The sequence below is a fragment of the Zalophus californianus genome, chromosome 12, assembly GCF_009762305.2.
Source record: "Zalophus californianus isolate mZalCal1 chromosome 12, mZalCal1.pri.v2, whole genome shotgun sequence".
Taxonomy (NCBI): Eukaryota; Metazoa; Chordata; class Mammalia; order Carnivora; family Otariidae; genus Zalophus; species Zalophus californianus.
Genome location: NC_045606.1, coordinates 85,706,882 through 86,663,844, shown reverse-complemented (window position 1 = coordinate 86,663,844; position 956,963 = coordinate 85,706,882). Strand labels below are relative to the sequence as shown.

At 45.8% G+C, this 956,963-nt stretch overlaps 2 protein-coding genes and 2 pseudogenes across 11 annotated transcripts; 3 read left to right on the top strand and 1 right to left on the bottom strand.

Annotated features, from left to right (window-relative positions):
- Positions 1-11,462: 11,462 nt before the first annotated feature.
- CHCHD3 (coiled-coil-helix-coiled-coil-helix domain containing 3) lies at positions 11,463-277,610 on the top strand. Of its 4 annotated transcripts, XM_027574538.1 has the most exons (10): positions 11,463-11,719; positions 23,102-23,171; positions 68,752-68,833; positions 110,070-110,187; positions 184,206-184,220; positions 185,249-185,332; positions 225,735-225,805; positions 265,796-265,931; positions 274,624-274,690; positions 276,890-277,610. In XM_027574538.1, exons 1-9 carry the CDS (start codon positions 11,639-11,641, stop codon positions 274,645-274,647), a joined length of 681 nt encoding a protein of 226 aa, XP_027430339.1. In that variant the 5' UTR covers positions 11,463-11,638; the 3' UTR covers positions 274,648-274,690; positions 276,890-277,610. The 4 variants fall into 4 exon arrangements, with proteins under 4 accessions (XP_027430339.1, XP_027430342.1, XP_027430338.1 ...); XM_027574541.1 differs by lacking the exon at positions 184,206-184,220; XM_027574537.1 differs by lacking the exon at positions 274,624-274,690.
- On the top strand, positions 90,552-91,134 carry LOC113911701 (annotated as a pseudogene). Its single transcript, XR_003516571.2, has one exon. The product of XR_003516571.2 is annotated as a ribosomal protein L18-like (transcript).
- LOC113911702 lies at positions 91,480-92,047 on the bottom strand (annotated as a pseudogene).
- A 28,950-nt stretch (positions 277,611-306,560) lies between the features above and the next one.
- On the top strand, positions 306,561-877,765 carry PLXNA4 (plexin A4). Of its 6 annotated transcripts, none has more exons than XM_027573477.2 (33): positions 401,162-401,232; positions 434,563-434,623; positions 515,304-516,569; positions 532,972-533,154; positions 721,210-721,341; positions 768,209-768,309; positions 781,164-781,287; positions 782,008-782,161; positions 783,421-783,520; positions 785,949-786,063; positions 796,800-797,000; positions 803,804-803,900; positions 804,292-804,482; positions 808,249-808,400; positions 812,572-812,689; positions 818,017-818,153; positions 819,336-819,500; positions 822,529-822,622; positions 823,136-823,375; positions 824,002-824,148; positions 824,687-824,921; positions 827,728-827,870; positions 834,802-835,070; positions 837,431-837,497; positions 838,278-838,424; positions 842,790-842,949; positions 854,478-854,581; positions 855,121-855,220; positions 856,365-856,555; positions 857,470-857,639; positions 861,360-861,572; positions 868,455-868,605; positions 870,555-877,765. In XM_027573477.2, the coding sequence occupies exons 3-33, from the start codon at positions 515,385-515,387 to the stop codon at positions 870,648-870,650; spliced, it is 5,682 nt and encodes a 1,893-aa protein (XP_027429278.1). In that variant the 5' UTR covers positions 401,162-401,232; positions 434,563-434,623; positions 515,304-515,384; the 3' UTR covers positions 870,651-877,765. The 6 variants fall into 6 exon arrangements, with proteins under 6 accessions (XP_027429280.1, XP_027429278.1, XP_027429281.1 ...); XM_027573478.2 differs by lacking the exons at positions 401,162-401,232; positions 434,563-434,623 and adding exons at positions 454,880-455,345; positions 464,026-464,114; XM_027573479.2 differs by lacking the exons at positions 401,162-401,232; positions 434,563-434,623 and adding an exon at positions 306,561-306,768.
- Positions 877,766-956,963: the final 79,198 nt, after the last annotated feature.

Sequence of the window (956,963 nt, the reverse complement as noted above, 5' to 3'; positions counted from 1 at the left end):
AAATCACCATTTATTGAGCTCTCAGTGGATGCTGTTTGTGCTAGGTGCTTTAAATATATTTAAATACATTAAAATGGGGGTAATAATAGGGTAAAAACTTCCTTTATTTAAATGAATCAGTGGATGATAGAGGGAAAAGGTAGAAACATCTGAGCAGGGCAAACTTCAGTCCTTAGAGCAGTCTCTAGCTGGGACATCCATTTCTCCTTGAGAAAGTCCTTCCTCACAACCTAGTCTTGGGAGCAAATGACTCTTCCTTTCTGCTAGTCAGCAGGTGTCAAGAAACAATACATTAAAATAGTTCCTCAGGCTCCAATCTACTCTATATAGTTTCTGTCCCTGGTCAGGGCCCCAAGAGATTACCCCTAGTCCCTGATCCAGTCCCTACCTCCTACCCTAGTGATCAAAAAGATCAAGCAACTCTGTGCCACCCTAAAAGTTGGGGGAATTAATGCAACTTGATACACAGAAGAGGAAGAAATTTATTAGTTGGTGTGTTTTTGTGGCCACTTACAGAAGACAAGACTCCAAATCTGAGTCTTGCTCACTTAATTAAAAAGTCTAGGAAGACCTCTGTCTTCAGGTAAGACTTGATTTAGAGCCAAAAGATGTGACCAGGGCTCAGTTGCTCTTTCTCTCCAGTTCTTGGCTCTGTTCTTTCTGGGTTAACTCCATTTCCGGGCAGCTGTCTTTTGGCATCAACAAGGCTATAGCCTCCTTTCCATATTGTGGGAGTCTATTCCGGTAGCTTCCTCAGAAGGACTTTTTTTTTTTCCTCCTAGAATCACCAGGAATCTGCTGACGGGCTTAAGCCACTGAGGAACCTTATCCCACCCCTCACTGGAGCTGAGGGTGGGGACAATCTCATTCAAAGCTGATGGCTGAGAAAGGAGAAGAGGGAGTTCGTGAATAGAAAATCAGATTATTATTATTATTTTTTAAAGATTTTATTTATTTATTTGAGAGAGAGAATGAGAGATAGAGAGCACGAGAGGGAAGAGGGTCAGAGGGAGAAGCAGACTCCCTGCTGAGCAGGGAGCCCGATGCGGGACTTGATCCTGGGACTCCAGGATCATGACCTGAGCCGAAGGCAGTCGCTTAACCAACTGAGCCACCCAGGCGCCCCAGAAAATCAGATTATTAATGGCAGGAGAGAAGAGAAGCAAATGTCAGGGAAGAACCAATAAATGTCCATTCCAGCAATTCTTAGATTTTAGATCCCCCTTGATCTGGGATGATTTTATTGGGCAGGTGATGTTTGAACTGGCGTTTTAGGAAAGTTCATGATTGAAGAGTCTTTCCAGATTTGAAGTAACAGCATGCGGAATGTCCCAGAGTTATGAAAAGTACTGGACTCCTTAGACATGGGGGAAAGTTTAGTGAGATGATAACCACGGGTAGACAGAGAGAAAGATTGGCCAGGATCCGATCCTGCCTGATTAGTAACCAAGAGACAGAGTGCAGACACATTTTATTTAAATGTACTTACTCTCAGATATCTGGTTCTACAATCCCAGATGCAATACACCAACCCATATGGATTGCACCTTAAGTGCATTTCAATAACCTGATGTTTAACAACCAGCTTGAGGAAAAAATAAAAGAGCTCTGATTTGTAGTGTTTGCCTTCCATTGAGGTGAAACTATTCCCACACCAGTCAAATCCAAGCTACTGAGGTGATATCACGAAATATAGAGTTAGGATACCACTGAATGTGGAATAGCTCTCATGTGTCAGTGGGATCTCACTCTAGCACATCACTGCTTTAAATTCCTCAGTTTGGGACTACCCGGGACATATCTGTTTCACTGCTTCCTTTTTTTCCCATCTTTTGATTTTCTCAGTTTCACTGATAAAGACTATAATAGATTCAGAATGTTCTTGCTAATTATGAATTATTTTGGATCCCAGCTTTCCTGTAAAGGATTCGCTCATTCCCTAAGACAGATTCTATCAAACACATCTTTCTCTCTTTTGAATTGACTTTCTAAAATTTCCTTACGTCTTACATAGAGTCGAGTGCAAAAATTGTAAGCATCCATCTCGGGGAATTTTTAAAAATTTAGACACCCACTCTGCACACTATAAAACATTTCGAGCATACCAGAAGGCTCCATCATGCCCCCTCCCAGTCAACCCCACTCAAAAAGCTAACCCCTACTCTTATATCTACCACCATAGATCAGTTTTGCCTATTCTCAAACCCCATCCAAATGGCCTCATGCAGTATGTATTCTTCTGCGTCTGGCTTCTTTTGCTTGATATCATGTCTATTATATTCAGCCATGTTGTTGAATGTAGCAGTAGTTTACTCTTTTTCACAGTAGTATAGCATTCTACTGTGTAAATATACCATGATTTCGTTCTCCATTCTAAAGTTGATGGACATTTGGGGCTCTTGTGACTAAAGCTGCAGGGAATATTCCTGTAGGTGTCTTTTGGTAAGCATTCATTTCTATTGCATATATTCACAGGAGTGGAATTGCTGGGTCATTAGCTAGTGAATGATTAGCAACTGAATTGATGAAGGCTCCAATATTCCCATCGGGAAGGTGTACTGTTTCCTGCCAGGCCTGAGCCACCTCTGTGCTGGATGCGCTGTTGCCACCTTACAGCTGTGCACTGTCCTTGTTAATAGTGCTTGCCACAGGTCCAGTGGCCACTGCAGTATCTCGGATCGGGCTTCAGAGCCCTGGCATATATGGCTCAGGAGGGCAGTTTCTCATGATAGAGCAGCATGATGCAGTGGTAAAGTACTAGATTAAATTGCTGGAGATCAAGGGCGCCTGGTTGGCTCAGTTAGTTAAATGTCTGCCTTCTGCTCAGGTCATGATCCCAGGGTCCTGGGATTGAGCCCTGTGTCAGGCTCCCTGCTCAGCTGCACCTCCCCATGCTCTTTCTCTCTCTCTCAAATAAAGGAATAAAATCTTTTTAAAAAACAAAAACAAAAACAAAAATAAAAAAATAAATTGCTGGGGATCTGGGATTTCCCCAGGCTCTGATGAAATGAGGCTGTGTGGTCTTGGGCAACTCACAGCCTTTCTGGTTGTCAACTCCTTCATCTATGGAATAAAGTGAAGATTTAATAGCTGTCAAGGCCACCCCCACTTGGCAGTCCTGTGATTCCTAATAAAAGAGTTGTATTGCCCAGATTCTTGTTCCAGGGTGAGGGTTGGGGTTCACCGGGGTTTGGAATATATGAGTAAAACAGAATTTCAGGGGAGTTGAGATGCTCACAAAGTGCCCTCCTTGGGGCCTTTCTGAGCTGGGGCAAAAGTGGAACCGAACAGGGCAACCCACTTAGGTGAGGACCAGTTGTGTGGAATGTATACTTCGGGGCATTTCTACACGATTAGCATCAATAAACAGGCATTTCTCTGCCTGTCCAACACTGAAGAAGTGCTCATGTAACCTTGATGCATTTCAAGCATTTGTTATTTGGAAGTAAAGAGGCTAACAGCCTGTATTTCAGAAATCTCTCAAGATCCATGACAGGTAGATATTGTAAAAGGGTTAGGAGAATGTCCCTGTGCTTTCAAATAAAAATGGTTTGAAAATTCATCAAGGCCAGAGGAGCTATTGAGGAGAGATGACAGATGGAATGTTTGTGGCTGTTTGAGGATCAGAGGAGAAATGAGCCTCTTCTGACCTGAGCTCTGTTTGTCAGAGATACCACCCTGAACGCGCCTGATCTCGTCTGATCTCGGAAGCTAAGCAGGGTCGGGCCTGGTTAGTACTTGGTTGGGAGAGATGATCACTCCAAATCAGACACACAGGAAAGCCGAGGTCCCTGAGACTCTTGCAGGGCTTGAGGGTGGAGGAGACAGGAGCTGGGCTGGGTGGGCCTCTCACTCTCTGGACAGACTTTCCCCTAAACTCTGGAATTCCTCCTTCCATGCCCTGATACCAACACTCTGTTGTATTTCAGCCACTGATGAATATAGGATGAGGAGAAAAGAAACGAGGTGTCAGAGAAAAAAACATAAAAATGAAAAAAATATATCAGAAGAATGTCTAGGAAATGGCAGAGAAAGCCCTTTTTAGAAACCTGGTATACATTTGTTGAGGCTTTACTCTATGATAATCTTTATGCCAGAGGTAGGTATGCCAGAGGTATGCCAGAAGGAAATCTTCTTGGTGCATTGCCAAGTTATAACCCATGTGTAAAATTTATTTTAGCTATGTGGTGTTAAGTGATGTCTGTTAAGTAGAATGGTCACCAGAACCCATCGTGTGACGACAATGGATCACAGCTTAGGCAATTTATTGTGAATGAAAAATTAGTAGCAAAGGCTACTATTAAGTGGAAGTCAAAGATAGATGGAGGGGTCCCTGAGACATGGGAGCCTGCTGCCTCATGATTTTACTAGATGCATGGGAAGTGCAGGGATCAGTCTCACTTGAACAGTGATGGGACACTAGAAGGACACCATGGGATTTGTGCCGTTACTGTGGATACTTTCCAAGACACAGAGAGAGATTGTCATACAGGACTTGTGAATGCCTTGTAATTATTGCTGACTCGTCTCATGCTATTTTGGGTTTCTAATCTCTTCAAGTATGTTGCCCAAAATTCTTATATTCAAAATTTGTCACATAAGCACACTCTTGCATGCACACACACACACACACACACACACACATTACTGTTTTACGGCTTCATTGTTTTTATATGATTCTACATACAATAATTGGTTGGGAAAGCCTTAAGGCTGATGTCTTGCTCCCACTTGCTGAATCAGTCTTAGGCCATATTTTCAGAATGTTTTTGTATTGATTGTCTGCACCACATAAGAAGCACTTTTCGATGATTTTAATTGGTTTGCTATAACTATGGCAACTATATGTCCTAGATTTTCTAGGATGATCCAGATTTCAAGGACTGATTTGTCTCTATAAGTACACAAATAATAGTCAGAGCATGTGCTCCAATTTTTAGCTCAGAAAATATGATCATTCTGTCTATCTTCTCTTCCAGCACAAGCCCTAGAATCTGAGTACTCTCCTCTGCAGCTGAAATGCTACTCAGAAATGCTGGGGGAAAGGCTATGATGAACAACAGAGTCGTTCACGTTTCTGGTTGGGGACCAAGAACAGGTCTCTCTCTTTCCTGATACCTCATCATGCCAGACCATGTTTTTTCTCTTTTTATCCTTCTTCTCACATACTTCTTCTTATATTCCCAAGAGGTGTATCAAGACAGTCAAGTGATGTGTGAAGGAAGGTGGTAGAAGAGGGATCACCACTATTTTGCTTCTGTGACTTTTTGTTTAGAGTTGGAATTGAAAAATCAGATTATGTAGTGCAAACCTTCTTTCTAACTTGAGACTTCTGGAATTTTTGTTTGAGTGATTTAGAAGTCTAGATGTACCCCCGCCCTGGGAGGGGGATAGGGGGAATTAGGGATGATTGAAATTTTGGCAGCAGAAGTATTTATTTATTTGTTTGTTTTCTTTATTTGCAGCGTTCATTCCGAAGGTCTGACCTGGTGGGAAAGTAAAAGGCTGCTCAGGATGAGGAAGGTAATATTGCTTGATGGCCAAGCTAACAGTTATGAAGAACCAAAGTACTGTTCAGTTCTCTGCTCTACATCAATGTAACTGTTGCTGGTCTCCTGTGTGAAGACTAAAGGAAATATGTTGTATTATGGTTGTGGATATTTAGGTAGGCGTCATATGATTATAAAAATTCTTGGGTAAGGCTGTTTGTACCCCAGAACTTAAGAAACATAGAACACTTGGGCTTTAGGAAGACTGGGAGCCTTGAAAGATTCAGCCCTTGTAAAAACTGCAGTTTGAAAGCCTTCCTGAATCCTAGGGAATGCTGGAAGCTTCTGGAGTTGTGGGTCTTCCCCCCTCATGCTATTTGTAGGACTAAAGTAATTCTGGAAGGTCTGATTTATTCTAGTCTCTCTCTCTCTCTTTTTTAAAAATTTTTTACTGTTATGTTAATCACCAGACATTACATCATTAGTTTTTGATGTCTAGTCTCTCTTTTGATTGGCTTATTTTTCGGTACCTCAAAGCTTCTCAGAGTTTCTTTTTTTCCTTCTTTTTTCTTTAAAAAACCCATTTTAGATTTTATTGAATGATAAATACATTTCTATCAGGTTTGATAGCTATAAATTCTTTTTTTACAGTGTAACTCAAATTTTATTAAAATTTATATCTGCATACAGAAATAAATAAAACATTTTTTACAGTAGTTATCTCTAACCTGTGGAATTGTAAGTTATTTTAATTTTACCGTTAATGTCTTCCTTCTTTTTACATTTTTATAAGATAATCTTTTTATAATCTTTTTTCTTTTTAGAAATTTTTAATAGGTAAAAAGAAAAGTGAAAATATAACCTTTAAGAAATTAGATACATTTATTTTTTAAAAATTTTAAAAAATATTTTATTTATTTATTTATTTGACAGAGAGAGAGAGAGCACAAGCAGGAGGAGTGGCAGGAAGAGGGAGAGGGAAAGGGAAAAGCAGGCGCCCTGCTGAGCAGGGAGCCCATGCAAGACTCCATCCCAGGACCCTGAGATCATGACCTGAGCCGAAGGCAGATGCTTAACCAACTGAGCCAGCCAGGTGCCAAAATTAAGATACATGTAAACACTCTAGAACCCTAAATGCCTAAAGTTGAAAACACATATTTTACGTACTCCTGAAGTTTGTGTTCTGCTATTATTCAAGTTAAAAATTGATAAACAATTTAAATTTCTAGTAAATGGCAAACAAAATTGCATGGGAGACAGTTTCTTATATTTGGATTTCATTGGATCTTAAAGAGGTTGTATTTATTCTTTTTTTATTTATTTAAATTTTAGTTAACATATGGTGCAATTTTGGTTTTAGGAGTAGAATTCAGTGATTCATTATTTACATAAAACACCCAGTGCTCATCACAACAAGCGGCCTCTTTAATACCCATCACCCATCTAGCCCATCCCCCATCCATCTCCCTCCATCACCCCTCGGTTTGTTCTCTGTCTTTAAGAATCTCCTATGGTTTGTTTCCCTCTCTCCAGTTTTCTTTTCCCCCTTCCCATATATTCATCTGTTTTGTTTCTTAAATTCCACATATGAGTGAGATCATATGATAATTGTCTTTCTCTGACTGACTTATTTCACTTAGCATAATACACCCTAGCTCCATCCATGTGGTTTCAAAAGGCAAGATTTCATTCTTTTTCATGGCTGAGTAATATTCCATTGTATACACCACATCTTCTTTATCCATTCATCAGTTGATGGACATTTGGGCTCTTTCCATAGTTTGGCTATTTTTGATATTGCTGCTATAAACATCGGGTTCAAGTGCCCCTTCAAATCTCTTTTTGTATCCTTTAGGTAAATATCTTGTGGTGCAATTGCTGGATCGTAGGGTAGTTCTATTTTTAACTTTGTGATGAACCTCCATACTGTTCTCCAGAGTGGCTGCACCAGTTTGCATTCCCACCAGCAGTGCAAGAGAGTTGCCCTTTCTCTGCATCCTTGCCAACACCTGTTGTTTCTTGTCTTGTTAATTTTGATAGCTATAAATTCTTTATTGGTATGCAACTTACATATTATAAGTTCATCCATTTGGAGTATACAATTTAATGAGAGTCTATGTAAAGAGTTCTGCAAACATCACCATAATTTAATTTTAGAACATTTTTCTCACCCCCCCCCCGACCCGGCCAAAAAGAAGAAACCTTGTTCCAACTAGAAGTCATTCTCCTTCTTACCTCCTCCTAGCCCCTGGCAAGCCTAATCTGCTTTTTTTCCCTATGAATTTGCCTATTCTGGACATTTCATTCAAATGGAATCATAAAGAAGTGGTCTTCTATGTCTGGGTTTTTTCCCTTTGATAGAATGTTCTTGGGGTTCATCCATATTGTGGCATATGTCAGAACTTCATTCCTTTTTATTGCTGAATAATATTCCATTGCCTGGATATACTACATTTTGTTTATCCACCAGTTAATGGGCATTTGAGTTGTTTTTGTTGCTATTATAAATGAAATTGTTTTCTTAATTTCATTCTTGGCTTGTTAATTGCCATTGTATAGAAATACAATTGATTTTTTTTAAGTTGATCTTGTATCCTGCAAACTTGCTGAATTTTTAAAATTAATTTTAATATTTTTTAGTGGATTTCTTGGGATTTTTGTATTTATAAGATCATGCCACCTGTGAATAGAGATAGTTTTACTTCTTTTCCAATCTGGATGCCTTTTATTCTTACAGTTTCTGCTCCCACCTCTCTTTAGTTTACTACAATCCTCCATGGTTCTGACTCAGTATCAGAGCTTCTCTCTTTGTTATCTTTTTGTATGTTTAAAATTTAAGAATGCAATAGAGAGATAGAGAAAAGGTAAAAAGCCGCATAGAATCTGAGTGGCTCAAGTGTTTGCTATTATTTTTGGTTGGGTAAAGCTTTGCATTCTAGTTCATAGGTCTCTGGCTAATTAAATGCTGCCTTGAGTTAGATGATCACCAGTAAGCTGTGGCCAGAGAGAAAGGGAGACCACAGGTTCTGGGTAGCTCAAGAAATTTTCTTTGGGGCGCCTGGGTGGCTCAGATGGTTAAGCGTCTGCCTTCGGCTCAGGTCATGATCCCGGGGTCCTGGGATCAAGTCCCGCATCGGGCTCCCTGCTCCTTGGGAGCCTGCTTCTCCCTCTGCTTCTCTCTCTCTCTCCCTCTCTGTCTCTCCCTCTGTCTCTCATGAATAAATAAATAAAATCTTTTAAAAAAAAAAGAAATTTTCTTTGGAAGGGACTCTTGGCCTTGAAATTGATACAGATAGGCCAATATTTTTAGAATAGGCATTTTTGGGCGCCTGGGTGGCTCAGTTGGTTAAGCAACTGCCTTCGGCTCAGGCCATGATCCTGGAGTCCCGGGATCGAGTCCCGCATTGGGCTCCCTGCTCAGCAGGGAGTCTGCTTCTCCCTCTGACCCTCTTCCCTCTCATGCTATCTCTCATTCTCTCTCTCAAATAAATAAATAAAATCTTTAAAAAAAGTAGAATAGGCATTTTTTCCAAGAATAAGATGTTTCTTTTTTTTTTTTCCTTCAGTTTAGGATTTTTTTTTTTTTTTTTTTGGTAATGTTGTTTGGAAAGGATTATGCATTCTAAAGCATTTTTATATTGCCTAATAAGCGCACTTACATGTTTCTATATCATTAAAAGTGATGGCAATACACTACCTCTCATATTTAGACTTTGTCACCTTTATTTTGTTGAAAGAACTCATTAAATAGTTTAAGGACATAAATACATTCAAGCTAACTAGAGGTTCCTTCATATCTCTACTCTCTCCTTAAGCTCTTGTAATTAGTTATTTTGATAAGAATTTATTGAACAGGGTGCCTGGGTGGCTCAGTCATTAGGTGTCTGCCTTCAGCTCAGGTCATGATCCCAGAGTCCTGGGATCGAGTCCCACATTGGGCTCCCTGATCAACAGGAAGCCTGCTTCTCCCTCCCCCACTCCCCCTGCTTGTGTTCCCTCTCTCACTGTCTCTCTCTCTCTGTTGAAAAATAAATAAAATCGGGGCGCCTGGGTGGCTCAGTTGGTTAAGCGACTGCCTTCGGCTCAGGTCATGATCCTGGAGTCCTGGGATCGAGTCCCGCATCGGGCTCCCTGCTCAGCAGGGAGTCTGCTTCTCCCTCTGACCCTCTTCCCTCTCATGCTCTGTCTCATTCTTTCTCAAATAAATAAAATATTTAAAAAAAAAGAAAAATAAATAAAATCTTTAAAAAAAAAAAGAATTTATTGAACATCTGTTTTATGTAGAACCTCCAGTATGTACTATATACTGGAGTAATAAGTGAAGAGGATGTGTATATGGAGGGAACGTGCCAAAGAAAGGAAAGACATAATCCCTGCGATTTTTAGTTTCTTGTAAAAGGAAGGTTTAAACATTTATACAATTTGAGAATAAGTATAAAGTAATGTGCAGTCTCAAAACTGCAAAGTAGTATAATACACTTTGGAAGCATACATATATTGAAAGTAACAAAATGATGACATGGACTAAATTCACTACTCTGCTACTGACCCCCAGGGACACAGAGATGAAAGAAATAGTCTGGGCCCTAAAGATTCCTACAGTAATAAATCACATAATTGAAACTCAAAAATGTTATCACAATTGAAGGGGTGCCTGGCTGGCTCAGTGGGAGGAGCATGCAACCCTTGATGTAGGGGTTGTGAATTTAAACCCCATGTTGGATGTAGACAATAAATAAAACTTTAAAAAAGTGTTATTGCAGTTTGTGAATGCCTGTGTATTAAGATGATGCTATGTTGTGTTGTGGTTGGTTGTTTTTAATGTTGAAAGGGATTCAAGGAAAGTACTATCATTAGCCTAATTTCCAAATCTGCCTCTGTAATACTAAACTTACATGACTAAACTTACATGTCATAGGTATTTAGCAAATAATAATTTTATTTTTTATTTTTTATTTATTTCTTATTTTTATTTTCTGAAGTAGGCTCCACGCTGGGTGTAGAGCCCAAGGCCAGGCTCAAACTCAGGACCCTGAGATCAAGACCTGGTCTGAGATCAAGAATCAGATGCTTAAATGACTAAGGCATCCAGGTGCCCCAGTAATAACTTTAAATGTGTGTGTAGATTACTTAAATATTATTTACTGGTCTTGGAGAGGTGAAATTCTGAACTAGAAACTTTCTAAAAGAGATTATCTCAACTTTGTCTGATGCAGTTTTAATTCCTCCACTAATTTATTCCATTTTTATCCATCACTGAACTTTTCTTCGCCTCCTCCTCCTATTATGGCCTAACCAGTTTGTGTAACTTAAGTGCAAGGAGACACAAGAAAATGAATGATCTGCTTGCTTGGTACAAAAAATTTATTGTTTGTTTTCATACACGCAGATTTGAGAACCATAATATTTAAAATTTGTACTTCACAAATTTTGCTTTACAAAACTCATGAGGTAAGGCCATAGATCAAGTATCTTATTTTTGTTTTTCTTTTTTTAAGGCTATGACTAAAATAAATGTTAAATTTTGCTTCAGGTTTTTATTGTTAGACATTTAGGTATGGTTCATTAAGAGAGCGCATCTCCCTCATTAAACTAAGAGTTCTTTTAGGAGAGGCATTGTATATTTTAAGTCACCAACCTAAGTTTCTAGAACAATATTTTCAAAGTATGTTTTGTTAGAGAAATGAACTACTTTGAGAGTCGCCCGGTTAGAAACCTTCCGGACAGGCAAGACCACATCTCCCAGAATGCCATGCTCCCCTTGTCCTCTGGATCTGAGGCGAAGGTGTCCCAGCCACCATCGCGCCTGAAGGAGACTACAATTCCCAGTACACCCAGGGGCTGCGGAAACTTTCTCAAACAGCCCCTGTTGCCATAGCATCCGGGTCCGGTCCAACCAATCCGGGCGCCCCTACCGAGTAGAGGCGGGTCGTTCGTATCTCCGACCAACCGGAGGCATTTTTGTTGTGGCACGTGACCGGAGGAGGCGGGAGCTGAGGACCGGCGCCTTCTCCTTGCTTCTTGGGGTCGTGGCCTTGCTCCCGCCTTGCAAGGCAAGGGTCCGGGCGCTTCCGCGCGCGTGTGTGCGCGTGGGGCCTGAAGTGCTCGTGCGTCCGGGCTAGGTCTCTGCGGGGGCAGAAGCAGGAGCCATGGGTGGGACCTCCAGCACCCGCCGGGTCACCTTCGAGGCGGACGAGAATGAGAACATCACCGTGGTGAAGGGCATCCGGGTGAGTGACAGTGGGCGGGCCGAGGGCCAGGACCCGGACTCGGACCCCAAACCTCCGACCTTCCCGGGACCCGCTCAGCCTGGTTTCCCCCGTCCCGGCCCCCAGTGTTGTCCGGCCAGAAGCCGAGTTCTCTGCAAAGAAGCTTGAAGTTTCAAGACTTGGGACATTCATTCAGAGATATTTCCTGGTTGTGTGCCAAGTGCTGAGCACTGTACTGGGGCGGTTGGGGGAATGCCACGTTGAATTAGATTCTCCAGGGGCTCACAGTCTAGGGTTTGACAGTATTGCTCACTAGTTGTGGGACTTTATGTGAAACCCCAGGCTTACCTTCTGTGAAATGGGGCTTGTCTTACTCCTGGGTTCAGGAGCTCCCACCCTCCTTTTGCACTGGCCCCGTTACCTCTCTCAAGGTGAATTGGCGTTTTGAGAACACCCTTATCTGCTCTCGGTCATTTTGTGCTCTCCCTCTGATACCACCCATTGCCGCACGCTCACACACCCCATAGACTTCTGCCTGGGGTGACGTCTAGCTTCTCCGCTTTCGCTTGATACCTCCTCTTTTCCTCCTCTGTGGCCTGCCGCCTAAGTTTTGGACCAGGCCCAGTTGCTTCAGGACAAGTGTCTGCCAGCCTGACAGGGCCTGAGAGAGGTTTGCATTTTTCAGACCCCTGGCGAGTTAATATAGTCAGTTCTCAAGTAGACGTTGCAGAGAAATTTTTCACGTTCCCCACATGTGCTTGACACATAAACTGAAAACTTGATTTTTCTCTAGGGTTTTTAGTACACCAGCACTAACTTCATTAACACGTTCTTCGCTGCACCTGAATCTGGAGCTGCTCGTTTTTGAAAGTATGCTTGAACCTAGTAAATAAAGCAATTTCACTTCTGAAAGTTTTATGATATTTTTTAATTTTTCCTCCTCTGTTGTTAGACAACCAACATAAGTAAATGAAATGTGTAAATAATTTTTAGCATCTGTTATCAGGAAATAAAACGTCTTAAATATTTAAAATGTTTAAAAACTTTTACTCTGAAACTGTTACCTTGAGAAGAATTTATTAAAGTTTCCTTTATAGAAACTCAGACTGTTGAACTCAATTTTTGGTCTGTGACCACCATTTCTTTATATCATATTAATTAATGATAGCACCACCTTTTGTAATAGAATGTCTGAGGTTGCATTGCATTGTTGTGGTTTAGTTCGTACTCTTTGGAGTAAAATAAAAACTATAAACTCTGAGTTTTATGCAGAGATTTGTTTAATCTTGCCTTAGGCTTTGACTGTTCCATACCTGAAGGTAAAAAAGAAAAGTAAGGGAGAGCAAAATAAATTTTGGGTGAGAAGACACTGGCCAGAACAATGTATAAATCCATATTCTCTTGCCCTAATACAGACACAGTGATGAGAGCAAACAAAATTAGAAGAAAATTTGGCAACAGCACAGACATTTATATCAAGTATTAGGTAAGATTAAATAGGATAAGTATGACGATTGGGTAGATCTTGCACTAAAATGGAGAGATTGTTTAAAAAACTTTTTCTAAACTTTTTAAATAAAAAAAGCTGTGTCTTTTGGCCACTCAGCCTAACAGAAGTATTCTTTATTTTTGTCTTTTCTCACAGAGTATATTTTATTTATATTACTATAATTCAGGCACACACCATGTTTCTTTTGACCTCTATGCTTTACTTTTCTTCAGGATACACCCTTCACCTGGAATGCCCTTGCCATGTTTTCCCACTTGCTTCAAATCCTTCTTTCTGAAGGTTGATTTGCATCACTGTGCTTTAGTTTTGTCATCTGCAAAATGACAGATGATGGGCTTGAGTACATCTCTAAGATCTCTGATCTTTTCCAGTTCTGAAATTCTGTGTGTGTCTAGCAGCAGTCTACATTTCTTGTAGCCATACTCAGCCCATTGCAATTTCCTCTAAAAATGACACCCTCTTGAATTGTTGAGTACTGGGGGAGTCATCCTGGGTTCTTCGAGGTCCTGTTCAAAAGAGCATTAGTTTGGAGTTAAATAGACCTCAGTTTAAGTCTTCAGATTAGACGTTTACTATCTGCAGCTTTGGACAAATCACTTCTTTATATTTGGTAAGAAGATGAGGTAAGGTATCTAAAGCATGTAGCACATTGTAGATTTTTAATAAAAAGCAGCTGTTATGATAAGGTTCCTTCACATCCAATATATGAAGATTCTCTGGAGGTGCTATGTAGTTAGTATAGTGGCCAGAGCACTTCCTTTGGAACCTGGCAACCTAGCTCTGCCTTTCCCTAGGCTCTGTGGCCCTGGACAAGTCACTCTTCATTGTGTTTTCTTGTTCAGTAAGTCTAGATACTGTAGCCTGCTTGTATTACTTATATGTCAAGCACTACTTGCGAGAAATTTGACATAATGTATACAAGTGTTTAGTGTTTTGACAGTGTTTAGTACTTATATGAGTAGTAGCTATTATTAGAGTTGTTCAAGGGAATGGATATATAAACTTACATTGAACTTAATTAAAAATAAGAGCATATTGTGCTCTGACAGGTATACCTAAAAGATGTGGACTGAGAAGTAGGAGTCCTGCGTTCTGTAGCTGATCATCTGTGTGATTTTTCTTTAGGCATTTTGTATATTTTTCAGCTGATTTCTGTATTTTTCTTAGCTCAAAACAGTCCTCTTGTTTCCTTCTGAGGTTAAGGATAAGCAAGAATCTTGGTATCCTAAGTGAGCCACTGTTTTTGGCTCAGTTGATTAAAACATGGTGCCGATGAGGCACAAACTTCAATGTTGAACTGTGGCTAGGTTCATTCAGCTTAGCAGAAGAAAGCGTTCCACACTTCCCCAGTTGTCTAATATTTATGTCATCACTCCTAAGAAATGAGTGTGGAGCAACGATTCATGGACTCAGTCACTGTTGGAAAACCAAATCTGCGTTCCACCGATAAGGATAGTAATTTCATCTTCATTTATCTTAATATAGGAAGAGTTAACATTTAGTAAGCAACATAAGGCTTTGAGTAACTAGGCTGTGTTTATTAATAGATAATGTTTTCCCAGATTTTTCTTGCTGAAAATGTCCTTAACGGCTAGCAATTAAAGGACCTACTTACAATTTTAAGTTTAAAGTTTATTCTCACATACCAGGTGTTATTTTCATGGTATTTATAGTATTTTGTTTATTTCCTTTATCCGTAGCAATTGATAGCTTTCCCTCCACTTGCATAAGATCACCCATATTCTTACACCTGATTCCAACTTCAAATCTGAAACAACTCATGGGTTGGATGAAAGGCCACCCTCTTGCCTTGTCTTCCTCTCCAAGTCTAAAATAATTTCTAGGGATAGAAAGACCAGGCATTTTCATTACTCATATTACATGTGCTTAATAGGATTTTTCTGAGCACCTGCTGTGTCTGTTTGGAAGGTATGCTTACCAGTCAGTCTTTCACTGGTTTATCTGAAACATCAAAGCTGTGAATGAATTCTTCCAGAGCAGATGTCAACTTCAATGAGTATCATTTTCAAAGTAATAGTTATCGTGCTTTCCAGGCATAAATGAATCTCTGCAACTGGCCTTGAAGCTGCAAGCTGAAATATATAGGAGCCATACATGTGGTAGTGTGGATACTCACATGGAACACATCTAAGGCTTTGGGGAAGTATTGGCAGTTGGGAGCCCCTAAATGAAAAGATTATTTAATGTGAGATGTTGAGGATTCTGGGGAGTGTATATTAACAGAGGCAACAAATCCGATCAGTCACTGGGAGTGTTGAGGGATGTTGTTGAGGTAATTCAGCTAGCTGGTGGACAGTTGGTTCCTTTCCAGTTTAGATATCTATGACTCTCTTGGGCAGAGTATCGTGTTAAGCTTTCTAGGACTTTTCTTTTTAAAGCTTCCTAAGATTTTATAAAGACAGTAGAAGTTCATTTCCATTAATGGCAAATGCAAAGAAATATAAATGGCAAATTACAAACATAAGCTAAAAGTTATTATATAAATCTGTATATCTTTTCCTTCCCCTGCTATGCCCTTAAGTAAGTATTTAGGAGTAATATCTTCCAAATAATAATGGCAGTTTTTGGAGCCTATGTCTTAAAATGATAGTTAAAAAAAACCAACCAGTACTCTCACAGAAGATGACCTATGCTACATGGAAGGAAGACCAAGTGAGAAAAATGGGTCTTAGTCTTTTAGTCAGTTTGATTAAGACATGTCTGGAAGAGATGAGAAAAATATTATGAAGATGAAGATATGTGATTTATTTCTGTCTCATGTGGTTCCAAACTTTACCTCTTAGAGAGGGGCAACTTAGAAGGAGTTCCTCTCCTTTAACTTTGTTCTTTGGAAGTGGAAGTACTTTATCTCTTTGTCCATCTTACGCAGCCTCCTGTTTCTGAGAATATTGGATTCTAGATTGGTGGGTGGTGTATTTGTGCTCATTTTGGATACGACCAGCCAAGGGGGGGTGGGGAGACTTGAGTGGGAAGACTATAGAACATGACACACATCTTTTCCTCCTCTCTGGAGCACATGTTGGTGTGGTGAGTGGTACAGACTAGAACTTAGTAAGCCCCATTTACTTAAATTTCTCTTTAGCAGCAGTAGAGAATAGGGCAGATAATCAAAGTCAATGGACTGAATTCTGTGATGTTGGCAGGCCCTGGCCCCCTTCTCTTGGTTAACCCTTAGAGTAGAACAGTGTTTCTTTTAGTTTATAGATTATTGTAAATCTGTAAGCTATGGACTCTGCCCAGAATAGCAGACCATTTTGCATACAGCTGAGGAATTAATCCATAGATCCCCAAGTCCATGGACCTCAGGGCATAATTCTAGCGTGTGTGTGTGTGCGTGTGTGTGTGTGTGTGTGAGAGAGAGAGAGAGAGCGTGCCATTCTTTGCTGCAAATACTTTTTGCACATGGTATTTGCCTTGATGGGGAGTGCAAGAGAGGTCTAGAAACAAGGTATAGTTGCTACCGATCTTTATAGGACAAAAGCTTTTCTAACAGAAGTACCCTGTTTAAGGAATGATGTTTCCTGAAGATGCTTCTCTTAGTGAGGGCTTATCCAGCCCTTGCAGAAGCTTATGTTCTACCTCTGACCCTTTTTTGGGTCAGTTCACATCACAAAGAAGAGTTGTTCTAAAGCTACAGATTATGTATATAACCCTGATCAGCATCTCTAAATCTTGTCAGCTGCTTCATGAGTACCCCAGTTCACAGAGATCAGGTGAGTGTGCCAGTCTGAACTTATTTCTGCAACTGGCAGGTCAGCTCAGCTATTAACTGGAGATACAGAGGATAACACAGCATGGCAATTGCCTTGTATCAACGTGGCTGAGAATGTACTGGTGATAAGGTGAATCATGCTTGGAGTAAGCAGACTTGCTACTGTAGGCTGCCATGAATGTGCCTTTGGAAGGGCCTGAGGATCCAGTTATGAAGATTGTAAGGACAAAAGAGGGAGGTTGACTCAACCCTGCAATATGTTTATCACCTCAAAAGATGAATTGTGCTCCTTTGGATGACATGCTTATAAATTTACTGAAATATAATCAAAGACCACATTGGAAAATGTTTTGAATTGATATTAGAATTTAAGTAGCAAGTTTTGAGGCATCAGGTAAGTCACAAAAATAAAAAGAAACAATTAGTGATTAGGCTGAAGGAGACACTGCACTTTACCCAAAGAGCATGCATAGATAGGGATAAATGAGCACTTTATATAGTCATACTGGGACTTAGGTAGCTGCTTCTGGCAATAGCTGTAGCCCTGGTCTTCATGCACTGTGTAGTGAAAGAGCTGAGCACAAACTCTGGTCAGTTGGTGAATGGACTAAGATGAACTGATCAGTCCAAATCCCCATGACTGGAGTTGTATTGGTAATAGCTTTACCAAATATGTGTGTAGCACGTTGTAGTTTATGATGCACCTGTAATCGTCCCTATAACTTGGGCTTAGGTATTCTTCAATTTCAGACAAGGAAAATGAGGCTGATGGAGATGACTTCCCTAGGATTATATAGCTAGGGGGTGGCCAGTGCGTTTTCCTCTGTTCAGGTCGGCCTTTAGTTTTACTCTCAAGAAATGATACTTTCGAGGCTGCTTTAGTCACTGGAAGGACTTTTGTAGTATTCATTTTGAAAGTAGCAATAGGTAATGGTAATATATGAATTTTGATGAGAAGTAGATGAAGTGGTATTCAGAAGAAAGGGTAGCCTGTCTCCAATAAGGTGAAGGCTTATGGCTAACACTTGATTTTTAGCAAACACGTTCACTTTCTGATTGGGTAGAATATACATTTAGTGCAGTTGTAATTCTTTGACTTTGGCTTGAACTATAGAAATATAAATTAAAATATAAAATTATATACATGTATATTATGTGAAATTAACTTTATATACTTTAGCCCTAAACAAATTATATTAAATATGTAACATATACAATATGTTGTATATAATAGTATATAATACATGGTATATATGGTAGTATATGATATGTAGTATATAATATATGTAGTGTATTATAGAATACTATTATTATTTTTTTTAAGTTTTCACAGTTCATCACTGCTAACTAGCTATCACAGGCATGTCACTTCTTTGTACCGTAGTTTCATCTTTAAAACAAAGAAATTAGAATAGATAATTGCTAAGATTCCTTCCAATTTTCATATGGTAGGATTCTGTGGTTCTGGGGGAATATCTCAGTGATATATTGAATTGTCTATATATCAAGAAAACTGACATGAACTAAAATAGCACAACTAAACTAATCCTTTCCTGTAAGAAAAAACAAAAAGACCATGTTAAAGCTCAACTTCCCAAACTTTACTAGACCCATTCTCTCTTTAGCCAGACTAATGAATAGCCCATCACATAACACCAAATACCTTAATTGCGTAAGTTATTTTAAATTACATTGCAAACCTATTAAAATATATTAAGTCTATGCCACAGTTTTCCTGAATAGAATACTATATTAAAATAGCCTATAAATACATATAATATGTAGTATATTACATTATATATCAAATGAGCTTTATATACATTATGTATCAATTAAAATAGCTTTAAGATTCTAAAAGAAGGCTCATTTTTACCTCCTTACGAGGAAGTGAATTTATTTTTACATAGGATTGTAGGGCTGTATTGTTTAGCAGAGAAAGCACCGGACTAGAGATTGGGGGTTGCTGCTTATCCTGATGCTACCGGAAAGTGGATGTTACTCAGGACTTTTTTCCTCACCTATAAATTGAGAGGATTGTGGTCAATCTTAAAGGGTTTTTTCCTAAGATATATCTCAGCTTTGCAGATGAGTTTCAGCAGCAATGTCAGTGGCTGTCAGTTGTTAGAAAAGAAGCAACTGGCCCTGACATCTTCAAATATAAAGTCCCTTGACGTTGTCCTTTCTAACTTCCATTTCTTTTCCAAGAGGAGTCTTGGGATTTTCCTCCAAAGACCCCAGCTTTTGAGCTGTAGTCTTTCCATTAACTGTCTCCCCTGCATTCTGGTTTGGGTCCTGAGATGTAAGTAACTGCTCAGGTACAAACTTTTGTTCACTCATGTATCACAAGGGCCTTAATTAGTGCTTGGCCTAGTAAACATTTAATGAATGATTCAGTAATACACAGGAGCTCACAGTTTTGTGGAAAGGCAAATACTTGTTCTGTCATGGAGTGCCATGTTGGGAGATTTGTGCAGGGTATGGTGGAGCACAAATAAGGGTAGCCTTGGGTAGGCGGAGTTGGAATGGAGTGGGGAACTGATTTGGTCAGAGAAGGCTTTAGGATGTTTGAACTGGATTTGAAAGGTCATTCCCTCCCACAGGGCCAAGGGAGAAGGCAGTGTAGTCATGTGTAAAGGCAAAGAGACGGCATCCAATAAGTAGCCCGTATGGGTAGAGAACAAGGTATGAAGTATTAAAGCAAAGTCTATGGAAATTGAGGTTGGAGAGTTAGTCTGTGACCAAATGACGAGAAAGTCTTGAGTGCTGTGCAGAAGAATTTGGACTTCTTTGTCAACGGAAGGTATGAGGGATTTTGAAGCAGGGAGTTACCATAATCAGATTTGCATTTTAGGAGGATTATTGAGGGTACCATGAATTAGGGCAGGGGAAATGGGATGGGAGAAGAAATGTGTTCATTAAATATTTAGGGGTTGAGGAATTCATAGCAAAGAGAATGAGGGAGAATGAAGAGTCAGGGCCAAGTCCTATGTTCTGATTCAGAAAGCTGGGTGGAGGTGGTGTCATTAATGAGATAAGGAAAGCAAGAAGAAGAGATTTTGGCAAACATGAATTCAATTTAGGACATGTTGGGTTTGAGGTGCTTGTGGTCTCCAATAGAAGGTATCTTTTAGGCAATTCAGTGTATAGGTCTAGCTTTTGGGACACAGGTCTTGGGCTGGAGATAAAGGATTTAGGATGCATTAATTTATCAACCGCAGTTAAAAGTCAAGGGAGTGGGGGGGTGGGAGGGATGGGGCGGCTGGGTGATAGGCATTGGGGAGGGTATGTGCTATGGTGAGCGCTGTGAATTGTGCAAGACTGTTGAATCACGGATCTGTACCTCTGAAACAAATAATGCAATATATGTTAAAAAATATAAAAAAGAAGAAGATAGCAGGAGGGGAAGAATGAAGGGGGGGAAATCGGAGGGGGAGATGAACCATGAGAGACTATGGACTCTGAAAAACAAACTGAGGGTTTTAGAGGAGAGGGGGGTGGGAGGATGGGTTAGCCTGGTGATGGGTATTAAAGAAGGCACGTTCTGCATGGAGCACTGGGTGTTATACACAAATAATCATGGAACACTACATCAAAAACTAATGATGTAATGTATGGTGATTAACATAACATAATAAAAAAAAGTCAAGGGAGTGGATGAGATGACCAACGAGAGCACTTAGAGTGAGAAGAGAATAAAGGCAAAGAAGCGAATGTGGGGCCCTCTAGCATTTAAGGGTAGGCAGGGAAGGGGAAGATGTGGCTAGAGCCCTAGGTCAGTCAGGGTAGTGGGAGGTCAGAAGAGCCAATGGAGGAGTTTCCAGAAGAGGACAGTGACCAAAGGTGTTAGAAGCTAAAGGGAAGCCATGTAACTTAGGTGTTTTATAAATATAAATATAAAAGGTTATTTGGTCATTGGTGACTTTTACAAGGATACCGCTGTATTGGGTTATAAGCTAGATGGTGGTGAGTTAAGGAAGTGTAAGTGGTAAGGTCTTTGTAGATAGAGGAGAGGGATCATCCAGTTACATGGCCCAGAAACCTGGATGTCCTGATGACTTCTGTTTCACTTCCACATCTAGTCAGACACTGAGTCTGGCAGTAAAGCAAGGTACCCGAATGGGACCTTGAGACTCAGACTTCCTGGGTTTGAATCCTGGCTCTGTTACTGATGAAATGTAAAATCCAGAGAAGGTTATTTAATCTGGCTGTGCTTCAACTTCTCACCTATACAGTGGAAATAATAAAAGTATCTATTTCCTATGATTGTTAAGAATTAAATGAATAAAGTGTTTTGTTTAGTGTAATGCCTGCCACATAATAAGCAATCAGTGAATGTTAGCTATTTTGAATCCTAAATATCTTTTGAATGTATTCCCTTTGGATTACCATAATGGTTTTTTTTAATATGTATAATTTACATATTATAAAATTCACCTGTTTGTATAACACTTTTTAATAAATTTACTGAATTGTGCAACCATCAGCACAATCCAGTTTTAAAACATTTCCATCAAACCAATAAGATCTGTCATGCCCATTTATCGTTAATCCCCATTCCTACTCTAGCCTTAGGCATCTACCCCTCTACTTTCTATCTGCGCAGAGTTGCCTTTTCTGGGCATTTCATATAAATGGAATTATACAATATGTAGCCTTTTGTGTCTGGCTTTCTTCCCTTAATTGTTTAGGTCTATCCATATTGTAGCATGTATCAGAACTTCACTTCTTTTTATTGCTGAATTTTATTCCATTGTCTGGATACATAATGTTTTGTTTATCCATTCACCAGTAGATGGACATTTGCTTGGTTTCACTCCTGCTATATTATGAATAATGCCCCGTAAACATTCCTGCACCAATCTTGGTGTGGACATATGTTTAATAGCTTCTTAATTGATCCTTTAGCTTCCTTCAGGGGTCCTCCTGATTCTGTTCTTGGCCCCCTCCAATCTGTTCTCTACATTGTAGCTAGAGTGATCTTTCTAAAATGTTTAAGTCTGATCTTGTCACTACCCTGCTTAAAATCCTTCAGAAGTGCCCGGTTGCCCTCAGAATCAGTTCAAATCTTCAGAATCCAAAATCTTATTTCACTGTTTCCCTCTCCCCCTCCCCAGCTTCCCACTTCAGCCATTCTTCCATTCATTCATATTGTTTCAATCATTTATTTAGCCATTCATCCAATTAACCAGGCTTATTGAGGCTCTGGGGACATAATAGGACAGCCAAATGCTAGCTTTCATGGAGCTTCCTTTTGAGTGTAAAAGACAGACACACAAGAATGCCTCACATAGTGGTAAGTACAATAAAGAAAATAAAAAGAATGGTATGATAGTAACTCAGGGGCTGAGGAGTCTCAGAGCCTCCGTCTTATTGCCAACTGCCTTCTTGTTATCTGTGTTTAGTGTCTGATGGTGGCAAGCCTTGTTTCTCATCTATACCGCCGTGTGTTTCCCTCTTCTTGGAGTACTGTTATGCTATGTCTTCTCTTCCTAACACCTGTTTATCTTTCCCAGCCCCAGCCCCAAACCCTGGCTAGATGTCCTGTCCGTTATGCTTCCTGTATACTTCCATTCCAGGCCAGCTGACTTAGGTGGTGCCCTTCCCATTACACATTTCACTGCCTGATGATTGTTTCTTCTGCTCCACTTTAAGCAACTTGATGATTATTGAATACCCTAAGTCTAGCCTAGTTCCTGGCACAGATTTGGTGCATAATAAAATCTGTTGAAAGAGCAATTATTTGTGATTAGCTTGAACAGGAGGGAGGGAAGGATACCATTTCCTTTGGGACTGGAGGGAAGGAAGGAGCTAAGTAAGACCTGTTGCTTGCAAAATTAATTTGTAGGTTTAGGGGAGGAAAGTCGGAGTTTTCTTGGCTTATATTTTCTCATAGATTACAATTTAGCGCATTGTACACAATGAGGAGAGGAGTTATTTACAATGAGCAGTTAGCAGTGCATTAGAAGAAATAAAGAAGTAGTGCTGTGGGGTGCATCTTGAAATCTTAAAACTGTTCTTCCTTCTAGTTTTATAGCTATTAGGTTTCTTTAGGCCATTTATTATACATGTTGATGTGGATGACTACATTACTTGGATGCTATCGTACTATTTTCTTTCTTGTTTTTTTGTAATTGATTTTATTTTGATGTTGCCGTTTCAGCTTTCGGAAAATGTGATTGATCGTATGAAGGAAACCTCTCCATCTGGTTCGAAATCTCAGCGGCATTCTGGTGCGTATGGTGCCTCAGGTTTTCAAAATTTTAATTTCAGAATTTTTAGTAGGAAAACTGTAAGTGATAAAAGTTTACTTGATAGTCAAGTTCTTTTGCACTTCTTTCTGTCTGTTGTGATTTGGGTGTTTGGCTTTTTATATGGAATATTAGAAATCAGTACCACAGTTTCTTTTAAAATATTTTGCACAAAAAAGAGAATGAATTGACTATCAAGCAGTCTTGGGAGAATTTTTTTTCTGATCCAGCTTCTGAACCCTCTATTAAGCTTTGGCAGGTTACTTCATATCTTTTGTGTAAAATGGATTATAGGAATATTAGAGATTAAGGAGCAAATATTTATAATAAAATATTGAACTTAGAAAATAATTGATTTACTATTTGCAAATTGTGAACATCACCAATGCTTTTATTTTCTAATAGATTTCTTCTAAGTTTATAAACAGTTTATTTCTTCTGTCTTAATTATTGATGAAAATGTTAAATGACATTTACAGAGAATTATTAAGCCTCATTTTATTTGTGGATCCCATGGGATAAGAGGGTATCTCTCTTTTCTTTGCTCCCTCCTACCCCATCCATTTATTCATCCAACAGATATTTATTGAGAACCTGCTATGTGTCTGGTACTGTTCTTGTTGCTGCCCAGTTTGATGGATGGACATGCTGTTTATTGGAGAAATGGTAATGAGAAAATAATCGAGATGATTTATCTTGGACTAAGTAGTTTCTGTACTTATTAGAAAGGGTATTGTGTGGTAAATCTGCCTCCAGACTGAAATACATTGAGAAAGATGGGATGCCGCCCAAATGCCATTCACTTGGGGACGGTTGGGACCTTACTAATCATTACTTGTAACCATGAATTGAGCGTCTGATATGTTTAAAGCAGAGGGTAAGAGATGAGTAAGAATACTCAACTGAGTAAGAAGTAATGAATAACAAGTAGTTGTTGCTCTTACGAAACTCCTGTTTCAGTGGGAGCATTAGGAGGGCTCCGCCGTTCATTAACGTAGACCGCTCCCTCCTTGCTGGAAACCCTTTCTTTGGCTTCTGGACCACACTCTTGGTTCTCCTCCCGCCTTACTGGCATCTTCAGCCTAGTTGTCTTTGCTCAATTCCGCTGAGTAATCTCATCCTGTTGTTTGGCTTTTGAATGGTAACGTAGATGCCTGTGACTCCCACAGTTTTATTGCTAGCCCTGACCTCTCCCTGAAACAAAACTTAGGCAGCTGCCTACTTGAAATCTCCACTTTCAGATCTTCAACTTAACATCTCCAAACACAGGCCTTTCTGTTCTTCCCAGACTTGCTTTTCTCTGTCTTCCCCAGTCATTGGCACAGGTGGTCAAGCCCCAAACCTGGGCCCCGTCCTTTCCTTCCCCTTGCATTAGGCCATAAGCCCGTTCTGTCCTGTCTCCACAACACGTCTGAGTATGACCCTTTCACATCTGTCTTTGTGGCTGCAGCCCTGATCCAGACAGCCAGTGGCTCTCACCTTGCCTTCTTAGGAGCCTTGTAACTGCCTCCCTACTTCCTCTCCCATCCCCTTACGCTTTGCCACGCACACAGAGACCTTCGCAATCTTGGAGAAAAAAATTAATCAGTCCATGTCACATCCCAGTGGTGGTTCTCCATGATACATGGAATATAATTTGAACAGCTTTCCTTGGCCTCTGGGGAGGCACACCATGACTGGACCCTTTTTGTTTTTTATCTCATCATTTATCATCTCCTACGACCCTTCTATTACTTATGCACAGTGGCTGCCATGTCCATCAGAAGATAAGCTCCAGGGACCTTGTCCCTTGTCTGTTTGTTCACAGCAGAATTCCCAGCTCCTAGGATAGTTCTTGGTGCTTAGTGTTGAGTTACTTTAGGGCAGATGCCGTTTATATATTTACACACACACACACACACACACACACACACATATTTTAAGAGAGAGAGCACGTGTGTGTGAGACTGGGGGAATGGAGGGGCAGAGGGAGAGAATCTCAAGCAGGCTCCACGTCCGGCATGGAGCCTGACGTGGGGCTTGATCTCACGACCTTGAGATCGTGACTGAGCCAAAATCAAGAGTCGGACACTTAACCAACTGAGCCACCCAGGCACCCCCATTATCCATTTTGAAAGTAGCTACTCATGATCATTCTGGAATATAATTCTAGAAATTTAATTCAGGTGACATTTATTGAATGTCCACTATTGTGCAAATAATTAAGGTCTGTACAGAAACAAAAAAAAAATCTTTCCTTTCAAAAAGTTTGGGGTTTTTGGGCAGAAACAACTAAGTATATAAAAGACTATAAGAAAGATAGAAGCATAAGAGAAACCTAGATGACATTAAAATTAAGTATATCAGGTATTCTGGCTTATGAATAACTTTTGGTGTGTGGATATTTTTTAAATTGGAGTTTGATCTAAAATATGATTTGTTTTAGGTAGATTTCTTTTCTGCCTATTGTGTTGGAGAGCGGATGATAATGGTGATGATGACAATGAAGAAATAAGGAAGGAGTGATAAATAATACTTAAATAATGTCATTTGTACTTAAATAATGTCATTTGTGTGTCTGGCACTCTGCTAAATCCTTTATATGTCTTATCTCATTTGATCCTTATAACCCTGTGAGGAAGGGACTGTTATCAGCCCATTTTACACAGAAGGAAACTGAAACTTGACCTGATTAATTTTCTTGCCCAAAGTCACAAAGCTGGTAAGCAAAGGAGGCGGCAGTTGAATTCTATCCTTTTGACTGTGAGCCCCTCTGTTTTATTATAATCTGCAGGACACCTTGCTAATTTTTGTGGAAGGAAAGTGATAGAATCTAGTTGGAGGGAAAGAGATCCCTTCTAGTGATGTGCTGCTTGAGTTTAGGAAAGAACCGTCTATGTATTAGCAATTGTTGCTTCTTCTAGCTTTTCCCCATGTTGGTTCTCATTCAGTAATGTGTTGAAGGAGAGAAGGTGTTTTCCTTCTTGGGTTGGTTTCTTGAACTGATACTTTGAGAGAGTGGGTGTGAGTGGGAATGCTTTCTATGAATGCTCATGGTCTGGCCTGCAGTGCATGACCTGACATTGTGGTGTGCCCTGGCTGTGCTGAGGGATCCGTCCCTTCCCATTTCTAGGTTTGACGTGACTGATGAACACTGGTCCGTGACCAGCCTGGGCACTGAAAACTCTTGGAACGCCACCTTGTGTTTTGGTGGTCAGGTTAGAACTGAACTCTGAATGGTAGCCCCTAGTCACATGTGGCTGTGAAGAGTTAAATTAAAATTAATTAAAGTGAAGTAAAATTGACATTTTAGCTCCTCAGTTGCACTTATCGTATTTCAGTGCACAGTAACCCCATGCAGCTAGTGGCTACCTTGTCAGACAGTGCAGATAGGACACTTTCATCATTGCACAAAGTTCTCTTGCACAGTCTAGTCTAGAAAATGTCAGGGTGTGGCTTTGGGAGGTCCATCCGATGATTTTAATGACGTGACAGAGGTCATGGAGCTCGATGGTGCTGTGTGTTGGTGAATCTTGTTGCCCGCCTTTCCCACCTCCCAACTCCTCCCCCAGGATTGTGAGTGAATGGACACTTCAGGGAATATGTCCCTGGGGTGTGCTGTGTTCACCGCAGTCTTGCTGTGTTCACCGCAGTCTATAGAAGAGCTTCCTGACCTGTGTGTTACGGGTGTATTGGAGGTATGGATTCTCTGGACTCCCGAGTAACTGGGGGACACCTGTGCCCTCATGTTCCATACAAATACTTGCTTGTTTTTTCTGTACCATGATGTGGTACATGATACAGCCCCCTGAGTAGAACATTTCCCTAACCTATTCCAACCTAACTCAGGAAAAGAACCAAGATCTGACAAGCTGTTTTGAAATGATCTTGCCCTTAGGTTAAGAATGCAATTAGACTATGATTGTGCAAATGAACAGAGATTTATTCTTCTTAAAATTAAAAAAAAAATGTTTATAAAAGTAGAAAGCCTCAAAGTTTATGTTCTTTTCTGCATTTGTCTCATTTGGGGGTCAGTTAATACTCAGTAATAGATTTCTTAAGATTTATAATTTAGATGTGTTATGAAATAATTTTTCAAGTCTACAAAAATATATTGATAAAAATGTCACCAGCCTTTTCTACACTTTTCAGTGTCAAGTAAATTATATTAAATGTGAGTTGAATTTTTAATATTCATTAAAATGCCTTCATCCTCATAGGAGTCTAATTCATACCAGCCCTAGGCTCTTCATATGTGTGACTATAGGGCAGCATATTTGATGGAGTGAGAGCCCTCGGATTTCTGTATACAGGAACTAAGTTGTGTTATGTATATAGTTTCGAGAATATAATTTATGTTCTAAGAAAGTAAGTTCCCCTAAAGACTTTACTGAAACTTTTTTTTTGCCAAACCTTGAACCAGATCAATGAGTCGTGGCAATAAGTATTTGCATGTAAAGCTGTTCAGGCAAAATACTATAATATGTGACACACAGCAGATTGTAATGCCACTTTAATAAATGAATGTGCTCTAAAAAACTTAACTGTGTCCTCGCTGCCTCAAATTCTTCGCTGTGTTAATGTGTTATCCCAGCTACGTTGATTTGATTTTACACCAGGGAATTTTTTAGGCTGTCTTAAGGGGACACTATTGCACATAGTTATACACTGACCTTTTCATTAACATCTTGCATCTTTTGATTTTAAAAACCAGTGTTGGATATTGATTTTCTTCATTTCCACCCCAATCCTTGAGTTTTTCTGGCTTATAGTGAGGTCATACCTCTCGTGTTTCACCCTGCCTGATGTTGAGGAAACTCTGTCCCCAAATCAATAGGAAAAAAAACAGGCAGGAAATGATATTAGGGGGCTATTTGTCGGTTTCCTAAGCCACTAGCAACCAGATGAAAATGATGCATCTGGAAAAGAAGACAAGTGAACTTACTTTTATTATTATCCTCACTGTGCAAGTTTCTCTGTACATTTCTTGTCACTGTGAAAAATAAGAAGGATTTGCCGATTTGTGTTAAGTACATCACTGAGATAACTAAGTATTTGGCAGCCTTAACAAATTGCAGGAAACCAATTTAAGCTGGAAATAGCACAGCCCAAACTAAACAGCCAATTTAGGGAAACAGATTCATCTATATGTTCTATGTGTTTTTCTCCCCAAATCTGGCCCTCTTAGTTATTTTTAAACAGCTCTTTAAGGCCTATTTAGACATGACACAGTAGGGAGAGATCACAGTAAACAAGTTGTGCTTGTTTCTTTGACTTGAGTTACAAGAACGGAATATCTAGGTTTCCAACCTTTAAAATACGAAACTTTGTTGATGTCAGTTTCTCAACTCTGCACTTTTTGTGCCGTAATAGATAATTTATCTTGACAGTTCCTAAAAGGAAGTTATGTGTACGCTATTGACTTAAAGGTTTTAAATCAAATTCTCTAGTTGGTATATTCTGCTTTTAAAAATAAATCCACAGTCTACGTTTAATGGATGGTTGAACTCATATTGTTAATTCCATCCATCAACAAATACTAGCATGGCAGCGATCTTTGGCTTCAAGGAATTGTTAGTTTGGTCAAAACCTATTTAACATTATAGTGTAGTAGATAAGTACTAGTTTAGTACCCTTCACCTGCTCAGTTAATATTTTTGAGTTGGTGAATATGTAAGGGAGATAGAATATGTAAGAAGTGTAGAAAGTATTTTAGGAACTCAGAGAAGAAGGTCAAGAGCTTGGGCAGACAGGTGGCCAGGGGAGGTGGGGATGTTGGTGTTGAAGGTGTTCAGTAGTGTCGGTACACAGACCCGAGTAATGTAGATGAAGGAGGGGTCTTCATGTGGAAGGAAGGTTGGGGAAGTTAAGGAGTTTCCTTTTATCCTGTAGGGCCCAGTGGCTACTGAGCACTTCCATTTATCTTAGGATGCAAGTACAGAAAGTTGCATTCATTGCTATTTTTCAAATATACTCAGATATTAATAACACTTATGGCTAAAAATGCAGTCCTGATTTTCTCATTGATATTTTTATATTTAACAAATCTAAATTGTAAGAATACATGTTTTCTACTAGAGTACTAAGTAAAATTTTCATTTTCAAGGAAAGATAAGCAGCCCGTAAGCATTTTTATTTGCCCTTAATTGGCCCTATGGCAAAAACAAAAAACAAAAAACAAAACAAAGTTGCCCTCAGCTGCTTGAGGCAGTGTAGGGCACAACAGACGATTTCTTAGCAGGGCATTATTTCACCTGAAATAATGCAAATGGGTTCTTGGATAAAGTACAGGATGCATTGGAAATCAGAGACAGGGACGGCCGCCATGCATGGTGGGGATGGAAGAAGGACGTGGGTGGATCTGGTGCCTGAGGCCATGGGGCTGGTTAGTGGCAGTCCTGGACTTGAACTTCAGTCCTTGCACCCTCTGGTCTAGGGCACCTTCCTCTGTGTCCCTTGATTTGTCACTCTTGTGTTGTATTTATTTTTGAGAAACCAGCACAAATTTAAACCCACTTTATTTTAAAATTGAGAGCAATGGTTCCATCTTAAAAATGGAACAAAAAAATCATCGACAGTATAGCTTACATTCCATGGTATTTTGGGAGGGTGAAAGGGGAGTCATGCAGAAAAGAAAAAGCTCCAGCAGTAGAGGAAGGGAATTAGAGAGAGATGCTTAGTAGGTTCTGAAATGTCAGTGAGTTGTGCCTTCCAGTAGTTTTTTGTGACTTAGGACTTCTGCCCTTTACTTTCTGAGTTAACTGATTGACCACCGGCTAAGCTGCTTTTTGTGAAATCTTTGGAGGCCCCTACCCTGTGACTGGTGTAGCATATTTGCATTAGGGCTTCCAAGGGGTATGAAATCAAGTGGGCCAGAAATTTCTTACTTGTTCCTCAGTTACTAGAAAGAAGAAGCTATTTTGTAGGGTGCATTGCACACTGCAGATTAGAACTATAGTAATGCCATAGGGTCACTGTACTCAGGAGCTGGAAGGAAGGAACGTCAGTGACCACAGGGAAAGAAAGAGCAAAGCTGTATTAAAGAAGTGCTCCACTTTTTGCTGCCGTAGATTTTGACACTGAAGTGAATCATGGGACAGTGGATTGTGTTTTCTCATAGATCAAGTGTTATTGGGCATAACAGTCAAGTAAATCATAGCTATCACCAACGATATATCATAAACCACAAAGAGAAAACAACTCTAAAGTATAAATTTTATAATCATGCTTTAAGAGTTATAAAATAAAATATCAGGCATTGTTTATATAAGCAGCTCTAATGGATGATAAAGTGAAGGACATACAATACCTAAATATACTACCTTTGATTTAAAAATTTAATATGCCAGTTGTAAAATAAACACTTGATTAACAGTATTTTTGCCTTTCTTAGAATTTGATAGACTTCGAGGGCATCATCTGGATGGCCCAGATCTTGTAAAATAAATTGCCCAAGAGAGTTTCAGATGTATATTTTTCTACTGAAAGCTGAGGTATTCAGAATCAATCCATTGACCCTTCTAGCTGTCGACCAAATAGTAGGTTATTGTTGTTGATGATGTTTTCCTTTGTAAAAAACATTTTAAAAGTTTAAAAGTGTGACCCAGCATTTCATTTCTTCCCTCTACCCTTTCCTGTCTCCCTGGTTTATTCAGAATTACATGTACAGTACTCTGTATTAGGCCCAATCAGGGCTACCAGGGAACAATAAGTGCTTTTAAGTTCCCTTTTCAACCTGTTCTGCCCCCAGGCCTGCTTGACAATTTGTTGACAGCTGTGACCTTGCTTGAGTGTTTCTTGAAAAGCATTGGGAACCCATGTGGGTCATTATAGTGAGGCTCTTCAAACTTCTTTCACGGACTTGCTGTGGCACACTTAAGACAATATTCTTGTTCTGCATGCCCTGGTTACCCTGACTGAGTGCTTAATTGGAATATGGGTTTTAATTAGCCAGCACCAGATGATTGCAGCTTGAAATTACAGGGCAATAAAGGTAATACCTCCTTACTTAAAGGCAGAAGGTAGTCAGAACATCTCGCGGAATGTGTGATGGGGAGGTAGATGGTGCAGAAAGCCTGTGTGTGGTGACTTTGTTGGCAGGATTCAGTTCCTTTGTCAAATAGGCCAGTGCTACCGCTCTGCTCCTCACTTCATGCTCCCTTGCTCTTTTCTTATTTTTTTCTGCTGGTCTCCGCCCCTTGTGGCTGTAGTCCTACAGGGGACACCCACCAGCCTCGCTGTGTACTTGCTGAGTAGCCCCAGAGCTTTGCTCTGCATTTCCCTTCTTATGGTTTCAAGTTATACAGTTTCTCCCATCCCTGGTGTCACTGACCCAGTGGCTACCAACCTCTCTCCTGCCATGTTCTAACGCTATCTTGCTTGGGGTCCTGGCTTTCAGCCTTGCGGTTCCCAGTCTCTTCTCACTGGAAAAATGTAGAACCAATCATGCCGTTCTCCTGCGTACTGCTTGAGAGGCTCCACTTCCCCTAGGCTGGCCTAAATTTCTTTTACGTAGCCAGCAGGTCCTGCGCAATCTCTCTGCTGCTTTATCTCCTCCCTCATCTCCCAGACCCACCTGTCTCATGTCAAGCTCTTCTCTAGTCCTACTGAAGTTCTGGAGTGTCCTTGAACATGTCCCTTTTGGGTTTTTGACAATGTGTGAATTTCTGTGTGAGCACTGTTCCTCCAGCTGTCTTCCCCAGCCCCAGCCCCTCCTCACCTACCTGTCTTCTCTCTGGCTATCTCTCCTTGTTCACATGGCTGCCTGGAAATCATGTACTCCAGGAAGTATTTCTTGACTCCAGGTCTGGGTTAGATGCCCCTCCTGCACGGCCCCACAGCACCCTGCATGTGCTTCCTCTGTACCAGCACATAGTGCTACACTTGCCCATTTACTCAGCCCTGTCCCTCAGATACCACAGCTTGTCTTCACTCGTGGGTCCTCTTGGGACCTCCTTCTGTGGTTCTTCTTTCTGTATTCCCTTGCCTTGGTGGCGACCTGTCTGCTGAGGTGAAAGCAGTGAGAGGTGTATCTTTGCTATGGGTAAACATCGACCTGTTGAGGTGAGACGATTAGGAAAACTTGGATAAAAACAAGTCTCAGAGGGCTGAGGAGATTTCTCTTTCTTTAGGTGCCATTTTCCCATCATCTCGGGGCCGACTTCCCAAGTTGATACCTTTTTGAAGAATCTCCTGTTCTTGTATCACTAAGTCTACGATACTGATCCTTGTTATAGTATATGCTTCATTCTATTGTAACTACTGGTTTAGTTGTCTGTCTTTTCTACCAGACTGTGAGCCTTTGAGGTCAGAGGACGTTTGTTCCTCATCTTGTGGACTCTCAACCATGGTGACTAATTATAATACATGTTTAGGGAATGTATTCGCTAAAGCCGGTCAGGTCATGAAGCCTGGTATGTACATGTGCACGTGTCAGCTAAACGCAAGGCGGAAAAGCGATCTTTCTCTTAAGCTTGTTCACTGGGTGTGGGTGTGAGGGTCTTTACCAGGCCCGGGGGGTAGCCATACAATGCTTTGCCAGTTTTAGGTCTTAACCATAGAAAACCCAGTGGAACCCAGTTGTAAGAGAGAACTTTCTTGAGCACCATCTTGTGAAAAGCACAGTTTGTGGAGGTAGTGGCTACCGAGTAGGGCCCTGATTTGGAAACATTGATGTGGAGTTTCATGTCCCACTCCTAGTTATTAATTTAGTTTAGAAAAGAAATAATCTGCATAGATTTTTGCCAAGTTTTGGGGTGGACTGAAGAAGGTTGGGATTTTTTCCCCTCTAAGACCCTCCACTCTTAGTTCCTGGTACCCTCCTCACTTTCCTTGTCTGTTGGGTCAAAGCTAATCTGACATTTGTCCCTTTGCCCTGAAATTTTAGGATAAGAGTTTTAGGTTGCTCACATCAGGCCTCTGACTTTGCAGAGCAGCTACTCAGCCCTGGTAGCCTCCTCCAGGAGGGCCCTTTACTGTCTTCCTGTTGTCAGAACTCTGGGACCCTTGAAAGTAGAGCTTCACTTCACCGTCTCTTCTTTCTGGGCAGCTGTTCCCATGCTGGATTTCCATTTCTGGCTCAACCTTTATCACTCTTGTCTTCCAGAAAGGCTGGTCTCTCTGCTCTCAACTGACTTCCTCAAGTCCCTGGGGCCAGCTCTTTGAAGCCTGGGGGTTTTGGGTCTGGAAGCTCAGGAACTTTGAGGTTTTAGGGATTGGAAGGAGGACGTACTGCTTGTGTCCTCTCAGGCCAGTGTGGAAAAGACGACCCTGAGACCGAGGAGCTGGCTCGCCTATGTGTTCACACACACACAAATAGCTAAGCATTAACTAACAGTGATAAAAGAGAGACTTCTAAGAATTTGGCTGAGTTCATATGGGCGTCTACCCAAGGTATCCTATTTTCACCTTATTGCCATGCACTATGGTAATGATAATGCATATAATTATATCAGATTGGCTTTGCCCTACATTTTATTTGGTAGTTATGCTAAATTCTTCAGATGCAGTTAGTCTTTGTTATTGACGTAACGGTCATCTCATTACTTTGAAAAATAAGATAAATATTGATTGCCGTGTGTCATTTTTGAGGATGGACCTGAGGAATTATAACAAAATCAATTACCATAATCAGGATAGATTTGATTTAAATAAAAAAATATAAAGCAGTGTTTAAGATTGACAACTCCCCCAAAACATTTTTATTGTTTTATTAATGCAGCCAGCAAAGTTATGGATTCTGAATGTTGTCTTTATAATTATTTAAACAAATTATTTTATCAAAAACACCTCCAAAGCGCTCAGTTCATTTCCCTTCTTAAAACTTGTGCTTTTAGCAAGAAGAGATGGCTTTAACTCACTGTGTGCATGCACACTTGCAGACATCATAGCGCTGATCAACTCTGTTTTCTTTTGCTCAGTTAGGAAGAATGAGGTTACCCAAGCAGCTTTAGTTTAATTTTGTGGGATAACCTGGACACCCATTGGGCGCAAGGTGTTTCTTTAATTTTTTAAAGTAACATGGTGACTTCTCTGGGAATCTCATGCGATTGAGCCCATAAACTGCCTTCGTGACATCTTTATAAAATTTTTCTGAAAAGGTTGCTTTAATATTCTTTCTTAGAAACTTTTTAGAGTGATTATTATAAGATTATGGGAAGTTATAATCCTCTTTTCATGATTATTCTTTGACCTTTGACATATTTTATTAGTTTTTTAATAAAAAAATCTTTGAGAAAACATAGACTGTATAACTAAAAAATAATTTTTTATCAAGCCTGATAAACACGCAGATGATAAATTGGTCCCTCTAATTTTTTTCTGTCCTATTAAACCTTATATGTCTATTGAAATAGACATTGTTTCATGGTTCATGTTCATCTTTTTGCAAAATGATGTTTGCAAAAATGACAGTAAATTTTAAAAAGCGATTTTTAAAAAATTGCTCATTTTTACTGCTCATTATTGCTTACAGGACTTTGAACTGAAACTTTTTAAGGCTGTGTTATCTTTTTTTTTAAGATTTTTATTTATTTATTCATGAGAGACAGAGAGAGTGAGAGAGGCAGAGGGAGAAGCAGGCTCCCAAGGAGCAGGGAGCCCGATGTGAGACTCGATCCCAGGACTCTGGGATCATGACCTGAGCCAAAGGCAGACGCTTAACCATCTGAGCCACCCAGGCGCCCAAGGCTATGTTATCTTTTGATTGAGAACTACCCTCTTCTCCATCCAAGTAAAATTCTTTTAGTTGAACTGTCACAGAGGCCTCTGTAGTACTCAAGTCTGCAGTATTATTTCTGCTGTGCTGCAGGAGGTATGGTCTGTCCCAGGCTAACCAGAGGCTGCAGAAGCTGACTGAGATCACCACCTGTTGCCCTGCAGTGATGCAGTGCGATGGGGATTCCAGAGGAAATGAACCTGTTTCTTCAAATAGGAAATGGAAAGGTTGTAGCTGAACTACCTCTGAATAGAAGTGTCTGTGTGTGTGCGTGTGCGCACACATGCACACTGTATGTTTAGTGTTCAAAGAGCTTTTGCCACTTAATAGTTGTGTGATCTTGTCTTATCTCTGTGTCCTCCAGGATAAAATGGATAGACTAGTTTCACATGGTTGCCATGGAGACTAAATGAGATAATGTACAGGTGCTGAAATATAGCAGGTGATCAAGAAATGTCCCTCTGTTAACATAGCATTTAGGGCTCTGACTTCACTGCCACCTTTCACACACTCCAGGGTGACTCTGCCGGTCTGTCTAACCCTTGTCCCAACAATCATTTATTGAGTCCTGGCTGTGTGCCAGACACTATACTGAGTGCTGGGCTTTCATAGATGGATCAAGCAGAACAATAGTATGAGCTATAAATGGAGGACACATGTAGCATAAAGAATTAAGGACTAACTGCCTGGGGAGGTCAGGATAGACATCATGGAAGAGGTGGTGATATTTGAGCTGAATATTGAAGGATGAATAGGAGTTTACTGCCTATCAGACATAATGGAATTGATGGTGGGGGATGATGGGAAGGAGGAGGGGCACAGTTCTCTCTTCTTGGGAGAAGAAATGGTGGTTGCAGCAGTTAGAATCATAAAGGGCTTTTTGATTTCTGGGTAGTATAATTAGTTATATTTATTTGGAATGTAGGCACTGAGTGGGGAGATTAGAGTACAAGGAGTAAATATGGATGGAATAATAAAGCTAAGGAGTGTGGATTTACTTCTGTAGGAAGCAACTCCATTTCTGTGTTTCTAAACTTGATTTTAACTGTTCGTGTGTGTGTATGTATGATCAACTCTTATTTAGAGGTCACCTTATCAGAACTTCTCTTGATCCTATTTACCTTGCCTTTCTCTGAACACATGTGATAATTTTGTATTTCTCCCTTGGCAGTCACTATTTCTACAAAAAAAGTAAGTTACTTATCAATAGCTGTGTTAGCATCTTTACTCTTCGGTAAGCTCCTTGAAGGCAGAATTCATACCGGAAAGCCCCTCTGGTCCCACTGTGACCCATCTGGCATCTGCCTTACCTGTAGAGAGGGTGCTTAAGAATGGAAGGGCCCATGAGCCAGTTTCTTCAAAATACTTGTTACCTCAGAAACATTGTGTTCAATGAGAGAAGCCAGTCACAAAAATCCACATATGATTCCATTTTTATGAAAAATGTCCAGTGTAAGCACATCTCCAGAGAAAGAAAGTAAATTAGTGGTTGCCTAGGGCCAGGGTGGTGGGGGTGCAGGTGGCGAGGATAGAGATGCCTGCTGATGGTTGGAGAACTCTCTAAGTCTACTAAAAACCCCTGACCCTGTATACTTTAGATGGGTGAATTTTATGGTATAGAAATTTTATCTCTTTGCTTTTGAATCTTACCAGATTTTTAAAAAGTATCTTCAATGCATGTTTTTTCCTATTCCCATGTTTACAATATACACTTAGGGACTAGCATTATAGTATTTATTACTCTGTTTTAAAATTTTGACTTGGAACTTAGTAGAAAGTAGGTGTAGTAGAGCTTTGGGAATTTAGTACCCCTTCAGAGATGCAAGGGAGTGTGAGAGAAACCATCTGATGAGCCTATGCAGTGACCTCATTCTCTTGTGAGTTATTTTAGTATCAGTGAAGTGACATTGTTGGATATATTTGAACAGTATATTTTTATTTTTCAAGTTTTTGAAGAAGTTTGTCTTAGAGAGTAATGCATTGCTTTGTCTTTTTTTTTTTTTTAAAGATTTCATTTATTTATTTGACAGAGAGAGATAGTGAGAGCAGGAACACAAACGGGGGGAGCGGGAGAGGGAGAAGCAGGCCTCCCGTGGAGCAGGGAGCCCGACGCGGGGCTCGATTCCAGGACCCTGGGATCATGACCTGAGCCGAAGGCAGACACTTAGCGACTGAGCCACCCAGGCACCCCTATTGCTTTGTCTTAATAAAAAGAAATACAGTATTTGCAGAGGTAGAAGGAATGGTGTTATTTTTCTGTCCCCTTCAGAATATGAGAGGTAGATATAGTTTGTTTCTTAGCCTGTCAGTCTTGTATTTCTCATTAATAGGTACTTTATTTTTACAGCCTGTTTTATACTAAAGCATTTATGAAGCCACACATATTAATAAAACATGTGCCCTAGATGAGTTGTTTAAAATGGTTTTCTTTTTCCTCCCTCATTGTAGGAACCAGTAGTTTCTGTATTGATGAAACAGCAGGGAGCACCTATTCTGGTGTGCTCATTCATGCAAAATCTAGCCCTCTTGGAAAATGAACAAGATCATTGCCAAAGGGGTATTCATCATGCAGTCTACCCACAAGAAATTTTGAATGGAATCATTATCAAATAACTTAAATAAAACAGTTATTTCCTGATGCTATATCACCAAATGTAATCATTTAGGACATTTACCATTATGTGATGTTTGCAGTTTTCTTTTTCATATGATTGCCAACTATCTGAAAAAATTGGATGTTTCAGATTTATGTTTTGGGGAAGGCTGATATGATCTACTTGACCCTGATTTAACATGAATAGTGGCAGTGGGTGGTTCTTCACCATGGATCTGATTGTTATTAGGGTTTCTTCAGAGACTCTGGAATAGCAAAAGCATTGCATTTGATTTCTCCTCACTTATCCTGCAACTAGCTGAGTGCTACCCTGTGTTTCAGCCCAGAGCTGGATCAGTAGGTCTTTCCAAGTATGAGTGGGAGGACTTACTAGGCCAGAGAAAGCCAGAGTCCTCAGGATTTGGTAGGAGATTTTTCCCACTAGTTCCAAATAGGCCCCCTAGCCTTTCTGTGTGTGACCCAAGAGGTTGCTCAGAAACCTATTAAATAAATGAATGCCCAGCACCTGTGGTTTGGTGGAAGGAACATGGATATTGATAGATGTTGAAGTCCTGACGTGACTGAAGCCTGGACTTCAGCTCTGCCCCTTATTGTGTGTCTGACCTGGGGGCAGTGTGTTCAGCCTCTCTGAACCTCAGCTTTCTCTAATTTGTGAGGCCCGAGAGGGGCAGGAGAGGCATGCTAGTCACTGTTTGTTGGGCAATCCCCCATTATTGGGCAAAGGCACTCAGAATGCGTTTTCCTAAAGAAATAATGGATGCAGCTGAAAATAGTGTTCTTAGAGTAATTCGTCAGGCTTATAATGGATATTTGGGTTAACCCAGAAGCCCAGATGCCATTTCACTTTTTCATGATGAATTTACATTAAGCTTTGGCACCACTAAGGTGTTGGCACCTTCCCGTAGCTCTCAGTCAAGATCGGCTCCTTTGTACAAGGTTTCTTTCTGGCTTGTGAGAGGGCTTAAAATGCTTCACTTTGGATTCCACCATTTGGGGTCAGGTCTTGTCTCTATGGAGGTCCGGTTCAAATAAACAAATGTGTGTGTGTGTGTGTGTGTATGCACATACAAACGTGTGTGTGTATTCATCACCTATGAAAATAACATGTCAACCACAGATACATTTGCATGGACATTTATACATTTTATTTTATTTTTCTTATGTATGTATGTATGTAGGCTCCATGCCGAGGGTGGAGCGCAGTATGGGGCTTGAACTCATGACCCTGAGATCAAGGCGTGAGCTGAGGATGCTTAACTGAGTGAGCCACCCAGGCACCCCTAAAAACATTTTTTTTTTTTAAGATTTTTATTTATTTATTTATTTGACAGAAATACAGCGAGAAGAGGGAACACAAGCAGGGGGAGTGGGAGAGGGAGAAGCAGGCTTCTCGCTGAGCAGGGAGCCCGATGCGGGGCTAGATCCCAGGACCCTGAGGTCATGACCTGAGCCAAAGGCAGATGCTTAATGACTGAGTCACCCAGGCACCCCTCCTCAAACATTTTAATTAGTAGTTACTGAAGGCTCCTTGCAGAATAAGCTCTTGTCAGAGGCAGATGTTTTTTGTGCCATTTGCTCTTGTTCCCAGGGCTGGTGTGCTTATACAGTGAAGTGAAGGGGATTTACTTTTATAATAGTTTTACTATATATTTATTTTTATAAGTACATTTACTTTTATAATAGTTTAAATAATTTTGGTTGGCTTCTGTTTATTCACTTTTCCAAGTGTGATAGTGGTGGCCTTTTGTTTTTGTTTTCCTCTATTTCAGGAGTATTAACTATGGCATTTCTCCCCATTCCACTAGGAGGGAGGATTTAGGACATGTACATGGAACTAATTTCATGCCATGTCAGGCCATTTCTCAGGGACGGTCAGAGCCCATCAAGGCTGTGTTGCAACATTACTGTTGCAACATGACTGGGGCTTTGGGATCAGTCAGTCCTGAATCTCCATGGGCAAGTCACAGTGGTCTCCTCACCTATAAAATTGGGTACTGGGATGCCTGGGTGGCTCAGTCGGTTAAGCATCTGCCTTTGGCTCAGGTCATGATCCTGGGGTCCTGGGATTGAGCCCCGCATCGGGCTCCCTGCTCAGTGGGGAGTCTGCTTCGCCCTCTCCCTCTGCTGCTCCCCCCGCTTGTGCGTTCTCTCTCTCTCTCTCAGACAAATAAATAAATAAAATCTTAAAAAAAAATTGGGTACTAATTACCTCAGGAGAACCTAATGCCCCGAATATTACCTAATAAATAGAGACTATTTAAATTATTGGCTTGCTGATTGAAAATGAGAAGAGCTTTTATCTCAACTTTATTACCATCTAGCCTTTTTTTACATTGGATAAGTTTCTTTATTTCTCTGGGCGCTAGTGTTCTTACCTGTCAAATGGTGGAATGGACTCTTTATCTTTGAGATTCCTTGGATAGATAAGAACCATTTTCATTTGTGTTTGTGTGTCGACACTGTTACCTGGGGGAAACATTTTTGAACAAATGATTGAGTTTGCAGCTTTGTATATCTCCACTGGAGTCATAGTTACATAATTAGATATAGTTACATTGTGATTATGAGCTTATATGTATATGTCTGTGAACATTTATAAATGAAAATTGTCTTTTTTTGAAGTTTCTTCCCAAGTAGTCTGAAATATGTCTAAAAATTCATTTATATTAACGAAAGCACTTGTGATGAGCACTGGGTGTTATATGTAAGTGATGAATCACTAAATTCTCCCCCTGAAACTAATATTACACTATATGTTAACTAACTGGAATTTAAGTAAAAACTTGAAACAAATGAACAAAAAAACCCTGAAAACAAAAAAGAAAATTCATTCATACATGTACGTGTGTGTATGCCTAGATCTGATATATAAAATTTAAAAGTTAGATAAAAATACATAATAATGATCAAGGTACAAGAATATGTATTTTTTTTAAAGATACTATTTATTTATTTGACAGAAAGAGAGAAGAGCAGGGAGAGATGGAGAAATGGTCTCTCCGCAGAGAGTGGAGAGCCCGATGCGGGACTGAGATCATGACCTGAGCCGAAGGCAGATGCTTAACTGACTGAGCCACCCAGGCGCCCCAAGAATATGTATTTTAAAAGATCTCCTACTTTAAAAATTATTTATATTTCGTTATTTGGATGTGATGCTCAGAGTAACTTGGCCAACAATGACAAAAATGCTATCGGCATCTTCTAGGTTTAAAAAAGTCACTCTAGAGAATCAGGGAAAAATAGTAATTAAAAGGGTACTGGTCAAGGTTGGTGGGTCTTAATTTAACATAGCAGCTGTGTTTTTGTTTGTGGGGTGGTATGTGTGTCATATGTCCCCCCCGCCCTGGGGTTTACCAGTCTTGTTGTGAGCCGGGAGCATGTTATAATGGAGATAGATATTACTGCCTTCTGAAATGCAGCCTCAAGAAGTAGTCACTTGAATGTTGCAGTGGCCCTGCTGGCCTGCAAGAACCTCGTTAGTTTCTGGAGAAGTGAAAGCTGGTGGGTGTACTGTCCTTTGGGTCTCCAGCTTGGCCGTGGTCTGTTTCTGAAGGAGATCTTCAAGAACATAGCCCAGCCTTCTCCTCTGCTTGAAGTACTGTGATTCCTTGAATTGAAGGATACCATGAATTGTACGATACACCATTATATCATGTTCCACCAAGAAATAACCTTGACAATTAAGCTAAAAAAATGCTTTCTTCTCCGTTAGCATGTTTGGTTTATGTTTATTGCAAGAACATAGATTAAAAAGGAAAACTGAAGTGAAATGAATTGGTCATGATATTTTTGAAACGTATTCAGAGTCCGGGTGTGACTCACTTTCTGACTCTGAATTGTCCCTGTCAGTGTATTTCCACACGCTCTCACCCTCGGTGCCATTAAGATGTTGCATTTCTTACGAGAGTGCTTTTCTTTAGACTCCGTAGTTTCTCCTGAGCTGCTGACACTTGTTCTGCATGTTTCGATGCTATTGCTTTCTCCATCTTACATAGACAGTGTCATGAACTCTGTTGTGACTGCCACCCGGCTCACAGCAAGAGTCAGAAGCTGTCGCTCATATCAGAGTGGCTGAAATGTGAACGGCGAGTATGTGTCTCAGAATCAATGGAATATGGCAGCAGCGTACGAGCTTGTGAAAGGGACTTGGACCAAGGACTCACAGTCCAGAGGTTAATAGCGGAGGTGTGAAGTGTGGGATTATTTTTCTTTGTCCTAAATAGTTAACACTGCAGTTAAGGATATTGTTTCATGTTCAGGCACTGTCATTCTCTAATCATTTTAATGTGCAGTGTGCTTTTCTTTCATGGGCAATCTTAATGGAGAGTTTAACCTGAAAAGATAGCCTGTTCTCTCTGTCTTGTCCTGTTGAAATGTCTTCCAGACATTAAAGTTTTGTATACATTATGGGGAATACAAAATGAGTGAGGCTTTTGCTCTCAAGGTGCTGATGGTTAAATGAGAAATGGGAATAAACACAGCCAACAGGAGTACAGCTTAGTCTTGTGAGCCTCATTATTGGTGAGAAAGCATTTACTATGCTTCATATGCTGAAATAGTATAAGTAAGACTCTTGTCTTTTTTTTAACATGTAAGACCACCATAATAGTGCATGTAAATAAACTGAAAAATTTTGTAGGATAAAATTACTGGGCACTATTCCCTCTGGATTTATTAAGTTTAAATTAGTCTTTAAAAAGTTAACAAAATCATGTGTCTAAAGTGTGTAGCTAAGTGATCCAGGATTGGATCTGAATCAGAGTTTTTTTGGACATGTGTAGACAACTGGCAAATTAAATAAGATTGTCGTATTGTATGACTACTGATTTCTTAATTTTGACCATTGAATTGTAGTTATGAAACAGATTGTCCTTGTGTTTCAAAAATCACTGGAATATTTAGGGTTGAAGGGCATCATATTTGCAACTTACCGTCACATGTTTCAAAAGAGAGAGAGAGAGAGAGAGAGAGAGAGAGAGTGTGTGTGTGTGTGTGTGTAGAGAGAAGAGAGTAAATGTTAATTGGGGAATCTGGGTGAAGGGTACATGTAGATTTTTTGTAGTCTTGCAATTTTTCTGCAAGTTTGAAATGATATCAAAACAAAAAGTTACAAAATTAAAAAATTTTGTTAAAATACCAGGTGTCCAATACTTTAACATTGTATGAGGCCTTAGAAAAGATATATACATATTTCAAAAAAAATTCCACTCCCTTGGCAGAAACGACAAAATGTCCCTACCTTGCCTTAAGAAATCTGAAACCCCCTTCTTGTTTTGTGAATTTATGTATATTTTGAGGCTTGCTTGGGGAGTACTTGCACATATGTTTTTATATTGTTGCTGTTCTCTGTGTACTCCATCATTATCATGTCTGAGAGGTTTTAAATTATTTTTAGGGGGACAGTTTTTACACTTACCCTTTGGTAGTGAATTCCCAATGATTTATGAGTAGGTATTTTGTTGATTTAATTCAGAAAGGAGGTCTCCTCTTGTTACTTTCTCTTTTTTTAAAGATTTATTTATTTGAGAGAGAGAAAGAGTGGTGGGCGCATGCACATTAGCAGGGGGAAGGGCAGAGGGAGAAGGAGGGAGAGAACCTCAAGCTGACTCTCTGCTGAGCACAGAGCCTGTTTTGAGGCTCAATCTCAGGACCCCGAGATCATGACCTGAGATCATGACCCGAGCTGAAACCAAGAGTTGGATGCTCAACTCACTGAGACACCCAGGCGCCCCACTCTTGTTACTTTCTGAACTGGCCCTTATGATCCCTATTCTCCTCCTGCCCCTTTGCCCTTTACCTTCCTTGTCATCCTCTCCCCATTAGGCCATACTCGTCTTTAAAATCAGTAAAATACTGCCTCTTCCAAGAAGCCTTCCCTGATCATCCCTGTGGAACTCTGATCACTTCTTAACTCTTACCACACTCAGTTTTGCATAGTTATCTTACTGTTTTATGTTGTTCTCAGTGATGGATTAAAAATATTGTTGCTTTCTGGTCATTTAAAGGTATGTGTATATAGCCCATTGTTAGAATACTGGCAGGTACAAATTGCATTCTTTTTTTCCTCCTGAATTTATACCCACAGCTTATGGCTGCTGTTCACTAATCGATTGTTCACTAATCGATTCTGAGTGTGTAACTCTTACTGGATCCAAAACTAAAGCAACTGTGTTTGAGTTTTTGGATTATCTACATCTCTCTTCTTTTCCTTTTAACTTCCAACCTCTATAAAGATTAAAGATTTCTTCTTTGGGCTTCCATTAGTTGAGATGATATTTTCATAATTTGGCCAATTCGCTTGCTGTTTTATATTCAGACGTCATAGGTGGTTTTTTTCTACCTGTCATTAGATCTATGATTGTTCAAATGTGTGAATCATATTTGAACAAACAAGTATTCCAACATAATTTATAAATGTGGTGTACTCTGTGGTAAGGATAAAATGATGAGACTCATTTTTGCTTGAGGATAAACCACACTTGCATCTTGAATATAACTTAATATTTCTCTTGTTGATTCAACTCAGGTGAGGTATCTTTTCTTGAGTGCCAAAAATTTAGATGATTATATAAAATAATGAGCTGTGGCTCTAAGTTTGGTTCATATCTTGTCATTTGGATTTTCCTGGATTATCTTTTTAAAAGAACCTGAGGACAAGATATTTTATAGGGTTAGGGTTATAAAATTGTAAAATGTCCTCTTTTACCTTTGTCTTTACTCTGAAACTTTTTTTGGTTACATCTTTTAGAGAAGTCATATTGACTGATATATGCTATTAACTTTGGTATCTTTACCATAATTTGGCATCATCTAAATTTGATTCGTGGTCTTTCATACATTATCACAGTCCAACAACTCTGAGCAATGTTTGCAAAAGAGGGAACTGAGGCCCTGAGAGGTTAGATGACTTGCTTAGGCCATAGGCAACAACACCTGGCTTTAGCTTGGGTCTTGACTGCAAACTTTGTGCATTCTCCTGCATGACAAGGTCTTCACCGTTCTGTGCTGTGGTCTCCTTTGGGATTCTGGTGAAGTGTATGGAGCCATTCTCAGAATAATATTTTTACAAATACATAGAATATATAGCACTATAAAGGAAACCAGTTATAACAACATTTTCAAGGTACTAAAGGACCCAAATTTATAATACAGAAATATGGTTACTGATTATAAGCACACTAAATAAAAGGGTCTGGTGTTCTACTGTTACTTCACAATAGTGATGAGCATGAATGATAGTTTGAGATGTCTGGAACTATTACAATATGTTATGAAAATACGATTTCTTCTGGTGACAAAATCACAGGTACTGGTTCTAATACTAATTGATTTTAGGCTATCATTCATAATCAAAGGAAATGCTCACGTTGATTTAGAGGTTAGTGAAAGTAAAGATGCATTTTTTTCTATCCAAGTTTATGAAAACCTCAGAATCCCCAGGATGAGAACTGTATTAGACCATACTGTCCTTCATGTCAGTATACATTATGTTACCTGCTCGTCTTGGCACATATTAGGTACTTAATAAAGGTTGAATAAACAAATTGCAAGACCAGAAATATATGCTAACGATATAAGGCCTCATTAAAAAAGGAAGAATAATTAATGCATCCATATGTTGTGAAATTCTTGAGGGTAAACATTGAAGTTCACTTTAATTTAAAAGGTTAGAACCTATACTTGTAAATTATTTGTTTCTTTGGGTTCTAGTCCATTCTCTACCTTCTTGTCCCCTAAAGGTACAACGATTATATTGGGGTTTGGTATTTTCTTCATTAAAAAGCGTTAGTCTCCTGTATTTCAGCTTCTTTTGGGCAATTTGTTTTAATGAGGGTGACTGACGCTCAGAAGCATTTCAGGGCTCCATCATTAATGACACAGACAGGAAGGGCCAGAAGTGGAAAGGTAAAGAGCATTGAAATGGCATTGCTCTGCTGTGCATTAGGAAAGCCTGAAAAGGGTTGTTTTATCGCTTGCCACCTGGAAAGTCTGAACCTCTTGATCAGTTGTCAGACCGGACAGCTTGAGTGTATTGTAGTCGCTCCTGCACTTACCTAAAGCCTAATTCTCCCAGTTCTTTTGTTAGTTAAATAGGAGATAACCACGCAAAAACATTTTATTTCTTCTCTGAGGTGGAGAATAAGTAGGCTGTTTCTTCTTAAAGGTTAAGGCCCCTCCCACTCAGTTGTAGCTTCAGAGATACAAAGTAACTTGGGTGGTGTTCCTGGAAGACCTGTAGGTAGAGGGGAAAAGCCCCCTGAGCACATTTACCACTCACCAGGATTGCAGCCCTCCAAGACGCAAGAAGTGGGTGGCTCTGCTTGACCTAGGCCAGCTTCACGGGTCCCAGCTATGGAACGTGTGGGGCTCACTGACAGAGCCCTCCTTGTCAGTCTCCTCTCCCTCCCATGGAGGGGGCTTGCACACCTGCACGTGCTTCCTTCCCCAAGTCGGCCCTGCAGAAACATCTGCGACTTCTCTTCTGCCACACACATTCGCTCCCCGTACTCTTTCCAACCTTTAATTTGTTATTTGTCTATAGCAGTTTGCAAGAGTTTTTGGCCTGAGGTTTTATAACTGACTTTTGATTACAGTAGGACTGGAGAATGCCATTAACTCCTGATTATCTAAGGACAAATCTTTAAATTTCGCATATAAGAAAGTACAATTTTTCTTTTAGTTTTTATAATGACTTTTTTTGTCTAACTGCCCCGTGCCCCCATTAATTTTTATTTAGCTATTTGTTTCCCATTAGGAAGTTTCTAGAGCCCTAAAACAAGCATTTATCTAATTATAGGGAAAGTTTGAAGGAATCCATGTCTGCCTAGGTTGGTATTTTGTACCATTCTAAAACACTGTTTCCCAACTGGGGACTTGAATGACTGTTCCGGAGAACACATTGCTGTTAAAAGCTCTAATGGAGGATATTTTAATTTCTGTGAACAAATCAACCAGTAAAACAGTTATTTAAATATTTTCTTTGCCTGTCTAATGAGTTTTGTGATTGTTAGTGGAGATCAGGCAAGTAGGCTTCAGTTCCTTGTTTGCTTTATCACACAGTTGGTTTATTGCATGTACTCCCACCTGCCTTGGTGAGTAGACATTTAAGTAGTTTAAAATTTTTATTCATAGTCATGTAGTATTTGATTTATGCCCATAGTGGATTATTGGTTAAAGTCTGGAAACATATGGGACACTGAAGATGAAAAGCAGGTTAATGAACATCATAAAAATGATGATAGTTTTGAAAATTAGCTTCAGGATGCTTTTTGCTAGATTCATAAGCTGTATTCATTTGATAGAAATTCTCATATAGCCCATTGAGGTATGTCTAATATTTTAATACTAAATGTAAAAAGGGAAGAATATGGTGATTATTATATTTAGTTTTGCTTTTAATTATTTGGAATAAAAGCTATCCTCCCTCAAATTTATTTCCATTTACAAATACCACCCTGAAATCTCTCTTATCTTGTCATTTAGAAATAAAACACAAAAGGTCTAAAATTAAACAATTTAACCACTTTAAACAATTTAAATGCAAATGTAAGAATTTTGATCATTATGTCATAGAAGCATTTTTTTATCTGTTTTTGATACCATATTTAAAAATACTGTTGGTCCCCAGGGGTGCCTGGGTGGCACAGTCCTTAAGTGTCTGCCTTTGGCTCAGGTCATGATCCCAGGGTCCTGGGATCGAGCCCCGCATCGGGCTCCCTACTCGGCAGGAAGCCTGCTTCTCCCTCTCCCACTCCCCCTGCTTGTGTTCCCTCTCTCGCTGTCTCTCTCTGTCAAATACATAAAAATAAAATCTTTAAAAAAATTAAATAAAAATACTGTTGGTCCCCAAATATATGGTTTTACTTCTGAATTTTTTATTTCTTTTCATAAAGACTGGAACAAGTTGAATTCCATGATATACCGTAAACACTATAGAAAGATTATTATAATAAGCTTTGTCATGATCTCAATAATTAGTAATTTAAAATCAGATGTTTTAGGGGTGCCGGGGTGGCTCAGTCGGTTAAGCGTCCAACTCAGGATCTCAGCTCAGGTCTTTGATCTCAGGGTCATGCGTTCAGGCCCTGTGTTGGGCTCCATGCTAGGAGTGGAACCTACTTAAAATAAATAAATAAAATGTTTTAAACTTAAAATTACTTTATCATATAACATATAAATTACAGATTCTTTAAAAAATTACAAAAGAGTTTCTTAAGATTGTATTATTGAGAGGATTTGAACTTCTGGAAGCATTGAGCAAAAGCATTTGTATAGCAGGAAGAAGAGCTTTGGGAAGGGAAATGAAACGTTTCCCTAGTTTCTGCACCAGGGAGTGACTTTGTGGAAACGTGTACACGTTGGCACGGATCAGAGCCAGCTTGGAATGACTTCAGTAGCATATTGGCCCTGCTTGGTCCCTACGTTATTGCAAAGTTGACTGTAATGATGAGTACCACCTAGCGAGGAAACCAAGATCCCTACTTTTTTCTGGGGATGAGGATGGCTGTCAGGAGGTAGCAAGTCATTTAAGGCTCCCTCAGAGGGTGTTCTCTCGGCGTTCAGGCTGTCCTGAACACCAGGCTGCCCTGTGTGGCAGAGGTTTGAAAACAGTAATTGTAGGTGCTCAGTAGTTTGAAAGAATCTTAGGGAAATGCAGAAATATGACTGCATTGTGTAAGAGAAGCATTTTTATGATTGTAAAAGTATTAAGCATTGCTCATTAAAAAAGGGAAAAAATAGATGTGTTTCAACAAATCTTTCTGTTAAGTGAATATGTTTAAGTGGATTATGGTTCTCCATTTACATCTTTTATGAAATTGGACATGTACTGGAAAAAAAGGGCCTCTGGATATAATTTGCATTTCTTAAGAATGTAGTAAATCAGTCACTGCATGTTTAAAATAATTATTTTCTTAGAGAATTTTAACATTAATGCTAAAAACATTACCAGCAGCTTTAATGTATTAATATTTTACCTAACTTATGCCCAAGCAAACTGTTTTGGACCTAAACTAATGTTTACTTTGTAGGTGATCATTGAAGTCCTCTTTAGGAATGTTAGTGTATCAAAGGGAGCATTGAAGTGGTGCAGTTGTTTGTTTTGGGCTTTAGGAATTCCTGAAAGTTAGCAGCGGAACACAGAATAGTGGAAGTGGGGTTCCTAGATGGTACACCCAGAATAGAATGATCACATTTGAGTTTTTTGTGTATGATTGGAGAGGGTGGGGAGATGGGGAAAATCAACTTGTGACATAATCTGTCCTTTTATTTCAAATGCTGCTTGGTGTATTTGCAAAAAAAAAAAAAATCTATAAAAAAGGAGGACTTAGGATTTGTTTTGGACCCTTGCTGCTATGTAGAGTGCTGCTTGAGAAGAGAAAAGGAAAAAATTTGAGAGCATTGCTTCAAATAGTCAGATACTCCAACAAACTTCGGGATAGCCTAAGTTTTTTTAGAAAGGTTTAAGGTTTAACTTTCCAGAAAGGTGGTGGAAAGTTAGTGAATTATTAGTTTGCAGGCAGTATGATGATGTTAGAGTCCTCTTGAACAGGAGGCAGATGGCAGGACAGAGCCTTGAAGAATTGCCAGGGTAGAAAAGGTAATTGGTAATTTCAATGAGTAATCTGTAAATTGCTGGTTACTTGAAATTTGTGGACTACATGTACAGGTGTTTAGGTAAAGTAGGCTTATGAGAGCTAAAATGTAATCTGATGATGTACTGATATATATGAGGAGGAGATATAATTCCCACAAAAATCCTGTGACATGGTTACTTTTATGATACTTATTTTGCAGGTGAGGAAACTGAGTCACAGGGAAGCTAAAGACATACAACAAATGGTAGAGCCAGGTTTTAGATCTAGGCAATCTGATTCCAGAGCTGACTTTCTCAGCCTCATGGGTAGAGAAACATAGATTCAGAATTAGGTTAAGTGAAAGGAACGTTAGAGATGATCTAATCCATGCACCTCATTTTAGAAGTACGAAACTGAGGCTCTTCTAAAGAGATTGAATAACTTGCTTAAAGGACTGACCCTGGAATGGACAAAACACCTGGGTTATTTTCCAGTTTCCTCCTCTTATGCGTATCTGGATGGGGAGACTTTCCTAGGACAAAACCTAGGCTTCTGCCCTCAAGACTTCCAGCTCTTTTCTAGGATGCTCAGCAGAGCTGGTTCTGAGCGTCTCTTCTCTTCCCCTCCTCCCTGCTTCCCTCCCTCCCCTCCCTGCCCATTCCCTTCTCAAGTGTGCATGTTTTTGAGACTATCTTTGATTCTTTGAGGTCTGAGAAAGGGTAGATTAGAACTTTGAATTTTTGCCGTGTTTGATCAGAATACGTAGGGTAGAAGATAGGTTCCACTGTCTGATGGAGACCCTAAGTAACAATGGCTTAAAAAGTTAGAATTTTGGGACGCCTGGGTGGCTCAGTCGTTAAGTGTCTGCCTTCGGCTCAGGTCATGATCCCAGGGTCCTGGGATCGAGCCCCGCGTCAGGCTCTCTTCTTGGGAAGCCTGCTTCTCCCTCTCCCACTCCCCCTGCTTTGTGTTCCCTCTCTCACTGTCTCTCTGTCAAATAAATAAATAAAATCTTAAAAAAAAATTAGACTTTTATTTCTCTCTCCCATAATACTTTGGGTAATTTTGATGATTCCTTCGTATTGGGACTCGGGTTCCTTGTCTTATTGCTCTGCATCTCTAGGGGGTTTGCTTTATCTGTATGGTCCAAAACGGCCCCCAGCTGTCCTCCAGCCTCTAGAAGCTTCACACGCCATGTCCCCGTACATATTATTAGCCATGGTCATGAGGCTTCACAACTGTGACCAAAGCTGGAAAATGTGGTCTTTATTCTGATCAGCCACATGCCCAACCAGAAATTGCCCCTGTGGCATCCTGGGCAGTGTTAGTTGAAGTTCATAATTTTCTTTGGATTCCCAGGTCAGACTGGAAAAGGATATAGCCAGGATTGTAAGTGCTGAGAATGTGGCCATTCCTGAGGCACGAGTTCTCTTCAGAATAGAGCTGAGTAATGTTGGAATATTTTGGTTAGAAAGACTTCACTCTGTCACATGTCTGAATTCCTGTTTGGATTTTAGTTATTCCTGATTTAGTAGTATGGATGAAAAATTGAAAAGACTTGATATTTTCAGTTTATATTCAAACTGCATGAACAGTATCTGAGGATTCCTTTGCAACTGTAAGGAATGAATAATTTAGTTTGATTTTCCTTTAAACCCAAATAAAATGAAGATTAAACTCACAATAAAGCTGTGGTATCTGGTACAGTGTCCTGTCATTTGTCATTGCTACTCTGTCTTGAAAGCTTTGTGAAAAGCGTTGGTTTTGATATTTGTTATTGAGATACAGTTCCTACAAATAGATATTTAAAACCTTTTTGTCTTAGCCAGTGATTGTAATGTGTATATGTACTAAGCAACTTAAAAAAAATGAGTTTGCTACATTGAATAATAGCTTTCACTAGAGATGCTTCAGGCCATGAAACCCCAGTGAAAAGTTGTCAGATTCCATTTTAAGGAAGCAAGGCTAAATTTTGATATATATTTCCTGCTAAGTATAAATCTAATCAGCAAGCAAAGAACATTAAATGTTTTATTTTGCTAGTGGCAGCAAAGAATATAATGACAGATATAATAGTTTAAATTTATAGTTGAAGTTATATTTTCTTTTAACTTATGCCTCTGGAATAAAATAAATTGGACTCTGTCTCACAGCCAAAATGGACAATTTATAGAGTGATTTTCTAGAACATCCCCAAATGTAGTGACTCCGTAGTGGTGACTGCTTCATGTAGGAAATGGATCTCCATAGAGCTTTCATTATGTTGTGTTATTTGTTGCATGATGTAGAAAATCCTATCAGTGGTTATCTTTCATTCCTTTTATCTGACTTAGCTTAACCTCAGTTGATTGCTGAAGTCAGTGACTAAGGATTTTTCATCAGCTGTCCTTGATAACATTATCATTCATCATAATAGGGCCATTGGTATTATCAATTGAAAAATCTAAATGGAAGACAAAAAATTAAATGCTACTTGAAACAATGAAGTGCAAAGAGAATATTTTGACTCTCCAAGGCACCCTCTCCCCCATTTTCTACTTGTATTTAATATGGTCATCAACTATTCTTTTTCTGACACTTTGAATCTTACCGTTTTCAATACAAAAGAACTCTTCAGCAAATAGCCCTCATGTGGTATGCTTCTAGGTAGCACAATAAGAAACCGTGCTATAAATTCGGCTCCCCCAAACATTATTACAATAATGGTGTATGATTGTACTTTCTTTGAGTGATTTGCCTTTTAAGACTACATAGTCTGTTAAAATGAGGTGTAGGCAGGATGGCTGTGGGGTAAAAGAAAGAAAAAAAAACCAATTTTGTTTTCTCAAATCTTTTGGTGCTCACTTTTAGACTCTCTCATCCCAGCTGACTCTTTTTTGGTATAAGTGAGTTTTGAATGTCCGTTCTGCTAAACTGATATATTTTGTACATTTGAAAACTGGAATTTATTGTCTATTTAAGTTTTTAAAAGATAACTTCTTATATGACCAGGGAAGTAAAAATGTGTATTTGGTAAAAAGTACAATTAAGTATAAAGAAAGAGAAAAATGATCCATTCCTTCCAAATTCAAAGATATCATTATTATCACTTTGTATCTATCATTCGAGACTATATTTATACGTATTTCTTTGTGATGGTTTCCTTATGCTTTTTTCAGTACTGGACATACAAAGTACAAAACAAAATGATCAAATAATATGACCAAACAATGTGATCAGTTTAGTATCTTCTCCTTTTTACTTAATTGTGAGAATCTTTTCATGGATTAATATTCTTTAAAAGCATGTTAATATTAGCACCATATTTCATAATATGGCTCTTCTGTTTACTGTTGGACCATTTCCCTGTTTTTGGATATTGAGCTTGCTTCCCGTTTCTCATTGCTTTATATATAAAATATATGTTGCTCTTCCATGTCTAAATCTTTCTTTGCTGGCCTTCCTGTTTCTAATAGTATTTAAATGGGCCATGAAAATGAATTTTTAGACAAGACTTGGTCAACATTAATTTTACTTTACCCTTCAGTCTCTTCATCATCCATCATAATCCATGACTTTAGCAGTATTCAAAGACAATGAAAGAGATTAAAATTCATTCTAGTTACTGTCAGATTAAATTCATTTACAATACGTGAACCTTGGAGATCAAAAGCTGAAATACTTACGTAATTGGGCCTCGGCATCAGGCTTGATCCTGAATTCTCAGGAGAGGTCACCACGATTTTTTCCTTTTTCAGGTTTTTATTTAAATTCCAGTTAATGCAGTGTAATATTAGTTTCAGGTGTAGAATTTAGTGGTACGTCACTTAATACAACACCTGGCACCTATCACAAGTTCCCTCTTAAACCCCATCATCCATTTTAGTCATCCCCCTCCAGTGCCCCTCCAGCAACTCTCAGTTTGTTCCATTTTTAAAAAAAATTACATAATCTTTTCTGTATGATGAAAAAGTTGTGATCTTTTGGGAAATACAGTGTTGGCTCAATGAAATGTTATACAGTAGTCAGGATTTTAAAAAATTAAATGCTGGTGGTTCTTCAGTTGAATAGAGTTTCATTCTGTTTTTGTAATGATGTTCATCATTGTCCTTAAAATACCTCCTTAGTTTATTTCATTTTGTCTTCAAGAGAAACCTCATTGGTAATTTATAGATAGGAATTTAAGTCACAGAGGATAGTCAGGAAGAGAACACAGATGCCTTTAAACCTGATTCTTTAGAATAGTTTTGCTTTGCTTCTCATTGAGCTCTGTTTTACTCTCCATTTCAGAGAAATCAAACGTGATGTGCTTCTCTATTTCACAGTCCTATGATGTACACACGCACACACACACACACACACACACACAATGGTTGTGACTGTGAAATGGAGGTCTTTCATGTGTGACATGTTATACTGTTCCCATTATTTCAATTGTTGTGTTTAAGATGCATATAAATTTAAATCTGCATTTTATACTATTAAAGATATTTTTATATTATATATATTATGTCTTATTTTTTTACTGTTAAATCCTCTATAAACTATATTACAGATAAAATGTTAAAGGCCCTTTAAAAATGTTAAGACATGCAGTAAAATTAATTTGGATTCATTTAATTGACAATTTGTCATGAAATTAGAGAAGATTTATGTTTACTTACACTAACAGGGTGGGGGATGGGGTGGAAGAGAGGGAGGGTTTGGTAAGAAAATTACTTGTGAGGAATTCTCAAATTACTTAGCAAATTATTTTATGAAATTTTCATGTACATTAGAAATTGCTATTTACAGAGAGTAAGTTGGTATTCTAATTATTGGTTTTGTTAGAACAGTTCTAGGGACCTTTACCTGATAACATGTTTTAAAAGACTGGATCCAACTGCTGAAGGTACTTAAAAATGACATAAATACATTTCTCTATAAAGTATCATACGTATTTGGATTGTACTCATTCTTGCTGCCTTCCTGTAATTTATGCTAGATAGTTTTCTGTTATATGCTGTAGTGGAAGCTAATTTATTTTTGGTGTTTACAGAGAAATTATTCTTTACTAAACCTTCACTTCCTTAATTTCAAGAAAGACTCTCTGTGAATTATTATTAGTCAATTTAGAGTGAGTAACTTTAAATCCTTTTCTCGTTTTCCTGGAATGTAAAAATGATATGGCCTATTGAACTATTTGTTCAGTGTTAATTCTGATATTGTCACTTATGAAACATTGAGCTTTAATTGGCCAAGAATCATCAGATGTAGATAGTGTTGATGGTAAGTGTGTTATGTTTGGGAAATTATTCTCTTAAAGACATTAACCTGAAAATGTCTGTGAGGGCTTAATAATGAAAACATTAGAACAGTTTGTGGGTGGATGCATATCACGTGTATCTGTGTGTATTCTGGAGGTATGACAAGCAAGCTGCAGTCTTTAGGCTGCCATTTGTACCCACCTTCGATTTCCATTGAATTCCAGATGGAGCCCTCATCCTTTGAGGACTCATCTTGAGGCATCAGGGGAGAAAAAAGACAAGTCAATGATTAGCAGAAATTGGTTTTGGATACCTGAAGGAAAACCAAGGGGATCTAAAAGAATGGGACTGGGCAAATGTGATTTTAGTGAGTGGAGAGAGAGAGGAAGCTAGTAATATTGGGCACCTTGGAGCAGAGCTCACATTGGGGGAAGGCATTTTGCAGCCCCCTCCAAATTTTTATCGGTGTTTGAAAATGCCGTATTACTATCAGTGCATTATTTGCGACTATCAGTGGTCATACAAACCATAAAGTGGTTAGGTTTCCCATGTTTTTCTTGTACCAGGGTGAATATTTTAGCTTAGTCTAAAACAGTGGTGCTCAGTGGTGGGGCAGCACTGCTTCCAGGTGGGCATTTTAGAAATTTGTAGTGGAGCTCCTGGTGTTTAGTGGTGTGGGCAGGGATCTAGAGGTCTTGCAATGCCCGGGAGAGTTCTGTCCCTTGAAGAATTAATTGTCCTGTGCCCTCAATTTTCTGAATGTCCCATCAGAAATTTATGCAGTTGAAAACCTGCTTACTCAGCCCAGAACTTAATATATAAGGAGACAGTCTGTTCTGCATGGTTTTAAGATATAGCAAATTTTCCAAGAATGCAGCTCCTGGGTCGCAAGAGTTGTAGCTGTTGCATTTGTGGTGACTTAATATATAAGCTCAAGATTGAGGCTGTTACATCTTCTAGTGTGTTTAGGTTTGAGCATTTACATAGTAAAAAGCCACTATTTTATTAAAAATTAGTGTCTTTTTTAAAAATAGAACACTTAGGGTATTATACTGATTAAAAATTTTTGTGTCAGATTATTGTCTATTTTCAAGATAGCGAAGGGCATGTTACAAAATGTTTGCTGAAAGAAAGCAGTGTTGTGTCTGATAAGGGTGAAAACCGCTTGTCTCAAGAAAGCATCTGTTTTCATTACTGTCTTGGATAGCCGCAGGTATTCTAAAAGGTTTACATCCTGAAACCTTACATAGCACCTGGTGTAGGTTACAAAATGAAATGTTACTGAAAGAGAAGTGTTCTACTGCCTTTCTCTATATAACACTGGTATTCAGGAAATTTGTGGATCGTTAGGAATATATAATCATAATAAATATATAATCACAATAAATGGTTTTACTATTTTCTGCTCAGTCTAACTTTACTGTGGGTAATTTATTATACTCCTAGAGGAAAAAGGTTAAGTACATTCTTGGACTTAAAAACAGGACAAGGCCTTTGGTATGGACATCCCTTTGTACAGTCTTATGTCTTTTTTTTTTTTTTTTTGGAGGGGGAGAGAGAGAGAGACAGAGGGATAGAGAAGGAGGGGAGGGGCAGAGGGAGAGAATCTTAAGTACACTCCATAGCCAGTGTGGAGCCCGACATGGGGCTCCGTCCCACCGCCGTGAGATCATGACCTGAGCCGAAATCAAGAGCTGGAGGCTTAACTGACTGAGCCACCCAGGCGCCCCCACAGTCTTGTGTCTTAAAGATGGTGAAATCAGCTGTGATCAGCTGATTCACAGCTTCCATAATGCTTCACGGAGTAGTATTTTTGCTTTACTAGAGATGATGACTACATTGAAATTCTGTTTTCTGAACAATAAGTGGAGATTTGTTACTTTAGATGAAGGAAAAAGTAACAGGGCTATAGATACAATTTTACTTCAAAAAAGAGGCTGATCTAATTATCACAATGTGAACTAAATAAAAAAAAAAGCTCAGGATATTGCACTACAGCTTAATGAAAAATATAATACCGATGTCTCAGTTTTAATATATTTGAAGTACCATAAATAAAATATGAATTAAGCGTGGGTGTTAAATCTGAATTGCTTTTTTAAAAACTTCCCAGGAGAGGCCATTGTTCTGTAGTGGTTAGCTCCTCTGTTAAATAGGCCCTTTTTGGCATCTTACACTTGATGGGCTATCAATGAAGGCACTGGAGCCCAGAGGTCTGTCTGTGGTCCCTTACTGTTTCTACTGTCTAGTAGTGGGCCTGTATCTAAAACAGGACTCTGTAGTTTTGTTTTCTTCCTTCTCAAAGGGGCCATAATTGGGTCAGAAATTTTATTTTAATTCAAGGGAACAAAAGTCTTGAGATTGGGATCAGTTGACATTTCCCAGAGCTGTAGGCAGTTAGGTAGATTAGAAGGTAGATTTTATTTTCAGACTTTGAGTCTTCTTGTTTTCTTGGGCTTTGATTACATGCAAAGACAAATTTAAAGACTCCCTTAGAAAAAATGTTGGTCAGAGTTTAAAGAACTAAATATCCTATTTATTATTTTGTTTGTTATTTAATAACTTATTAGTGATTAATGGATTTTTGAATAAAATACAGTTTTTCTTGCTAAAAAGCACACACTAGTTCATAACAATAGGAAGAGGGAAGATTGATTTATGATTCTAAGTGTTGGAGTGGTATTTGACTTTATATTTACCAAAGCAAATTATTTAGAGAAGGACATTAGTCTTGGTTAAAGCTTTTTAGCACATGAAGTGGGCTTGTCCATTCTGTTTCACTGTTATAAAATGTACTTTAAAAATTGCACTGTGAACTTTGCAACAGGGTGGTAATGAGGAAAGTGGACTGGGATATAATAGATAAATTTTAGTTGGGCTTCATTACTGTACATTAAACAACCAGATCCTTATGAGTAACGTATACACTGTATTTGCTAATCTACTCTGGAGAAACAACAACTAGCATTCATCAGTCTCTTACAGTTTAGTTACAGATTATTCATTATGGCTGCCTTTCAAACACGCACAGATTGCCAATTTCTGTGAAAGTCATCTTTTATTTATAAATCTTCCACCTCGTTCTTGTTTTATTTCTAAACTTGTTGAAGAGAGGCCTGTAATTGCTGCCTTCGGTTGCTCTCTTCCCACTGGTTTCCGGATGCCCACATTATCCAATTTCCGTGCACTCCATGGGATAATAGGTAATTGTTAGCCATGCTGCCAGATCTTCCTCCAGTGCCCAGGGTAGATATAACTCACTGAACCTGGAATTGGCTATGGAGTCCTCCCGCACACAGCACCCCAAACAGTTACTGCCAGTTGATTGGAATTGGCCAAGAGATGAAATCTCTATCATTTGTGCACATGGTATCTTGGTTCATTTCTTCCTTTCTGTTCCATTTCTTCTTTGCCCCTAATGGTGTTTGTTCTTCTTTTGCCCCCCCCCTTCCTTCTTCTGATGTATTTTTAAGGCCTATTCCTTAGCCTTCTACTTTTTCTCTTTACACAATTTTTTTCCAGAATTCACTGAGCTCAGATCTGTAATAGTCATTCCCAAATCAGCATTTCCAGCCAAGTCGCAAATCAAATCTGAATTTCAGGTTCAAATATCTAATTGCTTACAATTCCATGTGGTGATTCTACCGTTACTTTCAATTGACTATCTCTGAAATGGAACTCATTATCCTTCTTGCCCAGACAGCCTCTACTTCTTAATTGACCATCATGGGTATTAATTTTCTGGCATCTGGGTGCACCTTTGACTTCTTTCTCCCTCTTCTCTCAGTCACAGAGGATCAGTTTTTCCCATGAAAGTTCTGTATCTTCCACGGTGTCTTTATGGCCAGTAACCTAAGCTGAGGTGTTCATCACCCCATCTCAAGTTTGAACGACCATCAGGATCACCTGGAGGGCTTGTTAACACACAGAATGTTTCCCCGCGCACCCCCCCCCACCCCGTTGATTTATAGGTCTGGGGTGGGGCTGAAATATTTGCATTTCTAACAAGTTCCTGGTGCTGCAGCTCCGTGGGAGGGGAGAGAAATGGGGCCATGGAAGGTGAATCTACCCTTTGAGAGCCACTCATTCCTTGCCTTATGCTTTCCGCATCCTGTTTGTCTGCAAACCTGTGCCAGAGTAAGTTTCCTGTAACACTGTTTGATTGCGTTACTTCTGTATTTTTTTTTTTTTTTTAAGATTTTATTTGAGAGAGAGAAAGTGAGGGAGAGAGAGCAGGAGTAGAGGGGGAGGGGGTGGGGAGGGGCAGAGGGCGAAGCCGACTCCCTGCTGTGCAGGAAGCCCTCTCTGGGCTCATCCCAGGACTCTGAGATCACGACCTGACCCGAAGGCAGATGCTTAACTGACTGAGCCACCCAGGCACCCTGCATTATTTCCGTATTTTAACAGCTGTTCTTGGTGCCCTATTTCTTAATGTTTTTATCCAAACTTCTGCTTGGTTTCCAAGCCTTCTCACAATTGAGCGGAATTTACCCTTCTATTTTTTTCTTCCTACAAACAGGCTTTGTTGGGGTTCCTTTCCATTTCTAATGTAGGTCCTTGCTTATGTCCCACCTCCTTCATGAAGCACTCCATGACTGCAGCCAGCCTTGGTAGGCTTTCTTAATAATAAACCACAAGAGCACAATTTTACTAACTCAGACTACAGTCTCTAATGGTAGGGACCATATGCCTTAAGGCAATGAGAATTTACTACCTAGTGAATTGATGGATTCCCCAGTTTGTGTTATTCCTAGGGGTCACTTGATTTGGAAGAAAATAATTAAACAAAAATAAGTTCATATGGTTGGCCATAGAAGAGCTTAAACATTGAAACCTATGGCTAGTACAGTAAGTTTATAATGAATACCCATCCTTCTCACCTTTATAAATACTATACTGTCAGTAGTGGTGGCTCCAGAGTTGTTTTGGGGGAGGGGCAGAGGGAGAGGGAGAGAAGCAGACTCCCTGCTGAGTGTGGAGCCAGACATGGGGCTCAGTCCCCCAACCTTGAGATCATGACCTGAGCTGAAATCAAGAGTCGAGGCTCAACCAACTGGAGCCACCCTGGCTCCAGATTTTCTGAAAGGAGGGTCCAGGAGCAGAAGCCTGGTGATGGTGGCTGTGGTGTGGTGGGGGATGGGGGCTGGAGGGAGGGAAGCTTGTCTTGAATTTAGTTTTTGGGTAGCTGTTGCACTTTTTACTTTCATTGTATGTGATTTTACAGTGTGTATGTTTCTTCTAAATCTTCCCAAACTACCTCAGAAGTTGATGACTTATTTTATATAATGACTGATGTTTGGTTATATGAATCAAACAGTTAATATGTCCCTATTGAACGTCTGTCATAGCCTACACAATATTGCTCCTTCCCCTGTTGCCTCTCCCCCTTTTATTTTTGCATTGTCTGTGAAGCCTAGAGGCTGTTTTTGGTAGTTTGCTGGGTGGGTATCTGATAGACCATGTCTGCAAATGAGTGGTGTCACTTCAAGCAACTGAACATATATGTTGCCAGTGATGTACTGTTTTATTCCTTTACCTTCATTTTAGTGGGCTTTTAGGGGATGTGGAGGCTCAAGCATGAATTCAGTTCCATGAGGTTCCCATTTAACCTGTGTTTCAGGGGAAGGGCTTTTAGCTTTTAGAGATTTTCTAGTTTGGGCCCTCAAGTTTACAGATGAACTATCCATGGCCTAGAGCAATGGTGTGTTTTTGAGCAAAATCACAAAAACAAATTGTGGCAAAGCCTAGACTAAAAGGGAACCCCCCCTTGGTTTCCAGCTTGGTCCTCTTTGCATTTCTTCGGTCTTGCCCAAGAAGTGTTTGAGTAGAGCCACACTCAGGACTACCAGAACGAAATGTAAACAGGTTTGGGCTTGGAGATGTAATGCTGTTATAATTTATAGTTTTATCCCCAGTGAACAAAACACATCCATTTATGAAACAAAAAAAATTAAGCTATGCATCAAAAAGCAATATCCAGAGGTAATTATTATTTTTTAATTTAAATTATAGATCTTATTTTCCTTGAGGCTTTGTGAGGTCTTACAACTATTATTCAGGATATTGAGACATGAAATACTAGATGTATCTGATTCTCAATACTGGTTTTATGAATTACCTACTTAAAAATGTGGAAACCGTAGCATGTGACTGATGAGCTTGTCTGTCGTTCTACGGCGTCTGCGGCCTGGTATTGATGTGTGTTTTCCCATAGAATGGAACGTGGAGCCGGTTTCCATGAGTGCTGGTTGTGAAGCAAACAATAAAATGAACATTATTTACATATTATGCCATTCAAATTAGAAATTTACAAAGGTATATAAATCCTGATGGAGCAGTAATACAACGAAATAAACCATTAACTTGATGCTGCTAATGTTTAGGTTGCCACACTCTGTTACCACTGTGCCTTCTGATTCAATATTTATGGTTATGAATGTGCATTTAAGGATTTTCCTTCTAACACTGTCATTAACTGTAACGTATAGGTAGCCTCAATTGCTCTGTCAGGTATCTGGGCAGACAGCGGTTTTTTTGAAGGCAGTCTTAAGATACATTATACTTGGGTGATAGTGAATGTAACTGTCAGCTGAACATCATACTTAATATACTCCTCTGTGTGTGTGTGTATGTTTAAATCAGGTTTATTTGTCTGCCAGGTAAATGGTGCCACAAATGGATAATGGCAAACCATTACATGTTTCTTTCTAACCTCAGAGATTTGTCCGTGTCATCTTTTGACTCTTCTCCCAGTCAAACCCCGTACCTTTTGTAAGATAAAGAGCTGGACAGGATTTATCCTGCATCCCATGCTGTGAGTCATTGAGTTCCAATATACTGTGTGCTGTATTTCATTGATTGCGTGGATGCTTCCACTCTTCTATTTAAAACAATCAGTGCTCTTTTTCTTTAATGAATTTATTGAAATTATAAGATTAATGGATATTTTTACAGAGCTGAAAATTTAATTTGGCTTTGTCTTCTGGTATAAGCTGGGGCTCAAACTGTCTCAATCCTGGCAGAGCCTCGGTCTTTTTCTAAAATCTGCTGCTTGTGTTATGCAGTTACATACACGAATGTTCCTCTTAGAGTAGATCTTCATAGTTTCTCTTCAGTGCTTTTAAACTAGCATATGAAAATAATAGGCTTTATAAAATTGGACATGGCATGTATCAGCAAATGGTAAAACCGGAAAGAGAAGTGGAGTAAAGAAAAAAATCCCAGAGGACCTGACATTTTGCTGAGGCAAGCCATCATTTTTATTAAGTAACTTTTGGAGATTGTTTAAGAAATACTGTAATTGGGGAGGGAATTATAGTGTAAGGATGTTGCAAGGAAAATGAAGGGAAGGGAAAGTCATAGTCATGTCCTTGTTACAAAGCACATTGATACGTGCCCTGAGGTTCAGGGAGTCTATATAAATTTTGAAGCATAGTTGCAGTTTCAGTTTTTTGTTTTTTCATAGATGATGAGGCATTCATAAAGTTCTTCCATCATTTGGAGTCCTTCCTGTTCTCCATTCAAGGAACTATCTTGAATATAGTGACTCTCTCTTCTCACCTCTTCCTTCCTTGTCTCCCTCTAGTTTACCAAGTTCCTGAAAATGGAATTTGGACGTAAGTCATATAACGTAGAAGGCAGGTGAGGCATAATGAATTTATGCTGCACTTTCTCTGAGAATTAAGACCATGGTATTCTATTCCTAAGAAAACTAGGATCTATAATAAGTAGGAGTTTCTTATTTGATCATGAACCCAAATGAGAAATTCACATTCTTAGAATTTCTGAAGAATTTAAATTCTTAGAAATTTAGAATGTGGCCAAGAGGAGTAAAAGATTGCTAGGCAGTCAGTAAAGAATTAGTGGACTAACCAAAACATTTGTTTAGAAGGTTGTTCACTCAAAACAAAACAGATTTGTTAGGAATCATGAGCTGCTTTCAACCATACAAGTATTTATTATTATTATTATTATTATTTTTAAAGACTTTATTTATTTGATAGAGAGACAGCGAGAGAGGGAACACAAGCAGGGGGAGTGGGAGAGGGAGAAGCAGGCTTCCCGCAGAGCAGGGAGCTCGATGCGGGGCTCGATCCCAGGACCCTGGGATCATGACCTGAGCCGAAGGCAGATGCTTAACGACTGAGCCACCCAGGTACCCCCAAGTATTTATTATTTTCAATAATAGTTTTACAGGGGCACCTGGGTGGCTCAGTCAGTGAAGCGTCTGCCTTTGACTCGGGTCATGATCTCAGGGTCCTGGGGTCGAGCCTCACGTTGGGCTCTCTGCTCCACGGGGAGTCTGCTGTTCCCTCTCCCTCTTTGTGCTCTCTCTCTTTTTCTCAAATAAGTAAATAAAATCTTAAAAAATAATAGTTTTAAAGATAGGGCCAGACTTGCTATAACCAAGCAATTGAAATACTTGGTGTTTTTTTCACATCTTTTATGGTCAGTGTTGTATCATCTACAACGAATTGAGAAAATGCCAGTGTTTGTGTATGTTAAGATACATTTGCCATTGAGAAAGACAATAAAATGGTTTTTGAGAAGACTTTTTAGAAGTATAGGATTCAAGTATGTGAAGAAAATACCCTTTTGTCTTAACACATTTTAAAAGGAAAGGGTTGTATGTATGTAAAAGCTGTGGAAGCGTACTTACTGAGCTTGAAATAGGTTTGCAGATTTCCATGGCAAATCTGATTTATACGGCTTGAACATTTCTCTTTTTTACTTTTTGTCATTTCACAAACTTTGCCAGTCCCTAAAGATCTACTTGGAAACTCAGTGTGCTAATAGGCAAGGTTGGCCTTTCCTGAGCTTCTCTTAAAGTAGCCCATCCTGAAACACTGACCTTTTAATTTAATAACAGTTTTATTTGAGAAAATGTTCAGATCCTGAGAGCTGAAAAGAATGTTTTCGGAAAGGCCATTTTAAATAGTGGTCTCCACATGTTATATCTTTTTCCCTTCTGTGCTTTGGACCAAACCCATCAGAAGAAATAATATATTGTTGCTTTCTGTATTCTATTGATTTAAAAACAAATAACATGAAACTTAGATTTGCTCAAAACCCATTACTACACTGGTTTATTTCCCTGCCTTGGCTTTGATTTGCTATTTTAGATTTTAAACTCTTTATGCTAGGTCATGTTTTATCTTTTGTTATTTTAAATTCTCACTTGTAGCTAAGGTAATTACTTTTTCAGCTGTGACCTTGGACGTGAGACCCAAAATTGTATTTTTTTTCTTTTTTCTTTTCCAGAAATAGCTGGGGCGTTAGAAAGACAGCTGTGCTTTAGTCTCTTTACTGACAAAACATGATGTCAACCAGTTGGTCCCTTGGGCACGTCTTCTTCAGTGGCTTCAGGAGTTTCTGGCTCTTTGCATCGCTCTGTGGTGCTTTCTCACTCCCACCTCTCTGTTGTAGCCTACCTAGATGACATCACCAGTGACCTCCATCCGTTTCTCACCTCATCCCTGGCAGGTGCTGGGGCTGACAGGGTAGGCAGGTTGGTATAGAGAAAGGGGACAGGCCTTGAAGCCACACCTCCTTCTCTGCGGTCTCTCCTGCATGGCTTCCTTCCCAACTTCCCAGCTGGTCGCCATTTGGTAATGGAGTCCTTACTGTTCCATTTTAGGTTTATCACATCATCATAAAAAGCTCTCTGCTGACTTTGGCTTTTCCCGGAGTTGGAAGCCCCTAATAGGCGGCATAAAATGCACCATGAAGACCTGGAGACTTATTAGCTCACTTAGAAAACTGATCCCATTTCTGCATACTAAGAGCTAGTATGCTGAGGTTTCTTTCACTGAAGCCTAGTTCTAATTGTTGGAATGAAATTCATTTGAATTGTGATTGAGACTTTGAATGAATTTTGCCTGAGAAAAATGTTGCTGTGGTCATTTGAAAAAATCCAGGGGGAAGCGGTGTGATTGTACATATCAGTGTCACTCTGTAGATTCTGCCTGGTATGGGAAATTTAAGAGTATAGTTTGTGTAGTATTAGTTGGGTTAAATATTTGTTTCAGTTTTTGCTACTAATTAGAGCTACCAGCTGTGAACAACTTGAAAAAATGTAGTGTGATGTTGTTTTGCTTGTTTATGAGAAGTAGCTGAAAATGTGAAAATTATCACCCTGTGGAGTGCATAGTCTAGAACTTCGTGGCCAGCTGACCCCCATGTAACCCAGCAGGTCCTGGTTTTGGATGAGAAAATCAAAACTCAGGTAGGTTACCTGATTGATCCAAAGTCTAGCTGATGGAAAAACAAAGACTGTTTGGACTCTTTGCTGGGCTATTACGTCTGTAACATCTCTGCTGGTGTTTGTATTATTTTAAACCTTTACTACTGAAAAAATCTTTAAGATTTGCCTGAATGCAGACAGAATTCTCTGTGCTAGTTTTTTTCTTGATTTTATGTGACCTTTTCAAAGCCGAGACTTGTATCTTTCTCATATTATAGACTATGAAGTAGGAGACAAACAGCAGCATGGTATATAGGTCAAAGGGACCCTGGAGAACGTCCAGTTGAGAACAGCCTTTTGAGGAAAACTGTACAGAGAGGCTAGTAACTTTTGTCCCAGGTCCTCCAGATTGTTGGTGGCCAAGCTTGGATTAGACATCAATTAGTATTTATTCTTTTCTCTGATTCCTTGTCCATTATTCTGTTTTTATATTATTTTCTTTTTTCTTTTTTACAGCTGTATTGAGATGGATATATATTTTGTTTATTCATCAGTGGTTGGGCATTTAGGTTGTTTTCATGTTTGGGGTATTGCGAATAATGCTGCCGTAAATATTTTCAATTCTCTTGAGTATATACAGTACCTAAATGTGGAATTGCTAGATCACATGGCAGCTGTGTTTAGCATTTTGAGGAACTGCCAAAGTGTGTTCTGTGGTAGCCCCATTATTTTACATTCCCACCAGCAATGTATCAAGGTTCCAATTTCTTCACATTCTCACCAACACTTGCTAATGCTTGTCTTTTTGATTTTACTAGGTTTGAATTGGTGTATCATCATGGTTTTGATTTGTGTTTGCCTGATGATGAATGCCGTTGAGCCATGTTTCATGTATGTGCTTATTGGCCACTTGTATTATCTTTTTTAGAGAAATACCTGTTTCTGTCCTTTGCCCATTTTTAATTTTGTTGTCTTTTTGTTTATTTTGGATACAAGTCTCCTGTCAGCTATATGATTTGCCAGAATTTTCTCCCATTCTGTGGCTTGTCTTTTCACCTTGATGGTGTCCTTTGGTGCTGTTCTTGTTTTCTGATAATCCACACCTAAGAGAACATGTCCTTATGACATTTCCTATATCTTCATTGTTATTACCCAGTGTCAGCTAAATTTTATTTTTTATTTTTTTAAATTTTATTTTATTATGTTATCATACATTACATCATTAGTTTTTCATGTAGTGTTCCATGATTCATTGTTTGCGTGTAACACCCAGTGCTCCATTCAATACATGCCCTCCTTAATACCCATCACCAGGCTAACCCACCCCCCCACCCCCCTCCCCTCTAAAACCCTCAGTTTGTTTCTCAGAGTCCATAGTCTCTCATGGTTCGTCTCCCCCTCCGATTCCCCCCCTTCATTTTTCCCTTCCTACGATCTTCTTTTTTTTTTTTAAACATATAATGTATTATTTGTTTCAGAGGTACAGGTCTGTGATTCATCAATCTTACACAGTTCACAGCGCTTACCATAGCATATACCCTCCCCAATGTCCATCACCCAGCCACCCATCCCTCTCACTCCCACCACTCCAGCAACCCTCAGTTTATTTCCTGAGATTAAGAAGTCCTCATATCAGTGAGATCATAATGGTACTTGTCTTTCTCTGATGGACTTATTTAGCTTAGCATAATACCCTCTAGTTCATCCACGTTGTTGCAAATGGCAAGATTTCGTGTGGTTTTTTTTTGATGGCTGCATAATATTCCATTGTGTGTGTACGTGTATGTATATATACGTACACACACACACACACACCACATCTTCTTTATCCATTCATCTGTTGATGAACATCTTGGCTGTTTCCATAGTTTGGCTATTGTGGACATTGCTGCTATAAACATTGGGGTGCACATACCCCTTTGGATCACTACATTTGTATCTTTGCAGTAAATACCCAGTAGTGCAATTGCTGGGTTGTAGGGTAGCTCTATTTTTGACTTTTTGAGGAACCTCCATACCGTTTTCCAGAGGAGTGGCTGCACCAGCTTGCATTTCCACCAACAGTGTAGGAGGGTTCCCCTTTCTCCACATCCCTGTCAACATCTGTTGTTTCCTGACTTGTTAATTTTGGCCATTCTGACTGGTGTGAGGTGATATCTCATTGAGGTTTTGATATGGATTTCCCTGATGCCGAATGATGTTGAGCACTTTTTCGTGCGTCTGTTGACCATTTGGATGTCTTCTTTGGAAAAATGTCTGTTCGTGTCTTTGCCCATTTCTTGATTGGATTATTCTTTGGGTATTGATTTTTGATAAGTTCTTTATAGCTTTTGGATACTAGCCCTTTATCTGATAAGTCATTTGCAAATATCTTCTCCCATTCTGTCGGCTGTCTTGGTTTTGTTGACTGTTTCCTTTGCTGTGCAAAAGCTTATTGTCTTGATGAAGTTCCAACAGTTCATTTTTGCCCTTGCTTCCCTTGCCTTTGGTGATGTTTCTAGGAAGAAGTTGCTGCGGCTGAGGTCAAAGAGGTTGCTGCCTGTGTTCTCCTCTGGGATTTTGATGGACTCCTGTCTCACATTTAGGTCTTTCATCCATTTTGAGTCTATTTTTGTGTGTGTGGTGTAAGGAAATGGTCCAGTTTCATTCTTCTGCATGTGGCTGTCCAATTTTCCCAACACCATTTGTTGAAGAGACTGTCTTTTCTCCAGTGGACATTCTTTTCTGCTTTGTCGAAGATTAGTTGACCATAGAGTTGAGGGTCCATTTCTGGACTCTATTCTGTTCCATTGATCTATGTATCTGTTTTTGTGCCAGTACCATACTGTCTTGATGATTAATGTCAGCTAAATTTTATTTATTTATTTATATTTATTTATTTTTTACATGTCAGCTAAATTTTAAAAAGGTTTTTCATATCCCATTGTAATTCAGTTTTTGCATATGCCCTGAGGTAAGGCCCTTATAACATGGAGATCATCAAGTAAAGTGTCCACCTAGTTTTCCACCTGATAGGCTCCACCATTTGAAGTACTTCTTAAGTACTGTGTGTATTCCTAGATCTTCCCAAGTTTTTCTGGTGCTTTCTTGGTCATGATTTTAGGTAGTGGGTTCCTAGTAAAGCAGAAATAGTCTCTGCTTATTTCTTATGAAAGGCTCTTAAGGAATATATAAAATTTGTCTATTTTATTTGCTATCATAGCTGTAAGAATCTTTACAAAACATGTACATTTTCCAATTGGAAAGACCAGATGTTTCAGATCAGGTCACCAGGTATTTAGAAAGCTCCAGCTGTCTTCTCAGCACTTTTCCATGTTTCTCTCCAATTGTTGGCATTTGATGTTGAATGACATATTTTCCAAAAAATATGGTTTTAAAATGTTTATGAATCATAAATGTCCTTTTTTTATAAATCATGGAAAAATGAATGTAAATACAAATGATTTACTGTCAGAAATGTTTTTTAAAGTGTTTGATTATATAGGGCACCTGGGTGGCTCAGTTGGTTAAGTGTCTTGACTCTTGATCTTGACTCGGGTCTTGATCTCAGGGTTGTGAGCTCAAGCCCCATATTGGGCTTCACACTGGGCGTGGAGCCTACTAAAAAAAAAAATTAAAGTGTTTAATTATCAAAATGAGAATGTTTTGGTGTCATTTTCCATTCTGAAATCTCTCTCTTACAGCCTCTCCTCCCCTTATACATGATTGTCTGACTTTAATGATAGGACATCATTTTAAAGAATTTGTACTTAATGGCTCAGTCCCCACTGGGTGGTAAGCAGCTCCTTGAGTTTATTATACATTTTGGCAGGTGTGGAAATTTCTAGGTCACCAGGGAACTTTTGATTAAATTACTCCTGAAGTGCACTAATTGGTCTTTTCTACAGTGCTTAGGTAGTTCCAAGGAGGCGCTGACCAGCTGGCAGAACTTTGCCCATTAAGATCTAGTCTCAGCTTTGTTTTCTGGAGTGTTTTCTTGCTTTTGTTTTTTAAGAAATCACTGATTGGGGACACCTGGGTGGCTCAGTCGTTAAGCGTCTACTTTCGGCTCAGGTCATGATCCCAGGGTCCTGGGTTCAAGTCCTTCATCGGGCTCCCTGCTCAGCGGGGAGTCTTCTTCTCCCTCTGCCTGCCGCTCCCCCTGCTTATGCTTTCACTCACTCTTTCTTGCCCACGCGCGCTCTCTCTCTCTCTCTCTCTAGCAAATAAATAAAACCTTAAAAAAAAAAATCACTGATTTTATCTCCTTCCACTCTTTATTGATCCTAGTTTCTGATGAAGAACTGAAGAGAAGAGTGGCTGAGGAGCTGGCATTGGAGCAAGCCAGGAAAGAGTCTGAAAATCAGAAACGGTGAGTTTTGTGGTATCTGAGAGAGATTTTGGTGGCCTCTTATCCTAATTACAAAACATTTTTGGAGAGGGATGATTGTAATGAGACTCATTATTTGCATTTGGCTGCACTTCAGAATGTGTTGAGTATAAGAATGTGGCCATTTTTAGTTTTGGACTGTGCTTATGAAAGCCCGATGTCATGCTCTTCCCACACTTGATTGTGACCAGTGTATCTCTTGTGAGGTTCTTAGCTGCATGATTACTGAGAAGTTTCTTACTATGTGAGAAGTAGTTCTTGAGGATTCTCCAGGCATTTCTTAGGCAAGTTTCTTCCAACATATGTGTTTATGATTGAAAATTGTATAGTCTACAATGGGTGTTAAGGCTTACAATATTGTAGCTAATGATGAATGTCAGGTTTGACTTAAAGTCCATATTGACACTAACTAGCACTAATTAGTAATGTACTCACTTAAGCTGAAGACATTGCAGAAATATGTAAGGTTGGAAAATCAAAATCCTCCATACTTTTGTTCCATTTTTGAACATTTTAGTCTTTTGTACATCTATGCAATTATTGTCATTACTAATACTACTGACAGCTGAGAGAATGTTCACTGAAGTGTTTTTGTAATAGTAGAAAACAGAAGCAATCCAAATGCCCATTATGGGGACTGGATGAATGAATTAGGATACATACCTACAATGGAATACTAGACAGGTAGATCTTTATGTGCTGATTCAGAAAGATGTGGAAAGACCATAAATTGAAGAAAAGCAGCGTTCAAAACAGCATGATAATATTTATTTGGTAAAAAATACTACTTTTAAAGATTTAAAGTATATACTTATTCATGAAAATATGTGAATACATTTTAATCCAAGATAGAGTCAAGTGCTTCCCATCTGTGCTATTTCTGAAATTTGCATATAGCACAGAGTTTTATTATATAATCATGTGAATGTCTTCCTGCTGTGAATACTAGGCACATGCCTACCACATGTAGATGCCTAGTATGTATTTGTTTTTATTTTGGACTGCTTAACTATTTTGTTTGAGAGAGCTTAATGTAAAGAGTCTTTGGATTGGATTCTAGTCTTCACTGACCACAGGACCTTCAACATGTAATTTAACCTCTTTGGGCCTTCAAGATTTTATTTCTCAACTGAGGGGTTTGAAAATGTTCTCTAATATTTCTTTCCCTTTGACGAAGTGCTGAGCTATCTCTGATTTGCTTGGAATGTGTGGAACAGGATATGAGTTTTAGATTAAGACCACCGTTTTTTCGGGAAATAGGGAAGGCTCATGGCTTAGGGTTTTAAAAAAAAATCAAGATGTAATTAGTACTGCTAAAAGGGTCTGTGTGTATTTCAATACTTTCTTACACAGCACTTTATAATTACTTAATTGGGTTAGGTTGATGGAGTGTATAATTAGAGAGTGAAGTTTAAATATTCAAAAAATTTCAGACCATTTTCATTAAGAAGCAAAGAAAATCGATACATTATGGTAGAATTTCTTGTCTTTGAAATTTTATTATTTTTAATTGGATTTTATTTTAATAAGGCTTTTTTTGGTTAGATGCTCATATTTACTTTGCTTATTATACTTCACATAGGATTTTTGTCTTCCTTTCTCCCCATATGGTACAGGCTTTTGGTTACAATAACTCCTTACTGTGGTGTTTGGTTTTGTTTTTGTAGGTTTTTTTTCCCCTTCATTATTAAACTCTCATTTGCTCTGACTTGGTCTATGGAAGGTTGAAGGGCACATGAGATGAATAAAAGATGCCAGTGAGATCCAATTTCATACCTCATGTGGACTGAGGTTGGCAGCCTCACTGTAAACTGGACAAATGACTATTGATAAGGAATTTATTTTCTGTCACCTTTAAGGAGAGCGGAGGGTAGTAAAACCTTTTTATTATTTTTTCTTAAAAAAAAATTATGTTTGACGCTTTCTTCATGAAAACTTCCAGCTGCCAAATCTTGGCAAAAAGTGTGTGTTCATCTATATGATAGTTCTTAGTAGAATCAATTAGCCGTTTTTTTTTTTTTTTCCTTTCTACTGGAGAAGAAATTTTAGGAAAAGCATTAAGAAAAAAATTCTTTTTTGAGAGAGAGAGAGAGAGCACATGGGTTGGGGTAGGCAGAGGGAGAGGGAGCGAGAGAATCTTAAGCAGGCTGCCCGAGGTGGGGCTTGATCTCACGACCCTGAGATCAAGACACGAGCCAAAATCAAGAGTCAGATGCTTAACCGACTGAGCCACCCAGGAGCCCCACATTAAGAGAGTTCTATGTGTAGTCTTTTTTATTTTATTTATTTATTAAAAAGATTTTATTTGAGAGAGAGAGAGAGAAAGCACAAGCAGGGGGAAGGGGCAGAGGGAGAAGCAGGCTACCCACTAAGCAGGGAGCCCGATGTGGGGCTCGATCCCAGGACTCTGGGATCATGACCTGAGTCAAAGGCAGACGCTTACCCGACTGAGCCACCCAGGCACCTCTTTTGGTAGTCTTTTAAAAGCAAGTGTTTGGAGTCATGAAGCATTTAATACATTATTGTATCTGTTGCCTTGATTGAATAAAGCTTTGTACGCAGTGTTAGAGAATGGTCCTTTGTGCCATTGTCCTGTCACTTGTGTACATGCTGCTCACTAGTCTTACCTTGCTCTCCGGGTGCCCACATGATGGTAGACGAGTTCTCAAGCACTTAAGAGTGGCACATAGGCACATATACATGTAAGGAGCCAAATTTGTGCAAAAAGGACTTTGGAAATCATATTTTTTTTCCCTACAGAATATTTATTATTTATTATGGACATTTTAAAGCACGCTGAAAAAGAGAGAAGAGTACAATGAATCCCCAGGAGCCATCATACTATTTCAGCAATTCTGGTTTCATCTATACCCCAGTCACTCTGCCTATATGTGGCAAGTGGTGAGGGAACAATAACATTTTTACTAAGTTGGTGAATTCTCTGGCAGGGGAATAATCTAAAATGTCTTCTGTCAGGCTTACTTAAAGAAGGTCCTTTGTTTCAGTTGGGTTTTTGGTTGAAAGACTGAAACTTAACTCTGGCTAACTTAGGAAGCAAGAACATTTTGAGAAGCATATAGGATAGCTCAAAAGAATCAAAAGGAAGATGAGAGAACTAGCAGCTAGTGAAGAACTGGGTACTACTAAAACTGTACACAGTGGGGAAGAAGTAAGTCCCTAAAAGGACGTCAGGATGAAGGCTTCACAACAAGGGAAAGGATGGTGGGTGGCTAAATTCCATTGAACTGAAGACGTCAGCGATTTTAAGAAGCATTTGGTATACCACTAAGAAAAAAATTGCTGCAAATTATAGCAATAATGGTTTATCTCTTAGAAATTTTATTGAAAGAGCTCATTAAGATTTTATTTGAATTTTTAAAAACCTATCACTTGTGTATTCATTAAAAAGGAAAATGTAAGCAAAATAAATAGGTTAAGGCAGTGTTCTGGTCCTCAGGGAGGGGGGATACTTTCGTCCCCAGGGCACGTAAGACAATGTCTGGAGACATTTTTGGCTGTCACAGCTTGCTTGGTGTTAGTGGCATCTAGCAGGTCCAGGCTATGGGTGCTGCTGAACGTCCTGTAATGCATAGGATAACCACCTCCCCAACCCAGACAAAGAACTATCTGGCTCAGTATGTCACTAGTGCTGCCAATGGGACACCCAGGGTGAAGGGCTTCTTAAACCTTGCTCACATTGCATCTGATTCTTCTGAATCACTCTTGGACTTGATGTTCTTGTTCTTGTTCCGTGCCATCAAAACCTTGGCGCCTCAGCATTCCTTAAAAGATTGCTCCACTGTTGTTCCTGGGATTTTTGCAGGCTGCTGACACCAGTTGTGCAAATTTTGATGTCACACACAGGCTGTGGCAACTGTGCAGGACTGCCGCGGGGCAGGCGGCAGTTGTGAGATGCTTTCAGGTGGGAGAAGACATGGAAGACTGTGGTCCTAGAACCATATTCTGCCAGCACACTCAAGACACACTCGAGGCTGTAACATCTGCCAGGCTGAAGGGACTTCCTGAGTGTCTCGTGTCCCACCTGGTGCAGAAGGCCTCTGACAGCATCTCTGCCTGGCAGTGGCCACACCCATGTACAGCCTGTTCAGAAATCAGAATTTAAACTGAGGATATTTCATTAGGCCATTGAAAATGTACCCGAACTCCTTTCCTTTGAGTCTCCACTCCCTTAAATCTAACATGCAGATGTAGCCTCATTAAAAGTTGCTTTATTAGAAGAAGGGCTCTACTAAGACCAGTGACCATGTAGCTAGTTGTAAAGCAGTCTGACTGGAATGCTGTATTCTCATTTCTTTTTTTTCTTTTTTTCATATCTAAGAAAACATTTACACATGGACTCTCAATTCAGGTTATTTTAGATCTGATTCTGTTTTATGAAAAGCTTCAGTGATTTGCTTAGTTGACAAGCTGATACCCCCCAAATCATTGACGTAATATTAGTACACACACTAAAATTGATGGGTCTAATTTGGAATCCTGTTTTTGCTTACCACAGCATCTCATGGATGGAATAGTTGTTTGGTGCATTGGGAGTCAAGAGTAAATTAAATGCCCACGTCAGCAGTCTGTTTTTGCTGTTATTCTCTATTGCCTATTTTGGATTATAGCTGACCCTACTGTGTTGGAACTGTAGCAAGCCAATATGGCAGGGACGCGGTATGCTACAGTTTGAGTATAGACTTTTAAAATGTGGTCTTCTGCACCCTACCTCCAAGAGTCAATCTCTGACAGCAAGAAAAATGTGACTACTTCTGACCTCTGACCTTTGGCATTTGAATTTCACCTCTTTACCTATAAAGGCAAGTGAAAGTGTTTCAGTTTTAATAACCTTTCTTCAAGAAACCAGGAAGAAAGGGAATAGCTACATGATGTTGTAACCAACTGTACATCAACCAAGATGACTTCCTTGCTGTTTTTAGATGAACAGCAAGCAGTTGAAATTTTACCCCATTTTTAATGACTTGAACAATTACCTTACATTTGTGAGACATAAAATAATTAATTTGGTTTAATAAATTAGTCATAAATTTTGTCAGTATCTGGGTAAGTTAAACACAGTCCATTCATTTTTTTCAATTTAAGCATCAGGTAAGGGCTTATGTTATCAAATAAGGGCTTAAAGCTTATTTGTGCATTTAGTTTCTTACAGTAAAAGTGAAATTCACAGCGATGGTATCTTCTGTTTAAACTCATAATAACTCATTTCAGTTTTATGATTAGTTGTTTTCTGCCTGTGGAAGAAAAAGCTTGGAAAGAAAGGAGTAAAGAAGCCACTGGAGAAAAACAGGGTATTGTAGGTTAGTGTCACATTGAAAATACATAAGTCTGAAGTCATTTACCTGGTGTGGTGCCTTTCACATAGCGAATTCTCAAAAACATTTGTTCAGCTGAATCACTGGAGCTGGAAAATCCTGACAATCTTCTAGCAAGGATGGTCTGTTTTATATACTTGTATGTTTTATAACATATACATATATATGCTATGTTTTGTTAGAAATAAAAGCAAATTATGCCTTTAAAAAGACATTAACTAGAGACTATAGATACTTCTAAACCTTTTTCTTAAATTAATGTAGTGTTAAACATCACTTTCCAGTTGTAAACACAAATCACACATGTATGAAATTGCATACCTTCAACCTGCTTGTAATCTCTAGGTATATAGGAATTTAAAAAAAAATCAGCAGTTTTCAAGGAACAAGTGCTGTTAATAACTGGTATTTATCAATGGCGTATTATAAAAGTGGAGTTTTCAAGTGACTTTAAAAGATCAATTAGTCAATATTTTCTCAAGGCACTCAACTGTCACAGGCAAATGACTCTCACTTCTGATTTAGAAATATTTGCAAATAAGGTGATTAAAGAAATTCGAGTTAATCACTCTCCATTTGATGTCCGATGTAACGTGTACCACTCTGCTGTGATGTGAGCACATTTCCCTGTGTAGCGGATGGCTTGTTGGCATTGTCTGCAAAATACTCCTTGATATGTGCTAACATTTAAGAGCTCCCTCTGTAGTATGAAAATCCCTATATAAGAGAATTGTTTTCTTATTGAAGCCTTTTTTAAAAATGCATACTGCATTGCTGTTGTTTTATACCTGTCCCTTTTCTATTACATTTGCTTAAAAGTAGATAAAGAATGAACCTGTTCTCAGTGCAAGAGGAAGGTCGCGTCTTAGCCACCTGGTACTTTTTCCCTGGAAGATGATTAGAGGTGCTGTGTATGTACTAGGTATTGGAATCTTTCGCCATCTGCCACTTTCATCTTTTTCTCTTCAAATGGCACTTTTCTGTTTTTAATAGAGACGACTGCTTTCTATAACCAACCATTATAGAAGGTTGGATTATCCAGTCTGTGTTTTGTTTACCTCTCTTCTTTTTCCAAAGCCAATTTTCTTTCTTATCGATGCTATGTTGTTGTAGGATCCTACCCTGAATTCTGTTTAAGAAGCTATTTCTACATGGTGGGAATATTAAACCTGGAAAACCGGAATCAGTCAAGCATGCCATAGAGATGTGTAACTGTTTTATTGATTGTAATAGCAGCAGTGATGTTCAACCACTTCTTGCTCACGTTTCTTTTGACAGTAATTACAGAGTTTTCTCTCATGAAGCCAGTGTTTGAAGTAATTTGTGCTAAAGTTGGTTTCTACATTTGGAAGTTTCTAGGAATTGGTTTCTGAGTGTTCTGTGGTTGTAGTAGTTCTTGTTGAAGTTTCTGCATTACCAGTACAATCTGGGGAAGAGCGGAGCTTGTAATGTGCTCTATAAATCATTTATCATTCCTTCCATAACACTGACAATAGCATTCATAGTTTATCCCTGCTTTATAGAAACAGATGACTGAAGTAGACATATGCAAAGTTTCTCAGCAGCAGAACGGGACTTGAATTGGACTGCCCCTCAGCCCCACACCACCTATTGCTGAGGTGATAGAATCATACTGCCTCATATCATCTTGTAAAACATTTATTCAAAGGAAGCCTGACGTGGGACTCCAATAGAAAGCTGATTCAAGTGCCATCTGGTTAGGGCTAGGACTAGGAATGTAGAGCTCTGACAGCCCCCCCGCCCCACGCCTTTTCCCTTCCTAGATACCTGGGAATCACCTTCACAGGCCCTGATGCTATTAGGGCTGAGTTTGAGAAACCTGTGGTCAGGATAATTTCCTCTCAAATTTGGACATTTGTGTGTGAGGAGTATACTTGTCCAAACAGCATTTGTTGAGTGGCTGCAGTTTTGTTTCTGTTTTAGAAGGTGAGTGGGCAGTGGCCTCATATCCATTTCCTTGAGTCCAGAAGTCCGTATTTATGGATGGTGGTCCACGTAGGCTGGGCCTCATCACCCTGGCTGAGCCCTCAGTCCTCGCCCTTCTGGAAGCCATCTGCTGCTGCTGCTGCTAGTGAATGCTGTGTTAGGAAGAGTGTAGAAGAATGTGAGATCCTTCTATGGCAGTTCACTTTGGAAACAGTGGAAAAATATATGGAGAGGGTCCCCTCTTTCCTTTCCCGACCTTAACAGCTTTGCCGGTAGAGCCTTGAGTTGACGAGGAGTGTGGGCAACATAGTTGTAAATCAGATGTAAATTTTTTGTCAGCATTATAATATTTCCAAACATTGGCACATTTTGATGTTTAAGTAATAACCCCTCCCCCCTCCTTTCCTGGCTGGAGAAAACTGTTAAGAAGCAAGTGGCTCATGTTAAGTTTCTGTTAAATACTTTGCTGAGGAAATCCATATTCTTTTGCATCCCACTCATCCAGAAGCAGATAGGGTTTGTCTTTGGAAACTTTCTTCACAGTTTATAGATGACAAGCACATAGAATATGCACACTTGGATCACGTATTATCTGTTGTGAAAACCATTTCTGAGTACAGGACCTATTTGCTCAACTAAAATTAGAAAACTAAAAAAAGTTGCGGGTCATGTGTTGCCTTGTATTTGTTATGTGTTCTGTACTATTCTGAGCACTTGATGTGTTTTAAGTCATTCATCCACCCAGTGCCTCTGTTTACCCCACTTGATAAACAAGGAAACTGAGAGGTAAAGGAACTTGCCCAAGCTTGTATCTAGTAAGTGATGAGTCTGGGATTTGAACCCACATCTATGGAGTCCCTGCACTTTACTATCCTGCAGTACTACCTTTCCATGTGTACAGGGAGTACTTTCTTCAAAGTTTTTCATTTATCACTGTGGGAAGGAGTGTAGCAAGCATTTACTTGGATTTTCACGTCTAAATTGTAGTAAATAAAAGATCACTCAAAAATGACCTCTGTTGTGTGCTACTGGTTATTAGATCTGGGCAGCTGCTCAGGATGATCTTTTTACCACTTCCTTTGTTTTAGGACCAAAATTTTTAGAATTTGTGCTTAAAGTTAATATTCTTTATGTAGGCTATAACTCACTATGAAATGCTCGTTTGTGTACATAGTTTAAGTGATGGTGGCAATTTGAATTTCCTGTTAGCTTAAGATTGGGACATTTCTCTTAATTGCTCAGTGTGGTGGCAGCGCGTGTGGAAGCAGGTGGTAAGCCCTCTGCCTCCTGAACTTTAGAGATGCGTGTCAGCTGCTGGTCACTGAGGCCCGCGTGTGCTCAGCAGTGTTCTGCTGAGTTCATTGGAGCCACTTGGGCCCTGCCATTGTTCCAGAAGCAATAAAGAGGCACAGGATTTACTTTAATAGGTGACCGTGGAATGGAAATCATTTTGCATTTCTCCTTTTATGTTCATCCTTAGGTTTTTTTTTTTTTTTTTTAAAGACTTGTGGTTATTCTTTTATTTTGTATTTGTTGTATTGCTTCATGTATTAGGTTTTTGGTTTGTAGTGTTTGTTATTATTCATTTGTCTTTTTTGTAATGATAGAAGTATTTTGGTAAATCACCACATTTAGCTTACAAACGTCTGTGTTTTTAAATCAGTTAGAAAATGAACTGTTAGGACAATGTGCCTTTGGAACTAGAATATAGAATTCCTCCATTGAATAATGTGCAGGTAGTGCAATGTGTGGAGCAATTTATTATATACTATTTGCGGCCACTTCCTTACCCAGACACTGTGTAGCTCCTGCACGCTTAAACCATTTCATTTGGAATTTTTTTTTTCAAGTTATCCCATTAAGATGATTGTAGTGTGATTTTTGACATCAAGTACAAAGTATAAAAATAGTTTATTAACCACTAATGTTTCAATTAATGATTTAAATTTGAGTTCCTTCACAACTTCTTAGAGCGGATTGCTTAAATTCCTTATTTCCTGGTGCCATTTTGTGAGATTAAAACAGAAATCCCTTAAAAACTCATAAATTATAGTTTTGCTTCAATTACAGTAGGATGATGGATTAAAACCAAATGAAATCAAAACAAAACCAAAAAAAAGGGCAACCGAAACCACTAATTTAATATGGGAAATGTCAATTAATTTCAAAACCATTACCCATTCTCTGGTTTCTCTTCAAATCATATAAATCTTTTGCCTTTTAAAAACCATTACCCAACAGAGTTTCTGCAATTTTTATTATTGCTACAGAACCTGGTAGGTTTGACTTAGAAAGTCATTCTTCATACTACCGAAAGCATGGATGTTTATTTGTTTTAAAAAAATTACAAAAGAAATATATTATATATTGAAGAAATTCCGATAATATAGAAGCATAAAAACTTAGTCATCTTTCCCTATCTTCTGCCCCTGCTCTTTCCCCCTAGAATACTGTTCATACCCAATGGGAAATGTATTCTTAACCATGTTTTATGTGGTTTGCGTTTTAAACAAAATGAGATTGAAGTAATGATGTTGTATAACTTGCTTCCCCCCACCCCCCAGTCTTATACTGTGGTCCTCTTCCCATGTACAGTGTATATAGATCTTACAGATAGACTTTAGATCTGATCATAGACACCATTTCAGAAGACCTCATCTAGGAAAAGTAATACTAACAGTAATAATAGATAATAAGTAATAATACGCAATGGTAATAGCGAACAGTTTATGATGCTTCCTTTGTCCCAAGCACTGGTGCAAGCACTTGGTACATATTGATCATTTAATCCTCCCAGCAGCGGAGTGGAGGAGGTTCTGTTCTGCTGGTACACGCACATTGCAGGTGCAGTGTCCGAAACATAGAGAGGTGCACTTGCTAGTCTCATGCCCAGAAAATAGGTTGCGATTTGAACACGAGCAATCTGGAATCTGAAGTCATACTCATCACCACTCTACTTGACTGCGTCTCAGAGGCTAACTTATTTTCTGGTCCAACAGTGATGTTACCTATTTTCTATTAGTCTGAATGTTCTCTCTGAGGCTATTTTGATCTGGTTTACTGAAGTTTTACATTTTTCAGATTTCAGTACACTCGGTTTTGCCTTGATTATGGAGCTCAGTAAATAAGGAATTTAGTTTTGAAAAGAATTCACAAGTGAAGGGATTTTTCTTTGGTGTTTTTGTTTTTTTCAATTCACATGACTATATTTTGAAATGAAACTGTCAAAATACTGTCAGTGGATGAAAATTAATATTTCCGTAAATTTTGCTGTAAAATGTTGGGAATTGTGTATTTCTTTATGAATCTACCTATCTACCTGTCAACTATACAATTCAGTTTTTATAGACTTAAAGAAAAAGAGCCCAAACTATTGTCCAAGTGAGTTTCTGTAACTTGTTATTTGTACAGCCCCAAGTAGGTTTGACATAGAAAGCACTTTCCTGAAACTACTGAAAACTTAGGTGTTAGCCTAACAAAAATTGAGGGTAATATCAGAATTTTGATTACTGATATTCGTGCTCCATTCTTTTTGCCTTATGTCTTTCCTTTCCCCCTTATAATTAATTAGCCTTGTTTCTGCTTTTTAGTATATGTGCTGCCAAAGCCAGTACATCCCTGCCTCTGCTTTTAAAATGTATTGCAAATCCATTTATCTCTCACCATTTCTATCCCTACTTAGTCCAAGCTAGTGGTTCTCAATTGGGGGATATCCCCCCCACCACTTGACCTTTACAGTTGTCACAACTTAGAGGCTGCTCCTGGCATCAAGTGAGTGGGTGGTGGCCAGGGATGCTGCTAAATACCCTATGATGCACAGAAACCCTGGTCTCAGCCATTATCATTTCTCAGGTGTGTTATTACAAAGTCTACTCCAGGGAGCCACCCTTGTCTCCAGGTTCTACTCTTCACAAAGCAGGATTAGTGTGCTTTAAACATTTATTTATTTTTTAAAAGTAATCTTTACACCCAGCGTGGGGCTCGAACTCATGACCCTGAGATCAAGAATCAGGTGTTCTTATCAACTGAGCCAACCAGGTGCCCCTAAAAATGTATTTTGAATCATGGGAGTTTATTTGCTGAAAATTCTGTAATGGCTTTTCACTAGATTTAGCATAAAGCCCAGACCTTTCCATGACATTCCAGTCCTCTGCTTCCCTGCATGTATTCACATGCTCATGCATCATCTCTTCCCACCCTCTCACTGAATGTTACAACGATGTCAGCTGCAAACCTCCTTGTGCCTACAGCTCCATGCTGCTTTTGCGTGGCTGGCCCCTCTTACTATTCGGTGTTCTTTTCAGCCCCACAGAGAGGCTTTCTTGATTATTTTATCAAAATCATCTTTCTTGTCGTCTCACTGTGGTTATCCTTTTCTCTACTTTGTTTCTTCATAGCACTTTGGCTATTGATTGACTGTCGCTTCCACTGGAATATAAAGGTCTGTGTGGCCAGAACTCATTGTCTTGTAGTAAGTGTCAACAAGAATGCATTACCAAATTAAAGTAACATTTTATGGGTATGGTTAAGTAGATTAGAACAAGATAGAATTTGTCCATAAGGGAAAAGCGTCAGGAGAATTATCAAATGACAAGAGCAACTCCCACTTCATGATTGCCTCCCGTTCAGCAGGTGCTGTGCTGGTGCGTTTATGGACATGAGTCCTGCGCTCCCCGGGAGCCTTCTGGCCAGGCCTGCCGTAGCCTGTGTGACAACCTGTGGGATGAGGCCCCCCACATTTCCCTGGGATCTGAGGCTGGGCGGCCCCCCACACCAAATGCTATCCTGGGAGCAGATGGGGATGGTGGCTCTGCCCTCCACGGATTTGTTCGAGAGCTGGAACGCGGCTCCGAGAGGCTGGGTTCCTTGCCCTAGGAGCTGACAGAAGGCAGCGTAAGGATTCGAATCCTGCTCTGCCCTTCTGTGCCTCTTTCCCAGATCTTCCTCTTCAGCCGTTAGTTTTTGGATCTTAGGAAACAGCTGTGGTTCCTGTCTTCCCCTCTGGGAGGCTTAATCGGCTCTCTGGTTTTGGAATGGGGACTACATTTTTAACTCCAGAGGCAGCAGTTCTTTGGTTTCAGGTGACTTAGGCAAAAAATGATCTACCTCTCTATCCTGTCCTGAGATAGTTGCTTTGCCAGCATTGTCTCAAAGTGAGAGACTGGCATCATGAGAATATGGTGTGGGCTCTGGACTGTTTTGACTGGCAATGAGAAACCTACTCAAAATGTGAACTACGTGTGAAATATATCCTGTGTCACACATTCATACTTATATGACTGACCCAGAATGGGTTTGATCTAAGTCTGTGAGCCTTGAATGTTGGGATGGAAGTCAGGAAGTCTGCGGCTCCTGCCATGCACCTCTCATTAGTCCCCGTGAGTCCTGTCGAAGGTGGTCCCATTTTCCTTCAAAAGGAGCCTGGGGTCCCATGGATTTGTATTTTGAAAATCTGTGTCCCTTTACCTGGTTTGGTGAGAGTTTTTTGGTTGAATCCTGAGAGATCATCTCTTCTCTGCTTTCCCCAGCCTTGCTGGCTCCTAGGAATCAGTGTCCACATGAGGCACCTGGGGAGACAAAAGCCCACGGTGGCCCACGATGGCAAATTGTTCTGAGTCTCAGCGTTCCTGTACGCTTTGCTATTTGAGTGTTGTCTTGTGCCTCATGCTCTCTTGTATCCATCCTCACACTCCTTCAATTTTCTTTTTCTTGGTTGACTTTTTTGTTTTTTTGTTTTTTCATTTCCAGCAGCTTGTCATAGGAATGACACACACTCAGCACAGTCAGCTTTAGACAGCTTTTTGCAGACAAGAACAACAAATTCACCAGTCAGGGAGCAAAGTGAGAGAAAAATGAAGAACAATATTAGAAAAGAACCCTTTGGGAAGCTGTACAAAAAATGTTATATTAAAATCGATACCAGGGCTTGACCTTTTGTGGTACTGTATATTTTAAAGCCTTCTATTGATTCTCTTTTAATAACATGTTTATTCTAGTTTACTGACATAAGCCTAGGGAGAATACAAAAAAGAAAAGATCAAATTCTTTATTATGGTGGTCATTTAAATTTGTCTCAGGCATTTTTCATGGCCGACTAGTGTTATCTTTATGTATTTAATATATATCATTCTTACACAGTATAAGACTGCGAAACGGTTATAAAAGTGGCAAAGTGATTTTTTAATTTGCTTTTGTTGAAAATACGCCTGGCCTTGCTGTGTCATAGAAGTGTCATCCCGCCACCCCCCCCTTTAAGAATTTCTTTCTTTTCTGCATGTGTGCAGAAGACAGAAAAGTCTCATTTTGAATTCCACCTACCCCCCAACCCCAAAAAACACTGGTAGTATAGTCTGCCAATTCTGGGACCATTTGGGAACAATTCTCTGCATAAAGACCACTATCCTTGACTGTATAACTAATGGCAGAATGCCAGAGAATAGGAAATTGCCTTACCTGACCTCTTTGATCACTCAATCTTGTTGCTTCAGAGACAGAAATATTCATCGCTTTTCCCTGTGAGCAGCCGTTCATTGTTCGGTCAGGAAGGCAGCCCTCTTCAGGGTGTTGTCCAGTCCTGAACTGATTGCACTGCGTGCTTATCTCCTCCAGTTTTTCCCATTAGGAGAAAAACAGGATTAATTTTCTTACCTCATTCCGATGATTTTTCCCCAACATATAGATATTAAGAGGTATCCAGAACAGCAGGAAGGACTTGAAAGATACACCTGGAAAGGTTAGCCTGTAAATGGCAAATTAAATGAGATTCAACCTGTAGAACGTCAAGTTAATGGGCTTGGGGAGAAATAGGTTGCTCGGATCTAATTCACGGTTTTAATATAATAGTCCTGTTGTTTATGGGACATCTGATATCACTTGTTGAGAAGCCAGACAGCAATTCCAGGAAGGCTGTAATGAATTAGAGGACACTTTGAAAGGGCAAATAAATTAATCAAGAAGCTAAGAGAATTAGAAGGGAGACCTGTATTGGAGCATGGTGGGGAGGCAGCTCAGCAGGGGTATAGCTCAGGGTCCCCGAGGAGGTCCAGAGCGTGGCGAGTTTGCCCCACCTGCGAGTCTTTAAGCGCTGAGGGCATCTGGAGGCAGCTGCCGCAGCCATGACGGGGCCACCTTCTCTGCCCACTTCTGGTGGCCCCTCGGGCCCTCGATAAGGGGAACTGGCTCCTGAGCGCCGGCCTGTCACCAAACCCCTCTAGAGTCTGTCTCTGCTTGTTTATCTTCCTTGTCCCAGAAGCAATTCTTACTTTAGCCTGGTCCGCTTTCCTGTGTTCGTTCATCCCCTCATGCATACGGTCTTCCTAACACCTGAGAAGATCTATGGAGAAAAAGCAAAGTCAAAGGCACGCAGTAGTGATACGAAGTGTTTTATTCTAATTCCCAAAGTAATGTGCACTGTATCCAAAATTAGAGAAAAGTGGCTCAACAAAATGAAGAAAAAATGAAAATTGCTGTAATCCCACTGCTCATATAAAACCATTGTAAATATTTTGGAACACAGACACTGCTAAGCGGGGGAAAAGAACAGAAGTGATGTCATATTGTCACTGTTGTTTTATATTTGTTCTTAAGATGTATCGTGGATGTTTTGTCATTAGATAATTTCATGGTAGTTCACCATTAGACACTTAGCTTTCCAAATAGTTCAAAATGTTTCACTACTGTGGACACTGCTTTGAATATCCTTGTTATTAAATTTACACATATCCAGTGTTATTTCTTTTCCTATTACAGTATTATCCAGTAGTACTTTCTTGGGTTACGTTTTTACAAGTGGAATTACTCGGTCAAAAATTATACAAAATAGGGGCGCCTGGGTGACTCAGTCGGTTAAATGTCTGCTTTCGGCTCAGGTCATGATCCCAGAGTCCTGGGATCGACCCTGCGCGGGGCTCCCTGTTCAGTGGTGAGCCTGTTTCTCCCTCTCCTCCCCACTTGTGCTCTCTCTCTCACTATCTCTGTCTCAAATAAATAAATAAAATCTTTAAGAAAAAAGTTATACCAAATATTATTGCCAACATACCTTCAAGAAATTGTGCTGTTTAACTCACTACCAGTGAGTCTGTGCTTTGTCTCACTGTTGCAAATTTTGGGAATATAGTAGTAAAACCAGTGTTACATTATGCACATATGATCATACCTTATCATATCTGTTTATTTGGCTGGTATTTTCATTAATTTTACATGGGTGGTTCCTAGTGGGATGGAGTGGTCTTTTTGTTGGTCTTGCTGTTACTGAAGGGCTGCTGTGAGAGTTTAAGCACCTACTAAATACTTGCCAGATAATTTGGGGTTATTGTTAAGTCAGTATAGACTAAAAAACTCAGTTTAAACTGTTACTCAGTTTCTTTTTTTTAAAGATTTTATTTATTTATTTGCGAGAGAGAGAGCAAGCACGAGCCGGGGAGACGAGAAGGGCAGAGGGAGAGGAAGAAGCAGGCTCCCCGCTGAACAGGGAGCCTGATGCAGGGCTCGATCCCAGGACCCTGGGATCATGACCTGGGCCAAAGGCAGACACTTAACCGACTGAGCCACCTAGGCGCCCTATTACTCAGTTTTAATCTCTTGGTTAGCTGCCTCTAGATATAAAAACCTGTCACTGAGACCTGTGTACAGCCGATGAGAGACGGTAGACTCACAGTAGTGAGAGACATTATGTGGCCACCGGGCTCTAGTAGCCCTGAAGTGACTTGGTTTTTCTCAAATTGCCACAGTGGATCTGGCCTAAATGTGATTTTGGCTAACTGATCAACACCATGTTGTACCTATGAATGTATGATTGTGTCCTAAGATCAGGTGTCAATAGAAGAAATAAACCAGCTTTGAGATGTGTCCAGCTTTGTGAACCATGCCCTGTGCACAGTTTGTACTAAATAAATATTTGTTGAATGTTGAATTTGGGCATACTTTCATCTTTTAAAGGATAACATAGTGTTTGCTTTTTGCTTGCTACAAAAAATGAAAGGAAAATCAAATAAAATTGAAGAAATGACAAACGTGTGGTAAGTGAAGTGGATGACTGAAGTCGAGGCTTAAAGAAATTGCATTGCTTACACTTTTGTTTATTTTTTTGTGTCTTGATTTTCTATAATTACCTAATTTTAAATTTGTAATTAGCACAGCTCTTGTTTTTTTTTTTTTTTTAAAGATTTTATTTGTTTATTAGGAGTGAGGGAGAGAGCATGAGAGGGGGGAGGGTCAGAGGGAGAAGCAGAGTCCCTGCCGAGCAGGGAGCCCGATGCGGGACTCGATCCTGGGACTGTGGGATCATGACCTGAGCCGATGGGAGTCGCTCAACCAACTGAGCCACCCAGGCGGCCTCCACAGTTATTTTCTTAAGTGTTTATCTTATTCTAAAACGTGTATGTAAACATTTCTGCTGGAACTTCTCTTGATTCTGGACTTCCGCAGATGCGGAAGACAAGCTAGACATTCAGCTTCACCCCGGAATAAGGGTGAGCCTGGGGATATGCACACACTTCACCCTTACATCACGTATGCAGGTGAATAAACACGGAAGTGGCGTAGAGATGGAAGAGATTTCAGGGTGTGTGCATGCGCGCTTGTGTTTTTACACAAGAATTGGGAATCAGAAGATGGGTTCTGGTCTCTCCATGTCCACGTATTAACTGTTTAAATATGGGTGAATCACAGAATTAACTTATATCTAAAAACATGGAAACAGTTATAAAAGAGTATAATCCTACTTGTCTCCTAGTGTTGTGAAGATCAAACAATATGTCGCAATTGCATTGGCCCTATAAAGTTTTATAATAATGCTATTTTTAATAATAAAAGTAATGGCAATCATTACCACAGCTACTTCTACTACATCTCTTGAATAAACTCCCTTCTTATTGCAAATATGACAGTGGAGATGTGATGCAGACATTTAACCAGCAGGATCCAAACATACTTTCTTCAGCCTGCTGTATCGTGGTGATTAGACTCCATAGACCACTGAGCCAAAATAAAAAGTATCTGTATTTGAAAATTTTCTTCATTGCAAAGTATTGTGCTATTTTAAAGAAATTTCTTTTCTCTTTTCCCTTTCCTACCCCGGGTCTAGAGACTGTTCCCACTTCACACTGCTTTTTTGTTCATTTTATTTTCATTTGCTACTTAATTATCCCGGTGTTTAAATTGCTGCTCTCCTTCCCTTTGGGGCATATATCATAATTCATGTTCTACCAAGAGGTAAGTTAACCTGACCTCTATGCTGGATATTGTTTTAAATCTTGGCTCCATTTGAGTTTTATCTTATAAGCTAGCTTTACTTAGAAGCTAGCTTTTCTGAAACTTTCCTTTTGCTTTCAGGGCCTGCTTTTGCAATGCAATCAGTCTTATTTTCTAGGACTCTGAAGCTGCTCTGGTGTTCTTCCTCAGGAGATGGTGTATTAGTTTGATAACGGCTGCCGTAGGAAAATACCACAGACTCGGTAGCTGAAACAGTAGAAATTTATTTTTTCATAGTTCTGGAGGCTGGAAGTCCAAATTAAAGTGTTGTCAGATCTGGTATCTCCTGAGTCCTGTCTTCTTGGCTTGCTGATGGCTGAATTCTCTCTGTGTCTTCCATCTAGCTTTTTGTTTTCCCCCAGTTCAAGAGCATCCTTGGTGTGTCTTTCTCTTCTTATAAGGACACTAGTCGGGGCACCTGGGTGGCTCAGTCGTTAAGCCTCTGCCTTCGGCTCAGGTCATGATCCCAGGGTCCTGGGATCGAGCCCCTCATTGGGTTCCCTGCTCAGAGGGAAGCTTGCTTCTCCCTTTCCCACTCGCCCTGCTTGTGTTCCCTCTCTTGCTATGTCTCTCTGTCAAATAAATAAAATCTTTTTGAAAAAAAAAATAAGGACACCAGTCATTTTGGATTGGGGCCCCACATTTATGACTGCATTTAATCTCAATTACCTCTTTAAAGGACCTGTCTCCAAATACTGTCATTTCCTAAGATTCTAGAAGTTCAGGCTCCAAAATATGAATTTTGGAGGAGACAAAACTCAGTCCATAACAGAGGGATAGACTGATATATACATGTAAAAGTTGATGAGTATAGTTTCATAGTTTTCCCTCAGCAGGAAATTCTCATTAAATCTTTAAGATATCTTTCAGGTTTAAAATTTTAAGTGTTGATTTTCTTTTCTTTTTTAAGATTTTACTTATTTGAGAGAGAGAGCACGAGCAGGGGGAGGGGCAAAGGGAGAGGGAGAAGCAGACTCCCCTGATGGGCTCTATCCTAGGACCCTGGGATCATGACCTGAGCTGAAGGCAGTCGCTTAACCAACCGAGCCACCCAGGCACCCCTTAAGTGTTGATTTTCTAATGGAAGTTATTTTTATCAGGACTTTCCAATGATTATGGCTTGAAAACCTTAAGGGTTAGGGTCAAGATTTATTGATTTGTAAAGATGATGTCATATGTCCGTATTTGTTTTTAATCTAAGCAGGTATGTTGGTAGTAGTAAAACAAATGAGCCAAAGGGTAGCCACTCAAAGGTGGCAAATTAATATGGGCAAGATCTTGAGTTGAAGCTCTGAGCCTCCGCAAGTATAAAACAGAAGACTCTCTAAATTTGAACTTGACAACTAACTATAAATGGTAGTGCATTGTCACAGTAAGGAAGGAAGTAAAATCGGTCTTTACAGTCACATAGTACTTTTTCACTGTCACATATGATGGACAGTGATGGAACTATCATTTCTTTGATTATCACATTTTTGAGTCATGTGAGATATTTAGCCAGTTTTATGTGCTTTACACAGTTTAAAATAAAAGCTCAGTTGTTTTATTTGTTATTTTAAACTTTGCTTTAAAAAAGTAGTGATTTATCTTGTCTTCCCATAGAACTGACCTGAACCCAGAGAGGTTAATTTACCATTTGAAGCCCATTTTTAAAGCATACAGGTCTCCAGGTATTTTTAAGAGCATGTTTGCCAATTCTGTACTTCTTTAGCCCTATGAACATGGGTCTTAAGGAAATTTTTAAGAATTGGCAATAGTGGGAGTTTCAAGTTCTAGCAGTCTTCTGGAAACAAATCATGCTGCACGTTGTCTTTGAAACATTTATATTACCTGACAAACAGTTTTCTGAGGTTCATCTTGATTAATTTTAATACATAGATCTTTAATACTTTTGGTATTTATTTTTTCAAATATCCTAATCAACTTCATTGGTTACTTACATCTTTCCACCCCATTTCCATGCATATATATATATATATATATATATATATATAAAATGCTATATATATGCTCATTTATAAGATATATTAATGTACATATATTTATATACATAAAATACATAATGTAAATATATAAATATATATATTTAGCATCTCCTAGACATTCAAATACAAGTTTTATTTTTCAATGACTAAGCCATTTTATTTTACCCTGGAATCTGTAATGAAACTGTATAATAATGTCAGTTATTTTCATTTTTATTCTTGTTTAATTTCTACTTAAATGAATGGTAAGTTAATATCATTGTAACATTTACGGCCCATATGAGTATATTGTATATGAAGATTTCAGGAGGCGTTATTGTTGTGTGACATTAAATGGAAGAGTAGTTTTAATAAGGGTTCTATAGATATTTGAAAAGGAAAAATTTGAAAATGTGTCCCTATTTAAATAGTACTCCCATTCTGAGTTAATTGTATTAAAGCAAGCTAAAAGTGAATTAGAAATCGAAGCAGTGATATAGCCTCTAATAGTTTTGTAATGAGTGGTCTTTTTTGGTAGTACTTACCTCCATGCAGGTTATCTCTGCTCTTTTTGAACTGTTAAGTACCACAAATAAAATTATTTTAGTTGTAGGAAAGCCTAATTACATGGATTTCTTTCATTATAGTAATTATAAATTCACCTACAATATGGGAGGGGCAGGGATGGGCTGAAGGTTACCAGACGGAGATCTGATTTGACTTTTAGCTTTGCCTTTTAGTGATCTGTGATCTTGAGTAGCTGACTTACCTTCTCAGTTCCCTTAGTTGTGCAATGAGGTTAGTAAGACTACCTATCTGATAAGCTTGTTTTTTTTTTTTTTAAAGATCTTATTTATTTATTTGACAGAGAATGAAAGTGAGAGAGATCACAGAGGGAGAGGGAGAGAAGCACACTCACCTTTGAGTGGAGAACCCGATTCGGGACTTGGTCCCAGGACATTGGGACATTAAACTTTCCATACAAAATGCTTATTTTTTACAGAGAAGTTTTGTCTCTTTGAAGAGTGTGATGGTTAAGAGTGTGGCCTCAGAGGTCAGACTGCTTGGGTTTGAATTCCAACTTTATGGGTTACTAGTTCAGAGACCACATAGCAAATTGCTTAACTTCTTTAGGGGTCAGTTTCCTCCTATGTAAGATGGAGGACAGTAGTAACACCCACATTAGGATATTTTCAGGGCTACTTTGAGGACATGTCCCTAAGTGGGACATTCCATGTAAAGTTCTTAGAATAGCACAGTGACACACACGGAATCATAGTACATGTTCCATGTATGTGATTGTCTGTCTTGTCCATCCACCCATCCATCCGTGCATTTCAGAGAATTAGTCCCTAGTTGTATAGAGGGAAAAACCTACCTGCTCTCTTCTGCATGTGCCCTTTCTCATTTCCTCTTGCCTTCATCATTTCTAAGCAGTGTAGAAAATCTCTCTGTTGGTGAAAGTGCAAGAAAAACAAGCTCAGTGAAGCTAGATGAACTTATTCTCTTGTGCATGAGCCATTGATTATGTTTCTTCAAGGGTTATGCCATGCTTAGTTCCAAAAGTGCTAAGTGGGAGAAATGAGATAGGGCATTTTTTTTTTCTTATCGGATTAACAAGTGGTTGAAAAATAATCAACTTTTAGCTTGAAAAAATAATCCTTTTAGTTAATTTAAGTGTTAAAATTGATAATGATGCTAAACGGTTGATTCTTATGCATTAGTGCCTTCACTTTTTTTTTTTTAAGATTTTATTTAGAGAGAGTAGTGAAACAGTAGTATGCCATGAGCTGAGAACTGATGAGAGAGAGGTTTTAATAGACACCTCCTTATTGCTTTGAAATACTAGGAAGAAAAATACCTAACTTATACATAGATACACCTTTGAGAGACTTAATGTAGCCCAGTGTTGTCTTACGGCCACAAGTAATTATTAAGTACTTGAAGGGTGGTTAGTCTGAATTGAGATCTGCTTTAAGTATAAAATACAGATTTCAAAGACTCGGTGTGAAAAAAAGAATATAAACCAGCTCTTTAATTTATAAAAATATCTCTTTAATTGTATTGATTATTTGTGGAAATAATTATTTTGAATGTATTCAGCTAAATAAAATACATCGTTCAAATTAATTTGACTTGGCTCTTTTTACCTTTTTAGTGTGGCTTTTAGAAAAATTTAAATTACAGCTTTCCAGACCTGGCTTAGCAGGAGGCGCCGTCATGGGAGTCGACATCCGCCGCAACAAGGACCGAAAGGTTCGGCGCAAGGAGCCCAAGAGCCAGGACATCTACCTGAGACTGTTGGTCAAGCTGTACAGGTTTCTGGCCAGACGAACCAACTCTACCTTTAACCAAGTCGTGTTGAAGAGGTTGTTCATGAGTCGCACCAACCGGCCACCTCTGTCCCTTTCCCAGATGATTCGGAAGATGAAGCTGCCTGGCCGGGAAAACAAAACAGCTGTGGTTGTAGGAACAATAACCGACGACGTGCGTGTCCAGGAGGTGCCCAAACTGAAGGTGTGCGCGCTGCGTGTGAGCAGCCGTGCCCGGAGCCGCATCCTCAGAGCTGGAGGCGAGATCCTCACCTTCGACCAGTTGGCCCTAGACTCCCCCAAGGGCTGTGGCACCGTCTTGTTCTCTGGCCCCCGCAAGGGCCGAGAGGTGTACAGGCATTTCTGCAAGGGCTCCGGGAACCCCGCACAGCCACACCAATCCCTACGTGAGATCCAAGGGCCGGAAGTTCGAGCGTGCCAGAGGCCACAGGGCCAGCCGAGGCTACAAAAACTAACCCCAGATCCTGCCTTGTTATTAAAGATTTTGAATGCTGAAAAAAAAAAGAAGAAAAATTTAAATTACATTTGTAACTTTAATTCTATTTCTTTCAGTCAGTGCTCTAAGGTTATTTAAATAATTCATTTGCATAAAAATGGCAACATCACAAAATTGAAAAAAAAGCCCAGTCAGTACCCCTTCTCTTTCCCCAGTGGTAACCATCATTAACAATTTCTTGTGTGTTCTTCCTGCCATTTTTCTAAGCATACTGTGCTGCTCTTAAGTACTTTTTTTTGTTTTGTTTTTTTGTTTTGTTTTGTTTTAGCATTCAAAATCTTTAATAACAAGGGAGGATCTGGGGTTAGTTTTTGTAGCCGCGGCTGGCCCTTGCGGCCTCTGGTGTGCTCGAACTTCCGGCCCTTGGATCTCACGTAGGGTTTGGTGTGGCTGGGTGGGGTTCCCGGCGCTTTGCCGAAATGCCTGTGCACCTCTCGGCCCTTGCGTGGACCAGAGAGCAAGACGGTGCCACAGCCCTTGGGGGAGTCTAGGGCCAACTGGTCAAAGGTGAGGATCTTGCCTCCAGCCTTGAGGATGCGGCTCCGGGCACGGCTGCTCACACGCAGCGCGCACACCTTCAGTTTGGGCACCTCCTGGACACGCACGTTGTCGGTTATGGTCCCTACAACCACAGCTGTTTTGTTTTCCCGGCCAGGTAGCTTCATCTTCCGGATCATCCGGGAAAGGGACAGAGGTGGCCGGTTGGTGCGACTCATGAACAACCTCTTCAACACGACTTGGTTAAAGGTAGAGTTGGTTCGTCTGGCCAGAAACCTGTACAGCTTGACCAACAGTCTCAGGTAGATGTCCTGGCTCTTGGGCTCCTTGCGCCCAACCTTTCAGTTCTTGTTGTGGCGGATGTTGACTCCCATGATGGCGCCTCTTGTTCAGCCCTCTTAAGTACTTTTTAAAAGAGAATATTCATAAAAGCTACTGTATATTAATATAGATTTTTGGATTAAGGTGGGTAAAAAGTGCCAAGTGAATATCTATTGGCCTTTTTGTCTCAGTTATTCACACTTGAGGGAAGTCTAATTACTGAATCTATGTTCCCTTAAAGAGACACCATCATTACCTGCAGGAGCATCAGGACCAGTGCTTAGGAGGAATTAATTAATTTTCATTGAATTTGTAGCATCAGTTCTTTTAAATGGTTTAACAGAAAAAAAATTGACTCTCACTGATTATGGTGGTAATTAAGATTTTATAGTGAATGAAGACTATTACCTGTCATTGGCAAACTACAGGTTTTCTGCAGTAGACATTTTAAGGCAGTTTTGTTTCTGTTTATCTCATTTTGAAATAATTGTTGATATAATTGCTGATCTGGTAAAAATGGAATAGAATTAATAGCATTATATAAATGTTATGATATAAATGAAGGAATGATACTGTAGTTGATAGTAGAGTCACTGATTTTTTTTAACATAATGTTTTGTATACCGTTCTCTTTTTGTTTTTTTTTTTTTGGTACACTATTTGAAGCACATAATAAATGTTCAATAAATACTTTAATGATTAAAACATGTTATATCAAGTTGACTAGTAGAGCATTATCACTTGATAATTTTTCTTTTTTCCAAATTGAAAAGGTACTTTGTGAACTATCAAAAAATGACATTAATGGAAATACAGATGTTAGAAAATATTTCACCCATATATTTATTTGTGTTTATTCTGCTGCTTTTTTATGGTCAATATATGTAACTTTTCATTGTATGGTTGAAAAGAATATGCATTCTCCTAACTGTTGGGTGTAGGGTTCTATACATGTACATTAGATAAAAATTGTGTTCAAATCTATAATCTTACTATGTTTTTCTCTTTTATACTGTTTCATCCACTAGTTTTTTTTAAGAGCTGTGTTAAATCTGTGATAGTGGATTTGTCAGTTTTGTCTGTATTTCTGACAGTTTTTGCTTTATGTAGTTTGAGGCTATGTTACTAAATGCATACGGGTTGAACATTATATCTATTCCTATTTAATTGAATCTTTTGTTGTCATCATGTAGTCATCTTTATCCCTAATGACACTCTTTAACTTAAAGTCTATTTTGTCAATATTAGTATAGCTGCACCAGCTTTCTTTTGGCAAGTGTTCACTAATTACATTTTTTCCATCTTTTTATTTTCAGTCTTTCTGTATTTTAATGATTTTGCTGTATCTCCTATAAACAGTATGTAGGTGGATTTTTATAATCCAGTCTATCAATCTGTGACTTAACTAGCAAGTTCAGTCCAAATTATACATACTATGATGACTAATATATTTAGAATTATCTGCCATTTTGTGCTTCTTGTCTCTTTTTCCCTCCATTCTCCTGTTATTTTTTGTTTATTTTCTCCCTTTTTTTCTAGAAGTTAAATGAAGCAGCATAGAAATTGCCATTGTCTGCTCTTTTTATTCTAACAACCACAGTGATAATCCAAGTGAGGGGTTTTGTACAGACCCTTTCTGGTTCATTGTAGTTGCTCAGTAAATGTTACATAGATTTTTCTGTGTTTACTCACATTGGTGTAATGCTTTGAGTATGACCTAGTGCTTAACAGTGTTATTTAATTTGATTCTACAACAATCATTTGACATAAGGTGTTACTATTTCCAACTTCTTATGAGAAAAACCACCAGCTCAGAGAGGTTATATTGATAAATTCAGTATGGCAGAGTAGAGTTTTAAAGTCAGATGTTCTAATTCTGATGTTTTAGTGATTATTGACATGGCTGTTAGGAACTGTGAATGCAGATGAATATTGGAAACTGGGCCTTATTTTCATCCTTTGAATAGTGTTTTATTTTAAAAGCACAATAATATTAACATTCCAGTTAGTACTTTACAGTCCTTTCTTCACAGTTCCGTGGTTTTGGGTATTACTTCACTGATTTAGATAAATCTTGTTCTTGTTGCTCTTCATATATTAGTTTTAAGACATAGGATTGTTTGCAAATAAGTCCAATAATGTGTGCATTCGATTGACACATTGAACCAACTTCACTGTGTGAACCTTAGATTAGGCACTTAACCTTTATAGAAGATAAGGAGATAGGTTATTTGATCTAAAGTTAATACTTTATAGTTTCACACATTTTTAAAAAGAGGAATAATCAAATTGACATGTTGATGCAATTGGCAGATTTGATTCTTAAATGTATTTGAATGTGGACTCCCCAATGTTACCTTTACGATAACCCTCCTTTTTCCACCTCTTGCCACAGATGTGAGCTCCTAGTAATTTAAAAATTCTGATGAATGACACTTAATAAACGGTGTGATGTTGTGAATACTGATAAGCGCTAGAAATTCAGTTGGTGAAGCATCAATTTCACACCTGAGACCCCAGCTCAAAGTTTAGGTTAAAGGTTTGCCTGGAGTCTGTAGTCTTTTTCTCAGGTCCCCTGATAAATGCAGTGATTCCAAACCACATTTTTCTCCTGCATCAAATCCAGGCAGCACTCTGAATCATTAAATATTAAACCTTATATTCAAGAACATTATTCACTCATTAATATTGCATTGCGGCCTAAACTGCGTTGTTCAAAACATTTTAGGATGTTATACAAGTCTGTCAAAATATATTAACAAACTTAGTCATGTTGAACTAAGCAAAAAAGTGACAAACTGTTTGCACCACAAACGTGTTGCAGTTGAATTTTTGTACAATGTAAGCATTTTGAGTTGGGATATTTGGAAATCACTGTAAAGATAAAATGGATGGCAGTGGGAGCCAGATGGAATGAATATTCATCTTCCACGTAACATCTGCTATATATCTTAATGAAATTTATAGTTCTCCCTGAAATTTTTCTTCCTTGACAGTATTTATTTATCTTTAAAATTATTCTAACTAGGACTTGAATATGAGTTAGTACAATTCTAGCTGCTCTATAAAACTGGAGCATCTAATTCAGGGACCGTTTTTCAAATCTCCAAGAAGGCTATCGTCACTGCAGAATCGAAGCTAGATAGGCCTCCTGTGAACTGTGGAGTAACTGGGACACTTTTGATATTCGGCAGAGTGTAAGAGAGTGATCAAGTTCAAGCCTTGGTTTCTGTGACCAAATTTGTTCTGGATTGCTGTGAACGCATCTGGTTTCTTGCTGCTTTTCACAACCCTGTTAGTTACAGTGAGAAGCCATAAAATTCTTCCCATGAAGGAAAATGATAGAGGCATTTTTGTGTTTAAAGTGGTTCCTTCTTAAAAGAAAAGAAAAGAAAAGAAAAGAAATCCTTTTTCTGGTGCAATAAGGAAAAGCCAAGTAGTAAAAGGTGTGAAAATACACAATTGATGAGATACATTGTTTTTTTGTGCAGTGGCAACACCTCATTTTATAAGCTTTATCTGAAGTACGATTACATTGATTATATTGTACGTTAGGGTTATTGACATTTAATGGGTTAGAATTTAATGAGGGAGCTCAGTAAGAGAGTGTAGGTTGATTTTAAAACATTCTTGATTACTTAAATATTTTTAAACGGGGGGATGAATTAATTTTCCTGTGATATGTGGATCAGAAACCTTGTAAGTAGCCCATGGGCTCATCTTGAACACCTACAGCTGTTATTTCAAAAAGGATAGAAATGGGTATTGTGAAGTAAATAATGAAGGTGACATAGTGAATTCCTGCTGGCTGAGAGTTAAATTATTCATTTTGTTAGTTTAGCTAACATGGTTCGTGCTGCGTGGGATTGGAGCACTATGTCAGTGACTAATATTGCATAATTAAAAAGCCTTAGTTCCTCAGGCCAATAATATAAGCCGAAATTTAGAAATGGTTGTTAACATCGTGGAAATACAGTTTTATTTGTATAAGTAGATGTGGTTTACCTAATCATTTTGAAATTTTTACGTTATTAAACATTTGTGTATAACACGTAGGCAGTATGCCCAGGATGTTTTTAACTGTAGTTAGTCTTGCAATTCCTTCCCCTTGCTTTGATTACCACCCACAGTGTTTTTCTTCTGGATAGGCTGCCCGGGAGTAAATGGTTAGGCTCAAAAGCCTGATGAGCACACTCGTTCTCACTGCAACGATGCAGTTCCTTTTCTCCCTTATGTTGCAGATCAGTGAAGGGGTTTGGGAGGATCACCACCACTATAACTACTAAATTTGAGGGACCGCGTAGCTATTTATGTTAACTGAAATGTTAATGTATTACCTTTGCAGTCTTGGTAGCTCTGAAGAGAGAAAGACCTAACAGAGGCCTCTGAATTTCTGTGTTCTGTTATACATAGTATTTTGTAGTCATAATCAACATATACACAGTATTTTGTAGTCCTAATCAGCGTGGCTGTAATCTTTAGTTTATGCTTCCTCACTTAATATCACTTTATATACAGATTCTACCTTTGGAATAGTGCTATAGCAGGATTTCTCAATCTCGGGTGTCTGTGAGTGGGGGGAGAAAGTGGAAGCAATTCTGAATCATCTGTTAGCCACTTGTTGCCATGTAATATAACTGCCTGTGTTTGCTTTTGCAGTTGCATTATGGCCAAATGACAGAAGATGGAGGGCTTTGTCAGGGGAGGGAAGAAAGACTAGATGTGTATGTTAATGTAATTGAATTGGAACACTGGACATTTTACTTTGGGGGGCTTTAAGCATTTTGGTTCCCACAACCAAGATCATGTGGTATAGTGACGAGCACATGGTTTTTAGAGTCAGAAATCTAGAATAGAAATCTTACCACGTCCTTTCTTATGTGATTTTGAGCAATGCATTTAATTTCTCTCTGCTTCGGTTTCTTTAGATCTGAAAGGTGAATAACTACTACTCTGTGGGATTTTTGTGAGAATTAAATGAAATAATGTATGTAAAACACCTGTTAAAATACCTGGCACAAGGAGGTGCTCCCTAAATGGTAGCTATTATAATATTATTAGTTGAATATTATGCATATTTTTTCATTTAAATGGCATAAATTGTATGTGAAAATCTTCAGTATTCAAAATAACAAATGAAATGGACTAGAGAGTGAAAGGACCACATGGGTCTGAATGCCTTTTGTTAGACTGAATTGGAATTGTGTTCTGGTAGACTCCTTACCAGCAAGGCCTGGATGTCCTGTTCTGTCTCCTGGAGGTTGATTCCTTGTTCCTACACTAGGGTCCACAGATTGAATTTGCAAAAAGAAAAAAAAAAAAAAGTAATTTTTAATGCATTTTCATTTCAGGCGGCTCCATTTGTTTCTTCCATTGTTATCTTTGATGTGAATTCTGAATGGTTAATAATTCTTACTTCTTAAAGTATGTCTGTGATTTTACTTTTGAGGGTCAGAGATGGAAAATATCAAGCAAGGGAATGAACATGAACCCTAGAATGAGAGTAGGTAAAGTCATACAGAATTTCACATTTTTGGCTCTTGGTGATACACCTTTCTGCTCTCTCATGTTCTGTTTAAAGGTGAAAATTAGATGAAATCCAGTATACTGTTTAGTGTGGCTTTCAGATCAATGCGTTTTTATTAGAATTTGTTTTTTCTTTAGCATGATTTCATAGGGAATGCTAGAAATAAAACATCTGCCCAAGAATGAGTTTGTAACTGATGAATAGTGTCAGAGAGGCATGCAAATTGGTTGCTGTTATCTAGGGAGAACACAGTGTGGAGCCAGCAGTGTGGGTGCTGACGTCTGTTGTACTCGCTGTGCAGGCCCAGGTGACTTGTAACAGAAAGATGAGCTTGGTCTAAGGGACACGGCGCCTTCAGCTCTTGATATTTCTTTTGAGGTTACAGAGCAGTTGAGGTGAAAAATATAGGGCCATCTTTATTCACATGTGAGACTGATGAATATTCTTTTCTAAGGCCTGTGTTTAACCAGCTAATAATAACAGTTGTGGCTGTGCTCAATGATGTAAAATTTGATTCTTAAGAGGCTGTTTATCCTTTTGTTGTGGTGGATTTCCATTAGTTTTTTTGAGAACAGAACTGGTCTTGCAGCATATGCTCCTTTGGTGGAGGGTGGGGGAGTTGTCTTTCTGTTTCATATACAACTTCATTAGACTCTTCAGCTTTCCAAAGAGGATGTCACTCTTCTCTCAGGCTGACCTTTGCGGCAATTGGTTGCGCATTTCACCAGGATTATAGCATAGGTGCTTGCCATGGAATTTAATCTTGAACTTAGTACTGTGCAATATTTAATTAAAGCAGTGCTCTGCGATATAGGCATTCTATCTATTCCTTGATTCCCTAAGACTTGTCCTTCAATTATGCTTGATCAGTATTAGCTGCAAAACTGGGCCATGCTGTTCTGTCCTTATGTGAAATTGCCCTTATTTGATTGTGTAGGTGTTAATAGTTTTCACCATGCATATATTACATATATATATATGTATATATATACACATTATATGTATGAAGACTTCATAGTGTTTATAGTACAGGGAAGCTGTGTTATACCCCAAGGTTTCTTTTTAGGAAAATGCAGCTTATAGTGAAAAGGCGATATAGGGAGATTATTTCCATAAGAATTAATTTACAGTGTCCTGGATTGTTTCATCCAGCACTTTTAATCAGTTAACTCTGCCCTAAAATGCTTTAACAAACCCTTTAGTGTTAAAAAAGAATAAAAATACAAGAGAAATGTTAAAAGTGGAGAGGATTTTAGGGAGTTGGAGCCTTGAAAGCATCTAAAGCATCTTCACTGTCCTATTTCAATTTCAGTCTCATTCCCAGCTGCCGCTCTTTAGAAGAGCATGTGATGGATGGGTGTGAGCCAGTGGGCTAGGTTTGGCAGAACGCAAGGATCACCAGAATTGGCCCCCATCAGTCTGAGAATGCTTCTCAGAGAACTTTTTGGTTTCTATGTCCCTGTCAACTGGACTGGGAGAGAGATGGAAACAGAGAGACTTTTTCCTGGTTCCCTTGACAGGGTGCTGAAAACTTCTCAGCTGGTGATCTACCACTGGGCCCCAGGGCGGAGACTGCCTAGTCTCCCACCTTGGAACAGGTACGTCTGCTGAACACAGCCCAGCAGCTGGGCCTATGCCCTGGTGAGTGGGCAGATGAAAAGAAGGCACTTGCTGGACACTGCAGCCAAACAGAAAGACAGATGAGAGGAGCACTCAGAGAAGGTCCTTCCAGCAAGAACTGTCGGAATATTTCAATGGTGCTTTTGCTGTTTGTGGCATTGACAACTATTGCCACTTGATTGTAAGATAACGTTGATTTTAAGGTGCATCTTGATTTTATAGGTATTTGAAGGATGGGGAAGATAACTCCATGCATGTTTAATTGATGAAAGGGACTAAACTGTAGATGGAGATAAATGGAAGAGATAGAAGAGCAATGGAATTAAATGGTATGAAACATTTCTCTGAGCTGGACAGGCTCGAGTCTGCACATTGAAGGGCCTCCCTGTTTGGGAGGGTTGATGAGAGCAGATGCACACCGACTCATAGACGCTAAAATTTTTCAACTCTAGGGATAAAGAGAAAATCCTGTAAGCTTCCTGACAGAAGGAACCACTAATTTATAAAGGAAATGGGATCAGTCTGGTTTAGGTTTTTCTTCCGCCAGCCTGTAAGCTAGAAGGTGGAATGACTCTTGGCATTCCTGAGAAAAAAAAGGCTGAAACTCCTGAATTCTGTATTGAGCTCTCATTTACCTGTCAGGTGAAAAAAGGACCTGTGGGCATGCGAGGATTTTGAGAATTTATTATTCTGGAAATATTATTCTGGCTAGCAGCCAGAATCCATTGAGGAGACAAAACTCATCAGTTGCTTTTACAGAGAGAATTTAACATAAGAATTGTTAATGAAGTATTTAAGAGCTGAAAAGGCAGGAAAAAAACCCACAACACAGAAGAGCCCTAAGGCCGTGCTGTTTACATAGATGGCTCATGTTATATTTCTGTTAATTAAAATTGGTCTAGTAATCAGGTCAAAAAAAGTACAAAGAAGTAGGTGAAAATAATTCTAAGATATATTATTTCCCCCAATATATCCAAAATATCATCATTTTTTTAAAGATTTTATTTATTTGTTTGACAGAGAGAGACACAGCGAGAGAGGGAACACAAGCAGGGGGAGCGGGAGAGGGAGAAGCAGGCTTCCCGTGGAGTAGGGAGCCCTATGCGGGGCTCGATCCCAGGACTCTGGGATCATGACCTGAGCCGAAGGCAGATGCTTAACGACTGAGCCACCCAGGTGCCCGCAAAATATCATCATTTTAACATTGAATTTATTAACAATATATACCACCTTCTTGTTTTCATATTAAGTATTAAAAAACCAAGTGTGTCCTTTATACTGACAGCACATCTCAGTTTGCAATAGCAACATTTCTGTGGCTCTTACTGACTGTATCGGATAGTGCAACTAGCAGGTACCCCAGAGGTAGCTCTGGTGGGAAGCAGTGGCAGTTGATAAAACATTGAACCTGCAGGAGGGGTTTTGTGGACTGCTGTTCAGACTCAGAGGAGGCGGTGCCTCCTGGCTGGTGTCCCTGCTGTCTATCTCTGAGCTTGGAGGAGAGGCCAGTGTGTCTGGGACTCAAATTTTGAGGAGCATCCTGGTAGGTAGGGCTGGTGTCTCCAGAGTGGGGTGCAGTGAGGTTGATTTTACAAGTTTGGGCAAACTGGATTAAATAGTGAGGCCTGAGTGATGCTGAAGAGTATAGACACCAAACAGGTGAGTGCCTTTTTTACTATCACCAGCCTTGCAGTCTCCCTCCGGCACCCTTTATTGACAGAGCCCAAGGGGGACCCAACTGTGGAGCAGAAGTGTGGTTTCAAGACTCCCAGCTCTCACGTCACAAAAGCAGAGGATAGAAGAGGGGTGTGAAGCTGAGAGTCATTGAGAAATATCTGATGTAATAGACCATCTTAGGAGCATATTTAAAAAGAGAATTCTAACCAAATTACAAATTCATTACAACAGATCTCAATATAGGGAAAGGTGGAGAGGAGAGGAAGCACCCATGAGCAGCGGTCTTTGCTGTGTGCCTGAATGGTAGACAGGAATGTCTAATAAAGGTACGATTCATATGGATTCTTGAAATTGGGGAGAAATCCTTGAAGAGAAAACCCAAGAATTGTGTTAATTTGATAGCACCGAACTCTTAGCTAAGAGTTGGGCTGTGGGGAGAAGTCAGTGTATTCAAATGATTTCATCTTACTGAGTTTGCATAAGGTAATGGTTGAGAAAATAGTAGGAATTGTGTTTTTAAACAATAGCAGGGGGAATATGTGTCTGTGAGGGGAAGTGAATGACCACTAGTGGCATAGAAAAATACATTGTAGATTTTTTGAGAGGGGAGGAGAATATATATTAACTTGATATAACTTGGAAAATAAGGAAGGGGGAAAAAGATAACAACAAAGTAAAATTAATAGTAAACATAATATAAAATGGAAGAAATAAAGGTCAGTGTATTGTTATTATACTCTTAATAATTGTGGCTTGCCACATTGTCCATTTAAAGATCAAGGCTGCCAGATTATGTTCACACACAGACACACCCACCCACCCAGGAGCTATGTAGTATATGACGTAAACTTAATCTGTTTTAACCTTAATAAATGAAGGTTGTTAAAAATTAATGGGTTGGCAAAACTATACCAAACAAACAAAGTATGAGAAAAGGTACAATTCAGGGTTATGAGGACTAACCAGAATAAAGAAACGCGATTATATAAGGATAAGAAGCACAGCTTACAAAAACACTCATTAACCTTTATGTGTCAGTCAAATTAGCAGCTTGGTATATGAATCAAAACCAGTTCGAAATTTGAAGACTACTTGATTTGAAAGAGAAAAATAAAGGACTTTGTGTAATCATTCTTTCCTTAAAAATATTTACTCTGGGCTTGATGAAGGAATCCGCTAAGCTCTAACATTAAAGCATCTCCCATAAAAGAGATGGATTGAGTTAGGTGGTGTGTATATCTGTACATTCCAGAAGCATAATGCCGGTGGAGGGTGAGAGGTTGCAGTTTGGTTCAAGCTTGAAAGTTATTTACAATAGAAAATAAGTATTGATTCTTTTTCCTCTGCAAGTCTTAGAATGGAGAATGGTAATGTCTCTCTCTGTGGCCAAAAGTTTCCCCAGACTCACCAACTTGACAAGGACATAATTTCAAAAAAGTGTGTCCTACTAAGGTGTGCTTTTATGAAGAAGAAGCATAAATGCAAATCACTGTAAAAGACTTGATGCCTGTTTCGTATACTTAAGGATAGGGAGATGCTGTCAGTTTTTCATAGCTGAGCCCTCTTTACAAGAGCCTCCCCCTGTATCTTAGGTCACTGAAGCAGGGAGGTCTTCAGGAGGAAGCCAGCTCACATTGTCACATGTCCCCGGCTCAAGCTCTGTCCCGTATGGGCTGATGAGGGGGATTTGCTCCAGCGATGCCTGCATTTGTCTCCTCAGCCGACTCTGTGGTTATCCTCCTCCAGCACCTTAGTACATAAACATCTGCAGTACCCTCAAAAGGAATGTTGGGGGGGCGGGGTGTAGATACTTTCTAGACAAGTAACAACTTTCTAAACAAGTAACAGAGCTATAGATACTTTCTCCACTCGTAACAGGTCATGCAAGGTCATTTCCTCCTCCTCCTCCTATGAAACAGTTGATTTTCAAGCCTTACTGATACCCACAATTTAATGGTGTCTCTACCTCCCTACTCTGACCATTGTCCAGTTGTATTTTGAATATTGTGATTATTGATGTATTCTTTAAAATAAAAATTTGATTATTATGGTTTAAGATGCCTCTACATATTCAGCTTAAACTAGATAAAGAAGCGGCTGTAGGTCCTTCCAGGAGAGGGAAGGCAGAGGTGCTTCAGGGTGTCCTGTAAGTTCCTCCTAGGGAGTTTAATTGTGAATTTCCAAGGGACAGGGAGGTGCATGAGCCATGGATATGGTGACATTAACTTGAGAATAAAATCAGAATTCTTTAAAAAAAAATCAGAATTCTTTTCAAATATAAATGTATTTTCCACTGCAGTAGGAGACTGTATTTGGTAAGAAAATGGTATCAGAAAATTAGGACAGGTAGAACTTCTTCCCTAAGTGAGAACTGAAATAGGGATTCTAGGTACAAAGTAGCAGGTGATATGCGGTGAGAGGCCGTCATCTGGGGGTGGGGGTGGGCAGATGAAGCCCGGTTAGGGTTATGGCTGTGGGTAATCCCCGGTAAAAGTTGTGGGCTTCCAGTTACGGGCTGAATTTTCCCTCCAGCATCATTTTGAAGCTATGCAGGAAAATGTCCAGACTATGACTAAATTTGAATGTAAGCTAAAATCACTTTTTAAAAAATGTTTTTGTGCAAAGGAAGGAAACCTTGATTGTTAAATTAAATGTCACTTTAAATGATATTTATGTAGAAATATAGATGACAAAAATATATGTCCTCTCAGTTATATTCAGAGCCAGGTCATAATGCTGGTTAAATAATACTGATTGACTATATGGTTTTCTAGATTGCAGTCCTTCAGTTTTCCAAGACAGTGCCATTTATTGCTAAATTACCATTATATAAAGAATTCCTATGTTCTGTAATATTAAACTACACTCATACTCTGTATTCATTCTTCCAAAAATATTTATTGAATGCCTGCCAAGAGCCAGGCGCTATTTAACTTACATATGCTTTGGTTTTACATAACTTCTCTCTGTCTCCACTTCCTAATACAAAATATAATAGTCGATTCCATAGCGTTATTGTGAGTTACACCTGACAAGCGCCTAGACCTGTGCCTGGCCCAAAGGTCAGCATTATTAAATACTGACTCTTTGTCTCTTGTACATAGAGATATTACATATAGATACATATAAATGTTACATATAGCACATAGCTATTATACATGACTGTAATGTGGCTATATTAATGTACCTTCATCTTTATGTGTGAATTTTGGAACTTCAATGCACAAACATTCCTTCCAGTATTTGAAATAATTTGAGAAGTATTAAGCTTGCTGTGTACTTTTATTTTTATAAAGTCTTACTAATAAAAAGTTGTATACTTGTTCTATCATTATTTTTAATAGTCTAATAGTTTGTTGAATTACCCAGCTCAGCTTTTCTGTTTAAAAAGTGAATAGTAAACAGTATTTTGAATGCTGGTTCAGCATGTTCTGACAAAGTATGATGCATTAAAATAAAATTCATCATTAGCATTAGAATTGACCTTTGAGGTTGTAGTCACTAATTTTTCTCTTCCAGTGTTTGAAACAGTCTTTCTAAGTGCATTGCAATACTTTGCAGATATTGTCTGTGTAAAACGGTCACAATTCAGTTGTAAATAAATCATTTCATCAAATCACTTTATCTCTAACAATCTTCATTTCCCATTTATTCTCACCCATTATCTGAGGTTCTTGTCATCTTTCCTCAGTAATATTATAATGGCCTTGTACATTAAATTATAAAGTAATTTTCTAAGCTAGAATTGTATAGAATTACTTCTGTGTCAACCTACATGAAGATAAATCTGAGTGTTTGTGAATGGCTACATGAGCAGTGTCCAGGTTCAGAGAAACAGGGCACCTGAAAGCCAAACCACTTTTGGGAAAGGGCTGGTAATAATTTTGACTTTGGCAAACTCTGACTTGATATAGTGGAAACAAATAAAAAATGAGCTTTAAAAAAAATAATTATGAATAATATCGGATTTACAGACTGTCCTTACATGACCACAAAGGTGAGCAATGTAATGGAATCTAATTCCTGTTAGCGGGGTTCACTCTTTAGGAGGTTTAAGAAGCAGAGCTTTGGAAATCAGATCATGTCATTTTATGTCTCCCATGTGCTTTTGCACGTCTCAGTCTTTCTCCAGTGAAAGAGCGGGGATAGTAGTGCCTCCTTCATGGAGGATAATGAGGTTGACTACATAAAAAATGCATAGCTAAAGCTCTCTTTAAATGCCCTTCCCACTTTCTTGAAATCTTTAGGTTCTTTGGAATAAAATAATACTGGCTGGTTTTTATACAGAAACGGAAACATGTAGGACTGGATTTTAGATATCTATGAAAGCTGAATGTATATGAGGGTTTTTTTTTTTCCCATTTAAAAGGACATGTTGTAATAATATTCATTATAGGAGATTTGGCTGGTTTTTAGAAATTCATTTTGCTGGTGTATGTTAAATCTCTCACCTGATTGAGAATATACGGAGAAAAACAGCTAAGTTGCTAGGGCTTGAGGTATAAGGGCAGAGCTGCCTGGTATTTGTTTCATTAAGCTTAGGCAAGCTATCCAATTACTTAATGCAAATAAGAAAAGTTTACACTAAACTCCTACTTCTTTGCTTAAAACTCTAGAGAATTTAAATGAGGAGAGATATGTATTTAAAAGAAGGAGATTTAAATGAAACTTAAATCAGGGGCTTAATGTAGAATAATATTAGACCAGGAGATCTGAAATAATAAGTGGGGAATGCCAATAAATAAAAAAGGGAATGTATTCTCCAAGATACTGGGTTTGTTTAGTTTTATTTCGAGATAATTCTTAAAGCTTTGGAAACCCGAGTTAATAATCAAAGACTATCTCATGCCTCCTTTTCACCTAACAGGGACCTTCAAAGAAGTAAAGGCTGCCTTCTATTGTCAATGAGCACTTCACTTGCTTGCCTTGCGGAGTGTTTACAAAACAACCCAGCTCTAATACGTGGCTCCACCATTGGGCCAGTAGCGCTCAGGCCCAGAAAGCTGGGTCATCTCATTTGGCTCAAAGTAAGAGAAAAATGAGATGATCTTACAGCCATCTTACCTTTCATAGATGGCCATTGAGTAGAATAGCTCAATGGAATAATCAAAGCATGGGCCCTGGAGAGGAAGCTCTGAAAAGAATTGGGAGCTTCTGAGAATTCTGAGAATCGGGAGCAGTTTTTCTTTGCAAAGCATTTGGAAAGTAATCTAAATGGATCAGTGAAAGAGGAAACTTAATTAGAAGAAATGAATTGCTGTAAATGAATTTTGTGGAGGAGAGATTTGGGGAAATTAGGAATCCAACAGTTTAGAAATTTTTCATCTGTTGTTTCTACTTCTGAAGTAAAAAGGAAACTTCATTTAGTGCTACCATCTATCTGAAACTCTGCCCTCCAGAATAATATGAAAGGAAGCACAACTTCTAAAAATTTTTTTCCCTAAAATTGCAAAGGCAGTGTTAAGCTTCAGGAACCCTTCCAAGCCTTGTCCTAATTTTTATTGATAATTGTGTGTGTGTGTTTGTGTGTGTATATGTGTGTTAACAATGTTCCCTCAGTGGCTCTAGGTCTCTCAGCCACAGAGCTCTAAAGAAAAGCCTTTCTCAGTACCTCTGGACCCGACTGATGTCTGCCCTAAAATACATTCGCCTTCCCTAGGTTGCTCAGTTAATATCCTTTAGATTTCAATTCAGATACTGGCTCCCATCCATATAGTTTCAGAGCAACCTCACTTAAAAAAAAAAAAAGTACATCAGAGTTTAAGCTTCATGAGGATAGGGACTGTCTCTTGGGCTCACCATTTTGTTTTCAGTAATCAGAATAATGTCTGGCACCCCGTAATTATATCTTGAATGAATTTGTGGTCCCTTTTGTTCTTACCTAGTTCATAGTTTTTGTCAAGTAGTGGGAAAGTCCAAGGATGAGACTGGAAATGTAAGTGCCCACTGAGTGAAAATGATAAAATTTGGAGATAGACTTGTTTCATTTATCTTCTGCCACCAACTTTCTCAAGAGTTTTTATGGGATGGAGAATAATGTATTTAATGTATGTTGTTTGTAAAACTTTTACCTGCAAGGGATTTTAAAATTACATAGTTCAACCATCATATTTTAAAGCTGAGAAAACAGGTTTGTTAGGTTGCACAGCTAAGTTGCTAATAGGTAATAAAAATTTATTACCCACCACATACATACACACACACACACACGCACATATATATGTAAGGGTATATATGTGTGTATATATGTGCGTGTGTGTGTATATATATATTTAGGCAAGTGGGAAAGAAACGAAGGAGCATACGAAGGGATAGGGCTGCAGGTCATTGTCAATATTTGATTTTGGAAGTCCATGAAGGTAATAAAAATAAAGTAGAGCTTCTTATTGGTGAAAACTTGGAAAAAAAGATGGAGAAGACAAAGCATATATAGTCATGGTGTATTTAGTGAACTTGGAGATTTTCTTCTTCTTTTCAGAAAACTACCGCTTTTTCTGTATTCCTGACCCCACAGTGGGTACTGTTGTTATTACTACTACTTCACCTAACAGTGTTGAGTGCTTTATGCTAAATGCTTTGTGTATATAGAACCCTGTAAGGTAGGTATTATACTGGTTCATTTTAGTCAGAATAACAAGACCCAGGGAGATTAACTCAAGTATTGACTCAGCTAGTATGTGCTAGAACCTTGATTTGGACCCAGGACTCCCAGCTCCAAAGTTTATGCATCTGTACCAGCTATTACAAACTGATAATTTTTATTTTTATTACAACACTGAAGGCTTTTGTGCTCAAGTTTTTGCTTCTTTTTCATTGACTTGCCAAAACTTCTAAAGTTGAGCCCCTTTAACTCCATTTGTAATTAAAATTGATATCATATGCAAGTAAACTAAATTAGAAAACATAGGTAGTTATTATTAGATAAACAATACTTTAAAATATGATATACCACATGTGGTAGATATGAGAAAATCTAGTTGTATAGCATTCATTTTATGTTGATGAACTAATAATGTGATTTTTATAATAGTGTTGTATATCTGTATATAAAGTCCCCAGCACAGTGCTTGGCATATAGTAGGTGATCTATGCATGATAGTAATTTTTATTATTTTATTTTAGTTTCCACCTGACTTGTAACCTAGGTAATACCTTTTACTTGCAGGTGATATGCTAGTAAAATGCTTTAACTGCACCGTTTTGTGATCTGATATAGTAACCTCAGCAGTTACCTGCACACTATCCTTATGTGGACCACTTCATTTTTGTTGTTACTCTCCTTTTATAGATCTCCAGGATTTACGTGGGTAGAAGTATATTTTGCTAACTGAGGGCTGTGGCTCTCATTTTAGTATGCATTAGCATCACCTGGAGGGCTTATTAAAAGGCAGTTTATGGGGCACTACCCCCACAGTTTCTAATTCAGTAGATGTGGGTGGTGTCCGAGTGTTTGCATTTCTAAAAGTTTCCCACGGATGCTGCTGCTGATTTATGTATACTTTTAGAACTGCTGCTCTACAGAAATGACGAGAATTCTAATTATCAGTGTTCTTTTATGATAATGCACGTCCACTGAGTTACTGTATTGATAGCATTGATGCTGCTGAACTTACTGTGAAATAATATGGAGAAATTTGGTTTGTGTAAGTGTAATTATACTTACTGCTTAAGGAAAAGCTTCTAGAGGTTACTTTTGCATTAGAGAATTTCAAAGTGTAGGTTTTAGTATTTTTCTGTTACTCATCTTTATTCAAGACATAAAACACAGATTCAGTTTTTTAGGAATATATTTTACAAGGTAATTTCTGATTATATATATAAAGATTTATTTTTTTGAGAGAGAATGCAGGGAGGAGCAGAGGGGGAGAATCTTGAAGCAGACCCCCTCTGACCGGGGAGCCCAACTCAGGACTCGATCCTAGGACCCATGAGATTATGACGTGAGAGTCAGATGCTCAACGGACTGAGCCACCCAGGCACTCCTCTGATTATATTTTTAATTATAATTGATTATAATGAAATTTGGTTGTAATTGATTTCTGAGAATTTCAGAGTATCCGGATGATGTGGCAATTTAAAATTAGTAACAAGGTTTTATTTTCTTTAGTTCTTTTCAAGAATCTTTTTAAAACTAAAATTTGATAGACTAGTATTGAATTCAATTTGGTGCTCATCATTCCCACTTACAAAGTAGATTTCACTCAGAATTTCACTTATACCAACATAACAATTTTACCTTTTCTTTTTAAAGCATCTCTTATACCTTTGGGGATATGATGGTATAGAGGGGTTATTCTCTCAAGAGATGAAAAGGCAATCAGAAAATCTTTGTCCATAAGATTAGACTAAAATGTACTCTCATTCAGTGATTACTGAATGCCTTTATGTGCCAGGCATTATGGTGAAAATCGGTGCCAAAGTAATTTATCTTTTTCATGCATAGTGAAGGGTTTTAGTGGATTGTAACTTAATATGATGTAATTGTGTGATGAGGTTACTGATAAACCCAATGCTGTCGGATGCTTCATTAAAAGAATTAGTATTGTGTACAGATCTTGGAGGTGAAGTTCTACTGTCTTGTTTTGCCTAGACTATGTCCACAGTGTTACATTTGGTCTGGGGCTAAGGGACAAATTGGAGTCATTCCAGAAGTGAGGATCTCTGCTGTTCAAAGGTCTGGCCATTTTTGCATATGAGGATTGTTGGAAAATGGGAGTAATTCATCTGGAGGGAAGACATCTTAATTATGTTTTTAGTTCCTTGCTGTAATATAAGATCCATGAGGACAGGGACCCGTCCTTCTTGTTCAGCACTGTGTCATCGGTGCCTCACCCAGCAGCTGGTGTGTATTCAACAAACAGTTGAATGAGTCAGTTTTGAGGGGAAGTTGATGGTTACTTTCAAATATTCGTCTTGTAGATGGCTTGTTAATTAGACTTACTGTTTGTATAGCCAGAGGACAAACGGAGGCACCAGGGATGGAATTTTTAGGTGGGCACATTTCAATTTTACATAAGAAGAACTTTGCAAAACTAGTTTAGCAGTCCTAACAATAACTTTTCAGGGATTTGAATTCTGTTATTTTAAATGCTTGGGTAGAGGTTGCATGGGGACTTACTAGAAAACATACCCGCTTTTAATAAATTGTAGGTCAAGGTGATTTCGGCCATTTCTCTTCTTATTTATGTTTTTCATTAAATAATAATCAATAAAATAATTTTTTCTAAGTTAGTCCTTTCTTGTCTTTTTAGACTAAAGCAAGGCAAAGAACTGGACCGAGAGAGGGCCTTTGCTAATGAGCAGTTAACCAGAGCTATTCTTCGAGAGAGGATATCAAGTGAAGAAGAACGAGCCAAGGCAAAGCACCTGGTGAGCATTAAAGATTTAGTAGAAATGTCATCTACAAGGAGATCTCTGATGTTTGGGAAAAGCTAAGCACTCCTTGCCAGCTTTTAGTATTGACAAAATGCATGTTCTTTCTCTTTGCTTAGATTTTCTTGGTTTTTGCCTTTTACAAGTTGTTGACAGTTTGCTGATATTAACCGTGAAGGACTTTTTAAGGCAGGTAACTTGAGAATTATTAGTAAAGATCAACGGGGAGACAGTGGCATATGCACCTTGCCTGAAGGGATATTGCTTGTTTGCTCTCCCCGCCCCCCTTGATTTTGATTTCATTGTATTTGAAACCTCTGGGACAGGCAGCCTATCCGGTTTCTCTCTCTGCCTGCAAGCACCAGGTGTTAGTCTGGGAAGTCTCTGGCAAAGGTGAGTAAGGTTTGATCAATCACTTTCTGTGCTTTAGAAAGGGAAAAATGCAGAGCAAAGGCTTTCAGGAACAATCTTTTTAAAGAAAGGGAATCCTATTTTTTTAAAGAGCTATTTAAAAAAAGTTAAAAGCAAAGATTACATAAACATGTTTAAAAATGATTATTAATAGAAGGGAGAAAATTTAAAGGCACCCACAAATCTGTCATTCTTACATAACCATGATTTACATTGGGACGTTTTTCCTCTCGAAAATGTTTATTCCTAGGTCTATTACATACTTAGAATATATAAGAATTTGTATATGTGAGAATATATAAGAATTTGGACAATACTGCAGATAGCATTTAACATCATGAACATTTTTTTTTTTTTAAGGATTTTATTTATTCATATGACAGAGAGAGACACAGTGAGAGCAGGAACACAAGCAGGGGGAGTGGGAGAGGGAGAAGCAGGCTTCCCGCGGAGCAGGGAGCCCGATGTGGGGCTTGATCCCAGGACCCTGGGATCATGACCTGAGCCGAAGGCAGACGGTTAACGACTGAGCCACCCAGGTGCCCCATGAACATTTTCTTATATCAGCGAATGTTCTTCTGAAATGTAGTTTTTAATGGCTGAATTAGGTTCTGTTTTGTTTGTGCATCATAACTTCTCAAACGATTTTCCATTGTTAGGTAAAATTGGGGCTGCTCTGGTTGAAGCCTGGGGTCCTGACTGCTTACCTCCTACTTCAGCCTTCTAGAAACCCACGTGTAACTTCGTAACTTCTCAGAACCTTCAGTGTTCATTGGAGTGTAGTTGGGAACTCAGTGGAGAGCTAAAATGAGACTATATAGTGGAGAACTTTGAATGGAGGACTGAGGGTGATGTCCCTAGCTCAGCAGGCAATTGAGAATTGTTTAAAAATTGATAAGAAAAGGGTCAATTTGTATTCTCTCGTATTTTTTTTCCCTTGGTCCTTTCTTGGAGAGGTCATGTGCCATTAGAGAAAGTAAAAGGAAGCCTGTGTGTAGTGAATCCATTTCTCCAAAGACTAATCCAGGGTCCAGGCTGAATGGGTAGACAGTGAAGCCAGAACAGAAGTGATGGATCAAGAAAGAAACATCCAGAGACTGTTTTGAAGGTCTCTTCTGTCTTGATTCTGGGGCTATAGGATATAGATGGCAAATTACAGTATCTTCCAGATTTTAGCCCCTATCATATTAGCCAAATAGAGCCCTTGTAGCACTTAGGGAATAAAAGAATTTATACAATGGGATTATAGTTGATCTGTCTTGGCTTGAGTGTTCTTAGACATTTGAGTGGTAGTTCATGGCCAAATCACCATGGCTGCCCACAGTAATTTAGGTACCTGATGATTCCCAACTTATTTACAAGGTTAACCCCCTATATTGTTATTATTTGTTATAGAAGGCATGCATATTCATTGGGTAAAAATCAGAAAGTAAATAGAAAAAATATTAAGATCACTTAAGTTACCACTATCCAGAGATAATTACTGTTAACATTCTGGTTTATTATTTTTATATTCCTTTCCACATCCCACTAAGTCTGTATAAAACATTTATATTAATATGTTTATATGTATTTCCCCAAACATAGGTGATATATACATAGTCTCATATAACTCTTACAATAACTTGCATATTAAAAGAAAATTAGACTATAGGGTAAAGATCTTTTTCTATTAATAAATATGTTTGCATGATCACTTTGAATGATTGAATGTATTTCACTGAATTTTCTCCTAATAAGATAATGCAGGGATAGTATAGAAAATATAAAAATTACTAAGGAACCACCTCATAATCATTAGTATGGCTACTATCAGAAAAACAGACAATAACAAGTATTGGCAAGGATGTAGTTAGTGGGAATATAAAATGGCACAGCCACTATGGAAGCCATTATGGTGGTTTCTCAAAAAAACTAAAAATAGAATTACCATATGATTCAGCTATCCCACTTCTGGGTGTTTATCCAAAAGATTTGAAAGCAGAGTCTCAAAGAGTTATTTGTATGCCCATGTTCATAGCAGCATAATTCACAATAGCCAAAAGGTGGAAGCAACCCAAGTGTTTATCAGCAGATGAATGCATAAGCAAAATGTGCTATATACTTACAATGGAACATTATTCAGCCTTAAAAAGGAAGGAAATTCTGACACATGCTACCACATCGATGAACCTTGAAGACATGGTAAGTGAAATAATCTAGTCACAAAAAGACATACTGTAGGATTCCACTTAGGCGAAGTATCTAGAGTAGTCAGATCTGTAGAGACAGAATGCGGAAGGGTGGTTGCCCTGGGCTGTGGGGAGGGAGAAATGGAGCACTTTTTAACGGGTTTGGAGTTTCAGTTTTGCAAGATGAAAACAGTTCTGGAGATTGGTTGTATAACAGTGTTAATGTACTTTTCCTGAACTTTTCACTTCTAAATGGTTAAGATGGCAAATTTTATGGTTTGTGTATTTTGCCATAATTAAAGATTAGGAAAAACTAAGGAAATAAGCATCCCTGCACGTGTAATATTTAGAGGGTATAAATGTTCATTCTTTCTCTTCCCCCTTTCATGTACAGTCCAGGTTTCCAGATTCTACATCCTCCCACCTTATAAAACATGTGGTGTGGACTGTGATTTAAGTCTAATGTTGTCCCTCAGCCCCTTGATCCTAAGCTGGGGAAGCGGGCATCCCCAGAACCCATGATTCATGTAAGAGTCACCCTGAGAACATCAGCATGTTTCTGCTGTGAGGCTGGGCCCTCACTGCTGCCGTTCTTATCCCTAATATGTGGGACTATTTTGAGTGATGGTCAGACATTGATTTGTTCCTCTTTATTTAGAACCCAAATGTCGCAGCCTGTAAGAGAGTAGAGGTTGGGGTTCACACGTTGGAAGGAATTGGAAAGCTCTCTTTCAGGAGAACTAGGAAAAAAGAAACAAAACTGATGTGATATTGGTATTGTGAAATAAAACTAACTCCTCCCCAGTCCCCATTTTCCTCCGCCCACTAACAGTTGACATTTAGATTGCTTTCTCCGCGCATGGGAGTCCAGGCTTCTCTTCTCACAGTTGTAGCAGCTAGCTTTACAGAGGCTCTTTGAAGGGCAAAGTCATGGGAGTCCTGTTGCTGAAGTTTTAAAATAGAATCAGATCGGACTTTCCCCTTAGGAAGAATTGCTTTAGCTAGAGAAGCTGTAAGTGCTGCTCTATATTTGAGAAGACCAAAGCAGCCCCTCACCCCACTTCTCACTCACTGGAATGATAATTTTAGCCCGCTGATTTTGCCCAGAAGTCCCAGAGAGGCAGTTCACTGATAATCTTACCTACATGGAAATGCTAAATGGAATTCACTTTAACGGAATGCTTCCTAGGAACAGGAAAGCACTCCCATGAGGAATGAGGATTACCTAAAAGGACAGCACCAGGCAACCTGTAAAGTTCGTGCAACTTGACATTCTGTGAATCTTTAAGATCTCGTACATATAAATCTAACATTTGCTGTGTCATTAGATTTAAAAAAAATTAAAGAGTTGGGAGTTGTGTCTTTTTTAACTTTGCAATTGCATTTGATTTCTTTTTAAAATGCTGATTAAAATTTTGATTTACTCTTCTTTTGTCTTAATTAAATTTTGCTGATTTGACATTAGTCATTTTTTGTTATCACCACAGAACTGTTGTATTTTCTTTTTCCTTTTTTAAAATTTTTAAAAATATTTTATTTATTTGTCAGAGAGAGCACGCGCACGCGAGAGCACAAGCAGGGGGAGGGGCAGGCAGAAAGAGAAGCAGGCTCCTTGCTGAGCAAGGAGCCCAATGCGGGACTTGATCCCAGGACCCTGGGATCATGACCTGAGCCGAAGGCAGATGCTTAACTGACTGAGCCACCCAGGCGTCCCTCTTTTTTCTTTTTTAACCTCAACTTTAAAAGAACCTGCATTTACTTAAGGAAATATTTAAATATTTATACATTTTATTGTGAAATAGTTTCCTTCACCCATTGGACAATGTTTTAGTGAGTGCTTACTGTATGAGAAGCACTGGGCTGGATAGCAAGGATATATAAATGAAAAAGACAAACTTTTGTCCTTAAGAAATTCAGTCAGTTAAGCGCCCAACTCTTGGTTTCAGCTTGCGTCGTGATCTCAGGGTCCTGAGATCAAGCCCTGCTTTGGGCTCTGCGCTCACTGTGGAGTCTGCTTGAGATTCTCTCCCTTCCTCTTCCTCCGCCTCTCCCCCTGCTCTCTCTCTCTTTCTCAAAGAAAGAAAGAAAGAAAGAAGGAAAGAAATTCACAGTATAATGTGGGAGACTGATATATTTAATATGTTGAGAAGGGCTAACTCTCTTATAGAGCCATGGCGCTTATATTCTTGTGAGAATTCTCACTTTTGGGAAAACAGGGACTTTCTTTTAACTCATTGTTATATGTGCATTTATTTGTTCAACACGTGTTTGAGTCCCCAGTATGTATCAGTTCCTAGCAAAGGGGAATTAGTCAGTTAATACTTGTTGATTGAATAAATGAAGAATTGAATCTATTCAGGCCCTGAAAATGGAAGAAGAAGTGGGAAAGAATAAAAAAGATTACTCAGGGCTGTGGTGCCCAAGCCGAGTCTTGAGGTATGAGCGGGAATTGCACATATGGTTGAGGAGTAGGGATGGTCCAGCCTTCAATATTGCAGGTTAAAACTTAGAGGCATGGGGACATTGGGACACTACAAGGAATTGCTGAGTGGGAAGTCCAGGGCAAGGAATATTGAGGGGTGAGGCAGAAGAAGTTGGCGGGGCTAAGATCATGAGTTCTATGTGTGCAATCCAAAGAACCCTGGACTGGATACATGGAAGGGTTTTGAAGGGGAGAAATGGAATGGTTAGATGGGCATTTTGATCTCCCACTCTAGTGAAGTGTGAAGAATAGAATAGAAGAGGAAGTGAATGGAAATGGACAAGTTAGCAGTCTTCACATTAATCCAAGAAAGAATAAGTGGTACTTGAATTAGGACAGTGCTAATGGGGATGAAGAGAAAAGAGATGTAAGAGATATTTAGGTGATAGTATTACTAGGATTTTAGATTTGAATGGTTGAAAGGAGTGTGAAGGGTAGCCACAAGGTTTCTCTTATTAGAAACCCTCTTATTTTAAATAGAAAAAGTAGCAATCAATTAAAAACATTCTGGGTTAAGTGTATATTGTGAAGTGTGACTTCAGAATCTTCCCAATTCTGGCCTCAGATACTGCACAAATTATTTTGTTTGACTTTAGATGAGATCATTAGATCTTTATGTATTTTGGTCCCTTTCCACATTCCCCTCCTTCGCAAATTTATTAAACACCTAGTATGTGCTAGGTGCTGTTAGTTGCTGGAGATGCAAAGATGTACTACCTCTGGTTGCTTTTCCTCGAAGAGTCTCCTATCAAGTGTCTCCTATCAAGTGTAGGGTTGGTGGGAAGGTCATTCTTACCTTGAACTCTTTTTCTACTTATATCCTATTTCTTTGAATCTGTAAAACCTCATAGTGTTTAGAAAAAAATAACACTAAAAAAAATAGGGTAGGTGATGAAAATGCATAAATTTAGTTTTTCTAAATTTAAGTGATTGTTTCACCGAAATGTCACTTTTTATCCCCGGTTTCCTTTTTGTCTGAAATGTACCAGTGAAGCAATCAAGAAGAAGAATTGATTAATTTTGTGCTGTGTGCTTTTCAGTTCTTTGTTTTGTTTGTGCTCAAACTGTGACAATTGAAATTTCATGGTAAAAGAGAGAAAGGTTTTGAAATTTGGTGTATGGAGGAAAAATGACTAAATTAAAAGAAGTAGATAAGAATACCACTGCTGCCCAAATATAAGTGAGGTTCTGGCCAAGGGCAAAGGATGCAGTTGGGGTTGTCATTTTGAAATGGTCAACATGGTTCTTGCTCAGAAATTCTCCGTAAAAGAACAGTAAGACCCATCACTTGGGGCTTTCAGTGTCACTAAAATTAACCAGGTGAGTCAAGTTGCAATGTAGCAGCAGTCCTTCTGGGGTCTTTTAGTGGGCACTTAAGCATACTTTAAAAAAACTGTTGCAGGTTTTTGGGTGCAATTTAGCACTTTGATTATAATCTCTACTAATGTGCTGCCTCTGGTTATATAAACCGTGTGCTGGTTTTCTTGAAAAAGACACCAAGCCGCAAATGTTTTGACATGCATGGTGTATTAATTTGCTTTTAATGCCAAAAATGAAGTTAATGATTTTGAGCTTTTGCTTTTGAAGACTATTTAAATGTAGAATTTCTACTTTATGTTTGGGGGATCTAAGCTATGTAGGTATAAGATATTTTCCTCAATGTTATTGGTAAGAGTGGGACCTGGGATCCATCTACAGGTCTCATTCTTTCCCTCAAGACTGGTGGGAACAGAGTGCATGGCATCACTCCTGTGTGTTTGGATTCAGCAGGCTATTATAGTTTCCAGGACAAAGCATTCAGATGCCGTCTTGTCTCTGTGTTCTTTGTTATCATGTATGGTCCTTACTTTCTGTGTGTGTTAAAGCAGTATTAGTATTGTCAACAGGAGGGCACATAGCCCTATGAAGAGATTGTTAATGAAATGCCCCTTGGAAAGGAGGACGGCTTCAGATGTGTTTGTTTGCTCCTGCAGTGGAAAAGGAAAAGCATGTTTTCTCTCAACGTAGCCATTATGTTAAGAGCCCAGAGCAAGAATAGGATCAGTATGACAGATTTCAGTATTGCTTATATACTGAAAGCTTAACCAGATGAATATATTTCTCAAATGTACATAGTCATACTCCCTTCTCATCCAGCTTTACAGAAATACCCGGGGTCTCAACATTATCAAGTAGCCTTAGAGAAGCATGATACCATGCTGGACAGATACCGAGGGGCCTGGAGCAGAGGATGGCTGAGTGCTCTCCCGGTAGTGGAGATTAAATCTCACCATCGGGGATGACGAATCTGTCCAGTGAACACAATGTACAGGTGACGGCAATTTGCTTGTGTTCCTTTTTTTCCAAGAAAGTATTCTCAGGCTGTGTGACCTTGCTGACAAAGTGACTAGAGAAGAAATAGCACAGTTGAGTATAATGCTATTGATGTTCTTACCAACGACTAGTTATATTAAAAGACCACTGTGAGGAGCGACTCTGCTTAGAATGTGCTGTCATATTTCCATTCAAAATGTACTTTAAAAAAATGCATCAAGTTGCTTGCAAACTGGGCGACCCTTGTTGAGTGGTGTCCTATGTGGTAGCCCTGCCATAAATAGCTTATTGATGTCCCATCAGTTGGGTCATTATGGGTGTCAAGGTGAGGTATGGAGAACACTGGGTAAAAATCCATAGGTAACTAAAGTGCAAAGGGTTGGTTATAATTCCATCTCTTTATAATGACCTGGCATTTATTGTTAACTTATTTGCTTCACTACGTGGTCTGAAATGAACTGTCATTAGGGCCTTGGAATTTTATTGAACTGACATCATAATCTCATCTCCTACTGAAGAGGCTAAGAAATATGGCCCTCAGTGTTTGTTTTAACCTTTAACAAATTAGAAGTTTAATGTAAGTATCATGACGTCTGCTAGTCCTTACAAATCCCAAATAAGAATTTTGCACATTATGTTGTGAATGATCCTGTAAGGCACACGTGCTCCTTTTTGTTCACCAGTCATCTTTTCAGTTTGTCTTCGTGATAGGTCTCACCCACCACTGGCAGTTTTGATATAGCCTTTTGTGGGCGGACCTATGACTTTGTGAATTCAGCAGTACATTGAACAGCAGTAATGTTTACTATGTGACATGCCATGTACAATGAGATCTGCTTCATTTTTGTTTTTTGGACATTAAATTTTTCACAATGTTGGACATTCTTGAACAGCTCTGTATCTATACTTATTTCTTTTATGTATCCCCGGTTTTATTGCTTAGTTATGATTCCTAAATGGGACCGAGTTATGCTCTTTTTGAATTTCTTAATGTTTTACACTGTGCCCTGCTTCTGGGGGTGGGAGGGTTTATTTTCATGTAGCATAGGGTTATTCCCATAACCAGAAAGACATTCAACATTTTGTTCCAATGTGACTCTCTCCACTCTTTTCTTTACTAACTATATTTTAAGGATGACTTCTCCTGAAAATACCGAGGGGCAGAATTACCAAATGAAGTAGGGCCTCCATTCTCTAGAGAGCAGGAATCTGTTTACAAACCTGCAGTATTTATTACATACCTCATTTAGCCCATTCATCATTTTAATAGAAAAATGAGTCATTTTAGATGATTCTGAAATAATTCGAGGTAAGCTACATAGCCCCAGGCAGAATATGATTTACTCAGACAGCACCAAGCTATTTTCAAAAAAATGTAATGGAATGATCAGCACCAATAATTTATGATTACTTGTGGTAAACTCATCAGATGTCTTCATTGTCATAAGAATTTGTTGATGAGACTAAAGGTTTAGAGGAGTTTTCTAGCTAACTTCTCTCCATTCTTCCATCTTTTATGACAAATGGCTACAAAGTCCTATACTTTGTGTTTAAATATCCTCTGCCTGTTTAAAACACTGACTGTAAATTTAATTCGAGATTGTGTTTAATATTCTCTTGATAAGAAAGAACACCAGTCAGTGTCACAGGGTAAGTTTTATTGGAGATTATAGGCCTACTTATATACATTTTCTGCTTAGGCAGTAAACATTAATCCTTTTATAGTTTCTTTAGTCTGAGTCTCAGAAACACAGCTAGCTGATCGCCTGGAACCATAGCTCCAAACCCAAAAGGAATCACATAACATTTTCATGTAGTGCCATATTCCTCATGAGCTTTGTTAATAACCAGCATCACAACAAAAATAGTTGATACTTGTTTTTAGCACTTTTCATTTAACCAAGAGTTTTTAAGTCCAGTGTCTTATTTGGTGTTAATAATTGCTTGAAATGTGTAGGACTTCTATCAGTCCTGTTACAGCTGATGAAACAATGTTCAGAGACTCTGAACTTAAAGGTTGCACAGGGAGTGAGCTACAAATTAGGTCCCCATTGCCTGTGTGATCTTATTTGGGGCACAATTTAGCAAATTTGGTTACTAAGTTTTTAAGCTGTAGTATAGTAGTTTGTACCAACTGTATTAGAAAGAGTAAGGGGACTTTTAGGGCAGGCAAGTGGACAAAGGAGAAATTACTGGAGACATAAATAAAAAAAGGCATCAAAAAGTAATGCATGATGAGCACATGCAGGAAGTAAAAACACCACAGCAGGATGGGCATACTATAATCATGGAGAAGGAACATGGAGGCAGGCAGCCCTAGCCAGTCTAGCAGGCCTTGTGTGGCATTGCTTAATGAAATAATATGTTCATAATTATAACACTAGCAGGGATTAAGAAGACTCTGTTTAAGGACAAGGAATGGAATAATACATATTAGAACTAAAGTTTCCTTCTAAATTATTTTGAGTTGGAAAAGTTTTAGGCATGTCGAGTTGTAAATTTCAGTATTCCAGAAAATTTCTCACCTGTGAATTTCCACATTGCACAGAATACTGGTTAAATGAAATGTTACTGTATACTTTTATAAAGCCATTTTTGAGTGTGCTTATTAAAAAAAATGTTTGTCATGATCTTTTGTATTTTGAGAGAGTTGATATACATTCAAAAGGACCTGGTTTGTAGCAATTATCCACTTTCTTGCCCTCAGAAGAACACCAGTAGATAACAGCAGAAACTTTCCTTTTTTTATGTGCAAGGTGAACTCTTTATTTGCAGGGGGAGGTAAGAGAAGATATGATTCTTTATCTACTTTGGATAATAAAGATGTGTTACTCTAGCAGGATTCTTGTTAAGAATAGAGATAAGCTTGCTGCAGTAGATTATTAAGAGTAAATGTAATAGATTCACAATGTCCACTTTACTCTTGCAGTGATTCAGTTAATTTTGTTTAGTGTTTTCATTGAATTTTATGAGAAATTTAAAGTGAAGATACTCCACAGGTTTTTCTCATAAAGTCAAACTCTGAATAGTTTAAAAAATATGTCACTGACCATTTTGGAAATTTGTTAAATTAAAAAAAAACAAAACAAATTGGGGAGGTAGTTATGTAGCCATTAATGTATTTTTCAATTTCATTTCATCCAAGAATATTTCTTACTGACAGCAGGTTAATTAATGTAATAGAAAAATTAGTCTACTTCATAAAAATAAGCTCTTTCCTCACAGCTATGGTAGAAGGATAGGAAGGAGCTAGTAACTAATTTTTACTGTAGGTCTGTTGTAAATTTAAAACCTGTGTATAAACAGGGCTAGATGATATACTTGTGTGTATGCATGTGTACTTTATTTTTGTTGCACATGGTAAGGGTATTTTTCAGATACTATAAGAAATATTAATTTCAAATTTAATTTCTAAAATTTTTTATTTTGAATTTTTAGCTTTCAGAAATGTTATAAGGACAAAGAACTTACTCAGATTCATCTAGCACACATGCTTTATCATTCTGTCCGTGTGTGTACACACACACACGTGCACACACACACACACATCTCTGAACCATTTAGCATGGGTTACAGACATCATGCCAATTTCCCCCTTAATACTTGAAAATTAATATGTGTTTCTTACATAACCAAATATAGTTGTCAAAATCAGGAAATTTAGCATTGATGCAATAGTTTAATCTTTAATCCAGATTCCAATAATGTTCATGATAATTTTTCCTCCTGGAATAGGATAGATTCCAGGATCATATATTGCACTTAGTTGTCATGTCTTAAGACATTTTAAGCATGATTTGCAAACAAAAGAATCAAGATGAATACTGTGTTAATTTCAATTCATGAGTTCTTGCTATTATTGTTAGAGTTTTACAAAGACAGAAGTGGAATGGACAAAAAATGATAGGTGAGGAGTTTTACTCGGACATATAGATTAATATTCTGTATTATGGGTGAAGATTCATTTATTTTGGGTATTTTCATGAATACAACTTAGATGCTTTCACCAGCATCTGTATTGATTCTATGTCTTTGAAATGTGGCAGGCATCCAAGTTGTATCATTAACAACTATTAGTAAACTCTTATTTTGCTACAGAATTTTTTGAACAATTTTATCTGAAATAGACTCCCCCACCACCCCGCCCAGTCTTCTCCCCCATGTACTCCTTCATGTAATTTTAGGCAAACTGTTTGTTTTCTTTGTGCTCTTTGTTTCTATCTGTTTAAAACGAGGACAAGGTCATTAATGCACTTTGCTTTCAAGTCTGTTACCTTGATGAATAAATATATAAATACACAGGAGTAAGAGAATACAAAATTCTATATACTTACAGATTGACTTTTCATAAAGTAATTTTGCTTTATGAATAGGTTACCAATTCCAAGAGTCACATCTAGTTTAATTTTCTTTAGTTATTAAAAGAACCCCATTTTAAAAGAGGAAAATAGTTAAAGTTGAAAGCCTTTATTTTCTTGGTTAAATTGGATTTTTGTTATTGAAAACTTACTTTGATTAGTAGAAGGGGTTTAGTCACAGGCACAGGTATAAATGGCTGTTAGCAGTCACTGTACTGAAAGGGTCAAAATGAGAGGGGTCCTTTTCTTGGATGTAAGAGGATGGGATCTTTCTGCTAATATGTGCTTGTCGACTTAGAATGAAAACCCAGGCCTTTGTTAGCAAAATAACTTAAATTATATCAATTAAAATATAAATACAATCAAATTAAAAGACCGAATTGGTCTACTTTATATCTTTACAGAATGACTATTAAATGCCATATATTTCTGTATTACAGTGGACTAAACCCTTTTGCTACTCCTAAGTCCAAAAAAAGATTCATCTTTTTAAATGTTTGCTTTATTTTCCATTCATTTCCCACTTACTTCTTCCACTCATTAAAAATTGTGTGCTAATTTTTAAAAAAGATTTTATTTATTTGAGAGAGAGGGGGAGAGAGGAGCAAGAACAGCACGGAGGGGCAGAGGCAGAGGCAGAGGGAGAGGGAGAGGGAGAAGCAGACTCCCTGTTGAGCAGGGAGCTGGAGGTGGGGCTCCATCCCAGGACCCTGGGATCATGACCTGAGCCCAAGGTAGACATTTAACCAGCTGAGCCACCCAGGTGCCCCTCTTGTGAGCTAATTTTTTAATATGAGCATTGTATCACTATCTTGTCCGTTTGTGGCATAATTTTTCTTTCTTAACCCCACCTCCCCTTGCCATGTTAAATTTTTTTTTAAATTTTTTATTGTTATGTTAATCACCATATATTACATAATTTGTTTTGGTGTAGTGTTCCATGATTCATTGTTTGTTCATAACACCCAGTGCTCCATGCAGAATGTGCCCTCTTTAATACCCATCACCAGGCTAACCCATCCCCCCACCCTGCCATGTTAAATTTGCAGCACCTGGACTGTGGCATCTCTAGAATGCTCCCATTGTTCCCTGTTATGCACAGGTGACAGGAGAAGGTATTAATGGCTTCAGATTTTTTTTTGACTCTTCGAAGAACTCAGTATATTATAAAAAATTTCTGAGTTCCACCCCTGAAGCCATCAAAAAGAACAAGATCTAAATAACACCCTCCTTCAGCATGCAGCGTATTTTAACCATGTTTCTCCATCTTGTACATCACCATTTCCAAGATGTATGTGTAGCTGTCCATATGCTCCGCATATATATTATCACATTGCCTCCCCCTGCCCTCTCCTCCCCTCTCTTCTCTGTGTGTGTGTGTGTGTGTTGTGTGTGTGTGTACACACACACACATAAATAATTTTTTTTTCTTCTGTGAGCCTTGGGAACATATACGCTGGGCCTGTGGAGTGACACAACAAAAGCAGGCTCTTGAAGTAGTCAGGTTTTGTCCTTGTAAATGACACGGTACAAATGCATGTGGTGGATTAAAATATGTTCACCCTGACAGAAATCTTTTACTTGAAGTGAAAAAGCCTCTCGTCAGTTCCAATTGCAACAAAGGTTGCTGCTGTAAGAGTGACTTGCCAAGACTGCAAGTTTCTCAAGCTCTATTCTGGAGCTACATTTGTTACTTGATTCTCAGCTTTGAGTTGGATATAATCTTGAGTTGGCATGTTCTGTTTCCAGAATACATCAGTTTTCATGTTTCTTCAGCTTTTTCTCAAGATTGATAAAGGGGGTGGGGTTAGCTTTTTGTCTGGCAAGTAGCAAAAGTCTGTTTGAGGTCCCCAGTCAGTAATTGTAAAATAACTTGAAATTGATCCATGCCAGCATAAATAAGTCCATCCATGCATTTCTGTTAATGTCTGTCATCCTAGAGAAGCTGTACAAAAGACATTTCTGTCCCCATGCCACTGAAAATGGGACACAAGCAGGTAATAGGCAACTGTGCATTAGGGGCTGTTCTTACGGCGTCCACAGTTTGATACGAGGTGTTGGGAGCTTCTGCTTTGTAGTATATAATTGCAGGAGGTCGAAGAAGTTTTTGTCATGTGAGCATAACTTAATTGGGGGCTTAGAGCTTGTCCTGCACGTAGGCAGAGTAATGAAGTGATTTGATGCTACTGCCAGGTTATAGCTGTCCGAAGTATACTCTTCACTGATTTATCATGGCCTCACCCTCTTCTCTGTTTGGCCTGAAATTCTTATTTCCCTCTCTTTCAAGATAGAAGTCAGAGGGGATGGGGCGCCTGGGTGGCTCAGTCGGTTAAACGCGCCTGCCTTTGGCTCAGGTCATGATCCCAGGGTCCTGGGATCGAGCCCCACATTGAGTTCCCTGCTCAGTGGGGAGCCTGCTTCTCCCTCTCCCTCTGCCTCCCCCACCCCCGCTTCACCAAGACAGCATGGTACTGGCACAAAAACAGACATATAGACTAATGGGACAGAATAGAGAGCCCAGATATGGACCCTCAACTCTATGGTCAAATAATCTTCAACAAAGCAGGAAAAAATATGCAATGGAAAAAAGACAATGGTGCTGGGGAAATTGGACAGCTATATACAGAAGAATGAAACTCGACCATTCTCTAACAGCATACACAAAGATAAACTCAAAATGGATGAAAGACCTCAATGTGAGACAGGAATCCATCAAAATCCTAGAGGAGAACATAGGCCGTAACCTCTTCGACATTGGCCACAGCAACTTCTTTCAAGATACTTCTCCAAAGGCTAGGGAAACAAAAGCAAAAATGAACGTTAGGGACTTTATCAAAATAAAAAGCTTCTGCACAGCAAAGGAAACAGTCAACAAAACAAAGAGGCAACCCTCAGAATGGGAGAAGATATTTGCAAATGACACTACAGACAAGGGGCTATCCAAGATCTATAAGGAGCTTCTCAAACTCAACACCCAAAAAACAAATAATCAGGTCAAATAATGGGCAGAAGACATGAACAGACACTTTTCAAAAGAAGACATACAAATGGCTAACAGACACATGAAAAAATGTTCATCATCATTAGCCATCAGGGAAATTCAAATCAAAACCACGTTGAGATATATCACCTTATACCAGTTAGAATGGCAAAAATTGACAAGGCAAGAAACAACAAATGTTGGAGAGGATGTGGAGAAAGGGGAACCCTCTTACGCTGTTGGTGGGAATGCAAGTTGGTACAGCCATTTTGGAAAACAGTGTGGAGGTGCCTCAAAAAATTAAAAATAGAGCTACCCTATGACCCAGCAGTTGCACTCCTGGGTATTTACCCCAAAGACCAGATGTACTGAAAAGAAGGGCCATATGCACCCCAATGTTCATAGCAGCAATGTCCGCAATAGCCAAACTGTGGAAAGAGCCGAGATGCCCTTCAACAGATGAATAGATAAAGAAGATGTGGCCCATATATACAATGGAATATTACTCAGCCATCAGAAAGGCTGAATACCCAACTTCTACATCAACATGGATGGGACTGGAGGAGATTATGCTGAGTGAGATAAGTCAAGCAGAGAAAGTCAATTATCATATGGTTTCACTTATTTGTGGAACATAAGGAACAGCGTGGAGGACATTAGGAGAAGGAAGGGAAAAATGAAGAGGGGAATTGGAGGGAGAGATGAACCATGAGAGACGATGGACTCTGAGAAACAGACTGAGGGTTCTAGAGGAGAGGGGAGGGGTGATGGGTTAGCCCGGTGATGGGTATTAAGGTGGGCACGTGTTGTAATGAGCACTGGGTGTTATACGAAAACAATGAATCATAGAACACTACATCAAAAACTAATGATGTAATGTATGGTGACTAATGTCACATAATAAAATTAAATTAATAAAAGAAGAAGTAAGGGGGGGGGGCGGAATGTGCCGGGGTGTTTAATTTGGCAATACCACCATGGATAGGCACATGTGTTGCCGGGAAGAAGATGCTAGTTGATATTTGGGGTAGGGGCACTCCTCCTCCTCCCTGCCCAGCTATCATGATGAGGTATTAGTTTGTCACATTGCCATCTTGTCACTGTGGAGATTTTATAAAGCCTAAAGTTTCTAACTGGACAGGGCACTTTTGATTTGGGAGATCTTTTCTGTACTTGTAGACTGCAGTACAGTAACTTAGAAATAAGGGAGAAATCGTTAGTTGTCTTATAATAGAGTTTAAAACATACTCTCAGTGACTCCAGAGTAAGACTTGCTTGTCACAGGTGGAATATATTAACATGTCTAAAGAAAGAATGTCAATTTTTATTTTTTAGTCTTTAAAATGAAGTTTTAAAAGCTTGTTTAATATCATGGGGCATGTTTACAACATGATGTTTAATACAGTAAAAAGTCAGCATGCTCTTTGGAATCTGTGTATCTGCACGGGTGGCTCGCTGTAGGGTTGTATGATCCGTGTACCTGCATGGGCGGCTTGCTGTAGGGTTGTATGATCCATGTACCTGCATGGGCGGCTTGCTGTAGGGTTGTATGATCCGTGTACCTGCACGGGCGGCTCGCTATAGGATTGTAGATATGTTCTAAACTTTTTCTGTTTTTAAAATACTTGTGTGGTGGGACACCTGGGTGGGTTAAGTGTCTGACTCTTGATTTCAGCTCAGGTTATGATCTCAAGGTTGTGAGATCGAGCCCTGTGTCCGGCTCCCCACTGGGCTTGGAGCCTGCTTTAGATGTTCTCTCTCCTTCTGCCCTTCCCCTGCTCTCCCTCCTCAAAAACAAAACAAAACAAAAAACTTTAAAACACTTCTATGTTTATCTGATTCTCTGAATTGAATAAGTATTTATTACATGTAATAAAAAATAGATCCCTTCAGCCATTAATTATTGCTTTCAAAACAGTTATATAAATAGAAGGAAAAAGAAGACTCAAAAAGAGAAGTAACACTCTGTCATTCCTGCGCGGGCCTGGATCTGCAGTTAGTTTCCTGCTGCTGGTGGATGCCTGCCTTTTGTGGAGATGCTTATAGCAAGCTCTCCTAGCCTCATGCCAGCACACTTCTGGGTCATAAAACTGATCGAGTCACTTTCCAGTTTCCACATAGATGGTCTGCAGAAGGAGCATGTCTTGGCTGCAGGTCCCACATGCCTGTTCTTTTTGGCAGATGTAATTCTTTTTTTTTTTTTAAAGATTTTATTTATTTATTCTTGAGAAACAGAGAGAGAGGCAGAGGCAGAGGGAGAAGCAGGCTCCCCGCGGAGCAGGGAGCCCGATGTGGGACTCGATCCCAGGACCCCGGGATCATGACCCGAGCCGAAGGCAGACGCTTAACCGACTGAGCCACCCAGGTGTCCCTTGGCAGATGTAATTCTTATTTTAAATCAATAATTTGGCCTTTTAGTTGATTCATAAGTCTCTGTAAACTTCTGAGGCTGTCAACAAACTAGGCTACTAAATGTGTAATACTAAGTTCATCCAAGCAATTAATTCATCGCCTGGGGCCCTTTGACAGGTAGCCTGATGCTGTTCCTAGTAATAGCCCTTGTGTCATGTGCCAGGCCGGCCTCTCGTCTTCAGCACTGCACTGGGGAAAGGGAGTTGAGAGAGGTGTGCCCTATGATGTGAGAGCCTCATTCGTTCTGAGCCGCAGCCCACTGCACAGTTTTGCCCAGAACCTGCTGTATGGGGCTCTAGCTCCTTCCTTTGCCTTGTCCTAGTGGCCAGTCGGCCTTGATGCAGATAGAGGCCAAATTATTAACTTAAAGAGACTGTAGAAATCACCCTACCTAACCTTCTATTTTTGAAGAAAGAGGCCTAAGGCTCTTAGGGATAAAGTGGCAGTGAGATCAGCACCTGTATCTCTGGTTTCCCTTTCTGGGATGTTTTTTTATCTTTTTCAGTGGTGATTTTTGGGCCAGAGAACAAGAAGGAAGAAGGCCAGGGGTCTTTCTACAAATTTGGGCTGGCTTGGGATGAGAAGTCCTACTGAGGTGGGGGCAGCTCCCCTTTTGCACAAACCAGACACACAGAGGGCATTTGGGGTAAATCACTCTTCAACAGAGCTATGGGGATGTATGTTTATCTTTGTATGTATAACCTCCTCTGTCTTTCCTTTGTATGTGGCAGTTTTCTCAGCGACCTTTTCTGCATTTACCTACCTCCTCATTTAAGAGACGTAAGTCGCTGGGCAAAGATTAATATTATAACTTCCTAGACCATGAAACTGGACCTTATGCCTGACTGTCTCTTAAATAATGGGGGAAAGGCCCATATTATTTGTCAGCTATCTGCAAGGCTGCTGTTAGGACAACTTTGGTAGTGAGTAAATGTCACTGGCTTCTCTCTGTTCCTACCTTGAAACAAAGAGGCAGAAATATGGTCATTGAATAATGATCATTGATAGTCTTCATTGCATGATCATAATGACATTTTGTTGTACTCATGTAGAATTATAATAAAGCTCCATAACTTGCCTATCATAGTCAATGCTGATTGGTTGAGCAAGAGTGAGCATTTTCTTTTCCTCGTACGTAGATCTGTCTGTGCGTGTGTGTATTTTATTTGCATTTCTCTTCAAGAATTTATTGAGAGCCTATTACATGCTAGGCACTGTAGTTTATATGCTCGGGAGGTATCAAAACGTACAAAAAGAGAAATCCCATTCCTAGTGGACTTTACATTTTAGTAGGGGTAATTGGCACACATCATGCTTAATGCTGATGCCAGAAATAGGTGCAAATTAGGGAGAGAGAGGAGTTAACCCTAAAGGAATAAAAATAGCTCACTCGGTATTTCATGCTGTAATTCAGTCTCTTGATCATTTGTGCACGTGTGTGTGTGCGCGCGCACTACCTTATACCTAGAGTGCTTTGTAATTATTCAGGACATTTTTACTTTTATGTTTGAGTTTGAACAATTTTGATAATTGGGTCAGATGACAAAATTTTGAAAACACCTTTAAAAACTGCATCATACTTGGGGCTCCTGGGTGGCTCAGTCGGTTAAGCAGCTGCCTTCAGCTCAGGTCATGATCCCAGGGTCCTGGGATGGAGCCCCGCATCAGGCTCCTTGCTCAGCAGAGAGTCTGCTTCTCCCTCTCCCTTTGCCTGCTGCTCCCCATGCTTGTGCTCTCTCTCTCACTATCTCTCTCTCTGTGTCAAATAAATAAAAATAAAATCTTAAAAAAAAACCAAAACAGCATCACACTTAAAATATTTGGAATAAACTTAACTAAAGAGGTGAAAGACCTGTACTCTGGAAACTATAAAATATGGATGAAGTAACACAAATGGAAAGCTATGCCATGCTCATGGATTAGAAGAACAAATGTTAAAATGTTCATACTACCCAAAGGAATCTACAGATTTAATGCAATCCCTATCAAAATACCAACATCAGGGGCGCCTGAGTGGCTCAGTCGGTTAAGCGTCTGCCTTCGGCTCAGGTCATAATCTCATGATTCAGGTCTTGGGGTCCTGGGATTGAGCCCCGCGTCAGGCTCCCTGCTCAACAGGGAGTCTGCTTTTTCCTCTCACTCGCTCGCTCTCTGCCTCTCCCCCTTGCTTGTGCTCTGTCTTTCCCTCAAATAAATAAAATCTTAAAAACAAAACACCAGCAGCATTTTCCACAGAACTAGAACAAACAATCCTAAAATTTGTATGGTACCACAAAAGACCCCGAATAGCCAACGCTGTCTTGAAAAAGAAAAACAAAACTGGAGGTATCACAATTCCAGACTTTAAGTTATATTGTAATGCTATAGTAATCAAAAATTATGGTACTGGCACAAAAATAGACACACAGATCAATGGAATGGAATAGAAACTCCAGAAATAAACCCACAGTTACATGGTCAATTAATCTTTGACAAAGGAGGCAGGAACATGCAATGCGAGAAAGAGTCTCTTCAACAAATGATGTTGGGAGAACTGGGCAGCAACATGCAAAAGAATGAAACTGGACTTTTTTTTTTAAGATTTTATTTATTTATTTGACAGAGAGAGACACAGCAAGAGAGGGAACACAAGCAGGGGGAGTGGGAGAGGGAGAAGCAGGCTTCCTGCTGAGCAGGGAGCCCGATGCAGGGCTCGATCCCAGGACCCTGGGAACATGACCTGAGCCAAAGGCAGACACTTATCGACTGAGCCACCCAGGCGCCCCTGGACCACTTTCTTATACACAAAAATAAAATGGGTCAAGGGCCTAAATGTGAGACTAGAAACCTTAAAAATCCTAGAAAAGAACAATAGGCAGTAATTTCTCTGACATCAGCTGTAGCAACTTCTTTCTAGATATGTCTCCTGAGGCAAGGGAAAGAAAAGCAAAAATAAATTATTGGGACTACATCAAAATAAAAAGCTTCTGCACAGCAAAGGAGACAACCTGTCGAAGGGGAGAAGATATTTGCAAAGGACATATCTGATAAAGGGTTAGTATCCAAAATATATATTAACAACTTATACAACTCAACACTAAAAAATATCCAGTTAAAAAATGAGCAGAAGAGATAAACAGACATTTCTCCAAAGAAGACATCAGATGGCCAAGAAACACATTAAAGATGCTCAGCATCACTCATCATCAGGGAAATGCGAATCAAAACCACCATGAGATACCCCTCATACCTGTCAGAATGGCTAAAATCAAAAACTCAAGAAACAGCAATTTTGGTGGGGATGTAGAGAAAAATGAACCCTCATGCACTATTGGTGGGAATGCAAACTGGTGCAGCCACTGTAGAAACCTCCACTGTAGTGTGGAGGTTCCTCAAAAAATTAGAACTACTCTACAACCCAGTAATTGCAGTACTGGGTATTTACTTTATATTCACAATGGAATATTATTCAACCATAAAAAAGAATGAAATCTTGCCATTTGCAACAACATGGATGAATCTAGAGTATAATGCTGAGCGAAATAAGTCAGTCAGAGAGGGACAAATATATGATTTCAGTTATATGTGGAATTTAAGAAACAAAACAAATGAAAAAGGAAAGAAAAAGAGACAAACCAAAAAACAAACTCTTAGGTGTAGAGAACAAACAGATGGTTACCAGAGGGGACGTGGGTGGGGGGCGAGTGAAGTGGGTGAAGGGGATTGAGAGTACACTTATTGGGATAAGCACTGAGTAATCTATACAATTGTTGAATCACTGTATTGTATACCTGAAATGAATGTAATACTGTATGTTAACTACACTGGAATTAAAAAAAATTTTTTTTCAAAACCAAAAAATGGTACCACATTATATAAATATCTGGGCTTAATGATAAATCTGTATTAGGGGTGTGTGGATATGTCCAGTTGATTTGATTTTTAAGCAGTTGGTGCATGCATTTGTAGGGCTGGCAAGTCAAAAATCTTCAGGGCAGGGGGGCAGACTGGAGATCCAGAGAAGAGTTGATGTGGTAGTCTGGAGGCAGAAATCTTTCTTCCTCGGGGGACCTCAGTCTTTTCTCTGAAGGACTGCTGCTAGTCTTGTGACTTTTCTGGACTGGACTTCATGGACTATTGGGAGGTGTCTCCTATATGCTGTTGGGCCTGTGGGTGTGGGCTCCTCTTGTCCATCCACATCATTGCAAATGGCAAGATTTTATTCCTTTTGATGGCTGCATAATATTCCGTGTGTGTGTGTGTGTGTGTGTGTGTGTGTGTGTGTGTGTGTGTGTGTGTGTACACACACACACACACACCACATCTTCTTTATCCATTCATCTGTCGATGGACATCTTGGCTCTTTCCACAGTTTGGCTATTGTGGACATTGCTGCTATAAACATTGGGGTGCACGTACCCCTTCAGATCCCTACCTTTGTATCTTTGGGGTAAATACCCAGTAGTGCAATTGCTGGATCGTATGGCAGCTCTATTTTTCAACTGTTTGAGGAACCTCCATACTGTTTTTCGAGAGGGGTTGCACCAGCTTGCATTCCCACCAACAGTGTAGGAGGGTTCCCCTTTCTCCACATCCCCGCCAACATCTGTCGTTTCCTGACTTGTTAATTTTAGCCATGAGCTTTTACATAGAAATGAGGCACTTACCATTTAAACAGTCCTTTTCACTGGCCAGAGTAGATAGCTATTGGTATAATGAAATCAGGTATTGAATATAATATTGAATTTATTACCACATGGTTCTAGAATACGTAAATAATGGACACATTGACTTCTACTTTATAGACGGCTATAGGATAATCCCTCTTGAGAACACTTCAAAGGTCTCTAAAGGTGCAGTGTTTTACTGCCAACTCCCTTGTTATCACCATTCTTGAGTGCCTGGGGCCAACTCCCATGAAAAGGTAGACACTTAGGATCTTTTTGTGGGTAATGAGCATTTGGTTTTACTACGATGTGTATTTTGGACTTCAATGGCAAATTGTTAGTACAAAGTTTTGAGCTTAGGGTATTATAACACCTTTAGTCAAACACTCATGCTCAGCAAACACTATATGGCACGAGCTTATTGTATTTTCTCTGATAAAGTGAACTTCTCATCCATCTGTTTAGGGCTCTCTTGAGTACTTTCTCTTCTGTAGTTAAAAATCCCTTAGGCTTAGTACTACCTTCCTGGGCAGGATTGTTTATCGTTTAATTCTTTGTTACACTCCCTTTCCTTTATTTACTCTTGTAAAATCTGTAGTTGACTTTTAAAGCTGTTAATTTTGTGCCAGCCTCTTTTTCCTCTATCAGGTGTGTGTGGATGTGCAAAAGGAAGTGCCTGTGATTCTAGGATAAAGTTTTCCAAGCCTGGCTGGTCACCAGAGTCCCCTGTCCGGCTAGTAAAAAACATAAATGCCCCAGTGGGCATTATTGAGTCCATCCCCTCACTTTTATTTTATTTTATTTTTAAAGGTTTTATTTATTTACTTGACAGAGAGAGACAGTGAGAGAGGGAACACAAGCAGGGGGAGTGGGAGAGGGAGAAGCAGGCTTCCCACTGAGCAGAGAGCCTGATGTGGGGCTTGATCCCAGGACCCTGGGATTATGACCTGAGCCGAAGGCAGACGCTTAAGGACTGAGCCACCCAGGCTCCCGTCCCCTCACTTTTAGTTTCCTGTCTTCCAAAAGCAGCATGATATTTCTTCAGAGCTTCCTTGGTAGGATCCAGTGAGCTAGCGTACGCTCAGTCACTTTGTAAAAACCCAGTGATCTGCTTGTTGATTCCCACAGTGGCTGGATCAGAGTTTCTTCTCAAAATGGGTGATCAACAAATATTCTTAACAGGTTGTAGACAGAAGATTCTCGGAGTAATGATGTGTTTCCATTCCTCTTTTTAAATTCTTCTCTTCTTTCCCCCTGCCTCCCTGTGAGGCTTGGAATTCCAATCCTTGATTCATTCCTAGGAAATAGGACATGTTTTGCCTGCTGTGGGTGTCTTGTGTTGGACACTTGCCAGTCAGTAAGCACATGGAACTTTCTCCCTGGCCTTTTTAATAGTTTAATTCCAATTACATTGTTAAAGCGATATTTCACTACTTCTGATTTTCCTAATTATGCAGACAAACAGTGGGGATCGTGACATTAGAATAAGTGAGTGGCTTATGATTTTTGCCTCAGAAAGAGAAACTCTTGCTGTTTTTCTCCCCCCTTGAGCAACACAGCAGTTATAAATGAGCAAGTCCAGAGTACTTTATGATAGATAGTTAATGGTGCTTTGCCTCAGCCAACAGGCCTGTTTCCACAGCATCTGTCACAATTCAGAGTCATTAGCATACCTTTAATGGTTTCTTTTCAAAATAATTTCTACTAGGGTATTTAGAATGCATCAAGGAAAAATATTGAGTTGTAGAGATGAGGAATTTTAAATGTAGACAAATGGTTTTCATTCTCTCAGATGTAATTTTGATAAAATTGAGAAACCACATAGAAACATATTATACAGTGTAACACAATTGACAGCATTTAATGTACTCTCTGGGAATTATTTTTCCAGGCATTCTAAAATAGTTAATTAAGAAAACAAATTTTTAAATAAAAATCTTAATTTAAAAAAATTGTAGGGTTTCTTAGCACCCTGAATCCCACCATAGGCCTTCTGATCTGTGTTTGGACTGTCCCTTGGTTGTCGTTCACACTCCATTTTATGATCAATCATGGAATCAGTGTTTTTCTCATCTTAGAAATATTTTGTCGGTTGTGTGTCATGTTTACATAATACTGGTAAATATTAGCCTTGTTATTTATTTAGTTGTGAGGGGCTAATCTTCAGAGAAGCAAATAAAGCCATCTTTTTCCTGAAATGTCAAGTGCAGGTAAGAGGAGATCTTTATTAGATTTTTAAATATGAATGCATTTACAATGATGTATTTTTTAAAAAAACAAATGCCTTTCTTTACTTTTTACAAATGAAAGCCAGTGTGTGCTTTAGCATGTATACATAGCTATTTGAATAACAGTTCCTTATATCTGCAAAGGATCGTCTTTTTTTGGATATATTTATGTGTAGTTTTTTCATACTTAATGTCTACAGCAGCACTGCAACGTAGACTGGGCACATATTACCCCATTTCTCAAGGCAAAATTGAGATTCTCCAGGAGGAACGCATATATGGCCAAGCGTATACAGCTGACAATTGGAAGGGCCAGGGCTTCTAACTTGTCTCTGTTTTTTAACTCCTTTATTGAATGTTGTTGTGACTCTTCTCTGCTCCTCTGGGGTGATTTTTGTAGCCTCACCAATATTAAAATTTTACACCTTTTTAGAGAGACTGTGTTGTTTCAGTATCATTTTCTTGGTGCTTTAGAATCAAATAATTTGATTTTCAGAGGTGTTAAGACTTATAAAAATTTATTTGAAATATTGACACACTTTGAGGTCATTTATTCATTGTTCTAGATTTTTTTCTTAAATGAGACTACTTACAATTTAAAATAATTTGACTGCATTGGGAAAAGGTATCCATTTCTAGAGGATATCACATGTATTTTTGCATTCTGTAACAATTACTGTTATACTACTTAGGCAAATAAATACAGGCTTATTAAAAGATGGAACTTGCAATTTTAAACGTTATAGCAGTATATGTTTATGGTTAGTTTTCATTCATAGGGTCTAAGAAAGCTTACTTTCATGTTTTGGATCCATACAATGGGACGGTGTCAGGGGAAAAGGGGAAGTAGGGATGTATCCCTTCTCTGGGATATACTGGGATGAGTCCTGAAAGGTACACATACTACTTTCCTTCACACTCTCCTGGGCAGAACCTGTTTACTGGTCCCCCACCCAACATCAAAGGAAGCTAGGAAATGTCCCTGTCCCCTACCCCTCAACCTCCTTGATCATGAGCCCTGCTAAACATCAGAGGCCTTATCATGGGGAAAGGTGAGATGGATGTAATGAGGAGTTCAATCTGCCAGAATTACACGGTCTTCAAAACTGATACTTGAGCTTTCTGATGTGAAGCCAATTTAAAAAGTATTTAGGTATTTAACATTTTTTGACAACTCCTTTGCGATTATAAATCATTTGATTATATATATTCATTTGAAAACATCAAATACTATTATTTTCCTAGATATTATGGTGATAAAAAGTTGTCAATAAAATCTACAATCTTTGAAAAGGGGTGATGGACCAAATGGAATTCTAATTACTTGATTTCAACACATTTCTCCTGCATTTGAATCTTTGAATAGAAAAGTGAAAAACAAGATTTTCCTTGAAAAATTCTCTCTCAACATCTAAGCAGCCGTTTTTTATTACAGAAAATGTCTTCAGAATTTGTTTTGCCATTTGAAAGTTTTAGCTCTGAGAAAGTCAATTGTCAGTTGTGCAGTGCAGGAAGAAAATCTTAAACTAAAAATGACGCCATTTATATATTATGTTGAGTAGACGTATGTTATTTGAACATTAGTGGCTGATTTCCCATAGAACATTTTTCTTCCTGAATTTGGTATCATTGTTGGTCATGTAAGCACAGAAGAGTCTCCACTGTCACCAGTTCATGGATGGTCTGAATCGAAAATTAAAAATAAAATCTAAAAATCTAAAAATAAAAAAATCTTAAACTAAAATCACACAGTAAGTGTTCTTCCTTCTCCAGGAGCCTCCCTGAGGCTGTCCCTGCTCACTGTCTCTTCCTTCCCTTTCTCTTCCTCCCCCTCCCTCTTTCCTTCCTTTTCTTCCCCCCCCCCTTTCTTCCAAGAGTTTCCCTTAAAAGCACATCCCTTTCACTGTCCTCCAAGGTGATAAATCTTCATCAGTTGAGAATAGATTTGATATTTTGGGATCAGGCTGAAGTCATTAAAATCAAGGCTATTGGGTGATGGAACTGTTTTTCAGTTAGAGACAGGGAGTGACTATAAAGTAATGAGACCAGTTTTCTTGAGTTTTTGGAAGGCTGACTAAAAAAGGAAGTTCCAAAACAGAAACTCTCAGTCTGGTGTTTATGTTTGTTTAAAAAAACTAGGTTCATTATTTGATAATGACATCACAAAAGTCATGTATTTATTTATTCACTTATTTTTGTATTTTCCTCTACGTCTTTTTCCTAATGGCTGTGTTTTGTGGCTGCCTGTGGGATCATTGTCATATTTTTATTTTATGATGATAGTCCTTTTGGGGTTTTTAGTGATGATCTGTATATCATATTTGAAATATAGTAATTAAACTGACATACACAGGAGGAAATCAAACTTTACTCAATGTTTAATTATATAAATTGGGTACTTGATAGATTTTTTTCTTTTAGAGTTTAGTACTTGAAAATTGGCAGCCAGGTTTTTGTGCTTATCTTAAACATAATCATCATTTGTTCCATATTATCAAATGCAGTGATATTATTATAACACCATCAGATAAATGATACATTTAGTGAACTATCAATTTACTTTGCTTGGAAAGTATAACTTTAAGAAATAAATTGAGTTAGGGGCACCTGGGTGGCTCAGTCAGTTAAGCATCCAACTCTTGATTTTGTCTCAGGTCATGATCTCAGGGTCGTGAGACTGAGCCCTGCATCAGGCTCCGCCTTGAGTGTCCCCCTCTCACTCTGCGCCCCCACCCCTCACACATGTGGGTGCATGCGCTCTCTCTCTAAGATGAATGAATGAATGAATGAATGAATGAATAAATCGAGGTGTTTGGCAATTACACTAAACATTTGAGTCTATATCTTATTAAACATAACACTTAATGGTCTTTATTTAAACTTAAAAATCTGTGGTTCTCATTTTCATATTTCTTTTGAATTTAAATGTTATCTCAATTTATTAAGGTTGTAATTTTAGAAACTCTTCATTTTCCATTCTTAATGCCATCAGAGGTTTTTTTTTTGTTGTTGTTGTTGTTGATTTTTCTTTTCTTTCCCTCAACTTCTTGTGTAAAATTTTAAAATAAAGTGAAGATGTTATTGAATTTGCTTTGGAAAGCAGGCAGGAAGGAAAATAAATTAGTACAAAAGCCAAATAGGTGTGCTTAGATATATTGAGATAAAATACCTTTTGTTTCTGGTTATTTGTGCTACATGGTTTGTTTCATTTAATTTTTGATTAATAAAATTATGCCTTCAACTATGATACTACATAATAAATTTAAGCACTGATTGTAGTGATTAGCCATACATATAAGAAAGTTATTTTTTGTCAGCTTGCTTTAAAACATTAATTTACATAAAAAGCAACAATCTTCATTAGATTTTCTAGTATTTTGACAGAGTGGTCTGTCATGTAAATAAATACTCATTAACTCATATCTTGAGAATGAGTGAAAGTTATACTTGTTTAGCAAAAAGAATGTTGATTCATGTACATTTTTTTGTAGAAGAGAAACCTGATAAAACTTAGTGTCTTGGCAAATGTTTTAAGTTGGTATAAAGGTTATTTTGGATTTGAACATTAAAAAACAACTATACAACTTAGACATTTCTTCTCATTAAAGACATTATCTGAACAGATTAAAATATTAATTTGTTCATTAATTCACTCATCCATTCATTTGATAAAATATATGTATCAGGTTATATGCTCGGTAATAGAGATGCAAGTTTGTGCTAAAATAGAATCCTATCACTTTAGACCTTAGCTTGATAATATATGAATTTTTACTCTGCCTGAATATTTATAAAATTGAAATATGGGATCAATCATTTTTGGATAGGAATTCCTGGAGTTAACTTTGAATGACCTGTAGCAATAAATTTAGCATTTGCCATTCCTGATTGAGTGACGCCTCAAATGACATGGGAGTCCAGTTTCAGCTCAGCTTAGCCTCTCAGCCAAACTGAGGAGGGTCATAAGAAGAGTTCTAAGTGATGTTCCAATCATAAGGGTCTAAATGGACTGATTTTTATTAAAAAAAAATTTATTGAGTGCCTACCCTGTTCCAGGCCCTGTTTAGTACTTGTTTTTACCAAATTGGGTACATCCCAAGGGTATTGAGATACTCTTGAATTTATCATTGTTTTCTTTCCCAAAAAAGGCCAACTAAGGTTTTTAGTTAAATTATTCTCCTATGGTTAACTGAACATATCTTTATCAAGACCAAATATAGTAATCATCAGTGTAACTTTTTAGTGTTAGATGTAATACCTACTTTTATCCATTTTATAATTCCTAATGGCTGTTTGGACAGTGGGTGCCTACAGAGGGTTCTGTTTATCATTTTCCCTAAAGTGTTTATGTGACTTTTGTAAGTCTGCCCTCTGAAGATTATGCATCATAGAATCTCCAGTGTTCATTAGTACAGTTGTTAACTAGTGTTGCTTGATGTAGGTTGTGGTTTCAATCAATTTGATTCAGAAAATTTTATGAGCACTTTTTGTGTGCCTACTGTCAGTGGTCTGCATTCTAGTGGATCTTCAATATTTATCTAACTAGTTTAATTTTCTTTTTAGAAGTTCTTTTAAAACAAATTTTATTAAAGCAAGTTGAATTTGTCTCAAATAGGTCAATAAAATTTTTTTAAAAAAGGAAAAGCTTTTAAAAAATAAAATCTTTAATGCAGAAATACATTGCATATATATATATTTTTTTGCATTATTACTTTTCTGTGGTTATCTTTTCACGGATGTATAGTTTGGATATTTGACCAGTTCCTTATTTTTGGATGTCTATGTTGTTTCCATTTTTAAAAATTTTATCAACAAAGCTAGGGAGAAGAATACACCTTTGGGCTAAATCTTTGCAGATATCCATGATGTGTTTTCTGTTTTTTGATAAATTTCTAGAAGCAAATTTGTTGGGTGAAAGGGTATATTGGAATGTTTTTGTTTTCTCTCTTTCTCTCTCTCTCACACACACAGCTAATTTGAATTGCCCATTCATAACCTTTTTTCATTTTCCAGTATTGTTTTGAAATATTTTTTTCAATTTTTAGATAGTCAAATCTGTCTTTTTATAGTAAGTTTATGATTAGAACGGTGTGTCCATCTATAAGATTTAATTAGTTTTATTTCTATTTTTATGTTTTCAATTTTTTACAATGAAATTTTAATTCACTCATATTTATTTTGGAATATGGTATCACATGAGGTTTTTCTAGACAGTTTTGCAAGTATAATTTTTAAAATAAATAATGTACCCATTCTCCTTAGAAATATCTTAGTTATTTTATACCAATTTCTAATGTAGAATGAAGACTATTTCTGGTCTTGAATTCTGTTCATTTGCTATATTTGCCAATTCTTGAACCAATACCACATTATTTATATTACCATAGATTTACACCTTAAAAAATTTTTATCAAGGCAGTTCCCCAGTCATGACTGTTAATTTTTAAAATTTCTGTACTGATATGATTCATCTGTTCTTCACGATGAACAATAGTCTTTTTATTAAGTATTTTCATAATAATCAAGACCCTTGATTATTCTTTGTGCATTGAAATACCTTTATGCAGTATTGAATGTATATGTAAATAGAAATTTTTGTGCTCCTAATGTGACTTTAAATACCTGGTAGTTTATTCTTTAAAGGATGTATTCATGCTTATTCCTTATCCTTTCTCTTTCCTTCTCTCATTGTTTGCCAGAGTCTCTTCTCTCTTTTTGCCACTAAACCGTTTATTATTCTTGCATGGCTGGATGTTTTGTGACTCTTACAGCCAATCAGATGCCTTCATTGTGGATTGTGCTATAACATCAGTTTGTTATTTATTGAAGTTCACCTGTGAACTTCATTTAGCTCATTCTTCCTGTTTTCATTATGAACAAAGAGAAGTACTTGTTTGCTTTTTCAGAGGACATTTGTGTGAGATATTTTTCTTTCTTCATGTTTTATGGATGTTGTCATACAGCACTTTCAAGTCTGTAATACCAGTCTAGATCCCATCATGTCATTTTTAGCTCTTCAGTGTACTTCATATAGGTATCTTCTTTTAATATTAAAAATACACAGGAGAAACTGTCTGAAAATTCTTCTGATGTATAAAGCCACAGGATTCAATGATGTGAAATTACAGTGGGTTCTTTAGTATCTGCAGAGAATCGCAATTATTAGCACTGAGAGTGATTTTCTTTCTTAACTTGTAGTCGTTAGAGAAGAATTTAGAAAATTGATGCTCCTGTCAAAAGTCTGGGTGAGTAAGATACAGACTTAGTCTGGATATGGCAACATTAAGAACCCCACAACTTTTACTAACTGTGAAAAAGAGAGTCTATTTTATACTCCATTAAACTGTTATACATCATAAATAATTTATTTCAACCCTTGTTCTCACTATATCAAGGATGATAAACTAGTCACTGTAAGGATTTTTTTTTTTGAATGAATGTAATAGTGTTCCCCTCTTCTCCTGCCTTGTGGGACTTTGTGCATTCCCCTCATTAGAAAGAAGTTTGTGCCTCCTGGATGGTCCCTGTCAACAAATACAGACCTAGAATTGTTATGAGGACCCTGAGAGGACACTTAATGGAAGTCAGGACTCAGGGTAATTTCCTCCCTAGCTCTCCTGCTCATTAAATAGATGATTTGGGCCATGATCCAGTCTTTCTGAATCTGTTTCCTCATCTTTCAAATGACCATGGGTTCTTCAGAGTTTTGTTCTGGAAATTCAGAGAGATGAGATGTGTGAGGGTGCTTTGTGAAGCATCATCACTGTACTGCTATTACATTCCTGTAGGTGACTGCTCCTGTTAACAAGGTTAACAAGGATTGGGAGGTCTGCATACAGATCCCACCGTTGTCCATGGGCAGCCAGGCGCTAGTGTTCTCCCACCCTGTCCTGTGCTTTTCGTAAACATCTCCTGCCTCCCTGACTACATTCCTGCCCTGTCTGACCACCCATCTATCCCAGCAATTTGCTGGAAAAGCAGGGGAGATGATGATGTTAAGCAGAACAGGATTTAGTTGCTGATTTTTGTGGTCTCCAGCCAGGTAGAGAACCCAGCAGCCCCAGGAAGTGGGCGACTGGCTGGTGAAGGTGGAAGTTTGAGAGTTATAGTTTGTTAAGGAGGATAAAAAGATAGAAAATAAGGAGGCTGTGGTTTAAGAGATAGAATCTCAAGTCACAAATCTGTGTAGGGGAGCAGAGCCTGCAGAAGGAACTGTAGTCTGGGAGTGGCTGACAGATGGTCTCAGAGGGGATGTTTTGAAGAGGACAAGGAAGAGCAGTGCTGAGAGCTGAAGTGTGGTTATGCTGAGCAGCAGGGAGAGCTTTAGTGCAGCATAGCTGAGGATGGCCTCGGGAATGATGCATAGATGTGGCTGCCTGGGCAGTAACTGCAGCTAGAGCCCCGCCATGGCGTTGTAAGAAATCTAGTGCCTTCTTTTAACTACGGTCTTCAAGGATGACTATGAATCTAAGGACTGTTGTTGTTAAGTAGTGACATCGGCTACCCCTTCTTATGTTGGATATAGTCACAAATTTGTGGACAGAATTCAATGAATTGCTACCCTACCATAATCAGTTTCATTCATTTGAACACACAGATCATAATGCCTTTAGCAGGAGGAATTATGTAAGAATGGATGAAAGAAAATAGGCGTGCCTCAAAATAAGGCACCTGTGTGATTGGGAAACATCAGCTTTAAATTATTCTGAGAGGATGTTGGCCATTGAGAAATCGGCTTCTTTGGTTGTGTTGGGACTTGGATCTTGGATGTGGAATCTGGGGTCTAAGAGTTCCCCTGCTATCTTCTCCTAAAAATGGAAACCGACAGGGTAAATGGAACAATACCTTTCTCTCTCCATTTCTGAGTGCTAATAAGAATAATAAAACCATGTGCCATTTTTCTTATGCCCCTGGTCCTAGCCTTATTGATACTTATTCAATATGTTTCTTTTTTTTTACCTAAATTGTTTATTAGGTAAGAATTTACTCTTATTAGCAGTGACGGTGGAGCTGGAGAGTATTGCATCTTCTCCATGTCACGTGGTGAGAACCACCAGTAATGTGATGGAACTTGTGAACGTTTCCAAGGCCACGGCTCTTGTGGCCTGCACGTGTCAGCTCTCACATCTCCCTGGGCTGGTGGACTGGTTTGGTGATCCACTGGGTGTCAGGATTTCTTCTGATAGCTTTATGGGATTGGGTCAATGAGGATAACCTCAAAGAATTTGTATGTGGAATCTTTGCCAACCCAGGAAGAATTCAAGACTCTCAGAGGCCCATGATGGCATCCAGCTCGCTGCTCTGCAACCAACTGAAGGCTTCGGGGCAGACTTCAGCTGGTTAACCCCATGACTGACAGGCTTGCCATAGGTCACATCCTTAGGAACCGGGCATTTGTGGCCACCACGCCGCACATGAATCTGATATATGACATAACCCTGCGTGGTCTTGTCCTCCAGTCTCTGTGCTTTGTTGGGCCGGGTTGGGAGGGGCTGGGCTTTGGAGTGCAAACAGCTATCAGTACCGCCCACAGTGCCCCCTGAGAAGAAACGCATTACATCGGACTGCTTCTTCCTCCACAGCTCCTGCATGTACTTCCAAGTGCCCATCTTGGCTTCCCTGTGAGCGGATGGCTGCTGCCCGACAGAGAGGCTTAACTATATTTCTTAACACGTTTAGTTATTTCCCCCACCGGTCCATGGAAGATGCCACAGACTCCAAGACTGGAGTGAATCATGGAGTCCGTAAATTAGAAGCCATCACGGTGATCCTGGGAGAAATGACTGCTAAAAACCTGACGTCAGAGGAAGAGACAAAATGTAAAAAGTAGGAACTGTATTACTTTGGTGGTGAATATTCCTAATGATGGCCTTGATTCATCCATAAAACAAAACAAAAAACTCAGAAGCACTTCACTACTTTCTGTCCCATTGTCTGTAAAGAGACAGGGAGATGTAAGACTCTGAGGAAAGATTTTCTTTACAGATGGCCACAGATTTAATCAGGGATTGAGGATGCATGAAGATAGAAGCCTCAGTTATATAGAAAATGCACTTACATGGAACACTTTATTTCCCAGAGATGCCAGATAATTTGAGTTATACCTGCAATCCCAAACTGTCTGAATAACACACAGGCACACACACATCCAGCTTCTGTGTGCCAAGAGGTGTTAAATGCCTTGAAAACTGTAATTAAATACTTGACGTTGTGCTGCAAAACCACCATAAGCATTGCCTTGTGCGGTTTTTCAGCATTACGCGCTAACTTTTAATCCCAGTAGCTGTGACTAACCTAGTCACTTTTTGTAACACATTCAAATTAAGAGGTATGTGTTCTTGTTCGTGTACTTTCTCATTAGCACTAATAATGCTAATGGGAGTGACAAATGTAGTATGTTTTTGCCTCCTATCACTCACACCTTTTAGATAGCTAGCTCCTTAGAGGAGGTGATTTCCCATGTGATACATTTATGGAGCCATGTGTTTAATAGTTTTCCTCAAAAGAGAATATGTCCATAGGGACTATTTATTAGTGGATGGGCTCTGGGGAAAAGAAATTTGAATTAATCAATTTGAACCACAGAAGAAATTATGATGAATTAATATAAATGGGAATACCACATACTCATTTGTTCCTATACGTCTTTCAGGCTTTTTTTTTTTTTTAATTTATACGAGATTTCAAGAGTTTTTTCCACAGACTCTTGACTTTGATGCTTGAGTATACCCTCTTCATTCCTTCTCTGCAAACCTTCCTATTTGTTCAAAGGACTCTTCAATGTTTTAAGTGAGTGACTGACAGTTTTCAGTATTTGAAACCCATGTAGAGCCATCTTCTTATGAGTACTCATCTCATTAAGGGCTGGTATGTTTGGTTATTATATTCCCTCTACCATCGAAGCAAATACTTAGTTTCTTTTATGAGAGATCCTGAATGGATCTGTCCAGGGATAGCCTGCTGTTACCCGACTCCTCGCAGTTCCCCACAAACCCCAACTCTCACGTACTCAAAGTCCACCACACCCCATGCCTTGTGGGACCAGTGGCTGTATGGTCCTCATAGCTCCAGCTCCTCTTTGGGACACTCCTGCCTTCTTCTTCCCCAGGCTCTGCCTGGAGAGCCTTCTCCTTTCCTAGTCCTTTGCTGATGGTGGGGGACTCATGGGAGGTACACGTGTGAGAAGCCGGTGGAGGAGCCCTGCTGCTCTGGACTGTGGCCTGTGGGGACAGCTCTCTGGCATTCCTGTGTCCATTCGACATGCATGTTTCCTTAGAGGCGATGGTATAAAGAGTGGTTAGGTTACCCAGGATCACAAAATGTTTATGTTAACATAGTGCAGAAATATTACAGACTAAATAAGGACTTGTCCATGCTGGTTTGGGACTGAGTGCATTGATCTCTGCAAACCAGATTCCAAATGACCTTTGGAATAGCCCATTTCCAAATTGTGTACAGTCTGTAGTCTATATTTCTGTCTCTTCTTGATGGGTTACTCGGATTGTTTATTCAGGCTCTGGAAATAGATGTGCCAAGTCTGCAATGTGGCACGGAGGAAAGAGTGTGAATCCTTGCTGTTACTAGCTTAATGTCCTTGGGCAAGTCATGTAATGTTTGTGAGCCTCAGTGTTTCCATCTGTTAGTTGTAGATGATTAATAGCCACAAATAGCTACTTCACAGAATGATCGGGAACATCATCAGAGATAATGCACATGAAAGTGCCTTGTAAGTTGTAAGGTAGGGTTGTAAACCAAAGACACAATTACTTAATATTTAACAGTTGGATAGAGAAGAGCTGTGTTGGCAGGTCCCTAAAGTACTATACGTTTTCTTAAGTTGTTGAAGGTATTTGCTAGGATTTTTTTTCCTACCATCTTATAACACCACTGATGTATTGTTTTTAAGTCATATAGATTTTTAATGAATTAATTTTCTTAATGGCAGTGTGCTTTGTAAGTAAAACACTTTACAATAATAAGGTCCTTTGAAAAGGCAATGTCCTTTAACTGATTAAAGATCAGCCAGTCTCTTTATGTAGCACAGTGCAGAAATACTAGCCACCGGATTAAATCTTAATCAGTAACAATGTTTCACTAATTACAAGAGCTGCTTTATACATTGGGTAAATTGCTGTTTGTAAACCTTGGATTATATTAACTAACAGAGCTGATTGCCAGCCACAGAATAAGCATAAGGTTTGCTAAAAGCTTTCATCAGTGGCTTGAAGTAGGTAGGCCCTGCTGCCTAATATTTCAGTTAGTGTGGAAAGGCAGGTAATGACATTATGAATACGTTTATAATGCAGGCCAATTTCTTCTAAAATGCATGTAAGTATTATTACTTTACTAGAAGTCTGTGAAATACGATTTATTTAATGGATTTCAGCCCCCATAATATTAAGATATAATTGAGATGCAGAGTAAAAAAAAATTGCATGTAGTCGGTATGGTACATGAATCATAGACTAAATTGCTTGTAGTTTTAAAGGCACTTAGAAAAATTGTGAAATTTATATAATGCATCCTTATGTTTGGAAAAGAACAATAGTCTGGTTATTTTAGTATTTCAGTCCTAAAAATAGGACTTTTGAAATATTATTAAACCTAAGATAGCCATATGCGTGAGCAGATCCAAAACTTTTTATGTCCAGTTCTCATTAAATAATTTCTGTGAACTTTTCCTTTAAACCTCTCATGTTTAGCAAAGTAGTTGAGCAGCATATAATTTCTATAAAGGCCATAATCTAGTTTTTATAAACTGTACAACTGGATGAATGACAACATAAACGTTGCCAGCGTGTTTAGAAGGGAATCAGTTAAATGGTACTTGGAATTTTGATGATTATTGCTTTGAAAAGACTGAAAATCACAGGTCTTGGCTTTATAGTTTAATTACTTGCTTAACAATTGCTAGTGATTCACTAAATCACAAGGCTTCCAAACAAATAACATCAGTAACTGCTGCCATGCCTGAGCAACTCCAATTTTCTTGACAATGGCTACCAAACGGTGTTTAGCCTAATATAAACTGTTAGTTTAACAGCAATAGAAGTTTTGAGTGTACCATTGATGAGATGCCAGCAAATTGAGAGCTTTACCAGTGGTGACACTTGTGTCAAGAGTAACTTCAGCATGTTTCATCAAGATCAGTTGGAGAAGCAAATATAGTAATTATCCACATCCTTTTTTGATATTAGATTTAATAATAACAAGCACCATCCAGCTTTCCAGGGCTTCTAATTAATAATTGGTTCTTAAGAGCACAGGATGTGGTTCCTCACAGTTTGAATAAGACTGGGAAACAGGGCAAGCTTAAGGTCCTTCATACTCTTGTGGGCCAGGGTCAGAACTACTGGTGGCAGTTTAAAAGAAGAGGAAGATTCGGGTGTCCTGGTGGGAGAATTTCATCTGTGCCTTTATTGACCTGTGCTTTCTTTTTTCACTGTGTCTTAACTTCATGGCATTTCTGTGAGTTCATGACTCTTCCATCTTGCCCTTTTGCAATGGCAAGCTCTTTATTCCAAATAGATTCTTCCAGAATTAGATGAGTTCCTCAGTTTTTTACTTAGGTAGCCGTCACAGTCTTGCTCACATGAGTTACCTTAACCCCTGTTCTTTAGTATTTTACCTCTGAAATAATGTAAAAGAAACGTAGCAGACTTGCATTTAAGCAGTGATAGTAATGCATAATATTTTATCAAGCACTTGCTTATGCCAGGCTCTGTGCCAAGAACTCTACATATATCTTATTTGATTGTTATAGCATGAGGTAGTAGTATTACTATTCCTGTGATTGGAATAACTGAGACTTAGAGAAGTTAAGTGATTTACCCTTCACCCCTAGGCAGTCACTTTGGCTCTCGACACATGCTTTGAGCTACTATGCCATACGGTCTCTAGTATAAATGTGCCCTCTTAGTCTGTAAACATTACTTAGCTGTGACACTATATGAAATATGGTCCTCCTTGGTGTAGATGGGTATTTAAAAATTTTTTAAATCATGACCTACAATAATACACAATTTTAAATTATGCAGTGCACACATATATATTAATAAACATAAGAAATAATACTACATTCTACTTTCTGCCCTCATATTTTCTATTTTATTCTGTTTCCATTTTAAATAACAGTGGGTTGTAACCCCCTGAAATGGTTTCACAGTCCACTAATAGGTAGCAACCTACAATTTGAAAATCATTGAGAATCAGTGCTGGCCTTGTGAGGTCCATGCTAGTCAGTGAAATCTGTGTTTTACACTTGCTTTATTCTGCCTCAGGTACTTGCACTTCTAATTTTGTTAGTTTTCTAATTTTGTGAGATAGTTTTGCTAGTAGGCATTTGTGAATGATTGACTTCTGAGGATGGATTAATACCTTTCCTGAGGCTCAGAGTTTCTCCTTTGCCATTTCATCATGGTCCTTTGGGGGTCTCGTGGAGTTAAGATTCAGGGTTATACTCAGGTTATACTTTACAGAGGCTGCTTCCCTTTCTTTCATTATGGCAATTGAAGGAAACCGAAGTAAAAAAAAATGGTCTCTCTACAGTTATACCTCTTCCATTTTGTCTTCTCTTGTGCTGGACACAGTATACCCAGTGTGTTTTAAATAGAATTGAGAAGAGTGGCACCTGGGTGACTCAGTTGGTTGAGTGGGTGGCTCTTGATTTTGGCTCGGGTCATGATCTCAGGGTACTGGGATTGAGCCCTGCATTGGGCTCTGTGCTCAGCAGGGAGTCTGCTTGAGATTCTCTCTCCCTCTCTCTCTACCCCGCCCCCGCTTATACTCTCTCTCTCAAGTAAATAAATCTTTAAAAAAAATTAGAATTGAAAAGATGCAGGATAGTCTCTTGTCTTTATCATCTTGCACCCTTTGCCAGGCATACCTACCTAAGTATTGGCCAGAAGGCAAGACTGAGGTTGTTGCCCCACTTAACTTGTCTTTGCCTAGAATGAACTAGTAGCACAGACTGGGGTAACCAAACACCAGCATGACATGCGGTGCCCACATCCTCTCATCCAGTCCCTCCTTGAGCCAGCAAATTTGGGTCCCCACACCGTGCTGGAAAGCTCTAGGTCTTCAGTGGGAAGCTGTACACATATGTTTCCGCTTTGAGTATCCATTCTAGTGGGAAGACAGTTAACAAATGCCGTAAATATTTGAGGAGCAATAATATGGATTTAGATGGCTGTAGTATTTCTCCACTTATCTGGGCCCCATTCTCAGGGTTGTTAGTTTTTCCAGTACCTACAGATCCTCCAAAGCAACCCAGAATGTGTAAGCCAGAGGCCACCATGGGATTTTCATTTGTGAGAGGCCTGTAAGTCAAGGGTAGACAGTTCTGAAGAATAGGGCCAGTGCAGTCCATGAAACAGCAGCATTGATACCACTTGGAAGCTTGTTAAAAGTGCAGACTCTATGACCCAGCTTGGACCTACTGAGGCAGAATCTGCATTTTAACAAGATTCCCAGGTGAATATGCACATTGAAGTTTGAGAAGTACTGCTAGAGTGCAGTGGTTGTCTGCTTGGCTACTCTAGAGAAATAGAGTTGGACATGATAAGTAACTCCCAGCAAAATGACATTTTGTTAAACCTTGAAGCATCTACTAGGGTGGAAATTGTCAGATGCTGCCACTTTCTCACTTCTGCTACTCCCGGCAATACTGAGCAATGTACCCTATCCTGCCCTTCTGATACCTCCCTCTCCACAACCTGAATGGAGCACCTGAAGTTAGTCCTCACCCAGCATTAGTTAGAAATCCCCCTGGTGTGTGGCGGTTCTATATGTATATCACCAGCACCTGGCCTCATTTGTCTCTTTGCACCTACTTTTTGGGTGAGAGCCCTTTTGCCTGTGGCCCCCTTGCCCACAGACTCCCCTAGCCATGTCCAAGCCTGTGTGTGTAATAAACCTTTGAAATATTTGGGATCATTGGCTTAGCTTTGCTGTATTTTGGTGTTTTGAGCTCTGGTATCTTTTGAGGGAAGGACCAGCAGACCCAGATATGGACCAAGTCAGACTGGGGCTTAAAAAAAAAAAAAAGTAATTTTGATTCTCAGATATCACTCCAAATCAATGAGATCAACATTTCTGCAGGGTAGAACCTAGGATGCAGCATTTTTCAAAGCTTCCAGGTGATTCCAGCTGGCAGCCAAGGTTGACAACCTCCTCTCTAGAGGAAAAATATCTTTTATGTTTTTAGGGCCCTAGAACAATTTAGAAGCTACTTATGATAAATTCTGACTGATGCTTTCCATGTCCATCATTGAAATACACCCTCCTCTATGGATATATATGTGGAAAGCGGGCTGAGTGTACACCATTAGAATTGCTTGGTCTCATTCTTACAAAACTGATAGTAGCAGAACAGAGAGCCACCAGCGTTGAATTTGAGTCACCACAATGAGCCTGACATTAGATCCTGTGGAAAATAGGTTGTAACCACCTGTGACTCAGTTGAAAAATGAATAATAGCACTTTTGCTTTTGAAAAATAACAGTTCCTTTTAATGTGTAGGAAATTTTTGTCTATCATTTTCATCTGACTCAGGCCAGAATCTGCTTCACATTTGTGAAAGTGATCCAGACCTAGGTTTTTATCTGATTCTGAAAATGACAGCTATAGTCCCAAACTTCCATACTCTGGAAGGTGTTCCTGTCAGCCTTGCTTTTGCCTTTTGCTTTTTCAGAGACACAGAGCAGAAAGGATCTTTGTGGGAGTCCCTCAAAGCCAGGAGATTAAGAGAAGGTATTAAGAGAAGGAATTAAGAGAAGGTATTCTGAGGCAGGAAACAGTGACTAGATGAAAGGACCCAAGGGGGAAGATTTTGAGGTCCTTAGATTTTATGACGGTTTGGTAAGCCAGGGCTATAAGCTGTGGCTTAGAAGAGAACTTAGGTGGAAAAATTGAAAGGAGGTCCTTAAAATTTTGTAGGATGTAAAAAAGAGAAATTTTAGCAGAAAAGCGTTGTGTGCCAATAATGAGCCTGATCTGAAATATTGTCCTTACAGACACTTTGATATGTGTCTATCAGTGGTCTGTCTTTGACGTCCAGACCCTGCATGAGCTGGCTTAACTTGTGAATCCTGACTAAAAGGGAACAGTTGGAGATGGCAGGTTCAGTGCTCATGTACCACAGCGATGGGCTCCCAAGTTGTGCTGGCCAATAAGCAGCTCCTTCCAGGATAGAGACCAAGGGAAGCGCCTTGCTTTTGCTTTGTCTTAGTGCCCGCATGTCTTTGACAAGTGAACAATAAAATGTACTGTTTGATTTCAGACTGTCTTGCTTCTTTTCTCTGTCCCTCCCGCAATCTTTCTTTTTCATGTCACATTGCACGAGGTGCTTTTCACCTCTCTTTCCTGACCCTGGGTTCCAGCGTTCATTGGTCGCTCTCACCCAGGATGTGCTCTAATTGGCAAAACTGTAACCTGGTAGCAGCAGCTCGCTATTTCAGTTTCCTAATTGGTGTCAGGGTCTGCTGGTGGAGCCCAGCCATGTTGGATTGATTGATAGATCGGCCGCTGTGACCACCACGCTTCCGTCTGACCAACAGGTTTATTCGTTTTTTGAAACCAAAAATTAAAATGTTAAATATATCCTACAGTGTTCATACTGGGTCTGAAATGAAATCAGCTATTCATCATTAAGGAATACTTTCAATGTTACCTGAAAGTCCCTTGGGTGTGCAACTCGAAATTTTGTTCTATTTCTGACTCACAGCTGGCTGTTTTCTTGCTTTCATAACGCAGTGTAAAGCTGCATTATATTTCACACCGCCTGCTGCACAGTGGGTTTCTTCTTTCTTTTCAGAAGTAACGTAGACATGGTGTTAAATGTGTGTGTGTTGGGGGTTGGGGTGGATGGCATTTAAGATACCCTTCTTACAGAACTTGAAATTTATAACCTCATTTACATTGGTCAGTGAGAATGTAGGTTGTTAACTGAATCCTAAGAAAAAAATGATACAAATTCTTTTTCAAAAGCTATTTCACATAATTGACATTTATGTCGAAAGTATAACTGAGCAGTTAGGCATATGAGTGTAATATAATGACTGTTTACCCAAATTAATGTCTGAAGTTACAGAAGGCTACAAAATACTGTATTTTAAAATCGAGTTTTAATACTTTGATTAGCATATTACGTGCCAGTATAATAAAACAATTTAATAATCTTAAAGAGATCAAGTATTACTAGTGAGCAAACCTCTTTGATGTTTTTGTCTCATCCAGTTTCTGTAGCCAGTATTAATCATTTATAGCAGCGTTGCTTTTGTAGAAAGAGTCCATCTTTATCAACACACATTGTGTTTTAAAACATTCTAGTATTGTCTTATATTTGTTTGCATTATACTGGTTTTCCAAAGAACTTTCCTGTATATTCTTTCTCTTGTGCCTTTGAATATCCTCAAAATAAGGAGTTATTATTTTACATTTTATTGAGGAGGGGACTGAGAAGCAAAAGTTAAGTGACTTGATGGAAATCCCTACTACCGCATAAGTGATTGAGTTGTAGCTTGAACCAGCTCTTGTGACTGCATGTCTAGTGTTTTCCCACATTAATATACCACTCCCTATGTGCTGTACCATTAGTGCTCTGGGTATACAAAGATGACTCGCACTCTCTTAACCTAAAATTCTAGTTCAGAGGATTGACATTTGCACAGGTAGAAACAGAGTGCCAAAGGGCTGAGGGAGTATTCAGGCTCTAGAGATAGGGTTGGGCCGTAGGGATGGAAGAGGAGAGAGCCTGCCACAGTTTCTTAGAAGACTGAGTATCTGAGCTGGAACTTTAAGAAGTAGGGGCTTAGGGCTTTGAAAGGTTCTTGGCATCCGAACTGAGAGGACAGCTGGAACAAGAAGATCCAGAGATGGGAGAACCCATAAGTTCTGTTTCTGGTTGTTGAATATATGAATGTTGTTAGAATGTAGGGGCTGGGTAAGAAAGACTGTTAATGGTTGACAGGTTGGAAGGCACAGAGCAGCCAAATGGCCAGACTTGTGGCCATGTTGAGGATAGATTAAAGGAGAGAAAAAAGGGTGAAAATCTTTTAGGATAGGAATGTGGGGCAGCCTTCCCAGCAAGGCAAAGCAATTTCAATTCCAACTGTACATTGGAATTCAAAGGGGGAGGTTATATATGGTAGACATTGCTGAGTTTAGAAGTGGGAGATTAGAAAGAAGTGAGTTTGTATGCCATACCAAAAAGATTACTCTGACTTCAAAGACTGGCAGGAATCACAAGTCAGTTTAAGATTTCTGTCACTTTGATTTATTACTGAACCAGCAAATGAGCAATTCTAAGGCCATCTGATGAGGTAAGGACCCAAGTAACTGGGTGGTGAAGCTTTCTCTTACCTTCTTAGTTCCTCAGAGCAGACCTAAAGTACTTTGGTCCTTAGAGCAGTTGTGGAGGAAATACTCTGTCATGTTAGTGGTGTTCAGAACCATAGATTCTCTGACTTTATATACAAAGCTGAGGAAGGCACTCTTCCAACCCTTAAGCATCTACCTGTCACCATAAGAGGAAAGCCTTCCTGTGCCTATTCCTGTGTTCTGTTTCTTACTGTCTAATTGGATGGTGACAGCTTTAAAATAAGGTTAATGACCAGTTAAGGTTCAGGTTGCTGTGTTTGAAGTACCTCCAAGACATCCTTGTGGATATGTTCATTAAATAAATTGGAGACAGTTCTGGAACTGGGGAGGGTGGCCAGGGTTGGAGAGAGGTAGAGATTGGGGAATGGTGAGATCTCCAAAGAAGAGAATGTGGACAGAAGACAAAAGAGGGCAAAGGCAGCATTGGCAAATACCCACCTTTAATCAGCAGGTGGAGGAAGACTTGTGGAAGAGATTACATAGAAGTCATCTGCAAGGAGAGAATGGAGGAGTGTTGGCAGTGAGGAGAAGAGAGAGCTTCAGGAAGTGGCTCCCAGAGAGGGCCAGCAGGATGAGCACTGATCAGAGGCCATTGACTTAGGCAATTATTGATCAGTGGTTACCTTGCCTCATAATGTGTGTAATTAAGCAGTGGAATCAGAACCAGCTTTCAGATGGTTAAAGAAGGGAAAAAGGGAAAAAGTTGAGGCAGTCATTATTCTGTCAGGACTTTAACCTGTGAAAGAATTGTGGCAAAGAATATATACCTTGAAGCAGCAGCAGTGTTTTGGGAGGTTTTCCTTATTTTTTCTTTCTTCATTTTTACCCCTTCTTTTAAAAAATTTTTTTCATTGTTTTTAGCTCATTTTTTAATTCAGGTATAATTAACATACAGTGTTGTAGTAGTTTCAGGTGTACGATATAGTGATTCAACAATTCTATATATTGCTCAGCGCTCATCAGGGTAAGTACTCTATATCCCCTTTCTCTATCTCACTCATCTCCCCTCCCACCTCCCCTCTTGACAACCACCAGTTTGTTCTATAGTTAAGAGTCTGTTTTTTGGTTTGTCTCTTTTTTCCTTTGTTCATTTGTTTTGTTTTTAAATTCCACATGTGCGTGAAATCATATGGTATTTGTCTTTCTCTGATTGACTCATTTCACTTGGTATTATACCCTCTAAATCCATCCATGTTGTTGCAAATGGCAAAATTTCATTCTTTTTGATGGCTGAGTAATATTGTGTGTGTGTGTGTGTGTGTGTGTGTGTGTGTACATACCACATCTTCTCTATCCATTCGTCTGTGGAAGGACACTTGCGCTGCTTGCATATCATGGCTATTGCACTTAATGCTGCAATAAAATAGAGGTGCATATACGTCTTTGAATTAGTATTTTCGTTTTCTTTGGGTAAATAGCAGAATTACTGGATCATATGGTAGTTTTCTTTTTAATTTTTTCAGGAATCTCCATATTATTTTCCACAGTGGCTGTACCAGTTTTCTTTAAAGAGATTAATATGTTTGAGAGTTAAGGGAAGGAATCCAATGGCAAGGGAAAGATCAAAAATGCAAGAAAGGTGATAATAAATTGATAGAGCACAATCTCAGAGAGTTTTGGGAGGGAATATTATCCAAGTTTAGAGATGAGGATCTTTGAAAAGGGAAGAGAAATCCTCTTCAGAAGATCATATGAGGAAATTTAAGTTGGAGGGAGAGAAGTTTGCAACCGAATGGCCTCCATTATCTCAGTTACAGGATGTACCGAGATTCTGCATTCTACTGTGTGAATGCCAAGTCAATTTATTCTTTAGGGCAGGAGTCTGATGTGAACACGGTCAGGTGAGACTCAATGGAATTCTCAGTCCAGTGTCCTGAGCAGGTGCATCTTCATTGCTAATCAGATGTTGATACCTCTTACCTGACTTACTTGCCCCTTCCTGACATATCATCCTAACTTCAGCTTTCGGTCAGGTCTCCTGGACTTCTTTTAGTTTTTACCTTTTATCCTTGATTACATTCTCTTCATGTTACAGGTCTTCCTTCTTGCCTGGGTCTGCCCTCCTCCCTTAACAGGATACCTTCCTAGTCAGGTCTCCCCCTAAAGACCCTAGCCTAGTCTTTCTGTGGGACTCTTCTGGAAGTTCTGGGCTTCCAAGAGAGAAAGAGGCTGAAATTGCTTAACCTGTATCAGTCAATAGATTTATTATATGAATACTTAAATATGTTAGAAGATACGGATATCCTTGACTTCAGGGTAGTGTAAGATACTTCTTGGGATAGATGGGACCTTTTAAAAAAGTTAGAATGAAGTCTTCAAGGTGTCTGACAGGTTTGTGTTCTCTCAGACTAGTTTTTTCTTGCTGAAACATACCTTTGAGTCTTACTTAGGGTTGAGTTCTTCCAATGCTTCTGAAATCTGTTCTGACTTTCCGGCATTGGAAATCGACATCCAATTCCAAGAAGAGCCTTATATTAAAGATTGTCAATTTTGAACAACTTAATAGATACATAAGTAATAGAGCTATTTTAAGTGTCTTTCATTTTTTGAAAAATAGCACTTGTTTTAGAAATTCAAGCTGTTTTAAACCGGTTGCTTCCATGCAACTTGGCAGCAGCTGTTAGACACTATTATAAATGCTCGGGCAAGGTTCAGTGTTATAATCTTGGGGGTGCTGAAGTTTATTACATATTTGATCAGATTACCAGCTTTTCCTACATTTACAGATACGTGTAGATTTTTTTATATCTTACCTATATGATTAGGAACAGAGTTAGTTGATGGCTGTGAGAAGTTACAAATGAATAGAGGGGTGCCTGGGTGGCTCAGTTGGTTAAACATCTGACTCTTGATTTTGGCTCAGGTCATGCATGATATTCGGTTTGTGAGATCGCGTCCCATGTTGGGCTCTGCACTGGGTGTGGAGCCTGCTTGGGATTCTCTCTCCCTCCGCTGCCTCTGTCCCCCTCTCCAGAAAAAAAAGAAAAGAATAGAGAGTTTCCAGAGACTTGGTGTGCATATTCAGAGTAAAGGAGATTTCCCATTTCACTTCATTGTGGTTAATAAAGGCATCTGGGAAAGGGGTCAGAAGCATCAGCAATTTGCAGAAAATTTGTGATTTTGCATGAAACTACTGTTTATACTACATTTTGGGGGAATAGGCTGACATCTGCTTCATTGTCTTGGTTATAGTGAGCTCTTCACTGTATATGGTTCTAATCTAATCTAATCTAATATGGGTTTATATGTAATCTGTGTGAAGCTAGGTTTTAATAAACTGTACTCCCTAAAGTTCTGTCATACTTTAGATTCTAATCATTAAGTCCATATCCCATAATATAGAGACCTGCTAGTAAGAAGACATCAGAAATTATTTGATAAGGAGGATGGGCACTGATATTTTATTAAAAGAGAAGCACCCATGTGTGGAAGGTACAGTTTACAGAATGCATTCACATCCATCATCTCATTTGCTTATTCCTCTGAGTACGTTCTTTTCAGCCTCTGTACTCCGTTTACAGTCTCATCCGCACTGATGGCTCTAGCCATCAGCTATAAACCAAGAACTTCAGAATCTATATTCTTAGGCTCTAGTTTTCAACATGTAATATTTAGCCAAGTCTTTTCACTTGCAGACTTCATCAGAAACCGCTGTTCTCTTTCTTAGTGAGTGAGACCACCATCTGTATCCGAAATCCAATTGTCCTCCTTGCCATTCCTCTCTCCTTTTCCATATTCTGCTGATTCCACTTCCTTGAAACTCTGGAATCCAAACCTGGTGCCACAGACCCTGTCTGGGCCTTCATGACATTTAGGCTGTATCCCTTCAAGCATATCCCAACTACTTGCCTCAGTGTTGCACATCGCCTCTGGAGTGGTTTGGTTTATCTCAGGTGAAACTCTGATGTGTTACTCCCAGGCAGGACGTCCTTTAGTGGCCCACCATGGTCTCCAGGTAAAGTTGGAGCTTCAGTAGGTTACCAAGGCCCATCTTCATAGTCTGCCCATGCTTGGTTTTGCTGCCTCGTCTTCGGCCATATTTCCAAGTGCAGCTTAGATGCCACTGCCCTGAACCAGGTTGCTGAATCTGCCGTGCATTTTCATGCTACCACCCCTCCATGCTTTAATGCCTTTGCTTGTGAATATCCATCTTTCCCACCTTAACCCTTTCTGGAGCCCCATCTTTTGGAACCATTTTTGTTAACATTTCTCCATCCACCGTGAAATTTGTTATTCTGCTTCTGTGTTTCTGCTCCACTTCCCCAGTGGATGTGAGCTCTTAGTGGATGGGGGTTGTGATCATCTGTTTCTTCAGCTCCTTTTATCATATCTGGGACACTTAGGAACGTCATGGAGGTTTGCAGAACATTGCACAGGTCTGAGTCGACACACATATTAAATAACTAAATGACTTCTTCAGGGTTATAAGAGCTATAACTAACTCCAAAAGTTCTTCTACTCTAGAACTTCTACTCCACTTCTGTATACACCAATTCTTAAAACAATAAATTGTGATTCAGCTGACTGAACCATTGATCTTGGTTGAGATAGACTTTTGCTTAAAAAAAATATTGACAATAAAACTGTTAGTATGGCATTAGTATGGCTGGGTGCTGACAGGTTGTGCCATAGGTGAAAAATAACAGCCACAGATCTTTTCAAAAATCTGTATAAATAATATAAACTCAGTTAAAACTTCTCATCACCATACTGAGGGGCTAGCTAGAGGAACCGTGTCCCCTGTGAATAATGCATTTAATTAAGTTCAATTTTAATGTTTACAGGTAGCAATAGACAAATTTATTACTCCCAATATTTATATCTTGTAAAGTAGTAAATTGTTGCTGGAAAGCCATAATAAAATCCAGTCATTTTGAAATGAATTCCAGAGTCACCGTAGTGCAGGGTTAATCCATGATGTACCGTGGTTTCTACTTGCAACCTTGCAGCATAATCAGGTTCTTTTAAAATTAATCTTACTTAAATGAGAAATTGTCTTTCACCCATTTGTTAGATTAGGATCTCTCCCCTTTCTAATGGAGACTGAAGTGATTTCCTCACATCCTTTCTTTCTCCTCTGCTCCCCGCTCCACTCCATTATTGATATTATTATCTCATAAGGATTGTTCTGTTTTTTCAGAATTTATTTTTCTCCCCCAAACTCCCCCACCCTTTTCCCTTTGGAACAGATAAATTCAAAGAAAGAATAGCCCTTCTTTCATCCATTATAAATGATTTTTCATTTAAGCATGTCATCTTGCTTTTTTGTTACAATGAAGATCAAAGGGATACAGGTTCACCACTAGTGTTCAGTTCTTTTCAGTTCTGGGCCTTAAAGAAACAGGATCTAGTTTAATTTGTTGCAGCTTTAGATCTCTCCCAAGGCATGTGGCACTCAGGTGGCTGGGTATGACTGCATGCTGTGTGTGTGTCTGTGTTAGAGTGAACGAGCTGGACATTTGGTATTTCATATGCTTTGCCTTGCTTATCCCAGAGATAACACATCTCAAAGGAATGTGTTTGTGTTGGAATATTACTTGCTTCTATTTAAACCAAGCTGGGAGTCCTTCAGAGATCCTCACTTAAAAATAACCACTCCACAGTTTGAACTCTGGTGTCATTTGAATTTTGGATATTGCACACTTGCTTGGCTTTTTCTTTTTTTTTAAGAGATTAGAAAAAAGAAAAACAAAAAAAAAAGAATTTTAGTTCCTCACTAAAGGAGTTAGTAGGTTACCAAGGCCAACTAAAGTTCCTTTAGTTCCGACCACAGTCAGTATGTCCCTTTTCAGTTCAGTTGTTGGTTGTCTCAATTTGGAGTATTAGCAGCTCAGTTGAGGAGAGGTTAGTTGTTCCCTATATTTAAAACCAGGAATAATGAATTGCACTTCAATTACTAGGGGACAATGACAGATTTATAAATTAAAAACAGTTGAGCTATTTTTAAACACCCTGCTTTTTACTTCATTCTGTGATTCATGTCTTTATGCCATGTTATTGGGAGACCATTGTTGGGTAATACTAGACCAGATCCTTCCCACTCAGTAGGCTGATTGATGATTCTTAGTCTTCAGAATTTCTATATGATATGTTCCATATTTCAGTAAAACCAGGCCTCTTTTTCCTAGTCTCATTATTGTCACATAATCTCACCCTGGTCAGTCATCTTAATGCCAACAGTTCTTTTGTTCTCATCCCTCATTTCTCCAATTGTGGTCAAAGTTCCATTCTTCTAGTTCCTTGAATATTTACTCCAAGATTTGTAAGCCAAATGTTATTCTTATGGTTCTGATGAGTTGCATAGTTAATCAGTGTTGTCTCCAAAGGGTTGAGGTATTCTTCAGAAGTCTAGTACCCATTCATTTATTGCATAGAACTAATAAATCCTTAAACGCTTCATCTATGTATTTTTGGGCTTAATTATTCCTGCTCATTCCCTAAGTCAAATTGAACTTCCCATATGTCTGTTTCTTTTTTATCTTTGTGTGGCAAAAGTGTTTAAACAAATCTTTCAAAGTGTAAAGGCCAAAAATATTTCTGGTTATCGAGTGGGGTCTATCTCCCACTGACAAGTTATATTCGAATAAGTGTGTTTATTTGGATGTAGAACTTCGGTTCTGATTTTTATCTGATTTTACACGCAATTTTATGCATGAAGATCTGAAGGCACATAAAACTCATGTATAGTCAGGTTTACAGACCCTGACACCCCTGTTGCTAAGAATTAAAAAATAAATCTTATTCGAAGTCAATACTATGTTCTAACTGGTTGCACTTGCCAGAAATCTGGCCACTGCATAAATGGAGTAATTTAAAAAATCTTTTTTCTCTCTGAATATTTTACATATTTATTTCTATCTATGTCTAATCTTATCTATTCTACCCATATGGAAGAACCAGGTTTGGAGTGTCCAGTCACATACAAATCTGTCTATAAATGGATCATCACATTCCAACTATGTTGAAACACACAGACATTTAAAACTAACCAGAATATCAAAGTTTTGAAAAGGATTATTAATGCAGATTTTTTTGATAACAACAAATTTATTAGAAGATTCTGTTGATGCATTTGAACTTTGAATGTCTGTTATGACATTGTTGTGACATTGTCTATTGTGACATGTGTTTGAAAAGTACATGTTTTTTTTTTTTTTAAGATTTTATTTATTTATTTGAGAGAGAGAGAATGAGAGATAGAGAGCACGAGAGGGAAGAGGGTCAGAGGGAGAAGCAGACTCCCCGCTGAGCAGGGAGCCCGATGTGGGACTCGATCCCGGGACTCCAGGATCATGACCTGAGCTGAAGGCAGTCGCTTAACAAACTGAGCCACCCAGGCGCCCCGAAAGGTACATGTTTTGATCTCATTTAAGCAAGACATTATTCCGATTATTTTGAATTCATATTCTAAATGGCTCTTTGAGTTTGGTTTTTCTTCTTGACCATTGTAGATTCTGCCTTGTGTGGGAATAAGTAAATTTTCACATGAAGGTTTACATGTAAATTCTGTTTAAGATATACCTTAATATGTTTATCCAACAACATTCAGCACATGATGGATGGTGTAGGTTTGATAAAGCGTGACTGTTTGAAATGATGTTTCCTCGTTATTGGTCAAGGGATTTAAAAGGTAAATAGTTGCTTTGCTGGTAGTTTGCCCTGTACGTAAAGTACAAAATAGCAGTTTTTAAGTAGACCTACGGTAATGTTGAGGGTCTCAGTTGTGGCTAAAAACCTGAAAGTGAATAAAACTCCCTAAAAATTGTTCAGGCGACTTAGATACCAGACTGAAATAATCAAAATAATTTTATGCTCAAGTGAAAAATAGGGCTTATGCCTTTCAAAGCAAAGTGGACATTTGATCAAAGTTGAAATGTATCAGTAGTACCTCCTGGTACATTTGCCATTTCTGCCCCTTTTTAGTATTGAGAGGAATAAAAGCCAGGCTACAGTACTGAGACTTCTTTTAGTGAGTAAGCAGGATATGGGGTACAGACCTGGTATAGACGCCTATCAGTGAGTGGCACTTCAGTGGGGTGTTGGGCAGTTCTCTAAACTTTGTGGCATTTTCTTTGGTGTTTAGGCTTTGGGGGATATGAACCAAAGACTGTTGATTACTTAGCAGAGGTGCTTAGTGGTAATATTAGTAGTTTTGCTTGGGAGAGGTCACATTAAATGCCTGCAGACAGATTTTGAGTGAGGAGAGATTTGGTCGACTCCTTTCTTCCTTCTTAGGGTACATTGGGTGTGCTCTACGAGCCCGTTCATTACCATCTCCCCGCACTCCCCTTAAGCTGTTTCTTCTTTTCCCTCCATCCGGCTTCTTGCCTACCACGTTGACAATAGGTTTTTCCCTTTCCTTTGTACATTCTCTTTGTGAGCTCAGTTGTGTGCACCCAGAAAAAGATGGCAGGAATGGAGGCAGCTCTTCTTTGCTCTTCCCTTGACTCTTTCTAGCTATGGGTACTTGGGCGGTCATTTACTTTTGCTGAACCTTTGTTTCTTCCTCTCAACAGAGATGTGGCTTGAAAGGATGAATTTTTCAAATCCTTTGAAACTCTAAAATTCTGTCTCTGCAAGTTCCCTATGATCTGTAGGGAAATTAGACTTCTCACTAATCCAGTGCCATCAGCCTCTGAGACTTGGTGATAAGAAGTCCCCTTTAGGCTTTGCAGCTGCCTTTGGACCATTTTCTAATGGAAAAATACACTCAGAATTTCAAGCCATTGCCTTTGGAGTCATCTTTGGAAGATGACTAATATAAACTTTTTTGTGCTTTTTGTTGGTGTGTGTCATGTTTTTCTGTTTTTTTATTTAAAGATCTCAAGCTTTTCTTAATTTCAGTTTATTTATCTGTAAATTGAGATTTTTGACACCTCCTTCAAGCAAGTATTAGGCTTATTTGCTATTTACTTTTATGATGGGCCTAATATGCAGAGACTTGTAGATTATTAATCTTACTGTTTTGCGAAAGAACTGTTTCAAGGGGTGAGTAGTGAAACTTGTCCTCGTACTTTGAATTTACTTGCTTTTATTACATTTCTTAAATGAAATTTCAGAGCCTGGAGGAAAGTAGTGGTGTAAGTATATTTCAGGAATATATAATTGGTTTGAATTCTTTGGTGGAGAAGAATTTTATAAAATTAGAGTATCATTATGAGTACAGTTTAGCTTTTTTGCTTGTATGTATATATAGACCCTCAAATCTTTTCAAAATTGGAGTCATAATTTATTCAAATATAATAATATTAAAACTAAAATATTGTTCATATGACTTTTTCCTTCCCCTTGCTCTACATTTAATGACATTCAATGAGTTTTGCTTCTCTGTGGTGGTGATTTGTCAAGAGGAAACCGTCAGTGATAGGTGGGGAACAGCCTCTTTCCCGGGAGCCCAGAGGAGGATATGACATGTGGTTCCCATTGTAACCCAAGCAGTGCCTGTTACTGTGGTTCTTACTCAACCAGTAAGTGTTGTTAGGTGGGCAAAAAAGGAATGAGGTCTAGAATTATTTTTCTTACTCTCATTTAACAAAGAAGCTGAGCTGTATTGGGATGTATTGTTTAAAAAGCCATTTTCATGATAAACTACAGTGCCAGATTTTTAAAAAAGTAATCTGTAAGTAGCTTTTTAAAATTTAAAACCTGAGAACATTAAGAAAATATTGATGCATAAAACGAAACAATTAAGTGAACAACGATTATATTCTTATTTTGGGAGATAGCAAGCCTGTAATTCTAAGTGAATTTGAACTTGGGTAGGATGAGCTGTTTGTTGGGTAGGCATATTGAGCATAGAACAGCTTGCTTCTAAAACATACAAGAGCATGTTGTCACCATCCTGGAATTCCATAACAGTTTTTGCTTCTCTTTTTCATGGCAGCAAACAATAAACAAATAAACAATAAATAAAACACAAGTTCAGAAACTATCCTCTCTGTGACTCATAGTCTTGTACTTAAGAATAATAAGTTGAAAGAACTTGTTGATCTTCAGTGTATGTGTTTGGTCATTCAGAAAACTAGTTCTGTATCTGAATTATCTGTTTGTCTGCTTGTGGGGAGGACTTGCATGTTAGATAAGCATCTTCTTTATACAGCTATTCATTTTCTTCCCCAAAGTGTTGGAGGACTAGGTTTTCTAGATCTTTTGGTTAAAGTACCATATTTCTGTTAGAGCCAGGGTCAGCAAACTTTATCTGTAAAGGGCCAGATAGTAAGTATTTTAAGCTTTGCAGGCCAAACAGTTTCTCTTGCAACTATGTAACTCTGTCATTGCAGCATGAAAGCACCTGTGAACAAATACATAAATGAATGGATGGGGCTATGTTTCAATAAAACTTTATTTCCACAACAAGCGGTGGGCAAGATTTGGCCCTTGGGCTACAGTTTACTGACCTCAGTGGTAGAACAACAATTCTTGCTCTTTGTATATTTGTATGTGCAATGGTGCTCCATGGATTACCCATATTATAAATAGGGATAGATAAAGGGGTCATGATGATATGCATTTCCAGTGTGCTACCTGTAGCTCTACCCCTTTCTCTCTCACTTAAAAAAATAACCCAGAAACCCAAGGAATGAGAGCAACTTATCACAGGGATAATCTTGAATCTTCTGTGGTTTTTGTAAGAAATAAGTCAGTCACAATTTTCAGTACTTTATTAGTAGGATTAGGTTACTTGTCACACTCTCTATACTTGTGTGACACACCAGACTGTAGCTTTAAGTCTTTGAGAAGTACCACTTTTAAAAGGCTAATTCTTTGGAGCTAACAGTTTGGGTTGCATTTAGAACACAAATTGTGGAAGCTGGAGCAAGATGTCTCTGCTCGTCCAGTGGTGTACACAGGGGCCACACACATCTTACTGTGCAAAAAATTCTCTCATTATAAAGTTAGCCAAATAACAGTATGCTTTATGTTTAATATTCCCGGATCTTTCCCTGTCTCTGCCTCCTGCAAGCTAGAATCACTTCAGACTAACCTTGAAATTTTGTGACTGGATTTGGTCAACTTGAAAGTTGGTTTTATACATTTCTGGAGAGGGTTAGATCAATTTCTTAGGGATCATATGGTCAAAGGAGGGTAAACAATTTATGTGGGATCTCCCAGGAGCAAACCCAGATATATTGTGGTTCTTACTCAACCAGTAAGTGTTGTGAAAGCAAAGGTGGTGGTGGTGATTCAGCTATAGTATTACTCTTATCTGACCTCCCCAGAATCCACCTGGTAGGTTAAACAACTTCCATTCCCTCATGAAATAGACTCTGTGATGCCCGTGGTTCATTGTTGCGCATCGCTAGTAGACTTTCTGACATTCCTGTGCATTACCTGATCGGTTAAGTCAGATGCTTACCAAAAGTCAGTCATGTTTGTTTGCACGCCTATTTATGTTAGGTGTTATATTAATATATAACATATTAATATATGTTATTGCATATATTAATTAAATGTCATGTCATCTGTTGCTATTATATGAAAAATAAGGTGAATGCTTTGGAAAGACTCATAAATGTGATTTACTAAAAACTTGCTGTTGAATTAGATATGGGTATGGGTGAGAGAACTGTGGGCAAGATTGGGGGATGGAAATCAAGAGGGATCCTGCCTGCTGATTGCTCTATGAGGGTCTTTTAGTCCTCATTTACCTTTAAGGGAACCAGTTCAAATTATTGATAACCCATTATAAAGATTATAGGAAACTCAGCAGAGCCGTACTCAAAGAAAAGGACTCATTCTTATTTCAGACAACTGGCAAAGAATTTGTATTTAGATGCTTTATTACAACTTAATGTATAAAGTACATAGGTAACTTTTGTATTTCACTTTGTGTTTTAAGTGTATCATTTACTGGTCCTGATTGTATGGTTTCCCAAATGTATGCCACACTGTGCCAGAACTTTATTTAAAGTTTCTTATTTAATCTTTACAGAGCCCGTTTAAGGAGCATCTGATTATTGTCCTCATTTTGGTGATGGAGAATCTAAGACTTAGATAGCCACGATCTAATTTCCCAAGATCCTAAAGCTAGTAAATGCTAGCTTCGAGATTCAGTGCCTTTGTCTCCCTAACTATACCATCGCCCATCCAGCAGCCAACTCAAGATTTTTGCAATAGATCTTTCTGAATGCAGCAAGAGCTAAGATCTTAACTTGTTATAATTTGCTAAACTAGTCCTTATTAGGATCAAAACTGGAAATTGTTACAGAGTAAATAAGCTCTGGTGAGTGCAGGAAATATAGACAAAGCTTGACTTAAATTTTAACGATGTTATCCTTATGTCTTTTCTTCATTCTGGTCCTCTTTTCTCATTTGTTTGTTCACATACCTACTTGGAATGAGTATGTTGTTTTTAACTTCTTACAAATGCCTTTACATATATGATTTAATTTGATTCTGAGAAGAGAGGAAATAGGGCAGGTGTCACTAGCTTCATTTCTTAGATGAAGAAATCAAGGTTCTCAAAATTTAAATAACCTGAGGGGGTGTAGAGTTTGAATAAAATACAGAAAAGATCCACATTGCAGTTGAAGAGCTGGATGAAAAAATACTTGGCTGTATAACAGAGATATTTAGTTAAAAGAGGAGAAGGTTGAGGGGATTACCTTCTGCTAGTATGTGTAGAAGTATGATATGGAGGATTATGACTGGCTCTTTTCTAGCTACATCTGAGTATGGGATTAATTTTTTTAAGGATTTAATTTCAGCAGGAGGGATTTGGTTTAAAGACAGGAACTAGTTCTGGTAGAAGGAAAGTCTATTAGTTAATCTTCTCTGTGGGATTGTATAGAATACTTTTAGATTCTGTCCAGATTCAGAATAATAAACTGGCCAACCAAGTACAATTATATATATTGATTTTACTCTTTTCTTTTTAAACAACAGCAGAATCATAAACTTGGATGCAGCCCGTACTATTTGAATGCACCCAAAATAAATTATATACTTAGACTTTATTGTAAATAATTTCCTACAATGTTCTTTTCATTCTGGTGAAAATAAAGAATGGTGATATGAAGCAGTGTATTTAGGGAAAAAGAGGCTGCTCAATGAAGTTTCACTTTTATCAGTTTATATCTTTTCCCACTGAGTGATTTAGTTATTATTTCTAATTCTCTGAAAGAGTACTTGAATGGTAGACCCAGACAGTTATAAACTGGTTAGGATGAAGAGTAGAAGAAGAAAGTAGATTTAAAAATGAGACATATATGAAATTAAGGGATGAGAAGTATTGTTTAACTAGATAATTGGGAAATAATTAGAAAAATAATCAGTAGACAAGAGACATTTGGAAATCTAGTTTCAGGAGGGGCTTAGGAATTCCCTGGCCTGTCCCCCATATGTGTTAATTCCGTAGTGTGAGAGCCCAGAATGGCAATGCTGACTTGGACTTACCAGAGAAAAACATTTTGCTTTCTATGAAAAATTAGTTTTTTTATAACTCACACAAAGCATCACAATTTTCCATGTGCCAACGATACTGTGTCTTAATACCCTTTGTTCCCCATGCTCACAAAGTTAAAAATTAGAGAAGTAGTGAAAAGATCAGTGAGGCATTCATATAAGCAAAGATGAAGAGAACTTAGAAAGTATTTGCTAAATCAGGAATAGGGAATTTTTTTTTTCTACTAATTATCTGGAGGAAAAAAAAAGAAAAGTAATCCAGCCATAAGAGGTAGGGTGCCGGAGGTGAGGCTAATGCTTCTGGATTTTTAGAGTCAGAAGTATGACATACTCAACTTGGCCTCTTTTGAACTTGAAAACAACAACAAACTAAGGCATCACATACATTTTCTCCCATGTAAGGGCAAGAACAAAAGTGAGGAAGAAGAAATAAGCAAAGAAGAGAGACATGAGAAGAAAGAAATTCTTGGTAAGTGGAAAGATGGATAAATAAGGGAGGGAAAGATTATGGCAAAGAGTCCAAAAGAAAACACCAGAGGAAAGAGAAAGAGGGAGCAATAGAAGTTGTCCCCATCTGCCCTGAACATGGCAGTTCCAGCACTTCCTCAGGCTTCCCGGCCCATGCTTTTGCCCGCTAAGTGTGGCTTGATCAGAGTAAAGCTTTGTCAGAATTGTCTCTATGCTCGATCACCTCTGTCTTACCTGAGGTCACGCCTGCTTACCGCTGCTTTGGTTCCTGCTGCTTCTCCCAGTGGATGCCCTCCAAGCTGGTGGTATCTGTAGGACTTTGGAATGTCCTTGTTGAATTTCTCTTTCTCTTCTCTATTTTAGCTTCATTAGTAAACTTTTCCTCCATTGTTTCTAAATTGATATATTTAAGTAATCTGACTGTATAGCATTTTAGGGTCCCTGTTCCTCTCACCCAGCACACACTCACTCACACACATCTCTGTCAGATAGAGTGTGCTGGTTTGCCATAGCTGCACCGATTTCTTCCACTTTGAGGCTCAGTGGTTGAGAATTTTGAAGGCTGTTGTCTGGAAAAGGAAAGTATGTTTGCACTTCGTTGAAATCAAGGCTGTAGCTATCACAAAAATAGATCATACTTTTTAAGTTTAAACATTTTTTTTTTACCTGTTCTGTGGAGAAATCTGTTTCCTATTGATTATACACATAATCATACTAATTTCAGGAACACCCTGGATGAACACAGCTATATGCCCAGGTCTAGATGGTTGAGGTTATAATATCATTTTTGCATGTTCAAGAAAACAGAATTGCAGTACTCCTTTCTTTGGTTGGCTTCTATATCCTAAATTAATCAGAAGTTAGAGAGCTTTTGGGTATTTATAGCCCTGATTTTGATCCAGATATCATTCTAAATCCATTGCTCACCAACACCCATTTGGCTTGGTTTGCTGCTCATCAGTGTGCTCTTGTTTTGTAGTTTCCAAGCAGGTCACAGTGATGTTACATCGTTCTCAATTATCTTTCAGCCTGTCTTTAAAGACTCTCTCCTCTTCCCTGAGCTACTGGCCTCAGCCCACTGGGGTATCCCTCTGCCGTTGATTCTTCACATTTGTTCAGCCTCGGCACACTGTGGCAAGAAAGCATTGTGTCATAGACCTCCCTTGTTCAAAGTCTTGTGTATTTGTTTTTTTTGGGCATAGACAACATAGAGGAAGCAGTTCAGGTACTCACATGTGGTGCCAGTCCTTGAATGCAGGCTGCTTGTCCACCTTTAGGCTTCCTGCATTCTGAGCCTGGACTGCCCTTTCTCTTGTCTGGTGGATGAGTAGCTAGCTATTCAGCCTCTAGGACCCATCTCAGTGTTGACCTCATTGGTGAAGCCTTTTCTGACTCCATTGGCATAATTTTCCCCTTCTCTGATTTCCATGCCACTACTTTTATCATCATATTATGTTGTGATTTTTAAAAATCATCTGTCTGTCCCTCTTTAGATTTCTAGATCCTTGAAGCAGGGCTTTGTCATCCTTGACATGCCTACTACATTTACCAGAGGTTGTTGAACTTGGGGAGTGGCCAGATCTCTGGTCTAGTCCAAGCAGAGGAAAGGCAGGGCTCATTTCCTTCACTCTAGTTGAAATCTCTACATACTCATTCTCAAGCCTCTTTCAGCATGTGTCCTTGACATACCTGGTATCTTGATTTATCAGTGTTTTGGAATTTTCATCACAGGATATAGTGTTTGTCGTGACTTGCGAGTTATTGCCATGCTTGTGTGCTCTTCAGCAGAACCTGGTAGTTACATTATGTGTTTAACAAACACATAGTAATGATTTAAGTGTTTTGCAAATACTAATCCATTTTACCTCATAACTACCTTATAAGGGAGGTACTATTAATATTCCCATTTTATAGATGATGAAACTAATGCACCGAGAGGTTAAATTAACTTGCCTTAAATCACATAGCTAGTAGGTGGAAGAATTAAAATTCCAACCCAGGAGTTCTGGCTGTGGATTATATATAATTAACCCCTGCGTAATTTACTGCCAACATCATTGGTGATACTTTGTCTTTAACCACTAGCATAGTTAATCTACCTTTTTCAAAAGGAGAAGGGAGCATGTCTCAGCTCAGAATCTTGGGTTGGGCAATATTTTCTGACCAGAAATTGTTTTCAGTGTATTTTCCCTATTATCTTCTATTTATGACAGCTGAATCTGGTTTTCTAATTATGGTAGTTATGTAAAGTTTTCTCTTAAAATTATTGAACCTTTAAATTGTACTACTAGGTACAAAACTTATCCTGGCTCAGCCAGAGAGGATAACCTCTCTCTCAGGTTAGAGAAAAATATCAAGTCAATAGCAGTAGGTCTTAAATGGTGGTAAACTGATACCACAAAAATCCTAAGGGTGGGGGCACCTGGGTGCCTCAGTCGGTTAAGTGTTTGTCTTCGGCTTAGGTCATGATTCCAGGGTTCTGGGGTCGAGCTCCACATAGGGCTCCCTGCGCAGTAGGGAAGTCTGCTTCTCCCTCTACTCTTCCCCTGCTCTTGTGCTCTTTCTCTCACTCTCTCTCTCTCTCTCTCAAATAAATAAAATCTTAAAAAAAAAAAATCCCAAGGGTGGTACATGAAATACTAATAGATAGGATATTGTGATTAGTTGCATATAGGGGATGAAGAAGAGTTATGGATACAGCAGGTTTCTGGTTAGGCTGATGTATTTGACTTTTATTCTGTTACCAAAGAAGCAGCTGAAGGTGAAAATGTGGGTAGTAACTGAGGGGAAAAATGGGAATAGAAAGGATATTGTAGGACACATTAATGTTTGATTATTAGTTTACTCAAATCGCATGTATCTTAAATTCTTTAGTCAGATTGGGTGTATAGGTAAAAACTCACTCATGCCAAAAATGTTCTGCTGCATACAGTTTTAAACATTTAACATGCCTGAGGAGGTGGTTTAGAGAAGAGGGATACGGGGAGCGAAGAATCAGTCCTGTGAGGTCAGCCCAGAGGCACTAAGTCAGTCGGTAGGAGAACAAGGGGTTTGTCTGGAAGTTGCAAGTAGGCTGAGCCAGGATAAGTTTTGTACCCAGTAGTACATGTGATTTTAATTTACCCATGTAACTTTTTATGTATCTCAACAACAAACTAATACACCCCTAAGCAACAGCACCCTGTAGGATGCCTCATACATAGAAGTTCTTTTCATAACTATTACTGAATGAATTGGTGTCTCAGGCTGCAAGTGCCATGGGAGTTCATAAAAGGAGTAGAGTCTGGGCGTGGTTTTGTAGAGAAGGTGATAAAGGTAACTTGTGTAATAATAAGAGTTGTGGATAAAAAAACATCTTGACCACTTATTGACTTGGCCATTTCTTCCCACTTCTGTGACCCTCAGTGTGCTCTCCTGTAAAATTGGGGCGATAATAAAAATTAATTAAAAAATTGGGGTGATAATTTTCTCAGGGTTTATTTTACTATTTTTGTGCTATGCAGCACTCTAGGCATAGCTTGGAGAATTTAATTTAGTCCTAGCATTGTTTTGAGAATTAAATGATGTAGTAAATATGAAAGAACTTTGGAAACTCCTAAGTGCTATACAACTATTAGTTTTTATTAATCCTGGTTATTAAAAGTGGCTTTCTCCAGACTCTCTGAGTTCAGGGATCTATCTCTTTGGTTTATGTTCTATTTTGTTGAATTGTCCATGGAAGCGTAAAGGAGCCAGCATGTCCTGGACCCAGCACTCAGGGCAAAGGCTTATGCTTCTGACCCACTTATCAGGGCATCTTAACCATCTATTGAAATTCCTTGGCGGAGTGTCTACAGTTTTAACTTTTCGACCATAGCTTAGAAACCAAGGTCTTGAGATATTAAAGGATGTTTTTAAGGTCAGAAAGCTAGTTAAATCACAAGTTAAGAATGGAATACAGGTTTCCTTGACTCACATTTTAAAAGTGGCATACTAAACAACATGTCAGTGAAAAATCTGAGGAAATATTAAAATTAGGGTATTTTAAAATTTATCTAGAACCATCATGATTTTTCTAAGGTGATAGGTTTTATATAGTAGTCTTTTGTTTAGGTTAAAGGACTTAAAATTTAGTGTTAGACTGTAGCAAATTTGAACTTCTCGATGGGAAGGCATTGGTACTTGTGTTGAGCTGGACATGGAGAAAGCTCCCAGTTGTATTTTTCCTTGTGATGGCAGCATAATTCTCTTCAACACCAGATTTTCATCCTCCAACTGCCACCAGTGTTTTAAGAAAATAATGCCTAATAACTCATGATGACATGTCCCACTTTTCACCCTCTTTCATAATTATATCTTCCTCTCTACTTAGTTTTATTTTAGAATGGTGTGTTTGACATCAGATGTATCAGGGGCCTAACTCCAAACTACACAGTTTCAGTGACCGTTTCTACGTGGAGATTTTCCATGGCGTGGCTAACGGTACGCACTGTGTTAATCCTTGCATGTCCCCCCCTGTGTTTTGGAGAATGGTTTGTTCTTTCAGTTGTGCACTGTCCTCTCACTGAAATTTATATATTTACTTTAGAGGGTAGTTAGAAAGCGCTGGTGGAAACGTAACTGCCATTCAGCACATGTAGGCCTCTATTATCTCACACCTGGATCCTTTCAACAGCCCCCTTAATTGTTTCCCCACTGGCATTCTCCCCTCTTTCTAATCCATCCTATACATCAAGATTAATCTTCCTAAAATACTGTTTTCATCACACTTAAAAACGTTTAGAGGCCCCCCATGGCCTACAGGATGAAGTCCGGACCTCTTAGCATGACAGTTCTGTCTTCCTGCAGGCTAGTCCCCACTTACTTTCTGACCCTCCTACTGTAATTCCCTCTTCAGCTGCTGTACGTGCCCAGGCCTCCTGTCTTCTTTCCTCTGTACCTTTGATTACTGTCCCCTTTCTTGCAGTGGCCTTTGACTCCATCTCTGCCCATCTAAATCCTACTCATTGAGCTTTCAAGTTCAGACCAGCTGATGGAATCCTTTATTTTCTTTGTAGTACTCACTGCCCTTATCATATATTATCTTTTATTATGGTTGTTTGTACAACCCATGCACTGCCCTCCACCCCAGTTTGTAAATTCTTGAAGAACACAGCGCTCGAAGAAAATAATGGATTGTTGCTGGTTTTATAGCTCTATGCAAATCAGAGTTTTAGGATTGTGGTTTGTGGTCATTGAGATGCATTTGGCTATTGTATTCTACCAAGTCCAGTGCAGTGTTGGAGGATCTTCATAAAAATAGGTTTCACTGAGTGCTTGTTGAATAAATGAATAGATATGTTAAGTTGATTTTGTTGTTCAGATAGGAAAATTATCTTAGCTTTTAGCCCAGGAAGAGACATGTTCACAGGGCCCCAGAGTCATTTATGGACTGTCATGAATTGTGTAGTCTGCTTAGATCATGCTTATATGCTTAGTTTGAGCTGAGTAAGTTGGTGGCCAGGTTTTTCTACCAACCAAATTGGAGAAGTTCTCCACAGTGTTCCAGGAACTATTTGGAGAATACATAAATTAACAGCTTTATGGTACATTTCAGCTCTTGAGGATACAAGGCTACCTCAGGAGACAGAAAGCTCCAGTAGGACAAAATATAGCTTGTTGCAAAGATCAGTTAAACAGTCTTTTTACAAATATTCAGCCAGTTGTCAACTCTTCCTTGATCATGTCATCATTGCTGCTTGTATTCATCTGACACCAGACAAAAAGAATAAAGGAAAAAGATAGGGGGACTTGAGAGGGAATTCCTTCAGCGCTTAAACCAGGCTTGTCACTCTGCAGGGGCACAGTATCTGGTTTTAATAATCTCATATGTCATTTGCAGTTTATTATTAGTAACATATAAATCTATATCTCAGAACTTTTGTAAAATTTTTGAGAAGATTATGAAATGTCACTTTTGCTCTTCTTTGAGGAAAGTGGAGGGGGGTGTTAACTTGCTAAATGTCATTACACTGCTTGTTTTCAGCTTCAGATTAATAGCAGGTGGTAGCCATTTTTCAGAGCAAACAGGCTGCCTTTTTAGTTCATTAAAAAAAAAAAAGCACTAATTCTTTACTGAAGCCTGGAATATTCTGTGCTCGGTGACAAATGGCAAGGATCACAAAACATTCAACATTAAAAAAAAAAAAAGAATCGCTGGCTGATATTGTAAAATTTTAAAGAACCAAGCCAGAGCTTTCAGCACAAGATTTCTTTTACCATACTAAATGACTTACACGTGGTGTATTTATGTTTAACATATATATCCGTTACCTTCAGTGACTTTATTTTCACGTAGCTCTTTTGATTTGTGGTCTGTAATGTCTTTGTCCACTCCTGCAGTGCTCATCCCAGATTGTAAACACCATTTAGAAGCTCTGTAGATGATCCCCCATGCAAATGCATGCTTTTTAATGTGCATGTGCATTCTAGGGGGTAGGGGAGGGAGCAGTGATGTTATGTTTGGAACAGTAAGAATTTTTATTTTTGGATTCTTTTTTCTTATTCACAGGCATGTTTTTTTTTTTTTGAGATATTGTTTAATCTGTCAACTTTAAAATGTGAGTCAAGATAACCTGTATTCTATTCTGAACTCATGACTAAGTAGGTTTATGATCTTATGTGAGTAGAGCTGTCCCAGAATTAGATCTTTAACATCCGAAGACCTTGGTTCCTAAGGCACGTTCCTGCTTCAGATGTATATGATCCTTCTTCTTTTTGTCTGAGTATTTTTGATAGCCGTTAAATATGGCATCCAATGTCATTCACAGTTTGTCATTAAGATCATCTTTTTTACTTGCATTTGGTTTAAGAGGCTTGAGGGTGGGGATCACTTTCCTTGGGGCTGGAATCGGATCACTTAGCTTTCAGTCTGAACAGTTGCTAGGAGCTTTCTGGTATCTGATCAGATGATGGATGAATGAAAATCACATTCACAGGAGGATGGTTTTTAAGTTGGAAAGATAACATATAATAAGATAGCCATAACTATAAGGCAGGCAAGATACCATGTCAAATAGTTAATAATATTCTGACTTCCCAGCAGGTAAAACCAAGTCACAATCATGAGGTTGATTTTCATTCTTGGGTCTAAACCTAGAGAAGTGTCTGCTTGGTGAGCTGTAGTGGGAAGAGTCAGAAATTCTGTTTTCATGAGACAGCTATTCCAGCTGTGAATTTCAGGCAAGTCTCTTGTCTGTAACTGTTTTCTTAAATGTAAAAAAAAAAAAAAAAAGTTGGGGGACACTTTGGTGGTTTAATTGATTAAGCGTCTGACTTATTCAAGCTTCAGTTTCATCATTCGTTGTTCCCATGATCTCATGTTTCATTTAGTCCGTCAGTTAAGCTGGGGGCTTTATACAGAGGCTAAAGATTTAAAAAACCCCCTCCCTATCAGGTTTGGGGAAAAATGGGATGTCATGAAGCACCAGGTACTCCTTCATTCTTTCATTACCAGTGGCCATTGCTGAGGAATGTTTTAAAAATATTTTTATCCTTCTAATACTTTCCCAATTCCAGTTTTCTTGGAATACAGTGGAGTCACATCTTACTTAAGGATTTAGTTTTAAAATCAGCCTCTGAATATTATTTGTCAATTACAGGTCAGTAAAACTAAAACAAAACAAAACAAAACAAAACAAACAGACAAAACCCAAAAAACAAAACTCATGTATGAGGCCAAGATTTCTTTTGTTCTAATTTATTCTTAAGAGTCCAGCCATGCTATTTTTCTTCTGTTATTAGGTCACTAGGCTTCTTCAGTTGAGCACTAGATGAAATGTTGGCTTTTATTTAAGGATTTGTGAGTGAAAACTATATTATCTTGAACCACTAGAATTCCATTCACTGGGCAGGAAATGAGAGAGGCTGGGAGTACAGCGGTCCCAGGCTTCCCGATGGAGTGGGTAGTATCCTGTGCTCTCCTTAAATTCCTCTCTCCCGCCTTCAGTGGGTAGGTGGATTTGCATAAACTGAATGTGCATGTGATGTAATTACACTGTACCATCCTCTTTAAAGCCTGTAAATGAGATAGAGATGCCCTGTTATTTTCTGAACTTACTCATTTTTCTGTAGAAAACGAGAGCTAGCGTGATTTGGCTGGCACCAGTGGGTTGAACTTGTTTTAGAAAGCGGCCCATTTTACCGTCTGTCTTAACCGTTTGAGTCTGACAGGTAGCGTCAGGTTCAAGAAGCAGCCCTGCAAGTATTGCTGAGACAGAGCCTTAGCTATCACTCCTCCAGTAGCTGAAAACCCACCACCGATGCCGAGTCAGGCAGGGAGGAAGTGTCACTGCTGCCGTGCAGCGTCTGCCCCTGGCAACCAGGTGTCACATATACACCGTCGTCTCCAAATGTTGTTCAGTAGGTGTTGGTAGCATCCTAGCAATTTGGCAGCAGAACATACGCATTCATTGAATTTCCTCTGGCCTAGTTGTCGAGTAAATTCAAATTGAATAATAGGAGAAATGTAAATGTACTGCATAAAATGTGAATGTTACAGGGATCTTGGATATTATCTAGCCTATCCCCTTAATTTTACAAAACAGGAAACAAGCCCCAAAAGGTTAAGGAACTTGCCCAAGATCATGAGTTAGCAGCCAACCTGGAATGAAAGCTTTAACTGTCTGATTATTTTGTTGTTACTCCCTCTACACAGGATTTCTGGATCAAATTGTATTCCAGAGGTCCAGTTGGATTTACTCAGCCTGGCCTGCATGAGTGGAGAAATTCCAAAGAGATCTGATGTATTCTAACAGATAGAACCTCGTTCTTGTTTGCTGGTTTACTTCTGTTTGAACTGGAAGCTGAGGTTTAAGACCTGCTCAGAGTTTGTTGTCATTGTCAAAGTTTTGTGACAGCCATGGGAATGTGTCATTGGGCTGTCTTTCTAGGAGAGAACCTGCTGCAAAGGGTGCAGTTGGCCACAAGCCTCAAGCAGCCCACAAGCCGGGAACCTTCTGCAGGGTGCATCCCCAGGCCATGCCCCTACCAGGCTTGTAGCATGTGGCAGGGCCTCTAGAGCTGGGCCATCTCGCCTGACGCCTAGGATTCCTCTACTGGACAGTCTCTGCTCTGAGGTTCCTTGTCATCATGGCCCAGTTTTCTTAGAGGTAGACTGTTGTCTCCTTCCGTCCTGGTCTCACATCCCAGGTGTCAGACCTAGAGCATCGTCGGAAGTTGTCTCTGCCAGTGCTCTTCCCTCTCTCCTTTATCCTTCCTCCAGTACATCTCTTCTACTTCTGATTCTGTCTCAGCATCTGCATCCGAGCGGACCTGAACTGACATGGCCGATAGGTGGTTTTGAAGACATTTTTAGAATAGTCTACATTAACCATTACAGCAAATCTCAAAAATGTCTTTATGTAGAGTACTGTTGAAAATAACTACGAATTTTTGATTAGTCACTTTTACATTGTCTTCCCTTAATGTCAAGCCAAAATGAAAAGAAATACAGTCAGGGAGTTGATGGGGAGTGCACTGCCTTCAAGAGACGGGTCCCAGAGCCAACTCTGTCCCTGACCTTAAGGATTCCCTTAGTTAACAAGGAACTTGGAGCCTTGCTTGCTTCCTGATACATGAGCTGGATGATCTTTGGGTTTTTTGTTTGTTTGTTTGTTTTCCAAGCTGTGCATGTGAAATAGATTCTAAGAGGAGAGGTCGACTCCAGCCAGTTGGTCCTGATTGTGTACACATTAAGCCTAAGTTTAAATTGAACAGACACAAGTTAATACAAAGAAAAGGAACCAGAAGTTGTGCAGTAATTGTCTCTGTGTTGCTGTCCAACTTAACATGTCAGATCAGTGACACCAAATGTCTTGGCACAAATAATGGGGTTGAGCTAGCATCTCTGTGTTAGAGTGCTTCTGAGATTTTTAATCTCCATGGTAAAACAAGATTATACATAAGTGCCTGGAAATGGAAGTATTATTCCCCACAATATGGAATAAGAAGAGAGACATTTTAGTATAATTGCACCTTCAGCTCTATAATTCCCAGTGCTTGTTGCTTCTTTCCACTCCGTGCCATATCAGCTGTGGTCTAGAGTTAAGATCACTCTGCTGTTACATGTAATGGTAACATTCAGTGGTTTATAAGCCCATCTATTCTGCAGCTGAATTTGATAATAAAAGCCCCTTCCTGCTCTGAGTCCATGTAATCACACAGTTTTATTGAATGTGGCCCTTTTTATAAACCACTTTTCCTTCTTTCAGAGATCCTTCTTATCCTTAAAGTTTCTAAGCTTACTAATGATTCTGTGACATAGCGTTCTCATTTCTTCATAGAACTTGGTCTTCTGGAACTTTGATTTTGATTCAGATGGTCTTTTCTTTTAGACTTGATGCATGTTTACATTCTCTTGTGTATTTCATAAACATGTAGTAGCTGAAGTGAGTGTTCATTAGAGAAACTAAAGCTGCTTATTTGAGAACTCTGAACTAACAGTTCATTTCACCTTTGATTCAGTGTTTATTTAATGTTTCTTATGTGCTGGATATCGTTATGGCTGTTCTTTCTTTAAATGGGTCTTGGGGTGGGGGAGCATGGAATATACAACACTGACCTGATGAAGTGGTATATTTTAGTGCCTTTCATGTTGAAATTTCATGTTGCTTTGTAACATTGAAAGTTATAAATTATAATGGAATCATTATATGCCTGTTCTCAGGAATGATACATAAAATATTTAATATTAGGTCTAGGGTTGTCATTACCCAAGCAGAACAAATATTAAACAACTCATATCTGTTCATGTTAACTGAATATCCATTCTTCCTGAACTGAGCATCAGTTACATGGATTCAAAATCCGAGGTTATATAGGCATTGATTCCGTTTTGTGCAGGGAGCCAGAGAAAAGAGAGAACTTATATACCTGTTTTATGCTTTTTATACTTAGTTCAAAAATAAAGAACTAACATTTCCAGTTTCCTCTTTCACTGGGATATGATGCATTACATGTATGTGAGCCACTCTTGTTGCTTTTATTCATTATACCTTTGCAGTGCAACCCTACCAGTTTATAATGTGAGCAAGACTCCAGCTCAATTCTGTAATACAAACAGACGTTTATTGAAGAAAACTTTCTTAACAAGCAGTACAAAATGATTCATACAACCCATTCAGTAAAACTCAGTGAAGTCCCAGTTGTCTGTTAAGTGTTTGTTTGTTTTTCAGGAAGAGGGTTACTTGGGGCAGACGAGGTTGCTTGTACTTGGCCTCAGACAGCCAACAATCCTCTTAAACCAGTGGTCCTTACCTGGGGCAGTTTTGGCAATGCCTGGAAGCAATTTTGGTTGTCACAGCTCAGAGTTGGGGTGGTACTGTTGGCTACTAGAGGCCAGGTGTCCCCCTCCGCATTCTGCAGTACATAGGACAGCTCTCCGCAGCAACGAGTGGTCTGGCCCAAAATGTCAGCAGTGCCGAAGGTGAGAATCTCTGTCCTCAACCAATGGCTGGATACAGGACTGTCAAGTGATCAGGCCTAAGGTACCATCCTAAGGTACCACAACAGCTTTGTTGTCGTGACCTCGCGTAGTCTCGTGACCAGTCACACAGCAGAGGTAGGAATATCCTTATGGGAGCTAACCCTGATATCTTTTTGAGTTTTCATTTTACCAACTAGAAAGAACCTATATGTAACATTTATCATGCTACTTAATGAACCATTTTCACTAATAAAATTCATTTCCAACAGTCATTGTGCTAAGTAGCAAAACATCATTATTGATCAAGGCATGCATGAGTGACGCCCTTATAGTAGCCACCTCTACTTTTTCAGCTTCCAATTTTGAGCTTCCAGTAAGAGTACTTGCTGATGGCTCCTGCATTCTGTGTGCTTGAGTAGCATGCTGGCAGCACCTGGTTCAGAGCTTAGGTTAAGCTAAGGAACATGGACACATAATGTCACACTGTGTATTTTGAAGTAAATCACAGATGCTGTGACAGATTGGCTCCCCAGAAGTTGTGTCTACCTACTTCCTACAGACTCTTTACCTCAGTGTACTTGTTTTCATTTGGGCTGGCATGTCCTGAGTCTTTGTGGGAAGCTACAGACCTAGGTTGAGCCAGAGATCCAGATAGAGAGGAGTAAATCTCTTTTCCTGTCTCAGAGTTTACAGTTGAGAGAAGGACCATGGGTAGATAAACACGTACGATACAAGGCAAAGTCAAAATCAGGTGCCATAAGGGGGACCTGGCAGACTCACTCAGTCAGTGGAGCGTGCAACTCTTGATCTCAGGGTTGTGAGTTCGAGCCCCATGTTGAGTGTAGAAATTACTTAAAAGTAAAATCTTTAAAAAAACAAGTTACTGTATGAGACCTGTTGAAAAGTTTTATTAGGTGCAAAAGTGGGAGAGGCAGCAGGTTATGATTTGGCAATAGCTTCATGAAGGAAGTAACATTAAAGATGGGTTTTAGAACATGGATGGAGCTGGGGTGAGTCAGTGTGTTGTCACATGGTGATTTAGCAGAGTTGGAATGGGTATCTGGGTCTCCTGACGCCCCACCAAGTAGATTTTCTACTATCTGTCATAGTAAGTTCTGAATTAAACTAGAAAACTGGAAAAGTGAATGTATGATTAAAAAATTATTTTTCCTCTCTAAAGCTGTAGAAGAAGGCTTGTAAAACAATTTCTGATTTCATCTAGCACTTAATTTTACTTATTTTGTCAAGTACCATGTTCTGCACAAATGTTAGGAGAGAACTTCTGGAAAAAGTTAAAGCAAAGCACACTAGGTTGCTTTCTGTTCTAAATTTATGTACCTAACATTCTCTCTTCACTCGTTGTTGGCTTTACTTTTTAATTTCAAAAACTACTTACCTGCCTCTGCTTGCTTTTTTTCAAGAAAATAAGCAGATATGCCTCAAAGTGGCAGAGGACATATTCAGTAGGCTGCTTCCAGTATGTCATCAGCGTGAAAAAAGGTGAAATGAAGAGGAGAGTTCCTGAAGTTCTTCTTGGGAAGACAAAACAGAACCGAATGGGGACTGATCAAGCCCTGGAGGCTTGGATACGAGTTCCAGATTTAGGAAGTCTGTTGTTAAGTCTCGGTCTATATTCAACTTAAGCCAGCCCTCACTGTGTTTGTGCACATAAGTGTAGTTTAACATTTCAAGCTGGGGTTTGCTCATAGCTTATGCCTCTAAGTAGTCATTGAACAGTGTGCTAAAGTTGATAATAGGTTGGGCATCATTTAAGTTCACCTAGATGAGTTACCCTTTTGAAGGTCACCTTATAATGTGGCTCGGAAAACAGTGCTTTTGAGTATGATTATTTGTTTACCAATGCCACTTGATAAAGGCTCAGTGAACCGTATGTAATTTCTCATTTATAACGGAAGTGTAGTATTCAGCTAATTGAATGCATGGCTACTTTAATTATTTTGTTACGGCTAATTGGTATCCACAGTGAACAGTGATCATGTTCTACAGCTTCTAAATGTATGATTACCTTACAAGTTTATGGTTCAGTCCCATTGGATCATTCAGTTCTTTGTTTTATGTTAGCATATACTTTTATTAGGTTCCTATATATTTTGTGTTCTATGTAGTTCTGACAAGGAATAAAGCTCTTTTCCCTGCTCTTATTTGCTTATGTGAGTTATAAGATAGAGATTGATCTTTGCCACAGATTATCCATATCATTGTGAAAGATTAAATCTTTCTCCATCCATTATGTGTGTGTTTCAGATTTGTTATAAGATTTAGAATGATAGGAAATATCATTATAGGGATTTCCTATTTAGGTTGATTTACAGTTGTTGCCTTTTCTCAACCCTAGTAATCTCTGGCTTCATAGTGTCCTCCAATGGAAAATTGAACAGGTACCTGCTTTGTTTTCTCCCTTGAGCTATTAAAATTGAGCACTGGCATTTCAAGGAACTTTGTCATTTAAAATGTACAAGCTTAGGGCGCCTGGGTGGCTCAGTTGGTTAAGCGACTGCCTTCGGCTCAGGTCATGATCCTGGAGTCCCAGGATGAGTCCTGCATCAGGCTCCCTGCTGAGCAGGGAGTCTGCTTCTCCCTCTGACCCTCCCCCCTCCCATGTGCTCTCTCTCTCTCTCTCTCTCTCTCTCATTCTCTCTCTCAAATAAGTAGATAAAAACCTTTTAAAAATAAAAAATAAAAATCAAGTGTACAAGCTTTCCCATAGCCCGGAATCTTTCTTTAACATGCCTTGTACTTGATGTCCAAGGTAACAATACAACCTCTGAGGTAGGTGATTGTGATGTCACCAGGTTCCCCAGGCCATGTACCCTGTGCCACACTGCAGTCCTCAGGAGCAACCAGGCCTAAGAAGGCTGAGCTACTATGCCAAAAACCTTTCGCTATGAAGAGTTACCTAGGAATATACGTGGGAAGGTAAAGTTCCCACCAGCACAGTATGTCATATCCATAATCCCAGTTTTTACTTCTGTTGACCTTATTCTATTCTTTGTCATAAGCACCTTCAGATCCTTTCTGAAAAGAAGCAAGTCTTAAAGAAGTTAACATATGGATACTTCATTTTGAATCTAGCTACCAACACGGAGTAAAAACATTGAAATATGTATGTGTTGGGTTTCTTAAAGAAAACTTGATTTCCTTATTTTCTTTGTGTCTCTTGCATATGGGTGCTCTAGTTTTCCATAATGATCCACTTAAGTTCTGTCATGTTTTCAAGCCCAATCATGTTACCCCAAATCTAACAGGATCTGAAAACTAATCAGTGCACATTTCTTGCAGTGAGAGTAATAGTAAACAAGAAATGAGGGGAAATTTTTTATATTCTTTTTTTTCCCTAAGAAATGGTTCTATAACAATAAGTAATGTAATCCTCTTTGTTTTTGTTCATTTAAAATGATTCTCTCTGTGTTAGAGAGTTATACGTAGAAGTTTTATTTCCTTGCACTTGGTTTACTGCTTTTTCATAAGTTGAGTGTGACTCTCCATCCTTGGCAGCTATTAGCTTAGTCAATGTATTCCAGGCTTATTTAAGTTTCAGGATTCATATTGTGTGACTTTCCCTCCCAGCATCACATTAACTGTTTCAAAGCAATGTGCCGTTCAAGTGCTGTGGCTGTGTTTCTTGCTTTGTTATTCTCCCCAGTGGATCTCAAACTATTGATTCTGTTGGCTGTCTAGGGAAAGATTTGTGATGTTAGACTGTAGCTTGGTGGTTTCGGGTCTTTGGAGGTAGTTCCTTTTTAGTGTGTATATCTGACCTTTTCACATGTTGCTTTAAATTTTTTCAAAGATTACATCTTAGAAAAGTGAATGAGAATATTACTATATATCCTTTATTTACGTTGCTTCTCAAAATCAAATTTTTGGGTGCATGTAGTCCTCAGTAGGCTTAAGCAGTATATTTGTTGTATTGAATTCAAGAGTGTTTTCTAAATGACCATAATAGAATACCTATCACTTTTTCTTTGCATTTAAAAAAAATGTCTCACTGTGCACTATATGTGAACAAAAGAAACATTTAGTGCAAGTGTTTTAAGAACCATGGTGGGTAATGTCATACATTGAATGGGAGAGAGAATCAAGTGCTGGTACATTAAGGATTTTGTAGGTTAAGATAATTTCCAGGCTATAAATAATTGTTCAAGTTGTTAAAACAATTTGGTTGTTAATATAATTACTAAATACCTCACTCTGAGCTTCCATCTCATATTTTGTTTCCATCTCATAGTCAGGGATACATGTATATGATATTAATGTTTAAGAAATATTTTTTCTGATTACAGAAGTAGTAATTGCTCATTCTAGAAAATTTAGAAAGTATAGAACAGTCCAAATAAGAAAAAATATCCCACTATGCATATCCTGTCCACTGTTAATATCTTGGCATAATAGATACTTTTTTCCAAGCCATTATTTTTTTAAGGGCTCTGAATATTTGGTCATTGTATCTGGACTAAAATCTTTATAATCAATATCCTGTTGGACCAAATCTTATTTATACAACCTTCTATTGTTCCCACTTGCTTTAAGTAACATTGGTTTTATTTTCTTAGATCTAAATCCTTGTGTGCTTTTCTTAATATTTCCTAGGATTAAATGCCTAGAATAAAATTGGCCAAGTGATAAGCAGATTAACAATAGCAAAGATATATGCACACGTCCATCCATATATTTATATGTAGTTATTTTAGTGTATTTAATTTGTATACACTTTAAGATATTTATGTGGTTAAATCCATTCTTTGTGATATGTAGTTTTATGAGTTTTGACAAATGCATACAATTGTGTAACCACCACCATTATCAACAAGCAGACTAGTTCTCTCACCTCAGAAAATTCCCTCCTGTGTCCTTTGACTACAAAGTATGTGATTTTTTTTTTAATTTGGAAAATATAAAGAAGCAAGAATAACTAGAAATCACCCATAAACCTACCATTCTGCTATAACTTTTGTTGACATTTTGTTGAGTATCCTTCTGGTCTTTTTCTTTCCCTACAAAGAAAAGAGATTATACTGTCCTTTTTGTGTATAATCTGTTCCGTTTTTACTTAGTATATTTTGAAGGTATTTTTATTGAGCCATTAAATTGGTTTTTATTTTTGCATCTTTGCAATTCTAAACAACCTTATCTTGAACATCTTTGTATATTGTCATAATTACTTAAGAAAAGTCAGGTCATGATCCCAGGGTTCTGGGATCGATTCCAGCATTGGGCTCCCTGCTGGGCGGGGAGCCTGCTTCTTCCTCTGCCTCTGCGTGTCTCTCTCTCTCTCTGTCTCTCTGACTCTCATGAATAAATAAATAAAACATTAAAAAAAAAAAGATCTACAGTTTAAAAAAAAAGTCCTAAAAACAGAGTTTAGATCTCAGTGAATATGTACATTTTAAAAACATTACATTGTGGCAAATTGATTTAAAAAGTGGCTATATCAAATTACATTCTGACCAGTCGTGTATAGAAGAGCCTATTTTCCTGTATCTGTGACATTATTATTACTATTTTATGTTGTTGTCAGTTCAGTAGATGAATAATGGTATTTCATTATTTTAATTATCATTCTTTGATTTCTCTTAAGGTTGGGTTTTTTTCCTCATGTGTTTATTATTTGTATTTTTGTGTGTGAATTACCAGTGTATGTCATTTGTGTATTTTTCTTTTGGCTTTTTTTTTTTTTTTTTTTAGTGTTCTGTATTTTAGTAACTTTAACTCTTCATAGTTACATGTTGTGTTTTCTTTTCCTCTTTTTGTCATTTGCTTATTTGTTTGGTTTAATGATTTTTTTTTTTTAACAGAGGGTCTCATAAAACCGTTGTTTTACATTTCCTTTATTTCTATTTTGGGTGTGTATGTCTTGAATTTAGAAATATCTTTTCTCTGTAGATCATATTGTCATGCATACTTTCTTCACACTTAGCTTTGTTAAAAATTCTTTCTCTGTTTACTTTTTCTTTTATATTCCTGACAGGCTAGTCAAGTTTTTACTATGTTGTACCAAGGAGCCATCAATTATTATGTACTTGCATATGAATATATTTTAATGTAATCTTATTGTATCTTTTTAAATTTATTCATATGCTTTCAAGCAGCATGAACTTTTCACTGAAATCTTCTATTCAAACTGTAGCAGCACACTGACATTTAACTGTGTCCTAGGTTAAGCAAGTTCTCTGATTTTTTTCCCCCATTGCCTTCTTTGGTTTGCATCTTAGATATTATCTATCAGATTTCTTTGTGACATTAGGAAAAAATACTACTTCTATTGTTAAATAATTGTTGTTTGTTTTTAACATGCTGCAGGACATTGAAGACAAAGTAAGTAGCAAAGCAATGACCTATATATGTGTAAAATGGGTACACTTAACCTAAGCAGATCACCCTCACACAAGGTTGAGCCAAGTGACCCTTGATCACCCTGCAAAAAAATGTGGTATGCAGCATAAGGGTGGGAATGCCAAAATGCATACTTGCTGAATATCTTAAAATTCCTCATCAAGTGTGTATTCAGCATTTACTGAACAAAAATATATTAAAAACTTTTCTAACTTAGGGTGTGAGACAGGGAGATCTGTTCTCAGAGATAAAGATCACTTAAATGTAATGATCAAGATACAAACAACAGTTTGAAAAAATGCATTTTTTTTATTAACCTTGAAAAACATCCATAAGTAACTATCTTTATCATTATTTTTCAAGTATCAAGAAATTTTTATTACCTTTTTTTAATTTTGAAAAAATCTTATAAATTAGAAATGCGATGACTGAGTTTTATAATTACTTTAACTATTTTTATTTCTTACTATTAATTTTTAATTATTCAAATAAACATTTACAGTGGTTTTTGCCCTGTGCTCCAAAGACAACTGCTTCATAAAAAAGAAAATAGACCAATACATGTACTTAGGTGCAGGTTTCATTGGTAATTTAAGGATTCTCAAACATAAGATTTATGTAGAAAATGTCATATAGGTATTTTTGTTGTTCAGAAAAAAGGTTAATAACCATGTGGTTTTATTGTACATAAATAAAATCTAAGTTTTATTGTACAAAATATTAATCGTTGAAATTACTCTTCCATAGGAGTTAAATAAAACTGTGCTGTAAAACTTTTTGACAAAGTAGGACACAGCTGTCACAGTAAAAAAAAAAACACAACAGTGTAGACTCCTTTACATTTAAATACAGCAATCATCATCTTATTAATATTGTTCTATGGCAGAGACCTAATAGATTGCAAAAATCTTCAGCTCTATGTACTTATTTCTAATGTAATTTATACTTGACTTTTGCTTCAGTGTTGCTGCTTTTTCTTGATATAGTGTATTCTTCATTTCTTTTTTTAGGCTAAGCAGCTGGAAGAGAAAGATCGAGTGATAAAGAAGCAGGATGCGTTCTACAAAGAGCAGCTGGCTAGACTGGAGGAGAGGGTATGACTATTTCTTGTCGTTGATTCTCTTCTAGAACCACATCTGCAACTTTCCCATGTATTTATTTAAGCACTAATAATTAGAACTGTAGCTGCTTTTCCTAGTTAAAAGGAAGTGAGGAAGCCAAGCAGGTAGATCATTCTCACAGGGAATGTTATTTCTTCTTTGGTTGTTTAGGGGTTTGGTTGCGTTATTGGTTCAATGAGGCATTTATCACTCTGCAGCTCCCTGCCCCCCGCCGGGTATTTTTTCCCTAAATGTTTAGAAACTGCACTGACTCCAGGTCAAACAGTAGAGTGCTACTCTTGACTCTCCCTAACATTGACGAAACTTGAGTGGGTTCATAGAAATGGAAGTGTTTTAAGGGATATATTGTCTTTGGGTAACCTCAATTTCACTGCATTTGTGGCTAAGAAATGGGCAGGAGTTGAACAGTAGGATTTAGGAAGGAGAGTTCAGAGGAGTTGAGGCAGTACCTCTGGGCAGGCCTTAGAGTTTGACAGAGATGCAAAGGCAGAAATTAAAGCTAAAACAGAAAGAGACTGTGGGTTTCAGAATGGGAATTTGAGCCACCTCATCAGTGCCCCTGTTCAGTGAAGTAGATTTGTCTAGAATAATTTCGCACATGGGCCATACAAAGCTAGATCTTTCTTCCCTTTGATGGAAACCTCTAAAGTTTGGTTTGTTTAGAGTAAGATGTTTAATAAGAAAGTAGATACAATAAGAAATACAGTATTAAGTCCCATTCAGTACAGTTATTTACACATTAAATATGCTCACCCGTGTCTGTACGTCACTAGTGTGCATGCTTCTTGCATGCAGGGATCATTTCTTCATTCATCAAACAGATGTCTGCTTAATCACCTAATACATGTCAGGCCCAAGGCTAGTGCCAGAGATATGCTAATGAAGAAAATGAACTGAACTTTTGTCCTCAGGGAGCTGAAGTGTATATAGTGGGCGGCAGTTTGCAATTCTATGGATGAACAATGAAGCAGAGAAAAAGGAGTCCCAGGGCCTTGGAGTCATAGGGTGTGGGGTCTGGTAGAGCGGGCCTAATAGGTGGCTTTTGGTAAGAGGTCTGCAGTAATGGGAAGTCAACCAGCACCAGGGCCCTGAAACAGGGCTGTGTGTGGCATGTTGGAAAGGCTGGAGGGTTTGTGAGTGGAAGAGCATGTTGGCTTTTGTCTTGGGCAAGAACTGAAGCAAGACAGACCTAAGAAGAGGTAATGGCGGTAATTCAGAAAAGGGATAGTGATGGCTTGGGTCTGGCTGCTAGCCATGGAGGGAATGAAGCACAGGGTTGAATGTTTCAAAGGCAGAGCTGATCAGGCTTGTTGATGGTTTTGAACATGAGTGAAAGAAAGAACTCAAGGATACTCTAGATCTATGGCTTTTATACCTAGAAGGATGGCTTTTCCATAGAGGAAGACTATGCAGATATGGATCTTTTTGTGGGTAGTGCAGAAAAATCAGGAATTTGTAAGTTTGGGTATTTGTTAAGACATCCAAGTAGAGATGATAAAAAAAGCATCGAGTGGAATGGCTTATGGCAAGAGTGAGCAAATTTTTCTGTAAAGGGCCAGATAGGAAATACTTTAGACTTCACTGGCTGTGTATGGTTTCTGTCCCGACTACTCAGCTCTCAGCTCAGCTGCTCGGCTCTGCCATTGTAACGTGACACCAGCCATAGCCAGTATGTCAGTCAGCAAGTGTGACTGCGTTCCAATTACGGACACTGAAGCTTGGGTTTCACGTAATTTCTGTATGTCATGAAATACTCTTCTTTGGACCCCCCCCCACCCCAAACCACTCAAAAACCCAAAACCACTCTTAAGGCTATATAAAAACAGAGAGCAGGCTGGATTTGACTCATGAGTTCTAGTCTGTAGAACCCTGGTTTAGAACACAGCCTCTGACTTGGATTGAATGCACTGAACGGACATTTATCTGCTGAGTTTTTGTAGCATGTTACTTCAAATTTCGGTTTCTTCAGCTGTAACATGAGGATATAATAGTACTTACCTCACGGATTTGTTAAGTGAGCTCATTCTCATAAAGCACCTATGGTAGTGTCCGGCACAGAGTAACCACTCAGTCAGCTGTTAGTTTACCTCAGCCCTTCCAGAGCACCGTACCTGATAGTAAATGTTAGCTGAATAAAATGAATGACTGATAGTTTTTGAGGTGATTTACCCAGTACCCGCTTTTTTCCCCACCCAGTGACAGTTTTCTTTGCCATCAAGTATTACTGTGCTAGGTACCTTTTGGATTTGTCATTGATTGCTGTCAGGTACAAGAAAAGGCAATGAAAAATATTCACCCATTTCTCATAAATCCACCAATTTGATGGAGGTCATTCAGTGATTAGTGTGATATACTGAGAAGATTCGATCTTGGCTGATGAAACCAGTCTGCTCAGCAGCTAACTGTTGTTTTTGGCCTGAAGTTAGAACACATGGTGGTAGATGAGATGGAGATGGTGTGATGATGTCAAGTCATTGCCGTCAGCATCTTTTTATATAGGTGAAATATTTTTTCCTTTTTGAAGATAAGGCTGGAAAGTAGTGTTTTAGGAATTTTAACTGAAAACTGAGGAGTACCTGTGAGCTTAGAAAAATTCTAAGGTGGAATAATCACACTATTATTAGTTAATACCTAATAACTCCAGGCTGGACTAGGAGTCAGAAGGCATGGTGCTGTCATGTAGTTATCTGACAAGTCATCTAATCTCTTCTGGTCTCTGCTTCTTTATCTATGAAGTGGGGATAATACTCTGTTCCTTGCTCACGTTTGTGAGTTATTGGGGGGACCAGATAAGATGATGTATATAAAAGCTCTTTGAAAACTGGAAAATGCTTAACAAAAGCCATTGCCATTAAAGAGTATCTGCTTACTTTTCATTGTGTACAAAACACTAAAAATCATGAAATTACTTGAATATTGTTCAACTTCCTGCTGTCTTCTCTCCATTTCTGTAAAACCATCTTTGTTTATTACTGCCATTCCTGAAGTAGCTACATTAATTTCGTTCAATTGGATTTCTTCCAGGAATATTTGAGAGATGTAGGTCTTCAGTGATGAAGCATTTTGTAGGCTTTAATGCAGAAGATTTTAAAAAGAGTTCCTCTTGTATTGTGCTGACAGTGAAAAGTGCAATGTCTCACCATTTCTATTAGAAATTCTACATACAGTTCGTGTTAGAAGATCTAAAAGTGCTAAATCCAATAGTGCATAATGTAAGAAAAATAATTATAATATTATGATAACTTGTAGAATCACCTAACTTACTCTGCGAAATCCAGGTTGCCTGTGGTTTAAAAGTGGTTTAAGTACATGTCTTTATTTAAACCAAATGAAATGATTAAACCATAAACTAGAAACTAGATGGTGTATCATTATTGGAGAGGGAACACTGACCAGTCTTTAACAGAATCATTCCAGAAGTGATCCCCATCAACTAGATTAACACCATCATTATGTACACAGTCACTTTTAAGATGACTCGTAGTCTTATTACTTGAATTGTTCATTGTCATTGACTTGATACAAATTTCTTTTGAGACATTTTTAACCCAAATCCCCTGAGCACGTGGAGCACATTCAGTTCTATTACAGTGTGGCTTGCCTCTTTGATCTGTTTATAAATTCTATCAATTAGATAATTCCTATGTGTGAATGGATCTTTTTCCTCCTATGTATTCATATTGGTTAGTTCACCACGAGTCTGAGATAACTTTCTCCTATCACTGCCTCATGAGGAGGAATAAATACAATTTAACTGGACACCAGTTCACCCTTCTTAGAACCAGTATTCCAAAAGCAGTAACTCTTTACTGAGAAAGAAAGTCAAAGCCATTTGAAAAGTTTTTCAAGTCCCTATTTCATTGTAAAGGTTGCCGGCTTTATCAAATGACATTGACCTAGATGTGAAGTGAACTTCTGTATTTTAATAACATTGGTGAGGTCACAGTTAGGTGTGTGGCCTAACTGAAAGAGACTTGAGTTTTAACTCTTGGTTGTTGATTTAAGAGACTTGGAGGATGTTAATTCCTGATTGGTGATTTGATAAGAGGAAGCCCAGGGCAGCTTTCAAAGAGAAGGTTCTTAAGTGTTTTTAGGAAGCTTTCCACAAATCTCTAAGGGAATGTTCCATAGTGTTTTTATACCTCTCTTTATGGTGCCACACTTAATGGTAATTGTGATTTGTTATCTGTGTTTATCACATAAATTCCCTGAGGTTAAATGTCATTTTCTCGTCTCTGTATTTTCCACAACTCACATAGGAGTTCAGTGAATAAATCCTAGATTTACTAAGCTTATACCGTAAAATTACATCTTAAGCAATTAATGTATAGTTTTTAACTATCAACAAAGTACCTGGTATCTTCTTCACTCTTCATTTAAATTAATAATATATATCTATCCTATGAGAATCAAGTTTTGACTATCTTGATATTATTTGTAGCATCATCATCATTGTGATAGTAACTCACAGTAACATTTATTGCGCATTTACATGTGCTAGACACTTGCCATGGGTTATATCATTTTATTCACACAGACAACCCTATGAGGTTGTCAGTCCTGTTGTTTAGATGAAGGCCCTAAGGCTTCAAGTAACTTGCCCGAGAATATCCAACGAAAACATCTGGATCTGAGGCAGATCCAACACCTGAGCTAGCTTTAGTATTTGTTAGATCCTGCTGGTTGTGTGTTAGCTCTTTGGGTGGTAAGTTATCTCTTTTTGGCTTCTAATACAACTTTTTAGGTCCCAATGTTAAAATGGGATTAATGCTACCTCATAATCTACAAGATTGTTAAGCATTCAGAATGAGAATCTTTTCCCCAGGATGGTACTTCCTGGGGACATTTGGCCAAAAAGGGAATAAATAAAGTCTTATTATCTAGCAGCTACAGCATGAGACCTCTAAGAGTTATTTTAACATCTAGTTGTGCTTCTTCTACTTTGAAGTAAGAAAGCCATAGTTACTGAAGCAGTTTACAAATGTTTTTGAGCCATTCATTCATATGTTCATAGTGTTGCTATCAGATAGTCCTATCATTCCACGTCTAGATAGAAACAAACTTTCTGTTACTTTTGATAAGCTGCTTTGATGGTCATTTCATTAGAGTCTGGATTGCCTTCATGTTTTTCAGGGCATGTGTATTTTCCAGTAGTCTATTAGCCCTATGGGAGGGAAGTGAGAAGCAAGACCAGGCCATAGTTTGAGAGGGCAGAGTCCAGATTCTCCCAGGGATCTTCCAGGATGAAGGACCCCCTTCTCCCCAAGACATCTTGGAGATGTGAGTTCTTTGATGATTAGTGTGTCTTCGTGTCTAACTTCCCAATTATGAACTTGAATTGATTTGCTCTACTGAATCCACTTTGCTCCTGGCATTCATAAGAATGGTGGGGTTTGGCACAGTGTGAAGACAGCTATAAAAGCCTTAGTGACTTGAGGAGCTGAGGGAGATCAGAGGGCTTAGGTAGAGTCACAACGTTCAGATCAACAGGGTAGTGGGATCTGTATTGCTTTCAGTTTATAGGCTCCCTCTGGATTTCAGTAGCTATTTGCATACACACTGCAGTCAATCCCATACAATTAAGGAGAGGGAATTGTACACGCTGAGCAAAAGAAAGCAGTGCAAAGAGAATGGTGAAAAATAAATTGTCATTAAGAAGAAAAGTACTTTACTAGTTCGTCACCTGTGGAGAGAGTTACTAATTAAATTCTAAGGTCGTGCTTACTTACACCAAATAAGCAATTTTTAAAAGCCTTTTACTTATAGTGGGTGGCATATCTTCCATTGCATTATAAAGTGTTGGGCTCATCTGTACGATTAATGGGCTTTTTTGATTGCTTGACTTCTTTGTCAATTAGTACCTTGGTTTCTCTATTCCTCTGTGCAAAGCTTGGGGGAAAATAATGCCAACAATGATAGTAAAAAGAAACGACAACAGAACGGATTATTGTCAGCCCAGTGTGCTGCTTATGGGAAGAAATTATGTATTTTTACTACCAGATGAAGTCTGTCATTATAAAAATACTTCATTGAGTGAAGCTTGGTCAGCCTTTTGATGGGATTAATACAGGATAGAATCACAGATCACTGACATCTAAGATACTAAAACATAAGCAGTCTTTTCTGGGGTAGGAAGATAATTTAATAAAGTCTATTTATGGAATTAAAAAAAACCCTTTGATACTTTCCCCCCTCAAGTGCTTTCTAAACAAGTCGTCAGTGATTCTAGGTCATATGGCTAGCTCATATACACCAAATGATTGTGTGTGCTTTGGCTGTACAGTGTGACATAGCAAATTTAACATAATAGTTAAAAGCATAACTTTGTGGTAGATGGCTAGTTTGTACTTGTCAACCTAGAGATATATATTAATCCTTTGACACTCTGAATTTTTGTACTCGTTTCCTCATTCATCTTGAAATATGGTCTGAAGTTACCCAGAGTTGCAGAAACAAAGGTCTCTGATCCAGGAGTTGGACATTGAAGGTGATGGAAGCCAGAGACATATTTAATTGTAATGCCATTACACACGACAGGGGTTGTAGGAGTGGTTTTTCAGCATGTACCTTGAGTTGCTCTTTTTTTCCTCATTAACAGGTAATGATAGTTCACATAAATGTGCTTAGATCTTCATTGTTAGGTAGAAAAATTAATAAGGGCCAGTGTCATATCTTTCCCTAATATAATGGACATATTTATTTATAATGTAGATTCAAAGACCTGAACCCTTTTACACTCTTCACTACCTCCCTAAAGGAAGCTTATTGTTGCAGATATTCCACAAGCAGCAAGCAGGAATGGACTTCACCCCCTCCCCCTTCTGTTTTGTTCTCCTGAGGGGGAAGAGAGTGATCCACACAGTGTAGTGGATATGGGGTTCTTATCCTTAATTCATTATTCAACAAGTCCTTCAAACGCATTGGCTTTTCTGTTAACCTCTCTGAATTTCCTAATGGGAAATGTGGTTTGGGTAACCTTGAAATGCTTTTTAAATCTGGCTTTACGGATATGCGACTTAAACATTCTTTTCTGGGGTGAGCCTGTTAAAAGTGCATCCCGTGAAAATTATCCCTTTAACTGGAGCCAGTTTTTCTGTGCCTAACTTTAGAGGAAAGATTTGCAAGTCATGGGATCAGCACTTAATTTGGGGCTCTATTTACCATGTAGGCTGTCAAGAAGTATTAACCTGAAGGTAAGATGAGAACATGGAGTACAAAGCTATGAGCTGATGGCACACAGTACACCAGGTATTAAATAGCATTATCCATCCTGCTTGCTACAGTAAATAGGATTTCACCATTATGATGTGTCAGGGCTTTCAGTGAAATCAAATTTACAAGACACTAAACTGTCATCCTCTCTGCTGAGCAGCTTTATTCTGGGATCTTGCTTTCATATTAATCCTGTTGGTAGGAAATACTTGTACCAATTGTGCATGGAAATTATAATTTAATGATCTCTTCCTTTTCTCTATTCAGAGCTTAGAATGGACCACTGTGCTTTGCAGTGATAGCCCCAGGGCTCTGAGAAAGAGATAATACAGAGTTCAGCTTTAAAGCCCAGTATTGCCTTTTTGTGAGTGCTTGTAATGATCATAAGTGCTAAGACGCCAACAATATGGGTTGCATACTTTCTCAACTCTTCACATTTCCTTTACCTCGTGAAAGACCGTACCATAAAATAATTAAATTCTGTTTACCATGACAGTTTCTTAAAACGGTATGCCACTTGAATGTGTAAAAGACAAGGTGAGAAATAAAGCATTATGAAATCCAGGGAAAATTGATTTCACTTTTAAAGATTCTGTTTATTTTGTGTGGGGAGGCTCAGCAAGGCTGTTTTATTTGTAAAACAGTTAATACTCCCTTTCCTTTCTTTGGGATCTTTTCTTGCTATTGGTAGGAATATTGCAGCGAGGAAGTCAATTCTGTATTTCCGGGCGAATATGATTGAAAATGGGCTTGATCTCTGAATCTTCTTTGCATCCAATTTCATAATTAGTGATTGTTTTGCTTCTTGATATCTTGTTTATTTATAAATTTCAAATGTACTCCATTTAGGCAGACCAGCCAATGTTTATTTCCCTGTTTTACTGACTGAGAAATTAAAATACACGAATATTAATTTTTTTAAAGAAAATTGCAGGGCTGGTGTTAGAAAACGCTCTTGAATCCCAGTTTTATGTTCAGACCATCAGCCAGCTGTGCCTCTATAAGGGATTACATTTCAGCACATTAGCTTCAGTTAGAAAGATATATTTGGTCATTAAAACATTTGCAAATAATTGTAGCTCATAACATCGTCAAAGAAGAAGTGCCCACATCTGAACTTGGCATGTGAAGCAAGTTGGCACAGTGAGGGCAGCATTCAATAAAGGGAACCCAAATCCAATTTGGCCACACACACTAAGATAGGATTTTGATCTTGGTCATTCTTATTGGAATTTTCAGGGGCTAGAGGGAGTCCTTGTCATTTACTATTTATTCTAGAACATATTTGTTAAACCCCTCCAGTGAGCCAGGCAAGTATGTTTAGGTATAGTGACAAATACAAATAGCACAAACACCCTTTGGCATCTGGTACAGAGCTTTTAATTGCCAGAGTGGATCCATGGAGGCTATGCCAGACGATTATTTTCCAGAGCAGAAATGTTTTGTGAGGAGTAGCTGCTACTTTTGTCTCAGAGAGCTGGAGATCGTGGGATTTAAAAGGGAATTCACTGGGTTAGAGTAATTCATCAGGTTAAATGCTCAGATAAAGACCCAACAAACTGATTGCCTTAAATAGCGGTCTTTGAAAATAAATATTAAATATATAAGCTCCATGAAGCCCAGAAATATTTCCCCTTTGATCACTACGATAGTGCTTGGCACATAGTAGGCACTAGGTAACTTGTAAAAATTAATGTATTTGTCAGGAAGTGAGATGGGTTCCATGGCCAAATAATTTTGAGGAATGTTAAGTTTAACTAAGCTGAACAGATTTCTTTACTGTAGGGCCTTCTCAGAGTTTATATACATTCAGAGCTTCCAAGATGATGATACTGCATGCCATGTTTCAGCATTACACTCAAGCCACGGAATCTTTTTTTCAAGAAACACCAACTTATCCCAGCACGCATCTGAGGTTTGCTGTGCCCTGCACAATGCCAGTTCCTATAGCTTCGAGTCCTTCCTAGGACGTTGAGGTCAAGAAGCCATAGTATTTCATTAGTAGAGTTCCTAATTTGAAGGCTTCTGAGGACCTGCAACCATCCTAGAATGGCCTGCCTTTGGACTGTGTTGCAAAAGAGGAGACAGATGAGAAAGAGGCCTGAGGATTCTTGAGGTCCTCTGGAGTGGGAGTTGTTCACACTTTTAATCCTCTTTATAATCTTTAGTCTGTCTAAGAATCTCTAGAAAACTATGCCTGTAATTTTCTGTGTTATATTTATATTCACAGTCCTTATTCAGGCTTGCATTATTCCAAGCTCTGCAGAGTTGGGAGCCATGGGTAGTGAGGTTTCACTGGGGCCCTTCCATCTAAGGACCCAGACTCATGCCCTTCAACCTAGGACTTAATGTCCTTGGGTGAAGAATCAGGCATGGAGGCTAATGCCACCAAAGATTGAGGGTCCAAATAGGAAATTTCTTCTCTTTCATAAAATGAAGTAGGATGGTAAGCAAATTAGATAAATATTTAATTATCATTGCAGACCTTTAAAAATCTTCCCCCAAGTGTTTACCAAGATCTAGAGCTAGAGGAATAAGGAAAAGATGTATTAACACCTTCCTTTCCTTCAGAGCCTGGAGTTTTGACCCTTCAGGAAGAGTTTATAGGACTGGCTATTATTTGATGAGGAAGCTGTAGGGTTTGCTTGCCTAGGTCAGAAAATGCAGTCTTTGTATCCAGTGAGTTAAGCTGAATGAAGGTCAGTAATCTGTGCTCTGTAATTTCATTCTCTTTCAGAGACCGTTAAAAACAAGAGCTCCAGGGAGAATAATGTGGCCACGGTACTGAGCCCTCACTATTAGTAGTTCTCATTTAGATCCATAAGGGCAGGAACCTTGTCTGTTCAGTGTTGTATCCCCAGCCCCTGGAACAGGGCCTAACACATAGTGGGTGCTTTGTAAATCTTTATCGAATAAATGAATGGACACATTTTCAGGAGGTAAAAGGCTTTAATCTCAACAATGGTCCACGTGATTTAGATATTCATCTTCCAGGTCACATAGTGTACACCTTACCTCAGGTTACACCTTATTCCGCAGGTTTTCTCTGAGATTTGGGTGCGGGTCCTCGCTAGCTACTGGTATTAATGCAACTGCACATCTTACATAAAATTGAACATCAGTATAGATACCACTTTTTCAGCAAACTTTTAAAGTAAATTAAATTAAATCATATTGAGGGCACCTGGGTGGCTCAGTCGTTAAGGGTCTGCCTTCAGCTCAGGTCATGATCCCAGGGTCCTGGGATCAAGCCCCACATTGGGCTCTCTGCTCAGCGGGAAGCCTTCTTCTCCCTCTCACACTCCCCCTGCTTATGTTCCCTCTCTCGCTGTGTCTCTCTCTGTCAAATAAATAAATCTTTAAAGAAAAAAAATAAATCATATTTCCTAAACAGTGCTCTTAGCCATTACTTTTGCATGACTTTGGGGAGGTAAAAATTTTATTGACAAGCCCTATCCTAAATAGGATGCTCAACTTCATGTATTGTCCCCAAACTTGGCTTTGGGTGAAAATGCTCTTTGGGACTTTGCATTGTGGACACCCTTGCTATTCAAGGCTGTTGGCCAAGAAATAAAGTATCTGTGTCGCTGTCCTCAGCAGCATCATTTAAATGGCCACCATCTACTGAGGGATGATTATTGGGCAGGCAGTGTATGAAATGACTTAACATCATCCTTTTAACCCCAGGACAGACCTTTGGGGGAGGTCTCTTCACCACCCAACCTGTTGTTGTTGATTTTGTTATTGAGGCTCAGAGACCTCAAGTAACTTGCCCTGAGTTTCCCAGCTGGTGCAGCCAGGCCTCTGTCTTCCTCCTCACTAATAGCCTTTCCTTCTGTGTGACCATTGCTTTCTGGCCTTACATTCAGCATGCAGTTCCACTTACTGCCCCCCACTTTAAGAAGATTTTTGGTGGAAGTGAGCATGACACTTTTAGAGCCTCTAGAGTTTAGGAGCAGATTCTCAGCTGAGTTTTCCCTTGGCATGTTCTGTACTTGGCTTCTTTCATAAACTCAGCACCAGTAGGCTTACTTAATCGTGGATTGTGTTCCACAGTAAAGAGAAATTACACCAGTTTCATTACAGGGCATGGGTCAGATGATGGATACAGTTATGTGGTGAAGTACACAGGCTACGTTATAGGAGACATAAGGGTCTATGGATCGGGCCTTACTCCTCCAGGGGGAACGGAGAGAAAGAAAGTGGTCTGAGAAATACTATGGGGAGAAATGTCCAGAAATCAAAGTTCCATGCCAGGCTAGATCAGCCAAGGTAACGTTGGGACTTCATGTGATGGCAGCAAGGGGAGAATGGCATGTGGTGTCCCCTAGTGACGATCCCCTTCCAGCTCATACTTTTGCCCCCACCGTCTTCCTTTGCCATGGCTCACTTTGCAGAATCATTTCTTTCTAGTACACCTCTGGTGAGGTGGCCCTTGAACCACTGTATCTGCAGTAGCCCAGCTTTCTTATTCACCTGCTGGTTAGATTGTATACATATGGAATCTTGGGGCATAAACTTCCTGTAAATTTAGATTATGGTCACACAAATAGGAGTTTACTGTCAATTTCCTTCCTCTAATTTAAGGCAACAGATCGTACTCCTACCCTAGAGCTATTTGAACTTTGAACTCAGTGGCTTCCCTTGACCCTGCCTCAGAATTAACCTGAGTAATTTGTAAATCTCAGAAGCCTACCACTCCGTCAACTACCTGGAAGCCATTTCTTCATTTAACCTCTTGTGATGGTCTCCATCTGCTGCCTCAGCGTCACACACCAGGAAACCTGCAGACTTGCTGTCTCTCTGTACATTCCTCTGCCCTGTGTTAGACATCCCCCTTTTAGGGGATGTTGAGCACCTACTGTATGCCCAGGTATCGTGTGTGGTAGGCACCTAAGATACAGAGAGTGACTGAATCAAGCACAGTTCACCTCTCGTCTCTCCTCGCTCCTCCTCGCCTGTTACCTCTTGTTAATATCAGTATTTCTAGAACTTAATTCCAGTGTCATTCTGCCTTCCCCAGATGGACTGTTATGTGATGTGACTTAGCACAAATATAGGCAGGAGTAGGGTAGTTTAAGGTGGAGAGTTGAGATCCTCAGGTTATCTCCTGGGGTAGGCAGTCCACATGTTGAGATCTGTTTTTCTGCTGATCTCACTACCATTCAAATAAAAATGTAACTAGAACTACAATGAGTATTTCTGTAGTTCAAGAAAAATAATATGTAGTAAATTGTGGACTGTCTATTCTTTCATGATATAGTTGCTCTAAATTATAGAAATTTGGCAGACATTCCTAGAACTGTTTGTTAAAATTCAATAGCATGCAGTTAAAGCAGAGATTGCCATTTCTCTGTTGGGTACATTAAAAAATTATATTATGTATCATTTGGATTTGACCCTGAACTCGGTGCCCAAAAGAATAATGCCAGAAAGACAAAAGAGTGTTTTAACTAAATAGAGGCACTAGTAAACATTTACGGAAATATCAGTTACACTCTAGCTAGTTAAGAGTAATTACGCAAAAGAGTGTTTTTGAATGAATATTACTTTAGGAGTAACCAAATGGAAACAGTGATTTATGATGAAATTCTGAATTTCAAGCCTTGCCAGGCAACAAAACAAGATTGCCAGTATTTGAAGCCTATGCTGACTGACAATTAAAGCCATTATTAATACAACCACCTGGATTCTGAATTAATGAAGTGGAATATTTTATAGACATAGAAGTTTACTGCTCCATGGAACTTTAGCATTCATCTAGTACAGAAGTATACTTTTTCAGACAAGAAAACAGAAACCTGGGGGTTTCAGGGTTGGTTTTATGTAGTTGGGGAAGGGAGTGATGGCAGTGTTTACTTAGTCGTTATTATTATCTGCTTGAATAGGTTCTAAGTAAGTAAGTAAATATTTATGTAGGTTCCTAGAACTGATTGGTGTTGGGGTGACCATCCCAAATATTGCAAAGGTGACTGAAATATATTGAATTACGTGGGTATTGTTCCTCACGTTTTATGAAACTCAAACAAAATTTCACTAGCTTTATTGATAACATGGCACAAAGCAAGCATGCAGTAGTGTTTTAATTAATTGCTGTGCTAAACAAAAGAAATTTTGAGTAGAACTCACCCGATTTGTTCTAACAGAGGAAAGGACAGCTAACTTGCTGATTTGTTCCAGTTGCTAATTTTCACATACCCACATTATTGTAAAGCAATAATTCCCAAATGCTTGTCTCTCAGTTATTTCATAATTACCTGAGGTATTCAATAACCCCTGACCTCAGCAAGTTAGGGAGATGGGCTTGGATGATTCTGGTATGCCTCAAAGGCTCGGGACCTCTTCCTCAAAGGACCCCAAGGTAAGCATAATGACATCAAAGACGAGCAGTGTCAGAACTACTTATTGACTATTTGTCCCTGGAAACACCATGTACCCTGTTTCACCCCTAGAGCCTCATCTGTAACATGGCTTTCATAACATACTTCTTGAGGGTATAGAGGTGAAACAAAGTATTATATGTGAATTTATATGAATATTAAATTAGGTTAGCTGCTATTGCCATCATCATCAGTCTCCAGCATCTAGGAGGATAATTCCATACAGTTTGAGGTAACTTGTTGGGGGGCGAGTGATTTAGGAAACAGTATTTTTCCATTATTTTGTTATGTTGAAATGTTATATTGAATTTTGCCAGAAGAAACAGAATGATTAGCTCAATTGTGTAACTGTTTTGTGATACAGAAATAATTAAAAAACTACAGTTAGTTCTGCCTAATCTTTCAGGTTTTCAGAGCTCTGTAAATACTTAATTTTATTTGATGAAATAGAGATTTCTCCTGTATGTGTATCCCTTCAAATTTGACAGACTCTTTTTGTGAGAGAGAGGGAGGGAGCGGGGGGGAGATAGATAGGTATCAAATCTGGACACTTCAGTGTATTTAAACTCAGGTCTTTGTTTTATCCTTCATCTTTTGAGCAAAGGCTTGTTAGAATCTTTGTTCATTTATGACTGTAAGGCCAGCCAATGGGTGGGAAATTTAAAACAACAACAACAAGAGTAGAGCTGGTTAAACTTTAACTACTCTGGGTCAAAAACTGTTTGTTTATTAAACACCGAGATACTGTGATATTGGAGTGCAGCTCCTTGAGACTAGGGACTGACATATAAAGATGAAGAGACTAGGTTCCAGAGATGAGCGATTGCAGACTTTAGGGAAAGCAGCTTTAAGGAGGTAGCTGGGGTGTGGGGAGTACAGGGATGGAGGAGACTGTAGAATTTGGGGGAAATACTGCACAGGTACCCCCTTAACAACATGCAGTGAGCACATGTATTTTACTTGAATGTTTGTTTTTTATTTTAACCTTTCATTGGAAGTCTGATTTGGGATATCAATGAAGAATAAGGATTCACTATTCATTGTGATTTTGGGGTCAGTCTTCTAGAGTTTTTATTTAACAAGTAAGTGGGACAGAATGAGTTATTTTTTTACCTTCTGTATTATCCATTAAAATGGAATGGATGACCAGGAGGAGAAAGCATGAAAGCATGGATGAAGACAGGTCATACGGTTAGGTTGGGTTGGGGCAAGAGCTGAGCAAGGAGATATGTGGTAAAATAAAAACATGGAAGGGTGATTCCTTGACATAGACTGCTCTTTAATGATGGATTTCATGGATCAGGATATTCCTGGCTACAGGGGTCTTTTCTTTCCTTTTTTTTTTTTTTTTTTTTAAATGAGGCTTTTTATTTTGGATTGTATTCTTCAGAGGCAGAGAACATTTCTGTTTCTGTTGGGGTCATAACATCAGGGAGATGGCAGTGGAATGTTGATATCAATATTGTAAATTTCATTTCTAAGAAAAGTCTATTAGGTCAAACTTAATTCTGGCATGTCTCATTATTTTGTGCAGTTTATGCAAGAGTCTGTTAAAAAAGTACCCACCAGAGAGCAAAATCACCGAAGTCCTTTTAATTATAAAACTAACAGTCTCAGCATATTGTTAGCCTGCTCAGGAAAAACAAAACAAAAAAACAAAACAAAAAAACTCACAGTAGGTTGTGTTAACGTTCTTAAAAATGTACCTTTTTTGACTAGGTTTCTCCAAAGTCTTTCTGAGATTAGAGAATTTGCATAAATTAAATGACTAATACTTATCTAAAAAAGAAATCACCAAACAATAACCCTTCCAAAAGCTCTGTCTGTTGAACCTCTGTCGTTCTCATGTAATTTAAACTCATTTTTGTATCTCTCCCACACCTTCCTGTTGTCTTTACTGCTTCTGCCTCAAAAAATAAAGCAAAAAACAACTAATATTGGTTAGGCCCCTTAAATTATCTTTTATATATGCAGATCTTGTATTTTCAATCCCTTGAATCCAAGTATATTTTAATGACTAAAGTATGCAGTTGTTAGAATATAAATTATGGGCATTACAAGGATTAAACCTGGTTTCTCAATTGTGGGTGAATGTCTTTTTTCATTTAAGCAACTGTTATAAGTTGTTTCTTCTTTCTCATTTTCTCTTTGGTACAAAATATGGTAAAATACCTGCTAAGTCGCCACCTCAAACACCCACACTGCAGTTTAAAAAATTTCCCATAGCTTATTTTATATAATGTACTTTCTGGATCTTCCCATTATCTGAAGAAAAGCATTTTTTTTTTGAGAAAATTACTACTCTTAAAGTTTATCCACATAGAAAAATGAGTATAGGTAGATACTCTTTATGCCTTGTAGTTTTCATTATTCATTTATCCTAAAATCAGTAATGGCAATAGAATACTATATGTTCACAGTAAGTATTTTCAGGAACAGAAATATCGACTTTTACTTAACATACTTCTAGTCACTTTCTTTATCCGTGGACATTTTATGGGAGAGAGAAATTAGGGCTGATTTCAGTTAACAAGTGAAATAAACTTTCTAAAATATATATTCTCTTAAACCTACCTCCTATATTCCTCATTCATTTTTGTTGATTTCAGGAGTGACTGACTGTCCTCCATTTTCATGGTCCCATCTGTGATTTAGAATGCTTTTAGATAGCTTGCTGGATTTTCATAAATTTGAAAGTCATTATTGCTTTAACTGGCAATATTAATTTTTTTCAAGCAAGTCATTTAGTACTCTTACTGACTGTTTAGAATTTTTGCTCAGTTTCTTTTTATTTTCTTTGCTTTGTCACCATGAGCTCTTCACCAGGCTGGATCATTCATTTAGTGTTTATTTAGAACAGACTGTGGGGCAGACTCCATTTTAGGCTCCAGGGATATACCAGAGAGCAAAATTGACAGAAACTACTGATAGAGTTAATACTCTGTTAATATTGACAGTATATAACAAGTATATTTTATGTCAAGTGGTAATGAGTTCTGTGAAGAAAAAGAAATAATAACGGAAGAGAAAATGACTGTGTGTGTGTGTGTGTGTGTGTGTGTGTGTGTGTCAGAGGAAGTGGGTACAGATGCTACTTTATACCAGGAGGCTTCTGATTGGGTGCCACTTGGGCAGGGGCCTGAACACCAGGCGTGAGCCATGCATATGGGGGAAGAGCCTTCTGGCAGGTCCTGTTGAACACCCGTTGCCCACATCTCTTGCCTTGATTCCATGCCATTTATTGCTCTAGTGTATTCTTCACTGTCTTTTCAGAAACTGCCAGGTTTGCTTTTCATGTACGGTGTCTGTTTTGCCAAGCCTGGCAGATATTGCTTATTTTGGTCTGTACTTTGTTAGCAGATCAGTTCTGTGTTGAGTTCAAATGGTACTCTGATTTCAAGAGTGATTCTAATCCTTCTTCTCCTAGAGGAATAGTAAGTAGGTACTGTGGATCTGGTAAGTGAATACTTAAGTTAAAAAAAAAAAATTTAATTCCTCATCAAGTGGAAATGTGCCCACAAGACTCCCTGTGACCTCGCATTCCTTTCTTCAAGCTCCCATCACCCTCCCCCAAATCAAAGTCAACACCAATAATCCTGCCTACCCTCTTTGAAAAGAAGAACTGTAGCATTTATCGTGAGCTTACCATTTGCCAGCACTGGGCTACACACTTCACAAGCGTCCACGTCCAGGACTGTGTCCTTATTTTACCTAGGAGGAGAGAGAGGCAGACTAACGGTGTGTACTTTATTCAAGTGAAGAGATAGTAAGCAGTAGAGTCAGGATTCGCACCCAGGGGTGTAAGCCCACGTTCTCAGTCTCTATACTGCACAGACTCCTGGGAGGTCAGAGTTGGGATGGGATTGAATTAGGCGTAAAGAAGCCTAAGCAGGCCTCTTTGACTCAGTGTCCCTAACCAAAGCTAAACAGTATGTGGATTACCCACATATGTTGTAATTTTGTTTGGGCAAAAATTCCTCCTCTGACCGTGTTCATAGATTGGAAATGGTTAGCTTGTTTTCGTCATCTCTGTTTTTCCTTTCTGGCTTTCATTGATCGTATCAAAACAGAAAAGACTTGATAGCTACTCTTTGCACCTGCCTTTTTCATACCAAGTCTCCATTTTGTCACTCCCTCCTTAAGGGAATTCCACTCCCCACTTTTAGGTGCCTAATGCCCTCCTGTCCTCTAACCTCTTTTCCATCCTTAAAACAACAACAAAAAAAGATGGGACTCCCTGTTCGTTTCTCTACCGGGGACAGTGTGCTGAGGCTGCCACAGTTGGGCACAGCTGTCAACATTAGAGTGACTCTTGTGGAGCTTGGGGACACATGTTCCTGCCCCACCCTAGCACGGCTGGACCATCACTCTCTTCACTCCTCCCTATCATTTTTTTTCAAGGCACTCAGTTATATAATGTTGCTTTACATTTGGCATAATTTTATTAGGTATTTAAAGGCATCTTTGTACCATAAATTTCTTTATATGATAAATTAGAATTCATTTTAATGACTGTAGAAAATACAATTTTAATGACAGAGGTATACGGTTGGAGCACAGTTTTGTAATTAATAGAGATATAGCCTGGCATTGTATTGGAAAATAGTGTTTGTTCTGAGCAAGATGACCTACAGGATAATAATGAGTGTTCTTAGAGCTTTGTACACTTTTTGAAGGGTCTTTAAATCAGTATTCTAGTTTGAAATTGAGGTTGATTGTATGGCCACTCATCTTTCGAGATTGATATATTTCTCAACATGGCCAGGTGGTACCAGAATCGAGAGAAAATAAGCTTTGTCTTTGTTTCAGAGTTGGGATGCATTTTTGCTCTTCTCTTCTTCTTACCTCTCTTTCAATCAAGAAACATTAAATATTAGGTGACAAGATTCATGGACCTGGTTTCTTTTTCTTGAGGAGCCAGTAGGCTAGTGGGAGGGTAGCAGGTACGTGAATACAGGGATTATTTTACAGTGGAAATTCTTCAGTGGAAGTTACACCAATCACCTTGTCCAACATTTCCTCACTCTCTCCTTCCTTGACACTAGATGTGTGAATTTTGGATAGACCAGGGTTCCGCAAACTATGGCCCACATGTTAAGAATGCTTATTAGATTTTTAAATGGTTGAAAAGAAATCAAAAGAATAATTTCATGACACACAAATTTTATGAAATTCACAATATGATCTTTATAAATATAGTTTCATTGGACACAGCCACACTCTTTTGTTTATATTCTCTATGGCTAGTCTAATGCTCCAACAGAGTTGAGTAGTTGCTAGAGACTGTGTATGTAGCCCTCAAACTTAAAATATTTACTCTTTGGCCCTGTGTGGGAACAGTTTGTCAACCTGTCTTTTAGGAATTTTTTTTTTCTCTCCCCAGAAATTCTTGAGGATAATTGATTGAGCAGATGTTTATTGAGTTGCACTTATGTGCCAGGATCTGCGCTGGGTACACAGGAAGCAGGAATAACTATGAAAGACTTATTACTTGCCCCCATGGAGCTCATAGTCTAGTGAGTGGGTGACCAGTAAGAGGGCACAAAAGCCAGAAAATTAGACAATAGATAAAGTACAGTTAATAATGAGGATACTGTGAGAGAAAATAGATTGGACAGGTTCTGTTTCAGATGATGTGGTCTGAGAATGAAGCAATTAAGAGGAAGAGCAAGAACAGTCTGTAGAGGAAGAGTATAGGGGCACCTGGGTGGCTCACTCAGTTAGGCATCTGCCTTCTGCTCAGGTCATGATCCCAGGTTCCTGGGATCAAGCCCTGTGTCAGGCTCCCTGCTCAGCGAAGAGTCTGCTTCTCCCCTTCCCTCTCCCTCTGCCCCTACCTCCCGCTCATGCTGTCTCTCTCATGCTCTCTCTCTGTCTCAAATAAGTGAAGTCTTAAAAATTAAAAAAAAAGGTCAAGTGCTGGGCACGTAGAATCACACACATGCACGCCCTCCCCCTCCCTTTCTCCCTCTCAGAATAGCAGACATAGAGAGGTTCTGAGGTGTTCTGGATACCAGACTTCCTCTAGGTTCCTTCCTTTTCAGGAAGTGGCACCATTATCTATTCAAGGGTTGAAACTAAAGACCTATGACACAGTATTGATTCTTAGTTTTCCTCACATGCTCTCCTTTTGAATATGAAAATGTTCTGTTTATCTTCTTCCAGAATACACCTCAGTTTTGTCTGCTTTCTAATTCTATTACCAACAAAGACCAAGCCTCCATCATTTCTCACCTAAACTCTGGTCATCCCTTGTCATCTTAACTCCATTATCTGCCCCACCCACCATGAGCTACAGTGATCTTTTAAGAACTTGAGTTAGATTATATCATTTCTTTGCTTAAAAAACCTTGTTTGCTTCCCCACTGCTCTTAGAATAAAATCCAAACCCATTACCTGCCTGTTAAATAAGAAGAAAGGAGGCAAGTCTGGCCTGGAAGTAGGGAGTGAGAACACATGGTATGATATACTGGATATAAGATGAGGAAAGAAGGGGGATTCCTGTGTTTGCAGCTTCATCATCTGGGCTAAGGAAGAACCATTTACTGAGCCTTGGAAGACCAGGAGGGATAAGTTGGTTCATTGAAACAAGAAAATGACTGTAGGGCACAAATCACAAATTGTGTTTTTATCCATTTAATTTTGGGGTGCTTTTGTGATAGCCAATTGAGCTGTCAGCAAAATATTTGGACCAGTGAGTATGTCATCGGGGGTAAGGTCTGGGCTAGACATACAAATTTGTCAACTGGGTGAAATTTTAGATCCATGAGGCAGGAGGAGCTCCCCTAGAGACCCAGAAGGAAGGAGGACTGTGAACCAAACCTTGGGGCCTGAACTGATGGGTAACTCTTTGGAGAGGACAGCGTCTGGCGGAGGGAGTCTTCCATAGGAATTGGGTGGTGCAGGGTATTCTGGATGGTGTGGGATAGTATAGGACTTGTGCTGATTTATACAGGGGGGTGGTTCCCTATCCTCATGGAGGGAATGAGAAGTTGGACAAGAAAAAAGCAAAAGTATTTTTTTTTTAAGGTTTTTATTTATTTTTTGACAGAGAGACAGCAAGAGAGGAACACAAGCAGGGGGAGTGGGAGAGGGAGAAGCAGACTTCCCGCGGAACAGGGAGCCCGATGCAGGGCTTGATCCCAAGACCCTAGGATCATGACATGAGCTGAAGGCAGATGCTTAATGACTGAGCCACCCAGGCGCCCCCAAAGCAAAAGATTATTAAGAGATTTTCTATTAGAAAAGTCTGACTAGTCAAAATTTAGTTCAAGGCCATATAGTATATAGCTTAGGAGTTTAGTTTGTATAGAGTGAAAACAAGTTTTGACCGTTATAATTTCTATGTCAGAAAAGTTGCATGTTCATTGGCTTGTTAACCAGTTTTCCTGTGATTATTTTTCTGGGTTTTTTTTTGTTTGTTTGTTTTTTGTTTTTTGTTTTTGTTTTTAACTTTCAGTTTGTGATGTAGAGATTTAAAAACAAGTGTCTGGATATCCACAGAAGCATCACAATCACTTAGCAGCACCTGTATCTGCTTTTGTTTGTAATTACAATTGACATATCACTCCTCCCATTTTAAAGCTAAGTGAAATATATAATTAGGAATTTTTTAGTCTAATAGCTTAAATACCTAGTAGTAGATTGAGGCAAGAAATAGGATTTAATTAGAGGCTAAATGCTACCTCCCACGTGAAGCTTTCTGATCCTTCTGTCCAGATGTGATCTCTTTACATAAGGCACTTCAGTTTTTATATAGCTATTTGGAAATCACTACAGTAGAGCTGTTAAGAATATCATCCCTGGAGCCAGCCTGCTTGGATTCTTTTCTGGTTGTGCCACTGACAAGCTCACACAATCTGTTAATTATTCAACTTCTTTGGGCCTCAGTTTCCTCCTCTGGAAAATAGAGATTATAATACCAAACTAATGGAGTAGTGTCGTATGGTTTAAATTAGACAACAATATAAAGCACGTATCACAGTGCCTGGCACATAGGTTTGTATCAGTGGATGTTAAATATTACTATTAATTTAGGTAAACTCTCTGGCAGATTCTTTAGTTGAGGACGGAGTTTGTGTGGTGGTGATCTTTGTGTCCCTCCTGTAGTTCCTTACATGTAGTGAAGCATTTGAAAGAATTTATCTTTATTTTATTTTGATTCCAGTATAGTTAACATACAGTCTTGTATTAGTTCCAGGTGTAGTGATTCAACAGTTCCATACATTACTCTGCTCGTTGTGATAAGTGTACTATTTAATCCGTATCACCTGATTCTCCCATGCCCCTGCTCAACTCCCCTCTGGTAACCATCAGTTTGTTCTCTATTGTTAAGAGTCTGTTTCTTGGTTTGTCTCTTTTTTTTTCTTTGTTTTGTTTCTTAAATTCCACATATGAGTGAAATCATGGTATTTGTCTTTCTCTGACTGACATTTCACTTAGCATTGTACTCTCTGGATCCATCCATGTTGTTGCAAATGGCAAGATTTCATCCTTTTTTATAGCTGAGTAATATTTCCATTGTGTATATGTACACCACATCTTCTTTATCCATTCATCAGTGAGTGGACACTTGGGGTGCTTCAGTATCTTGGCTATTATAAATAATGCTGCAGTAAACATAGGGGGTGCATCTATCCCTTTGAATTAGTGTTTTCGTAAGGGATTTACAAGTTAAGGACATGTTCAGGAAGAATTTTACTTGGATAAAAATAAATGCTGAAACTGAATTGAATAATCTTATTTATTTTCTTGTGTCATGTAATGGAATATGTAGGAACTCAAACTGTGAACTCCTCTAAAGAGCCTCTACTGCTTTTTATCCAAGCTGTTTATATCAAAGTTACCACAAATAAGGGAGACTCTAGCATCTAGGTCATTATAGTGCAGGTATGATTTTTTATTTTTAATGAAGTATCCTATAGCTTTATGTTGACATTAACTCTTTTGGGAGGGAGGACATGAGTTGATCTTTGGAAAGTTATATTGCTGTGTTCCCCAGGCTTCTAAGCCATGGTTGAACATGTAAGGGGGCTTTTAATGAAGGTATCAGGTACGTTGCTGCATTACTTCCTGCCCGTGAGTTCAACTAAGGCTTTTGTAGTAATGAGTGAGAATCTCTTCCAGTCGGTAAACTGAGGCTCCACGGTACCAGTGCAACTGCTCATCAGCGTCACAGTGTAAATATCAGCGCACAGAGCAGGGTCGTTATCCAGGTTGCTTTCCTCATCTGACCTAAGAGCTATTTAGGAAAAATGGCTGTATGAACACTTGCCTAAAAGATGTTACTGATTTGTAAAGAGAATATTCTTACGAGCATTTATATTCTTTCTTATCCCCAAAATGATTTGGTGGGACTTGAGCAATATATATTTTTAAAAGATTTATTTATTTATTTATTTGACAGAGAGACAGAGACAGAGACGGAGGGAACACAAGCAGGAGGAGTGAGAGAGGGAGAAGCAGGCTTCCCGCTGAGCAGGGAGCCCGATGCGGGGCTCGATCCCAGGACCCTGGGATCATGACCTGAGCCGAAGGCAGACGCTTAACGACTGAGCCACCCAGGCGCCCCGATTTGAGCAATATTGTATCAGGAAGGCTGGTGTTCTCTAACATACAAACTCTTAAGTGGGCAGAACACTAAAAATCCATTGTCTGTGTGTAATCAGTGCTGGCACAATACTAGGCTATTCATGCTTTCTTCAGCAGAGAGCTAAACCCCAGAAAGTTGGTATCAGAATCAGGGAGATCAGGGCACGGCTGGCATAGGCCAGCTGCTTGAGGGGTTGTGTTAGTGGCTGCCAGCCTCAAATGGAATTTTCCTTTGTGTTATGGTTTTTCCTTTTTGTCAAGAATGAAAGGTGTATAACAAAAGTTGGTTCAAGGGAAGTGAAGCCAAAAAGAAAAGAGGAAAAAAGAATGAAGAAGAAATGGATAAAGAGTTGAAGACCGCCATACTCCAAAAGAGCTCCCATGTCCTGATTAGAATGGCTGTGTCTCAGCATAGAGAGTTCAAGACCAGCGTGGTAGCCCTGCTTATGGTGTGACACCGCCCCACACAACAGTGTGGGATCCCACACCCTGCTGAATCAGATAGTCTTTTGGCTGGAATGAGGCAGTTGTGCCCCTAAGTGACTTCACCTCCTTCAGCTCTGGTTCTTTCAACATAAGGGTAACTTAATTTTTAAAACAAGGACCCCGAGGCCCAGAGAGATTGAATGGCTTGCCCAAGGTCACATGCATTCATTCAGGCCACCTTTAGGAGGTGACCCCCTGTCAACCAGAGGTCTACAGCTCTCAAATAAGCTGCTTTGTGGGCATGACAGTCTTCCTGTTGCCACCAGTGTTTTAGGCAGAATGAGAACGATCACAGGTCAGGGATGCCATAAAGAAGATTCTTGGAAAAGGATTCCATAACTGGAAGGTCCCTTACAGCTTTAAATCCTGTGATTCTTGCTGTATTTCCATTGCTTCAGTAAGGCAGTGATCTCTCCCTGGTTTCTTATGGAAATGGATCTTTGAAAGCATTTTGTTACATTTTCTGTTTAAAATAGCAATTAGCTTTGCATCTCAGATACTTTACTGGGTACCATGTGTATCACTCATTTGGAATATTAGTTCACTAGCTAATAGCCCACAGTTTTAGTTATATATGAAGCACTAGTTTGGTGAAATAACATTGCAGCTCCTCACTAAACCAAAAGCTCAGGAAGGCTTCTTGTTGTAGAGAGACCCTCATTTTCCTCGCTGTCAACCTGACTGATATTTTAATTTTTCTACCCTGTAGAAAACTTCAGTCTCTTATCCAATAGATAAATGAGTGAACCCCCCAGGAAATGCAGCAGAATGTTTCTGTTTGCCAATGCAATAAATGCAGAAGCTAATAAATGTCTACTTACATCAGGAGGAGGCGTGTAATGAGTAAATGATGAGAAAAAGAATTCGGGGAAACAAATGATCTATCCAATCTAAGATGACAACCAGGTTCTTAATAACTTGTCCTCTAGTTGGAGAGAGGGCTTTCACCAGGCAGAGAATCAGCCTAGCACAAGGCCATTTACATCTGGCTGCTGATGGATTTGGTTACATTTGGGTCACACTGAGCAATTCAAACTCAGCCTGGTTATTGCAGACTTTCTTTGCTTCTATAATTTCTGTGAGTGTGTGCTAGGAAAAGCAATGATTTCAGGGCCTCATTCACATGGCTTACTCCAGATTACATTTATATTTCGCATTTGTCTTTTTAATCAAGACCTTTTTCAAAAGTAAAGAACCAGTCTCTTTCCCTTGAGATGTGTTCAGATCACAGGGATTTCACCAGAACTTACTTTACTGTGGGTGAATATGCTGTTCTTTAAGGTGCTTTTGTAGACCTCAACTCTCTAAATCCCTAGGGTCTGCCTTTGTGGAAACTAACAGAATGCAGGATGCTTTGTCCCTGGTGGATAGCTGCTTTCTTGCTTGTGGTGTTTGGAAGGACTTGTAGGAGGCAGAAGGCACAGTGTGATTAAGACAGAGCGACTGAGATAGGCCTTGAAAGGAGTTGCAGTCCGCACTGAAGATGGGAGGAATGACTCCATGCCAGACCAAAAGATCATTTGATGACATGCATTTTGTTATCACCCCTTTGTGTGAACTTTCTAAGAACATTTCTCAGTAAAGTCATGTGGAAAAGATTGGCTACTAAATACCAGCAGTTTTCAAGAACAGATTTTCATGAATATTTCTAGAAGAAGACTATCAAATCTGCTTGCTGGCTCTTCCATAATTATCGTTTCTTCCCCATCTTACCCTCCCTCCACTTTCCTCCCTCACTTCCCCACCCCCGCTGGCTTTTTTTTTTTTTTTTTTAAACAAATAAGACACATTCTGGCCTGTTTTAGTCCCACATGAATGAATGCATCTCTGCAGCTGAAGAGTGAAAGTTTTAAGTATAGTAGTAGGATTTAGGCCCCGTAATGAAGGAAAATGTTAATGAGTCATCAGATAAAAGCTGGACAGAAGCGATACTACAGGGACCTTGTGTACTTGGCAGCGAATGAAATGTGCCTTCGAGATGGAGGAATCCTGCACAGCCCTTTCTAAGGCAGAGCCATTATACCTGAAAGCTAAGACTTTTCAATGTGCTTCTATTCACATGCATATTTCTCTGCCAGATCTTTCAAAAGGCCTTTCCTTTGAAATACAAAAAGATAAACATGTCTTTGAAATGGATAGGTGATCCCTTTGCCACTTGTGAAATCTTTCTCCTTTTCATATCAGAGATTTTAACCCTTAAATTAAGACTGAGTTTTCTGTTCACCTGCGAAGCTTTATAAGTGTTGCCAGCACTTGAGAGAACCATGTCACTGTTATTATTAACAACTGAGTTTGGGCTCAAAGTGGATGAAAGGAAATTAAAACTTGAGATAGGTGTTCCATCTGCATGGGATCTTATTTTACTTGGGTACCGCAGTTCAGTCTTACACGACTTAAAGAAATATAATACCTCTGTGGTCAAAGAAAATCATGAGTTTGTCAAGTACTTACAGAATACCATCTATTCCTTTCTATGAAAGAGGCTACGATATTTTTAAATCTGAAGACTTAAGTTACAGCCCTGTACTTAGAGCATCAGACCTGGGCTGATTTGGTTATAATACTTACTGCCTTTGGGATGTCAAGCAAGTATGTAACTTTAGTTAAGCATACCATTACTGGTAGGTAAAATGAAGGCCTAGCCTCTCACTTTGCTTCTTCTTTAGCTGGTTTTCATTATAAAATCCACTGATACAAATAATCATTTATATCACCATATTTGCTGTTGTGGGGGTGGGTGGGGGTCCAGATCCCCACCAGCCTCCCTGCAGTTTTAGCTGTTGCTGTGATGGGATTGTATTTTGTAAAAGTGGGATCCCCAGAGCCTCTTCTCTTTCCAGGGACTTTTCATAATGAATATCACATCCCTGTAGATTTATAAACATTAGAATCAGATAACTACCCTTTTAAAAAAAAAAAAGAAGAAGAAGAAATATTTCCCTCATCTACTAGCATTTTGCTCTTAGGAGATGGTTGCCAGTAAATATTTCTTATTAAAAAAATAAACATTCACCCACCTAACAAATGGTAGAAGAATTTCAGGGACACCAGGAATAAATAGGGTTTTGACCTTTGTAATTTAAAATAGGTTTTGCCTCTCTTTTAAAATTAACTCATACCATTCCATCTGTATTGGCCTCATGGATGGATGCATACTGTGTGTAGCTTTTGAAAATGCTAGCTTTTTGTTTTCATTTTCTCGCTCCGGAAGAGAGCTGGTACAGTTTGGAACATTGTAAGAAATTGTTGTAAAACTGTCTATACTCTTCAGTCTATTCACCAAGGACCAAAACTTAAAGGAATTTAAATATTTCTTCTCTCCTTTTTCCATCTTCAGGATTGAAGCAAGCTGAAGCAACTCCTACCCTTCCATTGTATGGGTGATCTGTTACTTATTTTAGCTGTTCTCTGTGGTTGAATGTTTAAGTTGCTTTTCATTTTCCAGTATTATAAGCTCTGTGATGAAAAAAATTTTAGCTAAATTTTTATACACACCCATATTTTTTCAGATATTTCTGGAAATGAAGCCGAGTCAAAATCATTTGAGACATGTTGCTGTAAATTGTACCAATTTATACTCACACTAGCAAATTACGAGGGGAGCCCATTTCTTCATATGCTCATCAGCATCATACATCTGTATAAACAAAACGAAAAGCAAACAAAAAACCCAGCTCACTTGATAAGCATAAAGTGAAATGATTTTACCAATCTTTGTCTCACAAATTCTCCTATAACCTATCAGATGCTACTTTCAGAGAATTGTATGTGGCAAAAACCTGTACTCTAGACTTTTTTTTCAATGAGGAGATTTTGAAAAATGACATTTTCTCTTAGGTGAAAAGTCTTACTTAGAATATAATAAAATTATTTCTGCAATGTTGGCTTTGGTTGGGTTTTGCATAGTTTTTCTTCTAGGCCTCTGATAGCGTACAATGCCAGGGACAAAAATTGATCCACAAGTGAGAAACTGCTGTGGATAGCCATTCCCTGCCCCTTACCTGCACCATGCCCCGACTATTGAGTACGGGTGTGAGATGTGTGCATCAGAGGGTGAGCACCCCAGCTCCTTAATGAGTAAATCTCAGAGGTGACGAGTAGCTTTCTAAGCATAATGATGAAATTATCTTTTAAGCTTTGGAATGCTTTGCCCCATCTGCTCTTGGGGGCACCCTCAATTAAGGCTTTTAGTCATAACTCTGCCAAGGTCAGTCAGAATCTTCTCTTACTCACTCGAAGACATGCTCAGTCTGGGATTCTGAGCCTGTCTGTGGCACTCTCCATTTTATGTGAGCTGCTTATTTTTATGTGCTGTCGGAAGGATATTACCTCTAGCAAAGATTTGATTCACTTGGGGGCTGCTGTTCAGCTGGTGCCAGAGGAGCAAAGAGACCAACGCTATCGTGTCTGTGAAAGCAAGCTCGAAGGTTTGCTCAGTTTTCAGGAAAGGCTTTCTTGACTAGGTTTTCTGGATCATAATGAGTTACTGGTGTTGGCCTCTATCATATTTTTAAACAATTGAGGTTCTAGGCGAAAGTGGGAAGAAGGCAGACTCTGTCTTGGCCTCTCCAGCCTGTTGAGTCAGGACCCCTTGGTCTCCTGACACTCCTCCTCCCTCCCAGGGATTCAGTTTTCAGTCTACGTGCTTTTCTTTTTGTCTTGGGAAGCACTAGTCTTGCCCCCACCTGTTTGGTTAGGAGTCCCTCTGAGGAAGTCACCTTAGAGTAAGCTAAAGGGTAGTAAATGGGTTAGCTCAGAGTTTCTCAACCTGGATTCCAAGGAAGTAATCTCAGAAGGTCTTCTCATCTCTTTGAGGATCTTTAGAATTTGTATTTTCTGTTCTATGTTTGTATGATTAATATAATCCTATTTGCAATCAGAAGGATGGACTGTACACATTTGAGGAACATGGGGTTGGATGCCAGCTTACCTCCTCCCATGGCATTCGCATTGTGATGAGGGGCTCTTGGAGGCTGCAATGGCTTATGGAACCAAAGGCAATTATATTCTTTGTTTAGTGTAATGGGTCCATTTCTGTTTCTCTCTCCACTAGCCTTTAAAGAGGTCTTCACCCTCCCATCGGTAGGCCCACCGTTGTGGGCTTGGCCCACATTAGCTTATTGTTGAAAAATAAGCTCTTTTTTATGATTTGTAGGTTGGCCTGTCAGAGGGCTAGAAGAGAAGGTGAAATGGATGAGCCAGTTCATCAAGGGGAGCATATGTTGTCCATTTTTCAGATTATTGATATAAAATTGGGCATGAATAAAGAACGCAGCGGAACTGATGGTGAAGAAGCTCATGTTTGCCTGCTTCTCTACCATAAGGATTATTGTTTCCAGCTTTCTTCTTAGCCCATGGTTTTCAAGAGAACACTGAGCATGTGTGTTGCCAGTGCGTGTGCTGAGCAAGTACAAGAGAGTTTGATTTCTAGAGTTCCTTTCTACAAGGAGATGATATGAGACCAGTTAGGGTAAAATGGAATGCATGCCTGTGATGTGTTGCAGTCGAACAGCAACGCCTTCTCTAGAGAGCTGTCTGGTGGGTGTGCTGTTCAGTGTGCCCTGTAGCATCACCTCAGGGAGCCCTTCACAAGACTTAGGACCTGGCAAATTGACAGTGTCCTGTTACACGGTTGGCAAGAGAACCAGAGGTCCCTGTGCTGGAAACATGCAGTGATTTAAAAGTTTCTGTGTGGGGCTTGCAAGACATCGTGGTAAATTCTCGTGATAACCCTTCTGATAACTGTGAAATTGCTTCGTCTCACCATTGTCAAAGAAACAGTGAAACGCACAGCTCTGTCAGAAATAGAAAGGTGTCAGGTATGTAATTCGGAAGTCTGAAAGGTGAGTGTGGAAGGGGGGGTATGGTTTTCTCTTAGAAGAGCGACACACAGTAGGAAGATTTTAAGACCTTTTATCGACATTATTGTAGAAAAGGATAATAGAAAAATGCATAACCTTCTATGTAGGGTAAATGGGGAGTCTCATAACCATGGTTAAAGGCAGGAAGGGATCAGGGAGTCACTTTCCCAAAAATATCTAGATTAGTTACTTTTCTAGCATGATACAAATTTATGCGTAATGCCTGTTGGAAATTGTGGCGTGGTTAATTTTCTTATAAAATGATACAATCCCATGGTAAAAATTTAAGTTGTTACAGAAGTCTATTAAATAAGAAGGAAAAGTATCTCCTCCTCATGTCCCCTTTCCATGGGTGACAAATATTTCTTGCAGACTCTTTCAAGGTTTGTGTGTATGCATGTATGTAGACTCACCAGTTTAGAAAATTTACTATTCAAATTACTTCACAACTTTTTCCTACTACAGAGACCTCTTTCCATCCATATCAGTACCAGTAGATTTCCCTTATTTCTAAAGAGGTTAGAAGAAAGTTTTACAGGTGGAGAGAATTCTGCTCTGAACCTTGAATCATCTGACAGAAACAGCGAGAGAAATTAAAAGGAAATAAAAACACAACTAACTTAAGAACTGCGTATGAGGGGTAGTTAGCTCCTTTAGGAAAAAAATAGGGCTTTAGAGACTCATTAGAAAAACTACTTCCTAGAAATAAAAAAAACAACTATATAGTGATCCTGTGGCACTGTAATTCCCTGTTAATTATACATATACATATATTGGTGTGATTTTTGAATTTATGTCTGTCTCCTTCTGTATGTCATGAGCTCCCTAGAAGCAGGGCCAACCCCCTGTTTGCTCTGCATTATATTCCAAATTCCTGGCCTTGTGTCTGACCCAAATCTCCAGTATTTGTAGAATTGAAGAGATGAACAGATGAAGGAAATGTAGAATACCAAGTGAATGTTTGCTACAGCTGTTTATTTAAATTGCCCAGATGAAGAAACTGAGGCATGAGATAATATAACTCATATATACGTAATATAACTCATGTAGTGGCATGGCTGTCAATGAATCTACAATTTCTATTCTAATTAGACAACTAAATCAGGAAAGAAAAACCTGAGACTCTAATTAGTGAAGTTTCTAAAGTGCCTGGGATAAAACTAGAAATGCCAGAAGCAGCCCTGAATAGCTCTTTGCTTACATGAGAAACAGTATAGATGGAAGGAGAATGAAGGTACAAAAGTGATTCATTAACTTTGCCAGGGTGCCTGGGAGACAATGGTGTTTTCATGAAATGTGGCTTCTTCGAGACAGTAAGATTTGATGCTACCGTTAAACATGGTGTTAAAATTTTTCAATTCTTCCTGTCCTTTGTCAGAAAAGGAGAGAGGCAGATGGAAACAGATTTCTGACAAGTGGAAGCAAACCATTTCTGCAGAGGACAGAGGTGCTCCTGTTGTGTCTTTGCACTTTATGAAAGTCATTTGTGAGGTGCACGAAAAGCAAACCTATCAGGGCTTAAGGAAGGTCTATTCTGGGTTATTGTGACTCTGTGTATCATGAAGGTGGAATGGCTTCAATTAGAAGTTTATTTTCTTATTTAATAAAAGTCTAGAGGTGGGCAGTCGAGGGCTGACATGTTGTCCTTAGGGCCGCAGGCACCTACTGCTTCGCTCCAGCTTCCTGGCCCAGGGTTTTCCCTCTCCAGGGTCAGTTTGTGTTCCAGGATGTCTGCTGGAGCGCTGGCCGTCCCATCTACCTCGCAGACTGGAAAAAGGAGAAAAGGCAAAAGGACTGAAAAGATTCTTTGCTAACTGAGGTCGGCTCTCTTTAAGCAGCCTACCTGGAATTCCCATACAGTTCTGCTTACAGCCCAGCCTAACTAGAAGCAACCTGTAACTTGTAGTTTGGTTGACCGTATGTCTAGTTTATCTAAGTAGGAGGGAGAAGTGGTGGGATAAGTTACTGATGGGCTTTCCTGCGGGGAATCCTCATTTGCCTTTATCATAGAACTTAATAGTCAGAACTTCTGATTTGTTTGAAACTGCTAAATTAGTAATTTATTATAATCACTAGTGATATGAATTTGAAAAAAAAAATAGGGTGGAGAATAATTAAGATACACTTACACAGGTACCCAGAAGGTTATTAGCAGAAACATAGGGCTGCTTAGGATAGCTCTTCAGGAGTTTATCGCTTGCACAAACCAGCATTAAACCCAACCACCTGATGCTCATTCTTCAGGTTGTGGCGTCATGCAGGTAAGTTAATGGAGCCGAGGCTCTGATGGGATTAGCTAGGGGGCTAAGGGTTGTTGGCGGGAGCGGTATTCTGATGGGAGAATGAGGAGAAGCCAGGCTCTATGCCAAGTGCTGAACCTACAATGTCCCATTGATACAGTCACCCCAAAGATAAGGTCCTTGTTCTTAGATGTTAAAAAGTGAGGTCCAGTTTAAATAACCAAATCCATTCCTTGGTGTACCTCTTAGAAACAGAATACTGAATCTGATATACCATGCATTTGAACCAGTGTTGGCAATTTGCAAGCTATTTAAATAGGCAGTGTATTTATTTAAAAGGCCTTCTCTAGAGCAGAAGGTTAGGGGGAGGGAAAGGGATGAAAGGAGAGAGTAGATAGACAGTGGACTCAAGGCCATGGGTTTAAGAAGTGCCAATAATGAAAGAGTCTTTAAGATGCCAAGTTCTTTATTCAAGGGTCACTTTTTTCACTGATTATGATCAAATTCCTTCCACTGCTCTTCTTCCCATCTGTAACAGACGTCAGCATATACAGGAACACACAGAAGGCAGAATTCAAATGAACCATTAGGTTTTCTGATAGAAGGTTTGTCAGGATAAATACTAAAACCACTAGATAAATTTAGACCGTTAGTGGTTTTTTTATTTCTAAAAATTCTATAGTTCTTGAAATTGTTGTGCTAAAAATTTAGGTATATTGCAGTCAGTCTCTTGATTCTGTGTGAGTCTGTAAAAAAGACAAGATGGGTTGAGGAAGTATGAACTCTTTTTTTGGCCACCTGAAGCCATTCAGTAGATGACTGTTTCAGGGCTTCTGTGCCTGGAATTGTAACCATGCTGCATTTGCAGCATTAAATCACATCCCCAAATGCTTAGTTTCATCTTGGGGGAAACACACTTACCTGCATCTAGCTGATTACATATTATAACATAGTTCCTGGACAACTGTTCTAACAAGAAGTGGAAGTCTGTTTTGAGTCTAGCTGCTTAACATAGGAATGCTCATATTGACATTGTCGGTCAATAGGAAGGCTTTCACTGGTGCATGTACACACTAGACCTTTGTTTAAGAAAGCTAGCCAGGTAGAGTAACACTTGTGTTTGGGTGGGTTGTGGGAGTGATAGAGACCTACAATTGTGAGCAGTAATTATAGATCATGTTTGAAAGAGTAGAGCCACACCTTCAGCCAGTCTGCTCACATCTAAGGTCAGACTTGGTCCTTCTCCCATTCACTGTTGCTAAATGTCTGCAGAGTTGCCATCATCTTTGAATGGACAGTGAGTAGGAGTGTAACTCTCCTCTGAGAAATAGTATAAGGTTACCAGAATTTAAATTATACCTCAGTGTGAGGTGTTATATAGTTGTGCCCAAATCATCATATGAAGCATTTTGTAAAAGAACTGACAAGAGCTAGTTAACAAATTTTTCTTGTGACCTTTTTGATTTGTTCGTTTCTTGTATACCGCAGGTATGAACATGTTATGATAGAACAGAAATAAGATTCGGAACCTGAGAAAATACTGCCAGAATACTGTGTGTGCATGTTTTCTTTTGATCTAATTTAGAACTTGCAAACAGACACTTTTCGAATGTAGCAGTAATGTGTGTCTGTGCATGTGCATTTTAAAATACACTTTTAAAGGGAGACTTTCTGAAAATGGAAAATGGCAGTATCACACATTGAAAAACATGGGCCATGGCCAACGCCCCCAAAATTGGGAATGATGCCCACTCTTGTGGATTCCCATTTCCCTCCTATACTGTCTAAAATCTTGGTTCTTGGGTATTAGAATACCAGATGGGTAAGTCCCACCCCCCAAGCCCCAATTTTGGATTTTAAGAGTGGCTGAAAAGAAATACTGGAATACTTGTATCCAAAGTCAACCACACTGTTTTGTGCATGATTTTGTGCTGTCACTTCAGCTGTCTGTGGCAGGTATGATAAATTGGCTCAATAAACACTAATTCCAAGCTCCTGCTTTCTCTTACTGTAGAAGTGAGAAAACAAAACACTTGCATCCAGGGTTGTGTGTGGTCTGTAATTCTGGCCACTGAGATGGGAGCGCAGATCTCTGGAGAGAGCTCCTCTTCCCTTCTCTGCCTCCTTCCTCTTCCTTCCTGAGAACGTGGGCATGAGAAGTGGAGGTGCAGTAGCTAGCCCGAGACTCAGGGGACACAAGCCGATGCTGAGGGTGGCTGCGAAGGAATAGAAAGAAAAGGGCCTAGGCATTGGATAGTACCCTCGGCACCGACATCAGCTGTGGGTTTCCAGCATCCAGACTCCTTCTTACCTGAGGAAAATAAGCCCCTTACCTGTGTGTCGCTTGAACTGCTACCAGTGTACTGTCATTGTACTTGAACACGATCCTAGGTGATACCCACATCCCTTTTTTTGTGGCATAGCAGACTGCAATGTTGGTCAGTTTGTGAAAGAGACATGTAATAAATGTAGTATTCCATTTTGCCCATGTTATATTATTTCATTTACCTTAGACTTTCTCTCCCAGCCTGTTTTAAATAAAAGTCAACTTTGGAATGAAGTTTAGAATGAATGGTGTCACTCTAACATTATTTCAGTAAGTTTCGTGTATCATACGCTGTGCCGAGTGCTCTGAGTATAATGATGAGTGGGATGAGATACTTGCCTCGAGGGATCGTATGGACTCGTTGGAGAGACCACATGTAAACACATGGTACTAAACACATGGTCAGTACCATGTGTTAAGTGCTTTGGTAAAAGTCCATGGTGCTTATGAGAACACAGATGAAGGGCATAAATCAGTTAGCTTTTCCTGTATAACCAACTACCCCAAACTCTGGCTTAGAACAACCCCCACTTATTTACCTCATGGTTCTGCAGGTCACCCACCTGGGCACTACTTCTGGATTTGGCTGGCCTCACTTATCCTGAGTTGGCTGAGGTTTGGCTGGGCCTAGGATGGCCTCAGCTGGAGTGACTTACAGTCTCTCCTACTTTAGCCTGGGCTTATTTATGTAGCACTAGGCAGGGTTCCAAGAGAGAGGCTTCTGTTTGTTAAGTGGCACGTTGTTGCTCCTGTCACATCCTGTTGGTCGGAGCAAGTCAGAAGCATAGCCCAGATTGAAGGGGTGGAGAAATAGACTCCACCCTTTCATGATAGAGAAACTTGCAAGGTCGCCTCACTCAGGGGAAAAGAGGAAAAAATGGTGCCTAGTTTTGAGGTCTGCCACAGGGCTCTGAGGGAACAGGAGAGAGGTACAGCAATAGATTTCTTTAAGGAATTCATCTCAACTTTTTTCTTTTCCTTTTTTTTTTTTTTGTAATTGAGAGAGTGAGAGAGAACACAGGCAGGGGCGCGGGAAGGGGTAGAGGGAGAGGGACAAGGCGACTCTCCACTGATCAAGGAGCAGGACCCTGGGATCATGGCCTGAGCTGAAGGCAGATGTTTAACCAACTGAGGCACCCAGGTGCCCTCATCTCAACTTTTTAAAATTCAAGATAATAGCCTGCTCTTTTTTTATTAGCACTTCAGGAAAGGGATGCCATCAGTTCTGGAATCATTTTCCAATATTGCCAACTGCTACTCTTTTGAACACTAGTTTTAAAAGTAACCCATAAGAAAATGTTGCTCTGAGAAGAGAAAAATTGCATGCAAAGAAGTACAGGATTGAAATAGTGGTTGTCCACTTGTCTTTAATCCAGCGTTTCTCATGAAACATTTGAGGGGTTCTGTTCTCTCAAGATGCTCCAGAATGAAAAGATTCCATGGGAAGTCAGTTTGGGATTCATCATGAATGGTATTTCTCATCTTGGAGATTTACAATGCATAGTAAGAATTAAGACCCTGGGAGGTCCTGGCATTAAAAAGTACTTTTACTATTTAATTTGGTTCATTGGATTTCATTGGTGAGAAGGTCAAAAATTATTGGTTTGATTTTTTTTTTTTAATATGGGCTGGTTAGTGTCACCATCTCTCTCTCTCTCTCTCTCTCTCTCTCTCTCTATATATATATATATATATATATATATATATATATATATATATATATATAGTTTTTTCATAGTCATTAACATTCTTAGTACTGCCCAGCCACAGTCTTCACATTTCCGATTTATCTTAAGGAACAGAAAAATAGAACAGATGAGCTGTGTAAGCAAAGTTCAGCGATGATTGGTTTAAAGGAAGAAAAGATTTTTGTTTTTTAAAGATTAAATTTTTATTAAAATGGCTTTTGAAAAAAATTACCCAACACTGTATACTTTTTTTTACTCTTCAGATAATTTATAAAGATAATAGGTAACATTCCTGTAATGCTTACCATATATAGCCCTAGGTACTTTTCAAAGAACTTTACATGAATGATCATAGTTAATCTCCCAGAGATTTTTATTAGGCCGCTTCTGTGACCCTCCCCATCTTACAGATGTGAGAGAACTGTTGGGGTAAAGTAACATGTGCTGTTTTACCAGGATGGAGCTGTCATTGGTATGTGGCTCTGCTGTGACTCGCTCATCGAAGTACAGAGAGCTGTGGACAACATTGCAGCATTGGTAGGCAGCTGTGAAGCCAGAGTCTGGGGAGTAGTTTGGGGTCCAGCTTGAAGAAGGGCCCATTGCTTCTATGGTATTTGTCTCAGTAATGCATAATAACATCAATCTAATAATGAGAAAACGTTAGATAAGCCCAAATTACCATTCTACAAAATATCCAACTGGTGTTCCTCAGGAGTGTCAAGGTGTCATAAAAGACAAGGGGAGGCTGAGGAACTGTCACAGAGAAGAGGAGACTGAGGAGCTATAACAGCTAAATGCAATATGACATTCTGGATTGGGTCCTGAAATAGGAAAAGAACGTTTGTAGAAGAACCGGAGAAATCCAAATAAAGTCTGCAATTTAGCTACTACTTGTTACTAGTAATGTAATGTAGCATTGTTAACTTACTCATTTTGATGATTGTACTGTGATTATCTGAGATGTTGACATGAAAGGAACGAGGATGAAGATAGACCAAAGGTTTCCACTATTTTTTTTAAAAGATTTTATTCATTTATATGAGCAGGGAGAGGGGCTGAGGGAGAGAGGGAGAATCTCAAGCCGACTCTGTGCTGAGCATGGAGCCCAACATGGGGCTCCATCTCCCGACCCTGATATCACTACCTGAGCTGAAATCAAGAGTTGGACACTTAACCAACTCAGCCACCCAGGCGCCTCAGAAACTTTCCACTATTTTTGTCCCTTTTCTGTAAATCCAAAATTATTTCACAATAGAAATTGAAAAAATACTTTTATTTGGTAATGTGTGGACATTCTGCAGTAGCTTAGCATTACAAAATCTTGACTAAGCCAACCTCTTCAGCACATATCCCCCTGCACATACTTCTGTTTTCTGGCTATATTAAATCATTTGTTGCTGTTAATTAGCTCCTTTGGGGCAATAGAGGAGAATAATACAATTTTTGTATATATTACAGAATATTATAACCAGTGTAATAAATAGCTGTATACACTTCATTTTAAGAAATATAGCAAGGCAGTGAAGACCCACTGTGTTTCCTTTCTTTGTGTTATTCTGCCCCTTCATCTCCTATTGCCACCACCAAACTGCTACCACTTGGAGATAATCAGTGGAATTTGCTATTTAAGAATCCTATTTTGTTATTTTGCCTTTTTCCAAACGACATAAATTACACTCTGTGATATCGTATCTAGAACTTGCTGTTTTTTTTGCTCCACATGTATGTCTAATTCATTCTTTTTCATCACTGTGTAGATTTCCACTGTACGAATACCCAGTATTTATTCAATCTCCTGCTGGCAAGCGTATTGAGAATGTTTTTTTATTTATGGTTGTTGATTTTTAAAAGTATTTTCTGAGACCAGAATTGAGACCAAAATTACTGTTTCTGAGCTCCAGTAACACTCTCCACAACTTTTAACTCAGTATTTGTGACCTTTCCTTATGAGTATTTTTCTTTACTCTTACATCAGATGGAAAGCTTCTTGACTATCTGTTTCCCCAAGGTGAACATTATTGGGATAAGTATCTAATTTTGTTGAATAAATAAGTAAATAATTAACGTGAATTAAACAGTGTCTACGTACAAATCTTGGGCATATTTGTGTTTATTCCCTTAGTTGTTATATGTTGTTGCCTCCTGGAGCTTTTTCTTTGTTAGAAAGACTTATACAATGTGGGAATCTGGCTACTGAGGTGGAAATACAGGGCGTAAATAAAGCCTAAAACTTTAACTTGAGAAGTTAAAAGCTAAGATTGCGGACAACACAGGTACATGGTTTTTTTGTGTGTATATGTGTTTAACATCCTAGGGAGACTTCAACAAAATTAGTAATAATTTTACCTGCATTTGGCATTACAAAGCAGAGGGGAGCTCACTAACTTATAGTATGACAGAACTCTTTTGTGCATCATTTTTGTTAGAAAGCTTACTATTGGGGCACCTGGGTGGCTCGGTCGTTAAGCGTTTGCCTTCGGCTCAGGCCATGATCCCAGAGTCCTGGGATTGAGCCCCGCATCAGACTCCCTGCTCAGCGGGGAGCCAGCTTCTCCCTCTCCTGCTCCCCCTGCTTGTGTTCCCTCTCTAGCTGTCTCTCTCTCTGTGTCAAGTAGATAAATAAAATCTTAAAAAAAAAAAAAGCTTACCATTTGCCTTTGATTATTTTGAATTTGTACCCAGAATTAGTTTTGCCGAAATTAGTTTTTTCCTCCAAGACTATTTTATTTTCAGTATGCTTGCCAGCAGGAGAATAAATAAATACTGGGTATTCGTACATTGTTGCTCTTACTCTGCAAAAGCACTTAACGGGTTTCACAGCTCTGGTGTCCATCTTGTTGGATTTCTGTAGCCGCTTTGGCAGAGATAGGCAGGGCTAGTATCATCCATATTTTACAGGTTAGGAACAGTGGAAAGGAAGCTGAGGGAGTTTGGAGGACTTGCTCAGGGTCACAGAACAGAACCAGAAAGCAGATCTTTCAACCTAGTCCTGGCTCTGTCTGGACATTAGTTTCAATGCTTAAAATAATTGAAAGTATTAATCAAGATGTTATTGCTTCACGAGAATTTTAATAGGTAATTCAGTAACATAGTGTCCACTTGACAGTTTATCATAGTAATATGGGGAGTTTCTCATCAGTGTTACTGGTAGATTAGTAACTGCCTTTTTACTGCCTCTTTGTTAGAAGGGTTCACAAAAAAGCTTAAATCAAACATTGCAAAAGATCATGTTGTGACTGGTGTGTATTTTCATGGAAAGACAAATCTTACAAGTAAAACTGAAAGGAAGTTGTGACACAATCTCAAGTTAAAATATCTGAGAAGACAAATGGCCTTTTGGTAAGAGACCTACAGATTAATTAAAAAAACCTCTCGGCATATAGACTGATGAAGTTGGTCACTCAAATTGTAATTTTAAGAAATGCAGGAGGAGTGTACTTAGAATATTGTCTTCCTGTCAAAAATGCACCTTCGTGCTTGAAAATGATAAAAAATTACAATCGATCCTTACAACTGTTCTGTTCATCTTTATTGATCAGGTGCAAGAAAGATAAATCGCAGCCCAAATAAGATTATAGTAAATGTTAGCATCGTAGGGGACTCTAGGTTGATAGAGAGCCATTCATCATCTCAAATGGTGACCTGTCCACTGCTCCAGCCACCCTGAGTCTGCTGTCTAATCACATACCTATTGATTTTATCTACATCCAGCAAACCGGGATGTGACTGTCATTGGGCAACCCAGATTGTTAAATGCAAAGGGGTCACTGATGTGAAGAGGATTTCATTTTCATTTTCTCCTCAACCAACAATGATTTATTAAAAAATAAACTACCCCAAGTCATGCATGTGAAACCTGAGTGATTAGGGATTGAAGGTGCACAGTAGACCACTGTATTGTGTAGCGTTCTTTTGTACTGGGACACATTTTGCAGGATACTTCATTGAGTCTAAAGGTTCCTGGGGTCATTTAGGCTACCCCCTGCAGTAAGAGAGGTTTCAAAGTAGCCAGCCAGAATAGACAGTTCTAAATTTTTCTGCCTCAGGAAAGGCATTAACTTCCTATTGCAACTTGATTTATGTTCATTTATGTAATAGTGGAAACATTTTTTTTTTTTTTTTTGGTGTAAAAATTACCTAAATCCGTCCTCTGTTCTTACTGATTAATATGTTATAAATGTTGATGCTCTTGCTGTCATAGGGAGGTGATAGAACACATTCTAATCCATAAAGAATCCATCTCAAGGACAAAAATACCGTGTTAAAAAGAAAAAGAACCTTGAATATCCTAGGTAGAACACTGGAATAGTAGGCAAAATATGTTAAGAATGTTCTCATGGATCAAATAATGATGCATTTTAACCATGAAAGTTTATTTTAATTATAACTTGTATGCCAGCAGACATACTATTATTTAAATGGACACCTTTACATGCATTTTTCGAAGTTGCTATGCCACTTATGCAAGAAATCTTTGTCCTCTTGCTTGAATGGCTGAACAAAGATTTTATGTATTTTTTGTAATTGTAAGCCCTGCACACATTTTGTCCTCTTGGACAGTGAAAACTCTACTATCAATCTTTGTCCACAGAGCTCAGAATTCTACAAAGTCACCACTGAACAATATCAGAAAGCTGCTGAAGAAGTGGAAGCAAAGTTCAAGTAAGTTTTTAACACTATTATAATTATTTACTGTTCTTGACAAGATGCAAGTACAACTTTATTGCTTTTTGCACAGAAGGTAGTTTGTTGTATAGCCCTCTGGAATACTTGGAAGTGTGTTTGGGCAGTTGAGGTGTATCCACGTTATCTGCCGTTAGTGGAATTCAAACACAAGGAAAGAACCTTTGATGAAAGCTTGTTTGCAACTCAATTTTATGAAGTTAAGGGAAAATTGAAAGCAGTGGTAATAGAATTTTAATTTGTAATCATACTACATAAGATAGGCTGCCCTTGATTATGAAGGTGATAGGAAATTGCTATTAATAACGGAAACATAGAGACCATTCACTTTTATGTAATAAAATGATGGGCATGTCCAAATTTGAGTATCCACTCTTCTCCTGTTTAAGCTGTTTTCATTTCTTCACATGTACCTTGAAAGCATTTAAATCACAGACTTTACCTTGCCCTTGATTATGAAGGTGATGTTAAATTGCTGCCTCTGTTAATCCTTGGAATGTTTAAATGAATGTTCTGTAATTGATGGATCAACGTGTCCATGACCCATAGCCCTGTACTTTCCCTTTGCTGCCAGTTCTCAGGATAGGTGAGAAGACATCATTCAGAATTTTCCTGAGAGTATAAATAGTTCTATTGTGTAACCCCTGTTAGTAGCACATGTGCAAATTAGTGAAGCAAAAAAAGGTATTGTGACAGGCTTTGTTGAAAGATCGCACTGGGCTCTGACCTCCTTCTTGGTGCATGTTTATAAGCATTTGATAAAATGATTAAACCTAAGGTGTAATGTTACTACTTTTTGCTGTGGTGCAATTTGTGTTCTTTTAATGTTGATGTTTTTAAAAAAAAAGATTTTTTTTTTTTTTAATTTAAAGATGGTTTGAGGTATATTTAAACAGACCTCCAGTCTTTGTTAGTGAATTCTCTTTTTAGGGGCAGCAGGGAAAGACCTTCTGAGAAAGGGCCACAGATCTCACTCTTAAAGATTAACATGCTATCTTAAGTATTTAGATATAAAATTAGATATGGACTTGATTTTAAGAGGTGTTCTGTATACATAATTTTTAAGTTATATGTTTATCTTTCTCCCTAATGATAAAGTAGTATTTGTTAACTTTTTTGTCTTTGTACCATGAGAATTTTTGACTAGGCACCTTGGGTATTTCTTCATTGTAAGAGGACAGCTATTCAAATACCTAAATTTTAAGGTAAATCAGGGCGCCTGGGTGGCTCAGTTGGTTAAGCGACTGCCTTCGGCTCAGGTCATGATCCTGGAGTCCCGGGATCGAGTCCCACATCGGGCTCCCTGCTCAGCAGGGAGTCTGCTTCTCCCTCTGACCCTCTTCCCTCTCGTGCTCTCTATCTCTCATTCTCTCTCTCTCAAATAAATAAATAAAATCTTTAAAAAAAAATTGGTTAAGGTAAATCAAAGGAGGTCAGTTCTGACTAGAATGATCTGTGACGTTCTCCTAAAGAAGATACTAATTTAGTTGAGGCTAGAAGAGGAGTACTGAGTAGATGGAAAGGAAAAGTATTCAGAAGGAAAATCATGCTCTTTAGTTGGTGGGTGAGAAATTAGTTCAGATCAGTGGCTTGACTCAGAGGGACTCTCGTGCAAGACGAAGTTGGAAAGGTCAGTAGGGGTCATCATTAACTATTGGGCTAAAAAGTTGGTCTTCATTTAGCAAGAAGTTTTTGGAAGGTCTTTGACCAGGTAAATGCCCTGATTTCTGTGCTCCTTGAGTAACAGTAGTCTGACAGTGGAGGTGAGGCATTTGATTTGGAGGCATGAGGAACAGTTAGCAGTAGTACTACATAGATGAGAGGACTCTGTAAGCCACAGAGAAAAGAAAGAGATGGGTGCAAACAAATCATTGAGAGATTAGGTAGGAATTAGCGAATGACTGGTGTATTCGCTGGCTAGGGCTGCCTAACAAAGTCCTGCAGACTGAGTGGTCTAACAGAGATTGATTTTCTCGCAATTCTGGAGGCTGGCAGTCTGCGATCAGGGTGCCAGCAGGGTTGGCTTCCCCCGAGGCCACTCTGCTTGGCTTGCGGGGGGCCGTCTTCTCCCTGTCTTCACAATGTCTGCCTCTCTGCATCTGCGTCTTAATCCCTTTTTCCTAGGAATCCCATTGGATTAGGGCTCACCCTGATGACTTCATTTTAATTTAATGATCTCTTTGAGAGCCCTCTGTCCAAATATACTTTCTGATACCAGTCATTAGGTCTTCAACATATGAATTTGGGAGAGGGGGAGCCCAATGCAGCCCATAACACCTGGATAGAGGGGCCAGGGAGAAACAGAAATAGAAGTTTAGCAGATTGGAAAATTGGTGGAAGCTGGATTTTTATAGAGTTAAGTCTGGTTTGAGATGAAAAGAATCACTCTTCTGAAAGCCCGTGCACCTGCCATGTCATTCAGCCTGGGCTAACCTGCTGGCAAATGAGAGGGTACATGGAACTCAAAACTAAAGGTCCTGCTGACTTACTTTCTCCAAGACAACATGGCTCTATAGGTTAGACTTCGTTTTAATCAGAGCCTCAGCAGCTTCATTCTCTCTTACCTTTAGAAGATAGTATTCTTTCTTAATTCTGCTCTAACCTGGTGTGGTAGAGAATTTGGCCTTTCCCAAAGAGAGGTCTAGTCTTTATACTCATCTTCTGGGAGAGGTAACCTCTCACCCCTTGGAATTTCCTGAGTGATGGAAGTGTCTCATTAGTCTTGATTAGGCCCTTTGGGCCATGTGGTATCAGCCCAGCCTCCAGGGAAGTGGTACCAGAGACTGAATTCAGCCACATGGGCAGCTTGTCAAACAAGCCCATATACCACTGAAACCCTGGACACTGGAATTTGGGTAGGCTTCCCCAGTTGATAATACTCTGTGCATATTATCACAGGTTGCTGCCAGGAGAGTAGAACATCTTGAGGACAGTGGAAACTTTGCATCTGGAACTCTCCCAGACTTTGTCCTATATATCTCTTCATTTGGCTGGTTTTCCATATCATTTCCCATAATAAACCATAACTGTGAGTTTAATAGCTTTCTGTGAGTTCTGTGAGTCCTTTTAGCAAATTATTAAAGGTTAAGAGTGGTTTGGGGAACCCTTTGAACCTGGCAGATGATGTCAGGGTGAGGACAGTCTTGGGGACTCTGCCCTCAGAATTTGCAGTTTGATTAAATGTAGTACAAACAAAACTCCAGGTTTTTACATACTATGAGGGAGTTTTAAGAGCTAGCTTTTCAAGAGAGTGGTTTTCATTATATTATTATTATATTTTTTTTTTTCAGTACTATCTGCTAGACCGAGCTTCCTAGAATATTGTATTTTTGATTTGTAGTGAGGTTCTTAGCTTCACACCTAGGAAGTAATAGTGCCTTGGCTCTAAGAGATACTTACCATCTTTTAGGCCCTGAAATTACTCAGTGGAACTTGGTTTCTCCTTACAGATTTGGGCATCCCAGGTAATCATGGCAGCTTTAATCTTTTGCAAGGCAGTGTACTATATCCTTTTCATTTCATGACAGAGCTGATCTCAGCAGTCCCCCTTAGACAACAGGCTCAGAAGGACTTTGAGGAGGATTTAATTTTATCTGATGGAAGATTTCATTTGGGTGCATCTTGGTTACAGGAGTTGGAAGCTTTTTAAATTGCAGTTTCAAGGGCGATATACACCTTATGGGGGTCACATTTACAAAATCACTGTAAAGAGAAAGAAAGCTAAGAGCATTTGAAGCCACACATGATAAACACCAGTCACGTCGATGCATCCTGCCAGGATAGCTAATGGAATTATTTTAGGGATGCTTAAATATTAACTCACACTTTAGTCCTTCAGTTTATAGTTTTGGCAGGAAACCATTAAAACACTTTAGATTTAATGGCATTTTCCCCCCTATTTAATCAACACGTCATTCATTCAGAGAGCTCCTCTGTGACATGCCCTCTGAGTTCTGAATATACAGCTATGAGGAAACAGGTAGGATCTTACCAGTATGGAACTTGGGAGACCATCAGAGAGCAGGAGGAAGACAGAATTTTAAAATAAAGAGCTTTTGAAAAAAAAAAAAAAAAGGTAGTTCTATTATCATGGGATAATTGTGTCCCTAATAAGTTATTAAAAATATTATTTACATTTTTTTCAGTAGGAATTAAACAGTTTGGAAATTAAGAATGTATGCTCTTTGTTTTCCTGCAAGAACTTTTACCCCACAATAGCTTTAGCATTTTAGCTATAAAACCCAAATCCCTTAGCAGATCCAGCAATTTTTTACATCTAGCTTTTATTCAGAAGATAAGCTTTACTTTTCCCAGTCCAACTAGAAACAATCACTGTTAGCAGTTCCAATTGCTTTTATCACTCTTTGTTATTATCTGTTAAATAGATCAATTTATGGTGCTAGTTCTTAGTTTCGTGATGCTGGTACCATGTCACATAGCTCAGTGTACTGAGAATTGTTCCCCGTGTTAATCCTTATTCTTCACCTGGTAGGTAATTAATTAAACAAAATACTATATTAAATGTTACATTGATGGTACTTAGCACAGGTCTAGCACAAGATAAATGCTCAGTGAATATTTGATTTTATTGTTATATATATTGTGATAATTTTATTATTCTGTCCAACTCTAGTTATATGACTGTGCGCCATAGGACAAATTTCTGTATTTGTTTCCAGACAAAATCTATGTGATGTTAAACCCCCCTCTGAAAACAAACAAACAATAGAAAGAGTTCTTATCCTCCAGGAGCTCTCAGCCCAACCAAAGACAAGGGATGAAGCCGTGGGGACAGGGAGGGTGTGGTGAGGGATGTGTCAGAGAACAGGGAGAGGGCTGCAGGGGCTCTATCTCTTGATCCCTATCAGAATCAGACCTCCTTGGGTGGATTAGATCCTGTGTACCACATCTGTAAAAAGGAAGCATTATTACAAGTGTATTTTGTACATATGAGTTTTTTTAAATAAAAAAAATGTTAAGCACATATCAAAGAAATATAGAATATTCTGAAGGCAATGGAAACCTTGTGAAGACAATACAATATCAAATAAATGAAAAGCATTTTAAAGACAATTGATATTTCTTTCCCATGCTGTCATAGATAACAAAGTGGACCGTTTCCACCTTCCCTAAAGGAGAAAGTATGAATGTGGGAAGTGACATAGGTCTGTTGAAAATATTTTTGGACTCCTTTCGTTCAAGGTGTAACATTTCAGCTTGGCTTCAGTTTTGTTGAAAGATGAAGCACTTGTAAAGGAGTATGATTCTATGAGATCGTACCTGAATACTAGTAATACTCCTTTGTGTGCCCAACTTTAGAAGGGTTTTCACTTTTATCCTTGAACGAAGTTGTTGAAACCTGACTTATAAATTTAGGCTCATGGAAGAAGCCTGGGTTATCCTTATAAGGTATTAAGAGATTAATTACCCTGTGGAAGAAGTTTAGGTGATTTTAGAGTATCTGAGGAATGCTATGCAAAACTCTTAGAGATAAAATGGATTTTGTAAGTATTACCATATTTTCAAAGTTTTCTTCAATGTGAAATGCTTTAACTTCAAAATGTTTTTGGTTTTATTAGGTTTTTCACTTTGATGTAGGGGTGGAAAAGTTTTCCCTTCGTCTAGGATCTTTGGCTGGTCGAATAATTAAGTTGGTTTAAAAACAATTAACAGGAGAAAACAACTCAAAGTGTAGTAACGTGTATACATGAGAGAGACCTGGAGGAGGTGAGTAACTCTCCAAAATGGCCTTAACCATCACCTTAAATAGCACCTTCAGCAAAAGACAAAAGATTTCGGAGATACAAAATCAGTTATGCGAGCACGGTAAACATGGGTAAGGTTGTTATGCAGACTTAAGTCATCCTCTTCTCCACTGATGAGTTTCTAGAGGTTGAGTCATCCTCTCTTCCTGATACCACAAGAGAGAGGCCCCTGCAAATGGAGGATTCCTTTAGACGAGTCAGTGTCTCCTGCAAAAGGGTCACTTCTCTTTGGTTTGCAGAACTTCTCACGTGTTGGCAGTTTCTTAAAACCCATCAACCAAAAATAATCCTTATGCCAGAGAGACATGTCTTGGGGTGGCAAATTCTGCTCCTCTGCACCGGCAGTCCCGTTTTGTTTCTTTTGGGTGGATGATTTTAATAGCTATACTGGAAATGAATTAGTGAAGCTGAGGATTACATGCCGGTGGTATCAGCAGGTGTTTCTTGTGTTCTCTGTAATTACACATGGGATCATGGACAGTTTTAAGCAACAGTGTTTAAAGATCCTGCTTAATTGGCTGTAAAATAATTAAATAAGGTTTGACTGGCAAATTTATAATTCTGTTAGATGAGAAGCCAGTGTGCCTGAATGTCAGTGTGACTTCAATTTGGAAATACTAGATTAATAGAACTAATTGTACTGCAGGTACCAAATTTACCCTGATTAATAGTCTTAAAACTTTTCTAGAAGTGTAGCCAAGTAAATTTATGTTACTTACCTCTTACTTTTAATTAAAACTTATTTCAAAAGTTTGAGCTGTTCAGTTTTGCTGTGCTTCTCCTTCTCTTTGGTTTCTCCAAAGTGGAGCTCCAGCAAGTTTTCGGTGGCTCCAGCTGCCCTATTGAATAGCTTGCCTTATCAAAAGGCTTAAAATTATATACTGTTGTATATGTATTTGTATCTGCAGCTGACAGGTACCCTGCACATCATCTCTAACACTTATTGATGTCTGTTTATAACCTACTTTAGTGCTGCGTGAATGGCTCTGATAGACCAAATGTACATGATAAATGTTTTATCTCTGATTCTCATTGATCAATTTCTAAATGATCAAATGGTTTATCTCAGTAAGACACTAATTCACATTGATCAAATTCTAAATGACCAAGTTGACTTGGCTTCTGCTGAACACAAATTGTATTAAAACAACATTACTTGAACATGCTGTCTTTTCTAATGCAGGAGTTATGTTACCAGCAGTTACATTATAACTAGAGTTATTGTATTATAAAGATGTCTCCTTCATAATGAAAAGTTTACACAAGAAGAAAAGAATGCGATATTGCAGGAAGAACAGGGCTTTGAGCAAGGATTTGGGCTTTTACTAACTAATTAAATTCTGCATTTGTATTGGGCCCTCCTTCCCCTTTTTTTAATTTGAAAGGCTGTGAGCAGCGAGTATAGCAGCTGCACTGGTGACATTTTATTCCCTAGGGTCCTCGGAGCCAAGTAACATCTTGATTATTCAGTAAGAGATTTAGTAACTGAAGAGGCAAAATTCTAGATAAAGTAAATATACCTGTACCCTTTGTGTATAAACTTGGTTTCAATAGCCTATTTAGAAGTTTAAGGTTATTTATTGTTTTTTAAAAAACATCAGCTCACCTATGTCAACTGGCAGGGTATCTCAAACCCTCTAGAGTTTGTCAGTGTGGATTTCGATTCTGAAATTGAGAAACAATGTTTATGAGCTGAAGAATATACTTTGTATATGAAGCTAATGGCAAAAACACATTTGGCTGAAACATAGTCTTGGTTACTTAGAACAACTAATTCCTCAGGCAGGTTATTTATTACATCTTTGGCTTGTCTTTTCCCTCTGTGAAATGGGTAAATTATAACCGCCACTCTCTTTAGGGCATCCAAGCTGAGAAGGTTTAAAAGGTAAAAAAGAAAGAAAAGAAAGTTGTCATTGAGCCTCATCTAAAAATGGTTATAAATGGTGGTTTTACTCAGTTCTAAAGGCGCTGGCTGCCATTTTAAGTATGTTCTGGATGGTGTGGCAGCCCTTCAGTACTTCCGTACTTCCTCAGGGGATATGTACAGGTAGTCTGCCTGTCAAGCTATGAGTCTGTCTCCCTTTCCATCCCCCACATCCCACCCACCTCCAACCACAAATTAGTTCCAAGTAAAGTGAGATCTGCTTTGGAATACACCAGTATTTGACAACATTTCATATGATAGGCGTTTAAAATTGGTTAGATTTGTAAAGAAACCTTAGGTGAGTAATGCTTTTTTAAATTCCTTTAAGATTGGAGCCCTTCTAATCAGATCTGAGTTACTTAGTTTCTTTTTGTTCCTTGGTTTGGATCTCTATACTGAATCCATACACCGTTTTCTGAGGGAACAGAAGTAAATGGCAAGAAACATTAACACCACATGGGAGTAAGCTTTTTGTCTGCACTTTTTCTCTGCTTCCTAAACTGTCCCTCACAGCATTCCACTCAATCCAGAAGCATCTGCAGAAAGGGGCGGGGCAGGGTGGCAAAGTTGATTGGAATACAGGGCAGGTGCGGGAGTGTAAACCACAGACGGTATGGTCTGTTTCACAAAAGACACAAACTGCAGCCATCACATGAACATCTGCAGTTGGTCACAAGGTCGAGAGACGGTTGCTGCAGCCACTTCCTCCTCACGTCAGTGTCATCAGAAGTATGTAAAGGAACTGCGAGTGGTGACAGAAGCTGCCAAAGGTCCAGTCCGATTAGCTCCATCCTGTCTGGGACCCAGAACTCTCGTCTCTGTCCCAGCTGTGGCAGTCAGGGTTGGTTTGGTTTGCTCTGGGCATCTTCTTTACTTTAACCTATTTATGTGTTACATGTAAATGATCCTAACCAGTCTTGTTGGAGCCCTTAGGTTTGTGGCCATAAGATCCTGAATTCATGATTTGTTCCACGTGAGATAACAAATTGTTCTGTTTTCCCCTTCAAGAACATTAGCATTGAACTTTCTTTCTTAATCAATACAATCCATTAAGAATCTAGCATACCCTACATGGTTATATGAAATATTAATTACACACTGTTAGATAAATGGAGGTTCTGCCAGAATGATAGCTTGTTTCTTTCCTTGTATCATAGTATTTAAAATGAGAACATTTGGAGTTCTAGAGTACATGGTATTTTGGAATTTGTCTACTGATCCTTGCTTATTTGAATCATTAACGGTACAGCTCATAGTTCCCAAAAGCTATTTCTAACTGGAAGTAGGAAATCTTTTCCTCTGGCTCATTCTGACTCGAGTTCCTTTACATTTTAAAGATCCATAGAAAATAATTTTTGATTTTCCTTTGATGTTTTCAAAGATAAGAAAAAGTTATTTTGCTTTTCGAGTGCCACTCAGCTGCAGGTAGAGAGAAGCTTGTAAGGAGGGTCAGTTAGAGTTAATTATTGTCTGACTAACCTGCCATATTTTAAAATGTCCGGGAAGAGTTCTAGGATGTAGATTTTTAATTCTTTCCTTTTGTCAAGGTTACAGAATTAACCATCTTAAAGTCTTGAGCATGGTTAAAAATTTCATCATAGCCATTATCTGCACATAAAAATGATAGCTGTCAGGATGGTTTCTGGGAAGTTGTATAGGTTTGGCCATATTGTAAGATCCAATTATGTTTTATCGCTCCACAGTTTGGTAAGCCTATTCCAAATACTGTCAGGCCTTCCTGCCTCCAATCAGATAATTATAGATGTCTGTGGTTGCCCTTTCACCATGTGTGGGATAAAACCATGGTAGTAAGATTGAAAGCAGAATTTCTAGGATAATTGCACATACATTTCCATAGCACATTTGAAATTATAATTTATCATGAGATGTCTCATGGTTTCATTCTATTAAGGATTCCCATTGCTGGCTCTTTTGAATTTTCTTAAGACATAAGCAAACAAAATATGGAAGTTGATAACTTGGTCCTTACTATAATTTAAAACTTCTGTTCATCTAAAGACACCATTAAGAAAATTTATAAAATGGGTGAAAGATTTGAACAGACACTTCAAAGGAAGATATAAGGATGGCCATTAGCACATTAAAAGTGCTAATAACATCATTAGTTATTAGGAAAATGTGAATTTAAAATGTTGGAATGCTGAAAACCCTAAGGACTGACAATACTAATTGTTTGAAAGGATGTGGAGAAGCCAGAATTTATATCCTTTGCTGGTGGAGTTCTAAAATGGCAGCCACCTTGGAAAAAGTTTGGCAATTTCTTACAAATTTAAACATAACATTTGCTCTATGACTCAGCAATTCTAGTCCTAGGTATTTATCCCAAAGGAAAGAAAATATACATCCACAAAAAGATTTGTATGCATATGTTCGCATCAGGTTTATTCATAGTAGTCAAAAACTAGCAACAACCCAAATGGTCCAGAGAATGGATAAACCAATTGTGGTATATTCATACAATAGAATAGAATACACTTCAGGAGTTTAAAAAAAAAAAAAAAAAGGCAAACTATTGATACATGTAATAACATGGATGAATCTGAGAAACATGTTAAGCAAAAAGAAGCCCAACACAAAACAATACTGTGTGCTTCCATTTGTTTGGTTCTATATATGAAGTGCAAAAATAGGAAAAATTCATCTGTACTGACAGAAATCAGAACAGTTGATGGGGAGGGAGGGCAATTTGATTGGAAAGGGACACAGACTTTCTGAGGCACTGTGAGTATTTATTTTCTAGATCATAGTTATACAGACAAACAATTTTTACTATATGAACAATTAAGATAGGTGCTTTTTAAAAAAATGCTAATTATACTTTAAACACCCTACATTCATTGTTAATTAATTTTACCTAGGGAAAAAAAAATGCCCAAAATATTAGGAGTGCCCAACTTCTAACTATAATTTGTCAGAGGTAAAATAAGTTTCTTCAATTTAATCAGTCTTAAGAAACTTACGATTATTAATTTTATCCATAATCGTATTTTTTCATCATCCAGTATATTTCAATGCTATAGAAATATATAAGTAAACCTTGCTTTATTGTATTTATTTTCTTAAGAATCAGTCTTTTTTCCTCCTTACTAAGTTACATTTGCCTCATATACTCTCTTCCTCATTAGCCGAGAGTCTTGTAGATAGACCTGGTTACATTTTGGAAAGTTATTTTTGATAAAGGGGTTTTGAAGGCAGTATTTATAAATGAAACATTTATACAGTAACACTGGTACTTTTTAATATAATTATCTTAGGCAGCAGTTTGTTCCTACTATGTATTACGTCCTGGCAAAATGCTTCAGAACTTGCAAAAGCTTGCATCTTGGCCCTTCCCTACATGTTGAAACGAAAGCACACATGTTCCCATGTTCAAGTGTCGCCAAGCATCCCCAACTTGCTCACATGGCTGCCTTAAGCTGTTTTATGTGCTTTCTCATTCAGTGGCCAACAGTTAAATTGCCGTGTTCCTTTTGTGAGTGTGTATGTCTAAATGCTGGTAATCAGCTGCGTCCCTTGCAAATTGATAGATGCGCTCATTAAGAGGAGTTCTTGCTCTTGGCTCCACTTAAAAGTCACCTCAGCTACTGTTTCTGGATGAAGCTGGCAAAAAATACTGTGCAGTGATACATCTGGCTTTGTACTCCTTTGCAAGGACTTACACCTCCTTTTTCAGTAGGTTAAACATGCTTCTTTGTAGGGATCTTAAGTACAAAGAAGTCAGCTACTTGCCAATTACAGTATTAACACAAGAAAGACTAAGGGCTGCTGTTGTGTGGTGGGATTTTTTTTTTTTTTTTAATGTGCTGCCATTTGTTCTTCGTCTTGTTCTCTTGTGCTCCTGAGATTACACACATGCCTATTTGTGAGCCACACCCACCTATTGAAGACTCTGAAGTCCACCAGCCTGCCACTGGTAGAGACCTCAACAAAGCTGCCGTCTGAGAGGCACATTCTACGTGGTTTATGATTCGGATTTTGAAGGTAGCATATACCTGTTTTTGCTTTCAGTATGAAAAATGAATTGCCAGTTACTGTAGACATGTTCAGACATGACACTTCATATGGCAGAAGCTTGCTCAGCCTGCTTTATGCTGGGCCCCCAACTATGAACCATCAGTTCTGAAAAAGGGGTGTGTTGGCGAGCAGCAGAAGAGAGAAGGGCCTCCATCCTTGATCCATTAACTATTTTTTGTGCTTGTACAAGCTGTGGGAAGGAGGTCAGTGCCTCTCACCTTTGTTTCCCCAGCAGAGCTCTTGAACAAGATGAAGCGATCAAAGCCCAGTGCCAGCACATCCTCACTGTCTCATTACTTTGCAAGCTGCACGCCCAGATGCTTCTGTTTTCCGCATCAGGCTTCACTGATACACATTCATAACACCTCCCTCACAGCTCATTGGGCACTGCTCGTAATTAACCGGTTCTTTTCTTTTCATGATCGTGTTTTCTCCAATACAAAAGACGCTACTATAAAGAAGAAAATAACATTGCTGGATGTACACTCCTTCTTTCAGATATCCTGGGTAGTTGACAGGCAGCAGGAATCAAATGTGTTGTCGTCACTCCGTAAATAATGCATGGTTTTGGTTTGGTTAGGTGAGCGTTGGTTTGGGCGTATTTTTGAAATCTTTGAGTTTGAGATACTGGATTTTGCCAGCAGAAATTTCACTGATGCCCCTGTCCTGGAGTTCCTTTCAGTGCGTGGATTCTGACACACTGTCCTCATTTATTTGGATTCTCCCCCCAGCGCAGAATGCAGTGACATCTATTTATTTTGAAAGATTATTAATATGATAATTTTTGCTTTAGGGAATTTAAATCATCATTAAAATCAACAAAACTACCCATCAAGGGTCTTCGATGCTCCATGCTCTGTGAGCACTGGAAATACAGAAATAGAAGTTTGAGTTCCTGCCCTCGGAGGTCTTATACTTGTTGAGATCATTAGCTCTGCTCTCGAGATGTCAGAACCTCATACAGAAACTATAACTGTAACATTTGTTCAAAAAAAATTGTTGAGTATCTCCTATTGCATACATTCCAGGTGGTTTTTATAAATGGGAAATAGATGAAATGGGCACGATCCCTGACTTCAGAACACTTGGGGGAGACAGATTAATACAAAAGTGACTAAAGTATGGTAAATACTAATATAACGGTATAAACAAAATGCTGTAAGAATAAGGGAAGCTGGATTACAGGCAGAGGTGACTGGCGTAGGCTGGGTCTTTTCACTTTGAGATTTTCATAAGGTAAGAAGAGGGAAAGTAGCTTTCCATCAAGAGGGAATCTGATGCTGGAAGTGGTTGGGATGAATGTGGAGGGAGCTGTGATGGAATGGGAGGCCATAAAAGAAGATTAGAGTCAGACTTTACATTCCATGCTGTGAGAGGAAGAGTTATTAACTCTGGGGGGTGAGGGTGTGAGGATTCAGCAAAAAAGTTCTACCTACTTGAAAATATTTTTCTGCCCCCCATCTCTGGTGTCCATGATTCTCACCATGGAATTTTGCCTTTAAGTTGGTCATTGTTTCTAGACATCTATCAAATATACAAGTGTAATGTTCGGTGCATATATATGTGTTTATTATAATCACAGCTTATTATACCCTTTTAGTTACTATTATTTTAACATTATTAATATCGATTCAGAAATAAGCATATGTTAACATATTAATTATCTCTTAGCGGAGTTCAGGGCTTTGAGAGTTTGGGATGTAGGAAAGAGCAGTTGTGATTAAAAAGATAGGGAATAGAGAATTCAAGAAAGGTTTGGTTCATGGGATGCTGTTTGGGGAAATCCTAGAGCATTTTAGCAGAGAAAGAACATTTCAGATAAAGGAACACCAAAAGCCAGTAGGCTGGTTCCTCATTTTAGCACTGTCCCTGCAGACCATGTTGTGGGATCATCTTTTAACGGAAACGGTATAATGGTGAACTTATAAAAGTATTCCTAGCCATGATCTCTTTGAATGGCATCCTAAGAATTAATATGATACCAAATTCTGCATGTTGTTACAAAGAATGTGTTAAAAACAAATTTTATATGGTTTATTCAGATACGATCTGTCTGGGTGCATGATTTTTGGTTTATGTCTGTGATTGCATGCACCCAAGATATATAAAATTAGCACCTATATTGCTATTCCACCTAGTAAGATCCTAGTATTATCATTAAATGAATATTTTAAGAACTTTTTCCTTCCTGTTGTATTTTGTGATCAGCCTTTGCCTTTTGATACCCTTCCTAGAGACTTAGTGTAGTGAAAAGAATATGAAATTAATAAATGCTATTGGATTTTTAAAATCATCAAGGTTGTACTTTTTTTTTTTTGTAACAAGGCAAATGTAATTTTTCCCTCTCTTTTGTTCCAGGTTAACCCTTAAAAGCAAATCATGTGAAATTGCAGTTTGATAGACATCCTTCCACATTTATCTCTATCCATAGAAACATTAATAAAAAATAGATTTTGTTTTAGTTGAAAAAAACATATTGTGCCATATATATTTTCCTTAACTTCCATTTATTATGGATATATCCTCCTTAATCAACGCCTGTAATTCCAACTCATTCTTTTAAAGCTGCGTATTATTCCATGGCATTGATCCATCAGAATTCATGGAGCCCATCCCCTATTGACAGGCACTCAGGTTGTGTTCCAAATTATTTGGTTTTTTTGACAAGTAAAAACAAAAAACAACTGCAGTGAAACAAATTTGTACATAAATCTTTAGAAAGTGGTACTTTTGTTCCCATAACATGGGTGGAGTTAGAATCATGACCAGTCCTTCTCACTAATTTGCATTGTGCTGTTCTTTGCTGATGTAGGAAATGTATATGCTATAATAACTCATTGAATTGTTTAAGAGGTGATGAACAATATAGGTAAAATTCTGGGCATATAGTAGGCACTCAGCGCTATACAGGATCAATTTCTATATGGATCTAGTAGGGTTAGAATTGGCAGAGCTTGGTTACTTAACTTTAGAGGTTTTATTACAGTGTGAATCTAAATCTGACCTCCCAAGTGTCCCTCTCTCTTCTTTAAGAAAAGGAAAACCCGTTTTGTGAAAATTTTCGGCTTTTTTGACTTTTGTAATTTAAAAATACTACATTTTGGCACAACCTTTAGAGTTTTTGCTGCTGGTTTGTAATTCCCTAGAGGTGAGTTGAAAAGATTAGTGGTAGAACTTTTTCCATTAACTCTGGGAAAAACTACAGAGCAAAAAATTGTCCTTTGGCAGAAATGTCAATCCATACCTCTTCTGGAGCATTTGGAAACTGAAGCACTGAGAAGCTGATTTAATAGGAGAATTGAAAACCGAAATGTATACACATCTTCACCTTTCCTGATGACAAGACATATGAAAAATATAGTCTCAGAACTTGATGATGGAAAGAAAATAGGATCATTGCTCCAGAGAGTGCGTTAAGGCTAGATCTGTAAAAGATCTAAGTGCTAGGCTTTTGGCCATGTTCTTCAAAAAGCTGATCTGTTCTTATTAATGATACATCTATTTGTACCTTGCACCATAAAATTCCCCTTTTGTATGATACAGTCTCTAGGAAGTAGTTTTAAGAAAAAGAATGTTTAATAATGCTACAGGTTTTGCTATAGCAGCTACCAAGAACATATGCTCATTTTCTCTTGTTTGTGGTTCTAGGTCTCTCTGGGTGCCCCCCCCATCCCTCCGCTAGGTCTTCTCTTAATTGTTCCTTCCATTCCATAACGTCAGTATAGCTGTAATGAAATAGTAAATTTCCCTGTCAGCAGAAGTTTTACTGGGTATAATCTTTATAAATATCCTTCACATAATGCAGTAGAGTTCTGTCAAGTTCTCTCCTCCTTCCCCACTTTCGTTGTATTTCTACATCTGTGAAAGGTGATAATCATGGAGATGCTGTATAGGAATTAAATGAAGACCATTCTTGTTTTTGGCACACCCAAGCTGTTAGTATTTAGCTAATTAGTATAGTCATCAATAGTTCAAGCTTCTGTTGAGTGAATTTTGTGTGTTTTTAAATTGATATCCGTCATATAATTCAATATATGCTTCCCTTGGTGATAATCCCTAGACATACAAATTTGCAATTGAGAATATACCATGCCTCTAAAAACATGTGTTTAAGGACATATGTTTTCTGTCAAATCATTAACCAACAGTTAACAAAACTACTCAAAATAATAATTATATTTTAACATGCCAGGATGTACATAATTTAGTTAGAAATGCATATGGGAGGCTCTGCTTGGATAAATGTTGCTATTGCTTATAGTATAGTTTTCATCTAATAACTTGTCTTACCTTTAGGATATTTATATTAATTTGAGATTGTGAGCAATTACAGGGTGGTAGTCTATAATGAATGAACAAAATTCTTCCTAAAGTTTCTTCTGAAGTCACTTGCTTGGCATTTGGACCATAATTTTTTCCAGAAATGAGAAGGACTTAATTTGTGGTGAAGTGTCCAGGTTAGTCCTCAAAAGCCTATTTAACCCCTGTATATTTGCAGTTAAGAATGAAAAGACTGGAGGTTGGGGGATGTGGGAAGGAAAAGAAGGAAAAAAGGAAATAGTGCATTTGCTTATGCTCATGTGTTTAAACTACATTCTGGATTTTAAAAGCTAATCTAATCATGGGTATAACTTTGTTTCTGTGAAAAAAATGTAGATCCTTGTAGAGAGTGATCCGGGAATACAGAAACCTTGGAAAGAATCGCTCTCTCTCCCCCCTTGTCCCTTTGGTAGCTTTCAGACTTTTTTCCAGGGTTGGGGGATGTTGAGCAGTGAGTGGGATTCAATTTTAAAATGACATCTCGGGTGCAGTCATGCACAAATGATAATATGCTGTTTTTTAAAAATGTAGTTTTAAGCTTATTTACAATCTTTTCTAATTATCAAGAAAACAAAGACATTTATTTTCATGAACACAGCGTTTGAAAGTAATTGCTAAGGGTGGTGGCTGCAGGCTTATATCAGCCTCAGCACCCAAATTTTTATTTGGTTGCATAGCATTGAGATAATCCTGATTTGCAGTGATAAGTAGTGGCAACTGATAACTGTTTTTTTAGCGGCTTTTCCTTGCAATCTCAACATATTCATTCATCAGTCTGATCCTTATGATCGAAGGGGAGATAAGTTTCTGCTTTAAAGCCAAATAATTGACAGTATCTAATAAATCATTATATAGAAGTGGGGACAAACACCCAAAACTTACAACATTAAAGCACAGTATAAACATAACCGTTGACATGACCTCAACCTCATCTTTTCATCTTTCATGGACCTTGGAGTTACTCATTAAAGAGAGAACGTGCCTTTGTGCTTCTGCAGGTTTGTTCACACTTGCCCCTAACACAGCACACCTTCACCGTCTCCTGCTGGTAAACTCCACTGTCAAGACCTGTCGTGTATGTTCGTGTCTCTGAAGTCTTCCTTGACACTGCCTTTCCCCCTCTACCTCCCAGAAAAGAGCACAATTAATTGCTCCCCCTGTGTTTGGGTAACTCAACCCCTTGTTACAGTCCAGTTTGTATCGTAGTTGCCTGGGCCCCTGTCTCCCTTCCAAAACAAGAACCCCTTAGCGCATGAGCTGTGTCTTAACCACCTTTATAGCAGTAGTGCTCTTGACAGGTGTTCAATTAATATCAATATTGTTATTTACTAAATTGATTTAAGCGCTTACAAAACTTTTTCCTGCTTTTCAGCTTCTACCCTTCTACTCGAGAAGGGACCTTGGATTTACATTAAAGGAAACCCTTGTGTAAAAAGCTGAGTAAGAATTACAGACTCTTGGGAGTTTGAAGGGTCCATTATCAAGGTTGTATAATCTAGTTACAGTGTGCAAATCTCATTCCCAGTTGAAATGAAACCTTCTTGAGTGCAGGAATCGTATTTTATTCTGATTATAGATCTCCCCCAGCACCTAGCACAGGTACTGCACTTAGTAAATACATGCTGAAATAAGTTCCTTCAGTAAATTAGGGGACTGTGGCTATGTGACATCTCTCTGTCTAGCTTAATGGTTTGCTTTATCTAGTTGTTGGTGTTCTTTAGTACAGGTTGTTAATTCAGGGCTGATTTTTGTTGTTCACTAGCTAATTGCTGGAGGACATCTCCAATACGTGCCGGAGAGAAGGCAAGCATTCCTCTTGACAGTATCAATAGGGTAGTTAAGATTATAGCAAGATTCAACATACAGTGGAGTATTATTTATTAGTTTAAATTTTGTCATTAATTGGAAACTCCTTCAGTTCAGATTTCTGTACAGTGTGAATTTTTGTTAAAGAAGATATTTGAAAAACTTCCTGACATTTGCTATTTTTGAGGACTATTTTTCACCTCTGTGAATGAAGATAGATTTATATATTTTCCATAACTAAAGTGTGTCTCATTAACATTTTCTAGTTGAACTTGGAAACATGACATCTTTAAGTCAGGTAGCTCTCTACCAAGAAAGCCAATTAAATACTTCATAAGAAGTTATCTTATGAAAGCCAACTTGCTTTCCCCATGAGGTCTCTTACTGTCTGCTATACAAATCTTTATTAAACTTGATTATAGGCATTTTCTGATCAAGGCACTGGTGGAACCAAGACAGAGGAGAAAACTATATGCTTTAAGAGAAGGCTAAGAGGGCCGTTTCTTTTTCTGGCTCAATTAGAACTGTACCAGTGGTCAAGTCCCATTGATCCTAGTGGGTTGCTCCTTTGAAGGCATTACTGGCAGCCCCGCTGTAACGTGGAGCAGTTGCCACATCATGGACACATTTACTAAGATAGATAACAGCTGAGGTTCAGTGTTAACTTTTATTGTCAGGCAGGCTGTATAAGAAACTGCCTGGCATCAAAACAGTATGATACTGGCATAAAGACAGACAAATAGACGAGTGGAACCGAATCAGTAGCCCAGAAATAAACCACATTGTATACGGTCAACTAATATTTGGTAAGAGAGCCCAGGATACCCAGTGAAGAAAAGACAGTCTCTTTAATAAATGGTACTGGGATAATGGAATATTCACATGTAAAAGAATGAAACTAGACCCATATCTTATGCCACTCAGAAAAATTAACTCAAATTGATTAAAGACTTAAATGTATGAAAATCCTAGAAAACATGGGACCTAATCTCTTTGACAGAGATTTTGATAATGACTTTTTTTTTAGATATACCTAAAGAACAAGCAACAAAATAAAAAACAAGTGGACCTCCATCAAACTAAAAAGCTTCTGCACAGCAAAAGAAACCACCAACAAAGTGAAAAGACAATCCATGGAATGGGAAGAAAATATTTGCAAACCATATATCTTCTAATAAGGGATTAATATCCAAAATACGTAAAGAACTCATACACTCAATAGCAAAAGAACAAATAACCCAGTTAAAAATTGGCAAAGGACCTGATTATACATTTCTTCAAAGAAGCTAGACAAGGCTCAACATCATCAGGGACATGCCAGTTGAAACCACATTGAAATATCACCTCAGGCCTGTTAGAATGGCCATCACCAAAAAGATAGGAGATTACAAATGCTGGTGAGGATGTGGAGGAAAGGGAACCCTTGTGCACTCTGGGGGGATTGTAAAATGGTGCAGTCACTACAGTATTGATGTTCCTTGAAAAATTAAAAATAGAACAACCATATGATCCAGCAATTCCACTTCTGGGAATGTTTCAAAGGAAACAACATGGAAACAGCCTAAGTGTCCATTGATGAATGTATAAAGAAGTTGTGATATGTGTGTATGTGTATATAAATATATATAATTCAGCCATAAAAAGAGGAAGTCCTACCATTTGTGGCAACATGGATGGACCCTGACAGCATCATGCTAAGGGAGATAAGTCAGAGAAAGACAAACATTGAATGATCTCATGTATATGTGGAATCCAAGAAAACCCCACAAATTTGTAGAGAAAAGAGATGAGACCTGCGGTTAGCAGGGGTAGGGGAAACTAGAGGAAGGTGGACAAAGGTACAAACTTCCAAGTTACCAGATAAATAAATACAATATGATGACTAGAGCTGACACTGCTGTATGATACACAGTTGAAGTTGTTAAGAGGTCAGATCCTAAGGGTCCTCCTCACAAGGAGAAAATATTTGCCCCTTCTTTCCTCTTGTTGTATCTGTATGAGAAGGTGGGTGTTAGCCCAAGCTCTCGTGGTCATCACTTCACAACGTATGGAAATCAAACCGTCATGCCATACGCCTTAAACTTAAACGGTGATGTGTGTCAATTATTTCTCCGTAAAACTGGGGGGATAAAAGAAATTGGTGTGGCTTGTGCTTTGATTTATGAAAAGGTGGCTACATGAAGAAGATATCACATAAAACAGCACTGTGGTAGCAGTGTTATTAGATGCAGTTGTAAGTATAGCAAGTAATGACTAACGAATTAGGCTCATTATCTTCTTCCTACATTCTGTTCTTCAGATGGGGTGGGCCCTCTTAGCAATACAGTATCTTCCTTGCTTTCTCTTGGATTAGCATGTTTCTCCAAATGTTTCCTCTTAACAGGAGCATACAGTGTGATGCTGGTCCTCTAAGAGGGCATCATTAAGTAGTCGACTTGATGGTTCAGTTATCCCAGTGACAGCATCAAGTAATTACCTATTGGTTTTGCCTCAGGGCACACGTGAGTGCATACTCTCCCACACAAACACCATAGAGGGAAGGACTCTGAAATTCTGGCTCCTGAATATCAGCAATAGCTCCAAGTAGTAGCAGGTGGCTCTTCTGGAAAATGGCACCTATAGCTTCTTGCTCAATAGGACTTTGTCCCCAAGGAGAATAGTCATTACTCTGCCTTGGTTTTTTAGTTTCAATGCACTTTGGTATGGTGGAGTGTCTTTTATGCTGTAAAAACTTTCCTTCCCTTTGAAATCTTTGTTTGGTCTTTCTAGTTCCAGTTGCGTCTTAATATGCAAGAAAGGCAGCTGTGTTTTCCTTTAAGCAAATATAATTGTGGGGGAAGGCGTCTCTGTTTATCCCATGGACAAATACATTATGGGTAATGCCAAAAAAAAAAAAAAAAAAAGCTTGGGACCCCAGAAAAAATATGTAAATCTTTTCAATTCTCTCTAAAGCAGATAAGTGCTGCCCTTTATATGGCCGTCTCCTGCACTTGCATTTTCTTTAGAGCCAGCAGCTGTGAGGGACAAGGGACAAACACATGCACAGGAGAAAAGACACGTTTCCTTCAGTTCCCACGTATAGACAGAGATGCACTGTGTCTATTCTGGCCTCTGTCCATATTTCAGGCAGCCACGTTCCTAGTCATTGGAACCTACTGCCTCCATTTTGATAAATTATTTTTGAGGCCTTTATGTGCCATTTATCGAATGAACTTCTGGCAAGGTTTTGCCATTCACTGATCTTCTTTTGACTTGTTTATCCAGAGAGATCCTTTGTGCAAGTGTGGGAGACGATCCTGTCTTAAGCTATGGAATGAAAGAATAGAGGCAGAAGCATATATGAGTTATCCTTGGGAGCAGAACATGGGCCTGGCCCAGGCAGTTTGCATCTAATAGTTTCTTGTTGCCTGGAAGGCTTCCGTTCCTGGAATGGCCCAGAGCGATCAGGCAGGCCCCTGTCATAAAGCAGGAAGCACAGCAGTGGCTGGGGAGAATCACATTTGGCCCGCAGCTACGGGCAGGAAGACCATACCCAGGAAGTCCTGCTCTCTGAGGTGGAGGGAGCCAAATTGGGAAGGTTGGATACGAGATGGTGTCATTAACAGCTTCCTGGAGAGAGGGAGCAATAATATTGGAAGTCAAATGGACAAGTATGTTAATGCATGGTGAAGGTACTCCTAAAATGCTCATGCAGGTGATCTAGTGACTGTCATGAAACTTTCTTTTAAACACATACTTTAAAAAGTGTAAATGCTGAATCTGAACCTCCTATCAGCTTTAAAAACAAGCATAGTTAAGATCCAGCTTGAACATTAATAGACCCCTACTCTTTTTCTCCAGGAAGGAAAGAAATAGACTAAGCTCAGATGATTTTTCTTGGTTTTGCTCACATTTTAGAGGGATGTAGAATGAGTCAGAAAGGGGTATTATCTGGTCTCTTGCTTACTTTCAGAAGCCTGGGCTTTTGTATGGCAAAGTGTTCATTGGAAGAAAGCTAGGCCTCTTGTGAATTTTGACATCACAGGCTACTCAGCCTTCACTGCAGGACCTAGGAGAGTGCGGAACCAAGAGGGTCAGACCCTGTGCTAAAGCTAGAACACTGGGGCAAACTTTAGAGCAAGGGAACACAAATAAATTTGGTTTCAGGCACAAACTCCAGCTGATTATAGTGACTTCCCCGCAGCGTGTTGTTGAGAAGGGTTCTGAGGCTGTGACGAGGCTCCGCCTGGACTGTCCTGATTGCTGAGTGACGTCCAGCATTAGCATGAGCATTGAGAGAGTGGGCATGTTTCCTTGATATTTGCTGCCCCTGCTTTAGAAGCATATATAAGAATCTGTTTACTCCCTGACAGTGCCTAAACTAGAAATAGGAAGGAGGAGAATGGGGAGGGAGCAAGAAAGGCTGCAATTTTAATATCTTTTCTCAAAAAAAACCTTCTTTCCCCACTGTTCTCTTTTCACCTTCCCTCCTACCAGCAGGTTTAGTGAAATGAAATGCCACAAACCAAGACTATTTTGTTACCTCTTGTCCTGATGTGGCTCGTCGTAGGAGAGCCCATTTCTTTTGCCTCATGTCAGCTACCTGAGCACCACTGAAACTGTTCCTGGCATTTGCAGGGACCTAAGAAATAAGCAGGAAAGAAACAACTGTTGGTAAAATGTCCTTCATGTGCAGTCATATCTGCCATTTTCTTTGTAATGAAGAGGAGAATATATTAACATTCCACTTTGATTAGCATTTGTAATACATGCAAATATAGTAACCTTCAGTGCATTTCTGAAATAGTGTCTCCTGGGCCGAAGCCTTAGTTTTCAAGTAGGGAAATAAGACTTGAATCAAATGACCTCTTTCCTAAATACTGAGAGTAGTAAGGCTCTACTTAAGTGATTTTTCCTTCAGTCTAAATATTGGCACTTATAGCTAATATCAGAGATCTCAAAGTGGTAAAAATTTACGGTATTTGGTAGAAGTTAATATTATACTTGATTTATCATTGTGTTGAAAAGTTTTCAGGGGCGCCTGGGTGGCCAGTCGGTTAAGCATCTCTTGATCTCAGCTCAGGTGTTGGATCTTAGGGTCATGAGTTCAAGCCCTGTGTTCGGCATGGAGCCTACTTAGAAAACAAAACAAAAAGTTTTCACAAAGCCTCAGCGCTTAATTTCACTGTGTGATTCTGGTAAATTATCTAATTAATTTATTCCCTTTGGATAACCACACCAGCTATTCAGACCTGAAACTGAAGTTACAATCCTGAGCAGTACTTAAGACCTTCCTCTTTCAAGATTCTTCAGTCCTAACTCCAGCTGAAGTTGCTGGCCACAATCAGCAGTTTCTGACAGCTTACATTGATCAAATTAGGCAGATAAGTCTAAAATTTCTCCTTCATGACATGCTGTATAGCCACAGCCATTATATACTTATTACCATGATGTGAAACTGTGTGTGTGTGTGTGTGTGTGTGTGTGTGTATGTGTATGTGTAGAGAGAGAGACAGCAAAACTCTAAATTTTATAAGCTTTTTACATCATAAGTTAGTCATGTGCAACTAATTTCTGAGCAGGAATCAATCCACGGATATCTGTTGTGCTGTTCTGGGTGGGGTGTGTGTGTGTGTGTGTGTGTGTGTGTGTGTGTGTGTGTGTGTGTGTGTGTGTGTGTGTGTGTGTGTGTGTGTGTGTGTGTGTGTGTGTGTGTGTGTGTGTGTGTGTTCGTTCTGGTGTGTGTGTGTGTGCGTGCGTTCGTTCTGGTGTGTGTGTGTGTGTGTGCGTGCGTTCGTTCTGGTGTGTGTGTGTGTGTGTGTGTGTTCGTTCGTTCTGGTGTGTGTGTGTGTGTGTGCGTTCGTTCGTTCTGGTGTGTGTGTGTGTGCGTTCGTTCGTTCTGGTGTGTGGGTGTGTGTGTGTGTGTGTGTGTGTGTGTGTATGTGTGTGTGTGTAGGGATCCCTGGGTATCTCGTCTGTCCTTCACAAGGGCTACTCATTCAGGCGCAGGGAAAACCATTTCTAATTTCTGATCTGAGTTTTCTTTGCATCCAGTATCAGAGAGAAGAGAACCATCCCGGCCATCCTTTCCCCCATACCCAGCTTGTGGACTGTGCACCAACACCGTTAGGGTCATTGCTGTCACTGCCTGTCGATTTCAAACCATTTGGAAATGAAATCATAGTACTCTCCTTTTTTTTTTTTTTTAAAGATTTTATTTATTTATTTGACAGAGAGAGACACAGCAAGAGAGGGAACACAAGCAGGGGGAGTGGGAGAGGGAGAAGCAGGCTCCCAGCCGAGCAGGGAGCCCAATGCGGGGCTCGATTCCAGGACCCTGGGATCATGACCTGAGCCGAAGGCAGACGCTTAACGACTGAGCCACCCAGGCACCCCCATAGTACTCTCCTATTTCTCCCTGCTCCTGAGTGTCCTTTGGTGGTCCAAGTTTTTGAGGATGGAGTGGGGGACCAGATCTCATAGCATGAATGAACTGAAAAAAGTTACCCAACATTTTTAATTAACACTGGCACTTCTAGGCTTCCTGCTGAGGACTGCCGGCTTGACTTTACAAAATGACATTTATGACACTAAAGTTAAGGAAACTCACTGAAAGAGGCTGCAAACCAGTTCCTGGCCAGTTTGAATACTGGTTTAATGGTAATAGAACGTTAGCTGTGTGTTGTTGATTATTCTTGAAATGCCCAACTTGTTTTAGACAGGCTTTTGCTACTATGAAAGCTAATTAAAGCAGTTTGCCACCAATTCCACTGAGTTCCCCTCACTGCCTAGTCACAGGTAGCAGCCCTGCCACCAGCAGTGGGCAAATCTGTGCCAAGAGTAATTACTTCAAACACAATTCCGTTTATTCAAAGGAAGGACTGTTGCTCCCCGTGAGAACTTCGTTGAGAAAAGAAAAGATACATAGGTTTATGTTAATTATATACCCCATGCTGGAAGTTTGATTTTAACATGAGTGCAGCTTTTTAATCCCTTTATCAAAATACATGCAGGAGCCTTATTTTGCCACCACCTGAACACTTTGTGGGCACCTTCACGTTGTATGAACAGTTAGCAGCTCTCACATGGATTAGATTCTAGAACTTGATTTTTAAGTTGGTTGTTCTAAAAGTGGAGCTTCGTTTAGCTTTGGACGTAAGGTGATAACTAATAAGTTTCCAGAATAACGTACTGAAGTTTATTAGACAATACAATATTAATAATAATATTCGTATTCATTAAAAGCTTACTCTGTGCCAGGCATTGCATTGAGAGCTTAAACGTTACCTTACTAATCTTTACAACAATCTTAAATAGTGGGAACAACGTGCTGATTGTTCCTAGATGATGTGTACTAAAAATCAGTGGATTTGGCCACTTGGGTGTGAATAAAAGCACATGGATGGAAAGTAGGGCAGGCAAGGTTGTTGTTGTAAGCATAGTATTTCCCAGAGCTGTGCTTTCACCAATATGATAGTCAGTTTAGATTTAAATTTATTAAAATTAAGTAAAATTTAAAATGCATTCCCTTCGCAATAGTCACCTATCAGGTGCTCAGTAGCACCATGTGGCTGTCACCACAGTGTTGGACTACATAGGTATAGGACATTTCCCATAATCACAGAAAGTCCTGTTGGAGAGACTATTGGAGAGACTATTGGAATGCTAGTGACAATGATGTAGTCAAGAAAGAGATTGAAGATAGAAGGAGGAAGAAATCCCACTAGAAAGTATGGTAGGGGAAGGTAAGAATTAGATCCGTGTGTAGGAATTGCCTTTCTTTTTACAAAAGAAGGGACTCTGGGATGGGTTAGCCTGGTGACAGGTATTCAAGAGGGCACGTACTGAATGGGGCACTAGGTGTTATACGCAAACAATGAATCGTGGAACACTACATCAAAAACTAATGATGTAATGTATGATGATTAACATAACATAATAAAAAAAAAAGGGACTCTTCCTCCAAAGTAACACTAGAAAAAGTGCAGATCCAATGTTTATAGTGGGAAGATAAAGGAGTTCTCTCTTGGTTTCTGTTTTTCTCAGCATAACATAGACAAATGGCCAAGCGTGAAAGAGGAAGGAGAGGGGTGAAATTTTTTTTTGGTGGGGGGAGAGGGTTGGAGATGGGATAAAATGATCATTGTAAATGGGGTGAGAGTAAATTTATCACAGAAATGTAAAAGTATGGCCGGCAGAATTTAGTGTCTGCTTATGAATTTATAATGATTCAAGTTTCCCTGGCTTATGTGATTTTTCCCCAGAAACACTCAACTGGAGAGCTGTATTAAGGGACATTTATAAGGCAGACGTTCATAGATTGGGGCTGTGTGTAATGGCTTAGATTAATGCTGCTGAATTGGAACCCTTAGGGAGATGTAAAACTAATGGAGCTCAGCATGGTGAATCCAATCCAGGACATGAATTGAGAAATGCATTGTTTAGTCCTGCAGTAATACATCATTATCCCTTTATATAGGAATCATTGAGATTCCACCTCTGAAATACTCATGTATGAGGCTCATCATAATCATTTGGAGAATTTGTATAGCAGGCTGTTGTTTTCTGTACTTCATGGTTGGTCTTGTTAATTTCGGTCTCAGCAGCAGCCTAGAATGTTAAGCCAATTTGCTAAATATTGCCTGCCCTCTGAAAAATGCTTAAATCCATTTATGTAACACAAGGGGTTGAGGTTATATGATATGTTAGAATTTAATGCCTTCTTATGGCATCAGTACTGAATACTTTAGTTAATCAGAACCAAAAAAAGAAACATGTTAGAATTTTTAAATTAAGGAGTAATTGTGTTGTTGATGTTTCATAGGCGTGCATGTAGTTCAGTGTGATTATACATCCCATATAAACTTTCCACTTTCATTAGCTATAAAATGCTTGAAGGTGTAGCCCTCATTTACAGGGTATTAAATAGGGAAATATTAGTTACTTGAATTCATAATGTACTTTTCTTCTAAAACTTGGTCAGTCATGTGATTAGTTGTGCTTAATGCTAGAGATGAAATGGATTATCAGCAACTTACCTTCCAAGTTCTTTCTTTTCCCTACCAGTTACATTAAACATCCATTTCCCAAATACACAGAGACCTTTTTTCCCTCATTTCTGGGACTTCCAGGGAATTAAGAGGTTAATATTTATAATACTGAGTTTCAGAGATGCAAGGCACTGTGTACAAAGTCATGTTTGAGCATTTTTTTTAAGCCTCTATGTTCCAACCCTTTGAAATGGATTTAGTTCCTATGGAAACTTATCACTGTGGTAGGTAGTGCCCTTACCCACAGTGAAAAATAAAATAAATTCAGAGTATGATTGTATAATTTTATAACATGGCTTGGGAAGTGGACATTAGGAATATGTGTAGTTGTACTCTTGAGCTGTTTAGATTGTGTTTGAAAACAATCTTGCATGTCACCATCTGTCCTTCACGTTGAAGCCAGAATAGGTAAATAGTGGTTTAGTAGAAGTTTCAGTGGGTTCTTTTTCTCCCAGCACCACAAATAGTAGCTTGTTGAGGAGGCAAAGGATATGAGAAATATTTCAAAAGTAAAATTAGTTACCGGAGGTGAAGAGGGAGAAGTAAGAACACTGATTGCCTCCTACGAAAGGTTGGCATTTTGCAGGGTGTGCAGTTGGTAGAATTGACGTTGATGAGCTTGAAGAGGAGGCAGCGGAGGGCAGAGAGACTATTCAGAGGGTAATAGTAATAGTAGTCTGTGCATAAACTGTTAGCTTAGCCTAGGGCGCTGTTAAGGCGAACCGAGCAATGGTTGAAAGTGAAAGACTTTTCAAAGGAAGAACTAACAATCTCAGTGACTTCTGGAATATAAAGTATTAAGGGCACAAAAGAACAAAAATGTAATGCTTACTGATAAGCTAACGGTATTGCTATTGGTGAAAAATGGAAGGAAAATCTTGTTTGGATAAGGAACTGGAAATCAAATAAATTGGACGTATCCAGTTATTGCTTAGTCTAAAGGTCTTTGAGTTAGAAGGAATATAAGAGGGCCACCAGATCTAGTCCCTAGCTTCAGGTAGGGAAGATTACCATCTGTGTATTTTATAAAGAACTGATGCCCAAAGAAGCCAAAGGTCACACAGCTACCAACTGTTGGAGAGCAACTAGAAAACGCATTCTGTCACACAGAAAGCAATGGGAAACCCCCCAAAGAGGGAAGGATAACTGCACCTGGAACCCCAGAAGAACAACAGGGGCAAAGACCTGAGCTCTGGGGATCACGCACAACCAAGAGAGGGAGGGAGAGGGGAAAGTGCAGTGAAAACCATGGGGAAGGGACCAACCTCCCTGACAGACAAGGATTTCGTGGATGGAGACAGCTTCCAGGCTTTCCACTTGTGTTACATTTTACTTCCAATGGCTTACCCTGTAACTTAAAATAATCGGGTGGTTTCTCTGTCCTTCTTTCTCACAAGGTTGCTGAGATATTAAACCAGAAGGGCTGTGCTGAAGGCTGACGTGTGTGAAGGCATTGTGAATTATTTCCCAGTTCACATTTTTGTTTCTGTGTGGAGTTGGTATGTGGGATTTCTTACCTGGTGTCTGGGTGCTGTTTGTTAAGTGCTGTGGATTCACAGAAACAGGTTTTGGTGCTTAGGCAGCCCGAGGGAAAGCAACCTTTCTTTTAGCAGTTTTTCAGGGCATACACTGTATCTGTAGATAATATGGCATTGTAATCTTTAAAATGAATTATTTTTTGATAAACAACATATACCTGTGCTAGAAGATTTAAATGTCACATGCAAAAGTAGACCTCCTCCTTAAGTCCGTGACCTCCTATCCAAGTCCTCTCCTTTGAAGCAACTCCCGTTACCAGTTGTGTGTCTTTTTCAGATACATCCTATGCATATATCAGCATATGCATGTTACATGATTTTAAATTGAACTTGAGTACATGATGAGCTTACAGGGAATAAGTAACTGTTGTTGCCTAACACCCATAAACTCCTCTTTTTCGAATGTACTTTATGCCAGGCTTTCTCCATCTTCTGTTAACCATTAATCAACCATTACTTACACTGCATGTCTATTTTGGAGAGTGAGAAGGGGCTCAAAATGAACGTACGAGACACAGTATGAGCGTGAGGACAAGACCTACCGGTAAATGCACACATCAATCCCTGCCTCCAATGCATTTACTTTATATATAAAAGAAGAGCTGTAGTGAGAAATCCAGCGTTGGGGGGGAGGGGGGACAGGAGGGTCTCTGGCCGGGTCCCTTGTTGGCATCAAGTGTCGTTTGGACACCACTGCGTGCCTGGCCAGTCGGCGCGCTCCGGGTTTGCAGGGCTGTCTCTGCTCTTCTGCCACCAGCACCTAGGGACACCTTTAGGAGGAGGATCCCTGCTCTGTACTCACAAAATTTCCGTTTCTGTCACATGCTTCCACTAGCCGTTGCGGTTTCTCAGCAGACTATTGCCTTCTCCTCCTGCACCTCACCAGCCTCATTTTTTGTATTCTTGACAGTGGACTTCTTGCTTTAACCAGGAAATCTGTGTTTCTCTGTGATCGTACCACGTCTGCAAGGACCGGGCCCTCCATTCTGCCCTTCTTGCCTTCCTTTAAAGGACTGTTGAAAACTCCTTTTTTCCACACAGCCTTCCCTATTTCCTGACTTCTGAGCACACCTTCAATCATGACTGCCCTTGATGGGAATTCCTTTTCTCCTAGAACGTGTCTGTTGGAAGTATTTGGCTTTCTGATCTTACATAAATTTCCACAGGAATCTTTGGAAGAAAAAGTTTATTAGTGACATCACTGCCTTTACTTCCTTTACTTTTCCGTCCCCTCCCTTAACTGCCTAAGCCTTTCCCGTTCTTTAAGACCCTACTGAAATTCTTTCATCTACGACCTCCACATCTTCAGCCAGATATAATCTTCCCCTTTCATATTTTTCCCATCCAGTTGTACCCCATTAAAGTAGCTCCCTCCATTTCTCTTACTGCTCATTCCTGAAATTGTTTCTCCAAATGGCGAGGGATCAAATGCCATGGCTTTTATCAGCCGCTTTCTTGTTGACAGTCTCTTTGGTCATGAGGCTTAGCCCTCCCACCTCCCCTGCCTGGGACAGTGCGTTGCATGGGTTCTTACCTGTACTCTGAGCTCTGGGACTGCCCCACTCCCTTCCCTGCTTCTGTCCCCCTCACCGGAGGCTGCAGTTCTATCCCAGTGCCCTCTGTGTCTTGCTCGGGGATTTCTCTGTGCTTGCAGCCCTGCCCTGCGCTCAGCTGCAGCTCCATGCCTGTCCACCTGGGGTTCCTGGCATCCTTAGGCACTTTCATTCTGTAAATCCTTGGGCCTGAGCCATGTGTGTGTCATTCAGTCTTTCCTCTTCTTACCTCCGTGTCCGTCTGCTAACACATCCTTCCATTCCTGCTTTCCAAGGCTGCCCTCTGGCCTGTTTCTGTACCTGGGGAGTGCCCTGCTGGCCTCCCAGGCTAGGCAGGTCCCTCTGCCATCTATCTGATCTATTCAGAACAGATCGACCTTTTCACGGTGGCACCTTTATAACTTCACCTCCTCATTTGGAAAGGCGGGTGGCTTGCCATCAGCTGCAGAGTAGACTCTAAGCTGCTGTCTGTTATAAGCAGTCTCTCCCAGTTCCAGCCCCTTCCTTTCCAGCATCGCCTCTCACCTCTGCAAGCGCTGCCTCCAGCCTGACTGCCCTGAAGGAGCCTGGCTCCACTGAGCCTGGACTGGGGCTCACACCCCACACACCCCCAGCAAATGACCTCTTGCAGTCCCACCCTTCATTCAAGGGTCTTCTAGGATCCCATCTCCTTTTCCATGGACTTCCACACTAGCCCCATCCGGGAAAGACCACTCCTTCCTCAGAACAGTATAGCACCTTTCCTTGGCACCCTCATTGCCTTGGTCTACCCACGACTTCTGCGAGGGTGTGTCTTTAACGAGCGTGTGTTTTTCTCCTTCCTTTTGTCTCTACACACCCTTTAGCACCCCCTTCACAGTGTGTACAGGGTGGCCAGCACAGTGATGCCCATGTGGCTTTCCCTGCCTGGCTGTCCTGTATCCCTGGAGCTCCGCCGGTGTGGCCTGGTGCCCCCATTCAGGGATTTCCTGCATCCAGTGGCAATGCTCACGCCCTCTGCCCTTCAAGTCCTCCCCACGGCAGGGAGAACCAACAACGGACTTAGCTCCGGCTCCTACCCACCTGCGACTCCCCCCGCACTCCTCGTTCCTGGCACTCTGACACTTAGAGGGCAAATCAGTAGGGGTGATTTTTTCTTTCCTTCACTTGTCACTAAAATAAATACATTCGCAATTCTTACAGTTAAGAGAGCCAGCCACATGCCTTCCTGGGTGTATCTGGGAGTCGGCTCTTGCTTTCCCAGTGTAGTGGAGGAAGGAGTCTCACCTCAAGTGATGCAGCGCACTGTGTCACTACAGTCTTAACATTTGTTCTTTACCTAGTGGTGTTAGGATGTGCCACAGTCCGCACTGAGCTCTGTGACAGTTTTGAAATTTTAAAAATGAAGCTATCCCTGACTTCTCTTAGTATGAAAAGCATTCTCTCACATGTGATCACAGCAGGGAAGAGGTGGGGATAGAGGGGTGTATTTTTATGCTTGGGTGACTCAAATGGGATTTCACCAAACGTGTCACCTCCCCAAGCATCCCCTCAGTTGAAGAGCATAAGAAATCCATCCCAAAGGGTAATTCTTTTTGAAAAATTGTAAGTGCCTAAAAATAAGAGCTTAACATGAATGTGTATGCTCAGCCATATTTCTGTGCAGACTGCTGGTACCATACTACTCAACTAGAAGATTCTGTGACTCTATGCTATTATAGTAGTTAGATCTAGTTGATGAAAATGATATAATAAGGCCTAAGAAATATATATTTCTCCAAAATATGGAAGGATTATCTCTGGGAGGTTGTATTCAGTGTTTCATTACATTTGCTTGGAGAGTGTTGGATTCATTGCGCGTATACTCCGTCAGAAAAAACCTGCTAAATTGCCAGGACTGGTGCCTGCCTTTTGGTTGTACTGGGGAGAACCACACTGGCTATAGCCAGTTCTTCCTCTTATGAACTTGAGAACTTTCTGCAGAAGAATGGGCGATGAAGAGAAGTGTAATATCCCCCTTCCAGAAATTGCAATGAAAGTTGTCTTGGAAAACAAATGCCACAGTTTGCTTCCATGGTCTAGAATGTACAGCCTCCCCTTTGCATTGTCCTTCCCCATGGGCTGGTTGGGATGCTCAGCCAGATCCTGTGTTTTTTTCTCCACTGAAACTCATCTGGCCCCAAATATCTTCCTTCCTCCTCCATGATTTCCCTATAATTCTGGTATGTTCTTTTGCTTCCCAGTATCTTTCTACCTTCCCCATCTTATCCCAGTTCCTCCTGTCTCCCTCTTACCTCCAAATTTGGGCATTGGTCCAGGACCAAATTATCCAGTTTAATCTCCTTGGCCATATCAAGTGGTAAAGCAATAGAGTGATTACAAAAGTCATTCCCAAATAGGAAAAATAATGAAGGCTGAAGAGTCATTTTAGCACCAATGGAGAGTTACCACCAGAGCTCTCCTACTAAGACAGCAAATGGGAACTTTTCTCAACATTTGTTTATTGTTGGTAGGTCTAAAATTGTGCTCTGGCTTCTGATTATTTCCTTGTGGATTCCTACTCGACTCAGAATGTATAAGCTCTAACTCTATACAGCTACTTCCACCTCTCCAAACCAAGCCTGAGTCAGCAAGTGTCATGAACACAAATACCAAGCTTTTCTCTAGGGGGAAGTAGAGGAGTTCAGAAGGCTTGGAGTCACCAGATTATGGGTGTATTTGTATCCCCAAGGCCAAAGGAGGTCTCTCCTCTCCATCTCTGAATCTGTCTCAGTAGTCTAGATACACTGGACAGATCTTCAGCAGGCTCGAAAGTTGCTTCGAGAAAATCATAAGGCCAGTTCTTGCTTCCTGTTCACTAATGATGGATGTCCTCTTGTCTAAAACACTATATTCCGTCTCTGTCCTATCCAAAACCAGATCTCCGGATTTGTTTAGCACTATGTTTACAATTATATTACCTCTCAATCTCATTATAAGACGTCATGTGCAGTTTGTCTCTCCCCACCCCCATTAGACTGTGAGCTATCTGAAGGCAAAGATTGTATCTTATTCAGAGCCTATCATAGTGAATGGCATTTAATGAATGCTTAATGATGTCTGTTATTGGAATAACAGAACAGATGAAAGAATGAATGAACCAGCCAACCCTCATATTTTCCATTCTTAGACCAATTTTAGTGAACATTCCAAAGTAACAGGATAGGGGAAATAGAAATAAATTACTCATAAAGTCCGGGGGGCATAATAAATTGTGTTGGTGTAAGTTCAATGTGTTATATATAGGTATACACATATTTAAAGTAAGAGAATGCAAGGGTGATGTGTTGTATGCGCAGGATTAACATTTTGTAAGTAGTTTAATTAAACAGTTACTTTGCCAAATCAGGTGAGAGTAAATGCCATGCTTTTCTTTAGTCGTACTTATACTATTAATAAATAATGCATTTCTTCACCTTGAAGCCTTATTGAGATATTTCAAATAAAAATAATTTGGTGTATTAAGATGGCTTGGTCTCGCTCACACAGTGATGTATCCCTTGGAGATTCACATTTAACATTTGGCCCTGGACATCTCTGCATTCCATGGCTTGTAGGTCTTTTGAAGGGACAGAGAATGCTTCTGCAGACAGTACAGTTCTTATAAACAAGGGCTGCTTCTGTGAACTGCGATTCTGTTTTGTTGCTACCGTGTGGATGCAGGAGGCGATGTTTCTAGTCAGGATTCTTGTGTAAACTGCTGCTGTCTCAGGCACTGCTAAAGCAAAGAGCTGCATTGTTAATCCACTAGTCCCTGTTTTTATTACAGTATTATTACTTGGCATTTATTAAGCAATAACAATATTCCAAGCATCGTTAAGAAAGAAAGGGAGAAAGGGAAGGTTGGCTTATACTTCTCTAAATTAGGGCCTACTCAGTGCAATATGTTAGCTCAGGCATTTCGCCTAATGAGAAGATTGTGTGAGTTTGAGAAAGCAACATCTCATGAGTCCTGGGTTATTCCAAAGAAAGTGTGATCGGAAATTGATTTGGGGTCCTCCCAGGTTGAGTTAATGTTGGCCTCATTTATGTTCTGTGTCCCTAAACTCTGTATAATTATTGCCTCTTATTCCAGATATCTTTTATGTAAGTAAGAAGTATTTTATCTCTCTTTTTGAGATGTATGCCTCGCTCGCTGCACATAGCCCAAATATGTCAAGGGTACCATGATGTGGTAGAAAATTGAAATTAGCCAACTGATTGTTCTTCTCTGCCTCATACCTGATGCCTCACTTCACAAATCTTTTCAACCAGATAAATAACTATTTCTTGTCCAAGACATTATTATTTGGAGAAATTTTCTGGAAAAGTTTTTTTTTTTTTTTTTTTTTTTTACTAATATTAAGTGGCCATTAGTCTTTCTAGGTTACCAGATTTTAAGAAAATATTTATAAAACAAAAATGGTTTGGGCCCTTATTCCTTGGAGATACAGCAGAAGATGGCCCCATTTTTCCTGGTATTAGGCCTTCTATGTGAGATATTAATACCTGTAGGACTGGCAGTGTTTTCCCCTCCCTTCCTTGCAGATAGGTCACCTTCCTCCTGTGGATCCAGATTATTGAGTTGTGATACTGACCTCTTTCTCCAAAATCAACCATAGATTAAAATTAAAAATTAAATATTAAAATATTTTCAGATAGATCTTGCTCTTTCAAGCCTTGGGTGTAGAGAATAGAATTCTGTAAACTCTGTTGTACCTCTAGCCAAAGCTGAGTTTTTCTTTAACAAAACCCAGTTGAATCTGCTGGTTGAATGGTATGGCACTCATTGTGGGTAACGATCCGCTCTCCAGCCTGATTGGTTTGTTGAACTGAGTGCTGGACCAGGTGTCCTCAAGGTCAGCAGTCCCTCCTCTGATAACGGGGGAGGCCTCTTGGCATTTTTTGTGTTGAGATGATAGACAACATCATAGCTCACATTCATCATTTTAGAAAATAAATGTAAAAAAAAGTCCTCTGCTTTTTTTTTTTTTTAAGATTTTTTATTTATTTATTTGACAGAGAGAGACATAGCGAGAGAGGGAACGCAAGCAGGGGGAGTGGGAGAGGGAGAAGCAGGCTTCCCCGCGGAGCAGGGAGCCCAGCGTGAGGCTCAATCCCAGGACCCTGGGATCACGATCTGAGCCAAAGGCAGATGTTTAACGGCTGAGCCACCCGGGCGCCCCAAGTCCTCTGCTTTTATTTCACTTTATTTTTTCAGATTTTATAGCAAAGTGTATATGGAGACAAGTTGAAACTAAGAAAGTAAGCAGCTTTTGGAGATGTTTGGCCTTTTAAGTGTAATTGAGTTGTCTTTCAGATTTTGCATTGTTAGAAAGAGGCTGTTTACATTTTATTCTGGAAACTATTAGGATATTGTAATTTAAGGTAAAATGAAAAATGAAAAAAGTTGAATAGATAATACTTTGAATTAATACTTTCTTCCTTGATATTGCATTTTATGATAGCTTTATTATAAATGATGAGTGGATTATTACATATTTTTAACTATTGGCAATGGGGTTGAGAGCTTTAGTTTTGTATTATAAAAGCAGAAATCCTGACTCCTGGGCTTAACATCTAATGAAATGTTTAATACAGAATAAAATTAAGAGTTTTTGCATTGTGCCATAGGAATTAGAGCTAAAGATTTAACTCCATGGCTGTGTTGTGTGCCTGCTTTTAATGTGGTAGATACCATTTTATGAGATCACCAGATCCCATGAAGGATGCATTGTCGCAACCTGTTAAAAGAATCAGAAATCTTTTAGCACCATCCATTCTCATATCTATCCATCTACCCATCCATTCCTTCCCTGCCTCCCTTCCTTCCTTCCCTCTCCCTCTCTTCCCCTCTTCCCCTCCATCCCTCCCTCTACTTCCCTCCCTCATCCCCCCCACCACTCTGTACTTACTGGTCCAGATACAGGGAAAGGGTTCTTTTTTTGTGCATCTGTACTCCTAATGAATGATTTCTGTGTTCCCGAGAGCGTTAGGAATTTGTGGCTGCTGATTGTTATTACATGACTTCTTTAGCCTTCTGGTGGAGACTGGCCTGAGGAGAGCTGCCTCCATATTTTCTTTCCTTCTCTGAAGTTACCTTATTATCCTTGCCATTTATATTAGCAGAACTAAAAAGATGGGTAAGTAGTTTCCTCGAAATATAAAGCTCAGACCCACATCAAAGAAGTTTCTCAGACATGAAGGTGGGGGAAGCAGCAGTGAAACCTGCAGATAGCTTGAAAACAGATGGCCTAGTATCAGAGTGTCACCGAGTCTGAAGAGGAGAGCTGAACACTCACTGCCTATCTCAGCTTCAATTTTACCAAAATGTTTTTATTTGTCTTTGACCCTTAATTCAACTTACAAGAAATTATCCCCAGGAAAGATTCAGAGACAACAGTAACAATTTATATCCATCTCCATGTTATTTTAAGCACTGAAAAATCAGAAACAGCCCAAATATATTTCTGTATTCTTTTCTGGGTTTTTTTCTCCCCAGAGTTTCTACAATGGCCCTGTCAGTGTAATGAGCAAAATACTTGGATCTATTTTCTTAGCTGCCTTTTAAGTGAATATTTAGCATTAAACATTAGCAAAGATGGTTTCACCAGCTACAGAATGCCTTACCAGGAGTGATTTTATTCTCTGTTCAGGTCTTTGGCTTTCCAGTTCTCTCGCTGAATACAGTCATCAACCCCCTTGGTCCTCAGTGCCACTGTGGGGTGGAGTAGGAAGGGCGAAGGCAGCTGCTGGTGGTGCTTGTGGGAGTGAGGGGAGGAGGAAGGGAACAGAGTGTAGAGTCCAGGAAGGAAAAGGGAAGTGAAGAGGGGCGTAAAGATACGTGGTGGGACACATCAAAATCCCAGTCATTTCAAGTGACCACAAAACTGGGTTTTTTTTCTTGTTTTTCATCAATATATATTTTCAAGTATCGACTTTATTCCACCAATTCCTTTTTGCCAAGTATATTTTTGGATTACTGTTCTATCTCTTCTCTATTACTGTTTCGAGTTCTCCAGATTTGTATTTCGTCTTTGTCTTACATTTCTCATTCACCATTGCCTTTTTTAATCTTATTTTCATGCAAAGATTAAATTGTTTAAGTGTCTCTTGCAGCTAAGATTTAATTTTCCTTCTTAGGTATCTTGAAATTCTGCCCTCTTGTTATTTTTGCCTAGTAGTGGCTTTTTCCATCAGCAGGAAGGAAAGCAGTCAATAGAAATCAATTGCTGACTCAGTGGCTATATGGAGAGCTTACCATAATGCATATTGGAAATGCCTTTAAACCTTTTCCTGAATGGAAGGTGCCATGGCTTGTGTTTTATGGCCTTCTAATGGTGGACAGTAATCTCATTTAGCATTTTCCCAGAGTGAAAACAGTGCATTAGAGTAGCATAACAAGCATTGCAGATCAATACGGAGGCAGAGCTTTGCCCTTACAGATTAATCCAAGAAGAATGTACCAGAGTCTACTCCAGCAACTGGGAGACAATTATGCTGATTTCCACCCCTGTTCCCCCCATTTCTACTATCTAATCATCAGTACACATTGAAATGTATACGAAAAGGATTTCAGCAGATGTGTGTGTGGACACACACACATAGACCAGACTAGCAGACAGGAAATCAAGGACCCTGGAAGTGAGCAGTCTTGATTTGTGGTGATAAAAGTATATTTTGACACATTTCAAATCATAAATGACTCATGGACATTAACTTACATGACTAACAGCTCAACTCGGTAAATGTTTATATACAGCTTAAATTACTTCTTTCTAAGGAGTTCATAGTATTGGATGAATTATTCCATCACAAATAGTTTTTTAAAGAAAAAAACCCTCTTCTTTACGACGTGTGGTGTGTGGAAGCTCGTTCTTCACAGTCTTCTCCCTGAATGTTAATGGGAAGAGCTGAAGAGAAGGTCGGGATTGTTCTCGTCGTCTTTCCCCATCCTCCTTCCTTTGCCTTGAAATCGAAGATGTGGTCGGAGAATCGTGGTCCTCAGCACTAGGACGGAGCATAACCCTGTTTTCCCACGAATGATCCTCGGCATTAGTCATGTACTTGCTGGGTTCAGCTGACCGAATGCTTGATTATATTTTATTCAGTATTTACCCAGATGTGTATCTTGCTATAATCAGTGTGTGGTGTCTCTGCCTCTGCTTTTCGAAGCCTAGCTAACTCCCTTTAGATGCTGATGTTCATGGAAGGGAATTAGGGAAATCCATGTCCAAAAAAATTCATAGACATAATGAACTTTGAAATCTTAGGGAGAATGGAAACTCCAGGGATTGGATATAAATTCTGTTCTTAGGTATTTGGCAGAGCATTAAGGTAGTGAATGAAAAAGTAAAAGGGATGTAATGTAAAATTTGTGGGATTATTTTTTTTTTCCCCTGTATGTCTACTTTCCTTAGAAGGTAGTAAGAAGTAAATTCCCTCAGGGACCAGTAACATGGTTTCCATTTCAGTTTTCTGTACAAGCAAAATATGTATCAGCTTAGTGTGTTGGATAAAAGGAATGAGACAAATCGTCACCCAGGGGTTTCCTTATTGATGAGAAATATTCCCCCTATATTCTCTAGGGTTTTTTTTTTTTTTTAGAATCCATTTAATATAAAATAATGCTATTTCAAGATCACTACAGAAATAAAAAATTTAAATTGCAAAAAAAGAACTGATATGAAAGACTGGAAGCCTCTTGTACTAAACAGAACTAATTTGAAAAATATGAATTCCTAGATTAAAAGTGATAATATTATGTATTTTTTCTGTGTATGTTTAGTCCTTATAATTCAAGTTCCTCTACCATCTTAACAAGGATATTTCCTTTTCATTGGTATAATTCATTTGGTTGATTTTATTATCATCTTTCAAGTGTATATTTTAAGATTTTTGGAGGCATTTATGTTTGGTACTGCATATTCACAGAAAGCAAATCTAACTAAAATCTGAGATTTGTAAGTATAATTAGTAAAATTTTAGCCCAGAAAATTAATAAATGTTTTTTCTCCATGCATTTGTATTCTCAGTAGTTTATTGCATGACTTCTATAACAGTCTTTACTTCTTGGGATTTGCCTCCTAGTAGATGTAGGCTAGTAAATTACACCAGGTTATGGTGTAGTCAGTGTTAAGTGGAAGGTGAAAGAAGTGGCAGAAGAAGCTCATACAGGGTCAGTGGGGTCGCCAAAAAGAGAGTAGTAGAGTCCACCCTCAATGGAGAGCTAGTGAAGCTGTCTAGAGAAGGTTACACTTCAATACCTAGCTCAAATATTGAAAGATGAGTACTTATTTTCTGGATATATAGGAATGGGTGGGAGTTTGGGTACAGGGCATGTCCAAGATCAAGAGAAGCATGAACAAAGACATGAAGGGACATGTATAGATCAAACCCTGAAAGTGGTTTGGTGAGGCTGCAGCAATTAGGGAATGAAGGCTGAAGAGTAGGTGGAAACCTGATCCAGAAGGACTTGCCTGGTTGACCTTGCATTTTGTTTAGAAAGCAGTAGGGAGAGATACGGTCTCAGATAATATGTGTTAGAAAGAACCTTCTGGAAGGCAGGAGTAAAGAGGCAAAAACTAAAAGATTAGAGGGCTTTGCCTGATTCCAGGATAAAAGTGATTATGAATTAATGTAATGACAGTGAATATAGAGAAAGAGAACCATACTGCATTATCTCGAACTTTGCAACCTATTGGTTGTGGGCATGAAAGAGAGAAGTTAGGGCTCTCAGGTTTTTGATTTGGCTGACTGGGCTGAAGAGTATTGGCACCATTCACCTGGTTTAGGTATATGTTTGGCTGGGAATGTTACAGTGTCCGGAGAGGCTCATGGTGGTATCAATTACTGGAACTGATTTCATAGAAATCATTTTTAGAAACTTTTTTCTATACTTGCAACATTTATATCTTATTTAATGTTTTATATACTCTTTAGCCTTGATCTTCATTCTGATTGAAGACAGTTTGTCTCACTGGTTCCTGTTTTTGTTTTTAGGCGGTATGAGTTTCATCCTGTCTGTGCTGATCTGCAGGCCAAAATTCTCCAGTGTTACCGCCAGAATACCCAGCAGACCCTCAGCTGCTCTGCTCTGGCCAGCCAGTACATGCGCTGTGTCAATCAGGCCAAACAGGTGGGTGTGCAGGCCCTGTTAACGGGGGCACCAGGAGAAAGCAAGCCCAGCATCATGGGGCAGAGATAAGGACTGAATAGGCTAATGTTAATGGAAGAGCTTTATAAGCCAAACTAGTCGTCATCATCAAAAATTGCCATAACACAAACTGAGGGTTCTAGAGGGGAGGGGGTGGGGGGATGGGTTAGCCTGGTGATGGGTATTAAAGAGGGCACGTTCTGCATGGAGCACTGGGTGTTATGCACAAACAATGAATCATGGATCACTACATCAAAAACTAATGATGTAATGTATGGTGATTAACATAACAATAAAAAATTTAAAAATTGCCATAACAAGTCCATTAGTTAGTAATCAACTTCCATCCAGCTGGTTGTGGGAAGAGCCCATATTCTCCTTGTGTTTACCTCATTTACTTGCAAGAAAGAAAAAGATTCTTACTAAAACAATATTTTTTTCCAGTTGCTTTAAACTTCTGTCCTTTATGATAATTGTGTCCTGAAGGCCATTGTCCCGTATTTCTGGGCCAATACTCAAAGCCAGCAAAGAGGAAGGATACAAGTTAAGGGTCCAACAGCTTAGGGTCTATAAGCAGCAAGTAGTTGTGCAGAGAGCCTGGTTTAGAAACACAAAAAACAAACAGAAAGCTAAAACAAAAAGCCACCTTTTGCGTTCCATTCAGTCTTCTACCAGTTGGTAGAGCCCACTGGATTGAGCAGGGAAAGGGAGGCCAGAGATGGGATTTAGGCAACACTTTCCATCACTTTTATGTACCGCAGCCATACTCTTCTTTTGACCCTCCCCCCATTCCAGAATAATTCGATGTTCACAGGACATGTGTTTTCTCGAATTCACGTGCTTTAGAAAGCTAATGATAAACCCTGAAGCAAATGATCAGTTCTGGCAGGTCACATAATTGCCTAGCATTTAACTGACTTAACAGTTGGATGTAGGTTGTTCTGACAGACAGAAATTGTTAGAAACCTTGATTCTTTCTGCTGACAAACTCCCTAGAGTTGACCTTCTGACTCAACTAAATCTAGTGTTTGAGTTACACAGCATGCCTTTCTGCAGTCTAATTTGCTGTAGTTACAATAAAACCACTTAGTGTAAATTTCTAACACTCTATAAATTTCTGGTATTTATGGGAGGATTGGTTATTGTCTGTGTAGCTGGAAAGTAACATCAACACTAGTAGAAAAAAACATAATCAAGATTTATTAAAAGCCCATGTTTTCTTTAAAAGCCTAGTGGCTTGAGGCTTTCTTCTGTTTCTTGCTTGTAGCTCCAACTGTGTAATTCCTAGTAGCATGCCAGTGATTCTTTTCTTTAAAGGTCTTTGGTAGAAGTAATGTTGCTAATGTTAACTTAGTACACTTTATTTGTCAAAGACAGCTTCTGATATGCTCTTAACAAGTCCGAACCTTTAATACTGATACTAACTGAAGCACCTGGGACCTGCAAGCTGACTCATAGATTTTTCTAACTTGATATTAGTGCCAATTGAGGAGGGGGTAGTAGTTAGTGCAAAGAACGGCTGTGACAAAGTGTATGTTTCTATGCTGGTGTCTGAGAAACATGCCTATTTGCACAGTGTGATTTGTAACATTACCAAACTGGCAACTGCAATGTTGTGTATGGAGTTTCGACTTCACCCTATCTGGGTTTTGTTGAATTGTTTGCACCTAGCCCCATGCTATCAGTGGCATATATTTATAGAATAAAACAAAGTTACTTTGTAACAACATCAAATATGCCACACTGTGCAGTAGGGAATTCAAATTGGGCAGATCTGGGTTTGTATTGAAGCTTTGTCTTTTACTAACTCTGTGACCTTGGGTATTGATTTTTCTCTCCGAATTAGGGTGATGTTATCCCCAGTATTGTGGGGATTACATTTATATAAAGTATTTGGTAAATCTTATTTTTTCCTTCTTCCCTCAGTTGTGTTATTTCATGTTGAAACCACTAAACAGATCATCCCAAAGCGCCAAATTATTACTAGTGATTCCAAAAGAGACCCCCCTGCCCCAATCTGCAACATAATTTAATATCCTTCCCGTGAAGTGTGTTTTGAGGTACCTGTTGTTTTCACAACTCATATATTCAAATATTAGGGAGCATATAACACCAGGTAATAATACAAAGATAACTGTCCACAAAGTATTTTTACCCTAAGATGGGCAACATTGTAATGGGCAAGAAAACAAGAAGCGATAATACCTTGTATTTCTATAGTACTTTAGATTTCCAGGTGATTTCACATTTATTCTCTCGCTTGTTTTTATGACAACCTGAGATGTAAATAGAGATGGTTTTATTTTCATGGTTTTACAGTTGAGAGACTTGAAACCCAGGGAAGTCATGATGGTAAATGTAACAACTAAACCAAAATATACCTACCGTAAAAACAAAAAAATTAATGGTGTTTAGTTTTTGAGTTGGTTGTGAGAAGAGACAGCCATTATCCACTAATACAGAAATAAGGCAATGAGAGAAAATGTCAACGATGATCATGAAGTGAAGAGAAAAGCATGAATATCAAATTAAGTCGTAATGGAGACTAAAGGTAATAAATAGGGAGGTGGGATTATAAAGGCCATGGACAAAGGTGCAGCTCAGCTTTTAAGGTGCCCTCTTTTAAGACCACACCAAAATGGCCACAGGGGGTTGATACCAGCATTTCCTGAGCACTTTTCCTCTCATACCACGTTTCCCTTTTTCTCAGTGTGAAGTTTGTCTAACCTTGTGACCCCTGACTCTGCCCGTTGTTAGAAGGGGCTTCAGCTGTATAGTGGTTCTGAGCGTCGTTGCAGCCCGTCCTGACCAGTCAGCTTCCCTTCTGTGTTCCTTTGTTAAATCCAGAGAACCATCTAGACATGCTAATGTAGAAAATGGTCAACATGACAACAACCCATTAGGTCATATTGTCCATTTCCGGCATAGTGCAAGAGTTTTCCCCTTGGAATAATTCCAAGAACCAAATCCACTCCACTTTTAAATGACTCATAAGATCGGGCTTTCACTGGTTCCCTTGAGGCACTGTTCTATAGACTAATAGATTTTGCTGATTGGAAAATCTCCGGTTATTCCTTAGCCTTGTTTTTCCTTTCTTCATCCATTTACTCATATCAGTCTTTCTTCAGCTATTCTTAAATTCCTCGTGGGTTGATAGGAGACATGTAGACTGTTACTTCCAGTATATTAAGTTATGTATTCTTCATAAGGGTAAAGAGGTAATAAATTGCTGTAATTATTATTTCTAAGACTTAAAAGCTACTGGCTAGCTGTATGAGGTACGGCTTTTAAAAATGTAGGAGGACATCGATTGATAGACTGTGTCTTTTATTTGTCATATCTGCTTAGCTTCATAGCTTTCTATAAACTCCCCACGATTGAATTACCTGTTCTTACCATGAAAACCTGATTCCTATTCAGATCTTGGTTCACCTACCTAACAGGAGACTACAGAAGGTGGGAGAGAAATGGGAAGCCAGGGATATTTGCCACTAGTGGACCAAAATGTACCCAAGTTTTTTTATCAAAAGGTGGGGAAAGGATAGAGAAAGGGTCCCTCTCAGATCTGCATTGCTCCATTCCCTGAACATCCCACTGCCCTGATATTTTCTTGCAGCATCTGGCTGCTTGGCGGGTAGCATGCTTAAAGGGCAACTCGAAGCATTCCAACTCTTTTCCCAACCCTGCTGCTGACAGGATAGTACAAAAGCTGGCTGGATTCTGGGCAAACATTCTTTGTTGCCTGGAAGGTAGAGTTTTGGGGAAATACTGTAGGTAACATTCCAATCTAGTCATGGTGACCTGGGCTTCAGTTTCTTCTTTGCTAAATTACGGGTTTGAACTAGGTGATCCCTGAGGGCCTTCCAGCTGTGATGCTGTGGGACTAATTCTACTTCCATGCATGAGAGCAAGAGTTTGTGTGCACAGGAACATGACGCACGTCTTTGAGCACATTTCAGTCAAGAGGCATCTCTAGTGTAGGCAGCACCCCTGCTTTGGGGACCTCCAGCACTTGTGCCTCTGCCTCTTAGATTTTTCTGTCCGCCTTAAACTTGTACTTCTGGTTTTCCTGTGTGTTGCCTGGCCTCCCACAGCTATATCGCCTTTCCTTGAAGCTGATGCTCCTGACAGCCCCAGGGAATCCAAAGTGGCAGAATGAACTAGGAGGGGGTAAAAACAGTTTCTCCAAGGGCAGTGTACTGAGAAACAGCTGTTTCAGCACTGCCTGGCAGAATGTAGCCTGCCAGCTAATAAACTCCATTAGAAAATGTAGGCTGTCTACCTCTAGCCAGCCCTAGGCTCCCCTGTTCTACAGTGGCTTTCATCTATCCTCCGTGGATCGTGGGTGGTAAGGGAGTGTAGAGACAGAGCAGGAAGCCACATCAGAAGAGCCAAGGAGGGCCTGGGACTAAAAGCAAGGGCCAGACCCAGGAGATGCCTAAGGACAGAGGTCAGTGTGGAGCCTAGAGTCAGATGACAGAGGCCAGTCAGGAGAAGGTAAACCATCATAGAAGTTTAAATCAACAAGGGAGCAGTGGGTCAATAGCCAAGTAAGCAGCTCAGTTAAAGGAGGGATCTAAATGAGGACATCTTGTAAGCGAGGCAGTGCCTACCTTAGGCCTATGCTTTCTGCTGGTATCGTTGGGGAGATGAGAACGTCACCAAGTGGTAGTGGAGAGCGTGAGGTCAAGACCCTGGTAAATGAAGCTAGATCTTAATATGAAGTTACTTCAGCCCAATGCTAGTGCATTCAGTTCTTCATTTCCAAAATGGAAATGATACTTCCAGTCCATGGGTAACCCCCAAAATAGAAAACCTGAACTAAGATCAGGGCATATGGAGGGATTTTCTATGGCAGGAAGTGTCAGCCTTCTTAAGGACATTGCATTTTATCTCCCCTGTGATCTGGGTTTGTGTTAGATGAGGTCTCAAATACCTCCCTGTTGTCTAAGTGTGAAGAAGGTCTAAAAACACAGTCGTCATTGTTGCTTTAGAAATCAGCATTCTTGAAAGAACAACCCAGTGCCAGAGCAAGCTGTATTTTGTCATTGTTTTCAAATGAATTATAAATTACATCCAAATGATTGAACAGAGTCATAGGCTGTTAGAGCTAGACAGACCTTAGAGATCGTGTGACCTAATCCCATCTTTTCACCTGGAAAAATTTGCACTCACAGAGGGTCAGTGATCTGTTTATGGGACAGAGTCCAAACCAGAATAGCCCATTCCTGATGCCAAACCCAGCGTGCTGTTTTCTGTAATATCAGCTGTCAAACATGGGTGAACATCAGAATCAGCTGGGGAGCATATTTGAAATGCACACATCTGGCCCCATCCCTGGAGATTATGGTTCAGAAGGTCTAAGGTTGGACTGGGACATCTGAACTTTCAACAAATTTCCCAAGTAACTCTGTGCACAAGAGTTTGACAGACATACTCTAGAGCCCATTGGCCTAACCTGGATTAGAGGTCTTCGATCTTTCAGAGACCCTGCTAAGTCTCTGTTTTCCCTTTTCGGGAGTTGAGGACTTGCCACTACCTGTCACTGCTTCTCAGGTCTGAGCCATCTGGCAGAGGTCTCATCAGACAGACCCTGGGAACTTGTGTTTCAGCCTCAGGAACAAATTGGAAGAGGTCTTGGACAGAGGGTGGGAGCCCCTTAAAAAGAAGTTATTTTTTCCCCTCCTGTTGCCTCCTTTGAAATTGTAGGTACCCCTGGGTGAGGAGCCATGCCTGGTTTTCATGGGTGGGAGGGAGGAAAGAGGTATTGAACCAAGGTAACACGGTCCCCTGGCCAGCTCACAATTGTGACTAACCCTCCCTTGGCTCTGCTACTCCAGTCACCCTGTTTCCCTCTCCTGAGTGACCACAGGGGCCCCTTTCTTGATGTGTTTGCTTCTGATGTCCACAGACACCCACCTTCAGGGAGCACAGAGATAAATCAAGAAGGTTAATATTCTGGGAAGACCTATGGGAACATATTTTTATTGTGTTCAAAGGCTTCTTTATCATCATCACCTAGTGACATTTATTAATGGCCCAGCTGGGCTGCTCATACTCAGGATGACATGTTCGTGTTCCACAATACATTTCCCGTCCTTCAGTGGGGTGGCCCTTCGGACTTGGAGTCACATCAAAGCAAACTGAATTCCAAACTTTTACATGTGTTATCAGCCTCTTCTATCATAGGGAACCCTTAAAACCTCTGAGAGTAATCATTGCTCTATGACATTTTCTTTTTTTTTTAATTTGGGTTTAATAGAATAAATATTACAATGGTAATAGACTCCTTTTTCTTAATAGGCATTTCTTTTCTAGTGCTTATCCTTCAAGAGTTAGAGCTGCAATATGTTCGTGTTTTGTTTGTTATTGCAGCATTTTGTGTAAACAGTTAATTACTTGTAACTTAATTTGAATATTACACAGAGCATTTGTCAGAGAAGGTATGAAACAGATCCAGGCATAAAGCAGGGAGCATAGAGAACAGCACTGGCTGTCCAGGGAGAGACAGCGAGAACACAGGAAGTTAGCTAATCAGATTTGCAGGTGGTCAGGAGTCATGCTTGGTGCACAGGCAAAGCTCTCTTTGTGCTCCTCCTAAATTGAATTTATTGATTACTTTTGTTTCTGTCTCTCCTCTCCTCATTGTGTCTTCACCACTCCCTTGTCTTTTACTCTCCCCACTTTTCATGTCCCTCCTTGGGAAAAACTCAGGTACACCCAGACACATTCCCATTTCAGTTCTCCCCCGTAAACCCTCCTGCTTCCATACTCAGCTTTGTTAGGGCTTTTGAAATCTTGGCAAGATGCTGGGTGAGCTCAGAGACAAGCACTCTGAATAGTATCTTAAAAAAAAAAAAAGTATGTTTTTCTCTTTGTGATGATTGTTTAGCAACCCAGGGTTGCCGTAATTCCTCTTCAATACATTGAGACATCCAGTAGCTGACACATGGCTCTGATAGTCAACCCCTTCAAGAAAGCTATAATTCAAAAATCAGTTGATGAGATTACTGTGTAACAAAAATATTTGAGGAAAACAGTGAAGATCATTTTAATAAATGGAAATGGCAGGCAGTCTGTGGTCTTCAGAGGCCCTGCTCTTGTCTGATACTGTGAGCCACCAGTCGTTCCTTCCTCGGTGGCCGGAATCAGAGAGACACTAGAGGACGGAGCAGTACGGATGCCTGAGCCATTCTCTCCTTTTGGCAATTTACCCAGCTCTTCATAAAAGGGGTTTCTTTTTTTTTTTTTTTAAGATTTTATTTATCTATTTGACAGAGAGAGAGACAGAGAGAGAGGGGACACAAGCAGGGGGAGTGGGAGAGGGAGAAGCAGGCTTCCCGCGGAGCAGGGAGCCCGATGCGGGGCTCGATCCCAGGACCCCGGGACCATGACCTGAGCCGAAGGCAGACGCTTAACGACTGAGCCACCCAGGCACCCCCATAAAAGGGGTTTCTGCAGGCCCCCTGTACGTGAATAATGAGCAAATGCAAGGAATTTCTTTCTCCACATTAAGATTAAGTGTTAGCAGTTCCTTAAATGAAGGGAGCAATTTTTTATAACTTGCAGATCTTCTCCCTGATTCTTTGGGGAATTTCCTATGTTAATTTATGCAGTGTTAAATTTATACAGTGTTGAAATTCAGCCCCAAAGCAGCTACTTACAGAACTGATACAGAGACTGTGGGAGAACCTATAAGGTGACACTAAATGACACAGACCTTTCCAGGCCTCAGCATCCCTCCAGCCAAAGGTCATTGGGCCTGGGTTTTGAGTAGGTTTTATTGCATAGTTAGAAGAGTAATAACAGAGTATTTTGCCGATTTTTTTTTTTTTTAATTCAGCTTGACGTATTTATTAATGTCTTTGACTGAGTGAAGAGGTTTTGTATCACCTGTGCCACCCTTTGGTGGCAACTGAGTGCAGTTTACAACATGGGTATAGACTGGCCTTGAGCCTTCCCTTGTTCCTGTGACTTCAAGGAGCCCCTGTGCATTAGCTGAACTGTTGTGCTATCTTTGAAAATCAGAATTTTAATACATATAGCAGGCTATTCTGTGAATGTAGTGATTTCTCTGTGTTTTATATTTGCTCAGAAGTGTTCTGTTAATCTTTTCATTAGACTGGCCCACTGATCTTCAAACCAGCCAGGGCCTAGCTTGTCTACCTCAAAGATTAAAGAGAGTGTGATACTCTTAACATTATATAATCTGGCTGGAAAATTACCCTTATATATTTGGTTGGGGTTACAGAAAGAAGAATAGTAAAAAGATTCCCTAGACTCTCAAAAAAAAAAAAAACACTTTTTATTGCTTTAATTGTATTGTGGTCACTATGGATTATTTTGCAACATGTGACACATAGCTATCATAACCATAAGACCTAAACTATAGAATAAGGCACAGCCATGTAATCTTGATCAGGCAAATAATAGCTTAAAGTTCCCATTGGTATGTTGAAGAAAGTAGTGAGTGTATAACTCCCAAAATGCAAAATGGCATCACTCATAAACTTATAATTTTCTTTAGTAACTAAGTGCAGATGGGCCAAGTATAAATCTACTTTATACTGACTTCTATTTTGTATTAACATATAATGTGGTGAGATGGTCTATATGTCTGGAATTCATCATTTCCTGTCCAAATAACTGGACACACGGTTGTTGTCTCACACAGATCAAGCCACAAGAGGATAAATGAGACACTATGATACTGGGACATTGTCTGGTCTGACTCTTACATCGTAGGTGCTCAATTTTCATTTTTTCCAACAAATACAGAGCATATGTGAATGATGGGTTTGAGAGAAATCTCACATTGTGGTGTTTGTTCTGTTAAGACAACTCTGCTGAGCAAAGTCTTCTGCTTTATCTGCGTTGTCTTTCCTTTTTTCTCTAGATGCACCTGGGTTTTCTAATTTACTTCCTCCTTGAATGTATCATCTCTTGTGACCATTTCTGTGTGTGTTTTCTCTAAACTAGTTTGCCTGCTTTTGTATCTGGTCCTTTGTGCCCTATGTACATGGACTTCGTAGCCGCTTATAACCATGGCTAAGTTGGGGTATGTGCCTGTCCTGTGCTTTGTCACCAAACACGCTCTCTTACTTGTCCTTCCACTCTTTCCGTTCTGCCCTATTATTTCAATCATTTCTCTTTATCTTTTGGCTTTAAATCTTTATCTCTAAAGACTGTTGACATCTCTTCCCAAGGCTGTAACTTCCTTCTAGACATTTCCATCTGGGATTTCTTATACACCCAAAACTTAAGTCCTTTCCCTCATTCCCAAGCTGACTCCTCCCCCTGACTTTTCCATTTTTCTTGGTGACACCACCATTCTCCCTGTCACTGAGGATCACCATACCTTAGGTCTCACCACCTCTGTTTTTCTAGCCAGGTCTTTTATGGCTCTATTTCTCATTCCCACCCTTGATTCCTAATCTGCCTCTGCCCTGGTCTTCTTGCCTCCAGACTCTCATCTATTGGATCCGTTATGCCAAGGATGAAGGGTAACCCTCCTAAATGACATTTTCCTGTTTAAAGACATGTGTTGGATTCCCAAGTTTTTTCCAGAGACCAGCAGGTTTTTTCCAGAAAGCCAATGGGCTTTCACTCTGGGCCCTTCGGACACTCTTTTCCTTGGTACATCCTTGATACACCCTTTCCTTTAGTTAGGCTGGTCTTTCTCCTCTGCCCCCCATACATACTGGGATTGCTCCTACCTCTGAATCCTTGCTGCTGCTTCCTGCCCTCACCCCTCCCCAGCCCACTCCTGGTCCTTCTATCTAGATTCTGAAAGACTCAGGGAGATGGTCTGAAAGGTCCTATTAGGAGCCTCCTCTGACCACTCCAGTTCTAGAGAGTTCTCTTCCTCTGAACAAGTTAGAACAACTCGTCTTTTGAACTATTACCTACTCTGGAACGATACCCAAGAAACTGGGAAACAGAAGGGAGGAAAAAAATTACTTTTTTCTTTTGTTTATCTTGAATTTTATACTGTGTGTATGTATTACTTATTCAGTAAAATTAATTTTTAGCATATATTTAGCAAGTATTTTTTAAAAATAGCGAATTACTACATTATATTATGCCTTAATTTTCCACGGGCCTGTGTATTGGTTTCCCCATAGCACCTCATTCAGTACAATGATTAACCTAGTAGGAGCTCAGTTTAAGAGCTGGGTGAATAAATGGCTGAAAGGGTGTGAACAGATGAACTATAGGCAACCTTGGGCCTGACCTAGCTGCCTCTTCCTGAATAATTTCAAATCAAAAGGGGAAAGCATCACTTTTTGTCTTTTAAAGATTCCTGAGAATGGAGAGAATATATCCCCTGCCCTGGCTAGTTATAGAGTTCTACTCTGATAGTTGAGAACTCTTCCTGTTTACCCTCCCCACACACCCCCAGTCACAAAAATAAAGCAATTTCAGAATAGATACGTATCTTTGTAGCTCCATCCAGCATTACAAGCTCATGAACATCTGTGTTCTGCCTGGAGTGGGCAGAGGTTTCTGGGAGAGATTCTTGCCCTCTCGGAGCCTTTGGGGTTTAACCTCTACTCCACCCCACCCCCCACCCCTGTTGCCATGACAGTAGCTTCACCCCAGTCCCTGTGGCTACCAGAAATACTCCCACACATTTCCAAATGCCCCTCGTGGAGAGCATACATGTCCACACCCCCCAGTGATCCATGCCATGCTCACTCTTGAGTTCAGCTTGGTATGGTGGCGGGGGTGGGGGTGGGGTCATTTGGAGATTATACATGATTAAGCAGTGGTGTTCATTAAAAGTAATAATATTTTGAGACCAAGAAGCGCATACACCTTGTTTTATGTGTTTTTGAGTAGATCTTTGAAAAGTAATACAAATGATACTAAATAGTTATTGCCATTCTGGGGATCTCGCCTTCTGCTGCTAAAACTCATGTTTTCTGTTTCTCTTGCAGAGCATGCTTGAGAAGGGAGGATAAAGTCAACTTTTAGAACAAGCAGAACTCCTCAACGTTAATTCCAGAGGCGGAACATTTTTTTTTTCCTAGTAAGAAAGTAACCCATTTAAGGAGAAGACGATTAAAGAGAAGCACCAAAGAGCAGATTCAGCTGAAGCATATCCCAGTTGATCAACTGCAGTTTGAAAAGCCAAGGCCTAGATCAGGTATCAGCCAGCAAGGACACACTGCAGTGTTAGTCAACCCTGTTCATGATGATTAAAAGAGAAAGGCAGACCTTTCTACCTTTTTAACTTTCTATTCAGCTTTCTCTTCTCACCAAGCTCCAGGGTTGGGTGAATCTTCATTCCAGCAGAGCTGGGCTTTGGGGGTTGGGATGGGGGCGGGGAGAGGGCACCAAACCTCCATCTCAGCCCAGCAGTGCTGGGTGCAATCGTCTAGGCTCTGGTGTTTTGGTTTTCTCTTTTTGCTTTTCTCCCTTGACTATATAAGAGCTACTTCATTTTAACTTATTATGGTGATCATATAAGTAAGACAAAACGGAGAGAAAAATGTACCTCTTTTACTGGAATAATGTTTATGATTACAAGTGAAATAAGGCATTTTTTATCAACATAAAGGCAACCTTGGCTTATACCACCTCTTCTTGATCATGAATACTGACATCTTTACTGCACTCACTATTAATAATAAATATATTTTCCGAAGAAGACTGGCATTGCAGCCTGGGGCCTCGTGTATTCCTTTCGTTGGGTTAGATGGCTATGCATATGGAAATTGAGTTGATTTATATTGTTATTAATTTGCACATGGGCCATACCTTTCCTCTAAAAAGCTCCAAAGCACTTTGCAGAGCCTCAGACAGGCAAGAGATACTTAGAACTTGCCTCTCAGCTAGGTAGGATTCCGTAAGATCTCTACAAATTGCCTGAACCTTTCTGTCTTTGGGATGACTTAAATCACCCTGCCTGGGGCAAGAACTAGACTAGATAAGCTTGGTTAGGAATGTATGACCGTGAAGTACTACGAAAATGTTAAAAAAAAAAAAAAAAAAAGCAACCCTTGCAGTTTTTCCTCTTTCCAATTTCATTGAAATTTCTTGGTTATAACTTATTTTTCTACCAGAGGATTGGTGCTTCAACCCTTGATTTTGGTAAGTTGGAAGTTAGCATTTACACTAAAGCTGAATGGAAAGTTCTTTCTGGGGTATACATGGAGAAGAAAATGCCAGTGCTCTGTGATGTCATCTAAATAGCTTCTGTCATGTAGAAGTTTTATTCCATTTTTATTTTGATACACACAGAGAGAGAATTTAGCAAAATGATTAAGAATACAGGCTTTGGAATAAGGAGTGTCTGTATTCAGATTGTGTCTCTGCTTCTTACCAATTTGGGACTAACAAGTCATCTAACAATACCGATCTTCTCATTCTTCAACCGTAAATAGATGGAAAATTGAAGAACCTGCCTTGTAGACTTCCAGCGAAGAGTCACAATGCTTTCTACATACATCCAGTCAGGCCCAGTATATGATGTTGTTGGTTTGTGTGATCATTCAGTAGACTGGTATTTTGAGTTGGGGGCATGGAAAGAATATCCACATACCCAGATTACATTTTACTTTAGAGGAACCAGGATGAACTTGTGCTTGGAAATTTCAACCAATCCCTGTATATGTAAGTGTGGCTTCTTAATTCCTGAGCTGGCCCCGTTTGAATGGCATTTACCTGTGGACCTGATGTTGATTCTGAGTGATGTTGGTGATTCTCCTTCCATAATTAACCGAGAGGCTCTGTGATTACTGTTTAATGAAGGTTTTTTTTGTTTTTGTCTTTGTTTTTTAATGGTGCAAAATAAGCTGAGCTCTCTTAAGTGTGAATGAAGGAAGCAAGGTAACTTGAGCAGTACATTTGGCCACTGTCAGGATGGCATCCAGGTAACTGCCTGGGAGAAATAATAGGTACACAAAAACAAGTGTTTACACGGTGACTTGCTGTAGTGTTTGCAAATCAGCTAACTCACAAATTCCCTCCTATACTGTTTTGTTTTGCAATTGAGAGCCAAGAACTTGGCACATCCCAGGCTGCCAGTCTTGTCGCTGGCAGAGAAATGCAGCACTGGAAGCATGAGGCATTTCAAGCTGGTTAGATACATGAGAATGGGAGGGTGGTTTGTCAGGTTATCAATTTATCATTCTGATAAACATGATGGGTATGAGGGGAAAGACAGCACTTTGGGGAAATAAAAGGGTGAGATGGTGCCTTTTCTCTACCTTTGGAGACCTCACTGTTGACTACATCACTGCTCTCTTCAGATCACTGTTGACTCTAGGACAGCTGCCTGGGAATAACGCTGTGATTTATGAGTCTCATGAGAGTGACATGCTCCGATCAGTTTCTCCATGAAGTAGAGCAGACCTTGAACCACAATAGATTAGCTCTTGAAACCCAGAAGAATAAAGTATCCTGAAAGCTGGTCACACTAAGCAAATGTCTGGGGAACTTCTAGAACACAGCTGGGTCAGACCAGTACAAAGTCCTCTCTGAAAAGTCAGTAATTTATTACAGAAGACTTGCTAACGTGATGGTTTAAAAAACTATTGGCTAATCATTATTAATAGCAAATATGGAGTGCTAAAAGCCAGATGCTTGTGGCCTACTGGTCAACCATTGAGACTCTGTAGCTCTGAGTTGTATTTTGCTTAGAACTGAAAAAGCAGCCAGATGGCCTTAGCTTCTCTGGCTTAGGAGCTGGGAACCTGTGGTTCTTAGCTTGATATCTTTCAGCTCACATGTATAACTGCTTTTGCCAGAAACCCACAGGATAATTCTCTTTACCCCATTTCGGTGAGTTGTAGGATCTGACCCTTTCAAGATTTAAGAATTCGAGCAGATGACAAACAATTGAAAGGGTAACAGTAACTTACTGTGATTCAGACCAAGTGAACTGAAAACCAGGAGTCTGTTTTGAGTTAATATTCTTGAAAAGCTAATACTTTGAATGAATGAGTTAATTCATTTGTTTTCTGTCACTGCTCTGTTCTACTCCCCCAGGTCTTCATCCATTTCTTTGCTTCCCCCTCTCTCTGTCTTTCCCATCTGTTTCTCCTCTTCTAGCTTCTGTCTGTTTAAACTTCTCTCATCCTCCTTGGCCTTTCAGGGCCGGCTCCTGGGAGGTATTATTACAGGGGTGCCGAGAGCGTTATCTTGGGTACAGAATCTTGGACTCCTACTCTAGTTCTGCTGCTCTTGCCAGTTGGTACAAGTCCCTTAGGTTTCTCACTGTACCTTCTCTTTTGTATATATATGTTTTATATTTCATGCTATATGCTCTCTCCATGTTTTTCCAGGCTCAGTATTCCTGGCAGGACCATGCCCCCTCCCCCAGCTGATTGCTTTAGTAAAGTCATCCAAAACAAAGAATCTTCCACTTTTCCTATCAGTTGTTTTGAACCTTCCAAATAGACCCACAGACTTATTATTGTTTTGAAGTAAGCTCAACGCCCAATGTGGCGCTCGAACTCATGACCCCGAAGATCAAGAGTCACATGCTCTAGTGACTGAACCAGCCAGACACCCCAGACCCACAGCCTTCTTTTTTTTTTTATTTTATTTATTTATTTGAGAGAGATGGATAGAGACAGTGAGAGAGAGTGCAAGGGAGGAGGAGAGGGAGAAGCAGGCCCCCCCACTGAGCAGGGAGCCCAATGTGGGACTCCATCCTAGGACCCTGGGATCGCTACCGGAGCCGAAGGCAGGCACTTAACTGACTGAGCCACCCAGGCACACCCCCCCCCCCCCACAGCCTTCTTTAGATTGTGATAATATGCCCTGTATTTATGGGACAGTCCAGTATTAAACCCAGTTTAGATTTAAAACATACGGTCACCATATTTATGGCTTTTCAGTTAAGGAAGTTAGAAACTGAAAACAAACTGTCAAGTTCCGTCCCTGAAACTCCTTCAGACCAAGTCAACCTAAATTGGAAATAGCTATACCGCAATTTGATGAAGTGCTTCAAACCTCTTTAGGTGAGTGTGACTAGGCGAGGCCTCTGTACACGTCAAAGAGTTTCCCCTTGCAGAAAAGTTCAACTTCCCTCATCTGTTTGTTCCCTATGTAGTCTCCCCTCTTCCTCTCCTGGTCACTGTTACTTTGCTGAGAGAGCAGTGTGATTTGAATATAACCTTGTCTTCAAAGTAAATTACATTTCCATAATGGCTTTTAAATGCAAATGTGGCAGCCTGAGGTCCCTGGCCAAGTTGCAGGGTACCACTCTGCTGTGGTCACACGTCTCCTTCGTAGACTTGGTCCTGGTGAGGTAACGGCCTCCCCAGGCTGGGGAGCCGCCCCTGCCAGGTGTGTCCCTGGGCCAGACTGCTGCGAGGTTCCTGGCAGTGGCCTCAGCACAGGTTGAAAGGCTGTGCTCACTGTCTCCCCATCCCTGGCAAATATATAAAATAGGTGTTGAGGGCCAAGCGCCTGGGACCACCTGCTTATTATCTGCCTGTGCAGTCTGAGAGACAAGCTAAAGACATTTTCTTCCATCTCGTAGCCACAGGCTGCTTTCCTCTGTCAGCATCAAACCAGAGACCAGTCCAGCCTGCAAATTTTAGTTTTGCTTGGCATCTCCCTGACGTACTGTGCACCCTAGTCTCAGAAACTTGTCCACAAATTCATTGAAAATATTATTCCACACAGAGTTGAACTGGCAGTGTCTTTATTTCAAGCTTAGAGGACAGGCTGCAGAGCAAGCAACGGCAACTTTGCTCTAGCTGAGGGTGAACAGGGTGTTGGCTCACCTGCTGGCGGGGGTTGATTTTGAGTTACCTCAGTGTTCTTAAAATGCCTTTGCAGGATCCACGTGTTAAATGTGAACCCAAAATAAAAGAGCCCACACTCCTCACTCTCAGGTGCTTACCACAGAACTTGGAAATTTCAGTAACGAAGGCAGAAGGTGATTTTCCTCCACTGGAAATGAATATATCTGTGAAGTTAGAAAGACATTGTTGTATAGAAGCAGAAAACAAGTTATGGATCTGCAGTGAGGTGATGTTCTTTCAGGAACTGTCCTGAGTTTATATAACCACTTACAACTTCCTCCTCAGTATAGGAGTGGCTTGTTCATCACCTTATGGGTCTCCCCGTACCACTGCTGTGCTCTGGTACCCGGGAGGGGTGGTTTTCAGCCACAGTACCATGCCACACTGGCATTGCTTGAATCATCCACACCTTGATGCAGCAGAGTCTACTGTTGTGCCCCGGGCACTGTCCCAGGGGTCAGGGATACAGTGGTCAACACTATAGACAGGCCCTGGCCTCTTGGAGTTTACACTGGGTGGGGTGTGAGGGGGGTGTACAGTAAACATAATGTCAGGGAATAGTAAACGGCTACGCAAATATTAAAGCAGGGCGAGGACTAGAGAGTTCAGGGAGATGGAATAGGGCTGTGGGGGGAGGAGGGTGCTATGTAAGATTCATTGGTGAAGACAAGCTATAAGGGGGTGACAGTTTGGCAGATTCTTGAAGGTAGTGGGGACTGGATTCCAGGCTGGGGAGCATATAGTAAGCACAGAAGTCCTGAGGTAAGAGTAAGTTTGTTGTGTTGGGGAACAGCAAAGAGGTCATTGTGGCTTGAGTGGAGTAAAAAAGGCAAATGGTTTTGGGAGATGAGTTCAGAGAGGTAGGCAGGGTCTAAAGAGGAGGGACCTCTTTCTCCATGGTAAGAATTCAGTTTTATTCGGAGTGTGATTAAAAACCATTGGAAGGTTTGATGCAGGGTCATCAGTTTATCTAATTTACATCTCTAAAAGATAACTCTGGCTGCTGTATGAAGAATTATCTGAAGTTTGGGTAAAGTGGAGGAAAGAATAGTAGGAAACTTATCACATTAACGATGTAAGCAAGAGGTGCTGATTTGGACTAGGGTGATAGCAGTGGAGAAAGTGAGGAGTCATCAGATTTAGGACATCTGTAGATAAAAGTAGACCCAGTAAGACTGACTATTGCATTACATGGGGGCCGGGGAGTGAGAGAAAGAGAGGAAAAGTATAAGATGCCCAAGATTTGCCTGAGCAACTAACTCAGTAGTGGTGCCATTTACTGGGGCTGAGACACAACACTAGCAAGATTGGGGTGGTGGGGGGGGGGCGAGAAGGGTTCAGTTTTGATCATGTTACATTTAATATGTAAATTACAGTTCTTAGTAGAAATGCTTAGTAGGCTGTTAGGTAAACGCTGGGGCTAGATAGAAGATTGAGGCATATGGTGTGGCCTTGGCACTGATTGTGCTCACCCAGGGAGTGAACGGATAGCCTAGCCCTATGGCTCTCAGGAGAGAAGTGAGCAGAGGGGAATGGGACAGTGGGCATTGCTGGGAGGGACAAACCAAGGCTGACTTGGAGGCCAAGGGAAGAAAGTGTTTAAAGGAGGAGGGCCTGCCCAGCTGTGTTAAATGCTACTGATGGATCGAACAAGAGGAAGACAGATCTCGCCATTGGACTCAGCGCGACATGAAGGCTACTTGATGAGCAGTTTTGGTGACTGTGATAATGAAAGCCTGGTCACAGTGGGGTTGAGGAAAGAATGGGTTTGGGAAGTGGAGACAGACGAGGCAGCACTTCGGAGTTTTACTAAAAGGCGGAGAAGTAGGTGGAAGAGCTGTGAGATTCTAGGGAGGTTTCTTTTTAAGACGGGGGATATTTTAGCCTGTTTTGTATGCCAGTGGAAATAACCAGAGGAAGAGAAATTCAGTGAAAAGTTTCAGAGCAAGCAGGCCAAGAGGTGGGGATCCGGTCTTAGATAGGCACAGTTTGTCTATTGTGATAGGAGGGAAGGTCAAGTTCATGAATATAGATGCAGGCAGGCTATGGATTTGGTCGTGAGAGGGTTAGGTCATTCTCTTCTAATGGCGTCTATTTTCTGATGAGCCACAGGGAGTATTCCAAGTTAATGTTCACTAGTAATAATTAAAGTAGCTGAGCACCTTCCTTTCTCTCTGCCTTTTCTTCCTTCCTGAATAATTCAGTCCAAAAGTCATTAGGTGGGAGTCACAAGGTAGGCCTCCATGCTGGAGGTTGGGGTGATGGTGGCCCAGAATGAGATGCCTCAACACGGTGAGAAGGGTGTCCATTCCTAGAAGAGGAACTTTTCAGTGTGGTGTGATTGGAGGAGGGTGGCTGTGTTGGTAGGGGAAGAATGGTGGCTGTAGCAATGGGAAAGTGGTTAACATCTAGAGGACACTGACCTAGGAAATAAATACAGTGAAGATGATGGGAGCCAGCTTCTTACTGTCAGAGGAGGGAATTACAAATATGGAAGAGGAGAAAAGTAAGATGAACTCTGTGGTGTCGTTTTGGAATTGGAGATACTGATGTGATTGTGGTTTTAAATATAAATATAGGTGCAGATATAAATATGTGTGTATATTCGTATGTATATTCATACATATATTCCTTAGCTCTGTCACTGAGAGGACCGAGAAGCAACAGCATCCTAATGGCAATGAGCATTCCAGATGCCCAGATCTTGGTTTCTAAATACCATTTAGTGAGCTAAAAGGAACCATAACTTGTCGAAGAAATGCCTAACTCCAGGGCTGGGAAAGGGAAAATACAAGATGGAAACATATTAAAAGGGCAGAGCCAACTTGAAGGGGATATCATCGTTCACATCTGGGACAGTTTAAGCATCAAAATAAATACTGATAGTAATCCATGGAATAACATGGGTACATATAAATAAATGGATGAATAGATAGGGAAAAGGAAATACTTCTTCCTTAGGATAGAATGCAAACTAATAAATGGAAAAGGAATGATAGAATTATAAAATCATCACTAGACAACCATTATAGTAATAATTCATCCAAGAAATAACAATGGACATTAACATTAGGGTGGAAGTTTTTTAAGAAACATAGTCTCAAATTGATGCCCAATTTATGAATTACAAAAGTAAAAAGAGTAACCTTATAGTAAAGAAACCTGACCAAAACCTTAATCAAGTGACCAACATTCCAATTCCAGTAATGGGTCAAATCAAGATCTGATGGGATGCAGTGAGAACACAAAACGGTATCATCTCTGCGATACTCCTACCAAAAGTAGCCTGATCTAATCATGAGGAAATACCAGACAAACCCAAAGTGAGGGACAGTATACGAAAGGCTTGTAACCTTCCAAAGTGTCAAAATTCTGAATGTCAAGAAAAAAACTGAAGAACTATTCCAAATTGAAGGAAACAAAAGAGACAACAGTAACTAAATCCAGTACGTGATCCTAGATTGGACCTTTTGCTGTAAAAGACTTGTTGGGATACTTGACAGAACTTGAACAGGGACTAGACTGTGGATTAGATGATAGTAATAGGGGGGACTTTTTTATTTTTTGGATGATCATGGTGATTATGTAAGGGACTCTTCTTAGTTGGGGTATTGGGGATTGGGGTGATGGGGCTTAAGTCAGCAACTCTCAAATGGTTCAGGATAAAAAGTTATTTGTACTCTTCTTGGAACTTTTCTATAGGTTTGAAATTATTTTGAAATCAAAAAGAATTATAAAATAGCCAAGAGTAAAGAGATTTACTTTAAAAAATAAAAAAAGGAATAGCTCAGAACCTCTTGAAGAATTAGATGGGAGGACTTGCTGCACTAGAGTCATTATCACGTTACACTAATGAGAGTGTGACCTTGGACAGACTAGTGGAACAGCATAGGGTGTCCACGAACAGAATGATGCGTAGGTGAGTGGTTGCTATATAACCAAGGTAATACTGCAGGCCAGAGGGGATAAGCTGGTCCTTAAAAACACATGTCACCTTTTACCTGTTAGAATGATTATTATCAAAAAGACAACAAGTGTTGGCGGAGATGTGGGGAAAAGGGAGCCCTTGTGCACTGTTGGTGGGGATGTAAGTTGGGGTGGCCACTATTGAAAATAGTATGAAGGTCCTCAAAACATTAAAGATAGAACTGCCATATGATCCAGAAATTCCACTTGTGGTATTAACTGAAGAAAATGAAAACACTAACTCAAAAAGATTTATGCACCCATGTTCACTGCAGCATTATTTAGTGCGGTTTTTTACCCTCATAGCCAGGATAGGGAAGCAACCTGTGTCCATCAACAGATGAATGGATGAAGAAGAGATCTATGTATATACACGGTGCGTTATTATTCAACCATAAAAAAGGACATCCTGCCATTTGCGACAACGTGGATGGCCCTTGAGGGCATTATGCTAATCAAAGAAAGACAAATTCTGTATGAACTCTCTTATACATGGAATCTTAAGCCCAAGCTCATGGAAACGGGGAAGAAATTGGTGGTTGCAAGAGGTGAGGGGGGAGGGATGGGCGAAATGTGTTATCATCACAAGAAAAAAAATGTGTATGTGTGGTGATGGATATCAGATTTACTTGTGGTGATCTTTACACGTTATATGCAAATATTGAATCATTGTGTTATATACCTGAAACTGTTAGAATGTTGTATGTCAGATCTCAATAAAAAATACATAGTGCTGGGTCAATTTAATATCCACATGGAGCAAAAGGGAGACTAGACCCTACTTTGTTCCATACTCAAGTCAGTTTTAATTGGAGTGTCATTTAAATGAATAAGCAAGGGGCGCCTGGGTGGCTCAGTCATTGGGCGTCTGCCTTTGGCTCAGGTCGTGGTCCTGGGGCCCTAGGATCAAGCCCCGCATCGGGCTCCCTGCTCCGCGGGGAGTCTGCTTCTCCCTCTCCCACTCCCCCTGCTTGTGTTCCCTCTTTTCTCTGTGTCTCTGTCTGTCAAATAAATAAATAAAATCTTTAAAAAAAAAAAATAAGCAAAACACTAACACTTCTAGAATACAATATAGAAAAATAACTTCCTGACCTCAGCGTAAGGGAAAATTTCTTAAACAGGATACAAAAAAACACCATAAGGGAAAAGGTTGATAAATTGGATCACTTTAAAACTAAGAATTTCTGTTCATCAAGACACCATGAAGAGAGTGAAAAGGCAGGCCTTAAAAGACAAGATACTTGTGAAGCATAAGCCAAAGGGCTCATATCCAGACTATATAAAGAACTACAAATCAGTAAGAAAAAGGCAACTGAACAGAAAAATGAGCAAGAGACTAAAATAAGCACTTCACAGAAAGTAAATATCTAAATGGCCAATAAGCATATGAAATGTACTCAACAGCATTACTAATTAGGGGAATGCAAATTAAATTCGCAATGCGATGCCACCATTTACCACCAGAATGGCAAAAATTAAAAAGATGGAAAATATGGAATGTTGACAAGGATGTGAAGCAACTAGCTTCTAATACATTGCTGGTAAGACTGCAAATTGGTACAACCAATTTGAGAAATGATTTGGCATTATCTGTTAAAGCTGAACATACTCCCTTTTAAAACTACTGTAGATGACTGGGTGGCTTATAACAACACAAATTTATTTCCCACAGTTCTGGAGGCTGAGAATCCCACATCCAAGTGCTGGCAGATTTGGGTCTGGTGCAGGCCAGGTCCTGGTTCTTAGATGGCCATTTTCTCCCTTGGCCCTCACATGACCCTTTGGTCAAGGGGGCTCTGTGAAGTCTCTCTTATAAGGGCACCAATCCCATTCATGGGTGATCCACCTTCATGGCCTAATCATCTCCTCCAAGGTCCCACTTCCAGATACCATCACACTGGGGATTAGGTATCAACATTTGACTTTGGGAGGACACAAATTCACTTTATAGCACATACCCATAACTGATGACCCAGCAATATCATGCCTATGCACACCCCAGATAACGTCCAATAGCATTCATACTAGCTCCAAAGTGGAAATAACCAAATGTGCCTTGTAGTAAAAAAATATATATGGAGGCATATGGAATATTGTACATTAATACAGATGAATGAATTATGGCTACATGTAAAAATGGGTGATTCTCACAAACTTGAGGAAAAGAAGTATTAAAGAATACATATTGTATAATTCCATTCATATGAACTTCTTAAAAAGATAGAGTACATGATAGTGTTTATGGATGGATGCTTATGTGGTCAAACTATAAAGAAAAATGAAGTGTTAGCATAAATGGATAGCAGTGACCTTTCTGGGTGTCGGGGGTTACTGATGAGAACGGACGCAAATGGGTCTTCAAGGGTCCTGGTAATACTCTTTCTTTGCCTGAGTGGTAAATTGATGTATTTAATTTATGATAATTCACTGGGCTGTACATTTATGTACTTACTGTGTCTTATGCTTCACAATAAAAAGTTTTTGAAATAAACAGGTTTAAGGCTATCCCTATGGCAAAGCCATTTCTACTCTCTTGACAATGCCTACCAGTTAGTAACTGACATTTGTATTGAGCATTTTATATACATCATCTCTTATTGCAGTAATCCTATAAATTAGGTACTTTTATTATTCCCATTTTACAGATAAGGAAACTGAGGCTTAGAGGGGTTAAGTAATTTGCCAAAGGTCATACAGCTAGTAAACTCCACCCAGTCCTGTTCTCCCCAGAAGTCTGACTCTTAATTGCTACAGGATCCCCTTTCAGCTGATGCCTTATCCTGCTACCAAGACCTTCAGGGCATCCCTGTTTATTGTAAACTTCATAACCCTCCCCCTCCACCACGGCCTCTAGTCCAGTGCCTTGTACAATATAAGCCTTCAGTAAAGGTAGTTGCATTCTTTTCATCCACTTTCTCTCATGTACCGGCAGCACTAGTGCAAGATTTTTTTTTTCCTGTGCGAAGTTGCTGAGGTTTGAAGCAGAGGAAAAATCACAGAAAGCCTCCTGCCTGTGGCTGTTGCTAGTTTTGCTTGCCGGGGTTCAAATTCCCAACTTCCTTTTTTTGCCTTCCCTGAGCTCCGAGACATCTGCTTAACTTCATCGTGTTCCCTCCCTTGGCCTGCCACCCAGGAAGCGATAGATGGAGAAACAGCCAGCCTGTGTGCATGCCTTCTGCTTCTGCCTCCGGAGGGTGCCCCAGGTGCAACCGCTCTGCAGGCCCTAGGTGGGCCAGGAGGGTGCAGGGCGCAGAGCTCAGCCATTCTAAATAAAACTCCTACTTCCACAGTGCTACTGGTTTCCCAAGGTCTTCTGAGGCAAGAAGACTTCCAAAGAAAAGTAACTTGTTTTGGAATTCTCAAGCCGTCTTCAGTGGTGATTGGCCACTGTCTTGGAAGCCAGAGCTGCTCAATACAGGTACAGAGCAGGTGCATTGGGCTCCATGAAATATCACCAGCTCAGCTTCTGCCACTTGTGCTCACTATGCCCTTTTCCTATTGCTAGAAGATTAAAAATAACAAGAGAAGAGATCAAATTCTGAGAACTCTACACATATTTTCCTCAACAGTTTTTACCACCATCTCAAGTTGTCCAAAACAGCTAATTATTTACAGTTCCCTCACCTCTCCTGGACTGGCTATTTCTCAGGATTTATTTTGATGCCTGTACCACCTACCTCATGGGTCTGAAGTCTAGGGGTCCATAGACTCACCCCACCCCCACCCTCTCACCCACCTACTCTTGCCCGCCTTCAAGTACCATCCATTTGGACCTGACAGTCCTTTAGAGCCAGGAGAACTTGGGCCATTGCCTGGTTTATAGACAGCTTGAATCACATCAAGTCCTTAGAGTGAGCGTTCTAGGTACTAAAAAGATTATGGCTGGTCGATAACATCCTTCGGGAAAATCTCTATAAAATCTGTAGAGGGTAGTATAAGAAGGGCAAGGTCTCTTCCAGTGCTTTTTTCCATAATCTCACGCAGAACGTAATGATGTTCACTGTGGCCTACGTAAAAGTATCCTTTGAGTTTGTTCAATTATCAGGTGGCCAGGTGTTTTCGGGGGAAACTTGCCTTGCCTTCCCAGCTGCAGGGAAGAATCTTGAATAACCTAAGCCGATTATAGTAATTCCATTTTCCTTGCCAGTGATTAGCTTAGGAGTGAACATGTGATCTAATTCTGCCAATGGGGTGTGGGGTTTTCTGGGTGCTTCTGAGAAGGTTAAATAGGGACATTAGGCTGGGTTTTATGTCCCCTGTTGGCTTTGGATGTTGCTGTGTAAGTGCACAAGACTGGAGCTTGGGTGCCCACCTGTGATCACGGAACAACAGGCCTGACGACTGAGACCAAGACACCGCGGATAGCAGAGGTAAAATGTGGGAAGAGCCCATGCATCAGCTAAAACTGGTCTACTGTTAGACTTCTTATGAGAGGTGATACTTTTCTCCTTGTCATTTATGTGGTTGAACTGGGTTTGCTGTTACTTGGGCTGAAAACCTGATTCATCTGCATTTAACACAGACGCAGCCTCCCTCTCCCACTTCCTGTACTTCCCTCATTAGGGCACCAACTTCAGGCTAGCTTTTTTTGTTTGTTTTAGCGAGGGTTGGGTTTTTAATGATATCCTCACATTCAGTCACCTCAGCCTCTTTCTCACCAAATGCTTGCTCAAGGTTAGACTTGTAATCTCTAGAATGGAACAGTGTGAAATGAATTCCCTAATCAGGTACATCAGAATTACATGGGAAATGGGCAGAATATCCAGAGAAGATACACAAATGGGTAATAAGTGCATGAAAAGATCTTCAATATCACTGACCATTAGGGAAACGCAAATCAAAACCACAGTGAGATACCACTTCCCACCCCCTAGGATGGCTGCGATCAAAAAGGACACTAGCAAGTGTTGGCGAGGATGTGCAGAAAGAACTCTCGTATGCTTCTGGGAATGTGAAATGGTGCAGCTTTTTTGGGAGAGTCCGGAAGTTTCTCAGAGGGTTAAACATAGTTACTGTATGAGCCAGCAATTCCACTCCTAGAAATAGACCCAAGAGAACTGAAGACCTAGGTTCACACAAAATCTTGTACATGAATGCTGGTAGCAGCTTTATTTATAATAGTCAAAAAGTGGAAATGACCCAAATCTCCACCAGCAGATGAATGAATAAACAAAATGTAGCATATCCATACAGTGGAATATTTGATAGGAAAGGGAATGAAATTCTAATATCTGCTATGGTACAGATGAGCCCTGAAAACATGCTAAGCAAAAGAAGCCAGTCACAAAAGATCATGTGCTGTGTGAATCCATTTATATGAAATGTCCAGAAGAAGCAAATCCACAGAGACAACAAAGTAGATAGTGGGTGCCAGGGTAAGTGTTAGGGGGAACAGAGAATGACTGCTACAAAGTACAGGGTTTTTTTTTTTTTGGTGGTAATAGTTGTACAATTCTGAATATACTAAAAATCATTGAATTGTGTACATTAAATGGGCGAGTTTTATGATAGGTGAATTATCTTAAAGCTGTTTAAGAAAGAAATCCAATTAAACCATTTTCGCTTTCTGAATTTACAAGAATTGGAATTGCTCCCATTCGTTTGTTAAAAAGAAATAATATAGGCAAAAACATTTGCTATATAGGCTAATAATAAATGTGACTTTGCATCTAAAAAAAAAAAAACACTTGGGGAGTTTAAATTATGGATTCCCTGGGCATCTCCTGAGACCTACAGATCGGACCCTCTGGGAGTGAGGTCAGGGAATGCGCAGCTCCCCAGAGACCCTCCTCGTGCTCAGGGTTGCCAACTGAGAGATGAGAGGAGAGCTCTGGCCTTCAGAATAATGGTTCCTGCCTAGTGGAAGGTGCTTATTTGCAGAAAGAAGGCTGAGTGTTGCATACAAAGCCATAGCACAGTGTATCATGAAGACACAGTTATGGCAGAGTTTGAGAGTCACAGACCTTATCTTGGGTCTTGGTTCTGTTAACTGGAAAGCTGTGTAAACTCTGGGAACTTACTTAAACCTCTTCAAGTCTGTTTCATAGTCTTTAAAATGGGGACAAGAACATTGCCCCCAATGGGGCTGATGTAATAACAGTTAAAAATCTGAGATGCTTCATACAGTGTCTGGCTCCTAATAAGTTTTTATCAGAGTGGCATAAAAGAGTTGATATATTCTAAAGTATATCCTTACATCAATGTCAGTCTTAGGAAAACACTATTTGAAGGATTTAGCTCAAGGGCACACAGAAATGTCTTTATTGAACTGTCAGCCATATGGTGAAGTCCATAGAATATAAACCCTATGAGAGCAAGGCCCTGTTTTTGGCTCCATGCTGTGTTTTCAGTATCTGGAGAGTAGTTGATTCTTAAATATTTGTTGAGGGCATGAGGGATACAGGGTTTTTCAGCAGTTGTTGTGAGTTAATGTTCCGAGTCCCTTGCCATAATGTGAGTAGCGCCATTTGCCTGATTGTGGACACCTGGTGTCTTAGTTGGCTCGAGCTGCCGTAACAAAATACCATTGCCTGGGTGGCTTAAACGAGAGACATTTATTTCTCACAGTTCTGGAGACTGGGAAGTCCAAGATCATGGCGCCGACTGATTTGTTGCCTAGTGAGGAAACTCTTCCTGGCTTAAAGATAACTGCTTTCTCTCTCTGTCCTCATAGCTGTGTCTCTTTTTCTTATAAAACCACTAATCGCATCATGAGGGTCCCACCCTCATGACCTCATCTAACCCTGATTACTTCCCAAAGGCCCCATCTTCAATTACCATCACGTTGCGGGTAGGGCTTCAGCGTATGAATTTGGGGGGGGGGGGGCACAGTTCAATCCATAACACCTGGTTCTTCCTCCAGGCCCAACTCATCAGCAAATATCTGTGCTTCTTCCCACCCCTCAATCCTAGCTAGACCTGCCAGAGATCTGCCTTTCTTGCTTCTACCCACTCCTCCCCCGCCCAGCCCTGGCCAGATTTTCTTCATATTATGGCCCCTGTTCGCTGCTCTGCGCAGCGGACCAGATTTAATCTATAAACTCACAGTAGGCAACATTTGTAGAGCCTTGTGTCAGTCCTAATAAATCTGTGTTCTCAAAAGTTTCTGTTAATGCCACCCAAGAGAATGCCAGCGGATATGGAAATATCTTTGAAAAAATATCATTCTATCATGGTAGGACCAGGGTCTTTGCTAGAAGAGTTGGCATGCTCTGCTTGGACTGGCTGAGCTAATGGCTCCACATTGCACAGCCTTTTCCATTGGCACATCTTCGTTTCATTTGCTGTAGATTATCATCAGGAGCTGAAGTCAACAGTTGTGCCTCCTGAGCCTCAAGAAACAGGCTTATGCTCCTTCTCTCTGCCAGAAGTGTTGGTTAACAAACACTGATTTCCAACATGCCTCCCTTGGTGATCATTTTCCTTGGGTTTCTAACCTCTCCCTCCACAGATTGTTTGCTTTCTCTCTGACGGTTGGTGTTTCCTGCACCTCCCAAATTAGTATCATCTATGAATTTCATCACGCACTGTTTGCCCTGCTTCTCCCAGCTCATTAACAGGCATTGACGTGTAAGACCTTCTTCATCATGGCAGGAGAGACCACCAAGCTGCCATGAGCTCTGGGGGGTTAGGGGGGAGGGGGTTTGCCTCCAGTGCCAGGAGGTGGGCTTTGTCTAGAAAGAGGAAAACTTGGAGCATTTAGAAGCCAGTTGGGAGCTCAGAGAGTCAACAGTGGATAGATGAGAGAGACCCCCTGCACGCTCAAATGGTCTGGCTCTTCCTCTCGACTTGGGAAGCTCTCCCCAGAGAGCTCAGAGGCATCATAGCATCCCCTGCTTCTGTTGGTGGAGAGGCCACATGTCCTGGCTTTCTTCTTGGCCCAGAGGCTCCTACCCAGCTGACGGCCTTTGCTGCCCACTCTATCTATATCTTGACCCCAGGAATTGTTTTCATTAGTGTTAGCACGAGGCCTCGCAGAAGGAAAAAACCCAAATGTTTGAGTGAAGGTATCTAGGTCTGTGAATCAAATTATAGTCAATATATGACCATCAGTATTGCCAAACTATTTGGTTTCATAATGGGGTTATACCATTTCCTTAATCTTTAAAAAAAAAATAAGAACGGCTTATTAAAATATCATCTATATGCCATACAGTTCCCCCTTTTCAAGTATACATTTCAGTGTCTTTTAGCATAATCATGAGGTTGTGCCACCATCACCACAGTCTAATTTTGGAGCATTTTCATCACCCTGGAAAGGAATCCTATGGCCTTTAGCAGTCACTTCCCATTTCCCACACCAGTCCTCAGTCCCTGGCAACCATGAATCTACTTTCTCTCTCTCTAGAGTTCCTTGTTGTAGATATTTCATAAAAATGGAATCCTAGAGTATGTGGTTTCTTTCACTCAGCACAATGTTTGCAAGGTTCACCCCTGCTGTAGCATGTACCACAACTTCATTTCTTCTAATGATCAAATAATAATTCACTGTATGAATATACCACATTTTGTTGCTAGAGATTAGGGTTTCCACTTTTTTACTATTATGAGTAATACTGCTGTGTTTGTGTAGACTTTTGTTTTCATTTCTCTTGGGTATATACCTAGGAGTGGAATTGGTGGGCCCTATGGTACCTACCTATGCTTGAAATTTTGAGGGACTGCCAAACTTTTCCAAAGTGGCTCCACCATTTTACATTCCCACCAGCAGTATCTGAAGGTTCTAATTTCTCCATACCCTCATCATTACTTATGCCTTGTCTGTCTTTTTGATCATAGCCATCCTAGTTGTTGTGAAGTGGTGTTACACTGATTACATTTCCCTGATGACAAATGATATTGAACATCTTTTTGTGTGTTTATTAACCATTTGTATATCTTCTTTGGAGATATGTCTGTTCAGATTATTTGCCCATTTTTTAACTTGGGTTGCTTTTTACTGTTGTGAGATTTCTTTAGGTATTTTGGAAACAAATTCCTTATCAGATATGATTTGCACATATTTTCTCCCATTCTGTGGGTATCATTTGCAGCACAAAGCTGTTGATCTTTATGAAGCCTAATGTATTTGTTTTTCTTTTGTTTCTTGTGGTTTTGGCATCATAGCTAAGAAACTGTTGCCTAAATGAAGGTTATAACAATTTAGTCCTATGTTTTCTTCTTTTTAAAAAAAAAAAAAGATTTATTTAGAGAGCATGTGCACGAGTGAGGGGAGGGTCGGAGGGAGAGAAGAAGACACCCCGCTGAGCATGGAGCCCAGTGCAGGGCTCCATCTCAGGACCCTAAGATCATGACCTGAACTGAAATCAAGAGTTGGACACTTAACCTACTGAGCCACCCAAGCATCCCACCTATGTTTTCTTCTAAGAGTTTTATAGTTTTAGCTTTTACATTTAGGTCTGTGACGCATTTTGAGTTGATTTTTGTATATGGAGTGAGGAAGGGGTCTGATTTCATTCTTTTACAGGTGTAGTTGTTTTGAAAGAGTGAGAATAACTCCACTCCCTTCAGCCTGTGCTGTCAGTTTATAACCCACGCCCGGGCCCATCCCACCTCTCAGGGCATCTAGCAGCAAGTGAAGTGGTGCCTGAGATGCCATTTGGGGAAAGATGAGCATGGAGAGTATGCAACTAAAGAGCCAACAGACTGAGGGACCAGCTTTGGATTTCAACTGACAGCATCTCTTTTGCACCACCCACTTCTCTCCTGGTTGTTAAATTGGGAGCAGCATTACACTGGGAGTCACTTTGGACTTTTTAAAAATATGAAATGTTAAGTAGTGCCTCAAAGTTTGTGTCCTTGGCAGAATACTGCCTGGGGGAAACCACTAAGGCATGGTGCTTACTAAGTCTCAGACACCATTCTGGGTGTTTTACCTGCATTTACTCACTTATCAAGATACCTGTGAGCCCTACTTTCAGGCCCATGCATCTCCCCTTCAGGGAGGAAGGTGGAAGCAGCAAGGGGGGGGGGATGGATAGTGGAGGGGAGTGATATTAGGGAAGGGAATCCAATTGAGGAAGAAGGTGGCATGTGTGGAAGAGAATAAGAGAATGTTGGGATAAAGGAGAATCTTAGAGCAAGCCTACCAGGGCTGCTCAAAGGCTGTGTGCATGTACATGTGTATGGAGGGGCATCTTGGTGTCTTTCTCGTCTCTGTGCCTCCCCTTCCTCCTGGTGTCTCTGCTGCTCTATGCTGCTGCTGCCCAGGGTGGGCCTCATGCTGTGGATACCCACCCTGCTCTGCCCGTTTTTCAGGGAGCTCTCCTCCCCCTCACCTGAGTCACTATCTAATGAGATCAGCTGAACTTCAGCTCTGGTTTAACCAAACCAGATGATTTATTTATTTGCATGTTGGCTTATCAGGCTTTAAAATGCTTTAGCTTTGAAGGGGCCAGTGTCAGGGCTGGTACCTCAGTGGGTTGGAGAGGGAGAAGGGCCCCTTCAAGCTAAAGCCTTTTAAAGCCTGGTTCCCTGACCCAGAGCAATGAATCTTCCTGATGTACCCCCAGACCCTGGTCTCTGCCTGTCATGGACCTACCCCAACCTACAGTTGACATGGGATGTGAGAAGTGGAAGGAGCCCTGAACAAGGGCTACGAGAAACTAAAGCCTTGCTGAGTTGTCAACTACCTTTGTGCCCCTGGGAATTAAGTCCTTGCCTGGCCTCATCTACCTGGGGAACAGGAACGACTTGACTAGACTCTGGCCAGGCCCTCGCCCCCCAGCTCTGATTTTCCATATTGTCCTCCCAGGCAGGGCTGGCCACTCTGAGTCCTGCTTTGAGCTTCCATAGCCAGTCTCCTCTGTCTGAAATGGAGGTCTGTGCCTTTCTCTTCCTCCATTTTCAGGGCATGTGGGTCAGATACACCTTGTATCTGCCATCTCTCACGGGAGGCAGCTGCTGGGGCAGGCACTAGCTCTGTGAACTTGGGCAAGCTCTCTCTCCATTTCTCCATCTATATAATGGGGATGGATTGTTGTGAGGATTAAGTGAGTCAATCATAAAGCTCTCTGAACAGAGCCTAGCACAGGATAAGGGTTAACCATGAGCTCTCGTTATCACAACTACTGCTGTTTTGCCTGTTTCCAGCTGATCCTGCACACAGTCTTGCCCTGTCTACCCTGGAAGGGCTGCCGAGTGTCAGACCATGCTGCTGTCTTGCTCCCCATTTCCCACTTGTTGAGCTGAGTTCTGCTCTGTGTCACATCTCCCTCCAAGCTCCCCAGGCTCAGCCTGCCTGCCTTCTGGCCACATGGGGACGCACATAAGTCAAACTTGGGGTATCCACATGTCTTGGGTCCAGAAATCTACATATCTAAAACCTACATTTCCATACCTATGGAATCATTCTTGAACACACAGTTTTCAATACCTTCCAGTATGTTGTATCTCTACCTGGTAGACTACACATTGAGCTTTCCTCCTCTGTTCCCTTGGTCCTCCACGGTCCACTCTTGGTCCTAAATCTTTAGCTGTTGGGTGGCAGATTATTTTAAATCATTTGTTTTGGATAGTTTATAAATGATACCTATTTGTAAACTTGGAAAATGCAAGAAAGTGAGATAAAATAAGAACAAAAGTAGTTGTTTTGTTTATTAATCCTTTAAGTGAAAATACATTTAGACATGAACAATGACATGATTTAATCCTTTAAAGAGATTTAGCTAATGTATTTTTAGTGACAAGTTTTAAGAGAGGAGTTAAACATGCTTATTTGACAATGATAGTTTTAATTCCTTTTAATTCAATAATCCTTTATTTCTGTCCTAGTGAACAAATGTCTGCTGTACTCTTAGCTACTGATACTTCTACATCCTGTATCACTTTCTCCCTGAACTAAGATGTTGATAGAAAAATTGTGTTATCAAATGCTGAATTAAATAAATTTATACCAGCCTCTTCATTGAAGGACTTTTCAGAGCCTTTAACAGTTAACATAATTTCCTAGGAATGACAGGCTGTATCGAGTATTGCCCAAACTCAATTATAGAATAGTCCCACACTTGTTTTAAAAACGTACATTTTAACATCTTGCTAGGAGTTAGGATTCCCTGAAACTCCATTTGAGAAACACCACTTTATATTAAGCCTGTCCAACTTTTCACCTGTTCACTTCACACCCCAAAGCCTGTAGCACAGGATTACATGTGGCTGAGTTAAGGAGCAGCCTAGAGCCATTACTGATTTCTGTGTGAAGCAAACCCTGGGTAAAATAGAACATTGGGTGTACAGTAGAACACAGGGCTTCATGTCCTAGCATTGCTGCTCGAAAACTATGTGAATTTGGTTAATCACAGCTGAGGTTGTTTCCTTGCCTACAAACTGGGGATAATATCTGCCTCCCAGGGTTGTTGTGAAGAATAAATGACATTGTTTATGAAAGTGCTTAGTTAAATCTAAATGTTCTAGACAAGTAATTTTAAGGTGTTTATTAGTATAGGAATAAACCCAAAAATTATAACCTTGATAGTATTGTGTTTTATCAACTTGGCTCATGCCTGGTGCTCCAGAATCCACAGGCCTTTCTAACCTGACAAACAGCATCCTCACTCTCTAGGACTTCCTGGAGAAAAACACAGAAGCACGTGCTCTGCTGTGCCGACCTCACCCTGGCCCACCATGGGAACCCACTCCATTCATGTTGGAAGTCCCCCTGCGCAAGGATGCCCAACTGCTGGGCCAGGAGAACCGCTGCTCCTTCTGTCCTGGATGGTAAGAAGTAGCCAGAGCACCAGGAAGCCATCACTTCCCTCCCCCCTCTCATTCTGTCAACAGATCTTCACTGATCTGGGGCCCTAAGGGGAAATAGCACACTAGCAAACACTCAGAGGTAGAAATTGGAGGTGCACCTCCTGCCAATGGTCCTCTGTCCATCTGGTGGGACTGAGCATGAGCCACCAACTTCAGAGTCTCCATTTCTCCATCTGCTAAAATGTCTGATAATGCTGACCTCATGAACAGTTTCGCAGACAAAAAAGAAAATGTCAAACTTCTGGCCCTCAAGGGGCTTCATTTTAGTGTGGGAGGAAAGATTCATCCTCTAAGAACAAGTGACTTTGTTATGATGAAGGAGCTGCCATAAGGCAGAATGTGACATCCACACAGACCTGCGTGGCTACTTGAGCTGGCCGTGGCCAAGGAACCTAACATCGTGGTGTGATGGTGTCCCAGCTCAGGATGCCCTGACAAAATACCACAGACTGGGTGGCATAAATACAGTTATTTTCTCACAGTTCTGGAGGCTGGAAGTCTGAGATCAGGGTGCCCACAGGGTCGGGTTCTGGGAAGGGCTTCTTTCCTGGCTTGCAGATAGCAGCCTGCTCACCGTGTCCTCAGAGTCTTTGCTCAGTACACATGTGGAGAGGGAGACTCTCCAGTGTCTCTTCCTATAAGGCCACCAGTCCTATCAGACTAGAATCCTACCCTGATGACCTCATCCAACCTTAATTATGTCTGAATACAGTTACATTGGGGTTAGGACTTCAACATATGAATTGGGGGGCGGGCACAACTCAGTCCGTAGCAGGTGGCAGTGAGGTCGAGGCTGTGCGCCATGTTTCCAGGGGATTAGCTGACTCACCCTGGTTCTAGGCACAGGTACTCACAGCATAGGGGGTCTGGATTTGATGCAGACCATCCTACCCATTACAATGGCAAAATGTTAGACCCCTAATCCTTTGAAATCCCTAGTTTACCCCTTACTTTGAAGGATGAGGAAATCACAACTCCTAGGAATGAAGTGATACTCTTAAGGTCCCACAGTCCAAATCCTTGACTCCTTAGGGATTGCCATTTTAAGAATGTGATTTCTAAAAAGCCATGCCCATTTAAGCCACCTTAAACTACTTCCAGGGCTGTGCATTTCCTGTATCGCAAGCACATGTTCACATTTGAGCTTGCTTAATGTCAGGCCGTTGTAAATAGATTTTTATCAGCACCCATGATGAAATCTCAAGGCAGGGAACCCCAAGCCCAAACTATTCTCTTCCTACCCCCTTTCCCTTAGAAGCTTCTGGAACCTCCAAGGAAACCCTAGGGCTTCTAAAATATAAGCAGGAATTCACTTAGTCAAGTCCAACATCCTTATTTGAGAGATAGGCCCAGAGGAAAGTGAGTTTCCCAGAGTTACACAGCAAGGATAGAAAGTTAGCTCCATGCCTGGGACAGAACCAAGTTCTCCATTCAAAGGCTTGAGTTCCTCCAGTCCAGAAGACTCCAAACTCAACCAAGTGTCAGAATCACGCGGGTGTTTAAAATAGGTGTCTTCAGGCACCGATTTCAAAGAATTCAATTCAGGAGGTCTAGACTGGGGCCCTGGTATGGAGATGCTTAAGAAACACCAAGTGACTGACGTGGCTGCTCTTGCTAGAACCCGGCATTTTTGTTCATAGTGTGTAAGCAGCTTTATTGAAGCCAGCAGTAGGAGTCTCTGAGGCTTTCAGGCCAAGTTGTCATTGGCTTTGTATGTCCCTGTGGCACTAAGAGCTCTATTCTTGATTCCACTAAAGAACTGAAGGGTGATTCCTAGAGCTAGAGGTTGTGTCTGGTCTACAGCGTCACTTGGTGGACTCATCCAGAAAGTTCCCAACACATTCCTATAGGTGGAATAACAGGTGCAGACAGGCGATCCCACTAATTAACACCATCTGGATGAATAGACTAAAAAAAAAAAAAAAAAATCCCCCAAAAATATGTGATGGAATTTTCCTTGCTTTGCTTTCTTATTTCTGGTGGCTTAAATATTGTGTTTGGTTTAAATACAGGCCTGATTCGACCACAAATATTATGGGCAGAAAAGCCAACACAGCAGACTCTGTGGAGATACTGTTGCTTTCAGGTAGGACAGAAACCCAGTGCTTGCTGCGTCTGCAGGTGTTTCTGGTTCCCCCTGGCATGTGTCCTCTCACTCTTTCCTGGGACAAGTCTGTATGGTTAGTGTACTCCCTGGGACATGTCTGTATGGTTAGTGTACTCCCATTTGAGGGAGAAATAGTGGGAAGGGAAGAGGTTAGATGGCTTAAGGTCACAAAGAATTGGTGCGTGTGGGCGGCAGGTCTTAACTACAACCAGGTCTGGCCTTGGTTTCTGGCCTCCTGAGGTAGGGCTGAGAAAGAGGGCTGAGTTCATGACCCCTGGATTAAAGGAACCAGGAATGGACCTCCAGTCAACTGTGCTCGTTTTTGTTTTGATGATTAAGAAGGAGCATTTGGAGTCATTGTCTGTGTAAAGTACCTTCCAACCCTGTGCAACATCCTCCTGGCCCCTGGATAGTTGTTGCTACCTTCATGATAACTGCTGGGAGGGGAAGGGGGTGGTCATTGTTGAGCTCAGCTGCCAGGGCACCTTGGGGAGAGGTGGCTCTGATCAGCTGGCCCCTTCACTATTGGGGAAGATGAGATTTTAATCCTGAAGATGCGGTCTTGGCAGACTGTCATGGTTTACGTTCTGTTTCTGGGGGCTCTGCACCTGGCCTTTCCCCACGTCCCACTCTCCTTGAAGAGAGTAGAACTGGGTCTGATGTGGTCAGGAAGTGAGAACAAGGCTGCCCGCTTTCCTCTTTTCCTGTAGCTTGGGAATCAGAACCAGGGCTAGTGTAGGTAGGCGGGTGCTGGCAATTCCATTTTGACCTGCTAAGCACCATGGGGCTCAGAGATATAAAAGGTGAGATCCCTGCCCAGCCTTATCCCAGACTTCACAGGATAATGACAGGCAGGGGGACACAGGGCTGGGCCTGGTCAAGCAGGCTTCTGTGGGAACGCAGAGGGAGGAAGGACCTTACTGCAGAGGGATGAGGCTGGGCTAAGGCAGGGGTGAGCTGGCTTGTCCAGGCTTCTAGAATCAGATTCTGAAACCTAGCAAATCCAGGTTACTTACAGAATCTCTTTATTTTATATCTATATGATCTTGGAGTACTGAGCCTGCCAGTTTCTTTGAGTCTCTTTGCTTCTGTGGACAGGGTTGGTGCCAGGCTAAGCCAATTACCTATGAAAGCGAAAACATCTCTTCCGCCACTGGTTTCTCTGAAGTGAAGGCACTGGAGCCCTTGTTAAACAGAAAGCGTTATCTGACCACATTAGTTGTAATACCTCAGGTCCATTTAGCAAAGCAGATTTGCCAATCCCTACCAGCGCCCTGGGAGGACAGGTCAAGGGACAGGTCCTGTTTAGGTAGTTTTGAGATGAAGTGAGAAAACCAGGAGGGTGGCCTGACCCCAATGCCCCACTCCTGGGGCAGAAAGAAGTTTGCTGGAGGATGCTGGCCTGATGCCTAGTTGTGGCTGAAGGAGCCCTCACAACTTGTCAGTGATGCCCAGCATCTGCCTTTGGGATGGATCAGGCTGCACTGTTTGTACCTGTTTCTTCAGCCCTGCCCCTGTGATCTGTCCGGCTGAGCCCCCCACAAAGCTCACCCACCTGCCTCCCTTCTGTCCTCCTTCACCACCCCTGTCAGTCATCAGTTCTGGCTTTTCTCATGTGAATCAAATCCTCTGGCCTACAGCTGTGTTCTCTTAGTCTGGATCCTCTGCCTTGCAGCATGGGAAAACGGGTACATGACTTGAGCACCCCCACCCCCGCAAGGGGTTCCCGGGTCTTCATTTGTAAAGCTTAAGCAGTCTCACCACTTAATGTCAGTAATCTAGATTTTGCAAATCTGGTGAATTATTTCTTTTTTTCTTTTTAAAGATTTTATTTATTTATTTGGCAGAGAGAGACACAGGGAACACAAGCAGGGGGAGTGGGAGAGGGAGAAGCAGGCTTCCCGCGGAGCAGGGAGCCCGATGTGGGGCTCGATCCCAGGACCCTGGGATCATGACCTGAGCTGAAGGCAGACGCTTAACAGACTGAGCCACCCGGGCACACCCCTGGTGAATTATTTCTGACATAATTGTGGTAAGCTAGGCCGTTGAAAGAAGAGGCATTTTTAAATACATGAAGATGCCACTATCGGTTGAGCTGGGGTTGCAATAAGCAGAAAGGAGTGAGTTGGAGAGTTCACTGGGGCAGGAAGGGTTCTGGGCTACCCCCAGAATTGGGGCTGACCCCTGCATGAGTGTACCAATGAAGGCGGCTGAGGGACAAACCACAGCACCCCCTGGTGGGCGTCACGCTGACCTGCCATCTCATTAAATGACCACGGTGGGTCTGGTGAGCAAGGAGTCCTCCCCAGTCCCTCTCCTGGACCCCTGAGGCAAGAAGCTTTCATTTTCAAAAGTACTAGTCAGCATTAAGAATATGGTAGGCAGCTATAGAATACTGCAAAGTCGAGTTGCGTGCCCTGACACACCAGGGGGATGGGTCTAACAGTAAAGAAATTAAGTTAACCCATAGAAAGATTTAGCCTTTGCTCTCAGCTCCTGGCTGGTGATCTCTAGGCCCTTGGAATATCCCACTTGATAAGAGTGTCTTTCTTTGCCTGGGGGCCTTGAGCCACACTGGAAAATGTGGTTTATGATAGGGGCTTTGGGCCATGCCATATCCACTCTACCTCCAGAGGGGTCAGCCATGTCGGCAGTCAACTGTGGAACCCCCATGCAAATTCTACACACCAAAGCTCAGGCGAGCTCCCTTAGTTGGAAATGCTCTGTGCATATGTCCTACATCATTGCTGGGAGGAGTTAACATCGTCCGCAACTCCATGGGAGCTCTGCGTGTGGAATTTCCTGGACTCTGCCTTATGTGCCTTTTCCCTTGGCTGATTTGAAGCTGTATCCTTTAGCTGTAATAAACTATAATGGACTATAACAGCTTGCAGTGAGTTCTGGAAGTCCTAGTAAATTATAGAACCTCAGGATAGTCTCAACAACACCCCCACACCCCCAAACCTTGTAGTTGGTAATTATGCAGGAGAGTAGAATCCTTTACCATCTGAATGTGTTTTTACTGCTGGCTATGTGACTAAGTTCATGGACTGCAGGCAGGCAGGCAGACAGGTTGAACCTAAGACAATTTCAAGAAAAAAGTGCTAGAGACACAGGCGCTTAGAGGCACAGATGTCACAGCAGTGACACTGGGCTATGGGCCAAGCTCACTGCATGATGGGCCTTGTGAGCTTCAAGTGCAGATACAAACTGAGCTAGCTGGGCTGTCACTGAAACACTTTCTGCTGCCAGGATGGAGAGAAATCCTAAGTAAATATGCAGGGTTAGAGTGTAATTATGGCCCAAATGACTGTAGTGCATCCTTGCTGGAGGGGAACTCTGATTCCTAGGGTTTAGGGGGCATAGCATCTGGGTGGATTCGGGGTGGAAATGTGGGTTAGTAACAGGAAGGAGAAGAATAAACAGGTGATGAGTCAGAAGAGGATTTGGATCCTAAGATTGTTATGGACTGTTAAGTGATGAATCACTAAATTCTAGTCCTGAAACCAATATTATACTATATGTTAACAAACTAGAATTTAAATAAAAACTTGAAACAGACAAACACAAGATTGTTATGGACTGGTCATGACCTTGGACAGGTCATAGCTATTGCTGGATCTTTGCCCGTTTGGCATCTTGCAAGCAGGTATTCATATAGTTTATAGGAGGGTGGAGATAGATTCAGGGCAAATAATAGAAGAGAATGAACATTTGTACTTTCTCTGTCAGACTTGACTTACATTAATCAAGGTTCATAGAAACAGAACCAATCATACACACACACATATGCATACATGGAGAGAGAGGTTGAGAGGTTTATTTTAAGGAACTGGCTTGTGGGATCGTGGGGGCTGGCAAATCTGAAATCTATAGGACGGGCCAGCAGGCTGGAAACTCAGGGAATAGTCGATGCTATCGTCTTGAATCAGAATTTCTCAGCAGGCTAGAAAATTCATGTAAGTTTTCTATGTCGTCATCTCGAGAATCCCTTCTTTAGAAAGGGAATCTTGGGGGTGCTTGGGTGGCTCAGTCAATTAATTGTCTGACTCTTAATCTCAGCTCAGGTCTTGATCTCGGGGTCCTGAGGTCAACCCCACATTGGGCTCCATGCTGGGCACAGAGCCTACTTAAAAAAAAAAAAAAAAGGGGAATCTCATTGTTTGTTTTTAAGGCCTTCAACTGGTTGGATGAGGTCCACCGGCTTTACTCAAAGTCTACTGAATTAAATGTTAATCACATCTTAAAAAATAGCTTCTCAGCAATACCTAGACTGATGTTTGACTAAACAACTGGGTGCTATAGCCTAGCCAAATCAACACATAAAAATAACCATCACACTTATCCAATTTAATGCTCACAGCAACAATGCAATGTAGGCAGGGCAGTAAAGAACAGAAGTGAGACTGAGTCTGAGGTATGTCTGGCTTCATTTTCACATGATACCAGGCTGTAGCTTGTAGATAATCCCTAAGATCTTCCAACTGGGTCATCTAACTCTTTGTAAACCAAACAACAGATCATTTGTCCTGTTGTCTCTACCCCCAAAGGAATTTCTGGTATTGTCCCCCGCCCCCAGCACACACACAAGGTAATGATTTCCTAGGAGCCTGGAAAGCTTTTTCGTAGCCAAAGACTTGTCCTTGTGTCCAGAGTCTGATACTTAGTAGCTTCTTAATCTCTAAATTTGAAACTCCACTGAATGGCTCAGGGAATGCATTTGTTCATTCCACAAAGTCTATTAAATATTTATGATCTAGACATTATGATAAGGCTTGGGGTTGGAATATGACTAAGACATATGGCTCAGTCTAGCTGGTCTTGAGAAGATTATGATAAGATGAACAAATGTTTGGAAAGTGCTTTTGCTATTGTGAAATGCTGGCTCTAAATTTCTACACGCTCACTGTAGCCACTGAATGTACAAGCTTCCATGATCCTGTGAAAATGATGTCGTTGACTTAATTATCAGTGTGATGGTGACTAACCATTGCATGCATTCTGAGCACTTCTTTGCCTAAAAAATTTATCAATTGCTTAACCACCTGTATAATCTCTGGATTCCCAGAAGAAATGCTAAAGAAAGATCTGAGCTGAAACTCAACCATGAACTTCACCAAAGAGGAAAGAGTGAGCAGAAGTGAGGAGTGTCATTTAAGGACTGATTTCTTAAAGTGCCGGATGTTAATAATCAAACTTTCACTAATGGAGAAGAACATAGCAGAGGAAATGTTATGTCTGTGAACTTAAAAATTCTTCTCATGCCCAAGTGACTCATATTCCATTTGGGAAAATGCCCCATTCTAAGGATGATGGGTTAACTAGGTAAGTTGTCTCATGACTGGAGAGGCACACTTGTCATTTATTCACCTGGTAATGTCATGGATGAGTCATTTTCTTAGGAGTGCTAATTTTGGGCTCAAGGGTTGTAACTGGAATGATATTTTTACCCTGAAAAGTATGAATAAGTATATATTTTACCAATGAAGAGCAGTGCTGTTCCTTCATGAGGGATTTTGAAGATCTATTGATGGAGAGAAAAAAATGAGCTTTATGGCCCCATGTGGGCCCTGAAGTAAAAGTGACCAGGAATACAGAAAGTACCCAAATGGGTCTGCAGAAGGCTAAGTTGTTAAATACATATATATTTATGTATGTATGTATGTGTATAACATACACACACACACACACCCCTGTAAAATGTATGTGTTTTAAAATGTATGGATTTCATTGCAGTGTCAAGGGCTGAGGGATTCAGTGTGATTCTGGAAGGGAGGTAGGAAAATGAGAGGCAAGAATAGATACAATTAGGGAAAAACAATGTAAGTAACATTCCCAGTTGCATTAAGGAACCAATTTTGGTTTCAGTTCCTGAGCATGTCAAGAGTGGGTGGTCACTGAGGGCCTGCTGTGTGGACCGCAACACAGGAAGATGTGCTTCTGCTTTTCCTTCGAGAGGCCCCTTCCAGCTCTGGAGCTGCTGCCCACCAGCCCCTTGTAGGTGTCTGTAACGGCCGGAGGGACTGATGACAGGGCTTCCGAGCCTCTGCTGCAGCCACCGCTGTTTTCCCTTTGAAGAAGTTAGCAGATCCTCAGAAGGGCCTCCACTGCTCCTCTCCTTCTCCACCACAAGCCTGTCCATGCCAAAAAGACTTCTGTCATCCCGGCCGCCCCTGGGCCCCTGAGTTGTTGAAGCGGGCAGCTGTTGAGCAGTGTATTTGTTCCACATGTGAGTTCACTGGAGTCTGGTGTGTATGACAGAGCTTTCCAGTCTGTTCCCTCAGCTTTTTTCTCAGACTCCCTGGCTCAGAAGAGGGTTCTGGCTTTCCTATCAGTAGGATATGAAAACAAGATTCTGTGTATGCTATATAAGTTGTGCACAGGTGTGAGATAAGAAATACATGTGTTGTAAGTATAAAATGTGGTCTTAAGCCTCAGATGCATAAGTCTATTTATTGCCAGCCATGTGTATCTGTTTACAAATGACCCAGTGGTCTCTGCCTTAGTCCAGAGAATTACTTAGGACCATTCAAAATGAACCATACTTGTCAACATGTTCTAAAAGCCAGTTAATAAAAAAGGAAAATGTCAGGTTGCTTCCACATTGATCTAAGTAGGATTTTTAAAAAAAAATATACCTAGTGAAAGTTATTTATGAGACAATTTCTGTCACTTTACACTCAAGACATTTCAATGATGTCTCATTGCCTGTAGTGAACAAACCAGGTTCTGGCTGGTCATTCAAGGCCTTCCACAGTCTTAACCTAGCATTATTTCTCTTTAAGATATAACCTCCGTTGCTCATACCACAGAGATTATTTTGGTTTGGATGTACTTTTGGTTGGTGCATGGCCAGAACAAAAGTAATCAAAAGATTACTTTTGACCATGTGAAAAAGTCTGTTTCTTGGACAAATATATAATTGACACACACATCCATTTTGTGGATGGACCAAAGCTGGAAGGGATAGTGAATTCATTCATCAATGAATATTGACACCTAGGCTGGGCTTGCTTCCACTACTGGGGATATAGCAGGGAACAAAACAAAGCCTCTGTTCTCATGGAGCTTGCATACGGAGAAGGGAAGACAGGCTGACATGTCAGATGAGTAAGACTAGATATCAAGCAGCTTGTGATGGGGGTTATTGTTGGCCTCAGAAAGGCAGCTTCTCTGATAAGGTGACCATTGAGCAGAGACTTGTGTAAAATGAAGGAGAGCACCAATTAAGATTCAGGAGAATGGTGTTTTCAGGCGATGGGAAGAGCAAATGCAGACTCTGAGGCAGGGGTATGCTAGGAGGGTTTGTGCAACAGCAAGAAGGCCAGTTGTGGCTGTGGTGGAGTGAGTGAAGGTGAGAATAATAGGTAAGATCAAAAGGTAGCTAAGGCCAGATTGTATAGAGCATTCTGGTCGGGGTAATGACTTTGGATTTTACTCTGAGTGACAAGGGAAGCCACTGGAAGGTTTTGAGCGGATGGGAGGTATGAACAACTTATGTACTTACGTCTTAAGTGATTGCTTTGGTTGCCATATGCAGAACAGGCTATGGTGGGCTTTAGGGGTGGAAGCTGGGAGACCATTTAGGAGAGTCTTCTAACAGTCTGGGTTAGGGATTAGGTGGTTTGGACTAGGGTGTGGGTGGGGGCAGTGGTGAAAATGGTTAGATGTTGTAGATACTTTGAAGGCAGAGTTGTAAGGATTTTCTGATAAATTGTGTGTGGAATGTGAGAGGGGAGTCCATGATTCCAAGGCTTTTGGACTGACCAGGAAAATTGAGAATAGAGTCATTATTTATGGAGATGAGGAGAAGTTTGGGGACAAGTAGGGGTAGGAAGCCAGATGTTCTATTTTGGGTGGATTACATTTTAAGATGCCCATTCTGTAGTTAGAAATCTTCAGCAGGCAATGGGTTATATGAGTCTGAGATTCAGGGGAGAAATTAAGATGGGAGAAGTAGTGTTGGGAGTTGTTTAGCTATAGATGGCTTTCGGGAGCCAAGACAGCTAAAGAAGGGAAGAAGTCCACAGACCCAGCAAAGACAGAGAAGAAACAGCCAATGGGATAGGATGGAAACCAAGATAGAGGGATTTTTGTGAGGCCAAGAAATGAAAGCATTTCCAGGAGGAGAGAGTGATCAAGTAGGTCAGATTTGCCAAAGATGGAAACTTGAATTTAATGATGTAGAGGTCCATTGCTATATAGAATTTGAATTTAGAAAGTCTCCAACAGGCCATAACTGTTATGACCGATTTAATAGGAGTCCACATGTGGGTTCAAATGGTCGGGTTCTCAGGTACAGGATTTTGAAGATGTGACTTCACAGTAGTTCATGGGAAAGGGTCTGTGATTTAAGACCCTGAGTGCCATGTGAGCCACTATGTGATGGGGATGTCACAAACGCCACACCAACACTGACTTGGCCACATGACCAGAAGCACAGCATCTGGACCAATATGATTGTAGTCTAAGAGCTGCATGGCTAGAATACAGGTGAGTGTGTTTCTTTACTGAGACCCACACTTGTAAAAGAGAGGGACAAACCAGAGGGGCTTTAGGCCTTTCACTACTGTGAAAATTTGTTGAAGAACTAAAAGTGTTCAGGAGGGTATTTAGCCATTTGAAGGACTGACCTGTGGAAGAAGGATCATTCTTGCTTTTATAGATGGAGGGTAGAAGTTAAAGAGGAACGTATTTGAGTTATCGGTTTCTGTGTAACAAACCACCCCAAAATGTATTAGTTTAATACATTGATTTATTATTTCTCTTTCTGTTCTGAGTTGGTTGGGTGGCTCTTCTGCTGGTTTTTCCAGGGCTGATACAACTATAGTCTGATTGTGGATTGGCAAGGCTCTGTGCTTAGCTGGGTCCCTCAGACCACATGGTCTTGCATCTTCAAGGAGGCGAAATTGGATTCCTCAAATAGTAATGGCAGCGATCCAAGAGGGTGAGCCTAAGGCACAAAGACTTATCAAGCAAAGACTTGCACCATGTCTGTCTCATTGACCACAGTGAGTTGTAGGGACAAGCCCAGGGTCAAGGTGGGAGGAGACAATATCAGCATGTGAATCCCAGAGATGTGATTCACTATGGACCACTAGTGTAAAATCTCCGTCAGCAGATTTTGACTTGATATGGGAGAGAAGCTTTAAACAACTATAGCCATGCAATTAGCTGCCTTGTGAAATAGTTGCTTTGGTGGTGGTGGAGATATTCCAATTATAACTCATATGTTTATTCTTGCCTTTGTAACATTTTATTAAATACCTATAATGTGCAAGATCCTGGGTTAAGTAGTATGAGGGATAAAAGATGGATAGACTAAAGTCTATGGAATGACTTTAGTCATTCTGGGAGACCACTGGGAGAAATGCAAAACAAAACCAAAAAGAGAGACTTGGGAGAGACTTATGGATAAAGTGCAGTGGGAGAGCAGAGAAGAGAGAGAACTTCTGGCTAGAGTCAGGGTGTGGAGGGTAGAGGAGGCCTCTAGAGCCTGTATAGGAAAGGTAACATTTTTATAGAGGTAATTATTGAGTTCTTTTGCCAGGGACAACACCAGGCTCTGTGTGAATGTTTTGCCCTGTAATCTTTATGGCAACTGCATCATTCTCATTTAACAAATGAGGCGCTGGATCTCAGAGTGTTCACAGATGAATCATCAGGCCAAGAATACTGGTCTGGGTGGTCCAAAGTCTGTATTCTTCATGGGAAGCTAGGCTGCCTCCATAAAATTATCACGTATATTATGATTCAAAGATTTTCAAGTACTTTATATACAAAATTTCAAGCCTCACAACAGATATGAGGAAAATATTTTCCCCATCTTATAGATGAGGAAACTGAGGCTAAGAGAAGTTGGGACAGACAGATATGGAACTTTTGCATTAACTCTTCCCCCTGCATGGAGTGCTGTTTCCCATGGCTTTATGGGACTCGCTCCCTTCTGTCATTCAGATCTCAGCTTACATATCATCTTTCATGATCACCAAGGTTGATGTGGTTCCCAAGTCCTAGGCTCTCACATCATCCTCTTTAAATTCTTCGTATTGCACATGTCACTGTCCGGATGATCTGGGTTGCTTTTTGTTTTTGTTTTTGTTTTTGTTTTTTTTGCTAATTACCAACTGTCAGTTTTCCCTCACTAAATGTAAACTCTATGAGTGCAAGATTTTTTTTTTCTATTTTTTCAGTTCTCAGCTTGATTTCTGTAGTTTTCTTATGATGTGCCCTGCTTGGAATTGGTTGGGTTCCCTGAATCTGAGAAGTGGTATCAACTCTGGAAAATCCTAAACCATTAACTTTTCAAATATTTGTTCTTTCTCTTTCTAGTTACAGCTTCTGTAATCCCAGTTATACTTTGGTTGTATCTTTTCATTCTTTCATTCAAGTATCTTAATTTCTTTCTTTTTAGCTGATGCATTCTGGATAATTTTTCAGCTGTTTCCTCCAATCTACTAGGTATATTTTTCCCGAGTCTCATTTGATGTTTAACCCATGCAATGAACTTTAAATTTCATATATTATAATTTTTATTTCATGAAGTTATATTTGGTTCATTAAAATAGGTTTGTTCAACTTTGATAATCTTTTGCTCCTTTGTAATACTGTGAATTCCCTCTTATTTATGTTAAAAATCTTTCTCTGATAATCTAATACCTGTAGGCTCAACGGGTCTGATTCTGCAATTTATTATTTCTGTTGACTCTTATATTAGTTTGTACTCCCACGTGTTTCGTAATTCTGTTCTTCATTCATGAACATATCAAGATGCCTGAGCTGAGGGGCCATTCCTTCAGAGAGGACTTGTTTTTTCTTCTCCCAAGTGTTTGGAGCACTGTCAGTCTGGGACTTCTTTTAAGTTTGGCACTTTTTCTTCCTTCTGGCTTCACAGATGGTATGAATTACAGCCCCAGATCCTAATAAATATTAGTTTGTGGTAGGAAATATCAGGGGAGACTTTTTTCCACTGGCTACTTTCCTGGCTTAAAGGGCCAAGGCTAAGCCAGACAAATCTCTATGTGACCACTGAGGTATCACTCTATAGGAGTCTCAACTAATAAAGTCCCATTCTGCTTGAGACCCAGGATGTTTTCTCCATTCTCATATGTGTGTCACTCTAGATCACTAGGAAATACATAGATATCCACAAGGAAAATGCCTCTGTAGCTTACTTATCCCCACTGAATTACACTTCCTTGTTTTTAATTCCTCTGATTGGTTTCCTTTTCCTACTAGCTCAGCCATATTTTGAAATATGTTTTTCATTTTATTCAGCATTTTTAGATGTTCTATACTGGGAAGATATTCTCTCCTCATTTAGTCCAACATATTGCCAGAAGCAAAAGCACCTCTTTTTCTCCAACACTATACTGCGTGTCCTTCAAGCTTGACAAATACTTGTCAGAGATGTAGCAAAAAAGTAATTTCTGTTTTGAGCAATGTTACCAGGATCTTATTCCCCTGATATTAAAAATGTCTCTTTCCCTCAGCTTCTCTAACCATAAAAGAAAAGCAAGGGTCTTCCTATAAAAATGAAGTAATAATGTGACTGGAACACAACAAGAAATGGGAAGAGACGTACAAGAATAAGTTGGAGATATAGACTGGAATCGGATCGGGAAGGGCTATTGTGGGGAACTGGGTTTTATTCTGAGTAGAATGGGAAATCATTGAAGGGTGTTAAGAGAAGAGATGTAAGCGAATTTTATTTAAAGAATATAAATGAGGGTGACAAGTTGTTGGAGAGCAGAAATGGGAAAAGAGAGACCTGCTAGGACACTACCACAGTAGAGAAGAAATGGAGGTAGGCTGGAGGAGCGTGATAGCCGTGAGATGCAAAAATGTGGATGAGGATAGTGTCTATTGTTAACTACTGCCAGATTTAGCAACTTAAAACAATTAACATTTGTTATGTTATAGAGTGTTTGAGGGCTAGGGATCTAGGGGCAACTTACCTGGATATTTCTGGCTCAAGGTCCCCTATGAGGTTAAATTCAAGCTGTTGTTTGGGGCTACAGTCATCTCAAAAGCTTGATTGGGCTGAAGAATCCACGTTCAAGCTCACTCATGTGCTTGTTGGAAGACTCAGTTCCTTTTTTGACTGTTGGCCAGAGGCTTCTGTTCCCTACCACATGGGCCTCTCCAAGGGCTATTCACAACATGGCAGCTTGAAGCTTAATTCCCTCAGAGTGAGGGTGATGGTGGGGAGAACAAGATGGAAGTCAGAGTCTTTTCATAACCTAATCTCTGAAGTAACATACCATCAATTCTGCCATATGCTATTGGTCATAGAGACCAACCCAGGTGCAATGTGGAAAGGGACTGTACAGGGTACGAATACCAGGAAATGGGAATCATTGAGGATTATCTTGGAAGCTGCCTACCATAATGGTTATGAGAGATCTTCTTTGGTTGTAGAACAGACAGGACTTTGCTGGTGAATTTGCAGCATATGAGGAAAAGGGAAAAAATTAGAATGGCTTCTAGGCTTTAGGTTCGAGCTACTTACTACAATGAGAACTATTGGAAGAGAAACATTGGAGGTGAGGAGAAATTGAGAGTTGTTCTTGCAACTTGTGAAGTTTGCAAAGCCTTTTAGATGCCCAAGTGGGCATGTCAAGTAAGCAGTTTGAATGAATGATTCTGGAACTCAGGAGAGCCCCCAAGACAGGAGATTATATTTGCAACTATAGCCTATTGCTAGGATTTAAAGCCTAGGCACTGGATAAGATCACTTAGTTGCAGTCATTCTTGACCTTAGCAGGTTAGAGTCATCTGGGAAGCTTTAAAAAAATTTGACACCAGGCCATTCTCCAAATTAACTAAATCTGGGCATGCCACCCAGCCGTTGGGATTTTTAAAGCTCCCAAATGATCCCAGAATGCAGCCATGGTTGAGAACACTTGACAAGGGAGAAATGCCATTGGAGAAAAGAAGCGAGCCCAGGACGCTTGCATGTGTGTAAGGGTGGGTGCTCCAGAGAGGGAAAGCTATGGTGTGAGGCAGAGCTCATTTTGCAGTGCCTGAGAATTGGTTAATTTTGTGGTTTGTGTGCCGCTGAGCCACTAACCAGCTGGTGAGAACAGTTTGTGTACTTCACGTGCAAAGGGCTATCATCCGTGGCCAATGGAGAGCCTAGGATCACTTTGGAATTTCAAAATGTTAGAAGTTGAATACACTGATTCCATTTCATAATGCAATCAGACTTAATTAGATCCAAAATATTTACCAAGTATTCCTCTGGCCTTCTTAATTAGGGATAAAAGTTAAGCAAATTTGAACCTGACACTCTTTGAAGGGTGGGTGATTTTGTGCAGAGATGTAGTGGGATTCCAACTGGAAGCTTCTGAATTCAGGCTGCAAGGGAAAAGAATAAGTGTCCAGCCCAGTTTAACTTCAAATGAACAATTATAACATGCTGATCTTTGCATGCAGAAAAATTGAGGGGCAATCCATTGTTGAGTAGGTGTTTGGAGGTATTTTTCCATCTGTGGGGATTTGTGCATTGAGAGATCTATTTTCTAATATTGAGGGCTCTATTTCTTACTTGCTCCCCACCTCAAATTTTTGCAAACTGAGTGAGCTAAGAGAACAATGGCTTGCAGCTGTGTTTTCAATCCTGCTTCCTGAGACGCTGAAACTGTGACCTTGATATCGTTAATTCATTTTCTAGGACTCTTGACCAACAAACCAAACAGGTCAAGTTTATAACCGTTGAGTCCTTTGGAAGTATGTAACACATTACCTTACCCTACACTTGCACTTGACCCAAGTTTTTTTTAAAAGCTGTCACTTTCTATGTTCCCATTTCTATTCAGGTCATTAAGGGAGCCCTAAAATGCTCTATAATTGGAATTCAAAGTCCTCAGTTCAAGATTTAGCTCTGCCACTTGTTGGCTATGACCCCTAGGGCAAGCCACTTAGTCTACTAAGTCCTTCTCTCCCTCTGTAAAACGGAGAGGATCCCTGCCTTATCTCTTTCCCGTGGTCATTATCTATAGAGAAATAAGTGAATATATATCTTACTGATGTAAAGACTTGCCACTGTCACCGTAACCCCTCTCCTGGGCATATTCAGAAGCCATTCATCTGCCTTGGATGTCTGCTTTCCTTATCTTTTCACCATCAAGGCTTCCTTTCCTTCCAAATCTCATGGCACAAACCTCACATTTCTTCAAGAAGTCCTTCTTGATTTACCCCGTCTCACTTGGATCATCCTTTTTGTTTTTCTCCAATGCCAGAAGAATGTGGTATTGTCTTTAAATTAAGTACTGTTTATTTATGTTTCTCTATAGATGTCCTAAATTTGTCCCAGGTGTTCATTCTGAATCTCATTAGATTGTAAGTTTTGGGGGGTTGGGAACTGGAGATTTCTCCGAGCTTTGTAGCACTGATCAATATAAAAGTTCTATCCATCAAGGTGGACTACTAACTTCTTACATCTGATTTATATTTCTCACTGATCTTCACAAATCAAGATCACCCAGAGAGCAATTGAGTTTGGAATGTTTGTAGGCATTTTCCTGCATCTAGAGCTGAGTCCTTCCCTTGTTAGAACAATTCTTGCTGCCAAAGTCTTAGTGATAACTGGGTATCAGCCAGTGAGCGAGAGGATAGAAACATTCATTTTCACCTTTTGTTAGCAGGAGCATGTCTTGATCAGCATACGCCACTGAGATTTCAACATCACTCTTCTTCCTTTGGTGTCTTTCAAGTTGTTCCAAATCCAGTGACATTCGAAATGTTGAGTCATTGTCTAAATGTGGAGACCATTCTGCATGCACAACTGTGTGTGCTTGGGTGCCATCCCAGTCTGTAATGGGAAGCGTGACTCTGACCTCATGGAGGAGTGCATTCTGAAAATGATCCTCTGTGAGCTTGAAAGTGGCATAAACCATGATCTGATATTTTTGGAACCCCCACAGAGATGAGAGGACTCAAGCTGATGTTTTGTGGATTTTACATAATAAACATGTATCACAGGCTTCTGTGGCATAGTAGAAACATCATCCTGGAAGACAGGAGACCTGAGTTGGGGTCTTGCTCTTTCACTAAGTCCTTAGGTGCACCTTGTCACCCTGCAGGACCTGAGAGAGGAAGCAAGTGGAACTGGGTCCTCTTAATTTCTTTAAAGCTCTAAATTTCTAATGAGCGCTATGGGATAATGTGACCCATTCAACCAGGACTTCACAATTTTGTTCTTATCTCATAATGTTTCTATTGATTAGAGAGGTGGGAGGGGGACTATTCTGGGGTAGCTTTGCGGATGTCTCACAGATACATATGTAACAGATAGTGAAAGGGGATCAGAAACCAGAAGGTGGAAACCGGGAAAGAGAGGAAAGAAAATACTGTCATTTTTCTGGTAAATAGATTTCTGTCATTCCCAAGTGGTCAAGGGTGCTTGCCGATTGCTATGGACTGAATGCCCATGCTCTCGGCAAATTCTTATGTTGAAGCCCTACTGTGATGGTATTTGGAGATGGGAACTTTGGGAGGTGATTAGGCCATGAGAGTAAAGCCCCCATGATGGGATTACTGTAATCCCAGTTACTGGAGAGGGGTTACTCCTAATAAACACAGGAGGAGAGCTAGCCTTCTCCCTCTGCCTTGTGAGGCCATAATGAGAAAGTGATGTGTGTAAAATGGGAAGAAGGGCCTTCACCAAAAATCCAATCATTCTGGACCCCAGCCAGCCTCCAGGACTGTAAGAAATAAATATTTGTTATTTAAGCTACCATTCAGTGGTATTTGCTGTAGCAGTCTGAGCTAAGACACTGGTAACATCCAAGACACAGGGTAGGAACCTGTTTCTTGACTCCAGGACTGGAGTGATCCCCCAATCACTCTGCTTCAAGGACAAATGTCTGCTTAGAGAGGTTGAATCTACTGTCCTTGGACTCCTGTGCTGAGCCCTAGTACTCGCATGCTTTTAAAATGAAAACTTTATATAAAGGTACCATTTGTCTTAGCTTTCTGAAGCTTACTTTGTGTGCCTGTGTATGTGTGTGTCATGTATCCATGTTGATACGTGGAGCTCTAGCTGGTTCATTTTAACTACTATGTACATTTGCATTGCAAGAATATCACTATGTATATATTCTTCTTTTGATGGACATATATGTTGTTTCCAACCCCTTTTCTATTAAAAGTAAAGCTACAATACACATTTTAATCATCTTGAGCACATGGCATTGCTGGATCAAAGAACATGTATATCTTCAATTTGTTATTTCCAGAATGCTTTTAAAGGGGTCATATGAATTTATACACCCACCAGCACTACAGGAGAGTTCTTATTATTCCAAATCCTTGTCTCCACACAGTATTTTCCAGGACTTTTATGCTCTGCCAATCTCTGATATAAAAGGCATTTAATCTGGTTCCAGACTTTTCAGGGAATGATTTAAACATTTCAGTGTTAAGTAGGATGTTTACTATAGGTTCTTGACAGATGTTTATTAGATTAAGGAAGTTACTAGTCTTATTTTTCTATGATTTTTTTTAAAACCACAAATGGATTTTTTATCAAATATTTTTGTTCAGCTTATGTAGAGGTGATCATCTAACATTTTAAATAATCTTCCTAATGGTATTAGATATAGGTGAGTGGTTTGATGGGAAACTGAGATGAGGTAAAGATTCTTATAAAGACAAATTCCTTGCCATTTTTCAAAACATCAGCCTCCAATAGAGCATCTCAAAAGTCACCTCCCACAGTCAGAGGGTTGGAAAGGAAGGCAGGTATTGTCATGTACCACAAATAATTCATCATGTGGTAAGTGGGGATGTGCTGGGGTGTTGTTATAACTAGAGACTATTAGCCAGAAGGACTGAAGAACAGCGTGCTTCACAATGGGGTTGTTTGAACAATATACGATTATTATGGGCCGATGCCTCCGGCTTGGATATATTTTTGTTAAGGTGAAATTTTCTTTGTAACGGAGTTGGTTATAATAGGATTTGCTCTCCATCCATCTCACTTACCCGTTCTCCCTCTGGCGGCTGTGATAACCTTGCTCCCTTCACCGCAGCCAGCCCGGCTGTGTCTAAGGAGCCAAACGGGCCTCTAATCTGTGACCAAAACTCCCCAATGGGGCTCTCCACATAAGCCCCAGATCTCTTTGATCTAGCAAACATTCATCCGTCATGGGTAGCTTTACTCAGTCTGATTTTCCAAGGTGTTTATGGTCTTACTTAGCTCATCTCTCTCAGAACCCTCCCAGCCTATTTAGACACAATTTGAGTCTGTCACACAGTACGGAGGATGTGCAGTGATGTCCTGGAAGGTTCTGAGTTTTCGCCCCTGGCTGGGGTGAGTGCCCCGTCTGTCTGGGTGGGGTAGTAGTCGGTTCGATGATGATGCTAACAAGACTCATATCACAGGTTTTGAATAGAGGTGCCCCTGCCACCTACCTTGCAACAGTATTTGGAGTTTAGTAAGTGTGGCGTAGAAGATGGGTCTTCATGATGCAATGCACAAAATCCAGCCTGCACAATTCAGAGGACACGCCCCATGGGCATTTGTTTGGTTGAACAATCTATATGCAGATTAATAATTCCTCTTCTCCCGAGTGCTGTGTTAAGTATATTAACCTCATCGTTCTTTTCTTATTTCATACATAGGCTGATTCCGCAAGAAGTTACAATATGGGCAGTTGTTTATGGCATTTCACTTGGGTGTTAAAAGGCCCCCTTCACCAGACATGTTTCCTCTGCCGAGGGGCTTGGGAAAATGTGACTCTGTCATCATTGGGGGATATAAATCATGTCACTCTCAGGCTAGGATGACTTAATAAGCTTAGCTAGAGAGTCAGGGCTCATAGGAAGTATAATGCAACATTCATTCATTCGGAATACTCTTAATAAATAGTAAGCATGTGCCAATGCTCTGTGAGTTTTCAATGTTTGCAAAGTTGTGGCCCGTGACCTACTGTGAGCCCCGCCCCCCCCCCCCCCCCCCCCCCCACCCCGAGGAGCACCTGGTCTAGCCTTGTCTCTGAAAGAGCACTGAACTGGTGTGATGGCCTGGGATTCTTTTCCCAGTCCTCTACCAGATCTGAGAGCTGGGTAGACCAGGGAATGTCTTTGGGTCATGATTTCCACATTTTAAATTTTAAAGTGGAGAGAGAGGGTGGGAGAGGCTCCCTGAAGTTCCTTGCAGGCCTGACCTGTGATGAGTGGAACAGGAATGATAGTCACCTCGCTCGCACATCAGTAATCTCCCTTTCCCCTTCCTTGTGTGTCACCTGCCCAATTCTGTCTTCCTATTCAAGCAGGTCACCATTGGTGTTAGTGCCTGCTTATCCTTTCAGAGATTAAAAAAAAAAAAATTATGTACTAGCCAACTGAAATCTATATTCTTTATCCCTTTTTCACTTAACACAACATATAACATGCTATGAACACTGTCCTGCCATTGACTTTTTTTCTCCAGTTAACAAGATACTCTGAAGACTTTTTTTATGTTAGTAAAGAGCTGCTTCAATCTTTTTTGTTTTTGTTTTTATCACCATATAGAATTCCACTGTACGCATGTCAGCGGTTCAGCCAGTTCCCAAATAGATGGCAGTTTGGCTGTTTCCATTTTTTCTTAAGATTTTATTTGTTTATTTGTCAGAGAAAGAGGAAAGAGAGAAAGAGCACAAGCAGGGGGAGCTGCCGGCAGAGGGAGAAACAGGCTCCCCTCTGAGCGAGGAGCCTGATGTGGGGCTCGATCCCAGGACCCTGGGATCATGACCTGAGCTGAAGGCAGACACTCAACTGCCTGAGCCACCCAGGCACTCCTGGCTGTTTCCATTCTTTTGCTATTCTAAACCACACCCAAATGTACAGGGTGGTGATTACATCCTTGTGCATGCTGGCGAGTGTATTACTAAGGTAATTCCTAGAAGCAGAGTTTCTGGGTGGGTCAAAGATACACACATGGGTAATTTTGAAAGACTGACGTCTATCTTCTGACACCAAATGTGTGGTATCTTTTCCAACACCAATTCCCCGATTCTCCGACACCAACTGAATATGCAACAATTCAGTTCAAGTCTGACACTATTTACCTGGAGTTAGCATCAGACTTCACAGGCTTAAGTGCTCAGTCCCACCAGACTGATCTCACTTTAGATGCCAGTTGCAAATGAGGTGCCTGCTGACTACAAATTCAAGGGCTCTCGTGGCAACCCTCCCCCCTCCCCTCTTCACAGATTCTCTGGAATGACTCCTAGAACTCAGGAAAGTGCTTTACTACTATGACTGGTTTATTATAAAGGATGCAACTCAGGGACAGTCCAATGGAAGGGCCAGGTTTATGGTGGGGAGTGGGAGCTTCCAACAAGTTTGGTGATTTTGATGGCCAGGCCCCATCCTGAGCCACCCTATTAGCATAAACTCAGCTATGGTTTACAGGGCCTCCCTATGAATAGCAAAAGATATTCCTATCACTTAGGAAATTCCAAGCCTACTAGGAGATCTGTGCCAAAAACCGGGGACAAAGACCAAACATATATTTTTTAAATTATATTACAGAAAGATAGTCAAAATATCCTAATATATCAATTTACACCCCACTCCTAGTGAAAGAGACTGCCTGTGTCCCGAGACACATGGTGCTCGGCCAGCACCATGGGTCATTGAGCTTTTAGCCTTTTGCCACCTTGACGGTGGTAAGTGGGCTCTCACAGCAGTTTTATTTTGTATTTCTTTTATTCTGAATGAGACTGAGCATCTTTTCATATATTGGAGAGCCATCTCTATTTTGAATAAGTAAGTCTGGAGGGGAAGAGAAAGGAAAAGTCCAGAACTTGGTTCCCCTTAGCAGAGGGGAGAGGTGGGGCTGAGGGGTCAGAAATGGACTGAAGGTCACTCATTTTTTTTCTTACCATTTGTATTAGAGTCGGCCCCTTTTCCTCATCTGCTGCCCACTCCTGGGCTTCACAGTGACCCTTTCGGTGGATCAGTCACGCCCCCGCTGTTAGGACATCTCAGGCTCCCCAGCAGCTCCTCCAGGACGAGGTTTCCTAGGTGAGCTGAAGTGACCCTGCCAAGGTCCAGCTGCGAGAGCCCGGCTACTGTGTTTTGCTGATCACTGTGTTCTGATGCCCTTTGGAGAATCAAAATTGCAGGGTGATGAGGCCCAGCTTGTGTCACTGTTGACGCTGGAGGATGGAGCTGTTGTGGGGGGCTGGGACCTTGAGAAAAGAAATAGTAGGAAGGAGAGAGAGAGAGAGAGGGTAATGCTATTCTAGCAACTGATATTCACTGTCAGCTCCATTTATGTCCAGGGGCCCCTCAATCCAGGATGTGGGACTGCTGACAGCCATCAGGAGAAGTGTGTGTTGGGGGCCAGGGAGAGGGGCGACTTGCAGGTTTTGTCTCTCCATGGCAGCCAGGGCTGGGAGAGTGAACTGTCCATAGGACCCCACCTACCCAGCCAGGGTGTCCCCCATCTGTTCCTGGAGGACAAGGGACTGGCTTCTTCTGCAGCATGGATGAAGGGCAGGAGCCAGTCTCTTTGAGGGAGTAAGATGCTGCCGGCAGGGTGATTGGTCTCATGTGCAATTCCCGTGTCCCCCCACCAAAGCTGTACGCCATAGCAGCCCTAGGCAGAGATGCTTGGCAAGTACAGGCAAAAGTGCCCCATGCTCAATGGTTGTTTCCACTCTGTCCCTTCCAAAACACTGTTAGGATGCAGCTGGGGTTTAGGTTGGTTTCTAGTCCATGACGCTTGACTCAATTTCCACATGTGTGAAATGCTTGCGAGTATTCCTAGAACATTCTCATTTCTGGAAATGTTAAGAGTCCCAAAGACCAGTTGCTCAGCTCTTCTCCAAGAAGCAGAGTGGCTGAGTGTGGAGTGTTGTTCCCCAGCGGCCGTGGTCTCTGCCTAAGTCTTTGAGGACCTGAGGCAGAGTGTTCCCGGTGCTGTGATGGATGGAGGTCCTGGGCAGCAGGATCTTTTGGCAGCAGCCTGCCTGACATCTGATGAGCAGCCAACTCAGAATGAAGATAAAGCACCAGTGAGCTTTGATGGACGATGGGCAAAGCTTGTCTTGAAATTGGCCTCTCAAAACAATATACAAACTAATACACAAATCAATGCAAAGTGTTTAAACTGCCATGAAAACTGGGTCCATCTATCACACTTAAGGGGAAGACGGGGCCATGGAGTTTGGCAATTGCCTGAGTCCCCAAGGCCCTGGGGAAGGAAACTCTATCTCTGGGAACTGACAGCTTGATTCAGCATCTCTCTCCTGAGCATGGACCCCAATACAGCTCGAAGTGGGTTAAAAGGGAAAGAATTCTGACAGCCACGTGCCCATGTTTCCTAGGAAGAGCTGTGCCCCTTGTCTCTTTCGTTACCCCAGTGACCACAGATGGAGGGGCCCAAGGTTCAGGGGTGGCCATTGTATCAGGGGGCCTGAGATGCTGGTGATACACAACAGTTGGTGACCGAGAGCCCAGCAGCACAGAGACCCATGTTCACTAACACTGTTCAGTTCTTGTGTGTTTTTTAAATATATTTGTATATGTATTTTTAATAAAATATAAAAAATTGTCTATAAGGTGTAAAACGTGGTGTTTTGGTACACATACTAAATGCTGACTTCAGTTAGGCTGTTTCACATAGGCCTCACGTGTGGTGATGAGAGCCCCCAAGATCTACTCTCATCGAATGTGCCATATTCAGTACAGAATTGTTAGCAGTAGTCATCACGCTTGTACATTAGATCTCGCGACTTAGCCATCCTACAGAACTGCACCTTTGCACCCTTGGCTAACATCTCCCCCTTCCCCCACCTCCCCGCCCCTGGTATCGGCCATTCTACTCTCTGCTTCCATGTATTTGGCTTTTTCAGATTCCACATATAAGGGAGATCATGCAGTATTTTTCTTTCTGTAAGTGGCTTATTTCACTAAGTAGAATGTCCTCCAGGTTCCTATATGTCACAAATGGTGGGATTCCCTTCTTTGTAAGCAGAATAATATTCCCTTATGTATGTGTCTATATAGATACACATACCCCACGATTTCTTTATTCTTCGTCCATCAACAGACACTTAGGTTGTTTCCCTACCTTGGCTATTGTGAGCAATGCTGCCATGAACATGGGTGACTGTGCTTCAGCGGCCATTCCAGCCCCATTCCCCCTACTCATTGCCCATCTGGGGTGGCTCACTTCTTTCTTCATTCTCTGAATAATCACACTGTCTACCTTGGACTGTTTCTTTCATTGACGTTAAGGTTTTAGAACTTTGTATCAGCCTTATTCATTCTCGATATTGCATAACCAGAATAGGAAGTAAATACACATAACTATTTTCAGCATGCCTTGCACTTTGCGGTCATGTCATGTTTATGGCTGAAGCTCCCCGAAGTTTAATGCCGTGACCAGTCTGCCAGAAGGGAAAACCTTGTAGGAATATGGAGTTGTAGTTGTGTTTTATTTCTCAAATCATTGACCACAGAGATTGGTCTCTGGAGAGGACCCTGTTATTCCAGCTTCCACAGAGATTCTGGAGAAGGGTTAGCTTCTTCATCCTTCCCTTCTGTTGTTATAGTTTCTGACCTCATCTTGTGGCAGCAGGGCCTTAGTAGCCTAGGAATTGGGCCAGAATGAAAGGTGGTTACTTTTTAAGGATTTTACCCCATAACCCAAAACTGAAAGAACAATCCCATTTTCAGCAATAAAAATAAAGAGAAAGCAGGAGCCTGGGTGGCTCAGTCGTTAAGTGTCTGCCTTCGGCTCAGGTCATGATCCCAGGGTCCTGGGATCGAGTCCCACATCGGGCTCCCTGCTCGGCAGGAAGCCTGCTTCTCCCTCTCCCACTCACCCTGCTTGTGTTCCTGCTCTCACGGTCTCTCTCTGTCAAATAAATAAATAAAATCTTTAAAAAAAAAAATAGAAAGGTTTGGAGAGCCCCCAGCAAAGGGGCCATACAGCTCACAGTGGCAGAAGAGCTCCTGGATGTTTCTCACTCATCTCCTACTTCCAGGCTGCACCCACACCATCCCAGCCATGTATGCTTCTGACTTCTCAGAGGGAAGGAAAGGAGATGACCTTCTGGAGCTTATCCTAGTGCTTTGCAAAGCCCTTCCTTGGCAGTTCATCCTAAAATTCCTCTTCTGTAATTTTGATCCATGGTCTTCAGTTGGATTGTGTCCTGTTACGATGTCTCAAAACTGCAAAGTCATTCCCGGAACCTTTGGGCTAATCTTAGAGCCATTTGGATCACCCCTGAAACGTATGGTCAGTCGTGGGTGTCCTTCTGTATAGAGTATGTGGACAAACTGGAGGCCTCCAGAGGAGAGTAAATAGGACATGGAGTGGACAGGCCACCCTGCCACATTGAGCATAGTCCAAGAGTCTGAGTTCTATGGAAAAAAAGGATTCGACTTATTGGCTGGGATTTCAAAAGAGCACATTAATGGAAATGCAGGGATGCATTGGGATCAGAAGCACAAAGATAGGGAGCTGTGGGGAATGTGGCTACAGAGGTGGGCAGGGATCAGGGCATGGATGCTGAGTGTCATGATAGGGAGTTTGGTCCTTAGAGTGGTAGGCAGCCAATGAAGGTCAGTGTATGGCAGTGCCCTACTTAGATGTGTGTTCAAATGTCCCTAGGAGGCTGTCTGGAGGAGGGCTCAGAGGGGACAAGACTAGAGGCAAGGAGGGCCATAGGAGGCTGGCACAGTGTCTGTCAGCATCTAAAGAAGAAGCTTCTGGCTCTTCCTTTGGGCTCATGGGAGGCTCTGGGGTTGTATGGACTGCCCCTCTCCCTCAGAGGCCCTTACAGAGGGCCTCTCTTGCCCACAGAGGGTACTGTGCTTCTGCAGTGGATCGCATGGGGGCTGGTTGTCAGTCAAGCTGCTGTCCAGAGAACAGCAACCATGGGAGAGACCACATCTCCCTTCTTGGGTCCTAGAGGATTCTGGGAAGGCCAGCTGGACTGGTTCCCAGAGGAGCAGGGTGTTTCTTGCTCCTTGGTTTCTGTTGGCAAGAAGAAAAAAAAAATCACAACTCTTATTTTTATAGACATAATTAGGAGAGGCTGAAACTCATTGCAGGAAAGCCTTTGGGGCAGTGGCTCTGGTCTATACACTGTCTTTAGCTGTTGGGGCCTATGTCCCACCACAGACTCTTTTTTTTAAGTTGTAGTAAAATACACATAAGATAAAATTTACCATCTTAACTATTTCTAAGTATACATTAGAGTTAGGTACATTCACATTGTTGTGCACCTGGTCTCCAGAACTCTCTATCTGGCAGAAACTGTGTCCGTGAGACAACACCCCTCTTCCCCTCTCCCTAGCTCCTGGCAACCCCATTCTACTTTCTGTCTCTGCCAATGTGACTACTCCAGGTGCCTTCTTATATACTTAGATGGTATTTGTCTTTTTGTAGCTGGCTTATTTCACTTAGTAGAATGTCCTCTGGGGTCAGCCGTTTTGTAGCGTGCATCAGAATTTCCCAACTTTTTAAGGGTGAATAATATTCTATTTATGTATATACCGCATCTTGTTCATTTCTTTGTCAATTTGCCCTTGGGTCACTTCCACGCTTTGACCACAGTGAATAATGCTGCTGTAAACATGGGTGTACAGATGTCTCCTTGAGACCCGCTTCCAGTTCTTTTGGCTCTATACCCAGAAGTGAAATTGTTAGATCACGTGGTAATTCTACTTCTACATTTTTGAGGAACCACCGTACGGCTTTCCACAGCAGCTACACCATTTTACATTTCCACCAATAGCCACTCCAGACTTTGTATGACATGCCCGTAAGCTACAGGGCTACCACGGGAGTCGAGGACACAGGCTGAGTTATAGCCACACCGGGCATATCATTCAACCCTTAACCCCACTACGACACACTCTTGAGCCCTGGAGGTGAGGGGCAGGGAGCAGTGGAATCTCTAAGCCAACTCAGCTCAAAATGACTCTTGCTCAGTTTCAGAGCCTTGGGTTTGAATGTAAAAATTTTCTCTGTCTACTTAAGAAACAATATAAGTTTTGAATAAGCTCTCTGAGTTATAGAACTATAGGTTATTTAGGGAGCTAATTGCCTCCCATACTTCGTTCCCTCTTTTTATGGTGGGAAATTTCAAAGTGTCTCATTCTAAATAGGACTTTGTTTCTGAGGATCTCAAGTGGCTGCAAGACGTTTCTTGCTACTCAGTTCCAGGAGATTACCTTGCAGTCAGAAGATCAAGAGCTAATACTTCCAACTTATGGTTGCTACAATGAGAAGTGATATAGTGGACGCTTATTGGGGTGTCTCCTCAGACTCTCTTCTCTGAGAACCGCGTGCCTCACCTCCAGGCTTTGACTCCTTGTAGTCATGCTTCTGGTGTGTTTCCCCGACTATGTGCTTACTGACTAAGGGACTGACTACTAACTCGGCTGAACCATTCAGATTCTTCTGAAAATTTGGGGTTGTGTCTAAGGCGGGGGTCAGCAAACTAGCCAAATCTTGCCTCCTGCCTGCCTGTTTTTGTAAATAAAGTTTTATTGGAACACAGGCATATGACCATTTTTTACATATTAGCTGGGAATGCTTTTGCATAACAATGATAGAGTCGGGTAGTGATACAGAGACTGTATGGCCCACAAAGCCAAAAATATTTTCTATATGGCCTTTACAGAAGAAGTTTGCCAACTCCCAGTCTAAGGGAAAGTCAGTTAGTCTCTCTGAATGGCTGGGCCAGTGTCTGTGAACCCCCAATCTGTGGGATAGCCACATTCTGCCAAGTAGACTGAGGAGAAGAGAAGGCCAGTCTGCAGAAAGAGAGAAACAGGAAACAGACCTGGAGATGGGAGATAAGAGAAGGAGAGTAAATCCTTCTCAGGATAGTCCCCAAGGCCTTTGTTCTATACCTTTTTTAAGGTTACTGGGTTTCAGTAGTTACTCCCAGACCCTTATGATAAAAATCATCTTTTTTTTTTTTCCTTAAGTTAGCTCAAATTTGTTTCTGGTTTTGACAGCTAGTCCCCTGACAAATATCCTGGAGAAGCTCTGAGCCTCCTGCTACTCACAGATCAGTGGTGGACCAGCACATCAGTGCTAAGCCCAGAGATCTGGCCTTCCCTTTGTCTTATCTTCTGAGCTGGTGAGCCTCCCCGGGCCCTGCCGGGAGAAGCAGGTGTGCACAAAGGTTGGCAGCTGAGCTGATGCAGAGAAAAAGTTGCTGGTGAGGAGCCCAGGATCAGAGCCCCAGTGCGTGGCCTCTTGCTCTTGACTGACAGCCACTGTGTCCTCCTGGCAGGAGCTGGAGTGGCCTCCAAACCTTGTGTGCTCCAGCAGCTGCAATCAGAGGAAATGCCAGAAGCTGCCAACCCTGGCCTTTCTGCCCTTGAACCCTTTGAAACATTTCTCTCAAGTCTAACTTCAAGTTCCTTTGTAACTTTTTAGTAAAAAATGGACTCAAATGTAATTTTTAGTCAAACACTTTTTTTTAAGTAGGCTCCACCTCCAAAGTGGGGCTTGAACTCACCACCCTGAGGTCAAGAGTTACATGCTCTACTGACTGAGCCAGCCAGATGCTCCTTGAACACTTCTTATACTGGCAGCCCAGTAAAGTCAGACACAATGTTTGGCACATAGTGGAACAGCAATGATGGTTCAAATTCGCAGTAGAATTCCAACAAATTTTTAATGAGAACTTCTGGTTCAAGATGGTGGCTTGAGCTCATGCTTTCATCTTTGTTACTTAGATTTCACTGGAATCAAGCTATAAATAATGTCTATTATGGCAAAGGAGTAGAGAGGAAGATTGTCACGGGGCAAGAAAGCTCAACACTTTTCTGGAAGATGGAATGAATGGGATTTGTGATGCATGCAACAGTCAAAAGCACAACCTGGAGTAGAAGGAGGCTGCAATATGATATGGGAGCCTAAAAACCTGTTAGAAACCAAGAAAGATTCTGGGCTCAGACTTAGCAGGTGCAGTGAAAGCCAGGGGTAAGAAATGGAGGGATGGTTAAGTTGGTATATGTTTGCACAGGTCATCTGGTGTCTGCTCCAAGTCCACATACAAGAGGTATATCTTTAAATTTAAACTAGCTCCCTGGAAAAGGCTGAAGCATCTAGTGCAGATTTTGGTGCACATTTTGCCCTTCAAGAAGTCTGTAGTTTGATTTTCAAGTCACTCACTCTAACACCAAACCTGCCAACCAGCATGCAACCAGGCAACTTTTCACACCCCATGGAGAGCTAATCAGACTTCTAGGGTAGAAACCTGGTGATAAAATAGATCTCCTGTGTTCCAGCACAATGCAGAAGAAAACCACATTAGCTGCCTCGTCCTTTTAAACTACAGAATGACAACCAGGGATCACAGGAATTAGACAAAAACCAGAATCTGAAAGACACAGACCAAGATAAATAGACTGACCCCAGTGGAAATTGAGTTAATTCAGAAAAAAAATTGTATTTATACACTCAGATTCAAGGGTACATTATATCCATAAAACACGCTAGATGCCAAAAAAAAGCAGAAAGCAAATAAGAGTCCTTAGAGATTACAAAATCTTACTCATCAAAATAAATTCAAAACAAGCTTGGGATATAAAGTCAAGGGGACCTCTCAGAATGCAGAACAGAAATATTAAGAGAAATATTGGAGAAAAGGCAAGAAACATGAAAACTCATCCTGAGGTCAAGCATAAAAGGAAAAAGAATCAGAGAGAGAATGGAGAAAATAGAAATTAGCAAAGAAACAGTAAAAGAAAATTTCTCAGGGCTGAAGAGGACCTTAATTTTAAAGGGCTCAGAGTATCTAGCAAAATAAATGAAATAAACAACAGCAAAACAACCCAACGTTCAGACACTTCTTTGCAAAATCTTAAATCACCACGGATAATTGGTAGTTCCTCAAATCTTCCAGAGAGATCAAATAAGTCACTTCCATGGAACGAAATTTGAACTGGTAACTGACTTTTCATCTGTAACTCTCAGTGCTAGAAGACAATAATGCCTCCAAAGTTCTGGGAGAATAAGATCTAACTTAATTTTTTTTTACACCAGCCCAAATTATCAAGTATCAGGGCAAAATAAGGACATTTAATTTTCATGTTCCCTTTCTTAAATTATTTGAGCATGTATGCCAGCAGCATGGGGAGGTAAACAAAGGAAGAGAAAGATATGGCATCCAGGGGACAGGAGAGCAGCCCAGTCAAGGAGAATACTTAAGTGGATGCCAAACTAACAACTAAGGCAGCAAGTCTTCAGGACAACTGATCTTGAGGATCACCAATCCAGACTGGAACGGAAGAACAGAGTGCTCTGTCAGGAAGAGTGTCTGAGGAAAAAGGCAGCTCCTTGTGGTAGATGCTATCCTTGGGATGATGGAAAATGGTGAGGATCTGAAAAATGCCCATTGTTCACAGAAAAAAAGAATGTATTTAGAAACTTCTAGAAAAACAAGAAGCTGTACCAGAAAGTCATTATCCAAATAGCAAGAAAAATGTATCACGATTTTGAGCAATTGCTGGACTATCAGGAAAAACAAATTCATTGAGTTTTATGCTGTGACCATTCTTCTTTCAGTGGCCTGGGGATTGTAATCTCAGATTTGTAGAGAAGAAATTGATTCAGGAACCTTACTGAATTTGGACCATGAGCAATATGTCTATAGTGATAGTAATGTAAACACTATTTAAAAAAACATTTGGAGTCACCCTGTGGAAGCTTAGAAGATGGGCTTGTGGTTGCAGAATGTAAATGCTAACCTTTTCAATTCAATATAAAAATACATCTGAGAGTAGGTTGAAGATGGAAGGGGAAGGAAGTGGAGGGGCATAAATATTATCATCTTTACATGAAAGAGAATCAAAACACTGACTCAAGTTGATGGAACAATAAAGAAAGCACAGTATATATGTTATTTAATGTTATGAGAGTAACCAAATATATTCGTAAAAAATAATATGAAACCACAAGCCTTGAGCTAGGTCTTAAAGGCAGGCAGTTGAAATGGCTTTAAATCCTTCTATTTTTACAGAGGGAAAGCAATGGATATTGTTTAAAGTTGACAAACCAAGAAGTGGAGTTATTCGTACCATTTAGAATAAGATGGTAGCCACCGGGAGGCTACAACCTTGATCTGTAGGGCCACGTGGGGCCTAGCATAGCTGAACTCTAGGCTGGTCCCTGGCCACCGTGGACTCTTTCCACTTTCCCAGACGCACTGTGTGAGTAATATCACTTTCTGTTTGTGCACTCAGGAGAGCAAAGTCAGGGCGCCTTATTTTACAGAACCTGGCAGGCCTGGCTCTTTTCCATCTCCACCTGTGATCTGTCCTGGCTGCTGGGCACCTGTTTGCATTTGAGATGGGGCACTCCACAGGGTTGTATGGGGTCAGTTGTGGCCTACAGGAGACTGGCAATCCAAGGCTGAGCTGCCGTACTCTTTGGAGCCGTGGAGCTCACTGGATGCCTCAGAAATGTCCTCCCAGCTAATCTTGGAGTTGCTGTGCAGTGTTCTGGTGATGTCTGCATGCTGGAGACAGGCCCAGGTCTCTGTGGGTTTCCCTGTGAGATCCTAGTGTGTCCTGCCATGGTGGTTTTTATAGTAAGGAGCTGGCATACTTTAAGGAGGGAAGAAAAGATAGCCAAAAGGCTTTCTGCCCCCACGAGAGTGTATTGAAGAGCCAGGGAGTAGAGTGGGCTAATGACAAGCTTGTGAAGTGCCCCCAGCCTCCTGTAGTGGGGTCAGTCCTCTGCAGCCACTGATGCTGTGTTTGGCAGCACTTAATAAAACTCAGAACTGGCCTGCACTTGAGGACGTGGCAGACTTGCTTGGAAAAGTACAGAAAAGCGAGCCCTCTTGATGGTGTGGCGTGACTGGCCCAGGCTAGTAGTATCTCACTGTGTTCAGAGGGGCCCAGCATGCTGCCAGAAGGAAGGGTAGATACATAACAGAACCCGCTGCACAGTGTCACGTTCCTGAGAGCTAAACTCAAAATTGATGGCTAAAAGAGACCTGAGAAGCCATACCAACCTCCCAACCAATGCAAGATTCTCTTCTCTGCCAGCCCAGTTCTGCCTGCCCGGAGTTCAAGCTGGGAAACGTGCTCCTCCTCTGGTTGACCCATCCCCTTTCTCAACAACACTAAGCATTTAAAAAAGAAATTTGCTGGTCTTTGGGGGAAGGGCCTGTTGCGCTACTCCGCCATCAAAAAGAATGAAGTCTTGCCATTTGCCAGGACGTGGATGGAAGTAGAGGGTATTATGCTAAGCGAAATAAGTCAGAGAAAGATAAATATCATGGTTTCACTCATATGTGGAATTTAAGAAACAAAACATGAACATAGGGGAAGGGAAGGAAAAATAAAATAAGATGAAAACAGAGAGGGAGGCAAACCATAAGAGGCTCTTAACTCTAGGAAACAAACTGAGGGTTGCTGGAGGGCAGGGGGCTGGAGGGATGGGGTAAATCAGTGATGGGCAGTAAGGAGGGCACTTGTAATGAGCACTGGGTGTTATATGCAATTGATGAATCCCTAAAATCTACCTCTGAAACTAAAAATACACTATATGTTAATTAAATTGAATTTAAATAAAAAATCTTTACAAATTGCTTCCTTATCATTGAAAAGAAAATGAGCCCTCTAAACTTGACTTCACAGACCAAGTTCACCTTCAAAGACGGATGCAATCACTTGAAGATGCAACGTCCTTCCAATCCCAAGAGACAGAGGCAAAAACAAAAATGAAAACACACCCTAAAAGCATCTCACAACAGTGGAGAACAGCTTCAGAAGAAGATGACAGATGACTTGAATGAAAACACTAATCTTTAGGAGAGTCTAGAACTCTGTGCCCAAGAAACTGAGGGATGGAAGCCAAGGGCTGCGAACTGAAAGAACAGAAAAAAGGCTTGAAAGTACAAACGTATGGATGAAACAAGTCATGAATGAGAAAGAAAGCTGGTTGCAGTCTCGGGCTGAACGCATGCTGAACATCATAGTTGTGTCTGCTTTCTCTAGAGCAGATCTCTACATGGATGGTGGCCACTTGGAACGAGAGGAAAGAAGACAGAGGACAGCAGAGATCACCCAGTGTCTCGCTGCTGGTTGATTTGAAGAGAATCAGGGACCTAATAATTTAGATATGTCCTTTAAAAAACATGGAGAAAAACAAATTATATCCAAAAAATTATGTGAAGAAAACCGAATGAAGAGCTTCCAGGACAAATAAAAAGCCTCCAGACCATGCAAGCGTCTCTGCAGTCCGAGAATTCTAGCTTGAATGTGAGTTTAAAAGTGAGTTTTGGAAGCTCCAGCTGAATCTTGAAGTATACCAAGAACATGTAATGCAAACTCAGGGAAAATACACTGAAAAGGAACTGTCGTGCTGGGATATAGAGAAGAATGGTCTCAAAGTGCGTGGAAACATGAACCACACAAAGCAGAAGGGCCACCTCTACGGGAAGATGGCCAAAGACTCGGACAAAGAATTGGAAAGAACCACTTCCTTTTATCAAAACCAGATTCTGTTCTATGAGAAAATGCTCAAGGAAGTTGGATGGCAGCTCCGTCAGCAGAGAGAAAGCTCAGTGAGCCGGGAAAAGAAAATGCTCGCAGCCAGTATTGGCTAATGTCGGATTTCAGTTCCAGCCCTTGGCTACTACTACTCTTCCTGCAACCCACCCACCCCCACCCCCACCCTGGGTCATCAGGGCCACCGGGGGAGAGGAGACTTAAGATGTGGGGGCTGGGGATCAGGGGCCTGAGGCAGATTTGTTTCAGCTGACTACAGCCAGACATTTGCCTGTGTTTCCTCTTTGTAGAAGTAATTTTGATTTATCTCTCTTTAGTTTAACTCCTGTCATTTAATTGATGCTACCATTGCTCTTATTAAAGTTTGATAGCATTAAAAAAAAAAAAGTAATGGTCATCAAAAGAGCTGGAAATGGATCAGTTTTAGAAATTGTCTCTGGGAGAGGAGATGAGGATGAGTGGAGGGGTCAGGTCCTCTAAAGCTGGAGGAACGACAGATGGGAATGGCCCCGGAGCTCACTTCCACCTCCAGAGTGTCCATTCTAGCCAGGCCTGGCTTTGGCCACCTCTTTGGGGTTGATGGGAGCCCAGGGGACTGGGCACCCTCCTACTGCTCAGACTTGTGAATGTTTCCTTGATAACCCTGTGTTATATTTATACCACATAGCATTAGTCGTTTATGTCTTCACATCCTCTTTGCACAAAAGGGCACTCCTGCAAGATTTGATTTGTGACTGTATGCATGTTATTTTGAGAAAAGTGAGAACTATAAAAAACCACTTACTAGATTCTGCTGGGTGACAGGTACGGTACTGAGTCCTGAGGACAGGAAGGTACACAAATAATTGGAGCTAAAATATGTTTTGAGTGACTAAAGGGAGCCTTAACTAATGTTTCATGGAGGCTTAACTAACATGAAATTTGTGAATCCAACTCAAACAGCTGCCCGTCCTCCCTACCTCGTACCCTTTGCCTTCCTCTGGAAAGAGTTCTTTGCTAAGGACCCAGAGTGAAGACTTTTAAAGTGACCAGACATTTCATTTGTACACATCTTTGACCAGCCTCGAGGAGGTCCTGAAAATGGCCATAGATCTGTAGTAATCAGAGGTTCAAGCTGATAACGTGTGTCTAGGTCGAAGAAGGGATATGCAAGTGGATACAGAGATAGGATTTGAGTTTGTCTTTTTTTTTTTTATCTGAGTGACTTGCTGTCCTTCTAAGCTTGAATACCCTTTTCAAAACAAAACTAAACCAAAACAAACACAACACCAACCGCTTTTGGTTTTTGTTCTGGAATAGTTGAGTCGGCTGGAGTCCCTGGGGCTGACTTGATAAATCCACCCCCTGTGTTCTGTGTCTGGGTGTTAGTTCCCTGGGGGGCAAAGACTTGGTTTTATTTATTCTTGAACCCCTTGTACTGGGGATAGTGCCTAGCACCCAGTAAGTGCTCAAAAAATTGTTAAACAAAAAGTAGTTGGCACTATATACTAAAATAAAAAGTGCCAACAAATAATTCACTAATAAACGTATCACTCAGTTGTAAGATTTGGTCCTGAATACATGAAACATGTGGTCCATCCCCTCTCCTTCCCCAAAAAGCTGAGTGAGTGGATGGGTAGAAGAATGGATACCCTTGTTCCAAAGTGAAAGTTGCCACGAGAGAGCAGCTTGAGTTCAAAGCCCCCTCTGCTGCTGCTAAAATCGCAGAGGAGTAGACATATCGTATACATAGGAGAAAGACAGCATCTATGTTGTTGTCAGTAACATTGCAATATAATTTCTTTTGTTTTTTCCGTATTTTCATGGTCTGATGTAGTGCCTGGCACACACTAAATAGTGGTTTTCTTCCTTCTCATTTTTTTCTTTCTGTTTTCTCAATAAGCCACTGATCAGATATTTTACTACATATCGCCCTTTATTTCTCCTCCATGCCTCCCCCCCGCCCATTTTAATTCTATTATGCAGGGTGCTGGCATGAACCAAAGCAAAGAACACACTCTCAGATTCGGGCATAGGGCACGAGTGTTCAAAGGTCACTCGTGGCCAGCTCCAAGGTATCCGCCGCTGAGAGGACCTGGTCCTGAGTTGTAAGAAGAAAGAGGCAGGTAGCCCATGCATCAGGATAAACTGCAGGATCAGAGAGGGCTTTGGGAAGGGAGAGAGACCCCAGCCTGTTATCCTCCTGCCTTGGACGCAGCCATCACCATGAAGTGACACAGTTCCCTGCTCACGTTCTCCTGCTCTGATCCCACCCACCAAGCTGTAGAGAGGCATGGGAAGTGCTTTCTTACAGTTGAAGGGGAAGGTGGTTTTTGTCCCCATGGACTGGAGGAAAAGATCTACCCTCTTGGGCCTCTGTTTTCCCATCTGTAAAATGGAGCTCTTAATATGTGCTTGCTGAGCAAGGCAAAGAGGTGTCCTAGCAAACACTAGGCTACATGAAACTGACCTTATCATTCCCTATGCAGGAAACTAAAAGCCACGGGCAAGGCTGGCTTCCCCCCTGACTGAGATCTGAGCCCCTCTGGGAGGGAGCTGCTTCCTGCTCAAAGGAGAGCCCTTCAGAGGGACATTTTATGGGCACTGCTGAAAACATAGGGGATATAGTAAAACACAAAGACACAAGAGCATTGAGCGGGAGATCTCATCCATTCTGCTTGACAGACATAAATTACTGACCAGACGTAGGCATTTCCCCTCTTGGTCATCACCCGACGAAGGGGAGAGCTTTTATTTTCTAAATGATATATTGATCCGATAAAATTATTATTACATCATCTCTTTTGCTCATCACCACTCACAATGGGAGAGCATTATAGGAAAAATGAATGCTCCCACTGGAATGGGGTATAGAGACGTGTGTGTGTGTGTGTGAAAGAAAGGAATGTGTGAGTGTACGTGTGTGTAAAGATTTCTGACAGAAGAAGATAGTTTCATTAATATTAGTTGATGGCGTTCCAGCACTCACATGCCGAAGCAAGCATCTCTCCCAGGGCCCTCCTCAGGGGGTCACAGTGGAAATTAGATGCTGTTAGGAAGAGGCGTGGAAAGCATGTCATAGACCAGGTAGGGATGAAGGGAGGGAGAATTAACAAAGTAGAATTTCAGACATCTGTGCATGCCAGGCAGAGGAAAGGGGTATCTCAGTGAAGGTTCTCAGGCTCTTAAAGTATGCTTTATGGCCATCTTGGGGAGAGCCTCCTTCACTTAAGAACTAAGGTAGCTCCATAGATCGTGGGAAACTGTCTTCTACTGAGACAAGTTATTGGTGGATTAATGACCTTGAGTCAAGTTGGCCATGTGGAACTAGGCCCCTCTATGTCGACAGAAGGCTGGGATGGGCCAGAGTGGTGGAGTTGTGAGTGGGACCCCAAAGCAGGACTAGCTTTAACCACCTGACCCCTTAAGGTGGCTGCATCTGAGCCCTCAGTTACTTTTCTGGTCTTAGAAAGCTGAGGATATCAACAGAGGATTTCTCTAACTTCTGTGGGTCTGAGGGAACAGCTAAACCTGGGGAGTTTTTCTCCCTTGAGTAAATGGACCTGTTGCCAAAGCATCACAGCAGTCTGCATGAAACTTTGGCCAACCTGGGAGCTCCGGAATAGAGAACACGACCACACAGCCAAGCCTCAGCCGCTGGGAGGACAGCTCTCAGTCCTGGGCAATCCATGAGGCCGACTGAGTATGTGCACAAATATGTACACACACACACACACACACACACACACACACACACACGGACAGACTTCCAAAAGATGGAGATATTTGATAGAATGAAGTAGTTATCTTGGAAAAAATATCTCAGCTGGCTTGGGCTCTCTTTCCCTATGGTTTAGTGCTATTTTAATTTTGAATTACATAAGAGGGGGCTCATAGTGTTTTTAGTGGTTGGGACCCTGGCCAATTTGGATGCTACCTGGAGTTCCCTGAGTGGGAGGAGTTGTGAGAACTGGGGTGTCCTCTTAGGGTACCTTGGACCTGGTAGACTTGGGTGCATCTTGAGGAGTCCTAGACCTTATGGAGACTTTTGGGGTCCCTCGTCTCCTAAATTCTCATTAACCATATATTCAAGTTTATCCTTTTGGAATACAGCTTCGTGGAGAAAGACATAGCAATACAAGTTTAGATAGGTGAGCTCGCACTACTCCCCCTCTGGGTCAGTTCAACTTTGTAATACTTACACTGTCACCAGGTCCACATGGCTCTGCCCCTTCAGCACCCTGCCTGCCCCTCAGAGGGGACCCAACAGGCTCCCAACAAGCCAGGAACCACTGACCTTCAAGGATGATGCTATGGGTTTCTCTAGGAGGACTGGGGGCCAGCACGCCCTGCTGGGAGGGCCCTATATAAAGATGGGATGGGGAGGGTTTGTCCCAGGGCGTAACAGCTTTCAAAACTGGAGAGAATGCCTTCAGACCTCTGTGCATAGGTTACTAACAAACGTATCCTCCTCAATAGCAGAGTTATCCTTCACTTCTGTTTCAGAAAACCTATTTCTGAACCCCCTGTTTTGGGCCACAGACATGGGAACTCAGCTTTCAAGGTCTTCTACCTTCTCAACACATCTGACCTGCACAATAATGTTGATTTCTCTACCCCCTCAAACACCAGTTCCATTCCTTTAAAGATAGGCTCCTTAGGGTTTCTCCGTATGCTGGACTCAGCAGCAAAGTTCAAGCTGTACTCTACAGCACCTCGTCTGCTTGCGGCCAGTCCTCTTCCAGTTTCAGCTTTCCTTCCTATAAAGTGGACATAATAATGGTACCCACCTCTTTGGCCTCCCGTTATGCTCTTGGCCAGCGTCCGCGGCTGTGATGCATATATTATAACAAAAGTCCATTGGTTGACGAGTCCCATATTGCAGGATGAGTCTAAAGAGTTTTGATTGTGGTTCTGGAAAAGCGTGCAGGCTCTGGAGTCCATCACAAATGCCTAATGAAAGAAAACCTCTTGAATACACAGGCAGACAGAACCACCTGAAATTGGAGGGTGTGCTGCTTGAGCTGCGGTGCTCTACCAACAGGCTCGGTGACTTTGCTGACACTCTACACCCTGGCTGTCTATTTCATGTTGGACTTAATCCATCTTATTTTCGCAAACCCGAGCATGTTTCAAAAATGTTCTTTGTAGCTATCTTGAGAAAGAGTGATGTGGTTAGCTGTTAGCTGAACAGTGCAGTGGCCTTTACTGACATCGCTTTGTTTTTTGGAGTTATCTTAAAAGCTTTCCAGAGATGGTAGGGAAGGATGGGACTCTAAAAGGAGAAGGGAAACCAAGAGGGAACTGAGGCACCTCAAAGTGAGAGCTCCAGAGACCCATTATCCATGAGCATGATCTTGGAAGTCAAGACTTAGAGATCTGATAATAAGTTGTTTCCCTCCACAACGGATGATTACTTTATAGATGATTTGTGTGGTTGTAAGAGTTTATTTGAAAGAAAGAAGAAAAAATGAAAAACAGAGTCAAAGCTCTAAAGACTGGATATCACTGGGGGAAGAATCCCCTCTTCTGATGTTATCTGTAGTACATCAGTTTCACAGAAAGCGGATCAGACATTTCCAGATCAGACAAGCTGAGCCTTCGTCTGACCCTGTCCTCACATGTGAGGGTACTGTCAGAGCTGATCTTGGCAAGTCTAGAAGACTCTAGCACCCACCTGCCAGGATGCCGGGGCCCATGGGGTTCTTCCCACGTCCCCCACTGACAGCTGTGGTCAGGCTGGTTTTAAAGGGTCTGCTAAGCCCATTGACACCGAGGAGTATGTGATTATCAGTAATTTAAGATTGTCCTTTTCCAACACCATGGGTGCTCCTAAAAGTTGAGGCAATGCCTTCACCAGAAGGAATGAGTCCATAATGGCAGAATTTCAGGCCTCAGGTGTGTGCTGTGGTAGTGAAAGGCACTGAGGAATGGGTGATTTAGTGCAAGGCTCTTCTGAGAATCTCTCCAAATGACACCACACAAGTGACCTTTACCAGTGGTTGAAGGAGATAGCCATTATGGTCTGTAGAAAGCCTGTTACCTAAAGGAAAAAAGGAGGTTTGGAAAATACAATGGAATCTTGTTGCTCTGTAGTAGATCCCTGACATTCTTCAAGGATACGGCCTCACACCTCAGTGAACTACGAAGTTCGAGGGTGATACTAAGTCTATGACTGCTACCCCGCAAGGCAGTAAAGTATAATTGAAAAATCTCCTGCCTCTTTTAGATCCATGATGATTCTATAAAAATGGAACTCAGGTAATTTATAAAAGCTCCTTTCTGGCCTAGACTGTCACATGATTAGACTTCTTCTCTTTCCTCCCCCATGTTAGCTGCCGCCCTCCTTTTCAGATACATTTTTCCCCACAAAGCACAGGCTTTGTCACCTCCCATGTGTTGCTGTCTACGGATGACAAATGGAGGAGAACAAAGTCCCAGCCAAGTGCCCTGTCCGTTCACCAGGCTCAGAGTGCATGATTCAAGTTTGTGCCTTGGCAAAATGACTAATGACTGCACATCATGTGTCATAAATAATGGGATCGTTCATGAATAGTTAAAACCATGAATGCTAAGTCCTTGAATGCCAAGGGCCTCCTGGGTTGATATCATGGAGATGCCTTCAACACTTGAGCCAGAAGCTGAGAAACACAATGCCCTGTCCCAGGGCTGCCCAAGGGAAGGGCATTCCACCCTTTGTATTAGCCACACTCACCTTTGTCCACTGACCTTTGTGTTAGTTTCTTAGGACTGTCCTAACAAAGTACTATGACCTGGGAGGCTTAGAACAACTGAAATATCTTGTCTCATGGTTCTGGAGGCCAGCGTGAGATCAAGCTGTCAGGAACGTGCTCTCTCTCAAGGTGCTAGGAAAGCCCCTCTGGTCCAGGCCTCTCCTCATTTCTGGTATCTTCTGAGGTTTCCTGGCATGTGGATGATTATTTTCTCCTTCTGTCTCTTCATCTCTCTTCTCACTGCGTGTCTCTGTCTCTTCACATGGCGTTTTCTTTTATAACGATACCACGAGGGCCCAGCACAGTCCAGTATGACCTCATCTTAACTCATTACATCTGCAATGACCCGACTTCCAAATAAGGTCAGGTTCTGAGGTGCTGGCGGTGAAGACCTGAACGTGCGAATTTGCCGGGGGGGGGGGGGGGGGCGTGATTCAATCCATAGCAACCTCAGAAACTTCTTGTAGACCCTTGCTGATGCTTGTGAGCTGGCCACTTTCGGAGAGTGACCACACCTCATTATTTTAACACTCAAAAGAGTGACAAGCACATATTCTAACTCGCTCTTACCCATCTCATCACGCACGTACACCACCCCCTGCCCCAACTCACACGTACCTACATCTGGCTGCTTTTAAAGAAGCCTGAGCACCACACGCCCACCAGGGTGGCAGAAGGCTGTGTTGGAAAGCATGTGGGAGCCCCACGCTGGGTGCTGAGGGGTTAAATGTGGAGGCTGGAAACTCCTGTCGGAGGCCAGTATCCACAGCCTGAGGCCTTGGGGGAGGATGGGGACAAGGGCTTTTGCCCCGTTTACCTCTGCCCGGACTTGTTGTGAGGCTGTGTCCTTTGAGAGAAGGAAGCCAGTGACCCTAAAGAATGACCAAGTGCCACAGACCACGACCTCCACAGGGCACTCAGCCCCACCCGCCTCCGCACTCTGGCGGGGACGAGTGCGCAGTGAAACCAAAGCTGTCCAGGCTTCTTGATAAGTCTCTGAAGCCCGAAGGACAGAAACCCTTTCCGGGCCATCCCCTCTAGAGCTGTGTTCCAGGGCCGCAGAGCTGCCCCCTCCCCGCCTTCAAGGCACTGGAGCTTAGCGATGGCTCTGGGTCCTGAGGAGGCAGGGGAGAGATGGCTGGGTGCCGTCAGAATCTAAATGTGCACTTGGTGGTTCATGTTCCTCCTCAGCGTCAAGACTCCATCTGCCCGGAGGAAGGGGTGGACTCCTTGGTCTGTCCCTCTGAACTCCTTTGCTATCATTTCCATTCTCCTCCTACTCACAAATCTGCTACCAACGAGCTACGAACCAAAACAGCCCCCAAGTCTGAGACCAGCACCTTCCTCAAAGGGAGTCAGGAAAAAAAGCGGGGGAGTCAGGGCCACTGAAGTCCGTCTCCTTGAGAGGAGCCCTGTCCCCTCAGGGAGGGGTATGAGCCAAGCTGGAGCCCGTCATGAACCAGGGCTGGTTAACCGGTACTCCCCAGAGCCTTTGACTGAAGCTGCCATTTCCCCCTGCAGAGCCGATGTGACCGGCCGAGGGCCGGTGGTGCTCACTGAGTGTTCACCTGGTAGAGAGGCTGGCCACATGTGTGGGTCTGCACGCTTGCCCAACCCCTGCTGCCTGGAGGTCCGGGGACCCTGGAAGGAGCCAATCTAAAGTGCTCAAGGGGTCTCAGCCCCAGCGTCAGGAGCTGCCTCAATGGCACAGCTGTAGCCTTCAGAGCGGGAAGGAGGGCCCCAGTGATGGCGCACCCCTTTGTGCATGGTGACATCAGGTGTCATGGATGCAGTCTCCCTTACTCCTCACAACAATCCTGTGCAGCAGACCTGGGCACCGTCGTTTTTACAGAGGAAGGAAACAAGGCACTAGAATCACTCAGAAGAGCCTTAAAGTGTTCACTGACCGCACACGAGCAGCGTTAAATTAAAACAACAACAGCACTATTTTGGGAAACACCCTGAGAAAGACTTTCTCCTTAAACAAACTCTAATCAGGCTTCTCTGATTTTATTGTCCAATTTTAGAAAGAATCCAGCTAAATCGGTTTAGCCAGAACTACCCCCCACCATATCTGATCACCCTAAACGCCGAAGAGATCCCTCATCCTCCACCGTCCCCTACCGCCCCCCCGGGGGCTGTCCAATGCCACCAGCAAGAATCCTGTTAGGTCGCTTTAGCTAGAATCCCCCGTTAGTCCTGATGTTTCCTCTCATTTTCCATCCACTGACCCCACACTCTGCTCTTTGGCTATAAATCCTCACTTTTCCTTACTGTATTTGGAGTTGAGCCCAATCTCTCCTCCACTGTGAAACCCCCTTGCCCTGGTCCCTATGCATATTAACATTGTGATAGTTGACCTTACCATTCCTTTTTTTTTTTTTTTTAAGATTTTATTTATTTATTTGAGAGAGAGGGGGAATGAGTGTGTATGTGTGCGGGGAGGGGGGCAGAGGCAGAGGGAGAAGTAGACTCCCTGCTGAGCAGGGAGCCCGACCCAGGGCTCCATCCCAGAACCCTGAGATCACGACCTGAGCGAAAGGCAGATGCTTAATTGAGCCACCCAGGCGCCCCTGACCTTACCATTCTTTAACAAGTGTCATGAATAATTCTTTCTTTAATAACCCCAAGGGAATTATACACCAGTGCCTTTAGGGGTAGGAGCGGAGGAGGCACCCATAGTCAGGGAAACCATTCACAGCGTTTGTGATCTTCTTGGCTCGTGGAACCTTCTGGAAATCTTCAGCAAGCAGGCCCATCACTGCCACTGGGGCCACAGAGAGAAGGGAAGCCTTTGCTGAGCAATTCAAAGTAACAGTAGCTTTTGTGGACATATGCCTCTTCCATGGAAGGGTAATTGTAAAGCCCTAAGAAAATTCCTGAGTGTTTTTTTGTGAGGGCCATCGAGAGCCACGCAGAGAGGAAGGAGGAAACAGAGCAATTAAATGCCACACTGCTCCCCTCTCCCCTTCTGCACATCCTTTAGTACCCAGTTACAAAGAGACATCTAATATTATTTTGACAAGCAAATAAAGCAATCTGGGCTTTCATTCCTCTTTTTCTCTTGGGAGCTTGTGGAGTGGCTGCTATTAATGATCAAAAAAGATCACCCAAATTTCTAGAACTAGACAAAGCCAACCACCCCATGATTGCGCTGGTACTTGCTCTAAGTCTGGTGGGCCAGGAGCTCTTGTGATCAGCCACCTCTGTGGCAACACCAGTAGCCAAGGGGCATGAACCGAGGCTCCGGTGAAATGTGGCAGAGGTGACCCCTACTTGGTAGTCCTCGTGGATCCAGGCACAGAGATGCAGGAACCAAAGTGCAGAATGGAAAGCTCTAAGCCAAAGCAGAGGCAGCAAGCGGAGGGCCGGCATGAGCACATACATTAAAACCTCCAGACGCTTAGAACCCAAAATGTTTACAACCCTGGCGAGCAGCAGGAATTGGCAAATTATGGCCCTGTGGGCTTACATGGGCTTTTATGTTTTTAAATAGTCGAGGGAAAAAGAAGCAAAGAAAAATAATATTTTGGGACAGGTGAAAATGATATGAAATTCTAATTTTAGTGTCTGTACATAAAGTTTCATTGGAACACAACTGTCTTGTCTACATACTGGCTATGGCAGCTTTTGCAGTGTAAGAGCAGAGTCGAATAGTGGCAACAGACTATCTGACCCACAAACCCTAACATATTTATTATCTGGCCCTCCATGGAAATATTTTGTTGGCTCCTGGCTAAGCAGGGTTTAAATCCCAGCTATAACACTTATAGGTGGTGTGACCTTGGGCCGTTCTCTACCTTTTGTAAGCCTCGAGTTTCTCATCTGTAAAATGGAGATACTAGTGACACCTGCATCTTGGGATCGTTAGGAGGATTTCCCAAGACAGCAGATGTAAAGAAAGTACTTAGCAAAAGACCTGGTGCAGAATGAATGCTTAGTAAAGGTTTGCTGCTGCTGTTCTGTTTGTTACCGCCTCAAGGAAAAGGGTTTGGCCCCTGTGTTGGAGATTGGTGGTTTGCCAACCCTATGGATCCTCCCAATATGCTACTTTCGAGGCTAGAGAAGCTAAATATTTGCTTTCTCAGTCTTCTACCCATCCAGGAATGGCCATATGATACAATCTGACCAAAAAGACATAAGTGGAGTTTATTCTGAGTGTTCTGGGAAAGGTTTTGCTTTCCTAATAAAAGGGATGGCATGGTTGAACACTGCCACGTCTCCATCTTCCTGCCTTGACTATAGATGTGATCACTGGAGCTGGGGCAGCCATTTTGGGCCCATGAAAGCAATGGTCAATAGAATTACAGGGACCACTTGTCCTGGCATCGTTAAGTTGCTGAGTCAATGTCATCAGCTACCTACCTTCAACTTTTTGTTGTTTGAGAAACATAAAACCCTATTTGTTTGAACCATTTTGAGTCAGATTTTTTGTTACTTGTAATGGAAGACATTTCTAATTGTTATGTCCTTTTGGAAGTTGAGTGGAATGCAGAGGAACCATGGGTCAGAAGGAGGGCTCTGAGAAAGGAAATCTGAAGTAACCAGTAGATATAGGGATATAAGTATGTACCTTTTGAGAAGTCTGGTTCAGAGACAAGAGATTCACAGAAGAGAGGAGCTCAGAGCTCTGGTCAAGCTCAACTTTGGTGAAGAGAAATGTCATTGTCAAGGGATAGCAGAGAAAGGTTGAGAAGATGGTTGCTTTTCCTCAGTAGAGCTGATAGGGAAGAACAGGGCCCGTGAGCACTCTTGAAACTGCTAAGAGGACAAGGAAACTAATTAAAATATATACTATTCATTTAATTAAAATTTATAAACTTCTACAGAACACACATATGTTATATTCCTCCTTAGAGTAAGTTAGCAGTCTGAAGAAAGTCTGTGCATTGGATCTAAGCAATTCAAGATCAGCACAGCTCTGGAGAAGAGGTATAGGCTGGTGCAGGGAGAGGTAATTCCTCTCTGAGCTGGCCTTGACCCCTCTAGATTTTAAGAGTGTAAATGGTTTGTGGGAGGGGAGTGAAAAAGAAATGGCCTCGATGGAATGGGAAGTAACCATTTCCCGGCAATCTTTGCAAGTTGTTTGTTCTCCCTGGGCCAATCTGGGAAGGCTTTGCCAAGGAGGGGAGGTTTTAGTTTAAATTTATGGCTTTTGATCTATTTTCTGTTTGGAGAGGTAATGCACATTCATTATAGAACATTCAAATGATACAGAGAAGTATAAAAAGAAGGGAAAATCACTCTGAAATCCCCACCTCCGTCCGAGGCAACCACAGCTTCCGCGCCTCCCTCTGGGCATATATACATGTGTAATTAGAAGTGTTACACAAATGAGGCCCCATTATGCTGAACATGCTTTCTTTGTGTTTTCTCCTCTCTCCCCCTCCCACGCTCTCTCTCTCTTTTGCGTTCTGTTTTTTATTTGTTGAATTTTTCTTGTCGGTGACAGTAGACACGTATCCCCCTTTGTATTGTCCACATCGTATTTCTTCGCACGGCTCCCTCGGGAATGGAGTTGAGGGAGCTATTTGCATGGCGGGATGGAGTGATCTGGAAGATCTGTGGCCGGAGTTGAAGCATCAAGATGATGTAGAACGAGTTCTCAATGGGGTTTCAAGTGAAGATGGAGGTTACGTTGGAGACAAAGAGGCAGGGAAGTAAAAGGCAGGGATAGGTGGATGTCATTTCTTTCCTCCATGAACCATTTAAAGGACCCACTGGCTGGCTGTTTGCCAACCTGTACCTTGGGACAGTCTCTGGTTTCTATTCTATGGGCAGGTGCCCTGATGGTTAAGTTACCTGGTTCTACCTGGCCAGAAGTGGGGCACATGCTTCACTCCCGTGAAAGCCCCAGGAGGCTGCATTGCCAACCAGGAAATGAAGTGGATGCCTGATTCTGGCTGGAGAACCTGCTGGATGATTTGCTCCGGCGATACCTCCCCAAGTAAATAGGTCCTTTCAGAAAACCAAATGGTAGCTCAGATGCTTGTTTTATGGAAACAGAACCAGAGCAAAAGGTATTACAAAATAACTTCTAGATCCTGTGCTGATTTGACACGTCAATATTCCACCTGACTGGTCTTTGAATTTGTTTTAATTGTTCTTTCTTACTTGTCCTTCATTCACCCTTTACTCCTTCCTATAATGGTCATCGAAATGACAGAAGATACACTCTGCAAGAGCATGGAGTCTGGAGTCTGCCTGGCTTCATTACCTACCAGCTGTGTGACCTTGGAAATGTTATTTGACTTCTCTGAGCATCCACTCCTTTATCTGTAAAATTAGGATACCAATGTTGCTGTATCACACGGGTGCTTTAAGCATGCTTTTATTTTCCCAGCTCCCATTCATACACAGGGAGTGTATATCAACTTGGTTTCCCACCATCCTCTCCATGGGCAAAACTTTCCAGATTGAGGCAATGGGCAGCTCATGACTGGGCCTTCCTCTGTATAACTGTGTTTCTGGTACTTCTGGCTTCAGGAGCGCAGCACAGTGCTTTGGTTTGAATGCTTCCTACAGGCCCCATAAGGGACAGGAGAGAGCACAATGCAGGGATTAGGGTCACTTCAAGACTCCATCCCCAGCTCTGCTTAAATATGTTAATGGGAACCAGAAATAAAATTTCAAAACTGGAAGTAGGAGATGGCATGCCATAGTTAGGGCCAGTGAGATAAGGTGTGGGTGGGAGAAGAGAAAGAGACCTCTCCTGAGCACCGGGGTTCGGAGGATGGAGAAGTCACCTCCAATTCTGTGTGTGCCCTGCGGAGGGCCACCTGTCTGGCGCCATGCCACATGCCAGTCCAGCTGAAGTCATGAATTCCCAGCCTTGCTGGGCTGGGGATTGAGCTGCTTCCTCCTTTAAAAATTAAAAGATGTGGAAAGATCCCCAAGCACCACAGCTTAGGTCCCAGGACTCCTGGGCTGGCTGAGGCCTTGGATTCTGTATCTCTTTCTCTTCCCCTTGCATGTTGCAGTGGCCTGACCCTGTGAGCCAAAGAGACTGTGCATGGACATCGAGAAAGAACAGGCAGAGAGTCAAAGCTGGCCGACTAGCTGATCCTCTGACACTCAGCATCCAGATTTTAAACCAGCTTGGCTTTCTGCCACCCCGGGAGGCTCCTTTTGCCCTTAGCTGTCTTCTTTCATTGACTCCTCTCTCCTGTCCTTGGAGGGAATAGGAAAAGCTTCACTTGAAAAAAAGTCCCAGGGAATGAGAAGTTTTTTGTTATTTTTTTTAAGATTTTATTTTTTTATTTATTAGAGAGAGAGTGTGAGTCAAGGGAGGAGCAGAGGGGGAGGGAGAGAGAGGGGGAAAGAATCTCAAGCAGACTCCACGCTGAGCGAGGAGTCCGACATGGGGCTTGATGCGGGGCTCCATCCCATGACCCTGAGATCACGACCTAAGCCGAAACCAAGGCTCATCAACTGAGCCACCCAGGCGCCCCTGAATGAGAGTTTTAAAGGACAGATTCGGCTCCTATAGACTTTGAGAAGGAAGGACTACACCAAATTCAGAGGCTGAGAAAAGCTCCCCCCACCCATCCACTTCACGGTCAAGCCCTCAGCTCATGCTTTGCTGGGTGGTTTGGGGAGGGGGAGCACGGGGATACCTCCTTTTCCCCCCCCTTGCTTCCCACTTCTCCACGTCACCCACAGCCAGATCTCAGACCGAGACCTGTGCTGGGCTTGAGAGCCGGGCAGTCTGAGGCCGCAGCTGAGCTCATGGAAGGGTCTGGCAAAAGAGAACATGAGAGATGCTACTGCTGCTGAGAGTCAGACTCCTCTCCTATGATTTCATGAGCCGTGAGGCATGAGAAATACATTCAGCTGACTTCTACCCCGGGAATGCGATTCAGACATCACGAGTGCTGCAAAGAAACAGCACATTTCCGAGCGAGGGGCCTGAGTCGGGTGAACGGGGCCCAGCCCCTTTTTTTCCCCAGGTGACAGGGACTGCTGGCCGGAGTTGGAGCAGCCTGCCGAGGCACCACCCCCAACGGTGCCCTGTCTTAAACAACGAGCTCAGTCCCCTTCAGAGCAGAAAACAAGCAGGAAACACAGCACTTCATATCCCTCCAGATTCTTGTCCAGGATTTGTCAATAATTGTATACCTTTTTATATCATTGTAGACACTGTGTACACAGTATTTTATGATGCGTTCCCACTTACCATGATTTAGAATGCGTGTTTCCCATGTACCGACCTAATTTCAGTACAACTGTTTAGGTGGCTGTATGACATCCCGTTCGACTGATAGCCCTTCAGTTGTTTGGCCAAGCGATTCCCCCATTGCTGGACGTTTGGGTTGTTTCCAGTTTTCCACCATTGTAAGTAGAAAGGCAGCAACATCTTAAGTTGGAACAATGATGATCAAGAGCTGAAATGTTGCTGACTTTATTTTCACTGGCAACCAAATTTAGAGAGAGCCTCAATATTGCTCCTCTCAGATGTGGGAGTAATTAAACAGCTGCCTTGAAGGATGGCTGGATGATTTATAGGCGGCGAGATGCGTTCAGTGGGTTTGTCAGTATCCTGCGGCATTAAGGATACGCTTGTTAATTATCTGTGGTTAATATGATAATTTAGGAAAAACAACACCTATTAAGAGTTCTTCATTAGGCAAAAGGCTTCTCATTTTTGAACAAAGCCTCCAAAATTAATGATCTTCACCTCTGATCCGTCACTGGGCAGAGACAGCAAACAGCCCCATTTCCTTTTAACATTCCCCCCAGCGCCCTCAGTAAAAAGAGGCTCCCTCTTGGAAAATCCTTCTAGGCCCTGCCCCTGCCTATGTGGTTGGTTGCCTCTTCTTAGAGCCACCAGATTAAGCATCATGGGACCAATTCGTCTTTTCCAGGTGTCTCAGTAGACTTGTGCTCTATCAGCTCAGCTGAGAAACTTTCGCCTGCTGAGTCCCCAGCACTTACATGGAGCAAGAAGTCATATCCTGATTTGGTAGATGAGGAGACTGAGATCAGGGATGGTGGGGGGCTTGCGTGGGGTCCCAGAGCCAGGGAGGCTCCCGCCTCCCCACCTAAGCCCTACCCCAGCCTCTGCCACACGCCCTCACTCAGGAGGACCCCTCAGATCAGGAGCTTCTGATTCACTGGGAAGCATCAAACCTTTTCAGCCCCCGAGAGGGAGGGAGTGGGCAGAGAAAAAGGGCATTGCATAATGCGATGCCAGAAACAGTATCTGGAAGACCAGAGGAGAAATAACCCGTGGGCGCATAACCTCATCTTTATACTTCAGTAAGTATTCAATGTAACTCATGGGCTGTATTCAATCACTGCTCCCTGGTGTTACCCCGTCACCCTCCGCTGCCCCATCTTCGTATTTCATTTTGGCCTGGACAGTGAAAACTCCATTGTAGCTATCAAGAATAATTTTTATATATGGGGCCTCTGCTGAGCCAGCATCTTGCTGCACACATTCCCCATTATCCTGTTTGGTGGTGGTGGTCGCGGGGTCAGGAGTCATGGGGTAAATGGGGAGAAAACTTTTCTGAGCAAGAGGCCCCCGTGCCAATCAGCCGGTCCAGCATGGAGGCTCCCTCCCTCTTTCCTTTAGGGCAATACCAGCCCCTCTGTTAGGGCAACACCAAGACATCCCCCACTGCGCTCCCCTGGAAGAGTCAGGAGGGAAGGGGCATGCTGTTAATGTCTATGTTTGGCTTTTTCAATCACGATCACATTCACTCTTCAGAATACATCCAAGAGGTTTGTGTTCTAATACCCATCTAACCAAAGGAGAAGGTGATGCTGGAAGAAGTTCAATCCTTGGTCAAGGTCCCCCCAGGATTAGGTTGCAGAGTGGTGGGCTTACACTCAGATGCTGTGTTCCTGTGGCGCCCTTCCCTCACCCTGCACCCTTGTTGGGGGCAGGCAGGACAGCTCGGTGCCACAGCAGAAGCCACAGGGCAGAGGCAACTCAGGGTGCGCCTGGGGGCAGCGGCACCCCACCAGCACTCAGGGGCCATGCCCACAGGGTATCAGGGACAATGCTGGTTGTGGACCCTGAGGACAAATGGGATAGCCTCTTTATGAAATCATCTCCCTCTCTGCCTGAGTGCCCACTCAGCTGCCTGGGGAGGGCCCTGGGGAAGTCAGGAGAGAGATGGACTGGTCCTGGGTCTCAAGTCCCCGTCGCTGTTTTGCTAAATATGTGGCCCGAGGCCACTACTTAACTTCCTTCAGGGCCTGCTTCTTCTTGGAAGGCCTGAGATGATGCGTGTGTTTGGGCTCCCATCTCTGGGTGGCTGGGAGGATCAAGTCAGAGGAGCTGCAAAGTGACTTGGAAACAGAAGCATCATTATTATTACAATCAAATAATGCAGGTGCTGGGACAGATGATTAAATGCTGTCTCACGCTTCCTTTTTCTTCCTGACAAGTTCGCCTTCTGTGATTTCTGTAAATAATACTCTCGCCGGGGGGTTTCCAAAGTGCAGCCCAGAGACTAGCGCCGGTCAGAGACCGCAGGGAGAGTTTGCCGGCAATGCAGGTTGCTGGGCCCGCCCCCACACCTACTGAGCTGGAATCTGCAGAGCCAGGACCCCGGGTATCTGCATCCCCAGCTTGCTGCCTGGATGGGATGATTCTCATGCTCAGGCTTTTGCAGTTCTTTGGACTTCCTTGTAGAGCCTCGTTTCTCCTTCACTGGGACTTGGGGAAGCCAAGCAGGAGGGAGCGTGTGGGTGTTTGTGTTCACCTGTCCAGTTTATGCAAATGACCAGCCAGTGTCAAAGCCTTTGGTCAGGCCTGGCTCCCCGTTCTATAGAGGTGACAATTCCCTGACCTCTGCCTTATCCCTCAGTCCGACAAATCCAGCTTGGCTCTCCCTTTTAAAAGTCTGCTAAGCCTCTTTCGGGGGTATGGAGTACTGATTTGGGAAACACTGATGGGGCCCAGAGGGGCCTCAGGCTGGCTATGTGATGTCACCCAGTCCCTTGAGCTCTCTGTGCCTTGTGGCCTCACCTGTCCCCCCGTCAGAAGAGGGACATGATCCGTCGCTGAGCGGAGGGAGGCCCAGCTGGTTTTGTCTGTCAGGCCTCCTGGGCTGTAACACCAGTTTTCATCTCATTTGTACCTCTCTCCTAAAAGCCGTGGAGCTCCAGGGAGCCCCATCTTGGGTCAGAGGCCCTCTCCCAGAATGCAGGGATGGAGGAGACTTGCCATGTTCTGAATAGTGTCCGCCCCAAAGTGGACCCCTGCACTACCCGTTTGCTACCTCCTGCTTTCCTGAAGTAGGATTCCGCCTAACGGAGGGCCTCTCTTCAGATCAGGGCAGTGAGCGCACAGGGGCGGGCAGGACAGGCAAGGGTGGAGATTTGCATTAATAAAGAATCACGGGGACCTCATTCCCAGGCAGTGTGGAGCCTCGGGCCCCACGGTGTGTGTATATATGTGTATACTTCTGCGTGGGAATGGAACACAGGGAGACACCAGGTTTTACACTGGGTTCCTGATCTAGCGCTCGAAACCAGGGAGGCAAGAACGATGTCACTGTGGCTGCGAGAGGCCCGGCAGAGGGTGAGGAAGGGCAGACACTGCCCCATCCTGGCTACTGGAAAAGAGACTGGCTCCTCCACCCAACTAAGTTTAAGCCCTTCGTGTCCAGGTGCCCCACGCCTTCCGGAAAGCCCTCCCCCCGGGCAGAGCCTCTGCTGTGTGCCGGCCGCACGCGGGGCGCCCTGCCCACTGCCCCCCAAGCCCTCGGCCAAGCTGTCCTCCCCTCCATCTGCAAGCCACGGGCCCATTTCAAGGCTGCCCTGCAAAGTGTGGCCAGAGGAGGGTTGATTTCATACTTCACTCATTTCATCTTCCTCTGTGGTTCTGTGTCGTGTTCGTCACTCACAATTCTCTCTTTTCACCCCTGACCTATTGGGCCCTCTCTCCTAATTCTAAAATCTATTTTTTCCTCTCCCCACCCCCCAATCTGCCACCAAACTGCATCAGCGTTACTGCCTCTTTCTATATTGCTTTTGCAATTCAGCCTTTTCTTCCTGTCATAGCCTCTCAGGCCTGGTGCGTGGGCTCGGGAATGGTGGGGATGGCCTGTGCCGTGCCCTCTCTCGCTTCAACACACCGAGCTGGAGGTCCACCTCTAAGGGTCTGTGTGGCCTGGCCCGGACCCTTGGTGTCTTTAGTCTTGGGCTCGTCATATGTAAAATTAGATGACCTGATCATCTCTAAGCCCCCCTGTTGCTTTAATATTGGTCAATTCTGTGGTTCAGGGGGCCAGGCTGATGGCAAATATTCACTCTATTTTAACACCTAGGAATATAATCAATTCACACCTGCCTACACAGAGAGCCTCTGTGTCTAATTTCCGTATGTCATGGTGACTCCCCCAGGCGTCTAACCACCACCAGGTCAATGTGGGCTTAGGAGATAAAAATATTAGTCTAAACCTAAGAGAAGGCCAAGCCAGCAATGACCAAAGACCCCAATGCTAAGGGCGCTAAATGATTCTTTGACTTATGATCTGAGTGTGTGTTCCCCTCCCCTTTAGGGCACCCTTGAATCTCAGAAGTAGAACAACTTGCCCAAGCTGTTTGAGCTTGTTCATTACAGAGTGGGAACTGGAACTCAGGCCTCAGATCTGATAGAACACGGGCGAGGCAAAGCTTGGCCCTGTGGTATCAGCAGGCTGGACTCATTCTGGGGTTCTTGCTGACCAGCTTGATGATTTTTCTGAGCAAATTAGAAAAAGGCTTCCCCTTTGAGTGGATGTTGCCCTAGCTATTGTTCATGGGTTGGCAGGTCTACATGTTGGCCTGTCCAGGATGTCTGCCAAGACCCAGGCCCATCTGCCATTTTGTCACTGCCTGAAACAGTGGAGTTCTCCTCTTTCCCCAAGGCCCAGTAGACCTGGGCTAGCTGTTACCCACGGCACTGCCAGATGGCTTTATGTGTCGCGGGACATTTCCCCTCCATGAAGACTTCCTGTTGCCCTTTTCTGGGCCTCAACATTTTAGATTCCTTTTTGGAAATTGGTGAGGTTATAAACACATCCATTTGTCAAACATACGCTCAGTTCCACCAGTGCTCACATGCAGAACCCATACCAGCCCTTAGCTAGTTGACACATGACTCAGAGTTTGCAGGCTTGTTTCTTCCTTGAGTCTTGACTCGCCTATTAGCCTCAGAGGACAGTATGTCCCATTAAAAAACAAATTCTCAAAACAGCCCCGAGCTCACTTTTCTGAACGTATTTAACAAATCCTGTTGAATTTGGTTGAATTCAAGATGACCATCCCCAGAGGAAAGGAAGAAGGGTGGCCTAGACTTAGGTGGGCCTGACTAAAACATCCACGCCCCCACCATTGCCAGGAGAAGCAGATGTCTCCCTTCTCTCTGTTGGCCCCTTTGTCTCCCCATCCTCCTCCCGCCTTGGCTCCAGCAAAGGTTCAGAATGTCTTCTGGAGAAAGTCCTTGGTCTTACCGTCAGTGAAAGTGGATAATGTGCTAAAAATTGACCTCTCCAATGTCTGGCCGACCGCTTTCAGTATTGAAGACATTTTCCTGACAGAAAAGAAGGGAGGTGAACAATGGGGCAGTTTCTTCCTGAAAGTGGCTCTGACAGCACTTGGAAACCACTGGGACTTTCTTTCCTTCTTTGTCCTTTATCTCTACAAACCACTGCAGAGTGCCTTTAGTGGGGAGAAGCGGATGAGCAGATGGCCTCTAGGGCTGTGGAGAAAGGTGGGGTGGGCAGGGGTGTCTCTGCGTGAGTTACGACCGGATCCTACCTTCTCACCCCTGCTCTGGGGACTTGGGGCTCCCTGGTCCCAGGAGGCTCACGGACCAGCTCTAGTGGTTCTCCGCTTCCGTGGCAGCGTGGAATCCCGGGGAGACTGTGGTGTGCTGGAGCCGGTCGCTACACTATTGGTTGCTTGGAATAGGCCATAGTGAGGGTTTTGACTCCATGGACATTGGCGGATGCTACAAATGAGAACTTTTCTGTTTTGAGAGCCGGCTTACTGGCATACCACTGCATAGAGAAAGGAAAATAATTGCATGTCCAGTCTGCACACCCAGACCAATTCAACTATAGTCTTTGTGTTTGGTGCTGAGACATGGAACTTTCTAAGGCTTCCCAGGTAATTCCAATGTGCAGCCAAAGTCGGAACCACTATTCCAATCTAATACTCCTGTTTTACACAGGTCTTGGGATCAAAGAGGTAGCAACTCCCCACTCAACAGCTTCCAGGAGTCGGTAGCACTTCCTGGGCTTTAGAAAAAGCCACTCTTCCTGTGGTGAGAAAAAAAGACCTCCAGGTGGTAAGAGACTCACCTCTGTGTCATCTGTCTTCTCTTTTGCTGTCCTCCCTCCTTTCCCATTTCCCTGTTTCTGTCCCTTCCTTCCAGGGACTGAGATGTGCTCCCTAGGAGCTGACCCCTAGGATGGTCCTCAGAGTCAAGGCTCTCTGAGGCTACAAGGCCCCTAGAACAAGTAGGAGATGGCAGAGGTAGTCCGTGATTGTGTCCCCACGTGAGAGGAGCAGAGCGGCCCAGGACGGAGCAGAGCTCTCGCTGGAGAGAGACTGGATCTTCGCCACAGAGGATCTAAATGTCATTTCCATTCTGCAGAGTCAGAAAAACCACTGGCCTGGGATTCCTCAAGGTTAGGCCTGGGGCCTCGCTGGTCCCTCTGTCACTGGGCAGCCCCTTTACCTCACTGGAGAAGGCATGGGGGGCCCACCCCGAGAGGGAACGAGGAATAAAAACAGTTTACGAAGTGCTTTCACATGCATGATCTCATTTGGGTTGATGACCCTGGGCTCTTGAATGGAGAGGGAAGTGGGAGACTTGGGAATTCAAATTGCAGCTCCATTGTCTTGGGAAACCCTTTCCGGCAAATAGGAGCCAGCAAATCCCCACCTTGCTGTCCCTCCTCAGGCCAGGAGCATTTAGAACTAATTGAATCACTAGATTAGCTAATGCAGCCTCCATTAAGGCTCAAGATCCCAGAGGAGAGGCCATTGAAGAGAAGCAGAAAGATCCACACCCTGCCCAGCCATCCTCCCAGCCCCCAACACCAGCACCTTAGTCTCAGTAGCCTGAAGAGAGCCCCGCGGACCCCATGGCTGACGCCCTTAGACTTCCTGTGGCTCTAGGATTTGAGGACAAGACTGATTGATGCCAGTTCTTTGTCCTAAGGAGCAGAAAGTTTATAATAGATGACGTGTGATTTCATTGCTAGATTTTCTTTCAGGGTAAGCTCTCCTGATTTGGGAGAAATTGAATCACAAGGTAACTAGCTGACCTCCTAAAGGTCATGAGATGGGTCGCTGGAAGGTCAGGGCCCAAAACTCAGGTCTTCTAAGTTTCTCTCCCTCCAGCCCGGCACCCTGTCCTGGTATGAGGTGAGATGGTGGTAGGATTTGCTCATTCATCCCGTTTACTGGGTGTCTACCAGTCCCTGTGTAACAGCTTGTGGGGGGACAATAGTATATAAGGCCATCACGGTCCCTGAACTCAAGGGTTTACAGCCTGGTGACTGGGATAAGGGTGCTCAATTTAAATGTGTGGAATTAACAAAGGGCAGTTGGCCGACTTGAACAGAGGGTTCTCTTCTCAACACTCCAAGTGAACAGCAAGCCCCCCGCCCACCAATGGGATAAGATGAAGGTTGTCTACTGCTGTGTGTGAAGGCTAAGATCTTGCCCATTTGCTCCAGAGCCCTTCAGCGGCATCTCATTTAAACCTACTGCCTTTCTGTCACCATGGTAAGTGGGCCCCCAGCTCTTCTCCCAGCCCCTCCTCCACCCCAGTGCATCTGTGTGTCCAGGTGCTTGGTCTGGCTTTTCAAGCTCCCCTTCCTTGTACCCACCTTTCCTGGCTCCTCTCCCTGGCTCCCCTGTGCTGCTGGGCTTCAGGAAGAGACAAGCTTGTGGGCAAGAATGGAGTTTTTCCCACCTCCTAGGGGTCCTGATGCTGGCTGTCTGGGTTTCAGTTAACAATGAATTCCTCCGAAGAGCCTGATCTTCCTTCCTTCCTTCCTTCCTTCCTTCCTTCCTTCCTTCCTTCCTTCCTTCCTTTCTTCTCTTCTCTTCTTTCTTTCATTTATTTTAATCTTTCTTTCTTTTAAAAATAATGTTTTTGCCTCTTTCTACGATAATATTTCATTATGGAAAAAATTAAAAAATATGGTAAAGCACACACTAAATAGAGATATTATCTGCCACTGTCCAAGAATGCTGTTAAGATTTGGTGAATTTCTCTCCAACCATCTCAACACATATACGTTTATTAATACATATTTATACACATACATCTGTGTATGTGTTTGTATATATGTTATGTATATTAACAAAAACAAAACAAATTTTGAAGGGTTTTCCTTTCACAGAGAAGGGTTCAAGATTGAACCAAGATAAGCACTGCCCATTGGGTGTCCTCTGTGGTCGAGGTGCCTCTTCCCGAGCCAGCTGATATTCTAGCTCCGGGCCTGAGCTCTGTCCCAGCCAGCTCAGCGAAGGCGGGCTGTGATTGCATCCCCAAGGACCACTGTCCTTATGGACAGGCAGGTTGGGTCACCCGTCTAGTCCGAGTCAGGCAGACATGGCCTCAGTCTCCTCATCTGTAAAATGGGGATATTAATCGTACGCATCTCAGAGGGTTTGTGTTTATATCTGACAACAGTGCCTGAGACAAGGAGTGGGGTGCCAGTAGTTTCTTTGGGAGGCGACCCCAGGAATCAGGAGGAGGCAGCAGAGAGAAGGAAGGCCACAGGGTTGGTTCTACTTTGCTGGGGCCTCCCGAGCAGCTTAGTGAATGAAGGCCCAGAATTGGGGGATTGGGGCCTTTCCCACCAGCTCCTGTCCCATTGTTTGAGAGTTGCCCCAGGGGTTGCTGCCTCTGGCGTGCAGATCCAGCCCTGTGAGTTGCTGATGGGACACTGTCGGTTGGGGGCAGATCTGAGCTCACTCTGAATGTTCCACAGCAGCTGTGGTTGAACTCAGAGGTGGGCCAAGCGTGTGACACAGGGCACTCCTGTTCATCCCTCTACGGCTGCCCTGGCCTCGGTGGGAAGCCCAGCACGAGGGGAGGAGAGAAGAGAAGCCAGCTCTGAGAGAGGCTCACAAAGCCTCAGGGGAAAGATTTCAAGGCAGTGATTTTCTGAGGTCTCTGACTAAGAGAAGAGAGAAAAGAGCCAGGTGGGGAGGAAAAGGAGAAAGTCTTCACAGGCCATTCAGGCTCCTGAACTAAAATCGGATTGCGCTGGAAAGAAGAGCCTTCCTCTTTCCTCCCCTGCTGCCTCCGGAAGCAGCTGGCCTGCCCTCACCTGCCACTCGTGTCCTCAGTCGTGCCCTCAGCCTCTCCCAAGGAGAAGGCTCACGTCGACCCCGGCGTGCGGGCCGCAGGCGGAGAACAGGCCCTGGCTCTGGCCTGTGCTCGACTCTTTTGGATCTCAGGCGGCATGTCTTTCCACAGAAGGGAGGCATGGCATCCTGGGCATTCCATGGCTTATTGTTGGGGGCAAAGGAATCATTATTAGTCTCAGAACTACTCCGGACCTCAGTTTGTTCAGTTGTAAAATGGGCACAAATTCAGAACAACGTCACAGCCTGCTAGCACTGTTGTGGTTGAGCCTGCTCATGCCCTCAGAGCCCAGGGTGAACACCCCTTCTCACGTCTGCATTTGGTGACATCTTAAAAATGGCATAGTGGGAGTATTCAAACCAGGTAAATGGGCAAATGCTACAAGCCAGGGCTTTTTTAGTTGGAGAGCCAGAGGTTCAGGATTTATCGGCACATCACCATGCTCTGGGAACTCTATGCTTCCCTCAGGGAACCGGCAGCACTTGGCCTTCCCATTCAATGTCCAGCAGCCCCCAAGGAAGGAAATGGGTAAAGGGTTGCCCTCTGTGTTAAGGGCCAGAAGTGAGGCTCAGTGAGTCATTGGGGCATCAGGAAATGGAGTCGAGGAAGTTGGTGCCCACTCTTGCACGTTTACAGTAATTATTCCTGTATCTCGAGCCCCGCGCTCTCTCAGCCACCAGCGCCTCTGTGCCCATCTCCGGCATCTGCACCTGAGCCTTGGCTTTACGTCTGCAAGACAGGGTAATGACATCCTCAGTTGTTAGCCTGACAGTTTGTTGGGGCTCACCATAAAAATGAGATAACGTAGGAGGGCATGTTGTGGATGGTACCGTGCGTTCACGGGCGTGGGATGATGAGTATCTTGGCTGAGGGCAGTGCTGTGTCCAACAGAAGGAGGCACCTTGGTGAAATCTCACTGGTGGAGCCCCTCAGACACTCTGGCGGTTCTGTCTGTTCTCTCTGCCCTTTAAATGGATGATTCCCAAACACTTAGCTGCCTTTTACAGACATAGGCTGAAATGCCCCCTTGGTCCTTCCCCCATCCCTGCAGCCCCCCACCCCCACCAGGAGCCTGCCTGCTACCGAATTGCCATGCCAGCAATTTTCTCAGCCGCTTAAAAGGCCATCAAGACAGCATCAAACTGTCTGTACATGCTAAACCCAAATGCTTATGGAGCAGAGCCCAGAGTGGGATGCTAAATTGGATTCTATCAAATCAACATCAGCTGCGTGCAAGCCGCTGCTAATGAAAGGCTCCTAATGATGGCGTTCATCACTCTAAGGAGATGACTAAGCTGGGCAGGGATGGCTGCTGGCCCTGGCTGGGGTGGGAAGGAGGCACAGGGGAGAGGCCATGGTGTGGGACTGCCCCTGGGTAGATGCTGGCTGGAGGGAGGAGGCAGGAAGCCAGGTTCTCCCTTCCTAGAATGGGGAGGGATATAGGAAAGGCATTCATAGTCTCCTGTCTGTTGTACACACAAAAACCCAGAAACACACTGAGATCGTGAAGGTAGGCCCAGCACCGAAACGGATGTAAATTCTAAATTCTGATCTGGAAATTACTTTCCTGTCGCTCCCTGCCCGCACACTTTCTCCTCAAGCCCGGTGGTGATTACTTAAAGAGGAGAGGAGGGGAGGAGAACCGGTCCAGGGAGTAGGGGCCTATGGTTTTCTATTCGCACCTCCATCTTCACTGCAGGTCACATGAGCTGCTTCTTCCATCATCTTCTTGGCACGATTACTAGCTCCCTAGTGCCGCTCTAAAAAATAATCGCGTGCTTAGCTGCTTACGGTGACTCCAATGTGTTGCCTTATGTTTTTTAAGTGACTAGCCTGACGTGGGTCTTGCCAGGCTGAGGTCCTGGTGTAGGCAGGGCTGCATTCCTAACTGGAGCCTCAAGGGGAAGATCTGCTTCCTTGCCTTCTCCTGCTTCTAGAGGCAGCCTTCCTGCATCGCTTGCTCTTGGCTCTTACTCCATCCTCAAAGTCATTGTTGTCGCACCTCTCGGAACACGGCCAGGAAAGGTTCTCCATCATTAAGGACTCCATGGTTAGATCGGGTCCACCTGGGTGATCTTGGCTAATCTCCCCATCTCAAGGGCCTTAACCTGAATCACATTTGCAAAGTCCCTTTTGCCATGTAAGCTGACATATTCATAGGCTCTGGTGGTTAGCACGTGGGCACCACTGGGAGAAGGGCATCATTGTGCCTACCCCAGCATGCGTAAATTGGAGCCTTGTTCCTCAATTTCCTTTCATGTAGCTGAAATGCCTGGTGACCAGGATGGAGCCAGCTGCAGTCTGCTTTGAACAGCCTTGGGCGCCATGGCCATGAGCAGACAACACTGTAGAACCCCTGTCTGCGAGCATCACTGCCAAGGTCTGTACCAGATGGGATGGGGGAGAGACGCCTGTTCCCTGGGAACTGCCTCAAGTCTCTGTCCTCGACGTAGTAAGCCAGTGTTAACGCTGCACATTTGTGTAGTACTCAGTGCTTTTCAAAATGCTTTCAAAGACATGTTGAAACTGCATCATGTGCAGCTGGTTGGATTGGTGGAAATTAGTCCCGTGCTGCAGAGTGAAAAACTGGGACTCAAGATGAGTCAGTGATTTATTTCCCCAGCATCATTGATGACTTGATGACCCCAGATCCAGGTCTTTCCAATTGTAGTCCAGGACTCAGTTTAGCTGGAGGGAGCACCAAGAGATGGTGCTGATGACTCAGCTTGGACAAAAACTCAGTAGGGCAGCCAAGGACTTCATGGAAGAGCCGGGAGCAGGGAACAGGGTCAGCCTCAAACTCCCATTATGCTTCTCTGCTTTCTTGGCTTCTGGCCTGCTAGCCCAAGATGTGTTTCGGTTGCTCCCTTCTAGAGAGGGTTCACATACCCCAGTCACACTTTCTTGCTTGGTCCTGCAGACTGAAATTACCCACATGTACTTATAGGCCACTGGGTAGCTGAGTTTCTGAGGGCTTGTGTTGTGACTGGCCTGGGAGCTGAATCTGGGGTCTCAGGCTCAGCTTCACCATCCCCTGCCTGACCAGATGACTCTTGACCGATGCTCAAAGGAGAGCCTCCTGCACATGGCAGAGTGTGAGCAGGCCCAGCCTTGCCACTGAGAGCCTTTGTGGTCAGGTCACACTGACCTAGACTGATGCTGGTAATCATGGAGGTGTCCATGATCACAGGGAAGAAAAGCATTGCTCTGGGCATCTCCAGCCAGGAACCAGCTCCACTTCTGGTCTCACATCTGCATGATCTCTTCACAGGTACACTTCTGAGTGCCTGTTATATATCACGAACTGGTTTAATTGAGGTTGTATGTAGCTTTCAGGTGTGGCCAATTTTATATGTCAACTTGGCTAGGCTATGGTGCCTAGTTGTTTAGTCGAACACCAGTCTAGTTGTTGCTGTGAAGGTATTTTTAGATGAGATTAACATTTCAATCAGTAGACTTTGAGAAAAGCAGGTTACCTTCCATAATACAGGGCGGCCCCCTCCAATGAGTTGAAGGCTTAACTGTAGAGGAAATACTGAGGTCCCTGAAGAGGAAGGTGTTCTGCCTCTAGACTGCCCTTGGACTCAAGTCTGTGACATCAGCTCCTGCCAGAATTTCCAATCTGCCAGTCTGCACAGCAGATTTCAGATTTGCCGATCCCCACACTCACACAAGCAATTCCTTAAAGTATCTCTGTCTACATATTTATGCATCTATCTCTATCTGTCTATATCTGAGCACCTTGACTAATATAGACATAATGAGGCAGGAAACATTGTCAGGCCAATGACATCGATGAGTAAGTAGGTCAGACTGCTTGCCACCTATAACGACGTGCACCTGTGACGTTTCCCAGCCTCCTGTACATTGAGATTGGTCATGTGACTCGTTCTGGCCAATAGAATGTGGGCAGAGGATGGTATGTCAGGACTATGACTGCTTTGGCCTTCTCCACCCTGTCTTTGCACTTTGGCTGAATGGAGAAGACCCAGGGGAGACTTATGAAGAGGAACCACTAGATGTCAGGAGCCTGGGTTCCCACACCAGCCTGTGGAAGGTCACCCATGGGATTGGCTGTGACATGGGCAAGAAGTAAACCTTCTGGTGTTAAACCACTGAGATTTTGGAGGCATTCATCGTAGCAGATGGTCTGTTCTGCTGAATCCACTGCCCAGTGTCGCCTGGCCGTCAGTGGCCGAGTCAGGACTCAAACCTGGGCTTGCTTAGCCACTGCCTGGCCCTGCACAGAAGGTACCTGTGGCCTTGTTGTGAGGGCAAAATGAGATGGTGCGCAGTCGGCTCAGAGCTTGGGAGGTGCTGCCTATGATAGTTGTAAATAGAACAGGGAGTTTTATTTGAGCTGGGGATTTGACAGTGCCTCTTGTAGTGTCATTGTGAACAAAATGGAGTGTAATGTGGTAAATGGTGATTTCCTTACTGGTTGAACAGTTGTCTGCAAGATGTGTTGACTAATGAACTGACACCATCCAGGAAGTCCTGAGTGCTGAGTCCTGGTAGGCTTGTCCACTTCCCTAAAGAACCGTACGACGTGTCTGTCTTCTCCGACATTACGTCCTCAGATACATGAAGACATAGGAGGCATGCTTAACACATTGATAGATGGAGCAAAGCTAGATGGGAGAGCTAATATGTTGGATGACAAAGTGGAGTTTCAAAAAAAAGTCTGGCCAGGACAGCACAATGGACTGAATCTAACAAGATAAAAAGGGTAGGAGGGATAAATCAAAGGCCTGCCTTTCTTTCAGAAATGAACTGAAGGAAGACAGGATGAAGGCGGCTTGATAAAATAGTGGCTCATGTGTGAAAGTCTTGGGGTTCGCGTTTTCTGTTAGCCTGGGATGAGTCAAGAGAATGACACAGACTCTTTAAAATGGAGAATACATCAGGCTGCCCTGTTAGAAGCATCATGCCCAGACTTCAGTCATTCACTCATCAGCGTATACTGGGTGTTTACTGTGTGCTGGGCATTGTGCTGGGTGCTGGGGATAGAGTGGTGAACGAGGCAGATGGACCCTGCCCTCATGCAGCTGACATTTAGGGATGTAGTAATCCTGAGGTCTCTGCTAATTAGCGTTGACACCTTCCTTCACTTCCCATGTGCGAACAGATGGTAAAGGGCTTAGAAACCGTGTCGTGTGAGGAATGGTCCAAGGAATTAGGCATGATGAGATTTAGGGAACCTTAAGAAATATGAAGGCTCATCTGTGTGAATGAATGCTACGCATTTCGGAGGGAGAGAGGACCAATGGCTAAGAAAAGATGTTTGATGTTTGTTGAGCTCTGGGCAAGTCGCTGTACATACCTCCTTTCATTTCATCCTCGCTGCACCACCGGAAGGTAGACAGTATCTCCCCATTTCACAGATGAGGAAACAAAGGCTCAGACAGGTTAACATGACTTGGATGTGCTCCTACTGCTGACAGGTGGCTAAGATAGCATCTGAAGCTCGTCTGTCTGAATTCAAAACCCTAAGTTCTTTCCTGTTCAGCACCCTGATGCAGATTTCACTTTAATTTAAGGAAGACGTTTCCACCAAATGCAGCTGTACACAAGTGGGCCACAGTGTGCTTCCTTCACTGGGGGTGTTTTAGCAGAAGCTAGCTGACAGCTTCCTGGAATAGCCCACAGAGGCTTCTCCAGCGGTGCATGGGAAGGGGGGACAGGGGTGCAGGCTTAGGCGGCTCAGCCCCTGTGCCTTCTAGTCTCTGGCCGCCTCTGCTCCCTTCTAGCCTGCTGGGCCCTGAGATTTCCTCAAAACAGGCCGCCTTCTTCCCCAGCCTGGGGCCTTCCACACATCAACCCTATCACCCACTTACCACGGTTAACTTCTGCCCATCCTTCTAGTTTCAACCCAAACCTCACTTTCTGCGGGTAGCTGTCAATGATGTTTGACACTGGATGAGGTGCGCCTACTGGAGTCTCTCCTGGCCTCTCCTTAGGAGCAGTGACTGGTTCGATGTCCGTCACCTCCGTGAGGACAGGGACAAGGGCAGAGTGTGTCTTGTGTTCTGCTCTCTCTCCTCACTGCCTAACACACAGTAGGTGCCCCGTAATAGCTTGGAGATTCACGACATCTTCTAAGATCTGGTGGTTATCTTGATGCCATGGGAACGGCCAACATCTGTGGGGCTGTCCAGCTTGCCTCTGTCTCAGCGTGAAGCCTGGCCTGGCCTGGACTGGGTGACTTCAGCGTAGGCCGTGCCGTGGGAACGGGGCAGCAGGGAGCGGCGGTCTGGCCCCAGCCCCGCGGTCTTTCCCCCACTGCGAGGGGATGGCCGTGGAACTGGGACTGGCTGGGGAGAGGTGGTGAGCTGCCCAGGGATCTCAGCAAGTATCTGGGCCCCTTGGTAGGTTCTGGGCTGCCCAGCACATTTCCCTTCTCTCACAAGGTCCCGAGAGAGGGCCCTGCCCCTCTGGACGTGGGGGCCGCAGCTCATTTCTCTGTGTGTCCCTGGCTCGACTTTCTGACCGGCAGGCAGCAGGGAGAGAAGGGGGTTAACCATGGGCCCTGAGATGCGGGGGAAGGGAGAGTGATGTCAGCCAGGCTGCCCAGCAGAGACAAAAGCCTCTAATTGCTCTTTTCCTTCTTGTCAGAGGCTGACTCCATAGTTACTGTAATAAAGGCTTGTGGACGGGGAGGAGGCCGACTAATAAGGGAGCCATTGTCCGGTGATGAGGAGAAGTGGGAGATGAGGGACAGTCCAGGGGTTGGGAGAGAGCCCGTCGGGTCACCTGGCCTGGGCTGCAGGCGAGCGGTCAGCAGGGCACTTGTGGCCAAGTTGCCTGAGGGAGGGGCTGGCCTAACCGCCCACCCCTACCCCCCCAGGTGACAAACTTGCAGGCCCTCACCGGGAGAATGCTCTGGGGAACGAAACTGAGCCTTGAGGGTTTTGTTAATAAGCAGGCTTGACTTCCTTCAGGGGACAGATTTTGAGAAGCTATTTGGTTTGTAGGGAATTGTCCTGGATGCTGGGTCACTGTCTTCTCTTGTGAACACGTCATAATTGCTTTCAACTGAGCAATTCTCCTTCCTGAATCTGCCCTAGAATCAGACACTCCCAAGAGCAGGAAGAAGATTTGTTCCTCTGTCCATAAGCAGCTAGGTCTTTCGTTTTGATGTAATTCACAGAAATGCTTGTCTTTGCCAGGCTACCATGCCCAAGGCGAGGGGATTTGACCACCCCCTCAGTCATCGGGGGGTCCAGGATCTCTGTGCACAAGTGACCCCCTCGACCAGCTTACCTCCGCACACCCCACATGGAACCCCCACTGAGCCATCCGGCTTCCCCACCCTCACCAGTACGCCCCACACCTGTTTGGTCACCCTCTCTCCTCTGCCGCTTTAAACCCCACCTCTGCCTCCCCCTCCCCCGCAAGATGGCTTCTTGACCATTCTGTCTCTTCTCTGAGTCCCCTTCTTCTGGCCCTCGGCCCCCAGTTTTAGCACCTACTTGAATACTACCTTGAAATCGGAGCTAGCAGTTCTGGTTTGGAGACTTGTCTGTTCCCCTAGGTTACGGTCAGGCCAGAGGTTCTGCTTTGTAATTGTCTTGAATCTACTACAGTGTGAAGGACGTGGTCTTCAGGAAGTACCTGCAACACTGAATTAAACTGAGTTCTGGTCTGAATCCTCCCCAGAAAACTAGGCTTTTCACTTTGAGTCATTGGAGTGGCCTGGGTGTTTGACAAAACAGGTTGAAATGGCTCAAGTCCTTATTAAGGCCCCTGGCACCCAGGGACTTGGAGCCATCATAACAGAGGCAAATGTATCATTTCGGGGGGTCGGTGGGGAGGCTACCGGAAGACAAAAGAGAGGAGTGTCAGGGCATGGCTTCCAGCTGTGTCTCCTGGAGTGACATCTGTGACGACAGGATCCTGTGGTCAGACGGCTTTGGAAAACAGTGTAAGCCAAGCAAATTGGGATCTGAGAAGTCCCACTATAGACAAATCTGTTTCGCTTCTCAGATCCTTTAAATGCAAGTGTGCGTGTGGATCTGCGAGGGGCTCTCCTGCAGTCCTCTACAGGGGGATCATCTCCTGGGGGCTGGCTCACTCTCGGGGAACCCCCTATGTGTGTGGGGCTGCATGTAGGGGCTGGGAGGATCCACCCCCTCACATTAGGTCCAGGCCCTACAGGACTGAGGGTCTTGGGTATGCTCTGTCCTCCACCTGCCTCGCAGGGTCCCCTCTGGCCATCCCGTCCTGGTTCACACTGGGTGGGCGGGGGGCTCTGCTCCCATTCGGGTCAGCCCTGTTTTCCTGCCTCCCAGCCTGCAGCCCCACCCACCTGAAAACTTTTTATTGAGTTTCTGAGCTTCACCTGCTCCCTTTTGCCCCCACCCTTGCCCCGGGGGCTCTAACTGACTCAAGGTTCTACATCTCAAGTGTTCCTCTCCGTCTCACTGGTTCCATCCACGTTAGTCTTATATTATTTAAATCTAGAAAATGTCCTGGGCTTGAGATGAAGAGGGAGAGACTCATTAATATGGGCCTTCTGTATTTTTTTCTAGCTCTTTGGGACTTCAGAGAGCTTTGCAACAATTACCCTGATGGCTCTTTCTTCCTTGGGTGGAGCGGAGGCCCACAGAAGGCCCAATGGGCTGAGGTGGGGAGGCCTTGGCCTTGGCATCACCACAGATACCGCCCCTGACAAGTAGGGTTTCAGAAGATGGCAGTAAAGGTCAGATGATCTGTCTGCTGGTGCTTGCTTTGCTGCTAATGACCTGTGTTCTTCAGGTGAGTCCCTTCCTCTCTCCGGCCGTGGCATCCTCATCTGTGAACGAGGGCATTGGACCACGTGGCTCTGAGGTCCCTCTGAGTGCACACGTGCTGGGATATGCCTCCCTGTCCCTCCATGGCACCAAAAGGGGAAAGAGTTAAAGGCAAGCCAACACCCTTGTCAAACCTGCATAGCTTTCAGACACATTTTAAAAGTCACAAAGAGCAGACCTATGACAAAATGAGTTCATCGTTTGACATCATTTTGCTGTAATAGGAAACCTAAGGACGCCCAACACAGAGACGGTTTAAATTCCTCAACAGCTTTGTTTCCGATGTGCTGGAGATACCTTTTCATGTTTGGTCCTCACGGTGTATTTCCAGAAGGTGAGTTGTAGAAAGGGAGTATTCCAGTTTACGGATAGGGAAACTGAAGCACAGAGAGGCTAATGTCCTCCCCCGAAGTGACCAGGCTGCACGGTGACAGAGAACGGTGATTTAGACCTTATGTTTCCTGGGAATTTTCCTACTTGGGTGCGCCCCAAGCCCTTGGGCTTCACGTGGTCAGATGGAACCCATCCTACTCTCTCCCTGTCTTTGCTTCCTGCTGGTCATCCCTCTGACCCCAGTCTCATCCAGGCCAGAAATGTGGCAGCCCTCCTTGTTTTTGTGCCTACATCATGACCTGCATCCAAGCAAGCCCCAGCTTCCTCCTCTGAGGATTTCCCAAATCTTTCCCCTCTTCTCGCTAAAGGTAGCTGCCCTGGGTCAGAACTCCACCATGTCTCAACCAGGCTGGACTTTTCTCATAGCTTCCTAACTCATCTCCTTGCCCCTGGTCTCCCTCAAATTCATTCTGCAAACATTCAAACCTGGCTACATCCCCCCTTCCCCCGTTCCCCATCCCTATACAGACTTTGAAATCCTTCAGTGGCACTGATTATTTATTAGATAAAGTCTATGTTTTCTAGCATAGCGTTTGCTGACTTCACCTTGCAAATGTATCTGCACCATAACTTGTATTTTAATAATAAGGGGCCAATGGTCATTTTCCAATTGAGCCACACAATTTCTTACCTGTATGATTTTGCTTGTGTGGTTTTTTCTGTCTAGAGCAACCAATGCAGTGCTGTTTTTTTCTTGGCTAATTCCTGCCCCCCCCCACCCCATCTTTCAAGACTTAGCTGACATGACACAATGATGCCTTTACCCATCCCATGGCTGGATTAGGTGTCCCTCTCCTTTATTCATGTACTATCCCCTACCTGCCTCCAAAATGATGTTTGCAAACCTACCTCCATTAGTAGGCTTTAATTTCTTGAGAGCAGGAACCACATCTTATTCATTTTTATAGGTTCAGTGCTGGGTCTACAAAGCAGAAAAAAGTTATGTGTGTGGTGGGGGTTTTAGAGAAAACATGGTCTTTGGTTTTATTTTCAGAATAGTGGTGGGAAGCAAAATCCCCAAGGACGTAGGTTATCCTAATGAAGATGGACTGCTTCTTTATGCTGATCCAGGGGTCTTTTGCTAAATGCTTTACTGAGGTGCAGATGCTCAGTCAAGGTCAACCCAGTCTGCTCAACAGTTTCTCTGCTTCTGAGTTCAAGGTTGTAGACTCCAGTCTCCAAAGGAGCTGTTTACTTGGCCTAGAGAAAATGTCTTTCCCAAAGCCACAAATGTTCCCATGACACTAGAGAGCCATCTTAGAAATCTGTGTCCTTGACCACAAGAAAGAGCTGGTGAAAGATCACGGAGAGACCAAACCCATCCTTTCTGCAGGGGAGGACACACATAAAAGTCAGTGTCACTGTCTGCTCCCAGCAATGGTGGTGGAGGAAGAGGTATAGAGGGTAAGTGTCATTTCAGGGAAGTGTGTGTGTGTGTGTGTGTGTGTGTGTGAGAGAGAGAGAGAGAGAGAGAGAGAGAGAGAGAGAGAGAGAGACACTTGTTTTCCCTTCTGCTTAGGAAGAGTGAATCAGTGTTGGGACAGAGTCCAACAGCAGACAAGGTCTACCAGGAGTAGCAATTGGCTTTCCCTCCCACGAGGATACTTCATCTCTGTATATCCATGGGCCTAACAAAGCAATCACTGCCTCCCACTGTTTCAATCTTTTACTCAATCACTTAATTATTTCTCAGGTCTGGGTGGCATGGCCACCACCCCAGTATTAACCCAGAGTATAATTACCCATCCTATTCCTCACCACTGCACCTCCTGTTTAGAGCTCTTAACTGGACCAAATTTCTTGCTGTGGGCATAAAAAGGACCATGGGCCTCTAATCACTGCCTGGGGCCTTAGAGCAGCCAGCCATAAACTGCAATATCTGCTCGTTTATTCCTGTTCATTCAATTGGTTCCAAATTGCTCTGAACGAATTCTTGGGCTGCCGAAGAAGCTGTGCAGGCTTATTTTCATTAGTGTGGACACTGAGTAGGGAGAGAGGGAGAGAAGAGGGAAAAAGAAGAGGAGACTCTGTTGCCAGAGTTTTCTCTGCCCCTGCCCCCATCCCCACCCCCCAGCTCTTCCTTTCTGTGTAGGAAACAGGCCACTGTGGGGTGCCCAGTCTTCTGCTGAGACCCTGGATCTTATTGGTATAGACCACCCACTCCCATTAACAAGTCTGTGATGGAAAGGAGATCTAAGACTGGGCTCTCCTCCAGCAACGTCATGTTCAAAGGAAGAGATGCTCTACCTGACCATGTTTTTATCTCACCCAAGGAGGAGATAGAGGAGCTTGGTCAGGGGAGACATGGTCCCAATTTGGCCATTTGAGCAGGACTGCAGAGTCAACTGCATGGTGACCCCAAAACAGTAATCATTTATTCCCCTCCTACCATCAACACTCTCCTTCTCTTGGTACCCTTGGGCTGAAAGAAAGTTTCTCAGGTCAAAGCAACTGATTTCTCTGCCCTGTGTTCTTTCTTGACTTCCTGACATACTGTTTTTGTAGTCTGGAAGTTCTCAGCGATGTCTTTTTGGAATCGTCCTTATACAAGAGAAGCTTGTTTCTTTTTGGTTCATCTTTGCCTGGTCATCCCTGTCTGTAATTCTTTCAACTTGAAGGCAATTATGAAAGTCTTATTTCATCTCCCCTGGTCTTCTGTTCTCCAGGCCAGCTTGTCCTAATCCCAAGGGTTATAGAATCATGTAACTTAAGAGCCAGACAGATTTCCTTTCCTCAGCTTTCCTCAGCTTGACTTTACTATCCTTTACTTATGCATATGAGTGACTTCCTTTAGATGCTGTCCAATTTCTGTGTAAGACCTTAAAAATGTGGGTGGTCAAGCTTTTATTTATAATGGCCCACGCAGTTCTGGGGGTTGGGCTGAATAGTTGAAGAGTGGTTCTTGTTCTCTCGAGCTTTCCTTCTAGGGTTGGAGGATGGGCAAACATTCATTATGGTTCATTTTTTCTTCTTAAGGACAGGGCAGAGGGGTATAAGCTTGATGGCAGTATAGATGTTCAGAAGCCAGTTTTCCCATCTTAGTTTTATGAAGGAGGGCTTCCCAGAGGCGATGTGGCTGTGGTAGAAAGAATACTGGGTTTATATCAGGATGCTTGGGTTCTAGGTCTAGTTCTCTCAAGTCTTGCTGGGTAACCATGGACAAGTCACTCTACCTACCCTCTAGGTCTCATGTCTCTGTCTAAGGTCTGGGCTCTTCTTGCAGATAATAAAAACTAGCCTGCTCCAAGCCAGGCTTTTCTAACAAAAAGATCCAACAACCAATATTTTCTACTGCCTTTTGTCTTCTACTATTATGGAGATGGTGCATTAGATACAGGAGCTGGAGTGATTTGAAAAAGGATCAAGACCCTATTTTTATGTCTATAAAAACACTTTCTCCTTGCCTTCTTTGACATGGTTGGATGGTTCAGTGTCTTGGACCTTGATGAGCAGAGTGTCCAGTACAGTAGGCTCATTTCCCTGCCTCCTGTCTCTCCTGGGCTCAGCCCACAGCCTTCAACTCACAGAGAAAATGCAGCTTTTTTCTAGTGTTAGAGGCTGGCACAGGCTTGGAGTCCTATAGCAGTGCTGCAAATCTGAAACCTACCCCAGGGGCAAAGGCAGAGGAGAGAACGGGTTGACTCATGGGTACTTCCCAGAGCTATAGATTTCTTAGCAGCTGAGCCAGATCTGCCTGTTAAGTTAGAATAAAGGGCTGGCCAGAGGGCTGAGGGTGACATTGTGGTTCCCTACTCCGTAGAATATTCTGGACGTTATAATTCAGGACTCTGAGGGCAAGCTTTTTTGTCTGTGTCACCAGTTTTATTTGCCTTCCCTCTCCTTTCCCCTTGGAACCTCCTGCCGTCTGCCAGCTCCCCACCTCATGGTTGATATTACCAGTGCCAACTTACTTATTGCTATATGTACCTGATTGCTTTTCTTCACAGTCTCCCTATGAGATGGTCATTACTACTATACAATCTAACAGAGGAGGATACTGAGGAAAATGTTAAGTCATTTGACCCAGGTCTCAAAGAGAGCAAATAGCAGAGATAGGACTCAAACTGTAGTTGGTCAGATGCTAAAGCCATGGCTTTGCCACCACAGTGTAACAAAGATGGGAACTGCATTGCAAGAGACCAAGGACAAATATCCCTCTATAGGTCCCTGGTGTCCAGACTTGGGGCCCTCAGTGCTCAGCTCAGCCACATGCTCAGCCTCTCACAGATGCTTTCCTTTTACAGACAGATCCCTATCCTTCCTGGCAAGACAAGTGGTCATTGGGAAAGAGCTGGGACCACAGATCCTAGAGACTTTGTATCTAGTTCTGGTTTCACTGCAACTCACACAGATTGTGACCTTTGACAAGTCAGTTGATTCTTGCCTTTCTATAAAATGGGAATAACGTCTCTCCTCTGGCTGTAGCCTGCATCCCCTTCCTGCATGGCATAGCAGAAAGGGTCATGGACCTGGAATCAGGCAGGTGGGTTCCAGTTTCACCTCGGCCACATAACCACCTTGTGACCCCTGTCATCACTTTTAACCTCTATAAGCTTCATTGTATTCATCTGTAAGATGGGTTTAATATTTGCCATGACAGTAGGGTTTTGTTTGAGTCAAATGAGATAACCGTGCTTTGGAAGAGGAAAAGTCCCATGGAAAGGTGAAGTAGTGCCAATGGCATGGATGTGTCTAGGAAATGTCATGGGAAAGGCTTTGAGTTCTTTATCGGAAAGGATGTGTATAAGGTTGTGGTCATTGGAAGTTCTGTGTTTAGCAAGGAAGTGAGTATGTTAGACCTTCCATGGTGCTCAGGGCTCTGTGCTATCCTTATCAACCCCTTCATAGTCTGCTGGCATCTGGGAATCAATGTGTCATTAGGGCTGCCCAAACTCTTACCTAGTCATTCACCAAGCCGTCGCCATGGAGGACCTTTGGGGAAGGACAGAAGAGAGGAGAATAAAGTGAAGAGGATAAGAGCCCTCCAAGCTTCTGGTTCCTGGAGATCATCTCCCTACTCTGGTGACCTTCTGAATTCACTAGAAGCTTCCCCAAGAAGGCCAAAAGCTACAGTGGGAGGACACACTTTGTAAAAGGCTTGTTTCAGGACTGGGTCCTGAACCCTCGCTCATGGGTCCTAACTGAGTCATGGGAATCATGGAGACTTCGCACTAGGGTTGACCAACTCTGAGCTAACTGATTGAAGAAAGCTTCACATGTTGTGGATATTTCCTGTGGACAAAGAACCAGGCTGAGCACCTGTACATGGGCAGAGTTGCTTTTTTAGGTCATTACTAGCATTATGAAGGCCATGTTGGTGCCTGCCTGTGCCTTTGTATTCAGGTATATCTAGGCCTGATGTATGTTACTTGGATGGGTATCTAGATTATCCTCTAAAATATTCTCGAAGAGGAGAGTCCAAAATTGCCCTAGGCAAGACATACAAGTATTAGCAAATTTGGCAATTTAAAAGACTGGATTCTTTCCTATGTTTAGGAGATATTCTTAGGTTCTCAGGCAGGCGAAAATAGTTTGTTGACCTCTCTTTGAAGATACACTATTCTTTTTTTTTAAAACTTGTTCTGAAGCCTATTCATGTCAAGACTTATGGAGAGACTGAGATTTTACTCTACTTGCAACCTAGTAAGTTAGCCTGTTACTGTTTCAGGTTGGCAGAAGACATGAGATTCCTGGATTAAAGATGAAAGACATTACTATGGCAAAAGCAGTAGCTTTGTCAACATATTTGTGTTGGCCTCCTGAGCCCCATTTCCTACAGGGTGGGAATGAAGGTGGCCAGATGATACCTGTATATACGGGAAGTTCCATAGTAGATGAAGAACCCTGAGCTAAGGAAACCCAAATCTTTTATAACAGACAGTAAACATGCCTGCCCTTTGCTCTGGAGTGAGACCCCATCTCTATCTTCCAGGGCTGTTCGCTATGTAAACATTTTTAGAAAGGTGGTCTGGAACAAAGGACAGTCTGCACCCTACTTACAAAACATGCAGAACTGTGAGAGTCTGATAGAGAATTGTCTACAAAAATTTATCAGTTTTATTATGTTTAGGTGAGCGAATTCCAATTTCTTTAACCTTTGGTCTGAGTTCTGTCTCCCCAAAACCCCTTCATTTGTTAGGCATTTATTCCTCCTCGGGTTCTTACTATCTTTGAGGCCTGTGGTTTCCTACCTTTTGGGCCAGCACTGTCCAGACAGACCTGATCCTCTGCTGTAGGGGACTCCCTGGGGACTTCCGTGAAGGAAGCATACCTCCCTGTTCAGGGGGCTCCAAGGAAACTGCACCTGGAAGACATATTACCATCATCTCTTCTGTTCTTCAGTTCCAGAAAGATGAAGACAAATTGCAGGCAATTTAGAGACAAGTAACTGAGGTGATTAGGGGTGATTCAGGGGGAAGATGAAAAGAAGTGCGCATGCAAGCGTCTGCTCAGATTGTGCTGAAGAAATTGGAGAAGAGTGATGTGAGAGGAAACATCCAGTGCCCCACTGAGCAAGGCTGAGTGTGTCTTTCTAGATACAGACCTCTGACCTTATTCCTCCCTAGCCTGGCCTCCCTATGCACCAGTTTCCTCTCTTCATAAAGCTCAATTGAAAATGGTATGTTCTTATTGGGGACTAAGGGGCCTAGTGCATATTAATCACCTAGAGCGTTTGAGTAGTATATGCCATTTTAATAACGGAAAATTAGAGCAAGAGTCTTAGAGAGCCTCATACTGAGAATCTCAGTCTACAGAGGAGGAAGCTGAAGCTCAGAGGGGAAAGGTGACTGATCCATGGGCAAGACTCTAGTTACCAGAAGCATAGGGCTAATATAAGCCAGGTCTCCTGACATTCAACTTGGTGCTATGGGGAGATCAGCTGGTTTTCTGCTGTTAAGTTTCTCAAGTGAAGGTGTGATTTTCTATACAAAAAAATCATCTAGAATATTTAGGATGTAAGAATCCATTAGGGTTACTTGTTATTTTAATGTGTTTTAATTGTGAATGTCCATGCACTGAGAAAAAGTAATCACAAGTCTATTTGGTTTCAGGTTCTCCTTTGGAGTTCCTTAAAAGAGGGTAAGTGCTTTTATGACAGGTTCTCTGAGATAAAACGTGACGTTCTTCCTTCACAGACTTCCTGGTGAGTTTGTCTTCTTGCTCACTTTGGATGTTGACACTGATGGCTAAGTGTGTATGGGCTTTTCTTCTGTGGGCTGACTAGGGGTAGCCACAAGTTCCTTATTTTACAAAGTTCTCTTTTATGTGTGGATGAGAAAATTTATCCCAACTTCCCCCAAATAAATTAAGCTTCCTCGGACAACATAGGTTAAGGGTGCCAATGCTTTTTGCTTTGAAGGAATCACACATTTTTTTTCAATCAAGTTAATTACTGAACAATTATTTACCTATCTTACAGTAATTAATATTACTGTAATTATTGTATACAATAATACAATAATTGTATACAAGTATACAATTTTGTATTTGTATTGTATAAGAGCTTCCGACTTGTATAAGACCATTGCTCTCCCACTGTGTTAAAATAATTCTGGGCCATAAGTTGAAACAATTTTTTTAGTGTGTCTGGGCAGGCTTAAAAAAAAATTTCTGTTGCATTTTTGGAAATACTGAAAGTGATCTAAAGATGCCCACTACTATTTTCAAGAAACACTAGGGCCCACCACCACTAACTACAGGGTAAAGAAGCAAAAGGGATGTTAGGAATAATAGAGTCCAACTTCTAACTTTATTAGAAGTTAGGGAGTTGGTCACTTGTCTAAAGACCTGGCAGAGGGATTAGGTCACTTGCCTAAAGACCCTGGCAGAGGCCTTTGGGAATGACTCCCAGCCCTATTGATGTCTCTCTTTTCTGGGAATGGCTGCAGTCTAGGGGGAGGCCCCCCAGGGCCATGGCTGGGCTGTAGTCCTACTCTGGTGGGTCTCTCCTGGGTTAGGCCTCAGAGACAGGTAGCCTCTCAATCCTGGTCTCACACTGGGCTTATTAATGTCTTTTTTAAGAGTATGGCTTTGAAAACAGAGCCTGAAGGGTTCTTGAGGTCAAGTCCATGAAGGGCAGCATCCCCTGATGCTATGTGACTACAGCCACTCTTGTGCCTTCTCTTTATGTGTCTTATTCAGCTCTCTCTTCAGTTTCATGAGATACCCCAATGTCCTTCCAGTGAGTTCTTCATAAAAAAATATAAAGGTCATTTACAGTTGATTTCTGTTGCTGGCGACCAAAAGAACCTTAACTAAAAGAGACATGGGATTAGTAAATAGCAATATTGACGTTAGAACTTGGGTCTCAGGGCTTTTATTCTAACGCTCTTTCTTTACAACATGCTGCCACTCAAAAGAATAACCTATACATCCCCAGTATAACCCGTGCTTTGGATGATACAATAATTATGGGACAGTGGACATTCTAGGGACACAAGAGACTTTTTTCTGGGAATCGTTATTGAAAGCTCCTTTGAAAATTATGAGTTAGAGGAAACAAAAATCACACACATACCCAAATACTCTCTTGCATTAAACTAGAATAATGGATTCAGTTTACTTTAAAATGAGATATTATTATAACACAATCTCTAGGGTAGATTTACCAAAGCATTCATATACAAAATAGAAAGACATTCTCTGAATTTTGAACTATCTTTCACTGGCGTGTTTAATAATACCACTTCGTTTTCTATGAGTTCCTGGAGGGATGCAAATCACTGCACTGTAGACGAATGAAGATGCTTCTCTTCAAGGTTGCAAGGGGAAAAAAAATAAATTTTCTATTTTACTACTGTCCCTGTTCTATCAATAGAGAAACCAAAGCATTGAGCTCATTTAATCGCTCAGGATCCACTGAGGGGAGGCAGAGACAGGGTCAAGGGATGCAGCAGAATGAAAACTCATGTGTTTGCTGGTCTCAAAGCTTGGGCTTAGCTTGAGAAATGTATTTTGCACGAGAGGAGAAAGGACGTTTAATTTGTGTATTATTTATCTTCCTTCTCCCAGGGCCTAGCACGTAAGCAGGTGCCTGATAAATATCGAAGGCAAGAAGAATGGAGGGAGGGAAGGAGGGGAGGACAGAGGGAGGGCAGGGAGAAGGGAGGAGGAAAGAAGTTCCGCACGCTGCGTGAGAGCCCATGAAAGGAGTGCTCAGTCGAAAACTGTCCTAAGAAGTCCTTGGGACACATGCCCAGGTTTATTGATGAAGACACACTGAGAAACCTGTTGCCACCGTGGCTGAAATGAGGTCTAATCTATGGGGAGTGGAGAAGATGCTGAGCAGGACAGGCAAGGAGGGAAAAAGAGAAATCAAATGGAAACAAAACAGAAGTGAAGAGGTTGACCTTGACTCTGGAGAAATAGTGGCCTGGAGCATGGAGTGTGCTGTGTTCTTGGTGAGGCTGGGCTCCTTCCACCCACCTTGTCTTGCAGCCTCTCTCCTTGTCCAGGGTGCCCACTACTCTCCTGTTCTAGAACAAAACCAGCCTCCTGGACATGGAGACACTGCCATAGCTGAATAAGATACTGATCCCTTTTTAAAGGGTTACCAAGCCTTTGTGTCTTAACGGGTTTAAACCTTGACCTACAGGACTGACTTTGTAGATGGAATTCAGATCATCAGTCAGAGGATTGGCAAGGTTTTGCTTGGTGCCCTGAAATGAATCTCACAGAATGACTCTCACTGGCTTCTTCCAGCTTTTCCCCAAGACAGCCGTCTTCTTCCTACTTCCTGACTCAACCCTCCTCCAGACACTTGGGCATGCCTTGTCATCCATCTGTCCAGTTTCCTGCTGCTTACCACCTGACTGCTGAGCCGAGCTTGAAGGAGTTTTAGTAGCAAGCACATATGCGCAGAGGGGATTGTTTGCTCCGTTCAGAGGGGGCGTGTGCTGTTCATGCAGCTCGCAAGGGGCTCTTCTCAGAGTCAACTGGGCCTGCTCCTGGGATAAGTGGATTGTGCTTCGGGCCCAGCGTGGCATGGCCTCCTTTCTGGAGATGTAACTAGTGCTCATCAGTGTCATAGGCAGACCCATGGCACAGCAGAAAACTAGGGGAAAAGAATTAAGAGGAGCAGCATGGGGGTAGACGGAGGTAGGTAGAATATGAAGGAAGAGAGGAAAGTTGATGTGATCAGGATGGGTCTGTCTGGCCACAGTGGTTAGATGTCCGTCAACAGACCCTTGCAGGTGTCCACCAGAAGCAGGGTCACCTAGAAGATTCCGATTTTGGTGTTTGGGGAGCAGGCAATTAGGACTCAATGGGAAAAATTTGATTACCACAGAATACCATGACGGGTGAGGGCAAGCAGTGCAGTTTAAGGGTATGAATAACTGTGTGTGTGTCTGTGAGTCTGTGTTTTCCAAATTGATGGGAGGCTAGCCATTGAGACTTTGTTAAAGAGCCCACTGTATCAAGAAACTGTTATGTTTTAATAAATCCATATCAACTTCTGTTCCAACGAGGCCGAGTGCTCCCATATAGCTCTGAAATCAGCCCCTTTCAGGGCATGTCAGACCAGCACTTTCACCTCTTAGTGCCTGAGTTTCTCTTCCAGATGAGCATTTCATGGGTGCACCCTCAGTTTTGCTGAGCCCTCTCAGTTATATAGCACAAACAATTCAAACACCTGCCTTAAAATTGCAAATCCCATTGGATGACGGACATCCTGGGTCCAAATAGCAAAAGGTAAACCTGTAAATGCCAAGGTTCTGTCTGCAGGATGGAAGGAGGCTCCCCGTGAAGGGCTTTGGTGGAATTCCCACTAGACTTGGATCCATTTAAAGCTCTGAGCTGCTCTGTTTTGAGATGAAGTGAAGGAGATTCTTCACTGAGTCCTGAAGCTGAGAACTCTCCTTTCTTTAGGCTCTGCGGTGCACGATCCAGGCTGGTGAGCCAGCTGCTGTAGTTCCCGGTCCTTCGGTGACAGGGTAGTGCAGCAGCAGCCTGAGTCTCCCTGGCTCCAAGAGGGGTGATGGCATGGGGACCTTAGCAGGGGGGAAGCAGCAAACAGGGGGAGCCCAGCATGGGATGCTGGCAAGCCAAGCCCGGAAGAGGCAGTAGCATCTGCCAAGTTGATAAAGAGCACTGCAGCGGATCTTGAAATCAAGTGTGGAAGGAGGAAGGGGCGGGGGAGGGGAGCCAATGTCCCAAGGCGGGAGACACAGCACTTCCTTTCTGGTGTGATTCCTGGTATGCATGGCAGACAGAATCATTCAGAGAAAGGAGGTGGGGAAGGGGGAAGAAAATCAATTGTTTTTCATACGTATTGATTGCCTTCAATCAATCTCTGTGGTAATGTAGTGGGAGGGTAACAGAGGAGAAAAGGTCAGCCTCTAAGGGTGAGTGAGTGGCCATCCACTGTGGCAGGGGGAGGGCCGCGAGGCCACGGAGGTCTTGGGACTGCAACCTGCCCACAGTGTCCCCCAGAGGGTGCAGAGGGGACGTCACTCAAGTCTATCCAGGGTTAGGCGGAAAGACCCGAAGATGCTTGTTTTAATGTTTGGGGTCAGAGTCTCATCCAGATGGATTAGATTTTTACCCCCAATTGTAGAAAATGATACACATAAGAAATGGCTACAAGAAAGAGTAATAACGGTAGGAAAAAATGCCTAAGTTCACCAGAGTATTGCAACTATTTCAATGTTATCCCTATACATGGTTTATATAATTGTGGTAGAACTATGTGCACTATATTGTATCTACATTGTATCTTTTTTATTTTTATTTTTTTTTGCTTATCTGTAAAGTGCATTTTCCACATTATTAAAAGCTCTTTAAAGACTTTTTTTGGCATAAAATAAGTGGTCATTATAGAAATTTGGAAAAATAGAAAAAGGAAGTAAAAACTTTTTGCCACCCAGAAATGATTCCTCTTAATAGTTTAGTATATTTCATTATAAGCTTTTTTCTATGCATACGAAATTTTTTTTAAAGATTTTATTTATTTATTTGACAGAGAGAGACACAGTGAGAGAGGGAACACAAGCAGGGGGAGTGGGAGAGGGAGAAGCAGGCTTCCCACTGAGCAGGGAGCCTGATGCGGGGCTCGATCCCAGGACCTGGGATCATGACCTGAGCCAAAGGCAGATGCTTAACCAACTGAGCCACCCAGGCACCCCAAGCTTTTTCAATTATTTTATTAAAAATTTTTATGTTGTGATTTTTAATGTTTGTATAACATTCCGTTGCATGTGTACACCAGTCTTTATTCAACAGATCCGCTATTATTTCCAGCGTTTGGGTTTTCATGAACATAGTGATGGCTTTCTTAACATCTGTCTTTAACCTCCTGTCTCTTCGTACCTAGAAGATTATTTTTTTATAGATGGGTCCAAAGTAATTAAAGCGCTGGTCTCCTTCCAACAATCCTCATTTTTTAAATTAAAAAAAAAATTTTGTTTCAGTTAAGTGTTTTTCTAGAACTTTGCTATCTAATGTATTAATACATAGCCACTGGCTACACGTGGCTCTTCAAATTTAAGTTAATTAAAATCAAATAAAATTATAAGTTCCGTTTCTCGGTCACACCTGCTACGTTTTAAGTGCTCAAGAGACACATGGGATGCATGGCTACCATATTGAACATGGAAAGTTCTATAGGACAGCACTAGGAAAGCAATTAGACCCCAGCAGTGGCACAGCAGGGACTGGGAGGCTGATGCATCCAGGGAGAGCAGGTGTTTAGGGGTGAGCGGCTGAAACACACCAGGTAATTTTGAAGGACAGGGCTTGAGACACAAGACACACACCAACACTTGGGAAAACAAAACAAAACAAAACAAAACCCACAGCTCCAAGCCATTCACATTCACATTTCAACTGTGTGCCAGCATCCAAATTCAAACTGCTGCCTTCCCAGCAAATGGCATCAGTCAGCTTTCTAGAAAGGCCTCCAGGCTTTAATAATTTTGGAGCCAGGCTGGTGGCCAAAGAAAATCTTGTCACACACAAGTATTTGTTCGGGAGGCAGATTCTAGACCCTGCAGGAGACTGTGTTTAAAGACCCCCCTCCCATGTCAGGTCCTCCTTGCTTGTGCACTGCCTCTTCTCAGAAGACATCAGCTCTGTGGGGAACAAAAAGGAGGCATCTCGAATCTCCATACCTCAGACTGGCCACTGGACCCTTAGTTCCAGAAGAACAAGAACAGCGACCGAGCTTGTCTTGCTCAGGGATGAGTCCCCAGGGTGGACACAGTACAGGTGCTCCCTGATGTTTGTTGAAGGAGTGAACCACAGTGATTGTACAGCTCAAATTCATCTGCCCTTGACTGGTCTCCACGTGTTCCCAAAGGACAAATGAATGTTTTTCAGGGGAGATTAGGGAGATTTGGGGCTAGAGATGGCTTTTCCTCGTATTCTTTCCTAATATTAACATTTTTTGTAGTATAGTATTTAATACAGAAATATATGTGGTGTCCATGTAATAAAGTAATATATACAAGCTTTGTAATAAAACACATACTGGTAATTACTGCCCAAATTAAGAAGCAGAGTTTTACTGCTACCCGGGATGCTACCTGCATCCTCCCCCTAGATTGCTCAGCCCTGGGGTCCCACAAAGATAACCACTATTTTCAATTTTATGTTTACCATTCCCTGGACTGTTCAAATATAGTCATACCTCCTCATCTGTGTGAATCATTAAATAATATATTTCATTCTGCTTGCTTTGGAGTTTAAAAAAGACCTATTGTTATATCCTCAGAGACTTGCTTTTTCTTCAATTTTTTAAAAAGATTTATTATTTATTATTTATTTATTCGAGAGAGAGCGAACCTGAGTGGGGGTGGGGGGGGAGGGCAGAGGCTGACGCAGACTTCCTGCTGAGCAGGTAGCCTGATTTGGTAGCCCAGGACCCTGGGATCATGACCTGAACTGAAGACAGATGCTTAACTGACTGAGCCACCCAGGCGCCCAACATTTTGTTCTTAAGATTATCCTTGTGACTATGGGTAGTTGAGGGACTCTCATTTTTCATGGCTACTTAATATTCCATTTGTGTCACTCTACCAACATTTATGTATTCACTCTCTTGCTAATGGACATTTGGGTTGTTTCAGGCTTTTGATTTTAATATTATGCTTGTAAATGCCTTGCACTTTTCTGGCACACACGTGAAAGAATTTCTCTGGGATGCATATGATATCACTCACTGATGACGGGTGCACTTTTAACTTTTAAGATGTTTTCATATTGTTTCCCAAAATGGATGCATTGGCTCTTTCTCCCCCGAAATAGAGTTTCCAATGCTTCACATCCTCACTACCACTTGTTATTCTCAGGTTTTTAATTTCTTTGCCAATCTGGTGGGTATTGTATGGTATTTATTGTGCTCCTAATCTATAGTCTTCTGATCACTAATGAGATTGATCATCTTTTCATAGGTGCTTCTGTTTTCATGTTTCCTCTTTGGTGAACATCTCTATTCATCTCTCTCTTTTGGATTATTTTCTTTTCCTAAATTGACTTGTAAGAATTACCTTGGTGTTCTGAATACTAATCCTTCACTGATTAAATATATTTCAAATGCTTTCTCCCACTTGTCATTTACTTATTTAATGCTATCTTTTGATAACTAAAAACTTCTTTTTTGAACAGAAGTCCTTGATTTTAGAGCAGTCAATGTTTATCAACCTTTTGTCTCTAAAGAAACCCTTTTTGTCTTGAGTTTAAAGAAAAGACTCACCTATATTATTTTCTAAATATTTTAATGTTTGCCCTTTATATGTAAGTCTTCAATCCACTAGGAATTGATTTTTATGTGAGAAGAGAGTAGAATTTATATATTTACCTTCTTCTCTGCTTCCTGGCCTTGGATTTTCACTTGTCTTGGTACCTTTTATTGTGCATCCGTTCTTTCCCCAGTGACCCGAAATGCCACTTCTGTGTCAAGGGTATGGATCTGGGGGTGCCTGGGTGGCTCAGTCGTTAGGTGTCTGCCTTCAGCTCAGGTCATGGTCCCAGGGTCCTGGGATCGAGCCCCACATTGGGCTCCCTGCTTTGCGGGAAGCCTGCTTCTCCCTCACCCACTCCCCCTGCTTGTGTTCCCTCTCTCACTGTGTCTCTCTCTGTCAAATAAATAAATAAAATCTTTAAAAAAAAAAGGGTATGGATCTGTATAATGAATCTTGAAATCTGGTGAGGCAGGTCCTTCTACTTTATTATTCTTCCCAGGGAGTGTCTTTCACTCATTCTCAATGATCTGAGGAAAGATGGTGGTGCTGTGTGCCCTAGATCATAAATCCCAGGGACTTGAATCTCAGACAATTTGCATGTGAAACTTGCTCGTGGTGACTGCACCAAGTAGATGAAACCAGAAACATGTGTCTGTGATGCTGAGGTCCTCTCTTCAAGGTGGGAAATTCTGAAAGTCCTTTCGCCTTGGACTCTACTTTCAATATCCTTCTAAGTCATGAATTTCTAAGACAGAAGAGCCATCTGAGTGTTAGAGTTTACCCAAGGATAGGAAAAATATCATTGTTTGACTTGCAAACCAGATGCACTGGATGGAAATGTCTCAGGAGGGAAGCAACGTGGTCTCAGGATGGCTTGTAGACCGTGGTGCTGAGCTGTCATGCGTTAGGAAGAGAACATGAGTAGAAATATCTTGCCTGAGAGTCTCTGAGCAAAACATTTTTTCCTCAAAGCCTCTGCTTCTTGACAAACAGACTCTAAGAGGTATCTTGGGAATGTCTTTGAAGTAGAAGAGGTCCGAGGTCAGAGACACATGAGGGGAGGGAAGAATCTATTCAGTCATCCATGCAATAACTATTTATTGAGCACCTACTGTATTCCAGGCAGTGTTCTAGGCAGTGGATATAGGGCCCTGAGCAAGGCAGACAAGGTGGGGGCAGGCAGGCAATAAATGAAAAAAAAAAAAAAACAAGATAGATTAGGATAACGTTTATCTAGAAATGAAACTGCATGATGCTCAGGGAATTTTTCTCTGAGAAAGTATGAATGGCAAGAAGGGGTGGCCATTGGAAGGTCAGGGGGCTCATGCTCTGCTCCTGGACCAGCTGGTGATATGGTGCTGTTTGGGGGATGTGGACAGGCTGGGGAGTGAATAGAAGGAGGAAGTGGAGTAAGATGAAGGTAAAAGAGAATGGTCAGATACTATGGGGACTTGCTCGCCGTGGTCAGGAGTTTGGATTTTATTTTAATTGAATGGGAAACCACTGGAGAGTTTTAAACAGGGAGTGTTATGTTATAGGTTAGAATTGGAAAGTGACTACCTTCCTCAAAAGTTGAGGAAACAGGTTTTGGGGACTGCAGGAGACTGAACTGAGACCACTCAGCTAAAAAGCAGCAGAAACTCCAGAATGGGGCTCCCAGGCACCCTAGGCACCATGCACTGCCTCTGGCATCATTCCCTGTCTGTAGGTCTGTCTCTCCGTCAGGCTGGACACTCATAGTTGGAAGCCCTGAGATGTTGCTGACTTGTCTGCCTGGAGGGTCTTGAGGCCACAGGACCAGAGTGATTCAAGCGTTTTGAATGGCTGTGTCTATTATATCAAGCCTGTCCTTGAGGGTTTGTTTGGATTCATTGGAATATTTATTAAGGAATTATTCAATTTTCTGTAGAATTTAAGTAGTTCCCCCACGTCCGCCTATCTCTGATTATCCTATTACAACATCAAGGTCATCTTCCCACGGCCTATGATTTTCCTTGCAAATCCAGTCATCGATGTTTTCCCCTTTCTCTTTGCTGAGATAATACCATAGCCAATAATTTGGTCCCTTAACAAAAGCCCATCGGTGGTGCAGCTGGGCTGAGCTGCCAGCACCTCTGCTCCCTCGTCCTGGGGAGGGCTCCTGGCATTGTCTACTGTGCTCTCACAGGTGGGCCTTCACTCACCAGGGCCTCACAGCCTGACCCCCACCCTCAGATTCCTGCTGCTGACTGGGAGGGCCTCTTCAGGAAGCCATCTGCCCAACACCCCCTCTTCAGAGCTGTCCACGTTCTTCTGGACTCAGCCCCAGCTGTATGAGCCATGGAACCATATGCTCTTGGCCACCTCACTCAGCTTGGCCTTCCCCATTTTGCTCTCATGCTCCAGGCTGTCTGTGGATTCAGGGCTCTCTTATGGGGCCTGCCTTTGACCTGTCTGTGGTACAGGAGAGCCCAAGACAGGAAGCCAGGAGACTTGGGTTCTCATTCCAACTTGCTGTACGACCTTGGGTAAACCTGTCAGGACATGCATCCATAAAATCAAAGGATTGCCCCACTGATTCTCAAACTGCTCTTTGGGACCCCAAGCCTCTTTCTGTAGAAGCAATTTGAATTTTATTTAAAAATGATCTTTATAGCTGTAATAGAAAAACACAACTCCAAAATGCATTATATGCCAAATATAACATACTAAAAACGAACGTGTGAACTCATTTTTGCACAGATCTTAGAATAAAGCTTTTTCTGCTGTGTGTGTGTGTGTGTGTGTGTATGAACTATTTATTAACGTGTTATTGATTTGGAAGGTTGTAAGTCTCACAGATTTGTTTAAAATTCAGGTCTTGGCATGGCTGCTCCCAGTAAACAGAACCAGCGAATGCATTACTATAGCACATATCTTCCATCCCTCCGTGAACAACTCACCAGTTAAGGCTCAGACACATGTGTTCTAGGAATGCTCTTACTGCACATTACCTTGTCAGCTACATGTGGCTGAGTGAACGTGGTAACATGATGCTCTGCAGTAATAGAGACTGCGACTGTCCTTTTTTTTTTTTCCTTTTTAAAGAGTTTATTATTTATTTGAGAGAGACAAAGATAGAGGAAGAGCACAGAGGGAGAGGGAGAGGGAGAAGCAGACTCCCTGCTGAGCAGGGAGCCCAATGCGGGACTCGATCCCAGGACCCTGGGATCATGACCTGAGCCGAAGGTGGACGCTTAACCAACCGAGCCACCCAGGCAGCCCTGGGACTATCTTTTCTTTACTAAACATTTTGGCTTAGAATAATTTTAGATTTACAGAGAAGTTGCCAAGATAGCATAGCAGTTCCCATGCACCTTTCACCCAGCTTCCTGTGATGTTAGCCTCCTACATACCCACAGTGCTTTGCCAGCTCACGGAAATGAACATTGGTATGAGACTGTTAACCAAATTAGCCTTTATTCAGATTGTACCAGTTCTTCCATTACAGGCCTTTTCTGTTGCTGGAGCTGGTCTAGGATTCCACATTACATTTGGTTGTCATGTCTCCCTAGTCTCCTCCAGTCTGTGGCAAATTTTCAGTCTTATTTTTCATGCTCTTGACACTTTAGAAGAGTATTATAAGTCACTTTTTTTTTTTTTAAAGAATCTTCCTTGGTTTGGGTATGTCTGATGTTTTCTCATGATTAGACTGAGGATTTGGGAAGCAAACCATTTTAATGCACAGGCGTCTTATCCACTAGTAGACAGATGAGTATTTCCTCTTCTTGAGCAGGATTGAGGAGGGATGGACATAGAGGCCGGGAGCGTGAGTGATTTTGCTTTAATTCCCCAAAAGATAGGAAAAAGATTGTGTGGAGGAGGACCCTCATTAGGAATCAGTGAGAGTGTTGTGCGGTGTCGCTGTTGAGAGAGAGAAGGCAGAGGCAAGCTTGAGAAACAGCTCTTGGTGGTGTCCCTGAGACCTTGGCCCGGGACCCATGGGAAACTGCCAAATTCTATATTTTATGTCACTGAAAACTGGGTGACAGTTGGATAAGGGGAAGGATCTCTGAGTCACTCATCTCAATAATTAGGAATTATTTGATATTGTTGGAAATGGAAAGCAAGTCTGATCAGGACAGCCGTGGTGTGTGTGTGCGTGTGTGTGTGTGTGTACGGGAGTGTAAATGTGTGTGTATAATTGTAGGGCTGGCAATGGGCTGGGAATTAGGATTGGGAATTGGATTCTCGTCTTCAGTCACTGTGTCTCAGTGTCCCCCTCCATCAGACGAGGGTAGAAATGCCTGTCCCCACCGACCCCACAGAGTTACTGCGAGGAGGAAGTAAGTGAAAACCTTGGGGATATAAGTGCCTGGGAAAATGTAGCATACTGTACTCTCGTAGGATGGTGTTACCATCAAGGGAGTAAAGGAGTCATTATTGGTCAGAGAGGTGAGAAGAGGAAGCGAAAAGAGAGTGAGGCTCTAGAAACACAGGCTTGGTTAGAAAACTCAAGTCTAAGTTTTGCACTTCGGTCGGTGTGGTGAATTCCAAGGTCAGAAAAGCATTCTGTGTAGACCTGAGGAGCCATGGACTCTTGCATTCTTGCTCCTTGTCTTCCCAATTGCAGGCCTGATTTTCATTTCTAACTGGCACTTGCTGCTGAGGTACAGTATATTATAGACTAATTAAGGCTGTTAATGATAATGGCAATCCAGTAAGTAATCTGCGGTATTACCCTGATCTATCTCTGTCACCCTCCTTTCATCAGGCCATTAAGGTGACAAGCCTCATAGAACACAGTTATCTCCCCTCTGTCAGTCCCCTCCTGTGCCTTTCTCCCTGGAAGAGCTGCGGACGCCCGAGGGCCAGGGCATGCGAAGATAGCCCTAATGCGCCGGACTGACCAAACTCCCCCTCCATCCAGTCTGTTCCGCTCAGGAGACTAGGGCACAAGGGAAATCTCTTTTCTATGTTCCCTTCCCCTCTGCTAGTATTCTCACAGAGTTGGGACTATGAAATGAGAGCAAAGGAAGCAAATAGCTAAGATCTAGTACCCAGTCATGCTGTGGACCCTTAATGGCATCCTTAGCAATAGGTGGGTCACCACTGTGGCCCACACTCAGCTCTGCAAGCCACGCCACATATAACTAAGTGCACATTCCAGTCCTCCCCAGCCCACGGGCAGCAGGTGTGGTCCTAATTCAACAGAAGCATCTACTGATTTCCCTGCATCCTCAGGCTCTGGGCTGCTATGCCTGCATTTTCTTACCTGTGCCCCCATGGGCACACAAGGCTGGCAGCTGGTTTGGGAAGCGCAAGAGCGTTAGGGAAGCAGGCTCTGGGATTTTACCAGAGGTGACTCGGAACAAACCCTCCCCATTGTTCAATGGCTGACACTGGGAGTGCCAAGAAAGGGAGGCTTACCATCAAAAGCCCCAGTATAAAGCACTTCCTTTCATTCTTGGACATTGATTCATTGACAGTTAATTTTGGACGGGGGCATGTGTATCATATATTCTTTCAAACCACAAATCAACTGCTGCCTTTTTCTTCATCATCTTCCTCTTTAAATCTACCATGAAGGAATTACAGTGGCCGGGGACCATCTATTTTCCCGGCACTGAGACCGAAAGGGGGCCAGGATAACAAATGTCCTTTTGGAGCAAAATAATGTTCTCTGCTGAATTGAGACGTGCCTTTCCAGTGACCCAGCCCCTCTGATGCTTCACAGGCAGGAAGCTGTGGAGCCAACTGTCGCCTAGGTGGCTAAAAGGTGGAAGCTGAGGAGGAGCTGCTAGGAGCTGGAGCACTCTCGGGGGCCCAGAGGCCGGGCCACCTCACACTCCCATCTCAGCCCAAGTCTGTGGTCTGCTGGTGGCCTGGGAAGGCTTGACAAGATGAAAGGAGTATTTCTTGGTGGCAATAATAATATTCTCGAATGATAATTTCTGGATGTTGACCATTGTGCTAAGCACTTTATAGTTGTCACGATGCATTGTTATTATCTACATTTTACTCACAAGAGGAGGTTGAATGGCCTTCTAGAGGACCAGATGTCAAAGAGGTGGCGTTCAAATCATGAACTTCACTTGACTCTAGAGTACTTGTGCTTACTTACTCCCCTAGACCGCTGGCTTTCAAACACTTCTGGCTGCATACCCGGGTAAGAAATATATTTTACCTTATGACCTATTATCCACATACGTATTTGAATTTAAAAAGTTTCACAAATTAATAGTTACACTTAATTAGTCTATGATATACTGTTTTTTTTTTTTTTAAATTCCATTCTTTTTGTTTTTTAAAGACTAGTTGGACCCACTAAATTGATGTCACAACTCTCCTCAGTTTGTAGACCCTTCCTCTTGGTGCCTGTGAGAGTATTTTTAACCACAAAAGAATAATTCTTATAAGGGTGTATTTTTCTAACCCTGAGACCAGGCTGGCATAGGTAGAAGAGAAGATTCTCAGCTTGTTTATGCTGCATTTGGGTTGGGGCTAACTCCTGATGCCATTTTGTGGGTTGGGAGATGAGTCAGTGAATCTGGCAGCTAGAATTGCAAAACCCTTGGCTGTGTCTAGCATGGTGTTAGGCACTGTGGGGATTCTGCATCTGCACATTCGAGTTCCTGCCCTTTAGGAATTTATACTCTTTCTCAGAGAACATCCCCAGGTAAAATGGCTAGAAAGCAATGCTGGATTCATAGAATCCTGGAGGAATCTGAAGAGACATTAAGGACTTTCATCATTATTTGTTTACACAAACCTTTCCAAAACAGAGCCGCAGTTTCTAATGAATTGCCCTTATACTGAAAACACCTAACTTCTCCTTCCTCTTCTTGCTCTTTTTCTCTTCTCCTCCTTCTCTTCTTCCTCCTTAATAGACACTACGTTTTCAAGATTCAAGACTTAAATGATCCCAAAAGGTAGACCATGATAATTCTCCCTCCCGTCTCTAATCTCAGACACTTAATGTGCTTCTCTGGAGGTAACCAACTTTTTAAGTTCCTTATGTATCTTCCCCAAAATAGTCCTGCCCTTATAAGCAAGTGTAAACTATTTTTTCTTTTTTTAAACACAGATGATACTCATTGTTTTGCATCTGGCACTTAATATACCTTGGAGATCACTGCATATCAATAGTGAAAGAGTTCTACCTTCTTTTTTTTGTAACTCTCTAGGGATTTTCGTTTGGGTGGGCTGTAATTTAATCAATCTCTCATTGATGAACCATTGAGATTATTACATTTTTTTTAAGATTTTATTTATTTCTTTATTTGATAGAAGGGGAAAGAGAGAGAGAGAGAGAGCACACGAGCAAGGGGGCAAGGGCAGAGGGAAAGGGAGAAGTAGGCTCCCCAGCTGAGCAGGGAGCCCAACAGAGGGCTCGATCCTAGGACCCTGGGATCACGACCTGAGCCAAAGGCAAACACTTAACTTACTGAGTCTACAAGTGCCCCCATTGAGATTATTTCTAACTGTTGCCAAAATAAAAAAAAAAAAATGAAGTAACAAATGACCTGTTTACACTCTGTGATGTGTCTAGACATGGTGCCAACAAGGCGAGACCCAGTGGGCATCTGCCTGCATCTTCATCCTGTGGTCCTGCATGCCCTCCCTCCCCTGTACTCTCAGCTCCAAGTCCGTCAGCTGCCTCCTCAGTCACTTTCTTCAGCCCCGAGGCTTCTGTTCATGCTCTTGTTCTTGGAATACTCCTTTCTCCCCTGCTAACACCCAACTCACCTGCCTGGGCTCAACTTAAGAAGTACTTCCTCAGGACAGCTCTGTTTATCCTCAGAACACTCTGTAATCAATCCCTTGATACTATACAAGTTTGCCCTAAGGTCCTTACACAGTTTGGAGTTTTAATAAATTTACTTCTGTACATGATATAAACAATCTGCAAGTTGAAACAGGGAGGGAATTTAATCATAATTTACTATATTTAATTACAGAAATGTTGGCTTTCAACATATCTAACATATATTTGGATATAACCATTCCATATAGCATAGGGTTTATTACCTAGAAAATTAAAGAAAGAAATTAGGACAAATGAATCATTAAAAATTTAAAAATTTCACTGAAATTTCGAGTAAATTCCTTCTCTGTTGCATTTTGCAAATTGTTTATATATTATATGGAAGTGAATTTATTAAAAACCCAAACTGCACAAGAACTTCATGGATATCCTAATTAAATTAGTTTTACCGTATTTCATCTAACACATACACATACACTTTTGTCCACATTTAACATTTCTAAAATTGGGGTATGTCTTACTCTGAATACTGTCTTGCAGTGTCAGGCCGTAGTCTTGATGCTGTTATCATTGTCTGAGCAAGCACAGACTTGGTCATGGTTGGTTATACTGTCATCACTTCAAATGAGCTAGGAGCATTATTGACATTACATGTTTTGAGTTTAATTTATATTTAAGATATTTTCAAAAAGATCACACTCAGATTGGCACTGAAACAAAAAGTTTATGCAGAAAGGCGGCAAGGATAACAGAACAGCAGGTTGTCAATTTGATATTAGCAAAGCAAATTTTTATCACTGGAAAGATAGTACTCATTTAATATATTCTTGCAATGTAACAAACAAATGCTTTCCAAGACTGATAAGGACTGAACTGTGTCCCTCCCATATCCATATGTTGAAGCTTTAGTCCAATATGACTCTGTTCTCAGGAGAAAAGGAAGAGACCCCAGGAGTGTGCTCGCAAACGGGAAAGGGCACGCGAGGCCACAGTGAGGAGCCATTTATCTGCAAGCCAAGGGGAGGGGGCCTCAGTAGAAACCAACTTTGCTCTGCCTGGATCTTGGACCTTTCGTCTCCAGAACTGTGAGAAAATAAATTTCTGTGGTTTAAGCCATTCGGTCTGTGGTATTTTGTTATGGCGGCCATAGCAAACCAATACAGGGACCTAAGAAAGAAAGACTCTCACTAGGAGGTGAAGCTATGTTACACTGTTGCTGATTTTAGTGTTGAGGAATTGTCCAACCCAGGGCAAGCGGGAAAGTTCAGCATTCATCTTGCATTATGGGTGTCAATGGCTTGGAAGGGTCTTGCGGACTTTAGTGGAGCATACTTTTAAGAAATGCTGCCTCATCCATCATTCATCCATGGTGCCATTTTCTACTCTGAGTTGAAAAGTGATTTCAGAGGAGTTGGACTCTGAATAATAAGATTTAAGAATTCTGTAACCAATTTGTTTTGCTTATATTTCCCTTTTTGGCTGCATTAAAGCAACAACAACAAAAAAATCTGTCTAAATGATTCTGAGAGAGTCTTCCATTAAGTCTAAATGTTTCCAGTGATGATAAAGCATTATTTTTAATTGGCAGTCTTTCTTTCTTTCTTTCTTTCTTTCTTTCTTTCTTTCTTTCTTTCTTTCTTTCTTTCTTTCTTTCTTTCTTTCTTTCTTTCTTTTTCTTTCTCTCTTTCTCTCTTTCTCTCTTTCTCTCTTTCTCTCTTTCTTTCTTTCTCCCTTCCTCCCTTCCTCCCTTCCTCCCTTCCTCCCTTCCTCCTTTCCTCCCTTCCTCCATTCCTCCCTTCCTCCCTTCCTCCCTTCCTCCCTTCCTCCCTCCCTCCCTCCCTCCCTCCCTCCCTCCCTTCCTCCCTCTCTCCCTCCCTCCCTCCCTTCCTTCCTTCCTTTCTCAGTGACACATAAAATAATGGTGTGTCACAAAGTCAGTGATATCCTGGGTTTGATGTGATATGCTATATGTTTTGCCATAACATATCTGTTTTGCCATAACAAAATACTGTAGACTGGGTGGCTTAAACAACAGATATTTGTGTTTTCACAGTTCTGGAAGCTAGCAGTCCATGACCAAGGTGCTGGAAAATTCATTTTCTGGTGAGGCCTCTTTTCCTGGCTTGCAGATGGCTGCCTTCTTGCTGTGTCTTCACGTGACCTTCCCTCTGTGCGTGAGCAGAGAAAGAAAGCTCTATCTCTCTTCCTCTTCTTTTTTTTAAAAAAAAATATTTTATTTATTTATTTGAAAGAGAGAGAGAGAGCACAAGACGGGGAAGGGGCAGAGGGAGAGGGAGAAGCAGACTCCCCGCTGAGCAGGGACCCTAATGCAGGACTCTATCCCAGGACCCTGGGATCATGACCTGAGCTGAAGGCAGACGCTTAACCAACTGAGCCAACCAGGGGCCCTCTCTTCCTCTTCTTATAAGGACACAAATTAGGGCCCTCCCCTTATCACCTCATTTAATCTCAGTTACCTCTTTAAAGGCCCTATTTCCAAATATAGTTATACTGGGGGTTAGGGCTTCAATATATGAATTTGTGGGGAGGGAGACACAATTCAGTCTATAACATCTGGTGAGATATATTCATTTTGTGTAAGTCTCTCCTACCAATTGAAAGATCTCTGAGGCCCATAACTTCTTTGACTTGTTAGTTCCATGAGGAGCATATCTTCTTTGACCACCATTGTTCCCCCAGCACCTAGCATATGGTCTGGCACTCAGTGAATGTTCCATGAATCTTTGTTATCTCACTGACAACTTGTTCTGATCCTCTCTAAGAACTGAGCATGTTTCTGCTTTAGGAAACAATGCCGGAGCTCTTCCATGTATGCTTCAGATATGGTGTCAAGACCCTTGTAGGTTGTAATTACTAATCATGAAAGACAGTGCAATGCTGGAACATCAGAGCTTGGCAATCCTTAGAAACTCAGCCAAATCCTTTCAAATCACAGATGAGAAAACCAAGCAAAATCCTTAACCAAAGCTAATTAGAGGCGGAGTGGGGGCTGGAGCTCACATCTCCTCCGTAGTGCCCTTCCTACCCCATAACTCTGCTCATTGGTCTGGAAATTCACAAATGTCATACAAAACTGGGTGCCCTGGCCCTGAGACTTTTGCAATTCGATGTTTAGAAGCAAGGGAATTTGTCATTTGGAAATTGCATGCATTTTTTTTCTAGCTAAAGATGAAAACTTTAATATTATTTTTGGGAAGGTCCATCCTTTACTCAGCAAGACTCCCTGAATGATTCCTTCAGTTGTGTGAAGCAGCACCCATGCATGCTAGGAAACCAGAGACATTGTTGATTCGGTATAGATGTAAAGCCTGGAAAGATAAATGTTCATTTAAGGAACGTTTTACTGTTGGTGATTGGGGTAGGGCATTTGGAGAGCAGTAGGGATTGAGGAAGAGGCTAAAGGGCAAACCTTTTACTTTGCTTTACCTAAGTTCTTGCTTTTTCTTATATAAGTAAATGAGGTTAGTGTGCATGTGGTCCTGATGGTGAGGAGGTGGGGGAGGTTGGGAGTTGCCTTCAGGAAAATGGGACTGGAGAGGAAAAGACCCAAGAGCATGAGGTTTGATCCTCATCTTGGGGTGGAAATGGAAACTGAGGCACAGGGTACCCTGCTATCGAAAGCAAGCACAAAAGGCCTAAAGATAGGAAGAACCGTCCCTGCCCTTTCATTAGGGGGCATCCTGCTCTGGGTGCCTGGGATTGGAGGTTGGATCTCAGCACAGAGGTGCTGGTTTCCCCATTCCTGGGATAATGTCCAGGGTCCCCAGGGTGGGGTCATGTGCCGCACTCAGTTCTGACCTCCGCATCCCCCAGGGTGCAGCAAAGTTGCTGCCTGCGGATGCCAACTCCATAGAATACAGGGGAGGGGTGGCCACCAGAACTGGCAAGTACAAGACACGTAGACTCAGTTTCTGAGACCTTAGGAATACTTGGTGGCTTGGTAAAGATGAGATGTCCTGCTGGTCAGACAGGCAGATGTAGAGCCATTGCTTTACATCCCAGGGACTGAGATGTTCCAGGAACACACACACCAGAGCATCTCTTGCTCCCTTTTAGCTCAAAATGCTTCCCTAACATCATTCCTTTATTTTCCTTTCACATTCTCTGGGTAAAAGAGAGAGGAGCTGTGATAGCTCAGTAACCATGGGTACTAATGCCCAGTGTCATCTTTTGTATGAGTTTTATCCAGATAGTCTTATTTAGTCCTAGACCTAGGCTTGCCATGACAAGTGTGATCTGCTCATGACACCATGGAGCAGGCAGGGCGGTGGACCTGGCTGTGCCTGACCCGATGGACGGCCCGAGATGGGGGGAGGACCCCAGATGCAGTCGTGGTCAGGGTTGGGCGCTGGCCACTCAGGCAGTGTCCAGCTGGCCATGGGGCTCCAGGCAGACTTCAGGACCGAAGGAGGCCAAGGGAACCCCTGCGTGGTATCCATTTTTGGATTTAGGAGTGGGGACCAAAGTGGAAAACTTTACAGTGGAAGCAAAGAGACTGAGCTACCTGTCAGCTTCCCATCTCCACTGGGCTTGGTTCAGGATCTGAGCAGAGGCTGGGGCAGGTGGGTGGAGGGGGAGCCCCAGTACTCAATTTATAGCAGAGGGGAAGACAGAGACAGGGGATGTGTGGGAAGGTCTGGCGCTCATGGTTCTGGGGAATCCTTTCATTATTTCTACTTATTTGCTTTTTTAGGTATTTGCTGCCAGAGCAACTACAACATAGTGGGGGTGAGGAAATGAGGTACAGGACAAACCAGGTGCCAGTCTGCCAAGCCTGGCCTCTGTCAGCCTTCCAGAATCTTCTTGGGCAGAAACGGGCAGGGCACGACGGGCAGCTGAAAGCAAGTCTGGGGGCATCTGTACTAATTTTTTACTCCCCGTCAAAGGGCCCTTCCTGTGTCTCAGAACTTTGTATGGCCTTCCCCTTGTGCAGAGTGTGGAAAATTGCATTCGTGTGTGCTCAGGGCAGCCAAGGAGAGCCTGATTTGTGTGCAGGGGCCCTGTTCTTGTCTCTTTGTCAATTCCTCCGTGACAGCTGCAGATTCAGAGACCACACTTCAATTATGTACCCAGCAGGTGAGGGGTGCTTGGACAGGGGCCATCACGTTGAGATCAAGGAGGTAATTCATCCTTTTTATACCCGAGGGACTAAGGGACCGAGGAAGACTGTGCATACAGATTGTAGCCTTGGCCTGAGAGCAGGGCAGGAGAGAGGGGAGCAGGGGAGGGGGAGAAAAGGAGGGAGGGAGGGACGGGGAGGGAGAGGAGGACAGGGGGAGCTAAGAGCTGAGAGAATGAAGCATGATCGAAAGGCTCTCTGGGAATGGACTTGTAGAACCATCTATCTCGGCATTCTCTCTCACTCATCCCTGTCATTCCGGGCATTTCCACAAAGGACTATTTCTGCAGCAAACAATAGCAAGAAGGCTTGAGGTCGTGGCTGCCTGGGAGGCAGGAGGTGTGTATTGGGGCCGCTGATGGGGCAGAATTCTTCCCACCTCAGGCCCCCTGCCTCCTTTCTTCGGGCAACCTCATTCAAATACCAAAGGCGAGGGCTGGCCTGGGTGGCCCTGAGGGAGACCAGCATGATAGGAATGATTGGGTGCTGGAGGTCAGTTGCCTCTGGGAAGGGAATGGGTCACGGGCAGCTGCTTGGCTGAGAAGTCTCTACTCTGCTCGGAGAAGGCCACCTGACTGGGGCGCAAGGGAGGAAGGATATGGTGGCCTTTGCGTAGGGCCTGACCCTCTCAGGCTTGAAGTGAACCCGGGAATGCAGCTGTGAGAGCAGGATTTTGGCAGGCAAGCTGCTGCTACCCCTGGTGTGGCCTTGCTCCGAAGCCCAGGTGCACCAGGGACTTGGGTGCTTGAACCGTGACTGGGATGGAGGTGGGGGTGCGGGACGACAGCCATGGGCTGCAGATTTCTGTCCCCCTGGGAGTGACCCCTTGGGAGGGTCTCTAAAATGCACACATTCCCAGACAACCCATTCCCCAGAAGCCCCACGCCTGGAACATCGGACTGGAAGGTGATCTCTTCCACCGCATGGAGCCAGGAGTCCTGCCCTCACAGAGCCCTGCTGGCTCACCGCTCTATTTCTGAAGGGCAGTCCCAGCTTTCTGGCTGTGAAACCCCAGTTTGCTTGGAGTTATTGTGCAAAGCTGAGCCAGCCTGGGTCTTAGATCTGAGGCTTAGCACAGTGTTTGCTGCTCTCATTCTCTGTCCTTATTGCAAGAGATGGTGGCTGCTTTTCCTCATGTCCCCCAGTGCACATCAGGGCTCTTTGGAGGGGGTGCCCACTCCCCAAGCTCTGCACCCTGAGTTCCAGGGAAGGACTGCTCCTAACAGAACCTTGGAGCCCTCCCCTTCATCCCTCAGCCTCCTTGGCAGAGTAGCATCCCATCCTTGATGCCTGCAGATAAATGCATGCCGTTCTTCTCTTTAAAAGTTGCCAGCAACAGTCATTCAAAGACTTTCATTTTCCTATTTCCTATTAGTTATTGAACTAATAACCTGGCACTCAGAACATTCTCATGCTGTCAGATAGAAATGCTGGAGGCTTCTGATGCTCTTGCAATGGGTTAGTTTGGCATTCTCCTGAGCTGGGGGAGGAATCGGGGCCAGCCTGGGGCAAGGTGCAGCACAGTGGGTAGAAAGAGCCAGTCCAGGTGCTAAAGTGTTGTCTAGGCACTCCTTCTTCCACGGTCGTCCGTGGAAACTTTCTTAGCAATGACAGCTCGCACTGTTTTCTTCTTTTTCCATTGCTGGGAACATGCCGCACCATGTGTTCTAGCTCTTGGTTATCTTGAATCCAGCACTCTATCTTGTCCTCATACTTGAGGGCATGTCGGCTCTCCAGCTCACTTACCAACTCTTGGGACAGGGACCATCTGGCTCTAGATATACAAATGTGTGGTTCAAACGCCTATTTTAAGTTCCTGCTCCACAGCATGCACTGCGTTGGCATTGAGAACGCAAAGGTAAGTACAATATGACCTTAGCCCCTGAGGGGGAAGCGATGGAAACATGATTTCAGTGTAGCCCGATGACCACCGTGATTGAGACGTGCATGCCCATCCTTGCGACCCAGCCTGGGTGTGCGGGTGGTGGCCAGGGAGGGTCCCAGTGTGGCTCCCTGAGTAGCTGAGACATCCGTGAGGCCTCAGAGAGTGAAGAGGGTTATGTGGAACAGGGGAGAACAATGCAGGTAGAGCAGCCTGAGCAAAGACCCAAAGTTACTTGTCCTGGGATTTCTGAAAGGGAAGTCTATGTTTCTGGAGTATTGAGTATAAGGTTGGTTGTGGTATGGGGTGGCATGGATGAGTGTGTGTGTGTGTGTGTGTGTCCGTGCTGCTGTGTGCGTGCGTCTGTTGCCATGGTTGACTAAAGAGATGATGAGGCTTGAGCCAGGGAAGCAGCTGGGGAATCATAAAAAATACCTAGCAGGTAAAATTATCAGGACCCAAACCTCACCTTTACCTCAGCGATTCAGTTGCTGAGCGAATACTTGTTGATGGCATTCTCAGACGGAGGAAGGATTAATAAGCACAGGAATGAGAACACCAAGCTCCACCATTTCTCAATCACCTTGAGCAAATCATGTTTGTTCTCCTCTGTCTCGGGCAATTAACTGCATGTTTCATTCTTAGACCTCTTATCTCCACGGCCCCCTCAGAACACCAGCTCCATTGATTTGGTTTCTCTCTGTCTCCTCACCCACCTGCTCCACACACTGGCAGTCCTTTGTGTGGAAGGGAGTGGGGAAGGTCTGGTTAGGATGGAGGGACCCTTGAGTGGGACCAGATACAGGCCTGCCTTCCTTGTAATGTTCCCAGGATTGAAGCTGAGAGTCTGGGTCCCTCCTCAGCCCCCCATACCAAGAGGACCAGAGATCCAGCTCTGGGACCCAAGAAAATCACCAGGTGAGCTGATCCCTAGAACCAAATGCTGTAATAGTTTTCACTGGTCTTCAGCAACATGGTGAAAACAGGGCAGATGTACCGTTTTGCACAAGTCTAAATTTATTTGGTTTAGATGTCTGCTTTTATTTTGAGATTATCTTCTTCCCATTTTGTGGTGTTAAGTCATTTTAAAAATGAACTGATAGTGATCATAAGGTTTATTTTTAATGTGCTTATTTGGCAAAACATAAAGTTGGCAATCCTGTGTTGATCTACCCTCCCTTTTATTATTTTGAAATTTTCTTGGCACGTGAAAAGTTAGACTCTGGGAGCTGTTGAGATAGATGTGCATTTCCACTTTAGGAGGTAGTATAATGGGTAAGAGCCTTATGGGGTTCAGGGCACACCACCCCCGAATGTGGTACGTTGTCGCAGTGAATATTTCAAGCTGAAGAAATTTGAGGAATGGCAGGTGCAGGAAAGGCTCTGACCTTCCCCTGAAACAGGTCATAGGCTCTCATGTGAGAGGTGCCCTCCTTATATCTGGAAGAAAATGAGTATCCCTTATCTCTGAAGACCAAGGGATGCCAAGAAGAATCCCAAAGGACAGGATTTGCTAACTTCCCCCCAGTTGACTACCCTTGGCTCTTACCCTGTTTGTCCTATCATGTTTTCCTATGACTTTACATGCTTTATGGAACCTAGCATAAAAGCACTCGAGTGTAACTGCTCCTTTGGGTCTCCATTTCCTTATGAAGGCTGCTGTGTCACATAAAATTTATATTAAGTCAACTTGTATGCTTTTCTCTTGTTAATCTGTCTTGTTATAGAGACAGCTGAGGTCCGAAGATGGGTAGAGGCAAAAAAGAGATATTTTTCTCACCCACCAGCCTAACTGTGGACAGACAGTCGAGGTTCACACTTGGCCCCAGCATTTACTAGCTGCATGACTTCTGGGCTTCAGGTTCTTGATCTGTGAAGTGGGAATAATAGAGTCCCAACCTTCCAGGATTATAAGGATTGAATGAGCTAATATGTGTTCTCTATTATTATTACCTCTAAAAATTTTCCATTAAAATAGGACTTCCTTGTCGACCAAGAGTTTTAATTCCAGAAATTCTATCCAAGAAACTTGGGATGTTTTCCCCCAGTAGATTAGCCCACTGATTCCCTTGCCAGTTAGGCTTTGATGGAAGGCAGGGGCAGAAAGGAAAAAGAGATGGAAAAGAGAAAAAGGTGAGAAGGTGCTCGGATTTCTCTGTACTTAAAATTATGAGGCCAAAATATAAGGTTCAGAGACGAGAACTGAAAGGACTGTAAATAGTTGCCTTATCTTCCTAGAATCTGGTTAGCACTTTTTTTTTTTTCTTTTTGTGCCACTAGACCTGGCTCTTGGCTGTACTGGAAAGTTGAAAAGGTCTGTATTAGCTCCAGTAGGAATTTCTCTCCCCCTGTGGTCTCTAATATCTGCTCTTACTCCAGGGAGATAGGCAGCTGCTTTTCTATCTATTCACTCTGGGATATTAAAGACTTCCTGTGACAGCCCTCTCAGGGACCTTTGTGCAGTGAGAGGACAGTGATTCAAGGGAAGAATTTCTGATTTAAGTGGGAGATTCACTGAGGTTAAGGGACTGTCCCTGCAGCACTCCAAGTTGAAGCATCTGTCTGTGCCCCTCGGTGTAAGACCAGCCCTGCTTCCAAGATGGAGCTTCTGGGATTGGCTTGGGCATGTTGTAAGGATTTGATCTTGCCAGGAGCTATAATGAAGGGTGAGTGAGGAGCAGGTGAGAGTATGGCCAGGGGAGGTTCAGTGGTCAAATATCAGAGTCAAAACATGGCTTATCTAGGGACATAGCTACACTTGGATCTCTAGGGCAGATATCAGATATAAGACATTATGGAAAAGCTCCCAGCCTGTGGTACCATCCAGAATATACTCACTATGTTCATTCATTCCTTCCTCTAGAACTTTGGCTTAGCTAAATGATCTACCTGATCTGCCATATGCCTCCCTCCCTACTCCCCATCCAAACAATATCCTCCCTTCAAGATCATCCAGTTCAGTTCATTCATCAAACGCTTATTAAGTATCTTCTAAAAGCCAAATACTGTGCTCAATGTTGGGAATGCAGTAAGAATAAGGGCTGGACCTCTTAAATTGGGATATATGTCTTATGGATACTCAAAGCAGTGAGATAAACCTGATGTCTTCCCCAAAGCATCAATTTAAGTTGAAGATTGGGGAAGGCAAGTAAAGTGAAACAACTTAAATGCCAATAACTTAAAATAATACTCACATATTAAAATAAATAGATCTATTATGGAAGAGAGATAAAGCTTGAATATATTTAAAAAACAAAACGTGAGATTTCAAAGAAATTGCATGTCAGTGGTTGACTTTTTTGGACTGTATCCCAGAAAGTTGGTGGTACACATGTTAATTCTCTTGTGCCGCTATGAGGACATTGGTTGGAAAGTTTGAAAATCCTTCCTGAGTGGGGAGAAATTGAAGGGATTTAGTTAGGGGAGAGTCATAATAAAAGCTGCAGTTCAGCTGTGTCACTCTCAAGGAAGACCAGGTACACTTACAGACCAAACACTCCCATTTCTTTCTGCTCCCTGTCTAAGCCCCACCCATGGCTATGAGGAACTAGAAAGAAAAGGACACATTAAAGTACACGAGAGGAGATGACAAAAGGCAGAAGAAGTCTACAAACTTGTGGCAGCTGGAAAGTAGTGGGCCGTGACAAATGACTTACCAGTACAGAGAAAGCTGAAGTGGTGTTGGAAAGAAACCAAGAAGAAGCAAACTGGTTTGTGGAAAGAGCCAGGAATAAGAGGTAATGGCATCCTTTCAGGTCCTCCAGTGTCAATTGTGTGCTATGGACTGAATTGTGTCCCCCCTTCCCCATTCATAGGTTGAAGCCCTAACCCCCAATGTGAGTGCATTTGGATGCAGGCTTTTCACAGGTAATTAAAGTTAAGTGACGTTGTGAGGATGGGGCCCTACTCTGATAAGACTAGAATCCTTATGAGATGAGACACCGGAGAGTTCAGGCTCTCCCCACCACATGCACACGGAAGGAAGGCCAGGTGAGGACCCAGTGAGAAGGTGACCTTCTGCAAGCCAGGAAGAGAAATCTCACCAGGAATCTTGATCTTGGACTCCCAGTCTTCAGAGCTGTGAGAAAATACATTTTTATTGTCTGTGTCACCAAGTCTATGGTGTTACTTATGGAAACCTGAACTAAGATATGCTGTGATAGAATGTCATAAACTTTCAAAATGCCATAGACAAAGAACATAAAAGCTGAGAGAGACAGAGGGAGAGAAAGGAGGGAGGGAGGGAGATAATATTAAAGAACAGGAGTCAATATGCTATGGGTCTTCTCATCAACGTTAGGAGTTGAAAGACTATGGAGCCATGACTTCAGAATCTTGAAGGAAATTGTTTTTGAACCTAGAATTCCATACCCAGCCAAACTACCTCTATGTATGAGGTATGAAGATGAGGATACATGATGGTTAGTTTTATGTGTCAACTCGAGTGGGCTAAGGCATGCCCAGATAGCTGGCAAGGCATTGTTTCTAGGTGTGTCTGTGAAGGTGTCTCAGATGAAATGCACATTTGAATCCACAGACTGAGTGTAGATGATCTTTCTCACTAATGCTGGTGGGCATCATTAGTCTGTTGAGGGCCTGAACAGAACAAAATGGTAGAAGGTGGCTGAATTTTCTCTCTTTCTTGAGCTGGGACATCCATCTTCTGCCCTTGGACATCTGCATTCTTAGTTCTTGGGCCTTCAGGTTTGGACTGGAATTATGCTACCAGCTTCGCTGGACCTCCTGCTTGCTGATGACAGATCATGGGATTTCTCAGCCTCCATTATTTTGTGAGCCTATATCTCATAATTAACAAACAAAAAACTCCTGTTGGTTCTGTTTCTCTGGGGGGAACTCTAAAATAAGATAGAAGAAATTTTCAGGAATGCAAATCTTAACAAATCATCTCCTGTATATCCTTTATTGGGAAGCTACTATAAAATGTACTCCACAAGGATGAGGGTAATTGAGTGGGATTAGAGAGCTTCAGTCTATTTTGGAAAAAGAAGAAAGAGTTTTATGAGGGAAGTCTCCAAGAAGAAAAATATTGAGTGGATTGATTACCAGATGTGTTTAAACATACCGAAAAGAGACATTCTGGTAGAAAGTTTGGAGTGGAATTAGTGAGTGGTACATAAAAAACAAGCAAATAAGAAAACACGGCTATTATTTATTCCAGGAAAAACAAAAAACCCGTACAGGAAAAGAAATGTAACCACACGGATCAGCTGTGAATGATGCTACAGAGTCAAAACAACAAAAACAATGAAAATTGTGATATAACAATCTTGGGAAAATGAAGAGGGGGGAAAGTGTGTGTGTGTGTGTGTGTGTGTGTGTGTGTGTGTGTGTGTGTGTGTGTGTCTTAAAGATCTAAACTCTCATCTTCCATGGTAGGACATCAATAAATATCTAAAGATCAAAAGCATCAACAAATAGAAACATAAGTAGATTATTCAGGAATATTAAAGTGAATAACAGAAGATGGTGATAGGTGGGGAAGGAAATGCCATTCTTCATTGCAAGTCTTGAGTAACATTTAATTTCAGAAACTTTGTAGCATTTGGATAAAGGGAAAAGTTAAATTTTAAAAAATCATAAATATCACTTTTTGGAGATATTCAGAGATGGGATTGGTGAAGCGTTAAGTAGAAGCAGAGAAGGTAGTAGAAGCCACTGCAATTATCTGGGTATCACAGGTTGGGTTCCGGCATGCAGGCTATTTATTGAGGAGGGTTGTTGGTACTGACACCTGTGGAAGGGAAGGGACAGAAGTGGAAGTGGGCAGAGAAAAATGTCGTGCTGCAAGAACAGCATCTGCTGATCCCATGGGGAGCTCTGGAGCTAGAACAGCCCTTGAGAATTGTCTTGGGTTGGGCTGGGATAGATGAGGCTTAGATAAGACAGTTCCCTCTGCAGCTGAAGCAACTTCTGAGGGGCTTAACCCCAAGAGGGTGGGGCACCCACAGCATTCCCAGAGCAGAGGCAATAAGGCCTTCCTGGAAGGGGAATCTGGACTCTGTATGAAAGTGTCCGTTACTTACCTTCCTATAGAACGTAAGAAATGATGAAAGCTCAAACTAGGTTGTGGCAGTGGGAATATGAAGGAGGGAACAGATTTTGGAGGCAATTAGGAGATAAAATCTACATGACATGCTGATTGATTGCCTTCAGTGAGTGAAAGGAAGGAGAAGTGCACTAGGACCATCTGGTATACCTCCAGGTTGTTTGATTGTAAGGCTGGGTGGATAGTGATGGTGACTGAGTTCACAGAAAGAGGGTCTTTAATATAAGAGAAGAAGTGATAGATTCAGTTTGGGTATAGAGAGGCCTGTGGGGAAGGAGGCCTACCTGAAGTTTCTACCTCAGCCCACTCAGATCTCTTCTGTTAATTACAGATGACTTTTATTTTCTGACCTCCATAATCAAACCCTAAATTATATTTCCTACTACAGGGTAAATGCCACAAGAGCAGGGATTTTTGTCTATATCCCAGTACCTAGAGAAGACACTGGTGCTGAGTATATAACACATGTAAGTATTTGCTGTTGATGCAATGTACTGTTCCTATTATTTTCTCTTGTATCTGGCCTCCTCAATGAGAGTGCAAGCCTTTTGCTCCCTGATACGACAAATTGTTTTACTTCTATATATTCCACAGCACCTAGCATAGTGCTGGGCATAAAAAACACACATGCCCATTGCAATTGATTAATGAACAGACAGGGATCTCAGGTCTCTAACTGATAAGACTTCACACACCCCATTTCTGCTTCCAACCTGTTTCCACCTTCCATGGTGTTCTTTTTGGTGTTTGGATGCAACAGATGCTCTGCAAGATCCTTGAAAATTGTGAAAAGATGATGCCCAGAGAAAGGGGAAATACATTAAAATGTTGTAGAATTATCCAGTTTTATTGGAGATAAGTTCAGATTATGTACATTGGCAGGGAGGTGGTTGTGATGAAGGGCCACCAAAGTCAAAAAGCAAAGTTAGGGATCCCCTGATCATCATAACTCTGCTCCTTCAAACTTTAGCATTGTGCTACGGTGGGGAGTGTCTTTTATTATGTGGTCATTTAATCCTCAGTCCAGAGAGGCTTAATTCAGCAACGCCCAACCTCTCCTGGGCTTAAATCATTGGTCTACACCCCATCATTGGTCTTTCTTGTAAATTGCCTAGCCCTCACTTTTGAGATGGAAAAAGTAAGTAGAGGAGGAATTTGAAGAATGAAAGAAGGAAAGACCAAATATGCTGCTTTCTTGTTAGGGTTCAGTTTTCTGCATGTGAAAATGCATTCATAGCATTGGCTATTCATGCGAAGGAGTTATTTTATCTATGTTATACAAGGAGAATAAATCGGGCAACATAGAAATAGAATAAAGTCCCCTGACTTGGGCTATTTGTTCTCTTTTACACTAGCCTCTCTGGACATACTTATTGCTCATGCTTGTTTATGGACTGACTTAGAGGTAGGTGAATTTCTGAGGGTTTATGGTGAAGGTGATTCTAAGACAGGGTGGCAGGTTATGGTGAACCTAAATAGGGTATCCCTTGACAATTTGCAGGTGGGGACTGGGGTTTAACTTTTAGGTGGCTAAACGCCAAACCAGCAACCTGTGAGTTGTGGACCAAATTTATGACTTATACCAGACCAAGGAATTGTAGTTTCCAGACTCATGTTTCCTTACAAGACTGAATAACTCCCCGATGTAACTTCCCATATGAAGGAGGACTTGGAGTTTGAGTTTGTTTCCAGGTCATGAAACCAACTTTCATCCCATACTCTTCATGCCCCTGGAATTCCCTGGCATGAACATTTAGGGTGACTATTTGGTGTGGGATCTGTAATCTGTGTTCTAGAGCAAGGATTGCCCTCCTCAGTGTAGGGACGGAGCCTGAAGCCATGACAGCTATTCAAAAGGCTTGTGCTTATGGTCATGAACTGGGGTTTTCATATGCTTTGCATATTGCTACGATCCCAATAAAGATTACACCACCATCCCCACAAATGGTTACAGCCATTAAAGTAGGAGCATCTAAGAATCTCAGTGGTGAGGGTAGTAGAAATAGCATTGGCACTTGGAGCTAAAGATGAGGTTCCAGTCCTGCAACTGCCCTTGACTAGCTGTGTGACATTTAACATGTTACCTAACCTCTCTGAAACTGTTGCCAATAAAGGAATGATAATCACTGTCTTGACTATGTCACAGCGGGTTCTGAAAGTGCTTTGTAAACTGTAAAATGCTATGTGGCTAATATGCTATAACTGTTGCTGGTTGCAATGTGAAGACCAAACTTCCTTTATTCCCTCATCCCCTGGATATTAAATCCTACTATGTGCTCCATGATGAGCCCAGTACTCGGAATACAATAGGCAAAATGCAACAAAGTCTCTGCCCTCATGTCTTATGGACTACTAAAATTCCCACATCCAGAAATGCCACCACCTTTGGGGTGCTGCTGCATGCTCTGGGGTTGCTTCCCACTAGACCTTTGGATGGGCCATCTGGAAGGACCTACAGAGAAGTGTTTTTCAAACTGTGCTCTGTGAGCCCAAGGATCCCAGGGAGAAATTGAATGGCTGAGGGGACTCTATGCCTCCCTCCCTGCCTTCAGCCAGGTTTGCTTCTCTTTTCCTGCTTGAGTTGATTGTTTGAACACTGCTGCTTTTGTGGAAGGAGGTGGACAGTCCGGTTTCTTAACCCTTTCTAACTTTTACATCTGACTCATGAGTGAGCCTCTTTCAAAGTTTCTTTCCTCTCCTCTCAGTATTGCCACTATTGGAATGAAACCAGGATACGAATTCTTTCATTTCTGCTCTGACGTAGAATGGGGAAGGGGCTGGGTGGGAGACAAGTCTCCTGGAGGGATGGGCTGGTTTCCTCTTATAGCCATAGGACAATAACCTGCACAAATAGTTTTGACAGCCACCCTGCTGGGACTGGTTTGCTTCACAGGAATTGTTGGGTAGGACTCTATGTAAGGCAATTTCTCTTTTCCATAGACAGTCAATTTCAACAGGTAACTTGGTAAACCATGTGGTAGCTTCACCCCTGGCCCCAAGCTCCTGGGTGTCATTCTAATAGCAAATGGCATTCTGGGTAGTCTTTGACCTCAGAAGAAGCAATTCTGCAGTGTCGAGACTCTGTAACTGACAGAGAATTTCCAAGTGAAAAGAGTCCCCTAGGCCAAGTGCTGACCTACAACCAGAGTCTCCCCAGGAAGTGGTCCTTCTAGGGCTGCAGCAGGACCCAGAACATGGATGAAATCCCTTTGCTAGCCAGATTGTGAAACATCTAGGGTTTTTTGTTTTCAGCTAGCTCCTAATTATTTAGAGATTTTTCCACTGGGAATAGTCCGCCCTGGGAGATATCCCCAAATATCTGCCAGGGAACTGTTCCCTAATTTTTTTTTTTTTTTTTGCACCTGTGACCATTTTAATGAGTTAATGCTCGCTACACTGTATTAGCATTCTATACTGATGGCTGTTGTAATAAACCCCCAAATTCTCAAACATACTTGAATTTTGTTTCTTGTTCACATTAAATCTGAAACAAGTCTTGGGATTGGTGGATATCCCTTTTCCAAATAGTTATTGAAGGATCCGGGCGTCTTTCCTCTTACAGTACCACCATCTTCAAGTTAGCTTCTAGGTTCACCGTGCTTATTTGCATCAAGCCAGTGGAGGGGAAAAGAGCATGGAAGGTAGCACGAGGAAGAGTTGTACAGGCCAGCTGGGAAGTGGTACACATCACCCCACTTAGGGGTTCATGTCTAGAACACACTGTAGTCCAACTGTGTGCCCAGGACAAAAGATTTGGTGGACGGCTAACTGTGTCTCCCACTGTCCCCTGCTTAGGTTTGTCTCCTGTGTAGCAGGGGGCAAGAAATAAAGCAGAGGGAGGGCAGCTGTCTTAAATAGCAGCAATGGAGCTGATCTCCTGCCTTCAAAACACGGTGGGGCAAAATGAGGCAACAGTGGGAGACTGTTTTCAGTGGTTGGGAAGGCCATCATCTTAAACTTTAATGATGGTAGCAGGTGCTTAGGGAGATGGGCTCTCTCCTACAGTGTTTGTGGCAAAGTAAGCTGGTGCAACCACTTTGGAGAGTTATTTGTCAGCGTGTATGCCCTATGACCCAGCAATTCCATTTCTCGCTGTCTTTCCTGGAGTAACCCTCTCATATGTTTACCGTGAAGCATAAATAAGATGCCAATTGCCAGCAATGCACATAGACCGAAAGATTACAGACCATCTCAATGTCCAGGAGTAGGGAACTAGGGACATAAGCTATCTTGTATAATACGCTTGTATTGTGGAATATAGCATGAATGGTGAAAAATATAAGGTAGATTTATGTGGATGAACATGATAAGGACTTTAAGAGCTATTCCAAAAGCAAAAACCAAGTCACGGAGTGAGAGGTCCCATAGTATACCATTTACAGAAATAAAAACAAGAACCAGATAAAACTATAGATGCCTCTGTGTACATATACATTTGTACGTAAAAGTATAAAGGGAAGTCTGAAAGGTTACAAACCAGAGAAAAGTTACTTTGCATGGGTGTGAGGTGGTAATCAAGGGGACTTTACTTTTTATTGTTTGGATTTTAATCATTGTAAAGCATCATTAATGGACTACTTATGTAATTAAAAATAAATTACTAATGGAGCCCCTGGGTCGCTCAGTCAGTTGGGCGTCTAACAATTGATTTCAGCTCAGGTCATGATCTCATGGGTCGTGGGATTGAGCCCCGCATTGGGCTCTGTGCTCAGCGGGAGTCGGCTTCTTTCCTTCTTCCTCTGTCCCTCCCTCCCTACCCCTGCTCATGCTCTCTGTCTCTGTCTCTCTCAAATAAATAAATAAATCTTTAAAAACATAAATCACTAAAAATAAAGAAATAAAATAAGGAAAATTAAAAACCCAAGTATACTGGACTTCACAAGTAAGCAATGTTATTTGTTGTGTTTTATTGTTATCTCAGTGTTTTAAGATCTTAGACAAAGAAACAAAAACTAAGCAAAACAATAAGGACCCCCCCCCCCACACACACACACATACACAAATTCTACTCAGAAGCAGGCCACGTATCCAGGGTCACTTCCAAAATCATAAGAGTTCTTAGGATTAGGACCTCATGCACACTGAGTGTGTCATCCAATCTTTTAGGACCCCCAGGAGCTACTGGGGCCCTGTAGCCTGGAGTATGTTTATCAAGAAGAAGAACTCAAGAAAAACTGGGACAAGTGGTGTTGCTGTTGTCCAGTCATTTTCAAATGACCTTCCTCTTGAAGCAAGAGATTCCATAGCTAAAATGAGAGTTGCTTACGCATACTTCTAGAATATGTCAGCATCAGCCCCTGGATTAGGAACTGAAACAGCAATGAATAAGACAGTCATGCCACTTCCCATGTGGAGCTTACAGTCTAGCAACACTCTCCTCACTTACAGAAAACATTTAGTTAACACGTAGCATTTTCTCCATTTTCAGTTTCCTCCCATATACTTTTCCTTCGCTTTATGATATGGCTTCTCTACCGGCAAGCACAGACGGCAGCAGTAAAGGTGAGCCTGTGGCGAATGAGCTGTAACCGAAAGATCCAGAAATCGTTTTTTTTTTTTTTTCTGTTTAGTTTGACAACTAATCTTTTTGGATGTGTTTGCCTGGTTGTGATATTATATTTCATACATAGGGTATAATCATGCTGTCTTCTACCAAAATTGTTTTATAAAATGGAATTAAAAACATAAATGTCTCAGGGGGCTCTACAGAGGACATCATGATTTCTGGGCTGGGAAACTACCTGAACACATTTGAAAGCCACTGCCATTTACTCCGATCTTTTGTCAGATTGTTGATTTTTGCAAGGATTTCGAAGCAGGCAGAATCCCTGTTAAGAAGGTTTTCTGGGATGCATGCTTCTCTGCCATTTTCCTGGTGTTCTGAGTCATTCTCGCTCTGAACCACAGCTTGGCCTAGTGACCAGGCAGGGTCTGGGTCGCAGAAACAGTCTAACAAATTTTATTTCCCAAATAATTTGTGTCTTCTTCCTGCATTTCTTACTTTGTCAGTGATGCTTCTTTGATCTCCTTTTCCTTCCTAGCTGCTTCTCGCACACATGCATTTACTACACAACGGTCCCTGCAACTTCAGCCTTCTGCTTCTTTTCCCTTCCTCTCCTCCTCCCAGCCGTGCGTCACAAAAGTCCAAAGCAGCAAAGCAGCAGTCTGGCCACAGGGTCCCTGGCCTAGAGAGGACGGGAGGAGACAGCCAGGAAGACTGCGGCACAGGCAGGGGGAGGCAAAAACCAGAGGGTGGTAGGGAGGGACAGGCAGAGGAGAGTCCTGGGTTAATAATTACTGTCCTTTCACATAATCGCTTGTTCATTCACTTGGTCCGTAAGTATTTATTAAGCACCTACTAAGCGCCAGAGCGTGGGGATACAAGTGTAAATGGAATGAACTCCACGTCTGGGTTTGGGAAGCTTCACCTGGCGGGACACAGAGGAAATGGATTAGCACACAAGCAGCAGCTCTGACTTGCGAGTGTGCCTGGTAGCCTGCTTCAGGAAGCCTCTCCTCCCACCTCCACCCTGTCTGCCCTGCCCTGGGTGAGCGCTCAGACCAGCAGTGCAGGTCCGGTGCCTGCCCAGCCAGAGACCACGTTTTCCCAGCCTTCCTGGCGGCTTAAGTTCAGCTATGTGACTAAATTCTAGTCATACAATCTGAGCACAAGTGATGTGTCCGGTAATGCCCCTGAGATGAGGGGTGCACCTTCCTTCTCCAATTCCTGCTGTCTGGAGAGTGGACCTGGGAGTGGTACCTGGAGTAGCCACCTTCGACCATGAAATGGAAGCTTAGTGGTAAAGGGGGCAGAGGAGAAGGGTAGAATGAACTGGAAACAATATTGTGCGGCAGAGTTGCCCGGCCAGCCTGAGACCTGCAGAAAAACACGAATTCTATCCAGTATAAGTTACTGTTACTTCGTCTCCGTTAGGCTAGCTGGACCAATATATAAAGCCGTATGTCAAGTTTAAAAGAGAATTCCAAATTCGTAATCTCTTCTTAACCACTTGGGATCCCATGCTGTAATTCAGTAGTGGTCCTCACATTAGCCAACATGGGAGGCAGGTGGGAAATGGGCTGCTAATGTTTTAGAGTCAATGGAGAGGTAGCTTCAGTGAAATAGGTACTCTTCCAATTCAATTCCCCTGAAAATTTCTTAAAGACAGAGATCCACTGCCTTAGGAGCCAAAAGAGTAGCCTAAAAGAGGAGGATTTACGTGTTTGGCCTGAAATCGGACTCCTTTCTGTTAGGAAGACACAGGACGTGCAGAAACCAGGGATACAGAGTCGTTTTTTACTCTCTGGCTTGGAGGTCTTCAGCCCACAGTTTAGGGATGGCTTTTGGATCAGAGTGGAAATTGCCCATCAATCCCTGGGCAAGGCTGCCCATGTGCTGCCTACCTGGTCTCCAGGTTTGTGCATCAAACTCTTGAATCCTGACCCATCCCACACCCCGTTCCCTGCTATACCCCCTCTACGGCACTCTGGCTGGCTGTCATCGCCAAGGAGCACCCTTTGGGCAGTGTGAGTTGGGAGAGACCCATCCTCAGAGACAAACCCACAATTGCGATGGCATCTGGTTCTTCATTCACAGAAGGTATTAGTCAGGATAAGTTAGTTTGTGCTGTAGTAATGGGCAACTCCCAAACCTCAAATACAACACGGCTCCACAGCGTCTCCCCATTGTAGCCCCTTGAGGGACCCTGGATGACCATCTCATGACACCGCATTTGAACATGAGGCTTCAGGCTTTGTTGTGGCTAAGAGAGGAGAGGACGTGGAGAATCATGGTTCTCCATGCCCCCGAGCGAAGTGAGCCATTTATTGGTCATGCAGCTCATGTCGCCACCCCTACCTTCAAGGGCTGGGGAGTGCAATCCTCCTACTGTGTATCTGGAAGGGAAAGGGGCTGAGAATATTGGTGAGTAGCAGCAATGCCAGCCACAGAGAGGACACTGTGAGAAGGCTGATGGGTGCGCGCAGTGAGTCTTCAAAGCGGGCATGAACCCAGGAGGGGCACAGGATGAGCCGCTGGCTGTGCAAAGAACATGGTGGAACTTCCAGCTATATTTACTCTTTATCCTCTCCTTTGTAAATTTCTATTTTTTGAGTGTGTCTATTATATCTATTATAATGAGTATGTCTATTTATAAGGTGCATAATGTATATGTAGTTTTACATGATTATAATTTATAAGTAAATAAATATGCATATGCTGGGGGTGGATGCTCAAAAAAGTTTTATAAATGGGACAAGCAATCAAAAATGTTTGAGGACCACGGGGCCAGAGAATAGGACCCAGAGATCCTTATGTTGTGGGTGGTGAAGGCTCTTTGAAAATAGGGCCTAGAGCCCTTAAACCTGAGGTGACTCAGTTTCCTTGGCTATGAAATCATAGAACTTCCTTCTAAGATTGATCCCCCAAAGATCCGTAGATTGCAGAGGCCAAGATAGGGTAGGGTTTGGCTGAGTGTACATTCCTGAACATGGTGCCTGGTGTGGACACACTGGGTGTACAGTGGCAGTCAGTGTCAGGTTGAGAATGCTGCCTCAGTCTGGAGAGCCAAGGGAATCTCCCTGCTATCTTTTTATTTTTTGAAAAATATTTTATTTATTTATTTGCTAGAAAGAGAGAGCACAAGCAGGGGGAGCGGCAGGCAGAGGGAGAAGCAGACGCTCCGCTGAGCAGGGAGCCCGACTCATAACTCCATCCCAGGACCCTGGGATCATGACCTGAGCTGAAGGCAGATCATGACTGAGTCACCCAGGTGTCCCTGAATCTCCCCGTTATCTGCCATTGCTTTCTTTGGAGTGGCTGAAAATCTTTGAAAAGTTCACTCTGGGGGAACAATGTTACAAAATCTGGCTGGTGTAGAGAGAATGAGTGAGAGAAAATCAATGCATGTGCATATGTATGTGTGTGCGTGTGCATGAACATTTGTGAACACGTTGCTAGAGGCTGATGTGGACAGAGTGTACTAGGTTTTCTTCCTCTGGCTAAAATAGGGTCTCCCAACTGTGGGACATGAATAGAAGGGGAGAAGGACCACAGAGGGGGAGATTGGCACAGGGAATAAGGGGCAGGCTCCAGTGAGAGAGGTGTGGAGAGAAAGTGTCAGAAGACAGATCGGAAAGTAAACACCAGAAATGACTGTTGTATCCAAAACCATTAGCAGACCAGGAGATGAAACCCTATAGTCCAGAGTCCTTGTGGAACCATCCAGACCAAAGTACTCTTGGCAGTCTGTGGATGGGCAGGAGGAGCCTGGCCACCGTGTCCCACACTCAGCCAGAGGCGCAGGCTGCCCCATGTGCCCACAGTCCCTGCCAGGGCAGAGAGGCCGAGAACTCATGTCTGTGCATAATGCAACATCATTTTCCCTTGGAGACCTGCTCCCCCTTCCATTCCCCTCCCATCTATGTGAAGGACACCATCAATTTTCCAGTCATCCAGGCTCAAAACCTCAGCCATCTCCCCAACATCCACTTCCCATTCAATCAGTTGTCAGATCCTGGCAAGCTCACCTCTCACGTGGATCCCCTTCTCTTCCTCCCGATGCTTCCCCTGCAGGTCAGGAGGAAAAACAAACAAAAAAACATTGCATGTTATAAAGCCCTATACTAATAGTATTTCATAGGACTTCTAAACCTTTAGTTGCATGGAAGAGCAACCAGCATTCTAGAAGAGAAGAAACAAAGAGAGAAGAGAAAGGGAGAGGGAGAGAGAGAGAGAGAGAGATATTTTAGTTTAAAAGTTAAAGGACAGGAGGGCGGAGCAAGATGGCGGAGGAGTAGGAGACCTGGATTTCGTCTGGTCTCAGGAATTCAGCTGAATAGGGATCAAACCATTCTGAACACCTACGAACTCAACAGGAGACCGAAGAAGAGAGTAGCAACAACTCTCTGAACAGAGAAGCGACCACTTTCTGGAAGGTAGGACGTGCGGAGAAGTGAATCCGAGGTGATAGAGGTGATATTCGGGAGGATAGGCGGCGGGGGAGGGGGCCTCCGTCGGCTGCTTCTGGCAAGTGCTAGAGCCGCGGAGCACAAAATCGGACCTTTTAGAAGTCGGCTCCGCTGAGGGACGTCGCTCCAGTGGCTAAGCGGGGGGTGGAACCCTCCCGGGACAGTGTGGTCTCAGGACCTCGGGGTCACAGAGAGACCGGGGGTGCCTGAGTGCGGCAGAGCTCCCGGGTATCGGAGCGGGGAAGCCGGCTGCAGAGACGGAGCCGAGGCGCGGGCTCTCAGCTCGGGGTGGCCATAAACTGTGATCTGCGGCCCAGTCGGGCCACTGCTCCTCCAGCAGGGACCCAACAAGCGGCAGAGCCGGGGAGACTCCCCTCCCTCCCCCGGGAGGAGCGGCGCAGGAGCGCACCGCAGGGATCTGCTGGGTTTGCAGACTCCACACGGGGTCGGGTGCCAGAGATAGAAACGATCGGTCACAGGCCGGGTGAGCACGGAGTGCGACCAGAGACCGGGGACACGGGAGTGACTGACTGCTTTTCTCTGGGGGCGCACTGAGGAGCGGAGCCCCGAGTTCTTGCCTCCTCTGGGGTGGAGATTGGGAGGCCGCCATTTTCACTGTCCTCCTCCAAAGCCGTACGGAAAGCTTGCAGGGAACAAAAGCTCCTGAGAGCAAACCCGAGCAGCTTGCTTAGCCCGGACTCACAAGGGCGGGGCAATTCCGCCTCCGGCAAAGACATTTGGGAATCACGGCAATAGGGCCCTCCCCCAGAAGATCAGCAGGAACAGTCAGCAAGCCAAGACCAAGGTTACCGATCAAGGAGAATGGGAGAACTCCAGCGCTAGGGGAATACTGCACATAGAATTCATGGCTTTTTTTTACCATGATTCATTAGTTTTTCAAAGTTAATTTTTTTAACTGTTTTTTTAATTTCTCTTTTTCCCTTTTTCAACCAACATCTTATCAATCCCTTTTAAAAAAAACATTATTTTTCATTTTTAGAGTCATATTTTATCCCTTCATAGTAGTTACCCTTATTTTTGGCATATGTATATATATATAAGTTGTTCTCTCTTTAAAATTTTGAGATACAGTTTCTTCTAACAGATCAAAATATACCCTAAATCACTAGTGTATGGCTTTGTTCTAGTCTCCTGCCTGATCACATTCTCTCCCTTTTTTTTTTTTAAATCTTCTTCTTTCTTTTTTCAAACTTCTTATCGTATCAATTCCTTTTATAAAATCTTTTCTAATTTTCATCTTTACAGTCATCTTCCATCCCTTCATTGTATCAACCCTTATTTTGTACATATATAAGTCTTTCTTCCTTTAAAATTTTAGGAGGCACTTTTCTCTAACAGACCAAAATACGCCCAAAATCTAGTGTGTGGCACTGATCTATGCACTAGCCTGATCATATTTGATCATATTTGTTTTTTTTTGTATTGTTCTGTTTTTGTTTTTAATCTTTTTCTTTTTGTTTTTTCTTTCTTTCTTTCTTTTCTCTTTCTTTTTTCTTTCTTTCCCTTTCTTTTCCCCTGGTTTCAGGTCTTTTCTGATTTGTATAGAGTATATTTGCTGGGGACATTCTTAACCTGTTGGCATTTTGTTCTCTCATTCATCTATTCTCCTCTGGACAAAATGACAAGACAAAAAAAATCACCTCAGCAAAAAGAACAAGAGAGAGTACCGTCAGCCAGGGACCTACTCAATACGGACATTAGTACGATGTCGGACCTAGAGTTCAGAATCATGACTTTAAAGATACTAGCTGGGCTTGAAAAAAGCGTGGAAGTTATTAGAGAAACCCTTTCAGGAGAAATAAAAGAACTAAAATCTAACCAAGTCGAAATCAAAAAAGCTATTGATGAGGTGCAATAAAAAATGGGGGCACTAACTGCTAGGATAAATGAGGCAGAAGAGAGAATCAGTGATATAGAAGACAAAATGATGGAAAATAAAGAGGCTGAGAAAAAGAGAGAGAAACAACTACAGGATCACAAGAGCAGAATTTGAGAGATAAGTGATACGATAAGATGAAACAACATTAGAATAATTGGGATCCCAGAAGAAGAAGAAAGAGAGAGAGGGGCAAAATGTATATTGGAGCAAATAATAGCAGAGAACTTCCCTAATGTGAGGAAGGAAGCAGGCATCAAAATCCAGGAGGCACAGAGAACTCCTCTCAAAATCAATAAAAATAGATCAACACCCCAACATCTAATAGTAAAACGTACGAGTCTCAGAGACAAAGAGAAAATCCTGAAAGCAGCTCGGGAGAAGAGATATGTAACCTACAATGATAGAAACATTAGATTGGCAACAGACCTATCCACAGAGACCTGGCAGGCCAGAAAGGACTGGAATGATATCTTTAGAGCACTAAACAAGAAAAATATGCAGCCAAGAATACTATATCCAGCTAGGCTCTCATTGAAAATTGAAGGAGAGATAAAAAGCTTCCAGGACAAACAAAAGCTAAAGGAATTTGCAAACAGGAAACCAGCCCTACAAGAAATATTGAAAGGGGTCCTCTAAGCAAAGAGAGAGACTAAAAGCAGCACAGATCAGAAAGGAACAGAGACAATATACAGTAACAGTCACCTTACAGGCAATACAGTGGCACTAAATTCATACCTTTTAACAGTTACCCTGAATGTAAATGGGCTCAATGCCCCAATCAAAAGACACAGGCTATCAGATTGGATTAAAAAACAAGACCCATCAATATGCTGTCTGCAAGAGACTCATTTTAGACCCAAAGACACCCCCAGATTGAAAGTGAGGGGGTGGAAAACCATTTACCATGCTAATGGACACCAAAAGAAAGCTGGGGTGGCAATCCTTATATCAGACAAATTAGATTTTAAACCAAAGACTGTAATAAGAGATGAGGAAGGACACTATATCCTACTTAAAGGTTCTATCCAACAAGAAGATCTAACAATTGTAAATATCTATGCCCCGAACATGGGAGCAGCCAATTATATAAGGCAGTTAATAACAAAAGCGAAGAAACACATTGACAGCAATACAATAATAGTGGGGGACTTTAACACGCCCCTGACTGAAATGGACAGATCATCTAAGCAAAAGATCAACAAGGTAATAAAGACTTTAAATGACACACTGGACCAAATGGACTTCACAGACATATTCAGAACACTCCATCCCAAAGCAATGGAATATACATTCTTCTCTAGTGCCCAGGAACATTCTCCAGAATTGATCACATCCTGGGTCACAAATCAGGTCTCAACCGGTACCAAAAGATTGGGATTATTCCCTGCATATTTTCAGACCACAATGCTTTGAAACTAGAACTCAATCACAAGAGGAAAGTTGGGTAGAACTCAAATGCATGGAGGCTAAAGAGCATCCTACTAAGGAATGAATGGGTCAACCAGGAAATTAAAGAAGAATTAAAAAAATTCATGGAAACCAATGAAAATGAAAACACAACTGTTCAAAATCTTTGGGATACAGCAAAGGCAGTCCTGAGAGGAAAGTATATAGCAATACACGCCTTTCTCAAGAAACAAGAAAGGTCTCAAATACACAACCTAACCCTACACCTAAAGGAGCTGGAGAAAGAACAGCAAAGAAAGCCTAAACCCAGCAGGAGAAGAGAAATAATAAAGATCAGAGCAGAAATCAATGAACTAGAAACCAAAAGAACAGTAGAACAGATCAACGAAACTAGGAGCTGGTTCTTTGAAAGAATTAACAAGATTGATAAACCCCTGGCCAGACTTATCAAAAAGAAAAGAGAAATGACCCCAATCAACAAAATCATGAATGAAAGAGGAGAGATCACAACCAACACCAAAGAAATACAAACAATTATAAAAACATATTATGAGCAACTCTATGCCAGCAAATTAGATAACCTGGAAGAAATGGGTGCATTCCTAGAGATGTATCAACTACCAAAATTGAACCAGGAAGAAATAGAAAACCTGAGCAGACCTATAGCCACTAAGGAAATTGAAGCAGTCATCACAAATCTCCCAACAAACAAAAGCCCAGGGCCAGATGGCTTCCCCGACATTTAAAGAAGAATTAATACCTATTCTCCTGAAACTGTTCCAAAAAATAGAAAGGGAAGGAAAACTTCCAAACTCATTTTATGAGGCCATCATTACCTTGATCCCAAACCAAAGACCCCATCAAAAAGGAGAACTACAGACCAATATCCTTGATGAACATGGATGCAAAAATTCTCACCAAAATACTAGCCAATAGGATCCAACAGTACATTAAAAGGATTATTCACCATGACCAAGTGGGATTTATCCCTGGGCTGCAAGGCTGGTTCAACATCCGCAAATCAATCAACGTGATACCATACATTAACAAAAGAAAGAACAAGAATCATATGATCCCCTCAATAGATGCAGAAAAAGCATTTGACAAAGTACAGCATCCTTTCTTGATCAAAACTCTTCAGATATAGGGATAGAGGGTACATACCTCAATATCATAAAAGCCATCTATGAAAAACCTACAGCGAATATCATTCTCAATGGGGAAAAGCTGAGAGCTTTTCCCCTAAGGTCAGGAACGTGGCAGGGATGTCCACTCTCACCACTGCTATTCAACATAGTATTAGAAGTCCTAGCCACAGCAATCAGAGAACAAAAAGAAATCAAAGGCATCCAAATCGGCAAAGAGGAAGTCAAACTCTCACTCTTTGCAGATGATATGATACTGTATGTGGAAAACCCAAAAGACTCCACCCCAAAACTGCTAGAACTCATACAGGAATTCAGTAAAGTAGCAGGATATAAAATCAATGCACAGAAATCAGTGGCATTCCTATACACCAACAAGACAGAAGAGAGACAAATCAAGGAGTTGATCCCATTTATAATTGCACCCAAAACCATAAGATACTTAGGAATAAATTTAACCAAAGAAGCAAAGGATCTGTACTCAGAGAACTATAAAATACTCATGAAAGAAATCGAAGAAGACACAAAGAAATGGAAAAACGTTCCATGCTCATGGATTGGAAGAACAAACCTTGTGAAGATGTCAATGCTACCTAGAGCAATCTACACATTCAATGCAATCCCCATCAAAATACCATCCACTTTTTTCAAAGAAATGGAACAAAGAATCCTAAAATTTGTATGGAACCAGAAGAGACCCCGAATAGCCAGAGGAATATTGAAAAAGAAAAGCAAAGCTGGCGGCATCACAATTCCGGACTTCCAGCTCTATTACAAAGCTGTCATCATCAAGACAGTGTGGTACTGGCACAAAAACAGACACATCGATCAATGGAGCAGAATCGAGAGCCCAGAAATGGACCCTCAACTCTATGGTCAACTCATCTTTGACAAAGCAGGAAAGAATGTCCAATGGAAAAAAGACAGTCTCTTCAACAAATGGTGTTGGGAAAATTGGACAGCCACATGCAGAAAAATGAAACTGGACCATTTCCTTACACCACACACAAAAATAGACTCCAAATGGTTGAAAGACCTAAACGTGAGACAGGAGTCCATCAAAATCCTAAAGGAGAACACAGGCAGCAATCTCTTCGACCCCAGCCGCAGCAACTTCTTTCTAGAAACATCGCCAAAGGCGAGGGAAGCAAGGGCAAAAATGAACTATTGGGATTTCATCACGATAAAAAGCTTTTGCACAGCAAAAGAAACAGTCCACAAAACCAAAAGACAACCGACAGAATGGGAGAAAATATTTGCAAATGACAGATCAGATAAAGGGCTAGTATCCAAAATCTATAAAGAACTTATCAAAGTCAATACCCAAAGAACAAATAATCCAATCAAGAAATGGGCAGAAGACATGAACAGACATTTTTCCAAAGAAGACATCCAAATGGCCAACAGACACATGAAAAAGTGCTCAACATCGCTCGCATCAGGGAAATCCAAATCAAAACCTCCATGAGATACCACCTCACACCAGTCAGAATGGCTAAAATTAACAAGTCAGGAAACGACAGATGCTGGCGGGGATGTGGAGAAAGGGGAACCCTCCTGCACTGTTGGTGGGAATGCAAGCTGGTGCAGCCACTCTGGAAAACAGTATGGAGGTTCCTCAAACAGTTGAAAATAGAGCTACCATACGATCCAGCAATTGCACTACTGGGTATTTACCACAAAGATACAAATGTAGGGATCTGAAGGGGTACGTGCACCCCGATGTTTATAGCAGCAGTGTCCACAATAGCCAAACTGTGGAAAGAGCCAAGATGTCCATCGACAGACAAATGGATAAAGAAGAGGTGGTATATATACACCATGGAATATTATGCAGCCATCAAAAGGAATGAGATCTTGCCATTTGCAGCAACGTGGATGGAACTGGAGGGTGTTATGCTGAGTGAAATAAGTCAATCAGAGAAAGAGATGTATCATATGACCTCACTGATATGAGGAATTCTCAATCTCAGGAAACAAACTGAGTGTTGCTGAGTGGTGGGGGGTGGGAGGGATGGGGTGGCTGGGTGATAGACATTGGGGAGGGTATGTGCTGTGGTGAGCGCTGTGAATTGTGCAAGACTGTTGAATCACAGATCTGTACTTCTGAAACAAATAATGCAAGATATGTTAGGAAAAAAGAAAAAGAAGAAGATAGCAGGAGGGGAAGAATGAAGGGGAGTAAGTCGGAGGGGGAGATGAACCATGAGAGACGATGGACTCTGAAAAACAAACTGAGGGTTCTAGAGGGGAGGGGGGTGGGGGGATGGGTTAGCCTGGTGATGGGTATTAAGGAGGGCACGTTCTGCGTGGAGCACTGGGTGTTACGCACAAACAACGAATCATGGAACACTACATCAAGAACTAATGATGTATGGTGATTAACATAACAATAAAAAATTAAAAAAAAAGTTAAAGGACATCCCAAGGGCAGTATTTCAGGGGAGGCTCAGAAGAGTCTGGAAAGCTGAAACTTGGACGCCGGTGGGACACGGACACCTCCTCCTAGCCCCTTGACTCAGTCTCTCTCTGCAGCTTGCTTTTCTCTGCAGCTCAGTGGGTGGGTGGGAGTCTCTCTAGTACCTGAGCACCGCATCTCCCTAGTATTGGCATCTCCTCCATTGAGGAGACCCAAATAAACTCACTAGTCTCACATCCCTTGGAAATTTCTTCTTAGCCAGGTTGGCGTGGCCAGGCATGTAGCCTAATCTGCAGTCATGGCTGTTGGGGATGCATAGCTGTGCCCTCCAGTGTTGCTTCGGTGCTGTCCCTGCTTGCCTCACATTTATAAGCTGTGCCCTTGCCTGTTCTCCTGTAGTCTTCCGTACCTACCACCTGTGAGCTTTCTTTCGGTGACTTACGGTAGGAAAACAGTACTAAGTAGGCCTCTTGGAACTTGACCCACGATCTGCCACATTCCATTATCTGTCCAGGGCGAGCCTGCCAAGTCCACCCTGCCTACGTGCACTGGACCTGTGGCCACATGCGACTACTGAGCACTTGAAGTGGGGCCAGTCCGAACTGAGATGAGCAGTGTCAAATACACACCTGGTTCTTAACACCTAGGAAAAAAGAATGTAAAATATCTCATTAATAATTGTTCACATCGATCGTATGTTGGAATGGTAATATTTGGATATGCTAGATTAGGTAAAATATCTATTAAAGTTAATTTCACCTGTTTCTTTTTACTTTTTGAATGAGGTTATTAGAAAATTTAATATTACCTGTGACTCACATTTCATTTCTGCTGGGCAGTGCTGGGTCGAACTATATTCTCAGGAAAAACTCACTGCCTGTTTTCAATCTGTTTCTCCCTCCGGGAAGGTCTCTCCTGCTCCCACCTACCCAACTCCTACCCATCCTGCAAAACCCCCTCCCCACCAGTGCTGCCCTTTGAAGCTCCATGCTCAAAGACAGAAGATAACCTTCCACCCTCGGAACTGTTGAAATCTTTTTTTTTTCTTTTTGTATTTCAAAATACATGTTTGGCACATTTTACCTTTACTGTAATTAATAGTATGTGTGTGTTATTGTCTATATTACATTGGAGGTCCTGTGGCCATGCTTCATTGGTTTGTCCATTCCATGTACAGATACCTAATAAGTGCCAATAATAGGGCCAGAAATAACTAAGTTTGTGAAAGAAACTCCCTCTTGCTACTCATCAGTTGTTGTGTGCTCCAGAGGCTTTTGTCCTGGTCTGTATTCCCAGTGTCTCCATCACTCCCTTACCCACCCCCTCATACCCCCTGCACATGCACACTCTCTCACCTCCATTACCCTATTCATTCATTCATTCATTCATTCAAATATTTAATGGCACTTTACCATGCCAGGTACTGGTGAATACAGGTGAATGAAGACATGTGGTCCCTGTCTCAATGGAGTTTACAGTCTAACGGGGAGAGTGATAACAAAAGTGAATAGATTAGTATATGCTTACAGAACCATGATATGGAGGGTTCAGAAGGGGAACCAGTCAGTGGGAGGGCAGGCTTGACTTAGAGTCCTGGTCAAGTTGAGGCAATGCTGTTTAAGCAGAGCCTGGTAGGCTGAGGAGTCAGCTGTGTGCTGAGCGGAAGGAGGAGCGCCCAGGTGGAAGGAAACTTGGAAGACCCCAGGAGGGAAGAGAGGTATTACATGAGGCCAAAGGACATTATCTCTGCAGTTTCCAGCTCTGGATGGGTGAGAGGAATCACTAGTAGGTTAATTTCCTCTCCGTGTTGTGAGTTTACTCTTTGGAACTTCTGGAGCACCAGAGAGTACGCTTGACTCTTAAAATCTCTCCAGATGCTTTTCAACAAAGCATACATACTAATTCCATTTCTTCTCATAGTGTTACCCTTAGGTGAACATAGTGTTACCCTTAGGTATACCCTTGGTATAAAATTCATACTCTTTCTGTATGAAAATCATGGGTATAATCTCATTGTAATGCCCTTTTGATATACATCGGTGGTTCTCACTCGGGGGTGATTGTGTCCTCCAGGGGACATTTAGCAGTGTAGAGAGATGGTTTGGGTTGTCACAACTGCAGGGGGTTGGTGGTGGTGCTATTGGCATCTAGTGGAGAGAGGTCAGAGATGCTGCCAAATATCTTATAATACAAAAGACAGCCCCCCACAAAAAAAAGAATTATCTGGTTCAAAATGTCAATAGTGACAAGGTTGAGCTATCTTGATATATATTAGGGTAAGCATTCTTTTGATAGATGGAAAGCTGTAGCTCTGTGACAGAGACTGCAAGTTGTCCCCTCATATCCAGTGTTTCCTCTATCCTTAGTAGAAGATGCTCAGGGTTTTCCAAGATCACAGTGCACTCAACTAAAGGGCGCTATTTTCCAGTGTCCCATGCAGTTAGGTGTAGCCACATGACTGAATCCTGGCCACTAAGATGTCAGCAGAAATGCCTTTGGGAAAGTTGCTAAAATGGAGCTGCCTTGGCTTGCCATGGTGACATGGGGACATTTTGCTCTTGTTTATCTTCCTCCCTGCTACCTAGCATGCAGTGGGATAGCAGGAGCTCAGCCATTTGGTATACCCATGATCCTGAAGACAGGTGTCATGACGTGACCTTGAGGTGACCTTGAAGATGGGAGAGCACAAAGGCAGAAGCCTTGCTCTCGGCTTCATGGAACCCCGACTCCCTTCCTCCAGACATCTTTCACGTGAACAAACAAACCTGTGTATGAAAAATCTCTGTGAGTTTGGGTTACCTGTAATGTACAGCTGCCTTTACATCTAGCTGAGAGAGCGTCACCAGGAGCCCAGAGGTCCGTGGCTCTTTCGACCGGGTCTTGGGGACCTCCTTCTCACCACAGGCATTCTGCACTTCTCTCTTGGTACCGGTCTCCTTGCATGCCAAATTGTCAGCCAGCCTCAGGGGCGATTTTCACAATTTTCCAAGTTCTGGGCCAGGCTCTCCATATGGGGAGATTTGCGCGTAGCTCATCTTCCAGGATCGGGCCCCAGGATAACGAATTCCCCACCTTCGGGTATATGTTACCGTGTGGGTTCGGTACAGTAGCCTCCCTGCCCTGGGGTTGCTCACAGGAGACGTTCAGAAGCTACAAGCTAGGGGGTGGGGACTCAGAAATGTGCACGGGGTCGGCACTGTGCTGTCACTTTTGAAGCCCGAAGTTCTGCACCCGAGCTCGGATCTGGATACATGAAGGCATGTTTGCCAAAGGCTGGAGTTTTGATGTGGAGTGGAGAAATCACTGTTACTTTGTGGGGGAGAAAAACACCTTTCATTTCTTTAGGGAAAGATAAGTAATGCAATTTTGCGGTTTCTCACTTCTGATCTTCTGGAGAGCAGATGTTCCTTGAGGAATGGCTGGTCCAGAGGCAACATATTTAAGTTCGCAAACACCACACATTTAGATGTTAGACATTTCAGTGTTGCTAAAGAAAACCAGCAAATTAAACAGCCAACTTTCCCTCTTAGTTTTGTCAAAGAGACTTTTTAAAATTAACTTGGCTGCTGGCAGTGGGATTGGCTCATTTGCCAGTCTCAGGAATGGGGGAATGAGGTGGATGTGTGGTTGGGGTCCAGAGGAGGGGTGACTGATGGGAGGAAGTGGGGTGGGGGGGTGTCTCGGCACACAGAGAAGCCTCCCTCCCCCATGGGACAGGCAGGGACCCTCCTGTGGGCCAGGCATGCTCCTGCTCACCGGTGTCATCACACTGAAGGGGAAACCTGCCCTTTAGCCATAAGGGCAGTTATGTGCTGAGGGATGCACCCTCCACGACGGGGGGTGGGGGTGGGGGGCTGGCAGGGGAGGACAGCCTTCCGTAAGTGAGTGGAAAGATTTCTCTGGATTAGAATGAATGACGCCCAGGGTTTAAACGGTGCTCCGTGGGCTGGGTAAATGGCTTCTCTTAGCCTCGTGACCCTCGTACGTGCATGCATGCTTTCGTTTTTAAAACATGGTGGGGGCTGGAGGTTGGGGGAGGTTGCTGCAGAGAGCAGGGACGTGGAGCTTCAAGCAGCTGTATCCTAGCTGTGGGATGAATGCGATGAAATTCAGCTTTTTATTTTTAGCAGGGGTGGGGAAGCAGGGAGAATCTTCGATGTGGGGTTTGAAGAGCTTCTTTGGGAGGGTGAGGGTGGGAAGGTTAGGGACAGTCCCCCCAAAGCACCACCAGCAGCAGGGGCGGGCCTGCCCCACAAATAGCAAAGCACTGCCTCCTCTTCTTAAAAACTCCTAACACCAGTGTCCTGGTGGAGACACTGAGGCCCCACGAGTCGCAGTGACTTGTGTCTATTGTTGCCCAGCAATTCCCGGCGAGGAGCGGGACCGGCCCGGGTCCTCTGGCTACTAGTTGAAGGGTTTTGTCTGTGTGATTGCTTTGGCTTCATAATATCACTTTCTACTCTGGTACTTGGACGTGTTCCATAAGTGCCCTGCTATGTGAAGCTCTTTCTTAAAATAGGAAGAGGGTAAACTCATTGGAAAGGCTGGAAGGACCTTGTGAAGAGAGCCGGGCATGATTACAAGTCACCCTGGTTCCACTAGTTCAAGCAGACAGATGGTGGATAGAACCGAAGCCAGACAATTTGCACTTACCGAATTAGCGCCCGTCTGTTAGTCTGCAGAAATGGGGAAAAATGGGCATCTCTCTTCTCACCATATAAGGTAAATAACAACCAGTGTTCCTGGAGTGTTGGCCCCACAGGATGCAGAGGCAGTGTTAGTCAGGCTGCTCCCCTGTCGGCCACTCGTGGGAGGCAGGACAGAGTGCTGGAAAGAACTCAGACCGTGGACTCAGAGGGTCACAGGTTCAAATCCCGGTGGTTAGCACAGCTGGTGTTTCCTTGGGCTTAACCCCAGAGAGGCTGTTTGCTCACCCATCAGAGAGGGATAATTCATCTAACGAAGTCAATACAAGTAAAATGGGCAGAAGGCAGTAGGTCTCCTATAGTCAGAGCTCACTAATGATGGCTGCCAACGACATTCCACCCCATCTAGCCTTCACCTGCGTATGGCAATAGCCAGAAGAATAGTGGTGGAGGGTACCAAGAGTGTGGCTGGCCTAGAGCAAATTCCCGCTCACTCCAGGACATCCCCCATAAGCCACGTGTTTGTAGTCAGCCTCGTGTAAAGGAAGGATGGACGTTTTCTATGGCAGGGCTTACAAACACATGATAGAGTCTCCTGTACTTTGAGGGGCGCCCCTGGCACAGTTTGTCATTCACCCTTTCCTCCACTGACCAGTACTGAGTCCAATCTTGCCCTCAAGGGATTCAGAGTCTGGGAGGGAAGATAGTTATTCAAACAAATAATTATGACAAACTTTAAAAACACTGTAATCAGTGTGCTGAATCCTACCTGGCATGAGGAGGAAGGTGTTGGGAGAGTCCTCTCGTGGACTCTGAGCTGGACCTTTAGGGAGGACAGAGATTTCAGCAGGTTACCAGGGGGACGGAAAGAACAACGTGGGAACGAGACCTCAGGGTGTGGAGTGCCTGGGTTTCCCAGGGAGCTGTGAGCGCCGCAGGGTGACAAATGTCAGGCCTGCTTGAGAGTGTCAGACATGGGCTGCTGAGCCAGGCGGGGTCCGCCCCTGACCGTGGGTCTGTAGACAGGAGGGTCTTCAGTCAGGGGAGTGAGTGGCTCCTTCAGGTTTGCATTTTGGGGAGGATCAGACTGGATCGTGAGGGGCGCCTGGGTGGCTCAGTCGTTAAGCGTCTGCCTTCGGCTCAGGTCATGGTCCCGGGGTCCTGGGATCGAACCCCGCGTTGGGCTCCCTGCTCCGCGGGAAGCCTGCTTCTCCCTCTCCCCATTCCCCCTGCTTGTGTTCCCTCTCTCGCTATCGCTCTCTCTCTGTCAAATAAATAAATAAAATCTTTAAAAAAAGGACTGGATGGTGAGAGGCAAGAGTGGGGGCAGGGAGACCTTTTTTCAGGTTATTACAGCCCCCCCGGGAGGGCAGAGGCAGAGGGACAGATTTCCGTCCTAGTGAAAAGGGCGCCAGGGCAGTCCTCGTGATGAATGGCACATGGGGGCTGGACGACAGAAGGCGGAGAATGATTACCTTACGACTTTCTGGGGTAATGAGAATCTTGGGCCAACATTCTCTTATGGCACTTAAGTTCTAATGCTTGCAGTTGGTTTCTCCTTTGCCATTAGGATGAGTGTTCCTTGAGTGCCGGGACTCTTGACTTACTCGTTCTACCTGCACCATTCCTGGTAATACAGAATCGGGACCAAATAACCTTAGAATTAATATTTTGATAAATTGATGGATGAATATTCATTCTGCCTTGTACTGCATTCCTCGGGGTGGGGGGAGAGCATCTGTGTATCCTGTTACAGCTCCCAGCAGGGGGTCTCATAGATGCCTGTCAAACCCCATAGGATGATGATGAGGATGATGTGATGATGATGGATAGTGATGATGGTGATAATGCAATGCTGCTTACCTTCCCCTTTCCAGAGCAAAGTGCTTCCCAGCTTCCTTGGGGAAATGCAGGAGGCACATTCATTAACATGAGCAAAGTGTCCTGATTGGAACTTCTTGGCTGGGAGAAGTCAGAGGCTCGGGGAACATTTCCATTACAGTGATTGTTGCTCTCAGTGCGTGAAGCGGTCCGTTGAGGCTCTTCTGTCAAAGGAAGACAAAACAGCAATCCCCTTAGCCCGGTTGGTTACTACACTTCAGAACTATCCATCTCTCCATCTGTAAAATTTCCCCTGGATTCCTCATCTGCTCAGTACAGACTTCTAGCCGCTATTCTGCTGTGCTTGGTGCTGCTGCTGGGGAGGCAAGGAGAGTCCCCAGGGGAAGCAGGACGAGATCAAGAGTTGGTGGAGGGGGGGCAGAGAGGCAGCTTCTCCCTAGATGATTTGAACCATTGGAGAACCTTTTCCAGAATTTTAAACTGTGATGTATCTTACCTGCTCAGAGGGCACATCTCCTGTGGGCATGTGCAGGCCAACCTCTGGGAATTGGAAAGCTTGGGGCACAGGTTTTTTGGTTAACTGAAAATTATCAAAAATTCTTGTTTTGGGGGCACCTGGATGGCATAGTCCATTAAGTGACCAACTCTTGGTCTCGGTTCAGGTCGTAATCTCAGGACTGTAAGAAAGATTGAGCCCCACGCTGGGCTCCATGCTGAGCACAGAGTCTGTTTGAGATTCTCTCTCCCTCTGCCCCTCCTGCTCATGCTCTCTCTCTCTCTCAAATAAATAAATAAATCTTCTACAAAATTCTTGTTTTGGTTGGCCTTGTTAAACTCCTTTTTTCAAAGGCTTCGGTCCGTTTTCCTTTCTTAAGCTCTTTGAACACTGAACAGCATTTACTCTTGATTTTGTGATTCAGAAAGCATTCAGGATCATGATTCAGAATCCCCATTCCGAAATGCCAATTTTTATTACATGTAACCACAGGTGTGGAAGGCTCAGGGGACTGGGTGAATCTCTTTCCGGGACACATTCTTGATTTTATTTGGCGAACTTCCACATATCAGCTTGTTTCCAGTGATTGGCTTCTTCTAAACTTTGAAGACAGATAATTCTAAATATATGAGGGTTCAAGTTGCTTTCTGCTTAGAGGAAGTTTTATCACCTATCAGATGCTCCCTCCTCCCTATTTTTCTCAGGTTAGAAGTGACATATGTCCCTGTGACTAAGGGTTGGTGGCATAAACTGCACCCAGCCCAATTGCTAGCTCCGTATGTGAGTTTGCATATACAGTCCGTTCTGCTATAATGCTTGTTTTGGAAACACAGATTTGTTCCAGTGCAATTGATGTCTTAGGGACTGATTTGAGCATATCACAAATTTCACATTTATGCGCCATCTAGCATGCGAGAAACACTAGGTGAGTGCAGAAAACTGCACACGGCTGAACTGAGAAGTGTGAGAAAATATAGAACGAACATGCCTCAGACATCTCCCAGCTCCTGCCGTCCACCCAGTGTGCTGGGAGCCATGCCCATCTGCCCCTGTTGTTCCCTCTTTCTGCCCACTTCTTGTCCCAAACGCACAGGCTGTAACCTTTCTGGTGCCCATTTCCGCAAGCGAGCAAACATCAGAACTTTTTCAGGGTAAAGTACCATTTTTATTGTAGTATTTATGTATTTCTTGACCATTTTAACGTGTATAATTGGGCTACCATTTTTATTAGATTCTTTTTTTAAAAAAATATGTGTCATTGGTGGAGTTTTTTTTTTAATTTTTATTGTTATGTTAATCACCATACATTACATCATTAGTTTTTGATGTAGTGTTCCGTGATTCATTGTGCATAACACCCAGTGCTCCACGCAGAACGTGCCCTCTTTAATACCCATCACCAGGCTAACCCATCCCCCCACCCACCCTCCCCTCTAGAAACCTCAGTTTGTTTTTCAGAGTCCATCGTCTCTCATGGTTCATCTCCCTCTCCAACTTACTCCCCTTCATTCTTCCCCTCCTGCTATCTTCTTCTTCTTTTTTTTCTTAACATATATTGCATTATTTGTTTCAGAAGTACGGATCTGTGATTCAACAGTCTTGCACAATTCACAGCGCTCACCATAGCACATACCCTCCCCAATGTCTATCACCCAGCCACCCCATCCCTCCCACCCCCCTGTCGTTGGTGGAGTTTTAGAGCATTGTGCTTCTTAACCCCATTTCCCCCCATAAGCTCTGTGGCTTTTATTGTGTGATTTTGCACATCGTGGTGATTTTTGGGAACACATATGTTGTGTTACAACAGAACTGGCCATCACTGGGGGGCTCTGAGCTTCTCTGTAACCAGCTGGGAAAGGAAGATAGTATTCATCTTGAAGAGAAGGGACTTTACTAGTTCTGCAAGTAACATTTGTTCTCCTTGCCAGGGGCCACTTTGACTACTCACCAAAGATACATAACTTATAAAGAACCTTTCTAGAAGGCTGAGTATATCTTCCAGTTTAAAGACATGGAAAACTGAATAAAATTTTGAAATAGATATGTAAGGTGGTATCACTTCAACTTTCCTTATGGGGTATCCAAAGCATAGAGCACATGTCCTCTCAGTTATGCATAAACTTTCTTTGTGAAATATAGGGAATGTTCAGGGCCATACAAGGGGCAAAACTGGCACATGCTAAGTCCTTCCTATGGAGACTAGAGGTGTTAGATACATCAGTTCTTGTAATTTTCATAGGACATTGTACCATATTCTTCAAGTATTTGTTGAACCCCTGTGTGTATTGGGTGCTGATCTGAGCATGGGGTTATATTCGTGAACAGAACACATTGCTGCCTCCAGGAACTGAACTTCTAGTGGAGGGAGATAAGCAGTAAGCCAACAGACCAATGTACTCTGTGGTAAGTGGAGGCTTACCATGGCTATGGAGTAAGACAGCACGAAGAAAGGAGTGTTTGGGGCAAGGGGAACAGAAGGGACTACTGAGGGGGCCCTTGAGCAGGGAATAGGCAGCCCTGTTATCCCCATTGCTACAGGTGAAGAAACTGAGGTAAAGAAGGAAGACTCAAGCTGCTCAGAGCCTTCAGTGGACCAGTTGGGAGGTAGGGGGAGGGAAGGAAGGGAAGATGGAATGTGTTCCTTGGTCTGTAAGGAGAAGAGAAAGTAGAGTGAGGACTGTGCTAAATCTAATTTTACTTCAAAGTCCGTGTTCTTTCTATGCCTCTGAGCACTTTCTACCTTTTGAGCTTGATCTTCTGAAAACATGGCTTCCCTCTCATTACCCCAGTCTTGCTCAAGGACCTGGTAGGCTTCCCTGATGATGACTATATTAGTTTGCTAGGGCTGTGTCTAGGAAAGGCTCAATGTGCTTTCCTTTACTCTCACGCTACACTTCTCTTCTGACACCGAATGTGTGGGTTTTCCACACATCAAGCAATTCTCCAACATGCTGGGCATTCTATAATTCAATTCTGTTCAGACACTATCTACCTGGAGTTAGCGTCAGATCCCACAAGTTAGGGGCTCAGTCCCATAAGACTGCCCCCACTTCAGAGGCCAATCGCAAGTCTTTATTGTCACTTGTACTTTTGACCAACCAGCTATAAATCAGGGTTCCCATGACCCCCTCTTTGGGTTCAATAATTTGCTAGAATGGCTCACAGAACTCAGGGAAACACTTACTTTTAGCAGTTGATTATAAAGGATATAATAAAGGATACAGATGAGCAGCCAGGTGGAGAGGTACCTAGGGTGAGCCATGGGGAATGCATGTGAAGCTTCTAAGCTCTCTCTGGGTGCAACACCCTCCCACACCTCCATGTGTTCAGCAACCCAGAAGTTCTCTGAACGGCCATCCTTTTGGGATTTTTATGGAGGCTTCATCACATAGGCAGGATCAATCATTAACTCAATCTCCATTCCCTCTCCCACTCCCAGAGGATGGGTGTTGGGCTGAATGTTCTAAGCTTCTAATCATGGCTTGGTCTTCTGGTGAATAGCCCCCATCCAGTAGGCTACCAAGAGTTGCCTTATTAGAACAAAAGACCCTTCTTTCACCCAGGAAAGTTTAAGGGATTTAGGAGTCCTGTGCCGGGAACCAGGGTCAAAGACCAAATAATAGAATAAAAGATGCTCCTAGTACTCTTATCACTTAGGGACTTAGAATGGTTTTAGGAACTCTATGCCAGCAATGGGGGCGGAGACCAAATATATACATTCTATTATTCAGAAAGGCTGACATAACAAAGCTTCACAATTTAGGTGGCTTAAAACAACATAAATTTATTATCTCATAGCTCTAGAGACTAGAAGTTAAAAATCAAGTTGTCAGCCCAGACATGCACCCTCTGAGGGCTCTAGAGGAGGATCATTCTTTGCCTCTCTCTTCTGGCTTCCAGCGATGCTCACCAATCTTTGGTGTTTCTTGGCTTGTAGCTGTGTCACTCCAATCTGCTTCCATCTTTACATGGTGTTCTTTCTGGGTGTCTCTCTGCATCCAAATGTCCCTTTTCTTATAAGGACACCAGTCATGATGGATTAGGGTCCATGCTAATCCAGTATGACCTCATCTTAACTTGATTACATCTGTGAGGACCTTATTTCCAAATAAGGTCACATTCATAAGTACTGGGTGTTAAGACTTGAATATATCTTTGAGGGTGGGGGCGCAATTCAACCTATTGGCCAAACTAAGTCCCAACTCTCTGCCCAACTTCCTCTTGTTTCCAGAACTTGCTCACATCTACCAATGCTACCTGCCTGCTTCCCAACAAGCCCTCCATGCATAGTCATACCTCCGGGCTTTTGGCCTTTCCACCATCTCTCACGTCCCTTACCCCTTCTCCAGGGCCAAAGTCCAGTTGTGCTTTGGTCCCCAATCTTCTCTGATGCTATTATCACTCCATCGGTCCATCCTGGATCCCCTCTCTGAATTCTTACGGCCATCACTTAGTCTTAGCATTATCTGTGTAGTGTATGCACAAAATCAAAGCCAAGCTTGAAGGTTCATCATTTAGTGTGGTGAAGAGGTAAAGCCCATGGACCTTAGCATTTCACAGCACAGATTGGGATGTAGCCCTGCCACTTCCTAAATGTGTGACCTTGAATTAATACATATCCTCTCTGTGCCTTAGCTTTTTCGTCAGTGAGATGTGGATAATAATGGTGCCAGTCTCAGATTGTTGTGGGAATTAAATGAGATGATTCCGGTGGAGTGCTCAGTGTGGGGGCTGCACATTAGCTATTTTTATTCTGAGTACCTGGGGAGCTTGCCTCTTAAAAGCCCCCTTTTATTTTTTTATTTATTTAATTTATTTTATTATTTATTTTGTTTTTGTTTGTTTTGTTTTAATTTTATTTTATGTTAATCACCATACATTACATCATTAGTTTTTGATGTAGTGTTCCATGATTCACTGTTTGCATGTGCTCCACGCAGAATGTACCCTCCTTAGTACCCATCACTGGGCTAACCCATCCCCCTACCACCATCCCCTCTAAAACCCTCAGGTTGTTTCTCAGAGTCCCCCCTTTCTTGGTTGGTGCTGAGGCTGGACTGCTCTACACTGCCAGCTAAGAAAGGAAGGGCCAACAAGGGCTGAGATAGGAGGGGAATCCAGGCTCATGTGGCCTGGTCCCAGGAAGTGGCTGCGGCCAGGGGCAGTCTTGTGTAAGCAAGTTGTGTCTGGGGGAGAGGGATGGGAGACGTGCCCATCTGCACGCGGAAATAGAGGTCTGTCATGGTCCCTGCCCTTATACAGAGAAACAGCTTATCAAACGAACAAATTACTGAATAATGATAAGTTTGAGTCAGAATTGCAGAAGGAGATAGGTATAGGGTGGGGTTCCCAGTAGATAAATATTTCACATAAGAGACGGGGAGAGCAGGGCAGAATCTGTGGCTTCACTCAACCGGTTCTGTCATTTGATATAATGGTGTAAACTGTTTACTGTGTAACGGTATAAACGGTTTACTGTTTATTGAATAACAACTGTTTACCAGATTATTAAGATTCTTCTGTATTGTACATAACGAGAACCAGCCCAAGCTAACTTTGACAAAAACAAAAAACTTTATTATGACGCACAGGGGTGTGAATTTCATGGAGCCCAGGGGCAGGGATAATCTAGGGGATTGGAATGTCATCTGAATGGTCTCTTTTCTCCTCTTCTCTCTCTCCGTTTGAACACTAGCTTCTCCAGCTGCTCCAGCCTGCTTGGCAGAGCAGAGAGTCCCTATCAGTTCCTAAACTCGTGGGTATGCGGGGTCCTCTCTCCAGAGGGAGACCTATCACTTTCTGCACATATCCAGTGTCAGATCTTGGGGGAAGGGACTCCTATTGGCCTGCTTTAGGTTAGGGGCCCACCCCGGACCACAGAGAGGTAGTGGAGCCCATATCCTGGGAGCCATCCCTGGGACCATGCAGACTGGAGACACCAGGGGGACTTCTCAGAAGAGGGTGGTGGACAGAGATGGACACAGCTGGGCAGACAACCCAATCCAGAACCCCATAGAACCAAATAGTCTGCTATGCACTTTGTGTGTGTAATCTTTTAAATCCTTACTGCCACCTTGCAAAATATGCATTAACCTTCCCAATATACTGGTATGGAAACTGAGGCTCAAAGTGATCATGTAATTTGCTCAAAGTCATCATCCACGTCCATGTAGTGGATTCAGGGTTTTAATTTAGATCTGTGTGAAACCAAGGCTCACAGTTAAGTGATTTGCTCAAGGCCAGAATTAATTGGTAGCCAAAGATGGACTCATTTGTGTGCTATATCCTAAAAAACACAAAACCACCCCCAAGGAAAATGTATCAAAGGACACCAACCTCACAGCTGGGGGTCTAGTGTATTTGGTGCCAGTTGGTGGTCCACCTCCCAAGTTCTAATGTTGGCCCTACCTTCCTACATGCTGGATGAGCTGGGTCCTGGGGCATGGGGGCCCTCTCCTCTAGCAGAGACTGTATTTTCAGCTGGTGTTTCTCTATCCAAGATGTTTACCTGCAAGGCTGAATCTTCTCCTGAAGGTGGTCGCAGAATTGGCACATAATGGGGCTGGACTCCCCAACTTCTTCCTGCAGCCAGAGCTGGTACCGGAATCCTCTTAGGGGAGGTCAGTGAAGCAAGCTTCTGCTCAGAGAACAGACACAGTCACTGTCTGGATTATCTGCAATGCAGGGCTGCAGAGTAGCTGGGCTGAAGTGCTTTACCTGGGAATCATTCCCAACAAGGGATTCTCGTGACCTTATAAACCAAGAGGCTGAAGCAGCGTGGCTTCTCTCTTCCCAGGGTGGGATTAATTCCACCTAACTCTCTGCAGTCCATTTGATTTTTTTTTTTCCCCAAGCAAAAGAATACAAATCCCAGGGGTCTGTGCTGTTTCTTTGAGACATTTAAATTACCAATCCCATTAGTGTGGGAGCTACTTGAAAGAACATCGAAACCAGCAAACTATGCGAAGAATAAAAACATGGTGTAGAAAGGAATGAAAATATAATGAATGCATTCCTTTCAAGACTAAGAGCTCTTTTCTGGGTGCTTGTGGGATTTCTTTTATTTTTTATTGATTATTTATAAGTGATCATTGATGGAATATGCCTTGGGAATTTTTGGTTATGGTAGGGTGGTAAGGGAGAGATTCTCTTGCTCCATGTTTCTTCTGGTTCATAGAATTCACTTTGTTTTGTTTTGTTTTTCAGAAAGAGAGAGTGAGCAGGAGCAGGGTGGGGAGGGACAGAGGGAGAGGGAGAGAGAGACTCTTAAGCAGGCTCCATGCCCAGCGCAGAGCCCAACATGGGGCTCAGTCTCACGACCCTGAGATCATGACCTGAGCTGAAATCAGGAGTCGGATGCTTAACTGACTGAGCCACCCAGGCACCCCTGGTTCATAGAATTCTATCAGCACTCCCTGAAAGGATCAGAAGGAAGCTTCTTTCTACCTCTCACTGGCTCCTTCAAGGGGGGCTGGATTCCACTGACAGGTGAGATGGTGAGAGTCTGACATTCTTTGTCCATGTCCCCATGGGGCAAGATCTGCGTCAGGGACGGATTTTAATGTCTTGGCTAAGATGGGGGACAGGTCCTCGTTCATGGCAACCATGCTGGTGGCTGCTACTTGTCTGATCTGTAGACCCAAACCTCCCCTGTGTGTGAGTACCAGGGTTGGGACATGGGAAGAAAGAGTTGGAAGACTGTTTTGGCCTTGGGTCTAAACTGTGTCCTCTGCTCTTACCAGTGGAAAAAAACTCTCAATATTTTTATTCTTGTTTAACTTTATATCTCAGCTGATTTTGTCATCAGAGGGGAGAGGGCTATGATCAATGGTCCATTTTCATTGAGTGCCACAACCACTAGCCATATTAGTGACCCTGACAGCAAGTACTTTTTTAAAATAAGGAGTGCTAAACTGTGCTTAGAACAGTCATCTAGGGAAGGGTTAGCTTTCTGGAAAATGACTGGAGCAAAGAGTAAGGAGGTTGGAGTTGGATGAACCTGGGTCTGAATCCTCATTCTTCCGCTTATTAGCAGTTGACCCTGGAAGGTTATTTTAAGTCTCTGATTCTTACATCCCATAGCTTCAAAGGGGCCATAATAAAACCCCTTTCAAAGTGTCATTGCGATGATTAGTGATAACAGCCAGCAAGTAGTTATTGAAAGCTTACTATGTGACAGGCACTGTTCTAAACACCTAGATCATATCAACCTTATGAGGTAAGAACTATTTTACTGCTTTTTTACATGAATCTCAGAGAAATTAGTAACTCACCCAAGAGCTTAACCTTTGCATTACTCTGCCTTCCAACTGAACAAGAGATTCAATAATAGATGTATGGGAAAGTGCCTGACTCAGTGTGTGGCACGTGGAGAGCACCCAGAAAATATCATTTTCTTTCTTTTCCTCTCTACTGGTGAGATGTCTGGGTCAGAGGCTGCTCCCTTTTAGGACCCCAAAGCCATTCTTACTCCTTTGAACTCCCCTCTTCTGGACCAATCCCCAAAAGCAGACTTTAGCTGGGATTTTGGATTCTTTGCATTACATATCCAGGTCCTGGTATCCAGGAGATATAAACCCTTGTTTGGACCTAGAATTGCCTATTCCTTTCTTGTAGGATTCTGGGGTCAATCCAGAGCTGATGTTGATGGTGGCCATTGAGAATGATGCCACTTAAGAAAAAGTACTCCTAGAAGACTTGAGTAACAACAAGGAGATCATAAGGACATAAAAAAGCTGGTGGTGAGACAGAAGCAACATGGCCATTTGATTTTATAGATTATAGAGCATGCAGGTATCATCCGCAAAGCTTGCTCTGAAGTGTGCCAAGCCATGCTGAGTGTGGATCCCAAACTACAACTCATGTAGAAACAGGTAGAGCAATACTTTGATAGTCAAGGTCATCAGCTCTGTAGACTGAACAAAGCTTTCATATTTTCGTAATTGTGTTTGACCTTCTTGAAAAGAACTGGGAACCCAATTACCTAGTTAGCCAGAGTCAAGCCTGAGAAAAATCGTACCAGAGTCTGAAAAATTGAGGTTTACCTGGAACATGCCCAGGGAGTCACTAGGGCTGCATATATTTGGGAATTCACATGAGAAATCTTACATTTTTCTGTGTTAAGAAGCTTTGGGAGCAGCCCTTTTCTAAAGAGGTCAATTTGGCCAGTAAGTTAAGATCTGAGTAAGAATGAGAGACGAGTCTTCGTCTCATTGGTGCCCTCATTTCTTTTCCCATGTGTGACCTGAGCATTTTAACATCACCTTCTTTCTTAGGTCTTTGTTGTGTGAGGAAAAGGATCAGCATGTGCCCAGTGAATTGGTTACTAATCTAATTGTATTATCATCGGTTAATATGTTCAGCTACATGTGACAGAAACTCCCTCCACCCCAAGAAAAGACCCTAAATAGTATCTTGAGCGAGATAAGAATTTGCTGTCTTGTAAAGAAGTCCAAAAGCATTCATCTGGGGCTGCCATCGAGGCTTCCTGGTGCAAGGGACCCAGACACTTTATCTCGTTCCTTTGTCATGTGGGTTTCCATTCCCAAGGTGATTTCCTGATCCATTATAATTATTGGAACTCCAACCATTGTATCCACATTCCAGAAGGCAAGATGAAGAAAGGGGAAGAAGAAAGGCACATCTCCTCTCTTGAAGTACACTTTCTCAGGTTGAACCCACCATTTTTACTTATATGCCATTCGCCAGAACTTAATCATGTGGTCTTTATTCTAGATGGTTGTGTGCCTAGCTAAGATTAGTGGTTCTATCACAAAAGAAGAAAAGAATAGAAGATTACTAATATTACTAATGGTTTCTACAACACTATCAGAAATGTCTTTTTTTTTTTTTAATCTGAAGTCTGAAGTAGATGAATTCTGGAGCTTCCTTTAGGAAGGAGTATATTTCTTTATATTAACTATTCCCTCAGCAAATATTCTCTCAGTATTTACTGAGGCCTCTTATTTGGTAGGTGGTAGAGTAAGTGCTTTGAGGACGAAGAAGATGGACAAGACATATTATCTGATCTCAAGGTATTTACAATCTATTCATTTATTCAATACACGTTTGATAAAAAGCTTCTGTGTACTAAGTATATGCTCAGCTCTGGAGATAGAAAGTAAAAAAAAAAAAAAAAATGTATGGAGCTAATCCAAAGAAAGAATAGATGAAATAATAAATATAATAGAAAAAGAATTTTTAAAAATTGAGAACAGGGGCACCTGGGTGGCTCAGTCATTAAGCGTCTGCCTTCAGCTCAGGTCATGATCCTAGTGCCCTGGGATGGAGCCCCGCATCGGGGCTCTCTGCTCAGCAGAAGGCCTGCTTCTCCCCCTCCCACTCCTCCTGCTTGTGTTCCCTCTCTCGCTGTGTCTCTCTCTGTCAAATAAATAAATAAAATCTTTAAAAAAAATTGAGAACAAAAAACATGATAGAAAAGATTAACAAAGCCAAAAGCTAATTCTTTGATATCATTAGTAAAATAGACCTCTGAAAAGACTGATCAAGACAAAAGACAGAAGATACAAATAAATAAAAGTGGAATGAAAGAAGAAATAATTATAGACAAAGGAGAGATTAGAATAATAAGCATACTGTGAATAGTACTAGATGTAACAATAGATGTAATGGATACATTTTTAGGAAATATAAGTTAATAAGAAAAAAATTTGAGACTGGAATTAGACCAGTAAGTATTAAAGAAATTGGAGTGGTAACCAAAGACCCCTTTCCCCCCTCCAAATCCAGACTCAGTTCGTTTTAAGGTTTCATTCTACTGAATTTATAAGAAACAGCATGTTTCTATTTATATATATATACAATTCTAGAAATATATATATATAATTCTAGAAATATATAAGATTCTAGATATATATATAATTCTGTGTATATATATGAAATTCTAGAAAACATCATGAAGCATATGACATTGTATATTTATGGAAATAAAAATTCCATATGCATAAAGATATATACATTTCATAAGAATGCATGTAAACAAAAGAACCTCATTCACTTCATTAGAATGGTAGCCAATGATCAAGGTAACAAGATGGGAATGGGAATAAAGGGAATAAATAAATACAAGAAATGAATGAATGAATGAATGGGGAGAGACCATGGCAGGAATGAATGGGGTATTGTTGATTTAATTCTCTGACCTACAGTCTAGTTGAGTAGAAGAGTGGTAATCAAATTGTGGTCATCAGGACTTACAATGCAGTAGAAGGAGATAGACATATTTAATTTAAAAGGTGGAATAAAGTGATTTAGGTATTTTGGAATAATCCTGGTCATGGTAGAGTGGGGACACAGATCATGGTGTAGTGACTTCTATCTGGATGGGGGCTGGGAGCTGAGCTTGCAGAGACAACACACTAGTGGAAGAGACTGATGTGGCATAAAGAATGTAATTCAAAGAAGGATAGAGAGAAAAATATTAAAAATAAATGCAATGGGAATGCAAAGGCAAAGGGTGATAATCCAGTCTAGGGAGTAGAAGATATCTGAGCTGAGCCCACAGAAACTGGGCAAATGACCCAGAAAACAAGCCAGCCTGGGGCCACATCGAGGTCCTGGGGTAGATGCCGATGTTGGCTTCAGACTACCCAGAGAGCCCACGTTCAAGCTCCATACAATCTTGCACCACCCATAGTGTGACCTGAGACCCAATCAGATAACTAGTAATAAAACATAAACTTTTATTCTGTTTCCTCAACTAGGAGGTGAATCCCTTTAAGCCATTTCGCAGTGCTGGTTGTTTTTGTTGTTGTTATTGCTTTCCATGACCATGGCATTTAGACTCTGACTCCAAATTTGCAGATGTAATGAGATGATTTATCATGGAAAATTATCGCATGATCATCAAAATGTAATGAAAAGTTGTCACAGCCTTTCTTCTTAATGGTGTTTCTCACTGACCTCCTTCCGCCTACCCTGAAAATGAGCTCTAGGAGTCTAGCATGGAGCCAACCCAGGGATCTGACACTGTTTAATTCACTCAGGCAGTCAACCATAAACACATTTTTCAGAAGTAAAGGCAAATTCTGTAACTTTTTAATTAAAGCATAAAAGCCCGTAATTAAAGAGACATAAATCACCAAGAAACCTTTACATCTTTGGAATCTTCTGTGGCATTGCATGTGTGTTTCCAGCTGTGTTCCCTCAGACCCCAGAGGCAAATCTGGTCCAGAGAGGGAGGGGCAGAACAGCCTTCCAGCCATCCCAGGGCAGCCGCTCAGCAGGACCTCAAACAGAAGCATTTAGTCCTGTGTCTCCCTTAACTAAGTCCACCCTAAGTTTCGGTCAGTTAAGATGGCGGCTGCCTCCAGGGGATAGAGGGACAAATCAAACAACACCATGAAGAAACAATCAGATAGTTTGAGAATATAAAACATTCCATGAAACCATCAGCCTGGGTTCCTCAAAAGGTCGGCGTCATGGCAGAAAGGAGATGGAAAACTAGCGTGGATTAAAGGAGTCCAAACAGACACCACAACCAAATGCAGCCTGTACTGTGACTGCATCCTGACTAGAAATAAACACCCAGGGCGCCTGGGTGGCCCAGTCTGCCTTCGGCTCAGGTCATGATCTCAGGGTCCTGGGATTGAGCCCCGCATCAGGCTCCCTGCTCAGCAAGGAGTCTGCTTCACCCTCTCCTCCCCAGTCGTTCTCTCTCTCTCTCTCATAAATAAAAATCTTTAAAAAAATGTAAACACCCAAACTATGAAATACATTCCTTGAGATGATGGAAAAAATTGAATATAGACTTGATGTTAGATAACATTATGGAGTTACTAATTTTGGTATGTGCGATTAATGGTCCTGCGGTTAAGTAAAACAATGTTTCATTCTCAAGAGAGGTATGACAAAGTATCTGAAGTGAAATTTCATGATGTCTACAAATGTATCAGAATGACAACTATTGGGCATAGGTGGAAGGCATCCATGGGTTCATTTGAATATTTTTTATACTGTTTATGTAGGTATGAAACAATTTTATACAACACTTGGGGGGAGAAAGAATGGCAGCCTCTTTTACTTTGTCTCTTGGAGACCTCCCTCCCCGTATGAGTTACAAAGCTCCTGATGCTGGAGCAGAATCAGGTTGGGCAACTACAGGTGGACAAGTTTTCCCCTCTGCTGTCCGGATGTTGTGAATGCAGCCCTTTACAGCTTTTAAAATGACATGGGCTTTGGGAAGGAGGTAGCTTTAGGAGATAGCTCATAGGATCTTTCAGTGGGCTGGATCCCCTGGGGAACTCAAGGGGATGATGAAGGTCCAGAATGGGACTGAGTCTCCAGGACCCGAGTCCAGCAAAAATACATGTGTCTCAGTGGAAGTGCCCCTGGTCTAGACCAAGAAATTTGCAAACTAGCCTCTGGGTGAAGGGGTCTCATCCTCCTGGGCTCACTGACTGATGAAGCATGGCAGGAGTGTGTGTTATGGAGAGCTTCATGGGGCCAATCAAGGGACTGGGCTGTCCTCACAGCTAGGGAAGTAAATGTCCCTGGACCATCCTTTTCAAAATCTGCAACATTCCTTTGCCGAAACTGAAAAGGGCTTTAATTTAGAGAGAGCTGGACCTTGGAGATTGCCTGGCCTCATGGTTTTCAAACAGTGCTGCCAAGAATTTCCAGGACTTTGGGGACATTCCAGTTGAAGTCAAGACACAGTGTGAAAGTCACAAACCTAGTCCAAAGCACTCCCCTCATAGAAGACAAGTACACGAGTACCCTAGGCCTACTGTGACAAAGTACCACAAGCCACATGGCTTCACAGAAATTTATTGTCTCCCAGCTCTGGAGGCTAGACGTCCTGAGAGCAAGATGTCAGCTTTTTCTGAAGGTGCTATAGGAAGGTCTGTTCCAGGCCTCTTTCTTAGCTTTCGTAGTGCCTTGACTTGTGGCAGCTAGCTCTAACTATGGAGGGCATGCCATTTTCCCTGTGTTTGTGTCTGCGTCCAAATTTCCCCTCCAAGGACACCGCTCAAAGTAGATTAGGGGCCCACCCTCCTCCAGTAAGACCTTGCCTTAACGAATTACATATGCAATGGCATTCTTCCCGATTAAGTTTACATTCAGAGGTACTGGTGGTTAGAACTTTATCATGAATTTTGGAGGGACACAATTCAACCCATTGCACTGAGCTAGAGGGAAACAGGCTGGCCTCAGCTCAATAGACTCGCCTGGTATGGGCACCCACACCTAGGACTGGGTCTCCTGAGTCACCCTCAAGAGCTCTTTTCATTTTATTGCAAGCCATCTCTTATCTGATTCTCAGACTATACAAGGGATCCCAAGCATGTTTTTCTCAGCCCTACTGTATGAACCATTTGCTACTTTTGGGGTGCCCATCGTTCAACCTCTTTTTTTTTTTTTTTTTAGCACCTGATCTTCTTTGTGGGAAGTCTCCTATTGGGTGGCACGTCCTGGGCAGATAGTACTTGTTTCCCACTCTCAGGACTGAAAGGGCAGACCCTCCTCCTACCTCCAGTGAGCCAGAGGGGACGCATGCCTCAGACTCAGTCTGTCAGACCCATTCTCCTGGGCCTTGTCCCTGGAATGAGCGATGCCATGATATTCAACCACAGCAGCATGCAGACTAACCTCTTCCTGTGGGGTGGCCTTTACTGGGCCTCCTCCTTGGTCACCCTCCACAGCTCCCTGGCTTCCCATTCCTGTGAGTCCCTGGTGTTCTTCTAGGAAGTTCCATTTTTAAGAGAGGCAGAATCTTTCTCTGTTATGTACAGAAAGAACACCCAGTGTCACCCCTGGAGAGGTGTCCCTAAGTTCACCTTAATTTTAGAACGAATCGAAACACATTGTGACGCCCAAAAGATGACAGGCCACCATTATGCGGATGTGGTTCTGGACCCAGGTCTGAGCTAGGACCTCCGACTTGTGCTCTGCGAGCCTCACCAACCCAACCTGGATGGAGCCGGGGTGAGCAGGGCAAGGAGGTGACCACCAGCCGGCCACCTCAGGCTCATCTATATTCCGTGACAGCCCATGTTCCATGTCGGTTGTGTGGTAAACAGCTGCTCCAGCGGCAGATCACAGGGCCCAACAGTTTTATCTTGTTAAAATCGAGCCTAAACAAAACCGATAAGCGCTCTCTCATCTTCCTGAATTAATCCGCGTACAGTTTATCTTCTGAGAGGTTTGCCATGGTGTCATTGGTGGCTCTGTAAACATCTTTTGGATGGGTCGCTCTTTCTAATTTAATCTGCCTTCAGATGTGTGTCTGTGGGACCGCCCCTAATCCAAATGATTTGGAATAATAGCGACATCGAAGCGAGTGAAGTAATACATGTGGTAAACCAAGGCCTCAGGTTTTTGTGGTTTTTTCTTTCTTTTTTTCTTTTTTTTCCTGAAAGGGGGAAAAAAAAGAAAAGGACATGTATGGGGGTATTTTTCATTAAATGCCTTAGCCTTGCTTTGGTATTTATCTTCCTGTGGCAGCCCCTGATCCAGTCACAATGTATAATTCCATTAGCATTATCTCTCAATTCATTGGAGGGGGCTTCAGCCTGGACAAGAGCGGCAGAAGAGGCTGCACCGTTCAGGAGGCTGATTTCTTATTTCCTCAGCAAGTTTATTCCTTTATTGGCAGCTCGTTTAAAGGGAGCTAAAGGGGAGCCGGTCAAATCATTAAGTGAGCATTTAATGTGGGTTTTTAAAGGCAAACCCAGAAGCTTTTTTTGTGGGGGGGGGGGTGGGGGGGAGGGAAAGGTTAAATTAAATAAGTGAACAAAGCCTGCCCAGCTGGCAGAACTGTTGGCAAAGGATAATATTAAAAAGACCTCGTATTTATAAAGGAGGTCTTATCTTTGTGCTTTCTGTGAGAAAAGTGATTCTGATGGGGTGTCAGGACTCCTGGGTGTATTCTAGCTGAGCCACTGAGTGACCTTGTGCCTCTGTTTCCCTTCCTGCACCCCACTCCCGGCTTTGTCTCTTGCCCCCCACAGAGGGAAAGCTGGCAGGAAGAAGGAGAGGATCTGCTTCCTAAAGCGCCTTGAGCGCCTGCAGAGAAAGATGAAGGCAGATGGGAGGGAGATGCAGCAACTTCGCGTTTGTCCATGCTAATGGCTGGCAGGGTTCACGGGGAGAAATGAATTGCACGGAAACTCCCCACGCCTCATTTGTGTTTTAACCGCCCCCTCCCAGGGGGGCCTTTCACTTCACGTGCTGCCACGTCCCCTCCCTGGCTTTGCTTCCCTTCCTCCCCTTGTTCGCCCCTTCACGGAAGTGCCCGCCAGCCCCAAACATTCAAAAGACAGACAGCAGGTGGAAAGAGAAGGGGATGCCAGGGGTTCGGGGAGCTACGTAATAACGTAATAAGGACTCCTGGGAGCTGCTTGAGCAGCACGTTGCTTGTAATCCTGTTTCCTGGGAGAGAGATTTGAGGTGCCGAGAAAGCACATGGTGTGTGGCATTTTGAGAGTGGAGTTGGGAGGCCCTGGGACAGATGTCTGCCCTTGCCATTAAAAATGGCAATCCTGAAACATCTGAAAGGCAGCACGGGAACGAGCCTTTTTTGAGGGCTCAATGTACATCCAAACCTATGGTAAGTGCTTCATATGCACTCTGTTCTTCGAAAAGTATTTCCAAGCTGTTTTCTTTTTCCTTAAAAATCGTAAATTTTTGAGCAGTACCGATATATGTACATTTATTTATTCATAAGTTATATATTTTTGCTATTGTATTATGTATAATATCTGAACAACTGTATATATTTTAAAAGAACAAGAAAAAGAAATAGAAGTTATGAGACTTTTCCCTTGAATCTCCGTAGAGTCTTGGGGATCTGACAGTTTCTGCTCCTCGCAGCTATGGTTGAGAGATTTTGTTAGTAGCTGAGATTGTTTTAGTAATTTGCTCAGAGCTGGGATTGTAACTCATATCTTCTGACTCCAGATCCAAGGTCTTTACATTACACGGCATCCCTTCCTTCTGTCCTCCTAACCTCTTGTGGGCTCGGATGAACAGCCCTGCATTCCAGGGGTTCACTATTCCCTCCTTTTTCTGTTCCAAATCTCTCCATGTTGGTCGAATCTGCAGGGGATGACTCTTTGAATCTTGATCAGTCCAAATCAGTGCCAGTGATCCCATTCCTCTTTGCTAGACACTCATTTCCCCAGCTTCCCTTGAAGCTCGGAGTGCCCATGTGACCCAGTTCTAGTCACTCAGACATGAGAGAGTGTTCTGAGCAATTTCACCTGCTGTTAGAAGGGAGAGCCGCTCTAGAAGAGCCCCCAGCACTTCTTCTCGTGCGTCTTAAATATGATTGTGCGAGGGGTTGCTTGGAGCTGATTTTGGCCATGAGGGAATGAGTTTTGGGGCAAAAAGCCAACTTGCTAAAGATGAGACATCCACAAAGCAAAAAGAGACTGGCTCCTTGGTAACCTCACCGAGTGCCTGCACTGGACCAAGAGCCACTTACCCCCAGGCTGCTCCTGTGAGATATTAAATGTCTTCACTGCTTAAACAGCTAGATGGATATTTTGTTACTTGCAGACACAGTCTCCTCCATTCTACAATTCTGATCAGTATCTTCCATCCTCAATTCATTAATTTGTCAGTTTCTTTCTGCGCTTCAATTCACATGTTAACTTTTTTTGGGAACCAGGCTTGATTCATATGGCATAAGAAGTCACATGACCTAAACCTCTTTTTAGAACTCTGCGCTATTTTCCTGACTCTTTACTGTTTTATCTTTTCCAGTTGTATTACTCTGTGTGTGTTTGTGTGTTTATAATGGCATGTTCTCTTTCTTTCTCTTGGACAGTTCTGCCCACACCCACCCTTTCATGGTTCTCAAAGCTTGTCTTCTTTGGAAGCGAGTTTTATTCTTTTGCTATGACCCACTTCAGGGCCCTTGTACTGGCTGCCCACATCTTCACGTAGCTGGTTCCTTTTTGTCCTTCAAGCCTCAGTTCAGATGTTACCACCTTGGAGAAGTCTTTCCTAACCTGTGTACTTTCACCCCCTGCAGTACCATGTTCTAATTTTCTTCATAAAACTAACCACTACCTGAAATTATCTTGTTCGTTCTTTCAACGTGTTCCTTCTTGTCTCCGTCCACAGGGCACAAGAATAGAGAGCCAGTCTGTCTTGAGCTCCACTGTATGCCCAGCACCTAGAAGTTGGCAACTAGTAGGAGATCAGAATATATTCATATAACAAATGAATAAAAGAAAGAATGAATGGTAACCGCCTTGGTATCTATTAGATTGGATGCTGCTTAACTCATGAATCACTGAATAAAGCCAATAAGATCTTTAAAATTAAAAAAAAAAAAAAACAGGAAAGAATGAATGGTACCTGCTCATCTGAATCCTTGGTTTTGTCCCCCAGAGGGATATTTCAGTATTTATGAAATAGGCGTACTTAAAAGTAAAGCAATCAGCAACTCTATACATATAAAGTGCTATATAAAATTGTACCATCATGAACTTTCCATAATTTAAAATCCTAACTTAGAAGAACATATATTAGTGTTGTTATTATTTCTCATTTAGATGAGCCTTCTTTTAAAAATATTGTAACAGCAGAGACACTTTTATTAAAAAAAAAGAAATAGTTGTAATTTTAATATGGTGTTATGATCAGAGTCAATAATTGCTTTCTGAATTGAATGACACTCTCTCCCTTCCAATCTCACACTACGTGGTAAAGACTTTTATCTTAGCGTTGATAACATATTAGTGCACTTCTTTGTTGACTGTGTTGTTCTCCATTCACCTGAAAACCCCTAAGGGTAGGGACTGTGCCTGAAACAGCTTTGATCCGTAGCCCAGTGACATATGGTAGGCATAAATGTTTTTTGAATGGATAATTTTAAACATGATATGAGTTACACAAAATATCCCCTTGGCATATTTCACTCTCCAATTACAGTGAAATTAAAAAAAAAAAGAAACCTTTATAGTTCCACAAAAATCTGTAATATCTGTTTTGATCTTTGGGAGATATCTTTATCATTATTATGATTATCATTTCACTCTTCCTTTCTTAAGATGTATTCTCTCTTTATGTAGTATTTATGCCTGAATCAGCATAAAGAATCAGGAAAGGATGACCATACCTGAAAGGTGTTGATGAAAATACTGGAGGGAAAGAGATGGGATGCTTCCATTTTATTTGCAGAAGGAAATGATGAGGCTATCAAAAATACTGATCGCAATATGGGAGTAAGGAATCACTCCCTTAATTAGGAATGGCAAAGGGACATTTAGGCTGGAAATTTGGAACTCCTGCAGAAGGAGCAAACACACATTCCTTCACAGAGAGGCGCATATGATGATGGAATAATTTCCCCAGGAGAGAGAGAAGAATGCCATTATTCAGATCATTTCAGACAAACAAAGGGATGAAAGAGTAGTCATTATTTATAGTTTGTCCAGTGTCCACAGCATACGTAGATGTAGGACGAAAAGCCTGTCCAGCGCCCAGGTTTACATTCTATGGGACGAGATGACACGAGTTGACATTGAGCCTGTTACCTGTGATCTTTCTGAGACACTGGGACCCCTGGCCTGGTTTTTAGGCCCTTAGGGGCTGTGGGGAGCTTCTGAGGCTAAATGGGTTAGGGAGAGAGGGATGGAAAGAACCCCCCTCGACATAGGGAGAGGATGCCTAGTAGGAAGAAGGACAAAAGCAATCCGAGCACACAAAAGGAAAGACTGAGGACTCAGGGGAAGATGTGAAAGCCAAAGGGAAACAGTGAAAATCCAGAAGGCTGAATTATATGAACCTCCACTGGACAAATGATAAGGTTCCATATATGCCTGTGCTGGGCAAAGGAGAGTATACCTGGTGAATGAGGTGCACAGGACAGAGCAAGGAGGAGGCCCGGCTTCATGCAGTTCTGTGTCTCCTCATTCTCTTCATCCCACTCTTTGACTTGACTATATTTCTGATTTCATCCTTGACTTCCTTCCCTGCTGTTGGTCTTGAGTGGGACATTAGCTTCCCTAGATATTTCTCCAAATGCATTACAGTTCAATTCAGTAAATATTTACTGGGTCAACACAAAGCCCACGGTGTGGAGGATTCAGCAACAAGCACGTAACCACTAAAACCTCAGACCCTCGAAGACATCAGAGGTCTTTTCATCCAAACTCCCGTCTTCACCTAAGTAGCACCTTGTTCTCCAAGTGATGGAGAACTCACTACCACCCAAGGAAATCTATTCTGTCTTTCAAGATATCCATTAGGAAGATATTCTTTATATCGGGCCAAAATATCTCTGCATAGGATACATTCCATTCATCGATCCTACTTTGATATCTTGAAGTTATATAGAGCTAACGCAGCAATTCTTCCTTTTGACAGCCCTTCAAAAATTTGAAGCTCTCACATTCCCTTGAGTCTTACTTTCCTGAAGCTGAACATCACCGATTCCTTTGAATGTTCCAACTATAACAAGGTTTTAAGTTCCTTTTGGGCTTGGCCACCCTTTCTTGAATGTGGTCAGATTTCTCTTAAAGTGCAGGGCCTGGAACCATATACAATAATCTGGGTATAGTTTAGCTATCTCAAAGTAGAGCAGGACTATCACCGCATGTTCTTTGGGACTCTGTCCTTTATTCATAGAGCTTCTAAGTTCATTGGCTTTGGCAGCATCTCACCATTGACTCACATTGGTAGCCTATTGTCAACTTTAGCTCCGACTTGAAAAAAAATGTGGTCACATTTCCTCAATCCTGTATTTACAAAGTTCTTTCTATGCTTATCTATAGGACCTTGGTTGTATCCACGTTACACTTCATTTTGTTAAAATTTCCCCATAATTTTAGCACACAAAATTACTTTTGAATACAGACAGTGTATTCTATGCTGCTGAGCTTTGATCACACACTTGTCGCCTGAATAAAACAGGTTCTTCTTGATTCTGCCTTAAGATCCATGGCACCCAATAAATGCAAAATATCCCAGATAAATGCAAAATCAACCCTTTCAAACCATGGAAAAATTACAAAGTTCTATACTGATGGTCTTTTGAGGAGGCATCAAAAGAAAGAATTACATCATATACTCTGAAAGACTTTCTAAAACCCCCTCTTTTTGTGATTGACGCTCATGTGCCTCAGGAGTCCCCATCAGGATAGCCTTGCCCCCTAGCCAGCAGCTCTCATCCTCACCAACCACCCCTGCCCACCCCCCACCCTCCCCAGGCTGCTGCTTTTTTTTTTTTCTCTCATTACCAAATCCTTTTTCTTTCTAGAGCACTCCATGTATTTTCAAATGTTAAATCAGCTAAACTTCTCTTACCTCTTCCATTCCTCAGCGTGGTGCCCCAGGTTAACACCAAAATGCCTTATTAAAGCACAAAAATGCCCAATATTAAGCAAAAGTTTCTTTCTCCTTTAGAAAGGGGGAGGATTATAAATACTTATATTTAATATTTTTCTTTTATTGCAGTCATGGACACATTTGATGACCATGTCTCCTGTGTCCCTATCCAAGTTATTAGTAAATCTGTTGAACAGGATTAGTTGGAGAACAGAGCTCTGGTACCGATCCTGAGAAATCCTTCCTGCAGGTTATCTGGATGCACTAATGAACATCTTCAGGGGTTAACCATTAAATCAGTTAATCCATTCAGCCCACATTGTCCCATGATCTAAGGATTTTATTAAAGAGTCTATCAAGCGCCTTGACGCAATTTAGTTACTCTCTCTTGTGTTTGATCTAAAAAAATCTCAGCACCTCACTGAGTTAGGGAACAAGAACAGCCTGACAGGGTTTATTCTTTGAGATCCCAAACTTAAACCTAGTGATCACTGTATCACTCTCTAAATAATCACACGTCTACCTTTTACTGAACCAGTGGTCAACATCTGGGCCAAGCTCATTTGTTTATATTTTTCAGAACTTACCTTATTTTCATCTTTCACAAAACTGGAATGGCATTTGCCTGTTTAATCCTTCTTTACCTCTCCCTATATAGTTCCCGATAAGATTAGTAACTCACTATGGATCATTCCTGTTAATATCTAAATCCCAGCATCATTGTAATTTTTGCCCGTACTGCATCTGGGTGTTAGTTTTCATGAGTTTACTGATCCCAATGTAGAAGAATATTGCCTTTGACTTGATCAAAAGTTAGTTGCTTTAACCCAGAAAGGATGTTCTGGATCATTCCTGGAATCTCTCTCTGATCAATTAGGGCCAAACAGAAATCCTCAGGCCAAGAAGGACACTGGCTGGTCTCTAGGAGATAAGAGAGAAGGACGCATCTGGGATGTGTACCCCTTCGTGCCTGGCAGACAGGCTGCTGTGTGACCTTCATGGCAGCCCCCCAAAGAGGAGCAAGATGGAGCAGATAGTTGGAAACTGGAACAAAGGCAAGCTTGACTATGATACAGATGGGGTGGAGGAGTGGTTGGCTGGATTCAGGAAGAGAGAGAGTAGAGGACTAGGGGCGTGATGAAGATGCTTTTGGCAGCAGTATTTTTTGTTCCTCTTTAACTAGCTTTTTAAAAAAAATGGAGAACGTAGTACTTGCACATGGTAAAATGTCAAAAAGAACAAAGGGTGTACAGTAAAACAATAAAATATACATCACTCTGGCTCCCACTCTGAGGTTTCTGCTGGTAACTTCCAAAATGTTCGATGTATATATATATATAAGCCTATATAGATATGTACATACTATTCAGTATGTTAAAAATATGCAAATATGTATACAAATACTCTGCTCTTTTTTTCAGAGCATAGATTACATAGATTTACTTCATTTGTTTAAGATCTGCACCGTGTTCTGTTGCATGGGTGTACCATAATTTTAACAGTAGTGCTTGGAGGGAATGAAAATAGAATTGTTGCCAAACACAGGGTATTAATCTTAAATTTGAAGCAGAGGCAGTAAACGACAGGTGTTAACCGGTTTACACTTTGGATACCTATATAACGTGAGAAATGTCACTTCAATGTCCCTTGCCTCAGTTTGCCTAGCAGGAAAGGGAAGTCACTTCCCTTCTTGATTCTGGTGTCAAAAAATATGAGTCAAATCTCCTTAAACACAGGATTTAGGAAAAACAGCTACTAGAAAGGGTATGTATTAAATTTTTCTTGTCATCTAGAGGTGGGATGGGGGCAGAAGGCAACCCTCACTCTGGCTACAGCTACGCTAAATTGAGCTGCTGTTGGTGGTGTGTTTGCTGGGTGACTGGGAACAGTCAGCTGAGTAACCAGGCAGGCCTCATCTGGGCTGACCCACCTTATCTTGGCCTGTCACTGGCCCTGCCCAGGGGTGTACTGGGAAGTGTTTAACCACTGGCTCCCCACAAAAATAAGAGCCCTGGTGTGTAGTGTTGAGTCCCATGGTGTAAATATTTCCCCCATGGCCGATTTCTGGCTATCAGTATGCTGTCCCAGAATGCCGAGTTGGGGAGAGGGGCACACAGTTGGCTCTCCCCAGCTCATAAGCTACTGCATACCACTGTGGCCTTGGGGCTCAGAGGGGACCTCACAAGGGACACCCAACATTGGTAAAGCCTGCAGTCAACAGGGGTGGCCTGGGAGGAAGCCCTTTAAAAACAGAGGAAGGAGAATGGGGCCAGAGGGAGAAATGGGGTCAGGTTCCAGAGTCCTAGAGGGAGATGTTTAAGAGGAAAGAGGTTACCTTGGGCCCATGCACCATCTCTGGAAACTCCCCGAGACTGTGGGTCTCTTGCTACTCTGACTTGGCATAGGCACCTCTGCTGTTCTTATTCTTCCCCGTTGCTTCTTTCCTCTCTCCCTTTCTTCCTGCCCCCCTGTGCATGCCTTAGCCTTGCTGACAACCCTTTGGCACCGCTTAGTTCTCCAGAAGCCACTAATGGTTGAGGAGACCCCTGAAGCCCAAGAGAAGGTGATGGGACAGAGTCTTCATGGGACACTCTGTGGAGGGAAATTGCACTGTGAGCTTCCAGCCACTTCTGGTTTCCAGCCTTTTCTTGCTGTGACGCAGAAGAGTCCCTGGACTTCCCTCCTGCTCTGCAGTGTGGTAAGGGTCAGGGTCAAGGGTAGGGAGCTCTTTCAGCACCATAGGGGCTGGTACTTACACTGGAGTCCAACACAATCTGACCTCCAAGAGGCTGTTATGAAGGCAGGTGCCAGACAGCTTGTTAAAAAGAACAGGGTCCCCTGCCACTTTGCACTTCAGTGTTGTGTGTCTCTGAGGCTGACCCTCTAGAGCTGACTATACCCACCTTCAGGTAAGTGCTAGACTGGAGCATTCTGTGTGCAGATGGTTTCCAGTGCCCTGGCTGGGTTTTCTCATTTTCACTCAACGCACTGAGATATGCTAAGAGGCTTGATGCAGGAGCCCTGAAGGGAGTTCCTAGCAGGGCACTTACCGGTGGCCCGTCCCGCCTAGTAGGGTCGGCATCATGGACCAAGAATGTCCCCCTCTGCCCTTTTTATTCTAAAGCCGAGTGGGCTCAAATAATAAGAGTAAGAGGCTAATGAGGTCAAGGTCGGGGGAAGGATTCCCTCTCTGTAAGTCACTGCGTTAGTCATCTAGGGCTTCATAACAGAGCACCTCCAACAACATCTTGTCTCTGCTCCACAGTGTCTGGGACCTCAGTTGGAAAACTCAAAACTCAAAACTAGAGTGATCTGAAGGCTTGACTGGGACTAGAGAATCCTCTTCCAAGGTGGTTTGCTCATGGGATGTCAAGTTGTGCTGGTGGCTGGTGGGAAACTTTGGTTCCTTTCCAAAGGCTGCTCGAGGGTCCTCACCACACGGTGGCTCACTTGCCCCAGAGTGAGTGATGCAAAAGACCAAGCTGGAGGCTGCCATGTCTCTTATGACCTAGCTTGGAAATCACACATGGTCTCTTCTTGGCTACCCACGTCAGCTCTGATTCATGGTGGGTGGGACGGGACTGCATGAGGGCATGAGTACCAGTTGGTGATTTTAGAGGCTGGCTGGCACCATTTAGGAGATGATACTTAGACCACTTGGCGATCATCTTGGAAATGTATGTTACCAGACAAGAGTGTTCAACCCATCAGCACAAACCCATCTTCATTACCAGGAAAATGACTTCAGGCCTTTGTGCTCTTTGTACCCTTGTCAGAGGGGCCAAGCGCCTCACTTAAGCTACTCGGCAAGTGAACTAGGCAGAGGCAAGATGGAACCATCATGTGGGAGCCATGAATTGTATCTGGTCTTTGGAATTCAGGCACACTGTAGGATCTCATGCCTCCAGAGACTGAAGCGTTTACATTTACTTGTTGAGCAAGATATAGCACGGGCCAGAGCTGGGGCTCTGCTGTTTCTGGCTAATGGAAGTTAGGTCACATCCCCTCCCTCCCCCACCCCACCCCTGTACCCCCACCCTACTCCCGCCACTGCATCCTCTAATTTCTAGTTCTTACAGTTGAAAATACAAGTTTATGTGTTAGCTGAAAGAGAAGGAAGAATTCTGGAGAGGGGTGGTAGGTGAAGGGGTCTGGGGAGGCGAGGGAGGAAGACCTGGACCATGGGAGCTGCTTTAGGGCCCAGATGACCAAGATCCACACAGTGTGTAAGTGGGGGTGGGGGTGGGCATCCTTGCTGTGTTGGTACCAGCCCCCTGGCGTGGCCTGGGGAGCCACAGCAGGGTTTGGCCATGTCCAGCAGTAGAGGTGGGCAGAGAGGATGAGAGTGATGTCCTTCCCTCAAAGGGCTTATAGGCAGTAGACTTCAGTGTTGTGGCCCATGGAGAATAACATGATCAGAATGGCTCCTAAGCACAACCACCAAGGGGTGGGGGTGTCTCTGTGACATAATGAGGGGAGACAAGGAGGGGATTGTCAGTAGAGGCCAGGTCTGTGTGAGCAGGGGCAGGCTGGGAGCTAAGATTTAGGTGTTAACATGTCTGTGTCTTCACTAGGACCCACAGGCTCGAGAAGCCTGGGACAGTCTGGGTCTACTGACAATACCCAGCCCGGTACCAAGTTCAAGCTACAATTAGGGACTGTGGTGACTCACGGACGCTCCTTCCCCACCCTCCTCCAAGGACACTCATTTCTCTGTCTCTTTTTTTACTGTTCTATGGCCTGGAGTCTCAAAAATAGAAGCCTTGGGTTGAAAGCTTACTTAACCCCTTAGGAATCAGAGGAAAGAATAAGTTTGGTTCAATGGACTGAGAATCTTGAGAGCAGCTGTTAGACCTCCAAGTGGCAGCTTTCTCGGATGTGGATTGAAGGTTGCTGGAGGGTACAGTGGACATCTGGTGACACACCCAGGAAGCAAGGGGCAGTGGGGGGTTGGGACCCTTCCTGCTGTCTGCAACACATCCAGCGCCCTGTGGCTGGGGATGGCTCCCTTTCCTCCCAGTCTCTGCTGTTGAGTTAGAATAATGTTGATATTTCTACTCTCCTGCAGGTGGCGCCACAATTTAGGTTTTTAAGCCACCGACTGCCTGTGGTTTTCATCCAGCGCACTGTGCACTACAAAAACCCAGCCATGGGGCCAGCTCCTGGGGGAAAAAATTTCTCTATAGCACCACCAGGCTCTGGTGATTTATTTAACAAGCAAATCTGGCTTTTGTCAACTTAAATAGCAGTTCTGTTCCTAGACTAATAAAATGGTGGTAGCTAAGTGAGGGAAAACTTAAGGATTTCTTCTCTCTCCTATTAAATCTGGCCCTTTTCTTCCAGCTGTGGGAGATGAGCCAATACTTTTCTCCTCAAGCCCTTTAATAAACCACAACCAAATTGCCATAAAAATCACCTCCTTAGGAGATAGGACTTTATGAAACAGTGTGACATTTCACTTCTCCCTCTTGTGGCCATGGGGCCAGGCAATGACTACCCAGTTCCTCACCAGCCTGGGGTGGAAGGGGTGACTTACAGATCCGATGTCAGCCGGGGAGAAAACTTGGTTCCCTCTTCACCCCTCACCAGCTGTCCGGGGCTGCAGGAGGTGTGAGAGGGAGAAGAGTTTGTAATGAATGCAGAAGCCCATTTTGAACTGTTATTTATAGAGCTTGTCCTTCCCAGCCTGTCTTTTCATAAAGAGGGCTCAAGACAACAGAGGACCTTCCTGTCCCCTTGTATTGTGCCCTTTATGTCCTTCTGCAAGGCAATGTTAACTCCTTGGGTGTGTACTGCACTTGCTTTAGAGTTTTCAAGTGCACGAATGGATAGCATTTTCTTTGAATGTAACGACCCGTAAGGGGTAAGTCGGGCAGGTAAGAATGTGAGATCTCCAAATGACAGAGCTCGTGGGCAGCAGTGCTAGGACTGGACCCACCATGTTCACGCCTCCAGCGCAGAGTCCGACTCATCTCACCCCATCCCATTCTCCAGGCTTGAGAGAGCAAATCCAACGGGCCATAATGACAATAATCGTAATAATAGTAAACATTAAGCCCTGCCCCATTGCTAATTTGACCCTTCCTGTTCTCCCTTACAATGACATTCTAACCACCCCTTCAACATCACTTCCCCTGTATTACTAACTGGAAGGGGAAGGAGGGAAGGCCGTTGGCCACATGGCCCTGTTAACGATGAGAGAATCTGCTGGGTCACCTCACCTGCCCATTGTTGGTTAGCTTTTTGTCACGATCCTTTTCTGTCATTTGGTTCTGTTGTCACTCTTCAGGCACCCCATGGCATCCATTCTTTTGAATGAAAATAAATGACACCACACACTAGGCAGGAGATAAAGAATAATAGATGTATTTTATTTGCCACCCTCTAAGAAAGGTCTTTGACTTCCCACCCATCCATCAGAAAATGACCCTGGGGCTCACCAGCAATATTCATGTGCACACACACACCCATACACACCCACACACACACATACACGAGCACAGGGAGGCTACAGGAGGGAAAAATCAGTTGTATTAAAAATACATGTTCGAATGGCTGAGGATAGAGGCAAAGCTGTTCTCTTGCTTCCCCTCTCTTTCAACATTTTTATGACATACCCTGAAAGCCAAATGGCAAGCAGACATTTGAAAGGCTCGCCTGCCCCCGCCCCCAGGCCCCTGCTTTTATTGAGCCATATTCTGTAAGTAACCCATTATGGTTTTCCATGTGGCTATCTGCGCTATCACCTCTGGGAAAGGCCCTGTGATGGTCCTGTTCAGCAATTTTAGGAAAGATGCCTCGGTGTGGGGCCAGAACCAAGCGAGGACAGCCTTACAGAAGCCTGAGCCTGACTGAGCCCCTCCTTACATTTTGCATTCTGGGCACCTCACCCTAGCCTCAGTCCTGCCTCGAGAGACATTTGGCCCTGGGCTTCCTCCACCTCGATGCAAGTCCAAGGAGCAGCGGCATTGAGTTATTTTGTTATGTGTTTCTCTGGACTTCCGAAACTAACCTGATATTGCGTGCCTTATCTAGAGTCTGGGATCCAGGGTTTCTGAGAATAGAGGAGCCAGATCAATGTATTAACGCAAGCTAATAAGATAACTCGTTGCTGCCTTCTGGGCCACGCAATACTCAGCGGAGAACCAGAGGCTAAAAGGGCTCCGCTCTGTCTCCCGGAATATCCTCTAACCAAACAAGCAGATGTCTGGTTTCCTCTGCGCTCTGGCGTGGCTCACCTTTTCATTGAGGCACCCACCTTTGAGAGCCAAGCTTCAGCAAGGTGCTATCTAGACAGGCCCTGCCTGGCCTGAGGATGCTGCCCACCGGGGGGCTTGTAGAGCTGGTCAGCTCACAGCTCCTTTCAAAGACTCCCCAGTTGACAACTTGGAGCTCTGTGAAAATATAACCCGGACAGGAAGGTGTAGGGATTTATGCGGTCGTCAATCATTTCCACCTAATGGGAAGAGTCTCCGGAGATGTTTTGATGGGAGGGACAGTAATGGGCAGGAAGCTGACTGCCCCTAGGAAAAGGAAAGTTGTAGAGGAGTCCTGAGGGAGGAGGCCAAAAACCATGGCTCCTTTGGCAGGTCCTCCAAGACTGTTGCCCATTGAGAAGGTGCTTTAGTGGCACAAGTGAGGGTCCTGCCATGGGACTCTGGTGGCGGTGGGGCTGGGGACCAGGGCCTCAAGCATGGCGATAGTACCTAAGTGTGGGAATCTCTCAGCTTCTCCTGCTGGGTGAGGCAAATTCCTAGGCAGAGGTTTCGGAGGTAGTGCTACCCACTTCCCATCCCGCATAGTTCCTCTCTGCCAGACGACTGTCTCAGCCACAGCAACGTGGTGATTTCTTTCTTCCGACTTCAGAAAGTGCCCTGATGTTGGCATTGTCTATTTTGCTGTGGTCTAGGTTTCTGAGAAGAGAAGCCAGGTCAGCCTCTCGATATAAACATGAATAGAGGAGTCAGGTTACTGAGCAAGCTCTAGGGCACTTGCCCATTCATGCTCTCTCCCCCAGGCTTCCGTCCTTGGGTGCCTTCGGGGGTGCCTTGGTGGGGCGCTGGGGTTCTGATTAGGACTAAGTGCGTGAGCCTGTGTCAGCTCCAAACACCTGAGGGTCCCTCCAACCGACCCTCAGGGTCCACATCCCGGGGAGGCTGAGTGTTGCCTCCTTCCGCGTGCGCACCCTGCTCCCGTGTCACCATCTACGCGTCCCTCTCTGCCCCATGTCGCCACCGGCAGGGTGGCCAAGGGGACGAGGGGGTGTCGGCCAACGCCCGTGCAGGGGAGCGCAGGCGGGGCGGGCGGCGGTGGGGCGCAGAGCTCTGGGGAGGCGCCCCCTGCCCCCTCTGCCGGCCGCCCTCCGTCGGTCTAGATGTCAGCCGCGAGCTCCGAGCCAGCCCGAGCGAGCCAGAGAGGGAGCGGCGGCGGGCGGCGGGCGGCAGGGGAGGGGAGGAGGCGAGGCGAGGGAGGGAGGCCGGGAAGCACGGAGGGCGGGAGGGAGGAGAGGAGGACCCAGAGAGCGCCAGGCAGCTGGAGTTTTTGCAGCGCTTGGCCGGGCTTCAATGCACAGCAGCAGCGAGCCGCGGCGGCAGCAGGCAGCCCGGGAGCTCCGGCGGCGGCCGAGCCAGCGGCGGCCCCGCTCCCTGCCCCCTGCAAACTTTGCGAGCAGCCCGCCCGGGGGGCCGGGGGCGCGCCCAGGAGGCCCGGCTCGGCCCGCGGCCGCGCTCTCCGCCGCCGCAGCGCCAGGCGCCGCCGCCGCCACCGCCGCAGCCCCGCGCCTCCCCGGGGAGCAGCCGGCGGCTCCCGCGGCCCCCCAGCCCCGGGCCCTCGGCACTGCCCGGGCAGTTCCCCGGCCGGGGCGGGGGCAGCAGCGGCGCGGCCGGCCGCGGGCTGCCGGGGGGCGGCCGCGGCTGCCCAGAGAGGCGCGCAGAGGCGCCGAGAGCGCTCCCCGGCGGGTCCCCCGCGCACTCGCCGCGCCCGGGCAGCGGCCCGACCGGGCGAGCATGGGCGGCGCGGAGTGACGCCGCCGTGCCCGCTTGGCATCAAGGACATTCAGCCCGCGGGGGTGGGGACGAAGGGGGGCAGCCCCGCGTCGCCACCGCAGCCCCCGAAAGCCGCCGCCGCCGCCGCTCGGGCTCCGGGCTAGGTGGAGCAGAGGGGTGCTTGGAATCGATCCACATTTTCCGACCTTTTTGTTGGACATTCCGTCCACCTTGGACGCCGCGAGAGGAGCTGTCAAGCCCCGCAGGCTGTGATTTCGCCCTCGGTTTGCCTTGCCTCCTCCCGGTTCCCTGTGCCTCGGTGGAGTATTTGCGTTCGGGGCTGGGGCTGGAGGAGGCAGCCACACGCGCGCACACGCACACGCTCAGAGGAGGACGAGAGGCAGCGGCACAGGCACCATCTGCAGTGTCAATGCGGCGCTCCGGCTGAAGGAGGCAAAAGCGGCGCTGCCAGGTAAGGAGCCGGCGGGCGGGCGGGCGAGGGCAGTGCGGGCGGAGATGCCCGGTTCGGTCCGGGAGTCCTCGGCTGCCCTGGAGCCAGTCTGCTGCACGCACGCACACACACTCAGGCGCACACACACGAACACACACTGGCACACGCCGCGCACACGCACCTGCCCACGTCCCACCTGGACCCCGCGTAGGTGCGGCGCGGCGGGAGTAGGCATTTCCCTTGTTCTTTCTCCTCTGCCGATCCCGATCCCGACTCAGACTTCTCATACCCAGGACTTTCAGGGTGGGATTTGGTGTATTACCGCCTCTCCCTCCCACCAGGGGAGGCTGAGGGAACCGATTTTTCAGTTCCCGGCCCCTGGTATTTCTAGCTGGTTTTCAAAACGGGAGAAGTAATGAGAGCTTTGGGGGGAGACCCACCCAGTGTCATCTCTGCTCTGGGGCCTTTGGACACCCTGGGGTTTTCACGGGTGGCAGACCCACAGATACTCGGACAGATATTCGGAGAGCGTGGTGGCCCAGCGTGCAGGGAGGAGGCCACGGAGGCAGATGGGGCTGCAGTTCTGTAGGGCGGTGCATAGGGAACAGACACTGCGTTTCCCCAGTAAGAGGCAGCACGGAAGCCTTTCTGAAGCGTGGCACTGCTTCCCCGCGAATCGCCGGGATTTCAGGCTTCGTATAGCATTGGGGGTGCTGCTGGCCTAAGGAGGGTAAATGGGGGTCAGATCCTCCGTAAGAGGTCTGACCCATTCACATCTCCAATGTCTCAGCCACAGCAAACCCACAGGGCTCAGGGACACAGGACTTGGGTCTCCCCTTCACCTCTGTCCCCTTCCCTCTACACTGTGTGGGAAAGCATGGGGCTGCTTCAGCCTGGCCTCTGGCTAACACCTGTCACATGCCTTTGGAGGTGTGTGTCTGAGAAATCCAACGGGAAGGGGTGGGAGGAGGGTGTAGTGCTGGAAGGGAGGAGGGTCCCCTCTCTCTGTGTCCACCTCAGCAGTGCTGCCGCCCCCCCCCCCCCATAAGGAGACCAGGCGTTCTTGGGTTTGCTAGTGTTTCCCCAGAGCCAGGCTGCTCCTGACGTTGTAGAATCACTCTCCAGAAGCCTGGGGTTCAAGGTTCTGTTTCCCTAAAGCATTTCCTTTCCTTTTCTGCCTGGCTGAGATTTCACAGGCTGCTCATTTTCAAACTTTTTCTGGAGGAGGTAGGAGGTGGCCGGGGCTCCAAAAGGGCTTTCTCGCAGTTTCCATTTGAGGGTCAAAGAGCAATTTATTCAGGCTCAGTTGTTGTAGGGAGAAGAACGTGAGATCCAAGTAAAACATTAATTTGGAGTTGCACGTAAATAGATCAGGGTCCTGTCTTTCTCTCTTGCTGTCCCTTTTGTGGTAGCTTGTTGGGCAACCTGGCAAGAAATGGGATGAACTTGTACCCTTTATGTGAGATCATGTGTTCAGAGTGTCCTACAAACTCACCAGTGGGAAAAAGATGTTGGGAGTCTTCCAGAACATGAGGGGAAAGGAGTCAACATTCTTTTGAACAAGGGGCCTCAGTGTTGGGCACAGGATTTGGTTGATTCTGTAAATCCTGAGGATGGGTGCTGAAATAAAGGGCTCGCTCCGCACCCCCATCTCTGCTGTTTTCAAACTTTGCCCGCTCCTGCAAAGGTCTCAGCTAGGCTGGGGAGGAGAGGAGCAGCCTCCCCTGGGGGGAGATTGTATTCCTGCTGTGTGCTGCCTGAACTGCCCTTTGATTGATTGGAAAGGGTAGATGGAATAAAACAGAGCTCTCACAATGGGGAGAACCCAGTAGGGGGAAGACACATCATTTTCTTTTTAAGAATGGCACGTGTGTATGTGTACACACATCCAGATATATGCATGCCTTCTCAAAGAGCCTGGCTCAACGTGATCGGCTGGTCCAATGTGGGACAGCGGGACCCACCTCGGTCTTCCCGGCTGTGGAAGAACTGCATCATTTCCACACGCATGCCCTATGAGTGCGTGGACGGGGAGGTCCTGCAGATGCGTAGAGGAGCACGTGGTTTTCAAAAGAAATAGTGAGCGCCAGCAACAGTGGGTGGCTCCCAGGTAAACAGTCGCTCTCGGGACCTTGAAGGGGCAAAAGGATGGCGTACAGAGCTTCCTGGAATGCCTGTCTTCCACACAGACCTCTCTGCTCCCTTCCCTGCTTCTCTCTCTATCCTGTAGCCTGAGGATCCATCATTTTAATGCAAAGCCAGCAGTCATGATGCTAGTTATAAGCTAAACATTTTTAAACATGGGTTCAAAAAATCCCCACACTTTCTGCGCTTAGCGTTAGGTACCAATTTGGTTTCTAGGGCAAAGCGGGCATTAATTAACATCTGTGTAAGGCTGGGTGTGCATCATCTAATTTTTTTCCTGGCTCTTGCTGAGCCCTGGAGCATGTCTGGTTGTCACACTCTCTCTACCACCCCTCTGTGGCCTTCCTTTTAAGTTCTCTAGGGTCTTCGCACGCGGAAGGGAGTCGTCCTAGAAAAGCCCCAACCTCGAACTCTTCTTTTCAGCAGCCCCTCACGGTTGCGAGGCTGTGCTCTTGGTGAGCCTGGGCTGCCCACGAGCGCTGTTTCTTTCGGCCCAATCTGGTACTCACTTGCGGGCTCGCCTCTGTCCTCCCCAGACTTCCTCCTGGATGCCCACCGATGCCTACACACATTTCCAGAGGCATCTGAGGCCGCCAACTTGTTTCCTTTCTCCTGGGCTCCTCTCCAAGGCTGCTGCTGCTACCGCTCCCTGCAGACAGGGAGCTCTGCAAGGCAGATTCTGCCTATCCTCGGCCTCCGGAGCCTCGTAATCACAACGAGGGCTGCTGGGAATCGAGTCGGGGCTTTCTAGGGAGGCAGCGGTCCAGAAGTGGGGAGAGGGCTGAGGGGGCGGGGTGATTAACGGCTCTTAGCTCCTAGTTATCACCAAGCTTTGATGCAAAGAAACTGCCGCCCATCTCTCCCCTCGGAGCCAGCTAGGGGGCATTTCTTAGCCGCTTCTCCCCATCCTCACTAGGAGAAGGCACTACGCAAACAATGCCACCTCAGAGACCTGTTGGAATGGCTCCGTGATGGGCGGGGTGATCCACGCTGTGATGAGTCTGTGAGGCAGATGTGCTGTCCTCTCTTAGGGTCCCCTCTTGTCTCCTTGTTTGTGTGCAGCGCCGACGATGTGAATGAAGCCAGTTCAGACCCCGGGGCGGGAGAACAGGGCTCATTTCCTTCCCCCCGGCACCCCCTTCCTGCTTCCCCTGTGCACCCCCTTTCCCCCCCACGCAACTTCCTAATTCACCTCTTAGCTTTATGTGCACATCCGACAGCCCACTCGCCCTCAAATTTGTGGCACTCCAAGAAATCAATATAACATGAATTTAACGACAGCTGGATGATTAAGTGTTATTTATATTTAAGAGCGGCATTTTAAAAAGACGTCACGCTAATAAATCAAATGGCTGTTTGGGAGATGCACATGATTAGGGTAATTGCCCCATAGGCTCCATTGAGCAATGCCTGGCCCAGGCAGAGCCCCGCAGACACTATCTCTTTGGAAGCTGGCGGCCCCGCTGCTCTGACCCTGACCTCCCACCCGATCCCCTCCGTCCGGACTTACTCACTCTTGTCGTGCTGCTTACTGCCCAGGCTGTGGCATTCCAGTTGTGGCAGGAAGGTGGAGTCAGCGGGGACACTGAACAGGGCTCTGCTGCTAAGTGGTAGGAGATGGGTCTTAAAAGCGAAAGCACGCAGGAGGTCCTAATTCCCAGAGCAGAGGCCTTGTTCCAGAAGGAGGAGGCTACTTCTCTGCTTGATATGAAGTAGCTTGGGAGAAAAGCTTCCTCAATCCCTGCGAGAGTCTGTGCCAGCCCCGAGACCCCTGTGCTTATGGTCATGTGGCATCAGCCTCCCCAGGGAAGAGGCTGTGTGGACATTAGTGTTTGCCCTGGTGAAAGTAGCAGAATGGAAAGGAATAATAATCAGCAATGATGGTGGTGGCTAATATTTATTCTGCACTGACTTGGAGGAGCCATCATTTAAGTGGTTTATGCAGGTTGGCCCATTATCATCCATGTAAAACCACCCAGAGAGGCAGTTACTGAATTATTCCCATTTCCTGCATGAGCAAACTGAAGTGCCCAAGGAGAAAGACTTTGTCTAGGATTGTACAGTTGGTGGGTGGTGGAGCCACATCTCAACCCTAAGCAGACTGACCTCTCTCCTTATCACTGTGTCGTCTGCCTCCTTGGGAGATCTGTGAGGAGCGTGTTGCCCCCCTGGGGAGATTTGTGGGAGAGTATGCTGAGGAAGTACAGAATATGTGGTTTCTCCCTGGGACACGTCTATGACCCCAGGTGAATCTCTTTTTTCTTTGACTCTCAATTTCCCCATTCATCAAGTGGGCCTGCCTTATCTTTGACTGTTGGTGACTTGTGAAATTGCATGGATCATTCTAGCAGAGTGCTCAGTTCCTGAGGGTGACTCTTGCCTCTTTGGGTAACTCCCATCTCCCCCTGGGGAAAGCTAAGGAGGAGGGAATGAGTACCGACCTCCTCTGTGCTTTTGACTCTATGAGGCTCTGAGTCTTGTGCTGGTGGGAATCTAGTTCTCTCTAGTAACAGCTTCAGATTTGCTGGTGTTGTAGAAATACCATTCTCTCATCGAATCCTTCAAACCATCCAGCAAGGGGGAACTGTATTCTCATTTTGATTGTGTAGGGACTGAGGCGGGATGCCCAAGGATCCAGGACACTACATGGCGGATGGTCTCTTCACTCTTGGGAAAGAATGCCCACGGTGGGGACTTGCTGGTTCATTCATTCATTAGCCCTAGGGTTCTAGATTTTGGAAGTCAGAGAATCTTCCAAAGCCAGGGAAGGAAGCTTTGCCTGGGGGCGTCATGCTACACTGGGCGCCTGGGCCATACAATAGTGGGAGCAGAGATTCTCTGGAGGTTGGTACCAGTGGCTGCGTGTAGCTAAAGTCATCCTGCGCACTTAATGTGAGTGGAGCACTGAGTTAGGAATGACATCCAGATTCTGAGAGGTGGGGTCTGGGAGACCCTAATGGAGCCCATAGACTTGGCTGGGTGCTGTCCCATCCCAAAGCCAGGCCTCAGCTGCCTGACTCAGTCTCTGTAGCCTCAACAGTTTAGGGAACAGCCCCAGGCAATACTCTTGCGGTTAGTTGTTTGGTTAGTTTTTTCCTCCAAACACAAACTTTTATTCTATGCTTTCTCTGCCTTCTCCTCTATGCTGCAAAGTGAGCAGAAGTTTCTGCCAAATGTGAGGTGGCTAGCAGGGGTGCATTTCATCACCTCCCCTCTGGCACACCAGTGGGAGTGGCTGAAACTGGCGGATGTGGAGTCCTGCTCAGACTTGCACCAACAGGGGCTCAGGAAGCCTTCAGCACCCTCTCGTTGCCAGCTAAGCCTGGCTAGACCCTCCCTCACCACGGTGCCTTCTCCATGAACCAGGATTCGCAGCAGCAAATTGGATTTTGGAATGTTTTGTCACTCCAACACAAACAGATCACTAGCTAAGAGGATGTCGCCTCTGCAGTCAATGCACTGAATGTAGACTAGTGGAATCAATTCTGAGGTCTTCCGGGGAAGAGAATTTTCATTAGGAAGCATGTGGAAAGAAGCAGTGGAGGAAGAGGGCACTGGGGCCACAGGAAAGGAAAGCCTTGGCTGCTCAAGTGAGTTAGTTAGCTTTACATCTGACATACCCGCTGAACTTGTCTCATACGAGCACAGCTGGATATTCCTCATGGTGGTGTGGGGTCTAGAGCTAGAGGCCGAACAAACCATTCCTTGGCTTTGGCCCAGCAAAGCAGACTTGGCTGACCGTTTCCCCTCTTATGGCGAGAAGAGTGAGAAGGGAGCATGTCAGGGCAGCAGGCAACGGGGGCGTGTAATTGAACCGGCCTACGCAGAGTGTCAGCTAACTTTGCAGACATAGTTAGAGTTTATTTTCTCCCTCTCCGTCTCAGACCTGCTTCCTGAAGGTAAACCTAAAATGGCGCAGAATTTCCTGAAGTGTATTCTGTGGGAGTGACTAGGTATGACATACACAAAAAGTTCCCAAGGCCAAAGCTGGAGAACCCCTGAGTGTGTAAAGCAAAGCTGGAGTTCCTCGTTGCAGGACTTCTCAGAGCCTTTAAACACACTAACTGGGATTGTGAAACCACAATAGGGAGATGTACTATGTGGTGGCCCTGAGAATCCACTGAGAAAAGCTGGCCTAAGACCAAATATTTCATTTTTCTATTCTAACTGAATAAAGGGATAGATTCTACAGTGAAAATTTTAGCAGAGCGTTCACGCTCTACACACTAAGTACTGGGTTCTGGTGATTAAGCAGATACTAGGGTTTCAAACAGAATTTTGCCAGATGGGCAGATAGTCCAACTCTAGGCTCAGTGTTTGCCCCTTCCAAGACAGCAGGGAGGTCCTTAGGCAGGAGTGAGGTCCAGGCAGGTGTATATTTTCTCAGGTTCCTAGATAGTTCTGGTATGTTTTCCTGGTTAAAAAGCAGGGGTATTGTGGGAAAAGTTCATTTTTAGAGAAAAATAGATGTAGATTATCACAGCTCTGTAGCTTACCAGCTCAGGGGTCTTGGGAAAAATCACCTTATGTTTCAGTATCACCATTGATAAAATGAGGGGGTTGGTCTAGATTTTAAAAATATTTTAATATGTATACAGTGGAGCTCTTTACTCAAATGAAATTTTATATGGGATTCTAACACACAGGACTGTTCTGGTCAAAGCTATGGAGGAGCCCAGAGCCTTGCACTTTTGGTCTGTCTGCCCCTCATTGACAGTCTTGGCCTGGGTTCCCTAGAAAGCAGAGCCTGAAGCAAAAGTTGATGTGGGAACACTTTGTTGAGGGGTGAAATCCCAGGGCAGCAAGAGTGAAGGAAAAAGGGGGAGATGTAGGGAAGGAACAGAAACAGCAAATGTCCAAAGAATACAAAGAATGTTATTACCAAGCCAGCTAGACCTTCCCGAGGAAGCACAGCTGCCTGCTCCTTACCTACAGAAGCCTGATGGGAACAGAGTCTCCAAAGAGTCTGGATGGCAGGCACAGCCAGCATCTGCGCTGGGTCCTTCCTGTGAGCCGCAGCTCTGTGGGCACCGTTCTCCGCCTGAGGCAGGAACTCCCCCTCACTTTGGGACTGTGATGCTAGCTCAAGCCCGAGCTGTCTGTGGGCAGGCCCATAGGCTGGGGCTTCTGTGGCTCCCCTCACCGTGGGCCTGTTGGAGCCTGGCCTTTGCCCTGAAGGAAGAAAGTCTTCGAGAACTTTAGGAATAGTGTGAGGCATTCCTGGAGCCACTCGGGCTAGAAGTGGGACACGTGGCTGAAGGCCAGAACTGGGGGTGAGGATGGGCTTTCAGGGATCTGGGCAGGTGCATCAATTAGGGGTCTGGGATAATGGGTTCCCTATAAGATACATAGGATTCTTCAGAACAGAATCCGATAGTGAGCCAGAGCAGGCTGTTCCAAGAAGGCATCATTCAGCCCTCAACAGTCATGACTCAACGGCCGCGATGGCCAGCCACACTCTGGACTACCTAATTTAAGCCCCCGGGAGAAGCCGCATTAAGAACAGGTTCCGGTTAGGTTTCAAGAGGCTTTCCTAACTTTTAGAGCTTATTAAACAATGGAGTACCTTCCACTCGGTGGTGTGTGAATATCTCAGACACTTCTGTTTGCATTGGCTGAGGGGCATGGCTGCCTGGAAGCTGGGGTCAGAGGCAAAGGACCTCTGTCTTTCTCCTGGTTTTAAAGAAATATTGTAAGCATCAAACTCTAAGACCAAGGGGGGGCATTTTTGCCTAAAATACTTTGCATAAGTCATTGCCTCCAGCTGGCACCCCTTCCTTTTTACAACGCGTGTGCTTCAAAGCCCCCCATCACCCAGAGTCAGGCCGAGCAAAGGATTGATGGTTGTGCTGTGCTTGTGACCCCTTCCCCACCCCTCACCCCCGCTCTCTTCACCATTAGATACTGACCCCTGTCTCTCCCCCAAATGTGCTTGCCTTTAACCGCTGATTGATGTGAGCAACTCACGGACTTTGAGATGTGGGTCTGCGTTAGTGTGGCTGCCCGAGATTTCCGGCTCCTGAGGGTCCGGACCAGCCTTTGGTTGAAGTTCTCCCATGTAATCAGAACTTAATTCATACTTTTTAATAATGGTAAAGATGCTACTGTGGGCGGTAGGGATGATGACAATAGCATTGAGATTATTTATTTCCTTATGTCTATAGATGAGAGGGACCATTTCATACTTTTCTTGTGTGCTTGGTGCCCCACCTAGGGCCTGTCATACTGGAAGCAAGCAATAAATATTTGCCGAGTAAATAGAATGAATAAATGGAGCAGGAGAAGGTGGAGACGAATGGCCCATAAAGGAGAGAACTAGGGGCATGTGAACCTGCCCCTCTGGCGAGCGCCTGCTCTGTGGCAGGGGCGGGGCTGGAACCACATCAAGGCAGGTGGCTGTTACAGAGGATAAAACCAACTAAGACGAGGGCAGGCTGAAACCATCAAGCACCTTAGAGTGTCCTGGGTGATGGTGGTTTGCGGACAGGTGGTCTATTGACATGACACATGTGCAACTGAATTCCTGCTTTCCATATAAAACCCATTGTGGGTTTAGGTGCTGGGAGACTGAGAGGGACGACCGGATTGCATTTCCCAGAACATCCCGAAGACCAGTGCCTCCATGGAAAAAGCATCCGTGGCCAAGTAAGCCTTGCAAACATCTTAGGCTCTGTCCTCCTCTTAGAGATTTAAGATGTACATTAAAGGCATAGGAGTCCCGCTATAGAGACACCTGTTTAATTATTCTTCGCCAGCCATTTTTCAGCTTGTTTGGTGGTGAGTGTTTAAGCCAATCCAGGAACAAGTGTTGGACAGAAGGCATTTGGGGAGACGCTGGCCTTCAAGTGAGAGCTTTCGGGTTTGAGCTTGGTCTGGAGGAGGAGAAATAGGAGAATGGAGTCTACCGAATCATTACACACGGGGACCTGTGGGGTCCAGCCTTCAGAGGAGCTGCCTTCTTCTGGTTCTTGCCATTTGCTTTTGAGAATCTCAGAAATGGCTGCGAGTTGTAATGAGATGTTGGTGACCATCATGCCTTCAGATGTACGTTCTCTAAAGGGACTGATTTAAGGAGCGTGGTTGTGGCTCCGACTGGTTTGTGGAAATATTTCTGACAAGGAGCACTTTCTGGTTGCGCATAATAGATCGAGATGGATGTTTGTAAAATACATGGGTAATGACATTCACCTTCTCCATGTTGTTTTCTCGGCTACATTTATCCAATCAGAGGCTTCAATATAACCAGCAAAGATAAATGCTCTGCATTCATGAAGAAGGCTTGAGTTATTGAGACATAGCTCCCTAAATTTTGGACAGTAGAAACAAAAAATTTTCTCTCGAGGAAGAAACTGCTACCCCCAGAGAAGCTGAAGTTTTCTAATTAGACTATAAATCCGTGGTTTCCACCATTGGGCAGTGACCCAGAGAACAGAGTTAGGCATTTCCCATGGGCAGCATTTCAGCACCCGGTACCCATTTTACATAGGTAATGGTGTGCATATGTGTGTGTGTGTGCATGCACACGTGTGTGTGTGAGTTGGGGTGGGGGTGGGCTATCACCCCAATGGTGTTTAGATTTGGATCACCTAGGGGACACAGGCTGGTGACCCAAGTGCCTAATCAGAAGGCCTCGGTCATGCTTTGCCCGAGCACGTGCTCCTTTCCAAAGTGAATCACAGTTGCTAACAACACACTTACTAACAAAATTCCCCTGATGCCCATTCATGAAGCATTGCACTGGTGATTCTATCAGCATTAAACTGTTTGGTGACTGAGTTTAGAATTATAGGAGTCGGAGAAATGAATTAGCAGTAAATCAAGTCCCAGCTGAGTTCAAACCCAAATGCAGTGAGTTTTAAATTAAAAATATCTTGCTATGATGAAGCAGTTGTAAGTCAAGCACTGGAGCTCTGTCACTCCTGACTTTGGAGAAGTGTAGCAGTCACCCTTTGAAAGGAAAACCCTGGCAACAGCTTGTATTGATTCCCAGCCATGCTGGGAAATTGCCACTTCATTTCTTCTTCATAAACTGTTGGCTTTCATTTTTTTCTTTTTTTTTTTGAAAAGGAATCCTATTTGCAGGGACACAGCAGAGCTCTGGGAACAGGGCAGGTGGAAGAGGGCTCAGGCCCTGGGGGTTCATTCGCTGCCTTCTCTTTGGTCCTTCTCAGGAGGAGCCGTGCAGAAGGGGGACCTGGGTCTGTGGGGGTCGTGTGATTTGTTTTGCCGTTCGGACCATATTTGATTCTTCTTTCTGGGGGATCTGTACAGAAAAACAACAAAGAGAACACTTCAAGGAAACTGCAAGACTGTCATGTTGCAGTGACAATTGCGGTGTAATAGGAAATCATTTATGTAAGTTACGCTGCCCTCTGAATGGAGCTTGTTGGAAGTGTGGCTACAGCTTCTTAAGGCCTTTTTTTTTTTTTTCTCTCCTGCAAAATAATCCTGAGGTTTTCATTTTCAGAGCAATTGAAGAAGTATTATGTGCCGGCCAGGGAATAGGGAGATCCAGCTTCTAATCCTAGGCCTGCTGACTTTCTTCCAGACAGTTCCCTCTCTGGGCGAGGCCTCGATTTCTTTTCCTTTAAAAGCTGGAATAAGCCCTTGCTGTTCCTGACCTGAAGCCCAGGAGGTGAGGATGAGTGTGCCATCCATATGAAAGGACCAGGTGAGCAGCAGAAGGTTGTATTTGTATGCAAGGTCCAAGAAAATCAAGGAGGAGACAATGAACTCTAAGCTCAGGCCTCTCCCCATTACACCTCTACCAGCTCCTGTGTGCTTGGTGATCTGGTGAAGGGCTGAAATGATGAAAGAAGCCTGCATAGCCTGAAAAGAGAATGTTTGTGGGAGAGCAGGAGACCAGGGGAGAGGACCGTTAGCTTAAGAGTGCAGAGGCTTGGGTAGGAGGGGACCCCTGCTCCTGGCAATAGTAGGTTAGGTCAGGACTTTGGAGAAAGGAAAGGGGTTGTAATTTCTCTCGATGCCCACACTTCACCTTGCTCCATATGTATTCTTGCCTAAAATACTTTGCATAAGTCATTGCCTCCAGCTGGCACCCCTTCCTTTTTACAACTCGTGTGTTTCAAAGCCCCCCATCCCCCCAGGGTCAGGCTGAATCATGTCTTGTTTGTCTGTGGGCAGGAGCCAGTCTGTACAGGTCTGGCCTGCAGGTGGGATCTGACCACTAGATAGGGTTTGCTTGGCCCAAAGAATGTTCAAGAAGCATTTGTATTATTTGAATGCTGTGAGGTGCAGCAGTCCCTCTCTGGGGAGCCCCAGGTCCCCCTCCCTGTAGTCACACCTCTGCATCACACATTTATGGTGAAGGTACTTGAATTAAAACGCTGGCAGCCTAGTACCTGGTAGATCCTCCAGCAGTGATGCTCACCCCTCCTTCCAATACACAGCGAAGAAAATAAGTTAACAGCGTAGAGTTGAGCGCTTTGCATTCTACAGGGAAGCTTGGTGATTTAGGAGTCTTATTCATCACAGCAGATGTAGAAGGGGCTGGTGGTGAAATTTTTAGTATCTCCGTGCTCTATCAGTGTGTTCATTCTAAGGAAACTTTAGAAAAAAAGGCCATTTAGTTTGAGCACAGTGTAGAGAGAAAAATACGCAACTTCTTCAAGTCTTCACAGACCCTTTCGACCCCCAGCTCCTCCGTGCCACTGTGGAAGGTCACTGCGCTTGTGGGGAAGGGGAGGTAGAGGTCCTTGGACAGGGTGAGGTGCCCAACTAGCATGGGCCCAGTTCCAGAATGAGGAACACTGAGTGTCCAGCCCCGAAGAGTGTCTTCAACTGCAAATTTGCAGTGCAATTTCAAGTGAAACGGTGCATCTACTCTCTTCTCTGGCTGGCTCTGGGTGTCTCAGAGCCGCTACTGTAAGTGGCTTGTGGACTCTCTTATGGAGTGGGAATAGGGGGCTGGGTGGGTAGTTTTGAGCTCTCACCTTCGGCGAGCCCCACAGAGAGGACCGGGTTTCTGCATGACCTTCCTTCTGCCTCTGCAGCCAGCCCTCGTGCATTTTGTCAGTTGCGCTCTGTACATAATATATTTACATAGCTACACTTTCTGTCTCAGGGCACTCAGCAGTTTTTCCCAGTTTATCTGGTGGCAACTTATTTCCCTAGTAGGGGCCAGAGAGCAGGGCCTGGGGTCCGAAGAAAGGAAGTGATCTAACCGCAGCGATCTGTGGTTGGGACCAAAATAGAGTTGTTGACACCACTCTCGGCCGTGCTTATGGCATGCCCTGTGCATGACTCCGTTGGGGAGGGGGCCGTGTTCAGGACTGGGGACCCATGTCCTCTCAAAGGCTGCCTCATGGTCTAGGAGACAAAGGTAGGGAACAACCCCCCTGCTTCTGCTTTTCCGATGCACCACCCTCTTGTATTTCATTGTAGAGACTTCCCACTGACCCACGGGTTATCAGATGTCCTCCAAGCGGCCTCTGGTTCTGTGCGCTCAGATGAGAAGATCTCAGACAGGTGCCGACACTCGAGGTGCTGACTGTGTGCGTGGTATGTTGACGGCCTGGGACTGGGTGGTAGGTGCGGTAGGAGAGAGCAGGCTTTGCCAAACTCAGGACTAACTTCAGGAAGAAGGGACTGAAACTCATTCTCATCTCCATTCCTTCTTCCGCGAGTTGATGCTAGCCAGACTGAATGCTTTTTGGCAAATATGGACAAGTAAATTAAATATTCTGTAAAACCTGTCTTTGTATGTATGGTTGTCATTATTGAGTGAAATGGTTGGTTCTTTGCCTATAGGATTTGCGATGCAGTCAAGGCCCTTTTGCTTTACTTTGGTGATGGCCGTGTTTGGATGGTTCAAGAGGGCTCACGGCAAAAGCATCAGGGTTATCACGTGGCCAAACAGAAAAACGTCAACTTCTAAAAGTGTCAGGCAACATTTCCTCTGCACGTGTTGCTTTGAAAGAACGGCATTTTCATTCCAAAATTTATATTTTCAAATTAAAAAAGAAATCTTTAGGCCTGGAAGAGGTTTTACCAGCTAACAAATTTTGTAAGTAGCCTTGTTCACATTCCAGATGTTAGCTAGGTCTAAGTATTTTTGTGTCAAGACAGCAGTATACCTAGAGACTTTGCAAATTCAGGCTGCCAAGAGCTTATTGGTAATATACGACCTGACGACTTGTATTTTTAGCATTTATATCTCATACCCCACTTAATTGCAAGCTTTTGAAAGCAGGCAACCGTCTTAGACACACGTGCAGTTCCCTTTGGACCCAATATTAGGGTGGCTTAATTTTCTTTGCTTGATTCTTACCTTAAACTTGGTTTTCTGAGCTTAAAAAGAAGAGTGGTAGAACGGTCAGACAGTAGAGGGTATCACACATACTGAGACCATGGCGAACTTCCTACTTCCACAGGAAGCGGGAAGTAGCATCAAGGGAAGGTCTGCATGCTGTGATGGCTGCGTCTGGCCTTTAGTATTTTATCTAATTGTCATTGCCCTACGATTGCAAATGAGCATCTACCGTGTTGGAGTCTTGACCACAGACTCACCATATCACTGGGAGGCACAGAGAAACGGCTCTTACTTCCTCTCCAAAATGAAAACTTGGCTGACTTCTTGTTCTTTGGCCAGAAGGTTCTGAGGTTTCACAAAGGTGAAAAAATACAAATGATAACATCAAAGTGTAATTCAAGGAATGAGATTTTTATCGAGGAGCACAAGTGGTTGCCCCTTAGTTGTTGCTTGCCTACTTTTATGACTCCCGTCCCCCCAAGCCCCCGCTCCTTCCATCTTCTATGAAGAAAATCTTAGAGTTCAGGCTTTTATCAATTCTCCATCCATCTCCTTTCTCTGAGCCACACACCTGGGCTTTGCCTGCAAGGTGGGCATCTTTGCAGAGGGCAGGAACAACCTGCTTTTGGGAGCAGTGATGAAGGGCTTTCTCTGAATTACTTTCCACATTGACTGAGAGCTCATTTCTGCTCAGGCACAGTTAGGCCTGCCTCCGCATCTGACTTTGGGGAGGTGTGTGGAGAAGGTCAGAGTCTGCAGGAGGTGGGGGCAGCGAAGCCCAGCGTGGAGTCACGTGCATGTCAGGGTTGTGGGGCACAGGCTCCCCGAAGCACTCAGGCCAGCCCCATCCCACTGCTGGTTCATAACCAGTGGATCTCTAAACTCCTCCCATGCTCATTTGGGGTATATTTTACATGAACTTCTGCCATCTGGAACTTTCTTCATTCATACTTCTTTGAAAGTTAAGTTTTGAACTGATGCTTACCACAGGAAATTTCATTCTGGGGTCCAGTTTGGACCCCATTCTAGCCTGCTAAGAGAGTTTTGAACTATCATCAGTGGACGAAGACTTACAATAATACAGCATGACTGCTCTCAGAGTATCTCATCTGACCTTCATAAGTCCTGGAATTTGCCATCCACTAATTTGATAAGTGTGACTCTCAGTCTATTCAAATTACTGATAAAAATGTGCAACAGCATAGCACCAAGGACAGAACCCTTTAGCATGGCTTTTCCTGGAGAGCTTCCCTTGTAGGTTTGATCAAAATAAATAAGCAAACAAACAAACCACTTTGGGCCCAAGAAATGGCGGCACCCAGGACCCAGCATAGACACTGGAGGCAGACAGCCCTGGCATTGTAACCTGGCCTACCCCAACTTGGCCATTCCCAGTGATCACATTATTTGGGGGCTGCATTTCTAATGATTATAGGTGGGTGAGTGCTATAGGCCTCTCCTCCACAGGATTCCTAACAAATCAGGTGTCAGATTCAATCAGTCTTTGCTAGTAAGCTGACACAGAAACGGTCACACAACCTGTTCTTGAAGCTCAGTGAAGACCCGATCTTCTGTTCCGACTAATGTGTCAGGGACAGTGAGTGCCCTCAGACCTTAGGGCAGACACATGGGGTGTGCAGCAGCTAGAGCCCCTAGGCCAGCCCTGGCCCCAGGGGAGGTAGTACAAATATTATCATTTTCTGTGTGTGCCAGGAAGTGAGAAAGTTTGGGCAGCCCTGACATAATGACTGTCTTAGTTAGTTTAGGCTGCTATAACAGAATAGAATAGGCAGGGCAGCTTAAACAACAAACATTAGTTCAGGAGACTGGAAGTCCAAGATCAAAGTGTCAGCATGGTTGGGTTCTTGGTAAAGACCCTCTTCCTGGTTTACAGACCACCGACCATTTTCTTGTTGTATCTGAAAGAGAGAGGGAGAGGGATACCTAGTCTCGGTCTCTTTTTATAAGGACACTAAGCCCATTTTCAGGAGGGCTTGACCTGCATGACCTAATTACTTTCCAAGGGCCCCATCTCCTAATGCTATCAGAGTGGTATGAATTCAGGAGGATACAGACCTTCACCCCATTACAATCACCCTGACAAGTTTATTTGATGGAAGGTTTATTTGAAGCAGATGCAACGATATTTTGGTTTTAAGTTTCAACTCACCTTCTAGTGGTGTTGGAGTTCAGAATATTTTGAAGGATGAAACACAGACCCAGTGGGAGCCCTAGACCAAGAACAGAGCCAAAAATGCTCTGGGCTTGCCAGATTTTTGTGCCCACAGGGCAGAGATTCCTGGACAGTGTTTCTAACCAATCATCTATCTCTGACACCACTTAATTTTCCACTGAAAAATTATTTCTAACATCTCTTACGCTTTTTAATAAACTGTAGTGCTGATCAAGATAGTATAGTTGAAACACTTGGGTGATCTCTGATGTGAGTCTATCAAAAGCCAACTCACCAACCCTGGAGTGTGCCTTTTTGATGATAGCACATCAGATGTTGACTAACCATCGTTGGGTATAGATTAGAACTAACTTATACACATTATACCATACTGTTCAAGCCGAAGTATCTTAAAGTAAATTACAGCCATCGTGAAACCCTGGCTTTTTAGCTGTGTGACCTTGGGCATGGCCTATCGTCTCTGATGTTCAATTTCCTTATCACTGAAAAGGTAAGGGAATACGTGGCAGGGTGACTGGGACAATTAAATGATATAATACACACTGCTTGGCCCATATTAAGTGCTCAATAGATGGAGGCATAATATTGTTCACAATTATTGTCTGCTCTTCAGATACCTAAAACATGTTAGTTGTATTTCTTACCACTCTGCATTAGATTAAAGCACTTCAGTGTTCTTGGTTATAAACAGTCACATCTGTTTCTAATGCTGGGCTTCTGTGGGCCGATTGCCTTGAGGTTCTACAAGCAAATGGAAAGACAAAAAGGGAAGGGGCTGGCCTTTTCTCTAAGGATGACCCTTGGAAAAAAGATTTCAAGATATATGTAGGGATTCCTTCATTTCTCGAAGATCCTGCACTTGCTCAGGGTTTAGATTTAACAGCTGTGTCTGTATATCTAATCTGTGAATAGTACAGCATCTTTACCAGTGCACTGGAGTGGACATTGTTTTTATAGGATCTCCAGCGACAGCTTAGGTAATGTGTTTTTCTTGCCAAGCAGTGGTGATGGTTGCTGGCTTTTTCAGGTTTACCACCCAGGACCCTCGATTTGTTTTAAGGGAGAAGCAAGTAGACGACTCTTGGCTTTGATGCAAGGCAATGACTAACCATTAGCGGGCACCTGTTGCCTCGAGCCTCCTTGGTTATCATGTCAAGCATTGCAGGGTGAAGCATTTGCCAATGTTTGCCTGCAACAGTCATAAAGTGGACCTGGTCCACCGGGCACCAGAAGAGGGGGTCAAGTCTTCATGGCCTCAGCTACCTGGATATGTTCACCTGCATCCATCGGGGGAAATTTATGAAGACAGTCCATCTCACCTGTCTTTAGTCCCAGGCCCCTGTTTCCTGGCAAGAGAGCCTTACACGAGATAGGAAGGGCCTCTGGGATATTCCTGCGGAGTTCACGCTGTGTGTGTCCCACTCTGCAATCAGAGTCCTTTGTCCCAGGGCACCGTGGTTATAGGAACGGACCTAATACCTGGCCTCCAAAATCAGTAAAATCTCTGCATGATGACAAATGATTCAGCTTGAAACATTGCATTATTCCCAGCCACACTCTGGCTGAGAGAGGAAGGGACCACCGGCTGACTATGGAGAAAGGGGATGAGCCACTGCGGAGAGGACTGACAGCTTGGGGAGTCTGGGAACGTGCAATGCGTCGGTGTATTTTGGTGATGACGGGGCCTTGGGGAATAGCGTTTGGGCCAGCTCTGAATGAGACGGTCCTGCTGCAGGCAGAGACTCGCCGCTCCTCCTCGGTCCCCCGAAGGAAGGGAGGCAGCTCACTGGCCCACCGTCGCCCAGGACCTTGTCACAATCATCTTCTGCTCTTCAGCCCATCTCTAGTGACCACAGGCTCTGGATTTAGAATAGCCTTCACTTCGGATGTTCCATGCCATAGACAGACCATGTGTCCTGGTATTTTTGGTTTGAAAATAGTTATTATATATATTAACATACCAATATATAATATAGTAATATATTTAGGCATAAATATATAATTTTATATACGATATACAGTTAAAGTTTTATATATGATATGAATTTATATATTTATACACAGAGATGAACATCTATACATATATCTGTATGTATACATATATACACATCTATCTATTTATCTACCTTCTGTCTATCTAATTTTCAAAGGGTATCCTTGGACAAAATTGGGACATGGTTGAGTCTTTCCTAAGCACTCCATTCAAAGTGAAGGTACTTCCTTTCTGCCTCTCCTTTTCCTTCTTTAGACAGGGCTCTGGTGCTATCTGCAGTACTTTGTGTCCCCATGAATCAGGGGTGACCAAAAGCTGGCACTCTGCCTGTGTTCCATTGGCCAAGCCCTGCGGCCTCTCCTTGCTGGGGAGAACATTGTCTTTTTCTTCCACCAGGGTACCTTCTGTCCACCAAGCTTGGCTGACGAGAGAGAGAGAAAGAGAGAGAGAGAGAGAGGGTGGCTTTCACTAATTCTCACCAAGTGGCCTTGTTGACCAGTGGGGACCTGGTTGTCTGTCCCCTCTCCCTTCTTCTGCTTAGTCCTCAGAGTCCCCTTGGCCAGAGGGGAGGGGAGGTGATGGAGCGGCAGCACCAAGACAGGGGTTGTTGGAAGAGAGAGCGTAATGCTTGACCCAAAGAAACAAGTTCCAGACGCAGCATTTCAGGCATTCAGTGGAGGGGGTAAGATGTTGATTGGCACAGGGAGACTTTTCTAGAACTTCTCAAACGCGACAGAAAGACCCCTGAGCACCAGCTCTATGGGCCTGTGATTCAGATTGGGCCTGGGGACAGGTGTCTCTGGCCCTTCCTTCTGCAATTCATTTCGTGGATCTGTCAGGAAGCTCTGCCCCGAGCTGAATGCTGTCACCCTTTGGCTTTTCTGATGGGTCTGGGGAGGTCTGGGGGGGCGGGGCGGGACACAGAGATCATTCCAGCAGTGTTACGAGTCTCCTGGGGCAAAACATCATCAGTATTAATGTGGAAAATAGCTCAAGGGTGATGAGAGCTGCTGTACCCCCCATCCCCACACTTCCTTTCATCTGTCTGCTCTCTGTCATTCCAGGAAACGCTGACCTCAGGGTGAACAGGTCACAGGCCACACCTGGGGCTGGCAGAAACAGACCTCAGGATGCAAACTCTGCTTCTAGATCATCCGGGTGTGCCTGTGGGTGCCAGAGAGAGGTATTTGGAGCAGTAGGATTTCTGTCTGTGAGGTGTATCCAGAGAGACTGGCTTGTTCAGGAACTATGATTAGAGAGAGCCTCATTTCCATGGCAGGGGGGGCCCGAAGCACCCCAGAATCACAGGCCGAGTGCTAACAAGCCAATCCCCTGACTCCTGGCAAGACCACCCTCGGACAGCTTATGATGGGCTGTGCCAGACCCAAGGCATGATCTCCTGTTTGAGTCTCTTTTTAACATAGCTTCCTCTGGTGTCACTTAGCTGGCATTGGGGAAGGCACTCAGGCTGTTACTCCTGGTGTTCATCTCCAGGGAGATGAAACCCCAGGTTTCCTTAGTTCAGAGTTTTAGGGGCCGAAGGGGGATGTGTCTCCAGGTGGAGCAAGTGCAGCTGGGATATCAGTGCTGAGCTGAGATCGCACGAGCCACGGTGGGGGTGGGGTGCAGGTCATCAGTGCACCACTGTAGCTGGAAACGTCATACCTGCAAAAGAATTTCCTCTTCTCGCCTTCCAGAGCCTTTCTGCTACGAGGCGTGCCACAGGAAATGGGGAGCGGAGGGGGCAGCAGGCCTGCCCCATTCCCATCCCCACAGTGGTTGCTAGAGGGTCCAGACCCTTGGCTCCCCAATGCCCCATCTCTTGGGGCAGAGGTACTCCTGGCTCCTCTTTATGGACCAGGATTTCTGAACTTCAAAGCCAACAACCCCTCTCATGGCTTCTTTCTTAGAGCAAGTATTTGCCGAGAACAAAATCAACCCTCCTAGCTCATTCCTTTCCAGGATTTTAAAGAAGGGTCTAGGAGTTAGATCTCCAGCACCAAAGTCCTGGGTGAGTTCACCAGCTGTGATCTGGACACATGGTCTTGGAGTGGCTTTTCCAGCCCCAATTAGCGTCCTCTCTGCTAGTCACATTAACTCTCACCAGGAGCTTTCCTGCCCAAGACTGGGAGGTGGGGCGAGCACTTAGCGTTCCGTGCACTGTTGACTCATCTCGGTTGCATGTGGGGCATTGATTTTACATGTCCCTCCCCAGCAGACCTGCTAATAAGCTTCTTTTCCCTCTCTTTCCTCCCACCCCCACCCCCTTCAACCTGGCCCGACTCCTGGTCAGACCTTGATTACATGTCTCATTGATTCCATTCAGCTGTTTATTAATACGCTAATTAGTATGTTCATTTAAGAGAGAGTGACACCGCTTTTTAAAAATAAATGTACAGAGGTGCAGGTTAATGGAAATTTCTGTTTATTTAACATTGATGTCTGGTGTGAAGAGGATTTGTTTTGGATGTTAAAAGGACATGAGGGTTTTTCCAGGGTTTAAATCACTTTCGCTGACAGTCACTAACACTCTTTGAAAGGTGACACCTAGAATCATATTGCACTTTCCTTCAGTGATCACAGGCACTCAGCTTTTTGGGTAGGGACGCTGGGGGAGGAGGGGCAGCTGAGAGAGTGCAGGACTGGCTGCACACAGTCTTCCATGCATAGCTTGGATGCATGTGAGGATGGCTGGCTGCTACAGTAGAAACAAGTGAGGCACACTCACTGGTCTGTCTGCGGGTCTGTCTGTGGGTCTGTCTGCGGGTCTGTACGGGGCTTTGTAATTAAACATGCATGAATGGTTGAATGTTACTTTTCTATTGCAGCCTTGTTCTGTTTGTTCTTGAGTTGCTTCTGAGTGCTGTTTTCATCAGACTAGGTTAATTCTATAATGACCAGCCCCCAATATGGGCAGGTTCACACATTGCCGTGTAGTATCGGTCTGTGGGGGGATTTTGCTACATGCAGGCACTCCCGAAGCCAGGATCCTTCCACCCCGTGACTTTGTTGTCCCTAGGGCTTCTCAGTTCCCTGCTGGCATTTCTGCATCTGCTCAGGAGAGGAAGAAAAAGCAAGTGTGTGAAGGAAGTTGTGTTGCAGGTGTGGGGATCGGGTTCACTGTCTTCAAGCCCAGTGGCATTGGAACTGGACGCAGAGTCTCTTTCTGCCAAGGGCAGCTGCAGCCCAGCCCAGAGACAGAACAAGCCCGAGAAAGCCTGTAGGACACTGCTAATCCAGGAGAGAGGGCATGTACACACTTCAGATCAAGGAAGACTTTTCCTAAGGGGTATTTTCTAAACTTTGCAGATAATAAAAGAGAGCTGTAAATTGAAAAGGAAAAAAAAAAAAAAATGAAGCAGGTAGAAGAGAAATGTATAAGATCCCAAAGGGAATAGATTTGTGTTTCAGAAGTCTCTGGGGGGCACATTTTCCCTTTAGCTGGCTAGGTGCTGGGCTCCTTGCGTAGGGACTGAATGGTATTTTTGTTAGAGAGGAAGGCAGTGTAATGTGTGTGGGATGTTGGGAGCTGCTGGGGAATCATGTTATTATGGGATGGATTGGTTTGGAAAGAGGAGTTTTGAGAAGATTCAGCGTTATCTCTCTCTCATGCCCCCAATGTTATGAGAGTGAGGCAAAGTAAAATATGAATTCAGACTTCTTTTATGCCGTAGGAGGTGGGTACCTATAGAAGAGGTTTGGCAAGGAAGGTAACCTGATTTGATTTACTTTTTAGAAAGATCGAAGCCTTGAGGGTGTGGTGGGTAGCGTAGAGGAGCATGAAGCCGAGTCAGGGAGTTAATTAGGGGGCTAGCACTGCAGTCTGGGAAGAGGTGAAGGCATTGGAATGAAGGGGAGGGAAGGGCAGAAGCGTCTAGAAATGGGTCAGAGGTTGATGAGCAGGTCTTGATGGTCATTAGGATGAGGAACTTGAAGACCAGGAGGGTGGTGCTGTACCAGCAAGGGGAGGGGATGCAGGAGGAGCAGGTATAGACGTGGAGGGGCTAGGTTTTGATGGGCTGAGTTTGAGGTGTCCATGGGACGTTGACTGGACACGGGCATGGTATGGTGTGCAAGTGACCCGGAGGCTGGCAGAGAGGGGACTGAGGTCTAAACTGGAGATCGGATGAGGGACTGTGGGCGGAGATGTGGTCATCGCAGCCTGATGGGCATGTGATTTATCTGAACCCTGGGCCAAAGTGGATTTTGGGGGGTTGTGGGTGGGCAGAGGAGCTGAACTATCTCCTTCCTTCTCCTAGTGGGTGTCTTAGACAGACACCTTGGGGGCATAAGGGGGTGATTGTGTACAGCAGGCCTCAGTGCCTTGTGAATACAAAATAAAGTCATGTTTTGGTTAAAATCTAAATTATGATTTTTTTAAATTACTGAGCTGTACTTAGAACCTCTTTAAGTGCTTGGTATTGGCGCCCCCCCCCCCCCCCCCGCAGCTCCAGAAGGGCTGACCGGCTCCCTGTTGCTGTGCTCCCCATGAACCCAAGCACCCACATCCCTCTCAGCAAGAGAAGGCAGGCCACAATTCTGAACAATTCTGAATTAATTTTATTAATGGGTAGAGATTAAGGAAGGGAACAGGAAAGCAACATAGAGGGTAACTTGCCCTGATTCACAGTGGAAGGGCGGGCCCCTGACTTAAGACGTACCTCATGATTCATTTCTGAATATCTAGAAAGATTGGGCTCATCCTCATGCTCTGGGTTGGGAGGCACTCTAAACTCCAACTGAACACCCACATTCCAGCCCTCATTTTCTTCCTAGGGAATGTCCTCTCCCTTCAGGGGATGCCTCCTTATTGGGTACAGGGGTGGAGTATGGCCTTAAGGCAGCAACAGAGCCACAAGAGAAGAGCAAGATTGTCTCACACTGGCGTGCTTCCCGAAGTCTGGGTCCGTGCCCCAAGCTACATGTGGCTCTGGGCTCAGCCTCTCCTCCTGGTAAAGGGAGCACCCACTCACCAGTTCTGTCTTCTCCTGCCCCTCCTTTTTCTACCTCATGCTCAAACTGCAACTCAAAGACCCCTCCCCCAAAATGAGCTGAGCATTTGAAAATCATTTTAGGAAACAAAAAAATCCCAGCTGCCCCATGCTGCTCAATAAACAAACAGACAAAAAAACAGGGAATATTAAATATGTTGTAGTAACTGAACCCAAACAGTGGTTTGCAGGACTGCTGAGGACACCTCCCTGCAGTCAATGTACTTTACCACTTTCTAGAACATAGAAGTGGGCAGTGGTTCAGGCAAATGGTTTTTCAGAATCAAGGAATCTATCCCCAGGGGTATTTAGTGTCTACTTACCTTGAAGGTTTTTCCAGCATCTGTGGTTCCGGGTTTCAGAGATCTTAGGAGGGACCAAACATAACAGAGTCGCTGGGGTTGGGGCATTTTATAAAGCTCTTCAGGTGATTCTCATATGTAACCAAGTTCACAGCCATTTCTAGTGGCTGAACTACACAGCTATCTCTATCTGAGACATCTCGGAGGGAGGGAGTCATTAATAGATAGTTTGTGAATGGGATGATTAAGCTGCCTGAGATACCTGTTTCCTTGTATGAATTTTATTCATACAAATTAGGAAAAACATTGGTGTTTTGAGCCCCAGTTTTAGCTTTGGAAAGAGGTTGTGTATTTATTGGAAAACACAATAGAATTCTTGGTCTTTGGTGAGAACATGTCCAACTCGGAGTCAGAACAGGTGTCTCTGGGATGAGTGGTGGGAGCAGAGGAAGGGCTGCCTGGCATCCATCCAGCCACGGGCTCTCCCATTGTTCTCAGGGTCATCTATCTCCAGTCTGCGCCCCCTTTCCTGGACGCTCCCTGCCAAGCAAAGGTGTACAAAATGATGGGGCGGTAAAAATAAATAAATAAATAAATACGACCTCACTTGCACTTAAAATTGCCCTAGGCTCATCAGCTTATCATAAAAATCCTTTCTCAGTCATCTTGAAGTTAGAATTAAACTCGACTGAATTAATTTTGCATTAGGATTTAATTTGATTAAAGGCAGGGCTAAGTGAGTCTAGAACTGCACTTCTTACTATGACAACTAAGGGCTGTTCAACGTGCCCGGGGCTCTGCAAACCCCTCACAAACCCCACCGGATTTGGGACGTGGCATTCCTAGAAACTCCTTTGAGTCTTTCCAAAGTGAGGCTTTGTCTCTCTTCACACTGTCCCCATCCGCGGCCCTGGAGTGAAGCCACCAATTCAAAAGGCTCTGTTTGACTGGGTGTTTTCTTCAGTTTCACGTTTTGTTCGACAGCATTAGATGTGCTCACGCTCAGACTCCCCGGGGCCTGTGTGTGCGTCAATGACGGCTCTTTGTCCTAATTTGGTCATGGTGATCTTGGGATCTGTAGTTGTGGCTACAAAGAGAGGTGCTCTCTAGTTTCTTGTCATCCCCAGGCCTTATTTGCAAGCTGCTGCATAAGCCTGAAATAGAGAGCAGTCCGGAGACTAGAAATCCAGGCTACCGACAAATGCTCTTGTTACCTTGACCCCTGATATGATTCTCTTGATGGGTGTTTGTGGGATCCTGATGGCTTTTACTCCTTCCCTGTCTTCTCCATGGCTCTGGGATGCCTGTCCTTTGATTCTTCTGCACTAGACAAATGAATCAGAATCTTTGCAATAGCTCCACCGTCCCCAGCTGATCCCAGGAAGAGCTCTATGTAGCTCCCAGGCTCTTCTCTTGACTTCTGCCTCCCCCCCAACCCATCCTCAACCATTCCTGTAGGCATTCAGGGAAGCCCTTGGCAAAGGTACAGAAGGAACTACATTGGCATGAAGGGGATGTTTGTTAAGTGACGTGCAAGACCTAGAAACTTAAATAGAGATGTAGACGTGGGAAGGTTTAGGGAAGCCACATGCTGCAGCCTTAAAGGTAAAGGCTCTGGGATCAGATCTAGATGCAATTCACATGCTATGACTTCTTACCTGGGCAAGTTACTTAAGCCTACCCGAGGCTCCTTCTTCATCTATAAAATGGGATGATGATACCTTCCTTACAGGGTTAAGTGAGATGATGTATGTCAAGTGCTCATTACCAATACCTGGCCCAGGGCAGGCATTGTTAAAGAACATGCCCTACTACGTCTTCTTTTTGGAAAGGATTTCAGCTTCAAATGATCTCTGCGCACAGGAACCAGAGAAACTATCACCGTGGAGCTAGCCTGCTGGAATCCAGTTTACTATTTCAAGAGAGGAAGTGTTTGAAAAATAAATGTATTTTTCAGGCCACTTGTAACAGATTGGCATAGTTTGGGCCTCCCTTTCCTTGAAGAGTGAAACCAGATGGGCCAGTTTGGCATTTGACTTACATTATTTTCCTTTTGTGAATCTCATGGGCTGAACTCATGGTTCCCAAGCCCTGCTTATCCTAGGATTCAACTAAGGAGTTTCTGAGAAAGTACAGATTCCCCGGCCTAATCCCAGGCTGCTGGAATCAGAATCTCCAAGGGTGTTGGGAGTGGAGGTGGGGATGGAGAACCTTCTGGAAAGGGTTTCCGGGGGTGGGGGGGATCTGGTGATCAGTTTGGGAAGTCCAAGGCCAGAGCACTTGGTATCGGTATCGGTTCGCTGGTGGGGGATATGCTGCGACCATTCGCACTGATGGAGTTTTCTCCCCACTCCGTTCTCCAGTATATCATTAACAAAAAAAAAAAAAATCACAATACCCAAGGGATTATCAGCACCTGCCCCCTTCTCTTCCTGAATCTAAATGAGGTATGTCTGGTCCCGAATTAACAGTGGCCCTTTTTGACCACAGTGACACTACATGGTGGAGATGCTCTCACAAATAGTCTTCACTGAAATTCTCCTTTCATTTAGGCTTTTGTATGTGACACATACATTGGATTCCTTCTCTTCCGCTTCCTGCACCCCGCAGTGCAGCCCTGCTGAGCCCACTCAGCTGGGCACAGGGGATGGAGAGGTCAAGACCGCCTCAAGCAAATCTGTGTCACTGTGGCATCCTCTCTCTTCCCTTCCCCTTTCTTGTCTTCAAACCTCCTTGTGAGGACTGTCCCCAGCTGTGACCCTGGGGAGGTGTGAGGGAAGAGAAGACAAGCATGAGACTGTGTGGTCATGGGTGTCCCTCACTGACCCTTCCTTGTTGTCTCCTCTTCATTTTTCTGCTTGGGCGGGAAATAGTAACGCTCAGGGTCACGATGCTCGGTGGCTCCTGCGAAAGTCTGAGCGATGTCTCTCTGCTGATCCTATCAGGGAAATGCTTCTGGAGGGTTTTGCGGATGTCTGTTAGATCTGCTGCAGGGAGAACAAACTCTAAGAAATATAGCATTATCTGTTCCTTTTTTTTTTTTTTCTTTTTTTCTTTCTTTTTCTTTTGCTTCTCAAGGATAAGTTTTAGATGTTGTAAGTGATCATGTTTTAGAATCATGTCAGCTTTGTTTCTTCCATAGGTTCTGGGAAATCAAGGGAGTGACCTGGGAGCCTCAAATCTATAAATTTCTAGGGATCTTCAAGGAATCTGATATATGAGTTAGGACATCAGCAAGGCATACCTCCTTCTTAGCAGTGAGTGCCCTGAGCCAGGAGTGTGCTCTTGTGACAGGAACTGTGGAGTCTGCCCCTGGCCTGATGATGGGAAAGTGAGACCGGACCACCTTGAATGGTCTTGAAAGTGGGGTCTTCCTCCCCCTCCCTGGGAGGAGCCACAGGGCTACCCTAGAGCAGACTAGGAGGGCACTGGCTTCTTTGACCTCTGAGGGTTGGTGGATGTTATCTTGGGAAAGGAAGGAGAGAGTCTTTCTAGGTGTGGTTGAGAAACATCCTCCCCAAATTTAGTGATTCTCAAATTGGTCCTAAACCAGCGGTTCTCAAACATGACGATGAAGTGGAAACCCACGAGCCAAATCATGTTGGTGTTTTATTTAGGCCCATGGAATGTTTTGCTGTTGGATGGTAAAAATAGAGTGAATTCCGACTTCAGGGCTCAGAAATAGTAGGAGAGATAAGCCCTGCTAAAGAGATCTCTAATACTTGTCTCCTCCTGGATACTAGAGTTCTTGTGGTCCTGGAAGCATCCATTTTACCCATATCCACCTTCAAACCTTTTCTGTAAGTGCCACCATTGTTTTTCATTCCAAAGATTAGCTTTGGGAGTAGGCAAGGTCCTGTTCCTGAAGTTGTAGCTAGAGGAGAGGACCCCAGGTCTTGGGGAGTGACCAGAACATCACAGAGGGAAACTAGACATAGGTCTGGCTCGGTCAGGTATACCCTTCTGGAGCATCTTGTCCATTTGGACAGTTGTTAAAGCAACTGTTGGACTAGCTAGTTATCAGAGATGATTGGCCACTCAGTACAATTGAGTTTCTAGGGTTGGTGGGTTACTGGTGGTTCCCTTCCCATGTCCTGACCTCCGCTCTGAATACGTAACATGATCCCATCAGTCAGCAGCAATAGATGCGGCCACCTTCTGCGAGGTCTAGACCCACAGAGGCTGGGGAGCTTTTTGGCAGATGGTGTCAGCCAATCAGTCAAACCCTTCCCTACGCTATTACACTTCCTATCACCTTCGCCCCAACTGATCCTAGCCTCTCTTTCCTTCCTTTCCTGCATAAAAACACAGCAAAGTCATGTCGCCCTCCCTTTCTGGGGAATCTGGAGACCCCACTGCTGTCTTGCTTATTTTAGAGAATGAGCGTCTTGAGAGGAAAATGTGTCAGAGCACATTTACAGGGGGTACCCTCCTTGGGACTGTGTAATGAAAGAGGAAGAAAAAAACATCAGGTCAATCCGGCGCCCTGCTCCAGGGGGCCAAACGTTTAAGAATTACTCGTAGAGAAGGGATGCCTGGCTTGCTTTCATCGTCCCGAGATCTCAGTCCAGCAGTTGCGCTATTTAGGGAGTGTCTTCCCTAAACCAGGGACAGTGCCAGGAGCTGGGGCTCAGTGGCAAACTGGTAAATATGGCCCTACCATCCAGGGGGCTCGTGGGTCTGTCCCTGGAACAGTCCTTGCTCTTCCAGCCTCACTCTGCATCGACACCCACATCTGTTCTCTAGCTCTCATTGGGTTAAATGAAGGCCGCCCGCAGGGCCTAAGAAGGGAGGGTGGGAGGTCGGATCCTTTTGGGAGCACACTAGGGACTTTTTGAGCCCCAAGCATATTGGGAGAGGGGCTGGCATCCTCTTGAATTCCAGGCCTGAGGAGAGAGACGAATCCTGGGATAGGGCAGGAAGAGGAAAGCGCATCTGCTTTTTGCAGCTCCTATTGATTCAGTGCAGACAATGAATAAAAAGGGCAGGAGCAGACAGGTTACGTATGCGTGGCGAGCTTTGCTTGATGTGGCTCACTGCTGTCCTCATCTGCAGCACACGTGCAGCTCAGGCCAGTGCCAAGCTCAGGAATTTATTTATGAAATTATATAGCCTTTCCTCAAGTAACATTTTACTTTTATTTTATTTCATCTCCCGGATTCCCACAGTGAGAGCAGAAGTTATTTCCTCATAGGTAGCTACCTTTTGACACTCATTCATATAAATGGAAGGGAGGATGGGGGAAAATATCCACAGTGCATAGCAGACATTTACGCCAAGAAAGACGTGATGATAGTTTAAAGGTTTACATTTCCATTGGATTCAGTCTCTACCTAGAAACCTGGGAAGTTAACCCTACTGGGCACCTTCTCATCACTCAATGGAACCAATAATGACAGTCCTGGGAGTCTCCCAGGATCACCTGTCACATAGTGATGGGGTGTGCACCTCTCACCCTCTGCACACTTAAGTCTGTTTCTGCATGCTGTTTATTTTCTGTGGAACCTCCTGGCTCTGCTCTGAAGCTCTGGGATCTCTAGTTATTAACAAGGGGCCTTGGGAGCTTTCCTCTTGCCCCAAACAAGAATTGTGCTATCAGCCAACGTCACTTACGGATTCTCTGATACCACAAAATGGGGTGAGAAATCTCTGAGAGGAATCTCTTTTCCTGAAATACAATTAATGTTATGGCATAATGTAAGTCAGTCCCTTACCAGAAGCATTAGAATACTTTCTGGAAGAAGGTAACGTGATCCTAGTCATCAAGTTATTCCCACAAACACATCTCTGAATACAATGTCAAAGCATACAAAGATAAGTTGGCACACAAGGGAAACAAGGGAACATGAATAAGAACTAGCACCAACAATAGACCTGCAGGTTCTCTGGATACTGCGGTGATCAGGCACTGGCTTCAAAATAACAGTGCTTACCATTTTAAGTAGAAATAAGACAAGATTGAGACACCTGGCAGCAAACTAGAAATTATAAAAATGACATAGTATATTTGAAACATGGACCAAAAAGAAATTCTAGAACTTAAAATATAGCAAGTGAAATTCAGAACTCACTGAATGGATAAAAGAATTTAGACACAGCTGAAGAGATAATTAATGACACGGCAGACAGGGCAAAATAAACCATCTGAAATGAAGGATAAAAAATACAAAAGTGGGGGTAGGAGATGTAGAGGATACTGGGAGAAGGTCTTACCTATTGAACTGGATTTCTACAAAGAAAGAGAATGGGGGAAGAAGTAGTATTTGAGGAAGTCATGGCTGTGAATTTTCTAAAACTGAAGAAAAATACCAGTACACAGATTCAAGGAGGGCGACAAGCTCGAAGCAGGATAAATAAAAAGAAATCTACATCCAGACACTTGTAATACGAATGCAGAAAGCTGAAGACAAATTGTACTATTAGTTCCCCAAGCAAGTTCCCAATTTTCTTGTATCTGTACCTTGGCATGTACCATTCCCTACTTCTTCCATTTCATCTGTCCAGATGTTACCTGTTACTTATCAGGCCTTATCTAATAATCCTCCTGTTGTTACCTCTAAGCAGATTTACAATTAAAATAATCAATAATAGTTTAATGTCGACAATATGAATCCCACTTTTTTGACTACTGCTACCATGATGGAGCACCTCTTTCCTTCTGGGCATTGTCCTTGGCATTCATCATACATGATCTTATTTAATCCTCATAAAACTCAGCAGGAGTTTCTACACAGGAAAAAACTGAGGCCACCTGGCTCGTCTATAAACTTATATAGCATTTTACCCATTTTGTGCCACTTTTACCATTTTTTTCTTGAACTACTGTCCTTTGTATGCAAAGCCCATCTCATCTAGAGGGCAAACCCCATCTTTTTGTGTCTCCTGCCGTACCTAGGACTTAGCTTTGCACGCGCATAGCAGATGTCCCTTCATTTGTTGAGGAAGTCTCTCACGTGGCATGTCCCCCGAATCCCTTAAGTGCCTGTGGATCTGTTAAAAGTCTGAGCAGACGCACCCGTGGAAGTTGTGAGCCTGTCCCACACCTTATCATCTCTGCCCGCCTCAGCGGCTCCCATTCACACGTTAAATTGAAAGCAGAGACCGATGCTCTATTTAAAGTGTCCTCGAAAATGGTACTCAAGTGTGGAACACAGCTATTTCACTGACGTGGGCAAGGTATTTATGGAGAGGTTGGTTTTCCTTTGGATTGGGGGGTTTGTAACCAGGAGCCATTATATGACACCTGTGTGGATGTCAGAAGGAAAACAATGAGAAAAAAAAAATCCAAAAAACTCCTCTACCAGTTACCTCCATCTCTATCAAGACATAATCTCCCTGGTTATTTTCTACATCAAGCCATGTCTCTTCCATCAGCATCCAAAGATCACAGAATATGACCCCGGGCCAGTCAAAGTTGAAGCAGGAATTGTCCGGAGCAGAGAAAATAATTGTAGTGTGCCCCATTAGCATTCCGGCAATGGCTCTCTCTGGATCTGTTCTCTTCCTCAGCTTGACAGCTTAATGGTTTGTGGAGAAGGAATGCTTTAAGCACAGCCAGTCTCTACCTACTGTGGGGAGGGGGTAACTGGTGAAAGCACTAGGTGAAATCTCTAGAGGAAACGGGGTGCTATGGGAGAAGAGGTGTTAAGTTGGGGAAAGTGGCCAACTTCATCAGAGCTGCGCACCGTCCCTGCTTCCAGCAAACCCGTGACTTGTGTGTGCTTCTGTGTCCCGTGGCTGATCTTTCCCTCCCTGGCTCTCTGTCTGGGCACCTTGTCACTGGGTAAACTTTCAAATAAATCTTTATTGATTCTACTGATGAAGTGCACTGCTTGCATCTTTGACGGCCCAGGATTTTTTTTACTTTCTGAACAGTACCAATGTTCCCCTCCCTTTCTCCCCTCCCTCACCTTCCCTTAGCAACAAATCATAAATAGCACAAAGTTTTTACGGCAAGTTCACACTACACCTTCTGTTCTCTGGACCCAACATACATTTCCTGTAAGAGCTTTTGGAGTCCCTAATACCACAGTGCTAGAAAATGTTTGCCTGGGTCACGTATAGATTTGGTAGGGAGTGGTTGAAGCTAGAGGCTTTAGGCAATTGCATTTTAAGGTGAGGACAAAATGCCTAGAATAAGAGCTAGCCCTCACAACATCCACAGTAGGAGTTCTGGGGACTCTGACAGTAAACGTGTCCCATGAAAGTTCCAGCGCTTTGCTGCCACTGCTTTGATTAGATTGATGGACTCTCCACGCAGCCTCTGACCCAGTGTCCTACTGGATAGCTCCAAGCCTCTGGGCTGGTCAGTGTTTCTCAATGACATTCTGGGCAGGACAGATCTTCCTTATGCAGGACCATCTGGCACAAGGCAAGATGAGCATCCCTGACCCTCTGGGGGCTGAACACCAGAAGCACTCAGCCAACCAGAAAAGCCACTATACATATCTAGGTGCCCACGGGGTGAAACTGCCCAGACTGAGAAGTTCCACAAGTCTGAGAAGAAGAGTATGGCTGACCCCTGTACCTCCTCCTGAGGAGGGGCACTGTTGAGATACCTTTGACAGCTGAGTGACCTTAAACAAGTCACTTCACAAACTCTCTGAGCCCTCAAGGTTTTCGTCTATTGAATGGTGATGGTGGTAGAACCCATCTCTGAGGTTTGGTAGGATTGACATTAGTGAGTCTTCATGAGTGTTTACAGTGTGCTAGGGAATTCGCTAAGCACATTATATGCAGGATCTCATCTCATCTTTGCAGCCAACCACCCAATGACGTAGGACCCATTATTATTCCCATTTTACAGATGATGAAACTGTTTTTAGTCCCGTCTCATGGATGCAAAGACTCCAGGTCATGCAGCTAGTGGGTGGGACTACAACTTTGGTCAGTGGTTCTCAAACTTCAGCATGCTTCAGAATCTCCTGGATGGCTTGTGAAAACCCCATGTTGCTGGGATCCATCTCCAGAGTTTCTGATTCAGTAGGTATGGGATGGGCCTGAGGATCTACATTTCTATTAAGTCCCTGGGAGCTCTGGTGCTACTGCTCTGGGACCTCACATTGAGGGCCACTGACTTAAGTCTTCCAGTTTATACCCACCAATAACCTGCAACGTGTTGTAAGCTGGAAGAAGGCAGGCGGAAAGTATGTCCCCTTCCTCTATGCACACACAACACACACAGCAAGAGATTTTGTATGTCCTACATGGTCTTGGACAGGGCTTAGTCCCTGGGTGGGGGGGCAGAGTATTACTTGGATTCTACCTTCACTGTCAGTTTGTGCAGGCTTCATGTGTCCCTCAGCCCTGGGCTGAAGGCAGGGTCCTAAGGAGACACTGATGAAGTCCTGGAACCTGGAGAGAGAAGGGCAAGTTGGGTGACCGGTAGTAGCAGCCATGGCGAGACTGGCAGGGGCTGGGACGTGCTATAAGATGTGGCTTATTATAGGTTCAGCGACCTATACACAGAAAATGGAATTAGTTTATTGTGCTTGTATTTTCTGTGACTCTCAGATTTTTATTCTTTTCTTCTGACGATGGCAACCTGTGTAGAGAGAAAGCAAGGAAAAGAGATTTTCTTTCCCCCATCCTTGGGCCAGGGTAGTAAGAGGGGAGCCAGGTTGGGTCACAGTGGCAGCAAAGTGAGAGAAGCCGAAAGAGAGGCAGACGTGGGGTGGGGCAGTCGCCAGCAGTGTCCATCTGCCCTCCCCCTCTGGAGAGCTTTCCAATAACAATATCGTAACCACCTGTCAGGTTATTGATCGTTTACCATGTGCCAGCACTTATGCTGAGCACTTTATATCAGTTGTGGGAGTGAATCCTATTTTCAACTCCATTTTATAGATCGAGAAAGTAAGTTTGGAGATTCAGCAATTAGCTCAGGTTCATGCAGTGAGCGAGGGACCGAGCAAGGCCTGGAGTCCAGGCCTGCCTGAGCTACAGCCCATACCCTTAAGCACTTTGCACCATGCTCAGTTAAAACCTTGCCTCTTGCTTTGTCAAAATCTGGGAAGACTCTCCCCTTACTGCCTGGACACTTTAGTTCCACTCACCCCACCCAGAAGCCGGTAGCCCCTAAGCCTCATGAAGCTGGTGATGCCCCATGCTTCAGACCAGCCTTGGCCCAAGACCCTGCCCATGAACCTGAGTTGGTCAGACAACCTCACGGGGTCCGGGTGTCTCCCCTTTGTGAGTACCAGGACCCCTGTCCTCTCTTGTGGGGCTGCGGTGTGGATGGCTGATTAGTCCAGGCTCCCGGGAGGAAAGGTCGGTAGCGGTGTCCTCCACCCCAGGGGCTGTCCCAGCGAGCCTCAGCTCACCCAGCGGCCACCCCTAGTGTTTGCAAGCCTTGTGCCTGCACCTCCTTCTCTGTGTAGGTGGTCGCCCTGGGAGAGCTGGAGAAGGGGAAGGCAGAGGATGGGACTGTCTTGATGTCTTTTCTAGGAGGAATTGAAATGCAAGCAGGTCCAGGTCAGAGCGGGCTCATCGATGCTCAGCATGTTGCAGTGGAGTTGCTCTGTGCTGGGGATTTTCCCCTCTGCTGGTTTGATAAATGATCCAGGGCTGGTGTCCAGGCCCAGCATGTGGGTCACAGTGGCCCCCACTGCCCATGCACTTCTCCATGAAATCAACAACAGAAGCTCCCGGCTTGAAGGGCTTGATCCAGATAAAGACCCCAATTTTAAGTTTTTTAAATTTATTTTTGATTTTTTTATTTTGCTCCTATTCTTTCCAGAGGTTTCCTGTCATTGTGGATTTGATACCTTACTCTCCGAGGGCCTCTTGCCTCCATTTCTCTCCTCCTCTCTGTGCCCCCCATCCCTCTTTCCCACGCAGCACTACCTAGAGGTGGTGCTGGGGAAGGGCCCCCGGCCCTCTGTGGATGCACGTGACCCTCGGTCCTGGGATACCCTATTTCAGGATGTCTATCACAAACTAAGGAATCCTGGCTAAAGCCCTTAAAAAGGGTCTTAACTTTTTTTTGAAATAGTCCCTTGGGTGCTGAAAATGATATCATCCAGGGCAGTGAGTGGACTTGAAGTCTTGAGACGCCTTCCAAAAAGGCTGGATTTGTGATTTGGGGCCAAAAAATAACCATGAAATCTCATCACTGGATTAACAATGACCATAAAAGCGCTCATGTGTTGAGTTCTTAGTAGGCTTTGCACGCTGCTAAGTGCTTGTGTAGGCATCACCTGGTCCAGCTTCCTGCCCCATGTGGGACTCTGCACACAGCATCCTTGCCAAACGGACACTTGGCCTTGGGCTGAGTGTGCCTGGGGCAGCCCCTCCCACAGCCAGGAGGCCCCATGGACTCAGGCAGGATGGAAATCTCTGCCTTATGACCTCCACTCACAGGCCCTATTTCTGCTCTCTGGAGTGCTCTAGAAAGGTCCCTCTCTCTTCTTCCAGGTGGCAGCCCCCAAGTTCAGTCTAGACATCCCGTCCCTTCAAGATGCCCTGGTCCTCTGTGGTTGTTTGTTTCTTTTCATCTTTTTCATCATTCCTCTGTGGGTCAGGCCAATGTGGTAGCCTTCCTTTGCAGAAAGCAGAGTCAGACACAAAGTGGGGACCCAACAGTTCATTCTCAAAAGATACGCTTTTCTTCTGAAATCCCCTGCTCACGAATCTCTCTTTTCCCCCTAACTTCTTCCAAGTAGGACATTTGACTAGGCCAAGCCAGCCATCTGTATAAGGCTGCTTCTCCACATTTGGGGGATGATCCAGGAGTCGTGGCCGGAAGAGGCAGCTCCTTGTGGGGGTCCTCTGGGCTGGTTTGCCCGAGGACTGGATGCCTAATTAGTCTCCAAGCCTCTGCAGCCCTGGTGGAGCAGGCCATATGGGGCAGGCCTAGTGGGAGGGGCAGGCTGCCTGTGCCAGTGGGGGGCCCACAGGGGCTGCAGAAGGCCTTGTCCAGAAGCCTTCTCCTTCTTTCTTGGGCTCCATTCACGTCCTGGTCCACTGGCTGAGCCCTGGATGTGGCAATGGGGTGTGTGCCACAGTGAAGGTGGGAGCAGGGAGGGTAGTTTAGTCTCTCCCCTCTGTGATCTGCAGCTTCTCCCCCCCGGGACCAGAGCAGGAGTCAGGATCGGGATAAAACGGTAAGAATTAGTCTCTCATAGGGAACAAAGGGAGGAGAGACTGAGCTGACCGGGGAGAGCAATACAGCGCAAGAAGTACTGGGGCTAAGTACTGGGGCTAGCATGGCTAAGGCTGATGGGGCAGCTGTTTGTGCCTGGCACTGTTGGGAGCATTTATACACCTATTAACTCACTTAATCCTCACAAAAGCCCCATGCGGTATGTGCTATTTGACTTCATTTTATACAAGGGGAGCTTTAAGATCACCCCCAAGCGCTGGGAGGAGCAGAAGAGAGGTGCGGAGCAGAGGCTCCAAGCCTGGGATGGAGTCTGGACTCCACCCCCCAAAACTGCCAACCTTCCGTGGACCCCAGTTCCCTCCTCTGTCAAAGGGTAGTAGTAAGAGCTCTCCTGTGGGGTTGTGGTGAAGGGTGCTGGTGTGCTACGATGATGCGGTCAAGTGTACAGCCCAGTGCTGGGCATGTGGCAAGGTCTCAGTGATTAGCTCTTCGTGTGGAGGGAAGGATGCCTTGCTTTTCAATCACAGAGAAAATATCCAGACTATGAGGTCTGCTGAGAGGGTCTCCGTCAAGGAATAAAGCAGAGTCTGGGACTAAAAGGACCTGGGTGCTCTTTCTCCGTCACAATTTCCCTTTGGCTCCCTTGGGTGAGTTGGTGGGACAGTGGCGCATGGCCTTGCAGTGTGGCTGCCATTAAGGTAAATGAGATGAATAAAGTGTTTGAATAGGAAAAAACCCTTCGCTTGTCCTCTGGGGCCCCACATCTGCCCCTGATGTGAGGAAGGGGGTAGGAGGAATGAGTCCACTGGATGGTCTCAGCTACGAGGGCCTTTACTAGAAGCTGGATCTTGAGATTCCTGAGAGTGTAACCCCCACTCCTTACTCTGCCAGCCAGACCCCTGGCCCTTCCCTGCCCAGCCAGCCCAGGGCAGCCCTCAACAAAGAGAGGCAGTGGGTAGAGTCTGCCATGTTTTCAGCATGCGTTGCCATCCACTGGGCAATATCTCAAAGTAAATCAGCACTTAAGGGAAGGTTCATCATTAATGATGGTGAATATAAATCCAGCTATGCAAACAGTCTTCCTAATAATTTTTTTTTTTTGAGAAGAGAGTGATGAGTTGGTGTGGTTAGTTGGTCCTATAGCTTGTAATGTGCATGATGAAGAGTTTGTGCTAGCAGGATAACCTCTCGATTTTCGTATTGACCACTAGTACCTGCATGCTTTGTATTATTTTCTGCCCATAGTCTCCTTGTAGGTATCTTTTAATGCCACTTACTAATTTTTAAAAGCACTGGATTGTTAAAGTGAAATAATGCACTAAATCATAAATCCCCTTAATTGGCACAGATCTGCAACAATATCTTGCAAATGTTGATGGGAAACTAGGGTGTGAGGGGACCACGTCAGCCCCTCAGGATCATGAGAGCCCTATGCTGCCTTCAGGACACCTGCTATATCCTGTAAGACATAGGCCTATTGACATACCAAATACATATATTTCATTCATCTAGTATTTTCTTTCCAATCTCCTTAGTTTGGAGACCACACAATAAAAGACCTTCTGTGCCAGCCAACCCAGTATCTGTCCATTTGCTCCAAGTCCTGGCTGTTTTTGCTCCAGAGACTCAATCATCCTCCCTTTACTCTCCTCACGTCCCCCCCCCCCCATGCTGTGTCTCCACCCACTTGCACACTTGTGTGTGTCTCCACGAGCACGTCCCTAGTAGCCAAGCTCCCGCCTCTGCACTAGGGGTAAATGTGTGGCCGCTAGGGTAGAGAGGAACCCCAGGCTGTGCTTCTCTCTCCTGGAAGATGAGACGCTCCGCCTTCACTGAGACTCCTACAGCAAGGAGTGAGTCCAACGGTAGAAGAAGTTAGGAGGACAGGTGGCTGTGTAGCAAGTTAGTTGGAGAGCCTGCGTTAGGGTCAAGGAAGAACTGAAATTGCTGGTGGGTCTCACTATGTAACCCTGTCATAGCCAAGAAGCCAAGAGAAGAAGTCACCTCTTCATGCTCTGTACGTCTCTGATCCTCCTCTCTCAAATCTCGTTCTCTGTTTATGCTGATTTGCTTTTTCCATGCCTGTATGAGCTCCCGCTCCCCATTCCTCTTCACCCCTGGACACACAGGTCAAGCTACAGCTTCCTCTTTACTGGCCTTTTCTTCTAAAAAAGTCATCCCAGAGTGGCCATTTTGTTTCCCAGCCTCCCTTTCTTCCACCTTCCCCTCCGCTCCCTCAGGAATGTCTCTCAGACTCATGGCATTGCCTGGCGAGTTGCCAAAGCAAACAAACACTCTTAACCTTTCCTTCGGAACAACCCCACAGGGGTCGGTTCTATAGACCACGGGCCCAAACCAGACCGTGGACCCCCAAGATGAGGACATGTTCTAGAAGATGGGTTGGTACGGGGTGATGGTGCTGATGGCAGGTGGGGAAGGGCGTGCGGAGCTCACAGGGGGCCTGCAGCCTGGGTGTGGGAGAAGCCCGAGGACTCCACTGAGCCAGAACTCCCCGAGGTGGGCAGGGCAGCTGCAGGTTCACAGATGAGCAGAGCAAAAGGAGAACAGAGGCCCAAAAGCATTAAATGAGAGAAAAATGGTTTTCTTGTGGAGCGAAGTTTTTTTTTTAAGTAAGCACAAGGGACTCCTGATGTGGAAAGGAATCTTTAAATTATTGGAAAATGCTTTGGGGATGGAAAACTGGGCTGAGGCTGGCCTCTGTGGATTTGGGGGAACTCTTTGAACAGGGGGTATCTGGAGACCCTTCTCCAAAGCTCAGCGGCTGGTTCACAGGACATTTTAAATCTTTTCATGTTGGAGGCCTTGCACCCATCTAGTTCCTGAATTTATATCCTGCCCAAGGATGGGGGCTTTGAGCAGTGTGAGAGATGCTGTAGGGTCCATTAGGGTCGCATGGGACAGAGCATTTCTTCTTCCGTGTCCTATTGGGCACGTACACTGTGCCGAGTACTGTGTGCTGTGCATTGAACTATAAATAAGAAGCATATTTTCACGTTGGGAGGGCTGATTTAGCAGCAAAGTGAATACAGATGCAAACAGTATGGCAAATGCAAAGTAGAAAGTGATCCGCTCCGACATTCGCACACATTGCTTTGGAAATTCAGGGAAGGAGAGAGAGATTCCTTTGGCTTGGAGGTTAGGAGGGATTTGTGATCGTGGTAACACAGACTGTCTCATTTATTCTTCACCACCACCTAGAAGGCAGGTCCTACTGTCATTCCCATTTTACAGTTGAGGAAACTGAGGCCTAAAGGTAATAAGTCATTTGTCCAAGGTGAAATTTTCAAGTGTAGAGATAGAGAAGGAAGAAAGAGAAGGGAATCTCAAGCAAAGGGAACAACTTGGTGAAAGCAGGGAAGCTCAGGACCTGTATGAGTAATGAAGAGTAGTTCCATTTGAGTGGAAATGATCAGGCTAGGTGGCAGGTGTCTTTGAATACAAGGCTAAGTTTGTCCTCCATTCTGTAGGCAATAGGGAGCCATGGAAGATTCTTGAGTAGGAGAGTGTCATGATCAGAGCAGACAAGTGATTTAGAGAGAGGAGGATCAGAGATGTATAGAGCATTAAGAGGTGACTATAACAGAACATGAGGAGTAATGCACTATGCCCAGAGGACATTATAAAGAACCATTGCCTTGGACAAGGCAGGAGAGAAAATTTCTTTTCATTTTGGTAAGAGGCAACTGATTTCATAAGAATAAAGGAAAAGTGGTCCATTTTCCAATTCCTTCCAACTCCATCCACCCATTTGTACATATTCTCCTAACCGCTAAACTAGACCCTACTCATTACCGCCCCCCCCCTTTTCTTTCTGCTTGCTGGATTTCTTTACACAAATGTGATCACTTTAACACCAGTTCAATGGAGTGAATTAAATCTCTTTCATGGCTTCAGACATTCATTGGCTTTAAAGGAGGTGGTCTGTGAGTGCAAAGCTGGTATATGGAAACATCTAGACCACTAGGTAAAGCTATTGTGCTGTAGTCAAGAGCACTGAACTCAGATTCTAGGTCCAGGTGATAACTTCTGTGGTGGTGCTGGCATGTGTGATCTGTTTTTGAGTTTCTGCACCAGCAAGATGGGGCTAAAATTTTCTACGCCAGTGAGAAAAATGAGATGGTGATAAGATAAATGAGAGTCTGTACATCAGTGGTTCTCCAAGTGTCCCCAAGCCAGCATCATCAGCGTCACCTGAGAACTTGTTAGAACTGCAAATGACCAAGTCATGTCCCAAACCCACCAAATCAAAAACTCAGGGCGGGCTTTCCAGGTGATTCAGTAATTCATGGTCAAGTTTGAGAGCTGCTGCGGCTTATCAGAGTGCTCAAGCATTCAGGCTCATATGTGAACTCTATCTTGGTCTGTTATAGCGGTTCTCAAACCTGAGTGTGCTCACACACACCTGGAGGCTTTGTTTCAACACAGGTCCCTTAGGTCTGGCGTGGAACCTGAGAATTTGCATTCTAGCAAGTTCCCAGGTGAAACCCCTGTTCTATTACACTCTGGTTTTGTGGCTTTGAATATCTCTTTAGTGCTCTCTGGAACTCAATTTCCTCACCTGTAAAATAAGGATCATAATAGTATCTACCTGACAGGCTGTTAGGAGAACAAACGAGGTAATTCATAGAGAGTGCTTAGCGCATCGGACCTCCCTAAACGTTCTCCTTGTTATTAATGAATTTGTAACATGTTCTACAAATACAGAGGATCATTGTGAAAGCTGAATCACAGAGGACTACCCAGGGTCTATTTAAAAAAATTTTATTCTGGTCAAATATATAAAACATAAAATTTGCCATTTAAAAGGTACAACTCAGTGGCATTAATTACCTTCGCAGTGTTGTGCAACCATCACCACTGTCCATCTCCAGAACTTGGTCATCTCTCCCTCCCAAAACTCTGCCCATTAAGCAATAACCGCCCCCTTCTCTCTCCCACCAGCCCCTGGTAACCTCTAACCTACCTTCTGTTTCTATGAATTTGCATATTCTAGATATTTCATAGGCGTGGAATCGTAGAATATTTGTCCTTTGGTATCTTGCTTGTTTCTCTTAGCCTAATATTTTTAAGATTCATCCATATTGTAGCATGTATCAAAACTTTATTCTTTTTTAAATCACTGAGTCATATTCCATTGTATTGATACACCACATTTTGTGTATCCATTCATCTGCTGATGTATACTTGGGTTGTTTCCACCTTTTGGCCCTTGAACGTTGGCTAAATGAACATTGGTAGACACATAGGCATTTGCGTTCCTGTTTTCAATTCTTTTGGGTATATACCTAGGAGTGGAATTGCTGGATTGGGTGGTAATTCTATTTTTAGCTTTTTGAAGAACCACCCAACTGTTTTCCACAGCAGCTGCACCATTTTACATTTCCACCAGCAATATTCAGCAGTCTGATTTCTCCACATCCTTGAAAACATTTGGTATTTTTCACTTAACTGTAGCCATTCTGGTTAGATGTGAAGTGGGACCTCATTGTGGTTTTGATTTGCATTTCCCTAATGACATCTTTTCATGTGCTTATTGGTCATTTGTCTATCTTCTTTGGAGAAATGTCTCATCAAGTCACTTGCCCAATTTTAAATTGGGTTCTTTGTCTTTCTGTTGAGTTGCAGGACTTCTTTATGTATTCTGGGTACTAGACCCTTATTAGATGTGTGATTTGCAAGTATTTTCCCCATTTTCTAGGTTGTGTTTTTTAGTCTATTTTTTTGAAAGATTTCTTTATTTATTTTAGAAAGAGCGAGCAGGAGCAAGTGGAGGGGGTGGTGGAGATGGGCAGAGGGAGAGAATCCTCAAGCAGATTCCCTGCTGAGCGCAGAGCCCAACACAGGGCTCAATCCCACCACCCTGATATCATGACCTGAGCCAAAATCAAGAGCTGGCTGCTCAACCAACTGAGCCACCCAGGCGCCCCTAGGTCTATTTTTTAAGATACAGTTTCATTGAGATATAATTGATATGCCATACACTACATCTTTAAAGTATATAATTTAATGAGTTTTGACGTATGGAAACAGCTGTGAGATCATTGCCATAATCAAGATAATGAACAAACCCATCACCCCCCGAAGTTCCCTCATGACCCTTTGTAAATCCTCTTCCCTGCCCTTCCTCTCTCTGCCTGTTATAATAGTAATGCTCTAAATACCCTGCAGTTGACACTGAGGCATAATGGGAAGATACATAATCTGGGACTCAGGAGGCCAGATCCCTGGTGCTCTGGCTCTGGTGGTGGACGCTGATTTCGAACAGCCTCTCCATTTCCCTGGGCTTACTTTCTCACCTGCACATGACAGAATCCTGCTATCAGTGCTTCTCATCCACTCTGGCCTCATATTAGAATAATCACCTGGGAAGCAAGTGATTATTGCTTTTTAAAAAAGTAACATTTTGATAATTACTTTATAGTTAATTTTGAATAATTACTGCTTTTTCAAAAATACTGATGTCTATCCCCCATCCTTTGAATGAGAGCTTCTGGAGGTGGGATCCTGGTGTCTGTGCTTTTTAAAAAGCTCCCCCAGTGATTCTGATGCACAGTAAGTTGAGATGATTTTCTTCTTATTCAAAATTCCGTGGTTTATATATCCCTTTGTATTTTTCATGTTGATCGCCTTTCACTCTTTCAAAAACACCATGAAGTAGGTAAGAAAGATATGGCTTGTTTAGAGACAAGGACACAAATCCGGACAGTGGGTAAGGGACTTGAGTAGACACAATGTAGTGTGGAGACTGCAAGGTAGCACGTGTTTTCCATTATTCCCTTCAATTGCTGTTAAACAAGCACGCCGGCAGCCAGTGGCTTCCAGGTGGAGTCTCCCAGAGTGGGATTACCGTGGATCAGGGGCTGACTTTGCCAATGTATCCAGAGATTAACAGATTCTTTGGACTAACTCTCTCTAGTTCCCTAGGACGTTGACATTTAAGGTAAAATGTCACTTTACTCATCGTAATGGAGTCTGCTCCTGTCTAGTTAATGAGAGAATGGTGGTTGCTCCCCTAGACGCACTTCATGGCCTTCATGGCAGCAAGGTCTCCAGAGAGCACACCTGTAACCTGAATGTGTACTGAGTAAGTCAGTGAGATGTGTTCAGCCTTCAGATGCTTTCAGGTATTGGCACTTTCTTCCCTCCTCAGCCATGGTGGGCATATTGGCGATATCTCCCCTCTTGGTCAGGAGAAGTCTGCAATAGTTGACCCTATTTTGAGTGGTAGGCAAGTAAGGACGAGGGGTGCTCCTTCGAAGGAAGTCCCCAGCAGGCTTCTCACGTGGTCCAGTTGGCCAGGTTTAAATCTTGTGAATGTTCTGAAACTCATGACTGGCAGAGGGGAAGGAGACCACCATGATGGGCTTAATCCAATCTTGATTGACCACTGGGGCTAGGAATCACTGGCTGATTCCAATCATGACTGACCCCCTTCTGAGGTGGGGCCCCAGATGGAGGATGAACTTCCAAATAAAGTTAGGGGTTATACCAGTAAGAAGAATCAGTGTGTGTAGGGCGGGTGGTCAACTGCCTCCCTGGGGAGCATGGCATTGGAACCAGGAGGCTGGTGTTTTTGAGAACCATGTCAGCCATTTCTCGGAGGAGTCTGATGGGCACCTGTCATCTCTTCTTGGAGTGTGCTTCCTGTGGAGCCACATACTCCCGTCTGGAAGCCACCGCAGCTTACTCTCTCTTTCCCTGGTTTGTATAAGATTGAAAACCAGCAGTTATTGCTGTTTTGCTCTGTACTCTGCGCCGACCACCCCGAGTTGGTTAACACCCTCTTGATTCAGACTCTTTAGATTACAGCCTTCTTGAGTCATATTCCTGTCGGAGGAAGAAACCATGTCACCTGAGTGGGCTTCAATTCCCTGCTCTTTCAGCAGTGATTTAGGGACACCTTGCCCCTGAAAGGTGGCTTCTGTAGATATCTGGCACTTCTGTACAGATGTCTTGTTACTAAATTAACTCTCAGAAGATCACCTTATCTTCTTGTTCCAGGGACTTCTTTCTATAGCCTCTGTGTGCAGACTCCATCAGCCACCTCTCGGCTCTGTTTGAAGATGTTGATTAGGTCAGGTGGGTGCCTGGGTGGAGGTTGAACCTGGCGCCTGGGCAGTGTGCTGGCAGGTGGAGTGGGGAGTTGGTTTGAGCAAATACAAACATGACTCTGATGTGGTCGGGTGTCAATTCAGGTGGGAATGTGGGTCATTGGTCGGTTGCCGCATCGATCTTTCCAGGCTGAGCATTTTGCCTCATTGATTTTTCACTGCCGACTGACTCTTGTTCATCTGTTCACTTGGAGATTGCTTCATTTCTTTTCAGTTTATTTTTCTGTGCCCGTTTGACATTCAGCCACATTGTATTGCCCTTACTTGCTATAGGTGCTGATCACCCCTTTCCCAGGACAATCTCTGTGACCCAGGCAAAGGCCTTTAACCTGCCTGAGCCTGTTTCCTCATCTAAATAGAGATAATAACTCCTGCCTAAAGCATCTAGAAGCTGGGGAGACAGTTGGGTATCTGGGAGAGTAGCTCCTGGGTGGTGGTGGCAAGACTTGTTTGATAAGGTAACTATGGTCTTGCTCAGACTTGGAAATGGAGGGAGAACCTCCACTTGAGGAGGGGTGCTGAGATCTCATGGCCATGACGCTCAGTCCCCCTACCAGTGTGTGCAGCTCGGGCCGTTTTGGCTCCCGAGAACAAGGTGTATCTTTCTTGTAACCTCAACCCAAGTATGGATTTACAACTGTCCATTAATATCTAATAGCACAGCTGAGACAAGGCTGGACATTTTAACAGGACTTTGCTAGGGGCCTGGGGGTAATAAAAGGGAAATAAATAGAGTTACTTTAACAAGTCAATGTGGTTTCCACGTTATGGTTTATTTTGCTTCATCAGTGGATGAAACCCCAGTTTAACACCTTTTGTGCCGCCAGGGAGCTCTGTCCATTTTTGACCCTTAGCTAGACCCGATATAGATCCCTTAAAGTTTAGGCCTAGAGACTGAGGCCCAGATAAGGATGGGAGTTCCCTCTGCTACCTGTAAAGGTGTGCCATCCGTCCTAGTGACCTGTGTAGTAGCCATCTCTCACCTGGATGGCTTGCATCATGAATGTTCTCTCTTCATGAACATAGCCTTACACCCAAGACCAGTCCAGAGGAGTCATTGTCCCTAAATAAAACAACAGCCCCACAGGATCACCAGAAACACCTGCTTTACAGGCAGCGAGGAAATGAAGCATCCAGACAAGGTGCTTTGAAGTTGAACCAGCTCTTTAGTGGGGAGGGTGACAGGGTCTTTGAGTCTGGGAACAAGTTAGGAATGGATGAAGCAGAAACCCATACTTTGTTTAGATAGACTCATTTTATGCTTCTTCCTTTCTCTGTGTTTATTTTGTTTCCCTGTCGATTTCATGTAATCACAGAGAAAATTGCAGCCTCTCTCAGCTGTGCTAAGAGGAACCTGGAGAAGTGGGTTGTAACAGGTGTGTAGTGTTCTGCCTGGAGGTTAAAGGGAGGGACTGTGGAGATGGTTGACACAGTGTGTTATGTCAGTGGGCCTTCAGCAGAAAGGAGAAATCAAGGCAAGAGCGTCTCAACCATTTGATTTAGCTGCTGCTCCCTCACCTAGAGATTTTCTTTGCAGACCTGAATCTTGAAAGCTTTCTTCCTTTTTCAATAAGTGAAGCAAATTACCTTAAATTTCTCAATCTACTTGACAGAATTTTTATAAAGACTAAGTGAGAAAATCGATGCAAAAGTGTTTTGAGGAACAGAAGCCAGCATACCAACATTTCCCAAAGTGTGTACCATGGAACAGTATTCCTAGAGATAGTAATAGGTGTTAAGCAATAAAGCGTTCTTTAGTCAAACACATCTGAGAAACCCTGGTTAACAATCCTACAATGGTGTCTTTATCAAAGGACTTCTTGGGATTTTTAATAAGCTCATGTGCATCTTGGCTCTCCAAGCAGGTGATTTGGTGTTTCCCAAACTTGCTTAACCGGGCACCCTTTTAGGGCAGAGCTTTGGGAAGGACTGATGTTCTTCTCAGTGCTGTATTCATAGAATTGTGTGGGTTTGGAGTTGCAGGTGGGTGAAGGGGTTGTGCTTTCATCCAATAAGCTTTGACAGGCATTGGTCCATAACAGTTTCTCACGTCAACACTTCTTCCCATTGTGTTTAGCGTCCATGAAATGGCAACTATGAACGGGAGTTACTTAAAGTTCAGAAAAATATTTTTGAACGGGGAGTCCTTTTTTTTTTTTTTTTTAAGTTAAAAACCATCTTACTCCACATGCTATAGCTCAGGTGAGCTTAGAAGACATTGTGCTAAGTGAACCCAGCCAGACACACAGGGGCAAGTACTGTATGACTCTACTTACAGGAGGTCCCTAAGGTAGTCAGATTCATAGAGACAGAAAGCAGAAGCCTGGTTGTCAGGGGAAGGAGGGAGGGAGGTTTGGGGATTAGTGATTAATGGGGACAAGGTTTCAGTTGTGGATGATGAAAACGTTCTGGAGATGGATGGTGGTGATGGTTGCACAATAATGTGAATGTAGTTAATGCCACTCAACTGTACACTTAAAAATGGTTAAAATGGTAAATTTTATGTAATGTCCATCTTACCACAATTTTTTAAAAAGTTGATATTTGACAAAAAATCTTGTCCTCTGTCTGAATTCTTTTGATTTTGGCCTAATTTCTGTCAGACTGGCCATTAGACCTTTGCTGGTTTGCATACCTGAGTGCCCAGGATGCCCTTTATAACTTGAGTGAAGAGAGAGCTCTTTGCTAAGAAGTCTGTGACTGATGCCAATTTTCCCTTGCCATTTTTACTTCTTGAATATTACTAATTTTGGTTGGAAGTTTATGAAGTTTACAAATTGGCCTGTACTTTGTAAGTATTTGCAATTTTCCTTTAGTAAAATTGAAATTTTGATGTGATAGTTCTTCTTTCATAAAAAATAGGTGTAAAATGCTGGGTCCCTAAGTAAAACATTTTTAATTTTTTTATTGGCATCACCTTCTTCCAGTTGAGGTCATTGGTGCGCCAACTGCAGGATCAGGGTTCTGTCATAAGCAGGGGGCCCTGATGACTAGGGGCTTTCTGTAGGCTTAGGTTCAGGTCTTTGCCTCATTTTATATTTCACTGAGAATCAGTTTCTCACCTAGGGAATAAGGCTGCTCTTAGCATCCTCTTGGGAGCGTTTAAATAAGGTGGCTTATGCAGACCATACCGCTGGGTTCTCTGACAACTACTTCCCTCCATGATTCCCTTTTGCATCAACCTGGGCAGGGCTGGCTCTGCAGATGACCTTGCCCTTGATGCCCCAAACAGAACTGTTGACTTCTTTGCTCCCCTGCAAAGTCTTCCCCATATCAGGAATGTGGCACTGCTATTCACCCAGTTCTGTTGCTCAAGCCAAAATCAAGGAGGTGTTATGACTTTCCTTCTCTTCTTCCCCTCTCATTTCCGTACTCTCCAGCAAGCCCTGTTGGAGCAGGTTCTCTGTTTTCAGCGCCAATGCCTGAGCCAGGCCACCATCACCCCTCAATGAACTGCAGGTCTTCTCTTCCACCCACAAACCATTCTCCATCTAGCAGCCAGACTGCATTTGTCAGTGATAAACCTGACCTTGCTTAAACCCTTTTCATGGCTTCCCATACCCTTTGGAATGAAATTCACATTTCTTCTCATGGCTTTAAATGTCCTCTGTCATTTGGCCCCTGCCTTTCTCCCTGACCCCATTGTTCACACTTCTCTGCTCATTAATGCCTTCCAGACCCTCAGCCTTCTGCCTTTTCTTGCCAGGTCTACCCCTCCTCAGAGTTTCTGCATTCACTTTTCCTTTGGCCTAGAAAGCCCTGTCCCCAAATCTTTGCATAGCTGGCTCCTCCTTCTTATTTATTTAGCCCCCCTGCAAGCATCACCTCAGAGAGACCTCCACTGGTCACTCCAGTTGGAGACCCTGCCCCCGCCTACAGTGACTCTGTATCAAATGACTATGCCTTCTTTTTTTTTTTTTCTTTCAGGTTTTAGTGCTATCTGAAAATAATTATTTTTTCCTATTGATTGTCATTCTCCCTATTAAGTGTAAGGCCTCTGACATCAAAGACTTGTTTGTCTTACTCATTGTGCACTCTTAGAACCTGGGTTCCTGCTATGTCATAGGAGCTGAGTAGGTGTTGTTGAACAAATGCATGAATGGACTTGGGTCACCTTCCCTGCTTGCTGCTTGGCCCCTCTCATATCATCCCTGGGCCACTTAGGCCTTGTCCAGTTGTGCCACCTCCCTGGGATGAAGGAAAGGGATCTTGCCTTCAGATGCAAGTTATCAAGGCCTATCAAAGTGATGGTACTTCAAAACAGTTTAGTTTTTATACACTAATAGGCTAGAAGGCCTTCTTCTCCTCCCTTAACAAGCACACATGGGTCATGGGGCCTCCTAGACTTTCCTGCCCTCCTACTTTTGAACTACATTCTTCAGGGATGATGTCTGATGGGTGACTTTGTGGTTTACAGGGAAGTATGGGATCTGTCCGAAGACCTCTGAGTTGTAGACATGAAGAGCATGGCTTTGGGCAAGTTAATGACATTCTCTGAGTCTCCATGTCCCCATCTGGACAATAACAGTCATGGGTTGGATAGGAATGAAGATGTATTTTTGGAGTCATGAGTGTGTATTGCATATGAAGGAGCTTGTGGAAGGCAAGGTTAACACACAAAGGAGAGGTGGTGGGGTGGAATTTCGGGCCATGTAAGAGCAAGAGGTGGGTATAGCTGGCAGATGTTTTCCTCTTTGGGTGGAACACTTCAGGTTTCCCTCCACTGAGCAATGTGCAGAGCAGACTCATAGAAGTGGTGAGTCTACTTAAAGGCCTCCTGGGTTTCGCAGACATTCGACCCTCGTCACACCTTGGGTCCATCTCTTGGCCTCTTGAGTCCCCAGTGACACAGCTTCTGAGCAGGTCCTGAAAGGGGGCGTCAGCAGCATCCAACATGAATCTTCCTCTGCCTGGCCTTGCCCTGGGCCCTCCAGTGCCATGTCCCATCTGTCATCTTGTCACCTGGAGAAGGAGGCGAGCACAGCTAATTCCTTGGGGTGCTAGGGGAAGGAACCAGTCCTGTCAGGGGTGTGGGCAAGAGGGCCTGGTATTGATGTGGAGGCAGAGGTTGACTTGTCAAGGCCCATGTTCTGTTGCTGCTTTGCAGTGACGGATACCTTAGAGAATGGCATCTGAGGGTCTTCACCATTCTGTGCCTTGCTTGTGAAAGGGTGATGGGATGGGGGTTAAGATTTTCTACCCCTTGGGGCGCGTGGGTGGCTCAGTCGTTAAGCGTCTGCCTTCGGCTCAGGTCATAATCCCAGGGTCCTGGGATCGAGCCCCGCATCGGGCTCCCTGTTCTGTGGGAAGCCTGCTTCTCCCTCTCCCACTCCCCCTGCTTGTGTTCCCTCTCTCGCTGTGTCTCTTTTTTGTCAAATAAATAAATAAAATCTTAAAAAAAAAGATTTTCTACCCCTTGCCTCATGGGTTGCTGGTATAAATACAGAAGTAGGGTAAGGTTTCAGCAGAGTAGGGTGGGCAGAGAAAGAACTGGGAGATGGAAATGTGTTAATTCAGAAATGTTGCTAGAAGCCGCACGCGTCTCTGGTCATTTGGCTCATAGGTGTGTGCCCAGCAGGTGGGGCAGCAGTATGACCCGGTGGCACAAATCCCCACTGTTGGGGACCCAGTACCTTCAAGCACATGGGAACGAGCAGGGGGGTAGGCCAACAACAAGCTCCTTAGGAGGAATAACAAACTATATTCGCATTACTTGATCAATACTAAACCTTTTAAAACTTCAGTGTTGTCATGGTGATGGAATTATTTCCAAACTTTAAGACATTAAACCCTCCTCTTCTGCTACCTCCTTGCTTATTTCCAGGTAGCAGTGTCTGGCCCCAGAACTTTGCTGCAATGATTCTGAACATTTTTTTTAAAGGAGCGAATATAGCTCTGTTCGGCTTCCGGCTGCAAGGGAGATTTCTGCCAAGATTTGCAGCACGCAGCTGAAATATGTTTTGTATTTTATGAGCTTTGGCTCATCGTGGAATTAAATAGCACTAATTACATGAATATAGACCAGCAAGGGAGACAACTGTTCACTTCCTGATTTTCCCTGGAATTGAGAAAGAAAGGGAGGAGGTAGAAGGACAAGTAGGGCACTGGGGAGAGGGCCTTCCCACTAGACATTAAATGACAACAGAAGTGCTGTCATTTGGCCTAAATATGCCCCCAATAGGCTGCTCCTTCACAGTGCCACTCATTGGTGGCGCTACTGGCTTCCTTATATGAAGACTGTGTGGGTGGGAAGGGGGTTGGTTCTGATGGCGGCAGCGGTGACAGGGCCTCAGGTCAGGGGGCCATTGGGGAACCAAGTGCCAACTGCAGGAGAGGCTGAGGGCCAAGGACCTGAGAGCAGTGGGCTCCCAGCTGGGTTCCCCCAGCATCCTGTACTTAGCACTCTTTCCAAACCTGTTGACCTTTTTTTCAGCTAGAAAAGTCTAGTTAGAGATTTCACACTTGTCTCAGGAAGGGAATCTTTATTCCTGTTTCCATTTACTTTCTTGCTAAGGGAAGGGAGTAGACATTATCACTCTATCACATGTAAGTTAAGCCCTTGCGTTGGGGTCGGGGAGCTGCAGAGCCTGGAGGACTCCTGCCAACTCTTTAGAGAGCTGCTGTGGGTGGGGGTCCCCCGAAGCCAGGAGAAGTGAAGGCCCCTCCCCAGAAGGGTTAGCATTGCTACTTGGATCTGGCTCAGTGCAATGGGCCAGACCCTGAGCTGACAAGTGCATCCCACTCCAGCCTCCCTTATTATGAGAGACAAAATAGGCTCAAGGAGGGAGACTGAGGCCCACCTGACAGATGAGTGCCCCACATCCTTTGGGGGCAGGCTGTGGAATCCAACTGTGGCAGGCTCTCCCAAGGCACCCCACAATTTAGATTTAGGCTACTACAAAGCCAGTGAATGCAAAGATGCAAAGAGCCTCAAGAGAGAAACTTCAGTGCCAACGTTTTGTTTTCCAGTCAACCCCACCCCCCACCCCCAGGGTGTTGTAATCGGCGCCACTATGCATCTCGGCCGCACACCCCATTGGTGGAGCCCTCACATCAGTGGTGGCCTACGTTCCCTGAGGCCTAAATGCCTTACTCTCGCTTCTCCTAGATTTAGCCCAAGAAGAAACTTGGAGAGCTCTCTCGCCCCATCACCCTATTTCCAGAAACACCATTTTACAGATGGAGAAACTAAGGTATTGAGGAAGAAGGGCAGCAGGACTGTGACCAGTTGGGATTGCCATTCTTGACTTCTGTAGCATCCTTGCCGAGAAAGGCTACAGAGAAAGGAGGCTTTTATGGGTGACTTTGGCTGACATATCAAGCGTGCACCACTGTGGGCTAAGGAGATGCCGCTTCTCCCCGCTGACCATGAGAGGAGGGGAAGGTCTGGAGAGGAGGAGCTCGTCGGGGTGAAGTCAGGCATCGTGGTTTTGCTTACTGCTGCCAGGCTGGGAGTCCAGGCAGAGAGCGTGGCAAGGCTAAGGGGAATGTGGCTGGAAGAGTGGTAGTGAGCCTCCCTTCCAGATGAAAATCAGTCAGCTAGGCCACCCTTCAATCTACTTCTCCCCAGGCCACACGCATGAGAGGGGCTACATGGAGCAATGACTGTCCCCAGCATGTGGCGGGCCCCTTGCCCCTTCTCTGTGACCTGAGTGTCCACCCAGGTCTCAGGGCAGCAAACGTTTAAGCAGACGTTGGAACGTCTTAATTCCTGTTGGAACAGCTTTGGGGTGTCTTGAGCACCTTCCCATGATGTCCCTCCATTTCTGCACATTCAGAGGCAATGGGGACCCTCGGAATACTGGGAGTCAGCTCCCCCCCGCCACCAGAGAGGGCATTCCTCCTCATCGGCTGGGCCCAGGGTTGGGGCGGGACAGAGTGACCACACTGATGGCACGTCCAGCTGGGGCATCTGTCCCCAGATTCCTGGCCGGCCTGTTTCTTTAAATGAGATGCTGGAAAGTTTATGATTCTGTCCTCCCAGCTCAGGCTGCTCTTGAAAATGTTGTGTTTTTAAAGCCTCACAGCCAGACTTGGAGTAAAGAGAGTCATTGCTTAGCGACTCCCCCACCCGGAGCACAGTGCTTGGAATATAAAAGCTGCTGCGATGTAATAATAGAGTTCCATCTTGGGCTGCCTGGGCTCGCTGAAGCTCCAGCTCAGCTCTGCTGGAACACGGCAGACTTGGCCAGGGAAAGGTGGTTCTGTCCCTGGGGGGCTCCCTCAAGGCCAAGGACAAGGAGGCCTGGGGGAGGGGAAACCATAGATGGGGGCCTCAGGGGTCCGGGAACGACCTAATCTCTGAATGGGGGCGGCTCACAGACTCACCCTCCTGCAGAGGCTTCTTCTAGGCTGGTTCCAAAGGCTCTGTCCATGGTAATCATGTTTCCCCAGCCCCCTTTAATAAACGGGGAAGTGAGGATTAAAAGAGCCCTGAGCAGCTGAGCTTGGTGCTGAATTTCCTGGGGACCAGGGCTGGTTGCCTGGAGGCATAGGGACTCTACGTCTGTGCCTGACTCCCCGTTACTCCCTCTTCCCCATCCTTTATGCCCTTCTCCGGCTCTTTCCCCAGCCACCAATGTCACATTTCTCATTGCTCCAAAGAACGAAGCAGAGCAGAGCAGAGGGAAAGCAGACTGGAAGGATTGACTCCTGGGCTCACGACCTGCCCTAGCTGTTGCTGCATTCTGGTTTTGTGCTGGGTTATGGCCACACTGACCTTTCGGAGTCCCCCATGCACATACGACTGTCCAATGACAGTGCTGTGACCTTCTCTTGGGATGGCAGTTGCTTTGACTTGATTTCTACCCCCTTGCGGTAGTGATGGATTGCACTGCGACTTTCCCACCCTCAGGCACTTTTCCTTTTATGAATGTGGCACTCATTTCTGTGATGGCCATGAGGAGGAGGGGCAGCAGCGAAGCATGGGGGGCTGCTTGCCCATCACAGGCTTCTGAGGCAGCCGCTGCACGGCCAGGCCACAGATGTCACAACCAAATCATAATTCTTCGGAAAAATAAAATAACAATCTATACCTCCCACTTCTAGAAACCAAGAGTCTAATGTGAGGAAAGCAGGCAGGAAAAAAACACTGGTTACTGACTGAGGATGTTCTTCTGAGAGCACAGATTACAAACTAGAGTAGGAATCTAAAACAGGCACTTGTCTGTTTTGCTAATTTGGATGTCTAGTGTTTCTTGAATTAAATAGAAAGGAGACCGGTGCTGTGTCCCCAGTCCCCCTCCCTGCCCTCAGCTGTACACACGTAGTGCCTCTCTAGTCCTCAAATTTTGGAAGGGCCACTGAGGAACCGCAAGATTTTTCTGCCTTATAGACCTTGGCATGGTCATCTTGTACCTGTCCAGGCGCAGCTGCTTGCAATCTGGCTTTGGGAACAAGGAGGGGGTGGCGGGCACCTAAAGGGGATGCCCCCAGGGGCAGCCTCATGTACTACAAGGATCAGAGCCTCTACGGTGCCCAGCCTGGCCTTTGAATCTGGGCTCTGATATGTAGGCTCTTTCTGCCTGTGTTAGGGTGTGGCCAACTGCTGTCACAGAAATCCACCATTTCAGAGCCTTATTCCAGTATTGGTTACTTTCTTGCCTGTAAGAAAGTGGGTGGGTCGTTCCATCTCTAGGCTCCATCCTCCTGTAGAGCCTCAGAATCTTCTTTATCCTACTGGGAAAGGCTCTGTAGGGAAGACATATCTATTTTTTACCTGCTTTGGTATGCGGGTGGAGCCCTGACACTTCTTGACTATTCACCCCTGGATACTGTGTGAAAATGTAGAGGCTGGGAAAGGCGGGCCATAGCTGGTGGCCACCTCTTACCAACAACTTCACACCATCGGCCGCAAGGATGGGAAAGCACACAGTTTTGGTGGATCATTAGCTCCCTGTCCTCCAGCCTTGCCTGGACAAGAGATGAATCAGGTCTAGTGTGGCACTGTAGAGGAGGCTGGGGGAATGAGTTTCTTGGCTTCTAGTAGGGGTTGGCCAATGGAGCTCTGCAGAGCCTACCAGTGAGTGGAGATAACTTCAAAGGGGGACAGCCGGAGAGTCCAGGAGGAGACCATCAGCCACCGGAGGGCAGGGGTACTGTCATCGTCATCTTCCTCTTCTTCTTCTTCTTCCTTCCTTCTTTCTTCCTTCTTTCTTCTTGTTTCTTTTTCTCCTCCTCCTCCTCCTCCTCCTCCTCCTCCTCCTCCTTCTTCTTCTTCTTAGATTTATTTATTTATTTGTGAGAGAGTGAGCATGGGAGGAGGGCCGGGGGAGAGAGAGAATCTCAAACAGACTCCCCACTGAGCATGGAGCCCCATTCCCATGACCCTGAGATCATGACCTGAGCCGAAATCAAGTCAGATGCTTAACTGCCTGAGCCACCCAGGTGCCCCAAGGGGGTACTGTCTTCTGCTTTAGAGTGTCTGTACCCCTTGCAGCCGGCTCAGAAGCCCTCTCATGATACTTGCTCAGAGCATTGTTTGGATTCTGAAGGTCAGCGCACACACACACACATACACACACCGTCACACACCTAAATCTTCCCTGAGACAAAGCCCCACTGTTTGCAAAATTCTAGATTATCTCTGTGGCTGGCAGGACATGGAGATCTCTTTGGCATGCTTCCTTTTCCCTGTGAAAGAATAGTCTATAAGAGAGGAAGGGGTGAGGGACACTTAGTCTTTTGGCTAGAAGGCTGGATTTTTCTGTGTATGGGGTTAGGATTCTTTCATTAACAAATTCCAGAACCCACACTGGCTTATGCAAAAGGGGAATTTTTGGCTCCTGTAACTGGAAAGTGTAAGCAAAGAGCTGGCTTCAGCACACTTGATCTAGACATGTGTGTGATGTCACCAGGACCCGGGATCCAGTACTTTCCTTTCTCTTGCTCAGCTCTGTTCTCCTCAGTGCTTTGGTTTTGTTCTCTTTAGGCTCCCCCTCCCCACCGCCCACTCCCATGATTATAGGATGGTGCCCACAGTTCTCAGGTGCATACCTTTCCAAGGTCACATCTAATGGAAGACCTAGAACTTTTCCCTCAGCACTCTCATCCAAAGCCTGTGGCCTCTCTGAGATTCTGACCTGACCAGGTATCCATCCCTGAACCAATCACTGTGACATTTCCCCCACCCCCACCCCCTCCAGCAGCTCTGTGCTGATTGGTTTGGACCCAAGTCATGTGCTCTCCCTTGAACCAGGAGTGGAGGCCATTCTCTCAGAAGCTTTTGGGCTGAGATAGGGTGAAGAGGTGGATCCCTAGAGGATAAATGAATGGTAGCAAAATAACAGTTGTCCACTGTCTGTAACAGTGTCTTTCAAAGATTTTGTTGATCATGACTGTATTAGTCAGCATTCTCCAGAGAAACAGAAACTGTGTGTGTGTGTGTGTGTGTGTGTGTGTAGGGAGAGAGAGAGAGAGAGAGAGAGAGAGATTTTAAGGAATTGGGTCATACAATTGTGGAGGCTCCAAGTCTAAAATCTGCAAGGGTAGGCCCGCCAACCAGGGACTCAGAGGAAAGCCATGTGGGCCCACAGACTGGAGACTCAGCAGAAAGCCAAAGGCTGTCTACTGACAGAATTCCCTCTTGCTCAGGGAGATCAATCTTCAATTCTTTGGATGGCTACCTTATGGGGGGGGGGAGTCTTTTTCACCCCAAGTCCACTGATTTAAATATTAATTTCATCTGAAAACATCCTCATGGAGACATCCAGAATGTTTTTCCACATATCTGGGCACCATAGGCCAGCTAGATTGACATATAAAATTAACCATCACAATGGCTAATGTTAAGAAATACATTTACTTTCAAAAAAAAAAAAAAGAAATACATTTACATCACATGCAACACATACATATATATGGCTGAAACAAAAGTCACACCGAATCATGATTATCCTTCCTCAATGTGACATAGTCTTATTTTTCTCCTCTATTTTATTTCAAAAAAAGCACATGTGACCCACTCAGCTGGTTTCTGGGTTCATGATATGTTGTAGAGATGGTCTTTTGAAACACCGTCCTAGAATATGTCTTCAGAATGTTCTATCATCCCATAGCAAAGGTCTTTCCAAGTCCCAGCATGACTTTGTGCTACCTCAGTCCGGACCTGTACCTGTTCATGCCTCAGTTTCCTTATTTGTAAAGGAGACATACTTACAAATACTTTTACCTGACAGGGTTGTCACGAACAATAAAATCAGAACAAGGTAATGTATATGAAAACGTTTTGTAAACTCCAAAGTAATTTCGTGAGGTAATTGCCATTTTAAACTAGTCTATAATAACTTTCTTCTCTACCACTCAGGAATCTGAGAAGATGGTGCTATTTCATGAAAATGAGTTTGAGCTCTTCAACACTTGCCACATAAAACAAAGCCCCAATTTCTTTAATCAAAATGATGATCAGCTTCTAAAAATGAGTCCCATCATTCAGAATTAAAATCTGATTTCAGGGGCGCCTGGGTGGCTCAGTCGTTAAGCGTCCGCCTTCGGCTCAGGTCATGATCCCGGGGTCCTGGGATCGAGCCCCACATCGGGCTCCCTGCTCCGCGGGGAGCCTGCTTCTCCCTCTCCCACTCCCCCTGCTTGTGTTCTCTCTCTCTCTCTCTGTGTCTCTCTCTGTCAAATAAATAATCTTAAAAAAATATGATTTCAAAGAAGGGGAAAAGTGCAGTATGTTTGGGTTCAATTCAGAGCCTTTCAGTTCTCCAGCCTCTGCCCCTTTCCCACTCTGCTAGTTCAGCGAGGCCTTTGGGGGCGATCTTGGGGTGACTCAGTCACATCACTTGCCTTCAAGAATCAGAGATGGGCTGATGCTACCTCCAATACTTTTAAACCAGCTAATTGATGACCCGGACAAGACATGGTGGGCAGGACATAGACTTGGGAGCAGGATTTCCTAGGTTGGCTCACCACCTTACAAGGACAGACGTCCTGGAATGGAGCCGCCCTGGCAGGCCAGCCAGCAGGGACAGAGTAGCCTCAGGCAGCCCTGGGAGGCTGGGGGCCGGCAGCTCTGCCCACCTGTGGGTCTGGAGCTGGGGGCAGGGCGGGGGGGGGGGGGCGCTTTGGTTGGGTCACACCCTGCAGAGGCAAGCTGAAGCGCACACCCTTGCTTGTTCCTTTTCTCTTCCATTTCTCTGCTGCTTGTCTTCTAATCAGTCCTTCCATGGTGTGTAAAATGCGAGGCTGGTTATTCCCATCACATGTTATTGTTTTCTGTGGGGGGCCCCCTTTCTGGGCGCAATAATTTCACCATCCCCAGCTGAGGGTGATAAGTGTTTGAGATGCGTAACTCTTGTTTCATTTCAGTGTCTAATAGAAGATGCAGAAAGAACCCCGGCACCTTTCTGCTCAGTAAATTCATAATTGCAGGCTTCCTTGCCTTACTTCTTGCAAACTGGAGAACTGTTGATTGGCGTGTGGATCCGTGAGTGTTTACAGTAAGGGCGGGGGTGTGGCAGGCACACTTCCCCCAGTGCCTGGCAGGTTCCTATACGGGGACTGCTGCAAGTTCCCTTCAGAGAGTTGGTGGCTGAGCCCTGACCGGCACCTGCCTGTCTGGAATGAGGATTACCAGCCCTGCTGGAATTTGATTGTTGGCAGCAACGTTCTGAGAGCTGTGTTAGCCAGCAGAGCATATGGCACCCAAAGAGCGAGCTCCTCCAGACAAAGGCCAGGGAGCAGGTGCCGAAGTGGGTTCAGACAAAGTTGGAAGACAGGCTGCAGGTGGTAGAAAGAGCACTGGACTGGGAGTCCAGAGACCTGAGCTTCACGCCACCCCCACCTTCAACTAACTATGTGACCTTTTGCAAATCATTTAACTTCTCTGGATCACAACTTCCTTGTCTTTAAAATCACAGATTGGAAATCTTTACTCTGGACTGTCTCTTTCAGATGAAGAACTTCTGGATTTTTCTCTGATCCTTGGATTTGCACAGACAGTTCAGGATGAGCCATCCTGAGTCATCATCACTCCAATTGAGATGGTGCCATCAGGCACCATCTTGTTATCATAATCCTAACCCTGTTCATCTCATTTCAGTCTTCTCAACAAGAACAACAACTATCATTTAATAAGTACTTGCTGCTTGCCAGGCCAAAGGCCCTGTGCCAGGCGCTTTCTGTCATGAACACTTCTAGAGGTGAATAGTGGTGCCCGCCTGATGGATATTATTTGCCAGGTTATGCCCCATGGGTCCCAGGGGCTTGGCTTCCTCCTACAGAGCTGGTGGGGAAGTGTTACCGGGTGACGTCCTGGGGTTTTTCTGTTTGGGGACTTACATGGATTAAAAAGGGCCTCCATGTGCTCTATATTCTGGACTCTAGAATTGTGCGTCTCTAGAAAGACTATGCGTTTTGCGGTTTGATACAGACCTGGGTTTCAACCCCAACTCTGCCACTTATTAGCCCCATGCCCTATACAGAGCTACAGTCTCCCCACCGGAGAAGCAGGTGAAACCACCCCGAGCCCAGTGGACGACTGTGCTGATCAGGCAAGAGGGTCCGTGTGCAGGCTATTACGTGGAGCCCGGGTACGGCAGATGGCATTTCTCCTTGCTTCTAGCCCCTCTCCCTGCCCCGCAGAAAACAGGTCTTGAGTCTCGGCTGTATGTTGGGCATGAGCCTGGCACTGTGGACTCACCAGTGAGCATGGCGGGCCTCCCTGCCCCGACAGAGCCCACAGCCCTCAGCCCGAAACTCCAGTCCTCCTGCAGAGGCTAAATCAATGGAAGGGTAGGAATGTCCTGACAAGGCTCGGGGCTTCTCTTTCAGCCCTGTCTCCTACCCGACCTTGTTCTCCAGACAGACGCTTCCTGGTTGCACACCATTTGATAGGCTTTTGCGACGCTGACCCCTCCCCAGTGAGGCCCTTTCCTTCCGGCTCTGCGTGTCCTCCCTTAGTTCACAGCCAGGCCCACATGCCACCCCACGGCCTTCTCCTTGCTCCCTCGCCCCAAGCTAGGAGTCAGCATTCCTCATGGGAATATTCTACCCTCTGTCACAGAGCATTTCACTGTCTGCATAAGTTAGGTTCTGGTGGCATCTACCCGACCTGACCCCAAGTTCTTGGAGGGCCCCAGCTGCCTTGGCTATCCTGGGATCCCGCAGCGTTTTGCATGTTCTGAGTATGCCCTGTTCCAATGTCTGTTTGTGGGCGAGTGAATGAAGGCCCCGGGCTGGCAGGACTGCTCTGGACTGTGGCTACGCAACCACCTCTTCCTCTGATATGCCCGTTAGAGGACTTGGGGTTTCTGTCGGGATTTTAGCTGACAACATTGAGTCTTGGCTTTCTTCTTTCTTCTCTCGGCCTTCAAGGAAACCGGCACTCTCCCTGTGGGGGGTTCTCTTGCTCTGTGGTCTACCTCTTCCTACCACCCTGTTATCAAGGACGTGGGGTGAACGAGAGAAATTCGGCAAAGCTGAGATGCCCCCAAATAAGATGTAGGCCACTCCTGCCCTCATTTCTCTCACACTGGAACTACTATGTAGCGGTCCTCTTGAATAGAAATGAATGAGATTGTTAGGACCAAGCACTCTTGGGTCCCATGGGGAGTTATTTATTTATTTCCGGGACCACTTCTTAAGCCAAATGTTCTCTCCCTTTAATGAAAACCTCTCAGAGGAGGCCCCAGTAGGAGGCAGCCAAGGTCTACCTCATTAAAATGACATCAGAGTTCAGAGCTGGGCAGCGCACCCAGAGGCCCCGGTTGCCACTGTGCTGCAGAGGGATCCAGGATCAGCCTCATGCATTGGTTTGGCAGTGGGGAGGTGCAAAGGAGAAGCATAGGTGTAGACCCAGAGGGCTGGGGCTGTAACCAACAGCCCCCGAGAAAGGGTTGTCCAAACTGTTTTGCTGCGCATGAACATAGCTGGTGTCCGTTCCCACCTGCCCCAGGCCGGGATAAACTGAGATGGGTTAGCAGTGAAGAATGAGAACCCACTGTCAACTTGCACACGTGGGTTTGAATCCACCTCTACCACTTATAAGCTATGCAAGTTGTATAACTTCCCTAAGCTGCATGGTAGGGATAGCAATACTGCTTACTTCAGAGGACTAGGAGTCCAGGGTCCCAGCAGGAGACAGCACACGCAAATCTGGTTATTTGTGCAAAGGTTAATATAGGAACTCTTCACCAAGGTGTGGCTCCTTAAGAGGCAGAGCACTATTTGGGGTAGGAACAGTGAGGCCCTGGTACCTCCTGTAGGACCAAGTGGGGGTGGGCAGGAGGTGGTTCACAGAGCCTGGAAATAGAGAGGTGGCATGGGGAGGCATGCCTAGGGCCACTGAGCCCTGCGGGTGAGGGTGGCAGCCAGTGCCTGCAGCCCACCCCCACCCAGCCCATCCCCACCCCACCCCACCTTCCTGCCGGCCTTCTGCTGACACTCCACCAGGCCCAAGGGCAGGTAGCCGTGCATGTACAGTCCACCCGGGTCAGCCTCCTGGGCACAGAGAAGGGGGGCGAGTGGATATAGAGGGGCAGGTGGAAGATACCCAACACAGAAGGGTTTGTCCGAAGAAATGAGACAGTCTCTGGAAGGTGCTGGACAGTGACTGTTCCACAGCCAGGCATCAGGTAGCCAGTGGCTGTTCTTCATCTTCATCATCATCCTCATCACTATTATCATTACTATTACCATTATTGTTATTGTTGAGGTTGCCCTCCTGCCACCCAGCGCTGGCTGTCCCCACACACGTGGGGGCAGAGTCCCTTGGCCTTTAGCGTCTCCAGGGCAGTTCTCTGTCTCAGCGTGTGCTGAGGGCTTTCGGGTCCAGCCACACAAGCTGTGGGGTGAAACTAAGCCACTGCCATTGTTGTCCAGTATCACATCCCTGCTTTCCTCTGTAGGGAGCCTCTACTGCTGAGCCCTGGCCCTCCGAGGGAACCCTCGTGCCGAGTGCTGCCGTGCCGCGAGGACCTGTTTCTGAAATGAAAGCCATGCCTTGGAACTGGACTTGCTTTCTCTCCCATCTCCTGATGGTAGGGATGGGCTCCTCCACTCTGCTCCCCCGGCAGCCATCCCCACCGTCCCCAAAGCGGTCTTTTGTCACGTTCCGTGGGGAGCCAGCCGAGGGTTTCAACCACTTGGTGGTGGATGAGAGGACAGGGCACATTTACTTGGGGGCCGTCAACCGGATCTACAAGCTCTCCAGTGACCTGAAGGTCTTGGTGACCCACCAGACAGGGCCAGACGAGGACAACCCCAAGTGTTACCCACCACGCATCGTCCAGACATGCAACGAGCCCCTGACCACCACCAACAATGTCAACAAGATGCTCCTGATAGACTACAAAGAGAACAGGCTCATTGCCTGTGGGAGCCTGTACCAAGGCATCTGCAAGCTTCTCAGGCTTGAGGATCTCTTCAAGCTGGGCGAGCCTTTCCACAAGAAGGAACACTACCTGTCGGGAGTCAACGAGAGCGGCTCCGTCTTTGGAGTGATCGTCTCCTACAGCAACTTGGACGACAAGCTCTTCATCGCCACTGCAGTGGATGGGAAGCCGGAGTACTTCCCTACCATCTCCAGCCGGAAGCTGACCAAGAACTCCGAGGCAGACAGCATGTTTGCTTATGTCTTCCATGATGAGTTTGTGGCCTCGATGATTAAGATTCCTTCGGACACCTTCACCGTCATCCCCGACTTTGACATCTACTATGTCTATGGCTTCAGTAGCGGCAATTTTGTCTACTTTTTGACCCTTCAGCCTGAGATGGTGTCTCCGCCAGGCTCCACCACAAAGGAACAGGTCTATACCTCCAAGCTCGTGAGGCTCTGCAAGGAGGACACGGCCTTCAACTCCTATGTGGAGGTGCCCATTGGCTGTGAGCGCAGCGGGGTCGAGTACCGCCTGTTGCAGGCCGCCTACCTGTCGAAAGCTGGTGCTGTGCTCGCCCGGACCCTTGGAGTTCGTCCAGAGGATGACCTCCTTTTCACTGTCTTCTCCAAGGGCCAAAAGCGGAAAATGAAATCCCTGGATGAGTCGGCCCTGTGCATCTTCATCTTGAAGCAGATCAACGATCGCATTAAGGAGCGACTGCAGTCCTGCTATCGGGGGGAGGGTACGCTGGACCTAGCCTGGCTCAAGGTGAAGGATATTCCCTGCAGCAGCGCGGTGAGTCGGGGAGGGTCCATGGGCTGGGAGGGCATGGTATGGCAGGGGGACCCTAGCCTGGGGCTTCCATGGGATGTGAATCACCCATCCCATTTGCAAGTGAGACAAGTACATCCCATCTCTGGATCTCCCTGGACTTGGATCAGCACCAGCTCAAATGTGTTGTGTTGTGTTGTGTCTGTGACACTGAGCTTATCAGAGTTGGAGGTAGAGCTGAAAGGTAGATCTCCTATCTGGGCACTTTTCTCTATTCCATATTGGCTCGTGGTTATAGGAGAACATGCTAGGACTAAGCGGGAATTCTGTTATATAGATATCATATGTACCAGGCATTGTTAAGGCCAGATTATCACGTCCTCTGGTACAACTCATGTACCCAACCTTCGTACTGACCGTGCCTGCAAATCACTTTCCTGGGAGCTTGGAATAAAACCAGTAGTGGGAATAATGGAGCCAGGCATTCTACATTTGGGATAGATCTAGAACTTCAGGAGTGTTATGTTTTTAGTTCCTTGAGTATCTTTAGGGAAGGGCAAAAGGAAAGCAGAAGTAGGGTGGGAGTCCAGTGAACATAGAGGCAAAAGTAGAGCTTGCTTAGAAGACTGCATTCCTGGAGCATCTTCAGTGTGCCCGGTTCCATGGAAGAGACATGCCAAGCAGCCTTGGAACAGTACTGGGTGACAGAAGTGCTGAAGGAAACCGGAGGGACGGGGGGAATGAAGGGTGGGTTTAGGAGGCCTTCCCAGGGCCTTGCTAGGCGGCCGCAGGTGCAACACATGACGTGACCTCCTGCCTCTCCCAGCCTAACTCACTTGTGGCCCGGCTTGCTGTGGCTGGACTTCTGTTCATCTTGAAAATGATTCCAGGGACTTAGAAGCTCAGTTATGAGCATCTTCATCTTCTATACCCCGTGTCCCTCTCCTTTCTCCTTTTTACCATCCACGTAAAAATCACGAATCTAGTTGGAGAAAAATCTATCCTGTGATCATAATTAGAGAGAAGAAAGGAGAATTCACACACAGGTAGTATATTTGCATGGATGTGATTCTTGACGGCCAGTCCAACTTCGATGGAATTCCACATTAGGAAAATGTATTTTCATTGACTTTAAAAGTCTAAGTTTCCCTTCATGAAGTATGGCTACTTGCCAAGCACATCTCAGAGGCCACTGGCACCCAGGCAGCTTGGGGGCCATTCCTGTGGGCACTGGGACTCGGGGTTGGGGGTAGGGTAGGTATAGAAGGAGAAGGAAGGGATTTGGCAAGGTTGATCTTTGGTGCCCTAACATTTAGGCTCAGGCTGTTTTCCAGTGGTGAGTTTTCCAGGTGCCTGGGCTGAAACTAAAAGATGCCATTTCTTTTTGGAGGTCCTGAGAAGCCAAGAGACTGCTAGTGTCACAGAGGAAATGGGAGGGGCACCATGGGCCAGAGAAGGAAGCAATCAGTTGACAGTCATGGCCAGGCCAGAGAGTGGAGGGGACTCCACTGTACCTGCTGAGCCCTAATAGATGACATGTCTTTGGGAGCCATTGGTTTGGGGCAGTGGCTGATCCACCCAGGAGAGTTGAGGAGACAGGTTTATGAACTTGGGGGCCATGGACTTCTCCCAAATGCAGGCTATAAAGGACAGGCCAGGTGCTGTGCTGTGTGTATGTATGTTACACATTCAAGCACAACTTCTTAGGGGAGATGCATCAGGAAGCTGGCATGGGGAAGGCCCTTAGAGACCTTCTGTTTTGTACTCTCATTCTGAGGCCCAACAAGGTTAAAAAATTGCCCAAGGTCACATATTTTGGGAAAGAACGGCAGACACAGCACTTGAGGGAAGTCTCCCTTGGCTCTTGAGGAAAATCCCACTTGCACACATGCATGCACACACACGCACACACACACACCCACCCATGCGTGTGTGCACACATGCAGTAAATACCCCCACAAGCAGGCACACCCTAGCTTCGAAAATGCAAGTTTACGCTGTGTGCTTATGAAACAGCTAGTTCTTTCGAGATCAGATGGGTTGGCTATTTTTTCTGTAGATGCTTTTCTGTAGAAAACTTGCTCAAATTCTGTCTTTTCGGGTGATGCTTTTGGGAGTACAATCAGCTGCAGGGATCAACCTGGCTGCCCATGGGCAGGTGTTTGTCCCGCCCTTGCTCCCTGCCACAGAACAAAAAGCAAAGTTCATCATGGAAGTCTGCAGAGCTGCAGGTCCTAAGGCCGCATGGTGGCCTTGGATAGAACAGAGAGACAAAAGCTTTGCAAGACAGGCTAATGCCAGGGCTAGGAGTCATGGAGCCAGATAACAAGCTTTTGATTTTTCTTTGGGCTTTAATTAGCCCTTTCAAGTTCGAGGCAAGTTCAGGGCTGAGAGCAGAAAGGAGGAGGCCAGAAACTCCACACCGGGCTGGGCTGTCTCCCCAGCCAGTATAAAAGGCCACACCAGCTTGTAATGTCAAGTATCAGTTTCCTTTGATTCGGCCGACGCTCGGGTTACTTTGTTCCGGTGCTCAGGTGCTCAGCTATAATTCGTTTGGCCCCAGCTCAGACCACACATGCTCCCCCTGCCATGAGCCAGGCCCGAGGCCTGGACCTCCCTGGGGCGGAGCCCTCATGGGCACCGTTTGCAAACCCAGCTTTTCCTCCATCCATTCACGTGGCTGTTGGGTCCCTTTCCTTTCTCCCTTCCCCTGCCCTGGGGCAAGGGTGGACAAGAGGAATCCAGAGTTCTCTTTTGCCTCTGAGGCCAAGATTCCCTGGAGGCTTGTGCAGTGGGACAGAATCTCGGATGGCCGCTGTCCTGCAGCGTTCCCTCTGTAACACAGCAGAGGAGGGCAGCATAGGCCCAGGAGGGTGACTTTTAAGACTTGTGTTTCGTAGGCTAGGTGTTCCCTGCGGGCTTTATCATAATTACAACCCCAGGAGTTTGAGAAGGTATGATTAGTGGTTCATTTTTTTAACTGAGAGATAACTGACATATGACATTTTATTGGTTTCAGGGGTACAACGTAATGATTCGATATTTATATGTATTGCAAAGTGATCACCACACGAAGTCTGGTTAACCACACATAGTTACAGATGTCTTTTGTGTGTGTGTGTGTGTGATGAGAACTTTTAAGAGCTATTCTCTTAGCAACTTTCAAATATACAATACAGTATCTTAACTATATAGGCACCGGGCAGTACATTACATGCCAGGACTTATCTATCTTATAGCTGGAAGTTTGTACTTCTTGACTAGTGACTCATTTTTATTGTGTTCCTATCTTCATTCCCTAAGGATAGGGTGCTCATCCCATGGTATTCTTCAGGGTGTTCCGGCCCCTCCCATTTCTGGGATCCCCATTCCTTCCCCTGAACTCAGGCCTCCAGCACTCAGAGCAGGGGGCAGAATAAGCCCTGGGTTCCCTGACCCCCCCTCTGCCTGTGTTCAAGGAGGATGAGGTGGCGTGGAAAGAGAACCATCTGTGTGACTCGGGCTGTGGAATGTTCGTGGAGCCACGTGGTGGGCCACGGCCTGATGACCAGACAGAGGGGAAGCGTTGTACTGTGAGGCTGGAGCCTCGGTCTGCAGCCCCCCCCCCCCCCCCCCCCCCGGAGAGCTCCCTGCTGTTTTTCTTCCAGGTGAATCGGGGAAGGCGGGCGGAGGCCACATCAGAGATAAGGGATGGCGGCTGGAGGGCCTCCTCATGGGAATGTGTCACCGTGAATGTATATGCGTGGCAAGTACAAATCTCTGAGTGGGTGTTGGCTGTCGAGGATGGAGAAGCAGCCCAGGTGTTTTCTAGTGCTTGTGGGAGATGGAAGCAGCTTCCACCTTTGCCTTCTAGGCCATTCTTTTCCTGTGTCCCGATTTTCCCAGCCTGAAGAGAAAGAGGTATCCAAGGACAGATGGTCTAGAGTCTGAAAATTACTCTACAGGTCTCAGGAGGGCATGGGCAGAAAGAGGGTCCTAGAGGCATCAACAGGGTCCCATTCTGTCTTGGGATTCAGGGGGCTAAAGACCAACCTGAGGCCCTTTGCTTATGCATATCCAGTCATAACATCATTAACACTATTGATATAATCTCTGTTTCTGCTGCTCAGCACTGGGATGGTCTCTTTTGAAGGCTGTCACCCAGGCTCCCCAGACCACCTGTCTGCAGAGCACAAGATGATTGGCATAGGAACCCATTGCCTATGGTTTCTGTCATGTGCCATGGCCCTGAGCAGGCCAAGGTGATAGCTCCCAGCCTTTCCTAGGAGCCCTGACACTCCTGGCCCTGAGTGGGGCAACCGGGCTGGAGAGTGTGCTGTTGTGGACCAAGGCTCTTATGCTCTACATGGGCTGAGTGGCCTGGCCTCCCAGCGTCCCCCAGGCACAGCCATCCACGCCTCCTCAACCTTTCTTCAGCCTTCTGGGGTAACTCATGGAACACTAGCCCTTCTACCTCCAAATGAATTAATGAATGGACGAGACATTTATCAGGCCCTGGCAATGTACCCCCTCCCGGTAGATACCAAGAATCATGAAATGATGTCAGTGTCCAGGGGCCCAAGAGTCCAGGAGGGAGCCGCACCCCAGCAGGTTGATGCTGGCCTATGGGACGGGAACAATGGTTCTGGTCATGGGAAAGTTCGTCACTCACGCCACTAAATCTTTTCTGAGTTTGGATCCAATTGAGAAGTGGACATGGGAGTCAGGGAGTGTTAGCTTCAGTGTTGATGAGGCTGGATGGGGCAAAAATCAGCTACTTCATCCTCCCCTCAAGCCTTGAACTTCGAGTGACCTTCCAATACAAAATGTAGGTGCTTGGGGCAGAAACTGTTATCCAGAATCATTGTCTCACACCGGTCCAGTCTCCATAGCAGGAGCAGGAAGGGGTGGCCTCTGAGCCACCTGGCAATCCCATTGTAGGGGTTCCTTCATATTGGGCCTGACCAGTTTACAGAGGGGCTCATCACCTCCTTTTCTTCTTACAACGGTGCTGTAGGATGATAGCAAAGGCAACATCCTTGCCAGTTGAGAAATCGGAGGAACAGAAAAGTCAAGTACATCACTCAAGGTCATGGGACTGATGGACTAGAACCTACTGTGCATCCTCATTCTCAGCCCAGTGCTTTCCCCAGTGGTGCTCAGTGGTCTGCTAGTGGCATCTGGCGTGGGACAATCTATGGTGCAGGGATTGTCTGGGCTTTGTGGGGCATTTACGATCCTGAGATCCTGGACCCTAGACCACTAAGTGCCAGTGGGGACCCCCCCCCATCACTGCAAGAACTAGAAAAGTCTCTCACATTTCCAGAAGCCCCTGGTTGAGAGCCATTGCCAAATCATGTATCTACCTGACTTGGGGTTTACCTGCCAGCCCTGCTCTATCCCACACGGTTCACAGAGGCATAAGGACTGAGCTTTTGATTTTTAACGCCAAGCTTCTCTTCATGTTGAACAGTGAGGAATAGTGAGGGAGAACCCCGCTCACAGGTGTCCTTGCTTTGACTCCTGGATGCATTGGTTTTGCAGCACGGCAGCCCTGGGAGGAGACAGGGGCACCCCCTCCACCCCTGCCCCGGTCTTGGGCTGGCCTCCCATTCCAGCCTGGATGGTTCTCAGGTTTGTCTGGCGCCTGGTATCCTGAAACGGCATGAGAGTGAGCATCCGGAATGGTCAGGCAGCCATCCCGGACTCTGGAGGCTGGTTTCTGCTCGTCCGCTCAGAGTGTTTTCTTGTTCCCAGCCAGCAGGAAGTGCGACTCTGGTGAGATGGGGCGCATCCTGTTGTTCATGGCGCAAGGCAAGGTTTTCTCTTGCCGCTCAGACCAGGAACTCCTCCTCTTGCCTGCCCCATGCCTCCTTCCTCAGCTCCACTGCATCTGACACACACACACACACACACACACACACACACACACACACTCAGGTCCACCAAACTCAAGTCACAGGGAGAGCTCATGCCACACCTCTCCTTTCTCATTGGCCCCGGCACTCACCCCCCAACAGCCCGTTAACCCAGTACTCCAGGCTTCACATTTGGCATTTGGGGACCTACCATACTGCAACCCCAGTCTTTATAGAACCCAGTTTTCCGTCTCTCCCCTGGATTTGGCTTCTCTTCTGGGTACGCCATTGAGAAGGCCATCCACCTCCCTCTTTTCGGCCAGCAGCGTTTGCAATGACAGTCATATCCCAGCTAAGTACACGTGGTGTTTTGAGGTACAGGATGATGGCTGAGCCTTGGTTGGTGTGCTGGGACAGACGAGGGGATATGGCCCCCCCCCAGGCCACGCTGGAGCCTGATGAGTCAGCAGGGAGAGTGATGGGACCCAGGAGTCCCACATGCAGAATTTTAACCCAGACACATGCCAGGAGACCCCAGAGGCCCCTCAGCCCTGTCTCTGCTGCTCTCCCTGCTGTGGTCCGCTATCGAGCTTGCGCTCATCTCCTAAGTTCCTCTTCCCCCTCTTTCTGTGATGTATTCTCCTCCACCCACACACTACGTAGAGCAGCTAATGCAGCGATGTCCCTCTCACGTGCACACGCGCACACGCACACACACGTCCCACACGGTGTGTGGCAGCCCAGCCAACGTCGGCAGCTGGGCCTCTCGTTCAGTGAGCACGCAGACCAGCCAGACGTCATGGTCCAGCTCTGCATTCTGGGCCTTTCCTTCAAGTCCTGTCATCCTCACAGGGTGGCCTCTTGGCTGGGATTCTGGCTAGAGAGTCCGGGCCTCTGGGTTGCAGCCAGTCCCTGGTCGTGAGATGTCGCTGGGCTGGTGAGCAGCTTCCCTTTTGGTTTGAATTACACATTTCATCTTCAGGAAGGAGGTGATAAAAACAATATCCCTTTCATAAAGCGTGTTGAGACTCCTAACGAAAGAGAAATACATAGACATTAATAAGTAATGAGAGACACAGAACACCTTGTGTTTGTAAGATGCTTCAACATTTCATGGCCCGACCTGTATATTCTCCTTGGGTTGTAAGAACCACCTGATGGGACAGAAAGGGATTTAATAACACGGCTAGGATGTCAGACTTTTATTTTTTTCCTCACCAGTATCTGCATTGGAGAGATTTGGGCTCTGCTTAACCCAGATGTTACATTCCATAGGCCTGGAATGTGCCCTCTTCGCCTGCCTGTCCATCCGGCACACGTTATGAATGCTAACTGAAGGCATTCGAAGGAGAGGCTACATTTCAAGCCAGACCCTTCCTGCTGTTACCTTCAGGGGTCCCTCGGTTTTTGCAAGGCAGAAGGGAGTGACTGCACATCGGTGCAGGGTGCTTGCTTCTTTTCATTAACAAAGTTTGTGGAGAGAAGGCAAAAAGACAACTAGGTGAGTTTCCCCTTTGGCCTCTCCATGTACGTGTCTTCCCCTGGTGGACTGGGGGCCCCACAGACTGTCCACGTAGATGAAACAGGAGCCGCGGGAGAAGAAAGCCCGCATCTTTCCCCGTCTCAGTGTCATTACTGTGTCTCTGTCAGTGTTACAAAATATAATGGGATTTGTTTGGCTGATTTATCCCGCATGCAGGCAACATTATCCAGACTCACACACGGGCCTGAGGAGCAAGAGGGGAAGATGCACGGCCACGAGAGTGGGGCTAATAAAATTTATTCCCACTAACAAGGGAATGGCCGACCCCATAATTCAGCCTGGCCAGCGGAGCCACTGCCTCCCAGAGCCTGCCAGAAAACACACAAACTTAATCATCGTGGCGTGCCCTGTTCCAATTACAGCTCTGGGGGCACTGAGGCAGTCTGCAGGAGCCTGGGAGGGGAGTGGGAATGTGGGATTGATGGGCAGTGTGGAACCTCTTTGCCCTTGGCAGGTAGCCCCTGGGCGCCTTTGAAGCTAAGGTACAAATGGACAGAAGCAGCACCCAACAGGTTTGGGCCTGGGACAGTTCCCAATGCTGAGAAGCCGTCCCTGGTGTTTCCCTAGGGTCCCTAGGCTCAGCTACTGGACTAGCCTCAGCATGGTAGCCATCTGCAGAACTGGGCCAGTGGAGTGGGGGTCCTGGTTCTCTTGCTCTGATCATGGTATCACGGGCCTGTCTCAGCAGCTGAGCTAATGAGGAGAAGGTCACGAGTTCAACCCCCAGGTTCCTGTGCTGGGTTGGAGCTACTCTTTGCTGGCTGCGCTCAGCAATTCCTAGGACGGGTACATTCCTACAGCTGCCTGTGGTTACCTCCAGGCCTGCAAAGGGTGTGCTTGGCCTAATGCCTCTCTCCTGGGGAAAGAGCTCAAAATAGTGGCATTAGCTTCCTATTAGAAGGAGAGCTTATTATGATGATGAGTGAAAGACCACTTAGCTATCTGGTGGGATTGGGCACAGATAGTCTCAAATACACATAGAAATAGTAAAATGAGTACCAAAATAAGCGTTGCTTTTAGCAAATCACTTCCATGGATTCATAGCTAGTTAAGTGCATTAATCCAGTGAATGTTTGCCTCAGAAGCCAATACACACACAGAACTCCTACAGCATGATGACCTTCTGTCCTATATTTTAGGACCCACCCCTTTAAGACTCTCAGAAACAGGGCACTTGACTCTTGGAAACCTTGGTGTGATATGTTGAGTTGTTCTTCCAACCCTGAGACATCTCTCACGAAGCCCCTTCCGTAGCAGTTTTGTCTAAGTTACTGTGACTGTGATTTGCTGGCTTCCCTTCTCTGTCTCCCGTACATGTTCATTTCTCCTACAATCTCACTGAAAAAGACTCAACACAGGAATCATTCTGAGATAGTGCATTAGTAACGAAGTGGATGAGACCTCATTCCCTCATTCCATTTCCGACGTCTGTGCTCCCAGCCGGGGTGTGAGGGCCGGCCTTCAACTGCTACAAAGACTTACCTGGCTCTCAAGAGAGTTCAACCTGCAAGGTCAGCATGGGCCATGGGCAGACCTTCAGGGGAGGGTTAGAACTCAGAAAAGAGAAAGGAAATTTAATGGAGGACAGTAAAGCAATTGGTGGGTCACGTAGTCCAGTTTTGGGGATTGCTTTTTTTTGTTTCAGAAATGAGCACTCAGGCACATGGACTATTTTATGGAGTAAGAAGCTTTTGGTAAAAGGTAAATAAACCAAAGCCTACCAAAGCCTCCTCAAGATGTTTCCACCTGCCCGAGCATTCTGTCTGCTTACTTCTGCCCCTGCAGTCAGAGGGTGCTCAGAGTCATCTCAAGGGGTGGATGTGCCGTGGGTATCAGCCCCTGTTGCATTTATTAACACCTTAGGGGTCAGTGGTCATATTTGAGCTGTGGCCCCCAATAAGTGGGTGATTATTACCTGCTTGTACTGCAGAGCTTTACAATTGAAGTCTGTATTTGGACATGAGCTACTTCGGCTTATCTGATCAATATTTCCCTTTAAAAAGAAATCCCATGTGCATAATTCACTGATTCCCCATTTCCCGTGGAAGTCTGCTGTGGTCAGCTTTTGTGATGCGCATGTGTGTGTGTGTGTGTGTGTGTGTGTGTGTGTGTGTAAATGTAATTAATTAATGGGAAGAATTTAGGGCTGCTGAGCATGAAGAATCCAAGACCTTTTCTTTTCCACATGAGCAAGCACCTCATGGGCGTCCCTCCTCTTTTTCTCCTAACTTATGTTCCTTTTCAAAACTTCAGCCCTTGCTTTTCTTTGGGACCAACAGACCCAGGAAGGGAGGAAGTACTGTTGTGATGATAGGCCAGTGGCCTTCTCTGTAGGGGAGAGTTCACTGCTTCTAGAGGCTCCAGAAAGGCAGAGCCCTCATCCTGGGTGGCAGGAGAAGTAGAGGCAGAGAGTCTTCCCTGAGTAGTCTCTGACCTGGAATAGCTTCTTGGGGCCACCCTCTAGCCACCCTGGAGGAAGCCCCTATGTAAGATCATTTTTTTCCCTCCAGATGGGGAAATGGGGTTCTGGTACCATTTTCTCATCAGTGGTCCCAAGGGGGTCATTTTGCTCTGTAGACCTCTATTTCCCCTTCTGTAAAAGGGGGCTGTTGGATTCTAAGACGTTGACTTACTTGCCTTCTCTGAGACCACCGAGGTGTGAAAGAGTGGCCGTGCTCTGTGCTGGATGGAGCGCTCCGAGCTGAGCCCGGACAGCACCTCTCCTGCGAAGCCCTGCTGCTTCCCTGTGCCCACTGTACCTCCAGCACTGTGTGTACAACTGAGGCAGGGCATGGATGGCCTCGTCCAAGTCGTGGCCCAGGTCTGTCTCCCCCACCGGGAAAGCAGCAGAAACAGATGAGACGTTTCCATCTGTATATTTTTGGGTCCTCACCTAGACTTTTGTTTACTTGTTCCTTCCTACATGTTCTTAAAGCATATTAAAAGTGAGGAACAGTAAATAGTGTTGTTTTCATTTACTGCCTCAGTTTCCCCTCATAGAGACAGGTGTTCCCATAGCCTAAGATACCAAAATTTGATGGAAAAAGACCCAACTAAAGGGTCTTCAGTGGGTAAACTTGGGCAAGTCTCTGGTACCTTCTCCCCCTGTGTGATGGTCTGGGCTTCCAGTGCTGGGGGTGAGCCTGGGGTGCCCAGGACTCCTCTGCATGAGGCTAGGTACCACTTTTGCATTTAGGAAAGGTGGGAGAGCTGGTTTGCTCCCAGATGGAAGGACTCCTCTTTTTGCTGGACCAGGAGCTGCCCACAGAGCGAGGGAGGACCACGTCTGACTTCATATTTTCTATCCCGGGCTCAAGGTTACTGCTGCCGACCCAGAACAGTTGGCCGCTGCATCCCCATTTGGAGGAGTTGGCGGCATCTGTCGTCCATCCCCGCTGGCTTACCTGGTTGGCCTCTTTGGGATCAATTCGGGATATTTGTAAACAGCCGATGCCTGGGGTAAGGGGGCCGGCCTGTGGCTATGAAAGAGGTCACGTCCTCGAGCTGAGCTAATTGGCCCACAGGGGGATGGACCTGGTGACCTTTGCCTCATTAGCACCACGTTTGGATCACTGAGCTCTGTCCTAGTACTGACCTTCCCATAATAAGGACTCCATGTGGGGCTTCTGCAAAGGTGGGCATCTGAGGGCGGGGCTGAGACAGCCCCACGGGGAGGGGAGGTGCCCGCGGAAACCAGGCCAGGGGCCGCGCTAGCCGGAGTGAGAAGCAGTTTCAGGACCAGGTCCCCACCCGCCTCATCACCGGAGGCCTTCCAGGTGGCTTGGCACAGGTGTCAGGGTGACAAGGTTTCCTTATGAGTCTGTCACCAGGGCACGGGGCTGGAGGCAGTACCGAGGAGCTCCCGACGAGACACCCCCCACCCCCGCTGTCTCCCAGGTCCTCTGTCTTCCTCTGCCCTCTTCAGAGTCTCCCCCAGAGACCACCGGACACCTCTGGGGTCCTCGGGTGACTGCTTTGCAGCTCTGCCCCGGGAGCCTGGGGAGGCAGCTGGAGGAAGGATGCCGGCAGAATTAAAACCCCCTTTCCATGGAGATGATAGAGCTTTTCAGAGTGCCAGTCTCTCTACAGAGTGGGAGCAATTTCCCCGTAATTGGTAAAGTAACCGTAACTGCTCTGTCATTTGTATGTGGCAACGCGTAATTGCACGGTAACCTTTGCCGTTGAGCGCGAGGGAAGCGCGGTAAGCTATTAGATTGTAATTTGGAGTGTCAGCTCTGGCTCTCCACACCACCTCGGCCGCCGCCGCTCGGGAGGCCGCCGGGGAGCCTCTGCCTCCGGCCTGGCGGGCCCGGCTCCGGAGCTGCTAGGCTGTCTTCCTGCGCCCACCTGGGCTGTGGTGCCCTCAGCAAGGAAGGGACCTCGGCGGGCGGTGGGGTCCCAGGCCAGTGCTTCTCAAACATGGTGAATGGCTACATCACCTACCTGGGAAGGTGTTAAGATGCAGATCCCTGAGCCTCACTCCCAGAGTTCCTGATCCAGTAGATCTGGGGTCGGTTCGAGAATTTGCATTCCTAATGAAGAGCGCTAAATGTTCTGGATCTTACCCCATACCTCTGTTCCCTCCTTCAGCCTCCATAGGCCTTATAGATCTTTAGGAAGTTCCCCTTTTGCTATTTCATCTTGATGACATTAGGCGCTTTGATTGTGGGAACACTGTAGATACCATGAATTTCCCCCAAAACATAAGACTCACAAAGGTTGTCAGAATTGTCTAAGGATGACAAACAGTAAGAGCGAACACTCCTGACAAACAGTAAGGGCAAACACTCCTATAGCCCTAAGTGCCAGACAGTGTTCTACATGCAATAAATCATTTAATCCTTACCACAACACTAGGAAGTATATACTCATAATATTATCCCCGTTCTACCAATGATAAGCTGAGGCACAGAGAGGTTAGATACCTTGCCCAAGGTCACACAGCATTGTGGTAGAGTTGGGGTTCAAACCCAGACATTCTGATTCTAGTTCCATAGTGTTAACTACTGTGAAAGTTGGGTTTCCATTTACTCATCCATCCTTCCATCCATGCATCCATCCATGCATCCATCCATCCATCCATGCATCCATCCATGCATCCATCCATCCATCCATCCATGCATCCATGCATCCATGCATCCATCCATGCATCCATCCATCCATGCATCCATGCATCCATCCATGCATCCATCCATCCATGCATCCATCCATGCATCCATCCATCCATGCATCCATGCATCCATCCATGCATCCATCCACGCATCCATCCATGCATCCATGCATCCATCCATGCATCCATCCACGCATCCATCCATGCATCCATCCCTTTAACACATATGTCTTAACCTACTACGAACCAGGAACTAAGCTAAAGGTACAAAGACACCTAAAACATGGTCCTGTCCTTGAGCTCACAGTCCCTAGAATCTAATGGATCACAGGTCTTAATTTATAAGCCATGCAATCATGAGGACATTTGTGGAGAGCGGATTTGGGATCTTCCTGATTGGGGCAGAAGGCTGTAGCCCTGTCTAAGGCTTTAACAGAACCCTGTCTGTTCACAGGGTTGCCCAGGTAGGCACCACATAGATTCCCATGGCACAGAACCTTATTTTGTCCTTGGTGAGCATGAAGTTGCTGTCTAACAAATAAGCTTTATAACAATGGCCAAAGCTCATTTGTGTGCGTCTGTGGAGCAGCCGAGGGAGAGGTGTGGCTGGGCTTCTGATTATGCTGTGGTGCAGTCCACTCCTGGCTCCTCTGGCTGCCGCTCTAATCTGGCTGTTAATGGGGCCCAGGGGAGAGCTGGGCCAGGGCAAGGGCGGACACTTTCCTCCTCCATTGCCCAGAGTGTTCTGGAATCCACGCCAGCCCTCAACTGTCGAAGGCTTTCACCAATTAGCCTTTCCTTCCAGGGCCCACACGGCTCTGGCATCTGCTCCTTCCATCTCAGCCTCCCCCCCGACCCCCCGGTCTGTGGTCCCTATGGGGTCCCCCCCACCCTGGTGCTCTAATTGCCCTAGGGCTGCAGCTCAGACCCGGCATGGCGGTGTCCTTAGGGAGCCTGCTCCGGTCAGGAGCCATGCTAGGGACACTCCCTGTAGCCATCCTACCCCCGTTCTGGGCAGGATTCCCATTAAAAAAATGAATATGAAATATCACCTCAAATTGAAAAGTGCTTTCCAGGTTAGCCAGTGTCTTCACACCTGCTTTCTCACCTGGCCCTCATGACAGTCCGGTCTTACTGTTTTACCGTCAAGGCAAGTAAAGCTCAGAGAACAGGAGGTGCCTATGCCAAGTTGTATAGTTGGGAAGCGGGCTGCCATGTGAACCCGAGTCCTGTGTTTTTTCTGCTACTTCAGTGTTAAAAATTCCACCCCACCCCATTGCACCTGCTTTGAGGAAACAAAGAGTAAGACCCTCTCAGGCCACAGCTGGGGGACCTGAGCATCCATGTGGACCTGGACTGCACCTGGTTCAAGGCCTTAATCACACCTTTATCACCTGGAGCCCTGTTTAGAGGGAGAAACCGATACATGGTGGGAGGGAGGCTCGGGAGAAAGCCAGCATTGTCCCTGGAATCCCAATGCCACGTTAGGAACCCCAGCTGCAGCCTTGGCCTTATTTGAGCCTGATGACAACACCATGAGGTAGGCAGTGTGGGGGGATGGCTGTCGGGCACAGGTGAGCAGATTGCCTGCCTCCTGCCTGGGCCTCTCAGGGAGCCGTCCTGAGCCAAAGACGAGCAGAGCCCTGGCCACCAGGCCGCCAGGCTGAGCTGTCCTCGCTTCCTCCCAGTGAAAACATTCCTCCTTGGGCCCCTTGCTGCTCAAGTTGTCCGAGTGGCAGAGACTTGCTGCCTCTGAGCAAACCATGATTTAATGCTGCAATTGGCCAAACGCTTACACTCTTTTGTAAGCGATTATTTATTTATTGGTTTGTGTTCTGCCCAGCCAAGGGGAAGAATGGTATTTGGTAACTGGTCACTCGGAAATGTAATTCTGGGGGCTAAGCAGCCTAAGGCTCCCCATGTCAGTGAGGCACGTGTTTGTGCTAAGGGTGGTGGGAGAATGTCAAACGTGGCTTGCCTTGCTCCCTGCCTCAGTTTCTCCTTGTGCTGCGTGGATAATCTTCCAGCCTCATCTACTTGGAAAATGGATCATAACGGCAGAATCCCTGTGGCACAGCTTAGGGCCAAGAAAGTCAGGGATGAGAACTCCCTATGAAGTGGAGGCAGGAACATGCAAGGCCATGAGGATTCCCAGCATGCCCTAGGCTGCCCTTGGCATGCCCGGCGGGTCACGCTGCTATTATGTCTGGCAGGGAGAAGGCACCGTTCTCCTTTATCTGGGTTTTTCCTCTTTCTTTTCTTTCTATCCCTTTTGCCCTCCACCACCGGTCTCCTCACCCATCTCATTTTAGGAAAGAACCATAAAGATCAGACTAGACCTTGAAAGCTCCCTCCTAACTTTGACTTCTATATTGTTTCTTTGGGCAGGGGGAGGAGTTAGGGGTTGTGTTTGGCCTGGGCTATCGGACCAGACTACGCAAGAAAGGCCAGAGGAGATCAAAGGCGTGGTGCAGACCTCTGCTCTGCCCGGGGCCTGCCCCAGCTCTGCGCAGCTCTGCCCAGCTCTGCCCCAGCTGCCCCCATGATAAGAAAGAGGAGAGAGGTCAGAGAGAGGTTTTAGATGCTCAGCACATTGTCTTTCCTGAGATGGACAGTCCTTGTTGCCACCTCCCCATCCTGGGAGGGAGCCGAGGGGCCCCCTGCGTCCCTGGAAAGCTCCGAGTTGGCCACTTTCACACAGCTCCGCTGGCAAGAGCCTGCCTGCTGGGTCTCCAGATGCCTTTTCCTTTGGCTGGATTGAAGCCTTTAAAAAAGTGACACCTTGGATTTTATTTCACTCCTTTTTCTGCGAAGTCCAAAGACGTTTACAGGCGTGAGCTCTATAGGCTTTATGGAAACCCATCAAAAAGCAGGGCTTGTTTCCTTCATCTTTATAGAGTGGAAAATGAAAGCATGGGAAGACGGAATAACTCTTCTAAGGCCACACAGTTCTTCTGAGAAGGAGGGGAAAAGCCAGCGTAGGTTCCTAGAGCCTTCAGAGAAGTCTGTACCACACTAGAGCTGCTCAGTGGGAGTGCTGGGGGCTCCATGCCAGCCGCGGCAAGGTCTTCTTCACTCCTCAGTGGGACAGAACCCAGCTGTGACCCTGTGCTCACAGGGGAATCTGGGAGCCTGGAATAAAACAGGGAGAGATTCAGCCGAATCACTGTGGGGAAAATGGTCCAAAGGTTTTTGCTGTTGGTTCCCTGACTCCTGGAATTGTCCAGGAGTCAGGAAACAGGGTATCCAGGGGATATTCTCTTTAAGGAAGGCTCATACGTGTTCCAGTCCAGTCATTTTTAGGGAATACAATGTTGGGAAAGGCTGAAGGAATGTTAAACATATTTTAAAAAGCAGGGAGCCTGAGATGGGGCATCATGAGGCACCTCTGTGGCTTGTTGAGTTCATTCGTGAACATTCCACTTCTCCTATATTTCTCTCCCCAACTGATTGTCTGCACATGCCTCTGTCATGGTATTGTCATTCACGTGTTAATGTTTCCAGTTTTCTGTTCTATGCTCTTGAGTCCTCATCTGTGTGTCTGCTCGATTTAGTAAGTTCTAGGTATGGAGGCCATATTCCCTCTTATTCCTAAGTAGAGCTGTCTGGAGCCCACGCTCATGGGTGCTGGCCCAGTGCTTGCTGGTGTGATGGTGATGATGGACAATCTAAGCTACGAAGATGGCACCTGGAAGGGGTTGGAGGTGGGGCAGAGAGACCACGGAGGCCAGGAGAGGAAAGAGACTCTCAGGATCTGTGTTTTTTTGCCATGGTCCCGCCACCTGCTTAGGTTGACTGTTGACAGGTTACCTAGTTTCTCTGGATCTGAGTTTTTCATGTAAAAAAGGATTCTTCTAGCCCTGTAGCTCCCTGACTCGGTACTTCTGCTTATTGCCCTGATGTTCCTTCCTAATTTTTCTCCTTTTTAATTTTCAGCTCTTAACCATCGATGATAATTTCTGTGGCCTGGATATGAATGCCCCCCTGGGCGTGTCCGAGATGGTGCGCGGCATTCCCGTCTTCACAGAGGACAGGGATCGCATGACTTCTGTCATCGCATACGTCTACAAGAATCACTCTCTGGCCTTCGTGGGCACCAAAAGTGGCAAGCTGAAGAAGGTAGGAATGAGGTGCAATCATTTTGGTTATTCTGAAGGCCATCTGTCCCCACTGGGATGGATATGATTTCATGTTTTACTACTTTGGCCCTGGTGGGCAAGTGATACAAGTTTGAGCTAAGGAGATATGTCACTCTTGAGGTCATGAATGATACCCTGTCCCTTCTCTGCCTTTGTACGGAGGGTTACTGTGGGAATCACAGTGGGTGAGCGTGCAGATGCACCTCTTCCCTGGGGCTGGTGTGCACGTGGAGGAGTTGCCCCAGCCTCACGAGGCTACCCTAAATGGTGTGCTCTGTCCAGCTTGGGTTTGTGCCCTAATGCAAAGGCTTTCTAAGGCTGGGGTGGTTGGGGAAGGTGGGCAGGGGCAAGTTATGTATGTGTTCCTCTTGCTTCAGTCCTTTTGACTAGTGCATCCATCTGGAATCTGTGCAGGGAAACAGATGGAGGGAAGTGCAGGACCTGCTGGAGTTGATAATGGGGCTGTGTCAGATCGTGGGATGAGGAAACTGTGGGTATTGTGGGGGCATAGAAATTACTTGAGGTGGAGTAGAATGGTGTGATCTGGGACGGGAGCTTTTTCTCCTTGTCCTCCAGAGCTTGCTGGCCTCGGGGTACTGGGTGATATTGGCCCATCAGCAGTGTTGGGGGTACCCTTCCATCCAAGACTCTTCTCTCACCCACCTCTGCTCAGACTTCTCATCTCAGTGACTTGGAGCTGGTGTCCGAGAGAGCCCCCCGCCCTTGATGGTATCCAAAGCCTTTCTAAGACTACGCCGTACCTCCTGTTTTGTGTTAGCTGATAATTGCACTTCAGTCTGGTCTCAGGGAAATACTGGTGAATCCACGTAGAACTCCTGCTTGTCTAATTTAGGCTTCCCTCAGAATTCTCTGGATATTGTGTGATTCCACATTGGGCACTGCCCGATCTGAGACAACTTTGAGCTCTACTTTCCCTTTGCTGCGTTTCCGGGTATCAGCTGCACGTGGTCAAGGGGACATATTCTCAGCAAATCTAGAAGACTTTGCCTACTCTCCCATCCTACTATGTAACAGCCCGGCCATCATTTCTTTCTTTAAATTCTACATCTCTTGGAACAGGCAGTGGGGCTGGAGTGTGAGCGTACAGGGAAGGGGGGGGAGGTATGTGTGAGGTGGGGGATGTATGGGGAGTAGTGACATGGGTAGTATCTAGAAGAGGAAGCCTGTGCTGGTGAAATGCCATGAGGCACCAGGAGGCTAGTGCGGGCTGTGTGCCACCGTCTGGTACTGCCCGGAGAGCTAACTGTGACTCTGTAGAGTACGGCCTCATATGTCAAGTGCACGACGCATGAGACCACCATCTACATGGCTTTAAGAACTATATTTCATAGCTTCCTGCCTCTCTGAGAAGACTCTATTAAACCCAAGCAAACGTTTTGTTGCTGCCTTGGAGTCTTGCGGTGATTTTGGCTCACGAACCTCGTGGATGCCCCAGAAGGTGTCGTGTGTGACCCGTAGGTATGTCGTCCTGGCGCAACTCCTGTCTGGGTGGGGCCGCCTCCTGCCTCTCACTGTGGCTCGTCACCTCCAGCTGCTGTCAGGAGCCTGGGCTGACCCCGCTCTCTCCTCCTCCCTCTGTCCGTGGCTTCCAGCTTCCCGTGAGCTGGGAGTCAGGCATCCAAACTGGCTGAAATTGTGTCTGATAAGCCTCCGTAGAAACAGAGGAGGGAAAAACCCAGGCTTTGGAGCATGGGCCTCAAGGGTGTTTCTGTTGGATGCTCAGATGATTTCATTCTTTATTATGATTCAGTAAGTTTGGTTTGCTAAAAAAGTGAGTTCTAAATACCGAAGGCATTCCCATATGTAGTTCGTACAATGAGATGTCTGTTGACCTGCTTTGCCTGGCCCTATGGAGCCACTATGGAGAGTAAAAAGTAAGCAAGACAATGTGGGGTACCTTCACTCTTTTCTCTAGTGAGCCCAAGCTCAGTGCATTGGAGAAGTAACTTACCCCAGTGTGCTAGAAGATTCGCACCCACTGAACTTCCTACCCTGTGCCTTAGGATCATTTACTTGCTGGCAAGACTGAGTAAGTGGATCCTGTAGGAGGCTTTTCTTTTCTTTTCTTTTTGGTCATTGTCTGAGCTGGTGTCAGTGAAATAAACATTGAAAGTTCAGTGCACATAACAGAACAGACAGTTATTTTCTTTTGGGGGAGAAAAAGAGACGTGTTTCCTGGCCATGGCTGCATCGTAAACCCAAGACAGTCAACTTGCAAATGTGTGCTGTTGGTCAGAGGGTGGACTGAGGTCAGAGGGGGCTGACTGTCTTGCACCTGTGGAAGCCTGGCCCCTGATGGGGAGGTCAGAGTGCAGCACATCTCTGTGACAGTGGGCTGGGGACACATCCCGGAGTCTGGGCATGCACAGGGCACAGAGACAATGCTCACAGGGCAGGCTGCAGGCAAAGCCTTGCCTTCAAATGTCCCCAGAGGTCAGCCGGGCCAGCAACGACAGGCATCACCTGACCAGGAGGCTTGAGGCTTTATAAACCTCGGGCTGGCATTTCCCATTTTTTTTTTTTTTCCATTGGGGAGTTTATATCAGAACAGTTCTGTTTCAGCCACCTGGGATATTCCATTTAATTTCCAGAGCAATGGTGAGATTGGTTAAGCATAAACATCTGAGAGGTAAGAACAGAGGGTCACGTGAGGGGGAATGAGCCAGCGGCCCTCCTGGGGAAAGCCGGGCTGTCGGGGCAGCCAAACTTTCTGTGCTATGAGCTCAGAGTGGCAGCCTTTTTAATAGTTTCGCAGGAGCCCGGCGATGGCTGCTACAGACTCGGCACCACTGGCCCAGGGGACGGTCTGAGTTGGGAAAGGAAGGCTGGGCCACCGAGCCAGTTGTTTGAAATAATAAAAAGCAAAACTGGCCAGTTTATTTATTTTTTTTCGGAACAATAGAATTTCCCACCGCCCCTGCTCGCTGAGCACCACTCCCCTTTCCTTGCCAGCACTCTGTATTGCTTTTCCCAGAGGCTATCAGACCACATTCACCTTTTGGGCAGAGGCCCAGCCGTGAAATGCTTTGGGGCTGCAAGAGGATGTTGTGGGAAATTTTGTGAGCTGCTGAAACCAGGGGGTGAGAATAACGCAAATCATACTGTCGCCGTAATTACAGAGTTGTCTTCTCTGAGCCCTGTAATAATCTCCTGTGTGTATCAAGGGCCACGCAGAGTTCTTTGCCATATGACAAGGGACTCGTGGGGAGGGTGGATGGGAGGGCTTGGGGGTTTGCTGTGTGTTTCTGGGGTCTGGGAGCTAGACTGTAGCGATCCATAGGCTGCCCTCGAAATTACTGACTTTTCCTTTTGTTTGAAAGTTGTGGGTCCTCATCATTTGCAACCTTGCCTCTGATGACCATAATTTCACTCCTTTAGTGCCTACATCACATGAGGCAGAGGGAAAGGAGATGAGGAAAGTGCCAATTTGGATGTCTTTTGTGTTTTCTGATGCGTGCGTGCCCGTGTGTGTGTGTGTGTGTGTGTGTGTGTGTACGCACGCGTGTGTGTGTGTGTACGCACGCGCGCGCGCGTGTGTGTGTGTGTGTACGCGCGCGCGCGCGTGTGTGTGTGTGTGTTATGGCTAGTATCGGCAGCTTTTCCATGGCAAGCGTTATAGGCGAGTGCTGTTAAGAAACAGCGTTATTTTATATGTGGCATATAAATGCTACAGTCATCAGGAAGTACTTAGGAACTTAGAAATAACCCACACTGTTAAAATTTCCACTCCAGGTTAGAAAAAAAAAAAAAAATCTTAAGGCAAACACCATCCCGATCTTCTCTAGGGTGTCTGTATAAACCTGAAAATCTTTGTCCCAAGTTGGGGTAATGATGCCAGTTGCTGCCTCAGATGGACAAAAATCTCTTTGTGTGACTATTTTGGCCGGAACCCTCTCTCCTTGCCTCTCACATTCCTACCACTAAGTGATCGTATTGTGTGGCTGTTGTTCAGCCGTGAGTTACCACCTGACATTGGTGGGAGAGACTAATGTTCATTGTGAGCCAAAACATCATAAACTCCCACTTGAGGTGTGATTGCTCCTTTCATTTTGTGATCGCATCATTCCCGAGTGTTTAGCTCGGTTAAACTGTTCACACCTAAGGGGCGGAGCACTTTGTGGATACTAGTTAAGCAGAATTCGGGCTGATCTGACTCATGGCTTGTGTTAGGGTATGTACCCACGTGTGTGACACACCAAGCCTTACCAGTATGTTTCAGCATGGAGAGTCAACAGGAGTGGATGCCCTAAAAATCATACTTATTGGCAATTATTATGCACATTAACATAATCTGCCTAATTTTTTTTCCTTGAGCCTATTTTGAAATCGATTAGCTTGTGTTCCCCCACATCCTGACCACGGGTCCAGAAGGGCAACCAAACAGAAGTGGAGTAGGGTAGAGGGAGACCCACCTGGGTCTGTATCATTCTGACCATAAGTTCTCAGGAATGGATGCTGCGTCTGTGTGTGTGTGTGTGTGTGTGTGTGTGTGTGTGTGTGTGTGTGTGTGTGTGTAAAATGCTCAAGTCACAGAGCAATGTCACATTAGAGATGAGTAGCTCCTGCTTTGCAATTTCCTAACTGTATCTGAGAATTCTTAATGCTCACTGGAAATTTGAATCAACTTTAAAAAATGCCATAGATAGGACTCCAAATGGGCGAAGGCATCACAAAATCAAATGGAGATGTAATGTTGGAAATTAACTTGCCCCAGGACCCTGAGATTAGAGCAGAGCTGCATTACCTGATGTAGGATTTGTTCAGTGTGCTCTGTTATGGGTCTCTTCAAACAGAGCTGCTGGCTGGTTTGCATGTGGTTAGACACTGAAGCAGGAAGGAAAAGAAATATGGAAGAATCAATGCTGGACAGTTTCCATTGTGGAAAAAGACCATCAAAGCAGTTTTGTTTGATTTTTTTGCCACGTTGTTTCTGCAGTTCCCACTGCTGGTTTTGCAAGTTTGAAGCCTGTGTGGATGTGAGGCTGTGGGATAAGTGGAGAGGAGCTGAGGTTGAAGGTGTTACAGACAGAAGAGCATCACAGATCCAGGGTGGGGTGGGGGTGGGGTGGGGTGCATGCTCCTTCCACTCATCTCGCATCTCAGCGGGCACAAGAGATGGCTGTTCGATCGTTAGTCTTTCAAGCCTGGGGACCCCAGGACTGGCCTTCAGACCGGCCTCACCTCACGCCAACTGCCCGCTTCTGGTCCACCTCCCACCTTGCGTAGTCTCCCTTGCTGGGGTTTAAGCCTTTTAGGCCATGCCACATCCGGTAGATGTGGAGAGCAGCCTAAGCTGGTCGATGTCCTCGTGGGCATATCTTACATTCTTGAGCGATATGAAGTCTCCATTCAATCATCCTTTTTACCTAAGTGTATGTCCACTGGCACTCACTTCTTGCCCCTTGCTGCTTTTCACTACTCTGTCCTTGGGCCCACCCACGGTCCCCGTATGTCCCTGGCTGGGGCGGGAGGGGGGTGGGGCGTGGATCTCAAGTGGTTGCTCAGAGCAGACCTGAGCAGGCTTGGGGAGGTGTCCTCACGACAGAGCTCTGACCTCAGCCCCCCTCAGAGCAGCTTGACACTGTAAGTTGGGGCATCGTTTCCTTCTTCTCCTGACATCCTCTAGAATAACACACTTTGAGATCCCCAGAAAATACCACCTCAGGAACACCTGTCATTTTATTTTCCAAATAATCATTAGTAGTGCACATGATTTAAGCAGACAGTCTTAAATGAGCTTTGCCAATTCAAGATTTACTGATACACGTGTGCCATTTTTTTGAATCATATGTGTGTGTATATATATACATTCGTGTAGAATGATCCTGATCATAAATTAAAATGCAAAGACGTTAAAATTGAAGAGAGTGCTGCAGAAACACCCCCAAATCATAGAGCGCACTCAGTCAGCTGATGCTCAAATGCCAGACACGCTGGAGGAATTTATCCAGTGACACATGCAATTGAAGTAAAATATTGTGCTTTACAAGAACATATCATTAAAATGAAAACTAGCAGCATATCAGGAGTCTGGCCATGTAACCAAGACAACAAAGATGTGGAAGGATGAAAGACATGGTGTACCAGAGGAAGAGGGAGGAGCAGAGGAGAGAAGGGAATGGGGCCCCAGCTACAAAGGGCCCCGTGCTGCCGGCTTGCATCTGAGAGAACCCGCATCAGAGGAGAAGAGCATCCTTCTGTCTGTAGCGGTGAAGGCCCTCGGTGAGGGCAGGAGCAGGGGAGGTCTTCATCACCTGAAATCACTGTACTTTCTCTGCCAACTTTGATGGGGAAGGCAGCGGCAGCGGGACTGACTCAGGACCCACTGGTTGGTGCTCTGACTGGGGAGTCTGCGTGTAGTCCCTGCTTGTTAGCAGGTGACTTCTGGGAATGTGGCCACATGGCCGGCCTCTTGGAGATATCACGGTGTTTTTCACAGCAGCTTTGGCTTCTCGTAGAGGCATTCACGGGGACTTTTAAAATAGCTCTCTTGAGTCTGCTGTAGTCACTCCGTACTTTCCATCCTGCCCCAGGTGATGCAGGGGAAGTAGCTATCAATTGATTACCCCAAAACGTAGAGCCCTAAACAAAACAACCTTTATTATCTCATGGTTTCTGTGGTCAGGCATCCAGGCACGGCCTAGCTGGGTGGTTCTGGTTCGGGGTTACTGACAGACTACAGTCAGGGTGTCGGCTGGGGCTGGAAACGGGGATGATCCACTTCTAAGATCACTCACGTGGCCGTGGGCAGGCCTCCGGTCCTTACTGGACACACCGCGTGGGCCTCTCCACAATGGCCACTCACACAACACGGAAGCTGAGAGAGAGACAAGAGAGGGTGAGCAAGCTGAAAACCACGGTCTCTTTGAGACCTCATTTCGGAGTAGCATTCCATCACCCTTGCTGTATTCTATTCCTCAGAACTGTCAGTCGTGTGGTCCAGCCCACCTTCAGGAGGGGGGGTGCTTCCAGCTTCCACAGAGGACTGAATGCCAGAAGGCAGGGGCCATGGGGGCCCTTTTAGAGGCTGCTCACCACACTAGGGCTCTGTGTCTGGGCCCTCACGGGCACCTGAGCCAATACTCTTAAACTTCCCGTCAACAGCTAGTGGCGTGAGAAGGCTCAGGGATAGATGTGGCCAGAGCACTGAATCTGGCTTCCAGCTCCCTCGGGTTTGATTGTGCAGACATGCCAGAGAATCCAGGGGTGAAACGGGAAGAGGCCATGTGGCCTGCCGTGCCCAGGGCCAGAGGCTGAGGAACTGTCCTCAGCAGGAGGCCTGGGAGCTCAGAGAGGCAGTCCCAGGCTCTCTGTGAACCTTAGGGAAACAGTGATGGTTTATGATGGTGGATGACAGACATATGTCAAGTCAGTAACTGCTGAGGGCTCTTCATGGCCTTGGAGAATCTACGGCTCTTGACTTTGCCTCCATTTGGGAATCACCTCCTTCCTTAGGAAGGGGTCACTTTCCTAGGGATGGAGCTGGCAGGAAAGAGGTTGGGAAGGGGGCTATAGTGCTTTGACAGCCCAGTAAGTACCAGGCACTGTTCTAGGTGTTTTCTGTGCACCATCCTTAGCATTTCCTTTGGGGTAAACTCTACAACCTCCATTTTACACATGAGATAAGAGACTGAATAACTCCCCAGAGGTCACATGATTTGATCTGAGGTCTGCCCTTCAACTCATGCCTTTGGTAACATCACTGACTCTCCTGAGGTCGTGCTCTCGGGCTGTGGGTTTATGTCACCTCCACAGCCATGAGAGGAGGTGGTCACCTGGCGTCCCGCACCTGGCCGGTGTGCCTGTTGGCCAGAATCTTCCTTTCATTCCCTCTGCCCCTGTGCTGGCTCAGGTCCCCGTGCTCAAACCTGGGTGGTTATAACTGATTTCCCATCTCTAGGTGCTCTGCTCTTTAATTGTCCTATGAATTTTGCCAGATTCGTCTACCCAAAGCAACTCCAATCCTATCTGTTTCCTAGGTAAGAAAAAAAAAAAAAAAGAGCAGTTGCCTCATCCAGGCTTCTGAGGCCCCCAGCCTGTCGCCCTGCATGAAAACGAACCAGCCACACTGTCCTCTAGCTCAGCCCTTCAGCCCTGGCCGCTCTCATTTTAGTTCTCAGGGGTCCTGGCTAATTTTAAGTGCCAAGGAAGAGAGGCTCGCACCTGGGAAACAATGGGATTCCCACCCACATGGCAGTTCTCCCCCCTTCACGGTTTCCCTCTGGAGGAGCGATTATGCCGGAGCCCCATCCCACAGCAGAGCGGGCGGTGGCCTTGGGGAGGGCCTGAGTTTTTCTGGGAAGCAGACAAGCTGTGCTTTTCCACTTGCCACTGACCCGCCGCCTAGGACACACTCGGGCGTTTCTTCGTCTTGAGCTTCTCACCCACATGCTCCCTCCCAACAGCCTTGGGGACTGTGTGTCGTGGTTCTGGATGGTTTTTCCCATTGCAGGTCATCCAGGGTCCCTGTCTTGGCTCATTTGGAAGATGGCGGCTTCTCCTTAGATCCCAGAACTGCTTTGCAAGTCCTGTGGAGCTGAGGACCGAATTACACCATCTCCTTACCACTTCTGGTCATTTTGAGCACCTCCCCTGACCGGTCCAGCCGGCCTTCTCTCTCTCCCTGAATACCCATCGCCCGACCCAGAGCTTCTTGGCTGTGCCTCGATCCTATGCTTGCCTTGGTCTGCTGTCCGCTCTTGCCTGTTGTTCCTGTCATTATGCAGTATTGTACTTCTGCCTCACAAACGTCATCCTGACCAGTTCACCCAGGACCACTGTGAGGCTAGTGAGGCCTGGGGCAGCGCTGGCTCCCCAGTTCCTTTCTAGATTTGGTGACCTGAGGGACAATGGCTTGAGGGGCACCCTTTCCCCCAAAGCCACCGCTCGATGCCCATCACCAGGTAGCGTTATGTCCATTATTCACTGCAGAGCCCAAGGCTCAGGACGATGAAGAGTGGAGAGCATCTTCATTATATCCCATGTTGCTGGTATAGCTGCGTGAGGACCTAGGTCTACTCTGTTGATCTGCTTTGCCCACATGAGTCCCATTAGGAAAAGAGGGCCAGGGGCACCTGGGTGGCTCAGTCGGTTAATGCCTTCAGCTCAGGTCATGACCTCAGGGTCCTGGGATTGAGCCTTACCTTGGGCTCCCTGCTCTGCAGGGAGTCTATTTCTTCCTCCCCGACCCCCACTCATGTTCTCTCTCTCTCTCTCTTAAATAAATAAGTAAAAAAAACAAAAAAAGAAAAGAGGGCCAAGGAATGGGTCTGAAAGCAGTGGGTTGTTGGCTCAGGGGTGTCCCCCACCCCATAGGCTCTCCCCCATCCCATAGGCTCTCCCCCACCCCATAGGCTCTCCCTTCCTGAGACCATTCTCAGGCTACTGAAACACCCGGCATCCCCAGTGCCTCCCCTGGTCCCAGTTTTTCTGGCTTCCAGAAGAATCAGAAGCCCCTTTCCTTCCCCCCAAGGCTCCTGAGGCCTTGGAGGCAAGGAGGGTGGAACGGAAGGCAAACAGGAAGGAGGAGATCTGTCGCTCTCGCAAAGAGGATTCTTATCTTTCTGTTCAACCACTTGCATCGCCCCGCCGAGAGGTGAGCACGCTGGGGTGGGGGCAGCTGATCTGAGTGTGCGCTGGTGGTTGGACTTGAGACGTCAGGGGGATGCTGAAGCCGCCGTGGAACTTGCTTTCATCACGGCACCCAGAGCTTCACCCAAGTGCTCCTGCTTTTCAGGTCTTCCCACTGGGAGGCTCAGAGGCCCGTGGGTTTTCAGGCAGAATTATGCCCAAGATCCTATGGGCATCTCATGTACTTTGTGTTTTTGGTAACAGTGAAGATGGTTAGAGAGCTTTGGTCTCTTCTCAAAGATTTGTAATTCTATAAATGCTTTAATTCGGTCTCTCTGCTGACTCACCAGCATCTCCTCCGGGGTTCATTCAGTTCTGTCCATTTTCCTCAGCCTCCCCCAAAAGATCATAGCATTTATCCATGAGGTTCTACCAGAGACAGGACTCCTCTATGGGGACTTCTCACAATGGATACACAGGTTTTTTGAAAAGTCGTGTGTAATTATGTTTTAAATGCTTCAGATTAGCATACATAGACTGTCTTATTTAATCTTTATGATCACAGTTGTTTTGGGCCTTCTTTCAGACATACCAGATGTGGGAGAGGAAAATGCATTTTTTTAAAGATTTATTTATCCATTTTATTAATTTTTTAAAGATTTCTTTTAGAGAGAGAACAAGCATGTGCGAGTGAGGGGAGGGCAGAGGGAGAGAGAATCTCAAGCAGACTCCCCGCTGAGCACAGGGCCTTCCATGGGGCTCGCTCTCACGACCCTGAGATTACGACCTGAGCTGAAACCAAGAGTCAGACGCTTAACCGACTGCACCCCCCAGGCACCCCAGGAAAGCACATTTTAAATCTCACTCACAGAGTAAATCTCTTTTAGATCCCATGAGGTTTTTCAGGCAGAATCAGCTTAGGCCTTGGGTGGACCTGAACTTGCGCATCATTGACCTTGAGTGCCACCATGGCAGCTGGGATGCTAGACACCCCACCCCCACCCCCATGATCTGGGCAGCGTCAAGGCCAGAGGGATACAGGCGGTACTGACTACTTCATGCCTCAACTAGGATGTGGGCTTCTTCCTCCAATGGAAAGGTCACGGGCTTTGGGGGAAGAAATATGAGTTCATTGAAGGAAGTCAATGAATCCTTTTCCAAATGGAAGAACCTTTTTCCAAAAAGGATATGTCATGTATCCATTTTATCAATTTGAGTTTTTATTCAGTCCTGTTTTGATTACCCCCAAATCACAGGCAATCAGATGTTTCAAAATCCATAGCTGAGAACTTCTTCTGAAAGCAGTTTATTCTCTTTACATAAAAAAACCATTTATTAATATAGCTGGATTTTTGTCCCAGTGCATCTAAACCTTCCCAGTTGGACTTCAGTTACCCCGTACAGAGCTGTCTGAAAGTAACAAATGTATCTGAAGACTGACTGTTAAGGCTTATACATCTGGGTGTGTGTAGAGGTGTGTCAGCTAGCTTAGGCTACATTACGTTGTATTGACCCCCAAATTTAAGTACCTTGCCACCATAAAGGTTATTTCCAGCTCACGTTCATGGGCACCCTGGTTGGGTGGCAGCTGTGCTCCACGTGATATATTTGGGACAGAGACTGAAGAGCATGTCTGGGGACATGCCAGTCTTCCATCAGAAGGAAAAGAGAGACGGCAGAGTTACCTGATGGACTGTTAGAGCTGCCTCTTGGAAGTAGTACCCATTCTTGCCACTCACATTTTATTGGTCAGACCGAAGTGAATGGTGTGGGAAATATACACCTGCCATAGGAAGAGGCCTGGTGTGTATATGTCCGTGGAGGAGGGAGGGAGGGGCAGAGAATATTTTGTCAATAACACAATTTACCGTAAAGGTTATTAGTGTGATCGTCCACAATGAGTCAAGAAATATCAACTTGGTCATCTGTAATGTGCTGGGTGTTTCTTGACTTAAAGAGCTATGGTCTCTTCTGGCTTAATATTGGAGAAAATGTGTGAGGAATAGAGGATATGGCTGATTTCCTATCATCAATCCAGACGTCGAGTTAGAAATTTAAAAAAAAAAACCTAAATCCTCTATCAGCTGGTTTTCTTGTGATTTGTTTTTTCTCCTCAAACAAAAACTAGAGTTGTTCAGTTCCTTCTATTAATTAGGCTCTGCATGTTTGTATTTCCCTGCACTCAGTTTTCCATAAGAGTGAGGGCACTTTTCTACTTAAATACAAAGATCAGACTGTGCTCAGCCAATGTCTCTGGGGGTAATTAAATTATCCAAATTTGTTAAATCATTTCTCTTACCTGCAATTAAATCGAGCCTCCCAAATTAATTTTCCCTGAGTAACTTAACCCCCAAAGATTCCTCTACTTCCCCCTCTGAATCTGCTTTTCTAATTGTGAATTCCAAAATTCATTCTGGACACGGGCAGGACTTCTGGCCCCTGAGTTCCATTCCTCTGGGCAATAAACCCAATCTGGTTCCCACACTGGCTACCTACTCCAGGCCAGTTCACGGACCTCCTTATCAGGGCTCCCCACCGTCCACTGCTCTCTGGAAAAGGCAGGAGAAGTGCAGAGCTGGAATTCTGAGCCAAGGACACCATCCTGCAGATTGGTTTGAACAACAGTGATTTTTAGCTCTCAAACTTATTTTGTCGACTGCCAATTTTTTGGCGGACATGTCTTAAACTTACATCATACTGATGATGCATGAGAGTCATTGAGCCTCCATAACAGGGGAAAATGATAGGTATTTTCATGGCTGAGCTGGTGGCAGCCATTGTGAGGGCCTTGGCAATCACGGAAAGCTTGCGAGGAGTTGCCCTTTTGCAAATGTGCTAGGAGGGGCCCTCTGATCCTTTCTAAGCTCTCCACCTTCTGTTTCCAGGTAGATAAGACATATACCCACACGTGCAGGACTGTGTGCCCCCTCCCATACTTACACACACATTCACGTCACAAACATGCACGCGCGCCTAATCCCCACATGTACCTGGATGCGCCCGTGCATGCACACTTGGGAGCTAGACCCTTCTCTGCGCTCAAGCCTGGGGCCGATCCTCCTGTGTGCCACCCTCTCTGGCTGAGCCCCACCTCCCCCGTGTTCTCTCTGGAAAATTAGCAGCACACCATCTAATCAGTTTACCTCTGACTCGCCCACTTTGGCTTCGAGATGATGACAGAGTGGAGCTATTTAGCTGTCAAACGCGCTGACTATTGCCCAGATGGACAGCGTCTCAAACATCAGAGTGGGTTCTTTCTCCTCCGTGTGTGTGTGTGTGTGTGTGTGTGTGTGTGTGTGTGTGTGTTGGGAGGGGTGGGTAATGAGTCTCCCAGTTGCTTTTTTAAGTGCTTCTTGCATCTGCCTTTCATTTTAATGCCTCCTGCCTGCTGACCTCACTTCCCAGCAGCCAGCCTAAGTGTGATTCCCATAATTAGCTTAGCGATAATTTAATCTCTCTGCTTTAAATTTGATTGTTTTTGAGGGACTTGGGTCTGGGGACAGGGGAGAGGGACCTTTGCTTTTGTCTGGACTCTGTCTGGGGGTGGGAGCACAGGGGCGTTGCTGGGTTGGGGTGGGGGTGGGGACAGGGAGAGAGAGGCCCTGGGCTTCCTGGGTAGATTCTGGACAGGAAACCGAAAGCTCTCCTTTCGTCCCTCCTCTTGTAAGGGGTTCCCTTTCTTTGTCCCTATTTCCCTTCAGAGTATGAAGGCATGTGAGTGTGGGTACCCAAAGCACTGTAAGGTGCCTAGGTGAGGAGCAGCTCAGAAATGGGAAAATAGGGGACGCCTGTGTGGCTCAGTGGGTCAAGGGTCTGCCTTCGGCTCGGGTTGTGATCTCGGGGTCCTGGGATCGAGCCCCACGTCGGGCTTCCTGCTCTGCGGGGAGCCTGCTTCTCCCTCTCCCTCTGCCCTTCTCCCTGCTGGTGCATGCTCTCTCTCTCTCAAATGGATAAATAAAGTCTTTTTAAAAAAAAAAGAGAGAGAACAGTACACTTCCTCAGTGGTGATGGCAGCCATTCTCTTAAGTCAGAGAAATGTGAGAAGGAGCAAAAGGAGCCACTGAATGCCACCCTGTTGTGCCCCACACCCATTCCTAGGCACCCCTGCAGTCTTTCTGTCCGGGTCTGTATCTATCTGTCCGGGTGTGTATCTGGGGCTACCCATGCCTCTCAATAGTTAGGAACCAGACCTGCATGGTACATGAAGAGTTGGAATTGACAGCAGGGAAATCTTAACTGTGTTGCTGGCAGCACCTCTGACTTTGGACAAATTGTTTCTTTGAGCAATGAGTATACTGATATATGCACCCTCCACCTCTCTTATGAAGGAGCTGAGGATAATAGAAATTCACATCTATAGAGCATTCTTTGATTCACCAGGAAGAAAAATAATAATAAAAATTGGGAAGATGGTGAGGATCATAGGACTTTCTGTGCCTAGAAAACCTCTAAAGAAGAGTCTTCAAAATCCGTGGATATAAAGGCCTGTGTGAACCCAGGCAGGGAGTGTGGAAGGTCTCCAGAGACGGGGGTCTCTAGGGGAAACCACAGATGCTCCAAATAGATGCACTAACCAGTCCCTGTGGGATTTAACTGTGCTCAAGATCTCGTTGGCAGAACTTCAGAAGCCCAATGAGGAAGGTGAATGATGTAATTCAGCTGAGCCATCCTTGGCTGCTCACTGAGCTGCTAGGACATGTGAGGTGCTCTCATAGGTGAATACTGGGGTGAGAAGGGGGCACAGGCAGGGCATGCTCAGCTCTGAGCTTGGGGTCCCTCCTACCATCTCCTGCAGCCTGGAAACAAGGTCTTTGATTTATGAGCTGACTTTTAATTAAAAGAACAGCAGAAAAGAAATCTCATTTTGCTGCTACAGGATAAATGGTTCACAATTCGAACTGATTTTGTTTCTTCTCCAAATGTCCCAGTGCTACAGGAGTGTGTGCATGTGTGTGTGTGTGATGGACACTGGCCCAGGGCCCCTCTCTAACACTACTTTGCTCCCAGGGCTGACCTTTCCTCTCCCTCCTGGGTCCTGCTGTGTAGTCCTAATACCCCCTTCCAGGTGTGCATTCCTACCCTCGCACCCTGGGTCACAGTTTCTCTTTGCAGCGTTCCCCAGCATCTTTACTTGAAGAGAGGCTGTCAGTTCTGGTCTAAGTTGCTTGAAGAACTTTCTTTCTTTCTGTCCTTCCACTACAATGATGTTTCTGTGATCTCTGGCAAAAGATTTTATTTTGATGGTCACCCCAAATTCTCAGGATGTTTTAATTTCCCCGAGAGCCCCTCATGCCATCCCTTTGGCACTTCCCAGGGTAGAATTTACCAGACTCACAGCCTTTGTTCTCTGGGAGTCAATCTGCTCTAATAGGACTGAATCTGATGTGGGAGTGACCTCCTGCGTGCTTGGACGCAAACTTGGCCTTTCTTATGTGTCAACGTTTATTTACCATCACTACCCATCACCTTTAGCAATATGATATGGACTGCCCTTTTCTGTGGGTCCTACCTTCTAGAAATACCGATGTTTAGTTTGCGATTTGGAAGCGTATTTCTTTCTGTCTGACAGGCTACCAGGTCCGTTCAGAGTATTTCCATCCTCCCCTCCACCAGCAAGGTTTGTGGGGCCCTGTCCATTGGCTCCAGAAGCGGGAGCCAAGGGTCCTCATCCCAACCAAAGGACCCTCCCTCTGCCCTGCTGTGACTTTGGGACACTATTGGAGAAGCCACTGTGGGCTCTTTGTTCCAGAGAAGGAGGGAGACTCTGTCCCTGAAACTTACTGAGAAACCTCAGGGGAGCTGGCCAGCAAGAATCACCAGCTCAGATAAGCCCAGAAAAACAATTGTAGCGCCATGGAGAGGCATCCTGAGCCAGTGTCAGGGATTTTGCGTTTGCGCTCGGTGACAAATTCTCATCCCTCTCTGCTGCCGGCTCACTTTGAGGGATGAGGGCCGGTCAGCCCCCTTTGCAGGGTCTCCGTCCTATTTGCAGTAAACCACAGAGGGAATGAGCCCCAGCCCTCCCCCACCCTCTGTCTGCTGCTGCATTTATAAATACCCCATCACATAATGTCCTGGTGTCAGCACGGGGGAGGCTCACAGGGACAGAAGCCACCACTTCACAGCTAGAATGTTTGTTCCTGCCTGCCAGCACCTCAGACTAAGAGCTGGTATCTGTGGGCTCGCCCGAAAGCACCAGCTCACGCAGCCTGCTGCTCGCTACCAACCCCAGCCCTCTCCTGCACCTGCTTCTCCTTCCTGAGTTGAGGGAAGGACCCCTGTGCCCGCCACCTACGTGATGGGACCAGCAGTGACGTCTGCTTTCCAACCTGTCGAAGTGATTCTTCCCAGAGTGCTGTGAGGCCCTGGGGCTGCTCTCAAGATGAGATCACTGGTGCTAAACTTGTCTTTGCTGACAGCCCAGAGCTGGGTTCCAGGGTTCCCGGCAGGCTTGGGAGGTAGTTGGCTGGGGGTGAGCCCTGCAGGGACCCCAGCTCCTGCCTCCACTGCTGTCTCTTGACAAGGCTTCCCTCTCCTCTTCCCCTTTTGGCTTCCCAGGTTCCCTGTTCTAAAGATTTGCCTCTGTGCCCACCACCCCATCCAGTTCCTGGTGGCTTAGAGGGCCAGTATAAAGCCAGGTTGGAAATCTTAAAAAAAAAAAAAAGAAGAAGAAGAAGAAGACGAAGGCAGTGGGGAGGGGCAGTGGCATCCGGGTGGCTCAGTGGGTTAAGCGTCTGACTCTTGATTTCAGCTCAGGTCATGATCTCAGGGGCATGAAATGGAGCCCCGTGTTGAGCGCCTGCTCAGTGGGAAGTCTGCTTGAGAATCTGTCTCTGTCTCTCTCTCTCTCTCTCTCTCTTGCTCCCTCTCCCAATGCCCCTTCTTCCCCTCTCCGATTAAATAAATAAGTAACTCTTTTTTAAAAAAAACAGCCAGTTTGGGGGATGTGCCCGGCATCGGTGAGGAGTTCTTGGGCGTGGACAGTTGTCTTGCATCGCAAACACTGGTGTTCGGCACTGTGCTAGTCTGCCTGCAGGGAGGGCGTGAAGTTGGGTCCCGGAGCCTGAAAGAGCCCCTCTCCTCCTCACACCCCTGCGTGTCTGTGGTCTTTTGTTCTGACAAATGAGTCTAGAACTCGAAGGGTCCCAGGAATTTAGAACAAGACTTGGGAATCCCATCGTCAGGAGCCAGGGCCATCTGACACTGAAGGAGAGGGCTTTCCCGGCCAGGGAGCCGGGCCAGGGTGCGGCACAGAAGTAGCAGGTGAGGTGGGCTGGGGGGACTCAGCCAGGAAGCACCCTGAGAGAAGTCCACGGTGGAGGGATGAGGGGAGGGAGCGCCAGGCACCTCCCCAGGGGCCGGCCGTGAGCGTATGAGTCTCCTATTGCTGAGGTAATAGATTACCACAAGCTTACTGACTTAAAACAACACGGATTATTCTCTTACAGATCAGTAGGTTAGAAGTCTGACACAGGTCTCACTGGGCTAAAATCACCATGTCTGACAGCTGCGTTCCTTTCCGGCGGTTCTCAGGGAGAATCCATGTCCTTGCCTTTCTAGCTTCCCAGAGGCTGCCCACGTTCCTTGGTTCAGGACCCTCTTGCTCCGTTTTCAAAGCTATCAACATTGCCCCGCCGTAGTCTTAGCTCCTTCCAACCACAGCCGGGAAAGGCTTTCTGCTTTAAGGACGCATGTGAGTAGATCAGGCTCACCTGCATCATCAGCCGCGAAAGCTGATTCCACTGCAAAGGTCAAAATCACCGTTTCATCAGTCAGGGCTGGGGAGAGGAGGACAGGTTGGAAGAGAGAAAAGTGAGCCACTACTCCGTGCTGGGCCCTTTGGTACCCAAATCTTACGTGTGAAAGTCTAGGGCCCTCACAGGAGCCCTGCGTGGTAAATGTGTTTGCTCCAGGTTTTGCCATGAGGGCACTTAAATCCAGACCCCAGAACCCACACCCTTGTGTTCCCTCTCCTTTTATGGACACAAAAGATTTTGGGTATGTGTGCCCATGTGCATTTTAGAGCTTGATTTGGTTTCCTCACCAAAAATCTAGCTTTGTGTATGTTGGGGTGAGGCTGGGGCATGTGGGGAGCTTGAGGCTCCGGAGAGGAAGCACTTGGTATTAGCATCTTGGGCAGCTCTCCTTGCTTGGAGGGAAGCTTCTGGCCATTCCAGGGCCTGTATTCTGAGCCTCAGTGAGAACTGGCCTTTTCTCCCGCTGCCTGTTGAAGTCCCTGGACTCTCACCACGAGCTTCTATACTTATAGGACTGATCTCATTTGGGCTTGTGAAAAGGGAACAGCTGATGTGTTATATAATTCTCTTTCAAACGTGTGTGTAACAGTATATGCATGAATATAGTGTGTGTAGATGTGTGTGGGGGGGGGTTGTTCCTGGAAAAGCTGAGGAGGACCTGTTTGCCATTTTTGATGACTTGTTCTAAAGCGTTCCTCTGCTTGTCTTCTCATTCAGTTCTCCTTCTCATGCTTCTGCAGGAAGAGGGAGAGGGAAGGTGCAGTGCATGTCAGCCATGGCAAGGGAGGTTAGGAACATTGTTTGGGCTTCCGCGTGCCTCTTCCACTTTGTCACCATAAGGCACAGACCTCCCCATCTGACCTCAGCTCTTTGGACTGCTGAGATGAGAAATTTTGCCTTCAGGCTTCCATGGGATCGAGTGTGCAAAAAACCCAACACGACTAGGAAAAGTCACTTGTGCAGAATATGGATGGCGTGTGTATAAACATTGATTTGCAAAGAATAAATGGGGACGGTTTGTAAACAGAGTCTTCGAAAGATGAATTATATTTTAAATTTCCAACAATCCCCTGTGTATGTATGAGTGTGTATGTATTAGTCAGTTAAAGCTTTGATGGTGTGAATGTAAAGATTTTCCTATCGCTGGTGTAATTACTTTAAACTTATCTTAGGCCCAGTTGATAGCAGACTAGAGTTGGGTGTGACTGTTTTCCAGAGAGGCAAAAACTAAGAGGGGCTCTTCTAGCTCATTCACACCAGGACTGTTCAGGGAGCATATCCAGGTATGTACCCAGGGAAGCAGCCAAAGGGCCAGGTGGAGCCTGGGTGTGTAAGCGTGTGTATGAATATGTGAGAGCCCTGTGTAATTACCTCAGATGGTACCTGCTGCATTAGGGGGACAGGTGTTTCATTAAGTTTGAGAGATTTGGAACACTTTAACTATGCCGTGGTGGGATCTTGGCATTCCAAAGTGAGCAAGCAAGGATCCCACTGCCAAGAAGCTGGTTTTCTCAGCCGCACGGTTATCCAAGGATAGCATATTTTACCACTTGGACACCACAGTCCTGAATGACGAAGTTATTTAAAGTATTAGAAAGACAGAAACAGTGTCCTGCCACACCATCTAGGAGCATGCTCTCTTGGGCCATCACGGGAAGAGACTGGAAGTCTGGATCCCTTATTCACCACTTTTTCCTTTGTGATCTTGGGCAGTTACCTTACCCTCCCTGGGTGTTACCTTCCCCCCTGTCTGTTGCAGATCAGAAAACACGCCGGGGAAGTCCTTGCTGAGAGCAGCCTGTGAGTGGTTTTCAGAACCTAGGATCGGTGGGTCACGTGGGCTGAAGCAGGACTGTAATAAGACCAAGGTCTTTCGCGTGCCCCCTGCAGGGGGACAGCAAGTGACCCTGGCCTCAGGCAGAAGAACCCTGAGCTCTTGCCTAATGGGTCACCTTGGCCACAAGAGTGTGTGACTGATCCAGCTCTGGAAAAATAATGCAAACCCCAGAAGCTCCCCATTGTAGGTCAGGTAGCCTCACACCTGTTTTGGCCCCAAGATGAGCCACTCTGCAAAGCTGTGGGGGTGACTCCAGGGAGGGGGGCTGAGAGCTCCTTCCCTTGTTTGGTTATTTGCTGAATCAGGAGATAAGCGGGCAGGCAGGGAATTCAGGGCTTGGGGGATCTCAACCCCCTTCCCCACCAATAACTTCTCAGCCTGTCTTGAAGCTTGTCCAGCTGTGAAACAAGCCGTGGGCAGTTGTTTAGAGAGTCACTAATGATTCTGATGGCCAGTGAAGAGGTGGTGACAGGGCATATTTCTCGAAGAGCCTAAGAAACATTTCAGCCTGGTGACTTCCCCCAACAGAAGTCTCCTGCTGACTGCCCAGAAAGCCAAGAATCTGTGAACAGGCAATCGCATCCCTGGTCATGCTTATTTGGGCTTCTTGATAAATGGTTTGGCCATTTGACTTTAAACTGCTAGAGCACAGAGGACAACTTATGAAGTGTTTTAAAAATTTGAAAAGGAGGGAAATGAAGAGATCAGGGAAAGGAAATGATGGGAGAGACGGAAGCGGAACCAGTGCCCCCATGGGAGGGGGTATGCCTGGAGAAGATTGCTATTGGGGTGCTGTTCACATCCTGCTGCCCCCTTTACCCACACCCATGCTCCTCAGTTAGTGGGGCCGAACCCAGTGGGGACTTAGCCATGCCTGCTCTGGCCGACATTTATCTCACACTTGCCAAGTGTGGACACTGCTCCCAGGTGATGGGCCTCTATTAATCCAATCATTTCTCCCAACTGGCCTACAAAGTAGAGATGCTTGTGATTGCCAAGAACACTCGAGGAAAGCCGGGGCCCAGAGAAGTTAAATCCAAGACTGTGTGATTAAAGCCGTGGAAGCAGGATCCCCAACGCAGGGCCTGGCTCTAAGCCCATGTTGCTTGGTCTCAGGCTGAACAGAGTGTGGTTACCTGCAATGCCCTAGGGAGGCCCGCAGCCTCCCAGGGATGTCAGAGCTCACCCTCTCCTTCATATGTCTCCCTTGGACTGAAGCAGAACCACCCCCCCGCCCTTGCATTCTCTTTGCCCTAAGCTCTTTGGTAGCCAGGCAAAATGATGGATGGCTCCTCCCTGCCTGTCTGGCTGATGGCTTCTTTCTCCCTGGGGGGAGAAGAAAGGCTAAGCGTTTTCTACTTGCTGACGTCCTGGGTTTCCTGGGTTGTGCGCCCCCAGAACTGTGGCCTGGTGTGGCGCCTGTGCTTTCTACTCTCTTTGAAGGGGATGCTCTCTGTCTCTATAAACTGGCATCCCTGCCTCCCTAGCCTTCTCCTCTTTTTCCAAAAATGTACATTTCAAAAGCAGCAGATGGGTTTATGGATGATCTTCCAACCCTCCTCCCCCCCCCCCCCCAGCTCCACAGGGAGAGGCTTTCTTCTCTTGGTCTTTTTGCTTTCCTTCCTTCCCCTCAAACCTTCTGCCCACGGCCCTGCCAAGTGTGTGATCACACTTTGCTCATTTGGGCTCATGCAGCTCGGGCTGACACACTTGGTCCCCGTGACCCTGGAGAGAGGAAGAAGGGCTTTTCTGTGAATGGGACAACTTTGTGTCCTCAGGTACCACAGCCACACATGCCCAGAGAAATTCTGTGTGGTGTTACTGTGGAACTATATTTTCCCCGTAAAGAAAACGTTGCCATTATTTGGGTGAGGAAGAGGCCCTTAGGTGGCTTCGCTCCAGTCCAGGGACCAAGATCCCCTTTCCCGAGGCTTCAGTCATCATTCTGCAAAGCCTCTAGGGCAAAGAGTTTGGAGCTTTTTAGGCAGAGAAGTCATTCTTCAAATAAAATCTTATGTGGGAGCCAAATGTAAAACTGATACAGATCAGGTCAGGTTGAAGTTGATAGTTGGGGAAAGTGAGTGGAGGGGGGACGTGGTTTCAGAGCTTCCCTCTCTGTCTTCCTGACGTTCCCCCCAAGACTCCCGGGCACCCCATGGAGCTCAGGGAGCCCCATCCTACACATTTGCTTTGTGGGTGGTCTAGACTGAATAAAGAAGTCATCCTGGTGTGTGAGCTGTGTGTCTTGTGTTGTTGCGGGGGGAGGCCGGGACATGCGGGGTGGTGTAAAGGGATGGGAAGAGAGAAGGCACCTTCCACTTCCTTTGCACTCTCCCAGTAGATGGCACCTGCCCCCTCGCGGGGACTGCGTCAGGCCTGGCGTGATGGTCCTTAAAGGGAAGCCAGCCCCCAAGAAATGTGTTGAGTGTGATTGTACATCTTCTCTCTTAGCCAAGTATCTCAGAGCTATGAAGAAAACAGCTTCTGGCGGGCCCCCTTTGTCTTTAGGATGAGATATTTCCAGCTGAGAGACAGCCTTGTAGGTAGCTGCCAGCCCACATGCCAGGGTTTAACCTGCTGAGAAGGGTGGGGGCTGACTCGTGGCAATTTCCATTTTGGTAATTAATAATGGTTGTGTGGGCCAAGGTCACCTGCCTCACTACTGCCGCCAGTACTTAGAGACCTCCCCTAACATTTGAATCACACGTTACAATTTGCAAAGCCCTTTTATGTGTTGCCACACTTAAATGGCACACCCACCCGCGAAGTAGGTGTCCCGATTCCGGTTTTATAGATAAGGAATTAGTTTGGCGAGGTTACCTGACTCAAGCAAGGCCACGAAAGTAGTCAGGGGCAGGGTGGGCAGGTTCCCACCCAACAAGCAACTCTCGGATCCCGAGTCTAATGCTATTTGCATTTTTCCACAGGTGATTACAGCTGTCCCATCTGGCAGCTCAGGTTGGGAGAGGAGCAAGATGAGGGGAGGCCCTTAATTCCAGCAGGCTCTCTGCCTCCCCTTCTAAATCTCCCACAATGCCCCTGCTTGCCTCACCCTCCTCCCTCCGCGAGAGAGAGTGGGGCTCTTCCAGCGCATATTCCCATTGTTATTTTTTGCATCTCAGCACCACGTGCATTGCTATTTTTATCCTGTACTAGAAACTATTAAGAGGGGGAGAGATGTTAATTGGTATTATTACAGCAAACCGGGTCCTAGTAACATCGCAATTCAGAGGTAAGCTCTCCACTCCCCTCCCCTGCCTCTCAGGCGAAGGTAGGGATTTTATTCTTTTGGCTGCCAGCCAGCACAGGTTTCTTTGGCTGGTGCGGGGCCTGTGGGGAGAAAGAAGTATTCAGGACTATGACATGTCCTAGACAGGCCGCTGGGCCTCCACTCCGCGGTGCGTTTATGAGGGAGGGATGTGGGGGTGGGTGCGCTGTGATGAAATTGGTTCTGTTTGATCCACTGAAGTTAGACTGGGAGGGATAGTGTGTCTGCTCAGGAAGTTCTCCTGGGGTGCAGTTTGCAGGGTCTTTGCGAGAGAATCTGGGGCATTTGTATTCATGGCCCAGCTGAAAGCGAGAGATGGCAGCCCTGGCGTGGTCCTGTCCTCCTAAACCAGAGCGAGGAAGGAACAGATTAGAAAATAATAGCGATGAAGTGAGACAAGTTTGGCTTCACTTCCAGAAGGAGGAGGAGGAAGGGGATTTGACGAACAGGTTGTCTGCTGGCTCCCTGGGTTCAGATCCTGACAGTTTTCCTTCCCAGCCCTGTGACGTCGAGCGAGTCTCTCATCCTCTCTGGCCTCAGCTTCCTCATCTGTAAAATGGAGCTAGTGTATCTGCCTCTCAGGGCTGTCATGGGGATTAAAGCACGTTGCATACAGCCCGCACTAAGGATTCGGAAAAGTGAAGCTTTTAGGGTGAGATTTTTCTCACGTGCCCAGAGACTCCTGAGGGCCAAGTGGGCTGGAAGCAGTGGGAGATGGAAAACCCAGATTCCAGCCTGGTGCTGTCTGCTGACCACTTGGACCCAACCCACGACCCGTAATGTCTTCCAGAACCTCTCAGTGCCCACTTCCCTACCCCTGCTCAGCTTGCTTTCATGGCACCCTAACACTCTTATTTTTTTGTAATGCTGATTGCTTTTTAAAAGTTATTGTAGCAATATATATTGTTTGTGGAAAATATAGAAAAAGAATAAATGAGAAAATGAAAATCACCTGAAATCCTAGTACCTTCTGAAAATTATTATTTTGAAATGCACACACACACATGCACGCATGCTTGCACACACTAGTGCAGGGGAAGGGCAGAAGGAGAGGGAGAGAGAATCTCAAGCAGGTTCCACACTCAGCACAGAGACCTACATGGAGCTCAGTCCCACAACCCTGAGATCACGACCTGAGCCAAAATCCAGAGTCAGATGCTCAACTGACTGATTCACCCAGGCGCCCCACCTTCAGAAAATTATTACTGATACTTGAGTATATTCCTCTGTGTCTTTTTTTCTATAAATATGTACTTTAAATATATATAAAGTTGAGATAATATAATATATATACTATATATATATTTTATATCATGCCTTTTTCTTACTTTTCTTTGTGAACATATTCCCATGTGATGAAATATCCTTCAAATGTGATTTCTAAAGACAGCCTAGTGTTTCATAATGCAATCCTTGCTCTTCTGTTCTTTATCTTTAAGCTTTCTGGTTTTCTTTGTAATGCTTTTACTTCCTGTTTCCTTTTTATTTGCTAATTTTTGCTTTATGGATTGGATTTTCTCTGCTTTCCCTCCCTCTGGTGATTTAGAAAGTATTCATCCTATTTAAACTTAATAGTGATTACACTTAAGTTTTTGAAAGCATATTTAAACCCATAAGCATCAAAGTTAAGAATTAAACAGTACAGTTTTATGGCCTTCCCTTCCCTAATTTCCCCATTTGGGCTACTATGAGCTAGGTTTTTTAAGATCCATGCTAATATTTTTTATATTATGATCATTTCAATATTCCTTCATCCCTTTCAAACATCGGTTGGCATTTCTACTATTCTACAGTTAAAATTACACTAAGTATTCAGACAGCTTGAATAGCTTGTCCTTGCTCATATATCTCTTACCCTGGATATCCCTCACCTGTGGGTTCTTGATTTTGCCTTATCTCTTGGTGGATCACCATTTGCCTTTTTTTTTTTTAAGATTTTATTTATTTATTTATTTGACAGAGAGATCACAAGTAGGCAGAGAGGCAGGCAGAGAGAGGGGGGGAAGCAGGCTCCCCACTGAGCAGAGAGCCCAGAGGACCCTGAGATCATGACCTGAGCCGAAGGCAGATGCTTAACCGACTGAGCCACCCAGGCGCCCCAGCATTTGCCTTCAAGACTTTTTTTTTTGGCCAGAAAGGGAATACTAGTAATGTAATTTATTTAACTCTTGAATGTCTGAGAGTTGTTCTATTGACTTTACATGCAAATGACAACTTGGTTGTTGAAATTTCTTCATTGTCTCTGAGCAATGAATGTAGGAGAGAAGCCCAAGACCAGCTGGGTTTTGATTCTTTCATAGGTTTTCTTTTCCTTTTCCCTGTTTGAAGGCTTCTAGAATTTTCTATAGTATCAAAAAAGTGTAGGTATACATGTTGATTTAATTTCTTTTGCATTGCATTTAAGTATGCTCTTTTAATCTGCAGCCTCAAGTTTTCAACTCAGGAATGGTGATGGGGATGGTGATTGTGATCTTGATGATTCGGCTCTGGGCTGTTCTCTTCCTGAAGGATTTCTTCTACCCATGTATTGGGCCTGCTGGTTTTGTTGTCTGGGCCTCTCTTTTTTTGTCACTATCATACAAGTCCTGGGAAAGCTTTTCAAGTGTATCTTTATATCTTGAACTTAATTTCTTGCAGCACGCTTTCTGCTGCTAACTGCTTTCCATGAGGTTTTCACTGCAGTCATTCCCATAAACTTCCCTGACTCCACATCCCTCCTTTTAGATAGGTGGTGGAGGACAAACTAGGGTTGAAGTCTGGGTCTCATGTGGCTGTTATTTACACTTTGTCTACTGCTTTGGGGAGCCCAGGTGAGTGGTTGCAGAAGAGAGCATGTGGGCACCTAAGCAGAAAATATTTACTCTGGTCTTTGAAAGGAAAAGTTCATTGACTCTTGCTATAGATACTGTTTAGTTTGATTTTCTTCAGACAAAAGTCCTCTCGAATCATCCTAAAAAACAAATAAGAAAATTTTCCAAACATTCCCTTTCTCTTTCTCATTATATTAGATCTATCTCATAGGAGGATATTTCTTATGAGTGTTCATCTTTTTATTTTTATTTTCTGGACCTGTAATATCCTTTTTGCTTATTTTTTTTTCTCTGTTTGTTCAGCCTTTCACAGAGAGATTGTATGGGGAGGTCTGGTGGGTCTACCAGAGATGAGTGTGGGCTCCATTCTGAAATGTTTAGATTTCCAATACCTTTCTCTCGTTGTCTTTGTCTCTTTGTGTGTATGCATTTGTGTTTCACTGAAAAGTCACAGTCACCCTCATAGTGAGTGACATGTGAGATTAGCAGAAGGTGGGATTCATTCTTGACCATGTTGTGCAGGAAAGGAAGGAAAGAGAGACACAGAGAGGCTATAATAATATCAGTTTTGAGTTTAAACCCTGCTTTCTTGGGACACCTGGGTGGCTCAGTCGGTTGGGCATCTGCCTTTGGCTTGGGTCATGGTCCCAGGGTCCTGGGATCGAGCCCTGCATCAGGCTCCCTGCTCAGTGTGGGATCTGCTTCTCCCTCTGCTCCCAGTTCATGCTTTCTCTCTCTCTCAAATAAATAAAATCTTAAAAAAAATAAATACACCCTGCTTTCTTGCTTTGAGGCCCTCAGTCCCACTTCCCAGCTGGCTGCGCCACCTCCAGCTGTCCTGACCTGATGTGGTTTCCACCTTGGGCAAACCTTCCCTGGGGTTCTTTGGCACCTGTGGCTCTGGGAAGGCTGCAATTCTGTCGTTCCAGGGATGGACTGCATGGAGCCCCCCCCCCCCTGGGGGGGGGCAACACAGCCAATATGTTCATGCAGCTATTTTTGAAAACATTTGGAGAATTTATGATCTGAATTGTTGTTATGTTGTACCTGAATTGTCCATGGCCATATGTGTTCTTGCCATGGGTTTCCACCTGGTAATTCCCACACCTGGACTTCCAGAAGCAGAAGGTGAGAATGTCTACCTGCACGAAGCCAGGCATGTTTGCTGCCCTCCTGCGTGAACGTAAAATCTTGTTTGAAAGCAGTTCCCCTTCACTACATATGTTCTTACAGGCTAGCGGGGTGTGTGTGAGAGCGCTTGTCGGAGCGGGGGGAGGGGAGAGAAGGAGCAGTCTGTGGGCATGCTTCTTTGCGCAAACGTGAATTGGAAAATCAGACATTTTCAGCACTGAGTCAGCTCCAATTATCTGCACTTCTGGAAAGGAGATGTGATGCAGATGATGGAAAGCGGCAGACAACGTACAAAAGACTTCTACTTTGTTTTGGGATGCTTGTTAGTAAGTGCGGAGGAGCCTGCCAATTCACACCGGGCTCCTACCGCTTACCCCTCAGGTCTGTGCTTACTTGCCCCTCGGGTCCATGCTTACTCGGTGGCTGTTAAAGCCAGGCTACATTCTCTGACCTGCTGCATGTGGGCCTGAATGTCGACCCCAGGGGGTGGCAACAGGAATTGCAAGTACCCAAGGGGCATAAGCCGCACACACAACCTCAGGACCGGACCCCCACCCATTTTCTCCTCGGGGCGTCACTCACACCCTCTTGTGCTTCACCTGGAAGAACCTCGCAGCATCAGATTTCCTCCATCCCCCTGACTGCTCCTCAGCCTGTCCCAGATTCTTCCCTGTACTGCCAAAGGTATATATGATCACTGCATTCCACATTGACTGCCATTCAGTTTGCTCCCAGCTTCTCTTGAAGGCTAGGTGATGACCAAGGAGGTTGAATTGCCAATAATAAAGAAGGTGGGAAAATCTTTCCCCAAACAAACAAAAAATCATACCAGTGTTGGAAACAACAGCAACACCTCATTTAAGTTCTTACCCTGGGCTTCCTCATGCCGTTTTTAAATTATGGGCTCTGTCCCAGAAAACTGTCTGCTCAGGAGAATTCGTCCTCCGAGTTGCTGTCTTTGTTCAGACAGGCAGCCCAGAAGGTCCAAAAGCTTCAGTGGCGCACAGCGGGCGGCGGAGGCGCCAGGCTCTCTCATTTGGTCACGCTGAGTTAATGTTCATGCCTCACCTGGGCCCACGTAGACGCTTCCTAAGCTGCATGTTTCAGGGCTGTAATTGCATCCCGGGTCCCCACAACATTATCGACATAAAGGGAAAATGAGGGCTTTGCACGTTCCTAGAGATGGGATTATGGTAACGGGCGGCCCCTGTCTGCTGTGCAGGTCCCATTGGGCGCTCAGCGCAGCTCTCGGCCGTAGGCAGCCTGACGAGAGGGTGGGCTTGGCACTGGCCAGGCTTCCCAGCCCGGGGTTTCTTGGGTAAACTTGGAACTGAACCTCCATACTCATGTGGGAAAGTGTGTTCATCGTGAGTGTGCGCCTTGGTGACGTGTCACGTGTTGAAACCCTCCCTATAACCTGTACCCAAATCAAGAACTAGAACACTCCCCATTCCCAGAATCCCTCTTATGCCCCCTTCGAGTCGCTTCTCCCACCTTCCCAAGGGCAGCCACCCTCCTGACTCCTCAGGGCAGAGAGCAGGTTCTCCAGCGTTTCCTTTACGTAAATGAAATCAGGTGGCACACACCTTCTTGTGTCTCATTTCTCTTTCCCCGCTTTATGTTTACGAGATTGATCCATATCACTGCAAGTAGGTAGAGTTTGTTCATTCTTGTGGTTGTATAGCGTTCCATTGTGTGACCATACTAAAACGTATTTTTCTATTTTATTGTTGATGAGCATTTGAATGGTTTCCAATTTTTGCCTTTTACGAACAGTGCTATTCTTGAAACTCTTTTGTATGTCTTCTGGAGACCATAGATTCACGTTGCTCCTGCAAATGTACCTAGGAGTAAAATTGTGGGGTCATTGCATGCTTTCAGTTTTAGTAGATACTGCTAAATATAGACTAGATATTTTTAAAAGGCTTTTTAGTTGTGGGAGGCTGGCTAATATCCTCACTGGAAAATAACAGAAAAGGGTAGCTTTTTCAGACAGTATAGCATAGTGGGTTTCAGAGGGAGAGAGACCTGGTGTATTAGTTCAACAAGTGTTTATTGAGTGTCCGGTGTTTTAAGTGGCTGCTATAACGAATTACCATGTAGTTGGTGCTTAAGACAACACAAACTTATTCTCTTACAGTTCTGCAGGTTAGAAGACTGACAATGGGTCTCCGTGGACCGAAATCAAGGTGTCAGCAAGCCCATCCCTTTCCTTTCCTTTTCCAGCTTCTAGAGCTGCATTGGTTCACGCCCCCTTCCTCCATCTCTAAGGCCAGCAGCCTAGCATCTCCCAGTCCCACTCTGCTCTGTCTCTGCATTGTCCTCTCCTCTGGGCAGTGAAGTCTCCCTCTACCGCCCTCCAACAAGGACACTTGTGTATGCATTTAGGACCCACCCAGATAATCCAGGATCATCTCCCCATCTCAGGATCCTTAACTTAGTCACCTCTGTGAAGGCTCCTTTGCTTTGTAAGGTAACATCCACAGGCTCCAGGGATCAGGACCCGGATACCTAGCCATCACTCAGCCTCCCACACAGGGAGGCACCATCCACTCCTGATTTCCCCCATGTCATCCACAGAAACTGCCTTCGTGGATCAGCAGCCTCCCACATCACAAAGCTGCCCGATGGTTCTGCTACTCTCGATGATTATTATTGCACTGTGGGTAAAAGTTGATGGGTGGGACCAGAGAAGTATATTTAAAGGATAGATGACAACATTTGTTTCATCAAATTGTAATTTACTTTCAGTAGTAATAAAGACTTTCAAACGGGTAGGAAGAAAAATATCAAAATGCAAGACACGGTAAGTGCAATGTGGGATCTCAGATTGGATCCTGGGATAGAGAAAATGGACATTAGTGGGAAAACTGGTGAAAACCAAATATAAGCCTATAGTCTAATTAATTTTGTTTCAGGAATTATACCATGGTTATGCAGGATGTTAGCATCAGGGGAAATGTGGTGAGGGATATGCAGGAACTCTATTATCTTGGCAATTCTTCTCTAAATCTAAAATTACTTCAAAATAGAAAGTTAGAATAAAATGCAAGACATCCACTCAGGTATGATAGAAAAGCCCAAATTCTATGTGACATAGGAGATAGAGTCCCATGTTGGCAGAATGAATTTAGAAGATCCAAAGGGTAATGATGAGATTTACCAAAAATATAACCACCGGGGGTGCCTGGGTGGCCCAATCTGTTAAGTGTGTCTGCGTTCAGCTCAGGTCATGATCCCGGGGTCCTGGGATCGAGCCCCTGGGATCGGGCTCCCTGCTCATGTGAGAGTCTGCTTCTCCCTCTCCCCCTCCCCTGCCGCTTGTGCACATGCTCTCTCTCTCAAATAATAAAATCTTAAAAAAATATATATATATAAAACCACTGAAGTATGAATGGAGATTGATGAGTGGGAGACCAGTTAAGATGATGCTCGTTATCTTGGCGGGAACATTTGGGTCATCAGTAGCACCTCCCCACTGTCCCCGGGGAAGCTGGAGCTGGGGCCCCGGGTGCTGCTTGGGTGTGAATGGAGAGGGGCCGGTCTTCCGCCTGTGATTCATTCATCAACTGCCCGCCCCCCCATCCGTTCCTGGCCCATCGCAGGGCTCAGTCTGTTAAGAGCTCCCCAGTGGCCAGCCAGCTCACAGCTGAGTTGTTATCTTCCTGCACACACTTATCTGGGCACGGTTAGAGCTTCCTAATAAAATTTGTCACTGACTTTAATCCCATCACTGGCCAGACCCGGTGATTAGCCCCTCTGGTTGTTTTGGTTTTGCTCTGTACCTCCAGCCTCTTCCAAGGAAATTGGTAGATACGAGAGTTCACAGAGAGCTCTTGGCCCTATAGAAAGAGAACACAGAAGCAGCAAACCAGGACCATGAATAATTCTACAATAATTAGAAACAAATGGCTAAGTGTCCCTCCTGCCCTCTGGTCCACCCCATTTCAGGCCCACGAGGGACAGAAGCAGGGAGGGGGATGTCTTCTATTGTCCGTGCTGTGAGCTGCAGAGGCTGGCCTCACCTCCGCGCCCTTGACAACTCCCCGTGCCCCCGCCTTCCTCCTTGGTCTCCTGAGATGGGGAGGGGGTGATGGACACGTCTGGGCAGGGGAGAGGAGGCTCTTAGTCAGCTCACCTGGAGCTCACGCACCCACACCCCGAAACCGGCTGTGGAATTTCTGGGCCACATTTCCCCTCCCCTCTGCCAAGCCCCATGGAATGTCCTGGCAGGCTTCTGGGGTTGTATAACTTACCTCCACGCAGCTGCATACTTGAGACACAATTTTGAAGCCTAGAAAGAGAGTGGATGTGGAGAATGCAAAGAGGAAATTCTCTCAGGGGCATGTTCACTCAGCAGATAGATGGGGGGTGCCCCCACCAGACACGTAGACGGTACCTGGTGTGTGTGTTGGGGGTGTGTGTGTGAGTGCATTGAGATATGTCATGTGCCCGGGTGTAAATGCGAACATCCCCCCACTGTATGTGGGTGTGTGGGGGGGTGGTATGGACAGGGGCACACTTTTCCACGAGCTGGGCCTTCTTCCCAGCTCTTGGGGTTCTGCTCTGCTGCTCAGCTGCTAACCTGCCTTCCCTCTCCTTCCCTCTGCGCCATCCTGAGAGTCAGATGCCCCTCCCAGCTCCTGAAGGTAAACCTGTTCTCTGTAAGTCTGTGTGTTGTCTCAGTCCTGGAGTTTTCCTTTCTCCGCTGTCGGGGCTTCATGCTCTGTCTTTGGACACCTGCCAGGAGGGAGGCAAACACCGGAACGGCAGGGGCGGTGGGTACCTGCCATGCTTGTGTAGACAGAGCCCGTGTGAGACCAGAGGCAGGCAGCCTGGAGGCAGCCAGCCAGTACTCCTCTCAGAACTGCCTGGCTCCCTGAGGTCCTGCTCTCTGCAGCTGGGAGCTGGTACCTTTGTAGTCTCCAGCCCCTACCCAGGGCTAAGATGCCCAAATCAGCTGCAGGAGCTGTGGGAGGGGGGACAGCTCACCCTGGGGACAGGAAGAGGTCAGCCATGAGAAAGCATCACAGAGCAAGGTGGCTGCCACAGCAGAAATGTATCGTCTCAGTTCTGGAGGCTGGGAGTTCAAGATCAAGGTCTAGGCAGGGTCGGTTCCTTCTGAGGCCTCTCTTCTTGGCTCGTAGGTGTCCCTCTTCTCTCTGTGGCCTCCCCTCTATGCATTTCTGTGTCCAAATTACCTGTTCTTATAAAGACATCAGCCAGATTGGATTAAGGCCACCTTAATGACCTCATTTTAACTTAATTACCTCTTTAAAGACCCTATTTCCAAATACAGTCACATTCTGAGCTGGGGTTAGGACTTCAGCATATGAATTTTAGGGACACAGTTCAAGCCATCACGAGGACGACTCTGCCTCCTGTCTGTAGACCCTCCTGTCTGTAGCTCACTCCTATAGCTAGCTTCAGGTTAGAGCCAGGGAGTGCTCCCCAACAGAGCCCTAGCTCTTTCTCCTGCATGGGTGATAAGGCAGCTTTCGGTCTGGTGGCTTACAAATTGACTGCAAAGAAAACAGAGTGGTTTGGGGGGGTGCTATTTTAATAATTTTGGATCAGGAGAAGGCAATGCAATGTGGCGGCACAAATGACAACTTTTTTCCATGAGACAGTAGTTGTGTGGCCTTGACCAACTTACTTTACATCTCTGAACACATTTTTAAATCTACACAGTGGGGCTGTTGCAAGGCTTGAGATAATGTGTATGAAATGCTCAGGGCAGTGCCTGCCACCCAGCAGGTGCTCAGAACTCCTTCACCTCCTTTACTTTTAGTTACGGTACTGGTGCTCCCACCATATCCTGTAGACCGGATAGTATGACAGATGCTGAACCCCAGGAGCTCCCGGCAAAGGCCTGCTGGCCGCACAGGGGAGCTGGGAGGAGGGATGCTGAGTGCAAGGTGCAGACCTAATTCTGCTGCTTCTGAATGAACCACACTCAAATGTCATCCCTGCTGATGGAGGGTCAAAGACAAAAACCTCTGTACAGAAATGGTTCTTTTTTCATTGAAAGCAATGCCCAGTCTCAAGGGGAACTTTGAACACCAAATTTGAAAAAATAAACGCTCAAAGGCTGGAAACAAAAAGGAATGGGGTCCCTTTTCCCTAGAGGGGCGGTGCTCAGACTTGAACGTGAACCAGAACCACCTGGGAGGCTTGTTAAAACACAGATTGCCGGGCCCCACCCCCAGGGTTTCTGATTCAGGAGACTCCGGGTGGGGCCTGAGAAGTTGCCTTTCTAGCAAGTTCTCAGGAGGTGCTGATGCTGCCAGTCCAGGAACCACACTTGGAGAAGCACTGCTGCACAGTATTAGTCCCAGTTTAGGGCCCATATCACCTTGTTTTCTCCAGTCTGCTCCGTCTTTGCTGTAGTCCTGGCTACCTGATCGGATTTCTCTGTGCTCATCCTGGGGGATGAAGCGGGGAGGAGGGCAGGCCTCTCGGAACTTCTCCATCCTCTCCCTGATTTGCGCAGGGCTTTTCACTTGTTAACAGGCAACTATTTCTTCGGCTCTTATCCCTCTTCCCTTTTCTCTTTTTACCCCTCGTTCGTGTTTGGGCCTCTGGGTATGTCACCGTGACTGAGGAGTAGAGCATAGGGGTAGAGGCATACAACTCCCTCACTGCAGCCCGTGCCCACCCCGGCGAGGAGGGGGCAGATGCAAAAAAGAGCATCTCTCCCATCACCATCCTCATCTCCTTTACCCCGTGTGCCTCTACCCCAACACATCAGTTCCCTGGCCCCAATTCCCTAATGGCTTCGCCAGAGTAAGTAATTGCTGGCATGTGGTGACCCAGGGTCATAGCCAATGGAGGAAGGTAATTAGGGCCTTCACTTCCACCCATTTTGGGAGAGGTCTTCCAGCTGATACTTGTGTCTCTGATCCCTCATGCCGATGTTCATGTCCTCCCTCAGGCTCCTCTTTGGAGACCAGAGAGCTTGGGCTGGAATAGAATTGCTTGCGAGCAGAGTCTTTCCCCACAGAAGGGAGAGGGCAGGCCGTCCTGTGCCAGGGAGCCGGGAGCACGGCCCTCACACCTTTCATGCCACCCATCATAGTGTGTGAGTGCTCTCTCATGACTCTTTCCAGGACGGATCTGGGACTAGAGACTTGGCCCGTGCCCTGTCTTTCCGGACGGCCCGGCACCATGTGGACACCCTTGTTGTTTTCAGTGTTACAGCATCTTCTTTTTTACCCATGCCTTTGGAGTCCTGCCGACGTGTGCTTGGGAGAGGTGGGCATGCTCCTGGCTTCCTGGGCTGGGAAGGCCTGAGGAGCTTGAAATGTGGTGGGTGGGATGCGGCAGTGAGAGGCAGAAGCCTGGCCTTTCATTCCTGCCTCTTTCCTCTCTGGCTGCTGGCGCCAGGATGCCTTGCTGGGGCAGAGGATGACAGATAACTGCATTCCAGGTTCTTCTGGAAACGTTCCCCCTCAGTCAAAGCAGGGGAGGAAAACATCTTCTTGCCTTTACTCTAACTCCCCAAGCTCAGCCAAGACTTGAGACAAAAATAAACCTGTGACTACTCCAAGAGAAAAGGCCAAGAATCTCGTGTGTGTCCTTCCAACATGCCTTTTGGGGATGGGGAAGGGGCTGTTGAGGAAGGAAGTGGGCAGTAAATGATGTCAAATTTCGGTGTCTGGGTCTTTGAGCCCCATTTCGGAAGAAGGTCTATACTAAGCCTGAGAGAAACAGGAGGTTTCTTGATTTAGGAAAAGGAGGCTCATGGACTGTCATCTCAAGGAAGGTCATTGCTATAAGAAACTTGAACAGCCCCGCATCGCACCCCTGTGCGTGGGTGCAGATCTCAGCCTGGTATGCGCAGTCGGTGCTGGGCCACTGACGCAGCTGAAGAGTGTGAGCTCGTTCTCACTCTGTCTTAAAGGGCCTGGCCAGGCCTTCCCTTCCTGGAGTCCCCCTGGGTCCAGGAACCACGCTGTCCCCTCCTTCTTCTCTTAAGCTATGCCCTTGACTGCTTACCCCACTATTTTCTCCACACATGGCGCATCAGGCACAGAGAACAACAAAATATAAGCCTCTCCTCCCCCCTGCAAAAAAAAAAAAAGTTTTTTTCTTGCTGCAGGTCAGTGCAAGAAAGCCCTCTTTAAAATTTTGATTTGGGAATCGGCTTCAAGGTTGCTTAATATTTGTTCTATACCTGTGTATTGCCATGTATTATAAATTTCCCCAACTGTCTAAGGGCTGGAACTGTCTATCCTTACAGAAAGCCTTGTCTTTCTTACCCAAGCTCTCTTGGAGGTCTGGTCAACTGCCATTTAAAAAGAGAGGGTGGGTGTTGGTGAGCCAGGACTTACCCTGAGTTAGCAACGAAGACAACCCATACCTCGAGCATGGGGAGACAAAAGAGAACATAGCCTGGGAATCTTTAGGCTTGAGTCATCTCATTTTTGAGGCTTCTAAGCCTTGGGTGGTAGAGTGCTCAAGGACTGAGCACTGAAGTGAGAGGCCGAGGATCCGACTTGCCCGCCTGGGCTGCTCTGGTTTTCCAACTTGCCCAGAGTTAGCTCCAGGCCAGAGTGGAACAGCACCCTAACTCAGGAACATGCAGAGATTATTCTGGAATTTCAGAGAGAGGGATGAGAGGCTTTCTGTGAAGGTTACAAGTCCAAGGGGACAGCACGTCTACTCATTGGCCATTGGCTCTAGGGCAGGCTGAGCAGTTTCCTCCAGCTCCAAGGGGGCTGCACTGAGGGGAGGGACATCCTTTCTGGTCCCCCAATTATCTCTGGTCCCTACAGCCACCCTGTGGGGAGCAACTCTCCTCAGCGGCCAATGGAAGAGTTGGGGAGGGGGAGTGAAGTGAGCATGACCACTCGCTGCTGATAGAACAGTCATGAAATTAACGGACAGTTAGAGCTGCCCCATTAACAGTGGAGTTGGTGTGTCAGAGGCACTTAGGGCATAAGTGCTCCATATGTCATCCCAGGACAGACACAGAGCTGCTCAGTTGTCCTACCTACCTTTGTGGGAAGACCTACCTGCTCCCCAGAAGGCGTACTCCCTTCCCTTTGGAAACCTTGGTGCACACCCCTTGCTGGGGAGACGTGGAAGGTGAGGGTTTTGCTAGGGTTGTTTCTGAGGCTGGTGAGAGCTACACGACGTAGAAGCATTATATAGAAGCATTACATAGCTGCTCCAAGCGCCAGAGAGAACCACAGCCGCCCGGACCTGCATTCCAGCCCCATCTCTCTTAGTAACTTACTGTGTGAGCCTGATCTACTTACACAGCCTCTATGGATGCCAGTTCATCTGTAATGTGGAGGGACCCTATGGAACAGTCATCTTCCTTCCTGGAGGAGGGAAGGGATTCAAGACGAAAAACAGGAGTGGGTGTCCAGGAAGGAAATGGACAATGTGACTAAGAAGCACTTCATCCGGTGTCCTTAATCTGGAGTCATTGGCCTGGGGCCCCCCTCTGGGCTTTTGGAAGTTGATCAACTCTATGAAGTTGTCCATAAAAAACAGTGGATGAGTGAGCATTTTCCAGAATTTTTGAGAAGATTCTCAGTGAGGTCTTGGCCCTTACAAGGTGAACCCCCACTGGCAGCTTTGTGTGGGAGCAGCCTGGACTTCAGCCACTAGATTGGGGAGGACAGGCCTCCCCTTAGAGACAGCACCCCCGTCAGCAAACTTGGCCTCTTGTCCAGCAGATGGAGTGAGCCTTGCTTCTGGTTATGGGTGAAGCTCTTAGGGTAAGATGGAGAGGCGTGACAAGTGGAGGTAGTCACTTGTGACAGGGGACTCAGAGAAGGACAGATTTCCACATGAGGGGCATTGGCCTTCTCACCCCTTGGTAGGAGCAGAGCTGGGGCCATGAGACCAGCATGTGTCCCTTAATTTCCCTGGGCACTGGTTCCCCTGAAATGGATTAACTGTGGTGAGAAACATTGATCAGGCAGGAGTTTTGGGGAGATGGCTCCTCCTAGCTTCTGAACCTGTCAACAATTCTTGGCTGGCTGGACTTTGCATTGTTCTTATTTGTGGGTGTTCTAGGTGCAAAGTCAAACATTGTCAGGGACCAAGTTGCCAGGTTACCTAAGACCCGCAATCTCAAACCATATGGCTCTGAATAAGGGGCCAGAAGCCTGGGAAACTATGGAGAAGGAAAACAGTCAACTATGCAATGTAGGAATGAGGTAGAGAGCCCTAAGCACAAGCCCAAATGAAGTGACAAGGTCAAGCTTATGCCTAACCAAGTATCTGTCTATCCAGCAGCTGATTTTTCACTTCGCTGGAGGAAAAAGATTTGAGAAGGGTTGACCTCTGATCATAAGCGAGAGATTTGCCACCAATTCACTTCAGTTCAAAGCAATTCAATGAATAAACCAAATATTTGTGAATTACCTGTTATGTCTTCAGTATCTTACCAGGTACTATAAGAAATAAAAGGCACGATCTCTGCTCTGATGAGCTCATCAGTTAGCTGAGAAGAATAAACATTTATAGAAGGAATAGCTGGAGAGAACCATGGCTGGGCTATGTATAAATGTGCATCAAGAATTCCGCGTCTGGTTAAGAGCTCTTTGCTATTCTTATATACCTCCAATTCATGGTTTCTAAGAAATTAGAGAATCCAGAGTCCCTTATATCTCTTCACCTTTTTCCATTCTCAGTCTGAAAACATGACCAATGACTGTTTTCATCAGGGAATAAGTGACATATGGGTGCTGAGGGAATGAGGTTGTGTCTCGTTAGGAGATGAGGAGGTGTGGTTGTCTGATTGGAGGTTGCTCTTGCCAAGAGATCAAAGAGCGTGGATTCCTTACTTCCCTCCATCTCTTCCACCTTGTTCCACACTTCCTGTGTCCTCTGCCTCTGTCTAAGCTGACCACATGAATGGACACCCTTTTCAATAAACCTCCCGTTCTCTGGGGGGGGGGGAAGCCCTCATTTATAGCATATGCCAATTTCTGTGGTGTCAGTACCACTGTGGTGAGCTCAAGCTGCTTTAACAACCAGACCACAAAATTCCTAAACAAGTAATAATCAGCTGTCCTGAGCTGGCAACATCTGGCTCTAGCCCACCACTGTCGGCTCCAATCACCCTGTGGATCTGGTCGTCAGTAACCGCTTCATGGAGCCCTTGGTCCAAATCTTATTGGAAGAGTGGTGGCTTCCATGAAATACCAGCTGAGCACCTGCCGGGCGGCATCCAGTGGGAATGCGACATTCAGGGAAGAAAATGGAGCTCTATTTGGTACCTCGAAATCCACATAATTATCAGAGGCAGAAACTGAACGTTGAGAGAGACAGAGGGTCTGTGCACTTGTTTGGGTCTTTAAACTTAGAAGAAAGGCCTATCTTTTTGAATTATGCTGTATGACCTGGACAGAAGACTGGCTTAGATGACCTCTGAGGGTTATTAAATGCATTTTTAGAAAACTTTTAATTATGTGAAGTGTTCTGATGGACTAAGGGACTAGGGCCCCTCTGTTTGCAAGATGGTAACCTGGTCACCTTCCTACCCCTTTCACTGAGCCCATCTTCCTCACACCTTCCAATCCATCTTGCTCTCCTTCCTCATCCACAAGAAGACAAATTACCCCAGGTCTGGTTGAGACGAAATCGGGTGCATTCAGGGTGGTATGGCTGTAGACTCACCAGGTCTTGTTGAAAACATCAGTACTTAGGTGGTCAGAACTCACCTGGTCTCACCTCACAGGGATGCCTATTTCCTGCAGGTTCCCTCTCATTCCCTTCCAAGTTGAGAGCCCTGAAGGATTGAGGGAGGAGAGCCTACCCATCAACTGGATAATGGGAACCAAGTCTAGGGGGTGCTGAGCACCTGTGAGCAGGGGAAGAGAGCAGAGTCCAATTCAGCTTCTCCAGGTGATGAGCTATTCCATTCTGAGCTCCGGTGGGAACCTGGCCAGCCAGCTGAAGGTCTCTGAGGGGGAAATCAACCAGACATGTCAATCAGGCAGTGGAGCGGGACCAGAAAAATCGATGCTGAATTCCAGATGCCAGGAGGGCAGGAGAGGGAGGATGGAAGGATGAAATGAGAGCATTTGTTTGCAATTCTAATATAACAAATCAACAGATCACCAGGCAAAGATGTCTAATGAAAATGCACATGATGGATGCGGGTGGGTGGAGAGAGGAAGGGAGGGATGGAAGGTCCAGGCACAGGCCTGCTGAGGAATTCAGAGGTATCTGTGTCCACTGTGGTCCTGCTGCCAAGAGAAAGGGCACCCAGACCGGCCAGCCTGAGGCTGCAAGCCCAAACTTGCCACGTACTCCTCGGGTGGCCTCCGAGCAGTTACCTCACCTTCCAGCTCCTTCATTTCCTTTTCTGGAAAAGGGGGCCATCAGGAACACCCACCAGGTAGGGCTTTCATGGGGATAAAATGAGGTAACTGGGAGAGCCTGTTGCTTGCTATATGGTAACAGTTGTTATTTATTTTCTTACTTAAAACACCCATCATAGTGCCTGGTACATAAAGTTAACTCCTTTTGCCCCTTGGGGCAGACTGAAGGAGGCTGAACAAGATGGAGAGGTTGGAGCCCAGATGTCACCATCCAGGCCTTGTCAGGGCCTTCACTGGGTTTCTTCTCTGGGCCTCTCTGATGGAACCAACACATTCCAGTCTCCTCTACTCCTGCTTTCAAATCTCCTTCTAGCTGTACAATGTGGGACAGACATTTAATAGCACAGGGTCTGGACTTCCTTGTGTGTAAAGTGATGGTAATTGTGCCCAGTTCAGCAGGCTATTGCGGGGGTGAAATGCAAGGAATTCTGGAAAGGTCTGTTGTTCTTAGCTAACCTTTACTGACATGTATGACATGTAGTCTCTGATTTGAGCAGGCTACCTGCATTATCTCATTTAACCATTAACAACTGTAAGGAATTCATACTGTTGTTCATTTATGGTTTAGGGAGATGGGGAATTAGTTTGACTAGTTATGCCCGAGACTACACCTGCCCATGTTGGCCTCTCCCCAGTGGTTGTCCTACCCAGGGCCTTCTCTTCCTCCATCTGAGCTGGTGTGCTCTTCTTAACATAGTGCAGAGCTGAGGTGGACCCATCAGGGAGATAACTCAGCTTTCAGACCTGGGCAAACAATCCCCTTCATCAAGAGGTACCTGGGAGTTTTTCCCCTATAAACATGGCCTTGATTTTTACCAGCTTATCATGTGAGCCTAAGAGACTATGTCAACCATATCAGAAGGCAGAATCTCTCTCTCAGGGAGAGCCCGGCAGCGTTCCCAGTGAGAAGAACTTCCTGCCATCCTTCAGGACCACTCAGAGCACCCCATCCCGCTGCAGGGGGTCAGCACAAACTCTGAGAAGATCCCCAGAATTTCGTTTTCATGTTTTTCTTTCTCTCCTTATAGACAGAGAAGTGAGGTCCTTGAATGGTTTGGCCACGCAATCAGGCAAGATTTTCCAAACCATATATTTGCCCTCTATTGACAACCTGGCAAATTTTCAAAGCATTTTGGGTGTGAAAAATGCCATTATCTCATGGAACTGGAGGGTATTATGCTGAGCGAAATAAGTCAATCAGAGAAAGACATGTATCATATGACCTCACTGATATGAGGAATTCTTAATCTCAGGAAACAAACTGAGGGTTGCTGGAGTGGTGGGGGGTGGGAGGGATGGGGTAGCTGGGTGATAGACACTGGGGAGGGTATGTGCTATGGTGAGCGCTGTGAATTGTGCAAGACTGATGAATCACAGATCTGTACCTCTGAAACAAATAATACATTATATGTTAAAAAAAGAAGAAGAAGAAGAAGATGATAGCAGGAGGGGAAGAATGAAGGGGGGGAAATCGGAGGGGGAGAGGAACCATGAGAGACTATGGACTCTGAGAAACAAACTGAGGGTTCTAGAGGGGAGGGGGTGGGGGGATGGGTTAGCCTGGTGATGGGTATTAAAGAGGGCACATTCTGCGTGGAGTACTGGGTGTTATACGCTAACAATGAATCATGAAACACTACATCAAAAACTAATGATGTAATGTATGGTGACTAACATAATATAATAATAAAAAAAAATGCCATTATCTCTTCAGAAGTGAGTGTCCCAGGTTTGTAGGGGTGATGTGTGCTACAGAATAAATATTTGTGTGCCCCCCTCCCCATCGTGCCCAAAATTCATAAGTTGAAAGCCAATCTCTAATGTAGTGGTATGTGGACATGGAGCTTTGGGGAGGCAATTAGGTCATGAGGGTGGAGCCCTCATGAATGAGAGTAGTGTCCTCATAAAAGAGGCCCTACAGAGCTCCCTGGCCCCTTCTGCCTTATGAGGACACAGCAAGGAGAGGGCTGCCTATGACCCAGGAAGCGGGCTCTCACCAGTGAATCTGCTACTGCCTTGACCTTGAACTTCTCAGCCACAGCTGTGAGAGAGAAATTTGTATAGTTTATAAGCCATTCAGTCTATGATATTTTGTTATAGTAGCCCAAATAGACTAAGATAATACAATAATTGCTGCTTCACACTGTGGAGATACGTCATTTATGTACTGTCACCCACGGCAATAGGCAGCTAGATGTATCTGTGTCTGAGGTGTGTTCCATGGATGCCCCACAGGGGCTCTGGTGAGAGCTGAATGAGTGGAGGCATGTCTATTCAGCGGTCACGAGGAGAGGGCTCCAAAAACTTGAGAGAGAAAATCAGATGGTTTGGTATGAGTTACCCCAGACAAAACTCTTCTCACCTGCTTCAGAAATAACAGAAGAAGGGGCAGGTGACAGGTTTGGGCTATTAGACTCCAGGTATAAGGGTAGATGTCATGAGGTGATATGGTTGGCCGGGATCAGCAAGTTAATGAGAACCAAGCTTAAGGAGAGGTCCTTTAATGGGCCTGATGGTGCTAGTTTTCCCTGTGTGGGAGCAGAGATGGTGACTGTCACGTTCTTCTGGGCTTCTAGAAGAATGAATTAGCATGGCCACTCTGTAGGTGGTGAACAACAGAGTCCTGAAATGTGGGCAAGGCAGAACATATGTGTGGCCCAATGATCAGTGCCTCCCCACTGATAGGCACAGCCTCACTCAAACCTGACAATCCATTCCACCTCACACCAACATAAACCTTCACACAGATGTGCACCAGGCCTCGTGGGGTTCCTGGAACTTATGTCCCTTTACCAGATGCCACCTGTCGCTCAGGATGCTCAAAATGCAGCATATGGGCCTCGTTGTCCAGAAGGGAGTTAATTCCTGAAAATATATCTGAGAAAAAGGGCATTGCAAAGAGGGTGAGGTAAGTGTTTGGTTCGATTTCCAAACTGAAGAAGAAAAGTATGTGTGGGAGAGAATTTCAAAATAAAAGTTTCAGATTCTAGAAAAAAATGTATTAACGAGGGCCAAAATTTAGCAAGAGAATGCTCTTAAGTTCACCTAAATGTTTTAGATCTGGTTGCATTTGGAAGCAGGGCATTTGGGGTGAAGGAACAGGGTAAGGGGGTCCCCTGGAGTTCACAGAAGGGATGTGTGGCCCAGTGGATGCCTGTTTCAGCACATGGAACGCTGGGACTTGAATGGGTCTGTGGTCTTCTCTCTGCTCATTGATAGGATCTGTCTATTATTGTGTTTCCTGGAATGGAAGCACACATTTTTTAAAAAGAAGCAATGCCAGATTCGTTTTAATTTGAGAGAAGTGCCAATTTAGAAAATGAAGGGGAACCCTGGAGATGCTCCATGTTGGTCTTTGGAAATTTTCTCTGCTAAATCCTTCAGTGACAATATTTTCCCTTACATGTAATGAAGAAAAGATATAGACATGAGGTTAATTAAGAGGGACATATCTAAAGGAAGGCTGAGTGCAGACCAATCCAGGGGGAATGTGGCCATGACCACCAGCAGCATCTTCATCACCACCCTTGATTCCTACTGACTGAGCACGTGCAGGGGAATAGAGCGTGGGCCCACTGGCGGCTAGAAATCGACACGAGACACATCCAGGCAGAGAGGGCATGGAAGTCACCATCATGAAATCATCAGTCTGTCTTACCATTCGGAGGGAAAAAAAATCATATGCAGAGAGTCAGTAGAATTGGGTTCTGGGAAGAAAATTGCCCAGCTGACTTTAACTTCGGGTAGCAAGACCCCTCTTTCTCAAGGCTTGGGACTTTAGAATGTGTTCACAAGCAGCCCAGGAGACAGGAATGCTCCTCCAAAGAGAACACGGGGGAAGACAGATGATGCCACTGATTGGATTTACCTTTTCTGGAGGAAAACAACCACGAGGAGAGGACAGGCTCTGATCATCAGCAAAGGAATATCTTCCGGGTGAGGTCTCTCAACAAGTGACTTGCTCAAGGCCAACAAAGCCTCAGTGTCAGAGAAGGGAGTTCCACCGGGGCTTTGTCACTGGGCTTGCCGTGTGACAAGACAGCAGAATTTGGGGGCACTGGGCCTCGACAGACACCAAAAGTGTGGAAAGCAGTGGAGAGGTCTGCTGTCCCTGGGACTTTAGGCATCTCCACCGAGGAGATGAAGCCTGGGGTGGTGGTCAGGTGTACAGCTGGGACATCTGAGGCTCAACCTGTCAGAACGAACACCATCAACAGCCACTAGGACCTTACTAACACCATCCTGCCCAACGTGAGCCAGCCTTGGGCATGATGCAGGGGTTTGACCTCTCCAGGCCATGCCAGTCAGTCCCTACAACCTAGAACCTCAAGTCCATCAGATCAGGGCAAGGTAGGTCCAAGGGACTCCAGGAAGAAGCCACCCAGAAGATTCAGGAGGCAAAAGGCATTGCTTTCGGTTCCTTGCTTAATGCCTGCCTTTCATACTAAATCATAAGCTCTGGAGGCCTGGGATTTAGCCCAGGGCCTGGGGCGCAGTGGGTGCTTGGGGAGTGCTTCTTAAATGCATCAAATGAATTTGCAGAGGGGACCTTCTCTGAGCAACAACATTTGGGAGGACAAAGATCAGCATCTAAAAGAAAAATGAAAAAGAACAGGAAGAATCCCATGGAGAAACAGCAGATCAGAATCCAGAAAGAAAACGTAGGAGGCAAGGGAAGCTGCCCATTCAGGAAAAGTAAAAATCTTGAGGCACTCCCAAGAAGCAAGCGGGTGGAAGGCACATCTGTTAAAACTTCTGAAAATGGGTTGGGTGCTGGGGGGATGCTTCCTTCCATCTTTCCAGGTTTTTAAGCCCTTTGTTTTCTGTTTCTCTGTTTACTTCCATGCAGTCTTAAAACCCGCAGACTCACCTCTCCCACTGTCATCTGGGACCTCTGGGGGCCTGGGCCCCAAGACCCAGGCTTGTGACACCAAACATGTTCCTTTAATCGCCAGCTCTTTGCTCCTGCCTGGTAACTTTTTCTCCACTCCTCGGGCCATGATTTGTCCTCGCTTTTGCTCCTGGATCATTGCCGAAGGCCATGTGTGACAATTTAGGGTCTGGAGCCTCCTTTCACCTCTGTCTCTGATAGATGGTGACTTGAGGCCAGGAATGTCACTCCCGCAAGCAATTGGGGACATGCTGCTTTGTAAAGCGGTTGGCACTCCTTGCCCTGAAGGGCCCTCCAAGCACAGCCCAGTCAGACCTCTGGCCTCATTAAGCTGGGTCTACCTTCGGGAACTCCCTTCTCTGACACTGAGGCTTTGTTGGCCTTGGGCAAGTCACTTGTTGAGAGATCTTTGTTCCCCTGACTGGTGGCCAAGCAATAGGATTATTATTTGACTGAATAGGCTTTTTAAATGTGGTATAGTCAGGAGAGTTTTATATATATATATAAATATATATATATTTATATATATGTGTATGTGTATATATATATATATATATATATTTTGGGGCATGATGCAGGGGTTTGACCTCTCCAGGCCATGCCAGTCCCTACAAAAGAGGTCAAACCCCTGCATCATGCCCAATATATATTTAACGGCTGCTGCAAAGAGAGTCAGACACAATTTTAGAAATTGTGTATATATATATATTATAAATATATATATATACACATACACATAGAATCAGGATAATATAGTAATATAGTCAGGATATATATATATATATATGCTATATTTATATAATTATATATATATATATATATATATATATATAATATGAAATGTCAAAAAGCATGGAATAAACTCCAAAAGCAGACCTTGAAAAATAATTGCGGTCATTACTATTTAAAAAGGTAGATCTTGGTGGCCTGAGCACACAGACAAGCTACCGTTCTTTTTTTTAAGATTTTATTTATTTGAGAGAGAGAGAGAGAAGGAGCGGGGAAGGGGCAGAGGGAGAGGGAGAACAGACTCCGCACTGAGCAGGGAGCCGGACATGGGGCTCGACATGGAACTCGATCCTGGGACTCTGGGATCATGACCTGAGCCGAAAGTAGACGCTTAACCAACTGAGCCACTCAGGTGCCCCAGACATGCTACTGTTCTACAAGCTTGGGATCCATGGGCAGTGTCCTGTGCTTCTGAGCATGTGTTCCTCACTTGGGGCTGTCAGTGGGAGGTAAGAGATTTCTGTGGGTATTCTCAGTTCAGTTCAGTTGAGCACGTAGGGAGGACACATGCTAGACCAGGCCCTGTGCTGGACACTGTGAACTCAGAAAGAATTAACTGTGGCCTGAGGAGCTCCCAGCCCCACTTATAGATGGGCCTTCTAAAACAGTGTAAAGGGAAGCATCTTGTCTAGGATCACACGGCAAGCCCAGTGACAAAGCCGTGTTTAGAAATCACTTTCAGAATATGCATTTTGTGCAAGGCAGGTGAGGTGCTGTCTCATGGGGCAGAAGCTAGCTGTGGGGGAGGTGGGGGGCATTGTCTATGGCTGAGTTGGGAGACAGAGGTTCTAGCTCTGTCTCTGATGGAAACTCACCATGTGAATGTAGACAGGCCATGATGTTGGGGTCCACCATTCCTGTGATAGGGTTAAAGAAGGTGAGTCTTTGGTACTCCAAGCCTTAGATTTTTCCATATATAAAATAGAAATAATAATGGAACGCTCACCCTCTTTACCTTACATGAATTTTAGGAAATAAAGTGTGAGAATAGCTGTCAGAATATTTTGGAAAAATCAGCATATTAGCCATCTTGGTTCTGCGTCTGGAAGCACGTGTCGCCCTGCTTATCAGCCTTTGTTGTGCCTTGTTCCCTTCTCTACCAGGTGCCCAGTGAAGCCCTGTAAAGCCCAGTCGGGCTGCTGCAAAGAGAGTCAGACACAATTTTAGAAACATTCTACTTATGGGCAAAAATCCCGTAGCAGCCGTGAGGCCCTGACCCCAGTATAGTTGGCTCTTTCCACAAACAAGTCCCTGATAATCACCCTTCATGGTGAAATATTTGATTTATTCTATGGAGGTTCATTGGAGGGCCTTTAAAAAAAGACACTGTGTAAAAACATTTGCTAGCAGCTTTAGGGAAAGGGAGAAAGAGCAGAAAGAATTACGCCCACACACCCTTGGAATTGTTATCATATTAAGCCTGTTTCCATGAGTGGATGGATTTTCTGATGCAGTTGGGGATCTTGCCTCTGGACAGTGAAATTGCTATCCTCTGCCACAGAATAAATTACCTGTCAGGCTCTTTTAAGCGGTTTCAGGATGGTTAGTTTAAAGACAGCAGTGCACGCTGGGGAAGGCAGGCGGGACTTGGGGTGGGGAGAGTGTACTTTCAAAAGTTGCCGGGTGCATGTCTTAGTGTTGTTTGCTGTGTTGTGTCCATCCGGCGTGATTTGACACCTGCATGTGAGAGGCAGCCACCTCAAAGAGCTGTGACCTGCCCTCCAGGTATTTGTCTGTCTGTGCAAGACAGTGGGGAAGGGAAACCAAGCCTCCCTTTTGGGATACAGGGATCCTGGCATTTTCCTGCAGACTGAAGCCCACGACTTTTGTAGTTGCGTCGTTGTGGGGAAATGGGAGGATGTAACTGATTCCTATAAAGATGAAAGTGTGTTCTATGGCAGTAGGGCACAAGCCCACACAGCCCCATGCACATGCATGCACACACCACACACGCACACACACACACACACAACCCACAGAGTAAGGTTTTCCAATTAACTAGACAGAAGCACATTATCCTAATCCCATAAAGCTTCAGAAAGCACCACACTGCTCATTCAGCTTTAGGACATTTTCTGAGGCCAAGAACCAGATGCTTCTCACCCTGGTAATCTCCCAATTGGTAGGGCCTGGAGGACCACAGGTAAAAAAAAAAGGGGGGGGGGAACCTGTGTATTTAAACAGTTGCTAGGGGCTTTAGGGAAAGGGAAGCAAGAACAGAAAGAATTACTGCCACAAAGTTTGGTTGATCACCTATTGCATGTGCCTCGGAGTTCAGGGCTTGCCCGTTTAACCAGTGGTTTCCAAATGTTCGGGTTCCAGAAGTTGTTTGAGCAGAAAATGCCCCTCTCCCCCCCAACAAACATCTCTACCAAATGTGTTACCTAAGGTGAATAAGGATGGAGTCATGCATTGAATATTTGCATATGCATAGACTGATGCATATGTATGTATATGTGTTACATTACTTATTCATGTTTTCTAAAGCATGGATGGTCACACATTCTGGGAGACCTGTCTGCAGACAGTCTGGAGGATCTCCAGAGGCTTCCAGAGGTGACTTCTTTCTAAGGGGCTGGCCTTCACGATAGCTGAGCATGAGCAAGGGGGTTCTGCATCTGTGGGCCATATGTCTGAAACTCCGGCACCTGCCAGTGAGCCTCAAGTGTCAGGGCAGCTGGATGTGGTGGAGACTCTTTTTTGCTTCTTAGTTCCCTCCAGGCCAAAGATAAAACAAGAACTGCAGTTCTTGAATGATACCAGGGCGGCTGAATCCACCAGAGTCGGTTAACATTCTTGCCGATAGTAAAGCATGTTATATGTGGTAGTAATTGCAGGTTATAGCTTGCTGCCCAGGATAAAGGGTTTAACACGGACATGCCAGTTCATCTCAATGCCGGTTGAAGAATTAATATGTCCACATGCTTCCTAGAGTCATGGCTCATTAAACCTTAGACACCCTCCCTTAAAAGCCTTTCGATGACTTACTGTCCGGCGGTGGCTGGCTGATTTGGGACAAAGCTTTTGTTTTGATATGCTTACAATCAGTCATAAGGAAGATTGAAAAAAAAAAAAAACCATTAAACCAGGAAAAGAGTTGTCAATATTAAGCACATCGAAAGCTATACAGAATTGTATTTTTTTAAGATTTTATTTATTTTTCATGAGAGACAGAGAGAGAGAGAGAGAGAGAGAGAAGCAGAGGGAGAAGCAGACTCCCCGCTGAGCAGGGAGCCCGATGCGGGACTCGATCCCAGGATCCTGGGATCATGACCTGAGCCGAAGGCAGACGCTTAACCAACAGAGCCACCCAGGCACCCCCAGAATTGTATTTTTTAAAAGCATCTCTCAGATTGTTTGTCAATGTTGGGCGTTGGGCTAATCCAGGCTAATGGCTGGCAAGTGGCCACTATGGGTTACTGCCAAGGTTTGACATCAGAATCTTTGCTTTACCATTCTACTATATGACACTTTGAAATCTATGTTGAACTAATGTTGCGATTATCTGGCTACAGTTATCATTCTATGCGATTATTCCTTGTGTGGTCAGAAAGGATGCATTTGCATGTTTACCTGGGTAACGGGAACCATAGCTGGGTTGGAAATAGTAACATTATGCATCTGATACTCCCCTAGTTTTGCTGCCTCATTTTAGACCTTTGATGGGGGGCTGGAAAACAATAAAACAAATGAATGTTTATTGAGCACCTAGTGTACGCTAGGCACTGCGCCCCGTGCTTTATCTGTGGATGATATCATAAAAGCAGCTCTGGGAAAGAGTGTCTTAATACTGCCTCCATCTCCTGGATGAGAAAATCAAAACTCCAAGTGCTCACGATTTAACTAGGGTCTGTGGCCTTAACCACTTAATCTCAAGTTGTGAGGGCGTGCTTTTGGCATAGTATGTGGCTGTATGTTTGTCGGTTGGGCTGAGGTTTCCTTGTAGAGGGTCCCAAAGCCATAGCCTCCCCACGGAGGGCCCCAGGTCAAGAATGACTTCTTTTCCTACTCCTACAATTGGCGACCACACACTCGATGTGGCTCTGGCCACCAACCTTTGCCTCACCCCCAGCCTTCCCCTCCCTGAACCCTTGGCTTTGCGTTCGCTCTTACCTACTCCCCTTTGTGCTCCCTTTGTGTGTGACTGAGTGACCTCCGCTGTCAGGCTGCTCTCTCTCCACTCACCTAGACACGGCTCAGGGTGCTGGGAGCGACTGTGTTGGCGTGCATGCCTCATCCTGGCTGCAGCTTCTGGGTTTTTCTGTATTTTCAGGTTGTGTGTACTGAGTGGCATGGGTCAGCCCGGGGAGGGAGAGATGAGGGAGATCTCTGTCTGCCTTGTGTTAAGAGAACAAGAGGAGTCTCAAGAGATCAATCAGGGCATGGCGGCCTAAGGGTCTCTTGGTGTAGAGGCACAGATCTGGCGGGGTTTTCTCTTTTCACTCAGAAGCAGCTCTCTTCCCATTCTGCGCCATTGCTGATGCAGGGCCCCCAACTTTCACATGTATACCCGCACTCCAATGGTTGTGGTTTCCTTTGTGAGAACGTGTGCATGTGCATGCACACACCTGCACATGCTGTGATCACATCCCTCCCTGCTAGATCTCTGCCCCCCTCAGAAATCAGCTTCATTGCGTCTTCTAACGGTTTGAGTTCAGGACCATGAAGGGGAGAGGCAGTGAGCTACTTTCTGGCTGTCGGCAAAGATCTGTGCTTTTTAGGATTTGACTTTTTATGCTGCATATCCTGACCTTTGTGCTTCTGGAGAGTCTCTTTGAAGAGCAAAAGGGACATGCAATAGGGCGCCCAGTTGGCTCAGTAGGTAGAGCATGTGACTCTTGATCTCAGGGTGTTAGTTCGAGCCCCAAGTTGGGTGTAGAGATTACCAAAACAAACAAATAACCACCCACCCTGCAAAAACCCTGCAAAACAGACATGCAATACCAGTTGGTGGGTCACCTGAACTGGGTTCTCTTTTCCACAGGGACAGCTAGTAGTCTTTTTCATCTGAGGACTCAGGGAAACAGGAAGAAGGAACCCTGAAGGAATCCTCTTCTGCATCCGTGACGTTGGGTCCAAAGTCTCGATGGGCATCATTCCTGAACAAGTAACACTTGCATAAGATGGAGCATTCAGGGGGCACTGTGGGCAGCAAGCTCAGTGAAATCCAAGCCAGGGAGCTCTACACAGCTCTTGCCGTGGTGGCCTCTGAACGGCCAATAGTCCAAGTGACCTCAAGCCCTGAAACTCCCACCTCTGTCTGTGGACTATGGTAGCCGTGGAGCCACTGCATAGAACCGCATCCCAGCTGGAGGGAGCAGCTGGGGATTTTAGTGGGTCATTCCTAGCTTGTGGCACACAAGCCTCACCCTCCCCCCCTCTCCTGTTCAGTGACCTTTTCGTTAATTTCTGTCCTGTGCTGATTTTTGTTCTCCCCATGTCTCCTGGGTGGTCAGCCATCAGCTGAAATTCAGGACCTTGGTTTCTCCATGTAGCAAGTTAGGTGGGGCATTGAATTGAAGGTTTTCCCTGAGACTCTCCAAGGGCTGGAAATTGGGGAAATGATCATCTTGTCTGATGGGGGCTCTTTCACCCTGCTTGCTCCTTGTCTTGGGTCTCCAGGAGTGGCCGGGACACTTGGAGCTAGGGCGCAGGTGGAGGGCTGGAGTCCCTGAAGCTGACTTGGCTCCATCCCCACACTCATCATCTAGGGGGCAAGCCGTCCCCTGTGCCCCACCCCCCCCGGCTCCAGGATGGCTAGGCCATGTAATTATCCCAGACAGCTGCACGGTGTTCACTGCCATGGCCTTACCTCATCAGCCCCCCGTTTTTTTACTCTAACTGCTTAAAATATAAACCAGATCCCTTGTCCCCCTAGACGGACTCCCTTCAGAGCAGGACGGAGTGTGGCGTGTCATATGTCATCTGATTTGCGGCGTGTTTGGGTGATTGCCAGACGGGCATCGGAGGAGGGAGAGGGCAGCTCTGAGTGAGCAGAGGGGGGTTCAGTTTTCTGGGGACTGCATCTCCAGGCCGACACCAGACCCAGTGGGTGACTTTGACAAGTTGTTTGCCTCCCAGGCCCCATCTGTGGATTGGAGGAAAACCCGCAAGTCACCAATCATTTTCTGGGAACTTGAGGAGTCTGGCTGGAGTCTGTGTAGGGCGTCCCTGAGCCATAACCCCTCCACTTCAGCGTAACTCTAGAGAGCGTCAGTGCGATTCTTCTCTCGTCCCAACTCACTGAGAAATGGCAGGAAGCTGCCAGTGCCTGCTTTCCACTGGGCACTGACCCTGCCTTTGCCTTTTGGGCATGAGCCTGTGGCCTTCTGCCTAGAGCTTTGCAAGAGAAGAGAGTATTCCAAGGTGTCAGAAAGGAGGAAGAGAGATGCAGACAGGCTCAGGTGACATGCCCACGGGTAGCCATACCGGCATGATGGCCGGGAGCTGTAACATGTCACCCACGTGCTCAGAGGCTTCCCCGTGCAGAGGTAATCATCCCCTGACATGCACGTGCACGCACGAACGCACACACACAATTCCCACACTTGTGTCAGCCTGGGCTCCCAACTAGGTCTTCTTCTACTTCCCACATTCTTTACCCCCATCCTCCTTTCCCCAACGGGCCTCACCCCTCCTGGGAGAGCGGGGCCCTCGGAGAGTGTTGGGGGTCCTCCTGCCTGGGCAGGTGGGGGCATTCACGGACTGGGACCAAAGGCTCCATAGACCGCGCTGATTAGAACAGGCTGCAGTTTGAGCAACTGTAATAAGGAGCGGTTGTCATGGAAACCGGCTCTTGATGTTGTCCAGATTTCAGAATCTCTCCCCTCTCCCCACCTTGGTTATTTTCCTTCCTTCCTTGTTTTTCCCCCGAGGCTACAGCTACATGTTTGGCAGGAGTTTATGGGTCCACAACCGAGAATGAGGACTGTGGATCTCGGCCAGACTCTGCCATACGGCCACCCTTCTGAATGAGAATGTGGCCCTGCGTGGCCCGGAAGCCCGAGGCAGGACACGTGCTCTTCCTTCTAGAATCCCAGAGATACAGGCTGGTGTGTCCAGATGCGAGAAGTGTAGACAGGTCCTGAGAAGTGCCCTTCATGCATGGGTGGGCCCAGAAGCTGAGCCTCAGCTCCGCATGCTCCCCAGTAGTGGCCCGACAGCAGAGCACCTGGGAGGAGGAGGTGGACTTGGGATCTCCGTGCTGGGTGAAAACTCAGAGTGGGACCTTGGTTATCGCCACCCGCAGGGCCAGAAACACAGGGGTGCTCAAGTGTTCCATCTGCACGGTAGACTCATCCTCTAACTGCCCTACACCTGCACTAGTCGGAGTCCTGCTCATGCAGCTGAAGGTGGTCAGAGCCCAGCACAGCCTGCCACTCTAATTCAGCGTAGCATTCTTCATGGGCTGTGTGCCTCAGTGTCCCTGAATGCCACAAAATGGGGATCGTGTGATCATGTCCCTTGATCCATCTCAAGGATATTGGGAGGCTAAGAGGAGACAACAGGTGGCAAACTGCTTGGAAGGGAGCAAGTCTTATTGCTGGGAATCTACTGCAAGACAGAGTTGGAACAGCAGGACTTGAGAAGAGCCCCAAACTCGCCCATGTTGTAGAAAATCTGAATTTCTAAGTTTGAGTTTTTAAAAATTTCTGGGAGAGAGTGCAAAGTGCCTACAGCATGTTCACCCACCTGTTCTCCCTCTTTGCCTCCCACCGTGGGAAGAGGTATGGCAGAGATGCCAGCCAGGCTGGCTAATGTGGGCTGGGCCCCAGGGACAAGTGATGCAGGCACCCTAAGTAGCCAGAAAACCATGGAACGGGGTTGACTGCAAGCTGTGGCCAAAAAGAAGCACTGAAATTCAATGCTGCGAGTGCCAAATCAGATGCCAGTGAGGGAGCTGGGGATGGGAAATAGGAGACAAGAGCAAAATGTCAGGCGCTAAGGAGACATAAGAGCAGAAGGGGAGGGAGGAGCAAAGGTGGCTGGAGTCCCTGGAGTCAGGTAAGGCTGCATGGTGGTGGGCAGACCAGCCCAGGTTAAAGGTCCAGGTTGGAGCAATTACACAGTAGTTGGACTAGAAGGTGCTGAACAAACCTTCATCCATTGGGTGACGCTGGTCATCATCTCTAGGGCTCTGGGTCTTCAACTTTTCCTTCTTTGTGTCCTTAGCCCGGGTTCTAGCATGTGGGGCACTTTTATTTCTCATTTTCCTTCTCTGCCTATTCTATTGCATAGAGTGAGGGTATGGAGCGAACTTCCCAATATGGCAGTTCTTTCTAGAATATGGAGATTGCTAAATGGGATATTAGGGAAACGAGGGATGCCCGCCTCCATTCGTCTCCTTCTCAGGAGGTCTGGGGTACCACAAGTGGGCACCTCTGTCTAGGGGCCCTTCCTTCCAAGCAGTAAAATGCCTCACTCTAAGTTAGGAAAATGGCCAGCTGATTTTCTGTTCTGAGAACATAGAGGAAGCTTCGGAGGCAAGCCAGCCGCCCTCTTACTGCAGTGCTCTTTGTGCTGTCTCCAAAGGGAAATGAATGCTAAGCATAAAACTCAGAAAAACATCCTATTTAGAATGGTTCTGCCCATGGTCACATGTTTCCTCTTTCAGGTGTATTTTATTTGTTGTCCTTTACCTCGGGCCACCCATGTTTCCGCACTGACTAGCAAAATGGGCACCAAAGCCTTTGCTGGTGTTGAGGATGGAAGGTGTTTAGGGTGGGCCTCATCTACTTCAGGGACCCCAAAGGCATGTCTCTAGCATCACTTCAGTTGCTACAATAAAAGGGTGACATCAAACCAGTTGCTGTAGTAACAGGTAACATCACAGGGTTGTCAAAGTGATGAATGATCTCACAAGTCAAAAAGATTTTTTTTCCCCTCAAAATTTTTACTCTGGTGAGGGCATGTCCATAGCAATTTGGAAATTAAATAAAACTTCTGAGTTTGCCAAGCCCGTCAAATGGCTCAGTCTTGTTATTTTTGTTGCCATTGCCCACTTGGTACCAGTATTGACCAGCATTCGAGAGAAGAATTACCGATGTAAGAGCATGTGGTGGAATGATGAGCATTTACTGTGGGGTGATAGCCGTGCATAGAAGAGGCGGGCTAACTCTGTGCATTAGGATTCTTTGCAGGGGTACCATGGGGAGAAACACGGGAAGCAGGACTCAAAAATGTTTGAGTTTCAGCAATTCCATTTCTAGGTGTGTGCCTTTGGATACGTCACTCGATCTTTCCGGTTTCATCTGTATAAGTGAAACAAGCCTCCTTCTCAGGGAGAAGTAATTGAGAGATTATTTGTAAAAGACACATGTTTCTCCTGCTCATTACTATTAACCGTACTCGCTTCTCGTGAGCAGTGCTTCGGGGCTGCTTTTCTCATCTCCCTCCTTTCCTCCGTTTTTCCATCTGTTAAATAGAGGCGGTGGCTCAGTGCTTCCCCACCGAACCCCCACACGCACACTTCTCCCTCCCCGTGTCTCCCCCGTGTTCGTGAAGAAAGAATAATAGGTGTGAAAAAGCTTTGAGTTCCCTGAAACCCAGAAGTGGGATAAATACCCTATATTGATTATGATGATTATATCTGGGACTAGAAAAATATGATTGCCTGGTTGCCAGTAGCAACCAGATGGAGATGCAGGAGGAAGGGGCTGCTCTGTGCTGTGTAGAGAGGTTCTCTGGAAACAGGAGCACCTTTCTTTTCTTCTTCTTTTTAAAATCCCCACTCCTGCTCCCTTGGTCTGGCATTCCTGCTCTTGGGGGATGCGGTCAGTGGTAAGATGAGATTGGAAGGGAGTTGCGAAGTGGGCTGACTAAGGGCCCCTCGGGGAATGCCTTGAGGGGCCGGTGAGTCTTCCTTGAGAGAGGTTTCCCCTTTGGATGCAGAGCTGGGAGATCCAGCTGGTTGGCCATGAGGCGGGGAGGCAGCCGCTGGCCCAGGGAAGAGAAAAGAAGCACAGGACCCACAAAGGACATTGGGGGCCACCTAAGAGCCGGCGAGTTGAGGCCCCCACAGAGGCCCTGTGGGGATGCTCTGGGCTTGGTTCAAGCCACTTCCCTCTCTCAGGTCCGAGGAAGGCGTTGATTAAGAGAGGCCCTAACCTCATCTCAGATGGTGAGCACTCCTATCATGTCACTGAATTCCGGATTCTTCTGCCTTTACGCCGGAAGTCCCAGGCGCTGGGCTGCGGTGTGTGCTGAACGCACATTATCTCCTGTCCCCTCGTTTAACTGCTCTCCCTGTTCACAGAGTCACAGGGCAAAGAGTGGCTGCATCAGGTTTGGGAAACTCATAGGGCTGCCTGCTTCCGAAGTCTGTTTTCCTCATGCCCTGATGCTGATCATTTCCCCAGCTGGTCAGAGGATTAACAAGTATCTGATCACTAACCTTGAGCATGAAGGATCCCAAGAGAGCCTCTGAGTATTAGAAAGCCCCTGTATTTGCCCAGTGGCTGGAGGCCTGGGCTTGAATCCCTTTGTGATATCCCTGTGTTCTAAGAAAGAAGGCATCTGACCTCTGGGTCGGGACTTCCTCCCTCCCTCCCACAGTGCTGGGGGCTGTGAGTATTCTGTGGCGCACACTGACTTCCTTGACAAAGGTCCCATGCGGAGCTATACATTTCTTGTTGCTGGCTGCCACCAGCTGACTCTGGGAAGAGACTGGGAGAGTATATGTCAGCTCCCAAGGATGTGGCGAGGGCCCCACCATCCACGGTTTGGAGGGTGAGAAAGGGGGCTAGTGGGAATTATAGAAATACCCACCCCTCTCCTGAAAAGCAGCTGCTTTGGCTCAAATGTGACTTCTGACCAACGGACACAATTTGACCACCGGGTACATAGAAATACACGGTATTTATCACTGCACTCCAAGAGCAGTTTAACTAATTATGAATTTCCCTAATATAGTAAAGTTATTGTGATATAAGAATAACAATAATAGCTAATGTTTATCGAGTGTGCATAAGCACTTCGCATGGATAACCTCACCTGATTTCACAACAGGCTTTTTGTGAAATTTACTCCATTTTGCAGTTGGGGAAACTGGCTTCCAGGAAGGATGGACCATTTCCAGTAAGTGCTGGAGCTGGACTCGGCCTCCAGGTTCTACCGTCCTAACGACTAACCTTTACAGATCAACCCAGGCCACTCTTCTCCCCTTAGTGGAGGGGCTCAACCTGCCTGCTTCCGTCCTGGTTCAGGGTTTCTTTAAATGGACTCCTTGCTTACACCAGTCCTTCTGCGCTCTGCTGCCATATTAATCTTCCTAATCTCATCGGCACCCAACTACTGCTGTTCAGAAAGCTCAGCACCTCCCACCACCTACACAAGTTTAAACTCCTTTGTCTGACATTTTGGGCCCTCAGTGTGATCTAGACAGAGTTCAACTCTGGGCTCTTAACACTCATTGTTATTACCCGAGCTGTGCTCGTGGACCAGCAAGCTAACCTACCAGTGTTCTTAGAGACGGCATCCTACCTGAGGCTCTTGCTGGTATCCTTCTGGCTGGAATGGTCTCTTTTCTCTCTCCCTCTCTCTCTGCCCCAATTGCACATGCCCAAATCACACCCATTTTGACAGTCTTAGCTCAACTGCTTCAACTGTCACGGAGTCTTTCTTGATTTCCCTAACTGGGCACATATTCTCCCTCTACTTCCGTAGGATCTGATCTATCTTTCTTATGCCCCTAATCATTTCCATTTGGCACAGAAATCCACTTACTCATTTAGTCAACATTTCTGGAGCCTCTCCTGTGTGTCCCATGCAGTGCTGGGTGCTGGGGACAAGGGAGGAATAATAGGGCCCAGTCCTCAAGGTACTCCCTGAATCGGTACTTGGTATCAGCATGTGTCTGATATCCTGTGCCCAACTGGCGTCTGGCACGGTGCCATATGAAATGTGCGACACAATACATTTGTCTTAAATGAATGTAGATGCTTGTACTCCCTGATGGGAAAAGGAGAGGGGGCGGGAGCACACAGTGGTTAGCTGGGGTGTTCTGCATGGAAAGCCAGGAGGTTGGCCCTTTGTTGCCTGATATGCAGGAGACCCTCTGTCTTGGCTAGAGAGGGGTGAATCAGGACACAGTCCCTCTTCCATTCATTTCTACTGGAGGATTGCCTCCTTGGCTAGGAAAACCTCTCTTCTACTTGCCCAGCTTGCTCACAATTGGCAGTGATGTCAAATCGCCCTTGTAGGGAGATGTCCTGGGGGCTTCGCATGGTTGGTGGTGGCCCGGGCTATCATGCCAGTGTCACCCAGCAGAGACTGACTGACCATCAAGACTCCACATGCCAGGCTGAGTCCACAGAGTCGTGTCTAAGCTGTGTGTGTGAAACAATCAGAGAAACACGGAGTCCTCCAGCAGCATGTGGGGTGGGGGTTGGCAGACTCTGGTCCACAGGCCAGATTTGGGCCACCTGTTTCTGTACAGCCTGCCAACAAGGGTTCTTACATTTTTAAATGGTTGGGGAAAAAGTTAAAAAAAAAAAGAAGATTTCATGGCATGTGAAAATGATAGGAAATTCAAACTTCAGTGTCCGTAAATAAAGCCTCCTGGCACCCAGCCGTGCGCATTTTGTCTGTGGTCGCTTGCGTGTTACAACAGCAACCCTGAGTCTTTGCAACAGTTAGCACATAGCCCACAGGCCGCAGTATTTGCTCGCTGGCCCTTTCCGGGAGAAGTGTGTGAGCCTTGTGGTAGAGGACAAAGTTCTTCCATAACTCATCCTTTTTGGTCACGAATGAAGGACTTCCCACCTCTCCCAGTACATAGGGCCAATCAGCTGCTGGGATCAAAGGCTGGTGTTAAGGAGCCTACAGATGCACAAAGCATGGGCGGGGCGGGGGTGGGTGTTGGAATCCTGAGTTCTGTGTGGTTTGGGGTGAGACCTTTCCCGTAAGTTTGGGACACATGGTCTGTAAGGAAGGCCCGTCTTCTCTGCAGGTGGGCACGGTTCTCTGGTCTACCTGGCCTCTTCTGCAGAACAGTCTGTGTTGCATGAGGATGGTGCTGGGCCTTGAAGACTTGTCCTCAGAGGCTGTGGCCTGGGCAGCAGTCAGGGCCCCAGACCAGTGGACTCAGGAGCACCCCTCACTGTAGGGTCCCAACCCTTGCACCCCACTGCTCACCAGGGACACGGTCTCTTTCCTCACATTGATCCCTGCTTGGACTCCGCTCAGCCTTTTTTTTTTTTTTTAAGCGCCTGAAATCTAGACGGACTGTAATTATGTAATTCTTCCTTGTTATCTTTTCTAATTGTTCTCAGAGCTGTTTCCTAAACTGATTGGAAACAATTGCAGACAGGGAATGGAGTGGGAGGTAGGTGAGGACCTGGAGGCTGGCCAGAACCAGGCTGTCTGCGGGAGGCTGTGTCTGAGCAGGGTGGGTGCAAGGTGGGGACCAGGAGGCTACTGCTCACAGTTCCTTGTGTCTGGGGGCGGGGGGGTGGCAAGGAGAAGCACTCATTGAGGTGTTGGGAGCGTTGGTTTAATCATTCCAAATAACAAATCTCCCTCCTGCTCCGAGGCCCCACAGGCCTGGCTGTTTTCCCTTTCTCTGCTGCCTCGGTGACATTCGCGGAGCTCCCTGGGGCTTCTGCCAGTGGCCAATGGGGAGCAGGGCCCTTCTGTCCTGGCATTGAATTGTTTGTGCTTTCTTGACAGAAAAAAATGCAACTCTTGAGCCATCTATCACCCCCGGAAAGCTGGGGATGGGCCAGTGGAGGGAGAACGTGGGGCCTCCCTGCTAATTTGGGCCCAAGTGGGCAAAATGGGGCTGCTGGTAGTAGGTCCTTGGGAGAGCAGCAGAGGTGCCACCTTCCTTGAGCCGAACACCAGAAAAGGGACCAGGCAGAAGACAGTGCAGGCAGGGCATGTGGGGGGCCCTCGGGGCCATCACTGCCACCTCGGGTCTTCTTTGTGGTGCACCTCTGTTTCTTTCTGTGAGGATGACGATGCTCTCCCCTCCCCCGTCGCTCTTCTTCCCCGCTTTGCAGAAATGATGTGAGTCAGCTTCTCATAAAAGCGCTGAGGGTCTTGGAAAGGGAAGATGAGGTGGGAGGGGACGGGGACACCCACCTTGCCTAGTGCTTGGTGAGATTCCCTCCTGGACACACCATCAACATCATTTCTTTCACCACTCACAGAACTCCTCTCACACGGGGGAGACTATTGTTCCCATTCTCTTTTTGAGAAAACATTTGAGGAAGAATCGAATTCGATTCCACAAAGGTGTGAACCTCCTAGTGTGTGACAGGTGCTAGAGAAGGCATTGGACGCAGAGAGCCCTGCTCCAAGGACTTGACCTGTAAGCTCCCACGGATGTTCCCCCGATGCTGGAGCAGCACGTGGGGCTCAGAGCTCTTTCCACCAGACTCAGAGCTGCCCATTGAGGCTAAGACTGGTCCGGCCAGAAGCTGCACTGCTTGCTTGGAGGATTCAGCCCGGGGTCACTTCCAGTGGGATGGGGGGCAGTGGCTGTCCTGTTGGGTATTTCTCTCTCTCTCTCTCTCTCTCTCTCTCTCTCTCTCTCTCTCTCTCTCCTCCTTCCCAGACTCTGTTCAGATTGGGGAGCAAATGGGGGGTGTGAGAGGTGTCCATGGAGTGTTGGGGACCCAAAGGTCCCTGGCTGTCCTTTAGTCCTCCACCCAGAGCCCCCAGGCTCCACTGGCCATTTTTAAGGCCCTGAATCCTCTCAACCCCAAACTTCGTTCCTGCCTCAGGTTGCCTGGGACATGTCCATTGGGTATCCCATTTCTTTCTGGGCTTAAGGTGTGGGCTGAGGGGTGGGAAGAGGCTCCTGATGTAGTTTTTATTCTGGAAACTGGCAGAACATACGGTGGCAGCATCTCCCATGGTTGCCATGCTCTGGTGCTACTTTAACCTCCGAGACTGGATCCCTTACCACTTTGAAACCTTGTCATTGCCTTCATTGGGACATCTAGGGCTCACTGACTGTCTCGGGGCAGAGCCTATGCCCAAGTTCTTGTTCCATCCAAGGGATGAACCTGAGTGGTTTCATCTCTGGCCTATGTGGCCACGTTGTGTCACGCTGGGGCCACTGCCCTAGGCCAGTGTTTCTCAAACTCTTTCTCATTATTACCTTCTCCCACTAGGAGAAAAATGAACTCAATTTAAATTCTTCCAGACTAGGAGGTATGACAGTTTGCCAGGTAGGGTTGAGCTTCGGAACGCCACAAACCATTGTAATACCTAAGATTTTTGTATGCCTTCCAATTTTCATGCTCTTGGGGATGCTATTGCCCCCACTGAGAATGCATGCTGTAGGCTTTCCAGAACATGTTTCCAAACTGTGTGTGAATTCTCTGTTGTCTCCTGTAACATATAGAAACAAGGGTCTTAGCGAATGAAGAATAGGGTTTCGAGGACTGCGTCAGACACACAAATTTGGTACTCAGTTCTCTACTGGAGTGAATGGTTTCCCATTTCTGGGTCTTCCTGTTTCCTCTTATAAAACTCAAGCACCTGCTTCTTGCCTCCTCAACCAACTAGGAGGCCACAGCTAGGGTCAGGCAAGCAGGACCCTGGCCACACGTGTGTGCCTCACATGGGGACATGGGTCGGGGCAAGACAACAGTAGCATCCTGTCCTTACCTGAGCCTCTGCCCCACCACCCAGCCATCCGGTCGTACTCCTGACTGTGGCAGGGAGCCCAGCGATCACCCTCTTGGTAGCTCTTTTTTTTTCTTCAAGATTTATTTATTGATTTGAGAGAGAATGTGTGTGCACGTGCGCACAAGCAGGGGGAGAGGGAGAGGGAGAGAACCTCAAGCAGACACCGCACTTAGCATAGAGCCTGACCAGGCCTTGATCCCAGGGCCCTGAAATCATGACCTGAGCCAAAACCAAAAGTCGGACGTTCAACCAACTGAGCCACCCAGGCAGCTCTTCTTATGTGTCACTGTGGGGCACCGAAGGGCTGGTGACCTGCTGGCAGGTGGGGTCTTCAGGATGATGGGGGGACACTGCAGTCCCTCTGCCCCTCTTCTCCTTGGCCTCCTTTTAGGCATCCCCATTGTTACACAGATTTCCCTCCAGAGGAGGCCTTCTTGCCCCTTCTGCAGGAACCAAAAACTTCACCATGCTGTCTTTGTCCAAAATGAGGCCCCTCAGAGCCTCGTGTCTGCACTTTATGACATTTCTCAGTTTCAGGACCAGGGAGTTTGGGGCCGCCGAGCAGGGTGAGCCTGGGCAGGAAGCCGAAAGGCTGCCTCTCGGCCGCCAGTTTGGAACAGGCTGAGTGCAAGTCCCAGCCCAGTCACCCAATGCAGAGTTTAATGGGAGGCACAAATGAGAAGCAGGCTTCTGGAATTTGGCTTTGGCTCCCGGCTCTCAGTTTCCTTCAGTGTTTCTTTCTTCTCGACTTACCCTCCTGTTCTTCTCTCTTGTGGTTCTCTTCCGTCTCTTCCTCCTTGCATTATTCCCTGGCTGCTTGCTGCCTGCCTCCCGTTCAACTTACAAGCAGGTACCCCTGACCAAGCCAGGACCTGAGGTGGGATGGAGTTGGGCTGGGGGTGGGGGGGCGGTGGTGGTTAGGCAGGGATGGAGGAAGGGGAGTGAGCAGAGGCCCAGTAAATCTAGCAGATAGAAATTAACCCTTCCCTGGCCTGAGGGGGTCAGCCAGCCATTTCCCTCCCCTTCCCACCAAGGTCATAAAATCTGTTTCTAACTTTTGCCAATTCCCCTGTTAGTACCAGAAACACACAATTAGCTTTAAAAGTGTCTCCGAGCTGTGGCCAGTTAGAAAATTTATGACTTTTTTTTTTTAAAGCTTTCCTTTAAAGTGGCTAGTTAGGTGTATTTCTCCAATGGTAATTTAAAAAATGCTAATTGGTCTACACTCTGGAAGGAGGAGAAAAAACTTTCCCCCCTTTATTATCTTGGCGCTAGGGAGAGGCAGAGGAGACTGACAGAACCTGAGCAGTCGGAGCAGCCTCCAAGGACTGGGGCCAGGGGCCGGCCCTTTTATGTGCTTGGCAGCCAGGAGGAGGCCGGGGGCGGGAGCGTGGTTTTCTGTGTTCTGAACAGTTTCCTCGGGAAGAAGATGCAGCACAATGCCTCTGAGGAGGGTGGCCAGGGTAGGGCAGGGCCAGAAGTGGTTCACCCACCCACAGCTGTGGTACTCAGACCCCCAGCCCTAGGATGGGCCTGAGAGAAGCCTCCACAGTGGCTTCCAAGGAGGATGGGTGGGCCGGGGAGGGTGCCTGGAGGGCTTGCCCCAGCCGGGACTCACGCACCCCAGCCAGGACCCAACCCTGGCATAGAACTTGACAGTTGCCGAAGAAGACGTTGGCAGAACACACCATTTGGGGGAGGCTGTCCACTCTAAGGACAATTGCAAATTGAATCTGTATATGGTGTTCTTACATTGGAAGGGGGGACATGTCACAAGGAACCTCTCTGCAGGCCTGGTGGGTAGGTGCCACCGACCTTCCGACTTGCCAGGCAGGGTGGGGGTTCCCCAGGACTTGGGTTCCCATGGAGGGATGGAAAAGGCCTCAGCTTGCCTGGGTGTCCTCTAGAGGTGGTACCCACCCTGTTCCCCTCCCAGCTGGGCAGTCAGCAACTCCCCAGCTGAGCTCCCTCCTCTGCCCCTTCAACCACAGCCGGCCTCAGGACTGGGGAGCTGGCGGTGAGTTTCTTGGACCTGTCTTTTCTCCAAAAGGAGCTCAGAGATGGGGCAACACAGAGCCCTGGGATGCCAAGGCCGCCCTGCTGAAGCAGTATGTGAATCCACAACTCCTGCATGTCCAAGGCGTGGCCCTGGTGAAGGTATAAAATAGGGTTCAGGTTCCTCCTCTTGCAGCTGGGAAATCCAGAGACCCTGCTGAAGAGGAGGCTTGCGTTTCTTCCCTTCTGTTTCTGGCTTGTTCTGCTTGGGACAGCTGAAGTGGAGCAGGCAGCAAAGGGCAGGCTCAGGAGATGGTGCGGGACAGCACAGCCGCGGGGGGTGCCCTGGGTGCCGCCCCGCCCAGCACGGAGGGGCCTGCGGATGGATGCGCGGTGCATTCTCCTGGAGAGCCCGTCATGTTTGCGCCTTGGCCCAGACGCTGGTGGCTTTAGTCCTGCAATCCCTGTGTGCGTTGCTATGAGAATAATGCAGTTATGAAGACATAGAACAGGGGTAAACAGAAAACATGTTGCTGTAGAGAGAGCAGGAGAAGGAGGGCCAGGGACAGTCAGATATTTTGTTACCAGATCATTTCAGGGAGGAGCAGAATTCTTTAAAACCCTGTGCTATTGCGGAAGGGAGGAGTGATGAGCAATTAAACAAATTACTCCATTTATTTTTCAACATTAGCTTTTATCAGGCATCTCTCACAGTTCACCTCTTCTCTTTGACTCCATTAGGAAAGGCAAATGGAAGTGGGACTGGAGTCTAGCCCGGAATCTCTGCTCATGGACTCAGTTTATCCATCAGTCAGATGGGAGGGGGAAGCCTCTGCATTATCTCTGCGGCAGCAGGAGGATCTGTTAGGGTGCGCGGAGCAGGTGAATCTGCCTCCACATTTCCTAGCCGGTGAGCCAGGGAGGATCGCTTTACCTTGAAAGCTTTGTTCTGTTGGGAAAAACCAAATGAAATGCACAAATTGTGCAAAATGGAAATATAGGCTCGATGTAATTGTTACAAAAATGAAAGGAGATGATGGATGCAAAGTATCTAGCACAGAGCGGGGGAAGGTGGAGCCCTGCACAGTGCAGCTTTTACCTTATTACTGACTCCTCCCAGATAATTGTGTAGTGTTCACATGGGAGGCTAAGGAGGATGAACGTAGCTCAGGAGTTGTGTAAAGAGTCCTGAGCCACCCTGAGGGGCCGGAGGGGCAGGGATGATAAGTGTTCCTAATTTGAACCCACCGCACGATCCATTTTATTCTCCCCCACCTCTCTGAGGCTGATGAGGCAGAGAGGTCTGACTCCCTTGGCTACAGGAGGGTCTGTTTGCGGGTTCCACCTTCAGTGGTTTCCCGAGGTGCTGGGCCACCCGGTTCATCCATCTTCTGCGATGTCCAGAATTACTTAACCTTTTGGACCCTTTGTCCAATGGGGTAATAATACCCACTTTACGGGGTTATTATGGGGATTAAGAGAGCTAATGTATGGCCCAAAGCTCCTGGAACAAGGCTGGGGTCTTGGAAAGTACTTGATGAATGCTACTTCCCTTCCCTCTGCAAACCCAATAACCAATTCCAATTAATCAGCAACTGGACATTGGACTATGCACAGCACTAATTAGCTTGAACCATAAAGGAGACAGAAAGGAACAAGAGCCAGGCCATTTAGATAGGACCAATGTGAATCCATCTCCGAATGGGTTTCTGATGGACAGTTAGGACGGGTCCTTACTAATAAGGCTGCTTGAAAGCATGGACACTTCATAGATTCTGGAGGGAGACAAATCTATCTTTGATCTCAGCTTTATGATATACCAGCTGTGTGACTTTGGGCTGATCACATATTCTCTCTGTGATTTTATATATTTGTTCATATATGAGAAGGATTAAGTATCATTGTGGTTATAGAAAATCTGGTAGCACACAACAGATCCCCAAGAGATATTAATTTTCTCCCCTTCTTTCTCTCTGAGTTGGAATCTATTTGGTCTGCATACATTTCCCATTGTTCTGCAAGAAAGTCAAAGTCTTCGGATCATGTACATAACCCCCATGCATGACAGTGAGTATGGGGGTTACTAGTTTACGCTTGTTTCCTAGCTCCTCCGATGGGCTTGGCTTATGGCGAAGGCTCAAAGCATTCAGTGACCAACTGAGTGAATTGGTTCCCAAACTGTTAGCATTTGTCTGAAACCACAGGTGTATATTTAACAATGGCTTCCCTGTGAAAGGCTCAGAGCCCTTTGAAGACATTGCCTCATTGTGGGGAAGATTTTAGAGGCAGTATTTGATCTACCTCACAGAAGAGCTGGCTGAGGAACAGAAAAAGACAATGGCTTGCCCAGGTCACAGGGAAACAGTGGTGTATTTGACATCTGAGTCCCAGGCCCTGACTGTCATACTTCTTGTAGTAAATCAATTGGTGTCTCAAAAAAGAGGTTCTGAGATCCTCCTGGGGGATTTCCAGGGATCATTTGGGATAGTAGGAATCAGACTGTGACCATTGATATTACTCATTAGCTAATAATAATAATTATTATTATCATTTTGAGCACTAAACTCTAAGCTTTGTGTTAGATATGTTGCATCTTTCAGTTCTTTTTTTTTTTTTAAAGATTTTATTTATTTGAGAGAGAGAGAGAATGAGAGATAGAGAGCACGAGAGGGAAGAGGGTCAGAAGGAGAAGCAGACTCCCCGCTGAGCAGGGAGCCCGATGCGGGCCTCGATCCCGGGACTCCAAGATCGTGACCTGAGCCGAAGGCAGTCGCTTAACCAACTGAGCCACCCAGGCGCCTCTTTCAGTTCATTTTTACAACAAGTATTATATACAAGATCAATATTTCCATTGTATAGATGAAGCTCTGGTCAAAACCTATAGCTAATAAAGGGAAGAAGAAGCTAAGATTTAAATTCAGGGGTGCCCTAAATAAAGCCTGCTCCCTCTCCCTGACACCACACTAACCAAGAACCAGAGCGCGAGCAGGTCTGGGGAATGTTCTGAGGACAGAGTATGGATGAGGAGATGGATGTTGCTTGGGGAAAGATGAAGAGAGTTCGTCTTCAATTTTGTCACATGTTAAAACTGAGAAGGGCCCAGTTATGCCCTTACTTCCTAGGAAATTTGGGGACTTGTCTTTTAAAAGTGAGCATTCACTTCTTCAGCTTTAAGAATGAAGGAAATCCTGACACATGCTATGATGTGGATGAACCTGGAGGTACATCGTGCTAAGTGAACTAAGCCAGACACAAAAGGACACATACTGTATGATTCCACTCGTATGGTGTCTAGAACAGTCCATCCATAGAGACAGAAACTGGAGTGGTGGTTTTGTAGGACTGAGGGGAAGGAGGAGTGGGGGTTGTCGTTTAATGGGGACAGAGTTTCAGTTCTTCGAGGAGAAAAGAGTTCTGGAGGTCGGTTGCACAACAAATGTGAGTGTCTTAATGCTCCTGAAATATACACTTAAAAATGGTTGAGATGATAAGTTTTCTGTTATGTATATTTTACCACAGTTTTTCAAAAAGTGAGTGATCTTATTCCTATTCAGATGCTTGGAAGGGAGGAGCCTTTTGTTGTACTGGAGCGTCCGGGAGGACATGTGAGACCACGTGGCTTTAGATTAGGTGATGGGGCTGTGGTTGGCTAAAGCCCAAGAGTAGGCATCAAGGAGCACTTGGGGAGGAGCCCCTGGTGTAGACTGCGAACATGAGCCAAGAAAAGACTTGGAAAGAGCAGAGTCTCTCTCCCCCTCCACTGGGCCAGCATCTTCTGGAAGCTACTGGCTCACAGTCTCATGGGGAAGATAAGCAAGCAAAGAGAAAGTTCAAGGAAGTGTAAGAAACCAATGACACAGAAAACACATTCTCTCTGAAGAAACCATTCAGGGGAACCTGGGCCAATAATTAAATACGTTATAATTCAGACTAACGCAGAGGCTGCAGTTCAACATAAGCTTGACCTTGACTCGTGGACAGGTATGGCAAGGTTGTTGGGGGCTCCCTCCACGCCAACCTATTCACAGATGCCAGAACCCTTGAAGAAGAGAATTGGCAGCATGCCATAAACATTGGTGACATTGTGGGGGCTGCAGGTTGACAAACTGTGGCCCACAGGCTAAATCTGGATTTCCCCTTGATTTTCTATAGCCTGTGAGCTAAGAATGGTTTTCACGTTATTTAACGGTTTAAAAAAAAAATCAAAAGAAGAATATTTCTTGACACCTGGAAATTAAATGTGCCTCCCCGTGCACATAAGTAAAGTTTTATTGGAACATGGTCACACTTGTTTATGTATTGTCTGGCTGAGCTGACCAGTTGTGACAGATAATAGGGCCTGCAAAGCTGAAGGTATTTCTTAACCGCCCCTTACAGGAAATTTCGTTGACCCCAGTCTAGTCTAGTATTTTTTCAAACTGCGGGTCACAACCTATAAGTCAGTCATGAATCATCTTAGTGGACCATGATCAGTATTAAAAGTAAGTTTAGAAAAATAGAACAATGGACAGAAAACACCAGAGTCCATCACTTGTTGCAAGGCCAATTTCTCCTTTATGCATTTTTTCCTTCCTTAAGCTTTTATTTCAGTTAAATAGGCATATATATACTCAGTCATGATGAGAACTATTTTACCTATTTAGGGGTCTTGGTGAAAAAGGTTGGAAAGCTATCAGTCCAGGAGAACCTAGGAAATTTACTGTTGTTCCCCCCCCCCCCCGATATCTGGGATAAAACTTGGATGCGGGCCTCTCAGTGACCTCTGCTCAGGGGGACAGGAGTCTGTTCCTACAGCCCAGGCTCAAGCTAAGCTGGTGGTGCAGGATTCTCCACTACACTCTTCCCCCCAGAACACCCTTGTCAACAATGACCGCCATGTGGCTGTGAAGTGACTGACACCTGACCCCGGTGGGGCTGTTCCCTTTTTTCCGCCCAGTTTTCTCCCCCTCGAAGAGGGAGGTTTCCATTTCCCCAGAGGGAAAAGAAAGAGGAACTCTCACTCTTGCGTGGAAAAAGTAAAAACAAGCAGAGCCCAGGACCAAGGACACATAGCTCCTTCCCTGACCCCTTCGATTGACAGCTGATACACAGTGACGAAGGACAGCTCTTGTGCTAGGTGACAAGAGGCAAGATCCGAGAAGCCTTTGTGTTTACAAACATATTGCCAAAAGTGTCACGGATATAATTGAAAAACATCAATAGCGATCGATGGGAACAAATCACTGGCCCCAGCCATTAAAAAGGAACAGAAATTCAGGCGTGGAGAAAGTGAAGGGGAAGAATCCATTAGGACCCTCCTCCCCCCACCTCTCCCCCTCCTGACCTCACTCTGTCCCCTGTCCTTTCCTTCTGCTCCTCCACCCCCTCATCACTGCCAATTTTTCTTTATGCAATGAAAGGAAAACCATTGATTTGTGCAACAGCATTTGCCTTGGTCTTAGAGGCAGAGTGAGAACGGGGCTACCTGCTCTCCTCCCTCCTTTCTCCCAGCTGTGCCCAGTGTGTCTGTTGAATTTCAAATAGTGAGTCTGTGACCAAGTGCTTAGCCAAACTTCATATTCTCAGTGCCATTAACCGTAGGCGTCCTCCATCACAGCCTTAAAGGGCCAGGTAACAACGGTCATTGTAATACAGTATGCTTTGTCTGAAGCAGATTATTCCAGGCCTTAAAAGCTAAGCTTGCTTGGGTCCATCCTGATTCTGAAACTTTTAGAAGGCCGAGGGGGCGTGTTCATCAGGAGGCTTTCAACCCTCACCTCACGGTGGAAAACAGATGGCACTCTTCTTTAAATTAGGAGCAATCGATAGGTAAGGAGTCCAAGCATTTGTGGTGAATGCGATATGGGTGTAAACATCTGGGATGGTGGATATTGCAGGAAGGATGAATGAACCTGGATGGACAGTGAGGAGAACCTTTCTTAAAGTTCAAGTCGTGCTAGGATCTTGAGAAAGGGTGTGGTCTGTCTTTAATAAAATATAACAAGCAGCAGCAGCAGCAGCAGCAGCAGCAGCAGCAGCAGCAAAAGGGCAGCTAGGTGCCACCTACAGGGCTGTGGGGGAGTTGGGGGGTCCAGGAGTCTGGGGGCAGGCTTGGCTGAGTGCTTGACTGTGGATGATCACCAGGAGTCCTTCAGCACCCAGAATCTCCCATGGCTAAATCGGCTCAAAAGGTCTCAAACACCAGGAACCATGGCTTAGGGGAATTTTATCCAAACAAACTAAAATGACCAAGGAAAACAGACCTCAGAGGATGAGTAGCAGGGCAATTAGAGAGAAAGCAGTGTCCCACAAAGCTGAAGGAGGTATACTGGGGACTACAAGAAAGAACAGAGACCCAAGGACCAAGGAGCAAGTCAGCCTTCCTGGGGATGATACAATTGACTAGGTATGAGCCAGAGTAACAGGCTTAGGACCGATGGGGTCTCTCCTTCCCTCTGTCCCTGTCTCTGCCTCTCTTATTTATTGGTTCTTCCATTATATTGGTTGTTTATTATATGCTGGCTTTTTTCCACACATTGGGATTAAGATTTAAGAGATATAGAATTAAAATCTCTGCCCTTAAGGAATCTGTGAGCTAAAGCATTACCTCATTCTTATCTACCGGACAGAGTCTATATCCTGACATTTCTCATTTATTCTCAAAACAGTTTTATCATTTGAATGGCTGAATGTGGAGTTTAAGGGAACACCATGGAGCAGGGGTCTAGAGACAGGCCAAGGAAGCAGCCCCAATCCCAAGTACAGGCCCTCTGTGGAGGGGAGAGAACCAGGTTCTTTAGGTGGTGGGGAAAACAATGCTCCATAATGCCTTCCGACGAGGGCCACCTCCTGCCATTTCATCTCTGGCTGTCAGAGGCTCCCCCACAGCCCAGGTCAGTAAGTGAGATGTCAGGAGGATGGATTGGCCTCACACAATGAGGTAGGTAATGATCTTTGAGGCCAGGAGGGAAGCAGGGGTCCTTGTAGAGTGCTTATAAACTTACCCTAAGAGAGAGTCTGTGGATTTCTAGTGCAGGCAAAACAGCCTCTGGCAACTTTCCTTTCCAAAGCCCCTTCTTTGTCTGGATAGCATCAGTAGGATACACCCACTCTTCAACATTGGGCTCCTAATTGCGCTTGAATTCGTCCTGTATTCTGAGACATTTTCCCCTCTCAGTGGTTTGTGCAGAAGCACCTGTGAATGCGTGAAAGGCAGTGTGTAGGGGGTGGGGATGGGGCACCAGGCTATGAAGTGGTTCAGGGACTTTTTGACAGATGTCATCCATCCAACCAACCAGTCACTGGTTTACTTGAGAAGTATTTACTGACTGCCCACAATATGCCCTGAGCCAAACCCTAGGGACAGAGTGGAGAACAGAGTCCTACTTGGCTGCTTTCCAAGCTCCAAGTTTACCACTTATCTTTCCAATGGCTGCTCTTTTACAAAGGCCCAACTTCTCATTCTTGGACAGCCTCGTGCCACCCTAAGAAGGGAAGATGCAGCAAGAGGGGTAGTGACAGTTATTGCTCCCAAGCAAAACCTACCTGTTAGGAGTCAGAATAGTGTGAGATTATGATGAAAATTGCCTCTGGGTCCACATCTCAAGAGGAATCAAGAATGAGGACAGATGGGAAGGGCCCAGGGTGACAGGCTGGATGGGAAAGGAAGACCCTGGGACTTAACTGACCATGTGACCCAGGACAAGTGGCCTCAGTTGTAAGGAGAAGGGGTTTGGCATTCAAATCCTCAAGTCTCTTCCTTCTGTGACATTGAGTGAGGTCACACTTCGTAATGACGCCAGCCTATTGATCTGTCTTGCTGCTTCACTCTCTCCTTTCCTTGCTGCCCCATTTCCTTTCCCTTCTAGATCTGAGCAGCTCACGTGTCCACACAGTCCTTCCTGTAGCTCTTTTTCCTGAAGGGCAGTCCATCTTGCCAACATCTCTCAAGGTCCTCTCACCCAACGCCATCCAGTAGAAGCTTCAGGGATGATGGCAAGAGTCACGTCTGCTCTGATCACTGTGGCAGCCACTAGCCACACGTGACTATGAAGCCCTTGAAATGTGGCTGGTGTGACTGAGGAACTGGATCTTAAATTTTATTTAATTTTCACTTAACACATGTGTCTCGTAACTACGAGACTGCATATCGCTAACCCCTTTTCCCAACACTCTTGGGTCATTATTGTGCTTGTCTATTTATTTCTTCTTAGAGCCCCGAGCTTGCTATCTGTAGTCTAACTTCCTTCGCTCAGATCCTCAGGACCACTCACGAGCTGCGGGACCTTGAGCAATTTACTTAACTCTTCCAAGCCTCAGTTTCTTTGCCTGTAAACGGAGGCTACTGGATAGTCCTCCTACCTGCTAGGATGGTTGTGGGTATTAGCCGGATAATGAACAGAGGGCATTTAACAGTGTCTGGCACTCTGTAGATGTTAGCTTTGGAGGAAGAGAAGGAGGAGGCAGAGGAAAGGGGAATATATTTCCATCCCCTCTCTTCTCGTAGAGTGAAGTCTTAAGAACTAATACTATCTAACCTGGAGTTATTAGTACTTAGCTGATGGAGACAATCGTGTGTCTCCCTGGGCTCACATGGTTGTCGTTTTTTATTTGATCTCTGTTCTCCTTGCCCATCTACCAGCTCTCCCCATACCTCTGTGCTCTGCACCAGGCCACAGTCAAGTGTCCTAATAGCGCCTACCTTGATGTGAGCTGAGAGACTGTCAGCCCGTCCTCACACACATATGTGTGCACACGTGTGCACACTCCTTACAAAGCAGTTGGACCTGGGATTTCATTCCTTCAGACACATCTGTGTCTCTTGTCTCTGGCTCCCCCTCCTCTGGGCGTTGGGGAACAGGGTGACGACCCCATTAATTCTAGGCAGACCCTTGTTGCTCTGCAGGTCTCCCACTCCCTTCAGACCTCCCCTCCGGCCAACTCCATCTCCCAAGTGACACCTCTCAATCCTGCTCCAGGAATCAGATGTCTAAATAGCAAATGAAAGATTAATGCCAGTGGCCAAGATTGGGGTGTGAATAATTTAAAGGGAAGAAAAAGAGCCAGCTCCGCTTACCACCAGGGCTGCCTGGGCAGAGGTCAGAGAGAGGGTAAGGACCAACTTCTGGCCAAGGATAGGAGGTTGTGGATTCTAACGTATCGACTGGGAAAGGATTTGTTGTCATTGGTGTTGGGAAGAAGTCATAGTTACAACCAGAAAATGGGTCCTTATCAATACAGGTATTATGGGTTTCATGAGGAGTGTGGGCAGTTTTCCAAGTGGGTGCCATGTTTCCATGGACAGTGCAGGACCAGAAACCACCCATCGGATGAACTTCCTGTTCCCCCCATGATGAGGACCCCTCACACCAGTGTCTCTGTTCTTGTCGCCACCTTGAACCTGTTGGGCTATAGGAGTCCACATGACTGTGATATTTGGTGAATGCTTTGTGGGGATATGGACTTTTGAGGTGAGGAGGGAAAAGCATCCTAATGTTTGTGAAATGAGCAGAGTTTTTACAGGGTGGCTCTTGTGCAGGCAGGGAACCTCTGTGTGGATATTTTCCTCTCCTCTCTCTACCACCTCGGTCACCTCTCTGCTACCCCAGCCTCCTGTTAGGTTTACCGCAGTCTCTCCTCTGATGGTTTGGGGTTTGATAAATATTTTCCCCTCTGGAAGTCTTTAGCAGTGCAGCAAGGTTACATGATGGATTCTCCCCATCACTTAATTGAAGCCATAAAAAATGGACAGAGAGTTTCCAATAAACCAAACCATTACTCACTGGTGGATAGAGAGGGGATCCCAGAACCGGGCCCTGGGAGGCACAGCTGGGAAGCCCTCCAGCTTACTGTCTATTATGATTATTAATCACAACAGCAACAGGGTTCATCTGCACGGAGCCTCTTAATGAACTTGGACTCATGTCCTTACAAGGTTGTAGCCATTATAACAGCCAGGGCCTTTCTGTTTTAAATCCCTGAAGGCTTAGTTGACTGGGATGGATGCCCAAGTGGGAGCATTTGTCCTGCTGCTCCCCCAAATTATGAGATATGTGTGGTTGTGTCTAGGCCTGAACAGTGGAAGGGAGAAAGCCACGTCTACCACAGCTGGGAGGCTCCGGTGTGATTGGAAGTGTGAGAGTATGGCTCGTGGCTGGGTGCATGCTGCCTAGGGGTGCCACATTAATGGTTGCATGCTGTGTGCGGCATGGTGAGAGTTTTGTAGGGTGGGTAGTTGATACGGACATGGAAGTAAGGGGTGTTCATGGCAATGGGTATCTATACCTTAAAATAGCATCATCTCTGTGGGTGTATAACATTTGGGTTTCCAGATGCATTATAAGTAGGAAGACCCAAGAATTTGTTGTCCAAACTCGAAGAGTTTTATAAGTAAAAGTGGGCATTATTACTATTTTGCCTAGACTGTTGCAGGCAACCTAGACTGTTTGCAGGCAAACCAGGACTGTTGCAGGCAACCAAAGATGTGTGGTAATGCCACATACAAGCTACCACTCAATTGCTTAGGTGTGTTTTCCTTTGAGGTTGACCTCCGGTTGAGTTTATATTGAGCCCGAGTCTGTCAAGAGATAGAACTTAGAGGTGTGGGCAGAGGGTTGCCTCTGGGGGGAGGGGGCATAATAATCACTGGCATCTGGCCTGACTGCTGCCACTTGGTGGGAGAAGGAGCCCATAGACCCTTCCCCAGGCTCATTGTTCCAGTTTTAGAGATGTCTTGATACCTGAGGGACCTTGGCACTCTCTTTGGGAACCCTGTGTCATTCAAGATGGAAAGTGTGGCCAGCAAACCTGTGGGCTGCAACCTCACGGCCCTAGGAGGGACTGAACTCACCCAGGGAATCTTCAGAGTCGCTATCTGCAGGGTCGCTGTGTGTGCGTCCTCGGTCATGGTGCAGTGAGCCAGGAGCCAGACTCTGTTCCATTGTGGTTGGGTCTGCCTTTGACTTGACCTGGGCCTCAGTTCACCTCTATGTGAAATTCAGGGAAGAATAGTATCTCCTAACAAGAGTATTTAAGGTGTGAGACAGCATTTGGGATGAGCTGTGTAAGAGAAATGCACCTTCTTTTTCTGCTTCCTTCTCTCCTTCTTTTCCAGCCCCTCAAGCCCTGCAGTATTTTTGTGTTATCAGGTGACTTTGCCTCTGAAGACCCCCAGACCTTTGTTCCCTGGAGCTCCTTCATAGCAGCAATAATTTGTCACGCTGCTGGCAAACTCCTGAGGTTTGGGAGGAAAGGAAAGGGGGTTCTCACCAGAATCTCGGCTGGTGTTTTCCACGTGGAGGTCGCTCCCCAGTGCCTGGGTTTTCTTTCCAGCTTGCTCTGTGACCCGTGTCAGGCAGTGGCTCCCCAGCATAACACCCACAAGCGTCCTGCCTGGCCTGCTTTCTGCAGAGACTCTCTCTTCCACCTTCTCCCTGAAAACCAAGAACTCCCGCATGCCGCAAGCAACGAGATGAAAACAGACATTAATCCATCTGCAAAACCTCAACATGTCACCTGATCCGTATCAGTGCCTCATAATTGCCTCCAAGGAAGATCTTCTTCTATTAAAAAGCAGTTGCCCTCTCTGCTGGTAACATTAATAGGTTTTGTGGGATATTTATACCAGACTTAGCTATCGGCACGTGAGATGCCGTCCCCTTCCTTCTGCCTGGGTCTTGGCCCCTAGCCTTTGCAGACGCCTCGCACGGTTTCAGTTTCCCGCCGGGCCTCTGTTGGCAAGATGCTACGCCCCATGAGGGCATCTGTCTTGTTGAATGTTGTATCACCAGCACAGGAAGGCTGGCTAGTACACAGGAGGCATGTGATTTCCTCCATCTATCCAGTTCATTCGTTCGTTCATTCATTCATTCATTCAACAAGTGGAGCCAAGGTCTAGAGGGGGAGACAGAACAAACAAACAAAACCAAATAATAATAATAATAATGACAAGCAGTTATAAGGGCTCTGAAAGGAACAAATAGGGTTTTGAAACAGAAGATAATCAGGGTTGGGGTCTACCTCGAATGAAAGGCAGGAATATTCTGAGACCTAAAGGATGACAAGGAACAGCCATGAGTGATGGTGGAAAGAGGAGGTCTCTAAGCAGAGGGCCTTACCTGGGGCCTGGGAAGTGGAGAGAGAGCTGAGCTCTCTTGAGTGCCTGGGAAAATCTTCTGTGGATAGAATTTCACGAGAGGGAGCCTATGTTGGGTTTAGACAGGTAGGGAGGAGCTAGGCCCTTTCAGAAATGTCCAGGTGGTCAAGGCACTAGGGCATGTGATTGGTGGGTAGAACTTGGGCTCCTTCATACTCCAAGCAGAAAGATCTAGAGGATCCCAGAGATGAAGCCCCTGGAAAGTCTGTGGTGTGGAAACAAAAAGCGAAGTTGGTGAAGAATGGGATCTGAATGAGGGATGTTGGGCAGTGGTTTGGATAGCAGAAACTCTGGGTCTCCTTTTCTGCTCATGCTTTGATTGACACATCATTTGCTTCTGTCTTCTGCTCCTCCATGTTTATGGAGATGATGTAGCTATAAATAGGGCATCTGGACTCATACGGCTCTTGCTGCAACTGGGGCAGAACTTGAAATCGGGGCCTAGCCAAAACCTTGCCCTAAGTCCACAAGACCCAGATGAGTAACAATGTCAGCAATGTCCCCTTCTTACCTTGCGGGCTCTTTGGTGTCAGTAAATGGAAAGCAGTTTCACTTGAGATAGATTTGGTGGTGAGAGCCAAGCCCATAAAAGGTCCTTCAAAGGTTATGGTCTTGTCAATTAGGCATCAGAACAAGTTGTTGATGAGAGATTTCAGGGCTGAGGCCCAAGCAGGGTGGAGAGGGGCCAGCACACACTCCAGCTGGTGGGAGTTGCCTCACAGAGCCCGGGGAAGTATATCCTGTGCAGAGAGTCACCCGGCTCCAGGAGAACTTGGGCCTTCATCTGCAGAGAGGGAAATGGGGGGGTTGTCTGGACAAGAAGAGCAACTTGTTAATTAGAAGTTATAAAGGTCCTCCTTTCTCTGCCAGATCTGAACACATTCAAGTGAAAACATATGAGCACAACCCCGTTGCTTTCACCCTCTCTCCGTTTCTAAATATTTCTTTGCCTCAGATGCCCTCGTGTTCCTTTAATTTGTGGCAGCTGGATCATATCAAGGACAAACATGATTGGGGTGACAGCAGAGACACTGGGACTTTTTCTACAAGACACTGCTGAGGACTGGGCTGTTAGTTCCCGGGGCTCACATCTGAGGTTTGGCTGTCAGGGGAGTCCTTGTTCAGGAGGGATGCCAGCCCACAGGGAGGTGATGGACAGATGGATGGATGGACGGCCAGTAAGGGAAAGACCAGGAGTCCAGGCAGGTCCCCGGCATCCTCTGGCCCTCCTGATGGTGGTTAATGAGGGTAGAAAATGGTGGTGGGCCTGGGGGGTGGGATGAGTGCTCGGCGGAAGGCAAACCAGCCCCCCCCTCCCCCTCTCTGCTGCCATCCCATGCCCTCTCCCCCAGGCAGTAGAGATGGCTTGGTGAGCCAAACCAATACGTGTCCTTTCTACTTTGAAACCAACTCTCCCTGCAAGGATTTCCAGTCCTAGCTTCTGTCAAACCAATGGGCTCAATTCGGGAAGAGGGGGCAGGAGAGGTGACCTTTAACACATTTTACCACGAAGGGCATGAAGTCTTCTGCTAGGTCAGGCATTAGCCCTTTAGGGGATGGATCTTAGGGAGGTCCTTGGGGTGCCCTAGGGGGAGGAGGTGGGGCTGCTGGGGCAACCAGGGAGGCATTGGAAGGCAGTGGCTTCCTACCAACCAGTGTGGAAATATTTCACTATGTATACTTCCTGGTGCATAACTGGCTGAATATCAGCTCTAGGAGCAGGACGTTTTTCCTCCAAACTGGGAAAGATGGCCCAGGTCCAGAGGAGAGATACAATTACATGTAAATATACACTTAAATATTCCACCTCGGAAGAGAGCTGCAGGATCCATCCATCTTCTCATCCTGGGTGGGAAGCTAGTTCAGTATGTAGTTCAGTATGTAGATTCTCCTCATTTCCTCAGTTCCTGTGAACTCTTCAGGTGCGGTGGGCTCATCAAGAGAGGGACAGACTTCAAGGGTGGCCAGTAATACCACTCGAGGAACCAGAACTCAGAAGTATGACATACCGCTTGTGAGGAGGTGCCCCCATGCTCGAAACAGACCAAAAAAAATTCCGTGGGGCGCCTGGGTGGCTCAGTGGGTTAAGCGTCTGCCTTCGGCTCAGGTCATGATCCCAGGGTCCTGGGATCCTGCTCGGCGGGGAGACTGCTTCTCCTTCTTCCTCTGCCTTCCACTCTCCCTGCTTGTACTCGCGTACTCTCTCTCTCTGCCAAATGAATAAATAAAATCTTTAAAAAATTAAAAAAAAAAATCTGTGGAGATTGGTCAAAGAGAGATGTCTGGGCGCCAGAGCTGCTGGGGCAAGTGTAGGGGGTGAGATCGGTCCTGCCCTCCCAGCATGTGTCATCCTGCCACCGGGTCCAAGCCCTGAAGATCAGCTTCGGTGGGGCTCTTGGATGGAGACCCAGTGCCACAAACCCGCCTTCCCCAACAGCAATTCCTGGCTTCACAGCAGAGCTGCCAGTGAGCCCCTTCATTTGGGTGTTTGGCTCCAGATGTCCAACCCCAAGGACACCACATCAGTGTGTTTCTCTGCTGACTGGGCAAGAGAAGCTGCATCTTCTAGCAAACCCTTTCAAGTCCACTGCTGGTTAGCATGATTATAGCATTTTACTCGTAAGATGGTGACGCCTGTGGGGCCGCTTTCTGAGATCCCATTCTCAACCGCAGGAGGAGGATCTTTCAAGGCACAGAGGGTGAGAGCAGAGTGGGTTTTAGAGGTCATGGTGTCCCACATGCTCATTGTGGAGATGAAGAAGAGGGGTGCGGGGTGAGTGAAGCAGGCAGGAAGGTCACGTAACTTCCCTGAGGTCACCTGCAGAGGTGGTGGCAGAGACGTGACTGGCCCTTCCCTCTAACATCCCTTTTGGTTAAAATTTAAAAGAGAATTTATGAGAAAAATTATTAGTTTTACTTGGAAAATACAGAAACATATAAAAGAAAATGCATACCCAGAGTGCTACCACCCACAACCATTTTTAATACTTCCTTTCAATTTTTATATTAACCATTTCCCATAGTTAAGATTATCCTATGTGTGTGTATGTGTATATATGTGTGTTTGTATATATATATATATATGTGTGTGTGTGTGTATATATGTGTGTGTATATGTGTGTGTGTATATGTGTGTGTATGTGTGTATATGTGTATATATATGTGTGTGTATATATGTGTGCATATATTTATGTGTGTGTATATATGTGTGTGCATATTTATGTGTGTGTATATTGTGTGTGTATATGTGTGTATGTGTGTGTGTGTGTATGTGTGTGTGTATATATGTGTGTGTGTATGTGTGTATATGTCTGTTATGTGTGTGTATATGTGTGTATATATGTGTGTGTGTATATATGTGTGTGTATATGTGTGTGTGTATATTTATGTGTGTGTATATATGTGTGTGTGTGTATATATACACATATATATATATTCACTGAAAAGTCCAGAAAGAAAATCATGTATATGTGTATATACATGTATATGAGATTGTATATGTATATAATCATGTGTGTGTGTGTACATATATACCTACACACACCTATATGATTTTCTTTCTGGCCTATTTAGTGAAACCTTATAACTCAAGTAATTTCTCCACTTGTTATAAACTCTTCATAAACATAATTTTAAACATGTGCTTAAAATCCTGTTATGTGAATATATCATGATTTACTTACCTACTCCCATACTGTTTTATATTTAACTTACTTCTCATTCTCAAATTATAAATAATGCTAATATGAAAATGATTACGTGGAAAGGTTTGCTTTTCTTTTTTTTTTAAATCTCTGTATTTCAGACTATTGCCTTTGGCTAGAATCCCAGAAGTGGTGTTTCTAGGTCAGAGAGTATAAACACATTAAGGATTGGCGATCTATTACTAAATTGTTTTCCAAAGGTATTGTTCCAATTTATGCTTCCACTAGAAAGCTATGAAATTTTATTAAATCTTTGTTAATGTGGTAGAAATTTCTCATTTCTGATGTGAAAAATCTCAGTGCTCTAAGTTCAAGTGTGGCTATGAGTCAACAGAGATTTTGATGTGAATAAACAGTCCCATTAAACATTTTTGAAAATTCAACAAAATGCTGGATCTACACTAGAAAGTAAAGAATTGGCCCCATTTAAGCCCAGTTGGCTAGGGTCAGGCTCTAAAAGTGATGTCTACACCCCAGACTGACAAAGCCCAAGGGATACAAACAAAGCAGGGTAGGTTGATCTCTGAGGAGCCTGCTAGAATGTAGGACCTGAGCCGTCTGTGTGCTCATGTGCACACGTGTGTACGTACACACTTGTGTGTTATGTGCAGGCATGGACAGGTGCACGCATGGAGCATGTCCATCCCCGGGGGAAACCAGAGTGTTGGATCGACGGATTCATAAACACATGTCTCTTGATGGAAAATGGAGCTGATGTACCATCCTGTGACATTCACCAGGGTGGTTCATTTGGCTTCTCAGAAGATCCACGTCAGTCTTTCTCAGCCCTGCTGTTCAGAGGCCCTCCCAGTCCTGGATCAGGCCATCTCAGCCAGGCTAAGGGGAAAAGGCCGGCTGAGATAATGAGCCCTTGCTCATGACAGGGTGGTCTGGCAGGCAGGGACCTCTCAGAACAAAAGAGAATGTTAAGGTCTGTCTCTCCAGACCCACAAATGCAGAGCTGTCAGGGTAGATGTTTCTAGAGCCGCCCTCACCCCTGCAGCTCTGTAAGAAACACAAGGACACTGGGGTGATTGGTCCTTATAGAAGTGGAAATTCCACTTGGGCCTGTTTTCCTTATCGTTAGAGAAGGGGACAATGGGAAGGTTGGGTTTTGCCCTCAAAATCGTCACTCAGTCCATTTCAGTTCTCCCGAGACACACTCCAGCATTTCCCGCTCATACATAGGTGGGTGACCCTTCTCATTCTCCTTCGTGGGGAAGTTGCGAGGGACGCTGGGGCCTGGTAGATGGATCGGCTGAATTCTGGCCCTGACTCTGGTAATCTGTGTGGCTCCGGACAAGTCACCAGCCTCCTGGGTCATGCTCTTGTCACCTGCAAAGCAGGAATCTGGATTTGGTGAACACTAGGTCTTTGCCTAAAGTTTTATACATTTATAGCACGATAAAAAAAAAAAAATCAAGTACGCCTAAGTGAGTGACATTTTGGCAAGAAGTGAGCAGCTACTCTGAATCCCAGAGACCAGAGGAGTGGTCCTTCCAGCAACTTGTGTGTTAAGGAGGCTCCTGGGTTTCCTTTAGCATCAAAAAGTGGGAAGCAGAGCTGAAGGTGAACAACAGGTAAATTAGGAAGGGTCTGGGTCCCTGCAGTCCTAAAAGTCTTAGAAGTGAGGGGAAAAACCTCAAGTACAACAGGTTCGTGACTGACGGCAGGTTTGAAGGAGCTCTTGGAGATCATCAGTGACTTACCCAAGGCTGCTTCATTCATGGCCCACGCAGAAAATCTGTGGGACACGGTGTGGCAGGAGATGCGTGCCACCCCCTGTCCAATGAGCCAGGTCACAGGCGTGCTGGAGGTTAGTCATCAGAGTGATTCGGGACCCGCTGTCTGTGCCCAGGTGGCAAGAGAGACTTTCTCACCCTGCAGTTTAGCCCCAGACACATCTGGCCTCTGCCTTTGTTGGGCAGTCTGTCCCTCTGCAAAATGGAGTCTTTGCATTGTAGCCTTGTAAAGTCATTGTCACCTCCCTGCCCCTCCAACAGTGCTTTGTCACAACCTCTTAGTGTGCCGCTAAGTCCAGGTAGTGGGCTGTGACCCACATTTTAAAAAAGTGAACAGAATAAGAAAATAGAGTGCATTGCAGGTAGCAAAGGTAAGGCTTGTCTTCATGAAAAGCTTTGTTTTATCCTGGGTTGCAGTGTGAATAAGATCTCCTGGGTAGGTCTCAATCAAAGCCTTGAAAACTACTCTGTAGGATGGAGAGGCTGAGAGATAAGGACGCTGGAGGCTCTGCCTGTGTGCTCACAATGTGTATTTCATGCCACGTGGGTATGTGTGGTGACAGCCAGAAATACCACCTGGGCCGTGGGGCCTGGGGGTGGCCCCTCAGCCCCCCGGATCCTGACTTTGTGGCCTGGGCTTCTGACTCCGGCGCTTTGCATGCCCGTGCCTCCTTCCCTGGGATGAAAATACCTGTCACCCATCCTCTCTACACCAGCAGGCAGCTGGGACCCCCCATTTCCCTTTAGCCCTGCTCCTCCGGCTGTTTTCAAGCCTAAGGAGGTTGAATCAAGGAGGAATTAAGTCAGAGAGAAGTGGCCGCTCAGCGTCTCCTGGTGAGTCCACGTGGCAGGAAAGGAGCCCGAGTACCTGGAATTTAATAACTAGAGGAAGCTGGAGGAACAGCCTAGTCCCACCCCCATCATTTTGCAAGGAACCTGATACTCAGTGAAGTCCTGGGCAAACACGTCGTAGGGGCCAGTTTCAAACCCAGGTTCTCAATCAGCAGATCTCCTGCTCCATCCCCGTGTGCTACTGCCCTCCTCTTGCTGGAAGCACCACATTTTAGCAAATAGCTTCTGAGAGCTTTGGGGTAAAAACATATATCCCTGAGAAGGGAAGGTGTATAACAACCCCCCCCCCCCCCGCAGCCACACACTCATACCCGCCCCCAGCTGCCTCTTCTGTTCTCTGCAAATAACCCATCCCCGTGTTCTCCCAGAGCAGAATGGTAACAGCAGGTCTCAGCTCAACAAGCAGGACCAGCACGGGAGTAGCCAGGAGGAAGTGGAAGGAGAAGAAGAGGAGGAAGAGAAAGGGACGGAACGACAAAAACAACCATGGTCATCAGAACAGCGATCAGAGCCTCCACGGGGCACTGATCCAGGCTTGGTGCTGTTCCAAGCACTTTACATGAATTATCTCAATTAACCTTTATACCCCTGTGAGGTAGCACTATTGCTATCACCTTTTCGCAGTAGACAAAACCGGGCACAGGAAAGTTACATAAGTCATTGTCACACAGCTCGTTAGCATCCCAACCAAGCAGTCCGGCCCGGTTGGCCCCATTGTTAACCATGGCCCTGTACCGCGTGGCCACCCTGTTGCCCGGTTCACGGCCAGGTGCAGCCAATAGGGCCCGAGCAGCCTCACTGGCCACGCGCTGTCCCAGTTCTGTCACGGGTGATGCCTGCCTGGTGCTTCCTGGGCTCAGAGCCTGGAAGAGCTGGATTGCGGCAAAGGGGGAGTGGATGCAGGTCCCGCTGCTGTCTGCTCTGGCCACCTCCTCCACCCTGGGAGTGCCGGGGGCAGGCACCTCATCCCCCATGGGCTTAGATGGTGAAGTTACTGGGGTGAATCTCCCACAGCCCCGTGGAGAGGGATCTTCCAAAAGACTTTTGGAGGTGTTTCCTGGAGTTCTGCGGAGCAAATTCCTGCAGCAATGTGGCATCCTGAGCAGCCTCAGGGCAGCCCACTAGAAGGTTATATAAGGTGCAGGCTTCTTGTGGCGCTATGTTGGGTCAGGCCTCCAGGTGAATTCCTCAAGGGGATCTGAGCCATATTGTGTCACAGAGGTGCTTGGGGACCCATGGAAACAAAGAAACCCTTCTGCCTCCACTGCCCACAGAGTCTAGGGCGATCCTTGCTGCTCAGAATCGACAGGGCCGACGACCGAGCCCTCGCCCGGCTCCACTCTGTGAGCCCTGAGCCTCCCCATGGCTTCTTGAGTCCAGCCAGCCGGGAGGCAAGCGTATCTGCTGCCAACTTACCCTGCTGCCCTGGGAGGCCCAAAGGCCTTTGCCTGGAAGGGGCACTGGACACCTGGACCCTGAAAGTCAGCAGGGTGGGTCCAGGTGGCCACCCCTGCGCACTCACTTGGATTCTGCTTCCCCCACGAGTGCCCAAACACCCCCTTTCTTCTCTCTCCCATCCATTCCCCCCCCCACCCCGACCCTCCCCGCAAAGTGAAGCCACAGACCTACCTTTTGGAGTTTGTATTGCCTCTGTCATCACTTTCAGTGCGGATGGGGGGGGAGGAGGAGGTTGGAGAGAAAGAAGAGAAAAAGCTAGGAGGGAACAAAAGTCCCCACTTAAACCCAGGCCAATGAGGGAATCCACCTGACACAGCAAGAAAGCAAGATGAGTAAAAAGTGAGCAGGAGATGATTTATGTTTTATGCCGGGGGACCGGCGGAAGACTTCCAGGTGTCATCCAGGCTGCCCATAGTCTTTAGCAGCAGTTAGAGCTGGACACTGTCCTGCAACCCCTGACCCCTACTTGCCTGCTTGGTTTTAGCTGATGCTTTCATTTACCCCCGTGTGCACAGGGGCTTCCAGAAGCCTCCCTTCCCTGCCTAATTTGTCTTTCTCAGTTCTCCCCTTTGGGTGATAACAGGACATGGCATCCACAATTGGGTGTTGGGCTAGTGGAGGATAGTGCATGGCCATGCCTCAGGTTGCCTGGGTCGGGAGCCTCTGTCCCCTTTCCTGCCCTGCCCCCTGAGGGCCATATGCACGTGTCCAGGCCTCCAAGTCTAGGACAGGGATCAGGAAAGACCAGCCAGTCTTTCTCATCTCCCCTCTGAGCATCGTTTCCTGGGGTGTGGGTGTGGAAAGGGAGGGGGGGGCAGGCCCTTCCTCTCCAGTTTTGAACCACACAGAGAGCAAAGGCAATGCAGCTGGCCAAGGAGATGCTCAGGGTCAGCACCAAGGGGAGGAGACTTCCAGTTTTTGTGCATGGGCATAGTGGCATTGGGTCAGCTGAGTGGTTTGTGTTTTGTTAATGAGCTCTTCTACACTAGCTCGCTGGGTGGTGGGTCAATGGGCAGGGGTGCTCAGCACAAGAAATGAAGCACCCGGGTCAAGGACACACAGCATGTCTGACCAAGCTGCAGTTGGAGTTCACGGCCAGACCCATTGCATGCAAAGCGATGGTGCCACAGTCAGGATGTGGGAGGTGCTTCTCCTGGTCCTCGGATGCCTTCCGGTTAAGCCTGATGGACCCCACAGTCTGAGCAGTCTGAGAGCAGCCTGCCCTTTGCTCGGCATGCCATGGGAGGGCAGTGGTGGGTGCTACAAGGGAAGACAGCAAGCCTGGAAAAAGGGGCACTGATGTTTTTGGCAGAGGGCATTCGCTGGAATCGGAAAGGCCATCGGCTGCCCCTTCCCTGCTGGCAGCCTGCAGTAAAATATGGCCACTCACCTTCGCATGTATATTGGACGAATTAATAACAGGTGCAAGAAAAAGCAAGGAGAGGCTCTGTGGGACTTTTACAACTTGGGCTTGGGCATCCTAAAGCTCTTTCTCCACCTTCACAGTGGAGCCCCTCCACCTTGCTACAGTGGCCTTCTTCTGCAGATGAGTGCCCCGGGTTACTTTATGTAGATTCAAGTCTCCCCTCTGCTGTTGGAGTGTCTGTCACCTACCACTTGTCCCTGTTGTCAGCGATGCTGTCTGATGCATCACCTGTTTAATTTTTTCCTTTTTAATTTTCCATGAGCTGGGAAATAGATAATCAAGCTTATTAGACTTCTGTGTAAAACAAGAAGAAGGAGGAATTGAGGGAGAACTCAAGGGACCTGCAGAGTCAAGGGCATTCACTTTGGGTGTGTAGGTGCTGAGATTTCTATTTTAACCCTTTCGAGGCCATTTCTGGTATTTTCTAGTGCTTGGTGGGATCTGGACAGGGCTACCTAAGGCAGCTGAGTGCAGATAGGCAAAGAGGTTCTGAGTCATGAGGGCGATGCCTTACTTTTATATTCATCCCATGCTCTATGCTGAAGCCTCTCCAAGTTCTCCACATTTGGGTTACCTGAGAGATGCTAAAGATCTTCTGGAGAACCATCTTTTTGCTGACAATCGCTCTCGGCAATTTGCAAGGACTTGAAGCTGGTTCAGGTGGTTGAGAGATCCACCTACCCAGAGGCAGGGATGGAGCCAGTTTATTATTAACGGTTTTGTCCACCTTTACTCCTCAACCAAGTTCAATCCTCCACCTCCTGCCCAGTAGGACCACGCCTTCTCTAAGCCTTTCTTTGTTGACCTGCAGCGCCCTTCCTTCTTTGTTGACCTGCAGCGCCCTTCCTTCTTTGTTGACCTGCAGCGCCCTTTCCCCACTCTTGCTTCTGAGCGCCCCACCTCTGTTGAGTCTGGGTTTGATCTCACTTCTCTCGTGATGCCTTCCTTCTCCTCCTTTCCCTGAATGCCTATAATACTTGAGGTAGCAGTTCATTTATTTATTCAACAGGCGTTAATTAAGCCTTTGGTGCAGAAGCATATGCACATTGTTCCGGGAGCTCCATGTGTCTGTAACTTCTTAGCCAGCATCTCTGCTCTTGGAGCAGTGGTTCTCACCCTGGCCCGCACATAGGATCACCTGGGCAGCCGTGGGAACTTTGATGCAACAGCTGTACCCTCAACTCATTAAGCCAGATACCATCATTTTTTTTTTTTTTTTTACTTTCTATTTTGGAATAATTGTGGATTTGCATGCAATTGCAAGAGGTGGCACAGAGAGGTCCCTGTATCCTCCACTTGGTACCCCCCTCCATGGCCACATTTTTACATAACTATAGTGCAGTCTCACAAGTGGAAAGTTGACACTGGTACAACCCACCAAACCTGCCCATTCAGATTTCGCCCATTTTAATGTGCCCTTAGCGTGTGTATGCATGCGCACATATGTAGTTCTGCACAATTTTACCACATGCAGAGATTCATAGAATTACCTTGTGATCGCATTATTTTTCAAAATTCCCAGGTGATCTCAGTGTGTGTCTGAGGCTGAGAACCACCACTCCATGAGCCATACCCCATTCACATCCAGCAGTGCTCCCCCTCCCCACCCCAGGTGATGGTCTCTGTTTCCTTTCTGATCCAGAGTTTCTTCTTCCCAGCTAACACACCTGACCCTCCATGAGCCGGCAGGCTGCAGCCACCCTCCCGGCTGCTGCAGTTCTCTCTCTCTCTCCCTCAGCCCCCGACCCTGACCCTGACTTGGGACCCACATGTCAGGTTGCAGAAGTCCTCCTCTGGCCTGCCTGCACAGAGAGCTATTTCCAGGACTCGAGAATGAAATTGAAAATAGACCAAACAATGTGACAGTTTTCTGCTGCTATTTTTTTCTTCCATGAACAGAATGTTCAGCATTATTTTTTTTCTCTTTGTGCAATGCTGCAAGTGAGAAATAATCTGATTGGAATGCTGGCTTATGCTGTTTATAAGCTGCAGTCCCCAGCAAGCTGCGCGGAGGGAACTTTCCCAGGGCCTCCGTGGGGGGGAAGGTGCTGGCGAGTCATGGGTTATGGCCATAGCCTGGTGCTGATTAGGCGAGGAAGTAAATGCCCACATGCACATGGATGCTCCTTCTTGGAGCTTCTCTTTTCCTGGAAGCTTTGTGATGCTTTTTGCCCGAGAGTGATCAAGGAGCAGCCCGGTGCATGGGCGCTGGGAAGGGGCTGGGAAGGAAGACTGAAGATATGGGAGGCTGGGGCACATTTGACCTCAGACACCGCCACTGAATAGCTAGGGGGTGGGGAGATAGATATCCCTAATGCCCCAAGTTTGCTTTCCCAAAGAACCTGGACTTTGAGGTCTGAGGTGGGCCAGCTGTCGAAAGCACAGTCAAGTTCAGGGGTTGGTGCTGTAACAGGAAAATGCTCTTTTCATCCTGCTGGGTACTCCTTTCCAATGGCAAGAGAAGGGACAGGAAAGTTTCGTGACCGTCAGTGTCATATGGGAGCTTAGAGAAAAGGGAGTCTATTATTTCCTGGGAGACTTTAATCTGAGGATATTCATTCTTTCCCTTATTTAAGAAGCATAGGGGACCATCGGCTCTCCGCCACACATCGAGCTTGGTTCTGGGGAAACTAGACGTTTGTCTCTCTAGATATGGCTTAATTTTATTTTATTTTTTCTTCTGGGATGGGAGGGGGACCAGAGTTGGGCAAGAGAAGAAGTTGATTATTTTGATTTCTTCCAATCCACAAATGCCCAGAAGCTATAAGGATGGAACAATCAGATTTTAAAAGTCACCTTCCTTATTCTTCAGGCACTATGGAAGTGTTCTAGATCTTGACACAGGTGAATGAGAACGTTTGTTAAAAGCTCAAAAGAGTGTACACTTAAGATCTGTACCTTTCACTGTGTGTAGCTTTTAACTTTCAAAAAAAATCACTTTCCAGACGGAAGATGGAAAAGAAACAGTGAAGCCACAATTAAGAGAAGAAAACTTTAATCAGGAATAAAACCCTGATTTTGAAATCTCATCCTACCTACATTTTCACAGGCCAGACATTATGGCCCCAAGGTTCTACCCACTGAAGCACAAGCATGTGCCCATCAGGGGACTGGCTCTACCCCTGGCCGGGGTGTGCCTGCTTCTGCTTCTGGAACATTCTTCCCACACTCCAGTAGGGCCAGGGGGTCCTGCCTCCCCCGTGAGTCTAAGTGACCATTCCCTTTTCTGCTTCATCTGCATTGACTGCCTTCCTCTAATTTGACCCTTGGTTACTGAGCATCTTTCATTTTTATTTGCTGAATAAGTTAGTACGTTGAAAGGGCTTAGAACAGTTCCTGGCACAAAATAAAGCTCAATAAGTGATCATTGTTATTGTTGTTCTTATATTTTATGCTTCTGGTCATTCTCCCGGGGGCCCGTGTCCTTGGGACGTACAAGTCTAGTGGGGGCTGGCTTGTGTCCTATGGTGGTCAGTGCAACACTGGACGTTTGTGCTTATTGAATTCTGCACCAATGTGTGGAAACTTCAGGTAACTCTAAGCCCATGTATTTGGTGAATCTGACTACACCAGAGGTGCCTGAGGAAAATTCTAGCAGAGTCTTCTGCACTGAGATGCAGCTCCAACCAGGTGGCGTAGGGAAGGAGGGCATGCCAGGATTTTAAAACCTCTTCCCAGCCCCACTCTCGAGAGACCTTCAGAAAAGCCTGGGCTCCAACATAGCCAAGGGGCAGAAGGTTGTGACCCCAGAGTACCCGGTCTTTGTGGATGGTCTTTTGAGCCTCCCAGGGCATCCTGGGGTGGGGTAATGAGATGCCACTTGATGACAGCCGCTCTGCTTTTCAAAGTGACACTCAGCAAAAGGGCAGCATGACAATGACACCTGCTCATGAGCCCCACCCACCTCGAGACTGGGAGGCTGGGCCACCCTGCTCATTAGGTCGGCATCTGTCCCCACCAGCCTGCCTGCAGCTGATGCTCATTAATCCTGGAGCCCTGAGCCTGGTGGGCCAAAAGAGGCTGAGCTTTTAGAGCCATTTATGGCAATAGGCTTGGCGAGAACCGCTAGATTGATTTATAATTGGGTTGAAGGGCCCCCTGCGTCCCTGGAGCCCAGGCTCCCAAACTAGGCCAGTCCAGGAGGGTGGTTTTGGCTCGCTGACTTCATGAAAAGTCTCATTGCAGGGATGAGTTTCCTGCCAGATCAGCATGGTGGCAGTGCCACAGGGCCAATTCCAGCACATTCTGGGGCTTTCTGGCTTGGCCTTCCTGGTTTGGGAGACATAACAGAACCTGCCTCAGTGAGGACACGGTTCCCATGGGAGGGCAGGACGCTCGTCATGGTCTTCACTGGCCAATGATGGAATTAGCCTTCTGAATTCACAACAGTTTTGCAGGAGAATAACAATAATGAAAACAGTAGATGATATGTGTTGACTGCTTCCTATGCCCCTGACATTGAGCAAAGTCCTCACACATCTTATCTCATTCAATGAAGCTTAAGAACTGTTATCAGGCCCATTTTGCGGATGAGGAAACTGAGGCACAGAAAGTTCAATAACCTGCTCCAGGCTACACCTTCCGAGAGGCAGAGCTCAGCTTTGGACTGGCTGAGGTCTGGCTCAGGGGTTTGGTGCCTTTGCTTTCTGCTGTCCTAGGCGTAGGACTTGGAACTACCAGCCGAAGCAATGAGTCTGTTGTGTGTCAGAGATGCCAGGGGCCTCCACAGTGAGACGGGACGTGCTAGCTGATGGAACAGAGGCTGGAAGTCAGGAAACTGAGAGCCCAGTTTGATTCCATCCCCCAGCAGCTATGGGATATCAGGTGCACTACCTCCCGGCTTTATGCCCTCCACCAAACAGGCATACTGTCCTCAGAGGTTGTTTCTAAAATAAGGATGCCAGCCTGCCATCAAGGTGGAAACACTTAGCAAGCAGTTAATAATGACAGCTATAACTGCCCTGGCCCAGCAGGAAGGCACATCCACGGGGAGCACCCACCTGGAGGAGTGGCCCATTTCAGGCGGTAGAGATGATGGGGGATGTTTCCTCCGTCACCAGGGTGCATTCCCAGCTCTGTCTGTCTTCCTTTGCTTGCCGTGTGCCGTGGGTGTGACGGGACCTCCAGGAAGCTTGTGTCTGCTCACCTCCTCTCTGGGTCTTTCTCGCTCCTGGCACGGGCTCTCACGAGTGTGTGGGCAGGAGTGAGCTCCTGTTACTCCTTTCCCCAGATCTTCCCATCGGCTTCTCTCTACTCCTCCCTGCCTCTCTCTTTCTGCTGGTTCGTGATCATCAAAGGCAGATCTCGGGATCCAAACTGTGAACCCAACTGTCTCCATTGCTGTGGGTTTCAGGGCAGCCGCATGACAGGGGCGCTTTTTCTGGCACCAGAAGCTGCTGATGCATAATTCAACAAACAATCCAGAAATGCATCAGAATCCAAATTACTCACATCAGAGGGATCTTGATGTTAAACACAATCTCTTAAAAACCCACTCCATTCATGTGCTTTTATCTTCCAGCATCTGTAAAAGTTTGGGGAAGGCTGGGCTGCAGTGGGAAGTTTTAGCCTAAAACGGATGGCTTGGCGTCCCTGTGGAGGATGTGTGTGGCATGCGGTCCCCAGCCCCCAGCCCCAGCCAGCTGAGAGAGTAGCAGGCACCTGGGGCTAGGTCTTGGGGCTGGCGCCCCCAGGTCCCCCCCAGCCTGGAGTCTCCAGTCCTTCTGGCAACTTACCCCCCACAGAGGCGGTGTTCTGCCCTGAGGAAGGCAGCATCCTTATTCACTGGGGAGAGGCTGGGCTGCATAGTGATCAGGCACACAGGCTTTGGAAGAAGACACTGGGGTTCAAAATCCGGCACTAATCATCTTTTTAACCTTGGGCATGTTTCTTAACCTCTCTGTGCCTTCTGTTCCTTATCTGTAAAATGTGGAAAATAATCGTGCTTATCTTACAGTGCTGTTGTGGAAACCAGAGCTATTTTATGAGAGTGCTACATAAGTGTGGGCTCTTACTATTATTCCAGAAGCTTCCTTGGATATCTGGGGACCCTTGGGTCTCCCCGTCCCTTCCATGGGATCTCCAAATTTCAAAGCACTCTGGTTCTGCCCCAGCAGCATATCAGCTACCACATGACCAGACATGAACTATGTAGGTTGGAAGTACCTGACTGCCTACAATCCTTGGAAAACAACTCCTTGCCCCCAGCCCACAGCTGCATTCTTCCACATTTATGCTGGCTGGCACCCTTCCTCAGCAGGACTCCCTCTGGGGTCTTCTCTCTCAAGGTTTCTTTTATTTATTTCCTCCTTTCACTGGCTTCTGAGTCTAAAGAAACTTCCTATCTACCCTGCCCCACCCCCACAGCCTCCTATTTCCCTGGACGGTCACCAAGCAGCCCCTTGTCCTCAGCCATGCCGACTAGGCTCTGGAAACCCCGTTTCCCTGTCATTTTGCAGCAGACAAACATGTGCATTTTCTAAAAGGCTGGAGAAGCTATTGTGGTTAGTCTGTGCTCCAGCCCAGACCTGAATGCCTAATTGGGCATTTCTTCCACTATTCCCCGAGTGAAGAGTGGGGTTATCTGATCAATAGCCCTCGTGGCTGCTTATCAGTGGCCCTGGTTTTTACCCATTTGCTGTGGGGCCGAGGAGAGGCACAGCATCACCCCCACTGAGTGTGTACTTGGCCCCACCCATCCCTGCAAGGCAGAGCCACATTTACACCAGGTGAGGACCTGACCTGGGTCCCTAAAGGCTGAGAATTCCCACACCCAGCTGCGGACTCACTGGGGCTGGCAGATCTGAGCCATGGATGGCTGCAGAGGACTCTGGCTAAGCAGAGGCAGATTTTAAGTGCGGACGACCGGCAGGAGTCCAGAGGAGGACGAAAATTGTAGCAGGTAGACCAGGGGCTTCTTGGCGACTGGAATCCTGGGGTAGGGGCAGTGGGAAGCAAGTGGGGAAAAGTACTTCATGGATCCTCAGGATTTCTTCCTGGGTTCAGTGTGACCCTTACTTCATGCCAACTCAGTTTTAATCCCATGCTGCATGCGCTGTGACTTGCAAACTTGTGCTGACTTTAGCACAAAGAGGTGAGGGAATTGACTTAAGGTCGCACAGCAGGTTAATGGTGGAACAGAAACAAGAACCAGGTTCTCTTTCCTTGCAAAGCAGTATATGCTGTCCTGACAGTTAGAATCTCACACTCGGACGACAGGAACACTCGGGTTCAGAGAGGTGACGCCACTCGCCCAGTGTCACACAGCTCATTCATAGCAGAGTTGAGACTAGAACCCAGTTCTCCTAATTCTTAATCTAGTGTTTGTGCCGCTTCCTACCCCTGATCGCTTCTGCTGGTTTGTTCACCTGCTCCCCTCATTAGCTGGGGAGGAGGGGTCCTCCCAGGACCTGGCATCTGCTGATGCCATCTGCACTGAAATCGGCCTGGGTATCTCAAGGGGGCAGGACAGAAGCAGCCCTACTGGCTGGGCATCACTTCAGAGGGACACGGGCCCATCCCGGGGCCTGGGCTGAATGGAAGGACAGGCTTTGCATAAGCACACCCTGCTCCCATCCCCCTGCCCCCCCCCCACAATGTGTCCTGGGTCTCAGCCAGGGCTTGGAAAAAAATAAATTCTGGATGGCTGCTAGCCAGGCAGACACCCAGGTTGTCAGGGGATTGGGGAAGGTCAGACAGGGATGCCAGTTAGCATGAAGAAAAAAAACAGAGGATGGGTGTAAATTAGTGGCCTGTGTCTCAACAGCTCTGTGCCTGGAATCTGTAATGGGCCTCACCGCAAGTCGGCTGGGGATTCTAGATGACAACACAACCCTCCTTCTGAGTCAAGCCCTGGCTCTAGCACCACACACTGAAGGTGACATGGGTTAGTGTCCTGGTGGCACCCCGCCCTCCCAGCTTCCTCCCTACCGAACTGTGCGGTAAGACTCTGATCTCTCTGGGCGCCCTTGGCTCCCACGTGCAGTCACATACCTCACCGGTGGATCCAACAGGACCCTCTACTTCCCCTACCATGTCTGTGTACTTTCCTGTCTATCCGTCTAGTCCAATGGTTCCTGGAGGGTCGGGGCTCTGTCTCTTTCCCCTCAGAATCCCCAGTGCTGAGCACAGGGGCATATAGCAGGTGCTCAATAAATACTTCTCAGATGAATGAACGGGTGAATTAATGGATGAACAAACGAAGCCATGTTTAGCTAACAAAATTAGAACCAGAGAGATGAGCCGATTGGGGCTTCCAGCAATAATCAGCTCTGTCCAATGCCAATATGTGGTACAGTTTGCTCTCCACATGCTTGTTGGTTTGATATACGGGCCAGAGGCTCTGATGTGTGGCCCCTTGAAGCTAAAGCCCTTGCACTAAAGTACCAAGTGCAGGTGCTGTCTCAGGTGCTGGGATGATAATAAGACAAAGCGATGGCTTTCCAGACCTTGAGGGGATCACAGTCTGGGGGCAGAGTACAACACAGAAACTGCCCGTTAGAAGCTGTAATGGAGGGATTCACCACCTGCTGTGGGAGCCTGGAAGGGGGGTGTAAAGAGCCACCTTGGGAGGGTGGGGCTGGGTCAGGCTCTGGCAGCCGTGGCATGGGAAGTGGGCTGATACAGAAGGGAAGCACGAGCCGGATCTGGAGGGATAAACGAAACTTGCCAAACAAAAAATAGAGGGTGGAGGGGAACACACTCGGAGGAGTATATTGATTGACAGCCTGTATGAGGACAATGCTTTATTTGGCTGGAGAGGGGTTCTGGGATGCTCCATGCCCATGGAAGAAGAGCGCCTTCTACAGATCTGACCCCTGGGCGCGGGTGCTCAGACAGATGCAGAGAGGCAGCACATCCTGGGACTGTAGGGTTTTGCAAAGGGTCATGTCTTGTCTGCTGACTGGTCCTGAGCTCAGCTGGGTGCTAGAGTCAGTGTGCATGCCCTGGTTCGAGGCCCCTGGATTGCCACAGCCTCCGATATCAGGGCTCCTCGGACAACCTAGAGGAGGCTGAGCGCCGGCAGGAAACACAGTAACTGCCAAGCAAGGCACATGGTGACAGCCGTGCTTGGCTCCCCACCTCACTGCAAAGGCCACTGATGGTAACTTCCAAGGCCTCTATCTGGGGCACCTGACCACCTGTCCAGAGCATCGGCTCCCCAGACGAGGCCCTTTCCACCTTGGAGTCTCATGACTCTGATTGGCCAGAGACGGGGGAAAGTCGAGGAGTGGTTTCCCTGGAAGGATTCAGAGAACAGGCTGGAAACAACAGCTTCCGCCACACACTGGAGCATGAACCTGAAATACAAGTCAGAGATAATAAGAACCAGGTTCACATTTAGATACTATCTGAGGGCTACTTAGATTTCTTTCCACTCCTGGTGGCGTTCCTTCCTACTTTGACTTGTTAGTGTAATAAATATTTATTGAGTGTCCTTTGAGCACAGGGCACATGGATCTTACCGTCAAGGAGCTTGAGGTCTAGAAGGAGGACAGAAATAGAAGTGATTCCCACATCATGCCGTGATGTATGTCCGCCCCTGTCTTGTTCGTGCCCCAGGTCCTCTGCAGCTTCCGTAGACCATAGAGGCCACCTCGGTGGGCTCCCTTGCCTCTGACTGCCAGTTGATTTGAACAATGAGGAGTTTGGCAGGAGATTGGGGTGGAAAAGTGAGAGGTGGAGGGATTTGTTCCCCAGGTCCTGACTCCTACCACTTCCTCCCATTCTCTCCTGGGTAGACTCGGGCTGGCTGCATCCTTTACCTACAATCACTTCTCTCAAGCTTACCATGGGTGCCTTTCTCCTTTCACCTTCCAGTAACCATTCCCACCCCTTTCTCCTTCAGGTTCAAGGGTGGGGAGGGTCCCTCACATTCCCAACCCCGGGATTTGACACTATCCTGTGAGGTTTCCCTTTAGTTCATATTGGGAGTCAGGGAAATAACTGAAATGTCTCAACACATGTCATCCCCACTAGCAGAAGATAGTCTCACGGAGATTCTACCAACCTCTTAAATATCCCTTGCTAGTCTCCTTCGTACCAGTATGGAAACCAGAATGGGGAAGCTCGAGTAAGAGAAGTGGATTGTCCAGCATGGATTTTCCCCATCCTGGCCCTGATGCAGGACATCCCCCACTCCCTTGCATTTCCCACATGTGGTCTGTCTACCTGATGCCGCGCTGGTTCATGGCCACACACACGTGGATACCACACACCTGCTCCTACCAGCTTCTGGTGCCCTTCCATACTCCTGGCTTGGGACATAATCCCCTTTCCATAATGCTGTGTTTGGGAGAGGAGCAGAAACAACTGGAGTATGTTGTCATTCCTCTGCTTTGCTCAGAAGGAGAAGGGTGGGGCAAAAGGGAAACACCCTAAGGCCGGTGGTTCCGGGGAGAAATTACTTGAGCTCACTCTCCACGTGCCTTCCAGCTCCAGGGTCTTCTCTTCCATTGACCTTTGAGTCTCCGGAAAAGAATTTCCCTTTTTATTGCAGGCATCCTTTTCCAAGATTAAAAGCACAAAAGGAGAAAAGGAAAGCCTTTGCCCATGTCATGTCCAACCAATGTGAGGAAGGAAAAGCTAACTTTCAAGGAATCCCAAGAGTATGCTGAAATGCTGGCGGGGGGTGGGGCGAGGGGGGAGACTAGCATTTCTTAGGAAACACCGAGGGTGGAGTGTTGCTGGTGAGAAAGGAGGTGAGGACACATGGGACAAAGAATCTAGGGTCATGCTGTGGCATGTGTTGACGCTCTCTCTGTCCAAGGGAAAAGTTAGCGAGAGATGTATTTGCAGCTGGGCCTTTCCTTTTGAGAATGCTGTCATTTCCAGCCAGAGTTCTGAGAAGGCCATCACCTTTGCTCTGAGCTGCTTGTCACTGCTTATGTGAGTCAGGTTCTTCTTATACGTTATAGAACTTGACAGGAAGAAGCCCCACTTTGAAGCACATAGAATAATGAAGGCCAGTTCTCCCTAGAATCTCCCGGAACTAGAAGGGCTGAGAGAAGCAGGTTGATCTGATGAGCCCCAGGCTTGAGTGGGTCCTGAATCCCACAACCCGAGGTCAACACAGTTCCTGCTTTGGCCACTGTTGAAGCCATTGTGGCCCTAATATGGGCCCTGAGGCCTCTGGGAACCCCTCTGGGTGAACCTCCTTATGACTTATTCTTCAAACGGCTGGATATGGGACCAGAGGAAATACGTTAATAAGGAGACCATTTTCTCTGAATCAAAACCGAGAGTTGGAGGTAGATTCTTTTGAAAAATATGGGGTCCAAGAACTGTCGGTGGGGTGGACCGTCTGGGAACTGGGATCGGTATGGGTGAGTGACTCACCAATCCCACATTTCCTGTGTTGTCTTAGGCAGCAACACAAACCAGTTGGGCAACTGTGAGCAAGACACTTGGCTCCTTGGGACCTGGTTCCGAAGGTCCCCCCAGCTCTATGAATTGATGATTTTAGGTGAAGGGGGAGAGGAGTCCCATGAGGGTCAGACTGAAGGGAGAGTGACCCTGCAGGTGGGCCATGGACGGTGGCACCCAGGTAAGGGAGCCCAAGAACAGCTGCACCCACACTGACCCCAGAGTTAAGGGGCTCTCGGGACTCAGTGCTTGTCCCTCGTGACTTCCTGGGGCGGGTCTAATGGGGCCATGACTTCTCTCCTCCCCTGTGTTCAATGTTTAATTAAGGACCAGGGCTGCTCCTCAGTGGGAATTGATTGAAGTGGGTCTGCAGCCCCAGACACAGGCTGGAGGAGGGGAGCAGAAAACAGGCCCCTGGGGGCTGCTGGCCTCTCTCACACACTGCTGGAGACAGAGTGGGGCGCACAGAGCCCTTAATGACCAAGCACATTAGGAACACGGTTCTGGTTGAGGGCGCAGAGCCCTGGAGAATGATCATCAGACTCCTTGCAGCCAGTCAAGCAGCTAAGCAGACAAGATCTCAATAAACGTGCTTCTGTCTCCGGTCGGGCAGGCCCCCCTCTCGGTTGTGGAATCAGGTCGTCTCCTCCAACATCGTGACCTTGGACTCCCCACTGGACCCTGGTGAAGTGCCAGATTTTCCAAAGTCAGATGCATCAGCATCCCTCACCCCCGTGCTCACCCTTCTGGGCTCATTGTAGATCTGGCAAGCAAGCACACTCATTCTCCGCAGGCTCCTGAGCCCCCGCGCTGTCCAGCCACAAATGGGCTCCATGGAACCCTCCACTTTTCTCCTCCACCCTGGCCCCAGTTACCTAAGTCGCATGGAATCTATCAGCCTGCAGACTCTGCTGAGTATTCTACCCTCCCCCACCTGAGTCAAGGTGCTTCAACAGTAAGGATCTCAAGTGTTGTATTCAAAGATCCTCGGAAGGGTAGTAAGGCTTGGATGTGAGGAAAACATTTGTAATCTATTAACGCATGAGCCTGGTCTGCCCCTGTGCTTCTCAGACTTGAACGTGCACTTAAATCAGCCAAGGATTGCACGCAAATGCAGTTTCCAATTCAGTAGGTCTGGGGTGGGCGACCAGGATCCTGTACTTCTAAAGAGCTCCCAAGTCATGCTGATAATAGTGGCCCTTGAACCACCCTTTGGAGCAAAGGTCTAGGTCAGTGCTATTCCGAATGCATTGCGTGAACTGTTTGTTAATGGTCTGCAATGTCGTGGGTACCGCCACCGAGAGCAAGCCCTTGGAAGTTCATAGAGCAATTGACATCGCTGCAATATCCCAGACTGTGGTCGGTGGTTTGCATTTAGTGTTTTTAAAATTTCACTTTTCTAGTAATTTCTTTTTGCAGTTTTTGACAAAAGTACCCATCTACAATGGGTTGGAAACGTCACAGAATAGCTCTTCAGGGCGGATAAGGTGAGAAGCAGGGGACTAGATGACTTCTGGCATGCTTTGCAGTCTCTCAGATTCTCTGATTCTCTGCAGCTCTTGTACTTTTTGTACAAAAGTGTCTGTCTGGGTGGGACTGACCCTGGTGGCACATGATCCCTGCAGAGGACCCCCTACCCCCACCCCAGCCAGGTCCTTGGCATTTCCTCACCTCGCCTGTTTTCCACGGGCAGTGTTTTCTTTCCCAGGCAGAATTCTGGGTATTTCAGACAAAGGTTTAATGTATCGGGAGAGTTCAGCCTCTGAACTAGCTAACGAGAGAGATTGGCAGCCCGAGAGCCTCTGAGCACGCTGCCTTGCGGGCGTCCACACTGGGACTGAGCAGCCCACTCCCCTCGGCCCCGAGCAGGATTTGACTCCACTGTGGCAACCACCTGCCCCACTTCTGAGAAAGAAAAAGCCAGGCTGTGAAACAGGCCAGTGACAAGGCTCCCTGCCTCGCATGCCCACAGGGGAGGGCTGAGTGTTAATGAACCTAAGTGCAGTCACAGCAGGAACGGGGCCAGCTGGAGCCCGCCCATGTTTGACCTGCGGTCACTTGGCAGGCCTGGGACTGCTGGGGGAGTGGTCAGAGATGAAAACACAGGCCAGTCTGCTTCCTGCGGCCGCGGTCTCTGTTGTACTTGGCCCACTCTGGGCTGTCACGAATGCTGGCCAGGACTGGTGGGGATGACCCTGGGGCGGGAGCAGGGCAGGCAAGGCTCATTTATTTCAAAGCTGGCCTTCGTTCTTCCATCCTCCAGCCTTGATGCTTGGCCCAATGTTGGGCAGCTCGTGGATCCCCTCCACCAGTGCCTTTTCACAGAGTGATTTTATATGCTCCCCTAGTCTGAGCTAGAGGTAATCCCTCAGTGATAGAAGCCCTGCAGAATATCTCACCGTCTTCACTAAATGCTAATTAGGTTTGAAAATCACAGAGAAAAGGGGTTGATAGTGAATAACCATGTGTTGAATGATCTCCTTACATCCTTTGGAAATCAGCCACTCCAGTGTTCAAAAGGAGATGATTTCAGCTAAGCCGGATTTAATTGAGTGGTTAGATTTTTATTTGTGCCTGTGATTTATTAGATGACCCAAAGCTGCTTTACCTTTCAATTTGTACAATTTGCTAATGATGTTCTATGTTGGCCACAGGAGGACCTGTCGTTGAGAATGTTTGTGCGCACGGGCTAGCCTTTGTATCAAAGGAGGTGCTTGAGAAGGTGGGGTTCTGAGTTGTTCTTTCAGGGATGGGGATGAACCAACCTACCCTGGTTGTTCTCCCTCACTGCCTGAGACAGATACCATCATGTATCTTCCTCAGACAGGTGCCTGGGGCTGGGGGTGGTGTCCACGGCCAAGGAACAAAAGCAAAGCTATTTGGTTGATCCAGGGCTTGGACCCATGACTACCGCCTTGTTATGACTATGGCCATTGACCCTCTTAACATATTTTGTGAAGCTGAACTTTTGTACGCATATTTATTGAAAATGAGAAGGAGAAGGGGAAGAAGGGCCTTTATGACCACATCTGTGTACCACAGTCCACGTCTGTTAAGACACTAAAAGGATTCATCTTATTTAGATGCCTGGTACTAGCCTCTTCCCTATACCGGCCCCCTTGCCCCCCACTACAGATGGATCCCAGATTCCTCAGAGCAACAATTACTCTGGAGATCCTCCTCTCTAGCTAAAACCAAACAGAAAAGTTTCAGAGCTGCGTGGATTTGCTTAGCATACTGTCTGCTTTGGATGTTGGAAAATGGAAACAGAGAGCCAGCATCTACACAGGATGACCACGGTGCTTGTATTCTGCCACTGCACATCCCTAGGGAAAAAAGACTTCTGAGAGGGTCTCCCTGCTTAGCTTTGAGCTCGGGTTGGGTAGCTGGTCTCTCTTCCCTGCCCCAGGCCCAGTGGGTGCTCCTGGCCCCTGGAGCTCAGGGATGGTCTGTGTTTTTTGTGCCACCACTGTGTGTTTCAACAAAACGGACTCCCCCATCAGAATGCCGTTGTTTCTTCGACCTGGTGTTCTGTCTTTCCTGATAGGACGGGATGATCTCCACTTCTGCAGCCTGCCGCAGCACCTAACACTGTGTGTGTGTGTGTGTGTGTGTGTGTGTGTGTGTGTGTGTGTGTGTGTGTGCATGCACAGGGCAGGGAGGATGGAGCCCACCTTACTGTAGCATTAAGTAATTACCTCAGTGCTCAGAACCACACCAGCCTCTGCAATAGGAAAGAAAGAGGCAGCTAGAAGCACATGCTAAGGCTGATCTCATGTGCTAAAGCTCTGTTGGCATCTGGAGTAGGAGAGAACCAACAGAAAAGTTAGTCAGTGTCGTCCAGCCTCTTTTCTTTGACGCCAGGGGCCGCAGCTGGGCATGACTGCATCTCTTGCGTGACCAGTACCAGTACAATTCCAGAATGCTCAGGCAGGGAAGCTGGGGAGGAGAAGGGGCATGGAGAAGGGGGTGAGAATACTTGGTATCATAAGCTTTCATAATTTCCCTAATTGCTAGTAGGTGAAGAATGCATGACGGCAAAAATGTAAAGTTAGAGGCTGATGCAGTAATCTGATTACTTGAAACAGTTGAAAATACTACAACTCATTCTTGTGCTAAGCACCACCTTACTAAGCCCCGGATGATCCCTGTGGGATGCACGTCAGTGTGATGCTGCCTATGGTGGCCCAGACCTCCCTGGTCCACAGGAGATGATGGGGCAGGAGCGTCCTTGAGAAACTCAGTCTGGGTGGTTGCTCCAGAGTTGGGACTGGAAATGAGTCCCCAAACTAGAGCGTTCTTGGGGGAGGTGGCACCCCCTCTATGTCAGACTGTCCGCATCTGGGGGGCCAAGGCTGTAACAGGCCATCTGAGGCTGCAGAAGGATAGGTAAACAGAGACTCTGAAGGAGTCAAAAGCATTTTAAACAGTTCTTCAGAAACAAGTCCCAGGAGTTAGATATGAAGCTGGCTGTTTGCTTTTGTGAAGCATGGCTCTTGGGAATTTTAACTAGTACAACACTGTTGGAAAACAATTTGTAAATATTTAGCAAAAATATTAAAAATATTCAGGTCCTTTGAACTTGCAATAATTTTTTATAGGAATCAATTCTAAATTTTTTTAAAAAGGTACTCATCACCAAGATACATATTTCAGCATTGTTTGGCTAAGTTGGAATTGATCTAAAGACCCATTTATAGGGGAATGGTTAGGTAAATTTGGCATATTATGCAGCCACTAAAAACTTAGTTTGTAAATGCCAGTATTGGAACCAATTCTTGTGCAATAAACATGAGCAAAAAAGCACAATACAACTAAAACTTTTTATAATGCACAAAATAAAAACTAGAAAGAAATCTACCAAAATGCTAACAATAGTCATACTAGGAAAATGGGACAAGGTGTAATTTATTTTCTCTATTCATCTACATTTTCTCAAGTTTTCTTTAACGAGCACTTACTGCTCTCATAATGGAAAAAAACAAAATTTAAAAAAACAGAAAAAAAATCCTGGAGAATTTTTTAGGTAACATCTAGGTCTGAGAACTGACAGGGTTTGAAATGCCAACATTCAGCCTGAGGTCTGCAGTCAGGCAGCCAGCTGACCCAGTGGTGAGGAGATCTTTTTCTGAGTGGGTCAGTGGGTTTGCTTGGTGGTGGGGCCATCGCGTTGACACGTGGCATGAGTGGGTCCCAGAGAGAGGATGTGTGAATGGAGGGATCAGCATGGGCCTTCCCCCACTGCTGGGAGAAATCCACCAGACAGCTAGGATTCCTTAAGGGCTTCCTGTGAAGGATGCACCCAGTTTTGAACGCAGGATCATACAGAGGAAGTACAAAGGAAAATTGTTGCCCAGAAGAACTTGCATTCTTATCTAGGGAAAAAAACACTACAAAGGCACACACAGAAACAGTTCGGGAACATGATAATATGTAAGTACGTTTGTGTGTGTGTATATTAGTGCGTGTGTATGTTTATATGAATACATGCACACATACATGTGCGCATTCACACGCACATAGATACCGCACTCTCAAATATATGGGTAGCTCGGACGATATATGATAACTATGCAATGGAAAATAAGCACTTATTGGACTGTGTTAGCAGCATTGTCTTTGGATACAAAGGATAACATATCATTGCAGATAATTTCGATAGCAATAACCATGATTGCAGACCATGCCAATACTCTCTCTGTTATTAATGAGCTGATACCATAGCAATCTCCATTTGCAAAATGCCACACACAGCAATTTAAAATCTTGATCATTTTGACAAAATTGATGAGGCATGCTTAGGGCAAAAGGCTCGTGGAGGCTTGGGAGGCGCTGCCGAAGAAATCCCACGTTTGGCTGAACAGCCCTTCTTGGGTTACCCGAGCGAGACTCGGAGCGTGGAGCAGGCTGTAGGACGGACATGGGACCGGCCGCAGCACAATTCCTGCTTCTCAGCTGCTCCCCTATGACCCAGGCAGGCATGGCGAACAGCCTCAAGAGGCTCTCCCTGGGCCCTGGGACAGCATTCTTGCGACCCCTGAGATCGGCTGTGGACTTTGCTTCCACTTCTTATAGCTTTGGGGAACGAAGGAACTTCCACGCAGTTTGCTTAATCAGAGATGGCAAATGCAGACAACGCAGAAAGCTCAGGACAGGTCTATCCTTATGCCCTGCACAGAAGAGAGACCCTGGCTTCATTTTTCCCCTTCTCCCTCATATTTCTCATCCCTGTGACTTTTTTCTTTTTTTCTCCCTCAATGCAAGCAAACAGATAGAAGTGTGAATAATTGATTGAAAGAAGCTGCAATGACTAACGGTTCTAGTTGGGATCTCTGGCTCAGGAAGCCTGGGGAGGTGCAGAGGGGAGGTTAGCCGGATGACAGCCAGGCCCCTTTCTCTTGTGCCCTAGAGGGGCTGCAGGTTGCAAGGGGGCTGTGTCTGGACCCTCCACTAGACGTCTGTGCCCTGGGCAAATGGTACAGGATTCTGGAAAGTTCTTCTCTCTTCTTCTCTGCCTTGGATCACATCAGACATGGTCCACATGTTTACCCCAAATGTGTGTGTGTGTGTGTGTGTGTGTGTGTGTGTGTGTGTGTGAAGTAGAATATGGGCTTGTGGTATAAATTCTTTGCCTTATTAATACCGATGCCAGATGTTACCAGACTGTGTTTTGCATAACTGTAACATCACTTGAAATTTAAATAGATGTTTTTGAATAAAAATGATCAGATTAGGGGTGCCTGGGTGGCTCACTCGGTTAAGCGTCTGACTCTTGGTTTCGGCTCAGGTCAGGATCTCAGAGTCATGAGATCGAGCCCCAAGTCCGGCTCTGTGCTGAGCAGGGAGCCTGCTTGAGATCCTGTCTTTCTCTCCCTCTGCTCCTCCCCTGCCTTTCTTTTTCTGTCTCTAAAAAACAAATGTTGGATCAAATTTGAGAAATGCTGTCTAGCCCCCTCTTTGAGATTCACTCTACACTTAAGTATATTAAAAAACCCGAAAAGTCTATCAGTAAATTGTTTGTTTGCGTTTGTTTTCTCCAAACGTATTTGACCAGGGGATCACATTTTGGATCACTTTTTTTTTTTTTTAAACATCTTGTAGGTATTTAGGAAAATCCTGGTCTGTGCAGCCCTTCCCTTGCCTCACACCTAAAAGAAGATATGGTGAGACTGGAGATGTGCGTTTGAATCCTTTTCTATGTCAGAACAGCTGAGGGACTTTGTAGGAGTCCCTGAGTCTCGGTTTCCTCATCTGTAACACAGGAGGAAAAACCAACAATCAACCCCCAAATCACATGTGTGATTGTATATAATAGCAACTATCACAGTGCTTGGAACGTAGGAGATGCTCTAGTCTCGCATAGAAACTGAATATAAAGAGAACCCATGGTAGATAAAGCTGTGCCATAATGAAGCAGGACTGACTCAGACCCAATGCAGAAACATAAGCGTCGTGCCCGGGAGACTTCCCAACTGTCTGCAGTAACCTGAACTCCTGCCTTGTTCCTAAGCCTGGCTGTAGGAAGTTCTTCCTGGTTTCTCTCTTGCCTAGTTCCCTGTAGTTCGAATTAACCCTATTGTCCCCTGTGGCTGTGGTTCCTGGACATCAGCATCAGCATCAGCATCACCTGGAAACTTGTTAGACAAGCACGTTCTGGCCCCTAGAGTGCCTCTAGGCACTCTAGAGCTGGGGACCGGCCGTCGGAACTGCAGCAAGTTCTCCAGGTGATGCTGATGCTCGCCGAGCTAAAGCATCATCTACGCTGACTTTGCCAAAACCCCTCAGAGCTCACTCCCACGTGGCCCTCCCCTGAAACTTAAAATCTATCCCATCTCCTTTGCAGCCTCCCTGTGGAGGACCTGCTCCCTATTTCCAGGGTTCTTGGAATGTGGGTAGGTTTCTTGAAATCAGGGTGATGAAATTCGAGGCTGGCAGCTCTCTGTACTTAGACAACAGACAAGGGGTGCAGGGCTCCCTCATCACCTTATCGGCTCCCTCCAAGCCTCACTATGCATCCAGGGCAGGTTCTCGAATCCAGCCATCGGCTTGCAGAGACCAGGGCAGTTAAGGCAACAGTGGGGGAAGAACAAGCTCCCTGGGGGAGAAGGCTGGGTAAGCATGTCTCCTGGTTGTTACCATAGAGGTGGTTACCCTGCTGCACCTGACACGTGACCACAACGCTGCAAATTCCACAGGCGGCTCTCTGTGGGGAGTTGAGCAATAGGTAACAATGGTCCAGAGGGTCATTTCTTTGGTATTTTGGTTCATTAAAAAAGTTGTCTGTGGTTCCCAGAAGCCCCAAGGGGAGGGGCTGCTTCTACTCCTGCAATCCCATATGGGGCCAGTTTGAGCAACTTGCAGGCAATTCTCAAGCCGTAAGTGAGTCAGCACCTTTATGTGATGTGGTGAGTCCCACCTCAGTGTGCGTGGGGCGTGGAGCTCGGAGCTGGTAGTGGCTGGCTCCAAGATTGCGTGCGCAAGTAGTAAAGGTCAGGCAAGAGCTAAAGCACCGGTCCCGACCCCAGATCTAAAGATAGATGCTATCTTTCATTGCTTGTGAAATTTGCAGAATTAGCATGAAGAGCTGTACCCGGGGTTTCAGGAAGCCTGTGATCTAATGTTGACTTTGTCACTGATGGTCTGTGATTCAGGCAAGACTGTTTCTTCCTTTATTCTTTTATTCTTTCCTCCAACATTGGATTAATGGTGATTATGTTCTTGGCACTATGCTGGTCACCTGGGGAAACATCAAAGGGTAAAGCACAATCCCTGTTCTCCAGCAGGCCATAGTGTAAGGACGGATGCAAGCAGGGTTTCCATGGATGTACTCTCCAACTCCGGTGGGAAGCTGAAGGACAGAGCCACGGAGCCTTTGGAGAGAGGGATGCTTCTCAGACAGAACTTTGAGATGCTGCCTCCATTCCTTCCTCCCCAGCAGTGTGGTTTGCATGAATTAAGTCCTAGCTTTCTTCTGCATCATAGGCTCCCAGAATGAGAAAGGAAAGCAAATTTGCCTTGTTTAACCACTCCTTGGATGCTTGTATACCCACTCCTGCAATAGACACACACCCTTGCCCAAGCCAGAACTCAGCCAAGAACCCAGCCAAGTTCCCGGATTACAACCTAGCCTACACTTGAACATCTCCAGTCTTGGGGAACTTTCAGCCCCACATTTGATGGACCGTTGTTATAAATAAGAGAATTAATGGCCATTTCAGAAGTTTTAGTGTATGTGCTGCCAAAGCGAGTACCATTTCAGAAGTTTTAAACAAGAGGACAGATACCCATTTCAGAATGGTGTGGGCCGCCACTTTGGCTTAAAGTAGACTACATCTCAACTAGAGGTATATCCTAATACCCTTGAGTGGAATTCCAAATTTCAGTGGTTCAAAGAAAATCAGAGGTGGGAGGGACTTAGAGTATTTTAAGTCATACTCCTTCTCTTTCCCTAAACCCCCTTTTGCAAATGAAGATTTGAGACCCAGAAAAGTAAAATGATGGATCCAAGTTAGTGATTTCCCTTGGCTGCTATCCATGAAACTTCTTGGACCCTGGTAGTTTTCAGGGAATGGGGAGCATGCAAGGGTACTTTTCTGGCCTCCTATAGTCAGGGTTGGGCAGAGTCTGCAGAAATCTGCCGCTGCCGAGGAGTAGGGATGGCCCACCGCACAGAATGCTGCATGCCTCCTCCACAAACCACCCTGATCTCCAGTGGTAGCTCCATATTAGAGAGATTTGTCTTCAACCAAAATCTTGAGAAACAATCGCCCGGGACGTACCTTATCCCAGCCACGTGCCGGAGGTGGTGAGAACTCTGAATTAAATACTCTTCTTCTTTGCCCTACAGCAGGTTTTTAATTCTAAATGGGAAGAATACCTATTTTTATGGCTTGAGAACGCTAAGCCTCCGGCACATGAGAGAAAAATCACTTCTGCTGTGTAAGACACTGAGCCATAACAGTGCCCACTTGCAGGTAGCGTCGCGACTCGAGAATAACGTCAGTGCTTCTGACAGAAACGAGATAATTGGAGGACTCAAGTGATAGCATAGGTGGTTTTACCAGGAGCATGTGATGGTGGGGGCAAGAGATGGAGTCATCAGGTTGTCCCTCCTGCCTCCTCTCCTCCTGTTCAGGAGAGTGGTGCAGTGTTAACACAAGTGAGACGGTTGCTCCAAAGGCCATTGGCTCTCTCATGGCCTTTCTCCCTCCTCTAAGCACCCAGGAGTATAGTCCTGAAGCTCCAGAGCCCGGGTATGTCTTCCTTTCTTTTTCTCTCTTCCAAGACAGTGTCATGAGATACAGTGCTCTGTCACGCCAGCCACCTTAGCTCTTTCCTGTCCTCAGTGCCGGGTCGCTCACGTTCTTACTACCACCAGCCGCACTTTCACGCAGACAGACTCCTGGAGAGCAAAGGGATTTGCAAGTAGAAAGCAGAACCTTCTCTCTTGGTTCTGTGCTGGTGGCCTCTGAGGGGCAGGAGGAAATCGAATGGTCTCTCCTAGCAGCGAAGCACGGAGCTGAGGAGGGGAAGAGGCAGGTGCCATGGATGCCGTGCAGCTGAAGAGCTGTGTCCCCAGGTGGGAGGCCCCGGCACCCCCGACGTGGGTGCTGCCGGGCAGATGTGTGGGTACCGCAGGTGGGGAGCAAGCCACATCAGGTTTTCTCTCCCAGGGGGAGGTGATCATCCCAGCTCTCTCTCTCGCTCTCTCTTCTTTTCCTTCTTTTATTTTGAGCTCAAAGAAGCCTCTGTCTGGAAAAGCTCTGTGCTTATCAGAGAAACACCTTCTGTAAGTGCCATCCTATGAGAGTCTATAAACAGGAGGCAGAGGGCATTTGGCTTGGAAAAATGATCTTTAGGATTGGAATCATTTACAACAACTATGGTAGGAGGAGGTGAGAACTCACTTATTTTTGGCCCTGGCTCTTTTCCAACTGGGTCCCAGTAAACAAGGCTACTGGACTGCTGTTCTGTAGCAGAAGCATCTCCTATTCACTGGCTCTTCCTAACTAGCCTTGCCTACCTAGAGACAGACATGGAGAGAGATCCTCCCAATGTCTCATCGAGAACATCTGGGGAGTACCATGTAGACTTTTTTTCCCCGTGTTTTGTTTTTTACAAAATTCATGAGGCTGGGAGAGGAGATTTTGCTGGCATTCATGTTTGATGAAGAGAGAGCGATGCAGGCAAGAGAAGTTTCTCTGTAAGCAAACACAGCCCACGGCAGGATTTAGCGCTTCCCACGGAAAGCAGGGAGGTGATTGACTCTGCTTCCCACCGGAAAACCGAAGGTTGACCTGGAAGGGCAGAGGCACAGGGAAGCCTGGGTGCGGGTGGGGCCGTGTCAGGTCAAGGTGACATTCAGCTTATGTCCTTTCTAGAACAGTCACACACAAGGGGACAATGTCTCCTGATCCAAAACCCAGACCAAAGTCGCAGGCAGGGCCTGCCTGATGAAATTAGCGGTGATGGGCTGCCTCCACTGTGGGATGGAGACATGAGGAGGCTGGGAGGCCTCTCCTGTCTGAACAGTGATTGATCGGGCTCCTGAGAAATAGTTATCACTGAGCAAATCACTTCCTGCAAGCAGCGATTTTGCAGCAGCAATTTTGTTCCTTCTAGTTGCTTCTCGATGAAAGCGCCTTGCCTGACATCACTGTCTGTCATTACAGAGTTTGAAGGGCCTTCAAAAAGAGAAAAAAAGACCCTTCAAAGGAAGGTATTTGAGGAAGCCAGGTTGGGTACACTTGATTGGGACGCCGTGAACAAGGCTACTCTTGCATTGTGCCCCCGCACCCATGGTCTCGTGCTCTGCCTCACTGCGTAGGGCATCATTTTTTCCCTAGCATGTCAACTCCAAGGACTCTTCAGCAAACTTGGTACAGCCTCTGGGCCAATGCCGGCATGCCTGGTAATGAGGAATAAAGCCCCTTGGATTTCTCCATTCTCCATGGTCCTATCTACATCTGATTCTCATGGCAACACTGGGAGGCAGGTGGCCCTTCCTACGTTACAGAGGAGGAGACCAAGGCGCTTCGTGGTTCAGGCATTTGTCTGAGGTCATGCCCGTGGAACTGGGACACAAACCCTACCGTCCACCCTTTTCTAGCATGTGAACTGGCAGGAAATATTGCTCTCTGCCCCTCTTGGTTCCTGGGAACCTTTTTCCTTTCTAAATTCCATGCAAAGCCCCCCCTACTCCACATTGGTTTTACTCCAGTGATTCTGAATTGTGTTTTGTCTCCCTGGCAGGCCCTGCTGTTTCCCCACCCCTCTGACTGAGCATATCTTGCTTTCTCTGTCTACAACATCTTTCCTGCTCTCTTGACTATTCTAGGAGCTTCCTCGGATCAGATGTTACCTCCTCTGGGAAGTCTTCTCTGGTCCATTGTGAGATGAAAATTTTATGTTCTCTTTTGGTGCAAGGGCTTCACACAGATTTGCCTAGAAGTAAAGACCATGTTGCTAGTCACGGCCTTTCTGCTTGTCTTGGGGTTATTAGGGTTCGAGCGCTTAGCAACTTGTGTGCCTTTTGCTATCGTGGAAGAAAAGCCCAGCACCACCACCAGTGCCCATCGAAGACTCTGGGCATGTTTATCTCTACAGGTTTCTGATGGATGTATTCTGATACCCGCCGGTGACTTCTAATTACGACCTGCTTATGCTTACCTTCCCCTCAGTCTCCACCGGGCATCTTGGGCCTGGCATCTCCCAACAGCTTTGCCTTTGACATCCCGCTTGTCTGGGGAAGGAGTCTGTCATGTGGTATTAGGCGTGGAGGATCAGCCCCTCAGACTGAGAGTGAGACCCCCAGGTAGAATTGCATGTGACAGGAGAGATGAGTTCATTACAATTGGCAGCTCCTAATGAACACAGCCATCCAATGCTGATGGGAACCCTAAGGACTCAGGCATGGATTAAAGCCATGGAGTCTTTCAAATGCACATGCCCTCTAATAAATCACACGTTGAAACGGGTCAAATTACTCTTTGGTTCTCTCTTAATAAAGACCAGGACATGCTTCTCCTTTCTCAATGCGGGAATGCATGGGAGCCAGGCCGCCATCTTTTTCGGCCCAAGTCAGCATGAAATGGCTTGAGTTGATCTCCGATGTGCCATGGCTGGTGTGTTACTGGACCGGCGGCACTGCAATCAATCCCAGCTGCTGGGCCAGAGGGTGGGGTGGGGGCCCAGCCACCTGAGCCGCAGGTTGGAATCATCTCTTATATCCCCATTAAACTCTGGGCCCCTACCACATGGGACAGTTTAAGGGGAAAATGAGATTTTATTAAAGCCAGGGGACCTCCCTGACTGAGCAGAAAGCCTAATAAGAGCCGTAAGGGTTTCTTATCTTGGATGAAAGTTTCCCATTTTCCCAGATTCCTCCCTTTTGTTGCTGCTGTATTGCCCCTCCTCCACCTCCTTACTTCCACGGGTGCCTCATTATTTAAAGCCACTGCTAAAAAGCTGAAAAGCAGTTCGTAGCCAAACCATCCAACAGCTTTTTCTCCCCCTAATGAAGGCCAGCGGTTTTGTGTGTATGTGTTTTATAGTCTGAACACAATGACTTCAAAAGGCTCCTGAGTTTCAGAGCAATCATGTGATCAGGATTTGGCGGGGCGGGGGGCTGGGGAGTAAGACAAGCCAGAAAGGTGGGTGTGTGTCTGGCCCTCCTACTCCAGGAGGGGTTCATGACCCAAACAAGTTGAAATGCCACCTGGTCTCAGCAACTCACACTCAGTGCATCTAGAACTCAGCAGCCTAGCCTGCAAAGGATGGTCTCCTTTCCCCTCCCTCCCTCTTGACTTGTCCTGCAGACCCTGGGGAGGACATTGCAAGACTGGGCTTGGCCAATGACTGGGTCACTGGTAGCTGGGACTGGGGATTAGCTCAGCAGTGAAGTTCAATGAGGACTCGTAGGGGGCCAGGGCTCGTCGCCTGCCCTACTGGCTTCCTCATTACTTCTTCTGTCATGCCCTGGCCACTTTTGAAACTTGGGCTCATTGCCCGTGCAAAATGGAGATCTTGATATTCACCAGCCACACAGTATAGTGAAGATTAAAAAGGACAACGGATTCTAAGCTCTTAGAAAAGTGTCTGGCAATAGTAAGTGCTCAATAAATGTTTAGCATTTTATCGTTGGCATTGCATTAAAGCGTTTTATGATGTTGCTAGCAGATACTTTATTTTTTTTAATTTTATTATGTTACGTTAGTCACCATACAATACATCATTAGTTTTTGATGTGGTGATCCACGATCCATTGTTTTCATATAACACCCAGTGCTCCATGCAGTACGTGCCCTCCTTAATACCCAGCACCGGGCTAACCCATGCCCCCACCCCCCTCCCCTCTAAAACCCTCACTTTGTTTCTCAGAGTCCATAGTCTCTCATGGTTCATCTCTCCTTCCGATTTCTCCCCCTTCATCTTTCCCTTCCTTCCCCTAGTGTCCTCTGTGCTGTTCCTTATGTTCCACAAATAAGTGAAACCATATGATAATTGACTTTCTCTGCTTGACTTATTTCACTGAGCATAATCTCCTCCAGTCCCATCCATGTTGATGTAAAAGTTGGGTATTCATCCTTTCTGATGGCCGAGTAATATTCCATTGTATATATGGACCACATCTTCTCTATCCATTCATCTGTTGAAGGGCATCTCAGCTCTTTCCACAGTTTGGCTATTGCAGACATTGCTGCTATGAACATTGGGGTGTGTATGGCCCTTCTTTTCACTACATCTGTGTCTTTGGGGTAGCGGATACTTTAAAAAAATGCCCGTTTCCTTACTGCTCCCCTCCTTTCCATGCCAAGCCCTCTACTGAACCCACAAACATGGACTATCCCCTTTAAGCCTTCCAACCTTCCCTCGTCATAGGTGAGAAAGATGAGGCTTTGAGAATTTACACAAAACCACTCTGTTGGTGAGGGCAGAGCCAGAATTTCATTCATCAGGGACTTACCCAGTACCTTCTGTGTGTCAGGCTCAATTCTAGGCTCTGGGAACTTAAAGCTTTGTGGTTTGGTTCTAAAAGCCTTTGTCTTTCCTACTCATCATGCTGGTTTCTAGTCTGTGTAATGTGGAAGCTGATGAGCAGCATCTCCTGGCCTGGGATGCATTTAAAGATAGAGAAGACCCGTGGGTTAGCATAGAGCTTCTGCTCCTGCCTGAGACAGTGGTGGAGTAGCTGAGCCCATGTCATTAAGAAGAGGGATCTGCCATGGGCCTGTGTCACCTCTTTTAGAAGACCGGCGCCTACCCAAAATGGAGCCACGTAGGTATCCAAGACATCTGCAATGAGGAAGAAACTGCTTGAGGAAATAGGCACAGACCACATTGTGTGTGTGATGCGTGTGGGGATGCTGAACGCTATGCGGTCTGTTCGGGTGAAATTTGAAAATCAAAACGGCAGAACCACTTAGGGTCTCATCTCTGTCTTAGCTTGGTCATTCCTTTCTGCTTCTTTTATTATTATTATTATTATTATTGAAGTCTAATTGACATACAATATCCTATTAGGTCAGGTGTACATCACAGTGATTGGATATTTTTATACATTTGGAAACACTCCCCACCATAAGCAGAGTTACTATCTATCACCATACAAAGTTATCACAATATTATTGACTGTATTCCCTGTGCTGGACATTACATCCCCGTGACTTACTTATTTTTAACTGGAAGTTTGTATCCCTTAATCCCCTTCCCCTATTTCAGCATCTTTTGGACTGGAAAATTTAAGCTCTTTACTGGCAGGAACTTAAATTTTTGTTCAACATCTGGCCCCACATAGCGTGTCACAGGAATATAAGTTTTTTGCAAAGCATACGTGTGTGTCTGGTCACAGTGCAGCACTGTGAGTTGATTGGTATGAGGTAAGAGTCAGGCTGGAGCACAGATAAGATGTGTGTCAGTCTAGAGGCAGTGATCAACAATAATTAAACCGAGCGGTGACCCAGATAATGAAAAGACAATATGGTTTGTGTTTGGGAATGCATGGTAGCAGGGTTTCGTTCCAGGTTGAATTTCCTACCTCCCCAATTCCGTTCCCCCAGGGTTACTTCTCAGCCTACTTATGTGGACTACAACTCTCTTCAGGGGTTGGGTGTCCCAGACGTTCTATGTGCATGGAGGGCAGTGTAGACTAGGGGTGACAGATGAGATCAGGAAGGCCCCAACCGTGGGCTCTGATAAGGGCGTCACCGTCCCTGTGAATTTTCCTTGCTTCCTCCATTTCAAGGACTGCTAGGATGGTCTCTCACCCCCTGCCCCCTCCACCCTACCCCAACCGGACGCTCCCTCCTGAGGCTCTCTGCCGTTTTGGTTTTCACCATCAATTCTCTCAGTGCCTTAGCTTTATGAAACCCTCCACAAGGGCGAATTCAGCATCCCAGAACTTCCTTCACAGAGCTAGGCCCATCTGAGAGGTAGTGAGGTCTTCGGAGAGAAGTTTTCACAAGAAGTGATTCAAGATCCTAGAGACTAGCAAACAGGCAGCTGAAGATGGTGGGTCCTGGGCCATCCCTGAGGGGTTCCTGGAGTGGTGGTTCTTGGTCAGATTTTTCTCATCCACCCAAATGGCTCTTGTCTTAACTTTGTATCTCCTTTCTTTGTCTTCCCGGCCTCCCTTCCTGCCCTCACCTGTGTGACTATTGTATACATAACACAGAGCCAACTTAAAACTTGGTTCATCATTTCCTTCTTTGCTCCTATCCCTGTGCCCACTGCCAACTCTCCTCACCTGCCTCCCCTCCCCCAGCTCAGCATATGCGTTAGCCGTCAAGCTCCCCCAACCCCATGTTCTTCCCCAGTGTTTCCTTTCCCTGTCCTCCCCCACCCCTGCTCTGTCTCTGCCCATCAGTGTGGCTAGCCACACACAGCCCACACATTTAGTTGCCCCCACAAACCAGGCACCAACTTCCATTACCTGTCAGGACGTAGTACACCCTCCCTGCGGACCCTCGAGGCAAAAATGGGCTGTCGGGGTGCCTGGGTGGTGCAGTCGGTTAAATGTCTGATTCTTGGTTTTGGTTCAAGTCGTGATCTGAGGGTTGTAAGATCAAGCCAGTGTTGGGCTCTGTGCTCAGGGCGGAGTCTGCTTGTGATTCTCTCTCCTTCTTTTTCTGCCCCTCCTCCCTCCCTCCCTCCCTCCCTCCCTCCCTCCCTCTCTCTCAAATCAATAAATCCTAAAAAAAATAAAATAAAATGGGCTGTGCGCTCCTGGGACACATTATACCCTTTTGGAAATATAGTTATACTTAAAAGCAGGGCATGGCCTGGCTTAGTCACAGCACCCAGGGGCTGCAGCAGGGTGGGGAGAAAGGGCCCTAAAGATGAGTCAACAGAACCCAAGAAAAGGATCTGCTTCCGGCTCCATTGAATGAATTTGCTACTCACTGACATTTATTTATGTTCTCTTCTGTGAGTGGTAGGAGAGGAATAGAAATCGGTAATACACACAGAATCCCGGAGAGTTGGCACTGCTAAGTATGGGCAGTACAAAGCAAGTTTTACTAAGTATCGATTTTTTTAAAAACCAAGTGGACGATTTTATAGAAGATGTTTTCAAAAGTTAAGAATTCCAAATAGGGCCAGGGGGCATCACCAAAGGCCACGAGCTGGAGACATTGAGAGGCTCCTCCAACATTGGAGAGGCTGTACCCAAGATGAGAAACTGTGGCCGCTCTGGCGTGGAGGCCGGTGGGCTGTCCGGGGGGACCCCTCTCCGACTGGCTCCCTCTTCCTTCCCCGGGGTCTCCCACCAGCATCTACACAGCCTGGGACAACGTTGCAATGTGTAGGCTCTCTGAATCCTGCTGGAACGGCGCTTTGGGCAGACTGAGTCTGGATTTCCTCTACTCAGCTTCCCAAAAGGGGTTAAGACTGGGAAGGACGGACACCCAGGTTGACTCTATGGCTTCGACATCCAACACTTGGGCTCTCCTGCAGGGGAGCCAAGCCTCGAACTCGCCGTTCTGGGCCTCGCTGCTTACCCCTCTTTGTACCTACTTCCCAGGGGAGGCGGGGGCATGACGGACAGACTAGGCATCAAAATTACTCCGCTACAGTCTATAAAAACTCCCCTTCTTTGATGAGCTCCTTGTTCAGAGCAAGGGTTTCAGAGCAGACAGAAGTGCCTGCGTGTCAGCCGACGGCGGTGGCAAGTTTTTCTCTGTCAACACGGGTAGGTGCTCTCTCTTTTTGGTGACTGTCGTACCCACCCGGGGCTCTTCCCTTCTTTCCACGCAGCCCCCTGGCTTCGCCCATCAGCAGAGCCGCTGGGATCACTAGCCTGTCCCCCTTGGAAGGCTCCTCCAGGTGGTGGTTGAAGGGCAGAAGTCAGAGACCCAGGCTCCGGGAGTTCTCTGCTTGCCCAGCTCCCGGAAAAGCCTCCCTCGTCCTGTCAGTTTTGCTGAGAAGGGGAAAATGCATACAGTACCAGCAAGGAGTCTGGTGCTTTGTCTTAGCAGGTTCCTGGCGCCTGGGTGGCTCTGGGGGCCTGGGAATCAAAGGAGGGGCTTAGGCCACTCGGCTTAGTGCTGTCTTTGCTGCTGATTTTGCCCTAGGGGAAGACAGAAGTTGAAAGGAGCTGCCCTGGTTGAATGGCAGAGGCACTGGGGATGGATGCTCTCATCTCCCATGAAGGGGCCAGAGAAGCCCTGCACCTCTCTGGGCAGCCAGGCTCATCAGGCCCGCAGACCCAGGACAGTAACCCCGAGGAGAGCCGGATGTGGGGATGGAGAGTGGGGATGATTTGAATTAGGGCAGGGGGTGGAAATGAGGACGGCCAGGAAAGCCCCCAGGCTGTGCTGAGAACTGCAGGCATTCATAGATTGGTGTGTGGGGTGAAGGCAGGCCCCTGCTACCGTGGGATGTGGGTCCCAAGGTCAGTGCTTGAAATCCAGTGTCACCCTGTGGCTCGTGGCTGGTGACTGCAGATTTCACTCTGGCTACCTCGCTGTTTGGGGGGGCCTAGGCTGTGGTCCTTCAGGGCTGTGACTGGCTCCTCAGCAGATGCATCTGTGTCAACTCCCCTCAGCCCAGGCCCTGTCTGCAACTGTTGGCTGAGATGGGCACCGTGCCCGGAGCAGAGCAAGGCGTCCTTGAGTGAGGCAGGACAAGCCACACCTGTGCACAGGTGCCCGGAGCCCACGTTGGCCGGGCAGGGGCCATGCCGTCTCCCCCTTGCCGCTGAGGCCCCAGCTCCAGAGCCCTCCAGATGCTGGCTGGAGCTGGAGCTGGGGCAGGGGTGGCAGAAGAAAGCAGGGCCCTGGCTCCTCCTCTGGCCCCCGCGTCAGTGGGGTGCTCCGCCAGCTGGACCCGGGTTCACGCAGCTGCTCCTCTGGAAGGAGAGTGACAGGAAGCAAGGCCTATGGGAACGCAGCCACTTCTCTCCCTCCTCCCTTCCCCTCTGCTCTCTGCTCCTGACACCACACCGGCTTGCGGCTTTTCTTTTCTCACACCCTAATGACTGATCAATAGTTTTTGCACATGAACTTAAAAAACTAACTGGGGGGCGCCTGGGTGGCTCAGTCAGTCAAGCATCTGCCTTTGGTTCAGGTCATGACCCCAAGGTCCAGGGATAGAGCCCTGCGTCTTTGGGCTCCCTGCTCAGCGGGGAGTCTGCTTCTCCCTTTCCCTCTGCCTCTCCTCCCCCCACCCCCGTGCTTGCGTCCTCTCTCTCTCAAATAAATAAATAAAGTTAACTGGAATAGAGTAGTCACAAATGATCTTGGTCTTCTCCCTTCCTCCCTCATTTCCTTGGCCCTCCCTCTTTCTCCAGATGATGCTGACCACCCCCGTCATGCTATCAGTGTTTACTTTGGCTCAACCAGTGCCCTGCTGTACGGCCTGTTTCCAAGACATCGCACTCCCCTGGCTATTCTTCTTGTGCCTGTGGTTTTCTTGGTCATCCCAGAAGACTCCCTGCTGTGACCTCTCGCCCCCTCCATGGTCTCCATCTTCTGGGCCTGAAGCATTAGGAGAAAGGTGTCACAGGGGAAGAGAGCCCTGGCCAGCAGACCTGGGTGGGCTTGCAGTTCCACTGCTCCCCTCGGGGGGACCATGAGCCAGCCCTTTAGCCTCTGGTTCTTGGCTTTCTTATCCAATACAAGCCTACACTGTGGGTTTGTTGTGTCAAATCAGTTCAGTTGAATGGCATGGCCCCCATTGGCCATCCCATCCCTGCTTGTACTCTTTGTTGGCTTCTCCCTCCCCTCTCTGTGTTGGTCCCCAGGGATGCTCATTCTCCAGGGACATGCTGCCTCCATATGTGGTCATCTGTCCCAGCCAGACGGGTCCTTCATCCAGACCAGGTCATCTGTAATATTCCCTGCACATGGGGGCTCACTGTTGGCCTCCTCCTTCCCCCACAATTTCTTCTCGGTTTCTCCAGCTTCTCGTTGGTTCCCTTCATCCCTCCCCACTTCCTCCCAGCAGGCCCCACCTCGTGCCCATCCACCCTCCACCCTTTTTTCCTAAGACCTCCGCCCCTTTTTCTTGTTCCTTCTGCATCTCCTTCTTTCCCTGCCATCTTGCCCCAGCCCCCTTGTGCTTGAGTCCTTCTTGAGGGCGGTATGATTCCCCCCAACCCCCTGAAGCAGGGCAGCCTGCGGCGTCCTGCAGATGTACCTCTCTGATCCCTGCCTGTGGCAGAGCCACCAGCCCAGCCTCCTGAGCAATCTCTGATCCCAGGCAAGGGGGTCTGTGCAGTCTCTCGAGCCTGGCCCACCGCCACTCACCACGCTGTACATTTCCACCTCTACACATAGCCAACCGCGTTCCTGACTTGATCTATACCCCCAGGTGGAATGCCATATTTTGCAAGGATTTCATTTCTAGGGATTTTAGATATCTCTTCCTTGGCTTATTTAAAGCTCCCACTTCCATATCCAGTCAAGAGGTCTCAAATATTTTTCCGACTAATTTTTCCAAGGTGAATGTAAGTGGCCCTTTGGGGGAATCCCTTTTCTGGTATACGAGCCAGCCAGCCATCTACTTCCTAGATGGTGACTCCTGATTTCCTGGAAAGCTGGAGGTTAGCTGAATAAGGTAGGAAAGCCAAGGCCTAGAAGGCACAAGGTCTATTATCCTAAAACACAGGCCCTCCTCGCCCAGAAAGTGGAAAAAGAACCAAAGACTCCTTCTACAGGTACGGAGCTATATCTTGTAGGGCTGTGAACATAATGAGCAATGGGTCAGACTCATCATTTCCTCCGGGTTCATCCTTGGATTACAGATTTCTTCCAATTTCTCTCAGTGTGATGCTCCCTGTAACGAGACAGTCATCTTTGAGACAAGTTCACGGCTTCTACCTAATCGTGCTGTTTCTCTTCGGGAGTCGCCAAGCTCCCTGAGAGATAGGGAGGCACCCAGGGGACTGAGAGGCTGAAGGCAGCTACCTCCTGTGATTGGTGATATGAAAGGAGAGGTGGCAGGACACCCAGCTTTCTTCTTTGCAGTGTGCTCTGCTAACTCAGTTTTTAAGTTCTCAAAGGAATAGAGTTGTAACAATCTCCTTGGTGATACAGGTTTCTATTTAAGAGGACTTGGCAGAAAAAATACTTCCTTGCTGCTGCCCATCCCCTCCCTCTGAGTCTCCTTCTCCTCTATGGCCTGGGTATTAGCAGTCCTGATCTAGGGCTCCATCTCTACCCTCTGCCTCATGTACATGGCCTTCCTTCCTTTCCTGGTACTTGTATCCATCAGCCACAGTCCCAGAATTGTGGATCCATGAGACTGTAGAGCCTTCTAGAAATTAATTGACGCAAACCGTCATTTTAGAGATGAGGAAACTGAGCGCCCCACAGAGGGCGTGTGAGGAAGGATAGCCACGTAGGTGGGCGTCCACTGAAGGGCCTCTGGCTATGTTCCGCAAGCCGGAGGGCACCTCCACTGGGAGAGACATAACCCATATCACTGGCTATGGGCTCTTATGTGCCAGGCATCTTACATCACTCAATGAGATAAGACAGGCATTCTTGCTTATCTCCAGTTTACAGACGAAGAATGTGAGGGTGAAGCAATGTAGTAATTGTACTAACTCCCTAAATTCACAAACTAGTAAATATCAGTCCTGAGCGTCAACCCCGAGTTGGTCGTATCCCAGAGCCCGTCTGCTTAACCACAGCATTTAACTACGAAGACAGTGCGGAAAAGAAACCATCTCTCTCCGCATCTCCAGAGCAAGGCCACAGAATGGGCAGTAAGAAAAATTCCTGCTGGTCTGTGATGACTTTGCTAATGTCTGTTCTAGGCAGGCCTATGGGCTCAGTGACCCCTGGTGGGCCCTGTTAAGTCCGGTGACTTCTAGACAACTTTATGGGGATGGAAAGAGACCCTCAAGCTAGTCGTCACTCCCAGATGCCAATGGCATCCTGAGATGGGACGTGTCCAGGCAGCTAGGAGCTGGCATTAAACCACTGCCCCATCACGGGGAGGACAAGAACTCGAAAGCTTTGTACTCTGGCAGGCTGGCTCTGATCTCACCAGCTGCAAGGCCTTTGTGAAACAAAGAAAGGCAGTGCATTTCTTTCTTTTTAGCCCATTATTTGAGAGCTGAGTCTCTATCAGAATATCCTGTTATTTGCTCCACATGACAAGATCTGAGCATAAATATGTCACAACCAAAATGCTAATGGCTTCCTCCCACCATGGCTGCCCATCCTTCCCCAACTTTCCCTCCCCCTTGCCCTTCCCATGCATGGGTGTGTGTTCCAGGAGGCAGTATCTGAGCCATCCCCCTGCCAAGGGGAACATTACTGCCAATGAGCGGAATGTTCTTTCCCGCTACTGCGCTTGCTGGTCCTGGCCCAGGGACCACATGCCCTCCGCATACCAGCAGGTGGCAGAGCGGATGGGATTAAGCTGTTGCTTCTCCATCCTGGTACTCTGCTGGAGCAAGACGGCCTGCCAACTGCAGCCCAGGCAGCAGCAAGGGAGGGGAATTTGCCACATGTTCTTGGCCAGGCCCAGGCCATACCTGGCCAGCTTCAACTTGAGTTTCATCAACTTTGTTTCTTTGTGATCTTTCAACCTCTCCATGAAATATTCCAAACAAGCATTACTAATTGAAATTTAAAAAGAGAGAGTGATAGTATGGTGGCACCTCAAAAAATTAAATATGGAATTACCATATGATCCAGCAATTCCACTTCTGGATATGTACCCAAAAGACTTGCAAGCAGGGACTTAAACAGATTGTTTGTCTGTTTTTTTTTTAAGATTTGTTTATGTATTTTAGAAAGAGAAAGAGAGAGAGAGAGATTGAGAACACAAGTAGGGGGAGGGACAGAGGAAGAGGGGGAGAGAATCTTCAAGCCGACTCCCCACTGAGTGCAGAGCCTGACGCAGGGCTGGATCCCATGACCCTGAGATCAAGAGTTGGGCGCTCAACTGACTGAGCCACCCAGGTGCCCCTTAAACAGATTATTTGTACACCCATGTTCATAGCAGCACTATTCACAACAGCCAAAAGGTAAAAGCAACCCAGGTGTCCAGTAACAGTTGAATGGATAAATGGAGTGTGGCATATACAGTTAATGGAATAGAATTCAACCTTTAATAGGAGGGAAATTCTAGGGGTGCCTAGGTGGCTCAGATGGTTAAGCTTCTGCCTTTAGCTCAGGTCATGATCCTGGGGTCCTAGGATCCTGGGATCGAGCCCTGCATCAGGCACCCTGCTCCACGGGCCGCCTGCTTCTCTCTCTCCCTGTGCCCCTTCCCCCGCTTGTGCCCTCTCTCTCTCTCTTTCTCTCTCAAATAAATAAATAAAAATCTTAAAAAAAATAAAAGGAGGGAAATTCTGACAACTGCTACAGTATGGATGAATCTGGGGGATACTATATTCAATGAAATAAGCCAGACACAAAAGGACAAATACCGTGTGATTCCACTTTTATAAGATACCCAGAGTAGTCAGATTCATAGAGCCAGAAGGCAGAATGGTGGTTGCCAGGAGCTGTCAGGAGGGTGGGGGGAATGGGGAGGTAGTGTTTAATGTGGACAGAGTTTTGGTTTGGAGAGATGAGAGAGTTCTGGAGGGGGATGGTGAGGGTGGCTGCACAGCACTGTGACTGTACTTCATGCTGCTGAACAGTACGCTTACAAATTTGTTAAAATGGTCAATTTTATGCTCTATCATTAACCATAATAAAAAAGAAATAACATATTTGAGCATGTTTCACAAATTGCAAAGTCCATATACAAATGTCAATTTTCATGTCCTTAGTATTATCTCTAACGATAGGACACCTATGGCTCAGGAAGTTGTCTTTCCTAAGGTCATGGATCATGGGCTTTTGACTCCAGGTCTAGTGCTATTTTCAATGTCCCAGGGATGGCATATATGGCATGTGATACCAGCATTTTCATCTACCCCGATGCCGGACATCATTGATCATTACACTTTTTTCCTGATGAAATTCACATTGGACCTCAGAATCAATCTTAACGTAGCCTTCCAGGCAGTTAGTCTCCATCGGTCCAAGTTAGGCATGCAAGAGAAGGCATACTTCTCATCCTTGTACTTCTAGCATTTGTGTTCGTTTCTTAGTCTGAGTGCCCGTCTTTCTCTAGGAAGTTTGCAGGTGCCTGAGACTGGTATGAAAAGGCCGGGGCCCTCTGCGGAGAGCAGTGGGGCTAGTTATACAGAGATTTCCAGCCCAGAAATGAGTCAAGTGCTGGCAGCCTTGTCGTATTTGAGTGCTGCTGCCTTCCGCCACCTCTTCAAGACCAGTGTAGCAGCCCTACCTCCTAGAGGCGCCCCTTCCTGCAGGTGGCGCTGCAGAGAACCCGTTCGAGATGGAAATGTCAACTGAAGGCCTCTCAATCACCTACCTGTGCCTCCCACAGTGGTCTGACTTGGCCTTGCTAACAAGACCTCTAATTGTCTGTGCCTTACACGGGGACCAGGGGAGGGGACAGGACCCGTGACTGAGTGAGGGTCTTCGGTTACCTACTGGCCTTTTGAACTCCCTCTTGTGACATGCTCCTGGTTTTTATTTGTGAGAAGTCTGGGCTCAAGGGCTGCTCAGACCCCACTTCATTTCCAGTTGAGTTATTGATGCAAGTGAAGGAAAAAAAAGGAAACAAGATTGATGTCAATTTCCCTTCTTTTTCTTTCTCTAATGTTCTTCTTTACTTTGAAAGATCAAAGGAGGGCCAAATAGAAATTCTTTTTTTTTTTTTTACACCCTCCCCATCATAATAGAATACAGGAGGGAAAATTCCAGCAAACGAAATTGTTCTCAGACATCTTTTTATTTTTCCTTTCAATAGCTTTGATTTAGGTCCATGGCTTTAATCAAAGTGTTCAGGGGGCAAAGAACTGGTTCTGTTAAACGAGGTCCTTGCCACGCTCGCTCTTCCTACCCTAACCCTTCCTGCTCCTGCCCTGCTCTCCACATTTGTTGTTATTGTTTTTTATTAATGTGGCTGGAAAAAAAAATATTCTCCCAACAAAGGAGTGAGGACCGGAGAGAAATTTTATTTTCAGAGCTAATAACTGGAAGCTGGCTCAGCCACTCTGCAGCTGACAGACTGCTCCCCAAACCCAAGGCCCTTCTCTCCTGCACTCTCAATTCATCCGTCGCTCTGGGCAAAATAAAAGGCCCAATAAACAAATCAATCCATCCATCATTTTCTGTGAGGTCACCAGGCACCTATGGTGGGCACAGGAGTGGGTTTCCGAGCTCGCGGCCGTTGAGTGCTCATACCAGGCACCTCGGGCCCACAGGGGCCTTTGGAGATGCTGGCTTCCCTCCCTGGATGGCACAGTGAACAGCCCTCATGGCTGCCATCTCTGCCTGATGCCTGCTTGGGATACTTCCCTCTCTCCTGGCTCTTCCTGGTTTTCCCTGGAGGGTCCCTATGAGTTCATCTCTAGAGTGTAATAACAGCTTGTCCCCTCGGGCCATTACAGCTGACTCCTTGGGGAAGGGGATAGCGCAGACAACCGTGCATATAAAGGCCAGTTCTCCGAACAGGCCAGCAGGCAGCTTCAGTAAAACATTTACTCACTTCTTTGCTCCATTTAGCATCCGTTCTGCAAACACTGAATGAGCACCTATGCAGGGTTAAGAACAAGGCCAGCCACCAGGGTCATAAGGTGAATATGGCCGGTGTGGCCCCTGTCCTCAAGCCGCATGCATTCAATAGACTGACTTAGAGGGGCAGGGGGCTAGACAACGGTGGGTATGCAGGACTGTGCATGCTAGAGTCGCCAAACACTGGGGGCAACACCCACCATGCCCCTCTCCAGGCAGACCTCTGTGCCATGTTCTAAGCTGCAGTGTGGACAAAGGCACTGTCCACTCTGCAAATGTCTTTAGCAGGTGTGGCTTTCCTCTTCCAAATCTGCTCATTTTTGTATTTTTATTTATGAGAGGCATCATTTAGTTCTGAAGGCCATTGTTAAACCTATCAAGAGTATCCAATGTGCCTATGAAAGAAAGCTAAAACCAGGACCTCCCCCCTTTTTTTAGCCCCATAGTCCTGGGGAGTAACTGAGTATCATCAATCTCCATTTTTAGGGTGAACCCTACCTCTGCTCTGATCTACAGCCTTTTACCTCGGTGTTGCAGACAAGGGATGATGCCTGGGACCTGGGGTTGGGGAAGCAACCGATACAGCATATTCTCCCAAGCTTTCCTGGAGTTCATTAGGAAGGCCTGAGGGACAGCAGGAAGTCTCCTGTCTATTTATGGATGAGAGGCAGGTGCACCTGGACGTCCTGACCTTGATTTCTGCCATGCCTTCTGAGGCCACGTGGTCCTGAGCAGCCGACTGGGCAGAGAGGCGAGCTAAGGCAGAGAAGGCGCCCATCCGTGATTTAGGGGGTATGTAGCAATGGTCCTGAGAGCTGTGTAATTTGGTAGGATGGGAGAAGGGATGTTGTGTCTTTAACATCAGGTCCCCAAAGGGAATATATTTGTTAAACATTATAATTACCCTTCAGTGGCTGAACTCCATGGCAAATGAGAGCTCAATAGCAATTGAGAACTATATAGCAATTGAAGCCACATCGAGGCCCATTACTATTTCTCAAATGATGCTTTCATTTAGATAAGGCAGATAATTATACATCTTGATTAGGTCACTGCTCCCAAGGGGATACGGCAGTTTTTCAGGAGTGCCCCCGTCCCTGTAAATAATGCCGGAGAACTGCAGTCAGGCTTCCAACTCTCTTTCCTCTTTTCTCTCCAGATCTAGATAATGAGATAAAGAGACCCAGACCCAGATATATAAATACGTACATATGTATATGCAGGCATGGCTCCATTTTTCTCTCTCTAACACTTAGGGACACCGAGATGTGGGAGTCGGTGGCCAGGGTGGAAGAGGTCAGAAATAATCATAGTAATAGTCATAGGTATATAGGTATATACCTATATATAGTAAATAGGTATATATTATCCTTTATCTGACAAAATGTATTTATGCACATTATTTCTTTTGATCACAGCGGTAATCAAAGCAGACAGAATGGATATTAGAAGGCTTGGGTTTTTTCTTCCAAACTAGGAAGGAACTGAACTTAAACAACAAACAACAGCAACAATCTTCTGGGGTGGGGTGCCCTCCAGCTCCAAATTTCGCGTCTATTTGTGTTACCCTTTTATAAATGAGAGGGCAGAGCCTGGGGAGGCCCGATGGCTTTCTCAGGGCCACTTGGCTGGCTAAGATGTTGAGCTAGGTCTAGAGCCCAGACCTTCTGATTCTGGTGTTTCTTCCTCTCTATGATTCTGCACCCTTCTCTCTCTGATTCTGTACCCTTCAGTGGAGTCTTACTGCATTCACGGTAAAACCAAGCACCGCTTGTGTGGCAGCAAGAAAGATCCTGGCCGCTCCAGGCCATGCCTTGTGGGGCCCCTGCTCCCCTCTGTCCTGGAGCAACGCCACCCAGCCGTGCCAACAAGAACATGCCCACCCGAACTCATCCATTCGTAATCACGGCTCCTTTTACCTTGTCTTCACCGAATTCATATGACTGTAATTACTCATTTGTAAAAGTAAAAAAAAAAAGAGAAACATGTGTTTACCCCTTTATCTGCAGAACCTACCAGGGTTCCTGTCATAGAGTAGGCACCGAGCTAATAGTTGTTGAATGAGTGCATGTGTTGAGGAATTAACTGTGACTACATAATGGCCCGGATGCTCTGAAATCTTTACACCTGAAGACCCTGTCCAGCTAATTACTTCCAGGGCATTTAGTAAAATGCAGTCATTTCCTTGCTCGGTTGTCTTCTCCACCAACTCTCCTCCAAATTACTCGGCCACTTGCTACTATATTTAGAGATCCCACTGCTGAATAGTTAACCTGGCAATAGGTCTTAAAGTTTCGTTCTGCCCCACGTGTGTGTGGGCACCGTGATTCAGGATCTCTTGTTAATATAAAGGGCATCCCTGTGAGATAATTGAGCTTGAACCCCCCCTCCCCCGGTTTTCAAATGAGAAACTTGAGTCACAGATACTCTCTACAGATGACAAACATCTGGGTTAAATTGGAAAGGGGGAGAAAAAAAAGGATTCCTATATGTCAAAATATCTGGATAATTAAATAAACCTCTCAGTCCCCTTCCAGATGGTTGATGCCCTATAGATGCAGAAGGACTTTGTTTTGAAGTCTAGAGAACAAGTTCACGGTGGCAGTGGAATTTGAATCTTGGTCACAGATCTTCATCTGAGGTAGCTGTCCTTCCCTGTGTATGGAGCGCTCTGTGTCCTGCAACCTCCTGCTCTCTGGTGTGGATTTCTCTATAATTCCTTTCCCGGACTCTGGCCTAAGAAAATCCTGTACTTAACTCAGCCCAAGGCTTAGCCCAGCACTGTTATTTATTTATTAGAGTTGCCTGCAGAATTCCAAGACCACCAGACCTATGCACAAATCTATAAAAACACACAGCACAATTTCCAAACACTGCAGTAACCCCCGCCCCCACCCAGAAGAGTCTGCTGTCATTGGGGATCTCAGACTGAAAAAGTTTGTGTAGAGGCAAAGAGGAGGCCTGCTCTCTACGAATTGAATGCAGAGGGAGATGTAAAGCCCTTAATTCTTTCTTGGGAAATGTTCTGGGCTCCCCCCACAAAATGCCTGAGATGAAATGTCAGAAGCTCTGGCTGATCCCCACACACGCCTGAGATGAAATGTCGAAGGCTTCCTGGTAACCCGGCTGGAGAAACAACACCCTGGAGGCGGGTATTTTGGGGTCTTGGTATCTTAAGATCCACAACTGGCCATGTATTCAGGGCCAGGCTATTGCACAACTCCAGGGGGCAGCATTTACAAAGAAAGGATGAATTGTGTCCTCAGGAGCTATTTGACACAGTGGCCTTGGAGTCGCTCCCGCTAGACTGGGACCCTGGATAGGAGCTGCTTTGCTTGAGTCATACACTCCTGACCCCCAGAAGAAGGTGAAAGGAGCCCTTTGTGAAGGGAATCACAAAGGTGAGAAGGAGGTGAAGAAAAGGAGGACAGGGGAAGTGCAGGGCACAGAATTTTGCACTTAGTGCACCACGATGGGTCACAGGCACGCCCACAGCACTCTCCATAGAACACCGTGCGTGCGTGTTCTACAGAGATCATCATTCCTGGTGGCTGTATTAAAAAAGGCTAGGGAGTTCTGCTGCTGGAGACGGAGGTGTCTCCTGACAAAAGTATATTTTGAGGCTTCTAGGTGACCAAAAAAAAAACCCTTCCCTGCCACCAGTCTGTCCATCTGGACACGGCATCTCTTGTAAGCAGGGATGATGCCTATAAGGTTAGTGCCCTTGGAAACAGGTGGATTCACAAACCCTCCCCGGTAATCTTTCCCCATGTCCCTGTCTTCTTTGTTCTCTAACATGAATCCCTCGTGGAGGATGTTTGACTCTCTAACACGTGTTAGAAGGAGAAAGGAGGTTGGCTACCGTCGTTCCTAGGAAAGCCCCACCTAGAGATAAGCAGTTGTAGGTGAGTCCTGCTCCTGATGCTATGTTTGGGTTAGAGCTTAGGTAGGTTCTCTGTGTGACCCTTAAAAATCCCCTTTGCTTGCCTCTGGGCTTCTCAGGACTTGCTGAGGATCTGGAACCAATATTTCCTGGGCCAGAATAATTATCCAGTCTTTGATCCTGGTGATCACTTCTATAACGCCCTCGCCCGGGGCTTCCTTGGTTATGGGGGGTGGGAGAGTGGCAGTACCCTTAGATCTGTCCTTGCAGAACAGCCCAAACAGCTATGGGTGATAAAGAAAAGAATGGGGCTACTCCCTTGCAAGAGTTTGCCCTTCCGTGGTGTTCTTGGCTCAGAGTAGGAGTGAGAATATGAGAATATTTAAAACGCGAACCCTTCTACTTTTGTTTTTTAAAAACAGCATTGACCAAACGCAGGAAGTTCATCTTTAATATCACTGTTTATAAGCTGCTCAGCAATGTTTACCGTGGTTATAATTGGTATCATTAAGCTTAGGTGACATTATTAATGCTGCTGATTAAATTGCTATAAACCCAACTTCACCATTTATACAAACAGCCGTGTCTGAGCTTTCAGCCTTCGCACTTGAGCACTGGGGTAGGAAAACAAGCCCATTGGGAGGCATGGTTGGGAAGGAAAATGGAACACCTATGCGGCAGGTAGAGCTCCTAAGAAGATCCAGCTCAAAATATCTTCACCCACTATTGCTAAAGTGTGTTCCCTTTGTAAAGTCGTTCTTTGAAAAACTGGACATCTTGATTCTGTGAGTGTGCATTAATAAGGGATGTCAACTCTCTCCCCTTTGCTCTCCTATCCCTGAATCTCTCCGCCCTCGTCCCTTCAAACCCGGCCTCCATTGTCTGCTGCTGGGCTGTGGCCCTTTGTCAGTCTGTACACCGCTCTACCTCTCTGCTACTCTCCTACCACTTAAACAAGACGAGTACCCCCCTCCTTTTTAAATTAAATTTTATTTTTTATTGTGGTAAAGAACCACGTAACATAAAATCTACCCTATTAACCATTTGTAAGTGTGCAGTACAGCATTTTAACTGTGAGCACGATGTTATAGAGCAGATCTCTAGAGCATTTTCATCTTGCGTGACCGGAAGTTCAATACCCATTGAACAGCAACCCCCCATTCTTCCTGTCCCCAGCCCCTGGCACCCACCCTTCTATTTTCTGCTTCTACTTTACATGCCTCATAGTAGAAGAATCATTCAGTCTTTGTCCTGTGGCTGGTTTATTTCACTTTGCATGATGACCTCAAGGGTCACCCATGTTGAAGCATATAACAGGATTTCCTTCTTTTTTAAAGCTGAATAATATTCCATTTTATGTATATCTCACCTTTTCTTTCTTTCTCTTTCTTTTTCTTTCTTTCTTTCTTTCTTTCTTTCTTTCTTTCTTTCTTTCTTTCTTTCTTTCTTTCTTTCTTTCTTTCTTTCTTTCTTTCTTTCTTTCTCTTTTTGCCTAGACTGAAGTCTTTTTTGAGTTAGAATTAACAGACATTATATTATTTCTAGGTGTACAAGATAATGGCTCAAATTTGCATAGATTATACCACATGGCTCAAGTTTGCATATATTATGCCACACACATATATTATGCCACACTCAAATTTGCATTATGTTATACCACACTAAGTTTGCTTTTCTTTCATCATCAAACATAGTTACAGGATTTTTTTTCTTGTGATGAGATCTTTTAAGATTTACTCTATTAGCAAGTTTCCCACATGCAATAGAATATTATTTAGTTACTGTGTTGGACCTTACCTCCCCATGACTTTTTTATCTTCACTTGGAAGGTTGTACCTTTTATCTCCCTTCACCCATTTTGCCCATTCTGCAACTCACTCTGGCAACCACTGATCTATTCTCTGTATCTAAGCTTGTTTTCCTCTAGATTTCACATGAGTGAGAGCATATATTTGTCTTTGTCTGACTTGTTTCACTTAGCATAATGCCCTCATTGTCCATTCATGTTGTTGCAAATGGCAAGATGTAATTTTTTTATGCCAATTAATATTCCATTGTGTGTGTATGTGTGTGTGTATACATATGTATATATGTGTACACACACACAAGTCTTTGCCTCTTTGGTTAGGTTTATTCCTAAGTGTTTTATTCTCTTCGATGCTGTTGTAAGTGGGATTGTTTTCATAATTTTTTTTCAGGAAAAAAAGTATATAGAAATGGAACTGAATTTTGTATGTTGATTTGTTGTTGATTCTCTTTGGTTAAGTTTATTCCTAAGTAGTTTATTCTCTTTGATGCTGCTGTAAGTGGGATTGTTTTCCTAATTTTTTTTCAGAAAAAAGTGTATAGAAATGCAACTGAATTTTGTATGTTGATTTGTTGTTGATTCTGAAAGCTTGCTAAATTTGTTTATTAGTTCTAATCTTTTTTGGTGGAATCTTCAGGGTTTTCTACATATAAGATCATGTCATCTGCAAAGAGAGATAGTTTACTTCCTTTCTAATTTGAAAGCATTTATTTCTTTTTCCTGCCTAGTTGATCTCGCTGGGAATTCTAGTACTGTATTGAATAGAAGTGGTGAGAGTGGGCATCCTTGGCTTGTTCTTGGTCCTACCAAGAAAGCTTTCAGTTTTTCCTAGTTGAGTATGATGTGAGCTGTGGATTTGTCATATACTGACCTTCATTATGTTGAAGTAGTTTCCTTCTAGTCCTTGTGTGTTGTTTTTACCACGATAGGGCAATGAATTTTGCCAAATGTTTTATCTGCATCTACTGAGATGATTATGAGATTTTTAACCTTTGTTCTGTAAATGTGATGCATCGCACTGATTAATTTTCATAGTTGAACCATCCTTGTATCCGAGGATTAAATCCCATTTGGTCATGGTGTATGATCTTTCTAATGTACTGCTGAATTCAGTTTGCTAGTATTTTCTTGAGGATTTTTGCATCTTTACTCATCCAATATAGATATTGGTCTATAGTTTTCTTAGGATGTCTTTGTCTGGCTTTGGTATCAGAGTAATGCTGGCTTCATCAAAAGTGTTTGGAAGTGTTCCCTCCTCTTCAATATTTTGGAAGAGTTTGAGAAGGATTGGCATTAATTCTTCTTTGAATGTTTAGTAGAATTCTCTTGTGAAGCCATCTGCTCCTGGGCTTTTCTTTATTGGGAGGTTTTTGATGACTGATTCAATCTCCTCACTAGTTATAGGTCTTTGCATATTTTCTATTTCTTCATGATTCAGCCGTAGTAGGGTCTATGTTTCTAGGAATTTATCCATTTCTTCCAGGTTATCCAGTCTGTTGGTGTATGATCATTCATAGTAGTCTCTTATGATCCTATGTATTTCTCTGACCTCAGTTGTAATGTCTCTTCTTTCATTTCTTATTTTGTTCATTGGAGGTTTTTTTCCTTAGTTGAGCTAGGGTTTGCCAATGTTGTTGATTTTTTCAAAAACCTATGTCTTAGTTTGATTTTTTTTTCTAGTCCCTATTTTGTTTATTTCTGCTCTAATTTTTATTGTTTCCTCCTGCTGACTTTGGGCTTGGTTTGTTCTTTTTTCTAGTTTCTTGTGTAAATTTAGTTGTTTATTGGAAATCTTAGCCCCTTTGTCTTCAAACACTCTTCTCTCTTGGCCTCAAGGAGTCTCTCTCTCTTTCTTTCTCCCCCAACCCCCCGCTTTTTCTCTCCTTTCCTCTCTCTTCCTCTCCCCCTTCCCTCTCTCCCTCACTGGTTACTCCTTCTTAAACCTCCTTGCTAGGGTGCTAGGGCTCCTTATCCTTGAACCTCCTCTTTTCTCTCACTACCTATGGGGGCTCATTTACTTCCTTGTCTTCAGACACCACCTCTAGACAGTGGTGGTTCCCAACATCGCATCTTCAACCTCATACCTTTTCCTTGAATTCCACACTCATATCCATATGCTTGTTCAACGTCTCTGCTTGGAAGTCTGATCAACAGTTCAGACTTCACATGCCTAACATTAAACTCTTGATTTCTCTGGAACATCTACCCTCCTCCCAGTCTTCTCCAATGAAGTTAACAGCAACCCCATTACCTAGGCTATTGCAATAACCCTCTTACTGGTTTCCTTGCTTCTTCCCCTCCCCTCCCTTCTCAGTACAGCAACTAGAGGACACCCTTTTATATCAGTGGGATCGTGTTGCTCCAGTGTTCAGCATCTTCCAGTGGCTTCCATCTTACTCAGTGTAAACCCTAGAGATCTTATAGTGGCTCTCAAGGTCCTTCCCCAGCCAGCTTCCTGCTCTCTCCAAGCACACCTCCCACCACGCTCCCCTTGGCCCATGGTCTCCAGCCATGCTTGGCCTCCTTGCTATTCCTTCAGCACACTTCAGAGGCTCCCACAGAGTCTCTGCATCTTTGGTTCCCCATTTTTGGGACTCTCTCTCCCACGTGTCTGCCTAATCAGTTCCCTATCAGAGAAGTCTTCTGTAGCCCCACTTTATAAAGCAAACCCACCCCATCTCTAGCACTCTCTCCCTCTTTCCCGACTTTCTCCTCCTCCTCCTCCTCCTCCTCCTCCTCCTTCTTCTTCTTCTCCTCCTCCTCCCCCTCCCCCTCCTCCACAGCACTTACAAATGTCTGACACAGGAGTTATTTATCCACCTATTTGTGATTATCTGTCTTCCCCTCCACCCCCCCACCAGGATGTAAACTACATGAGAATGGAGATGTTCTCTTATTTGCTGCTGTGTCTCTTGTACCTAGAATAGCACCAAGCACCTGGTTAGTGCTAGGTAGATGTTAATTGAATGAATGAATGAAAGAGTCTGCCAAACACTTGATGGGCTCATTTATCTGAATGTTATATGGAAATGGAGACGATTGGGTGCATTTCTTGCTCATATCCAGTAATGAAATCTGATGTCAGCTGTCGTGGGGATTTATCAGTTAGGATGTTTCCGTTGCAACTAACAGAGACTGACCCAGGTTATCTTAATCAAAAGGAGAATTTATGGGGCAGGATATCAGGGCCTCCCAGAATTGATGAGTGGCTAGAGGAGCAGGCTTGGATGAAGTACAGGAATCAGGGCATTCGGGCGGCTGGAAGTGTGACAGCCCTCTTCCAGCAAGAACAGTCTACAGGATGTGCTGTCCCTGCTGTGACTCATTGCTGACATCCTGGCAGGTTCTAACCATTCTTCTATGTGTGTACCGCCTGCTGGAGACCCAAGGTCTTGGGGGCAGGACTCCGTTGACCAGCCAAGGGCTTTTATGGCCAGAGGCATGAAGAGGGAGCATCCAGATCTTTCTGCTTCCAGAGTGAGGGCACTGGGTCCTGCCTGCCACCAAGACCTCCCTTAATGGGGGGTTTCTCCAAAGGAGGGGTTGCTGGGGTCCCGGGCTACCCCCAAAATAAGTCCAGCAGAGGAAGGCATGCATTCGCCTGATCTTTTGCAGTCATTGTTCCCAAGCCCCTCAAAGAAGCACCTTAGAACCGCGCCAGTGTTGACAAGGAACTCGGATGCCTTCTCCGCGCTTTCCTGGGGCTGTCAGCAGGTTCCCTCCCAGGAGGCCTTTGTGGGGCTTCAGACCACTTCCCTAGTTCTCTGCGCTTGCCGCATCTGTACGTGCTGGTTGCTAAGCAGAGGGAGGAGCTCGAACTTCTTCCTTTTTGAAGGCAAAGAATCCCTCTCCAAGAGCTTTCCTTGTCCAGATTAATTAGATCCAGCTGCAGAGCAAGGGTGCATTAGGGACACACGCATATGTATACAAACAAACACACCCATAAAGCTGTGCACTACGCAGGCTGCCCCGGCATCAGTAACCTACACATGTTAGTGCCAAACAATGCAGACAATGTATCCTGATAAAAAGTTATTTTTATTAAAGACTCTAGCCCTCCACCTTCCACCATCTGAATATTCTATTCCCTGATGGGAAAAGCAGAGCTGTCGTGGCAGAACCATAAAAATGTGAATATAAAGCACTTCGACTCCAGATAACTGAGCCCTAGAACAATTTTAGACCCTGGTGGGTTTCAAATCAAAACTCATCCTGCCTTAATTATGAAGTCCATGAGTCCACAATGATATAATACATGTTTGTGGATTTGAGCTCATTCCTGATTTAAATCCCTTGCTATGCATGTACTGAGTGCACGCATACACTCATGCACGCGCACACACACACACACACACACACACATTCTGCCCGGGCCCCCAGCTCGCAGGCGTGCACAGTTCTGGCTGTAATGAATCAGATGCCATTAATCCAATCCCAGCAGGACAGTTGCTCCTTTGATGCTCCCTTGGGGGAACATTCCAGGAGGTCCCCACTCTTACTGATGTGGAACTCTCTGGGGGTCAGTGAGCAATGAGGACATGTGTTGGGGGTGGGGAAGAGAAAACCCCTGGGCTCAGGCTCCATGAGGGAGACAGATCTGACATGAAAAGAGCACAGACATGAAGGAGATGCACAGCCCCCAGAAAGACAACAGTCTTGGTAAATGTCCTAGGAAGAGGGCCTTCCCTGCAGGGAACAGGACAGCGGGTCCCCCATCACAAGGCCAGGCAAGCCACTCCCTGTACCCCTGCCTCAGTTTCTCCCCGTGATTAATGGGAGGGGGGAACACACGCTTTCTCTGCCTCTCAAAGAAAGCCAAGTCATTCACAGACTTATTGGTTCAAGTAAGAACTGTAGAGGAAGCTACAAATTGCGGAGCTGAGATCTGCTTGTCTGTTTCTCTTTGTTCTGTAATGAGGTTTCCCTTCAGTTTCAGGAAATTCAATATCCCAAATACATTGCACTTGCCAAACACATAGTTTAAGGTGCGACAATATGTATAAGCCAGGCAAGGCCTCCTAGTGAATATAAAAAGAGATTCAGTTTGTAAATATTAGATCTACAAGCAACTTTTCCAACATACATCCATTACATTGAATCAAGTGCACACACCTGTGATTAAGTTAGTAATGATAAGATTATAGCAATTGGCATCACACTGATGCTAAGTTTATACTATAACAATTAGCCCTTAAATGAGAGTTAATAAGGGCATAAACACATATTTAAGAGTGGATCTAGGAACAACTTAGAAAGTAATCACAAAAAGTATTCTGGGATGGAGCCGTAATATCCAGGCCAATAAATCTCTGCCAGCCAACCAGACATTCTGTTATTTGATAAAACTAATAATGCAAAACTTATTGCTATAGCAGAAACGTCATAAAAATGTAGTAAAAATAAACAAGCACATGGCTCTGGCAGAAGAGCTAAAAACAAGTATGGAAATTGAAGACATCAAAGGAAAGCCAAGAAGCATCTTGGCAAGTGGGAGCGGGCGATGTTCACATATATTAGTGGAAAATCTTAAGGAATTTGGGATTTTTTTATGTTTGAGCAATATTTTGGGAAGTGGTATTTCATACATACTTGTCTGTGTACCAAGAGATTTCTCTTCCCAACATTATTTTGTAATGTACTTGACTGGTGAGGTCTGTTACTGTTATGATGCCTTTTGGTAGAAATATTTGAAATTTTTCAAGCAAGAGAGAGGCACCAATGTTGACAAGATACATACTCAACATGTACCTGCATTGTCTCAATTCTCAAAACAATCCTGGAAGCGGAAGGAAGGGGTGTTGCCATTTTACAAAGGAGTGCCAAGAAGCTGGTCACATGGCCACGTGGTAGGCATGGGTCTGTTTGACTCCAGAAGCCATAGGCTGCTTCGTACTCCTACTCCTCACCACAGATTGCAAAGGATAAAAGAAGGTGTTCCTGTAGAGCGCCATTCCGGGTGTCCGGGACCCACTACCTGCTCAGTGAACGTTCGTGAATGCTCCTCTCCCCATGCAGTGTGTGGACTCCTTTGCACCTTTCTTCCACCACTGATTCAACCACCTGCCCCGATGTGCAGTCAAGGACTGACCAGGGTAGTTATTTCCCAAAGTCTCGCAGTTGTGTTTGGAGCAGGGGATGGGGGAGATTTGAAGGCCAAGGTCAACAAATCGCCCTCTTCATCACCTCCCTATGAAGAACCCCAACACCATCCGCTGTGGCTCAGCCTTTGTGTCCCCAGCTGCCGGAAGGCAGGAAAGGTGAGGCTGCCTCTCTCCCCTGGGGCTCTGCTCTGCTGTCAGACGTCCACTGCCCAGCCTCAAGGGTGCCTACAGTTCTGAGAACGTCAGTCAGCGATGGGTGCGCGTATTCGGGGGAGAGACCTGCTGGGCCTCTGGGCAGTTTGTCAAAGGAGGGGGAGAGTGAGGAGGACAGCTGTGTTTGGATCTAAACGGGTCACACGCCCACTCGGCCCTCGGAAGGCCGCCGGCCGGGAAAGCGGGAGAGCCGCGAGGAGAGCGCCAAGTCTCCCCTGCAGGGGCCTATCCAGCTGAAAGCAGCCTCCTCGCCCTCAAATCCAATTAAAGGCCGGTACTATGTCAGTGGAAATGTATGCCAATCCTAATACAGTCTAATAAGCCTTAAAATAGCACTCTGTAAGTGGAAAGCCCTGTGGTTTAATTTGATTCACAGCCTAATAACAGGCTTAATAAGAGGGAATTGGCCCCCTTTTATTTTCCAACTGGTCTCAGCACGCTCTTTTCTCCCCTTCTTTTTTTGCCTCCTCTTTCTTTCTCTGGAGCTCTGATGAGTGACAGGATGACCAGGATTGAAGGGGAGACCGGCATTTCTTTCTCTTTAGACTTCCAGCTGAGGGGCACATGGGTGGCTCAGTCAGTTAAGCAGCTGACTCTTGATATCAGCTCAGGTCATGATCTCAGGGTCCTGAGATCGAGCCCTGCATTGGGCTCCACACTGAGCATGGAGCCTGCTTAAGATTCTCTCTCTCCCTCTCCCCCTAAAAAAAAAAAAAAAAAAAAAAAACAAAAAACAAACCAAAAAACCCACTTCTGGCTGAAAGGCCCCTGGCTTCTGCCATCTGAGGGAAGCTGGTTCTGGCAAGTGGCAGAGACTCTAGGTCCTTGGTCCTATGCTTGTCTCACTTCATGCGTGGACAATCCTTGCTTTTTGCTTTGCTGCCTTCCTATGGCCGTGGGGGAGATGAATGTGGGACTCCTCAAGGCATGTATCTTATACACCCGCCTTCTTCCTGGGCCTGGGGTCTTTCCTCCCAGGACAGTGGAGCTGATGGCCATTCTCACACACCCACTGCTGGGGGTAATGGGCCAGTCTTAAGAACACAGTCTGGAAATTGATTCAAGGACTTGTTTTTCGGTCCAATTCTTGAGAGAGTAAAGGATTCCCAAACATTTAAAAAGCAGAGCTCGGGGATTTAATGTACTCTTTCTTTTTTAAAGAGGTTTAATGAAATATGATTCACATTCTATACAGTTCACCCATTTGAAGAATACAGCTCGGGGCACCTGGGTGGCTCATTCAGTTGAGCATCTGCCGCTGGCTCAGGTCGTGACCCTGGGGTCCTGAGATTGAGCCCCCCATTGGGCTTCCTGCTTAGTGGGGGGTTTGCTTCTCCCTCTCCCTCTGCCTCTCCCCCCCATTCGTGCTCCCTCTCTCACTCCCTCTGAAATAAATAAATAAATAAAACCGTAAAAAAAAAAAAAGAATACAATTCAATGGCTTTCAGTATAATTACAGAGTTGTGCAACCATCACCACAATCGATTTTGGAACATTTTCATTACTCTATAAAGAAACGCCCTAACCCTTCACCACCACCCTGTCTAGCCCCCATGCCTCCCATCCCTAGAAAACCACCGATCTCCTTTGTATCTCTATAGATTTGCCTATGGTGGATATTTTATAAGAACAGAATCCTATAATACGTGGTCCTTTGCAATTGGCTTCTTTCACTCAGCGTAGGGTTTTCAAGGTTCAAGCATGCTGTTTCGTGTGTCAGGACTTCATTCTGTTTTTATGGCTGAATCATATTCCTTTATGTGAATATAGCGCATTTTCTGTATCCAGCCCTCATTTGACAGACTTTTGGGTTGTTTTCACTTCTTGGCTATATGAACAATGCTGCTTTCAACATTGGTGTGCAAGTTTTTGCGTCGACCTATGTTTTCATTTCTCTTGGAGACATACCTAGGTGTGAAATTTGGGGATGATATACTCCATCTATATTTAACCATTTAAGAAACTCACATACCATCTTCCAAAGTGGCTGCATCATGCACATTCCCATGGGCAACGTGTGAGGGTGCCAGTTTTTCCACACCCTCGCCAACGCTGGGTATCTTTGTCTGTCTTTGGTCATAGCTCTCCCAGGGAGCAGGAGGTGATATCCCCGTGTGGTTTAATGCACCTTTCTCTGAATGGATGTAATATGCTCTCGGGCTGAACGGGTCTGTGAGCTAATCGGCAGTTGAGCGATGACTTCAAATCTGAGCTATGGTGATTATTAACCAGATAATCTTGAACAGGTGACTTAATTTCTCTGAATCTTAGTTTCCAGGTCTGTGATTTGAGGCTGAGATATCTCCTCAGGCCGTGAAGGCCGAGAGACTCGCAGAGGGGAGGCACGCAACACAGGCTCCTTCCCTTCTCCCATTCCGATACTTCGATCTCCGTTTTCATGCTGAAACATGAAATTCTACAACAAGGTCGGGAGAAAGACTATAACTTTAAAAAGAAAAGGAGGGTGATGAGGGATTAGGTTGAGTTGGGACCAAGAAAAAGGCATTTGACACTAAGATAAAGAAATTGGAGGTTGGTTTTTTGTTGTTGTTGTTGTTTTAACAAGGAGAAGCAAAGGGTGAGGAGTGACATAATAACCATCTTCAATATAAGAAGGGCTTATTATGTGGAGGATGGTGACCAGCTGTTCCCCAACTCCACTAAGGACATCAAAAGGGAAAGTGCATTTAAACTGTGGGAAGCTGCCTGTAGCTTAGTTATTACGAAGAGCTTCTTCACTGTCAGGGAATGGGAATTTATCAAATTTCCTGTCCCTGAAGGTCTTTCCAAATATGATGAACTGCATCGGGGAGCAGGCCTGAGATGCCCTGAGGCGGTTCCTTCCATCACGAACTCACTGCAGCTCCTGGCAGTGCCCATCCTTGGCAATGTGCCCTGTAAGACCCCTCTGCACACCACGTAGTGTTCTAGTGACCTCTCTACCCCCCCCCCACTCCCCTGTTTGGGCTGGACCTGGTTGCTCTCTCTTCTCTCCTGAAATGGTATAGGGGAGTTGCTGCTATTTCAGTAGTGGGTGATGTGGTTTCTATACATAGCCCCAGCTTCTAACTTCTTTGGCAGCTCCCAGGTTGAAAGGTGCCGTTAAGAGAGAGGGAGAAAAAGAGCTAAATAACCCTTTTATTTTGAAAAAAAAAAAATCTTTCAAGAAAAGCTCAAATGTTTGGTCCTTTAATAGATAACTCACTGTGGCCATTATTGTCCTTGGCAGATCTCTTGGGCCTGGAAACCTGGCTAGCTACTCCTATTTTATAGATGAGCAGACTGGAGTGTAGGCTGGCAAAAGCGTATCAGGATCACAGAGGGCGCATCTCTGATGTGGGATGCTGTTCCCGTGGGCAACAGCATGGTTGCTGTTGGTCTGTCTGTGGTGGGTGTTATGGGGGCTTCCTCACCAGTCATGCCACCTTCCTCCCACAGCACAGTGAGCAGGAAATGGAAGGAGGGTTGCCCCCTCCCCCCAAGACTACAGGTGGGTCCCATAGGCATTAGCTAACCAGGGTAATCCTATCTGCTTTGTCTGGCAGGGTTTGGTCCAAATAATCCTAAATGGTAAGTGCCCAGAATTTCCCTGGCCCTAGGGTCTGGGGCCTCTCCAAACTGCCTCTACCTCCCCTCACCTCTTGTTTGGGGGTTTGCTTTCTTGGCTGCCCCCTTGGTTGCCGTGTGCCTAGATATTGACCCCCATAGCCCTGGGAGGCAGCAGGAAGGGCCTGGGGCAGCTAGACCCCCTGGGGCCATCCACCTGCCTCTGTGAGCAACCTTCCCGTTTACCTCAGCATACTCTACAGATGCTATGACTTTACTGTGTGTGTCGTGACGCAAAAAAGTTTGGGAAACACTGAGGCAGAAGAGAACAGGTTTGGAATGAGAAGGCTAGACGGGCATTCCCCCATCCACGTGCTCACGTGCTCGGAACGGTCTGCTGCATCCTCTGACCTGGCTTCCCTCGAGGCTGCCGGAGGGCTTCTAGCAACATCATAGGCCTATGTGGGTAGAGTTATTACCCCTGTATTAAAGATTAGAGAACTGAGCCAAAGAGGTTATCCGGGCAAGGTTATACAGTTAGCAAGTGGCAGGGCCAGAGCTGTAACCCAGGCAATCTGGCCCCTCCACCCCTGTCTTTCCAGCTAACTAGTGGGCAGGGGGAGGAGGACAGGGGTCTGTCTGACACGTCCGACCCCATACGTCACTCCTCCAGCACCAACCTAAGGAAAAACTGCGAGGCAAATGAAATGTGCACCTTCTTCCCTGTTATGCTTCTCCCAGAAGAGCCATGCCTAGGAAGGCACCCCAATTGCAATGTCTGACTGTCCCTGTCAGTGCTCCCTTGCAGGGGAAACCTGGTTAAAATGAACATGCTGGTAGCACTGAAGCACCTCTGCAAAGCAAAGCTGCCCGGAAAAGCCGTAAAAAGGCAGAAGGGGAAAGTAAAGCCAACAGCAGAAACAAGGACAGCCCCAGCCTGAGAGTGTTAGAAGCCTGGGAGGAGGTCTGGGCTCTGCTTCTATCTGTGTGATCTAGAGCAACTGCTTTCCTCCACCCCCCAGTCCATGGATGTGGTGTGCAGACTCTTCTAGGAGCACACACCTGCCTGTCCCTCTGGGCACCCGACTCAGCACCGGACCCTCAGACTGCACCTCCTTCTGGGACCGACCCATCACTTCCGGCTTAGCTGTCTTGGACGGCTCTTTTTGCGGGCAGCAAACTCTCTTCCCCGAGCTGGCATTGATCTTGTCAGTTTCTCAATCCCTTTCTCCATTCTTTTCTTCCCCTTCGCCCATCCCACTGCAGACACTCATCCACAGACTTGCATACCCACGTACGAACAGGCTCACTCTTAGGAGACTCCAAACTTCGCAACAAATACTCCCTTCGTCTGTCTGTGTCTTGTTTAGTTTCCAGGTGATGAAACCGGCCTTGGGCCTGGGTGGTTGTCATGGAGATGCATCCCAGCTTCCCGCCCCACATGGGCCCTTGAGTTCTTTCCGAAACCTTACTGGACTAGAAAAGAAAGATCCGGCTCTGCTCTCGTTTCTCCTTTGTGGGGAGGGGCTTCCGCTGCCAGGGCTCCTATCCCAGGTCTTTCCACCGGGGAGGGGGCGAAGGGCTGGTGAAAAACCCGGGAGGTTTTCTATGGCCTTGTTCTATCAGCTAATTGTCCCAAGGGATGATTAAAGAAAAAAGAACACAATGCATCGGGGTGACATCTATGATACTTACATTTTTATCGTCTTAGCTAAGGTCAGCAGAGGAATGCAGGTTATCCCTCTCTGACCGTTCAACTGCATGTCATCTTCTTACTGCTGAGCAAACCTCACCACCTACTGAGAGCGCCATCAAAAATACCTCATCTTTTCATTCAGCCTCTGAATAATAGACAGCTTGTCGATAGTATCTACCTGAACCTCTGCAAGGGCGCATCCTTCAGGAATTTAGACTGGTCCAAATTTCTAGTGGTGTGTGTGTGTGTGTGTGTGTGTGTGTGTGTGTGTGAGTGATTTAGCCAGAATTAATCTCTAAGCACCTCAAGGACTTTGGCCAGTGCTGTACATACCCTAACCATTTTCAGTAGGAGTGGGACACCTGCTCCTGCTGTGATGGGCAAACAGCGACTGAGGCACAAAGTATAAATGAAGGATAGCATGTGCTTTTGTGGAGTCCGACAGGTTGAAATCTAGTGGCCACAAGGGGAAAACAAAGGTTTTCTAATTGTTCTGCCACCTTTCCAGCATGTTTGGAAAACAGACCTACCACGAAAATTCTAGCCCCAGGACCTGCTCTGCAGAGAAAGGGGTGGAATTAGCCCTGGAGGGGAAACCTGACAACCTGGGTCCTCGTCCCGCCTCCTCCATTACTGAGTTGGTTAAGTCACATCCTATTTGTGAACATTGTTTTTTAAAAATATTTTTCCTAAAACACTGAGTTAAAATACCCACTTTCCTCCCTCTAGATGGTGCAGAGGTGTGAAGGTACTTTGAACCTTTCAAGGCACGCTAGAAATGCTAAGTTTAATTAAAGCCATGAGATATCTCATTTGGTGCTTGCAACCATCCTATGAGGTTTGCATTATTTTTCAAGGCTCAGAGAGATCAAACAACTTGCCCAGAGTCACCCAGGTAGCAAGCGGCAGTGTCTGGATCGGGATCTGCCGTCTTGAGCTTGAAAGCTTTTCATCTGCCCACAGCTGTCTGTCTGTCTAAACTAGCGCAGAGACTCAGATCCAGAGAGAGGGTCATTTCAAGGTCATCCCAACAAACAGCCTGCTGTACCAGCTCTGGAATGATATGCAGCTCCAGTGACCACGAATTAGGAGCCTTCTGGCTCATTCAGCAGGTGGGGGAAGAGGAGAAAGGGATCGAGTAGGAGCAGAGAAAAAGTGGAGGAAAGGGGAAGCCATGCAAACTCCCATGCTGGCCCGGCAGAGGGGAGGGTAGTATGCCACGCTGAAGTCTCTGAGCCAAGAGAACATGTGTATCTTTATCTCTCTCTGTACAATTTATGGTCCAGCTGGGCCCATCCGTGAGGCTGGGCTGTTCTGGCACTGTGAGCAGAGCTACTCTTGGGGCCAAACACTGGAGCCCCTGGGGCCCTGCCAGGAGCATACTGTAGTCATGGTTATTGGAGGGAAGTTCCCGAATGGGGTGAGTGAGCAGAGCCCAGAAGATTTAGAGGGCACGACTCTTTGGAATTTCCAGAGCAACTGGCTGGCCTGAACTCATGTGTGTTAGAACCACAGACTGTCTCGTTTCCTTCCCTAGGAGTTCTGACAGATGCTCTTGTGGACTCATTCATTCATTCAACAGAGATTCATAGCAAGCTAGGTAGTTGTTATCATTGTAGAGGAGATATAACATGTCTATCTATAGGAGAGCTCAATGGACAAGGTAAATTCAAGTTTTCCTGCCCTCAAGTGACAAGCAAGAGACAGATGTTAACGTGACAAGCATCCAGAGTTGTACAAATTATTAGAGTTCACCATAGTCTTGTGGATTTTTTGTTTAAACACTCTGCTCATCAATGGATTTCCTACTTTCACACCTAAAGCCATCCCCGAAAGGAGTTAATTTAAACCTCTAAGATCTAGCCAAATATATGTGTGCATTCACCCATTTGTTCACTGCACCAACATTTATCCACTGCTGGTACCTATTCTGTTGGGGAAATATTTATTACAGACAAATTTCCAATGAGAAAGTTGAGGTAAGACACCGCAGATGATCCTTATCTCTCTTAACTGGAGGAGGGTTTCTCCCAGCTAAGGTGTGAGTTGCTCTGGTTTTAGACACAGGATCCCCACATGCCTTGGAGATATTATTATCCCCTTGTTCCACTGAAAAGTGAGTTCTCCTCAGCTCTTTCCTTCCTTGACACATAATTAAATTGTAATACAGACAGTGACATGACAGCACGTTGAGGACAGAGATAGAAATACAAGATGTTTTGATGAACAGCTATTGGGAATCTGCATCAAACCAGGCACATAGGTAATGGAACAACATAAAGAAGGAAGCTGAAGACTAACACAGAGAGGAAGGGCGAGGGTATGGGCGCTGGGCCTCACTTGCAGGAGTTAACACTGACTGTTCTTTTAAGATTGTATTTATTTATTTGACAGAGAGAGACACAGTGAGAGAGGGAACCCAAGCAGGGGGAGTGGGAGAGGGAGAAGCAGGCCTCCTGCAGATCAGGGAGCCCGATGCGGGGCTCGATCCCAGGACCCCGGGATCATGACCTGAGCTGAAGGCAGACGCTTAACGACTGAGCCACCCAGGTGCCCCAGTGCTGCCTGTTTCTGAGTGCAGAAAGCAGGCAAGGCGTGTGGTCTTTGCGCTAGAGTTGAAACTCTACGTGATCCTTTCTTGCAATGGTCTCCCCCTGCCCCCCAGAGAGCTCAGAGTACTGAATGTTTTTTGTCTTGTGGGATGGGGAGATCCATACTTCAACAGTCCTTTATCATATCATGGCACACATGGGAAATGATCATTTCTAGGGGGCACACTGAGTGCCTTACGTGCCTTATCCGCCGTTGGGGTGCGCTCATCCAGGTGACTTGTCTCCCATGTGATGAAAGGACGGGTGATTTCCAGGAAGTGTGTCGTCTATTCTCTTGCCTCCGGGCAGCAACAGCCTGTGTGTCATCCTGATGAGGCACAGTCATCTGGTTGGCAGTGGGTGTTACAGGAGCCATGGGCAGGTGAGAGGGAGGGTGGCAGCTGTGTATCCGGACGAAGTATTTCTCATCCGAGCGGTGGCACCTGCCTGTGCACTTCACCTATTCCCTGCCCTGAGGCAAGCCTCAGTTTCCCGCTTGCTCTCTGACCGGTGTTTCTCTAAGCCAGAGGACTCCGGAAGGATGACCCTTTCCTCTTCAAAGGGGGAACATTTCAGAAGGACTTTAGGCTCCCTCTTGGAAGAGCAGGGCCATAATGATTATTAAATGGTTCCTTTAAAAAGGACTTTCCCGACAGAAAGAAGGGTCGTCAGGGGCTGGGGGGAGGGAGGAGGGAGGAATGGGAAGTTCACGTTTCGTGGGCATAGAGTTTCAGTTCTGCAAGACGGAGGGCTCTGTGGACAGATGGGGGTGATGGTTGCATAACTCTGCCCAGATACTCAGCACTGTTGAACCACACACTTCAAAAGTGGGTAAGGTGGTCTGTGTCACATTATGTGGGTTTTACCACAATTCATTTTTTTTTAAAGGGCTTTCTATCTAAAGAGTATACTCCATCTACTCTTTATCATTTCCAAGCAGCTTCCTTTCTTCTCTTTATAGTATGTATTTCTAGCCTTAAAAAAACAATCTTGGGGCGCCTGGGTGGCTCAGTCGGTTAAGCATCTGACTCTTGATTTCAGCTCAGTCGTGATCCCAGGGTCGTGAGATCAGGCCCCGTGTCAGGGTCTGCACACAGCGGGGAGTGTGCTTGAGATTCTCTCTCTCTCTCTCCCGCTGCCCCTTCCCCCGCTCTCGTGCGCGCGCTCTCTCTCAAAATAAATAAATAAAATCTTTTAAGAATAATCTTACCCCCTGTACATGGATCCTTAACACTATAATGTCGAGTACTATTCTCCGTACCCTTTTCCCCAAGAGACTTCCGCCCGACGCGGCACCCTCAGTCCTCACAAACATCTTCCTAGGGAGGCTCAACCTCCATAAACCTCCTCCATAAACCAAATGCGCAAAAGCCAGAGGTCACCCCAACTCAGGCCTATGAGGGGACCAGCAGGAAGGCCAGCCTCTTATCTGTACCCACAAACATCCCTAAGCCAGTGAACCAGGAGGCAGGACTCTTGCTTTGGGTTATGCTTTCAAGTTTATTAAAACACATTTGTCTATAGCGTGATCCTTTATTTATTTATTTATTTATTTTAAGATTTTATTTATTCATTTGACAGACACAGAGACAGCGAGAGCAGGAACACGAGCAGGCGGAGCGGGAGAGGGAGAAGCAGGCTTCCTGCCAGACAGGGAGCCTGATGCGGGACTCGATCCCAGGACCCTGGGATCATGACCTGAGCCGAAGGCAGACGCTTAACGACTGAGCCACCCAGGCGCCCTATAGCATGATACTTTAAAGCCCAGCTTAATTTATAAAAACCACAGCAACAGTCACAGAAGGGACTTATCTTATAGCTAAGATTAATCTGTTTGTAACTCATTATATTCACAGAACCTTTATTTGCCTAAGTATCTTACTCTGGTTCCTGGATTCTATTATTATGTTCAGCATTGTTATTCAAACGTTTATCCAGTGTTACTGTTTTTATGGAGTTGCCTTTTTCCTTACTTTTCAGTAAGGCCTTAAAGTCTATGTTTTATTCATAATCATAAATTCCCCAACGGCAGGAATGATTTTCCTGATGTTACAGGGAAGAGGAGTAGCAAGGGGCAGAGCAAGCCTCAGATGGTCTCCTCGAGCCGTATCAATGACAAAGGAAAATTCCATGATGGGTTGGTCATTCCTGTCACATGTATTGACTGAGTATTCCCTCTAGGCCCATGTGTGATGCTGGTGCTTAGGCCACTCAGATCCAAAAGGATGAAAAATGGGGCAGTGGTGTCACCCAGACCTGGGTTTGAATCCCATTTGTACTTGATACCATACCTGGTCAGTAGGTTGTGTGAACTGGGCAGATCTGCCACCTAGATCTGTTTCCCTCATTCCAGAAGACAGCGCCCACTCGTATATGGAGTGCGTGTAGCATACGCTTACATTACCTGGCACGTAGCGAATACTCAGTAAATGTTAACTATTGTCTTATCTTCCTCAGGGAGCTCATGACCTAGAAAAAGAGCCAAACCTAGAAACACTCAGAACCGTGCTATGAAGGAATAGGGTGAGTGCCATAATGAGGTTGAGTCAGAGGGTCAGACTGGCCCAGAGGAGAGGCTGGGGCCCAGGGCTGCCTTCCGGGCTGAAGGAGCAACACTGACCCAGGCCCAGAGCTGAGAAGGGGTGAACGTGCCGATGGGGGAGAAGCAGGTCTGGCTGAAGTGTTGGTCTGCAGCACGGGCCCTGGGCATGAGGCTGAACATGTCGATGAGGCCACTGTGAAGGGCTTGAATGCCATCTTGAGGGATATAGGTTTTACTGTATTTTAGTAATTCGAAGACACACGTTTTCCCACACATTGTAACATCTCCAGACTGAATGCATCTTATGATCAATGTGTTGTCATAGTTGATTGTCATCATTTATTTTCTTTTTTAGGAGTACTCAAAATTATAGGGTACTGTATGGTTGGCACCTGGGATCAAATGACATATGGTGTGTCAAAGGCCACAGGACTCAAGGCCTGAGTGGAGCAAGCTTCATGCTGCTAGTGTTTCCTTTCCATTCTGCTAACGCGTTCAGGGCTGGCAAATCAATGCCCCGTTGTGCTCAGCTCTAACTCGGCACTGGTAAAGGACACAAGTCCTCCCGACTCTTAGCAATGCTTGTCTCAGCATAGCAGCCCCGACCAGGGTCGAATCTCCCTCACGAGAGGAACCACCTGGCTTCAAAGAGGTGATGCTAGAGAAGAGATCTTTGGCTGTTTTCCACTTTTTGGTTCTTTTGTGTACTTCCTCATCTCTTTCGTTCCCCCCCATTCTTTATGCCCCTCTCTTCTGCTTCTCTCCATTGAGTAGAGCTCTCCTTAGGGCAACAGTAAATCCGTGGCTCACCTGCTGGGAGGACAAGAGGCAGGGTCAGGGGGCAGACACTGGAGAAGAACAGGGAGGTCCCACCAGCTCATGCTAGACTAGCTGAGGCTCACCTACATCCAGGCCACTCAGAAGCCTTACCCCGCCCTTTGGTGGGTGGGGCGGATTGCCTAGCAACAGTACCCTTTGCTCTTTCCACTCCTGCTCCTCCACATCACCTCCTCTCTGGGCTTCCCTTCAGACAGTCTATGAAATTCATTTTTATCCGGCTTTAACGTGAGTAAACAATTGAGAAGCGTTTGATGTGATTTTCCTTAGACACTCAACCCTTTGAGTTCAGTCAGGCCACTGAGGGCTCTGCATGGAATCCACCGAGTCCTGAAACTTAGCTGCGCCCTGGACTCACCCTGGGACTGGTCAAAAGCAAAGTTGTGGACAAGACCTAGAGAGTGAAGAAATCCACTTGGGATCTCTCGGGTCCAGAATCCCACCCTCACCCTTTCCCTGTGATAGCCAGGCAGGGAAGCTGAGGGTGTATTTCTAGTCCACCAGTATTATTTGTCGTAGATGATGTGTATGTACATTACAGGATCTTTAGTGGGGGGAAAAAAGTCTTCCTTATTAGGTTCAGCTTCCATGCTAGGTTCTCTCAGTTAAGAATCAGTGGAAGTTCTGGGCGCCTGGGTGGCTCAGTCGTTAAGCGTCTGCCTTCGGCTCAGGTCATGATCCCAGGGTCCTGGGATGGAGCCCCGCGTCGGGCTCCCTGCTCCACGGGAAGCCTGCTTCTCCCTCTCCCACTCCCCCTGCTTGTGTTCCCTCTCTCGCTGAGTCTCTTTCTGTCAAATAAATAAATAAAATCTTTAAAAAAAAAAGAATCATTGGAAGTTCTTTTCAGAGCTTTCAAAGGAACTTCCAGTGAGAACCCAGTCTTTCAGAGTCTCATCACAATAAATCCTGAATACAGGCATGGTATGTAATTCAGCATCTAGATCGAGTGTGGGCGCCTCTGAGTATTCTCTCTTAACCTAAAAAGATGGGAAACTCGGGTCTAATCCATTCCAGTTGCTGTATCCAAGGAGAGAGAAAGAAGAGAGAAAAGTTACATTACTAAGGTTTATTTGTTTATACATGAGCAGTACATTCGTAATGGCTACTTTTCACAAAGTGGCTTGCTTTTTCCTTTTTTATCAGTGGCTTGCGTAGGGTATACACACAATAAACATTTGTGAAGGAAGAATGGAAGGAATCTCTAGTTCAATGATGTTATTAAAACACATCTTCTCATGGGATAAAATATAGAAAATTGATCTATGGAGTACATGATCAAGAACTGAGATTAAATTTAAATCAAGAGATTATTTTGTTAGATAAATTTCTTATGTGTTTTGCTTGGGCAATGTGGGTGGTATGATGGGGTGCAAGTCATGTCACATCTAGTCGGAATTTGTGCTTACAAAATGAGGGGTGGGCAGCAGATTTCTGACTTTTTGATCAGCTCTAGCGTTCATGATTCCAGGTGGTAATCATGTTCTTTCACTGGTTTCTGGTCAGTAAAATGCCAAGGATGACCCTCACCCTATAGTTACCAGCTGCCTAAGCTCCTGAGCCAGGGCGGAGCCCATATGAAGTCCTTCTCCTCCCAGGGCTTCTGGACATTTCTGGGAGAAGCTGTGTGTCATCACAGAGGGCTCTGTGGGCTTCCATTTCTCCTCATTAGCCGTCCCTCCCCCTGAAAGATGCCTGGCCTGGAAAATAGTGATGGGGGGGGGGTCTGTGTCATCTTGCTAGCAGTGATGTGAGCCATCCTTCCTCCTTCATTTGGCACGTGGACAGCCCAGTACCCCATTGTTTCTTTAGGATGTTGCTAGGGCCCAGAAATTTATCTTCTTGGGGAAGAAGTGGACTATTTTCTTGTCCAGAGGACAGGAGTTAAGTGCCAGATGAAGGAAGTGGGCGGTGGGGGTCATCAGTTTCTGGCTATTTTTGAGGGCAGATCCTGTGTCCTGTTCAGTATTGTGTCCCCAGGGCCAAACCATCCCCACACCCCAATATTTACACTGTGGTCACTCAGTCATTATTTGTTGAATACTGAGCATTATAAGACATTCCACCGCTCGACTAGAAGGCTATCTGGCTGTCTATAGAACATCCTCCTGCGCTTTGGAGGGTGAGGATGTTAATCACTGTGTAAATATCTGGGTAATTACCGCACTGGCAGCACTCTTAAGACGATTTGTCCCAAACCAGGGTGGAGCAAATCATTCTTACCAGTTACATGTCATCCAGACTTAATAGTTGCCTGGCTTTGACAACTTCGGAGGTATTCTTTTTTGGTATGCTCTGTTTTCCATAAAAGCAAGACTAGCATTTGCCGGTGGATTTCAAAACATTTGGGGGTCATAGAGTTTGGAGGGGCCTCCCTGACATGCTAAAGTGGCTCTGAGGGATTTGAGTTTGTCAGGATTCCTGTGCAGGTGGCAGAACCTGCAGCTCTCCTGACTCCAAGCCCGGTGCTCTTCCCAAGGCACCCAGAGCCGACCATCCTGCAGTCCTTGCAGAAACTGGAAGTTGTAAGAACTTGCCCTCACTGCAGTCTGCAGCTGGGAATCTGAGAAGGGCAGACAAAGTCGTAGTGAATTTCAGAGAGGAACTCACAATTTGAGAGGTGAATAAATAACATGTTTCTACAGTATAAACATAAACAGTGGGATGAGCAGCTGTTTTCCCTCACAGCAAAAGGAAATGCACTTACATTGCTCCAGGAAGGACTTAGGGCAGACAGTCAGGAGAACTTCCTGGCTCTGTGGTCTCTGCAAAGACAGACCTATCAGCCCCCGACTCATCACAGCTGAGAGTGGCTTTTCGTCCTTGCACACCCCTGTTCTCCCAAAGTGCAAAGGAAGCCCTTTAGTGAACAGGGAACGTTTACCCAGCCTGGAAATATGTTCTAAGCAGATCCTCATACCCCCTCAAGCTCATGGTTCTCAGGCTGCGAATAGGGGCAGGTTGCATCATTTTGCATCAAGCCAACCTAGCTGAAACCACTGAAACTGCCTTGGCTGGCTTTGCCCAGCAATAGGTCATGAAGAGAGTGTTCCAGGTTTTCAAGCTTGTTACTCAAAACTAGGCTGAACTTGCTACTACTGGGGTGTGGTTTACTGTACCTTTCCATGGTGACATTTCTATGAAAAGGGAATAAAACACATCTTCTCCATATGAATGTCCATTTGCACATGTGTGTTGTGCAAGTAGGAATATGTACATCACGGGTGTATGTGCCTTGTTCCAGCTGTGTATTTTTGCACATGCATCTGAGTATTCATGTGCAAAATTGTATGTGCTTTCACAGCCAGGGGACATGTGTGGACATAGGAAGTGCATGTATGTGTGTGTGTGTCTGTCTAGGTGCATGAACATGCACACGTGACCCTTGTGAGTTTTTATTTCCGCATCACCCATGGCTGCATATATATATATATATATATACACACACAGGTATCTGCAGCACATTTGCAAATGTCCATTCTATTTTTGCTCATGCTATTCTGCCTGCCTTTATGGGGGAGAAATTGTTAAATGTTGGCAATGCAATAAAGAGAAACTGATTTCAATGGAACGTTCCCTTGCCCTGCAGACACATTGCCACTGCTTTTATGCTGCACATTACACCGTGGTGAAATTTAGTTAATTTTATGGTTTGTTATTACAACAGCAGAGTGGATTGAGAGAGGCAGCTTCTGTTGGCTCCATGTCCCAAATTTCCTGGGTGTGATGGGAGTGAGAGCAGGAAACTAGCAGTGGTCGGAAACAAAGTCAACCCAGAAGCAAAGTGGCCACTCTAATTGGCTTTCAACTTTCGTGACTGTAGGAATAATTGGCCAGCCGAGGCTTAGCTACTGCCCTCACGGAGGAGTGTGGGTTTTGGTCAGGGAGTCAAGAGGGACATTCACAGAACTCTGAGAAAACAACCAGGTGCTCAGCTACTTTGCTGAAAAGCAACACATTTTGGTGAAAAGAGCTTTGCGGTCTGAAGACCCCGTGTTCAGTTCCCAGCTTGGCCAGCTGATTGGCTCCTTCTTCTTGAACCTCAATGTCTAACCCCAACTTCTGTGGAGTGGGGAGAGTGACGGCCACCCTCTGAGGTTCCTGGGAGGCAAGTGCCTGGAATGCAATGGGTGGTTCATGAAGTGTTCCTTCCTTCCTCACTTCTTGCCTAGGAAGAACTCTTCTGCTCCAGAACATCTCTGGGGGCGGGGGGAAGCGAGAGCAGCGATGCTGTGGGAACAGACGGAGTCCCAAGGATGCACAAGTGATCGTGCCCGAAATTTCTGAACCCCCAAATCAGGACATACGGTCTGAAAACTTTGAAAGGCCGATTCTGGAAAATTCACAACAAAGACAGGTGCCACCTGGATCAGATGCTGATTCCTCGGAGTGTGAATGTGCCTGAAGCCCATTAGCTCGTTGAGATATATGCCATCAGTCACTCTGAATGAGTCAAAGCTATTAACATTCTTATTTATCCTACTAATGAAGCTAATTAAATCTTAAATCCGAAACAGAGTTGGTGTGGACTAGAACACTTGGAGAGCAGAAGCTGTTTCCACGAGAACATGGCTTCTCTTGTCATCCTTCTCAGCTGGGTCCTTGGATCCCCCCGCCAATGGTAGGGCAAGCAGATGACAAAGAATATGTCAGCCCCACTGTCTCTCCTCCAAGGTCTGGCAGCTTCTTCCCTGGGCTGGGAGGCTGTTCATCTCTCTACTTGTCGCTCCTTCGTTCTCAGCAAACAGTAGCTCAGTAGCTCCCAGTGGTCCAGTACGAGCATCATGTGCTGGTTTGGGGCAGACCCCGCTTCCCTCCCAGAATGGGGAGAACGTTTTGAGAGAAGGGGACAAAACAAAGACTTATATATTCAGGTGTTTGGGTTAGCTTTTATTCCTCCATTGACTCGGTCTCTCATCTTTGGGAAGTTTCTTCTTTGGGAAGTTTCCTTGCCAGTCCTCTCTTAGAAGAGCTCTGGGCACACTGAGAAGCCATAAAGTTATATTCTCTGATGGTTTGAGTGAGAGAGCAAACAATGACACTTTTGTTTCCTGAGTTGAAATGCATCATTTCATGGATAATGTCAGAGCTCATCATTTTAATATGGGGTGGCCTTGAGCTTTAATGTTAAAAAAAAAAAAAAAAGAGTTTCTATTTTGGCCCAGGAAGCCCCAGAATGAAAGTATTTGAAAACCACCAAACAAGGCTGACTCATTTAAAAAGCGTTAACTCACATGCTGTGGGGCGGTGGGGAGAGCAGGGGAGAGGAGGGGAGAGGAGGGCAGGGCTTGGGCATGAACATCCTCTGCAGGAGGATGCAGGCTTTTGAGTCATAGCGTCAGAGAATAACTTGATTTGGGTGATTTTAGCAACCACTAAACCAACCCCCTTATTACAGAAAAGGGAACACTGTTGATTTAGTGTTCTCCTTCCAGACTCAAAATATTCTTATTGTTCATCATCCCCAACCCTAACTTTTGATAAAGCTTGTGGAAGAAGCCAAAGAGAACTGGCCATTTGTGAAAACTATGCCAAGGGAACAAGGTATTGTGAGTCACTGAACCACAGATCGGGGGCAAGAGGGCATGAATTTTTTTCAAAATATTAAAAAGCAACACGTTGGCCTTCACAACAACACTAGCTGGATATGATGTATTTTCAAAAATTATTTGGAAGCAGTGGAGATTTTTACAGTGCTTAAAGCAAACATTAACTTATCAATGCCAGTGTGCAGACATCTGGTTAATAGAAAGATCTGGTAAATAGAACCAAAAAAAAAAAAAAAAAAAGCAATGTATGGTATCGAATTTTGTTTGAGGTGTTTTGTAATACGGCTTATTCTACAATCAGAAAATTAGGCTCTAATGAGAGTCTCCTTTTACGTTCGCATTCAATCCTGATGTCCAAGGCACTGGTCAGTTAAGGTCTCTGAGGGTGGGTTTGAAAAAGTATCAGGAAGAACATTTCTCCTGCAGGACACCTATATACATGAACGGGAGAAGGGCTTCAGGATACCCCCTTTCCCTCTTGCTTAACCCACAAAGTCCAATTTTGATTCTGGCCCTAAGATAATGAGTGGTTCCTAAATCTTGACTTCCTTATTGTTTGCAATCAGGTCCCAAAATCCAAGGTGCCATTTTCTAAACTACCATAAAGCACCAGAGAACAATTCTTAGCAAGAGATCTGCCTCTGTTTAAATATAATCACTGAGACTTCTCTGGGTAAATAATAATAATAAAGACTGAAAGAAAGAAGAAAAAGAAAAAAGACTGCTTTCTACTCTCTGCCGCTTAACGTGTTTTACACGCAGCCACAGGAATTCCATTAAAGATACACTATGTAGTGTAAAAAAGAAAGTTACAGATGTTATAAAATCATCACAGTTATCAAATGCAATTTAATTAGGGTACCAACAGTAACTAAATATGTGTACAAAACACTGCTACACTCAACACACCTTATAAACAGGGAAGAATTAGGTCTTACAGGACCCTAGAGAGGGGAGCTGAGTTCTCTCCCTGTAGAAGAGAAAAAGAAACAGAGGGCCTGGCAGGGGGAGCGAGTGCTGTGCCGCGCCAACATCTGGCCCTCCCGCAAAGTGCTGCTCTCAGTGTTTATGCGACAAGGCAGGACGGTGGCAGCGCCTTGGATGATGTCTCACTAGCAAGTCCCCACGGGACTCCTGGGAAGCGGGTCACTGTGCTGATTCTCCTCACTGGAGGGGAGACGTGTTTCCTTCTGACTGCTTTGTTCTCCGGGAGGCCCAAGCCTTGACTCTCACCCCTCCAAGCCTGGACACCTCCTTGAAGACGCCCCATGGTGGTCACGTCCCTCCAGCAGCTGAGGACCGGGTACAATTAGCTCCAGCCACACCTGCTCTCCCTGCGGGGCTGTTAACAGTGGGAACCAGCAAGAAGCTGGGGGAAGCGGATGCCTCCTCTTCCACAGCCTCCCCTGGTGCTCACCCTTGCCTAGGTCACAGTTGCTTGGTGCTTGGTGCTACCTTCCCACCTCCCCAGTTTCCCTCTTCGTCCTCCTTGCTGGGGATCCAGGGGAGCCCCAGCTCTGGGCTGGGAGCAGGTGCAGGATAGGGAGGAGCTAGGGGAGCCCATTATCACTCTGCATGCACGTAGTCTAATTAGCATCAGGCGGGAGTCCTGGCAACAAGATGGTGCTGGAGACCCCCCACCCCACAGCCCCTCCACCGGCCACGCCCAGGGAAGACCGATGTGGGGGAACAAGTATACGAGGAGGACATCTGCCCATCCTGATTTCAAACCACAAAAGTGGAAACTGGTAATGTCCTTTGAGGTCATCAAAGACGGTGACTTTTAAATTGTGGCATGAGACCCATTCACGCATCATGAAAGCAGTTTAGTGGGTCTCAACCATCATTTTTAAAAAGAGAAGATATCAGAATGCATGTCACTTAGAAATGGGACTTCTCCTTCAGTTGTCTATGGGCATGGGTTGAGATGTATTTGTGATGGTAAGTCTCAAAGAAAAAGCTGGAAAAAGGCATGGCCGCTCAGTCCCACCTCTTTCTGCTCTGACTTCTCTCCAAGTTCCCTGAGCCACTGAGAACCATCCAGTATGCAAAGATTTCTGTTGGAGGAAGTGCCTCAGTTCCCTTGGCAAGCCTGTCCTTGTTTAATGAATGCTCCTCACTTCCAACAAGTTCTTCCCTGCTGTCTTGTCTGAATACCAGTCAACAGCACTTCTCTTACTTGGTTATAGAAATTTGACGACCCTTCACGTAATAATCCTTGATTAAATTCTCCCCGTGAGGAGTTTAGAAATCCCAGATCCTCAGTTTAAGAATTGAGCACATCGTCTGTGGATGACATCTCCCCTTGCCACTGACGTTTGTTCTTGACATCTCCTCAGCCACCCTTGAATGAGGCCCATGCTATAATTCAACAAGACTGGGATGAAGATGTTCTTGCTCCCAAACACAGCCATAAAGACCAGAGGTCACAGAGGACCGTGGCAAGGAGAGAAGCCTCCTGATTTCAGAATGGACCAGGTCCCAGGAACGGAAAAGGGAAAGGCTGCATCCCAGGCCTGCATCAGCCAAAGTCTCAACTTAAAGGACAAGAACGTGCCTTCCCTGGCCTGAGGGTCTCAGTTGTTATGAATGGTGACGAACACTATAGTTTCCATCCACTGTCTTCACAGATAGGGAGAGGGAAGAGTCAGGGATTCCAGAGGCTTTTAGAATGTTCACTTAATTCACAATTAATCTGTCGGTAAAATGTGAGTGCTTGGGGCGCCTGGGTGGCTCAGTCCGTTAAGCGGCCACCTCTTCATTTCAGCTCAGGTCACGATCTCAGGGTCCTGGGATTGAGCCCCATGTCGGGCCAGCTAGTGTGAAGTCTGCTTGAGATTCTCTCTCCCTCTTCCTCTGCCCCTCCCCCCGCTCGCATGTGAACTCTCTCTCTTTCTCTCTCTGTAAGATAAATAAATAAAATCTTTAAAAACTGTGAGTGCTTGAAGGAAGTTCAAGAATATCTATGTATATTTCATAGAAGATACACATATTGCCCATTGAAGTTTAGTGCCTTGCCCAGGGCCGCCCAGAATTCTGTGGCTGAGCAAGGTCTAGAACCCAGACCTCAATGCTCAAGTGCTCCTTCCACTCTCCCCGGGTCCTTGACTGTCACCACTGGCTCTGGCAGTACTGCTCCTTCCCCTGTAGGAAGAGGAGAATGGGACCAATAGTCCTCTCCCCGTGGGACTCTTACTGCACGTCATTTGAGGCACATGGCCATCGCTTCATCCAACAGTGCTGCTTGGGCCCGTGGGGTGGCGAGCTGGTGCTTTGGGGCCCCTGAAGGGGAGGCATAGAAGGAGAAAGCCTGAGAGCAACGGCCACGCATTATGATGATGAGAGAAATACTGTAAACTTGAGGTTATTACTTTTATCATTGTGATTATTAGATTTAATGGCTGAGTGAGCAGTTCACTTGGCCCTAATAGAAAATTGGTCCTGACAACTCTCCATAACCATGAGATCTGGGGGAAGGCAATTGCAAGAAAGGCTCTCACCTTTGCTGGGAGTGACCTGTGCAAGGCTCAGATGTGGATGGCCTAGGTCCCCGAGCAGCAGAGCAGAGCATCTCACCCCTTCCCTGGCCTAGGGGGCTCTAGGCAGGAGAGGTGAGGGCAGGGAGGCTGCGGGCCCTAGTGACCCTTGGCAGAGGCAAGTACTCTGTCCTTGGCAAAGGCGAGGTGTGTGGGGGGGGGGGGTTGGTAAGATTCAGCGGCCAGGGCCGGGAGACACCCCCATATCCATCTCCTTTCCACTCTTAGCTGAGCCCATTAGGAATGTATCTCTGCCTCCTGATTGCTCTTCTGTGCTATTAATTTGTGGTTGTATTAATTCCTGCTGTTATTATGCAGCTAGGTGATGCAGAGCAAAGCCGCTCATTAACATGGGCCAAGCAGCTGTTGCTACTGCCAGGGTTGTCCCCCTCCCCCACCCCATCCCACCCCGCTCTCCACTCTGTCTTCACAGGAGTAGAGCCTTACACCTTGGGAAATGACGGATCCTGAGACCCAGGCAGTAATTTGGAAGCCAAAGGTGGCCGGGGCATCTCAGTAAAAGGAACAGCTTTGCTCTGTCACTGCCCATGGCTGCCCTGCCCCTTTATTTAAAAAAAAAAAAAAATGTTTGTATTATACTCTTAAGCACCACCTGTAACCCCTTATGACAGGTGTCTTGGGCTGCTCTTGTGATGAGCAGGGAGGCATGGTGCACCGGGTCACATCCACAAGGTGACTGCCAGGGTCAGCGGTGCTGTGTGATCTTGGACATAGCCCTCCACGTGACCCCAGTCGACCCGTGATCCAGATCACATCCACAGCCCAGCTCAGGCGCTCAGCCCTCTACCCTCTACCCACCATATCACGGAGACCCTCCATGTGGACCGGTCCCCGCCGCACAGCCAAACACAGGCACAGTTTGGAACCGGAAAGTTTCCCCGGTGGGAGTCGGCATGCCAACTTCTTCACACTTTTACATTTTAAAGTGTGCCATAAAGAAATACTCAGGACTGCTCCTGGGCAGAAGGCACGTTTTATTTCTAAGGACTGAGGACATTTTCTGCTCTTTCTCTGTGCCTGTCCCCTCTGCATCATTCAGTGGCAAGTGGGTTATATTTCACTCAGAGTGGTGATTCCTGGAAAGCGTGAAACTTCGTTCTGATGGGTACTCTGCCACCGTGAGACTACTGATTAAATCCCTGTGGCTGTCCCCGATGCCCTGATGGGAGGTGGTCAACACTGCTAAGGCCTCCCCTCCTGGATTCACTTAATCTCCACCACACCCTCCAGCATTCTCTGCTCAGCCACACTGAATGCCTCGCTGTCGCCCAAACACCCCGAACAAGGCAGGTCCTTCCGGCCTCTGGTCTTTGCACATCCTGTTCCTTAAATTAGACTGTTCCTTCTCTTTTCTGTTGGCAGAATGCCCACCCGTTCCTTAAGAATCAACTCAGGGACATCTGCTCTGAGACCCCCTCCCCTTGCCTCCCGGTACCCAAGATCACATAGACCCCCTCAACACACAATGCAAAGCTCCCCTTAGAAGAATCAGGTCTCATAGATATTATTTGTACCCAGTGCCCCACACGGGACCTGGCTTCCTGTAAGCTCAGAAAATGTGGGTCGAATGCATGATGGAATCCTCCCTGTTTTGTAAATAGAAAATTTTCATCCCGGGGCTCAGAGTGACTGGGTGAAGGTCACCAAATACAGTTTCAGGGGCAGTGGGACGAGAACTTGGGAACCCTGATTCTCGGGCGGGGTCCCATTCATCTGTTGGTGCCCTCACATTTCCAGAGTGCATCCAGAGGCCAGGAGCCAACCCATTTGTATCTTCAATGTCCCGTGATCCCTTGAGAATGGCTGGTGCAAAGGGATTTGATTTGTTATTATTTCGGTAATTAAAAACAACCCATGAAGCTGGAGGCCCATGATGCAAACAAGGAAAAGCAGCTGGAATTGGCTCCAGGCTCTCAAGGGATGCTGCCACAATTAAGGGTTATGCTTAACCGATTCTCTCTGCTTTCCATCAAGGCAGGGTGTGACAGTCATTGGATCCTAGGGACATGGGGCCACAGCAGGAGGACAGACAGGCATAGGGATGAGCACCCTTGGGCAGAATCTTGTGGGAACACAAACGAGAGGAGCTCGCTATCTCCTTGTGAAAAAGGGGGACACACACAAAAGGACATAAAAATGTACTGAGAGAGTCAGGCCTGGGGTGAGGGACCGATGATGGTAGTGTTCCCAAAGAGCAGGGGGCACTCCAGAGTGGGTCTGGGGTGAGTGTTGGAAAGATCAGGCTGGAGCTGGATTCAAGGGACAGACTCCACCTGCATGGAGGGGCAGAGTGGAGCATTTAGAAATGGCCTAGAGGTTTCTTGAGTGGGCTGACAGTAAGGTACCCTTGGGGCAGAAGTTCTCAGACTTGGGTGTATGTCAGAATCACCTGGGGGGCTTGTTACAACACACGCTGCTGGATTCACCCCTAGAGTTTCTGATTCTGGTCTGGGGCGCGTCTGAGAACCTGCCTTTTGAATAAAGCAGGTGTTGCTGATGCTGCTGGCCCCAGAACCCCCCTTGGAGAACTGCAGCGAGCTTCCCCTGGGAACAGGACCATGCGAATCTCTGGCCAGGTGTGGCATCCTCCATGGTTGGGTCTTGAGAAAAGACAACCTCGCTTCATCTGCAACGGTTTCCCTCTCTTAGAGTTGCCATGAGCACGACGGGAAGTAATGCAAGTAGTAAAGCTGATTGCTCTTGTCTGCGTCGGCTAGCACAGCTAGCTTGAGATGGCCAGTGAGGTGTCCAGAAGGAAACCCCCAGTTCTGATCCATGCTCTTCTCCCCTCCCTTGAGTCCACCAGCTCGTAAGAGTGGGCAGTTGGTGGCCCAGAAGAGAACGGGAGTGCTTCTCGGCAGGCCATTCGGGGTGGAAAGTATACCCAGAGGAGGAGCCATCCCCACTGAGGGTTGTGCGCTCCACCCCCAGTCATCAGGAGCCTTCCTCCTCAGCGGGTTACAGAGGTGAAGGGCTTGCTTCTACTGAAACCAGGATCATGACCGCCCCTTCCATCAGTAGGTGCCGCTGGCAGCTGATGGGAGGGTAGAAGTGCTGCATTTATCCCATGCATCAGGCGGTGGGTCCGGCGCTGAGGCTGATGCCCAGCGACACGCCCTGGAGTGCTGAATCCAGCATTCACGTCTTAGTGCCTGCTCTCTCCGCTTTGTGAGCTGCCTGCCCCGAATCCCAGCCCGCCCTTACCCGCTCCCAGCCTCCAGGGCCCACGCTCTTATGTCCTGCTTGCCCAGAGGATTCCAGGAGTACAGGGCCTTCCTGGGTGAGCTGCGGCAGCTCAGGTAGGTGGTGGGTGCAAAGTGACATGGGTGAGATGACAGGGACCAGTGCTTGTGAGGGATGTGTGGCAGATAGCTGGGGACATGGTGGCCATCTCCTACAAGCTGACTCATAAGGTTTTCCTGGGAGCACCTTCCTCTGAGGGCTGCAGAGGGGAGCTCTTCTTTGCTAGGGGGTCCTTCCCACGGCTGGGGACTCCTGGAGGGTATATCATGTTCTGGATGCTGCCAGCTTTCTCCAGCCCCTGGGAATTCTGCAGGGCAGAGCTGGGCAGAGAACACACCCTCTCTTGTTCTTCATTCCGGTTTGGCTCCCATGAAATCCTAAGGAATTTTTACCCTTCACTTGCTCCAAGGCCAGGACTCTGTTGAACCTCATGGCTTCTGGTAACAATCTCTCCCAGAGTCCAGACCTCCTGGCCTCTGGTCCTCTCTCACAGCCCACTGCACCGGAGGTAAGAGGTGTGAAGCAGGGTTGGGTGGCCACCCCCATGCCGCCCATGCTCAAGGGTCTTGCACAAAACACTCCTTTCGTCCTGCCCTCCCCCAAACCTATAAGCCTCAGTGATGTCTTGATGGAGACTCGGTGGGGAGGAAGGGGGATGGGGGGGAGGGGGGCGGGGGGAGGTGCCATGGGCCAAGAGGATCTGAAATGCAGCTGAGGAGGTGGCTCAAAATAGCTCATGGAGAACAGGCTTCTGCTTGACAGGCTGACAAGGATGTGCCTGGAGCCAAACACTCCTCTTTGAATGCTCTGTCTCCTTCTAATTATGGATCTGTCAGGAGGAAGAAAAGCCAGTGCCCGCCCGACCCCAGTGACCCTTCACTTAACTTGGAGATGAGGAAGGGAAGCTCAACCCCCATTAGCAAGGCCAGGCACCTCACCGAGAAGACATCTGCCTGCCCCCGTCCCTTCCATGGAGACCGGAAGTTCTCTTTGCCCAAGCCACAGGCCTCCTTCCAGATAGATAAGAGAGGTCACCTGTGTCCCCAAGCAGGGACAGGTCTCCCTGTTCTTAGAGCCTAATAGGAAGAGTGAGGACCTCCTCCTTATCCAACCAGGTGGGCGAGGAGGCTGGTCCGCAGAGGACTTGCTAGAAACTTTGCCATCAGGGACTGACTGCATGTTCCTTCTTTATAAGGTGTGTTACCTTTTATATGAAAAGTCTTTTCAAAGGATTTGAATTTAGTATAATTTGACGAGTGAATCATACAGTTAAGACTGTACTTTCTTCACACAAAGCATTCACTCCTGTGTCCTGAGGACCTGGGAGTAAGAGCAAACCCTCGGTGCATGTTTTGTCAATGAGTGACTCTCTCTGGTGTTATAAGGATGACCGGTGAAATGCATTCAGAGAGAGCTTTACTTTCTAGGCAAGAAAGCTGTATATTGATCTTGTTCTGGAAGAATTTACCACTTTAGGAGGTTTAGGATCAGAGGTGGGGATGAGGGTGGTCAATAGAATTTGATAATTAGCAGCTATAACCTTCCTTGATTCTTCTAGATAAAAGCTTATCAAAATATACACATATATAAATATATACACGCACATGTGTGTGTGTACTTATGCAACTGACTTATCTCTCCGCCCTTCTAACCCTAGGCTGCAGCCTTGCCTGGGAGTGCCAAACTATGGTTTGCTGACCCCACGGGCCATCCTTGGATGGTGGACGGTGTGGGCTCAGGGCTTGGGCATACAAGATTATTCCCCTCCCTGCTTTCCTCCTTCCTTCTCTCATTCTGTCCTCACTGCCTTCCTGCCACAGATCAGATTGCGTACCCACTTTGTGCCAAGCACAGATGCTGGAGGAGCAGAAGGGGGTCAGATAGGCATGGTTCCTGCCCTCAGCGAGTCTACATTCTAGCAGGGGAAACATGCAGCTTTAATTTCAGGTTGTGTGATAAAGAAAAATGAGACTGGGCAAGGGAATGGTGACATCTTAGGGGGATGGAAGTCACTGGAATTGGAAGTGTCAGGGAAGGCCTCTCTGAGGAGAGATGACATTTGAATAAAGGACTTGCGAGAAGTCAGGGAGCAGCCACGTGAGGCTCTCTGGGAAAGCATCCCAAGTGGACAGAGTGGTCCTGAGGCAGAGACTGAGGTGGAGGGTATAGGAAGGCTAGAGAGACGGAAGTGAAGTAAGCATGCAGAAGAGAGGGGTGGGGGAGAGTGGGTACCAGGTCACATAGGCCATGGAAATGCCTGGTACTCATTATTCAAGGGCTTCTGGGCATCTGATTCCAGGGTTTATTAGTCTGGGTTATGCAGAGAAACAGACCCAATAGGAGAGATAGATAGATGATGGATGGATGGATGGATGGATGGATGGATAGATGGATGGATGGATGGATGGATGGATGGATGGATGGATGGATAGATGGATGGATGGATGGATGGATGGATGGATGGATGGATGGATGGATAGTTGGATGGATGGATCAATCGATCAAGATTTATGATAAGGAATTAGCTCACGTGATTATGGAGGCTGAAAAGTCCCCAGTTGTATAGGCAGCAATCTGGAGACCCCCGAGAGCCACTGATGTAGTTTTCAATGCATACCTGAGTCTGAAGGCAGGGGAAGACTGATGTCTCAGCTCCATGACAGTCAGGCAGGCAGGGAGAGAGAATTCTCTCACTCAGCCTTTTTGTTCTACTCAGGCCTTCTCCAGATCAGAGGAGGCCCACTCATATTGGGGAAGGCAATCTGCTTTACTCCGTCATTCACTGTTAATCTCACCCAGAAACACCCTCACAGACGTGCCCTGAGGTCTAACCAAATATCTGGGCACTCCGTGGCCCAATCAAGTTGGCACCTGAAACTAACCATCATACAAGGCGACTCAACTCAAGGTCTGTGGAAGAGGAGACTGGGTGGCATGAGGGAGGGCTGCTGTGTTGAAGAAGCCAGCTTCTGTGTACCTGCTGCCTTTGTGGCCCTGAGGCCTTTGCACACCTGTGTCCACCCTGCCCCTTTCACTTGGCCATCTGCAATGTCCACAGTGCCCTGCTGGGCTTCCTTATACTCATCTCCTAGGGCCACTGTAACGAAGTACCACAAAGAGCGTGGCTTGAAATAGCAAACGTGTATTGTCTCACAGTTCTGGAGGCTAGAAGTCTAAAACCAAGGTGGCCACAAGGCCACCCTCTCTCTGAGACTCTGGGTAGAGCCCTCCTTGCCTCTTCCATGCTCCTGATGACGGCCATCTGTCCTTGGCACGCCATGGTTTACAGCTGCCTCATTCTGATCTCTGCCTCTGCTGTCACGTGGCGTTTTCCTCTTTTATAAGGACACCAGGAATATTGGATTAAGGCCCCCCAACAATAACCTCATCTCATCCTGATCACATCTTCACAGCCCCTAGTTCCAAAGAAAGCCGCCTTCATAAGTACCAAGGGTTAGGACTCCAACATATCTTTTGGGCAGAGACACAATTAAACCCATAACACTTGTCTTTCTGAGGCTCCCGAAGGAGCCAGAGGCTTGTCCAGAGCGGCCTTGATGATTAAAATTTTGAGAATTCCACTGCCATCTTTCAGTTACCAACAAACCCACTGGTTATCCCTGGCCAGGCCCCCCAAAGCTTCCTTTGAAGATTTGGTGTATCCTTGCTCACACCCCAAATCCAGCGGAAGTTTAAGACACCCTGGAAACTACCCTGAGAAGTTGGGTGGTTAAATTGGAAGCACAGAGTGAGTGTTTCTTTCTTCTCCTGGGCTGAGCTAAGAGTTACCTGAAGAACGACCCGTCTGAGGAGCCCTGGGAGGGAAAATGGCTGGGGGCAGTTATCTCAGCTGCTGCAAGAGTGTTGTGGGTGGTTTGCCAGTCAGAGGACTTCCCCCCTGCCGCCCCCCAAATTCTAGCTGGAGAAGAGAAGGCTGCCATCCTGTTTTGTTCTCTAAGAAGGGCTTGTGTTCTTGATTTTAATCTTTTTCCTCCAAGGACATGAGAAGGGCTCACAAGTTGGGAGTCTGATTCCTGTCACCCACACCACCCAACACTCAGATCCCTTTCCAGGAATCTGTGATGCTCATGTTTGGGCAGAATTCAGTTCTCCTCCATTTTCCAGTGTCCCTGTCCCCCTGCAGCATCCAGAGAAAATCCTGCCGCAATTAATGCTGGCTTTAGGCATCTCTTCCATTAGCCCCAGGGAAAGGGAGTTTAATCTGCAAAATTACTCTAAAGTTATCAAGAGGGCTCTCCAATTCTGAACATTTTTAATAGCCAACACTCATTCCTTTCCCATGCAAAGCAGAGATTTATTCTGACCCAGCTTATCCCAAGCAAATCTTGGGTGTCTCAGCTTTACATTTTAACGAGAAACCAGCACTTTATAATAACTGCTCAGATTAAACTCCAGCATACTTTCAAACCATTAACCTGGAAGGAATTGTAACGATAAATTAAACATATTAATGAAGCTGCACTACAAGCTCAAAATTTGTTAGGTAAATTGTAGCATTATTAACAACCAGCTTGACTTATCACAATCTATCATTGGAGGGAAATGAACTAAAACAGTGATTACATGACATGCAAACCTTGCTAGAATAAATGAAAACAGAAATGATTGTTAACAGCAAATGCAAATCTGCTGGGACATTTTCATGTGAGTGTCAAACCTGGCCGATCTTTTAAATATTTCTTTCTCTCCTTTCCACTTTCTCCTTCTCTTCCCAACCCCACCATCCCCATCCCCTTCACTCTTCTCTTAGGAGGATCTGAGGGCCCAGTTTGCGGTTTACTGGTCAGCATAATCATCTTCAGTTCTGCACTCACTTTGCAGAGAGCTTAGTTTTTGCACACAGTGTAAATCCCTCCGGGTACTTGTTACTCAGGGCTCGCCTGTCTCTGTCCCTGCGTGGCTCGGTACAGCCCCGCTGCATCTCGGTCCTCAGGCAGACATTGGGATTACTGGCACCCAAATGAGTTTGTGCCCTGGTAGGATCGCAGATCTGATGCTGGGAGGAACCTCAGAGATACGAGGTCCTCACTTCTGCATAAGGGAGCGAAGGCACAGCAGGTGACCTATCTTTCTTACAGCCACCCAGATATTGAAGCGGCAAAAAATGGAAGTTACAAGTCTTCCAAAAGTGACCTATCTGTACATGAGGCCACACATTTCTCAATCTGGGGCTCAGAGCTCTGGATAGAACCTGGTCACAGTGTGAGGGTGGTCCAGGCCATAGTGGCCCAGTGGGGGCACAGCCACACATGGCCCAGGGGAGTCCCTGGTGTACTGAACCCCAGCACAGCAGAGCCCCTGCCTAGACAGAGGATCTGGCAGACCTACTTTGGAGCATCTGCCTAGAATTGTCCTGGGAGATTGCAGGAGGACCAGGTCAGACCTCTGGGTTGGGGCTTCGGTGTTGACGGCTTTGCTTTTACTGCCTCGTCATAGTCCTTGGGGATCCTGATGCCTAACTCCTCAGATCACTGTGAGAACTGTGGACAGCGTGGTATCATGGTAATGATCGCTGGCACATCAACACACCTAACGGTCACATTGTCTGAAGAAGAACTAAGTTACAAAGTACTTACTTCCACCATCAGCCCCTCCCCCCCCATAGGTAAACTAAGGCCATTCTCCAATGGGAAGGGGATGAGAGAGACAGAAATGGTGGGATGGAGAGCGGGCGTGAGGGGAGAGAGGGGTCAGGTGGGGAAGGAACGCAGCTACAAGAGAGAGGAGAGGCTTGTGCTGTCTCTGCCGGAGCGAGTCTCAGCCTTTGTGGTTGGCCAACTTAGCCCAGCGGGCAGGAGCCTGCAAAACCAGCAGGTGGAGAATACAGGTCCTAGGCTCTTGAACCACAGCTGTGGAGGCACGCAGAGAGGATTGTGGGAACCACAGTGCTAGAACCCTGGAATCTCCTGATGACACTCTTCGACCCCTCAGCTTCCTGTTCCCATCAGGGCATCTGTCTGTTGGGTTTCATGAATCAGCCACTAGCTCTCAGCAACGTACACATGCAGGTGATTTACAGCTGTGGTGGGGGGTGGGAGGGAAGACGTGCTGGACAAGGTGAACTCGCAGGGATCACAGCTCAGTGGCCACCTGAGTTATGAGTCTCTCCTTCCATAGATCGCTTGCCTCCATGAATTTCCATCATGTCACCCAGTGTATTTCATTGGTGCCAGAGGAGAATTCACCGATATGAATGCGTCCCCCTTCCCAACCCTTGTGTTCCTGATCTTAAGGCCCCTCTGAACTATACTGCCTAGAGGGAACCCCCAAGAGGTGGTGGATCAACTGTCCTATTTAAAGTCTGAACAGATCTATAAGTCACAGGAAATTGAACCCCAGGACAGTGATACCCACACCTGGGTTTGTGATATTTCTTCTTCCTGAGTGTCTCTGGCTGTTTGGAAGAGTGACCCAATGATCTCCTAAATCCCCCAAGAAAATAAGTCATAATAGTTTAAACGTGATATGGTGCCTGATGGGCTTGAGAAGATGGGAGGAATGTTTTAAACCAAATGAGCAATAGTGATAGAGCGATCAACTCCTAAATGGCCAGGCACTGTTTGGGGTTGGAGGCTGGAGAGGTTGAAATCGCATCAGACTCACTTGCTAGGGAGGGAGCTGTGGTTCCAGATGCTCAGGCATGCTACCTTTTTGTTGTGTGAGAGAAAGAATGTGGCCCGAGCCTCTTGCATTCTGATGCTCCATCTTGGAGAATGGAGTCGAATAAGGCAGCGCCGTTAGGGAATTGGAACTCAAGCCTTTGTCTATTGGGTTCCCAGACTCAGTGCAAATTGCATCTTAGACCAGAGTGCCTGCATGCAAAGATTTCCAGGTTTCTCTGCCACGTGCCTTTTACAAACCCTTTTCCTCACCATATTCATTTTGACTGCATTTTTTTTCTCACTGTGATTCTACTCTAATTGTGCCCAATTTAGTGACTGGGAGAAAAGAGGCATGGAAACTGGAGGGTAATTTGCCCAGACATCAACACAGTTGGATAGATAGACACATAGACCAGCTTCTACTTATTGCCACTTTCTTCTGGTTGTGGAGCTGTAAGGCTCATTATACCTCCTCCTTCCTGTATTGGCTTCCTTTCCTCCCCCATGCCCAGCTGGGCAGTCTCTCCAGGGGCTTGCAACTGGGCTAGGAAGTCGGCCACCTGCACACAGGCTTCCCCCAATAGCCACGCCTTGGATTCTCCAAAGTGCTTTCTGCTCCTCCCCACTCCCAACCCACGAAAATATCCTCAAAATTTTGTCTTGAACATTCACCAGACTCTAACACAGGTCCCCCAGGGCTCCGTCCTGCCAGTCTATCTGCCTTCCTGCAGGGCTATCTGCTAGTGCATGCCCACATAGCAAACACCCACGGGGCACCAACACCTCGGCGCTGCATTGCTTTGAACAAGCCCTACCAGGGGATCAGAAATGCGGAGAGCAGGTGTCAGAGGTGACCCACCGTCTGCCATTGATGGGAGTTGCTCATTCTCCGGGTTGGGGAATGCGTACAGACACTGTCACCGCCAGTGTGATGCGCATCCCAGAGGTTGTCACTGGCATCTCTCTGGGAATTGGACCATGATTTTAAGAAAAATAAAATAAAAAAGCTTGCCTAGAACACAGACCTGCTCGGGTACCTAGATTTTACATTCACGCGGATCCCAGGTTTGACATCCCTGCCTTCAGCAGCTTGGCAGACAGAAAAATAACAGTTTGTTTTGTGTGTGATCAGAGTTAAGTAAACCAACCCCTGCCAAGCTCTTCTCTTTGTCAGGAGAAGGAGATGGAAGGAGGTGAGGGCATCATGAGTGTGTGTGTGTGTGTGAGGGGCTGGCAAGAGATCCAGGTGAGGAGAGACGGTAGGAGGGAAACATCGAGAACAATGCTGGCCCGTGAGTTCACGCGCTGGTGTCTGACACCACCTCCAGGATAGGGATGGGGCAGGGTGGCCGGGAGTAGGGGTTGTCAGGAATGGGAGGGCAGGAGAATAAAGACATTTGGGGGCAAGAAGTGGTACAGTCAGAACACCCTAGTGCCCCCTCTCCTGAAGCAATCCTTCTCCACCTTTAGTGAGCTTCCAGATCTCCCGGAGGGCTTGTTCTATACTGACTGCTGGCCTCACCCTCAGAGTCTCTCGTGCAGCAGGTTTGCAGTGAGCCTGGAGAATCTGCATTTCTAACGAGTTCCCAGATGCTGCTGGTCAGAGCCCTACCCTGGCAGAACCACAGTGCCAGGGACGCCGCAAAGCTGCCTTGCTCTAGACTCTTCGAATCCAGGAAGTCACAGGGGGGCCTTCATACTGTGTCCACCAATAGAAATATTTTTATTCATATGAAGTACTTAGAGAAGGAAGCCCCAAACCCCTAAACCTGCTCTTCTCTTTCAATCAGAAGGTAAAACACAAGAGCAGTGCCTTCAGTTTATGGGGTGTGAGAGGCTGAATCAAGAAATATTGAAGTCCTGACCTCTGGTACAGGCGAATGGGACTTTATTTGGAAATAGACCCTCTGCAGATGTAGTGAAGTTATTTAGATGTAATCCAAGTTATGCTGGATGAGGGTGGGTCCTCAACCCAATGTCTGGATGAGGGTGGGTCCTCAACCCAATGTTTATACGAGAACAGAGTGAGAGATTGGACTTAGAAATAGACACAGGGAAGAAGGCCCTGTGAAGGTGGAGGCAGAGGTTGGATTTATGCTGCCACAGCCAAGGAAAGCCAGCAACCACCAGAAGCTAGGACAGAGCAAAGAAGTATACTTCCCTCGAGCCTTCAGAGGGAGCATGGCCCTGCCAGCACCTTGATCTCAGAACTCTGAGCTCCTCCAGAACTCTGAGAGAATGAATGAGTTGTTTTAAGCCACTCAGGGGGTGGTATTTTGTTCGGGTAACCCGAGAACACTCATGCACGGGGTCTTCCGAGTTTGACTACCGTCTCTTAGGAGCAGCCCGCATGACCACTTTGGGGTGGTCTGGTGTCTGCTGACTTTCAGGGGAGATGCCCTATTCCCTAAACACATCCCGGTTCAGTTTTAGGCTGCTTGACTGGGGAGCCCTGCTTGGAGCATACTCAAGGAGTGCAGCCTTAGGCCAGGGCAATCGGCTGAGAATCGGAAAACGGTGGAGTGTGCCTCTGCCCTGCACAATCCCAGCAGAGCTCCAGGACCACCAGCTCCGGGGGGGAGGGGGGTGCTAGGCTTTTCAGGAGTTTAGACAGAATGGAAGAAAGCGAGGTATGACAGCAAGGTAGTCCGAGGAAAACCCCCAGAAGGAGCAGGAAGTCAGCGATCTTAGAGCACCGGGAAATGAGCATCAGGAAAAAGAAAAGTGGTCTCTGAGGCATGCAAAGCTTGGACTCATGGCAGAGAGCGCAGCGGCGATGTGTTGGAAGAGCAGGAAACAGGTGGTGAGAAGGAGAAATTACACAGGGCCCGAGAACAGATCATAGGATGGAGCCCTCATCACCGAACCTGGGATGTTGTAGCTTCCTAGTTCTCAGTTTGGGGTTCCCTGGCCACTGCATGGGAATCACTGGTGGCGCTTATTGGAAATGTGAATTCCCGGGCTCCACCGCGGCCACGCTGAGAGTGGGAATCCCAGGGGACGGGGCCTGGGAAACTATATTTTCACCAACTCCGCAGGTAGATTTTATGCCCCTGAAATCTGAAAAACACGGCTGCAGATGCTTCGTAACTGCTAATAGGCTTTCCCCTTTCTCAATAAAATCAGGGGAAATTCAAAGGAACAGGAGAGAAAGGGAAAGGAGGAGAGGGGGTTTCAGGAGAGTTTTTGGATAGCTCTCCCCCAAGTCCTCTTGCTCAGGACCTCTGTGTGGGCCATGCTGGCTTCCCCATGGACACACCGTCCCTTCCCACAGTGGGACCAAAGCTGACCCGTGTTTTGGGACCAAGAGACTGGAATCACCGGCCCGTCGCAGCTCTGCCACCTACTGGCTGTAGGAGGAGATGCAGAACTCGACGCAGAGTTCACACTGGTTAAAGAGTAGCTTCAGAAAACACACACACACGCACACGCACGCACATTGACACCACCCCCCAGAGCCCCTGGCCCCGTGTAGCCACAGCAGCAGCTGCTGGTCCACCTGTTGCTACCAGCACAGATGCGTTAGGTTTCTCAGCTCAAGGACAGGCGAGATTGGCAGGGGGAGGAAGGAAAAGGAAAGCAAAGCTCAGGATGATCACCAGCGGCTCTGAAAAGACTTCCTCTTCCTCCTTCCTTCCTGTTTTCCAGTGAAGAACACAGGGGGTAAAGATGTTAGCCAGAGCTGTGGAGACTGCCCTCTGCAGGGTCTGCGGGAGGAAAAGGCAAGCTGCTGAGGCTCTCCAGGCTCCCAGCCCCGGCGGCAGGGGGGAGGGCCAGAGGGTGTGAGCCGCCCACACCCCCTCAGCAGGGCCCGCCCCTAGTCAGAGCACAGGAGCACACACTATTGTGCCCTCCCCTCGAGGCGTGCTGCTGGCCAGTATTGTGGTCTCGTCTGCCTCAGTTTCCCCTTTGTGAGCAGACAGGGCTGTGGCATGAATAAATGGATACCACTGCCTCAAACCCTGCCAGAGTGTTAGGTTCACGTCTGATCTCTAGCGCTCCAAAGGCCAAGAATGTGCGTAGGTATCACCTGTCTGGCTAGGAAGGGCTCCGGGCCCCGCCCCGAGCCACTCAGGAGAGTGTAGCCTCCGCCTTCCGGCCCTCCTGTCTGACTACCTGCAGGCCTGCTTCTTCCGGATGAACTTCTGACCCTGCCTTGTTTCAGGCCGTGATCTTATGTCAAAACCACTGGGGCTTGAGTTTCATTGACCAGATTACCTTAAGTCTTTGGGAAAACAGTCAACAGATCGCAGCTGTTCCCAGGAGTCACAGACGCTTGCGCTCTGGCCTGCAAACGTTCGCCACCAATCCCCCTTTGCTTTCTGGTTCTCCACTCCCCGCTCTTGGCTTTCTTCCTACGCGCCTCTCTGAAGCTGCTTGGCTGGCTGTAACCTGAACCGGCTGAGGGAGGGAATAGGCGGGGAGGGTCCCTGAAGTGGGTGTCCAGGCAAGCAGTACTGTCTTTTGCTTGTGGTGCCCTACTTTGCTCTTGCTGTGCATGACTTGGTCATTGTGAAACCACTGTGGTTTGGCAAGGGCAAACAAATGGACACTGAATGCCACAAAGCATACACAATCAGGGCAGGCTTTATTGCAGACCAGTAAATCAAATCCAGTCCAACCCAATCCAATCCAACACAACACAATCCAATCCAAAACAACACAAATGCAATGCAATCTAATACAACCCAACATGACCCGACCTAACACAACACAGTGGAATCCAATCCAACACAACCAGCATCACCCGACCTAACACAACACAATGGAATCCAAACTAAGGAATGCAATTCAGTCCAACCCAACCCAACCAAACATAAGAGAACACAATAAAATAAAATAAGCCCAACCAACAGGCAGTTTTATAGCACCTTATTGACTCATCTCACTCTGCATTGATGGAAGTGGGGAGGTAGGAGACTAGGGAGTGGATTTTCCTGGTCAGGTTTACATAGTAGGTGCCCAGTTCATGCTCAACCATGGCAGGACCTAGAGAGAACAAGGCTCTCAGAGGTTGCACACAGTGGGCCGGGGTGAGAGCCTGCGGGGACTCAGTTTCCCCGGCCTCAGTCACAGACATAGCTCCCTTGCTCCCAGATCCTCCGACCTACTCATCTCAGTTGCCAAATGAAAAAGTCAGGGAGGCAAAGCTATAGAGGAAGAGCACGGGTTTCCATTGGATAAACAAAATGCTTGGGAGAGCGGAAGATAGATTATTGTTAATTATCTGACGCCTTTATTTATGTAGTGTCTAATAATAATAATAAAAACTCTCTGAAGTATTTGCAGCCCGTTGGAGGCTGAGGAAATAATCACCTGCAATCTAGGAGGAAATTAAGTGACGTGAGACAGTTTTGTCGCTGGCTTCTTTTTGTCTTTTACTAGAGCAACACGGCAAACTGACAGGAGCCGAGGCCTCTGGGCTGAAGAGGAACAAAGAAGTGTTTCCCTCCCGCTTTTCCCTGGTCTACCTTGAGGGGCAGGAAATAAAGCTCGCTGTCTGGTGAATGCAGCCGCAGGTCCAGCCTGTGGACTCCATCCCACAGACCCAGGACGGAGGGACGCTCTGACCTGGCACCCAGGGCCTTGTGACGTGGGGGGCCAGTGGGGCTTCTCTTGGAGCCTGGGGAGCAACCACCTGTACAATCTCCTTCTCCTTTCCTGAGATTTCTCAACCCTCAGGCCTCCCACCTTTCCAGCGCTCTGCCACTCTCCCCGCAGGTCCCCCTCCCTGCTGACCGGGGCAAAAGTTAGAAGGCCCCAAGAAACAGCAGGGAACAGTGACCCCTGGTGGTAGGCACTGGTATGAGCCCCCCCAAAGGCACGCGAAGGGAAAGGTCTGTGAGGAGGAAGGGCCCAACCACAGGCTCCACCCTCAGAGTCAACCCTCAGAGGATACTTCACTTGGCTTTAAGCCTTAGGTCAGTGAGGCAGATAAGCCCTGAGAGTCATTCATTCTTTCTTTCTTTCTGTCTTTCTTTCTTTTTGTAGTGATAGACAAATCAGGGTTTTGAAAATGACATAGACTTTGGAGAGAAGATCCTGAACCAGCCCCAAACAAAACCGTGGTGGAAAATGAGAATTCTCTTTAGTTCTCCAAAAGCGCCCCCACTTCTCCATTCTGAACCACCCGGGTTTCTGTTGTGCCCCCGTTAATCTTTCATCGGGCACCCCTATTCTCTTCTGTCATGGAAGAACTGTAGCTAATGGAAACCCATATTGAGCCTATATAATTGTGTCACCCGGATCCAAGAGTTTGCCTAAACTTGCCATCTTGTTGACGGTACCTAGAGAGACAGGCAACCCCTTCTAGGCCAGCGCCTCTCCCTTTACCCCTCTCTAAAGGTCAGCTTCCCCTCCCTCATCAGAAAATTTATATCTTAAAAGATGCTTAACCCAAAGCAAAGTTCCTCAACTGCTGGAATTCGGAGATGACAGTGACTGTGGAGAAGATGCCTTTCGTGTGTTCCGCAAAGGGACTCCCTATGCATTTGTAAGTTTATGTAGGTTAAGGCATGGTGCCTCTTTAAGCTGCCAGGCTGGGAAATGGGAGAATGTTCTCATTTCTCAACTGAACAACCTGAAGGGAAGTGGGAAAACGTGACCTGTGTTCTTCCCTTTCACCACTGACTTGCCAAGCTGTATTCTATAATCCACGAACTGTGCCAGACCTGACCTCAGAAAGGTGAGAGGGCCACCGTGGCACAGTGGCCTAAAATCTGGCCCCGGAAAATGTCACCGCGTCACGATTTCACAGTCTACCTCTAGCATGGCGGTGGCCAAAGGCAAGTCCTTAGCAACCACCTTCTACCCAAGCACCTGTCCTGAATTTCCAGAAGCAACCAGACACAGTCAACTGGCCGTGCCACCATCACCTCACATTCAACAGACCTCAGACTCACTCTTTGTCTTTCTACCCACACCAGTCTTCCGACCCGACTTGCCCTTTGTCATCCAGGTGTGACAACTGAGAGTTGTCACCAGTCTTCCAGCTCTATCACCTTCTACCGCCATTCTTCTCCTCGAGTCCCATTGCCTGGAGGCTAGACTGCAGTCACCATCACTGTCTTTTACTGCCACTCCATTTCTGGTCTCTCCTGTTCACACCATCCAATACAAAAGCCATGTTCCAGGAACATGCAGTTTCCTACAGCAAAAAGGCTTATAAAGGGGAATTATTTCCATATGGTCCCAGACTGCCACCATTCAGCACATTTTATCCCTTAACATAACCTCAAAGTACATTAAATAATACTGCAAAGAATTTCATAAATAAGACTTTGGGTAACCATTATTAGCTTAATATTGACTCTGGGCTTGAAGAAAAATGATGGGAACGTAAGGGCATGTTCCTGGGGTGGAGCGTGGCAGGCAGAGGGGAAGGTCGGCCTTTGAGGACCATCCCTACCCACCTACAGGAGGCCAGCTGCAGAGAGGTGGGCTCCAGTTCCCGCCTCAGCCCATCAAGAAAGAATGAGTGCCACTCATCCTATGATGAATCTCAGTGTTGATAGGCACAGGAGACCGAGCCTCTCTCCCTTTCCTGTGGCATAACCATGGAACATGAGTTATGAGAGAAGTGTCTGGAGTAGCCTACGGACCTCCTGTGACAATAACTGAAAACTTCAGATTAGCACTGATGATGTGCCAGGTGGTGTGCTAAAGACCTTTCCTCCGGTAACCCATTCATCCTTCCTGTCAGCAAATGTGGTAGGTGCAGTTCTTCGTCGCATCTTACGAACGAGGATGCTAGGGGTTGGAGGAGTTGACTCATTGCCCGAGGAGTCTCGGAGCTAGCCTGTGGTAGAGCTGGGTTTGGAGCCCGTGTGCTTCATCACTACACTACATCCTTTCTTGGCCAAGCCAGGAAAACAACATCCTGACAGAATGAGCGTTGGCCAAATGGAGAAAGGAACCTATTCCTATTAATACGTTAATATGACATTAGTATATTATATCAACATATGGATTCTTCGTGTTAATTTTCCAACCAGTGACTTTCCTGCTCTGGGTTACTTCCTGCCTGGCCTCGGTTTCCACATCTGAGCGTGGGGAGAGACAGCTCCCAAGGGAGCAAGAACGGTGGCTGTGGGCTTTGCTTGGTGCCTCAGAGTTGTGAGATCAATAGTTTAATTGCTGTGAAACACGGGCCTTGGTGATGCTGTATAAATAATTGTAATAACTGTGGCTGGTGACAGAGAAGATGGTTTTCCAATATCTTATTTTAAAATGCATTTCTCTACAATTAACTCCACAAGCTTCTGGCAGAACGAGTATCCCATACAGGCCCTGGGGTGGTTTCTGTGGGGGGGGGTTTCTTTTTTTCCTTCAAGACCCTTCAGCTCTGATACCTCGTGCTTTTTCCAGACTCTCCCTCGCTGAGATCAGAGGTCACCCATCTGACTCGAGGAGAGTGTCTTTAGGCCCCTCTGCCGAGGGTGGGGGCGGCTTAAAGCAGGGTCTCTGTGGTTTTCCTAGGATGAAGGGTGGTCAAAAGGCCCTTTGTGATGATCACAGCCAAACTCCTCCCCACTGGCCCTGGGGCCCCTCAGCTTTCTGCATCTGGGCATTCCAGCGCTGTCTGGTGATGTCATCCCCGGACAGGGACGCCCTTCTCCACTCCAGAATTCTAAGCCCGGGGAAGGCTGTTCCCCACAGTGTCTTTGGGAGCGGATTTTCTGACTGCAAACCATTCACGTGCCTCACCCAGGCCTCATGAATTCCTGGGTTCTCATTTGAAATAGTTCCAAGTGTTTCTCTCTCAGAGTAGCTGCTATTAAAAAAAAGCGAGAGAGAGAGAGAAAGAAAGAAAAAAAGGGAAATGTAGTAAATTGTGGGCAGTAGCTGCCAGGGGAGATGTGTGGGGAGAAAAAAGAGGTCGAAATAAGTAACACTTGGTGATCTGTGAGACAGTACTGCATGAAGTCCGCTCCTCAGAGAAGACCACGAGATTTTTTTTTACTGGACAGTAATGAACACTGTCACCGTGGCGCACAACCCTACCTGCTTTTTTTCAGCTGTGGCTGAGTACAGTTTTGATGCCGGCAAACTTCAGCTCCAGGATGAGCTCTCCTCACTGGCTTTGTGACCTTGGGTTAGATCAGTAAGACATAGCCCTGCTCTCAGGAAGCACCCAGGCAAGCAGAGAGATGCCCGCATGTTGTGATGCGATCGAGGCACACAGGAAGTGAAGCTGGAGCCCAGCAGGAGGCATCAAATCTATACTGGGACAGAGTGGGGGCAGTTTTGGAGAGAGTGATGCCGAGCTGGGTCACCAGTAAACATTAAATGTATCCCACGCTTACTTCCAATCCTCATTTCAGCCATACCAAAAAAAAAAAAAAAATTCCCAGATTGCCCAGGAGCCAGCGCTACTTTGAAATTCTGGTGTAGATCCCAAGTGAGCAAAACCTGAATCTCTCCGTGTTTCAGGACTTTGCAATCCGCTGACATTTGAAAGGAACGCTTAGCCATTCAGCCAGGAGCCAGACGGTGTCATTCTGACCAAGGTCCTTCCTGAGGGGAGGGCTCCTTGTGGTCTGTAGGGTGAGTGGCTGATGCCCCATCCTTGTTTGAGGAATTGTGTTCACCTTCTGGGAAGCTAGCACCTTGGTGCTTTGCATTAAGTAAACATAGGCTGTTCTCAGCCTCACAAAAACACACACAGGTGTCCTTGGATGGCACCCCTCAAAAGGGCTGATGCCCCAGCAGCTTGATGAGGCTGCAGGGAAAGAACCCAGAGCAGAGCTCATCAGAGAGAGCAGATGTCGAGGTGATAAGCACTTGTCTGACGCTCCCTGGGTTATTTATTTGTCAAGGAAATTGCCAAACAGTGCCTAGAGGCTAAGCAACAGTCCCAGGGCTTCACGCAGACAGCTCCTAACGGTCTGACAAGCAGGAACCATATAGGGCTGGCTGCTACTCTGCCCTTGGTGTTAGAAAGAGCCCCGATGGTCCTATAAGGCCAGGACATCAAAGAGATGTACGCTTGGGAGAGTCTCTGAGGAGCTGGGACCCTTTTGATCTTTTTCCATTGTGATTAGAACTCATGCATCTGTTTGTTAATTTACCAAACATCTAGTAAGCAACTCTGGGATTTCACAAAGCTGTGAAATCCTCGCTAGGGGTCTGTGCTGTGCTACATTAGTGTCATGGACACATTGTCTCATCTTTACACTGACTGAGCACAACCACATACTAACTAGCCACAACAGCAATCATACGTATTCACTGCTTTCTACATGCCAGGCCCTTCCGTAAGAGCACTTCATAATCTGCCCGCTGACATCCTGCTGGCAACCTTGAGCTTGGAATTCTGAGTCCGGTATTTCAGCTGAGGAAAATTAAATAAATCCTGAAGTTCTGCCTGAGGTCACATACATTAATAAGAGGCAGAATCGGGATGCCAGCCCGGCGGGCTACACGGCCCCATGCCTAATTAAGCACGATGCCACAGACCTGCCCTCAAGACGCTGACACTCATGGCTGAAATCAACACACTCAAAGCATGGGGGCCAATCAGGATAGACTTCCGCATGGGCGGAGACACGAGGCAGCTTAAGGGGCAGCACGGGCACCTCGGGTGACAAGACACAAGGCAATCGGGGCAGGGCAGGTATTATGGAGAAAGCCTTTGGAGGAGTGTCCTGCGCCAGGTTCCGAGGAGCCGCTGCACCTGGGGTGGCTGAAAGAAAGCAGGGAGGAAACTGGAGGAAGGAATGGGGTGAGGGAAGTGGTGTGAACAGGAGTGTGGGTGGGCTGCCCCCATTCCTGGAGGGAAGAGGAAGGCACCCCGCCTGGCAGGAGGGGGCAAGGCTGTGTGAAGGGGGAGAGGGGAATCCTGCCACGACACCTGCTTTGGGTGGGCAGTGTCAGGTGGTTTCTGGACAGTGAGGAGGACGACATGGGTGTTCCTGGAGTCGGGGAGGAACTGAGGGGAGGCCTGGGGGGGGCAAAGGCTTGGGCTCTGCTCAAGGGTGCTGATGACAGAATGTAGATGATGATGTAGCTAGGAGGTGTGAAGGGTGGGGGGCTGCCTCTGAGCTGGGAGAAAACTGGACAAAGCCTATTCCCTTCATGCAGTCAGCTTGATTCTTGAGTCTCTACTCTGTGCTGAGCCCTGTGCTAGAAGCTTCCATCCTCTGAACTAGGACCTGGCTGGTTAGGACTCCTGAAGATCCTGAAGACCCTGCCACAGCTCATGCAAGAGTCCATCCATCTCCAGTCTTTGCTCTCCTTCCATTCTCCCTGGGTGCTCCAGCTGGACAGGGGTTTCTCCTTGTTCTGCTACAGCTGCATTAAGCATCTGCTGGATCCCTCTCCGGAGGAGCTAGGTTTCCAGCAGGAGAGAATTGCTGACTGCACATCAGCCCCTTGCTGTCATGATGTACCTTGTTTATTAACCCCTTTGTGACTGCAACAGTTGGAGGGGTGGAAGAGAGGAGATAGCCCCTCCCCATTTGGCAGGGAGTACACGGAGCCCAGAGATTGTGTGGGAGGACAGGGAAAAGAGTGGCTTGTCTGAGTCATAGAAGAGGCAGGAGGGGCGTGTGGATGAAGAATCAGGAGTACTGACTGATTCTGGGTCTGAGACTCTGTCCCTGACACCATGTAAGGCACTGCTTCATCTCCAGGAAACTGGCCTTGCCTCCCAGCATCCTGCTAGTTCTGTCTGCCTCCTGCCCTTGGCCGGTCCTCAAAGACACCTCTCCTCTCTGTGGTACTCCACTTCCTCACCTGTGGCTTGCCCAGACCATAGGCATGAAGCTGCTCTCTTCTTTCTCCATGAAGTCACTGCTTTTCTGCATCACACCCAAGCTGAGCCAGACTCAAGGTTTCGTGGATGATTCCTCCAGCTTTGGGTGGAGGTGAAGGTGTCTGCATCCGTGTTGGTGGAATGCCCGTCTGAACATTCCATCTGTGGGCACAGACACTTCTCTACCCAGGTCCCTGCCCTCTGTCCAGCAATGCCCCCTTTCTCATCTGCTTCAGGTGGCCCAGAGTGGAGTCGTGGGTCCCCTTCTCTTTCCAACCCCTCGCTGACCTCGTCAGATGCTGGGAGCCCAATCTGTGGCCACATCTTCTAATCTTTCTACGGCACACACGACTGCTGCTCCCACTGGGGATGAGTGGGAATCATGGCAATCAATTCATTTGAATTGCCTCCCTAGCAATCATGGCTAACATTTATGGCAACTTCACCGTTACCCTTTCTCGGTGCTAAGTATTCGACATGCTTGGAACATGATCAGACTCCCACCATAAGAACAACAATGTCTGGGGCGCCTGGGTGGCTCAGTCATTGAGTGTCTGCCTTCGGCTCAGGTCATGATCCCTGGGTCCTGGGATCGAGGACCACATCGGGCTCCCGGCTCCGCGGGAAGTCTACTTCTCCCTCTCCCACTCCCCCTGCTTGTGTTCCTGCTCTCACTATCTCTCTCTGTCAAATAAATAAATAAAGTAAAAAAAAAAAAAAAGAAGAAGAAGAAGAAGAACAATGTCCGTTTGACATCTGAGGAAAGTGATACTAAGTTTGGCAGATTATCTACGGCCGCAGAATTCCTGAGTGGCAAAGGTGGGGTTCCCACCATCTGCTCCTGGGCTCCCCTCCCCAGGCTCTTCAGCCTGCACACCGCGTCTCAGGAGCCAGAGGACTCTGGTCTTTTGTAACGTGGATGAGCGTGGTCTGTCTGCCAAGCACCAGAACCAGCTGATACGTGTAAAGCACATGGTGCAGCTCGTGGCAGACGGTGAATCAACTATTCATTTCTGCTTGGTTTTCTAGGAGCGGATGCAGTCTGTCCAGGCTCTCTTGTGGCCAGAGGCACGTGGGAAGGGGCAGCCGAGGCTTTGGGGGTACAGGCTACTCAAATACGTGATGACTCTGGGGGTCACAATCCGGCTGACCCACCAAGGTTTCCAGCCTGTACCTTGCACATGCTGTGCCTACCCCTGAGTCTCTTTGCAAGGGTGCAGCAAGAAAGGCTGATTTTAAATATTTTACACTTGAGATATGCTGGTATGAACCTTCTTCTGGCACTTCCTTCATATCAATTATATTGACTTCCCTTTTTATTTCTTCAACATCTTTCTCTCCTCAAGTTGTATCTTCTTTGTGTTGGCACCCAAACGGGTGGGGAAGGGACGGAGGCCATTGTTCCCGATTCCTCCACGTGGGGCAGCACAAGGTGCAATGTCCTAATGGTAACCTAGAAATCATCGTTCACTTTGTGTAGTGAGAGACCCAAAGGGACCCATTTTCCCAACATTGTTTGGTAACACAGTGTGGGATCCGCGCACACACAGGGCTTGTCTAATTAATTACTGTTTACACCCTTGCCATTCCCTTCGAATCCTTTTCCTCCTGGCTGGAATCAGGAAATCAAAACAAAGCGCCCTCGTTGTGCTATTCTGGGGCAGCCTAAGCAGTGTGAGCACAGAAGCAGGGTCTGAGCCCACATCCCGAGCCCTGGGAATCAAAGCCGGGAGGAGGGGCTGCGGCATGTCGTCGAGTCCACTATGGTGAGACTGGGTTCTGGGCTGGACAGTTGCAGCGCCTCTCCTGCTGCTGAATGTCCCAGGGAGAACACCCCCCAATGGTTTAGGTTCCTTGCTGTGCAATAAGGGAGCTCTGCTCTCAGGAGGACAAATTAAGATGTCGATGAGTAGTTTGAACATTTCCATCCAATCATTTGTTCAACCAGTGTTTATCTTGCACCTACTACGTGGCATGGCTCAAGGGTTTGGGGTGCGTCAGTGAACACGAAAGATAAGGATGTCCGCTCTTGTGGCATTTACATTCTAGCAGGGGAGCCCAACAATAGTGTAATAAATAGTGTAATAAATAAATCACACAGTATGCGAGAAACTGACAAGTGCCATGGAAGAAAGAAAAGTGGAACCAGGAAAGGAGATGGAAATGCCAGAGAGGCAGGGGGGTGATTTTAGAATGAAAGTGACATTCCCGGGGAAACTCAAGTGACGTTACCTGTGAAGTTCTGTCTTCAGCTGTCCTTGGTTTGGGGCCAGAGGAACATTGACAGTAAGCGAGTGCCTGGGGCCCCAGGGAGCTGCCCTTGGCAGAGGATAGTCTTGCAGCCCTGAGTGCAGCCGGAACTTGGAGATCACCTTGTCCACCGCCCTACAAAGCAGGCAACTCTTCCCCCAGGCATGTGGAGACATGGTAGGGGTTCCTTTCCCTGGAGAGCTTGAACCCCACAACCGGCAAATCACCACAATACTCAGACCTGATACCGGTGTCCCCACACGCCGTTCCCAGTCCCTCCTCATCTGTGCACCTGCCCCCTGACACTTTGTCACAGACTTTTTTTTTTTTAAAGATTTTATTTATTTATTTGACAGAGAGAGAGAGATAGCGAGAGCAGGAACACAAGCAGGGGGAGTGGGAGAGGGAGAAGCAGGCTTCCTGCTGAGCAGGGAGCCCGATGGAGGGCTCGATCCCAGGACCTTGGGATCATGACCTGAGCCAAAGGCAGACGCTTAATGACTGAGCCACCCAGGCGCCCTGTCACAGACTTCCAAAGGGAAAGTTCTAGAGGCCGTGTGGGAGTTGAGACGTGGCCTCAACGGCAGAGACAGAGAGAGAGTATGTGTGTGAGCACATGTGTGTGTTTGTGTCTGTGAGTGTGTGTGTATGTCTAACAGTTCCAACTATGCCAACTCAGGCCCCGAGTTAGCTTCTCAGGTCATTCATTCACTCATTCATTTATTCATTCATTCATTCATTCATCAAAGGAGCGCTTCTGATGGGCCTGATGCTGGCACTCGAGGGCATGCTCCTTCCTTCCACCCGCTGTTCAGCCTGCGTGGCAAGATGCTGAGTGACAATGACCAGGTTATGTCACTTAGAGTCTTGGTGGGGGGGGGGGGGCAAGTGAATAATCCGCATAAATAAGATCCAAAAGGTTCATTATTTTTCCTCCTGAGAGACACCGCGGCCCTAGAGTGACCCAGGAAAGCAGATCCTGGTCACTCATTTCGCACCGAGGGTCCTCCCTGCTCTTTCTGCCTCAGTGGGAGACAGATCAAGGCCAGGACAGAGAGCTAGGACCCCTAGGAGAGCCAAAGTTGTGTGCTCAAGGCTCTTGAGAGGAGCAGAGCCTGAATCCCTCCCCTCCCTCCTTGGACCCCTCACCTGCCCCCCCTTGTTGGCACCCTGCCTGCCCCAACACGGACTCCATCTTGCAAACTGCCTGGTCTGCATGTCCTTGCACAGGAGCCCCTTGAGGTTCTGGGAACTTTGGAGACCTGCCTGAAAGGGAAACAGGCCTAACTCTGGCTCTGGCACTGCCTGAATGTGGGGCATCCGTCTCCACAGCCCTGCCCTCGCACCCCGGCTCTGTGAAGGCCCACCCACGTCACCAGCTGGGTTTCCACTGGCCTCTGTGTTTGGGCTTGAGGGTCTAGGTGGAGAATTCAGAGTGTCCCAGGGACATCGGTCCCAGGGTTTAATCGACCCCCCACCACCTGCCTCTCCAGTTGCAACTCCATTGCCAGGCCTGCCAGGCGAGACCCCACCCTCTCCTTCTCGTGGCTGGGCCCAGCCCAGAAATCTGGCAGGGTAGACCTTGACCAAGAAGTCTGGGGGAGGATGTGAAAGGAAAGGGGAAAGGGGGGGATACCGGGGCTTGCCTGCATCTTTAAAGATGAATGGCACTGTTTGCTCATTAGGGAGATTATTCCAAGCAAGAAGGCAGCCAGAATGGTCTAGTGCAAGCATCTGCCTGCTACTGGGAGCCGATATTTATTGTTCAATCCTTCAATGGATGTAAATCAACAGCCCGGCCCAGATAATGTTCCAGTAAACAAACAAGCAGCTGCCAGGAGCTCCCCGGATGGCTGACCTTTGTGGAGGCCACCCTGCTGATGTTTTAATAGCGCTCTGCCTGGCAGCGCAGACACGCACCGTGCCAGGGATGAAGAGAGGTGGATGGCTTGGAGGGAAAGGGGGCTGCGCTGCCTAGGAATAGCCCGGGCTGCAGACCGAGCAGGAGGGGCAGGCTGGGGATGCCTGTGCACCAGAGTGGGCGTGCCAGTGTGTGCTCCCGGGGGCACGTGTGCCTGTCCCGGCTAGGCCACCTGCAGGGGAAGGCGCTGTGTGTGCTAGACACCATGATGGAGGTGCCTGTGTGGTCCAGGCAGAACTGATGTCCGGTCATTTTGTCCTAGTGTGGTCTCACCCACTGTTGCCTCTCTCATCTTTACTGAAGTATATTTGACAAATAAAAATTGTATATATTTAAAGTGTAGGATTTGATGTGATGTTGTAATATATATATTATATATGTATATATATTATATATATATATATATACACATTGTGAAAACACTACGACCAACCTTGTAGCCAATTTCAAGTATACACTATGATCGTATCGCTGTATATTAGATCTTTAGAATTTATTTATCCTGTATAACTGAAACTTTGTACCCCTTGACCAACGTCTCCCCATGCTCCCTTCCCCCCAGCCCCTGGTAACCTCCGTTCTACTCTCTGCTTTTGCGTCTATTTTAGATTCCACATAGAAGTAAGATCGTAAAATATTTGTCTACCTGTATCTGGCTTATTTCACTTAGCATGATGCCCTCCAGGTTCATCTATGGTGTTACAAATGGCAGGATTCCCTTCTTTTTTTTGCCCGCAGCAGTCTTGCCTGGTGCAGCGGAGAGCCTCTGAGACTATGCCCCTGTAGCATCTCTTCTGACTGCTTGGTTCTCTCTCAGCTGTTCTTAAGTGTTCTCGACTGTCCCCTGGGGTAGAGGGCGTTCCTGGCATGCAAGAGGTGTGCCCCGGGTGCCTGCAGCCTGAATGTGGAAAGAGAAGGCAGGGGTACGTCAAACAAGCTTGCCGAGTGCTAGGCTAGAGCAGAATCCGGCCCACACAACTGCGCCTTGTAACTTGCTTGGACTGAAGGGGACCATGCAGCTGGTTGGAGCTTACAGCTTGTGAGCTCCAGAAAAGCAAAGATAATGGGACACAGGCATCATGCTATGAATTGAGGTTCCCAGGAGACACAAAGGTGTCAGCCAGGGAATGGAGTAAGATCTCAACTGAAGGCACCCCTAGAAGGATAGTTGGCCGCCAAATTGTTAGCAAGGTCACTTGGAGAGCGCAGATCAGAACACAGGGATGACAGTGATCTAGAACTGTGCCATCCCATAGGACAAGCACTGGTCACATGTGGCTATTAAACCCCTGAAACATGGCTGGTCCATATTAAGGGTTGCTGTAAGTATAAAATACATACACATCAGGTTTCAAAGATTTAGTGTGAGGAAACAAATGTAAAATATCTCACTAACAATTTTTTATACTGTATACATGCAACTGTAATAATACTTGGGGCACATTGTGTTAGATAAAATAGATGATTAAAGTAAATTGTAATTAATCAATTTTACCTATTTCTTTTTTAATGTAACCATTAGTGGAAAATGTTAAATTTCACATGTGGCCCACATTTGTGACAGGCATTATATTGCTGTTGTCTGGTGCTGGTTAGAAGAACGTTCCACTGGGTCTTTGGTGAGACCTGAAGGGACACCACACCTGACCACAGAGAACACATTTACACTCAGTCTCCTCAGGACAGGGCTGTGTGAAGACAACCAGATTTCTCCCTCTGACACCCTTTTCTGTGTTTTTACTCTCACCTCTCTTGGCCAATGTGGATATGTCTTTATAAAATCTGTTCGTACCACTAATTTTGCTACTCCAGGTCAATCTTCCTATGGGCTTAAGAGATTTTTTCTCCAGAGGTGGCTTTTGAATAAATCTGATATTACCCACTATGTGTTTTATTAGTCAGACTCTCAGAGTTAGAGATGCCATGTTGGTAGCTCTTTGTCATATGGCTCACGTGCTCCCTCAAGCCTCACTTGGGGCTGGGCTGATAGTTCCTGGTTACACCCCAGTCAGTGGCCAGATCTCCTGGGAAGGGGGAACAGAGGCCTCTGAACATCCTCAGTTGTAGCATTTGCCACTTGGCCTTATTTGTGTAGTATCTGAGCCCTTCAGGAGACAGGCTTCCTTGGAGGGTAGGGCAAAGACCCACCTTTCTCCTCCAGAAGCTAGCTCTGAGCCTAGAATACTGTGACATTCCATGAATGCTCTATAGACAATGAATGAATGTGGAGGTTCCCTCTTTCAGGGGACATGTGGGGTGAGGATGTGATAGCACTCTGTTTAGAACAGCATCTTCTAAACACCCAAATTTACATTAGCAGCTTTTTTTACATTTTCTATCTTAAAAAAAAAAAAAATCAACTTCTATTTCCATCCTTTCTCACCACTTAGGTGATCCACAAGTATCATCTGCGTTGTGTAAAATAATAAATGTTGTTTGTCCTGATACGTACAATAATAAATCTCATTTGTTCTTACTGTCACCTCACCAGCTTTGGGGTGGCCCCTATGTTGGCAACTGAACCAGTGCCACTGGCCAGCACATCTCCTTTGATCTCAACTATGCCTTTGTGGCCTGAGGCATCTTTCCTAGGCTGTTCTCCAGGTGCAGTCATCTGGATTATGTTTCTACCTTATCAGGGGTGGACTGAACATGATATTCTGTATTCAAGTGAACTTGGCCAGGAGAATGGCTTCCATTTGTCTGTTTTCCCCTGAAATCCCATTTGAATGCTGCTTGACATGTTGCTGGCCATTCAGGCTACTGTGGAGTATGGGGAGCAATGAGTGATGACCTGAGCAGTCCTTTCTTGGTCCTGCCTCTCATTTTGGTAATTCTTTGGTCTCACCTTGATCAGCTCAGGGTCCATAGTCCCATTGGTAGAATGTGGCTGGTTTTTCCCACAGGGAGTTGACCACTTATGTCGTAACTACTCATTTTTCCCCATCTTTATTAAGGCATAAGTGACAAATAAAAATTGTATATAGTTAAGGTATACAACTTGATATATGTACATCTTGTGACATAATTGGCACAATCAAGCTAATTAGCATATCCATCACTTCACATAGTTACCATTTTCCTTGTGGGTGTGATGAGAACACTTAAGATCTACCTTCTTAGCAAATTTCAAATACACAAATCAGTATTATTAACTCTAGTCACATTGCTGTATGTGAGATTTTTCAGAACTATTCGTCTTGTGACTGAAAGTTTGTGCCACTTGACCAGCATCTCCCCTTTTCCCCAACCCCCAGCCCCTGGCAACCACCATTCTAGTCTTTGCTTCTAGGAGTCTGACTGTTTTAGATTCCACATATAAGTGAGATCATGCAATATTTGTCTTTCTATGTCTGGCTTATTTCACATAGCATAATTTTCTCCAGGTTCATCCATGTTGTTGTAAATGGCAGGATTTCTTTCTTTTTTAAGGCTGTATTTTCTATATATATATTACATATATATGTATATACATATATATGTTTTGTATATATACATATGTAATATATGTGTGTGTATATATGTATACGCATATGTGTGTGTATTACCTTTTCCTTCTCCTTTCACCCATCAATGGATATTTAGATTCTTTCCATATCTTGGCTATTATAAATAATACTGCAACGAGCATGGGATGCATTTATCTCTTTGAGATACTGATTTTGTGTCTTTTGGATAAATACCCAGGAATAAGACTGCTGGATCATAGTTAAGTCTATTTTTAATTTTTGAGGACCCTCCATACTGTTTTCAATAGTGACTGTACCAATTTACATTTTCACCAACAGTGTGCACGAGTTCCTTTTCCTCACACCCCTGCCAACACCTGTCAATAACTACTTAGTGAGCACCGGCCACGTCCTGGGTGCTGTGCTGGGCAGTGGAGCTGCAAGGCTGAGTCTCTGTTCCCATGAGATGCGCAACAGTCCCAGCTTTTTTGCCCATGTGCAGCTCCCCTCCCCAGTGCTCACTGAGGATGCATCATCCTTCTGTAGTTCATCTCCATCATTGGCCTTCTTGCTGTCCCAAAGAGCTCAGAATCGTCTGCATATTTTCTTGCTCCCTCCTCCAAACCACTTATACGAAATATTAAATAAAACAAGTCAGAACACCGGTGCTTGGGAAATGCCCCTGGCCCCACTCCTCCATGCAGAAACGTGTCTTTTTCTGTCTCTAAGTCGGTTCTGTCTCCGTGGTCAAACTGCCCCAAGTCCCACAGAGACTCATTATTTTTAAATGCCTTTTCGTGTGGAACCTTGTCAAAGGCTTTTGGAAAATCTAAATTGCTAAGAGACAAGCACTGAGCTAGGAATCGGGAGACCTGAGTTCTAGTCCTGACTGTCATTGGTTTATCACTGAACTTTGGGCAAGGCACAGAACAGCCCCCACCTCAGTTTCTTCATTAGCAAAATGAGAATGATGATGCTAGTCATCAACATCATAAAAATCTTACAACCATCCGATGAGACGATGTTATTTAAGAATGCTGTGCAAGCAGCAAAGGAAACAGTCCACAAAACCAAAAGACAACCGATAGAATGGGAGGAGATATTTGCAAATGACATATCAGATAAAGGGCTAGTATCCGAAATCTATAAAGAACTTATCAAACTCAACACCCAAAGAACAAATAATCCAATTGAGAAATGGGCAGAAGACATTTTCAGACATTTCTGCAAAGAAGGCATCCAAATGGCCAACAGACACGTGAAAAAGTGCTCAACATCACTCGGCATCTGGGAAATAGAGATCAAAACCTCAATGAGGTACCACCTCACACCAGTCAGAATGGCTAAAATCAACAAGTCAGGAAACGACAGATGTTGGCGGGGATGCGGAGCAAGGGGAACCCTCCTACACTGTTGGTGGGAATGCAAGCTGGTGCAGCCACTCTGGAAAACAGTATGGAGGTTCCTCAAAAAGTTGAAAATAGAGCTACCCTATGACCCAGCAATTGCACTACTGGGGATTTACCCCAAAGATACAAATGTAGTGATCCGAAGGGGCACATGCACCCCAATGTTTATAGCAGCAATGTCCACAATAGCCAAACTATGGAAAGAGCCTAGATGTCCATCAACAGATGAATGGATAAAGAAGATGTGGTATATATATACAATGGGATATTATGCAGCCATCAAAAGAATGAAATCTTGCCATTTGCAACGACATGGATAGAACTAGAGGGTATTATGCTAAGTGAAATAAGTCAATCAGAGAAAGACAATTATCATATGGTCGCACTGATAAGAGGAATTTGAGAAACAAGACAGAGGATCATAGGGGAAGGGAGGGAAAAATGAAACAAGATGAAACCAGAGAAGGAGACAAACCAGAAGAGACTCTTAATCTCGGGAAACAAACTGAGGGCTGCTGGAGTGGAGGGCGGTGAGAGGGATGGGGTGGCTGGGTGATGGACATTGGGGAGGGTAGGTGCTATGGTGAGCACGTGAATTGTGTAAGACTGATGAATCACAGACCTGTACCCCTGAAACAAATAATACATTATATGTTAACAACAACAAAAAAAGAATGCTGTGCAAGGTAACAAACAAAAATATAAGGGATCGTTATTTGAAAATTTACACCAGCATCATCTTCATTCATATGCATGATTCTCTCCCACAAGAACTGTAGTAGGCACAGGCGCGGTTCCTCCCACACTACTAGGGTGATGTTTGCTTAACGTCAACTACTTGCACTTCTTGAAGGGATGCAGGTTTATACGACCAAAAGAACCTGGTTCAACATGTGCTGGTGTAGTATGTAAACACGTGGAGGCATGGACAGAATCAGTCAGACCTTGGTAAGGATCAAGGCCATGCCATTCGCTAGATGTGTGACCATGAGCAAGTTATATTGATGCTTACTTCGCAGAGTTAGTTGGTTTACATGAGAAGTTAGTATGTGTAGAATGCCTGCACGGGACCTGACACACAGTAGCCACTCAGTTATTGGCAGTTCTCGTTGCTATCGCTTACGTGAGGCCAAAGGACCCAGCAGCTGGACTGTCCTACCTAAATTTTATGAATGTCCATCATTCAGCCAATCCTACCACAAGCTCCTTTTATCCAAGATCTGTGTGAGATTCTTTCAGCAGGTGGGTGAATGGATGCTTTCCTTTCTGTTTTCTGAAATAAGTCATGGACTGGGGAGGGGTATGGGGAGAGGGAAGCCTGCCTGCCTTTCCAGTGACTGATTTCCCATCCAGGCAGAGAATGGAAAGGGGTACCATAACCCTATCCCGCCTCCCTGGGGAAGGCCCATGAAAATGTGCCCTAGGTGTTCCCTGCCCCCCCCCCCCCCCCCCGCTTACCTGGTTTCCTCTGATGTCCACTGACATCCAGCACATCACCTTGTGCTAAAGAGCAGGGAGCTGGGGCCCAATGATAAAGGAGATTGATCAGGCACTGAATCCAATTTCCCTTGGGGATCAGACCACAGGCACTGCGTGGGATGCATATCTACCAGCAGTCCCTAGGGGAGCCTGTTCCTGCCGGCAGCCTGAGGGGGCTTGGAGACCAGCCAGGGTGTTCAGTATCACTCTTGTCACTCATGTGTTCCTGCTCCAGAGGTGACTCACAGCTGGGGATGAAGCCTGCCTGGGCTGGGGGCCAAGGCCATCACCACACGGTCAGACTTGGGTGGTAATCCCAATTGGTTTTGCATGAACTCTCATTTCATTCAGATGAAGGAAGGCCCTGGCCAGGATGGACATCTGGTGGCATGGGGGTGGGCACAGAAACAGGAGGGCTATTGGCTTCTGAGGCATTTTGATTTTCAGAGCTAAAAGTATTCTCTTTCTATTCCTTTATCAGTTTTGTTTGTTTGTTTTCATGAGCTTCATGAGAAATCAGCAAAAAGGACTTTCAGCTGCATTCATTTATTTCTTCATTTTTAAAATAAATATGTGTCAAGCTTGAGTATTTCAGCATCAAAATCAGGAATGACTGGCAAAAGCCTCTGGCATCGTATAGACCAGAGACAGACCCTGACCTCAGCCCCCTGCCTTTATTTAGGTGGCACGCCCCAGCGAATGAACGTGAAACCCACCAAGGAACAAGATCTCATGTCATGGGGTGGCAGGAAAAGTGTGGACTTCAGAGTCGAACTGGATTCTAACTCTGTCCCCAGATTTTATAGCTCAGGCTAATTGTTTAGTGCACCTCTGTCTCATTTTCCTCATCGTTTGTATCTGTATAGCAGTTAGGACTTTTGATGTTGCAAAAAAGCCTTTTTATTCTTTTAACAATAAGGAAATAACATGAGTAACTAGAAAGTCCTGACAGAGGGCAGGCTTTGGGGTCATTTTGATTCAGTGACTCAGGGACATCACCAAAGACCAATTTTTTCCCGTCTCTGTACCTAAACCTTTCCTGGCTTCAGTTCCCCTCTTTATGACAAGAGGGCTGCCAATAGCTCTTGGAACCGGCTGTTTCTTTGATATGTTGAGGGTGAGGAGAAATTCTCTCTTCCTGATCACAAAACACTGTCTGTCCCTGCTTTGCTCTGAGTGCATATGTTGATTGGCTTGGGCCTGTTTTCTTCAATCACTGAGGCAACAGAATGAAATTAAACTGATTTGCTCGCGCCCATCGGAAAGCACCCCCTGCCCCTGGGGAAGCAGGGGGGTGCATCCAGTCTTGCCCCTAGGTGAGAGAGGGTGGAATGGGATGCTGGAGAGGCCATGGAAGTCAGGACAAATGACCACTAAGCCCACAGGATTGAGAGGATTACACCAATAAGGAATTGCGTGTAAAACCATTTCTTAGTGCCTGACGTCTAGGGAGGGCTTAAAAATCGTGCTTAAGAGGAAAACAAACAAATAGAGCCTGGAACAAGCCTAAAAGCAAACACATAAACCACAAAATAAACTAGTGTCAGAGTTCAGTTGGCATTAATGTGGTGTCCGTTCTGTAATTTATTTGCTCTGAATAACTTCTCTTCTCCTTGAGCTCATGAGAAGTTACAAATTAAATATTAAAAATTAAAAGTAAGAGTCCATAATGGGAATATATGGAATATAATTTTTTTCTTTAGTTTTGTTACTGAAATCTCTAAAATTACATGGTGGGTACCTTACAGAGTCTTATACAAATGGCATCTAATCAAGTTTGGTGATCTCCTAGCTACAGAGGCATCTCCCTGTCTCCCTCCAGATGTTTGGTCCCAACTTAGGTGGGTGGCATTATTAGTACTGGGCAGCGATTGTGTTGAATTTATGAGCCCAGACTTGTAATGACTCTGATTCTAGAGACCTGGGCCAGCACCCCGGGTCAGATGAGCACCATGTGGCATTGAGAAGCCCCCGTCTTTCTAGATTTGTCCTCCACTGTGGGAGGTGTGGGCAAAAGTCTCTCCTGGTTGTCTCCACATTGTCCAAACATTTCTAGGGAGGCCTGAGAATGGCCCAGGGGTGATCTACTATGTTAAGTGTTCTCGGAAGTTTGGAGATGACTCATGCCCAATGCACATTTTCCTGGAATGTTCATATCCCCTTCCCTGGGGACATGAATAGAACCTCTAGGAGGTCTCAAGACCTACATCTACTCCTAAGCCTAAAGCAGAAGCCCGTAGTTAATGGCCAGAATGAGCCCACTCAGTGTGAAACTTCTGAGGTTGGCTCCTTGCCTGATTCCCCTCAAAGGTGTGGCAATGATAACTGGGTAGCCATTTCAAAGAATCAGCCTGCATCCTCACACCCACTTATTTTCTGAGAACAAATCTAGCAAATAATATTGCCTTTCTGTTACATGATGATACTCTGATCTGAGGCAGCTTCAGTTACCCACTGTTCACCCAATCCCTAGCCCCCGCTCCCCAATACCAGCCCCATCCTCTTCTCCAAAGATGTCCAAGCCAGGCCTCGAAGACTTAAGCCTGAGGCAGAGGGAACCAGAGAGGATAAGGCCAGGTGCTTTGTGGGGCCTGGTTTGGTCTCCTGCCTTCCCTTCTCTTTGCCTTTCCCAGCAGGAGGCCCATGGGGGGAGTGGGGCTTCTATTCGGGGCCTGGCCTCGGCATCTCAGAGGCAAAGCTCATTGCCTCTCCCTTAGCTGTTGGGAGGGTCTCTGGGCTGAAGCTGGACTGTGGGCAATATAGGATCTGAACGCGTGCCATCTCTCCTCTCTCTCTTCTCCACAGATCCGGGTGGATGGGCCCAGGGGCAATGCCCTCCAGTATGAGACGGTGCAGGTGGTAGAGCCTGGCCCAGTCCTCCGGGATATGGCCTTCTCCAAGGACCACGAGCAACTCTACATCATGTCAGAAAGGCAGGTAAGGCTTTTGGGCTCTCTTAGACATCTGTCTTGCAGCTAAGTACTAGCCTGTGGCCCGGTAGAAACCTACAGGAGGCCAGCTGCAAAGAAGCCAATTGATTTATTTGGCTCAGCATGTATCTTTTTGGTTATACTGCCTGGGGACTGAGGCTGAGTGCGCTGAAACGGGGAATAAAATATCAAAACACCTGGGAGTCTAGAACAAATCCACTAACTTCAAAGTGATGGGTGAATATAGATTCAGAGCCAACATTTACTCTCTTTTGAAGAAACATGGTACAAATGCCCAAGTTGTTTGTCCGGATTTCCCTACACAGAGTATAATCTCCTATCGAGGTCACCTTCTTGGACCCTGGAGGTCTATGGCGGGCAAGGATTTGTTGCCCAAATATCTTAGTTGAGGGAACATCATAGAATAGTCAAATGGATGGAGAGTCAAAAAACAGGGTCTCTGTGTGTGAAGTAAGATGATACGCGTGTGTTCTGAGCCTTTGTATGTACCTAGACCTCTAGCGTGAAGTTCCAGCAAATTCCATGAGGCCAAGCCAGGCAGAACAATAGGGTACAGGGATTACTGTTAACTGATACTGAGTAGGAAGTAGCAAAGTTGGGCTTGTTTCTGGAATTCAGCTGAGTACTAACTAAGTTCTTCAAGGGTCCTTGGCTTATACCAGGACTCATGTGTCTACAGCAGGCAAAGGTATACATATCATCTTGAAAATTCCATACATTTAAGAGTATGTCTGGAGTGCCCTAATTCACAGCCCAGTGTGTTTCACCCCCACAAGACACACCCACCTCAAGAGTAGACCAGCACTGTCCTACCTTGTCTCTCTCATCTCTGTGTGGGATGGGTCATTCCCAGGAGCTGTCCCTCCAGTCCATGAATATGTATGTGACAAAGGCAGCCGCCATGAGGGCCAGATCCCATCTCTTATTTATCTTCATTAGCGAGCCCTGAACTCCCCAGAGGACCTTGCTGACAGAGCCTGGATTGTTCTGCCTGTCCCCTCTCTGCAGAGTGAAGGAGATGAATGCCACATTATGCCACCCACAAGGCTTTGTGCATTATGTCTTGGCAGCCACAGCGGCTCCACCCTCCCCAAGAGCCTGATGACATCTTCTCTGGGTGTGGGACTCCCCACGCAGCCACACTGGGACCCATTGTGGTACCTTCATCGAGGCTGCCCTGGCTTGGGGATTGCCTGATGTGGGGCCGACAGAGGAACACTTGACCCCAGGAGCAAGGACTGGGTATGAGGCTGTTCCTTTGCTTTCATTCCTTGCTCTTTTTCAATGGAGCCCACACTCCCTGCCTTCCTTTGAGGCCCCAAACACTGAGGAGAAGCAGCTTTCCTTAGACTCCTTTGGAGGAGAAGACCCAATACCTCCACAAGGCATTATGTATTTTAATTTCTTACCATACCTGAAAGCCAGGATCTCTCTCAACCTGGAACTTTCTCTAAGAACTTCCGAAGATGGAAAATATAAGCTGTGTGGAGCCCCCTCTGATAACTGAGTTGGGATTATGGGTTCCTTGTTCTTGCATTCTGCTTGCCTGAGAGCCGTCAGTAGGCAGTACCCACTCAGGCTCGGAGAATGAGGTTCGCTGGGAGCTCTGGGTTGTTGGAGAAGAAAGGAAGGCGGGAACGGATGGGACCAGGGCATTCATCCCTTCTGGGACTGCTCCTCACTGAGATGGAGGGCGGCCTGTCATCAAAATAAAATCCCAAGGCCCCTGACAGCTGGCCCAACACTGGTATCCAGTGGGTTTGCACATTCTTTGTGAGGAGCGGTAGTACAGCACAACGGTTAAGGGCACAGGCTTTGGTGTCAGGATATCCGCGCATGAACCTTAGCTCTACTATTTACTAAGTAGGATCTCAGGTAAGTTCCTTAACCTCTTTAAGACTTAAGGTTCTCAACCGGTGCATGGAAGTAATAATAACATCCCATAGTGTCCCAAGGATCAAACAACATAGCACATGTAACAGGCATGAACCAAGCCTGGCACGGAGTGAGGGCTTGGTAAATGGAGTCTCGTATTCTTATGACATTGTGACAGGAGTGTCTGGGCATTGGTCGTGTGTGAAGTCAGGCAGGTGGTGGCATCAAGATTATGGGTGACCTATCAGGTATGGAGCTTTGGAGTTCAGGCCTGAACTCCCCAGAGGACCTTGCTGACAGAGCCTGGATTGTTCTGCCTGTCCCCTCTGAGGTGGGCTGGGAGCAGGGACTTAGTCCCAGTGGAAAGCAGATCAAGACCCCACAGGCTGCTTTGTTGACTGAGCATACCAAGTAGAGCTGGAGGCAAGAGCAGCAACTAGGGATATTCCGGCCTCTGTCAGCTGGTAGGTTGGTGTCAGCCATGCTGTGTCCGAGCACTTTGCAAGGCTGAGTCCACAGGTCAGTCTGTATATGCTCAGCAGTGATGTCTGCTCTACCCGGAGGACACTTCCCTTTCTCATCTGGCTAATTTTGCCTTGTCCTTCAAAACTGAGCTGTGCCATCCCATTCTACAATGAGCAATGGCTGACCTCTTGCTTAGACACCTCTCTGGTAGCTTTTCTCACCCCAGGCTGTCTTTCTCTCTTGCCAGACTGTCAGCAGCTTGAGGGCAGCCCTATGTCTTCTTTGTCTGTCTAAATCTCACCTAACGGGCCTTTGATAATTATTTGATGAATGAATGAATGAATTATTGATTGAATCCCCACTGTCATCACTGACCCAGAATTGGAAAAGAGGGACTGATACAAATTATCTCCTGCTTATCTTAATTCCCAAGTTTAAACTTACATGTATAATTACAAGACTACACTTCAGACAAAGGAAGTATCCCCCAAACGTCGGTCATCCGTTTATTACCGCCATAACTTCAACCTGTCCTGAACTATTTCTTGCTTTTGTGTTTTTATTTAAGTAAACATACTGCTTAAACCTAAATAGCCTACTTTAACCATCTCTTAAATAGTACTATTATAGATCCGATGTGCTATATACATAATATACCTAATTATGATATTGTGGCTTATAATAAGAACATATATTTGGTCTTCATCCCCATTTCTGGCACTGAGCTACCAGAACCCTTGGAATTTCCTGAGTGATGAGAGCAATGGGAAAATCTTTTGTTATAATATTTGGTCTCTTGTCCTCAGTTCCTGAAATCTTCAGGAGCCATAAAAGTAAAATGGGTGTCTCATTATTCATAATAAGCCCCTTTCAACCACCACTGAATTTATGTTAATTTGGTGACTTTTGGAAATCCCCTAAAGAAGGGGGGGGTTGTTGGTTGTCAGGGGAGCCAGATTGGGGGGTCAGAAAAGGTAAGGATGGTATAACAAGTAGAGGCAGAGAATGGAGTGGTGTGTGCACGCGTGTGTGTGTACGTTGTGTGCGTGCACGTGTGTGTGTGCGTGTGTGCACGTGTGTAGGCACACGAATGCTATATATTTCCTGGCTCTGTGACCATAGTCAAGTTACTAACCCTCTCAGGACTTCATTTATTCATTCAATACCAACAAATATCGAGCACCTACTGTGAGTCAGCCACTTTCTAGATACTAGAGATTCAGTGGGGAACAAGATAACAAGACCTCTGCCCCGATAATGCTTATATTTTAGGTAGAGACAGACCATGAGTGAGTAAACGAATGAATGCTGCATGTCAGGCGATGCAAATACAATGAGAGATTTCACAGACTCAGTGGGAATAAAGTGGTGGTTAGGAACATGGTGGGGAATGCTCTTTTCAGGAAGGTTGTCAGAGGAAGCCTCCCAAGAAGGGAACTTTTGAGCAGAGAGAAGGATAAAGTCAAGTGGCAGGAGGAAACTTGGGAAGAAATCCTCAACCAGGCAGAAGCAATGGCTAGCTCAGAGGCCATGGGGTGCGAGCATGACTTGGTGCCTTGGAACAGGGAATGGAAGGTGGTAGGTGATGCACTGGGAGAGGCCACACCTCAGTTTGCGATCTGTGAAATGGGAATGTAGTAAATGGCATTGCTTTCCCAGGGCACTGATGAAGACCAAATGAGATAATGTCTGTAGAAAAAGCTTGGCTCAGCATCTAGAAGTGAGGGAACATCCAACCTATTACGATTATTTGCAAATTGGATAATTCCAAGCCAGAATATTATTTCTGCTATTAGGAATATGTGAGTTCCTCTTCCTGTCTCACCCAGCGAGGCTTTCACTCTCCATATATGCTTCTCCTTGGTGTGTCAGAGTGAGGGTACTGCTGGGCATCTGTGTGGGATGTGTGTGTGCGTGCACATGTGTGTGTGTTCGTGTGTGTGCATGCACACACATGCACACCTCCTCCTGTGTCTGCCCCTGCCTGTATGTCTCCCATCAGCCTCCATCCTGCGTCGTACATATCTGTGTGTATGTATATGGTGTGTATTTACTAGGACTCTGGTGCTCCCGAGGGAATGTCTATACACACTGAAGCTGCTGTGATAAAAACCTGCCAAAGCAATAGGAGGGAAGTGAGAAAAAATGTCAGCGAGGCAGATGAATGAGGAGATGAGGTGGCAGATCTGGTCTGTCCTCAGGTGCCCTGGAGCAGCCCCCCACCGGGGAAGAAGCAGCTGTCCCCCATACAAGGCAAGTCTCTCCGATAGGCCCCAGAGCAAGTGGCAGATTCAGCCTCTCAGCCATCTCACACAGCAGCCCTCCCCTGCCTGAAAGCCAGAGGCCTCAAACACATGTTTCTGCTTTGGAGATGCCCTTGCGTTGTATCTGGGCCAAAGCCATCCTTCATGGCTTCTTTGTTTTACTGACTCCTGTTGACAGTGCATCTGCTTCCAGGGGACACTCACATGAGCCGGTGACACTCAGGTCCTAGCTGTGATCTGGGACGAGATGCCTGTGGGGGCTGAGGAGGTAGGTCTGGAGGTGGGTCCACCTGCACTTGGAGTTACTCAGAAGGCAGAGCCAACTGGGGCAGCTCTACTTGGCTCCATCTGCATAATCCAGTGGTCAAGTAGCGAGGGCCATCTTGCTTTGTAACCTACTACCTAGGCCTGATTCATTCATTCACTCAACAAATATCCACTAAGCATCTACCAGGTGCCAGGCGCTAGCCTAGACATTGGGGACACAACAGTCAAGAAACAGATAAAAACCTTGACTCTAGGGGCTCGTGGTTTTCACAAGAGGACACAGCAAAGAAGCAACCAACATCCCGGATAAATCACGTAGTAGGTTTCAGGGCAAAAGGAAATGGAGCTGGGTAAGTGGGATCTGAAGACCTAGTCAAAGCAAAAGAGTTGCCATTTTATTTTTTTATTTTTTTCTTCCTTTAAATTTTTATTGTTATGTTAATTACCATACATTACATCATTAGTTTTTGATGTAGTGTTCCATGATTCATTGTTTGTGCATAACACCCAGTGCTCCGCGCAGAACGTGCCCTCTAAGAGTTGCCATTTTAAACAGTGGTCAGAGAAGTCTTCCCGAGAGAGGTATAGGTGTAAAAGGGGGTGAATGGAGGCCTGTTGACCTATCCCCTTCCCTGTTCTCCATGTTTCTTTTCAAGCTCTGTGCCCGGGGTTGTGAAGCAGAGCTGGTCAAGTGTGCCTGTTGGGACGAAACTGGTGAGAGGGTCCCCTTGTGACTGGGATTTTTACCATGTTGAGACTTGCATGGGGGAAGCTCGGTTCAAAGGGAAGGTGGTACTGTGGTCCAAGACAGTGGCTTGGGGCTGGAACTCCGAACTGCATGGTGCCTCTGCTGGGACCACCTTGCGATGAGGGGCCATTACTGCTTCCTCATGCCTCAGTGTCCCTCCCGTCCCCAGCCTGCCTCCCAGGGGGCTTCTGAGGGCAGCCGATGTGAAGTCTGGCAATCTCGGGCGTCTCCAGACCCCCATCCCACATAAGGTGCAGCTGTGGAGATGTTTCCTGCCCCCACTGGGCTCCTGTAAGAACAATTCTGACTCTCTGGGTGCCGGGTCCAGGGCAGGTCTCTCGAGAGGTGCGTTTGCAGTGACACGGCTGTCTGGCATCATTCTTCCCGCCCCTGCAGGGGACAGAGCTGTATGCTGTCGTTTGTGTCTGGATGGCTGACACTGTGACAAGCCCATTTGGACATTTGCTCCCGGCACCCAGCCCAGGCCGTTCTGATAGCTCCTGGGAGAAGGAATTTGAAGCAGGGACCTGAGAGTGAGTGACAGGAAACGGAGCCACCTTGGGCACTTGAAGAAAGGAGGCAGGCTGTTGCAGTGTTTCACCCAGTGTCACTCAGACAGAAGCCCTTCCCATTTGTCTGGAGCTAATCTGGAAGGTTCCAGTGTGCCCTTACTGAGATGCTCCCCCTTCTCATTTCCTTCTCCATAAAGGCAGAACATCTCCATTTTACTGTCGCAGAACCGGAGGGACCCAGACAGGGGAAATGACTTCCTGCCCCAGCTTCCTACGTTCCCTAGGTGCTGGGAGCCTGGCTTCCCCTTAGCATCGTGAAACCCCAGAACTGGAAAAACCCTCAAGGCTTCTTGCATCCACTTCTCTCCTGCAGCCTTTTCCCTGTAGGACTGAGGAGCAAACCAAAGCCCAGAAAAGTGAATGGTGCTTGCCCAGTGTCGCACAGCACGCTGGCCAGAGAGCCAAGTTAGAATCCAACTCCGATCCTCCTGTTATGTCTTCCGCAGTCCGTCTTCCCATGAGGGACATGGAGCTCTCTGTGGGGCCAAGAGATGCTCTTTATCTTCTGGTCTTGTCAGCAGGAAAGTTGTACACCTGACTCCTTAGGCTTCAAAATGAGCCTAAGAAGGCAAAAGGGCTCTCTGAGTGTGAGGGCTGAATGGGGCCGTGGGGGTGACTGTAGGAACTCAGAACCACCCCGCGGCCCCAGAGAGGAGGTGCCTTGGCTTATTCTGCCTTAGTTCCAGCCTGGTACAGGTTGGGCCTGCAACATCTATTCTAGAGCCTCTTAGGATACATGGGGCCCCAGACACAGTCAACCCATCCCCTAGAGAGAATAGGCAAGGGGACCCCTCCTTTTCCAACAGGCATGTTTCCAAGTGGTCACTTATGTAGGCATAACGTCTCGAACACATGAATATGATTTAGTCCAGTCACCTCCCCGAGAGGAAAAATGACAGTGGCCTGACATTTCTCAGATGGGGTGACTGGAAGGCAGAAATGTGTGCAGGAGGGAGCCCACAGGGTGGTCACAAATAGGCCATGAACTTGGGTTTTCATCCAGGCCCTTTGCACACTCGCCAGCTCTGCCACTGGACCAAATTGCTCACACGGGTTGTGCTTCAGTTTCTTCATGTGTAAAATGCAAATGATAGTAACCACCTTTTGGGGCTTTTAGGATGAAAGGTGAGACTTGTAAAGGGCCTAGCATGTAGTAGGCTTTCAGCAAGTTGTGGGAGTTATCTCCATCATTATCATCATTATTATTACCAATTTGGTAGCTGAAGGCCAGTTCAGCTCTGGGCACCAGCTCTCCAGGATAGCCTGGCACACACACACCCTGTCCATTTTGAAGCCCCTCGGACGATACTAAGGTCGAGCATTCCCTTTATACCTGCTGGTGCTGCCCTCCAGGAGACTGAAGAGCTAGGAGCCCGTCGTCCCCCCACCCCAGGCAATAGGGCTGTCCAGCCTCTGTGGGGCTGGGTGGATTCTCCTCTGTACTCTACTTCCGCTGGGGGGAAGGAATTTTAGTTTAAGTCGAGCCCCACTGGACTTGAGGTTATCACAGACCAGGCACCTGAACTCGCTTTGGCTCCTCATCCATCAGGACTCCTAGGGCAGACAGGGAATGGCTGGTTTCCCTGCACTCTGCCCTGAACACCAGAAGAGCTAGTATATAAATGTAGAGCAGCAGGGGGTGGTGCAGGAGGAAGGACTGGGAGATGCAAGGGGCAGGTGATTAGGGAAAAGCCTTGGCAGCTCCTAATCTTGAGCTCCATTAAGCATCTATCTCCGGCAATTGCCCTGACAGTCACATCTCCTCTCCACTCGGTGCCTGTGTCCCGAGACCATTGGGGCACTCGAAGTGCCATTTTAAAGACAACTACCTGTAATATTCCACTTAGCAGCATGTGGGGAGACTCCAACAGCATGGGCAAACAGGGCCAGGGGCTACTGCATCTCTGCACCCTTCCAGGTCCTTCCTCCCACCATGTGTGTTTTAGCAAGTGCCCACTGCATGCCCTCCCAGCACAGGTGTAGGCACTGCACAGAATCGAAAAGAGCAGAAGGAAGATGCTGTTCTGGGAGCCTCTGGGAGCCTGGAGCTGGGAGCAGACTTCAGCCTGCAGGGCATTGAAACAAAAGTGTTCCTGCTATGAGTATTACCCCGGACATCCACCCTCCTTTAGTGCTGGGAGGGTAGGGCGGAGGAGAGGATGTCAGCCTGAAGAGCACAGTCTCCTTGTGCATTTCAGTGGGTATCATAGGGACTCTGGTCTAGAGGCCAGAGCTCTTGGGGTGTTTCCCAAGACGGTTCTCAATTCTGCGGGTACCACTCGGCCCCCATCTCCTCTTACCTAGGGCGGGTGTGGACGGAAGTTGACTCCCACCATCCTAGCCCACTCCCCTGTCCTCTAGGGACGGCACCTGAATGGAAGTGGTTCAGTTCGGTGAGACTGATTGACTAGTGCTTGAGTTCTGCAGAAAGAGAGGCTGGGAATATTGGATACTTAAGTGAACTGTGTACTCAGTTGGAATATTGATGAGACATTTTCAAAAGTAAATAGATGCATGTTAATTTGTGCCATTGTTCAAGATGACTAGTTGGCATTAGTGATGCCACATGACTTCACCAAATGCAATATAAGCATAAAAGGAAAAATTACAAATGGCAAAATTATATCTGATCCAAGTCCCTTAAGTGCATTTCAGATATTTTGCATGGACAATGGAGACAGGAATCTGAAAGTGACTCAAAGACAATGCCATCATTTCAAGGAAATGCATAATGGTTGAGGGGGAGACTATCTGGGTATTTATTTGAAGTTATGCACAACAGCGAAGGACTAGAGGAGCAAGCATAGAAATAAGGGATGTCTTCCTTAAAAAGGATTCCAAGCAGGCGCTGAAGTTTATCTGGTTCCCTGCTGGATGACTTGAAGGTGGTTCAGAGCAGGAGCTGAAAACACCAGCCCTTTTTTTGGTCCTAGCTCTGCCACTTTCTACCTGTAGGACCTTGGGCGAGTTATTTAATCTCTGGGTACCTTCAGTTTCTCAACAGGAACACTTACTAGTGCCCACTGCCTGGGTGATTACAATGAGTAAATTAGAAAGTGTACATAAAATTTCTAGTGCAGTCCCTGGCACAAAATGAGGGCTCAATAAATCTTAGCTTTCCTCTTTATTGTTTTCAGTATGCTGGTCTAGTAGAATGGGGTCTGCATTCTATTTTTAAAAATTTCACCCATCTGATTTTTCCTCCCATCATTCGTAAACTCACTTACGTCTCCTCCGAGGCATGTCAGGCCCCTGGTGCTGGGTGGCCAGGGCGGCAGAGAGCAGAGCAGGTGGTCTCCGTTGGCCACACCTCCCCTCCCAATCCCTGCCGCCCCACAGCCTGAGTCCACGGGTGTCAAAGGCCTCTTGGCTGGAGCTGTGGTCGTTGACTGTGCCCAGGTCACTTCCTCGAGACACTGCCTCCGGCAGGAGTCACCACTCACACCAGAGTTTACCTGCAGGGTAAGAGGAGAGGCCCCTCAAGGGAAAGTCCTACTGCCCTGAGGCCACTTTCGTCCACAAGGCTTGGAGAGAAATACTACTCTCATTAAGGTGAGGGTGTCTCAGGTCACAAGCAATACACACATGAAGCGTGACGTGTGAACAACGCCTCCCACCTGTCCCTTTGCCTCGTTATGGCTTTAAGCATCAATTAGTCCAGGATTCCCCAAATTTTATTCTCAGAACCAAAATTTGGCAGGACATTTTTTTTTTAAGTTTTCTTTGGTCAAATACATTTGGAGAAATCTGAGTTAAGCAGGTATCTTCGAACATTTGGTGTGCTGATGAGTATTAGAAGTTTCCAAGCTGGGGGTGGGAGGTAGTGTCTCCCAGCCCATGTGATCACAGAATTCACTTTATCAGGGGCACCCAAAACGGTTGGTGGAGTATGGATCCTTCACTGGAAAAGACTTCACTTTGATCTTTCCCAGTTCTTCTGGTTTCCTCTCCCTGCTCACTGGTGGTCTCCCTGGCTCTAGCCTGACCCTGGTCTCTCTTCTTTTGTGCTGGTCCATCTCTAGGCACAGGCTGAATTCTCTGTCTCAACTCTCCTGAAGTCAGGAAAAGGAGGGTTCTTTGGATTTGAGTCTCAAGGTTACAAGATGTGCTGGTCCATCTCTAGGCACAGGATGAATTCTCTGTCTCAACTCTCCTGAAGTCAGGAAAAGGAGGGTTCTTTGGATTTGAGTCTCAAGGTTGCAGGTCACTGACCTCTGGCTTGCTGGCACTCACTTGAATTCCCTCCTCTATCCTAGGTGCCTGGGCCCCTCTTCAGCTCTGAACTTTGCCCCAACCTTAATCATTGTCCTTCTCTGAAAGCCACCAATTTTATTAAAATTATTAAAATCCTGCCTCTTACCTACTGTTACCATTCAAAGTTATACATTTGGGATGAACAGAATTAATGTATCCTATCATTTTACATCTGCTCAGATGGTTCTTAATTGAGGGACCGTTGTTTATTTGTAAATATTTATTACTTGATTTTTAACAAATAAATGTTGATAACCCGATATCCCTAATTCACATCATTTAGAGGAGGCAATGTATTTATTTATCATTGTTTTGCTCCAGAACAGCAAAGACCTAAAACCACAAACTCTAAAACATTGAGCGCCCTTTTTGCTTGTCTAGTGTAGTGGTATTAAAGTGCACTTTGATGCTAAGAAGTACAAAGAATGATCCGATGGGACAAAAGAAGACACCTTTAGAACTTCTTTTTTTTTAAATTAAAACAAGAAATTAGGCTTTGCTCATATTTAATGTACAGTCGATACTAGATACTGTTTCCCTGCCTTGGTCTGTATGTCAAGCATCCATGTGTCAGAAAGACATAGAGGTACATGGGATCTCCATATCTCCCAGTGGTGATACCGGTGTTCTTACTGGCAGATTCAGTTTCAATATATTATAACAAGTTTGCAGTTTATGTGCAACAGATATCAATATTGTAAAAGCAATCCTGGAAATAGAATCTTTACAATTTGAGATGGGAGTAACCATGAACACTTTTTGTACAACCCAGAGGTTTGCTAGTTATGGAAACATAATTAAACATTTTTCTTTTAAAAGAACCAAAATGTTCCACATTTGCTGATTTTTTCAGGTTTGGCAAGCAGCTGTCAGAAGTATGTCACTTTGCTGATAACTTTAAAAAATTAAACACTGCATCTGCCCCCTCAGTATAAAGGTAATACATTAACAAAGAGTTAGAAAGTAACCACTTTTAGGAAGAATTTATAGCACGGGAAGACCATTTTGAAAGAAAAAAAAAAGTTTGGAAATATTTTCATCTTTATGTGATTTTGTTGTTGATAATGAGTAGGTATGACACTTTAAAAATTTCTATCTAAAAACTTTTAAAACTTGGAAACAGAATCTTCTACTTGCCGAAAAATCTTCCAAAGGAAGAGTTTCAGAGAGTTTTGACCCGTTTTTAAGAAATATATAAAAATTCAGCACCTTCCGATTAGTTGAAAAAATAGCTGATTGACATCAGAGAAGATGGAAATCTACCAGCTGAATTTCAACAACAATCTTCACATAATTTGTGCATGAAACCAAAGAGAAGTATCTTGATTTAGTCAGTAGAGCCAACAATGCTCTTTCTGCATTTCTGTGTCTATGTGAGGTGTCTTTTTCCATCCTGACAGCCATGAAAGCGAATAAATTGAACCCTTGACCTCAGAACCCCATATCACTAAGTGCTCAACAGAGACGAAGCCAATTCTAACATATCAGTCCCACCATTTTTAATAATAATTTTCTTGGAGGTTGTAAAATGTTTTGTATGATTCATGAATAAAATAAAATAAACATTAAAATGCGATTTTATCTTTATCTCATGTCTTTATTTCCTAACTTTGTGTGTAGTTGATAATGCAATGATATTAATAAGTAGAGCATATGTAGTCTTTATAAACAAATATGTGTATTTTAGGTGCATGCTCAAAAAGTTTTTACTACGAGGTGTGCAATCATGAATACTCTTTAGACACCCACTGGCTATCAGAGTATGTAAATTTACAGAAGCTTCATAAGTTAATCTCATTCAATCTCCAATCTTCACTTTCCTATCACCTTTACAACTATCTCCTCTGTACCCAAGAGTCTGTTGTTAAGACCCAGCCCAGAAGTCCATAGCGCCCATTGTGCATTGGTTCATCCGTGTGGGTGGAGACAGTATGGTCAGTTTCTTTATCTTTGAGTAATTTACCCAACGTCTCCGAGATTTTTCAAAAGCCCAGATCCCTGAGCAGCAGACAGAACATTCTCTCTGGGAGGAACTGTGAAGAATTTGAGGTGGTGCTGACAGTTAAGACAATCTCTAGACAAGCAGATAGCATGATCATGGCTATGGCCCTGATCCCTACAAGCTGGCAGGGAATATTTTTGTAATAAGTAAGGCCAAAATGACTGTGGATCTTGAGAACTGTTTTAATAGGCATAAATCTGTCAGTCTGGAGTTAGCCTTTGCTCATTATGTCTCCCATTTTCCATTCATTCTTCCTTTGTCCCATTCTCTCTTTCTCCTTTTTTTCTTTTCTTTTCTTTTTTTTTTTTTTTTTTGGTATTCCTCTCACCTTCCTCCTTATTTTTTATCCGTCTCTTGTCTTACTCTTCTCCACATTCGCCTTCCATTTTCCTGGTCTCTGAGGAGGGAGAGAAAGCTGGAATGGGGTCAGGCCTGTGTTTTTCAAACTGCCGGTCATGACACATTAGTGGGTCGAGAAATCAATTTAGTGGGTCACGAAATCAATTTAAAGGGTCATGACCAGAATTTTTTTTTAATGGAATAGAATAAAATTGAACAGAACGGTGTCCATCAAGCGCAGTAAGGATAAGTACTATTTGTGAAACTATATATGTGCATGTGTATGTGTCCTGGGTTGCAATGTAAAGCATCTCTTGCCATGAGTCATGGTCAAAGGGAAAGCCATTGGTCTTAGGAATAACCTCTTGCATGTACTGGCAATAAGTTTACATAAGTTTGGGCATCCAACTCACCTTTCAAGCCGTGCTAATGACATCATCTGGCCTTCTGCTGGTTTTTATTCAAGTGATTTCTCAATTTCAACAATTTGGCTTCCACAGTTATTTGTTGATAGTTTAGTGTGGCAGCTGTGGGGTAGTGGATAAAGCACCGGACACAGAGTAAGGCTACCTGGAATCAAGTTCTTGACTCACAGGGTCTGGACTTCTGAGTCTTAGTTCTCCCATTTGTGGGCCATCAATACATTCTAACCTGTTATTTCATTAAGATTCACTTGGAAATGAATGTATTTCTATAGCTCACTGGGGTGATAGAGGTCCCCTCACAACCAGAGGGGACCAGGAGTGCTGTCCTCCCCAGGAATTTCCTGGCTGCTCCAAGGGCTGAAAAGACCAACATGGGAGCACACCTATGGCCTATCCACGGCATCAGAGCATGCCGCCACACACCGGTGGGGAAGCACTGTCCAGATGACCGTAATGTACTGTGTAGGCCTAGAAATCTTTGTTCCTGCAGCTCTGTGGATAGCCCCCATTCTGGGAACATACAAAGATGCACAAGACATCTATGCCCTCGAGGAGCTTACTATTTAGTGATTGTGTTCACCACCTGCAGTTTGCAAGAGACACTGGGTGGTACAGGGCCAACTGAGTCATTATTAGCCTTTCTTGGCAGTGGTCTCTCCTTGTCTAAAGCCTTGACTCTGGAAGTTTCTTTCCTGTCTGTGGGAACTGAACACAACCCCTAAACCACCTTACAGTCCTGATATTTCTTAGTTATAAATGTAAACCTGAGTCAAGTCAAGATGAGAGGGGCAGACTCCAATGGTTCTCTAAATGCCAGATCCTGCTGCCTTTGCCATGTGCACTGAAGGGAATAAAACTAATTACTACCTTCCTAAAGAGCTGGGCATGGGTGGATACGCCCTTGAAAGTGGCCAGCAGAAATGCTTCTTGCAAAGCATTCTCCCCATGCAGCTGCCTGCAAGTCTCTCTGCTACAGCCTTTGCTGCCCAAGGACCCCTTCCTCGGGCCATTAGCAAAGAGGCTGGCCATTATTAACTAGCTGGCATTGACTGATGACACTAAGCTTTTTTTTGGCCTCGTGTGGGCTGGTGGCAGGCGCTTAGTTGACCCCTGGAATTTGGAGTTTATTCTGCCATGAAAACAAAGAAATAAATTAGAGGAATGAACAGAAATCGCTATGGTTAGACAGTAGTTAGAGATAGCTCAACAGCCTCAGCTGGCCCCCTCCCCAAGGACACACCCACCAGAAGACTCCTGCCTCCTAGTCCCTTGGCTATCACTCCCAGATTCCTGGTACTGCTCCTGTCTAGGCTAGTGAAATGAGGAAAGAAACTCCTGTTTCTCTCTCTCTCTCTCTCTCTCTCTCTCTCTCTCTCTCTCTCTTTCTGTCTCTCTCTGTCCTCTGGAGCCTGGTACTATGGAAAGAGATGGTGTCTATACAACATCTTGCATACTGGAGAAGATTTAGAAATTCCATTTATGTGAGGGACCCATTCTTTAAAATATGCTTCTATAATAGATTGTATGTTCTGAGTACCACAGAAATATTTCTGCATAGAAAATCACTCTTTTGAGGCGCCTGGCTGGCTCAGTCAGCAGAGCATGCAACTCTTGATCTCGGGGTTATGAGTTTGAGCCCCATGTTGGTTGTAGAGATTACTTCAAAACAAAATCTTAAAAAAAGAAGAAAGAAAACTCTTTTAGCATGTTCTGCAGCTATTTACTTTGTTGGTCATCTACATCTTTCCTCAGGTGAAGACCTTGGCTTTGACTTTAAGCCAAGTGCCAAGGGTCCCCCCAAATAATTAAACCGTTTTGGTAATTGTCTTCTAAGCAAGTCACTGTTTCTGGAGACTACTGGTGCATTTTTACCTTATATAGAGAAAGGGAGCCAAATAACTCATCCTTCTCCAGCTTTCCCGCTAAAATCTCCTAAACCCCACTGCACAAAGGGACATTTTTTAAAAATCAAAATGAGAACAATAATTTTATGTGACAGGATTATTTATATGGCTGTTCTCCCCATGATGAATCCATCCAGCCCTACCCCAGATGCCAGTTCATAAATCAGGAAATGCTATTACCCACTGGCCATAAAAACAGAGCCCACCCCTATACAGAGGAGTCATTTCAGAAGTGGCTGCCCCATTTCAGGGCAGAAATGAGTTCAGAAAATCCAGCTGGCTGTCCAGAGAGAGAAGAAATGTCTTTTACTTGATAAATAATCAGTCTTTCCTTCCTCCCAATCCCCTTTTCCCCTAGAAATATGTAGAATTAATGACACGGATATATGCCATTCCACAGAAAAAAATAACAACAGGGCTAACTAGATTGAAGTGAGGCAAAGGGCAAGCATGAGGATGGCAAGAAGCCTCCAGATTTCCCATGAAGCCTTTCCTATTAGCTTAAATGCAGTCCGAGAATAAACGGCTTAGAGAAAATTTAGTGGGAGTCCTCCTTGCTGGGCATTCCTCCTGCAGGCACCCATTAAGGACAGGCAGAGAGCCAAGGAAAAGGGTCGGGAAAGGGAGAGTCACTGCCACAAAGCCTGGGAGGGAGTAAGCTGAAGTCTCTGGATTTGTCTGTGATTCCTCCAGTGTGACTGTGTACTTCATTTTTTTTTTTTTTTTTTTTGCATTTATTCTGCAGAATTTACTCCTGGGCCATAGGTTTTTGTTTCTTCAGTTTCCTCTGGGATATCTTTTCCTTCTGTGCAACCTCCTCTTCTGGTTTAGGAACAATCTGCTCTTTTTCAGTAAGGATCATCTCAATGTGGCAGGGAGAGCTCATGTATGGGTTAATCCGACCATGAGCCCTGTACGTTCTACGCCGCATCTTGGGGCTTTGTTCACCTGGATGTGCTCAATGACCAGAGAATCAACATCTAAACCCTTAAGTTCAGCATTACTCTGCATTTTTAAGCATTTGCAGTAAAAATTCAGCACTCTTCTTGGGCCACCGACCCTGTGTCCAGCCCCACTGTTTGTTTGGCCTGGGCACACCTACCAACTCCACCATTGTAGGGACGGAATGGGACACACTGCTTCTGTAAAGTGACATCTTTCAGATACTTGGTGGCTTTTCTGATATGCATACCCTTGATGGCCTGGGCAGTTTCACGTGTGTTCTTAAAGTGAACATGAAGATTTGAACCTCTTGATTTACATGATTTTGTAGGGTTTTCTGGGACAAGCGAATCGCGAACCATTTTCCAGAGGTCACCTCAGGCCGCTTCTGCATACTTCATTTTTATCTCAACAGATATGTGTTGCAATGGGGAGAGCACAGAAAGAGAGTTAAAGGAAAAAGAAAAGAGGGCCAATGAGAAGTAGGGTGGGCAGGAAATTCTGCTGGGGGGCATGGTCACAGTCACTGGCAATAGTGAAGATCCAGCAGGAGACAAAAGAGATGATGCCCATGCATGTATGTAGCTTCATGCTAGGGGGATCAGAATGGACAATAAACAAGTGAGCAAATAAAGGGCCAAGGTAATTTCTTCTAGTGGGAAGTGCTATAAGAGAAGTAAGATGGAGTCACATGAGAGAAGCTGAAAGTGGCAGAAGGGGGCAGTTTTGGTCTACAAGGCTCAGGAAGCTCTTGCTGAATAATGACATGTGAGCTGGCTACTGAATAACTATGAAGAAAACATTCTAGACAGAGGGAACAGCAAGTGGCCAGACCCTGAAGTAGGATGCGCTTGGCATATTCAAGTAACAGAAGGATAGTCACCATGAGAGAGAAGACAGGAGCAAATGCGAGTCCACACGATGTACAGGAGGCAATTTGGGGAATTCCAACAGTGCTAGAGTAGTGCTAGGTCCAGCTGCTGGTGACTAATGGTTTGTCTAATTTACCCAGTATAGCAACAGTCAGGGAGTCGTGCAAATAAAAAAGAGAGTGCCCTTGTGCCCCTAGCTTATTGCTTGGATTGGCCTTTGTTTTGAGAACCTTAGTCTTCTGGTACAGAAGAGAGATGCTCCTTGAGAAAACAGCAACAGTGAAAGCTAATAGTTGCATACTGCTTACTGTTACCTTGACAGAGTTTGAGGGGTTTCTTGGTGTTTTGCCAGCTTGAATGAGGTATAATTAACATATGATCACCAATTTTAAGTGTATAGTTATGTGGGAGTATTGGAATAGTTCTGTATCCTGATTGCTGTGGTGGTTACATGAATCTACACCTGTGATACAATGAAATGGAACTATAGACATACTCTACACCAATGTCAATTTCTTGGTTTTGATATTATAGTTTTGTAAGATGTAACCATTGTGGGGAAACTGGCTGAAGGGTACATAGGATCCTCTCTGTGTTTTTTCATGCCCCTTTCCAGTGGGTCTTCCCCCACTTCTCCCTCCCCTGGAAATCACTGACCTTTGTTCTGTCACAATAGTTTTTGCTTCTTCTAGAGTTTCACATAAGTGGAATCATACAATATATAATCTTTGTATCTGACTTCTTTTACTCAACACAGTGCTTTTAAATTCATCCGTGTTGTTGCTCCTTTTTATCTGCTGAGCAGTAATCTATGATATAATTGTACCTCAGTTTACCTATTCACCATTGAATGATATTTGGGTTATTTCTGTGGTTGGGTGATTATAAACAAAGCTCCTATAAACACTCTCATGCAGGTTTTTATCTGAGCATAAGTTTTCATTTCTCTTAGGTAAATACCTAGGAGTGGGATTTCTTTTTTTTTTTAAGATTTTATTTATTTATTTGACAGAGAGCAAGCGAGAGCAGGAACACAAGCAGGGGGAGTGGGAGAGGGAGAAGCAGGCTTCCCGCTGAGCAGGGAGCCCGATGTGGGGCTCAATCCCAGGACCCTGGGATCATGACCTGAGCCGAAGGCAGACGCTTAACGACTGAGCCACCCAGGCGCCCAGGAGTGGGATTTCTGAGTCATATTATAAGAAACTATTAAATTGTCTTCCAGGCTGGCTGCATGGTGCATTTTTACCAACAATGTATGAGAATTCCAGTCATTTCCCCATCCTCATTCACACTTGGTGTCATCTGTTTTTCATTCTTGTTGTTTTTGTTTGTTTTTTGTTTGTTTTTGTTTTTATCCAATCACGTAGATATGTGAGGATATCTCATTGTGGTTTTAATTCACATTTTCCTAATGATTAATAATAGTAAACATCTTTTCGTGTGCTTACTTGCCATCTCTATATCTCCTTTGGTGAAGTGTCTGTTCAAATCTTTTACCCTTAAAAAACCAGATTGTTTGTTTCCTTATTGTTGAGTTTTGAGAATTATTTGTATATTCTGAAAACCCTTTGTCAGATATATGATTTGCAAATATTTTCTCCCAGTCTGTGGCAAGTTTGGGTCCCATCTTACAGAATAAGAAACTGAGACACAGACAGGTTAAGCAACCTCCCCAAGATAACACAGTTTATGAGGGTGAAGATAGGATTAAAACCTCAAGAGTCTGTGCTCTTAGCCACTCTCCAGTACTGCCTCTGTCCCAGGTAGAGACAAAACTGGATAATCAACATGACCAGGTCTTCTTCTGATGGACCTTTCCACCTGAGGAAGCTCCAAAGTGACCCTGGAATAGCCACTGGAAATCTTATCAGTGGCACCAGCTAGAGGTCCTGATATCTTTACATGTAGAACTCTACTATAGAACATTGATCTATAAATGGAGGACATGCCTTGGCAGCCTTCCAGATTCCATAAAAATGATCCCTCATTAATTAAATTATTTTAACCATATACAACAATCACTTCTTCAGAGAGTAGAAGGTAAACTCTGCTTTCTAATGATAGCCATTTCCTGGGTTTATTTTAGTGTCCTGTTCCTAATTTTTATAGAGTTTGGTTTGGCAGGCCTAATTAGATATTTCTTCCAGTTTTCTGAAACTTAGAGACTGCCTCACACTTTTGCAGAAGATGCAGAAGATGAAGGGTTTTTCTGTAACTGAGGTTCCTCAGGTGGGACTTTTAGACTCCAATTTCTGCTTAAAATCCCTTTCTTCCTCTTAGATCTGGAACCTGTCTCTTATTTTGAATCCTTATGGTTAGGTGCTATCTAGAATTACAAAATTCTCCCCATTTTATATTTAGAAAACATACACTAGGGCCTCATAGTCAGACATGGCTCTAAAGAGGAAACATATCCAGGGGGTCCTAAGCTCCTGGTCAGAGCCACAGTCATCAGCTTCCCTGATGATAGGAGTCATCTGCCTTCCCTCTCCTCTTTGCCTCTAAACCTGTATTACCACGCCACATGAGAGGACCCCAGTGGAAAACTAAGTATAGATTCTGTTATTCATCAATATAGCTTTCTGTATATCCAAGAACCAAGACCTCAGGTAGAAGGAAAAATTGAAAATTAAACATTTGAGTTCAGTCAGCCAAGCTGCATACAATTCTCAAGGCTGGAATAGCCTATGGTGTTATGATTCTGTAGACAAAGCGACAGGAGATGTTGTGTGTGTGTGCATGCACGCGCACACACGCATGTGTTCAAAAACAACAAGGCATGAAGAATCTCAGGTATGAGTTTAGTGTATTGTATTTTCCACTAACTTTAGGTTCCAATGCCACTCCTTTCAATAATTCCAGAAACACAGACATCACTTAGAACAGATGATGTCTGCTCCATGAAGATGCAAACTATATGGGGATGATCTTACCCACTTCTATCTGTTGTACAACTTGATTATTATCACTCCAGGTAGGCAAATTCATTCATTCAATCATTTGATAAGTACCTACCCAGTATGAGGTACTGTCCTGGGCAAGAGGGTTATAGAATTAAATAAAACACATCCCTTCCTTCAAGGAGTTCATGTAATATTGAAAGCCAGCATGTAAATACATAAATGCAATACAATGAGGTAAGTGTGACAACAGAAGTGATTAGATTATAGAGAGGTAGCACAGAGAAGCGAGTGATGAATAAGGACCCGAAGAAGGCCACACATGAGCTGAGTTTCAAAGATGAATAGTTTACTGAGGGAACAAGAGAGGAAAAGGACATTCCAGGCAGAAGGGGCAACATTGCAAAGTCAAAGAAAACTTGAAACATTATGATGTCTTAAGGGAAGCTATAAGGAATTTAATGTCATTGGAACATAAATTGAGATGGGAGCTTGGTGAAAGCTGTAGAGTTGGACAGGGATGAGATCATACTTAAAATGGGGAGGTTGGATTTTAGTCCAAAAACAATAGATTCATTGACATGATTTAAGCAGGGGCAAGACCATAACAGACTTGAATGTCAAACAGATAATTCTGGTGGCAATGTAGTCAACAAATAAAAAAATGGGAAATCTATTTTTTTAGGACTAGGAAGAACCAAGTAAGAAGTTTTTGCTATCACTGTGTCAGGTACTTATTTAATTTAATCTTCACAGCAGTGCTACAAAGTAGTTATTTTTATTTCCATTTCATAGATGAGAAATTGAGAGGTGTGTAATTTACCTGAGGTCACCCAGCTGGTAAGGGGTAAAACTGTGATTAGGATACATCCAACCAAATTTAAAGCTTCACAAAGGTATAGGTTTAAGGGATACTCAGGAGGTTAAATAGCCTTTGTGATAACAGTATGGAGGGACGTGTAAAGGAGATAAAGGAGTTCAAGATGATTCCTGGAGTTCTCAGTCAGTAGAAACTAGTTGTATGATGAGGCCATGGACTCAGATAAGAAATAAGAAATACAGAAGGAAAGCCTTTCCATACCCTCATATGTTCCCTCTCTTCATAAAAATATCTCCCACCTGTGCTCTGACTCCTACCCTCTTCAAATATACAAAGGATTTTCTGTCCACATTTTTTATCTTTTATTTCCTCCTGTCATCTGTTCCTGCACCCCTACCTTCAGTCAAACTCCAGTTTTTTTCTCTTTTTAACTACAGCCCTATTTCCTTCCTTCACACCGATACTTGGAGTTTCTGGTTTAGATCTCCTACTTTCATTTTTTTACATCTAAGTCTTTCCTCAAACCTTTGCAATATGGTTTCTCCAATGAAACTACTCTCTTAAAAAAGTAGCCTGTGACTGCCTCTTCACAAAATCCTGTGGTCTCTGTCAGTTCTCATCCTCTTTGATGTCTGCTTGATGGTTACATCCATCATTTCATGGCAGGGATGTTGAACTTAATTTGGCTTCTTCCTACATTGTAGAACTGTGATCATGATAAATTCAACATAGATTCCTTCACCATTTTAAAAGGAAATTCAGGAATATAATTCTATGCCAAATAGAAACGTAAGCCTCTGAAAACATTTCTTTCATAGCTTTCCCAAAGAAACCAACATCCAGGTCATCATCATGGGGGACATTGTGAGATATGTTTCTTTTTTTCCCCAAGTGAAAAAATGTTTTTCTTCCCTATATATTTATTTGATGTCTTTGGCATAAAGGTCTTATTGACACCAAAATGAGTAACCAAGTGTATCAATTAAGATAGGACAGGGTAGAACATGATAAGCTTCAAAATTTCAGAGACCTAACACATAACATTTTATTTCTCATTCATTCAAAGTTAACTATCAGTTCAGCAGTTCTCTAGGGAAGATGATTCCCAAGTGGGAACTCAAGGATAGATGCTGATTCCATCCTGCCTCTGCTATATCAGGCGTGGTCTATATATCATTGTTGCTGCAGAGGAAAGAGAGAGCTAGATGGTTATACATCTTAAATGCTTTGGCACAGCACTCATACATATCACTTCTACTCACATCCTCACTGGCCAGAATTTGTCACCTGCCTTCACATAACTGCAGAGGGACTGGGGAGCTCAGTTTTTGTGTGCCTATGAAGAAAGCAGAACTTGATACAAATGGGCGCTACTCATTTTTATCACATTGGAAGGTTCAGAGAATAGTCTTCCATAATCTTCCATAAAATTCCATCCTCTAGCTATGAGACAAGTACTATTTTAGCTTTACATTTTGGTCATGAATGGTTGATCTGCAACTCTACCCAGAGCCAGGGAAAAAAAAGTGTTAATTCATATCATGGAAACACTTCAAATGATAAAATCAGTAGTTCGATGTTTCAGCACCAGAACTTGAGGACAGCTCCCCCACATCTTAAATGCTTCTGCCTGGACATCAGATTTTCTTAACAGTACTGATTTCCTGAATTTTTATATAGGTATAAACATGTTCAGAGCCAAATGCTGCAATTAAAACCCTCCTTACTTTCATTCCTCTACCCTACAAATTTGAGCAACTTCTTTGATGAGCAGGAACAGACCATCAAAATGCCATTCTTTTTTTTTTTTTAAGATTTTATTTATTTATTTGACAGAGAGAGACACAGCGAGAGAGGGAACACAAGCAGGGACAGTGGGAGAGGGAGAAGCAGGCTTCCCGCGGAGCAGAGAGCCCGATGCGGGGCTCCATCCCAGGACCCTGGGATCATGACCTGAGCCGAAGGCAGACGCTTAACGACTGAGCCACCCAGGCGCCCCAAAATGCCATTTTTTCTAAGTGTTTCGTTGACAAGTCCATCTAAATTTTAAGTGACAACCTCCACTCTCTGCACTTGTGAGGCTGCACTGCCTTTCACCTTAATGAAACAGCCAAGTAATTTTGGAACCATGGAGGAAAAGTCTGCCTCTAGCCCCCAGGGGATACATTGAATAACTTGGTTCTTGCTGACCTCAATTGTTCTGTAATTTCTAGATGTTTTTAGCTATCATCTGTGAATCTGTCCTTCTCTCCCAGTTCTTATTTGGAAACCATCTCCCTGGTACATATAACTGAAGGAGTCACAGGCACAGCAATTACTGATGAAAGAAATTCACATGTGGCAGCTCCCTCTGTACATAGTATGGAAATTAATAAGCATTTATTTTATGGCAAGGTAAATAACAAAACTGTAGGTAGAGATATGTCCTCATTTCTCTGTATATACATATCTCTTTACACATGGTATTTTCTCTGCAAATAAGCATTTAGGAAGATGAGTTCAGCTCTTAGAAAACCTAAGGGTGAACAGAATGGATTTCTGAGCATGCTGGTATTCTCAATTATTCCTGTCAACCCCTCAAGCACGTATCTTTGTCATTCCCATTAAAGGTGTGGGCTTCAGCACTGACATCCCATAATGTGCTAAGGGCAGCTCCCGCTACCCTCTGCAGGTTCCCCTATTTGCCTCATTCCTTTCTCTTCTTTCTAGTGATAGAAATATCAGACATCCCAGCAGTGTGTCCCTGTTCATCCAAACCTGGCAGCATCTCAGGGAAAAGGACACCAAGATAAAGGAAATCTCTCAGAAAAAAAAATAAATAAATAAAATAAAACCATTAAGGGGACATGTTTTTTTGGAAGGACAACAGTTGACAGAAAAATGTCCTTTGGGGGGGCAGAAAAAAGTGTCAGAGTCACATCACTGGGTCAGCTTTTTGTTATTTCTACATCAGGACTGTATCTGCACCTTGAGATCTTACTGGCTTTTCCAGATACATCTAACCTGTCATCAGAACACTACCCAGTTCTGAGGCAGAGCTAACGTGGTATTCCATTCTGCTCTAGGCATTAGCAGTGGAGTCTTTACACTCCTTCCCCATCTCTAATGTCTGTTCACTAGTCAGCACATCTGGACACATTCCAAAAATTAAGAACATAAGCTAATAGAATAATAATACCCTGTATTTATATAGCACCTTCCTTGGAGATATGCCAAATCCTCTACCAACTGCATGTCACCAAGACCCCCACCAGCCCTCAATGCGGGGCTACTGCCCCTTGCTGTAAGCAGGGACAGCTTAGACATCAATAAGAGCAACTCAGGAATGCTGAATGACACTTCTCTACCCATATCACACATTTACCAGCTAGACCAGCAGTTAATGTGCCAATAACATGCCTCAGTTGATTGAGAAAGTAACAGACAACATCCAAGTGAAGAAGGCTGACCCCTGTCCTCCACAAAGTCTGGCAACCTGCCTCCTCCTGGAGGTGCCCACTGTCTAACATGTCCAATGGGAGTAGATTATGCCATGGGCACCTGCACTGTGCATATGAGGCAAAAGCATGAGCTTTTAGCTACTCCTCTTAGCAGCCTAGGGGGTGTAGCCCTCAGCCCCCAAGTAAATAAGTCCTGTGCCCCACCACTAGTCACACTTGCTTTGCTCACCGTAACTCTTCATAAGTATTTAATAAATGTTTAATGATCATATCAGTAATCCAAAGAAAGTTTCAAACTCATGATGAACCTGATGATAAAAGATAGGATAAAAGAAAGGATAACAGAGTAAGCTAGGGGCCAGTATTGTTTTTAGGATTGAGGGAAGTGAGTCAAAGGGTTAAACAGTCATGATGGTCCCCTGGTTGGTGCTTTGGGTATCCGTCTCTGATACTTTACAAAGGAGCTTTGTGGCAAGCATGGAGTAACTCTACCTGCAAAGAGAGACCATCCTGCATATTTCCCTGTGTAATAAATTCCCTTCCCAAGAGACCAGGACAACCACAACAGGTTGGGGAATTCCATGCCAGCCACATCATATCTCAAGACCCCACAAACCCTGTAATGGCACTAGAGGCTGGCAAGTTCATAAATTACCCTCCCAGTTGATTGAATTTTTAATCAGGTTGTGCACCATGATCACTAATGGCCCTTGCTTACAGGATGAAGCCCCAGTATTTATCTTCTTTTAATTATATTAGAAAGCAGTGATATTCTGTTAACCAACTAATCAAGTAAGCCAATCAATACTGGTCCTTGCAGGATCCTCCATAGCCCAGCTCCTTGTTCTGGGTGGTAGTCCATGCTTCAGAGTCAAATGGAGTTAACTCTTGATGGCCAGGGTCATGCTGCTAAGAAGTAGGCAGGAATAAGGAAACCAGGATTCAGCTTTCAGACATGGGCAGAAACCCTATAGGTTCTTTCCTTTGCCTAATTATAGTGGAGGCTTACAGCAACCTCCTTTAGGTTAAGGTGTTATTTGTTCTACAATGTGATATTGTTTTCCAGGTACATATAGGAGACATTTTTCCCATCCTGCACATTGGAGGTTTGAAATCTGCATATCCTAATACAAGCCAGTGGCAGAGCTCTAAATATTGAGTAGATCTGATCATGGGATGACAGCATGAAGTAACTTGTGATGTTCCTAAGGACTGCCAGATGGTTCCTAACTACGTGAAGTAGTCCTAACAGCAGGTGGACCAATCTGGAAAGCCTCCAACAGGACCATTTTAGGTATGTGTGTCTAGACTCGTGAACAGCTGGGAGACACAGTGAGTTAAGAGCAGAGCTGCTCCCAGGGTGAAGGCTCAGTGAGCAGGCACACCCTTTGCTCTCATTCACATGTATCTAGGGACACATGGATTTGTGACTGTGTGATTGTCCAAGGCTAGGGAGTGGTTGCTGGCTAGAAAGTATGTCCCTTTGGCTATATTCATGATCCTTTAACTTTTACCTGGCTCCTCCTACAGACACACACGGACCTAAACGTTCATGTAGCAAGCCCACTTTCCAAGGCTAACTGATAACTGAAATTCAAGGAATATTGCACAGTCATTCCATTATTTCTTCTGGCTTGTAGGGCAAGAGCCAATATAGAGTTTTCCCTGGATGCTCCCTACTTGGGTGGTTTTGCTATTCATTGGACCCCAAGCTCTGTGATGGTTTCAGGAATTCCCACCCTTTGCAAAGCTGAGGATCTCAGTTGGAACCTCTGAAAATGGTCTGCTCCTAGATGAGGATGGCATCAGGAAAGGAGAAATGTCCAGAGAAGATGGGACAGTGGGTTCCAGGATACCCATCTCATTGGCCCACAACTGCCCACAGAGGAAGTTTAACCACTTTGCAGACCAGTCAGATTGCCCTAAAAAGGGGAATAAGTCTGTTTGATGACTGCAGACTATACCCTAGCAATGCCTTTTCAAATGCATCAAAATTCCTAAGGCATCCTTGGAAGAAAAGTAGGAATCATTTGGTGCAGCCAGAAAGTCAATACTTATGCAGAACAGCACATTGCCAGTTGGAAGAGCCACCCAAGCACTCAAGTTCCTGCATCTCTGTGGACTGCTTCCTCAGGTGGGCTAAGGATCAAAATCTGATTCCCTGTATGTGGCTGTCTGAACCTAAGCAAGTGTAAGGGAAAGTGAGACGTTTCACACAGAGATACATTAAAAGGGAAAGAATCTTAAGACTGCTGTTCGTTTCCAAACATTTGATGAGTTTCAATTCATTAAGAGCTTTTTGGGCTTGTTAATTTAATAAGAGCAAATGGGGCCCTAATGTCAGACAACAATCAGTAATTTGAAGGGGGTGAAAAAAATAAGAAGTGAAACAGTCATTACCTAGCACAATGTTTAATCAAAAGACACCAGGAACTTTCAACTTCATAGTAATGTTTTAAAGGGTTAGAGATTTTCAAATGTACACAGTCTTTGACTCTGGCTAGAAGGCTAGAAAAATGGTTGTGATAATTGCTGCAATGGAATTTAAAACTTCAATACCGACCCCTCCCCCCACACATACACATACTTACCCTAAACCTTCTACCTTTCCCTTGGGCTGTATTTAGTTTGAGTTTCAGCCTAGTACTTCAGGAAGCAGGGCTTTATCATGGCATTTGAGGTCTGCTGAGCCCCACACTGATATTAAGTCAAGTTGTTCTGGACACTGAACTCTTCAAGACCTCTTTTTCTTCTAATGAATTTTTCCAGTTTTCACCTCATCCCTTCCATGCTATAGGTAGGACCTCTGTGCTTTTTCCATTTACCCTGCTCTTCACTCTCATCAGTGTGAGCGTATGGTCTGTGGGTTTCCCGAGTCCTTTGGGCCCCCATTCTGCTCTGGCCGCCTGCCTCTTGATGGTTGCCTGGGATATGAGTGCCTGTGTGAGTGGCCTGGGAGAGTCACAGCCCACAACACTTGCAGCTATGCCTTATCCTCCTCTTTGAGGAGCATCCAGTCCACATTTCGATCTGCTAGGGCCTGAGTACACTTGCCTCAGCTATACAAGACCTCTTGGTTGAGAGTCAGAGATCCATAACTATCTAGGGAGGATAGCATTGATTGCATCTGCCCTATTCTTGGTTCACTTCTTTGCCCAAGACTGAAAATGACCCCGATCCTGGCTTATTGCTCTTTTTCTGCTCTCTGATCCTTTCTACATAGCACTCTGCATATTGCTACCTAGTTCTTAATTGTTTAATTCATGATGCCAGTTGACCATCCAAGAATGAAAATGTTTCAAAGGCTTCTCTTTGACTTCTAAGGTGCCCCCTTGCCTGACCTGACTTATTATAGCACAGTACAGAGCCTGGGATAGAGACCCAACAAATGCTTGATAATTGATAAGCAAACTGTTATTGTAAGTATATGGAATCAACTCATCTATTTTGATCCAGAAGGTTTAGAATGATTCTGAACCCTGGAGAGTCAAGCCATGCTGAATCAGGCAGGACTCAGCTCAGGCCAAGGCACAATTCAGAATTAACACCCAGGACTTCCCAAATTTATGAACCTAATACATAGTATAGTTGGGACCCAAACCCAAGTCCCTCCAGGGCTCTTTCCACTATACCAAACTATCTCCTGCTACCCCCACTTGTTGCCTTTTTGTATCTGTTGTACGCATGATGAAAAGCTTACTGTTATATCTACTTCCGGCATCTAGTTGCTTTAGCGGCATCAAAAAGAGACAGACCAGGTATTTTTTATAACCAACTGGTGCCCAAGAAGCAGATGGCAGTGGCTCAGGGGAATTAGGAACCCCGTGGTGTGGGCAATGTTAGAAACCATCCTCCTTGTGTACAGAGAAACAGTAGAGGGGCTCCAAAAGCAAGCATTGCCCATGTTATGTGTCCCTGATAACCAGCCCTGAGAGAAGGCATATGTTGCCCTTTTGCAGAAGAAATGAATGAGCTCTAAGTCAGGGAAATTCAAGGAGAAGGTCAGGATGGGATCAAGGTTTGTTTGGTTTTTTGTTTTGGTTTTGGTTTTTGGTTTTTGGTGGTTTTTTTTGTTTTTTGTTTGTTTGTTTGTTTTTGCTGTTGCTGCACCCAAGCCCCTCACCAGACAGTCACCCCACAGTAATCTCTGGGCTCTGTGGCTGCATCTGCCTAAAGATAGAAGCAACTTTAGTACCCAATGCAGAGAAAGCAGAGGGAGCAAACTCTAGGGGAGAGAGTTCTGATGGGATATAGATTCCTTAATAACAATTACCACAAGCACCAGAGTTTTCTATTTAATTAAACCAATTCTTCAGCATGGGGATCCATGCCTGGGCTTAGCTGCTTTTTCTTCTTCCTTCTTTTTTGTTCTTTCTTTTTTATAATGTGCTTGCTTCCTTGGTATTGTATCTCAGTGTAGCAGGATATCTGAAATGATGATGAGTGGTTGAAAAAAGGAAAGTGATTTCTCTTCTGGTGCCTTAATGGAAGGTAGCAAAAGAATTGAATCGAGAAGTTAATAGTTACTATCATTTATGCTCCCTGGAAAGCCTGATACAGGCGAGCTCTAAATTATCTTTGCTAATGGGACAGTGGTAGCAAATGAAATGATGTCATGGTTCTGTTTAGCACCTGCCATCTCCCGCGTCCTTCCCACAGGACATCTCATTGAACCGGCCCAGCAGTCTCTTAGAGTCATCATTATCCTACGTAACAGGTGATAAAGGTCAAATGACTTCTCGAAAGTCACACAGCCGAAGGCACAGTGGCACGGTTAATCTCAAACCCAGGTCTTTTGATTTTAAATCTGATGCCTCTGCATTGACTCCATAAACAATTCTCCTTTGGTGTGCCACTTTTAATTGTCCCTCCCACAAAATCAATGCAAGCAAACAGCCAATTTGATGGGTTGTGTTATCTCCTTTCTGTCTTCAGGAAGGGATGCCGATGAGTCATAAAATATTCCCAAGCGGACCTACTGTGTGATGTGCTCTCACAACAACCAAGGCAGGGATTACTGTCCCCATTTTACAGTGGAGAAGCAGGCTCAAAGATCCTAAGGCACTTGCCCAAAGGCACACTTCTAGTAAGTAGTAGGCAGAGCTGGTCAGCCTGGCCGCTGATGATGTGCCCTGTGGCTGCTTCTTCGCCAGTTTAAAATGCTGTCCATGCCCACTTGCCGGTAACCCTGTGCCGGGTTGGCAGTGAATTTACATGACCGGAACAGACCATAGAAGCCACTCGTGGCCCCTGCCGCACTGGTGGTGGGTCAGCCCCACCAGCTTCCCTCCCACATCGGCCTCCTTGTTTTGCATCTCTGCTGACTAGATTTATGGGAGGGAGAACAGGAGAGCCTCAGACATTCAAGAGAGAAATTCGGCCTTTCTCTCTCTCATCTGGACCCACTGTTTTCAGCAGTGCCTCAGGGGCTTGACCAGAAGCACTGTGGGCTTTGAATGAGCTGCTCCCCATGAAGGAAGGAAGACTTTTGTCCCTCCACTGAAGGGAGTTGGTTCTAAGAGCCAACCGCTGCTTGTTAGCTGCCCTCCCCACTCTGTCCGAGCCTCAGGCCACAGTACCACACAGATTTGTGTGTGGACTCAAAACCTTCGCTTTAGCCAGGGGCTCATGGATCCCAAGTGACCTCTGGGGCCAAGCAGCCCCCAGATCCTTACACCCAGTACTTTTTCTCTTCCTCTTTAGGTATGTCATTGAGCTAGTGCCGGGATGGGGTCTCCTCCTTGCCCCTCCCGATGGCCATCTGAAACGCATGGCTCCCCTCTCCTTAGAGCACATCAAGAATAACTCTAACAGCAACAGTAATTGATCAGTTAATTAATTTAAAAGACTGATAGCCCTGGGAACCTGATATATGTATAAGGCTGTGCTGTCTCTCCCCGTTTGTGCCAATGGCTCTCTCAGACCCTCCCTACAAGGAGCCACTTCAAAGGACAGTACCCCTCCCCATTATGCAGCCTTCCCCCACCACTAGGAAGGGTGGGGGGAAGGCCCATCAGGGTCTTCTGTCAAGGGGCCAGCTGGAAATCAAGTTACAACCAGCACGACGTGTTTCAGGAACATCTCGGCTCCCATGCATCGGCCCAAGGCATCATTAATAATCCACAGCTTAATGACGGAGATGAATATTAGAGCAGAGGGGCAGGCTTGGTGCAGTGAGGCGGAGGCAGAGAGTGACTTATTAGCCCTGCTCCAGGTGTAACCTTCTCCCCACAACCAAGCCAGGGCCAGGATGATTTATTGGTACAGTAAACGGATTTTTATAATTAAAATTGATTTTCAGTTTTAGCTTCGTCTGAAAGGACCTGGTCAAGTTCAAGAGGGGAAAGGGGGGCAATCTAGGGAAAGAAAGGGAAATGTGCTCTCAATTTCCCATATGTCTTAGATTGTTAGAGCAGGAAGGAACCTCTCATTTTACTGGTGAAGGAAGAGCAGCCCTGGGAGGTTGGCATCTTGGGCCAGCCTCAGATGGTGAGATAAGGCACAGCCGGGATTCAGACTGCGTCTGCTGGATCCCTGAGATACACTCCTTTTCCTGGGACTATGTGTGTACACGCTCACAGAACCACAGTACACTGTAGTGTAGGTTATTCACTGCACAAGGACTCCTAACCAAGGGGATCCTCGGGGCTGAAATCCAGCCATGTCTTGTGTGCTAGGACAGGGCTGTTGCTACCCAGAGGATGTGTTCAGAGGTGCCATTTGGGACTGTTCCCTTTAGGTGTCAGCTGCTGGCCAGTCAGCAGCTGCCTGTGTCCTCTGGTGAGGCGCCCATTCGATTCTCACCTCACTGTCCAGTGCCTAGAGGCTACATTGGGTTGTTTAATGAAAGACCTGAGGGCTCTGCTGCAGATGGTAGAGACATCTTGGGCTCCTGTGTGTCCAGCCCAGCGCAATCCACCACGCCAGGCATCCGGGACCCTGGGAGTGGCAGAAGCTAACCTAGAGACAGCGTGAGTGTGTCTGCCAATTCAGGAACACACAAACGGGGCACATCTAGAAGACGTGGCTGGGGTCGCTGGCACTACCACGTGTGCATGCTGCTCTTGACCCCTCCCTCCAGCAAAGGGGAATTCCATGTCCAGGTCAGAGTCCACTCAGCAGACTTCTGTTCCAGCCCATCCCAGGGCATGCAGTCGCAGGACTCTGCGTCCTCGCCCATTGCTGGCTCTCCACACCAGGTCCTTCAGCCAGGCTGCATAATGAGGAGGGGGACTGTCCTTTGAAGTGGCTCCTTGTAGGGGGTTCTGAGAGAGCCATTGGCACAAACGGGGAGAGAGAGCACAGCCTTATACATATATCAGGTTCCCAGGAACCGCTTCCCAGTGGCTCTGGTGGGAGCACGGTTCCTGCTCCGCCGGTGTGCCCTGGGGCATGTCATACTTGGCGTCGTCTCTTGGTAAGAGAGCAAGGAAGGATCCATGAATATGAGCACATTCTTTTAAAAAATGATAGAAAATGGTATATTGCCTCTTTTCCTAGCTTAGCGTGTTGTTTAAAATAGACTATTTTTTAGAACAAGGTTAGGTTCACAGCAAAATTAAGCAGAAACTACAGAGAGTTCCTACATATCCCTGCTCTCTCCTCCCCCTCCCACCGCCTCCCTGCCATGGACAACCCCCCACCCCCAGGGTGGTGCATTTGTGATCATCAAAGAACCTACACTTGATGCATCAACATCATCAAAGTCCATAGTTTACATTAGGGTTCATTCTTCTTGTTGTTCATCCTGTGGGTTTTGACAAATGTATAATGACATGTAACCACCATTATAGTATCATACAGGCTATTTTCACTGCCCTGAAAATCCCCGGTGCTCCACCTGTTCATCCCCCGCTCCCTCCTAACCAGCCTCCGGCAACGGCTGATCTTTTTACTGTCTCCATAGTTCTACCTTTTCCAGAATGCCGTATAGTTTTAATAATATAATATGTAACCTTTTCAGATTAGCTTTTCTCACTTAGCAAAAATGCATTTAAGCTTCTTCCATGTCTTTTTGTGGCTTGATAGCTCATTTCTTTTTAACGTTAAATAGTATTTTGTTGTCTGGTTTTATCCCATTTTATTTATCCATTCACCTCCTGAAGAACATCTTGCTTGCTTCCAAGTGTTGACAATTGTGCATAGAGCTGCTATAAACAACCACGTGCAGGTCTAGTCTGTTTTTCATCTACCTTGCCGGACTACCACCCACCACAAGGAAAAGACCCAAGACCCAGATGCTCAGAGACTTCAGGGAGCCCAGACTGGCAGGAAGAACTTGGAAGAACACACCTCGTCCCGCAGGTGTCCAGCCCACAACTTGTACTCAGAAAGGGCTCAGTACCTGCCTGCTAGGGATGAAGGAGGGGGCCTCGTTAGAAGGCTAAGTGACCAAGAAATGTGAAGAATGCTCCCAGCCCTTTGTTTCTGTAATTGTGAGTAGATTACCAGGGCAGACGAGCTGTACATTAGGACAGCTCTACAGATAAGCGGTTTAATGCTGCATCAAACTGTTGCATAAGTCACGTCTGATTACATTTAATGATGTGCACAGCCCTCATCATCTGTCCTTCTAAGTGGGTGTAACTGGCACACGTGTTGCATAGGTGGCTGTGATGACAGCTTGGATCCAATAAAAGGCTGGATTTGGAGCCCTGAAGGTCTCATCCGACGCCGGGATTCCTTGCTCCTTTGTGTCTGGTGTGAGCAGCCAAGCCAGGCATTCGGTTACCTTGCTCTCCTCCCCACATCTGTTCTCGGAGCAGTGGTCTGGATGGGTGTGGCTCCCTTTTCCAAGCATCACAAAAAGTCTAAGCGCCAAGCACATACTGTCATGCGCGTGAGGGTCACCAGGAGACTGATCACGGGGACAGGGAGGAGGGGACAGGAGAGTGAGGAGAAAAGCCCATTCTGAAGGCAAAGGCCACGGCTGTGGTGGGTAAAGGTCCCCCTCCTGGGATCACTGGGGACTCGGGACTCTCCCGCCCCCCCCACTCCGTTCCCAGGACCGAGCTCTCAGCTGCCACCGGGAGGGACGGCTCATTCAGGCTGAAGCGTGAGTGAGTGACCCTGCCAGGCAGTTTCTGATCAAGAGTGAAAGGGAGAGACAAGGGGGAAGATCAAATTGCAGAGAGGGAGGGGCTTGCCCAGTCAGGAGGAGGGACCTCCCCCCCCCCACCCTATACTGTTACCTGTGCCCGCTTCGTTCTGTCTCCAGCCCTTTCTGGGACATGACGCCTTTGGTTTGCACTATTCTCACACACTCCCTTCGCTCCTTGAAGGACCAGAGGACAGAGAAACCCCAGGGGTGGGGAGACCTTCGCCAGGTTTTGCTGAGCCTAAGTGAACAGAACAGTACATGGTTCACTACTGCTCTCTAGGTAGCGGTGGCCCAGGGCATAGGCAGACTCTGAGGTCTGCAGCCCCCAGAGCCAGTGAAACTATTCCATAATTGGTAAAGTCTCCAGGCGTTAGGCGTACCATCCCCTCCCTGCTCCTGCCAGGGGGACATTGTACCACGCTGAGCCACAGGGCCGGGTCCCGCCCTGCGTGAGATGATAGAGCCATATTTGGAGATGAGAGCCATGGATGTTGAGACAGACCTTGCCATGGAAACATGCTAGCCAAGGAGCAGTTCTAAGAGATATTCAAATGGGACAGACCTCTCCAACCCATTTCTGCCTTCATCAATTTCCATGATGTTTGGATCCATTTCAGGCAGTTACTGCTTCTGCACGGGGAAGTTACAGACTCTTGGCCCTGGCAAGAGAGGGGGTTCCAGTGAAAAGGGAGGCTACACCAGCCGTAGGGCCATCATAGCGAGCCCCGTGTCGGAGTCCTGGCTGTGTGCCCTTGAGCGGGTCCACTTAACCTTCTCTAACCTATGTCCTCATCTGTAAAATGGAGGCTTGTCGTCCCCAGCTTGGCAGCCTCGCAGGGCTGTAGTTGGGTTCACACGCAATCATGCCTGTGAAACTGCTTTCTAAATTGTGAAGCCAGGTGCAACAGTCAGGACCACCACTGTGCCCACACCCCCTTACCCTGTGTTCTGGAGCCTTCGACCTTCTGCATCTCTCAGACTCTGGGGCAGAAATATAGCAGCCCCGGATCCCCACTCTTCTGCCCCTGTGCCCCAGGGGAGCCCATCATCAGGGTCACTGGTGGTGGCTGAGTGGAGAAGCACTGTGCTTGGAGAAAATACAGATGCCTGGCTCCTGGAAATTCTGATTGTGCTGGTCTGAGGTTGGCCTGGACCTCAGCATTTTCTAAAAGCTCTAGAGTTAGGCTTTAGTGAAAAGCTCAGTGAGCTTTGGAACCCCTTAGCCAAGCTTGACCCCATTTCCCTGCCTTTCCCTCCTCCCTGGCACCATGTGACCTCATTCTCCCTTGGAGTTGTGAGGCTCCCCCAGGGTGGTCCACACTTGGCAAGCAGGAGCCTGGGGAGCATAAGAGGGGAGTCCTACACCCCGCGCCAGCCCCCCGTGTGCCCCCAGACTCACAGTCCAGCCCAAGTTCTGATCACAGCAGCATCCCGGGCAGGCTTAACGGAGTAGAAAAGCCTTTTAACATGAATCCCACTTATGGCATGCTACCTGCCCTAAATTGTCACCTTTGTTTTCTTGCGGCTGCCCCAGTCCTGCATCCTGCAGGTTTGTTTGCAAACTCAGCAAACGCCCTGTGTTTAATCGTGTCTGGAGGCTGCCTCCTCGCGTCCCTGCCACAGCAGGGGCCGCCGGACTCTGTGCCAACACCGCCATGCTGGGCCTCGCTGCCCGACCCCGGCCTGCCAGACACGCCAGGCCAACCAGTGTACCCACAGGCTGGCAAGCAGCACGGCCTCTGGTGCTTGGCCGCGAGCCAGCACGCTTCCCTATCCCAGACGCACAGCCAACTTTTGATTATGCCTGTTCACAGAGGTCAGGGGAGAAGCTGAATAAATTAAGGCCGCAGATAACCCTGACCTCATTTCCTCTAATAGCTAGAGCGTCTCCCTAGCTTCACCTCGCTCTCTCCGGTGCTGTGGGCAATAAAATGAATTCACTTGGGTTTCCCTCTTCCTGCCCTCTGCTTGCTGTTGGAAAGCAGGGGAAAGGCTGTCTGAAAAGCTGGAGAGGGGAGAGGGGAGAGGGGAGAGGAGGAAGCAGGGAAGTGGTTGGAAAGTTCTGAGCTGGTTGTGGAGCCAAGCCCCTCTTCCGAGGGCCAGGGACTGCAGGTCTGGGGACTGCAGAGGGTCACCGGGTGAGGCTGGCGGGTCGGGGGTAAGATCATGAGGTCCGACCAGAGTTCCTTCAAGTCCTGACTCCTTCTCCAGCACCACTTAGAAGGCCAACAGTGGCGGAAGGGTTCAGCTGTCCCAGGGGCACATCTGGAAACCTTTAAAGTTGAACTTATCAAAAATACATAAGTAAAAATCAATCGATCAATCAATCAATAAAATAAAAGTTGAACTTTTCATTTCGGAGAAGCAAACCAAAAAGGCGAGTCGGCCACGTATTTCACAGGGGTGCTCCAGGAGCCGTCTCAAGTGTTTTACAGATGTTATATTATTTAATCTGCATAGCCTTTTGGAGATGGGGGCGTTAAATGCCTGACCAAGCTAGTAAGTGGCAGAGGTAGAATCTGAAAGCCCAGGTCCTAACAGCGGCACTGCCTGGCTCCCCCATGACCCCCCCTCCCCGCGGTTGTTCTACATACCTACGTCCCTCTGCCACGCCCTCCCTCTACTGAGCTTACCTGTCACAGGCAATGGCATTTTGATACCAGGAGCTGTTTGTTGCTGTAACACAGACCTAAGTGGCCAGAGAAGGGCCATCCCACACGTGTCCTCTAAGAAGGGGCACACATTAGCCAGGAACAGACACCTCCTCCCCGCCCCCCACCCCGGGGCCAACAATTATTTCTGACCTCGCTGAGTCCCCATCTAAATATAGCTCCGGCCAGCCGCTTCTCATCTGAGAAGGGGAAATCTGTTTCAAGCCTTAGTCTGATGTAGATCAGATTCCCCAGCTGCACACAATGTGCGGTGGATGAGTTACCACCACCACACCACTCACCCCTCGACAATGAACCTCCTAATGGAAGCCAGATGACCCACGGCTACAGTCCTATGGGGTCAGGCCCTCCTGCCTTGCCTCCTCAGCTCTGCTGCAGGGACACACGAAGGCTGGGCGGGGGGGGCATGGCTGGGTTGCCTGATGTACTGCTGTCTCACTTAGAGAAAGGCGAGAATGGGCATTGTCCTCTCAGATCTGAAGAGCTACTGCAAAATGCCCTCAGGGGAGCATCTCTTCATGAGGAAAACACATTTGCCTATGTGGGCAAGATGACCAAGGGTACTCAGACATTAGAGGACCATCTTCCTCTTTCCCCAGCAGTAGGCAGGGCCCCTACAAGGGGAGCTCCCATAGGTTCAGGAGAGTTCGTTGGCTACCTTGAGGCAGGGGGTGAGGGCAGAGGAAGAGATTTAGGTTTCTTTGGGGCACCTGTGGTCTCCCTGAGATGCTGCGGCATAGAGGGGCCCCTGAGGTATATCTGTTTCCTTTCATTTGGGCATCATGATTTTTCCCAGGCAGCAGATTCTGTGCCGGACTCTGTGCCAACACCGAGTCAGATTCTTTTTTGAAGGAAGGGTCAGATTCTTTTTTGAAGGAAGATGTTTGTCTACTCTCCAAAGGAGCCTCCTACCCAGACAGGAGTGTCTGCCAGGAAAGACGTGTTTCTTTGCAAGCATGCTGCCATGGCCCTGAGCACTCCTGCCTGTGTGCAAATGTCGCTCCTGTTACCAGGCACACACATCTAGGCACACACCCTCAGGCCGCTGTGTGCCCATTCCTGTCTGGGTACAATTCGTACACAACCACCCTTTAGTTTGTACACCCAGATCGTTGCTGGGGACACTGGCCAGCAGTGCCCTTGACAGGAGGCAGTTGGAGGGGAGGGTTGGGTGCTGGATGGAGAAGGGGGTGCCTGCCCGGTCTGCCCTGTCACTTCCCACAAAGAGTCATGCCAGCAAGCCAGAGGGTCTCGGCATACGTCTTGGAACTCACTTGGCTCAGCTGCTGGGGCCGGGATAAAGGTGTCTCCGTGCCAGCACCACCACCACCACCCCACCCCACCCCCCCACCCCCGCCTTGGCTGCTGGAACAGAGGCCTCCGTTGAGCAGGCTGGGCTTGGGAAACTCACACCAGCACGTCCCCAGTCCCAGCTCAGATGGGACCATAGCCTCCATCAGCAGCACTTGGTGAAAGATGGCTGGATTGGGAGCGGCACTTTGAACCCAAGGACAAAGGCTCCTTCCCACCTGTTGGGCTTGGGGGTGGGGAGGGAGGCTCCTAAGCTCCAATGGGGTGGGTCCCAGAGGCTCTGCCTCTCCCTTCAGCCCTGACCTTGGGGCTAGGTCAAGAGCAGACATCTTGGGCAGGAGTCTGTATCTAGGGTCTCAAAAGAATCGTGTTGGTGGCCGTGTGGCTTTGGACAAATCTTCTAGCGACTGAGCTTCACCTGAACAATGAGGGGACTGGCAACTGGATTGTTCCCAAGGTCCCTTCCAGCTTATTAACCCTGTGAATGCCAGAACATTCCTCCCGTCCCAGGCACCTTCTCTCTTGTGGTGGCAGGGCAGCTCTCTGGGTGGGATATGGGTGTAGCTAGCTGCCAGTCTCCTCTGTCAAATGCACTGGATTGACCTACCTGAGAAAACTCATGCCCTGCAATACCAGGGCCCCAGAGGTCTGGTCTTCTAAGCCCACTGTGTGAATGTGACCTCGACAGTCCAGAGACGGGAGAGAAGTTGACTTTTACACTAAGAGATGAACTTGTGGCAAGAAATTCAGAAATTTTAGGTTTTAGGGTATAGTCAAGATGGGCAAATCAATTCCATGGAGCTCTTGGAATATGAGCTTGACAGGAACCAACTTGCGAGCATTCGCCCTCTTGCTTACAGAGTCTCATTTGCCATGCCTGAGCTGGGTACTAGGTGTGGAGAGATGAAAAGAGATGACTTCACACCACTCCTTGCAAGGGGTTCGGGGGGACATTTTCTCTGGGAAAGAGCCTGGAGTGACAGACTGAGTTGTTACTGACATCGGACTAACTCATTCATCTGTGCCATCCCAATTAATGCTTACGCCAACTTTTCAGGGTGCTTCCTGTTATCCTCAGAGGAGGAAAAGGAGGCCAGGAAGGGGCAGATCCGGGATGCACACCCGTATCTGTCTTCTCCCCAGATCTCTGCTTCTCACCTAGCACTGAGATAAAGCTATTCCAAACTCTCTTTTTCTCTCCAAGCACATTTGAAGGAGCCGGGAAGTCTCCCTGGCGGAGGAGGGCTGCATTAAGACCTACTGTCAGTCTCTTTAGAGCTCCTGCTCCATGATGGACCTCTTGGCCCCCTGGCAGGGCCCTCAGCCCCTGAGCTTAGCCACCCCTTCCTGCTTTACAGTACACAGCCTGCAATGCTGTGAAATTTTCAACCCAAGAACTGGGATTCAGTGGAAGTACCAGAGGTTTTTCAATCCCCTAGGCTGCATCCAGGGAATCGGTATGTTGGAGCCTGATGGCGGGCTGCTGCCCCCAGCTTCATTTTAATTTCCACCTTTGCCACTGCCCTGCTGTGTGACCTTGGGCAAGCTGCTCAGCCTCTCTGGGCTGTGGCCCTTCCATCTGTGCACCTGAGAAGGGCATCACTTTCTCGCTTGGCGAGGGGTCTGGTTAATAACAAACTCGGGCCATTGCCATGCAGCCCACACCAGGAGGCGGAGGATAGGGTGATTTCTCGGGGCTCTGTAGAAATCATGCTGAGAGCTTCTCACCCAGCTACTGCCGCTTGCTAATGAGGAACAGCATATGTTGATGATTCCGGCGTCAACACTCGCTCCTTGGCTGTCCGAGTTCCCAGAGCAAACTGGCTTCCTATTAGGCATTTATACTTATTAATAGCAGCAAATTGCAGCCCTCCACAACATCTGCTACTTTTCATTTGCAAAGAGCTTCCTAGACCATTTGTATTAGTAGTATTTTGTGACCGATTCTCCCAGGCAGAGTAGGCCTGGGTCCTCCTATCTGGAAATGAATCAGTGGAGTCATAATGAGGGGAAAGGATTTGTTCAAGGTCACCCAGACACCCAGAATGGATTAGAGCTCGGGACCTCTGCTCCCAAGCCTCATGCTCTGAGGCTGCTGCCCTTATTGTTCTGAGTATCGATGACCTTGACCCTAGAATTCCTGCCTACAGGCAGGTGGGGACAATGCCTGCCCTTGATCCTGGGCATGAGCCCGCTCGGGTCAGAGAAGACCCCTGCTGGATTAACCTCATAGCCAGAGCACAAGCAGGAGGAGTTGCAAAGTTCAAGGCAACCCATTACTGAGGGACTTGTCTTGCTACCAAGTAGATAAAATCATTTCCCGGTGGTAAGGCAGCCAGGAGATCAGTACAGGGGCTCCTGTGAGCATCTGTGCTTCCAGTTAGCCCTCCACACCTGGAGAACCACCTTCTCTTTCCAGTCTTTTCTGGTACTTTGCTTAGGGGCCAGACGTCCCTAAGATCTACAGATCTACAGTCATTGAATTAGGAGAGCATGGTCAGCATAGAATACACTGGGAGGGTTCATTTGTGATGTTAGACCCAGCTTTTAAAAGCACTAGAAACCACTACCCGGCAACCTTTCCCCTCCTCCATCCCCCCTGTCCCCTTTACCTTTCACAGGACCTTTGTACCCTGGTGTGACTTTATGGCCAGCATCCATGGATCAGCTAGCTATTGCTACCAAAAAAGCTGTGTAACAACCCCCTCCCAAAACTCAGTAGCATATAATAATAAGCATTAACTCTCATATGCATGGACCTGCACATCCATTTCTTGTCTTCTGATGTAGACGAAGCTGGGCTGGGCGGTTCTGCCTCAAGCTGCTGCACTAGCTGGGCTTGTCTCCCGCTGGGGGTTGGGCTCAGGTCTGCTCCACATGGGTTCATCTGGCTGAAGAGCAAGCTGCTCTGCGGGGAAGCTCTTTTCATGAAAATGGCAGAAACACAAGATGGCAAGTCCAACCACAGAGGCACATCTTAAGCCTTCGCCTCGTGCTTGTTGTCATCCCATTGACTAAATCTAGTCCTGAGGCCAAGCCCAAGTCAAGCGGCTGGAAGTACACCCCACCTCTGCATTCACCATGAGGCCAGGTCGAGGTGGGTGTGGGGATGAAGGAGGGAAGAGCTTGGACTCATGACACAGTGTGCCACAGCCTGTGACCAGCCTCCTGGCCTCGGCCTCTCTTGCCAGCCTGCCAAGGCCAGACCTACCTGCCATCTCTGAGCAAAGAGGATGTGGGTGACCGTGTGCCAGGCACCTGGCCTAGGCTGGAATAAACATGCTTCCTGAGCCAGTGCTCAGCCACCGCAAGTTCAAGCCCTGGCAGTGAGGGGCTCAGAGGTCATCACGGAGACAACGCCTTCCTACAACCCTTGCCTGGCCCCAAGTCAGCAGAAATGAGGCCTGCAAAGGCAACTAGAGGCCAGCAAAGGAAAACAAGGGCCCTGGAGAGGTTTGGAGGGGCACCCCAAGACCGTGATGCTGAAATCCGTATGTACTGTTGAGTTACTAATTTTCTGGAAAAGCGCTGACTATTCCCAGCTCTACTTCCTTTGCTCAGGGACAGGAGACTGGCACAGAGATGGATGGGACAACACTGGGGGAGGTTGGGAGCTGCACATTTTGACAGCTCCACAGCAGCCCCTCAGAGCTTCTTAATGGGTCCTCTTGCATCCTTCCCCCCCCCCCTTTTTTGACAATTTTGAAGGAAACTGGGTACTTAAGAAGCCTTTTGGACATTTAAATTAACCCCCACCATCAGGCTCATCATAGCTGCCGCAGCATTAGCATCCAATTATAAGAGGAGAGACGGAGTCATAACTCCCATTTCGACCAGAATGTCAAATGCTTGAACAAATGAGAGGCGCTCACAGAGATTGTATGTTGTATCTATGGAACATTTCTGCATGTAATCAGCAGAGCTGCAGGCACCCCTTGGGATGCTAACAGCAACAGGCGGAGTGGGATTCTATTGCCAGAAGAAAGCAACTTCCAAAATATCAGGGAAAGCAAGCAGAGTCTAGACAGTTGGGGGTCAGGACTCAAGAAAAATACCCTAGTTGCCATGAGCACACTCAGGCCCCAGGGCCTCTAGGCAGTGGGCTCTGGTGATCAGTGCAGAAGCTTGTGAGGGTCAAGTTCATGAGTTGAAGTCCTTGGGTGGGCTTCTTCACTCTGGCTCAGTCAGTCCTTGTCTTTCTATGCCCGGCCATTGCTTGTACATTCTCGGCCTTGTCCACGGGGCCGGACAGCTGTGGGAAGAGAGATGATGATTCTATTTACAATATTGAAAAACCAGACAAAAGGACATTTACCTTGGGGCAAAAGGGGAAGAAAACCAATGTGAGTCCCAGAAAGGTAATGGGGGGATGAAGAGAAGCAGGGGTAGATACCCACACACAGGTGCTTCCTGCTCATAACTGAGAATGAGAACCAAAGCAGAGGCTTCTTCAGCAATAGCTGAAGAATCTTATAAAATCATAGACCATTTGACCTCATAAGACCTATTTGAATTCCAAGACCCTTCCCTCTGCCTCTTGGAAGAGGTGTGGGGGCCTGAGGAAGGGTTCTGGGTGGAACAGAGCTACGACATTATTTTTCCAAATCAGGAAACAGAGGCCCAGAGCTTGACAACAACAGACCCAGTTACATCACAGCACATGATAAGAGATATTCATCCAAAACCCTTTTGTCCATTTGAAATTAAATTGAAAAGAGTTAACAATGCCTATCTTTTCACCCAAGGATCTCAGAATATTTTATAAACATGAATTTATTAGTCTAACACCGGAAACATTTGTCTTTTTTGCTTATCTCACTTAACATAATGTTTTCAAGGTTCATCATGTTGTGGCACGGGTCAGAAGTCCCTTTTTTTGAAAGGCTGAATATTACCATAGTCCACAGGGGATAAGTTCCAGGTCCCCTCGGTGCATGCCTAAGACCATGGATAATACCAAACCCTAGATATACTACATTTCCTCCTACGTATACATACAACGCGAGGATAAACTTTAATTTATAAAGTTAGGCACAGTAAGAGATTAACAACCATAACTAATAGGAAAATAGGACAATTATAATAATCTCACATCAGATGATAAAATGCCCACATGGTGAGATGCAGGGAGGTGAGTGACCTAGGCACTGTGACCTAGTGTTAGGCTGCCAGTGACCTTCTGGTCATATGTCAGAAAAAGGGGATCATCTGCCCCTGGACTGCAGTTGACCATGGGTAACTGAAACCACAGAAAGCGAACCCGTGGATGGGCGATGGGAGGAGAGGGATGACTGTATTCCACTGTGGGCCTATACCACATTCCGTGTATCCATTCATCTGTCACTTTGCTTTGGGTTTGGGTTGCCTTGGGTCACTTTCCACCTTTGGGCTATTGTGAATAATGTGGCTACAAACATTGGTCCATAAATATCTGTTCGAGTCACTGCTTCCAGTCTTTTGGGGTGTGTCCCCAGAAGGGGAATGACCAGATCACATGGTAATTCTATGTTTTGGAGAAACGACTACACTGCCCAATAGGACTTTGTGCAAATCCAGTGGAATGTGCTGAGACGACCCTGGGCAGACCCTGTCCGAACACCTCCACCCGAGGAGCCCCACTTCCACCAACACTCAGAGACACACACAGAGGTTCTGTCTGTAGAAGCAGGGAAGGTGCTATTGCAGACACATCGATCAACACGTCCCCCGGAGTCCAGTGGCCAGGGGACAAACTTCAATCTTTTGTGGTGTCTGAGACCATCCATCATGAGGATGGCTTGGGTCACAATCGTCATCTGATTCGTTCTCCAGGCAGAAGCGCCCCTCCATGACTTCCTTTTTTCACCTCTTCCTGTGGTCTGAATTCCCTCACTCAGTTAATTAGCATGCCTGGCACTGTAGCTTAAGACTTTAATCAGCGTGGGGTGGTTTTAATTAATCGTGTGGCTCTGCATCTGGAGTGGTTTGTGTTCCAGGGTCAGAGGAGGAGCCGGTGATGGGGGAAGGGAGAGGCAGCTTTGTTTGGTAGAAGGTGTGGGTGGAGAGTCTGGGAGTTTGGAGAGAAAGAATCACAGAGCCACCACGGTGGCTCCAAAGCTACCTGGGCCCCCGTGCAGCTTCCTAAGCAAGGTGTGGAAGGTTCCCGTAGCTATTAGGGTATAGAATTGCACCAAGATAAGTGATGGAGTCGGTCTGGTTTTCAGAAGGGATTCAAAGCAATGGTATGGATTGGGAGATGTAGAGTCAGTCCTGGAGGGGCTGGCCATTCTGGGGAATACTGCCTGAAAATGGGACTTCGAAGCCTTCCCAAAAACCTTCTTTGGGAAAGTCCTGGAGAGGCGAGGGGAGCATCACCTACCTCTCAGGTAACGGGAACCATTTTACTCGGTCTGTGAGGGTCCCGTGGGCACCTCAGTTTGAGCATCCACACTTTAAAAAGAATGGGGAAAAAAACCTAGATCAAGCTCAGAAGAGTAATAAAAAAAAAAAAATGACTGAATGTATAGATAGAAAGATCCTAGAAGAAAAGGTTGAGAGAAAGCTGAGTCTCATAATAACTGCCGGGGAAGAACTTATGCCCCTGTCCCACAGGGATCGGCTAGATGGAAAGCAGAGAAAAAGACAGGCCTGTTAGAGTAGCTGGTAACAGCACTGAATAAGTCCAGGAAGCTGGGCTACCCCAGAGTTTCATCCCAGAGATGAAGCAATGACTGGTGTAGGGGCAGACATCGCAGTCAAGGAGGAAACAGTATGATCAAGGTGCTAAAGAAGAAAAGTTCTTCCTGGCCTGTGATATACTCCCGGGGGAGTTCGTGGGACCAGGGAAGCCCATCAGAGCAGATTCCTGTGATGTGGCAGAGAGGGAACGTGGCCACGCAATGAAGAATGGGGGATTAATGACAAGGACGATAATAATAACCGTCACTTGCAATGTGCTCATGTGTTTACAAAGCAGCTTCGCGCCTACCAGGTCATCTGTGCTCTGGGAAACTCCGTGAACTGGGAGGGGTGGGGGTGGGGATTTTATCTCCCTGTTTAAAGTCCAGGGAAAATGAGACTCAGGACTTTGTTGCTGGTAAATGGAAGAGCCAGGATTGGAACCCGGCTCTGCGGGCTCCCACACTCTTTCCAACCAAACTACAATCACGCTCATTTAAAATCAGGAGAGGAAGGATTTTACAATTCTAGGTATTGGTGCTATTTAACACCAGTTGCGAGATATTTTTAGATATCTGAATGCAAAGCCTTTTGAGAACATCAGTTTCGCCAAGCAACTGGCACACCCCGGAGCCCCGTGGCACATGCATCCAAGACAGATTATAGAACATGTCAGTGGGAGAAACTGGGGAGGCTATTAATTAAGTTTAGACCAAGAAAATGCTTTTGATTGAACAAGCCATGATTTTCTCCTTAAGCCCATGCAAAATATGGAGTGCTAGACAAGCAGCTGGAACATATGAAAACATTATTATGCACTTATGTTACCAACTTCCACCATCTAAGGTCCCTTTTATTACTCTTTCCCCTCTAGGCATCATGTTTTCAAAGATTTTTGCCTGCTAAACAAACTGTATTTATTAAGTAATAATATATTTCCTATTTTTAATATAGGACATACATCACTGAGTATGCATACAAAAAAGAAAACAGCAACAATCCAATTTCCATTAGGCTTTTGGAACTATTGAAAATAGCTTGTGGACCTTATTACCACTCATGAATTCCTGGGAGTCTGGGTACTTTGGGCTGGGAACCACGATTTATATGCTTTCATGACCAACGTGTCTGTGCCCACTTACGGGGTAGGGAGAGAAACGAAAGAGGCAACAGGAATAGGGTAAGTTCCTGGCCGTGTGTAGAGCCAGCAGGGTAATTTGTACAAAACTGATTGTCAGAATTAATTGCAAAAATGGGGAAAGTCGCATATGGGCAGAGCTGAGGCATGGCCCATGCAGATTACACAAGCAGCAATAACAGGAAAGATGAAATCCCACAAGTGCCAAAAGACATCCAAGAACATGGAGAGAGGGTCGCAAAGGCCAAGGGCAAAACTACAAGAAGGGGCTCAGGAGGCCAGCAGGTAACTGGGAAGAAGTCAAATTGCAGGGTGGTCTTTAAGAAGGCTCAGCATGCGCATGAGGAAACAAAACAACACAAAAGAGATACTAAAGGGAATAAGAAAGTGAAGGGAGAAAGGGAAGCGAGATCATATGGGGTTGGGAATTAATTATTAATTAATTCCAAAAGACGGTTTCGAGACTAATTGAGCAGACCCTGGTGCCAGTTCGCCTGTGCATGAGTTATAAGTAGCCCCTGCCAAGTGTACAGAATTTTTTGGAGGCAGATGCCCCACGCAGCAGCAGGGGGGACGCAGCCTGCACATTGGCTCATGAGGCACAGAGGCTCAGTCCGGTCAGTGTGGTTTGCCCTTCTCCATGCCTATTGTCTAATGGCGAAAAATTAAGAAGGACGGCCACATCAAATTCTCTTAGTGCAAGCTGAAAGATTGGGTAAGAAGTCTTCTGCGGAGATACAATGGTGTCCCAAACAGAATAGGATGATTAAAAAAAAAAAAAAAAAAAAAACCTTTTTGTAAAGAAGAAACTGGCAACATAGAGAATAAAGACCAAGGCTATTGAAAGAAAATTAAAATTCCATGTGATCCTGGGTATCGTGATTAAGTACCTCTTATGTATTGGACCCTGAGAAGCCCTGTGAAAAGACATCTGGGCGAAGCTACGTTGGAGAACAAAGACATGCAAAAGATTTTTCGGAGCATGCAGGAAATGGAAGCATTTGGGCTAAGCCGAATGTCACGTGGAACATTTCACATTAACAAGCGGCTGGTGAGGGCGAGTATGAGGTTTTGGAGTTGGAGAGGAAGCCTCTAGTCATGAAAAGGGTGTGGGCAGGGGGAGAGGTAGCAACAGCTCTTCTATGAAAACACCAGCGTGAAAAACTTTTAAAGCCAGTTGGCCAACAGCAGGAGAAAGAGAGTGGACAGCTTAACAGGTACACAGTGAGTTCAAAGGCACAGAGAATGAGAAAGAGAAGGGTCTTGGACTTCGCTTACTTACATGCTCTCTGGGACCACACAGATGACAACAAACAAACAAACACGAAGGAGGGGAACTAGGAAGAAGGCAGAGCATCTTATAGCGGAAAAGAAAGGAAAGAAGGAAAAAAGGAAGGAGGGAGGGAGGGAGGGGAGAGGAAGGAAGGAAGAGAGAAAGAAAGGAAGAAAGAGGAAGGAAGGAAGGGAGGGAGGGAGGGAGGAAGAAAAGAGAAAACAAGAGAAACAATAAACATTTGGATTTATTACATTGATAAGAAGTAAATAGGTGATGATTGGATGTTTGTAGAGTGTTTTGGGGATTCGACGGTGGGAAAGTTTAAATGTACACTGTATAAATATCTTCTATAACAACTTAAAATGAACTCTAAGGAGGTTATTGGCAGAGACTTCTAAGCAAGTAACAGGTGTTTGTCTCCCCTGGATGCTTATGTGGCCACCTGCTCAAACATGACCACTCAAGGTCCCTTTCAGTTCTGGTGCCCTGGGCCTCTCCCCGTTCCTATGCTGATTTAGGTGATTTATCTGATAGAATAGCATCTCTTGCCAGTGAACTCCTGGGCGTTCTGCAAAACCCTAATCACCCTTCCCTTGTTCTCCTGTCCTAGCTCACCAGAGTCCCCGTGGAGTCCTGCGGTCAGTATCAGAGCTGCAGCGAGTGCCTTGGCTCCGGCGACCCCCACTGCGGCTGGTGTGTGCTCCACAACACGTGAGTCCTACTAGGCGGCTTCCTCCAGCCTCCCACTTCCCCCGTAATTCTCCCCTCCTCTCCTGTCTGTCACCACCGTCCTTCCCTTTGATCTCTCTTCTCTTCCCGGCCTGTTCTCACTTTTCCTTTTCTGTACGCTTTGCAAATCCTAGCCCCTTCTTTTGTTCCGACTTCACTTTAAATTGCCAGATTCCGGTAAAAAATGTATGGAGATGTCAGCCTGGGAATGATGAGGAGTCAGGATGTGGAATCACGTGGGTAATTGCACACTGGAGGGCTGCAGGGAGATTCCTGGACATTTCTGACTGTGACTTGGCTGGAGGCTGATGTTCCAGGACTGAACACCAAGGGAAAAGGCACTGGACTTTTTTCTCAAGGCTCACGTGGGCCACTAAATCATGTGCAAGATATGGACTCTCCACTTAGTGATCTGACAGCCACAGAAGACACTCTTCGATATCTATCCAGAATCTTCTAGTACTTGAGGTGGACATTTCGAGTGTGTAGCACCCAAGGACCCTCCCTCTGCTGTCAGTACACCCCTCTGGCTGTCAGAGGACCTGGACCTGGGCGCACTAGACCAATGAAGCCCTGTCCCAAGCACTGGGCACTCTCCCTATGTGCCTCTTGGTGCCAGTTCCATTGTATTCTCTAGAAGAGGGAAGAAGGCAATGGTATGATACGATCCAGCAATTGCACTACTGGGTGTTTACCACAAAGATACAAATGTAGGAATCTAAAGGGGTACGTGCACCCCAATGTTTATAGCAGCAATGTCCACAATAGCCAAACTGTGGAAAGAGCCAAGATGTCCATCGACAGATGAATGGATAAAGAAGAGTGGTATATATACACAATGGAATATTATGCAGCCATCAAAAGGAAGGAGATCTTGCCGTTTGCAACGACGTGGATGGAACTGGAGGGTGTTATGCTGAGTGAAATAAGTCAATTAGAGAAAGACATGTATCATATGACCTCACTGATATGAGGAATTCTTTAATCTCAGGAAACAAACTGAGGGTTGCTGGAGTGGTGGGGGGTGGGAGGGATGGGGTGGCTGGGTGATAGACATTGGGGAGGGTATGTGCTATGGTGAGCGCTGTGAATTGTGCAAGACTGATGAATCACGGATCTGTACTTCTGAAACAAATAATGGAATATATGTTAAGAAAAAAAGAAGAAGAAGAAGATAGCAGGAGGGGAAGAATGAAGGGGAGTAAGTCGGAGGGGGAGACGAACCATTAGAGACGATGGACTCTGAAAAACAAACTGAGGGTTCTAGAGGGGAGGGGGTGGGGGGATGGGTTAGCCTGGTGATGGGTATTAAAGAGGGCACGTTCTGCGTGGAGCACTGGGTGTTATGCACAAACAATGAATCATGGAACACTACATCAAAAACTAATGACGTATGGTGATTAACATAACAATAAAAAATTATTAAAAAAAAAAGAAGAAGGCAATGGTATGCAGTGGAGGTAGATGTAGATGGTAGCCTGAGATGTGATCTGAGGGCTAGGGCCAACCCAGACATGTGGGGAGAGCTGAAAGCCCTTCTTCGGGGATCGGAAGACCCTCGGCATTGCTGACTGGAGAAGCCCACAATAAATGGGCCCCACTCAGAGGGAATTTGTTGCCAGTGAAACTGTTGTTGCTGGGAACCCAGGCTTCTAGTCAACACCTGAAACTGACTTGCTACCCGATGGACAGAGTGTTACACATTAAGGAGAAGGGCTTTAGTCTCCCTGCTGAGAGCCTGAACTATATGTGACCAAGGACATTTTCCAGGCATTTTCAACTGTAAGAAGGCAGGGTCCTTGCCCCCACGCCGGGAATGCTTCTGAAAGTGAGAAATGTCCTCTTAAATTCTAGCACATCCTCTCCAAGGGCACAGTCGCCTTCCCATCCCTGGGGACAGGCTCACGCATAATGAGTCCTTGAGCTCGTTGAAATCCCTCAGGTGTGTTATGGTGGGAAAACTTGAGACCCACTGACCCGCATAACTGAGATGACTGGGAAGTGGGGGGCGGGGAAGTGTGCAAGTGTATGTACGGTACAAGGGAGCAGTAGAGCCCGCAGAACAGAATGGGAGAGACTGCATTCAGAATTCAGATCGGCTCTGATCAGCGCGGAAGAGTTGCCTAGGTGGTATTTTGTAAGGCAGAGAGGAAGTCATTTCCTTTTTCCCCCACAATGAGGCCTCTCTGAAGGGGACCATGCTCCAGACCCATTGCTTCCCTGGGGACCCAGGCCAGCTGGCGTTCTCCTTAGCCAAGGGTGACTCCGCAGCTCCTGGTGTGGGGCACTCACTCCTAGCATCCTTTAAGGGCAATCAGGAAAGCTGGCCCCTCTCGGATACTCTGTCTGTGGGACCCAAAGACAGGTCTCCATGTCAGCTTTGGTCCTGCCTGGTGATACTGACCCACATAACACTAGACCCTGGGAGAAGGAGGGACCCCTAGGCTCTGTGAAGGAAGCAGAGGGGTTCCGAGTACCCTCACATCCCATCCCTAGAGGTGAGTTAAACAGGAAGAAGAGGAAGGACCAGAAATTACTTTCTGTGTGGTCTCAGTTTCTCCCTTTGGTAACATAATGCTTGCCTCCTGTCAAGTAGCAGAAAACAGGGGTGAACTGGGGCCCAAGAGAAGTCTGGGCAGTTCATGAAGGAGCCCATCAGCCTGTACTGGGAAGCCAGCAGCCCTGCACTCAGCGTGGCCTAAAGAAAACAGCTATGGACATAGACTTCCGGCCTCTGCCGCCAAGTCCAAATTCCACATTCCCCAGCTGTGCAACAATCTGGGGCAGCCCAGCTCATCTGTGGATTAGAAACAGCGATGGTGGGGCCCGTCTTGTCCCCCTCACCAAGTCGTTGGAGAATGAAATGAGATGGCGCTGGTGAAAGCATGTCCTGAACTGTGGAGTGCTATGAGATGGAAAGCGGAGGTGCGGCAGGAATGGCCACACCGTCGGGGAAGGCCCGAGAGCTCCTGGGTGTGGGTGCCCTGCCTCTAAAGACTTTGATCGACCCCCAGGATCGTCCAGATGGCTCTACTTCAGTCACATCCTTCCCTTGCCATGCGCATCCCAGCCTCGAGCTGCCTTCCTCTGAGTGGTAGATGCTCCTGCTGGATTGCCCTCACCTCCGTTAACCTGGCATCGCATCTGATTTTGAAGTTTGCATATCTTATTCATGTGTGCCTTATTAAGCACACGTTCTCAGAAAGCAAGAGATGTCCAAGGGCTTTGTCTTTGCTGCTCAGCACCGAGCAGCTCTTGGCTGCTGTTGGCAGCTCTCCCTTGCCCAAAATGCCACAGCGAGAACAGGCGTGGGAGAGCTGTGAGGGACCTAGCAGGACGGCTGGGATGGAGACCACTGGAATGTACTCCTCACTCTTGGCAATTGTGCTATGGGGTTTGGACAAGTTTAGGCAATTCCCGTTACTCATGGTAGTTCTGTCAGTCACCACAAACACCAGATCTGAGAAGGCCGAGCCAGCACTCCGAGGATGGTCCCAGGGCTAGGTTTCTCGGAGCCTCTGGTCGCAGCATGTCTGTGTTTTATGTGCGTCTCCGTTTAAAGACACCTTGTTTACTGTAAATTGTTCTATTAACATTGAACTCACAGCCAACAGCACTAGAACTCATGCCTGAGCAGAGTCTCTCACACACGTATTTTCTCCGTAAGGCACATCGTGTTCTTCTCATGCTTAAGAGCATTAGACAGAACTTCAACACAACACTTGGGGGCCATTTTAAACAGTGAAGTCACTGACAAAATGCATGACAAGGCAGAAAATGCAGCACGAAAGAGATACTGAAAAGGACGTTTGTTTATAGCGTGAACTGAAACAAGAAAGCCGAGTATCGCCACCTGGTTCAACCTCTGATAGGAATGTGTGGGTGTGGCCGGGCCCATTTTTCTCCACCCTGCTCATGTCCAGGAATGACCGCAGAAGTGCCCTAAGTAGCAATTTGGGGATTTTAAATAAATGGTAGCAAGTCAGGTGAATTCGCAAACGTGGAATCCACAACTTAGGAGGATTGTAACTCTGTACCTTGGAAACTTGGCATCCTTGTTTATAAGGAGGAAACGCAATACCTTCTCGTGCTGGTAGCAAGTGGACAAAAATCAGGTACTAAAGGATGTTGTAAAGGTCCAAGGCGCACCCCTGGGTCAAGGCGGTGTTCTCCGAAATCTTGAGCCTCCTGGTGCTGGCGTCTGTGCAAGTGTGTCTGGTAGATCTCAACTCCCCTGGGAGGATACAGCTGCTGAGCACCCCTATGTGGAGACTGCCTGCTCACCCTGACACTCCCTCCCAGTGTTAGTGACTAAGGAAAAGCACGGACCCAAATGGCTGAATGAAGAAGAGAAGGTCCCTGGGTCTTCGAAGATGCTGTAAGTCGGAATATAATGTTTAACATAGAGAAAGTGAGATAAGCAGATCTTAAGTGTACACTTTGAACAGTTTTGACACATGCAAAGACCCAGGTAATCCACACTCCCACCAAGATATACAGAAATCCCTGGGGCGCCCAGATGGCTCAGTCGGTTAAGCATCTGACTCTTGATTTCAGCTCAGGTCATGATCTCAGGGTCGTGAGGACAAGCCCCACCTCGCATCGCATCAGGCTCCACGACCAGCAGGCAGTCTGCTTTTTCTCTCTCCTTCCCCATCTATCCCTCCCCCTGCTCACGCACGCCGTCTCTCTCCCTCTCTAAAATAAAATAAATAAGTAAAATCTTTAAAATACACATATGCATATATATATATATATATATATATATATATACACACACACACACAAAATATCCTTCATCCAGAAAGTTCTCTCGTGCTCCTTCCCGTTCTTTCCAGTGGGCCTTTCCTCCCTAGTCACTTAAGTTCAGGTCAAAGCCAGACACTGCTTCTTCTGATACACTATTTTATTTTATTTTATTTTAATTTATTTTTTATTTTATATTTATATTTATAAATATATATATTTATTTTCTTTTATTTTCTTCTTTGCATTTTAAATAGATGCCAGCCGGAATTCCCGGTTGGGAGAGATACATGAGGACCCGGCTGGAAAAGGCTGGGGCCGGCAGAGTCAGTGCAGAAGGTGGAGGAGGACCAAAGGGAGCCTACAGACACTCCCCCTGGGGCGCCTCTGTTTGCTAAGAAGGGAGCATGGTGAAAACCGCAGGGGCTTTTATCGCATGTGGGAGTGCCATGCCCCCGTAGAGCTTATCTGTGCACCTTTTCACACTGGCCCTGCTCCCTCAGAGGCAGGCACGGAGCTAGGCTCCGTGGGTACAAGGGGACTGTGTCAGACTGCCTCTGCCCTGAAGCTTCTTGGCAAGCAGGACCCTAGCCAGGGAGGAGGTAGGGATTGCAGAGTATACCGGAATCAGCGCCTTTGGTAGGTCCCCATCACGGGCAAGCCCCTGTGCTAAGTGCTGCGAGGCCCAGCAAGCCTGACTCTCAGGAAAACCAGGGCAAAAGAGCATCAGGGAGAGGGTTCCTTTGAGTGTCAAGTGTCCTTTTTCTGTCACTTTTGCCAGCTTTTCCTATGGCTGTAGGGAGCAGGAGGGTGGGAACTTTGTGGGCAGAGGATAGCAGAAGCTCTGTTGTGTGACAGAGAGAGGAAGGGAGAGAGCAAGGGAAACAGGAGAGACAGAGGGGCAGAGAGAAGAGAGGGAGTGCACCGTTTAAGGGCAGGGCCCCTACTAACAGGTGGCTCAGGTGGCTGAAAAGGTCCTTTCTACCAGCAAGGGCACAGGTGGGGTGCAGACTGAACAGGCTTAAGAAAGGCTTGTGTAATTGAAACCTCCCTCCTGTTATCTCAAAGGACGGGCCTGCCGACCCAGTAGCACAGAGCATTGCCCCATTGTCCTCTCATGCAGTCCCCGACCCAGCCTGAGGCTTGCTGGTTTCCAGTGGCAACAGTGGTTTCAACAAGCTGGGTATTTATTTGCCCCTGAATCTTGAGCCCGTATTCCCAGGGCATTCATCTTGGGCCTGAGCCTACCTGTTTTGACTTGGGGGAAGGTAAAGGAAAGCCCCCAGCCCAGCCCACCTTTGCCTGTCCTGGGCCTGGAACATTCCCTCTAACCGCCGGGCTTGGCATGTCCCCGGGTCCCTCTCCATCTTCCCCCCAACCAGGCCCAGATCAAGAAGCCGATCTGGGTCTCAGCAGGTAACGGGATCCCACGGCAGACCCAGCCACATCAATGGGCCCAGACGTTACCTTTCTGAAGAAGGTTCATCAGCGTCACTCCTGGGAGGCTCATGTAACCCAAGACATCAACAGGGGAACGATAAGACCAGCTTTTATAAAGTCTCTCCCTTGCCCCATGGTGACCGCTCCTCCTCCTTGCAGACTTCTTCTGTTGGAAGAATGCCCACCCCGGGGGGTCGGCCCAGGTTACTGTGCAGTATCCACTCCTTTTCTCTTTTGTATGGTTTCTGCCAAGATGGGGAGAGTGAAAGGAAGGGAGAGGAAAAGTACTTCTAGCCAGAGTGGAAGGGAGGGGTCATGGCTAAGAACCTACCTGTGGACAGAGCCAGCCTGGGCTGGGTTTCCTCCGCTGAGAGCAACAATGAAAGAGCCACCTTGCGGCCACACTGTGGAGATTAAGGCAAAGGACGTGCGTGAAGTGTCCTTGAGGCGCCTGGAGTTCACCCTGATTGCAGTGACTGTGGGAGCAGAGGCTGCGGGTCAGACCCAAGGCCTCCTCCATGCCCCCTCCTTCCTGTCCCCCCCAACATCCCCCCAGGACCGGAGGGCTGTGGCGGGGCTGCTGGAACAAGGTCTCCCTGCCTTGGGCAACTCCAACCAGCCACACCGAGGAGGCACCCCTGCACAGGGGCCTCGGTCGGCACTGGCCCCTGCAAATGCTCAAACTCTGTCCCGTAGCCATGGTTGAGTGTCCCCTTAATGAAGTACTAGCCGATCCTAAAAATGCAGGTCCTTCCTTCCTGCTTCTTAGCATATCCCATAGCCTGGTTTTATTTTATTTTGAAGCTGTGTCGAGGGACTACTTAGTACCAACCTGCCAAGGCAGTGAGATCTCTCTGAGGGCTGTTTGCAGAAGGCCCACGCCCTCCCGAGGAACTGTTAGAATCCCTCTGCCCAGCAAACTCTGCAGTCCACACGCTGGTCTTCCCTGACTGTCCGCCAGGAAGTTACCAGCCCCCAGTCCAGAGGGAAGAATCCCAGACTGGTTACTCGTACAGTCGAGGTTTTCCCATCTGTGGCTCAGCAGATACACAGCATGGGTTAAGGAAGCTCGCTTTTCCTCTCTTCACTCCTGCCTCCCCCCCTTCCCCACAAACAGGTGTGTAACACGTGCTTTCATGACCAAAGGATATGAAGTAAACAGTGCCATCAGCTCACAGGAATTGGGAAAGCCCTGTGGTCCATATGAGCTCTGAGGGTCCCTCCCAGACTACTGACTTGGCTCCCTGGGGGACAGCCTGAGGGGCTGGGCCGCCTCTGAGGTTCAGGTGCGGACATGCACACCATATACCAGCACGCACCACACTCTGCCTGGTCTGCCGCCCTGCACCAAGCCTGCCAACCTGGAGACATTAACAGCCATGAAAGGTCCAGGCTGTGGGATGATGTGTAGCCCGCAAGCGGACGGGGATCAGTCGGAGTAACCGGTGAATGTGTCTCAAGTAACAGCCAGCATCCTCCTTGCGACTGACTGGATGGCAGGGAGGATGGACTAGCCTGCTACCACCTGTCTTTGCTTCCTCCTCCTCCTCCTCTCTCTCTCTCCCTCCATCTCCTGCCCTCAGTCCCTCCCCCTCCCCGCAATCCTGCTCTTCTCTCCACCTCCTCTTTCTTAACCCCTCCTCACCCTTACAGAAATAAATAGGTCCAAACAGCGCTCCCTACTGACAGAGAGAGGAGAGAGACAGTCCCCGGTTCCCCTTCCTGTTGAGCACGCGCTACCTGTAATTCTTTTCTCGGAAATAGAGAACCTCCCCAAGTCCCTTTTACTACCACCTGAGGCTTGTGTTCAATATATCATTTGTTTGAGGATGGGCCAAAAGGAAGGCAAGGAGAGACTCTGACCTGGGACCCAGGGTGGAGCTTGGCTCCCCCCGCGGGGATGGTGGTGGGCTAGGACCACGTGGTTGCCATGTAAGCCCACAGAGGTCCTTGGGCCTCCTCTGGATTCCTGCACCTGCTGGTTCTGTAAAGTCCTGTGCCCTCCTCCTGCTTCGGTGGGTGGGGCCCAGGAGGCAGGGAACCCCATAGCTGCTGCTCAGGTTGGCTTTGGAGCTTTAGAGATGGCAAAGGGTTGTGAGTCCAGTTGCCGGTTCAGCAGCTGGTGACAAGGGAAGTTGTAGTGTAGTCATGGTTTATCCAAGAACAGGCTAAATACTTCGGTCGAGACCATGGTGTTAGTCACTGGATCCCAGAATCACAACACTGCAGGACTCCCCTGGTCCACGCCCTTCATGAGGGAAACCTCTTGCTCACTCATCTGCCTGGAAGCGTTCCTTTCCCCATCTAGCTCACCTTCCTCCAAGCTGCACAGATGTGCCTGCCCATTTCCATGGGCTTTCCTGAAGAGGGCAAGGCCAATGGTATTGACAAACCCAGTTTCTTCCCTCGCCAGGGTTCCCAGATGTGGATACAGTGACCAAAGAGCCCCTGTTAGAGTAAGCATTCCTCTTAGCTTTTCTGTAAAGATCATTTGGGAAACCCTACCCCCACCCCATTTTTTTCAATCTCCTCATGTTCTAAACATGGCTCCCCACAATGGTGCCCTTCAGCCCAGGCCATGACCAATGTGAGGTGTTAAGGATGGTGGGGGTGTCAGCTGTGGGGAGAAGTCGGGAGACACTCTGATAGCCAAGGCTGGTGGACCCTGCTGCAGGACCAGGGGATGGACCAGCACCCACCCACCCTCTGGTCTGGAGGCTCACCCAGGCCCCGCTCGCAGCCCCAGTTCCAAACTGAAATTTGCTTGCCCAGCCGGTGGCACTGGATGTTAATATTTCTATCACCGTCCTTAAGAATTAATTTCTAAAGAGCTTAATCACCACCTCTTCCCTCTCCCTCACCCCCTTCCTTTCTCCGTTCCTCTCTTTTCCAATTTTCCACTTGGCTGGGAATTCTCCAGCAGCGAAAGTTCAGGCTTAGGGGAGGGCGGAGGTGGCTGCTTCATTAGAGAGGATAATCTCATTGGAACCACTGGCTTGAATACTAACCCCTCCAGGGGCCAGGCCTCTGTCCCCACGGCCTTCCAGCACCTCTGAACTGGGGCTGGAGGGCCCAACTGCAGAGAAAGCGAGATGAGGAAGGGCTGTAGGAGGAGATGAGCGGGGCTACCCTCCAATTCTGGGGGCCTGCCTGAGCTGTCCGCTCAGGGTCTGCTTCCCGCTGGTCCCCTGCAGGTCTGTGTTGTGGTGGGGGCGGCGGGGGGGGTGGCGAGGGGGGGTGGCATGGATGACTGTCTGAAGACTTCAAGTCACCTAGCGTGCACTTTTTGAGACCTGCCTGGCAAATGGATGAAGTAGGACCTTCCTCCATCTTCAGGGTGCTCCCACAGCGCAATTGAAGGAAATGCTATAGGAAGTATTTGGAGCCCTATTGGAAGAAACATCTAAGCCACCGCCCCCGCCACTCCCAAAAGTCATGCATGAATCCTTTGCACACTTGCCCACTCTGGCCCGGGCTAATGGGAAATCACAGTCCTAGAAGAGTAGGAGGCCATTACCCTGACAGACCCTGTAAGGACTCAGAAGGGATCCGTCCTCCCCCGTCCATTATCCTATCACATCTAAGGTCAGTTGTCTGTGCTTTTGGACATTTGCAGCCTCCACCCTCATGGGCCCTGAGGGATAGTAGAAATGTCAAAACATCCCTGACACTGACCTTAAATTTGACTTTCCACTAAGAGAGCTGAGTAGTCAATACCCTTTGACAGCTAGTAAGAAAGCAGAGCTCCAAGCAAACCAGACCGCTCTTTTCCTCTTTCCTCCCTCCCGGCCTCTGGGGCTCCCCATCCCTCATTAGGAGGAAAACCGCTGGAACCATCTCTGTCTTTTTGTTTCTGCTTTGCCCCATGGGCCAGTCTGAAAATTCTGTGCTTCTGTGTCAGCTATGGCTCGGAGGGCTCGCATGAGGAAGGCAGAGCAGGGATGGTATCATAATACTAGTGGACATTTATCGAGGGCTTACCGCGTATGAGCTATGCCCTGTTCTAAATAGTTTACTTGCATAACCTCATTTAATTCTCCATAATAACCCTATTTGGCAGATACTATTTTGTCCCCATTTTGTAGAAATGTAGAAACGTAGAAAATTGAGGCACCAAGAGCTTAAGTAATTTGCCCAAGATTACGCGGCCAGATGGGATGTTTAAAATTGTAAGCTACAGGTGACTTCCTTGGTGAGACCTAGACCCGGAGGAGAAGGATGACGAGTATTTGGTTCAGGGGCTCTTACGTTCGGGGAGCCATGGCAGGATGCAGCCACAGGAACCTTGGAAGCAGCAAACCATGCAGGTAGACCTCATCTTGAGATTCCCCAACCAAGTGCCTTGGTACACCTTCAAGAGAGGCGGGGTCCTCTCTTCTTCATCTGGATTTCTCTTTAGCAGTTGATGTTTGGCCCAGGCACAGGTTCATTTTTCCTCTCTTCGTAATTTAATCAAAGACATTTTTCAGACCTACTGATTGCTCTTGGAAATAAGAACTTCCAAGTTGGGGAGTCAGTGAATAATTTAAGCCTGTACCAGCTCTCTGGGTCTGCTGTTAATGGGAGTAATAACACTATTAATAGCGATGTCAGTGCGGACACCCTGGAAAAGTCCATAACATTAGCTTAATGGCTGGAGGTAATGAAGTCCTCACAGAGGAGCTAGCCTGGTAAATTAACTTCCAAGACTTTTAGGCAGATGCCCTTGTTGCCATGGTCTGCTGAAGCAGCCAGGGAGGTGACCACGTTCATGTCTGACCCTTCGCTCTCAGGATTCCTAGAAGGATCCTAGAGAAGTCACAAGTTGCAATAATATTCAAAGTGCATCCTAGTGGCAGGCAAAAATAGCGATTAGCCTAGAGACAAACCTTGAAGGGAAATTCTTGGCAGGTAGTCACCTCAAGGCACATGAAGAGAACATCAAGATGGCAGGGAAACGGGTTTAGCCGGTCGCAAGGCGGTCGGAACCTCACTTCTCAGTCTCGAAGCTTCAGGGAGGTACGGCCCAGCGGTCAAGAGCAGAGGCTCCAGGGTTCATCTGTGTTTGAGTACTGGTTCTCTCTGATTAGCTGGTGACCTTGGGCAAGTGACTTACCCATGCTTTCTGTAGTTTCCTAGTCTATAAAATGGATTTTTAAATGGTACCTGCCCCACAACATTGTTGAGAGGCTTTGACATAAACCATAAGCCTCTTACTGTGGTGCCTACGAAGCGCTCAGGGCCTAGCAGCCATGAGTGTATTACTCAGAATTGTTTTCCACTTTCTCGTTGCACATCCAATTTACTCTGTGGCCATCGTTTTTGTCCCTGGGTCTCCGCTTCCCCCTTTCAGTCCATGGTTTCGGTGACTTCTCCTTCATTTGCTGAATTCTCCCCTGACTCTTCACTGTTAGGCTGTCCCTCCCACGGAAGCCAAAGGTTCCTTCTTTCCCTGTGGTGTTCTCCTTTGCCCAGTCACCCCACGAGCGGCTCAGGCGGTCCTGGAGCCTCTCTTCCCTCATCTCTAGCCCCACCCTGCCCCTGTCTGCTTCTCAAGGTGGATGCTCCCTCCCCAATATCCACTCCCCATGCAGGCTCCACAAGACATCCTGGCTATTCCCCGAAGCTCAGATACGTGTGTGCAGTGAACTCCCACTGGAAGGCAGGGGCGCCCCAGCCCAGGCAGAGAGCTTAAGCACCTTCCCCCATGTGTGATGTGCACATATGGGTGAAGGGCCGTGATTCTTGCATGCATGTTTCACAAGCCCCGTCAGTTAGCCCTGTGAGACCTCAGGTCACCCTGAATGTGGTCCACCTGTGACACAGTATACTTTGAACGACACAGGATGCTAAGCAATAATAGAAACCTTCTCTAGCAGTTACCCTGTGCCAGGGAACTGGGATTTGGGTCCAAGGCAGTCTGGCTCCAGAGCATGCTCTGACCTGCTCCATTCTGCTCCTTTGATCCCTCTTTCCCTCCCTCCCACCCACCCACATTTGTCTTCTGTCTACTGGACATGAGGCATACGGGGGATCCCAAAATAAGTCAGGCAGAGTCTTCTTTTGAGCTCACACCTGGTAGGAGAGGTCTGCGCTTAACCCAGTAATTATCATATAATCGAAGAAGTTCTAGACTAAAGAAACCCCCAAATGCTCTTAACTTCGCCTAGGCTGGTGGTGGGAGAGACTGCAGATGCTTAATAGTTGACGCATGTCTGGGAAGGTAGGTAGAAGTTGGACAGGGGAAATGAGGGCGGGTGGTCCAGAGAGCAGAACCGGGCAGCACAAGGCGAGGAAATCTGAAAGAGTACATTGTATATACACTGAGAACAGGTCTCAGTTTGCCTAACAGGGGAGGAGGGCTGAGGATGAGTGAAGAGGTAGAATAGTGACTTTGCAACTCTTTCTGTGAACGAGGAGGATGTGAGGGGTCTTTAGGATGACCCTCAAGTTTCTGCATTTGGCAACCAGTGATTAGAATTGCCATCTTTTTCAAATTCGGGCTTGGTGGGGGAGGACCAGGCTGGAGGAAGGGGGCAGAAAAGGTCAATCCTGGACACATTGAGTTTGGACACGTCCTGGGGGCCCCTCGCAGGGCCTGACCTCCGCGTCAGCCCCTCGCTAGAGTAAGTGGCCTTCTCCTGAGTCACACGTTGCTCTGTCCCTCCCAGGTGCACCCGGAAGGAGCGCTGTGAGCGGTCCAGAGAGCCCCGCAGGTTTGCCTCTGAGATGAAGCAATGCGTCCGGCTGACTGTCCATCCCAGCAACATCTCTGTTTCCCAGTACAATGTCTTGGTAAGGGCAGGGGGATCTGGGTCCAGGGACGTGGCAGAACCCTCTCCCCACCGAAGCCCACCAAGCCTCCTCAGGGGATTTGGGCCACGCCTGACCAGCCTAGCTGCTCAAGAGCAGCTTTAAAGGATGCGTCCCTGAAGATGGAAGAGGGGAACATGCACGGGAATATGGGGGCAGAGACTTTCTGCACAATGGGTAGAAAGACAGGGAAAAGTGTGATACCAAAGAGGATCAAAAGGGTGACCAAGAGAGGGTGGCTGTTGGGAACTACATGTTTGTCTGTAAGATGGGAAGGATGTATGTGCAGAGGGAGAAAGGGGCAAGATGGCTCCCATGTTCATGCACTGGGTCCTTGGTGGTTGGTTTGCCATTTTTCCAAAACTGGGGACCATGGAAGAGGAGCTTGACCAGCAATACCTCAGTCCTGCCCGCCTTTCTTTCTACAGACATATCTCCTAAGCATTCCCGTTTCCTGGGGCCAAATCCATCCATATGTAATGAAGGTTCCTGTGTCTGTCTCTTTCTACCCCACCACCTTGTCTCTGTGTCTTGTGATGGATTAATTGGCTCTCTTCTTCTCTGTGTTAATATCGCCTCCTGTTTTCCCTCTTTTCTTTCTCTCTGATCTCTCTTGCTCTCCCTCTTTCTTCCTTTACTATGCCCCATCCCTTTCCCCACTTCACTCTCTTCCTCTTTCTCCCGTTGCCTGGCCGTTCGCAGCTGGTCCTAGAGACATACAATGTCCCGGAGCTGTCAGCCGGCGTCAACTGCACCTTTGAGGACCTGTCAGAGATGGATGGGCTGGTGGTAGGCAATCAGATCCAGTGCTACTCCCCAGCAGCCAAGGAGGTGCCCCAGATAATCACCGAGAATGGTGAGTGGTCCCCGGAGGAAAAGCGGGGTGGCATGTCCTTCCTCCTGACCTGACAAGAACTCGGGACAGGCGTGGGGGCATTGAGGGAGTCCACAGGCAGGGGAGAGTCGGGGAGGGGGTGCATTGGCGGGTATGATACGGAAGAGGGGGTGAAGTGTCTTTTCGCTGCTCTTAGAAATGACTGTTGAAACCAGGTGAGCTTCCTGGAAGCAGCGTCATCCTAGGTGAGGAGCAGCTGCAAAGACAGTGGAGGGGAGGGCAAGGCCAAGACAGCATGAGAATGTGCCGACTGAGTTCAGAGACTGCCCTGGAGCCTGAGAGGGCGGGCATGGAGGGGCAGTGGGGGAGGGGAAGCTGGTCCGGAGCAGGGGTGGGGGTGCCAGGGTCATCTGGCCCCTTACCCTGCCTGCACTGCTGGGTCTCTGCTCTCGGGCCCCTGCCTGCCATCCCCACCCTGCCGTGCCTTCCCAGAACCCCACTGGGAGGATCAGGGGTGGAAAGAGGCCCAGTGCCGGTGAGGGACAGACCCAGCCTGGGCAGATCGGTTCCATGCTGGCGCTCCCATTTGGGCTTGTCACATTTGTTCCAAGCTGATTGATTAATGAGGCTCTTGGGGAAGGCACAGAACAAGGCTGGAAGTGGGGGCCTGGGGTCAGGGCTGTGAATTAAACATGGGCTCTAGCTCCTCCCTGACGCCAGCTGAGGATTGCAGGGACACCAGCCCTAATGGAGCCCTGAGCCCCCCAGGCCCCGCCCGAGGCAGGGATGTCAGCCCAGGGTGTCTCCTTACCGAGATGGGGAATGAACTTATGTGCGTTCATACGCGCACATTCATGCAAAACCTCCTGCGTAGCCTGTGGTAGTGTTACAGAGCCTACACATTTGTCCTGGTAGCTAATCAGCGTGTGTGTGTGTGTGTGTGTGTGTGTGTGTGTGTGTGTGTGTGTGTGATTCTGTGAGTCTGGCGTGGACACCCCACACGCAAGCCTGTCTGAGTGTGCAGACAGGAGAGAAGCTGGTAAGCATGTGAGGGGTGGGAACATAGCATGGACAGAGGAACGGACCAGAAGCGCCCTCTACAGATGCTCTCAGGGCTGTCCTGGGCCTGGGCCCTGCTGAATCAGAGTCCTGTCTGAGCTGAGAGCACCCCCCCCCCCGGGGGAGTGGGCTCCCCCTTCCCAGCATACATCACTCTCAGTGGGAACCTCACACGGGGTCTTGGCCTCCCCCCTGAACTTGTGGTTGGCTCTATCCCACAGGGGACCACCATGTCGTCCAGCTGCAGCTCAAGTCGAAGGAGACAGGCATGACCTTTGCCAGCACCAGCTTTGTCTTTTACAACTGCAGTGTCCACAATTCGTAAGTGGCCCCCAGCCCCACTCCACTCCCTGTTCCTGAGGTCAAGGTTTATCCGGAGACTGAAGGCGCCAGCCCTGTTGGCAAGGAGCTGCCATCTAGAGTCCCTGTAGGGAGAAGGGGGATGAGACAGGGCCCCCCTCTGGTACCCATAGAGTTAACGGGAAGAGGCAGGAATGAGCAGAGTAAGAACCAGCGGGGTGGGATCTCCAAATCCCTAGCCCATACATCTTCGCTGGCATCAGTCTGTCTCACCCGATTTGGTCAGTTGAGGAGGAGGGTGGCCCTCACCTGAAGGACAGAGCAGCTGGCCCCCTGGGTGAGAATAGGGCCCTGAGGAAGGAGAGGAGCCCCCATGTGTGTCCAGGCCAAGCACTGAGGCCCAGCTCTCCCCAGTCCGCTGTGGGCGGGGTCAGGCCTCGAGCTGCGGAGGGTCCGAGTGGGGCACGTGCTGACGCGCTCCAGCTCTAGCCCCGGCCCTGTTTGATGGAAGCGTCCACCTCCCAAGGGAAGGCACGAAAGGCAGAGTCTCGGGCTCTGGAGTCAGATCAGCTGGAAACTTGACCATTCTGTGTCCCAGTGTCCCCTGTCTGTGGGGCATGGTAGTCCTCCTTCTAAGAATGTCACCCAAATATTTGACTGCTGACACAGCCCGGGCCCTTCCGGGCAGAATCTCAGTTGGCTGGGACAACCCCTCCCCCCGCCGCCTGTCGCTGCCCCTGCTCATCGACACTGCTTGGTCCACAAAGCAGCTGTGAGGACTAGAAGAGTCATTACAAGCATAGCATTTAGAGCCACTGTCTGGGCACTGCTCATGTTTTTGCTGTTATTATATGATTATCTCCTCTCTAAAATGAAGGATTTGGACCAGACTGAGAAGGTACGAACCACAGAAACCTTTCTCCAACCAAAATTAGGTGTGGACATCCAATATACAAAAAAACAGATGGAAGTAGGAGCTATTCTGGTTGAGGGTTGGGAGGGCCTGGGGACCCCTCTGTCTTGGAACCCCACACATCTATCTTCTTGTCTCCAACAAAACTCCATGGAACCCCCAGGGTTCCACAGAGCATAGTTTGAAAACCATAGGACCTGATTTCATAAAGCCCTGCTTGTTTTAAAATGCTTTTCTGTTTTCCTCTCCCTATAGAACAAGCTAGTTAACATAACCAAAGACACTTCCAGGCTCTAGGCTGGAGGAATGTTAGTCTACCTCTCTGGTTATGGCAGTTGTGAGTCCAGAGCTTGGCTATCTTTGGGGATCCAAGTAAGAGGTCGTCAGGCCTCCCAGCCAAAAACATGTTGCTTCGACACCAGAATTCTCTTCCTGCTTCTTGCCACGGAGCTGCCTGTGGCTTTGCCACTTGGTGACTTCTTCCCTTGCTCCCTTTTTGCCCCTCTAGGAAAGCAGAGTAGACAGATAAAATCATGTGTGAAGTTTCCATGCAGTCCACAAAATAATTTTAAGTGTCTACTAGATACAAGGAATGTCATTAGACAAGAAGGGTCAACAATGAACAAGACTCAAAGACCCAAGCTCTGCTTCCAGAAGTCGTGGCCTTGTGGACTCGTGAGATAATTAATAAGTAAAATATGATACAGAAAGGCCAGGACTGTCCCAGAGACATAAACAGAGTGGTTAACAGGATAAGGGTCTAGTGTGACCAACTCTCTGTTGGTCAAAGAAGGAAGAGGAGATGGGCAGGTGAAGGAAGGCGGAGTGGTACCCCAGGCAGAAGGACAGTGTGGGGAGAGCACGGCCTGTTCACAACTGAAACAACAAACGCATGTGGAGACAGTGGACCTGGACATGGTAAAGGGCTCAGCCCGTAGGGCAAGGCGTTTGGGTTTTACCCTCTGGAAGACGGGACCCATGCTGGGTTTTAAACAGGAAGAAGCTCTGATAATGTTGCCTTTATTTCATGGGGATGGAGTGTAGAAACAGGATTGCTAACTGTGTGGGGACCCACTGCACTGGGAGAGCAGCCTAGAACCTTCCTCTTCTGGGGTGGGTCCATGTGGGTCCTTGACAGTGAGATCCTGGAGTCAACTGGAATTAAAACTCAATTTCTTTCACGACACTAAATGCATGGGCTTTCCGGATGAACCCCTCTACTCCAGACCTCATTGTTCCCCAGCTCAACAAAAGAGGGCACCATCCTGTGGAGATGGAGGACATGTGTGGGTTAGGCCCTTGGGGACCAAGGTGTTCACCTACCTGAGTGAGGGGGAGGAGGCCACAGAATCTGGGCATCCTGAGAACTTGGAGCAGAAAGGGACAGATTTGTATCAGATCTGCTCTTCCTGAGTGTTGGAAGGTGGTTTCTCTCTTACTATTAAAAAATATTTTACTAGACCCAGGAGTCTTAGGCCCTCTGCTTTGGTTTCACCAAGGTTCTGTGATTTGTGCCTCTTTCTTCTCTGTGGGCAGGTGCCTGTCCTGCGTTGAGAGCCCATACCGATGCCACTGGTGCAAATACCGGCACGTCTGTACCCATGACCCCAAGTCTTGCTCCTTCCAGGAAGGCCGAGTGAAGCTGCCCGAGGTAGGTCCTGGCACCTAGAGCCGTGAGTGCTGCTGGCCGTGAGCATGGGCCACACGAGGCAAGCCTGCCCTTAAGAAGAGAAAACAAAGGCAAATCCCACAGCACCTGCTTCTGCCCCAACCCTGACTCTTAAGGGACCACTTCATGAAAGCAGTGAACATGCAGTGGCTCTGCCCTGGAGCCAGTGGGCTCTGGGTCAGTCCTGGAGGGTCAGCTACAGGCAAAGGTGCATTCCAGGTCACTCTAGCCATGAAGACCCTCCACATGCCAGGTGAGTTCTAGAACAATTCCAGAGAGATGGGCGTGTGTGTGTGTGTGTGTGATAGAAATAATTATAAGTACACAGCAAGACTACGTATAGACTGGTTGGCTGTCCCTCAGAGCATTGTCCACAGAGCATATCTGAGATCAAATTGGACAAGATGAGTAACAGGGAGAGAGAAATAAGAAAGAAAGAATAGTCAACTTATCAACCAGAGTGGTGGTTCTCCAAGTGTGGTTCCCAGATCAGTGGCATCAGCATCACCTGTGAACATGTTAGAAACTCAAGGTTAACCACTCCCCCCTCCAAGACCAACTGGATGAGAAACTCTGGGGGTGGGCTTGGTACTTGGTTTCTATAGCGTAGTCCCATTTGGGAATCACTAGAGTTGGCTTCATGGTTAAGAAGCTGTGTTTTTATTCTCTCCGAATCTTTATTCTTATCCTTTTTTTGGTGGTGGTGGTGGTTTTGTTTTGTTTTTTGTTTCTTGAGACAGAGAGAGGGAAAGAATGTGCGCATGGGGGGAGGGGCAGAGGGGAAGGGGGAGAGAGAGAATCTCAAGCAGACTCCACGTTGAGCACAGAGCCCAACAAGGGGCTCGATCTCACGACCCTGAGATCATGACCTGAGGCAAAACCAAGGGTCAGATGCTTAACAGATGGAGCCCTCCAGGCGCCCCTATTCTTATCCTTGACTACTATTCATCAACATAATAGAAACACTCTATACCTACGGTTGCTGCCTGTCTTAGGATGTAAGTTTGTGGGCAAGGACCTCAAAGATAATGGGTATAAAAATATTTTGGAAAAGTCTGCTGTTGTTCAGCCATTATGGTGCCTGTGTGACCCCATCCATCAGGCCAGTAGGACTGATCAGAGTGGTTGCTTTAGAACGTGGTTATTTAGACTAGAAAGGTATTTATCTATATACAATGTTGGTTAGACCCCACTGAATTCAGGGCCAGAACTCCCATCCTGGCCCACACTCTCTCTGTCAACACTGGACTCGGACAGGTTCCAACATCTTCACCCCCTTCCCCTACCTTGGGTGTACCTTCGCGCCCCTTCCATACCCACACAGGTGCCATGACCATGTGGCACACCCCACAGCTACAAAAGCCAAGAATGGTGCTGGCGCAGGAAGCACAAAAGCTGTCTGGCGGACAGGAAGGGAACGGTGAGAACAGAAAGGCCCATCACAGTGCCCTTGGCCCCTTTTCCCAGACTCCCATGGGAGCCCTAGCTTTGGCCAAACCTTTAATGGCAGGAGGGAAGCTGTCTTGTCCCTGAGGCTGAACGGAAAGGGTGATGTACTCCCCACTGCCTGCACCCGCTGCGTGGGGCTCTGGCAGCCCAGGGGGACAATGACTGAGCTCTGCTTGGCAATGAGAAAACCCGAGCTCCAAATCCCACCTGCCCAGGCTCAGATGGCCGAGCAGGATTTCTACAGGTAGAGGGTGGACAGGGCCATTGATTTTTGAGCTAAAGGCAAGGAATGGTGAGGTGGTCATGGGGAGAGGATGATCCGACTGAGTGGGAGGACATGAGAAGCAAACAAGAGAGAAACAAAGAGAAGGAAGAAGAGGCCATGGAAGTCTCCAGACGCAAAGCCCTCTCCTTCTAGGATGAGGTCTGTCTATGGCTAGAAATGGCTGCTCTGGATCATAATCGAGAAAAGAGACCCAGACTTAGATGGCCCCTTTAGGGGGAAAAGGAAGAAAGAGATTACATATCGGCCTTAAAAAGGAATGTGAAGCTAACATGTAGGTGTTAATCCTGTTCCTCTTTAAGACAAAACGGATCTAAAGCTAGTAGGACAGACATGGGTTTGACAGCAAGGGACGCAAGACCCTGATAAAAGGCTGTCCAGTCTCCTCAACCCTGAGCCTTCATCCTGGGGCATGTGGTCGGGAGAGGAAGGTCTGCTTCACCCACCACCCCTCCCAGGACCAGGGGCCGAGGGTCCAGGAAGAAACCTCTTACTTTGTTCGGGAACCTGCAAGTTACTTGATGGGAGCAGAAACAGAGAGGTTTTGAGCCTCTCTCCAGCTTTCCAGACTGGTGTGTCTGGCACAGGTTTCCTGTGTGGAGAGGCCCAAGGATAAACTAGATGAAAGCAGAAACAGTTGAGCTATCTGGTGGATTTCAAAGGCCCCTAATCATTTAATTACCTTGAAGGAGGTTTTCAAATTCCTGCTTTTTCTTTCTTGTTTGCTCCTCTTGTCCCAAGTTTCTTTCTTTTAAATGCATAAAAGAAGCTTGCATCTGCCACTCAGAAGGAGTTAAAAAGAACTAGGAGAGACTAAAACAAGAGCCCACCATGTTTCCCAGTGCAGTGCAGGGATCCCTGTAGAAGGACGATGTCTTAGAGAGCCCGGGTTGCCAGCCAGGCACAACGGCCCACCTACAAAGGCTGCCGGTGAGGCACAACACCTCCCGGGGTCTGATGCTGGGGCTCCCAAGAAAGGAAGAGGCCTGAAGGAAGAGAAGTCTGGCCAATGGAAGGTGGTGATGAACTAACCTACCAGGGCCACACTCAGACATTTTACACTTCACCCAAGCTGCGTTATGGTGAGCCTGGCAGGCCATTACAGCAAGAGGCTCCCAAGGAACTTGGAATCACCATGCTTCCCTCATTGCATCACTGAATTGAAGTCACCTTTGCTCCTCTTTTTCCTGGATGTTTATTTATTCTAAGAAAAGGAAGCTCTGAGGTTGTGTTTCTGATCTGTTTGGAGGCTGCCTTCTACCCAGCTCAATACTGGGGCCATTTTGAGTATAGTATGGAGGAGAACCCAGAGTTGACCACTTCATGATGATCATTGTAGTGGCATTTTCCTGGGGAGTGTACCAAAGGGAAAAGAAGTAATAAATATTTGTGGGCTCTCGACTGATCCAGCCATTTGGGGTCATGGAAGGAGGTCATTGTGCTCAGAGCTTAAAAAGAAACCTCTGGCTGCTAATGGAAATAAGGTGACTTTTTTTCATGTCGTTATTTTGTTTTCTATATTTTTTGTTTCTGGGAAGAGAGAGTAGCAGGAATAAGGCGTAAACAAACAAAACTAGACATTTGAAAGGTGATTTCATAGAGGACCCTGGACAGAAGAGTTCCCTCCCCCTGCCAGGGGAAGAGCTTATTCACAGCATGGTACCCAAAGCTTTGCTACGGGTCACCTTTCGTCCTACATTACCCAGTTCCTGAGCGTTTCCCTTATGCAGGGCATTGCGAGAGGTTCCAAGGTGCATAAGACATCTGTAGTCTGCATTTAGAGATGAGTAAAACGGGACCGTTGGTCTACATAATCTCTAAAGTTCTTTAGCTGTAAGTGGAAAGAAGCTAGAAGGCACCAAAGAGCGGTCCATGCCCAAGAAGTGGTCTCAGAGGGTGAGTGCTCAAGTCCAGGCTACGGTCTCCCTGTCCCATCTACCAGGGTGACTGCCACTCGGCCTCAGGACCTGTGGCTCCCCTGGACATCCGGGCCCAGACCAATCCCCCTGGATGAAAGAGGGAGACGGGCCCAGAGATTCTTCTGGAAGTCCCCAGGCTTCCATTTCCTTTCGACATCTGAGTGTGGGGACGCGGACAGGGTCCTTTTGTCAGTCAAGAGAGAGACTGCCAGGTGGCTCTTCATTGCCCCAGCGCCATCTTGCATCCCCAGGAAGGCTTTCATCCCTGCGTCTTCCATTTCAACACTGGCTTTGTTGACTATCACCAGGGATGTTGAATTACATCTTCTCCCCTCCCCCTGAACAAAGAGTACATTCAGGTGAAGTTGTTGGTCTGGAACAGAGACCTGGTCGATCAATGTTGTTACTCTATTAATGGCAAGTATTCTAGCATAATTACAATTCTTAGAAATAGAATGCCCAATAAACATATGTTGTTTATAGTAACTATATTCCAGTTACAGGGAATGATTTTGTTTCAACTAATGATGACATTGCGATCACAAGGCTGGGTCTTTAGATCAGCTGCCAGATCCTGGGTACCAAAAAGAAAAGAGAGAGGAAGGGGTGAGTCTTGCTGCACTCAGCCCCGTTCTTCCAGAGTCAGGAGAGACTCCTTTCTTCCCAATGGAATGGCCTTTCCCAGGGGCAGCTGTTAACAGGGGGCCCAGGCGGGAAGGGCCTCCAGTCCCTGAGTGGCTTTGGAATCTCCAGGTTCAGGATGACCTGACCCCCCATCAGGCCCACACACATAATAACGGTGATCCATAGGGAACAAAGGCGCTTTTCCATGGAAAAGCAAATCCACTGACAAGAAGTTATGCTTCATAGACTATTTTACTATTATCTCTCATCTAAACTGAAAAGCAAAGTCAGCTGCTGAAGCTCTTCCCTAGGCATCAGACCAGATGGGCTTTGCTAGGAAGGCCCACGGTGCACAGGCTCAGAGAGAGCTCCTGCAGGCCCTCTCTTCTGGAAATTCAAACTGCGTTTACTCCAGAGAGTAGGTGTAAGATCAAAAGAGGCAAAATGAATTCTGCCTGATTTCCAAAGCAGTGCTAGAAAGGTTCTTCTCACATTTCCTGCCACCCTCACACCCCGGACATGCATCTGTAGACAACATGGGCATGATAACATCTGCCAGCCCCCACTGTCAGTCCTCTCCTGGAATGAAGAGCTGGGGGGGCGGGGGCTAGCCCCTGGACTGAAGTAAGCCCTATATCCTGAGACAGGGCAGGCCAAGTGCGTTTACCCCCCACCCCACCCCCCCACACTGGACTCTGGAGGGAAATTGGGTCAGTTACCTTGTCAGGGATTCTGACAAGAAGAGCCCTTCCTGGGGCCCAACGCAAGGGAACCCAACCACCCTAGCCATGCCCTTCACCCTCCTTTGAGAAAACAAAGCCAACGCCAGCTAAAGAACTTGCTTCCAACCCACACGCCGCCCCCACTCCAGGTACTCCATTCCTGGGCTGCCGTGTCGCCAGACAATTGCACTTCCCATCAATCTCGTCTGCCCCACCCTCCCCCCCTTGAGGTTATGGGTATTTCCTTTCTGTATTATTACTTTGCTCTCTCATAAACCAGCCCATCGTAGATCACACTAATGGCATTATAAACTTGGGGAACAGCAAGAAAATATATGGTGTGTTACATTTTTGTATTGGGCACCATGCATCTGAGAAGGTGAGTGTAAATTTGGGGGGGTTGGTTAGGGCTAGGGCTGGCTTCTTTGGAATTGATGGGGACCGAGGTGACATTAGTGGCGAGCCGTACCCTGCAAATCACTTATTCCTTAGCTGGCCCCGCACTCCCCCAGAGCTTCACAGTTCCCCCATCTTGCCGTAACAACCAGGAGAATTAGAGCCCCCATCTTGTACACACACCCGGGGCTGTAAATCCCCAGGCCTACCACCCCTCTCCCCAGGCAGCACCAGCCCTAAGGGCAGTGTTTTCTCTCTCAGCTCCTCAGCATGCTTAATGTCCTTGTTCAGTTATTTAAATATGCAGTGAAACCTCTGTACAAAGCAGCCACTGACATGCGGGACCCGGTGGCTGGAAAGGCCTCTTTTTGCTTTCACACTTGGGTTTGATGTTCCTGCTCCCTGCAATTAGCGGTGCTATCTTTACTTCTGGGTGCATTTCAGTGAAAACCAAAAATGTGCATGGGGCTGGACAGTTGACCTGGAGCCCCCTGGAGCCACTGCCTGAAAGCCAAGACGTCCAAGATTTCCTTGCCCGTCAAACCACTGTTCCTCTCCACCCGCAGTTCTTAACAACGGCCAAGTGTAGCCACAGGCAAAACAGCCTCCAGGGGAATCTGGTTCCGAATGTACACGTTCATTTGTCTCCACAGAATCTTGTTAAATGCGGGTGCTTTCCACCTCCAAGAGCTGGCCCTCTCTCTTACGGTAGCTCAGAGAAATCTCTTCCTTGAAAGAGAGAAGAGTGTTACGTTTCTGAGGAAATTCTGTAGGGGGGATAGATCATCATCTGGGAACGAAAGTCAGGAAGACGATCAGGTGAAAATATTTTATTCATCATGGTGGGAACTGAATGAGGTAACCAGTGTCCTTAGTTCCTTTATCATGAACGTGGGGCAATTATACATACTGGGCTGTGAAACAAAATAGCAAATGGGAAAGCACGGGGGAGGTAATGGAGGTGGTAGAATGCGTGCTGGATGGAGTCCTTGCAGCCCTGGGCCGTGTTAACTAGAATCATGACAGCATCACTCACTGCCTACCAGAGCCATACCGCCTGTAAGACTGTACTATGTTCGAATGTGCCAGTTATTAAAATATTAAAATACTTCCCTACTGGGAGGTAAATGGCCCCTTCCAGAAGGCCCCTCTGCCAACCAGCCCCCTCCAGTGTTCATGCAGCTGATCCACCTTTGAATACTACACCCAGAGCTAGTTGAGCAGACACTGTTATCCCATTCTAGAGATGAGAAAACTGAGCTTTAGAAAGGCTATATAATGGTGTGTCCCAGGTCATCTATTGGGTTAATAATAGAACCAGGACCATAAAATTCATTGAATCCAAACCAGCCTCTTCATTCTGTGGCCAAGGAGACCCAGACAGTTTGGAGGACTTCCCAAAGCCACGTGGTTGGCTGGCAGGAGTCCTGTCTCAGAGCACAGAGAACATGCTGCTGCAGGATGTCACCTTCCAGAAGAGGGGACGGCTGTTAGAAGAGCAGTAGACAGACCCGGGGCCTCTGTCCCTGTCCCCCTGTATTTGGGGCACTTGGAGCTGTTGAAATCATCAGGTTCTGCAGCCTAGAAGGGGTGGGAAAAGCTGGACAGTGGGAGCTGAGGGGGTGTTTGTGGGAAAGCGCACAGAGGCGGGAGCAGGGGAGATGGGTCCTTCGGAAGCGATGTAGGAAAAGGGAGTACATGAGGGATAAGGTGTGGCCTGAACCGGGCAGCGGGAGATGAGGAGGAGACAAACATCTGTTGGATGCTTGTTCTGTCTGGGTCAGATGCTTTATATGTGGTAGTTCATGGGGACACCCTCCCCGCAAAAGCCCTTTGGAGGAGGAGTTTTTAATCTCCACTAAGCATTAAGCAAAGCAACAATTAATTAGAGCCCTTTCAAGGCTCTGAAATGAGCAGGAGGAAGATAGGCTTGCCTTCAGTGTCTAGTGACTCCCCAGCCAGTTTAGTGAAGGACTCTCAGAGGTGATTGTCTGAGCCCTAGTCCTTGGTGGAGGTGCTTGGGACCCAAGTCAGAGAGAAACAGGAGGGTTTCTCTGCAGCTTCCCAGGAGCCTTAGCCGCAGAGGTGGTTTTATACCTGGAATCTCCGTGTGACGCAGGTCAGGATCTGAGGAGCTGGGGTGGGAGGAGGGGGCAATGTGGTGGCCATGGTCCCTTCATGCCTTGCTGCCTAGGGAAAAATTGCCATTTTACATTTCAATTAGGAGGGACACTGGGGTCAATCCTCAGTGCCACCAGAGGAAAACGGACCTGGCCCAGCCCTGGGCCTCTCCAATTATTATTAATGAACTTACTCTCAGACCTGCCAACCTTTTTATATGCAAACTAGGTTTTTATGGGGCCACTGGCAATCAGGACTCATTAAAGAACACGCGCCAAGCCTCCGTGAGAATCTTACGGGGGAAGAGAGGCTTATGCGTCTGCCCACATCCTGGACTAGAAGCAGCCCAGCCCCAGGCAAGTTCCCAGCTCTCACAGGAGGGTATAGCAGCTCCAAAGTCCCGCTGGGCACGGGGAGATCCTTCCAGACCCACCGCTTCCTCCTGAGGTGGTCCTGGCCCACTAGGAGGAACTTGCCTCCTTTGTTAAGGGGAGGGAAGAGGGTGTGCTGGCGGTCAGCTTCTTCAGCTGCCAACACGTCTGCTGATACTGAGCCATGATGTTTCCGCTCCCTGCCTCAATTTCTCCTTTGCAAAGTAGAAGGGATCCATTAGGTTGGTCCAGAGGGCTCCCAGATGCCAGACACTTCCTGAGTGTTGTTCGTGGACAGTAGTAACATTTTAGTTATCTCTAGGAGATGGGAGCGAGAGATCCAGAACTCCTCTTACTCCAAATGCAACCATAGACCCAGCTCCCCGATGATGCCAATGTGGATGGAGCAGGAGGGGAGGTCAGGCTTGTGCATGCTTTGGGAAGAGGAGAGCTGCCCAGGGCCTCAGGAAAAGGGAAGAGTGCAGTCAGCACCTTCTGGCTCGAAACTCCCTGCTTTTCATAGATCTCCTCTCTTGATTCTCCAACATCACACACCTCCTGCTCCAGTCCTGTGCATCCTCCTATTCACTAAATCATTCTTGTCTTCTCTGTGTCCTGCACTCTCATCTTGCTGGAGAGGGGGGCGGGGTGCTGAGGTGGCAGCCGAGGCGGGAGCACAGGATAGAACTGCTAAAACTCTCTCCATATGGGACCCCGAGTCCCTGGAGACCCACGCGCTTTGGAGTCTCAGGACCACGTGCCAGGCTCAGTGCTCTGCCCCTTCTCCCCTCCTGCTGCGCTCTTCTGTGTTTTCATTTATTTTTAATTGTAGAAAAATGCACACATAAAACTTACCATCTTCACCAGTTTTAAGTGCAGATCCGTGGCATTAAGTACATTCATACTGTTGTGCAACCATCACCACCATCCGTCTCCAGAACTTTGTCGTCTCCCCCAACCAAAACCCTATCCCCGTGAAACACTACCTCCCCATTTCCCCTCCCCCAGCAACCACCGTTCTGTCTCTATAAAGTTGATTATTCTAGGTGCTTCATATGAGTGGAATCATGTGACCATTGTCCTCTTGTACCTGGCTTATTCCACTTAGTATGATGTTTTCAATATTCAGACACACTGTAATGTGTGTTAAGATTTCCTTCCTTTTAAGATGGAATCATATTCCATTTTCAGTATGTATCATGCATTGTTCATCCATGATGTCCACCAATGGACACTTGGGTGCCTTCCACCTTTTGGTGTGGTGAATAATGTTGCTATGAATATAAGCGAACAAGTTCTAGTCTCCGCTTTCAATTTCTTGGGGTATATATCCAGAAGTGAGATTGCCAGGTCTGCCAGACCTCGGCTAGCTGCTTTGCAGAATAAAGGTACGGGCAGCCTGAAGGAGAGAGAGGGTTAGTTTGATGGGCCTGGAGCACCCGCTCCCCTGTGGTAAGGCTCCAGGGTAATGAGGAAGGACAGAGGCGAGACCACCCCAAATCACAGAACCAGGACGGGGAAGAGCTGAATGGGGTCCTTGGGCGGATAAGGAAGTTGGGTCTCCAAGTAGGGGTGTGATGTTCTCAGGTTCCATAGCTTGTTAGAAGCTCAGCAGGCACTAGAATGCGAGTCTTCGCCTTCCCAACTTCCAGTGGCAGAAGGGGCTCATGCTTGCCTTCAGACCCAGGAGGGACAGCTGTCAGCTGCCTGATTGCCTGAGACCCCTCCAGTCGGCCGTTCTGCCTTACTCAGCTGGGCAGGAGGGCTGGGGTTACAGGCCAGAAGGCTCTGCTGAGAGCAGCATCCTTAAAAGGATGGGTGTACCAGGGTTTTGATGACCAGCCTGCCCAGAAACCACCTGGCTCAGCATGACCCAGTGTCATAATGGGAGTCATCTGGGGGATGCTGGGACTTGCCTGACATGGGGGGTCCACATCCTGCTTGCGTCTGCAGAAGGCCCCACTCCTGCCCATGCCCATCGGGCCTGGCATTACTGACTCTCTTCCACCCAAGTCCTCAGAATCCAGCTACATGCCACCTCCCACCTCTGGACAGAGGACAGAGCACCCACACTCTGTATTTGACCCCATTTTCCCCCCAGCCCTCCTGGGACAGAGCTGACTACCTCAGGGGAAAATGGACCCAGTCATTTCCTCCATCGCCCAAGGCTCTCTGGGCCCCACTCAGCCTGAGGGATGAGTGTGCACATTGCTAGCATCCAAGAGGTGCTCCCTGTGTATCTGCTCTGAGGGGCATTTCCGTGGGGTCAAGTGCCACAGAGGGCAGTCAGAAGCTTCTTGATTTTTAAAGGTCTCTGGAGCTCATTCCAGAACATTCCCCATTACCCAACTCAGCCACATATGGAAGACCCTCCTGGGCCCTCCTGCGGTGGTCCAGACCCACTTTCCAGAGCTGGGGCCCAGGGCTCACTGCAGAGCTGCTCTGGTTGGTCTCTCTGTCCCAACTCTTGGCAGCCTAGGACTGACGCACAGGGGTCATCAGCCCCAAGGTGGGACATGGGACATCTAGCAGCAGTCTGTCTCTGCTAGGGTGGGAGGGGGGCTGGGAAGAGTGTCAGAGTCTGGAGGGCATTAAAATGGAAACTGCAGAGGGTGGGCAGTGAGAAGTGGCCCCCAGATGGTGACTGTGGGATCTGGGATTTCTCAGACCCATTCTCTCCCACACAGAGGCTGGGGATGTGGGGATGGGCAGCAGTGTCTAGAACCTTCTGTGGCTGTGTCCGCAGGAAGGTGGAGCAGGGCAGACCTCTGGGCTGTGTCTGGAGAAGCTTTGGCTTCCCGCTCCCCAGCCCGAGCTGTGCTGTTTCTTCTAGGACTGCCCCCAGCTGCTGCGAGTGGACAAGATCCTGGTACCCGTGGAGGTGATCAAGCCCATCACCCTGAAGGCCAAGAACCTCCCCCAGCCGCAGTCCGGGCAGCGCGGGTACGAATGCATTCTCAGCATCCAGGGCACGGAGCAGAGGGTGCCTGCCCTGCGCTTCAACAGCTCCAGCGTGCAATGCCAGAACACCTCTGTGAGTGCCCCCCGCCTCCACCCCTTCCTCGTTCCTCTCTAGAGCCAAGTCAGCTCGGCTCTGTGGGATTTCCCCAAACAAGCACAGAACAGTCTAGCCCCCTGCCGAACTGCTCCCTCTAGCCCTGCTTGCCTGGCGCAGCCTCGGATGCCCGTCCCAGCAGAGTGCTGGGCTCTGAGGTCACCAAATGTCTGCCCAAGGGCAGGGGCTACAGTAGCAGGGGCTTGGGGACCTGCCATGGGGCTGCTGAGCACCATTTGTGGGCAGAGGTATTTGCAGGGTGTGCTAGGCTCCAGGAACATCCATGTCCATCCTCCTTCCTGAGATGAGCTCTGGAGTCCCTGGGCCCTGCCTTCCTTGCAGGGCTGACCTGAGTACCTCGTTTGAGGCCCCAAAGGCCCACTGCTGCCTTTGGACCTGCACAGAGACTGTCTCCCAGCACAGAGGCTTCCGAGACAGACCAGACCCCTGCAAAGAGAGTGGTGGAACAGGATGGAGCTAGCCAGAAGGGTGCTGCTCAGATCAGCACACACCTGCCCAATGTTTAGAAAATCCACGTTAGGTCCATGCCCGACCACTGACGGGCCAGCGGCTCCCCCCCGCGTCCCGCCCCCCCCGGCCGCTGCTGATGGCTATCGCCTAATTCCTGGGTACCACACCACGTGCCCCAGCTATGCATCACCTTTCCCATCTGGCTGCCCCCCTCCTGACCTCGTGGTCTTCCCAGCCACTGCTCTGCTCTCTCTCATTCTCTTTCTGGCCTGCTCCTCTGTACCCTGATGCTCAAAGACAAACATTAGGCTTTTAGACTCATAACATTTTCAAGCTGTAGGAAACCTTAATATGCTTCCTCACTGTACAAATGAGGAACTGGATGCCCAGAAGCAGGGGCAGGTCTAGGTTTGTGGGGCTGGGACCTATATGATTTGGGGGACCTTCTTTTAAGAATAAAATGTAATAAAGACAAAATGAAATATATAGGCAGACCTGAGAAGGGGCCGAAGCTCCATGCACCTCAGGGTCAGAATAAAGCGACATGTCTAAGCTCACCCAGCTAGTCGGGGGGCAGGGCTGGGTCTGGATTCAGGGTGTCCTCCTCTGTCACCCTGCCTCCCGTTCATCCTTCCTGCTAGGTACTCATATATGGTGACTGTATTTGGGCATGTGCTATAGGACCAGGAGAGTCCTGGACAAAGCAGTTCATGGGCACCGCACTCTCCCTGCAGGAAAAAATCTAGGGGTAAATGGAGCTCAGAGAGGCCCGCACGCTTGCCCGAGGTCACTCAGTATTGCAGGGACCAAACGGACAATTGAGGGCTCAACCTCAGAAACCCCAGATGTGTCTCCACAGCTCCCTCCTGTCCTGGCGGCCAGGCTGTTTGGCAGATTTCTGCAGCATTCCAGGTTAAACCTGCAAGCAAATAGGCTATTAAACACCTCCTGTTTTCTCATAAATCCTGAGGCCAACCAGACCAGCCCCAAGGGTTTGGCTCAGGTGCTTCTCCCCCAAATAAGTAAGCGAGTTCCTGTGGGAAGAAAAAGCCTGAGCCCCACATGTGAGTCAGTGGAGGGCAGATAGGGGTTTAGGCCCCAGAAAGAAGTCTGTTTTGTCAGAGACTCTGTCCCAGGGAATCTGGTCCCAAAGGTGTCAGGAAGGAGGACAGTCTGTGGCCTCTGATGATTAAGCCCTTGTTTCCCCAGACACTACAAGACGGGGCCTCACAGGCCCCAGGCTTCCTCTGGCTCAGTTAAATAGATGAGGGCACCCCATACAGCAGCCTGAGTTCATCCTATAAACTCCTTGGTCCGAACTCAGTGCCTTGGGACCCACTGTTTTCAACACTCCCGAGCGAGGCCGGACTCTGTGAATGAGCCCACTAGGGATCAAATTGTCCTGACTGGGGGGCGGGGGGGAGTCAGGGCCTCCTGGGGACAAAGGCACAAAATGGAGCCCTGACAGGTGGGTGGGTGCCCTCGTCCGGGGTACCCTGTGGGGCACCTGTGCCAGCATCTGATGCCCCCCGCCCGCCAGGGGCTGTTTCGCAGGACCTGAGGTCGCTGCTCCCAAAGCAGCTCAGCCTTCTTTATTTTAACACCCTCGTGAGGAAAGTGATGGGAAAGTTTTTTCTGTATCATTTTAAGGTCTCAGAAATGAAGGCGACAGGAGGTACACCCCACAAAGGGTAGATTCCAGGAAAAGTCCCCTCTATCTACCAGGACCCTCTGGAATCATGCAGTCCAGGAGGGCTCAGCTCTGACATTTCCCAGGAGCCTCTCTTTGCAGGGATCCCAGTTGAAATGCTGGTCTGGGCCAGGATGCCACTTGTGGTCAAGTGACTTCCTTAAGAAACTTTGGGGTCATAATCAGGGGCAAGCCTCCTTTACCATAGTTATAGTACCACAGTTATAGAGGACAACATAGTGTCAGGGTGGGAATAGACCTGAGAGAGTGTCTATACTTGATCCTGTGACAGAGGGGATCTCTGAAGCCCAGAGAGGGCATATGACCAGCCCCAGGTCACACAGCAAGTAAGTAGCCAGTTCAGAACTTGAATCTAGTTTCATAACATAGCCCCCATCAAAGGTTGGGCAAAAAATAGCAACTGAGCACTTTATACCCAGCCTGAGTGCAATCCCTGGGAACAAGGTCTGATGCGCCTCAGAGAGGACTCCTGTTGTTTCACTTCTTCAGTCCCTGAACTTTCTGGAATCGGGTGGTGGGGTGGGGAAATCCAACAGAAACCCCGCGTTTGTGGTGGTAGTGGGTGACAAAGAGGTCTCGGAGGAGAGCAGAGAAGGAAAAGAGACACGGGAAATCTCCTCGTGGGTGTGACACCGGGCCGGGTGGGCAGACAGGTCGCCTCCAGCCCACATTTCAGATCAGCAGGGCCATGGGGCAGGAGGGGATGTGGGAGGAGAACAAGGCAGCTCACAGGCAACGGTTGGAGGGAAGAGCAACTGTGGGGACTCTTGGCCTCCTTTAGACCAAGGCTCCAGGAGAATGACGAGTGTTGCTCATAATAGTGCCTGGAGCCGCCCCCCAGTCACCTGCAATCAGGCAAGCGAGTGGACCACAGGGGGCAGCCGGCTCCGGGCCGGGCTCCCACCGGACCCACAGCAGCCGCCCATCTTTTCCTGGTGTCCCAATTTACCACGTGCAAAACAAGAATGGAGAGACGGGCGGGGAGGTAACGTGGCCCCCTCCCTGCTTTCCTGGAACCCGGCCAGCAATGGGTTTGCTGAGCCCTCGGGGGTCCTGGAGATGGACACGGAGCATACACAGGTTTCTTACTTTGTTCAGATCTGTCCACCCGAATGGTAGCATTTTTCAGCACAATATCTCAGAGCTCAGAACAGGGAATGGTTCGAGGAAAGAACGTTCAAATCGTATAGGTCTTGTCTTTGCTGTCCCAAGGTGGAGGTTCACACTTTCCCAAGGTGATGAGCAACGTCAGCCCCGAGCTGGGCTGTGGCGTGCCAGACCTTGATTGAGTCAGTTAACCTCCTGGCCCCTGAAAGCCTGAAACACTCTCCCCTCAGCTCTGGGTTTTGTGCAGATTAACTGCCCGCTGATTACAGAGAGCTATATAAATGCTAAGTGCAGCAGAGGTGGGGAGTCCTGGGGGATGGGAGCCAGGGGTCCAGGCTCCCCAGCTGTCGGCCCCCTCCCCCTGTGGAACACAGGTCATGGGGAGAGAGCCTCCAGGAATGAGAGTGACCTCCCTAGAGATGGAGGAGGTGGTGGGGAGGACCCAGGGTTAATGACTTCTATAATATTTCATAGTCAAGATCCCTGGAATGGGCGATAAAAAGATAAAGCAATGCCCAGCACATTCTGGTCCTTGACGTCTTTTATTTTCAATTTTCCTCGAAAAGTGAATGTGTGTAAACACACACATGCACTCCAGAACACATAAGCGTTCTCATATGCACACGTCTCCATATGTATCAAGTGTCTGGTGCATAAACACTCAATAAATGTCTGCTATTATTACTTCACATAAACATAAACACAGGAAACACCAACATATTTTTGGACAGCATCCCCAAATGTATACACAGAGACATAAAACACAGAGTCATATTTGAGCGCTCATTCCATGTGACAGGCCCTGTGCTCGGAGCAATGATGGTTATCCCCCACCCTCCGACGAGTCCTGTTAGGTGTGCGGTGTTTGTAATCCCCACTTGGCAAATGGGGAAACCGAGACTTACGCTGTCGGCTCACACGCACACAGGTGGGCCCTGCAGAACCCTTTCACAGCGGTGTGTGCGAGTACGTGTGTGCACACACGTATGAACACACAGACCATACGGATTTGTGCTCTGAGCTCTTCTCCGGCCAGCTGCGTGTGACCTCGTTTGTGCACACGGACACACGCATGCACGCATATGCAGAATTTCTTGCCTTGCTCTCTGGGGGACTTCAGCGCCTTCCTGAGAGAGGCCTGGAGGTTCTGTTGAGCTCTGGCTGACGGGCCCCTGGTTACCACCTGCTGCTTCCACATTGAATCCTGACCAGACCCTGGCCTGAGAAGCAGGAGCCAGGCTTGGATCCTGACTTAGCCCCCCGCCCCATTCCAGCATCCCTCCTCGAGTGGAGGCCAGAACAGCCTGAAGCCAGCCCTTAGCACCTTTTCTGCACTGGGGCCTTGGAAGAAGGAGATAGATGGGAAGGAGAGGAAGTGGAGCTTGGCTGGAGGAGGGGAGGGGAGGGAGAGCTGGAAAAGTGTTCTCTCCCTCTCCCCTTCCCTACCTCCTCTCCCCCATGAACTTCTTGCTCCCGCACACCCGTCCTGCACATCCGTCTCGCAGGGAGTGGAGATGCCCTAACTCCGTGCAATACCAGAGTCACTAGAGTTGTTTGTTTGAAATGCATCCCCATCTTCCAGTTCCAGCAGGTCTAGGCGGAGGCCCTGGGATCTACATGTAGGCCCCCTAAATGACTCTGACGAGTGGGGCCCCCAGACCACCCTGAGACCCACCAGCCTAGAGAGGACAAGGTTTTGTGAGAAAGCTCAGGACGGCTTAGAGCGACCTAGTCTGACCCAGAAGCAAAGAACGAAGTCTCTGGGGAGCTGATTGCTGCACTACATGGCAAAAGGTTTATGAGTCACCAGCTGAGTTAAGCGGTCATCAAAGGCCCCACGGTTGTTTCTGCAGGGCTGGGAGCTTTGCTTGATTCTATTGGCCTGAGCCCCGACCTTGGCCCTGGCCCAGGTGTCATGGGTCACAAGGGAGATTCTATGAGAGGGTGCGTGGTACAGTGCAAACCACCATCACTGTGGGGCAAACCCTGAACGTGGCTCCCTGGCCTAGGCACATGTCTCCAGGGAGCTGGTGAAAAATTGCGGAGCGCTAGGGGAGAGCTGAAGAGGGCTGGGCGCCACCTCAGTGATGCGTATGCGTATACACATACGTCATGGCGTGCTCGCGTTCGTGCTGTAACTCAGGAACTTAGGGCAGTTTCCCAGAGGAGGACGACTGACATCTCCTCTAGAAATCTCTATGAATTGGCTCCAGAGGGAGAGGCACCGGGGACAGCCCAGAGACCCTCCCCAGGCTGTGCATTCCCGAGGTTCTGTAGCCGCCCTCCCCTTAGTGAGGGACCAGCAGCTGGTCAGCTCTGAGGAGGGACCATCTGCTTCCTCCATAACGTCCGTCACACTCCCCACACCCCAGCCCCTCCACAGTTCAACTAAGTTAAAAGAGCCTTTGGCTCTGCAAATACCGCTTCAAACCAGGTCTCCTGGACTGAACCCCTCCAGCAAATTGCAAGCCCTCAGCCCCTCCTTCACAGAAAACCTGTCTCATTCCCGGTTCTTCCATCCACCCCCTGTGGAGGGCAGAATCTGGTGGAATAATGAGAAAATCACCGGGTACGGATTGGAAATGCTGCCCTGGGCAGGCCCAGAGTTCCTGTCACCTACCCCCCTTCTCTGGAGATTGAGAAGTGTCTGTGATAAGAAGGCAGATATGGGGCGGGGGGGTCGGCACCTACCCCTCCTTCACCCCCCCACCCCCGCCCCCAGCACTCAGTCCCAAGGCAGAGACCCAGCTGGGTGGGGCACTGAAGCTGAGGAGAGCAGGGCATGGAAGCAGGACCCAGCGAGGGCCCTGTGCAGGCCTGGAGGCAGCTCCCCCATGGGCAGCCACAGAGCTGGGGCCTGGCCTCTTTGAGCCAGCAAAGGCCTTTGGGGTCTTGACCCAGATTCCCAGGTTTGGGGCCTAGGGTGTCCTCGGGATTTCCCACCTCACCTGTAAGCCCTCCCCAGCTCTCATCTCTCTCTCTCATCTGCTCAGCTCCTGAGGAGTGCAGCCCCTCCCTTTCTAGTGCGGCACCTGCGACCCCTGCCTGGGAATTGATCAGGCCTCTCCAGGTCTTTGATAAAGCACCCACCTCCTCTGAACTTGTCCTAGAAGTTAAAGTTCCTAAATTGAATCAAGGGCCTTGGTGGGGGCCTAATGGCGGGGTTCCCCTGGACAGTGAGAGAGGACACTGGGAAAGCCCAGCTGGTGGGAGCCAGCATCTGTGGAAGGAGAACAAGTAGCTTGCTCTCATCTGCTCAGGGCATCTACTTTCCAAATGGGCGTCCCATCCAGGCCTCACCTGCCTCCTGCCTGCACCCCATTCCCTGAGCCACGCCTCCCCAGGTGTGCACCCACACTTGTGCTCGACACACGTACAGTTATGGCGGGTCCTTAGCCCTGAGCACCCCTGGGAGCCCCAGGCTGAAGAGCCGGCTCTCCCTAGAAATCTCTGTGACCCAGCTTTTTTCGTTGCTACCCCCAACCTGCTACAGTATTCGTATGAAGGGATGGAGATCAACAATCTGCCGGTGCAGTTGACGGTTGTGTGGAACGGGCATTTCAACATTGACAACCCAGCTCGGAACAAAGGTGAGGAAGTCGGGCCCCGGCGGGGAGGCAGGGCAGATGGGAGGAGTGGCTCTACATTCCAGGGCACCTGTGATTCTATCCCTCCCTCCGGCTCTGAGCCTGCTCTCCTCGCCTCTCCACTGCTCCGAGACCTCCCAGGTGTGGGCCCACCGTGGGCAGTGGCTCTGGGGCCGACAGAGCCCTGCCGATGCTGGAGGGAGCCCCGCTTCCCAGTCCAGCTTCGCGGCCCGGCCCCGAAGTTCTCTTCTGGTCTTCTCTGTGTCACAGTGGCTAAAGGAACAAGGCCGCTTGTGGCTCATCCTCCGAGGCTGGGACTACACTCCTTGTCCACAGTGCCATCCGCTCCTGCTCTCCCTCTCACCCCAAAGGACCTCTTGCCCTTCGTCCACAGTTCACCTCTATAAGTGCGGAGCCATGCGGGAGAGCTGTGGGCTGTGCCTCAAGGCGGACCCGGACTTCCAGTGTGGCTGGTGCCAGGGCCAGGGCCAGTGTACCCTGCGGCAGCACTGCCCCGTGCATGAGAGCCAGTGGCTGGAGCTGTCAGGCGCCAACAGCAGGTGCACCAACCCCCGCATCACAGAGGTAAGCCAGGGGCCTCGGGGCCGCTCTGGGTGGCCAATCCAGTCCCTGCCAGGCGTTGCCGTGGTGACAGCCACCACGCTGATTAGCAGGGCTGGCTGGGGGCATCCTTGTTTTCCTGCCTAGCTTCCCCAGAAGCTGTGGGCTTGGTCCTTCCCTTATCAAGGAAGGTGGAAAACAGAGAGGGGCTCGACTGTCCTGTTGGAGTCTCCACGTGAGCTATGTCAAACATGACTCCAAGTCCTGGCCACTCTCCCTTTGTCTCTAAGAGTCTGGGGGACGAGGCGGTTCAGCTTCATCTGGGACAACCTCACACAACAGTCAGCCATGAGCTGAGGCTGCGTGGAGCTTCAGGGCACAGAGCCCAGCCCTTGGGAGGTGGAGAGGGTGGAAACTGTGAGACCCCTGGACTCACTCAGATGGCAGTAGATGCCGCCATCTACCCGCCTAGAAAGACCTAGGCGGGTAGATGGCAGAAATGGATTTGGAGCACCGTTCAGGAGGGCCCGGGGACACAGGCGGAGCGCAAAGACAAGTGAGGGGCAGGGCAGAGCTAAACATGCAGAGAACGGGGCTGGAAGCCCAGTTCTGCCAGCTAATTGCTGGGTTTCCTGGGGCTAATTCATCACTACCTTCATGCCTCAGCTTTCTCCCCTGTGCAATGGGTCTAAAGTTCCATCTCACAGAGGAGTTACAAGGACTGTAGGAGAAAATCATGCAGAATGCTGGCTCCATGCAGAGCCCCTAGGAATCTCACCAACCTCCTCAGCCATTTTTGACACTGTTAAAGCTGTTCCCTTCCATGTCTAGGCCAAGGGGATCACTGTTCCTGGGGTTTATTTATGTCACTTGCTGTCTTAACCTCCCCACTCCCAGAAGAAAGACCCCCTTAGACTCCCCCACAACCGTGCTCCCCTGGTAAAACAAAGAAGAGGCGTGCAGGTCTCAACGGCGGGACCCTCTGTGCCTTCAGCACAGTGCTTTGCACGTTGTAGGTACTCAGCACCTCTTTGCCATGGCGGATGATGATTTTAATAACAAAGCAGAGAGGGGCAGAGACAAAAAGAGGAAAGGGAGCACAGTCTCTTCTCCATGCATAGAGTGGCAGTTATAATAAGAGGCAAATATGGGCGTGGTGCTTCAGTTTGCAAAATATTTTCCTATCCATTACTTTGTCCATCCTCACAGCAACACTGCCATATGGCTCCTAGGGCTGTCACCACACCGTACCACAGACCAAATGGCTTCAGTGACAGAAATTCCTCGTCTCTCAGTTCCGGAGGCTGGGAGTGAAGACCCAGGTGTGGGTAGGGCCGGCCCTTCCGAGGGCTCTGCAGGAGGACCTGCTCCGGCCTCTCTCGTGGCCAGCAGCCCATGATCTTCTCCCTGAGTCCCATCTCCTCGTCTTTCTGTGTGTCTCTGTCCAAATTCCCCCTTTATATGAGGATGCCAGTCCTGTGGGATCAGAACCCACCCTAATGACCTCATTTTAACTTGATGACCTCTGTAAAGACCCTTTCTCCAAATCCGGCCACGTTTGGAAGTACTGAGCATTAGGATTCCCGCAGAGGGATTTGGGGAGGACACAATTCAAGCTAGAATGCCTGCCAAAGCCAGGGTTAGCAGCCTCCTTTCCCAGATATAAAGAGCTGTGCTCAGAGATGCTAATGTCCTCTCCCCAAAGCCTAAATCAAACAGGTCCTGAATCCCAGGTCTCTGGATTGCTCCACTAGTGCTCTCTTTCACCACGGAGGCAAGACACGCATAGATGTACTCCCTCACCCCTCTACTCACAACCATGCACACACACCAGGGATGTGTACAAGCAGGTAGGGAGCTTGACCTATGTGAGCACACGGCCTCCCTCAGCAAGGCGGCCCCTCAGCGGTGGCCCTCTGTATGTGCCCCCCACTCCAGCCCCTTCATCTTCCACATCCCTGGTTTTCCAGACATGGGGAGTTTCCCTTAGCCTCTACTTCACTCTCCTGCATGCGTGGGAATCTCACCAGCAATTCTCAAATGGGGGTAAAAGATAGGCATTTAACCTACAGAAGTATCTGAGGAAGGAGGGCCCTGGGCCTGCCCCGCAGAGCCCTTAACACAGAACCATCCCCGGGGGCTGCCACGCGTGATTGCTAAGAGTGTGTCTGCCGCAAACAGCGGGACTTGCTTTCTTCTTGGCCTGAGATCAAGAAAATCACAGGGAGGAGATGGCAAATTAAACAAATCTCCCTGCGAGGGAGGCTATTTACTGGCTCCACACTGGCATTGGCCCTCTGGGGAGCTGGGGAACCAAGGACTGCGCCAGACATAAAGCTCCTTTTTCAGGACAACATGCCCAGGCTGGAATATCATGCATCCGCTGCTGCCGGGGGCCAGTGGGGCTTTGGGGACTGGCTGGGCAGGCATTTGGGAAGGACATGCACTCCCCCTTCCGGCCCTCCCTACATCTGCCCACCTCCCTCACATAGAAATGGGCCCATGTCTCCGAGGGACCTATCTTTCCACCGCCACGGGAACACACGTGAAAACCCTCACCCTCATGTGCACACTCGCCCACAAACATGCATGGGTAGGAAGAAGGAACCATCTTAACTTGTCAGTGAGCAGCCTTCCCCAGGGAAGCTGTCCCTCCAGCCTGGTTTCTTTTACTCCCCCCTCCCACCCTTCTCCAGGCTGTGACCTTTGAGGATAGAGAGGGTAGGAAATGTTAAGAGGTGGGCTGTCTGAGCTCCTTCAGCTGGGATCCCGCGGACATTGGCCAAGATCCAGGCGCTGGTGTTGAGAGACACCAGGAATGGGAAATGTGCCCTCCTCTGGTCTTTTGAATGACAGAAGAGGCTGGTGTAGAACATCTTCTGCCACTAAAGTCACTACCGTGGGATGTCGCGGTTAGATCGTGGCAACTGTACATAGCACCTACCTCAAAGCAGGCCCCTTGGCTGTTGATTCCCAACATTTCCATCATGGGTTTTTTAACACCAATGGTGACATCTGAGGAAGAAAACCCAGTCATTTGGACCAGTATAGGAAGGTAAAGTCTAAATTAAGCCCATCTCCGTTAGAAACCAAGCCAGACAGTGAAGGCAAAGGAGCTGTGGCAAATGCCCTTCTAAATCCAGGAAAATGCTGGGTAGTTGTGGTTTCCAGCCCAATGACAACTCAAGAAATAAATATGGTGCCATCACTGAGAAGTCCACAGGAAGTAAGACACCATTCTTGCGCTCAGAGACTCAGGATCCGAAGGATGAGGAGGAATCAGACACAAATCATTGTTACCATGAAAGGAGCATGACATTTCTGTGGAGAGAGAGAACAACTGGTTATGGAGAAGGGACATCTGAGAAGGATCTTGAAAACTGGGTGGCTTGCCATAGTGTGGAGGGCCGTGGGTATTAAGAGGGCTTTTTTTTCATTTTCCTTCAGAATGGAACAACACAAGCAAATGCCTAAAGGCTTTATTCCTTGATTTTCTGTGAATTACCCTGTAACAATGTGGATCACGTTCCATCCCCTCATCTCTTCCACAAAATAGGAAGGCGAATGAGGGGATTTGAACACTGTTCCTAATACCACATGCAAACATGGACTGCTCTACCAGAAGCTCCTGCCATTGACAATCCCAGACCTGGGTGCCCTTGTGGATGTGGGTCCAACTCAGAGACTCGCACGGAGGTGGGGAAGAGCCAGACGCCTCTTCTTGCCCCAGCAGCAAGTGGGGGATGGCTCTATCTTGGTGCCTGTCCAAATCACTGCTTCCTCCCTCCAGATAATCCCAGTGACAGGTCCCCGGGAAGGGGGCACCAAGGTCACCATCCGAGGGGAGAACCTGGGCCTGGAATTCCGGGACATCGCCTCCTACGTCAAGGTGGCCGGTGTGGAGTGCAGCCCTTTGGTGGATGGCTACATCCCTGCAGAACAGTAAGTGGAGGCCCCATGAGACTTAGGGTGCTGTGGCTATCTGGTGTTGACTCGCCTTCCCTGGCCAACAACTGACAGCCAATGGCCAACGGTGTTAGAGACTGTTGGGCTGGTGGGGGAGGTAGAATGCCCCTAACATTCTAGTGTCCTCCCCAGCTCTTGAACTAGCTAGCTGCCATATTGGCAAGCGTAGTAAGGGGACATGGGGCCAGGAGGGAAGAGAAAAGTGATCGCTACCTCCTTGGGGTGTGGCCATGGGTGGTGACAAGACAAAGCAAAATGAAAATCTGCAAGAGAAGTATGAGTTCAGTTCCCAACCCCCTCACCGTCCCCAAGTCCCCACTCCTGTCCGCCTCCAATTACGAAAGAAGCTGAGGCTCTGCTACTTTCTGTGGAGACTGAAAATGAAACCTCACACCCACGCCAGCCTGGAGGCCTCTGGGATTGTTTTTTTCCATGCAAAGGCTGCTGGAGCATGGAGTGGGTCATTCCGTGAGCAACCTTTACCTCCCAGCCCACCTGTTAGAGGAGATGTGAGAGTCATGTATCATTGCCTTGTAAATAAGTAAATATAATTTTCCAGCCCAGCAAACACCCCATGAAATGTTTACCAGCACAACAGAATCTATATTCTATACCATCTCTGCCGCCCCACCCAGAGCGACACCTAGCCACTTGTCTTTAATAACAAGTAGGTTATTGACCCTTTCTAGGTCTCCCTTGGATACGGCAGCTTACCTGTCCGCTTGCTGGGTCTTGCCCAGATTTAGTGATTCTGGAGCCATCAGTAACACCATCTGATTTCCATCCGGAGCTTCCTAAAGCACTCTTAGTAGAGCCTGTGACTGAAGGATCTACTCTTGATGGAATTCACCTCCCTGGTCCCTCATGGCTTATTTGCCCAAAGAGCTTTCTGTGGCTCTTTCAACTTTTGGAGTCCTTCCTAGAACAAAACCAAAGCCAACTGCTACCAATCTACTGTGATTTGGGGAACTTTAAAATGCCCTATTCTGGACCTGCATAGCCAAACAGAAAATATATGATTATAAAGTCACATGATTGCAATATCGTGGTACTAGTTAGATCAGTGGAAGAAGATGGAACACCCAGAAAAGAATCCTGATACGTAAAAATTTAGTATGTGGTAAAGGTGACATTTCAAATCAGCAAGGAAAGCCAAGATCAGTCAATAAGCAGTGGGGGTTAACTCTGAGAAAAAAATATATATATATAACCAACCCTCATTTCACATTATACACCAAAATAAATTGCAGACAGATTAAAGAGTTAAGTGAAAAAAATAAATCTGTGGAATGATTAAAAGAAAATGCAGGTGAGAATTTATTTGATTTCAAATAAGGGAAGTGCAACTGTTCTAACAGCAAAAGAAAAAAGTTATAAAAAAAAGATTAGGGGATCTGAGTATATAAAACTTAAAATTTATATGTCAAAAATCCATGTAAACAAAGAAAAATATGAACAATAAACTGGGACTAGCGATATACCCTATGACAGTTAATACACGCTTTTTCTTAATATACAGAGGTTCCATAAGTAAAAAGGCAAATATCGCAAAATGGGCAAAGAGCATGAATGAGCATGAATGTGCAGTTCACAAGACAAAGAACCAAAAGTCATAAAAAAAAAGTTAAATAGCATTAGTAGTCAGTGAAATGAAAATTAAAACAATGGGGAACAATTTTTAAAAAGTTAATGCCCAGTGCAGATGAGAAGCATGAGAAATAGCACACTCATACATTCCTACTTGGAGGGTAAATTGGGACACACTTTGTGGAAGGCAATTTGGAAATGTGGATTGAAAGTCTTTAGCCTAGTCATCATATTTCTAGAACTTTACTTAAATAACCAGAATGCACAAATATTTTTTTGCAAGAATACTTATTTTGGTCTTATTTGTAATCGTGGAAATGTAGAAGCAATTTGTATATTTTAAAATAGGGAATTAATCAATTCTTAAATTATTTATTGTACATGCACAGGACAGTAAATTATATAGCCATTAAATCTGATATTGCAGAAGAATCATGACCAGGTACATACTCAAGGTGTATTAGTGAGAACATCATTCACCAAGCAGAATAGAGTTTCTAATGAATTCTGTAAAAGAAAAACAAGACGGAAAACCTGAACGCCAGAATGTTGACAGTGGATATTTCTGGGTGGTTCAAATGGGGTGAGAGGAGGTGTCTGCATGGCAAGTGTTTTTATGCACTCTCTCTTTTATCTTTATACTGAACATGCGCTAATTATGCTATCTGGACAGAAAGGCATATATTTTTTACTGGACTCTCGCCCAGAAATTTTTTCTAAGAGAGACACAGAACCTAGAAGCCATAAAGTAAAAGAAGGAGCCACTGAACCACAGACACTTTTAAACTTTAGTGTGGCCAAAGACATTATAAACAAAGTTGAAATACAGATGACAAGCTGGGAGAAAATAATTGCAATACTTACCAGTGCAAAGTTAATACTCCTCATTCAGCAGCTCCTACAAAAAGACAATTCATTAGCAATATAAAGAGATAGCTTCAGACCAATCGAAGGAAACGCTATCTAAGATTTTTTTTTACAACCACACGCACATACTTGCAGATATCTGCAACATCACTAGTAATCAGGGAAATAAAAATGACAGCAAAAAAAAAGGGATCATCTTTCCCTATTATATTGGAAAAACTTTCAAAGGATTGATACTATCTGGTGTTGGCAAAAGAGTAAAATAATCTCACTCAATTGCTTTTGACAGAAGTACAAATTGGTAACGACCCTGTGGGACCATTATTTTCTTCCACCTATCAAACATCACATACATAAACAATGACCCCACAAGCTCCCCACTTAGAGCCTTATCCTAACAAATGTGCAATGCTTGAGGATACGTGTATAAGTTGGTTCATTCTGCAGGGTTATTTGGAGTAGGAGAAAAATGAAGGGAAGTTAAATGTCCATCAGTAGGAGGCTGGATAAATAGACAATGGTGCAGCCGCGGCATGAAGTGCTGTGAAGCTGTCAGAAAGGATCTGGTAGGGCTGTGCATGCAGCCACACGCGGCAAGTCCGCACTGGGCTGTGCAGTAAAATGACCGGGGTTTGGGACAGTGGGTAGCTATGTTTCACGTTTCTTTTAAAAGTCATGTATGTGTTTATATAGGTATGCTTGTATATAATTGTACATGCAAATATATATAACACTTATGTTGACATGTGTGCGTAATAACCATGCACACACACATATATACACATACGTGGTGCATATGGGCAAATATACATATTTGGGCAAGTTGCCTAACTTTTCTGTGCCTCAGCTTCTTCATCTGTAAAATAGAGATTTTGTATATATTATATATTACATATGTTTGCATAGATCTAGAGAAAGGTCTACAAGTATATATATGTATATATATATACTTTATATATATGTATGTGTATATATATATATATATATATATCAAACTTTGAAGAGAGATTAGGAGTGAAGAAAGGGACACTTATTTTTACTGTCACACTTCTGTACCGTCTTGTTTTCAAGGGGTATGAACAAATTTTGTAATTAAAACAAGGAACATTTTTAAAAGGGGACAAATGTATGGCTCTTGTCTACCCCTCCCCCTCCCCCCAAGCAGGAGTCTCTCCTCTGGACCAAGCACCCAGCTGGGGCTGGGGACAAAAACACTCCACTGAGGCAGTCCATGCAGTAGGAGCCAAGGGCCCCTGGGTGAGGGTCTGAAAACCTCAAGTCCGCTCCTGGGTCCCTGTCCGACGTGCTGTGGGCCCTTGGGAAGGTCACTACCTCTCTGGGCCCTGCCAGCCGTGTTCCCTAAGCTGTTTGGCTGACACAATCCCTGCCCCCTGGTTCACAGTTGAGGGGACAATTCCTGAATGAGAAACTGAGTGTCTCGGGTCAGAACACAGGGGCCCTCCCCTAGACCCCTCACTTGACAGGGATGTCCATGGAGACAACCCTGTAGGTTGCATTTCCCAAGAACCAAAGAGGAGCCTTGCAGGGAAGAATCTTTCCCCTCCGCCTCCCCTGCCCTTCCCTGAGACCCTACTGCAGAGTAGGGGCCAGGGGAGGTGCAGGGCCCAGGGGTCACATCTGGAGTCCTGTGACCCTGCTGTGACCACGGGGACCTGTCCTCTCTTTTCTGCAGGATCGTGTGCGAGATGGGGGAGGCCAAGCCCAGCCAGCACGCAGGCTTTGTGGAGATCTGTGTGGCCGTCTGTCGGCCCGAGTTCATGGCCCGGTCCTCACAACTCTATTACTTCATGGTGAGTCCCGGCCACTAGCAACCTGCCCAGGCACGGGCCACAGACCGCATGACCATGGTTATGGGCCGGGCTAGACCTCTGTGGGCAGACCCCGAGCAGCTCGTGGGAGTCTGTCCTGCAGTGTGAGAACGCAGCCCTGGAAATCTGAAAGACCGGATTCAAATCCAAGCCATGCTGTGTCCGGCCCTGATCCAGGGAAGCCACCCTGGCTGTCGGGCCCTGCATCCCCCTCGGGCTGAGTGGCCTTGTGTCTGGGCCAGGAGGGGAGCCCTGACTCTGCCACTTACTCACAGGGCGAACTTGGGGACATTGCTTAGCGTCCCAGTGTCTTCATTTCTAAAACGGGGGTGATAAGACTTGCATCTACCCCACAGTATTGTTGTGATAATTACATGAAGTTGACGCATCACTTCCCTCATCTGCATGGTTTCTGTGCCCGCAGGACTGCTGTGCCCTGAGATTTCCGGGTACACTGGCACGCCATCATTTCTATCCCATCATCCGCTTTCAGCCCACCTTCTCCACTCCCCATCACCCCATCCCATGACCTCCTTAACCCCACCCCCATCCCGCATCTCCCCTGCACCCCCACTCCACCTTCCTCTAAGCCACACCATTACCCTTCATTGCACACCCCTCCCTTCCCTTCCTGTGGCCTGTCTGCAGACCTCACCCCTACCGCCACATTCCCTCCAGCTGGGACCCTCGCTGGCCCTACCGAGGCAGCCCCTGGTGAGGGGCTCTGGGGGGCAGGGGCTCTGGGGACCTCTCAATCCCATGCGGGAGGCATGCGTGTCTCTGCTGTCCCTCACGCTGCCTCATTTTCCAAACTGTCTTACCATCCAGGTCACTTCTGGGGCTAATGCCGGCTGTGATAAGATAGTTTCCTCATGGTTCCGCGCTGCTTTGGGAAGCTGGGAGCCTGAAGTGAGGGACTTTATGCCTGGGTGTCAAATGCTCCAGGACACATCACAGGGAGCCCACTTTTCACCCTCCCTTCCCCCACCGTCCGCCCCTCCTCCCCTCTCCTCCCTCAGCCTTCCTCCCGCTCCTCCTTTCTCCCTTCAGCTGACAACCATGTGTCACCTTGCACGATCCCTCCCCCTAGATTGTTTGGTAAATATTTGCTTCATTGGTTGAATCTTACAATTCGGTGGCCCTGGCTTGTGGGTATTCAGGGATGACTCAGACCCTGCACAGCCCCTCCCTCAGGGGGCCCGCGGTCTAGAAGGAGAGGTGGAGTGGAGGATGGATGTACACTCAGACGCGACTGTGGTGGGCGCCAACCCTGCCAGAACGTGCATCAGAGGTCTCTTCCCGCTGAGGCCCTGCTCTCTCTGCTCCCTGCCCTCCTCCTGAAAATCCCCCCTCCTTCTGCATACAGTTGGTCAGGCTGCACACACAGGAACTCACGTAGAAGAACACACATATGTGATGGATTTAATGGATGTGTAGGTTTCCCCATCTCTTTAGGATTTGTATGCCCACCTTCTTCTCAAAGGCTCCGCGGAAGTTTTCCAGTGGAACCCAACACACCTGCACACAATTAGCGACACATGAATACTTGTGTATAGAGAGAGAGGGTATGTATACTGAATATGATATTGATGGATCTCTACATAAACTGTCGATCCAGTGGAGTTGAGATACTGAGGGGGAGGGAGACAGACAGAGAGGCAGAGACAGCACTCCCCAAGTGTTTAGAGGTGTGGCGTGGCTTGCCAAACTTGGGCATGAAATCCAGCTCCGAAGTTACCTGGCCACCGTGGGAACAGGGAGGATGCCCCTGTGTGGGCAAAGCAAGCACTGGGCTTCCTCAGCCAGTCAACTGCCCCGAGCAGTTTGCTTCCTGGTGTCACTTGGTAGTGACAGAATGGACGGTACTAGGGTTGGCTGAAGCTTCCTTGGGGTGTTAGCCATCTCTGCCACGTCTCACCTCTGTGACTCACTCCAAGGCCACTAGACCTCTGGCTGTCCGGCTGTCACCTCCATGACCCACCCCGGCTGCCGGCTCCGACAAATAGTGTGTCCCCCTCACTTGCCCATTTCTGTCAGGGGCTTGTCCCCCGGCCACAATTCTGGTGGGCTGTGGCTCAGCTTCCCTAAATTCCAGATTTCAGCCACCCCATCACCATGTCCTGGAGTCTTCCTTCTCCCATTCTCTTCGCTGCTGCAATGACCTCCTTAAATCCCTGACGTTAAAGGTCTGAACCCATTCTAATCGACCCTGCCCTGCAGAATACTGTTTTCATCATGTTAGGCCCACCTCAAGAAGGACCAGGGCGCCGTCCAGCCTTCTCAGTCTGGCCTGCCCCGTCCATCCAATCCTGTTTCCCAAGGCTTTGCATGGCCTGACCCCTCTCCCTTCTCCGTCTCCTTCCCCACTTTGCCCCAAGCTGCGTCCTCCTCGTTAGTCCACGCCCCGCTCGTGAGCCCCTCCACGCCTTCTCTGAATACACAGCCCACGGCGCCCACGGTTCTGTGGCTCACTGGGGATTCCATGGCGTCTGCCCGCCCACACTAAACTGGGCGTATGTCTTGGAGCCCCTGCTCCTCTGTTCAGACCAGTAGGTCTTTGGAGATGAAGCCCTGGCCGTTTACTTCTTTGCTAGCCCCCACTGCTCAGGCAGTTCTAAACCTCCCTGCGTGTTGGAATCTCCTGAGGGGCTTTAAACAAAAGGCTCCGGGGGCCCCCCTGAGCTAAGTCACATGCTACGGGGGGGCACAAAGCTCCCTAGGAGATTCTAAGTCAGCCCAGGCTGAGGACCACTGGCCTAGGAGAAACAGAACTTAGAGAACAGATACCATGTGCCTGTCCATATGTGGCTTCAGGCTTAATTCTTACAACGAGCCTATGTCGTATTCAAAAGCCGCTTCTGCTCTCAGGTCAGGCCAGCCTGGCCTGCATTGTTTGTGCTCTGGAGCAGGATGCGGTTAGAGGCAGGGTATCGAGGCGAGGCTTCGAGGAAGAAGCTGGGTGGAGAGGCAGGATCTGTACGAGGCAGAGTGTGATGTTCCGTATGAATCTGGAGCAGTGGGAAGCTGACCCTGGCATGAGGTTTGGAAATGCACCAAAAGATGGGAAGAGAAGGGAGGGAGAGGGGAGGGGGTTCGTGGGAAAAGAAGAGGTGGGAGCACAAAGGTAGGTCGGGAAGAGATGAGGGTTGTTGCCACAAGGCAAAACGGCATTGGTCCAGTAGGGCCACGGGACTCAAAGATTTGTGTGGCTTTTTTTTTTTTTTTTTTTGAGGGCTACCTCTGAGGAACGGTACTGGGGAAGACTTTCGGAGAGGAGACCTCAGTCTCGTCCCCAGTCCCCAGTGTGCGTTTAAGGGCCCAGTCACTGAGGCTGCCCCCACAGAGCTCCTAGGGGGCCAGGGTGGGAGGGTCACCCCGCAGGTAAGAAAAGACAGAAGGACCCTCTCTCATGCTCCCCAGCATCTCAGAGCCTTCATTGCCTTCCCGTTCTGCTAGGCAGTTTGCAAGGGGCACAGAGAAGCCCCTGACTCTGCTGGAGTCCTGAGACAGCTAGAGAACCCCTTCCCAGGGCTCCTCTGGGGACTTGGGGCACATTGGAGAGCCCCTTTTCAGGGATGCCTCTCAGGATCTGGGGCATGCTGGGGAGCCCCTTCCCAGTGCTGAGGTTGGGAGTAAGATCTGGGTCTAATAACTCAGTTTCCCGCCACAAATCAGGCCAGATTCTGATGTGTGGGTTTATTCACCCAAAACCCACCCGCTAAGGCCAGGGGATCAGCATTCTTGGTCTTGTTCCCAGTTCTGTCCCTAGAGATTTCCATGGAGGGAACCTTTCCCTTCCCTACCTCCATCTGGGAGCCAAGTGAAGAGGTGGCAAATAATACAGAATTTGATTTCCCGTGCAAACCCACCGTGAAATATTTATGAAGCATGACTTGAATAATTAATCGTTTCTCACAACTTTAAAACATGTCTCCATATCATCCTCTCCTCACCCTAGAATAATTCCCCCGCCCAGCCCACCACTGCAGAGCCAACAGGGATTACTCAGTTCCATCCCTTCTAGAACCCCACCCACAGGCCGCCAGAGAACCTCTTCTTTCCATGTTGCTCCCACCGCCATCTATGGGAACTTGGGTGGGTTTTGACTCTATCTCTAGGACTACCCTTGCCTTGCACAGACTGCACTCTCTTTCCCTTCCAGACAGCGGGACAGAGGCACCATTTGTGGGAGGTGACCCCGAGTTACAGAACCAGAAAACCAGGAGGCGCCTTTGAGATAACTCGTTTTGACCCAGCTCTCCGATTTTACGATCAGAGAGGTTACAAGGCTTGTTCTGGGTCACACAGCAAGATCTAGGCAGAGCTGAAAAACCAAGCCTCTTCCCACAGCCTCACCCCACCCTCGTCCGGGTCTCCGTTTGGGCCAGGAGCAGCTCTGGAATGAAGCATTCCTTTGCTTTATGGGTGCCAAGGGGGAGGCCGGGCTCAGGATCTGCAAGGACCTGGTGGGCGGCAGGGCGGGTGGGCCCCTGCAAGCCGCGGTCAGAGAGTCACAGGGGCTCCTTCTGTTCTCCCAAGGTGTTAGGGATTGAGGCCTCTCCGTGGGGAGGCGGCCTGCCGGCTGCGAGCCAAGTAAGTTCAACTTTTGGTGCGGAATTCTTTAAGGGGCAGGGGAGAGAGAAATCTTCATTTAAATGCAGAGACAGGCTTCTCACTTGGGACTGAGGAAAGTTTTTTCCATTAAAATGCTAATGAAAGAACAAATCGCAACTCCAAATCCTCAGCTCACAGGTGCCCCCTCCCCCCCATCCTCACTCAATCCACTGACCGTTCTTCGCTTCTCCTCCTGGGTTTTCCTGGGGCCTTCAGGACCCATCGTTCTGGCCTCTGGGTGTTTGGGCAGCTCTCTGGAAGAGGCCTGTGGAAGGAGCAGATCACCTTCCCAAAAGCAATTGGAGAGGTGGTAGAGAGTCAGGGCTCTGGAGTCAGATCTCAGACGTGCCACTTTTTAGCTGTGTGACCTTGGGAACTTTACTTCATGTCTTTGAATCTGTTCTGTAAAATGGGTAATAATACCTACCTTGTAGAATTGACTGGGCACATACCTTATATAGAGATGGATGAAGAGAAGGCCTGCCAGTTAAAACACCAGCATACAGCAGCTGTTATTATTACTGTTGTTAATAGAGAGGTGTAAACTCCCAGGGTCCAGAACGCTGCTTATCTACACAAGCCCAATAGGACTTAGTGGGCACGTTGGGAGGCCACCGTTACTGAGTGGCTCTGGGAGTGGGGAGCTGCCTCTTCAGACCCCGGTTGTGTCTCAGGCCAGATCCTTTCCTGAACAGACGCTGACTCTCTCGGACCTGAAGCCCAGGCGGGGGCCCATGTCCGGGGGCACCCAAGTGACCATCACGGGCACCAACCTGAACGCAGGCAGCAACGTGGTGGTGATGTTTGGGAAGCAGCCCTGCCTCTTCCACAGGTAACTCACCTCCAGGCTGGGCTCAGGGGCTCACAGCCCAGAGGGTGGGGCCCATCGGGCTGCCCCAGGGCTACAGACTTCCGGGGCTCACCTCTTGGAAGTGCTTTCTCCTCCCTGAGAAAGTGGCCATTCTCTTTGAGGGGGGATGGTATGGGCATACCTGACTGTGGATGTTTTTGGCTCAGTCTGGAGACCTGCCAGGCAGCCCTTCCCTAGTTGGGCCATTCATTGTTATTGCCCACCATTTAGCCTCTGTGCCCCTATACCAACCACTGTACGGAACCCTAGGGTTTCCCAGGACACACTGGGGAATCTAGAGCCCCTGCCCCCTGCTGCAGAGCCAGCTGGGACTACTGAGCCTCCTGCCCAGCTGGCTGAGGTTGAACCTCCCAAGGGCAGCCGACTTTCTGTCCCCTGGCTCCACCATCCGGGCTCAGCAGGGCACACCTTCCATAAACCAGAAGCCTGGAGGGTAGAAGGCAGGCAGGAGGTTCATCTGATGCAGGACTGGGAGACGTGGTGGGGATGTGACATTCTGCCGGGGAGCTTTTCCCGGGACAGAGCTATGCTGAGGCCTGTGGCAGATCAGAAGTCAGGCCAGGGGTAAAGAAAAAATTGTTCTGACACTTGCTAAAATAGCGAAGAAGAGTTTACTCGGGACTATTGCAGTAGGTGTCAAGACTATCACAATGGGGAAAGAAAGAAATCAGTCTTGCCTCCAAATACAGCAAAGACAGCTGGGGATTTACAGCCAACCAGCAGAGTGAGGGTGTCGCTGGTATGAAATTACTAAGAAGCAACAGCAAGAATAGGAAAATTCTTACTAAACCGACTTAACAGGATTCTTGCTGCAGGCGGCCAGGGTGATCAGGTATCAAGGGGAGGGGGTACTCTGGGTGACCTCACTTTGCAGAATTCTTGCTAAAAATGGGGCTTGGCAGGCCCAAGACAGGGCCCAAGGATGAGGCTTCTTTGAAAAGAGGTCTCAGAGGAACCTGTCTACGGATTTGGTGCAAGAGAGAGTCTTTGTGAGTAGTGCCTGGAGCTTTCCACCTGAGGCAGTGCTCACCATGGCCTCTGAGGAGCCTGGGAACAGGGAGGGGTGGAGGGCCCTGGCCCCCGCCCGGACCCCTGTCCCCTTCAACACCCGGGAGCCTAGCTGCATGTCTGCCCTCCCTGCAGACGCTCTCCGTCCTACATCGTCTGCAACACCACATCCTCAGATGAGGTGCTGGAAATGAAGGTGATGGTGCAAGTGGACAAGGCCAGTATCCACCAGGACCTGTTCTTCCAGTACATGGAGGACCCCACCATCGTGCGCATCGAGCCAGAGTGGAGCATAGTCAGGTAGGCATGGCCCTGGTTGTCCTTCCTTAACTCTCCAAGAGCCAAGGACAGTCTTGGGGCCCCGTTCTTCTTTGAGGACTGATGAATTGGGGTTGGTTCAGAGCACCCCCCAAATCAAACCTTCCTGCCAGGCTGCCCTCCTTCCACTGAGAGTACCTCTGAGTGGGCCCTGGCCCCAGAACCCAAGCTCCAATCAGCAAGAGCCCACGGCCCCTCATCTGAGGATTTGGTGCGTGCCCCTGGAGGCTGTGATCCCGTCACAGTGACTGCTGGGGTTGCCAGTCCTGTTCCCAAATATGGGCAGTAATTCCATTCCTGCCGAGGGATGGAGGAGAAAGAGTAAGATCAGATCCAACTTCTCCTTGGCCTGCTCTTGAGCAAAAGTGTGTCCTGACCACCAGGGTCCAGTGCAGATGTTCATCCTCTGGGCTTCTGTAACCTCCTGCCGTGCCTCTGTCATGCTCTGTTATGACCCCGAGTTGTCTGCTTGCTTTGTCCTTCCCTCTACTGCAAACTCCTCAGGCACAGGGACTGAGTCTTGTTCTTTCTGCCACCTGCCAGCGCAAGTATAGAGAGCGCGTGTCCTGGGAGGGAGCTGGGTGAGTGCTCTTGTGGAAAGACCCTCCAGGGCCACCTCTCGCTCAGCCAGTCACAAGCCAGCTGACTTGCACCAGCTGCATACCTTTCTGGCCTCCCCTCTTGAGAGAGTCACGGGGGGGGGGGGGGGGGGGGCTTTGGAAATTCCAGGATCCCTGGGGACCCTCCCAGTCCCCCACTTGGTGGTGCTCTGGAGTGTGACATCTCACTTCAGGGAGGGAATTGCAGGCAGGCATGCTGTTCTGGTCCCTGGAGGATACATCGTAATGGGAAGGTGCAGCAGAGAGCATCCCGACAGCGAGGCCCCTGCTGACCATTGGGAAACTGCTGTATCAGGGGCCGAGGGGGATGCAACAGGGCTTGAGGTCAGAAAGAGCGGGCTCAGCCCAGCTGAATGACCTTAAAGGTGACTTAACTTCTCCGGGCCTATGGTTTCTCATCTGTCAACTCCCTCCCGGGATGCTGGGAGGGCTAAGCCAGATGCATAGGCACAGTGCAGCGCCTGGCTCAGCTCTCTCCCACTGCCCCTGGCCAGTCTTCAGCCCTTCCCACTGCTGGCTTCAGTTCTAGAGGGCATCTGGCATTGGGGGGAGGGGGAGAGCATGAAGATGTGGTCTCCATGGCTGAAGCAGGGGTCAGGGACAAATCCAGTCCAGAGAATAGTCTTTTAAACCAGGCGTCAGCAGACTCCAACCTGGGGGCCAGATCTGGCCATCTGCCTCCTTTTATGAATAAAGTTTTATTGGAACACAGCCATGCTCATTCGTATATGTTTTGTCTATAGCTGTTTTCTCACCACAGCAACAGAGTTGAGTAATTGCAACAGACCATATGGCCTGGGAAGCCTAAAATATTTACTCTCTGGCCCTTTGCGGGGAAGTTTGCCACCCCCGGCCTCACACGCGTGAAAGGCAGCCTTCGTGGAGATGAGATTGGCTTGTTCTCACCGGTTACTCCCTAAGACCCACACTTTATAAGCGTTGGCCGTGATTTTTAAAGTAGATAACTGCAAGGCACAGAGAGGGGGAAAGCATCTGTAGAAAGCACTTCTGGGATTTGCCCCCAGGGCCTGGTGAATCCAGGAAGTTGGTGTAGCCCTTGGTGTAGACAAGCTCTGCAGCTCCCTGAGGAGGCCTGGTTTAACTCAGTTCTTCCTCAAGTCGCCAGCACAGAAAAAGAGGCATCGTCCTTCCTGGCACTCAGTAGCCGACCGAGTCACGTTCATAACCAGAGCGAGGTTGGAAGAACGTTCTGGGCCTGCCAGCCAGCTCCAGACTTTTTGCTGCAGTGAACAGTTTCTCTGAGGGGCGGGGCCCTGCAGAGCGTGGCTTTGCACTGCTCACAACAGCCTGGGCTGCTCACCAACAGGGATGGGGGGTTGAATTGGTGATTAAGAAGATTGGGAGATGGCCAGATAGCAGAATCTCATTCTGGAACACCGCCATGGGCAGAAGAGCCTGTCTGGGTTTTACAGGAATCTTCCGGCGTGTGCTAATGTGAGTGTGGGGGGGGGGGGGGAGTGGGGGGCAGGTGGAGGGCAGGGAATAACAGGGAGTACAGAGATGGGCAGAGGCATAGAGAGGGAGACATGAATATGGGTGTCATGGATTCTTCATTCACCAAGCTTGTAACTAACTGTTCCAGATAGTAGGATCCTTCTTGAAGATACTCTCTGGATTGTGGAGAAAGTGACTTGTCACTTTCCTTTGAGTAGCCCCCAAGGAAGATAGCCCTTGCCTCAGGTCAGCTTCTCAGAGCCCTGCATACAGCAATTGGCATCGAGGTTTTTTTGGAAAGTTACACAAAGAGGAATCTCCTGCTCCTTCCTCCTCCATACCTGGCTGACACCCAGGATACAGGAGACCTGAGTCCCAGAACACTTGCTGTTTGCATTCCTACACGAGGCTCCTGTGTGCCTGGGCCTCTGCCTTTCCCGGATCTCAGCAGACAGAAGCTTCCAGGGTGAAATTGTAGTGATCGCCCTAGGGAGGAGACTGTGCTCAGACCCTGGAAGGTCTAGTGGGGATCATCCTGGAGCAGGGCTTTCACTGGGCCAAGGCCAGGTGGGAAATCTCCCTGTGACTGGTGAGGGCTGGGGGGGAGACACCAGGAGCTGCAGAGAAGCATCCAACTCAGGTCAGGAGGCTCAGGAGCCTCTACGGGTGTCCACACTCCAGATGCGCTCAGTGCAGGATGGCCACAGACATCTAGTCATCACTGTCGTGATGAGTGATGGCTGCTAAGAGCTCATCCTTATTCATTCAGTTTGCCATCATTGTCCCCGTGAACATTATCACATCTCCTGGTTACCATGGCCTTTAATGTCGGAGCTCAGCCTGATCATCATCATCATTGTTGTCAAGCCCCATTGCTATTCCTATCCCTGTGTTGACACGCCTCCTGTTTCTCCCCTCCCCCGACCCCCCGTCAGTGGAAACACACCCATCGCCGTGTGGGGGACTCACCTGGACCTCATACAGAATCCCCAGATCCGTGCCAAGCATGGAGGGAAGGAGCACATCAATGTGAGTCCAGGGAGGGCAGGGGGCATGAGGCTGCCCACTCAACATGTCACTTTCCCAAAGGGCATGGGGCGTCCTGAGTAGGGCAGGCCACCCAGACACAGATGACCCATTGCATGTGACACCCCGGGGCACTGGGATGGTGAGATGAGGAAGGAGACATGAGGGCATTTTCGTACCTTGGGGTACAGGCCTGGAGGAGCAATTGCTTTGGGGGTTTTGGGTTTTCATATGCTTATTCCTCCATCTTTCAGACCCCCAGTGCTGCCCCTTAGCTCAGAGATACCCCCGTCACTGCCACACCCACTGTGGCCACTGCGGAGGTGGGTGCTAGCTGCACAGTTTACTCCTTGAGTGGCCAGGTTCTATGGTCCTGGATGCAGAGGGGCGGCGACCCATCCCTAACTGTCCCATGTCAACCCCATGCTGTATCCCAGCACGGAGGGAGCCCTGCTGGCTATGTGGGGCTGTGTGGGTCCAGACGCTGCATGGTCTTGCCTCTCTGGCCCCCTCCAGCTCTGTGAGGTTCTGAATGCTACTGAGATGACCTGCCAGGCTCCGGCTCTCGCTCTGGGGCCCGACCACCAGTCTGACCTGACCGAGAGGCCCGAGGAGTTTGGCTTCATCCTGGACAACGTCCAGTCCCTGCTAATCCTCAACAAGACCAACTTCACCTATTATCCCAACCCTGTGTTTGAGGCCTTTGGGCCCTCAGGAATCCTGGAGCTCAAGCCTGGCACTCCCATCATCCTGAAGGTAGCGTGAGGTTGTGGGCAGGAGGTGGGAAGCAAGGAGGCTGCTGTGGGGAACGGGGAGGCTTGTCAAGTCACAGGGAAAGGCCCGATTTCATCACTGGAGTCCAGAGCACGGAAAACACTGGCTCTGAGTTTGGATTGAGAGGCAAACTCTTTAGAGGCCATGGAGACCCGATCAGGGCAGCTGGATCCATCCTGGCCGTCTGACTCCCAAGCTTCCTTTGTCCCAAGAGTCCAGGACCTGGGAGGTCCAAGGCTCATCCTGCTTCCTCCCGTGTAGCCCTCTGCAAGCCACAGTAGAGGGTTTCTTTGGAGCCCGGGTAGCAAATTACTTGTAACTCCTGTGACAGTTTGGAGTCAACTGGTGGTGATTGACCATAGCTCTGTGTTAAGAAGGATTCTGAGGCTACATTTGGATAAGCTAGAAAGTGCCTTGATTACTGACTCCCCAGTGAGGAAAGGGGAATGGCAGTGTAGGCGTCATGGGGTTTTGGGACTTACTATGGAAGGTGGCCTCTCCAGCACTCGCCAGCAGGATGGGACCTCTGGGTTGGGGGGACGTGGCAGCCAGCCGGCAGCTATGGTCCTGACTCTGCGGGGAGAACCAGGGCTTTCCTGTCCCTCCAGGGCAAGAACCTGATCCCCCCCGTAGCCGGGGGCAATGTGAAGCTGAACTACACTGTGCTGGTGGGGGAGAAACCATGCACTGTGACGGTGTCCGATGTGCAGCTGCTCTGCGAGTCCCCCAACCTCATCGGCAGGCACAAAGTGATGGTAAGCCGGCCGGGGCCCCGTTCTGCCTGGGGCAGGCACTAGGGATGCCAGAGTGTGAGCAGACCAGGAGGGGATTCTGGCTGGTGCCACAATGAGAGCAAGGCAAAGCAGCATGAATGATGTGTGCATTGCCTGTCACAGGCAAGAGACCCTTGCAGGAGGGGACCGTGGTTGGCCCGAGGAGGTCTATCATATCATGCTCTGTGCCTCAGTCATCCGTCCTTAGCCTGGGATGAAGCTCAGGGAGCCACTCACCGAAGTCATGTCAGACTTCTTTAGGTCCCAGCTGTGTGCTGTTTCCTTACAAAGATGACAACCCTAGTCCTGGGTACTGTGCAGCTTCCCGTCTCTGAGCCATCCAGACCCCCCGCTCGGTCCCCACACCCCCCCTCCTCAGCTGTCCTTACAGCCAGTGACGGCTCTCCTCCCCGGAGCCCTTTCCCGTCCTGCCCCGTGGCCAGTTCATCGACGGCCCGGGGCAGCTACCCCCACTGCTCTGCGCCTGCTCCCAGCTCCTTCTCGCCTGCTGTGCCCCCAGGCTCGCGTCGGTGGCATGGAGTACTCCCCGGGGATGGTGTACGTCGCCCCAGACAGCCCGCTCAGCCTGCCTGCCATCGTCAGCATCGCCGTGGCCGGCGGCCTCCTGGTCATCTTCATTGTCGCCGTCCTCATCGCCTACAAACGCAAGTCCCGCGAAAGTGACCTCACGCTGAAGCGGCTGCAGATGCAAATGGACAACCTGGAGTCACGCGTGGCGCTCGAGTGCAAAGAAGGTACCTGGTGACCCGGGGCCACGGCCCCACGCCCGAGGCTGTGCGTGCGCATCTCACACAGGCGAACGGGCTGGGCACCTGCGGGCAGTGCTGGGGGCCGGGCGTCTGACCTCTGACTCTGACTCTGGTCTCCGAGCTGCGTCCAGACCCAGCCCATATCCCAGCAGACACAGCCCCTTCCTGGGCAAGGCCGCCCTCCCCCCGCCCCCGCTCGGCAGGGGTCCTTTCAACCCCCACCCCAAGGGCAGTTTGCAGCCCCAAATCCTGGCCATGGGGGTTTGATGCTCTCCACTCAGGGAGAGCTTGGGGTGTCTTGACATGCGGCGTTCAGCAACCTTGATCTCCCTTCCTTTAGGAGGACAGTACGGCCAGAGCTCAGATTCAAGATTTAGAAGGAAGAGGGTTTCACAGCTTGTGTTTTTAAAAATTACCAACACCACCATGATACGAAATCAGCAGCACTAAATCCAAGAAGGAAATTTAGGAGTCAGACTCTTGTCACCCCCAGATTATCATTTCGTGAGTCACCCTGGGAGAGTCTGAGTGGGTTCTTTACTGTAGATTTATTCTCAGAGTCAATCCAGCCTGTACCTGGGGCCCTCCCATCCCCACCAGGGGAGCCGCGGCTCCGTCTGATGGGGAAGTGGGTCCGTCCCATCCCTTCACTACATCCTTAGCTGTCAACATGGCATCTGCCTTGTGGGACTGTTAATTACTGCCTTTTATTATATTTACGCTGCTTAATTTTTTTTCTCCGCAATGTACTCTTCCCTCTAATTAGGTGTAGTGATTAGAATCTCTTTTATGTGTGGCAGGCACGAGGCTTTGAATGTTGGAGGCGCTTAGTGACTTGAAGGAAGGCTGCAGACTGATAAAAAGCTAACCCCCTCCTTCTCCTCCCCGCCAGCTGAGCACCCCAACCAGGAGGGGGCAGAGAGGGGAATGCCAAGCCAGGTTCCTCTCAGAACGTTCTGGAGAAGGAGAGATGAGCAGCCAGACAAGGAGTCCAGCCGTAGAGTGTCCGTGGAGGCACCAGGAGAGGGCCTTGGCTTCTGGCTCGGGAGAGAGCTCTCTCTCTCTCTCTGCTCTGTGGGCACAGAGAGAGACATAAAGCAGAACACACGGAGATTAGCCACGAAGGCATTTGTCGGGGGAGCCCAGAGCTGGCCCTCGGACATATAAGGGGCAGCTTGGGTCCAAGGAAGGTGACCCCCCCGAGACTTGGCAGTAAGCCAGGACATCACCCACACACAAACCCAGAAGAGGCCCAGCCTAGGCCCTTCACTGCCTAAACACACACATGTGCATCACTGTCCCACACACTCACCGACATACACACACACTTGGACGGTCACTCATGCGCTCACACACACACCCACGAATGCCCACACGCACGTGACACACATTCCCACAAACACACACATGCTCCTCACTCAGTACATACAGGACTGCTGTTCATCAGTGCTTTTGGTGACCGTCCAGGCCAAAAACCTTACCGACTCCTTTCATACACACAAAGGCGCGCACACTGGTATAAGTTCCACTTGGAAGCATGAGTCACTTGCCTTGAGAGGGACTCTGTGCGTCCGGGTGACCAGGGGTGCAGGAACAGGGGAGGCCTGCAGGAGCCTGTCCGGGAGGCCAGGTGGTGTCTCGTTCTATCAAAGAAGCAGCACTGCTATTCTCAAGAAGGCCCAGAAACCCGAGATCCGGAGGCCCAAGTTGGCACTGTGGGGTGCAGCGGGGGCCCCATCCACAGTGCCTGGGCCCACCATGTTGTGTTCGTGTGATCAACAGAGCCCACAAAATACTTTTTCCCAATTCTGGTGTTTATAGAAATACTAAGAAGGATTGCATAATCAGTGCCCGCTGGCTATTCTTTGCCAGCATGGGCTAATCCATCCTGGTTGGGTGCGAGCCTGTGTGCGCAGCAGGCATGCATGCGTGTCAGTACGTGTGTGTGTGCCCAGGGGAGAGGCGGAGCCGGAAAGGGCCTGGCGCGGCATTTCTGACTGCCTCAGACCCAGGGTGGAGGGCAGCCTGGGAGGAGGGCTGTGCTCAGGACTGAGTGTAATCACAGCTTTGGTGCCGTGTAACCACCTGGGCCATGTGCTGGACTTTCTTGGGGGCCGGAGGGAAGGGGGTCTTGCAGCTCCATGATCATCAGGAAGCCTGAGCTGCCTCCACAGACAGCCCTTCCCCCACGCAGATCATAAATCACCGCTGAGTGGCATCACCTTGAGGAAGGAAGGATAAAGATACGCCCCACATATGTATCCGGAAGGAATATATTAGTGTGGCGGAGCCTTCATCTGGCCCCATTGGTGGTTTGGTGGTTCCACCTGCCTGGCCCAGAACTGGGACTGCAAAAGAAATTATTCTTACCTTTTCAAAGGAAGACCACTATAAAAATGCAGAATGGGGAATAGACCCCCCCACCCCTGGAACCTCTCCCCTCCCTCCCCCGTCTCTTGATAGGGGTGTCCCCCCACCCCCAGCATATTCTGCAAACCAAAACCCTTCATCTTCAGACGGGGAGGCACTTCAGATCCAGCAGCAGGACAAATGGGTGGACAGCCCACCCCCATCCATGCTTTGGAAGGGATCTGGCCCAAGACTCGCTTCCTTGTGCTACATCTTTCTCCCCTTCCTATGTCCTTCCCCCCAGCTACTTAAGACATCCTGCGTTATTCCTGCACACCTGCGGTCCATTGCCCACGTCTCCCAGGGGCCTGGGTGAGGGTTCCAAGCATTCAGACTCGGGGTCCACCCCAACCAGCATTCTCACGGGCTCCCTTTGTACCAGCTTTTGCCGAGCTGCAGACGGACATCCACGAGCTGACCAGTGACCTGGATGGAGCTGGGATCCCCTTCCTGGACTACAGAACCTACACCATGCGAGTGCTGTTCCCTGGAATTGAAGACCACCCAGTGCTCCGGGACCTCGAGGTGAGAAGCAGTGCCCACGACCAAGCTTTGCTCCATCGAGGTGTTAGTGTGGAGAAAGGTATCGGTGACCTTCAAGGGCAGCCACCTTGTTGGGAGGTGAGAAAGCTGAGGCCAGGGAGGGGACATGATTGACCCGAGGCTCCCCCGACTTGTTGGTGCCAGCCAGCCAGTCCCTCTGCAGGAAATGGGGCCAAGCCAGGGGGGCTCTGAGCAGAGATGGGAGTAGATTTGGGTCCTAGGGGTCATGGATCCCTTGAGAACTGAATGGAAGTTGAAGAAAAAAAACTTTACCTACACGCAAAAACCAGACAGTGTCGCAAGTTCATGGCCCCCGTTTAGGAAACCACGATATAAGGGATTTCACCGGATAGTTGGTGCCAATAAGTATATGTGGGAAAGATAAGCGATGCGCTGGCGAGGGAGGTGGGAGCGTGCGTGATAAGAACATCACTGTCTTTTGTACCAGCAGGACCTCATCTTTTGAACATTTTGTCCCGCTTCCTGTCTAGCATGGTACCTGGCTTATGCATATATTCATAGTACGCTTTGTTCCAAAAGGGATTTGGGATGATTCATAAAGATAACTACCAGAGAAAAGTGAAAAATACAAATGAGGAAACCAGGGCAAAATAATAATCATAAGGAATAATTGCCATTAGCTGACGGCTCACTAATCTCCAGGTCTGGTTTTAAGGACTCCAGGTGTATGTGTTGATTTAATAGCTCACAAGCGGGCTGAAGACGGTGCGCTCATTTTAGAGGCAACAAAGCTCAGGGCACTGGGGCCACCTGCTGGGATGGTGCAGGGCCGGGGTTGGAGTCCCTCAGTTAGACTTCAGGGTCCGTGCTCCCCACGACAAGACTTTGCACGTCGCTGTTGTGCCTTACGGCTCTGGACACTTATTAGGATGGATCAAAAATCTCCAGCCAAAGCAACAACAGAGAATAAGACTAATTCCAAGATGTATAACATCCATGACATTGCAACAGACCCACCGCTCAGCGGTCGCACAATTTTGCAGGTACTGACCCCTGTGGGAACGTCTGCGTGGGCGGTCCAAGGGGATGTGGAGGCTGTGCCCCTCTACAGGCAGCAGAGCAAGGCCCCAGGGACTTCAGGGCCCACATGCGTTTCTCCATAATTGTTGAATACGGTGTGTGCCCGTGTGTGTATGTATGTGCACACATGCGTGCTTCCATAACAAGGTCACGGGCACTTCTGTCTGGAGGAGGGTCCCCTGGGCTTCTCAGTGGATAGATACCCAGAGGCACTTCCAGAGGCCGTAGCTGGTGGGCTCTGTGTCCTCACTGAGAACACACCTCTCCCTCTGTCTGCACATCTGCTTGTGTGTGTTCACGTCTAAGGCATACGTGTGTGTCCTATATACAGAGGAAAACACCGTCTGTATCGTGATATTCTATCCATTCTCTTGGTCTCACTCTTCTTGCCCGTGCCCTCTCTCATTCTCGTTTGTTTTTCTCTTCCATTTGTCTTTTTTCCAGCCTCATTTTCACTTGCTTCAAAATCCCAGGGTGTTTAGTCCACTGAAGACTATGCATTTTCCACATGCACTTGCATCTCCAGAGATTCTCAGACTCTCAGGCCAGTCTTGGCACTAGTTTAACACACACCCAAGGACAGTACACTCCCAAGGACTGGCCAGGGCAGTGGCAGGAGAGTTATAGGGCTCATTCTTCCATAGGATCTCATGGGTGGTTGTGCAGATTGAACACTGCAGTGCTCCGGATGGCATCATCCATATGTGACACCTCTTAGAGTTGTTCAGTGCACAACCTGCCTCACTGTCTACAGCAGCCCTGTTCCCCGAGGACCAGAATACAAATGATTCCTTCTCATTGCCCTTCTGAACTGTACCAAGCCCCTTGCTGAAAGCTGGTGGAGTCTCTACCAAGCTGTACTTCTCCAGGCTTCCCTCTAAGGTCAGTTTCCTGTGAGAAGCAAGACGGGACTGCTTCCCAACTCCTAGCCTTATTCTTCAGTGAGGCACACAGCCAGGAACCCAGCTCAGCAAGCCAGACTCAACAAGCAGAAACCCCCAGCACCCTCACCCCTGCCCTCAGAGCCTTGCGTGGAGCCAGCTCCCTGCTCCGCTGTGTGGCTCTGGTCCTGTCTGCCTAGCTCCCCGACACGAAGCACCCCCAAACAGAGGCTTCTGGGGCAGCAGACTCCACTCTCTGCCAGAAAACTTCAAGAGCTCTGGTTCAGCACTGTCTTAGAGACTAATTTCTCAACTTCACGGTGACACCAGCTACCCCACGGGTTGAACACACAGGAGGGCACCCCCAGAGCCGCACCACCAGGAGTCACTGACTCCCCTCGTCCATCTGTCTGTCGCAGGTGTCAGATGAACTCAGCCCTGGGAGGGCTGCAGAAGAAGGCCTCTGAGAATCAGGGCTGCTGGGTTGTAATCACGTGAGCAGCCTGGATGATGGACTTGCGAGTTGTTCAGTGCACAGCCACGGACTGTGGGTAGATACTCTGCCCCTGCCCCAGACTGTTCCTTTGGCCCCCATTACATATTACATCACGTCCTACCATGACCTTATTCCTCATCTGGCATGTTAACATTTCCCCTCACACCCGAGTCTTCTCTCTTCTTCCTTGCCTTCATCACGAGGGGAGACTTTTAGTTCCCCACTCATGACGGAGTCAGAAGCCACCTTCACACACTTCCCTGAGTTGGAGCCCACAGGATGGCCAGTTGTTAGGCACAGGCTCTGAGTCAAACAGGTCACACAGCTTTTCTTGTTTCGAATTGTGGTAAAATACGCATCACAGAAAATGGACGATTTCAACGATTTTTTACAGGTACAGCTCAGAGACAGTAAGTACATTCACACTGTGGTGTGACCATCACCTCCATCCATCTCCAGAAGGTTTTCGTCTTCCCCCAGTGAAAGCCTGTCCCCATTAAACACTAAACCCCATCCCCTCCTCCAGAAAGCACCATTCGACTTTCTGTCTCTATGAATTTGACAACTCGGGGACCCTCATGTCAGTGGGATCATATAGTATTTATCCGTTTGTGACTGATGCACTTCACTTAGCAAAGTGTTTTCGAGGTTCACCCATATTGTAGCATGTGACAGAATTTCTTTTCTTTTTAAGCCTGAGTGATAGTCTGTTGTATGGATGCACCACATTTTGTTTATCTATTCATCTGTCAGCAGACACTGGGCTGCTCTGGGCTATTGTGGACGCGGCTGCTAAGAACATGGGTGTACGTGTATCTGTTTGAGCTCCTACTCCCAGTCTTGTGGGTATATACCCAGAACATACGACTTTTCCTTTCCATGAAACTCGCTAATTAATGGATAGAAATCCACTTTTACTATCGCACATTAGCCCGCGGCTACGTGAGATCCAGCATCCCATGCAAGATCCAGGGATCTTGCCTGCACTGTTCTTTTCTGATTTGTTTCCAACCCTGTCTTACCATGGGAATAGTTTCTCCCCATTGGCTTTCTGAGTATGGAAATATTCCCAGGAAAGGCACTGACTAATCTAAAGCAAGGCTTCCCGACATTTTCAGCCGTGGGGCTAGCTGCCCGCTGGTTGGGATTGAACAGTAGATGTGTGAGAAGAAGGAGGTGTTCTCTGGCTTTAGTCTGCCCTGGACATAGACCACCAGTCCCCCCTCTTTTGTGACCATCTGGTGAAGGTCGGGCATGTGGGAAAGGGGCTATCTAGACACACACCGATCCTTTATTTTTTTTTTAAAGATTTTATTTATTTACTTGAGAGAGAGTGTGAGCGAGAGAGAGAGCACAAGCCAGGGGCCCTGATCCTTTAAAAACAGGGAGCAAACAGTAACCACACACCCCATTCTCAACCTATCCGTGTCTTCTAAACTCTAACCTGTTGGGTTACGATTAAAATTTACTATCCAGTTTTATACTCACAGTCTTCAACTAAATTATCGAACCAACTGGTGAATAAAGACAGTCTTGTTTCACAGTGGCATTTGCTTAGGGAGGCGGGGGGTAGCCAGTTACAAAGGGGCATTGTTCCGGATACTCTTCACCAAGATACTCCACTTCCATCTCCCCCTTCATAAAATGGGGAGAAAAGTCCTACCTCCGGCACCCCCAGACCCTGGGCCAGTGCAGTCGATGTCTTGGAAACTCCCGGGTGCAAGGGGTCTGTGAAAAGCCGCCAGCGGAGTAGAGGCAGGTAATAAAACTGCTGTTAAGGGCGTACCGTGTGTGCCGAGCACTTTACATACATTATCTTATTTAATGCTCGTAAAACATTATGACGGAGGCACTCATACTCTCATTTTACAGACAAGGTAGTCGAGCCCAGATGGGACAGAGCTTTCCTCCTTGTAGGAGGCAGTTAGTCTCTCTGATTCCGAGCCCTGGGCTGCTGGTCCGCATGCCTTGGCCCCATAGCTGGCTTTGCGGCACCTGCCTTCCCGGGGCCCCAGGCCTTGGTGCCCAGAAGGCGCAGGCAGCCAAGCCGGTGCCAAAGAAGTGGGGATATCTATCATCATTAGGACAAGTTGTGGAGACGTTGCTCTGGGGGGATTGAAGGACAGAGGAGGTAAACCGTGCACATGTGTGTCAGGGGTGGTCCCAGAGCTGGGAGGGAGGTCAGCAGGACACACAGACGGCTGGGTAGACTGAGGCCGGGCTGACAGCAAGGTGAGGCTGCCTCCTACCCTTGTCCTTCCCTTGCCAGCCCCTGTGGAGTGGGGAATGGGGTCGTGGTAGGTAGGATGAAGCTGAGATTGGGCCCACCACGGGGAAGGAGGAGCTTGCCAGGGGTGGCCGTGCAGAGAGCCAGGACATGCTGCAACCAGGCCCTGGCTCCAGCGGGTTCCCATCTCTCTCCGGGGTGCCGCCTTCCAACAGGGCCCTCCGGAGGGGCCTGCTGCTGACCCTCTGAGGGCAGGCCCGGGTCTGACGGGTCTGTCTCCCACCTGGGCCTTGCCCTGAACCTGGAACACAGGGGAGCTCAGTGAGTGAGCAGCACGAACACTCCAGCTCTGCAGCTGCCCCCTCCTTGCACCGGGGGCAAACAGGGGTTCTCTGCCCACCCATCTTCCCCAGTTTCAAGCTTCTGGAGTCAAGTGGGATGAAACTGCTGCCATTCAGTAAACATCACTGTGCGTCCGGCTTTTGACACACCGTCTCCTTCAGAGCTCACACCAGCCCCGAGATGGCAGGACGTGGCACCGACCAGCCGGGTGCACCATCTGGCCCTGACATGTCTCTGTCCTGGGATCTTGAGAAAGCCCCCCACTGTCATGAGGCCCTGGGATAATAATGGGACCTACTTCACAGGGGGTCGTGTGGCATAAACGGGTCCATAGTTCTAACGCATGTAGAACAGCGCTCAACAGAGCAAGATCTACATACGCACCAGCTGTTGAAGGAATGGAGGGGTCTTCTCAGGGCCCACAACCCAGTATATGACTGTGACAGTTAACCCAAGCTCTGCTGGCGGAAACTGCATTCTGCACTGCCGCATACCTGCTGCTCCTTCCTAAAGACCCCCGCAGGGGAGACACAGCCCCCGACATGGCACCTCCTTTGGAGGTCTCTGACCCCCAGCACCCCACTCCATGGAGGGTGCCCTGCTCTCTTCTCAGATGGCTTCACCTTGTTGCCAGAGGCTATGTTTATTTGTTAAGTAACCTTTTTGTTTTAATGGAAGAATACATACAGAGCAAGCAATGCACACATTGGCAGAACGCAGCTCAGAGCATTTTCCCTGAGTGAACACAGCCATCCAGCCAGCACACAGATCAGGAAGCTGAATGCTACCAGCCCTCCACGAAAGTTCCCGAGTGTCCCCTTCCAGTCCCAGCCACCCCCCGGGATCACCATTTTCCTGCCATCGTTGATGGTTTTTTAAAACCTTTATATAAAGGGTATTACACGAATTGCCCTCTTCTTTCTGACTTTTTTCATTCAATGTCTGCAAGATGCATCCCTGCTACTGTGAGTGGCAGAAAGTCCTCATTCCCATGGCTGTGTGGCTTCCTGCTGAGTGAATATGCCGCAGTTCCTGGAGCCATCCGCTGTAGCCGGGCATCTGGCTGTTTCCAGTCCAGGGCCACGACGGGCAGAGCTGCCGTGTCCCCGCGCATCTCAGAGATGCGTCCTCCTTGCCCAGCTCGGTCGCTGGCTAGTGTGTGCTGAGCGGACGGTACCCCCATGCAGGTGCCTCCCGATGAACAGAAGATGCGGGCAGGAAGATAAAACCTTCTTCCTCCCCTTTCCCTGGGTCTCAGAGGAGGTCTCTGAGAAAACATCAGACACCAGAGTCAATCAGGGAGCACCTGAGAGACTGGTGGGCTTAATCTTCCCCTTCCCTTGGGTGAGTCACTTTGGGCCCCCAGAGAAGTTAATGGACTTGCCTGAGGTCACACAGGGTGGGGGTGACAGAGCCTGCGTGGACCCCACGAGTCCTGACTCTGAGGCCACACTGGTCTGTTAATGGGATCCACGTGGCCAGAGAAGATTCAGCATCAGGTCAGCTGGAGGCTCAGGTGTGGTGATCCCTCACCCCTGGGGTCACCGGCCCCAGCCCCCAGCCTCCTGGACGCCCCCCGGGGGGCTGCCTGTGATGCTCATCTGCTGTGGTGCGGGGCCCCTCACCAGCTCTGCGTCACCGTAAGGGAAGAGTTCAGGCTCCCATGTGGATGGGGATCCTCGGTGCTGTTCTCTCTGCACCTCCCCTGATTCAGCTCCAAACCAGAGGCAGGGAGCAGCCACGCGGGTTAAGTAAACAGCACGGTGCCCAGCACCCGACGAGGGCTTGGTGCTGTTGGCCAGGTGGGGTGAGTGGCGGCGGGGGCTGGGGCAGCATGCACGGCCCACACCGTGGGGCAGACCCCGGGGCCTGGCTGGCAGTCAGGACTCCCCCCCCTCACCCCCCGCCCCGGGGGCTCCTCCGCAGGTTCCGGGCTACCGGCAGGAGCGCGTGGAGAAGGGCCTGAAGCTCTTTGCCCAGCTCATCAACAACAAGGTGTTCCTGCTGTCCTTCATCCGCACCCTGGAGTCTCAACGCAGCTTCTCCATGCGCGACCGTGGCAACGTGGCCTCGCTCATCATGACCGTGCTGCAGAGCAAACTGGAGTACGCCACCGACGTGCTGAAGCAGCTGCTGGCCGACCTCATCGACAAGAACCTAGAGAGCAAGAACCACCCCAAGCTGCTGCTCAGGAGGTGAGGGCCGGGCCCGGGGGGCAGGGGGCACAGGTCAGAGAGAGAGCCCACTCGGCCTGGATCTTGTGCCTTCTGGGGAGACGGGGGCAGAGCTCCCGGAAGTTGCTGCCAAGTCCCCCAAGGTGAGGACTGACCTGCCTAGAGGCCAGGGCCTGCTCCATGCCCTCTTGGAAGAACCTGTCCACCACGGCCCATCTGCTTACCCTGCTCTTTCTCTTTGGCCCCCTACATCCATCCACTCTGCCTTCTCCTCTCTCCGTGCTTATGCTCCCCTGATTATGACCCTCCGACTGGAATTCTTCTCTCATGGACTCTTCAGAGGTCATTTTTCCATCCCCTGCCCTTACCTAAACCAGAACATGACTTAGGAGAGATACCCCAGGGCCTCCTGCCTCCGGCCTACCCCAGAGAGAAACTTTAGCTCCAGGCCACTCTCCCTGCTGTCTGGGACCAGCAGCAAAGCATCACCCGGGAGCTTGTAGGTGATGCGGAATCTCCGGTCCCAGGCCACACCAACTGGGGCGGAATCTGCAGGCTCCCAAGAAACCTCGGTGACCCAAAAGGTCTGTTGGAGTGTGAGAAGCCCTGGGCCAGCCTGTGTGTCCTTGCCTGACGCACCTGCTGGAGGCTCCACGCAGGTCCAGGGCGCTCCGCCCCACCCTGTCGGATGCCTCACTGGGGAGACCCCAATGACCACATGTGACCACCGAGCTATAACCTGTGGCTTCAGCTTTATAGGACACAGAGACTCTCTGACTCCATCCATGCTGCCCTTCACATCTGCCTCCTCCTGGAAGGCCATTTCTCATCCAGGCTGTTAGTGCAATGTCTTTAGCCTTCGTGCGGACAAAGCTGGAAAGCTCCCACGTCCAGCCATCACTGCCCGGCATCGTCTGCCTCTGCCTGTCTTCTTCTGCCTTCCGTCCTCGGTGTCTGGGCCCGAGGCGGGGCCTCCTGCTTGGGCCAGTGGCTAGATTTGGCTTTCAGAAGTGTTTACCTCAGGCTTTCCCCTGGTGCACTGGGCATCCGCCCGCACAGCTGTGAAAGGTTGCTACATGCTGGAGCAATCATCCAGCTTTGGAAACAGCAAGGTAGATCATTTTGATTTTTGTTTTACTTCCACCACGCAGCCACCCACCGGCACAATTCTAGGGTTGCCACTGCCTGCCAGAGCTCCCACCGACAATCTCCCGGTGTGGCCTCACTCTGGATCTGTGCGTCTCCGCCTCTTGTCTTCCACCCGCTCGCTCCCAGATGCGCTCTCCTTCTGCCCTCCTCGACCTCCCTTTCTTCCCCTTGCCCCCTGCTGGCCCCCTCACTTCGACAGTCTTCCTTCCCCTCTCCTCCTAGTTTGCTTTGGAGCTGGCAACTGCCCAGCTGCCCTGGGATTGTAGCTATTTGTGTCTCCCGCCAACTGCAACTTCCGAGTCTATCCAAACGTACCTGGATGGGCCTGTTGCTCTCTGGAGCTGGCCCCACGCTCAGCCAAGTTTGAGGCCCGTTTGTTTTCTCTACGTGGATGCAACCCAAAGGGTGTTTTGGCCCTAGCCCTGCTGCCGTGGCTTCCCTTCCAAGGTAAAAGGATAAGTGGACCTGGGTAGCAGCACAGAGGATGCAAGTTAGACTCAAGAAGGCACTTCCTGTCATTGCACATGACATGCTAGCAGGGTGCCAGGAGGAATTCCAAAGGACTCTGAAATAGGACAATTTGGGCATCGCTTAGGATGAGCTAGGTATGCACCTTTAGTCCGTGTCAGCTCTGAGAGTCTTTCACTTTAGGTGAGGGGTCAGTCTAATCTATCTGGCCTTTGTCACCACTTCTCCTGCCACCTTCCTTTCTATCCACTGCCCAATTAGTATCTCCCCAGGTTTTTCGGTCTTCTTTTTTCACCCACCCACAGGAACTAGAAAGTTCTCTAAAGCTGTCCCATCCAATGTGGTAACTGCAAGCCACAGGTGCCCATTCAAATGCAAACAATGAAAGGTGAAGAAAATGTAAAATTCAGCTCCTCAGACACACTAGCCACATTTCGAGTGCTCCGTGGGCACCTATGGCTGGTGGCCACCCCACTGGCCAGCACAGAGAGTCTTCATCATCACTGCAGAGGGTGCTGATGGACAGAGCTGCTCCCGCACATTCCCACCAAACACCCACCCGGGAGCCTAACGCCAGCATGTCATCTCCCGGCTTCTGTAGGCACAGCTTGTCTCATCACTCTGGGGTGTCTAGGAGTCCGTGGAATTCAAGTGTGCTTTAGGATCTCAGGATTTGGCCCGAAAGCTGTAAGCAGCAAGATCAATGCAGGGTCATTCCCCCTGCACTCTGACTGGCTGCTTCTGTCTTTGTCTTGCTGTAACAGGACTGAGTCAGTGGCCGAGAAGATGCTGACCAACTGGTTCACCTTCCTGCTCTACAAGTTCCTCAAGGTACGATTGTATGTGGGTATGTGGGGCTATCTCTGGCGCTGCCTGTTACCCACCCCACCCCCGGCTTCCCTGCACACCCCAAAGCCCACATTCCCCAGGCCTGACTCTTAGAACCCCACCAAGAAATGCTGTCCCCCTCCTCACTGTCACTGTCACCGAGGGGGCGGACTCCTGACCATCTCAGGAGACAGAGCCCACCCACCCTCCACCACCCCGTCGGTCCTGGCGTGAGAGACAGTCTCCTCCTACAGGCCAGGGGGAGAAGAGCCCATGAGAGGACCCCGTGGGAGCCCTAAAGCCAAATTCCCTTTGTAAGCTCAAAACAACTCACCCCTTAGTTCCCTGCTTTCCGTCTTCCTCCCCCCCCACCTCTCCCAGACTCCCCGAGGCTGGCCAAGGTCCCGGGCAGGTACCATGGCCCGTGTGGCAGCGGATAAGCGGCCCACGTGTCTGGGTGGGGGAAGAGCAACCCGACTTCCAATTATGAGCTTGCTTTCTGAGGACTTCGCAGCCCCAGGACTGACCTCTGTCTCTGATGGGCCACAGAGGAAGCAGCTGGAGTGGGATGGGGAGAAGAAACAGAGAGGGGGCAGGAGGTGGGGAGGTGAAGAGAGGGCAGACAGGAGAAGACAGGTGGTCCAGAGGGAGGGGGAGTTGACAACGGAGGGGGACCGGGAGCAGGAGAGAACTGGAGCAGAGGAGTGGAAAGCAGCCCTTTGAGAAATGGGCTCCGGGAGGCTGGTCCAGAGTCCGGCCAGCACAGTTCTTCTCTGCGTCCAGGAGTGTGCTGGGGAGCCCCTGTTCTCGCTCTTCTGTGCCATCAAGCAGCAGATGGAGAAGGGGCCCATCGACGCCATCACAGGAGAGGCCCGTTACTCTCTGAGCGAGGACAAGCTCATCCGCCAGCAGATCGACTACAAAACCCTGGTAAAACAGCCTCACGGCTTTGCCCCGTGCCCCTGGTAACGGGGCTGTCCCCTGCCCAGCAGAGCGGATGGTGGAAACGCTGAAAAGCCGCCTGGCCTGGTTGGCCTGCTGCACAGGCCCAGCCGGGTGTCCCACCCAGGCCTGTCACCCCGGACTCCCCTAGGACCCCCACACCAGGGCACCTGGATTTGGGGACCGGTAGCTCAGGCACGTCTGAGCAACACTTCAGCAGAGACTAGTGTGGTTCCAAGCCAGTGCGCTGAACGTGGGGTCATAAGCCCTCACCAGCAGCGGGCTGGTGGATTGCGCTCAGTGAACTCCTCATCGGCTCTCCCAGGGTGGGGAGGGACACTTCCATGCAGAGCAGGTGGGGGCCCGAAGGAGAGAAAAACAAGGAAAGAGTTCCTTGTGTTTTGGAAGCCCACCTTTGCCCACGGGTCTAAGGTCAAATACCCCCATGACCTGAGAATGTGAGGCCGGATTGGCCTAGTGATTAACGCCTTTGTCCAGGGAACATGGGGATCCCCTCTGTCAAGGTTAGACCCCCTCTCTGATAGCGGCTCTCACCCTAGGAGGCAGCCGAACGCCACATGGAGGAGAGCATGAGGTCTGGATTGGAACCCTGCCTCTGCTTCTGAGCAGCTGGGTGATTTGGAGCAGGTCCCTCAATCTCTCCAAGCTGGGGTGTCTTTATCTGAAAAAACGGAGGATAACACTAGAACTTATTTACACAGGGATAATAATAGTGCATACCTCCCAGAGTTGTCCGGAGCATGGACTGGGGCAAGGCGTGCGAGGCAGGGAGCACAGAGTAAGTGCCCAGTACTGCTCACGGAGGCCCTGCCACTGCTTTCCCACGCCTGTCTGCCTGTCTGCTGGCTGCCACTGTCCCTCCAGGCCAGGGCGCTCACCCTCATTCTTGGCCCTTTTGGACGGTTGTGTGATTTCCCACCAGGCCTCCGCTAGGAAAGCGGAGAGGATGTGAAAGGAAGGAGGTAGAAGATAAGGTCGCAGGTGTCTGGGGTGAAGCATGGGTGGAGACAAAGATGGGGGGGGTGTGTGCAGAGGAAACGGGTGGGATTTAAATGCACTTATGGGGAGGGGCGCCTGGGCAGCTCCGTCAGTTAAGCGTCCAACTCTTGATCGCAGCTCAGGTCAGGACCTCAGGGTCTTGAGATGGAGCCCCATGTTGGGCTCCGCACTGGCGTGGAGCCTGCTTAAGATCCTCTCTCTCTCTCTCTCTGCCCCTCCCCCCTCGCTCTCTAAAAAAATAAAATAAAATAAATGTGCTTATGGGGAGATGAGACCCATACAGGCAGGGCCAGGACAGGGCAGAGCAGGGCTGAGCCGGGCAGGAACAGTGAGCCCAGGGTAAATCCCAGACCCCCAGGAGAGCGGGAAGATGGTCCCTCCTGGCTGGGAATGATGCGGCTGTGAGGCACATTTCCCCCTCCGTCTTCAGCAGGCTGGGGGGGGTCCCAGTGGGCTCCCCGGAGGAGGCTTCAGAGGAGCAGCGGTGACTGGGGACCTTGCTTCCTTACAGTTACGTTCTGCTCCAGAGGAGAGAGTTAGAGGCTCTGATTAAAATGAGAAAGGGTGGTGGTGGGGGGTGGGGTGGGGACTCTTCCCAAAACAGAGACCGGAATAGATTTTTAATGAGCTAGAAGCACCGCTGAAAGTCTCCTGCCTGATCCCCCCCCCCACCCCTTCCTTTCCCATCCCAGCCCCGTTCCTCAGGACCGAATCCAGCACAGTGAGCTGAGATGATGCGCTGTCCCCAGACGGGCAGCAGCCTTGACTCCAGAGGCCAGGCTGCTTTCAGATGATGGGACTTAGGGTCCCTGTGAGGAACATGGGGTGGGTCGGGAGAGCACAGCCATCAGGTGGAGAGCCTGGGGAAAGAGACATCCCGAGGAGAGGAGGAAGAAATTGCAATTGTTTTGCCCGGGGAAGAAAGGGCTGCAGGGAGATGTAAGGCCACCTCAGGCCAGAGAAAAGGACCTCAACAGGCAGAAGGGGAGCAGCCCCTGGCTGGTGAGGAGGGAAAGAAAGAAAGCGAAAGCTAGAGGAGCCCTGGACAGCCTGGGCCAACTGACGCTGTTGTTGTCCTGGGCCGGAGGGATACCCCAAAGGAGAAAGGTGCTGAGAGGCTCCGGGCTGCATCACTTTATAGCTAGGTGCCCTTCAGTTGTGTGATTAATTGGCTTGACACTAGAACTTGAGCTCCCCTGCTCTAGGGCCCTGCTGCTGGGAGTGCCCACTGGCATCGCCCAGGAGCCTGCTAGTGGGTGCTCACCGGGGAGCCTGTGAGGTGCTGGGTGCTGGATGCAAACAACCCCCCCCCCCCCCGTGATTCTATTCACATTAAAACTTGAGAAGCACTGAGCTAGCAGAAAAAAAACAAAAAAGGCAAAACAAACCCCAGGCAATTTGTTCAGAACCTAACCAAGGGGCATAGGAATGGGAATATGGGGAAGGGATGTTCTGGGTGGAGCTGTGGTTTGGCCAGTGGCCAGGAAACCCTGTCCCTCAGAATGGCTACTGACCACCGCTTCTTCTCCGAATGCCCTGAAGCACCCCACGGGGTTCTGCTAGGGCCACCATAAGCCCCTGAGGCAAGGAGAAATGTCAGAAGGGCATACTCAGGGGGCAGCCTCTGCCTCAGTGTCCCTCAGGGGACAATGCCCAGATAAGGCTGCGTTGCTGCTTGGGGGAGCCTGAGCCCAGGACAGCACAAAGTGACAGGCTGTTCTTGGCCACAGAGGGGGCAGCAAGGGTCCCAGAAAGCTTTAGAAGGATCAGCTGGGAGAGGGCACGCAGAAGGGACCCACGGTCCAGAGTTCCTTCCACCGTTGTTTTCAGTTTAGGACATTTTGAGGGTGAGAGTTTGGTTTTGTAGATTTAGGAGGTTTTTTCCTGCTTAATGGAAGAAGCATGTTCTCATGTGAGCTCGCAGCAGTCTGGCTGCTAATGAAAGGCAGGTGTCCAGGGGCCAGGGTTCTGATTGCCACCATGCGGAGCAGGGGTGGGGGAGGAAACTGTCCTCGGAGTCTGCAGGCCTGCAATCGGAGGTGGGGGCATGCAGCGAGAGACCAGGGAGGGAGGTGGTGGGGGTGCAGTGAGAGATCAGGCAGGGAGGTGGGGGGGTGCAGCGAGAGATCAGGCAGGGAGGTGGGGGGGTGCAGCGAGAGATCAGGCAGGGAGGTGGTGGGGGTGCAGCGAGAGATCAGGCAGGGAGGTGGGGGGGGTGCAGCGAGAGACCAGGGAGGGAGGTGGGGGGGGGTGCAGCGAGAGACCAGGGAGGGAGGTGATGGGGGTGCAGTGAGAGATCAGGCAGGGAGGTGGGGGGGTGCAGCGAGAGACCAGGCAGGGAGGTGGGGGGGTGCAGCGAGAGACCAGGGAGGGAGGTGGGGGGGTGCAGCGAGAGACCAGGCAGGGAGGTGGGGGGGTGCAGCGAGAGACCAGGCAGGGAGGTGGGGGGGTGCAGCGAGAGACCAGGGAGGGAGGTGGGGGGGTGCAGTGAGAGACCAGGCAGGGAGGTGGGGGTGTGCAGTGAGAGACCAGGGAGGGAGATGGGGGGGATGCAGCAAGAGATCGGAGGGATGGGGTGGGGTGCAGCGAGAGATCAGGGAGGGAGGTGGGGGGGTGCAGTGAGAGACCAGGGAGGAAGGCACGTGGAGGGCTTAGGTGGCAGGAGCAGAGGGAGGGTGTGGGAGCCCGCGTGCCCTTCTATGGTGCCCCCAGCATCCCACACAGTCCCATCCATGTAGACAGCCCTCTCCGAGAACAGCAAGGGAAGAGAAACCTTGGGAAACAGCCCAGAACTTTTTCAAGGAAAAAATTATCGCTTGGTGCTTTAGGCAGAGCCTTCATTTTTCTGACTAGTTCCAAAAAGAGACACTGAGGCCCTGAGCCAGGGTGGCCTCTTCTCCAAATACGAGGTTGCAGGTTCAGAGCCAGGAAGGCCTCTCCAGGGGCCTGAACCTGCACATTTTTCTTTTTAAAGAGCACATTAAGCTTCTTATAGATTCTCCAAGCTCCAATCGGCCCCAAACCCTCACAAAAATTGAAGCTTATGAAATCTCTTGAGCAAGGAGCCAGATTCACATTTGTGTGTGTGCGCGCGTGCATGCGTGCGTGTGGGGGGGGGAGTGACAGGGAGGAGGTACCGACACACATGGAAGGTGGGGGTTCAGAGGTAGGCAGGGGTCTAGGTGTGCTGCTGAGAAGGTGCCGTGTGTGTGGCGTGCATGTGGTGTGCGTGTGAGAGAGAGCGTGCGTGCATGCAGTGGTGTCCAGAATGCGCCTGGGACTCAGTAATTCCTCCCACCCTCCCCCACACGCCTCCATTCCCCCTTCCTCCAGGTCCTGAGCTGTGTCAACCCAGACAATGCCAACAGCCCCGAGGTCCCAGTGAAGATCCTCAACTGCGACACCATTACTCAGGTCAAGGAGAAGATTCTGGACGCCATCTTTAAGAATGTTCCCTGCTCCCACCGGCCCAAGGCTGCAGATATGGACCTGGGTGAGTAGGCTGCCCAGCCAGGGGCTGCCCTGGGACTGGTCAGAAGCACCTTCTACGGACCAGTGGAGCCAGGGTGCAGGGAGCAGACATGCTCAGGTCCCAGGAGCCCAGGGAAGCCTGCCTCCATGGCTGTTAGTGAGCGCTAGGCAAAGAGGGGACTCCGTCGGCTGGCCGCACCACCACCTCTGGGGGCTTTGGAGTAGCCAAGGGGTGTCCTCTGTGCACGAAGGGGATTCAGGCTGAGTCTGTGTGGTCCAAGGTCCCGCCACCACCATTGTTAGCCCCCGAGCTCTTCCCTTCCCCTCTGTTCTGTGCAAGTCATTTTTGCTGACAACCTAAGGCAGGAGGGATCTGGGTCAGTGATGGAGGATGGAGAGAAAGAAGAGAGAAAAATGAGAGAGGATAGCCTGCTGGGGAGCAGGATGACATTTTATGCGAATGTTCCATGAATAGATTGCATAGCCTATATAAACAAGGGCACGCCACTTAGGGCCAGCTGTCCTTAGATCTGGTTAAGGTTGGCCTGAGTGTTTAATGAGACACTGTCCTGGGGAAATCCTAGTGGGGAGCTCCGAGCTCCAAAGGGGCCAGGCTGAAGAGAGGCAGTGTGTCATCGTGGCTCGGCGTCACACCTGGATTTGAGTCCTGACACAGCAAAGTCCCAGCTGTGTGACCTTGGTCCAGTTACTTACCCTTTCTGTGCCTTAGTGTCTTTACCTGTATGACAGAGATAATAGTAGCGCGCATCTCGTTGTAAGAAAGAAACGAGATGAGGCATGTAAAAGCCTCTTGACGCAGTGCCTGGCCCCTAGCACACACTCACTTAGCCTTGGCCACTGTCACTACTGCTCGGGAGAAGAACACTGATAAGGAGACAGCGTGTGTCTGTTTGTTGATCCCGGGCGTGGGGAGAAAGCACTGATGTGTATGTGCTTGTGTCTGGAGATTTGTGGCAATGGACGGGTGGGAGGACCTCCAGGGGCCCCTAATCCATCCCTCGGGCCTCTAAGCTGCCTTCAGCTAAGCCATCCAAGACAGATGAGCATCTACTGTTTTCTAACATCCAAAGGGAATCTTCACCCCCTCCCGCTGCGCCGCCCACTTCCCCCCAAATTCTGATGCCTGAAGACTCAGGATCGGGAAGTTCGCTAACCCACCTCAACTCTTTCTGCTCCCTTTGACCACCCCTCCTCTTGCTCGGCCCCTGGTGGGCTGTGTTCGGCACCGTGCCCAGGGCTCTGACGCCCGGGGAGAGAGACTGGGCGAGCACGTGCTCTCCTTCCCCTGGGAGGCAGCCCTGCTTGTGCTGCGTCTGGGACCAGGAGGAGGCCTGTGTGAGAGTCGGGGGGGGGGGGCGGGGGGCAAGCACGTCCACCTGCACGTCCCAGCGCACCGGGCACTCAGGTCGGAGGGAGCGCTCGTGTCTGCATGTGGGCGATCTGCTGCCAGGAAGATCCCACACACCGACGTGGGGAAGCCTCCTGTTGCAGAACCAGTGCAAGGGGACAGGGCTACCAGGAAGGAAGACTCCCACCTTCCCCACCCCCAAACAACTAAGGGGGTTGTTCCATGACGGGTTTCCCGGGGAAAGCTGAGCTCACGGGGGGTGGCCAGGTAGCTCCCCAGTCCCTCTGTCTGTGTGTGAGAGCCACGTCAGTGTGCATGCTCGGCTTCTCAGCGTCCTTCTCTGCACAGTGGGCAGGGGAATAACCTGTCATGGTGGGGCCAAGAGGAGGAACCGTTATAAAAACCTTCGTGGGGAAGGTGGGTTTGGAAAGATGGTACTAGAACACAGGAAGAGCTCCTGTGTGCAGGTGCATATCGGACCATTGCTTCTCTTGCTCGGGAATGGGGTGTCTCCCCAGGAGGGAGAGCGGCAGGTGGCCTCGTGAGCCTCCACCTGAAGCATGGAGATGGAGTTTTTGCACCTGAATGCCTTCTCTTCCTTACCAGAAAAGGGCAGATGGTGGTAAAGAACACTCCAGCCTGTGGTGGTTCCCAACGCTTCCTGGATCTTAGAGAGGGTGGGAGCCAACGTTCTTCCGTGTCCTCTCAACCCCAAGCTAAGGGGGCGCCCTCTGGAAGCGTATTCAGGGACCACACTCTCCGCACCTGCTTGATTTCCTGGAGGGAGACTTTGTGGCCGGTACCTGCTGCTCAGGATCACCCTCCCCACCTGGGATCTGCACACCCTGAGCTTGGGAGGGGAAGGGGCTGCCTCTTAGCTTTAGAAAATTGCTCCCTTAAAAGGTCTAGGGGTGCAAGCCCAGCCCAGCAGATGGTGAATGAAAAGATGGAAAGCACCCCACGGCCGTAGCGGTGAACCATTTGCAGCAGAAGGGGCCGCCTCGGAGCAGCGGGGGTACTCCCTGCCTTCCCCCAAGGGAAGGGGCCTGAGCGGGGCTGTACGCTCTTGAGCTCCAGGGTGCTCCGGTCAGGGAGAGGCCGCCTGCTGCCCAGCAGGGGCTCCATGTCCCCTGATGCACTGCCCACCACGGCTGCCCGCATTTCAGCTCGCCAGAGACCACAGGGGCACCTGTCCCAGAGGAGGACCCAGGGTCTACCCTGGAGGGACGAGGCCTCCGACAGCAAGGACAGATAAGGGGGGGGAGCCAAAGACGCAGTCAGAGCCTCAGGGCCCCATCCTACTGGGGAAGGAGCGCTATGCTGAACTCCTCATAAAGGCCTCCCATGGTGGGTGCTCTTCTGAGGAATGTCCTTTTTTCTATTAGATCCAGGGCTTGGAGTTGCCCCAAAAGCTCTGGCCTTCTTTCTACCAAAGCCAGATTGCATAACAAGGAAATGGGGCCTCCTCCGAGACCCAAATGCTTTTTCCACATGATTCAACTCAGCCTCGTGGCCCCCAAGGGGAGAAAGAAGCAAGGCAAGTTTTTCCCATCATGTAGGTGATAGTGCTTTAAAACCCTAAAAGCAGTTTACAAATGTAAGGTGTGATTATTATCAAAAATTAATCTATGCCAAAGGGACAGAACATGAAGCACACAGGCCTGGAAAGGACTCAGCCACATGCCTTGGACAGAGGCAAGAGAGCCAGCCATCCTCCTTTCGTTTCCCCTTCCCCTAGCTGAGGGCATTGGGCAAAGGTTGCCTTCCCCCTCCTGATGTTGGCCCCTGGCAAAGCAAGGACACTTGTCCCAGAACAGCTCAGAAGGGAGCAAACACATTTTAAGTCACCCCTGTAATTGTCCTAAGTAAATCCAGCCCCAAACACCTCCTCCTGCCTTTCATCATCACCGTGGCCCCCAGCCCAGCCTGGCCCCTCATGCCAGACACTTCTATTCATTGCTCCTTGGACTGAAGTTCTCTCCCCCTCCCTACCCCCACCTCCACCCACCCTTTCACCAGACTTTCCCAGGTGTTAAGCAGCGAAGATAGGGGATGTATTAGTCAGGGTTCTCCAGAGAAACAGAACCAATAGAATGTGCAGAGAGAGAGAGATTTATTTTAAGGAATTGCTCATGTGATTATGGAGCCTTAGTCCATTTGGACTGCTGTAGCATGATACCATAGACTGCACAGAAATTTCTCACAGTTCTGGAGGCTGGGAAGTCCAAGATCAAGGTGCTGGGAGACTTAGTGTCTGGTGAAGATTGCTTCCTGGTTCACAGGTGGTGCCTTCTCCCTGTGTCCTCACCTGGCAGAAGGAACACGGGAGTCTCGGGGGTCCCTCTTATAGCCACTAATTCTGTTCAGGAGGGCTCCACCCTCATGACCTTCGATCTCACAAAGACCCCGTTTCCAAATCCCTTCACGTTGGGGATTAGGATTTCAACATAGAAGTTCTGGTGGGACACAAACATTCAGTCTCTGGCTAAAGGTCCGGCCAAGTTCAAAACCTGCAGGTAGGCTGGCAGGCTGGAGACCCAAGGAGGAGCCTGTGTTGCAGGTCAAGTCTGAAGGCTTTCTGCAGGCAGAATTCCCTCTTGCTCAGGGGAGGTCGGTCTTTTCTCCTCTTCAGCCTTCAGCTCACCGGATGAGGCCCACCTACATTATGGAGGGCAATTCACTTTACTCAAAGTCCACCAATTGAAGCGTTAATCTCATCTAAGAACAACCTCACAGAAACATCCAGAATAATGTCTGAGCACATAACTGGATGCCTAGGCCCAGCCAAGTTGACACATCAAATTAACCAGCACAAGAGCCAAAGTGAAGGACACAAGGCCTGCTTTCATTTCAGTCTGTTGGAATCTAGGGAAGGAAAGACACCCCAGGGCAGGCATTGGGGGCCGCGCTGGGTCAGGGGCAACCTCAGGAGCACTCAAAGCACAGTGGCGATAGTACCCCACTCTTTTATACAGGAGGCTGTCCTCAACCCGTTTATGTCCCTTTCCACCTGCAGGTACTGGGTCTAAGTACCCCCCTGCAGCACTAAACTCTTCAACCGATGTATCGTAAGAGCCTACCTCGGGGTAAGCTCTGTGCCAGGCATGGGGGTACCAGTGTGAGCAGGACGAGTTCCTCATTTCTCTGCACGGCACCCCTCCCTCTGAGCCAGGGGACTCTGTGTGAGCAAAGAGGACATCACTGATGCTGGTCTGTTCCACTGCGCAGGAGAATCTGCCGCTCAGAGAGGCACAGTGCATGGGCCCTGGTCACACAGCAGGAAGGTGGAGAGAACACCCACGTCCTCCCCAGACAGTCTCCCCACGAGCCTTGGCCTCCGGAGATTCCTCTGGTTTAAGGCAAAATGCTCTCTCAATAGCCCCTGGAACTTGGCCACCCCCTCTGTCTTGCCGTTCAGGGTTCAAGTCATGCTGAAAGGATATATATATATTTTTTCTTTCAAATAAGTAATTCCTGCATGCAATAAAAAGATACAGTATCTTCCGAAGGAAATATAAAGAGGTCACAGCAGCTGTCTCCCCAGTTTGCATTTTCCGCTGCACCTGATGGGAAGGACAGATAAAGAAAATGGGATTTTTTTCCCCTCTCTTTCTTCTTTCACCTTCCTCTCTCCCCAGAAGGTGGAAGTATAACAAATTGGGTTGTGAGTGTGTCTGTCCTTTGTGCTTGGAGCCTGGAGCAGGGCACAGGGCTGCCAGGCGGGAGCTGTGAGAGAGAGAGGTCAGAGCTAACAGCTGCCTCTTGGTGCCGTGCGTGGGAATCCCAGGGTCGCCCTTTCCCCCTCTGCAGTGCCCACCACCTGCCTGCTTCACTCTTCTCTGACACTGCTCGAGGGACCCCAGAGCCTCTGTGTCCCACACTCAAGAATATCCATTAAGCTCCAGCTCCTCTGTCCTTAATGGAGTAGCAGAGCCCAGCCTTCTTTTGCCCACCAACTTCCCCAAAGAGCCAACAACTAGCCAGAGCCGCGTGCCTTCCAGTTTACCGAGACGTGGCCCCTCGCGTGCAGACGGCACAGTCCCACCTGGGAATTTCTTCTCTGGAGCACCCCATTTCAAAGTTCAGTTATTTTCTCTTTGAGAACTTGCTCTCACAATAACTAAAATACTTTTTTTTTTCTTTTGTGAGGAAACATATTTAGACGGTATGCCCCCTCCTGCTCCCAGGTCTTTTCCAGCCTCGCTGGCGGTGAAGCTCTGATCCTGTCACGGCCCCTCCCCGTTCTGCTCTGATGCACGTTCCCACCTGTCGACAGGTGTCCAGCAGTCCTCATGTCTCCGCCTCCAGCCCTCTGCTCAGGATCCTGTCCTTGGGGGGGTAGAGCAGGCCCTGGGCAGGGTTGGCGTGTGCCCCTGGGTGAGAGCCCGCCCGGTGGGGGGACAGGGTGGCCTGGGGTGGAAGTACAGGCATCCGCTGGGACAGTCCCTCGTGGATCAGGAGGGGTGGCTCAGCAGGACCGCGAAGTCTGTTGAGCGATTCCCTCCTCCCTTGCCTGTCCAGGTCAGCCCTTCCCAAAGCTTCTGTGATGGGTCTGACGGGATGTGCTGATAGAAAGAATGGAAAGGGGGGGCAGGGTTTGCAAACCTTGAGTCCCCACCTTAAGGTAAAATGAGGTGCACGCATGAATATGTGTGTGCATACATCTATGAGTATGTGACTGTGCGTGTGCATACATGTGTCCTCGCCTGCATCTCACACCACAAGGGCCAGAGCTGGTGCAGGTTCGTGCTCCAGGGAGGGGGAGCCTCTCGGCATAGCACCTGCTGGGAGGTAGGGGACCCTCCAGGAGCCAGGCCAGAGATGTGCTTGGGGCCCGGGCCTCCTTCCAGGGCTGTCCTGCAGATGAAGCCCCCCCGTCCTCTATGCCCCGGCTTCCAGCTAATCCCTCAGCCACCTTCTCAAAACTTGGGGGACATGTCATGGTGCTCCCATCCCCTCTTCCCAGAGAATTTCCAAGCACTGTGTGGTCTACCTCCTGAACACCCCTACATCTACACCCCAGTCCCCTCTGCCTTGGCCAAGGGCAGCCATCCCTACCTCCATGTCCCTCAAGAGCTCCCCCCTTCTCAACCACCCCGTCTCCCTGGCCCGCAGCTCACCCTGATGCCTTAGCCCGGCTTGCCAGAGCTTTCTTAACCCACTCCTGACTTGCACATGCCTCTCCGGCCTCTCCTTTCATGGGGCCCCCTGGAGCATCACGTAAGTGGCCCCTTTGGGCCAGAGCGCCCGCCCCGCTTGCCCCTCGGCCCTCAGCCCCACAGCCATCCCTGCCCCACTCCCCAGACGCTGCTCACTCTCCCCTCTACCCAGCCCCAATCCTGGGCCCGTGATTTGTCAGGCTCCCTCCCAGCCCTCCACCCAGGGAGCCCTTCAGGAACCAGGGCTTTGGTTTTATTAGGTGCCATGCGCTACCGGCACAGGGCCTGGTGCACCGTCGGTGCTGGGCAGATGGTGTTGGAATGAGTGTGTAATGGGGCTCTGAGATTTTCTGGATCTGGATTTTCCGCACGGTGGCCACAGGAGATGCCTCTTCCCATATGTCCTGGTCCAGAGTGTGCCTTGTCTCAGGATTCTCTGGGGCTGTCCCTGAGCTCAGTGTCCCCCATCATTGGTGCCTGGAGGTAGTTTCCAGTCTCTCTCTGTGCCCCAGGGGCAGGCAAAGCTGTCTGGAGGCTGGGCATTCACCTGGAGGACGCTGGCCTTGGCCTGGCTGTCTCCTCACCCCTCAGCTGTTCTAACGGGGTCACCTCACACATACATAGCAAGGTGGGGACACAAAAGAGAGATATTTTTAGTGCTGTTTTTATAGGCAAGACAAAAGGAGCCTGTCTGGTGAAGGGTGCTGAACTTGGTATTGGGAGGCTGGGTTCTATTGATTTTCATTACTGTCATTAAAACTAAGCAATATTGAATATGCAACAGTACACAGAGCACAAAATGAGATACGCCCTTGCTCGGGGGGCCTCCTGGGCTGACCAAACAGCCACACATACTGCCAAGGGAGCCAGGCCGCTGTCCTTCAGATCTGAAGGTGACCTTCAACCGGTTCAGTCTGCTCTTGGGTTCCTCACTGCCGGGCAGGGATGAGATTGCCAGAAGCCAGCGATGCCGTGTGAAGGGTGGACGGCTCCCGAGACAGGAGGAAGCCAGACGCTTTGGCCCTCGACCTTGTCCCTTCCTGGCCCTGGCATGACTCAGCAGAGCTCCCGGGCTCATGCCCATGGCGAGACAAGGTCACGAAGCAGAGCAAGAGCACCCCGGAGAGCTGAGCCCATGCCCACTATTTTGGTTTTCTTGAGACATGCCATGATGAGTCTGGGGAGAACAGAGCCCATGGCTGGTCTGGATGAGGGGTTTCAGGAAAGGAAGGGAAGTGTCACTCGGAAGCAGAAGTGTGTTCAGGCCAACAGGTCAAAGTGAGGGCCCTGACAGAGAAGAGTGAGTTTCAGGGATGAGTCTCCATGTTAGCCCAGTCCAATTATCAGGTGCCAGGGAAAATCCCGTGCCTTCCCGCTGCACTCCACACGCCCCCCTCCATCCTGGCTCAGCTCAGCAAGTGCCCCATGGCCTCGCTTCTTTCCTGCAGGCCCCAGGGATGGGGCTGCCAACAGCTGGCCCCCATCTCTCTGGCTTTCCATCCATCAGGACTGAGAATGTCACTTGTTTACCTTTCTCATATTTCAGGAAAAAGGGCAAGCCAATGTTTCTGTGTAAGAGGCAATGAGGGTAACAGGCCCAAGAGCTCTAAAAGCAGGGCTCGGGGTTCTCTTCCTTGACTCCAGCTCATTATCCTCATCTTGGTACCTGGGGGAATATTCCTAACTTTGGGGGATAATAGCTAAAAGACCATAGTTGCTACCCACCCCCGCCTGCTGGTACCCCACCAGAGGTCTCTTCTCGCGGCTCCTGAATAGGTGAGCACACCTTGACATCGGCAAAGAGCATGTTTCCTGCCTGCCCTGGAGCACCCTGCTGCCCACTGCAGAGCTCACTGCACATCAGTCCGCACCAACAGTGCAACTCAATTTATGGAAAGGAAACTCCTGGGGCCCGAGGGACACTGCTGGCAGCCTTCTTGGGTTCCTAGAACTGAAAGCAGGCAGCTGAGGGGAAGCAGGTACCCGCTAGGGCTCAGGGCTCCAGGCCTGCCACCTCACACCCTCCCCACATCCCGACACTTGGCTGACACACAGATGTGGCGAGTGCCACACTGCAGTGCCCCAAGCCGTGTCCTCGTCCGGGGAACACCTAGAGCATGGGAATTCCTCTGTCACTGTCTCCAGATGACCTTGTCCAGTGTCCTGCCCAGAGAAGGAGCCCAGTAAGTGCCCCGGGGAAGAGAACTCAGCTGGTTATCAGAAGGAGCAGTGGCCTGGTGCTACAGACCTCTGCATATGTCTTCCCAACCTGTTTCTTTCATTTCCTAGTCATGAAATTAGAAGGATGACTGATGATAATTTAAGACAACTTTCCTTCTGGCACTGGCTGTGCCTGGTTGTGTGTCTGAGAACAACCTTTGACCTGGGTTGCTAACAGTATAGTTCACTGTTCACCTCCACCTGCAACTCTGTGCCTGCTCACTGTGAACACCAACGTACAGGCAGAAAATTGTCTTATACTGCCTGGAAAATAGGCCACCATCACTCACTCACTCATTCTTCCTTCCTTCCTTCCTTCCTTCCTTCCTTCCTTCCTTCCTTCCTTCACTTATTCATTATTCCTTTAATAAATACTCAGGTACTTATTACGTCCCTGGTGCTGGACCAGCACTGCAGTAGGCATCTAGCAGCATCAAATTTTTGTACTCTCAAGGACAAGCCATCATTCTTTGACTGCCCTGGGGGAAGCATGGCCATACTCTGCCCTACTTTTTTCATTTGGGGACAGAGAAACAGACTGATTTTCACTTGCTTACATAATTATTGGACATGACTCAGAACCAAGGCTGCCGAGTACAGCTGCACAGGCTGCGCACTGCACAATTTCAGGGGAGTTGTGCAACAGGGAAGCCTTACATCAGGGTCCAGAATCAGTCACCAGCTATCATTGCTTAGTCCACCTGGCAGCATGGCTTGTTCAGATCCCACTGAGTTGTACTACAACTCCCAACAGCAAGCGGACCAGGGCAGCTGCTAAACCAGAAAGCTGGTCCCCAACCAGTCCTGACAAGCCCACAGCCACTTCAGTGGAGGAGACTTCCTTCTCCCTCGGGCCCAGCCCGTGGACGTAACACCCAGAGCTCTTCCCCTGCTTTTCCTCCAGCCCCCACATGGGGAGTGCAGAACATGGTCTGCTGTGCACCCAGGCTGTCTCTGTACCGCCCCCACCACGCAGCCTCTGACTTAATGGCCCTGGTGCTCTTCACCAGCAAGCGGGGGAGTCCCAAGAGGCTTCATCTTCTAGGGCCTGCTGTGGGACCAGGCTAAAGCGCACCGCTGCCATATTCCTTGGCTCCAGGCTGGCCTTCACCAGGAGTCGGACTGTACCACGTATCAGCTGACGGATGTGCCACGACTGGCCCTGCCACTCACAAACCCCTGCGTCCGTACATACCTACAGAAAATGAAAAACAAAAGCAAAAGACACAACAAACCCAACCCTGCCGCCTCAGTGCCACAGTGAGGCATCGCCCCTTAGTGACCGACCTGACCTGCCCCCAGGCCCTAAGCAGCATGATTGACTCCAGCCGTGCCGTCCGCGAGACTGAATGACCGGCAGTCCCCACGGACCTAGTGAGGCCCCTTTGCTGCAGTGAACACATGTAGTATCCGTGTGTTTTCGTTCCTGGGATGGCCCGGCACCGCAGGAACCTTCAGACCAGAAAGCAGGCAAGCCCGGGAATGGAGCAGGGACTGGGGTGTTCTGAGCATCTCTGCTGCTGCTCAGGGCAGGCAGCTCCCTTCCTGGGCCTGGTTCCCATCAGTAGCACTGGCCCTGCCAAGGGCACAAGGCAGGGAGGCTTCGGGGCCCTCCGTGCTGCAGAGGTGGCCGGTGGCGGGCCCACAGCTCAGCCTTACTGGAGGGAACGGCACAGGCGGGGGCAGATTCTGACTCGAGTCAGCGGAGGCCATAGGAACCATACACAGCAGGGTGAGGCAAGGATGTTGGCTGACTCGGGCCAGCACCCCACTGCACTCTGTGAATCCTGGGGCTCCTGCATAGTTCAGAAGCACTGATGTCTGTGCGGATTGCCTGGAAGCCGGGTTCGGGGCTTCCTGGCTGCAGCACACGTGAATACATTTGAATTTAAAAGGCTGTTTTTCTTTTCTGGTGTGTGCATGTGAACATATGTGCGTGTGTGGATGTGCACGTGCACATGCACTGGAGTGCGGGTGTGTGCCTGGCATGCACCTGGGGCTTCATGTGCATATATCTGAGGACCGGAGTGTGCACGTCTTCATCTCCATGTGATTTGTACCATGGGGGGTGACGGCAATGTGGTTGATGAGAAACAGTCTCCTGCTTCCCCACGTGGAATCCAGCAGAGAGCCTGTGCATTGTGGGTGTCTGGGCCCTTGAGGAGAACGTATGGCTAGAAGTACATACCTGTAGCATCAAATAATTAGGTGTTGGATAGATCAGCAAGATGACGCTATCCACATCAACTCCATGGGGATGGGCTGATCCTGGGCATGAGAACAGGTTTTGCTGACCTCTCCACACATGTTCACCCAGCCTCCCTGCCAAGGGTGACCGACCTGCTGGCTTTTGGGTACAGGACGCGCCCCTGGAATTGGACCAGGGTGCACGCAGACTGAGCCTGCAGGCTTGGTCTCATTAGCTCCAAGACCTTGCAATCAAGCCCACGAGCCTGTGGTGGTGATGATGCTACTTTGGCCTGCCCTATCCATTCAGCCAGTATTTACTAAGCATCTACTCACCAATGTGAGTCCTACTCACGGGGTCAGGTGGGCAGGGGAGGACAGGTGATGTTATCCCGCTTTTGTCCCATAGTTAGTTGGGATGAGGACCAGAGCAGGAATTCAGGACCCCTCTGCACTGAGAGCCTCTCGCCGCTCCTCAGGGAGCATCTGCGTGCACCTGTATGTCCATGGATGCACGCTCCAGATGGTACAGGGTAGCCGCCCACACTGGGGCCCTCGGGATCCCTGAAAGAGGGGCCCAAGGGCCTCTCTGAGATGCAACTGCTCTCCCTGCAGAGTGGCGACAAGGAAGCGGGGCGAGGATGATCTTGCAGGATGAAGACATCACCACCAAAATTGAGAATGACTGGAAGAGACTGAACACCCTGGCCCATTACCAGGTGGGGTGACTGCGCAGGAGGGGTGGGGTTCACTAACCCGCGGGTCCCTCCAAGCCTCAGGCCTTGAATAACAGGCTCCCCCAGAGGCTGGACACCAAGCTGTACATCCCCCTGTCTGCCAGCCCTTCTGATCCCTTAGTGACCCAGGGGAACTTGATGTTGCCCAGCCAGGAGACCTTAACATTTTTGGAGATAGGATCCCAACATGCGTGCTTCCAGCAGGGTGTGGTCAAGTCCCCAAGAAAAGGCCCTTTCTTGGATGATCCCTGGGGTATGAGGCCAGGTGCCCTGCCAGGGAAGCATGGGGAAGGAGGGTGCTGCTGAGAAGCTCTTGCCAGAGCTGCTCCAAGAGGGAGCCTCAGCATAGGCTACTACTCAGTGTTCAGGTCTGTCTTGTTTCGTCAAAGCCAAGCCGACAGCCTCCAAAGTCCCCCGGTCCTCTGTGATTGCCCCTGAGGTCCAAGTGAATTCTGATTGTCCTTATTTCCTGAGGTGGCAGAGTTTCTGTGCCCAGGCTCTTAGAAGCCTTTTCCCTGCAGGTGCCAGATGGTTCTGTGGTGGCTTTGGTGTCCAAGCAGGTGACAGCCTACAATGCAGTGAACAACTCCACAGTCTCCAGGACCTCGGCGAGTAAATATGGTGAGTTCTCCGAATCATCCCAGGGAGGAGAGATGCCCGAGCTTGTCCGTGGTGATGGTCACAACGGCAGCACCGATGAAAGGCACAGGAGCCCTGGACGGGAGGCAGGCAGGCTGACCGTCGCTGGGGAGAGCCTGAGCGGGGAGGAGTCTCCCCATTCCGGAACTCTGGTGCAGGAACAGGACCTTCACCCTTGAAAATAAGAAGAAAATCTAACCTTCATGAGCACCTTACAGTCTACACGACGCTTTCACTTTTGTGATATTCATTATCGCACGTCATGTTCGTAACAATCAGTGAATTAAGTAATTATTATTTCCCCCGATTATGCAGATTAGCAAATTATAACTCAGATGCACAGAAGCTAAGAGACGTGTAAAGGTCACACTGTTAGGAGGCCGTTGAGGGAGGGTGCAGACCCAGGTCTCTGGCTCTGCAGTGGGTCGGGGAGGAGATGCTGGAAGCTGGCTGGGAGCCCCCAGTGAAGCCCCATTCTGCCTCCACCTGGAGCTCTGGGGCCAGCTGCCTGACCGCTCTAAGACCTGGTCTTCCCAGCAAAACAGGGAATGAAAAGGTTACTGATTTCACAGGCTCAGGGTAAAAATAAGTAGAAGAAAATACAGCGGAGCCTGCACACAGTAGGGCCTTCATCTTTTCTGCACCACACCCATTCTGCCACACCCCACATGTCAGCAAGTAAGTGGGAAGGACTGACCCTGGCCAGATGGAGGATGCAGGGAAGCGGGTGACGGGGCGATTACTCAGCTGGTCAACAGTCACGAAGGGAGCAGGCTGCCCGCTCTTCCGTTCCTCCTTAGCTGGCCACACAGAACACATCCTGAGACGTCACCTCAGATATCTTACAAGGAACAGTTTAACAAGGGACAGGCTTCTATTTTTAGAAATCAAATAATTAAGGGCTGGAGAGATGCAAGTACAGGAGGGCAAGGAATCTCTGTGGGTGAAGCAGCCTTGGAGAGCTTCCTGGAGGTGGCGGGCAAAGCATCCCAGTTCCAGGGAATGGTTGCTTGCAAGGCACCAGCACATGGCAGGAAGGATCAGACAGCACTGGCCACGGCTGGAAGGGGGGGCAGGAGAGGGGTAACGTAATGGCCTCACACGCGCGGGGTCATTGCATTGGCAGAAAACATGATCCGGTACACGGGCAGCCCCGACAGCCTCCGCTCGCGCACACCCATGATCACCCCCGACCTGGAGAGCGGAGTCAAGATGTGGCATCTGGTCAAGAACCACGAGCACGGGGACCAGAAGGAGGGTGACCGGGGGAGCAAGATGGTGTCTGAGATCTATCTGACACGTCTCCTGGCCACGAAGGTACGGGACTTCACACAGGGCTCAGGGCACATGTGGGGAATGGGAAGGAACCCTGTCACTTCACCAAAATCTCAGAGATGGCAGGTAGCTAGAGTTTGTGCCAGGACCCCTCTGCTATCCACTCAACCCCAGGACTCTTCCCCAGCACAGAACCGCAGAATCCCCCTCAACCCTGCCGATGGCTGGACTGGTGCCCCAGGCAGACCCCATGCGTGCATCACCCACCCGTGCCCCACTGATGGCATGCAGTCTGAAGCATGGTTTCCATCCTTCTCTGCGCCCATTCCCAAATATAGAGACACTGGTCACATCCGTTCATGCCCTTCTGCCAGGCCCCACGAGGGAATGACTCCTCGTGGGTGTCATACACCTTCCCTAGGGAGGGACATGGGGGCTCCATCGGTGACCTTCCAGGCACTATCTCCAGTCCTGCTTCTGGGGACACTGTGTGCCTGCAGTTAGCCTTTCAGTCGTGAGGCTGGCCTCCGCCCTGCTCTCGGCAGAGCCAAGTGAGGAAGTGCTCGCTGGCCGGGGTGAAGAATGCCCCAACAGAACCAGCAGATTGCGTTTGTCTGCTCTGACCGACTGAGTTGTTCCTGAGCCTTTGTGAAAGGGTCGAAAATAACACCCCAAAGGGTGTGAAATCCACCCATGTTGTTGGCAGATGAAGGCTTCCTTAGGTCCAGTCATCAGCATTCTGTCTATTTTGCACGGGCAGGGGGGATTTATAGCTGTTGGAGACAGATGAAGCCCGGGGGGTATGTGATGCGAGCACTCACTGGGTTTCACCCCGGTGGGCCAGGCTGCACGCCGCCCTCCCATCCCCTCTCCTGGGCCGTCGAGCAGATCTTAAAACCCGGCCTCAGAGCTCCCTGGGTGGGGCTGCATCTGAACTGGTGCCCCTTCGCCCACAGGGCACCCTGCAGAAGTTTGTGGACGACCTCTTCGAGACCATCTTCAGCACGGCACACCGGGGCTCCGCCCTGCCCCTGGCCATCAAGTACATGTTCGACTTCCTGGACGAGCAGGCGGACAAGCACGGCATTCACGACCCCCACGTCCGCCACACCTGGAAGAGCAACTGGTGAGTGTGGCCGGGCCCCCCACCCGCCCCCGCAGGCAGGCCCTCAGAGCGGGAGTGGGCTCCGGGCCTCCGCACCCTCTGCCATCCCCGTGCTCGCCTCCGCTCTCACTTCTCGGACGCTGAGCGTGCAGACGCCATCGGGCCGGCCCCTGGCCTCAGTGGGTGACAGACAGGCAGGGAGCTGGTGGGACAGGGAGACCAATGCGATGGGAGAAGATGCATGTGGGCAGTCGATCCTAGAAGGCAGCACCTAACAGTGACTCTCGAGCACAGTTTTGACCCGAGAGTCATCTAGGTGAACAAAAGGTATTTCTGTTCTATCCAAAAAGCAACGGTCTTCCTTCTCTTCCCCCAAACTCCTCTTCCAAACTCGCTTTGGGGAAGAGACCGTCCCAAATCTGCTTCATCTGTCTTTGAGACAGCAAGACAGCAGGATTCTCTGTCCTGACACTCTAGGTGTCTCCACTGTGGTCCCTCTCTCCTGTAACACATATGCCCCTTTCCCTTGGCGTGTGTATACTCTGGGTTTCCGTCTGCAACTGCAAGGTCAGACATCAGTATTCAGCACTTGTTGTGTTCGGAACCTTGCACAAAGCCGTGGCTCAATATTGATGACGATGCAGGGCCAAGGTGGTCTCTACTTGAGGGCTCTCCCTCGGGCAAGACTGGCTTATATTTAGTCCCATCCGTTCCAGACTCACCTCCCTGTAGCTTTTAAACAGCCCCGTCCCAGGTTGTTCTTCCCCAGATATTCTTCCAAGACAGCACAAATCTGCTGCCCAGCAGCTGCCGACCACGGGGACGGGCCCGGCACCAGGGGCGCAGCCAGCCACCCCCACAGCCAGGCTGTAGCCCCAGACCGAACACAGATGACAGAAGAAGTCAGAAGTGGCACTAAAACGTTATCTCATGTCATCTGCTCTGGCTTCTCCTCTCTTTCACCTGAGGATTAGTGCTGTCTCCGCCGAAATTGGAAAAGCCGGCAGGAACAGAAGTTTGGAGCATCACGCTAAAGAGTTGGGTTTACTCCCACATTAATTTCGGGTGAGAGATGATCTTCCACTGTGGAGTTCTTGCAACCTTTTTGAAATAAGACTCGTAGAATCTGGATTCCTCATTTAGTGCAGGAGCACTGGGTGAAGCGTCTTCCCTGTGGAAGGCCTGCCAGGCCTGGTGTGTCCCCGTGCCCACCTCTGGCTCAGATTGCACTAAACTCTGCCCATCCTTTGAGCACGACTCTTCGGAGCTGTTCCAAGGGCCACGTCCCTGGCCTACCCAATTTGCTTCTCTCTGGCAGCGAGCCTCCCTTACTGACCACCTCATCTGAATGTCAGCAGCTTTCATGACACAAGACATGATCTGCCCGGCCTGGCTCTTGGTCCTGGCTGAGGAGAGGGGTCTTTCCAAAACACCCCTACCTGCCCTCCTAGCCCATTACAAGCAGACTCCCCGAGATGGTGTCTAAACCGTTAGCTTTCAGCCCATACCTCCTGCTGGGGGAGGGCCACCTCCAAGGATGATGCCATGATGCCCTTGGCGTGGGGCCGGCCTTCCCTTCACACCAGCTCTCCCCAGTACCCTGCTGTCCTCACCAGGAACTCTGGGCCAGTACCAGAGTCAGCAGCAGGCTCCGGGTCTTACTCCAAAGGACACACGCCCCATGACCCTGCTCGCTGCCCAGGCGAGAAGCAGTTCGCCTGGGAATTGTGAGATCTGCGTACTGACTTAAGAGTTCCTTGTCCCTGAGAGAAAAAAGATGACTTCTCTTTTCCTGGCCAAAGTTGTAACTCACCTTGTCCCCCACCCCCATCCCCCTTCCTCGACAATCCCCTACCTTTTCTCTTTGAAATAAACCTCCTGTTCATTTAGCCTGAGTGGCTGCAATCAACCAGAGATTAGTGCCACCACTAATGTTAATAATATGCTAATATTTCATTAGGCAGGAGCCTTGGTGCGGTGCCCTGGCGTCCCTGTTTGATTTGCCAGTCAGCACAACTGGCTGACGCAGGGGGAGTGTCGGGAGCAACAACGACGAGGCAGATAGGGACAGCCAGCGTCCCTCTTCTGGGTGGGACTTCCAGAAACAGGAAGGTGCGGACAGGTGTGGGAGTCCTCGATCCAGAGCTCTGACCCTAGCTGTCGTGGTCTCCCCGGGCACCTACGAGGACCCTGACCTTCACCGCGTGTCGCAGTTTTTCTGTGCCATCCCTTTATCTCCTATTTCCCTATTTCCCAGGATGCGACGAGCGCCACTGAACATGGTCAGTGCTGCCTGCCCGAGCCCCGCACCGCACACTTTGTGGGAAGGGAACACTTGTTGATTGATTGGCAGTCTTGAATAGGCGGTCTTTCTGTATCTTAGCATTTGTCGTGTTGGAGGGACTGGCTGCTGGAAGATACGACAGAGAGAAATAGCGTACTCGCCGTACTGGAAGAAGTAGTTCCAAGAGTTTAAGCTCTAGGAGGCAAGCCAAACACATAGGGGCACTGTAACTACTCACGGCAGTGAGGACAGCAACCAAAACACTAAAACTCAGGGCAAAGGGCAGGAGGTGAGCAGACAGGGGCAGAGGGGAGGGAGAGAGGCCGTCCCTTGCTCGGTGCTGCCCTGCTTCCTATTCTGCATCCCAGTGGGCTAGATGGAAGCCACGGGGCGGGAAAGCCAGCCCAGTGTGGCCGAAGGCAGCAGGTGGGCGCTTTCTCCCAATGCCCTAGGACCCTTTCTGGCAACACAGACAGTGACTTGAGGTTATCAGACCACACTGCACGGTTTTCCCCTTTGTCTTATCTAGCTGATTCCTCTCCCGCTGCCTCCAGGCTTCCTCCAGCTAAGGAACACCTGTGCATCTTTAAAACTCAGACCATCAAGTGTCTTTTCCTCTGTGAAGACGTTCTGGACGCTTCTGAGTAGACTGGACGACACCTCCCTGTGCCCCACATCAGACCCTGTATGTCCCTGGGTTCTAGCACTGACGGTTCTCAGAGCGCATACTCGATGGCTTGTCTGACACCCCCACGAACCCACCAGAATGCAGGCTTCTTGAGGGCAGAGGATGTGTCTTTTTCACACCGTATCCCCAGGTGCTAGCACAGCTCCTGGTATGCAGTAGGTGCTAAGTGTGAGAAGGGGGGAGGGGAAGGAGGGAACACAAGGGAGCAGCTGAAGGCTGTGAACGTGGGTTTCTAGGCATGCCAGCTCACAGAGGAGAAATCAGTTAGCTACACTTAAAGTGCTCAGCCCCAGGGCCTTCACCATGTAGCATCAAGCTGACGCTCCCAGGCAGGCAGGCAGGATGTGCCTTCTTCCAAGTCATACAGTGGTTGGCAGAGAATAAGACACAAAGCCTATATTCCAGGTTATGCTTTAAAGTTTGCCAACTGGAGATGCCTTGTATCCAGCATAGGGGGCAGACGGTGGAAGAGTCAGAAACTCTGTCCTGGCTACCTCTGAGCCCCAAGCCCTGGGCTATCAGGGCAGGTTGTAGGCCTGCAGTGCAGGCCAGGCATCAAGCCCTCTCCAGGGCCCATCAACATTTTAGCTGTGGGCGGATTATTGAGCCCTGCTGATCCTCAAGTTTCCTGGCAGGTAAGTTAGTGGCAGAGGCTTTGCTTAAGAACAGTTGGTTCCCAACCTTTTCTCTTTTTCCAGACAACTCTCCGGGCTACACCACAGCCTCCTGCCCTATGTTCTCTGACCGTCTGCCTCTTCCCTCCACACAGCCTGCCCCTGCGGTTTTGGGTCAACATGATCAAGAACCCCCAGTTTGTGTTTGACATCCATAAGAACAGCATCACGGACGCCTGCCTGTCCGTGGTGGCCCAGACCTTCATGGACTCCTGCTCCACATCAGAGCACCGGCTGGGCAAGGACTCCCCCTCCAACAAGCTGCTCTATGCCAAGGACATCCCCAGCTACAAGAACTGGGTAGAAAGGTGAGTGCTGGGCCTGGGAGCCAAGGCAGGGCCCCTTGCTGCGGCAAGCAACTGGCCCTGATTAGGGGTCCCGTCCCCTCCAAAATGGGCCGGTGCTTTCAGACTGGTCGTTCACAAAGCCTGATCCTGCGATTGCAATGCCCACACCCCCGTGTGCCCAGTGGTACTGTCAGCTGAAACGAGACCCCTGGCTGGAGGTCCCACTGGGCTCTGCTCCCCTGCACAGAGGGCCCCAGATCTTTCATGGCTAAAATGCCTCCAGGCCCAGGAAGGAAATACAGCCCCTGCTCTAATCCCCACCAAAACAAAACAAAACAAACAAACCTTCAAGGGACTGAATAACATCTTGCACAGAAAGTCTGGAGTCCGCTGCCTATCTGCCCCTGTCCATCGGCAAGCCCCCCCCCCACCCACGTCCGGTGGCGATGTCGCTGTCACTCTGACACTTCCCTCCGCCGCAGTCCCTGAGCTCCCCAAGACAAGCTCTTGATGCCCTGGGTGTGCCCCGCAGTGCTTTCTCGACCACCATAGCCCTGGCCTAGTCACTGTCTCACGCAATGTCCTGTGACTGGAGGGCCATCCGTGAGCTGGGGAGCCCGTCTTCATGCCAAGCTAACTCCTGGTGAAGAACATCAGTGGTTTGTCCGGGCCAATCAGCACCACATACCAAGCACCTGAGCTAGGCAACCAGCCAAAGCTTTATTTATTTATTCATGCCAGTAGCCCTGGGATATAAGAGCACAGGAGTAAAACCTCATTTTCTGCCCATGAAAGTGAAGAAATATACATTCAGAATGGCTAAGTAATCAGCCCAAGAAGACTTCAGTGGCCAAGAGGAGAGCTGATCCCCAAACTCAGCTGACTCCCACATCACTTCTTTACTATTAGGCAACCTATATGGTGCCTCTGTGTGAATTGAAGAAAGTGCCCTTTCCTGCTGGAGGAGCCCCAGGCCAGGGTGCACGGTTTGTTGAGTGATGGACTGGTGGTCCAGCCGAGCACCTTTGCGCAGTAAACAACCTGCACAACTCCACGTGGCAGTCCTGATTTTACCATGTAGCTTTAAAACAGGAAACCTGGATGGAAGCTCAGATTTGGTGCCTTTTTTAAGAGTAAAAGATGCCAAAAATTGTTCTTGACTGAGTAACTGGAGGGACAAAATGAACAGTATCATTTCACCTACGGCAAAGAGACAGTCTCCATCTTCATACTTGAAAATTGCCTTCCCTTGTAGAGAGGGAATAACTAAGGCCGTGGAGTCCTGGCCACCTCAGTAACGTGGTTCTGCTCAAAGGGATTGCATTTTGTCCTTCCTCTCCCCTTTGTTCTTTGAGATCCTCCCCACCGCTCCCTGCTGATGCGTGAGGTGAGCATCAGTGTCGGCCAACAGAGAGAGAGCTCTCTTGTCCTTGTACCGGATTATGTCTGAGTCGCGAGGAGAGGCTCTCACCTCCCTCCACGTAGATGGTGGCTCATTCTTCTGACAATAGAGCTGCCAGAAACAAGCTCTCCTGTGTGGTCACCGGCTCTTCAGCAAAGAGAGGGAGGAAAAAGTCAGCAGCTGGGCTGGGTGATCCGGGTACTGGTACGGTGTCGCTGAGCTGGGACCTCGGGCAGGGAACAAGGAAGCTGGGATGTGGGGGGCTGGGGGCACTGCCGAGACATCTGCAGAGAGGACACTCCCCAGAACACAGTTCGCGAGGCAGGGGTGAGAGTGATGCATGCGCAGGGCTAATGGCCTTCCTGCCACTCGGTGCTAAATGAAATCTGTGCCACGCAGCTGCTACGGGTCATGAGGAACCCTGGTCTGTTGGATTATTTTTAGGAGTGGCTCGATGGTTTCATTTCTTATCCCGCCAGTTTCTTAGCAACCAGTGCCACTCTCGGGAGAGTCATCTTTCGCTAGCTTGAGATCCCACCCAAACCCTTTCTCCCCTCATTCTGGGACGAGGTACAGAGGTGGAGGGATTAGGAGACGGTGTGAACGGGTCTGGAGATCAAGTCTAGAGTGCCTCTCCACTTGGTGATGGATGGACTGATTCCACTGTCACTGCCCGAGGAGCCTGGCCTCTGAGCTTGTCTGCTTGCTGGAAGGTGAAGCCTAGACGCACAGAACTCACTCATGGTCCACAGGGAGCCCAGTCTCCCATCTCGGCCTAGCAAGGGCACCGGCAGCCTGCAGTCTAGAAGAATGATGGTAGAAGCCAACGTCTTATGGCCAGGGCTCACCCACTTGTGATGTCGCTGCCTGAGCCTGCAGACAGCCCACCTAGGACTCAGGCTTAGTGACTCACTGTGGTAGACGGCACCCTCCACACATCTGGGGAGGGCCTTCTGTCCGATCACAGCTAAGAAACAGGGTTTACCCTGGCTGGTCCCCTCTGTAGAGCAGGTGGGAAGCATGTAGATTCTGGAGGCTTCACTAACTCTTGGCTGAACAACCTAGATCATTCTGTTACACCTATGCTGGCTTATAGCTCCTAGAACTTCTCCATCTACCCAACCTCCCCCAACTCCATCCTCCCATTTCATCCTCCCATCCCATTCCTGCCTCCAAGTACCTTGCAATGCTAATGGCCAGTGGCCCCACTGCAGACTCCCAGTCTCTGCTGCCTCCATCCAAGTACTCGGGGTTTTGCTTATGGCCACATCTAGAGAAAGGGAGAGGGATTTCTTGGTTCCCAGTAGCAATCAAGCACTACACTCATAGAGCAGAACTCACTGGTGTTGTCACCATGAGGAGTGTGACCTGAACAGTCGTAGTTTCTATTTCATTAGCAAGAGCAGTAAAATGATCATGTTAGGTGGTGACGGTGGTGACTTCTTCTCATTTTAAATTGGAAGAGCCTCAAGGTTATTGCTGTGGCAACATTCGCCTCTCTCACCTGCTCTCAAGTGCAGGTGCATTCCAGGTAGGAATGCATGGAGCGGCACCACCGCTGACCCGCTCAGAACTGGACTGGGGTGCGCCACACATTTGAATATCATCTATCACGTGTGTCACAGCATGAAAAAGGTTAAGAATTTTAAATATTTAAAAATGCCCCCTAAGGAAGCCATCCATTCCAAACATAAAACTGTGACAGCTCACCCTGGGAGCAATAGTGGAGGTGAAGTATAGACATTTTATTAACTTATTCATCAATCCATGGGTCATTTATGGTCTCCATCAGGAGTGTACGGGACCCTTGGGATATATTACACTTGATCCTTCCCTTGTGGCTCTTGTTGTCAAGGAAGACACACGGAGGGGCATTCAACAAGCCCCATGAGCTGTAATAGTGTGGCTCCGGGACTGACAGCCTGATTCCGCTGGGCCTGGAGAGGTCCGGGAATGGTTCTCAGAGGAAGAGACTTTTGTGCAGGGCCTTGCAAGCCAAGTGTCTGTACATCAGAACATCAGGCTCTAAGCGTTTTTCATGTCTACGCCTTCATCCTTGAGGTGTTTGAAGGGATGACAAAACTTTGTTCTTCTAAGAGTTCAGGGCACTGGACACCACTTAGGGGATCACTGGAGCCATGGTAATAGCAGAACTGAGACACCTGCCATCACACACTGGGCCCCTCCCCCAGAAGCCCATGAATGTAGACCGCTACAGACAGGTCGAGAGCAGAAAATTCAGCATTCTGGGACCCTGCCTTTAGAGCAGCTTTCCAAGGACCCACACGGGTACTGGCATCCCATCCAGTAGGAGCGAACTCGGCAAAGAAGGCTAGGGAGGGCCAGTGGTGGCGCCCAGTCCTCCTCAGCAGGCGTGGCCTTGGCCAGCCTGCCAGAGCCTGGCCAGCTAGAGGCGGGGTCTTGGGGGACTCTCAGAGCACCAGTCCCTTCTGAAGGGGCTCACCTGCAGGCAGAAATCCCACGGGAGGAAGTTCAAGTACAGGAGCCCGGGCTGCCCTTTCCCTTCCTCACTGCACAGCCCGCTGATAAGAACACTTGTTTGAAGTTAATTAATGGGGCATAATTGCATTCTTCACAATTAATAAGGCTTCTCTGTGGTGGAGCCCGCGCAAAGGCTGGCCCAGAGGGAATGGAGAAGGAAGCAATTGCCCACACAGCCAGGGAACCCAGGGCAAGGTCATTATCAGGCTCAAGGGGTGCTGGCAAGGCCAGGGGGTGGTGGGGCACAGCCCTGGAGGGGAGCAAGGAGAGGTCAAGGCAGGCTCAGCACGCCCCGTCGGGTGGATGGGCCAGCCAGCAGCGCACAGGGCTGGGGTCAAGAACCAGGCAGAGTGTCCGCCAGACCCCAAGCCCCACACTCAACCAGGAAACTGAGCTGCCTGTGGCGACTCAGCTCAGCTATACCGAACTTGCTGAAGATGAGGACGTGTGGTTGATCCATTCATGGGCTAGTGTGTGGCCACAGATGTGCACAGGTCCAATCCAACAGCCTCGGCAAGGAGGCAACCGGGCTGTTGCCTGTGGACCTGACCTCACTGTTAGAATAAAGCAAAGCATGCCCAGGTGGGCCACTACCCGTTTCTGCCCTCTCCCCACTCCACTCCCAACCCCTTCCTCCCTCTCTTTCTCACACAGACACACTTTCTAGATATTCTCTTTGGAGAAATAGCCCGGGCGACTGGCCCACACCGAGGCAAGCCATGTTGAAGGGACAGTGTGCTGGGCACCTGCTATTTCTGTGGAGACAGTGGTCCCTAACCTGGGCTCTCGTGCACCTCAGGGAACATAAAGGCTGCAGTAGGAGCCGAGGTGCTATGTGCAAAAAGCCTGACAGGCCATCCAGGTTCTCGTGAGAGGCTTCACGAGCAGGTGACGGAAATGGCAGTTTTTGTATTTGATGACAGTCACGTCCTACCGGTGAAGACCTGGTCAGGTGAAAGAGTGACCATCCACAGATGACAGAGTGTCACTGTTGGGAGGAAGCTGTGGACCCAGGCGTGTTGGCTGGGTGCCTGGTTGCTGGCTGTGGAGAAGCCAGAGAGGTCAGCAGTTCACGGTTTTCCCCAACGTGACCTGACCACCCAGCCCGACGAGCACATTCAGCTCGGTAGGCATGGAATCCGTGAGGGGATGGTGGCACACGTGTCTTCGGGAGGGGCGAGGTTGGGAGCCACCACTGAAGCCCTGGGTCTCCATTAGAAAATGGAACATTGACATTTATTGCCTTCCAGAAATAGTGCCAACGAATCGAGTCTCTCGTTGGAACGTTTACACCTGGAATGTCATTAAATTGCCCAGGCCCCTGAGGAACCTGAGGGTGTTGACGGGTGGGTTGCAGGCCGGGAGGAGAGCGGGCCCTTGGGACGGAGTGAAGGAGCCACAGTGCAACGGAGGGCGCTGGACGTGAGGAGGGCGGGGGGCCGGAGGACCCCACCCTGGAGAAGGTTGTGAAGGATGAAGTCCAGGTGAGGCTGAGGGCAGGACGGACTCATCTGACGCCCCAGGCTCCTCTGAGAAAGGCCGTTTCATTAAGCTCTCGTCCCCAGGCCCAGACCTCCTGCCAAAATGCAATCAGCTCAACAAAGCAGTTGGCGAGTGTGTCTGTGTGGGGCCGGGTTTCTGAGGTCGAGGAGGCCCCTTCCCTTGCCAGAGCGCACAGATTTCATCTCCTTCCCTCTGCCTCCCTCGGAAGGTTTCTAGAATGAACGACAGGTCTGCAGTCACAGCAAGGCCGTGGCTTGGGGCAGGGCAGCCATTACAGGCCTCGGCGGCCCAGGAAGGCTCTGGCAGCAAATTGAACCGTCATTCCACGGCAGGCCCTTGAGCGTGATGGCTAGAGTAACACACGAGTGCCCCCTCTGCCAGCCTGTCACCCGACGCCCGGGCAGGGATGGGGGAGAGGCGGGGGGTGGCACAGGACTTACACATTCATGGTGGGTGCCCTGAGGGACGCGGGCTGGGAATGACACAGGGCGCAGGAGTGAGACTGCCCCAGAGCCTCTGAGAACGCCCCCTCCACTCTCCTGCTCAAGCCCCGAGTTCTGGGAGCTCCCGGGGGCCTGTCACCGGCACCTGCGCTTACACAGGTGCGCCAGGCCCTCTCCTAAAACTTTGTGCCCTGGATGCGTCACTCGCTCAGCCTAGTCTGCACCCCCGGCAACGGTCCCACCACCCTCCGTTCCAGGTTCTCAGGCTTGCTTCCCCCAGCTCTGAAGCCCCTAGGCATTCAGCGCAGGCTGAGCTGGGGTGCTCCCCCAATACCCTGATGTCTCCCTGCTTTTGTGGGTTCCTGGCCCCCTTCACAGCCCACAGTCAGCAAGCGGCTGGGGGAGGCGGGGCTGTCTCGGGGACACCGGGGCCCTTCCGGTCCTCATTCGGAAACTGCGCAACTCCCCTCTGGCGGAGGAGCTGGGGTTTGCTGCAGAAAATGTCAAATTGCAGAAATTAAAAATGTAAATGTTGGCATCTAATTAACCAGTTGACAGCGGTGCACCGCGGCAAGTGACAGTGACAGATTGCCTTCTGCCAGCCTCTCTCCCCAAGCAGCCCCCAACCCGGCCCTCCTCCCGGGTCACCCCCAGAGAGGGGAGGGCATTGACGCAAAGCAACTGCTTGGAAGAGCCTCTGGGCCCTGCGGGGGGCAGCCCTTGCGTCTGTGAGAGGAGGTGTCAGAAGGACACAGAGACAGACTGGACACTCTTCGGTGGCTGGGAGCAAGGCCCAAGCAGGAGACAGCTCCCCGTTCACCCTCTGACCATGTCTGGGCCACGTCCCTTCCGTCTGTGCCCCTGCATCCAGAGCTGCAGAGGGCTTTCCCCGGCCAGCCCCAAAAGCGCAGGTGGGAGAGAGCCCACCATGGTCCCCAGGGGTCCGTGCACCGGCATCCACTGGCCCCGGACATCGTGCTGGGAGTTTCCATCTCTCCTCTACTCCGTGTGCACGGCTCCAGCTCCTTTTTTCCCCACTCCCTTCCCCGGCAGGTATTACTCAGACATCGGGAAGATGCCGGCCATCAGTGACCAGGACATGAACGCGTACCTGGCTGAGCAGTCCCGGATGCACATGAATGAGTTCAACGCCATGAGCGCGCTCTCGGAGATCTTCTCCTACGTGGGCAAGTACAGCGAGGAGGTGAGCCTGCCCGGCACCTGCTGGGAAGGACGGGGCGGAGACGGAAAACTCTGCCTGTAGCAGTCCCTGTGCACAAGAGCACCAGGCATGAACCCCAGACAGTCCCCCACCCCTGCTGGGGAAACTCTCTGCCACCTTGGACTTGGGGGCTGTGCGGCACAGACTGGGACTGTAGAAATGTCCCATTCTGTAAATTCTGCATTAATCCATATTCTCAGATATTTAGATAAAGTATCTGTTTTTCTTTCTTTCTTTTACAATTCTTACTTCTTCCCTGCTTGTCCCTCTCTTTTATTTTTCCCTTTTCTCTCTCTGATCTAATTCTCTTTAAACAAGCAGTTTCCCGCTCGCATGGCAGGCTGCATGGTATGGTATGGTATGGTGGGAGAGGGGAGGGGCGGGAGGGGAGGATCGGAACAGAACAGATACAGAACAGAGCAGAATGGGATCTGTTTTACCTGCTGTGTTCCCAGGCGGGAAACCTCCCCTGGGATCATGGCTACAGCAGACACTGCCTTCTTCCCGGCCAGTATGGAGGTGCTTATGGGAGGTTTCTTCGTCACGCAGACTTAGTCCAAGTGAGTTCAGAATCCAGGCTCCCGTGTCTGAGCGGCAGCGTAACCACCTTCTCCTTGAGTGGAAGAAGCCAGTGCCCCCGGTTCTCTGCCCCCTCCCGGCTCGTCACTGAGAGAGGGTCTAGGAGCCCCCGGCCAAGGAAGGAGCCCCAGCAGGCCATGAGCGGCATAATGCTGTGAACCTCAGATGAAGGGAAAGCCGGCTGTGGGTCCCCTGGGGGGGGTGGACCGAGACACCAGCCTGCAGGCCAGTGCTGGTCCCGGGGCAAAGTTCTCCCCTGTCCGCGGCCACATGAGAGAAGTAAGGACCACGTGGAATGTGCCAGCACAGGAGTACAACTGCCTCTTCTTGGAAGCACTGCCCTTTAGTCTACAAGGACACTTGTCTACCCTTGGTGTGAAAATGTCCCATCTTCATGAAATGTTGGTGCCAGTAACCGGTGGTTCTTGGCCAGCTAAGAAGCCAGCGACTCCATCTTGGTAGGCCAGGAAATCCAAAGCTCAGAGAGCCTCCCCTCGAGCCTTCAGTGTCCCCTTTGCCTCTTCTGCCCGCCTGCCCCTCAACCCCAGCACCAGGACATGCCGCACCTGTGTGTCACGCGCCCCTTGTGGAGCAAACTTCGCGGGAAGGGCACTCACGTGTGTTACGTGATGGTGCCCTCTCCACTGGAGCGGCCCACACAGGGACCAGGAGTTCCCCGTTTTACAGCTGAGGCAGTGAGGGTTCAGAGAGGTGACATGTTGCGCCCCAGATCACCTCGCTAGAAACTGGTAGGTCTGTTATTCAGTCCCACATCGCCTGAGTCTGCGGTCAAGTCTAACACCTTTTCCCTCACGTCCTTGCTGTCATTGTCCTCCCCCAACCATCTGACCTCAGACAGGGCTTTGGCAGACAGGATCATTTGGTGCTGATGACCGGGAAAGCATGAGATAGAACTTTGGGAGGGATATTTGTCTGTTAACACACAAGTGAAGCCAAGTGACTTTCTAAATGTGGGCTCTGGGGCCTTGGGGAGCTCATGGGGGAAGATATTCCTTTGTAGGAAGGAGGGGTGGGATTTCTTAATATCTGTGAGGCCACATTCCCCGGAGACCCCGGGCACCATGCTTCACATGGGGGTGGACTGTGTTCACCTGCAGGGCGAACGTGGGCAGCGGAGTGCACACAGACACGCTGATGTATGTGCCGACCCCCATGCGCATCGACCCAGGGGTACCCACACCCGCGTGCCCCGCCCCCCTCCATCCCCGCTAGCCAGGCTGCCTACGGACCCAGCGACCTCCTGTGCGCCTCTCACCCCGCCTGTGCGCACCCTGAGAGCACAGACCTGTATGCACAGACTAGTAACCTCCCTGTTCTTGGCCCTTCAACAGATCCTCGGACCTCTGGACCATGACGACCAGTGCGGAAAGCAGAAACTGGCCTACAAACTAGAACAAGTCATAACCCTCATGAGCTTAGACAGCTGAGAACCGTCCTTCCAGGGCCCCTGGGGGGAGGGACACACCAAGCCGTGCCTCAGTCTAGATTATCATCTTTACCAAGTGCAAGTTCCAACTGGCATCAGCAGCATCCCCTGAGCAGCGCTGTCTCTCTCTCCGCCTCTTTCTGTCTCTCCCTCCTCCCTGCGTCCCTTCTCTCTCTGTGGCTCTGCCAACACGATGGAACCAGGCCACCACCCCTCAGTTAGTCCAGGATGGCCAGGCTCACGCGGGGACCCGGCCAGAAGATATCAGCGGGGCTCTCTTTCCCGGCTGGCCGCAGGCTGACCGCATCGGATGGAGGAGAAGCCCCAGAGAGAGGACGCCCCCATGCCGCTACTCCACCTTCCACACCGGGCCGAGCCTTGGTCTAGGGAAGAGGCAATGAACTCAGTATTAGCTTCACCGGGAAGACATCACCTGGCTTTCTCCCTTCCCCGTATCCACCTCCAGGGCATCACCTGGCTCTCTCCCTTCCCCCGTACCCACCTCCAGGGAGTCTGCCAGGGTGTGGGCCCTTTGCAGCTCTGAGAAGAAAGGCCACAGCAACTGTGCATGGCGGACTGGGGTTTGGGAGGGGGCGAGTTGGGAGGTGCCTTTCGAGCCACCTCTCACCTGTTGGGTTGGCTTCCAGAGGCCACCTTGTCCCCTTGCAGTCTTCTTGGAGCCCTTCCAAGTGCTCCTAGGGACCTGTCTGCCCTGTCCCCTCCCCTGCCTATGGAAAGCCAGACAGGAGAATTAGCAGTTACATGCCACCGTGGAGACCCTCCTAACCTTCGAGTCTGGCTCAGAGCAGCAGAAACGTCACGTGGTGGGGGAGAAAAGGAAAGAGAGTCACATCCACCCTGGAAGCAGGATTTGTTGTTTTCCATTCACCTGTGCACGCAAATGAAACACGTCCATAGTCACGGGCCTCATCCATTGCCAGATCCTCGATGCTATCTAGAGAAAGCACCTGCAGCCTCCTCGGTCGGCGCTCATCAAGGGTCAATGTAAAATGCAGAGTACATCCAGGAGATTCTACCTCCAGCCGCCTTTCTTGGCTCCATCCCCACCACCCTTCCTGAGAACTTTATAGAAAGCTGGGGCAGAGAGCTGAGCCCCTGTCCCCCTGCAGAGCCTGGTGCCATTGCTATGCAGAAGACTTTGTCCCTGGACTGTCCAGACCTCCTTGGCAAGGACTCCTTCACCATCCGCTGTCTCTTTAGTCCCTGCCCTTCCTCCCCTCCTCCCCAGTCACCACGGAGAGAACCACGCTCAAGCACAGCCTCACGGAGACAAACCCAAATGCCAGGCACACTCAGCCGCCAGCTCGCCACGTCCGGGAGGGACCCAAGGACTCAAGCTGAAAGACCTGGCCAACAACGAGAGAAGAGACATACAACGGACCTCGGCCCTGGCATCTGTTTCTCCATCTGTCCTTCCATCTCTGGATCTCTCATTTCAGCCCGTCAGGCAAATGTACGCGCAGACATGGGTGAGCAGGGGCTGTGGTAAGAGACGGTCTAATGGAGGGTCATGGAAACGTGAATCTTGAAGGGCCCTTAGTTGCCATCTGGCTCCATTTCCCACCCGAAGCCAGATTCTCTCCTAGCACCCCTGGTGGCTAATTGTACACCGCTCGGGGGGACACGGAGAAGCATCATGTAAGGTGTGGCTGAGAGTGAGCGTTCCCGTCTTGCCTTCACTCCCTGAGCATCAGATAGCCGTCCCTGTCAGCCACTCAAAGTGAACCCCAATTGGAAAGGGGAAGGAACCACTCCATTTCCAGCAAAGTCCATGGAGCACCCTGTACTTTTAAGAACTCTGGCCCCTTTGGATAGGTGTGTGCGTGTGCGTGTGCGTGTGCGCCCGCGCGCGTGCCCCAGGAGCAGGCAGAGAGCTCAAAAGGATTTCTGGTCCTGTGGAGGGGACCCTGAAGTGATTCCCTTACTCCACCCTTGCTCACTCATTCTGTAGCTTGAGGACATATCAACACTAGCTTTCTGCACTGAGTGCCGGGGGGCGGGGGGGAGAAGGAGAGTCACCTGTCGGCAGGAAACCAGGCTGCTCAGCACCACGGGAGGCCCGGACTTGACTGGAGGCTGGGTGGAGGTGACCCACAGCAGGGCAGCATGTGACATCAAGGAGAGGACAGGTGGGGACAAAACACCAGTAGCCTAACCACGAAAAGAGGAGAATGGGGGAAAGATACCCATCGAGGGGGAAAAATAACCAAAGGTTTTGGCAAATGAAGTGCCAGGTGAAGAAGCTTGGGCTTTCTACCCTTGACCCTTTTATTTCCTCTGGAGAAGCCACGGGCCCTGGCCAGGGAGGAAGCACGGGGGGGGGGGGGGGGGGGGGGGGCAGGCGGAGGAGGCACCGCGGCCACCAAGATGTATTTGCACACGTGAGGGGGTGGGGAGGAGAGAGACACAAACATATTTAACACAGATTCGCTGAGTGGAAGCTGAGTGTGTGTGTGAGTGCATGTGTGAGCGAGTGTGTTTGATTTATTTTTTAAGTTTTGCACAGTTAGAAAAAGTGAACAGGCAGAAAAGAAGACTGTTATCATGGTTTTGCTGAAGCTTTTATTTTTTACCGGATTATTATTATTATTGTTATTGTTCCTTTGTCGGTACAGAACGTCCCCCACCTCCACCCCGCCCCTGCCCCCTGTTTTGTCATAAGAGAAACTTCTCAGAAACCTCAGAGAAACCTCAGTGTCAGGAAGAAAGAGGAGAGGAGAGTCTCCTGGTTCTCCTTTCTCCTGGTTCAGAAGGGGGTTGGGGCAGATTTTACTTTAATTGCTGGGAGGGGGGTCGCTGCTGGTGTTTTGTTTGCCGAAGTCTCCGCGACCTGCTTGGGCTAGAGAAACAGGACAGACTCACCCAGGCCTGCAACCCATCTTGCCCCACAAAAGTGTTCCTTTCTCCGTTCGTTTTCCACTTTTTTCCACTTGGATTCGCGGTACACGTGTGATTCAAAGTAAAGACAAGGCAGCATTTTCAAAAAGCTGTCCTTGGCCCCCCACCCCCGTTCTTTCCAAAACTCCCCTCAGGGTCCACGATCTCCTCCTGACAGGCCAGAGACCCCAAAAGCTGCCCCAGGGGTGTGGGCACGGGGGCCAGCACACAGCAGAGAAGGGAGCTGGGCAAACGGGTCCTGTGGAAGGGAGGTTCCCCTCAAGGCCTCCGCCCCCGTGGCAGTGAATTTGCAGGGTCATAACTCCGTTTAAGGTGGAATCTTTACCTAACTTCTTGAGTCCCGGGCAAAGAGGAAGAGAGAAAAGGCCCATCTCCTCTCACCTCCCCCTTCAACCGCCTCCTGCACCCTCCAGCCCTTGAGACCATCAGGGTCAAAATGGCACCAGGAGATCACACAGAATAACTGACCTAGGTTAGATGGGGCTTTTGAATGTAGGAGAGAGATGGGCTGAAGCCGGGGTGGTGGGAGGCAGGGAGCTTTATGGGGTCCTGAATTCAAAAGGACCGATGGACAGAAGCTGAGACAGATGGCTGCAGGCAGGTCATTGCCCTCGGGGGGCACAAGTCTCCCCACATGTGGGCTTTGCCGTTCTTTGTCCTTCCACGTAAGGAGAGACCCCCGACATTTCTTGATAATGGCAAATAGTACCACTAAGTGAAGTTGGCTACTATGTCAGTTAATTCCTCAGGAAAATACTTTTTCTTCCTTCTTTCAATGTGGTTTTAATTTGGGGGTGGAGGACCGCCTGAGCGTCCACAGGCCAAGGTAGGGTTGCACCCCAGAGCAACATGCACACCCGGAGTCAACCCGAGAGGCTCCCTCTTGTGAGCCTGTGGGCCGAGGAGTCAGGCCCAAGGTGCCTGAGCAGGGCTATGGTCCGAGAGAGAAGTCCTTTTCAATAATCCCAGAGTAAAGCAGACTATCCAGGACTGTGCCAGGCAGACGTGGGAGTCGCTGACCAGTAAAGTCGCTGACCTGTCCACTCAGGCCTGGGTCTCACCCCCCAGCCCGAGGCTATGTCAAGGTACTGCCCCAGCACCCCCTCTCCCCCGACCCGAGGTCTTTGTGCTCGTGTTCCCCTTGCATGTCTGGCTTCTGAGAGTGTCCCTCCCCCGCAGAGGCGAGTATGCCCCCTCGTCCCCCTTGCCCACAGCTGCACGCGGAGCCGCAGACCTCACAGCCCAGCCCCACCCCGGGGCAGCTCTAGGCCCCTGTCGCCAGCCCGGCACTGCTTCCCTGAGTGATTGGGGGGGTCCCTAGTCCCACCTGGGCCCTGGGGATCCCCCATCAGAAGAGCCACAAGCAACGGTTTCCCAAAGCAACCTCCACTCCGAGAGGCAAGTCCTGCTGAGGTTTCCAGCACCCTCAACAACCGTGCGCTTTGACCTAACAGGGGAAGCCCTGTTTTCCGTCTCCTCTCTCAGGAATTAGGGGACACTTCCTTTGGCCTCACAGGATGTGAAGTCAAATATTTAACCTAGTGAAGGTTAAAGTTAATTATTCTTAATCAAGAACAAACTTCCCCACCTCTGAGAGAGCCAGGAGGGAGGGGAAGAGGCAGGGAGGTTCTGCAGGCTGGGGGCCCCATAGACACCCCTTTCGGGGCCCTTCCAGGAATGGGCCGCCCCAACATGTGGTCCCAGCACGGGTCTGAAAGGCCTCCGAGAGGCATTTCTAGGCATGAATAACCTCCAGGTACCAGAGTCCCCAGGAGAAGACCCTGCCCCAGGCCGACCCTGGCTCCTTCCCGGGCTTTTCTCTTGCTCCTAGTTCACGTCAAGGACCTCCTGTCAGCCCCTCACGCCTCCTGTCAGCATTTAGCTCAGGGGACTGAGGGCCCCTGGCCCCGCAGCCGGTCCCTTTTTCTTTAACCTGTATGTGGACTGTTTACTTGGAGTTTGAGGTTATTTTTTGTTTGTATACGTTAAGCGTTGGAGATTAAGGAGGGAGCCCAGGTGTGGGTGTCAAGTCCAAACTGCTGGAAGGAAGAAACAAAACTCTTCACCTGTGACTTGCAAGGGATGAGGAGAGCCTTGGGGCTGAGGGGGGGGGGGGCTCCCCTGTTGTTAAAAAATGGGTCAGGATATTCCCCAGGTGTGGACATGCCTGGGGAAGCAGCCTCCATGGCTGCTAATATTCTGGGTGCTTCCCGGGCACCTGGGATGTGGCTAGAACCTGCGACGCTGCCCCTCTCCTCCCACAGGTGTGGCCAACGAGAGCCCTTACAGATCGGGGAAGCTGAGGTACAGTCACAGGTGACACGGAGAGGCAGCTCCCGGGGGAGGCTGGGAAACCATGAGCCTCTGTCCTCACGGTGCTCTGAGAGCGGCAAAGCCCTCCGCTGGAAAACAGAGAAAACATTCCTCCCGTTCACGAAGGAATCTCTATAGTAAAAGTTTCAGACTTTCAAGAGAGACCCCCCTTTTTTTTAAACTACAAGTCTTTGCTCCCTGATTAAAAAAAAAAAATTTTTTTTTTAAATTAGGGGAAGTTATCCAACTTTATAAAATATACAGGATTTTTTGGTTGTAAAAGTGATACATACTCATTAGAGTCCCAATTAAATTCCCTGAGTAGACCGGTGACTACCCCAGCTAAGCAAAGCTAAACAAAACAAGATCCCTAATTAATAAATGAAAAGAGGTTTCTGTCCTCATTGGCAGAGGTAGTGAGGTGGGAGGGGGGCCGTATGCCCTCTGTCCGGTGTGCCCCACTGTCCTTTCTCCTCACGTCCTTTCGCTTTGTCCAGTCTCGGCTCTCTGGGCCGCCCCTGGTGTTGCTGAGCCCCCCTGTAGTCCCCATCGCTTCCCTCAATCCGTAGGGAGGCTCAGTTCAGGATTGGTCATGGAGGGACCAAGGCCCCTCCCCCGAGAGGGCAAACGCTCATGGCAAATAGACACATTCTATGCAGCTCATCTTCTACCATTTCTTTTTAACTGGAATTAGAACTTCTTTTGTTAGTGTCTTTGATCTTATGACTCAAGCACATTTTGGAAGGGCTCCCTTCCAAGAGTGGAATTCAAAACAGAGGATACAGTTAAAGAGCAGTGCAAAGGACACTTAACCAAGCGCGACCGCTTACCAGATAGGACTAGTGGATGCGGTTCAGGCCCGTGACCAAGATGCGATACGTGTCTCGTGTGCTCTCCTTTCTCCTCCTTTCCCTGATGTTCTCCCCAGCCATTGGCTCGTTAAACCTTCTGTTCTTTAAAAAGAAAAGCTAGTTTACCTCAAAGAATCTTGTTTCCATTTGGAAACCAATGACTTTTGTGTTTTAGAGTAGATGACCCTCCCCCCACCCATCACTCCCTGCCTGGGTCTGGTGTCCCTGAGGCCTGAGGTCCTTGCTTAGTCATGCGATGGCGATGCTGAACAAGAACAAGACCCCCAGGCCCCGACATGGACAGGAAGGATTGGGTGCAGCTGGCCTCCTCCCCACCTGAGCTGGTAAGGACCAGCCCATCTCCTCCAGCAGGGTCCTGCCCAGTCACCATAGTAACCAGCAACTCCAGGGTACCAGCAACAGAGACCGGCTCAGTGAGCCGAGGCGTAGGTGGGGCAGGGTCTGGCCTGGTCACACGACCCAGAGTCAAGTCCGATGCTGGAGGGAAGAGGAGAAACAGGGAAGGATGAGTGGGCTGTTTGAGGAACAGGCGGAGGCCTTTGAGTCTCGGCGAGAGGCCGTTGAAGGAGGTAGGGCAGGTCACTCCTGCTCTGGTCACCCCCGTCCAGCCCCATCCCACCTCTGTTTCCATAAAGCTCCCACCTTGAACACTGGCCCTTTGTTAGAACAAAGCAAAGCATATCTTTAGACAACAGTGTTATAATGAGCCTCAAAGATAGGTGGATGGACTGTAGTAGAGGAAGAGGGTCTTCTGGTTTTGATTTTTAAAAAAGAGTATCCTAGTAAGATTAAAAAAAAAGATTTAAAAAAATAAAGTTTTTAAAAAGGAAACCTATGCTATTTAAATTGGAGCCCAGTTGTAACTTGGTAAAGGCAAGCTTCTGTACCTTTGTTATAATTAATTGTATACCTGTGTATGTAAATATAAGGCATTCCTATTTTGCAGTTCAGAACAAGAAAAAAACCTATTTGTAATATAGAATAAAGTTTATTAAAAAATAATAAAAATGCAGTTTGGGATTTGGGTCTTTCTTCGTGCGTCTGGCTAGAAGCAGGGAGAGGGGAAGGTTGGCCGTAAGTAGGCCTCCGCGGTGCACAGATGCAGCAGCTTCTCTCTCCAGCTCATGACACCTAAACTCAACCACCAGAGAGGTACAGTCTTTTACTTAGGGCTCTGTCTGCAGTTACAAAGCAGACCTCTCTGGAGGTGATAACGCACGCTACCAGCCAGGGCTGTCGACAGTCATCACTTCCACATGAAGCCGGATCAACCTCTGAATCCTTCTCAACACGGCCTTCCAGGCACACGCCACGAGCCCACCAGAGCTGGTGCCAGAGAGGACACGAATTGCCGTCCCTGCTGTAAGTCTTCTTGGCAAGCTACGCCTTAGTGTAAGTCATTTCATCAGTCTCTCCCACCTCCAGCATTTGGATAGAGGGTGGAAATCCTGAGCCCGGTTGCACCTCTGGCGTAGAAGCAGGATAGGGAGAGAAAGAGAACGGGAAGGGGGGCAGTGGAGGCGGGGAGCAGGCACGGCTGTCCACCTGCCACCCGAGTCCGTCTGTGGTCCACACTGGCCTCCAGGGGGTAGCGTGAGGGGGAAGGGAAGCCCGGGGACTCTGCGCCCTCTGCATTCACCTGGCTGCCCTAGGGCAGATCCTTTTGTCTCTCTGAGCTCAAGGCAGCAGCCAGAGAAGGTTGAGCTCCATGTCTCCAACAGCCTTATAATTCAAAGTGAAATCCATGAGAAGAGAACAGGAAGGAAGCAGGATGAAGATGAGAGACAGAAACAGCGAAGCGGGGAGAGTAAGTGAGGAAAAGGAGTTAGGAGACGGGGTGGGGAGAAGTGAGACAGACCCCGGGCCGCCAACAGCAAATCCTGTCCTCCCCACCTCCCGGCCTACCCCGACCCCCAGGCCTCAGGCTCCTCCACAGCCTTCAAAGCAGAGCCCCCGGGGTGTCACCAAGATGGGACCTCTGGGGCCCAGAGAGAAAAGGCAGGAGGTGACTTGGTGCGAAGTCTGTGAGCCCTGGCTTGCCCCGCGCCTGCCAAAAGAGAGCCCTCCTGAAATGAGGGGCAAGCACGGCTCCCCAGAGACGCTCCCTCCTACAGCCAATGACCAGGGAGCGCTTCAACCTTGGGACAACGAGGGAACAGATGACACCTAGGAGGGAAAGTGGGAACTGGCGACCTCAAGACCCAGCACAAACTCATGGACTGAGACCAGACTGGTGGTGGTTTTTTTCCCGTAGTTCCAACTAACAGGGAAAGGATATTTCTCTCTTTTCCTAAATAACGAGGCAGGCCGTGGTGGGGACGATGGTCTCAGTCCAGAGCTTCAAATCAGATTCCACACACGATCCAGTTCCTGCCACACCCACTGACCCCTTCACCTGCATGATGTCATGCTTCAGCACGACCAGCCACCACGACCTGGAGCTCACCGCTTCTCTGGGATTTGGTTTCCTTCTCCACGACCTGAAGACACTTCTAACTGCTCAGTGAAACCCAGGAGATCGTGCGGAAGGCTGCTTGGAGAACAAAAGTGAGAAGCTCCTGAGCACCACAAAGGGTCACACGTGCATGTGGTGTCATCATTAGTCATAAAAATGATATTGTACAGACAAAAGAGTGGATCCGGCCCAGGGCCTCAGTCACAAATTTAGAAGGGATGCCGTATTAGTCAGCTCAGGCCGCCATAACAGAATACACAACAGATATTTGTTTTCTCGCGGTTCTGAAGGCTGGAAGCCCAAGATCAAGGTGCCAGGATTGGTTTCTGGGGGCAGCTCTCTTTCAGGCTTTGCACAGAACTACCTTCTGTGTCCTCGCAGGCTCTTCTTATAAGGGCACCAGTCCTGTCAGGTTAGGGCCCCACTCTTAGGGCCTCATTTAACCTTAATTACCTCCCTAAAGGCCCTCTCCCTAAATTCAGTCACATTGAGGGTTAGCACTGAATTTGGGTGGGGGGGGACACAATTCATTCTGTAACAGATGCCTTATTTATTCACTGCCAAAGAGTAAACATCTAGCATCTTATGAAAAGGGACACGAATGTATTTTGATTATTAGACTGCGAGATTGTTGAAGGCCGAGACCGTATCAGCTGAATTTATGTTACCCAAGCTTAGCAAGTGTCCAGCACAGAGCGAGTGTTCCGTAAATGATGACTGGGTGGGCAGGAGAATGTGGGCAGCAGGACTGGGAGAAAGCAACCGACCACAAAGGTGGTCCCTGGCTCATCTCCCCACCCAACTAACACGTCTCCATTATTTTCCATATCAGGCCACACCCCCTCCGTGAATATTTATCTCTAGGAGACGAGTGGCTGGGCTTGCAGCCAGCCAGTGGCTCTCTTTTGCAGGTGAAGGGAGCCACGCCTTGCGGTCAGAACCTCTCCCAGGGTTGGCAGAGCCGCCCCCTGGCCGAGCAGAATGAGTGGAAGCAGGGGCGGGTCACTTCCCCACCAATCCCTTGCTCCAAACCCGTCCTGCGTCTCTTTTAACAGAACTGCCACCTTGAATGCTGCCCCCAAGCCTGCGAGGCTGCAGGGGGCACGTGCCGCAGCGGGGGCAGGCGTATGAGGGTGGGCCGCGCACCAGGATCGCTGGTAGATTGTGTCACTGTTCAACAATAAGCACCTTCCCTCCCTGAACGAGCACAACGGCTTCCCACCCCGATAAAGGCAGGCCAGCCAAGCCACTTGCCGATGGCATATGAGCACTGGACAGTGAGGACAGTGACAATGCAGAGCAGAGACACCGGATGACACTGCTAGTCACGTAGCCTGAGTGGAAACTGAGTCTTTGCTGTTTTAAGTCACCGAGGTGGGGACTGTCCCAACTGCTACGGGGTACTAGAAATTTAACCTGACCACTAGGTAGCCCCTTAGCAGATAGCTGATAGAGGAAATCTCACCTTCCACCCACAGAGAATTATTCCTTTGACATAAGTCTTTTCTTTTCTTTTTTTTTTTTTTTAAGACATTATTAGCTATTTACAGTCAATGTGACTCATTTTGTGGAAGTTCCTGATTTTCCTGAGCTGGATTTTGGACAGACTGGGGAAGAAGGGGGAAGACTCAGAAAAAAGAAGAAACAAATCTCATAGAGAAGAGAGAAAAGGGGAAGTGGATGGCAGAGAGGCTCTCGGGAGAGAGAAATGAGGAAGGGGAAGAGGGTCAGGAAGGACAGACTTTAGCCAGCTCTCTGCTGGAAGTTTTCTGTCTGCTGTTCACCCAGACGCCTGCAGTGGTCAGGGGCTTCCAGCCTCAGGTGGACATCGCGGCACTCACACCCCCGACTGCCCGAAGAAGCAGCTATACTTGCTTTCTAGGGGGTGAATCCAGCAAGGTCATTTTATCGGTATGTTTGTTTGTTTATTTTAGAGACACACAGAGAGAGCGTGTTCGACCAGGGCGGGGTGGGAGGAGGCAGAGAGAGAGAGAGTCTCAAGCAGGCCCCACGCCCAGTGCGGAGCCCGACATGAGGCTCAGTCTCACGACCCTGAGGATCATGACCGGAGCCAAAATCAAGAGTCGGGCACTTAACCAACTGAGCCACCCAGGGGCCCCCAAGCCAAGGTTGTTTTAAAACATAACCTAGAGTTTTCTATATACTTGGATTTTGATCAGTGGTCAACTTCCAGGAAAGCAGAGAAGTCGTCCTTCCTAGGGGCACAGACCGTGTTCTCAACACAAGTCCTACTCAAGATGGCAGCCCCCCTTAGGACAAACAGCAATGTCTCGTGAGGCCTGGAAAGGCCTGTCCACACATAGATGCACTTACTGCTGCCTGATGCTAAGAAAGGCCTGACCCCCCTCTGAAATGCAGGCAGGGGAGGAACTCATGCTCCCCAGCCAGAGAGGGGCCCTTCTTGCCCCTGTTCCACATTGGAGCACAGACCCGGGCCACAGTCCCCAGCCATTTCCTGATTAAGCCTGTCTAACTCTAGGGATGCAAAGGCAGGGCCTGGGAGCACAGGAAGCCAACGGGTCATGAAGGGGAAGCTAGCAGGTCACTAGGGATGCACTCTCTGCCCCCTTCACCCGGAGCACATCCAGTTTCCTGCCCTAAAAAGACCAGATCCCCCTTGAGCGCAGCCCGCACTGCCCCCAACTCCACACTGCATCTCATCCCTTCTTCCTCTATAGTTTGCCTCTGGGGGTAAGCCACTCACTCAGAACTGCATGAGCACACCCATTCACCCAGCTGGACTTCAATCCCCCAAACCAGTCTCCTAATCCCCCCTCGGCAGCCCGAACATTCTCTATAGAGAATAATGGTGTGACCCTGGGTGAGTTCCTAACTGGTTCCAAATCTCGATTTTCTCATCTGTAAGGATGAGAAAAATAACACCTTCCTCACAGAAGATCCAGGGAAGCAAGGGTTACAAAGCACTTGGAGCAAGTCCCAACATCTCATGAGTTTTTTAATGGACCGTAGCTTTTGGCACCGAGTGACAACCTTCCTGAAGAAGAATCCCGCGTGTTCTCTCTCCGGCCCTAGCTTGTGGGACAGCATATGGTAGTCACCCTAAAAACGTTCGTGAAATAAATGAACAGAGCCAACAGTGCCAGGCTCTTTCAACTGCCCAAATCTTGAAATGCAAGTAGAGACAAAAGCTTCCCAATAAAGTACAGAAATGAAGAACTAAAAACAATTAGTGGCTCAGTTTCCCCCCAAAGCAGAACTTGAGACAAGGGCTTGTGAGCAGGTGGCTGATTTGGGGAAGTGGTCCTGAGAAACCGAAGTGGAGGCAGGGGAATAAGGACAAGCCAACTCAAGGGTGAGTCATCGAGCGGGTCCCCACTGTGGGCAGCAGGATGCTGTCTCCCTCGGGCCCCTCAGAACAGGAGAGTGCCCCCTCAGAATGTGCTCACAGGTCGCGCATGGGCCATTTGTGCCACAGACTCCGAGGTTTGCAAGTCTGCAGGAATGGCTACTGGGGTCCCCCCCACCCCCGCCCCCAGGGACCTGCGGGGTAGGAGCAGAGCAGCTCTCCAAGAACACCAGGTGGCTACAGGGTCTGTCCCTCAGGCAGGTGCCCTCAGGCTACTGTGCCTGCCCCCTCGTTGCTATGGCAACAGCCGGGGTTGAAAGGTGGGTCAAGAGGTTAGAAGGTGGACACAAGGAAGTCTGCAGCACAATGCGGAGTCCTTTAAAACCCTTAATAATTCTATAAAAGCAAGATTAAAGTCATTTCAAAAAGTTGCTTTCTCGGTAAGAGCCCTCACTTTTCCTTCTACCTCTTCACTGTTGTGTCACTTCTGTCACCGGCTCCAGGCGCGACCTTTGTACCTCCTTCCCATTATTCCCCACGTCTTATTCCACCTTGAAAGTTGTGACATGTGCGAGATAAGGAAAGACCATTGAAGCGACGCCGAGACGCGGGTGCTGGTGAGGGCTGGACTCGTGCACTGGCTTGGTGACTCATCAGGTTCGCAAGTGACTTTTCAGAAGGACTTGTTGCTAATGTAACCTTCCTGGCACCTTCCGCCTTCCTCTTGCACACCACCCAATTAGCACCTCATCCCGGAGGCTGTAGCCTCTAATTGTCTCTAACGCACCACTCAGCACTTTATTTTAACAGATCAGTGCTGATATGTACTTGATAATTTTATTCCCTAAGAATTTTACCTTCTTTTATGCCTCCTCAACTCAATTAATAGACCAGCTTTTACATTTCTTTTATTCTGAACTGAACACTGACTACAGAGTAACAAGATAAATGCCCAGGGTTTTCTCTGAAGTACTAGGCCACAAGATCGGGTACTTGTGGAAGGTCACGTCACGAAGGCAAACTGATCCTGAAGACAAGGTTTCTAAATGACCGTAGTCTTCTGTATCCTATCAATTAAAAAAAAAAATTAGGTCCTTTCATAAATGTAGTGCTGATAAGACACTTGGAGTAGAGAAAGAAGAAAACCCAAGAGCTGGGTAGGACTATAACCCTGATTCAATGCCCAATGACTGAGGGTTGTCACTTCCCAGGCCACAAAGACTTCCTCAGAGAGATGATTTCATAAAGTGAAGTCATTCACTCAATTCTCAGGATCCAGCCTTATGCAGTAGTTGCCATTACTATACCCATTTTATAGATGAGCACACTGAGGCTCACATCAATAACCACTTCAGTGCCTGACATGGCGAGTAAGAGAGCTAAGAGAACTGACATGTGAGCCTAGGTTTCTCTGCCTCTGACACAAATGCTCTTAGTGATTGTGCTGTTATAACAGACATTAAACAAAGTCCCCCTCTCCCCCACTGATGGGTTGCCCGATTTTCACCATAGTATTGGAAATACAAAGGACACTGCAGAGAAAAATGAGCAAAGATGGGTACTGGGTTGCAACTGGGAACTGAAGCAGGGAGGGAAGAACAGAATTCGAATGGGAATTTAGCTGACAGACTTAGGGACCGCCATTCCCAGGGATAAGACCCTGGCAGCATGCACCATAGCTACAGAGGACTCCAATCTCCAATACACCACACCTAACTGTGGGCTTGTGGGACCTTCAACAAGTCTGTCTCTCTGCCTCACTCCCCTCATCTGTGAAGTGGAAAGAATTTGTGAGAAAGTTGTACGAGTTAAGTGTGATTATGTGCACAATGTCTGATGCATAGTAAGCACACCTCAGGAAAAGTAGCTATTTTTAACAGTGCCTCACTGACTTGCCATTGAAACCTGCTTCTGGTGGCCCTTTTCTTTTTTAACCCGGACATGACAGACGCTGCAATTAGAGCCAGGGGAGGGTAGGCATATGGGTAGTACCCCCTCCTCCTCCCATGGGCACATCTTCTCAGCTGGAGGAAGGTCAGTGCCACCTCCCTCAGCAAATGAGCTGTTCTCAGTCTTTGAGCTCTTCTGTGGCCCTGCTGTGTGTTTCCTCCCCGATGAGAGGCTGATGGTCGCCATTTTGTAAAAGGACCAACTGCAGACATGGCCCAACAAGGGAGAAGCAGGGCACCCTCATGCCACTCCACCTCATCTGAAGAGAGATCCAGGGTCCTTACCATGTGGTTCCAAAGCACCTTGCAGAATGTCACTGTCCCCCACCCCCACGGAACCCCACAGACCCCGTTCCATCTGGTGTTTGGGTCCTGTAGCTCTTCAGCTGTTCTTTTCAGTCTCTGTTTCCTGGAACTCACTTTGGCGGGATCTCTAACATTAAGACCCAGCTGTCAGCACCCAGCACCCCTCATGTTGCCCAGAGAGCCTAAAGGGCTGCTTAAAGCCTCTGCCAAGGGACTCTCCCGTCGCTGACACCCGGATTGGCCTTCCTGGGGCCCCCCGAGTAAGAGCTCAGGCCAGGCTGGGCGAAAGAGCAGGCAACAGTGAGTTATGAGGCTGTAATTCCATCAAAGGGCTTCTGGAGAGATTGTAAACTCACGTCCCAAGTCTCCTGTGCCCCTGGCCCCTTTTTCCCCCAGAGTGATTCATGACCCTATAATTCTGAGGCGGACTGCTTCTTATTTCACATAATCCAAGTATTTTCCTAAGGCAATACAGGTCCTCCTCTGGGCTTCGAACTTCCTACCTCACAGCTCAAGAGTGGCAACAGCGCCGCCTAGTGGCTGGAGGCCTTGGCGGGCTCCTGGGTGGATCCCAGACCGCACCCTTTCTGCCACTTCGTAAGAGGGGGACATCTGCTTTGAGATGGTGTGTGGAAACCCACGTCACGCCTGAAACCAAATGGGTATGAAGGGTCTCTCCGGGGGGTTCAGGGACGTGCAGATGTGGCCCAGGAGGGACTCAGAAAGCGTTGATTTCCACGGCCCCACCGATTCCATTGACAAGCATTTATTGAGTCCCGGCTTATGCAGCGCTCGCTGCACATGGGGCCAAGCCCAGCCTTCTCTCTATGGCTTGTGCTCTTGCCCTCCAGATCCCTGCAAGCACTAACGACTGTGTGTAAATCTTCCACCGTCACCGCAGCCCTTCCTGGCCCGATGCACACCCTGAGGCCAATGGAACGGACCTCACCTGACATTATAGTTTATGCCTTTATGGTCTGCCTCTCCCATTAGAATACAAGCTTCATGAAGGCAGGGACTTTTCTCTGGTTGGGTTCTGCTCCATCTTCAGCATCTGGAACAGTGCCTGGCCCCAAGTAAGCGCTCTAGAAATGTCTGTTGAGTGGATGAATGAAGACCTGAGCAAGGGAGTGAGTCCGTGAAGTGGCTGGTTGGTCCAATAGCAGAGAAGCAGAGGCAGGAAAGGGGGCGGAGCTGGTATAGGAACCTTCCTGCCATCTTCCCCTGATTGCCAACTCTGTTCAGGGTGGAGACCCACACACAGCGGGTTGCTTGGTGTCTCTCCTGGAGGGGGTACTGGGATTGGGCCAGCGTGGGGCCCCGGAAGGGTACTCCCTCCAGCTGTGTGGAAGGCCTCTTGTCAGCTACCTCAGTGTCCTCCATGGAAAGCTGCATCACTGGGCCCCCGGGCATCTGGCCCTGGGACGGAGACAACAGCTAAGAGCTGCAGCGCTGCAGAGGGGCGTCCACCCTCTCCGGCCCAGACTCCTCCTCCCCACCTTCCTGACTTCTGCCCGTGCCTGCTTTTTCCCTTTAAGATCTGCTCTGTTCTCCTGGGGGCGGCTGGTAACTATGGAAACGTCAATTAGGCCCATTCGCCCAATGTCTCTAAAAAGGGCCAAGTGCAGGCGTCAAGCAGCCCCCGACTTCCCAGAGACCCAACCTGAGCTCATCCGTATGTTCTGTTAGGACTCACCCCTTCAGCATTTACGAAAATGCTCCTCGAGCTACTTGTGATGGAAGACGAGCTTCTCTTTGTAAAAATGTCCAATTCATCACAGTCCTGTGTTTTTGTAAAACACGATGAAAACAAATTAGAAAAATGAAATGAAAACCACAAAAGCTATACAACGTACAAGCCCCAATTCTATAACATAAATTTAAGAGGCCAAAGAGCACTATGGCTATAAAAGTTTCTCGGTGCCTACTCTTGGTTTCCATGCCCTATCACCGTGTGAGTATCAGTTTGTGGACAGACTCCAGTAACGGACCACACGTTGAATAGCCCTGACCCAGAACCCCAGGGAAAGGGCAGGGTGCAGGGTGCCACCCAGGGCCTCCCCCTCATTCAGGCGCATCTCTGACCCACCCTGCTGACCCAGTCCTGCTTTGGCTACACGCAAGCATGCCTCAGCATGGAGGGTGGGGCCTCACCGGGAATACCGTGGAAATGTCTGCACCTGAACTTGAGCCAATGTGCAAGAAAAGCAGCTACAGACGCCTTGCCGTGCCCGGAAGTGCTCCCCAACAGCCAGGAATCTGCGACTTGATCATCCCAGCCAGGAGAGGCTTTCTGCCCACCCTGAATCCCTGGATTCCAGTATGGGATTTGATGGTGCAGACCGGGGGTCACTCAGAGGGGGTCTGACCGAGTTTACACTGCCCCGTGATACACCAAATAACCCCACCACTTTCCACCCATGTCTTCTGCTGGAACGAAGATTGCTGTTCCCAGGACCTGGATGGACATCCATCTTTTTTTCTACCTGACCTCTGAGCCCCTTTCCTCTTTTAAAAAATGAAAGTACTCAGGGGCACCTGGGTGACCAAGTCAGTTAAGCGTCTGACTCTTGGTTTCAACTCAGGTCATGATCTTGGGGTCGTGAGATCGAGCCCTGCATTGGGCTTGGCACTGAGCATGGAGCCTGCTTATGATTCTCTCTCTCTCCCTCTGTTCCTCCCCACCCCCGCCACTGCCCACTGGTGCACTGGCTCTCTCCCTTTCTCTCTCAAAATAAATAAATAAATAATATTTTTTGTAAGCAACTTAAGGTATACTTGTTACAAGTAATTACCCAAATACTGAGTAGAGTTCTATGACTTTTTACACATGTATGCCAACGAGATGAAGATCTAGAATACATCCATCTCCCCAGAAAGTTCCCTCATGCCTTTTCTTAGTAGATACTTACTTTTCCCTACCCCCTTAGCTAACTACTATTCTGATCTTTATAACCATAGACTAGTTTTACGTTACTTTCTTGTAAATGGGGTCAAAGAGTGTATATTCTTTTTTTTTTTTTTTTTTTTACTTCTTCCACTCAGTATAATGTCTGTGAATTCTTCTATGTCATGGCCTGGTATCTGGGTTCTTTCTTATTGCTGTGTTGTATTCCGTTGCTGCTGTGAATATTCGATGATTTTGGGAAGCGCACCTATTTGGTTGCTTTCAGATAAATATCTACTAGGGTAACTGCTGGGTCATAGAGTGGACTACATTTAGGTTTTAGGTAGATACTGCCCAATAGTTTTCCAAAGTGAGCAAATTCCTACTTCCATCGGAAATGTCTGAGAATTCAGATTGCTCCCCATCTTTGCAAGACTTGCTTCTGCTGTTCTTTTCGTGTTTGCCATTCTGGTGGGTGTGTAATTGCGTCTCACTGTTGTTCTCATTGCAGTCCTCTGATGAATAATAGTGTTGAGGACCTTTTCATATGATCATTGGTCATCTGGATATCTTCTCTTAGAAAGTACCTGTTAATGCTTTTGCCCTTAAAAAAATCAGATTCTTTATTAGATGTGCTTTCAATATCTTCTTCTAGTCTGTGGCTTACCTATTCACTTCCTGAATGATGACTGTTGATGGGGGAAAAAAAAGATCTTATTTTAATGTAGTCCAATCCGTCTCTCTGCTCTTTTAGGGTTTGTATTTCTGAGTGCTGTTTGAGAAATTTTGGCATACCCCCAAGGTCATGAAGATATCCCCTATGTTTTCTTCCAGAAACTCTGCTGTTGGATCTTTCACATTGGTCTATGATCTACCAACTACTAATTTTCGTCTATGGTACTGAGGTAAAAGACAAAGCTCATTTTTTTCTCCACAGATACCTAATTGCTCCAGTACCATTTATTGAAAAAAACCATCTTTTCTCCACTGATTTTCAGTGGAGCCTTTGTTGTAAATCTTGTGACTGAATATGTGTGGGTGTATTTCTGGATTCTCTATTCTGTCCCACTGATGGGTTTATTTGTCTCTCCTGCACCAATACCACACGATCTTAATTGTTACAGCGCTATAGTAACTCTCAAAACTTCTTCTTCAATCTCTCTCACCAGTGTTTTACAATCTTTAGTGTAGAGGTCTTGCACATCTTTTGTGGGGTTTATTACTAGCTATTTGATATTTTTGATGCTACTGTAAATAACCTTTTTTCTATTGTGGTAAGAAACACATAATGAAATCTACTACCTTAAACAAAAGTATGGGGCACCTGGGTGGCTCAGTTGGTTGGGCGACTGCCTTCGGCTCTGGTCATGATCCTGGAGTCCCGGGATCGAGTCCCACGTCGGGCTCCCTGCTCAGCGGGGAGTCTGCTTCTCCCTCTGACCCTCCCCCCCTCATGTGCTCTCTCTCTCTCTCTCTCATTCTCGCTCTCTCAAATAAACAAATAAATAAAATCTTTAAAAAAAGTACAATAGCGTTAACTACATGCACATTGTTGTGCAGATCTCTAGAACTTTTTCATCTTGCACAACTGAAACTCTACACTCACTGAACAACACCCCATTTCCCCCTCTCCTCAGGCCCCAGGAACCACCTTCTACTTTCCATGTCGATGTATTTGACTACTCTGGGTTCCTCATATAAGTGGAATCATATTGTATTTGTCTTTTTGTGACTGGCTTATTTTACTTAGCATAATGTCCCCAAGGTTCACCCATATTGTAGTGTATAACATGATTTCCTTCTTTTTTAATGCAGAATAATATTCCTTTTTTTAAGAATTTATTTATTTATTTGAGAGAGAGAGAATGAGAGACAGAGAGCACGAGAGGGAAGAGGGTCAGAGGGAGAAGCAGACTCCCCGCCAAGCAGGGAGTCCGATGTGGGACTCGATCCTGGGACTCCAGGATCATGACCTGAGCCGAAGGCAGTTGCTTAACCAACTGAGCCACCCAGGCGTCCAATGCAGAATAATATTCTATTGTACGTATAGACCACATTTTCTTTATCCACTCATCCATCAATAGACAAATATCTCTTTGATATCCTGTTTTCAGCTCTTTTGGATATATACCAGGAAGTGAGATTGCTGGATCACACGGCAATTCTATTTTTAATTTTTTGAGGAACCTTCGTACTGTTTTCTGTAGCAGCTGCATCATTTTGCATTCCTTGTAAATAGCATTGAAAAAAATCTCATTGTCCAATTGTTTGTTGCTAGTATCAAGAAATTCAACTGATATTTTTGTATATTGACCTTGTGAACACTGATATTTGCTAAATCCAGCTATTAATTTCAATAGTTTGTAGATTCTTTGGGATTGTCTATGCATACAGTTATTACATCTGTGAATGAAGAGTTGTACTTGCTTATTTTCAAGATTTACATCTTTTGTTTCTCTCCCTTGCCTTATTGAACTAGTGAAAACCTCCAGCACAGTATTGGGCAGAGGTGGTGAGAGTGCCCATCATTATCCCTCCCTAAATTCAAGGAATCTCCCACCTCATGAGCCTTGGGAAGCAGAGAACACCTCCCACCTAGAAGCTGAAATGCCAGATGCTTACTCTCTCAGCATCTTTTTTCCGGGGCATGAGAAACAGAAGGCACACTCAGATGGGGTTCACCAGAGAGGTTACTAAAAGGGACCACCTATAGTGATATGGGAGGGGCTGAAGGAGCCAGTCAAGGGCCCGTGGCAGTCAGAGACCAACAACAGTAGGAAGCTGGCCTGGGTGAGGGGGCAGGCAAGGTGAGGAAGAGTGGTGCCTGAGGCTGCCACTCAGGGGGAGCTAAGTCTGGGAGGGATGCGCCTACCGCCAGAACTTCTGTGCTGAAGTCAGACAGAGTAACTAGCGGTAGAAACACCCGGCTTCTCTCTCTCCACTCGTCCTTCAGTCTCCTTCTGGTGCCTGCCATTGGTCTAAGCAAATGGAAACCTGACAGCGAGGGAGTCTAGGTGGAGCAGTCTATGGGATCAGCCCTGGGGACAGGAGATTGCCAGAAAAGGGTGGAGAATGAATGGGTAGGGAAGGGTGATGACAATAATTGGCACAGGCAGGAACATACGCCTAGGCTGGCCCAATCAGACGCATCCTTCCCAAGCCATGAATCAGAAGCTAGTGATGCAAAGAAACAGAGACGGGGAGCATTCGTTCTGGTGGTCACAAGAGGGATGCCAGCAGAGTCCAGGGTCAGGGACGCAGTGTCACTGGGGCAAGCTGAGACACCTGCTGTGACAATTCTGTGAGCTACCTAGTATCTGTTCAACTTCCTCTTCTGTCTCAACTAGCCCGAGTTAAAGCAATTTATTGGCAGCTAAGAATGTTCTCTAAGACATGCCCCACTGATGGCAACTTATCTCCATGCCTAAAGTATCTTAAAAGTGTCACATTCTACCACCTGATTCATTCAACAAATATTCACCGAGTACTCCTCATGATCCCAGCCTAGGCTGGACATGCACTGAGATGCCTCCCTCATAACTCACTGTGGTCAAGCACCTGCCGGGGGAGAGGCAGAAGCAGCTGCATTTTAGGGATAGTTAAGGCCCCAGGCTAAAAATGGAAATCTTCTTGAACATAAATTTTACTTAAAAAAATTTTTGAAAGAGATTACATAAGTTTACTAACAAATACCTAAAATACTGTTATATTAAAACAGTCATGTATATTATGAAGTTGAACACAAGCAGACTCCCTGCTGAGCGGGGAGCACAACACAGGGCTCAATCCCAGGACCCGTGAGATCATGACCTGAGCCGAAACCAAGAGTCAGATGCATAACCAACTGAGCCACCCAGGCACCCCAGGAGTTGAGTTTTGATATCCTCATCAAAGAGTATTAGTCTGAGCAAGGCAATTTCAGAGCCATGCAGCGCTAGTCAGAAAGACTTGGCTCCTGACCTCCCTTGGGAGTTCCCCCGGACTCCCCAAGCCAATATTACCACCAGACACACATAGACGGACCTCTGAACAAAGATGGGAGCAAGTATGAGAGACAGAGCAAGGCGATGGGGTTTTCTTTCCCTCTCTCTCCTTCTCAGATAATTAGGGGCCATTATGTTACTGCTATTGGTTTTCATGCTTTCACAAATGAGATGTTGCCTGCTTGCACTCAGAGGCTCTCTCAGTAAGGGGAAAACAGAACCTCTGACTAGACAGCAAGAATGACCCTGCTTCGCCTAAGTCTGGTAAGCCCACAGGACTGAGCTGACTCAGGACCATGGGGGATCTGAAGGAAGTCCCAGGAGGAGACCCCAAGTCCTACTGGGATGGGACTGCACCTCCCTCCTGCCCCCGACCTTTGCCACTCTTTGGGGGTGATAGAGTTGATTATTAATTAGCGTTATTGCTGTTCACAGGCAAGACATGTACATGACACTCAAGAAGTACAAAAGGGTCCCCACCCTCCCCATGCTCCCCGGCTATCAGCTCCCTTCCCCAGGGGCAGACACTGGCCCTGTGTGTCTCCTCCCTTCCCAGAGACACTCCACATGCACTTGTGATGCACTGATGCATCACAGGCTTAAACTCGGTAAATTGGGTGTGAAGGTCCAAAGTTTGTTTAGCTACACATCAGAGAGCCCCAGAAGCAGGGTTTTGGGTTAGGGGGGTGGTATCTTCTCAAAGGAGAGAAAGACAGCACCATATGAAAAGCGAGATAAAAGAAGAAAGGAAAGGAAGAGAGGCTGCCCTGTGTCGGAGTTCTCATCTCCCAGCTCTCCCAGGTCCTGGTTCCAGGTTACGAGTGCTCTGCTGCTTCTCAGGGCTCAGCCCAGACTTGGCTAGTGGGGCCAGGCCGCCATCCTTCCCGGGGCTCCGAGCTGGACCTGCTCAAATGCTCCCGTGGCTCTCTCACCACGGGGCTGGGGAGCTCGCTAATTTACACCGTGCTCCTTGAAACCTTGGAATTGCCTGTTTTCTTCTTTTCTTTTTTTAAAAAAATGAAATTATTATATAGACTAGACTCTCTTCCCACACAATTTCACTGAGAGGTTAACTCTGCCTTCTGGAACCAAGATAACAGTGTACATGGGCAGGTTGGAAGTAGAGGGAGATACGCAACGAAGCCAACTTTCCAATCATGGATTTGTGAGAGCAAGGGGACATTTGGGGGCAGGACCAATGGGAGAGACAGCCGCCCGGCCCTTGCCACTGGTAAGCGTGGGCTTGCAGGACAGGGCGCAAGAGGTGCACGTGGTGGATGGGCTTCTTCAGGCTGGCCCCGCCCCACTGCCAGCCCAGGGCTGTCTCCTAGCAAACACTTTTGAGGCAGCCACAAAAGGCGATCTTGCTCCCAACTCTATGTCCTGGTAACTCCACAGGGAGGAATAAGAGTTTGATGAGAAGGCTATGCCACAGAGTCAGCATCTCCTGGGCCTTCATACTGAATATAACAGCTTCACTGTTCTGGGCGTAGGGCAGAATTCTAGACCATAGATAGCCAGTCCTTGCCCTTTGGAGCTCCCAATATAACTTGACTAGACCGCAGCCAGGGTCAGAGTCAAACAGATGACTTAACCATGCACTGACGATGGCAGGAAGAAATGCTACAAGACAGTCCATGATCAATTGCTAAATGGTCAGTGAAAGTGTCATTGCCATAGGAGCTCCATGGATCGAGCAGAGATCAAAGGCTTTTCATAGGAGCTGTGATGTGAGCTGCACCTTGGAGGGTGGGTAAGTTGCAAACAGTAGACAGGAAGGTGATAAAGCCACATCAGAAAAAGTTAGCAGTTACCCCTGAGCTCAGAGCACCCATCCCCTGCCCACCCATGTACACTCAGGCCCTGACACCTGGGAGAAGTCAAGACCTTGCCCAAGGTCAATAGGTGGGGCAGGCCAGGTAGTAGAACTTCCGGTTCCCTATTGGCCCCAATGATGCCTCCCAGAGCCTTTCTCTCTCCCATTTGCACATCATGCCCTGTCACCTACACTCTGCAGCAGCCCAAAAAACAGTGGCAAGTGGGCCATCATCCTGGAGGTGGTGGCAGAAGGAGGGAGCATCAGCAAAGCCCTACTGTGAATGTCTGAGATGTCCCTCCCCGCCCCAGTTCCTCTCTGCCATCTGATGGCACCTCAGCCTGCTTCTTCTCACTTGCCTGCAGCTAAGTGGCAGAAACTGTTTTCACTGCTCCTTTTCTTCCTTCTTGTGTTCCCTCATTTTCAGGGAGGAAAAAAGCGCTAAAGACACAGAAGAAAATTGCCACTAATGTTCCATCCCCTCCCTCCGTTAGAGTTAGTGCTTATAAATATTGAAGAGCCAAGCTCTGCCAACCTCTGTGAGTGCCATTGTCTGGTGGCTCTTTGCTCCCCCTACCCCGTCTCCCAGGGCAACCCTCCCTGGAGGTGGAGGGATGGAACTGTTCCAGGAAAGCCAGGGAGGCAGGCTGGGGCTGCCCTGCCCAGGGAGCTGGGCCACAGATGGGGGCCCGAGGGTCTCCTCCTACTGGGTAGCTGTGAGTCCAGAGAAGGAGTGATCAAAAGAGGCCGCGGCCCCCGCATAGGGCACACAGAGAGGGAGAAGACAGAGTCAGACACCTTAAAAGGGAACTTGAGGTCCTCTGGAAGACATTGAGAAACAGGTTATAAAAATCAAAGGACCCTGATATAAAGGGGAAAAAAACACAAAACTTGCTCAAGGCTCCCACTTCTCCCTCCCACTGGCTCCCAGGTGAGATCCTTAACTAATCAGTAGGACCCAGGAGGTGCTGGTGACCTCTGGGACACCTGATAGCCGGGCAATGGGGTGCCCAGCCGTTTGATTCATAGACCCCGACAGCGAGGCCAGGGAGGCCAAGGAGGAAGGGGCCCTGTTATTAAAGATGGGACAGGGGTGGGTAGACTCCTGGAAACTAGACCCAGGAGCCCCCACATGCTTCTCTCCAGATTGACCTAACTTTCCAGTCCTTCCACTCATTCAGCCAGGATTTTCTGCTCCAAAAACTCAACATGCTTCCCAGGCCCTCTCCTGGGGCGTTCCCAAGCCTGGCGGTGGGCCCTCTGGATGGTAGTACATCCTTTGAGGGCAGGTGTGGAGCTGTCAGGACATAGGCTGTACACTAATAAATCAGCAGGCCCGGCCAAAGCTCATACCCACATTAGCTTAGCATGGATTACCATATAAATTGGATTTTACTGCCATTTCCAGTTTTCCCTTCCTAATTTACCTTTTCTATTTCCCTCTGCCCTAGTGAACCTCTCTCTGGGATGTCTTCTGTTTCCAGGGGAAGAGAAATCCTCTCTGTCTTGACTCCAGGTCCTCCGGGTCTGCCTCAACCAACCAGAAATTTTCTTTTCTCACCTATCTGATCCAAAATGGTGCCACCTCTGGACTGTGCCTACGGATGGCTCCGAGCTAGCCTGATCTGTCATTCTCGACGCCTCTGTATTTTTTAAAGTACACCTGCAATCCGCTTTAGTGTTGCCAACCTTGCCAGCTTGGATAGTCTTCTTGACACAAACCTACACAGACTCAGGATTCCTCCATTTAGGAGTGATCCATGGGCAGGAGGATTTTTGCCACCCTTACCACCTTGGCCTCTCCAGCACCAAACTGCCTCACTGCAACAACTAGCTACAAACCATCCCTCCTATAAGAAAAGAAAACTGGCTCTGAGTTGCAAATCGTGATTGGAAATTGGCACCAAAAGAAATAAAATATAATGAACGCAGGGCTCTGATGCCTCCTGTTCAATGCCTTGTCTTTTCCAGGCTGCCAGGGGCTTTCGTTTTTTTACCAAGAGGTTGCAAACTTATTGGGACTAAGGTCCACAGTTTGACTCATAGAACAAGCAAGAAGAGGCCTGGCCCATCACCTACCACCTACCCCCTTGCTGATTCCATCAGCTATAAGATGTTGAATGTTGAGTCTGGGAGTCGGGGGAAATTCCCACAGAGGGAATTTCAGCCCCAATCAAAAGAATGTCGGACTCTCGAACCACTAGCTTTTTATCTTGCTTACTATTTGACAGCCAAATCAATTCTTCCTTTTTTTTGCAATAGTTTTTGCTTTCACTCTGATCAGCTCACAGCTGGTAGAGAGAGATGTTTTTCTCCTAAGGCCACTTCCACACTCTCAGTTTGTATTTCTTAGAGAAAGGAGGAGAGGACCCTGATTGCTTGTGGTCATTCTGTCTTGGATTCAGGAGTTCTGCTGGTATGGTTCCAGGGAAACCACTAACAAAAAGATCTATGGAAACTCAACAGTTAATATGTTCTGTGAGAGATTCACCTTCAAACAAGTACAGGCAAAAGAAGGAACTGTAACCGAGTGTTTAGCCTGTGCAAAGTACTGGAGGAGGCAATTCACACAAAACACAGGAATATCATTTATTCACATATCAGTTTACCACTTCTCTCTTGCCCCTCAAACTTCTGGGCATCCACACCTGCCTCTGCTTATGCCCCCAGCATTAGCCCCTTGCACACTCATAAGCTGAGAAATTCTAAGCAAGATTCTCAGGTCTTTTGATGTAATCAGGAGAATGGGTAGTTAGAAACAAAGAGGCTCAGAGAAACAGGAGGGTTTGGCCAGAAAGGCTAAAATCATATATGTAATAAAAAAGTTAAAAAGACAAAGAAAGCCAGAGAGTGTGAAAAGTCAAAAGGTGTGTGGCTTAAGAGAGGGTTTGGAAGACTAACAGTAGGCTCTGGAGAGGTACAGATAGAAGAGAAGGGGTAGATGAAGAACTCTCAAGAGTGACTATGAGTTTGGCCTTGTATTCTCTTTAATGCTCTTCAAGAGATGCAAGTAAAGAGTGGAATGCCTTTTAAACTGCCATTTGGGGAAGGACAGTCCAAGATGGCGGAGGAGTAGGAAACCTTAGTTTTGTCTGGTCCCAGGAATTCAGCCACATAGCTATCAAGTCATTCTGAACACCTGTGAATGCAAATAGAGATCTAAGAAAAGAATAGCTGCAACTCTACAAATAGAAAAGCAACCACTTCTTGCAAGAATGACAAGATGGAAAAACTCACCTCAAAAAAGAGAACAAGAGGCAGTACTGACTGCCAGGGACATAATCAGTATGTATATAAGTAAGACATCAGAACTAGAGTTCAGAATAATGATTATAAAGATACTAGCTGGGCTTGAAAAAAACACAGAAGACACTAGAGAATCCCTCTCTGGAGAAATAAAAGAACTAAAATCTAATCAAGTCAAAATCAAAAAGGCTATTAATGAGATGCAATAAAAAATGGAAGCTCTACCTGCTAGGATAAATGAGGGAGAAGAGAGAATTAGTTATATAGAAGACAAAATAATGGAGAATAAAGAAGCTGAGAAAAAGATAAACAACTACTGGATAACAAGGGGGAGAATATGAGACATAAGTGATACCATAAAGCAAAACAATATTAGAATAATTGGGATCCCAGAAGAAGAGGAAAGAGAGAGAGATGAGAAGAAGGTATATTGGAGCAAATTATAGTGGAGAACTTCCCTAATCTGGGGAAGGAAACAGGCATTCAAGTCTGGGAGGCACAGAGAACCCCCCTCAAAATCAATAAAAATAGGTCAACACCCCGACACATAATAGTGAAACTTGCAAATCTCAGAGACAGAAAGAAAATCCTAAAAGCAGCTCAGGACAAGAGGTCCATAACCTACAATGGTGGAAACATTAGACTGGCGGCAGACCTATCCACAGAGATCTGGCAGGCCAGAAAGGACTGGCATGATATATTCAAGGCGCTAAATGAGAAAAATATGCAGCCAAGAACACTTTATCCAGCTAGGATGTCATTCAAAAGAGAAGGAGAGATAAAAAGCTTTCAGGACAAACAGAAACTAAAAGAATCTGTGATCACTAAACCAGCCCTGCAAGAAATATTAAAAGGGATCCTTTAACCAAAGAAACAGCCCAAAAGTAACACAGACCAGAAAGGAACTGACACAATATACAGAAACAGTGACTTTACAGGTAATACAATGGCACTAAATTCATATCTTTCAATAGTTGCTCTGAACATAAATGGGCTAAATGCCCCAATCAAAAGACACAGGGTATCAGATTGAATAAAAAAGCAAGACCCACTGATATACTGTCTGCAAGAGACTCATTTTAGACCCAAAGACACCTCCAGATTTAAAGTGAGAGGATGAAAAAACATTCACCATGCCAATGGACATCAAAAAAAAGCAGGGTGGCAATCCTTACATCAGATAACTTAGATTTTAAACCAAAGACTGTAGTAAGAGATGAGGAAGGACACTATTCATAATTAAAAAGTCTATCCAACAAGAAGATCTAACAATTGTAAGTATTTATGCCCCTAACATGGGAGTGGCCAATTATATAAACCAATTAATAACAAAATTAAAGAAACACATCAATAATAATATAATAATAGTAGGGGAATTTAACACCCCACTCTCTACAATGGATAGATCATCTAAGCAGAAGATCAACAAGGAAACAAGAGCTTTGAATCACACACTGGACCAGATGGACTTCACAGATATATCCAGAGTATTCCATCCTAAAGCAACAGAATACACATTCTTCTCCAGTGCATATGGAACATTCTCCGGAATAGAGCACATACTGGGTCACAAATCAGATCTCAACCAGAACCAAAAGATTGGGACCATTCCCTGTGTATGTTCAGACCACAATGCTTTGAAACTGGACTCAATCACAAGAGGAAATTTGGAAAGAACTCAAATACATGGAGGCTAAAGAGCATCCTACTAAAGAATGAATGCGTAAACCAGGAAATTAAAGAAGAATTTAAAAAATTCATGGAAACAAATGAACATGAAAACACAACTGTTGAAAACCTTTGGGATGCAGCAAAGGCAGTCCTAAGAGGGAAGTATATAGCAATACAAGCCTTTCTCAAGAAACAAGAAAGGTCTCAAATACACAACCTAAACTTACACCTAAAGGAGCTGGAGAAAGAACAGCAAATAAAGCTTAAACCCAGCAGGAGAAGAGAAATAATAAAGATTACAGCAGCAATCAAAGAAATAGAAACCAAAAGCACAGTAGATCAATGAAAGTAGGAGATGGGGGGCGCCTGGGTGGCTCAGTTGGTTAAGCAACTGCCTTCAGCTCAGGTCATGATCCTGGAGTCCCAGGATCGAGTCCCACATCGGGCTCCCTGCTCGGCGGGGAGTCTGCTTCTCCCTCTGACCCTCCCCCCTCTCATGCTCTCTCTCTCTCTCATTCTCTCTCTCAAATAAATAAAATCTTTAAAAAAAAAGAAATGTCTTAAAAAAAAAAAGAAAGTAGGAGATGGTTCTTTGAAAGAATTAATAAGATTGATAAACCCCTAGCCAGACCTATCAAAAAAAAAAAAAAGAGAAAGGACCCAAATAAATAAAATCATGAATGAAAGAGGAGAGATCACTACCAACACTGAAGAAATAAAATTATAAGAACATATTATGAGCAACTATACTCCAACAAATTAGGCAATCTGGAAGAAATGGATGCATTCCTAGAGACATAAAAATACCAAAACTGAACCAGGAAGAAATAGAGAACCTGAACAGACCCATAACCAGCAAGGAAATTGAAGCAGTAATCAAAAAGCTCCCAACAAACAAGAGTCCCGGGCCAGATGGCTTCCCAGAGGGAATTCTACCAAACATTTAAAGAAGAATTAATACCTATTCTTCTGAAGCTGTTTTAAAAAAATAGAAACGGAAGGAAAACTTCCAAACTCTTTCTATGAGGCAGCATTACCTTGATTCCAAAACCAGACAAAGACCCCACCAAAAAGAATTACAGACCAATATCCCTGACGAATATGGATACAAAAATTCTCACCAAGATACTAGCCAATAGGATCCCACAGTACATTAAAAGGATTATTCACCATGACCAAGTGGGATTTATTCCTGGGCTGCAAGGTGGTTCAACATCTGCAAATCAATCAATGTGGTACACTACATTAATAAAAGAAAGGACAAGAACCATATGATCCTCTTGATAGATACAGAAAAAACATTTGACAAAGTACAGTATCCTTTCCTGTTTAAAACTCTCTACAGTGTAGGGATAGAGGGAACATATCTCAATATCATAAAAGCCTAATATGAAAAGCTCACAGCAAATATCATTCTCAATGAGAAAGAACTGAGAGCTTTTCCCCTAAGGTCAGGAACACAGCAGGGATGTCCACTATCACCACTGTTGTTCAACATAGTACTAGAAGTCCTAGCCTCAGCAATCAGACAACAAAAAGAAATAAAAGGCATCCAAATCAGCAAAGAAGAAGTCACTCTCACTCTTCAAAGATGACATGATACTTTATGCGGAAAACCCAAAAGACTCCACCCCAAAATTGCTAGAACTCATACAGGAATTCAGCAGTGGCAGGATATAAAATCAATGCACGTAACACCCAGTGCTCATCGCAATTTGTCAAAAACTAATGAAGTACCATATGGTGACTAACATAACAATAAAAATAAGTAAATTAAAAATAAAATCAATGCACAGAAATCAGTTGCATTTCTATACACTAACAATGAGAAGAAAGAGAAATTAAGGAGTCAATCGCATTTACAACTGCATCAAAAACCATAAGATACATAGGAATAAACCTAACCAAAGAGGCAAAGGATCTGTACTCAGAAAACTACAGAACACCACTCATGAAAGAAATTGAGGAAGACACAAAGAAATGGAAAAACGTTCCATGCTCATGGACTGGAAGAACAAATATTGTTAAAATGTCAAAGCTATTGAACACTGCATCAAAAACTGATTATGTACTACACAGTGGCTAACTGAGCAAAATTAAAAACATAAATAAAATAAAATGTCTATCCTACCTGGAGCAATCTATACCCTCAATGCAATCCCGATCAAAATACCATCAACTTTTTTTTCACAGAATTGGAACAAATAATCCTAAAATTTGGATGGAATCAGGAAAGATCCCAAATACCTAAAGGAATGTTGAAAAAGAAAACCAAAGCTGGCATCACAATTCCAGACTTCAAGCTCTATTACAAAGCTGTCATCATCAAAACAGTATGGTACTGGCACAAAACAGATACACAGATCAATGGAACAGAATAGAGAGCCCAGAAATGGACCCTCAACTCTGTGGTCAACTAATCTTTGACAAAGCAGGAAAGAATGTCCACTGGAAAAAAGACAGTCTCTTCAACAAATGGTGTTGGGAAAATTGGACAGTCACATGCAGAAGAATGAAACTGGACCATTTCCTTACACTACATACAAATATAGACCTAAAATGGATGAAAGACCTAAATGTGAGACAGGAGTCCATCAAAATCCTAGAGGAGAACACAGGCAGCAACCTCTTCAACCTCAGCTACAACAACTTCTTCCTAGACACATCACCAAGGGCAAGTGAAGCAAGGGCAAAAATGAACTATTGCAACTTCATCAAGATAAAAAGCTTCTGCACAGCAAAGGAAACAGTCAACAAAACCAAAGACAACTGGCAGAATGGGAGAAGATATTTGCAAATGTCTTATCAGATAAGGGGCTAGTATCCAAAATCTCTAAAGAACTTATCAAACTCAACACCCAAAGAACAAATAATCCAATCAAGAAATGGGCAGAAGATATGAACAGACATTTCTGCAAAGAAGACATACAAATGGCCAACAGACACATGAAAAAATGCTGAACATCACTGGGCATCAGGGAAATACAAATCAAAACCACAATGAGATACCACCTCACACAAGTCAGAATGGCTAAAATTAAGAAGTCAAGAAACAACAGATGTTGGTGAGGATGCAGAGAAAGGGGAACCCTCCTGCACTGTTGGTAAGAATGCAGGCTGGTGCAGCCACTCTGGAAAACAGTACAGAGGTTCCTTAAAAAGTTGAAAATAGAGCTACCCTATGACCCAGAAATTGCACTACTGGGTATTTACCCCAAAGATACAAATGTAGTGATCCGAAAGGGCACCTGCACCCCAATGCTTATAGCAGCAATGTCCACAATAGCCAAACTGTGGAAAGAGCCCAGATGTCCATCGACAGATGAATGGATAAAGAAGATGTGGTATATATACACAATAGAATATTACTCAGCCATCAAAAAAATGAAATCTTGCCATTTGCATCGACGTGAATGGAACTAGAGGGTGTTATGCTAAGCGAAATAAGTCAATCAGAGAAAGACAATTATCATATGATCTCACTCATATGTAGAATTTAAGAAACAAAACACAGGATCATAGGGGAAGAGAGGAAAAAATAAAACAAGACAAAATCAGAGAGGGAGATAAACCATAAGAGACTCTTAATCATAGGAAACAACCTGAGGGTTGGTGGAGGGGAGGAGGTTGGAGGAATGGGGTAACTGGGTGATGGACATTAAGGAGGGCACGTGATGTAATGAGCACTGGGTATTATATAAGACTGATGAATCACTGACCTCTACCTCTGAAACTAATAATACATTATATGTTAATTAATTGAATTTAAATAGAATAAATAAACTGCCATGTGGCTAATGCTTATCTGTACCTCTTTAAATGCAATTTTATGCAAAGACTGAGCTATAAGGGTTCACCAGATTTATTCAGGTTACGTATCAAGACTTTTTTGAACCTAGGTTACAAAATTCACCTGCACCTAAAATTACAAACTTTATCCTAGACTCAAAGCACAAGCAAAGAGCACAAATTCTCCCTGATGACTCAGCCACTGAAGTCACCCTGAAAGGGGAGGTAGGCAGGTCGAGTATTAGCCAGAGGGGCAGAGTAGTTACCTTGAGTGGATCTAAACCGATAGGGCACTGACTTTCTCTCACTGATCAAAAATTCAAAAATCAAAGGAAAGTCATTTTATTTTTTTTTAACTTTTTTTTAAATTTATTCATTTGACAGAGAGACACAGCGAGAGAGGGAACACAAGCAGGGGGAGTGGGAGAGGGAGAAGCAGACTTCCCACGGAGCAGGGAGCCCAATGTGGGGCTTGATCCCAGGACCCCGGGATCATGACCTGAGCCAAAGGCAGATGCTTAACGACTGAGCCACCCAGGTGCCCCAAAGGAAAGTCATTTGATTAGGGTTGGAATAAAAATGAATGTCTCAGTTTTGTAAGGGATTTTCTTTTCTTTCTCTTTTTTTTTTTTTTGTATCTTGATTCAGCGATCACACTAATGCCACATGAAACATTCTTTTTTTTTCTTTCTTTTTTTTTTTTTTACAAGATGTTATTTATTTATTTGACAGAGAGAGAGAGAACAAAGCGGGGAGCAGCAGGCAGAGGGAGAAGGAGAAGCAGGCTCACCGCTGAGCAGAGACCCCCCCCAACACGGAGCTTGATCCTGAGCCAAAAGCAGACATTTAACTGAGGGAGCCATCCAGGCGCCCCAAAACATCCTTTTTCAAACCTTCCATTCTCCCACAAACTGCAATCCTGGCTTGCTCATCATCTCCCTGATTTCTCTGACTTTGAGTTTGCAGTAAATAAGCCATATGGGGCCTTAGGATTCATTTTGGTTGTGGATACCTTTATCCCTTAATGAGATGAAGAAGCAGTTTTGTCTTTAGTGTCTACTGTTGGTACCTAATGCTTTAAAATAAAATTGTGGCATCTGACCCTTTTGAATCCAGTGAAGCTGAGATACTTGTGAATTTAAAACAATTCTAGCTATAATATACAAAATGAAGAACAAAAGAAAAGAACTTCTCTTTTACCTCAAGTTGCCCCATCTTAATTTGTCCCAATATTTTTTATGAAAAAGTCACACATAATGCAAAGATGGTACATTTTTACAGTGAACATAATATACACCAGTAATTAAATTCACCCATTAGCATTTTACAAAACTTGCATTATCATGTTTCTGTCCATCCATCAACTCATCTTATTTTTTCTTAAGATTTTATTTTTAAGTAATCTCGACACCCAACGTGAGGCTCAAGCTCAGAACCCTGAGATCAAGAGTCACATGCTCCACTGACTGAGCTAGCCAGGAACCCCCCCCATCTTATTTTTTTAATTTTATCATTTATCTTTATTTTTTATTGAAATATAATTGACATATATTAACGTGTAAGTTTAAGATGTACAACATATTGATGCATTTATTTATCGCAACCTGATTACCACTGTGGCATTAGCTAGCTACCTCTATCACTTCACATAATTATCATTACTATTTTGTGGTGAGAACAATTAAGATCTCTTTGCAACTTTGAGGTTTATAACACAGTATTGTTGACTGTAATCACCATGCTGTACATTAAAGCTCCAGGACTTGTTTATCTTTTAGTTCCCAGTTTATACCCTTCAACAACACATCCCCAACTCCTTCACACCCCCAGCCTCTGGTAGCCACCATCCTACTCTCTCTTTTTATGAGTTCAGCTTTTTTAGATTCCACGTGTAAGTGATATTCTACAGTATTTGTCTTTCTTTGTCTGACTTATCTCAGCATAACGTCCACAAGGTCCATCCCGTTTTCACAATTGGCAGGATTTCCTTCTTTCTCATGGCTGAATAATATTCCATTGCATGTACACACCACATCTTTATCTACCCAGTGATGAACACTTTGCTTGTTTCCGTATCTTGGCTATTGTGAATAATGTTGCAACGAGCTTGGGAATACAGATACCTCTTTGATAACCCGGTTTCATTTCCTTTGGATAAATACCCAGCAGTGGAATTGCTGGATCATATACTAATCCCATTTTTTTTTTAATTTTGTGAGGAAACTCCAGGCTGTTTTCCATAGTGGCTGAACTAACGTACATTCCCACCAACAGTGCACAAAGGAGCCAAGAATACCCAAGGGAGAAAGGATAGTCTCTTCAACAAGCAGTGATGGGAAAACTGGATAATCACAAACAGAAGAGTGAAATTGGACCCCCATCTTAGACCACTCACAAAAATTAACTCGAAATGGATGAAAGACTTAAACATAAGACCTGATGCTCTAAATTTTATTTTGCATGTGGAGCCACAGAATAAGTTCTCTAAATCATCTTATTTTTCGTGCATTGTACCCTTCAGTACAATTCTCTGTAAATATTTCAGCATGGGTGTCATTAACTAGATTTCAAGAATTGTTACAGACTTATTTTGAGATAAAATTTACATACAATGAAATGCACAAATCTTAAGTGTACATTTGCTAAGTGCATGTATCTGTTGCAACTTAAATCCTCATAAATACAGGGTAGAATTTTGCTTTCACTCCAGAAAATTCTCTAATGCTTCTTGCTCATCAATTCCATCACTCCTGCTCCCCAGGGCAACAACCATTATGAATTTTTTTTCTGCCACACATCAGCTTAGTCTGTTCTAGAATGTCATAGAAATGGAACAATACAGGATACTCCATCCTATTTTACTTGCAAAATAAACTAACCTCTAGCCCCCCTTCAGTATAGGGAAGACTTGGACATTTTTTCCTTGTGTGGTTTTAGAAAATAGGGAGTCTGCTTGCTCTCCATAAAGACAAGGGTTCTGTAGGTCATTAGTCCTCACGTTGGAAGGATGCTACCTATCAGCTGAGGTGGTTTCAGCCAAACTGTCCAGAACAGACAAGGCCAGTGAACACATAGGATATCTGTGGGTTAAATGAGCTTTGTGGTGGGTTCCTGCAGCCCTTCACTCATTTGTAGGAAATGTTTCATGAGGCTTCATTAACATCTGGATCCGTCCAGAGTTTTAAGGGACTGCTTTGCTTGATCTGCAGTTTGCTCAAGGCTGGAAGTCAGAGTGTACAGAACACATGGCATCATAGAAACCCAGCCTGGGTCCTCATTTGCTTCATCCCTTTGACCCAGAGGATTGCAGGCTTCCTATCTTGGGTTCTTAGTCCTGCGAGGGCCTTGAAGAATTTGAGACTAGGGAGAAATGTCTTGTTTTCCTCGTGCTCTCTATGGGAGGGAGCAGGCAAAGGAAGAAGCTATCTGCATTGCCTGTGGTGTAAGACCACCCGCCAGCACAAAATAGGAAGCAGAGGGAAGTAAACAAACCAAATTCTGAAATGCACTCATCAGTGCAATCTGTCCTCTGAACGCTTTTGCATCGAGAGAAGGTTGGGACGCAACCAAGCGGAAGGAGCTCATCAGCTGGCCTCGATGACAGCATTAAGGAGGGGAGGAGAGGCATCCAGACAGCAGTACCAGGCCCTCCCAGACTCAGCAGGGCAGGGAGCTCTGCCCCCAGTGCAGAGGGCTATCTGCTTTAGTTAGTCACATGGCTTCCCTGCACAGAGAGGTTTTCCATCAGTCACTATTGCCTTGAGTGCCGGCACTGAGCTCCTGTGTGCCCGGTGCTGAACGCTGGGGTGCCGCAAATGGGAAATACAATGATGGTGGTGGGTGTGGTGATGTAAAGTGAGGATTCTTTTGAAGTTCCTATGCCCAGATCTCAGGGGTGGCTGAGACTGGGCACCAACAGCAGAATTCTGCAGAGCTAACCAAGAGGACAGTAAATATATTAGTCCACATGGTCAGTGGAACAGGGGAGAAAGAGGGGTCGCCTCTGCTTCGCGTGATTAATTGAAACTAGCTTAATGTTCATACATATTAAGACCCAGACCCTGCCTCGATAGGGATGCAGGTGCAGAGATGGCTAAAGAGAAGAGTCCACAGGTTCAGAGTTTCTGGTTTGGACCTATTAAGAATGCTAATGGAGGTCATTAGAGACCAGTAGATTATCAAGGATGAATTGAGGAGTGTCATGGGTTGGTATATATTAAAGCTTGAAGATCATGTGTTCTGGAAGCATGAGCCAGACTGTGAAATCCCCAGCTTCTCAGGATGGGGCGGTGAGGCTCGGTGAGGCCTGCACACGCAGCCAGCAAGGGGAACAAATGTGCAGCAATCGGCCATTGAGGAAGAACAACTTCCCAGGAGGCCAAGGGCCAGTCCGTGGGAAAGCATGAAAGATTTTTTTTCTGTGTCTTCCTGACTATAAATTCCCAATGTTGAGGCTTAGTTCTCCTTGCACGCTTCACTCAAAAAATATACAACGACCCTGTACCAGAAAGGACCCTCTCCTTGGAGCTCATAATCTAACTCAGGGACAACAGCTTACTCCTTATCTACTTCCCTGTCAGCTGTATTTCTCCTCCCCTTCTGACACAAGAACAGGAAAGAGAAGGGGCCTGAATATTTAAAAACTAAGGCAAAGGAAGGAGAGAACAGAATGAACATTACTCCGCCTCCTACTGTTTGGATGCATGATGAACGCACACATGGTTACTATCCTCAGGAACTTATCATCAAGTACCAGGCTGAGACAAACTGGATGACTCAAAGGTTTCAGATGACGCATTTGAGTTGGGGACCAAGGGACAGTTCCAATGGCAAATGCCACAACCAAGAACTGATTTCAGTATTCCACAGTATATACTGAAACTAAAAACCCTCCAGAAGAAACTGTCTTGAGGACTGCCCACTATTCCTCCACCTCTTTACACTTTTGTTCACCTGAGTCCCAGTCTGGCTCTAGCTGCCCCCTTTCACACTCCTTCCCCTCCCCAGGCTTATCAAAGAACTCTCCTTCCTCCCAGGCCAGGGAGAGCTGGAGACCTCCCCATACTTGTGCCTCTAGGTCATTCTTTTTATATGAGGTACCTCCTGACTTCCTGCCTTCTCAGCCTGGACCAGCTGTCCAGTTATCCTTATGGCACCCCATCCCAGTGAGAGCCCAGAACCACCAGTGCTTGGGTCACCAGGGGGCACAGCCCCATGCCTCAAGGGCCAGAGTCACAGGCAAATGGCCAAAGCAGGGCTCGGCCCCCACTGTGCCCACAGAGGGTCTGCTGCATCAGCTCAGCGAGTGCTGGTCCCAGATGACACAGTCAGGCTTGCTTCCCAGGATCCTCATGGCCTGACCATAAAATGACCCGTTGTGCTCATATTGGTCACCCCACCCCATCTATCTGTTTGTCTCCCTGCCACTATATCATGCTCCCTGAACATTCACAGAGGCAGGGGTGACTCCAAGCGAGGTCCTCTGCCCTTCCAGCAGCTGCAGTTCAAAGCACCTTTCCTTCCTTGACAATTTAAAGAGCAAGAACTGTCATATCCCAAGTTTCTGTGCTCTATGAAGCTTTGCCAATTAAGTCTCCAGGGAGAATGCATCTCTGGGGAGCCACTCACAAGAGGGCTGAGTCTCCAGGGCTGAAAACAAGGGGCCCTCATCTGGGGGTGCCGAGGGGCCAGTTCCAAAGAAGGGGTGCTAAGAAAGCTGATGTTTCCTCTTGGACCTTTCTAGAAGCCTGGGCTAATGTAAAATTTCCTCTTCTTCCAGACAGTTGAACCCCTAACCAACCGTCTCCTTTCTAACCACACACACGCACGCGCACACACGTGCCCCACAGGCATGCACACATATGCAATGCCACAGGCACACACACACACGCACACGCACACACACGCAAGCACACGCACACACGTGCCCCACAGGCATGCACACATATGCAATGCCACAGGCACACACACACACACACACACACACACACACACACACCAGTCTCCACTATCCTAGCAGGCACAATTATCCTCAATCATGCTTTCCCACCTGAGACAGTTCACAATAAAAAACAACTGCCCGATAAAAAACTACAAAATAACCTAACTTCTCAGTTAATGACCATGTCTGAGTCACCCTGAATCTGTCTATCAGCTCATCCACATCAGTGTCATCTGTCTGACGGAGGACACACCCAAAGGCCCTAATGGTGCTTTTCACTAGAGATCTCAGTGCCTGTGCAAGCCACCTTGCAATTATTCTAACGAAGCCAACAGGAATCCAATTCTAAAAAGAACATCCCCCAAATCACACTAATTGGATTTTAAAGGTGTGATCGGATTTTGTGGCGGGTGCTTTACTTCCTAGAACAGGTTTCAATTCCCTAGAACAGGCTCCAGGCTGCCGTGTGAGGGAAGTGAGCAAGGGTGCTGGGACGAGGGAGGGAGGCTGTCCTGGGCCTGGGAGATGCCCCAGGAGGTTGCTGAGGGCTTTCCTCCTGCAGGTGAAGACAGGCGCTCCTAGGGGCGAACAGTTTGGGGAAGCACGGCAGCAGATCCAGAGGGACCCTCAGAAATAAGCTCTTCCAACCACCCCACATACAGAGGAGGACCCCCGAGCCCAAGGGGTGAGAACCTGATGGAGGTTACGAGTCCGCTAGTCTCAGGGCCGGGACCAGGACTGGCCTCCTGTGACCCCCACACCACACGAACAGGGCACAGTGCCGCTTTGCCACGATAAAATACGTGTGACAGAAGCCTCCCTCAACCGGGCAAGTGGAAAAGGCAGATTAGTCCTATCTCCAACCCCAGGACAAGGGATAGGCTTCTCTGTTCTCCTCCAGACAGAGGGTCCTGAGGGTCACTTCTGCATATCCTCTAGGCCCCCAGAAAATCCACCTCTAGTGCCAGCATAACTAGTGGGAGTGACCCATAAGAAAGGGGGGAAACAGAGTCCCCGAGTACGTGGAATTAAGTCATCTGTGCATTGGCCTCGCCCCTTCCCACACACACACCACCACGGCCTCCATCCGCTGCCCCCTGGACTGCGCGCTCCTCAAGGGCCGGGACCATGCAAACTCTGTGCTAACTCCAGCACCCCATCCGGAGAATTCCACCTGAAATCAAACTGAGTTGGATTCGCTGGTAAACAGCGGCTGGCTTTGTGGTGACGGCAGCGGTACATGCAAGTGGAGGCCAGGCCTGTCGCCAGGCTCCAAGGCCCGAGAAACAGCCGAGAGAGCTGACTGGACAGCGAGCGCCTGGCCTCACTCCAGGAACAACGGCAGTTCAAAGGGAACGCTGTCTATAAGGCCCACGGGAATTTGCAGGACACCTCTCCGCCCACGTGTCGTTTAGAAGTGGCCGAAATCTCAAAACAGGGCAATAGCCTTGGAGAGCGACGTGGCCTGAGCCAGAGAAATGTGAGGCCTACGACACAGGTCTTGAGGAAGTCCAAAAATCGAGACATCCTGGGGAGTGATGCCGTGAAGTCCGGCCCCTTCAGATGAGGAGGCTGTTGGCTGGAGAAGCGAGGCGGACCTGGCGGGAGTCACCCGTGGGCCGGAGCCCCATCTCCTGCCCCCTCCGGCCCCAGCAGCTGCTCCCCGGCTCCGGCTCTGCTCTGCTGCGGCAGGAGGGCACCCCCGAACTCCAGACCCCGGGGCTCAGGGCTGGAGCTGTTGGAGATTCCGCTGGGTCAGAGCTGAGTGGCCCCTCACAGCCCCACAGAACGTGAGCAAACAACAGAATGCAAGCCAGCCTGCAGAAGACACCAAAGAGGACTAGAAAAGCCCAGATCCTTCTTTTCTTCTCCAACCTCCTCCTGGATTCCTCGAACTCAGGGCCACACTCCCTACTCCTCTCCACAGGAAAAGAACAGAGAGGAAGAAAAACACACCAGCACCGGGACAGCCTGAGCAAGAAGGCGGAACAGGATGAAGCCAGAGCGCCTTCAGAAGACACTGTTCCACCAACAAGAGCTGCCCGACAAGGTGCCGAGACTGAGGGTAGAACGGAGAACCGGAAGAGGTCCTTACACTGGAACCTTCGCCATCAGGGCACTTCACTCCCACTCCCTCCTCCCTGTCCCAGCTCAAGAGGGGAAGCCCACGGTCTTCCCCAGGGGACAGCCCACAAGGGCAGGGTGGCAGGTCAGGGGACGTGCAGCCAAGAGGAAGGAGCCCTCAGCACTGCCTCTCTTCAGCTGCAGCTACCGACCCCCATTCTGGTTCGCGTGGCTCTGTCCACACCTGCTGGACCCCAGGATCGCAGCAGGCAACAAGAGCCCCCACTTAGGGCCCAAGGACCGCACGGGCTGCACCTTCCCCAGGGCAAGGGAACAGATGGCACTGGAGGCAGAGACCACCCCCCACCCAGGGACCTGCGAAGCATGGAGGAGATGGACGTGAGTTCTAATTCCAGCTCTACCCCCGACCAGCTGGGTGACCTTGAGCAAGGAACCTAAACTCCTTATGCCTCGGTATCTCCAACTGTACAAGGAGATAACCCTCCTCTCTCAGGCTCCTTGTGGGGGTGAAGGGAAACCCCGAAACAGATGTGCAGGTGAGCCGTGGCCCCCGAAAGGGGCTCAGTGAGGGCTTTCTTCCCTTTCTGCTTCCTTGGATGACCTCTGGAGGGCCTGGCCCTCCTCTGGGGAGCCCCTGTCCCAGCCTAAGACATAATGAGGAATGCAGGAGGCAACAAATAATATTTGTGGAAAGTTTATAACAAGCCAAACACCATGCTCAGTGGTTTGTAAGGATCTCCCATAACTCTCTGGATGCAGCTTGCAAGCAGGGGAGCTACAGCTCTGCTGTCAACCGTCAGTAAGAGGAGGAAGGTGGTGAGGAGTCAGTGCCAAGGACAGAGCAGAGCACTGTCGCATCTGGGCTGCTCACTGCATCCAGTCTTGTGTGTGGACCCTGTGTGTGGGCAGCCGGTGGGGGACAGTGAGGCTCGCTCCGGTCACCTCTGTACCTCCAGGGGCTGGGCTGTGATGAAGCATGTTTGATAATGCGTATGTGTGATGGAAATTACCTAATGAGCTACAAGACTGTCATCTAGCACTCAAACAGTATTATCATAAATATTACAAATGAGATTAGGCCACCTTTGCTAGATCAAACAAATAATAAGAGTAATTGAAAGGAGAATAAAGCAAAGGACCAGCCCACTCGGTTCCTCAAAGTGTGCTTTCTTGTTGATTTGTGTATTTGCTTTGGACCGTGTGGGCCGGAGACAAAAATTGATCCAGTCGTCTGTCCGTCCTGTTGCTTGAAGGAAATTCTGCCCAGAAACAAAGGGAATCTACATGGGTAATGGGTGTGGAAGCACGTAAACGAGAGAAGGAGTTTCACATGCCGCACTGCACAGTGACGTCAGGCCTTCGTTCCTGGGCAAAACTGCGTTCTCTCCTTTTAATTTGCAGATGGAAAAGGATTTCATTTTTGACATTTTTATCCATAGTTTGAGAGACCAATGTTTTCTTTTGGGATTGGCTGGAGTGAACAAGATGATTTTCTTTCTCATCATTAAAATGTTGAAGCCCTCCTTCAAATAATTGATCACAGAAGCAATCAGTCTTCTCTCTTTCCATTCCTGGAAGATCACCCTCTCTCTTCTTAGTCTTTCAATTCAACCACTATTTGAAATAATAAATATTTTATTTTCAAACAAAAGCCCTTGGACAGTTCCATTTCACCAGCACGGAATTGGATGGCATTGGAACAATTATTTCTGAGCCCCCAAACTTTTGTTAAGATGACTCTTCGGAGACTAAGCTCTGTGCTCACTGCTCTGTTCCCTCTTTGTAAATGGCAGGAAGGCTCTCCCTCCCGGGCTCCCCTGGGATCAGGCAGGGGCAATGTGAATGAGTCCCAGGCTACTGGATGCGAATGGAGGCGACGTAAGCCACTTCTAGGTCTGATCCTCCACCATGGCGACCTGAGAGGTCCTGTGTTCTTGGTGTTGTATCTGCCAGATGAAGACCTAAGTGGAAATCTTTGTCGTGTTAAACGCTAATAACTGACTGACACAATCATGCTGCAGTGTTTCAGACTCAGCTAACACTTGCAGAGCTTCTTCCATGTTGTGGATCATAATGTATCTGAGGGTGAAAAGTCCTTTGTGTCTATCCTCATCACTAAATTATCTGATCTCTCTAAATCTGATCACTTTTTGGTCAAGAAAGCAGACACGTTTTTGTTTGTGTTTATAGAGAACTTGTGCCTCAGGCAGATTACTTGGCAATAAAGCAAGCTCTTACCTCATATAATAACAAGATAGCAACTGCCAGGTTAGTCTAATAAAACAACCTGACAGATAAATATTATTATCCCCATTTTACAGATGAGGATCTTGAGGCTCAAAAAAGTTAACCAACTTGTCCAGGTGACATCACCATGTGGAAAGAGGAGTCAGGATATAAACTCAGACCTTTCTTATTTCACACTCTTTTTCTCTTAAGCTACATGATCTCTTGACTCTATCCTGTGAAAATAAGGTAGAAGAATTCACAACATGATATGATGAAGGGTGTCCTTTGTGTATCTTCAAGCCACACAAACCTTTGGCTGAAGATTAAAGAAATGAGCCTTGAAGGAACTCATGCACATATAGACGGGTCAGATTTTTCTTTTTCTTTTTTTTTTTAATTAATAGGCTTCATTTTTTAGAGCAGTTTTATGTTTACAGGGAAAGTAGAGAGAGTTTCCATATACCCTGTCTTTCCCTCCCTATTATTAACATCTTCTATAATTATGGTACATTTGTTAAAATTGATGAAGCAATATTGATAGGTTATTACCAACTAAAGTCTACAGTTTACATCAGGGTTCACTCTTTTGCCTTGCACATTCTATGGGTTTTGACAAATGTATAATGACATGCACCCACCATGGCAGATCGTACAGAAGAGTTTCACTGGAGCCAGAATCAGAGAAAGAGTTCATGGAAAAAGTGGAATATAGGTTGGACTTTAAAAAATGGATAGGATTTTTAGAAGGATCAAGAACCATGAACAAAGCCAAAGAGAAAGAAATGCACAAGGCACTATTCAAGAGAAAGTGGGTATGTCAGTTTGTCTTAAGCAGAGGGTTCACACTTGGGAAGATAAAACAAGAATGAATGTTTATTTGACACTATGATGTGCCAGGCAATTGCTAAACATTTTACATGGATTAAGTGATCCAGAGAATAATTTATGATATAGATGCATTAAGCCCATCTTTAATGAAAGGAGCACAAGTTAAAGCTTGGAAGGGTTTTTACAGACTTCTCTAAAGCAACACAATAGGTATTTGGAGGATCTGGAATACCAACAGGCTGAGTGAGTCCAGAGCCCTTTGATTCACTGCGCCATAATGCCTCCAAAATAAAACCAAAACAACATAGCAGATAAAACGGAAAAGGTAAATTAGGGACCATTTGAGGTTGACTTGGAAGTCAGGCTATAAAGTTGTTTTGTTTCAAGAAAAGTATATACTAGTATTTCCTTTTGACAGTTGAAACCAGGAAAAAAGGATAAGTCTGAATCTAAGAATCTTGCCTATTTCATAACAGCTTATATAGACTTTAAAAAAAACTCTATTTAGGAGAATGACATGATAAAATCATATTTGGGGATGTTATTTATCCTGAAGATGATATGTCAAGTAGATTGGGGAGAGAGAGAGCTGAAGGAGAATCAGTTAAAAGTTTACTGACATCATTCAGGTACTGGGCCAGAAAGGTCTGGACGTGGAATGGCAGTTGTATGAATTGAAATAAAAGGATGGTTATGGCAAAAAATGTCAAGAGAGAATTGACCAGTCTGGGGGATGAGGGAAATGTCTGGAGGAGTTAAGGGTGCCTGGGAGAGTGATGGAACTATTTTCAAAAACACTAACGGTCAGAGAAGGGGACAGTATCAGAGGAAGGACACAAACTCGGATTGCAGCTGTGCAGGGGACATCATGGGGGAACTGTCCAGCAGAGAGATGGAAATCAAGTCTGGAGTAGAGGGAAAGGGTCAGGTGTAGAGTCACAGATTTGAGAGTCGCCTTCGAAATAGTGATGCGTGTGAAGTGTGGAGGGAGGGGAGAAGAAATGACTAGAAAATGCATGGAAGAAGGAGGACAACTCAGCACAGACAGGAGAGGGACACTTGAGGAGAATCGATGAGGTAGGGAAGCCGGAGTCCAGGATGAAGTGGGCCTCGACAAGAAGATCGAGACAAGATTGTCAGATGCTACCCCATGGAGAGACAGAGGCCACCCAGACCAGGAAAGGGCCTTTGGTGTCCTTTGACACGAACTGGAAAACATCGAGGAGAGAAAGAATGGAGACGCGGATGGCTCGGGAGTGGGGAGTGGTGCCCGGGGATGCTTGAAGCACAGGAAGAACGTGACTTTTCTCAGGCATCGAAGACCCAGGAGGATAGATTTGCTCCAAGACGTTGTTCAGATGCCAAGGGAACACGCAGCAGCACCAGAGCTCAAGGGACTGTGAGGAGAGCTCTTTCTGAGCAGCTGAGTCAAGAAGAGACGCCTCGTGCACATTAGAAAGCACTACAGGGGTGATGGGGCTACCCCGGGAGAGAAGGAGTGGGGACGCAGTGGGAGGAAGACTGAGTTGTCACTGTACTGTAAATTTTGAATTTCTTACGATGTACAAATATTGCTCCCCTGAACAAGGCAAACAGGTGAGACCATCACCCTTCCACACAACGCTGCATCAAGCTGGAATCAGGGGCTCTGAAGTTATCTATGGGAAAGCAGACTTCTCTGAGCAGAAAATGTGCAGTGGGCTTAGGTCCTGAGAACTAACTCCACTTCGCATGCCCTCACTAGTTGCGGCAGAAAAATAAATCAGAGGCAAAGATGAGGCTCCTCCTCCACCACCCTCCCCTTTGTCTCTTTGTCTTTCAGGCTTTTTCCTCTCCTTTTTTTTCTCCCAGGTATTTGCATCATGTGCAGTGGATTCAGCACCATATTAAGAGCTGGTTTCATTTTTCATTGGAAAGCAATGTTAGTTTTAACACTGGTCCAAGAAGAGCATGATTAGGAAGGCAAATCAGCTTCTGAGAATGATCAAATGGTACATTTCAAAAACAGATGGTAATGATTTAAAGATTATCCACTGGCTTTGGATTACCCATGCTATTGCTCACCTCCATCAGCCCTGCTAACCATGAGGTGACTCTGGGATCCATAAAAGACTTTAAAGAAAATGCAAAACTCCCAGCCGTCACCCAGTCTCGCCTTTCCCCCACGGGACTGATTTAGACTGCAAATCAATTGTGTATGAACTCAGAGCAGAGAATGTTCAAGTTGGCACTCACCAATAGGTAATCAGAATCCAGGGATATTTCGTTTTGAAACTCATTTTCTTCTCTCTCTCTCTCACCACACACACACACAGACACACACACACAGACACACACACACAGTACAAGTGTGGAGAAACCCACGTTAATCTGATTGCTGAGTACTGATGTTAATGATGGAATTACTCTCTTGAAATCCAAATCTATGTGTTATATCATGAAGGGGAATCCACTTTGCTTGGTAATGATTGAATGCTGCTCTTTGCTCCTTTTGACATTTCTATTTTAGGTGTCCGGAGTCTTTTGAGCCCTAGACTCAAGTCCTTAAAACGGGAGAAAAGGCTGGTGACAGAAAAGGCAGCCTGTGTATCAGGTTCTGCCAGGAGCTCAGAGCTGGGAACCAGGAGCTAGACTGGAGCCAGCATCTAAGTCATTGGCTCTGTTCTCTAATCCCATCATGGAGGCCCCGTGAGGCAAGGCAAACGAGCTGGCCCCAGTCCTGGGCCAGCTGGGGCCAGGGGAGGATAAGGCAGGAGGCTGATGCCCAGCTGCCCTTTGCTGTCCTTCAAGGCACTGGGACCAGACTCCAAGGCAAGTATATGGTGTGGTCAGGCAAAGATTTTGTGCATTCTGAGTGTAAAAGACAGTCTTTGAGGTGCAGTTTCTAAGCCAGAGATTCCAGAGGGACATTCTGAAGGTTTGTGGAAACATTCAAGCAGCCCGTGTGACACAGCCAGCCTGTCCTGGACACTTCAGGGTGTTTGTTCATCCTATACACCAAACTCACTTCTCACTCACCAGATTTGTCTTTGACCCCAAGGTTCCTGGAGGAGTTCCTGGCAGCAGGGACCAGTATCTGCCAATTACCTTCAGAAGTGAGCTCAGAAGCCCAGGAGGAGCCTTACTCTTGAGAATTATGCCTTCTTTGGGCATAATTAGGCTCCTGTGTTTGGATTTGCAGGGCTGGATATGGGACAATCTGCTTCTTTGGATGACTACACCAACTGGAGAGAAACCAAGTACCCTTCCTGACCCCAGGCAGCAAGATTGGGATATGGGATGTTTTGCACACCCCAGGAGTCCTTCTGGCACAAGAATATTAGAGAAAGAGAATTATTAGAATTAATGTTTAAGATTCTGACATCCAGACAGGATCTTGCACTCAAGAATGTTCTAGCCCACCATGAAAGTAGACAAGCAAGGGAGAAGTGTGTCAGAGTGATTTATCTCCCTCCCCCATGAAGCCTGCAAAGCATCACAAGGCTTATCTCTTCTAGGTGGACCTGGGGCACTAAGAGTTCCAGATTCCAAGACGGCCCCATGCCTCTGGCCCAGGAGAAAGGAACTGTGCCAGAGCCCTAGGGTTTGAGCATTGACTGTCGTGCTAAACACTGCCAGCTGTGTGCTCCCCAAGGACTATTTCACTTTTTGCAAAAGCAAAGAATTAAAGACTCCCCTTTCAGCAAAAACAAAAACAACAACAACAACAACAAAAAAAAACATGGAGGTGGTGAGCACACACTCTGCCCTGGCTACTTGTGCCACTGAGGCAATCCCACCCTCCTGTCAGAGGCTGCCTGGCAAGGGGTCAGCAACACATGAGCCAGACCAGGATTATCAGGATCCAGAAGTAGATGCGAAGGCCAGGAAAGGCAATTCAACAGGGCGGGAAGCATCTGGAAGGTTCATGCCTTCCCCAAGGGCTTCAGGGGTTGGGCGTCATCCTGTCTGATCTCAGACAGCAGAGCTCCCATCATGAGCTCCAAGGGCCTGATGCAGAGCTCTCAGCCACGGCAGCACCGAGAAGAATGAGACAGGACTTCAGTGACTGAGGGCAGAGAAACAGGCCTGGGGGAAAGAACTGGAAGCCGATCTCAGGAGTGGGGTACAAATTCAGGGCTTGAGGGCGCCTGGGTGGCTCAGATGGTTAAGCATCTGCCTTCGGCTCAGGTCATGATCCCAGGGTCCTGGGATCGAGTCCCGCATCGGGCTCCCTGCTCCTTGGGAGCCTGCTTCTCCCTCTGCCTCTCTCTCTCTCTCTCTCTCTGTCTCTCATGAATAAATAAATAAAAAGTTTTTAAAAAAAAAAAAAAAAAAAAAAAAAAAAAAAAATTCAGGGCTTGAATGGATCAGTAGGAGGAGGTCAGTAATGGGGCCAGGGGATAAAGTCAGCACGAGAGCAGAAAGAGCTACTTGATGCTGGGTTGGGTTGGGGAACTCTTAGCATAAGATCAAGATGATAACTTAACAGCCAAACACAGCACCAATGGTAAAAAGAGGACTTGGTTGTAACATTCAGCAACCTTGCTATGCTCTGGAGATACAGGGAAATGAGACCAATCCTCCCCACCAAGGAGCTCACAGCAGGGTGGGGGAAGACACCCCTGTGAACTGGTCATCTTAACAGAGTAACTGGAGGATGGGGCCCATCCACAGAAGATGAGCACTGGAACAGAGACAAGTGGGGGGGTGCAGGTAGGCTCTCAAGGCGAGCCAGGACCAAGTCAGGGGGTGTCTCTATGGTAGGTCTCGACCTGTGGCTCCATGCCCAACCCTCGGTTGGCAGACCCACCAAGACCAGGCAATGTGAGCGGTCGGTCCTTCCCCAAGAGAAAATTGGGGTTCCAGAGCCCAAAGGAGGGGACTGACTCTTGGGTGGCCAAAAATGAGTTGAGAGCATGCCTTAAGTGTTTAGGCTGGGGAATGACATAAACACATGTACAGTTTAGAGCAGAGGGTCAGCAAACACTTTTCTATGGAGGGCCAGAGAGGAAATCTCCTCAGCCTTGCGGGCCATACATATGGTCTCTGCTGCCTCTCTTTTCAACTCTGCGGCGGCAGCACAAAAGCAGACAGACAGTATGTATATCCGGGTGGGCGTGGTCGCGCTCCAGCAGAGCTGTATTTACAAACGGAGGCCGTGGGCCGGCCTGGGTGCTCTGGACCTAGGACACCCTGATCGATGCCATATTAGGGTAGAAGAGAGGCACAGGAGGGGAGACAAAGAAAGCAAAGAGAACACACACGAAACCGTTCTATGAAAATGTGCCCTGTGGGGTTTCTAGCTGAGTGCAGCCTGTAAGAGAAAATTCCCAATCTCTCTCTCTCTCTCACTTTGGGATAAAACTACCCCAAGGTAAAGAGGCCCTTTATAAACTTTATTTTCATTGAACATTAAATTCGGCTTCCCCTTGCATTTAACCTGTTTCTCAACTGTTGGTTTCTGTAGGGGGTTCTATTTGTTTTCTATCTTTCGGAGGCTTTTCATTCTGGCAAAGGTAGCAGCAACCCTCCTCAGCAGGATGCCAGCAGTGTATTCACTTTCTCTGCCCCCTACCCCTTATTATTATACTGGAAATCATGGGTTTCCCAGTGTGGGACACCTGTATTTATTAGAGTCCATTTTCAAAAATACAACATGACCACATCCCCACTTGCCGGGTTGCCGTCTTGCTCACTGCTGGCAACCCGGAGAATCCTCCTCTGTACTGCATCTCAATCATTCCGCAGCTCAGCCAAAGACAGGGCACTAGGGACTTGGAGGCAGCGTGTACAATCGTGGCAAGGAAGAAAACCTAGCCCCTCTTTTGTAATCACCTCTTCGGTATGAGGCAGTATGCTGTGAATTAGTGTGTTCCAGGCCTGGAGTGGTAACATATGTTATAACTCTGCTCATTCTACATTAAATCCTGACATTTTGCAGCTGTCAAGATAAAGCTGTTTATATGAGTAACATTGTAGTTTGTTTATAGGGAAATAATGTGTAGCAAGTTATGATTAATCAAGGTGTCTAAAATCTGCTGGAGGCTTCTAAATAGATTTGTTTTCACGGCCGTGCTTTCTGTCTCCTAAGTCAGGGGTTTAGTGCCCCCCCCACCCTCCTTGCACCTCAGGCCCTTCCTGGTCCTGGCCCCTGTGGTCCTGGCCCCGTGAGGCCAGGCCACGGTTGCAGAGGCAGGAAGAGTGGGGACGTTGCCCGGAGTGAGGAGACAGGACGTAGTTGCCTTCATTTCCAAACTCCAGGAAGCCCCTCAAAGAGCCAACGTAGCTTCATTCCTGAATTTCTGTGTTTAGAACCCAAGTCTCCAATTGGATGGTCACCTGAAGAGCTGTCAGTAGGTAACTGTGTCTCCAGGGAAACACAGAGCGCATTTAGCTTTGGTTTTCCTGGGTCCCAGGGGTCATGGGGCCTGGAGCCAGTGCCAATTTGAGAAGTCTCATCTTCTAGAAGTTATGTGAACTCCTTACGTCTGTGGTTCTGGGTTCCAATTTCCCCTCTGGAGGATAACTGGTTAAAACCCCAGGCTCCTGAAAGTGGGAAAGAATCGGATGCATCATCTTCCTGAGTCGTCCTTCCAATGCAAGAATCCTTCAACTTCACTGACAGCCGGTGTCAGGCCACTGTCTGATCTATATGACTGTAGGGAGGGTCAATGCTGGGAGGAAACTGCTTTCTGATCCTAGGCTACATCTGCCCTAGCTAGTTTTGCCCTCTGGAATAACTTGGGGCTGGCTCATGGCTTTTCGGAATGAAAAACCTTCAGATCTTGTCAACAGCCACCATCTCCTCTACAGGCCAAACTTCACAGCCCCCAAGCGCTGCTTACAGTGCCTCGCCCCTCTCTGCCCTGGCCACACTCCCCCAACACCAGCTGGCTGGTCTTTATGCACCCAGAAATGTGGGCTCCAGAATGGACCCATCTCAGTGTCCAAGATGACTGGAAGCCCCAGCTGAGCTCTCTTGCCCCTTGTCCTCCATTCCAAGGCTCTGCGTGGGAGTGTGAGGACACCGTGAGCAAGAGAATCTCAGAACAGTGGCTGTTGTCATTATTGGCGCTGACATTTCTATGAGCTTCTTAACATTTCAAAGGACTTTCCCTTTGTTCAGGTACAATTATTTCCCCCAAACGGCATCTCTATATTAGAGGAACTCTTAGGTGTACACTTAGTCTGTGCCTTTGAGCCAAATGTGCAGATATTGCTCCAAAGAGAGTGTCTGCATGCACAGATGCATGGCTGGGTATACGCGCGCGTGCGCGCACATCCTCTGTACTGAGCCTGCAGCAATCTTCGCCCCACTGCTGGCCAGGTGGAGAGGTGGGCAGTCAGCCGCCACCAAAGGGGCACACAGAAATCCAGGACACTGTGGAGGCGGCTTCCTCTGCAGACTAGCAGATGCATAAGCATGGACACACACTCCCAGCAACACTTGGGGCCCAGCGCCAAGGACCGGCTGCCCTTTTTTGGCCATGGAGGCAGAGCCAGCAGTAGCTGCAAGAAGAGGAAGCAAGGCCTGCTGCGCCCCATGCCTTCCTGGGCATGCAGGAGGAAGGCAGGCAGGAGCAGAGGCGAGGAATTTGCTGCCTGAGAGAACAGGGCGATGCCACGGCTGCAGAGGAGACCTTGAGTCATCACCCAACTCATTTTCAGCAGAAAGCCTTCCTTCCCCCAAATCACCTGTACCTCGGATGTGCTTCTAGAAGTGTCCACTGTGAATGCTTACAGAAAAGAGGAGATGACTCAGGCCGGAGTCTTAGGAAATGCCCCAGTTCAGAACGGAGGGGAGGAAATGAAGCCACTGGTGGAGCCTGGGTAGGACGGGGCCAAGGGGCAGAAGGAGAACAATTTTGAGGCGTAGTCGACCCAGAGACGTGGGTTAACTGACCTGGCCGGGGTCTAGCAGTTGAGCTTGCATTGGAGGATACTGAGTTTAGCATTACTGAACCTTCCCTTCCCTGGGTGAGGAGAGTCCCCTCGCCGGCTCAGAGGTTATTTGATCTCCTGAACTGCAGATCTCAGAGATCCCCCTCCAATGTCACCATGCGGCAGAGAGAGAAGCACCAAGGGGCCCGTTCCATGGGTGAGAGATCACAGGAAGGAACCAGGAAAGAGCAGAGGACGCGGAGCCACGGATAAAGGGTGCAGGATCGCTGCAGAAGGTGGTGCCTTCGGAAAACAACCAGAACAGACAAAGAACTGAATCCAATCAGGAACCCTGCACTCTCCCTCCACCCCCCTTTTCCTGTAGAGACGGCAGAGTGAGCCTCTTGTCGGAAATGAATATCGCACGGGACAGTTAATCAAAGCTGAACCGCCCCCTGCCCCCGTGAGTGAGCGGTGCTTGGAGCAGAGTGGGTCCCCGGGCAGATGGAGTGGAGGCAACCCCTCCCCCAGCACAGTCCATCTGCAGGGGGGTGGGTGGCGCTGCAGGGGAAACACAAAGCCAATTTCTTCCCATAAAAAATGATATGAGGTGAAAAACCGTTTACTGCACATTAGGATCCACAGTTGGGCCATTTGTATATTTTACTGGGATGGTTATGTCACTAAACGAAGCCTGAAAAATCCATCATGGGCAGGGAGACTGACAGTGGCGCAGTCAGGGGAGGGGAGTTGGGGGGTGGGGTGGCCAGGTGGAAGAGGAGGAGTGGGAAGGGAGAGATATTGGTGTTTCCGGGGACTCATGTCCATGCACTGTCCCAGGTCACTTGGGTTTACATCAAAGGGCCTGGTGGATCCCCCATCACGATGCTCCGCAGTTACTGTTCTTCCTTAACAGGATGCTCAGAGGTTCTCTCTACACCAGTCCTTCTTGGCTGGTTCTAGGGATGCACTAATCTGCCACTTCCAATTCAATGAATGACTTTGAATTCAATGCCTATATGCTAGGTGGGGGACCCTGTCGTCCCCATCACCGGTCAGGATCCTCTCCCCTCTACCTTTTGAGCCATGAGCAAACCACGCTTGTAGTTAGAAAAAGAAGTGACTAAGTAGACCCTGAAAGTTGGGGAGCAGGTATCCAGGGAGTAGCAGACAGCAGGAGGGAAGTGTGGGAATGCCATCTGAGTGGCTGCATTTAATCAGGAGCTCTGTCAATGAGTGCCAGGGCCAGCCACCTGAAATGCCAATTCCAACTTTAATTGTCCACTTGTACCTCTCCCCTTGCCTCTGAGCAGTGTCTGGCTTTAGCAAACTGATCAGGAATTGGGGGCCCTCCTGGCCTCCCTAACATACCACCGACCCTCTGCTACGTATGACCCTCAGATTCCAAAGCCAGATGGGCCAAGAGAACGTCTGACTGGAGTCCTTTGTTATCCAGGTGAGAAACAGAGGCTGGTACTAGAACCCTGTTCTCCCAATTCCCAGCCCACCGTCCCACACCTCGATGCTGCCCCAGGGCCAAGTTTGTAAGTACAAGGGAGCCCCAAATCACTAAAGCCATCTTCCCTGACCACCCAAGTGCAACCCACTACATAGGAGTCACAAGCAGCCAGGGCATTTGCTAGAATGCAAAACATTCTCATCCCAGCTTCCTACTCTACCATCTCACTTTCCCTTTCCATAATACACAACGTCCCCCCTGCCGCGTGGCACCACCGAACTGAGAAATAAGGACACAAACTGGATGAGCAGTCCCAGTGCCTGAAGAAGAAGGGCGGGGATGTCGCTCGATGCCAGGCGGGTAGACGGGCTGTCGAGACGGCTGCCCGGACCCAGAACCACAACAGTTGTGAGGTGGATTGAGGACAAGATGGAGAGAACAGTCGCCGAAGGTCCTTGACCACAACTGGAAACAGTGTGCAGCTGCCAAATGGACTGGCATGATGCTGGGTTTTGCTACGAGTTCATCTGAGGACGAATCAGATGCCGCATTTTCACAGAATCGACTCAGCTGTCCAATTCACCCTTCCAGGTGAAGGCAATGGATGCCAGAAGAAAAAATCCCACGTGTCAGGCGGGTAGCAAAGATGTTGCATGTCCCGTCCTGACGCCTACAATTTCCTGTGCAGCAAAAGCGAGCCAGGAATCTCCCCAGGACCTGAGTCCAAGAGCAGATGGTTCACAGCAGAGGAACAGTCTCCCTGTGCCTGGGAGGCAGCCGGGGGTGGCGGCAGTCACGCAAACTCTGGCGCCACGAGGCCTGGGTTCTGATCGCTCTTCTGCCACTTCCGAGATGTGTAACCTTAAGCGATTTCATTAACCTCTCCCTGCCTCAGTTCCCCCATCTGTAACACGGGGAGAATAAGAGCACCCGCCTTGCGAGGCTGCCTAGGGATTTCATCGATTCCTACCTGCAAGCGTTTCGAACAGGGGCGGGCACGTGGTAAATGCTGTCGGAGTGCTAGATGAAACACGCGAGTGTGATGCAAGCCAAGGAAACCAGGCCCTGCAACAAAAGCGTTCTCAGTCAAGAACTTCTCTGCAGGTGAAGCCAGGGCCGAGCGAAGGGACCACTTGGACCACGCCCAGGGTGACCAATGCCGATGTCTTCATTTCCCTCTGCTCCTGGCCTGCGTTGCCTGTGAAATGAGTTCCTCAGACAGGCCTCTTAGTTTCTTATTCAATTTCATATTAAAATTAGGGTTGTGTCCCTTAGGGAGAAAAATGTGCCCCCCGCGAACAAGAAACTCCCTGGAGGAAGCCTGTTAAAATCACAGATTTAAAGGGACATCAAGGGGTGCCTGGGTCGCTCAGTCATTAAGCGTCTGCCTTCGGCTCGGGTCATGATCCCAGAGTCCTGGGATCAAGCCCCGCATCAGGCTCCCTGCTCAGCAGGAAGCCTGCTTCTCCCTCTGCCACTCCCCCTGCTTGTGTTCCCTCTCTCGCTGTGTCTCTCTCTGTCAAATAAATAAATAAAATCTTTAAATAAATAAATAAAGGGACATCAATATTTTTCTGACAGAGTATTAGTAGCAATAACTAAATTGCCACATGGGGCTGCAAACTAGCAGGACTGCTTGGTATTTGAGTGACAGTTAACGTCTCGTGGGAAATAGCAGTGACAGCTGAATGTGTCACCAAAGACATGGCCTCGATTGCATGGTGTATGAGGGACTCCTTCCTGGAGAAAGCAGCAGGTCAGGGCCAATGACAGCCAGCGCAGCGGAAAGCCAGGCTGGAAAGGGGGGCTGTGCACTGGGGGCAGCCTACAGCCCAGGGTCCTGTGGCCAGGAGGTCCAGGGCTGGGAGCTGTGGGGACAGATCGAGGCCTTCCGAGCCTGGTGTTGACCTGAGCGGGGAGGCAGGCAGGACACTTGTGGAGACTGACGGTTTTTGCATCAGGTGGACATTCAGGCCACGTAGTGGGGCTGATGTGGGAGAATCCCAGAAACTACAGCGAAGCCCAGGGAAAACAACTAGCCAAGTGGGTCAGGAGGCTGGGGCACCAAGGTAGAGCCCAATCTCTGCCCTGGGGACAGGGAAGGGCAGAAAGGGAATAGGGAGGGAGACTGGGCACAAGAGACCCAAATGGGAGACCAGTGGGGCTTGGGTAAGGGGGCCGCCATTTTCAGGGGTCTACATCCAGCCCATGGGACATGGCAGGGGGGTGGGAGGGGAGGGAAGGAAGGCGGGGTGGGGGGTCGGTACAGCAGGAGGATTCCAAACCCTTCCAGGCAGTGGAGAAAGGTCAGAATGAACAGGGCTGGGATAGTTGGGGACAGAGAAAGACTGTCAGCTACAGTGATAGAACCCTTGAGTCGTGAAGCTTCTACCATATTTTCAGAGGGGGCTGATACGGAGCCATGGTCATAGCTTCAAGCCTGTCTTTAGCTTTAAAAGGATGCCCCAGAAGCATCTGTGTGTTAGAAATGAGTAGGTCAACCCGGAGATGCAGAAATCCAGCCAAAGCCAGACACTCCTGACACGGCAGGAAGAAAACAGGTAGAGGTGCACAAATACTGAGACTCAATGGGAAGACAGCAACTAGGCAGGTGTGCATTGCCCAACTTGGACAGACGGCCCAGGGCACCTGCAAAGGGCCTGTCATATCACATCAACTTAGCAAGAGGGCACGACTAATCAGCTGACCCTTTGGTCCATAAATCTTGCTTATACAAGTTGTTTAAAAATGTGCTGTGGACATAAAACTTGTTAATGGACTTTCAGTTGGAAGACAGACCAGGAATATTGATTACAGAATGCAGGGGGCCGTCACCTGGTATATTATATATTTCTTTTGTGTTCTAATTTTTCACAATAATCATATCTTCCTTTCATAATAAAAGGAGATATTAAAACAGAATGTGTTCTGGGAAGACATACAGGATGCTTTGAAGTAACTTCTGGAAAGCTTGTGTAAGAGTCAGTTTATGAGGGTTTCTGGTGGCTTCGCACCCCTGCAGGAGCTGTGGGCCCAGAAAGGAGGGAATTCTTAATAGGAGGTTGTAGTGGGACCACACTCTCCCTGCCCCTGGCTTCCTGCCTTACCCCAAGAATTAGGTATTTGCACCCTTGCTGGAAAGTAACCTTTTGCCCATTCTGCCCCTACAGTCAGCCTCTCCCACTCTGAAAGGAGAATAATCTATGATCTGTGATTGGATTGGCAAGCTTCGAACCCCAGGCAGCTGCTTTTCTGCACTCGGGAAATCTCGTGTGTTAAAAATCGCATGCACCTTGGCCTCTCTCTGTCTGACTCCTGCAGGATCTTTGCTCTTGTCCACCCAACTCCCCCCAGAGCAGCTCCCCATCTAGAGTTGAGGGATATACTTCGGTCTTTTGGGGTCCAATTTTCTTTCCCTATTCCAGCTTTACCAGCAATGAGGCTGATTTTTTTTAAAATTTTTATCTGACTTCTGGTCTATTTCTGAAAGGACTCAGAACTCATGAAGGGATGTGATTAAATGCCATATTTCTCATCTCTCAAAAACAAAAAAACAACATCATTAAAGCAGCTTGGCAAAGAAAGCTTCTGATTGGAGGAAAAGTGTCAGAAGGATTTATCACAAGTAACATCAATGGAAGAACAACTAACTGTGATATTGTGATAAAATAAGTAATATATGTATTTGGTCTTCATACACTGTTTTTGGCAACCAGCTCCTAAAACCCTTGGAATTTCCTAAGTGAGGAGAGAGATCATGGTGCCTTTTGTTATGTTGATGAGGTGACTTTTGGAAAGCCTCTAGATAACCAAAGGATGGGAGCCCGTTGCCAGGGGAACCAACCACGTGATTAGAGAGATGGAACTTTCAGTACTACCCACCCCCCCACCTCCAGGGAGGGATGAGGGGCTGAAGATTGAGTTCAATGATTTAACCAATCATGGATCATGCCTAAGTAATGAAGCCTCCGTAAAAAAAACAAAAGCAGGGGTCTGGAGAGCTTCTGGGCTGGTGAGCACGTGGAGATTTGGGGAGAACAGCTCACCTGGGGAGAACACGGAAGCTCTGGGCCCCTCCCCATACCTTGTCCCATGCATCTCTTCCGCCTGGCTGTCCCTGAGTTATATCCTTTCACAATACACCAGTGTTCTTGTAAATAAAATGCTATGAGTTCTGGGAACTGTTCTAGCAAATTAATCAAACCCAAGGAAGGAAGGAGTCTTGGGAACCTCTGATTTATAGCCAGTGGGTCAGAAGCACAGGTGACAGCCTTCATCTTCAATGGACATCTCAGTCTTGTGGGACTGAGCCCTTACCCTGTGGGTCTGATGCTGTCTCCAGGTAGCATGAGAATTGAGTTGAACTGTAGGACACCCAACTGGTGTCGGATAATTGCGTGGTGTTGGGGAAAAACCCACACATATCAGAATTGGTGATCAGAACCATTACTAACATTTATTTATTGAGTGTTTACCAGAGGCCAGGCCCTGTGCTAAGTACTTTATGTGTTGTTTTTTTGTTTTGTTTTGTTTTAATTCTCACCACAACTTTCCAGAAGAGGACATCAAGACTGAGCAGTGCGAGGGTGGAGATTGTTACGGCAGAGCTGAGGTTCACACCTAGGCCGACTTCCCAGGCCACCTTCTTTAGCACCACCCACTATGGTGGCTGATTTCACCCTTTCTTTGTGTGAGAGCAGTAGGTCTGCCTCCCAGCCTGGGGGGCCAGACAGCCAGTACAAGTGGGAGATCATGACAGGGTAATGTTCAGATCAGCAGCAGAAGGTGCAGAAGGACAAGAGCAGGACAAATAAAGCCCAGGACACATGTCCAGATGACATGACTGGGGGTGACGATCAGGGCAGTCTGGGGAGCAGGGCAGGCCTAGACCATGATCCCCAAGAGAACTGCACAGAGGCAGCCCCGCAGGAGGGAGATCTGCAGAAATCCCTCAGGTAACCCTCAGGCTTGAAGCTTAGGCTCATCCTGTTGGCCCTACACCAAAGTAATTAAAATGCCCTCATTCCTTTTCTGTAGGCTTGGCCATAAAGTCATGGACATTGGAACTGCAGGGAACCTGAGAAAGTCATCCAACTCTCTGGTTCTGGAGATGAGCAAATGGGCCTAGAAAGGTGAATGAATTGCCAGAGGTCACAATGAAAAGTAGGGAGGGAAACCCAAGAGTTCTGACTCCCCTCCCAGTGCTCTTTCCATGGTACCACCTCAAGGCTAGGCATTCTGGTACATTTCTGGTCCTACCATTAGGAAACATCTACTTTGGGTTGGGCATTGAGATAAACCTGAACTTGCCCAGCATTGATTTCCAACCTCAGCTATAGACTTCCAGCGAGGTTCATGAGATTGTAGCCATGTTGTGGGACACTCCAAGTGTATGCTCAGCTCTTTGGATTGGTAAAGATAGCTCTTAAACCCTGTAGGTTGTAAACGGATGACAGCAAATGTGACAGAGAAATACAGGATTGATTTTCTATGTCAAAAGCTACTCCTAATTTATACACTCCATAACTGCCAACATTCCGTATCTTGAGAGACATCTATTCTAGCAGCTCAAGATAGGAGCTTACCTCCCTCTCCCTGCCACTGTCACAGCCCTTGGACTACAAGAGTTCAATAGTCTTTCCAAGGTCACAGAGCAAGCCAAGGGCAGGATGGATAGAGAACATCACGTCCCGACTTCCCCGGTCTCATGTTACCTCACCTGGCACAGATTTCTGTCATCAGAGGAGAAAAGGTCATTCATAAGTCATGAATGGTGACTTCATGAGTCACCAGAATAAGGCACACACATGGGTCTCATCCTGGGGGAGGCCCAGTGAGTGACCAGAATAAGGCACACACATGGGTCTCATCCTGGGGGAGGCCCAGTGCAGGCAGATGGAGATGCAGGAACAAAGTTTCGAAGTTAAGAGTGTCTGCAGGCCAGGCGGTACTGACTTAACAGAGGGTCTATTTGCAGTGACAGAAGAAGACCCCAAACTCTGCCCCTCCCATCATGCAAGCCTCCCTGCTGTTCTTTTAATAGAAGCATTTTCCCTGCCTTCCTCCTTTCCCTCCAAAAAGCCTCACAAATATGTTGTGTGAAATATCAGAACTAATTAGACCAAATGGTGTTCATATCTGTCACTGGTTTTTCTGGGGGAGAGCAGGCTGTGTCGTGGAGGGAAATTTTGTTAACTAATTAAGGACAATTTTTAGGGGAGAGTGTCATGTTCCTGTGGGAAAGAAGGGTGGGACTTCCGGAGAGGGTTCTTGGATGGGCCGGGAATGGAGATAAAAGACACAGTGGCAGCTGGGTGACTGGGAAGGTGGTGTGGGAGCAACGGACGGGGGTTAGCTCGGGGGCAGCCCGTCCCAGAGCTCTTCTTATAGTCAAAAGAGGACACTGTTTGCACCCAAGTGAAAGCACATTTACCACACTAATGAAAAAAAATCCATAGGAAGGAAGAGGTAGTTTGTCCCAAGTTGGTACTTAGCAGTTGTTACAGCGGCTGCTCTTACACAGCCAAGAGCAGGAACCACATCTTAGTTTGTTTATAGTCTCTGACTCTCAACACAAGTGAGGTGGGGTTGGCTGTTACCCCCCAATTTTGATTGGAATACAGTAGAGGAAGAAGAGGATGCATTTATATGAGCCTAGTTTGTGCTGGAGACAAACTAAGATCCTTTGCTATTTTTTCTCATTGAGGAATATCTAAATAGAAGTAAGAGAAAGAGAACATGAGGATGTCGAATCAGAAGAAGAGAAGACAGGAGGAACTTGGAGCTGCCTTCATAAAATCAAAATACTATCATGTGAAAAAGGGAATGAATTCATTCCAGGAGATCAAACTAGGACTCGGTGGTAGAAGCTACCAGGAGAAGGACTTTGATCTGAAATAAGGAAGAACTTTTTCACAATTAGAGCTGTCCCAGAAATGAAACAGCTGGCAGCAGGCTAGACGTGGCTCCTGCACTCCTAGGAGGTTGAGCCAAGCTGCCCAAGCATCAGTCAGAGCTGTTCAGGAGCAACTCCTGCAGGAAGACTTCACTCCGTGGCTCCTGAAACATGGGCTTCCATGAGCCTGCAGCTGGGCGGCTGTACCACGCTGTCTTTCAGCTGCGCGCGCCAGCAAGCTGATGTTCCCTGAGGAAGGAACAGGGCAAAGGCCCTGAGAAAGCCTTTGAAACCCTCTTCATGGGCAAGTCTCTAAATATGCAAGGAGCATAGGAGCACCTGGGTGGTGCAGTCAGTTAAGCGTCCGACTCTTGATTTCAGCTCAGGTCATGATCTCAAGGGTCATGAGATCGAGCCCCGTGTCAGGCTCCGGTGTGGAGCCTGCTTAAGATTCTCTCTCCCTCTCCTCTGTCCCTCCTCTCTTTCTCTCTCTCTCTGTCTCCCTCTCAAAAAAATTTTTTTTAATTTCAAAAAATGTGAGGAGGATAAATAGGAATCCTTCAGGAAATATCAGGGTGTGGCACGGGCCAGGCACAAGGTGGGGTACAGGTGTATGGGGACCCCACTTGAAGAGCTCTTCCATATTCTCACTCCCCTCCAGCACCCAGACTTACAAGGCCGGGTATCCCAGGACCAGGAAGACACATCTTGTTCAGCTGGTGCTCACCCCCCCCAGTGGCGCCAACAGCGTCCTTACCCATCCCTCAGCCACACAGCTGCCCAGCCTGTGGTCTCCGGCCCCAGACTGACTGCTGATGAGGTCTGTACTGAGCAGCAAGGAGGACTGAAGGTGCTTAGGGAGCAGACACTGTCGGGGGGGGGGGGGGCGCCAGACCCAGCGCACAACAGGTGGATCCTTCCCTAGACTGGATTCAGATGCTGGAGCTGCCATTCACTGGTTACATGGGCACATTTCTTGACCTTTCTGGCCCCTGCTTGCTCTTAAAAGGGGGTGATATCATTACTTAGTTCATGGGATTATTGTGAGGATTTGGAATCGGCACAGCGGACGAATGCTAACACCGAGACACACAGCGCCATGTGAGTGGCCGGGTCTAGGAGGGCACTCGGCACTGTGCCCTCCAAACTGACACCTCTGCCCTTTGAGGGGAGCAAACAGAGAGGTCACAGTGGCCTTGGGTTACAGGAAGGGCTCCACAGAGTGGCTAAGATAGCATGCATAAAGGACCGCGCCAAGAGTGGGGATGGTTCCAGCAAAGCAAATTTCAAAGGAAAACAAAACAAATCAGGGAGTGATAGAAGAAAGAGCAAAGCAAAATGTTCCCTGGGGACTGGGGGGACTGTCTGCATACTGTGTCTGGCTCTGGAGGCCACGTGGCCATTCTGCTGGGGGGTGGGGGGGCTGCCAGGGAGCCCTCCTCCAGCAGCCAGGCTCCTCCCCGGCCCCATGCAGTCATCCCCGGGACTCCTCGCCAGCCTAAGAACTTCTAAGCACCTCCAAGATAGACGTCGCAACTCATGGAACAGATGAGGGAACTGAGCCGGGCGGCTTGGGCTTGCTCAGAGTCCCAGCCTGAGTGTGTGTTGGGCCTGGGGCCAGCACCCCCCACCCCCCCACCCCCGCCTGCTGTCACCAAGTCCCGCAGCCATGGCTCCGCTCTGCCTTCCTGTCTGCTCCACATCCTCCACAAGCATTCCCTTTGCTGGTCTAACACTGCCCCTGCTCTTTGGCTCTGCTTACTTTAATATACACATAGATTACAGCTACATTAAAGGAGCCTGAAAATACCAAAGCAGAACTAAAGCAATTATTATAATGCAGCCTTAACAGCAACCATAATGAGACAGAATTAAAAATGTGCCAGCATAATCACAATTCACTGTTTCCAACGACCTTCCAGAACTGCTTTCATTTGGAAAGTAACATGCAGTCCTGAACTGTCAGATGGAAAGGAAAAATTCAATTGTGCCTCCCAGCGTGGCCGGGTCCCTGGCTACCAGGAGATCTGGCTCTTCCACATGAAGACATCTGTCCCCTGGCTGATGCTACATGGTATTATCCACCAGCTTAGTGGGGGGCAGAGAAAGGGACGCAGGGGCTGGGTGTTCCTTTGATGGCATGCAGGCTGGCTTATGCCTCTCCCTTCCATTTGTCACCAGGCCCGTCCATTCCACACTGGAGCAAATTCAAGTCTGAGCAGCACTGTGCCTGCTCACTGCGGGAGCTACTGCTGCAGACGACGACAGCCCACATTATTCCAGTGGATTTCCACAATAACCCTGAGAGCCAGGTTCCATCATTTCCCCCATTTGGTGAGCAAGGAAGCAGAGACTTGAAGAAGTGGCCGCTCAAAACCACATCCAGTGGGGGCCAGAGCCACCATTCAAATCCTTGTCTTCAGACCCCAGAGCACAAATCCTCACCCTGACTTTATGAAGCTGATATCCTAACAGGAGCAAAGGAGAAGTCTATTTGGATTGGCCCTACATTACCTTGTTCTGATGGGGGGGGCGGGGCCGGAGGTGGTTAGGGTGAAGCGATGCGAGGAGACAGAACGCACCCCAGCAGGAAAAGCCTCCCCAAGGAGCCATTTCCGACAGAAGCGTCACGGGCAACCATGTAACGGCAGCATTGACTCATCCCTCCTCCCCGGGTTCCATGCGGGAGGGCAGAAATAAGAAGGCAGAGAGCCAGCAGACAGAGCAGCTGGTGGGGGAGGAGGCAGAGAAGGTACGACTCCTCTCCTCCAGGATGCTCAGGAGAAAACACTCCAGCTCAGTGACTCTGCCAAGCCTGCCTGCGGCCGAATTCAGCTTCCTGGAGCCTCACCCAAAGGCAAACCTGACCTTGTCCTTCAGAGCATGCTCAGTTTACTCAAGTGTCAGAGATGGGGACATTCAGGCCAAAATGGCTCTTCATTTGTGTTTGGTTTTCACAGAACTGCCTTCACTGCCTTCTATGCTTGTGAGACTGGGGCCATCTTGTCACACTGGACCAGGAGCAGGCACAGCAGAAGGAAGGAGGGTGAGGAGCCAGTTCCTTAGCTTCCTCCCAACGGAGTGCCTAAAGGGGCAGTCAGCCTTCCTTCTTTCCCCCAGGTCCAGGCAGCTCTGATGCTGGGGAAGGTGCCCTGAGGACTCTGGTTCTGGAATCGCGACAGCCTTGAATGCCTTCTGCGGCATTTCACAGACGTTGAGAGTTCAGAAGGATTCTCTCTAGCCAGCCTGCGCTTCTGGAAAGGGTCTTGAGCTCCAGGCTGCAAGCTCTCCACGGGCCCCCTCCCCACTCCACTGTAATTAACATTGGGAGCTGCGATTTCCCCACTTTGGGCAAGCAATGGAAACAAAGCACTTTACGGTTTAACAACAACTGAGTGTGGGGTCATAGCCACCTCCAGGAGCCCAGGTCCAAAAGGTCATTATAGAAGTGAACTATCTGCCACACCAAGGTTGCTGGTCAGTTCACCCTGCATCCCAGGTGAGTAGGCTTCCGAATCAAGGCACACATGCTGGCCTCATCACTTGTCCCCACTGTGAAAATGAACCATTGAGAGAAGCCACCTCTAGCTCTTTCCTAGGGGCCGGCAGTCCCTCTCTGTGGAAGTCCTCCCTTCCCTATCCCTATTTTACGGAGAGAGCAATGCGTGCGTAGTAATTTGACTCAAAACAAGTAGGAGCATGTGCATAGTTACTGATAGTGCAGAACAACCTGGGAGGGAGGATCTGGGGAATGTGCGAAGGTGGTACCCCCAGTTCTGGGGGCTGCAGGGCGCTAATTCTTCCCTGGCCCCCCGAGTGACAGGTCCGGGGGACCGCAGCCATGGCATGTCCCCATCCCAACTTCCAGGCCAAGCTGAGCTTTCTCAGAAGCCTGGAAACTTGGAAACACAAGCACAAACAGATAAGGGAATAAGGGGGGTGGAGCTAGATGGAGAAATTGCTGAGTTTTTGCTGAACAAATTGCTGAATTGTTTTTTTGGTCTAGTTTCCACTATGGAAAATGGAGCTTGCCTTCTAGAGGTGAGAGGGCCCTGACTGTGGTGGTGAGTGGAGGTGTCTGCAGCGAGCATCCTGACTTCCACCCAGCATGGCCAACTGTGGCAAGTCCAAGTCTGAGCCGTGAGATCCACAGAACACACGATCTGCTGTGACCCACCCTGCTTCATGGAAATCATATGAAAACCCCCAGGTTCATAGATGCAAAAAAGATTTTTCAAGCACTGGCTAGTTTGAGGAACACGAGACACAAAATATATCCTACCCAATAGGATTTAGGTATCTGATACTTTGGGGGAAGATGCAATGCTAGGGAACCGATAAAGAGGACAGCATCTGAGAGGCCTGCTGTAAGCAGGGAGCCGCGGCGCCTCCCGTTCCCCCACCTCTGCTGGCCTGTACTGGTTTACTGGAGTAGGTGGGGGCGGCGCTGCCGGCCCCCCTCCTCCCACCCCCAGGCGCTAATGAGCTGCAGGGAGGGGTCCACAGGCCCGATGGAGTGGCTTGCAATTTTTGTTGCTGTTGTTTTGAATATGTCTTTCTCTAGTGCTCCGCCAACAGCTTGTTAGCACATGGCTCTGCAGAGCGAGAAGGCTTTAGATGGTAGGACGCCCTGCCCCAGCCCACGTGGGGGTCTGCAGGCCATTTGTCTGCAGTGTCCCCAGACAGATGTTCTAGAGCCTCTCCAGCAGCCACTGGCACTCGGACACCAGGACACCCCAGGCCCTGGGTCCAGGGAGCCAGATCTGAAAGCCCATCCCCCACCAAACTTTGTTTTCCCATCTGACTTGCAAAGATGTGAATGGATTTGACAAAGGATGAGGAAGGAGGGAAGAAGGAGAGAAATTAACTGCACCCCTCTACTAGCATATCATCATCAAAACACACACACACACACACTCATATAAAGTCAGCCAGACATCTGCCAAAGTAGGCTAGGGCCAAAGCACCAAGTCCCAAAGGGCAACTGGGCCACGCTTTCCCACTGTGGGGTGCAGTGTCCACAAAGGGTAAGGAGATTTGGATTCAAGTCCCAGCTCTGTGGTGAGCTAGCTGACCTGAAGCCAGTCACTTCCTCTCTCTGGACTTCAATGTCCTTCTCCCCACTGTTAGCGTTGTCTGAGCTTTTCTAGAAGAGCACCAGGATTGTACCACGCCACCTGTCACCTGATGCCCAGGCCCACCCCGGAACCATCAATTCACAGGAGGCCCAACAGCATGGGCCTCTGTTAGAGAGTTGAGGAGCAGAGGAAAACACACAGGCCTTTATAGGGATGAGACTGCTGACCTTAGCCCCCAGCACCGAGACCTCCAGCTGCCCAAACCCTGGGGTCCATGAAGTACTTCCTCCCTTTGTTTATAAAGTCCCCAAATACATATTTCTGTGTCTTGAACAAGCTGAAATTGACTTGTTACATACTTCCCGGGGCCTCCCCCATGTGGGACCTATCTGAAGCCGTATGTTCCTTATCCAGAACCCATTTCTGGATCACTTCACCCAGCTCCATCTCTCCCTCGTCTGGATTCAAAGCGCTTGCTGTTTGGACTTCTCACCTGACACTCATCTTATGCTGCCTCATACTGGATTTGACTTTACATGTTTCCCATCAGCTAGACTGTTCTGTTTGTTGCGAGGTGATGATGTGTGTCGTTCTGAATTAATGTGGAGGGTTTGGGTTTTTTTCTTTTTACCTTAAATATTTTTTATCTGCTCTTTATTTTAATGCATCTGTTTTGTTTTGGTTACTATTTTCATAGTATGCCCTTCTTCATTCCTGTTACTTTCAGACTTTCTGTATCTGTCTTGCAGAGGCGTGAATGGATTTGACAAAGGATGAAGAAGGAGGGGAAGGAAAGAAATGAACTGCACTCCTCCCACTAGCACATCACCCTCGCCACCAACATACACACACAAACACACACATGTGCACGCACAGATACTCATATTACACAGGCAGCCAGATAACTGCCAAAATAGAGTATGGTCAAGCCACTAAGGTGAAAACAGCAAATTATGTGTTGGATGTTTCTTGTACATTGCACAATTTTAGACCGAAAGTTAGAAATTCCATCTTGAAAAAGGCAAGGCTAATTGATTTCTATTTATCGTGACTGCTAATGTGTTTTAATTCATTTCTATCATTTTGCTTTGTGTTTGATCATTGTTTGAAGAGACACTCCTCAGTGAGTCCCCCACGCTTCCCCATGTCTTACTGAGTATGCCAAGAAGGTAAGGCTCTGAGCTCGTTACCTGGCTCACTTCTTAGGGTTGCATTCACGTAAGGAAATCTGAGAGAATAGGTAATGTCTCCCTTTCTGACACAGCACATGCTCACTGCCTGCTCAGAGAGGGTTCCCCACCTGCAACACACACTCACTCCATGTGCAACACCCCATCGGGGCCCCTCTGCTTCACCTCCTTGGGGCCACAGGGGCAAAGATGAGCTGAAGCACGCATGATTCTCATGATGGTTCCTGTGTATGAATCTTTTTTTTTAAGATTGATTTATTTATTTTAGTGGGGGTAAGGGGCAGAGGGAGAGAGAGGGAAAGAGAATTCTCAAGCAGACTCCCCACTGAGTGTGGAGCCCAACTCGGGGCTCAATCCCAGGACCCCAAGATCATGACGTGAGCCAAAATCAAGAGTCAGCCACTTAACCAACTGAGCCACCCAGATGACCCTCAGTGTGCAAATCTTAAAAGTCCTTCATCTCTGATCCGAGAGTCTCATGTCTTCCAACAGCATCCATGAAACAGCAACAGGCTAACTTACTCGTGTGGAGGTAGGATAAATCAAATCCCAGACCCTTCACAGACCTGGTAATAATTACCATGGTTATTTCCTCCTTACTTCTTCCTATCATGACTCCTATGGGAGTGATTCTGCTTTCTTTATTCCTTTTTAGCCTCTATGCTTTGGAAGTTATGCATCGTATTTCTCTTCTTTTAGTGGTTAATCCTAAATAACCACTTTCTAAAGTTAAGTGTAACAATCTTTAAAGTCAATCGCTGCCTCTGTCCCCCTTCAGGACAATAAGACACTTTACCACCCCATCTCCACTCCCGTCCCACGCTCCTTATTGTTATCCAAGAGTTCACGGTCACCTTGTTTGTAATCTACTTTTTGTTACCGTTACTGTTGGGAGTCGGTACTTATTTACATTTACCAAAAAGTTTATCTTTCTGTGGCTATTTTTCTCACCATTGCTTCTGGCTTTCTACTCCTTCCATCTGGTTCAGTTTCCATCTCACTGAGTTAGAGTCTTTTGTTGTTCTTACCACTGGGATCTGTGAGTAATAAATTCTCATGGGCATTGTTTGTGTTAAAAACTCCTTTCCCTTCATCTTTAAATGGTGGTTTGCTTAGGACCCGAATTTTAAGGTTCCAGTTGTCCTACAGCAATGTGAAGATATATCTCTCATTGTTCTCTATTTTTGCCAGTGATAAGTCTGCTTTTACTTCAGTTGTCATTCCTTTGTGTAATCTGACTTTTAGCTGGAAGTTTTTTAAATTTTTCTATTTTTTATGTTCTGTAGTGTGTCTGCAATGTATCCATATGTGCATTTATTTTTATTTATTACTCATGGGACATAATATTCTTCAATTTAAGAATTTAAATGTTCCTTTCATTCTGGAAAATGCTCTTCCAATACATTTGCAAATATTACCTCCTTCATATTTTCTCAGTTCTCTCCTTCTGGCACTTGACTACATGTATTTTGACTACATATCTGTTAACTCTCTTTCATATTTTCCATTTCAAATTCTAGGTGATAATCTTGATGTATCTTCCAGATCACTGATTCTCTCTTTGGCCAAATATATATTACTATAGTACACACACACACACACACACACACACACACACACACACACACTACTACTATTATACTACTAATGTCTAATATACTACTTTACACATCTATTTTTTATTGTGATGATATAGTTTTTATTTCTAGAAAACCCATCTCCTTTTCAAATCTGTTTCTGTATTGCTCTGTCATGTTCTTATCATTTTTGTCCCTCCTTCTATGTTTTTAAATAATTTGAATACACTCAAATCATAGTCTAGTTAAGACTATTTCCCCTAGATCTTAGAATGCTAATTATCCAGTTTGCTGCTTCTCCTAAATGTCCATCTTTATAGCCTGTAGCTTCTACTTTTTTATTATGAGTTCTTCGATAGAATTTGTTTCCTTAGGTAATCTCATGTCCTTGGTATTTAAATGGTAGCATCATCTGTCTATATAATACTCCATGTTTGCCTTTGCAAGCACCCCACTGGTTTTAGCAGTTCTGAACCGATATGTATATTGCTTTCTAAGCATTACTTATGTGGTGTAAATCTGAAAACATAGTGAAGGCTTAGGTTTCCAATTTTTGGTATATGATTGTCTTCCACCCCAGGCATTGGCAGATGGAGAACTTTCTTGAAACTTCCCCAAACAGAGTTTTTCTACTGCCTTCAGAACCTCTCAATTTATGCCAGAAGTCCTCTATCATGGTCTCCCAACTCACTTAGGTTTGAGGCTTTAACTCTTACCCTTGAATAGATGTTAAAACCCCAATCTGAACCCCTAAGGCCTATGTCTGGGTCTTACCCCCCTTTGGACTATCATGGTCTCAGCTCACATCCAACACTTGGGCTTTGAGTTCCTGCCTCGTAAATGACACTGGGAATTTCTGTAATTGAATTTGTTTTTGTTATATGCAGATTTATATATGCGTGGATGGAAGGAACACCTTTCTATATCCACTCAGTCTGCCATATTGATTGGAAGTCCCCAGTTAATTGGTAACTAACAGCAGGAAGCATGTCTCATCTTTCTGTGCATGTCTCCACTGTAGAGCAGGCCCAGAATCACAGACATAGAGTCAGAGCTCAAAAAGGGTTTCTAACAGCCTCAGGGGCTGACAATAGGGGCTTTGTTAACTGGATCGTGGTACAACAGCGCAATGGAATGTACTGCGGCCATTTTAAAAGATAAGGAAAATTTGTAAGTGATACGGAAAAATACTGTCGGTATCATTTTTAAGTGCAAGAGACAGGTTTAGAGAATAGCATGCACTGTTCTATTGTACAGAAAACAGACTGGAAGAAACGACACCAAAATATTAGCACCAATTTGGTCTCTAGACAGTGAGAGTATGGGCCACTTTTATTTTCTTCTTTTGATTTATAGTTCCTAGAGTGGACATTTATTCCTTACATAATAAGTGTGATGCAAATGAATTTAAGTTAGAACCTGGTAAAACTCCAAATGCCAAATAAATAGGAAATCTGAGATGTGCCCTTGGGTTCCTCCCTCTCTAGAACCTTTGTGGGCTTACGTTGTCTCAGAGGAGTGTCCACTTGACATCCACACCCTGGTGGGGAGGTGGCTGCTTTCTGAGCAATTCACAACTGCCCTCACTTCTCCCTGCCCCTGGAGGGGCATCTCGAGCATTGGACACTGCGTTTCCCAGACTGGCAGCTGACCATTGGTCCTTTGTCATGATGCCTCTCTGGCCCATGTTCCCATGGGAGCCCGTAAGGGAGAATGACCCAAGGGCACTCCACACCTAGCATCCCTCCTCAGTTTCTACTCCCACCCTAATTATACCCCCCACATGCTCCCTGGGGTACAAGTGCCAGGCTAGGCTGCTGGGTCTGGTAAGGCTTCTGACAGCACCACAGGCTCTACACAAACCTGCCTCCTCCACCACCCTGGGCTCTTCCTCATTCACCCATGTTCTTTCCTTCTTCCAGTTTTGTTCTGGACCTCACTGCCCTGCCCTCCCACCAGACCTTGATGGGAAATTCTCTATTCTATCCTTAACAGATCTCCATGGCTTTGAACTTTAGGAAGCAGGGACTGGGGTATCTGTCCTCCCTTCCCAGAAGGCCCTCTGTGCTCCTTTGGAATATTAAGTCAACTTCTCCAATGGCCAGCTTTTCCAATTCCAAAGTATCCTTGCTTGGGTCACAGGAATGTTTTTACACCCAGACTGCAGAAAGGTGGCTTCCTACCATCCATACAATTGCCCAATGAGAAGGCAACTCAGGGAGCCCTATGCTAGATAAATGACAGCATTTCTTATACATATAGTAAGTCATTAGGATAATAAAGGACTATAACTTGACTAACCAGCATAAGGATTTGTACAGTGTCCTGCGGATGAGGGTGGGGTTGCAGAATGCATGACCCATGACCCAGGAGAGAAATCAGGTGGTGCTGAGGTTCCACCCTGGCACCTCATCCCAGCCCGGTCAGTGGCATCACCCACCTATTTAGTGGAGGTTAACAAGCTATGTTGAAATTAGTAGTTTAGATTCTCCCTGTGGCAAGGTCCTTCTTTTCCTAGCTCCATTTCTGGCTGGTTTTGTTCCCTGAAGCATCCTCCAGGCAAAGATCAATTAATAGTAGGGGTAAGGACCACAGGAAGGACCGAGAAAAGAGGTCTATGGGACACCCTGGAGTCCATTTGTCTCAGGACTCATTTTCCCCGTACCTCTCTCCATTTCGCCTTCCTCCCACTCCTCACTCCTGCCTCTGGAAGTCAGGGAGGGGCAGACACTGAGCAGGTGGCTCTGGCTGGTGCTTGAGCTGGTGGCAGGTTGGGCAGGATGATGCTTGTCAGCATACGGGCCAAGGGAACACATGGCCCCGAGTTCCTGGGGACAGGAGGGGAACAGGCAGGAGCAGATGAACTGCTAAGCAACAGGGTTGGTAATTTCAGCCAGGGAACTTTCCAGCAATAAGAAATAAGGGAAGGCAGCCAGTGGGGGAGCATGGGAAGGGAGGCTGAGGGACTCGGTTGCCCATCTCTACACAGTGAGATCTCTGTTTATTTTCTTTTAAAAATAAAACAATATTCTCTGTAGGAAACTTTTGCTTTTCCCCACTTGCAAATCTGAAAACAATAGACAACCATCAACACATGCCTTCACCCCCTCCCCAGAGGAGAAAGTTCCTCACATTCACATTCAAATGATTTCTGAGCTTCAGGAGGTGTAATGGCTGAACTTAAACACAGATCAACATACAGGGAATGGAGCTGTTTAGGGGGTTTGAAGGAAGTATAGCACAGTGTTAATAGCAGTGGCTTCTAGGTAATCGGATGATGGGTGACTTTTTCCTCCTTCGTCATGCTCTTCCATACTTTTCATGTTTTTATGATGTGCATGTATTGCTTTACAACTTTTAAAAAGCTATTTTAAAACACAGACAAAAGCAACACCGACTAGTGAAAGGGGGAACACCTGTGGACTGGTGTTTCCAGAGCCTACCATGTGGCAGAATCTAGGGTTGATCTTTAAGTCTGTTATTTGATTTGACCATCACAAGCATCCAGTGATATTGATTGTACCCTTTGTACAGATGAGGAAACTGAGACTGGGGAAGTTAAGTAGTTTGTCTAAAGCGACATAGTGGTGACTGGCAAAGTGGGATTTCAAGCGAGGCCGGTCTGACCTCAGGCTGTATATGGGAGTGTTGGACAGTGTACCATACATCTTATTGCCGACTGCTTCTTCATGTGCACATAACTTCATGTTAAAAAGGCCAGGGTAGGGGCACCTGGTGGCTCAGTCGGTTAAGCATCCGACTCCTGATTTTGGCTCAGGTCATGATCTCAGGGTCATTCGATCGAGCCCTATGTTGGGATCTGCAATCAGCCGGGAGTTTACTTGAGATTCTCTCCCTCTGCCCCCCACCCCCCACGTGCATGCTCTCTCTATCTCAAATAAATAAATAAATCTTAAAAAAAAAAAAAAAAAGGCCAGGGTAAAGAATCAAAAGTGACAAAGCCCTGAGTAGGAACGTGCCTGGTGTGTTTGAGGAAGAGCCTCAGGCCAGCTGGAACAGAGGAAGCAAGGGGTAAGGTGGGGAGTGAAACCAGAGGTGGGGCTGGATCCTGCAGAGCCACATGGGCCTCGGGAGGAGTTCTGGAAAAATCTCATAGTTGATGCTCCTGCTAATATGCCCATGGCTCAGCATGGCTGCCTCGGCCCCTGGGTTTTCATGATCTTTTAACACAAATACCCAACAACTAGAAATCTCTTCTGCTTCTCTTAGTTCAAATTCCCAAGAATGGGAGTCTAGTTGGCTGAGCCCAGCCCAGGCGAGCTTCACTAAGTGAGGTCTTTGTGCTCTCAGCCAGGGGGTGGGAGTGGGCCAGCTGCCCTGTCCTTGGCCAGGATCTGGGCAGTGACTGGGTAGTCAGGCAGTGATGGACAGCCTATGAGCGGAAACTCGGAATGGGACCCGGGTTGTTAATGGGATCCAGGCGGTCAATTCAGAGCCAGAATCAGGTCAAGGGGAGAAAGTACCTCCTCCATTCCCCATTCTGCTGTTGTCCCTCGACATTACCCGTTTGGGGAGACGCGAGAAAGGGGCAGAAAGTCCTCTGTGCATGTGGGCAGTTGGGTCTTAATGACATAGGGGAAGAGGCGGGGAGAAATATCCGCATTTGTGGACCTACTTGCAACTACAATAAGGATGAAAACACACTTTTCTGGATGTGACAGATTCAGAATCTAGATGTGCTGAGTCTCTCAAGAACAAAAACAAAAACAAAACACCAAAAAAAAAAAAAAAATCTTTTTCTACTTCTTATTACCTGATGTCTTGAGAACTTCGTGTCTCGGTTTCTTCAATTCCATAGTTACTTTCTAAGCATCAAGGAAAAACTCCCGTGAGCCCTGGCACTGAGTTCTCATCCTAACCTTCTCAGCCGGGAGATGGCACAGCCGCCTGCCTTGCACACCATGCCACCTGACCCTCAGAAGCCTCCCCGGGCTGAAAACAACAGACAAGCGCCCAGCATAGAGCCAGCGAAGGTCATGCCCCAGGCTAAGTCATTTCTGCCATCCCTGGCCCCGGGCCCTGAATAAGGCATCCTTATCCTGAGCCCCCGCGGAGACCACAGAGACAGAACAGCGTGGGTCTGCAGCGGCACAGTTGCTCTCTCTGTTCTCCCCCATCCCTGGAGCCTCCACACCGGGCTGTCCTGGATCTCCCTCCAGCAGCCTGAAAATCCACCACTTGCCACTCTGGTCTTTACTAGACCTTAATTTCCTAGTGTTGGGAAGATCAAGTTCATGTGGCAAATCTCAGAAGCAGTATTTCCCTTTCTTATACCAGAGCCGATGGCTCTGTTTCTCCTTTGTCCCTTTCCCCAACACAGACCCCAGGTCAATAATCACGGGGATAAGAAACAATATGCAAATTTTAGGATTATTTGTTCCATTTCTTCGAAGAAAGTTGATGGTATTTTGATAGGGATTGCATTAAATGTGTAGATTGCTCTAGGTAGCATTGACATCTTCACAATAAACAAAAAAGAAAGAAAGAAAAGAAAAAGAAACAATATGCAACGACTCTGGCTCAGTCCCACATCTGTTTACATACTGGTTGCGGCGCACAGCTCAACTCCCCTCCACCAGGGCCCTCCCTGCACCTAACCCACTGGCCTCTCCTCGTTGGCTTCTTAGAGTCGAGCCCAGAATCCGAACTCCCAGCTGCCGGATGAGGAGCAGTTATAGAATCAGGAGTGGGAGTGGGCAACTGCCCACAGGACAGGACAGACCTTTGAGTGCAGTGCCTTGGTGGGGTAACACGAAATTATACTGGAATACAGGAACCCTGTCACTGAGGATGGGGGGGAGGTGCCTCGTTGTCGGGCAGTAGGAGTCTGACTTCTTGTTTTCGCAATCCATTGGGGTTTTGCTCATGAGGAGGTGGTTGTCAAGACCAGGAAGGGTGTGAGGTGTTACCCCACTTACAGCTAACAAGTCAGCCTGCCACAGCTCCACGGATTCTGTCGGGAGACGTGAGACTCCTGGGTCAGAGACAAAGGACTGTTGTTTGCAGCAATTACAATAGCCAGGGTGTCAGCATTGTCCTCAGGCCCCAGTTTCCCCCGGGCAACATAAAGAGGAGACTGTGTGACTGACACCTGCAACTCAGGGGGGTGAGTTATAGGAGAAGAACCTGGAAGTTTACGGAACTCAAATCTAGTATAACAAGTGGTAAGTTTGCTGGCCCTCTGTCCTGGAGGGAGACGTACTCTTTATTAACTGGAGAGTAAACAGAACTGCCTTCTGCCCTGGAAGGAAAAACTATCTCTATCTGCCAAAGAGGTTTACTATACAAAAATTACCAAACATCCCAGAACAACAGCAGTCAGTGCTTCTCACAAGATGTACAGAAACTCAAGAGACCTGTTGAGAACTGTCTCTTAGTAACAGTTACACAGTGCCTGGTTTCAGGGAAAATCGCTACCAGTGAGGTCAATACATAGTAGTGGGGGCTGACAGAACAGAGAGAAGCTAAAATGTAATCCAGATATGTGAATATAAAGCCAAACATTGACCTACAGGTGTAGTGTTTACCATTTGTGCCTGATAACCAGGCGGTGTGTAATAATTATGAACATCAGTAAGGATAGGTCAGATAAACCTTATTTCAAGGGTTACCTTTGACCACAAAGCATATACACTAGATCACTTGATGTGGTTCCACAGCAAGGCTTATTCATTTTTCTATCTCTGTTCTTCAGATTAGATTATTTCTGTTGATTTCTCTTCAAGTTCAATAACCCTTTCTTCTCTGACTCCAATCTAAGTCACCTGTTATACTCTTCAGTTCTAACCTGTTTCGATCTTTTTCTTCTTTTTTCTTTTTCATTTCTCTTCTAAGACCCTCCATCTGTTCATTTTAACCCTATTTTACTTCGAGTTCTTACACATATTTGTAATAGCCGTGTTAAAAACCTTGCAGCTGATTCCAATATCTGGGTCATCTTTGGTTGTTTTTTTCAGACTGCTTTTTCTCTTGACTGTGGGTCATATTTTCCTGCTTCTTCCGCATCTAATAATTTTTTATTCTACTCTGGGCATCTCAAATGATGTGTTGTGGAGACTCTGGATTCTTCTGTCTTCCTCAGAGGAGTGCCGATTTTCATTTGAGCAGGCAGTTAAATTTGACTAGACTCAAACTCCAAATTCTGTCTCTCCTTGTGGTGGGCAGCACCTGAAATCTCTGCTCAGTTCTTCAACCTTCCAGCTTTGCTTTTTGCTGGGCTCTTCGGAGTCTTCCTACACATGCCCAGTTCAGACGGTCCTCTAAGGGTCTGGCCAAAGCTTATAAATAGACTTGAGACTCCTCTTCCTCTGGCCCCTTTCTAAGATTTCCACCTCACTTTTCAGTTACTCTGGCTACCCTAAACTTTGTCTCCTAACTCTGCCAGTCAGTGGCTCCCCAGCTTTCCGCTTGCGTTCTAACTGTCCCAGGTGGGGTACTTGGGAGTGCTCTCTGGGACAAAAGCACAGGAATATAAATCTCAACCAAGTGCAGCTCCCCACTTTCAAGGATCAATCCCCTTCTAGTGATGCCTGCCTTTGGTCATTCTCCAGCACTTTCAAATTGTTGTGTTAAAATTTATGTAACACTTAACTCCTGGTAGACACTAAGAATGATTCCAACCTTTGATGTAATGAAGTCAGAGGCTCCCATCACAGACGCTGCACAGGGTCATTCACTTCACTTCCAGGGAGAAATAGGTCTTAGTACTTCCTTTTGTTTCCATTTACCTCATCTGTTAATATATCTATCTCATATATTTCATACTGGATATAATATATTGTTATGATACTACAAGTAGGCAATTTTATAAAAGGTATGTAAGTCTATTGGAGTATCTGCTCAATGTTACTTAATTCTTTTTTACACATGAAGTATATGATTTAAAAGTTTAGGGGCACCTGGGTGGCTCAGTTGCTTAAGCGTCTGCCTTCGGCTCAGGTCATGATCCCAGGGTCCTAAGTTCGAGCCCCTCACTGGGCTCCCTGCTCAGCAAGGAGTCGGCTTCTCCCTCTGCCCCTCTCCCTGCTTGTGCTCTCTCTCTCTCTCAAATAAATAAAATCTTTAAATAAATCAATAAATAAAATAAAAGTTTAGAGGGTACAATTATAAATAATGTTTTAATAAATGTATATATATGTGTATGTGTATATATAAATAAATGCATAATATATGCATATATACACAAAGATATATATATAAAATTTAGGCATAATACTGATTATTTACATAAGATAGTTACCCAGAAATGGAATTGCTGAATCAAATGGTGTGCACATATTTTTTTAAAGTTTTTGACTCATTTTGTCAATATCATTCAGTAGTCCTCCAGAAGGATTATACCAATTCACCCTAAGGCAGCCGAATATGAGAGTATACTTTCCCCCACAGCCTGCTAACACTGACCACAGTTGGTGTTCTTTTTCCATCTTTTTAAAAAGGTTTTATTGATGAAGAACAATACTTAGGTTTAATGAGAATATCTTCCTTTACTCATAGAGTTGAACATTTTTCATATATTTACCATATTAAATGTCTTTTTAAATTGCTTATTTCCTTTGCTCTTTCTATTAAGATGATTCATCTTTTATTTAAAAATTAACTTTAAGAGATCTTTTTATAGTATCTCCATCCTTTGCCATGAATGTTACAAAAATGTTTTTCAGTTTATTATTTGCCTCTTTATTTCTTGATGACATTTTCACATACACAGTATGCTTATGTCATCAAATTGTTAGTCATTTTCTTCATGGTTTCTGCCTTTAGAATTATATTTACAAAGTCACTCTGCACTCTTAGATTATGTAATCATATCAATATTTTCTCTTAGGACATTTACTTTACATTGAAATCTTTAATCCATCTGGGACTTATTATGATAAATTACACAAGACAAAAATCTTATCACACACTAAAGTCTTGTACATATATTTGGGACTGTTTCTGGATTTTCACTGAAATCCAGTGATCTGTTGAACTATCAATGTGACTTAGTATTACCATCCTCTAATATTTTTGGCTGAATAATGCATTTTAACATGTGGCCTTACATCCCAAGAATGACACTGACAAACCAGAAAGCCTTTAAAGGTGGAGTTTGAAAACTACTTCATGTAATAAGTATTTTAAAAACTTGGAATGTTTTACTTTGACAAGAGAAGATTCAATGCCTGTCAAAAAGGAGGAATTCAATAAGTAACCTAAAGGGGTTAGGGTGTAGTTATTTCTCAAATAGTTAAAGATCTGCCAAATGGATTGGAATAGATCTGGATGACTCTAGAGGAAGGAACCAAGGCTAATGGGTGGAAATTAGTAGAGGAAACTTCTGCTTCAACAAGGATCTTTCCTGACAACCGGGCTACTCAGCAGGAGAACAGGAGGTCTTGGAGGGGGGTGGGGTCAGAGGCGACAGCTCCTCCTCACAGAAAAAGTTAAAAAACAGGTAACTAATTTTTCAAGGATGTAATAAAAGCAGCGTTTACAACAAATAAGGGTCTGGGCTACTTGAAAGACATTCAAACTCTAAAATCCTGGTGTCTATGATCTATCTTTCTTTCTTTCTTTTTTTCCTTCTTTCCTTTCTTTCTTTCTTTCCTTTTTTTAGAGTTTATTTATTTATTTGTCAGAGAGAGAGAGTACAAGCAGGGGGAGTGGCAGGCAGAGGGAGAGGGAGAAGCAGGCTCCCCACTGAGCAGGGAGCCCGATGTGGACCTCGATTCCAGGACCCTGAGATCACGACCTGAGCCAAAGGCCGATGCCTAACCAACTGAGCCACCCACGCGTCCCGATGATCTTATTTCCTAAAAAAAACAACACTGTCATAACTTTAAGGAAACCAAGCCTCAACAACTAGGAAACCAGCAGTGAGGGATCCCTAAGGCAATAGGGCTGAGCCATTATTTTCCAAAACTTTAGATGCTCTGATCCTTTCTTCTTTGTCTAGGAGGTGGTCGGTGCAGGGCTGGGGCTGGGCTGCAGGATATAAAACACATAGAAATTTAATATGTCCCCACAGAGCCCTCTATTTTGTTTACAGTTTGAGGCATGACTCAGGGTGTCTTGGGTCCAAAGGGATATTTCCCCAAACAACGAGAAGAAGAGTGGCCCCAGAATCTTGGGATCTCATTTTCATCTGCAGACACCAAAGCACTAAGCACAGGTATACTATGTCCCCCCTTCACCTCCATGAGGTGTGAAGAAGAGAACTCTCCTTTAATTCCTCAGGAAAATATTCCAAGGTCCCAAGAGCTATCCTATTCAAATACAGTGATTTCATCTATTATTTATCCTATGGCTTGGGGAGAGGAGGTGTCTTGGCCATGCTGAGAGACAGAGCTTTGAAGCAGCCCTCTTTCGGCTGGTTTCCCTGGGAAGTAAGCTGGGAGCCCAGAACAGGAGGGCAGAGGTGTCATCCCTCTGGGGCTGGCATCCCTGTGTAGGACATCTCACAGCAGAGGACATTGGCTCAGCAAGTGTCCAGTCACCTAAGCACTCTGGCTATAGTCTTCTGAAGACCCATAGTTCTGACTTCATTAAAGGCATTGGTAGAGGATAAAGCACCATATGCCATCAGCTGTCCAGCCCTCGAGGTAAAGATAAACACTTAGTGGGCATAAGACATGAGGCAGAACATGGGCGGTACAAGGTGCCACAAACCATTAAGATGGACATAATTCAGCATTAAAATATAAAGAGAAAGTTTATGGGCCTTATAAACAGAATATTGAGTGGAAAAAAGCCAAACACAAGAGTTTTGTATTAATCCATTTATGTAACATTTAAAACAAACACATTAATGGTATAGAAGTCAAGATAAGGGTTATCTTGGGATGGGTGGTGACAAGTGTCTGGAAGGGGACACATGGTGGCTCCTGGGCTGCTGTTCACATTCTGTTTCCTAAACCAAGTCTTCCGTTTGTGAAAATTCATTGAGTTGTACATTTATGATTTATGCCCTCTTCTTTATGTGTTACGCTTCAATAAAACATTCCAACCAAGAGGAAGGTGGTAACTTGGCCCTTCTCGGTCCTGTTCTGAGGACTCCCACAGGTTTATGCCATTTATTTCTCCCAGCAGCCATGTGTGATGTGGCTGATGCCTTCTTCTTCCCTCCAGGGAAGGGTGCGGAGGCACAGAGAGAGGATAGGACAGGCTCACGTGGCTGACAAATCACATCAAATCTTGGTCTTCCGGACTTGAACCTTAGGCTCAAGTTCTCGCTAAATATTTACGATAGAGAGAGCAAAGTAATACCCCAAAACCCAAGAAGAAGAGGAGAGCTGGGATTTAGACCCTCTTCAGGCTTAGAAACTGGAATCCATGACCCCAAGGAGACCTTGCAAGTCAGGGAAGAGTCCAAGTGTTCCTGGGGCCCCAGTGGGTCCCCCGTTACTCAGGGACTGATCCCTTGTGGGCTCTGTGCAACACTGGAAACTCGTTTTTGGCGTCCTCTATCACCAGACCATAGGGATCCCTCCACCTAGAGCCGCGGCTACTTCACAGACTCCTCCCATGCCCGACTGGGTGGGGTGGGGTGGGGGAAGACATGCAGAAAACGCAGGTGGCCTGTCCCAATTCAGACACTTAATCAGATCAGTTAAACAGAAACATGGCCTCAGACAAAATTAAATTATGGTTTCTTCATGCCCTAGTGGAAAGTTCATTGCCCCAGGCTTCAGGAAACTGTTCTAGTTACTGGCTCTGCCATTAAGTGTCCGTTCTAACCTCTCTGGGCTTCGTCTTCTTCATCTGTGAGAAATTTAGAAGTTATTTTCTCTACATCTCTTTCAGCCCAGACTTGGGACCTAAAATACTGGGATTTAAATTTCTGCCAGGAAAAAAACTGTAACCCCAGATTTGAGTACAGGACTTTGAGATTAAGTCTTGACTCAAACTGTAATGCTTTGCAATTTCTTGGAGTCTCCATTTCCTATACCATAATAAAGGAAAAAGAACACTCTTAGGGATTGTTGCCAAGATTCAGTGAGTTGATGCGTGATTCTCAAACTGGACCTTGCTACAGAATCACACTGGGGTCAAAGGGCTTATTAAACCCCCTGCTGGGCCTTCCTCCCAGTACCTTTGACTTATTAGGCCTGGAATGGAGGCCAGAATGTTGCGTTTCTGTCACGTTTCCAGGTGACGCTAATGCTTTTCGTCCCAGGGTAATACTTCGAGGACCCCTGAGTTACTGTATTTAGAAGCTCATAATAGAGTATGAATCTAAAATGTTTTGACTCAGCCCAAATGGGAAATGGTTCCTCGGTGCTGACACACAGCCATATAGATGATGCATGTTCTTATCTAACAGGCAGTTGGAGTGTAAACCAAATGTCCCAAGCTCCACCAGCCTGTGGATTCCATTGGGACAGTACAAGCACTTATAACCAAATTTACTGTCTTATAGCCCTGGGCTACAAATTCAGGACCAGATATTTGGGGGATTCCCCATATGTCTATACACGGGTCTCATGTTCTTCTACAAAGTTCTCTCCTTGTTGATGTTGCTCCTCTCCTGCACCCCAAACCACTCGGTGGTGGTCCCTTGTCACAGCTATTCCTGCTGGTATATTCTGGAAGACATTGCTTTCCTGGGCAAGGGCTGCTTCCCCATAATGCTGCAGCTTCGAAACCCTGAAGGTGCCAAACAAGGCTGCATTCCCTTCAGCTCTCCCAGAGACGTCATTTCCTGACAGAAAAACAAGAAGGGCTCTCTCTCTTCAACCCTACCCACCTTGTCACGGAGTCCTACTGTGGCACATTTGTGCCCTGGAAATATTTTATTGCCGAGAACATGCCCCTTTCATTTCACAGGACTGCAATTCCAAGCCTCTCTCCCAGTGAAGTTGGAACCATGTGGCCAGTTGGGCCATTATTTTTTTTTTCATGTTTTTCCTTAAATTCAATTAACTAACATACAGAGTGTTATTAGTTTCAGAGGTAGAGGTCAGTGATTCATCAGTCTTATGTAACACCCAATGCTCATTACATCACGTGCCCTCCTTAATGTCCGCGCCCCAGCGACCCCATCCTCCCACCCCCCTCCCCTCCAGCACCCCTCAGTTTGTTTCCTATGATTAAGAGTCTCTTATGGTTTGTCTCTCTCTCTGATTGCGTCTTGTTTTATTTTTTTCCCTCCCTTCCCCTATGATCCTGTGTTTTGTTTCTTAAATTTCACATGTAAGTGAAATCATATGATAATTGTCTTTCTCTGATTGACTTATTTCACTTAGCATAACACCCTCTGGGGGAAATATGTGTGCAGCTTCTGGGTCAAGTCACCAAAGAGGAGCCATGAGTTCTCCATGCCCTTCGTTCCTTCCCCAGGGACGCCACATGTTCCAGAGCATAGCAGATGCAAGTGACCTGTATTCCCAAGTCGTCTCATAGAGGGGAGCGGCCTTGGAGACATGCCGCCAACACTGACTTAGTGAGAAATAAACCTTTATGTGTTCAACCACTGAGATCTTTCCCTTCAGCACAATTTAGCTTAACCTAACACAAAGTTCCTTTAGCTTTGCTTGGAACTTTAAAGCCCAGCCAAAAACTTGGAGAGAGGTCAGAGAACAGACCCCCTAAAAGCCTTTCCCATCTTCAAATCTTTCCCATTTCCCCCGTAATATGTTTCCCTCGTACTCTACATAAATATCACCTGCAGAGAGTCTGAGGGGAGCCATGTACTGCTCAGGAGAACAATCAGATTTTAAGTTCCAATTGGAGCCGGTTGATGGTGGTGGTAGTGGTAGTGGTGATGGTGGGGGAGGGGTCAGAGAGAATTACAGCACCAACTCACAAACCATTCCCCAGAATATGATGCTACCAAGTAGACCTGAGGATGGTCTATATAGGAGGGAATCACCTTTCCTGGGGGGTGACTGTATCGCTTTTGTTGCGGGACAGTCCTACCAAAAAGATAAGAATGTGTTGGTTCCCTCAATCTTCAGTAACAAGGCAAAAGGAAACGCTGGAAATTCTTATGTACTTAATTTCAACATCCTCCAGTGGAAATGCTCTTAGTATCTTGCGGAGATTCTGGCAAATATGCATGGATCCTATTCTGGCTCTCTCCTTAATTACTGGGCAAAAAAAAAAAAAAAAAATCTATCCGAATTGGCAAATCCTTAGCCAGGTGGTCACACCATCAGTGAATGGTCTTCAGAGTAAAGGCAGAAAGAATGTATGGCCCAAGAGTTAAAATGTAAATGAAGGGAAACTGTAGCTAGCCTGAGCGCCACGACCCAGTAGACACAGCAATGGGGTCAGGATAGAGAGGTCAGAAGGAAGTACACATCTTCCAGAGTTTGGGCCTAACCATGGGTGGGCAAGTTCAGAATTCCGGAATTGGGTGATAGACTGTCATAGTTGGGTCACATCTCTGCTCAATCATTCAAGGTCAACGAAGGCAGCAGCATCCCCTAAGACAGAAAAACAAAAGTTGCTAACAAGTTTTACCTTAAGGACTAGAAACTACTCATCATTGGGGCGCCTGGGTGGCTCAGTCGGTTGGGCGTCTGCCTTCGGCTCAGGTCATGATTCCAGAGTCCCAGGATCGAGCCCTGCATTGGGCTCCCTGCTCAGCGGGAAGTCTGCTTCTCCCTCTCCCACTCCCCTGCTCATGACCTCTCTCTCTCTCTCTCTCTCTCTCTCTCTCTCTCTCTCTCAAATAAATAAATAAAATTTCTAAAAATAAAAAAAAGAAACTACTCATCATATAATAATGCTTCACTTTGTAAAGTAGTTTTCCTCCTTAGCTTCAAAAAATTTTTTGCTCATCCTTATTGTATCTTCTCCTTACAGCTACGGTATCCGGTAGATACAGTAAACTGAGGAACAAAGTAAGAACTAATATTTACCTGGCCTCCAACATGACCAGGTACCATGCAGAGGACAAATGAACTCATTTAAGTTCACTTTGTTTTTGTGAGAAATATTATCTCTAGTTGTAAAGTAAGAAACTAGGGCTCAAAGAAGATCACTTGCCCACTGTCAGTGAGGCAGCGTCGGCAGTACCCAGATTCCAACCCAAGAACATGTGACCTCAAAGCTCATCCTGTTTCCATGGACTTTATCATATTTGTTGACCAACATCACAGAGCAATTGACAATGGAATCAGGCCCAGGAGCAGCTTCTGCTGATATCCAACACCTAGTTCTGAGCTCTATCTTGGCAAGCCATAGTATGTAATTGTAAATACCTCACTATAAACAAAACAGGCCCATTCAGCATCACCCAGAAAATGCCCATAGTGCCTGAGAGTGCAGAGTAAGCCCCTGCCCACCTCCCACCACTTCCCCACCGTCTCCTAGTGCTGAGGGAGCTCCAAGTTACACAACAAAGACATTTTAAGACCAGTTATACAAAACTGCGTGCAAGGAAGGACCCAAACCTTAACATTAGGCCAATGACATCTTTCAGACACAGCTCAGAAATAGAAGGCTTGGTGAATAAAGCTGGTCTTTTTTTTTTTTTAAGTGAAGGTTTGTACCCTGATTATATCCCAGGTTTATTTGAGATGGTTCTCGGAATGAAACAGTATATGAAATAAGATTTTTTTTTTTTAAAAAAGGCATTCAAAAGATCAGGTAAATGGAGATTATTAAGCACTTGAGATGAGTCAATAATCACTGTTGAGCCCAAAATTTAGCTGCATTTCCCAACAGGTAAAACATAGTTGTCACTACCTAATGATGATAATTTTTTATTTATTTGGTAGCTTTGAGTTTTTATTTAAATTCCACTTAATTAATGTGCAGTGTAATATTAGTTTCAGGTGTAGAATTTAGTGTTTCATCACTTATATACCACACCCAGTGCTTACCACAAGTGCCCTCCTCAATACCCATCACCCATCTAGTCCATCCCTTGCCCACTTCCCCTCCAGCAACCCCTCAGTTTGTTCTCTGTCATTAAGAGTCTCATATGGTCTGTTTCCCAATCTTTCTCTTTTTTCCCCCTCCCATATGTTCATCTGTTTTGTTTCTGAAATTCCACATATGAGTGAGATCATATGGTATTTGTCTTTCTCTGACTGACTTATTTCACTTAGCATAATACACTCTAGCTCCATCCACATCATTGCAAATGGCAAGATTTCATTCTTTTTTATGGCTGAATAATATTCCATTGTGTATGTATACCACATCTTCTTTATCCATTTGTCAGTCAGGGAACATTTGGGCTCTCTCCATAGTTTGGCTATTGTTGATAATGCTGCCATAAATATTGGGGCACATGTGTCCCTTCAAATCAGTACTTTTGTATCCTTTGGGTAAATACCTAGTAGTGTAATTGCTGAATCATAGGCTAGATCTATTTTTAACTTTTTGAGGAACCTCCACAATGTTTTCCAGAGTGGCTACACCAGTTTGTATTCCCACCAACAGTGTAAGAGGGTTCCCCTTTCTCTGCATCCTCACCAACATCTGTTGTTTCCTGAGTTGTTAATTTTAGCCATTCTGACAGATAATAATTTTTTAAATAATTAAACAGTTTTAAAAAACTGTGCGTGTGTGTGTTATGTCACTGATTTCAAGGAGGAATGTTCCCTGTGATTATTCATATGTAAGAGACAATAGGAACCATGAGTACTAGTATTTCTTCCTTCCCTCTCTTTTTTTCTTTCTTGCCATCTTGTTTTGCTTTCCTTCCTTCCTTCCTTTCTTCCTTCCTTCTCCTCTTTCTCTGGTTTATGAAATATAGAACAGTATAGAATAGTAAAGAATAGTATGTACCCACTAAACACCCACAGGTAATTTATGCTCTATTTTCCAAAAGAAGATAAATATAACAATTCTAGGGGAAAAAAATGGAAGTTGCTTCTCTTATCATTCACAATTCATTTCCTATTCCCTGCCCCCCAGGTGCAATCACTGTCATCAATTTAGTGTATATTTGTCCAGTCCTGTTTTTAGATTTTAAATATAAATATAAGTAAATATAGATACATAATATGTGTAAGTTTCATGTAAATGGTATCATTTTATGTAATCGGTTTTATGTACATGGCATCATTGAACACAGCATTCTGCAACTTACATTTTCCACTCAACATTATGCATCTGATACCTATCCATGTTGACATAAGCATATCTAGTTAATTCATTTTACTTCCTAAATAATATTTCATCATATGACCATACCACAATTTATTTATCCCTTCATCCATCCCTACTAGACATATTTGTTTCCAATCTTTTAGCATTATGATCAAATTTTCTGTGGATACTCTTGTGTATGACTGCTTGTACACATCTTGCAGAATTTTTCCTTGTATATATACCCAGACATGGAATTGTGTATCTATTTCAGATTTTCCTAGGTTGCAGACAACAGAATTCACTGTGGTTTGTGTAAATAAAAGGTGGCTTAACTGAAGATTAGATGGCCTATTAAAATTCTGGCAAGACCAGAGAAGTGGCTGGAACAAGGATGTCCCGACTTGGAGAAATATGGCTCCTTCTAATTCAGTATACCACAGAACTGTTCTAATAGAAAGACCAAAGTTGTTACGTAGGGCCCAGGATTCTATGGTCTGGAACACCCAGAAATTTGAGTTCAGCTACCCCAGAAGAACCAGATGTCTTTCTGTCCTTATCATTCTGTAATGCTTCCTTTATCAAATATCAAGGACCTATATATGGTTGGATTTTTGTTTGGTCTACTATGTTTTACTGATATATTTGTCTATTCCTGTATCGGTACTACACTGACTTAATTATCATGTCTTTATATCTTTTTGTTTAGTGAGACAAATCCCCTCTTCTCTTTCAGAATTATTTTGACTGTGTTGGTACATTTATTCATGAGAATTTTAGAATCAACTTGTCAAGTATGAAGATAAGTCATGTTGAAATTTTTATTATATGTACATTGAATTTACAGCCTAATTTGGGGAGAAATGATATCTTTATAATAAAGTCTTCCCATCCACAAACATGTTCTATCTCAGCTTATTTGATTCTTCCTACATTACTTAAATTTTTACAATACTTATTTTGTTATAATTATTCACATGTACTTTCTTGGTTTTCTTGCCATTGTAAATTGCATCTTTTTCAAATGTAACTTTCTAATTTGGTCAGTACTGATGTGCAGAATGCAATAAGCCTGAATATGCTGATCTTTTACCTAGCAAACCTGACTTAAAAAAAACTATTGATAACTTTTCCATCCATCACTGGGGTTTTTTTGTAGAAACAATCAAATAATGTATAAATAATAATTATATCTTTAACTTTCCAGTTCTTATCCTCTCATTTTATTTTTGTGTTTAATTGCACTTGTTACAACCTTAAGCACAATGTTCACACTTGCGATGATTATTAATGGACATTCTTGCCTTCTTCTTTCTTTAAATGAGAATGTTTCTAATCTTTTGTAATTAATTATGGTATTTGCTATAAGTAGTAGATACTATTATTAGATTAAGAGACTACACTTAATTTGCCAAGAGATGATGTTTTAATCACAAAGGAGTATTGAGTTTTATCAAATCCTTTTTCTACATCTATTAATCTGATCGATTTCTTTTTTTCCCCTCATTTCGTCTTTAAAGAAAACAAACGGACAGTCGCAGCCAGGATAGAATCAGATGATCAGATTATCAGACTTGGAAGCATCCTGAGATATGATCCAGTGTTCTCAATGGGACTGTGGCATGCAGGGCTGGGGAAAACTTGGACTGTTCAGGATTGCGCTATACATTACAGGAGGGCTAGCAAGCCTGGCCTGCACTCATTAGAAGCAAGATGCACACTCTAAGTTATCTGGAAATCAAAAACTGTCTCCACATAGTTACAAAGGTCACCAAAGGTACCACCACATAACTTTGACACCACAAGGACCCAGAGTGCTCCAGAGATCTGCAGGGCTTGTCCTAACCTAAGTTACCAAGTTCTTCCTACAGCTTCACTTTAGAGTAGTTCTGACTCCTCCCTGCTGTGAAATCTCCACTCCCATGCCCCCAACCCTTGCTAAAGAGCTGTCGAGGTGTTCAGGCTCCTTCTAATTACCTTTGTTCCTGCTCTAAGCGATCCTTCTGGGGATCCCTATTTTCCCTCACTGTAAATAATTCTAAAGACCCATCTCTTCTCTCCTCTCCTGCTTGCTCTTCCCTGGAGAGTTGTGCCTGACCCGCCACCAACCAGCCCTGCCAGTCCCACTTCGCAGATAGTGAATCTCAGCAGTAAGAGAGGAGAGAAAGTGACTTCTCAAGATTAAAGAGCCAGAGGTGCTGCTTGCATTCTGCCCCCCTCACTTAGCCATGAGCCTTCCAGTAAGAGCAGAGTATCCAACAGCTCCATGCTCTCTCCCCACCTCGGGCACACACACACAGAACGCCAACAGCTACCCGGGGGGGCTCTGCCCAGGCTTCTTCCAGCCTGACCTTTTGTGGGTGTTGGGGGAGCAGCCTGCAGCCTCTTGGGCAGAACAGATGCAGACGTGAGTCCTTACCAGATGTCCTTACTTCCCAAACCACCGCAGCAGGGGAAGTGGAGGCTCTGGGCCAGGGAAGGGGTAGAAGGAGGGGGACAGTGGTCGCGGCCGGGGTGGGCGGACCAAGTTCTGCCCAAAGGACAGATTTATTGCCTTCCCGTTGGAAAGGAAAGCCAAATCAG

What these genes read in the sequence shown, in the direction of transcription:
- CHCHD3 (XM_027574537.1), top strand. Translation starts at nt 11,639, where the DNA reads ATGGGTGGGACCTCCAGCACCCGCCGGGTCACCTTCGAGGCGGACGAG. An exon ending in CCGTGGTGAAGGGCATCCGG is followed by an intron (nt 11,720 to 23,101) that starts GTGAGTGACAGT and finishes TTGCCGTTTCAG; the next exon opens with CTTTCGGAAAATGTGATTGA. An exon ending in GAGTCTGAAAATCAGAAACG is followed by an intron (nt 68,834 to 110,069) that starts GTGAGTTTTGTG and finishes TTGTCTTTTTAG; the next exon opens with ACTAAAGCAAGGCAAAGAAC.
- PLXNA4 (XM_027573479.2), top strand. Translation starts at nt 515,385, where the DNA reads ATGAAAGCCATGCCTTGGAACTGGACTTGCTTTCTCTCCCATCTCCTG. An exon ending in TGGTGTGTGCTCCACAACAC is followed by an intron (nt 768,310 to 781,163) that starts GTGAGTCCTACT and finishes TGTCCCTCCCAG; the next exon opens with GTGCACCCGGAAGGAGCGCT. An exon ending in AACTGCAGTGTCCACAATTC is followed by an intron (nt 783,521 to 785,948) that starts GTAAGTGGCCCC and finishes CTCTGTGGGCAG; the next exon opens with GTGCCTGTCCTGCGTTGAGA.